Source organism: Cetorhinus maximus, chromosome 2 (genome assembly GCF_964194155.1).
Source record: "Cetorhinus maximus chromosome 2, sCetMax3.hap1.1, whole genome shotgun sequence".
In the NCBI taxonomy this organism is placed as follows: Eukaryota; Metazoa; Chordata; class Chondrichthyes; order Lamniformes; family Cetorhinidae; genus Cetorhinus; species Cetorhinus maximus.
Genome location: NC_135880.1, coordinates 31,826,807 through 32,941,412, shown reverse-complemented (window position 1 = coordinate 32,941,412; position 1,114,606 = coordinate 31,826,807). Strand labels below are relative to the sequence as shown.

The 1,114,606-nt window shown below is 43.6% G+C and overlaps 9 protein-coding genes and 1 pseudogene across 54 annotated transcripts; 6 read left to right on the top strand and 4 right to left on the bottom strand.

The window, feature by feature from the left end:
- Window positions 1-26,481: 26,481 nt before the first annotated feature.
- Window positions 26,482-64,701, bottom strand: LOC144693215 (neurolysin, mitochondrial-like). 5 transcript variants are annotated; one of them, XM_078562819.1, is made up of 13 exons: window positions 64,452-64,688; window positions 59,909-60,162; window positions 57,440-57,588; window positions 54,911-55,018; window positions 54,559-54,661; window positions 50,756-50,916; window positions 48,484-48,619; window positions 46,184-46,550; window positions 41,911-42,112; window positions 38,676-38,862; window positions 30,807-30,935; window positions 28,211-28,347; window positions 26,482-26,891 (listed from the first exon to the last, which is right to left on the bottom strand). In XM_078562819.1, exons 1-13 carry the CDS (start codon window positions 64,622-64,624, stop codon window positions 26,730-26,732), a joined length of 2,268 nt encoding a protein of 755 aa, XP_078418945.1. In that variant the 5' UTR covers window positions 64,625-64,688; the 3' UTR covers window positions 26,482-26,729. The 5 variants fall into 5 exon arrangements, 3 of the variants coding, with proteins under 3 accessions (XP_078418945.1, XP_078418966.1, XP_078418956.1); XM_078562840.1 differs by lacking the exon at window positions 64,452-64,688 and adding an exon at window positions 62,993-63,130; XR_013579499.1 differs by lacking the exons at window positions 26,482-26,891; window positions 28,211-28,347 and adding exons at window positions 31,111-31,208; window positions 31,443-31,480 and having other exon boundaries at window positions 30,867-30,935; window positions 64,452-64,697.
- Window positions 64,702-74,901: 10,200 nt separating this feature from the next.
- On the bottom strand, window positions 74,902-103,166 carry cd180 (CD180 molecule). Of its 4 annotated transcripts, none has more exons than XM_078562857.1 (6): window positions 102,856-103,166; window positions 101,238-101,299; window positions 99,992-100,460; window positions 95,309-95,500; window positions 81,448-83,300; window positions 74,902-81,174 (listed from the first exon to the last, which is right to left on the bottom strand). In XM_078562857.1, the coding sequence occupies exons 3-6, from the start codon at window positions 100,424-100,426 to the stop codon at window positions 80,946-80,948; spliced, it is 2,709 nt and encodes a 902-aa protein (XP_078418983.1). In that variant the 5' UTR covers window positions 100,427-100,460; window positions 101,238-101,299; window positions 102,856-103,166; the 3' UTR covers window positions 74,902-80,945. The 4 variants fall into 4 exon arrangements, with proteins under 4 accessions (XP_078418983.1, XP_078419004.1, XP_078418994.1 ...); XM_078562878.1 differs by having other exon boundaries at window positions 103,071-103,166; XM_078562868.1 differs by lacking the exon at window positions 101,238-101,299.
- A 139,868-nt stretch (window positions 103,167-243,034) lies between these two features.
- On the top strand, window positions 243,035-729,113 carry LOC144693046 (sorbin and SH3 domain-containing protein 2-like). 38 transcript variants are annotated; one of them, XM_078562361.1, is made up of 30 exons: window positions 412,956-413,195; window positions 413,325-413,494; window positions 475,459-475,536; window positions 553,916-553,972; window positions 563,698-563,793; window positions 576,821-576,847; window positions 577,608-577,750; window positions 579,781-580,431; window positions 590,847-591,314; window positions 593,745-593,886; window positions 601,229-601,398; window positions 613,224-613,290; window positions 615,505-615,552; window positions 618,941-619,127; window positions 626,833-626,947; window positions 635,787-635,957; window positions 648,841-648,924; window positions 649,650-649,715; window positions 663,881-663,930; window positions 679,436-679,605; window positions 690,627-690,727; window positions 692,966-693,012; window positions 694,065-694,179; window positions 694,303-694,431; window positions 698,002-698,205; window positions 701,425-702,216; window positions 702,742-702,924; window positions 712,824-712,870; window positions 720,506-720,612; window positions 727,048-729,113. In XM_078562361.1, exons 4-30 carry the CDS (start codon window positions 553,963-553,965, stop codon window positions 727,107-727,109), a joined length of 4,452 nt encoding a protein of 1,483 aa, XP_078418487.1. In that variant the 5' UTR covers window positions 412,956-413,195; window positions 413,325-413,494; window positions 475,459-475,536; window positions 553,916-553,962; the 3' UTR covers window positions 727,110-729,113. The 38 variants fall into 38 exon arrangements, with proteins under 38 accessions (XP_078418514.1, XP_078418751.1, XP_078418478.1 ...); XM_078562352.1 differs by lacking the exon at window positions 475,459-475,536 and having other exon boundaries at window positions 412,941-413,195; XM_078562424.1 differs by lacking the exon at window positions 563,698-563,793.
- On the bottom strand, window positions 420,462-431,863 carry LOC144689955 (small ribosomal subunit protein uS5 pseudogene; annotated as a pseudogene).
- Window positions 681,335-690,619, top strand: LOC144693166 (sorbin and SH3 domain-containing protein 2-like). The gene has a single exon (XM_078562706.1). The coding sequence runs from the start codon at window positions 684,658-684,660 to the stop codon at window positions 686,233-686,235; it is 1,578 nt and encodes a 525-aa protein (XP_078418832.1). The 5' UTR covers window positions 681,335-684,657; the 3' UTR covers window positions 686,236-690,619.
- LOC144693174 (uncharacterized) lies at window positions 720,620-726,007 on the top strand. The gene is made up of 2 exons (XM_078562719.1): window positions 720,620-723,143; window positions 723,415-726,007. The coding sequence occupies exon 2, from the start codon at window positions 723,459-723,461 to the stop codon at window positions 724,461-724,463; it is 1,005 nt and encodes a 334-aa protein (XP_078418845.1). The 5' UTR covers window positions 720,620-723,143; window positions 723,415-723,458; the 3' UTR covers window positions 724,464-726,007.
- A 23,000-nt stretch (window positions 729,114-752,113) lies between the features above and the next one.
- pdlim3b (PDZ and LIM domain 3b) lies at window positions 752,114-849,613 on the top strand. 2 transcript variants are annotated; one of them, XM_078562331.1, is made up of 7 exons: window positions 752,114-752,563; window positions 810,877-811,028; window positions 811,403-811,487; window positions 824,655-824,842; window positions 841,906-842,039; window positions 842,519-842,630; window positions 849,059-849,613. In XM_078562331.1, the coding sequence occupies exons 1-7, from the start codon at window positions 752,471-752,473 to the stop codon at window positions 849,252-849,254; spliced, it is 960 nt and encodes a 319-aa protein (XP_078418457.1). In that variant the 5' UTR covers window positions 752,114-752,470; the 3' UTR covers window positions 849,255-849,613. The 2 variants fall into 2 exon arrangements, with proteins under 2 accessions (XP_078418457.1, XP_078418464.1); XM_078562338.1 differs by lacking the exon at window positions 824,655-824,842 and adding an exon at window positions 825,397-825,467 and having other exon boundaries at window positions 752,360-752,563.
- Window positions 849,614-914,283: 64,670 nt separating this feature from the next.
- On the bottom strand, window positions 914,284-945,144 carry cfap96 (cilia and flagella associated protein 96). Its single transcript, XM_078557638.1, has 6 exons — window positions 944,983-945,144; window positions 940,609-940,828; window positions 932,814-932,951; window positions 930,891-930,960; window positions 923,960-924,120; window positions 914,284-915,313 (listed from the first exon to the last, which is right to left on the bottom strand). The coding sequence occupies exons 1-6, from the start codon at window positions 945,080-945,082 to the stop codon at window positions 915,262-915,264; spliced, it is 741 nt and encodes a 246-aa protein (XP_078413764.1). The 5' UTR covers window positions 945,083-945,144; the 3' UTR covers window positions 914,284-915,261.
- Window positions 945,145-959,459: 14,315 nt separating this feature from the next.
- Window positions 959,460-1,045,004, top strand: LOC144689947 (ufm1-specific protease 2-like). Its single transcript, XM_078557472.1, has 10 exons — window positions 959,460-959,552; window positions 973,437-973,515; window positions 986,831-987,014; window positions 988,335-988,398; window positions 1,004,238-1,004,392; window positions 1,015,652-1,015,844; window positions 1,023,896-1,024,039; window positions 1,024,227-1,024,391; window positions 1,025,418-1,025,539; window positions 1,044,812-1,045,004. Exons 1-10 carry the CDS (start codon window positions 959,460-959,462, stop codon window positions 1,045,002-1,045,004), a joined length of 1,392 nt encoding a protein of 463 aa, XP_078413598.1.
- A 12,408-nt stretch (window positions 1,045,005-1,057,412) lies between these two features.
- Window positions 1,057,413-1,109,770, top strand: LOC144689937 (ufm1-specific protease 2-like). The gene is made up of 9 exons (XM_078557459.1): window positions 1,057,413-1,057,527; window positions 1,072,567-1,072,750; window positions 1,073,936-1,073,999; window positions 1,081,486-1,081,640; window positions 1,094,876-1,095,068; window positions 1,105,012-1,105,155; window positions 1,105,343-1,105,498; window positions 1,108,393-1,108,514; window positions 1,109,641-1,109,770. Exons 1-9 carry the CDS (start codon window positions 1,057,413-1,057,415, stop codon window positions 1,109,768-1,109,770), a joined length of 1,263 nt encoding a protein of 420 aa, XP_078413585.1.
- Window positions 1,109,771-1,114,606: the final 4,836 nt, after the last annotated feature.

Sequence of the window (1,114,606 nt, the reverse complement as noted above, 5' to 3'; positions counted from 1 at the left end):
AGCCTGAAGTGCCAAGTGGATGATCCATCTTGGCCTCCTTCGGAGGTCCCCAGCATCACAGATGACAGTCTTCAGCCAATTTGATTCACTCCACGTGATATCAAGAAATGGCTGAAGGCTCTGGATACTGCAAAGACTACAGGCCCTGACAACATTCCGGCAATAGTTCTTAAGACTTGTGCTCCAGAACTTGCCGCGCCCCTAGCCAAGCTGTTCCAGTACAGCTACAGCACTGGCATCTACTTGGCTATGTGGAAAACTGCCAAGGTACGTCCTGTACACAAAAAGCAGGACAAATCTAACTCAGCCAATTACTGCCCCATCAGTCTATTCTTGATCATGAGCAAAGTGATGGAAGGGTTGTCGACAGTGGTTTTAAGTGGCACTTACTAGCAATAACCTGCTCACTGATGCTCAGTTTGGATTACAATAGGGCCACTCAGCTCCTGTCCTCATTATAGTCTTGGTCCAAACATGGACAAAAGAGCTAAATTCAAGGATGACGTGAGAGTGACTGCCCTTGCCATCAAGGCAGCATTTGACAGAGTGTGGCATCAAGAAGCCCTAGCAAGACTGAAGTTAATGGGAATTAGGGGGGAAACTCTCCACTGGTTGGAGTCATACCTAGCACAAAGAAAGATAGTTGTGGTTGTTGGAAGTCAATCATCTCAGCCCCAGGGCATTGTTGCAGGAGTTCTAGTGTCCTAGGTCCAACCACCTTCAGCTGCTTCACCAGTGACCTTCCCTTCATCAAAAGGTCAGAAGTGGGGATGTTAGCTGATGATTGCACAATGTTCAGCACCATTTGTGACTCCACAGATACAAAAGCAGTCTGTGTCAATATGCAGCAAGAAATGGACAAAATTCAGTCTTGGGCTGATAAGTGGCAAATAAGATTAATGCCACACAAGTGCCAGGCAATGACTATCTCTAACAATAGGGAATCTAAACATCTCCCCATGACATTCAATGGCATTACCATCTCTTAATCCCCCACTATCAACATATTAGGGGTTACTATTGACCAAAGCCTGAACTGGACCAACCACATAAATACTGTGGCTACAAGAGCAGGTCAGAGGCTGGGAACTCTGCAGTGGGAATTCATCTCCTGACTCCCCAAAGCCTGTCCACCACCTACAAGGTACAAGTCAGGAGTGCAATGGAATACTGTCCACTTGCCTGGATGAGTGCACCTCCACCAATACTCAAGAAAGGCAACACCATCCAGGACAAAGCAGTCCGCTTGATTGGCAGCCCATCTAACACCTTAAACATTCACTCCCTCCACCACCAACAAACGGTGGCAGCAGTGTGTACCTTCTACAAGATGCACTGCAGGAATTCACCAAGGCTACTTGAACAGCCCCTTCCAAACCCACGACCTCTACCACCTAGAAGGACAAGGGCAATAGATGCATGGGAACACTACACCTGCAAGTGCCTTTCCAAGCCACACACCACCCTGACTTGGAACTGTATAGCTGTTCCTTCACTGTTGCTGGGTCAAAATCCTGGAACTCACACCCTAAAAGCATGGTGGGTGTACCTATGCCACATAGACTGCAGGGGTTCAAGAAGGCAGCTCACGACCACCTTCTCAAGAGCAGTTAGGGATGGGCAATAAATGATGGCCTAGCCAGCAATGCCTACGTCTAAGAATGAATAAATAAAAACAAAATTGTCTCAGCTGTTGTGATGCGATTTGTCACAGCTGTCAAAATATGAGCTGTTTGTTGGATGTGGATTGGCCTGAAGTCTCCTCAGAAGCTCTTAACAAAAAAGATTTATTTTTTCAGCTTCGTAGTTACAGAGCATAACCAGGCAGGGAAAAGCCTCAAGGAAGAACTGTGTGATTGTAATAATGTTGAATTAACAGAGCGCAGCGGAGGTATGCACTCTACTGAGTGCCCCCTTCAGATGTTTATAACCGTTATTTATGCCTCCAAAATATTATACACAAATAATGCAGTTAAACTCATGTAACGATTGCCACAGAGAATATAACTACATATACAATGTGAATGAGGGAGTGAAAATAACTTCTTGTGTAATTTTTGTGACTGAAGACTCATTTCTATTTTAATGTATGTTATAAAACAAGCAAACATCAGCAATTCCAATTGATAGCCAACTGAAAGAATCTTTTCTTTCGTTCCACTCTCATTTTGATTTTTATGTTAGAGATCATCTATTATTATCTTTTTCTTCCAGTTTTCTTAACATTCTGGTGGCAGCAACTCATACTGGTGTACGATTTCAATAGCAACTGCAGTATATTTTTTATGAGTCTACCAAGTTATTATGGAGACAAAGAGGCATATATATGAAATCCTCCTGGACATTTAGAGCAAGTCAATGAACGATGGGGAGGTTTCAATAGACTGGAAAAGACAAATGCACTTTCCTTATTTTGAAGAATGCCAGAGCTACATTTTCCAACTACATGCCCATTAGTCTGATCTGAGAAATGAAAAATACTAGTAGAATCATTGATTAGAACAAAAATTGAGACGACCCTGAATTAAAATAACAAAATACACCAGTTGGAGTTTAATAAGGTGACAAAATAGTAAACAATCTTGCAGGAATAGAATTGAAAAGCAGAAAAGCTATGTTAAACTTGTACAGAAATTTTGGTTAGACCACATTTAGAGTGTTGTACATGGCTCATGTCTACATATTAAAAAGCGTGTAGAGGCACTGGAGAAGGTGTGAAAAAGATTTACAATGATGATACCAGAACTGACAGGCTATACGCATTAGGAAAGTTTGAAGAGGCTGGAGAGCTTGAAAAGAGATTATGCAAGGGGTTACGACATAGAAACGATGTTTCCACATGTAGGGTAGACCAAAACTAGTGGCCACAAATATAAAGTAATCACTAATAAATCCAATAGGAAATTCAGGAGAGTCTTCTTTACCCAGTGAGTCATTAGAATGTGGAACTTGCTACCACAAGGAGCTGTTGAGGTGAATAGAAGAAAGGATTTTAAAGGGGAGCTAGATGATTCCACGTGGGAAAAAGGAATAGAAGGTAATGCTAATAATACTAGAGGAAATTGAGTGGAAGAAGGCATGTGTGGAGCATAAACACTGGCATGGATCTCTTGGGTCAAATGGCCTGTTTCTGTGCTATACATTGTATGTGATCTTATATAAAAATAGCTACTACAGTTAGAAAAGGCTTTGCCTGACCTCATATGCATCAAGGCTTTCATAAAAGATCTGATAGAGCATTTCATTTGAGATTGCCTTCTGAGCTAATATCAGAGGTGATCAAGAGAAAGATGGTGACATGGATTAATAATTGACTAAAGTGAAGAAAGCAGAGGAGGGCCATAAGAAACTCATCAGAGGCTGAATAAATGATTGTAATATGGACAATATGCAGAGTAATACATATTGGAAGCAAAAATGGAAGTATATGTTGTTTATGGCAGGGGCTGGGTTTGCCAGAGCAGAAGTTGAAGCAGACCTCGAATTGTAGTTGACTCATCCTTCACCGTGACCAGAGCAAGGTTGCAATAGATAAGTGAGCACCATTTTTTAAATCTCTAAAATTATGCTGAAGCTGTACAATATATTCTGGTCAGGCTTTATCCAATTAGTGTTTATGGTTCTTGGGCATCACAAAGCAGCAAGTGCTGCACAGATGCAAAATTATGAAAGGTAACTTTTATACTTCTTTACATTGGGGGTGATCTATTGAAACAGATTGCCAGAAAGACCAAGCCAGTGGATTCATGCAGAAACAGCCGGATGCTATAAATATGATTCGTAGTCCAGTAGGCTAAGATCAAATTGTTTAAATTGCCTTCTTCATCTGAACCTATCTTGTGGTTGTCTTACCTCTTTCTCACCATAAGAAACTGAGCTGAGTTGAAGGCTAGAACACAACTCTTCCTGGAGGCAAATGAGTAGAAGTGGTAGTTTCTACATCTCCATTAGTGTAGTGCACAGTATAACTAGGATGTCTGTTTGCACTTTTGTTGAAACACTATTGGTACCGTACTTGTAGGTACAGTATAAAAAGAGCTTTTATGGTCCTATCTTTGATGTGTGGTTCAGAATGCAGCAAAAACTGAAACAAGAATTTGAAGTTATGTAACAAAATATTATTTTAAGCCTTGAGGGAAGGAAAATAACTGTGCTGGAAAAATGGTAAAAGGTATATGAGAGTTGATTATTTTAGTTAATTTTTTGAAATTATCATCCCTCCTACTTCTCACCCCACCCAGCAGCTCTCTTGATGGCCTGCTCAAGAACATAATACCATGTATACAATTGCAGGAGTGAACCAATATCTTATTATTTCATGGCTCATTGAAATATCAATGCGCAGTGTGACCTATCCTTCCACAATGTTTCAATTGATTCCTCATAGACTGCTGTTGACTAGAGTTGAGCAAGAATTGTTCCCTTGCAATAATTAATGGACATTTATGAGTAATTCCAGTGAAAAGTGATGTGTGATTTTTTCACTGATCTATATGAACTTAGATATAAATAAAAATGGAATTAATTTACAATAAATTTGGACAAATTGACTTCTGCTAAAATAATTGCATTTTTATTGGCCAATTTAGAAAAGTTGATAGTTAATCTACAAAACATCTCCCTCGTGTGGATTGAGATGGAATGGTATTGTATGTTTCAAGGAATATTTTGATCACTATACCTGCAGACATTTAGTTGGGATTTTTTTTTAGATTGATGTAAGCAAATAAGGGGTCTATAAATAGAATGAAAAGTTCTACAGTGGAGATAAAATATATTGCCAGAAAGAATTACAGGGATGGCAAAGTTTTATTCACTTAAAACACCTTTTTTTGTGAGGCTTCCTGTAAGAAATAAAAAGCAATGAAGACTGTTTTTGTGGAATTATTATGGTGCTGATTAGATGCTATTTGTGAAAGAAGGGTGGTTCCTTTAAGTGATATACTAAAACTAATATTGCAGAAATTAAACATGATCCTAAAAACAAATTGAAGCATATTTCTTAGTCTATAGAAAATGACATTTGATGGATTTTGGGTTTGATGTTGAAAACTAAATATTTTTGCCCAGGAAATCGCTAAGGATGATCAATATTTTATTTTTCTGAAGCTTATCCACTTTAGCTTAAACATTAACAGGTTGAAATCAGCTTATAATATAATTTATACAGTTTTCAGAAAATGCCCTTGCACCTCTTTTCTTTATTATAGCTCTGCAATAACGGAGGACAATGACAACGGTGTCTGAGAAGGCTAATATAATGATAAACAACCCAAACCAGAACAGGGACTGGGCTTTGTCAGATTTGAATCAAGAATCATATTCAATAAAGGCGAAGTTTTATTTTTAATTTATAGTACTGTTGGAGTGCCCCACTGTTGGAGCTCCCACCTTTAGAATAAAATGTTTGGTCTTGCCTGCCCTCTGTGAGTCCCATGTCACTTTGCAAACAAGAGCTGTGAGGTGCCCTAGTAAACATTTATTCTTCAATTAATGTCACTTAAGCAGATTACGTGGCCATTTAGCTCAATGCTGTTAGTGAGACTTTAAATTGGCTAACACATTTCTCTACATCATAGCACAATTACACATCAAAAGTATTTAATTGGCTCTAATGTAGTTTGGGATGTCTTGAGGTCATGAAAGGCCGTATGATCTTTTTTTCCCCTATAAAAGGCTCTGAAGAAGTCATATGGACTCAAAATATTAACTTCTTTTCTCTCTTCAAAGATGCTGTCAGACCTGCTGAGTTTTTCTAGCATTTTCTGATTATTATTATTATTATTGTTTGTTAGCCATTGCAAATCATGAATGACTGTGACCACAGTGCATTATCTCTGCTGGTCAATTTCTATATCCTGTGGCATTTGACCTAATTAATCAGGGCATCATCCTTCACTGACTCATGTCCGTTTTCCATCATCGTCAAGACATCCCTTCCATAGCTAATCTCCTATCTGATCAGCATATCTTCAGCAATGGCTTTTCCTCCCTTGCCCATATAATCTCTCTGAAACCTCCTAAGGTATCCCTTGATCACCTTTTTTCTTTGCAAATCTTTATTTCTTACATTGCAGGTAAGAGTGTTTTGCCATGTAAAGAGCCAGAGTTAAAAGCTATTTTAAAACATCATATATATTTATGAATCTATTATGCATATGGTATACATTTGTACATATATTCTATGAAACTATTATATATAGCTGTGCATTCACCATATATTTTATGATACTGTTACACATATCTGCCCTCTTTATCTAAAAGCATTGTCTGCACACATGTGGTCAGCTTCTGTACTTATGATAATAACACCAATCTCTACCTCTCTAACACGTCTCAGCTTCACATTCTGTCAGACTAACTTTTGGCATTGTGGCCTGGATATGTCATTGGCACAACCTTTGAATAAGTAGCTGGGAAGTCTTCCACATCTACCATAAGTTCTACACCCTTGCCACTGATTCCACCTCACTCCCAGCATTGTCTAAAGCTGCACAAAATTGTTTTCAACCCTGAGCCTAACTTCAAATCCAGTTTATATTTCACCTCTTATCTATTTTTACTTAGTTCTGTTGAAGAGTCATACAGACTCGAAACGTTAACTATGTTCCTCTCCGCAGATGCTGCCAGACCTGCTGAGTTTTTACAAGTATTTTTATTTTTGTTTCAAATCCCACCTTCTCTTCTTACTTCCACCTCTGCCACATTGCCTACTTTCACTCCCAATATAACAATAGTAAATTCACTACAATTCATTGCGTGTTTTGGGGTGTCCTGAGAATGTGATAAGACAATATACAAATGCAAGTTCCTTTAATGGAGGGAAGCTTGAAACCAAGGTCTACTTTGTAGTGTCTGAGTAACATACATTTTATCCATTGTACAAGAGCTGAATTGACATGAACTTCCACTTTGTACACTATCATTCAAATGGTGTATTAAGTCATAATTATTGCTGAAGAACCTTGCTGGTCCTGAAAAGCTAATTTTCTGGGATGTCAAATTTCTAGATTCCATGATAAAATTCCAAAGACTTTCAAAATAATAAACATTAATTTTCAATGGTTTTAAAATAACATTTCAGCTTTTACCTTATTCCCATGTGTATGTCCCAATAGTTGGTCGGTTTCTGATCATTTAAAAAAAGTGATTGATAACACCTACTTGTTACTTCCTGGTTTGCCATCAATGAGAATTCTTCAGTGTGATTAGCTGCAAAGCTTGCTTGATGACATTGCCATTGCTGGATGTTGGAGGACTCAGAAAGCTGGCACCAGAATGAAATTAAAATTGGGAAGGGTACAATTCATATCACAAAGCTTGCTAGATCTTGTGGAGCAGCTTTGAGATCAGCAGAATTATCATCACTTTATTGATGACTGCAAACTCCAGGCCATTGTCTAACCACTCTTTTGCCTACAAGCACTTGTCATGCTCCTACTGTGGGCGTTGCTGAAATCAGTTCTCTATCTTATCCAATTCTTCCTTGGGTGTTACTGATGAAACTGCTTCCACCACCCTTTGTTGCAGTACATATCAGATCACGACGACTATCCAGTAGGCAACCAATCACACTGTGATACTTATGGGTTCATCACTTTTAATGTGCAAATCATATTTGCTCCTTTTAGAGCTGGAATCTAATGCTTCACCTTTCACAATGTTAAATGCCCTTTTCCCTGCTGCTAATTCCCCATAGATCTCAATACTTCACCACAATTAAAACAATTACAATTGATAATTAACTAGACGATAGACAGCAGAGTGTAGTTATCTAATTTACAACTTCACCTTTGTTCTCATGGGATAGCACTTTAGGCATTAATGTCTGGTGATGGAGCTCATCAAATGCTTCCCGAAAGATGTATAGATCAGCCATATTATTGTACTTACCAAAAGTTAAATCCTTAAATCTTTAAGCCCACTTTTCATAATCCACGCAGACTTGTTCTACTCTCTTAAATTGCTCTTTGTAACTGTTTTCAATATTTTTTCTTCAACTGAAATTCAGCTAACCGCCCAAAATTTAATTGGGCAGAATTTTCTCTTCGGCATGCAGGGGTGGGCCCCGCATTTTGACATGTAAAATGATGCGCAATGATGTCGGGCATGCGTCCCGATGTCACCGCGCATCATTCCGATCTTTCATTTGGCGGGCGCGCGCCAGAGTCGGCTGCACACCTGCCGAACTGTCAAAGGCCTGTTAAGGCCATTAATGAACCAATTTAGACAATTGACATGGCTGCCTGTCCAATCTTAAGGTTGGCGGGCAGGCGAAGAACTCAAGCAGCCTTTGCGTTTTGCATGAGACCTCATCCATGGTTGGGATAAGGTTTCGTGAAGGTTTTATTAAATGAATAAAATTTTTTTTGCCAATTCATAAACATGTCCCAGCTCATGTGACACTGTCACATGATGGAACATGTCTGAATAATTTTATTCTTTCTTTTTTTCAAACTTTAAAACAGAACTTAATCTCCCTGAGGCAGCTCCGTGCCTCAGGGAGATTTCTGCACTCTTTCGCGCACACGGCCCCGACTCTCTCTCCTCCCCCCGCCCACACAGATAGCGCTGAGGCTACCAGGCACATGTCACGCTGGGTGGGCCTTAATTGTCCCGCCCATGTAAAATGGCGGTGTGCAACCGATCGTGGGCGGTGACCAGCTCTGCACCCACCCGCGCCCGCTCCTGACTGGCCCGTTCGACAGGCAGAAGATTCTGCCCCTAGTTTAACGGTAATGTTCAACCTTTCCAAAGACACAGAGCCCTTTAATTGATTAAAATGGGAATCACAAATCACTGCAATTGAAGATATAACTTGTTGTGCTCTAGTTTTTTGGTATCACCATTGTGTCCAACTGATTCAGAAAAAAAAAATCTGATGTAGCAATCTTAATTCTTGCCTTTTATTCTTTGTAAATTGGATTTCTGTTTTTGATTAATATTCAGGCAGTTCAGTTTTTTTTAAGTGTATCCATATTCTCTGGCTCATTTACCCCCTCAATGCAAATATTATATTAGTAATACCACTGTTTTCTAAAATGAAAATTGTTGTGGAATTTTTTTCCCTTCTATGTGTGCAGACAGGTCCAAATTGCTACCTGGTTTCTCTTAGTACAATTATGAGACAGCTGTTAGAAGGCAAACTAGAGGGGCTCTATTTCCCTTGAATCAATTAAGTAGTTTGGGCAATCCAATGTCATTGGGAAGGTGCCTGCTACTTTCTCTAATGAAGGGTATATACCAAAACAAATAAAGTGCCTCATCAAATTAAAATGCACGCAAGTATTATATTGCAAATTAATTCTCATTGTTGATGAAACATGCAATACCCTGGATTTCTTACTAACTGTGGAAGGGCAACCTAAAATGACTAAAAATGACCCTCCCTCTGATTTTCATTTCCATGTTTAATAATTTATCATTTTACATTATGATCATTAGTTCTAATCTGCAAATTTTTAATCCATTCAGGCTTACTTTGAAAGTGTGGGTTAACTTTGCTTTCAACAAGGTGTTGTCCTATGTTAACCCTTTCTAAATGTTCTACTCCATAGCCATTTTTGTAGCGGGGCCGGTTAGCTCAGTTGACTAGATGACTAGCGTGCTGTTCTGAATAATGCCAGCAGTGTGGGTTAGGTTCCTGCTCCGGCTGAGGTAGATTTGGGACTGGTCTTCTCGCTCTGCCTCTGAGAGTGGAAGGCAATGGAAAATCACCACTCTCAAAAAAAAAACTGCCAAGAAAACAGCTCAGGATGAGGCAGCAGCAGACATTGAGCTAAGGATCTGCCTTTGGGTAGAGCACAAATGGCATGGAGTAATTTGTGTATACCTGCTGTCATATTTGCATTAGTTGGTATATACACCATGGGGCACTAAGATTCAAATTATCTGTCTATTATCTGTCTTCAAATCTATCCTTAATAAATTGTCTGTCAAATACTGCATTTCTGCCTTGTGTTATTCAAGTGGGAAGAGTGGCTGACGTTTGATACTGGCTTCTCACTTGCATGTATTTGTTCTTCTGGTCATTATTATCTGCTGATTATAATGGTCGCTTTGTCTTATTACATCTATTCTACTTTCGTCTTGTGCATTTTCACTGCTGATGTTCATTCAAGAATCTCAAATAAAAAGCATAGAGAGAAATATCTGCTCCCTCATTCTGATCTAAAATATGATTATTAAAATTGTTCACTTCTTAGCTTCCCTTTCCTCAGTATATTTTTATCTACATTAGAAAATTTTAAATCAATTTATTTATTATTTTGCCCTAGTTCATTAATATGGCTTTGAATACATCCTCCAACAATTATGTCTTATTTACAATATAACCTTAAAAGCCCCGCTTATTAGAATATTTTAAAGTTTAACTGATCAGAGATCGTAGGAAAGGGATTTTGTCAATTTTGCGAATCTCAGTCCCAAGGGACAAAATGGAGAACTTCAACAAAATAACTGGGAGGCATAAACATGAATTTACTCTTTTTGGGCAAATAATTTTCAAAAAATATCAAAACTGCTGTATAAAAAACGTCTGCACATATTTCTATACATTGCATTTACAATCCATTACAATTTCACTTTGTAAGAACCTGGATTATGAAAAGATATCAAAGAAAGTGTAGATTTTTTTTTAACAGGTCAGACGTCATCTTTCTGTCAACCCCCAACATTTTCTTTAAGTTCCTGAACCAAGATGTCAGGCAGACAAACAGCTCCCAGGCTTCTGCTTATATTAATTTGCAACTGGACTGAGTTGCAGGGCAGTGGTATGGGCTAGCTCAAACTCTTACTTCTTTTCCTGTCATCTTAGGAATTATAATGATCTAGCTGTATTACTGCTTAACATCACAGCAACCAGTTCACAAATGTGTTTTGTGCAACATTTGGCCAACTTCAAGCCAGCTAATATAATTTTCTATTACGATGCTGTTTCTCAAAGCCTTCAGATACTCTTCCAAATCTTCAGATCAGAGAGACATTCAGAGGAATAAAACTTTCATTACTTGTACAAGTGTGTTTAGATTGTCTTTATGACACATATTAAGCACTACCTTCTCTTCACAACAGATATTCTTTTTTTGGAAAAGGTTCTGAAAAACATGATAAATTTTGTTGCTTTAATTCACTGATTCTGTGTTTATTTAAGTTGCTGAAGTCTGCAACACTTTATAATGTGGTTAATTGTTTTTTTTCCACTTTTGATAATCGGAATCCTTTTGGCTACTATTTTTCAATTTGACACTTTTAAAAACATGGGTTGCATATGTAACACATATAGTATACACAATTTGCTAAATTGTAGCCAAAATTACAGTGTTTTAAAAAGTAACTTTGAAAACATCTTAAAGCGCATCAACATTTTTTCAACGAAGCCATTTACAGCCTCTGTCTTCCTAATAATGTTTTTCAGATATGTTCCCATTTGCACAGTTTGTTTGGGAATGTGGATTTTAAGGATTGATTGATGCAATAGATTAAATTCAGCCTTATCACCTTTATGACCTGAATTTAATCCTGCTCGGACTGATAGGAGAGTTTGAATTGAAATGAGTGGTGGCAGAGGTGGGGATAGGGGAAGGTGTGGGGCTGATGCAGGTGGGGGGAGGCACGAGTATTCTTCTGAAGTACACTGGCTGGATGTACTTTGCAGAAGCTTTAGTCTGGATTGGACTATACTTAACCTAGCTTCATGTCTAATACTTTTTTTTAGTTCTTCCAGGGGATGTGGGCGTCACTAGCTAGGCCAGCATTTATTGCCCATCCCTAATTGCCCTTGAAAAGGTGGTGGTGAGCTGTCTTCTTGAACTGCTGCAGTCCATGTGGTGTAGGTACACCCACAGTGCTGTTAGGGAGGGAGTTCCAGGATTTTGACCTAGTGATAGCGAAGGAACGATGATATATTTCCAAGTCAGGATGGTGAGTGGCTTGGAAGAGAACTTGCAGGTGATGATGTTCTCATGCATCTGCTGCCCTTGTCCTTCTAGGTGGTAGAAGTCGTGGGTTTGGAAGGTCCTATCGAAGAAACCTTAATGAGTTGCTGCAATGCATCTTGTAGATGGTACTCACTGCTGCCACTGTGCGTTGGTGGTGGAGGAAATGAATGTTTCAGGTGGTGGATGGGGTGCCGGGCTACTTTGTCCTGGATGGTGTCAAGGGTGTTGTTGGAGTTGCACTCATCCAGGCAAGTGGGTAATATTCCATCACATTCCTGACTTTACTAACTAATACTATAATGCTAACACTATACTAATACCAACATACTTGGTACCTAACTTGCAAAGTTGTTCCATTTACTCATCTGATGTTTTGCACCTTGACAAAACGAGAACTTCACCAAAAATGTATATGTTCACTAAAGGTTTATCTGTGGCTAATCACAAAGTGTAACCGTAGAAATTTGCAGCATGGAAAGCCATTTGATCTGCCCTGGATATACTGGTTCTTTGTAAGAGTAGTTGTTCTCAGTCCCACAGCCCTGATTTTTGTCCATAAACCTGTAAGTTCCTCATACTCAAGTATCTGCCCGACACCATTTTGATATAATTTATGGAATTAGCTTCCATCACCTTTCAGGTAGAATGTTCCAGATACCAACATCTCTGGATGAAACCATTCATCCTCATCGCCCCTCTAGACTTTTTGCCAATGATTTTAAATCTATTTTAAATCCCATGCCAAAGAGAACAACCTTTATGTACTCTCTCAAAACTCCGACTCATCTTGAAAACCTCTATTTGGTCACTTCTTATAATCTTTGCTGTTTCAAGGGGAATAATTCTAACTAATGATCCCGCCATCTAGAAGGACAAGGGCGGCAGATAGATGGGAACACCACCAGCTGGAAGTTCCCCTCCAAGTCACTCACCATCCTGACTTGGAAATACATCGCTGTTCCTTCACTGTTGCTGGGTCAAAATCCCAGAGCTCCTTTCCTACCTGCACTGTGGATATACCTGCACCACATGGACTGCAGCAGTTCAAGAAGTCAGCTCACCACCACCTTCTCAATGGCAATTAGGGATGAGCAATAAATGCTGGCCTAGCCAACAGAGCTCATATCCCATGAAGGAATATAAAAAAAAATCCAACCTCTCCCGTAACATCTTTCCTGAAGTGTGGTTTCCAGAATTATCCACAAAAGCAGTGATTTAAATAGTTTGAGCACAATCACTTTGCTTTTACTTTCTATGCCCCTATTTATAAAGCCACATTATCCATATGCTTTTTTTAAACTACTTGATCAGCGTTCCTCCAAAAGTGCCAAGTTTTGTATCATCTGCAAACTTAATATTATTACTCCCTATATCAGAGTCTTGGCGGTTTATAAAAATTGATAAGAGTACTGGACTCAAAGCTGACCATTGGGGAATACCATTGCAAACCACCTCCCAGGCTGACAAATATCCATCCACCACCACCCACTGCTTCCTGTCACTGAGCCAATTTCTCCTTAATTCCATGAGCTTTCAAAACACATGCTGCAGGCCAAACTAAGAGAGATGAAGGACTGATTGTGGGAAAACAAGGCTGATGAGCTTCAAGCAGCTGCCGATAAAAATGACCTGAAGGCTCTACATGAAGGTCCACGATCAGTCTTTGGCCTCAAAACCAACAGTGTGGCACCCATCCTCTCAGCAAATGGCAATCAATTGCTAACAAATAGGCATGAGATTGTCTCTCGTTGAGCAGAGCACTTCAGCAATCTCCTACATCAACAATCCATTGTGTCCAACAATACCATTCAGTCATTTCCACAGCACCACGCTCCAGAAGAACCTGCTCTCGCTCCTTCTCAATCGGAAGTCACGAAGGCCATAAAGCAGCTTTCCATGGGCACGTCACTGGGAGTCATTGGAATCCTACCTGAAGTATTCAAGTACAGAGGGACACACATGGTTAGGAAGCTCACGAGTGTCTTCTGTCTAATCTCGAACTAGGGCACTGTTGCCCAAGGCTACAAGGAAGCCTCCATAACTCATCTCTACAAATGGAAAGGGAGAAGTCCATCTGTGACAATCCTTGTGGAATATCACTTCTTTTAACAGCAGGAAAAATTCTTGCAATACTGTCACTCACCTCATAGACCCTGTGTACCCAGAATCACAGTGCACTGGACGGGAAACAACGGACATAATCTTTGCAGCACATCAAATTCAAGTCCTGCATACAGAATAAGGACTCTATGTGGTGTTCGTTGACCTGACCAAATCTTCTGATACAGGAAACCAGGAAGGCCTGTAGAAGTTCTGCACAAATATGGCTATCCTGAAAAGAGGATCAGGTTTATTTGCTCATTTCACAATGGCATGATTGTCAGCATGATGCAAAGTCGTAAGTCTTTGAACGCCTTTCCTGTCATCAACAGCACCAAGCAGGGCTAAGCGTTGGCTCCAGTTCTGTTTGCCATATACTTCTCGGCCATGCTCCAGTATGCACTCAAAGATCTTGACATAGGAATACACATTTAAAGGCTCAAGGCTTGTGCAAAGGTTACTGAACAGCTGCTGAGTGAATTCTTGTTCCCAGACGACTGGTGTCAATAGCACATACTCTGGAGGACACTCAACTGCTTGTTGAAGGCTTTGCCCTAGCCTCCGAACACTTTGGCCTGACAATAAATCTGAAGAAGACAGAGATCTCGTATCAACACCCCATGTTCCTGCCCCCACACACCACCCCCCAACCCCCATGGGCGATTAACTCCAAGACCTCACAGTCACTATCAACAACACACCCCTCTGTTCAGTACAGTAGTTTTGTTATCTTGGGAGTATCTTCTGCAATAACACTATGTGAATGACAAAATTAACCATCGTCTGGCAAAAGCAAGCTCTCGGCGTTTGGCAGCCTCACTCACAGACTTTGGGAAAAGCATGGTATTTGTCTCAGAACAAAGATCAAAGTCTTATCAGGCAGTGGTTCTAATATCACTTCTTTATGGGTGCGAGATTTGACTGACCTGCCGGCATCACGTAAAACAATTCGGAGCATTCCATCCTCGCTGTCTGAAATCTGTTTAAATCAGGTGGGAGGACAAAACCCCAACACAGAGGTTTTTGCAAAGTGCTGCATACCTGGCATCGAGAACATATTCCTCAGAGCTCAGCTGCGCTGGGTTGGTCATGTGATTTGTATGGCGGATTCCCACATGCCAAAGGCAGTACCCTACAGCCAGCTGAGTACGCCAGCCTGCGCCACAGGAGTGTCACCTTCTGCCGTTATTTTTAATAGCAGGTTAATAAGCATGGCTGCCTTACCCATGTGACCTGTTACAAGTCCAAAGTCCTTTTCCAAATAAAATGGTGCGTTAGGCCAGTTAACATCCTGTGTTGTGGCTTTTCATCCCTTGAGAGCTTTAGACAGCCAAGATCTTTTGTGTTTAGGGTGAGGAGCCGTCACAATACCAGCTCTACCTGTCCCACCCCATCTACCAGCTTATATTTCACCTCATTTCTCTATTTCCTTAGTTCTGATGAAGAGTCATACGGACTCAAAACGTCAACTGTATTCCTCTCCGCAGATGCTGTCAGACCTGCTGAGTTTTTCCAGGTATTTTTGTTTTTGTTTCAGATTTCCAGCAAATGCAGTATTTTGCTTTTATCACAATACAATGTAAAGTCAATGAGATCCATTTCATATTCAAGTAGCCATTGAGGTTTGATGTCTCTGTTGTTCATGGTGAAGCAGAAAGGCAAGTTGGTTGGTATGTTATGGTCCTTTCTGTTGATGGTCCATCCTTAACAAATGAATGTGTGAATTTCACAAGTGGCTGTGATTGTCCATATGTAATTAGGTATTTGCCTGAGTTTCAAGTCTGTCTGGTGCTCAATACTATCAAGTCACGTGATATGCTACAGCCACTGGTTATTAACTGAATCTTACCCCTAATATTTGTCATAAGCCTCCTTTTTATGCTGTATGCTAACTTTTTTATTTCCTTTGTCATCCAGGGTGCATTAGTTTTTGATACTCTACTTTTTCCCTTCAAAGGAATATTCCTAATTTGTACCATGAACTATCTTTCCCCTGAATGCCTTCAATTGCTCTGTTACTGCATTACCCTGCAGCTGCCTTTTCCAGTCTACCTGTTCTATGTCCCTTATTAGCTCACTGAAATTTGTCATTCCCAGTTCAGTATTTCTACCTTCAATATTTTCTGACTATTTGCCAAAATTACTATAAACTGAGTTATGTTCATGGTCACGATTAGCGAGGTGATCTCCTACTGTCACACACTCTAATTGTCCAACTTAATTTCCTAGAACCAGATCCAACCCTGCTTCCTTCCTTGTTGGACAGGAAACATATTGATCAAAAAAATTCTCCTGTGCATAAAGGGGAATTTTTTCTTCCTTACTCCTAGCACTATGTTTTTCCCGTTTATATTCAATGAACTTCTTTCCAAATAGGACAAGTCAATTTTTGCTACATCTTTGAAATTTGCCATCAAATGTGACCACTATCTCCTTCAAAATCATGCCACTTATAGTGTACTGTCTTTTTAACATTAGTCCTCTGAAAGTGCATCACTTCCTACTTGAGGGCATTGAACTCTATCTGCCATGCTGCTTTCCATTTCATCATCCTGTCACTGTTATCCTGAAGTCTACATCTCTCCTCATCAGTATCTACTATGTTGCCGAGTTTCATCTCATCTGCTTCCTAAACCTGAGTCAAAAATCTAGAGTTCCCTTCCTAACAGCACTGAGTGTATCTACACCAGATGGACTGAAGTAGTTGAAGAAGGCAGCTTACCACCACCTTCTCAGGGGCAATGAGGGATGGGGAACAAATGCTGGCTGTCATTGATGGTTATGCCCTATGAGAGAATTAAAAAAATCTAGTTTGTTCATAAAAATTAATAAAAGAGTAATGGACCCAAAACCAATCCTTGGAGAACACCATTGCAAACCATCTCCCAGCCTGAAATATATCCATCCATCCACCATCCTCTGTTTCCATGCCAATTTTGCATCCATACCACCAGTTTCCCCTTATTTCTATTGTCTTCCATCTTCTTGACAAGACTACTGTGGCACTTTCTGAAAGTCCACGTATACAACAACTACACCACTGCCTTAATCTACCTTCTTTGTTACTCCATCAAAGATTTCAATCAAGTTAATCAGACACAAGTTGTCCTTAACACATCTGTGCTGGCTCTCCTTGAGTAATCCTTTCAAAGCCTTTCAAATGAAAGCTCATTTTTTCCCTTTCTCAGTCCAATGTCAACCTGTATTTTCCTTGCTCATCCCTGTCCATCATCTTGAATAATAAATAACATTAGCAACTCTCGAGTACTACTCCTGTATCCAATGAGGATTGAAAGATTGTGACCGCCTTGCTATTTCTATCTTTGCTTCTTTCAGCAACCCAGAATGCATTCCTTCCAGACCAGATGACTTACCAACTTTCAGTGATGCTAATCTTAGTGCATCTTCTCTATTATTATCCCATCCATAAATTACCTTCTCTTTTAGTGTAACTATTTGCTTCCTTTGTGCTGATACAAAACACTCTTTCAATACTTTAGCTATCCTTTGCCTCAACATAAAAATCTTCCTTTGCGGTTTTAGTAGACTAATTTTTTTCCACAGTAAATCACTTGCATTTTATATGTTTATAAAATGTTTTATGGTTCAATTTATTGTTATCTGCTAATCTTTTCTGGTAACTTTTCTTTGCTTCCCACATTAACTTTTCAATTCCCTCTTGTACATTCCATAAACTTCCTGATTATTAACTGAATCTTGCTCCTCATATTTGTCAGAAGCCTCATTTTTATGTTGTATCTTAACTCTTATTTGTTTTGTCATCCAGTCTGCATTAGCTTTGGCTACTCTACTCAAAAGTAATATATCTAGTTTGTATCTGAAATACCTCTCCCCTAAATTCCCTCCATTGCTCCTTTATTGCTTTACTGATTGTTATTGTTTTTTTTTCAATCTATCTGTGATAGATCCCCCTCTCAAATCGCTAAAATTAAATCTTTCCAGTTGAGCATTTTGCCGTTGATGTTTTCTGGGCTCTTTTCCATAATTCCTTTAAAACAAAAGATGTTGTGGTCACTGTTAGCTAAATGATCCCAAACTCCTACACTCCACTTGCCTAATTCATTTCCTGGAACCAGATCCAACTCTCCTTTCTTTGTTGCTGGACTGGAGAAATTTGTTGAGAAAGTTGACTTGTACATATAGAGGAAATTCCTTTCTATCTTTGCCTTTAGCAATATGTTTTCCCAGCTTATATTAGCTAATTAAAGTCTCCTAGTATTACTGCTCTATTTTTGTTAAACACCTTTGAAAACTTGCCACCAAATTTGCTCATCAATCTTTCTCTCACTGTTTGGAGTTCTATATATAAAAAAAAACCCACCTCTGTTTCTAACCAAAGCCAGAAGATTCAGTCCTAGAACTATTTGGTATATACTTTCTATTAGAATTGTAACATTATCATGAATCAATATTGCTACACCCTTCTCTTCTTCCTTCTCATTTCTGAATACTTGCCAACCAATAATGTTAAGAACCCATTCTTGGCCTTGTTTGAGCCAACTCTCTATTAATACAACCCCATCACAATCCTATGTGGTAACTGTGCCTACAGCTCACCAACCTTATTTGTTGCACTACTGAGACTAATGTACATAAAATTTAATATCTCCTTTGTTACTTTGGTTATTTTCTCAATCTGGTCTCAGCAATTATTGGGATATTTCTAATTTTACGGCTGTTTGTACTGTATATCTGTGTCATCTGATCTTATTGCTGCCCCTTTCTGCTATTTTCTGGTTCCTCTCACCCCCTGCCTAATTAGTTTAAATCATTCCCAATTGTATAGGCAACCTCTCAGCAACATTGGCCTCCAATTTGTTCAGGTACAATCTATCCATCTTGTACAGGTGCCCACTCCGATAACTGGTCCCAATATTCAAGATACTATTCTTCTTCCACCTTTTCTCAAGCCACATATTTAGCTGTACTATCTCCGTGTTTCTATATTCACTGGGAGCAATCCTGAGATTACTATATTTAGGGTTCTATTTTTAAATATTTTTCTTGGCTCTTGAAACTCTGCCTGAATGACCATGGCACTTTTTTCGACCTATATCGCTGGTTCCAATGTGAACCATGAAATTTGGCTGTTCTCCTTCCCCTTGTAGAATGTTCTGCATCCACTCTGTGATATCCTTCGGCACCAGAGAACCAACATGTCATTCAAGAATCATGTTTACGGTTCGTTAAACACCTGTCTTTTGCCCCTAACTATTGAAGCCCCTATGACCATTGCATTTCTACCTTCCTTTTCCTAGACACATTCAAATTTCCTGCATTTCTCCACAGAGTCATCACCCTCTCTGGTATTCAAAATTGAAAACTGGCTAGTGAGCATCACTAACTTTGGGGGATTCCTGCACCACCTGTATCTTCCTCTTACCATGTTTGGTGGTCACACACCACTTCACCTCCAGCACCTTTTGTGGCAGTGGGGTGACCACCTCCTAGAACATAAGATCCAGGAGACTCTCAGATTCCTGTAGTTGCTCCTTAAGCTCCAAAACTTTGAGCTGGAGCTCAAGCAACTGACAACACTTCACAAAGATGTGGTTATCCAGGACTCATGGAGTGACCTCAAGTTGCCACATGGAACAGGATGAGTATGCAATCTTCTTACTGGTCTGCATGATAGTCAATCCCAAATCTAAATCATTGAAGCCCTGACAAATAAAACACTTGACACTGTACTCTAAAAATCTAAGACATTGATGTGTAAGACTATAACCCGCAAAGCCATGAGACTAATCTCTAAGAATCTGATCTCCAAAAGTGAGAAACTAAAATAGGATAACTAAAAGCATTAGAGTTGAAATTTTTCAATCAAAAACATAACAGAAATTACCATCAATTTAATTAGCAACAAAAGTGAAAAAACAATTTAATGAAACAAATTAATAAATTAAGACTTATCTGTTTCCCACTCTCACTGCATCTACATCCCTTTTAAATTTCTTTCTTGGTGTTCTGCGTTCAGCTCACCCTCTGACTGAATTATTGCTCTCACTGGCTCGCATTGTTTCCTATCAGGCTTGCTCTTCCCTCTCTCACTGACTCTCTGCCACTGTTTTTCCTGATTTTATCTGTTTGTTTTTATCTGTTAGCTTCTCTCACTGTTTCCCCTCAGGCTTAGCCTCTCTGCCGTCACTATCCCTCTATCACTATTTCTCCTGCTTTTACATGTTGGCCCCTCACATTGTTTCTCCCTATGCTTAAATTTTCTACAGTCATTTCCATCAAATCCTTGCATTTATTTCTTTCGCTCAATCCTACTGAAAGTCATAAAATAAAATTTGTCATAACTACATAATTCACTGGGAAATATTAAAAAAATACACTTCTCGTCTTCCAAAGTCATGTCTGAATTTCTTTTACAACATCCTTTTCTCCTCCAGGGAATTCTGGCTTGCACTCTAATTGCTTTTGCATGAGAAAAAAAGAGTTGGGTCTTAATTTTTAGGGCCATAAAATCATAAGAAACCGAAGAAGGTGTAGACCATTTGGCCCTTCAAGCTTGCTCTGTCATTCAATAAGATCATGCCTTACCTGATTGTGGCCTTAACTCCACTTTTCATCCTGTTCCCCCATGACTCCCATGTCAATCAAAAATTTGAATAACTCAGCCTTGAATATATTCAATGATCCAGCCTCCATTGCTCTCTGTGGAAGAGAATTCCAAAGATCCTCTGAGAGAAAAAATTCCTCCTCATTTTCATCTTGAATGGAAAATCTCTTATTTTTAAACTATGTCCCCTAGTTCTAGATTCCCTCAAGAGAGGAAACATTGGGAAGAATCGTTCGGTCCCATTGGTGGTGGGCGTGAGTGGACAATATGACCAGAGGGCCAAAAATCAGTTTCACGCCATTATGAACCCAGTTTGCGATTGATGGCTCTGCCTGTCAATGGCAGAACACGTTTCTCACCGTCTAACGTCGGGAACATAATTTTAATGCATTTGCATCTCATTCTTGTGTTCTCATGCCAGAATCATCCCCCCACGTCAAATTTACCACTCACGTCGGCATGATTTCAGGATGGCGCACTTCACGACTGCCTTTAAAAGGCATGCACCTGGCAAGCTGAACTTTGAGAGGAACTCCGAGCTGAGTGCACACAACCTTGCGCAGGGTTCGTGAACGTTGCCTGTAGGGCATCAAGGAAGAGGTGCTGCGCATTTGGGTAGGCACAGGCAAGTCGTTTTTCTGGGCTGGCTTTCAGTGCTGTGCCGGGGCAAGGGCTCCAGTGTGGGTGAGGCTGGGTGAGTGGGAGGGCAAGGCAGTACAGAGTGAAGGAAGTACACAAGCGAGGGAGATGGGGGACGGGAGGGGAGAGAAGCAACCACGCACTTGGAAAAGCTTGTCAAAAGTGAGCATTCTTCTGGAGCTGAGACTGTTCACCAGCAGCTCCATTGACATGCTTGGTGTTGGGCCTCTGAAGCTTTTTTGCCAACTCAAGCAATGCAAAAACATGAATATGCCACCAAACGCTCCAGGAATTTTCACCCTTTGGATGCAGACTGCAAATTAATGTGCGTTTTAGGGGGCAGCAGAGCAATTGGCCGACTGGGCAGGTTGTAGAATCCCCTTGTGAAAGGTGGCCATGGTGCAACCACTGATGGAGGTGCCCAGAGACCCTTGCAATGTCTATTAATATTTGGACCAGTGTCCATTATGGTTTAAGCTAACAGCGCAGCCTTGCAGTGTGGGCTAGGAGAATGCCTGCACCTGAGCTGAGAGCACAGCATGCAGTCCAGTGGTCGAAGCTGCCGCCAATCCATCAAGTGGAGTGGGGCAGAGGTGAGCGGGGTTTTGGACAGCCAATGAGCGCAGTACACACTGGCCATCCAAGTGGTGGCCAGTCCGGCATGCGTGAAGGGGCCTTGAGTCTTAACCAAGAGAGGTCCTTAGGACACATTTGCTAACCCACCTGTCTCTCTCATTGATCCTGCAGGAGGAGAACATCGGGATCATGGAGCCTGGTGATTTAGCGGTGTGGCTCATGGCTTACGGGGAGCAGAGAAGAAGAAGAGAGCGGTGGAGATGCCTGGCTCAGCAAAGGGAAGAGCACCTCCCTCAAGATGAAGGGGCAGCAGGGCCTGCTGGGAATACAGCTGAAGATCCACAGAGAGCTGTCGCTTCGCTGGACCCAAGATTTATCGACGGCGCTTGTCATTCTTGTAGGTGACTGAGAACCAGTGTTGCCGAAGACTGTGCTTGTCTAGGGAACTGGTTGGTCACTATGCCACCTGCTGCAGGATTTGGTGCCACGGGGACATGGAGGGCATCCACTGCCAGTAGCCATGAAAGTGACTGTGGTGCTCAATTTTTACGCCAGTGGCTCTTTCCAGGGCTCCACAGTTGACCTGTGTGGGATTTTGCAAGCCTTCATGCTCAAGTGTATCCAGGGGGTCACAGACTCCATATTTGAGAAGGCACAGAACTTTGTGCATTTCGCCTGGCGTCAGGAAAGCCAGGAAGCAAGTGCGCTGGGTTTTGCGCAGATCTCTGGTTTTCCACAGGTGCAGGGTGACATCGATTGCACTCATGTGGCGCTTAGATCTCCGTGGCAACAAGTAGTCAACTACGTCAACTGCAAGGGCTTCCACTGGCTGAATGTTTAGCAGGTCTGCGACCACCACAACTACATCCTACGGGTCTGCATTCAATTCCCAGGGAGCGTCCATGACGCCTACATCGTTAGCAGATCTCAGATCCCTGACGTTTCCAGGGTCCACAGAGACTGCATAGTTGGCTCCTCAGGGACAAGGGCTACCCACAGCAGCCATGGCTGATAACACCTGTGCGGTGGCCTCAGGCTGCAGCAGGGCAACGTATAACAAGATTCAAACCGCGACCCAGACTTTGGCGGAACAAAGGATAGGCATCTTCACAGAATTTTAACATCACAGAAGAAGGCCATTCAGCCCATTGTGTCTGCACCGGCTCTCCAAATGAGCATTATGACCTAGTGCCATTGCCCTGCCTTTTCCCCGCACCCCTGCACATTGTTTCTATTCAAATAATCACCTAATGCCCTCTTGAATGCCTTGATTGAACCTGCCTTCACCACACTTCCAGGCAGTGTATTCCAGACCCAAACCACATGTTGAATGTAAAAGTTTTTGCTCATGTCACATTTGCTTCTTTTGCATCTTGAAAATTAGGCCACGGTGCCTTAACAGGTCCAGTGGAGCAGTGTAATATAGTCCACAAAGGGTGTCGCGCATCATCGTTGCTTGTTGGCGCTGCAACAGGGGGAGGACCTGGCTGGGGAGGAGATGGAGGAGCTGCACGTCTTCTCCAATGAGGAGGATGTCCAAGGGGATTGCGGTGATGAGGTCCTCAAAGGTGAGGATGCTGGCGATGAGGCCGTCGCACTGGCCAGACGAGGCAGGAGCGCTCGGGAGGCCCTCAAAGCCGCAAGATTCCTGGAGGATGATGGCGAGATGTAGTGGGGACAGTCCTGACATCCTGACCTTGTATCTGTGAACCTTTGACTCCAGTGTGGCTGATGGCAGTGCTTATAAGCCGGGTGGGGTGGGGGGGGTGGATCCTGTGATTATTACCTTTTGAGGTTCTGCTTCTTAATTTGTTGCCTAACTCATACTAACTATGCAGAACCTCCTTCTGTGTCTTGCCTATGTCGTTGGTACCTACATGATGACTTGATCCTTGCCCTTCCACTGCAAGTTCCTCTCCAGTCCTGAGCAAATGTCCCGAACCCTAGCACCAGGAAGGCAACACAGCTGTCTGGACTCTCACTCTTTGCTGCAGAGAGCAGTGTCAATCCCCCTCACCGTACTGCCCCCTATTACCTTTTAGCTCTCCCCACTTGAATGGCTTCCTGTACCACTGTGCCATGGTCAGCTCATCCACCCTGCAGCCCCTGCTCCCATCCAACCAAGCTGAAAGAACCTCAAACCTGTTGGACAATTGCAGAGGCTGACACTCCTGGCCTCTGGGTCCCCTTACCTGGCTCAGCTGCAGTCACATCTTCCTGTTCCTGATCACCTTCCAAATCAGAAGACCTCCTGGTACAAAGCATCCAGGTAACTCTCCCCCTCCTTGATGTGACACAGTGTCTGCAGCTCAGCCTCCAGCTCAATGACTCTGAGCCAAAGCTCTTCAAGCTGCTTAGTTTATTGATTTAATCATTCATATTTACTAAAATGCTTTACTCTGAACCAAGACAAGTCTGTGACTTTTATTCTTCATATTCACAATGTGTAAAAGAAGCAGAGTTGTTTGTGTTAGATTGCTTTAATTTTAGAACGACAATCAACGGTATTGCTAACACGGAGATCTTCGGGCAGGGCTGGACCTCTCTGGTGACGTTAATTACAGTAAATATTCCTGTGAATTGGTTGCAAATGGGTTGAAGTTAACTATTCCTCTACTCTGCACTTGCTGCAGACGTGTTTGCCCTGGATCACACTGGTGTCCAGGAGCTCCCACATGCTGCAGCCATGACACATCGGCTGTCCTGCCATCCTAAGGTGTTTTAATTAATTACTTAATTAGTTTATTCCATTATTTATTTTCTTTCATGTATTTTATTAATCTTACCACAAATTACTGTACTATTTTAAATCTAAGGAATAGATTTAACCACTCACCAGATACTCACCAAACAGCTAGCTTCCTCCCCTGTAGTAGAGAACCAATTCCTACAAGGTGAAAAAGTTAGAAAAAGCAAAGGACTACTTCCCTCCCCACCTCATTGAACTCCCTCGACTCACCAAACTCGCGGCACTCTATTGAGGCCACAATCCATGCTAGGTCGCACTGAGAATGCCTGAGTTTATATTTTCTGAAATGTCATTTTAGAAGGGAGCCCAGGTACAGAAAAATCAGTTCAAGCTCATTTCCTTAATTAACTATCTATAGCTGCTGCCAGTGGTTAGCTTCTATTTCCCTGCTTAGGCCCCGAGATGAGACTTAGATGTTAAATGTTAAATATAAACAATATTAGATTTTTAGAAAGAGATCTAAGATCCCCTTGACTCACCAAATCCACCACTCCGTTGAGGTAGCAATCTGTGCAATGCACAACACCTTAAGATGAACTACTCCCTTCTATTCATGTGAAAGCAATATCCCTTCTAAAATGACATTTTATAAACTTAAGCATAAAATTCAGAATAAATTGTATTATTGTCATGTGGCAATAATTCTGAAGCGTGAAATAGAAAGCATGCCACGTTTTGGCAATAAATACTCATACTGAAGGCAAATTTCCTTCCCCAGCCACCAAAAGAAAAATCAATGTGTAGATGTTATTTATTTGTTGGCAAGCTTCCAGTTCGCAAAGTCCTAGTTTACTGATTTAATCATTCATATTTAAACATACAAAATTAATTAAATGCTTTACTCTGAGCCAAGGCAAGTCTGTGACTTTTATTCTTCACATTCACAATATGTAAAAGAAGCATAGTTGTTTGTGTTAGATTGGTTTAATTTTAGAACGGCAATCAACTGTATTGCTAACATGGAGATGTTCAGGTAGGGCTGGACCTCTCTGTGGCGTTAATTACAGTAACTATTGCTGGACACCCCAGAGTGACTTGGTTGCAAATGGGTTGAAGTTAACTATTCCTCTCCACACAAGTGCCTAATGGGGTGAGGGAGCAGCTTTAAAGTGGCTGACTATTGCTCCACAACAAACCAAACTCTGGAAGCTATACTTAATAGCTGGATAATTTCCACAATACATTCAGATATATTTGAGATTGAAACTGTTTATTTTACCTTGAAGCTGCTTCGAGATAAGAAAAAAGACCCCAAACTTATCTAACCAGAAATAGGAAATTTCTAAGCTGTTTGGATCTCTGCCGTGGAATTCTATATAACAAGTCTCCCCTCACCAACCACACACCATAGGTCTGTCGAGAAGGACGGAGCTTGGTAGCACATCAGTGTCTTGTTTCTGCAAGACAGAAAAATGACTCAACCCACCCATTCAGAAAAGGTAGCTCATGCACCTATATCTGACTAATGAAGGATGTAAAAACCACACTGAACCCGTATGCGCAATCGTGCCATCAGACTCAATATGATCCAATATATCTCCCTGTTAATGCCTTAAGTAAAATCAATTTACAACCGCATGTAAAAATTTCAAAAGACAGTCTATGTTAAAAGTCTGGCTTTTTCAAATACTATCAGAATAAAATATGCATCCATAAAGTGGATTTCTTGCGAAATATTTGCGTAACATACTGACTGGACTTGTAATCAGCAGTTAATCACACAGTAGACATGTAGTGATGGAGGTTACAACAGCTAACCTTTCTGTCTGGCTTTTCCCATCAGCAGTATGGTCTTTATTTACTGCTGCATATGCCAGGATGCTTGCAGCAGGCCAAGAAAAGCCTAAACAGAACAGAAACTACTGCATGAAAATAAAATACGATGGATGTGATTACATGGCTAGAACTGCATTTTTTTTTTATCCGGGTGAACATTACAGCCAAACTGAGCTTTGCGATTTGTGATCTCTTTCTTTTAATTCCAATGATTACTTTATACAAAGGCCTCAGATATCCATTATGCTTTCCAGAATGCGAACAGATATTGGTATAATACACTTAAGGGGTAAACTTGCATAATAGTATCAGTGAAATGTAACTCCATTCATTTGCACATATATCTTACTCTTGCTGCATAAATTTAAGTTTCACCAGGAGAACACTGTTGTTGAGCGATCATCAATCCTTTGCTCAGAAGGAAAGCCTTTTGATTTGGTTCACGTCCAAGGAAGTTTTTGAGCATGACCATGCCATCTAAAGTTCCCCCCGGTTTGAGGATACAATCTCTGTACTTCACACCAACCTATTGATGGGAAAAGGAAAACCTTAGTATACTTCAGTAAGTATTACTTTTCAAAATGTATCAACAATTAATAATCGTGTAAAGCTTGCTGTCTCTAGATGGTATCCTTACTCTCGGTTGCTCCCTTTAATTTTTGCACACAAAGAGGCAGAAAATGGTTTCAATGGATCCAATGCTGGGAACTTAAGCAAGTGGAGGATTTCATTCGAAATGATAAAGGCACTAAACAAAGTAGATAATCTATCTTCATTTTATTATTGTCCACCTACTTGGAGTGCTTGCTGTTAAAGTATTATCTACTTGATGCAGGTCAGGGGAGTTGCTGTATGCATGCAATAAAATCCTTGGTTGAAGAGATCTTGGTTCTCTCCCCACCAAATGGTAACTGTTTGACTTATTCAACCAACTATGAAACTAGTCGGCTGGAGTTCCTTTCTGGTACAAATAATTGCCTCAATATTCTAAAATTTCCAGTATTCTGGTGCAACCCACGTAGCAGAACAGTATTTCTTCCCAATCCACACAACTGATTCTGTACTTGTGAAGCATATAACGTGGTGTTAAACCTGGGAGGTAGGATTACAGAACGATTTTTAGTAAGACTTTGAGAGGATATGCAAAGTGAGTTTAGTCATTATGACTGATGGGATAAAGAGGCTTCAAACAAGATACTGTCAATCACTAACCCTCCTTAGGGCACACATCAAGGCTGGCTGTAGCATCATTTTTTAAACAGTGGATCTCCCTTGGCGTTGGTCATGATGGGTCAGAAATTATGCCGTTTTGTATGAAACTGCATACAATGTAATTATAACTTCAATAAATAGGATCATCTTGATGCTTATTCGAGGATCCGCATTCCCCTGTAGCTTGGCAGTTGTTTGTAAATCCTTTGTTTCTCCTCGAGATTCTAAGAAGTGACCCTTCTCTTTTTTTATGTACTTTCTTAAAAATAGTTTTGCAAAACTTTGATATATATATATACTTGTACATTACTTGGAACAAGTTTCACTTCTTGTTTTTAAAATTAATAAATCCTGTTCGCCTTAAATCTAACGAATTCACAAGATGCTTTGGAGGAATTGTAATGTGAGAAGGGTCACCCACATGTACAGCGTGAGCATAAAAACCTAAAACAGGCAGTCCCTTCTGATCTTTATCCCTGTTGACAACTTCAAAATATTATACTTGGAAGATAACCAATTAAGATAAGTTACTGCTCAATGATATACAGTTTTGTTATACTAATGACGATCTGAAGCTACCAAATACTATTTCAACAGAATGCTAATGTGAAAAAAAGGACTGAAATGTATTACCGTAGGATCCATTATATGATTATTTTTGAAGAGGCTGTAGAACATGTCCATTGAGAAAACTTCACTGAATAGGTACCCATAGTACTGACCATCATAGCCACCCGCCAAGTGCCCAAAAGTAGCAGGCATATTCGTTCCTGCAAAACAAATCAAGCAAATAAAAAGGCTCATGTTTCTTAGCACGAAAGTGTGTAAATATAATAGCTTACAGTTTTTCGTACTTTTTTTTTGAAATACAGATGAAGGCACATCTGTGATTCAGTGCATCATTTATTTGTGTTATAAGATCCAGTTTAAGAATCCTAGGGCTGGATTTTCTCCGAGTCAGGATGACTCAGGACCCCTTTGAAAATAGTGGCTGGGACCCAATTCCGGGATTCCTGACCCCATTCCCAGGGTTTCTAATTTTCAGGAGTGCCTTTTAAGGGTGTAGGTTGGTTGGTGTCAAAAGCCTGCACCCTGCACTCCTGACTTGGCCAGCTCCACTGTGGGGATAGGCATGGAGTAGGGCTAGCTTTTTAAAGAGTCATGGCTCACAGCACCAGAGCAATGTTGTGAACCATAGTATGCATGAGTGAACCTTTTGAAAGGCAAGTTCAAAAGGTCCTCCTCATGCCCCACCATGCCAAGCTATGCCCCCTAAACAACCCCTATGACTTCTCATGTCCCCCATGCCAGGCTGTGCCCCACAAACAATCCCTATGGCCCCTCATACCCCCATGCCAAGCTATGGCACTTCCATGCCCATTCTCCCACTAGACACTGTATAGAAGCATTGAAACCTATAGTGACAATAGTATGTGTAAAAAAAAGCTTTAAAAAGTCATTCATTGATAATTTTCTATTTTATTGAAAGAAAACTCCTTTTTACTATAGCCCAATAAAGGTATCAATCATCCAGATCCTTTAAAGTATCAATAGCTGAAACTGCGAGTGCTTGAAACCCTATTTAACTTGTGTAAATAAACATTGTGAAATTGACAGAATAGATCAGAGAACCAGAGCAGTCAATCAAGCAATGTTTGCCCTGGGGGACAGATATCTCAACAGGGTAATGGATTTCAAGGCTCTTGGCTGAGCCTCATTATATATTTTTGGCTGAGAAAATTGAAAGTTGTTAGCGAGAGTTGAAAAAAATCTATTCTAGCAGTTAGAGCAGATGTTTGTTGAAAATACCCCAAGGGCTATCATTATGTCATTATTAATGCTTGGCTGATTTCCACAATTTATTATCTCAGTAGGGGATCCTAAGTTCACAGTTTGATTGACAGATCAAAGAAATTATTAAAGGGTTAGCTGTCTTTGATGTGGGGTTATGAATAGAAGTCTGTTTGTTGTTACATGGTTTTAATTACTTGACGAGATTTAAATGTTTTGAATGGTCTTTCATGAGTGAGAGTGTTTTTTTTTACGACAGCCAAGGCAGTAATAGATATTTAGACCATTATTTTATTTAATTTCAACATGGCTCCTGGGGTCTGCCTATAGTGGACACTGGGTGAGTTGGCATACATATGAACATATGAATTAGGAGCAGGAATAGGCCATTTGGCTCCTCGAGCCTGCTCTGCCATTCAATAAGATCATGGCTGATCTGACTGTGGCCTCAAATCCACATTCCCTATCCCCAGATAACCTTTGACTCCCTTGTTAGCCAAGAATCTAACTGCTCTTTGGGGAAGAGAGTTCCGAAGACTAATGACCCTCTGAGAGAAAAAAAATCTAATTTCCGTCTTAAGTACCCTTATTTTTAAAATGTGTATCCTAGTTCTAGTCTCTCCTACATGGGGAAACATCCTTTCAGCTTCCACCTAGTCAAGTCCCCTCAGGATCTTATATGTTTCAATAAAATCATCCCTCATTCTTCTGAACCCAAATGGATACAGGCCCAACCTGTCCAGCCTTTCCTCATACAATAACCCCCCCATCCCAGATATCAGTTGAGTGAGGATGTAAGGGCAAAGGGTGATGGATGGGTTGCAATGAGTTATCATTAAGTTGGTATGGCAGCTATTGGGATTATGGGGGAGGTTGGCAGAGCATGGTTATCATGGAGGTATGAGGGGCCGTTGGGGATGGATGGGGGCATGGGGTGGCATCAGTTAGCATGGATGGGACATGGGGAGTGGGTGAGGTATGAGGGGTGAGAGCTAAAGGGCCTAACATTTAACAAAATAACTAGGACGAAGTCCCAGAGAAAGCCCACCTTGGTACTTGGTAGCCCCTGTGACTGCCTCTGAACAGTGTCTGGGGGTGGCAGGCCTGATTTTATCCTGCATCTGCCACCCGACCTGTCCCCAGAGGAAATATCCTGCTACTTGGGTGAGTTTCTCCTGAGGTGGGCGCGGCGAGCCAGAAGATTACCTGACTCCCGCTACCCGAATCGGCAGCGAAAATTCGGGCCCAGGTCTCCTGAATTGGCCACAGCTCTCTGGTTTCTTGGCTCCCTCAGTGGGGGAAGATTGAAGGAAAGGTTTCTTTATGGGGAAGGAACAAACCAAGAATGAGATGATGATGTATGGGCATAATGGCTTTTCTGCTCCAAGATACATAAAATAAGAAAATAAGTTTGAATTTTGTCCTGCAGGTTTTGTACCTGGTGATGCTGGTATTCCAAGAATTTCTTCACAGTTTTTGGCGTATTCCTCCGCTGTATTAGCAGATGACTTTGTATGGATTGACTGGTCAAACTTACTCAAAACAATTTGCCGCAGATTTAGAAGACCTATGGGAAGGAGAAAGGTTATGTAGACTTTTTCCAAAATTAAATGATAGATGATCGGGAATGTGAAAAAATAGGTTAAAAGTCTGTATTCCTCAATTATCAATGTTGCACATTAACTAATATTGTGCAAGGTTAGCTGTTCTATTACATTTTTCCAATCAGAATATTTAAGAACCATTTAGGGAGGGAAATACATCCTGCTCCCCAGATAAGCAGAACATCCATCTGGCTGCCTCATCTCCCCTATGCAGTTCCCATGTAGCAGTCGCTATGCTGTAGGGCACAGGGAAAAAAGGAAAACGTTAGAGGCAAAAAAGGAAATGAGAGTGGAAAGAGGAGAAAAGGGAAGAGGACAAAAGGGGAAGAGAAAAGTAAGCAGAGAAAGAGATAAACAAGTGTAGAGGGCAGCCTAAATGGGCAAGAGAGGAAAACAGAAATGAAAGGCGACAGGGAGAGAAAAGAAAAAGGGGGAGAAAATCTTTTATCCCCTTTTTTCTGTAAACTTACCTTAGGTGCAGAGATGAGTTTTGAGGTATGACCTCTGCCTGAAAAAAAGTTTGACAGAGTTTTGTTTGAAATTTATTAGCAGTAATGAAAACTGGTTTGAGCAAGCCTAAAACAAGGCAAATTGGCACGCTTGGGTTACCCTGACCATCGTTTTGTCAATGACACCTCGGTTACTGCTCCCTCCCTGAGTGATCAGTAAAAATCCCCGAAAAACTGATTTGTGCTTTGACACCATGGGTTCTATTTCCCTCCAGCTTCTGTTCACAACGAAACAGTAAAAAAACACAGAAGTGGCCAGCTGGCCCATTGTGTTTGTGCTAGCGCTTTGCTGAACCAATCCCAATCTTTCCCAACTGCCCTGGCTCTTTTTCCATAACACCGTGTCTTTCTCTGTTTCAATTATTTATTGATGTTTCCCTTAAAGGATGCAATGGTCTCTGCCACAGCTACATGCTGCGACAAACCATTCCATGCTCCAACAACTCTCATGTTAACAAATTCCTCCCGTTTACTTTCTTCTCAGTTTTAAATCTGACATCGCAACACTGACTTCCCAACCCGAACAAATAAACTTTCCCTATTCAGGCTATCAAAGCCTTCCACAATTTTAAAATTCTGTATTCAATCGCTGGTATTATTTATCCAATTATGCACTTGTGCCAATTTCTTTCAAAGGGATTAAGTCATGCAAACAGAATATAGAATCATATCACTCATTTCAGACTCCCCGCACATGCTGTCTGCACTAGGTCAAACAGTTAAGGGATCGTATTTGAGACAATTTTTCAGAGCCATTATCATCAAATTAATATTTATGAGGTTTCAACTCAACTCTGCTTCTAAATAGAGGCAAAATAGCAACCCTTATCAATATTTTAACCACTTAAGTTTGCTGGTCAGAAGGTGACCTTTCAGTCCATCATCTCTGTTCTTTGCTTAAGCAATCCAAAAAAAGTACCATTGCAATGGTCTTTCCACAAAGCTCTTCGTCTTCTTCTACTTCAAATACTTATTCAATTATTTGTTCCTATAGAGACTGTTCCAGTGTCTTTATTGTGTGGGCTTTAAATTAATACTCGATTTATTTTGTTCCTTTCGGCAAAAATATTCCAATCTTTAGTTGACAATAGCACAATGGACCTCTTCAAGGAAATTTTAAAAAAGCCTTTCATATGGCTGGGCGATTTTTAAAAAAATAATCACAACTTTTATATTTTAAAGACTACGGCCTGGATTTTCACCGTGTCAGGTTGACTTGGGAGCCCTTTAAAAATGGAGGGAGGGTCCTAATCCTGGAATTCCTGACCCCATTCCCGGGCTGTGTGATTTTTGGGAGTGCCCTTATAGGGTGTGGACTTCTTCCCGTCAGAAGACTGCATCCATCATATCCGGTCTGTCCGGCTCCATTGTGGGATAAATATTTTTTAGAGTCGGGCGAGGTTTTTAAAAAGTTGTGGTTCATGGCCTCTTAGAGGGGACCTTTTATGTATGCTGGCTGAGAGCCAAGGCATCTATAAGAATAACAGAACACCTGTGTCCCAGACAAAATGTTGTTTGATTGACAGCTCAGGCTCTCTGAGCTCTGCGGTCAATTTCATAATGTTTGTTGACATAAATCAAGTGGTTTCAAGTGTTTGTAGTTTTTGAAACTTCAAATGGCCTGGATGATTGAAACTTTTATTACCTTGTCCAGACTTTTCTTTTCCAAGCATCGGGGAAAGTGATCATTGGATTACATTTTTTCAGTCTTTTTTTAAACACATATCACTTAACACGCTGGAGTTCATTGGTTCCAGAAAGTGTAGAGTGGCCAATAGACCTGGAAATGCCAGAGCTTGGGCTAAGTGGCATAGGCAGTGGGTTGAAGGGCAGAGCCTGACATGGGGGGAGGGGAGGGGGCATGAGGGGACATATGGGTTGGGTGAAAGGGCAGAGCCTGGCATAGGCAGCGTGAGGGGCCTAAGGGGTTGGGTGGAAGGGCAGAGTCTTGCACAGGGGGCATGAGGGGATATAGCAGGTGGGGGATGGGGCATGGGAAGCATTTGAAGGATGAAGGGGGTTTGAGGGCTGGGGGGGCCTTTGTTATTTCTCACTGAGACAAAGTCCCACGGCACCGAGGCAGGCTTTTTAAACAGCCCGCCTCTGTACCCAGCAGCTCCTGTGGCTGCCTCCACATTTCTTCCTGGGTTGGTGAGCCTGACTCTGGCTCGTACCCTGTCCCCAGCAATGAAGATCCCGCCTTTCTGGGCACTTTCTCCCCGGGTGGGCGGGCCGAGCGGAGAATTTTTCTGACTCCCCCAACCTGCCTTGAGGATGAAAATCTAGATCTATAAATCTATTCCAAGACCTGAAAGCTAGAATATGAATTGATTTTTAAAAGCACATAATACCTATTCTAATAATGACTCACACAAAACTGTTGTTTATTGGATTCATTATTTAATCGTAATAACTCATGTTCAAAATTTGAAAGATGCCCAGTTGTAAATCCACTCAGGAGTTAAAATTCAGTTCAATCAAGCAATTAAAGCTCCACCTTATTCAGATAGAAAATGCTTATTTGATTATTTATTACTATCTTTTTAAAATATGCTAGGTTAACTCTGGAAAGTAGATCACCAGGAACTGAATGCATGTATAATGGGGTAGAAAACAAAAAATTGGGAACATAATGTAAAAATTCTCTCCAAATCAATGCCTATGGTATGACAAATGTCTGCTTTCACAGCAAGGAAGAAAAACTAAAAAGGAATTGATCTCAAAATATTGGTATGGGGAAAAACCTTCTTTATATATGCAATACACAACGTAGGATGAACTTTTAGTTTGGCATATGAAATACATTTGATTGAAACTCTGGAGTGTAGTGCCATGAATATGCAACTCAGTCCTACCCTTGGTCACTGTATATTGGAATTTCAACGTGATGTACATTTATGCCAAAAATTCAACCCCCCTAACAATTTCAGAAATGTCATAAATTTAAGGTGACTAGATTCTATCAGGTATTTAAACCTACCTCTTGCCTGGTACTTGGAGTTTAGAATGGAGTTTTTTTTGTCGGAAATACATTGGCGATAATGCCCCAAAACAAGTACCTACTTGGCTTCCTATCCTCAATTTCTGCAAACCACAAATTTCAACAGCTTAGCTGTAAGCGGAAGGTTGTGTGAAGAATGCAGAGGGGAGCTAAGAGACAGGAGGCTTCATATCATGTACCAAGAAATTTATATTTATTCATTTGGTTCTTCCTTTGCATTTAAAATGTAACCAGCACTTGTATAGGTGTCAGTTTCAATTATCTATTAGGAAACTGCCGTGCAGTCCATCAAATTGCCATATGGTCCACATTTTGTTTATTTGTCCTTTCACTTCATAAGTGAACAAGTGAATTACTCATGGATTACTAATTTATTTTTGTGCCAACTATTTTCCCTGTTCCACTTCTGATGGCTTGACACTCCTGCTGGTTTAGAATTTCCTGGCATCAGTTTCCCTCTGCCACCTGCTTGCAGGAGCCAGAAAACCTGTATGGAAAGGCTGTTCAATGGGAAGGGTGGGGGGTACGTACAATGCCAAATCTTACCCATCCATCACTTAACATTCACATACATAAACTTGCAAGCGGGGGTGGGGGGGGTTTCACTGAATGGTGATCAGGAGCAGGAATCCTTGCTTGATCTTTTGTGATGTTTTCAGGAGAAAACAACCTCCTTTGTGGGTTTTCTTCAACTGTGCTAAGGATAGAGCCAATATTATTTTGTCTAACACCAAGGGTATTATACAATCTTAGTTTAATTAGTAGCACTCTCGTCTTTGAGTCTGAAGGTGTGGGTTCAAGTCCCATTATCAAGGCTTGAGTACATAATCAAGGCTGACGCACCAGGGCAGTACTGAGGAGGTGCTACATTTATGGAAGTGTCGTCTTTTGGATGAAAAATTAAATCAAGATAGATGTTTAAGACGCCACCTGCATTCAAAGAGGATAAAGGGGTATCATGGCCCATATTTTTCCTCAGCCAACACCACCAAAAACAGATCAATTAGTCATTCACTGCTGGAGAATGGCTGACACATTTGCAAATCTGCACTTTAAAAGTGCTTCTGCACTTTAAAAAGTGAGTTAATTTGACACTACATTAATGAATTACATTATAACAGTATTAACAGCCAAATTAACCAAAACAAAATATTGTTATCCCGTAGAGAGTGCGAACGCAAATGTTATTTCCCACCTGTTTCTATATTCTTTCCTTGGTAGTTGTCTTCCCTCCTCTCCTGGAGAGGATGACTCCTTACCATAGGCATTGGATACACCCTTTGCTCAGGCACCCATTAATCTGCTCAAGCATCCAGTATTCAATTTCTATCCTTTTCTGACCTAACACTCAGACGCGTTTTTTAAATATTCGTCCATAAGATGTGGGCGCCGCTGGCAGGGCCAGCATTTATTGTCCATCCCTAGTTGCCCTTGAAAAGGTTGTGGTGAGCTGCCTTCTTGAACCGCTGCAGTCCCTGTGGCGCAGGTACACCCACAGTGCTGTAAGGGAGGGAGTTCCAGGATTTTGACCCAGTGACAGTGAAGGAAAGGCGATATATTTCCAAGTCAGGATGGTGTGTGGCTTGGAGGGGAACTTGCAGGTGGCGGTGTTCCCATGTATCTGCTGCCTTTGTCCTTCTAGATGATAGTGGTTGTGCATTTGGAAGGTACTGTCTGAGGGGTCTTGGTGAGTTCCTGCAGTGAATCTTGTAGATGGTTCACACTGTGCATCGGTGGTGGAAGGAGTGAATGCTTGTGGATGGGGTACCAATGAAGTGGGTTGTTTTGTCCTGGATGGTGTCAAGCTTCTTGTTGTTGGAGCTGCACTCATTCAGGCAAGTGGGGAGTATTCCATCACGCTCCTTACATGTGCTTTGTAGATGGTTGTCAGGGTTTGGGGGGGTCAGGAGGTGAGTTACTCACCCGCAGGATTCCTAGCCTCTGACCTGCTCTTGTAGCCACAGAATTTTTATGGCTAGTCCAGTTCAGTTTCTGGTCAATAGTAACCGCCCAGGATGTTGATAGTGGGGGGATTCAACAAAGGTAATGTCAAGGGGCGATGATTAGAATCTCTCTTGTTGGGGATGGTCATTGCCTGGCACTTGTGTGGTGCAAATATTACTTGCCACTTGCCAGCCCAAGACTGGATATTGTCCAGGTCTTGCTGCATTTGGACATGGACTGCTTCAGTATCTGTGGAGTCACGAATGGTGCTGAACATTGTGTAATCATCAGCGAACATCCCCACTTCTGACCTTATGATGGAAGGAATGTCATTGATGAAGCTTCTGAAGATAGTTGGGCCTAGGACACTCCCCTGAGGAACTGCTGCAGTGATGACTGCAGCTAGAACTGAGATGAGTGACCTCCAACAACCACAACCATCTTCCTTTGTGCTAGGTATGACTTCAACCAGTGGAGCATTTTCCCCCTGATTCCCACTGAGTCCAGTTTTGCTAGGGTTCCTTGATTGTCTTGACATTAAGAGCAGTCACTTTCACTTCACTTCTGGAGTTCAGCTCTTTTGTCCATGTTTGAACCAAGGCTGTAATGAGGAGCTGAGTGACTCTGGCAGAACCCAAACTGAGTGTCTGTGAGCAGGTTATTGTTAAGCAAGATAGATAGCACTGTTGACGACCCCTTCCATCGCTTTACTGATGATCGAGAGTAGACTGATTGGGTGGCAACTGGCCGGGTTGGATTTGTTCTGTTTTCTGTGTACAGGACATACCTGGGCAATTTTCCACATAGACGAGTAGGTGCCAGTGTTGTAGCTGTACTGGAACAGTTTGGTTAGGGGCGCAGCAAGTTCTGGAGCACAAGTCTTTAGTACTATTGCCAGAATAGTATCAGGACCTATAGCCTTTGCAGTATCCAATGTCTTCAGCAGTTTCTTAATATCATGTGGAGTGAATCAAATTGGCTGTTTCCATGTGGTGTTAGTACTTGGACCACAGCAGGCTTTTTTGTGTCCTCAAACTAGGAGGGATATTGCCAATTGTGCTATCCTGCACACATCAGCTAACTCAGCACAAACAAGGAACCAAACTTAGGACCTTCCTTCTCTGTATAGCTCTCTCTAAACTAACTCATGGGGCCACTGACAAAGCCTTGATTGATGGACACACCAACTTTGGAGGGTGACAAAGTGTTGTTTTCCTATAACTTCTCCGAACAGTGAGGGGATTATTTATTTAATTATTTTACTCCCCACCCCACCCATCCCACCTCAATTGTTTGTTTACTGTTTCCATGAAGTTGGTGCCATGATCTTATTGAATGGCGGCACAGGCTTGAGGAGCCGAATGGTCTATTCCTGTTCCTATTTCTTATGTTCTTATGCCTCGCCCATAAATAACTCATCTTCTTGTGCAAATCTAAACAGCGAGTGAAGGGCATCAAAACTGAGTCTGATCTTGTCCTCACTCAAAATGCACAAATGTGTACTTTTCTACACTGGAAACAATTCTGGCTAATTTTATCACCCCTATCTGAGAGCCACTGAAACCAAATTTAGGAATATATCTTTGCTTTGGCTGAGATTATCTAACCCTCCACTGGCTGATTATTTGACCTGGGATCTGGTGCTCTGTATGGCTTTGAACCAAAACATCAGGTGGAATTACCCATTAAGACATGTGTTTAATACAAAAATTTATCCCAGTAGTGAACAGAATTTGTACTAAGAACCTGAAGGCTGATTTAGTTTAGTAAAGGGTTCACCAGCTAGAGAAGATCTATTTCTTTAAAGTATAACATTCCAAAGAGAAACACACCTAAATGACCTTAGCCTATGGCAATACTGTGGTTATGGCACTGTGCTAGTAACTCAGAAGATATGACTTCAAATCATGAAAAATGTTTGAGAAAGCTGTTGGAATGTTGCCTAAAAACAAACTGCTTCACTAATGTTTTTCAATCTGGCCTACACAATGTGGTTTATTTTTAATTAACTCTCAAGTGGTCTGGCATGCCCCTTAGCATCAGAAACAATCACTACAAGCAAGGCCGGTAACAGTTCAAAAAGGCAGGCCATCTCCTTGGAGCAACTAGTGATGGACGATGAATGCAGCATTTCCATATTCTGAGAAAATGTGCTTTTACCCCTTACCAATCAAGTATCATTGCTGCTTGGAAAAGCATTCCAATGCTATTGGGAGTTAGAGTTCATCTTTGTATAATTCACTTCTTACCAGCATTAGCTTGTCTCGATTGAATAAGTTGCTTAAGTAAATCATCCGGAATAGGACATCCATCTTTATAATGGTGCGACATTCTCTTGAGTGGTTCCTTCTCCCAAACCCAGTTCTCTAACATCTGGGAAGGGGCCTCCACAAAATCTGTCTCCACGTTAGTTCCACTGAACATGGCAAAATCAGCCTGCAAAATAAATTGAATTATCAATGTGTTAAATTACGTTGACTACTTAAATAGTTTATAGAAGAACACTGCATTGCAGAATTACATTTAAAGTGAAAATAGCCTTAAAACAAATAAAGAAAGCAAGCAAGCTTTGGGACAATGAAACCAAGTATTGAACAGATATCTCGGCAAATAGTCCAGAGGTTGGACTGCTGATATTCACAATGTCTCTTTTCATTTTTGATAATACATAATGGTATTGTTTTACAGGCTCTGCTAATCCATTTAGGAGTTGTTCAGTTTCTTACTTCACACAATGTTCCCATTTTGGGGGACATGATCCCTACTAGATTGAAATATTAAGCCTATGACCTTTTCAGTCAGGATCACATAAGTCTGGTAGTCCTCACTTGATAAGGCAAAGATAGGTGAGGCCATATAGTTCAAATGTGAACAGCAATTGTCCCAGCTCTTCCGTTAGGCAGAGAAGCAAAGCATCTATGGTATCACTCAAATTGGAGATACCATCCCACAGGATTAGAAGTTGAATAGACAGATTGCTAGGTGCTAAAGTAACCAAAACTAACTGCGCTGAATAACCAGCTACCACTGCTCTTCAGAAACAATTGGAAGTTGAGGACAGATGGAGAAGAACTGGCATTTATGCACTCCATTTGCAAATTCATGCAACATCCCAAAATCCTTTACAAATGATGGAATTTTTTTTCCAACTACAGTCACTGTTAACATGACAGCAATTTTGCACAGACAACAAATGACTAAATTACCAAGATAAAAACAAAAAGCTAAAAGCTACTGCGGATGCTGGAAATCCAAAACAAAATAAAAACAGAATTACCTGGAAAAACTCAGCAAGTCTGGCAGCATCGGCGGAGAAGAAATCAGTCAACGTTTCGAGCCCTCATGGCCCTTCAGCAGAACTGAAGCATAGTTTCAACAAGGGAGAAATATAAATTGGTTTAAGGTGGGTGGGGGGGAAGAGACACATTGAGGGTGTGGTGTGAGCAGATAATCAAAAGATGTCAGAGACAAAAGGGTCAAAGAGGTGTTGAAGGTGGTGGTCTTTGTCTGAGAAAAGTGCTAATTAAGAATGCAAGACAGGATATTCAAAGTACAGCTCTAGTGGGGGTGGGGTGGAAAGACTAAAGGTTTTAGTTTTAGATTTAAAAATAATGGAAATAGGTGGGGAAAGAAGAATCTATATAAATTATTGAAAAAAAGGCGGGTGGGGGGGGAAAAGAAACGGGGTGGGGATGGGGGGAGGGGAGTTTAAGATCTAAAGTTGTTGAATTCAATATTCAGCCCAGAAGGCTGTAAAGTGCCTAGTCGGAAGATGAGGTGCTGTTCCTCCAGTTTGCGTTGGGCTTCACTGGAACAATGCAGCAAGCCAAGGACAGACATGTGGGCAAGAGAACAGGGTGGAGTGTTAAAATGGCAAGCGACAGGGAGGTTTGGGTCTTTCTTGCGGACAGACCGCAGGTGTTCCGCAAAACGGTCGCCCAGTTTGCGTTTGGTCTCTCCAATGTAGAGGAGACCGCATTGGGAGCAACGAATGCAGTAGACTAAGTTAGGGGAAATGCAAGTGAAATGCTGCTTCACTTGAAAGGAGTGTTTGGGCCCTTGGACGGTGAGGAGAGAGGAAGTGAAGGGGCAGGTGTTGCATCTTCTGCGTGGGCATGGGGAGGTGCCATAAGTGGGGGTTGAGGAGTAGGGGGTGATGGAGGAGTGGACCAGGGTGTCCCGGAGGGAACGATCCCTACGGAATGCCGTCAAGGGGGGTGAAGGGAAGATGTGTTTGGTGGTGGCATCATGCTGGAGTTGGCGGAAATGGCGGAGGATGATCCTTTGAATGCGGAGGCCTTCTCCTCCTTCCCAGAAACATGATAGGGTCCCCCTTGTCCTCACTTATCACCCCACCAGCCTCCGCATTCAAAGGATCATCCTCCGCCATTTCCGCCAACTCCAGCATGATGCCACCACCAAACACATCTTCCCTTCACCCCCCTTGACGGCATTCCGTAGGGATCGTTCCCTCCGGGACACCCTGGTCCACTCCTCCATCACCCCCTACTCCTCAACCCCCACTTATGGCACCTCCCCATGCCCACGCAGAAGATGCAACACCTGCCCCTTCACTTCCTCTCTCCTCACCGTCCAAGGGCCCAAACACTCCTTTCAAGTGAAGCAGCATTTCACTTGCATTTCCCCTAACTTAGTCTACTGCATTCGTTGCTCCCAATGCGGTCTCCTCTACATTGGAGAGACCAAACGCAAACTGGGCGACCGTTTTGCGGAACACCTGCGGTCTGTCCGCAAGAAAGACCCAAACCTCCCTGTCGCTTGCCATTTTAACACTCCACCCTGTTCTCTTGCCCACATGTCTGTCCTTGGCTTGCTGCATTGTTCCAGTGAAGCCCAACGCAAACTGGAGGAACAGCACCTCATCTTCCGACTAGGCACTTTACAGCCTTCTGGGCTGAATATTGAATTCAACAACTTTAGATCTTAAACTCCCCTCCCCCCATCCCCACCCCGTTTCTTTTCCCCCCCCACCCGCCTTTTTTTCAATAATTTATATAGATTCTTCTTTCCCCACCTATTTCCATTATTTTTAAATCTAAAACTAAAACCTTTAGTCTTTCCACCCCACCCCCACTAGAGCTGTACTTTGAATATCCTGTCTTGCATTCTTAATTAGCACTTTTCTCAGACAAAGACCACCACCTTCAACACCTCTTTGACCCTTTTGTCTCTGACATCTTTTGATTATCTGCTCACACCACACCCTCAATGTGTCTCTTCCCCCCCACCCACCTTAAACCAATTTATATTTCTCCCTTGTTGAAACTATGCTTCAGTTCTGCTGAAGGGCCATGAGGGCTCGAAACGTTGACTGATTTCTTCTCCGCCGATGCTGCCAGACTTGCTGAGTTTTTCCAGGTAATTCTGTTTTTATTTTGACTAAATTACCAGATCATCAGTGGTAATGTTTTGCTGGCGGGTGGTGGGCCAAACCCTAGATTGAAAAAACTGTAAAGTGGGTACCTGGGCACAGATCTGGTGCATTACATGACCAAATTCATGGAAGTAAGTCTCAACTTCGTCATGCCGGAGAAGGGAGGGAGCATCAGATGTTGGTTTGGTGAAATTTGCTATCATAGCTGATATTGCCACCTGTCTGGTTCCATTGGGCAGTAGGCATCCAGGCTGGAGATCAAAACAAGCTGCATGCCCATACTTCCCATCTCTGTAACAAAAAAATTAACAGAGCAACTGACTTTATCATTTTAATCTTATAATCACAACAAAACCAAATCAAACAAATAGACAGCATAAGATCACTACTATGTGATATTACAGTAGAATAAATATTATTACAATTGACACAATAACTTGTCTTTATATATAGGGCCTTTGATATACATAAAAGTCCGAAGGCACTTCACAGAGGCGTAATTAAGTTTTCATTGTATATAACAAGCATATGCAATAAGGTGGTATAACACAGGACATAAGTAACCTCATCTTAAAGTCATTGCAGCAAAACTCTTCACATCCCTAAATTTTTTTTCACATTTGCACTAGATTTATTGAATACTGCAGCCACAAGTGGGATAGGACACTTTCATGAATTATATAATCATTTTCCTAATTACAACTTTTTGATTGTAATAAGCCGCATTATTTCCAATTGTGGTGATATACATCTGACAAGTAAGTCAGATGCAAATAAAGCTGCTTTATGCTTTTTACATAAAATATACAGAATCTCATCATGTCTGCACTGTTGATGTTAATAATGTGAATTGTAAGGGACTGGGGTGACGTAAGTCTTCCAATGTGCTACGTCAAAAAAATCATGAAGAAAATCTGAGCACGTGTTCTGTCTTAAGCTATTCTTTCAGGAAGGGATGCAAAGTGCTTCCCATCGAGAAGGAGCTACAAATTCTCATGTTGATTCCCACTGGCCACTTAGCATGGTATTGGAGCAAGCTGATGGCCTTTCAGCCAAGATTGGTGTGTGGCACCAAAGAAAGAACAAACTACGAAGAGAGACTTCACAAAAATGGCACACACGTAATTATATATACAAAAAGGGATCCAAAGTAACAGCAAATGCAACAGCTTCATTGTTCATTTACAAGTTTCTGGTAATATTCATAAATTGCTTCAGTCTTGCGTCGATTCAATTTGAGTCTTAAAATGCCTTCCGAACAAATATTTTCTATTTGACTGATTTGACAGTCAATGTTTTTAAAATTTATTCGTGCAACATGAATTTTGCTGGGAAGGCCAGCATTTATTCCCCACCTTTACTTACCCTTGAGAAGCTGATGAGTTCCCTCTTGAACTGCTGCAGTCCATGTGGTGAAGGTACCCTCACAATGCTGTTAGCGAGTTTCAGGATTTTGACCCAGTGAAGATGAAGGAATTGTAACACATTTCCAAGTTAGGATAGTGTGAGACTTGGAGGAAAACCTGCACGTGGTGGTGTTCCCATGGACCTGTTGCCCTGTCCTTCTAGATGGTAGTGGCCATGGGTTTGGAAGGTGCTGTCCTAGGAGCCTTAGTGAGTTCTGCAGTGCATCTTGTAGATGGTATACACTGCTGCCACTGTTTGATGGTGATGGAGGGAGTGAACATTTGTGGAAGGGGTGCTAATCAAGCAGGCTGCTTTGTCCTGGATGGTATCAAGCTTCTTGAAAGTTGTTGGTGCTGCAATCATCCAGGCAAGCGGAGAGTATTCCATCTGACTTGTGCCTTGTAGATGGTAGACAGGATTTGGGGAGTCAGGAGGTGAGTTACTTGCTGCAAGACTCCTGGCCTCTGACCTGCTCTTGTAGCCACTGTATTTATATGGCTAGTCCAGTTCAGGTTCTGGTCAATGGTAACCCCCAGGATGTTGATAGTAGGAGATTGGAATATCAAGCGGTGATGGTTCGATTCTCTCTTGTTGGAGATGGTCATTGCTTGACACTTGTGTGGCATGAAGGTGGGAAAGGGGGCCTTCATCAGCAGCTCGCTTTTAACTTTGGGTGCCCCTCCACCCCCACCCCTCTAAGTCGCAGGACCTCCCTCCTCCCCCCCACCAGCCTCTTCCCTGACACCCCACTTCCTCACTGTCCGCCCCCACAGGCTCCCCCTATCCTCCCTGCCCTGAGACCCCCAAAACCTATCTCTTCCTGGAATCCTGGGACTTAGGCTCTGGGGACTGCATGCATTCCCAGTCCTGTCCACTGCAGCTTCTGGTGCTGCAGGGACTACAGAGCTGCCAGCCAATCAGATTGGCTGCAGCTCTCTAAGGCGGGACTTCCTCCAGAGCGAGGGGCAGGAGCCCCACCTGCAGCCAATTAATACTCATTGGAGCGTGAAATCGCTGCGGGGCAGACAATGTCGGTGGAGATGTGTTTGCCACCGACTCTCCAGATGGCGGGAAGGGAAACCCCACAATCCTAAAAATCCTGGCCCAGGTCTTGCTGTATATGGGCATGGGGTGCTTCATTATCTGAGAAGGTGAGAACAGAACAAAACAATGTGCAATCATCAATGAATACTCCCACTTCTGATACCATGATGGAGGAAAGGTCATTGATGAACAGCTGAAGATGGTTAGGCCTTGTATACTGCCCTGAGGAACTCCTGCAGGGATGCCCGGGACTGAGATGATTGACCTCCACAAACATTTCTTTGTGCTAGATATGGTTCTTGCCAATGGAAAAGTTTTCTTCCTGATTCCAGTTGACTTTAATTTTACTGGGGCTCCATTATGCCACAAATGCTCACTCTCATCTCACTTCTGAAATTCAGCTCTTTGGCCCATGTTTAGACCAAGGCTACATTAAGGTCTGGAGTTGAGTGGCCCGGGCAGAATCCAAACTGAGCATCATTGAGCAGGTTATTGGTGAGTAAGTGCCACTTGATAGCGCTGCCGATTGTATCTTCCATTGCTTTGCTGATGATTGAGTTTAGACTGGTGGAGTGGGAACTGGTCATGTTGAATTTCTCCTTTCTGCGGACAGGAAATACATTCCATTTTATTGTGTATTTGCTAGGTTGTAGTTATACATAGAAATATATATAGAAACAACTTAGCTACTGCACAAGCCTTCTCCACTGCAGGGATACTGTTGGGATCTATAGCCTTTGCAGTATTCTGTGCGCTTGTCCATTTCTTGGTATCACCTGGAGTAAGCTGAATTGGATGAAGACTGGATTTTGTTACGATAGTGACCTCAGGAGGAGGTCGAGAAGGATTATCCACTCCGCAACTCTGACTGATGATGGTTGCAAAGGCTTTAGCCTTGTCCCTTGCACTCATGTGCTATGCTCTGTCATCATTGAGAATGGGGATATTCATGAAGCCTACTCCTGTTGTTGTTGATTAATTGTCCACCATCATTCACAACTGCACGTAATCAGACTGCAAGACTTAGGTTTGATCCATTGGTCACGTAGCTCTGTCCATAACATGCTGTTTCCACTGCCTATTATGCATGTAGTCCTGTCTTGTAGCTTCACCAGGTTGGAACTTAATTTTCAGGTATGCCGGCTGCTGCTCCTGGCATGCTTGCCTGCACTCCTCATTGAACTAGGGTTGTTCCCCTGCCTTGATGGTAATGGTTGACTGAGGGAAATGCTGGGCCATGAGGTTACAGATTGTGCTGGAATAGAATTCAGCTTCTGCTGAAGGTCCAAGTGGCTCATGAATGCCTAGTTTTGAGCTGTTAGATATTTTTCGAACCTATCCCTTTCAGCACAATGGTAGTGCCACAAAACACAACGTCCTCAGCATTAAGGTGGGTCTTTGTCTCCACAATGACTGCAACAATCACTGCTACCAATGCTGTCATGGATAGATGCATTGGTGACAGGTAAAGGTCAAGATCATGTAGGATTTTCTTTCATGTTGGTTCTCTCACCATCTGCAGCAGACCCAGCCTGGCAGATATGTCCTTCAGGAATTGGCCTGCTCAGGCAGTAGTGCTGCTAAGCCACACTTGGTGATGGACAGAGTACACGCTATGCCCTTGCTACTCCCAGTGCTTCTTCCAAGTAGTGTTCAACATGAAAGAGTACTGATTCATCAATGGAGGGTCAGTGTAGGTACTAATCAGGAAGCTTCCTTGCCCATGTTTGATCTTCATGATTTTTGGAGTCAATGTTGAGGACTCCTGCGGCCATTTGCTCCTGACTGTTTACCATTGTGCTGGGCCTGTCCTGCAGTGGGGCAGGACATGCCCCAGGGATGGTGATGTTAATGGCTGAAATTGCTAAGATTTCAACAAGATAATACACTTAAAGATGATAACTGACATACCTTGGATAGAGATCGAGATAAAACTGTCCCAGAACATCACACGTAGCAGCATCCTGGACAGTGTACACAGTTACACTCTCATGCCAGGTGTGCGCGTTCTCTGATTTGTGGAAAGTCAGTCCCAACAATTCCTGGTAGATGTTCATTAGTGCTGCAGTTACTACTTCTATAGGGAAGAACTCCTTCAGATAATTCTGGTCAATGTAATATTTGATTTTCTCAGTCTGTGCCATATAATAATGCATATCCCATGCATTTATTTTCTTGTCAAACTTGAATCCACGCTTTTCACATTCTTTCTTCTTTAAATCTAAAATGAATCGCCTTTCCTCCTCACCTAAAGGTTTCAATTTCTGATATAATTCGTCTGTAGAGCAAAAGTAAGGGAATGAATTACAAGTTTGACTTCGGATTGTAAATTATACTGCACTCCAACCACTTTGCTTATCGTACCAAGGATAAATATCATGGACTGACATTCTTGGTGCAGAGCATTGTGCAGTAGGAGCGTTCATCAAAGATTCAGGTGTGAAGATCAGCTTGCTAGATTCGTAGTTCATAATATTTCCCCTCTATTAAATGAACAGACAAAAATTATGCAGGTTGCAGATGTGTGGTCTGCTGTTTCTGAATTCCCACCATGTGCTTCTGTTGTGCAGAAACACTTCCAGCAAGATAAATGCAGCACAATACACTGGCTGAAACAGGAATGTACAGAATTCAAAAAGCCAAATCCCTCTCAGTATCTTGGAAATATCACATCCCACAATATCTTTCATACATTTTTTTCCAGGTACTTATCCAACCATCTCTGGTATTTTCTGATCCAATCAGCCTTCCTTACACTTACTGCCTACTGCATAGTGAAATCTAAACTTTCTTTTCACATTCCCTTCACTATATTTGAGGTTGTGCCTGTGTCGAATTTAAAACTATGCTCAACATATTCACAGTCCACCCAATGCCTCAAATTTAAAATTCGAATCCATGTTTAAATCTGTTCACAGCCTCATCCCTCTGATCTTTTTCTCTGACCTATCGTAAACCCGTTTACTATTCTCTACCACTGCTGGCTGTACCTTCAGAACCCTAAGTCCCATTAATGAGTTTGTTCCCTACCCTCTTTACCCTTCCAGCCTCCTCGTCCATATTTGTAAGACCTTCTTTAAAATCCACCTTTCTGACCAAACCTTTGGTCACCTTTCCGAATAGATCCTTCTTTGGTGTGGTAGCCACTTTCTGGACTATGCCTCTGAGAAGTGCCTTACAATGTTTTTCTACATTAAATGTATTTTGCAAGTGCAAAGTTATTGTTGTTAATCTTGTCTATACTCATTAGGAATTTGAACACTCAGGGCTGAATTTTGCCGTCGGCGAGCAGGGGGCGGGGAATAGAAAAAACATGAAACCACATCCACCAGCGGGATGAGGTTTCATGTAGGGATTTAAAAAGTTGAATAAAGTTTTAGTGTAGATTATGAACATGTCCCATCTCATGTGATATTGTCACATGAGGGGGACATGTTAAGGATTCTTTTTTCCATTTTTAATGTTTTTAGAACTGTCAGCGATCTCCCTGAGGCAGCACTTAGCCTCAGGGAGATGTGCGCTCTTTCGTGCGCATGGGCGAAAAAGCGCACTCTCGCTTTTGGGGATTCCCCCCCGCCCACACACCCGCCGGACGTCATGCTGGGTGGGCCTTAATTGGCTCGCCCATGTAAAATGGCGACGGGGCCCGCTTCTCCGGCGGGGATCGGTTCCCCACCCACCGGAGATTGGGTCGGGCCCGCCCGCCCGCCCGGAAGGTAGAAAATTCTGCCCTCAGTAAAATAACTTCTGAGACTTCTCCAACTTCTGCTGCCTCTCTTTGTGACTTGGGTGCCGAACCTATCAATTTAGTTGCCCCTCAGTACACCCTCTCCAATACCTGGATGTCTCTCTGATAATATGGTGACCAGAAACGATAGACAGTAATCTAAATTATACTGGACTCTGGACAAACTAAGAATTTCTCCTCCAGATCGTACTCTGCTCATTTGGCTTTACAGCCAGTGATCTTATTTGCTCACTCTTCTTGCTTTTGCACACTGTGCTACCTATCTGATATGAACTTTAAATCTAAAGCAAACACTTGTCACTTCAGTATACACAACAATAGGAAAGAGAAGTAGGCAAACATATTATCAGCAAGTTAGTGGGCAGCCTGTGATAATTTAAATTCCATTTGTTTGCTGAAGAATACCTCTTAGAAACAATGTTAAATCTCAGTACTCTGTGAAATTTTAATTAAAGGAACACACCTAAGAATTTGACAACATTTTGCACTTTTTTGACCATGTTCATCTCAAGTGCGAAGTCAGCATGTGAACTAAAGCCCAGTAATTCCGCTGCCTTTGCTCGAAGTGGAATCAGCTTTTCAAGAATTCTTGTGTTTTCCTGCCAATAAAATACCATGAGAATTAATCCATTGTTTTAACTTCATAGAGTTTCCAGAAGCACATTTGAGTTTTCTTTCTCAAGTTTTAAGATATTCAGTGGTTAAAAAAAAGTCTGCCATCAAAAGAATTTCTTTCAAATTTCCTTTTGAATCCCCATGGATCCATTGCAGAGTGATCCTTTGAAAATCAACTTGTTTTTATACAACACCTTTTAATATAGTAAAACATCCCCAAGGAGCTTCACAGCAGTATTAAACAAAATTTGACACTGAGCCACATAAGGGCCTGAATTTTTAGCTTGTCGGGTGAGCGTGCGCCCGACCTGAACGAGTGTAAAATGACGCGCGATGATGTTGGGCGATCGTCCCGACATCATCGCGCACTTGCGTGATATTTCAGTCGGCGTGCATGCGCAGGAATCAGCAGCGCGCCCGCCGACAATGAACAGGCCGATTAAGGCCATTAAAGTCCCAATTAAATGTAATTTTTTGCTGCCCGCCCAACCTCACAGTTGGCGGGCAGGCGAAAAGGCCAAGTGTTTTTAGGAAACCTCATCCAAGGGCGGGACGACCTAATTCCAACAGCAATTAAAAATAAAATAAAAATGTTAACTTTTCATTAATAACATGTCCTTGGTCGTGTGACAGAGTCACATGAGGGGGCATGTTTTGTAACATTTTAAAATTCTTTATTTTTTATTTTCATAAATCTTCAGTTGCCTCGGGGATGCTTTTCCTGTGCGCACCCTCGCGCCTGTGCGAAGTTCCCCACTTGCCCACCCCCCCCACAGGAAGCACTGAACGCTGCAGCGCGCGTTTCACACTGGGTGGGCCTTAATTGGCCCCCCAGCATGAAATTGCGGTTGCAGCCTGATCACGAGTGGCAGTCGGCTTCCCGACCACTCCCGCCCACCCCGGCCGACGAGGGCAAAATCTTGGCCAAGGAGATATTAGGACAGGAGACCTAAGGCTTGGTCAAAGAGTTAGGCTTTAAGTAGCATCTTAAAGAAGGAGAGGAAGGTGGAAATGTTTAGGGAGTGTGGAATTCCAGAGCTCAGGACCAAGGCAGCTGAAGGCACGGCTGCTAATGGTGGAGTGATTAAAAAGGGGAATGGACAAGAAGTCAGAATTGGAAGAGTGTAAAGGTCACGGAGGCTTGAAGGGCTTGTGGAGATTATAGAGATAGGAATTTGTGGTTTGAAGCAAGAGAAGGGGAGAGAGAGAGGGAAGCGAAAGCCAATCTAATATATGGCATTATGGTCTCCATTGAGGTTGAGAATAGATGTAATTACATCAGGAACTAAAGTATACGAGTCTGCCATCCTGTTTCAAAATGCAGGGAAAGCATTTCATCCCATAGTCTAACATAGGCTGAGACCTGTCCCAGTGATCAATAGCGATAAATAGTCTTTTATTTTAATTTTGTTCTTTTTATTTTATTCTTTTTATTTTTTAGATGCAATTATAGCAGGAGCTGAAGTGTACAAGTCTGCCATCCTGTTTCAAGATGGAGGGTTAAGTACACAGCAGTGCATTCCATCCCGTAGTCTAACATAGGCTGAGACTTGTCCCGGTAATTTATAGTAATAAATAGTCTTTTATTTTAAGAATCAGAAGCTTCCCCTACAGCCTATTAGGCTAACTAAAATTACTGCACGTTAAATTGATCTTTATGACCAGCTGCCACACTGGTAACAGCCATAAATAGATTAAGGCTAAGTATGAAATCTGTCAGATAAAATTCCATGAACTGGAAAACTTGTGACATTCACATGTTATACAGACAGGGCACTTAAAAAAATCCTGTTAATTATAAGCTGCACTATCCCAAGCTTCACTGTTTAATACAGATCTGCAATTTTTTTGTAGATTCCACTCTCAATTTTCACAGTAAAAATATAAAATCTCACTAGATTCTAAAAGCAATGAACTTTTGATCAATTTAAATTCAAGCATTTTACCAGCAAAATCGTCCTTTTAAAGAATCAGTTCAGTGATTGCAACATAGAACAACAATTAATATTTATATAGCATCTTTAACATACTGAAACATCCCAAGGTGCTTAGACTCTGAAATAGATTTATAGAAATTAATATCTATTCAATCTGTTTGTGACACTGTAACTTTGTCATACCTCTTTACATCTAGAATTAAAAGCTGCTTCCATTTTTCTTCTGGTTTCAGGCACATAACACTCTTTAACGATGGGCATGTAGTCAGGGTACTTCAAGGTCACCTTGTATTTATTATCACTAGCCTTTTCCAAATCATCAAGAAAGTCATCTGGGAGGCCCCCTATGAGAAGCAGCCAAACTAATTTTACAGTTGTACATAGCAAAGCGGATTATCAGAACAAATTTAGATCTGAACGTAAATGAATAAAAAACATCATCGTTATCATGTGCGCTCTGCCCGAAGGCAGGTCCTTGGCTCGTTGTCTGCTGATACTTCACCCTGAGCTATTTTCTTGGCATTTTTGCCAGTGGTGGTTTACCATTAAACTCTCAGGAACAGGGGGAGGAGGCAGGTCCCAAGTTTTATTTTTACTCATTCATGGGATTTGGGCTTTGCTGGCTGGCTGAGCATTTATTGCCCATCCCTAGTTGCCCTTGAGAAGGTGGTGGTGAGCTGCCTTCTTGAACCGCTGCAGTCCATATGGTGTAGGTCCACCCACAGTGCTATTAGGAAGGGAGTTCCAGGATTTTGACCCAGCAACAATGAAGGAAGAGTGATATATTTCCAAGTCAGGATGGTGAGTGACTTAGAGGGGAAGTTCCAGGTGGTGGTGTTCCCATCTATCTGTTGCCCTTGTCCTTCTAGGTGTTAGTGGTCGTGGGCTTGGAAGGTGCTGTCTAAGGAGCCTTGGTGAATTCCTGCAGTGCATCTTGTAGATGGTACACACTGCTGCTACTGTACATCGGTGGTGGAGGGAGTGAGTGTTCGTGGATGTGGTGCCAATCAAGCAGACTGCTTTGTCCTGGACGGTGTCCAGCTTCTTCAGTGTTGTAGGAGCTACACTCATCCAGGCAAGTGGGGATTATTCCATCACATTCCTGGCTTGTGCCTTGTAGATGATAGACAGGCTTTGGGGAGTCAGGAGGCAAGTTACTCGTTGCACAATTCTGACCTGCTCTTGTAGCCATAGTATTTATATGGCTAGTCCAATTCAGTTTCTGGCCAATGGTAATCCCAGGATGTTGATAGTGGGGGATTCTGTGATGGTAATGCCATTGAACATCAAGGGGCGATGGTTGGATTCTCTCTTGTTGGAGATGATGATTGCCTGACACTTGTGTGGCGCGAATGTTACTTGCCACTTGTTAGCCCAAGCCTGGATATTGTCCAGGTCTTGCTGCATTTGGACATGGACTGCTTCAGTATCTGAGGAGTAACGAATGGTGTTGAACATTGTGCAATCATCAGCGAGCATCCCCACTTCTGACCTTATGATGGAAGGAAGGTCACTGATGAAGCAGCTGAAGATAGCTGGGCCTAGGACACTACTCTGAGGAACTCCTGCAGTGATGTCCTGGAACTGAGATGACTGACCTCCAACAACCACATCATCTTCCTTTGTGCTAGGTATGACTCCAACCAGTGAAGAGTTTTCCCCCTGATTCCCATTGACTCCAGTTTTTCTAGGGCTCCTTGATGCCACACTCGGTCAAATGCTGCCTTGATGTCAAGCGCAGTCACTCTCACCTCACCTCGGGAGTTCAGCTCTTTTGTCCATGTTTGAACCAAAGCTGTAACGAGGTCAGGAGCTGGGTGATCCTGACGGAACCTAAACAGGGCATCAGTGAGCAGGCTATTGCTAAACAAGTGCTGCTTGATAGCACTGTTGATGACCCCTTCCCTTACTGATGATGGAGTAGACTGACGGTATTTGGCCGGGTTGGAATTGCCCTGCTTTTTGTGTACAGGACATTATCTGGGCAATTTTACACATAGCCGGGTAGATGCCAGTGTTATAGCTGTACTGAAACAGCTTGGCTAGGGGCACAGCAAGTTCTGGAGCACAAGTACTATTCAGTACTATTGCCGGAATGTTGTCAGGGCCCATAGCCTATTCAGTATCCAGTGCCTTCAGCCGTTTCTTGATATCACGTGGAGTGAATTGAATTGGCTGAAGACTGGCATCTGAGATGCTGGGGACCTCTGGAGGAGGCTGAGATGGATCATCCACTCAGCACTTCTGGCTGAAGATTGTTGCAAATGCCTTATCTTTTGTACTGCTGTGCTGGGCTCCTCCATCATTGAGAAGGGGATATTTGTGGAGCCGCCTCCTCCAGTGAGTTGTTTAATCGTCCACCACCATTCATGACAGGATGTGGCAGGACTGCAGAGCTTAGATATGATCTGTTGATTGTGGGATTGCTTAGTTCTGTCTAGCACGCAAGTAGTCCTGTTTTAGAGATGGTAATGAAATATGCCAGGCCATGAGGTTATGAGTATAATTCTGCTGCTACTGATGGAGGCCCAGTCTTGAGTTGCTAAATAGCACTGCTTATCATCATTTAGCACGATGGTAGTGCTACCAACACAATGGAGGGTATCCTCAATGTGAAGGCAGGACTTCGTCTTCACAATGACTGTGCGGTGTCATGGACAGAAGTATCTGCGGCAGGCTGGTGAGGATGATTGTTATTGTTGTTGGTTCCCTCACCACCTGCCACAGACTCAGTCTAGCAGCTATGCCATTTAGGACTCGCCAGTAGTGCTACCAAGGACAACAGATTTCCTAGTGAACCGCATGGGTTTCACGGTCATCATTGGACTTTTAACTCCAGATTTTTATTGAATTCAAATTCCACCATCTGCTGTGGTAGGATTCGAACCCAGGTCCCCAGAGCATTACCCTAGGTTTCTGGATTACTAGTCCAGCAGCAATACCACTACACCATCGCCTCTCCTTGAGTCTACCTCAGCTGGAATGGGAATCGAACCCGTTCTGAACCACACGCTAGCCATCTAGCCAACTGAGTTAACTGGCTTCAAATGAATAAAAAAAAAATTAAACCAAACTTACCCTCTAATAATGGGCTTTTGTGGTATTTGGTCATGAGTGATGTAGTTAACTGCATCTTTAGTCATATTAATAACTTCTTTGAAATTTACATCTTTATCCCCAAATCAATGTCCATTAATATATGTAGATGGTTACAGAAAACTAGAAACTTCATAGCTGCAGAGGAAACATTTCATTTGACTTGTTTTTTTTTCCTCATCACCTCCCTGCTGGGTTTCTGTTCCACAGGAGCCAGTCACCAGGTTATATCTCTCTGAAACAACAACTCTTTAGGTGTAAGCCTTATTGCAGGCTAGTCAACCATGGGAAGAAAGTTTATCAGAGCTGAGCTTGATTCTGTCCACCCTTTACATGCGCAAACTTTCTATTGGGGTTTACTAAATAGCAATCAGGAGTGAAGACTTTCTCCTCTTCAACATAATGTCACTTAAATTGTTTTTGGAACTGATCCATCCTTTTAAAACTTTCAATATATCAGCAAAATTAAATTTCGGTACAGTATATTGCTACATCTTGTGTAATAAAGTAACATTAAACAAATATGTTTTATTTACTTATCGATTCAATTTGCTTTCTTTCTTTGTCTATTTGGTTTGTCCATTTATCTCCCTGCATTTCTTTAATTTCCTCCAAAAATGGTTAGGCTGAGTTATTTCAACAGTTCACCTCCAAAAACAGCAACAGAAAATTTAGTGCAGCATTATAAGACTTACTTCTCTTCCTTACATATTTACTAAGTACAAATCCTAAATAGAAACGTTAAATCAAATGACCTGGAAAGCAATCTTGCCATAAGCATCCAGTTACTGTGTACCAGACAGATTTGTTACTCCAAGCAGAGTAAGATTTCTCACCAAAATAAATATACATGCAAGTTACCCACGCATGTCAGGAATCATGGTTCATACCCAGTTCATCCCTGGTGAACGAAAGGACAGTAGTGTCCTCATTGAGATTCTTGTCGAAGTCAATACAGAGTTCGCTGATTTGCTTCTTGATGGTTTTGAGTTCCTGAGCAATACAAGAAGGATAAAATGTCAGCCAATGTTATCCAACATGGAGCAATATAGATGTTTTTGCAATTGTTACATTTGTATCACAGATCTACTGAACTCAGTAGTTGTCCATCTGTATAAAGCTAGGGCACATGATCCCAGATGGCTCCAGTGACCCAATGTTATATTGCTATTGGAATGTTAACATAATTGAAACTCATTTCTTTGTATGTAATACGGAAGAGAATCACACTACTGAACCTACTAATTGGATTTCTTTTGGGAGGTGCAATCCATTTCTTCTTCCCAGTTTCAGCAGTCTTTCCATGTATCGCTTAGCCTCTGGCTTCAGGGCCTCAGGATCACACTTTTCCTGTAGTTTTGCATAAAGCAGGAATTAATTTCAGATTTTGAAAACTGGGATGGGTGCGGGTTGGGAGTTCAAATAAAAATGATGCAAGAAATGCAGTTATATCAAATACAGCAACACAGTGGAAGTAACTTGCACTTGCTAACAAGGCAGTAAGCCCTTTCAACTTCAAAATTGTCCAGCGATGGGCAAGTTCTGCTTGTGCTTTTAAAAATGGAAGCAGTGAGCTCTGTTTTGTCCAACTAGAGAAGTGGTGCAAGCAGAAGGTATAACTCTGCATTGTGTACTCACACTACACCATATAATGAAGATAAAAAGTCCTGCATTTATACAGCGGATTTCACAATCTCGAAATGTCCCAGTGCTTTACAGCCAATGGAGCGCTTTAAAGTGTAGTCATTGTTGTAACATGGGAAATGTGGCAGTCAAGGTCTACCAGGCAGCAATGTGATAATAACCAGATCAGTTGTTTCAGTGATGTTCACTGTGGGATAAATATTGGTTAGGATACCAGGGACTTCTTCTCTTCTTCAAATAGCGTCATGAATATTTAACATTCTCCTGAGGGGGCCTCAGTTTAATGTCTCATCCATAATATAACACCTCTGACTGTGTAGCATCCTCACACTATTGTCAGGTTTCTGGATTGGCACTTGAACTTCTAATTCAGAAATGAGAGTGCTACCAACTGAGTTACAGCTGACACCTAGGACCAGATTTTTGTGGAGTTAGGAAGATGCGCAGGCCTGTAAAAATGGCAGGTGGGGTCCAGATGTGGAAATCCTGCCCCCATTTCCAACAGGTCTAATTTTTGTTGGCAGGGACACGGGATGAGGCGTGATTCAGACAGGAGGGAAACCCAAACTCAGCAGGGCCAATTGAACCTAGTGCCAAGTTCAAACTGACTCCGTTTTGGCTGTTCCAAGGACCTTAACCTGCAGGGCAGGAGTCATGAATTGATGGAATAGACAGAAACGCTCTTGAAGGGTGGATAAGGTTTGTTTAAGTGTCATAATTTGAAGTTTTTAAATACCCTGCTCTTTAAACTTGGGAGAAAACAGGCTTAGGCTGTCAGTGAGAGTTAACAAAAATACCTACAGCTGGACTACTTTGATTGACAGGTCATCTGGTGTAGGCTAGAAAAAACATTACTTTATGTTCATGCAGTTTCAATAAAAATTCTTTACTGACATTTCCCAAGGGCTTATTATGTCATTATGGATGCTTGGCTGAGTTTTGAAAGCTACAGCAATTTCAGCAGGGGGTTCTGAGTTTACAGCTTGATTGGAGTTTAAAGAGGCTATTAAAGAATTAGCTATCTTTGATGTCTATTCAGAAGAAGTTTGTCGTTATAAGTGAAGACTTGAGGAGATCTAAAAGCTTTGAATGGATTTCATGAATGGGAGTTTATTCACTATCAAGTTTGTGAGTGACAACTGTATTTGACTGTTAAAAGTATAATTTTTTTTCATCTCCACATGGCGCCCACGGTGGATGATGGGTGAGTGGTTATGGAGGTGGCAAGGGGTATAAGGGGTCATGGGGGATCTGAGCAGGGCATGGGTTGGCATGGAGGGACTGTTGGGGTGACATGGGGGTGCTGAGGGGATGTAAGGGGTGAGGACCAGAGAGCCTAACAGCTTCTAAAACAACTGCGATGAAGTCATAGAGAACTGAGGCAGGCTGTCTAACCAGTCCGCCTTGGCACTCTCCCGCCTCCTTGGCAGCCTATAACCTGATTCTGGGGTCAGCAGGCCTGAATCTACCATGCTCCTGCCTCCTCGCAGTGAAAATTGAGGCTGATGTGGCCCTACCGAGAAATTGAGAAATTTCCCCGACTTGAACTACCCTTAGCGCGGTCAATGCTGTACTGCAGAATAGGCCATTTTCTTAAGTTGATTGTGTTTCTGATAAAACACCTTCCTTCATTTTAGCAGTTGCTATTCTGGAGTGTGCTAACGCAATAACCTCATTGTACATCAGGGTCAAAAAATATAGTAATGCTTAGTAATTGGACTAACTCTTACTTGATAAAATAACATAGCTTATTAAGATTAAAAGTTGAATGAATGTACCCATTATGTTCATCCTCTTGCCCCATTGAGGTAATTAACCTTTTCTTTGCTCCTGACACCTTAGATATTTAAGCCACCAATCCCGCTGATGAGTCACAGTCTGTCCATAAAGACTGTGGCCGTTGATTGCATAACTGAGTAAGCCGCAGGTTTCTACCTGACCATTTTATATCCATGCTTCTAGGCAGTAACATGATACAGTGTTCCCACTGAGCAAGTGAATTTTTTTTACTTCAAGTAAGAAAATGATCACTTTCCCTCAGTTACTAAGATATAATAAGGTTGTACCTTTCAACTGAAATCTGGGGACAGCTGTTGCTGTGCTTAAAATATTGATCAAAGCTTTCACCTGTAGAGCCACAATCCGTTGAAACACATCGCCTCTCATAGACATGTCCACATCAAACTCTGAAAGCTTCTTGTCTGCCTCAGTGCTGGCAGCACGCACATCTTTGTGCTCAGAAACATGTTTGAGAAACGTCAGATTGCTATAATCCACTGAAAGAGAAAGGAAAGACGGATTATGGTGTTTTTGTATATATTGAAATGGATACTAGTAGCGTAGTTTAGGAAGAAAGTTAGTGAAAAAAATATATTCTACAACCTGACTTTGAGCAGTGGGTGATCAAGAAGAGTTAAGTTTATTTAGTTCATTATTACCTCACAGCTCTTCACATAAAACTTGAAATGTAATGATTGCTGCTAGCTAGGAAAACAAGGATCACTTTACCAAATTTAAAATTAGTTATGTCCAGTTTAATAGATTAAATGAAAATTGAGACCTTGACAACCCTTGCCTTAAGTTAATTCATCAACAGCAAGTTAATTAAGGCTCAGCTTAAGTAACATTAAACCGAGTGCGTGATAAGAACAATAAGTACGACAAGGAATTAGCAAGAGTTTCAGAGTTTTATCATGTAATTCTGAAAGCTGAATAAGATAATCTTCCATTGCATCTCTAGCAAAAGCACTTTAATATGCAGTGATATTTTGCATTGCTGGAATAAGCTTTAATTCTCCAAAATAAACTTTGTTTTACCTAATGGTTGCCATCCCAACCAGCTACAGGAGGTAATATGATTGGAATGACATTATAGGACATGCCATTTATTACTTTACCACTAGAAGGTTTACACCAAGGCCCAGAATTTCCTGGAGGTGAGCAAACTTATTGGTGGATTTATGTCATAGGGTCCATTGTATGGCGCAGAAGAAAGTGGAAATTAAGTTGTCTTCAGGAAACTAGGACAACTGCATGATTAAGTAGGCAACTTCTAAGAAACAGCCTTTGACATTGATAACACAGGGGCGGTTTGTGTACAAGCACTTTATATTTCACCATATAAATCATATTGTTATTAAGATGTCTTAGCACCTATTTATGAGAATGAATTGGTCCATATAGAAAGCTTAATTCAATCATTACAGGTATGATGTTGAGACGATGTTGGTTGGATTGATTACTTAACCATCTTATTATATCCTAAGTGATAGGAAGTGTAACTTTTGGCAAGAAACGTCAGGTTAGGTTTCAGACAAATTCCACCCTTGAAGAACTGTGTAAAGGGGTAATCAATGCCTGCAACTGGGATCTCTTATGCTATAGGAAGGCCACCAGAATGACATCCCTCCAAATAAGGAACTTTAATCACCTGAACCAATGGGCTGAAAGTGAAATTGATAGAAAACCCTGCTCGTGCCCTTGATGGGCAAGCGGGCTTTAATATTTAAAGAGATAGAAGTTTATCCTTGAGAATCTGGAGATAGATGAAAAGAATTTGTTAAGCTGAAGTAGAGATCCTGAAGGAAAACATAAAAAGGTACCCACTTAGCCGTAACTTCCACTTGCTCCATCCAAAGCACCAAGATGTGGTGTGGCCCTGTGTACTAATTCTCACCCTGGTTGCTCCTGTGATAGCATGTCCTCCTCTGAGCACCTCACCTTGTTTCAGCTCTCTCACCTGTCCTTTAAAATCCTTATTCTCTTCTACCTAGCAAGCCCCATGCTTGGAAAGAGAAAAGTATCCAATTTTCAGCATAGACATTAGTATAGAGATTGCACACTTCACTTGTTTTTCAATGAATCTGAAGTGGGTTGTGTAAAGTACTCACGGACACGGTCTATTGCATTTCCAACCTCCTTGTCCCTTGCCCTAGTTCATAGTACAGGGGTGACAGGGGTAGAATTGCCCATTTATGGACATTTGTATATCAATGATATAAAAATCGAGGGAATATGTCTTATGACATGGCTTCTGTGAACCTTGCACTGTGCAGGGGGCAGCTGCTAGACCCAGACAAAGTGCATTCTCTTGATGGCAATGGTACATTGGCAGAATGGTTTTAAAATATACAAATTGCCCAACCATATGATACCATTTCTGACGTTTATGGTTATGTTACTGGACTAGTAATCCAAAGGCTTGAACTATAATTGCATCTAGGAATTTAAATTCAATTAATTAAATAAAAACTGGAATACAAATCTAGTATCAGTAATATTGACCACAAAGCTACTGGGCTGTTGGAAAAGCCCATCGAGTTCACTAATGTCCTATGGTGAAGGAAATCTCATGTCCTTACCAGGTCTGACCTATGTGTAACTCCAGACCTACAGCAATATGGCTAACTACCTCTCTCAAATGGCCTAATAAGCCACTCAGTTGCATTCAATTGGTGGCTCACCACCACCTTCTCGCAGACAATTAGGGATTGGCAATAAATGCTGGCATTACCAGCGATGCCCATATCCCATGAATGAATAAAAAAAACCGTCAAACTCAGCCACAACATTCTTATTTATTCTCTGATGACTTACCAGCATATTCGACTTCCACATCTGCTAGAGCCTTCAATGTATTTTCATATGTGACTTCCTCAATATTTAATGCTCCAACACTGTCATACACTTGCTTGGTTTTACAAATGAGAGCATCTGTCTGAAATTTGACTTGATCTGGTGTTAAATTCCATCGCAACTTGTTCATGTCCATTACTTTTGATGAATTTATTTGAGAGTCAAGAACAATTCCTGTTCCTGAAGGTACCGTGGAGTAAGTCTGTGAACACAACCTTTTAGAAAAATAAAATAAACATTTTGAATGGATAAGCATTTTGTTCAGTTTTGCAATAAAAATTAACACATTGGGCTGCATAAATTTAAATTGTGCAACCTCCCAGAGAAAGAACTATTTTGTCATCCTGCATGCTGGGTATATAATATACCTAGACCTTAATATTTTTCTGTTACTCAAATATGCATTACCTTTTTGTTTGATATGAGCAGCTTCATATAAAGCAATGTTCCTTTAATGGTTCAGCAGGTAAATGAAATTCATGGTGTGATACTGATCCTGATAGGCCATGAAGTTCCTAGGTCCTGGTAAGGCTCTGCTGATCCGGAAAATCGCACAACATCTAGAAACCATTACAATTTCCCTCAGTGAATCAGACTGCTAAAAAGCAAAGTCAATCAGACCTCTCACTCTTGACTGCAATCCATTGCCGTCCCCTGAAAATATGTACCAGTGTGGGAGACAATGTGATCTGACTGATCTAAGATAGTCATGTGGTTGCTCTGGCTCCAAACACTGACAAGGTTGAGCTCTGCTGCTCATGATTCCTTGCACGATCACATAACAGAGGAAAAGAGAAAGAACTACAGTTGTTAAAAGTTATCCCATACCACTGGCTTTAAAAAGGAATCCGAGATAGTAGAGCTCATTAGTTTAACTCCTGTCACAAAAAATTGTTTCTTAATACACTAAACATAATTAGCCAAATAGAGCAGAAAAACAATTGTAAATTCGTCAGTACTAAACAACAAAGCTGCTATCAACTGATTTTTTCCTAAAAATCTAAAACTAAAATCTAAGCTTTGTTCTACAACGTGGAACAGTGCACTCATGCCACACAAAACCTTTCTTTTAAACAGTCAGGCTTACAAACTGTATCTAGTAATCAGTCACGTGGTTGTACAGAATTCAATTATTGCTGAAAAGAGAGACATGTTACCAAAGCTTTTCATTTTGCACTCAACAGGACATATGCAAGAATGCCAAATTTCAAATGATCACAACATGATGGTGTTGCCAGGGAGAAAATGACAGGGAACTATAGGCTCCCCAAGCTCCCGGGTAATTCAAAAAAGGCCAACGGCTTGAACATATTCCTTTTGTTTGCAGAGAACAGCATGGTAACGTCTCAGCCAATCAGAGTCTACTTGACAACCAATCAGCATCCTTTCCTCCTGTAGCATAAATTGTTGTGATCATTTTTAATTTGGCATCCCTGCATTTGTCCTGAGTGCAAGATGAAAAGCTTCAGCAACACGCATCTAATAAGTTTCAATTTCTCAATTCAAGGGAACTATTCTATGGCAGCAGAGCCTCCTGTTTAATTAAAGGAATGGAAGAAAATGTTTCATAGTCTTGCTGTCTCAACAAAAAAGTACAGGGCAAATATTCAGAAATGTTTAAGTGAAACAGGTCTTCATAGTATGAAGAACAATGAGTTCAAAGATGTACAAATCTTTCCTAAAATATCTTGATCATTTACAAAGCCTTCAAGTCAATCTCAAGGTTAATCAATCCCATTGGTCCTAAATCAGTCATTCACAATTTATAAAAGTTACTGTACAAATTCCAATAACTACAGCCCAATTAAACTTACTTTGCATTTTCTTCCCTCTTACATTCTTTACTTGGATGTGGAAATGTAGACAGACTAACTGTCATGGATCAATTATACACAGGGCCACTGAGGAAATGTGATATCGCAATATATAACAATTGCAAAATCACAAAACGGGAGTTCTGGGTTCCTTTCCTAATCTCTTTCCTGTCTTATCTCCACCTCTGCTTTTTTGTTGCTCATTCTTGGCTTTGCAGACAGAGTCAAAGAATAGTTTGGTGAGGAAGCCATCCTTCTCAGAGATGAAACCAGTCTATTCTCTGTTAGAAAGGATGGAGAACATAACAGTCTGGACTCAGAAAAAAAGAGACTTTTTTATTCATTCATGGGATGTGGGTGTCGCTGGCTGGCCCAGCATTTATTGCCCATCTCTCGTTGCTCAAGAGGTGGTGGTGAGCTGCCTTCTTGAACTTGGACTGCTTCAGTATGTGAGGAGTAACGAATGGTGTTGAACATTGTGCAATCATCAGCAAGCATCCCCACTTCTGACCTTATGATGGAAGGAAGGTCACTGATGAAGCAGCTGAAGATGGTTGGGCCTAGGACACTATCCTGAGGAACTCCTGCTGTGATATCCTGGAACTGAGATGATTGACCTCCAACAAAAACAACCATCTTCCTTTGTGCTAGTATGACTCCAACCAGTGAAAAGTTTTCCCCCTGATTCCCATTGACTCCAGTTTTGCTAGGGTTCTTTGATTCCACACTCGTTCAAATGCTGCCTTGATGTCAAGGGCAGTCACTCTCACCTCACCCCTGGAGTTCAGCTCTTTTGTCCATATTCGAACAAAGGCTGTTAAGAGTTCAGGAGCTGAGTCACCCTGGCGGAACCCAAACTGAGCGTCAGTGAGCAGGTATTGCTAAGCAAGTGCCGCTTGATAGCATTTTTGATGACCCCTTTCATCACTTTACTGATGATTGAGAGTAGACTGATGGGGCAGTAATTGGTTGGGTTGGATTTGTCCTGCTTTTTGTGTACAGGACATACCTGGGCAATTTTCTACATTGCCAGGTAGATGCCAGTGTTGTAGCTCTACTGGAACAATTTGGCTTGGGTCATGGCAAGTTCTGGAGCACAAGTCTTAAGTGCTATTACCAGAATATTGTCAGGGCCCCTAGTCTTTGCTTCAGCCTTATCTTTTGCACTGATGTGCTGGGCTCTCCAGACTGAGAAGTATATTAGACAGAAGAGGGAAAAATGCAAACATACTAGGAAAGAGGAAAACTAGGCAGTGCATCCGCGATCTGGAAGCAGGTAAGGCTGACTTAATGAAGAAGGCATTCAGAGAAACTGAATGAAGAGCATTAGGTATTGAACCAATAGTGCTGGAGTCCAATTTTTGATAGTGTTAATTCATCACTGTACAGGATAATGAGAGCACAGGAGTAAAAGGTGAATAAACAAACAGGCATGTAAGGAATGGAGATGACATGACAGAAACCTAGATAGAAGAGAAAAAAAAGACCATTAAAGGGACTCAAATGACAGGGAATAAACAAACATAAACAGCCTCACTGTTATTCCTACCACAAAATCCAGGCCAATATGTACAAAAGGTAAGAAAAACAGGCCTGACACGGCCCCCAGCTCATCAGCTGCTAAAACCCTCACCCATGCCTTTGTTACCCCTGGACTTGACTATTCCAATGCACTCCTGGCTCATCTCCCAGACTTTACCCTCTGTAAACTTGAGGTCATCCAAAACTCTGCTGCCCATGTTATGATTCACAGCAAACCCTGTTTTCCTATCACCCCTGTGCTCACTGTCCCGTGTTGGCCCCCGATGGAGCACCATCTTGATTTTAAAATTCTCATCCTTGTTTTCAAATCCCTCCACAACCTTGCCCTTCCCTATCTCTGTAATCTCCTCCTACCCACAACCCTCCGAGATATCTGCACTCCTGTAATTCTGGCCTTTTGTGCATTCCGAATCATAACTGCTCTGTCACTGGCGGCTGCGCCTTAAGCTGCGTAGGCCCCAGGCTCTGGAATTCTGGAATTCCTGCCCTACATCACTTTCCTCCTTTAAGATGCTCCTTAAAACCTATCCAGTTGATCAAGCCTCTGGTCATCTGATAACATCTCCTCATGTGGCTTGGTGTCTCATACCTTTAAAACCCTCCCTAAAGCCCTCCTCTTCAGGTTTGACCTCCTGCCGCTCCAATATCTTTGGCGGGGCGGGGGGGGGGGGAGAGAGGGGCAGTGGACCATCTAATTTTTTCCTTCAGCCTCTGTGTAGAAGAACCTGGGGTACTTCCCAGTTCCAAAGGAGCTGGATAAAATGCAAGCTGTTGTCTATGTGGCAGCAAATAGTGAATTCTTCCCAACAGATGATGGGCCCGCAGTAGTGAACCAGGCTCAGACTCAGAATCCCGATTCTGCAGCCAGAAATTGGTATTCCTTGCTTGAGGAACCCCCTCCACCCCAATCCAAGGTAGTGAGTGCCACCTCCTCCAGCAATGAGTGTTTTGTGCCCTTGCCTTGAGATTCGCACGCTTCACAACAAATTGTTACCACTCAATCAGTTAACCTGTTACATGTGGCAAAAGTTTCTTTTTTGTTCTCATAAGCCACAACTGTTCTCTCCGTCCCTCCCTCCCTTACCCACTGCAATGAGACATGAGATCAGCAGCGCAAGTTAACGATTGCGCAGCCGCGCCGCACTCACCGGTTCGTCCCGAAATACCGAATCGCTGGCTCCTCGGTCGGCTTGCGGGAGTGCGCCTGCGCCGCCGCCCAGTGACGCGCCGCTCTAGAACGTTGTGTGAACGGCCGCGAGCGCAGCAGCAGCAGCAGGCGGGCGGTGCGGGTCTGGGCACAAAGGGTGAGACAGAGGGCCATCAGAGGGAGAGAGAAAGCACAGGCTGAGGCAGCCTACAGACACATGCACCCCAGAGGAAGCGTGCACAGTAAGGGGGACACTCACAGGCGGGCAGTGGAAAAAGCATCTGACGTGTTCCGGGAGGGGTGGGGGGGGAGGTGGCGGTGAGTTGCTGCACTGTCACCCAGACCGAGTCGTAGAATGATTACAGCACAGAAGGAGACCATTCGGCTCATGTCCATGCTGGCTCTCTGCAAGAGCAATTCATCTTGTGCCACCCCCTGCCTTCCCCCCCCCCCACCATGGCCCTCCAAATTTTTCCACTTCAGATTCCAATTCTCTTTTGAAAGCTATGATTGAATCTGCATCCGCCCCACTCTCAGGCAGCACATTCCAGATCTCGCTGCATCAAAATTGTTTTTCCTCATGTCACCATTGCTTCTTTTGTCAATCACCTTAAATCGGTGTCCTCTGGTTCTCGATCCTTCCACCAATGGGAACAGCTTCTCCCTATCTACTCTGTCCAGAACCCTTCATGATTTTGAACACCTATCAAATCTCCCCTCAACTTTCTTGCCCCAACTTCTCCAATCTATCCATGTAACTGAAGTTCCTAATCCCAAAACTATTCTTGTGAATCTTTTCAGCACATTTCTCCCAAATTGTTGTGCGAAGAGCTGATTGCAATACTCCACTTGAGGCTGAACCATTGCTTTATAGAGTTTTATCATAACTTTGTTGCTTTTTTACACTATGCCCCTATTTATAAAGTCCAGATCCCACATGCTCTTTGAACAGCTCTGCACCCCCTTTAGAATTGTACCCTTTATTTAACATTGCCTCTCCTTATTCTTCCTACCTGCTCTTACTCCCAAAGGCATTTGAAGCAGTACAGAAATGGGCAAACAGGTGGCAGATGAAGTTCAATACAGAGAATGTGAGGTGATTAGTTTTGATAGGAAGAGCATGGGGACAATATCAAATAAATTGCACAATTCTAAAGAGGGTGCAGGAGCAGAAGAATCTGGGTGTATAGGCGCATTAGTCATTGAAGGTGGCAAGGCAGGTGCAGACGGGTGGGATTTTCCAAACTGCTGATTGTCCAGTCCCACCGAAAGTCAATGGACTTTGGCTGGACATCCGCACCCCTTGTGGCGGGTCCTGCCATGGCAGGGCCAGAAAACCTCAGGCAGTAGTTAAAAAAAATACAGTATCTTAGGCTTTATTAATAGGGGCATAGTGTACAACAGCAAGAAGATTATGTTGAACTTGTATAAGACAGTAGTTCAGCCTCAGCTGGAGTATTACGTCCATTTCTGGGCACCGCACTGTAGGAAAGATGTCAAGGCATTGGTGAGAGTGCGGAAAATGGTTCCAGGGATAAGGAACTTCAGTTATGAAGATAGATTAGAGAAGGCTGAGAGGAGATCTGATAGTGGTATACAAAATCATGAGAGGTCTGGACAGAGTAGGTAGGGAGAAATTGTTCCCATTCATGAAAGGATCGAGATTAAAAGGACACAGGTTTTAAGTAATTTGCAAAAGAAGCAAAAGTGACATGAGAAAAAACTTTTTCACATAGCGGGCAGTTAAGATCTGGAATGTGTTGCCTGAGAGTGTGCTGGAGGCAGGTTCAGCTGAAGCATTAAAAAGGGACTTTAGACTATTATTTGAAAAGGAACAATGTGCAGCGTTATGGAGAGAAGGTGGAAGAATGGCACTTAGTAAGTTGTTCATTTGGAGAGCCAGTGCAGACATGATGGGCTGAATGGCCTGCTTGTGCACTGTAACAATTCTGTGATTCTGTGAAAAATGAATCACTTCACACTTCTCTACATTAAATTTCATTTGCCACTTGTCCACCTGTTCCACCAACCTGTTTATGCCCTTTTGAAGTTTAAGAGCTCATGGAATAAAAGGAACAGTAGCAATATGGGTACAGTTGACTGAGTGACAGAAAACAGAGGGTAATGGTGAATGGTTTTTCACGGACTGGAGGAAGATTTATAATGGGGTTCCGCAAGGGTCGGTGTTAGGTCTCCTGTCACCCTTCTGATAGTTCACAATACTTCCATGTTTCATGCCATTTGCAAATTTATTTTAGTTAACAATCACTAAAAAAGTCAGTTTTTGGGGAATTAAAAAACTTCAGATCATGACAGTTAAACAGACCTTATCTGCCCTTCAAGAGCATTTACATCTATTCCATCAATTTTTGATTCTCACACTGCGGGTTAAGGCACTTGCAACAGCCAAAAGGGGATCTGTTTGAACTCAGCATTAAGTTCAAATGACCCTGCTGAGTTCGAGTTTCCTTCCTGTGTGATTCACGCCCTGTCCCCTTTGACCTACCAACAAAAATGAGATCTGTTGGAAATAGGTGCGGGACTTCCACATCTGGGTCTATTTCACCATTTTTAAAGGTCCATGAAGTGGTTTTTCCAGCTCCACAAAAATCTGGCCCTAGGTCTCTAAACTATTATCAATAAGAGCAGGGGACCTAACATTGACCCTTGTGGAACCCCATTATAAATCTTTCTCCAGTCCGCAAAAAGCCATTCACCATTACTCTCTGTTTTCTGTCATTCAGCCAATACAAACCCACATTGCTACTGTTCCTTTTATTCCATGAGCTCTAACTTTGTTCATAAGTCTGTTGTGTGGCACTTTATCAAATGCCTTTTGGAAGTCCATGTACACTACATCAACCACATTACCTTCATCTACCCTTTCTGTTACCTCCTTAAAAAACTCAAAACAAATACGTTAAACCATGACTTTCCCTTAACAAATTCGTGTTGGCTTTCCTTAATTAACTCACATTCGCTCAAATGACTACAGTAATTCCAAACTTAAAGCCTGAGTTGTATTCGTTAAAATCATGACTTTAAGTGAAATGACATTGCTGAAAAGAGAGACATGTTGTGAAGCTTTTTGTCTTGCACTCATCAGGGCAAATGCAAGAATGCCAAATTTCAAACAATCACTATAATTTATACTACTGGACAAAAGGGTGCTAATTGGTTGGCAGGTTAACTCTGATTGGCCGAGATGTTGCCATGGAGAAAGCAACTGGGAATTATAGGCTCAACATGCTTCAAAAAAAGGCAGAAGTATGATCATATTCATTTTGCTTGCAGAGAATGGGTCCCTGCAAATGAATGTGTGGTGCTTCTAGCAAATGTAAATGAACCACATTACAAACTCGACTGATTACCTTAAATTGGTTGTTATTGTAACTATTAGCACATTCAGAATTGTTCAGAAAGTGCTGTTCAATTACGGAGTCACATCTAACAGGAAACATTTTGGGTTTTGAAAGCATAGGCTGATACAATCTTCACTTTGCTTATTACGAACAACCGAAGAAACATGCTGTTTGATTTGATCAGCCAATTTTTAGGATGTATGGTGGAAAATACCACTCGCATAGCCATTGCATAGTCGTTGCATGAAACAACTTGCTTAATGTGTTGTTCAAATTTTTGGGAAACTTTGCTTTTCCAGGCTAATTTAAGGTAGGCTGGACACTTAGCTATGGCTACGTGAGTAGTAATTCCCACTAACAGAGTACCGCTGTCAATCCAAAAAGACATTCTGCCAACCCCACAATTAAGCAACGTTGTGCATGAATTTCAGTGCCGGTGTGATGTGAGGTAGGCTGTATGTCCCAATGATTGGTTGATTGAATCAAACAGCAAGTTCCTTCGATTTTTTGTGATAGATGCCAACTTTAAGTGATCCCTGGTGTCCAGAAACAGATCAAGCTGGCTGAGCAGCCATTCAGAGTGATGTATTCTAGCAAACAGCAAATCAGGAAGCAAAAATAGGATTATCCTTCAGTTTTTAATCAATTTGCAGAAAGCAAAATAAAGGTTTTGATATACATATAGGATTAAGGTAGAAGCTAAAGTATCATAAACATATCTTTTAAACAAAACATATAAAAATTAATTTTTATTGTTTAAAAATCTATAGGACTGTTATCATTGAATGGAGGGCGTGGCACTCGGATGTCTAAAATTAGTTTTTCAGAGCTGCTCAGTAGCAATTATGACTTATGCATCATTCATATTGGTATCATTCTCTCCTCTGAGTCAGAAGGTTTCAGGTTCAAGTTCCACTCCAGGATTTGTGCGCAAAAATTAGGGCTGATATTCCAGTGCAGCATTGAGAGAGGCCTGATGAGATGTTACACCAAAGCCCCATGACACTATTTCAAAAAGGAGCAGAGGAGTTTTTCACTGGTGCCCTGGCCAATATAGATCCCTCAATCAACATAACAAAGAAAGACTTATATTTTTATAATATCTATATTCTTAACATCTATATAGAATAGCATTTAGTTAGCTTAACATCTGTCAAGGGGAAAATGTTAAAAGCTATTATTAAAGATGTTATTGCAGGCAACTTTGATAAATACAAGGTAATCAGGCAGAGTCAACATAGTTTTGTGAGAGGGAAATCATGTTTAACTCATTTATTGGAGTTCCTGAAGAAGTAACATGTGCTGTGGATAAAGGGAAACTGGTGGATGTACTGTACTTAGATTTTCAGAAGGCATTTGATAAGGCGCCATATCAAAGGTTATTGTGGAAAATTAAAGCTTATGGTGCAGGGGTAACATATTGGACAGAAAATTGGCCATCTAACGGGAGACAAAGAGGCATAAATGGGTCATTTTATGGTTGGCAAGATGTAATTAGTGGCATGCTACAGGGATCAGTGCTGGGTCCTCAAGTTTTTACAATTTACATAAATGATTTGAATGAAGGGACTGAAGATATGGTTGCTAAATTTGCTGATGACACAAAGATAGTTAGGAAAGTACGTTGTGAAGAGTACATAAGGAGGCTACAAAGGGATACAGATAGGGCAAGTAAGTGAGCAAAGATCTGGCAAAAAGAGTATAATGTGGAAAAATGTGAAATTGTCCATTTTGACAGGAAAAATAAAAAAAGCATATTATCTAAATGGTGAGAGATTGCAGAGCTGGGTGTTCTAGTGCATGAATCACAAAATGCAAGTATGCAGGTACAGCAAGTAATTAGGAAAGCTTATAGAATGTTATTTATTGCAAGGGAAATTGAATACAAAAGTAGAGAGGTTCTACTTTAGTTATGCAGGGCATTGATAACTAGAATGGGTTTCCTCTTATGAGGAAAGATTGCACAGGCTATGCTTGTATCCGCTGGAGTTTAGAAGAGTAAGAGGTGACTTGATTGTAACATGTAAGATCCTGAGGGACCTTGACAGGGTGGATGTGGAAAGGATATTTCCTCTCGTGGGAGAATCTTGAACTAGGGGTCACTGTTCAAAAATAAGGGGTCGCTCATTTAAGACAGAGATGAGAAGAAACCTTTTCTCTCATAGGGTCGTGAGCCTTTGGAACTCTCTTCCTCAAAGGTGGTGGAAGCAAAGTCTTTGAATGTTTTTAAGGTAGAGGTAGATAGATTCTTGATCAGCAAGGGGGTGAAAGGTTATCGAGTAGTGCGAATGTGGATGTTGCAATCAGATCGTTCATGATCTTATTGAATCATGATCAGCCAGGACCTATTGAATGGCGGAGTAGGCCCGAGGGGCCTAGTGGCCTACTCCTGCTCCTAATTCGTACGTTTGTATTTTCATGACCAGTGGACATCTCAAAGCACTTCCCAGCCAATTAAAAACAAAACAGATTATCTGGTCACTGACACGTTGTTGCTTTTGGGAGTTTATTGTGCAAATTGGCTACTTGTTTCCTACTTCATTGGCTGTATGTTCAGTGTTGTGAAAGGTGCTATATAAACACAAATCTTTCTTTCTTTCTTTTAGCACACAGTCACCCATAACTTGCACGCTCCACAGCGTCGGACTTGGGGGGTACCCCAAAGATGCAATGGGGAATCCCTCTGGGAAGTTCCCAGGTAGGGGTTTGCACAGCAATTGCCCAGAAGTGCTAACTTCCTCTGGACAATTGAGCTGTGCTGGGAACCATCCGAAATGCGATTTAAATCGCAAACTCCAGATGGTTCCGCCGGGGTTGTACCAATGGTTACCCAGAAAAAGTTAAAAGAATTGTAACCTCTCCTAACTTCTGAGTAGCTATTGTAAAGACCCAGACCGACCCCATCAGACTCCCCCGAGACCCCCAACCCCCCCGGGACTGCCCCCCCCACCACACCTTAGACCCCCCGAACTCCGACACCCCCCACCTCCCCCCACACCCAATTTCCTACAGTGCCTCACCCTTGGACCCCCCAACCAACCCCCTGACCTCAGAACCCCCCCAACCTTGGACCCCCAACCACCCACCCCCGACCTCGGACACACCCCCTCCCGATCTCAGACCACCCCCCCACCTTGACCACTCCCGCTACCTGTGACCCAATCCCCACTGACACCTCGGAACACCCCCCCATCTCGGACCCCCCCACCTTGGACCCCCCTCCGTCTCGTGCCCCCTCCACCTGAGACCCACCCCCCCGACCTCAGAAACCCCCTTGAACTTCGGACCCCCCATCCAACCTCTGTCTTCGGATCCCTCCCAACCCCTTCTGACACAGGCCCAAGCAACTCCAGCGAACGGAAATGTCAACATTATTCTCAACCCCAGGTAAGTAGGTCTTTATTTCTTCTAGTTTCTGTGGGCCAGCATTTTCCGACGCTAGTCGCAGGTTACAGCCCAGGTAAAAACACAGTTACAGCTCATTTAACAAGGCTTCACATTACAAATGATTTTTACAGCGAGGATAGTGTGTATAAGGTTCAAGTTTGCTTCAATTCATTGATTCTGTATTGATTCCATCTCTGGAGACTGCATCAGTGCATCCTGTGGAGGAGCAGCAGGAGACAGCAACTTTTGGAATTCCGCACTCCATTGTGCATGTGTGGAGCCAGAAGTTGCTGTCAGTTTTACACAGTAGTCATGGCGTCACTGACAGTTTTCCATTCGTTACGACTGCAAATTTCAGACCAATTAAACATGCTATACCCTCCGGCGCTCACCACTGGTGGAATGCCTCAAGTGTACCGATGGACACTGTAAATGTCTGGTCACAGACACAGAAGAGACAGGCAGCCACCACCCCATAGGCCTCACCAATCCTGTGGCTATAAATTGCTATTTTGGCAAGTCCCATCCTCTTTTTGGTACATCTGTGCTCTTCTGTGTAGCTGATTTTCCACATTCCTCTGCACACTGCCACCATCATATCATACAGTCTACACCTCTTTTAAGCACTACTGCATTCATGTTTTGATCTCTTCAGTGGCATTGAAGAAATAAAAATCAGTGGTTCAGACAACTCATGATCTCCAACTGATCCCATCTATCCTTTCTTATGATGTTGCTTGTTTGCCAGGTTTCACCTTTTCCTTTGACCTTACCCTTTCTGATTCAAAACAATCTCTCCTTAGCAAACGTCTTTCTTGACTTCTTTCATTCCTGTCCATGCTCATTTCAACACATTGCAAGCTCTACATGATATCATGCTCTGTTGTTACCTTTGCTTCTATCTCCATGCTTTACTTTTAGCCCCCTCTATTTGATTTGACCCCTTTTCCTATTTCCACCTTCCTTGACTTTTCCCAAAATATCTCCCTTTTGTATCTTGCCTTTTCTGAATTGTGTCATCAAGATCTTGCTTGACCATCCTCTTCAGTGGAAAGAAGAAGAAGGTGACCAAAGGCTTGATAAAAGGGGCAGGCTTTAAGGAGCGATAAAGTAGAGAAAGGCGGAGGTACAAAGAGGTTTAGGGAGAAAATTGCAGAGCTTCAGGTCTAGACAACTGAAAACATGGCTATCGATGGTGGGACAAAGGGAGTTGTGGATGAACAAAGGGCCAGAATTGGAGGAATACAGAGTTCTTGGAGGGTCGTAGAACTGGAGGCGGTTACAGAGACAGGGAGGGCTGATTTGAACGCTGGCGAAAATTTTAAATTTGATGCATTGGTGGGTGGACTGGGAGACAATGTAAGAGATCGAGAACAGGAATGATGAATTAATTGGGCATTGTCTAAGTAGGATAAGAACAGAACTTTGGATGAGCTCAAGTTTATGGACAATGGAAGGTGAGAAGCTGGCAGGGAGAGAATTGCAATGGTCAAGGCTGACAGTAACAAGAGCATGGGTGAGGGTTTTAGCAGAATTGAGCTGAGACAGAGGTTGTGATGAGCAACATTATGAGGTGAAAGTAGGCCTTGGTGATAGAGCGGATATGGGGTTGGAATCTCAGCTCTGGGTCAAAAAGGATGCCAAGGTTTTGAGCAGACTGGTTCAGCCCAGTCTAGAGTTGTGGATTGGGGCTGAAGACAATGGCTTCAGTTTTCCCCAGATTGAATCAGAGGAAATTTGAGCTCGTCCAGGACTGGATGCCAGATAAAGAGTCTCACAACATGGAGGCAGTGGAGGAAGGGAGATGATGGTGAGGTCGAGTGGGCTCCTGTCAGCCTGCATGTGGAAGCTGACATGTTTTCAGAAGATGTTGAATGTGGGTAGCATGTAGATGAGAAATAAGAAAAGGGCAAGAATAGATCCTTGGGGTGTCCAGTGGTAACCCTGCATGGGCAGGATGAAAAACAATTGCAGGATGTTTTCTGGTTATGACTGGATAGGTAAGAGTGGAACCAAGCGAGGTCAGTTCTGGGCAGCTGGGCAATAACAGAAGAGAGGCATTGGAGGAGGAGGATGTGCCAAAGGACTCAATGAATACAAAGAACACCCAGGATCATGTGGTGGGTATTGAGCTCTGCACAGGTAGCTTTAAATTTCCAATTTTCAATTATGATGATGATTCTGCACTTTAAATGCGAACCTAGCTTTCTCTGTATTCCCTATACACCTTGCTATGTAATTTTAGCATTTGCAGTTATTTAGATTTCCAGTAAAATTGTTTCTTTTTATTTTTACATAAAGACAAACAGACAGTACCATCTCAAGCAACAAAGCTTTGCAGGCAAGCACATGCTGTTTGTTATGTGCCCCCTTTGTACTGGCTTTGAATGCTGGAGGAGATGACTAGTGGCTTACAAAATCAAGACCATTTAAACTTCTTTTATGGCAATATGCAAGAATTTGTGTTCTTTAGATCATTTTGGGAGGAATATACTTATCCAGATAATTATTTAGCAAACAACATTTCTGTTTTGATTTAAAGTTGGAGAGCTGTAGGCTCTTAGTATTTGTGTAGCCTGATAAGACAGCCAGAAATATGTCAAACTTGCAGCCTTTTATGCTAAAGGCATCAATTTTAAACTGTGATTAAAACCCATTTTTTGGTACAGTGTTATCTGAGCACTGCCCCCGGCTCAATTTTAGGATTTATCAGTTCTTATCTAAATCATTTGAGGGAATAGTTTTCCATCTCAGGGGGGTAAAAATGTCCAGCACAGATGAGGACTGAAAGGAGGAGAGAAAATGCTGGAAGTCTGTGATAAAACAGAAAATGTCAGAAATACAAAGCAAATTAAATGAACATCTGTTAAAGGAGAGATTAATTTCTTGATTGTAGAACCCTCCAATTTTATTTAGGTGTCTTTGGACAGGTTTTACATATTTGTGTATCGTCCCTTGTTGATAATCTAATATCTAATCTTGGCTGGGTACATGGGCTAGCCAGAAGAGTAAGTCAGGGTTGGGTGGATATTGGGTTTAGGCAATTTGGTTACTGCTTTCCCTTGATTAAAAATGAACATCCAAACCTGGTGGAATAAATTAACTTTTCAGTTAAGTAAAAATACAACATGGAATTTCATTGGAAATATATCGCAAGATATATTTCCTTAAAAAAATACAGATTCTAGAAGAAATCAGTTGTTAAATTTGTTGCAAATGCGATTGTTTTTTTTTGCCCTCTATTTATACGTATATTTATTAGTCATGGAAGTATTTACACAATTCAGTAGTTTTCAGCAGGAGCTTTAAGGTGATAATACAAGTTTGTTGGCAGTGGGTGGCTGACTGTGCTATTGTTTTTTTCCGAAGTGAAGCAAACCTTCCATTTACTTTCATGGCAACTAAAATATGTTTTTGCTAGAACAAACTGAGTTTCCAGCATAGTATATATGGGAGTAGATCTTCCAGTGCCTCAAACCTGTCCCATCATTCAAAACAGTCATGGCTAATCTGTACCTCAACTCCATTTATCTGTCATTGCTCCAAGACCCTAATACTCTGATCAAATCATATCAAAAATCTTTCTTTTCTTAGTTGCAAAATGCAAGTGAAGGCTATTTTTTATTAAAAAAGATTTATTTGGTAAGAAATTATATGTATATTGTTCTTCATTGAACAAATCCAACAAATAAGCAACAGGTGTTGTTGATTGAATATTTCAAATGTGCTTTATTTTGGCAATATGGATAAAGTTGGAAAACTCAAAGTCAGTGATAAAAACACAGAAATACAATTTTAAAATTTCCACATTTGTTTAAATAGTAAAGACACCTTTATTTGTACGCCCTGACACCAAAGAAACAAAGGGGATAATTTATTTTTCCCTGGACCTGTACCAACATATAGCTGCAAATTTATGGATAAAAGGATTTTTTTCTCTTTATACCTGTTATGACTGCAGCTGATGTTATTCACTGAGCAAGCCAAATCCCAGAGGGAAAGTTGTTTTGCTGATCATAACTTTTTTTTTGAAAATGAGGGGAAAACTACTGATCCCAGAAGCATAGAATCTGAGTACACCTTTTAGGATTTTAAAATTAACAGATTTATTAACACGAAGAAAAAAAACTTAAACACACAAGATTAATATTACACAGTTGAAACAATCTTACAAAACATTCCCCGAATAACCCACTTGATCAGAAGATATAAGTAAGCTACTTGGCAATAGCTCCCTTAAGGATTTTAACCATAAAAATCTGGTAATATTACCCAAGGTAAAACCGCTGTTACTTTAGTAAAGTATACCACACAAGTTTTCATTTTCTTCCACTCTGCTATGGAAATCCAAAGGAAATTCAGAAACAGACTACTGTCTGGAAACAAAGGCTTTCCTGGCTTGAAACTGGATGGCTACTTTAAATTCACAACTTTTCTCAGCACAGAGCTGGTCTCAGGACACCTCCCCCACACAGCCACCTCAACTCCAATAAACATCTTTCCTTAATATCTTTTTTCCCTTTCATCCTAGACTCCATTGGCCTAAGCATCTCTTTGAACTGAACTTTTCCAAACTATAAAAATCTTTAATGTTTTCCTATTGCCTCCACTTTCAGGTCAAATAAAATTAAATAACCTTCCCTTGTTTACTTATGAAACCTTTGTTAAGTTGTAAAAGCCCCTTAAACTTCCTTTGAAATTTAGCAGCCGAAAAGTCAAGTCCTTACCTATCATCTAATGCAAATTTTAAAATCCAATTTATTTACTTATAATTCTAACTTCACCATAGCCTCTCATTACAATTGCTTGCATCTAGCTCCTTTACCATTTATCTCTCAGTTCCCACAGACAAGCTCAATGCCCCTTAAAGGGGGCATTGTGGCAAAAATAAAAATTTTAAGGGAACCATATCAAATTTTAAATAAAGTACCATCTTGGGGCTGGTGATGCAGTCCAAAAGTGTTTATTTATACTCTTGAGCGTACCGATAAAACAAACAAATGAACTAATAAGCAAAGTAACTAATTAATATCCCCTTAAAGGGGCATTGAAACAAAAAAAATCTTTTGTTCTTTAATAGGATGTGGGCATTGCTGGCAAGGCCAGCATTTGTTGCTCATCCCTAATTGCCCTTGAACTGAGTGGTTTACTAGGCCATTTCTGAGCGCAGTCAAGAGTCAACCGAATGTAGGCCAGACCAGGTAAGGATGGCAGATTTCCTTCCTAAAAGACATTAGTGAACCAGATGGGTTTTTACAGCAAATGATAGTTGTCATGGTCACCCTTACTGAGAGTAGCTTTATATTCCAGACTTTTAAATTGAGTTCAAATTACACCAGCTGCCATGGTGGGATTTGAACCCATGTCCCCAAAACATTAGTCTGGATCACTAGCCCAGTGACACAACCGCCATGCCGCCACTTCCCATACCTGATAACTGCTAATTGCCTGATAAAGTCCAGTTGAAAGGAGATTTGTGTGTGTTGAGATGGTCAAATAATGTCTTAGTACTGCTAAATTACTGCTTAATTACTCTCCAAAACATTTATGCAGCAAAATAATTTTTTGCGCATGCCCAATTTTACTGCTGTCTCACCGAACACAATAGTATGAGAGGGGCTGAGACTTCCAGTGGAACTGGAGACTTCAAAGAGTGTGAGAGGGATTGAGACTTCCAGCGGACCTGATGCTGCTACTGCTGCTGGTGGTGGGGGCTCAGTCTGTGGAACCGACCAGATTCAGAGAAAACCGAATGTGATGTCACATGGAACCAAGCATGTGATTGGTTGGTGAGTATTTTGCTCATTTATCTTTTAAGAATGGGACAATTTATTGGTAACTGTAAGGTTTTTTTTGGTAGTGAAGTTTTTGTAGTCATAGTAAAACTTATTGGGAGTAGTAGGGTTTTTTGAATTGATTGAAAAGTAATTAAAAAGTAAAAGTAATTAATTGTGTAAATGGCTCAATTATAGAAAAATTTAAAAGTTTCACATAACCCGCAACTAACTAATAGGCACAGGAGAAGGAGCTGATTGGTGAGTAAGTCTACTTTACTTTCTAGTCTCCAGTTTATAGGAAATAGTCCAAAAGTAAACTTAAGGTATGGCAGGGCAGCTCGGCCATGCAGAATGCCCATTCTGTGGCATGTGGGCAGTTGTGGACTCTTCACATGCCCGAGATGAGCATGTGCAAGAAGTGTCACCAGCTGCAGAAACTTGAGCTCTGGGTTTCGAAACTCGAGTAGTGGTTGGAGTCACTGTGGCGCATCTGTGATGCTGAGGACTACATGGATAGCATGTTTAGGGAGGTGTTGACACCACAGATTAGGAGTGTGCAGGCAGAGAGGGAATGGATGACCATCAGAAAGTCTAGGAGAGCCAGGCAGGTGATGCCGGAGTCCTTTGAGTTTACCTCGCTCAAGAACCGGTTTTCCATTTTGGATGTTGGTGAAGGCGATGGTTCCTCAAGTGGAGTGCAGCAAGACCCAAGTTCGGGGCACCAAGGGTGGTTCAGCTGCCTGGGCGGGAAGGAAGAAGAGTACAAGACGAATAGTGATAGGGGGTTCAATAGTTAGGGAACAGACAGGCGATTCTGCGGCCGTAGACGTGACTTCAAGGTGGTATGTTGCCTCCTTGGTGCCGGGGTCAAGAATATCACAGAGCGACTGCAGGACGTTCTTAAGGGGGAAGGTGAACAGCCAGAGGTCGTGGTTCACATTGGTACCAATGACGTGGAGAGAAAGAGGGATGAGGTCCTGAAAGCAGATTTTAGAGAGCTAGATAAGACATTAAAAAGCAGGTTGAAAGAGGTAGGAATCTCCATATTACGACCGCTGCCATGCTTCAGTGAGCATAGAAATAGGAGGTTAGAGCTGATGAATGTGTGGCTGGAGAGATGGTGCAGGAGGGAGAGATTCAGAATCCTGGGGCATTGGGACTAGTTCTGGGGGAGGTGGGACCTGTACAAGCCAGATGGTTTGCATCTCAATGGGGCCAGGACCTTTATCCTTGCTGGGAGGTTTCCTGGTGCTTTTGGGAAGGATTTAAACTAGTTTGGCAGGGTAGACTCAGATGCGGCAAAATCAGAAATGATAATGGAAGGTAGAAAATCAGTGAGTGAGTCTGGAAGGCAGAGGAAACAAAAGATAGAAAATAAAAAAGAGTTTGTCTGTGCTCAAGGATATTTACTTCAATGCAAGGAGTATAGTAAATAATGCAGATGAGCTGAGGTACAGATGGCAGTATGATATCACAGCTATTACGGAAACATGGCTTAAGAATGACAGTTCAATGTTCCTGGTTACAGGGTTTTCAGATGAGATAGAGAGGGGAATAAAAGAAGGTGGGTGGCAATTTTGGTTAGAGAAGCAATTACAGCTGTGAGGAGGGATGATATGTTAGGAGAATCATCAACTGAGGCCATACGGATTGAGCTTAGGAACAAAAAAGGAACAGTCACACTATTGGGAGTGTACTACAGACCCCAAAACAGTCAGTCCTCTATCCATGCTAATATTCTACCCCAACACCATGGGCTCTTATCTTATTAAGTGTCCTTATGTGTGGTACCTTATCGAACGCCTTTTGTAAATCCAAATATATTACATCTACTGGTTCCCCTATCTATCCTGCTTGTTACTTCCTTAAAGAATTCTAATACTTTGTCAGGCATGATTCCCCCTTCATGAAGCCATGCTGACTCTGCTTGCTTATATTATCTATTTCTAAATGCCCTACTATTACATCCTTTATAATGGACTCTAACATTTTCCCAATGATGGATGTTAAGCTAACTGGCCTACAGTTACCTGTTTTTTGTCTCCCTCCCTTTTTGAATAAGGGTGTTACATTGGCAGTTTTCCAATCCTCTGGGACTTTTCCAGAATCTAAGGATTCTTGGAGGATTACTACCAGTGCATCCATTGTCTCTGTAGGTACTTACTTTAACATCCTAGGATGCAACCCACCAGGTCCAGGGGACGTATCGACCTTTAGCTCCATTAGTTTCCCTAGTATTTTTTCTCTAGTGATAGTTATTGTATTTAATTCCACCCGCCCCCCCCCCCCCCCCCACTTTTGCCCCTTGATTATTTCGTATTTTTGGAATGCTATTAGTGTCTTCTACTGTAAAAATTGATGCAAATTATTTATTCAACTCCTCTGCCATTTCTTGGTTCCCCATTATTATTTGCCCAGCCTCGTTCTCTAAGGGGCCTATGTTCACTTTGGCCTCTCTCTTCCTTTTTATATATTTAAAGAAGTTCTTACTGTCCATTTTTATATTACTTGCTAGTTTACCCTTAAAATTTATTTTCGCCCTCTCTATTTTTTTTGGTCATCTTCTGTTGGTTTTTAAACCTTTCCCAATCCTCTAGCTTACCACTAATCTTTGCCACATTGTATGCATTTTCTTTCAATTTGGTACTATCCTTAACTTCCTTGGTTAACCATGGTTGGTTTATCCCCTTCTGAGAATCCTTCTTCCTCACTGGGATGTATCTTTGTTGTGAGGCACGAATTATTTTCTTAAATGTCTGTCATTGTTCATCAACTGTCTTTTCTGCTAAACTCCTTTCCCAGTCCACTCCAGCCAACTCTGCCCCCATTCCATTGTAATTACCCTTATTTAAGTTTAGTACAGTTGTTTCCCACCCAAGTTTCTCACTCTCAAACTGAAAGCTAAATGCAACCACGTTATGGTCGCTGTTTCCTAAGGGATATTTTACTCTGAGATCAGTTATTAAACCTGCCTCATTACACATTACCAAATCCAAAATAGCCTGATCTTTGGTTGGACCCACAACATATTGTTCCAGGAAACCGTCCCGAATACACTCTATGAATTCTTGCTCATGTCTACCCATGCCAATTTGATTTTCCCAATCTACATGAAGATTAATGTCACCCATGATTAATGTACTGCCTTTTTTACATACCCTCATTATCTTCTGATTTATTCTCTGTCCTGAAGAATTGATGTAAACTGCAGGAAGGTATCAATGGACTGGTCAGGTGGGCAGAAAAGTGGCAAATGGAATTCAACCCAGAGAAGTGTGAGGTGATGCATTTGGGGAGGTCAAACAAGGCAAAGGATTACACAATAAATGGGAGGATACTGAGAGGTGTAGAGGAAGCAAGGGACCTTGGAGTGAATGTCCCCAGATCTCTGAAGGTAGCAGGACAGATTGATAAGGTGGTTAAGAAGGCATATAGAATCGTTTCATCCTGGGGCATGAAATATAAGAACAGAGTGGTTATGCTGGAACTATATAAAACATTTATTAGGCCACAACTTGAGTACTGTGTGCAGTTTTGGTCACTTCATTACAGAAAGGGTTTAATTGCATTAGAGAGGGTGCAGAGGAGATTTACAGGGATATTGCCAGGACTGATTTAAGGTGATTGGCAAAAGAAGGACCATGAGGAAAAGGTTTTGGATCCTCTGGAATGCACTATCTGAGAGTATGGTGGAGGCAGGTTCTGTCAAGGCTTTCAAAAGACAAATGAATCATATTCTGAAGAGAAAAGATTTGCATGGCTATGGGGAAAAGGTAGGGGTTTGGCATTGGTGAGTTGCTCTTGCAAAGAGACAACACAGACACGACAGGCCAAATGGTTACAACAGAGAAGGAGACCATTCTATGATTCTGTTCAAATTTCTGTTGCTAATACTTGCCCCAAACTTGCCCTTTTTATTTTTTTACCCCATGTATTAGGCTGATGAGTGTCTATTGTATTCATGTAAAGCTACTGGACTTGATTACTTGAACCAAGTGCAACCATAAGTTTCTGGTGAAAAGCAGGTATTCGCTCATTCTGTACAGGCCAGACTAGAATGCAGTGCGATTTGAACATTCCTCTTCGGACGCAGAGCATCTGGTGTAATTTATAATCAGGGATATCTTGTAAAAAGATCAAAATTATGGCATCTCGGCTTTGCTGAATGACTTGCTGCATTGCTTGATGCACCTTGAACCTGCAATCAGAAAAGTGATTTAATTAGACAGAAAGCAACGTATGATATTGGTCATGGATATTTCTCCTGACCAAGTGCATGTGCACGTTGGCCCAGTGAAATTTTGTCCTCATGTTATGGGGCATCAGCAATGAAAATCACTTTCAGGCAGCCAGTGTGAGTGGGTGGGAGGTGGTCCATGTGGTGAATAAATACCGGCAAGGACATGTTGGGTTGAATGGCCTGTTTTAGTTCTGTAAATACTTTGTAAATATGTAATTAAAGTGAGCATACCTTCTGCACCAGGGATCCTTTAAAAGCTCTTGAGTCATAACAAAGATAATTTTTCTGCTCTGACTTATACTGTTCACGATGGATTCCAGCTCAGAAATTCCAACTTCAGAGTCTCTTTCTTCCAAGCAAAACTGGAACGCAGTTTGATCATGTTGCTCCAAGGGCAACAAATAATTGTTGACCCAGTCAATGTCATTTTTTGCATGAATAATGTAAGCATCGTACTCGAAGTGAATTTCCTGATGGTCTATCTCCTTAAACCCAAATATTCGGTTGACAGAAACGTTCCAATAGAATTCTAGCCTCCATCCTTGAAATTGAATAAGAAACACAGTAAATATAATGCCAAGTATAATGCTGCTGCTAATTATGAATAGACCCTCGAAAGGGGCGATGTCTTTGCAAGGAGATATGTCAAAAGCAACAACAGTATGGTTGTGGTAACTTGGTGGGGTGTTGCAAATGTATTGATTATTTAAGCCAGGGATGCTGCTGTTGGTCTTATTCAGCCAGGTAACAAACCAGGAAATACTTTCACAAGTACAGTCAAAAGGATTGAATCCCATGTAGAGAGCTGTTAAGTTAATAAATGCTTGGCTAAAAACACTTTTCTCAACAGATGTAATCAAATTTTTCTGCATTTGTAGTAATTCGAGAGACTGCAAGTCATTAAATACAAAATCTGGAAGAAAATCTAAATTGTTTGAGCTTAAATCTAAAATACTGAGTTGATACAATCCTTGGAAAGCTTTCTCTGGGAGCTCGTCTAACCCATTGGATTGCAAATCAAGTCTTTGAAGATCCTTCAAACCACTTAGATACAAAACCGGTCCGCCAGGATTAATACTCTTCCAGAGCCGTGCCAAGTTATTGTGTTGCAACTTTAAAACTTGAAGCTGCCGAAGCTCACGGAAAACATCTTTATCTAAATTGGCTAAATTATTGTTGCTAAGATCAAGGACAGAGAGGTTCTGAAGCGGATCAAACGGTGATGGTTGAAAGCTCAATGAGGCGATGTTTGACTTGCTAAGCATTAAGATTTTCATAGAAGGGACATGAACAAAGGATGATGAAGTCAAGATCAACTTCGAGTTATATGATAGGTATATCTCCTTGATCTCACTAAGACCTAGAAATTCCTCTCCCGTAAGGGTCTGAGCTATGGAATTGAGACCGATATCCACGTTTTTCAGATTCTTGAACCAGGAAAAAGCTCCATGCTGCAGTTTTGAAATTTTTGTCTTTGTCAGGTTTAAGCTGACAAGGGGAGACTCAGCAAGAGACATGAATGTTTTATTATTGATGGTTTTCAAGTCGACCAAACAGTTATACAGGCTAAGGTACTTCAGACTTGTCAAGCCAGAGAAAGTATGTGCCCTTATGCCTGCTATACTATTGTCTTCCAGATTGAGTTGCACTAAGTTTTTCAACGCCTGAAATGAGTAATCGTCAATGAGAGATTCTACTTCATTCAGGACATTTTGCCCTTTGAGGCCTTTCTTCAAGTTCAAACACTTTAAATTTTCTAATCCAGCAAACGTTTGGCGGGTGACATGACCGATGCTGTTATTTTCAAGGTGTAGGTACTCTAAGCTATGCAACCACTGAAACGAATTATCCTGCAACGAAGTTAACCTGTTATTGGACAGATCAAGGGATGTCAAGTTTGTTTTGTTTAATCCATTAAAAGTGGTGTTCTGTATTTTCAGGTGCGTGTTCCTCAAAGAAAGCTCAACGATGTCGGTCCCTGACAATACATGACAGAGCCGCTTAGTGACATTTTGGCTGAGAGCAACATCATCCAAAACTAGAACGTGTAAACTTCCAATTTTGTGGAAACAATCAGATTCAAACTGGAAAAGAACAAAAAAAAACATAGTTTATTTCTACTGGCATAATTTTGAGTAATAAGAATATAAATATTTCTATTTATATGGTACCACATCACATTGATAAATCAAATTTATTGTTCTGCTTAAGTAACAGAAGTACATGGAAATATGTACACAAATGTATACTTTAGGTATAGAAATTTACATTCCCTTGTAAGATTATTTCAAGTAATGATACAGTATTCTTTCCTAAGCAATTTTTCAAAGAAAATAATTTAACCATGGATGTTTTATTGGGGAGTAACAGTAACCCCCACCATCAACATTCTAAGGGTTATCATTTACCAGAAACCAAACTGGATCAGCCATATAAATACTGTGACTACAAGAGCAGGTCAGAGGCTGGGAATTCTGCGGAGAGTAACTCATCTCCTGACTCCCTGAAGCCTGTCCACCATCTACAGGACAGAGGTCAGAAGTGTGTTGGAGTACTTTCCAGATGCCTGAATGAGTGCAGCTCCTTAAACACTCAAGAAGCTCGATACCATCCAGGACAAATCAGCCCACTACATCAGCATCCCATCTACCACCATGAACATTCACTCCCTCCAATATGGGCGCACAGTGGCAGCAGTGTGTACCAAGTACAAGAGACACTGCAGCAACTCACCAAACCTCCTTCAAAAGTACCTTTCAAACCTGCAACCTTTACCGCCTGGAAGCACAAGGACAGCAGATGCATGGGAACACCATCATCTGCAGGTCCCCCTTCAAGCTACACGTCCTGACTTGGAACTATATCACCATTTTTCCATTGTCGCTGGGTCAAAATCCTAGAATTCTCTAACAGCTCTCAGGGTGTATCTACACCCCATAGACTGCAGCGGTTCAAGGTGACGGCCAACCACCCACCTTCTCAAGGACAAATAGAGATGAGCAACTAATACTGGCCTTGTCAGCAATGCTCACATTCCAAAATAAACAAATAAAAAAAGTAACACCCAACTTTAAGCAGCTCACAAATATTACTCAGCTCTAAGGTGTCATGTTTGGAACTTGCCTGACAGAAACAGATCGGTGTCAATCAGTTTAGAATTGGATTTTGCATACATATAGATAAAGTGGTCAATATATCACTTCATATAAATAAGTATTGAAATTAATGTTTGGATTTATAGCTTCAGATTCCCATGAGAAGTACAGACTAAGAGCGAGCAGAAGGGGATATTGAACTTTCAGGACAATTGACTACAATGAGTTAACTGTTACCTATTCTCCTTGAGGTAACTCTCTTTATCACGCCAAAGATGTCAGCTTCCAAAGTTAACTTTTAAATACTGTATCCTGAATTTAAAAAAAAAAATCCTGAGGGTGGACTTGCTGAAGCAGGTTTTCAAGCCAGAAAGGGAGGGGAAGAGTAGAGTAACTAATACAGTGACGACAGGTGAAAATATTCTGAGAACGGATCTTGGGTCGCTGGTTAAATATCAGCTGAGATATGGAAATAAAAAGCAAGGTTTCATTGTCACCAGTAGTGAGAGAGGGTTTCTGTCTTCACTTTAATATGCAATTTGTTTAGCTTTCTAGTATCTCTTCAGCAGCGGCAATGTTTCAAAATCTTTCTTAGGCTGTGCAAACTGAGGACCAATTGCAGACCCTAGCGGTCCGTGAAGCTGAGGCAATTTGGTTTTATTTGCGCTCATATTTTCATTCCTGTTCTATCTCATTTAAATCTTGCGGCTATGGAATTTTGGGAAGGGCTTTCAATGTTGTTGTTTCGCTGGCAAATTCAAAATGAGAACCCCGAGATCTAATAGCTTCTGCAGCTCAAGATACAAACAACAGATGGCATTCTGGATTTAAACTTAAACTTTCCAAATGACTCTATGATAAGAACTCTTGAGGACCACAAAGCCAAAAAGATTTGCTCACAAATGTTAGGTCTTATCTGGAGTTAAAGTTTAATTTACCTCTTCCTATCCCCCTCATGCTCCTCAGCCTGTATGTTGTTCTTGATTTAACAAAGCCTTAATAAACAAAAGCTTTTTTTAAAGAAGGAACACTTTTCACAGATTTTTATGAATCAATTCTTTTTTTCCAAAGCAGCAAACCTCAGGGTAGCCCTGAGCACAGAAGCACAAAATGTACAATATGGAGGAGGATCTTCCGGTTGGTGAGTGGGGGAGACGTCGCGTGGAACTCCTGACGTCACTCCGCGTCATTTCTATTTTCAGGTCGGCGGGGGCGCAGCCGAATCAGCTGTGCGCCCACCGACCTGTCAACGGCCTATTGCCCATTTAAATAGTAATTGACATAATTAATGGACCTGCCGTCCAACCTTAAGGTTGGTGGACAAGCCGGGAGCCCTGGTGGGCTTAATAAAAAGCATGAAACCTAATCGACGGTCGGGATGAGGTTTCATGAGGGTTTTTAAATATTTAACAAAGGTTTCAGTAAAAGTGATGGACATGTCCCAACTCATGTGACAGTGTCACATGAGGGGACATGTCAGGGAAATTTTGTTATCGTTTCTTTAACATTTTTAAATTTGGAACCGATCTCCCTGAGGCAGCACTGAGCCTCAGGTAGATCAGTACGCTCATTCGCGTGCATGTGCGAAAGAGCGCACTCCTGGCTGAGGGAATACCCACCCGCCCACACAGGGAGCGCATAGCGCTTCTTGGCAGACGTCACGCTGGGCGGGTCTTAATTGGCCTGCCCATGTAAAATGGCAGCGCACCCCCACTCGGGGGCGCCGATCGGAGGCGCACCTGCCCGTGCCCGCTCCTGCACTTTCCCCCCAATGGGGAGATAATTTTTCCCATGAGAACAGGCCATTCAGCCCAACCAGTCTGTGCTAGCATTTATCAGCCTTTCCTTCCCATTTTTCTATCCTTCAGTATTAACCTATAGTTCTTTTAGGCTTCTGGACTGCACTTCATTTTGCCATCTTCTCCTGTTTTCCCTTCAGATTTACCTCCTCCTTGCCCCTGCTATTCATGTTCTTTGCTTTTCTGTGTGTCTTTATCTATTTCCTCCTTTTTTCTTTTCAGATTCTAGGTCATTCCATTGATACTTCCTTTATCCCCACCAGCACCCTTTTGTTATGTCTCCAATTAATTGTTTGTTCAGATGAGGGTAAATAGTCCAATCTCATTTATCTACTCTGCTCTCCTAGCCTTTTACCCTCCATCCCTTCATCTACTTATCTAATCCATTCTCAAATGTGCGTGTGGTGTCTGCTTCAACCAATAACTCTGGAAATGAATTGCCCAACTTCACAATTTTCTGTGTAAAGGAGCCTCTTCTGCTCTTTGTTCTAAATCTCTTACATTTAACCTTGTATTTTGCCTCTGTTACGGCTAGGGTGGGAGAAGTGCGCAGTTTCTTTAGCATTAGAGTAAATGTTTAATTCACTTACCAAAATGGCTAAATATTTACCTTTGCTACCGTTAGACCCAGAGTAAAAGAGACTGTAACCAGGCTTCTTTCAATAAACTCAGTGTGATTGATTTATGATAAAATGAAACAAGTTGCAAGAACTGGTTAACACACAATTTGTAATCTGGAAGTGTAACCATCTATCCCTTTTAAAATTACCCAGCACTCATGCACACACACACACACACAGATGAAGAACAAATAAATAGAGTCTCTGTGGAGATGAGTGTTTGAAGAAAAAACCTTATAAAAAGGATAAAGTTTGCAGAGTTTTGACACTGTCAATCTGGTGCTCCCTCGTGCGAGGACAGGTCACTGGTCCCAGTAGATATCTGGAGGTTCTCACTAATGGAGCTTCAGTACAGAGGAAAATAGAACCGGATCAATCCTTCTCGCCTGAGCCTCTTGAGTTTCCAAATTCAGACAAGCTCCGCTGAGATGAGGATTCCTAGCTGGACACTGATAACCACACCGTGTTTCATGCAAAGCAAGGAGAGCCCTACATCCCCATCATACATGGCTGAAGTTGTACACTCTGGTTTATCCCTACAGATTCCTTTCAATTCTATAAATAACCTCTCTAGTTCCTCTCATTGTCCTGTCTCTAAGTATGAAAATATGGGGCAGAATTTTGCCCTTGGCGTGCAGACTCGGTGGGGGCGGTTGGGAAGCCGGCTACCGCCTGTGATCGTCACCGCAATTTCACTCTGGTGGGCCAATAAAGGCCCGTCCAGCATGGAACGCGAGCGGCTGTGCTGAGCACTGCCTGTGTGGGTGGGGGGAGGAGGGCGAGCAGGCCAAGTGCGAGAGAGCTCTGCATAATCTCCCCAAGGCATGGAGCTGTTTTAAAAAAAAATAAAGAAAATAAAAATGTCATAAAGCATATCCCCTTGTGACTCTGTCACATGAGCAGGGACATGTTTTTAATTCGAATGTAAAATTTTTAATTGATTTTTATTTGCTTCAGGAAACCTCATTCCGCCCGTGGATGAGGTTTCCTGCTTGGCCTTTTCGCCTGCCTAACGTAAAGCTGGACGGGCAGCGAAAATTTGAATTTAATTACCTTTTTAATGGCCTTAATGGGCCTTTTAACTGTCGGTGGGTGCGCTGCCAACTCGGGCGTGTGCCCGCCGAACGAAATATCACGGGACTGCGCGATGACGTCAGGACAGTTGCCCGACATCATCGTGCATCATTTTACGCTCGGCCGAGTCGCGCACGTGCCCACCCGCCAAGCTTAATATTCTGTCCCGTATGACTTCCAGCAACCTGCACAAACGTGTCCCACCTTGTTACAATGGAAACACTTGGGCCTTCGACTAACACTTCCACCCTCGGCACCTTCCTTTCTCTGGACTGAGAAGGAGTTTCCACAGCAGTCCCACCTGTCCCTTCACTTCCCTGGCTACTTGCCTTCCTTTCACCTTCCCACCTTCTATCTTCCTCGGGCTTGTCGGGGTGACAGAAAGAGGGTGTGGATTGATTGACTAGCTTATAATCGTCAGCCATCTCTGCTGCCTGTCTAGCTGTTGCAACCCTCTGGTTTTCAACATGGGTTCTAACCACTGGAGGAAGTGAATTTTTAATTTCTTCCAGGAGAATTATTTCCCTAAGAGCTTCATACGTTGTATCTACGTTTAATGCCTCTATCCAACAGTCAAAATTACTTTGCTTTACCCTCTCAAATTCAATATAGGTCTTGTGAGAAATGGATTTTTGAGAATATTTTTGGGAAATACTGTGTTATTCCGTGAAAAGGGTGTGTGTGTGTGTCAGAGATTAATGGGTGACAGGTTGTCTGGGGGGTTTAAACCATGTGTCAGGAGTGTGGGGGAATACTCTCTGCTTGCCTGGATGAGTGCAGCTCCAGCAACACTCAAGAAGCTTGACACCATCCAGGACAAAGCAGCCCGCTTGATTGACACCCCTTCCACAAACATTCACTCCCTCCACCACTGATGAACAGTGGCAGCAGTGTGTACCATCTACAAAATGCACTTCAGAAACTCACCAAGGCTCCTTAGGCAGCACCTTCCAAATCCATGACCACTATCATCTAGAAGGACAAGGGCAGCAGATACATGGGAATACCACCATCTGGAAGTTCCTTTCCAAGCCACTCACCATCCTGACTTGGAAATATATCGCCGTTCCTTCATTGACGCTGGGTCAAAATCCTGGAACTCCCCCCTACAGCACTGTGGGTGCACCTGCATCACAGGCACTGCAGTGGTTCAAGAAGGCAGCTCACCACCACCTTCTCAAGAATAATTAGGGACAGGCAACAAATGCTGGCCTAGCCAGTGGTGCCCAAATCCCATAAAATTAATTTTTAAAAATGAAAAGGATGGAGGTGTTAGGTTTGAGGTACAAGTGAATAGGTTAGATCTAACATTTGCATTTTTAGGTATGTGGAGAGTTTGCTTGAATATCAAAGGGGAATCAGAGGTAATAAGAAACATGTTTGCATCTTGCAGGAGTCCCAGAGATAAATAGAAGTGGGGATATTATATTTTATTAAGCCAAAAGCAAAGGCAAGATGGAAACATAAAAGATCTTATATTTCAATGGATTTTAGTTTCAAAGAGGTATGAAAACAATGGAACCTGAGATGAAAGGGAAAAAAGATATTTTAGTGTTGGGCAGTTGAGCTGGAGTGGTGAGATGTAGCAGCTGGAGCTATAGCTTGTGCTGTGGCTGGGAGAGGGCGCAGTCTAAATCAACTATCCAGTCAAGCTAGAAAAATCTTGGGCTGCAATAAGCAGTTTAATTCTGAAGTTTGGATTTTCAGAGCAGAGTGGAAGAGAGTTACAGGTTGTGTGGTATGCCTTTATTGAAGCTACAGCAGTTTGCCTTGGGTAAAATTACTGGATTTTTTATAGTTAAATGTCTATGTTGCCTGGAGGGTGTTTACTTGTGGGTCTGACTAAGTAGAGAGTTTTTTGGGGGCAATGTTTTATAAGACTAAGTTTAACTGTGTATCTGTAATCTTTTCTTTTATTCTTGTTAATAAAACTTCTAATTTTAATTTTAAAACCCCAGAAGTATTACTGGAGTTCTTACTGACGAGATCAGTGTGTCCCCTTCTTGTTTTCGGAATCCCCAAAAAATAATAGGTTGGCCTGTGAGCCAAGTTTCCCTCTGGGATATGGTTTGCGCAGCAATTAACATCGGCTGTGGTCATAACAGCCTGCCCAGACTGTTTCTTTATGTTTCGAAATTTCTGCCTGTATGCCTCTGGGACCAGCTCATACGTACTAGGAATAGCCTTTTTTACTGCATCATAATCCACTGAAACGTCATGAGCTCTACCCACCAACCTACTCTGTAGAAGCAATGTCCAGTTTTCGTTTGGCCATTTGATTTGCTTAGCTACCTTCTCAAATGAAATAAAGAATGCCTCTACATCCCTTTCCTCAAACTTTGGAAGGGCTTATACAAATTTAAACAACTCCGCACTGGGCTCTGGGTTGGAGGTAGTTTTTCCATCCATCAGAATTTTCCTCAGCATCTGAGGCCTCTTTTTTTAATTCCAGCCTTTTAGAAACAGAAAATAGGAGCAGTAATAGGTAATTTGGCTCTTCGAGCCAGCTCTGCCATTCAGTATGATTATGGCTGATCCTCTATCTCAACGCCATACTCCTGCGCTCTCCCCATACCCCTTGATGCCTTTCGAATCCAGAAATCTATCTATTTCCTTCTTAAAGATATTTAGTGACTTGGCCTCCACAGCCTTCTGTGGCAGAGAATTCCACAGGTTCACCATCCTCGGAGTGAAGAAGTTTCTCCTAACCTCAGTCCTAAATGGTCTACCCCGTATCCTGAGACTGTGACCCCTCGACAGAGGAAACATCATCCCCGCATCCAGTCTGCCCAGCCCTGTCAGAATGTTATATGTTTTAATGAAATCCCCTCTCATTCTTCTAAACTCCAGTAATCTTTTTCTTTTTACAGAAGCTTTTATAGTCTGCTTTTATGTTCCTTGCAAGTTTACTCTGATAATCTATTTTTCCCCTTTAATCAATCTCTTGGTCCTCCTTTGCTGAATTCCATACTGCTCTTAATCCTCAGGCTTGCTACTTTTTCTAGCAACTTTATATGACCCCTTTTTGGATCTAACACTATCCTTAATTTATTTTGTTAGCCACGGTTGGGCCGCTTTTCCTGTTGTGTTTTTGTGCCAGAAAGGAATGTTTAACTGTTGCAATGCATACATTCCTTCCTTAAATATTAACCATTGTCTATCCACCTTTTAATGAAGTTCCCCAATCTATCTGAGCCAACTCACACCGCATACCTTCGTAGTTTCCTTTGTTAAGATTTAGGACCCTAGTTTCAGATCGGACTACTTCACTTTCCATCCTAATGAAGAATTCTATCATGTTATGGCCACTATTAATTAAACTCTTCTCATTGCACAGTACCAAATCTAGGATAGCCTGTTCCCTCATCGGTTCCTTGACATACTGGTCTGATAAACCATCTCGTACACACTCCAGGAAGTCATTCACCACAGTATTATTGCTAATTTGTTTTGTCCACTCCATATGTAGATTAAAGTCACCCATGATTACTGTAGCACCCTTGTTACATGCATCTCTAATTTCCTGTTTAATGCCGTCCCCTATCTTATCACTACCATTTGGAGGCCTATAGACAACTCCCACTACTGTTTCCCACTGTTTGTTGCTTCTTAGCTCCACCCAGACAGATTCTACATCTAGATTTTCTAAGCCAACATCCTCTCTATCGCACTGATTTCATCCTTAACTAACAACACCACACCACTTCCTTTTCCTTTTTGCCTGTCTGTACTAAATGTCGAGTACCGTTGGATATTTAGTTCCCAGTCTTGGTCATCCTGCAGCCATGTCTTGGTAATCGCAATGATATCGTACCCGTTTACATCTATTTGCACTGTTAATTCATCTACCTTATTGCAAATGCTCTGTGCATTCAGATACAGTGCCTTTAGCATTGTCTTCTTAACATTTTTATGCATTTGTTTGCTCTATGGCTGTACTAAACTGGTATTTCCTTTCACGTTCCTTCTCTCTTTCCTCCCTTGCTAACTTCTCTCTCTCAAGGTCAAGTTTTTGCATTTCCATTTCTCTTTCTTTTTCTTCTAATTCAAGTATTTTCAGTTCCTTTTCTTTTTCAAGTTGAAGTATCTCCATTTCTTTTTCATGTTCAAGTTGCTTCATTTGCAACTATATCCTAGTTAACTCAATTGACTCACCCTCCCAGAGAATGTGGTCTCTCTTGTATCCCTTCCAATTTCAAATGCCACGCTATTACCTCAACTATGTCTGCTTTTGTCGCCCCTATTGTTAATTCTAACTTCAACTTATCCGCCAATCCTATTAGCTTAGCCTTGGTTACCTTTTGTAAGCCAGTTGGGGTTAAATCTCCCATCTCTAGCTAAATCTTAGCAACTTCCAAAGTCATTTTGATTTACTAATGTATAAGAAACCTGCTATCTGTCCTTTTATCCTTTACCAATTATTATTATTCCATGTCCCGTTGTCCATGTTTTGAAATCCTGCAAGAGCCCCCAATCTATGTTACGACCAGGACGGGAGGAGCGTGCAGTTTATTTAGCCCTACTCCTTCACAGGAGCTAAGAAGCAACAAACAGTGGGAAACAGTAGTGGGAGTTGTCTATAGGCCTCCAAATGGTAGTGATAAGATAGGGGACGGCATTAAACAGGAAATTAGAGATGCATGTAACAAGGGTGCTACAGTAATCATGGGTGACTTTAATCTACATATGGAGTGGACAAAACAAATTAGCAATAATACTGTGGTGAATGACTTCCTGGAGTGTGTACGAGATGGTTTACCAGACCAGTATGTCAAGGAACCGATGAGGGAACAGGCTATCCTAGATTTGGTACTGTGCAATGAGAAGAGTTTAATTAATAGTGGCCATAACATGATAGAATTCTTCATTAGGATGGAAAGTGAAGTAGTCCGATCTGAAACTAGGGTCCTAAATCTTAACAAAGGAAACTACGAAGGTATGCGGTGTGAGTTGGCTAAGATAGATTGGGGAACTTCATTAAAAGGTGGATAGACAATGGTTAATATTTAAGGAAGGAATGTATGCATTGCAACAGTTAAACATTCCTTTCTGGCACAAAAACACAACAGGAAAAGCGGCCCAACCGTGGCTAACAAAATAAATTAAGGATAGTGTTAGATCCAAAAAGGGGTCATATAAAGTTGCTAGAAAAAGTAGCAAGCCTGAGGATTAAGAGCAGTATGGAATTCAGCAAAGGAGGACCAAGAGATTGATTAAAGGGGAAAAATAGATTATCAGAGTAAACTTGCAAGGAACATAAAAGCAGACTATAAAAGCTTCTGTAAAAGCTGTTAGGCTACTCATTCTTCTAAACTCCAGTGAATACGGCCCAGCCAGCCCAATCACTCCTCATATGACAACTCTGCCACCCCAGGAATCAGTCTGGTGAACCCTCACTGCCCTCTCTCTATGGCAAGTATATCCTTTCTTAGGTAAGGAGGCCAAAACTGCACACAATACTCCAGAAGTGGTCTCACCAAGGCCCTATACAGCTGCAGTAAGACATCCTTGCTCCTGTACTCAAGCCTTCTCACAATGAAGGCCAACATTCCATTTGCCTTCTTAACTGCCTGCTGCACCTGCATGCTTGCGTTCAGTGACTGGTATACAAGGACTTCCCAATCTATCACCATTTAAATAATACTCTGCCATTCTGTTTTTCCTACCAAAGTAGATAACTTCACATTTACCCACATTATGCTGCATCTGCCATGTTTTTGCCCACCCATTCAACCTGTATAAATCGCCTTGAAGCCTCATAACATTTTCCTCATCACTCACATTCCCACAAAGTTTTGTGTCATCAGCAAACTTGGAAATATTACATTTGGTTCCCTCATCCAAACCATTGACATATATTGTGAATAGCTGGGGCCCAAGCACTGATCCCTGTGATAGCCAACCGGTCACTGCCTGCAACTCCGAAAAAGACCCATTTATTCCTACTCTCTGTTTCCTGTCTGCTAAACAATTCTCAATCCATGTCAATATATTACCCTCAATAATTTATGTGGGACTTTTTCAAAAGCCTTCTGAAAATCCAAATAAACCACATCCACTGGTTCTCCCTTATCTATTCTGCTAGTTTTTAAAAAAAATCATTCATGGGATATGGGCATCACTGGCTAGACCAGCATTTATTGCCCATCTCTAATTGCCCTCATTCAGAGGGCATTTTTAAGAGTCAACCATATTGCTGTGAGTCTGGAGTCACATGTAGGCCAGACCAGGTAAGGACAGCAGATTTCCTTCCCTAAAGGGCATTAGTGAACTAGATTTTTACAACAATCAGCAATGGGTTCATGATCATCATCATTAAACTTTTCACCATCTGCCGTGGTGGGATTCAAACCCAGGTCCCAGAGCATTATGCTGGGTCTCTGGAATACTAGTCCAGTGACAATACCACTATGCCACTGCCTCCCTGCATCTATCCTCAACGTCCTCAAATAACTCAGCAGGTTTGTCAAACATGATTTCCCTTTCATAAATCCATGTTGAGATTGTCTAATCCCGTTGATATTTTCTAAGTGTCCTGTTATCACATCCTTTATAATAGATCCTAGCATTTTCCCTACTAATGATGTTAGGCTATCCAGTCTGTAATATTCTGTTTTCTCCTTCTCTCCTTTTTAAAATAGTGTGGTTTACATTTGCCACCCTCCAATCTGCTGGGACTGTTCCAGAATCTACAGAACTTTGGAAGATGACAACCAACACATCCACTATTTCCATGGTCACCTCCTTTAGTACCCTGTGATGTGGATTATTAGGCCCTGGGCATTTATCAGCTTTCAGTTCCATTAATTTCTCCAGCACAATTGCTTTAGTAATACTCATTTCCTTCAATTCCTCCTTCTTATTAGACCCTTGGTCCTCTAATATTTCTGGGAAGTTATTTGTGTCTTCCTCTGTTTTGTTTAATTGCTCTGCCATTTCCTTGTTTTCTATTATAAATTCTCCTGTTTCAGACTGTACCTTTGAAGCTGTTTTTTTCTATTAATGCAAATGATTGCAGTTCAAATAAACAAAGAGCTCTCCTCCACAAGTGCCATGCTGGTCATTTAGCTGACGTCATGTGATTTCTTAGAAAAGTCATGCTTGCCCACAGTTCAAGATGAACTTATGACCATTTTTTAAAAAAGCTAGGTCAGTTCCCAAGTGTCCAAATAATGCAACGCCCTTCTAAATTTTAAAAGAAAATATAGTTCTTGAAGATATAATTCTAATGCCTCTCATTCTTGCTCCCTCAATTACGAGAGACTGTTTACTTTTATTTTCAGAATTTTAAACACTTCTATCATATATATGTAGCAAAAACATGACCCAATTTTCACAAATCTTTATCTTTGTATTTCCTCTTACCAGGCCACATCCTGGTGACTTGGAAACATGGTAGCTTCCATTGGGCTTGTACACAGTTTACACATACCTACCTTGTTCCTCAAATTAGTTAAGTGGAAAACATGACCATAGAATGACTGCCAGCACAAAATCTCATTACCTCGGTTAGACTGTTGGCTGACAACTCTAGCTGATACAATGTGGTGTTCTTCAGGAAGTAAAAATCATTGTCCTTTAACTGTGTGATTTTGTTTGCAGACAGCGCCAATCTTTGCAGCTTTTGCAACTGCGGCTGAGTCCCCAGTTTGGCAGAAACAAGTTTATTGTGAGACACATCCAGGACCGTCAAGTTCTTAAAGAGAAAAACACAATCGAGTTAGAACAGAATAAATTTAAATGTTGTTCATTTCCATCTCGTTAAATTGCCAATCAAATTCATCTAATTGCAACAGGCTGGATTTCCTGACCCATTCCTACAGGGAATGCCCAGTAATCTGACTTCAAAGCTCAGGAGAAAGGGCTGAATTATGAAGTCCCTGAACAAAAACAGAATTACCTGGAAAAACTCAGCAGGTCTGGCAGCATCGGTGGAGAAGAAATCAGTTGACGTTTCGAGTCCTCACGACCCTTCGGCAGAACTGAAGTATAGTTAGGAGAGAGGTGAAATATAAGCTGGTCTAAGGTGGGGGGCGGGGGGAGAGAGAAGTTGAGGGTGGGGTGGTTGTGGAGCTGTACCTTGAGTATCCTGCCTTCCATTCTTAATTAGCACTTTTCTTAGATAATATCACCACCTTCAACACCTCTTTGATCCTTTTGTCTGTGACATCTTTTGATTATCTTCTATCACTGCTTGCTTATCTCCACAACCACCCCACCCTCAACTTCTCTCTCCCCCCGCCCCCCACCTTAGACCAGCTTATATTTCACCTCTCTCCTAACTATACTTCAGTTCTGCCGAAGGGTCGTGAGGATTCAAAACGTCAACTGATTTCTTCTCCACCGATGCTGCCAGACCTGCTGAGTTTTTCCAGGTAATTCTGTTTTTGTTTTGGATTTCCAGCATCCGCAGTAGCTTTTAGCTTTTTGTTTTTATCTTTATGAAGTCCCTGGTTGTTTTAGCTTGCCCCTGAATTTCCTGGCTTTCTGCGTTGGCTCGTAGGCTCCACTTGAAGCAGACACTGTCAGAAATCATGCTAATGAACTGGGAGGGTGCATTCCCAGCCTCTCACCTCATTTTCCTGTATATCATCTTCCTGAGTGGCTCCCACCCCCATCCCCCAGGATATTTAGATGGAATCTGAACCTACTGACTGCCGATGTCTTAGACTCCACACCCATCTTTCTTTCCCTTTTTTTTAATCCTTCAGAATTAGCCTCCTCTTTTACTAAAGTTTGGGCTACTGGACTGCACTCCATTTTGCCAGCTTTTCCTGTTCTCATTTCAGAATTCACATTCCTTACATCACTCATTTTTTTCAACTATCACCTCCTCTTATTCTTTAAGGTTCTAGGTTATTCCACTGATAACCCCTCTTGTTTTTTTCCTCCACCACCCCTTCATTATGGTTCTAGTAAATTGTTCATTATTTCAAGATTGCTGCTGTAACATCAAATGGTCTGTATTCATCACAAATGCTGACCCAGTGACGAAGCCTTTTCAACTGTTTTTCTTTTTGAAATTTCCAGCATTTGAAGTTTTCGCTTTATAATTTTTAACCCATACTGTTATTTTATATTTGCTACCAATCTAATGTTAAAACCTAACTGAATTCGTTTTCTTGAATATAAAATTGATCACATATTCAGTTAAATATATTTGGTCTTCAGGTGTGTACGCAAACGTACAACTCAATCAAATGGCTGCAAGTGGAAATTGCAAGACCCTGGAATTGCAGTTTCCACTTGCTGCCAGTAGACGGAAGTGTAATATTTACATCGTGACAAAGCTGCAATTTCAATACAAGATTCCTAGCGTGATGTGTACGTTTGGACCATTACATGATTTGCAAAACAAAAATCTATCAATTAAGTGCAGATTATTACAGTGATTCCTTTCCCTACATAACAATCGTGGCTACATTTCAAGCTAATTCAATGTATGCAAAATGCTTTGGGATGTTTCTGAGATGTGATGAGGTGTTACAAGTCTTTGGTTTTTCTTGAATGAGGACATCAACACACACCAAGTACACGTACCATTTCCAGCTTTTGATACTGCTATCATGCCACCACTTACAAAGAAATGGTGGGGTGGGGGAAGCAGCTTCCCAACAATATTACGACAATTTAAAACACATTCCTGAGTAATGTTAACAAAAGATTTGAATCAGGAGTAATAAGTGATGGCGGTTTCCTCTAGGGTTTTGAACATTATTGAAACTCAATTGGGTTACTGTCAGATAATTGCTCTTTCTCAACCACTAACTCAATTCAGAGTCTGCAAGTGAGTATGCTGCACACTCAGCCAGTAGAATGTGTTTCATAGGAGGCTACACAACTCTGCATCATCTCCACCACTAGCCCAAAGTTAACACTCCCTGTCAAAATGAATGAACCTGAGTTTGATGGGCTCACCTAATATGCAGTAGCTGAGTGCCTTAGAGTAAGAGGGTCACAGGTTCAATCTAGTAGATGAGCCTTTCTTAGCATCAGGGAATTGGGGGCACACTGGAGGAATCTTTCATGGCTTAGGAGCGTTGGAAGTAGTTTTGGGATCAAGAAGACTGCGGAATAAGGTCTGGGTACTTGTAAAATCCAAGAGGAAACCTTGAGATGTAGGAATGAATACATATTGAATAGTGTATCTTGAGGTCCAGCGGGACTGAAGAGGATTTATGGAGATTATTATCCAGTTAAAGGTGCAAATAAACACATTATGAATTAAATGGTTTAATGTTCTTGATATACTCTCTGACTAACCATGAGTAATATTACAAGCTATTTAATAAAGCTATGTCACTAGTGTGTGTTTTGTGCATCACAATCACATATTTCTGCATGCCACTTACACTAGATTTGCACCCCCCAAAAAAATAGATAAAAAATAATAATTTAGAGCTGAAATAAAAACAGAAAATGCTGGAAATACTTAGCAGGTCTGGCAACACCTGTGGGAAGGCCTATGACCTTTCATCAGAATTGGAAAAAGTTAGAAATGCATTTGAGTCAAGTGAAGGAGGGAAAAAGAACAAAAGGAAAGGCCTGTGAAAGGGTGGAGGGCCGGAGAGATTAAATGACACAAGGTCTAATGGTGCAAAGACAAAGGGAGTAGCAATGGGAGAAGTAAAGAAACAAAAGATCTGCCTAGAGGAGGTGTGAATGGCAGGATCCTGAACAACTGCTGTCTGAGAAATGAGAGGGAAGAAAAACAACCAGGAAAGAAAACCAAAATGGGGGTAGTGATTATGATCTAAGATTGTATTTTTAAGGTTGGTACAATTTGCACTGTGTCACCATTAATAAACTCACAAAGGAATATGCTGAATCAGTTCAAAACAAAAAGAACACACAAGGCTGCATTTTATGTGCCTCTGTTGGGTGTGTTTTCGGTAGGGAGACGTGTAAAGTAGGGTGGATGCCCACCCCACCACCTTCCCACCCATCCCTGAGCTCACCCGAAATCAGCAGCCTGCCCGTCATATTTTAATAGGTAATCAAGAGTTAGTTAGGCTTATTACAAAGCCAATTTACCTTGATAATACGCTGCCCACGTCATAAAACCTTTGGTGTGGGCAGTCGGGTGGGAGCGGGCAGCCCAATTTTTAAAATAATTTCTTCGAAGGGTGGGAAGGAAGGGGGTTTTTATGTTCGGGAGCTGCTCTTTGCAGATTGAGGGGCAGTCCCTTAAGATGAAACCCCCCCACCCCCTTTCCTACCCACCCAGAGCCTTTAACCCACCCCACTGCCCCCTCCCTGACCTGTCCAAAGCCTCCCTGCCTGAGACTCTGGACTTACCTAGTTCCGGGGATCCCTGGGCTTTCTTCCTCCTCCTCCTCTTGCAGCCTTGGCAGTGCCCACTAACGCACTCTTGGCATTGCTGGGACTGATGGTGCTGCTGGCTAATCCGAGGGGTGGAAGTCCCACTCTGCCTGTTCAGCCCAGCAGCAACGTGTTATGGTTGCGGGGAGAGCCGGCTGGCCCCCCGAAATGCCCAGCCCAAAGCAAAAGGATCACTTTTTTTTTAAACCAGACCGCTGCCTACTGATTTTCTAGTTATTTATTCTTCAACTGGCATGCTAGGGTTAACACTTGAGCGTTGTAACCACAGGGCTCCTATGCATTCAAAATCTAGGTTATTTTATAGATTTCAACCCAAGTATTTAAGGTCTAAATGTTCACCAGAGTAGCTTAATAAGAAGGCTGTGTGTAGAATAAGTTTTCACTGGCACCTCCAAGTGCAATTTCATTTTTGATAATAACACAAATGGACTTCCCATTAATGGTGGAATGGTTGAAATGTTTATGCTACCCTCCATAGCTCAATTGACTTTTGACTCCAAATTTTCCCATCCAGCCCTGGTGGGGCTAGAAAATCCCACCCAATGAAATGGAAGCAACTTCAGATGTGCAAGGTCAAACATGGACAGCTGCTTTGAAAAATAACCCGCAATATTAAGAAAGCAGTTTCGCAATATAGATATGATATTAAGTACTTGAGTATTTCTGAAAAAGAGACATGCTGTCAAAGCTTTTAGTCCTGTTAGTAATCATCAGGACAGAATCACAAGAATACCAAATCTCAAAGGGAACAATAACGCAGGAGAAGATGGTGCTGATCAGCAACTATTTATATTAAGTACTATTGCATTTTTCTATAGCCAGCTGTAGAAGTACTGACACTTACTTGAAGGCTTTTGAAAGGGTCGCTCATGATCTCCTTGATCCTATTGGACTGTAAGTAGAGCTCAATCAGGCTGCTGCAGTAAGAGAAGTAATGTACAGACAGATGAGATAACTGATTGTGTTCCAGCCCCAGCACTTGCAGAAATGGCAGAACCATGCATAGGTTTCCATCGATTTTAGTAATGACGTTGTATCCAGAATCCAGAGTTTGAAGCTGTCTGTACCTAGATAGTGCGGAAGCTGGCAAATACCTCAGCTGGTTATGGGAGAGCTTTAGCACTGTGATGTTAACAGGAAGGTCTGAAGGGACATTTGAGAGCTTCAAGTGACTGCAATCAGCAACCAGATCTTTTATTTTACATTGATTTTCTGAGGCCAAGACATCATGATACAATGTAGCAAATCCAAAGCACAAGGTGAAGGCCTGGAAATACATTTTCACCTATTAGATGTGAAATCTTTATCTCATTCTACAAAAGACAAAAAAAAAATGCACAATTATTAGCCTTCCAGCTTCTTAGTTTAAATTGTGTTTACATTGAGCTTGTGGCAGGTAATCTAAATTGATTGTTATTGTACAAACCTTTATGAAATAATATATCATGGACCAATGTAAAACTTCATAAATAATAACACCACCACACATTTATAATAATAGATTCAAACGATAAAATGTACTAACTCATTTTGCCCAGTTAAAAAGTCACATCAAGTGGTTCACAATGTTGCAAAAATGAAACAACAGTGTGGTTAATAGCCATGATAAAGAGGACATTTAAGAGCATAAGAAATAGGAGCAGGAGTCGACAACACGGTCCATTGAGCCTACTCTGCCATTCAATATGATCATGGCTGATCTCAGGCTTCAACTCCACTTTTTTGCATGCTCCCAGTATCCCTTACCTGAGGGATCAAAAATCTGTCTCTCCCAGTCTTAAATGTATTCAACGATGGAGCATCCACAACCCTCCAGGTTAGAGAATTCCAAAGATTCACCACCTTTTGAGTGGTCATTTCTCCTCATCTCAGCCCTAAATGATCGGCCGCTTACTCTGAGATTGAGCCCCTGTATTTTAGATTCCCCGACCAGCGGAAACAATCAGCATCTACTCAATCAAGCCCCTTCAGAATTTTGTAGGCTTCCATGGGATCACCTCTCATTCTTCTAAACTCCAAAGAATATAAGCCCAATTTACTCAGCCTCTCATCATAAGTAAATGTATACTGTATAAGGGAGTGATATATACCTGCAAAGTAAAAGCAAGAGCCCACGCTTCTTTACTTTGAGCAGTTTTGGTTCCTATATTTTCTGAAAAAGGCGTCAAATGGTAATCAGTGGTGGCTGCAGTCTCAGTCATCGAACTGTAAAGAGAGTCCAGTGGCATCAAGGCTCAACAAGATATCAAGTTTATTAAGACCACAACAACTGGTTAGCAAAACAGTACAGCAGGCACTGTTCTGCACACAGCAGAGTTAGAATAAAATAAAAATAAAACATATTACTGAACCTCTCTTTGGCAGCTGCCAGGGCCACTGAAGGTTCCTGTACCCTATCCCCCATTGCAAACCCATTTCTTAAAGGGGTTCTCAACAGGTATTAAGCCTCCCATTGACATATTCAAAGTGGCCACCGGAGACTCAAAAATGTACCACTTCACATTGAAGAATCCCATCATCTAGCCTTTTCCCATTCCACCAAACTTGTCAATATTCCCTTGCAGGCTTCCTTCAGTTCTCAAAATTATTTACTGTGCTTCCCATTTTAGTATCTTCTGCAGTTGGATGCTACTCACTTTCGCCCTATATCTAAATCATTGATGTGCAGTGAGCACAAGTGGTTTCAGAACAGAACACACTTACACCCACTCTAAGCGGACCTTAATTCCCATTCTTGGTTTCCTTCCTTCTAACCAGTTTTCAAATCCAGTTTCTTACCGTTCCCCTAATTTCACACCCTTTAATATTTTCCGATAGTCTCCACTTGTGAGAGGTTTTCTGGAAGTCTGTGCACACCCCACCCGCATTTCCCCCCAACCACCGTACCCAACAAAGGACTCGATCAGGCTTGTGATGCGCAATTTTCCTCTCTGAAATCTGGGCTCGCTGGTTGGAATTGGCGAGTAACATATATCCCTTAATAAAACACGCCAAAACAGATTATCTCAGCAATGATCTCGAGGCTGTTTGTGGGACTTTTCTGTGTGCAAATTAACTCCTACATTTTACAAAGTTGAGGGTGCTAATAAATGCAACACGCTGTTGTACCGCTGCCCACAAAATAACATTGACTACACTTCAAGAGCAATTGTTTAGGTCAGTGGTGCTTCGGGAGCGTTCTGTAAGTAGGAGGGTCACTATATAAAATGCCAGTTCTTTCTATTAACTCCAGATTCTCTTAAAAGACATTAGTGACAATGACACTTGGGCTCTGGCGCCACTGTGATAAGACAGGTAAACTCCAGCCCTATTGTACTGGGAGTTGTGAAAGTCGCTGCCATGCCCTGTAATATCCCGATGTGTAAAATCTATGTACACACAACTGTCATATCACTGCGGACAGCGATGGCTCTTACAGTTTTGTAAAAGAGGCACAGGAACGAGGATGCTCCGACTAAGATGTCTTGTTCAAGTTAAAAACCCAATGGTCCAGGGAAACAGTGCTCCTGCCAACCTGGATATGAATTGATCAAATACCAGCGCACGCAACTTAGGCGGTGTTAATTAAAATCGTGGGCGAGCTTATCAAGATAAAGGGCCTACTTGGTTCAAGTGGCCCGCTGAACTTTTTCACGGGGAGTCAGCAAACTCCGCAGGAGGGCGGCTGCCCAGCCCCTGGGCTGTGAGCCGCCTGCAGCTCCTCCTTACCTCAGTGTGGGGCTATCAGCCACGATGCCAGTGTCCCTGCCGCTTAGCCCTTCAATGGGGCTGAGGCGAGGACAGTGACACCTTGATCCATGTTCGCCGCACCTCACACAGCAGCAGCAGTCTCTGCTTCCCCCCCCTTTACACCGTGCCCGGGTGGTGGGGGCGGAGCAACAATGTTAAAACTTGCTGCACGCATTAAGAGGAAGCTTGCTTACATGCCATGGGTTATGTCCACTAAGCGCAGTGTCACAGGCATTCGTAAACCGCGGGATATTTTTGCCAGCTGGGTGGGCTACTTCCCCTCCCTCACTTTCACTTTCGAGTAGGCAGGCATTCTGGGAGGTGCGGGCTCTTATCCCTTCTTTTCCAAACTCCACCACTGGCTGCCTGGAGGTGCATCAGCTACTGTTGCAAAGAATTGTGAACCAATTGGACACTGTGGGCACCAATAAATGACCCACATCCATAGCAGTGAAGGAGCTATTGCTTCTCACTGGAATGTGGCATAGGAGGCTTCACATTGATAGGAGCAGAAGGCCCATTCAACAGGGCAGTGCTTTTTTTATGCTGCTCATTGATATAAAAATCAGCAGTTGGTGTCAATTTCTATTATTGGAACAAAATGTCAGTTAAAAGATCTGATGCCTTGAAACTATGAGTGGTTTTGGTAAGGCATTAGGGGTAGAGACTAGTTGCATTGGTTGTTCACTCAGTAACGAAAGGCCACGGATTAAGACCACCGCCCAAGCAAAAGTTTTGGAGAATTTTTTTGATGCAGATGGCTTTTTAAAAAAATTTCTTTCGTAGGAGGTGGGCATCGCTGGCAAAGCGAGCAATTTTTGCCCATCCCTAAATGCCACTGAGGAGATCGTGGTGAGCCGCCTTATGACGTGGAATTTTTTACCAGACTTAGCGACAGCAGCAGCATTTATAAAGGCTTTTGAAACAACTGATTGGTACTAGAGAACTTGAATATTGCTGAAAAGAGAGACATGTCACTGAAGCTTTTTGTCTTGTTCTCATCAGGACAAATGCAAGAATGCCAAATTTCAAACCATCACAACAATTTGTATACCACAGGAGAAAAGGGTGTTCATTGGTTGGCAAGAAGATTCTAATTGGCCAAGGCATTGCCATGAAGAAAGCAATGAGGAGCTATAGGCTTTCCAATCTCTGGGATAATTCAAAAAAGGCGCAAGGCTTGAACATATTCTTTTTGTTTGCAGAGACCGGGTCTCTGTGTATGAATATGTGCCACTTCTCGCAAGCATAAATGAGTCACGTTATGAGCTTGATTGATTATCTTAACTTGGTCGTTAGTGTAGCTATTACACTAGCTATTACTCAGGATTGCTTAACAAAATTCAAAAACTTTATAAAACAAAGTAGAAAAATATTTTTAAAAAAAGAAAGACTTGCATGGATATGGAACTTTATATATGACCTCCAGAAATCTCAAAGTTCTCCACAGCCAATGGAGTACTTTTGAAGTGCTGTCACTGTTACAATGTAAGAAATGCTGCAACCAATTTGAGCACAGTAAGCTCCCATAAACAGAAATATGATAATGAGAAAGTTCAATGAAGAGTGCAGGAGGGCATGCCAGGAGCAGCACCAGGCATACCTAAAAATGAGGTGTCAACCTGGTGAAGCTACAACACAGGACTACTTGCATACCAAACAGTGAAAGCAGAAGTGATAGACAGAGGAAGGCTATTCCACAACTAATGGATCAGATCTAAGCTCTGCAGTTCTGCCAAATCCATTTGTGAATGGTGGTGGACAATTCAACCACTCGCTGGAGCAGGAGGCTCCACAAATATCTCCATCCTCAATGATGGGGGAGCCTAGCACATCAGTGCAAAATACAAAGTAAAATGTGCAACAATCTTCAGACAGAAGTGTCAAGTGGATGATCTATCTCTGCCTCCTCCTGAGGTCCCCAGCATCACAGGTGCCAGTCTTCAGCCAATTCAATTCACCCCATGTGATATTAAGAAACAGCTGAAGGCACTGGATAGTGCAAAGGCTATGGGCCCTGTAAATATTCTGGCAATAGTACTTAAGACTTGTACCCCAGAGCTTGCCTCACCCTTAGCCAAGCTGTTCCAGGACAGCTACTACACTGGCCAAGTGGAAAATTGCCCAGGTATGTCCTGTACACAAAAAGCAGACCAACTTTCCAGTTTGTGCTGATAATGGCGAGTAACATTTGCACCACACAATGACCATCTCCAACAAGCGAGAATCCAACCATCTCCCCTTGACATTCAATGGCATTATCATCGCTGAATCCCCCACTATCAACATCCTGGGGGTTACCATTGATCAGAAACTGAAATGGACTAGCCATACAAATACTGTGGCAACAAAAGCAGGTCAGAGACTAGGAATTCTGTAGCGGGTAACTCACCTCCTGACTCCCTAAAGCCTGATCACCATCTACAAGACGCAAGTCAGGGGTGTGATGGAATACTCTCCACTTACCTGGATGAGTGCCGCTCCAACAACATTCAAGAAGCTTGACACCATTCAGGACAAAGCGGCCCACTTGATTGGCACCTCATCTACCAACTTCAAAATCCACTCCCTCCACCGCTGCACAGTAGCAGCAGTGTGTACCATCTATAAGGCGCACTGCAGCAACTCACCAAGGCTCCTTCAACAGCATCTTCCAAACCCATGACTCCTATCACCTAGAAGGACAAGGGCAGCAGATGCATGGGAACACCACCACCTGCAAGTTCCCCTCCAAGTCACTCACCATCCTGGCCTGACTTGGAAATATATCACTGTTCCTTCACTGTTGCTGGATCAAAATCCTGGAACTCCCTTCCAATGCTTTACATTGTGGGTGTTCCTACACAACATGGACTGCAGCGGTTCAAGAAGACAGCTCACCACCACCTTCTCAAGGGCAAATAGGGATGGACAATACAAATGCTGACCTAGCCAGTGATGTCCACATCCCATGAAAGAATAAAATAAATAAATAAATAAATAATCTGTTTTCCTGTGATCTGGATTGAGGGATAAATATTAGCCAGGGCGCTGAGGATACTCTCTTGCTTTTCTTCGAAATACAGCAATGGGATCTTTTACTTCCACCCAAGCAGGCAGGTGGGGCCTCAGTTTAACATTGCACCCAAGAGGCAGCACCCCCTCATTAATGCACTGAAGTACCAGTCATTATTTTTTAAAAATTCATTCATGGGATGAGGGCTTTGCTGGCTGGGCCAACATTTATTGCCTATCCCTAACTGCCCTTGAGAAGGTGGTGGTGAGCTGCCTTCTTGAACCGCTGCAGTCCATGTGGTGTAGGTACACCCGCATTGCTGTTAGGAAGGGAGTTCCAGGATTTTGATCCAGCGACAATGAAGGAACGGCGATATATTTCCAAGTCAGGATGGCGAGTGACTTGGGGGGAACTTCCAGGTGGGGGTGTTTCCATCTATCTGCTGTCCTTGTCCTTTTAGATGGTAGTGGTCGTGCGTTTGGAAGGTGCTGATGAAGGAAATTTGGTGAATTCCTGCAGTGCATCTTGTAGATGGTACACACTGCTGCTACTGTGCATCGGTGGTGGAGGGAGTGAATGTTTGTGGATGTAGTTCCAGTCAAGTGGGCTACTTTGTCCTGGACAGTGTCCAACTTCTTGAGTGTTGTGGGAACTGCACTCATCCAGGCAAGCGGGGAGTATTCCACCACACTCCTGACTTGTGCCTTGTAGATGGTGGACAGTTTTTGGGGAGTCAGGAAATGAGTTACTTGTCGCACAATTCTTAGCCTCTGACCAGCTCTTGTAGCCACGATATTTATGTGAACATTGTGCAATCACAGATGAACATCCCTACTTCTGACCTTATGATGGAAGGAAGGGCATTGATGAAGCAGCTGAAGATAGTGAGAATAATGCATGAAAAGTTGTAATTCACATCGGGTCAGTGATTCTATGTTGATTGCATCTGCGAAGACTGACAGTGAGCCCCATGGAGAAGCAGGGTATAAGCAAAAATAAAAGCAAAATACTGCGGATGCTGGAAATCTGAAACAAAAACAAAAATAGCTGGAAAAACTCAGCAGGTCTGACAGCATCTGCGGAGAGGAATACAGTTAACGTTTCGAGTCCGAATGACTCTTCATCAGAAGTAAGGTATGACTGGCAGCAACCGTTGGACTTCCACGTTTAACTGTGCATGTGCGGATGCTAGAAGTTGCTGTCCATTCACACAGTAATGACAGCAAATGTGCTGACAGTTTCACCGTCATTACAGCAGCAAATTCCGAGCCATTGGATTTGGCGTCCCCAATATTTATTTGGCGAACGTTTTTCCTCATCCAAGACTGCAAGTCAAACAAGCAGTATGACAATCCTGAGACAGTGGAGGGGGTGAAAGAAGTGGTTGGCAGGTTTGAGCTGGGCACGAAAGGAACAAAATGAGAAAAGAAACCATTGAACAATCTCGAACACCAAAACTACTTCATGTATCCACAGAAACCAGCAGTCAGTCCGAAACACTGAACATGCCCTACACGCCCGCAGAGCCTTACATGAACCACAGCACTGTTGAACACAGGTTTAAGATGGTGAAAGAGTTAGAAGGGGACAAGTGGTGCATAAGGAAAAAGGGTAAAAAGATCATAAACTGAAGAAAGTAAATATAGAAATCAATAATTTAAAATCTTTACTAAATGATAAAAACACAAATAAAACAGGAAAACAATAAAATGTGTAAAATAAAGAACAGGAAAACTTTAAGAGGAAGTGGGAAAGCGGAGATCAGCCAGGAGATGTGAAACCCATGCAGGCTGCTGTTATTTTTTCATCTGCATTAAACTCGTGATACTGGTCCCACAATTAGGTAATAATGGCAAGCTGATCTCATCCTGGTTTAGATGAATTGCCTGACTCTCAATAATATTTTTCAGGAAAGCAATTACTACCAATTTTGTTTAATGCTGGGAAAATAGCATTATTTTGACAATGTTTCAGCTTTAAAATATTTTTTAAATGTTGGGCTAGAAATCCAATTGTGCAGGGTCCTTTTTTCAGCTGCCATAGAAAAGAAGAAAGCAACAGTCAGAAGAGAGATTTTTTTCCAACCTTTGCTCTTTGCATAGAATTACTTAGAGTTTGCAGCACAGATACAGGCCATTTTGGCCCAACCACAAGCTACTCTTTTGTTTGCTGCCACTGAAGTGCTGGTGCTGGGTGGGTGTTGCACTGTTGGAGGTATCATCATTCAGATAAGACATGAAACCAAGGCTTTGTCTACACTCTCAGATGGATGTAAAAGATTCCATGACACAATTTGAAAGAAGAGCAGGGGAGTTCCCCTGATAACCTATTCAACATTTATCCCTCAACACTAACACCACTAAATCAGGCGATCTGTTCATTTATCACATGGCTGTTTGTGGGAATTTGGTGTGCCCAAATCGGCTGCTGTGTTTCCTACATTGTAACAGTGACAACTCTTCAAAATTACTTCATTGGCTGGAAAGCACTTTGCAGCATTCTGGGATTGTGTAAGGGGCTGTATATATGCTTTTTCTTTCTGTTCTTCCTATTCTGATTCACGTTTACAAGGTTCTCCAGTCTGAGAATGGAGGTGTATCATCACAGATTGAAACACAAACTCCATTGACAAGAACAAAGAACAAAAAACAAAGAAAAGTACAGCACAGGAACAGGCCCTTCGGCCCTCCAAGCCTGTGCCGATCATATTGCCCGTCAATTAAAACATTTTGCACTTACGGGGTCCGTATCCCTCTATTCCCATCCTATTCATGTATTTGTCAAGCTGCCTTTTAAACACCACTATCGTACCTGCTTCCACCACCTCCTCTGGCAGCGAATTCCAGACACGCACTACCCTCTGCGTAAAAAACTTGCCCCGCACATCTCCTCTGTAGTTTTCTCTTCTCACCTTAAATCTATGTCCCCTAGTAATTGACTCTTCCACCCTGGGAAAAAGCTTCTGACTATCTACTCTGTCCATGCCACTCATAATTTTGTAAACTTCTATCAAGTCGCCCCTCAATCTCCGTCGCTCTAGTGAGAACAATCTGAGTTTCTCCAAACTTTCCTCATAGCTAATAACCTCCAGACCAGGCAGCGACCTGGTAAACCTCTGCACCCTCTCCAACGCCTCCATATTCTTCTGGTAATGTGGCGACCAGAATTGCAATATTCCAAGTGTGGCCTAACCAAGGTTCTATACAGCTGCAGCATGACTTCCCAGCTTTTATACTCAATACCCCTGCCAATGAAGGCAAGCATGCCATATGCCTTCCTGACTGCCTTATCCATCTGTGTTGCCACTTTCAGTGACCTGTGGACCTTGGTCATTGACCTATAGCAGTCTCTCATAATTGTAAAAAACCCCACACAAGGTGGAAGAATTACCAAGGTTTAATCATTTCTTGAGGGGAGCAGAGTCACACTGCTTGGGTTCAGAGAATCATGGAGATTAACAGCATAGAAAGCAGCTATTCATTCACCTGCTCCTGTAAGAGAGCTATCCACCTAGTCCCATTTCCGGATACTCTTTTAACTGAGTGTCAGCCATGGCTCAAATGATAGCATGCTTACTTCTGAGTCACAAAATTTTGGGATTAAGCCCCACTCCAGGGAGGTGATGGCGTAATGATATTGTCACTGGACTAGTAATCCAGAGGCCCAGGATAAGTCTCTGGGGACCCAGTTTGAATCTCACCATAGCAGAAGGTGGAATTTGAATTCAATAAAAACCTGAAATTAAAAGCTAGTCTAATGACGACCATGAAACCATTGTCAATTGTTGTATAAACCGATCACTAATGCCCTTTAGGAAATGAGACCTGTTGTCCAGACCCACAACAATGTGGTTGACTCTGAAATAACCTCGCTTAGTTGTAACAAACCACTACAAAGTCACAAAAAAGGAATGAAACTGCATGGACCTAGTCACTGTAGACTATAACAGCAATCTCAGCCCTGTCCACCCTGCAAAGTCCTCCTTACTAGCATCCGGGGGCTAGTGCCAAAATTGGGAGAGCTGTCTTGCAGGCTAGTCAAGCAACAGCCTGACATAGTCATCCTCATGGAATCATACTTTACAGATAATGTCCCAGACACCACCATCACCATCCCCGGGTATGTCCTGTCCCACCAGTAGGACAGGCTCAGCAGAGGTGGCGGCACAGAGCAGAGCTGATAGAGGTATACAAAATAATGAGGGACATAGATAGGAAGAAACTTTTCCCCTTAGCGGAGGTGTCAATAACCAGGGGGCATAGATTTAAGGTAGGGGCAGGAGGCTTACAGGGGACCTGAGGAAATTTTTTTTCACCCAGAGGGTTGTTGGAATCTGGAACACACTGCCTGAGGGGATGGTAGAGGCAGGAACCCTCACAACATTTAAGAAGTATTTAGATGAGCACTTGAAATGCCATAGCATACAGGGCTATGGGCCAAGTGCTGCAAAATGGGATTAGAATAGATAGGAGCTTGATGGCAAGCACAGACGCAATGGGCCGAAGCGCCTGTTTCTGTGTTGTAAAACTCTATGACTCTATGACTATGACAGTGGTATACAGTCAGGACGGAGTTGTCCTGGGAGTCCTCAACATTGACTCCGGATCGCATGAAGTCTCATGACATCAGGTCAAACATGGGCAAGGAAACCTCCAGCTGATTATCATGTACTTCCCTCCCTCAGCTGATGAATCAGTGCTCCTCCATGTTGAACACCACTTGGAGGGTGGCAAAGCACAGAATGTAATCTGGGCGGGGGACTTCAATGTCCAACACCAAGAGTGGCTCAGTAGCACCACTACTAACTGAGCTGGCCAAGTCCTACATGACATAGCTGCCAGACTGGATCTGTGGCACAGGGAACCAACAAGAGGGAAAAACATACTTGACCTCACCAACCTGCTTGCCGCAGATGCATCTGTCCATGACAGCATCGGTAGGAGTCGCACAGTCGTGGAGACGAAATCCAGCCTTAACATTAAGGGTATTCTCCATTGTGTTGTGTGGCACTACCACTGTGCTAGATAGATTTCGAACAGATCTAGCAACTCAAGACTGGCCATCCATGAGGCGCTGTGGGCCATCAGCAGCAGCAGAATTATACCCGAACACAATCTGTAACCTCATGGCCTGGCATATCCCCCACTCTACCATTACCATCAAGCCAGGGGATCAACCCTGGTTCAATGAAGAGTGCAGGAGGGCATGCCAGAAGCAGCACCAGGCATACCTAAAAATGAGGTATCAACCTGGTGAAGCTTTAATATAGGACTACTTGCGTGCCTAACAGCATAAGCAGCAAATGATAGACAGGGCTAAGTGATCCCACAACCAACGGATCAGATCTAAGCTCTGCAGTCTTGCCACATCCAGTCATGAATGGTGGTGGACAATTAAACAATTCACTGGAGGAGGAGGCTCCACAAATATCCCATCCTCAATGATGGAGGAGCCCAGCACATCAGTGCAAAAGATAAGGCTGAAGCATTTGCTTCAGCATCCCCAGCATCCCCAGCATCACAGATGCTAGCCTTCAGCCAATTTGATTCACTTCACATGATATCAAGAAATGGATGAAGGCATTAGATACTGTAAAGGCTATGGGCCCTGACAATATTCTGGCAATAGTACTGAAAACTTGTGCTCCAGAATTCACGGCGCCTGTAGCCAAGCTGTTCCAGTACAGCTCCGACTCTGGAATCTACCCGGCAATGTGGAAAACTGCCCAGGTATGTCCTGTACACAAAAAGCAGGACAAATGCAATCTGGCAAATTACTGCCCCATCAGTCTACTCTTGATCATCAGTAAAGTAATGGAAGGGGTCATCAACAGTGCTATCCAGCGGCACTTGGTTAGCAATAACCTGCTCACTGGCGCCCAGTTTGGGTTCCGCCAGGACCACTCAGCTCCTGACCTCATTACAGCCTTGGTTCAAACATGGACACAAGAGCTGAGCTCCCAAGGCAAGGTGAGAGTGACTGCCCTTGACATCAAGGCTGCATTGGACACCGTCAAGCAGCCCTAGCAAAACTGGAGTCAACGGGAATAAGGGGGAAAACTCTCTGCTGGTTAGAGTCATACCTAGCAGAAAGGAAGATGGTTGTGATTGTTGGAGGTCAGTTATCTCAGCTCCAGGACATCACTGCAGGAGTTCCTCAGGGTAGTGTCCTCGGCCCAACCATCTTCAGCTGTTTCATCAATGACTTTCTTTCCATCATAAGGTCAGAAGTGGCGATGTTCGCTGATGATTGCACAATGTTCAGCACCATTCGTGACTCCTCAGAGACTGAAGTAGTCAATGTCCAAATGCAGGAAGATCTGGACAATATCCAGGCTTGGGCTGACAAGTGGCAAGTAACATTTGTGCCATGCAAGTGCTTGACAATGAACATCTCAAACAGGAGAGAATCTAACCATCATCCCTTGACATTCAATGGCATTAGCATCACTGAATCCCCCACTATCAACACCCCAGGGGTTAGCATTGACCAGAAACGGAGCTGGACCAGCCATATAAATACTGTGGCTGCAACAGCAAGTCAGAGGCTAGGAATCATGTGACTAATAACTCACCTCCTGACTTCCCAAAGCCTGTCCACCATCTACAAGGCACAATCAGGCCCAACATGGTACTAACCCTTCCTGAACGCAGCAGGTCGTTAAACCTCTTGCAGCGCGCCCCACAACACCATGGCTGCTGACACCTCCTCCCAAGCTCTTTTTATAGGGTGCGGTGGCCTCCTCCTTCCATCCTTGGGGACAAGAGTGTTCCTCCTGGCAGCCACCTCCTCCAGGAGGATTGCAAAACACTCATCAGAAAACTAGTAGGCCGAGTGCCCACCTGACCTGCCCTCCTACCTGGAGTCTGCAGCCGCACTTGAAGCCATAATTTCCTGTTGACAACACTGAAGATGTCTTGATCACTGGCAGCCTTCCAGGGCCTGACTGTGCTGTCTTTCAACCGGCCCCAGGTCGCCATTGGGCCTAGCGGCCAACAGGCCCCTGCCCCCGCCTGCCCCCGCCCGCTCTCTCATTCCCAACCATTATCGATCTGCCATGCATGCTGGATGGGCCTTAATTGGCCAGCCAGCATGAAATTGTGGTCGGGGCCGATCGCGGGTGGCGGCACTTTTCCCAGCAGCTCCCGGGCCCGCCAATCATGCCTGCCCGCCGAGCTCAAAATTCTGCCCTATGTTTTTCATTGACAAGTGTCAATTTGGACAATTTGCAGCTTCTGCTCCCCCAGTCATATCAGTTTCCTTACAAGTGTCACGTGTTTTAGATAGGATGAGCTAAACGCATCACTCTGACACTCTTGTGAATTCATTCATACGTTTTGCATTTCATTAAAAATAAATTGCTTCTCGATAGAAATATCTTTTCCCTTTTTTGATTGAAATGCCTCTGTACACAAGACAACATATCTCTCAGGGCACTTTAAAACAATGACATCCTCATTATTTGTCCCTTTTGTTTATCACACTTCCTGTGCAATATTTCTGCTCATCTCTATGCCATGCCAAATAACATGAAAACTGCACCCTCCCTATCTTCCTGAACACTTGCGCCATAGTCATGGGGTATCTACAGCATACACCATTCTTCTAGTGCAGATTGTCCAGGAAGGCACATAATAAAGGGTATGATAGCATAATAGTTGTTACTCGCCGGGTAATCCAGAGGTCAGGGTGACCAACTCTTATGAAATAAAATAAATGAACACTTTGACCATGGGACCGGGAAAGGAGTTTGCTGATGACCAATTAATCTGAGGAGGTTGGGGAGTTGGGTATGGGTGTCCATAAAAACAGGGGTTGGCTGTTGACCATGAGGGTCAGAGCAGCAGGATGGGGTGGGTGGTGGGGTTTCTAGTGACCAGAAGAGCAGAGGGGGTGGTGGTGGTTTTAAACAATGAAAACTTACAGTTTATCTTATGGAGTCACAACATTATCTCTCTCTACCAGCTGACTCACATGCTTGCAGTATCATTAGATCACTCAGCTGAGACTCCCAGGCTCAGTCTCCCTTAAGGGATGTGGGACAAACAGACAAAATAAAGGACAATCCCTTAAAATACAGGACGATTGACCACACTGCCAGAGGCAGGGGCTAATGATCTGCAGACATGAGTTTGAATCCCATCACCATAGCTAGGAAATTTAAATAAATAAAGCTGAAATAAAAATCTAGCATCAATAATGGTGACCATGAAACAAATTGTATCTTTTTCACTAATGTTCTTTAGGGAAGGAAATCTGCTGTCCTTACCTGGTCTGGCCTTCATGTGACTCCACACCCTCAGCAACAATGAGGTTGACTCTTAACTGCCCTCTGAACTGACTGAGCAAGCCATTCAACTGCCTTCAAAAAGGTGTCTCACCACGACCAGAGCAATTAGGGAGGGGCAATAAATGCTGCTCTTGCCAACGGTGGCCACATTTTGTGAATGAATAACAAAAAAGTAACTCATGCCATTACTGTGTCAAACCATCTGGGGTCATTTGTGCTGCTCTGCAGTTACTCTTGCCCAAAGGAGTGTTCAAATTAATCATCATCAAAACCCTGTGGCTGCAATTTTCCAGAACGCATTCCTGTTTTCTCAGCACTACCACTTAAACTGGAAAATGCCACTGCTGGTGTCATGGGAGTAATGTGATTTCTAGATCAGTATGGACATTGAAATGCCATATGTTTAGCTTTATTACATTTTACAGTTATAAAAAAGGACAGGTATCCGTATATATCTCTAACTTCTTCCCAGCTGTTGTAATAATTATTTTATTCACGATGTAGTTATTTATTGCACATAAAACCCCTTGGAGATGTCCTTGAATTTGTCCTTGCAAAAAAATTAAAGCCTGAAACCTCAAAAATGTTCCCAGAAATAGTTCGAATTTGTCAGAACTGAATCATGCATCTGTAAGGAGACAAGTCCCGCAACAGCAACATCCTAATACGTTTCAAAAATATTATTTGAGGAAATTAACTCATGCATTGTTTTAAGGTGTTGAAATGAATTGCAGCAGATAATGCTGCAAAGATCTGAGTCATGCTGGCCTAATATATAGCCACAATCATAACTGATTGGCTCATGGCTGTTTATCACTTTGAGATGACATGATCTGAAAGGTGTTCACAGGGCATACAACTCCAAGCTGAAATCAATGAAGCACTGCCATGCAATGCAATTCAACTGACAGTAACTCCTGTCGGTTCCTTTTATAAATGGCATTTTCCAGTTTCCCAGTTCATTAAATTTGCAAATGGCGATTTAAAATTGTTCCATTATCTTCTCCGGAAGCCAGAAGGAAAAAGTGGAGACTTTGGCTTGGTTCACATTGGTTTTGAATAAAAACTACTTCGAATATCGGATTCTTAGGCCAGGATTTTCCGCACCCGATCGGGCTTGTTCAGCGGCAAGATTGGAGAATCTCGCGGGAAGGCCCCAGGCGCATTTTCTGGCGATGTGAATCCAGGCAGGATTCACCGTCAACGGCAGGCTGCGATTCCTGCCATTGAACATCAGGAACTTCATTTGAATGCATTTGCAAATTACTATTGTGGCCACGTGCTGGAATCACACCCCCACGTCAAATTTAAAGCCCACATCGGGGCGATTTTACGACTGCGTGGTTTACAACTGCCTTTAAAAGGTGTGCACCTGGCGACCTGAACTTCAAGGGGAACTCGGAGGTGAGTGCGCACAAATTTGCGCAGCGCTCGCCATGACCCCAATGCAAGGAAGCAGCTCCGCAGATTCAGAGGGGGGGTCGTCACAGGCAAGTCTCCACAGCCGCTTCTTCGTGGTTGGCTTGTGGTGCCGGAGCAAGGGTGACAGTGCAAAAGGGGAAGGGAGAGAAGGGAACCTTGGGGAGAGGGCGAAAGTGTAAGGGGGGAAAGCGGGAGACAGGAACCACGGGGTAAGTACGAGAGTGCAAGGGGGGGATCATGGCAGCACAGACTGAAGTTTGAACACAAACATATACCGAGGTCAGAGGCGGGGGAAGGAAATGGCTGGGCAAATGCCAAAACATGTCAAAGATGAGCACTGTTCTGCAGCTGAGAGCATTTAGCTTGAGCTCAATTGACATGCTTGGAGTCAGGCTAATCAAGCAATTGTGCCGATTCAAGCAGCACTAATTCCTGACAGTGCCAATGATTGCTCCTCTACTGTTAACCCCTCGCACGCACACTTCAGACTTGAATGTCTGTTATGGCGCTGCAGAACCATTGGGCGACTGGGCAAGCCTGAGGATCCTGTTGGGAAAGGCAGCCATCGAACGCTGACGGGGTGGGTTGTGCTCCTAGTTCCTTGCATTATGTTTCGGTTGACATTGAAAAGTCACCCCCGTGGTACAAGCAAACCGTGAAGGTTCAGAGTGCGGGTTAGGACAATGCCTGTTACTGAGATGAGAGTTCACGATGCAGTCGGGTGGCTGAAGCTGCCGCCAATTGGTCATGTGGTGCGGGGCGGTGCCGGGTGTGGGCATGGTGAACCATTATGCACACTAAACCATGGGCAACCATGTGGTGGCCTTGACTCTTTGACATGCGTTAAGGGGCCTTGAGAGGCAGCAGTAGGCCAAGAGTGGTCGATAGGAGGCAATTGCTGACCCTCATATCTCTGCCTTTGATACTGCAGTGAGGAAACCATGAGGAACATGGAGTGTGGTGATCTCGCTGTCTGCCTCATTGCTTGTAGGCAGGAGGGAAGAAGGAGAAGAATGCGTCAGAGGCGCCTGACTCGCAAAACGGAGGAGCAGAACCCTGAAGACCAAGGGGCGGCATGGCCTCCTTCGCATGCAGAGGATGAACGCCACAGATCCGTCGTCCATAGGTGCATCACTAGACCCAGGGTCTGCAGACGGTGCACGTGCTACCTGCAGATGAGCCAGAACCAGTGTCACCGACGCCTGCGCATGTCACGGGAATTGGTCACGCAAATATGCCACCTACTGCAGGATTTGGCACTACGGAGGGGGGCAGAGGGCATCCTTGCAGGGCTCTACTGGGAACCTTTGCAGGATCTCGTAAGCCTCCCCCCACAAATGTATCCAGAAGGTCATGGACGCCCTTTTTGCCAAGGCACAACATTGTCAATTTCGACAGAGATCAGGCAAACCTGGAAGCAACATAGATGACTATGTGGGGGGTAGGATTAGTAAGTTTGGGGATGACACAAAGATTGGCCGGGTGGTTAACAGTGAGGTTGAGTGTCTTGGGCTACAGGAAGATATAGACGGGATGGTCAAATGGGCAGATAAACGGCAGATGGAATTTAATCCTGAAAAGTGTGAGGTGATACACTTTGGAAGGAGTAATTTGACGAGGAAGTATTCAATGAACGGCATGACATTAGGAAATTCTGAGGAACAAAGGGACCTTGGCGTGTGTGTCCATAGATCTCTGAAGGCGGAGGGGCATGTTAGTGGGGTGGTGAAAAAGGCATATGGGACACTTGCCTTTATCAATCGAGGCAGAGATTACAAAAGTAGGGAGGTCATGTTGGAGTTGTATAGAACCTTGGTGAGGCCACAGCTGGAGTACTGTGTGCAGTTCTGGTCGCCACATTATAGGAAGGATATGATTCTATTGGAGGGGGTACAGAGGAGATTCACCAGGATGTTGCCTGGGATGAAACATTTAAGTTATGAAGAGAGGTTGGATAGACTTGGGTTGTTTTCGTTGGAGCAGAGAAGACTGAGGGGCGACCTGATCGAGGTACAAGATTATGAGGGGTATGGACAGGGTGAATAGGGAACAGCTGTTCCCCTTAGTTGAAGGGTCAGTCACAAGTGGATCTAAGTTCAAAGTGAGAGGCTGGAGGTTTAGGGGGGATGTGAGGAAAAACTTTTTTACCCAGAGGGTGGTTGGAACCTGGAACACACTGCCTTAGGGGATGGTAGAGGTAGGAACCCTCACAACATTTAAGAAGTATTTAGATGAACACTTGAAATGCCATTGCATACAGGGCTACGGGCCAAGTGCTGGAAAATGGGGTTAGAATAGATAGGTGCTTGATGGCATGGACATGATGGGCCGAAGGGCCTGTTTTTGTGCTGTATACCTCCATGACTCTATGACTCTAAAAATGGCAGTTTCATGGGAGAGAATGCAAGTCTGTCAATTGATCTGGTATATTTTGCGCAACCCAAATATGAGTACGAGCAGATACAAGGAGAAACAGCAAAAGATTCTAGACTACAGAGACTTTGGAAAATCATCATTGAAAGATGGCCTGATTCAATTTTCCCTCCATCATAAGGTCAGTGTGGGAATTTCACTGATAATTGCACAATGTTTAGCACCTTTCGTGACTCCTCAGGCACTGATGCAGCCTGTGCCCATATGGAGCCAAATCTCAACAACTTTAGCTGACAAGTGGCAAGTAACATTCATGCCACCTAAGTGCCAGGCAATGACCATCTCCAACAGGAGAGAACTCAACCATCTCCCCTTGACATTCAATGCCATTATCACTGCTGAACCCCCCCACTATCATCATACTGGGGGGTTACCATTGACCAGAAACTGAACTGGACTAGCCAAATAAATACTGCGGCTACAAGGGTAGGTCAGAGGCTAGGAGTCCTGTGACGAGTGACCCACCTCCTGAATCCCCAATGTCTGTCCACCATCTACAATGCACAAGTCAGGAGTGTGATGGAATACTCTCCACTTGCCTGGATGAGTGCTGCTCCCACAACACTCAAGAAACTTGACAGTATCCAGGACATAGCAGCCCACTTGATTAGCACCCCATCCACAAACATTCACTCCCTCCACCACCAACGCACAGTGGTAACAGCGTATACTATCTACAAGAAGCATTGCAACAACTCACAAAGCCTCCTTCGACAGCATCTTCGAAACCCACGACCGCTACCATCTAGAAGGACAAGGGCAGCAGATAGATGGGAACACCCCCACCTGGAAGTCCCCCTCCAAGCCAACCACTTATTCCTTCACGAGAGAAAAGCAAAATACTGCGGATGCTGGAAATCTGAAACAGGTTATTATCCCTTATTCCTTCACTGTTGCTGGGTCAAAATCCTGGAACTCCCTACCTAACAGCACTGTGGGTGTACCTACACCACATGGTCTGCAGCGGCTCAAGAAGGTGGTTCACCACCACCTTCTCAAGGGTAATTGTGGATGGGGAATAAATGCTGGCCTAGCCAGCGATGCCCACATCCTGCGAATGAATAAAAAAAACCATCCAGGACAAAGTAGCCAGTTGATTGGCACTCCGTCTACCACATTAAACATCCACACCCTCCACTACAGTGGCAGCAGTGTGTACCATCTACAAGATGCACTGCAGAAACTCACCAAGGCTCCATGGATAGCACCTTCCAAACCCTTGACCCCTACCATCTAGAAGGACAAGGGCAGCAGATGCATGGGAACACCACCACCTGGAAGTTCCCCTCCAAGCCACACACACCCTGACTTGGAACTATATCGCCTTTCCTTCACTGTCGCTGGTTCAAAATCCTGGAACGCTTTCTCTAACAGCACTGCTCATGTACCTAGACCACATGGACTACAGCAGCTCAAGAAGGTGGCTCACCACCTTCTGGACCAACTGGCAACACCATATCCCATGAAAGAAAAAAAAAGCAACTGAAGTTGGTTGGGCCGAGGACACTACCCTGATGAACTCCTGCAGCAATGTCCTGGGGATGGGATGATTGACCTCCAATAACCAAAACCATCTTCCTTTGTGCTCGGTATGACTCCACCCAGTGGAGAGCTTTCCCCCTTATTCCCATGGACTCCAGTTTTGCTAAGGCTCCTTGATGCTGCGCTCAGTCAAATGCTGCCTTGATATCAAGGGCAGTCACTCTCAGCTCACCTGACCTGCCAACTGCAACATTCCCCCCCGCAACCCCAGCCCTTGAACTCCTGCCCCGCCGGCCTCAAGATTGAAGCTGGGCAGAACGCGACCTTTAAATGATCAATAATTGGCCACTAAAGGGCCGCAACTGGGGGGCGAGCTGCCCCAGGCCTCGTCTGCCCCACATAAAATTGCGGGCAGCTCGGGGAGGCCATCTGCGGAATCTTACAGGCCCCCTCGCTGGCAAACCTGCCAGCCGGCGACTGTAAAATTCTGCCCATTATCTCCACGGGGCACAATCTTGAACAACCTCTGTCGTTTCAGGTTAACTCAGTTTGATTTACTTTCAGGTCTGTGTTAGAAGATGGCAGATTCAAGCCCCATATGAGGATCACAACATGTCAGCTAAACTGATGCACGAATGAATTTCTTAAAAGCTGCTGCATTGTTCCAAGTGGAGCCCATGAAATTTGGGCCCCGTTCACTTGCTCAGTGTTTCATATGGAAACTAAAAATCCTTCCTCAATCAACATAACCACAAAGCAGGTTAACTGACAATTTATTTCATTGGTATTTATAGGATCTTGCTCTCTGCATATTGGTTGCTGTGATTGTCAACTGCTTGAGTTTTGAGGCAGCAGTTGGCGACATACCTGACAAGCTTGCTGTTTCTGGGGCCTGTAAAATTGTCTTATTCTACCTGGCAACTTATTTAGATCACATCTGTGCAGGGAGATCAATGACAGGTGATTATACCAACTTGAGACCAGTGTTGAAGGCACTGTGTTGCAGCATTATAACCCTGTTTACCACAGAGATGATGGGAGGTTGCTTTAGCTGCGACAGTCTGCCTTGGCAGGACAATCGGTGCTTTTGTCTAATGATGCCTCTGTGAAACTCTGTAGGAAGCCTTTCGATGTTAAAGGTGTCTCATAAGTGCAAGTTGTTGCTGTTCTTTCCAGGGGGTAGAATCTTGATAGGACTATATTTTGCTGCATTTTATGCACCCTGCCCCCCTCCATCTCCCCTCAGCAGTTACACTGGAGATGAAAGTGCAGCCAGGTATTAATTTCAGACCCAAGTTACACATTTATCACAATACAGTACGAATAATTTTGGTAAAAGCAAAATACTGCAGATGCTGGAAATTTGAAACAAAATTAAAAATAGCTGGAAAAACTCAGCAGGTCTGACAGCATCTGTGGAGAGGAAGACAGTGTTAATGTTTCGAGTCCATATGACTCTTCATCAGAACTAATAATAACTAAGAATAATTTTGGTCCTTTCTTTTTTGAGGGCAATATCCTTTCTGTCCTGCAGAGGGAGCACAAGACATGCGTGAGAATCACAAAACTTAATGCTGAATCTCGTGTGGCTAAATGCCATTCATCCTTCCAAGTTGTTTGCAGATTGCTTGGATTAGTTTGAACAAAGCATTTTTTTGAAAGTGTTGAGAATGCAGCAATTTAAAATTGGGTTGATTGCTGTAGTTTAGCTGGAATTTGACCTTTTCTCCATTCCAAAAGACTTCAGCTTTTGGTACAAAAAGAAAAGAAAGACTTGCATTTATATAGCACCTTTCACAACCACTGGCCATCACAGAGCATAATTAACTACTTTTGAAACGCAGTTATGGTTGTAATGTAGAAAACACAGAAGCCAATTTGCACACAGCAGTATAGAAAAATATAAGTTTTCACGTGAAGCAAGCTTCCTGTATTATTTTTATTTCAAGAAATTCATAGCAATCATAATTGGAGTTTGAAATTTAAATTAAACTTCTAAGAATTTAACTGAAATACTCACACCCAAGTGATCTTTATCTGAATGACAAAATTATGTTTAAAGGCTGTTACCTATTACATCTACTACTTCCGACTTTGATATGTGTTAAAAATGAACCAGAATGTCTGGTTCTCAAACAAAGAGCTGAATTCTAGAGGTAAATTGAGAGTTACTGCCCTTGACATACAGGCAGCATTTGAATATTACATCACAGAATCACAGAATCACACAGTGAAGAGGCCCTTTGGCCCATCGAGTCTGCACCGCCATGTGAGAAACACCTAACTTACTTACCTAATCCCATTTACCAGCACTTGGCCCATAGCCTTGAATGTTATGACGTGCCAAGTGCTCATCCAGGTACTTTTTAAAGGATGTGAGGCAACCCGCCTCCACTACCATCCCAGGTAGTGCATTCCAGACCATCACCACCCTCTGGGTGAAAAAGTTTTTCCTCACATCCCTCCTAAACCTCCTGCCCTTCACCTTGAACTTATGTCCTCTCGTGACTGACCCTTCAACTAAGGGGAACAGCTGCTCCATATCCACCCTGTCCATGCCCCTCATAATCTTGTACACCTCGATCAGGTCGCCCCTCAATCTTCTCTGCTCCAATGAAAACAACCCAAGTCTATCCAACCTCTCTTCATAACTTAAATGTTTCATCCCAGGCAACATCCTGGTGAATCTCCTCTGCAGCCCCTCCAGTGCAATCACATCCTTCCTATAATGTGGCGACCAGAACTGCACACAGTATTCCAGCTGTGGCCTCACTAAGGTTCTATGCAACTCCAACATGATCTCCCTACTTTTCGTAATCTATGCCTTGATTGATAAAGGCAAGTGTCCCATATGCCTTGTTCACCACCCCACTAACATGCCCCTCTGCCTTCAGAGATCTATGGGCACACACGCCAAGGTCCCTTTGTTCCTCAGAACTTCCTAGTGTCATGCCGTTCATTGAATACTTCCTTGTCAAATTACTCCTTCCAAAGTGTATCACCTCACACTTTTCAAGGTTAAATTCCATCTGCCACTTTTCTGCCCATTTGAACACCCTGTCTATATCTTCCTGTAGCTCAAGACACTCAACCTCACTGTTAACCACCCGGCCAATCTTTGTGTCATCTGCAAACTTACTAATCCTACCCCCCACATAGTCATCTATGTCGTTTATATAAATGATGAATAATAGGGGACCCAGCACAGATCCCTGTGGTACGCCACTGGACACTAGCTTCCAGTCACTAAAGCATCCTTCTGTCATCAAGGGGCCCAAGAAAAATTGAAGTCAATGGGAATCAGGGGCAAATCTATCCTCTGTTTGGTGTCATACTTAGCACAAAATAAGATAGTTGTGGTTGTTGGAGGCCCAGCGTCTGCAGGAGTTCCTCAGAGTAATGTCCTGGGCCCAACCATTTTCAGTTTCTTTATCAATGACCTTCCCTCCAATACAAGGTCATTCGCATGGATGTTCACTGATTGCACAGTGCTCAAGACCGGGACAACATTCAGACTTGTGCAGATAAGAGGCAAATAACATTTGCAGCACACAAGTTGCTTCTTCAAATGAGAAAATCTAAGCATCTCCCCCTGATGTTCAATGGCATTATCATTGCGGAATCCTTCACTATGAACACCTTGAGTGTTACCATTGATCAGAAACTTAACTGGAACAGCCGTACACAAACTGTGGCTACAGGATCAGGTCAGAGGCTGGGAATTCTGAAGTAAGTAGCTAATTTCCTGACTTCCCAAAGCCTGCCCATCATATAAAAGGCACAAATCAGGAGTGCAATGGAACACATTCCACTTGCCTGGATGAGTGAAGCTCCAACAACACTCAAGAAGCTTAATACTATCCAGGCCAAATAGTCCGCTTGATTGGCACCCTATCCAACAACTTAAACATTTATTCCCTCCACCACGGGTGCATAGTGGCAGCATTGTGAACCACCTACATGATGCATTGCAACAGCTCACCAAGGCTCCGTTGACAGCGCCTTCCAAACCCTTGACCTCTACCACTGAGAAGAACAAGGTCAGCAGGCATATGGGAACACCACACCTGCAAGTTCCCTTCCGAGCCACACACCATCCTGACTTGGAAATATATTGCTATCCCTTTACCGTGACTGGGTCAAAATCCTGAAGCTTCCTTTGTAACAGCACGGTGGGTGCTCCACTAGATGGACTACAGTGGTCCAAGAAGGCAGTTTACCATCACATTCTCAACGGCAATAAGGGGTAGGCAATAAATGCTGGCCCAGCCAGCGATGTTCACATCCCATGAACAAATAAAATAAATATTTGCACAAAACGTATTCTGATTGCTTCACCATTTATCAGTGTTTGTTACTTGGTCCCTACAGTGTCATTATTGTTTGGTTCAGTCACAAGTGTGATGGCCAATTGTGTTGTACCAACATTTCTCATCTTCCGACTAGGCACTTTACAGCCTTCTGGTCTGAATATTGAGTTCAACAATTTTAGATCATGAACTCTCTTCTCCATCCCCACCCACTTTCCGATTCCCCCCCCCCCTTTTTTTTCCAATAATTTATATAGATTTTTCTTTTCACACCTATTTCCATTATTTTTAAATGTATTTCCATCCATTGTTTTATCTCTACCTTTTAGCCTTTTTCGATTCCTTCACTCCACCCCCACTGGGGCTATCTGTACCTTGCTTGTCCTGCTTTCTACCCTTAATTAGCACATTCCTTAGATAATATCACCACCTTCAACACCTCTTTGTCCCTTTGTCTGTGACATCTTTTGGTTATCTCCACCTATCACTGGCCCTTTATCCAGCTCTACTTGTCCCACCCCCCCTTAAACCAACTTATATTTCACCTCTTTTTTATTTTTACTTAGTTCTGTTGAAGGGTCATTCGGACTCGAAACGTTAAATGTGTTCCTCTCTGCAGATGCTGCCAGACCTGCTGAGTTTTTCCAGGTAATTTTGTTTTTGTTTTGGATTTCCAGCATCTGCAGTTTTTTGCTTTTATTTTTTCCTTTTTGCAATCTCCTTTTTGATTGGTTATTTTTGTAACTGTACCAATTGCATCCTCTGTTATTGTTGGGTTGCCTGGGAAAACAATGGGTGTCTTACTCTGGTAAGAGGTCTGACTGGAGGCAAAGATCTTTCCTTAAAAGTACTTTTATTTAAATAACTAACTATATACAAGATTACAGAACATCAGAACAGGACTACTGCTCCACTCTTAGGTTCTTCTCATTCACCTCTCTCTGAGTAATATCATTATGACATAGATCCTTATGCACATGCTCAGTAATTATTAGAGCTGTGTTAGAGTTAACCCTTTACTCTACATCTCCCACAAGTTCTTATTCTTACATTATTATTGTAACAGGGCTAAGACCCAACACTATATTTTTATGATATAGATATGTATCATCATGGCTAACTTCTAAAACTTTAAAACTGGGCAATGACCATTTAAATGGCTGAAGCTATGTCTGGCTGTGACCCTTGAACAATAAGAGCTGTTTGGCAGTATCACAGAACCTTGCGCCTCGTTATCTCTGAAGAGATGCAAACAATCCTTCTGGACTGCAGAGACCAAGTTCAAAGTGAATTATACAAAGGCCATCTGCATTTCATAAGTCAGGCCTGGCTACCTGGAGCCAAGTTGTCTGCTAGGACAAAGGACCCTGCCACATCCCGTTGGAACATTAACAATCTCAGAACCTTGACAAAGGGATATACACCCTTTGACAAAGCCAAACTGGAGAGGTGGGAGTCATGTGACATGATGCCCCCCCCCACCCCCCGCCACCATCACCCCTAGCTGGTGGAACCTGTAATATTGCCTTGTGGAGCTGCAAAGCTCAGTCTGCCATCTTTCCATCTACCAAGCAGCAGCATAGGGCAGCATTTTCCTGGTTGGTGAGCAGGGGTGGGGCCCGCTCGCTGACACGTAAAATGATGCATGGTGACATCAGGCGAGCATCCCAACGTCACCGCAAGTCATTTAGATTTTCAGTTCAACGGGCATGCAGCCGACTCAGCTGCGCGCCCACCGAACTGTCAAAGGCCTATTAAAGCCTGTTAAAAACGAATTAGAACAGGTAAATGAGCTGCCCGTTCAATCTTAATGTTGGCGGGCAGGCGAAGAGCCCAGGCAGCCTTTACATTTTTCATGAAACCTCATCCGCGGGCAGGATGAGGGTTCATGAAGTGTTTTAAAATTCAATAAAAATTATTTAAAAGATTCATTGACATGTCCCAGCTCATGTGGCACTGTCACATAAGGGGACATGTTTTAAAAGTTTTTTTTCTTTTATTTAAATTTTAAAACCTTAAACTGTTCTCCCTGAGGAACAGAGGTGCCTCAGGGAGATTCCTGTACTCTTTCGCGCACATGCGCAAAAGGGTGCAGCCCCCGACTCAGGGCAACCCCCCCCCACCCCCGGCACAGCGGGAATGCTCAGCGCTTCCGGGCAAGCGTCATGCTGAGTGGGCCTTAATTGACCCGCCCACGTAAAATGGAGGCGCGGACCCGATCGGGCTCGCTCCCGCCCACCCCCGCACAAACCCCACCGATGGGGGGGAAGGTTCAGCTCATAGAAAAGGGGTTCTGTCCAGGTTTGAATACCTGGCCCCATTTACACTGTTTCTCCTGGAACTTCATACCATTGTCTACAAGACTGATTCATCTCTGCATTATCATTGTTGAAGTCAGCTCTACTGAAAAGGAATTTTGAATAGAAATCGGATCACATCAAAATCAAAGGGTTGAGAAATATGCCACCGCTTATAAAGGGGGAAGCAAATCAAAAACACCTTTCTGTTTACGGACAGGTGGTGAGAGGAGAAATCAGGGGCTGTTTAAATTAAACCCCTCCTGTCTGTAACAATTATATACACATCCTCTGGCAGATCTATCAGCTCTCTTCCCATCCGTATTCTGCTCAATCCTTTGAGTACCAAGTCAGGACCCACTATATATGCTGATGTTCCCCTTTTGCTCTTGCACTGACTCCTTGTGAACCTCCCAAAGAGTCAGTCAAATGTTGGTATCTCATTTTGGTGTTTAGCTAGTGGAATTAGACTAATGTGAATAGTAGCCTGGAGTTCCTAGTAAGTTCCAAGTGTGTACTAAACTGATCAATGTGACTTTTGCTGGAACTTTTTTCTAATCACTTGTTGTGATTATTGATATTGAGAGAAAGAAGATGAAGGATCAGGGTTGAAAAGATTAAATAAAGGGATAAGTTTCTTCTCCCGAAACGGATTGAGCATAGCTTGTTCACAAGGAGCAATTTCACGACTGAGGATACCATGGGCAGAATTTTCCCCCCATCGGGCGAGGGGAAGGTTTAGGAGCGGATGCGTGGAAGTTCGCTTCCGTAAAATCGGATCAGTACAACACATTTGCATATAGAGTGGTCCTATAAGGAGTTAGCGTTAGAACCTCTCCTCTTCATTTTTATCAATGATAGAGATGAAGGCATTGTGGTAACTGAGATAAAGAGATTGAAGTCCAATCTCAATCAGGCAATGGTCCCTAATTGTCAGGTGCTATTTAATTTGGATAGTAATTTGCTTGAGTAAGTGACTTGACAACCATGTAAACACATTGCAAGGTGGTATGCTCAAGGCTGCTGAATGGGAGAGGGAGCTGGATATTCTTCAGCATAAGACGTGGTGCATCCGTAATGAATGAATAATGGCATCCATCTGTCTGGGGAGAAGATGGACTGCGCCCAGGCTGTATGTCACTTCTGGATTGAACATCATCAGTTGTGGCTGTAGAAGCTGATTCATGAGTGGCAGTCCCTTCCTCAGCTGGCACAGATGAATAGCATTGGCCCGAGGTTGACTGATGTTTGTTCCTTCCAGTGGGCTCTCTTTTCTGCCATCCGGTCATTTCTTTTGTTCTCTGCTTTTTCCACACCCTTCCTGCATTTGAGGTTGTATGCCCATAAAGGCTATTGAGAAAGGTAGGCTTGGGCTAAGATGCATTTCCAGGAAAACTAAATACAAAACGAGCAACATCGTACTGTCCCTGTACAAGGTTTTGATCAGGCATTATCTTCTAATACTGGATTGAATTTTGATTTCTTCACTCTAGAAAAGTGATTGAACTCTTTAAAATAATGGATTAGATTTGGTCTACGTGGCGAGGCGGGCAACTTGAGCCAGAGAGGTTAGGGAGAACAAGAGGACATAAATGTAAGTTACATAAGCATGAAACTAAATTAGAAACTGATGGAAACTGAATTTGGTGTGCAGTTAAAATTGGCAGGTTAACTACCCACTCTCACCTCAACTCTTTCCCCAATACCTGCAGACTTGAGCTGTTGGGTCCTGAGGTGGCTGAGGTGCTTGCCTGAGTCAGGAAGGGGACTCATGAATTTGTCCAAATAGGAGCTCCTATTAAGATTGTGATCGCATTCTCACCCTTGCTGGGTGAAAGTAGCCGTAAGACCATAAGATGTAGGAGCAGAAGTGGGCTATTTGGCCCATCGAGAGCGCACTGCCATTCAATGAGGTCATGGCTGATCTGATAATCCTCAACTCCACTTTCCTACTTTTTCCCCATAACCCTCAATTCCCTTACTGATTAAAAGTCTGTATATCTCAGCCTTGAATATACTTAATGAGGCTGCCCCTACAGTTCTCTGAGGTAAAAAATTCCACAGATTGACTACCCTTTGAGAGAAGAAATGCCTCCTCATCTCTGTTTTAACTGGGTGCCCCCTTGCTCTAAGATTATGCCCTCTGGTCCTAGACCCTCCCATAAGGGGAAACAACCTCTCAGCATCTACCCTGTCAAGCTCCCTAAGAATCTATATGTTTCAAGAAGGTTGCCTCTCATTCTTCTAAATTTCCTACTCAACATCTGCTCAAAAGAAAATCCCTCCAAACCCGGGATCAACCTAGTGAACCTTCTCTGGAATGCTACCAATGCCAGTATATCTTTCCTTAGATAAGGGGACCAAAACTGTTCACAGAATTCCAGGTGTGGTCTAACTAGTGCCTTGTAGTGTTTTAGCAAGGCTTTCCTATTTTTATACTCCATTCCCTTTGAAATAAAGGCCAGCATTCCATTTGCCTTTCCTATTACCTGTTGAACTTGTACGACAAAGAATCCCAAATCCCTTTGTTCTGCAGCCTTCTGCAGTCTTTCTCCATTTAAATAATATTCAGCTCCTCTATTCTTCCTGCCAAAGTGCATAACCTCACATTTTCTCACATTATATTCCATCTGCCAAGATTTTGCTCGCTCAGTTAACTTGTCTATATTCCTCTGTAGACTCTTTGTGTCATCCTCACCACTTGCCTTCCCACCTATTTTTGTGTCATGTGCAAACTTGGCGATAGTACATTCACTTCCCTCATCTAAGTCATTAACATATATTGTAAATAATTGAGGCCCCAGCACTGACCCCTGTGACACTCCACTAATTACAGTTCACCATCCTGAAAATGCCGCCCTTATCTCAGCTCTCTGCCTTCTATTAGTTAGCCAATCCTCTGTCCATGCTAATATACTAACCCCAACACCATGGGCTGTTATCTTATTAAGCAGCCTTATGTCCGGTTCCTAATCGAACGCCTTTTAGAAATCCAAATATGTTACATCTACTGGTTCCCCTTTATCCGTCCTGCCTGTTATCTCCTCAAAGAATTCTAATAAATTTGTTAGGCATGATTTCTCCTTCATGAAGCCATGCTGACTCTGCTTGATTAGATTATGTATTTCTAAATACTTTGCTATTACATCTTTTATAATAGACTCCAACATTTTCCCAACGACAGATGTTAAGCTAACTGGCCTATAGTTACCTGTTTTTTGTCTTCCTCCCTTTTTGAATAAGAGTGTTACATTGGCCGTTCTCCAATCCTCTGGGACTTTTCCAGAATGTATGGATTCCTGGAAGATTACTACCAGTGCATCTACTATCTCTGTAGTTACTTCCTAGGATGTAAACCCACCAGGTCCAGGGGACTTATCGGCCTTTAGCCCCACTAATTTCCCTAGTACTTTTTCTCTAGTGATACCTATTGTATTTATTTCCTCCCCCACCTCCTTTGCCCCTTGATTATTTAGTATTTTTGGAATGCTATTAGTATCTTCTAATGTGAAGACTGAAGCAAAGTATTTATTCAACTCCTCTGCCATTTCCTTGTTCCCCATTATTATTTCCCCAGCCTCATTCTCTAAGGGGCCTATGTTCATTTTGGCCTCTCTCCTTTTTATATATTTAAAGCAGTTCTTACTGTCCATTTTTATATTACTTGCTAGTTTACTCTCAAAGTTTATTTTCTCCATCTTTATTATTTTTTGGTCATCCTTTGTTGGCTTTTAAAATTTTCCCAATCCTCTAGCTTACCACTAATCTTTGCCACATTGTATGATTTTTCTTTCAATTTGATACTATCCTTAACTTCCTTGGTTAACCATGGTTGGTTTATCCCCTTCCTTGAATCCTTCTTCCTCACTGGCATATACCTTTGTTGTGAGGCATGAACTATTTTCTTAAATGTCTGTCATTGTTCATCAGCTGTCTATTCCGCTAAACTCCTTTCCCAGTCAACTCTGCCAACTCTGCCCTCATTCCATTGTAATTACACTTATTTAAGATTAGCACAGTTGTTTCCCACCCAAGTTTCTCACTCTCAAACTTAATGCTAAATTCTACCATATTATGGTCACTGTTTCCTTGGGGATCCTTTTATTATTAAATTTATTATTTATTATTAAATTATTACATTTTATTTATTAAACCTGCCTCATTACACATGACCAGATCCAAAATAGCCTGATCCCTGGTTGGAATCACAACATATTGTTCTAAGAAAATGTCCCGAATACACCCTATGAATTCTTGCTCATGTCTACCTCTGCCAATTTGAGTTTCCCAATCTACATGAAGATTAAAGTCACCCATGATTAATGTACTGCCTTTTTTACATGCCCTCATTATCTCCTGATTTATTCTTTGTGCTACAGTATAGCTACCTATAGACTACTCCCACCAGTGTCTTCTTCCCCTTGTTATTTCTTACCTCCACCCATTTGGATTCTATATCTTCCAATCCAAGATCCTTTCTTGCTTTCATACTTATTCCATCTTGTACTAACGAAGCTAACCCAACACCCTTGTCTTCCTGCCTGCCCTTTTGAAGGAAAGGATGAAGAGGCCCAGAAGGTAAATTAAGAATTTTTTCTTAGAGAGGTTCCTCTGGGCCCAGCAAGGAAAAGTCAAGCAACAGCCTGACATAGTCATACTCACGGAATCATACCTTACAGAAAATGTCCCAGACACCACATCACCATCTCTGGGTATGCCCTGTCCCACTAGCAGGACAGATGCAGCCGAGGTGGCAGCACAGTGGTATACAGTCGGGAAGGAGTTGTCCTGGGAGTTCTCAACATCAACTCCGGATGCCATGAAGTCCCATGGCATCAGGTCAAACATGGGCAAGGAAATCTCCTGCTGATTACAATGTACCCCCACCACTAAGCTGATGGGTCAGTCTTCCATATTGAACACCACTTGGGAGAAAGCACTGAGGGTGCAAGGGGGCAAAATATCCAATCACCAAGAGTGGCTCGGTAACACCATTACTGACCAAGCTGGCCGAGTCCTAAAAGACATAACTGCAAAACTGGGGCTCCGGCAGGTGGTGAGGGAACCAACAAGAAGGAAAGACATACTTGACCTCATCCTCACCAATTTGCCTGCCGCAGGTGCATCTGTCCATGACAGCATCGGTAGGAGTGACCACTGCACTGTACTTATGGAGACAACGTCCCATCTTCACATTGAGGATACCCTCCATCATGTTATGTGGCACTACCACTGTGCTAAGTGGGATAGATTTCCAAAAGATCTAGCAATTCAGGACTGGGCATCCATGAGGCGCTGTGGGCCATCAGCAGCAGCAGCAGAATTGTACTTGAATACAATCTGTAACCTCATGGCCCAGCGTATCCACCACTACCATGACCACCAAGCCAGGGAATCAGCCCTGGTTCAATGAAGAGTTCAGGAGGGCATGCCAGGAGCAGCACCAGGCATACCTAAAAAAAATGAGGTGTCAACCTGGTGAAGCTACAACACAGGACCACATGAGCGCCAAACAGCATAAACAGCATGCAATAAACAAAGCTAAGTGATCCCACAGCCAAAGGATCAGATTTAAGCCCTGCAGTCCTGCCATATCCAGTTGTGAATGTTGGTGGATAATTAAACAACTCACTGGAGGAGGAGGATGCACAAATATCCCCATCCTCATTGGTGGGGAAGCCCAGCATATCAGTGCAAAAGATAAGGCTGAGGGATTTACAACAATCTTCAGCCAGAAATGCCGAGTGGATGATCTATCTTGGCCTCCTCTGGTGGTCCCCAGCATCATAGATGCCAGTCTTTAGCCAATTTGATTCACTCCACGTGGTATCACTGGATACTACAAGGCCTATGGGTTCTGACAATATTCAGGTAATAGTACTGAAGACTTGTGCTCCTGAACTTGCTGAACCCCTAGCTATGCTGCTCCAGTGCATCTACAACACTGGCACCTACCCGGCAATGTGGAAAATTGCCCTGGTATGTCCTGGACACAAAAAGCAGGACAAATCCAATTACCACCCTATCAGTCTACTCACGATCATCAGTAAAGTGGTAGAGGGGGTCATCAACAGTGCTATCAATCACACTTGCTTAGCAATAACCTGCTCACTGACACTCAGTTTGGGTTCCTCTAGGATCACTCAGCTCCTGACCTCATTACAGCCTTGGCCCAAGCATGGATAAAAGAGCTGAACTCCAGAGGTGATATGGGAGTGACTGCCCTTGATATCAAAGCAGCATTTGAACAAGTGTGGCATCAAGGAGCCTTAGCAAACCTGGAGTCAATGGGAATCAGGGGGAAAGCTCTCCCCTGGTTGGAGTCATACCTAGCACAAAGGAAGATGCTTGTGGTTGTTGGAGGTCAATCATACCAGTTCCAGGACATCACTGCAGGAGTTCCTCAGGATAGTGTCTTAGGCCCAACCATCTTCAGCTGCTTCATCAGTGACCTTTCTTTCATCATAAAGTCAGACGTGGGGATGTTCGCTGATGATTGCACAATGTTCAGCACCATTTGTGACTCCTTAGATGCTGAAGCAGTCAATGTCCAAATGCAGCAAGACCTGGACAATATCCAGGCTTGGGCTGACAAGTGGTAAGTAACATTTGCAAGTGCCTGACAGTTACTACCTCCAACAAAGGGAATCTAACTATCTTCCCTTGATATTCTATGGCATTACCATCACCGAATCCCCCACTATCAATATCCTGGGGGTTCCCATTGATCATAAACTGAACTGGACTAGCCATATAAATACTATGGTTACAAGAGCAGGTCAGAGGTGAGTTACTCACCTCCTGACTCCCCAAAGCCTGTCCACCATCTACAAGGCACAAGTCAGGGATGTGATGGAATACTCTCCACTTACCTAGATGAGTGCAGCTCCAATAACACTCAAGAAGTTTGATACCATCCAGGACAAAGCAGCCCGCTTGATAGGCATCACCGACACACAGTAGCAGCAGTGTGTACCATCTACAAGTTGCATTGCAGGGGCTCACCAAGGTTCCTTTAACAACACCTTCCAAACCCATAACTGCTATCACCTAGAAGGAAAAGGTCAGCAGATGTATGGGAACACCACCACCTGGAAGCCCCCCTCTAAACCACACAGCATCCTGACTTGGAAATATATCATTGTCGCTGGGTCAAAATCCTGTAACTTCCTTCCTAACAGCACTGTAGGTGTACATACACCACATAGACTGCAGCGGTTCAAGAAGGCAGCTCACCACCACCTTTTCAAGGTTAATTAGGGATAGGCAATAAATGCTGCCCTAGCCAGTGACACCCACATCCCATAAATGAATAAAAAAAAGTCATGACCTTCTCTGTCTTGGACTCTCTGTCCCATAATCTCCTCCCTGGGAATTAGATTTTTGGCAGCGAAACTTCCTTTGGTGCCAACTGCTGCCAAAACTTCCTCCCCTGCCCACATGACAGCTGAGGTCTCTGCCTGCTTCAGCACACAGATGAGTTAAAATTTCCTGAGACTCAAACTTAGGTCCGTTAGTGCATTTTATACTAGTGCATTTGATACACTCACCCACCTTAAACTGACTGGGGGACAAAATAGACTTCCACATAATATTGAGCTATAAGGGTCTACTCAGTACTGGGCACATATATTAGCATCTATAATACAATGCAAATGTTTTGCATTCTCAAGAATTAGTTGAATTAAATATGGGCATCTTGAATCCTGTGCATTACTGCCGCTATGTATATTCTCTGGCTGTGAAATAAAGCAGCTCAATTAATTATAAATGGCCTTGTCTTACAAAGAAACTCCTTAGTCTGATTTCAAAAAATTGAAGAAACACGCAGGACAAAGATATGAATTACTGATTCAGATTGCAAGGGGATATGTGAGTTACATTTCTGGATGATGCTGTCCTATAGTTTTTACAGCCCTAAATGTAAAACACTCAGACCACTTATGGGAGAAGCCAACACTGCTGTTCATGCAACGAGGGCCAGGCCTGACATTTGTAACTAGCAATGCTGAACTTTGACACAGCAGATTCCTTCTGAACAACTGCGGGTGACCTCAACCACAATTCCCAAACCACAGTTTACAATTGCATCAAGAGGGCCCATGATATACATTGCTTATCAATGTCAGCGGTTTAATGTATTATCCTGTGCCCTTCCCCCAATGCCTTAAACAATTCCATTGGTGAGCAGAGAGAACTACCTTGCCTGCATTGAGAAAAGGTTTTGCTGTATGGGGTCAGAATTATGGCCGCAAATACTCATTTCGCTTACGGCTTCCATAATTGCTTCATCTCGTGGCAGTGTAGGACTCAGGAGACTCCAGATGTGGCCGTTGGAGCAACAAGGTCAGATTGAAGCTGTGACTAATAGCACCTGTGGAAAAGAGTTGTGAAGAGGCACATTTTGCTGATGAATCTACTGGGGTCATTGTGGCGAGAAGGTGCTGTAGTGGTAATGTCACTGGATTAGAAATCCAGGAGCCCCGCAGGCTAATGTTCTGGATACATGTGTTCAAGTTGCACCACACAGCTGATGGAATTTAAATTCAATTGGAATATAAAGCCGGTCCCAGTAATGGTGACCATGGCAACATTCATCAATTGTTGCCAAAACTCATTTTTTTCTCTAATGTCACTTTAGGGAAGGAAATCCGCCATGGTCTGATCTACATGTGAATCCCATCCTAGGCAATGTGGAAGGAGAGAATCATGGATGACCAGAGATATTCAGGTTACGATGAGAAGGAAAAGAGAAGCTTTTAGCAGGTACAAGGGAAGCAAATCAGCGGAGGCATTAGTGGAGTACAAAAAGTGTAGGGTGGAGCTTAAGAAAGCAATTAGGAGACCAAAAAGGGGATATGAGAAGGTTCTGGCTGGCAGAAGTAGGGAAAATCCCAAGATATTCTATAAGTATATCAATGGGAAGAGGATAACCAGGGAAAGAGTAGGGCCCATAAGGGCCCAAGGGGGCAATCAATGGATGGAGCCAGATGACATCGCTAGAGAGTTGAATGAAATCTTCACATCCATCTTCACTCAAGAGAATAAGGGAGAGAGACTGCGAGGTTCTTAAGCAAATTGATATAGGGAATGACAAGGTATTGGAGGTTTTGGCAGGCTTAAAAGTGGACAAATCTCCAGGTCTGGATGATTTGTGTCCCAGACTGCTGAGGGAGGCAAGGGAGGAGATTGCAGAGGCTCTGACCCAAATTTTTAATTCCTCTCTGGCCACGGGGGAGGTGCCAGAGGACTGGAGAACAGCAAATGTGGTTCCGCTATTTAAGAAGGGTTGTAGAGGTAAGCCAGGGAACTACAGGCCAGTGAGTCTCACGTCAGTGGTAGGGAAACTATTGGAGAAAATCCTGAAGGAGAGAATCTATCTCCACTTGGAGAGGCAAGGTTTGATCAGGGATAGTCAGCGTGGCTTTGTTAGAGGGAGGTTATGCCTAACAAATTTGATTGGATTTTTTGAGAAGGTGACCAGGTGTGTTGATGAGGGTAGTGCAGTTGATGTAGTTTATATGGATTTCAGCAAAGCCTTTGACAAGGTCCCACATGGGAGACTTATAAAGAAGGCAAATGCACATGGGATACAGGGTAATTTGATAAGGTGGATTCAAAATTGGCTTAGCTGTAGGAGACAGAGGGTATGACAGAAGGCTGCTTTAGTGCCTGGAAGCTAGTGTCCAGTGGCATACCACAAGGATCTGGGCTGGGTCCCCTATTATTTGTCATTTATATAAACGACATAGATGACTATGTGGGGGGTAGGATTAGTAAGTTTGCAGATGACACAAAGATTGGCTGGGTGGTTAACAGTGAGGTTGAGTGTCTTGGGCTACAGGAAGATATAGACGGGATGGTCAAATGGGCAGATAAGTGGCAGATGGAATTTAATCCTGAAAAGTGTGAAGTGATACACTTTGGAAGGAGTAATTTGACAAGGATGTATTCAATGAACGGCATGACACTAGGAAGTTCTGAGGAAGAAAGGGACCTTGGCGTGTGTGTCCATAGATCTCTGAAGGTGGAGGGGCATGTTAGTGGGGTGGTGAAAAAGGCATATGGGACGCTTGCCTTTATCAATTGAGGCATAGATTACAAAAGTAGGGAGGTTATGTTGGAGTTGTATAGAACCTTGGTGAGGCCACAGCTGGAGTACTGTGTGCAGTTCTGGTCGCCACATTATAGGAAGGATGTGATTACACTGGACGGGGTGCAGAGGAGATTCGTCAAGATGTTACCTGGGATGAAACATTTAAGTTATGAAGAGAGGTTGGATAGACTTGGGTTGTTTTCGTTGGAGCAGAGTAGACTGAGGGGCGACCTGATCAAGGTGTACAAGATTATGAGGGGCATGGACAGGGTGGATGGGGAGCAGCTGTTCCCCTTAGTTGAAGGGTCAGTCACAAGGGGACATAAGTTCAAGCTGAGGGGCTGGAGGTTTAGGGGGGATGTGAGGAAAAACTTTTTTACTCAGAGGGTGGTGATGGTCTGGAATGCACTGCCTGGGAGGGTGGTGGAGGCGGGTTGCCTCACATCCTTTAAAAAGTACCTGGATGAGCACTTGGCACGTCATAACATTCAAGACTATGGACCAAGTGCTGGTAAATGGGATCAGGTAGGTAGGTCAGGTGCTTCTCACGTGTCGGGCCTCTTCTGCATTGTGTGATTGTGTGATTCTTAACTGCCTTCTGAAATGGCCTAGCAAGGCACTCAGTTCAAGAGCAATTAGGGATGGGCAACAAATGCTGGTCTTGCCAGCAGCACCCATATCCCACAAAAGAAAAAAATCATTGTGAAATCATCAATAATCTGAGCAGTGATTCCGTCAGGGAAATGATACAGCATAACCCAGAGTTTGGGATTTCTGCTGCCTGTTCTGTCCGCAGAACTTGAAGCAGTCAGCAGAAGAAAGGCAACCAACAGTAGGCCGAAGAGAAAAAGATTGATGGCACAGCAAGCTATATGGCCTGCCAGAGTCATCAGGCAAGATCTAATCAAATGCATCTTTCATTAACAGACTTACACCATTAATACACAATAGTAATTTACACTGGCTCGTATTCTCCTAGACAAATAAAACTTTGCCTCTGTTGGGTGGAGAAATACTTGAAACTGGAAAATATAAATCTGTTTCATTTGATTCATAGAGGCTGAAGTGTTTAAAAAGTATGTGGTCAACATGTATTGTAGAAAGCAGGAATGGACAGCACAGATTTGGAAGCAATAGTCCGTGTCTGACAAATTGACTGGAAAGCTTTCGGGTCATTCCTCTGAGCATCTTAACTCAGAGGCAGTTTAATCACGCGGCATTGGGTGAACTTCACCAATATCCCCCTCTATTTGCATTTGTGATGGCAGAGTTGTAGCGAAGAAGGTCCAGTCAAATAGCAAATAAAAGAAATTAGATTGGGATTGGATGAGCCCACAAAAAGGCCATGGGAAAAAGAGGTCATCTGAATGCCTGCACATGGGTGGTCATCTTTCATGACTAGTGACACAGAGCATCAACAATCGATAAAGTGCCAATTCACAGCTTGAATCATATTCAGAAATGTTATCTGGTGGAAAGGCAAAGCGTGAGGCAGTAATATCAGCTGAGCTTTCAAGTCATGATCATTTGCATATTATAAAAAAATGGCATCTGGTGGAACTCTCAGGCTGACACCAGCGTCATAGTAAGATGGACATTGGGTGAGCTTTGAATCGGACATTGGGTGAGCTTTGAATCTGACTGATTTATTTTTCCCATTATCAGACAGCATAACGAAGCTTTCCACAAATATCTTCACTGAATGGACACTGTAGTAAGAACTCAGACAAGAAGATTTCAAATAGGATTTGCAGTTGGTACTATAGAAACCCAAGTGTAAAAATAGTGTGGGAAATTAGGAATTGTAGCAGGAGGAGCCTGCTGGCTGCCCATGTGATTCTGACAGTGAATGTAACTGTTAGCAGCTGAGAGCTGTTGACACTTTTGCCAGGATCATTACCATTGAGAATAGCTATAATATTTCAAGGAGTCAAGCAGCTAAGGATAATGAGCTGACCCTCTAGCTAAGTCATCTCGACTGACATGGGAGGTCATCACAAGCTCTAAGAAAAAGCTGTTACCTCATTCAGAACAGTGCTGCTTAACTCCAGTGTCTACGCTGGACTCACTCGAGAGGAAATAGTTGCTGAAACAAGGGCGAATCCTACTAAACAGATGAGGAAATGAAGGAGAAACTGAAAGTTTCAAGTTATTACTTGAAGAGCTATTGTTTGTAAAGATGAATTGTTCAGTTAAATTTTGCAAAGCTCTGTGGCATCAGCAGGTCTTCATATGGTACTACTGGGTCTCAGGTTTCATTGTCAGGCATGAAATGAGTCAAATAATGAGGCTGGACTGCTGGCATTCAGGGCCTTATTTGAATCATAGAATCACAGAATGATACAACACAGGAGGCCATTGAACCCAGCAGCCTGAAAGCTTAATGTTTGAAGTTTGGCCCTCAAGGGTTTTTTTTGAACTAAGGTGAGGTTCTGTTGACAATGTGAGCCAACTCTGTCAATACTACATGACTAAAGACCTAGTAGCCTGCCTGCTACTAAAGCATGGTAGGTTTCCTGAAGAGCTTTTCTTTCTGGCTTCAAGTTCCCCTGCCTGCAATTCTCTCCATGCATTACCTTTTTTTTCCTGTGTAGGCCTTTAATTTTACATTTGTTTCTTTCCCAGTAATATTTTTCTCCATTATTTTTAATTACTTTGATGTCATACCTTGTACTGGAAGTGTAATGACTCTTGAGAAACTCTGGTCATACCCATCACTGCTGCAAGTCATTCACCTCGTTTCGTCTGAGGATCTCTTTCTTTCCCATGTACGCTTCGTGGGATAAGTTGCCACAGAGTTTCTCCGCTTAATAATCTGCAAAAATGACCAGGAAAAGTCAGTTAGTTCTTCCTGCAAAAGTGACGTTGCTTGAATGTCTAATAAGCATGCAGGCTATGATGCTCTAACTGGTCTAACAAGTAATCTGCTGACATTTACTATTCAGGTTCAGACGAGGATATTGGGCAAGGTACTGGAAGGCTGCCTGACTTTATGAAACTATACCGCAGCTGAGTCAAACCTTAAAGAGAGGAGGAGCAGGGGGTGAAAATTTTTTTTAAAAGCAAGTTAATTCAGTTTTATGGGCAAAGGTTTCTCAACATTGAGACTTACATAATCTAGTTTTGCTTGTTAATTGACAGACTGATAGATTACATTTGGACATCACCTTAAGCACAGAAACCCCTGGAGAAAAAATGTATTGGTTTGCCAATGGATAGGTCATGTATTGTAGTCTTAACATATAAACCAGTAACTCTGGTTCAGCATGTGATAACGACTTCTGAATTCTGCATAACTTTAAAATTAATTCAATGTTGATTTTTATTTTGTGCAGTTGAATAAACTTTGTATAATTTATTGATGAAGCTTAGTATTTGCTTATTTATTTAGCATGTGCGTAGACACAGAGCCAAGCAATAGCCTTGTCAATGACTAGATGGAATTCTTTAAGCCCGCCATCAAGTTTAGCCAGCGGGCACTCCTCGACAATGTGAGTCATTGTTTGGACAGCACCACAGCTGCAGCTGGATGGTCTTGATGGCCCCATTGAATTTGGGTGGATGGACAGAGGCCCTGGTCAGTTTAGAACATGAGAAGGGATCAGCATTCTCGTTGTGCCACCCGTCAGTACCTGGCTTTAACTGGGGAAGCCAATGATCTTCCTGGCAAACCAAGTTCCACAAGCCTGCCCTTGAAGAATTCCAGTATTATGGAATTAAAACCCACCGGCAATATGAAATCAGGTTTAGTAAGCCTTGTGATAACAGGTTTATTGTTTTTCCTGAACATCTCCTAAATGAAACCTAATAAGGAAAGGTGGCTGTGGCAGCTCATGGAGGCCTGACTCCTCGTCTTGCCCCACACTTGCGGAGTGGTGCCCCTCAAGCTATATATTTAACCAATTGTTTCTCTTTAATGGAGAGAGATGCCTATGGTCCTTCATGGACTATGGCTAAATACTTACTTACTTACTAGAATTTATACCTAGCATTGAATGAGTGAGTTATATTATGGGGATTTGTAGTAATAGATCCACTGTAGGTAATGATTTGTTAAGGTAAGCACTAGAAGTTGGGCTTCTTCATTAATCATACAGCCCCATAACAGCGGCATATGGGAGGCTGCTTATTAGGTGTTGTGTCTGCCTGTGACTGCTAGAGCTATTCTCCCTGGAACAGAGATGTTTAACAGGTGACCTAAAAGAAGCCAGATGGAATGTTTCCGAGGCTGCTGAAGGAAGTCAGGGAGGAGATAGCAGATGCTCTGAGGATGATTTTCCAATCTTCACTAGATACAGGGGAGGTACCGGAGGACTGGAGAAATGCAAACGTAGTTCCATTGTTTAAAAAGGGATCAAAGGAAATGCCAAATAATTATAGGCCAGTTAGTCTTACATCGGTGGTGAGCAAATTAGTAGAATCAATCCTGAGAGATAGGATTAACTGTCATGTGGAAAGGCATGGACTAGTCAGGGATGGTCAGCATGGATTTGTCAAAGGAAGGTCTTGCCTCACAAATTTGATTGAATTCTTTGAGGAAGTGATAAGAAGGGTTGGTGAAGGTAGTGCAGTGGATGTTATGTACATGGATTTTAGCAAGGCATTTGACAAGGTCCCACATGGCAGATTGGTCAGGAAAGTAAAAGCCCATGGGATTCAGGGTAATGTGGCAAACTGGACAAAAGGTTGGCTTTGCAACAGGAAACAAAAGGTAATGGTCGATGGATGCCCTTGCGAATGAAAAGTTGTCTCAAGTGGTGTTCCACAGGGCTCGGTGTTGGGACCCTTGCTGTTTGTGTTATATATTAACGATTTGGACGTGAACGTGGGGGGCACAATTGGGAAATTTGCAGATGACACAAAGATTGGCCGAGCAGTGGATAGTGTAGAGGATAGCCATAATCTCCAAAACGATATAGATGGGTTGGTGGAGTGGGCAGTAAAGTGGCAGATGGATTTTAACACAGAGAAGTGTGAGGTCATATATTTAGGGAGGTCAAACAATTACCGGGATTACACAATAAATGGGAATATACTAAGAGGGGTAGATGAAGTGAGAGATCTTGGCATATAAGTACACAGATCCCTGAAGGCAGCAGTTCAAGCAGACAAGGTTGTAAAGAAGGCATATGGAATGCTCTCCTTCATTGGCAGAGGTATAGAATATTAAAGTAAGGATATAATGTTGGAATTGTATAAAACACTGGTGAGGCCACAACTGGAGTATTGTGTGCAATTCTGGTCACCACATTACAGGAAGGACGTAATGGCTCTGGAGAGAGTGCAGAGGAGATTTACAAGAATATTGCCAGGGTTAGAAAAGTGTAGCTATGAGGAGAGATTGGATAGGTTGGGGTTATTTTCCTTAGAACAAAGAAGGCTGAGAGGTGACTTGATTGAGGTGTACAAAATCATGAGGGGAATAGATAGAGTGGACAGGATAAAATTGTTTCCCTTGGTGGAGAATTCTAGAACCAGGGGACATAGATTCAAGATAAGTGGCAGAAGGTGTAGGGGGACATGAGGAAGAATTTTTTTATGCAGAGGGTAGTGGGTGTCTGGAATTCGCTGCCCAAGTTGGTGGTAGAGGCAGAAACTCTAAACTCTTTTAAAAAGTACCTAGATCTGCACCTTAAGTGCTGTAAGCTGCAGGGCTATGGGCTGGGTGCAGGAAGGTGGGATTAGAAAGGGCACCTGGGTGTCCTCGTGCTGGCATAGACAAGATGGGCTGAATGGCCTCCTTCTGTGCTGTAACTTTTCTATGGTTCTATGATGAAATGTTTTGACAGAGCTGATAGAAAACTATTCCCTCTGGCAAGAGGGAATAAACTTCGTATAATTTGTTGATGAAGCTTAGTATTTGTTTATTTATTTAGCATGTGCATAGACACAGAGCCAAGCAATAGTCTTGTCAGTGACTAGGTGGAGTTCTTTAAGTCTGCCGTCAAGTTTAGTCAGCGGACTAAATAACCAGAGCTCATAGATGTGAAATAATTGACAAAAGATCGAATGAAGACAATTTTTTTCACTTAGAGACAGAATTTAGAACACTTTACCTGAACAGATGTTGGAAGCTGATTCCTTAAATAATTTTAAAATAGAGTTGGATATGGACTCAAGGATGAGGAACTTACAGGGTGAGGGACAAAATGTGGGGATTTGGGAATAAACACAGCTGCTGTTTCAATGAGCCAGCACAGGAACAATGGGCGATTGGCCTCTTTCTGTGCTGGAAGTCTCTATGAACAAGGCCAGTTCATACTTAATTGTGGAAATTCTAACCCTGGAGGCATTATAGGGAGCGGAGGGAGAGAATGAGTCAGAGACCTTCACCATCATCTGGTGTTTTACATTCTTCCTTTCATTCTTCAGTGTTGATTCACTTCTTCAAACACAGGCATATATCCAGAGCTGCAGCAGAACACATTGCAGTGTCTTGCCAGTTTGTTTCAAGGCATTGACTTACCGTGATCATTCTTCTTCTGCTCCCCCAGATGTCCAAACCATGAGATTATTGGACTCCCCCTCCTACCAACCCCACCGCCCCCACCCCACCCCCTCACCCCCCCTAATCAGCACCATCAATTCATATAGTGACAAGCACCAGCTGAGCTATATCTATATCCAGTCTGAGAGAGTCCGTCAGTGAGTTACAGTGGAAAGATTTTGGTGAAATATAGAAAAGGTGAGGAGAAGTAAGTGCAGATTGAACTGGGGCAGCTGCAACTTTTTGGCTGGAAGGCCAGCTTATGGACTGTAACAGCTTAAAGGGGCTTCTAACTAAAGCAGTTGATAGCTCAATATCAAGAGCTCAGACAGAAACTTAAGAATCTGCCAGGCAGCCTGCATGGTTAAAAGGCATCAGTAAGGGAGTTCGCAACCCACATCTCTGCAGCGCCACATGATCACAAGGTGACTCCTGTAGAGCCTTTTACAGTGAACATTGCTTGGTAGAGGTCCTGGCTGAGATGTTGCTTCCACAATGGATGCTATAACTGGGTCTTTAGAGATCACAATCAACATCAGTCTCACTCTTTTAAATTGAGCACACTGGGGAATCAGATTGAGATAGCCATAACATTCGGCAACAGCAACCTCATTTGTGCCCAAGAATCTTTGGCAATGCTGAGGGAAGGGCCACAACAAAGGAATGGCAGGGGCTGGCACAAATGATGGTGCTGTGCCTCTGGGAAATTTCCGACTGCGTCACCTTTGTGTTATCGAAGACATGGCAGATAATGTACAGGTTAGGTCATCTCTGCATCAACATTTATGGCTCTTGTATTTTCTGGGCATCTACAGTAAAAAGAAGAAATGAACCACCTCTATCCCCAAAGGCAGACAGGACATGCAGCAACCCTCTGTTGCATTTCCCAGTTAAAAGATGTGGATGCTCAGGAAATAGATGAGACATACCATGTACATCCACTAAGCGGTGTTTCAAGGTAAACACACATACACATCTGCACCACATTGTGTAAGGATTAATTACATTTGAGGACACTGATACATCAATGTATAAAGATACAAAAGCGGTAGAAGGCAGATTAAGGTAACTGGGGAGAAATACAATTGTATTCATGGGTTCTGGTATATTGCTGTGGCCAAAGGATTTAATTGTTCATTTCTCAAGGGTGTTGTGCACATGTACCAATGATTGCTGTATTTTGGGCACTTAAGTGCATATATTGCCTACTAGACCCCTGGCTCTTGCTAACTGGTTTGTTGTACAGCCTTCCAGCTTCACCATTTTTGTCACTGGTTATACTGCCTGTTTTATTTCATGACACAATCATTTTGCCAAGCTATAAGGTCTCCCTTTGAGTCTTGCTTGGGTGTCATAACATGTAGGGAACCTTGGCTGCAGTCGATAGCCTTGGTTACCATCAGGGGGAGGCAATGGCATAGTGGTATTGTCGCAGGACTAGTAATCCAGAGTAATGGCCTGGGTTTGAATCCCGCCACTGCAGATGCTGGAGTTTGAATTCAATAAAAATCTGGAATTAAAAGACCATGAAACCATTGTTGTAAAAACCCATCTGGTTCACTAGTGCCCTTTAGGGAAGGAAATCTGATGTCCTTACCTGGTCTGACACCGGGTGTGTCTCCAGACCCACAGCAATATGGTTGACTCTTAAATGGCCTAGTAAGCCACTCAGTTGCAAGGGCAATAAATGCTGCCCTAGCCTGTAAAGCCCACATCCTGTAAATGATTTTTTAAAAAGTGCAAAATCATGCATTTTCCTCACCTTTGACATTCATCCCTAGCAATTCCAGCATTCCCTCTCTAATTGCTCTTCGGAAGGTGAGCCTCCTTCTTGAATTGTAGGTGCTCTTGGGAAAGGAATTCCAGGATTTGACCCAACCATTGTGAAGTCCCCATGATAAAGTCCCAAGCCAGGATGTTGCGTGGCCTGAAAGAGGACTTGCAGACGTGGCCTTTCAGTGCACCTCCTTGCTCTTCTAGGTAGCAGTCACAGGTTTCGAAGGTGCTGTTGCTACAATGTATCTTGTTGTTGGTACACACTGTTGCCACGTGGTGGAGGGAGTGAATGTTGAAGGTGGTGGATGGGATGTTGATCAAGTGGGCTGCTTTGTCCTGGATGGTGCTGAGTTTCTTAAGTATTATTGGAGTTGCACTTATCCAGGCAAGTGGCGAGTATTCTACCATTCTCTTGTGCCTTGTAGATGGTGGACAGGCTTTGGCGAGTCAGGATGAGTCACTGGCCACATAATTCCCAGCCTCTGACCTGCTCTGGTCGACACAGTATTTGTATGGCTGGTCCACTTCAGTTTCTGGTCAATGGTAAACTCAAGAATGTTGATAATGGGAGTAGGGAGATGGTTAGATTCTCTTCTGTTGAACATGTTCATTGCCTGGCACTTGTATTGCATGAATGTTACTTGCCACTTATGTTCTATTATCTTGTGTAGTAAATCACAAGGCATGGTGTAGGGGTTAATATATTAGCAAGGATAAAGGATTGGTTAGCTAACATGAAACAGAGAGTAGGGTTGGCAAGCTGTAACTAGCGGGGATCAGTGTTGGGGCTTCAAATATTTACAACATACATCAATTACTTGAATGAAGGGATCAAATGTATGGTAGCTATGTTTTCTGATGACACAAGAGGAGGTAGAGAGTCTGCAAGTGGATATAGACAGGTTAAGTGAGTGGGCAAAAATTTGGCAGATGGAATATAATATGAGAAAATGTGAACTTGTTCACTTTGGCAGCAAGAATAGAAAGCAGTAAACTATTTAAATGGAGAAAGATTGCAGAACTTGGTGGTACAGAGGGATCTCAGCATCCTGGTTCATGAATCACAAAAAGTTAGTGTGCAGGTACAGCAAGTGATTAGGAAGGCAAATGGAATGTTGGTGTTTATTACAAGAGGAATGGAACATAAAAGTAGGGAAGTTTTACTGCGGTGTACAGGGCCTTGTTGAGAGCATATGGAGTACTGTGTACAGTTTTAGTCTCCTTATTTAAGAAAAAATATATAATTGTGTTAGAAGCAGGCAAGAGAAGGTTCACTCGAGTAGCTTATCTAATGAAGAAAGGTTGAAAAGGTTGGGCTGATCCCATTGGAGTTTAGAAGAATGAGAGGTGATCTTATAGAAACATATAAGATCCTGAGGGGACTTGATAGGGTAGACACTGGGAGGATGTTTCTTTTTGTGGGTGAGATTAGAACAAGGGCACAAAGTTTAAGAATAAGTGATTTCCCTTTTGAGGTGGAGATGAGGAGAATTTTTTAGACTGTTATTAGACTGTGGAATTCTCTTGCCCAGAATGCAGTGGAGGCAGGGTCATTGAATTTCTTCAAGGCTGAGTTAGATAGATTTTTGACCAATAAGGGAGTCGAGGGTTATGGAGGCAGACAGAAAAGTGGCGTTGAGACCACAACCAGATCAGCCATGACCTTATTGAATGGTGGAGCAAGCTGGAAGGGCTGAATGGCCTACTCCTGCTCCTAAGTCTTCCTAAGAGGAACATTTTAATTACAAGCTGAGCAAGTGCCTGCCCTGGTTGCTTTTGTTCTGTAAAATCTGTCAGCAAAGAAGAGGAGGCCCTGAAAGTAAAATTTGAAACTTACTGTTATGGGGCTGGTGATAGATCGGGCGCTGCTGCGGGTGACATTTGGAAAGTCTGTGGCCCTAGACTTCCTTTCCCTCATGGATAATATGTTTGGCGATTTTAATAGACCAGAATGGAAAGAGTTAATCGAGGTAGCGACAGAAGTTTTGTGGCTGACTTGTGATTGATGAGGAAATCTGCAGGTTTAGCACTGCTATGTTGCATTATGAATCAAGGTAAATTTTAACTATTATTTTGTGATCCTTAAGTCACAATGTTTTAACATGATGAATTAGTGCACATCTACTGTTTCACAGTTGCCTGTAAGGAAACGCTTAAACAGATGGTGTCTGTATGAGAAAATGGAAATGAAACCTGTGGTTAAAGGATGATGAGTGTTGAGATAGGAAAAACAAGTTGTTTATGCATTTGCCATGAAATATTGCTCTCCAGGATGAGACAGGCAAACTCGAAAAATTGTCAGGTTCCTAAGAATGAATTCCTAAGAATGAATAGTAAACAGATGTCAGGTTAACAGATTCACGTGGCTAAACAATTGACTGCAGGAAGAATGTGATGTGTGATAAGATAACTGGTATTTACTGAAACAAATTGCGATCGAGGCCGCCAGAATATTAATTCAGCAAAATCAAGGGAATAATTTTCTCGGACACAACATTGTTTCTTTATAAAATAAAGTTTCTGGAAAGCCTGTGGGACAAAGGAGAAGCTCCTCGAGGAACACAATGCTGATGATCATGTGAAAAAGTGAGAGCATTTACATACCACTTCTCACAACCTTGGGGCACCTCCAAGCCATTTACAGCCAATTAAGTACTTTTCTTGAAGTGTAAACATTATTTATTGTAAGATAGGAGACGTGGCAGTCAATTTGTCCACAGTAAGATCCCACAAACATCGATGAGATAAATGAAGGTATAATCTACTTTGTTTTAGGGAATGAGGACGAACTCCCCTGCTATTCTTTAAAATAGTACAATAGGGTCTATTAGGTTCACCTGAGAGGGCAGATGGACCGTCAGTTGCTCATGAGGAACTGTATGAAGGCTGGACTGAAAGATAAGTGGGGCTGTTTTGCCTGGGCCAGTCAGGTAGGTGGGGGCCATGCCCTGGAGGTGTTAATAGGCAGGGGTGGAGATTTCTTTGTGGGGCGGGGTGGGGGGAGGCCGGGCCTCCATTGGATACAGGGTGCCCGAACAGGAGGGACTTCCCCCACCGAGCCAGCAGCTAGGCTGCCAGAGTTTACCGGCCCAACCACCCCTCCTTGCCACTGATAAAAAACTGGTCACTTATGAACCTCAATTGGCCCGAGGGCAGGAGGCCAGCCAACATCTCCTGACACTGGCAAAATGCAAGCGGAGGCGGGCAGGTGTTGGGCACCACCCCCCTCCCCACCCCACACCAGCTTCACCATCACACCTGATTCTATGTCCCTCCTCACCTACCAGCCTGCTCCTGGATTAAAATTCCGGCCTAAGTTCCAAAAAAAAACGCCGGTGCAAAGGAAATAGGGTGCTTCAGATTTGCATTACGTGGGATGGTCTGTGATTTGTTTGAGCTGATGGAATTGTTCAGTTTGATCAACAAGCTGATTGAAATTCCCTTCAAGTGCAGTATTGTCCAGATGGAATGACGAGGGTAAATGGTTTCGCTTTTCACAGTGTAGTGACCTCCCTGGTATACAGTTGCATCTGAGTCAGTGTCAACAGACTTGCAAATAGGGGAGATAATAAGGACCCATGCTGCCGTGATTATTTAAATGGGCTTTGATTTGACAAGCTGTCATTACTCCTATGATTTGATCATTTGCCTTTGCATCATTCTTTTTAAGGTCAACTTTCACTTCAGCTATACAGAATACCACTGAAACTGGGAGTCTCTCCCCTTCTCCTTCCAGCATGGTCTCGATTCATTATTAAATAAAAAAGGCTTGCATATATATATATATATATATATATATATATATATGTATAGCATCTTTCATGACCACAGTGCTTTATATTTATATAGTGCCTCTTATGTAACAAAATCACAGACACATAAGGAGCTGTTAGGACAGATGACCAAAAGCTTTGTCAAAGAGTTAAGTTTTAAAGACCACATTAAAGGAGGGGAGAGAGGTGGAGAGGTTTAAACGAGGGGCAAGTTCCAAAGCTTAGTGCCAGCTGAAGGCACAGCCGCCAATGGTGGAACAACTAAAATTAGGATGTGCAAGAAGCCAGATTGGAGAAGTGTGGATATTTCAATCTTCCGACTCATCTCATCTCATCTTCCGACTAAGCACTTTACAGCCTTCCGGACTGAATACTGAGTTCAACAATTTTAGATCATGAACTCTCTCCTCCATCCCCACATCCTTTCCGATTTCCCCCCCCCTTTTTTTCCCAATAATTTATATAGATTTTTCTTTCCCCACCTATTTCCATTATTTTTAAATGTATTTCCATCCATTGTTTTATCTCTACCTTTTAGCCTATTTCGATTCCTTCACCCCACCCCCACTAGGGCTATCTGTACCTTGCTTGTCCTGCTTTCTACCCTTAATTAGCACATTCTTTAGATAATATCACCACCTTCAACACCTCTTTGTCCTTTTGTCTATGACATCTTTTGGCTATCGCCACCTATTACTGGCCCTCTATCCAGCTCTACTTGTCCCAGCCCCCTTAAACCAGCTTATATTTCACCTCTCTTCTATTGTTACTTAGTTTTGTTGAAGAGTCATATGGACTCGAAACGTTAACTGTGTTCCTCTCCGCAGATGCTGCCAGACCTGCTGAGTTTTTCCGGGTATTTTTATTTTTATTTTTGTTTTGGATATTTCAATTCCCTGAGGAGAAGGAATTGTATGTAATATCAGTTACTATGGAGGCGAGGTAGGGATGTGGGATGGTTAGCAGTTTGGTGGAATAGGGTCAAGGGAACAGGAGATGAGTCTCATGGGCAAACTGAGTAGGGAGAGAGTGTGAGGGGAGTTAGGAGAGAAACTGGAGAGAGATGTGAGGTCAGTGATAAGACAGGGAAGAACTTTAGAAGTTTGGCTCAAAGGCCTTGAAGAAGGAGGGGTGGAAGCAGCAGAGGCAGCTGAAGAGATATTTTCAGCTTTATTGGCAAAGAAGGTCCTTGCGAGGCGAGGGTGGAAGACACGGGGAGAGGAGTTTAAGAAAACAGTTTGGTTTACAGGGGTTAAATTCAAAGCCAAATTAGATACAGAAAGTTTCGTCCTGTAGTGTTTATACCTCCTGGTGTCAAGTTATTTTCCGTGGGCAGCCAGGTGTAGATTCAGACTTCATAAGGCCAGAATTTGCTTTCAAAATAAATGCTGGCAAGACTAATGATACTCACTTATTTATGGGTAAATGGTGCAGCAAAGCCAGGTGAGGAGCAGATGCTTGGTGAAATGCGTCTATTCTAAAGTTGCATCATTGCACTGTTTACTTCATGAAAATGGTAACTTATCCTTAGCTTCCCTGTTTTATTTTGTGACTTGCAGTATTTTCCCATTAAACTTGTCAAAGAAAATATGGGTCAGAATTTTTGGGTCGGTGGGTGGCCACGATTGGCGGGCCTGGGAAAGGCTGGGGAATGGACCACCGATCGCGATTGGCCCCCGACCGCGATTTCACGCTGGCTGGCCAATTAACAGTCAGCCAGCATGAAATGTATGCTGAAATGCTCAGCGCTGTCAGGGTGAGGGAGGGAGGAGGGCGGGTGCTGAAATCAGCGTGGGCGTGGGCCCGCGTGGAAGGAGAGCACCCCGAAGGCAGAGAGCTGCCTCAGGGAGCTGACGAATTTAACATCAATAAAAGCAGAATGTAAAATTGGGAAAAAATGTCCACGCATCAGAATGAGTCACCTCATCATATGGATGATGAAAATTTTTTCAAAACATTTTAATCATTTTTTAAATTCATCTGAGAAACTTCATCCTGCCTTTGGATGAGGCCTCTTCAATAATGCAAAGGCCACCTGTCCAATTTGCCTGCCCGTCAACCGTAATGTTGGACGGGCAGCGAAAAATCGCCGTCAATTGCTACTTTGATGGCCTTAATAGGCCTCTTAATTGTCGGCGGGCGCCTTGCTGATTCTCACGGATGCCTGCCGACCAAAATATTGTGTGAGTGCGCGATGGCGTCGGGACGCTCGCCCGATGTCATTGCGTGCTACTTTACGCTCCAGCATGTCAGACGCATGCCCTCACGCCGAGCGGAAAATTCTACCCATGGTCTTGTCCCATTTCTTTAGGTTTTTAATTTTTTGGGGAAATTTTGAAAATGTCACATTTTAAATTAAAAATTAAAATTCTACATTTCCTTTCTGTCTCTTTTCTTTGCCTTTACTAATCTAAATTTTCTTTCCCCCTCATTATTTCTCTTTCTTGTCATCGGCCCAAAACAATATAACTGTTTAAATGTAAAGCATTTTTGGGTCACCCAGTGGTCATGAAAGACGCTATATAGTTGCAAGTCTCTTTTATTTAATAATGAACCGAGACCATGTTGGAAGGAGAAGGGGAGAGACTCCCAGTTTCAGTGGTATTCTGAGCAGCTGAAGTGAAAGTTGACCTTAAGAAGAATGATGTAAAGACAAATGATCGAGCCATAGGAGTAATGACAGCTTGTCAAATCAAAGCCCATTTAAATAATTACTGAAGTATGATCTCCCCATTTGCATCTATTGACGCTGACTCTGTTTCTTTCTCCAAAGACCTGCTGAGTCTTTCCAGCATTTTCTGGTTTTATTTCAGATTCCCAGCAGCTCCATTATTTTGTTTTTGCAATATAAATGCATTTTTTTCCTTTATTCTTTCATGGGATGTGGGCATTGCCCATCCCTAACTGCCCTTGAACTGAGGGTTTCAGAGGGCCGTTAAGAGTCAGCCACATTGCTGTGGGTCTGGAGTCACATGTAGGCCAGACCAGGTAAGGAATGCAGATTTCCTTCCCTGAAGGACATTAGTGAGCCAGGTAACCTCTAGATTACTAGTTCAGTGCCATCCCCACTATGCCACGCTCTCCCTGCACTGTTGTGGTTGTTTGTTTTCCAAGTCTTAAATTTCATTAGTTAAGGTTGGTTGCCTTGTTTACTCAGGTCCCAGATGTTTACTTTCTCTTGCTGTGCCATTACCAGATCGCACTTTCAATAACTTCATGGTAGGTGCTGTTAAATGCCCTGCTATAGCAAATTCTAGCTCTCCTACTTCTTACCATTTTTTCCTGTATTAATGGACTAGGGAAAATATGAAGATTAAACAAATCAGTTTAAACATAAACAAGACATAAAACTTTTAGCACGTAGGCTGAAGTTTAAATTAGCTGAACAACAGATCTAGCCCTGATTTTTTTTAAAAAAGATAACATTTTTAAAAAAAGATTTGTTCAGGTTATTCCAGTTTCTGCCTTAACCCCATAAGAATGTCCCAATGTTTATTTTACTCACTGTAACATTTTTAAAAGGTGATTTAATTTTAGTGCTTTGCATTTCCTGGTTGGCTGACTGTGAGAATCATTTAATGTGATTGACTGCGAGGACAGCTTGATGACATCCCTATAGCCTCATGCTGGCAATCTCCATTAAACAACACTACAATTAATTGCATGGCGAGTGAGGTAAAGTTCTCACCACAGAGATTGATAGGTCTCCCAGCAAGGCTTTCCTCGAGCTCAGCAGCAATGCCCTTGCTTCCCAGCTGACCGCAAAATCCAGGTCATTAAGTTCTGATTAAGGACAGGTACTCCTTCCACTGTAGGATCGATTCTATTATGTTATCTGGTAGTAATACATATGCATGCATTTAAACATCAATTTATCCTTTATTTATGACCGACTTCAAGTAACAGAAAAACAGAAAAATGATGATAGCAGTAAAAGGGCACAGCACCACATTCCCACTGTGGAACTACTTTACCGACAGGACACAGGGTGGAATTTTACAGTCCCCCAATGGCAGGTTTGGTGGTGGTGGTGGTGGGGGCGTGGTGGTGGTGGGGTAGGGGGGAATGCTGAAGAATACAGTGTGTGACCTGCCTGCCGCATTCTTGCCTGCCCACGACCTGTCTCCCATTTTACAGGGAGGTTGTTGGATGGCTTGCCCATCCTTGGGCCTACTGAGGCCCTTGAGTGGCTAATTAATGGCTGCTTTTTTACCATGGCAGGAGGAGGCCCACACCAGGTGGGTAGCCTAGCAGCTTTAGCTGTGCAGGCTGGGCCAGGCAAGGGGGCATATCTCCTAGAGTGGTCCCCTGTGCCCAATGGATGCATTCCCATACCAAGGTCATACCTGCCCTTTAACTTTTACCTCCAGCCTTTCAAACCTGCCTCACACATCCCCGCACACCCCTCGCTGGGACCTGCCAGCAAGACCCTGCTGATAGCCCAAACATATGTTCAGTCCATCCTCCATTGGCTCCTCTTTTTTAGGGACTTGGCTGTAGTCCCAGCTGTGGCCACCACTTGAACCTGACGCTGCTGGGACAACAGAGCAGCCGGCCATCCAATTGGCTGGCAGCTCTCTCAGGTGGAACTTCCTCCCCAGATGGGGGTGGAAGTCTTGTCCTTAAGCCAATAAACACCCTGCTGAATGTTAAATGGCTTTGGGGAAGTCAGTACCGATCTTCCTGCTGATTCTCCGGGTGGTGGCATGAGAAAGCCAGCTATCTCAAAAATTCTGATGTGGTAAAGTGAGGTGCCCTGCCCCTTTAAGAGAATGCAAGTGCACTGATCATGTGACAGCGCTGACAAATCATTTGTACAGCGTGGGCGACTGGGAACTATAAGTCTAGTTCTGGAGGTTTCTGAGTGAGCATGTATGATCTGGTGCTCTGCCCTATGTCTCAATAAACCATCACTGTTTATTCTTATATCAGTCTCTTCCCGTTATTGATTGCAAGCAGCTATTGATGAGAACATAGGAAGGCATGCAGTTAGCGTTCGATTGGCCAACGAACACATTTACCCAATACATAAAAGTGGCGATAAGGATAAAGAACAAATGAAAATAAATTTCAAGACAGGTGGGCAAAGCATTGGAAAGAGCATCTGTACGGAACTTGTAAAATAGGCGGCATTTGGCAATTGGAGCGGAAAGCAGTGCTGCAGTTTAAAATAAAAAAAACCCTGCAGAATTGCGATCGAGGGGATCCCGCCAAAACCCAAAAAGAGCACAAAACCCAGCAGAGAAAAACTGACAGCTGCAGAGACACTGTTAAAGAAAAGGTGACCGCTCTTAAAGCAACAATACAATTAAAAGGGTAAATACATGAGAAATGGCTATGGTCAGAAAATTATAAGGGAGCCCAGAGAAAGGGCAACCCTGCTGAAAGGCAACATGAGGCCAACTCCATGGTAAGCCAAACATCTAAATATGTCATTACCTGGAAAGCCTATTGGAAATGCATTCCCCTTGCACTCGTTCATGATGCCGCAGTTTGGGCATGTCGATCCATTCGATTTCAGATGACTAGTCTCAGAATGTTGAATGCCTAGCGTTCTTTTTTACCATTAACGACATCGAGGGGGAGGAGAAAAAGAGGGCGATTCATTTGTTCTCATGTGGGAGCTGCACTCCTTCTATAGCAAGAACATCCTTGCTCAGATAAGGAGACCAAAACTGCACACAATATTCCAGGTGTAATCTCACCAAAGCCCTGTATAATTGTAGCAAGACATCCCTGCTCCTGTACTCGAATCTTCTCGCAATGAAGGCCAACATACCATTTGCCTTCTTTACCGCCTGCTGCACCTGCATGCTTACCTTCAGCGACTGGTGTACGAGGACACCCAGGTCTCGTTACACATTCCCTTCTCTCAATTTATAGCCATTCAGATAATAATCTGCCTTCCTGTTTCTGCTACCAAAGTGGATAACCTCATATTTATCCACATTATACTGCATCTGCCATGTATTTGCCCACTCACTCAGCTTGTCCAAATCAGACTGAAACATCTCTGCATCCTCCTCACAGCTCACCATCCCACCCAGCTTTGTGTAATCTGCAAATTTGGAGATATTACATTTAGCTTCCTCACCTAACTCATTACTATATATTGTGAATAGCTGGGGTCCCAGCACCGATCCCTGTGGTACCCCACTAGTCACTGCCTGCCATTCGGAAAAAGACCCATTTATTCCTGCTCTGTGTTTCCTGTCTGTCAACCAGTTTCTTTTATCCATCTCAATACACTATCCCCAATCCCATGCGCTCTCATTTTACCTGCTAATCTCTTTTGTGGGACTTTGTCGAAAGCCTTCTGAAAGTCCAAATAAATCACATCCACTGGCTCTCCTTCTACTAGTTACACCCTCAAAAAATTTCAGTAGATTTGTCAAGCATGATTTCCCTTTCGTAAATCCATGCTGACTCTGTCTGATTCTGCCACTGTTTTCCAAGTGCTCAGCTATTAAATCTTTTATAACGGACTCTAGAATTTTCCCCACTACTGACGTCAGGCTGACTGGTCTATAATTCCCTGTTTTCTCTCTACCTCCCTTTTTAAATAGTGGGGTTACATTAGCTGCTCTCCAATCTGTAGGAACTGCTCCAGAGTCCATAGAATCTCAGAAGATGACCACCAATACATCCATTATTTCTAGGGCCACTTCCTTAAGTACTCTGGGATGTAGATTATCAGGCCCTGGGGATTTATCGGCCTTCAATCCTATCAATTTCTCCAACACCATTTCCCTACTAATACTGATTTCTTTCAGTTCCTCCCTCTCACTAAACCCTGTGTTCCCCAACATTTCTGGTATGTTATTTGTGTCCTCCTTTGTGAAGACAGAACGAAAGTATGTATTTAGTGGTCAGCCATTTCTTTGTTCCCCATTATAAATTCCCGTTTCAGACTGTAAGGGACCTACATTTGTGTTCACCAATCTTTTTCTCTTCACATACCTATAGAATATTTTACAGTCAGTTTTTATGTTCCTCTCAAGCTTACTCTTGTACTCTATTTTCCCCTTCTTAATCAATCCCTTGGTCCTCCTTTGCTGAATTCTAAAGTGCTTCCAATCCTCAGGTCTGGCCAATTTGTATGCCTCTTCCTTGGATCTAATACTATCTCTAATTTCCCTTGTAAACCATGGTTTGGCCACCTTTCCTATTTTACTTTTGCGCCAGACAGGAATAAACAATTGTTGCAGTTCACCCATGCGCTCTTGGAATGTTTGCCATTGCCTATCCACTGTCATCCCTTTAAGTAACATTTCCCAATCCATCATAGCCAACTCGCATCTCATACCATTGTAGTTTCCTTTATTAAGATTCAGGACCCCTAGTCTCAGAATCAACTACATCACTCTCCATCTTGATGAAGAATTCTATCATATTATGACTAAATTATAATTCGAGTGAAACCTGAGCACATTTTTCCATTATTCATTGAATCAATTGAGGCAGCTTTTTCTAACTGTTTTGGAATTCTAAAGAAGCTTCAGTGTGGTCAGTTGCAACTTGTTCACTAAATTGTGCAACGTATTGTAACTTAGCCATGTCTCTTATTAAAAGACTGAACTATTTATTATTATATATTCAATGTGTAAACACATAAAATGGAAAAATCCAGGGCATTAGAAGCTTGTACATGTGACAGGTTCATGGCTTGCTTCACTCTTTTCTGAATTTTAGTTCCGCCTACCCTAGTAGCCTATCCACCATCATCCCTTTAAGTAACGTTTCCCAATCCATCATAGCCAACTCGCGCCTCATACCTCGTAGTTTCCTTTATTAAGATTCAGGACCCTAGTCTCAGAATCAACTACGTCACTCTCCATCTTGATGAAGAATTCTATCATTTTATGGTCGCTCATCCCCAAGGGGCCTCGCACAACTAGATTGCCAATTATTCCTTTCTCATTACACAATACCCAGTCTAGGATGGTCTGTTCTCTAGTTGGTTCCTCAATGTATTGGTCCGAAAACCATCCCGTATACACTCCAGGAATTCCTCCTCTAAGGTATTGTTATTAATTTGATTTGCCCAATCAATATACAGATTAAAGTCACCCATAATTACAGATGTTCCTTTATTGCGTAAGTCTCTAATTTCCTGTTTAATGCCATTCCCAACATCACCACTACAGTTTGGGGGTCTATATACAACCCCCATAAATGTATTTTGCCACTGAGTGTTTCTCAGCTCTACCCATACAGATTCCACATTGTTGGGAGCTAATATCTTTCCTCACTATTGTGTTAATTTCCTCTTTAACCAGCAATGCAACTACACCGCCTTTTCCTTTTTGTCTGTCCTTCCTAAATACTGAATACCCCTGGATGTTCAGTTCCCATCCCTGGTCACCCTGCAGCCATGTCTCCATAATCCCGACTATATCATACCTGTTTACATCTATTTGCGCGGTTAATTCATCCACTTTATTGCAGAATTGTATTTGAAGTTGGCAAGGGGCAAAACGTATTTGAAATTAGACATGAGCCATTCCTACCAGCAGGTAGAGTTGGAAAAGGACTCTAGGGAATTTGTCACCTTTAATACGCACTGAGGATTGTATCAATATACACGCCTACCCTTTGGGGACTCCTTGGTGTGTGCCTTTTTCCAAAGAACGATGGAAAACTTGCTCCAAGGATTGCCCCATGTTATCATTTACTTGGATGACGAATTGGTCACGGGACTGATCGATGATGAACACTTAGCAAATCTAGAAGAGGTTCTCAAATGCTTCGCACAAGCGGCGGTATGTTTAAAATGAGAGAAGTGTCTGTTCCAAGCTAAGGAGGTAGTTTACTTGGGCAACAAGGTTGATGTGCAGGGTCTGCATCCTGTGGAAGAAAAAATCCAAGCCATTCATGAGGCACCTGCCCCGAGAAATACCACAGAGCTTAAGGCCTTCTTAGGCATGGTAAACTGCTATGGCCGATTCCTCCCAAACCTCTCGGCTGCACTGGCCCCATTGTATGGCCTGCTTAAGAAGAACCAGAAATGGAGTTGGCAAGTCCCACACCAGGATACCTTCCTGAAAGTGAAGCAATTGTTAAGATCATCGGCCTTGTTGGCCCCCTTTGACTCCAAGAAGGAATTAATTTTAACATGTGATGCGTCCCCTAATGGAATAGGGGCTGTCCTTTCACAAGGAAAGGCAGATGGCTCCGAATGACCCATTGGTTACACATCTCACACACTCAGTGTCGCAGAGCGACGATATTCCCAGATTTAAAAGGAGGCCTTATCTATTGTGTTTGGTGTCCGGAAGTTTCATCAATATCTCCAAGTTCACCATTTCCATATTATAACCAACCACAAGCCCCTGCTGGGATCATTTAGAGAAGATAAAGCGATACCACCGATCGCATCGGCTTGCATCCAGAGATGGGCACTAATAATAGCCACCTATGAATGCACTTTAGTTCACCGTTTGGGAACTCAAATCACACATGCCGACGCACTAAGCTGCCTTCCCCTGCCAGCTAATAACAGGGAGGCTCCAATTCCCCAGGAACTGGTCTTAGTGCTAAATTTCCTGGATTCCTCCCCTGTTCAGACCAGACAAATCCATGAGTGGATAAGCCGGGACCCACTACTGTCTAACGTCTGGGAGCAGGTCTTGAATGGTTGGTCAGGTGGATCTAAATCCGAGGAGATGAAGCCCTAGTCTGATCGCAAATATAAACTCTCCTGCCAGGACGGCATATTGCTCTGGGGAGCAAGGGTTATCGTGTCCCCGAGGGGGAGAAGGCTGTTATTAGCCGAGCTACATAGTGCTCACTCGGGCATTAGCAGAATGATGATGCTCACATGCAGCTATTTGTGGTGGCCAGGCATAGACTTGGATATGGAAACCCTGGTCAAAAGCTGTCCTCAATGCCAGCAGGCGCAAAAACTGCACCCCCCTCTCCCTTAGCTCTATTGCATCCATGGGAAAGGCTGGGGCGGCCATGGGTGTGCCTCCACGTCGATTATGTGGGACCCTTCTTTGTAAATGTTCCTTTTACTCATTGACTCCCACTCCAGATGGATGGACATCTATGAAGTCCAGTCGCCCATGTCAGCTGCCACCATAGACCGTTTGCAGCAGAGTTTTGCAGTGCATGGATTGCTGGAGGTCCTTGGTCCGACAACAGGACCACTTTTATCAGTGGGGAGTTCCACAGATTCAGGACCCTTAATGGCATTACCCATATCAAAACCTCACCCTACTACCCAGCATCGAATGGCATGGCTGAGCGGGCAGTCCAAACCTTTAAATCCGGGATGAAAAGGATGGAACGGGATTCCATCGGCACAAGATTTTCCAATTACTGTTCGCATACCAGACCATGCCACGCACGATGACTGGCATTGCCCCTGCAGAACTACTGATGAAGAGATGTCTCCACACCTGCCTGACCCTTATCTGACCAAATTTACAGGGGAGGGTGGAGGAAAGTCAAGAGGCGCAGAAGACCAGTCATGATGGTCATGGTCGCAAAAGAACTTTCATGGTGGGAGATGCAGAACTTTGGAGATGGGCCCAATTGGCTGTTAGGCGAGGTGAGTGTAGTAACTGGACCCCTCTCCTATAATGTATCAGTAAACAGCCAGATAATTAGACCACACGTGGATCATCTCCGCAAAAGAACACCAGTCCTACAAGAAGAAATGCAGTCTTTGTCTACGCTTGAGTTTGTGCCACACGTAGAGGACGGGTCACATGAGCACTGGTGGGGCTGGGGAGACAAACTGCCTATTTCCACTGAAGAACCTAATGGACATGTGTCCCCTGAAAAGATAGTCTTGGAAAAACCAGCCGAGGTTGTTGAACTGAGATGCTCAACACACCCAAGAAAGCCTCCTGAGAGACTTGACCTGTAAATAGTTATTGTGTAAATAGTTAATGTGTTTTAAGTTTGTTAGCTGCCTTCTTGAACTGCTACGGTCCATGTGCTGTAGGTACACCCACAGTGCCTAGGGAGGGAAGGAATTAATAAACTATCCAGTTGCACCAAAATGCTATGCCATACGGATTGCAGTGGTTCATGTTCACCTTCTCAGGATATGTAGAAAAGGGCAACAAATCCTGGCCTTGCCTGTGATACCCATATCCCAAGAATAAAAATAACTACGTTATTATGATTCTTAAATGAAATTACCTTTATCCAACAACATTGTGTGCTCACCAGCCCCTTCTGAAGGACGATTAGGGATCAGCAAGAAATGCTGGCCTCATCAGTGAGTCTCACACCCCAAAAAAGAGTTTTAAAAAGTTCCACAGTTGACTGGTGTTTCTTTGAGGCTGGATGATTCTGTAAAAGCTCAATGAAATTGTAACAGATAGTTGAACATCTTCTGGCTGGTTAATCCCAGAGTAGCTGTCTGAAACTGTAATGATGGGCTGTCAGTGGCTGAGTTGATCTTGTGAGGACTCTTGGTTTCCAACAAGGCTAATTTGGATCGCAAGTGTCTAATCTGTGACAACTGTTTGATTTATTTGTGGAACTTGCTGATTCTGTGGTAACTCTGTACTTCTGTTTTGTTAGAGTTAACTTTTGATAGTATTTAAACACAAGACAATCAATATTCCTTACTTTATTATTTACAATTGAAATAACTCGCAAACATATTGGAACTGGACCAAATTTAGGGTTATTTTTACATTTAAAAAAAAGACCAGAGCTTTGCAAATGCAAAAAAAAATTTTACATGGTTTTCTATTTTCATTTCTTACTGCATAATGGTGGTTCACTTTCCTGGTGGTTTAATGATTTAATTACTTGATAGCTGAGTTGAAGAATTTGCATAAACCAGGCGAGCTGTGTTGATGAGCTGCCTTCTTGAACTTTTGCAGTCTTTGTGGTGTAGACACAGCCACAGTGCTGTTAGCGAGGGTGTTCTGGGACTTTGACGCAACAACAATGAAGAAGCAGCAATACATTTCCAAGTCAGGATGGTGTGAAATTTGGAACTTGCAGGTTGTGGTGTTCTTATGTGCCTGCTGCTTTTGCACTTCTAGGTGGTAGAGGGTTTGGAAGGTGCTGTGGAAGAAGGCTTGGCGAGTTGCTGCAGTGTATCTTGTAGATGGTAAATCTCGCTGCCACTGTGAGCCAGTAGTGAAAGTTGTGCATGTTTAAGGTGGCGTTTGCAGACCCATAGCTTTTGCTGTATCCAGTATGCTCAGCTATTTCTTGCTATCATGCGAATGTTGCAGTGAAGTTCCCCAGCCAGAGTACATTCTATGCCCTTGTTACTCTCAGTGCTTCTTCCAAGTGGCATTAAACATGGAGGAGCACTGATTCACCGGTTAAGGGAGGGTGGTTGGTGGTAGTCAGCAGGAGGTTTCCTCACCCATACTTGGTGTAATGCCATGAAACTTCATGAGTGTTAATTGTGTATTACTTGTGTTTAATTATGCAGAAGTGGTGGATACTATTGGGGTTTCACTTGAGCACATATAAAGAGACAGTTAGTGAAACTGTGGTGGGATTGAGTTAGGAGGTGTATGTTTGCAAATAAATGTAAGACTGAGTAAAGATTGGCTTCAGGGACAACCTTCACTTACTGGCTTTCTGGAATAGAACATGGGGTCCAGAGTCAATGTTGATGATTCCCAGGGCCGGTCCCTCCTGACTGTATCCCACTGTGACATCACCTCTGATGGTTCAGCATTACTGGTGGGACAGGACATACCCAGGGGTGGTGAGGGAGGAGTCTGAGACATTGGCTGTAAGATGTGATTCAGTATGCAGGGCAGAATTTTACCCTTAGTGCCCGAGCTCAGCGGAGGCAGGTGGGGGCAGTGGGGAAGCCAACCGCTGCCCGTGATTGGCAGTGCACCGTGATTTCACACTGGTGGGCCAATTAAGGCCTGTCCAGTGTGAAAAGCGGCTGGGGAATCTGTGAGAAGGGGCGGGTGGGGGCAAGGGCATCATGTCTGCTGGGTCCAATGGCAACCCGGCGCCCGATTCAAAACCAGCCCAGACAGCACCTGGAAGGCTGCCACTGAAGGACATTGAAGTCTCCATGGATCCCGTTATGGTTGGACACGGCAGGCGGGAGGGCAGGTCGGCGGGGCAGTTGGCCCCGCGTTTCTCTGATGAGTGCTGGAGGAGGCGGCAGCCAGGAGGGAAACCCTTGTCCCCAGAGATGGGAGGAGGGGGCCGCCACACCTCACCAAAAAGGAGCTGGCATCCAGGGTCAGCAGCCACGACGTGGTGAGGCGCACATGGGTGCAGTGCCAGAAGTGCTTCAACAATCTCCTGTGATCGGGGAGGATGAGTACCGTGTTGGTATGGGTCACTTTGCAGAACAGTTAAGAGCTGGCCATCCCCCCGTGGACCTCAGAGGTGTTAGAGTGTGAGTGGCAAATGTCACTGAGGCAGGAGCTGGCCAAGGGAGGTGAGCCTGGCTGCTTGGACTGAGTGCCTTGTGGCTCCAGGGTCACGAATCGGCTGAGCCCTGCGAGGTGTTCCTCAGGTGTTGACCAAGATGAAATGGCGCTGCAGGTAGAGGGTGGACTAATCAATGCTCCTTTATCCTTTCAGGAGAAGACATCCCATAACAATATTGAGAGGTTGCGGACCGGCGTGAGACCCCCACACCTCCTCATCCTCTCACATTATGAGCAGGAGGCCCTGGAGCTGGAGCGGCGCCATGCACCCTGGACAAGAGGCCGCGGTGAGGTTAGAGTGCCAGAGGGAGGTAAGAGTGCAGTGCACTGAGGTGAGAATGTCAGTTATTGCAACCATTGCAGTGTAGTCTCTATATTGATGTGAGCCTCGAACCTGGAGTCCCCATTGATAATTGAAAGACGAGGGCACCATGATGCATATCTCCGGCTCATCAGGGTGCCTGACATGCACAGTGACAGTGTCATGAATTAAACTAGTGACATTTCCTTCTTGTCCCCTTTAGGCTCACCAGCAGGCTGCCACTATGAGGAGCCTGAAGGCCCACCCCTGACCCCAGAGGACCATCATGCTGAGCACCTGCATCACACCCTCTCTGTCAAGCAGGCACCAGCGCAGAAAACAGCACCTTGGTGGGCATAAGATATCTAGTCTAGTCTAGTATCTTGGTGCATATTGGTGAGAGCACTTCACACTTGCTTGATGTGCAGATGGAGGCAGAGAGTGCCCAGGGCGCCAGCAGTCGGAGGACTGCTGAGGACTAGGACAATGCTCAGTCGATGGCTGATGATGAGCCTCTGGAGTCGTCCATTAGGCAGCAAATGCTGGAAGTCCAGCGAGATGTGCAGGAGGATCTGGCGGAGATACATGAGGGAATGTGTGCCATGGTGTCCGCTGTGGAGTAGTCCCTGCGGAGCATGACCATTGCGTTGCCCCTCATGGCTGAGCGCAATGCCTCCTCCATGGAGACAGTGACGACTCTCATGGAGAGGCTGCTCCAGGGACTCAATCAGGGGTCCCTGGGGATGCACTTGAACCTTGCAAGCCTTCACACCGGCAATGTCCCCAGCTGGTCAGTGTCCGTGTGGGAGATGGATTGGACACCCAGTATCCCAGCTAGGTGCCCAGCCTAGGTGAGCAGGGAGGTCCAGTGCGACCTCATGTTGGCGCACGAGCTGCCTGTCGTCTCTGCAGGCTCCTCTCAGGGTGTTCCTGATGAGGGCAGCAGCTCCTCTGCCCCTCTGCCAATGACCCTGACATCTGATGTGGTGACTGGGGAGATGCCAGCCATGGCACTGGCCGCTCCCTCCCAGGCAGGGCCCATGGGTCAGAGGACGCCCGCCAATGTCTTTAAGGCCAACAAGACAGCAGAGTGAGCAGGCTGTCTCCAGTGCCGGTGCCAGCGAGGTGGGGAGCACCTAGAAGTAGCACTCGCAAGTGAAAACTTAGAGCACCTTAAGCACAAGACGGACTTATCACGGATGATATGTTATTCCCCCATTTTGCTTTAAATTTTTACATGGTGTGATTAAAAACACAGGTTAATGTTCGTTTCAGCTATATTTCACATTCACATTTAAATGAGATGTTATTTTGTGCTATTGGCCTCTGAATGCTTCATTTGTTCCATAGATGCTGGGAAGGCCATTATGTAATGATGAACATGTGTCTCCTGAAACTTTATTGCAAAGGCACAGAGTGTATGTTTTTGGCCAAGGAACTGGTCCTGTCAGGGATCGAGTATGGAGCCTGCAGCCCTGGCATGGGGTGGTGGTTCTTATTTGGTAGTCTAGCTGAAGGAGCGTTGGATCAAAGCATCCCAGGTGTCCCTGCCTCCCTGGAGGTTACCCAAGTCAGTGTCTATGCCCTCAGCGTTCTCCTCACAGTGCTCATCCTCGGACTCACTAATGGACTCATCCTCTGTGGCCTGCGCAGCTGCATCAAGATCTTCTTCCTCCACTGCGTCCCCCCTCGCTAGTGCGAGATTGTGGAGAGCGCAGCATGCAATCACTATCAGTGACACCTGCTCTGGGGGTTATTATAGTGCTCCCCCTGAATGGTCCAGGCATCGGAAGTGCACCTTGAGAAGACCTATGGTTTTCTCTACCGCTGCCCAAGTGGAGGCATGGCTCCTGTCATACTGCTGCTCTGCCTCTGTTCTTGGGTGGCGGAGAGGGGTCATGAGCCACCTTTTCAATGGATAGCCCTGGTCACCCAGCAGCCATCCATCAGTTGGGCTGGAGCACTGAAGAGCCCCGACACCCAGCAGTTCCTCAGGCTGTAAGCTTGCACAGACTTGCAGAGTGTGCATCCTGTGGTCACACAATATCAGCACATTCATGGAGTGGAATCCCTTCCTGTTGACAAAGGCGCCCGACTCACCCACTGGCGCCTTGATGGCCACATGTGTACAGTTGATTGCACCATGGATAGGGGGGAACCCAGCAATCGCTGCAAAGCTTCTGGCTCGCTCTGTCTGGCTGGCCTTGTCCGTATGGTAATGAATGTAAGTCAATACCCGCCTGAACAGAGCTTCTGTTCAGCTTGACGCAACTACGGACAGCTGATTGGGAGACCCCACAAAGATCCCCCACCAAGTCCTGGAAAGAGCCAGAGGCATAGAAGTTGAGGGCCACTCTGACCTTTAGGGCCACTGGCATGGGGTGTCCAGTTGGAGGTGATCTCAGGCCCGATCCTCTGACAGATGGAGGTCACTGTCTCCCTTGAGAGACGGATTCAGCATTACACCTCGGACATATTGAGGTAGCTGCATCGCCGCCTGTAAACCCTGGCAGCAGGACAATAAAGTCTTCTGAGGCCCATTCCGCCTTGGACTTCCTGCTGGCCCTGCGCCTCTTGTGCCTGCGCTTCTCCTTCCACAGGTCACTCCCTGGAAGCTGCATTGGGACACCTGCCCTCCTCTCCCTTCTGTTCCTCTCTTCCTCCTCAGAGGAGGTGCCTCCAGCAGAGACCACAACTCCCATTACCAGGGTTATGGAAGGCTGTCCGATACCTGGAAGGGCCCACGTGGACTGAATCCTTCGGGGGCCTGGAAGACAACAATGAGTCCTGAAATGAAGCCTAGAAATGCTCAGAATGCAGCTCTGAAGTGAGATGAAGCTGTCCAGTTCACAGAAGCAGCCAGCAGCAAGTTTGATCCAAAAGTCCTCACTACTCACGTTGATAACGCCACTGACCCTTCTTATCCCACCCGTGGATGAGCTTTTGCTATTTGTGGCCTGCCCGCCTGCTGGTTTTGCCCGTGCGACGGCTGAAAAATTGCACAGGCTATGGAAAGTTGGAGACAGTTGGTGTGTCAAGGGCCTTAACTGGCCTCTTAATTAATGGCGGGTGTGCCTCTGTCTCCATTGCGCACCCTCCTAGTGAGAGTACGTGTTGACACCGGCACACTCAGCTGACGTCATTGTGCATTATTTCACCCTCGAGTGGGCCGGGGGCACGCGCGCCCACCGAGTGAAAAATTCTGCCCACTGTGTCAGACTGTTGCTTGAATAGGCCAGCTCTCCCAATTTTGGCACATCTGCAGATGTTAGTGAAGAGGAACCTGAAGGGTTGACCGAGCTGGGTGTGCCTTTGTCATATCTTGTACCCAGGTCAATGTTGGGTGGTTCGACCAGTTAGTCTTATTCAACATTTTTAGTAGTGGTTTGAAAGCTGAGTGGCTTGCTAGGTCCCTTCAGAGCACAGCTAAGAGTCAACCATAGTGCTGTGGGTCTGGAGTCACATGTAGGCCAGACCTGCTCTCGATGGCAGATTTCCTTCCCTAAAAGACATCAGTGAGCCAACTGATTTTTTAATGTCAATCTGGTAGCTTCATAGTCACCATTATTGAGACTAGCTTTTTGTATTCTAGACTTATTTATTTAATGGTGACATTTGAGCTCATGTCTCCAGAGTATTGGTCCAGGTCTATGGGTTACAAGCCCAATAACATATCCGCTGTGCTACCATTCCTGGATTGCACTATCCTATGCAGGGGGCAAGGGTACCACCTCCCCAGAGTGCGAGGCTGCACACAGGTTCTGCTATAGAGGACTGAGATGAGGTCCTCAATGGGGCAAACTACAGCAGGAGGCTGATGGATATTGACATTGAAATGCTTGGTACACTGACAGGTCTGTCAGAAAGCCTGAGGTCTATGTCAAGGAGCATGGAGGTTTCATATTGTTATTTTATTTGCAAAGAGTTATGCAAAGAACATATAGTGAATATGTGAATATGTATCCCACCACTACCACCAAGTTACATCTTCTGGTTCCCACAAGTTAGAAATAATAAGTTAGAAAGGATCATCAACACCAACAACATCACTAATCAGTGCGACAACATCAACAGCATTGCCAACAACTGGTGAAACATCAACAACATCACTAGCAAGTGACACAACATTAGCAACATCAAACACGACTCCTACAACACCAGGAGCAACATGTACAACTTCTCCTGTGCAGCGAGCCAACTCATCAGTGAGAGAGATGAATGCCAAATCTACAAGATGGAGGCACAATATCCTATTACCTAAGTGATACCGTGAGTAATGTTTTTAGAAAACGAAACAAGCTATAAGAGACTCTTATGGTGTTCAGTTTATTTATAAAAGTTGACTGTTCTTTAGTTTAGAGAGAAAAAAGTTAATGTTTGGAACAGTTATGTTGATATAGAGACATTGGGCAGAATTTTACATCCCGTGGGCAGGCGCGCGGCCAGTCCGATCGGGGGTAAAATAGTGCGTGATGACTTCGGGCAAGCATCACGACGTCATCGCGCACTTGCGCAGTATTTCGGTCAGTGGGTGCGTGCGGGAGTCGGTAGCGCGCCCACTGACAATCAGGAGTCCTATTAAGGCCATTAACGTATTAATTAAGAGTGATTTTTTTGGCTGCCCGTCCAACCTTATGGTTGGCGGGTGGGTCAATTGGCCAGGTGGCCTTTAGATTTTTGAGGAAACCTCATCCGCGGGCACGATGAGATTCCCGAGATTAATGAAAAAAAAATTAAGATGTTTTGACAGGATTTTTATCATCTATATGTTCAGGTGAGTGAGCCCTCTGTGGGGACGTTATTTTCTGCATTTCATAATCTTTATTTTTGTTTTTAAAATTCATCGGCTCCCTGCCTCCAGGGAGCTTTCACTGCGCGTTCTCCCGTGCCCACACAGACTTCAGCACTCGCCCTCCTCCTGCTCCCAGACCGGCAGCACTGAGATTCTCAGCGCTTGTTTCATTCTGGCTGGCCAGCCAGCGTGAAATCGCCGACGGGGGCCGGTTGCGGGCAGTGGCCTGTTTCCCGGCTGCTCCCGGGCCTGCCCACTGCCCCTGCTCGACCACCCGAAAATCCTGCCCATTATATATTTCAAAGAAAGAGGAATGTAATATAGTTTTATTATTTGTAAAGAAATTGGAACTAATTGTTATGTCAATATATATCCCAGGGTGTCACATTCACTGTCGCATTGCAGTCATGTATCAGTTTATTAATCTACCAGCCACATGGAGAGCAGCAATAAATACACTTGATGAAGCTCCAGCAGTTTGAATCTAAAGTGTGATTATTTCTAACTTATAGCAACCAGGAGACATAACAGGAGGAGACCAGGCCAATTTCGATCTGGCCTTTGTGCAAAGCTTGGAGTCCATCCTATGGAGCATTGAAGTGATGGTTAATTCCATCAGTCCACTATGGATCCAACTATGATGACCAATATCTTAGCTACCACCAAAGCTCAGCATGCCATTATGCAAGTTCAGGCTGCTGCCATCATGGTAGCAGGTACCGATGTTGAAGCGGTTTGCAGATGTCACAGCAGTCCAACCATCTGTCCCCAACAGATCACTAGGAGTTTTGAGACACTGCCTTGGGTGAGTGGCAGTGGCTCCTTTGAGAATGAATCTGCTGTCCCCTCTCAGGAAGACTGCTTTTGTCCCCCTCCCACTGCCTCTACACCAGTGCTCTTGCTGTTGCCTGTCAGTCAACCCAGAATACTGAGCATTGATCTTCATGATTCACTGTGGATGGTCACACACCAGTTGGATGTTGCGGAAGTTGACTTCTTCTTGGTTGTGGTGCTTCCTGATGGACAGACGCCTCAAGTGACATATGCCGTCAATGTCATCCTGCACTAGGGCGGAGCCTGCAACCCTCTTGAAGTTGTGTTATTTTTCTGCTTGGTGCTTTCCAGCAAGACAGAATGGCATAGATCCTCTGGTATCTGGATAGTCGGAGACTGGGCGTGCCCCGCAAGATGTGCTTCAGGACCCCGCAGAAGTCCTGATGCACTGACTCTGTTGGAATTGCCCAGGAAGTTTGAACTTCCGCTGGGCAATTTCCCTGCTCCCTGGGACCCTCTGCAAAAGTCTCTGGCCAGAATTTTTTCCGAATTGCACAAAATGTTTTTCCCGTCAGCCACAAAAGCGGATTTTTGCACTGTATTGTCCGCTTCCCGTCTCATTAATTATGCAGCCACAGGAAACACTCTGTCTCATTGGTGGGCAGCCTCTGAATTGTCCGCTATGCCATTACCTCACCGTTTCCTCACTCTGGGTGCCATAACTAAACTGCAGCCTCATACACAGTTCTCAATGCTTGCAGCCCAGGACTGCTCCAGTGAAGACATGGCTCCGAAAGCCAAGAAAAGTTCAGTGACCCGTCACTGGAATATATTTTTGAGGCCTGCCATGATGTTCTTCCCCCACCACTGCTCTGGCCGCAGAATGTTCAGCAATCTCACCACTCCGGCTTGGGAGGCAATGGCAGTGGTGGTCAGTGCCAACGCTGCACAGAAGAGGTTGGCCATCCAGTGCAGAAAGAGGATGAATGATCTCATCTATGTCACCAGGGTAAGGCAACTGTCTTATCACTCACAAGGCCATCACACATTCACTGCCGTCTCACTCACTGCCAGCTCAAGGGACATCACCGCTCATTCTCTCACACACACCCTCACATCTCCATCTGGCCTCATCTTCTCTAGAGACTGCCTCCTCAGCCCTCACCATCCTAAGGCCACTTGCACAGATCAGCATGTGCCCCCACACAAAGCCTGGATACCTCCTTTCCCCAGTATTGCCCTAGCCCTACAGCATCTTCTCTTGCCTGAGGCCACTTCTCCCCCTTCCCCAAACAAGCTCTAGCTCTGCAGCTGTTGAAAAGCCACACTTGCCTTATGGCTGGTCTGGTAGGTAGAGAGCTGCCCGTGCCCCCCCCTAAAAGTGATGTGGTGCTGCCTGTGAAGCCTGGCGCTGATGACCATGAGTGCTGCCCGAAGCAAGGTAGGCAAACAAGCCTCAAAATCCTGAATGAAGTGCAGCTTGCCAGGTGCATGTCACTTATGTACAGTTGTGAAACACATCGGCCTGCAATCATGTTAATGTACCAGGATGATCCAACATGGGGGGAAGATTCTGGTGAGCAGGGCTTACAATGAGGTGCTAAAGTATTAAAATAAGATTCCCGACGTGTGGCAGTGGGAAACACAGCCCGCCATTGACAGGCGGAGCTGATAATTGCAAACTGATTTTTTGACGACGTGAAACCGATTTTTGTGGTCTCCTGCCACCCTAGCCACCTGTCACCCTACCCAGCTGCCACCCTATCCATTTACCCACTTACCTCAAGCACCAACCCACTTACACACCTACACATTCACCCTGTCACTCACCCTGTCACTCATACTCTCATTCATTAATACACTGAAAAGCTGTTTGAATGTCCCAAATTTGCCCAGTGTGTGAGTGAACACTTATCAGAAGACAGCAACTAGTGCTGTAAAAAGGGGGCATGGCTTGTCTCCCCCACTCCCCATCCCGACGACCCAGTGCTACGAGAAAGCAGTTTGATGGAAAGCCGATCCACATTTCTGAAGAAGCTGGGATTGGAAGACCCAGTCAGAAATGCGGAGCTCTGTCATAGCATTGATAAGTAGGAGCAGAGCGGCAATCTGACGGTCATTGCTGCTTCACGCAAGGTTCAGACCATTGAAATGAAGTCAGCTCTCTTTGATCAGGAGCATCAGTGACCTCCATCATGCAACACTGGACAACCAGCTGTGAAATGTTGATAACATCTCCAGCTCCAGTCTGGAAGAAGCCTGATGCTTAGAAGTTCGTTACCAGGTCACCTTCATAGCCACTGGAAATGCGATCTTCACCCTGTTCTGAGTTTGCATTTCTGGGTCCAACAGGTAGAGGTGAAGAAAAGGTGAACACTGAAGTTCTCCGTAGTGAAACACACATCTGACACACTGTTCCTCACTGAGGTTCAGGTTGGAGTATTGCTCCTTGAGCACTCTGTGCAGGTATGTCCTCCCGCTGACAGCCCTTCTCCCCCTCCTCATCCTCGTTCTTCCAGCAGCTTCTCTTGCTTTGTACAGCCTCTGTTCATTCTCCGTCATGCTGTATTCTGGGGGGATTGTCTACTCATTCACCCATGTCTAGGAGCAACTGATTAGTGCAGAATCCTTGATGTCATGATCTAGTCCTTCAGCACCTGCCACATCACTCCCTGTAGTCTTTGGCAGCTTTAATGAACCTTAGAATGCACTTGTACAATTATAGCAACAGCCAATAGAAATCAATCAGCTACTAATTAGAAAGTTGTTGGTGAACCCTTTTAATAGGACTGATTGTGTTCAGTCATTCATGATTAGGAGACAATATCAGGTGGATTTTGGGCTCTAAAATGGCAGCCCTAGCCTTAAATCAGCGGGACTCATCAAGCACACTTCTGGTGGACTATATGCACAATGACGCCCTCACCAATAAGGCGTAAGTTGTGATCCCCACCAGAAGTGTTTATGGACCTCTAAGGCCACTCATAATGCTCCAAAAATGGACACCACGCATCACATGATGATTGGCAATTAGTTAGTTGGAATTTTAGTCTGATTGCATATTCTTGTAACTTTGGCACACCAAAGCAGGTTCAAATAGAACTAATTTAAAATTACCAAGAGAATGCTCTATTACATTTCAACAACCACGCATGCTCAACAGAAATTCATCAGCATTATTTCTGTATCAGCACAAATTGCTCATCTACCAGCCTTAACAGCAAAATAAAGTTTGTCAGCCAGATGTTTTAACACCTGCAAATGTTTTGCTCTGCTGACTGTCTTTCATTCACAAAAGAATAATTTCAGAAATATAATCAACCAATAATTCAGCAGATTCTGCAGAAGGAAAATGAAACAACAGTGTCATACAATGGACCAGAATGTTAATGATTGACTAAACTTTGACAGTGATCTATAGTGACAGCAACAGCTGCATGCATTTCTATAAAACTTTTAACAACAAAAATATGTCCTAGAGTTCTTCACGAGCGACAAAAAGAAGCAGAAAAAGAGCTAAGGTGAGAAAGTTAGAAGTGACCAAAACCTCAGTTGAAAAGATAACCATAAGGCCCGAGGTGAAGAATATAAAGGCCTGGGATATGGCATAAGGCTTGAATAGGTTACAGAAATAGGGGCTTGAAGGTCAATTCAAATTTTGGGGGCTCGAATGCCAATCTTAAGAGATGCCTGGTTTGTTCTTTAGAATTACACGTTACTCCTCAGATATAAAACCAACATTCAGCTGAACAAAAATACTAGTGTGAGTGTCAAGCAGGCTAATCCATTGTATTTACTCTGAAGAAGAGTCATACGGATTCGAAATGTTAACTCTGTTTCTCTCTCCACAGATGCTGCCAGATCTGCAAATTTGCAAATGTGAGGTGAGAAAAATCTTTTTCACACAGTAAGTAGTTGGGGTTTGGAATGCACTGCCTGGAAGTGTGGTGGAGGCGGGCTCAATTGAAGCATTCAAGAGGGCATTGGGTGATTATTTAAATAGAAACAACCTGAAGGGTTATGGGGGAAAGGCAGGAGATTGGCACTGAGTTAAAGTGCTCAGAGAGCCAGTGCAGACATGATGGGCCAAATGGCCTCCTTCTACACCATAACAATTCTGTGATTCTGTGACCTGCTGAGTTTTCTTTCCAGCATTTTCTGTTTTTAATCCATTGTTTTACTTTTTGGGGAACAAAGGATCCTTTTCTCTTTTCAGACTAGGCTCTGCTTTGAATTACTCAAGGCAATGGATACTGAAAAATGTAACTTTGAGGCAACAAGACCGATTGGCTTTTCCAGTCCTTCCCTCTTATCTCCCTATCTGTTTAGCTGTCTGTCTGTCTACCTATTTTTATGTAAGTGCATGGCTAACAAATTTAGCTTTTCATTAATGTCTGCCATGAAAATAACTGAATTGAAATATTGTGATGGATTGTGTTTTAATTCTACAGTGTCCAAGTCATCCTAGGTTCGACGTTTTCATCTATTCATGTGCCTCTCACTCCAAATTGAGATTAATAAATTGGGTCAGGGTGCCTACGGGTGTGTCAACGACATTCAGTAATAGGGTTTTATCCTTCAGTTCCACATAATTTTGCACTGTGATTACAGCGAGAATAAAAAAAAAAATTGGTTTAACGCAATAAAGATTTTTGTTTCAGCCCCTTTATTTAAAGAAACTTTACAATCCATACAAGAGTAAAAACATGAATTTTATTGTACACTGAAATGCCCCCCTTTCTATCATTCTTCCAATCTCTCTCGGTCACATGAGTAAACTGTATAGCCTTCCCAACCTTGGCAAACAAATTCTTTCTGTCAAGTGAAATTTTCTGGAAGAACTGTTGGCAGTTATCCACAGTAATGGGAGAAACCTTGCAACGTCAAATCTCTAATTTAATAAAATTGGATAATGATGAAGAGCGAGAAACTATACGCACTATAAATGAAAAAGACAATAGGCTGTAAGGCTGCAAGTCATCTTTGATTTTTATTGCCTACACCAACAGCTTAATCTTCACAGTTATATCACAACTCCTAGTAGGCAACAGCTTAGCAACAGTTCCAACCATCTGTTATTCTCTACGTAGTAATTTCATATGCAATTAAACAAAATACAAGGAGAGTCTCACTGTAGTTTTGTCCCAATGTTGGAACTGATCCATTATTGAATTGGTAGACATGGGTAATGTTAAAGCAAAGTAAGGTTGAGAGTGCATTGCATTCAATAATCCAATTCTGAATGCCTTCTGGTGAGCACTGTGTCTTGGAAAACAAACCAAAATTTCCCAATGTGCAGTAAATTTTGTAATTCTTTTGTATCTCTTAATATGTCTCTAAAGTCCAGATTTGTATACTTTTTTAGCTGTTAGCAAAAATGTTTCTCTCAGAAAATGGTCAGTTTCATTTCTACATTGCGCTCCCCAAATGCATTACCTTGCTCTGAAGGTGATGCTCTAAATTCTTTTCTTATGAAATAATAGGGAGTATCAGTGATTCTGACAGTCTGAAAGGCCTGGTTTAAATCTGTCTGAAATAATCCCAAAAGTTTATATTCATTCCTGCTGTATTTTAAATGCTTTCCCATATGTCAGTGACAATGCTAAATCTTAGGAGAGAATTTGCTGTTCTATGTTAATGAAATATCGTGAATCAATGTCATTTAAAAGCACAAGGTATATTGTGAAAAGGTCACTAACAAGTCTAATTCATTTATTATTTAGGTTCATGTGCATGGTCCACTCAGATTTTCATTTTGCACTTGCTTTTCTCATGAATTAGTATTGCTCTGTTCCTTCTTTAATAATGAATATTCTCATTTTGTTTCTGAATTTTAATCAAGTGTTCATTTGCTGCACTAAACAATGGTTTATTCAATAAGTGAACAGTTCTGTCTGACTTATTTTGTTTGTAATTGTTTTTTTTAACCTTCTGTTTGTGTTAGTGATTGTCTCCTCAGTCTGTGAAAGAACTTATCCATATCCATCATAATTTTTAATAGTGGAATCAATTTTTTAAAATGAGAAAACATTTCCCTTATTTAATTTCCCTTTACAGTACATTTATTTGCATCCTGATTCCATCTTTGTTGCCACTTTCTGAAATTTTTGCAATGCTTCTGCACCTTTTCTTAATTTTAATGACCAACATTGTTGATTGCTGTTATCCAATTAGAAAAGCTTGCAGTGTTGAAGAATCCAGGCTATCAATCCTGATCAGTATGTGGATCTGAAGCGCTGTAACCTGCAAGGCTACAGACCAGTGCTGGAAAGTGGGATTAAAATGAGTGTTTTTTTTATTATTCTCTGATGGGATGTGGGCGTTGCTGTCAAGGCCAGCATTTGTTGCCCATCCCTAATTGCCCTTGAACTGAGTGGCTTACCAGGCTGTTTCAGAGGGCAGTTAAGAGTTAACCACATTGCTGTGGGACTGGCGTCACATGTAGGCCAGACCAGGTAAGGATGGCAGATTTCCTTCCCTAAAAGGCATTAGTGAAAAAGATGGGTCTTTATGACAATTGATGATAGCTTCATGGTCACCGTCACTGAGACTAGCTTTGTATTCCAAATTTATTAACCAACTTTAAATTCCAACAGCTGCCATGGTGAGAGAGTGGCTAGTTACATTTTTTTTTCTTTTTTTGGCCGATGCAGACATGATGGGCTGAATGCCCTCTTTCTGCAGAATACCTTTTCTATAGTTCTAAGATTCTCGGGTTCTACCTAAGCAATGGTGTGCTTGCAATTTGTGTCAGAACCCCAGCCTGCTATGTATCTGCCTGACATATGTCCTCCACAAATTGCATACCAGAAGAGACGGGCACTTCTTGGCTTCACACCATCGTGTACGGTCAATTTTGAGGGTATGGCTGTGGCTATTCCCAGGAATTCTGTCCAGTTCACATCTGATTGCCCCAGCAGAACCTGGACCTACTTAGATTAGGCAGATGTTCATTCTTCCCAGCAGCCAAGAAGAGAATGGCAACCCATTCCAGCAGGCAGTCTGTCAAGGGCAAGTAGGATGAAATCCCATGAGGCTGGATAACTATTGCAAAATGCTCTGAAGCCTCTGTTGCACCACTACAGTTATGGCATCTGCATCAAGCATCTAAATAACCCAGTCCTTGGGTCATCAATGACATGCCAAAGCGGTGGACAGAAATCTGACTCCATCGCACTACCATCCCTTTGAAGGAGTTCCTCTTATGGGTTGAGCCTTGTGGAGGTGACGGGGGTCTTGCCTGCTGGCTGAAGAACTGGCGAGAGACCAACATTGCACCCAATGGGGAAGACCCATTGAACCCTGAGCCAACCGGGCAGTTGATAGGCCACTGACGGGCCATTCCCCGGGATCAGGAACTCTTTGGTGGATGTCCTGCTTACCGAGAGCTGCCAGCCAATCAGAGGCTGGCAGCTTTTTTGCTCGGCAGTGTTGCCGTGGAGGCGGTGGCTGCTGCCGGATTGACACCCACTGGAGGCCCAGCATCCTGGAACGACCAAACCCACAGGTAAGTAATTTGGCAGAGGGGTTTTTTGGGATGGGGGTCGCAGGGTAGGGGGTTGCAAGAAGGAGTAGAGGGCATTGGCAGCAAGAGCTCTCAGCAGGACCCCTCTGCCTGATGCCAGGTCCCTCGATAAGGTACTGAGTGCCTTTGAAGAAGGAACCTCCTCCTGGGAGATGGTAAAAAACCCTCACAAGTTTACTTGTCCTGCATGCCACATTGCGATAGGCCCAGCCACAGCTGGGTTATAAAATACAGGTCTTCCCACTCCGGACTTAATCGGGGTGAAGTTGGGAAGGCGATGGGGCGCTTACTCACCACCCTCCCACATGATTAAATGCCCTCCTTTCCTCCAAACATGCAATTAGAGAGGGCAGAAAACTCCGGCCTATGTTTTACTATATGATTAATGAATAGTATCGGGGATGATTCAAAATTTAGGGCATTCCTAGTTTAGTGCTAACCACATAAACAGCTTCACTGTACAGTACTGTTTATGATACCTCAGCAAGAGTGAACAAGGATGACCCCCAGCATGTGCAGGTTCTGCTGGGTCTATCAAGGGCGATCTTGATGGTATGCCTGAGATAGCTCAGGAACAAACCCAAAACTAGCAGGTCTAATAAGTGTTCACTTCTGACACACAAATTGTGAGACTTACATTGGATGGAAACCCAGTTTGTTATGCTCCAAATTGTGTACCCTCCCCCGTGTACCCCACACTGCCCCCCACCGACCACACCCCCCAACACCATCCCCCTCCCCCTCCCACCAGCCCATCAGCACCTTGCCAGAGTTCTGACTCCTCACTGGGAGCTGGAGTCTGGAGTATTTATCATTTTAATTGGGTAGCTGTATAGTTCCATCGTTTGTGATTTGCCAAGCTCTTCTCCCTGCTAGTGCCAGATCACAGAAACTCCCCTGAAATCTACACCTTCAGCTTATCACCCATGAGGTTTCACATTACCTATTGAATTGCCTGTGAACTATCTTCTAATGTTCAGCTGTAAGTTATCCACAAACTTCCATCCACTCTTTAAATTTTTCCAGTGAATTTGCTCGGAGCACATTTCAAAATAAACCCTTTTAAACTCGCATCATTCTGATACCAGATGCAATTAGTTTGATTTGATTTGAATTCTTTACAATAAACTGCATTAATTTGACACAATCAAGTTTAAATAGCAAATAAATGTGCGTTTCTTTGTTACACTGTCAGTGAACTCCATTAGAAAGAAACTCACTTTGCTCTTAAAATTGAAACAGAATTATCCACACAAACAGCTGCTGATATAGTGAAGATCCATTTGTAACATAGAAACATAGAAAATATGAACAGGAGTAGGCCATTTGACCCTTCGAGCCTGCTCCGCCATTCATTATGATCATGGCTGATCATCCAACTCAATAGCCTGCTCCTGCTTTCTCCCCATATCCTTTGATCCCTTTCGCCCCAAGAGCTATATCTAACTCCTTCTTGAAAACATACAATGTTTTGGCCTCAACTACTTTCTGTGGTAGCAAATTCCACAGGCTCACCACTCTCTGGGTGAGGAAATTTCTTCTCATCTCAGTCCTAAATGGTCTACCCCGTATACTTAGACTGTGACCCCTGGTTCTGGACTCCCCCACCATCGGGAACATCCTTCCTGCATCTACCCTGTCTAGTCCTGTTAGAATTTTATAGGTTTCTATGAGGTACCCCCTCATTCTTCTGAACTCCAGCGAATATAATCCTAATCAACTCAATCTCTCCTCATATGTCAGTCCCGCCATCCCAGGAATCAGCCTGGTAAACCTTCGCTGTAATAAATTAATGCATGATAATAAATAATAGATAGGGACAATTAATATTTTCATTGCTGGAAAAAGAAACATGTCAAAGCTTTGGCGAACTGGTGCATTCTCCATTGGCAATGCCTCTACCAATCAGGGTCAGCTTGCCAACCAATCAGCACTCTGTTCACATACAGTATAAATTGTTGTTTTCCTCTTATATTGGTATTCTTGCAAAGTGTCCTGATAAGTGCAAGATGAAAAGTTACAAAATCTCTCTTTTCTCAGCAATACTCAAGTTCTGTACTCCCAAAGGACTATTTTATTTTAAAGGGACTGTGCAGTCGAAGACAAGAGACATTCATTTTGTCTATAATAATGATGCAAGATTATTGAACATTCCAATAAATAAATTCCAATAATTACCTGCTTCCCCTCTTCACATATTGATTATATCATACATCACAATCATTTCATACACAAGTTTCTCCAGTTACTTTATTATGGCCCAAACTTCCACTTAGGGTCAGAATCCCTATTTCTGATCCTGAACAGACAAAAAAAAAACACACTTACCCCTTCTTCCAATTTTTCAGGGCAATTTTTTGATGCAGGATCCTACAGAACTCACTCAGTGCAGGAAACCTCGGAGGGAGCAGTGGAGAGAATCTGCGCAGAAACCACGTCCCCTTTTTATGGCACTAGCTGCCGTATTCTAAGTAAAGAGTTTAAATGTCCCAAATCTTCTTTGAAAAGCTATGGAGGAAAGGTAAGTGTGTAAAGGGTTAGGGTGGGTAAGATAAGTGGGTGAGGGGTAGGGTGGGTAAGAGGTGAAGGTGGGTAAGGTAAGTGGGTAAGGGGGTAGCGAGGGTGAGGGGTTAGTTTGGGTAGGGTGGTGAGGTGAGGTCGGGTCAGGTTGGGGATAGTTAGGGTGTCGGGGAGGGGGGAGTCGAGTGGTTGGGGGTTAATTGGACGGTTGGGGAAGTCAGGGAGTCGGGGGATGTCAGTGGTGAGTGGAGGAATCGGGGGGTAGTAGGGATGGGAGTCAGGGCCTGGGGGGGAGTCTTGTGGTGGAGGCAGGTCAGGTCAGGACAAGGGGAGTAGGGGCATCAGGGGTGTTGGGAGGGGTTAAGAGGGAAGTCGGAGGGGGGTGGTCAGTGTGAGGGTTTGCAGGTCAGTTGTATAGTTACCCAGGTGTTATATCAAGTTTTAATCTGTCTATTATTTCCTGGGTAACTATTCTGTTAAGTAAGTTGGAACTGTCCGAAATCTTTGACTGTTGACCCCAAGTTGGAGACTTTTTTGGAGGGTCTTGGGGAGTCACTGTGATGTCCTAGGGCATCACTGCAGGAGTTCCTCAGCATAGTGTCCTGGGCCCAAACATTCAATTATTATGATTGCTGACCCATTCAAGAAATGTGTTTGTATGAAGACAGTGATACTTAAAAATTAAGATTTTTCCTCACAAGAAAGAACCTGCATTTATATAGCGCCTTTCATGACTTCAAGTGTTGAAAAGTGCTTTACAGCCAATTGAGTTTTTTTATTGAAGTGTACTCACTGTTGTAATTTAGAACATACAGCAGCCAATTTGACTGAGTGTGGCATCAAGGAGCCCTAGCAAAACTGGAGTTATTGTGAATCGGGGGGAAAACTCTCCACTGGTTGGAGTCATACCTAGCACAAAGGAAGATGGTTGTGATTGTTGGAGGTCAGTCATTTCAGCTCCAGGGCATCACTGCAGGAGCTCCTCAGGGTAGTGTCCTCGGCCCAACCATCTTCAGCAGCTTCATCAATGACCTCCCTTCCATCATAAGGTCAGTTTGTGGATGATTGCACAATGTTCAGCACCATTTGCAACTCCTCAGATACTGTTGCAGTTCATGTCCATATGCAGCAAGACCTGGACAACATACAGGTTTGAGCTGATAAGTGGCAAATAACATTCGTGCCACACAAGTGCCAGGCAATGACCATCTCCAACCAGAGTTTCGGAAGTGACCACAACATCCAGACCAATGAAAGTCTCAAAAAAATGAAATTGGAAATGTAGCCTTACTTACTGTGCGCAGCTTTTATGGCAAAGCTCATACTGTGGGAGGAGTTTTAATCCAAATGTTGAAATTTGTCTTGGGGCCTGATTATAATAATTTCTATACCATTGTACCAGATCTGGGCCCAAGCGTTCTTAATAATTGTAATCATAGAGCTAACCATGCAAGGTTTTTCCAGTGGTACAGGTCATAAAGTCATTTCAGTGAAGTGGACTATAACCCCAGCCACCTTTTGGGACTATTCCGGCTCAGGTGTACTCCACGGATGATTACTCTTACTTAAGGTTGAGAAAGACAGCCCTCACAGGCACTTACATGTGTCTGAAGAACTGATCTAACTTTTCCTGAAGGAAAGGAACCACCAAAGAATATTACTGTCCTCCAAATAGACTTTTTAACAAGTTTTTGTCAAATTATAATAACCCAGCTATTGTAAAGGTCCAGGCATCTTTCCTCAATAACATATCTCTCAACTGAAGAGTGTGCAGAGATAGGTTCTCGAGTTTGGATATAGAAGACTATATGAGACAATATATTTTCTAAATTATAAAGAAGTTTATTAAAGAACCCAATGTGCAATTCACATTTGATGGTAATCACAACACTGATAGCTCTAGGAAAAGAAAGTATAATCCTGTTTCTATTAGAGAATCCAGGTTTAAATATCGTTAAAGAGATATTTTTAAGATATCCATCAATATTTAAAGTAGTATTTATCTTAAATCACAAGTAGAAAGTTACAAGTCTAGCGAGATACCTCTATCCCAATTAAGGGAAGAACTATCTTCACTACACTGCAATATCTACACCTTTACCTTGAGAGACACTGGAGTGAATCCAATGAATCTAAAAATCCTACTGTGTGGTTCCAGTATTTGTACCATAAAAGAGCTGAACCAACAGGAAGCATCTTGAGCACACATGCTGGACAACAACCTTTGTTCCAGTCAACATACTTTGAGCAAACAGAATACTGAGAAGTGCCGATGGAGGTCACTTTCTTGCTACACACAGTTTCCAGGATTCAGTTGACAAGTGATTCAGGCACATCCCTAACGTTATCCATTGTTAGATTGTGGTATCTTACAATTTATCAATGCCTTGCTGGGGTTGTGTAGAGGCCAGTTCCAAATCCTATGCCACAGGATGTCAGTGCCCTTGAGCACACAGTTCTACTAGGCATGCTTATAAGCTTATGAACTTTTATCTAGCAGATGAACTCTGCTTTTAATGTTTAATCTCCACTTCATAACTCCATATTTACAGCTGCATTCCTTCACAACAGGTCCCAGTGTGTGTGATTCATAGCATGCCATATCTTCCACTAGTCCTTTAGGGACATTTGTGTGAAAATGTGCTGCCTCATTATTTTTAAAGTGTGTGTAATTTTTGGATCATAACGGAGAAATTTGACATTCTCAAATATAAAACTAGCCTCTCAAAGTCAGTAACAGTGTTTAGCAGTAAATATGAAGTTATTGGGCAGGATTTTGAGGTCATTGGGTGGGCGTGCCCAGGAGCAGCTGGGAAATGGTCCACCACCCGCGCTCGGCCCCCGACCACAATTTCATGCTGACGGGCCAATTAAGGCCCACCCAGTGTGAAATGCGGCTCGTCACTGGTTGGGGAGGGCCGAGCAGGGGCGGGTGCCTGTCGGCCGCTGGGTCCAATGGTGCCCCGGCGGCCAGTTTAAAAATGGCCCAGGCAGTCCCTGGAAGGCTGCCGTGGAAAAATGTATCCTCTGCATCTTCAACGTTCAAGCTTATGGCGTCGAGTGTGGCTGGAGACGCCCGGCAGGAGGGCAAGTTGGGTGGGCCCTCGGCCCCCTGCTTTTTGGATGAGTGCCTCGCCATCCTGCTGGAGGAGGGCTGCCAGGTGGGATACCCTTGTCCTCAAAGATGGGAGGAGGTGGCCACTGCACCTCACTGAGACGGCATGGAAGGAGTTGGCAGCCGTGGTGAGCAGCCATGATGTGGTTCGCTGCGTGTGGGTGCAGTACCGGAAGTGGTTCAATGACCTGCTGCGCTCAGGAAGGGTGAGTACTGTGTTGGCACGGGTCAGTGTGCAGAAGTGTTAAGGTATGGCCTTCCCCTGCCCCTCCCATCGTGGACCTCAGGGGTGCTAGAGTCTGAGTGCCAACTGTCAATGACACTGGAGCTGGCCAAGGGGATGAGCTCTGGCTGCTTGGACTGAGTGCCTTGCAGGGAGGCAGGGACAGCAGGGACGCCGTGATCCAACGCTCTCAGTGTTCTCCTCGCTGTGGTCCTCTTCAGACTCACTACTGGACTCATCATCTGTGACCTATGCAGCTTCCTCCAGTTGGTCACTCCTTCCAGCACCAGATTGTGGAGAGCGCAGCTTGCAACCACTGCCAGTGACACCCACTCTGGGGGGTATTGTAGGGCACCCCCTGAACGGTCCAGGCATCAGAAGCACATCTTGAGAAGACCTATTGTCCCCTCTGTAACCACCCTTGTGGAGGCATGACTCAGATTGTAACACTTCTCTGCCTCTGTTCTTGGGTGGTGGAGAGGTGTCTTGAGCCACCTCTTCAACGGATGGCCCTGCAGCCATCCATCCAGTCGGGCTGGAGCACTGAAGAGCCCCGGCACCTGGGAATATCTCAGGATATAAGCATCATGGGAGCTGCCAGGGTACCTTGCACAGACTTGCAGAATCTGCATCCTTTGGTCACATACTATCTGCATGTTCATGGAGTGGAACCTCTTTCTGTTGACAAAGGCACCCGGCTGACCTGCTGGCGCCTTGATGGCCACATGTGTGCAGCCAATTGCACCCTGGATGAGGGAACCCACCAATCGCTGCAAAGCATCTGGCTCGCTCAGCCTGGCTGGTCTCGTCCATAAGGTAAAGAATAAAGGTCAGTACCCACTGAACAGAGCTTCTGTCACCAGCTTGACACAACTGTGGACAGCTGATTGGGACACTCCACACTGATCCCCCACTGACCCCTGGAAAGAACGGGAGGCATAGAAGTTGAAGGCCGCTGACATCTTCAGAGCCACTGGTATGGGGTGTCCATCCACACAGTTGGAAGTGATGTCAGGCCCAATCATCTGACAAATGGAGGTCACTGTCTCCCTTGAGAGGCGGAGCCTCCTTCGGACATATTGAGGTTGCTGAATCACCGCCTGTAAACCCTGGCAGCAGGATAGTCGTGACCTCTGCGTCCCCTTCCGCCTTGACTTCCAGCTGGCCCTGCGCCCCTTGTGCCTGCGCTTCTCCTCCCGCCAGTCACTCCCCTGGAAGAGGCATAGGGACACCTGGCTTCCTCTCCCTTCTGCCCCTCTCTTCCTCCTCAGAGGAGGTGCCTCCAGCAGAGACCACAATCCCCATTACCAGGGTACCGGAAGGCTGGCTGATACCTGGAAGGGTCCACATGGTCTGAATCCTGCGGGGACCTGGAAGACACCAAGGAGTCCTGAAACGAAGCCTAGAAATGCTAAGAATGAAGCTCAGAATGGAGATGAAGCTGTCAAGTACCAATAGGTCACCAGCAGCAAACTATGTACTGACATCCCCCCTACTGACACTGGCAATGCTGCTCACCCCTTTTATCCCACCTGTGGATGAGGTTTTTGAAAATGTTGGCTGGCTGCCTGCCCGTTTTGCCCGTGTGACGAGTGTGAAATCGCACGGGCAACAAAAAATCAGCATCATTTGGCTTTTTAATGGCCTTGAGTGGCCTCTTAATTAATGGCGGGCACAGCTCCGGCACCCGCTCGTGCCTGTCAACTGAAATATCGCATGAGTACGCAATGACATCAGGATGCTCACCTGACATCATCACACACTATTTTACGTAAGGTTGGGTTAGGCGCGCACCCGCTCATGGGACGTAAAATTCTGCCCACTATGTTTTATAATTATGGGGTTGAAAGATGTTTTGGGACTGTATCTTGAATTTATGATAAAATGAAGGGTGTATGTGTCTTTTTCTGAAGTCTGCCTGACAGCAAGCCTGTGTGGTTTTATTGTTAGAAATTAAAGGAGGTCCAGTTGTTTTACTGGGAAGAAGGTGCAAGGTGTTTACTGTCGGAGACATTGGCAGCAGCCTGTGTACTAACAGTGGATGCACTGTCTCTGAAGTCTCTGAAAAGTCTTGAGAATGTAAAAGACAAAATTTGTGGGGATTTGAAATGAGGTGGGAAGATTTGCCTAGCTTTAGCTAGGCAGAGAAGTCTCCAGGGAAATTTGCATCATGAAGGACAGTTGTGAGGTTAGAAATTGCCAGATAGTTGCAGTAACTATCTTAAAATGTGAAATCTTCTTATTCTTTCAGCTATTAACTGGTAGTTTGGATTTCTTTTTTGTTAAGTTATCATGGGCAGCACGTTCAGTGAGGTGGTCACACCACACGTAAAGACTGAACAGGCAGAAAAAGGATGGGTGACTACCAGGCAGAATAAAGGAATGCAGGTAGTGCAGGAGTTCCTTGTGGCCATTCCCCTCTCTAATGGATATACTGTTTTGGATACTTTTGGGGAAGATGACTTCTCAGGGGAAAGCAGCAGGAGCCAAGTCCATGGCACCATTGGTGGTTCTGATGCACAAGAGGGGAGGAAGAAGAGTGGCAGGGCTATAGTGATAGTGGATTCAATAGTAAGGGGAACAGACAGGCGTTTCTGCGGCCGCAAAAGAGATTCCAGGATGGTATGTTGCCTCTTGGTGCCAGGGTCAAGGATGTCCTGGAGAGGCTGCAGGGCATTCTGAAGGGGGAGGGCGAACAGCCAGTGGTCGTGGTACATATTGGTACCAATAACATAGGGGAAACAAGGGATGAGCTACAAGCTGAATATAGGGAGTTTGGATGTAAATTAAAAAGTAGGACCTCAAAGGCAGTAATCTCAGGATTACAACCAGTGCCATGTGCTAGCGAGAGTAGAAATAACAGGATATATCAGGTGAATATGTGGCTGAAGTAATGGTGTAGGGGGGAGGGATTCAGATTCCTGAGACAATGGGACTGGTTCTGGGGAAGGTGAGACCAGTACAAACAGGACGGGTTGCATCTGGCCAGGACCGGGACCAATGTCCTCGGGGGGCTGTTTGCCACTGTGGTCGGGGGAGGGTTTAAACTAGAATGGCAGGGGGATGGGAACCTGAGCAGGGAGATAGAGGAGGGGGAAATAAGGACAGAGACAAAAGACAGAAAAGTAAGGAGTAAAAGTGGAAGGCAGAAAAAACCAAGGCTAAAAACAAATGGGGTCATAGTGCAAAATAAAGCTGAGATGACTAACAAGGTTAAAAAGACAAGCCTAAAGGCATTGTATCTTAATGCGTGGAGCATTCGCAATAAGGTAAATGAATTAACAGCGTAACTAGATATAAATGGTTATGATATAGTTGCAATTATGGAGACATGGCTGCAGGTTGACTAAGGATGGAAACTGAACATCCATGGGTATTCAATATTTAGGAAGGACAGACGAACAGGGAAAGGAGGTGGGGTAGCATTGTTAGTAAAGGAGGAAATCAATGCAATAGTGAGGAAGGATATTGGCTGGGAAAATCTTGATGTGGAATCCTTTAGGGTGGAGATAAGAAACACCAAGGGGCAGAAACTGTTGGTGGGGGTTTCTATAGGCCCCCAAACAGTAATAGAGATGTAAGGGAAGGCATTGAGCAGGAAATTAGAGACACATGCAATAAGGGTACAACTGTAATCATGGGTGACTTTAATCTACATATAGGTTGGACAAACCAAACTAGCAATAATACTGTGGAGGAGGATTTCCTGGAATGTGTACGTAATGATTTTTTAGACCAATGTATTGAGGAACCAGCTAGAGAGCAGGCTATCCTAGACTGGGTATTGTGCAATGAGAAAGGATTAATTAACAATTTTGTTGTGCGACCATAAAATGATATAATTGTTCATTAGGATGGAGAATGCAGAAGTTGAATCTGAAACCAGGACCCATTTAGAACCCCATGTCCTGAATCTAAATAAAGGGAACTACTAGAGTATGAGGCACGAGTTGACAATGATGGATTGGGGAACTTTACTAAAAGGGTTGACAGTGGTTAGGCAATGGCTAATATTTAAGCAACGCATGCATGAACTACAACAATTATTCATTCCTGTCTGGTGCAAAAATAAAACAGGAAAGGTGACGCAACCATGGCTTACAAAAGAAATTAGGGATAGTATTAGATCCAAAGAGGAGATATAATATTGCCAGAAAAAGCAGCAAGCCTGAGGATTGGAAGCAGTTTAGAATTCAGCTAAAGTGGACAAAAAGATTGATCAAGAAGGGGAAAATGGAGTATGAGAGTAAACTTGCAAGGAATATAAAATCTGACTGTAAAAGCTTCTATAAATAAGTGAAGAGAAAAAGATTAGCAAAGCAAAGGTAGGTCCCTTACTATCAGAAACGGGGGAAATTGTAATGGGGAACAAAGAAATGGTAGAAGAATTGAACATGTATTTTGGTTCTGTCTTCACAAAAGAGGACAAAAATAATTTCCCAGAAATGTTAGGGAACCAAGGGTCTAGTGAGAAGGAGAACTGAAGAAAATCAGTATTAGTAAAAAAATGTGGGTTTCAGGCTGAAAAATCCCCAGGCCTGATAATCTACATTTATTTTTATTTGTTCATGGGACATGGGCATCACTGGCTAGACCAGCGTTTATTGCCCACCCCTAATTGCCCTTGTTTAGAGGGCATTTAAGAGTCAACCACATTGCTGTAGGTTTGGAATTATATGAAAGCCAGGCCAGGTAAGGATGACAGATTTCCTTGCCTAAAGGACATTAATGAACTAGATGGATTTTTATGACAATCGTCAATGGTTTCATGGCCATCATCAGACTTTTAATTCCAGATTTTTTTTAATATTGAATTCAGATTTCACCATCGACCACAGTGGCATTCAAGGGGTCACTGGATTACTAGCCCAGCGACAATACCACTACGCCATCGCCTCCCCTTAAATCCCAGGGTACTAAAGGAAGTGGCCCTGGAAATATTGGATGTATTTGTGGTCATCTTCCAAAATTCTATTGGCCCTGGAGCAGTTCCTACAGATTGGAGGGTGGCAAATGTAACCCCACTATTTAAAAAAGGGAGAGAAAAAACAAAGAATTACAGACCAGTTAGCCTAACATCAGTAGTGGGGAAAATGCTAGAGTTTATTATAAAAGACATGGTAACAGAACACTTGGAAAGCATTAACGGGATTAGACAAAGCCAGCATGGATTAATGAAAGGGAAATCATGCTTAACTAATGTACTGGAGTTTTTTCAAGATGTAACTAGTAGAATAGATAAGGGAGAAATAGTGGATGTGGTGTATTTGGATTTCAAGAAGGCGTTTGATAAGGTCCCATATAAGAAGCCAGTGGGAAAAATTAAAGCACATGGGGTTGGGTGTAATGTACTGGCATAGATTGAGAATTGGTTGACAGACCGAAAACAGGAAGGGGGAATAAATGGGTCTTTTTCCGGGTGTCAGGCTGTGACTAGTGGTGTACCGCAGGGATCAGTGCTTGGGCCCCAGCTATTCACGATTTATATATAAATTACTTGGATGAAGGAACCAAATGCAATATTTCCAAGTTTGCTGATGACACAAAACTTGGCAGGGTTGTGAGTTGTGAGGAAGATGCAAGGAGGCTTCAGAGTAATTAAGACAAGTTATGTATGTGGGCAAACACATGGCAGATGCAGTATAACATGGATAAATTTGAACTTATACACTTTGGTATGAAAAACAGAAGGGCAGAGTATTATTTAAATGGTGATATATTGGAAAATGTGGATGTACAAAGGGATCTGGGTGTCCTTGCACACCAGTCAATGAAAGTAAACAGGCAGGTGCAGCAAACAATTAGGAAGGCACATGGTATGTTGGCCTTAATTGCAAGAGGATTTGAGTTCAGAAGTAGGGGTGTCTTACTGCAGTTATACTGCAGGGCCTTGGTGAGACCACACCTGGAGTATTGTGTGCAGTTTTGGTTTCCCTACCTAAGAAAGGATATACTTGCCATAGAAGGAGTGCAGCAAAGGTTCATTAAGCTGATACCGGGGCTGGCAGGACTTTTGTTGGAGGAGAGATTGGTTCGATTGGGCCTGTATTCACTAGAGTTTAGAAGAATGAGAGGGGATCTGATTGAAACGTATAAAATTCTAACAGGGCTAGACAGACTGGATGCAGGGAGGATGTTTCCCTGGTTGGGGAGTCTAGAACCAGGGGCCACAGTCTCAGGATATGGAGTAGGCCATTTAGGACTGAGATGAGGACAAATTTCTTCACTCAGAGGGCGGTCAACCTGTGGAATTCTCTCCCACAGAAGGCTGTGGAGGCCGGGTCACTGAGTATATCCAAGAAAGAAATTGATAAATTATTGGATATTAGGGGCATCAAGGGGTATGGAGAGAACCGGGAATATGGCGTTAAGATAGAGGATCAGCCATGATCATATTGAATGGCGGAGCAGGCTTGAAGGGCCAAATGGCTTATGCCTGCTCCTAGTTTCTAGGCATCTATGTGTCTATCTGTCTCTACGGAGATTGTAACATTATGCTATTAAAAATTCATTCAACAAGATGCAACTTTTTCAAGGGTTTTTACAGTGAGATGAGCTACACAGGATTGGGAACCCTTGTCGATTCAATTGATTTCCACTGATTGCAGTGTGGAGGGAACCTCAACAGTTCACCCTGTGAAGTAGCGTAAAATCACTGACAGCAACTGTTGGAGCTCCGTATTACTCTGCACATGTGTGGATTCCCAAAGCTGCTGTCAGTATTAGTGGAGGAAAGATGGTGAACACTGACAAAATCTGATCCATTATTTTGCAAAGATATTTTTTCGGTTCACTGCTGCTATTTTTTTTGCCCGATCATTACTTTTGTTGTAGTTCACTACACTTGCATTTAAAGTGGCCAACAGCTGCAGTAATATAAGGAGTACCTATGAAGGATGGGAGCTTAGGACCTGCTGTGCAAACCCCCATGCAGCTGCATAATATAGATCATGAGAATCACTAGTGATGGGATATCATGGCCAGAATTTTCGAGTCGGCGAGCGGGAGCGGGGCCCTCTTGCCGACGCGTTAAATGACGCGCAGTGATGTCGTGCGGGTGTCCTGACGTCACCACGCGTCACTTAGATTTTCAGTTCGGCGGGGGCGCGGCTGAGTCGGCTGTTCACCCGCCGAACTGTCAAAGGCCTATTAAGGCCATTTAAATAGTAATTAAAACAATTAACATGCCTGCCCGTCCAACCTTAAGGTTGGCGGGCAGGCGAAGAGCCCAGGTGGCCTTTGCATTTTCCATGGAACCTCATCCACGAGCGGGATGAGGTTTCATGAAGTGTTTATAAATTAAATTAAAATTTTTATAAAAATTCATTGACATGTCCCAGCTCATGTGACACTGTCACATGAGGGGAGATGGCTTAAAATTTTTTCTTCTCTTTGTTTAAATTTTTAAAACTTAAACTAATCTAATCGCACATGCGCAAAAGAGCGCAGGCCCCGACTCAGGGAATCCCTCCCCGCCCACACAGGGAGCGCTCAGCGCTTCTGGGTGCGCATCACGCCAAGCGGGCCTTAATTGGCCCACCCATGTGAAATGGGTCCGCGCCCACCCCCGCACAACCCCCTGTGAAGTTATATCGACACTTCAGTACAATAGGCTGAATTTTTGAGCCAATGTCAGAAATGGAGCAGATGGGGCCCGCAGATTATGAAGCTGGTGGTGTGGTGGTGGCTTCCCAACGCTGTTGCTGATGTCAGCCATGGTTCAGAGCTAAGGGAGGTGGCCCGCCCCCGTGAGGTGGGCAGGCAATTAGACTTATTAAGAGCCTTGGAGGCTTACTGGGATTTTCCAGTCAGCCTCCAATTTTCTGACCCGATGAGGGGACAGAACAACTGCTGGAAGACAGGCAAACTGGGGTGCCAGTGCTCCTGGAAGGCCTATAGGCACTTCCCGCCTGCCTGGTTGGGGGTCCATCCCAAGGCCTACCTGCGCAAGTGGCTCAGAGAGCACCTTCCTGTTGAAGTGTCTCCCTGTTACTTACCTTAATTGTAATGCAGCCGGATGCTTCTCTGAAGCTGGAAGACCTCTGATTGATCCTCAAGCTTTGAAACCCTGCCCATTGTCTTTATTTGGATAGGGAGCTTGTCTCCTTGCCAATGAAGGGCTCACTCACTTGAAAATCTTGATTTTAATCAGTTTCCCACCGGAGGTGGGATTTTGGACCTGTAAACTGCCCTGTCTCCTGTTCCCTGTCACAGTGGGGAAAATTCAGCCCCCTGTCTTTGCAAAAGCTAAGGTCATGTGCAACTGTCATGGCTGGTGTCTTTCTGCTGTCGGGCAAATGGTCCATCATTTGTGAGGCCTGATTGGAGTAGTCAAATGTGCAGCCACCTTGAGAGGAAACCATCTCACCACACTTTTCCACAACAGTTATGTTGTTCCACAATTGTACTGGGTACAGCAACTGAAGGCAGGTCAAGACCCAGCAGGCTACATGGAAATAGTCCTCAGAATACATCCAATTTGGTGAAACCCACTGTCACTGCTTTTTCCAAATGATCTCCAAGTTTTTCAAATCTGTAACAGAATCCTGTATCTGGGTGCCTAGGTCTCCATGGAGCTACACAACATTTGAGAGAGAACATGGTCCTGTGATTCGTCCTCTCTTTTTTGGGGCTCCTCTGCAGGTGGTCAGTAAGATGCCTCTCACTCCATGAAATTCTGTATTTGTACAAATCCTTCCCTCAGCGGTGTAGTCATGTTTATAGGTGCACTGCTGCGCATTTTCTGACAATTGATACTTCTTTTTCGTAGCAAACTCTAGTGATGAAGGTAGTGCCTAATGCTTCTATCAGGTGACATTTGAAGGCAAAAAAGGTATCAATCCATTGCCCAAGCATTGGAATCAAAACATGGGCTCACAACTACACACCTGTCTTCTTTCTCTCCTACCCTTTCATTTGAAAGAAGGGAGAGAGAAAACAGAGAACTACAGACCAGTTAGCCTGACATCAGTTGTTGGGAAAATGCTGGAATCTATTATTAAGGAAGTTTTAACAATGCATTTAAAAAAGTATAGTATGATCAGATGGTCTTCTATGGGCCGAAGGGCCTTTTTCTATGCTATAGACCTCTATGACTCTACGACTCAGACATAGTCAAAATTACTTTATGAAAGGAAAATTGTGTTTGACAAACTTATTGGAGCTTTTCGTGGATGTAACCAATAGGGCAGATAACGGGGAACCAGTAGATGTAGTATACCTGGATTTCCAAAGAGCATTCGACAAGGTGCCACATGAAAGGTTAATAGGCAAGGTCAGGGCTCATGGAGTTGGGTGTAATATATTAGCATGCATTGGGGATTGGTTAATGGTCTGGAAGCAGAGTAGGCACAGATGGGGCATTCTTAAATTGGCAGGTTGTGACTAGCAGAGTGCTGCAAGGATCAGTGCTGGGGCCTCAGCAGTTTACAATCTATATTAATGATTTAGACAAAGAAACAAAGTAATGTTGTTATGATTCCTATAGAGCGCAATAACTTTAAGAAAAAATAAATTTGAACTTCCAGGAAAGATGTCACGACGAGTTTTCATGTTTTCGGACTTTTACTGTAACAAACAGACTAAAGGCACTATTGACTAAGCACTATTATTTTTACACTGTCCCTTAATTAGTCACTTGATTTTCCCCTGGACCTTGTCTAAAGTGATTCTTAGCTCCTAAGGGTTTACTTCTGTTCCTTTCCATTCCCAGCCTGGAAACTTTTAACTCCAGAACCGTCTTTCACGGTGAAAGTTTTTCTGAAGATTCTCTCTCCAGCACAAGTTGGACAAATCTTCTAGCCTCATTTCAAATTGTCATGAATTTGGTCTCTTCAATCCAAATCTGTGCTCCCACCTGTGCTCCTGTGCAGTGAACCATTGAGACTTTTTCCCCCTAGCTGCTCTCTGTCTCCACAGGCAGACTGCCTGTGCTTGTGAATTTTCAGGGACATCTGAGAAACCCTTCCCCTCTCAAAGCCCATCTCTATGGCACTGTGGACCACATGAGCCTTATATCCAGGTAGGAATGCTGATTAGGAATCCCTGAGACCCCAAGGGCTGCATCTCCTGGTTAGCGAGTGGGGACAGGGCCCGCTCGCCGATGCGTAAAATGACGCAGGGTGATGCCGGGTGGGTGTCCCAACGTCACCCCGTGTCATTTACATTTTCAGGTCGATGGGCACGCAGCCAACTCAGCTGCACGTCTGCCGACCTGTCAACGGCCTATTAAGACCATTAAAAAAGCAATTGAAATCATTCATTGACCTGCTTGTCCAATCTTAAGGTTGGCGGGCAGGCTGGACGCCCTGGCAGGCTTCTGAAAAAATATGAAACCACATCCACGGACGGGATGAGGTTTCATGAAGGATTTAAAAATTTCAGAATATTTTAAAATAAAAGTTATGGACATGTCCCAACTCATGTGACAGTGTCACCGGACGTCAACATGCGTCAGTTCACGCTTGAGCGGGTCGGGCGTGTGCCCGCCTGCCAAGGTGAGAATTCTGCCCCTGAAGATGGTTGGGCGTAGGACACTACCCTGAGGAACTCCTGCAGTGATGTCCTGGAACTGAGATGATTGACCTCCAACAACCACACCAATCTTCCTTTGTGCTAGGTATGACACCAACCAGTGGAGCGTTTTCCCCCCGATTCCCATTGATTCCAGTTTTGCTAGGGCTCCTTGATGCCACACTCGGTCAAATGTGGCCTTGATGTCAAGGGCAGCCACTCTCACCTCACCTCACCTTGCTGTTCAGCTGTTTTGACCATGTTTGAACCAAGGCTGTAATGAGATCAGGAGCTGAGTGGCCCTGGTGGAACCCACACTGGGGTCAGTGAGCAGGTTATTGCTAAGTAAGTGCTGCTTGATAGCACTGTTGATGACCTCTTCCATTACTTTACTGACGATGGAGAGTATACTGATTGGGTGGTCATTGGCCGGGTTGGATTTGTCCTGCTTTTTGTGTACAGCACTTATCCGGGCAATTTTCCACCTTGCCTGGTAGATGCCTGTGTTGTAGCTGTACTGGGACAGCTTGGCTAGGGACGCAGCAAGTTCTGGAGCACATGTCTTCAGTACTATTGCCGGAATATTATCAGGGCCCATCGCCTTTGCAGTATCCAGTGCCTTCAGCTGTTTCTTGATATCACATGGAGTGAATCGAATTGGCTGAAGACTGGCACCTGTGATGCTGGGGAGTTGGAATTGGAAAGCACCCAAACTTGGTGTTCCCACCTCACTACCATGACCTCATTAACATGACGTGTTCCACTCTGTTGGTTTTCTCTTCATGTTGTTGGTTGCCTCTGTATTCAGGAAGTGGCCAAACAGCGTTTAATTAAGAGCACATTGTGCAGTCAGTCTGATCTTCTTAAAAGCAGTCAGTCCCTCTTAAAGGGAAGCTGCTGTGGGTAATATTGCTGGAATTTAAAAGATGGAAAATGAAACATGGGGGCAGAGAAAGGGTTTCAGCATGATAGAAACATCACAGGAGAAATTAGTAGTGAGAGTGTGAAGGAGGAGACACGCCATGGTTATGTGGTGATAGGCTGGGGTGGTGCAGGATTCCCTGAAGGGAGAGTTGGGAGCAGGTGCCAGGGATGTCAACTCCTGGAGTCTGTACCCGAGGACCTGGCTGCAGTTTCACAAGAAGTCTAACGACCTCCTGTGAGTCATCAACTTCTCGCTGGAGGTTATTTAGTGAATGCACCCTCACATGACATCTTCTATCCACCACACCACCAACTTCTCATGTTGCTCAATTCACCACACCCCATCATTCACCCAACAACACTCCCTGGCTCTTGGGACTCAACTCAAACATACAGAAGCTCCACCTGACCCTCAGACCTTTACCAATGCTGGTAACCTCACATTCACCTTTGCTGGTGGTTATTTAGTTATGGCAGTTAATTAGTTATGGCCAGCACATCACTCAACCACAGCTACACAATTATTAACATTCTACCCTTTCTCTTGCAGGACAAGGTATCCCATAATGGAAAGGAGCAGAACAGAAATAGTGGGAGCCAAGGAGACCTGCATCCCCTGAGCTATTGACATCATTGGGCCAACTACAGTGAAGCCCATGGCATCCAGCATTGCTGAGAGAGAACATTACGCCTCTTCTCAATTCCCAGCTCGCCCTGAGCTGGTGGTGTGGCTCTTGCTTCTTACCCCAGCCCCCTTTCCTTCAGACTAAACTTTCATTCTGATTTCCTACTTTTAGACTCTGGGGAACTGCCACCTGCCCAGCCATAGCAACCCAAGGAGGCAGCCCAAGGAGGAAGAGCGAGAGCAAAAGCACAGCACTGATGAAGAGACACTGTCACGTGATCTGACAGTCGCAGCCATCCTTAGATATTGGCATTGCTTATACCTTGGAGGCTAGTACAGAATTGGGATCAGCTTGCGGTGAGTCACCTGCATGAATGGGCTGCAGCCAGGCCAGGGGCAAAGGGTGGTTACAGGAGAGAGAGGTCACCAGGCACGTTAAGCTGCAGTAGGCTCAGATGAGGACCTCAATATGCCAGCATATAGGTGAATGTTGATGGGCGCACACACACATGCATGCATTAGCTGGGCACACCAGTCAGCCTCTTGTCAGTGTTAGGGAGCATGGAGGAGTCTTGGCAGAGGGCATTGTGTGCAGCCTGCCCTCTCCACAGCCTCTGCTCCATCTCCATGCTGTGTCACAGACCCAGAGGCACTGCCACTACTCCCCCGTATCAATTGTAAATTTTGTGTGGCCGTGCCACATACTCATCTGCCACTCCTGTGAGGCTGTGACAACACTCTCTGGCACATCCAGGAGTTCACAACAATAGCTCCAGAAAAACTCCAGCGTACCTCCAGACACTGGGCAATTGCAGAAGTTCTTAAAAATGACCATATCTATAAGTTGGGTGCTTGGCCCTTTAAGAGATGCTAGTGCGTGAATCATTTTTGCAGCTTAGCACTTGCTGTTTGCAGAGCCATTGACAAATTTGTTGCCTGGACCTGCGTGATTTACATTAGGTATCCCGGTGCTGCATCAGCTGGTGGGGATGTGCCATGTTAAGATTGTTGCATTCACAGTGCGCATTGGGGACACTGGCATGGGCATCCTGCTCAGCAGGGTGCACAGTGTGATTCACACCAGAAGCTGTTGGTGGCGCAACAGGTCCCAGCAAAAATGGTGCCAAATGTTCTGGAGATGAATTTCTCACCCTTTCGGTGCTGGTTGAACATCTCCTGGATCAACTTACTTTTCTGGCACCTTCTGTCAGCAAAGTGAAAATTTGAGTCTCTTGGACTCTGGAAGGCCTTTTTTTTTGCAGACACTCAGTGATTTAATTTTAGATGAAGCCTCATTAAGACTTGCTTTTATTCTGGTGTTAATAGCTAAACATTGTCAGAATTAACCACGCAGGAGCATTCTCAAATAGTCGTCTTAGTTCTGATCCTAGCTACTACTGATTGTTCAAATATTTCTAATTAGACTTAGCCCAGGCAAGTGGGTAACCATCATTAACCATCCAGGTATAATTTTATTCCCTACCTTGGGGCACTCATCGCTCATTGGTGGGTAAACTTTATCTCTGACTCAGCAGAAATTATCAGGAATTCTAAAAGTTCCAATAAGTTTAAATGGTTGATCTTATCCAGGAATTCCCTGTATTAGTGGAAAATTGTAACGCCCTGAAGCAGATCAAGTCTCCAGTGATCTGGAAACGACACTCTTATCCACACCACGTGTACACGAGTATACAATAGTGCACTGACGGCAAATTATCCTCGACTGCAGTGAATAGCATACCACAGGTGACAAGGGATGCCTACCATCTCCCAACTTGTCTAAAAGATGAAAACTATGACACCAGCATTATCTTTCAGACCCATGGAACCAATTTATCACTGTTTGCATGATCATAACACTTGTTACATTAAATACTTCATCAGGTGACACTATGTTCTTCTTGGTGATGCAGTAAAATATCCTAATCTCAAATCTCTTCAGAGTTCTAACCATCGATTCCTGATAGTATACCATTAGAGGAAGGAAGCCTCTTGGGCTCCCTCAAAGGCTGAAAGTACTTTGGTCAGATTTATTTATATTATCATATTGTTGCAAGAAGAGCTTATTCAGAATAGTTGAATAGTAACAACTATTCTATTCGAACAATATGTGTGTGGAATTACTTGATGAAGCGGCTGTGTCATTTTTTAAAAACAGAATCCAAAGACAATATAATGGCAAGATAGTGAATCTGCATAATACCTAAAAAAAATTGGAATCAGTCCATCAAGTATTAAAACACCCTTGATGGGAGATATTTCTTCTCAAATTAAATAGTAGATGAAAAATGTAGATGTAGCCGTCAGGTTTGTCTCTTCTTTCCCATGGGGAAAGCCCACCTTCTGGATAGTCTTTCTCACGGGCATTTTAAAATCTTACATTTCCTTGTTTTATGTCCATTGTCTGCTTCAAGCAACAGGAATTTCAGGCTGATGTGCTGTGATTTGATTGATTTTGTTTAAATATTAATTTTAAAGTCAGTTCATTAATTCCCCTATCAATGTTGGCTGAGGTGATAAAAATTAACCACAGCCATTTCAGTATATGTCACCTGGAAGAATAATAACATGAAGCTACTAATTGGTAAGAGGCCAAGGGTACACAGCAAAGTCTTTTGATGAAGGCATCTAACCTTTGTTTCCTCTCGATTTCCCATGATATGGTATAGAGAAGTACATTGTGATTCGAGCTGCTTTATCCAGTCATTCCTCACACCCCTAATCTCATGACATTTTGAATAGTTTAGGTAAAATTATTCATATAAAATATAGCTGTCACTAATTCACCCATTTCGAATGTGCCAGAAGTGATTTTGTTTCTTGGGCTATTGTGTAGTTATGTGTATGTTCAGATTAAATAAATTTTTGGAAGAAATGAATAATCTAAATAAAAGCGATTACATTTGAGTCCCAATATTGCAATCCTAGACAAAGTGTGACTACACACCCATGTTAATATCATGAGTTTGTTGGGACAGATTTTGCAATCCCATGACAATCTTTTCATTTACCTAGGCTCCCTGTGCATTGAAAATGTGTACGAAGTGACGTGTAAGCAGACACATTGCCACTTACAAAACCTGGCAAGCCAGTAACGTTCAGAGGAATGATGCTTACCCGTAAATGAAAGATACTTCCTTTCCCTCTTACAAGCAACAAAAGCCATTAGAAAATATGGCTGCAAAGAGCAACATGATTGAAACTGCCCCATTTGCAGATGAAAGCCTGGAGGTCCTCTTGATGGAGGTGCAACAAAAGTGGGAAGCCTTTTGGAGATAAGAGCAGCTTTTGCTGCCCAGAAGCCTATTGGATGCCAGACCAAATAATCTGTGAGATTGAGACAGAGAAGCTGGGTGAAGTGCTCTTAAGGAAGAAAATTTGCCATCCTTACCTGGTCTGGCCTACATGCGAGTCCAGACCCACAGCAATGTGGTTGACTCTTAACTACTCTCTGAAAGGCACTCAGTTGTATCAAAACCACTAGGAACAAATTCTAAAACGAATGGAACTGGACAGACCACCCAGCATCGACCTAGGCAGTAGAAATAACAACGGCAAACTCAGCCCTGTCAGCCTTGCAAAGTCCTCCTTATTAACATCTTACTAACAAAATTGGGAGAGCTGTCTCACAGGCTAGTCAAGCAACAGTCTGGCATAGTCATCCTAAGGAATCATACCTTACAGATAATGTCCCAGACACCACCATCCCTGGGTATGTCCTGTCCCACCAGCAGGACAGACGCAGCAGAGTTGACGGCACAGTGGTGTACAGTCAGGATGGGGTTGCCTTGGGAGTCCTCAGCATTGACTCCAGACCACATGAAGTCTCATGGCATCAGGTCAAACATGGGCAAGAAAACCTCCTGCTGATTACCACCTACCGTTCACCCTCAGCATGTTGAACACCACTTGCAGGAAGCACTGAGGGTGGCAAGGACGTAGAATGTACTCTGGGTGGGGGACTTCAACGTCTGTCACCTAGAGTGGCTCGGTAGCACCAGGACAGACCCAGCTGGCCGAGTCCTAAATGACATAACTGCTAGATTGGGCCTGCGGCAGGTGGTGAGAAAACCAACAAGAAGGAGAAACATACTTGAGCTCATCCTCACCAATCTTCCAGCTGCAGATGCATCTGTCCATGACATTATTCGTAGGAGTAACCACTGCACAGTCCTTGAGGATACCCTCCATCGTGTTGTGTGGCATTACCACTGTGCTAAATGGGATAGATTTTAAACAGATCTAGCAACTCAAGGCTGGGCAACTAAAAGATGCTGTGGGCCATCAGCAGCAGCAAAACTGTACACAACCACAATGTGTAACCTCATGGCCCGGCATATCCCCTACTCTACCATTACCACCAAGCCAGGGGATCAACCCTAGTTCAATGAAGAGTGCAAGAGGGAATGCCATTAGCAGCACCAGGCATATCTAAAAATGAGGTGGCAACCTGGTGAAGCTATAACACAGGACTACTTGTGTATCAAAAAGCATAAGCAGCAAGCGATAGACAGAGCTAAGTGAGTCCACAACCAACGGATCAGATCTAAGCTTTGAAGGCCTGCCACATCCAGTCGTGAATGGTAGTGGACAATTAATCAACTCACTGGAGGAGGAGCTCCACAAATATCCCCATCCTCAATGATGGGGGAGCCCAGCACATCAGTGCAAAAGATAAGGCTGAATCATTTGCAACAATCTTCAGCCAGAAGTGCCAAGTGGATGATCCATCTCGGCCTCCTCCGGATGTCTCCAGCATCACAGATGCCGGTCTTCAGCTAATTTGATTCACTCCACATGATATCAAGAAACAGCTGAAGGCACTGGATACTGTAAAGGCTGTGGGCTCTGACAATATTCTGGCAATAGTACTGAAGACTTGTGCTCCAGAACTTGACATCCCCCTAGCCAAGCTGTTCCAGTACAGCTACAACATTGGCATCTACCTAGCAATGTGGAAAATTGCCCAGGTATGTCCTGTACACAAAAAGCAGGACAGATCCAGCCTAGCCAATTACCGTCCCCTCAGTCTGTTCTCGATCATAAGTGAGGTAATGAAAGGGGTCATCAACAGTGCTATCAAGCGGCACTTACTTAGCAATAACCAGCTCACTTTGGGTTCTGCCAGGGCCACTCAGCTCCTGACCTCATTACAGCCTTGGTTCAAGCATGGGCAAAAGAGCTGAACCCCCAAGGTGAGGTGAGAGTGACTGCCCTTGACATCAAGGCAGCATTTGATCAAGTGTGACATTAAAGAGCCCTAGCAAAACTGGTGTCAATGGAAATTAGGGGGAAAACTCTCCACTGGTTGTAGCCATACCTAGCACAAAGGAAGATGGTTGTTGTTGTTGGAGGTCAGTGATCTCAGTTCCAGTACATCACTGCAGGGGTTTCTCAGGTTAGTGTCCCAGGCCCAACCATCTTCAGCTGCTTCATCAGTGACCTTCCTTCCAGCATAAGATCAGAAGTGGGGATGTTCGCTGATGTTTGCACAATGTTCAACACCATTCGTGACTCCTTAGATACTGAAGCAGTCCATGTCCAAATGCAGCAAGATCTGGGCAATATCCAGGCTTGAGCTGACAAGTGGCCGGTAACATTTGCACCACACAAGTGCCAGGCAATGACCATATGTTTCAAGAGAGAAGCTAACCATCGTCCCATGACATTCAATGGCATTACCATTGCTGAATCCCCCACTATCAACATCCTGGGGGCTACCATTGACTAGAAACTGAACTGGACTCGCCATATAAATACTGTGGCTACAAGAACAGGTCAGAGGCTGTGAATCCTTTGGTGAGTAACTCACCTTCTGACTCCCCAAAGCCTCTCCACCATCTACAAGACTCAAGTCAGGAGTGTGATGGAATGCTTTCTACTTGCCTGGATGAGTGCAGCTCCCACAGCACTCGAGAAGCTCAACACCATCCAGGACAAAGCAGCCCACTTGATTGAGACCCCACCCACAAACATTCACTTCCTCCACCAATGACACACAATGGCAGCATCTACAAGATGCACTGCAGGAACTCATCAAGGCTCCTTAGACAGCACCTTCCAAACACACGGCCTCTACCATCTAGAAGGACAAGGGTAGCAGATGCATAGGAACACCACCACCTGGAAGTTACCCTCTAAGCCACTCACCATCCTGACTTAGAAATATATCGCCGTTCTTTCACTGTTGCTGAGTCAAAGTCCTGGAACTCCCTTCCTAACAGCACTGTGGGTGTACCTACCCCACATGGACAGCAGCGGTTCAAGAAGGCAGCTCACCACCACCTTCTCAAGGGCAATTAGGAATGGGCAATAAATGCTGGCCTAGTCAGTAAAGCCCACATCCCTTGAATGAATAAAAAACCCCCCCAAAGTTCTGCAATCTCTCTCCATTTAAATAACATACTGCTTTCCTATTCTTCCTGCCAAAGTAGGCAAGTTCACGTTTTCCCACATTGTACTCCATCTGCCAATTTTTTGCCCAATCACTGAACCTATCTATATCCCTTTGCAGTCTCTTTATGTCCTCTTCACAACTTACTTTCCTACCCATCTTTGTGTCATCAGCAAATTTACCAACCATACATTCAGTCCCGTTGTCCAAGTCATTAATATAGATTGTAAATAGTTGAGGCCCCAGCACTGGTTCCTGTGGCACTCCACTTGTTACATTTTGCCAACCCAAAACTGATCCGTTTATGCCTACTATCTGTTTCCTGTTAGCTAACCAAACCTCTATCCATGCTAATTTGTTACCCATTACACCATGAGATCTTGTTTGGTATAGTAATCTTTGATGTGCCATCTTGTCAAATGCTTTCTGAAAATCTAAGTACATCACATCCACAGGTTCCCCTTTATCTATGTTGTTTGTTACTTCCTCAAAGAACACTACTAAATTAGTCAAACACAATTTCCCTTTCACAAAACCATGTTGACTCTGCCTGGTTGCCTTAAGAATTTCTAAGTGCCCCGCTATAACCTCCTTAATAATAGATTCCAGAATTTTCTCTGTGACAGATGTTAAGCTAACTGGCCTATAAATTCCTGCTTTCTGTTCCTTCTTAACTTGAATTGAGGAGTTACATTCACTATTCTCCAATTTAGTGGGACCTTTCCAGAATCTAGGAATTTTGGAAAATTATCCCAGCAGCTACTTCGATTAAGATCTTAGGATAAAGTCCATTGGGATCTGGGGACTTGCCAGATTTTTGTTCTAATAATTTTCTCAGTACCCTTTCCCTGGTGACTATAATTGTTTTAAGTTCCTATCTCCCTTTCACATCTTGATGCACATTTATTTGTCATTTGTATCCTCGACAGTGAAGACAGATGCAAAATATCTGCTCAATTCATCTGCCATTTCTTTATTTCCCATTTTAATTCCCCAGACTCACTCTCTAGAGGATAAGCATTCACTTCACTTAACTCATTTCCTTTTTAAATACATGTAGAAACTCTTACTCTGTTTTTAGGTTTCTAGCTAGCTTTCTCTCGAACTCTAATTTCTCCCTCCTTATTTTTTAAATATAAACAAGCAAAATACTCATCAACCAATCACTTACTTGTTTTCCTTTGATGTCACACTTTGATTTTCCTCAGAACGTGGCTGCTCCGCTCCAGAGCCAGAGACTGGACTGGACTGAATGGATCTTCTGCCTCTGCCTCTGTTAACTGCCTCTGGGTCCTCTTTTTGCCCGCTCCTCTAGGTGCTGCTGACAGCCTACAGGTCTTCTTTTTGCCCACTCTTCAAGGTGCTACTAACTGCCGCTGGGTCCTCTTTTTCCCACTCTTCTCGGTACTGCTGACTGCCTGCCGCGGAGGAATACTTTGTGAGGAGTGTCTGGCACATGAGGCCCCCTGTGCAAAAGGGAGGCAACACCCAACTCTTGCCCAGCCATCAGTCTGGCGGACTGGATGCCTGGTGCTTGGAACAGCGCCACTAGCGGGGCACTCAATTTTACAGAGCCCACCACCTGCCATCCGCCTCCACTGGCGGCTGTAAAATTCAGCCCAACCTGTCATTATTTACCCTTCATAGCATTAAAGACCTTTACTTGATAACCTGTTAACACTCTCAGCTCCAGTGTGAAATGATGTAACTTCTCAAGTCACTTTGTAACTGTAACCCTTCATCCCTGGTTACATCCTGGGCACAGGACACTAGTTATTCCCCTGCATCAATGTCCATAGAGGGCGAAGACAAAATAAATTTCCAGTAATTGCAATAATAATAAAGTATTATTAAATACTGTAATGTAGTGCAATGCATAATACATTAACATCATTTATTACATTCACAGTAGTGAATCCAATATAAAATCATATTTAAATATAAAATACCTAATCTATCAAAAGTATAATATACTACTAGAATGCATAATAAATTAAAAGCATCATTAAGAAAATAAAGTGCAATTTATATATAGAAAAGAGAAAAATGAGAACATTATCAAGGTGAGAATTTAATGCCTGCTGAATACAAAGATGGGAGTGCAAGTTTCAGCATTAAAAAAATCCAGTATCTCGCACTGCCATTCTGTCTCCACCATGATCACATCTCAACTCACAGAGCTGGAGTTTTATTTTATATATTGGGCATAGGCCCCCATGCTGGTATCAGCACTATTGGGCTGCTTGACCCACAGACCTGGTGGGTGGTTAAAGGAGCGCTTTCCTAGTCCACAGCCATGGGTCAAAGGGGAAGAGTCATTCACTGCTCAATGTTGCTTCTCCCTCGGTAGCAGGCCTCACTGGAATTGGTTGTCTGTGAATATGGGCAGCAGGTTGTACATAACTTTTTTTTGTCATTTCCTGCTGTTGTAAAGGTGATTTCATTGGTGGGATTTCCTGGAGAGACATCACTATTGGGAGACCCAATAGGAACTCTGATGAGGCCAAAGGACAGGACATGTTCCAGGGGCTGGAGGAAAAATATGAAGATGTAGGAAAAAATATACCTAAATATTTATTTGATTTCCTGTAATTGGGCTAGAAACAGCTAGAAAAGAAAAACATTTAAAAAAAAAAATTGCTGAGTCAGGTAAAAGTAGCTTTGTATTTATTTACAAGCATGTACCTCCTAACCCCATAACCACGGTTTCAGTTTATTCTTATTTATGTCTCTTTTGTAGCATCGGTAATAGAACAAGTTTCAGCCCGGTTTCAAAGTGGGGAGCTTTCAAGCATGAAGAGAACATGATAACCACTACACAAATGAATCCTCAGTTCATGCCCACCATCTGCATACAATTAAATACAATTAATATATGTACCATTCTTGCAACATTGTGATTTGCTTGCCTATCCCCGAACTGAACCACTCTGCTTTAGAGCACTAACATACTGGGTGGAATTCTCCAATCCAGGTCAAGGGTGGAATCATCTCATATTTGTACTAAATGTGGTAGCAGGCGTGAAAAAGTAGCTTTACCCGCCAGTCGCAATGGCGGACTTTCACATCGTATTGTCCCCTTCTTGGTGTGTCCTGCCTCATTAATAATGCATTCACGGGAAACATTTTGGATCACTGGTGGTTGGGCTTGGATTTTTCCCATCACGCCATGACCTCAGCGCTTCCCTTTTCCGGGCAGCATATTTAAAGCGCACCAGAGCGCAGCCTACTTCGTGTCTACAGACCAGGACTGCTCCAGGCGACAGACGGCCCCGAAAGCAGAGAAGACGGAAACCTTCAAATTTAGTGACGTCTCTCTGGGGCACCGGCTGGATGCAGTGGAAGGCCGTCATGATGTCCTCTACCTCCGCTGCGGCCGCAGGAGGTCCACCAGAGTCACCAATCCGGCCTGGGAGGCAGTGGCAGCAATGGCCAGCTCCAGGTCAGCCATCCAGTGCAGGAAGAGGATGAATGAATTCACCTGTTCTGCCAGGATAAGTCAACCACCTCATCATACTCAACTCACATAAACCGAAACCCATCACACATCCACAGGGATCTCACACCTCAAGGGACAACACCACTAACTCTCACACACACCCTCACATCTCCATCAGGCTCATATCCTCTGGAGCTCACGTCCTCAACCCGTCCATCTCTCCGCTCACCACACAAACATTCCACACAGTGCCATGTGTCCTGCTCACACTCTCTCCATCTGTTTTCATGCAGGAGAGGCTGACTCACAGCAGCAAGGAGAGGTCCCAGACTGGGGGGTGGAGTGGCCCACATTAGGCCCCTCGATCACTTTGAGGAGTGTGCCATTGCACTGACTGGTGAGGACATGGACCCTGCCTGCGGTGAGGGGGAGGTCGGCAGCGAACACCCACGTGAGGATCTTGCACCACATAATCTGCCTCTCAACGCAACTGTGAGTGCTCTCTCTCCTGCTTTTGACTCTGTTGCCATGCACCAATTATCTCTACTTTGGTTCACAGGGAGCCCTGCCAAACACCATCAGCCAGCCAGCCCCTCAGCTCCCTTCACATCCTCACCTCCAGCCAAAAGGACACTTCCTCCATTGAAGAGTTGGAAATAAGCAGCCTGGAAGACCCATTAGAGTGCTGAGCCACACTCTTCACCAGCGCAGAGGCACGCACGTTGGTGGGACCTAGATCTAGAGCAGGCTTGGGTTCACAATCTGGTGGTCACCGCATGGATACATGTCCGCAGCAGGAGGAGGCAGGTTCAGCTGACCTCCCCAGTACTCGGAGGACTGCTGGGGAAGAGGCATCTATGAGGTCCGAGTCAGACGATGAACCTCAGGATTCGGCCTTCCAACTAATGCTGGGGAGTCGGCAGAAGGTAGGGGAACATCACGCAGAGCAGTTGGAAGCCCTCAACAGAGTGGGTAACGGGTCGGAGACCTGTGTCTGCCTGCTCTCTGATGAAGTGGTGCCCACGTGTATGCACATAGTGCTCCCCATGGGAAGAATAGCGGCCTCCAAGGAGACCCTGGTCCAACAGAATGCGGAGATGTGTGCAGACCTGTACTCCATAGCAGTAGCCATAGGTGAGTTCCTGCAGCAGCATAGCAAGAGGGAAATGGGGCACATCGACTTCACTCCAGGTGCTCCTTCCCTCAAGGAGTCAGGCTGGGGCCCTCAGGCAACCGAAAGGAGGAGGAGCAGCAGCTGGACACCACTGGGTCATCTTCTCAGGAATCTCAGAGGCTTCTGCTCCCTCTGGGTCCCCTTTGCCTGACACCCCCTCAACATTGTTCTCTGTCACCGCAGAGGGAGCAACAGGCTTACAAGAGGAAAGCCAAAGCAAGCCGGGGCCCTCAAAGCCTTGGATCTCCAGAGAACGCATGTCGAAGTCACCAGAGGCAATAAGGCCAGCCATTGCTGCCTCCACCCCTTCTGGGGATGTCAGGGCAGCACCTAAAAAAAGTTGTAGGCCGAGAAAAGTTAAGAAATTCTGATACGTGGCTGCACGGGTGAACACATTTTATCACTTCATAATCTGAAAATATATTCACTTTCGCTGAATAATGTGTGATGTTGTCTTTCAGCTTCATTTACAGGCTTCGTGAATCCTCCCATTGCATAACCCCTCCCTTCCCCCCTCCCCTCCCAATAACTAGCAGTTCAGCCGCATGCAGTTGGAACACGAGTGATTCTAGAGGGAGAAGCGTGTGTTTGGCAGGGCCTTTTGGAGCCTCTTGCAAGCACTCTCCCACGCATATGTAGCCTTCATCCATCACACTCATCTCACTGTCCTGTGCATTTTCTATGCTGCCTGCTGGAGTTCTCTTTCAGCTGTCTATCTGAGCTGACCTGCATCTCCGCCCAGCCACTGATCACACTCCCATGCAGTACCTGTGCCCGTCCAACACGAGGCTCCGCTCACTCGCGGTCGAATATAATGTCATCTCCCCTGTCCTTTCCCCATCACTATTGACCCCCGGCACCACCTTCCACCATCACCTACCAACCCGAACCCTTGTCTTTCCAGGATATCCAAGTGAACATGTGCATTCCTTACCTTCCTGAGAATCCCAGCCCCATCCACATTGACCTCCCCAAACTCCTCCTTCCCACTCCCAGGGTCAATGTTCACCTCCAAGTCCCCACCAACCACCCTCACCATCCCTTTTACTGCTACTGATGAACCCTCACTCTCCCACCCTACTGGCTCCCTCTGCCCCCTCTCATACTCAGCATTGCTTCCTTCTGTGCCCTCCCTTAGCTCACTCCGCTGGAGGCAGCCTTTGACTCTAAGACCACTCCCTTGCACATTCACCTGGACATCCCTCCAACCTTACTCCCTCCTCCACCCTTACTCCCTCCTCCCCCTCCCCGGACACCATCCCCGCTCCGAACTCGCTCCTCCCCCCCAAACACCTTCCCCACTTCAAACTCCTTCCTCCCCACCAGACACATTCCTCCCTCCGAACTTCCTCCCTTACATCTTCCTCCCCCCCTTACACTTTCCTCCTGCCATTCTCCCTCCTCCCCCCTCCCAAGCCCACCCCCCGACATCCTTGTATCCCCCGCCCCCAACCTCAAACCCCCCTCTGGTACACCTTCACCTTCCAGTAACACCTGGACCTTCCTCTACCACTGTTGGACTTTCCTCTCCTCCCCCTCACTGATCACCTGTAGCAACCCATGACCAAGACTGTGATGAACGCAAAGCAGACCTGAGACATCAACGGAGAGCTCCCACCTTCCGAGAGCTGCTTCGCGATGGAGCCGTGTCCATGCGAATCCACCCAGCATGCGATGCAAGTGTTTCTCCAGGGTCCAATAGCTGTAGGGCTCCAGCATCTCCTGATCCTCACGTGTCTGCGATCTGAGCAAGGGCGCAATGGTAAGTCCCGACTTCTGCACGTCACACTTGTCCAGTCGTGTTCTGGGCTGGCCTGTTTTCCCACCCGTGTAACGATAAATCGGGGGTGGGTGCCGATTCTAGTCGGGCCTTACTTTGCATCCGATCACCGGGATGCAACTCGGGTTCACGCCAGCCTCCAGACGGATTCGCGTTCTGCCATGGCGGACACCATTGCATGATCCAGCTGTGATTTCATGCCGATGTTGAGGACTGATTTCTCCCGCTGAACTGCCCCCCGCCCCGCCTGTCGTGATGCCCGCTGCCAACGGGACCAGGTGATTCCGCCCTAAGTCTCATGGCGGAGGAGGAAATGGGGAGCGTGGAGGCTGACCGGAATTCCCATGAATCATGACGTTAGCCTCATTAATTATGCAGTCGGGGGTTTCCCGACATATCGCGAGGTGGGCTGGATGGTGCATGCTCTGCCATCATATCAGGGCGCCATATTTAAAAGGAGCCCAGACATCAACTTACTAACAAGGCCCATAGAGATGGCAGTGAAGGGGCAGGGACCTCATGCGCCTAAATTCATTAACTTGGGCGTCCTCTTCGACCAGTTGGAGGCTAGGAGAGACATCCTGTACCCAGCTGATGGGAGGATGAGGAGGCAAAGCAGAGAGACCAACCCTGCATGGGCACAGGTTTCCGCTGCTGTCAGTGCCCAGGGTGTCCAGCGCAGGTCAGCCCTCTAATGCCAGAAGAGAATGAACATCCTCATCCACGGTTAAGTGAAGCCTCAGCTGCTCACAGTAACCGCAATGAATATCAGGGACATGGGCCTCAGTGGCAACGTCATAATGTGATGCCTCTTAGCCCCACAGCAGTCCCTTCACCCTGCAAATGGAGTGACCACTGTGCTTCCCTCACACTTCCACACAGGAAGCTCACAATGCTGTCTGGAAGGGGCAGGTGGTGGAGGGAGTGGGGGAAGGGAGGGGAGGGGGGAGGGACAAAGGGCATAAGGGGCTCAGGCGCACAGGGCACCAGCAAGCTCTGCGAAAGACATGCCTCACTGAGCCCTTATCCTTATGTGGATGTGTTCAGCACTCTGGAGGGTGGCGGCCCAGAACCCCTCTGGCCAACATGAAGTGCTTTAATGAAATGCCACACAATCCAGTGGGCTATCTCTAAGACTGGAAGTATAGAAAGAAATGTGAAATTTCTCAGTACAAATGGATGCTGAATACAATTCCTCTCAACCCTATCTTCTCTGTTCCCTTTGAGCAGGAGAAGTAAAGTATAACCAGTGAGAGAGAGAGAGAGAGAGAGGGAGAGGACCGGAGGGGTTGGCCACACCTGAAGGAAGTTTGAGGAGAGGGCAGCCCAGCTGGCAGGGGTGGAGCAGGACCAGGCCATTGGAGATGGGAGACTGGATTTGGGTCTCCAACCAGTAAGGGTTCAGGCATGTGATAGAAATCGCAGGTGCATGGGTGCCTCCATGTTGGAGGCAGCTCATTCTGTCACTCACTCTCTCCTCTCTCACTTACAGGTGCCACCAAGAAAAGATAAGGCTCGAGACAGAAGAAGCCCTGTCCAGCTTTAGCGCAAGCCCAAGCCCAGAGAGGAGTAAGTACATAACACAGGAGCCACGTGCAACTGTAGAGGCATCACAACAGACACCTGCACCCTCCGCCAGCCCAGAGGCACACACACCAGTGGGTATTAGCCCTAGTATAGGAAGAGTCTGACACTCTGGTGGCCACCTCACGGACATGTGTCTGCAATAAGAGGAAATAGGGTCAGCTGAGCTCACCAGCACTCAGCTAGGGAAGAGGCACCTGCGAGGTCCGAGACCGATGACGGGCCTTCGGAATTGGCCTTTCAACTGAAGAATCAGCCAGAGAGGGGGAACATCAGGCAGAGGTGTTGGAGGCCCTCAACAAGGTGGCACGTGAGTCGGAGGAGTTCATCTGCCTGCTGGCTAATGAAGTGGTGCCAACCTAAGCGCACATGGGGAGGTTTGCGGACTCCATGGAGATCGTAATCCAGCAGATTCAGCCAGAGATGTGTGCAGACCTGCACTCTACTGTGGTAACCATGGGGGAGCTTCTGTATTGGCCACATGAGAGGGGGACAGGGCACCTCGACCTCCCTCCAGGTGCCCCTTCCCCTCAAGGAGCCAGGCAGGCCTTTGGGCACCCTAAGGGAGGAGGAGCGGCAGCTGGGCACCCATAGGAAGTCCACACAGGAACCTCAAAGGTTGTCCGGCCCTTCCAAATCCCCTTTGCCTGTGACCCCTTCAACCTCTTCCTCTGACACTGTCACTGCGGGTAGCTGGCCCACAGCAGGACAGCCAAATAAGCTGTGCCCCTCCAGGCTTCGGATCTCCAGAGGACAGCCGCCAACGCCATCCAAGGCAAGGGGGCCAACTGGCCAGCAGGCTGTCTCCACCCCTGCTACAGATGTCGGGGGGGCACATAGGAGAAGTATCAGTGAAAGGAAAATTAAGAAATATTAAATCACAACTGGTTGTAAATATAACCACTTTCACTTTAATAATGTCTGCTGTCTTGTTTTAACCGTAGTACTTAAGGCTTAGCTTTACCCCCCCACTCCTTTCTCTTTCTGTGGACACCCCATCCTCCGGAATGAGGCTACACTCAGTTTTCACTCCAATGTCCACCATTGACTCTACTGACTCCTCCCTGTGAACCCCATCACAACTCAATGGCCCCCAGTGGCCTTTCACAACTCAATGCCCACCAATGGCCTTTCAGAGCTCGACACCTCCCCAATACCCCTTAACACCTGCAGAAGACACCCCCGCCCGCAACCCACCACGGCCCTTCTCACCCCCCACCCCCGACTCCGTTCCATCTGACGCCTTGAAAGATGCCTCTGACACCCTCTTTCCCCAGCAATCCCAACTGCCCACACCCCCCTCTAGGCCTGAACCCCTGCACCACCTTTTCATTCCTCTCCCACCCTTCTTTCAATCCCCCCTACCAACACACCCTCGTTGCCCCCCAGCACCTCGACTGCAGCTGGACGATCCGGTCCTTTGGTGAAGTTTCTGGATGAAGGTCTGATCCTTTGCTAAATTTGCTGCGCCAAGAATTCCCACCTTCTGGATGCTGCTTTACGGGGAGGATCCATGTGGTTGAAGCTCCACCCGCCCAGTGCTGCCCGTGGTGTTCCAGGCTCCGGTAGCTGGAGGCCTCCATCTTCTATTCGGATCTCCGCCAGCTGCCCAAGGCCATCTTAAGGTTAGTCCCAACTTCTGCATGCCACGGTGGTCCAGATGAGTTCTGGACTGATGTGATTTCCCACTGGCCTCATATACGATCAGGCCTAGGGGGACGAATCAGATCGGGCCTACATCTGCATCCCCTTAGCCAGATACAAATTGATTTCGCACCGGCCTCTAGTGGGAATTGCAACCTGCCATGACTGGCAGCATTGGAAGATTATACCATCATTTTATGCCGGCATGAAACTGATTTTTGGACCTTCCACCGAATTATGCTCCCCTCACCTCCCCCCCCCCACCACCCCCCTGCCTGCCATTAAACTGGCCGACGGGGGCATGGGAGAATTCCGGCTACTGTTTTCAAGCAGATTTTTCAAGCATCCACTGACATAATAGGCACTCTGTGTACAATGACCCTCAAGAATCTCATCTGCTATTTATGAAACTGTACTACTTATATTGTGCTCTTCAAAGATACATTTCTATGTCTGCAATTCTGAAAAGGTGCTTCACTGGTGTCGTTAAGGAAAATCTCAATTTGTCTGTCTCCCTGCCATCTCATAAAGCCTTTCATGATATTGGGTGAACTTGTGGCCCCAAAGCTTAATACATGGTACTTGTATCCATATTTTATCACTGTTTTATCTGTCTTTTCTCATATTCCAACATTACCATTTGCAAACTTATTATAAAATGTTGCATGTGATGAATTGCATCCCTGTGAAGGTGTCCGAGTGAGAGCAAAGTTTGACAGATTGCAGCAGGAATCACAGAGTACTGCATTACACAGTTTAAAACACGGGGTACAGTTTAAAAATAAGGGGTCTCCCAGCTAAGGCGGAGGTGAGAAGAAATTTTTCTCTCTCAGAGGGTCCTGAATCTTTGGAACTCTCTTCCCCGGAGAATGGTAGAGGCAGGGTCAATGGATATTTTTAAGGCAGAGATGGATAGATTCTTGACAAACAAGGGAGTCCAAGGTTATTGGGATGGGTAGAATGTGCAGTTGGGGCCACAATTAGATCAGTCATGATCTTACTGAATGGTGGAGCTGGCTCAAGGGGCCGAATAGCCTACTCCTGCTCCAAATTCGTGTGTTCTTATGTTAAAAAAGTAGTTTGAATATTGACGCCAGATCCAGGTTATCATGTTATGCCACCACAGAAAGGTGCTTACCTCTTCTCTGAGAACACTGTGAAAATTTCTTCCCAAACTATATTTTCTTAATTAAGCAGAGCTGGCACAGGGCTAGAAGATGAGAGAAAAATCTCTCCACATGGAGATAACTAGATATAAAATAATGGCTTGCTTTTCTTGTTCATTTGAATATCAGTGCATCACCATGGAAACAAAATTGCTTTGGCTTGCAGTGCCTGTTTAGGTATTTCTCTACTCACTGATAGTGTTATTTGGGGTGGGAAACAACAATCTTGATTTGAAAACAAAGAGCCCATCTGACTGTTCAATAAAGCTAATTGCCCTCAATCACTCACGCCCTTAAATATCTAGGCAATTGTCCTTTATTTAATTCACACTGTCTACTGCTACCGTTTCCCTGGGCAGTCTAAGTCATATACGCACTGTCTTCTGTTAAAACTGAGCTGCTGTACCCTGGTTCTATGGTTTGTAGCTGTCTCAGACCTACTGGGGTTCAAGTTATCCATTACCTTGAGTATTGAGCAGTTTTGTTTAAGTAAGGGCATGCTTTCATAAAAACCTTTAGGCTGCAGTGGCATCACTTACCGTTAACTTGAAACAGGAAGATTTAATCACAGAATCACAGAATTGTTACAGTGTAGAAGGAAGCCGTTCGGCCCATCATGTCTGCTCTGGCTCTCTGAGCATTTTAACTTACTGTCAATCTCCTGCCTTTTTCTTAAAACCCTGCACATTGTTTCCATTTAAATAATCATCTACTCTGTCCAGACCCCTCACGATTTTGAAAACTTCTATCAAGTCTCCTTTTAGCCTTTTCCTCTCCAAGGAAAACAGTCCCAACTTCTCCAATCTTTCCTCATAACTTAAGTGTCTCATCCCTGGAACCATTCTCGTAAACCTCTTCTGCACTCTCTCCAATGCGTTCACATCCTTCCTTTAGTGTGGTGCCCAGAACTGTACACAATACTCCAGCTGAGGTCTAACCAGTGTCTTACATAAATTCATCGTTACCTCCCTGCTCTTGTACTCTATGCCCTTATTAATGAATCCTAGAACACTGTATGTATCTCTCTACTTGTCCTGCCACCTTTAATGACTTATGTACGTATACATCCAGGTCTCTCTGCTCCTGCACACTCCACCAATGTGTCAATGTCCTTTCATGTTCTACACTGTCCTCCTCCAGTTTACAATTCTCCCAAGTTATGTGTCATCCACAAACTTTGAAATTGTCCCCTGCACACCAAGATCGAGATCATTGATATATATCAGGAAAACCAAGGGTCCCAATACTGACCCCTGGGGAACTCCACTATAAACCTTCTTCCAGCCCAAAAAATTGCTCTCTGTTTCCTATTACTCAGCCAATTTTGTATCCACGTTGCTACTGTCCCTTTTATTCCATGGCCGATAATTTTCCTCACAAGTCTATTGTGTGGCACTGTGTCGAATGCTCTTTGGAAGTCCATATACATCACATCAACGGCCTTGCCCTCATCAACCATCCCTGTTACCTCTTCAAAAAACTCCAGCAAGTTAGTTAGACACGATTTTCCTTTAACAAATCCATGCTGACTCTTCTTAACCTTTTGTATTCAGCTTGGATCTCAATTGTATTTGCTACCTGACACCTGTTGTAAGCACACATTTTCTTCTTTAACTTAATTTCTATCTCCTTTCCCATCCAAGGAGCTCTGGATTTGTTTGTCCTACCCTTCCCTTTTGAGGGAACAAACCTTGACTGTGCCCAAACCATCTCTTTGAAGGTTACCATTTGTTCAGCTACTGTTTTTCCCACCAACCTTTGGTTTCAGTCTATCCGGCCCAGCTCTGTTCTTGCCCCGTTGAAGTCCGCTCTCCGCCAGTTGATTATTCTTACTCTGGATTGACCAATGTCATTTTCCACCGTCATCCTAAACCTCATGATACAGTGATCACTGTCCCCTAAATGCTCTCCCACTGTCACTTGATCCACTAGGCCCACCTCATTCCTAAAAACCAGGTCTAGTAGTGCCTCCTTTCTTGTTGGACCGGACACATAATGCTGTAGGAAATTCTCCTGAACGCAATCTAGGAACACTTGTCCCTCACTGCCTCTTACACTACGACTATCCCAGTCTATATACTGGTAATTAAATTCCCACATTATAACTACTCTAGGATGTTTATACCTCTCTGCAATTTCCTTGCAGATTTGTTCCTCTATAATGCAAAGGAGCCAGAAATCTAAATCCTCTGAGTAGACGAATGTGAGTAGCATAGTTAAATAAAAAGAAATATAATTATAACAATAATTGTGCCATTGATACCCAGGTTCCCTGAAAGATATATCTGAAACATAAATCACACATCTCAACCTATTAGCATTTAGCTGATCATTTACTTTTCTGTCTGGCAACAAACCCAATCAACAGAGCAAAGAAAATCCAAGACTTGCTGATGAGGTATTTTGTTGGTTGAGCCATTGAGAATAGCTTCCCTTCAGAAGTAAAGACTTATTTGGCTGCAAGACCTTTATTCATACCAATAATTCTAAACTTAAAATTATAAAAAATTGAGAATACAGCCTTCATTGCCTGACTAGTTTTTGTCAATGATAGTAAACACAATGTTTCAAGGAGAGTTTGGGGGCTATACAATATAAATGCAACCCCTCACATTTCACAAAGAGGCTGCACTGTTTCACATAGTGTGCAGACATAAATTCATTCCCGTCCTGTAATTAATGGCACAAATTACTTTTTATACTGGTAACATGGTAATAACTATTGTTATCTATAAACGCATGCAGTTTTTTGTAAATAAACCAACCCTGTGGGTGGAATTCCTACTCCGCAGGTTAAGGGTGGAATCGTCTGGTCCCGTTAACGGTGGCCATCGTGGCAGAATGTGAATCCCGCAGGATTTGCATTTGCATCCCGCTATTTGCATCTCGCTAATGGGGTGCAAAGTAAGGCCTCACTGGAATCAACCCCCACGCCCAATTTACCATTACGCTGGCGGGAAAATACACTGACCCAGAATATGTCTGGACAAGTGTGATGTGCAGAAGTTGGGACTTACCTTTAAGGCCTTGCTCAGATCGCGGACATCCGAGGAGCAGAAGATGCTGGAGCCCTGCAGCACCCTGGAGGAACACGTGCATTGCACGCTGGGTAGATCCTCATGCACGTGGCTGTGCCGTGAAGCAGCTCCTGGAAAGCAGGAGGTCTCCATTGATGCTTCAGGCCTGCTTCAGAACATCGCGGTCTTGGCCACGGCCTGCTATGGATGATTGGTGATGTAGGTGGGGAGGAAGGGCTAGATGTGATGGGGGCTGAGGTTGCAGGGGAGGGAACAAAGGTGTTGGGGGATTGAGGTTAGGAGGGGAAAGGGGGGTGTCCGGGGCGGGGGGCAGGGGGCGGGGAGGAGGGAGCACGGGCGGATGGGAGGGTGTAATGTGGGAGAATGCTGCAAGTGGGGAGGTAGGTGTAAGGGGGAAGGAAGGTGTAAGGGAAGAAGTTTGGAGGAGGGAAGGTGACTGTGGGGAGGAGGGAGTTCAGTGGGGGGAAGGTGTCTGAGGAAGAGGAGGAGTTTGGAGAGGGTAAATTGAAGACTTACACTGGAGAATCTATTCAGGTAAAGGGCATTGCCACAGTACCAGTTTCTTATAGACAGCAGACAGCTCAGCATCCGGTGATAATTGTGACAGGTGAAGGACTTAGTCCTCTGGGCCGAGACTGATTATAGACTGGTCTGGAATGTTTCACCTGAGAACAGGAGAGGTTCCTGAACTGCTAAGGAAATACGACAGTGAATTTCGGGATGGGCTAGGAGAGTTGAAGGACCTTCATATACTGCAAGGATTCCTTAGGCCAGAGTTGGTTCATCTGGAAAGTCATGAAGAGAAACCAAATGAACTTAGTGCCACTGAGTGCGTGCAGTTGTTGGGTAAGAAAGTCTAAATTTTATTTTGTACAAGCCTAATTTAGTTTGTAAAAAACAAAAAACTACTGCGGATGCTGGAAATCCAAAACAAAAACAGAATTACCTGGAAAAACTCAGCAGGTCTGGCAGCATCGGCGGAGAAGAAAAGAGTTGATGTTTCGAGTCCTCATGACCCTTCAGCAGAACTGAGTAAAGTTAGGAGAGGGGTGAAATATAAGCTGGTTTAAGGTGGCGGGGGGGAGAGAGAAATTGTGGGGGGGGTTGTAGGGACAAGCAAGCAGTGATAGGAGCAGATAATCAAAAGATGTCACAGACAAAGGACAAAGACGTGTAAAAGGTGGTGATATTATCTAAGAGAATGTGCTAATTAAGAATGGATGGCAGGACACTCAAGGTACAGCTCTCGTGGGGGTGGGGTGGAAAGACTGACAGGGCATTACAGTTATAGATTTAAAAATAATGGAAATAGGTGGGAAAGGAAAAATCTATATAAATTATTGGAAAAAACAAAAGGGAGGGGGAAGAAACGGAAAGGGGATGGGGATGGGGGAGGGAGTTCAAGATCTAAAGTTGTTGAATTCAATATTCAGTCCGGAAGGCTGTAAAGTCCCTAGTCGGAAGATGAGATGCTGTTCCTCCAGTTTGCGTTGGGCTTCACTGGAACAATGCAGCAAGCCAAGGACAGACATGTGGGCAAGAAACAGGGTGGAGTGTTAAAATGGCAAGCGATAGGGAGGTTTGGGTCTTTCTTGTGGACAGACCGCAGGTGTTCTGCAAAGCGGTCGCCCAGTTTACGTTTGGTCTCTCCAATGTAGAGGAGACTGCATTGGGAGCAACGAATGCAGTAGACTAAGTTAGGGGAAATGCAAGTGAAATGCTGCTTCACTTGAAAGGAGTGTTTGGGCCCTTGGACGGTGAGGAGAGAGGAAGTGAAGGGGCAGGTGTTGCATCTTCTGCGTGGGCATGGGGAGGTGCCATAGGTGGAGGTTGAGGAGTAGGGGGTGATGGAGGAGTGGACCAGGGTGTTCCAGAGGGAATGATCCCTACGGAATGCCGCCGGGGGGGTGAAGGGAAGATGTGTTTGGTGGTGGCATCATGCTGGAGTTGGCGGAAATGGCGGAGGCTGGTGGGGTGATAAGTGAGGACAAGGGGGACCCTATCATGTTTCTGGGAGGGAGGAGAAGGTGTGAGGGCGGATGCGCGGGAGATGGGCCGGACAAGGTTGAGGGCCCTGTCAATGACCGTGGGTGGAAAACCTCGGTTAAGGAAGAAGGAGGACATGTCAGAGGAACTGTTTTTGAAGGTAGCATCATCAGAACAGATGCGACGGAGGTGAAGGAACTGAGAGAATGGGATGGAGTCCTTACAGAAAGCGGGGTGTGAGGAGCTGTAGTCGAGGTAGCTGTGGGAGTCGGTAGGCTTGTAATGGATATTGGTGGACAGTCTATCACCAGAAATTGAGACAGAGAGGTCAAGGAAGGGAAGGGAAGTGTCAGAGATGGACCATGTGAAAATGATGGAGGGATGGAGATTGGAAGCAAAATTAAAAAATTTTCCAGGTTCCTTTCCGTTTCTTCCCCCTCCCTTTTGTTTTTTCCAATAATTTATATAGATTTTTCTTTTCCCACCTATTTCCATTATTTTTATATCTATACTTGTAATGCCCTGTCAGTCTTTCCACCCCAGCCCCACTAGAGCTGTACCTTGAGTGTCCTGCCATCCATTCTTAATTAGCACATTCTCTTAGATAATATCACCACCTTTTACACGTCTTTGTCCTTTGTCTGTGACATCTTTTGATTATCTGCTCCTATCACTGCTTGCTTGTCCCTACAGCCACCGCCCCCCAATTTCTCTCCCCCCCCCCACCTTAAACCAGCTTATATTTCACCCCTCTCCTAACTTTACTCAGTTCTGCTGAAGGGTCATGAGGACTCGAAACGTCAACTCTTTTCTTCTCCGCCGATGCTGCCAGACCTAATTTAGTTTGTAATTGGCATTAAACTGAAATCTACAGTTTAAATTCTGTGCCAGCCTTAAGCAGGGTTTTTTCAAGGGTTCCAATAAAAGAGCAGCTTAATTAAGAACCAGCTGAAACTGGATCCTCATTAAGTGACTCAGATGGGCCTTTGTGTTAGGAGCATATGTAAGTAGCCAACTTAGTGCGACTTAGCACTTGGGTGCGACTTACAACAGAGTGCCGATTTGAACGCTTCAGAGAGTTGACTTACAACAGAGTGCCGGAGTTGAGTGCTTCATGGAATTGAGTGGAGGAAGAGAAAAAGGCATTTGGTTGCTTTTACCTAAACTTTTTCAGCCCCCAGGAATTGATTCTTCCTCTGCTACAGGGTACGAAGTTGGTTAACTGGTAAATATCTGGTAAATGATTAAGGTTTATTCTATTCCTAAGGCTCAAAATAATATATTTTGAGTGAGAGGTGAGTGGGAGAGGATAAAAGGCGTGGATCAAGAGGCCTACCTGCAGTGAGACCAGCGGCGAAGTGACATCACAAACCACAACATGATGCAAGTGCAGGGAAAATAGCTGATTGGTGAGTAGGATTGGTGAGTATTTCTAGTCTTTAAAGTAAAAATAAGGTCTTTAGTTTGTGTTTAGGTCTCTAGACTTTATTTTCCCTCTTTTACTTAAAAATGGCTAAAGTATAAGATTGATATTGGTGTAAAAAAATTAATTACAATAAAGAGCGGGGGACTCTTTAAATGTAAAGAGCAGGGATGTTAGAGTAATTAATTAAATAAAATATGATAATGATGGCAGGATGGATGATGTGTTGCTGCTGCAGCATGTGGGGAATGTTCCACATACCCCATAAAGAGACAGGCATAGCTGGGGCCCATGCGGGTACCCATAGCCACACCTTTTATTTGGAGGAACATTCCTTGTTCCAGTCCTACTCTGGCCCCCTCCCACAACTCTTTCTCCGGTACATCGATGATTACTTCGGTGCTGCTTCATGCTCTCGTCGGGACCTGGAAAAATTTATTAATTTTGCTTCCAATCTCCACCCCTCCATCATTTTCACATGGTCCATCTCTGACACTTCTCTTCCCTTCCTTGACCTCTCTGTCTCAATTTCTGATGATAGACTGTCCACCAATATCTATTACAAGCCTACCGACTCCCACAGCTACCTCGACTACAGCTCCTCACACCCCGCTTCCTGTAAGGACTCCATCCCATTCTCTCAGTTCCTTCGCCTCCGTCGCATCTGTTCTGATGACGCTACCTTCAAAAACAGTTCCTCTGACATGTCCTCCTTCTTCCTTAACCGAGGTTTTCCACCCACGGTCGTTGACAGGGCCCTCAACCGTGTCCGGCCCATATCCCGCGCATCCTCCCTCACGCCTTCTCCTCCTTCCCAGAAACATGATAGGGTCCCCCTTGTCCTCACTTATCACCCCACCAGCCTCCGCATTCAAAGGATCATCCTCCGCCATTTCCGCCAACTCCAGCATGATGCCACCACCAAACACATCTTCCGTTCACCCCCCCTGGCAGCATTCCGTAGGGATCGTTCCCTCTGGGACACCCTGGTCCACTCCTCCATCACCCCCTACTCCTCAACCCCCACCTATGGCACCTCCCTATGCCCACGCAGAAGATGCAACACCTGCCCCTTCACTTCCTCTCTCCTCACCGTCCAAGGGCCCAAACACTCCTTTCAAGTGAAGCAGCATTTCACTTGCATTTCCCCTAACTTAGTCTACTGCATTCGTTGCTCCCAATGCGGTCTCTTCTACATTGGAGAGACCAAACGCAAACTGGGCGACCGCTTTGCAGAACACCTGCAGTCTGTCCGCAAGAAAGACCCAAACCTCCCTGTCGCTTGCCATTTTAACACTCCACCTTGTTCTCTTGCCCACATGTCTGTCCTTGGCTTGCTGCATTGTTCCAGTGAAGCCGAACGCAAACTGGAGGAACAGCACCTCATCTTCCGACTAGGCACTTTACAGCCTTCCGGGCTGAATATTGAATTCAACAACTTTAGATCTTAAACTCCCCCTCCCCCCATCCCCACCCCGTTTCTCCCCCCTCCCCTTTTTTTTCAATAATTTATAAAGATTCTTCTTTTCCCACCTATTTCCATTATTTTTAAATCTAAAACTAAAACTTTGTTAGTCTTTCCACCCCACCCCCACTAGAGCTGTACCTTGAGTATCCTGTCTTCCATTCTTAATTAGCACTTTTCTTAGATAATATCACCACCTTCAACACCTCTTTGATCCTTTTGTCTGTGACATCTTTTGATTCTCTGCTCCTATCACTGCTTGCTTATCCCCACAATCACCCCACCCTCAACTTCTCTCTCCCCCCGCCCCCCACCTTAGACCAGCTTATATTTCACCTCTCTCCTAACTATACTCAGTTCTGCCGAAGGGTCGTGAGGACTCGAAACGTTAACTGATTTCTTCTCCACTGATGCTGCCAGACCTGCTGAGTTTTTCCAGGTAATTCTGTTTTTGTTTTGGATTTCCAGCATCCGCAGTAGCTTTTAGCTTTTTGTTTTTGACATCTGTAGCAAGTGTTTGCAGCTCAAGGAACTTTGGATCAGAGTTGAGGAGCTGCAGACATTGTGCCACATCAGGGAAGGGGAAAGTTACCTGGACACTTTGCTCCAGGAGGTGGTTACACCCCTCAGATTATTCAAATTTTGTCTGTGATCAGGGATAGGAGAGTGTGACTATACATGAGGCAGGTATGGGTACCCAGGGGGTAGTGCTCGAGGAGCCCCGGCCCCTGAAATTGCCCAACAGTTATGAGGTTCTTGCAAGCTGTGGTACAGGGAGCCATTCAAGTTGGGGGAGGAAATGGGAGTGTAGTTGTGGTAGGGGACAGTATAATTACGGGGATAGATACTGTTCTCTGCAGCCATGGGCGTGAGTCCCAAAGGCTGTGATGACTGCCCAGTGCCAGGGTTAAGGACATCTTCTCAGGGCTGGAGAGGAATTTGGAGTGGGAGGGGAGGGATCCAGTTGTTGTCGTCCATGTTGGTACCAACCACGTTGGTAGGACTAGAAAGGAGGCTGAGCTGAAAGAATTTGAACTGTTAGGAGCTAAATTAAAAAGCAGAACCTCCAAGGTGATAACCTCGGGATTACTACTGAGCCATGGGCAAACTGGCAAAGAGTAAATAAAGTCAAGGAGTTAAATGCGTTGCTCAAAGATCGGTGTGGGAAGAATGCGTTTCAGTTCATGGGGCAATGGCTTCAGTACTGGGGTAGAAGGGAGCTGTTCCGTTGGGATGGGCTTCACTTGAACTGTGCTGGGACTAGTGTCGTGGTGAATCGAATAACTAGGCATATCAAAAATACTAAATTATCGTGGAATAAAAGCGGGGTATGAAATAAACACAATAACTATCACTAGAGAAAAGGTACTAGGGAAACTAATGGGGCTAAAGGCCAATAAGTCCCCTGGACCTGATGGGTTGCATCCTAGGATATTAAAGGAAGTAGCTACAGAGATAGCGGGTGCACTGGTAGTGATCTTCCAGGAATCCTAAGATTCTGGAAAAGTCCCAGAGGATTGGAAAACTGCCAATGTAACACCCTTATTCAAAAAAGGAGGGAGAAAATAAACAGGTAACTATAGGCCAGTTAGCTTAACATCTGTCATTGGGAAAATGTTAGAGTCTATTAAAAAGGAGGTAATTGCAGAGAATTTAAAAATACATAATATAATCAAGCAGAGTCAACATAGCTTCATGAAGAGGAAATCATGACTGCCAAATGTATTAGAATTCTTTGAGGAGGTAACAAGCAGGATAGATAAAGGGGAACCAGTATATGAAATATATTTGGATTTCCAAAAGACGTTCGATAAGGTACCGCACAAAAGGCTACTTAATAAGGTAAGAGCCCATGGTGTTGGGGGTAGTATATTAACAAGGATAGAGGATTGGTTAAGTAATGGAAGGCAGAGAGTTGGGTTAAGGGGGCATTTTCAGCATGGCAACCTGTAACTAGTGGAGTGCCACAGGGTTCAGTGCTGGGGCCACAATTCTTTACAATATATATTAAAGACTTGGATGAGGGGAGTGAATGTACTATTTCCAAGTTTGCGGGTGACACACAAGTAGGTTGGAAAGCAAGTGGTGAGGATGACACAAAGAGCGGAATTTTCCCAGAATTCCACTAAGTGCGGTAGTGGGCGGGTAAAATGGAGTCCTACCCAGTGATGAAAATGGTGGGTTTTCACGCCATTTCTTCCCGAGCCTGTCTCATTATATATTTATTCCTACAAAACATGCCTTTTCCATGGCGGGCAGGGTCTCATTCACCTGCTCGCCATCACCCCGCTGTTGCATCATGCCGGCCGCCGTTTTTAAAAGGCAGCCGCCAGTAAAGCACTCACCAGCTTACCACTGCTGCATGGAAGACATGGCCAGCTAAGGGAAAAAGACTGCAGCTCCCTGCTTCAACGATGGGTCTCTCGAGCGACTGCTGGATGCCGTGGAGGCCCGCTGGGATGTGCTCTACCCCCGCTCTGGCCACAGGATGGACAACAATGTCATCAACCAGGTTTGGGAGGCGGTAGCAGAGGTGGTCAGAGCAAAAGCCCTGCAGAGGATGACAGCCACCCAGTGCCGCAAAAGGATCTTCTCCGTTCTGCCAGGGTAAGTCACTCTTTTCATCACTCCCAACTCACAAACCCATCAAACGCCCACAGGGCCCTCACTCACTGCCAGTGCAAAGGACATCACCATTCACTCTTTCACACACACCGTCATTGTCCTCATCCCGTCCATGGGACCACTCACCACCCACACAGGCCAGGCATACTTATCATCTGGCCCAGCAGGCATCCTGATACACTCTCCCCATCTCTATCCGTGCAGGACAAACTGGGTCACAACAGGAGGGAAAGGTCGCAGACAGGTGGAGGGATTCCGGAAATCAAAGCTCTGACAGATTTGGAAAACAGAGACATCCAGCTGGCCGGCGATAACCGGGACCGGGACCGGTCCTGTGCTGATGGTGAGGTTGGCGCTGCTCTACCAAGTGAGGATCCAGCAGTGCAACATCCATCAGTCACCCATGCCATGAGTGATGTGTCCTCTTTCACAGGCCACTGCCATGCACTAATTATCTCCCCTTGCTATCGCAGGCACATCTGCCAAACAGCCGACAGAGTCCAGGACCGAGGGCCTCCAATCAAGCCCCGAAGAAACCTCTGAAGAGGAATCTGAAGGCACCCTCCCTGAAGTCCCATCACAGCGCTTACCTACACCCTCCAACAGAGCAAAGACACACACCTTGGTGGGACCTAGCTTTAGAGTAGCCTCGGGATCACAATCTGGTGAGCACCTCAAACTTTCTGATCCACAGCACGTGGAGACAGGGACTTCCCAGGTCCCCAGCACTCAGAGGACTGCTGGAGGCCAGAACGTTGCTGAGTCCGAGTCAGATGACGAGCCTCTGGACTCGGTCATGTCACAGTTGCTGGAGCTGCAAAGGCAAGCTAGGGAACAACAGAAAGGGATGTCCGCTGCACTCCTCAGATTTCAAGGCATGATGGAGAAGTCCGTCCGTCTTCAGGCTGAGGTGATAGCGCCGGCATTGCAATGCACCAAGGTCAACACTGGCAGGATGGTGGCTACCATGGAGACCTTGGTCCTGGATGTTACTCCCGCACTGTTGCGCGGGCCTAAATCCATCGCTGAAACCATTGTTGGCCTCCAACAGTGTGTACACGAGAGGGGTGCTGGGCAGCTTGACCTCACTCCATCTACACCTTCCACTCACGGAGTCAGCCAGGGGCCCTCGGGTACCCATAGGGAGGAAGATCAGCAGGCACACACTCCGGGGCCATCCACCTATCACGCCCACTATCAGTGGGCTCGGAAAATTCTGCCCAAAGAGTCTCCAGAGGGATATAGACAGGTTAAGTGAATGGGCAAAAACGTGGCAGTTGGAACATAATGTGGGAAAATGTGAGGTTATGCACTTTGGCAGGAAGAATAGAGTTGAATAATATTTAAATGGAGAAAGACAGCAGAAAGCTGCAGCACAGAGGGATTTTGGGGGTCCTCATGGATGAATCACAAAAAGCTAGTATACAAGTTCAACAGGTAATAGAGAAGGCAAATGGAATGTTGGCCTTTATTTGAAAGGGAATGGTATATAAAAATAGGGAAGTCTTGCTAAAACTATGCAAGGCACTAGTTAGACAACACCTAGAATACTGTGAACAGTTTGGTCCCCTTATCTAAGGAAAGATATACTGGCATTGGATGCAATGCAGAGAAGGTTCACAAGGTTGATCCCAGATATGGAGGGATTTTCTTATGAGGAGAGGTTGAGTAGGTTGGGCCTGTACATATTGGAGTTTAGAGGAATGACAGGTGACCTTATTGAAACATATAAGATTCTTTGGGGGCTTGACAGGGTAGATGCTGAAAGGTTGTTTCCCCTTGTGGGAAAGTCTAGGACCAGAGGGCATAATCTCAGAGTAAGGGATCTCCCATTTAAGACAGAGATGAGGAGGGATTTCTTCTCTCAGAAGGTAGTGAATCTGTGGAATTTTTTTTACCACAGAGGGCTGTAGAGACTGGGTCGTTAAGTATATTCAAGGCTGAGACAGACAGATTTTTAATCAGTAAGGGAATGGGGAAAAGGCAGGAAAGTGGAATTGACAATATTCAGATCAGTCGTGATCTCATTGAATGGCGGAGCAGACTCGATGGGACAAATGGCCTACATCTGCTCCTACATCTTATGGTCTGAACAAACTGAAGAAACAGTTAGCAGAGAAGACTCAACAATGTTCAATATTCCAGGAGGAAGCCAAGAGATACAAGAAAGAGACTGAAGAACTGAGGAATCAGCTGAATGACAAAAAAGAGGCATTAGAAAGAAAAGTCGTAGAACTTTCCAAGATGAGTGGATAATGAAGCCATGGGCAGCTCAACTACCGAACTGAACTTAGTTAAGATTTCACCAGAGAGAAACTTGGCCGAGTGTGAAATCAAAAGGAAGGACATGATAAACCTCTGCGGCAAACAGGAAAAGAGAAGACAGAAATCAAATTAGAAAAGGCGAACCCGACACTAGAGCTCAAGGAGCTAGAATGAAGAGCATTGGATGCCGCAAACATACCATAAACCATTAATAGGTTTATTCAGTGAGGATAAGGCCATCCCTCCAACAGCATCAGCAAGAATACAATGTTGGGCTTTGATACTACCTGCGTATGAATATACCTTTATGCAATGTCCTGGCAAATGTGGGTGCACTTAGTCGTCTCCCGTTGCCAGATAGCATTGTACACAACAAGTTGTGCTAGTACTGAATTTCTTGGATTCTTTGCCTGTGTGTAAAGCAAATTAGAAATTGGACAAACAGGGATCCAATTCTGTCAAAAAATCAGAGACCTGGTTTTGCAAGAGTGGTCAAATTCAATTGTATCTGAAATCCTGAGACCATTGCGTGCCTGAAAAACAGAGTTAAGTTGTCAAGTTGGAGTTTTGTTGTAGGGATCAAGAGTTGTCGTCCCTTCGCAAGGAAGAGAACCATTCTTGACAGAGGAAGTTGGGCCCGCAAACCCCAGAAGCAGGAGCCGGGATGACACAGGCACAGGAGAGTCCTAGATAGAAAGCCCACATCAATTCTCTGGGATGTGATCCCCCGTTGTTTTAAAAGATTTTAGGCCTTTTAGCCCTTACCCCTCCTCACTGTCCCATCCAACTCAATGCCAACTCATGTTCCTATCCAGCCCTCATGGCCCATCATACCTCCCATGCCAACTCATGCTCCCCACATGGTTCCTTAAAGTCCATATGCTAACTCATTGCCAACTCACATAGTAGCCACCATGGTTAAACCTCAGGAGCCATGTGGAGATGTAAATCAAACCAACTCCTAAAAATCTAATACACCTCTAACTATACAGACTTGATAGTGAAAAAACTTCCATTCATGAAAGCATCAATGTGATTAAATCTCTTCAAGTGATTAATCACTTGTAAAAAGAAACAATTTCTGTTTATACCCCTGATTCTTTAATAGCCTCTTTAAATTGTCAATCAAACTGTGAACACAGGACCCCCTGCTGAGATAATTGTAGCTTTTGAAATTCAGCTGAGCATTGATAATGAATAGCCTTGAGGGAATTGTCAATAAATAACTTTATTGAAACTGCTTGAACAGATACTACACCAGCTGGCCTGCTAATCAAGCAATTTACCAGAGGTTTTTTTTAACAACCACAGACACCTGCAACCAGTTTTTTTACCGCTTAAAGAGCAGGAGATTTAAGAAACTTCAGATCATGACACTTAAACAGACCTTATCTACAATTCAGCTTATCAGAAAGATGAAATAAATGCAAGATGAAGGCTATTTTATCACCAGCTGAATCCATAGGTGTTCCCACACTCTGGCCTATAAAAGGTATCTCCACAGATTGGTACTGGAAATCAGACAGATTGATTTGCATACAATGCAGGATCTGCTCTGTACATTTCCAGAAACCAACATTTCAATCATTTCTGCATCATTTGTGAAACCTGTACAGGGATATTTTATCAGATAAAAATATTAAATTGGACTCATTTGTGATCTTAAAATTAAAGCTTCTGCCTCAATGCCACATATCTTTATAACAGCAATGCAGCATCATTGAACTCGTTCCAAAGTTGCTCCATGTTCTTATTATTGAGAATTGATATAGAGTGTGGGAAATACAATTCTAGGTTTTAAATACAAGCATCTCATATGAAGACAGGATAATGACAAAGGGGCGGTTGGGGGTGGGGATCGATGGCTTGGATTCAGGTGGAAGGTAAATATTTATAAAATTTTAATGCCACACCAAACACACTTAAAGTTTAATGGCGGTGCGTTGGGAGGCAGGTGACCAATCCACTGTCAGGAGGCGGGTTGGTCAATAAAATATTTTAAAGAAGCCACGGGATTCAATTTTAATAAGATTTTTATTTTTAACCCAAGTTGGAATGTTTCCTGGGGCTTGGGAACACCATTGGATAAAAGTACGTGAAAATGCCTGGATCATGAGCTAAGTGCTTGGAGGCCAAGAGGAGCAGGAACGTTTCCTCCAGGCTCAGCAAGCTACCCACTTTACACAGCCCACGATCGGCTGAACACGCCTCACTCCGTGCACTCTCCGACTCCCTCTGCGAACTCGTCTCCTCCCACCCTCCAATCTCTGACACCCCCAAAACCCCAATCTCCCCCATCCCCCTGATCTCCTACTCCGCCACCCACCTCAATATCTGACTTCCTCAACCCCATGATCTCTGAACCCACACCTTGCCATCTCCCACTCCCCCACCTTGAGTAAAAATTGAAGCCTCAGTTTCCCTCTGCTTCCACATTGCCTCATCCTGTGAAACCATTAAATTATCAAAGGTGGTTGACAACAAATCTGATGTTACTCAATCCATGCGAATGTTTTTATTACATTGTGCAAATATGAGATAACTTTTCTCAAAATTTTCAAATGTAAATGATGATAAGTGATCTCATAGGTTAAGTTTCTGAATTGCCCTAATTTCCTGTCACCTTAATAGGAAATGGAGACTCATAAGCCTGGAATTAAGCATTGATGTGGCAATATTTATGTCACAATAGCATTGTGGACCTAGGTTTTATAAAGCAGTGAACATTTTATAGTCCAGGTATAAAGATATCAGCAAACAAAAAAAAACCTCAGTTGATGGACTTCAAAAATAAAACAGATAATACCAAAAGCATTAAGCCAGTTAGCAGCTTGTGGAGAGATCAGATTAGTAAATATTTCAGGCGTAAACCCTTTGATCAAAATGGAAAAAAGTGCAGATGAAAAGCATTTAAAAGGAAACAGAACAAAGGAACTGGAAATGGGCAAAAACCTACACACATGTGGGAAGAAATCAAATAACTATAAAGCATTTATATGGAAAATAGGAGGTGGTTAAATGGTTGATGTGATATTGCAATGAGACAGTAAAAGGTAAAATGAGAACAATTAAATACATCCATGAGATACAAATAATATGTAGATAGATGAGTTAGATTTAAATGGAAACAGGAAAAACTGGCAAAGTGGAACCTGTTCTAGTGGCCCAGGATCCTGGAAGCAGTGAAAAGCAAGTTATCAGCAAGGGTGCAGGCCTCCCTGTGTTTCAACCGAGGGTCCCTGAAGTTTCAGAGGTTTCAATGTGACTTCAGTGACTTGGATGTTAAGTTTGTCATATTTACTAATAACATTCAAATAGGGAGAGTTGTAGAGACAAAGAAGCAGCAAAAGATTTACCGAAGGATTTAGAATGAATAAGCAACTGGGCAGAAAAATACTGATTGAAATCTGATACTGATAACTGTAATGTATTGCCCATTGCATTGAAAATAATACATCATAAACATGCAGTCAATGCAATCTAATTAGCAGAATTAGTAAGTGACCTGGAAGTGTTGACCTAGTCATCACTTTTGGTGTCTGGGCAATATTATGAAGCATTAAAAAAACAAATGAAACCATTATGGTCAGAATTGTCCTCTGCTATGCAGCTTGAAATTGGTCAGATGATGATGGACATGGAAGAAAAATGCGGCATGTTACTGACTTGCCTCTGACCTATTTTTCCCTTCCAATGCCCCCACCAGAGTTGCTGCTGGTATCTCTTTCCCTGCCTGCCAATCTGAAGTGTTGATCGGTGGCTGGGCCCTGGGTCCCGAGTGGGGCCTTTCTGCTGTCCGCCTGTACTATCGCCCCTTTCTGGGGCTGCCATGGTGAAAGACGGTGCTAGGCCCCGGTAAGTGGCAGTAATGGCCATGAGGTGCTCCAGTGGATGGAGAGTGCCTTGTAGAAGCATCCTCTTCATCTTTAGCATTTACCTGCTGAGGGCGTTGGTTTCAAACAATGCGTTCAGTAGGGCAGGAATGCCAATCTTTGGGGCACCTCTGCTCCATTAACGATAAGAAATTGGGGCATATTTGGAAGGGCAGCAGGAGTCCTGGCATAAACCTACATTGAAGAGGAAAATTTCAGCTTACCAGTCTTTGAGGTTATGCAAGGTTTGACAAAACACTCTTCATATGATACTTGCAACATTGGGTTCAGTTCTGGATTGCATTCATTCAGTAAGTACCCATTTTAAATTGAATGGCAGAATGCAGTGGATACTGTAACTCTGAAATAAAAACAGAAAACTCAACAGCTCAGGCAGCACCTGTGGAGAGAGAAACAGAATTAACATTTCAGATTGATGATCTTTCATCAGAACTGAGACAAGTTAGAGATATAATAGGTTGTGAGCAAGGGATGGGTGGGACAAGGACACAAAGGTCCATGTTGGGGGAGACAGGAGAGATTGAATGACAGAAGAGTTAGTCTTCCAGGGCTGAGGAGAATGGTGATGAGGCAAGAAAAGAAACAAAGAAACATAATATGTCCCTAGAGCAAAAGAGCAAAAGCATAACATGCAATGTGAAGTAAACAAAATAGAGGGACAGAATTTACAGTCTGAAATTTTTGAACTTAGTGTTAAGCCCTGAAGGCTGTAAAGTGCCTAATGGAAAGATGAGGTGCTGTTCTTCAAGCTTACGTTGAGCTTCACCGGAACATTGCAGCAGGCCAAGGACAGAGGTGTCAGTGTGAGAGCAAAGCGGAGGGTTAAAGTACAGACCACTGCAAGTTCAGGGTCGTACTTGTAGACCAAACCAGAGTTTTGCAAAGCAGTCACCAAATCTGCGTTTGGTCTCCCCAGTGTAGAGGAGATGACATTGTGAGCAGCGAATACAGTAGACTAAAATGAAAGAAGTACACGTAAATTGCTGTTTCACTAGGTAGAATTGGTTTGGGGCCTTGGGCGGTGAAGGGAGAGGTGGTAAAAGGGCAGGTGTTACAACCCTGATATTTGCATGAAAAGCCTTGGGAAGGAGTGAGTTGGGGTGATGGGGATGAGAGAGGAGTGGAACAGGGTATCATAGAGGGAATGGTCCAATGGCAGAAAATGATCCATTAGCTTCCACCATTTCTGCTACCTCCGGCCTGATGCCACCACCAAATACATCTGCCCCTCCCCTCCCCTCTCAGCATTCCAAAGGTTTTGAAGCTGCCTTCAAATTTTTCCCAAATATTAAGTGTACCACAAACGTCAGAAAGCAAGTTAGCATAATTGTGGAAGTTGTGTTTAACCACTAGGCAATCTCTACCAACACATTCCTTTTTGAAAGAGGATTGGGGAGATAACTTGCTGCATTAAAAATATCAGTCTTCATGATCAGTACCTTATCTATTAGCACTATCTCTGACATAGCAAAGTGGAGTTTCATGTTCTGTGTAATCTAGATTTAAGAGTGTTTTAACAACGCAGATGGACTATTGCCTACCTGTGGCTTTGTGAGGGTCAAATGGCTCATTTCCTTCATGTAAGGTTGTTAAAATATGATCACTGTAAATGTACTTTAACTGGTAACTGGATTTTCAACTTAATGCAGAGGTAAGCTTGGCTGCTTCTCAGTGAAAGCTGTACTGCTTCCACCTGGGTGATGGTCACGAGTAATCACAACTAGGATGGTCTTAATAACTGAAAGTCAGGAAGTTTTCATCATTAATCTTATCTTTATAACAAGTGCATTCAGCTAATTGACAGGTTGGTTAATAACATTTGCAGAAATCCCATTCATAGATATATGTGCACTCTAGTAAAGTGGTTGTTAATCTGTCAGCTCTCTACAAATTGCTCAACAATTTGGATTGTTCTGATAGATTATTCTGCCAACCATAAAAACCACTCAACGAAACATGTCTTTCCCAAGCTAATAATTGGTATCCCAACTCCTGCAACTACAAACATGCAAGATGCTCAAGTCTGCAAATGCCTCATTTAACTTGAAAGTCAAATGCATTCTGTCTCTACCTAAACAGCCTTGAAACTTTGATTTCAAAATTGTTTTAATTTATTGTGTAAATTGTTCTTAGCATATTTCTGTTCTTGTCTGCATTAGTTTTATGTTTTTTGATTTCATCTTGCATTGTTTTCTTGATTGTATTTTAAGCGATCATTAACTGTGTGAATGTTACTGTCTGAAGTTAAGTTAAATGTAACACCATTCTCTGTGACTGAGATCATGGTGTATTATCCCTCCTTGTACTCCTTGACCTCTCTATGGCCTTTGATGCAAGCAGCCATACCATTCTCCTCCTTTGTGATCCACTTGGTCCTATTCGTCCCTATTTGATCATGCCACAGTATCTCTAGCAATTGCTTCGCTTTTCACCCCCACATAGTCACCTCAGAAATCCCCGAGAGACCCATCCTTGAAACCCTTCTCTTTCTTAACTACATGCTGCTTTTTAGAGTCACCATTTGCGGACATTGGATCAGCTATCGCATGTACTCAGAGGATGTTCAGCTCTACCACAATCCGCTTTCTTTACTCACACACTAGCTTTGTGCTGTCTGACCATGTGTGCAATATCCATTGTTGGGTTTGCTACAAATTCCTCCAGGTAAACATTCAGAAAATCAAAGCTACCGGCTTAGAAATTCAATTACACAATACCCAAGCTGATTATAGTGATGCAGGTATGCGGTCAGCTTGAAAGCGCTACTCATGGATAGATGTCTGTAAAGGTGGGGTAAATACCTATGGCACCTTTTAATGGAACTGGCTTCTCTTAAAGAGGAGGTGCATTCTAGCTGCAGACACTAGGGAAGAGTGTCTATTGAAGGAATGACAGAAGAAGCTTTTGAGTGAATACCAAGGTTCCCTAAGTTACCTTAGAGGCCTTGCTGCAGGCAGTGGAGAGGATTGGAGATATACTCTTCCCTGTGTCCCTGCTCACCCATCCCTCCATTCATCTGTTCCATTGAAAGTGGGAAGAAATAGCACAGCATGTCAAAGCCAAGAGCATCACACCAACAAATTGCTGCTCTGCCACATGAAATTTAATGATCTAACTCAAGTTGTTAAAGTAAGAAGACTGCTCTCAAACTTTCTGATCACTGCACACTTACAGCCTCATTAATTATAACACTGATGGGACTCGCAGCAGTCCCCTCCCCCACTTCTCTTCAACCTCCTATGGATCACTGCACCACACTTCACTACATCTCTTTCTCAGACTCACACACTCACCACGATCACAACATTCATTTACCCACAGAGTGAGTTTAACCACACCCTGTTCCTGACCCCAAGCCTAACTATGAGTAAAAGAAATGAAGATGAACCACAGAAACAGAGCTTCCTCATGGCTATTCCGAATCAAACACTTGGTCTTAGTAAAAAGTGGCATTGTCACCCTGTCCGGTGAGAGATCCTACCATGTGTAGATTTATTGATGTAACTCTGATGTTTATGAGAGGGAAACTAACATGGTTCCAATCCCTTTCAATCACCCTTACCTCCCGTGTCTCCCCACTACCATGCCCCAATAACACTTGCCAAGAGTGTAAATTACCGACTCAGTGTAAGCATTGTCACAAGAGAGCAGCTAAAGTTGTCAGAAATAAATAGAACTTCTTTGAATCAGAAAGACATTTGAAGATTACTTTGAAGATACTCCTAAGGATATATTGGGCAGAATTTTGCCCTCGCCTAGCGGGCACAGTGGGTGGGCCCGGGAGCGGCTGAGAAACCGACCACTGCCCGTGATCAGGCCCCGACCGTGATTTCACGCTGGCTGGCCATTTAGCGACCAGCCAGCATGAAACGTGCGCTGCAGCGCGGCGGAGAGGAGCGCGAGCCCGGAAGTTTGCGCATGTGCACGGGTGCGCACAGTAAAAGCTCCCTGAGGCACAGCGCTGCCTCAGGGAGCTGAAGATTATTATCAATAAAAATAAAGATTTTTAAAACAATGAAAAGAGGTCCCCTCATGTGCATGAGCAGGGGCATGTTAAATATGAGTGTAAAGAGTTTTTATTTGTTTCTAATCGCAGGTCAAAACCTCATCCCGCCCGTGTATGAGGTTTTGCCAAAAATGCAAAGGCTGCTTGGTCTTTTCGCCTGCCCGCCAACCGAACGATTGGACAAGCAGTGGGAAATTCCAATCAGTTAGTTCATTAAGGGCCTTAATAGGCCGCTGAATTGTCGGACCGGGCGCGCCTGCCGACCAAAATATCGCGCCAGTGCGCGATGACGTTGGGACGCTCGCCCAACGTCATCGCGTGTCATTTTATGCTCGAGGTGCACGCCTGCATGCCGAGCGAAAAGTTCTGGCCATTGATTATGATTGCTGGGGTCTGGCAGAAGTCAAGCAAAAAAATATTGTAATATTACAATTGGATAATTTTCTTGAGGCCAGCTGTGGAAATTGCCTGCGTGGCATTATTTCTGCTTTAATTGACAGCCGAGGGGAAGGAATGCACACAATGTTCAGCTTTTACTTGTTCAAGTGCCATCAGATAAAAATTCTCCTTAAAATGATTTGTAACAGTGAGAAATGTATGCGTGATTCAAATGTGCTATTCAAAATGTGTAATTGTCTCAGCTCTTTTGACCGTTAGTTGAGGGTCTTACTGGATTTCGAGCTACAATGATATATTTAGGTGGTAGATGTCAGATGCTTTAAGGGAAATTCACATCAATTTTAAATCTTTCCATTATCCCAGGAAATAATTGTTAAGTGCTGTCGTAAGCATCTCCTGGTAACTGTAGAAAGGTCAATTATACCCTATCTTTCAGCTGTCTAGTGTCATAAATAGATTTGGAATGATTACATTCCATCACAATATTTTGCAATTTTGCTTTTGAATTTAGGCATGTTCTGTATTTTAATGTATTATTATTATTCTGATGCATTTCCAAAAACCACAGGGCGGAATTTTCCGCTCCCGTTGGCGGTGTGCGCCATTGTGGGCGGGAGTGGACAATATGGCGAGAAGGCCAAACATTGGTTTTATGCAATTGTGAAACCAGTTTGCAATCGTCCGCTCAATCCATCAATGGCGGGCTGCGTTTCCCGCTGCCACATGCCGGGAAACTAATTTCAATGCTTTAGCATCTCATTGTTAGCCCTGCTCGCTGGAATCACCCCCCCACCCCCCCACCCAGCACTGGGTCATCCAGACACATTGGAGTGACTGCCCGCCGATGTGTTTCACAACTGTACATAAGCAACGTGCACCTGGCGACCTGCACTTCGCTTGGGACTTAGAGGTTTGTTTGCCTACCTTGCTTCAGGAAGCACTCATGGTCATCAGCGCCAGGCTTCACAGGCAACACCACATCACTTTTAGCGGGGCTCACAGGCAGGTCTCTACCTACCAGGCCAGTAAGGTGGGGGTGGCTTTTCAATGGACGCAGGGCTAAGGCTTGCTTGGGAAAGGGGAGAAGTGTCCTCAGGGTATAGGCTGCAGGGCAAAGGCTGTAGTGGGGAAGGGGGGTATCCCAGGGTGTGTGTGGAGGCACATGTTGATCTGTGCAAGTGGCCTCAAGATGGTGAAGGCTGAGGAAGCAGTCCCCAGAGGAGATGAGGCCAGATGGAGATGTGAGGTTGTGTGTGAGAGAATGAGTGGTGATGTCCCTTGAGCTGGCAGCGAGTGAGATGCCAATGAATGTGCAATGGCCTTGTGAATGTGTGAGTTTGGTGATGCCATGCCCTGATGGCATGGATGAGATCATTCATCCTCTGTCTGCACTGGATGGCCAACCTCTTCTGTGTAGTGTTGGCACTGACCACCACTGCCACCAACCCCCCAAGCCAGAGTGGTGAGATTGCTGGACCTCCTGTGGCCAGAGTAGGGGTGGAGACCTCCAAAGGACATTCCAGTGACTGGTCACTGAACTGTACTTGGCTTTTGAGGTCATGTCTTCACTGGAGCAGTCCTGGTCTGCAAGCATTGAGAACCCTGTGTGTGTGGCTGCAGTTTAGATATGGCACCCGGAGTGAGGAAACAGTGAGGCCGCCCACCAGCGAGATAGCATGTTTCCTGTGGCTGCATGATTACTGAGGAAGTGGACAATATCGCACGAAACCCATCATTGTGACTGGCAGGTAAAACTTCGTTTGTCATGCCTGCTACCGCACTTAGTGAAAATCTGGGATGATTCTGCCTACAATACTGAGCATTAATGGGAATGACTTATGCACTAATTTTACAGAGTGCTGTTTGAAATACATTAAATGACAGCATTAAAATTTGATTTGGAGCATGGTTTCATGAAACATAAACAGAAAATGTTGGGAAAACACAATAAGTTCATCAACACCTGACCGAAAGATGAGTTAGCATTTAGGGTGCAACATTGGGCTCCCAGTTTTCACCTTTGTAAACTTTACCTCATCCAAAACTCAGCTGCCCGTATCCTAACTTGCACTAACACCTGTTCATCCATGTTCCCTGCGCTCACTAAATCTACATTGGCTCTCAATCCACCAGTGCCTCAATTTTAACATTCTCATCTTTGTGTTAAATTCCTTCCAAGGTTTCACCTCTCCCTATCCCTGTAATCTCTATCAGGCTTGCAAACCCCTGAGAAGTCTATGTCCTCCTGCTCTGACCTGCTTTGAGCTCAAGTCCCACCCCAGGACTTGATGACCAAGGAAGGTGCACTCACAACGCAGCCAAACAAGTTGAGCTTCAGCCTACAAATCCTTCTAACACATGCTATTGGCAAGTGGTAAGAGCAAGAGAGATTCCTGGTTAGCTATGTGATGGAATGAATGTTGGAGCCTCCACCATCGCTTTAAGACATAAGGAGCAGGAGTAGACTACAAGGCCCATCGGACCTGCTCCACCATTCAAGATGATCAATGCTGATCTTGGTCTTCAACTCCATTTTCCCGCCCGCTCCCCATATCCCTTGATTCCCTGAGAGAGCAAAAATCTGTCCATCCCAGCCTTAAATATATTCAACGATGGAGTGTCCACAACCCTCTAGGATGGAGAATTCCAAAGATTCACAACCCTGTGAGTGAAGTAATTTCTCCTCCTCTCTGTCCTAAATAATCAGCCCCTTATCCTGAGACAATGCCCCTGTGTTTTAGATTCTCCAACCAGAGGAAATAACCTCTCAGAATCCACACTATCAAGCCCCTTCAGAATTTTGTGGGTTTCAATGAGATCACCTCCTCATTCTTCTAAACTCCAGAGAAATAAACCCAATTTACTCAGCGTCTCATCATAGGACAACCCTCTCATCCCAGGGACCAACCTCGTAAACTTTGGTCTACCACCTCCAATGCAAGTATATCCTTTCTCAAATGTGGAGAACCAAACTGCACACAGTATTCCAGATGTGTGTCACCAAAACCCAGTACAATTGTAGCAAGACTTCTTTATTCTTGTACTCCAATCCTCTTGCAATAAAGACCAACATGCACTTTGCCTTCCTAATTGCTTGCTGCACCTGCATGCCAACTTTCAGTGTTCCTTGTACCAGCACCAAGTGTCTTTGAACATAAACACTTAATTCATTTCCATTGCTCCATAGCTCCAGACCACAACATGCATGTATGAATTCCCTGACTGAACTGTAATACATCGTCGCCACTCCCTTTGCCTCCCCACTATTGTGACCATGCATAGGCATTAATTTCTGAACATCACCCAAAAATCCTCCTCTGAACCTCTCTCTTCCCTTAAGAAGCTCGTTAGAATTTATCTCTCATCTAAGGTCTCCCTTGTTTAGTTTGGTGTTAATTATTGCCTGACTGTGCATATCTGAAGCACCTTGGGCCAGTTTGCTACTTCAAAGGTGCTATATAAATGCAAGTTGCTGTTGTAAACCGGCCAGTGCCACATATCGTAAAACAAATGATAATGTTAGTGGAAAATGCAAACGGAATTAGACATTTTGCTACTGTAGGAGGTAAACTTGACTCAAACACATTCCATGGAAACTCAGAAGTACTTCTTTTATAAAAATGTCACTATGTTACACATAGATAAATTTCTACAGCATCAACCTAAAATTACTTCAAAAGAAAAGATCTATTTTTTGAGAGCAGAGGATTTTCCTGGTAAAGTTTCATAAAAGCTAAGCACCTGCCTCTAGATGTTGTGCTAAACTGTTCATTAACTTGACCAATTCATTTCTTTTTCAGATATTTCACTTTTACGGAGTCAGTCCATTTGAGCCAGCATCATCCATTTTATCCAAGGAACATGATGTGATAACATGAGGGAAAGTGGTCCCTTAGTATATGTTTACACAGAACCATTAGAACCATTGTTGGTTGTGGTAAAGTGAGGTACCCTGTCCCTTTAAGAGAATGCAAGCATACTGATCATGTGACAGCACTGACGAATCACTGTTCAGCGCAGGATGAGATTTCATGTCCGTTTTTAAAAAGTTTCATAAAGTTTTTGTCGTTTTTATTAACATGTCCCATCTTGTGTGACATTGTCACATGAGGGGGACATGTTAATAATTTTAATATTTTTCAATTTTTGGAGTTTTTTTACCTGCCAGTAATCTCCCTGAGACAGAACTTGGTCTCAGGGAGCAGTGCGATCTTTCACGCGCATACGCGAGAGAGCGCACTTTGACAGATGGGGAATAAAGCATAAAGCTTCCTGTCGGGCAGGCCGCTGGGCGGGCCTTAATTGACCCGCCCACTCAAAATGGCGGTGGGCCCCGTTTCAGCTGCGGAGTTTGGCTGCCTGCCCGCCGCCGAGCCGGTGGGGCCCGAACGCCCATCGAGGGCAAAATTCTGCCCAGAGATACAAGTCAGTGCTACCAAGAAAAGGACACACTGGAAGAAAAAGAGAAATTATTGACAGCCCTCAGAAAGAAAAACAAAAAGATTTTTTTTTCCTTTTCCCCTTTATCCTCATACATCATGTAGCTCATCGCTGTAGTGCTTGTTGCCCTTTATCTGTTTCAGCTTGGAGGGGAGGGACAGCAGGAGTGAACGTGACTACACCCGGAAGATGGTGAAATCATCCACTGAGGGACATAATGGGCAACTGCCCCTGAAAAAGGGGTCTCCGAAAAACCAGCTGAGGTTGTAGGGCTACAACGCTCAACACATCAAAGAAGGCCTCTTGAGAGATTAGACCTGTAAATAATTATTGTGTAAATAGTTAATGTGTTTTAAGCTTGTTGGCTGTGCTTTTAAGTAAAGGAGGAGGGATGTGGTGAAGTGAGGTACCCTGTCCCTTTAAGAGAATGCCAGTCTACTGATAATGTCACAGCACTGACGAATCAACTGTACAGCGCGGGCAACTGGGAACTGTAAATCTAGTTCTGCAGGTTTCTGAGTGAGCATGTATGATCTGGTGCTCTGCCCTATGTCTCAATAAACCATCACTGTTTATTCTTACATCAGTCTCTCCCCGTTATTGATTGCAAGCAGCTATTGAGGAGAGCATAGGAAGGTGTGCTGTTAGAGTTCGGCCAACAAACTCATTTACCCAAGACATAAAAGCGGCACTAGATTTATGGTCATCTGCAGCATTGAAAATCTAAGTGTCCGTCAAGTATTTGCAATATTTATTACGAAGTGAGATAAAAAAGCTTCAGTCATGAATAGGATGAATATGTGTACAAGCAGCTCTTATTTGCTGCACAAGAATCCAGAAAATGAGTCTATCTGCACATTACACTCCTGCAAATCTCTGAAAATTTTTAATATGTTTCTCCAGGTTTCACTTGAGAATTAGATGCACATTATCAATCAGAATCTGAGTGAATGGAATGCAATCCATCACTAACATGGACCAACAAACTCATGAACTATCAAGGAATTAAGATTCTTCCCTGCAAACAATAACTTTTTGATGGGCCATGTGCTTTTGAGTGTAAAATCTATATTTTATGTTGGGATGATGGTCCCTTTAAGAACTAGGTTTTTAATGAAAGACGATTTCTTGTAAGAAGAACAATTGCTTTTAGTAACTGATCATGTGACCAAGCTGCCTGGGAGATAAACAATAATGAAAAAAGGTAAACAAGAAGTGAATGGGGGCGGGGTGGTGGTGGAGGGGATTAGATTCCTATGGATGGTTACATTTTCATGCTGTTTTCGTTTAGTATAAGCTTAGTGACAATTGTAGGCATCCACATAGTGCAGAATGCCATTGACTGCATGCATGTTGCTTTGCAGGCAGCATATCAACTCTGAGATGTACTGCAACTGCAAGGAGTTCCACTGCCTCAACATGCAGCTGGTTTGTGACCATACTCAGTGTATAAGACAAGTCAACGTCCAGTTCCCTGGCTCCAGTCATGAGTCCTTCACTCTGCAGCCATCTGCTGTGCCAACTGTACTTGAGCCACCATGGCAAACCAAAGACTGCTGCTGGGTGACAAGAGCTATCCGCTGACACCATGGTCAATGACTCTGGCATGCAATCCACACACTCATGGACTGCAAGCCATGGAAAACTCTGAAAGAACAATGCAGTACTCGGCAAAGCAGCTATCAACATTCGTGGTGGTCTTCTGTATGTTGTACAACCTTGCCTTTGTGAAGGGACAGCCCTTGGCACCAGGTATACAGCAAGTAGCTGAGGAGCAGAAAGAGGAGGAGATGGAACAAGAATTGGAAGGAAGGAAACAACCACGGGAGTCCCTTACTACCCAGACTGTACATAATTGTCTCAACTGACTGTGATACCAGTAAAGTCAATTCAAATTCCTCATTCACCAGCAGTTACCCTCCCTTTGTTACTAACCATCACAATGGCTAATTGTCCATAATGCCACATCAAAATTATTAGTCAAGCCAAATTTATAAGTGAAATAATGTCATATTGTGTACAAGCATCAATTAATCATCCTTGGGCATTCCCTTAGTGCTTGTCTTTTGTGTGTCTTCTCTTGTCTTCATGTTCCTATGCAGTGCTACCCCAAACACTGCAGCATGGCAGGTGGGAGGCTGTTAACTTTTAGTGGATGATGACCTTAAGGATCTGGACTAAGAAAGCCCAAGTTGGGCCAGTAGCAGCCTGGGCTAGCTGATTGACAGACAATGACAAGAACATTGGCTGAGTAGCAGTGGTGAAGCGGAGGGAGCACAAATGTTTTCTTTTTGAGAGAGGATGGCAGATTTGTGTTCCATGGAAAGACTGCCACTCCCCTGGGAAGGCACTAGCAATCCGTTGGAAGTCAGATTGCTAGTCTGCTGTGACAGCCTGCCAGGCCCCTTTGAGTACTTGTATCCACAGTCATGCTAGCAGCTTGCACTAACATGGCAACAAACTGAGGTGATATGACAGCAGTCTGAGCTTCCACTGCAACACCCAGATGTTGAGTGGCTTCTGCTTGTGCTGCAATAGAAACTGAGACATCAACCATCAGAAGTTGCATGTTGGTTGAGTCCAGAAGTGTGCTAATGTCACCTTTGATAGTTTCACCTCCAGTCCATGGTCATGGACTCAGAAATAACCACTCCCAGCATCTCCTCCACTGAGGTGAGGAATTGCAGTCTTGCCTCTCCCCTGCTAATCAACAGCTACTGCCTTTGGTTGTGCACCACCTTGCCCTGTTAAAGAGAGTGTGTCAATGAATGTGGTGCAATCTTTTTGGGTGATGTGGCTGTTACATTGAGTGACAAACTGTGAGATGTTGGGTGTGAGGCTTGCAGCAGTGCTAAGTTTGGGAGGGTGAGATGGAGCTGCGGATCTCAGGTATGTGTCCTGATTGATAGCGATTGTTGGGAGATGAGTGATGGAAATGTGGTGCATTGAGCAGTGTCTGAAGCTAATGATTCATTTGGTAGGATATGGCATTTGAGGATTCATTCATTGATCTTGACCACTCCTGGCACTGCATCCACATCTTCAGGGACTGAATCCGACCACAATGGCCCTATGCTCCCCTTGCCTTTTCAGAGTTTGCCTTGAGAGTCTCGTCACTCCCTGCAGGCACAATGCACCTCCTCGGGCAAAACTTCCAATGCAGTATTGAAAAGCCTTTCTCCCATGATGAACCATTCTTGTATATTTCCCAGTTCAGAATAAGCTGTAAAGTGCTGGATGACATTAATGAAGCAGATGGGTTTTTATGACAATCCAATAGCTTCATGATCATTATGAATGAGACTAGCATCTTATTCCAGATTTATTAATAGATTGAATTTAAATTCCTCCCACCTACCATGGTAATGCTCCAGAGCATTAGCCTACACCTCGGGATTACTAATCCAGTAACATTACCACTACACCATCGCCTCCCCCAACATATATATATATTATGTGTCTGTGTACGTATGTATATATAGTCAAACTGGAATATTCGAGTTAGCTGGGTACTTTGAACACCATGGCCAGAAATTTCCCCCCATCAGGGGAGTTGTGTGGGGTTGGGTGGGCGGGGTGGGCACGAACCTGATTGGCTTTCCCGATTGGGTCCGTGCTGCCATTTTACATGGGCGGGCCAATTAAGGCCCGCCTATCATGATGCGCGCCTGGAAGCGCTGAGCTGTGTGGGCAGGAGGGGAATTCCCTGAGTGCAAAAAAGCGCAGAGATCTCCCTGAGCATAGAGGCGCCTCAGGGAGATTTGTTTCAGTGTTAAACTTTTAAATAAAGGATTTTTAAACTTTTGAAACATGTCCCCTCACGTGACAGTGTCACATGAGCTGGGACATGTTAATGAAATTTTAGAAAAAATTTACTGATTTTTTAAACGCTTCATGAAACCTCATCCCACCCGTGGATGAGATTCCATGAAATATGCAAAGGCCACCTGGGCTTTTCACCTGCCCACCAATCTTAAGGTTGGACGGGCAGCTCATTTAATTGTTTTAATTAGTTTTTAACAGGCCTTTACAGGCCTTTGACAGTTCAGCGGGCACGCAAAGAGTTCTGTCAAAGGCACACAAATATAAAATGTTTCAAAACCCTGTAGAGTATTTGGTTCACAGATGGATTACATCCTACCAAGAGTAAGGTTCAAGCAACAAGAAATGTTCCACACCCTCAGAATATCTCTGAGCTCAGATCTTTTTTGGACTTTGTGAATTACTACAGTCAATTCGTACCAAATTTGGCAACCTTACTGCGTCCATTGAGTGAACCCTTGAGGAAGTGTGTTCCATGGAATTGGACAAGGGGGCGTGACAAGGCTTTCTAGTTGTGTAAAGGTAAATTGGTAGATGGTGCAATGCTGATACACTACGATGTGCCCAAAGAAATTAAGCTAGCATGTAATGTCTCTCCATATGGAGTAGGTGCTGTGATCTGTCATGTGTTGGATAATGGTGAGGAGAGACCGATTGCATTTCCCTCACACACCCTCAGTGCCAGTGAGTGGAATTATGCTCAGATAGAATGTGAATTATTGTCATTGATTTTTGGAGTAAGAAGATTTCATAAATACCTACTTGATCATAGTTTCACGATCGAAACTGACCATAAGCCACCGATGGCTATTTTGAATCCAAAGTCTCCAGTACCTACTTTAGCTGCAGCCCAAATACAGAGTTGGGCTTTGATTTTTGTCTGCCTGTCAGTGCGACATTAAGCACAGATGATCGGAAGATCATTATAATGCCAGTGCAATCCCGTGATTACCATCTGCCTCAGAGGTAGAGCTCAACAGGGAGGATGTGTTTTTTGTACACAAAAATGAGTTGCCAGCCACAAGAAATGACATTGGTAGAACAACCCTGTATTAGCAAGGGTGTATGGCTATGTCGCATATGGATGGCCAAAACTGGATTTAGAAATCAGGCCATTTTTTTATGAATAAAAATGAATTGTCCATTGATAAAGCTTGTGCTATGTGGGGTGCCAGAGTTGTAAATTATAAAAGGTACAGATCGCAGTTGCTATGTGATCTCCATGATCAATACTTAGGCATGAGCTTGACAAGGAGTCTAGCGAGAAGCTATCTTTGATGGCCAGTGTTAGATAAGGACATAGAAGGCACGGTGAAACAGTGTAGAGTACATCAAACCTTAGGAAACATGCCACCATCTGTATTTTTGCAACCATGGAAATGACCAGCTGGAGTACAGCAGAGACTGCACAAAGATTTTGCAGAACTTGAAGGGCAATTCCTAATCATTGTGATAGCCATTCGAACTGAGCTGAGGGGTTTCTAATGAATTGAACAGCCAATAGCAAAACTCTAGATATTTTGTTTGCTGCTGATGGATTCCCAGAGGAAATTGTGTCTGACAATGAACCTTAGTTTTGCTCAGAAGGATTTTCAAATTTCATGAGAATGAATGGGGTAAACCACTTGAGAGTTCCGCCGTATCATCCTGCTTCAAATGGAGCAGCAGAGCGCACAAGTACAAATTGTTAAGAATGCACATGTTAAGAAAATGCTACAGACAAATTGGAAGAAATGTCAGTTGGCATTGAATCACACTCTGGCAATTGTTTATTTATCGTAACACACCTCACACTACTACCAGCAGAACATCAGTTGAATTGTTTCTTAGAAGACAGACTAGAATGAGGTTTTCATTGCTGATGCCACATTTAGCACAGTCAGTAGAAGAGAAATAATACAGCAGAATCATGATAAGGGCAGGGTGAGAAAAAGAAGTCTGAAGTTGAACCAAAAAGCTATAATGAAAGAATATCATCATAAGTGATTGAAGTGGTTATCAAGAAGAGTTGTGAAAATGTATGGTACTCACCCATATTTGGTCAAGATGTTTGGTAGTGGAAAGTTTAGGTTTGTACATGTATATCACGTTGTACCTTCAGAGATTCATGAAGGAGAAGGGAGTTGGGAAAAATCAAATGAGTCTGATGGATTGGATAGTAGGGGTGGGGACGGCAGGGAGGGGTGGTAGAGATATGAGTACCAATAGTTACTCCAACACAATTTGTGCTTGAAATCACTTCAGATCTGAGTCAGAGTCAGACAATATATCTGATGTAGTGGAAAATTCAACTAAAGGTCAAGGTCAAAACCCCATCTTTGTTGGAGAAAACTTCTCCTCAGACTCTGGCTCAGATGGGTTCAGGTCCTTCTCCAAGTTCTGAAAATTTAGGTCAAGAAAGGATGTATTCTCTTAGGAATAGGGAACTAGTGGTTAAGTTGAATTTGTAAATAAGTGAAAAATAAGAAATGCATATAAGTTGCATGGAATTTGAAGTTTAGTGTAACTTTTTCATTATGGAGGGAGGAGTGGAATAGCACCCTCTTGTGGGTATTTGTGTATGTATATATAGTCAAACCAGAATAAATTAGTTAGTTGGGTACTTTGAACTCCATATGCTGCATAATGTCTCTTTTCTGTCCTACAAAGATATTACAGTGGCCATAGTTTTTTTGCAGTACTTTACTGTCACCGATTACCTGCTTTCCAAAGCTGACAGAACACAAAGGCATTTCCATAGATACAGCTGATAACATTCCTTGGCACAACTGAGCCTCCCCACAAAATTAAAGGAAGGTTTTCAGTGAGTGTGAATGTTATTGAGACCAGCATTCAAACGTAGGAATTCCAGTTGAAAGCCCAAAACTCTACTGCCGAGCCTCATTTTATGCCTTTTTCTTTGTTTGTTGGGAACAGTAACTAATGCTAATTGTGCCTTTCATAAGAATCTTGTGTTGTATGGAAGAGGTGGTATTTTGCATTGAATATAAAATGGATTATTTAGCAATGTATAAACATGTATTAACCAGGACAGTAAATCACTTTCTTAATGCATTTTGTTGTTTCCATCTGCTTTGTTTTAACACTGATTACCATGCAATTGGAGCTGCAAGAGAGCAGACCTTATTGGTTAATCACTGGACTAAGTTTATGCTTTAATAGCATTCCATTTCAAGGCCTGAAACAAAGCCTGCTACTGTTTTATCTTTCAGCATGGAAGACTTTAGAATCTTGTTTGGCTGCATGTACGTAAGACTTGTTCATTAGAGTAATGTGAGCTTATGCCTGTGAATCATTCAGGCGAATCAAGCCTGCAAGTACTTAACTTAAGCAGCAATTTCCTAGGGTTCCCTTGGGAAATGAACATACCCAGCTGAAGGTTAAGGATAGGAAAATCCATGAACTCGCATTGAGCCACAGGACCAACCAATCAGAAGGCCTCGTGGTCTTATATGTTTCCCAGGTACAATGTGGAGAATGGCACACATTTGAAAGACTCAATGCGCATGAACACTGTATACAAGCTATAATTGCTGTGGGCACTACTTGGTGCTGCTCTGTAATGAGGATAGCTGAAAGGCAACAGATTTGGTCAGTGAGCGAGCATGCACGCATCATGTAACTCGTTCATTACTCCACACAGCATCCAGTTACTCATCTGCAGTGTTTAGTGATAGAACGTCCTCACTTGAAGGTAAGTGATTCTGTCACTTCTAATTATGTATGAATCCCTCTATCCTAAGATGTGTATTCAAATAATTTTTCTAAGGATTGTATAGATGGCCTTGATTCAATTGAGTTTCATACATTTGAACAAAAGTACTTTATATTATGAGGACCACAAAAATGGAGCAATGTTGTTAAGGATGTGTGTTAATGTTTAATAGGGCAGCTTTCTTTCTATGAAACTTAAAATAATAACTTAGGAAATGCAATACACAGTAATCGGCTGAAGCAGTTATTGACTGGCTTTTGCTGTGCTCAATATCCCTCCGGCAAATTGTCATTTGAAAATAATGGCTGTTTGAAGATTGATTTTGAGAACAGAATTTCTCTGTGTTTTCATTTGCTACATATATTCATGTTGCTGCTGGCCAACACTGTATTAGCTTGCAGCCATTTTATTAATAGCAGGCCACTGGCACATTTATTGCCTTTCTATGCTTTGGTAATCATAAAATATGGTAGCAATGGAAGTGTAAACAAATTGAATTAAGTGGATTCAGAGGAGGCTCTTTGTGTTCTGTGCACCATTGCCTTTTTGGGGCTGGCATCAAAACACCCTGCATTTGTTTAAGTGACATGTACCAGCAGGAGATTGGAAAAGTCTGACAGTAGCTCCACCACTATTGCCAGCTGTTTCCATAGTAACCGCAGCAATGTGAAATACGCGGGAGTTGTCACCTTGACGAGTGCTAATTTAACAGAAATCATGGTGCTTAGGATAGACTAGACAAGAAAGCTTGTGTAAGAATGAAGGTTCTTTGATCCCCATCACATTTATAACTCCTTGTTACGCTAATTTTATTGCAATTTTTGTAGCTGTTTGTTCTAAGCTGTGTGAGAATCCAATCGGCATTTCAAAGAAGCAATGCATAGTTTAAGCAAATAGACAAAATAAACTTGAAATCCAGTACAAAAGGAAGTGAACTGAATCCAGTATAAATGTGATAGATTGCTGCAAATTCTGCAACATAACCAGCAGAATTACTTGAAGGCATTGGGAAGTGGGAACCTTTTAATGGAATGAGAGGCATTTTTAGTCATTGTCTGAGCTGCAGTTAGCTCTCATATATTTTTAAATAATACAGTATAATCCATACCCTCCCCAGTAACAATTAAATGGAAATCCTAAAATATGGTATTATCCACTTGTTTAGTACAACATTTAAAATTCATGAAAACAAAAAAACTACTGTGGATGCTGGAAATCCAAAACAAAAACAGAATTACCTGGAAAAACTCAGCAGGTCTGGCAGCATTAAAATTCATATATCCTTTGTCCAATGAGTGTGAAAAATAGATTAAGTTGATTGAATTGTCCTTTGTTGAGGCAGTTATCTAACGGTATTTGCCTGGTAATTAATAAAACAGTAGACCAGGCTCCTTAATGGTTTTCTGTCACCTTTTTTGTAGAAATGTCATTGTCACTCTCAGCGATAACACTGTGATGATGGTACTGTTTTAGTTGTTAATTTATGGCAGACTATTCATTGAACCCTTTAACGACTGCAGTTGATTTAACAGCAGTTAAATTTGAAAGTGTGTCAAAGATTTAAGACATGCATCTGCATTAGCATACTTAAATGACTGGCCTCTGGAGAGCAGATCCTCACCTACCTCCATTGAAACTGGAAGTGATCGTGTTGGAGAAGGGTTGGAGTTGAGTTTCTCTGTTGTGAATTTTTAACCACACCCCACATCTTGAAGGGCGAAAATCCCCTCAACGTCTCTCTGCCAAGAATTATAGTTTGTGAAATGGAGTCTTATACATTCATTCGAGGAAATTATACTCATAGACAACACACAATGATACAAGATCTGTAGATTATCTCATATTACAGTTGCTAAGCCCAATGGCAGGGCGACTAACCCTCAATTGCTCTAACTCTGTGGTATGCTGGTCTGTTTAGTTATAGGCCACTACATCTTAGAGCTTCTGTGACCTTCATTTGCATTAGCTTCCAGAGATACAGTGGGTTGAACCTTAGCTCTTACAACCAACTGGAGTTGTGTCAGGGGTTAAAATGCAAAAGTCTGGAACAGGAACCAAAACAGTTTTGACCACCACTACCCCCCCAAACCCCTTCCCCTCTTCCGACTTCCAGTTTTAATGGAGGCAGGATGTGGAACAAGGGATGGGTGACACAGCAGCGCATGGAAAGTGGGTTGATCTTTTAAATTATGCATTCTCGGCTGAGTGTCCAGACATCCATTAGAGTCCTGAAGCACCTGAGCCCCAGGGAAATCAATGCTTCATCGACAGCTCTTGCTCTATTATCTCTTCTGTCAATTTCACCATGTTTATTTACACAAGATAAAGAGGTTCCAAGTGTTTGAAGGTTCTGCTGTTGATATTTTAAAGGGTCTGGATGATTGACTTTTATTGGCCTAAAGTGAAAACAATTTTTATAAATGAATTACTGTCTTAATGCTCTTTTTTTAACCACATCCCAGCATTACTATAGCTTTCATTGGTTCTATACAGAGAGAGTATAGTGGGTGAATGGGCATGGAAGTGCCATAGCCTGGCATGGAGGTTATGAAGGCCAATTAGGGGGTTAGTGAAGGTGCCATAGCTTGATATGGAGGGTATGATGGGCCATGGGGGTGGGTGGAAGGGCTTAGCTTGGCATGGATGGTATGAGTGGCCATGGGGGAAGGGCTGAGGGGTATAGCTTGGCATGCAAAGTATGAGGAGCCATGAGTTTACATTTCAAAAGGTTCCCTCATCTAGACTATGGTTTGTGACACCTCTGAGGTGCTGTGAACCATGGCTCTTTGGCAAGTTGGCCCGACTCCATGAAAACTGCGGAGGACTAGGACATGCCTATCCCTGCAATGAGGCCGGCCAGGTTGAGCATGCAGGGTGCTGGCTTGTGAGCTGAACCAGCCTTTAGACTTAAAAGCTACTGCTGAAAATTGGAAACCCCAGGAATGGGGTCAGGAATCCCAGAATTGGCTCCTGGCTGCCATTTTCACCCTTCCACAGTGCCTCCCCAGTGCCATGAAAATCCAGCCCAATATGTCCCTGGGTGACTTGGGCTTCCTTACAGAAGTAAAGTGCTCTCTTGGCCTTCTTTATAAAGGGTTGCGTTTAAATAGCTTTACTAATTTTTGAGCTTTTTTTTTTCAGGAGTCCTGGATGCGCTGTAGGAATGGTAGGATTTAAATAAATCCAGGAGTTAAAATATGTCAGGCTTCATTTCTGAAGTAGCAAGTGAATTTTTGACTCACAGAATCACAGAATTGTTACAATGCAGAAGGCAACCATTCAGCCCATTGTGTCTGCACCAGCTCGCTGAATGAGCATTATAACTTAGTGCCATTCTCCTGCTTTTTCCTTGTACCCTTGCACATTGCTTCAAATGAAATAATCACCTAATGCCTTCTTGAATGCCTCGATTGAACAAACACATTACTATTGACCTGCCGAAAACTAGCCCCGAGTTAAAATTGGGGTGACGGTTATTAGAACAGCATCAAGGAAATACTGTGAAAAGATGGGCGTGATGAATCTAAGACTTATGGTATTTCTAAGGTTGGGGCCATAGCTGGATTCTAGTCTATCTTGTGGTCTTTCCGTGCCCTCCTGTTGGAGTGATGGTAGCATGTGCGTAGGTTTTACATTATCAGCCTTTCAATTAAAATGCTTCTGAAGTCTTGGGCACCAAATTAATCCAGTTCGTTATCTTTATTTAAATTTCAAGCTCGTGAGAGAGAAAGACGAAGAATGCACGATTCAGAACATTATCATTGCTGATTTTAACTTAAAAACATAGCAAAAATAAGGAAATAATTGGCATTGTGTACTTCTCTATCTACTCATGGCTTAGACAAAGAGTTAAACCATTGTTTTATAAGACATTAGAAGCTATAAAACATATAACTATCAAACTATATTTCAACTGTGCTAGGACCATCCGTACTAAAGGGAGGTGTTAATGGGTATTAATTAAACATTGTGTCACATGGGTGTGACTTTACAAGGCCATGTTTTTGTAGTAATTATAGTTTTGGGAAATGTAGGACTGTAGCTTTAAGAATAATCCTGAGTTGTAAGATCACATGATCTATGTAAACCAATGTGTTAGCAGAACAGGGAACGTCTTGAGGAGAGTTCTTCTTTAGTTATGGAGTTTGATGCACACGTGTAGTTGCTGCTGCTGTCTTGTAAATAAAGTTAAATGATTCCAACAAGAAAAGTTGTCTGAAGATCAACTCTATAACAGTTATCGAGGTACAAAATACCTGAGAGATGAAATCCAACATCTCATTAGTCCAAGAACCCTGCGATGATTTCTTTACATCTTTTAACTTCCACTATGCTATGATAGTTGGGGAGGGAGAGATTAGAACTGTGCCACATTGAAGGATAGATATAAGGATATGAACGAATGCATAATAATGACCCTTTTACCTTTGCCTTAATTTCTCCAATGTTAACAGCAAATTTTGCTGTAAAATCAAAAACTTCAGAAAATGCACAGCAGGCCAGTCAGCATCGGAAAGAGAAGGGTAGACTTTTGTTTCAGAGGCCTGGAGAGAACATTTAGCAGACATCTGTTCATAGCTGGTTTTATATATTTTTTTAAAAAACTGTTAGAAAGTAGCAGCACATGGAGTAATGAATTCCTAATCCCAATTAGATGGGGAATGGGGCAATCAGGAATAAGGGGATGTGAATTGCTCCTGCCGGTTACTGGTAGAAAGGAAAATACTGAAAGGCAAGTCATTTCACAAATCTCTTAGCAATCAGGGCAAAGGTGCCAACGGCAAGGGCCTGAAAGTAGGTACTTTTCCTACCTCCTCAAGTAATAAGTAATGTGTGGTTTGGGAAAACTTAAAGAGAAAGAAATTAACTAAAGGTGTGAGCAAAATATAGATATGTATTTCTTAAACGTGTGAGACCAAAAGGCATATAGAAAGATAGAAACACGGAAAGAGAAAGACAGACATTTATGTTGCACTGTTCATGACCACTGGACATCTCAAAGTGCTTTACAGCCAATGAAATAATTTTGAAATGTGGTCACTGTTGTAATAAATGAAATGCGACAGCCATATCGTGCACAGCAAGATCCCACAAACAGCAGTACATAGAAGTCAAGATATTATTTGTTCAGCAGAAGCATTGGTAATATTTTGCACTTGCAGTGTTGTAGAATGTAGGTATTGAAAGATATTTATCTTTGTGTCAGTTTTGATGAAGAGCTTAGTCAAAAAAAGGTACCTTTTTACAATTCATAAAGTGATTACATGATTGCCTGATTCTTGAATCAGAAAAGCCTGTGCAGTTGTGTTGTGATAATTTGCTTTACTCTGATAATTTCTGCAAGAAGTTATAGAAAGCATTCTCAGAAGAATGCAACAGTCTAAATATTATGGTGGACATAGTAAATTGAAGAATTGCAGCCAAGGAATCCACCTGATTCTCAATTCCTAGGTCTGATCAGATTGAATTTGTCTCATACACACTTACAAATTAGTGTGAGCTAATATAGGTATTGTCTTCTTCTAAACAATATTTGCATGTGACTCTAAGTACATTATTTACCAGCCTGTTTATGGTCTTATAGGTTATGGGGAGAAGGCGGGAGAATGGGGTTGAGAAACTATCAGCCATGATTGAATGGCAGAGCGGACTCAATGGGCCGAATGGCCAAATTTCTGCTCCCATGTCTTATGGTCTTATGGTCTTAACATACCATTTGCCTTCCTAATTGCTTGCTGCACTGGCCTATTTACTTTCATTGACTGGTGTACAAGGACACCCAGATCCCTTTGTACATCCACATTTCTCAATATATTATCATTTAAATAATATTCTGCCCTTCTGTTTTTCACACCGAAGTGTATAACTTCACATTTATCCACATTATACTGCATCTGCCATGTGTTTGCCCACACACACAACTTGTCTAAATCACCCTGAAGCCTCCTTGCATCCTCCTCACAACTCACAACCCCACACAGTTTTGTATCATCAGCAAACTTGGAAATATTGCATTTGGTTCCCTCATCCAAGTAATTTATATATATCCTGAATAGCTGGGGCCCAAGCACTGATCCCTGTGGTATGCTTGCCACCCGGAAAAACACCCATTTGTTCCCACTCTCTGTTTCCGGTCTGTCAACCAATTCTCAATCCATGCCAGTATATTACTCCCAATCCCATGTGCTTTAATTTTGCCCACTAATTTCTTAAGTGGGACCTCATCAAAAGCCTTTTTGAAATCCAAATGCACCACATCCACTGGTTCTCCCTTATCTATTCTACTAGTTACATCCTCAAAAAACCCCAGTAGATTAGTTAAGTATGATTTCCCTTTCATAAATCCACGCTGACTTTGTCTAATCCCGTTAATACCAGTGGATCTGAAGGTCATGGTGTCCCTCAACTTCTATGCCTCCGGCTTTTTCCAGGGGTCAGTCAGGGATCTGTCTGGATCCTCCCAGTCATCTGTCCATAGTTGTGTCAAGCTGGTGACAGAAGCTCTGTTCAGGTGGGTATTGACTTGCATTCATTTCCATACAGACAAGGCCAGCCAGACTGAGCGAACCAGAGGTTTTACAGCAATTGTTGTCTTCTCCCGCATCCAGGGTGCAATTGACTGCACACATGTGGCCATCAAGGCACCTGTGGGTCTGCTGGGTGCCTTCGTCAACAGGAAGAGCTTCCACTCAATGAACATACAGATAGTGTGTGACCACAGGTTGCAGATTCTGCAAGTCTGTGCAAGGTACCCAGGCAGTTCCCATGACGTCTACATCCTGAGACACTCCCAGGTGCTAAGGCTCTTCAGTGCTCCAGCCCGACTGGATGGATGGCTGCTGGGTGACAAGGGCTATCCCTTGAAAAGGTGGCTCATGACAACTCTCCACCAACCAAGAACAGTGGCAGAGCAGCGTTATAACAGGAGCCATGCCTCCACAAGGGCGGTGATAGAGAGAACTATAGGTCTTCTGAAACCTCGCTTCTGATGCCTGGGCCGTTCAGGGGGAGCACTGCAATACCCTCCAGAGCGGGTGTCACTGTTTGTGATTGCATGCTGCACTCTCCACAATCTGGCACTGGAGGAAGAGGATGTTGACACAGCTACACAGGCCACAGAGGATGAATTCAGTAGTGAGTCAGAAGAGAAGCACGGTGAGGAGAACTCTGAGGGTGTGGAGGCAGACCTCAGTAACCTCCAGGGAGGCAGGGACACCAGGGATGCCTTGGTCAAACGCTCCTTCAGCTAGGCTGCCAAATAAGCTCTACCATCTCATGCCAGGGCTGCCACCTCCATCCCAGATGTCTGAAATGACCCTTTCCTTTGACCCCAAAGTCCACTCAATGCATGTGCAATAAAGTTTCAAGCCACCCACATCCAGTAATACATACTGGTGTACCCTGGACCACATTAAATAAAGAAGGTGAAGCGTACTCAGGCCATTACAGCAAAAGAAAATTTATCTCATGTTGACAGTCAAAAAAATTAACAAAACCTTCTCTGGTCTTCAACCCCAGACCAGTTAAAATAAAACAAAACATTGTACAACAGGAGATCACTGTGGCCAGTCCCTCTTGTGCTCATGGTGCCTTAAACTTACGGCTGTGAGTGCTGTGTCTTAGTGCTCCCTGCTCACTGGCGCCAGCATTGGAGACAGCCTGTTGACTGTCCTGTTGGCCTTGCTGACCTTGGCGGTCATTCTCTGGCCAGTGGAGCCTGTACTGGCCCTGCCTGGAAGGGAGCGACCAGTGCCATGGCTGGCATCTCCCCAGTTGCCACAGCCTCATCAGATGCCATGGTCACTGGTAGAGGGGCGGAGGAACTGCTGCCATCATCCAGAGCGCCCTGACAGGAGCCTGCAAAGACGACAGGCAGCTCGTGCGCCAACAGGAGGTCGCTCTGGACCCCCCTGCTCACCATTGACGGACGGGCACCTAACTGGGATATTGGGTGCCTCGTCCATCTCCCACACGGTCACTGACCACCTGAGCTCAGTACCTGTGCGAGGACTTGCAGGTCCGAGCGCAACCCCAGGAATCCCTGATTCTGTACCTGGAGCTGCTTCTCCATGAGAGTCGCCACTTCCTTCATGGAGGAGGAAATGTGTTCAGCTATGAGGGTCAACACTGTGCTCATGCTCCGCATGGACTCCTCCATAATGGAGACCATGGACGCATGCCCTCATGAATCTCTGCCAGATCCTCCCGCACATCTAGCATCTGCCGCCTAATGGACGACTCCAGAGGCTCATCATCTGCCTTTGACTCAGTATCACCCTTGTCTCCAGCAATCCTCGGACTCCCGGTGCCCTGTGCGGTCTCTGCCTCCGCCTGCACCTCAAATGAGTGTGAAGTGCCCTCACCAATGTGCACTGAGACACTAGCCGAAGATCTACTGCCACCCGACGCACTGGTATCTGCGCTGGTGCCTGGTTCAGAGTGTGGGTGTGACGCAAATGCATCTGGAGTCTGGCGGTCCTCTGGCATCAGGGGTGGGTCTTCGGGGTCCTGCGCTTGAGTGCGTGGTGGCAAACCTAAGGGAGAACAATGACATGTCATTCGTTGAAGACACCACACTGTCACTGTGTATGCCAGGCACCCTGGTGAGACTGTGGAGATCTGCATCATGGGGCCATCGTCTTTCAATGATCAATGGGGACTCCAGGTTCGAGGCTCCCATCAGTGAAGAGACTACACAAGAATGTTTGCGCCATCCAAAACTCTCACCTCGGTGCACTACACTCTTACCTTTGTCTGACACCCCAGCCTCTTTGTGGCCAGAGGTGTGTGGTGCCTCTCCAGTTCCTAGACGTACCCTCATATCTGGTTAGGATTAGGAGGTTAGTGGGGCACCTGCGGGCTGCAACCTTTCAATGTTGTTATGGGCCTTCTTCTCCTGAAAGGACAGAGGAGCGATGAATAGTCCACTCTCTACCTGCAGCACCATTGCAGCCTGGATAACCCCACCTGAGGAGCACCTTGCAGGGCACATCCGAGTCGTGGACCTCGAGCTGCAAGGCACTCAGTCCAAGCAGCCAGGGCTCAACCCCTTGGCCAGCTCCGGCGTGATTGACAATCAGCATTTGGACTCTAACATCCCTGAGCTCCAAGGGCGGATGGTCAGCCCTTAACACTTCACCACACTGATCCATGCCAACACGGTACCCACCCTTCCTGAACGCAGCAGGTTGTTAAATCTCTTGTGGCACTGTGCCGCACCACATCATGGCTGCTCACCAGCACTTCAACCTCCTCCCAAGCTCTTTGGATAAGGTGTGGTGGCCTCCTTCTTCCATCCCTGGGGACAAGGGTGTCCCTCCTGGCAGCCACCTCCTCCAGGAGGACCGCGAGGCACTCATCAGAAAACCAGGGGGCCGAGTGCCCATCTGACCTGCCTTCCTGCCTGGCGTCTGCAGCCGCATTAGTATCCATAATTTTTACTCTCCTGCTGACAACACCGAAGGTGTCTTCATCACTGGCAGCCTTCCAGGGGCTGACTGTGCCGTTTTTAAACCAGCTGCCAGGAGCTGTTGTTTATGCTCGGCGGGCCTTAATTGGCCCGTCAGCGTGAAATCGTGGTCAGGGGCCGATCGCGGGCAGCAGGCCGTTTCCAGGCTGCCCCCAGGCCCACTGACCGCATCCACCCGCCAAACTCAAAATTCTGGCCAGAGGCTTTGTACAAGTATTTTTATCTGATTTCACAAAAAGTTGACACTAAAAGCATCCCTGGAATAGCAGAAAAGCAGGGGACAAAAGGAAGGCAAGAGTTTAAAATAATCACGATCACTGGAACAAAAGTACGAGGAAAACTAATAGTGATTAAAAACTGACAAGTCCCCTGGATCTGATGGCCTATATCCTAGGGTCTTAAAGGAAGTAGCAGCAGAGATAATGGATACATTGGTTGTAATCGTCCAAAATTCCCTAGATTCTGGAGAGGTCCCAGCAGATTGGAAAACCACAAATGTAACGCCTCTATTCAAAAAAAGAGGGAGACGGAGAGCAGGAAACTATAGGCCAGCCAGCCTAACACCTATCATTGGGAAAATGCTAGAATCCATTATTAAGGAGGTAGTAACAGGACACTCACAATATCATCATACAACCAGGCAGCGGCAACATGATTTTGTGAAAGGGAAATCGTATTTGTCAAATTTATTAGAGTTCTTTGAGAATGTAACAAGTCAGGTGGATATATGGACACCAGCAGATGTAGTGTATTTGGTTTTCAAAAGGTGCCACATAAAAGATTACTACACAAGATCCTGGTGTTGAGGGGTGATATATGAGCACAGATAGAGGATAGGCTAACTAACAGGAAACAGATGCAAACTGTAACTAGTGGACTGCCAAAGGGATCAGTGCCGGGGCGTCAATTATTCATGATCTATATTAATGATTTGGATGAAGGACCGACTGTATTGTAAGCAATTATGCTGACAATGTAAAGACAGGTATGATAGCAAGTTGTGAGGAAGATACAAAGGGCAGCTGCTACCAGGAGCAGGAAACGAGGTGGATGGGGCCACTTAATTGTCTGGGAGGCAAATTGTCGGCTTCTGGACGGTGGGATGAAAGTTGGGAATTAAATTAGCAGCAGATTAAATGCAGATCGTGGTTCCTGACAACAAGTGGTGGGAAACTATCTTTGATGCATTAATGTGTCATCCATACGCATTAAAACACAAGTTTGGCAGATTAAATTTTATCTTTGCAATTAAGTCAACAACAAATGTGAAACACATGCCTTCAGATTCACACTGGTTAAAGGTATGAGGTGGTCTTTTTGGTGGATGGGAGTGATTTAGTGGTTATTTAGCAGCTGCTTTTCTTGTACAGGAAACTTGTTGGACCGAGGGAGAGGAGGCTGAACTGTTGCATTCAGCTTGAGTGGCAGCTGTTCAGTGAGGTCAGGGCATGGCTGTCCGAGGAGGGAGGGTGACAGCGATGCAGGGGTATCAGGACAAGGCTGTCTATGGAAGGTAGATCAGGTCTTGGCAGCCCTAAGAAGAATCATGGGAGACAAATGGAGGGAGCTGGACAACACAGGGACAGTCTATCTTCATAGACGGGAGATCAATCACAAGAGAGGGGAGATCAAGTGTGATAGAGGGCTGGTCAAGGATGATAGAAGGGGTTGTCAAGAATGATGGCTGGCAGTTCGAGGATGCCGAGGGTGGGGGCATGGGGCAGATCGATGGTGACAGGGGGTAGTTCTAGGGTGACAGTTGATCAAGGGTGATGGTGGGCGTGTCAAAGGTCACTGAAGGCCAGGCAAGAGTGACAGAGTGAGGGTCAAGTGTGATGGAGGGAAGGTCAAAAGTGACTGAGTAAGGGTGCACTGTGATGGCATGCAGCTCCAGAGTCAAGGGGGCAGTGTCCAGGGACATTGTTGCAACAACAGCAAGAGGAGGCCAGAGTACAGGTTGAGGAAGGAGTTGTCCATGGTGGGGTGGGTGGAGACCAGGGTCATTGAGCTCTCCATTGGTCAAAAGTACTCAAGTCAAGAACAAGGGTCATATAGACCCTGCTGACCAGATCATTGTATGCCTTGTGTCTGTAGTTCACCTCAGGCAGACAAGATGCTCTTGTGCATCCAGTGGTTTTGGAGGCTGTGGCGCACGTGGATAGGAACTTGGAGAAGTTAATTCAGGGCAGGCACATCAATGGCTTGAACGCCAGCAAGGGACAGAAGCAGAAAATGAGGCAGCTCAGGGTACAGGAAACTAGAGACCAATGTGGCATCGAACAATGGCGTGTAACCGAATATGCCACAGGTGAAGTAGCTATCTGCAAACATTAGAGAGGCAATGTTAAAGACATTCTTTTGGAACATTCAATGTAACTGCAAGATTCCACCCAAAGAGTTGGCAAAGGGATATAGATAGGTTAAGTGAGTGGGCAAATATTTGGCAGATGGAGTATAATGTAGGAAAATGTGAGGTTGTCCACTTTGGCAGGAAGAATAGAAACACAGAATATTATTTTAATGGAGAAAGACTGCAGAAGGCTGTGGTACAGAGGATTCTGGGTGTCCTTGTACATGAAACACAAAAGGTTAGCCTGCAGGTACAGAAAGTAATAGGAAGGGGAAAGTGGAATGTTGGCCTTTATTGCAAGAGAGATGGAGTTTAAAAGTATGGTAGCTTGCTACAACTGTGCAGGGAATTGGTCAGACCACACCTCGAGTACTGTGTACAGTTTTGTTCTCCTTACTTAAGGAGGAGTATACCTGCATTGGAAGCAGTTCGGAGAAGGTTCACTAAGCTGATTCCTGGGATGAAGGGTTTATCTTATGCAGAAGGGTTGAGCCGGTTGGGTATATATTCATTGAACTTTAGAAGCATGAGAAGTGATCTCATTGAAACATGTAAGATTCTGAGGGGGCTTGACAGGGTGGATGCTGAGAGGATGTTTCCCTTGTGGAGGAATCTAGAACTAGGGGGCACAGTTTAAAAATAAGAGGTATCCAATTTAGGATGGAGATGAGGAGAATTTTCTTCTCTCAGAGGGTCATTAGTCTTTGAAATTCTTTTCCCCAGAGAGCGGTATTCAAGGATGAGTTAGACAGATTTTTGATCTGCAAAGGAGTCAAGGGTTATGCCGCTGGCAGGAAAGTGGAGTTAAGGCCACAATCAGATCAGCCATGATGTTATTAAATGGGCCGAATGGTGTAATCCTGTTGCTATTTTGTTTGTTATCTTTTAGTCCTAGGGCTTTCTATTCATGAACCTCTCTAAAATCATGCCTGTGCATCTGTCTTGCCTCTCCTCATTTCCCCTTCCTAACTGCAGTTCTATGCATTATGTTTCATCTGCCATGTGTCTTCCCATTTCACCAATCTGCCAATGCTCCCCTGAATTCTGCTGCACTCCTCCTCACTGTTTACTACATTTGAAGCTTTATGCAAACTTTGAAATTAAATCTCCTGTACTCTTGTCCAGGTCAGTAATATAAACCAAAAAGAGCAATGGTCCTAATACTGACTCATGGGGAACACCACTGTATACCTCCCTCCAATCTGAAAAACAACCACTATCTACTACAATCATTACTCTCCAATTTCTATTCCTTAGTCAATTTTGTATCCACATTGCTGCTGTCCCTTTAATCCCATGGGCTTTAATTTTGCTAGCAAGTGGTTGAGTGACAGCTGAATCCCAGCTATTTTTTGCTTTAACTGTTTTTTCTTATTGTATTTGTATGGAAACATTTCATGCTGGTTATGCACTTAGGATAATATGTTTACTAACAGCCTCCAAGTTTTTCCTCAATATAGAGGATTAAGTTAAGTAGGTAAGGCAAGGTAAGTGATGATACTCATCAGGCACGTGGTCCACGGAGGTATTCATGTACATAGGGAATACTAAGTGTTTCCCATTTTCAAAGCCTTTTAAATAAGGGCATTAAGTAAACAACCTGTTGCTCAGCAGACTAAACGTGGTGGATTTGAATTCTATCACCGCGCTGAATGACGCTGAGTCGGAAGCTTGTTTCCAGCAGAGATTCCTGACAACAATGCTCCTTTAACTTGTTAGTGATCCCACGACTATTTCTTTTATACCCCGGCATAACTGGGACCTGACGCACATTGTCATTCAACAGTGTGATGACCTCATATCATCACACTGCCCTCCCACAAACTGTTGCCTGGAGACTCTTTCTGTAGATGGGAGATAGCATCTGATGTGTATGGGCCCCATTAAACAGTGCCAGCACTTTGCCATGCCAGTACAAGACAATAGCTAGTGATGTGATCTTTAGGTTGGGTTTTCTGTTACAAGTTTCCATGACAAGTTTCAATTCAATATTACCCCTATCCCAGGATCGGCACAGAATGAAACTTGTTGTGTTAATGGAGCTTTTGTGAGAAAGGAAATCGGATAATACAAAGAGGTTGGAACATGGAAAGATAAAAGTAGGTTTCAAACTAATCACTTATCTGTTTTAGTGATACTTGAGAAGGCCAATCAGACATGTTTGGAATATGAATTGAGTCAATGGAAATCATAAGGAAGATTTCTCAAAAATTAACTTTAGAATAAACACCACAGAAATGAAGCAAATAGATTAAATTCATTATTCAGGTAGTTTTATTAAGGCAGTGGAAGTAAAAAGAAGTTAAATAAAGAAAACATTTGCAAGAGAGATGTGTAACTGTAACTTGAAGCAGATGATATATTGAATAGAGTTAACTGGATATGAAGGCCTTGAATGCCAAAGAAAAAGGCATTGAAGGAATTTTATTAGTACATGGTAAACATATGCTGAAAGTTAATTGTTTAAGAATAATGACTGTTAAGTGAATCCTTGAACTAGCACGACAAGAGAGAGAAATTATGTGATGTACAATGATGAAAACAATGACGTGGCAGGTTATTCAAGAGTAACACAAGAAAACATTGGGCGTTTTAACCGTAAGAGTAAAGTTAATAGGTAATACATCAAAAGGCAGGTAAAGGAGAAGAAGACCTGAAAGTGCGAGAGCATGGGTCAGTAAAACATAATGCTCATGTAGAGATTGGGAAATATAGAGTGTTGACCAGCAACTTCCAGAGTGGAGTGGCACCTAGAGATAAAGAGAATCAGCTTTAAACCAAATAAACTGGAATTTGAACAACTCATCTGATCTTGGATATTTGAAGCAGTGATTCTTTAACATTTTCTATAAAGAATATGTGACAGCTACTAATGTGTTTGGACAAGGGGTTTGGTTATGTCATGAACTGAGTGTTACAATATGGTTATCCTCATCTCAAATATTTATTTGTCTCACAGCTGCACATCATTTCCTTTGTTTTGCATACTGTCCAGTTATCCACATTTCCCAAAATGTCTTTTACCATTAGACTTGATGGACTAAGATTGTCCTGCCCCTTAACTTGAGGTTAATGGATCCTCTGGACAGACTGAATAGAGGAAAGTCTGGTGCGAGGTGTGTAAGCCTGTAAAGGAGCCCTCTTTTCCATCTCATCACTTCTGGGCATGTGTTCTTTCCTGCCCTATTTGCCAGTGTTTGCTGTACCCAAACATTGGGAATTTTAATCAAAAATAAAGGCGGGTTTGGGTTGGATGGGGGGTGTTAAAGTCTTAAAAACCAGACTCAGAATCACAACCCAAACCCACCTCCTGATTGGGCACTCCACTTGGTCTTCCTCATGAGGACTCAGACCTCCTTTCAATCCCCCCAGGCTGGATTCCCTTCCCAGACCTCCGAATCTCCCTGCCCCCACCACCACACTCCCCTCCCCTACAATGAGACCTCTGACTTCAACTCAACGCCCCCAAGTAGACCTCCAATTCCCCTCCCACCCAGACTTCTGATCTCACCCCAACCTTGAGGTGTTTGACCTCCTCCACCCTGAGGCATCTGAGCTCTTTCCAGGCGTCTGATTGTCCCCCTCTTCCTCCAAGGCTTCAACTTTCCCCCCCTTCCTCAGAGGCATCTGATCCCCTTCCCAGGCCTCCGCTCCCTGCCAAGCCTCCAACTTCTGTCCCCCACCCAGCTCAGGGTGGGTCAGGCAAGTTAAAATCCAGGCCAAGTTGCAGGAACATAAAAATGTGCCCCAATATCTTCCATTATAGCAATTAGTTGTTAATTGTTTTGACCGCCGACTTGTTCAGTGTTGCACAATATGAAAACTATTATTTTCACGCCATTATGATAATGGTCCAAGGCTGTAAATAGTGGGCTGGAACCTGAATGTTTGAGTACCACACAAAGACCAAAGTGCACAATGAGACTGACATTCAAGTGCAAGAGTGGGGAGTTTTGGATTGTCAGAGATATTGTTCCTTGGGTTAGATATTAAAACAAGGTCCTATCTACTTGTCAATCTGGCTGTTAACAATCCCATGGCGCTGTTTGGAAAAGTGAGTCTTCCCGATCTCATGGACAATTTTCCTCATAGCAACAATGATGAAATACAAATGGTTGCCTCATTGCTGCTTGTGGGAACATAACAAAATGTGTGGACTGTCTATTCAACAGTCAAAGCATTTCACAGGGAGCTCATTGTTTGAGTTGCTTAGATAAGTTCTGACCACTATATAAATGCAGTTCTTAGATGGGAAGGAATTTACTGAACAAGTATCTGCATTTTACAGAATATAATGACACTCAAATGTAAGTATGCATCTGTAAAATTATACACAAGCACATGTCCATCATAAGATGCATTCTGTGGAAGAGGAAGGTAATTTAGATAAGGGACCTAGCGAAAATATATTGTAACTGCGTAGCTGTGGCAGTTCCCATTTAATCAAAGATAAATTACAGCTTGCAGAACATTAACAGTTGGGCACTCAGCAGGTGGTAGAAAAGGTTTTTTGAAAAGGAATTTGATTCACGTCACTTGGTTTGCTCAGGTAATTTGACTTTTATTTCCTCTGCAACATAAATGGAAAAACATGTACGTGGTCCGAAGATTCCCCTCCAGACCCACCCCCAACACCAACAGGAGCGGGCTGAGAGGTGAGGGGGTGGGGTGTGGGGGTGTCGTAAAATCTGGTGGGACAGCAGTGGTGTGCCGTGCCCATCGCCACCCGCTGACGGTGGCATTTTACCAGCGGTCTGGTAGGTGGTGGGCCTGGTGGGGTTGTGGGAATGTCGGAGTTCTCATAGGGAAGGGCATTTGAGGCCCTCTTCCTGCCTCTGCTGGTAATTCAACAGCAGCAGGGTGTGCCCGCGCCATCTTGGTGGCTGCTCTGCAGGGTCGGTGGGGACAACCCTCCTCACTGGGCTCCCTGTGCCCCACAGAAGGCCCCTCCAGCAGCACAGACCACTCCCTTGGGAAAGGCCCTAACTCCAACCTCTCGATCACACACAGTCCCCCCTCTGGGTCATTGGTCCGAGGACTGATTGCACTCCCAGCAGTGACCACCCACCTGGTAGTGCTGCTGGGATTGAAAAGATGCCAACGCTCTGATTGGCTGGCAGCTCTTGGAGGCGGGATGTCCTGCCTCAGAGGCATAGAAGCCAAGACCTCAGGCAATAATTGCCTGAGGTGTGTAAAATAGCGCTGTTGCTTCCAGGGCTGGTGAAGGCAGGCTCACCTCCGACTTTCTAGCCAGTGGGCAGGGCCACCCCGTCCACATTAAATCCTAGTCAGTAACATGGATTGGGAACAGCTACAAATGAAATTTTTCAAAATTGTGGGAAGAAATGAAGAGAATTATTTTAAACCCTGGGAGCAGATATTTTTAAGTACTGAATTCCAATTAATTTTTGGTGTGGAAATAGTTGACAAGCCTTGGCAAAATCGAGAAACGGTGACAGAAGTACAAGGAGGCCTAAGCTCCTCAGCATCCATATTGGGCAAGATTTTGGCTGCCCAAAGTGACAATGTTTCGGAACTGAGAGGTTCAGCACTTCACTCACCACCGTTAAAAACAGCTCAAAACCCATCTGTTAACCTTCCCCATTGCTTCCTTCCTAACTCAATAAATGTCTTTAGTTATTTTCATTTATAAAGTGCCTTAGTATGTTCTCTATATTGAAGGTGAATGTAAGGGCAGGTTGTTATTATTGTAATGTTCCTGACTCTGTAACACAGCACATCCTCCAACTTGATCTCAGCAGTGCGACAGGAGATTTGATAGTACGGATGAGCTTTACGAAGTGTTTCTTTTCCTGAGGTGCCTAGATGATGGCTAAGGCATAATGCAGGGAATGACCAAGATTGTTGTTTAAAAGGGAGGCTGAGATGAAACCTAGAGTTAGTGATACTCATGGCCATGTTATGGGCATAAAGGCCTGTAGATTGTAGGAAGGAGAAAGGACTGAGGAAAGAAGAGTTCTGCAATTTTCCAGGTCCAAGATTTGAACAAGTCAATGTGAAGGACTGCAAGATTGGTCTTGAGTTCATCAGTAGTGAACAGAGGAGGAAGAGTGTAGAAAATGAAATGTGGATGGATTGAAGAGTGGAATTGATTGCAACAAGAATTAGTGGCGTTTTGCAATTCAATTAGCAATATTCCATAATAACACAAAATACCATCTGAACTTATAGTCTTGCAATCACTCCTACCCACCTGGTATTCTCTGGCAAAGCAACATATTACCTCATTACATTTTAGATGTTGTCTTAATATTGTAAAGTAGACTCTTTTGATGAATTATGCCTCAAAATGGAAGAATTCCATTTCCATAAATTAACATGACCTTGAGAGTGTGCGTCACTGTCACTGGCTACCTGAGTGATAAATTAATTTACATTACAGAAGTCTAACTAATGTTCACCAGTTTCCTAGGCTTGAATTAGTGTGCTGTGCCAGTGGAATGTAAAGATTAGAACATTTTTCAAGGCTACAGCAAAGAGAACATATAATACTTGGCACACATATCCCACTGCTGAAATACTTCCCAGGAGCAGCCATGAATTAAATACCATATTGATGAATCACTAATAGAGAAAACTAACCTGTTTCAATTGTTAAGTGAAATATCTTCGACTCTGGAAGTGCTTCATTTTCAGGAACTGTAATTCAAGATAGTTAAGAATGTATTTCGAGTACTTTGATGCATCATCCATTTTACAAATTGCATATTTCAAAACGAGATTTATTGGACAGTCATCTCACACATCCTCTTCTCAAAGTCTACAGACTTTAAAAATCCAAGCCCGATGCCATCTCATCACTACTTTCTAATTCATCTTATTGTCTTTTTGACCCTGTTGGTGTCCTGGGCATTCATTTATGTTTATTCATATCCCTATCTGTCAATACTGTTCCTCAGATTCAGACATCACCTAACTAACTAGTATTCCAGAGGCTCAGGGTAATGCTCTGCGGACCCAGGTTCAATTCCCACCATGGCAAATGGTGAAATTTGAGTTCAATAAAAATCTGGAATTAAAAGTCTAATGATGACCATGAAAACATTGCCGATTTGTCGTAAAAAACCTATCTGGTTCACTAATGTCTTTTAGGGAAGGTAATTTTACCTGGTCTGGCCTACATGTGACTCCAGACCCACAGCAATGTGGTTGACTCTTAAATGTCCTCTGAACAGTGGCAGTTAGTGATGGGCAACAAATGCTGGCCTAGCCAGCGATCCCCACATCCCATGAACAAATAAAAAAAAAACTGTGTCATGCAAATTTCTGTATCGCACTTAAATTAAAGCATTAACACGAGCAGTCATGTTGAGAAATTCCCAAGCAGCAGAGAAAAATAGAACTACAATGTTTGCAGCCTTTTAATTGACCTGTATATGAACTCACACAGAGGTTAGTAGGCTGAGCCGCCAGTAACAGACTACAGGAACAGAATAATCCAATCTGACTTGTGTCGTATAAAATTCCAGGAAGGTCTTGAAATTCTAAGATGCCATGTCCAATTTTCAGGTGCCCATTGTGGTGGGCGGCGAGTTCATGCTCAGTACTAGCAGTTGGAGACCCAATTGCATTAGTTTTTATTGTTTCATGTTTGTCATGGTGTAGGGGGTAACATATTGGCATGGATAGATGTTTGGCTAGCTAACAGGAAGCAGAGAGTTGGCATATATAGGTCCTTTTCTGGTTGGTAGGATGTAACGAGTGGTGTGCCACAGGGATCAGTGCTGGGGCCTCAACTTTTTACAATTTATATAAAAGACTTGGATGAAGGGACCGAAGAAATGGTTGCTAAATTTGCTGACGACACAAAGATAGGTAGCAAAATAAGTTGTGAAGAGGACATAAGGAGGTTACAAAGTGACATAGATAGGACAAGTGAGTGGGCAAAAATCTGGCAAATGGAGTATAATGTGGGAAAATGTAAAATCGTTCATTTTGGAAGGAATAATAAAAAAGAAGCTTATTGCCTAAATGGTGAGAAATTGTAGAGCTCTGAGATTCAGAGGGATCTGGGTGTTCTAGTGCATGAATCACAAAAGATTAGTATGCAGGTACAGCAGGTTATTAGGAAAGCTAATAGGATGTTATCATTTATTGTGAGGGGAATTGATTACAAAAGTAGGGAGGTTATGCTTCAGTTGTACAGGGCATTGGTGAGACCACATCTGGAGTATTGCGTACAGTATTGGTCTCCTTATTTAAAGAAAGTGTAAATGTGTTAGAAGCAGTTCAGAGAAGGTTTACTCGACTAATATCAGGAATGGGCAGGTTGTCTTATGAGGAAAGGCTGGACAGGTTAGGCTTGTGTCCACTGGAGTTTAGAAGAGTAAGAGGCGACTTAATTGAAACCTTTAAGATCCTGAGGGGCGTTGACAGGGTGGATGTGGAGAGGATGTTTCCTCTTGTGGGAGAATCTAGAACTAGGGGACGCTGTTTAAAAATAAGGCGCCGCTCATTTAAGACAGAGATGAGGAGAAATTTTTTCTCTCAGATGGTTGTGAGTCTTTGGAACTCTCTTCCTCAAAAGGCGGTGGAAGCAAAGTCTTTGAATATTTTTAAGGCAGAGCTAGATAGATTCTTAATTAACAAGGCGGTGAAAGGTTATCGGGAGTAGGCAGGAATGTGAGGCTGAAGTTACATTCAGATCAGCCAGGATCTTATTGAGTGGCAGAGCAGGCTTGAGGGGCCAAGTGGCCTACTCCTTCTCCTAATTCGTATGCTCATATGTCCGTATGTCTTGAGAGTGGCAGAACCTCTTACAAGGCAAATGGCAGGGAGGAGAGTTGGGGGAAGAATTGAATCCAAATACTTTATTTCTCACTTTATTAACAACATGTGGTGCTACATTTTGCATTCTATATTCCCAGATCAATTTGCTTCTCAGCCCCATTTAGTTTAAAACCTACCAATGAATAACTTTTAAAAAAAATTATTCAGGGGATGTGGGCTTTGCTGGCTGCCAGCACTTATTGCACATCCCTGGTTGCCTTTCAGAAGGTGGTGGTGAGCTGCCTCCTTGAACTGCTGCAGTCCATGTGGTGAAGGAGCCTTGGTGAATTCCTACAGTGCATCTTGTAGATTGTACAACTGCTGCTACTGTGCGTCAGTGGTGGAGGGAGTGAATGTTTATGGATGAGGTGCCAATCAAGTGGGCTGCTTTGTCCTGGATGGTGTCAAGCTTCTTGAGTGTTGTTGGAGCTGCACACATCCAGGCAAGTTGGGAGTATTCCATCACACTCCAGACTTGTGCCTTGTAGATGGTGGACAGGCTTTGGGGAGTCAGGAAGTGAGTTACTCGCTGCAGGATTCCTAGCCTCTGACCTGCTCTTGTGGCCACAGTAGTTATATGGTTAGTCCAATTCAGTTTCAGGTCAATGGTAACCCCCAGGATGCTGATAGTGGGGATTCAGTGATTGTAATGTCATGGAATATCAAGGGGTGGTGGTTGGATTCTCTTTTGTTGGAGATGGTCATTGCCTGGCACTTGTGTGGCACAAATGTTACTTGCCGCTTGTCAGTCTTGTCAAGACTTGGATATTGTCCAGGTCTTGCTGCATTTGGACATGGACTGCTTCAGTATCTGAGGAGTCGTGAATGGTGCTAAACGTTGTGCAATCATCAGCAAACATCTCTGCTTCTGACCTCATGATGGAAGGAAAGTTATTGATGAAGCCACAGAAGATGGTTGGGCCTAGGACACTACCCTTAGGAACTCCTGCAGTGATATCCTGGAGCTGAGATGATTGACTTCCAACGACCACAACTATTTTCTTTTGTGCTAAGTATGACTAACCAGCGGAGAGTTTCCCACCCCCGATTCCCATTGACTCCAGTTTTGCTAGGGTTCCTTGGCCACACTCGGTCAAAGGCTGCCTTGATGTCAAGGGCAGTCATTCTCACCTCAAAAGTTCAACTCTTTTGCCCATGTTTGAACCAAGACTGTAATGAGGTCAGGAGCTTAGGGGCCCTGATGGAACCCAAACTGGGTGCCAGTGAGCAGGTTATTGCTAAGCAAGTGCCACTTGATAGCACTGTTGATGACCCCTTCCATCACTTTACTGATGATGGAGGGTAGACTAATGGGGCGGTAATTGGCTGGGTTGGATTTGTCCTGCTTTTTGTGTACAGGACATACCTAGGCAATTTTTCACATTGCCGGGTAGATGCCAGTGTTGTAGCTGTACTGGAACAGCTTGGCTAGGGGTGTTGCAAGTTCTGGAGAACAAGTCTTCAGTACTATTGCCAGAATATTGTAAGAGCCCGTAGCCTTTTCAGTATCCAGTGCCTTCAGCCGTTTCTTAATGTCATGTGAAGTGAATCGAATTGGATAGAGACTGGCATCTGTGATGCTGGGGACCTTCAGAGGAGGCCAAAATGAATCTTCCACTCGGCACTTCTGGCTGAAGATTGTTGCAAATACCTCAGCCTTATCTTTTGCACTGATGCGCTGGGCTCCTCCATCATTGAGGATGGGGATATTTGTGGAGCCTCCTCCTCCAGTGAGTTGTTTAACTGTCCATTCACGACTAGCTGTGGCAGGACTGAAGAGTTTGGATCTGATCCGTTGGTTGTGGAACTGCTTAGCTCTGTCTATCACTTGCTGCTTATGCTGTTTGGCATGCAAGTAGTCCTGTGTTGTAGCTTCACCAGGTTGACACCTCATTTTTAGGTATGCCTGGTGCTGCTCCTGGCATGCCCTCCTGCACTCTTCATTGAACCAGGGTTGATCCCCTAGCTTGGTGCTAATGGTAGAGTGGGGGATATGCCAGGCCATGAGGTTACAGATTGTGGTTGAGTACAATTCTGCTGCTGCTGATGGCCCACCATGCCTCATGTATGCCCAGTCTTGAGTTGTTCGAAATCTATCCCATTTAGCCACGTATGTCTAATGTTGACTTCATAACAAAGATACTTTAACCAAGGCCCTGGCCCAAATACTTTATTACAAATTAATTACATCCCAACAACTGAAGATCATATCAAACAACATGTCCCTTTGGCTGTTTGCAACAGGCAAACTATTGACCAACACAACTAGCCCATGCTTGCAAATCTCAAAACATACTGATCGATATTAGATGTAATTCCATAATTGGGCAACACTTGCTAAACAATCCTTATTGTGCTAAGAATTACACTGAAAACCAATTTAAGATCATCAAGCAGGCTTGCAGTGTGGCACACTTATGCATACTTGAAGACACATATATTCATACAAAGGGCCTTGCCCTTTGCAGACAGAAGTCCATGTATTGTGCCCTTTTTAAACTAAACAGAAGCCTGGGGGCAACCATTCCCTGGTTCATTCCCTCAGGCAATGCCTTGACCAATCAGAGTCAACTTGCCTGGTTTAAATTTGAACAAAAGCTTGGCAATTAACTGTTCCCTGCTGCATTCTCCATGGCAACATCTGTACCAATCAGAAACCACTTGCCAACCAAGCAGCACTCTCTTCTCATGCAGTACAAATTATTGTTCCCTTTACTGTTGATATTTCCGGTGAGCTGCTCTGATGAGTGCAAGACAAAAATCTTCGATAGCATGCCTCTTTTTTCAGCAATAAATTAATTATAGATTCTCCAAGTTTACTGCTATGCTAGCTATTGAGTTCCAATGCAGGGATATACTGACTTTGTGTTAATGAAAACTTCTTGGCTTGTGTAGATGTATGTATGCATACTATAGAGAAAAACATAATTTGCCAAAATAGGGCCATGTTTTGCTACCAGAACAAACCAGAGAGATACTCAAGCTATTTTCTTTTGCAGAGGGATTCCAATAGGTTGTAGAAATGAGTCATTCCTGCAAGTACCTTTATTTTTAAATGGTGTATGGCTATCTGCAAAGTAGATGTCACAAGTAGTGAGACCTCCTATTAAATTATGTTTCTTAATTCACTCTAGTCAGCTCTAAAAATTTAACCAAAGCTAAAAAATGATGCTTTTATTTAATTCTGTGATTGCGTTTCAGCAGAAAGCTAACCAGGGAAGCTGATGCCAACAAGAGTAACAAAGCCTGTCAGCTTTAGCAACAAGATGCAGCATACTAGAACAGTCATCACTGCTGGAGCAAGTTATCAATGGGTAGTTTCAAACATTTCAACAAATATATACAAACAGCAGTCAAGCGGTGAAGAATTAACAAAACTGCTTTGAGTCCACAATAAATCAATGTTTAAAAAAATCTTTTTTTTGCTTTGAAAAAGCACAATATGTGCTGAAAGCATCAGATAACACCAACCAGGTGTGCTTTGATGTCAAAAGGATTGAATGCTCCTCTTTCTAATGCCTTTCATTAAATTTTACTGATACAACATGAATATATTAACCAGGCATTTCTTTCTGTGGAACTTAATCTGATAATAGCTTCAGTCATTACAGCTAATATGTCAAATATGTTTGCAATCAAAAGAATACAATTCATTCAAGCCATTTTGCACATGCCAGCTAATTCAGTATCTTTCAAGCTCTGGGGAGGCAAATAGCTGACTACAAAGTAATTTGTAAAAGGCCATCATTCTTCTGTTGAAATATGCATTACAGAAAAAAACAGAGCATGCCAAAATTTAATTTATCTGCATTTTAGGAACAGCCTTAGCATGGGACTATACCTTTGGTCACCAGACTTTTTCCCTTATTACACTGTGGCTGCAATGTCAACACAGGACAATGGAAATTAGATGGATTTACGCTTTGTCAGGAATTATAAATGCAGGTCTCAGCATTGACGCCATGCACTAGAACCTAATTAGATGTCACATCGCCCAAAGGATATCCATCGTAGATCTCCCAACACCAACCACTTCTGAACCAGCCTAAGGAACAGTCAGACCCACCTCCAAGAGGCAACTCACAAGTCAATAATGACATGAAGGCAAAACGCTGGATATCTGAAAGAAAAACAGAAAACGCTGGAAATACTAAGCATATCAGACAGCATCTGTGGAGAGGGAAACAAAGCTAATGTTTCAGGCCTCTTGATAGAATTGGAAAAAGTTAACGATGTAAAAGGTTTTAAGCAAGTATAGAGGCAGGAAAAGGGGGAAGGGGAGGAAAGAATAAAAGGGAAGGCCTATGATAGGGTGGAAGGCAGGAACGATTAAATAAAAAAAAGGGATGATGGTGAAAGGCAAAAGGAGATGGTACTGGGTCAGTAATGACCTTTCACTAGCTTTACCTTCTAGAAAAATCAGTCGCAGGGCCTGCAAACAATCTGCTAATGGACCTCTAAGATAAAAAGAACAAAGGAAGTTCACTGAAGCTTAAGGAATAGTTTCTGCAACAAAATAAAAAGTTTTTTTGTTCATTCACGGGATGTGGGCTTTGTTGGCTGGGCCAGCATTTATTGCTCGTCCCTAGTTATCCTTGAGAAGGTGGTGGTGAGCTGCCTTCTTAAACCGCTGCAGTCCGTGTGGTGTAGGTACACCCACAGTGCTGTTAGGAAGGGAGTTCCAGGATTTTGACCCAGTGACAGTGAAGGAACGGTGATATATTTCCAAGTCAGGATGGTGTGTGACTTGGAGGGGAGCTTCCAGTTGGTGGTGTTCCCATTTATCTGCTGCCTTTGTCCTTCTTTATGGTAGAGGTCAGGGGTTTGGAAGGCGCTGTCTAAGGAGCCTTGGTGAATTTCTGCAGTGCATCTTACAGATAGTACACACTGCTGCTACTGTGCGTCAGTGGTGGAGGGAGTGAATGTTTGTGGATGGGGTGCCAATCAAGCAGGCTTCTTTGTCCTGGACGGTATCAAGCTTCTTGAGTGTTGTGGGAACTGCACTCATCCAGGCAAGTGGGGAGTATTCCATCACACTTCTGACTTGTGCCCTGTGGATGGTGGACTGGCTTTGGGGAGTCAGGAGGTGAGTTACTCATTGCAGGATTCCTAGCCTCTGACCTGCTCTTGCAGCCATAGTATTTATATTTATATGGCTAGTCCAGTTCAGTGTCAGATTTTATATGATGACAACAACAACAAAAAGTTATATTTATGCAGTGCCTTTAATATAATGAAACATTTCAAAGTGCTAATTAACCTTGAGTAGAAAGGCTAGATAAGATTTTAAATGATACAACCCCATCTCTGTAGCAGAGGTGACAATGCAAATAACTGGCAGGGGAAATCAAACCATGGTAATGGAAGGTTCTGCAGAAACCCTTTGTTTAGGGCAACACTGCTGTTCAGAAATGTATTTAAGTCAATATTTTGCTAATGGCTAGGGCTGGCTGTTTGAAATATTTGTGTATCCTGGTTAACAGACCATGGAATAGATTAATTCAATTATTGTGATTGCTGACCCATTCAAGAAATGTGTTTGTATGAAGACAGCGATACTTAAAAATTAAGATTGTTCCTCACAAGAAAGAACCTGCATTTATATAGCGCCTTTCACGACTTCAAGTGTTGAAAAGTGCTTTACAGCCAATTGAGTTTTTTTATTGAAGTGTACTCACTATTGTAATTTAGCACATACAGCAGCCAATTTGACTGAGTGCAGCATCAAGGAGCCCTCGCAAAACTGGAGTTATTGTGAATCAGGGGGAAAACTCTCCACTGGTTGGAGTCATACCCAGCACAAAGGAAGATGGTTGTGATTGTTGGAGGTCAGTCATTTCAGCTCCAGAGCATCACTGCAGGAGTTCCTCAGGGTAGTGTCCTCGGCCCAACCATCTTCAGCAGCTTCATCAATGATCTTCCTTCCATCATAAGGTCAGAAGTGGGGATGTTTGCCGATGATTTCACAATGTTCAGCACCATTTGTCACTCCTCAGATACTGAAGCAGTCCATGTCCAAATGCAGCAACACCTGGACAATATCCAGATTTGGGCTGACAGTGGCAAGTAATATTCGTGCCACACAAGTGCCAGGCAATGAGCATTTCCAACAAGTGAGAATCTAACCATTGTACTGCAGGAATTGACCACGGCTGCTTAGACAGCACCTTCCAAACCCACAACCACTACCATCTAGAAGGACAAGGGTAGCAGATACATGGGAACACAACCACCTGGAAGTTCACCTCAAAGTCACTCACCATCGCGGCTTGGAAATATATTGCTGTTCCTTCAATGTCGCTGGGTCAAAATCCTGGAACTCCCTTCCTAACAGCATTGTGGGTGTGCCTACACCACATGGGCTGAGCGGTTCAAGAAGGCAGCTCACCACCACCTTCTCAAGGGTAACTAGGCTTGGGCAATAAATGCTGGCCCAGCCAGCGAAGCCCACATCCTGTGAATGAATAAAAATAATATTCAGACAAGGTCCTACAAACAGCAATGAGATAATGGCCAGAATGCATCTCAGAAATTTCAGGGTAGCGCATGGCACAATTTGTGGTGAGGAAGAGATACCCCATGGGCTGGATTTTACAGGGCACAGTAGTCCCCGTCCCACAATTAAAAAGTCCGGGCGAGTGCTCAGCCATGGTCCCAGTGGCTGCCGTGCAGCAATTTAATGCTGATAACAGCACTGATTGCTTTAAAGCAAGACCTGCTCCTTTCTCAGGAGGAAATCCCGCCTTCAAGAGCTGCCAACCAATTGAATAGCTGGCAGCTCTGTAGTCTCAGCAGCGCCAGCTGGGAGCGGTGGCTACTGCTGGGACTACAGGCAGTCCCACCACGCTGAGGAGTCCAAAGAATTCTAGGGTTTAAGGGCCTCAGTGAGGGTGGGCCAGTGGGGCAAGGTTGGGGTGGTGGGGGGAGGCGTTAGTTTCAAGAGGCTAGGGGGAGGGTTAATGAAGGGAGATGACATTGGGGAGGGTGCCTCTGATGTGGGGGGGGCCTGAAAAATTGGTCCCTCCCATTTGCCAGACACCAGCCTGTGCAGCTAAAGCTGCCGGGCTTCTCGCATGTGTAAAATACCGGTGGGATGAGGCCCTGAAGTGGCCATAATTGGCCACTTAAGGGCCTCAATAGTCCCAAAGATGGGTGAGCCACCCGACAACCCCTCTGTAAAATTTCAGACAAATCAGGGACGGGGAGAGGGTAAGTGGTGGGATGGCCACCCGCTGGGTTTTACATGACCCCCGCCTTCAAACTCACTGGCGGGGGAGTGTAAAATCCAACCCCATCGGTTGCAAAATGTCAGAACCTGCTGGACAAATTGTGCTACTTCATGTCCTGACAGGAAACTCGATTTTGGAGGCCCAAAAAGGGTACAACTGAAACTGTGGAATCACTTCCCCCAAGCAGTTAACTGTTCCTAGAAGTCTCATCTTTTCTATTTCTCTTAATCAATGTTCCATCTAATTTCTACTTGCTGCTCGCAGTCCATTTCTTGCAGTACGCAGCCCTTACAGATGGCTGCACAACCGCCAATGAGCATATCTTAAAGGATCCACTGTTTGTGCATGGCGTGTTTGCCTCCTGCACTGCACATTCCTGATGGTTGGGCAGCCATGCACTTGCGCAGCTTAAAGGGAAAATTGCTCGTTATCCATTTCCCCCCCGTCTATTTATTTATTTTCCTGCGTCTGATTTGATTCGCATTCATCCTATTCCCTCCTCCATCGCTCATGCTGTCTCTTTCTCTACCATTAAATTTTACTGGTTAAGGTGCTAGACTGTTAGTCCCGTCACCTACGAAAGTCCCAGGTGCTCCATTCACATCATTAGCAGCTCAAAATTCCAGCAATTTGTGGTGCAAAAAATAATTGGAGCTGGAGGTGAGGGAAAATAATGATTCACTGTGCTTGTAGACAGATGAGCCAGCCCAGTAATTTTTGAGCCAATCCTTTTTTAGTGATCTGTTAGACCAGTTTTGATCACCCGAGGAGCCCCGAGAGGAATTTTCCAGAGTTTCTCGTCCTCCTGTTGGTCCGAGGTTTGTCTCTCCTGCTTTGGCTCTGAAAAGAGGTTGCACAGCCACAAGCCGAGAGCCAAACCCTTCAATATTTCTAAACCTCATGACCTTCCAGCCCCAGAGCTGTTGGTGTGCCAGAATAATACCTACCTTCAATCTCCGACCTCATGTGTATAATCTTGGGATAAAAATTAAACACGTAGGTAAATGAACACACAATAACAATCACCAGTTACACTGAAAAAATCGGCAGCCTTGGAGTTTGATCCCAGGAACACACAAACAGACCGTATAACAAATCACAAAATTTGATTCATTCAGTCACTATGGGAAGAATTTTCTCCCTGTCTGGGGTGGGGGGGCTGAGCGGGAGCCGGCACGGGCGGGCGGACGCGCGATCAGCTGGGTGCTGCCATATTATGTGGGCAGGCCAATTGAGGCCGGCGGGAAGCGCACCCGGAATCGCTGAGCGCTCCCTGTGTGGGGGCGGGGGGGAGTAGGCTGAGTCAGGGCCTGCGCTCTTTCGCGCATGCGTGAAAGAGCGCAGAAATCTTCCTGAGGCACAGAGCTGCCTCAGGGAGATTGGATTGATGGTCAAAAATTTTAATTAAAAAAAAATAATAAATTTTGAGATAAATCCCCTCATGTGACAGTGTTAAATGAGCTGGGACATGTCAATGAACTGTAATAAAAAGTTTTCTTCAATTTATAAACACCTCATGAAACCTCATCCCGCCCGTGGATGAGGTTTCATGATAAATGCGAAGGCCGCCTGGGCTCTTCGCCTGCCCGCCAACCGTAAGGTTGGACGGGCAGCTATGTTAAGTGGTTTAATTGATTTTTAAATGGCCTTAATAGGCCTTTGACAGGTCGGCGGGCGCGCAGCCGACTCTGCGGTGTGCGCCCGCCGAGCTGAGGATCAGAATGACGCGCGGTGACGTCAGGACACACGGCCGACATCACCCTGCGTCATTTTACACGTCGGCCAGCAGGGCCCGCCCTCGCACACACTGACCCGAAGACTCTGGCTTGTGAATCAATAGCTGGATACCACAATCCAGACGTCCCACTTCATCACGGATGTAAAGAAATCTTAAAAAAAGGGGGTAAAATGGCAGTCAGTTGTTGTTGGGGATTTCTAAACTGGAACTAAAACTGGTCAGCATTTTCTGATTTGCATGGTTCCGCTTTCACAATTGTTAACATATTGGGCAGAATCTTCTGCCCTCACTGGTGGTGAGCTTGGAGGCAGGAAAGGCATGTATTTAGGCAGGCTGGTGACGAACCTGAACACCTTCCCGCCTACACCAGAATTAAGTTTTGGGCAGGAAGGCCCATGGTCAACCTTCCCGGCCGCTGCCATTTGAGGCCCTTAAGTGGCCAATTAATGACCACTTAAAGGCCTCATCCTGCCGCCACTGGGATTAATGCAGCAGCAGGGGGCCTATTGCCATGTAGCCTGCAAGGTAGTAAAACCATGCAGCCATCTTGTCACCTCCAGGGGAAGGTCCCTTGATCAAAGTCATTCAGTGCCTGATTGAGGGACTGGACATTGGGAAGGAGGGTGCTGGCTGAAAGTCACCCCTTGCCCTTACTGCTGAACCCCTGCATCCCTCTCCCAGGGACCTCAACCCCGTGAAACTCCAGCCACATTACTAACCTGTGGCCTGGTTGATCTATGATCCTAGGACTCTAGTGTCTGTCCTTCCAGCAGCAGCCACAGCCTCCGTGCGGCGCTGTTGAATACAAGAGCTACTGGCCTCTGATTAGCTGGCAGCTCTCGGTAGGCAAGGCTTCCACTCCAGGGGTTTTGAATCCAGGGCAAGGCCCACCGCTGGCCTCGCCGCTGCCTGATTGGCTTGCGGTTTTGCGGGCCTTCCCAAAACGAGGCTGCATGGGTCTCTCCTCGGCTCTCCAGCTGGCAGGCGAGACTCCCCAGTGCCTCAACAAGATTACGTCCATTGTGACACCGCTAGTTCCATCACTGGGCGTAACACTTTTGTATTTTAATCCATATGTAGGCCGTAAAGAGTATATACTTACCATTATATTCAACTTTCAGTCCTCCCAACACTCGATGATGCTGTTGCAGCTCCGGCCTCCACCTTCATCAGACAAAAGAAATTACAAAATTATTATGTAAACCCATCAAATACCATTTTTGTACTTGAATTGCTTCTAAAAATCTCCTCAGCAGAAGTGGGTGCCTGCAAGAGAACCTGCCCAGCTTTTGCTTTGCTGAGTATAAGACTGGATACATCGCCCTTTCATCACCACTGAATGTATTTAATTCTTCCCAAATTTTATTCTATGCAGTAGTTACAATGCCCACTGTCAGCGCATCGTGACAGAAAATCGGTGCTGACTGATGGCCTTGTCTTGTCTGTAGCTTGTCTTTTTTTATGTAATCCTGAGAGGAATCTAAGCAAAACATTTGGTTGGCTTTAGTCTCCCAGGACTGGCCTGTCTTCAGTGCATGCATGGCATAGTCATGTGTTGTTCCCAGCCAGCTCTATTCAATGTAGAGGCATTATTTTGTTGACAGGAAATCATGGCAAGCTCTAAACAATTAGCCACAAAACTATTTATTTGTTGCTAGGGAGGATGTATTGCCGGAAGCTGTCTTACATCCGCTTAATGAAATTACTGGAAGAATTTTAACATTTATTTATTGAATAAAATGGAAACAGCCTCTGCCTCCCATACACATTCCAGTTAATGCAGACACATTATAACAGGAACTTTGCATTTCTTTGCCGCTCAGAGCGTCTCAGGGCCATATCAAAACCTACACGCAAATGACAGGAGGATTGTCAGTGTGACAGGGAAATCTTCACATTGAACGACAGTAATTAAACACTGCAGTTGTGCAGAGCAGAGACTTTGTCACATTTAGACTAGAACAAGCTGAGTGCATAATTGGAGAACTGCATGAACACCAGATGGCATGAACAGTTCAATGGAATGGCTTCAGCCAGCATGATTTCCTATGGCGTGAATTTATTGCAGAATTAGATGACTCGAGTAATAATTAAGAATTGCCATTAAAGGCTAGCGATTACAAAAGAAATCCCTCCCCCCACCCCCGTATTCTATGTACTAATGAATGCATGAAATAGATGCTTAGCAAACGTAGTTATTTAAACTCATTTAAAAAGCCTGTTAATATCTGTTTAAAAATGTGGCAGAAATATGAACAATTACTCAATCGTGATGGTTCCAATCTAAGGACGTGACAGCTGGTCAGAGCTGAACTGTACATGTTGCCTCGCTTCTGCTGAAGGGTCATGAGGACTCGAAACGTCAACTCTTTTCTTCTCCACCGATGCTGCCAGACCTGCTGAGTTTTTCCAGGTAATTCTGTTTTTGTTTTGGATTTCCAGCATCCGCAGTAGTTTTTTTAGTTTTTTGTTTTTATTTATGTTGCCTAGCTTGTTTGATATTCTAGAACTTTACTGAATTATTTGAACTGTTGGGAGGAAATTTCAAAGCTCTACTGTTGATTATATGCTTAGGGGGAGAACCTTCGGCTCGGCGAGCGGGGGCGGGGCCCGCTTGCCGAGGGGTAAAATGACGCGGGGTGACGTCGGGCGTGCGTCCTGACATCACCGCGTGTCATTTAGATTTTCAGTTCGGCGGCACGCAGCCGAATCGGCTACACGCCTGCCGAACTGTCAAAGGCCTATTAAGGCCATTTAACTAACAATTAAAATAATTAATGGAGCTGCCTGTCCAACCTTAAGGCGAAGAGCCCAGGCGGCCTTCGCATTTTTCATGGAACCTCATCCACGGGCAGGATGAGGTTTAATGAATGATTTTAAATTTTCTCAAAAATTTTTATTGACATTAACGCACATGACCCAGCTCATGTGACAGTTTCACATGAGGGGACATGTCATAAATTTTTTTTCAACACTTTATTGAACTGTTAAAGCTTAAGACTAATCTTCCTGAGGAAGAGGGGTGCCTCAACGCACAGCGCTTCTGGTTGCGTACCATTCTGGGTGGGTCTTAATTGGCCCGCCCTCATAAAATGGCCGTACCCAGCTGATTGGGGGTGCCAATTGGGTCTGCGCCCGCCTGCGCCCACCCCCGCCTCCGCCCCCGTACAACCCCCACCCCCGACAGGGGGAAGAATTCTACCCTAGGACTCTGGGTAAGAGGAAAAAGCAAGGGAAGCTGTACAATCTGAATGGGTTGAAGCAACCTTTTCATGGCCAAAACCTGAATTCCTCTGGAGATATTTTTGCGACTACTAAATTTCAGGAACATAAGAAAGAACAAAAATAAGAAAAACGCTATTCATGCCACACACCTGCTCTTTCCAACAAACTACATGTGATTTGCATTGATTTTACCTGACAAATCAATTCAGAAGTAGGTGAATAGTATGAGGTGAAGTTTCTTTTATTTGAAAACTCTAAAGTATCTCTCTGACCTCTTAACTCCAAGATATCGGTCTAACAAAATAATCTATGTTGCTGAACCTTGATATTTGCAATCTACAAATGTCAATCATTAAATCTCAATGTTAGGGAAAGATCTTGATTGGGCCTGTCTGCAGCATTTGACCACATTATCTTCCTCTAACACCTCTCCACTTGTTGTTCAGTTGGGTGGCACTGCGCTCACCTGGCTCCATTCTTTTCAATCTAATCAAAGCCAGAGAATCACTTGCAATGGCTTCTCTTCCTGCTCCTGCACCGTTATCTCTGGTATCCTCCAAGAACCTACTCTGGTCTCCTTCTATTTCTCATCTATGTGCTGCCCCTTGGTGACATCATCCAAAAGCACGGCATTACTTTTCACATGTACTCTGGCAACATCCAGCTCTACATCATCACCCTTTCTGTCAAACCCTCCAGGCCGTTAAATTATCAGGATGTTCATCTGACACCTACTACTGGATGAGCAGAGATTTTCTCCAGTTAAATATTGGGAAGATTGAAGCCATTGTCTTTGGTCCCTACTCCAAACTCTGTTCCCTGGCTACTGACTCCAGCCTTTGCCCCAGCAATTGTCTGAGATTAAAACAGCCTGTTGAATATTTCAACACACTGTGGCTGGCCTCTCACATTCTACCCTCTATAAACGTGAGGTCATCCAAAATTCTGCTGCCTGTGTCCTTACTCACACCAAGTCCCGTTCCCCTATCACCCCTGTGCTCGTTGACCTACATTGGCTCCTGGTTAAGCAACCTCTGTTATCTCTGTAATCTCCTCCAGCCCCACAACCCTTCAAGGTATCTGTGCTCATCTAATTCCAGCCTCTTCGGCATCCCTGATTTTAACTGAATAAATAAGTAAACAATAAGCCGTTGAGGTGGCTGTGCCTTTAGTTGCCTCAGTTTGAAACTCTCAAATTGCCCTCCGTAAACCTCCCTGCCTCTCTACCTCTCTTTCTTCCTTTAACACGCTCCTTAAAAGCTACCCCGTTGATCAAGTTTTATGCATATTGTAAGGCTCTAATATCGCCTTATGTGGCTCAGTGCCTAATTTTGCTTTATAATGCTCCTGTGAAGCACCTTGGAACATTTCATTACATATAAATATCAATTGTTATTGTTGTTGATTAATTTTTGAGGAAATCAAGGAGTATTGGTGAGACTATAATCTGCAGAAGTTTAGATCAGTTTTGGCAATCGTATCAAAGTCATGGACTGCAACAGTTCAAGAAGACAGATCACCACCACCTTCTCAAGGGCAACTAGAGATGGGCAATAAATTCTGGACAGCCAGCAAAGCCCACATCCCGTGAATGAATATGAATATTATAGCTAAAAACCATTGATAAATTGCGTTCAGGGGAAAAATGAATATAGCAAGCTAATCTGTATGCTTACTGTGCCCAGTGTACTCTATACGTTTCCTTGGTACACTGTGTTTCTTTTTGTGTGAGTGAAAGCGAAAAGATTAGAAAGCTGAAAGTGAACTGGGAGTATAAAACAACAGTGGTGAAGACCTGAGAATATAAAGCACAGTGCGGAGTCCCGAGAAAAAAAGCGGAGAGTAAAGAAGTCCAAGGATATAAAGCAAAGAGTGCGGTGACCCGAAGATATAAAGCAGAGAACAAGGATTCCCAAGAGTATGAAGCAGAGAGTGGAGAGACCCAAGAATATAAAGCAACATAATTGACACCCGAGAGTATAAAGTGGTTAGAGTAGAGACCTGAGGGTATAACATGGTTGAGAGGAGAGAACCTGGTGTGTGAACTGGTGAAATAGAGACCCAACACTATGGAGTGGTGAGAGTAGAGACCCGAGAGTTTAGTATGGTTGAGAATCGAGACCCTAGCATATGAAGTGGTGAGAGTAAAGGCTCGGTATAAAGTGAGAGTGGAGGCCCGAGAGGATAAAGCAACAAGAGTGGACAAACAGGGAAAACAATCTGAATAAGCCACATCAAAATTGACGTGAAAGTCAGCGTGGAGCAGGAGGAATGGTGGAACCCTAGGAATTTAAGATGCAGAGATGTTTGCAATTTACTTTAGACAGTCTAATTTTAACAATAAACTGATCTATCAAATTTAGTTAAGAAATTAACTAAATAAATAAACAATAAACCAGACCAATTAAATACAAATTAACCTGAAATCAAGATAAATCTACCACTAATCTTGATCTCATGTGTTTGTTACATCTAGAATTAAATTACTAGTAACAAACAAATAAATAAAAACTAGACATGGCAAGGAAGGTTAAGTGTGGGGAAGTAAGATGTGGAAGCTTGTGGATAACGAGACCATCCCAGAGTGCCACAGGATTGTCAATGAATATTTAAAATGGGTAAGAATGATAAACCAAGATGTTATTATTCAAATGTCAGTTATGGAGAACTTACTAATATCTTTTAGTGACAATATTTGTTGGAAGAGACTTGTGTGGAGGGAGGGGCAAGTGGAGAGGATAGTGGGGGCAGCAGGGGAGGTAGTGCTAGAAAGATGCCAGTTCAAACTACCAGATTATATTTTATTATGAACAGTAGGAGAAATACAACCATTACAGTCACTCATTAGGCTTATTCATGTGCTCCTAATTGATTTTTAATTGGTTGCTCATCTTACAATTATATTCCTTTGGTATAATTTCTACTTAATGAATTTGTCAGAATTGCAGTCTGAAATATTTGCAGGTTCATGTGATATCTGGAGTTTCATATATGCAAGCAAAGACAACCCAAAACTACAGATGTAAATTTTGGGGACACAAGATTTTAATTCATTATGAAGCATTCCTTGCCTTAAAACCAAACTTGGTCAATAAGTCTGATGCACAATTTGCAAGAAAAATTATTTACCATACGCAGTAGCGGATTTTTCAGACAAGCATGTTTATGTGAGGGGTCTGTTGCTCAAGAGGAATGCTCGTGTTTTTATGGTATTAGGTGAAAGCTTGGCTTCAGTTTTTAGCACTCTTAAAATTTGTATATGAAGAAAATTGAAGCTCTAGACTATCCAAACACAGCAAAGAGGCCCATAAAATCTCCTTCGAACATTTAGAAGATGGATTTATTTCTCTACAAAATTGCATTTCACCATTACCCTATCATTAATGCAAACACATCTCTGGAGATGAAGCTAATAACATTCTTTCCCAAACTGATTCACTATACTTCTATAAATAATACAGCAAGGGCAAATAGACTGAAATTCAAAATGAGGGATCAGCCTCATTCTCCACGAATGCTTCTTTCCTTACTTCCTGTCTGCTCAATTGAATGAAGGTGTTTTAATTGAATCTCTCCACTTAGTTATTAGCGAGGAAGAAGAGCAAATAAAATGCTACTTTTCTTGTTCAGTGGAATAAAATGTTGATTTCAGCACAGAAAAGATGTTTTGACTAGCACCAGCCTGCTTATACAAAAATGGAAGACTTTTTTTTTAAGTGAACATGCACATTCAAACCCAAGTTGATTTATTTTCGTCAAATGCTTATCCTGAGGAATAAATCGGACCTGATTCAGATCGTTTCACTCTTGGTAATTAGTAAAACCCACTGCTTGGAGATCGTTATGTGCGATTTAAATTTCCCTCATGGCTTTCGTGAGATTGAAATTTGGTTGATTCTTGGAACAGTCTGCTCTGAAAATTGTCACACAGCCTTGACGGTTGCTGCAGAGAGATTTCCCACAACTGGTGATTATGCTTTTAATGTGTTTTTTTATTTGCATTTTAGTTTTTCTACATTTTATAATTTATAAGTAACCTATATTTTGTCAGGCCCAATTGGAAATGCAATTATTTTGGGGATAAAGCTCCTCCCCCTGCTGAAAAAAGAAGAGAGCATCTCTTTCTCTCAATAATTAATGAGCTGGTAATGAAATTTTATTCTTGAAAATTGCACGCACCAAAGCCTAAATTCCTACAATTCGGCTCCTGGAGAAAAGCAAGCAATTTCCTGTTTTTTATTAATAGAGGAACTTCAGCCACCTGTGTGGCTCTGATCACATCAGCGCACATTTAATAATCTACCAAAATGGCAGTACAAGTCACTAAAACAGAAGTACAGTGCCTCAATCTTTTGGTTTAACGCTCAGGCTTTATCGATGTGTTTACTTGTTTGCAAGCAAGAAAATAGACAATTTCAAGGCAGTTTAAACGCTTCCGATATATTTGACTCACATAGTCAACTTCCACTCTGAATGATGCTTCATGGAAAGAGGAGACCTATGTCAACACAAGCTGTTGTGCCAATCCAACTTTACAGCCTTAACATTTAATTAAGCATACCAGGTGTTGCTGATTCACTTCAGGAACACAGTACATAAGGCCACTGATCATCAGAGCCATTATGAAAATAAATTATCTCAGTTACACAATGCTATATTCGATTTCCATGTGCTTAAAATTATATTCTGCAGTCATTCAGGCACAAGATACAGTGGGGGTATACTGCTCAAGGTACTAATCAATGTAAGAATTTAGTATGGTGCCCAGGAATTGAAAATAATGCATGATTTTCAACACCACTATGTAGTGGTTTACTCCAGTTTCATTGAAAGTAGGTGTGTACAGCATGGCAGAGATGCATAACCAATGTACAAAAGCACAGACAAAGGACATCCTGTACTGCAGTAAACTGATCCCCACACAGATTCCTTACACCTCACAAGGCCAGTGCTAACACAGGAGAGGGAACGAGCTGAAATCCAATTTTTAATCCAACCCATTCACTTTTAAATGTAGAAAAAAAATTACAAGTGATTTTATCTTGAATTCTAATTCCTGCAAAAACATGACGAAATGGAATGGCAATAATTTGCAATAATATTATTCTTTCAACTTTGAAAATCCTTACTGTTGCTTGGACATAAATATTGTAATACCTACAGATGGTTATTCTTACTTTGTTAACTAAGACACATTCCTAAACTCCAGACAATGATCTAGTGAGTGAAGAAAGAAAGAACTTGCATTTATATAGTTCATCTCATATCCTCAGATGTCCAAAGTGCTTGAGATCCCATTAATAATTTTTGACACATAGTCAATGCTATTGTATAGGTAACAATGATAGCCAAGTTGCACAAAGTAAGGACCCATAGATGCCTAGTTAATCTGTTTTAGTGTATTGGTTGAAGGATAATTGTCAGCCAGGACAAATCTTCTGTACTTCTTCAAATGGTATTTGGTATTTTCACAGTTACCTGAACAGGTAGTCAGAGCCTTAGTTTAAACATCTCATCTGAAAGACTGTGCTTTTGACAATGCTACACTCATTCAGCACTACACTGGAATATGGTCAAGTCCCGAAAGTAAAGCTTCAACCCAAAATCCCTTGACTCAGGGGTATAAGTGTTACCACTGGGCCGGCACCACCACATTACCAAGGCATGCAGAACAGAGGTCCCATAATTAACATCTGGTATGCACTAAGTTTACTGCAGGGTCAGTGTTAGCCTTCCCATATCTTGGCTAGGGAGAAGAACAAAGATTCGTGATGACCGCTCACCACCCCAACCTCAACCCCCATCCCCCCATCCCAGGTTACTATCCAGTGGTTCCTGCTGGAGAATGTTAGTCGGTGTCATCATCGAGTAAAGAGAGTACTCAGCTGACTGTAATGTCCACCACATTCAAAAGTCCTGGTTCACAAGTAGAGAATGGCCGTGTGAGTGAGTTCCCAGAGGGCGGCTGGTGAATATGGAATTTCCTGCTAGCAAGAGCTGGTACCTCAGGGGAGGAGGAGAGAACATCAGTGCAATAAACAAAATCCATTCTCTGCTTCAAACAATGGAACATTCAGAAATACTGCCAATCTGACATCTTTTTTTAAAAAAGTTACTGCTTAAAATTAATGACTACCACTCTAATTCAAATTCAATACATTAGCTTTGCAGCAAATTCTGAAGATTGAAAGCCAATTAATTATCTAGTTTAATAACAATATCTGGTTATCACATGATAATATGAAAGGTCATTCTTTTTGATCTAATCTCTTTGAAATTGCAAATATTTCTGCGTGGTTCTCACTTGTCAAAGCAAACGAGCACCTCTTATCCTCCTGTGAATATCTTTCTAGACTATTGCCAGCTGACAATTTAGACTAAAACATTCACAAACACTTTATACCTACAGAATCAAAAGATAATCACTTTTATTCATCTGTACAATGGTAAAGAGATTTTTTTTTAAATTACCAGCAGAATTGTTATATGTACAAAGGTACAAAAAAAAATTCTGTTTATTTGTACAATGTTTAGAGATGGGCACTATCTAAAAAAGCAGTAAACAGTGCTTGTAAATAATACACTCAAATGTTCAAATACACTTGGTGGGGGGGGGATGGTGGCATGGTGATAATGTTACCGGCCTTTTAATTCAGAGGCCCTGACTAACTGTTCCAGAGACATGAGTTCAAACCCCATCATGGTGGTGGGGAGGATTTAAATTCAATTTATTAATAAATCTGGAGGAAAATGCTAGTTTCATTCATAATGGTCATGAAGCTACTGGATTATTATAAAAACCCACCTGGTTCGCCAATGACCTTCAGGGAAGGAAATCTGCCACTCCTACCGGTCTGGCCTACACATGACTCCAGACCCACAGCAATAAGGTTGACTATTAACTGCCCTCTGAAATGGACGGGGAAGCCACTCAGAAGTATCATGCCTCACAGAAGAAAAAGCACTTTGGGCATGCCTACACCACACAGGCTACACCTTCTCAAAGGCAGTTAGGGATAGGCAATAAAAGCAGGCCTTGCCAGTGATGCCCATATCCCAAGAACGAATGAAGAAAAAGAGAGGAATATGCACACACTCAAACATGATGCTGTTCCTCCCATAGAAAGTGAAGCAGAATGGTTTCTAACAGACTTCAGGCAGTAAAGATAGCTATTATGAAAATCGCTGACTCCAACACGAACATTAAACATCCTGAAGCCTGGATATAACTGATAAGTGGCGCTAAGATCCAGAAAGTTCAGTTTTGCATTGATGCCAGTTCTAATATATCTGCACAACGTATTAAACCAAAATTATTATTTTATCAATCGATCTCATTGCTGTGAACTAAAACTGTTTTGAACTCCTTTTATTTACATTTTTATGTTAAAATCTTTTCCAATGCAATAATTTAGATAAAGTAGAAGGTTCTACAAATGTCTGATAAACAAATATTTAACAACTGCTGTTGGTTTTACTAACTTCATGGAAATTACAGAAAAATGCAGCAAATGGGGAATTGATGTCAGAGACTGGGGTTGTTATCTTTAAAGTCATTATCTGTTATTTGAGGTTTCAGTCAGAAGCATGATGGGACTGATACATTGTTTTGATCTGATAGGGAGAAAATGGCTCTATCTTTGTTCATCAGTGACAGTCATTTGAAAAATATCTAAACTGACGGATCAAATTGTTGTGACTTCAGGACACTGCGTGTGCAGCTTGAGATCAATAGAAGCATCATGCAAGTTAAACACTGTTGTTGAAAGCTAGCAGATGTTTCCACATTCCCTTTAAAAGAAAAGGTTCTGGATATTAAAATAATTTTGCTGTTCGATTCTGTTACACTGTTGGGTCCAATCTGGTCTGCTGTTAAATGAATTTATATCATGCTTGAAGGATTAGGAAGTGCTGCCGTAGAAATAGCGTGGGAGGCTTGTTTACTGCTCACTGAAAACACTGCGAACATGACCACTTAATGATCTAAAGATGCTCATACTCTTGATGCATTTGTTAATAAGCAAAGAAAACACCATTAAGCAGGAGTGTGATGGACTACTTTTCACTCACCTGGATGGGTGTAGCTATAACAATCAAGAACCTTAACACCACTGAGGATAAAGCAAATTGCTTGATCAGCACCAGTGCTACTGGACTTAATATTCAGGCTTTCCATCGCGTGCTGTGTCTGCAGTATGTATGATCTATAGGATGCATTGCAGCAATTCACCAAGGTTACTTGAACAGTACTTCCCTATGCTGTGGCCTCAGCCACCATGGACAAAAGTAGTAATGTTGTGAGGGCACGGTCACCTTCCAGCTCATGTACCAACTTGATTTGAACATGTATCACTATTTCTTTATTGTTAAAGGTTAACACCCTGAAATTCCCGATCTAATGCCATCGTGGCAGCACCATCATCCCAGGATAACTGTTCAAGTAAAAGGCCTAGCACCACTTTCTCAGGGTGCTAGGGATGGCTGATAAATGCATCCTTAGCATTGCCACCCACATCCCAAGAACAGTACCTTGCGGGAGTCTCCCTAAACCTATCCACATCTCTACTTCTCTCTCAACCCTTTAAGATGGTTCTTCAAACCTATAACTTTGAACAAGTTTTTGGCGACCTGTCCTAATATCTCCATATGGTTTGGTGTCTCGTTTTGCTTAAAAATAATCCTGTGTAGCGCCTTGGAATATTTAACTATATTAAAGGTACTTTATAAATGGAAAGGTTGTTCTCTGGACATATCAATTGCAACATTCTTACATTGGATGTGACACTTATGTATACCTTATGTCCAAGATGGACCATGACATAAAAAAGTCTGTCACTCATACAATGACCATCAATCCTGAACAAGAGGCCTAGATTTTTGTACAGACGGAAAGGGTCTCGTCTCTGCAAAAGTGGCAGCAGAGGCATAGATCCGGAAGTCCCGCCCCTGAACCCGGTCCCCATTTTCACAGAGGTGGGGGGAATTGGGATTGGCTTTAATTTACACGCCTGTGGTTTATGGAGGCAACTGCACATATCAAAGAGCAGCTGACTCAGTCAGATCTGATTTGGCTAGTGATATGTCTAAACATGACATTAGACCAGGTAGGAGAAGATCCAAAGCTGCTGGGGTTCTTTGGAGAGGGAGGGTAACCTTTTGCAGAGATAGAGTACCCTTCGGATATGGACCCAGGACACCTTTGAGAGAGGTAAGGTGCCCTTTAGGATTGTTAATTGTAGGCAAGAATGTGCATGTAAAGGGTATAAACTCATTGGAACTGTCAAGCTTAGTAGAACTCTCTCTCTCTCGCTCTCTCTCTCTCTCGAGAGAGCTGTTGAGGGATTTAAATCTTCTGCCCTTTACATTTAAAAATGCAGTCTGTGGTGTTAAAAAAAATCAGTGTTTGCCATTTCACTCTGTCTGTTGACTTAGCCTGAGAATATCATTACAGGATTAATGCTGCATGACTGATTTCACAATCTTTCATTATCACACTGGAGTGTCTGTCAGTTCACAGGTTGATTGATAGCTCTAAGTGGTTTTAAACTCTTTGTAGTGGGACGACGAATACAGATGCTTGTTTTCATAAGGGGTTAAAGGAATTTAAATGTAGTGAATGGGTTTTTATAAATGCGAGTGTTTTTTTAAAATAGTGAATTCATCAATAGACACTTAAGAACTTTATTTAATCTCAGCACGAAGTCTGCCCATGGTAGATACTGGGTGAGTTGGCATGGTAGGTATAAGGACAAAGGGTGGTGTGTGTGGGTATGGGTTGGCATGAGTTGGTACTAAGTTGGTATAGGGGCAATAAAGGGCCATGGGGTGGGTAGAGGGCATAGGTTGGCATGGATAGCATGAAGTTTCTTGGGGTTGGGTGGAGGGGCATAGGTTGGCATGGAGGGTATGAGGGCCCATGGGGGCATCGGTGGGGGCACGAGGGTCCATAGGTTGGCATGGGGAGTTTGTGGGGATTGTGAGGGGTGAGGGCTGGAGGGTTATTTTTTGTTTAAATTTTTTATTTTTAATTTCCTGATATACAATCTCCTGGTAACTCCTTTCTATTTATCCTTCCTGGCCTTGTAACCATGCTGTCTGAGTACAAAGCAAATCATTTGCTAAAATGTAGCTAATAGGCATTGATGGGAGCCAAAAATGAACTTACCCTAAAAAATATATTTGGGGGATGAAAAGAAATGAGCAGGTCTAAATTAAAAGGTCTAGCAGACTGAATCCAGAATTATTGAAACCAAGACAGAAAATGCTGGAAGAACACAGCAGGTCTGACAGCATCTGTGGAGAGAGAAAAACAAAGCTAACGTTTCAGGCCCTTCTTTGGAGCTGAATTATTGAGCTTATTATATTGCTACTATCTGGTGTGCTGAACAGTGACACAATTCAGGAGCAAAACGGGACTAAGCTTCCAGTTGGGACTCATTCTTTAATCTGCTAATTTCTCATTGTTTTGCCTACAACCGCCATAGCTGTGTGTAAACACTTGTAGCAAGCACATCCCTTTGGAATTGCACAGAAAGGATCACGCACTTGAGGAGAAGACTGGATGAATCTATGGGACAGTGCATTCATTGGTGACATTTCTCTATAGTCAATCTATGGGGACATGAAGGTTTATAACAAACTTCATCAAAATAAACTTTTTTTTCTTGCTATGATTGAAACTTTAATAAATTTATTGAGTTCTAGTTCAGACTAGGTTGAGTCTATTCTAATTAATGTTCTTCCAAGCAGACAGATGAGTGGGTGCCATGGTACTGTGTATTATCTATTTTAATATCATGAGAAGACAACAATTTGTATTTATATATCACCTTTAATGTTGACAGGTGTTTCAAGGCATTTCATGACTTCTGACTAAAATCAGCATCAACACAAAGAAGGAGATAGGAGGGATGGGAGTTAAAAACTTGGTCAAAGAGATAGATTTTAAGGAGGCTCTTAATGGAGGACAATGAGGTGGAGGCATCTCCAGAGCTTAGGATGGCTATAGGCACAGCTATCATGTGCGATGGGAACAGGGGATGTTTAATAGAGCCAGAGTTGGAAGAACACAGAACTTGACTATTGCTGAAGAAAGAGAAACGTCTAAGCTTTTCGCCTCATCAGGACACTTGCAAGAATACCAATATAAAGGGGAAAACAACAATTTATACTGTGTGTGAAGAGATTGCTTATTGGTTGGCAGGTGGCATTGCCGTGGAGAATGCACAGTTAACTGACAGTTAAGCATTGTTTGAAATTTAAACCGGACAGCTTGACCCTGATTGGCCAAGGCATTGCCCCAAGGAATGAGTCAGCGAATTGCTGTTACTTATTTTGTTTATCTGAAACAGGCACAATGTATGTACATGTTCTCTCTGTCTGCAAAGAACAGAGCCCTGCGTATTAATATATGTAGCTTCCAGTACATGCAAATGTGCCACACAGCGAGCCCAACTGACAATCTTAAATTGGTTGTTAGCATAATTCTTAGCACATTGAGAATTATTCAGCAAATGTTCATTTTAACATGTCTATTTCTTAATTGAATCCAGTGTCCAGATTGGGTTAATCCTCCCAATGACAAAAATAGCCCATTGAATGAATAGTGACTGTGGCCTTATTAGTTCATTTAAGTGATGTTAAATTAATAGTTCAATTCTGACAGAAGCTGTAGGGATGGCTGGTGTAGGGAATAAAAGAAAATCACTTTATAGTAAAGGAAGGAGGTCTTTTGAGGGTGAGATTTAGACATCTTGGGCTGAATTTTGTTTGTGAGACGTGATCCCATGTCAGCACGTCCTCGGCCCAACCACCTTCAGCTGCTTTATCAATGACCTTCCTTCCATCATAAGGTTAGAAGTTGGGATGTTCTTTGATGATTGCACAATGTTCATTGCCATACTACAGTCCATGTAGTGTAGGTACACCCACAGTGCTGTTAGGAAAGGAGTTCCAAAATTTTGACCCAGTGACAGTGAAGGGACAACGATATATTTCCAAATCAGGATGGTGAGTGACTTGGAGTTTGCCATCATCATTTCCGGTGTCTCATCGATGTCGGGTGGTCCATCCAGTTTCATTCCTTTTTTGAGTCTTTGTAGCGGTTTGATACAACTGAGTGGCTTGCTGGGCCATTTCAGAGGGCATTTAAGAGTCAACCACATTGCTGTGGGTCTGGGGTCAAGTGTAGGCCAGACCAGGTAAAGATGGCAGAGTTCCTTCCCTAAAGGGCATTAGTGAACCAGATGGGTTTTTACAACAATCAGCAATGGTTTCATGGTCATCATCAGACTTTTAATTCCAGCTTTTTATTTAATTCTAATTCCACCATCTGCCATGGCAGGATTTGAGGGTCCCCAGAGCCTTACCCTGGGTCTCTGGAATACTAGTCTAGCGACAATACCACTATGCCACCGTCTCCCCCATTCACACCGGGGACAGATCTTATAAATGTCCAGAGTGCGGGAAGTGCTACAAAAGTTCCGGGGAACTGTTGTGCCGTTGACATGTTCACGTTGATGAGAGACTGTTCTGATGGTCTCAGTGCAGGTCGGGGGACCTCACGGCACACAAACACACTCACGCTGGAGAGGCACCATTCACCTGCACTGAGTGTGGGAAAGGATTTACTCAGTCATCCACCCTGCTAACGCACCAGCAAGTTCACATTGAGGAGAACCTTTTAAATGCCTGAACATGGGAAGTGCTCTAAACGTTCTGTGGAACTGATGTCCCTTCAACCTGTTTACACTGACAACAGTGAATCCTTACATTGTTTGGGTCCTCAGTTAAGTACTTAAATGAACAAATCAATATGTGCTTTTGTGCCTGTAATATAGGAATGGGGGTGTATTGGTTTGTAATTTTAATTCAATATTCCTTTTTTTAATATCCTGCCCACCACTTCCCTGTTACCTGCTGAATTTGTTTGCCTACTTCTGTCACAATATGATTGCCACATGTTTCCAACTTGATTACATAGTTTATATATGATAATAGTAATTAGCCATAGTCCATGAAAGACCATGGGCAACAATTGGTTATATTGCTTGAGGAACACCACTCTGCATCAAGTGTGAGGCAAGGCAAGGAGGCACACCTTCATGAACTACCACAGCCTGTACAGAGATTGAACCTGAGCTGTTGTTGATATTCTGCACCACACTCTCGTCATCTAGCCATCTAAAGCTAACTGACACAAAAACAAAAATCCATGGAAAAACTCAGCAGGTCTGACAGCGTCTGTGGAGAGGAATACAGTTAATGTTTCGAGTCTGTATGACTCTTCACGAGAACTAAGGAAAAATAGAAAAGAGATGAAATATAAGCTGGTTTAAGGGGGGGGGGGGGTGGGACAGGTAGAGCTGGATAGAGGGCCAGTGATAGGTGGAGATTGCCAAAAGATGTCATAGACAGAAGGACAAAGAGGTGGTGATATTAGCTAAGAAATGTGCTAATGATGACATTAAGGGTAGAAAGCAGGACGAGCAAGGTACAGATAGCACTAGTGGGGGTGGGGTGGGGGGAAGGGATCGAAATAGGCTAAAAGGTAGAGATAAAACAATGGATGGAAATACACTTAAAAATAATGGAAATAGGTGGGAAAAGAGAAATATATATAAATTATTGGAAAAAGGGGGATCAGAAAGGGGGTGGGGATGGAGGAGAGAGTTCATGATCTAAAGTTGTTGAACTCAATATTCAGTCCGGAAGGCTGTAAAGTGCCTGTAAAGCTAACTGACCTCCAGTTTATATATGATTTTGATGTAGGTCACCTTTGTGCTGTGAAGTGTTTCTTGAGTAAAATACCATTATTAAAAAGCATCTTTCAGATGTTCAATGCCACATAATTTTCAGATAGAGCTTCAAGCTGTGCCCAAAATGTTCTGCCATGTTTGAGATCACTGTACTGAACGCGTTTCATTCCATCTCTACACCATCTCCTCTCATAGAGTTGTGCATTTTTAGCATTATCTTAATGCCATTTGATTTTCTATTTTTCAACACTATTCAACTGATACCCTATTCTACTATTTGATTTGAATGATGGATCTGATGTGCACAAGTGACGCCTAATGCAATATTTGAAATGATGGTATTATGGCAAGGATTCACAACCATTGGAGGGAATCAAGATCACAGCTTTGAGCTAAGTGTGCAATTTGATATCATGCTGATCCCAGACTCACTTTTTCAATCTTCCCAAGTCACAACTGGCTTTTTTGATGTGAGCAAATACTTCTCGCTTGTCTCTGTGGTAATGGGCAAGAGTACAGTATATAATCCTACTTGGCAGAGTTGAGCTGATTTGGCATGTCACAGATTAAATGTCCTAGCGTGACATGTCGTTTTGTCAGTATGATAAATGAGCTACGCTTCTTCAACTCCACTGGTTTCACTTGAGTTGGGATGACAGCGATTTCCAGGAATTAGAAGGCATTTCTGCTCTCATACTTTCTTAGGCTAAGATTATAGGCCAATTGGACCATTGACTGCAGATTATTTCAAAGGATGTGTCCTGAAATCCTTCCAGAATTTATTTTTCACTAATTTCTACAATATGCCAAGGAAATTTTAACAGAACTTCACAATATATAAACTGGACAGTATGATGCAAGTTTGGTTACCAAGCATCAAAAAAGTTGGTCCAATTTCTTGATTTACTTTCAATTCTCTTTATTTATTCATTCATTCATGGGATGTGGCCAAGGCCAACATTTATTGTCCATTCTTAATAGCTTTTGAGTAGGTAGGTGGCAAGTTGCCTCCTTGGACCACTGCAATCCAAGTGGTGATGTTGGGTAGGGAGTTCAAGGATTTTGACCCAGTGATGATGAAGAAACAATGGGTTTATCTTATCCATACCATTTAGTATTATGTGAACATCAATGATTTAATATCACAGAAAAAATTAAATGGGAGGTGAGGATAATTTTATTAGCAGAGGGTCATTAAATGTTCTTCCAGAAGTGGTGGAGCAAAATCCATCATTGATTTTAAAAGGGAAATAGATACTTACAAAATTAAAAGGCTAACAGGAAAGGGCAGTGAACAAACCCAAGTGAATAGTTCTTTCAAAGAGTTAGTAGAGGCACAATGGGCCCAATGGCTTCCTTCTGTGCAATGGCATTCTATGGCCTGAATTTCACGCTCCCCAGCCTCTGGGTTTTTAGGTGGTTTGGGGTGGGGGATGTGGGGGGCAGTGGTGGTGGAATGATTCCTTCTGGCCTCCTGCCCGCTCCGACCTCACAGTTATTTTTAAGCTGAAGCAGGCAAGGCCTCAGATGGGACACCCATCCTTGCCCCAATTGAGTCCCTTAAGTTTCCTGCCCAGCCTCAATTTTTAGGCTGGTGGAAGAATTTATCTAGTGTGGGGGGAACTCAAATAAGAATGGGCTTAGATCTCGGGTGGGAAGGATGGAGTGAGGTGTCTCCATCAGAAGTCCCCTTCTGCCTATGGACACCCCCTCCTTAAGGTCCAGTGGTTTCTGGACCTCCCTCTCCCCGACCCAGCCTCTCCCACGGCACACCCCAAATGCCCCCTTTGCACCCTCAGGCCTCCCCTACCCTCCCCGCCCTGGGACTCCTTAAATTTACCTTGTCCTCCGGTCCCAGGACTTAGGTTCAGGCATCTTCCTGAATTTCCTCTTCAATCCACTGCAGCTCTTGTCACTGCAGGGACTAGAGGGCTGCCAACCAATCAGATTGGCAGACAGCTCCCTAAGGTCGCTGTCTCCAAAGCCTGTCCACTTTCTTCCTTCTGAGTGAGGGGCAAAAGACATCCCTGCAGCCAACTGACTCTACATTGAGCGTGAAATGACTGCAGGGCACTCAGAATCAATGTGGACTCTTCAGATGGTGAGAAGGGAAATCCCGCCATCCTAAATATTCAGGCATATAACTATTGCCACCTTTAATGTTCTCCAAACCATTCTAATTCAGTGATTCTCACATTACTGGATTTACTTGCACCCTATAAGCTGTGGGCTGGCTGTATATCTTTGTAGCATCTGAGCTGATGCCCCACCATAAGGTCAGAAGTGGGGATGCTTGCTGATGATTGAACAGTGTTCAGTACCATTCTCAACTACTCAGATAATGAAGCAGTCTGTGTCCATATGCAGCAAGATCTGGACAACATTTAAGCTTGGGTTGATAAGCAAAAAGTAGCATTCACGTCACACAAGTGCCAGGCAATGGCCCTGTCTGACAAGAGAAAATCTAATCAAATAAATAAAAGCAAAATACTGTGGAATCTAATCATCTCCCCTTGACATTGAAAAGGAATCATACTGGGGTGGCCATTGACCAGAAAATAACTGGACCCGTCATATAAATACTGTGGCTACAACAGCAGTTCAGAGGCAGGGAATCCACTAATAGTTACTTATCCCCAGACTCCCCAAAGCCTGTCCACCTTCTACAAGGCATATCAGGAGTGTGACACTTGCCTGGATGAGTGCAGCTATCAGTACTAGTAAGGTATATTACTATTGGTAAGGTTTTTTTGCAGTAGCAAGGTTAACTAATAAATAAAGGAATGGCAGGGCTGCTCCAACCTCAAGAATGCACATCCTGTGCAATGTGGGAACTCCAGAATGCTTCATGTGTTCTGGACAACCATTTATGCAGGAAGTGCCATCAGTTGCAGCAACTTGAGGTCCAGGTTTCGCAACTTGAGCAGCAGCTGGCATCACTGCAATGTATTCGTGAGGTTAAGAGCCATGTGAATAGCATGTTTGTAGACGTGGTCAACGCACAGCTTAAGAGTTTGCAGGGGGAGAGAGACTTGGTGACCACCAGGCAGTCAAATGGGAACAGGTAGGTAGTACTGGAGCCCCCTGCGTGCATCCCACTCTCCAACCAGTATTAAGTTCTGAATACTGATGAGTGTGATGGTTCATCTGGGGAGTGCAGCTAGAGCCAAGTCCACGGCGCCAAGGGTGGCCCAGCTGTACAGGGGGGTACAAGAAAGTCTAGAAGACCAATAGTGATAGGTGATGCAATAGCTGGAGGAACAGATAGGCATTTCAGCGGCCACATATGTGATTCCAGGATGGTTTGTTGCCTCCTGGGTGTAGGGTCAACGATGTCACTGAGCGGCTGCAGTGCACCCTGAGGGAAAGGGTGAACAGCCAGCAGTCATGGTTCACATCGGTACCAATGACATATGTGGAAAGAGGGATGTGGTCCTGCAGTCAGAATTTAGGGAACTAGGTAGAAAATTAGCAAACAGGACCTCAAAAGTAGTAATCTCCGGATTACTCCCAGTACCACGCGCAAGTGAGTATAGAAATAGGAGGATAAGACAAATGAATGTATGGCTGGAAAATTGTGCAGGAGGAAGGGCTTTAGATTCTAGGGACATTAGGACTGGCTCTGGAGGAGATGGGACCTGAACAAGCCAGATGGGTTGCACCTGAACAGAATCGGGACTCTGTTCCTTGCGAGGAGTTTTGCTATTGGGGAGGGTTTAAAATAACTTCGCAGGATTTTGGGAACCAGGAGATAATATCAGAGAGGAATACCAAGGTGCATAAAATACTGTTAGACAGATAGAACAAGAATAGAAAATAATAAGTTAATAGGTGGAGTTAGAGCAAGGAAGAAAATAATAGAGTCTAAATCAGGGTTACTGTCCATGTATGTGAATGCACGGAGTATGGTAAATAAGATTGGTAAATTACAGGCGCAGATTGCCATGTGGAATTACAATGCTGTGGTTATAACGAGACCTGGCTCAAGGAAAAGCAGGGCTGGATGTTAAATATTCCTGGACACAAGGTGTTCAGGAAAGATAGGAAAGGAAGAAAAGGGAGAGGCAGTATTGATTAAGGAGAGCATTGCAGTGCTGGAGAAAGAGGATGTCCCAGAGGGTTCATGGACAAAATCGATTTGGCTAGAGCTAAGGAACAAAGAAAGGTGCAATTAAATTTCTTGATGTAGTCTATAGGCCACCAACTAGTGGGAAGGATGTGGAGGAACAAATCTGCAAGGAAATTAAAGAGAGGTGCAAAAATTACAGAGTTGTTATAATAGGGGAATTTAATTACCCGAATGAAGGTTTGGACAGTGGTAGTGTAAAAGGCAGAAAGGGGAAAAAGTTCCTAGAATGTGTTCAGGAGAATTTTCTACGGTAGCCTATCCAGTCCACTGAGAAAGGAGGCACTGATAGACCTGGTTCTTGGGAATGAGGTGGGCCAAGTGGGTCATGTGTGTCAGTGGAATTACATTTAGGGGACAGTGATCATTGTATCACAAAGGTATGATGACCATGGAAAAGGACAATGAACAATCCGGAGTAAGAATAATTAACTGGGGGAAAGGCAACTTCAATGGGGTAAGAATGGATTGGAGCCAAAGGTTGGAAGGTAAAACGGTAGCTAAATAATGGGCTACCTTCAAAGAAGTCATGGTTCAGGCACAATCAAAGTATATTCCAGCAAAAGGGAAAATTAGGGCAAACAAATCCAGAGCTACCTGGATGACAAAAGAGGTAGAAATTAAGATAAAGAAGAATAAATGTGCTTATGACAAGTGTCAGCTGGAAACTACAACTGAGAATCAGGCTGAATATAGCAGGTTCAGAAGGGAGTTGAAAAAGCAAATAAGATAAGCAAAGAGGGAGTATGAAAAGAGATTGGCAGGTAACATAAAGGGAAATCCCAAGGTCTTCCATAAGCATACAAATAGTATATATTTTTCTCTCTACTTGATATGTAAATGTAATTGTTTCATATGTATTTGAAACTACATCTTTCTCACAATATAAAACTTTCATCTTGCTGCTATTTATTGTCAGTGACCTTTGGGAAAAAATAAACACATTCCTTAGCTTTGATTATCTGGCTATTTGTAAACAGACTGAGATCCCTTTGAAATCCAGATTTCTCTTCATCTATCTAAAAATGTAAATTCCCTTCACACCTTACATGCTAACCCAGCATCCATGTTTACTCATTAGCATGTCAAGCTCCTAGCTTCTTTTGATGAGTCAAAACCTGCGGTCTACTTGACTCCAAATGTAATTAAATCACACACAGACAGATCTAACTACACTTAACCTATAAACCTACTTTACAGTAAACCAGAAAAATATCATGAAAATTATTATATTTTCATGACATGCCTAACAAAAATCATCAACCTCAGCTTTGAAACTTGAAATTGATGCACAAATGTGTTGGGATGGCATTAATTCTGATGGCATAAAAATGTGATGAATGCAAATTCAGCTATGTAGTTAAACTGGAGGTGTGATCCAGTTGAAAGCACTCATGTGTCCCTTGGCATATGGCACATATCTGTTGGCTGGGAAGGAAAATGATAGGACAAGTAGCAACAGAAATGGAGCTATTTTGTGGAGGAGGTTTTAAAATAAAGACAGATCCAGAAAACATGCCACACATCTTATGAACATCTGGGTGAGGAATGTTGGGAAAATAGGTGCAGGAATCACTTAGTACCGGTAAAATACCTGCACAGGAGAAATAACCATTTTAACTGGGATTCTAGAAATGCTGCTGGAGGAAGGATCAACATTGCAAAGATCAATTGTGGAAGAGCAGGTGGTACAGCTCTCCCTGGGAGAGCTGCTGCAATGTAAGTGTACGGGAAGAGCTTGGGAAGTGCTTTTCACACATTTTAAATCCATCACTTGTCTGCGCATTGGAAAGCATACATTTTATTAATTGTACATTTGAAATTAAATTATTGACCTAATATATTCCATCTAATATCTAACTTGTAGTCCTTGCCATGCCAAAATGGAATAACAATTATTCAACCCCTAATGAAGTAGCTACAAAATTCATGTTAATAAACTAATTGCGGCATCATCTGAAATGCCACAATCACTAGGTAATACAGACACAACAACAGAGACCCTGATGCTATGGTTTTAAATGAGGATGAATCCAAGGTAGAGGTTATCCATCTCTCACAACGTAACACCTGTACTCCCTAAGCCAACTTTGGAAGTACTATGTTTTTGTAAAAGATTTGCCCAGATGGCTGTGAGGTGAACTGACGGAACAAGGTAGTCATGAAAATACTGTGATTGCTTTCACCCAGCGGAGATAGCTCCCTACAATAGAAATATAGATATAGAGCACATCAGGTGGAAACAGATGGCCAAGCAGGTTGGTTTGCTAGCTTGCTAATTCAACATATCTCTTGCAATGCACCATCTTCCATTTACCTCAGTAATCAGTCAGTCAGCTCTCTGCGGAAACACTGGAGGAGAATCAGTAGAAAATGTAGTGACAAAGTCGAATGCAGCATCACTTAAAGAGCTACTAAGCTTGTACAGGTATTTAGTTCTGGATCTTCCATCTACACCTGTACTGAGGGAAACCAAAATCAAGAGGTACTTCCTGACCATTTGGTATAAAATGATTAATCTATGTTGATTATGCGTCAGCTATTTGTTTCGTAGGCTCTGGGCTGGATTTAATAGAGGTGACAGGCATTTCACCCACTGGCTGGAGAACCGGTGAGAGTTCTGCATCACCTCTTTTTGGGAAGGCCCACCTCATCATGTGCCACTCAGACACTTAAATAGAAAGCAACAGGCCTTCTCTGGAATCAAGGACCCTGGGACCGAAGTCCCACCCGTGGAGAGCAGATGGCCAATGAGAGGCTGGCAGCTCTATTGAATGGCAGTGCCACTGGGGAGGTGGTGGCTGCTGCCTGTGCAATCTTCACCTGAGGCCCAGGTCATCATGTACACAGGCCACAGGTAAGTGATGGTGGGATGGGGGGTTGTGGGGTGTTGGCAGCAAGGGCAGGGGATGTAGCTCTCTGCAGGCACCCCCTTTCCCAATTCCAGATCCCTCGTTCAGGTATTGAGTATCTTTGAACGAGGAACACCCTCAATCCTCCATCCCTAGGAAGCCCATAAGCAACCCTGCACAATTATGCTTATTGTGCCCTTGTGTGGCCACTGCCTCACCCGCATTAATTTCCCACTTAAGGGCCTTGATTGGTAGCAGGGCTGGAAGGCCGCTCATAAGACCTTCCCCCAATGGACTTAATTGGGGTGGAGGCAGGAAGGCAGTGGGGTCCCCACCCACTACACCTCCGCCCGATTAAATGCCCATCTGCCACTAAACTCACCAGGGCACTAAATACCACCCCACTTTTCCTTTTTTATATTTTCTTTCTTAAGCTCCTATAGATAGTCAGAAATACCTTTCTAATTCGGAATACCAGCTTATGGTTTTCAGTACTTTAAGGAATAAGACTAGAAAATACTGGAAGCACTCAACATGTCAGGCAGCATATGTGGAGAGAGAAACAGAGTGAGTGGGCTGGATTTTCCCATGGTCTATGGGTTCCCCACATTGGGACCAAACAGGGGTCCCGAGTTGACTCTTGCTCGCATCAAGATGGATGGCACAATCGTCCAAGAGGCACCCTCCTAATTGTCTGCCACACTTGCCGTCCTATTCAGGACAGCAGGCGGGCTCCCAATGCTGCCGCTCAATCAGAGGGCTGGCAGCCCTGGTGTCTCGGCAGCCCCACTGGGCCAATTGGATGCTGTCGGGTCAGGCCAGGGTTCACGAGGATGGGGGCTCCCCCGCTATTGGCGAAATTCTGGCAAGGCAACAAAATTGCCCCTAATTGGAGTTTTAACCTTCTTAAATGTCTTCCCGTCACCATGAATCGGGCAGCCAATACTATTTCCAGCCTGACCCTGAGAACGTTCCCCAGCAGCGGGAATAAGTCAGGAGCTATCCTGACACAGCTCCCCACTATTTTCCCTGGTCCTCGCCTCCAAGCCCATCACCACGGGGACTGGAAATTTCAGCTCATAATGTTTCAGGTCAGAACTGGAAAATGTTAGGCGTGGTACTAGGCATGGAAACTTTGGGGATATGGTGGCATTGTGGTTATGTTATTGGACTAGCAACTGAGGGGCCTGCACTAATGATCCAGGGACATGGGGCTGGGTTTTCCCAGCCCTGGGGGTGGTGGGAGTGCAGGCTGGGAAAACAGAGGGGAGCCAATTTAGGATGGCTCCTGATGCATTCGCATGCAGAGGAAGTTTCCCTGGGATGGGCAGGAATGTGGATCGGCTAGCCACTGCAAGGTGTTGGGTCTGCAAGTCTGCATAGTTAAGGCCCTGAATTAGGGGCCACTTAGAGCACGCTCCGACATTTTGCCGATGGCAGGGTAGCCCCCGCTACCCCCACCACGATGTGAGAGGAGGCTGCCACCTCAGTAGCTGTAGCAGGCAGGGGAGCTAACAGAGGCAGAAGCTCAATCCCCCAAAGAGTTGGCTGCAACAGCAAAGGCTACACTCGCGGTCCAATCTTGCTGCCTTTGATCAGAAAAGTTTCCCTTCTGATCAGAGAGCGCTGCCTGTTTAACACCTCTAAAAGCTTTAAGTATTTTTACCCCTCCGAGGGCTGCCAATGTTCTAGAACTGCCGACCCTGTATTTGGGATGGCAGCATTGGGAGCCTGTTTGCCTTAATTGGATAGATCCCCCCGGTTTGGCTTTTGGCAAGTACAGGCCAGGGAACCCTATCTGAGCTTGATATCGGGTCCCAAACCCAACGGGAAAATCCTGCTGGTGAGTTCAAATCACATCGTAGCAGCTGGGGAATTTAAATTCCATGAATTAAACAGAATTCAGAATATAAAGTTAGTGTCAGTAATGGTGAGCATGAAACTAGCAGATTGTTGTAAAAATCTATCAAATTAATTAATGTGTTTTTGTGAACATACAAATTAGGAACCACTTGGCCCCTCAAGTCAGCTCTGCCATTCAATAAGATCATGGCTGATCTAATTTTAACTTCATCTTCACAGTCCTGCCTACCCCTGACAACCTTTCGTCCCCTTGCTTATCAAGAATCTATCTACTTCTGCCTTAAAAGATATTCAAAGACTGCCTCAACCACCTTTCGAGGAAGAGAATTCCAAAATCTCAAAACCCTGTCAGAGAATATTTTTCCCCCTCATCTCTGTCTTAAATGGGCGACCCCTTATTTTTAAACAGTAGCCCCCTTGTTCTAGATTCTCCCACAAGAGGAAACATCCTTCCCACATCCACCCTGTCAAATCCCCTCAGAGTCTTATATGTTTCAATCAAGTCACCTTTTATTCTGCTAAACTCCAGTAGACACAAGCCTAGTCTGTCCAACCTTTCCTCAAAAGACAGCCCACCCATTCCAGGTGTTAATCTAGTAAAACTTCTCTGAATACTTTCAATGAATTTCTTTAAATAAGTAGACCAATACTGTACACAGTACTCCGGATGTGGTCTCACCAATGCCCTGTACAACTGAAGCATAACCTCCCTACTTTTGTAATCAATTCCCCTCACAGTAGATGACAACATCCTATTAGCTTTCCTAATTACCTGCTGTACCTGCATACTAACCTTTTGTGATTCATGCACTCGGACACCCCCCTCCGCATCTCAGAGCTCTGCAATCTCTCACCATTTAGATAATATGCTTCTCTTCTATTCATCCTGTCAAAATGGATAACCTTACATTTTCTCACATTAGATTCCATTTTCCAGATCTTGGTCCACTCACTTAACCTATCTATACCCTTCTGTAGCCTCCTTATGTCCTCTTCACAACTTACTTCCCCACCTATCTTTGTGTCATCAGCAAATTTAGCAACCATACCATTGGTACCTTCATCCAAATCATTTATATAAAATGTAAAGAGTTGAGGCCCCAGCACTGGTCTTTGTGGCATGCCACTCGTCACATCCTGCCAACCAGAAAATGACACATTTACGCCTACCCTCTGTTCCCTGTTAGCTAGCCAACCTTCTATCCATGCCAATATGTTACCCCCTGGACCTTTTTGAAGAAAGGAGTTACATTAGCTATTTCCCAATCTAAAGGAACCTTTCCCTAAACTAGTGAATTTTGGAAAATTAAAGCCAACACATGAACTACCTCACTAGCCACTTCTTTTAACACCCTAGGATGAAATCCATCAGGACCCAAGGACTTGTCAATCTGCAGTTCCAATAATTTGCTAAGTACCACTTCCCTAGTGATTGTAATTTTCTTGAGTTCCTCCCTCCCTTCCGTTTCCTGATTTACAGCTATTTCCGTGATGTTATTTGTATCCCCTGTAATGAAGACTGATGCAAAATACCTGTTCAAATCATCTGCCATCACCTTATTTTCCATTATTAATTCCCCAGACTCACTTTCTACAGGACCAATGCTCACTTTGTTAAATCTTTTTTTAAAATATCTATAGAAACTCTTACAATCTGGTTTTATATTTCCAGCTAGCTTTCCCTTGTACTCTACATTTTCCCTCCTTTTTAATCTTTTAGTCATTCTTTATTGCTTTTTATATTTTGTCCTTTGGGAATGAAGTCAACTGTTTTTACCTGGATAAAAGCAAAAAACTGCAGATGCTGGAAATCCAAAACAAAAACAAAAATACCTGGAAAAACTCAGCAGGTCTGACAGCATCTGCGGAGAGGAACACAGTTAACGTTTCAGTTAACGTTTTGAGTCTGTATGATTCTTCAACAGAACATTGAAGAGTCATACGGACTCGAAACGTTAACTGAAACGTTAACTGTGTTCCTCTCCGCAGATTCCGTCAGACCTGCTGAGTTTTTCCAGGTATTTTTGTTTTTGTTTTGTTTTTACCTGGACTTGCCTCTATGTGACTTCAGACCCATGTATGGCTGACTCTCAGTTGCCCTGTGTAATAGCCTCACAAGCCATGCAGTTGTAGTCAAGGAAGTGGCTCACCACGACTTTCTCAAGAGCAATTAGGGCTCGGTAATAAATGCTGACCTTACCTGCGACACCTCAAACTATGAATTAATAAAAGAGAATGACTACAATGTTGTTCCAGGTCTTCATTCATGTTGGAGTTCCACTTTTCTTTTCAACTTGGTGTGGTAATTGCTCTATTTGAAGCAAAAAGATTCAGCAACATAACATTTATTGTACACTGTCACCTAAAGGATTAATAATGATGTAGAAATAACAGGAAGTTTTCAGTCTGTTGATTTCTGGTTTCTATATACCGAGCTGAAAGTACCTCAGCATTGCCATTCAATCAAGGCCAGTCAGAATCTATGCATTCTGTCTATCAGGCACTGTATCCTCCTCTTGGTATTTAGCCATTGCATTAGGTATTTGAGTATTTTATTTTGTGTATGCTTTATGTTTGAGGGCTCTAAAGATGAATTTCAGTTTGGTCCGTGGATCAACATTGCTAAACACAAGAATCTGTCATTGAAAATTGTATACTAATATTTGTTTCATGATTCGCCCATCTAATTATGCCAGTAATTGGCTTTTAATCATGCTGCCATTTGCCATCAGCATTTGTATGCGGCACTATTCAGAAATTTTCAGTGGATGCTGTATATGCCAAGTGCAGGTTTATCACTAAAGAAATGCTTACGGCCACCATTAACTGCATTCTCACTAATACCAACGCCAGGATCTAGATACATGTCTTTTATTTAAGAGCAAACAAAAAAAAAATTCACCAAAGCTACTTGCTGATTCTATAGGATAATGGATAAACAGTTAGCACTGCATCAAATGATTTATTCTTAATCGATAGTCAATCCTGTCATATGGCCGCTGCTGTTATCTGTCAATGACTCTTTCTTTATTCACGTGGTTGCTGGTTCATCAGATTGTTTTCTCTTTGGCCCCAACTCATTAATTTGGATTTAGGCAGCTAGTTTATGGATTATGCTTGGGCAGTTTTCCTGTTCCTGCGCACATTCTGCACGATTGCAATGGCACATTCAGAAGAATGCAGTTGAACGCTTGCAATTTCCTCCATTTCGTTCATGGGGTGAGGTAGAGATGGATTTAATTAATCAAACAGCTCACAAATCTCCAATCATAGCAGACTGTTTCGATTGTAAGCTGAAAATTACTGTAATATTTAGAAATGGACAGAATACTGAGTAAGCAACAAAAAGTATCACAGCAAGTGTAAATCCTCTGTGATCTAGTCCTGTAATTTAAGATATAAAGGGGAAGATTATTGTATTCAGCACATGGGTGGTAATCTGAGCGAAAATAGTGCACCCTTTGTACAACCCTTCTGAAATGAATGAAATGGAAGTCAGATGAGATTTACACAATGTACCACCCAGTGATAAATACGAAAATCTACCCCAAAGTATCTCACCCAGGAGATTAGTTAATTTTCCAAGCAAGTTACTTAACAAGCCCCTACATAAAATCTAAATGTTGAAACCTGGGGCTTATTTCTTATTCGTGGATGCCTGTGGCTGAAGCTAATTAAGGAAGCATTAAATTCTGGCCATGGCTTCTGCAGTTCCTAAACGGACGGTCAATTACTTAAGGTTAAGATTAACTTTTTGAGTGACTTGGTTTGACATTTCCACCATTTAAAGCACTGTAAGGAAGCCTTAATTTGGCAGCATGACTGGCAGGCTATATCATAATCTTCAATTTGATCCTGAATGGCTCCCCAAGATAGAGTCTAGAAATATAAATCACTTTAAAGCATTGCTCACTAGAAGACAAGAGGTTATTTAATAGGAGGCTTTATTGTATATGCTTGAAATTGTAACCAAGGATATGGTAAATCAAACCAGAACTGAAAATGCTGGAGACATTTAACAGAACCACTGGCATCTAAAAAGACGAAAGACTAGTGTTAATGATTTTATTGATCAAAACATAGTGCAATGAATTAAAATGGGAGGTTAAAAGGAATAATTCCAAATTGGCAGGCTGTAATTCACTGCAGGCCAAGGATTTAACCTGTTCCTTCTAAGGTTTTACACCGTTGACTCAGAATGGTAAAACAACAGTGTTATGTATGTTGGCAGGACTGATGCCAAGTATACATACACTTTTCATGGAACATAACTGAAACCCATTGAGAAAGAAAATGACGAAAGCCAAATACTTCAGATGCCGGAATTTGAAATAAAAACAAAACAGCCTTGGAAAAGCTCAGCAGGTCAGGCGGCATCTTTGGAGGGAAACAGAGGGTGGAATGATCCCAGAATTGCACCAAGTGTGGTAGCGGGCGTGAAAAATGGCGATTTACCAGCTGGCCGCAATAGTGGGTTTTTGCGCCGTATCGACTGCTTCCCACCTCATTCATTATGCAGCCACAGGAAACGCGCGTTTCTCACTGGCGGGTGGCCTCTGACTCGCCCATCATGCCATTACTTCACTGTTTCCTCACTCCTGGTGCCATATTTAACTGCAGCCGTGCACACAGTTCTCAATGTTTGTAGCCCAGGACTGCACCTGTGAAGACATGGCCCTGAAAGCCAAGAAATGTTCAGCAATCCGTCACTGGAATGCCTTTTGGAGGCCCGCTGTGATGTCCTCCACCCCAGCTCTGGCCGCAGGAGGTCCAGCAATCTCACCACTCCAGCTTGGGAGGTGATGGCAGTGGTGGTCAGTGCCAATGCTGCACAGAAGAGGTTGGCCATCCAGTGCAGAAAGAGGATAAATGATCTCATCTGTGCTGCCAGGATAAGGCAATCATCTTATCATTCTAAACTCACACACTCACAAGGTCATCACATGTTCACTGGCATTTCACTCACTGCCAGCTCAAGGGACATCCCCACTCACTCTCTCACACACACCATCACATCTCCATCTGGCCTTATCTCCTTTGGAGACTACCTCCTTAGCCCTCAACATCTTGAGTTCACTTGCACAGATCAACATGTGTCCCCAAACACACCCTGGGATACCTGCCCCCTCCCCTTCCCCAGTACAGCACTTGCCCTGCAGCCTCTTCCCTTGCCTGAGGCCTCTTCTCCCCCTCCCCTAGCCCTGCAGCCTTTGAAAAGTCACCCTTGCCTTACGACTGGCCTGGTAGGTAGAGACCTGCCTGTGAGCTCCCCTAAAAGTGATGGGGTGCTGCATGTGAAGCCTGGCACGAATGACCGTGAGTGCTGTCCGAAGCAACGTGGACAAACAAACCTCGAAATCCCGAGTGATGTGCAGCTCGCTAGGTGCACGTCGCTTATGTACAGTTGTGAAACACGTCGGTGTGCAATCACGCCAAGGTGCCCTGATGATCCAGCATGGGGGGGAAAGGGGGTGATTCTGGCAAGCTGGGTTTATAGTGAGATGCTAAAGTATTGAAACTAGGTTCCCAACATGCAGCAGCAGGAAACACAGCCGCCATTGACGGGTGGAGCGGACGATTGCAAACTAGTTTTACGATGAGGTGAAACCAATTTTTGCGATCTCCTGATATTTTCTGCTCTGGTCCACTATGACACTGTTGTAAACCAGCGCGGACGATTCCACCCAGAGTTTTTCAGTTGGAATCCACATGGAATAAGTTGAAGCTGGAGACTGTTGCAGAGGAAGGAAATGTGGCTGTGGAAGTGGGTTTATTTAAGAAAGAAAAGGATCTTGATGTTACACTTCATAATTTTCTAAAGATCATGGCCAAAGTTGAGAAGCCATTGTTAAAGCAAATAAGGTTGTATTAACAGAACTAATCAATTAACAACAGAACATACCATTATGTCCTTGTACAAGACCTTGGTGAAATCACATTTAGAATATGGATCATCTTGACTCTCTTTTCAGATACTGAGGTCTTGTGGATTATCTTATTTGTAATCTGAAGTTAAGTAGGTGATTGGAGTCCCAATTTTACTAGTAAGATGTAGATTGTTAACCCTGAAATCTACTACCCCCGTTCACTACACTAAATTGTAGGTCTTGCCATAGAAAACATGTGTTTATTAATGGAAGCAGAACATTGACATGAACATGAATAAAAATAATTGGGATAGGGCCTGAATCATAGGAATTTGGTCCAACCAATATACCAGAAATGTCAATGCTTCTGACATGCCTTCCTTCTTCCTTAACCGAGGCTTCCCCCACAACTGTTGTTGACAGGCCCCTCAACCAGGCCTGACCCAAGTCCCACGCTTCTGCACTCACCCCATCCCCTCCCTCCCAGAACCATGATAGGGTCCCCTTGTCCTCACTTTTCACCCCACAAGCCTCTGCATTCAAAGGATCATCCTCCGCCATTTCCACCAACTCCAGGACGATGTCACCACCAAACACATCCTTTCCTCACCCGCCCTGTAGGCATTCCTTGGGACCATTCCCTCTGTGACACCCTGGTCCACTCCTCCATCATCCCAGCACCTCATCCCCTTCCCATGGCACCTTCCCATGCAATCGCAGAAGGTGCAACACCTGCCCCTTTACCTTCTCCCTCCTCACCGTCCAAGGGCCCAAACACTCCTTTCAGGAGAAGCAGCGCTTCATTTGCACCCCTTTCAATTTAGTCTACTGCATTCGCTGCTCCCAATGTGGTCTCCTCTACATTGGAGAGACTAAACGCAGACTGGGTGACCGCTTCGCAGAACACCTTCGGGCTGTCCGCAAGCATGACCCAGACCTCCCTGTCGCTTGCCATTTCAACACGCCACTCTGCTCTCATACCCACATACCCTGCCTCATTGTTCCAGTGAAGCTCAACACAAACTGGAGGAACAGCACCTCATCTTCCGATTAGGCACTTTACAGCCTTCCGGACTTAACATTGAGTTTAACAACTTCAGACCATGACTTCTCTCCTCCATCTTCAACCCCGTCCCTCTCCCTTTTTTACATCCCTTTAAAAAAATTTTAAAGTTTCATTTACTTATTTTCATACTTATCTTTATTTTTATTCATTTTTTAATCCCTTTTTTAAAATCTCTTTCCTATCCTTTTTTATCCTTTTCCCCCACCCACCCCACCCCCCCTCTTCCCCTCCCTCCCACCCCAACAGGGCCATCTGTCACTTGTTCAATCTGTCCTTTCACAGAGCACTGACCCTCGTTCTGCCATTAACACATTCTGCTTTCTCACCTTTATGCCACCATCAGTACCTTCTTTAATTTTCACCACTACCATTAACACTCCCTTTGTTTTGTCTCCATGACATCTTTGTCAATCTCTCCTTAGCCCCCACCTATCGCTGACCTTCTATTCTGCTTTACCTGCTCCATGCCCCTCTGAGAGTATAAATTCCATCTCATTTCTCCCTCTCCTTACCTCTGAAGTAGAGTCAGACGGACTCGAAACGTTAACTCTGTTTCCCTCCCCACAGATGCTGTCAGACCTGCTGAGTTTGTCCAGCATTTTTTGTGTTTTTTCAGATCACCACCAACCACAGTATTTTATTTTCTCATACCAGAGAGGTCACATTGTGTTGGTTCCCCTCACTCCCCTTTAAAAGATTTAACTGCATTTTGAACAAGTCCAGAATCTTTCGCAGAATATATTTCTAGGCATTGATCACTCCTCACTTGAAGGGCTTCTTGATACCAGCCCTGGAGTTTTCTTTTACCAGTTATGTTCTTGATTCCATGTCATGATTAGCTGTAATTTGTGCTGTGGATTTATCCTTTGCTTCTTTTGCTTGTGCTTAGTATTTAATATACCTGCATAAAGTGTATTTCAATTCACACCCACAAAGAGTCTGAGCTTTAGTAGCCTACTTTTAAGACTGACATTAGGGATCAGCCTAGCAGTAGTTCACTGTACTGCCTTCAGGGCATAAATGCTTACGTTGGAGGCTCTTTTGGTGAAAAGGTGAAAATAGGGTCTAAATTCTTTCACTGTCGCAGGGTCAAAATCCTGGAACTCCCTCCCAAACAGCACTGTGGGTGTTCCTGCACCACATGGACCGTAGTGGTTCAAGAAGGCAGCTCACCACCACCACCTCAAGGACAATTAGAGATGGGCAATAAATGCTGGCCCAGCCAGCGAAGCCCACATCCCATGAATGAATTAAAAAAGAGTTGTTGCTGTGCTAATAAGGCACTCCTGTTTCGGAAGACTGGCTTTAACCAGTAATTTTGGGCCTAATTTATGACTACCTTGATTTAAACTTGCTTGCAGGTGCTAAAACAGATAACTGCAGGTTTCGTGCTCAAGCGTGGTTTAGAAGGAATTTTTGTGGAGCAGGAAATGTAGCCACCATGCAACCACTTCCACTGAAGGTGTGGAATGGGCTGGCTGGTACACAGCAGAAAGTTTCAGGATGGCTCAGAGACTGAGGGAGAGGGGGAATGCAGCAATGTTAGTCTTGTTGGAGGAGGCCCAGTGGAGGATGGATGTCCCGTACCTGGAGAGAGGCAGGACACCGCCTCACATATCTCAGCTCCGGCCCCTCTTTCCTGCTGCTCTGCCCGCCTCATGCCTTCCTCCCATTTCCTCCTCAAGGCCAAAGGGTGCCATAAGGAAGAGGCCTTTGACCAAGCACTCCCTTTTCACCCGGTGACTTTTATAAGGTGGGGCAGCACAGCTCTCACTCTCTTTAAGTGAAGTCCTGAGAATTTTCAGAATGAATGTTGAGAGTGTTGACGAAGCTTTGGCAAAGAACCCCAGAAAGGTTCCTGAAGTATCTCAAAAAGCTGCTTCAAACTTTCATCAATAGTGAAAGTTGAGCAGAACTATATGTTGCACTTGAAATCTTACGCAACAACTCCTGTTCAACTGGTCCCGAATTGAAGTTGTTAATCAAAATGTCAGCCAACAAAAGTGCCATTAGCATTAACATACAATTAAATCCTTAACGATCCTCTGGACAGCTATTCCGAGTGCATGCTTTAACTCCTTTACCAAGATGGTATCATGTGCTAAACACAGGCTAAATTGGCTTTGCAGCTCAAGATCCAACCTTGGCTATGGAGGCACTGTAGTGCCTAAAGTATCTGGGGAAAATCGCCTCCTTTGTGTCTTGGTGATCAAACTTCATGCAGTTTAAGGTCTAACCTAATCAGATTGTTGTACTATTTCAACGTAATATCATCATGGGCAGAGTTTTACATTCTCCCACTGGCAGGTCTGTAGGCAGGTGTAGCTGTAAAATTTTTTGGATGGCCTTCTCACTGGTCTCTTACCCACCCAGAGCTCTCTGCAATTTTACGGTGGGACAGATGAGGCCTAGGCTGGCCCGCCCGCACTTGCTCCAAATGAAGTCCTTAAATGCCATTTAAGTGCCATTTCCCACCCAGCCTCAATTTTCAGGCTGGCTGGATGAGTTCAAGGGCATGGGGGAAGCCCAAAAAGTGACCCTGCTCAGGCCTTGGGTGGGAAGGCCTCCATCGAAAGCCTCCTTTCAATATCGGGCAACCCCCAAAAAGCCTGGCCCCTGCAGGTGCTCCCCCACCCCCTGGCCTCTCCACCAACACCCCTACCCTCATCTGCCCACACCCATAGTCCTCACCTCTCCTCCCTAAACTGAGACCCCCAAAACTTACCCGGTCTTGGACTCAGGGACTTAGACTCTGGAGGATTGCTTGCACTCCCAGCTGCAGCTTCTGATGCTGCTTGGACTAGAGAGCTACTGGCCAATCAGTTTGCCCGGCGGCTCTCTGAGGCAGGATTCCCTCCTGAATGAGGAGCGGAAGTTCTGTCTCCAGCCAATTAATGCTCCCTGGAGCATTAGATATCCGCAGAGCAGCCAGTATTAGCAGCAATGTGATTACTTCAGATGGCAGGAGGGGAAATGCACCATCCAAAAAATCCTGGCCCATATTTTGCCTATTCTGGTTTGGCAATATTCCTCATTGAATCCAATGAATGTTGCAGCAAAAGATCAAAGCATTTGGTCCTTCAAGGGTGTGCTGGTGGTTTCCCCTTATGAACCATCTCATCCAATCACACTCCTCTTTGCTCCCAGCCCCTTTAATATTCCGCAAAGAAACAGACCTCGATCAACATTCTATTGGGCAAAATATTGGGGCAGTTTTTGCTCGTGATTAAAAAATGGCAGATGAACCATAATTCAAGATCCAATCAATTTAAATAAAATATTATGTGGCTATTACAGTTCTCCGGTTTGGACTAAGGTTGAGCATATTTGCATTAGGAAAGTGAGCATTGTGGTCACAGATAGAATCATAGAAAGTTTACAGCACAGAAAGAGGCCACTTGGCCCATCGTGTCTGCACCAGATCAGCATGAAATGGATGATGCAACATTTTGCATTACGGTGTGGAGGTATCAACAATACAGCGATAGAGGCTGATTAAAGTCAGGACCTGGTTATAGACCGGTTTTATAAACCTGTCAATCAGGCATTTCAAGTTCACTGGGTAGACAATGATGAAGCTACATCAACTGTTCACCCCCAAAAGAACCTCATTAGCTTCAGCAGTTTTGCTCATGGCTGTAAGGTTAACAGCGACAATCTATTTTGGGTGCTGCAAGCCAGTTCAGTTGGAGCACCAGACATAGGGCGGAATCATCCCAGGTTTTCACTAAGTGCGTTAGTGGGCAGGTAAAACGATGTTTTACCAACCGGCCGCAATGGCGGCTTTTCACGCTGTATCGTCCCAAACACCCCCCGCGTTGATTATGCATTCCTGGGAAAGATGCCATTTCGATGGTGGGCGGTATCTCATTTGCCCGCCATGCCGTCACCTCGCCACTTCATCAAGCTGGGCGCCATTTTTTAAAGTCCAGCTGCCCGCACACATCTCAGCCCAGGACTGCTGCAGGGAAGATGCCCACGAAAGTCAAAAAGACTGCAGCCCCCAGGTTTAGTGATGCACCACTGGAACGCCTTTTGGATGCCGTGGAGACCCGCCATGATGTCCTCTACCGCTCTGGCTGCAGGATAGGCAGTGGTGTGACTAACCAGGCTTGGGAGGTGGTGGCAGTGGTGGTCAGTACGAATGCTGCAAAGAAGAGGTTGGCTATCCAATGCAGATAGAGAATGAATGATCTCATCCGTGCAGCCAGGGTATGGCAAACATCTCATCACTCTAAACTCACACACTGAAGCCCATCACACATTCACTGGCATCTCACTCACTGCCAGCTCAAGGGACATCACCACTCACTCTCTCACACACATACCTTGACATGTCCATCTGGCCTCATCTCCTCTGGAGACTGCCTCCTCAGCTCTCACCATCTTGAGGACATTTGCACAGATCAGCATGTGCTCCCACACACACCCTGGGATACCCCGCATTCCCCAGTACAGCCCTCGTCCTGCAGCCTCTTCCCTTGCCTGAGGCCACTTCTCCCACTTCCCCAAGCAAGCCCTAGCCCTACAGCCATTGAAAGCCACATATGGCTGCTCTGGTAGGTAGAGACCTGCCGTGATCCCCCCCAAACGTGATGTGGTGCTGATGACTGCGAGTGCCAACCAAGGCAAGGTAGGCAAACAAATCTTGAAGTCCCGAGTGAAGTGCAGCCCACCAGGTGCACATCACTTATGTGCTGTTGTGAAACATGTTGGCGTGTTTTCCTGTTTCCTGCCGACGTGGGTGGGCGATGCAGCGAGGGGTGGGACGATTCCGGTGGGCAGGCCTAATAATGATATGCTGCTGTATTACAATGAGGTTCCCAACGTCCGATGACGGAGAATGCAGCCCGCCATCAGTGGGCTGAGCGACGATCGCGAACTGGTTTCACACCGTTGTGAAACTGATTGCAATACATTGTCCGCTCATGCCACCGAACGTGCCCAACGCCGCTGGGCATGGAAAATCCCGGTCATAGGGTCATTTAGGCACGGCACCAAAAGCTGACTGGCCTGTTGCACTGGCCCTGAAGACTGGCCATTGATGGATTTAGTCAAAATGCCTAGACAGCTGCCAGAAGGAAAATGTTTCCCCTGGGTCGAGGATGTGATAGATAGTATCTGTGTGGCTCCATCCTGAATTCTGCAATAATTAGCCTGTTATCTTATTCTTGATGTGATCACTGAACTAATTCAAACAAGAGTCTTACTCTCTCGTTCTCACACTCCCATCCAAGTACATAACTCCAAACTAAAAAAAATCATAAAAGCTAGCAAGAGTTTTAACATAAACTGACACAGCCCCCAAAAAGCTGACAACTCAAAGCAAAAGAGTGCTGTATGAAGATCCTAGAGTACTTACTATGCTCAATATCAATTCAGGCAGTGAATTTACCCATTTAACCCACATCATTTCCTAAAGCGAGTTTTAATAAACTCACTGCTTCTTATTAATGTTGAGTAAACCTCTTAACTCCAAGAGACAATCGCTGTTTCTGAATTTGAGATTTAAAGAATGAAATTTATTTTCGTTGCACTTTCTTTGGAAAGAAAGTATCTGTACTTATGAAGCACCTTTCATGTCCCTAACTTGGTTCAATGGCTTCACAGCCAATGGATTATTTTTTGAAGTGTAGTCACTGTTATTAGGTAGGCAAAGTCTCAGCTATACCTGTAAGGTCCAGCAAACAGCAAATGCCTTTCTCAAGGACAATTAGGGATGTGCAATAAATGCTGGCCAAGCCAGTGACCCCCACATGAATGAATGAATGAATAAATAAATAAATGATAAATGAGATGTGGTCAGTTATTTTATTTGGTGATTAATTCAGGAATGAATGTTGGCCAGGAAAAGGAGAGCTCACATGTACACCCACTTGTAAAGGCAAATTTCAGGGGCTGGGTTTTTGCGGAGACAGTTGACCTTTATAAAATGGCAGACGGGACCTTTGTCCAGAAGTCCCACCCCCATTTCTCAGCAGATCCCATTTTGGCTGGAAGGGGCAAAGGGGTGAGGTGTGGTGCACATAGATGAGAATTACGAATATGCTGGGCCATTTAAACTCAGTGCACAGGACAAACAGACACAATTTTGCTCCAGGAACACCTCAACCCACTGTGCCTGTTACACAACTTTATGGTGGAGGCATAAATGCTCTTGAAAGACAAATAAACAATGTAGAACTGTCAAATGTCAAGTTATTTAAATTCCTTGCCTTTTAAAAATGGAAAAAAAACCTGTTTACTTGTGTCTGTGATAGCAAAAAATGTTCCAGCAGTTTCAATAGCTTTTTGTTTACAGAACACTAAGTACTATCATTCCAACATTACTGCTTGATTGATTGCACAATCTAACATTATCACAGTGGGGGAGGGATGGCGAGCTGTAAGTTCACAGTTTGATTGACAGTTCCAAATGGTTGTTAAAGGATTAGCTGTCTGTGATGTGGAGTTATGAATACAAATGTTTATTTTATTAGGGATTAAAGGGGTTTAAATGTATTGAATGGACTTTCATGAATGGGATGCTTTTTTAAAATATAGTCAAGTCTGCAATAGATATTTAGAAATGTATTTTATTTTATAGTCACTTGGTAGTACGGAACTTGAATCTTGCTGAAAAATGTTAGACTGTCGAAGCTTTTCATCTTTCAGTCATCAGGACAGAGTCTCAAAAATATCAAATCTCAAAGGGCTGAGGGCTAAGAATTACACTAACAACCAATTTAAGATTATCAATCAGGCTCACAGTGTGGCTCACTTACATGTGCCAGAAGCTATATACATTCACACTCAGTGCCCTGTACTTTGCAAACAGAAAGAACATATCCACGCCTTGCGCCACCCTCAACTAAACAAAAGCTTTGGCGACAGCCATTCCCTGGTGCATTCACCATGGCAATGCCTCTAACAATCAGAATCCATTTGCCAACCAATTGACATCCTCTTCTCATGCGGTATAAATTGTTGTTCCCTTTGAGATTTGGTATTCTTGCAAATCTGTCCTGACGGGTGCAAGACAAGAAGCTCCAACAGTATGTCTCATTTTATTTTATCTTAACATGGCCCCTGAAGTCTGCCTATAGTGTATACTGTGTGAGTTGGTATGGAAATTATGAGGGCAAATAGCGGTGGATGGGGCATGGGCTGGCATGAGTTGGCATAGAGGCTATAAAGAGCCATGGGGATGAGTGGGGGTCATGAGTTGGCATTACATTGGCATAGAGACCATAAGGGGCCATGGGGATTGGTGGGGGTCATGGGTTGGCATGAGTTAGCACTTAGTTGGCATAGGGACAGTTGGGGAAAGGGTCGGCATGGAGGGTATGATGGGTCATGGGGCGTGAGGTGGGATGACCATGAGTTTGCATGAGGTGGCACTAAACTGGCATAGGACATATACGGGGCCATGGGAATGGGTGGGGGTGTCATGATTTGGCACTCAGTTGGCATAGGGACTATAAGGCACCAGTTTGGGATAGTTAGGGGATGGGTTGGCATGGAGGGCATGGGGGCATTGACCATGGGTAGGATGGTCATGAGTTGGCATTAGGTCAGCATAAGGGCTATAAGGGACCAAGCAGATAGGTGGGGGTTTATGAGTTGGCACTAAGTTGGCATAGGGGCTATAAGGGGCCATTGGGATGGATGGCAGCATGGGTTGGTATGGAAGGCATGAGGGGCCATTGGGGGTTGGTGGCGGGCATGGGTTGGCTTAGATGGGACAGGGGGAATGGGTGAGAGGGTGGGGGGTGTGAGGGGCGAGGGCTAGAGGGCCTAATATTTAACAAAACAACTGAGAAGAAGTCCCAGAGAACTGAGGTGGGCCTTTGAACCAGCCTACCTCGGCACTTGACAGCCCCCGTGGCCACCTCTAATCTGATCTGCATCCAAGGGCAGGAAGGCCAACTCTATCCTGCACTCACCACCTCCCGTGACTGAAAATTGCGCCATTTGGGGAACTTTTTCCCGGGGGCGGGTGCGCCAAGCCCAGAAATTTTCCAACTTGTTCTCGCTGCCTCGGGCAGTGAAAATCCAGCCCCAGGTGAGCAAGTGCATATTTTTGTAGTGATTTTGCAATGTCATTACATTTTGGAATTAAAGTTGATCTGGTCCCTCACCTGAAGTTACAGCCTAGAAGGAGGCTGTTGTCACCCTAAAGCTGCTGTTAGTTCTTCAGTCAAAGCTATAAAACAGAGTTCCACAAATTAAGCTAGTATTAAATTGGTACAGGAGAAACAGAGAGCACAGGGCATGATAGATCTATATAGTATTTCCTGGTTCTTCCATCAATTCAAAAGTCACAGCAGTTAATGTTTTCAAAAAGACGTCCAGCTTGTACCAGGGACATTTGATTATAACAGAACATTGACACAGCTATTATTTATTTTAATTCTGTGTGCACAGAGATAATTATTAATCTGAACACAGCAAGGTCAAGCGAACGATATCAAGTCTGTACATTCCACAGTGCTTTCACATTCTTTAAAATGTTCATTCATTTTTTATCTTGTTTGACAGCAATCGTTTCCATCATCCTTAAAGTAATTCAAACAATCGATGGGATGTTTTGTAAGCCAACACTGCATTCAGGAAATTATATCACTGTTACGACCCCCCCCCCCCATGGGGAATCATAAACCGAGGTGACCAAATTTAACAAACGACCCCCCAGTGAAGAAATTACCAACAAGCTTTTACTTTTTGTAACTTTTACTTTAACACAAATCAGAATCAATGTGAATTAAAGGTGAATTAACAGGCAAATTATGGTTGATATGGTTCCATATATACACCCCTGGAATAGCAGATCCAACAAAGACTATCTCACAAGATTCCAAGCATTCGCATCACTCCCTTCACAAATGTGGCATCACCTTCATCTCAATCCCTTTGTTCTCACACCCCTTTGAAACTCAAACCCTTCCAAATATAAGATCTTTCATTTTTCTATCTTGTCTTTGCTTTTGGGTCAATAAAAATATAATATCCCCTCTACTATTTACCTATGGACTCCTGCAAAATGCAAACGTTTTCCTTGCAACCACAGATTCCCTTTTGAAATTCAAACAACCTCGCAACTTATCTAAAAATGCAAATGTTAGATCTAACCTATTTACCTGTGCCTCAACTTAACACCTTTATTCTTTTCATGTTTCTAAAACCCCAGACAACCTGACTCATATCTGCCCAGCTTAATTAAATCACACACACACACACACACACACACACACACACCTAGCCTTCTTTACAGAATAACACAATGTTCCCCAAAATATATTTTAAAAACGCCCATTCTCACAGTAGCATCCCTGGGCAGAATTTTATGTCCCACAGATGGGCGTGTGCCCTAACCGATCAGGTGTAAAATCACGTGAGTTGACGTTGGGTAAATGTCCTGATGTAATTGCGCACTTGCGCGATATTTCACTTGGTGGGCACATGCAAAAGTTGGATGCATGCCCGCCGACAATTAAGAGGGCAATTAAGCCCATTAACGGCACAATTGTCTCCGATTTTTCATGGCCCGTCCAACCTTACAGTTAGCGAATGGGCGAATTGACCAGGCAGCCTTTACATTTTTCATCAAACCTCATCCAAGGGCGGGATGAAATTTCTGTTAGGAAATAAAATAAAAATAAATATCTGTGGACAGCTTTTTTATGAGGTATATTTTCAGGTGCTTGATTGTGATGCATGGGCATTTTTTTTTTTGCAGCTTTTTAAACCTTAATTTTGTCATTTGCAGGTCTGCAGTTCCCTGAGGCAGATTTCTCGCACCTGCGCCCATGCTGACATCATTGCCCCCCCCCACCCCCTCTTCCACCCCCACCCCAGCAGCGCTGAGCTTTTCAGCGCGCATTTCACACTGGCTGGCTACTAATTAGCCAGCCAGCATGAAATTGTGGTCAGGGGCCGATCTTGGTTGGGGTTCCGTTTCCCGGCTGCTTCAGGGTCCACCGATCATGCGCGCCTGCCAAGGGTAAAATGCAGGCCCCTGTCTCTAAGCCAGAAGCTCTGGGTTCAAGTCCCACTCCAGGATTTGATGGCTATGGAAGGTCAGTTCATAATGTGGCCAAACAACGTGTAAACCCTTCTGATATGGTAAGGATATGAGACAGCAGGCAGTAAGAGCAGGAGTGTCTCCTGGTCGTCAGAACCTGCAGGAGGCAATGGCAAATCATGACAGTACCTTGTCAAGCATAACCATGGACCAACACATGGAAGTTAATGGTTGCCAATGCTCTCTTAGGGCATGGTACCTGAAGAGAGAGAGGGGTGCTTAGTAATACACTCCACTGTCTCTTGCAATTCATTGCTGCAAGAGGGTAGGGTAGATGCCTCTTGTTGGGGAACTCAGATTAGTGAGTGGGGTGTTCTCATGACTCTCATTGGAAACCAATCAAGTGCATTGGTGGTGGCCTAGAGGCAGGCCACTGGCCCTGTCCTAAAAGGTGCATGGTTTACAAAGACCTGAAACGGAGATACCAAGGAGAAAAGTACTAGGGAACATAGCCCCTGGTTCTCTGACAATTCAAATTTAAAATTCTCGTTCTTATATTGAAGATCTCTCCATGGTCTTGCCTGTCCTATGTCTGCAACTTCCTCCAGCCTTATAACCCTTTCAAACTCTGTGTATTTGACTCCAGCTTTGCATTCTCCCTCGCCATTGATAGCTATGCCTTTGGATTTTGATGGGCAGATATTCTGGAATTCCACTTCCCAATCTCTCTGTTTGTTCACCTCCCACTTAGAGGTCCTCCTTAAAATCTTCCTTATTGATTAAGTTTTTGGTCTAATATTCCCATTGGTTTGATGTGCAATTTGTTCTCCTTCAGCCTCGGTTAAGTGTATTGGGATCTTGTTTTTCTATGTTAAAGATACTGTAGAAATGGAAATTCTATTACACCAATAAAAAATGTAACATTGTTAGTGAGTGAATGGTAATCAGTTAAACCAGCATTTCCCTTTGCATTGGTATCCATGATTAACAAGCGACAAATGGCAACACTGGTCATTGTGTTAGGTTTATTACGCTTACATATGCTTTCAGTTTCTGTCTGAATGTCATAATATAAATAGTCGTTTGATAGTACAGAACTTGAGTATTGCTGAAAAAAAGGAGATATTTTTGCAAAGCTTTTTGTCTTGTACTCATCAGGACAATTCGCAAGAAAAACAACTATAAAGGGAACAACCATTTACACTGTATGAGAAGAGAGTGTTGTTGGTTGTTAAGTAGACTAATTGGTGGAGGCATTGCCATGGGGAATGCACCAGTTCTTGGTGACTGACAGTTAACTGCCATGCTTTAAACCAGGCAGCTTGCCTCTTATTGGTCAACGCATTGCCCTGAGGAATGAACCAGTGAAAGGCTATCACATGTTTTGTTTAGTTGAAACAGGCACAATGTGTGTACATGTTCCTTCTGCCTGTAAAGAACAGGACCCTGTGTATTAATATATGTAGCTTACAGTATGCACAAATGCACCATACTGTGAGTCCAACTGAATCTTAAACTGGTTGTCAGTGTAATTCTTAGCACACTGAAGATTACTTAGCAACTGTTGTCCAACTGGGGAATCACATCAAATGTGTTTTGAATTTTGTAAGCATAGGCTGATTGGATACGGTCTGTATCTTGCCCATTGCAAACAGCGGAAGGGACATGCTGTTTGATGTGATCCACCAGCCTTTGGACATACAGCCTACATACCTGGCATCACACTGGCATTGAAATTCATATACCACATTACTCATTTGTGTGATAGGCAGAACGTATTTCTGGCTTGACAGCAGCATCCTGTTAGTGGCGAATACAACTTATGTTGTTACTGCATAGCAGCAGCATGAAACAGCTTGCTTCACCTGTTGCTCAGATATTTGAAATACCTTGCCCTTTCCAGGGTAATCTGAGGTAGACTGGGTACTTTTTTAGGGCTGAAAGTGACAGCCTTAGGCCTGTTCATGCGATTGCGTGATATACAGCGTGAAATGATCTGATCAGAGTAGCCATTATTCCTCAGGATTCCTTTGATGCGCCCTATTTCAGCATCAAGCTTGCACAGTGAGTAAATGGCTCGGGCTCTATTTACTAGTTTCCCTTGGTTGGTGAGTCTAGAACCAGGGGACAGAACAAGGGGCAGGCCATTTAAGACTGAGATGAAGAGGAATTTCTTCACTCAGAGGATGGTGAATCTATGGAATTTCCTACCCTAGAGGGCTTGGAAGCTCAATCACTGAGCATGTTCAAGGCAGAAATCAATAGATTTCTGGATACTAATGACATCAAGGGATATGGGGATAATGGAGAAAAATGGTGCAGAGGTAGATGATCAGCCATGATCTGTTTGAATGGCGGAGCAGGCCAAATGGCCTACTCCTGCTCCTATGTTCCTATGTTCCTAAAGTTCATCATTGCTAACATTTCCTGAGTAATGGGAAGGAGAGCTGATTATGGCATGTTTTGCATTGGTTCGCAACTGCCTTCAAAATGTAATGATACTGTGGTATACTATAATATATTCTCAAGCAATTTCATCAATGTTTTTCTCATTTAGTCTTCGTTGAGTGTAATATGCTACCAGCTGTAGTCAGGCACCTAGAAATGAGCTGTCATACTTAATTAAGTCACAGATGTTAATTTCCACATGATTCCCAACCTGCGAAGTCTGTGTTAGCATTACATTTCAACTGGACCTTAATCAGTACAAATAATTAATGTTTCTGAACTGTAAGTGATATACAGGATATTCAACTGCCACTATTGCTCTCTTTCTTTCTTAAATTAATTATTTTTTTATGCAAACATGTTTGAAATGACCCACCAATATACCATATTTAACATGCAGGAAGTAAGTTCTGAAAAATATTTTTAAAACATCCACTAGGTATCTCTTTAGCATTTGATAGTGACACCCGGTTCATGCCATGTGTTTGCTGAAATATGAACCGCCATGACCTTGCATTCCTTGTCCTTTTGATACAAATATATAGCCTTTCTCCTCAGCCATTTAGATAAGTACAATAGATGGATGCCAACATAGTCATTATATTGAAACATCTGTCACCTAAAATACTGTGCAGATCCCGGCAACATCACTAAGTGCACAGTGTTTGTCAGCGTGCTACTTCAGTACATTTGTAGCTTCACAATCAATTTATTAGATAGTTCATCTAAGGACAATTGCTGATTTAAATACGCAAACCCCATCTGGATTAATAGTTCATCTTCTGTTTAACAGTTATATGAGGCAGAAAGGATTTACTGGAGGCAGTTGGAATATGCTGATGGCTTTGTGTGGGAAACATTTTTTTCTTTCGTAAAGGAAAGCTATTATTCTTGTAGATAAAGCAGACTGACCCTGGATGAACTGAAGGGCAATTTGACTAAAAGATGAACACTGTAAAATAACACCAGCAATATATGGCAGCGTTGGCAATATGGGCTAGCAGAATTAAATGAGATTAATAGGTTTGAATTAAGTAAGATTAATAGGAGACAACTGTTGGCCTACACCAGCCTGCACTTAGTTATGAAGTATTTATGGTTTCAAGCACTAATATGCGCATGAACACTGTCTGACCTTCTTTAGGTAAAACACTAGTGTGTAGTTTGAGTTCTCTTTATTGCAAGCAACTCAAACATAATGTAACTGGTAAAATTATATGCTGATAGGGATAGATGAAAAGGAGTGGGAGGAGGTTCATATGGAGTGTTAGCATTGACAGGCACCAATGGGGCAATGGTCTGTCCCTATGCTGTAAATTCTATGTAAATGCTTCATCATGATACAAATAAACTGCTTAAACATTTACTATGCTATAAAGCTGTCTAGTTATATGTGGGAGATATTTTAGAATGAACATGATACCAAAACTAGCAGGCAATATTTCCGATTATATTCAACATCTCTAACATTAAGGGATTGACCCTCACCCCACACCACACACACTCCATGCCCCATCCACTCCAACCTATGCCCCTCCACCAACCCCATGGTCCTTCATGCCCTTTATGTCAACCTATGCCCCTCCACTCATCTCCAATGGTCCCTCACATTCTTCATACCAACCTATGCTGGTTGACCCACTCCCAATGGCCCCTCATAACCTTTATGCCAACCTTTTGCACTTTCATGCATATTTTCACCTCGTGTACATTCTGTGCAGAATCAGTGAATCCTAAAAGTAACAGTGTCATGTATGGAAAAGCTTTAAAAGCAACCTTTCATTCATAACTTTCTGTAAAAGAAACTGCTTTTACTAAATTCCTATAATAGTTCCAATCATTTTGACCCTTGAAGTATCAATAGTAGAAATTACAAGCACTTGACATCTCTTTATCTTGTTTAAATAAACATTGTGCAATTGACAAAATAGATCTAAAGCAAGCAAGCAATGTTTTTCTTTGGGTGCAGCTGTCCCAATAGACTAATGAATGTCTGGGCTCTCTGGGCTCTCAGCCAAGTCTCATTATATAATATATATTTAAAAATGAAATAAAAAAGCTGGAAAAACTCAGCAGGTCTGACAACATCTGTGGAGAGAGAAAGAGAGTTAATGTTTCGAGTCCGTATAATTCTTCTTTGAATCAGATTTCCAGCACCTGCAGTATTTTGCTTTTATCTATTAAAAAAAAGATTTTTATAAGAACAAAAATGTTTTTTCCTTGGGTGCAGCTGTTTCAACAGATTAATGGATGCCTGGGCTCTCAGCCAAGTCTCATTATGCCTTATTGGCTGAGAGGCCAGACACCTATTAGTCTGTCGAAACAGTTTCACCCAAGGGAAAATATGCTTGATTGACAGTTTTTTTTCTTAGATCTATTTTGTCAATTGCACAATCTTTATTTGCATAAAATAAAGAAATGTCAAGTGCTTGTGGTTTAGTACTATTGATAATTTAATGCTTGAATGATTGACACTTTTGTAGGGCTGAAGTAAAAGCAGCTATTTTTAAGAAAGTTATGAATGAATGACTTTTTAAAAAGATTTTCCACACGTGAATTTGTTACTGCAGGGTTCATTAGTGCTGAACATGGTGTATACTTTGTGAATGAGCATAAACGTGCCATAGGTTGGCATGGAGGGTATGAGGGGCCATTGGGAGTGCATGGAGGGATATAGGTTGGCATGGGGCAGCATGAGGTAAGTCCTTTCGAACTTACCTTTCAAAAGTTTCCCTCATCTAGATTATGGTTCATAACAACTCTGAAGGGCCGTGAACCATGAGCCCTTGAAAAGCTGGCCCAGCTCTAAGAAAATTACTTGGGGCTAGGAGACGCCTATCCCTGTAATGGAGCCAGCGAGGTTGGGAGTGCAGGGTTCTGGCTCCCGACCTGTGCCAGCCTGCATTCTTATCCCGCACTGACAAAAATTAGGGGAGCTAGGAATCCTGGAATGGTGTCTCACCCATCATTTTAAAATCTTCATGGAGTCTCCCCAACTCTGTGAAAATTCAGCCCAACTATTTCCACTGGACAGGAAATCTAGGATTGGCGGGGGAGGGCATAGTCTCAAAATTAGAACCAGATCTTTTAGGAGTGAAATTAGGTAACACTTGTACACACAAAGGATGGTTGAAGTTTAGAACTCTCTTTTGCAAAAGGCAATTTTCTGCTCAATCAACTGTTAATTTAAAGCCTGAGATGGATGGATTTTTGTTACCCAAAGATTTTAAGGGATATGGGACAAAGATGGCGAAGCAGAGTTTGGTCACGGATCTGCCGTGATCCTATTGAATGACAAAGTGGGCTCGAGGGATTTTTCTATGCTCCAGGGCATGTGGAATCAGGGACAGCTAGCAGAATTAATAGAAAGCTGGTGAGTGGTTATGAGTAACTAATCAGACTCGCAAAGTATGGGAAGTGGTATTCCAGAGGGATTGGTGCTCGGATCGTTGTTGTTCAAAATTTACATTAATGATTTCGGCTTGGAAATCAGAAGTGCTATTTCAAAATTTGCAATTGACACCAAATTGGGAAGGATATTTAACATTGAAGAGGACTGTAACTAATTGCAAGAAGACATTATTGAACTTGCAGAATGAGTACATAATTGACAAATGAACTTTAATGTGTAATAATATGAGGTATTAGATTTGGTAATAAAATTCAGGAGGTCACGTACCACTTAGAAAATAAGAATCTAAAGGGTCGAGGAGCAAAGGGATCTAGAAGTACAAATACACAAATCATTAAAAGTTCTGGCACAGGCTAAAAAGGCCTTAACAAAAACAAGGTTTTTGTCTTGCACTCATCAGGACACTTCACAAGAATAACAACTATAAAGGGAACAACAATTTATACTGTATGAGAAGAGAGTGTTGCTGGTTGTTAAGTAGACTCCAATTGGTAGAGGCATTGTGGGGTTTATTTCTAGAGAGCTAGAATTGAGAAGTAGAGAAGTTATGTTTCTAACCTTGGTTGGACCACACTTGAAGTACAGTGTGGATTTCTTATTACCATATTATTAAAAGAATATGGAGGCATTGGAGAAAGTGCAAAAAAGATTCACAACGATGATACTAGGCCTGAGTATGAAAGGGTTTGAGGGGGTGAGAAAATGTTTCCACTTGTGGGAAGTCCAAAACTAAAGGGCATTAATTTAAGATAGTCACTGAAAAATCCAAAAAAGAATATAAGGATAAACTTCTTTACCCAAAAAGTGGTAAGAATATAGCATGCACTACAGTTGAGGTAAATGTAATAGAAGCATTTAAGGGGAAGTTAGATAAACATTCTATCCGAGCTACACTGCAGGAAGGAGTAAAAATCGCTCCTGGCAAGTTCTTTCATATTTTGAAGGTAGATCATAATACTAGTTGTATTTTTCTACACCTTGGCATGGCGTGGTTCAAAACAACTGACAAAGAACTGTTGTTGATTGATAAACAGTTGAGTTGTAATGTGGTTAAATACAATAATAGTCCTATATTTAAAGAGAAGGGAATATTCACGGTGTTCCAAATAAATCATGTAGCCATTGTGTGGGAGATAATCTCTCATTCAATTTGATAGCATAGTGAAGGATCAAGGGATAATGGCTGTAATCGGAGACCATTTCCAGTTGTTTGCAGTGTCACAGGCAATTGCAAGGGATAGATATATTGCAAATGTTTATAACTGCGCAATCCTAATGTCCGTGTGAAATGGTTTTGCTTCACACCAGTGCTAAGAAGTTGCAGTGTCAGCTAAGACATTGGGCCTAACCAGATTCTAGGGCAACGTGTAATCAGATTCTTTCCTCTTGTGAAGCCACTGGCACTAATTGTACCAGCTGTATAAAAGCAGCCTCAGAATATGTCAAATAACTTGAGAAAATAATTAAAAGAGTACTAAATGAAACTGTCAATGTAGCTAGTTCTTTACGGCAATTGCATCAATAGTTGCCTGATTTAAAAAGTGTTAATAGTTTTTTCTTATGGACAACGTTCTGTGCAAATTTATGAAGCAGACCACAGTACCATAATCTTCCAAAACTGCACTGCAGAAAGGAGCAACCATAGCTCCATATATACACTGAAATATTAAAAATGCCGTAGCGCAAGTTAGGTTTCTCCACAACACAGTGCTACATGGCTTAGAACATCTTAACATATAAATCCTGCTGGCTAATAAGTTGTTTAACCTTTGAAAAAGGCAACAACTATTTTTAAACAAGACATTGAACAATAATTGAAACATATATTGTCCTTCTATCACATTCTGGAAAAAAATCTTGGCTGTTCCCAATGGTAGACATTGAAAATTGTTGTACAAGACTTGCTGAATACCACAATCCATCACACACTCATACTACAAGAAATAGTTCAAAATAAGAATATGGGTCAGTCTTATTCTCTCTGACTTTTGAGGATAACCTGTAATTTTTTGCTAGCCAATTTGATATCAATTGTGTCAGTTACAATTCAGCTGGTAACACTCTGAGTTAGAAGATTGTGAGTTCAAGACTCGCTCTAGAGACTTTAGCCAGGATTTATCATGCCTACCAGTGTCGGGTGTGTTCGGTGGTGTGAGCGGGCAATATGGCAAGACAGCCAAAAATTGGTTTCAGGACATTCTGAAACAAGCTTGTGATCATCCACTCTGCCCGCCAGTGGCAAGCCATATTCCCCACCATCAAGTGTTGGGAATCTCATTGTAATACCTCAGCATATTATTGAGACCAGCCCACCAGACTCATCACCTCCTCCATTGAAGAGCTGGAAATAAGCAGCCTGGAAAACCCATCACACAGCTTACCCAAACCCTCCACCAGCACAGAGAAACACACCTCAGTGGAATCTAGATCTAGAGCAGGCTCAGGTTCACAATCTGGTGGTCACCGCATGAATACATGTCCGCAGCAATGGGAGGCAGGTTCAGCAGAGCTCCTCGGCACTTGGAGAACTGCTGAGCAAGAGGCATCTACGAGGTCCATGTCAGATGACAAGCCTCTGGTTTTGGCCTTCCAACTCATCCTAGAGAGTCAGCAGAGGGTGTGGGAACATCACACAGAGCTGTTGGAAGCGTTCGACAGAGTGGCATGCGAGTCGGAGGAGTACGCCTACCTGTCCTATGACGAAGTGATGCCCACATGTGCATGTATGGAGGTCTCCATGGGAGGGATGGCGGATGCCATGGCGGCCCTGGTCCAGCAGAATACGGAGATGCACACAGACCTGCACTCCATCGTGGGAGCCATGGGGGAGTTTCTACAGTGATAACGCAAGAGGGAAACGGAGGCCCCTAGACGTCCCTCCAGGAGCTCCTTCCCCTCAAGGAGTCAGGCTGGGGCCCTTGGGCACCTGAAGGGAGGAGGAGCGGCAGCTGGACACACCTGGGTCATCCACTCAGGAATCTCAGAGGCTGCCCTCTCCCTCCGAGTCCCCTTTGCCTGTGAGCTCCTCAACCTTGTCCTCTGTCACCACAGAGGGAGCAGCTGGCCAATGAGTGATTCTGGAGGGAGAAGTGTGTGTGTGGAAGGGCCTTTCGGAGCCTTGCGCAAGCACACTCCCACATACATGGATCCTTCCCGTTTCACACTCATCTCACTATCCTGAGCATTTTCAACGCTGCCTGTTGGGGTTCGCTTTCGGTTGTCCATCTGAGCTGACCTGCATCTCCGCCCACCCACTGGCCACACTCCCATGCAGCACCTGATCTCACCCATCACAGCTGTCATTTCACTTTCGATTTGGACAGCGTGGTCTGGATTCAGTTTCTTATTCTCTCCCCCATCATTCCCCCGCCCCCAGTCACCCACTCCCTTTCCCCCATCACAGTTGACCCCCCCTGACATCACCTTCCACTCCCCCTCTGTGACCTACCAGCCACAGCCCTTATCCTTTGTGGATGTCCAGGGCCAGAATCTTCGGGTTAGCGAGCGGGGTCAGGTCCCCCTCGCCGACGCGTAAAATGATGTGGGGTGACATCGGGCGTGCGTCTTGACATCACCGCGCGTCATTCAGAGCTTCAGTTCAGCAGGTGTGCAGCAGAGTCAGCTGCGTGCCCGCCGAACTGTCAAAGGTCTACTTAGGCCATTTAAAATCTAATTAAAGTTATTAACTGAGCTGCCTGTCCAACCTTAAGGCGGGATGAGGTTTCATGGAGGATTTATAAATTAAATCATTTTTTTTTATTGAAGTTCATTGACATGTCCCACCTCATGTGACACTGTCACATGAGGGGACATGGCTTAAATTTTTTTTTTCTCTTTATTACAATTTTTGCAAATCAAACTAATCTCCCTGAGGCAGCTCTGTGCCTCAGGGAGATTCACAGGCCCTGACTCAGCCTACTCCCCCACTGCCCGCACAGGGAGCACTCAGCGCTTCTGGCTGCGCCTCACGCTGGGTGGGTCTTAGTTGGCCCGCCCATGCAAAATGGCGGCATGCAGCTGATCGCAGGCGGCGATCGGCTGCACGCCCACCCGCGCCCGCTCCCGCCCAACCCCCCCCCAACAGGGAGAAAATTCTCCCCCAGGTGAACATGCACGTTTCCTTCCTTCCCAAAAATCCCACCCCCATACACATTCACCTCCCCGACTCCCTCCTTCCTGCCCCAAGGGTCCATGTCTGCCTCCGAATCTCCACCAAAAGCCCTTGCTGTCCCTTCTACAGCTACCGTCGAACACTCACCCTCCCACCCTACGGCTTCAGTTTGCCCTCAGTCTCGCCAATCCTTCGTTCCAACCTCAGTTCACTCCCCAGGAGGCATTCATAGACTCATCAGAGTCCTCCCTTGCACGTTCACCTAGACATCACCCCCTCCGGACTCCTCCCCACCATGGAACCCTTCCCCCCTTGGAACCCCTTCTCCCTCCAGACCCCTTCCCCCCTCCGTATCCCTTCCCCCCTTGGAACCTCTTCACCACCCCCCCTCACCCCCAGACTCCCCCTTCTAGGTCCTCCCCCCACCGGACCCCACCCCAGGTGGGCTTTCACCTTTCCTGACACCTTCAGACACCCCCTTACATCTTCCTACAGCCTTACTCCCTCCTCTCTCCAAACTCCTTCCTCCCACCAGACTCCCTCGCCTTTCCACATTCCTTCCCCCCTCTGAACTCCTTCCCTTACACCTTCTACCGCTCCTTGCACCTACCTCCCCAGTTGCCATCTTCTCCCCTGTTACTCCCTCCTCCTCGCGTACTCCCTCCCCACTTCCCAACCTCCCCCCAGCACCTTCATTCTCCCCGTCCCAACCTCACCCCATCCTGACACCTCTTCCTCTCCCACCCTCGGCATATCTTCCCCTCCCAAACACAGCTTGACCTTCCTCTCCACCACCTTAACCATCTTCTGTTGTGAGCAGAACGTCAACGGTGACTTTCCACCTTCCGTGAGCTGCTTCGAGGCAGAGCCATGTCCATGAGAATCCACCTAGCATGCCATGGTCGTTCCTCCAGTGTGCCGTTGCTGTCGGGCTCCGGCATCTTCTGCTCTTCAGACCGCGATGTGAGCAAGGCCCTGGCAGTAAGTCGCGACTTCTGCATGTCACACTTGTCAAGGCGTGTTCTGCACCGGCATACAATCAGACCGACGTGGGCAGGTGATCCAGCGAGGGAGGGATGATTCTGGCAGGCTGGCCTTATAATAATATGCAGATGTATTACAGTGAGGCTCCCAACGTCCAATGGCGGGGATGGCGGCCTACGTGAAACCGATTTCTGGCCCTCTTGCCATATTGTCCGCTCACAGCACCGAGCATGCCCGACACCAACGGGCACGGAAAATTCCACCCCCTGTATTAAAAAAAAACCTTTAATTGCTCCTCTCGATTTTATTTGCCAATTACTATAAATCTGCATCTTTTCTTTTAACCTTCCTGCTGGTGAAAACAGTTTCTCTTATGTATTTCATCAAAACCCTTCACTATGTCATTTCTATTAAATCTCTGCCTTAACTTCGTGCTCTATGAGAACAATCCCCCCCTTCTCTCGTTTCTCCATCTAACTGGTAGTCTGAGTAAATCTGGTAAATCTCCTCTGCACCCTCCCTAAGGCTTTGCCAGCCTTTCTAAAGTGGGGTACACAGAACTGAACACAATACTTTAATTGAAGCCCAATTAATGTTCTATAAAGGTTTATCATGACTTTTGTACTCAATGGCCTGGAAAGGCAAAAAACAGTTAAACCTGGAAATGACTGGTACTGGTCTGAACTGAATTTCCATTTCAAGGTATACAAGTCCAATTTGGACCAGTACCAGTCACCTCTCAAGTTTTACTGGTTTTTCCCTCCATCTGTGTTTATTTAGTAGTGTTTCTTGATTCTTATAGAATAAAATGAATTTGCTTTAACCGGGGAATCTTTCGGCTCCATTCTCTCAGTAAATAACTGGGTGTTCAGACAGGAAGAAGTGGGTCTCCACTGCCACTGGAATAACAAGGGTTAAGTTGTTTATAGTTACACATGCAGCCAATGGAAGTGGAGGCAGGGAGAGGAACGTTTGTACATTTGCCATCTGCTGCAGTCTTCCTTTTCCGATCGGGGGTAATAGGTTTGCAGAGGTGGCTGGACTCTCTGACCTTCGTACCCAAAGAGAAAAGAATGAACACAGTATGAAGTCAGTCAAGAAGGAAGAATAGACAAGTAGGAAAATAAAGAAAAACAGGAAATAATCCCATTTCGTTAAACCTGCAACCCGATCATTGGAAGTTAAGTGGAACTATTTGTTTCTCAAAATTCAGACTGCCCCTGCTTTAGCTGGCCCGCACAGGGAAGAAAATTTGCATCTGATCACTGCGAAAGGGCATTTCTAGTGAATATAGAAAACTTGGCATTGTGGTGCAATTTCAATGGCACCAGGGACATGGCCTGAATCTAGATAGCAGAGTAAACCATAGGATATCACAGCCAGTTCAGGTCACCCTGTTTCAAACTTAATACACTGTGACAACCATAGTGTAAATGTATTGAAAGCCATCACCCCTGTGTCTCTGCAGAGGGAGGGATTTTATTGGGGTTTTTTAAAAAAAAAAGATGGTCAGAGCTGCTGCTTGTCACTCGGATACAAGTGAGCCAACAATACTTTTCATGAGATAATGACATATTTTGGCATGACTCATAAACAGTAGCTGGAAGGTAAACAAAAAAAAATTTGAATTCAGAAAAAGAGAGTGCCCTCTTTAACTCCATGGAAAAGCTTAGTTGAAAAGCAGCTATTTGCCTGTTTTTCCTGATCTGGAGTTTGTCAGAGACTCTGCCACTGTAGCTAAGTAACCTGGGTCATACCACCCATGTAGTTGATTGGAAACACTGCCACTATTGGGCTGATTCCCAGATGGGTACAACCCAGTAAGGAGTGCTGCCCACCTGGAGCACTAATAGGGAAATTGTGGCACTCCACTTACTGATTTTCCATCCATTCATTCAAATGGGGCTGCTGGCTTGCAATTGCCTGACCTGTGCTCCCATTGAGCATTAATCCTTGCTGGAAGCAGTCAGTGTGGCCAAGATATAAATTGTCACTATAAAATAAGAGCTTTTAAATGTTTAATTTGTTCACTTTGACCCATGTAATACAAGGTGACAGTGATGTGCAAGTCAACTCAGTTACATTTACAGTGCTAAAGAGTTCAGGAATGAAGGGTACGAGTCTAAAGGAGGTGCAGAAGCAGAGGGTCCTAGTGTATATGTGCATAAATCATTGAAGGTGGCAGGACAGGTTGAGAGAGCAGTTAACAAAGCATACAGTATTTTAGACTTTATTAATAGGCGCATAAGCAAGAAAGTTATATAGTACACTGGTTTGGCCTCAACTGGAGTATTGTATCCAGTTCTAGGTGCCACATTTTAGGAAAGATATGAAGGCATTAGAGAGCGTGCAGAAAAGATTAATGAGAATGGGCCCAGGGTTGAAGAACTTCAGTTACGTAGATAGGTTGGAGAAGCTGGAACTGTTTTCCTGGGAGATGAAAAGATTGACAGGAGATTTGATAGAGGTATATTCAAAATCATGAGGGATCTGGAGCAGATATTCCCATTGGTGAAAGGATTGAGAACGAGAGGGCACAGATTTAAGGTAATTGGAAATAGAGCAATGGCAACATGAGGAAAATCTTTTTCATGCAGCGAGTGGTTAGGGTCTGGAATGCACTGCCTGAGAGACTGGTAGAGGCAGGTTCAAATGAGGCATTCAAGAGGGCATTGGATTATTATTACCTGAAAAGGAAGAATGCGCAGGACTATGGGGAGAAGGTGGGGCAGTTGCATTGGGTAAAATGCTCCTATGGAGAGACTGAATGACCTCTTTCTGTGCTGTAACAACTCAGTGATTCTGTGAATATTTTCTCTATGCTGCTGTCAGTTCACCAGGGATTAAAATGAGAAAAAGGAAACATTGGTAATGAACATTACCGTACCAAATGGAATAAAGCTTTGGATAGGAGCCGAAAAATAATGTCTTCACTGTAAATGCTAACAACAAATCAGGGGCAGGAATCTTTGTATTGATATTATTTTCTTCTTGAATTCATTAATGAGATTAAAAAGATTAATAGTTCTGAATCAAGAAAGTCAAAGGTGAAGAGACCATAAAGTTGTTCTCTCTCATTATAACCAGGCTGCTACTGACTAATTGAAGCTGATTTCTACTGAGCATAATTGGATCATTAATTTAGTCACCTAAATAATTCATACCGGCAATGTGACTGGCTAGCTGCTTGATAAATGAGTGGCTTGGGACTTGTTTTTGGTATCATCTTTAACAGAACAGTAGTGCACTTTATGACCAATCTGCTTGAGATATTTGAAAATTGCACCACGATAAGTCTGATACAACAACATCTTCATCCATTTTTAAAGCAGGAGACAATAGATTTTTCATGAGCTGCAGTTAGTTCCTTGCTCATTAAAAGAGGGAGAAAATGAACTTTGAGGGTAAACGTGCAAGTAATATAAAAATGGACAGTAAGAGCTTCTTTAAATATATAAAAAGGAAGAGGGAGGCCAAAGTGAACATAGGCCCCCTAGGGAATAAGGCTGGGGAAATAGTAATGGGGAACCAGGAAATGGCAGAGGAGTTGAATAAATACTTTGAAAAAAGAACAAAGAAAAGTACAGCACAGGAACAGGCCCTTCGGCCCTCCAAGCCTGCGCCGATCATATTGCCCGTCAACTAAAACATTCTGCAATTCCGGGGTCCGTATCCCTCTATTCCCATCCTGTTCATGTATTTGTCAAGCTGCATCTTAAACACCACTATCGTACCTGCTTCCACCACCTCCTCTGGCAGCGAATTCCAGACACACACTACCCTCAGTGTAAAAAACTTGCCCCGCACATCTCCTCTATAGTTTTCTCCTCTCACCTTAAATCTATGTCCCCTAGTAATTGACTTATCCACCCTGGGAAAAAGCTCCTGACTATCTACTCTGTCCATGCCACTCATAATTTTGTAAACTTCTATCAAGTCGCCCCTCAATCTCTGTCGCTCTAGTGAGAACAATCCGAGTTTCTCCAACCTCTCCTCATAGCTAATAACCTCCAGACCAGGCAGCATCCTGGTAAACCTCCTCTGCACCCTCTCCAATGCCTCCATATCCTTCTGGTGATGTGGTGACCAGAATTGCACGCAATATTCCAAGTGTGGCCTAACCAAGGTTCTATACAGCTACAGCATGACTTCCCAGCTTTTATAATCAATACCCCTGCCAATGAAGGCAAGCATGCCATATGCCTTCCTGACTACCTTATCCACCTGCGTTGCCACTTTCAGTGACCTGTGGACCTGCACACCCAGATCCCTCTGCCCGTCGATACACTTAAGGGTTCTGCCATTTACTGTATAATTCCTGCCTGTATTAAACCTTCCAAAATGCATTACCTTGCGTTTGTCCGGATTAAACTCCATCTGCCATTTCTCTGCCCAAGTCTCCAACCGATCTATATCCCGTTGTATCCTTTGACAATCCTCTTCACTATCTGCAACTCCACCAACCTAGTGTCGTCTGCAAACTTACTAATTAGCCCAGTTACATTTTCCTCCAAATCATTTACGTATACTACAAACAGCAAAGGTCCCAGCACTGATCCCTGCGGAACTCCACTAGTCACAGCTCTCTATTCAGAAAAACACCCTTCCACTGCTACCTTCTGTCTTCTATAATTTTGTATCCATCTTGCCAGCTCACCTCTGATCACATGCGACTTTACCTTCTGTACCAGTCTGCCATGAGGGACCTTGTCAAAGGCCTTACTGAAATCCATGTATATAACATCCACTGCCCTTCCATCATCGATCATCTTTGTCACTTCCTCGAAAAACTCGATCAAGTTAATGAGACATGACCTCCCCTTCACAAAACCATGCTGCCTCTCACTAATACGCCCATTTGCTTCCAAATGGTAGTAAATCCTGTCACGAAGAATCTTCTCCAATAATTTCCCTACCACTGACGTAAGGCTCACTGGCATGTAATTCCTGGATTATCCCTGCTACCCTTCTTAAACAATGGAACAACATTGGCCATTCTCCAGTCTTTGCATCAGTCTTCACGGTAGAAGGCACTAATGACATACCAAAAATACTAAATAATCATGGGGCAAAAGTGGGGGAGGAAATAAATACAATAACTATGACTGGAGAAAAAGTACTAGGGAAACTAATGGGGCTAAAGGCCGATAAGTCCCCTAGACCTGATCAGTTGCATCCTAGGATAATAAAGGAAATAGCTGCAGAGATAGTAGATGCATTGGTAGTAATCTTCCAAGAATCCTTAGAGTCTGGAAAAGTCCCAGAGGATTGGAACAAAATCAAAAATAGCTGGAAAAACTCAGCAGGTCTGACAGCATCTGCAGAGAGGAAGACAGTTAATGTTTTGAGACCGAATGACTCTTCATCAGAACTAAAGAAAAATAGAAATGAGGTGAAATGTAAACTGTTTGAGGGGGGTGGGACAGGTAGAGCTGGATAGAGGGCCAGTGATAGGTGGAGGCAAAGAAGTGATTGCCAAAGATGTTATAGACAAAAGGACAAAGGGGTGTTGACGGTGGTGGACCTCGTGGGGGTGGATCCCTTCCCCCTACCCCACCCCCACTAGGGTCATCTGTCACTTGCTCATCCTGCTTTCTACCCTTAATGTCACCATTAGCACATCCTTTAGCTAATATCACCACGGTCAACACCCCTTTGTCCTTTTGTCTATGACATCTTTGGCAATCTCTTCTTTGCCTCCAACTATCACTGGCCCTCTATCCAGCTCTACCTGTCCCACCCCCCTCAAACAGCTTACATTTCACCTCATTTCTATTTTTCTTTAGTTCTGATGAAGAGTCATTCGGACTCGAAACGTTAACTGTCTTCCTCTCTGCAGATGCTGTCAGACCTGCTGAGTTTTTCAAGCTAAATAGCTTTTGTTTCAGATTTCCAACATCTGCAGTATTTTGCTTTTATCCCAGAGGATTGGAAACTGCTATATCCCCAGGAAACTCTGGGTCAATGTTTCTTTCGATATGTGTCTCTATTTAAGTGGAAGAGTATGATTGAGTTACATTAAATACAGCTCCAAAGCACTTTTCTCTCTAAAAAGCCGCTGTTAGGTTATTGTTCTTTCAGCAAAGCTAAGTGGGCCATAAACTTTAAATACTGGACTCAAAAGTCCAATTTGAAAATTGACACTTTTTATGCCACAAATTTATGTGAAATATAGATCAGTAGCTCTTCTTAAATGTCTGCATGTTGATTTTTCCTTGCACTTTGCAAAATCACATTGTCCCTGTGTGCACAAAATGATGTACAGTATTGATTTTGGATGTATGAAACAAGGCAAGGTAGGAATCCAGCTAAATATCAGTTGAATGTTCAATGCATCTTTTTCAAATTTACTGTACATTGGGTATTGACTGCAAATATGAACCCAGTGTTTACTTTCCTAACAACAAAAGACAATTCCAAGGAATCCAGTGATGTCTTTGCAAAAATTATATATTTTTGCTGCAATAAAGCCACATGCTGGTTCGGCAACAATTACAAAAAAATACAGAAATCTGATTACTTTGGCCACCCCAGCGGTAATAAATAATATCCTGTGATTAAAATGAATTCTAACACTTCATGCAGAAATGCTACAAAATGAAATCTGAAAATGTGAAAAAGCTGGCCTGCCACTTTCAGTCCATATTTGTGTTTAACTGGTGAACCCCAGAAATTTTACATATTCTTTTGCATATTGATACTAATTCTGTTGTCAGTGCTAAGGTTCTGAGAAAAAGCTGTGTGCAATTAATTGCAACTGCTTTTCCTGAGCAATTTGCACAAATTCACCTTCTGTTTAAAAGAAAGCACCCTATCAATTTCACGGGGAAGAATAATGCATCACTGATGTGTTCCTTCTAAAGGTACATAAGACCATAAGGCCATAAGACGTAGGAGCAGGAGTAGGCCATTCAGCCCATCGAGTCTGCTCCGCCATTCAACGAGATCATGGCTGGGGTCTAATAATCCTCAACTCCATTTTCCTGCCTTTTCCCCATAACCCTTGATTCCCTTACTGATTAAAAAAAAGCCTTGAATATACTTAATGACCCAGCCTCTACAGCTCTCTGCGGTAAAGAATTCCACAGATTGACTACCCTTTGAGAGAAGAAATTCCTCCTCATCTCTGTTTTAAATGGGCGCTCCCTTACTCTGAGATTATGCCCTCTGGTCCTAGACTCTCCCACAGGGGGAACAACCTCTCAGCATCTACACTGACAAGCCCCCTAAGAATCTTATATGTTTCAATAAGGTTGCCTCTCATTCTTCTAAACCCCAATGAATATAGGCCCAACATACTCAACTTCTCCTCATAAGAAAATCCCTCCATTCCCGCGATCAATCCAGTGAACATTCTCTGCACTGTCTCCAACGTCTGTATATCTTTCATTAGATAAGAACACCAAAACTATTCACAGTATTCTAGGTGTGGTCTAACTAGTGCCTTATATAGTTTTAGCAAGACTTCCCTATTTTTATACTCCATTCCCTTTGAAATAAAGGCCAACATTCCATTTGCCTTCCCTATTACCTTTTGAACTTGTATGTTAACGTTTTGGGATTCATGGACAAGGACTCCCAAATCCCTCTGTGCTGTAGCTTTCTGCAGCCTTTCTCCATTTAAATAATATTCAGCTCCTCTGTTCTTCCTGCCAAAATGCATAACCTCACATTTTCCCACATTATAAACCATCTGCCAAGCTTTTGCTCACTCACTTAATCTGTCTATATCCCTTTGCAGACTCCTTGTGTCATCCTCACCACTTGCCTTCCCACCTATTTTTGTGTCATCCACAAACATGGCAATAGTACATTCACTTCCCTCATCTAAGTTATTAATATATATTGTAAATGATTGTGGCCCCAGCACTGATCCCTGTGGCACTCCACTAGTTACAGGTTGCCATCCTGAAAATGCCCTCCTTATCCCAACTCTCTGTCTTCTATTAGTTAGCCAATCCTCTATCCATGCTAATATACTACCCCCAACACCATGGACTCTTATCTTATTAAGTAGCCTTATGTGCAGTACCTTATTGAACACCTTTTGGAAACCCAAATATATTACATCTACTGGTTCCCTTTTATCTATCCTGCTTGTTACCCCCTCAAAGAGTTCTAATATATTTGTCAGGCATGATTTCCCCTTCATGAAGCCATACTGACTTTCCTTAATTATGTTATGCATTTCTAAATGCTCTGCTATTGCATCCTTTATAATAGACTCTAACATTTTCCCGATGACGGATATTGAGCTAACTGGCCTGTTTTTGTCTCCCTCCCTTTTGGAATCAGGGCATTACATTGGCAGTTTTACAAACTTCTTTGACTTTTCCAGAATCTAAGGATTCTTGGAAGATTGTTATGTTGCACTAGAATAGACTATTCACCCTGCTAGTACCCTTCCTATATTTACAGTCAGAGGCACACCTACTTGCTAATGACCCCAAAGAACTGGTATGTTCTGTTTGGGTGGAAGCATGTATCAGAGTATCATCACTTTTGTTTAACTTCAAGCTACCTAGAATTCATCCAATAATTTATCAGGTGGTTTGGCTCTGGGTCAGTGTAGGCAGATAGAGAGCTCTGCTATCCACCTCCATAACATCACTTTATTTTGCCCCTGCCTCAACTCATCAGCTGCTGAAACCCTCATCCATGCCTTTGTTATCTCTGGGCTCGACTATCCCAACACTTTCCTGGTTGGTCTCCCACATTCTACCCTCCGTAAACTTGAGGACACCCAAAACTCTGCTGTCTGTGTCTTAACTCGCAGCAAGCTCCATTTCCCTGTCACCCCTATGCTCATTGACGTACATTGAGCTCCGTCAAGCAACGTCTTGATTTTAAAATGATCATCCTTGTTCACAAACCCTCTATGGCTCACCCCTCCCTATCTATGTAACCTCCTCCAACCCACAACCCTCCGAGATATCTGGGCTCCTCTAATTCTGGCCTCTTGTGCATTTCCAATTATAATTGCTCCACTGTTGGTGGCAGTTGCCTAGGTTCCAAGCTCTGGAATACCCTCCCTACACCTATTTGCCTCTCTACCTCAATTTACTCCTCCATGACACCCCTTAATCCTACCTCCTTATCCAAGCTTTTGGTCATCTGTAAAAAATCTCCTTTTTTTGGTTCAGCGTCTAAGAGTGGAGTGCTATGGAGTGACAAGTACTGTTGCCCTCCTTGCTGCTATCTCATTCTGCATCATTTCAAGTTCAGTAGCCATCAAATGAGGGTTAAAAACAAAAAACTACTGCGGATGCTGGAAATCCAAAACAAAAACAGAATTACCTGGAAAAACGCAGCAGGTCTGGCAGCATCGGCGGAGAAGAAAAGAGTTGACGTTTCGAGTCCACATGACCCTTCAGCAGAACTGAGTGAAGTTAGGAGAGGGGTGAAATATAAGCTGGTTTAAGGTCAGGGGCGGGGGGGAGAGAAGTTGGGGGGTGGGGGGGGGTGCTGGGGGCAGTGGTTGTAGGGACAAGCAAGCAGTGATAGGAGCAGAGAAGGGTCATGTGGACTCGAAACGTCAACTCTTTTCTTCTCCGCCGATGCTGCCAGACCTGCTGAGTTTTTCCAGGTAATTCTGTTTTTGTATCAAATAAGGATTGGTGTTTTAACATCGTGGAGGCTAGTTTTCGGGAGGGGTGATGGGAGAGGGTCTCCATTTCATTAGACCGTAATTTCGGCAGCAGTGATGAAAAATCTTCATTTTTCCAAATCATTTTTTATTCTTTCATGAATTTGTGAGTATCACTGGCGAGGCCAGCATTTGTACTCATCCCTTGAGAAGGTGAGTGAGCCATCTCTTGAACCGTTGCTGTCCATGTGGTGTAGGTGCACCCAAAGTGCTGTTAGGAAGCCAATGCTTCTAAAGTTCTTCCACTGACATAACAGTGGACAAACAAAAGAATCCTTCATATGAGTGAATACATCCTTTTTTACCATACAAGTTGGCCCATCCCTGGCAAGCTCCCAGAGTCATGCCCAGTATGGTTCAGAAGATAAACTTACGAAATCAGGTGGAGTCAGCATGCTAGCAGTCAGGCAAATGCTGATCCTACTATAGTAACAGCAACTTTCATTTATATCGTGTCTTTAATGTAGAATCCCTCCCAACGCCCCCACCCCAGGCAGAATGGATGCCAAGACAAAGAAGGAGATAATAAAAGCTTGACCAAAGAGGTAGGTGTAAGAAAGGTCTGAAAGCAGGAAGACAGGCAAATAAATTTAAGGAGGGAATTCCAGAGTGAAGGAACAGAGCTGAAAGCATAGCTGCCAATAATAGGGCAAAAGGATAAATTCATTAAATCTTGATTGGAGGCCCAACATAGAGTCATAGGCCAGGATTTTCCCATCGGCGGTTTGGGGGCGGGGTCCGCTCGCCGACAGGAAAATGATGTGGAATGACATCGGGAGGAACCCCTGACATCATCCCGGTCCCTTTAAATTTTCAGGAAGGCAAAATCAGCTGTCCGCCCGCCGACCTGTCAATGGCCAATTAAGGCCATTGACAGGCTAATTAAGATTGTTAAAGACCTGCCCGTCCAACCTTAAGGCTGGCGGGCAGGCCAGGAGCCCCAGCGGGCTTCTGATAATACACGAAACCTCATCCACTGGCAGGATGAGGTTTCATGTCCGTTTTTAAAAAGTTTCATGAAGTTTATGTGTTTCTTATTAACATGTCCCATCTCATGTGACATTGTCACATGAGGGGGACATGTTAATAATTTTAATATTTTTCTTTTTTTGGAGCTTTTTTACCTGTCAATAATCTCCCTGAGACAGCACTTGGTCTCAGGGAGCAGTGCGCTCTTTCACACGCATGCACGAAAGAGCGCACTTTGACAGCTGGGGAATCCCTCCCCCCACTGCACAGGAAGCACATAGCACTTCCTGTCGGGCAGGCCGCTGGGCGGGCCTTAATTGACCCGCCCACTCAAAATGATGGCGGGCCCCGTTTCGGCGGCCGAGTTCGGCTGCCTGCCCGCTGCCGAGTCGGTGGGGCCCAGCCCGCCCACCAACGGCAAAATTCTGCCCATCGAGTCATTATGGCACAGAAGAAGGCCATTCAGCCCATCAAGGTCATGCTGGCTTTCTGTAGAGCAATCCCGTCAGTCCCATTCCCCTGCTCCATTCCTTTAGCCCCACAAATTCATTTTTCTCAAGTGACCATCCAAAGCCCTTTTGAAATCATTGATTGTCTCTGCTTCCAACACCCTTGTCGACAGTGAGTTCCAGGCCATCACCACCCACTGCATAAAAAAAAGTTCTTCCCTCCCCTATCACCCTGCATCTCTTGCCCGAAAGCTTAAATCTGTTTTCCCTAGCTCTTGGATATCTGAATTATTGTTTATTCAGGCAGAGAAGAATCCTTGGGCCGGAACTTTCTGCTTCTGTTTGCGACGGGAGTCATGGCGGGCAGAAACAGAAAATATCGGGAGATCACAAAAATCGGTTTCATGTTGTCGTAAAACCAGCTTGCGATCATCTGCTCCACCTGTCAATGACTGCCTGCATTTCCCACCGTTGCATGGCGGGAACCTGATTTCAATACTTTAGTATCTCATTATAAGCCCTGCTCACTGGAATCATCCCCCCCCATGCTGGATCATGAGCTCAAGATTCATACCAACATATTTCACAACTGTACATAAGTGATGTGCACCTGTCAACCTACACTTTGCTCCGGACTTTGGAGGTTCGTTTAGCTACCTTCCTTCGGGCAGCACTCACGGTCATCAGCACCAGGCTTCACAGGCAGCACCACATCACTTTTAAGGGGGCTCGCGGGCTGGTCTCTATCTACCAGACCAGTGGTAAGGCGGAGGTGGCTTTTCAATTGTTACAGGTCTACAGCTATCTTGGGGAAGCGGGGTATCCCAGGGTGTGTGTGGGGGGGCACATGTTGATCTGTGCAAGTGGCCTCAAGATGGTGAGGGCCGAGGAGGCAGTCTCCAGAGAAGATGAGGCCAGATGGAGATGTGAGGGTATGTGTGAGAGAGTGAGTGGTGATGTCCCTTGAGCTGGCAGTGAGTGAGATGCCAGTGAATGTGTGATGGGCTTGTGAGTGTGTGGGTTTAGAGTGATGAAATGATTGCCTTACCCTGGCGGCACAGATGAGATCATTCATCCTCTTTCTGCACTGGATGGCTGACCTCTTCTATGCAGTGTTGGCACTGACCACCACTGCCACCCCCTCCCAAGCTGGAGTGTTGAGATTGCTGGACCTCCTGCAGCTAGATCAGGGAGGGGGCAGGGGTGGAGGACATCACAGCGGGCCTCCATAAGGCATTCCAGGGATGGGTCACTGAACTCGTCTGGGCTTTTGGGGCCATGTCTTCACTTGAGCAGTCCTGGGCTGCATGCATTGAGAAATGTGTGCATGGCTGCAGTTTAGATATGGCACCTGGAGTGAGGAAAAGATGAGATAATGGTGTGGCGGGCGATTCAGAGGGTGCCTGCCAGCGCTACAGCGTGTTTCCTGTGCCTGCATAATTAATGAGGCAGGAAGTGGACAATATAGTGTAAAAATCTGCCCTTGCGGCCAGCAGGGAAACTGTCTTTTTTCACGCATACCACCGCACTTAATGCAGTTCAGGGAAAATTCTGCCTTTGAAGTGAATTTGTCCCTTGTTATTACCTTACGATGTTGTGTGTTACCTTTAATTTATTTTATTAAAGTTCAGTTCTGTAGAAGGGTAGTTTGTGTCACTTTGTTGCACAAAAGCCAGACAATTAAGATGGCCCCTTATGCAACCAAGGAAATTATTACATTTTTACAATTATTATACTTTCTGATAGATTTAGGGCTGTTGTGAAATGAATGGCACTGTCCTAATATGCGTCATAAAGAGTAGGAAATATTTTGCACAACATCTTGATAGGAGGAACAATGACCCTTTAAAACAATTGTATTATTCTACAACTTATCGGTAAGCAGATACGGACAGGAATATTAAATGCGATCAAAGCAAGAGAAATTGCGAAGGTCAATATTGAATTAAGATGGGTCACATTTGAAAGATTAAGAGGTGGAATCAGGGTTGCACATTTAATTTTAGCACACATACCAGTTTGTTACTGCATCTTGAAGTAGATCTGGTGTCCTTTAAAGGCTATTAACATCATTAATAAGATTGGAAAGTCAATGATGCCACAGAGTGTGAAATGCCATAAATGCTGTAGCATAACTTAGTGATGAGACACTTTTGGCTCAGACGTGTAAACAAGTAATCATTCCATAACAGGGAAAAAAACCATAAACAAGGTTATGTCTTGTAGTAGGGTTTAGCACCTACCGAGCAATAGCCATTAACAGCTACTGACTGCTAAAGTCAGACACTTCAGCAGACATTCTCAATTTCATTTGTCTCCTTGGGTTGGATTTCAAAAGTAGAAAATAAATTTCTCTACTGCTGACATGTCATTGCTTCTACAAAAAAGAACACCGCAAACCAATTGTACTGAACATTTTGCCACAAGTGTGAAAAGATGGGGCATGTAGGGATGGTGCTAAATTAGAGAGCCCCTGAAATCGGGCGCAGGGAACATGATTAACCTGGGCCCGTTCAAAGTAATGGGGGCAGGGTGCCAACTTTGCCTTGCCTGCTCGTTTGAATTATTGCTGCGTGCAGTCAGCACCAACCATGCTGGTCATTGGCTGCCCACATCAGCAGGGGGCTCAAAATCGCAACCTGCTAGCACCAGCTCAAGCAAGCCTACACTGCATAAAGCTATCTTGCACTTCATTGTGGCTGGTGCCAATGCTGATAGGTGTGCATGAATCTGACCTGAGAATGGGAAAGAACAGGCTCCAATGTTTTCAGCAAAGGAGGCCTTGGTGGAAGAGGTGGAAAGTAGATGTTCTGCATCTGCAGGAATGCAGAAGGACAGGAGACCACCCCACCTCCACCCCCCACCCATGAAATGACCACTTGTGTGTTTTCAAAGTCAGTGAATGCATCTTCAAATGCCACATCTTAACCAGCATGGCCTCAACCACTGCTCAATTCACCCCGTCCCCATCACCCACCTATCAACAATCTCTATCAATCAGGCCTTATATCTGCCATTCATAGCGCCACCATATCTCTCACACTTAGCGCTGCTGCAAGCCTCATATCTACAACTCACAGCCTTGCACACCATCAGCTATTCAACCATGACAGCCACATCAGCCTAATAGATTGCACAACACTCATCGACACATTTCCCACTCTCTTGCAGGACTGGTGCAGAACTGGAGGCAGCAAGGACTAACCGGAATGGGACAAGCAAGTTCTAACCCCTGCATGTTCTAACCCCTGTGGAAGAGATGGAGTTGGCCATCATTAGGGCACCAATTGCTGAGGCCTTGGGCAATGGTGGGGTTGAAACCATTGAGGATGATTGCATCATAATCCTCTTCCTCACATCCCACTTTCTCTCATCTTCTGATTTACAGGCTGCAGGTGCTGTAAGCATGCACCTCTTACTTTCCCTCCCATCCTCCCCTCACCACAACCTTATCCTTATGCCAGTTTTCTTTCAGATACACAAGAGGTGCAACTTTACCAGGCAGTGGAGGTACACGAAGAAGAGAGTCACTTGACTTCATAGTTGCAGCCACCAGCTCAGATACTGGCACTCTGTACATCTTAGAGGATAAGTAAGAGGTGAGACACGAAAAGGCTGCAGCCAAGGCAGGGGGCAAGGATGTCACATGTGTCTCCACCCCCTAAACGGTGAGGTTGCACATGGCTTCTGCTGCAGAAGCCTTAGATAAGCACTTTGATGAGTCAGCCTACAGAAGAAGGCTGATGAGTGTGAACAAAAAAATGTTTGGTGAGTTGGGCAGCCTGTCAAAAAGCCTGTGGTCAATGTCATGGAGCATGGAGGAGTCCAGAACCAACTTTGCAGGGGGCTTTGTGCAGGCCTTGGAGCCCATTTTGAATGGAGGTGGTGGCCAACTCCACTCAGGCACTAGCTCAACCCAACCATGACACAGTATCTGATGGCCAATGTCCCAGCTTCCATTGCAGCAGAATCAGGAGCTGCCCAATGTCTAAGTGCTGTAGTGGAAGATCAGACTCCTGCCAAGGAGGTTAAACTTGCTGCCATGTAAGCTCATATTGTTGCCATCATGGTTGCAGATCACAAAACTCCAGCCTGGAAAGTGATCTTCTGGCTACAATTAGAAAGATAGGAATGGAATCAGGTGCGATCAGTCCCACTCCGCTAGATGACAGCGGAGAGTGATGGAGGAGCATGGTGTGACTGACCATGTCAAATGCTGCTGAGAGGTCAATAAGGACAAGGAGGGACAATTTACTTTTTTCACAGTTACATAAGACATCGCTTGTGACTTTGATATGAGCTGTTGTTTCGGTCTTGTGGCGAGGGAGTGGGGGGTGGTGGTGGTCAAGGGGTGGTGGTGGGGAAGCTTGACTGAAGTGATTTAAACATGGAGTTCAGAGAAAGATGGGCACAGATTTGGGAGGAGTGAAAACATTCAAAGATCTTGGAGAGGAAAAAGAGGCTGGAGATAGCATGGTAGTTTGGAAAGACTAGGAAGTCAAGGGTTGTTTTTTTGAGGAGTGATGACAGCAGATTTAAAGGAGAGGGGGATAACACCTAAAGAGAGAGAATCATTACCAATGTCAACTAACATGGGGACCAGGCAGGAAGTTTGATGGTCAGCAATTTAATAGCAATTGGGTCATTGGAGCTGGAGGTTAGTCTCATGGACAAGATGAGCTCAGAGAAAGCATCAGGAGAAATAAGAGGGAAACTAGAGAGAGAGAGAGTGAGCGAGAGAGAGAGATGCAAGTTTAGGGCTAGAGTAGGGCTGGTAGGGTTCAGAGGAAGTTTGGCCCGGTGTACTACTGGATGGGAGGGTAGTGGCAGAGGCAGCTTATCAATTGATCTGGAATTTGGTGACAAAGAAGTTGCGCTTATTGTTAGAAGTGAGGTAGTGGAGACAGGAGGGGATGGTTTGCAGAAGAGAAAAGAAGGCAGGGATTATCTTTCTATTCCAGGATGATTCTGGAATAGTGAGCAGTTTAAGAGGATGAAAGCAGGAGCCGGTAGTGTTTTCTGTGGCTCAGCCAAATCAGGCAGTGAATGACTAAACCGGTTGTCCGCCAGATCCTTTCAAATCTGCATCCCTTGGACTTAAGCAATGTACAGGGCTGTACAGGGGGAATGGTCAGGGTGAGAGAGGGTAATGTCAATAATGTAATGTCAGTAATGTCAATAACCGGGGACCATAACAAAGATGGAGGTGAGAGTGTATGCTGCTACCACTGTGCCTCAGTGTCATTTGCAAGTCCAGGGAGGTTAATGCAGCATTGGCTGATGGATATAATGGCCTGGGTTTTGCAATAGAAATAATGGGTAAGGTTGTCATGTGTATCAATGGCATAGGTAGGACTAAGAAAGAGTTCCTGGTGAGGGAGTATGAGCAGCTAGGGTCTAAATTAAAAAGCAGAACCACAAAGGTAATAATTTCTGGATTACTATCTGAACCGCAAGCAAATTGGAATAGGGTAAATAAGGTCAAAGAGTTGAACGCATGGCTCAAAAATTGACGTGGAAGAAATGGGTTTTGATTCATGGGCCAGTGGCAATAGTTCTGGGGAAAGATGGACCTACACTGTTAGGTCAGCCATCCACCAACAGGAACAGTTTGCCCTGATCTACTCTATGTACATGCACTCAACTCACCAGAGAAAGTTAAAGTTTGTCCCTTCCAATATAAGTAAATATTTAACAACATAGCAAGTCTTAATTACTGGCAAAAAAGGCTTTGACATTGAAAATTAACCTTTATAAGTTTGGAATATCATTTCTCCAGATCAGAGTTATTTTTTGAGTTTTACGCAGCAATCTTCAATGGTAAAGAGGCAAAGCTAATCAAGTTGGGGTCTTAATTTGAAACACTGGCTTAGACTGTGTTCAGTGCAAGATGCCTTCTGCACAAAGGAGTTGAAGCCAGGACTAGGAACAGCCGCCAGAAGGCTTGTTAAAGAGCTGATTGTCATTCACAATGCCTGCTGGTGCTCATTAGAGAGGCTGCATGGCATTTAGGTGGCTAACACTTCAATGTACACTCTCTCCTAACAGCGAACAGATGTTTGGCAGTGAACATGGCATTGATGCCATCTTCAAGCACTATTTAAAGGGATACTCCTGACTTCATGATCATTTCTGCTTGTGCTGTGAACAGGACCTCTGAAGCAGATTGGTAATCTTTCTGGAACACTTGGTCAAGACTTCCCCAACACTCCAGCAGTATATATTCCAGAAATTCTCTGAGGGGACTTTTATCTAAAAGAAAAGCGAGTGCTGTGTGACTTAACTATATTGGACATCTCATAGCAGTCAATAGAAGAAAGGGAGTGCATGGTCATAGGCTTCTTTCTAGGGGTTCCGTTTGGTCTGGATAAGGAAAAGGAGCAGGACGAGGACAGACAGTGCAGCATCGGGATAGTGAGGTGACAACTATCTCCCCTGTTGCTTTTCCTCTGGATCTCCTCCAGTACCACACCCTAGAGCCTATGCACCCTCTCCCCAGTTCCTGAGCCATCCTGCAATGTGCTGTTGGGTGCCAGCCAGATCACTCCGCACCTGCAGTGGAAGTGGGTGTGAGGAGCTGAAATATATTGCTCCACAAAAATTGCATTTAATCAGCGCTTGAATGCTAAACCTACAAACACCTAGTCAGCACCTCCAGGTAAGTTCAAATTACGGTAGTCAGCAATCAGGACCTAAATTGTGTAGTGAATCTGAATAGGCTGGTCTTAATAACAGTGCAGCCATTTAGTACCTATTTCCACCCTTTGGCCAAAATTATCCCATTAAAAATATTGAAAAAATTGAAATACAATGAAATTTTACTTTTTCTTTCTGTCTCTTTTGTCTCTCTCTAACTGGTTCTCTAATTGCAGTAAGTTGCAAAGCAAAACCCAGTTGACGTCTGTGGGCAAATGTAAATGTCATGATCGGCTGGTGCTGTTCATTATCCACTGACTGCAAAATCCAAGCCAGTAATATTTTTGAAAAGAAAGACACTTTATTCTGAAAAATAATGGTTGCAATCTTCATTTCCGCTATTATGTGTGCACCAGAAATCTCATACTTTGGCAGTTCGCTGATGAATAAGCATAAAAGTTTTAATTTAAAATTCTAGAATTATTTATGAAAGAAACTTATATTGGTTTAAATGTCAAATGGGCAGTCAAATGAGGATTTGGCCAAAGCTGTATTACGGAACCAATTGTTCATTTAGTCAGTGCCCTGTCCCTTTCAAATGCATTCATGATTTCTCTCTCTTGTTCTTTTCATTGCAATATTGTGATTTTTTATCCTTTCAAAGGATTTCGACATCGAGGGTGAGGCCAACACTTATTGCCCATCTCTATTTGCCCAATACAACTATGACCATTGCACTTCTTCACTTTCTTTTTGCTATCAGAATTTTCTCCAAAATTACAGGGGGAAGATCAAAGTCATCATTTACACCTAATGCCAACAATTTTGTACAATCAATCTCATTCTCTTTCCTGGCTGTTCACCCAGACTCAGCCAGACTGCTTGCAATCTCAATATTCTGTTCAGCTCAGAGCTAAATCCCATGTCCTATTCATTACCAAGACCACTTCCTCCCACCTATACAACATTGCTTTTCTCCAATTGTACTGTGTAACCACCTGCTATTGAAGTCCTTCTCCACCTTCTAGGCCTAGTTTCTCCAAATGTCTTCTAAACCTTTCGTTTCTGCCATCCATAAATTCTAACTCATTTGAAATTTCAATGGTAGTACCTTGTCATTTGTTAGCACTGTATATCCATCTCACTGGCTGACTGGCTTCCCATCCCACAATGAATAGCTTTTAAAATCCTCAACTTCATCCATCAATTCCTCCATGGTCTCACCATCCTCACCTCTCCAGCCTTAGGTTTCTTCCTATGCCCTCCATTTCTCTACCTTTCTCCTTCTTTCACTTTGGAGCCATCAGTTTCAGCTATCTTGGCCCTCCTGTCAGGGATACCTTCCCAAATCCTCTCCAAAATTAGATCTGGTTCTGCGATTGGACAACATTTGCTGAACAACCCTGAGTATTCTAAGAATTACACTGACAACTAATTTATGATTATCAGTTGGTCTCGCAATGTGGCTCACTTACACTTGCTAGAAGCTACATATATTAATATGCAAGGCCTTGTCCTTTGCAGGCAGAAAGAGCATGTACACACATTGCATCTTTTTCATCTAAACAAAATAGGCAACAGCCATTCATTCACCAGGGCAGTGCCTTGACCAGAGTCAACCTGCCTGGTGTGAATTCAAACAAAGCTTGGCAGTTAACTGTCAGTCATCAGTTAACTGGTGCATTCTCCATGGCGATGCCTCTACCAATCAGAGTGCACTTGCCAACCATTCAGCACTCTCTTCTCATGCAGTATAAATTGTTGTTCCCTTTACACTTGGTATTTATGCAAATTGTCCTGATGTGTACAAGACAATAAGCTTTGACATTAATCTTTTCTCAGCAATACTCATGTTCTGTGCTACCAAATGACTATTAAAATCCTTCTCAAAGTCTGGCACTTCATATGCTCCACTCGCTCAAGTAACGTTTAGGAGAAACAAAAGATTAAGAGCTTCAATTTCACATAATGGCTTGAAAGAGAAGCACAGGGGATGAAAATGTAGTAACATACACGATAGTAGATTTCATTAAAAATTTGGCTGCATGCCAACATTGTTCTTGGCAAGGTCTGAAATAGACGTGATGAAAAAGAGGACTTTAAATTGATGAGCATGGAGCAAGGTCTGTGGATGATTTTTTTGTGCATCAGGATGAGGTATCAACGGATCATTCATGCACTGGTGAGATATAGTAAAAAGATGGTCTAGCTTCAGAATGGCACAAACAGGGCAGGTGATGATGTTAGTGGTATTGTCACTGGATTAGAAATCCAGAGACCCAGCGTAATGTCAGGGGGACCTGGGTTCGAATCCTGCCATGGCCAATGCTGCAGTTTGAATTCAATATTTTTAAAAAATCTGGAATTAAAAGTGTAATGATGGCATGAAACCATTGCCAATTGTTGTAAAAACCCATCTGGTTCACTAATGTCCTTTAGGGAAGGAAATCTGCTGCCCTTACCAGGTCTGGCCTACATGTGACTCCAGACCCACAGCAATATGGTTGACTCTTAAATGCCCTCTGGGCAAGGGCAATTAGGGATGGGCAATAAAGGTTGGCCTGGTCAGTGATGCCCACATCCCATGAATGAATAAAAAAAAGAGTCATGCAGCTAGCATTGCCCATTTCATTGTTTCCAGGCTTGTCCTGATGTCCTTGTTTATCCTTCAGAATCTCCATTAGGAGGCCTCATGATAACGTGAGATTGTACAATATGCACAGCCAATATGAGGTTCTCACAGATGCCTCCCAGATCACTAAAGTGCTCCCATGCTTTTCTTTATGAAGACTCAGGTGGGTCAATTACCTTGTTGTAGCTTACTCTGCTAGGGTATAGGGAAAGCATGCATTGCAGTTCAAATATTCCTGGTTGGAAATCACCTCCAGCCATTTCTTCTTTTTCCTCTTCTCTTGTCCTCCTGCTGCATGATTACTCCTGTATTAGTGCGAGAGTTGAACTTCAGGCAGCACATTGATTTTCGAAGACCTCAGCAAGGTTATGGTGCAGCAGCCCAAACAGATCTCTGCCAATTGTGCTTTCCACAAGATTTTGGATGGAATTCTTTGCATTCTCATTCTTCATCTGTTTGTGGGTTTGTTTGTCAGTGGGGTCATTAGTCCCACTGGGTTTCACCTTTTCCCCAGGAGCCATGCACCAACGCCAGAGGGCCCAGAAGAAAAGGGCACAGGAGCCCAATTGATAGTCAAAGTAATAGAAATTTGAAGGAGCTAGCCAATTAGTCCCACTCCCCTGCCCTTTCCCTATTCCCTGCAAATTTCTCCTTTTCAACTATTTGTCCAATTACCTTTGAAAGGTACCATGGAATCTGTTTGCTCCATCTATTCAGGCAATGCTTTCCAGGTCATCATAACTCACGATGTTAAAAAATTTCCCTCCAGGATTTTTTGCCTATTATCTTACATTTTTGTCCTCTGGTTACTGACACCAATTGCCAATGAATGTAGGAACATAGAAGCAGGAGTAGGCCATTCAGCACATTGAGTCTACTCCACTATTCAATATGATCATGGCTGATCATCCACTTCAATGCCTTTTACCCATACTAAACCCATATCCCTTTATGTCATTGGTATTTAGAAACCTGTCAATCTCTACTTTCAACATACTCAATGACTGAACTTCCACAGCCCTCTGGGGTAGAGAATTCCAAAGATTCACAACATTCTGAGTAAAAAATATTCTCCTAAATGACTTTCCCCTTATTTTGAAATTGCGTCCCTTGGTTCTAGACTCCCCAACCAGGGGAAACATTTTGCCTGCATCTACGTTGTATATCCCCTTAAATATTTTGTAGGTTTCAATGAGAACACCTCTCATTCTTTGAAACTCTAGGGAATATAGGCCCACTTTCCCCAATCTCTCTTCATAGACAGTCCTGCCATCCGGGGAATGTCTCGTGAACCTTTATTGCACTCCCGCTATGGCAAGGGGACCAAAACTGCACACAGCACTCCAAGTGCGGTCTAATCAAGGTTCTATACAAATGAAGCAAGACTTCGCTACTCCTGTACTCAAATCCTCTTGCGATAAAGGCACACATACCATTTGCCTTCCTAATTGCTTGCTGCACCTGCTTGTTAGCCTTCAATGACTTATTGACGAGGACACCCAGGTCCCTTTGTACATCTACACTTTCTAATCTTTCACCTTTTAAGAAATACTCTGTGTATCTGTTCCACCTACCAAAGTGAATAACCTCACATTTTTTCACATTATACTCCATCTGCCATGTTCTTTTCCACTCACTAAGTCCATCCAAATCCTCTTGAAGCTGCCTTGCATCTTCCTCACAACACACATTCTCATCTGGCTTTGTGTCATCTGCAAACTTGGAAATATCGCATTCAGTACCGGCATCCAAATCATTGATATATATTGTGAACAGCTGGGGCCCCGAGTACCGATCCCTGCGATACCCCAAGAGTCACAATCTGCCAACGTGAGAACGACCAGCTTATTCCTACTTTCTGTTTTCTGCCTGTTACCCGGTCCTTAATCCATGCCAATATATTACCTCTTATCCCATGTGCTTTAATTTTGCTAATCAGCTTCCTGTGGGGGACTTTATCAAGAGCCTTCTGAAAATCTAAATATACTACGTCCACCAACTCCCCTTTATCAATTCTGTTAGTAACATCCTCAAAAAACTCCAGCAGATTCGTCAAATGTGATTTCCCATTCTTAAACTCATGTTGACTATGCCCAGTCAGATCATTATTTATCCAAGTGTCCATTTATCACATCCTTTAGAATAGATTCTAACATTTTTTCCTACTACTGATGTAAGGCAAAGAGGTCTGTAGTCCTTGGCTTTCTCTCTCCCTCCCTTTCTTAAATAGTGTAGAACCATGTGCTACCTTCCAATCTGCAGGAACCATTCCAGAATCTCCGTAGCTACCTCTTTCAACACTCTGGGATGTAGGTCATCAGGCCCTGGGGATTTATCAACCTTCAGTCCCATTAATTTCTCCAATGCAACCTTTGTACTCATATAAATTTCCTCCCTGGTCCCTTGGATTTCTAATGCTGGGAGATTTCTTATATCTTCCTCTCTGAGGACAAACACAAAGTAATCATTTAACTTCTTTGTCATTTCTCTATACCCCATTATAAATTCTCCTGACTCTGCCTGTAATGGACCCACATTTGTCTTAACCAAATGTTTCCTTTTAACATACCTATAGAAGCTTTTACAGCTCATTTTTATGTGTTTTGCTAGTTTACATTCATATTCTATTCTCTCTTTATGAGTTTCTTAGTCCTCCTTTGCTGTATTCCACAATCCTCCCGATCCTCAGGTTTACTACTATTTCTGGCAACTTTATATGCCCTTTCTTTTAATCTTACACAATCTTAAACTTCCTTTGTTTGCCACGGTTGACTGACTTTTCTTTTTGGGTTTTTGTGCCTTGAAAGAATGCATAATTGCTATAAACTATGTAATAATTCTTTAAAGACTGTCCATTGCATATGGGTCACACCTTTTAATGTATTTTCTCCAATTCACCTCAACCAATTTGCTCCTAATACCTTCATAATTTCCTTTGTTCAAATTTAACACCCTGGCTTCAGGTTAAACTACCTTACTTTCAAATATAATGTAAAATTCTATCATATTATGGTCACTCATCCCTAAAGGCTCTTTTACAACAATATTACTAATTAGCCCTTTTTAGTTACATAAGACTAGATCTAAAATAGCCTGTCCTCTAGTCGGTTCCTCAACACACTACTCTAGAAAACCATCTCTAAAACACTCCAGAAACTCACCTCCCATAGCATTAGTACTCATTAGGTTTACCCAGTCTATATACAGATTGAAGTCACCCATATTACTGTATTACCCATGCTACATTCTTCTCTAATCTCTTGATTAATACCATGCCCCACACTACCACTACTGTTTTGTGGCCTATAACAACCATTGTTTTCTGCCCCTTGCTGTTTCTTAGCTCTGCCCAAACAGATTCCACATTTTCTTCTCCCAACCTTACTAATGTACTGAACCCTTATTATCAGCGCAACACCACCTCCTTTTCCTTTTTGTCTGTCCTTCCTAAATGTCAGTTATCCTTGAATATTCAGTTCCTATCTTGGTCACCCTGAAGCCACATTTCAGTAATGGCAATTAGATCATGCCCATTTACCTCTATTTGTGCTTTTAATTCATCTTTCTTGTTGTGAATGCCCTTAACTTAGTCTTCTTGACATTATTCCACATCCTAGGTTCAGTTGATGTTTGCCTCTGTTTTGCTTGCCTTCTAATTTCACTTGCCACTTTTCTACTTCCCATTACCAGCTTTACTTCCTCACAATTTGAAGTACACTCAGGTTCCTACGCCCCAGACAAGCAAGTTCAAACCCTCCCCAAAAACATTAGCAAATCTCCCTGAGGGGATATTAGTCCCGGTCCTGTTAAGGTGTAACCCATCCAGCTTGTGCAGGTCCCATCTTCTCCAGAATGGTCCCAATGCGTCAGAAACCTGATGCCCTCCCTCCGACACCAATTCTCCAGCCACATGTTCAATCTGTCAATCCTCCTTTTCCTATTCTCACTAGCGTGTGGCACGGGGGGTAATACTGAGATCACTGCTCTTGAGGTCCTGCTTTTTCATTTCCTTCCTAACTCCCTAAAATCTGCTCAATGACCTCATCCCTCTTCCTATCTATGTCATTGGTACCAATGTGGAACACGACCCCCGGCTGTTCACCCTCCCCCACAAGGGTGCCCTGCAGCCGTTCCATGGCATTCTTGGTCTGGCACCAGGGAGGCAACACACCATCTTGGAGTCAAGTTTACTGCTGCAGAAATGCCTGTCTGATCCCCTGACTATGGAATTCCCTATCACTATTGCTCTCTAACTCTTCTTCCTCCCCTCCTGTGCAGCTGAGCCACCCATGGTGCCATAGACTTGGCTCTGGCTGCGCTCCCCTGAGGAACCATCGCCCTAACCAGTATCCAAAATGGAAAACCTATTAGCAAGCAAGATAGACTCAGGGGACTCCTGCACTACCTGCCTGGACCTCTTAGGCTGCCTGTTGGTCACCCACTCCCTTTCTGCCTGCTCTTAACCTGCAGTGTAACCACCTCCCTAAACATGTTATGCACGTAGTTCTCTGCCTCATGGATGCACAACAGTGACTCCAGCTGCCGCTCAAGTTCCAAAACCCAGAGCTCAATCTTCTGCAGCCGGTGACACTTCCTGCAGATGTGTTTGCCTGGGACACATGGTGCGTCCATGACTTCACACATACCGTACCTTTAAAAACTATTTATTACAATTAGAATAAGTAGAATAACTTACCAGTTACTTACCAATCAGCTTCCTCCCCTGTAGCAAAGTAAGAGCCAGATACAGGAACTGAAGAAAGGTAGAAAAAGAAAGGAGCAGCTCCTTCCCCTCTTCACCAAACTCCCTCACTCACTCACCAAATTCCAACTTAAGTACTCTAAGGCAGCTCAAAGCAGCACTCCAGTGCAGACCCTATCCACTCTATCAAAACCACTCTTACTTACCGTGGCACATGTGACAGTGAAGACTCCACTGTAATGTGCGTACATGTGACTAAGCAGCATTTTGAGGATTATATAAAGCATGACTAATCAATTTAAAGGCAGAGACTGGATAATGAGTCGTCAGGCTGAAATCACTTTGAAACTCAATAGGCAATCAAACAATCACATTTGTTTCTTTTAGCCCTGCAGCATAAGCTGTTCTTCCTTTCCAAAAAACTTATGAATAAAGTCTCCACTGCAATATCAAGCCTCAAATAGGTTTACAATTCTTTTGAAAAAGCAATAGATCTCTTTTCTTCTATATAGTGGTATACATTTCTTGATATACTGAAAAATATATGCAGCACTTAATGTTTCAGTGAAGGGCAGTGTGATAAATATTGCTTTTAATTTGGTGATTAATGTGTGCCATATTCTAGGTGCCTTCTCAGCATCTAATTTGAGCAACTGGCTGATTGCTTATTTGCGCTTTTTGGCAGTGCAAACTGGTGATTCTTATGATTTCCAGCTTTAAAGGAATCAGTCTGGCCAGCAAAGGTCACAGGATTATGCATACTGTGTTTCCTTTCTTTATTGAGGAACAGATGGAGGATGCATCCTGCTGTGACCAGGTGTTGGTAAAATTCACCAACATTTAAATTACCTATTCAATTGATTGTTCCACTGCCTGTGTCAATTTATGGCATTGCAGACATTTTGAGACAAATTTATCAAATGCAATTTGCCATATATTGACATTTTGCATCTGCCCATCTTTGATTACATCTCCCTATGTTTTGATAACCATTTGGGACCACATTAACATGGCCAAAAAATGTGAAATCAAAATAGTTTCAATATTTCAGGTCCATCACTGAAGCTAATCAATCACACAATAAATTTCATGTATTGTTTTCAATCCTGGACAGTAATACCGTGTGGACATTACACCAAAAGCCATGTTATAGCAAGGATTGTATTAGAAACTGATATTTTATATGAGTCGTCCATGTTGCATTGAACAATGGAAATAATAGGAAAGACGTCTGGAAATTACAACCAAAAATGCTGGATGCACACAACAGGCCAATTTGCGGGTGAAAGAGGGTTAACATTTCAGCCAAAACTCATCATTAGAACTGGAACGGTAAGAAGGAAAATTTCTCTCTTACCAAAACAGAGAAAGTAGATTTGTAAAAATCTCATTCACGTATTGGTACAAAGCTCTCAAGTTGTCTTCGGCCTGTTTCAAAAAAAAGCTTATTTTATTCTGAGCATTCCTCTAACTTTATTTTCTAACAATAATAATAGTAATTTGCAGGCAGTTTCCTTCATAGAGATTATGAGAAAGAGAGAGAGAACAGATTTTAAAAGCAACTATTGCCTCAGTGCTGAAAGTGTGCATCTCCCTCTCCCTTTGCCAACTATAGCTTCAGTCATTGAGGCTCCATCTCTAAATCACTCCGACTCTCTTGGTATCCTTTAAGAACCTCTATAAAACCTGCCTTTAATCATCCCTTATAATATTTCCTTTCTTTTTGTCCCTTTTGACTTCTTTGATTCATGGTCTGTGCTGAGTAGCTCACCTCAATGGGGCAGCAATGGTAATGCTGCTTTGGGTCCTGAGCTAGGAAAAGTGGAATTGGCCAAGTTCATGTCACTTGATTGCTATCATGTGACCCTAGGGAAGTATGTGGGTATATTGCGGGGACAGGATGCCTGTAATATCCTCTGCCTTCATGGTCAAAAAAACACTTTGATTTATGAATGTTGGCCGTTTGGACCAGGTGCCCTTTGAGCTGTATCCAAGCAGGATGCTGTGCTATCAGGAAGGGTAGGGGGTTGGGGATGATACAGGGAGCGTGTGGTGAAGATTGGAGTGGCGCTTCTTTAACTACAGATTAATTGCAATTTGGAATTTGCTGCCATGTGGAATAATTGAAGTGAATAGCATAGAAGCATTTGAGGGGAAAGAACTTGAGGGTAAAAGAATAGAAGGATTGGCTGATCGGGTTTGATAAAATAGGGTAGGAGGAGGCTCATGTGAAGCATAAACACTAGGATGGACCAGTTGGGCCAAATGGCCTCTTTCAGTGCTGTTAATTCTGCGTACTAACTTGGCTTTGGGATGCAACCTGGGACCATTTATGTGTTATGGGTTTAATATAAACATAAGTTGTTAATATACTCCCTATGTATATAAACAGTCATTCAGAATACTCTGGGCTGGACTGCTGTTTTATACGATGCTTAATCAATGCTGCAACTGATCCATTATCAGATTAACAGATGTAAGTACTTTACAGAAAGAGCTTTAATAATCTGTGGTTGGTTTAATGCTGGAACGCTGAGTGATGATGAGGATGTAGCCATATTTCTTGAAATATGTCTGAGGTTTATCAGAAACAATTTACCACTGATGTAGTTCCCCTGTTTGTAATGGTGGCAACCAGATAAACCCAATCAACAGCCCTTATAAACCAGATTGAGAGACTAACGTCATTATTTAAGTAGATTTTATGCAACAGCCTGTTGCTCTGCAAAGTTGAAGTAGTTCTAAAGAGTTCAGCAGGACAATTTTAGATCCTTTTAAGACAGAATATAAACCTGCTGATGGAGCTATGTGCATGCCTTTGATTGTTGGACACTTACAAGTCCTGTTATCACAAATTAGGATCACTACATAGAATCCCAAATTAGGAATTAACTTTCTCATGAGGGTGGTCCCATTTAATTTTAATGAATGGACACTACCTACATGAGCATATTACAACAAACATGAGTCATGGGATTGAAGTCTCAGAGGGCTGAGAAGGTCGAAGGCAACTTGTAGTATAATACAAGCAACCTGGGACAATATACCTCTGCTTTTAGATTAGCTGGAAAATACAGTGAAAATTAATTTAATCTCAAACATGTTTGGTCATATTCCTTATGTACGGTTCTTTTTTTTTTATCCAAATGGGTTATTGTTCCTTCTCAAGTATTGTAATAATAGTTGAACAAAGTGGGGTAGGTTTTTGTCATACTGCCTGGGTGCTCAGCATGCTCTGGGGAGAGTGAACCAAAGGGTTGCACTGTCTGAAGTCCTTGATTTTTGCTTCCATTAATTTAAATAAAGGTATGCAATTGTTCCTGCTCAATTCTCCTCACTGCACTTGTCCCAAGCCATGCTTAGCTCCCAGCATTGAAAGCAAATATCTATGGTGGTCACTAAAGAATGGTAGGTTATGCAATATGGCAGAAAATAAATGCAAGGCCGTTACTAAAGGGGGAACTTTACCTCCTTCCACCCAGTGGAAACAGGGCCAAACGAGAGTTCAAATCAAATTACTCTATTTGCTGCTCCACTATGGCACACCACAAGTTTAACCTTGTTGTCCTTGCTGGCAATTAGGATGCCCACCCGACACAATCTCATTAATAAATGTTAATCTGGGTCCTGTTTCATACCTAGGACCCAAATGGTCTCCTAATGGGGTAGTGAGCGGAACGCCTGCTGCCTTCGCCCATTCATCAAAATCTGTCAGGGAAGAAGTGTTGGCTTTTAAATGTAGGTTTTAAGGGGTTTTTTTTGACTGAAGAGGAATTGGGATGTTCCTCTGGGCTCCACAAGGTAAGTTTGAGGCTCTGCTGTCCCTTCTCCTTCCCATCCAGAAGATCCTGCTGCACTGAGATGTAGCTAAGTGCCGGAAGCTGCCTTCAGGCCTTGCAGCCTTCATCGGGTGGGCAGCTGGCAATGGAAAGGAGGCAGCCTTCGTTACTGGATGGCCCTCTTACAGATTCTGCTGTGGGTGCGATCGCAAGTCCGGGTTGAGATCGTGTCCAATATTCTCGCTTGTGTAGGTCTGCAATCGCCAAATACTAACTTCTAAGTGTGAGCTACATTGCTGTGGAGAGATAGTCAGTGAGAGCCAAGCAGGGGGGGGATATCAGAGAGGTGATCATCTCTAGGCTGTCACATTGCAGTCTTATCCAGGATGGCACTGAATTTCGGAATGTGCACCGTTCACTAACCCTGATGAAGCGGACACACCCGAAATGTCATAGTAGGTGCCTCTGGCCTTAATATTAAGTTAGAACTGTGGAGGGAGCTGGGCTGACTTTTAGCACCTAAGAAATATGGGGAATGTGGAGGTCCTGACAACTTTAATGGCAGAACCTCATGTGAACTCTTATCTCTGTTGCTGCCCATCTGTTTGGTGGGAAGGCCTGTGGTAGAAGGCTACAGCTGGGGAGGGAGAGGAGGGAAGGATTGCAAAAGGAGGGGAGAGAATACTGGGAAGGGAGAGTGGAGATGCTGGAAGGGAGTATATAACAGTTCAGTATCAGATCAGGATGGGGTGTTGAGACTGTGTGGAGGGAGGCAGATTGCAGCAGATTAGCTTGAGGAACAGAGTGGTGGCTGAAACACTCCTCCTCCCCCCTACAAGCCTCATTGTCAGGCACTGAGTGCCTGTTTGAGGTTCCCAGCATGGAGAAAGAGCGGGGTGGGGGGGGGGGTTCTACTGAGAGGCCCTCCCTGGGCTTTGTTCTGACATCTCTCCCCCCACCCACCCCTGCTGATCCGGGGCCTCTGGTAGGTGCATTGCCAGCAGCTACCACCGCCACCCCCCTGGTTGTGTTCCCTGCAATGGAGAACTGCCGGCCTCTGGTTGGCTGGCAGTCCTTGGGGGGGTGGGGGCGGGATTTCTGCCCCCAGTGTTCTTGATCCGTGCCACTGGCAAGGCACTTAAAACGGCCAGCCTTCCCCAAAGGAGGTGATGCAGTTCTCTTACCATCTCTCCAACTGCAGGGCGAGGCCGCAGTTGCCCCAATAAATTTCAGCCTCAGTATTGAAATGGACATAAAATGTCCTGTCTGTATTATTAGATTTAGAAATGTATCCAAGAAATTTTGTGGGCTGTGGTGACCTAGATGGTTCAATGGCCTAATGCTGCTTGAAATAATTACTATATTACAAAATTGCCTATTCATATTTTATACGCATGCAAGTAACTTATAAACATGACATTTACAGATCCACAATCTCCACGTCATTGTCTAGCTCTTGGATGATTGCTTATTGAATTCTGTGTGTAACCATCTGGTTTTTGTTTGCTACAACCTGCATTCTATTTTCTAATTGCGTATTAGCAAATTTTACACTGCCTTCCCCTCCCCCTTCCCCCTCTCATCTCTGGAAAGAAACCACATCTTAGATGGTTAAGAAACAATTTACCAATAAAGCACATTGCCACACAACTGGACTGGAAGAGGTTCAAGTGAGTCACTGCAGAATGAAGTCCATTCATCCAATGTGTTCTGCTCTGTCACACGTGAAATTTATGAGCCAATTAATAGGGTAACTAGCTGAGATGTTTTCCCATTGCCTTCCTTAGTTTTTATTCAGGGAATCTTCTCTTAGGCTTCAACCAAAGCTACTCACCAGGTGCTGAACTTGTATCAGAGATTGGGACATTATCACTGAGCCAGCAGTCATTCCAAACAGATGCGAAAGACACATGGGGTGTCAACCAAGTACGTAGACACCATATTCCAGCCACAAATCACCACAGGGGTCCTCTTGGAGTCAGCCTTGAATCCATCGTCTTCTGACTCAGAAGTATAAGTGCTCCCACAAAGCTGAATGCTCATTCCTAAGACTGCAGCTGAATGTTCTAGGGCAGCATGTGCCCTGCACAAATAAAAACAGAAAAAGCTGGAAAAACTCAGCAGGTCTGGCAGCATCTGTGGGGATAGAAACAGAGTTAACGTTTCGAGTCTCTATGGCTCTTCTTCAGAGCTAAAGAGAAGTGGAAAAAGTGATGGATTTTATACTGTTTAGGAGGGGGTAGAGCAGGTGGAGGAAAATGGAAGGTCAGGGTTAGGTGGGAGCTCAGGAGAGATTGGCAAAGATGTCATTGACATAGGGCAAAGGGAGTGTTAATGGTAGTGTTAAAGACTAAAGAAAGTGCTGATAGTGGCATAAAGGTAAAATAGTGGAATGTGTTAATAGCACTGCTCTGTGAAAGCACAACATAGATACAAGTGACAAATGGCCTTGTGGGTGGGGGGGGAGGGTTGGGGAAAAAAGATTAAAAAGTGAATATATAAATAAAAATAAAATAAATAAAAATTAAAAAATTGGATTAAAAAAGGGGTAACGGTGGGGGAGAGAATTCATGGTCTGAAGTTATTGAACCCCATGTGGATTCCAACCTGGGGTTCTGCACAATTAGATTGCTGCTTCAGGAGAGCATTTGTATGTATTTTGCATAATCTGGATTTCATTTAGTTTCCCTAGCTTTTTCTAATATTTAATAATACAATTTTGCAGAAAATAACATGTGGATCTTATTTTAAAAGCTGCAAATGATTATTCATACTCCAATGGGAAGCAGATCTAACTGGCATATTACATTACAATCATAACATCTTGTCATAAAAACATTGCTGTAAAGGTGCCACAAAATGCAAAGAGAACAAGATTAAGAAGACAGGTGCATGTGGCTGTAAAGGACTGTTTCAAAGACAGAAATAGATACTTAACAATCAAGCATTAAATGGCAGGAAATGTACTATTCAATAGAACTGAAAACTGAATTTATTCCACAGAGAATCCATGAAGATTGAAATGTGCCAAACAGGGATTCAGTCGTAGAAAGAGATAGTATATTGACAAAGCACACCAAAGTTGGTGCTGTCCGAGAACTCCTTCAGCAGTTTTTCAGTTAACTTGTTTCAATTTCCCCCCTCCCTTCAATAGGAGAAAATGTTTCATTAAGGAGGATGTCTTTTGTTGAAAACATCTCGTAGTCAAGAGCCATATACAAATAATGGTAAACAACTTCAGACCAGAACTCTGCCCTCCATTTTGATTTTTTCAATTCCCTCCCTCCCCCCAGACCACCACCCCGCCCCTCCACCCCCACCCCCACCCCCACCCCCACCCCCAACCCCTCACCACAGCACCGCCCCCCCCCCCCCCCAACCCGTCAAGTGCCAGCCTGCATCTTGTTCTCATGTTTTTGGTTTCAGGCAGCGCTGCCCCTTTTTCTGCTATTAACACAATCTGCTGTTTTGCTTTCAGACAGTGCTGACCTTTATTCTGCCATTAACACCTGCTTTAGTTTTTAATATTATCATTATCACTCCCTTTGTCTTGTGTTCCTGCCCTCCAATTTATCCCTGACATTCTATTTTGCTCCACCTGCTCCTCCCCCTTTTTTCAAAAGCATAAAACCCATCATATTTCTACCTCTTTCCAGTTCCAAAGAAGAGTCATATTGGGCTAGAAATGTTAACTCTATTTCTCTTTCTACAGATGCTGCCAGGCCTGTTGAGATTTTTCCAGCATTTTCTGTTTTTATTTTATATTGCAAAAATGATTGTCTGTTGATTGAGTGGTGGTCTTGTGCTGAGGATGAATTATAAACATGGGACAGGTAGAACGGATTCAAGGTCAAGATGGTAGACACTTGCAATTCACTTCAGAGTTTCTGTCCAATTCACATGGCATTAACAAATATAGAGCAACCAGTTTAGTCTCACCAATAATAATCACTTGGATTTTGCAGTCAGTGACAAAGGGATGATGCTGTCCGCTGACCTGAAAGACAGCTGTCCACAAAGATTTAGCAGGTGCTAAATTCTATTTCTCCTATTACATTGTCAAATTCATGCTGATGCCCTCCATAAGGAATCTCTGGTTTCTGTGAACATTGAAGATATCAAGCAGGCTTAGCAACCAATCTGATTGAAGTATTCTCATAGCCAGCATACCAGGAAGTAAAAGACACTGATTATAATTAGCTTTTTGATCATTTTACAGAGAGTGAAATAAAGATTGGGACATACATTTGAGATTAAGGTAGGACAATGAAATTTGAAAAGCAAACTTAAAAAAAAAGTAATTTTTATTATTTAAAAAATCTATGGAATTTTTATCATGGAAAGGAGGGACTGCTACTCCAGTCTTCAAAAATGAGCTGTTTAGGGCCAGCGAGGTTGCTCAGTAGTAATTATAACTTAGCATGCCATTAAAAACTCTGTTACATCTCATCAACAAGGCTTAACATTTTCATCCTTTTTACAATGAGAATAGTGCATAAAGAATTAACATTCCTATCAAATCGCTGATCCTGTGTTGATTGCATTTGGGAGGAGTTTGACAGTGCAGTAGAGGAGCACGATATCACTAACAGCAACTTTCGGATTTCCACATTTAGCTGCGCATGTGCTGTTGCATGAAGTTGCTGTCAGATTTGCACACTAATAATGGCGAACGTTGACAGTTATGCTGACAGTACAACTGCAAATTCTGGGCCATGCTGCTTTTGTATTTCTCAAGCACTTAAATATGTGCACAACTGGTAGGATTGGTTAATGCTTTGTCTAGTTATCTGCAGAGTGTGTAAAGCTCAATTTGAAACCCTGACAAAGATTTCATGAAGCCTGTTGCACTGACTGGGATATAGAGGACAGTATACAAATGGTTGTGCCACTCATCACTCCACTTCTGAGGAGCTCCACCTACTGAGGGCTCAAACCCATGATTGGCAGATGCTCACTGATAAACTAGTGACAACCTACCATGGCATGGAGAGGAAGGAACGTTAGCATGGCTTCTTTGATGCTCAATTCATTGCAAAATGATATTTCCAACAATGGAATTTTGAAATTAAGTCAACTTTTGATGACTTATCCAGGCTGATCTTCAATATTCTATCGTAGCATTGAAAACTTTGCACATTTAATATATATAAAAATCCATCATCACATTGAATAATCTACATACCAATCTGCTTAGAAAAACATGCAGATAAAAGTTTTGTTTGCCCCATGTAGAGTGCAAACTCTCTCCACCTAAGAACATAAAATCATAAGAAATAGGAGCAGGAATGGGCCATTTGGACCCATGAGCCTGCTCCGACATTCAGTAAGGTCATGGCTGATCAGATCTCGGCCTCAGCTCTACTTTCCTGCCTGTCACCCATAACTCTTAGCTGCCTTGCAGATCAAAAGTCTGTCTAACTCAGCCTTGAATATGTGTAATAGGCTCCACTGCTGCCTGAGTTACAGAATTCCAAAGACTAAAGATCCTCTGACAGAAAAAAAATTCCTCCTCATTTCCATCTTAAATGGCAGACCCCTTATTTTAACCTGTGCTACCTAGTTCTAGATTCTCTTAGGAGGGGAAACATCCTCTCAGCATCTACCCCTGTCAAACCCCCTCAGAATCTTATATGTTTCAATAAGATCGCTGCTCACTTTTTAAAAGTTCTAATGAGGAAATGTCCAATCTGCTCAAGCTCTCCTTATAAGTCAACCTCTTCATCCCAGGAATCAGCCTAGTGAACATTCTCTGAACTGCTTCCAATGCATGTATATCTCTCCTTAAATAAGGAGACAAAAACTGTATGCTGTACACTAGGTGCTGTCTCATTAATGTGCTCCAGATTTGTAGCAAGGCTTCCTTACTTTTATATTCCATCCCTCTTTCAATAAAAACCAACATTGCATTTGCTTTCCTAATTATTCCTTGACCTGTTTGTTAGCTTTCTCTTATTTGTATATGAAGATTCTCAAGTCCCTCAGCACTGCAGCATTCTGTAGTTTCACCATTCTGCTTTTCTATTCTTCCTACCAAAGTGGACAAGCACACATTTTCCCGCATTATACTCCTCTGTCGCCTCCTTAGTCATCAGGGACGCCTCTCTGTTCAACATCATCTCCCTCTGCCTTCAATTCCTCCTCCTCCTCTCTTACCTCCTGCTCCGTACTGGAGCGCCATGTTATGGAGAGTGCAAGCAGACAACCACAATGACAGAGACCAAGGCAGGAGGGTACTGGAGGGCACTACCTGACTGCACCAGTCACTGGACCCTAGTGTCCTCTGAGCTGACGATGACCCATCATTTGTGTTCCTGATGTGTTAACCAGCATTGGTTAAGTGGGCATTTGTCACCTGGGTGCGCAACTGCCTGTGAGATGGCGCAGAGGTCCACACTGACAAAGACACAGATGGCTTTGACCATCTGCCTGGAGAGTCGCAATCTCTTTGGCCACTGGTTTGCAGTCATTTAAAAGTCTCTTCTGCTCTGCCTGTAGATCCTGTCCTTACAGTAGTGTCTCTTTCTCCTTCATGCCCTTGTCCCTCTCCTCTAGCCTCCAGATGCCCAATGCTCTGACCTTCCTGCCCGGGTTGGTGCTTCTCATCTCCAGTGGCCTTGTTTTCTGAGGATGCAGCACCCATTTCCAGCTGCACACTTCCCAGTAGGTAGAATCCAAACAGCTGTGCCCACTGCTCCAATACCATGTGACGTCTGGAGGGTGACAACCACTCCCCCCCACCACCAACCATCCCCCCCCACCCCACCCTCCCCCCCACCTCGAACTGGCAAAGTTCTTAATGTTCACTCATCTCTTGACCTGTGATGGACTGCTGCAACTTTAGCTTCAAAGGTGTAGGCCCTTTAAACTTTGAAAAGCATTTTCACTTACCTTTTAAAACTCTCCCTGCCTCCATGACTTGCCCGGGCATGGTACTCATCTCCATGCAGCAGGTCTGACACAGCTGCTAAACACTGGCACCCCCCCAACACCCGAGAAAATTTGAAAAGTTGTGGGCTATGGGTTTTTATAAGACCACAGCAAGTTTAATTGGCCTCATTATAAGTGCAGGCCATTTCTGAGGCCTGCCCTCTCACCTGCCCTCAAAATAATTGGGGAGGGCAAAAATGGAGGCAGGACTTCAGGCTGCGTGACATCGCAACTATTTATTTACCTGCACCACTCTGTTCTGGCTCAATTAGGGATGGGTATATCTGGCCCTTTCTGTCCTTATCTTATCTTCCTACCTATCCTTGTATTGTCAACAAATTTGGCTACAATACACTCTGTCCCTTCGTTAAAGTCATTCATATAGATCGTAAGTAGTTGAGGCCCCAGCACTGATCCCTGTCACACCTCACTAGTTACAGTTTGCCAAATTGAAAATGATCCATTTATCCTGATTCTGTGTTTCCTGTTAGTTCACCAATCCTTTATCCATGCTAACATACTATTCTCAATACCATGATCTCTTATCTTTTGTGTGGTACCTTATTGAATACCTTTTGAAAATCCAAACACTGGTTCCTCTTTATCCACCCTGCATGTTACATCCTCAAAGGATTCTAATAAATCCGTCAAACACATTTTCCCTTTCACAAAACTATGATGACACTGCCTGATTGCATTAAGATTTTCTGCTCCTCCCTCCTTAATAATAGATTCCAGCATTTTCCCAATGACAGATGTTAAGCTAATTGGCCTATAAGTTCTTGCTTTCTGTCTCCCTCCTTTCTTCAATAGAGGCATTACGTTTGTAGTTTCCAATCTACTGGAACCTTTCCAAAATTTAGGGAATTTTTGAGACTGACAATCAATGCATCCATTATTTCCACAGCCACTTCCCTTAAGACCTTAGGATACGGGTCATCAGGTCCAGGGAACTTGTTAGCCTTTGGTCCCATTCATTTTCCTAACATTTTTTCTCTAGTGATAGTGATTGTTTTAAGTTTCTCCCTCCCTTTTGCCTCCTGACTTTCTATTAGTCTTGGTCTACTAATTTTTGTGTCTTCTAATGGGAAGGTAGATACAAAATACTTGTTCAAAAATCTGTCCAATTTCCTTGCTTCTCATTAATAATTCCTCAGTCTCATTCTCTAAGGGACCAACGTTTATGTCAGCTGGTCACTTCCTTTTTATATATTTGTAGAAGCATTTAAGGCTTGTTTTCATATTTCTTACCAGTTTACTCTCATATTCTATTTTCTCCCTCATTATTTTAGTCATCCTTTGCTGGTTTCTAAAAGTTTCCCAATCTTTTGGCCTACCACTAATCTTCACAGAATTGTGCATTTTTTTCTTTCAATTTGACACTATCCTTGACTTCCTTAGTGTATCTTTCTCATATAGCCTTTCTTTCTCAATGGAAGGTACCTTTGTTGATAGTAATGAAATACCTCTTTAAATGTCTGCCACAGCTCCTCTACCGCCTTAACTTTTAATCTATTTTCCCAGTCAAATTTAGCTACCTCTGTTTCATACACTTGTATTGCCTTTATTCAAGTTTCAACTGGGCAGGATTTTCGGGTCATTGGGTGGGTGCGGCAGGCGGACCCGTGAGTGTCTGGAAAACAGCCCGTCACCTGCGATCGACCCCCAACCCTGAAAGGTGCGCTGAGTAGCTCACAGCTGCCGGAGTGGGAGCAGGAGGAGTGCGAGCGCAAAAGTCTGCGTATGTGCAGGGGAACACGCAGTGAAAACTCCCTGAAGGCAGGGAGCTGCCTCAGGGGTCTAAAGAATTTTAAACCAATGAATAAAGTTTTTAAAAATCTGGAAAAATTGTACACGCAGCAGACTCACTTATCTTAACTTGTATATTTGAAAACTCTGCCCAAAAATTTTTATTTATTTTTATTTAATTACGGAAAATCATCTGTCCATGGATGAGGCTTCCAAAAAAATCCAAAGGCCACCTGGCTGATTCGCCCGCCTGCCAACCGTAATGTTGGACGGGCAGTGAAAAATAGCACTTAATCAATACTTTAATGGCCTTAATAGGCCTCTTAATTGTTGGTGGGCGCGTTACTGACTCTTGCATGCGCCCGCTGACCAAAATATCGTGCGAATACACGGTGAAGTCGGGATGCTCGCCAGACGTCATCGCCTGCTATTTCACCCTCGGGCGTGTCGGGCACATGTCCGCACGGTGAGCAGAAAATGATGGAGGGAAGGTCATTGAGGAAACAAATGAAGATGTTGGGCCTAGGACACTACCCCGAGAAACTCATGCAGCAATGTCCAGGAGCTGAGATGATTGGCCTCCAGCAACCACAACAATCTTCCGTTGTGCTAGGTTTGACCCCAGCCAGTGGAGAGTTTTCTCCTAATTTCCATTGACTTCTGTTTTGCTACGGCTCCTTGATGCCACATTAGGTCATTTTAAAAAAATATTCTTTGACAAGGTCAGCATTTGTTGCATTTCACAGTATCACAGTATCTTTACAGTGCAGAAAGTGGCCATTCAGCCCATCAAGTCTACACTGGCTTTCTGAAAGAGCATTCCACCTAGTCCCACTCCCCTGCCTTATCCCCGTAACCTCGCACATCCTCTCTTTTCATGTAGCAATCCAATTCCCTTTTGAATACCTCAATAGAACCTACCTCCGCCACCCTCTCAGGAAGTTTGTTCCAGACTCCAACTACCCTCTGAGTGAAAACATTTTTCCTCACTTTGCAGTTACTCCTTTTTCCACTTATTTTGAATCTGTGCCCTCTAGGTCTTGATGTTCTCTTGAGTGGGAACAGTGTCTCACTATTTACCCTGTTCATACCCCTCAGGATCTTGAATACCTCTATCAAGTCTCCTCTCAGCCTTCTTTTCTCCAAGGAAAACAGTCCGAACCTCTCCAATCTATCCTCACAGCTACAGATCTTTATCCTCAGAATCATTCTTGTGAATCTCCTCTGTATTCCCAATGCCTTTGCATCCTTCCTCAAGTATAGCACCCAGAACTGAATACAGTACTCCAGATGAGGCCTAACTAGTGTCTTATTCAATTACAACATGGCCTCCTTTCTCTTGTACTCAATGCCCCTATTAATAAAGCCTAAGATGCTTTATTAACTGCTCTCTCAACATGCCCTGCCATTTTCAATGATCTATGTACGTACACACCAAGGTCCCTCTGTTCCTGCACCTCCTTTAGAGGCTCTCCCTTTATTTTATACTGTCTCACCATATTTTTCCTGTCAAAATGAATCACCTCACACTTCCCTGCATTGGACTTCATCTGCCGCTGATCTGCTCAACCCATCAACATGCCTATGTCCTTTTAAAGTTCAAGACTATCCCATCACAGTTGACAACATTTTCAATCTTCATATCATCTGAAAAATTTTGAAATCATGCCCTGCACACCACAGTCTAGGTCATTAATATACATCAGGAAGAGCAAGGGACCCAACACTGACCCCTGGGGAACTCCACTACAAATCTTCCTCCAATCTGAAAAACAACCATTTATCACTTTTCTGTTTCCTGTCACTCAGACAATTTCTTATCCAAGTTCCTACTTTCCCTTTTATTCCATGACCTAGAATTTTGCTCGCAAGTCTGTTGTGTGGCACTGAATCAAATGCCTTTTGAAAATCCATGTACACCACATCAACAGCATTTCCTTTATCAACCTTCTCTGTTACCTCCTCAAAAAACTCCAGCAAGTTAGGTAAACATGATTTCCCCTTGATGAATCCATGCTGGCTTTCCTTAAATATCCTGCACTTGTCTAAGTGATTATTGATTTTATCCCATACCATAGTTTCCAGAAGTTTCCCTACCACTGAGGTCAAACTGACTGGCCAGCGTTATCCTTGCACTCCTTTTTGAACAAGGATGTGACATTTGCAGTTCTCCAGTCCCATGGCACCTCCCCTGTGTCTAAGGAAGGCTGGAAGATTATCACTCGTGCATCTGCAATTTCCACTCTCACTCCCCTCAGTACTCTTTGACGCATCTCATCCGGTCGTGGTACTTTATCTATTTTAAGTCAAGATAGCTTTTCCAACACCTCCTTTCTCTCGATTGTAAGTTCTTCTAGTGTACTAATTTCTTGAGATGAGTAGCTTACTTGACCATATCTGAGGGCAATTAAGAGTCAACTGCATTATTGTGGATCTGGAGTCACATGTAGGTCAGAGCGGGAAAGGACAGCAGATTTCCTTCTCTAAAGGGCATTGGTGAACCAGATAATATTTTTTTAAATACTCAATGTTATTTACAAGGCCAACATTACTGAGACGAGCTTTCAATTCTAGATTTATTAATTGAACTTAAATTCCACCAGCTGCAATGCTGGGACTTGAACCCACATCTCCAGAGCATTAAACTGTGTCTCTGGATTAGTCATCCAATGGCATTACCACTCCAGAATCATAGAAAGAGGCCATTCAGCCCATGATGTCTGCGCCAGCCAAAAAGAGGAAAAAGGAACTGGCTGCTCATTTTAATCCCATTTTCCTGCACCTGGGCCTTGCAGGTTACAGCACTTCAGATGAAGATCCAGGTTCCTTTTAAATGTGTTGAGCATTTCAGCCTCAACCACCAATTTAGGCAGTGAATTCCAGATCCTACCACCCCCTGGGTGAAAACGTTTTTCCTCACGTCCTCTCTAATCCTTCTAATCCTTAAATCTATGCCCCCTGGTAATTGACCCCTCAGCTAGGGGAAACAAGTCTTTACTGTCTCCTCTATCTAGGCTTCTCATAATTTTGTGCACCTCAATTAGGTCACCCCTCAGCCTCCTCTGTTCTAAGGAAAACAGCCCTAGTCTATCCAATCTCTCCTCTTAGCTGCAATTTTCAAGCCCTGGCAACGTTCTTGTAAATCACTACACCACCGTCTCCCTTAATATTGCCTTGATATCGAGGGCAGTTACTCTCACCTCATCTCTGGAGCTTAGCTGTTTTGTCCAAGATTGGCCAAGGCTGTAATGAAGTAAGGAGTCAAGTTCCCCTGATAGAACCTGAACTGAGCATCGGTGAGCAGGTTACTGCTGTGTAAGACAAAAACAAAAATACCTGGAAAAACTCAGCAGGTCAGGCAGCATCTGCGGAGAGGAGCACAGTTAACGTTTCAAGTCCGAATGACCCTTCAACTCGAAACGTTAACTGTGCTCCTCTCCGCAGATGCTGCCAGACCTGCTGAGTTTTTCCAGGTATTTTTGTTTTTGTTTTGGATTTCCAGCATCCGCAGTTTTTTGCTTTTATCATACTGCTGTGTAAGTGTTGCTTGATAGCATGGTCAGCGACACCTTCCATCACTTGGCTGATGACCGAGAGTAGGTTGATGAGACGGTAATTGGCCGAATTGGACTTATACTGCTTTTGTGGACAGGGAATACCTGGGCCCATTTTTCACATTATCGGGTAGTTGCCCATGCTGTACTGGTAGAGCTTGGCCAGGACTGCAGCTATTCAGATCATAAATTTAGACCATTTGAATGCAGATTATAGCTATATATTCCCAGATAATGCTGAATCCAACACTTTAACATGGCATGCCAACCAGGAGTATTGTTTACAAAGCTTCATTCATACTGCTACAAAAGTAATAGTTATACCTTCATTTTCTTTATATAGCCAATGCTTTTGCAGTAAAAATGACTCACAGTCAGTATTTTTCTTATTTGAGCATGTGATCTGTCAGCGGGAGGCAGGTTAGGTCAGGTCTGGCCAACAATCAGAATGACGTTAATAAGGAGGATGCAGCTACATCCCCACGTTGTCCTCCATCCGCCACTGTGGTTTGTCAATGCTCCTTTCAAATTTTTGACATCTTGCCTGACCATGGCATTCAGGCCAGTGAATTAGTTATGCAAATAGCTGGATAAGCGTCCTTTGTTAGCCTGAGCAGAGCATTTCTCCCAGATTCTTTGCAAATTGGCCTCTAAGACCTCATTGATTCTTAACCACAAAATAAATCCTTTGACTTATTTGTTTTAATGCATTACAGCGCGGGAGAAAAACTCCAAGCAACAGTTAAAAATGGAAGAATGGTCCTTCACCACTTCCTGGTTTCACTTCTTGATTTATTCGCACCCATTTCTCTGTTAAGCTTAGCCTAGGGAAATAAAAGAAAAATACAGTCCATCCAGCCAAAGGAAGCTCATTCTGAAAGATGTCTGACGTACTAAAGCTGAATTCAGGTTCTTGGCAGGCACCAAGTTTTGCATGTGTGATTTGTCAACTTCTATATTGTTGCATGGGTATCTCTTTGCATTTTCAGGTCACACTGGGGGCTTGTTGGGGTAATTGCTTCCCTCATCCCCCCAACCACTGCCACCCGCCCCCATACCCACCACAACCCCCATCATAGGAGCATAAGTGCGTAGGTTGCAGTCGCTCTGTGAAAGGCAAGATACTTTTCCCCTGCTCTCATTATCAGAGGAATACTTACCAGAGTTGCTAAGGTGGGGGTGAGTTACTCTCCGAATTCCGCAGGTCCTGCGAGCCACAGTCTAATAGCCAATACAACTAAGAAGGCAGTACATGCCTCAGAGGACATTGTACGCGTTGCTTGTGGCAAGGATGGTCACAGGCTGCACTCACACATGACTTCTCCACCCAATGTCATATCTCACACCCTCCGAATAAAAATGATTTTTAGGAAGAAACACTTTAATAAACAAAGAGTGAGAAAGGAAAATTGTGAAAAGACAGTGCATGTCAAACAATATTAATGTTTTAACTGCACTGCGAACTAAAAGCTCAGTCAACATTTTGGGCAAACACTTGAGGATGAAAGATGCAGGACTATGGGCAGAGAATAGAACACTGGGAATATTTTTGGATTGTTCTTGGCACAGAGAGCATGGGACAAGTGGCCTCCTTTTGTGCTGTTTTAGTTCGGTGAGTCTGGAAAGAAATAAAAACAAATAGATTGAATTAATGCAGAATATTTATTGTACCTCTTTGCTCCGGTTCCGTTAGCTATGATTAAAAAGTGCAAAGCTACCTTCTGAATGCAAGGCCAGCGAGCATGGAATTTTGGGCAGAACAAATGTTTTCTATCATCTTCTATGCATATTCTGCTGTGTTTCTCCACACTGAATCACATTACATCGTCCGGCTTTTAGATATTTGATGTCGTTGTCTTATATATTTGCAAGCAATGAATGATATTGGTGTGCAGTGTACTGATGGATTTATTTCTGCTACAGACAGCATGCAAAGAGTTTTAGATTAAAACGCCCCATTTCTAGTTAGACCCTATGGATAGCGTGAAGGTAAGGAACTCACGTAAGGGCAAAAAATCCAGCAGAAGTGTAGCAGTAGTCACAGAATCACAGAATTGTTATGGAGCAGAAGGAGGCCATTTGGCCCATCGTGTCTGCACTGGCTCTCCGAATGAGCAACTTACCTAGTACCATCCCCCAGCCTTCTCCCCATAACCCTGCACATTTTTCCTTTTCAGATAATAGTTTAACATTTTTCTTTAGCATTTTCCTACTATATGGACTGGGAAAAGGAGACAGTGGTTTTGTGGAGGGAAGCAATGAACATTGAAGATGATGGAGTCTCAATATGGAGCCAAGCTGGTTTTATTTTTCGCTTACGTGCTTTGTAAAATTTTGACAGTCGCACCCATGAGAAACAGCATGGTAAACATCAGTAATTTCTGGCGTGGTGTGGCTCCTAATCATGGCTGTTATCAACAGATCAAGTGGAAGCTGGTTGAAGTATGTTGCAGCATTATAACATTGTAACATAAACGAGGGGTTCAGATGCACAATAAGAGAGCACAACCTTAATGGTCCAGAAAATGATCCTATTTTGTGACTTGGGTTTGGGTTTACTGCTCAGAGTGAGACTACATCTTCGACAGGAAGAGGAAACTACATCTTCAACAGGAAGAGGAAATGAGAGAAGAACTATTATCATTGCCATATAGGGAAGGCAATGGTGTAGTGGTAGTGTTGCTGGACTAGTAATCCAGAGACCCCCAGGGTAATCCTCTGGGGACTCCGGTTCAAATCCCAACACGGCAGATGGAATTTGAATTAAATAAAAATCTGGATTGTTGTAAAAGCCCATCTGGTTCACTAATGCCCTTTAGGGAAGGAAATCTGTCATCCTTACCTGGTGTGGCCTACATGTGACTCCAGGCCCAGAGCAATGCAGTTGACTCTGAAATGCCCTAGCAAGCCACTCAGTTGCAACAAACTGCTACAAAGTCACAAAAGACCCTAGGCACTGGAAATGACAATGACAATCACAGCCCTGTTGACCTGTGAAGTCCTCCTTACCAACTAACATCTGGGGACTAGTGCTGAGATTGGGAAAGCTGTCTCACAGACTAGCAACAACTTGACTTCCTCATGGAATCATACCTTACAGATAATGTCTCAGACAACACCATCCCTGGGTATGTCCTGTCCCACTAGCAGAGATGGCAGCACAGTGGTATACACTTGGGAGGGAGTTGCCCTGGGAGCCATCAACATTGACTCCTGGCCCCATGAAGTCTCATAGCATCAGGTCAAACATGGGCAAGGAAACCTGATTACCATGCACTGCCCTCCCTCAGCTGATGAATCAGTGCTCCACCCATGTTGGAGCCACTTGGAGGAAACACTGAGGGTGGCAAGGGTGCAGAATGTACTCTGTATAATGAATGTGGCTCTGTAGCACCACTGCTGGTCAAATCCTAAATGACATATCTGCTAGACTGGCTCTGTGGCAGGTGGGAACAAGAAGGAAAAACATACTTGACTTTTTCCTCACCAACCTGCCTGCTGCATGACAGTATCAGTCGGAGTGACCACCGCACAGCTGTTGCGGAGATGAAGTCCCGCCTTCACATTGAGGATACCCTCCATGTTGTGTGGTACTACCACCATGCTAAATGGGATAGATTTGGAACAGATCTAGCAACTCAAGGCTGGGCAACCATGAGGCAATGTGGGCCATCAGCAGCAGCAGAATTGTACTCAAACATCATCTGTAACCTCATGGCCTGGCATATCCCCCACTCTACCATCACCATCAAGCCAGGATATCAACCATGGTTCAATGAAGAGTGCAAGGGAGCATGCCAAGACACCAGGTATGCCTAAAAATGAGGTGTCAACCTGGTGAAGCTATAACAAGGACTACTTGCGTGCCAAACAGCATAAGCAGCAAGCGATAGACAGATAAAAGCAAAATACTGCGGATGCTGGAAATCTGAAACAATAAACAAAAATTGTTGGAGAAACTCAGCAGGTCTGACAGCATCTGTGGAGAGAAAGACAGAGTTAACGTTTCGGGTCCGTATGACTCTTCTTCAGAACTAAAGAGGGGATCAAAAAGGGGTGAGGATGGTGGAGAGAGTTCATGATCTGAAGTTGTTGAACTCAATATTAAGTCCAGAAGGCTGTAATGATCCCCTTTTTTCAAATATTTATTTTTAAATTTTTATATATATATTTTTTTTTCTATTTCTATTACTTAAAAAAAAATTATTTCCATTCATTGTTTTATCCCCACCTTTTAGCCTATTTTGATCTTTTTTCCCACACCGTCCCCTCCCTCCACCCCCACTAGGGCCACCTGTCACTTACTCATTCTGCTTTCTACTCTTAATGTCACCATTAGCACCTCCTTTAGCCAATATCACCACCATCAACACCGCTTCGACATTTTGTTTATGACATCTTTTGCAATCTCTCCTTTGCCTCCACCTATCACTGGCCTTCTATTCAGCTTCACCTGTCCCACCCCCCTTAAACAGTATATATTTCACCACATTTTTACTTCTCTTTAGTTCTGAGTGATAGGCAGAGCTAAGTGATCCCACAATCAACGGATCAGATCTAAACTCTACAGTCCTGCCACATCCAGTCATGAATGGTGGTGGACAATTAAACAACTCACTGGAGGAGGCTCCACAAATAACCCCAACCTCAATGATGGAGGAGCCCAGTGTATCAGTGCAAAAGATAAGGCTGAAGCATTTACAACAATCATCAGCTGGAAGTGCTGAGTGGATGACCCACCTAGACCTCCTCCGGTTGCTCCCCAGCATCACAGATGCCAGTCTTCAGCCAATTTGACTTACTCCATGTGATATCAAGAAAGGCACTGGATACTGCAAAGGCTATGGGCCCTGACAATATTCCGGCAATAGTACTGAAGACTTGTGCTCCAGAACTTGCCGCGCTCCTAGCCAAGCTGTTACAGTACAGCTACAACACTGGCATCTACCTGGCTATGTGAAAAATTGCCCAGGTATGTCCTGTACACAAAAAGCAGGACAAATCCAAACCGGCCAATTACCACTTCATCAGTCTACTCTCGATCATCAGTAAAGTAATGGAAGGGGTCATCAACAGTGCTACCAAGTGGCACTTGCTTAGCAATAACCTGCCCACTGACGCCCAGTTTGGGTTCTACCAGGATCACTCAGCTCCTGACCTCATTACAGCCTTGGTTCAAACATGGGCCAAATAGCTAAATTCCCAAGGTGTAGTGAGAGTGACTGCCCTTGACATCCAGACAGCATTTGACCGGGTGTGACATCAAGGAGCCCTAGCAAAACTGGCGTCAATTGGAATCAGGTGGAAAACTTATTGCTGGTTGGAGTCATACCTAGCACAAAGGAAAATGGTTGTGGTTGTTGGAGGTCAGTCATCTCAGCTCCAACACATCACTACAGGAGTTCTCAGGATAGTGTCCTTGGCCCAACCATCTTCAGCTGCTTCATCAATGACCTTCAGAAGTGAGAATGTTCGCTGATGATTGCACAATATTCATCACAATAAATGCTGGCCCAGCCAGCGAAGCCCACATCTCGTGAATGAATATAAAAAACTATGACATGGAAGAGGGGATGAAACAGGAAAAGGAAAAGAAAGACTTGCAGTTATATAGCACCTTTCAGAACAGTCAATGAGGCAATTCTGAAGTGTAGTCACTTGAATGTAGGAAACGCAGCAACCAATTTGCACAAAGCAAACTCCCACAAACAGCAGGATGACATTGACCAGATAATCTACTTTTATGATGTTGATTGAGGGATAAATATTAGCCAGGACACTGGAGGTAAGTTCCCTGCTTGCCTTTAAAATAGTGCTTGCCTTCAGAATAGTAATCTTGAGAGAGCAAGTGGGGCCTCAGTTTAACATTTCATCTGAAAGACAGGACCTCCAACAATTGAGAGCACGCCCTCAATCCTGCATTGGATTGGTAGCCTCGGCTTTCGTGTTCAAGTCTCTGGAGTGGCTCGTGAGCCCACAATCTTCTGACTCAGAGTGTTACCAACTAAGTTATAACTGGCACAATGATATCAAATTGGCTAGCAAAAAATTATAGACCATCCTCAAAAGTCAGAGAGAGAGAAATAAGTCTGACCCGTATTCTTATTTTGAACTAGTCTGTTATTTCTTGTAGTATGAGTGTGTGATGGATGGTGGTATTCAGCAAGTCTTGTACAACAATTTTCAATGTCTTCCATTGCGAACAGCCAAGGTTTTTTTTCCAGAACATGATAGAAGGACAATATATCCGCTAGAAATTAGATTGGGAATCCCAATACGCCAGTGCCAGTATACCCTTACAGTCTCCACAGAATCTTATCTAGGGCAGAGTATTTCCCATCTCAAACACAGTCAGCCACAATAGAGGATGTGGCTGAGGGACAAGGACTCCCTTTCTGGGATCTTCCTTGCCTGTAACCTGAGACTCTGCTGGCGGACAGAATACCCAATGAAAGCAAATGCACCAGCCCATTGAACAGCATACGTAGCAACCGAATTAGATGACATTTGATTGTAATCTGGACAACCCTCAAAGATTAAAGAGTAATGGAAATTTTTTGTAGCCCCTTTATAAAAGAGGCTGATGAAAACACAAAGGCCTCTGATTCCCTGCTGGAGCAAATAGCTAACCTGACATTTTGTGGCCTTGTCACATTGATTGGCACCCAAGATACATCCCCAGTAGCACAATAGCCTGTGCAGCTCATTAGAATTAGGGAACCTTGCCTAGTCCATACCTTCAATGGCCAGGTTTTGGCACATCCTGCTGGGCACCTCATGCCATCACATCTTATATTGGGACGTTGATTGTTGGGACCATTATTTTTATCCACTACACATGAACAGGGAAAGTGATTTGTTTTGCTAAATGCTTTGACTTCATTCAGAAACTGGCTTTTTATTGCCTCTGGGAATTTTCACGTAAAATTGCAGTACTTTGATCGAAAACATATGCAATAAATTTGTCACTCACAATAAGTCACTTGTGCTACACCTAGGTCCATGATAGATTATGGGTGTTTTACATTACACAAATTGCATCATGTAGCTTCCATCGTTAGATTGGAGACCATTTGTTTCATTTCATGGACGCACATTTTTTATTTCACAAGCACTTGAGTATAGCACACATATTGGTGAGACACAGTGATGTGAAACCTCTGCTTAAGATTTCACATTGTATTAAACAGTGTGGGCTTCCTTTCTGGAGGTCCACACAACAGGATCTCCTTCATAAGCGTAGCAGCACACTCCAACAGAGGAAGAGAAGCTGATTTAAGAGGGACTAACAGGACTGTTGTTGGCACCCCTTCCCAAACACCACAACTATCTCTTTGATCAGATCGAACAGCCCATGGGTGTCCATGTTCAGTTAAAGCCCTCCTCCCACCAATCCACCCACTTCTCCCTCTCCATACCACCACCAACAATTAATCCTAATTCTGAAGCATATAACACAGATTTACAATAATATGCCATTATTCCAACAGACTTCTTAGGTAGAAGAATCTGGTGTTAAACACCCACAGGCATTTGGCTGTGGGGGTGCTTTTTTTAATTCATTCCCAGGATGTGGGCTTCACTGGCTGGGCCAACACTTATTGCCCTTGAGAAGGCAGTGATGAGCTGCCTTCATCAAACCACTGCAGTCCCTGTGGTATAGGTCATTTTTTCAGACTTTGATACAACCGAGTGGCTTGTTAAGCCATTTAAGTGTCTGGAGTCACATGTAGGCCAGATCAGGTCAGGGCAGCAGATTTCCTTCCCTAAAGGACATTAGTGAACCAGGTGGGTTTTCATGACAATGGTTTCATGGTCATCATTAGACTTTTAATTCCAGGTTTTTATTGAATTCAAATTCCACTATCTGCCACAGCAGGATTTGAACCCAGGTCCCCCAGGTGTCTGGATTAATAGTCCAGCGACAATACTGCTATGCCATTATCTTCCTGACTGTAGGTAATCAGTCAGCGCCGGGGAAGGTCAAGGACGGCTTTCCCACCCAGAGGTCAATTAAGGCCAATAGGTGGCCACTTCTGATTTCATAATGGTTTAGCATAAGTCCTCCATCTTTGTACTCAGTTCCTCTATTAATCAAGTCAAGGAACCCAAATGCTTTTTTTCCAGCCTTCTCAACTTGTCCAGCTACCATCAAAAATTTGTATTCATACACCTCCAGGTTTCACTGTTCCTTCAACCTTTTAAGAATTATATCCTTTATTTTATATTGCCTCTCTTCATTCTTCCTACCAAAATGTATAATTTCCCCACTCTCTCCATTAAATTTCATCTGCCACATGCCTTCACATTTCCCCAATCTGGCTGGGTCCTCCTGAAGCCTGTTAACATCCTCCTCAATGTTTCCTACATTTCTAAGTTTTGTGTCATCTGCAAACTTTGAAATTATGCCCTTGGATACCCAGGTCCAAGTCATTAAACTCAAGACTGGGCACCCATGACGCACTGTGGGCCATCAGCAACAGCAGAATTGTACTCGAACACAATCTGTAACCTCATGGCCCAGCATATCCATCACTCTACCATTATTACCAAGCCAGGGGACCAACCCTGGTTCAATGAAAAGTGCAGGAGGGCATGCGAGGAGCAGCACCAGGCTAAATATGAGGTGTCAACTTGGTGAAGCTATAACACAGGACAACTTGCGTGCCAAACAACATAAGCAGCAAGCAATAGACATAGCTAAGCAATTCCACAACCAATGATCAGATCTAAGCTCTGCAGTCCTTTCACATCGAGTCGTGAATGGTGGTGGACAATTAAACAACTCACTGGAGGAGGAGGCTCCACAAATGTCCCCATCCTCAATGATAGGGGAGCTCAGTACATCAGTGCAAAAAGATAAGGCTGAAGCATTTGCATCAATCTTCAGCCGAGAGTGCCAAGTGGATGATCCATCTCGGCCTCCTCCGTAGGTCCCCAGCATCACAGATGCCAGTCTTCAGCCAATTCGATTCACTCCACGTGATATCAAGAAAGGCACTGGGTACTGCAAAGGCTATGGGCCCTGACAACATTCTGGCAATAGTACTGAAGACTTGTGCTCCATGACATGCTACGCCCCGAGCCAAGCTGTTCCAGTACAGCTACAACCACTGGGACATACTTGGCAATGTAAAAAATTGCCCAGGTATATCGTGTACACCAAAAGCAGGACAAATCCAACCTGGCCAATTACTGCCCCATCAGTCGACTCTCGATCATCAGTAAAGTGATGGAAGGAGTCATCAACAGTGCCACCAAGCTGCACTTGCTCAGCAGTAACCTGCTCACTGATGCTCAGCTTGAGCTCCGCTAGGGCCACTCAGATCCTGACCTCGCTAGATGTTTGGTTCAAGCATGAACAAAAGAACTGAATCCCAGTGGTGAGGTGAGAGTGACTGCCCTTGATAGCAAGGCAGCATTTGACTTATTGGGGCATCAAGGAGCCCCAGCAAAAATGGAGTCAATGGGAATCAGGGGGGAAAATCTCTACTGGTTGGAGTCATACTTGGCACAAAAGAAGATGGTTGTGGTTGTTGGAGGTCAGCCATCTCAGCTCCAGGACATCACTGCAGGAGTTCCTCAGGGTGGTGTCCTAGGCTCAACCATCTTCAGCTGCTTCATCAATGACCAGTCAGAAGTGGGGATGTTCGCTGATGATTGCACAAAATTCAGCACAATTCGCAATTCCTCAGATACTGAAGCAGTCCATGTCCAAATGCAGCAAGACCTGGACAATATCCAGGCCTGGGCTGACAAGTGGCAAGTAACATTTGCACCACACAAGTGCCAGGCAATGACCATCTCCAACAAGAGAGAATCTAACCATCACCCCTGACATTCAATGACATTACCATCGCTGAATCCCCCACTATCAATATCCTGGTGGTTACCGTTGACCAGAAACTGAACTGGACTAGCCATGTAAAACTGTGGCTACAAGAGCAGGTCAGAGGCTAGGTATCTTGTGGTGAGTAACTCACCTCCTGACTCCTTAAAGCCTATGCACCATCTACAAGACACAAGTCAGGAGTGTGATGGATAGTGGTAGCAGTGTGTACCATCTACAAGATGCACTGCAGGAACTCACAAAGGCTCCTTAGACAGCACCTTCCAAACCCATGACCACTACCATCTAGAAGGACAAGAGCAGCAGACACATGGGAACACCACCACTGGAAGTTCCCCTCCAAGTCACTCACCATCCTGACTTGGAAATATATCGCCATTCTTTCACTGTTGCTGGATCAAACTCCTGGAACGGGGGGTACCTACACCACCTGGACTACAGCAGTTCAAGAAGGCAGCTCACCACCACCTTCTCAAGGGCAATTAGGGTTGGGTAATAAATGCTGGCCTAGCCTACAACCACCACATCCCATAAAAGAATAAAAAATAAATAAACATATCTAGGTCTAAAACAGCAGATGTCCCATTGGGGACACCGCATTAAATTTCCCCCAGTCTGAAAAACAGCCATACGTAGCTACTCTCTGCTTTCTTTTGTAGCCAGTCATAAACTTTCATTTTACTTCAAGACATGTATAAAGGGACCAAGTTAGATACAGGCAACTATATCAATCCGTTTTCAGTCTTTTGCAGAATAATGGAATTAATTATCTGGTATGAAGTTGAAGATTCTGGCTTCAGAGATACATGGGCCAGCCATTCCAGTTAATGCAGAAGATTCTGCCTGGCGGGAAAACCTGCCTTTGGCCCCAGTGAATATTTTGAGTACAGGGGAGCTTCCCGATTAGTATACGAATGTAGAGTACCCGTACTAGTCAGGGAACATCTAGAGTCCCCACCATTTAAGAGAAGTCAGCAGGCCTGGTGTAGCTGTACAGGTCGAGTAGGAGATTAAAGGACTCCTGCTTCAGAATCAACACCAAGGTGCCCCTGGAAGTGTCCTGGAAGGGGGCTGCTTTAAAAAAAAAAAATCTTCATTGAACCTATACTTCCTCAACCTGCTACGTTTCATTTATGTTGTTTCAATTCCCTATCTATGGTCACTGTAAGATGTTCTTGGGTCAGACAATAATTTGAGCATTTTTTACCTCATTTGCAAAAGCCACAATTAGAAACATTGGGAAAGGAAAGTAATCCTGACTAGCTGGGGCTATAATAAGGTTAATGTTCTTAACTTGTAAAATGCACGTCAGTCTTGGATTCACACTGTGGGCTCTGGCTTAAATTTGCCATTTTGAGGCCCAGAACTGCACACTGTCCATACAATCAGCTCTAACCAAACTGCAGAGGAACACTCCCTTTGGCATCAGCATGTAATTGCTGTTTCCCACACCAGCTATCCTGGTGGGTTTTGAGTTAAAGTGGTAATTAATGTCTTAGAATAAGCAAGCTGATGCCCTGGGCTGGTTTCACTAGGAATCAAATTGTGAGCATCCAGACTTATTTCAGTTCTGACCCTTAATGTCACCAGGAAAAGATTTTCAGCCCGTCAGTTAGATTCCGGCTCAAGTCCCTGAGGTGATGGGATGGTTTCCCACAAGGTTTCGTGATGCTTTAAAATTCATAGCCCCATTGTATGTTCTACTCTCAGTGACTTACATGTTTCCAAATATGTCCAATTGCCATATAAAATGAAAGCATTTCATTATTTACAAGCTCAGTAAAGATGCTTTTCAATGAAATGGCATTATTCAAAAAAAGCGTAATTTGAACTTCTAAGAGTTTTGAGTCATTTTCAGTTTTGTTACACTGCAAGGGTGTTTCTGCAAAATGTCAAATTGTGGTTCAGATAATGATTCCACGGCACAGTGCTGTAATACTGCCGATTAACCAAACACGGCAGGTCATTTTTAAATCCGTCATGAAGAAAGGCTTAAGCTTTCGGGTCCCTTTTATTATTTGCCTTTAATATATCAGAAAATATTGAAGTCTCAGAGTGATGTAATTGCAATGGCAATGCTGTATGCTACTTGACATATCCAATGAGGTTACCAAAGACTCTTCAAAAAGCCCCCTCTGTGGGGTTGGTGACGGCACATCAGCACAGAGATTACTAACCACTTTTGAAGATCAAAGGTCTAAATAGTGATAGCACAGATTTATTTTGAAAGACTGTTGTGGCAACATTTTACGCATATTACATGTGCACTGAGCAACATCCAGTGATCCCATCCTGTGCACTTTGCTGAAGAATGCAACAGATAAACAGCAAGTGGTCCAATCCTCAGTTATCACTATAACAGGGGCACTTAGTCAGAACATCATTGCTTAGTTCTGAGGTCTATACTATTTTTGGTTGTCCAAGAATAATTCAGTCAACATCCATTAATGGCAGGCTGCTGAGATTTTCCAGAAATGAAAGCCACGAACTTAATTTTTGGGCAGGAGATGAGTGTGGGGTTGGTGCAGCAAAAGGCCCGGGCTATTTCAACTCCAGCCTCAGTACAATATCCTTGGTCTGAATCTGACCCAAAATCTCGTGGGAACAACAAGGAGGCTGCTGAGCTGACCCATTGTGCCTGGTTGCAAAAACCTGGCAGTTAAAATTAAAGCTGGCAAGAATTCAGCACCAATTTAACCCCCTCTACCCATTGCACATCTCATCTTCATCAGATTTTTTTTTCATTCATTCATAGGATGTGGCATCACTGTCTAGGCCAGCATTTATTACCCAACCCTAATTGCCCTTGTTCAGATGGCATTTAAGAGCTAACCACAATACTGTGGGTGTGGAGTCACATGTTGGCCAGACCGGGTAAGGACAGCAGATTTCCTTCCCTAATGGACACTAGTCAACCAAATGGGTTTTTACAACAATCAATTCATGGTCATCAAGAGACTTTCAATTCCAGATTTTTATTGAATTCAAATTCCACCATCTGCCGTGGTGGGATTCAAACCCTGGTCCCTAGAGCATTACCCTGGATTACTAGTCCAGCAACAATACTATTACACCATCGCCTTCCCCGATGTAACCCTGAACAGTTATTCATTAAAAATAAATACCCACTCTTGATATCCATGAGGAATCTCACTGCTCAGTTTAATACTGAGGCATGAAGATCAGAATGGAACTGGCCTGTTAGCTGATGCCTACAGGGGCAATAGTTGAAGCATTGCAATTGGAACCAGTACTTCTGATATGAGGTGTGGAAAAATAAATCAGCTCCTAATTGTTATCAAGTGATCCCCACTGGAAAATATGTGTGTGGGGATATTAGGCAGGGACAAGCTGTGAGAATTCAGATAGCCAGGTGGTGAAGTTTAAAGCATTTGAGTTTAGTCTTTATACAGTTTTTTTTAATCCATTCCCAGGATGTGAACATTAATAGCAAGACCAGAATTTGTTTCCCATCCTTATTTGCCCTTGAGAAGATGGTGGTGAGCCGCCTATCTCCAGCATAAGTATCCACTGTGCTGTTTGGAAGGCACTCCCAGTTTTTTGACCCAGTGAAAGTGAAGGAATAGCAATATGGTGAAATGTTGCAGTCATTAAGTTGGGGTCATTCCAGTAGCGTTGACTCTGGCAGTTAAGTAGCTGAGTTGGAGATTTTTGGTTCTGCAGGTTGGCTGAAAGGAGTTGTCCTGTTTCTTTTTTGACTGTGACTTTGTTGACTTGTGACTTGCTTCCAGCAAGCAAGGAGAGAGTACTTTTTTACCTGCAAGCACAGGGATGCCCAGTTGGTGTTCAGAACAGAACACAGAACTAGGGTTGTGTATTCCTGGAAGGGAAAAAAACAAACATGTGTTTCACCCACATCTGTTTTCTTTTCAACTCAGTTCATGTTCACATTCTGGGATATAACTCAGCAGGAGGTGACTTTGGCTGAGAGGGTAATCATTTTCCATTATCTCCCCAACCACAGGAGATTACAGTTCAGATTGCATTGTATCTTTTCTTTTAAAGTGTCTCTGTCTGAAGGAGACCATGTCACACCTTTCAGGTGCGACATTCCATTTTTTCTGAATTAGTTGGTCAAATGATCCACATAGGAATTTTCCAGCAAGTGGTTACCTTACAGTCTCAGCCAGCTTTTGCTTGTATGTCCTTTTTAAAAAAATACATGTCTTACTTAAAAGTTCAATATGTTCATAAATAATTCGGGGATAGGATCCATGGTCATGACACTATAATCTGCAAAAATGTAGCTCACTCTTGGCAATCACATCAAATTGGTAAAAGCCATTGGCTTCAGGGAAAGAAAAGGTGCAGCAAATTAATCTGTAAACTTGCTGTGCTGTGGCCAGCATTGCCTACATATGTTTGGTACATTTTTTCCTCTTTGTGTGAATGAAACCTGAAAGAATAAAGTGGTGAGAGTAGAGACCTGAGAGTATAAAGCAACAAGAGTGAAGACCCGAGAGTATAATCCACTTTCAAATGTGATTCAATACATTCAGAGTTTTCACCCTAAATTGCATTACTCAGCAGCTTAGCAAATAAGAGTGGTAGCTAAAAAGGCCATTGCTATCCTCAGTGATAAATCCACTCCCTTTACTGCCCTCCATCCATATTGATAGTCTGCCAGTGGTACTCAGATTGTACGGTGGGATGTTTCCCTTGTGAAGGGAGAGGTTGTTGGAAGGGCATTTCTAACGCATGTGTACGCAACTTGAAAGTACTTATTTACCTCAGTGCTATGGTTCACATTACGTATGGTCTACTTAGTAGAGATATGTCAACAGGAGCAAAAGCATTCGAAAGGTGCTTAACAACCCCAATTTTCACGAGTAGCCTTTCTAGGACAGGAAGACAGCAACCAGGCACTGCATTTAAGAGGGGACACTTTCTGAGGGAAACGCAAGGTCAGTGCCCCTCCCCCAACCAGATAAACACACACACACTGCTTCAGGCGGATGACGACGAGGAGACTGAGGCGGGAATGTTTTGAACGACAGCTATGTGGAGATAGTCCGATGATACTGCATTAGCAACAGCAAGAGATGGACGAAGCCACAGAAAATGAAATGGGAAAGAGATTAGGAGATATGTTGGGTGCTGATCTGCCTGGCTGAATCCACGTTAATCAAATTGGTCAAGGCACTGGCTTGATATCGAATAAATTGTTACAGTCTTCATTCTCAGTGTCAATTTATCCAGCTGTAAAGTCTTATCATTGAAACTGTCGGACTCTAGAGTACAGCTGTTCTGCAGGCACACTTTAATCCTAGCCTGACACTTTAGACAGAATGTCCCCACCCCCCACTTGGTTATACATTATCTAGTCTTGGGGACATTGGCAACCGAATGCACAATACGAGTATTCTTTTAAATAACAAATGTTAATAATCCAGTACGATGAGCAGCAGCACAAATTCCAGGCATCGGCACAGCCGCTAAATAATTCAGACCCTCACCACAGAACAGAAAATGAGCTGAAGTTCCTAATTATCTTTAGGCTGTTTTAAAGCATTTACTCAAAAGAAAATAAGCAAAAAGAAAAAAATTCTGCACAAAAAGGAAGTTGTGACAAAAATGTGGGACTAACCCTTAGCTGCTGTTGCCTAATGTTTTATATTTCACAGACCTAAAATAATAAAATCATTTGATCCTTTAATTACGCCTAAAAGATTAAGGAAAGCCGAAAGAGAATTCAAGCTTATCACATTTCAGAGTGGGAACAGCTCAGAGAAGGCGACATTCTTGTGGTAACTGTATTCTGCGCCACGGAACAAATATCACAGATTAATTCTCTATTTACATTTTTTCTACTTCGATAAATCACGAAATTAGCGGAAATAATTGACCCTAAGCAAATTGGCGAGAACAGCCCTGGTGCGGTCTCTGATAAACAGCCCCAGCCTTATGAGCTCAGCCACACAACGCCAGTTTGGGCTGCAAAACATCCATTGTTGACCTATTTTCACAAGACACAAAGAAGACACCCTTGGGAGCAATGAATGTTCACTGTGGCGCTTCTCATCTCCAGGTAATCAGACAAATTAAAAGGGATATTACTAAAATGGCCTCAAATCATAAATCTGGTTTACTTCTTTTCTATCGTCAGCTTTGAGAAAAGGAAACCGATTCAGCTGCGTGGCTCATTCCCTGAAGGGAGTGAATAGAGAAAACGAACAGGAGAAAATGTGTCTCAGCTTCCTGCAATTAGTAAGGATGAACAATTTGGATTTCAGCTCCAGACTCACCTTGGCAACTTCAATGGCCTTAGTTCCAAGTTTTAAAGAAAGCTCAACAAGAAAAGTTAGGGTGTAGATCCTAGAGGCAATGAATCACAGCACCTTACAGCACAGCGGGAGGCCATTTGGCCCATCATGTCTGTGCTAACTCTTGGAAAGAGCTATCCAATTAGTCCCACTCCCCTACTCTTTCCCTGTAGCCCTGCAAATGTTTCTGTTTCAAGTGTCATCTTTTGAAAGTAATTATTGAATCTGCTTCCACCTGCCTTTCAGGCAATGCTTTCCAAACCATAACAATTCACTTAGTTAAAAAAAATCTCCCCCCTGATTGTTTTTGTCAATTATTTTAAATATGCAACCTCTCGTTACTCACCCTCCTATTGTTGGAAACTCTTTCTTCCAACCTACTCCATCAAAACCCTTCATTTGAACACCTCTTTTAAATCTCCCTTAAGTCGTCATTGTTCTATGTAGAACAATCCCAGCTTCCCTCATCTCCCCTGATAACTGAAACACTCATCCCTGGGACCATGCTAATAAATCTCCTCAGAACCCTCTCCAAGGCCTTAGCATTGTTGCAGGCTGTATCAAGCTTCAGGTTTTCAGAAAAATCCATTCTAGATTCAAGTCGGCTTAATCCTTTTGAGAATCCTTATAGGTAAGTGTATGTACACGCACATAAACACACACACACATATATATAACATATACACACACACATAACTGGGGGCAAAGGGGGTTCAGACAATGTAATTAATTTCCAACCTTAAAGCCCCATTCTCCCTATTTTTCATATCAATAGACATGCTTCATTGTAGCTTCATGGAATTTAAACGTAGCCTGCACCGCCCCTGCAACCAGCCCCACCCCCACATCCACCCCACACTAGCTCTAGGTGGCTCAGATAGAAAATGGAAATAATAAGGCACTCCATCCTCTCAACACACTTCCAGTTGTCCATGACATCAACTTTCAAAAGATTGGTGTGAATCCTAAGAGGTGTCATGCATGGGAGGAAGGAACAACTCTTTAAAATTGTCCATCTCTATCTGTGAGCTGTTCCTTCTCTCCAAAGGTTTAGACCAACCTGAATCTGTGATGGATTTTTCTGAATACCTTGAATCTGAAGCACAGGGTGAAATCTAGCGCCCTTGCTGGTGACGAGCTTGGAGGCGGAAAGGGCATTTATTTAGGTGGGGTGGTGGCGTACCTGAATCCCATCACCTTCCTGCCTCTACCAGAATTAAGTTCTGGGCAGGAAGGCCTATGGCCGACCTTCCTGCCCCGTCACCAATTGGGACCCTTAAGTGGCTAATTAATGACCACTTAGGCCTATATCCCATCGCTGCTGGTATTAACCCAGCTGCAAGCTGGCCTGTCGCTATGAGGTGTGCACGACTGATGAACCTATGTGGACTGCTTATTTCCTCGGGGGGCTAGGGGTAGAGGGTCCCTCAATCGAAGGCACTCAGTGCCTGATCGAAGGATTGGACATCAAGAAGTGGGGGGCCTCTGAGAGCTGCCTCCTGCCCTTGCTTCTGAGCCCTCAGACCCTCTTCTCATGACCCCAACCCCAAGAACCACCCCACTACGTTACATAACTCTGGCCTGGGTCCTCTGCGACCCTGGGACTTAGGTGTGGGAGGTGGGAGGAGGTGGAGGTCGGCCTTCCAGCAGCAGTCCTGGCCTCCTCAGCTGTTGAACACAAGAGCTGCAGGCCTCTGATTGGCCGACAGCTCTCACTAGGCACGACTTCTGCCCCCAGGGTCTTGATTCCAGGGGAAGGCTCACCGGTGGCTTTGCCGCTGCCTGATTAGCATGTGGCTCAGTAAGCCCTCCCAAAAAGAGGCACCTCGGGTCTCGCGCCAGCTCTGCCGCTGGCAGGCGATACCTCCAATGCCACAACAAGACCCTGCCCACACTTTTAATAATTTCAACAAGTTTAGACTCAAGCGACCCTAGTGGTGCTGCTTGGACTGAAGACCTGTGGGCCCTCTGATTGGCTGGCAGCTCATGGAAAGCGAGCCTCGTCCGGAAGCCACAACCTCAGGTGGCAAAACAGAGCCATGGCTTCCAGGGCTGGGCGAGGCAGACTTACTCCCAGCTTTCCAGGTGGTGGATAAGACCACTGCATCCGCATTACATCCTGGCCATTGTTACAAACCCAGTTATGAAATACCTGTTGTGTACAAAATTTAATGTCAATGTGAAAGACAAATTTAAATGTATTCGTATTTCAAATAAATATGGTAGTCAAATGCCAACCTCTGCCGACCTGTTGAATTGATTGAGCCCTGGTTGGGCCTAATTCTGTTTCCTTCAAGTTCTAATTAAAGGCACAGTGTTACAAGTGTTAAATTAATTATAGTACAAGATGGTGATGAAATTTAGGAATGTGCTGTTCAGTAATCATTTAGTACATCCGAGTGCTCCAGAGTTTGGCACAAGTGAATCTGTCTATGACAACTTTTGTTCTGCTGTTTTTAAAACTGAATAAGAGACTTTTTTTTATTCAATTAGACATCTTCTCCTGAAAACAGCTGTTTGGGAAATTTTCATCTGCCTAATATCCCATTCGTGCTGAAAAATATGCCCCGGGTAGACAATTCTTCTTCAAAAAAATCTTCCTCCAACTTGATTTTTGGCCAGCGTTCCTGACAGCGTTCCTAAGTGAAATATTTAAATTGCTTATGCTGCGCAGGTTTTTAGCTTTCAACTGGGAAGAGATTGCTCTGTGAGTTCTGCCTGGTGGAACTAAGCGCTGAACATCCTAAGCAGCAGGTTCTCACAGCGAACATGCAGGGCACTCCGAAGAACTGAAGGGACAGAGACTGGAGGGTGGAAAATGTTATACGTCTGTCCAATAAAGAGCAGGCGGATAAAGCGGCAAACTGCCTAACATTGATGGTGGTGAAACCTCTGGAGGCAATAATTCAAGACAAAATTAATTGTATTAATTGTCACTTGGCAGGACGTTGATTAATAAATCAAAGCCAGCATTGATTTTTTATAGGCAAATCCTGTCAAATTAATTTGATTGAATTCTTTGATGACATAACAGAGAGGGTTGTTGAAGGTTGTGCAGTTGATGTTGTGTATATGGATTTTCAAAAGGGTTTGATAAAGCCCCACATAACAGAATTGTGCCCATTGAAGCCCATGGGATCGAAAGAGCAGCGGTAGCATGAATTCAAAATTGGCTGAGAGACAGAAAGCAAGCAGTGAACAAATGCTGTTCAGACTGGAAGGAAGTATACAATGGTATACCCCAGGGATTGGTTTTAGATGTTTATTTCTGGTATATATTAATGACCTGGGCAATGGGATCAAAATCTGCTGTTACAACCTGGATGGGAGGAATGCATGAATTATCAAACCCCACTACTCCGCAGGCCATACCATTCATTTAAATTTTTAATTTTCTCACCAAAATGGCCAGTTGTGTACCTGTACCTCTAGTTCCCAGAAGAAAAGAGTCTCTGACCAGGCTTCTTTCAAAAACTCAGAATGATTCATTTACTTTAAAACAAAACTTCTTTTAACAAACACCGGTTAACACACAATTGTAATTGGGAAGTATAACTATCTATCCCTTCCTATAGAATTCCCCCAGCACACACACAGATACACGCACACAGACAAACAAAGGACAAACAGATAGGGTGGAACTGTCCGTGCCCGCTGACGTCGGGCATGCTCTGCGGCATGAGCAGACAATGTGGTGAGAAGACCAAAAATCAGTTTCATGATACCGTGAAACCTGTTCATGATCGTTCGCTCATCCCATCGATGGCGGGCCGTGTTTCCCACCATCGGACGTCAGGAACCTCATTGTAATACATCTGCATATCAAAAGGCCAGCCCGCTAGAATCATCCCCCTGCTGGATCGTACGTCCACGTGTTTCACAACAGCACATATAAGGCATGCACTTGGCGCGCTGCCCTTTGAGGGGAACCTGGAGGTGAGTACATAGTAATGTTGCGCAAGACTTGCCTGTTGAACTTCAAGGTTGCGGTGCATTGGGGCAAGGGCTGCCCTACAGTTGAGGCAACTTGAGAGTGGTGGCAAGGGCTGCCCTGTGGTTGAGGTGACTTGAGAGTGGTGGCAAGGGCTGCCTCACGGGTAAAGTTAGTGCACAAGCACATGTGGGGTGGGGGCGGGGGGGCGGCGGGGGTGGTGGGGGGGGTGGGAAGTGGTCACACGTTAGGGAAACCTTGTGTAAAGTGACCATTCCTCTGTAGCTGAGACAGTTCAGGCGCAGTCACGTTGACATGCGTGGAGTTAGGCCTCTAGCTTATCTGCCCACTCAAGCAACAAAGAGACATGCAAGTGCCGCCAAGTGCTCCAGAGCTTTTCACCCCTTGGGCACAGACTGCAAACTAATGAGCGTTTTAGAGAACTGCAGAACGAATGGATGACTGGGCACATTGTACACTCTCCTTGCTAAAGCTGGCCGTGGAGCAGTCACTGGTGGGGGCGCTCACAGCCCCTTTGCAATGTCATCATCCCGGTTTGGACCAGTCACCCCCATGGTTCAAGCTAACAGTGCAGCCTTGCAGCGTGGGTTAGGAGAATGCCTGGGCCTGAGCTGAGAGCATAGAATGCGGTCCAATGGGCAAAGCTGCCACCAGTCAGATGGAGTGGAGCGGAGGTGGTTGGGGTTTTGGGCAACCACACAACGGACTAAACTCTGGCCATCTAAATCTACCATTGATTGCACTCATATGGCACTCAGATCTCCATCACACCAAGGGGTCAACGATGTCAACTGCAAGGGATTCCATTCGCTGAATGTGCAGCTGGTGTGCGACCACCACAAATGCATCCTGCAGGTCTGCGCATGGTTTCCAGGGAGTGTCCATGACTCCTACACCCTCAGTCAGTCACAGATCCCTGACATCTTCCAGGGTCCACAGAGGCTGCAGGGTTGGCTCCTCGGGAACAAGAGCTACCCACAGAGGACATGGTTGATGACACCCGTGCAGCGGCCTCAGACTGCAGCAGAGCAACAGTATAATGAGGATCATGCTGCAGTTTGCAACTTGGTGGAGCAGACCATCGGGATGCTGAAGATGAGGTTCCAGTGCCTGGACTGGTCTGGTGGAGCCCTGCAATATAGTCCAAAGAGGGTGTCATGCATCATCGTCACCTGCTGCTCCCTTTACAACCTGGTGCTGCACCGGGGAGAGGAGCTGGCTGAGGAGGAGATGGAGGAGGTGGAGGTCTCCTCCGATGAGGAAGATGCCGACGGTAATGAGGGTGAGGAGGTCCTCGAAGGCGACGATGATGGCGGGGAGGCCCTCGCACTGGATAGATGAGGCAGGCACACTCGGGAGGCCCTCACAACTGCTAGATTTCTGGAGGATGATGACGACATGCGGTGAGGAGACACCATAGATCCTCATATAGCCTCTGAGAATCTCTGGCTCCTGTCTGGCTGAGGGGCAGCTCGCTTGCACTCTGTGATCAGGGTCATATGATAAAGAAGCTGCCATGAAACTTTTAAAAGCATCTGATCCCTTGTCCACTTTCAGCACCTGAGCCCTTCAGGAGCACAGTGTCACTGGTCACAGATGCTGAAGAGATGGGGGCCAGCCCCACCTTAAAGGTGCTGAGAGCACACAGAGAGAATGAGGGAACTCTGTGACACCTGCCCAGAACATTCTGGCAGCAATGACAAGTACCATCGAGGCGCAGGTATCACTAATATGTCCAGGTTGTGTGAGGCTGGACCATCACTTTGGTCTGAAGGCTGCAGAAGGCACAGGGAAGAGATCCTGGACTGAGACACCTGCCTTTATCTTGTGCAGAAAGGTTTCACATCTGAGTGACACGAACACTGCCCATCAGAACAAGGAGCCATAGGCAGCGAGACAATCTTGGGAGTTTATTACGATAGTGAACGGTATATACAAGTGATTAACACCCATGCCCAGGCTGCGCAACTACACCTTCTCAATTTTCCTAACCCTGCCGCTACGTCTTGCTGCTCCCTGGACATCCACAGCGGAGGTGGAGACAGCCTGGTACATCCTATCTGTGCTGACCTTGGTGGGCGTCCTCTGGATGGCTGAGAGCTGGAGGACCCCAGCTTGCTTTCGGGGTCCTGCTGTGTGGCAGTGGCGCCCTCCTCAGCCTGTGGAGCTGGAGCTGCTGTGGTCACAGGAAGAGGGGATTCAGATGGTCCGGACACTCCTGCAGTCACCTGGGTGGATGGCGCCGGGGTGTGCACCTGCTGATCCTCCTCCCTGAGCCCAAGCGCTCCAGGCTGCCTCCTTGAGGAGAAGGGGTAGCTGGAGTGAGATCAGACTGCCCCGGACCACTCTTGTGTACACACTGTTGGAGACCAACTGTGGCGTCGGCGATGGAGTGCAGCCTGCGCAGCAGTGCAGGAGCTACATCCTGGACCAAGGCCTCCATAGTGATCGCCATCCTACCAGTGTTGACCTCAGTGCATTGGTATGCTGGTGCTATCACCTGAGCCTGAAAATGGACGGACTCCTCCGTCGTGCTTTGCAATCTGAGGTGTGCAGCGGACATCCCTTCCTGCTGTCCCTGAGCTTGTCTTTGCAGCTCCACCAACTGTGACATGACCGAGTCTAGAGGCTCATCATCTGACTTGGACTCAGCAAATTTCTAGGCCTCCAGCAGTCCTTCAAGTGCCGGGGACCTGGGAAGTCCCTGCCTCTGCCTGCTGTGGATCAGACAGTGCAATGTGCTCATCAGATTGTGATCCTGAGCCTACTCTAAAGCTAGGTCCCTCCAAGGTGTACGTCTCTGCGCTGTTGTGGGTGTGGATGAGCGCTGTGACGGGTCTTCATGAAGGGATTCAGCAGATTCCTCTTTTGAACTTTCCTTGGGGCTTGACTGGAGTCCCTGGGTCGTGGACTCTCTCGGCAGTGTCCCAGAGGTGCCTGTGGAAGCAAGGGGAGAGAATTAGTACATGGCAGTGGCCTGTGAAACAGGACACATCACTCATGCCATGGTTGTCTGATGGATGTTGCAGTGCTGGATCCTCACTTGGTAAAGCACCGCCGACCTCACTATCAGCACAGGAATTGTCCAGATCCTCGCCAGCCAGCTGGATGGCTCTGTTTTCAAAGTCTGTTTGGAACTTGATTTCAGGCTTTCCTCCACCGATCTGTGACCTCTCCTATTTGTTGTGTACCAGCTTGTCCTGCATGAAGACAGATGGAGAGAGTATAAGCAGGATGCCTGCCAGGGCAGATGATAAGTGTGCCTGGTATGTGTGGGTGGTGAGTGGTCCCATGGACGGGATGAGGACAATGAAGGTGTGTGTGGGAGAGTGAATGGTGATGTCCCTTGAACTGGCAATGAGTGAGGGGCCTGTGGGTGCCTGATGGGTTTGTGAGTGTGTGAGTTGAGAGTGATGGGAAGAGTGACTTACCCTGGCAGAATGGAGGAGATCATTCATCTTCTTGCAGCACTGGGTGGCTGTCCTCTTTTTCAGGGCATTGGCACTGACCACCGCTGCCACCGCCTCCCAAACCGGATTAGTGATGTTGCTGCCCATCCTGCGATCAGATCGGGGGTCTCCACTGCGTTCAAAAGGGACACATCATTGAACCTGGAGGTTGCAGTCCTGCTGCCTTTCGGGGCCATGTCTTCCATGCAGCAGTACTGGGCAGGAAGCACTGAGAGGTGTGTGTGCAGCTGCACTTTAAATATGGTACTCGGTGTGAATAAACAGTGATGGCATGGTGGGCAAATGAGAGCCTGCCCACCATATTTCCTGGGAATGCATAATTAATGCGTGGGTTTGGGATGATATGGCACGACAAGCTGCCATTGCGTCCGGCGGGTAAAACAATGTTGTTTTACCCGCCCACTACCGCACTTGGTGAGTATCTGGGTTGATTCCGCCCATAGAGTCTCTGTGCAGAAATGGGCTTTGGAGGATGGGCATTATAGAATAAAGGATTAAGTCTGCAAGGTCTCGACGCCGTCGACCTAGAGCTCTCTCGTGTGCAGTTGGGCCACTGGTACCGATAGATGCCTGGAAGTTCCCACCAGCTGTCCAACTTTGCAGGTCCAAATGCAGACCAGTTACACTTAGCTGATGGTTCTCTGCCTACATGTTGGTAGCCACACACAATTTTAGGCATGGTAGAGAGAGGGAGCCTTCTTTCCTCAGCTTGTTCCCCAACAAGACTGCTTTTCAAAACAAGCAGGTCCACAACTTAAGCTTTTTTTCTCTTTCCTATGTGATTGCCTTTTTTTTGTCCCTGCTTCATTAATTAAAGAGCTTTGCAGTTCAACACAAACAATCAGCTCCATCTCAAGTGCCATATAGGTCAGGTGATCTCTTGGAAGAGTTACAGTTCCAATGTGAACTTATGGCCTTTTTAAAAAAAAACCCAGGAAAGCATCCAAATGTCCAGATCATGCCAAATCCACCCATTTTGTAAAAGAAAATAAAAACAGAAAACACTGGAACAACTCAGCAGGTCTGACAGCATCTGTGGAGAGAGAAGCAGAGTTAACGTTTCGAGTCTGTATGACCCTCCTGAACACAGATGTGAAACGTTAACTCTGTTTCTCTCTCTACAGATGCTGTCAGACCCACTGAGTTTTTCCAGTATTTTCTGCTTTTATTTCAGATTTCCAGCATCAGCAGTAGTTTGCTTTTATGTTTGTAAAAGAAAACTTCAGCCTTGAGAGATATGGGTCTAACACTGCAAATGGCACAATGTTTGGAAATGTAGTACACCATAACAGACTTCAGGGGGAAATAGAAATGGGAAGACACAAGGTGGATGAAATTTAATTCAGATAATTGCAAAGTGATGCATTTTGATAAGAAAAACGAAGAGAGGTTGAATAAATTAAATGGAGAAACTTTAAAGGATGCGTAAGAACAGAGACTTGGGTGCACACCTACACAAAACATAGAAGATGGTAGGACAAGTCAATAAAGGAGTTAAGAAAACATGAGATTCTTGTGTCACAAATGTGCAGTTTTAATAGTAATAATTGTTTGGTAGTCCAGACCTTGAGTATTGCTGAAGAAAGAGACTTTTTTTGTCAAAGCTTTTCATTGTGCACTCATTAGGACAATTTGCAGCTCTTTCTGATCTTATTGTGAATTGTGCTGGTGAGTGCAAGACAAAAAGCCTCAGCAAAAAAGTATCTTTTTTCAGCGATACTCAAGTTTTAATATTATAGATTTTCATTAAAAAAAAGCTAAACTTCCTTTTAAATGGATACAAGAAGTCTGAAAGATGGCTGCCAACAGTCACCTGACCTTTTTCAACTGCAATGTGGTCAAGCTCTAGAAAGCTCCATTGGATTGCAGGTAGACATATCCAGGCATGCAAACACATTTGAAATTCAATTCGCATTTCCACAAGGGTAAACAAAAATTCATTGTGGCTTCCCCGGAGGTGTGAATAGCTCTTTCTTATCTCCTCAAATCTGGGAGAATGGAAACCGTTCAAGTTAATGGATGAGACATTTAAAAGGTTAATTACCTTGGCTAAAAAGGAGCTGGATTTTCAGGAAAAAGAGTAAGAGCAAGAAGCTCAGAAAAAGAGGGAAAGTGGAGAATGCAATTTCCAGCTACAGAAATTGGAATTGGAGCTGCAAGAGATTAAGATGAAAGACAGCTTGAAACTGCAGGGGGAAATCTCAATCTTCCGAATGACAGCCCAAATCCCCACACTCCCAAACAGGCCTCAAAGCCCTAAAAGTCTCCAAATTTGTTCCCAAATTCAAACAGGGAGATGTAGAATCCTTCTTCACTGCTTTCAAAAAAGTAGAAGATCAGTTACGTTTACCCCAGGAAATGTGGACACCGTTGATCCAGGGTCAGACAATAGAAAAAGTCCAAGAGATCTTCTCCACACTGGCCCCTGAAGTGACTGCTGATTACAAACAGACTAAGGATGCAAACCTGAGTGCCTATGAACTTGTGCCAGAGGTATATCGTCAGCAGTTCTGCAATTCCTGTAAAAAGCCCATGCAAAAGTATCTGGAATTTGGAAGAATCAAACAGACTTTGCTTGGCCAATGGCTGATCACTTTAAAGGTAGAGTGTACTTATGATGGAATAAGAGAATTGGTGTTGTTAAAGGAGTTCAAAAATTGTCTCCCTTACAATATTAAAATGCACCTTGAGGAACAAAAGGTTACCTCAGCAAGGGCAGCTGCCATGAAGGCTGATAATGATGAAATGGCTCACCGACTTCTGAATAACAGCAGGCATGGGTCATATGGTTTGTATCAGCAGGGAAAAGGTAAAAGGGTGACAGAGGGAAAGGAAATAGATCCTAAGACAAAAAAATGGGAAAACCCCTCCCCAGCCTTTCAAGAAGAAATGTAGAATGCAGAACCACAGGGCAGCATCCTGTCTGTTTAAATTGTGCCAAACTGGGCCATATAAAGGAATAATGCTGACATGCTTAGGAAGCCATAGGAAGTATTCCAACACAGCCCATAACTGTAGTAACTAAAGTCGTAACCCTTCAAGCAAAGGCAATGGACGGCACTGAAACCTATTAGGATTTTGTGTGTAAAGGGGAAATTTCCCCTAGTGGTTCCAGAGAACTAGGAAAGGAGATTAACATTCTCTGGGATACTGGTTGTTTGCAGACACTGCAGGCAGGGAGAATTGAGGACTTCCCACAGAGAAGCAGGACAAGTTCCAGAGTGATAGTTAAATGACTAACTGCAGAAGATGTCGAGGTACCATTGGTAGAAATTCAGTTAAAGAGTAAACTCGGTATCAGGTTGGTGACGATGGGTATAATCTCAAACTTGTCCATGCATGGGGTTGACCTTCTGCTAGGGAATGACCTCACAGGCTGGAAGGTGTTACTCCACAAAACTCAAAAACAGTCCAGAGAGGCTGAGCAAACTGAACAATTGCAGCAGCAGGAATCTGTATAGCAGACAGCAGAAAGTTTCAGAAGCCCATGAAGGTTGAAATGGCTCAGCCAAAGCCCACAGAATGAGGGAAATCAGGGAAATCCCCAAACAGGCCAAGACACAGTGAGGGAGATGCTCCGCTTAGTTGAATAACCTGAGGGGCGTCACCCGGTAGTTAAAAGGGCTGAAGCCAAGCCCAATGAGTGGAGAGAGGCAGAAAAGAGATCTACAGAATTCCCAAATCAAAATGCACCACATCTCAAGAGATCTCAGAGTGATCCTAAAGGATTAATGGCAGCTAGCAACGAATTGAATAGCCCTGTTTGTGCTGAAGCAGCACAAAGATTAGCCACACCCATCAACGTGGAATCGCAGAATGCACAAAAAGTACGAGTCCCTGAACCATGGTGTCAATGAACCAATTTGTGAGTTAAAGGATATAGATTGAAGGTGTTAGAGAAAAAAGCAAAAACTCAAAACACAGAAGCTGTGGATCTAGCTTGAAAAGATTAAATAAAATCCAATCTGATTGGAATGAGGAAAAACTGAGAAATTTTAAACTGTTCAAAGAACAAACCAGACAAGAACATATCAAAGATGAAAGCAAAGTACTGCAGATGCTGGAAATCTGAAATAAAAACAGAAAATGCTGGGAAAACCCAGCAAGTCTGGCAGCATCTGTGGAGAGAGAAACAGAGTTAACATTTTGGGTCTGTATGACTCTTCTTCAAACATTCTTGCTAGAACATTAAAAGCATCTGAATGACATTCTTGTATCAGCAAAAAGAGACTTTGATCCAAGAAGAGATGAGTTACTGGCACAGAAAGGCCATTGCGAACACGCTCATTCAAAGACATAATTCAGAAGGTTTAAGTCTGCGAAGTGAACAGGAAATGCGCCCAGATGAAGAAGCAGCAATTGGTTTATCTTTAGATTTGTCTGGCATCTTCTTTGAAGGTATCAATGATAAAAAGGCTAAAGATAGCAAGCACAGAGAAGCTCCAAAGTTAAAATCGATACAAACTGTTGTGAAAACTGGGAAAATAGAGAAGGAAGAGAATTCCAGATAAAACCTCACTGGAAAATGTAAGAGGGAAGCTGTATTGCATCAGCTATTTGTATGCATGTAAAAAAAAGTGCATTTCTTTATCTTCTGTTTCCTCAATGTAATTCTGGAAGAAATGAAAACATATATATTTCCATTTTTTCTGATAAGGGGAAAGGTATGTCATGAAAGTGTAGTTGTGATAGTATAGATTTTTGTTAAAAAGAGCTCTTAAGTGGACACAAGAAGCCTTAAAAATGGCAGCCAAAAGTCACCTGATCTTTTTGAACTACAATGTGGTCAGGTTCTAGAAGAAGTAGGTTACAGGTAGACATATCCAGACATGTGAAGGCATTTGAAATTCAATTCGCATTTCCACAAGGGTAAACAGAAACTGATTATAGGTTCCCTGGAGGTGTGAATAGCTCTTTCTTATCTCCTCAAACCTGGGAGAATGGAAACTATCCAAGCTAATGGCTGAGAGATTTAAAAGATTAATTACATCGGCTAAAAAGACAATGGGCAGAATTGTCCCAGATTTGCAATGTGTAATAGTGGGTGGGAATTACCCACCGGCTGCAATGCCGGCTTTTTGCATTGTAAGGTCCCATTCCCACCTCATTAATTATGCAGCCAGAGGAAACACGCCATCTTGCTCGCGGGTGGCCTCTGATTTGCCTGCCACCCCTTTACCTCGCTGTTTCCTCACACAGGGCGCCATATTTAAACTGCAGCTGCGCGCACACTTATCAATGCTTGCAGCCTAGGAGGGCACTGGTGAAGACGTGGCCTCAAAAGCCAAGAAGGGTGCAGCCCCCCAATTCAGTGAAGCATCCCTGGGATGCCTTCTGGACACCATGGAGGCCCACGGCGATGTCCTATACCTCCACTCTGGCCGCAGGAGGCCCATCAGTCTCACTACTCCGGCTTGGGAGAGGGTGGCAAAGGTGATCAGCTGCACACAAGAGGTTGGCCAACCAGTGCATAAAACACAAGAGGTTGGCCATCCATGCTATCAGGGTAAGGCAACAATCTCATCACTCAAAACTCACACATTCACAAGGCCATCACACATTCACTGGCATCTCACTCACTGCCAGCTCAAGGGATATCACCACTCACTCACTCACACACACCCTCAAATCACCATCTGGTCTTGTCTCCTCTGGAGACTGCCTCTTCAGCCCTCACCTTCTTGAGGCCACTTGCACAGATCAATATGTGCCCCCCACACACACCCTGGGATACCCTCCTTCCTCAGTACAGCCCTTGCCCTGCAACCTTTTCCCTTGCCTGAAGCCATTTCTCCCCCTTCCCCAAGCAAGCCCTAGCCCTGCAGCCTTTGAAAAGCCACCCCTGCCTTACGGCTGGTCTGGTAGGTAGAGACCTGCCCATAAAAATGATATGGTGCTGCCTGCGAAGCCTGGCACTAATGACCACGAGTGCTGCCCGAAACAAACCTCAAAGTCCCCAGCGCAGTGTGGCTCGCCAGGTGCACATTGCTTATGTACAGTTGTGAAACACATCGGCATGATCCCAGATGATCCAATGTGGGTGGATGATTCTGGTGAGCAGAGCTTATAATTGGATGCAAATATATTAAAATGATGTTCCTGACATGCGGCAGTGGGAAACGCAACCCATCATTGACAGGCGGAGTGGACGATCGCAAACTGGTTTCATGACAGTGTAAAACTGACTTTTATACTTATCGGCATATTGTGTGCCCATGCCTGCCATGACACCCAATGCCAATGGGGGTGGAAAATTCCGGCCAATGGATGGGACCAGGACAAACCCAATACCTAATATGGAAGATGATCTGACAGTTTGGGATAGCAGCCATTCTAAGTTTTGGAACTGTATGAAGTCTGGCTGAGAACAGCTATTTTGTGTACAGAACCACAGGAAGAACTGTGAGAAACAAATCAGAGGGGGTCCTTAGCCAAGGAAGGACAAAGAGAAAAGTATTAATAAATCAACTGCTATTCTGCTGAAAGAGTCCAGGCAATCTGCAAGTGGTGTAACTGCAGAATTAGAGAGAAATAGGAAACCTCTCTCTTCCAAAAATCTGCTGACCTGCTGAGTCCAACTGAAAAGTCAAACCTCAGAACAGTCGACTACAGAAGCCATTGCGACTGCTAAACCGAACCTCAAGTTTCAATCCCGTTTACTTCGGAAAGAAGGAATTCAAGCAACGGGTCTGCAACGATATCTCACAGAGATTGATTTCAAATCTCATCTTTAAATATCTTATTGATTTAACCGCATTTTAATTTTTGTATCTGTATTTTAGTTAATAATTTTATCACTGTTACGATAAGTAATTTCCAGCGGTAGTTTTGTAATAAACTTGACTGTATCTTGTTTAAGACTAAAGCTTGTCTATTGGATTATTTTTAAGTGGAACTACTCATAACTTAACAGGGGGCTATATACACACACACAAATTCTTAGCTCACGGACCACTTCAAGGAAACACCTTTAATGCTGTCATAACATTTCCCTTATAGAGGCATGGAGTACAAAAACAAGGGCCAGGGTTCTCATCCCCACCGGCATTAGGCGTGTTCAATGGCGTGAGCAGACATTATGGCGAGAAGGCCAAAAATCGGTTTCACAATGGCATGAAACCAGTTTGTGATCGTCTGCTCCACTCGCCAATGGTGGGCTGTGTTCCCCACCATCGGACATTGGGAACCTCATTTTAATGCACCAGCATATCATTATAAGGCCAGCCTGCTGGAAGCATTCCCACATACACTTGGCAGACTGCACTCCACTCAGGACTTCAAGATTTGTTTTCCTACCTTGCTCCAGTCAGCTCTCGCAGTCATCAGCACCAGGTTTCACAGGCTGCACCGCATCACTTTTAGGGTGGGGGTCACAGGTAGATCTGTACCTACCAGATCAGCCATATGTGGGTGGATTTTCAGCATTCAGCAGGGCTAGGGCTTGCTTGGGGAAGGGGAGAATTGGCCTAAAGCAAGAGAAGAGGCTGCAGGGCGAGGGCTGTACTGGGGAAGGGGGTTAACCCAGGGTGTGTGTATGGGCTTAAGTTGATCTGTGCAAATGGCTTCAAGATGGTGAGGGCTGAGGAGGCAGTCTCCAGAGGAGATGAGGCAAGATAGACATGTGAAGGTATGTGTGTGAGAATGGGCGATGATGTCCCTTGAGCTGGCAATGAATGAGGTGCCAGTGATGGGCTTGAGTGTGTGAGTTTAGAGTGATGAGATGGTTACCATACCCTGGCTGCATGGATGAGATCATTCATCCTCTATCTGCATTGGATGGCCAACCTCTTCTGTGCAGCATTGGCACTGATTCCTACTGCCATCACTTCCCAAGCCAGAGTGGTAATGTTGCTGCCCCTCCTGCGGCCAGAGCGGGGGTAGAGGACATCACAGCGGCCTCCACGGCATTCAAATGGTGCTCGAGGGCCGCAATCTTCTTGTCTTTTGGGGCCATGAGTTCTTTGCTGCAGTCCTGGTCTGGATACACTGAGCGCGATTGTACTTTAAATGTGGTGCCTGGCATGATGAAGCGGCGAGGTGACGGCATGGCAGGCAAATCAGAGCCCGCCCGCCATGGAAACAGCATCTATCCCGGGAATGCATAATTAATGCCGCCGGTTTGGGAGATGCGGTGTGAAAATTCGCCAACATTGCTTTACCTGCCTGCTACCGCACTTCGTGCAAATCTGGGACGATTCCACCCAAGCAGGCTAAGGTAAATCACTGGGTCGACCTCAGCTAGAATATTGGGCGGAATTTAATCCAGGTGACGGGAGGCTTGCCTGTTAGCCGGAGAGCTGGCAAGAACCTGCGTTGCCTCCTCTGGAGAAGGCCCACCGTATTAAGCGCAAATCAGGCACTAAGTGGCGAGTGGCGGGCCTTCTCCAGGATCAAGGACCTGGGAGTGGAAATCCTGCCCTTCTGTAGCTGCAGGCTGGCAAGTTTCCATTACAGGCAGCACCACCGGGAGAGGTGGAGCTGTCTGCAATGCACGCACCTGAGGCCCAGGATCAGAGGGGGTCCCAGGCCACAGGTGAGTGAGGGCAGCATGGGGGTTACAGGGTCATGGAGAGGGGCAGGGGGTTCTAGAAGAAAGGGCAGGGTGGTAGTTCTCAGTGGACCCTCCCCTTCCTGACTCTGGGTCCCTCGGTCAGGTTTTGCTTGTCAGGTTTCCCACATGGTGACGCCCCCCCCTGAATACCAGCAGCGGTGGGATGGAGGCTCTTAAGGGCCTCACTTGGCATCATGGTGGGAAGCCTGTCCACAAGCCCTCCCACCCTGCACTTGATTGAGGCAGAGGGGGGAAGGTGGCAGGATCCCCACCACACACCCTTTAGCCCAATTAAAATCCGCCCCCCCACCGACTCCAAATTCACTCAGGGGAGGGAATTAAATTCCGCCCATTGTGTCCACATTTTAGGAAGAATCCTAAGGCCTTGGAGAGGGTACAGAAGAGATTTACAGGATGGTTCCTGGTGTGAGGCAATTCAATTATATGAAGGGACTAAAGAAGCTGGAATTATTCTCATTAGAGCAAAGAAGGTTAAGGGGTGATTTAATGTAGGTGAAGTTAGGAGGAGTTTGATAAGGGCAATATGAAAACTGTTCCCACCGGCAAGAGGGTTGGTGACCAGATGACACGGATTTAAGATAATTGGCAAATAATCCAGGGGGGGTGATGGGAAGACATTTTTTTACTGAGCCCGTTGTTATGACCTGGAATGCGCTGCTTGATCGTTTAGTGGAAGCAGATTCAATAGTAACTTGCAAAAGAAATTGGAAATATTCTTGAAGAAGAAATGTTGCAAGGCTATTGGGGGAAAACCAGGAAGAGTGACTGGTTGGATAGCTCTTTCAAAGGGCCAGCACAAAAATGATGGGTCAAATGGCCTGGTTCTGCTCTGTATCATTTTATGATTCTATACAGAAGTGAGAAAAGTAAGAAGCATACCAAAACAGAGAGAAGCACAAAGACATACCGAGGATAGATACAGTGAACACAGAGACATTGGGGTAGGATGTAACTTTGTGTGATAGTGTAAAAGTGGTGTAGGCAAGACAACAGCCAGTTTCAAACCTCTCACAATCTTCCTGTGCTGTATTAATCAATATTTCGACGATAGCCACGGTACTGATTTTTGTTGGGTTAAGAGGAATACAAATGCTCTTATCCCAGCCCCACAAAGATCGTCTCCCTCACTGGGAATCTTACTCTGCCCCCATCCACACCTCCAAGTTGCCCCCTGAGGTTGCTTTCCCCTATCCAGCGATAATATGCAGCTTGAGCTTTTCAACCCGCTCACAACCCCCTCGCCACCCACACCCCCACCTCGGAAGGGTGAACTGCCTGTCAGGGCTCATTGAGTGCAGTGGCTAATCAATCACATTTATACAGCGAAGCCTAACCATGAAACTGGGGTAGGTTACTCACAAGTGCCAATATCAACGAGCAGTGCCATCACTCCACTACCTGATGTGCATGTTACCTGAAAATCAGACCCAGTGTGTTTCTAAGAGCAAGAAGAGAATGGAACTGGCTATTTAACTGTGAGAGCCATCACAATTCAGCTGGACCACCCTTTCACTTGTGACCTACACATGTTCATTTTCAGCAGGGTGTCACGGAGTAGCAATCCTGATTAAGGACCCTGGCCATAGAATCATAGAAGTTTGCTGCCGATTTGCCTGTGCTGGTTGTGTGCTGGAGCAGTCTAAAGCTGATCTCACTGCTTTCTCTGCGTAATCCTGTACCTGCCTCTCTGCTTCACATGTTTTTCTTACTTTTCCTTTAATGGATGCAATAATCTCTGTCTTAAAAACTCCCTGCGGCTAAGGATCCCATGCACCAGCTTCTCTCTTAACTCTGTGAGAATAAATTCACAACCTCTCATCACTGAATCCCCAGAGGCAATAAGCTTTCCTTACGGAAACACTTCATAGTTTAAAAAAAAAATCCTGATTGAATCTCCTCTTAGTCTTCTCCAGTTTAAGCAATCTGCTCTCTATTCTTGGGATACTGGAGGCATTTGACTTCAGCTTGTGCAGACATCACCATTGCAGAGACTGGGGATTAAATCCTGCACTGTAATACGTGTGCCAGACAGTTACATTCACCCACTGAAGCTTTGGTTCAGCCCTCATTCTGATTTACTGATAAATGTCTGTACATAAAAATTAAAATAATGTCGAAGGCCTGTTATATTTAAAACAGTGAAAATATAAAAGAGGAATAACGATCTGTGTTGAAACACATAAAACACACAAATGTGATCTGTAGTTTAATTGCATTATTGCTTTAGCGAATCTATTTATTTAAATATAGGATAGCATAAACATATTCTGATACAACGCAACAATAAGTCAGTATACTGTGATTGTAAACCCACAGTAATCATAATATTACAAACTCACATCACATAATTGTGATAAAACAATTATGGAGAATGGCACCTGTCTATCCGAGAGATACCACTCCCTTTTCACAATTTCCACCCCATTATGACTTTGGGTCAAAAAGTAACTTTTAATTCGTTAAGTTATAAAACCTGCTGCTGCTTAAAGGGGGTAATGACAACACTAGAAGAAGCAGACAAGCTGGGTAACAAGGAGGAGAGCTAGACCATAGAAATGAGTGGCAATTTTCAGGGAGCTGGAATTATGTGTCCTTGTGAGGGAGGTATGGAGCAGGAGGGATGGTCACTTTTGGTTTGGGAACCAGAGCTCCACCATAGAGAAACTGTTCGCATTGGCGGAAGGATCAAGAACCAGACAGCACAGATTTAAAGTAATTGGCAAAAGAAGCAAAAGCAATATGAGAAAAAACTGGTCTGGAATACACTGCCTGAGAATGTAGTGGAGGCAGGTTCAATCGAGGCATTCAAGAAGGAATTAGATGATTATTTGAAAAGAGCCAATGTGCAAGGTTATGGGGAGAAGGTAGGATAATGACAGGTGAAAATGCTCACTGAGAGTGCCAGCGCAGACACGGTGGGCGAAATGGCCTCCTTCTGCACTGCAATAATTCTGTGTTTCTGTGATGAATATGGTCTGCTCTTTGTCTCTCTCTCCCCACCTCCTGACAAAAGTGAATGCCACCTGCTTTAAACCCCCAGAACTCCTTTGAAGTACAGAAAGAAGTTCAACAACTTCACCAGAGCAGCGAAGATAAATTAGCTGCTTTCTTTGTGTGAGCCAGTCTTTTGTTCATTACTGTCAGTGACAGAAGAGTCAGGTCAAAGTGAGATCTGATAATGGGGAACAAACGCACCTCAGATGTCAATGCTTGGGTCCTGACTCAGCAGGCACAGACCTCTAGGGTTCAGCTTTCAAAGGAATGCTGGATGAGCATTACAATACATGGAAGCCAGGTTGACCGTGAACCTGAGGCAACAGGGTGTGGTTATGGCAAAGTTGAATGTTATTCTTAGTGCCAATATTTAAAAAGAAAAAAAAGAAAGACTTTCATTTATATAGCACCTTTCACAACCACAGGACCCTTGAAAGTGCTATATAGACAATTAAGTACCTTTAAGTGTTATAATGTAGAGAATGCAGCAGCCAATTTGGACATTATAAGCTTCTACAAACACAACGTGATAATGAATAGATAATTTGTTATTGTGATGTTGTTTGAGGGATAAATATTGGCTGGGACAATGGGGAATAACTCTCCTGATGGAAAACTAAGAGTTTCAGGACCCAGAAGCTTTGACATAAATGTTAACTCGATCCCAAGAGGCTCATGATACTAATTGTGGCCAAGCACTCAGGCCCTCAAGTATTACCCAGGAACAGCACCAAGATGGGTTTAAGAAAAACACCAGGGTACACCAGAAGTAGACTTGGTAGTAGTAAGAAGCCATCGCTGTAAGCATATATCTGCACAGCAAAACTATTTTTTAATATGAAGTTTAGTGTACTTCTGTTTGTTTTATAGTTCTATGTTTAAGAAGAAATTTGGAGGTTAGTTAGCAATGGGATGCACAGTTCCTTCTGCACCTCCTTTACTGAACTGTTCCTTCTGTGATCAGACCTCTTTTGAGGCATCACTGATGGTCTGTGGTTTCATGGCAGGTTACTTCCTTGTTGGTTTTCTTCCACTTTGGCATAGCCTTACTGTCCATGCCCATCTTATTTACTTCTCCTGCTGCTATTGATATGCCTCATTTTAAGCACATTATGGGGCTGCACATAGCGAAGCCCATGACAATGATGGAGGGTGGGAAGGAAATAGATTTCCCTGAAAAGCAACTTGAAGAATCGTTTTGTAGTTGCAAAAGTTAAGAAAAGACTTTCCTAATTGTCTTGGCCATGCTCATGTTCCAGATAAAATTTAGGAACATTCAAAGCCTGTCAACTCACAAGGACACAAGAATTAGGAGCAGGAGTAGGCCATTCGGCCCCTTGAGCCTTCTCCGCCTCTCAATAAGATCTTGGCTGATCTGATTGTGGCCTCAACTGTCCGCCCCCATATCCTTTGACTCCCTTGTCGATTGAAAATCTATCTAACTAGGCTGTGAATAATTTCAATGACTCAATCTCGACTGCTCTCTAAGGAAGAGAATTCCAGAAAATGACCCTCTCAGAGAAAAAAAATTGCCTTATCTCAGTCTTCAATGGGAGACTCCCTAATATTTAAATGGTGTCCCCTGATTCTAGACTCCCACACAAGAGGAAACATCGTCCCAGCACCCACCTCATCAAGTCCCTTCAGGGATCTTATATGCTTCCATCAGATCATCGTTCATTCTTCTAAACTCCAATGCGTATTGATCCTACCCGCTCAATCTTTCCAAGATAACCCCTTCAACCCAGGAGTCAGTCGAGTGAGCCTTCTCTGAACTGCTTCTAATGCAATTATATCCCTCCTTAAGTAAAGAGACCAAAACCTTACCTAGTACTCCAGGGGCAGGTGTTTCGGGTCGCCGGGTGGGCGTGGTGGGTGGGCCCGGGAGCAGCCGGGAAACCGTCCGCCGCCTGCGATTGGCTCCTGACCGCGATTTCATGCTGGCTGGCCCATTAACCGCCAGCCAGCGTCAAAGGCGCGCTGAAAGGCTCTGCACTGCTGCGGTGGGGTGGGGGGGGGGGGGGGGGGGGGCGGGGGCGGCGGGAGGAGTGCGAGCGCAAAAGCTTGCGCACGTGCGGGGGAGTGCGCACTGAAAGCTCCCTGAAGGCAGGGAGCTGAACAATTTTAACATCAAAAATAAAAATTTTCAAAATCTGAAAAAAATTGTCCCGACATGGGACTCTGTCACAATAACATCAACAGAATAAAAATTCTGCCCAATAATTTATATTTTTTTTTTATTTAATTGTGGAAACCTCATCCCACCCGAAGATGAGGTTTGCTAAAAACAAATCAAAAGGCTACCTGGCCAATTTGCCCACCCGCCAACCGTAAGGTTAGACGGGCAGCGAAAAATAGGATTAAATTAATTGATTAAGGGCCTTAATAAGCCTCTGAATTGTCGGCAGGTGGGCTGCTGACCCTCATGCGCGCCCGCTGAGCGAAATATCAGACGAGTGTGAAATGACGTCGGGATGCTCACCCGTGGGACGTAAAATCATGCCCTAGATGCGCTCTCACCAACACCCTTTACAGCTATAGTATAACTTCCCCACTTCTATACTCAATTCCCCTTGCAATAAAAGCCAACATTCCATTTGTATTCCTAATCACTCGCTGCAGCTGCATACCAACCTTTTGTGATTCATGGACCAGGATACCCGGATCCCTCTGTATGATAGAATTCTGCAGTTTCCCTCCATTCAATATTATACTGCTTTTCAATCCCTGCTGCCAAAGTGGGCAAGTTCAAATTTTCCCACATTATACACCACCTGCATTATACACCATTTTTTCCCCACTCACTTGAAGAGTCAACAGAAGGGATTTAAATAGGTTATATCCTCTTGACAACATGCTTACCTACCTATCTTTGTGTCATCAGAAAATTTAGCGACCATATGTTCAGTCCCATCATCTAAATCATTGATGTAGATTGTAAGTAGTTGAGGCCTCTGCACTGATCCCTGTGGCACTCCACTAGTAACATCTTGCCAACCTGAAAATGACACATTTATGCCTACTCTCGGCTTCCTGTTAGCTAACCAATCCTCTATTCATGCTAATATCTTACCCCCTACACTATGAGCTCTTATTTTGTGAAGTAACCTTTGATGTGGCACCTTATCAAATGCCATTTGGAAATCTAAGTGCACCACATCTACAGGTTTCACTTTATTAACATTGCTTGTTACTTCCTCAAGTAATTCTAATGAATTGGTCAAACACAATTTCCCTTTCACACAACCATGTTGACTCCACCTGATTGCATTACAATGCTCTAAATGTCCTACAAATGCCTCCTTAATAATGGATTCTAGCAATTTCCTTATGATAGCCATTAGGTTAACTGGCAAATAGCTTCCTGCCTTCTGTCTCCAGCCTTTCTTGAATAGAAGTGTTATATTAGTGATTTTCCAAACCCACTGGGTCCTTTCCAGAACCTTTCTAAAATATTCCACAATTTTGGAAGATCACAACCAATGCTACTATCTCTTCAAACTCTCGCTGCTGCCTCTAGGTTACCCTCTATCTCTGGGAATTAACTTGTGACTTCCACAGCTTCTGGAGTCTGGGAAAAAGTAGAAAAAGGAGAACTTCTTTCCTCCTTTGCACTGAATTTCCATGTGTACTGAATTCCCAACTATTCATTCAAGCAGTCTGCTCTCTATGCCATTTGAAAGCCTGTCTGCTTATATAGAGCCTCTGATGACTCACTAGCTAACTCAGTTTTCTGTCACAGTAATTAACACATATTGAACAAACTACTTTCAGCTGATTAACAGATAACTACTATAGCCAGGCCGCTCCCTGTTTAACTACGCTATTTAACTCACTTGAGGTTTGAAATTTCCATGTCAGGACCTGACTCGGAAGCTAAATTTAAACTTGAGAACTTACCACATCAACCCAATTCCCTACTACACACTCAGTCTCACTCTGGCATAGTCTCCTCTCAGTGCATCCCCTTTCTCAACCACTTGCTGGTTCGCCAAATTATACAACTTATCCCCCTTTTCTATAAGCATATCTCAATTTAAGTGCAATTCTGGTGTAAATTCTGCAATGTTTGTGACAGTAATTTGAATCTTCAATCTTGAAATTTCAGACTTTAACTTTCATTATCCCTGTACCATGGGTTTGACCCGATCGGGTACCCTAATAGTACAAAAAGCATCAAGGCCACTGCTCAGCCATACTAATTAGCCCCTGATTCCATAGATGTCTGCTCCATACTGCTTTAGAAATGGCAGGTTTGGACTACAGGTCAAAATTCATGCAGTTGTTTACACCCTCAAGCCAATTACTAGAGGGGATTCTGACTTTTAGTAATGGCATCAGGGTCAGAGCAATTTATTTCAGGATTGGTGGAGTTGTTTAAGCTGAGAAAGTTAATTATTACAAGAGGTCCAGGTCACCAGGAGATTAAATCTCACAGGAAGCTCACTTCCTCCTTTGCAATGCCAATACCAGAAGGATCTCCTTCCTCAACTTCCTCAAGGAAGCAAGAAACAAGAATGTTCCCAGACTTGCAGGGCATTGACTGGATACAACGGGAAATTGCAAACATACAATATCAGGATTAGAGTTTAAGAACCCAGGCAACTTCAAAATTATTCTAGAACACAAGTGCTCAAGACTTTGTAGTGTTACTGATCAAACTAAAGCTGCTTCCCCAATCACATCAATCAAAAAAAAACCTAAATAAATGTTTTCCATTCAAGACAGTTTAAATAATTTTATTTTCCTCAACACCCACAGAAACTAAGAAATGCAAGGGACTACACAATCTCAATCCCAGTATATCGTACATAGGCCATGGCAGGTTAGATTACACCGAGGAGAATAGTAAGAAATCAGCTAATCCATTTGCAATTCTCTGTTTGACCGGTCAAAAATTACATCCAACATAAAGGAACTATTTGTAAGGTCTTTGAACTGCAGTAAACAACCTCTTACTGAAGGCAAAATACTGTGACTGCTGGAAATCTGAAATAAAAAGAGAAAATCCTGGAAATACGCAGCAGGTTAGGCAGCACCTGTGGAGAGAGAAACAGAGTAAATGCTTCAGGTCTACAAACCTTCTGTTTTTAGTACAATATCTGTTGTTCTTTTTTAAAATCTGGCCACATTGGACTTTGTTTTTTTTAGCAAAAACATTTGGAGATTGAAAAAAAAGAGTTTTCAGTTTTTCTGTACAGTCAGGACTTGAAATGAGATTGTTATTTAAATTGATCAAAAACAGGCCAATACAAAGGCACCATTCAGAAATAAACACTTGCCATTCCTATTGATCAACCATGCATTAATGTTTCCCTCAATATTTATTAAACCCAAAGTGCTATTTTGGTATGTTATTACTTTCTTAATGAAGCAGTTAAATATTGCAAACGTTTCCTCATATTCCAGCATTTACGAAATTATTTAGAGTTGAATGTTAAACCCAGACAAGCCAATAAGAACTATTTTGCAGAAGTTGTAAGCACCGGGCCCTTAACATTCCATTCTATTCACACACTTGCGTTACAAACCAATCTTCAACTATATGTACCATTGTACGTATCTCTCCATGATCGTTCTGTTTTGAATGTCTCTGTCTCAGTCCACTGCTCAATTTTAATCCTTTTGACCCCCACATAGTTCTCCAGTCAAGGAACAAGTCTAGTTTTCTATTTGTAATAAAATAGATTTTATTTTCCACATGATAGAGTCAGACAGCCCCAAGTGGCAGACTTGACATTCCTTCAATAACTGGCCCTTCTATTGTTCCTGAAGTATTTCAACTGTGTCCTTCTTAGGGCATAGAATTCATAGGGGTCAAATTCCAAACCCAACTGGGGAGCTTGTGACCCGGGCAGGGAAGCTGATTTCTGTAGATGTCGAGCCTCAGCTCATCTTTCTCAAAAGCGTTCCCTGCAAAAATTGTACCTCCCTCAGGGCATTAAAATTATCAGTGACCACTGCTTGTTCCCTATGGCACTGTGTACCAAATCCAATTGAACGTGCATTGGTATACTGCTTATATTGCTTTTGAAACTGATGCCTCTGTAGAATAATTCAGAGACTGATCTTGAGCTATACTGCTGGCTGTGCATCATTCTCTGCTCAGGCAAAACACACCCTTGGGTACAGATTTTACATTCATGCACAGGCTTTCAAATGTTGCTTACATATTCAATGCTGTCAAATGGCTCTTTGCTAAATATAAAATAATATAGTATTGGCTATCCCTCACTAGTGAGGATGATTGTCTTCCATGATTCTGGAGATGGATGATGAGGCCAATTTGGGATCTGCAGACTTTACGGCATGCAGGACATTTGTTGTCATGTGGGATGTCAGATTGTGTAGTATCAGCTGGGGTCATGGCCGCTCTTGCTTTCCCTCTTCATTTTGTTGTCGTTGGGTCTCAAAATGCTGGGATCCCTCCCACAGACTCTGCTGCCATCTGGTTCGATCCAAGGAGTTGATGTCAATGTTGCATTTCTTCATGTTATCTTTGTTATCCTCGAAGTGCTTCTTCAGTTCTCCTCTGGTGCTCTGCCCAGACTAAGCTGGGAGCAGAAGACCTGCTTTTTGAGCCTGGTATCTGGAATCTGAACTATATGACCAACCCAATGAAGCAGATGATGGGTGATCATAGCTTCAATGCCTGGGGTGCCTGCTTGTGAGAGCTCACTGATGTAGCTGCGTCTGTCCGCTCACTTAATATGTAAGATCTTCTGCAGGAGCATTGATGGTATGACTCCAGTGCTTTGAGGCACCCCCTTTTTGTTGCTGATATTTCAGCCCCGCACAATAAGAAAGGGATCATGACCAATAGTTAAAATCTAAATGCAAACAGTTTTCTAGAAGTCATGTTGGATGACATTAAATTGAATCCAGGCTGAATTCACTGAAGTGTAGCTGCAGATTCTGTGTTAATCTGCATGAGTTGAATCCATGCAAAGTATGCAATATAAACGGACAAGAAAACATTCATCAGTCAATCTGCATCTTCAAGGTGAGCTTTCCTCCTGTAGGTTTTTTTTTGGTAACAGAGCCCTAAAAAAAACTTTCAGCTGGAGCAGGATTTTCCTTCATTTAACTGAGGTGATCTTATTGAATGGGGGAGCAGGCAAGAGAGGACATATTGCCATCACTGCTCCTATTTCTTACCTTCTTCTGTTCTAGGTGTATCTTTATGAGACTCTATTGGAAACACAAGCCTGAGGCAATCTCTACCACACTTTTGCCAGAATGGTAGAAAATATTTGCTATCGGTTTTGATGGCATCAAATCTCAAACTGAACACAATGAGAAAGAACTGAAATATGCAAAGATCTTAAGCAGATCTCATGTGCTGTTATTCTTATTTTGTTTTAATAGCACTGAGAGGACACTGAGAAACAGCATACAGTAATAGCTGTTTATTCAACACGAAATCTTTAAAAGTGAATGCGCTTTCACATTACAAACTGTAAGTGTGGCAGCATCAGCCCAGGCAAAAGACAGTTATGATGTTGGCAGAGAAGAACAGTCTGTATTTTTAACTTACCCCTAAAGTGTGGTATCAGGACAAACTGATAAGGGTTGGGCTATGGGGAAAAAGCTGGGAATGGAGCTAATTTTGGCCTCACAATGGGCTGAATGACCTCCTTCTGTGCTGTGTGATTCCGCGTGTTAATGATTTTAGGATAGAAGGAGTAGATGTTAGGGAACACCATCCCTCTCAACTTGTTTCACTGCAGACCACAATGTGTAATACGTGAGCAGACAGTTTAACACATTTATCAGCATGAGCAGAACCCAATGTCATTGCATAACACATACAAAATAAAGCTTCTGTGTTATCTTTCTTGATTACGAGTGTGAACATAAATGAAAAATAATTTTAGTTGTGTATTTATTAATTCTTGGGATGTGGACCATCCCATTTATTGCCTATCCCTCTTACCTGGAAATAACTGTGTGGCTTGCTAGACAATTTCTTAGGGTAGTTAAGAATCAACTGCATTGGTGTGAGCCTTGGATTACATATAGGCCAGATCGAGTAAAGAATGGTAGGTTTTATTCCCTAAAGGACATTTGTGAACTAATTGGGTTTTTATGACAGATTGACAGCTTTGTGGTCACTTTTACTGATGCCCACTTCTTATTTCTAGACATTTAAACCCAAATCAAATTCTCAAACTGACATGGTGTGATTTGAAGTCATGTTCTCTGGATTATTAACCTACGTCACTGGATAAATAGCTCAGTAAAATAACCACAATGCTATTGTACTCGGTAACATAATGATACAGAATGAAAAGATTATGCTCCTTTTTAAGATTTATTTCTAAACTGATGATGAGAATTTTGCTTCCTTTCAATTTTCTCACATCCTCACCTGAAGATGTTGACTTATTCTTGGGTATGTTACTATGGTTATATTTCCTTGTTTATAGTGGTTGTTGGACTCTATGGCTCAGTGTTGCACAAGGAAGGGCATTTATCACAATACCCTATTGGTAACTCTTTAACTTAACTTACCCTTGGAGTTAGATAGAAAATTAACAGAACTATTGGGGGTATTGTGTTAAGTTCTGGGCAGCTCACTTTGGGAAGAATGTGAAAGCATTAGAGAGGGTAGAAATTAATTATGAGAATGGTTCCAGGGATGAAGGACTTCAGTTGCAGAGATAGATTAGAGAAGCTGGGGACTGTTCTCCTTAGAGAAAAGAAGGTTGGGAAGAAATTTGGTAGAGGCATTCAAAAGCGTGAAGGGTCTGAACCAAGTAGATAGGAAGAGATTGTTCCCATTGGCAGAAGGACCAGAGGACAACGACTTAAGGTGAATGGTAAAAGAAACAAAGGTAACATGAAGAAAATCTTTTATACACTGTGAGTGGTTAGGATCTGGAAGTAGGGTGGAGACAGATTCAGTCAGGACTTTCAAAGGGGAATTTGATAATTATCTGAAGGGAAAAAAGTGCAGGGCTATGGGGAAAAAGCAGTATAGTGGGACTAGGCGATTTGCTCTTGCAGACAGCTGGCATGAACACAATGGGTTGAATGACCTCCTTCTATGCTGTAACCATTCTATGATTCTTCATTTCTCTTTGCTGGTTAAATAGATGACGTGGAATCTATGATATTGTAGAGTGTATTTTATACATCGACCGAGTGGCTTTTTATTTTTCTCCTTTTCCTATGCTTTCATTAATTCCATTGCGGCAGTTGGAACATTTTACGTCTGGCTAAATTGGAAGTACTGTCTTTTAGTTGTATCTTGATACAAATAATAGGATACTTGTCAGTCAGATAAAATCATTTGCTAAAGTAGTACATTATATTTTCATGAAGTTGTACCTTGATCCAAACAGCTGCGTTGTTATATTGTTTAGGATTTTAGATCATTGGGGTGCTTTTAATGCTTGAAATTTAGATTTCTTTTATGGAGGCATCAGTAATTAAACATTACCATGCAATTCTACTTTAGTAAAGCAAGATGTAAACAAAATGGGGGGAAGTCATGTGCAGTGCTACAATAACAATCCATTGGCATTCCAGTGGAAATTCTGCAAGACGCAGGCGTATGCAACTATTGTCTGAATACTAACTCCTAACTGAACCCATGGTGGTCGGAAGAAGTCTTTGTTCAGAGAAGGATTCTTTCCCTCTAAATGAGCAATCTACCTTGTTAGCTACTTGCTGACTAGGGTGTGGTTAAAGAGTCTTGTCGTGGTAATATAAAGGTTAGAGAGTAAAATTATATTTCAAACACATTGCTGAAAAAATTATAACTGATTGGGTGAAATGTTTATTATAATTATCTATATTAAGAACTCCCCATAATTATTTTGACAGATTCATAATTTTCCTACAACATAAAGAAATAAAATGTATTTGTAAAATAAAAATAGCCACAATATTTTACTTTTGCTCAGCGATAATATCTGCATTATAATCTATTAATAAATTGTACTGCAACATCCCCAGTAATAGCGATAGTATTTGATGGGTTTCTGTACAAGCAGTATGCATTGCATCAGTAGTAAAGTACTCCAGGGATGGTTTATGCTATTTAATTGTGAAGTACTGTCGCAAATGTAAAGTTTGCTGATGCAGTGAATTATATAGCCAAGTTTAAGCTGCGAATAAAACTGCATTTAGATTTTTTTTAAAGGCACAGAGGATCTGCTATTCTATTCTTCCCATTGACCTGCACATGATCTGCCATGCCTGCAGCACAAATCTCTCTGTTGCTTGTTACCATGGTTACAAAAAGCTAATGGTAAACCAATGGGCTTTCTGCAGCATTGCTGAAAAGGACCAGCCATTTTGGTTATGGGAGCACACTGAAATAATGCTCTGCTTTATCTAGCAATAAAACCAGCTATTGAGGAGAAAGTCCTGCATTCCAGATTATTCTTGTGTCTCAGAATGCCACCTCACTAACGCTTGACTATCAGGCTGTTAATTGTTGCCTCTGAACTAAATTGAAAAAAAAAATCTGGAGTGCAAAGGGACAGATCTACACGCATCTGCTATCAGGGAAACACAGGCAGCATTTTGTGTGGTAAAAGAGCGTTTTGCTGTAATGTTACCTTAACAGTGTAACTGTTGTCTGCAAATGCTGAGCAAGTACAAGGGTGTAGCCCCGCTCTGACACTGTTTATGTACATTTTCTGCTGCTTTATTTGGACAGACTCCACTGAAGAAGCAGGTGTGTGATTTATCTGGGCTTCAGATAGACTGCAGCCACTCTGGTTTTATATGCTGCTTCCAGCCAGGCTGCTGCATTTGGGACATCTGCTGTGAAGACACTTGAGTTAAACCTGGTCAGTCGGGCTGCTCAGCTGGTCTCTCTCGTTTAAGGTAAGCTGCAATTACAATGTGTATTTCCCCTTTAATGACAACAGGGAAAGGAAATTGAACGCACTAATGCAGTTTCAGGGGCTGTCGGAGTGTGCGAGTGTTTCTACCCGAGAAACAATTCACCTCTAATACCCACAAAGCTGCCAGCCTTTATACTTCAATACTTGCCATTAAACTGCGGTCATTGCGTTCACTGTAATTGTAGTTTAAAAGCCCCGCTTCCCAATTTCGCGGGGGCTCCCACATCGATAGTTGTAAAAATCATACCACCACCGCTGTTCAAGGACAGCAGTTTGTGATGTTCACATTGTACAAACCTACACACGGTACTCGCATGCTGGTCAAACAGTTGGAGCTACCAGCCATCAGAATGTACAGTGACAACCTTCCCCAGAGAAAGACAAACCCTCATTAAAAATTTAAAACTGTACAATTTTTAAAAAAAAACTACACAGGCGTCTTTTACAAACTCGGATTGGTCTTTGTTTTCTTTTATATGGTGGTTATAAATTACAAACGCTGCAGTATTTATGTTCCGGCGTCTGATGGATTATTTAAACATGAACCTATGATCAGTGTGAGATTAAATTGTATTATGGCACCGTGTCCATTCTGTTCCAGCCGTGTAAAGAGCTAGGAAAAGGCTTTGTTGGCCAGTTTTTTAAAGATCTGCTCAAACTCAAATTATGTTTATTTCTCACTGCAGGCATCATTAACTGGTAAAGCTGTTTTTAATATTTAATCTCAGGCCACCGGAAAATAATCACTTCCTCAGCTAATTCCTTCCTATTAAAATCATTCTGGTTAGCTTGAGTGGTCTTGAAGCGTGCAATAAATTTCATGGTGACAAAGGAAAATTGTCATGAAATGTAGCATGCATCCTACTTGTTCTGTAACTGTAGGTGTGGCAAGTTGTGTTTTGCAAATGTCCTCAAGATATATTTGTTTTCTTGCTCTCTGGAGTGGAAAAACAAAAGAAATGCATTCTGGAATGCAAGAGTAAAGATCATTCAGCAGACTTTTTTGACACCCCTTTTGACTGAGTATAAAACTATATCTCTGCTGGCTCAATCAGGTTCTCTTCTAAAGGAAATGCGTGCAATTTATATAGTATCATCAGTGCAGTATAATTACTGAGAATTTTGCTGTATACATTCTGTGCACTCACACACTATATCCTTACCCTGTGGTGGTTTTGTTTTGCAAATGCTGCTTTTGCCAACAATGTTAAGTGAGATTTTTGTGGCAATGGCAATCATATTTTCAACAATCTCCTTGTTTAGGGAGGGTAGTGAGCGCCTAGGTCTGCTAATTTGTGGTCAGTAAAATATATATTCCTCATAAAATTATGAAGTTAGCCAGACATTGGTACTTTCTGAAAAAAACTTAACTTTCATTGCTGACAAATCTTTCAATGGCTTATAGCTTCCTCATTAATAGAGAATCTTTTTGTCTGCAAAAGATGCTTTATGCATTGTCACAAAATACAGTCTTTATGCAGAGGATTTGCTTCTGTTCTTGAATTTTTGCTGTGGTTATATCAGTTATAATCGATACATTATCATGCTCTAACTTCAAATTTTTGAAAATAGTTTAGGCTAAAATAACAATTTGAAAAATCTATCAAGATTGTTTCTTTATAGATCACTCAAGGATTATGCTGTCTTGTGGCTCTGATAATACCTTTTTCCTTTTTGTTAAATTGTAGCCTATTATAACGAGACCCTTCTGTCACCCTGATAAGTTAGGTTAGATAAAAACCAAAAAAGATCTTTCTGCCAAAAGATTCATGACCGTATTTATCACAATTTCAGTTTCTGTCTAGAAGGAGGTCATTTTTAATGACCTAGACAATGAATCTTTTATCTCACTACAAGAACGATATTTTAATCATCCAAAACTGACTAGGGATTCCTGGAAATCTATTAGCTGCATGCTGCAAAACCTATCTAAAATTAGTATCGTCTCTCCCCTGTCTCGCGTTATTACCACCCAAATACTCCCCAAGAGTATTCCCTTCAATTGGGGGTGGGGAGATCTGTGCTGGTTTGCTATTTGTAGTGAAATTCTAACATGTTCTTTATACAAATATTTGCAATTTCACTAGGGACAAGATAAAATTTCCTGACTGCAGCATCCTCCCCAATGACAGGAGGTTATTTACCTAATGGATCAGCCAAAGGGAAAAAAATAGCCTTCCCATCTTCTAACAAGCTGCATTTTTTTTTACTCCTAATCACCATAATCATTGAGTTCTCTGCCTAAAGGCAGGTCTGACCCACAGTGCGACGACCTCCCCCACAGGCAGGGCATAGAGATAGGTTCTAAATCCACCCCAGCCGGAATGAATATTCAACCCTGCACTGTTGGCACCCATCTGAACCACACTGGCCATCCAGCCACCTGAGCCGACTGGTCCCTTCCGAAACGAATTGCAGCCGGGAGAGGGAGGGAGGGGGAAATGGGGAAAATAAAAAAGAGTTTGTACCTGAAATGCAAAAAAAAAAGGAAAAAGGGGACCAAAGTTGAGAATGTATTTTGCTTTCCCAATCTTTGTGACATCATTATGTATGCTGTGGCAACATACGCTTTCACATGCATGTTGTAGCCTGGTGCTATAAGTAGTGATGGTAGAGGCTCCAATTTCTTTCCATCACATGGCTGATCAGGGATCTCTCTCACTCTTACTGCCTGCCATTGGCATGTGTTGGAAGGCTTTGTAAGTTGATATCTGTTTGGCTGCATTATGAAGGTAGCTTCCTTGGCCATCAAGTCCTGGATGGGGTTTGAACCCGGAGCTCCTACTTTACCTAGCACTCATCCCCTTCTAGCTGTGCCAAGGTGTGTCACTTTCTGTCTTTCTGTCTCCACTGTGTGTGTGTTCAAGCTCCACGCTTGCATTTCAGCGCATAACGTTTCGGGAAGCATTGGAGGTATTGTTTCTTGGAAGAAACAATATCCAACTGAACCCCTATTCTGGTGGTTCAGGGAATTCTTAAAGATCCCATGACATTTTTATTGAAGAAGACTATAGATTTCTTCCAGTGTGCTGGCACATGTTTCTTCTCAAAACCAATATCACCAATAAACAAGCTCTCAGTTATTTATCCCAATTACTCTTTAGTGGGACTTTACTGTGTGTAGAAGCTTACATAACAGCAGTGACTGCACTACACGAATACTAGTTGGTTGTGAAAGGTTTGAGGGCATCCTAAAAACATGATCAGGCACTCTACAAGTGCAAGCTTATCGTGAAGAAAGTCTAGAGGGTGAGTGAGACGTGTGCATGAGTTCTTGAAGATTCTGGGAGAATTAAGAAAACATTATTTATTAAGCAGCTACCATTACAAAAAAAAATGGACAAAATGATTAGAAGTACAATATCTATCATTGAGAAAGTTGACAACTGCACTTGTGATTTCATTACGTTCAGACCTCTCAGTTAAAAGGGTCCAGCTTTAATCTACCTGAATCTAAATTTCAGAATCAAAATGGGGCATTTGCTGACCTTCACGTCTGTGCTGTTAAGCTGTTGTTAGGCCAATGGGGACGTTCATATGGGCTGCTGCATGTTTAGACCGTGTCAGGGACTTCAAAGTAGACATCTTTTCTTTATAAAACCAGCCCAGTCCCGGTCACAAGTCTTCTGTACTGGTTAATTAGTTATCAGGTACACTCCCTCAATGAGTCAATAGAAAAATCAAACACTGCACTAACGCCACCCCATTGCTAATATACCAGTAATCCACTTTCCATATTCCTTTCCTATGATTATACAGTTAATAGCAGAAGTTGTAGAAGGGATCATTTAACTTTGATATCAAGATCAAGAGCTCCCTTCAGAGCTGAAAAAGAGATTTTCTGAAATTGCCTTTGGCTTAGGAAGGAGCTCTTGGTCAACCAGTGAAGCGACTACGTGCAGTTTTAACTGCTGTTGGTGTAACTGGGTGTGTGGGAACCTCCTGATTATGATAATGATCATGTCCCTGAAACACAAAATGAGGGGTTGTGTCTTCCTCAGAGGACGGATGGAGATTCGGCACTGCCCCAAGCGGACTGGGATTTTGGGGTCAAGTTGTTTATGTCCGTGATAGTGGGCCCAAAACGTTGATCGTTTTTCTTTACTTTGTGCATCAGAATACTGCATTATTGAATGTGTGCCCATTTTAAAAAAAATATTGAACTTTGGTCAAGGGTACAACAAAGCTATAAAGTTAAAATTATAACTGTACATATCTTTTCTAAGCCAAAGTCAACAGTTACTATTAATTATTTCTAACCTGCTGTAACATTATTGTCCACTTATGTTGGTTATAGTTTCAAAGAGGTAAATACAAATCAAAAAATGTTATTCGAACCTGTGTTTTAAAAATTAATAAATTGCCGAGAGTACATGGTATGTCATTCAAAATATAAATTTTTAATAACGCTATCGTTTTAGCTATAACAACTTCTGAAGGTCAGTTCCTGAAGAAATAAAGGTAAACTTGGTTTGACTGCAACGGAGGGTTACATGGTGACCAAATAATAGAATGAACCCCAAAGTTCAGTTTTGACTTTTAAAGTCAAAGTGGCTTTAAGGCAAGTCACCTTTTTATAGGGATCAATTTTAACCCATCCACCCAAAGGGATAAGACAGAGGGACTTTTAAAGTTGATTGACTGGACTTGCTATCATGTTCCAGTGCTCATCTCTCTGGCAACTTTAATATTCACTTTGTTGAGGTGATTGAAATGCCTGCCAGAGGCAGACAGGTTTCTCATGAATGCAATGCATATAAATTGGGTTCCGATTGCTATAATTGGGACCTTTGGTGTGGTTTTTTTTTTACTGGTGGCACCAAAGACTTGCCCAGTGGCCAACTTGCTGAGTAAAACCTGATGGGATTGGCTTTAGGCACTGACTGACACGTTAGGAGCTCTATTCAGATTAAGGGGATCTGTGTGTTGTTATGATTTTCACTCCAAGTGATTTTCATCTTGGAGTTTTGCTTGTTCTATGTCTTTTGCCTTAATCCTTAGGAGGAAGATGGTGGCGCAGTGATAATGTCATTGGAGTAGTAATCCAGAAGCCCAGGCTAATCCCTTGGGGACATGAGTTCAAATTGGTTGGTGAAATTTAAATTCAGTTAATAAAATCTGGAATTGAAATCTAGTATCAGTAATGGCGACCATGAAACTATCTTCAATTGTCACAAAAGCCCTAATGTCCTATAGGGAAGGAAATCTGCCATCCTTACCAGTGACTCCAGATCCAAAGCAATGTGGTTGACTCTTAACTGTCCTCTGAAATGGCTGAGCAAGCTACTCTGTTAAAGGGCAGTTAGGGACAGGCAACAAATGCTGGCTTTGCCAGCGATGCCCACATCAGATGCCATTTTCACTTCATTTGTTTGGAGCAACAGCCTCAGTCATCAGAATGAGCAGTAAGGTGGATTTGTGAGAAGACAGCAGCTTTGGGGTGCTGCTCCTTGGCATTCCCCAGCTCACAGAGCCTATAGGCCAGGTGCCTGAAGCCAATCCCATAAGACTTTCCTGGATGGAACTGAGCTTGGCATCAGGAGGCTGTGCTACATCAGGCAGGCTGGAGTCCATAAGCAGAATCCCAATGAACTATCTAGCAGGGCCAGGAAACACATTTACTTCCCATTAACACCAAGGTGGAGAAATTTGCCCATGTAGCAGTGCTTCTAGAACTACTGTGTTCCTGGGGAATTGCTCAACTGATGCTAGAAGAGGCACTACAGGAATGAATTCCTTCCCCAACACTCAATTTGAGAGAGTTCTGTAGTGGCTGACTTCCGTTATGCTAAAGACATTATAGCCTGCACTTGCTTAGCCATCAAGACACCAGTAGATAGCCAGAAGCTTTTGTTCATAGGAAGGGCTATCACTCAGGGTGTTGATCTCAGGAGGATCATACAAATCTGCGCCAGTTTTAAAGGCTGTTGTCAAAACTACTTCTTCCTGGGAGACTTGTTGGGGTGACAATGGCTGCCAACAGCTGGGTGCTCACACTGCTGGAGGCCCAACTCAGATTATAGTACTTCAACTGCTGCTGGGCCCTTTTCTCACCCTCTTACCCATCATGGAGTCAGAAATCCTAACTGGCTTCTGACTGCATGATGGATAAGAGGGTGGCAAGGGAGCAGACTTGCTGCCATCCAGAGAGATGGTAACAGGAGCTGACCCCACTGCCACTCTTGTGGGACCGCAGTTCATCATTCCCACTGATCCGTGGGAGAGCAGCCTGCAGGAGATGAGTAACTTCTTGAAGGGTGGTGATGCTGTGTGAGAGGACGTCACTCAAGCTGAAAGCAGACTCCTTCGTATTTTCAGCCTTGGTATTGAAACTGCATGGTGTAACTGCTTATATGATGCAAGTAATTTTCTTTTCATAGCTGAAGTCCATATCTCTACCTCTCTCAGCAAAGCTGGTAGAGTGTCTTGCCCTTTAAGCAAGTCGTCCCTTAGGCTGTCCTTGCCACCATGTCCTGTTCTGGCTGCATTGCTATGTGCAAACCCCTGTAATTCACTCAGTAACCCACCCAGGGTGCCAAGGACGGTGCTGGTGCATGAAAGGGATGCTGCACATGCCAGTGCTCACCTACTCCTCTGAAGTCGTCTTCGTGAGGCTTTTTACTGCTGAGAAAGAGAGAAGGGACATAGGGGTTCAGTGCAGAGGGTTGTTGGAGAATCTCTACTAGTAGTCACCCAAGCTGAGATTAGCTATGTAAGCATGGGACTGAGAAAGCTGGGGCCTCCTTTGTCTAAATAGCTCAGCTACTCATTGATTCAATGAGGTGCAGTGTCAGTGGGAGCCCTTCGTTATTATTTGGAAACTATTTAAAAACAGTAAGAGAAAAGGACAATGTTGTTCATTCCATTTATAGCTTGTAGAGTCGTGGAGCAGTTAAGTCGTATGTATTACTTTAAATTCTGGTTTATTTTATTCTTTGTATAAACACTTTATGCTGCTGGAGCAACAGCCAACTGGGACCTTTGGACAGACACACAGGTGTGGGTCTTGGCCAGATGATCAGTGAATTCCTGGTGTGGGGCCTTGGTAAACACAGTCTCTTTCCACAGATCCGGGGTCAGATAACTGTAGGTCCTAGAGATGGCATCAAAAGTAGCTTTAGCAAAGCTGCCCAGTGTGGCTGTGCAGCCTCTGGCTGAGGTGTAGCAATTGTCAATACCAGCCATCGAAGCAGTTTCTTGGGTACAGGACCTGAGACAATACCAGTACCTTGGGGATAAGATGTACCAAGGCTGAACCACAACGGCCAGTCACCTTGCATGGTATGGTGTGTGGCTTTCCAATTTTGTTACCCCAGTAACCCCTCCTTACAGAGATGATTGACAGCTTCGCCAGAATAATTGCTCCACGAATGGCAGTGGTCACTTCCTTGGAAGACTTGACACCCTTGACATACAACATGCCCGTTGTAGCCACCAATAGCAACAAAAGCCTTGAACCTTGTGCGTTGACCAGCACGGGTTGCTTCTATACAGGCATGACCCTGAGAACCCCGTCCTTCAAGGTCGATCCCAGGAAGAAGTCAATGATTTCAGACTCCTTGATAGGAAGGGGGAAGAGGTAAATTTCCTCCAGAGTTTTGATCTTCATATCCTTTACCAAACGCCCAAGCATACTTACTTGGCACCCACTCCTTATCTTCAGCCTTTCCACCATGAGCACCACGGCCTCTGCCACATCTCCTACCGTGGCCTCGACCCCGCCCACAGCCACCAAAGCCAAAGCCACTGCGGAAACCTCCCCCACCAGCGGCGTTGTCCGCCTTTTGATGATAATTTTCAGTCTAGGGTTGTTTTGAAGTGGCTATTGATTAGTCCAGAAACATTCAAAGTGGTTGCACAGCAATTGTAACTTTCTGTGAAGAATGCATGTACCACTGAGTGTTATCAATCAATCAATTGATCACCCTTTGTTTATGCAAAGTTGTAACGTTAGTGAAAACCAGGTTCAAAAGGCTGCCAATTGGTGTGGCTATGCCATTAGCCAGAAACCTCTGACAATTAGCTAAATACAGTCACAGTAATAAAGGTTCATTATTGCTTTAATGGAACATAGGGACAGGAGTAGGTCATTTAGCTCCTTGAGCTTGTTCTGACATTCAATGAGATTTGATCTGTAACCTAACTCCATATTCCTGCCTTTGCACCATATCCCTTTACCTTTGGTTAACTCAAATTATCAGTTGACCTAGCATCAACTGCCATTCGCAGATGGAGGTTCCAAACTTCTATCATCCTTCGTGTATAGTTACTATTTCCTAACTTCACTGTTGGAAAACCTAGCTCTAATTTTTAGGCCATGTCCCTCGATCGTCAGTGAAGGTCAATAGCTAGATAGAGAGAAACTGTTTCCTCTTGTTGGGAAGTCCAGATGAAAAAGGTATAAACCTTAAATGTTGAACCACACCACTCAGGGTGACATTACAAAGCACTTCTTTGCACAAAGGGTAGTAGAAATCTGAAACTATTTTACGCCCCCCCCCCCCGCAACAAAAGTTGTTGAGGGTAAGTCAATTGAAAATTTAAAAATTGAGATTTTTGTTGGCCAAAGGTATTGAGGGTTATAGAATCAAGGCAGGTAAGTAGGGAGAACCTACAGATCAGTCATGTTTTAATTCAACAGCAGAACATAGTTGCGAGGCTAAATGGTCTATTCCTATTCCTAAAAGCTAGGAGCGGCCTTCCTCTAAAACCTCTGCTACAAAGATTTCCATGTTGGAAACTAGAGTGTGTTTATACTGAGACACGCTGCACCTAGTTACTGCAGTGCAAACCTTTTGCCTCTATGATTTTCATTTTAGTTTACTGTCAGTTTTCATTTTGTGATATTTTAGCATCCAACATCATTAAAACGACAATGCCAGATTCCTGTCACTAATTGCATTGTTGCCAATATATGAATTGGCTTTAGAGGCCACTTACTGGATGACAATGTCCCTTTAAAGCACTGTTAGCTAACAACTGATTTCAAGCAAACATTCCTCATGATATCAGAGGACAGCCTAATGCCTGTTGGCTTCCTCCAGCTGGAATGACCACTGTGCTTGTTGGTGAAGGTTCCTTGTTTTTGTATTTATCCCAGAAACACATTGTGATTGTATTCTGCTGGCAACAGTAGTGGAATATCTGCTGAGCGTTACAAGGCTAGCTTGTGCAGCCCAGCAGCAGCATAACCCTATAATTTTGGTACTGGCATCTATTGACTGACTTCTATAACCCCTAATGCAGCTTTACAATCCATTTATGTATGCTTTTTAAAAATACTAGTTTGCTGTCATTTTCAGCTTCATTCGCTTCTCCTGTTGTCACTTTATGTCTAACTGCACTTGTTCACCTTGTGAATACCTTTGACTCCTTTCAGCCTATATTCCTATATATAAGCAGATGAAGGGATATTCAAACTTAGCCCAGTGAGTGCAGACCTTTTAAGTAACTTGGTTGAATCTGTCAATCACAGATTTTAAATAAGAAGTGATGTAATGTCGGAATGGTTATGCTGACAGTTTAGCAACTTTAAAAATGCATGTGTGACATCTTTTTGGCTTCTGACACAGTCAATGATACAAATTCCTTGTCTCACCTCCCCCTACTCATTCAGGGTCATGAGACTTAATCGTTGGAGCATTACAATATTGCACAGAAAAAGCCCAACCAGCACATGGTTTGTACTTGGTAGTTAAACGGTAGATGTAATTCCAGGTGCCCACCTTGTTTTCCATTTGCTTTCATCCCCATGTCCCTGAACTCATGGTCCTTCAACCACATACCTAACCTAGGGGTGGATTTAAACACCAAGTGGTTTGCCACTTGGAGGAGGTGGCGGTGTAGTGGTAATGTCGCTGGACTAGTAATCCAGAGACCCAGACTAATGCACCCGCCAAAACCCACCAAGGTAGCTGGAGTTAAAAGCTCGCCTAATGGGAACCGCAAAACCATCGTCAATTGTCATTAAAAAAAACCATTTGGTTCACTGCTGTCTCTACCTGGTCTGGCCTACATGTGACTCCAGACCCTCAGCAATGTGGTGACTCTTAAATATCCTATGAGGTGGCCTCGCAAGCCAGTCAATTGTATCAAATGGTTGCCTGCCTCATCGAGTTGATTTTTTTTGTCTGTTAGAGAAGGTGGGAGTCATTTAAATGTTGTTGATCCACTTGCTGTCCAGAATGGGTGGGTGCAGATCAGATGGCCTCTTATCTTCCAGGAAAGTGGTAGGGAAGGGAGTAAGAGTTGGGGGCAAGAGAGGCCCTGACTTTCCTTGTGAGGTCTGGAGGAACAGTCCTGCTTCCCCTGTCACGACAAAGGGAAATTTTAGGTTTGAAGGGTCTGTTTTTGCTTTCGGAGCGGCTGCAGACCTACTTTTCCTGAGCAGGAAAACTGCTGGCTTCCCTGTTCAGGACCCAATCCAAATCATCTGGGTCCAATTGATGTAATAGGTTCCTGATTTGCATATATTTAAGTCTCCTGCTACTTTAGTTGAGCACTTAATCTGACAGCAAAACCTGCAATTAACATGGCAAGCAGTTAAAAATGATTGGGGTGTGAGAGGTAAGTAACCTGTTTATTTTTTCAACTGCTCACCCACCTGGATTCTGCTTTGTGGGTAGGATTAAGATGCACAACCTGGTCTTTGAAGCTAAAACCATCTTAACTTTTGTCACAAAAGGCAGAATTTTACACTCTTTCCCCGCCACCCCCCCTCCCTCCCAAGGCCCCAGGGTGTGTTGGCAGGCCATCAGGGGGCTGTAAAATGGTCACTTATGGGCCTCTTCCCACCCCTGGCACAATTTGTCCTGCAGCAGGCGGAGTGTGGAGCTCAGTTTGAAGCCGGTTAAGTTCCATTCCGTGGGCTATTGGTAGGAAGTAGTGGGTACCTCCTTTCAGGCCTCCCTGGGCCCATTGGCGACCTCCTCATCCCCCACCCCTCCCCAACAACTTGCCACTCTACTTGACTCCAGTGAAAATCTCCACTGGAGCCTGCTTCCGCCCCAGTAGTGGCTGACAGCTCTCAGATGCAGGATGGCCTCCCCGAAGGGGAGTATTATTTAGCTGCATGGCAGCCTGCCAGAGAGGGCAGGTTCACCAGCTTACCGTTGGCTTTTTCACTGTGGGGGGGGAGTGAGGGGCAGGAACCCTGATGACAGGTAGAATTCTATCCAAACTCTGCCACTGCGTTCCACACTCTTCCATCCCTTTCCACAGTCTCCCATCTCTTACTAAAATGTTCATTGTGCTTGCTATCCTAAATCTCCTGCATTTCTTATGTCCGGTCATTCCAGACTCTGAAACTGCTTAAAACAGTTTGCCTGTAGCAACTTTGTCCCATTCCTTAAGCTTAAACACCTCTCTCTCATCTGTACATATTATTACCGAATGGAGAGTCACTTTGTTTGATGGTTGCTTATGGGAAAGGAACAGTGAAGCAAATCTTTTGTTTTTATTTTGAGTTCTGAGTGTCACAACAATTTGAAAAAGAATCTAACAGGATCACTGCTGAAGTAGCCCGTGTTCATTAGTGGCCTTGTTTTAAAAATCCTATTTGTAAAAGCCTGTAAATGAGATCTGCTGCTCCCGGTGTTATCTTGAACTCATCCATGCCCCCTGCTGAGGCTGCACCTGTTCTGTGCTCATGACTGACAGTTTTACAAATGCTGCCTGTTTGGAGACCTGGCGCGCGCAGGATATTTCTCTAATTTGCCCCCACTGACAGGAAGCCAGAATTCACACATGGATCAGGGGGCTAGAGAGGACCCAGTGAAAAATTAGTGTTGCCAAGAGCCAGTGAAAGGAGGCAATCTGTGTTGTTGTGCGTACTAGCTCATAGAACAAGCATAGAGTTTTGTAAATTTTAAAATTGGACTATGTAACATTTTTAGGGGGAGGCAGTGGTGTATTTATAATGTCACTAGGCTCATAACCCAGAGACTCCGGCTAATGCTCTGGGGACATGGGTTCAAATCCCACCACAGCAGCTGGTGGGATTCAGTTAATAAATCTAGGATATAAAAACCCATCTGGTTCGTTTAATCCCTGTCGGGAAGGAAAATTGCCGTCCTTACCCGGTCTGGCCTGCATGTGACTCCAGACCCACAGCAACGTGGTTGACTCTTAATGGGCCTCTGAAATGGCCTAGCAAGCCACTCTGTTCAAAAGCAGTTGGAGATGGGCGATATTTTGTGTGGTTGGGGTCTAGACAGAGGTTTTCAGGGTTGCCTGTACTCTCAAAGCATGCTGCATGAGTGTGTTGTTTCTTAAATAAAGAGCAATAGTTTTAAGGAAAGTACTTAGACATCTGGATTTCTACACGAGGTTGGAGTTTCTCCTCCTTTAAGGTCTCTCTCTCTCTCTCTCTCTCTCTTAGTCATGTGGTCTGACATCATTATTACATCAGCATCATGTACGCTTCTGATGTTAACCCTTTACTCTACATCTCCCCCAAGTCTTTATCCCGATCACATTTACATCCACTTACATCATGACACCTCCCCTACCCGCCCCCCCCCCCCCCAACCCAAAATTTCAGACATCACAGGGTTAGTCTCTTAAGGTGCTTTCATCAATTTCCCTGACCTTGTCCTGATCTTTTTTGGTGTAGAGCTTATTCTGTATTCTCCCTTCAGTTGGTGTGAGTGTTCTTCTCCTGGGTGACTCTAAAGCTTGTAGGTCCTGGCTCTTCAAGATTTGGATAGTAAGCCCAAGTTTCTATTAGCTTTCTTTCCAAGGATATTAAGGTGCTGCAGTTTCTCCTTATGGTCTATCTCAATCCTGTACGATCTTGGTTGTGGAGTTTTTTCAATGACTGTGTCTTCCTTCTCTTGGTCTTGAACCCATATCCCCTCTCCCCAGGCTTCAGCACTGGTAACTCGTATGCTCTGAGCCTGGTTGCTTCTGTGTTCTTCCTCACATTGTTTTACCCTCCTGTGGTCATTCATGGTGATATTGGGTTTGAGTTTTTGTTCTAGAAACATAGAAAATAGGAGCAGGAGTGGGCCAATAGGCCCTTCGAGCCTGCTCCGCCATTCAATGTGATCATAGCTGATCCTGTATCTCAACACCATGCTTCCTCTCTCAACTCATACTCCTTGACACTTTTAGTGTCTAGAAATCTATTTCCTTCTTAAATATAAAAATACCTGGAAAAACTCAGCAGATCTGACAGCATCTGTGGAGAGGGACACAGTTAACGTTTCGAGTCCATATGACTCTTCAGCAGAACTAAGGAAAAATTGAAAAGAGGTGAAATAGAAGCTGGTTTGAAGGGGGGTGGGACAAGTAGAGCTGGATAGAGGGCCAGTGATAGATGGTGATGGGATCGTTCCCTCCGGGACACCCTGGTCCACTCCTCCATCACCCCCTACATCTCAACCCCCTCCCACGGCACCTTCCCATGCAACCACAGAAGGTGCAACACCTGCCCGTTTACTTCCCCTCTCCTCATCGTCCAAGGGCCCAAACACTCCTTTCAAGTGAAGCAGCATTTCACTTGCACTTCCCTTAATTTGGTCTACTGCACTTGCTGCTCCCAATGCGGCTTCCTCTACATTGGAGAGACCAAACGCAGACTGGGTGACCGCTTTGCGGAACACCTTCGGTCTGTCCGCAAGCATCACCCAGACCTCCTTGTCGCTTGCCATTTCAACACTCCACCCTGCTTTCATGCCCACATGTCAGTCCTTGGCCTGCTGCAATGTTCCAGTGAAGCTCAACGCAAACTGGAGGAACAGCACCTCATCTTCCGACTAGGCACTTTACAGCCTTCTGGACTGAATACTGGGTTCAACAATTTTAGATCATGAACACTCTCCTCCATCCCCACCCCCTTTCCGATTTCCCCCCCACCCCCTTTTTTCCAAAAATTTATATAGATTTTTCTTTTCCCACCTATTTCCATTATTTTTAAATGTATTTCCATCAATTGTTTTATCTCTACCTTTTAGCCTATTTTGATCCCTTCCCCCCCACCCCCACTAGGGCTATCTGTACCTTTATTATCACATTCCTTAGATAATATCACCAGCTTCAACACCTCTTTGTCCTTTTGTCTATGACATCTTTTGGTTATCTCCACCTATCACTGGCCCTCTATCCAGCTCTACCTGTCCCGCCCCCACTTAAACCAGCTTAAATTTCACCTCTTTTCTATTTTCCCTTAGTTCTGTTGAAGAGTTATACGGACTCAAAACGTGAACTGTGTTCCTCTCTGCAGATGCTGCCAGACCTGCTGAGTTTTTCCAGGTATTTTTATTTTTGTTTTGGGTTTCCAGCATCCGCAGATTTTTGCTTTTATCCTTCTTAAATATATTCAGTGACTTGGCCTCCACAGCCTTCTGCGGTAGAGGACTCCACAGGTTCACTACCCGCTGTGAAGAAGTTTCTCCTCATCTGAGTCCTAAATGGCCGACCCCGTATCCTGAGACTGTGACCCCTTGCTCCTTGTTCTAGATCCCCCCAGCCAGAGGAAACATCATCACGCCCCTTCACTTCCTCTCTCCTCACCGTCCAAGGGCCCAAACATTCCTTTCAAGTGAAGCAGCATTTCACTTGCATTTCACCTAACTTAGTCTACTGCATTCGTTGCTCCCAATGTGGTCTCCTCTACATTGGAGAGACCAAACGTAAACTGGGCGACCGCTTTGCAGAACAGCTGCGGTCTGTCCGCAAGAAAGACCCAAACCTCCCTGTCGTTTGCCATTTTAACACCCCACCCTGCTCTCTTACCCACATGTCTGTCCTTGGCTTGCTGCATCGTTCCAGTGAAGCCCAACGCAAACTGGAAGAACAGCACCTCATCTTCCGACTAGGCACTTTACAGCCTTCCGGACTGAATATTGAATTCAACAACTTTAGATCTAGAACTCCCTCCTCCATCCCCACCCCCTTTCCGTTTCTTCCCCCTCCCTTTTGTTTTTTCCAATAATTTATATAGATTTTTCTTTTCCCACCTCTTTCCATTATTTTAAAATCTATACCTTTAATGCCCTGTTAGTCTTTCCACCCCACCCCCACTAGAGCTGTACCTTGAGTGTCCTGCCATCCATTCTTAATTAGCACATTCGTTTAGATAATATCACCACCTTCAACACCTCTTCGTTCCTTTGTCTGTGACATCTTTTGATTATCTGCTCATATCACTGCTTGCTTGTCTCTACAACACCCCCCCACCGCCCCCCAACCAACTTCTCTCCCCCCACCCCACCCCCCACCTTAAACCAGCTTATATTTCACCCCTCTCCTAATATTACTCAGTTCTGTTGAAAGGTCATGAGGACTCGAAACGTCAACTCTTTTCTTCTCCGCCGATGCTGCCAGACCTGCTGAGTTTTTACAGGTAATTCTGTTTTTGTTTTTAATCCCTACATCCAGTCTGTCCGTCCCTGTCAGAATTTTATATGTTTGAATGAGATCCCCCCTAATTCTTCTAAACTGCGGTGAATACAGGCCTAGTTGTCCCAATTTCTCCTCATTTGAGAATCCTGCCATCCCAGAAATCAGTCTGGTGAACCTTCGCTGCACTCCCTCTAGGGCAAGCATATCCCTTCTTGGGTAAGGAGACCAAAACTGCACATAATACTCCAGGCAAGGTCTCACCAAGGCCCTGCACAGCTCCAGTAAGACTTCATTGCTCCTTGTCTAAAAAACCATCTCATAGACACTCCAGGAATTCATCCACCACAGCATTATTCCTAATTTGGTTTGCCCAGTCTAAAAAGCAGATTAAAGTTACACCCATGATAACTGTAGCACTCTTGTTACATGCATCTCTAATTTCCTGTTTAATGTCATCCCCTACCTTACCACTACTGTTTGGAGGCCAAGCTGCAGTAATATTTTCTGCCTCTTATTGCTTCCTAGCTCCACCCAGACTGATTCTATATCTAGATTTTCTGAGCCAATATCCTTTCTCACTACTGCACTGATTTCATCCTTAACTAACAACACCACCCCACCTTCTTTTCCTTTTTGCCGGTCCTTCCTAAATATTGAATACCCTTGGATATTGAGTTCCCACTCTTGGTCATCCTGCGGCCATGTCACTGTAATCGCAATCATATCGTACCTGTTTGCATCTATTTGTGCTGTGAATTCATCTACGTTATATTGAGTGCTCCATGCATTCAGATACAATGCCTTTAGACTTATCTTTTTAACATTTTTACACCTATGTTTTTGTACTATGGCGCTATTTGCTGCATGTTCTTTTTTCCTCTGCCTTCCACTTTTGCTGTCTACTTTCCTGTCTTTCATTTCTATCTTTGTTTCCATCTTTCCCCACTCAGGTTCCCATCCCCTGCCAATTTCGTTTAAACCCTCCCCCACAGTACTAGCGAATACTCCTGTGAGGATATTGGTCCTGGGGTACAACCCATCCAGGTTGTACAGGTCCCATCTTCCCCAGAATCTGTCCCAAAGCCTCAGGAATCTAAATCCCTCACTTTTACACCATCTCTCCAGCCACACATTCATCTGGTCTATTCTCCTATTCCTGATCTAGCTAGTACGTAGCACTGGGAGTAATCCTGAGATTGCTACCTTGGTCCTGCTTTTTAATTTATTTTCTAGCTCCCTATATTCTGCTTGCAGGACATCATCCCCCTTTTTATGCATGCTATTGGTACTGAAATGGACCACGACCTCTGGCTGTTCACACTCCCCCTTCAGAATGTCCTGCAGCCGCTCAGTGACATCCTTGACCCTGGCACCATGGAGGCAACATGCCATCCTGGTGTCAAGTCTGTCGCCATAGAAACATCTATTTATTCCATTACGCTAGAGTCCCCGATCACTATTGCTCTCCCACTCTTTCCCAACCCCTACTGTTCAGCTGAGCCACTTGTGGTGCCATAGACTTGGCTCTTGCTGAATTCCCCTGAGAAACCATCTGCCCCAGCAATATCTAAAACGTAAAATCTGTTGGAGAGGGAGATGGACCCAGGGGACTCCTGCACTACCTGCCTAGTGCTTTTACTCTGCCTGGTGGTCACCCATGTATAAGTCTGTCGTCCATATGGCATATTACTCCTTCCATGTCTTCTAGAGTGTGAGGCATCTGAAGCAGAAGCTATTCCAAAGGGAAATCTGTTGAAGCAATAACGACTGACTGGTGTTATGAATGTGGTCAGCAAACTGGACTCTTTGTCCAGAGGCAACTGCCAAAATCCAATGTTCGCATCCAATTTGGTAAATTAAGTACTCTTGGCTAATTTTGCAAGGCTCTCATCAACTGAAGCCATCAGCTGGATCTCAAGTTCCATTGTTTTACTTAGTTGAGTTAAATCCACACAGATTCTTATAGAACCATTTGGCTTTGAGACCATAACCATTCCTGAACACCAATTTTTTGGCATGGTGATTGATGAGATAATGCCCAAGAGTGGGTGACCGACTTTCCTCAGTGGTAAAGAGGCAAATTGGTGGGTGATGTGGTACTCGGCCTTTAGTTTTCCTGGGCCTGTAAACCATTTTGGAATTTCATTTTGAAACGTACTGCTGTTGTTCTCATCAGCAACTTTGTCCACTTTATAGATTAATTTCAGTTTTAGGCATGCCTTTCTGCTTAGTAGAGGGCATTCTTGATTTTGAATGACAGAGAGGTTCGAGGATTTCTCAGTCTTTATGTTTCAACTTTGCCGTGAGTTGGCTTTTCACTTTTAAAGTTGTCCCACCAGGACCTTGTAATTTAGAGATGAGGGTTGCAGTGTAATCTGTTTGAGCCATTTGACTTCATCTGATAAAGATGAAGAAACCCCTGCCCGTGTCTAGTTTAAATTCTGGTGTGTCCATCCACTTTGAGTTTAACACTCGAATACTTGTTTACAGTATCTCCCTGAGGAAGTATAGTTCCTTTTCTTGTAGTTTTCTGCTTCATGTATCTGCCTCTATTTTAAAGTTTTTCCCTAAAGATTGTCAGCGTTTGAGTGATAAAACCAGTTTTGAAGTGGCCTACTTTTCCACAGTTCTACCTCCCCTGCTGGACATTCTTCTCACTTGTGGTTTGTTCGCCACGCTGATGACATTTCAAAATGGTGGTTGGCAGGATTAGGTTTTGGTGTGCTTTCTCTTTTGTGGCCTACAAACTGAATAGTCTCACTCGATCTTCTCCACGGGACTGCGTTCCCTGTGAACCAATGCCCGATTGTGTTTCCTGATTTCCATTTGCCTCACAATCTGCACTGCTTTTAGTAAGTGTTAAATCCTCTCTTGTCTGTAAGAGATCTGATAATGTTTTGCCTTTGACAGCGATTACGATTCTATCACGAATCAGCTCATCCTTTAAGATTCTATAATTGCAGTTCCCTGCCAGCCTATAGAGATTGTTCATGAACAAATCCATGCTTTCTCTTATTTTGCCTCTCAATTATTAAATTCCAACAGATGCTGAAATAAGAGTTGAAGGCTTGCAGGGCTTCTTCATGAAGTTGAAGTCTCATCAAATCCTTACCTTGCGATCACATAGTCAGCGATAGATCCTACTGCATAAAGTAATGTAGTGACCCGATATTTTTTGTGTAATCCTGAAGCAGTTCTGTACCTTGCGAACCTTTCTTCTCCAGTTGTCCTGGATCTGTTGTGAGCTTTCTGCACTCTGGAATGGTTCTGGGAGTGGTAGTGTGGATTCCATGCTCCTGTTGAGCCTTGGAATTGTTCCTGCTTCTGTGCTGCTGCTGGCTGCTTCACTATTGCCCAGTCTCCGCGTCAGCATCTGTTTGCATCTGCTGCTCCCATGATGTTCTGACGTCTTGGTGAGTCTTATAATTTTTTTCTTTTGTACTGACTTCAAGGATCTCTTTGCTTGCCAGCCCTATATCTTTTTAAGGTCAACTAGATCTTTTACACACCGCCACAATGTTTCTTCATGTGGTTTAGATGGGGGATTTTGGGATTGCCTCTTCTACCAACGTATGCTGTAGTTTCTTAAAACTCTTTATTTACAGCAAGTATTTACATATTTGGACCTCTACATGAGGTTGGAGCTTCTCCTTCTTCCAGATCTCTCATACTACTCAGTCATGTGATCTGACATCATTATTACATCAGCATTATGTGTGCTTCTGATGTTAAGCCTTTACTCTACAGGCGACAAATGCTGGCCTTGCCAGTAAAGTCCGCATCCCATCAAAGAATATTAAAAAACTCACTTAAATTACCATTGAAGTAACAGTAAGCAGGAGTACTAGTGATGGAAGTGCAGGCATTTGGTGGACATTACAATTATTAAAACGTAGAAACTCAGAAAATCATGGTGATCAAGGGTTCATATAAGTTCATCCTCTACGCCTACTGCTGAGTTTTATTTGACAAAGCTGGTTTGAATGTTTCTGCAGGTTTTATCTGAATTCCTATTACAATTCCAACTGGGCACTGCTGGTATGATTTTTATTCGCTTTAGACCTTCATCGGATGTTATTTGCATAATGTCAGTTCTGCCCTTGTAGTAAGAAATCAACCGAATCTTATACCTCCTGCTACTAATAGGCCTGTTGGCCAATTAAATTAGAAATATTGTTCATAATTCTCTAATAGTTTTCATTTTTTATTTTTGTGCTTGTGCTGCAGATTGCAATGTCTCTGCAGATGTTCATGTTATTGTCTCCTGCTCTTATGGAACTACTTTTGTTCCACTGTATTTTGGTGTTGCAGCATAGGAAGGGTGAGGGTATACCAGAGGCATACCTATTTTATTGTCACCACCTTCTCTGTGATCACTTGCCTTTTTCTTTTTAGGTGGTACAATTTGAACTGTTGTTTGCTTTTTTGTGTGTGTGTTTGGCCACGTGTAAAGACTGTCACATCTCTGTGTGACCTGAACATCCACTGGTTTATCACTCTGCATTTGGTATTTCTTTGTGAAAAGGAGCCAGCTTTGCATTAACATATAATAGGCGTATTGATGAGGAGAAAAACATTGCACAGGTCAAATCTCAAGAAGCAGCATGTGGAAGCTTACAGTTTTGATGCTATTACTAGGTGAATGTTTTACATGCGTCCTCTGTTGTTCCAAACAAACTTTTACTACCATCAGTTGCAACATGATAAACATGGCGTCTATAAAGTGGCGTGTGTGATAAGTGGTGTCCATTCTATAAATAAATCACAAGCCATAGAATCTATTTTCACTCTAAATATTGGATGACAGCAAAACAAGATACACAAAATAAAATCCGTTTTATACCCAAATACTGCAGCAATAATCAGTAGATGGATTTATGACAGGGATAGGATTAGCAATATAATGAGTGTTCTATGTATATAGACAGTATGATGTGTGGTGGTGCTGGAGTGGTAATCCAGGCTCTGGGGACATGGGTAGCTGGTGGAACTTAAATTCAGATAATAAATTGATTAAAAGTAAATTAAGCATTTTGTTTTTGAAAAACTCGTCTCGGTAATGGGTGACCATCAAAACTACCCTGGGTTATTTAAAAAAAAAACCGACTGGTTCACTAATGTCCTTTAGGGAAGGAAATCTGTCTTTACCTGGTCTGACTTACATGTGACTCCAGGCCCACAGCAATGAGGTTGATTCTTAACTGCCCTCTGAAATGGCCTAGCAAGCCACTCCATTCAAGGATGGTTAAGGATGAGCAACAAATGCTGGCCTTCCCAGCAGCGCCAATATCCTATGAAAGAATTAAAATAGTTATGAAGATCACTAACGGGAAGTAAGGTGGTGATTTTTTTTTTTATTCATTGATAAATATGAGTGTTGCTGGCAAGGCCAGCATATGTGGTCCATCCTTAATTGTCCTTGACAAGGTGGTGGTTAGCATCTGCTTTAGGGACAAACTCAGTGATGTTGGAGAGGAAGCTCCAGAAATTTGAGTCGGCAGCGGATGATAGTCAGGATGATGTGTATGTTTGTGTAAGTATTTAAAAGTTTACTTCATGAAAACGGTAGAACTGTGTGAGCCTGGAAGTAAGATATAGTGCTAGAGCATGAATCGATGCCATGGGCTAAAAAGGAATAGCTATAAAGCTAATAATTACATGCAATAGTGCAACCTGTTATTTACGTGGGAGATTGCATATTCATCTTATGTGTGGTAGCTTGGGATGTTGCTTTTATTCTTTCAGTTTTCCCTCCCTTGCCTGACGATGGTAGCTGAACTGGTTATTGCCCCTGTTCTTATTCTTTGACACTGTTGCCTAGTCTCACACAATGTGCTATTCAACTGCAGAAATCATCATAGCCAAGCCCAGTGCTGGTCACACATGATGTATGAAAGCAAAAATATATACATGCTTCCCAGCAGGGGAGATTAGATAGCAATTGGCATTGAAACTGTAGACAATTTTAATCTTCCCCTTCTAGTTCATTGAGCCTAATTGTGGGACCCCCACCATGCACGCACCGGTGTCAAACCAACAGCTTCTCTGCTCTTTGTGCTACTCCACACTGTACATTTAACCCCAGAGCCATCAAATTTTGCACCATTTTAATTTTCAAGCATCAATCCCATAAACATCTGCTGAGAATTATTATCATTCGCGCAGGCAGAAATGTACAGAATTAAATCCGTACAAGAACATTATGCACTGGGAAAGAAAAGGACTTCTCTTGACGGGCTGAAAATGAGTTTCAGAAATAATTCATTTCTAAGATCTCGTCAATTATACATTGGATTTCTGGGGCTGAAAACCTAGAAAATCAAAACACTGTTCTCATGTGATCAGTGAAAGCTCCTTGACAACAATCCTTAAAGTTAACTCTTGTTCACTCTGGTATGAGCAGTAGAATTAAACATAGGAGTACGTCGAAGCATTTTCAAACTCGGCCGCACTCAATTCATTTCCCTTGTAACAGAAATAGAAGTTTACACTGAAAACAGCTCACTGACTTTGAGAAATACTCTATTAGCTTCATACTGTGCCAAGCTTGCTAAAAATCTCAACCCGAGGAATGAAATTTCTTGGGGCTTACAGTGACTGAAACAGGAACATGGAGGATATTCGGCAAAATTCTGACTTGCTTCGAAACTGGTAGAATCTCTGCCCCCTCCTTCGAGGTTGAAAGTCGTCAGGTGAGCAGTGCCATGGTGGGCACTCCCAAGCCAAGAACTCCCAGGCCGCTGGATTAGTTGGAACTTGGTGTACATCTGAAGGCCAATTCACTGACCCTAAGATGTAGGAGCAGAAATAGGCCATTCAGCCCATCGAGTCTGCTCTGCCATTCAATGAGATCATGGCTGATTTGATAATCCTCAATTCCACTTTCCTGCCTTCTCTCCCTTACTGATTAAAAATCTGTCTATCTCAGCCTTGAATATAGTTAATGACCCAACCTCTAAAGCCCTCTGTGGTAAAGAATTCCACAGATTCACTACCCTCTGAAGAAGAAATTCCTCCTCAACTCTGTCTTAAACTGCCCTTACTCTGAGATTATGCTCTCTGATCCTAGACTCACCCACATGGGGAAACAACCTCAGCATCTACCCTGTCAAGCCCCTTAAGAATCTTATGTTTCAATAAGGTCACTTCTCATTCTTCTAAACTCCAATGAGTACAGGCCCAACCTACTCAACCTCTCCTCATAAGGAAATCCCTTAACCAAGTGAACCTTCTCTGGACTGCTTCCAATGCCAGTATACCTTTCCTTAGATAAGGGGACCAAAACTGTTCACAGTGTTCTAGGTGTGGTCTAACGAGTGCCTTGTATAGTTTCAGCAAGACTTCCCTATTTTTATACTCCATTCCCTTTGAAATAAAGGCCAATATTCCATTTGCCTTCTCTCTTACCTGCTGAACTTGTATGTTAGCTTCTTGGGATTCATGCACGAGGACCCCCAAATCACTCTGTGCTGCAGCTTTCTGCAGTCTTTCTCCATTGAAATAATATTCAGCTCTTCTATTCTTCCTGCCAAAATGCATAACCTCACATTTTCCCACGTTATATTCTGTCTGCCAAGCTTTTTCCCACTCACTTAACCTATCTATATCCCTCTGTAGACTCTTTGTTATCCTGAAAACTTGCCTTCCCACCTATTTTTGTGTTATCCACAAACTTGGTGATAGTACAAACACTTCCCTCATCTAAGTCATTAATATATATTGTAAATAATTGAAGCCCCAGCACTGACCCCTGTGGCACTCCACAGGTTGCCATCCTGAAAATGCCCCCCTTATCCCAACTCTGTCTTCTATTAGTTAGCCAATCCTCTATCCATGCTAATATACTACACCCAACACCATGGGCTCTTATCTTATTCGGTAGCCTTCTGTGAGGTGACTTATCGAACACCTTTTGGAAATCCAAATGTACTACATCTACTGGTTCCCCATTATCTATCCTGCTTGTTACCTCCTCAAAGAATTCAAATAAGTTTGTCAAGCATGATTTCCCCTTCCTAGAGAGTCCTGAAACAGGCGATTGGGCCCATTGTGTCTGTGCCAGCCATCAAGTACCTATCTATTCTAATCCCATTTTCCAGCACTTGGCCCGTAGCCCTGAATGCTATGGCGTTTCAAGTGCTCATCTAAATACTTCTTAAATGTTGTGAGGATCCCTGCCTTTACCATCCCCTCAGGCAGTGTGTTCCAGATTCCAACCATCCTCTGGGTGAAAAGGATTTTCCCCAAATTCCCTCTAAACCTCCTGCGCCTTACCTTAAGTCTATGCCCCCTGGTTATCGATACCTCCACTAAGGGGAAAAATTTCTTCCTATTTACCCTATCTATGCCCCTCATAATTTTGAATACCTCATATCAGGTCCTTCCTCAGCCTTCTCTGCTTGATTAAATTATATATTTCTAAATTCTCTGCTATACATCCTTCATAATAGATTCTAGCATTTTCCCAATGACAGATGATAAGCTAACTAGCCTATAGTTACCTGTTTTATCTTGTCTCCCTCAATTTTTGAATAAGGGTGGCAGTTTTCCAATCCTCTGGGACTTTCCCAGAATCTAAGGATTCTTGGAAGATTACTACCAGTGCATCCACTATCTCTGTAGCTACTTCCTTTAATATCCTAGGATGCAACCCATCAGGTCCAGGGGACTTATTGGCCTTTAGCCCCATTAGATTCCCTAGTACTTTTTCTCTAGTGATAGTTATTGTATTTATTTCTTCATCTCCCCCGCCCCCCACCCCTTTGCCCCATGATTAACAGCATTCTAAAAATACTAAATAGTGTCTTCTACCGTGAAGACTGATGCAAAGTATTTATTCAACTCCTCTGCCATTTTCTGGTTCCCCATTATTATTTCCCTAGCCTCATTCTCTAAGGGGCCTTTATTGATTTTGGCCTCTCTTTTTTATATATGTAAAGACACTCTTACTCTCCATTTTTATATTACTTGGTGGTTTACCCTCAAATTTATTTTCTCCCTCTTTATTTTTTTGTCATTTTTTTGTTGGTTTTTAAAACTTCCCAATCTTCTGGCTTACCACTAATCTTTGCCACATTGTATGTTTTTTCTTTCAACTTGATTCTATCCTTAACTTCCTTGGTTAACCATGGTTGGTTTATCCCCTTCCTAGAATCCTTCATTCTCACTGGGATATATCTTTGTTGTGAGTCATGAACTATTTTCTTAAACGTCAGCCATTGTTCATCAACCATCTTTTCTGCTCAACTCCTTTTCCAGTCCTCTCCAGTCAACTCTGCCCTCATTCCTTTGTAATTACCCTTATTTAAGTTTAGCACAGTTGTTTCCACCCCAAGTTTCCCACACTCAAACTGAATGCTAAATTCAACCATGTTATGGTCACTGTTTCCTAGGGGATCTTTTACTCTGAGGTCATCTATTAAACCTGTCTCATTACACATGACCAAAATAGCCTGATCGTTGGTTGACTCCAGAACATATTGTTCTAGGAAACTGTCCCGAATACATTATCTGAATTCTTGCCTGTGGCTACCTCTGCCAATTTGATTTTCACAATCTACATGAAGATTAAAGTTGCCCATGATTAATGTACTGCCTTTTTTACATGCCCTCATTATCTATTCTCTGTCCTACAGTATAGCTACTGTTAGGGGGCCTACAGACTACTCCTACCAGTGTCGTCTTCCCTTTGTTATTTCTTACCTCCACCCATATAGGTTCTACATCTTCCGATCCAAGATCATTTCTTGCCATCGTACTTTATTCCATCTCATACTAACAAAGCTACCCCACCACCCTTTCCTTCCTGTGTGCCCTTTTGAAAAGTCACGTACCCTGAATATTTATTTAGTTCCCAGCTTTGATCTCCTTGTAACCATGTCTCCATAATGGCTATAAGATCATACCCATTCACCTCTATTTGTGCCATTAATTCATTTGTTTTGTTCCAAATACTACATGAATTTAAGTAAAGAGCCATTAATTTTGCCTATATACCATTTTTTATGCTTTTGACCCCTTTGCTGCTTTTTTGTAATGTTTGTACACTCTATCCCTTCCTGTCACACTCTCTGGGTATCGTTAGCTAAATAGCTGCCTTGCAATGCTGCCATATCCTTTTGCTTTGTAAGTCCATGTATCCCCTCTCCAGAGCCCACCACGGCCACCCGCCACCCCCCTACCCACCCACCCTACTACCCCACCACTCTATTTGGTTTGAAACCCTACCTACAGCCCTAGTTATTTGATTTGCTAGGACTCTGGTTCCAGCATGGTTCAAGTTTATTTTTTACTCATTCACGGTATGCGGGCTTCGCTGGCAGGGCCAGCATTTGTTGCCCATCCTTCGTTGCCCTTGAGAAGGTGATGGTGAAATGCTTTCTTGAACCGCTGCAGTCCATGTGGTGTAGGTGCACCCACAGTGCTGTTAGGGAGGGAGTTCCAGGATGCGAAGAAATTGCGATATATTTTCAAGTCAGGATAGTGAGTGACTTGGAGGGGAACTTCCAGGTGGTGGTGTTCCCATGTGTCTGTTGCCCTTGTCCTTCTGAATGGTAGTGGCCATGGGTTTGGAAGGTGCTGTCTAAGAAGCCTTGGAGAATTCCTACCCTGCATCTTGTAGATGGTACACACTGCTGCTGCTGTGCATCGGTGGTGGAGGAGTGAATGTTTGTGGATGTGGTGCCAATCAAGCGGGCTGCTTTGTCCTCAAGTGAAGCCCATCCCACTGGAACAGCTCCCTTCTACCCCAGTACTGGCGCCAGTGCCCCATGAACTTAAACCCATTCCTCCCACACCAACTTTTGAGCCATGCATTTAACCCCTTGACTTTATTTACACTATGCCAATTAGCCAGTGACTCGGGTAATAATCCCCAGATCGTTGTGTCAGAGGTTCTGCTTTTTAATTTAGCTCCTAACTGTTCAAATTCTTTAGCAGAACCTCCTTTCTAGTCCCATCAATGTTGTTGTTACCAAAGTGGAAGATGACAACTGGATCCCCCCCCCTCCCACTCCAAGTTCCTATCCAGACCTGAGTGAGCTGAAGCTTATTGGCTTCCATGTGGGCCATTGTGGATCCACTCCACGGAAGAACAGGGGCTATACTGCCTCAGGCTGGGCAATTGTGGGTCTCACAGGGTGCAAAGGCAGTGATGGACTTGGGGTAGGGACCTAGTGTAATCCCCTTTCCCAGAGGTGGGTGGATATATTTTTTTGCATGCATGAGGCAGGTGGAGTTCAGAGATGTGCCTACAGTGACACTCATGGTAGCTTGTCAAATGAGCTTCCCTTTCAGTGACTCTTTAAATTCTGCCAGGGTCAACACTGAAGGGCATTGTCTGTCCCAGTATCATCATGTGCCTTAAGGAATTTTGACTGCTTGTTCCTTTAGGAATAGTGTCAATATTTTTAGATCAATAGCTGGAAGATATAGCTCAATATGAATGTGTCTAAGATTATTCTGGGAGCAAAGAACCAAAAAAAAATGTATTAAATGGAATGTTAATATACGTTGTCACACTTTGCCCTAATAAAAGCAAGGGGAAATGGAGATATGTCAACTCACGTTTGAACTTAAGTTCACAGAAGGTAAATTTTGTGACATCTGTCAGTCTTCCATTGATTCCAGGTTATGTTTTGATGTTAGACTGTTGGTCAGAGGTTTTGTGTAGAATTTTCTTTGTAGTAACATATAGAAGATCTGATCCATTGAACAGACCTGGCATGGTCCCTGATGGACCAAATAGCCTCCGTCTGTGCTGTACTTACTTTGCCATGAATGAGACTCGAGGGCTGGAGGCATCAAGCCCAATTCACCAGCCCATATACAACCAGAAAAAGCTGGAAGTATCCAGCAGGTCAGATAGCACCTGTGGAGAGCTAACCAGAGTTGACGTTTCAGGTCTTCATCAGAATTAGGAAAAGCGAAAGACGTAACGGGTTTTAAGCTAGTACCGAGGCAGGGAAGGTGTGGAGCAAAGAAAAAAGGGAAGACCTGTGATAGGGTGGTAAGAAGGAGAGATTAAATAGCAAAAGGGATGGTGGTACAAAGCAAAAGAGGGAGCACAGCAAATTCAGAAGCTGAAGAATGAGAGATTCAGTCATGTAGGGGATTTTATAAATATGGACTTTTTCTGCGGTTTCATGGAGTCTTATTTATCTTGCATTTCGATTACTCCTACTCTTCTTCTCACCTTGTACCACCATCCCTTTTGCCATTTTAACATGTTTCTCGCCACAGATGCTGCCTGCATTTTCTGTTTTTATTTCAGATTTCCAGCATCTGCATTATTTTGCTTTTGGATTTGTGCCTTGCTCCTTGGAGTGTCATTGTAAAGGAAACTGTCTATACGATGTTTGTTCCAGGGCTTTTTCTGACCAGCAGTTTTAGGCATAAAACAAAGGAACAAACAAGAGCTGAGAGATGCTTGTAAATGTACAAATCATAGAAGCACAGAAATTTTATGGTGCAGAAGCAGGCCATTTGGCCAACTGCACTGTGCTGGCCAAAAAAGAGCTACCCAGTCTAATTCCACTTTCCAGCTCTTAGTCTGCATCTCTGGCATATCCAAGTACTTTTTAAATGTGATGGTGGTTCACTGAAAGGAAAGTAAGTTGTGAAGATCACATAAGGAGACTACAAAAGGATACAGATAGGTTAGGTGAGTGGGCAAAGATCTGGCAAATGGAGTATAGTATGGGAAAATGTGAGATTGTCCACTTTGGCAGGACGAATAAAAAAGGCATGTTATTTAAACGGTGGGAGCTTGCGGAGCCTGAGATGCAGAGGGATCTGGGTGTCAGTGCATGAATCGCAAAAGGTTAGTATGCAGGTACAGTAAGCCATGAGCAAAGCTAATAGAATGTTATAGTTTATTGCAAGGGGAATTGAATACAAAAGTAGGGAGGTTATGCTTCACTTATACAGGACATTGGTGAGATCACATCTAGAGTACTGTGTACAGTCTTGGTCTCCTTATTTAAGAAAAACTACAAATACATTAGAAGTGGTTCTGAGAAGGTTTACTAGATTAATACCTGGAATGGGCAGATTGTCTTACAAGGCAAGGCTGGACAGGCTAGGCCCATTATCCACTGGAATTTAGAGAAAGAGGCGACTAGATTGAAACCTATAAGATCCTGAGGGGACTTGACAGGGTGGATGTGGAAAGAATGTTTCAACTTGTGGAGACTCTGGAACTTGGAGTCGCTGGTTCAAAATTAGGGGCCGCCCATTTAGGAGAGAGATGAGGCAATTTTTTTTCTCTCATAGGGTTGTGAGTCTTTGGAACTCTCTTCCTCAAAAGGCAGCGGAAGCAAAGTCTTTGAATATTTTTAAGACAGAGCTAGATAGATTCTTGATTTAACAAGGGGGGTGAAAGGCTGTCGGGTGTAGGCAGGAATGTGAAGTTGAGGATAAAGTCAGATCAACCATGATCTTATTGAATGGCGGAGCAGGCTGGAAGGGCCAAGTGGCTTAATCTGTATGTTCTATACAACCCCCCACCACTGACCCTCTAGAAGAACAGCTTTTTCTCCTCAATTTCCCTGTAAGCATTCTACCAATTATTTTAAATCTGAGCCCCTCCAGTTATTGAATTGTCTGTTAAGGGAAATTCCTTTCTATTCTATCTAGGCCCTTCATAATTTTATGCTTTGTACTTCATATTTTGTATTGGGTGACATTCCGCATATTTACTTTACACTTGCCCTTTTTAATCCCTTCCCACTACCCGCACCCCTGCCCAAAAATACCACCAATTTTTGGCAAACACTTGAAGGTGAAAGAATTCCTGATGTCAAGTAATGGGAATGTAGGAAGAAATAGGACTACATGAGACCTTTGAGATTCATCTTTCACTCTATTTCACATAGCCCTCAGTCTGTCTCTCTGTAAAATATCTAACTGGTCTCTTGAATTTGCTGGCGCTGCCTCTCGTGCACTTCTTCACTGGGTGATTTTAGTTCCATATATTCACTGTCTTCTGCATAAAGTAGTGCAGTGGGTTTCAGTAAGATTCGCCTCATTGTGTCATCTATTTGCAAACAACAAAGATTAGGCAGATCTAATTTCACACAAACAGTGCTCCTTTGAGATTGATCACCATCATGTGCTTGGTCTAGGCTGGGTAGGACATTGAGAATTGAGCTCCAGTTTTGTCAGTTTACTTTGCTTTGGATTTGACTAAAATTATAGTTTGTACATTTAATGCAGTTTACTGAGTTTTTCCAGGTAATTCTGTTTTTATTTTGGAGTCATGTGTTTTTTTGTGGTTGAACTGCAGTTCCACGCATTTCTAAAATAACACTTGGCTTGGGAAGATGTTTTGCAAGACGGTGATTCCATTTCAAACATTCTACAGGGTGACAGTTGTTTTAAATTTAATACATGCACATGCAGACTAACCCAATGTACTTTTTAGAAATTCATTTACGGAATGTGGGCATCACTGGCTAGGCCAGCACTTATTGCCCATCCCTAATTGCCCTTGAGAAGGGGGTGCTGAACTTCCTTCTTGAATGGCTCCAGTCCATGCGGTGTAGGTGCACCCACAGTGCTGTTAGGGAAGGAGTTCCAGGATTTTGACCCAGTGACAGTGAAGGAACATTGATATATTTCCAAGTCGGGTTGGCGAGTGGCTTGGAAGGGAACTTCTAGCTGGTGCGATAGCGACCACAACATGGTACAATTTAAGTTTGTTAAGAGGGGATATGAGAAAGCTCTGGCTGATAAAAGTAGGGAAAATCCCAAGATATTCTATAAGTGTATCAATGGGAAGAGCATAACCAGGGAAAGAGCAGGGCCCATAAGGGACCAAGGGGGCAATCTATAGGTGGAGCCAGAGGACATCGCTAGATTGTTGAATGAATGCTTCACGTCTGTCTTCACCCAAGAGAATGAGGATGGTATCAAACTCTGGGAAAGAGACTGCGAAGGCCTTAAGCAAATTGATATAGGGAGTGACAAGGTATTGGAGGTGCTGGCAGGCTTAAAAATGGACAAATCTCCAGGTCTGGATGATTTGTGTCCCAGACTGCTGAGGGAGGCAAGGGAGGAGATCACAGGGGCTCTGACCCGAATTTTTAATTCCTCTCTGGCCACGGGGCAGGTGCCAGAGGACTGGAGAACAGCTAATGTGGTTCCACTATTTAAGAAGGGTTGTAGAGATAAGCTAGGGAACTATAGGCCAGTGAGTCTCACGTCAGTGGTAGGGAAAGTATTGGAGAAAGTTCTGAAGGAGAGTATCTATCTCCACTTGGAGAGGCAAGGTTTGATCAGGGATAGTCAGCATGGCTTTGTCAGGGGGAGGTCATCCCTAACAAATTTGATTGAATTTTTTGAGGAGGTGACCAGGTGTGTAGATGAGGGTAGTGCAGTTGATGTAGTTTATCTGGATTTCAGCAAAGCCTTTGTCAAGGTCCCACATGGGAGACTTATAAAGAAGGCAAATGCACATGGGATACAGGTTAATTTGATGAGGTGGATTCAAAATTGGCTTAGTTGTAGGAGGCAGAGGGTGATGACAGAAGGAGGCTTTAGTGACTGGAAGCCAGTGTCCAGTGGTGTACCACAGGGACCTGTGCTTGGTCCCCTATTATTTGTCATTTATGTAAAGAACATAGATGACTATGTGGGGGGTAGGATTGTAAGTTTACGGATGACACAAAGAATGGCCGGGTGGTTAACAGTGAGGTTGAGTGTCTTGGGCTACAGGAAGATATAGATGGGATGGTCAAATGGGCAGATAAGTGGCAGATGGAATTTAACCCTGAAAAGTATGAGGTGATACACTTTGGAAGGAGTAATTTGACAAGGAAGTATTCAATGAATGGCATGACACTAGGAATTTCTGAGGAACAAAGGGACCTTGGTGTGTGTGTCCATAGATCTCTGAAGGCGGAGGGGCATGTTAGTGGGGTGGTGAAAAAGGCATATGGGACACTTGCCTTTGTCAATGGAGGCATAGATTACAAAAGTAGGGAGGTCATGTTGGAGTTGTATAGAACCTTAGTGAGGCCATAGCTGGAGTACTGTGTGCAGTTCTGGTCGCCACATTATAGGGAGGATGTGATTGCACTGGAGGGGATGCAGTGGAGATTCACCAGGATGTTGCCTGGGATGAAAGATTTAAGTTATGAAGAGAGGTTGGATAGACTTGGGTTGTTTTCGTTGGAGCAGAGAAGACTGAGGGGCAACCTGATCGAGGTGTACAAGATTATGAGGGGCATGGGCAGTTTGGATAGGGAGCAGCTGTTCCCCTTTGTTGAGGGGTCAGTCACAAGGGGCCTTAAGTTCAAGGTGAAGGGCAGGAGGTTTAGGGGGGATGTGAGGAAAAACTTTTTTACCCAGAGGGTGGTGACGGTCTGCAATGCGTTGCCTGGGAGGGTGGTGGAGTACCTGGATGAGCACCTGGCACGTCATAACATTCAAGGCTACGGCCAAGTGCTAGTAAATTTTGTGAAGGGGATGTCGTGTCTCACTAACTTGATCGAGTTTTTCGGGGAAGTGACATAGATGACCGACGATGGAAGGGCAGTGGATGTTATCTAAATGGATTTCAGTAAGGCCTTTGACAAGGTTCCTCATGGCAGACTGGTACAGAAGGTAAAGTCGCACGGGATCAGAGGTGAGCTGGCAAGATGGATACAAAATTGGCTTGGTCATAGAAGACAGAGGGTAGCAGTGGAAGGGTGCTTTTCTGAATGGAAAGCTATGACTAGTGGTGTTCCACAGGGATCAATGCTGGGACCTTTGCTGTTTGTAGTATATGTAAATAATTTGGAGGAAAATGTAACTGGGCTAATTAGTAAGTTTGCAGATGACACTAAGGTTGGAGGAGTTGCAAATAGTGAAGAGGATTGTCAAAGGATACAACGGGATATAGATCGGTTGGAGACTTGGGCGGAGAAATGGCAGATGTAGTTTAATCCGGACAAATGCGAGGTAATGTATTTTGGAAGGTCTAATAAAGGTAGGAATTGTATAGTAAATGGCAGAACCCTTAAGTGCATCGACAGGTAGAGGGATCTGGGTGCACAGGTCCACAGGTCACTGAAAGTGACAACGCAGGTAGATAAGGTAGTCCGGAAGGCATATGGCATGCTTGCCTTCATTGGCAGGGGTATTGAGTATAAAAGCTGGAAGTCATGCTGCAGCTGTATAGAACCTTGGTTAGGCCACACTTGGAATATTGCGTGCAATTCTGGTCGCCACATTACCAGAAGAAAATGGAGGCATTGGAGAGGGTGCAGAGGAGGTTTACCAGGATGCTGCCTGGTCTGGAGGTTATTAACTATGAGGAGAGGTTGGAGAAACTCGGATTGTTCTCACTAGAGCGACGGAGATTGAGGGGTGACTTGATAGAAGTTTACAAAATTGAATGGCATGGACAGAGTAGATAGTCAGAAGCTTTTTCCCAGGGTGGAAGAGTCAATTACTAGGGGACATAGATTTAAGGTGAGAGGAGAAAACTATAGAGGAGATGTGCGGGGCAAGTTTTTTTACGCAGAGGGTAGTGAGTGTCTGGAATTCGCTGCCAGAGGAGGTGGTGGAAGCAGGTACGATAGTGGTGTTTAAGAGGCAGCTTGACAAATACATGAATAGGATACGAATAGAGGGATACGGACCCCGGAAGTGCAAAGTGTTTTAGTTGACAGGCAATATGATGGGCGCAGGCTTGGAGGGCTGAAGGGCCTGTTCCTGTGCTGTACTTTTCTTTGTTTGTTCTAAATGGGATTAGGTAGGTAGGTCAGGTGTTTCTCACGTGTCGGTGCAGACTCGATGGGCCGAAGGGCCTCTTTTGCACTGAGATTCTTTGATGGTAGTGTTCCCATGTATCTGCTGCCCTTGTCCTTCTACCTGGTAGCGATCATGAGTTTGGAAGGTGCTGCCTAAGGAGTCTTGGTGAGTTCCTGCAGTGCATCTTGTAGATGGTACGCACTGCTACCACTGTCTATCAGTGGTGGAGGGAGTGAATGTGCTTCGTCCTGGATGGTGTCAAGCTTCTTGAGTATTGTTGGAGCTGCACCCTCATCCAGGCAAGTGGAGAGTATTCCATCACACTCATGACTGGTGCCTTGTAAATGGTGGACAGGCTTTGTGGAGTCAGGAGGTGAGTTACTTGCCACAGGATTCCTTGCTTCTGACCTGCCCTTGTAGCCACAGTATTTATATGGCTAGTCCAGTTCAGTTTTTGGTCAATGGTAATCACCTGGATGTTGATAATGGGGGATTCAGCGATGGTAATGGCACTGAATAGCAAGGGGCAATGGATGGGTTTTCTCTTGTTGGAGATGGTCATTGCCTGGCATTTGTGTGGCACGAATATTACTTGCTACTTGTTAGCCCAAGCCTGGAAATTGTCCAGGTCTTGCTGCATTTGGACATGGACTGCTTCAGTATCTGAGGATTGTGCAATCATCAGAGAACATCCCCACTTCTGACGTTAGGATGGAAGGAAGGTCATTGATGAAGCAGCTGAAGATGGTTGGACCTAGGACACTATCCTGAGGAACTCCTGCACTGATGTCCTGGAACTGAGATGATTGACCTCCAACAACCACAACCTTCTTCCTTTGTGCTAGGTATGACTCCAACCGGCGAAGAGTTTTCCTCCTGATTCCCATTGACTCCAGTTCTGTTTGGGCACCTTGATGCCACACTCAGTCAAATGCTGCCTTGATGTCAAGGGCAGTCACTCTCATCTCACCTCCTAGAGTTCTGAATATCAATCTATTGTAACATTGTCAACTAGTCAAATGTTGTCATGCAGCAACCCGCCCCCCCCCCACCTCCACTGCCCCACCAACCCCGTCTAGTTGCATCCAGAGGTCCTAAAAGTAATGATATGAGAGCACAAATAGCAGGCAACCTTAAGGCAAAGTACTTGATGTACAGCCACCAGCCTCATTTTAGCCACAAGGTTCTATTTCAATGGTCCTAATCACACTCTTCTGGCGGTTGGGTCTAGTCCACGATGACCTAATTAGTCTCTGTCAGAGGCTCCTGTTTTTAGTGTAACCAAAGCAGATCCTTTGGGTTAATGATGTGCGAGAGATGGATAATATATTTCCAGAGACTACCACAAGCCATGCTCCTCCATCAAGAACTGTTTCAGGCCATGTACATACACCTTACTGATCAACCGAACTATGTTTGTGTACTCACCCGTTAATCATTCTACTTTCCACCATTGTCCATTTGCCAAATTCCTGTTTGTGCTTAAATCACGCTTAGGAAAATGCATGACAAAATACTATGATTTGCATATTCTTCTGCTACGTCACCTCAACTGATATGTTATACCCCTGGGTTTGCTTTACTTTCGAAGTTACTCTGAATATTGTTTTGCCATGCATATCTCAGACGGCTATTTTCAGTGAGCCCTCATTCGCGATATCACAGGGAGTGATTTAATTTGCTCAGATATCTAGGTATATCTGTAGTGGGGCCAGGGAAAAAAACTTCTTTATTTCAATGATCACATGCCCTGGTGTTACCTTCCTTGACTTTGGGGAAAACAGCAAAAAGCACTGGCTTAAGATTTCACTACCAAACACCTTTTATTAGATGGGGGAAAAAGAGCGAGTAAATAGAAGCAGGAACAACAGCTCGCTTTTAGATAGTGTCATGAACAAACAAAACCATCCCAAAGCACTTCATAGGGTGTTATCAGACAAAAGCAAAAAACTGCAGATGCTGGAAATCCAAAATAAAAATACCTGGAAACACTCAGCAGGTCTGGCAGCATCTGCGGAGAGGAACACGGTTAACGTTTCGAGTCCGTATGACCCTTCAACAGAACTCTCTGTTGAAGAGTCATACGGACTCGAAACGTTAACTGTATTCCTCTCCGCAGATGCTGCCAGACCTGCTGAGTTTTTCCAGGTATTTTTATTTTTGTTTTGTTATCAGACAAAGTTTGACACTGCACCATGTAAACAAATATTAGCATAAGCAATAATTAGATCAGAAGCTTGGTCAAAAGGTAAGCTTTAAGCAATGACTAAAAAGAATGGAGAGGCAGAGAGGTCCATAGTGGGAATTGCAGAGTATAGGGCCTTGGCATCTCAAGGCACAACCAGCAGTACTAGAGTGAATGAAGTTGGGGATGCATAACAACAGAACATAGATTATTAAAGTAGTGACTTTAAGTTTTCTTAATTCCAAGTCATAGGAAATAACCTGTGATTTGTTGAGCAGTGACAAAATAAGGACTTTTTTTTTTCAAGGGCAGTTAGGGATGGGCAATAAATGCTGGCCCAGCCAACGAAGCCCCCATCCCATGAAATGAAGAACCAAAAAAAAAAGTCCTCCTTTTTGTCACTGCTCATAGTTTATGGTCGGACTATCTCTCCCTGAGTTCTTCAGTCAGATTCGCTAATTTGTGCCAAAACTGGTGAAGTCTTTCCAGACTGAAACAAATAGCGATCTGCTGCATTTTTGTTACAAATTCTAATAGGAAGTTTTTAGTTTGAACAACATGGTCGGAAAGCATGGCATTTTTCCACCCAGCAAGCAGCTGAAGGATGTGGGAGTGTGAGGTGGAGGGGGGGAGGAGGGGTAGCTATCCGATGCAACTTTCAGTGCGTAACCCAGCAGTGTAAAGATATTGTTAACCCTGAGGTCCCCCTCCTCTGCCATTCACTGCTTGTGGGAGATTGTTATTCGTATGGAAGCTACAATTTGCCTTGAACATAGAGGGATTTGGGAGAGCTTTTGAATCATAACACTGAAACTCATTTGCACCATGATGAGCCATCTTTGTCATATAGCACATGCCACTGTTGCCATGAGTAAAAGCTAAATCGTGAAATACTGGTTATTGCTTACAGTCACAGTTGTTAATCCCAAGAGCTAAGTGTTGTAAGACATTGTGCGTAGTTTGGTAGGCTTATGAAGAGGTTCTCAGTCTTGTATAGTTTAACATTAAGTGTTTATTAACTGTTTGTAACTATATACAATATGAGGTCTAAGTTGGAGCTGCCTCTACACATGCCTCTGTCCAGTACAAGACTACCCTCTAGACTCGGTTCATGTGTTCCTTTACATCACATTGTGTGGGCAGTACGCTACCCAGTCTCCCATTAACCCTTTTCTACGCCAGACCCCAATGCTATATCAAGCCATTTAGGATGGAAATCAGGAAGCACTTTTATCACACGTGAGGAGTGGAAATCTGGAACTCGGCTCTGGATTTTGTGACTCCCTGCTGGGCATGTTTTTGGCGGGGGACACATAAGATATAAGGGGTGGCAAGCCCACCACTTTCCCACCCACTCCTGAGCTGTCCCCCATAAAATCGGCAGCACACCTGCCATTTTTAAATGAGTAATTAAGGGTCAATTGAGTTTGTTACCAAGCCAATTGACGCAGAGAATAGACTGCCCATAACCCGATTGGCGTGGGCAGGTGGAGGGAGTGGGCTTAAAAAAAAAAGCAATTGCTTAGAAGGCAGGAAGGAAGAGGGGGTGGGCGTATGTCCTTTTTGGGGATTGCCCTGTGCACATTAGGGTTCCCCCACTGCCACCCCAGGATGATACCCCACCCCTTTTGTTCCTCCCTACTTGGCATTAAAAACTCTCACTCCTCCCAGGCTCCCCAATCCTTCCCTGTCCACAGCCCCAGACTTGCCTCTCTCCGGTAGCCATGTCCTCTTCATCTGTGGGCCTGCTTACAGTCCCAGCAGCGCCCACTACTCCGTTTTGGTGCTACTTTAACTGCTAGTGTTGCTGGCCAATCTGATTGGCCAGCAATTCTTGAGGGCAAGGCCTCCTCCCACTGAGGGGCGGAAGTCCCACTGTCTCCTTGTTCATGCTGGCTGCAGTGTGTTATTACTGTGGGGTGGCCTTGTTTAACACCTCTGAGCTGGCATCTGACGTTTCTTTGTTTGTGGAGGAGGGATTGGTGGGTGAGCAGTATGCCCTCTTTCCCCCACCCCTGTAAAATTCAGGCATTATCTGACCTGGATAGATTATTGTTAATTAATGTGGGATTTGGAACCAAGATGGGTCAATGGAGTTTGTTACGCTCAGGTGAGGAGGGGCAGAATGGCTTCCTCCTTCCCCCACTCCTCTTTTGACTGCAACAGGCTTTTTTAAAAATAAGGATGTGCTTGTCAATTCAGTGAGTGTTTAACTGTTTAAGTGCCGTGAACATAAAAGGTACACGCAGACAAGTTTTCTTTAAGAAGAGGATGGTGTTTGTTGTGCTTTACCTGGTCTAAGTGAAAATAATAAAAATGCACCAACTTTCATGTAGACACATGCTTGGAGTTCACATGCGCACACCAATAAGAGGGGGAGGATAAATTACATTGGCTTCTTATAGTCCAATAAAAGTTAAAGGTATACGGGCCTTGTAGATTGGTTGACTGGGATGGTTTCAGGCTGAGCTCTGTGGTCCCTCTGAATCCAATGTTGAAATAATTTAAATACACATACGGACAATTTAATTTACCTTTTCTTCTGGAGACAGCAGCTGCTGGGTTCATTTTTTAAAAAAAATCTCTGCCTGCGTGCATGGATAGCCGAACAACAGATAGGGCTCAAACTTACAAGTTGGATGGGGAGAGAGAGAGAGAGAAACTCCACACAGGGGTCTAGCCGCTCTGGCATCTTTTCTGCTCCTTTCTGTGTCTTGGAGGAAAGTTTTTAAAAACATTTAAAGAGGGTTAGCTGGCTTGTCACATGACCTTGTCTCGCCCACTGACCGGTGACCCAAATATGGTTATGGCTAATGGATTCTAGGCTTGATTAGATTATGGCTCGGTGAATTCCTCTCTCAGCCAAATTCTTTAGTCTGAAGTGGTTACGTCTAATGCTTGTTCCCACCCATTTGAGTCTGACTGAGCTGCGAATGGCTCAGGAGATGTGGCTCATTCACATTCTTCTCATCTTTGATGGGTTCCTGCAGACAAGTTGGCTCCACTTAATGGCTTTGGAATTTGTCATGTACAGTGATGCAAATGTTCAGCCGTCTTGGAAGCTGCGGTGTTAAGTCACTGGAATGTCGCCTCGGTCTTTTAAAAATTCAATCAGTGGTTTTCAGCCAGTAAATACGTAGTCATTTTCGGTATAAAGCATGGTTTTGCAACAGAATTGAGTAGTGCTCAGGCATGATCTAATGAAATGGTAGAACATACTTGAGGGAGTGAATGGCTTCCACCCATTCCTATGTTCCTAGCCAATAGTTATTGAACCAAAGTTTTTAAGCAGGCAGCATTAGACTGTCGAAGAGGCAGACTGTTCCTGTTGAGAGCCCACGTGGTGAAAGTTTTGTACAACTGGAACATGATAAACATAGGCTGCGGAGCTCTCTTCAGCAGCTGATAAATGTAACATCGACTCAAATAATTATCTCTGACTGGTCAGGATTGTTGAATTAAGTTTGCGCTTTTCCTAGTTGAACAGTCTGTTTTGAATTACATATGTTACTTATCAGCATTATTAAAAGGTGATTAATTCGTACAGTACCGGGGGGAAGGGGCAAGTGGTAGACCTCATTGCTGATCAAAGCAGATTATGCAATGAGTCACTCAAACACTGCATTTTCATGAATCCATTAGAACACATTCTGATTCAATCATTTGTAACTTAATGCATCGTTCCTGCAAGCAAACACTTAAAACTTTACAGTTAAAGCATCAAAATGATTTGGTTGACTTGCAGTACTTTATAGCTAGTTTTTAACTGCAACAGATTTTGCAGTGTTTTTCAGTACTAATTTAAACATATAATGGATTGAAATCTTCCAATGGTGTAATCATGAGCTGCTTGCTCATTAAGTTCATCCTTGAGCTGTGCCTATCACTGGTAATTAAGGTTGGCATTTATTGTGCTGATAAGATGGTGTTGGGCTCCCTGCTTGATCTGTGAGATGAAAGTGATGCCATAATGGCATTGGGCAGTTCCAAAACTGACTCAGTGACAATAACAGAATGGCAATTTTCTGTCCAAGTCAGGACAGTGTTCTACTTAGAAAAGACAAGGGCACCAGGTGCATGGGAACACCTGCACCTCCAACTTTAACTTCCATTACTTAGAATAGAAGCACTCAAACTTGCTACCAAAGAAACCCTGGTGAGTTACTGCGATGCACTTTAAAGTCATGGTGTGCTTGTTGCAGTGGAGATAGTGGTAGGTTGGTTTAAGCATTGAGCAAGCATGTAGCTTCAACCTGGATGGAGTCAAGCTGTTTCTACATCATTACAGCAGCACCCATCCAGGAGGGAATTCCATCAAACTCCTGACTTGTGCCTTATAGGTGGTGGAAAGGCCTTGAGGAGTAAGGAGGTGAGAACTGGTCACTGAAGAATCTCTAGTAGCCATGACACTAAGTGGTGCTCCAGTTTAATTTCCTGTCAATGGAGATTTTCAAAATGTGGATGGTGGGGGATTTGGTGATGATGCCATTGAACATCATGGTTATTATGGTCATTGTCTGGCACTTGTGTCGTGTAAATGTTACTTGCTACTGGTTACTTGCTGGATGTTGTTCAGGCCTTGCTGGATTTGAGCATGGACTGCTTCATTGTGTGAGGAATTGCGAATTATGCTGTGCAATTATCAATGAACATCTCCACTTTGGACCTTCTTGTAGGACAGGTCATTGAAGCAGCTGAATTGGACACTCTCCTTTAGAGGAACTCATGCACCCATGTCTGGGGGTGCTGAGATGATTACCTCTGACAACTACATACAGCTTTTTTTGCCAAGTATGACTCCGTTCACTTCAGTTTTACAAGGGCTCTTTGGTGTCATACTCTGGCCCATGCTGCCCTGACATTGAGGGAAATTACTCCTGCCTCCCTTTTGGAATTCATTTTTTCTTTGAATCAAGGTTATAATAAGCTCTGGTACTGAGTATTCATGGTATAATCCTTGTTTTCAAATCTCGCCCCCCCCCCCCCCACCCTCCCATACTGTTTCTGTGATCCCTTCCAGCCCCACAACCCTCTGAAATATTTGCACTCCTCTAATTCTGGCTTTTTGTGCATTCCTGATTTTTTTTTTCAATTGTTCCACTATTGTCAATGGTGCCTTCAATTCCCTCAGCTCTAAACTTTGGAATACAGTTTCTAAATCTCTGAACCTTTTGACCTCTTTCCTCCTTTAAGGTCCTCAATTGAAGCCTACCTCTTAGGCCAGGTACCAAAAGGTTAGTCAAATACCTTCCTTTGTGTCTCGGTGTCAAATTTTGTTTAATAGAGCTCCTGTGAAGTGCCTCGAATGTTATTTATACATTAAATGTGCGATATAAGTTATTGTTCTTGCTTGTATAAGTATATACATACACATCTGTACAGTGCAGTGTGCATGGCATAAAAAGTAATATTATAAATAGGTTTGAAATCCATATTTTGTAATAAAAAATAATTTTCCATTTTCTCATTTTTAAGACTCATTAGCAACTAACGGCTTTGTCTGTGCAGTGGGAAAATTATCAATGTTAAATGAAAAACAAAGACTGAGCAATGACTTGCTTGTTTCAGCTAAGGACATTGTACAGAAAACACAAATACCTTTTCAGATTTTAGCCTGTCTAACTTTTAGAGGGAGAAATCAGGATCTATTGAACAGAATTTGAGCACATTTGTGAGAATTGAACAATTTATTAGGCTTTGGTAGGGTATTTATTTTGTTCACGTGTCTTGGTCTGTGCAGCCCTGATTGACAATAGCGGTTTTCAGTCTTGATAAGTAGGGTAGATTGTTCAGCTGAGGGATTTGGCAGAGCTGTGTTTGTATTGAAAGGAGCACTAGCACACTTGTAAAGATTGTCCGGCTAATGGCTACGTTTATCCATGGTAATTAATGATTACGCATGCTTAGTATTTTTGCCTTTGTGCAGTTGTCGTGTGAAATTTGGAACTTTTCAGTAAACTGTGCTAAATATTGCTGGGTCAGAATTTGTAATGTCAACAGCTTTAAGCTGCAACCATTAAAAATAGTTTCAATGGAATTGAAAAATTGTATGCAATCCTAAATTAGCTGCTGCCATAAATCTGAGTGGAGCCTGTGCTGTTAACAAGTCATCTGACAGCTGGCATCTGAAGAATTCACTGGTGCTACTTATGAAAAATCCACAACAGAAAGTGTTTTTTGTGAAGAAAAGTACGATGGGTTGAGATATACACACACACACTCCATCGTGGGTGTGCTTGCTCTTGAAGCAGCAAAGTGAAGTGGTACATTTAGGTTAAGCTTGGCCCATTGAGAACTGCCTGGTTCAAGGATCATGCTGCAACATCCTCACAGCACTGCCGCCAATCTCCATGTGCTCCTGAAAATAGCTCTGAGTTCCAAGACAAGGGCAACAGCTGTACTTGTTCTATTGGATTCTGCTTAGAAACTTTGCAATGTTGGTCAAATCTAAGCTCAGAGACCACAACTCCAAAAGAATGAAAAGAGGGCAAAAAATTGTTTGAAAACTCAAATCAAAGTTGAATATGCTGGTAATCACTCTTTATTTGAGTAATATAGATGCTAATGGTTTGTGGGATTGTCTTGGATTAGCAATTAAATTCTGTTTAACAGTGCACATGCCCCAGAGTATTTACAGCATTTCTCCGTCTTTACACCTACTTGATTCGGCCATTTAACCAACTTGTCCTTCGTCCATTTATTTCTGTAATTTGCGGAGTTAGAATACAGCTATTCCTCATAGACTATATGGGTAATTTCAAAACTTGAAGGTTGTTATGGATAAAATAATGCAAGTGTATGTATACATTTGTGTCCACATTTATGAAGATAGCTATGACGGTATTTGTAAATTGAAAGTTAAGTGCATTTGTTTAGACCCGTCGTATATTTATAATTGGATCATAATGTGTATTTGCAAGGATCCATGTATCAATCAGTAGAATGGTTATCAGAGTTTTCATCAGTGGCCATTTCTGATTTCAGTCATCCCTTTTTTTTATTTTGTATGGTAGGACAAGTGCTTGAGTGCTTGGCTTCCAACTAGAAAGTTGTGTATCAGGGCTGTAGGTCTGCTCAACTTGAACTTGCTCCGCTTGGTTAGGCCTGTTCAACAAGTGACCGAATGGAGTACATTTCGGCTTGCTCCTGAATCAAAAAAGTTGTTGGTTGAATTCCTGCTGCAAACTTAAGCACATTACCCAGGCTGACACTTCAGTGCAGTACTGCGAGTGCATGAAATGTTGAGGTGAAGTGCCATGTGCTTGTTTAGGTAGGTGTATGGGATTCCATATTTGTCTTCTGATGTCCATGCCAGCAATCCTTCACAGGTTCACTGCAGTGATTGCCTGCAAAACAAGTGTTTATACTGAAAATGTGATTCATTGGTGGTAAAGTACTTTTGAATCGTCCTAAGGTTGTGATAAGATGCTATATAATGTACACAATTCTTTTCATTAACTGACTGAACTTGTACAGGGCATTAAAACTTGTACAGGGCATTAATGGTACTGTTGACTCTTCCATCCATCAATTCTAGCAGTTGTCATGTTTTTGAGAAAGTGTCAATGTTAACCTTTGCACTTGATTAGAATAGGGCATATGATAGGTTAAAATGTAGGGAAGGCCTCCCTGCCATTCTTGTCACCAGTTTAACTGGCGCATTTTGGCAGCATCCCCATCCCCCAGACTGTGATTGCATCCGGGCATCTACCAACATACTTAACTTGACTGTTGGAGACCATTTCATTGGGCCTTCTGCTACCTAAAATTCTGCCCTTGCCACCAGACAAAGTACAGATTCCCACCTGGATTGGGTGGGAGAGTCACCTCGGAGATGGAAATGAGCCAGAGGAGTTCAAATAGCCCTGGCCTCAATCCAGCGCAGCAAGTTGAGCTTGGCATCACCCCAGACGTGGGTTACGATCCCAGCTTCTTCCTGACCCTGGCATATATTTCCTCATTTTTACTTTTTTACTCGAGGAAAAGGAAATAGCGGAACAGTCCCTTGGTGGTACAAAGCTTGAATATTGCTGAAAAGAGAGACATGTTGTTGAAGCTTTTCATTTTGCACTCATCAGCGTAAGTGCAAGAATGCCAAATTTCAAATGATCAGAAAATTTATACTCCAGGAGAAAAGGGTGCTGATTGGTTGGCAAGTTGACTCCGGCTGAGGCGTTGCCATGGAGAAAGAAAAGCCTCACTTCAAACATATATATCAGAAATATACTTCCCACCTCAGTGTATAATCTATATGGGAAGAGTTGACTACAGCGAAGAAGCTAAAAGGAACTACAACAGAATGAAATGTTTGCCATCTCAAGAGTATTGTAGAAATCATGTGCAATACCCAGGAACAAAATCCTTTCTGTCGAGTATAGAGGTTGAGTTGTGAATAGGGCATTTTACAGTGTTGTTATATCTTAGTGGAAAAGGTAGACACAGCCTTTTTCTATTTTCACCTAAATCGCACTGAAAGAAAGAAGTCCCGAAGGAGTTGTGGAATTCAGGACTGGTCTCAAATGTTGCTCTGTGTTCTTGCAGAACAAACAGTAATGGTATGTACAGCTCTGGCCAAGGTAACAGTGTGTCTTTGTCATTGCTCTGAATGTAGTGTTAGATTTTGGTCGACAAAAAAAATAAACTCGGGAACCTTTGTTTACATAATTAGTTGCTGAGAACCTAGTGAAAAGTCTGGTGTTTTTTTCCCAGAGTCAGGAGGCTTAAGTGGAAAGTTTTTCACTAAAAGTGTATTGCCAGGGTAGAAGGAGGTGATATTGTGCAAGAAGTGTAGGATGTATTTCTAAGCAAGATTGAAGTCATCAGGTAGATTTTTTTTTTACATTCATCGCTCAGGCAGCAGCTGTGGAGACAAAGAAACAGAGTTAATGTTTTAGGTCAACGACCTGAGTATTTCCATCATTTTCTCTTTATTTCAGATTTTCAGCATCTGCAGTATTTTATTTTTGCAGACGTTGCTGCAAATTTACTGTAGCCATTAATTTCCACTTCACAGCGACACTGAAGTTGTGTAAATACAAATACAAATGTTGTCACGAATCTGGCCTTGTAACTTGTTTGCAGTCTTAGAATATGAAAATATAATTGGGAACTTTTTTTTTCTCCCCAGTTGAAAAGGCTGGTTTACACTTGATGGGCCTAATTAATATTAGAGAAATAAACGCCCTATTTCCTTGAAATCTGCCGGTTATAATTTCAGCATCTATCATCGAAGAAAATAGTTTCCTAACTACCAGTCTTGTTCCATGATAAGTCATTGTTCAAGATTCAAGTTTCACAGCAACATTTATAACTACTGCTTTCTTGAGTCTAGGTGTATGCAGTGACTTGCCCATCAGAGTGAGGCTGTGTAAAATCTTCTGGAGGGTAACAACTATTTAAATCATCATTCTTTACAAAATCAATGCTGACATATTCTTTTAGTTTACCTGACCAGTTTTTCTAAACTTTTTCCATTCAAATCTAGTGAATCTTCATCTTTAGCACAAAAAGAAGCTTCTCAATAATTTGTATATAATTGTCCCTGCCATTTTGCCACACTTATCCAATTCCAATATCTCACCCAACCCACCCATGTCAACCTCTCGCTCTCATGCCATCCCCATTCCATTTCTTCCATCTCTCCCATGCCATCTCTGTTCCGCTCTTGCCATACCCATCAATCCCTTCCCATCCCATTCCTTCGGGAAACACTCTCTCTCAAACTAGGGTGACTTTGTTGTTGAGCGTCCCTAGCTTCCACTGTTTCTCTTCTCCACCAACTCTTTCACCCCACCCTGTTGCCACCACCACCATCAACCATTGAAGCCACATGTGCTCCAGTCCTCTGCGCACCCCACCTGCCTCTGGGCGCCAGGCCCTTCCTACCAAATCAACACACCTACAGCCACATAACTTAAACTGACCAAGCAAACAGTCTGGGCACATTAAAAGCTACAGTATTCCTATTATAGATTGAGTTGTCAGTGCTACGACTTTGACTTCTGGGTCAGAAGGTTGTAGGTTCAAGTCCCACTTCAAAAATACCATTATGAAGTTAAAACTGAGGCTGCATCTGTGTTTTCAGATGGAGATAAATGATTCCATGGTATTATTCAAAGTAGAGCAGGGTCGTTCTCCCAATATCGTGACAACTATTTACCCCACTGCTGACTCCACTAAGACTGGTCTTATTGCTGTTTTTGGGACCTTGCTATGTGCAAATTGGCTGTCAATTTCCTTAGGTTACCACAGGAGCTTCTTTTTATTCTTTCACAGGATGTGGGCATTGCTGGTTAGGCCAACATTTATTGCCCATCAATAATTGCCCTTGAGTTTAATTGTCTGTGAAGGGCTTTGGGGAATCCTGATGTCATAAACGTTGTTGCTGAAATGCTTGCTTTCTCTGCTTAAGTTATGCATCTTAATTTAATTTAAATATTTCATGTTTTAAGTGTTTAAGGTTTCAAACCAAAGGATGTGCTGACATCATTTCACGGAGCAAAGGATTTATGGTTATGCTATTCCTAACATGTGGAGCGGGCCTTGTGGTGGAATGTGACAGTTGGCTGCTCTGTGGTCTAGATGGAGGGACTGGTCCACCATGAGGATCTGACCTAGGGGCAGAGAACAAACCGGCTTTCTACTGACCTTCCAGCAAAGGGGGCGGTAGCAGCTCTGAGGAAATTCTCAGCCCTGAATTTTTTGTTTCTTCAAAATAAAAAATGATCTCCAGGGTATGGGTGGTGTTAGCACAGTCGCACTCATTTGCCAATCCCAAGTTGCCCTAAGAAAGTGGTAGGGGGCTTTTGAGTAAGCGTTTTAAAACTGGCCTTGGTCCAGATTTGAGCGGGCTGAGAATACTATCTAGGCCAGGTCAAGCTTGCTTGTTTCAATTCCCTCAGGAAACATATTAGTTCTGTTGAAGGGTCGTGAGGACTCGAAACGTCGACTCTTTTCTTCTCCACCGATGCTGCCAGACCTGCTGAGTTTTTCCAGGTAATTCTGTTTTTATATTAGCACACCAGTTGGGCTTTTACAACAATCCCATGAGTTAATTGGTTTGTTTAACTGTTTAATTTAACTAGCCTTTGGGCGTTGCTAGTTCTGCAGAAAAGTGCAGTAGTTGCTGCCCTTGCCAGAGGGGCCGACAATTACTTTTTTTTTTCTTTTTATTAAGGCACTGAAGATGTTGTCAGCTTTAAGAAGCTTTCAGGAAAGCTCCCAGAAGTTTCTGTAGCTTTGTTGAGCAACAGCAATACAGCAGAGAAATAGTGAAATTTAAATAAGTTCAGGAAAAACAACAATTTTACCTTTTTTCAGAGCAAGGATCCAGGAGATGAAGCCTCCCTTGTAGAGCCCAAGGTATGTGGGTGCTTACCAAGAGGAGCAGTGTACAGGCACTCCACTCAGAATATGGGATCTCCCCTTGGAATCTGACCTTCAATGCACAAGTGGGTGATTCAGCCCAACTAGCACATGAATCTGATGTTGACTAGGATAATAAACACAGGTATAACATTTAGAAACAAAGCAGTCTAGTGTTTGACAGCAGCTGGATGCTCTTGGCAAATGTTAGCCAGACAGACTGCGTCGCAATATATCTATAATAAACATATTTGCTAGTATTCCATGCATGTTACAGTGAAAAATGAAAGCATCTCCTTGGCTAGTGATCTCTGCAATGAATGTTAAATACTTTATATGGCAACAGGATAGAAAATGAGGGTAAAGGGGATTTAAATAAAACTGTGAAGTAGATATTGGCTAATCTGGGGACTGGTGCAGCCAGTACTTGTACACAGTGCATTTCTGTAATATCTAATCTGTACAATATACATTATAATCTTTATTTGGTACATACCAGCATTCCTTACATAGATAATAGCATTGCATCAAGTGCTGGTGGTGATAAGGATAGCGAGGTGACTCTCAAGTGGAGAAGTGCCTACAGCCCTCATGATTTCCACGTTTATACCAAGGAGTATGGTGTAGATGGACGGATTAGCGAACTGTATGAATTTGTTTCGGCACTGTTGAAGTAGCATGGATAGCACTACATACTGAAGAGGGGTGTGATGTGTTTGGTTCATTAAATCTGAACATAATGAAGAGTCATATCATCCATGTGGCATTGCCCACAGAGAATCCGGAGGCATTGGTCAGAGAGTAGAGCAATTAAGGGTCCAGGGATAGAGGGCTAGGAACCCACTATCTTGGTACTTCATACCAGTTGAAAATAGCTATGAGCAGCTTTTCTAAAGATACAGCGGATATGTGCCTGATGCAAAATGTTTCTATATGTGTTAAAGGGGCACAATTTTCATGAACTTTTTGTCCTTTGTGTTTGAATACACATTGTCACAGCCTGAATTATAAGAGTTGTGCTGTACGGGCTTGTTCACCAGCTCTCAGGAAGAGGTTGAGAGGCTTGCACAGTAGTATCTATGTAAATAGTTAAGTGTCACCAATATGTACAAAGTATAGCCCAGATCCAGACTGAGCTAACTCCATAATGACATTTACACAGGTCTTTGCATACTCTAACACTGATTGATTCAGTCCTTTGTCATGTCCCTTTACATCACACTGGCGGTATTGTTCTCCAGTCCCACATTAACCCTTGCTATGCTGAAAACCCTTAAACTACAAGTTGTCAGGGCCCATAGCCTTTGCGCTATCCAGTGCCTTCAGCCATTTCTTGATATGACGTGGAGTGAGTCGAATTGGCTGAAGTCTGGCATCTGTGATGCTGGGGACCTCCAGAGGAGGCCGAGTTGGGTCATCCACTTGCAACAATCTTCAGCCAGAAGTGCCAAATGCTTCAGCCTTCTCTTTTGCACAGATGTATTGGGCTCCCTCATCATTTGAGGATGCGGATATTTGTGGAACCTCCTCCTCCAGTGAGTTGTTTAATTGTCCAGCATTGTTCACGACTGGATGTGGCAGGACTGCAGAGCTTGGATCTGATCTGTTGGATCACTTAGCTCTGTCCATCACTTGCTATTTATGCTGTTTGACACACAAGTAATCCTGTGTTGTGGCTTCACCTCATATTTAGGAATGCCTGGTATTGCTCCTGGCATGCCCTCCTGCACTCTTCATTGAACCAGGGTTGATCCCCTGGTTTGGTGGTAATGGTAGAGTCGGGGAATATGCTGGGCCATGAGGTTACAGATTGTGTTCGCGTATAATTCTGCTGCTGCTGATGGCCTATAGCACCTCATGGATAACCAGTCTTGAGTTGCTCAATCCATTTGAAATCTACCCCATTTAGCACGGTGGTAGTGCCACACAACACGATGAAGGATATCTCCAATGTGAAGATGGGACTTCGTCTCCACAAGGACTGTGCGGTGGTCACTCCTGTCGATACTGTCATAGACAGATGAATCTGTAGCAGGCAGGTTAGTGAGGATGAGGTCAAGTATATTTTTAATAATATAACCGCTGAAGAGTCATACGGACTCAAAATGTTAACTCTGTTTTTCACTCCACAGATGCTGCCAGACCTGCTGAGTTTTTTAACCCAGCATTTTTTGTTTTTATTTCAGATTTCCAGCATTCAAAGTACTTTGCTTTTATCAAATATGTTTTTCCCTTTTGTTGGTTCCCTCACCACCTGCTGCAGACCCAGTCTAGCAGCTATGTCCTTTAGGACTTGGCCAGCTCAGTCTGTGGTGGTACTACCGTGCCACTCTTGGTGATGGACATTGAAGCCCCCCCCACCCAGAATACATTCTGTGCCCTTGCCACCCTGAGTGCTTCCTCCAAATGGTGTTCTACATGGAGGAGTACTGATTCATCAGCTGAGGGGGGAACATTATGTGGTAATCAGCAGGTAGTTTCCTTGTCCCTGTTCGACCTAATGCCATGAGACTTATGGGGTCCAGAGTCAATGTTGAGGACTCCCAGGGCAATCCGCTGCCGACTATATACCACTGTGCCGCCACCTCTGCTGGGCCTGTCCTGCCGGTGGGACAGAACATACCCAGGGATGGTGATGGTGGCGTCTGGGACATTATCTGTCAGGTATGATTCCGTGAGATGACTATGTCAGGCTTTTTGCCTGACTAGTCTGTGAGACAGCTCCAATTTTGGCACTAGCCCTCTAGTAAGGAGGACTTTGCAGGAGCAACAGTGCTGAGTTTGCCGTTGGTCGATGCCGATTGGCCTGTTCCTTTTAGACTTTTTAGTGGTTTGACATGACTGAGTGGGTTGCTAGGCCATTTCAGAGGGCATTTAAGAATAAACCACCTTGCTGTGGGTCTGGAGTCACGTGTTGGCCAGACCAGGTAAGGATGTCAAATTTTCTTCCTTGAAGGGCATTAGTGAACCAATCTGCCAATCGACAATGGTGTCATGGCCATCATTAGAATTTTAATTCCATATTTTTTTTATTGAATTCAAATTTCACCACCTGCTGAGGTGGGATTCCGACCAGGGCCCCCAGAGCATTACCCTGGGTCTCTGGATTACAAGTCTGGTGACGATGCCACTGCGCCATCGCCTTCTCTTAAGATGCTTAACGGGAAGCTGAGAGTAAACTGGGTGCAATACTTTTCAGTTACACTGGAGCTGTAAGACAAAAAGGCAGAAGTTCAGGGTCAGGCAAAGCAAATTTGCAACAGATGTCAAGCAGTATTTCTTTACATAGAATGTGATGAACAACTGGGCTGAGGTTAGAAAAGATGTTTGTTCGTAGCTGGGACACAACAGTCATTTAAGAAATATCTAGATATATGGGATTGGTATTCTAGAAGGATGAGGTCAAAGGGCCTACTTTATCTTGTGATGACGCCCTGTCAAAACATATTTTTTGAGAAGTTGCACAAGTATTCGTGTTGTGGGGCAAATCACCCTGGATGTCATGTTGCTGAGGGTGTTAACACTTGTGCAATGAACATCAATTGGAAGTACATCGAGAAGGCAGAGCATGACGTTCATCAGCATGTACTGCTGATTTGACATCAGTGGGACCATTTTGGAGCTTGATGCTCGAGCTAATACCCTCTCTTAACCTCGCGTAGCAGAAACGACCCCACACCAGTGGTATTTACAGGGCTCATCAACTACTTGCATATTGGTTGATTTCTTCTGGTTGGTGCTACAAGGCTACAAATCTTTGGTTCTTTCTATGGTTGTTTCAACAGCAGTCTACAGGGAATGGTGCGGCAGGGGCTGGAGGAGTTTTTGCTGACTTGTAGGTTTCTCCACAAACCAGTTGCCCCCAGACGTAGTGAATTAGTAGGCATTTCCCTTCGATTGTGGCAAGACGTGAAGAATGAACAGAGGCCATGCAGAGCAAGAGAGGGTGGAGGAGGAGTGAGAAAAGGACTCTCTTCGGAAGGCCAATCTGCCCTGGGTGTTGAGGGAGCAATCTTCCTAAGTGAACCTTAGCGAAGAACAATGGGGTGGATTCTTGGCCCCCGCTGAGGCAGGGTGGGGTTGAAAGTCAGTCCCACCAATTGGTGTGCCAGTTCACTGGCTCCATTCCACCTCCCAGCCTTTTTGTGGAGGTGGGATAAGGAGCATTAGGGATGCGTGCCCATTTGAGAGCCAAATTGAGGCATTTTCCAGGCAGCCTCTGGTTTCCTGTGCAGGCTTGGGCCAGTTTATGTGCCTGGAGGCAGGCAACCAGTGGCAGGTCGGGAGGCACCAGCACTCCCAGGAAGCTTAGAGCCCCTCCCTGCCTACTTGGGCACAGGAGTAACCACAGGTTACCCTGTAGAGGACAACCACCGCCCTCCCCTCCTCCTGCCAGAATTGTGGTGACCTAGCTGCTGAATCTATTTTTTAAAGATATTTTAAAAAGTGAGAGGGCGTCTCCATTTTGAAGTCCCCTTTCTCTTGCTTGCCTTCCATTACAGCCTGCTGTTCCTCTGGAAGGCCTTTGATTGGCCCTGTCTCCATGCCAACACAGAGGCCACCCCTGTGACAATCCCCAGTGAGCGATTTGTTTTGCTCCAGAGGCTGGGCTTGCGAGCCTCTGTTTCCTATTCCTTGAGGGAAAACCCTATCCAACGTGTCGGAGTTCTGTACTTTAAAAATCGTCCTCGCTGAAATCTGCAACCTCTGAGCAAGTCAAGAACTACATTGTCAAGTGACTGCGTTGATGAACTTTTATGCGCCTGGATCTTTCCTGTCCGGAGCTTGTGATATTTGCAGCCTCTTGCAGTTTGCATAATGGAGATGAATGAGTCTGGGTTACTCTCAAGAGACAAGCAGGCAGGAGTGAGCATGTGACTTCACAAGCATTGCAACCATCCTCATGGTGCAGGCTGCTATTGACTGCCTGCACATTGCTTTGAGGCTGCCAAATGTCAACTCTGTCCTACACCGAAACGGAAAAGGATTTCACTTCTTCAGTGTTCAGCAGGTAGTGAATCGTACAGTCTCAATACCCTAGCAGCAGTCACAATGCCTTTGCTCTGTGGCAGTTCGCTGTGCCTTCTGTACTTGAACCACCGCAGCAAAAGCTGGTCAGTGAGGGCTATCTGCTGACCACATGGCCGATGATCCCAGGCTGCAACTCGTGCACAAGTGCCCGGCAAACATGCAATGGAAGCCATGCTGCCACACGAAACATGATCAAGCAGAACCGCTGGCAATGCTGAAGCAATGGTCTGGCTGCTCAGACTGCTTTGGAAGAACCCTGTGCTACACAGCAGAGTGAGTGTCAAGACTCATTGTGGTCTTCTATATGCTGTACAACCTCGTCATCATGAGGGGGCAACCTTTGAGCAGCTGAGGGAGGAGGAGCAGAAATGGGCGAGGCAGCCAGGACAGTCCTGTTCTGCCTGTGAAGAACTCATTTGAATGTAATACCAGCTACAGAGAGTCCAATTTCCTATCTACACCTACCCCACACCACCCCCCCCTATCACTGCGATCATCACAGCATTCACTTGGTCACAATGAAAAAAAACAAAAACCGCCACAAAATAAATATTCCAAACCACATTTACAAATAAAATCGTCCATATTGCATGCACAAGTCAACTCTTCACCCTTGTCTATTCCCTTTGTGCAGTGTTCCCATGTGCCGTTGCCTGTCCGTGTGCTCCTATGCAGTGCTACCCCAGTGGCTGCAGCATGGCTGGTAGAAGGCTGCTGACTTTCACTGGGGGAGACTGCAGATGGGCTTGTGCAACTTTGGGTCTAGAAGACCTGCCTTTGGACTGACTCCCATCTCAACATGGTTGGCAACAGCCTGGGCTAGCTGGCTGACAGGCAACACTATGACACTCCCCAAAGCTGGTGCGTCAGCAGTCCGAGTAATCTGTTGGAGGACAGATTGCTGGGCAGCTGTCTCACTCTCCAAGCTCCTTTTGCACACTCTGATCCACAGCCATTATGGAAGTAGCCTGAGCTTCCACTGCAGCGCTGAGACATTTTGGGTGGAAGCTGGTTGTGCTGCAATGGAATCTGAGTCACTGGCTATCAGCTGCTACATCATGGTTGGGTCCGCAAGTGTGCACATGGAGTAGGCAACCACTTCCATGTGGAAAAGATTGGCTCCAAGCTCTGTGCAAAGTACGGTGTCATAAAAACTTAAGAAATAGAAGTGGGGTAGACCATTCAGCCCCTTTAATCCTGCTCTGCCATTGGATAAGAACATGGCTGACTATTAGGCCTTAGCTCCGCCTTCATTTCCTTCCTGCATCCACCCCCCACCCCCACCCCCACCCACCCCCAAAACCCTTGACTTCCTTGTAGATCCTTTAGGGGAGAGAATTCCAAAGATTAATGACTCCCTGAGAGAAGAAATACCTCCTTATTTCTGTCTTAAATGGGAGACCCCTTATTTTGAAACTGTCCCCTCTACTCGAGATTCCTCCAATGTTGGATCATCGAGGATTTCATTCTTCTCAGCGTCTTTTTTCTCCTCTTATCCTCAGCCCCAGCGGACTATCTGACTTTTTTCCACTCTGGGGTTGTGGGTCCTGAGGTGAATAAAGAGTCCAATGTTGGATCTGCACACTCTGCCACAGGCGGGGCAGGTAGTGTTTGATGAGACGTGTGGGTGGGATGCTCAGATTTTGGTACGCTCCTTCTGCTGTTTGTGCTTGGCCTCCACCTGGGCCTGTCGGAGACGTTCGAAATGGTTGGCACCTTCGCGGATGCTGCTTCTCCTCCAGTTTGGGTGGTCTCGAACAAGAGATTCCCACACATTAGTAGGGATGTTGCATTTTTTTCAGGGAGGCTCAGCATCTACCTTGTCAAGCCCCTTCAGAATCTTATGTTTCAGTAAGATCACCTCTCATTCTTCTAAACTCCAAAGAGTATAGGCCCAGTCTGCTCAACCTTTCCTCATAAGACACCCTCTTAATCCCAGGGATCAACCAAATTGGTGTTGGCCTCCTCCATACTCGCTGTCACTGGCCACAGGCTTTCTCATTGCACAAAATAATTTTGTTGCCGATGCCCATCAGCCGCCTTCCATACACTGCCCCATTGAAGTGCTCATCTGAGGTCTCTGCAGCGTAACCAATGTGTGTGACCTTGTCCTCTGGTGAGCAGGCACCTGCACTATCCTTTCCGCCTAACCTGGCTGCAGCCCATTCATGCCCAGTGTCTCATCACGTGCAGACCCCACCTCTAATCTATCTTTTATGCTTTGTGCAGTGCCCGTATCTAAGCTGGTGGCTGCGAGCCTGAAATCACGTGTCAGTGCTGTGTCCCCAACATCACTGTGTTCTCCACTGCCTGGCCAGGCTGCACTCCTAGCTATCTGAAAGGGATAAAGGACAAGGTTGTGGTGAAGGGTGCGGTGGGGAGGTGGGAAGTAAGAAGTGCCTGCTTGTACCATCTGCAGCTTGTGAATCGGAAGAGTGTGTGGGATGAGAGGCAAATGGGATGTGAAGAGGGATCATTGTGAGGACACATGAGAATAAAAGGGACAGTTGCAACATGAATATGAAATTAGCTGAGTGAAAGGAAACAGAGTATGAATGTTGTTTTTCGGACTGGAGCAGCGTTGGGACCCCTGCTCTTGTTGATTATATACTAATGATCTAGACTTTGGAGTACGGGGCACAATTTCAAAATTTGCAAATGATGCAAGACTTGAAAATATTGTGAACTCTGAAGAGATAAAGTTAAATTTCAAAAGGACATAGACTTGTCGGTTGATTGGGTGGACAGGTAACAGGTGAAATTTAATACAGAGAAGTGTGAAATGATTCATTTTGATAACACGGAAAGGCAATATAAAATAAAGGGTACAACTCTAAAGGGGGTGCAGGATCAGAGGGACCTGTGGAGATGGGCACAAACAATTGAAGGTGGCAGGACAGGTTGACAGAGCAGTTAATGAAGCATACGCCATCCTGGCCTTTAAAAATGGGCACATGGAGTACAAGAGAAAGGGGGTTGAGATGAGCCTGGTTTGGCCTAAATTGGAGTATTACATCCCTATCTCGGCACCAAACTTTCGGAAAGATATGAAGGCATTAGAGGATGTAAAAAAAGATTGGTTTGAGAATGGTTCCAGGGATGAAGAATTTCAATTACGTTGACGATTTTGATGATTTCAGTCAGTCCCTCCCCTCCATGGTCTCAGCAATGGGTGCCCCAATAATGGCCAACTCGGTCTCTCCCATGGAGATTTGGTCATGTAGCTGTGCTTGTCCACCTCGGGTTAGGTCCTGCTGTCTCCAGTTATGCACCACCTTGTCCTGCAAGAGAGGAGTGTGTCAGGGAGTGTTGTGTAATCTGTTTGGCTGATGTGGTTGTCATGGATGAATAGCTGAAATTGTGTGAGCTGTGCGATGTGGGTGTGAGGTTTGCAACAATTGTGTGAGGGTGATATGAAGTGTATGAACTGCAGGTATGATTCCTGATGAATAGAGATTGTTGGTAGATGAGGGATATGGAGGCTAGTGGTGCAGTTGAAAGAAAGAGACTTTTATCTGGGTAGCACATTCCATAACCACAGGACATCCTAGAGTGTACAGCCAATTAAGTACTTGGGAAGTGTAGTCACTGTTGTGATGTAGGAAATACGGCAGCCAGTTTGTGCAGAGCAAGATCCCACAAACACCTGAATGGCCTCCAGTGGATAGCAGCCATCTATCCTACTTTTCACTTCCTTCACCAAGACCACCTCTGCAGTACTCTGAAACCTTGGAGCCTGCTCTCTCCCATGTTGTCATTCTTCTGCTTCTCTGGTTAGTTCTTGTACATTTTCCAGTCACAGTGCACCTCTACTTTAACTAGGGTTGGCAGATCTGGCTGGACATAGCCCAGGAGACGTTGGCGGAAGTGATGGAAAGCCGACGGTGTGGTGCAAGCGGGTTCTAAGTCGTGGTGAATGAACAGAGGTTTGTGAGAACAAATCTGGTCACGTCTCCTCTTACTGCTGTCAATGCACAATAATTGGGGCGGTGGGGGGTGGAAGAGATACTGGAAACGTCATCAAGAAAATCGCGGCCACAACTGAGCTGCTTCACACCCTCTGCCACAGCTGCATCCAGCCACTACTCTAGCCCTTTACCTCCGCTACTGGTACTTCAGGTATTCCGCTTGACAAGTCACGTCACTGTCACCAATCCCTCACCCAAATCCTGGATGCACTGTCCTCTGGGAGTTGTTATCTGCTCTCGGCCCGTTTCCCCGCTCTCGGCCCGCTTCCCCGCCCTCGGCCCGCTTCCCCGCTCTCCGCTGTTCGTGGATAGAGACTACATTTCCCAGCCAGTGCTGTGGGACGGCTCCTTCCTGGTTTGAGGGGTGATGATGCTTGTGGACTAAACTGACCCATACTGATCCAACTCACTCACTGGCGTCAATGAAACATTGTTTTAAAATCTCTTGGAAGGATTTCTTTGGCCACTGGGAGGTTAGTGCCGATTCCAGGAGACTCCTGGCCATTCTGCGAGGGTTGGCAACCCTACGTTTAAGAGGTGCAGGCTAGTTTTAAGTTGTGCTGGGAAGTTATGATTTTGGGCCCTAAGCCTATGCTGTTGATGGGAGCCCAACTGCACACAACAAGACTAACTCAAATGAACAGGCAGCACAAAGTTGCCATGCCACCTGCATATGCCAAGGGCAAGGACAAGGGCAACAGATGCATAGGACCACCACCTAGTGCATATTCCTCTTCAAGTTACACACCATTCTAACTTGGCATTATGTTGCTGTTCTTTCATTGTTGCTGGGTCAAAATCCTGGAACTCCCTCCCTATCTAACAACACTTCGGCAAACAGACTGTAGTCGTTCAAGACAGCAGCCCACTACCTTCTCAAGGGCGATTGAGGATGGGCATTAACTTCTGGCCCAGCGAGCAACAGCCACATCCCATGAAAGAATAAAAAGTGCACAGAACAGAGCGATGGTAAATCAAGTAGTGCGATCTCCTGGCCTGTTGCCTGAGACTATCCAATTCACTCTCCCATTTTATCACTTTCATGTAACATCACAGTAAAAATTACATATGGATCCTCTATCTCTTCTCTCCCCAGACTAAAAATAAACAGTCTGCAAAGTATTCTTTTTCTGAAAACATTATGCCATGAGACATCTGCATCTGCCAAATTGAGTGATGTTTCATAACTCAATAACACATTTGAAAGATACAACACAAAAGTTACATCTGATAGCAAAAATTTCTAGAGAAAATCAAGGACATTACCTTTTTTCATTTGTTCATGGGACGTGGGTGTTGCTAGCTTGGCCTCACTGCTTCACTCTCTGAATTCTGTTCAAGAAAACATAAAATTTAAGAAAATATAACTAAGTACCCTGTATAACTATATGTAAGCAGGACTTAGCATTTGAGAGGTGGTCACTAAAACCTTCCAACAAAATAGAAATTAATATAAATCATTGAACGCAATCAAAATGTCATGGCAAAAACGATAAATGTATGAAATACCATTAAGAATTAAGAAAATATAATTTTTGTTATATTTCATTTCTTTCTGGAAACAGTTCTGCAGCCTAACACGATTGAGTAGAAAATTTGAAAAGGAAACAGTTCGTGATGACAAATAAATGAGAGCTGTGATGTCTTGTTTTGCTTAAATAATGGGATCAAGAACAGAGAACTGGCAAACTTTTGATGGTTTTGAATTAATAGAATGCTGTTTGTTGTCTGCACGGTGCATTTTAAATATGAGCAATACCCGCTACTTCAGGCCCTCAGCGGCACCTGTAACGCTATTATTTTTGGATGACATGTAGAAGATAATTTTGAGATGCAGAGCCAAGTTGGAAGCTTCTGAGGTGAAATGGAACCTGTGTTTATCTTAAGATGTGATGAAGGTAGCATTTTGTGATGTTCTCCCCGCCCGCTCAGTTTACAGTCTCTGTTGTATTTGTGCATGTCCTTTACAGAGAGGATCAGTCCTGTTTCACCCTGGAGTGACCCACCCGGATGAAGCTTATGTGATCTGAACAAATAATAGCACTTTTTGGCTGAATACCTGAATCACATGAAGTCCTCTATTTTTTTTCTAATATAACCAGTCCTCTGAGCAGGGATGGTCGAACATGACCTTTCAGGAAAAGCTTGTCTGTGAGCGCTCTTGTATTTTTAGCTCATTGCGTTGCTGGTAATCTCTTGGTGCTGTTGCATGATCCTGACACTTGCAGCTAATACGTCTTGGCTTATTTACCTTGTTGAAGGTAGTGGGGCAAGCATGGAAGATTGCTAAGTGTATTGTGCAAGAACAATCCTTAGAGCATGTGGAGCCCATGCCAATCACTGGATAATCAAGAACTTATTTTGAAGTTGTCTGTTGGCACCTTAGTACAGACTTAACAATGTATAATTCAGTTACTGATCATGTTTCTCTGGAGGTGAGCACACATTACTGGAGTTTAATTCAACACTTAACGAGAACTTTTAAAGTCCTCCTTGAACTGCGTATGCCCGATCCACTGGCCCTGGATACAAGCTTCCTGTAAATCTTTAAAGAAGATTTCAAGGGGATTAATCTCCCCAATGAAGAGGGTAAAAGCTGGTGGCTGGATGCAAGGAGCACTGGGGCTAGAATTAGCTGTAACCCACTGGCTGGTGAAAGCTTCATTGTTCAGTAGGGCGAGTGGGGTTGTCAATTTATGACTCAAGCATTTAGGGTGAATGGTGCATATTACAGATGTCTCTCTGTTGTTTTCTCTGGGCAAGCTATAACCCGTTTACTGAAATTCCGTTTAAAAAATGTGGAAATATTTTGAGTTTTTGAGTTTTCATCTACCCTGAAAGTCCCAGCTGTGGAACTGTTCTGCAATATGGACATGCATAAGTCATTTTATCATTGGACCTGTCTACAACAAATATGTTAGGGCTCTTAAAATGCTGAATTGCCAAATCTAGAAGAAAAAGAAATGGCAAGGGGAAAAATGGTAAATAAAAGTGTTGTTTAGCTACAACCTAGAGGCAAGAAGTGAAGCCAAGTACACATGCATGTGTTTATATTGTATACGGCCCACAGGTAGGAAATCAATCTTGCGCTTGCATTTGGAATGGTGACTTTTCCAAACATGTGCTCACTTCATTTTTGTAGTTGTTTATCAAGTACTGAAATGAGAGTAAAACGTCCTTGTGAGCTAGGTGGAAAGGGATGGGTGGAGGAAGAGCAGCTGGAGGGAGAGGGTATCTGTGTGAACTGCAGTTTGATTTGAATGAGTATTGCGACTCTGGGAGGGGCAATTAACAGGCTGAGAGCGGCTCTGAACTGAGTCGAGATTTAAAAGTGAGGCCTTTTGTGAGCAGTTCATATGGATTTCCATGTTTGGTTGGCTTATTAATTTTGGACAAACTAGGATGTTGCATATCCTTTCTGAATTTTTAAGGCTGAAGCTGTTTCAATTATGAAATAAAGCCGTGTCTAAACTAGGCATAAAGAATGCAGTATTCTCCAAGAAGGTGCAACCTTCGTCCCCCCCCCCTCCCCCGATTATTTGAGAAATAAATCACAGCAGTGTGTGATACAGAGCAGCATTTAGGAGTGTGTGCAGTTCTAGAGTAACTGCATTGAACACTCAAAGGACGATTTCATCACAGTACTTTCATTCAGCACTCTTTGGCCCAGGTATTCCACATACCTGCTTCAACTCCAGCACAGGAACTTCACTGGGAATTGATGTGTGTAAATGGGGCTTCCACCGTACTTCTGATAAAGTTACACTGGGTTGAGCAGAAGAAGCTCCGATGAAATTCCTGGCTCTTTCAAATATTAAAAAGGTAAAAATGTTATGGTATTTCCCAACCCACATTTTGGTCTCTGTTATCTGTATTCAAAGCTTTAGCTTTAGATCAAAACTGAAATCGTAGTGTTTAGAGTCCACATAACCTGGCCTCATGTGTGTTTATTATAGGTTCAATGGAGGAGTTGGGCTCACACAAGTAACTACAGCTGTTCTTGCCCTTATGCTCAGTCTCACTGGAGGTGCGAGCTTCTGCTACATGGTTTCTGCACAGCTGGCTGCCACCCAAGTGTAAAATCGTTAGGATTCTCGGAGGCTGATGGCCAGGAATATACATTTTTTACCAGCTTTTTCTGACCTGGCTGTCTTGGTAAATCCTGGTAAGTTTACCTTCCAGCTGTGCAGAACAGCAGGCACCAGCATGGGTCTTGCACAATATGAAAGCAGCTCATATCAACTGGAGTTCATTCCATAATGTTATTATGCAGTGACATCCCTCCAGGAGGAGGGTCTGAGATGGAATGTAACAAGCGTTACCAAATTAAGGGGAATTGGTTTAAATAAAGAATGCCTTGCACCTATATGGCACCTTTCAGGTCACAAAGTGTTTTACAGACGATGAAATGCTTTTGAACTGTAGTCACTGTCATGTTTTTATAATGATATAAAGGCACCAATCACTCCAGGGATGCTGTAAACACATTGTAGGTTCATTTATTAAGATTAGACAGATGAGAACATATATACACCAAGACAGAATTTGACCGATTGTGGCATCAGGGAACCCTAGCAAAACTTGTATCAATGGGAATTGGGGATGAACGCTTTCCACTGGTTGGAGTAATACGTAGCACAAAGGATGATTGTTATGGTTTTTGGAGGTCAGTCATCTCAGCTCCAGGACATTACTGCAGGAGTTCCTCATGGTAGTGTCCTAGGTCCAACCATCTTCAACTGCTTCATCAATGACTTTCCTTGCATCATAAGGTCAGAAGTGGGGATGTTTGTTGATGATTGCACAATGTTCAGCACCATTCGCAATCCCTCAGATACTGAAGCAGTCCATGTCCAAATGCAGCAAGAGCTGGACGATATTCAGGCTGACCAGTGCCAAGTAACACCTGTGCCAGGCAATGACCATCTCCAACAAGAGAGAATCCAACCATTGCTCCTTGACATTCAATGGCTTCACCATTGCTGAAAACCCACAATCAACATCCTGGGGGTTATCATTGACCAGAAACTAAACTGGACTAGCCATCTAAATACTGTGGCAATAAGAACAGGTCAGAGGCTAGGAATTCTGTGGCGAGTAACTCAGCTCCTGTCCATCATCTACAAGGCACAAGTCAGGAGTGATGGAATGCTCTCCACTTGCAGCTCCAACAACACTGAAGAATTTCGACACCATCCAGGAAAAAGCAGCCCGCTTGATTGGCACCCCATGCGCAAACATTTACTCCCTCCACCACCGACACACAGTAGCAGCAGTGTGTACCATCTACTAGCACAACTGCAGGAATTCACCAAGGCTCCTTAGACAGCACTTTCCAAACCCACGGCCAGTACTACTTAGAAGGACAAGGGCAGCAGGCACATGGAAACACCACCGCCTGGAAGTTCCCCCTCCAAGCCACACACCATCCTGACTTGGAAATATATTGTCGTTCCTTCACTGCCGCTGGGTTGAAATCCACACCCAAGAATATATAAAAAAAACACACATGGATAGAAAGCTTGAAGACATCAGCAGCAGAGCTGTGTGTTCTGTGCTCTACTCAGAGGCCAAAGTGAAACTGAGACTGGATAACATGGCACACTTCTCTTCTAGTGATGTTATGCTGCTATCCCTTAAAGGCATAATACAACAGCCCCCAGTGTAATGTTGGAAAGATGACAGTTAATTTGCATACAGCAAACACTCTCAAAGAGCAATGTGATGATGACCAGTTAATCTATTTTAGTGATATTGATTGAAGGATAAATACTGGCCAGGATATTAGGGAGAACTCCCCTACAAGCAGACAGGGTCTCAATTTAACTTCTTATCTGATAGGTGTCTCATCTCTGACAGTGCAACACTGGCGAGGTAGGGTGTTGCCTGCCAGCTGGAGAGCTGATGAAAGACCCACGCTGCCTCCTCCAGGGAAAGCCCACCGTTTACGAGCCAATCAGGCAGCCTAGGTCATTATAAAGGATAAAACCATAAGATGTAGGAGCAGAGGTAGCATTCGGCCCATTGAGTCTGCTCTGCCATTCAATGAGATCATGGCTGATCTGATAATCCTCAACTCCACTTTCCTGCCTTTTCCCCAAACCCTTGATTCCCTTTCTGATTAAAATGTCTATCTTGGCCTTGAATACACTTAATGACCCAGCCTCTACAGCCCTCTGCGGTAAAGTATTCCACAGATTCACTACCCTGGCAAGCGTTTCACAGGATCAGGACCCCAGGGGTTGGAAGTCCCACCCACTAAGAATTGCTAGCCAATTAGAAACCAGTAACTTTTTTTCTTTTGCTCTGCAGCGCCACTGGGGAGGCAGTGGTAGCTGCGGGAAATACACCCAACAGAAGCCTGGTATGTTGGAGCGACTGAGGCCAGAGGTAAGTGACAGCCTGAGGGTTTTGTTGGGGTGGTGAGGGGTTTCTAGAGGGATTGGCAGCAAGGGCAAGGGACTGGATGGCACTTACCCCCTTTTCGATACTGGATGCCTCAGTCAGGCACTGAGTCTTTGAACAAGGGTTCCCCCCACCCCGCCCCGAGACCACAAAGCAATCCACCTCGGGTCTGCATGTCATGGTCACCACATGGTGACAGGCCCGCCCGTCGCTTGATTAACACCAGCAGTGGCGAGAAGAAGCCCTCAATTGGGAATTAATTGTCCTCTTGAGAGCCTTAATTGGCATTCACATGCCTTCCTGCCATGGACTTAATTGGGGTGGAGGCCTGGAAGGTGGCGGGGTCCCCACTCTCACCACCATTCTGTCCAATCAAATACCCACTCTGCCTCCAATCTTTCCATGGGGCGAGCATAAAACACCGCCATGGACAACTTCGGTAAGATCAGGCCCCTGGAATGAAGATTGAACCCATGACCTCCTGACTCGGACAAGAGTGCCACAGCTAAACTTGGCAGCGTCACCACAAAATTGGTAGTTTAACAGACTTAAGAGATCAGATGCAAATTGAAATCCAGTCTTTTTTTTAAAATTCATTCATGGGATGTGGGCGACACTGGCTAGGCCAGCATTTATTGCCCATCCCTAATTGCCCTTGGGGTGGTGGTGAGCTGTTTCTTGACCCGCTGCAGTCCATGTGGTGTAGGTACACCCACAGTGCTGTTAGAGAGGGAGTTCCAGGATTTTGACCCAACAACAGTGAAGGAGCAGCAACATATTTCCAAGTCAGGATGAGCAGTAGCCTGGAGGGGAACTTCCAGGTTGTGTTGTTCCCATGTTTCTGCTGCCCTTGTTCGCCTAGATGGTAACGGGTGTAGGTTTAGAGAATGCTGTCTAAGGCATCTTAATGAGTTCCTGCAGTGCATCTCATACACGATACACACTGCTGCTACTGTGCATCAGCGGTGGAGGGAGTGAATGTTTGTCGATGGGGTGCCAATCAAGCAGGCTGCTTTGTCCTGGACAGTGTCAAGCTTCGTGTGTGTTGTTGAAGCTGCACTCATCCAGGCAAGTGGAGAGCATTCCATCACACTCCTGACTTGTCCCTTGTAGATGATGGACAGGCTTTGGGGAGTCAGGAGGTGAGTTACTCGCCACAGGACTCCTAGCCTCTGACCTACTCTTGTAGACACAGTATTTACATGGCTAGTCCAGTTCAGTTGCTGGTCAATGGTAACCCCAGGATATTGATAGTGGGGGACTCAGTGATGGTAATGCCATTGAACATCAAGGGGCAATGGTTAGATTCTCTTGTTGGAGATGGTCATTGTTTGGCACTTGTGTGGCATGAATGTTACTTGGCACTTGTCAAACCAAGTCTGGATATTGTCCAGGTCTCGCTGCATTTGGACATAGACTACTTCGGTATCTGAGGAGTTGTGAATGGGGCTGAACATTGTACAATCATAAGCAAACATCACCCCCTTCTGACCTCATGATGGAAGAAAGGTCATCGATGAAGCATCTGAAGATGCTTGGGCCGAGGACACTATCCTGAGGAACTCCTGCAGTGATGTCCTGGATGTGATGTGTCATGCTATAAATGCAACAATATCCCCAACTTACTTCAAATGGCAGAGTCTACACTTGACATGGTCAGAAGTGACATTGAAAATAGGCTTTCCTGCAATAGCCAGATTTAATCTGAAGAGGAATTACTTGAGAATTTAAATAATCGAGCATCTGTGTGATGAGTTTATTCTATGTACCAGCTGATCTTCCTGTGACATTGCTCATTAAATATTTTAAAAGCATATTTACTATTTGTTTTGTATTTTATCATATATTTATTTCCTGCCATTTCATAGCTTGCCCTTCTATGCTTCATGCATCACTATTAAATCTACAGTAACTTGAAACAAAATGTTAAATTCCCTTTTCTACCCCACTCCCCATCTCCATTCATACTCTATTCATGATCTGGTGACACTTTTATGAGGAATTTCTTTTTAGTCATTCTGTTAAATCACTTTGTTCTTATGTACAGCACTTCCTTCTTACCATAGACCAATGACAGATGGTCATTGGGGTAGAGGTTTTGTGCCCCTCAAATGTGCCTTTGTCCTTTTGAATTTTACCTTGCAATCTGTCACATCCAACCTGGATCAGAAGCATGCTGGGTACAATATTGGCTTGGGCGGCTTTTACTTGTCCAGGGCCACCTGCCTGAATTATGCATTAGGCTCCTTAAAGTTGGGTTGCTGCTCAGGTTGTGGGACTCCCTATGTGAAACTTAAATGCAAATTAGAGGAGCTTGCAACAAGATTATTTAATTCTCCAAAACGCACCTAAGTATTCAAGCTTGTATGGTGAATTTAGCATATTTGCCAGCCGATCATCTTCCTGTAGATTGCCCACAGAATTTTAACATTATATTTACTATTTGTTTTGTATTTTCCAATTATATATAGTTATTTTCTGCTATTCAACAGAAGTGTGAATTGTGGAACTGTACCACGTTTTAACTGGCCTAACCAGTGGCCCTTAAAGGGATTTCTGGGGGCTGCTCAGAAAATGGTTGAATACATTTTGCATTTTTATTATTGTGGTTCCAGGCGAAGCAGACATCCTGCTTCTGGGGCTGCAGAAAAAAAATTTAAGGCCAATAGCAGCACATTCAAGGCTCCTTCTAGGATTGCCATCTAAACTGTCTGCTTCAGTGGCTCTCCTGAGTGACATTTTACGTAATGTACAACTCAATTATCCTTTTGTCTGAAAATGTCTACCTGATACCCTTCCTCTCCTAACTTCCTAATATTTAGGTTTTATCTCTGATCAGCTTTTGTCAACTCCTTGTATCTTGACAACCCCAAGTCATGTGAAGTTTTCAAGAAAACCAGTCCAACTTCTTTAACCTTTCCTCATAATTCTGTGCATCAGGAGTTTAAGTTATCTTTGTTTCTTTCCTCTGCATTCTCTCGAGCAATAATATTCTTCCGTAGATTTGGTGACTACAACTGTGCACAATCTCAGACGGGTTCTGCCCAACACCTTGTACAGCAACAATCTAGCCTCCATGGATTTATGCACCATTCCTCTGCTAATAAAACTCAATATTTGCCTTATTTTACTTTAAATACTTTACGCGCTGATGATTTCACATGAATCCTGCCTTTCCTGACTTATATGCTGGACCATTGCTTTATTGCACACAGAAGGTTCAGGTAGGAATGTGCGAGGGAGTCTAGGGTCAACTGTGTGGCCCAGCTAAGATTAACCATGTTTTATTGTGTATTTAGTTTCTGTGTTAGTATATTTACTGTTGATTTATTTTTAGTGTCACTCTTGGGCCAACAGTAGCATTCTTGACTGAGTCATAAGATCATGGCCTAGAAATATCAATGTCCTGTGGTGGGGGGGGGGGTTACCATTGACCAGAAACTGAACTGGACTAGCCATATAAATACTGTGGCTACAAGAGCAGGTGAGAAGCTAGGAATCCTGCAGTGAGTAACTCAACTCCTGACTCCCAAAGCCTGTCCGCCATCTACAAGGTGCAAGTGAGGAGTGTGATGGAATACTCTCCACTTGCCTGGATGAGTGCAGCTCCCACAACACTCAAAGCTTGCCCATCCAGGGCAAAGCAGCCCGGTTGATTGGCTCCACATCCACAAACATGCATTGGCGGTGGATGGGGTGAAAGTGGCAGCAGTGTGTACCATCTACGAGATGCACTGCAGAAACTCACTAAGGCTCCTTAGGCAGCACCTTCCAGACCCATGACCACTACCATCTGGAAGGACAACGGCAGCCAATAGATGGGAACACCTGGAAGCTCCCCTCTGAGTCACTCACCACCCTGACTTGGAAATATATCGCCCCTCCTCCACTGTTGCTGGTCAAAATCTTGGAACTGCCTTCGTAATTGCACTGTGGGTGAACCTACACTACATGGACTGCAGCAGTTCACAAAGGTAGCTCATCACCACCTTCTCAAGGGCAATTAGGGAGGGGCAGTAAATTCTGGCCTAGGCAGCAACACCCACATTCCATGTAAATAATTTTTTAAAAATCAGACCACACCAGAATGGCAATATACAATCACATCATTGCTAATATGAGACTTGGACAAATTGCAAATGAGTGTATTGCTATGGTCTTGCCCCTCTGGTCATAGAGGTCATGCAGTTAGGAGGTCCTATTGAAGTAAGCTTAGTTTAGCGAGAAGCTGCAGTACATCCTTTAGATAATATATGCTGTACCAGTCTGTGGGGATGGAGGAAATGGATACTGATTTCAGTGGCTGGCGCATCAAGTGGGCTACTCTGTTCTGTTGCATTGAGATTCTTGAGTGTCCATCCAGGCTGGTGATGCATATTTAATCACACTCCTTGTACCCAGCTTCTACTGTGCTCTTGTAGCCATCGTGTTGATATTGCTAGTCCTGTTAAGCTCCTTGTTAACCCCCAAGACATTTGATGGTGCGTGAACTGACTCCATGTTGGTGTGCCATTAAATGTCAAGGGAAGATGGCTGAGCTTTCACATACTCGAGATAGTGCCATGTAATGACCATCTGGTTTGAGTGTTATCTGTCACTCATTGGCCTGAATGAACCTAATTATTAACTCAATGCTGATGTTGGCTGCTTGTTCTCAGAAAAATTATGTACGGTCCTGAACACTGTTGAATCATCCATTTGAGGGTCTTCCCACTGACCCACATTGGCCTCAGTTTTGCTAGACCGCATGCTTAACATAGTCTGTTGAATCCTGCCTTGATGTTGAGGGCAGGTGCTCTCACTTTCCTATAGATATTTCAGCTCTCTTATCTGAACCTGAATAGATCATTGGCAAAAGGTCATTGGTGAGCTGAGGGTAATGGTAAGGCTGTGGGGACAGTGATTTGTCAGGTTATATTTGTCCTCCTTCTATGACTGGGACATTTTCCATATTGTCAGGCAAATGTCCTAGCTGCAGTGCAGTAGCTTGGCTAAGGGACTCACACTCGTTCTGTGTAGGTTTTTACAGGATTTAATGCACAATCTAACTAATTGGAAAAGGGCACTTAGCCAAGTTATCACAGTCTCAAAGCTGGAAAGACCATAAGACCATGAGACATAGGAGCAGAAATTAGGCCATTCGGCCCATCGAGTCTGCTCCGCCATTCAATCATGGCTGATAAGTTTCTCAACCCCATTCTCCCGCCTTCTCCCCGTAACCTTTGATCCCCTTACCAATCAAGAACCTATCTATCTCGGTCTTAAATACACTCAACGACCTGGTCTCCACAGCCTCCTGTGGCAATGAATTCCATAAATTCACCACTCTGGCTAAAGAAGTTTCTCCTCATCTCTGTTCTAAAAGGTCTTCCCTTTACTTGAGGCTGTGCCCTCGGGTCCTAGTCTCTCCTACTAATGGAAACATCTTCCCCACGTCCACTCTATCCAGGCCTCTCAGTATTCTGTAAGTTTCAATCAGATCCCCCCTCATCCTTCTAAACTCCATCGAGTATAGACCCAGAGTCCTCAAACGTTCCTCATATGTTAAGCCTTTCATTCCTGGGATCGTTCTTGTGAACCTCTTCTGGACCCTCTCCAGGGCCAGAAAGTGAACTCAGTGAGTTTTAAGAAGGATTCTATACTTTTTAATAGCGTTGAGTTCAATGCATTCCTGATCAGTGTCCCATATTCTATCTTCTGTAAACTTAAGGTCACCCAAAACTCTGTTGCCTGTGCCTTAACTAGCAGAGAGTCCCCATCCCCATCCCTGTGTTCACTGACCTACATCGGTTCCCGGTCAAGCAAAGTTTTGACTTTAAAATTCTCTTCCTTATTTTCAAAACCTGTTGAGGCCTTTTTCCCTCCCTACCTCTGTAATCTCTTTCAACCCAATAACCCTCTGAGATACCTGCGTGTCTCTAACTTTGGCCTCTTGTGCATTCCCAATTATAACTGCTTTATCATTGATGGCCGGGCCTTCAGTTGCTGAGGCCCCAAGCTCTGGAATTCCCCCCCCTACACCTCTTCTCCTTTTTACCTTGCATTCCTCCTTGAAGCCATTCCTTAAAACTGACCTCTTTGGCCAAGCTTTTGGTCACCTGACCTAATATCTGATTTGTCTCTGTGTCATACTTCGTTTTATAATCACTCCTGTGATGCACCTTGGGTTGTTCTATTTATTAAAGGCACTATAGAAATATAAGTTGGTGGTGGTGAAACAGTGGTTGGTTAAATAGAAGACGTTGCATGAGTTCTGGGCATAATTTGAACAATGATAGGAACAGACTGCATGCCGCATCATGAGCAAAGGCACAAGTATTACGTGTGTGTGTGTGTGTGTGTGTGTGTGTGTAGAAAGTGAGACTTTGGGGAGGCAGGACCAGTGGAAGTGGAAAATTTTAAATTTCTTTTTGTACTAAAGGGTCAAGTATTAATGGATAAAGTTACTTGAGGCATCTCAGTAGCTTTCATAATTAGTATTGAGGATTGTTTCAGCATTGACTGTGAGCTAAGAAACTTTATTTTAAAAAAAATACGGTAATTGCTAGCTCAGGAGGCTGGAATTTCACTAGAGCTGCAAGCAGGCTGAAGGTTAATATAGTAGCCTAAATGCATTAAAAATAAATGATACTGTAAAAAATCGAAGGAAAGCTATAGTAATTTAATGGCTCTTTTTTTTAAAGTTCTTGCATTCATTAAGTAAACTTGCATCAGTAGATCTCTATTGATATCCATTGGATTATTCAGAGGTTTGCTGTCAGTCATTTTGAGCCTTAGGCATCATTGTTCTAAATTGTCCGACGGAGATATTGAATTGTGGCATGACCTTCTGTTAAGACAGGACATTTTTTTAAAGAATCTTAATGTTAATGTTGCTTTAATCAAAATAGAAAGTCCTGGACACATGGGAGATTTGAAAATTGACTAGACAGATTTGTCTTTTGAAAGGTCTTTTGTTAGAACTCTGTTCTGTGTAGTTTCAGCACTTTGAGAAATTATTTTAGAATTCCAATATTTACAACTGCTCTCTATCTTTTGCTTGTTGCTATTGTTTCTTTTGACAGTGCTTTAAAATAAATTTCTATATTATATATTACGCACTCTACAGATTTATAAAATTTAACATTTAATGTTTGGGCATGTTATTGAATTTATTCTGGGAAAAACATGAATTTTGTTTCTACGTATCTAATGTAGAGCAATATTATCTTCCATTCATTACTATTTTATTGATAAGCTCCTATTAAAGTGCTTAAATATGAAATGCTATTTACTGCATGCCAGTGCTGAACTCTGTTTGCAAATATGTGCTTCCATCTCTAACCTTGCAGCATGAGAAAAGAGCGCTGCTGTAAATTCATTACCTTCAATTAGGCTCAAATGTTTCTCAGCTTGTAGCTGACTGGAATGCAGGCTCATGTGAGGGGGATTGTTTTATGGTAACGCACTGGTACTGCAAATGTGGAGCACACATGCACGGTTGGTTAAACCTGTACATCGATTTCATTCCTGTGGAATGTCTTTTGCTCCCTCAGTGATTCACTGGTTCTGCTTTCTTCCATTATACCCGTGTGCTGAATAGAATTCACTTATAGTCAACGCAGTAGTCAGGTAAACAAGCTGAAATATACTTTCGTACTGTACTAAACCTTAGAAACATACTGTTAATACAGATATTTAATTAAAAGCATGGTTTGTTCAGACTGTCATTAATTCCACAATGTAAAAGGGGAATCATTTGACAGCAAGCTAGGAGAGTTTTACTGGTTTGTTTTACTCCCATTGACATATTATTGTATCTATAACAATGATGATGTGTGTGTAACTCTATTATTTGACTTATTATATTCATATATACTTTATCCCTACCTAAAGTGCTTTTCTTTTAATAGTATTATATAAGCTCCCATTTGCAATTTTTCCTCTGTTCCCTCATCAACTACATAGCTTGTTATTAATTTGTGACTGATCAACTAAAGATTTATTATAAATGCAAATTGGAGTGAAACAGAGCCTGCAGCGAGTACAAATGTTTTCATTGTATTTTCTGTTCACAAATGAATGAGGATAAGCCAAATAGAGATTTGTTTCCTGACAATGAAATGATAAGGAAATATAAATTCAAATGCACAGATGTGTAGGCATTAAGAAATACAAGCTTTCCAACTTTGTACCAAAATATGAAGAGCATTCTATCAAATGTGCATTGAACTTTACTCACTGCTATACATGGTGAAATCCTTCCTCTTAATTAACAGAATGTTGAGGATATACATCTACATTAGCTTTCTTTTCAAGTATTAATATGCAGAACAGATGTAAAATCATTATTTTACTAAGAAAACAAGACTAATTTTAAAGATAAGGCCCTTGTCACACCCTCCTAAACCACCATCTATGTGCTAGGTATTCCCAGGCTGGGCTTCAAAGACATGTTTGCATTGGTGGAAGGATCGAGAACCAGAGGACACCGATTTAAGGTGATTGACAAAAGAGGCAACGTGACTTGAGGAAAAAAATTTTTTTATGCAGCCAGTGATTAGGATCTGAAATATATACTGCCTAAGAGTATGGTGGATGCAAATTCAATCATGACTTTCAAAAGAGAACTGGATCATTATCTGAAAAGGGGAAAAAAATGTCAGGGCTATGGGGAAAAGGCAGGGGAATGGCGCTAGATGAGTTGCTTGCAGAGAGTTGGCACAGGCATGATGGGCTGAATGGCCTCCTTCTATGCTGTAACCATTCTATGTGCTGCATTTTGTGACACTCATTCTTTACCTTGAAAGGAATGGCATTCATTGTTTACCTTGAAACCGGCAAAGTTTTAGTGGACTCTTGAGCACAGACTTCCTCTGTTCCGATGTCAATTTGAATTTGGTAACTTCTACAGGGGATTTGTCATCTGTGAACTAGGCAAGCAACAAAGAGGCTGATCAACCAATCAGATTTTAGCAGTGCACGTGCAGGTGCCAGAAGTTACCATCATTTTTACTAGTAATAATGCTAAGTGCTGATGACCTCACCATTATTACTACCACAAATTTGAGGCCATGGTATTTTGAAACCCAGTTCAGGTCCATTATATCCCTACTGTATTTGTAGTCCCCCATTTTAGTGCTTTAGGTTTCCATTTATTGCTTCTGAAATGAAAATGATTAGGATCACAGGCTAGAATTAAAAGGGCCTATCAGCCCATTTAATTTCTTCCTCCACACCATCTACCTTATTGGAAGGCAGCCACATCATGATTGGTTCCAGCCTGGGTTTTATATCTGAATATTTTAAAATGTGGGCAATGTTGTACTCTGGAATGCTCTTCTAATCAAGAGTTATTATGTGCTTCATTTGAAGGAACGCACATACAGTTAGAAGCCTGGGGCTGGATTTTAATCGAGCGGGCCAACTCTGGCCACTTTTAAAAATGGCAGGTGGAACCCTGATGCAGAAGACCTGCCACCATTTCCAGCAGATCTCATTTGTCATCAGAGGAAGTGGATGGGGTGTGAATCTCCCCGAATGGGTGATTTGAAACTTAGTGCTGAGTTCAGACAAGCCCTGTTTTCACTGTTCAAGAGCCTTAACCCACAGTGTAGGAGTCACAAATTAATGGAATAGACATAAACACTCTCGAAGGGCAAATAAGGTCTGTTTAAGTATGATGGTCTGAAGTTTTAAGCATGAAAAAAAACAAGCTGGAGCTTTTATACGATACGAACGAGGAGCAGGAGTAGGCCATTCAACCCCTCGAGTCTGCTTCACCATTTAATAAGATCGTGGCTGATCTGATAGTAACCTGAAAATCTGCATCTCACCTACTGCCAATAACCTAGACTGCTTTGATTGGCAGGCCATCTAGTGTAGGTTAGAAAAAACCATTACCAGTTGTTCCTGCAATTTCAATAGAATTCTTTGTTGACATTTCCTAAGGGCTTAGTCAAGCATTCATAATGATTCTACTGTAATGAGTTTCAAAAGCTACCAAAGTACTTATGTTAGCGGAGGGGTGCTGAGTTCACATTTTGGTTGAGTTTAAAAAGGCTATTAAAGGATTAGCTGTCTTTGTGGTTACAGAATAGAAGTTTTTTTTTATAACAGAATGAACACCTGAGGAGATTTTTAAATCCATTGAAAGGGATTTTTTTGGTGTCAAAGGTGTTTAATTGAGAACTCTATTAGATTGTTATAAATTTGTTTTTTCTCCACATGGCTCCTGAGGTCTGCCCATAGTGGATCTGGGTGAGTGACTGTGGAGGCGGCGTGGGGGTATGATGTAGTATGGAGGGGATATGGTGAGTGGGTGGGGGTGTAAGTGATGAAGGTTAGAGGGCCCAACAGCTTCTAAAACAAATGGAACAAACTCCCAGAGAACCAAGGTAGGCCTTCTAACCACCCACCCCCGTAGTCACCTACGATCTACCTCCAGGGTTGTCATGACCGACACTATCTCGCCCCTTTCTCCCTGGAGCAAAAATTGGATGTAACATGGTTCCTTAAACCAAGGCAAGTCTGCTAAGTTGGGAACTTTCCGCACTCGATCTACCCACCTTAGTAGCAACATTCTGTCCCTAATCTTTACTGCTCTCTCATTGTTTATGAAAATGCATAAGTGTAGTTGGGGCATAATAGTATGTAGCAGGAATTTAGGAGCATGTTACCCGTTAGAGTTCGGTAAGAGGTTACAAAGACAGAATAGTAGAAACAACAAGTATCAGATTCCTGAAGTTGGGTGGGGTGGGGTTCTTTTTCCACCTAAATCCGAAGGATGAGTGTGTGGAGTTTTTCTGATAATTAATTTATTCATTCATGGGATATGGGCTTTGCTGGCTAGACCAGCATTTCTTGCCTGTCCCTAATTGCCCTTAAGAAGGTGGTGATGAACTACCTTCTTGAACCGCTGCAGTCCATGTGTTGTAGGAACACCCAGAGTGCTGTTAGGAAGGGTGATCCAGGATTTTGACCCAATGATATGAGCAAAAGACCTCAGCTGGGATACCACTGGGGCCACAAGCTTTGTTGTTTTTTTATCCATTTGATTGCTTGTTGCAGCCCTCCCATCGATGGTAGATCACCCATGGATTCTACGACAGGGTACTGAGGGATAGCCTGGAGACTATCAGCTGCCACTTTGAATTCATGGTTGAGGAGTTGTTGAAAATGTTCTTTCCAGCATTGATGGATGACAATGCCATCCTTGAGAAACGTCATCTGTAAAAAATGTTTCTGTATGAGTATTGTTTGAAGTTGTAGTTTTATTGTATCACTTGACCACTGTTGCTAACAATAGGATTCTAATTTTGAATAAAGAAAATGGATAGCAGTGCAAAAATGTAGGAAGCAAGATGCACTGGTTGTGACCAGCAGAAGAAGGGAATCTATTACTCCTAATATTAGTCCGAGAGTGCTAGATAGAAAACCACTGGAGATAAAAACTGTCAACACCGCAACTACAAAAGCAAAATACCATGCTAGAAAGCTGAAATAAAACACTCACTAGGTCAGAAAGCACTTGCAAATGGAGTAACAGTGTTAATGCTTAAGTTCGATGACCTTTCATGAAGCCATATGGAAAAACAGATGTCTGGCCATCTGTTCAACATTGATACAGTTACCAGATGGCCTCATTATGAATAATTGACTGAACTCCAAGACTAATACATTCAGCCCTGCAGGCAGTTTTTACACAGCTGCAAAGGGGAATGCTATCTTTGTTTGACATTTAAAATGCGGTTGTAATAGGTTTTCTTTCCTTTGAAGTGGTTTTTCAATAGCTTTTTGTTTATTTGAACAAGATTTAGAGATGTCAGGAGGACTAAAGCTTTTTTTCATTGATGCTACAAATGGCTGTGTTTGATTTACAACCTCAGAAAAAGAGTCAGAGAGCAGTTTTTTTTCCCAAAAAATAGGGTTTTTAAACCCTATTTGTTTATTTTGATAGTTTCAGCAGCAGTTCAACAGACTGGCCAGATTGGCTCATTGGTTCTGTATGCTGTGGATACTGGAAGAGTGGGTATGGCAAATGCTTGGGGGGCAATGGGGTAATGGAAGTGGTCTGGAAGGGGTATGCTGCAAGAAGGGTATATGAGGGAGCACGGAGGGGGATATGAGGGGGCATTGGGGTTGGGTTTTGAAGGGGTGGGGGTGAGAGCTCGAGGGCCTAACAACCATATACATGACTGGAACAATGCCCCAGTGAATCGAGGTAGGCCTTCTAACCAGCCCACCGCTCCGCTTGCATGTCTCTGTTGCCACCTCCGGTCTGCTTCTGGGCGCAGCATCCCTGACTGCAGCCCTAACCTGAGTCCCGGAGACCAAAATCTCATGGGAGTTCCCTGGCTTTTATATGCCGGGAAATGACCCGACTTATGGTTCCTGACTCGAAGAGGAAAATCCAGCTCAAAGCCTTGACTTTGGCATAGATGTCCTCAGTATTGCAGGTGAAGAGAGGAGTGGACAAAAAACATTAGTTCAATGTTTGACTGATAGTGGTTTTATTCCTAATGTTTACTATCTTTCATGAAAGAATGATTCTGTTTGAGATGAAAAGCTGTGAGCTACCCCAGTCAAGTGATAATCCATGAATAACTGTTTCACTAATTCAAAAACACTTCGGTCACACACTGTAACATCCTAATAAACTGTACTACAAAATATCTTGCAGCAATGGCCACTATTCACCACTGAAATCTGAGGTAGAAGACAATTTGCACAGATGGTGTATCACATTACTTCCAAAGTTCCTATGGCACTACCCTATTCTCAAATTTGTCAATATTGAGTGACAGATAAAAATCTCGCTTTTGAGGGGCCAAGGGCACGGAAAGCATGGAAATAGTTGGATTGGAAATATCACACTCTTTCAGTGGGGAGGCTGGGGTCAAAGTACTTAGTTAGGCAACACAGCGTTGCACTACATTTGACCTGTGTCGCACCTGACCTATGAATGTTTTTGTGGTGTGGTCACTAAATACCGCATAGAAAAATGTTCCAGTCCCAAAGCCTGCAGTCCTTCCATAATAAGAACTATCTCTCCTTTATAACATGTCTCCAAAAAAAAAATTAGGGCATGCCTTAATGTTTGCAAGAATTCTTTAGGAAATTGCTCAACAGAATAATACAACCATATGCAATGTATGTCCTTAAATGTGGTCACAATTTGGAAAAATAGAACTTTTAATTTCTGTTTAAATTTTCCCCTTTGGGTGGTTATTTGGAGAACAGTATGTATATGTCTATCATTATTGCAGTTGCGTCACATTGGCCTGAAATGTTCTCACTCCTTGAAGAGCTTTTAGCTGACCTCTCAGGTGTGTGAAGCTAATAACCTAGAAACAAAAAGCAATGCACCATAGTTCTATTTTGACTGTGGTGAGTTGTTTTAATTCACAATTACAAAGACTAGAGTTGCTTTAGATGTGGTCGATCATTAACTAGCTAGCATTAACAATAACAGAGGTGAGTTGTGTTCGAATGAAAACGCCTGGCAGGTTTGTTCCAATTCCAACAGCGTTGCCTAGAAACTACTTGCTCAGTAGCAAAAGGACTTCAGTTGGTTTTCGGTACATGTAAATTCACTTGTGAATTAAATAGTGATGAGCTTATTAGCTTGAAAATCATTATACTTCCATCTGATAGAATGTATCTGGACCACAGCAGGAATTACGTAGGTTTTTCAATAGTTACAGGACCCATGGAATGGTCATGAAAGCTTCTGAGAGCAGGTATGTACAAGACTATAGTGAACATCCCTTTCACACAGAAAACTGACCATTCCAGTTGCCAGCTAACTGATTAAGAACAGAAGAAACACTGCAATAAATTAGTTTTGTATTTGTACTCTGGATATTCTAATGCTAAGTAATACAATGAACTGGGAACAAGTGATTGACCTTGTTACAGGGCACTAGACTGTGTCCTTTCCTTCATGAGTATAACTTGTATGTTTGTTCAACACTTACAACTTTTATTTTCATGAGGATTGATCAACTCTTATTCTAATTAATGAAACCATCTGATTCCTGCTATTTTTTTAATGGATGGTTACAGTGTATAAGAACAGTTTTTCATGCATTTCTTCTGTCCCCTGAAGCAAATTCTCTCTCAGGCTAAGGTGATATATCAGATTTCCCTTGGTTCAGAAGATGTCCAATTGCAGGGAATAAATCCAGTGACTTGTTTCTGCTATCATCTGAAACCCTTAATTAGATAAAATTCCTTTTTGTGTTGTGGTGAATGCGCAGGATCAATGTTCATGTAAGTTTTAAAAATGAACTCCCTCCAGATTTCTTAGAAATATGTGTATAATTTGACGTTATTCTGGCTGGCATTATATTTAAAAGGCTGATGAAGTTGCACTTTTTAAGAGAAATATTTTGGGCACCTACTAGTGGAGAAGGCATTGCAGTTAATCCTTGGCAATGAGTTATTGTCATTGTGTGCATTGGTTGATTGGTGCTGTCACCATACATCTATTGTTAATAGCTTCTTTATTGCAAGGTTAAACTCTCGTAATTTGCACTTGATAATAAAAGGAGTTACATTTCTTCTGTGCCATTCACCTTGACCCATTGTAATTCATTACTTCATCACTGACTCCTACACTTGGTAAGAAATCATGAGGGGAAAATAGATTTAAATACAATTCAGAATGGTAAAACTGTAATCAGTTTGAAGTACCTCCATGAACCAGTTTTCAAAATCACATTAGCTAGACTAGCCTTTAAATGTTTACACAGTATTTTTATTACAACCAAGTGTTTGCTGATGTTAGACTACGGTCAAATTTGCTTTTGTTTGACACAAACCTTTGCTGAAACTCCACCTTTCATTCACTGAAATGTAAAATGTAGCCGTTACCAATGGTGAGAAGACTAAATTGTCAACAACACAATAACAGATCATCCATAATGTGCGTGCCCCTATCATAATTCAGTATTCTCTGATATCAGTACCTGTGCGTAGAGGAGAGCAAATTTGAAAAAAAAATCTTTAATTTTTGTTGTCATGATTCATGGGACTAAATTCTGAAATGCATCTGCATTCTTTTTCCTCATTGTAATGATTATCTCGGTTTTGACCTTATTCTGAAAACTGCTTTAAACTTTTTGGATCTAATTCAATAATTTTGCTTTGGGAAGTATGTAGTTGGATCGCTGACGAGGCGGCTTTAAACAATGGCATTGGTGATAAAAACTTCAACCAGTTCTCACAGTTTGATCTCTGATAATAAAAGCAAGAGTCCCTAAATTCCCATTAATCACCATAAAAATATTTTAGAATTGGGTGTGCAAAAAGATGGAAAGGAAACAAATAATCTTTATCACATTTTGCAAACATTGCTAGGAGGCTTTCTACAGTTGAACCCTTTGAGGAATGTGTCATGTTTTTCAGTGTCACGTTGTAAAGTGTTGCCTGATAGATTGAAGCTCAGTAGTTCAACATTGCTCCAGTTCATGCACAATGTACAGTAAATGCTGTCGTCATTGGACCATTTATGCAAACCTGTGGCTGACAGATAAAAGTTGTATAAGATAAATGCACCAGTTAAAATGCCAGATCAAACCGCCATTTACCTGTACCTATGCTGAGGTTAAAGAAACCTGTCTCTTTTGGTTCACTCCTCTTCATGCGTGAATACTTCATTGATCCTTACTTCTTATGGGATTGATCTAGCTATTGATTCATTAGATGCTGTCAGCACATGGCGTAAATAGAAGCATCATTGTTCGAAAGTAAAGTTGCCACTCTCCACTCTGAGCAGCTTGGAAGCAGTGTTCAGCTGCTGCTAATAACATATTTATGATGAATCAAATGGAAATCATGCAGTTGACGATATGCAAGCCTGATGTCAAAACCAATGAATGGTGTTTGTTGCCTGGAGCACTCATGCTATCTGTGCACTAACCAAGGGAGATCTCAGATTCTTTAGTAGAGTGAAACATGTATTACATATGCTGTAGGCCAGCCTGGCTCTGAATGCTAGCGCAATACCAGTCAGCTGTTATGTCGCCTCAAGTCTGGTGCCTTGTAACACAATATTATAATCTGCCTTTCATTACAAGCATAATTTATGAAAACACAGTTCGTGTAACTTGGTAGTTCAGCCTATGGGACAAAGATTTATGAGGATTCTAGAAGTAGGGCTTTATTTACAAGGTGTATTTTAACAGGGCAATAGCACGGAGTTTTAAAAAAAAACAAATGTTAGCAAGACAGCTCCACATTTTAACTTTTCTTAATCAGTAGCACACAAACTGGTGACACTTGGAATCCACGGCAAGGGAATTTTAACGGAAGATTTTTCAACAAGTACTTATGTCTGTAGAGATGAATACATTGAAGCGTTCATTTATCTAAAAAGAAAACAGTGGGCTGGATTTTATACCCCCTGCCCACACCCTCGGCAGGTGTGTTTTCATCAGGAGGAGGGATATGTAAAATATAGTGGGTGGTTAGTCTACTAGCTTCTCACTGCACCCCACCCGCCCACCGGGTTGATCCCAATAATACACCAAGTGCGCAGGTGCTGAAATCGGTAGTCCACCCATCATTTTTAAATAAACAATTAAAGGTCTATTAGGCTTGTTAGCAAGCCTATTGACTAAGGTAATACACTGTCCACGACATAATAAATTGGCATGGGTGGGCAGGCCATTTTTTTTTGTGTGGGGGGGAAAAAAGGAGGGAAGAAAGAAGGGGGCACCTGATTCAGGAGGTGCCCTGGCACCCCTCTCCCCAAGATAACACCCCCTCCCTGCCTGTCCTCCAAAACTCACCCCACTTCCCCCTCACTGGGCTCTCCATTCTCTCCATGATCTCGAAGCCCGAGACTTAACTTTCTGTGGCAGCCATAGTTCTCTTTCGTGTTCCTCACTGCTGGGACTGAGCGCTCTGGCGATTGCTGGGATTGCTAGAGCTGCCTGCTAATCAGATTGGCCCAGCAGCTCTTAAGGGTGGGACTCCCTCCACTGAAGGGCAGAAGTCCCACTCTCAACCAATTTTAACCTGCCCATCATATTGGACTCAAAACATTCACTCTGTTTTTCCCTCCACAGATGCTGCCAGACTATCTGGGTTTTCCCAGCACTTTCTGTTTTTATTTCAGACCTCCAGCATCTGCAGTATTTTGCTTTTATTTTTGCAATGTGATAATAAGCAGATAATCTATTTTTGTGATGTGGATTTGAGGGATAAATATTGGCCAGGCCATGGGGGTTAGCTTCCATTCTCTTTGTCAAAACAATGCCAAGGGACCTTTTAAGTCCACCTTAGAGAGCAGAAAAGACCTCCGATTTAATGTCAAAAGATGGTGCTTCCAACAGCGCAGCACTGCCTCAGTACAGCACCAGAGTGTCAGCCTAGATTTTTGTGCTCAAATCACTGGATTGCCACTTAAGCCCTTGTAGCTCTTACACAACCCCCTTGTAACTCAGGTGAGCGTGGTATCCAACTGAGCTACAGCCAACGACCTAAAGGCAATGAAGAGAGAAAGATGCCTAGATGCGGCTTTGTTTGCGCAGTTCGCTGTACCATTGGACAAATGACAGGCCTTCTCACACAGGTGGGGACAAAAAAAAATAAGTGGATAAAGTTGCCTCTAGCTCCTTCCCTGTGACTCCTCCTGGTCTCGATCGCAAGCAGCATTTGCAGAAACCAAGGAGCAGGAGGCTGCCTGGCCACCCTTAACAGCCAAGGAAAATAGCATGATATGATCGAGCTTAAAGGAATTGCAAATAGGAAAAAATAAATAAATAATATTGTATGCAGGGAGGATAGTCATATAATGAAGGGTGCACTACATGTGTTTAGTGGCTGGAAATTTCCTTGGAGTTACTCCTGTCCGTAGATAATACAGAGAATTGTATATGGCCAAATGATTTATTTTGCTTCCCTGCATGTTTAAGTAGAATAAAACTCATGGGCATGGCCTGCTTATGTTCTGTTTGTACCACAAAAAATTTTCATTTGAAGGGTGCCCAGTGGGAAGCCCATCAGGCTCATCAAGAGCCACTAGAGGCCAATTAAAAGAGGTCATCTGGGATTTCCAGTTGGCCATCAGGTTCTTGTAGGAGACGGGGACCAGTTTAGCTACCTGGAGGCGGCCTTCTGGCATCAGACCAGGGGACCAGCACAGCAGGCAAGCTTCGAGGCCATTCCTGCCAGCTTGGGTGCAGCAGCCAGAGGTTGCCCTGTAGAGGAGCTCCCTCTCCCCCACAGTGATGGCCTGGCTACAAATGCCAGTTTTTAAATCTATCTTTTAAAATGTTGGCGTGCCTCCATTTTGAAGCACCATCTCCCTCGCTTACCTGTCATGACATCCTGCTGCTGCCTTTGACAGCCCGCCCACTCCCTTTAACCGACTGTGAGCCTGCCCCCCGGACTGCAGCGGCTCACCACCGCCTTCTCGAGGGCAACTAGGGATGGGCAATACATGCTAGCCCAGACAGTGAAGCCCACATCCCTTGAATGAATAAAAAAAAAATGACTATTAATTGGGAAGATCACAATGAGTGATTGTGTTTTCCACATGGTGTTGGCTTCTGACTCACATTTGAACCTCACTACAGGGTTCACAAGCCCACAGGGAAAATCCTGCCCCTGACCTCCAGACAGAGCAAAATCTAACAAATCCATACGTGTTTTTATGCTTTGCGGATACTGTACTTTCAAATGTTAACATGCCTTTGAAACCTACAGGAAAAGTGAGTGCACAATGCAACTTCCACCCTTTGTATGGAAAGGTAATAATGGATGGATATGTCTTGTCTTTTTGCAAATATCTTGCTTTAATTGCCTAGTTGATTTTTTTATTTCTTGGTCTGTTGCTAGAGTGCATACATTAAAGTTAAACAGCAATGTCATAAAAATGCTTTTGACTTGATTAGTTTTTGGATGTTGACTCAAATAGAGATCCTGTTTGGGAGAGACTTCTCCCATTGCTGGTATTATGTTATGGTGCCATTTACGTGCCTTGTTGATTGTCACAGAAACAAAAGACTTCAGCCAGAGGACCAATTGACCATAGCCAATTTTAAACTATGTTGATCTTGTATCTATTAAAAACCTAATGCAGATATATGCCCGATTTTAACATTGTCACCCACTTCCCAGGGAAAACTTGCTCATTGGTGTCTCTGCTGTGTCATTTATGGATCCTGTCCATTATCTGGTTTGGTCCTCAATAATGTTGGCTAAAGCACTTAATGGGATAGGTAAAGCCTCTACAGACAGCGCCAGTAAGCCATAAGAGTTCTTGCAAACAGATTTGATATACAAAATAGTTAGCCTGAGCAAACTTCTTCTACATTCCTCGTGATTCATGCACTAGGACACCTAGATCCCACTGAACCTCAGAGCTCTGCAACCTCTCACCATTTAGATAATATTCATTTTATTCTTCTTGCCAAAATGGACAATTTCACATTTGCCCACATTATAATCCATTTGCCAGGTCTTTGCCCACTCACTTAACCTATCTGTCACTTTGTAACCTCCTTACGTCCTCTTCACAATTTACTTTCCTACCTATCTTTGTGTCACCAGCAAATTTAGCAACCATTTCTTCGGTCCCTTCATCCAAGTCACTTATTTAACTTGTAAAAAGTTGAGGCCCCAACACTGATCCCTGTGGCACACCACTCATCACATCCCGCCAACCAGAAAAAGACCCATTTATGGCTACCTCCTTTTACAGTTAGCTAGCCAATCTTCTATCCATGCCAATGTTACCGCCTACACCATGAGCTTTTATTTTCTGCAGAAACCTTTTGATGTGGCACCTTCACCCTATCAAATGCCTTCAGTAAATCTAAGTACAGTAGATCCACCGGTTCCCCTTCATCCACAGCACATGTGACTCCTTCAAAGAACTCCAATAAATTGTTTAAACATGATTTCCCTTTCACAAAATCATGTTCACTCTGCCAGATTGCCTTGAATTTTTCTAAGTGTCCTGCGAGAACATCTTTAATAATAGCTTCCAACATTTTTCCTATGACAGATGTTAGGCTAACTGGCCTATAGTTTCCTGCTTTTTGTCTCTCTCCCTTTTTGAATAAAGGAATTACATTTGCTATTTTCCAATCTAGTGGAACCTTCCTCGAATTCAAGGCATTTTGGAAAATTAAAACCAGTGCATCTACTATCTCTCTAGCCACTTCTTTCAAGGCCCTAGGATGAAGTCCATCAGGACTGGAGGATTTGTCAGCCCATTGCTCCAGCAATTTGCTTAATACCATTTCCGTACTAATGGTAATTTTCTTGAGTTCCACTCTCCCCTCCATTCCCTGATTTACAGTTATTTCTGGGACGTTACTTGCATTCTCTATAGTGAAAACTGATGCAAAATACCTGTTCAATTCATCTGCCATCCCCTTACTTTATGTTATTAATTTCTCCGACTCACTTTCTATAAGCCCAACGCTCACTTTGTTAACTCTTTTATTTAAATATCTATAAAAATTCCACTATCCGTCTTTATATTTCCAGCTAGTTTTCTCTCATACTCTGATTTTTCCCTCCTTCTTAATCTTCTTGTCATTCTTTCCTGTTCTTTATATTCTATCCAATCTTCTGACCTGCCACCCATCTTTGCACAATTCTATGCTTTTTCTTTAAGTTTGGCAGTCTATTTAACTTGTTTAGTTAACCACGGATGGTGGGTTATCACCTTGCAAAATTTGCTGATGGCACAAAGACAGGTAGGAAAGTAAGTTGTGAAGAGGATGTAAGGAAGCTGCAGAGTGACATAGATTAAGTGAGTGGGCAAACATGTGGGCAAATGTATCTATTCTGTTTATTCTGAAATATCCATTTAAAAGTCTGCCACTGCTTTTCTATGGACCTATCCCTTAATCTCATTTGTCAGTTCACTCTAGCTAAATCTGCTTTCATGCCCTCAATTGCCCTTATTTAAGTTTAAACTACTAGCCTTGGACCCATTCTTCTCTCCCTCAAACTGAATGAAGATTAGTTTTCATAATATTTATGATCACTGCTACCTAGGGGTGTCTTCACTATGCGGTTATCAATTCTATCTCGTTGCAAAGTACCAGGTCTAGTACAGCCAGCTCTCTGGTTGGCTCCAGAACATGCTGTTCCTAGAAACGCAGAACTATTACGGTGCAGAAGGTGTCTGCACCAGCTCTCCGAATGAGCATTATGATTTGGCCATTCTCCTGACTTTTCTCCGCAACCCTGCACATTGTTTCTATTTAAATAATCATCTAATGCCTTGATTGAACCTGCCTCCACCACACTTCCAGGCTGTGCACTCCCAACCCATACTCGCCGTGTGAAAAAGATTTTTCTCGCATCGCATTTGCTTCTTTCGCAAATCACTTTAGATCTATGCCTTCTCATTCTCAATCCTTTTACGAGCAGGAACAGTTTTTCCCTATTTACTCTGTCCAGCACCATCTTGATTTTGAACACCTCTATCAAATCTCCTCTTAGCCTTCTCTCCAAGGAGAACAGTCTCAACTTCTTCAATCTATCTTCATAACTGAAGTTTCTCATCCTTGGAACCATTTTGTAAGCCTCTTCTGCACTTTTCCCTAGTGCGTTCACATCCTTCCTAAAGTGTGGCACCCAGAACTGTACACAGTACTCCAGCTGAGGTCTAACTGGTGTCCTATACACGTTCAGCATAATCTCCTTGCTCTTGTACTCTCTGCCCCTATTAATAAAGCCTAGGATACTGTATGCTTTATTAACTGCTCTCTCCACCTGTTCTGCCACCTTTTAATGACTTATGCACATGTACACCCAGGTCTCTCTGCTCCTGCACCCCCTTAAGAATTGTACCCCTTATTTTATATTGCCAGTTCATGTTCTTCCTAGCAAAATGAATCACCTCACACTTCTCTGCATTGAACTTCACCTGCCACCTATCTGCCCACTCCATCAACTTTTCTATGTCCTTTTGAAGTTTTATACTGTACTCCACACAGTTTACAATACTTCCAAGTTTTGCATTATCCGCAAACTTTGAAATTGTCCCCTGCACGCCAAGATCAAGATCATTAATGTATATCAGGAAAAACAAGGGTTCCAATACCCAATCCCTTCCTCCAGCCCGAAAAATATCCATTCGTTGTTTCCTATTACTCAGCCAATCTTGTGTCCACGTTGCTACTGTCCCTTTTATTCCATGGGCTATAACTTTTTTCACAAGTTTGTGGTGTGGCACTGTATCACATACCTTTTTGAAGTCCATGTACACCACATCAACAGTATTACCCTCATCAATCCTCTTTGTTGCCTCTTCAAAATAACTCCAATTTAATTAAACCTGATTTTTCCCTTAAGAAATCCATGATGGCTCTTCCTAATCAACCCACATTTTTCCATGAGACTATTAATTCTATCCCGAATAATTGTTTCTCAGAAGCTTCCCATCACCTCAGGCAATTACAGGTGTATAATTGTTGGCTTACCCTTACAGCCATTTTTGAACAAGGGCATAATGTTTGCAATTCTCTAGTCCACTGGCACCTCCCCTGAGTTTAGGAAGACTGAGAGATTATGACCAGTGCCCCTGCAATTTCCATGCTCACTTTGTTCAATATCCTTGTATGCATCTCATCCGGTCCCAGTGCCTTGTCAACTTTAAGTTCCGACAGTTTATCCAATACCACCACCACATCAATTTGAACCCTTCTGGTGTCAGAGTCGTCTCCTCTGTCACAATGGCCTGGATAGCAACTGCCTCCTTGGTAAACACAGCTACAAAGTATTCATTTAACACCTCAGCTGTGCCCCTGCCCCCATGTGTAAATCCCCTTTTTGGTCCCTAATCGGCCCTGCTCCTTTTACCACTCTTTTTTACTATTTATGTGCCTATAGAAGACTTTGGGATTCCCCTTTATGTTGGCTGCCAGTCTTTTCTCACAATCCCTCTTTGCTTCTCTTATTTGCTTTTTCACCTCTCCTCTGAACCTTCTGTATTTTCAATTGTATTTTCTATCTGACACCAGCCATATGTGCGCTTTTTCTTCTTTATCTTAATTTCTATCTCCTTTTTCACCCAGGGAACTCTGGATTTGTTTGCTCTACCTTCCCTTTTTGAGGGAACATACCTTGACTGTGCCCGAACCATTTCTTCTTTGAAGGTAGCCCATTGTTCAGCTGCAATTTTTCCCACCAGCCTTTGAGCCCAGTTTATCTGGCCCAGCTCCGTTCTTGTCCCATTGAAGTTGGCTCTCTCCAATTAATTATTCTTACTCTGGATTGCACATTGTCCTTTTCTACCGTCATCCTAAACATTATGATACAATGATCACTGTCTCCTAAATGTTCCCCCACTGACACTTGATCTACTTGGCCCACCTCATTTCCAAGAACCAAGAACCAAGTCCTTCAGTGCATCCTTTATTGTTGGTCTGGACACATATTGTGGTACAAAATTTTCCTGCACACACACTGGGAACTCTGCCCTTTACACTACCACTTTCCCAGTTTACATTTGGGTAATTAAATTCCCCATTGTAACTATAATGTTTGCATCCCTCTGTAATTTCCCTGCAGGTTTGTTCCTCTACATCCTTCTCACTATTTGGCAGTCTATAGACTACACCGGGCAATGTAATTGCATCCCTTTTTGCTCCTTAGCTCTAGCCAAATTGATTCTAACCTTGAACCCTCTGGGACATCCTCTTTCTCCAGCACTGCAATGCTCTCCTTAGCCAATACAGTCATGCCTCCTCCTTTTCTTCCTGCCCTATCTTTTCTGAACACCTTGTACCCAGGAATATTTACCCCAGTACTGCTCTTCCTTGAGCCAGGTCTCTGTTATCACCACATCATAATTCTGCATGGCAATCTGTGCCTGTAACTCTTTAATTTTATTTATTATACTCAGTGCATTCACATAGATACAGTATAACCCTGATTAAGACTTCATTACTTTCTCCCTTACTTGGACTCTGCCTGTTAACTTGCTATTCTCTATTCTACTGCTATCTGTCCCTCCCAGTATTTTGTGTACCCTGGTATTACTCTTTAATATTCTCTCCTGCCGAGCTACTATCCTGAAAACATTCAATGAACTTCTCATCTAGGCTACCTTTGCCCATCTGATTTTTCCAGTCTATCTGTGGATCACTTTAGCAATGCTCTGCTCATCTGTTGAACCACTTTCCAAATCCGATATTGGTGGACTGAATGGCCACCATCTGTGTGTAGGATGCTACAGTGGTCTCTGAAATAGTATGATGTTCTCCTGGTCTCCTGAATGCAGGAGATGAGTAGAATGCCAAGGCAAGGCAAAAAATCTAAATGTGCGGATTCATATCAAGAAACCGGCAGAATCTCTGTGAAATTTTAGAGTTGTCATGTTCGGTAGTTTAATTCAAATTGTTTTCTGTTCGTTATTATTGGATACATGAAGGAAAAAGTCAAATTTGATATTTCATCCTTGAGAGATCGACACTGAGTATTTGTGTGTTCCTGGGCTGTAGAATAATGCAATAAAACACCAGCCTCAATGCTTCAGTATATAATGCCTTGTATTTAATCTGAACATATCTAAGATAGCACCTCTGAGACTGACTGTGACCTACTTGTAATTACTGGTGCAAGTTGACAATCCTAATGCGATCACATGGACCACAAGCTAATACCTACACAAGCTAGCTTTTTTTTAATTGAAAATAAAGAACTTAAAGGTGTCATAGCCAGAGCAGCAATACATTTTGCTTAATAAAGATAAGCCATTTTCCATGGTAACTTAAGAAATTCCAGGAGATTCCTGAAACTGCATTTTCATTATACTGAGAAATTGTCAGCTATTCAAGGTGTGTTTTTTTTTTGTTCATTCATGGGATGTGGGCTTCGCTGGCTCGAGGGCATTTAAGACATGTGGAGTCACATGTAGGCCAGATGGCAGATTTCCTTCCCTAAAGGACATTAGTGAACCAGATGGGTTTTTACAACAATCGTTATAAATCATTAGATTTTTATTGAATTCAAATTCTACTATCTGCCATGGTGGGATTTGAACCCAGGCCCCCAGAGCATTACCCTGGGTCTCTGGATTACTAGCCCAGCGACAATACCATTACGCCATCGCCTCCCATGTCTATAATATTGACTGTGTTGAGCTGCTCGGTAAAGAGTTGGTTAACTGGTATAAGTAATGTGTATAACACTAAGTAAGACTACACCCGGTGCGGAAGGGGGTCGGGAAGGAGGACGACCTCCTCGTTAACCTGCTCCTGGGCCTGGCCAAGTTGGCCATTAACAGGTCCAGGCAGCCGGCGATCGAGGGGGGAGTCCCGCCCGATTGTTTGTCCCTCTTTCGCGGCTACGTTCGCGGCCGGGTGTCCCTGGAGAGGGAGCACGCGGTGTCTGCCGGCACTCTCGAGGCCTTCCGTGCCCGGTGGCCGCCGCGGGGACTGGGGTGGTTTGTTGACCCCTTTAATCACATTTTGGTTTGATGTTTGTAAGGTTCCTTTAAAGTTTTACCTTGATTTTACAGCTGACCTGACTTAGGGGCTGTGCTTGATTTACCCCTTATTTTGTTAATTTAGTTAATTGTTTTAACCCTGAAAGAGACTAAGTAAGACTAACACATGCTCAACTGCAAGCAGCCATGATTTGAACTAACTTTATTTACATCTCTAAAAGAGGGCAGCAGAGAGGGCAATATAACAAAATGATCTTACACAGTATTACATTCTCTACCTAATTTAAAAAACAACTTGTGCCATTTTACATTTTAATATACAAGTGACTAAGTTCCCAGCGTACAATATAACTAAACCAACATCAAGAATAGCGGAAAATTTAATAGGTTGTGTCGCATGTTTGCTTTCACTGTAATGACAACCAAAGCATATATGATCGATACTGCTAGAGTGGCTTACATGTTTAAAAAAAAATCCTTAACATCAATATGTACTTCACAAAAATATCATCATTCAACAAGAAATAATGAACGGAACAACTTATTTCTTCTTCTTTCCTACATGCTTTCAATTAACCCACCTGGCTTCTTTCTCTTTTTCTAAAATAAAAACCGAAAATGATGGTAAAACTCAGCAGGCCTGGCAGCACCTGAGCTCTGAAGAAGAGTCATACGGACTCAAAACATTAGCTCTGTTTCTCTCTCCACAGCTGCTGCCAGACCTGCTGAGTTTTACCAGCATTTCCTGTCTTTATTTCAGATTTCCAGCATCCTCGGTATTTTGCTTTTCATCTTTCTCTTTCTATCGGGGTATCTCCTTTCATTTTTATTAGCTTGAATCTGCTCTCTCAACATCTCCGTCTGTGTCAAACCTGAACTTTGACTTTGACTACCAGCTCCGCTTAATTGTTAGGACTGTGACATACATTGAATTGCCTTAATCAAAGACCCCAAATCACTTTGGAATTTGGATTAGAGAAGGTTTCTTGTGCTCTCCCTTTGTCAGATTTCCTCTTTCAAGCAAAGGATCCATCTACTTGACACTTGGAGTATCTCTCAAATCATCATCAGATATGTGAATACACCCAGTCTCTTTACAACATACTTCTCCATATCACCACAATGGTTTTTCACCATGATCTTTTGACCAGTACTGAATTCTAAGTTTTGTGCCCAGTGTACCATGACTCCTCTTAGACCATAAGACGTAAGAGCAGAAGTAGGCCATTTGGCCCCTTGAGTCTGCTCCGCCATTCAGTGAGATCATGGCTGATCTGATAATCCTCAACTCCACTTTCCTGCCTTTTCTCCATAACCCTTGATTTCCTTACTGATTAAAAATTTGTCTATCTCAGCCTCGAATATACTTAATGACCCAACCTCTACAGCTCTCTGTGGTGAAGAATTCCACAGATTGACTACCCTCTGAGAGAAGAAATTCCTCCTCATGTCTGTCTTAAATGGGCGCCCCCTTACTCTGAGATTATGCCCTCTGGTCCTAGACTCTTCCAAAAGGGGAAATAGCCTCTCAGCATCTACCCTGTCAAGCCCCCTAAGAATCTTATGTTTCAATAAGGTCACCTCTCATTCTTCTAAACTCCAATGAGTACAGGCCCAACTTACTCAACCTCTCCTCATGTGAAAATGCCTCTATACTCAGGATCTGGTGAACCTTTTCTGGACTGCCTCCAATGCCTGTATATCTTTCCTTAGATAAGGGGACCAAAACTGTTCAGTATTCTAGGTGTGGTCTAACTAGTGCCATGTATAGTTTTAGCAAGACTTCCCTATTTTGATACTTCATTCCCTTTGAAATAAAAGCCAACATTCTATTTGCCTTCCCTATTACCTGTTGAACTTGTATGCTAGCTTTTTGTGATTCATGCACAAGGACTCCCAAATCCCTCTGTGATGTAGCCTTCTGCAGTCTTTCTCCATTTAAATAATATTCAGCTCCTCTATTCTTCCTGCCAAAGTGCATAACCTCACATTTTCCCACATTATATTCCATTTGTCAAGTTTTTGCCCACTTACTCAACCTGTTTATATCCCTCTGTAGATTCTATCATTGTCTCCACTTGCCTTTCCACCTATTTTTGTGTCATCCACAAACTTGGTGATAGTACATTCACTTCCCTCATCCAAGTCATTAATATATTTTGTAAATAATTGTGGCCACAGTACTGATCCCTGTGGCACTCCACTAGTTACAGGTTGCCATTCTGAAAATGCCCCCCTTATCCCAACTCTGTCTTCTATTAGCCAATCCTCTATCCATGCTAATATACTACCCCCAAACACCATGGGTTCTTATCTTATTAAGCAGCCTTATGTGCGGTACCTCAATGAACATCTTTTGGAAATCCAAATATATTACAACTACTGGTTCCTTTTTATCTATCCTGCTTGTTACCTCCTCAAAGAATTCTAATAAATTTGTCAGGCAAGATTTCCCCTTAAAGAAGCTGTGCTGACTCTGCTTGATTATATTATGCATTTCTAAATGCTCTTCTATTTCTTTATTATTGACTCTAACATTTTCCCAATGACGGATATTAAGCTAACTGGCCTATAGTTACCTGTTTTTTGTCTCCCTCCCTTTTTGAATAAGGGTGTTATATTGGGACTTTTCCAGAATCTTCACTTTGCCTTGATTTCTTCTTACTTTGTATTGATGTCAGGTTTAAAAAAAACTAAATCTTGTCTCAGGAGCATGTTTAAACATTATGGGCAGGATCTTTAGGTCAGTGAGTGGGGGGCGGGACCCGCTCGCCGACATGTAAAATGATGCGGGATGATGTCGGGCGGAACTCCTGACGTCACTCCGCGTCATTTCCGTTTTCAGGACGGCGGGGGCGCAGCCGAATCAGCTGTGCGCCCGCTGACCTGTCAACGGCCTATTGAGGCCATTTAAAAAGTCATTAACATAATTAAGGGACCTACCCATCCAACCTTAGGATTGGCGGGCAGGCCGGGTGCCCTGGCAGGCATTGAAAACAGTATGAAACCTCATCCATGGGCGGAATGAGGTTTCATGAGGGTTTTTAAATATTTAATAAAGGTTTGAGATAAAGTGATGGACATGTCCCAACTCATGTGACAGTGTCACATGAGGGGACATGTCAGGGGAATTTGTCTTAAAAGTTTTAATTCCAAGCTGATCTCCCTGAGGCAGCACTTAGCCTCAGGGAGATCAGTGCAAAAGAGCGCACTCCCGGCTGAGGGAAACCTTCCCCCCGCACAGGGAGCGCATAGTGCTTCCTGGACATTGTGCTGGGCGGGCCTTAATTGGCCCACCTACGTAAAATGGCGGCGCGCCTGCTCCTGCACTCTTTTTCTCCCCCCCACCCCCAAAATGGGGGAAAAAACTTTCCCTATCTTGTTGGTGAGCAACCTGTTGTAGATTGTGGGATTATGCCAAGGGAACAGAAAATTGTCTAGCCTGTGACATAAACATAGAAATTACTGCCTAGCTTGTCACTTAGCAGATAATTCTGCAAAGACCTCTTCATATTCTGTACACCTCTTTCTGCAGCACCATTTGATGCTGGGTATATGGTGGTATTACTTAAGTATTTGAATCTCTTCTGATGTAAACTGTGGGCCATTGCCTGAGACCAACACCTCTAGCAACCAACCTCAATAGTTTTGGCACTTGTGATGTTGGACATAAACTCAACATTTATCCACTTTCCATATCTATTGACCAAAATAGCGCATTCTTTCCTTTCCACTTCAAAGAGATCAACAAGTGGTCATTCCCATGGTTTTCTTGTGCTTGACCATGGAATGAAAGGAACCTTGGCTGGATCATTTCTCATTCTGAGACACATTTCACAACTTTCCATTAACTCTTCAATATCTCTATCTACCTTTTGAATACCAAAACCAGCTTCTTGCCACTGCTTCCATAAGGACTATCCCTGTCTGATCTTGATGGAGTTCCTCTAACAATCTCACTCTAAATCTTGGTGGAATAACGACTCTTAAACTGCAGAGGAGATGGCCCTGATCTACTCTCGGTTCATTTCGACGCAATTTCTCATCACACTATCTTTTCAGGCCAGCCATTCCTAGCATAATTGAACACTTTACTGAGCACAACATCCTTGCAAATTTGTTCACTAATTTCTTTGACAACCACTGGCTTGTCATTCGTGCATGTAAAGTAATTCACAGGTAACTCAGTGACTAGAAATGAATCAGTATTCACAGGAAATCTCAAAAGAATGTCTGTCTGCTTTAGCATGATCTGCTGACTTGTGATATTAAATAACATACTGATGGCTAATTTTTTCACTTGGTCCTCCTTGCTGAAAGACCACTTTTCACTCTCTTAGCACTTTCTCAATGTCAGACATACTCTGACTGATCCCTACCTTAAATAACTTGGTCCAGTTTAACTGCATTTTTATAAGCCAATTTCTTCCCATCGGGGATGCTTTGTTCCCTCCTCCTCCTAAGACCAATGGTAAGTAATAGGATGTATCATCATATTCCATCCTAACACTACCTTGACTTAGAACTGGAATAATGTTATAGTCAGTTTCACACCAGTTTTGCATTAGGGAATGTGGCTTAGGGACTTCTTGTATTCTGAGATAACGGACACGGCCGCAGCTGTGAAATCACCAATTTTAATTTTTACTATGAGCTCTGAAATTATACCTTCAGCCCTTTTACTCTCATCTTCTACATGCTGTTTTTCTTGCTCCCTGACCCGAGTACAGCTCTTGACCTTTCTGATTGATAACTCCAACTTTTGTTTCCACATCTATCAAATGTGCATTCAAAGGTTTCCAGACTCCTGACCTAGCTTTAGATCTACCATGATCCCGACCTTGTTGAGTGGCTGTGACTTGGAGCTTTACCATGACCTGGAGCATTACGATTTCCTCTACTCCTGCATGCCTTCTGGATAAGATCAACTTTCCCACAGACATAGCACTTTGACTGGAAATGGGGATATTTAAATGGTTGGTGGCTACCATGGCAGTGCTAGCATCTACACTTCTGACTCTGGGATTGTGAACTCCGCTGCCTTGACCTGGATCTTGCTGAAATCCTGGAGAGCCACCCTGCTCCCTCAGGAAAGGAACACCCTTGAAATTTGCAACCACCTCCTTCTGCCACTTCTATGGCTATGGCCTCCTCGCAGGCCTCCTTCAATGTCAGCTTATTGCCTTTTATTCAAAAGCTTGGCCTGGATTTTATTGCTCTTTAGGCGTCCTACGAACGTGTCGCAAAGGTTGATTTCTAAGTTCACGCCATATCCACAGTGATGAGAGATTTTCTTTAACTTGAGAATGTAATCGGCAACAGTCTCACCTTGGCAACTGCTTCCTTTCAAAGAATGCAATTCTCAGTGCAATCCCATTCTTAGTCGTACCATCTGTCCAGAATCTCATTAATTTCACAGTAGTCCATAGCACTGGGATCTCGTGGACAACATTGTCATACACGGCTTCAAAAGCATCTGGCCCCATCATGGTGAGGAAAACGTTTACTTTATCCTCACATCCTCATCTCCTATTTAATTCACTTTCAGCCAAATGTGTAACTTTCGTTCATAATTACACAAGTCCTCTTTTATTTGGGTTGAATTCCCCTTCAGTGCCATTTTTTTCCCAATTACTTAGCATGCTGACTGACCTGTTTACCTGAACACAATGTGCACATGGAGCAATCTTTCAAATTGCTCAAAGTCCACTTTGAGTCCCAAAAATGTGTCTCAATGTTCTTCACTTCATCACCATCTTTCTGTTGTGCATTGCAGTGAGACTAGCATATGCTCAAATACAGCCAGCCATCGTTGAACTAACATGATTTTCATCTCCCCAACAGAGAGGGCAATATAACAAAATGCTCAGATCTTGCAGAATTCTACAAATAACCCAGGTTGGAATTTTCTGGTCCCATTGGTGTTGGGCATCATGGCTGCCGGGCAGGGTGGGGGGGGTGGTGGGGGAGACACACAGGAAAGCCAAAAGTTGGTTTCATGCCGGTGTAAAAGCACAGCGGGACCGTTCGATAGTGTCCACCATGGCGGAGTGCCAATCCTGCTGGAGGCCGGCGTGAACCCGATTTGCTAATGGGATGCAAAGTAAAGCCTGACTAGAATCATCCCCACTACGCCAGATTTACTGTTATACTGGCGGGAAAACACGTTGCCCAGAACGCGTCTGGACCAAGTGTGATTCACCGTTAGGGCCTTGCTCACATTGTGGAAATCCAAGGAACAGGAGATGCTGGAGCCAGACAGCTAGTGGGCCCTGCAGGAACACGTGCATTGCATGCTGGGAGGACCCTCGTGCACATGGCTCAGCCACGAAGCAGCTCACGGAAGGTGGGGGGGTCTCCGCTGATGTTCCGAAGTAGACCCGAGACATCACGGTTTTGGCCGTGGGCTGCTACGGGTGATCGGTGAGGGGTGGTGGGGGTGGGGAGAGGAAGGTCCAGCTGTAAGTTGGGGAGGAACGTGTACAGGGGTGGGGAAGGATGGGGGTGGGAGAGGAAGGTCTAGGTTTGACTGGGAGAAGGTGTACCAGGGGTGGGTGAGGCTGGAGGGGGTCGAATGTCAGGGAGGGTTGAGGTTGGGTGGGGGAAAACAAAGTTGTGAGGGTGGTAAGGTTGTGGGGGGTGGGGAGGGAGTACTGGGGAGAATACAGAAGTGGGGAGGTAGGTGTAAGGGGGGAGGAAGGTGTAAGAGAAGGACTTTTAGGGGGGGGATGGAGTCCTGGGGGAGGAAGAAGTCCAGGAGAGGAAAGGTATCTGGGGGGAGGAGGGAGTAAGGGGAGGGGATGTTCAGGTGAATGTGCAAGGGAGGGGTCTGTGGAGTCAATGACTGCCTCCTGGGGAGTAAATTGAGGTTGGGCATGGTAAGAGGGAATGGTGAGTATGAGAGGGGGCAGAGGGAGCCGGGAAGGCGAGGGCACATTGGTAGCGGTAGAAGGGGCGGCGAGGGTGCTTGGAGGGGACTCTGAGGCAGATAGGGACCATTGGGGGTGGGAAGTAAGATGTTGGTGAGGTCAATGTGGATGTGGTTGGGATTCTCGGGAAGGCAGGGACCATGCACGTTCGCCTGGATATCCTGGAAAGAAAAGGGTTTGGGTTGGTTGGTGACAGTGGGGAAGGTGATGCCAGGGGGGTAAACAGTGATGGGTGACTGGGGGAGGGGAAAGGATGGGGGAATTGAGCAAAAATCTGACTGAGCGTTGTTGTCAAAATCGAAAGTGAATGGAGCCTCATGTTGGGTGGGCATAGATGCTGCATGGGAGTGGAATCAGTGGGTGGGCGGAGATGCAGGACAGCTCAGATTGACAAGTGAAAGAGGGCCCCCAGCAGGCAGCATTGTAAATGCTCAGGACAGTAAAATGAGTTTAATGGATGAAAGCTCCATGTTCTTGGGAGAGCTCACACGAGGCTCCGAGAGGCCCTGCCACACACTCCCACCTCTCCCTCCAGAATCACTTGTCCCGCTGTGTGCAGCTGAACTGCTTGTGGTGGGGGGGATGCAGTGGGAGGGCTCGCGAAGCCTGTAAATGAAGTTGAAAGACAGAAAGAAATGAAGTCGCACATTATTCAGTGAAAGCGAAGATATTTTCAGATTATAAAATGACAAAATGTGTTCACCCGTGCAACCACTTGTGATCAGAATTTCTTAACTTTTCTAGGCCTACCACTTCTTCTAGGTGCTGCCCTGACATCTGCAGCAGGAGTGGATACAGCCTGTGCAATGGTTGGCCCTGTTGCCTATCATGACTTCGGTGTGCGACCTCTGGAGAGCGAGGCCTTGAGTGCCCCGGCTTGTTTTGGCTGTTCTCCTGTGGACCAGCTGCTCCCTCTGTGGTTGGGGGCATCCCAGGCCAAGGGGACTCGGAGGGAGCGGACAGCCTCTGAGATTCCTGAGTGGATGACCCACTGATGTCCAGCTACCGCCCCTCCTCCCTTCGGATGCCCCAGAGCCCTGGCCTGACTCCTTGAGGGGAAGGAGCACCTGGAGGGCCGTTGAGATGCCCCATTTCCCCCTCGCGTTGCCACTGCAGGAATTCCCTCATGGCTACCATGGTGGAGTACAGGTCTGTGTGCATCTCTGCGTTCTGCTGGATCAAGGTCTCCATGGCGTCTGTCATCCTTCCTATGGAAACCTCCATATGTGCACATGTGGGCACCACTTCAGAGAGCAAGGGGGCACACTCTGAGGAATTCCAGCAGCCCTGTGAAATGTTCCGCTGCCTTCTGCTGACTCTCCATGATGAGTTGCAAGGCCAAATCCAGAGGCTCGTCACCTGACTCGGACCTCACAGATGCATCTTACCCAGCAGTCCTCCGAGTGCCAGGGAGCTCAGCTGAACCCGCCTCCCCCTGCTGCGGACGCATGCCCGCGCAGTGACCACCAGATTGTGAACCCGAGCCTGCTCGAGATCTAGGTCCCACCGAGGTGTGTATCTCTGCGCTTGTGGAGGGTGTGGGTAAGCGCTGTGACGGATCTTCCAGGCTGCTTATTTCCGGCTCTTCAATGGAGGGTTGCGTCCTCTTGGATGGAGGTGAGGACGTGGATGGAGCTGAGGGACTGGCTGGATGAGGGTGTCGGTCACTTGGCAGAGTTTCTTGTGAACCAAAGTAGAGAGAATTATTGCATGGCAGCAGAGTCAAAAGCAGGAGAGAGAGCGCTTCCAGTTGCATTGAAAGGGGGATGATGTGGTGCAGGATCCTCACGTGGCTATTGGCCGTCGACCTCATCATCGTTGTAGGCACAGTCCACGTCGTCACCAGTCACACTCCTCAGTGAGTGAGAGGCCTAACGTGGGCCACTCCACCCCGTCTGGGACCTCTCCCTGTTGTTTTGAGCCAGCTTCTCCTGCATGAAAACAGATGGAGAGAGTGAGGAGGACACATGGCACTGCGTGGATTGTTTGTGTGGTAAGTGAAACCATGGATGGGATGAGGACGTGAGCTCCAGAGGATATGGGCCTGATGGCAATGTGAGAGAGTTAGTGGTGTTGTCCATTGAGGTGTGAGATCCCTATGGATGTTGTGATGGATTTGGGAGTGTGTGAGTTGAGAGTGATGAGGTGTTTGACTTACCCTGGTGGAATAGATGGAGAGCATTGATCCTCCTCCTGCACTGGATGGCTGACCACCTCTGAGCTCCCATGTCATTGACTGCCACTGCCTCCAAGGCCAGGTTGGTGACTCTGGTGGACCTCCTGCAGCCAGAGCCGGGGACAGAGGACATCACGGCAGCTTTCCATTGCATCCAGCAGGTGCCCCAGAGAGGGGTCACGAAATTTGGGAGCTGCTGTCGTCTTTGCTTTCTGGGCCTTCTAGTCCTGGTCTGTAGACATGAAGTAGGCTGCACTCTGGTGCTGTTTAAATATGGCGCCCGGAGTGAGGAAGCGCTGAGGTCATGGCGGGCAAATCCGAGCCCCTGCCCCACCTGCCAGCGATCCAGCGTGTTTCCCGTGAATGCATTATTAATGAGCCAGGACGTGCCAGGATTGGGACGATATGACGCGAAAGCCCGCTATTGTAGCCAGCGGGTAAAACATCCTTTTTCCTGCCCGCTACCACACTTTGTGCAAATCTGGGATGATTCTGCCCCAGTAGCTTTTGTGGGAAATGGCTGAAAAATAATCCCAGATTACAAATCGGGCTTTGTAATGCACAAGCCACCACAGTTCATTTTGTTCATAGGTGATTATAATCTGCTATCAATTCACTATTTCCCATGAAGATTGATGCTACTATTACAACAACAATTTGTATTTATACAGTGCCTTGCATATACTAAAGCATCCCAAGGCACTTCACAGGAGTGTTAACGAACAATCTTTGACACTGAGCCATGTAAGGAAATATTAGGCCAGGTGACCAAAATCTTGTTCTGAGGTAGTTTTACGGAGTGTCTTTAAGGAGGAAAAGAGGTGGGAAGGTTATAAGGGAATTCCAGAGCTTGTGTCCCAAGCAGATGAAAGCATAGTTGTCAATGGTTAAGTAAAAATTGGGAATGTGCAATCGGCCAGAACTGGAGTATGGAGTTCCTGAGGGCTATCACGCTGAAGGAGTTTCCGGAGATAGAGGGTTTCCAATACAAGAAGCTGAATTTTTAGACACTTAGAGGTGGGTGGACGCACAAAATGGCGCTCCCGGCCAGAGTGCTAGTTCCTCGGTTCCAACCCATCCCGGACTAATTTCCCAGAGATGGGATATCGGGTAGGCTACGTGCCCACTAGCAGCTTAAGGCCAATCATCAGAGGCTGACTGGGATCTTCCAGTTGGTTTCTAGTTCTGCACAGCGGGTGGGGGACAATGCAACTGCCTGGGGGCAGCCTCCCATGAGTAGACGGGGGCAAGGTGGGGCCAGCGCTCCAGGCAGGTTTAGAAGCCTTCTCTGCCTGACTGAGTTCAGCTGCAGCTGCAGACCGCCGTGTGGAAGGGTAGACTCTGTTTTCTGGAGCCCTCTCTCTCGCACTCACTTGCCATGACATCTAGGTGCTGCTTTGAGAGACGAGGGGGCCTCCTATTGGCCCTTCAGCTTCAGGCTTCCACACACCATGCCTAATGAGCCCATTCTCTGGCCACCAATTGGCCAATTCAGGGAAAATCACATGTTTCCTCTCAGAGTGCAGGGTTCTGACCACAATTCGAACCTGACAACAGGGTCCTGAAGCCTGCAGGGAACCTGAATCTTGTCCAAGGATGCACGTTATAAATTGAATGGTCCGACTGCACTTTGTGTATTTCGCTTTTTCCTTGACTGACTCTTTATATATAACCCCTTTGTGACACCATGAGGTCTGATACAATGCTTTACACATAGCAGCCCCGTTAACAAACTGTCAGAAACCAAAGTCCAGTGGAGATCTAGAAAAGGAAATACGAGGGGGAAATAGAATGTTTGAGAATAGATTAGCAATAAACATAAAAGGGAATCCAAAGGTATTTTATTATCCTATAAATAATGAAAAGGTAATCAAAGGAAGGGTGGAGCTCATTTCAGTCCACAAAGGGGTTATTTGTGTGGAGGCAAAGGGCATGGCTACTTTGCATCTGTCTTCCTGGATGTAGGAGGAGGTAGTGACGATATTGGATAGGACAAAATACTTAAATGGTTAACAATGGAAAAGTCACCCAGATTGGATGGGATGCATCCTAGCTTGCTGAGGGAAGTAAGGTTGGAAATTGAGAAGGCTCTGGCCACAATCTTACAATTCTCCTTAGATATGGGGGTGGTGCCAGAGGAGGAGAGGATTGAAAATGGAGGCCATGATCAGCAGGAGGTGGGGAGAGGGATCATGATAAGTGGGTGTTGGTGTAGAGGAGAGAGAGAGAGAGAGAAAATGAGGTGATAATTGGCAGAGGTGGCCCTGAAAGCTTCTATAAGTGACTGGGTGGGGAGCACTCCAGCTGCTCCTGACCCACAAGAAGTGCTGGAAAAGGCACACTCCTTGAGGAGCTGGCTGTTCCCAGCTTCCTTTACCTTCTGGGTTTCCAACCCCTGGTAAGATTGTAAAACAGCGATTTTTAAATTGGGCTCCCAGTTACACTGGGAATGCAAGCTAAATATGTTAATTAAATGATCCACTTTTTCATGGTGGGACATGTGGACACCCTGATACCCATCATCATAATGAAGACAGTGGGTGTGTATGCAGTATGTTAGGAACACATTCCCTCTTTTAACGTCTTTAACTCCATACACCTCCAACCCCCTCTCACCTGTCTCAGGGGAAACCATGGAACCAGGTGTGATGAAAGTCAAGTAGACTGTCAGCTTGGAATTATCAAAAGAAACTAAGTGCTTGACATACTTATGAGTAAACATGGATGCTGGCTTAGCATGTAAGGCGTGAAGGAAATTTGCATTTTTAGATAAATGAAGAGATTTGGATTTCAAAGGGATCTTAGTCTGTTTACAACTAGCCAGATAAGCAAGGCTAAGGAATGTTTATTTTTCTCAAAGGTTACTGACAATATTGGCAACATGAAAGTTTTTATGTTATGAGGAAGATACAGTTTCAAAGACATGTGGAACAATAGAATTTGCATATTAAAGAGAGAAATAATATATGAAGGAGAATGAAAGGCTATGTGTCGGAAGGCTATGTAAGATCTCACAGGAGTGTGTGAAATAGCCTTAATGAAGTCTCCAGCATTTGTGCATGTGTCTGCTATAAAACAAAACTGAAGTTGAGAAAAAGCCATTTGGAATTTCACTGTCAAGTGGGTATTGTATTAATTTGCTGATTCGATTTTAAATCTAACAGCTATTTTGGACCGTTGCTTTAAAGGGAGTATAACTGGGGGCCAGGTTAATTAGAGAATTTAGGAGTTATTATAGTGGTAAGTAATTGTAGTCTTATGTATGTGCTTGAAATCTTTTATATTTTGTTAATAAACATTTTAATTTAATTTTTAAAATCTCTAAAGGTCTTGTTGAATTTTTTACTTCTGAATTCAGTGCACACATCTCGTAAAAAAATACAAATTGCAAAATTGTTGTGATTGCGCGTCCAAGTTTCCCTCGTGGATTTGGTCCACCTGACACACATCATCTGCCACGTCATAACACAGGACCTTTGGGGCCACAGAGTTTACAATACAGAAGAAGGCACTCAGCCCTTTGGTGTTTGTGTTAGTCCATCAACTTGAGCTGTCTACTTTTGTCCTCGAACCTGCCCTCTTTCAGAATCTCACTTATAGCCTCGCTTTTCAAATATTTACCAATTCTACTTTTAATTATGTTTTATCCTCTGCCAAAACAGCCACTTATTCAAAGCATTCCATCGTCCAATGACTTTATGTGGAATTGCTTAACTTCCCATTGCATTCTCCAGCGATCATCCTGAGTTTATGTTGGTAACTTGAACATATGATTCAATTAAGAGGTGAACATTTCCACCCTTTCTCAAGAGAGATCAGCAGCTTTACCCCTTGGGCTTCAGATGGAATTGCCTCAATGAAAGGGAGAGCTCAAAAATGAGACACATCATGTATATATCTGCCTATTGGGGAAGAGGTTAAAGACCATTAATCCAACAAGTCATATGCTTTCTGAGGTCATATTGACTAATGGCCAAGAATGACTAATTATGTATTTGCTATTTACCTGTCTTTAGTAAATAACTGGATTTATTGGTGTAGGTAATATTTGATGCTGCTCTAATTGTATGTCTGCTGATTACTGGGAAAATCACAGTGGTTTTCATTATAACACTAACTCTTGCCTGTTGAAATGTGAATCATCTTCAGTTTTTAGATGTGATTTTCTGCTGTACAATCATCTACCAGATGTATGAAAGTAGCATTAATATCCTATTTAATTAATAACCCTATTTAGCAAAATGCTGCTGTGCACTAGAAAAGCTAATCCTAGTTTGTACAGTCTAGACTCTTGGCATTTTAATGTGCCAGTTGGCAGAATTTATTTTTGTTTTTCAATATTATTTGGAACGTGTTTCATATCTTGCTGTCTGATTTACCAGAGGAATAAAGGCTCTTCAGCTATTTTATAGCCTTTCGTAAAACCGCTTCCCCCCCTCATAAAGTTTGGGATAATGAATTAAGTTGAGTTGCTCACACACAGTGGCAGTTAAGGGTTGGTGCCTACCAATGGGTAGGGTGGGGTGGCCAGAAGGCCTGTTGGTGACTAAGAAAAGGAAGATAATGCTGAATGGAGGTGGCCAGTGAAAATCAGCAGCTGAAATGGAGGTACATTGTGAAGGTAGGATTCTTTAGTGTATGGGATAATGACCACAAGTAAATTGAAGAAACATTCCAAAGTTGGCACATTCACCACAATGACCAATGCCAGGCTCAAAGATTGAAGGTAGCCCTCGGCTTTTACATTCAAGGGACAGTATTCCAGCAAAATGCTATATCGTTGAATTAGAGGTTGGATCTCTTTTTCACTATTATAAATATCAGGATGACATGGCGTGGGGCGGAGGAGAAGATGTAATGGTGGATCAAACTCCATGCTGGATATTTTCTTGAAACACGGGTTAATATTCACCTCCAATATCTATTGTGTTTCAGTCAGGTGAGATGGTAAAACCCAACTCCAACCTGCTATGTTGCATTTTACTGGGGGCGCAGGTGACCAAGGAGGAGAGTCAGTTGGTCGCCAATTTTAAGGAGGTTGTGCACTTTTTAAAAAAAAAACAATATTTTTACTTACAAATATTGGCCAAGTTTCCTTGACCTCGAGAAAACCAGAATGTGAAAGGAGGTGAGAAGGGCTGGCTCTATAAAGCATCGCTTCAGCTGCATTTCCCCATAGTATTCGGGACCTCAGGTGAGACCAAATGGGGGTGCTGAGTCCACACTTACTGGGCAGCAGGCTTAATGGTGCAATCTTCCGGGAGAGTGGCCTCCTAACTGGCTGCGTCTGCACTCTCAGACACAGCAGGTCCAATCGGAGGACTGGCAGCTCTGGAGCCTCGACTCCGGGAGAGGTGGGTGCTGTTGAGGTAGGTTCAGGACCTCAAGGGCGCCCTCTGAGGCATGTATTTAAAATTAAAACTATGAGGGGCAAAACCATTAGGCCCCTCAAAGTGGAGGGACATCCCCTCTGGGTGCTTGGGTCACATGTGTGGCCTTTTCTGCCAGTGGCACGGTCAATGGGGCATGGAGTCTTTGGTCTCCACCGGCCTGCAGCAGGGAGTTCGCCTCCTTTGAACTGGGGGAGGGGGAGAAAATGCAGCTGCTCGAGCAGCAAAATGCCAGTGAGGCCGCAAAATCTGGCCCAAGTGGGCCTGTAATTGGCTGCCTGGCTCCGCGGTGTGGGCAGCCAGCCCGTGCCCCTGCCTTCCCATGGAAAACTCTCTGTCGTGTTCCTGCTACCAGGTGAGCCATTGCAATGCGGCTCTGCCACCATTTTCCCCATAATCTTTCGCTACCTCCCTACCTGCTCTCTGCTTGTTTTTTTTTGATTGACAGGCAGCCAGCCTATTAATCAAAGTTGGCTGTTGGGCAGGAAAACTGCAGGAAACATTTGAAAGACGGCATGGTGTCTGGGAAACTCATGCTTCTGGAAACTCGATTCCTTTTCTCTCCGCTTTGAACGTACAGCGCTGCAAATATCAGGGCCACTGGCTCCAGAAACCCACATTTCACTGATTAAAGTTCATGCTTCCCTAACTGATGGGTAGAGACCACTGTGGGTTAAAATAGACGTTAGAAGAGGTTGACGTTGCCAAAGCTGTAGAAAGCATGATTAGCATGGGCAGGGAAACTGAAATTACTTGTAAGGGGCACACGATCAATGAAGGGGGACTTCAGCCTGAGCCTGAATTTGGTTCAAAGTGGGAATTCGGTGCATAGGGGGAAAGAGGTGCTGTAGGTAAGGTTTACTGCAAGAAGTGCGACTTAGAATTGAGTGCTGGGAGTTGGTTAATTAAGGTAGTTAGGGAAGGAAGGGAAAGCGGTGCTGTTTTGCTCCTTGCTTTCTAACTTTCTCAGCCTTCGGGAAGTGGTCGTACTCTGCTACAGGAGAAGAGCGAGTTATTTGGCGAGTATCTGGTTGGTGAGTAAGGCTTATTCCATCCCTAAAGTTCAAAATAGTCTAGCAATTTAAGGTTAATGAAATATATAAAAACAAAACTAAAATATATAATTGAATAAAATAATTAAATAGTTAATTAGAGCACATTAAGGATGTCAGGACAGATGATGTGTCACAGCTGCAGCATGTGGGAGCTCCTGAATGCCAGTTTGATCCAAGGCAAAAACGTCTGAGTGTTTGAGGTTTGAGCAGCTTCAGCTCGGAGTTTGAGTTGGAGGCTGAACTACAGACACTGCGACGCATCAGGTAGGGGACAAGTTACCTGGAGACTCATTGTACCAGGAGGCAGTCACACCTCTTAGGACAGGGTCTTCTGATTTGGTCAGTGGTCAGGAGCAGGAATGTGTGGCTGCGAGTGAGGCAGATAAGGGGACTCTGAGAGCAGGTGCACAGGAGCCTCAGCCATTGCAATTGTCCAACAGGTTTGAGGTTTTTTCAGCTTGTGTGGGTGAGAGTGAGGGCGGCAGGGTGGATGAGCAAACTGACTATGGTACTGTGGTACAGGAAGCCATTTAAGTGGCGGGAGCAAAAAGGAATGTAGTGGCAGTAGGGGATAGTATAGTCAGTCAGAGGGATTGACACCGTTCTCTGTAGCAAAGAGTGTGAATCCAGATGACTGTGTTGCCTGTCTGGTGCCAGGGTATGGGACACCTGCTCGGGGCTGGAAAAGAACTTGCAGTTGGAGGGGGGAGGACCCAGTCGTTGTGGTCCTTGTAGATACCAATGACAAAAGCAGGACAAAGGAGGTTCTGCAAAGTCAGTATGAGGACCTAGGCATCAAATTAAGAAGCAGGACCTTAAAGGTCATACTCTCCTGGATTATTACCTAAACCACATGCAAATTGTCATAGGACAAAACAGATTAGGGAGATGAATATGTCGCTCAAAGACTGGTGTGGGAGAAGTGGGTTCCAGTTCATGGGGCACTGGCACTAGTGCTGGGGAAAGTGGGATCTGTGCCATTGGGAGCTGTGCGAGCTGCATAACTAGGGAAGTAGAGAGGGTTTTAAACTAAATAATGGGGCAAGGGATCAAATTTGGGAAGATGTGGGAAATCAAAGAGAAGCAACAAGACGAAAGAAAAAGGTATTTTTACGGGAAATGAAAATCAGATCATGACAGAAAGGGATAGAGTGTACAAATCTAACAGTAAATCAATAGGTGAAACTGGAGGTTATATAAAAAAAAAGGATATAACTAAAGGCTCTGTGTCTGAATGCACGTAGCATCCGAAACAAAACAGATGAACTGAGAGCGCTCATAGGAATAAATAATTGATAGCCATTACGGATAGCCATGGCTGCAAGAGGACATAGAGTGGGACCTGAATATTGAAGGGTGCAGGATATTTAGGAAGGACAGGAATCTAGGAAATGGTGGATGGGTGGCTCTGTTAGTTAATGATGGCACAAGAGAGGGATGACCTTAATACCAAGTTCAGGAAACCAGGATGTGGAAGCAGTTTGGGTAGAGATGAGAAATGGTAAAGTCACTTGTGGGAGTTGTAAACAGGCCCCCTAACAGTAACCACATGGTGGGGTTGAGCATAAAGGAAGAAATAATTGGAGCTTGGCAGAAAGGCACAGCGATAAACGTGGGAGATTTTAATTTACATATAGACTGGAAAAGTCAGATGGACAAAGATAGCCTAGATGAGGAGTACATTGAGATAAAAGCAAAAAACTGCGGACGCTGGAAATCCAAAACAAAAACAAAAATACCTGGAAAAACTCAGGTCTGGCAGTATCTGTGGATAGGAGCACAGTTAACATTTTGAGTCCGAATGACCCTTCAACAGAATTTACAGACAATACTGTAAATGTAAGCACTTGGCAGCGGACGACATAGCAGGTGATCCCCTCAAATGTCGTGTTTTATTTTATTTAACCCCGGACTTTTCATCCCGCCCTGGATGTAGTTTGTAGTGAAAACATAAAGGCCGCCTGGCTGCTTGGCTTGTCCGTCAACCGTAGAAGTGGACAGGCCGCATAAAATTGCTGACAATTACCTCCTTAATAGGCTTAATTGCCTACTTAGTTGCTGGTGGGCACGCTTCTGACTCCCACATTTGCCCGTTGACTGTAACTTTGTGCGCAAGTGTGATGACGTTGGGACGCATGCCCGACATTATTTTGCACAGTTTTACATGTATTTGGGTCGGGCACACGCCTGACCTTTGAATGCAAGATTCAGGCCCTGATTTGTGCAATGAGCTGGGAGTAATTAATGATCTCATCGTAAAGGCCTTCCTAGGTGGCTGCAGCCATAATATGATTGAATTTTACATTCAGTTTGAGGGAGAGAGGAGCGGGTCTAATACTAAGTTTTTAAACTTAGATAAGGGCAATTATGAGGGCATGAAAGCTGAGCTGGCTAAAGTGAATTGGCAAATCAGGTTAAGGGATAGGTCAATAGAGATGCAGTGGCTAATATTTAAGGGGATATTTCAGAATGCACAGAATAGATACATTCCAACGAATAAGAAAATGCCCAAGGGACAGACACACCACCCATGGTTAACTAGAAAGGTTAAAGATAATATCAAACTTAAAGAAAAAGCATATAATTGTGCAAAGACAGGTGGAAAGCTAGATCATTGGACAGAATATAAGGAACAGTAAACAATGACTAAAAGACTAATAAGGAGGTACAAATTAGAGTATGAGAGAAAGCTAGCCAGAAATATAAAAACAGAGTTTTTTAAAAACATTTAAAAAGAAAAGTTAACAAAGCGAGCATTGGTCCAACCGAAAGCAAGTCTGGAGAATTGGTAATGGAAAACAAGGAGATGGCAGATGAATTGAACAGGTATTTTGCTTCAGTTTTCACTACAGAGGATACAAGTAACATCCCAGAAGCAGCTATAAACCAGGAAATGGAAGTGGGGAAGGAAGTCAAGAAAATGACAGTCACCAGAGAAGTTGGAGCTGCGGGCTGACCAGAGCCTGGGTCCTGATGGACTTCAACCTAGGGTCTTAAAAGAAGTGTCTAGTGAGATATTTGATGCATTGGTTTTAATTTTCCAAAACTCCTTTGATTTGGGGTAGGATTGGAAGATAGCAAATGCAACTCCATTATTCAAAAAGGGAGGAAGACAGAAAGCGGGAAACTACAGACCAGTTAGCTTAACATCTGTCATAGGGAAAATGTTAGAAGCTATTATTAAAGAAGTTATAGCAGGGTACTTTGATAAGCTCAAGGTCATCAGACAGAGTTAACATGGTTTTGTGAAAGAGAAATCATGTTTAACCGACTTATTGAAGTTCTTTGAGAAAGTTGTGGATAAAAGGAAACTGGTGGATGTACTGTACTTAGATTTCCAGAAGGCATTTGATAAAGTGCCATATCAAAGGTTATTGCGGAAAATAAAAGCTCATGGTATAGGGGTTAATATGTTGGAATGGGAAGAAGATTGGCTGGCTAACAGGCATAAATGGGTCTTTTTCAGCTTGGCAAGGTGTAGCGCGTGGTGTGTGACAGAGATCAGTGCTGGGACCTCAGTTGTTTACAATTTATATAAATGACTTGGATGAAAGGATTGAAGGGATGGTTGCCAAATTTGTTGATGACACAGATAGGTAGGAAAGTAAGTTGTGAAGAGTGCATAGGTTAAGTGAGTGGGAAAAGATCTGGAAAATGTGAAATTGTCCATTTTGGTAGGAAGAATAAAAGAGAAGCATATTATCTGAATGGTGAGAGATTGCAGAGCTTTGAGGTTCAGGGATCAGGGTGTCCTAGTGCGTGAATCATAAAAGACTCATATGCAGGTACCACAAGTAATTAGGAAAGCTAATAGAATGTTATATTTATTGTGAGGGGAACTGAATACAGAAGTAGTTTGTTGTACAGGGCACTAGTGAGGCCACATTTGGAGTACTGTGTACAGTATTGGTCACCTTATTTAAGGAAGGATGTAAATGCGTTGGAAGCAGTTCAGAGAATGTTTACCAGACTAATAACTGGAATGAATGGGTTATCTTGAGGAAAGAGATCCGTTGGAGTTTAGAAGAGTAAGATGCAACTTGATTGAAATATATAAGATCCTGAGAGGTCTTGACAGGGTGCATGTGGAGAGGATGTTTCCTCTTGTGGAAGAATCTAGAACTAGGGGTCACTGTTTAAAAATAAGGGGTCGCCCAAATAAAACAGAGATAAGGCAAATTTTTTTCACTTGGAGGGTCGTGAGTCTTTGGAACTCTCATCTGAAAAGGTGGTTGAAGCAGAATCTTTGAATATTTTTAAAGCAGAGGTGTATAGATTCTTGGTAAGCAATAGGTTATCGGGTTAGGTGGGATGCAGCTTTCAGATTATCAGATCAGCCATGATCATATTAAATGGCGGAGCAGGCTCGAGGGGCTGAATGGCCTACTCCTGCTCCTTGTTCGTATGTAACCATAAACACTCAAAACCATATGCCACTATTGTACTGAGAAAAGTAAAGGAAATATAGTCTTGCATTTCTTTCACGCTTTTCAAGACCACCAGAAGTCCCAAAGCATTTTATAGCTAATTAACCACTTTTGAAATGTATTCACTGATCTAATGTAGGAAACACAGTGTTGTATTTCTGTTTGCTGAATACAAACTTACCAATACCGCACGGGACTACTAAGTTGAACCTAGGTTCAGTTTGTTTGAAGATGTAGTACAAGATTGCTCAGCAGACAGATTTATTATAAAGATTCAACAGCTATTGTTAACAGGAAAGTACAGCCGCAATTTCTTCAGACCACTGCTACTAGCTAAACTGAAAGCTCCACTGAACAATGCCTGCTGGTCACATGGTTTACACCAGGGCTACTTACTCAGTAACATATTCTTTCTTAAAGCAATATGACAACACATGGCAGTCAATTTGCGCACAGCAAACTCCATATGATAAGTAAATATGATAACGACCAGGTAACCTGATTTAATGGTGTTGATTGAGGGATAAATGTTTGCCAGGACACTGGGAATAACTCCCTCACTCTTTTTTGATATAGCACTCTTTTATGTTCAGCTGATGGTAAAATGGGCCATGCTTTAACATTTCGTCTGGCACCTCCCGTGAGTGTGGTACTCCTTCAGTATTGCACTGGAATGTTAGCCTTAATGTTAGTGCTCAATCCCCAGTGGGAAGAAGTACCCCATCTTTCTACCTCTGTAGCAACATATAGCCCAGGCTGTAGGCAGTCCCTCCAATTATGTGGGAATCAATAGTCCAGAATTATAGGAATCCATAGTCCAAATACAGCCTGTCATTTGGGTTCTGTAGGAAACTATAGCCCAACTTACAGAGCGTTCTTCTAGTTTAGGTCTCTGAGTATTCTGTGTTTTAGCTGATTGAAGAGGTATGATCAGGTGAAACAGCAGTGGAAAAGGAATGGAGGAGAGACATAGGGTAAGGGCTTCTTCTGAAACAAAGAGCTGGAAATCTGCAATAAAAGCAGAAAATTCTGGAATTAGTACTCAGGTCTGGCAGCATCTATAGAGAGTGAAACAGAGTTATCATTTCAGTTTCGTGACCTTTCCTCAGAGTCTACTGAGTATTTGGAGCATTTTCTGTTTTGATTTAAGTATGCTTCTAGGCAGGCATCAAATCGGCCAGTGTGCTTATCTTAATGATTTGTACTTTTTGTTCAGGAATTTAGTGAGTGATTTGATGTCCTGTGACAAACATCAAGCTAATTTACAGGTTGTAATTTTAATGACACTTGCACCTTTTCTTTAGTGCTTAAATGGGTAGATTTATGGTCTTGTAAATGGAATGCTGAATTAAGGCTGAGAATTTAACTTGCCTGGTATTTTAGGTCATCAGTGGCCACTGTCAACTTGGCTCATTCGGTAGCTGTTTCTGAGCCACATGATTTTAGGTTGCAACCCCAATCCAGAATTTGAGCATATATTTTGAACTGGCATAGACTCTAGCACGGTAAGTGTGTTCAGTTGTTGGATGTGCCATCTTTTGAATGAGATGTGAAACTGTACCTCTGCCTGCCTGAAATAATAAAAAAAAACAAAACCATGCTGGAAACACGGTGCAGGTCAAGCAGCCTCTGCAGAGATAGCAACAGAGTTAATGTTGCGGGTTGTTGACCTTTCATCAGAATTAGCAAAAGCCAGAGGTGAAACCAGGCTTTAAGCAATTATAGGGGCAAGAAAAGTTGAGGGGGAGATTGGCTTCCTTCTGTGCTGTAACAATTCTGTAATTCTGTCAATGGGAAGATCAGTGATAGGGTAGAAAGCAGGAAAGATTAAATGACAAAATGGATGATGGGGAAGCCAAAAGGAGGTGGTATCGACAAGTGGAGAAACATAAGATCATTCTAAGGGAGCTGTAAGTGGCAACAGCAGAATCATTATCAGCAGTTGTTGTCGGGAGGGAGAAAATAGTCGTGGTTATGATCTGAAATGGTTGAACTCCATGTTGAGTCCAGGAGACTGTAAAGTGCCTAATTGAAAGATAAGATGCTGTTCCTTGAACTCCATTTGAGCTTCAATGGGATATAGTAGGAGACCAGAAGGACAGAAATTAAAATGACAAACTATCAGAAACTTATGGACTGAATTAAGGCCTCCCTGCTTTTCCTGTTCTTTACTGTTCAGTGGGACATTATAAAGATTTTGTGGCACAGTATGTGGAGCACAGCAGAGTTTCCCCCAACGTTTCAGCTTTCTTCCCTCCATCGTTTTCATTTCTCTAATTGGTGTTATGGGATCTTGCCCTGTGTAGAATAGCTGTGTTTGCTTGCATCATAGCTCACTACTAAGCAGGACTGGCTAATTGAGAGTATTTATCAAATGATAATTAGATGCATTAAAATATATTTATTGAATAAGGTATAAGCAATAAGGTCACTCCTTCCAATATTTCTTGCTATTGACATTTAGATTTTCTTACAGATCACAACTGGTGAACATTTCCAGAATATTTTGTAAAACCCAATCACTATTAAATTTGCATTATAGAAAAAGGTATCCTATAATTTCTGCAGTTGATTGGCACGTAATTACCTTGTAAATTATAGTGCATCAAAGAATGTTACATCAAAATGAAACATATATATATACACAGACATATAGCACCTTTAATGTGTCTCTGCATAACCCCTCAGTGCTTCACAGATGGTGGATTACTTTGATTTAGACTATATAGTGAGCTATGTAAGGAAGCAATATAGCTAAGAAAAAAATTGAAGAAAACTTTTCATTGTTGTGCTCAGCGTTGATGGATTAAGTGTTTGTTGGATGGTTCAATAAAATGCTCTGCACAATACTTCCATTTTAAAAAATGTTCCTGTATCCTGTACACAATTTGTATCCTACAGACACCATGAACTAGATGAAAACAATGATATAGGTAGAGGTTTTATAGATGGCAATGATATATAGATCTGATAAACAATATTTTGCAGAAAACCTGCTCATACATTTTTATCATTTTATCAATACAATAGAAGTTTCATTCGCAAAACACATTATTGGAACAGTATGAATTTACAAGGTGATTTTATAAAATTGCGTTTGTGGGTCTTGTTAAAGCTTCGTCTAATTTAGCATTCCCTTTCAGTTAGCAACTATGAATCATTTGATTCATCAATCTATTTATAAGAATGAAAGGCTCATAAAAGATCAGGACTTTTAAGACCAGCCTGCGCAGTTATCTCGGCCTCTTCATGTTCGCACGATCCAACCTGACATTTACTTTGAGTACAGTAGCATTTGACTCTGACCTCATGGCTGCCTGTGGTTTATCTTATCAGGATACCCACAGAATAAATTCTACTGCTATTTAAAGTAGTTGAAGTCAGAATAATCTGCTCTGCTGCAAGCAATGAAAGGTCCTTATCTTAAAATATTACCAACAGAAGATAGCTTTTCATGTCGTTGCCTGTCGGACTCCTCACATGCAGCCTTGAAAACTGTAATTATATGCAATAAAACTGGCAATCACTGCTCCTTAAGAAACTTAAAAATTTTGTATAAATGAGATTCTATTTTGTTTAATGACATCCTAGCACTTGCACTAACATTTTCAAGTGCATTAGCAGGAACACCTTTTACAGTGAGAAAACAATGAAGTCACCTCCATCTCCTCAGGTACTGTCCCCCTCCTCTTTTATCTTCATCCCCCTCCTCCTCCATAAGCCCACCTTTTGACTCCTCTCTCTCCATGGAAACTGAAGCTTCATCTCCACCCTCCCATTCCTCTCAAGTTCTGGAATATGCTGTTACCTGTCAAACCTGTATTCATCTTTCGTACAACTCTCGTTTGAATCTCTCCAGCCTGATTCTCACCATTGACAAAGTATCAAAATGTCCCTAATTTAAAGTCCCAAAAGGTATTCTCTGTGATGGTGATCCCAGTGCTCTATCCCTCCTCAACCTCCTTGACCTGCCTGGAGTCTTTGACATGGTTGACCACACCATTCTCCTCCACTAGCCTCTTCTCAGCCAACCTGCTGGGTGGGACTGCACTCACCTGGTTTCATTCTCATCAGAGAATCATTTACAATGGCTTCCCTTATCATTCCCACCCTCTTACATGTGGTATACCCCAGGATCTATTATCCTTGAGCCCCCCTCCTATTTATTAACTAGATGCTGCACCTCAGCTACATCATCATCCAAAAAATGCAGGTTGGATCCCACATTTAAGCTGTTAACACCCAAGCTCTATCTCTTTATTTTAAAATCCTCATCCTTGTTTTGAGAAATTCCTCAATGATCTCATCTCTCCCTATCTACGTAACCTTCTCAAACCATACACCCTCCAAGATCTCTCTGCTCTTCCAATTCTGGTCTCTTGAACATTCCTGATTTTCATTGCTCCACCAATGGCTGATGTGCCTTCAGCCATCTAGGTCCTAAATTCTGGAATTCCAGCCCTGAACCTCTTTCCTCCTTTTAAGAAACTCCTTGAAATCTACTGCTTTGACCCATCCTAATATCTCCTTACATGGCTCGGTGCCAAATTTTGTTAATCTTTCCTGTGAAGCATCCAGGGCCATTTTATCATGTTAAAGATGATCTATAAATGTAAAGGTTGTTGTCATTTCTCTTAAGCAGATACTACTGATGGATGGGTAATGAAGGATTGTCTCTTTAAGTATGACAATTACTTGGTATTTAATGTATCTCTTCATAATTTGTTAAAGACACCTTTTGTGCTTTCTAACCTGAGATGTTTAACCTGTTCATGAGGTGTTAGGTAGGAAAAAATGGTTCCATTGTCCCTCCTCTATTACTTTAGCTAACAGTTGTATTAATCTAAGCTGTTTCCCCATGGAAATCATTTATGTTGTGAGTAGTGCTTTGTGTTTTCAGAAAAAATAGTATCATAAAAGTGGTGTTGAGAAATGGGCATGAAAAATATCTGACCTTAGCAGCTAAATCCAGAAACATGCATTAATCAAAAATGATATCTTTCTACAGTAAATCATGTTGTTGGCTCTGCTAATTGGGCTTGCTGAATATCAATGGATGATTGAAGCACACTGACCAGTACAACTTGCACCTTGTGGCATGACCCCCAGGCCTGAGCAAATTATATTATGCTTGTGGTAATCTGGCCTGCCTCCAGTGGATGAAAAACTGGTGTGGGTTGTAAAGTTCCCCTGAAAACCAGCATTGCCAACCACCTGGTTGGACATCATTATGATGCTGAAAATGCTTTCCTATATCCCCTCTGAGCAAAGTTTCTCTTGAACGTACGGAACTGACCGACTGCGTCCTTTTCTAATGATTTTGATACATAACAGATTCTGGATTCAGCAGGAAGTGCAGGGTTATTACTGTTCTGTTTTGAGAAAGGTAAAATGACAGAGCTACACACTTGTATATTTATTTACAGAGTTACACATGACAAGCACATACCTCCTAACCCAGCCACCACAGTTTCAGTTTATGCCTATTTCGAGGGGTTAAAGTGGATCACCAGTTAATGCCCATACAAGTAAATACAATTATTATACAAATAGTCATTTGGTAGAATTTGAGTATTGCTGAAAAAGGGGACATGCTGTCAAAGCTTTCGGCTTACACTTATCAGGACAGAATTCGCAAGAATACCAATTGTAAAGGTTTACAATTTAACAGTGAAAAGCTTCAACAGCATGCCCCTTCTATTTGTTAATTATTATACAATTAATATTTCAGCACAATGACAGGAGGGGGAAGTTAATCTGGTTTGTGTGCAAGAAAGATTGATGAGGTAAATGTTTGTGTTTTTCTTCCTACCCTCTTATTGTTCTACAAACCTGAAAGTTCTGCTTTATTACATCCTTGGCTTAAATTATTTAGAGGTAAGGCTGATATTCAGCTCGTTATGTCAACCGAGATGTGGCACTGCCAGTGAGATGCCACCTAAGTATGGGTGCTAATGCGTGATATCTCTGAGTAATTCTCACAGTTATGAATGGGCCCAAGTCTCCTTTCTTTCTTGCCCATTTCTCCTTTGAGTATATTTCCACAGAAAGTATTTGTTTTATTTTTGGTTGCCTGTTCTTTAAGTGAAGGAAGATCTTTTGGATATCGCATTGTATTTTACAGGATCAAAATCATTTTCCATGTGTTAGCAGCTAACCATAACTACAAGAAACATTTTATGCAGTGCCTCCAATGAACAAACCTATCCCAAGACACTCCACAAAGGCATAAGAATGGGCATCAAATAAAAAAGAAGCTATTAGGAAGAGTGATCAAAAATTGGTCAAAGTAGAGGGTTTTAAAAGGAGGTGGAGAGAATTAGAAAATCAAACCTACATATTTTCAGATTAGAATTAGGGAACACTATAGAACCATGCAATTTTCCATTTAAATACCTATTCTATTTAACCAAAGGTGTGACTGGATGTTTTTGCTCTTTGTATATTTGATATGGGATTTATTATCTTCTGTCTTATGTGCACTTGCCTGTTCCTTTGAGTGAAAACCACTCCGTCTTTGCCTCTCCTTTTCAAACTAGAGCTCCTGTATATGCAAAAATGTTTGCATTCACACTTATAACTGATGCCAGTTGTCTTTGTATCACTGCTTGCTGAACATGATTGGCGAATATTTAGTAAACCTTTCAACACCAGCTTGTACTTGAATATCCATTTGCTCGCCTGTGTTTGGTTACACGTTTGATTTAAACAACATTTTGTTGCAACCACATTTACATTACACAAAGAAGGCCAGCAATTCAACAAATCTATGTAACCAGTCGTCTAATGTAGTGCAATATATATCAGCTTACCAAGGCTAGAGCAAAGATAAAATTACACATCTAACTACAAATGAATTACTTCATTTTTGCTCTCAAGACCTAGTCCAAGTTTGAAATGCTTCATGCATTGTGTAAGTGCTATTTAATATTCCAGGAAAATGATGCATTGTGACACCTCGGAAAATTTGATACAAAGGGAATGTGTTTCCTTGATTAGCTTATCTGACACTAGTGAGGGTATTTTGTCTGAGTTTTGTGGAGAAGGTAAATAGAGCTGAGTGCCATTGAAAAATGCACTGTAGGCTGGACAGGCTTTATAAAACTTCCATGGTGTTTGTCCCTGTAACTTCATAGACAGAAACTTCGTTTAGGTGACTTGGCGATCAAAAAGGGTACTTAAACTTAAAAGGACATCATTTTTCTGGTAAGTTTTTCTGCTTACATCAATTATTAGTTTAGCTTATTTCTTTGTTTGCCATTTGGGCAGAAGAAATTGTTTGCCACTTACTAAATAAAGCCTTAGAATTCCATTGACATTTTCTTGTCATAGTTGAGTCAAACGGACCAGAAATGCATTCAATATCTGATCGGTACTGAGTTACTGACGCCAATCGAGTCAGTGGTGGGTGACCTGCCTCAATATTTTGAGACTAGGGAAGGAAAGCTTGGTTAAGGTTCCTGTATTTGACTGCTATTCAGCAATCTTTATTAGAAGTTTGCACTGGTGAGGTCCTCTGATTGACTTCAGTAACTTCGATAGTAGATCCGCACAAACTCTGGAGAAACTGTACCTATGATCTTCTACCATCTCTCTGGATGTTACTGTGGTCACTGTCCTACAAATTCAACTCCAACGTTCCTTCACTGTATACTAAAAGCACTTTAAACAGCCCCGTGTTGTTGAATAGCCTTTATCTGCCTTGTATGTATATAATTCTCATAATGTATTCACCTTGTGTGGTAACTTGACTAAATTTCGAACACTCTAGCCTCTGAATCAGGAGGTAAGTATTATAACCTGTTTTTGCAGACATGAGGGAGTACTGAACTCCAATCTGCTGGTTCATGTGGACATGTAAGATCCCACGGCAGTATTTGGAAATAAAGCAGTATATCTTTTTGTGATAACCACTGAGAAAGGCATGAGGATCAGTGACTCATTCTTGTTTGTGAACATGACTGTCATACCTGCTGCATTTAGTAACTTAAGAATGTAAAGGGTACAGATAAAATGAACCTGAAACAATTGTTTGACACATCCATAATGTAACTGGGTGCATGAACTTGAACTCTGAAAACACAAGCTGAACAAAGAGTTCAGTTTAATTATTCCCTCCAGGCGGTGGTGAATTCTTGGGGAAATAGTGGAGTCAAATAGCAACATCAAATTCAAAAGGAAGCAGGATTTTTATTTTGGCAAAAGAAATTGAGAGAGTTGAGATATGGCATGGTTTGTTTTAGAAACATGGAAAATAGGAGCAGGAGTAGGGCATTCAGCCCTTCGAGCCTTCTCCACCATTCAGTATGATCATGGCTGATCCTCTATCTCAATGCTGTACTCCCGCTCTCTTCCCCCTTATCCCTTGAAGCCTTTAGAGTCTAGAAATCTAGCTATTTCCTCCTTAAATATATCCAGTGACTTGGCCTGCACAGTCTTCTGTGGTAGAAAATTCCACAGGCTCACCAACCTCTGAGTGAAGAAGTTTCTCCTTATCTCAGTCCTAAATGGCCAACCCCTTATCCTGAGACTGTGACCCCTTATTTTAGACCTCCCAGCCAGAGGAAATATCATCCCTGCATCCAGCCTGTCAGAATTTTATACGTTTCAGTGAGAACCCCTCTTATTCTTCGAAACTCCAGTGAATACAGGAGGTTGACCCAACCTCCCCTTATATGACAATCATGCCATCCCACGAATCAGTCTGGTGAGCCTTTGCTGCACTCTCTCTATGACAAGTATATCCTTTCTTAGGCAAAAAGACCAAAACTACACACACTACTCCAGGTATGGTCTCACCAAGGCCCTGTACAGCTGCAGTAAGACATCTTTGCTCCTGTACTAAAGTCCCCTCTCAACAAAGGCCAACATACCATTTACCTTCAGTGATTGGTGTGCAAGGACATCCAAGTCCCTTTGTACATCAAAGTTCCTCAATCTATCACCATTTAAATAAAATTTTGCCATTCTGTTTTTCCTACCAAAGTGGATAACTGCACACTTATCCACGTTATACTGCATCTGCCACGTATTTGCCCACTCACTCAACCTGCCTAAATTGGCTTGAAGCTGCTTAATACCCTTCTCCACATTCACATTCCCACCAAGTTTCATGTCATCAGCAATCTTGGAAATGTTACGTTTAGTCCCCTCATCCAAATCATTGATATATATTGTGAATAGCTGGGGCCCAAGCACTGATCCCTGCGGTATCCCACTAGTCACCGCCTGCCACTCTGAAAAAGACCATTTATTCCTACTCTCTGTTTCCTGTCTGCTAACCAATTCTCAATTCATGCCAAAAATTACCCCCAATCAAATGTACTTTAATTTTGCACACTAACCTCTTATGTGGGACTTTATCAAAATCCAAATGCACCACAACCATTCGTTCTCCCTTATCTATTCTGCTAGTTATGTCCTCAAAAAACTCCAGTAGTTTTTTTCAAACATGATTTCCCTTTCATAAATCCATGTTGACTTTGCCTAATCCTACTGATATTTTCTAAGAGTCCTGTTATCACATCCTTTATAATAGATTCTAGCATTTTCCCTACTACTGACGTTAGGCTAACCAGTCTGTAATTCCATGTTTTCTCCCTCTTTTAAATAGTGGGGTTACATTTGACACCCTTCAATCTGCCGGGACTGTTCCAGAATCTACACAATTTTGGAAGATGACAACCAACACATCCACTATTTCTATGGCCACCTCCTTCAGTACCCTGGGATGTAGATTATCAGACCCTGGGGATCTATCAACTTTCAGTCCCATTAATTTCTCCAGCATTATTTTTTTAGCAATACTAATTTCCTTCAATTCCTCCTTTTCACTCGACCTTTGGTTCCCCAGTATTTCTGGGAAGTTATTTGTGTCTTCCTCCGTGAAGACAGATGATAGTTGTTTAATTGCTCTGCCATTTCCTTGTTCTCTATTATCAATTCTCCTGTTTCAGACTGACATTTGTCTTCGCTAATCTTTTTCTTTTTACATACTTATATAAGCTTTTACGTCTGCTTTTATGTTCCTTGCAAGTTTACTCTCATACTCTATTTTTCTCTTCTTAATCAAAATCTTGGTCCTCCTTTGCAGAATTCTAAACTGCTCCCAATCTTCAGGCTTGCTACTTTTTCTAGCAACTTTATATGACTCCTCTTTTTGTATCAAATACTATCCTTAATTTCTTTAGTTAGCCATGATTGGGCTGCTTTTCCTGTTGTATTTTTGTGCCAGGAAGGAATGTACAGGCTTTGAGATGCACTCGTGTACATAAATTCCTTTGTAACCCTTGTTGCTCTTGGAAAAACAAAGATCCTGTATAAATGTAAGCAGCTGTATTTACCTAATTCCATTTAACTGAGTCAATCAATATAACATTACCTTATTTTGTTTGAAATGTATCCCCCCCACATACATACTCAAGTCTAGAAGAATTTTCTCATGTATAATAAATATTGTATTCCCATGCATAGAAATAGCCTGCATATCTTTACATTATTCATACCTTTTAACATAGTTAAAGCCTAGCTCATGCCCCTTATCTTCCATTCTGCAAGTTTAACCAGATAACTTTAAAAAATAGTCCTCGAGTCACCTTTGTCAATCTTCTTTGAATTGCCTCCAGTGTTTCAATAACTTGTTGAGAATGGTCTGCTTGAAAGAATATTTCACAAAACCTTACCACCATCAATTCAAGATAAAACAAACTATGTTGTCATTTAATTAAATGTCCTTGAGATGCAATCCTTGCTGATAACAGCTTCGCATTGACTAGTTTATAAGCACAACCAAATCCCTTACTTTTTTCCAAAGGACACCCATTAATAAAGTGTAGAATCTATTGCCTATACTAATAATTTTTGAATAAGTCTTGAATAATCATTTCTTCGTTCATCGATTTTAAATTTGTATGGAGCCTTTTGAATGCAATCCATCATACTAATCATTGAGGGACATTTTGTCTCAGCAGCCCATTTTATATTTCTAGATATACCCTGCTTAATATTTTGAACAGTGCGAACAATAAACTAAAATGGGCCTCTTCGGTCTGCTCAGTCAATGTCCAATCCAATTATTTAACCAATTTGCCACTAATTCCTCTGAGAAGGCCTCAGTTAGAGAACTCTAATTCCAAAGGCTTTTTGAAAACTCAAGTAAATTAAATCCAGTAGATAAGCTTCATTCGGTTGATTCTATTATCTTCTTGATGAATTCCAGTTGATGAGTAAGGCATGACCTATTGATTCTTCTAAAAACACGCTGACTGCCCCTTCTAAAGCTCTAAGCTCGTTCGATGTACATTAATTCTGTAAATTATTCTTGAGTACTTCCCAACTGGTCCACAACTCCTTGATTATATTATCAGTCCTCAAATCCAGCTCCTGTAATTTTGGAGATCTTGAAACTATTAACCACAACCTTACCATATTTATTCCCATGGAGATTCCCCAATGAGTCCCATTGTGCTTTGTAGACACTCCATGCTTTGCATTTTATGATCATTCATTGTCAGCTTTTTAGAGGCCAATTGCATCGTGTATCAGTGCTTAAAGGGCAAAAATAGCTTGGTTCCTCCACTCCAGCGTTACTCCTTTTCAGCAGAAGTGCTTGCTGCATTGTTCCAGTGAAGCTCAATGCAAACTGGAGGAACAGCACCTCATCTTCCGACTAGGCACTTTACAGCCTTCCGGATTGAGTATTGAGTTCAACAACTTTAGATCTTGAACTCCCTCCTTCATCCCCACCCCCTTTCCATTTCTTCCCCTGTCCTTTTGTTTTTTCCAATAATTTATATAGATTTTTCTTTTCCCACCTATTTCCATTATTTTTAAATCTATACCTTTTATGCCCTTTTAGTCTTATTTCACCCCACCTCCACTAGAGCTGTCTGTACCTTGCATGTCCTGCTATCCATTCTTAATTAGCACATTCTTTTAGATAATATCAACACCTTCAACACCTCTTGGTTCTTTTGTCTGTGACAGCTTTTGGTTATCTGCTCCTATCACTGCTTGCTTATCCCTACAACCACCACCCCCACCTTAAACTAGCTTATATTTCACCCCCCTCCTATTTTTACTTAGTTCTGTTGAAGGGTCATGAGGACTCGAAATGTCAACTTTGTTCTTCTCCGCCGATGCTGCCAGACCTGCTGAGTTTTTCCAGGTATTTCTGTTTTTGTTTTGGATTTCCAGGATCCGCAGTTTTTTGTTTTTATCTCTGCTCTTGACATACTGTATGTGTTAATTCCCAGGTGAATAGGGGTCTTCACCAGTTTGCAACAGCTGGAGTCCTCTCCAGTAACTAATACCAGGAGTCAGGTAGAAGTGGAACTGTGAGGAGAGGGAATTGTGGAGAAATACTTGGCAATGAGAAAGAACAGGAAGGAGAGAAATAAATGACAATGAGTAGAAAGGTGAAAAATATTGTCAGCAATGAAGGGCAGAGCGAAGGGAGCAGAAAAGGGAAGTGGTGCTTTTGGATGCAGAGAGAAATGGTGTTTTGAGGCAAGATAGAAAAAGCAGCACTAGCTTTCATTGATGGGGAAATGTGGGAAAAAGAATGTCTGCCTCTGCCTGTCAGTTTTAACAGGGGAAGGGTTGGAAGTGTGCCAGCAACAACTGGTGAGGGGAGGTACCAGCTTCAACAGAAGGAATTTGGAGGGCAGAGTGGGCGGGGAGGGGTAAATGCCCCGTGCCAGAGTGTCTTCCGTGCACCAGAACTGTAAACTACTCCACTGTTTGACATTTGGCAGATCAACTAGTGCATTCAGCAATTGTTGGTGCACAGAGGCCATCTTTCTTTTTTAAGGATGATTCCCTTAAGGCTTTGGGGGTGGAATTTTAATCCCCTTTGAGGGGCAGCAGAGGAGCAGCAGTGTTAAATTTTAGAGAATTGGAAACTCTATTCCAATCTACCTCAAAACATCCACCTTCTGGTTTTAATGGAGGCAGGAAACAAACCCCTTCAGAGGCTTATTTAAATATGTTAATGAGGCTGTGTACCTCACATTTTAGCAGCCATTAATATTTATTTCCTGCAAGCTGGGTTTCCCAACTGCTCTGGAAACTTGGCAGCTAAAAGCGGGTGTGACGGGTGGGGTGGGGGTGGGGGCAAGAAAGGCCTCATCCAGCCAATAAGTGCATTTCCTGCACTGCTTGTGGACTAGGGGGAACAGGAGTGTTTCCCTGGTACTCCAATCAAACTTGCTTTCCTCCCTGCAATCCCTTTTCCTCCCACTCCCAGGCTCCAACGCATAATCTCTTCACCTTCTGCATCTCGATCCTGACCAAGAATCTCTTCTGCCTCAATCTGCAATCTCTTCACCCCCGCACCTCCCAACTGCAATGTTCTTCCCCCACCCTGGATCATTCCCTCACTCCTTGTGCCTCCATACCTCTGCGACCTTCTACTGTAAGCGCCACACCTCTGCCCTCCCCACACCTGCCAGCTAGCCAATTACCCTCTCACCCTGCCAGCCAGGAATTGGAGACTTAAAAATTCGTTTGAATCCTGCTTGAATTTGGTAAGATGTCTGCATTTCCAGGTTTCCCAACCTCTCCAAGGGAGAGGGGTAGTTGCTCATGGAAACGGCCCCAGTGCAGCGCAAAAGCTGTACAGTGAAATCGCATTCTGGTTGTAAAAGCGGAATGTGGTTTGTGCTAGTTTGGAGGACAATGGCAGGTGTTGAGTGAATATTTGTGGAACGGTTGCTCAAGGCGAGAATGAGGATATGCCATTTAATGAGGACAAGAATATGGAATAACACAATTAATTGTTCTATTGCTAAGGTGGTGGTCGGTATCAGCCCATCTTGGGAGACTGTAGCCAGGGTGTGTGTTATTCCTGGGCTGAACTGCCAAGGTGTATATGTGCCCCTTTAAGAGACATTGCCATTGATTAGTCCCCTTTATGAGATTTAGGGGCTTATTGCTTCCCTTCAAATGTTGGGCTCTTCCCAAAGTTGGAAGGAACCACCTAGCTTGCTTTATCTTTGTTGCGGATGCAGGACAATCTATTTTAGACAGGGTAACATCTGTTGTGTACAGATTTAAAGTCTGACTCAAAGAATCTTATAGGTTAAAAAATCATGAAATACAGTATTTTCGTTTTGCTTTTTCTACTTTGTAGATAACAGGAACAGAACTAAAAATATTCTTTTGACCATTATGTGTGGCAGTAATACCAACATTAGAATTTCAGCCGACTAACAAAGGGTTGTCCAATAGAATTTGGGGACCAGCTATGGGGGTGCCATTTTAGTTATATGCTCTACTGTTTGCAGAAAATGTGTTCCACAGAATACAGGTGAATATACTTCATGTCTGTGTATAACTAACGGGCATCTACCACCATTCAGAAATCAAAGAATTAAAGTAATCCCATCAAAAAACACACTTTCACTCTGCTTTCTGTCCTGTGTGTTTATTGATAAAACGATAAAGGTTAAAGTACACATAGGGCAAGTAAATATGACTATTTACATCACATACCCAACAATAGTATCTATTACTCACTCTTTATTTACTAATAAGAAATGCAATTTACACTTCACATTTAGTTACGTGTGGCTTATAGTTCATGTATTGGACAGCACATGTTTTAAAATGCTTCTTTATCAGACCAGGCTAAACCTCATGTAGACTCACTTGCATGGAGATCTTCACAGAACCATCACCCTCTCCACCCTCTGAGCATGAACATACTTTGTGGTGATTAGATCCTTTAGAAGGAAAGTCTGGACACATTTATTGATAGAAGAGTTTCAACAATATGTCACTTTCTACTTTATGCTGTATAGTGAATGTGCTTTAAAGTAATTCATCGCATATGAAGCTCTTTGGGACATCACGAGCCATGTACCAGCATTTTCTTTCATTGTAAAATAGGAATACAAAGAAAAGGAATAAGAGGAATTTTATCTATTTTGATCACTTCTCCAGAGGCAGTTTGTGACCATTGACCTTAAAGGGGTGGACTAGGTTAATTGGGACGTTGACAACAAAGCAGCGTTTATTGCCCAACCGTAGTTGCCCTGAGAAGGTGATGGTGAGCCTTCTCTTTGAATCGTTGCAATCCTTGAGGTAATTGTGCAACCATGATGGTGTTAGATGGGGAATTCAAGATATTAATCCAGTGAAATTGTAGGAACAGTGATCTAAGTCAAAGGCAAGGTAGTAACTAACTTGGAGGGGAAATTGGCAGTGGGGACGTTTCCTGCTTAATAACTACGCTAGTATCTCTGTGGGCAGAGGTACAAAATGCAATGATATTTATGCTTTATATTTTACATATATTACAATAGGTTTGTTCACCCTTATTGCAGCTGCCAATTTAAAGCAAAGAATATTGCAGCCTTAAAAATAATGTACAATTTTTTCTGGTAGATAGCAAACACAAATATAAAGCCTCCGATTCACCTGAACACTGATCAACTAATACAAAAAGGTAGTCCCAGCTTTACATTCACATCACCAGTCTGACCCCTATTGTCTTCATAAAAGCGAAACTAATATTGTTGCTATAAAACCTCAATTTAGAAGACCCTTATTTTAGTATCTTTGGACCCAAAGTCTGATTTTACTCCCAATGCTCATCTTTAGTGTTGAATCTAGAGTTGAATCAACTGTTGTTACAGCCACTGGGAATTTCAGACAGGCATGCGCTTAAAGCACCTATAGTGTTCCAGTGAACCAACCATTTCCTGGTTACTCCCTGACCAAAACCCATCTATAAATAAAGCCCCAATCTAAATATACAACATTAAGCAATTAATCCCCTTTTTAATGTTTAGTGAGCATAATATCCTTAATCTATTGCCAAATTCCACCTACACTGTGTAGGTGACTATAAAACTCAAAGCATTTTGTATGTAAAATTTATTTATGGAGATCATTTGTTAATGGTGTGTATTAGTTATTTTTATTTGGAGTTGCTTAAAATCGAGATTTAAAGCATAATGTCGATTGGCAAACTATCACAATTTGACCAATTGGTCAAGTAATCCATAAAAAACACAATTTGAATAATTTGGGAACAACACATCAGTCGATGATGTTTAAATAAGACATGTAGACCTCATGAATGAGACCCGGACTTTGCTGTGATAATGGCACTGAAACTGGTAGCAATTCCAGGAATCTGCACGTGCACAGATTAATGTGGAAGTCCAGAAGTTGCTGTCAATGTGTACACTGTTCCTTATGGTTCGATTATAGGGATAGCCATAGATGGCAATCTCCATAGCGACCATGATTTAATGAAAACTTTTTCATTCTGCGTTGTTGGTCTCGCTGTAAAAATCCTTGGGAAAAGTTATTAACTTCCTGGTTTGCTGTGGGTGAGTGAATACTTCACTGTAATTGGTTCCTTGCCTGCTTGCTGACATCACAACTTCTGCTTACCACAGTAACCCCTTGGTGCCAAATTTAAACTGTTGTCAGGAGAGGGGAAAACCATGCTATACAGATGGCTAGAACTTGGTGGGTAGTTTTCTTAGACATCAGTGTTGAGTGTCTTTGCTTTGCCAGTGACCTCAAATTCCTGGTCTAAATTTTAAATCTGGATTTTTTTCCTCCAATTTTGACTTTCTTGTATGTAATTCCACGGGCACCATACATCCACAAGTGGCTATTATTCATCTATTAACCCTAATGGTGGGTATCTCTTTTTGATTTTGGAGGGCATCATGGTGATGCCTGGCCCTGAACCTTATCCTTAAACAGCATCTACACGTGGGAAAGCTCCAGGCTGGATCATCGATTATAGCGATCCAGATTGGGAGCGCTAGTAAAGTTTCCCTTCTCCAATCCGAGCTCCTGGATTGAAGGACTCTCTCTGCTATTCTGTAAATTTGGAGTATTTTGGTCAGACATGGTAGCATTGGGCAGAATCTTCCGTTTTCAGTGGGTGTCTCATGCACTGCCTGCAAAGGTGGTGAGACATTTGCACTGACCCTGAGGTGGAAGGCCCACCATATCTTTTGCCATCAGACACTGAAGAGGACAGCAGAGGGCATTCCTTCTGAATGAGGGCCTGGGTTACGACGCCCTGCCAACTTAGAGCTGCCGGCCAATCAGAGGCCGGCAGCCCTTGTAATTGGCGGCACCATGGAGGAGGCCATCCTGATACGAACCCACCTCATTTTCAGGCCCTCCTGCCTCCCTTCTTGCCTCCAATGGGGGAAGAAGATTCCGTTCATTATCTTTGGGCCCATGGGGAGTCTTAGTCACCATTTGGTTAATCTGCTTAGAGGATGATCTGCAATTACTTCCACAAACATCTAATGTGGATCATTTTGAAGAATATAAAAAATAAGAAATAGGAGCAGGTATGATCATGCACTTTCCCACCCACTCCCAGAAAGGAATGGCGATAATCATGGGTGATTTTAATCTATCTTATGGATTGGCAAAGGTTACTACACAAAATAAAAGCACACGTTGTAGAGGGTAACAATTAGCATGGATAGATGATTGGTTAGCCGACAGGAAACAGGGATTAGGCATAAATAGGTCATAGGAAAATGGGAACACGAGCAGGAGTAGGCCATTCAGCCCATCAAACATGCTCTGCCATTCAATACAATCATGGCTGATCATCCACTTCAATGCCTTTTCCCACACAATTCACATATCCGTTTATGTCATTGGTATTTAGAAATCTGTTGATCTCTGCTTTAAACATACTCAATGATGGAACTTCCATGGCCCTCTGGGGTAGAGAATTCCAAAGATTCACAATACTCTGGGTAAAAAAAGCACTCCTCATTTCGGTCCTAAGTGGTTTGCTCATTATTTTGAAATTGTATCCCCTGGTTCTAGATTCTCCAACCAGGGGAAGCATCTTACCTGCATCTACCCTGTCTATCCCTTTTAAGTATTTTGTAGGTTTCAATGAAATCACCTCTCATCCTTCAAAACTCTAGAGAATACAGGCCCGGTTTCCCCAATTTCTCTTCACAAGACAGCCCTGCCATCCTGAAAACAAAGTCTGGTGAATCTTCACTGCACTCCCTCTATGGCAATAATATCCTTCCTAAGGTAAGGGGACCAAAACTGCACACAGTACTCCAGGTGAAGTCTAACCAATGTTCTATACAATTGAAGTGAGACTTCGCCGCTCCTGTACTCAAATCCTTCTGTGATAAAGGAATTTATGGAATACCATTAGCCTTCCTAATTACTTGCTGCAGCTGCATGTTTGGGTTGGCAAAAGATGTAACGAGTGGAGTGCCACAGGGATCAGTGCTAGGACCTCAACTATTTACAATCTATATTAATAACTTGGCAGGATCGAATGTATGGTTTCTAAATTTGCTGATGACACAAAGGCAGGAAAATAAGTTGTGTAAAGGGCATAAGGAGTCTGTAAAAGGATATAGATAGGTTAAATGAGTGTGCAGAAATTTGGCAGATGGAGCACAATTTGGGAAAATGTGATCTTCTCCACTTTGGCCGGAAGAATTAAAAAACAGCATATTATTTAATTAGTGAGAGGTTGCAGAACTTGGGGTACAGAGGGATCTGGGTGTTCTAGTACATAAATCACAAAAAGTTTGTATGCAGGTACAGAGTGTGATTAGGAAGGAAATTGGAATGTTGTCATTTATTGCAAGGGAATGGAATGTAAAAGTAGGAATGTTGCGCTACAGTTGGTGAGACCACATCTGGAGTACTGTGTACATTTTTACTCTCCTTATTTAAGCAAGGACATAATTGCATTAGAAGCAGTTCGGAGAAGGTTCATTCAACTCATTCCTAGAATGAGAGGGTTATGCTATCAGGGAAGGTTGGACAGATTTGGCCTATATCCACTGGAGTTGAGAAGAATGGGAGGCAATCTTATTGAAACATGTAAGATTCTGAGGGGACTTGACAGGGTGGATGCTGAAAGGATGTTTCTGCTTGTGGGAGAGAGGAGAACTAGGGGATACAGTTTAAAAATACGGGGTCTCCCATTTAAGATGGAGATGAGGAGAATTTTTTTCCCTGAGGTTCATGAGTCAATGGAATTGTCTTCCCCAGAGATCAGTGGAGGCAGGGTCACTGAACATTTTTAAGGTTGAATTAGATAGATTCTTGATTGACATGGGAGTCCAAGGGTATAGGGGCGTAGGAAGGAAAGTGGAGTTGAGGCCACAGTCAGATCAGCCACGATCTTATTGAATGGTGGAGCAGGCTCAAGGGGCTGAATGGTCTACTCCTGCTCCTAATTCATACGTTCGTATGCTTCCCCGAGAGACCAAAAGTCTGTCTCAGCCTCATATTCAATGATGGTGCATCCACAACTCTCTGGGATAGGAAATTCCAAAGATTCAGAACCCTCTGGGTGAAGAAATTTCTCCTCATCTTAGTCCCAAATGATTGGCCTCCATCCTGAAGTTGCCCTTTGTTCTATATTCCCCAGTCAGGAGAAACAACCCTTAAGAATCTACCCTGTCAAGCCCCTTCATAATCTTGAATGTTTCAATGAAATCACCTCTCATTTTTCTGAACTCCAAAGATTATAGACCCAATTTATTCAGCCTCTCGTTATAGGAAAACTTTCTTATTTCAGGGACCAATCTCGTGAAGCTTTGTTGTTTGCCTCTTGTACAAGTATATCCTTCCTTACATATGGACACCAAAACTGCACATAGTATTCCAGATGTGGTCTCACCAAAGCCCTGTGCAATTGTAGCAAGACTTCCTTGTTCTTGTACTCCAATCCCTTTGTAATAAAGACCAACATGTCATTTGCTTAATTAATTGATTGTGCCTGCATGCTAGCTTCTTGTGTTCCTTGTGCAAGCATATCCAGGTCTCCCTAAAAATCAATATTTACAAGTTTTACAAAAATATTCTGCTGTTCTATTCTTACAGCCAAAATCAATAACCTCACTCTTCTCCACATTATACTCCATTAACTACCTTGTTGCCCACTCACTTAATTGTTTATATCTCTTTACAGCCTCTTTGTCCTTCTCACATGACTTCACATTCCCACCTAGCTTGGCTTCATCAGCAAGCACGGATACATTATTCTGTCTCCATCTGAGTCATTATTTGATTGTAAATTGTTGAGGGTCCAGCATTAATCCTTGGAGCACTCCACTATTCGCTGCCTGCCAACTTAAAAATGCCCCATTCATCCGCCCTCCTCCTTCCTGTCAGTTAACCAATCCTCGACCATGCTAATATGTCACTCCTAATTCTGAGCCCTTATAATTGTGTATTAACCTTTCATGTGGTACCTGATCAAATACCTTTTGGAAATTCAGGTATACTGCATCTACTGGTTCCCCTGTAACTACCCTGTTAGTTACATCCTCGAAAAACTCTAAATCTGTCAAACAGGGTTATCCTTTCATAAAACCATGTTGATTTGTTCTAATCATAGTGTTTTTCTAAGTGCATTATTAATACTTCCTAAATGATAGATTCCAGTGCTTTCCCAATGATTGATATCGGGCTAACTGGCCTGTCATTCCCTGTTTTGTCTCTGCCTCTTTTCATGAAAAAAGGCATTGTTACATTTTCTAACTTCAAATCTGCTGGGATGGTTCCAGAATCTAAGGAATTTTGGAAGATCATAGCCAGTGCATCTGCTCTTCTTCAGCTATCTCTTTTAGAACCCTAAGATACAGGCCATTAGGCCCTGGGGATTTGTTGGATTTTAGTCTCTTGAGTTTCTCCAGTGCTTTTCCCTTTGCTGATATTAATTACCTGAATTTTCTCACTCTTATTAATCCCGAGGTTCCCCTCTATTCCTGGCATGTAACTTGTGTCTTTTACTGTGAAGGCACAAAATGTTTGCTTATCTCTTTGTCATTTCCTCAACCTCCATGATAGTTGTTCCTGTCTCTACCTCTAAGGGGCCAACATTTATTTTAGCTGCTCTCTTCCATTTTATATACTTGTGAAAGCTCTTACAATCTGTTTTTATATTCCCAGTTAGTTTATCCCCATAATTTATTTTTCCCTTTTTTATCAACTTTTTGGTGGCCCTTGGCTGGTTTCGAAAACACTCCCAATCCTCCTCCTAATCCCCTTTGCAACATTATTAGATTAAAAGGAGAGGCTTATACTGTCCTTAGCCTCACCAAGAAAGATCTATCTGTAACTTACTCAGGAGTTTTTGTTTTGCAATGGAATGTATTTTTGTTGAACACTTTGAATTGCTTCTTTGATTGTTTCCCACTGTTTATTTACGACCATACTTTTTGGTCTATTTTTTATTCTTTCATAGGAAGTGGTAGTCACTGGCAAGGCCAGCAGTTGTTGCCCATTCCTAAATGCCCTTGAGAAGGGCTGAGTCACCTTGAAGCGCTGCAGTTCATCTGGTGTAGGTATACCCACAGTGCTGTTAGAAAGTTGGTTCCAGGATTTTGATCCCACGACATTGAAGAAACAGTGATATTGTTCCAAGTCAGGATAGTGGGTGGCTTGCAGGGGGACTTGTAAGTGGTAGTGCTCCCAAGTATCTGCTGTCCTTGTTCTTCTAGGTAGTACAAGTTGCAGGTTTGAAAGGGGTTGTTGAAAGAGCTGATGAGCTGCTGCATTGCATCCTGCTAATGGTACACTCTGCTGCAACTGTATGTCGGTAGTGGAGGCAGTGAAAGGTTAAGTTTGTAGCTAGGGTGCTAGACAAGTGGGAAGCTTTGTTTTGGATGGTGTCAAGCTGCTTGATTGTTGTGGGAGCTGCACTCATCCAGGCAAGTGGAGAGTATTCCATCACAATCCTGACTTTTGCCTTGTAGATGGTGGATAGACTTTAGGGAATCAGGAGGCGAGTTACACTCCACAGAATTCCCAGTCTCTGACCTGCTCTTGTAGCAACAGCATTTATATGGCTAGTCCAGTTCAATTCTGATCAGTGGTAACCACCAGGATGTTGATAGCGGGGGTTCAGCATTGGTGATACCATTGAATGTCAAGGGGAGATGGTTAGATTCTCCCTTGTTGGAGATCTTCATTGCCTGGCACTTGTGTGGCATGATTGTTATTTATCAGCCCAAGCCTGAATGTTGTCCAGGTCTTGCTGCATTTGGGCATGGACTGCTTTAGTACCTGAGGAGTCGCGAATGGTGCTGAACATTGTGTAATCATCAGTGAACATCCCCGCCTCTGACCTTATGATGGAAGGAAGGTCATTGATGAGGCAGCTGAAGATGGTTGGGCTGAGGAACTCCTGGGACTGAGGTGCTTGACCTCCAACAACTTTCTTCCTTTGTGCTATGTATGACTCCAACCAGCAGAGAGTTTTCATCTGATTCCCATTGGTTTCAGTTTTTCTAGAGCTCCTTGATGCCACACTCTGTCAAATGCAGCCTTGAAGCCAAGGGCAGTCACTCTCAACTATTGAGTTGAGCTCTTTTTTCCCATGTTTGGTCTGTACTGGGGTGCTGCTTTGGGCTGCATTAGAGTGCTTCAGTTGGAGTTTGGTGAGAGAGGGACTTTTAATGATTAATTTCTATCTAAAGTCTAATATTTCTTTTAATTTAGCAATTAACTAAAAGTTGCTCTTTGGGTTGGGAGAAGGTGAGTTTTAGTCCATCTTTAAAACAGGGATTATACAAGTTCTGCTTGCAGCTAGTAAATTATTTAACTGACTTAATCAGGTTTTCAAAAGTGAGATTCAGAAAGCGCAAAAGCAAAACATCTACAGTGCTGCTTTTGTCTGCACTGGAATGCTGCTTTGGGCTGCATCAGAGTGCTTCAGTTGGGGTTTGGTGATAGAGGGAGTTCGCTGAAGAGGGAAGGAGGTGATTCTTTCATTTTCTACCTTTCTTCTGTAAGAAGAGCGATGGCCTTGGTATGTAGGACCTGGTAAGTATTTATTCTGTCCGTGATATCCTCTAAGCTAGAGGAAGTAAAAGTAAAGGGAGTAACTTAAGGGTAAGTCATGGCAATGCAGCTGTGGAGCATCTGCAAGGATGAGATCTTCGTGGATAGTATGTACAATGAGATGGTCACACCGCAGGTAAAGAGTGCACAGGCAGAAAGGGAATGGGTGACCACCAGACAGAGTGAAAGCACTAGGCAGGTAAGTGCATATTGGTACCAACAACATGGGTAAAAAATGGGATCAGGTCCTGAATGCAGAATATAGGGAGCTAGGAAATAAATTAAAAAGCAGGACTTCAAAAGGTAGTAATCTTAGGATTACTCCCAGTGCCATGAGCTAACGTGATCAGGAATAGGAGAAATAGACCAGATGAATGCGTGGCTGAAGAGATGGTGTAGGAGGGAGGGATTTAGACTCCTGAGGCATTGGGACCGATTCTGGGGAAGATGGGACCTGTACAAGATGAACGGGTTGCACCCCAGCAGGACTGGGACCAATATCCTTGCAAGGGTATTCACTAGTACTGTGGGTGAGGGTTTAAACTAGATTGGCAGGGGGACGGGAACCTGAGCAGGGAGACACAAGGGATGGAAACAAAGATAGGAATGAAAGACAGAAAAGTAGACAGCAAAAGTGGAAGGCAGAGGAAACCAGGGCTACCAGCAAATAGGGCCATAGTACAAAAAAATGTGTAAAAATGTAAAAAAAAAAGACAAGTCTAAAGAAACTGTCTCGGAGTGTGCACAGAGCATTTGCAATAAGGTAGATGAATTAACAGTGCAAATAGATGTAAGCGAGTATGATATGATTGTGATTGCAGAGACATGGCTGCAGGGTGACCAAGGCTGGAAACTGAATATCTAAGGTTACTCAATATTTAGGATGGACTGGCAAAAAGGAAAAGGAGGTGGGGTGGCAGATGAAATCAGTGCAATAGTGAGAGAGGGTATTGGCTCAGAAAATCTAGATGTAGAATCAGCCTGGGTGGAGCAAAGAAGCAACAAGGGGCGGAAAACATTAGTGGGAGTTGTCTATAGGCCTCCTAACAGTAGTGATAAGTTAGGTGATGGCATTAAACTGGAAATTAGAGATGCATGTAGCAAGGGTGCTACAGTAATCATGAGTGTCTTTAAATTACATATAGACTTGGCAAACCAAATTAGCAATAATACTGTGGCACACGAATTCCTGGAATGTGCATGAGATGGTGTTTTTAGACCAGTATGTTGAGGGACCAACCAGGGAACAGGCCATCCTCGATTTGGTATGGGCAATGAGAAGAGTTTAATTAATAATCTTGTTGTGCGGGGTCCTATGACCATAACATGATGTAATTCTCCATTAGGATGAAAAGTGAAATAGTCCGATCTGAAACTAGGGTCCTAAATCTAAATAAAGAAAAATACAAAGGTATGAGGTGTTTTTTGGCTAAGATAGTTTGGGAAACTTCATTAAAAGGCATGACAGTGGATAGACAATGGCTAATATTTAAGGAAGGAATGTATGCATTGCAATAGTTGTACATTCCTTTCTGGCACAAAAACACAACAGGAAAAGCAGCCCAAACATGGCTAACAAAAGAAATTAAGGATAGTGTTAGATCCAAAGAGGGGTCATAAAAAGTTGTTAGATAAAGTAGTAAGCCCGAGGATTGGGAGCAGTTTAGAATTCAACAAAGGAGGACCAAGAGATTGATTAAGAGGGGAAAAATAGAGTATGAGAGTAAACTTGCAAGGAACATAAAAGAGGACTGTAAATAATTTCTGTAAGTATGTAAAAGGAAAAGATTAGTGAAGACAAATGTAGGTGTCTTACAGTCTGAAACATAATTTATAACAGAGAACAAGGAAATGGCAGAGCAATTAAACAACTACTTTAGTTCTGTCTTCATGGGAGAAGACACTAATAACTTCCCAGAAATGCTACAGAATCAAGGGCCTAGTGAGAAGGCGGAATTGAAAGAAACTAGTATTACCAAAACAATAGTGCTGGTGAAATTAATGGGACTGAAAGCCGATAAATCCCCAGGGCCCGATAATCTACATCCCAGGGTACTGAAGGAGGTGGCCATGGAAATTATGGATGCATTGGCTGTCATCTTCCAAAATTCTGTAGATTCTGGAACAGTCCTGGCAAGTTCTAGGGTGGCAAATGTAACCCCACTATTTTAAAAAAAATAGATGGAAGGAGAAATCACCAAATTACAGACCGGCTAGCTTAACATCAGTAGTGGGGAAAGTGCTAGAGCCTATTACAAAGGAGGTGATATCAGGACACTTAGAAAATATCAACGGGATTAGACAAAGTCAACATGAATTTATGAAAGGCAAATCATTTTGACAAATTGACTGGAGTTTTGTGAGGGTGTAACTAGCAGAATTAGATAAGGGAGAACCAGTGGATGTGGTGTATTTGGATTTTCAGAAAGCTTTTAATAACGTCTCACATAAGAGGTTATTGTATAAAATTAAAGCACATGGGGTTGGGGGTAATATGTTGGCATGGATTGAGAATTGGTTAGCAGGTAGGAAACAGAGTAGGAATAAATGGGTCTTTTTCGGAGTGGCAGGTGGTGGCTAGTGGGGTACCGCAGGGATCAGTGCTTGGGCCCCAGCTATTTGCAATATATTTCAATGGTTTGGATGAGGGAACCAAATGTAATATTTCCAAGTTTGCTGATGACACAAAACTTGGTGGGAATGTGAGTGATGAGGAGGATATTAAGAGGTCTCAAAGCAATTTAGACAGGTTGAGTGAGTGGGGAAATACGTAGCAGTTGCAGTATAACATGGATAAGTGTGAAGTTATCCACTTTGGTAGATAAAAAAGAATGGCAGAGCATTATTTAAATGGTGATAAATTGAGAAATGTTGATGGACAGCCAGGTCCCTTTGTACTTGTACATCAATCACTGGAAGCAAGCATGCAGGTGCAGCCAGCGGTTAAGAAGGCAAATGGAATGTTGGCCTTCATTGCGAGAGGTCTTGAGTACAGGAGCGAGGATGTCTTACTGCAGCTGTGAGATCTTGGTGAGATCACACCTGGAGTATTGTGTGCAGTTTTGGTCAACTTACCTAAGGAAGGATATACTTGCCATAGAGGGAGTGCAGCAAAGGTCCACCAGACTGATTCCTGGGCTGGCAGGATTGTTGTATGAGGAGAGATCGGGCCGGCTACTCCTGTACTCACTGGAGTTTAGAAGAATGAGAGGCAATCTCATTGAAACATATAAAATTCTGATGGATGTACAGACCGGGTACAGGGGTGATATTTCTTCTGGCTGGGGGGCCTAGAACAAGGGGTCACAGTCTCAGGATACGGGGTAGGCCATTTAGGATTAAGATTAGGAGAAACGTCTTCACTCAGGGTGGTGAGCCTATGGAATTCTCTACTACACAAGACTGTGGAGACCAAGTCACTGAATATATTTAAGGAGGACATAGATTTCTGAACACCTAAAGGCATCAAGGGTCATGGGGAGCGAGCAGGAGTATGGCGTTGAGATAGAGGATCAGCCATGATCATATTGAATGGTGGAGCAGGCTCGGTGGGCTGAATGGCCTACTCCTGCTCCTACTTTCTATGTTTCTTTGTTTTGTCCAAGGCCGTAATGAGGTCAGGAGCTTGTGGAACCTAAACTGAGCATCAGTGTGCAGGTTATGGCTGTGTTAGTTCCACTTGATAGCACTGTCAGTGGCACCTTCCATCACTTTGCTGATGACCGAGAGGAGGCTGATGGGGCAGTAAGTGGCTGTGTTAGAATTGTCCTGCTTTTTGTGGACAGGACATACCTGGGCAATTTTCTACATTGTGGGGTGGATACCAATGTTCTAGCAGTACTGGAACAGCTTGGCTAGGGGCGTGGCAAGTAACAGAGCACAAGTCTTCATAGTATTGATGGAATATTGTTAGGGCCTATAGGCTTGCAATATCCAATGCTTGCAGCCGCTCCTGGCCTTAATGTGGAGTGAATCAAATTGGCTGAAGACTGGCATCTGTGATGCTGAGGACTTCGGGAGGAGGCTGAGATGGATCATCCACTCGGCACTTCTGGCTGAAAATTGTTTCAGATGCTTCAGCCATGTCTTTCGCACTGGTGCGTTGGGCTTCCCTATCATTTGTGGACGGAGATATTTGTGGAGCCGCCTCCTCCTGTTAGTTGTTTGATTGGCCTTCACCATCACAGTTGGATGTGGCAGGACTGCAGATTTATCCAAACAACGGTAGCCAGCACTCCCTTGATACCTATGTAATGGGCTTTGTTTAAGTTTGTGATTTTTGTTTGTGATTGGACTATGCTGCTTTCGAGCTTAAATGTATAGTTCAATTGTATTACGACCATTATTTCCTATGGATCTTTTACTGTAACATTACTAATCAACCCTGCCTTCTTGCATGATACTAGATCGAAAGTGGCTTTATCCCTCGTTCGTTCCACATTATTGCTCCAGGATACACTCTCAAAAGTATTCTCCAAACTCATCTTCCAGACTGCCTTTGACAATTATTACATTGCATATAAAGATTAAAGCCCCTCAACTTTACATTGCCTCTGTTACAAAATCCAATCATTTCTTGTTTAGTTATACCATTCAACAGAGTATTAATGTTATATAACAATGAAACATTCCCACCTCCATTTTCTGATCCTTGCTATTCCTAATCTCCATGCATACTGATTCTACTTCATGATTTTCTGAGCTAAGACTCTTTCTCACTAATGTCCTCATGTCACCCTTTATTATCAGGACTATCCCTACTACTTTTCCATCCTGCCTGTATTTTTTTTAGAGTATTGTGTACCTTGGAATATATATTTTCCAACTTTGGTCACCTTGTAACCATTTCTCTAATGCTCATTAGATCTAAACCATTTATTTCTATTTGTGCCACATCTTATTGTGGATGCTCAGTGCATGCAGATCAAGTGATTTCAGTTTTACTTGTTTTAACCAATATTTCTTGCATGTCTCCGATGCACAATTACTATTAAACTGTTTTCCCTTCTTGTCCAACTTTACCCACATCAATATTCCTTTCTGTTGCCTCAACTTTTACCTTTGGATATCTAAGTCTCCCTTCACCTGAAACCTCCTCCCCCTCTAGTTCAAAGCCATTTTTTCTCTACTCTGATTTGCTGGCGCACTCTTATGTTTGTACTCTCTGTCCCTTCCTGTCACACTCTGGTTACCATTACCCGTATCGCTACTGTGCACTGTTGCCTTATTCTTTCTCCTCCGCTTTCCAAATCTCCCCTCATATGAACTCTCCCCCACTCGCTGCTCCCTCCACTATTTAGTTTAAAGCCCTGTCTACATCCCTAATTATATGACTCGCCAGGACAGTGGTTCCACTGCAGGCCAGGTGAAGACCATCTGAATGGTACAACTCTCACTTTCCTCAGTACTAGTGCCAGTGCCATATGAATCAAAACCCATTTCCCTCACACCAATCTCTCAGCCACACATTCAACTCTCTGATCTTATTTACCCTACGCCAATTTGCTCATTGCTCAGATATTAATCCAGAAATTATCTTTGTGGTTCTGCTTATTCATTTAGCCCCTAACTGCTCATACTCCCTCAGCAGAACATCTTTCTTAGTCCTAAATTAAAAGCAAAATACTGCAGATGCTGTAAATATGTAATAAAACAGAAAATGCTGGAAAAACTCAGGTCTGGCAGCATCTGTGGAGAGCGAAACAGACTAAACATTTCAAATCCGTATTGTCATACGGACTCGAAACATTAACTCCGTTTCTCTCTCTCCAAAGATGCTGCCAGACCTGCTGAGTTTTTCTAGCATTTTCTGTTCCTATTTCATCCTTCTTAGCCCTACCTATGTCATTGGTACCCACAAGGACCTCGACAGTTGGATCCTTTCTCTCCCACTCCAAGTTCTCAAGGAGATGCGTTTACCCCTGGTACCAGGCAGGCAACACAGTCTTCAGGATTTATGTTCTCAGCTGCAGCAAATAGTATCTATCTCCTAACTGTACTGTCCCCTACAACAACTACATTCCTTTCTACTCCCCCACAACTGCACCGTGGTCAGTTCGCTCATCCACCCTGTAGCCCTCGCTCTTGTCAACACAAGCTACAAGAACCTCAAACCTGTTGGGCAGGAGCTGAGGCTCCTCCCTTGCTACGTTGCAAGTCCCACCTGCCTCACTCATAGTCCACACCCTCCTGCCTCTGACAATGGATTAAATCAGAAGTACCTGGCCTATGGGGGGGTGTGACTTCCTCCTGGGACAAAGAATCCAGGTGACTTTCCCCCTCCCTGATGCATTGCAGAGTCCGAAGCTCAGACTCTCACTCATCAACTTGGAGCCAAAGTTCCTTGAGCTGCAGGCACTTAAGGCAGATGTGTTTACCATGGATTACACAAGTATCCACGAGGTGCCACATGCTACAGCTGCAATACATCATCTGCCCTGCAATCTTTTGTTCTGTTTTATTTGACTAACTAGGTTTCAAGTTTAGAAATTTCACCCAACTGTTACCTATAGTTACATTAAGTAGTTTAGCTAATTAAGCTATAAATGTAATGTAATACTTGTGTCTCTCTAGTACCACTTTAAACTACTAGCCCCATTTAGAGGGATAAAATCTTGAAACTCACCACCAGTTACCTGCTCACCTAATTAATGCCTTTGAACACTTGCCAGCTACTGGAGCTGAAAAAAGGTATAATACACAGCCTCTCCTTCCCCTTCTGCACTGAATTCTCGCCTGCACCAAATTCCCAAGTTAGCGCTCATTCCTTACCACACTTGGTGTGGTCACCAGTCGTCTACAAAAGCAAACCGTTTTTGCGACTGGACAAAGTTGCAACTGCTATCGTCATCTTCCTGCCATGGTAATTAGCACCTATTCAGGTAACCACTTTCAATTGATTGACAGATAACTAACTTGCAGTTTAAAAGTTCTAAATCAGAATCTGACTGTTAATCTAAATTATACCTTGAAAAAAGTTACACGATAGATCCCATCAGCGCCAAGTTCCCAAGTTAGCACTCGTCCCTTGTCACACTCAGGCCTTGTTGTCTCTACTCTGCACAGTTGAAAAACCTGCCTGACTTTTCTGAATAACTGACATTCGGCCAACATTTTATGGAATTATTAATATGACTATGATAAATAACATTCAAACTCAGTGTTGTTAGTCGTTTTGCAAAACTACCTCCTTCATGCGGTTCAGCCACAGTCAAATGGTGTACACCATCGTCACATTTGTTTCATTGTTTCAATAGCAAAAGACTGGACCTTGAGAACCACTTCAGCAGTTGTAGATAGTGGGCTGACAAAGCAATGTTGTAGGATTGAATCTCAGTGATTCAGAAATACTTGCTCGGTTAAAATATTTTAGAAAGTGTATATTTATCAACAAGATAATGCTTAAAAAAAAGCATTGCTCACAGCGGCTGAGATGAAAGATTAGAAGGTGTCTCTACATCATCAAAACGCATCAATCAGCAGAGGGGAATTCAGAACATGAAGAAAGTAGAGAAGAGAGGGGATTTTAACAAAACAGTTAAGAACAATAAACATCAACACTATTGTTTGGATTTGAAACCAAGGGAAAGAGAACAAAACATTTTGTTCCAGTAATGAAAGATAATCATCACAATCAATTAAAATAATTTTGCAATCCATCAAGTAATGACAAAGTAACAAACGCACACTGAGGCCTAAATTTAGGCACATTTTTAAAATAGTCTGCAAGAGATGCATTTCAGAAAAATGGCTATGAAAAGAGTCTCAAATCAAAAGAGGTGGATTTTAGAACAGTAATGATGAACAGTCACAGTATTACTGACTTGGGCACAAGTAAGGTCTCATCTCAAGGGACTCTCAAGGTGTAATGGGAGCAATGATTTCCATACAATTAGAACTTAGTTTCCACTATTATATCCATAATTATTCTTATGGTAAAGCTGCCTTAGATTCCAGTCATCATTGTTCAGCCAGGTTTCCCGCTGCCTCTTTCATGTGGTACTAATATTGATTTAAGTCCAAGTTAGAAAAAAATAGAGTCTAGCTCCTCTCCTTTGGCAGAGGCAAATATTTGAAGAATGCTGGCAGTCTGGAGTTTTAAAGACTAAATCTTAGTTATGTTGTCCAGTCTCTGAAAACTTCAAGATTTAAAAATCGAAAACCTCTGTGCAGTATAGATACTCAAAAAGCCACAGCGAACATGCCTGATATTAAATTAAATGTTAGCAAAAATAGTACACTGGAGACTTCATTATTTCATGTCTTTTAAAAAAGAATCTACATAAGTTTTGAAAAGCAAAGTAAGAAGGTAACTTTAATCTTTTGCTTAATTGGAATGTGTTTTGGAAAACAAATCTGTTGATGCTTATGTTTCCTGCTTTATTATAATAGCTATAACAAACTACATCCATATTATTAGTGTTACATTTCCTAAATAGGCTTAACCTGCAAGGCTTGCTTGTATGTTAGTGAAACATTTCGCCCACAAAATCTGGTATTGTCCACATTATCCTTAAAAAGTCTGAAGGTCGTTCAAGGGTCATGAAAGGACTTGATGGACTGGATGAACATTGAGGAAAAACGTTGATATAAAATGCATAGGCTGCAATATATTCCAGCTAATTATTACCCTGTTGTAATATAATCAAATGAAAGATAACACATAAAGATAGCAATGAGGTCTATTCAAACTGTCGTGTCTGTGGCTCCCTTGAACTGTGGGTGGCCTCCATCTCCTTTCTCCCTGATTGCCATTTAATAGAACATTTTAAAAGGAATGAAACAGAACAGACAGAAATACTTATTGGTGGCGCTAGAAATGTAAAGTTGACGAGTGCTGACCAGAAGTGATTTGTACAAGGTTCCACTTATTAACACTAGCTATTTGTGTCGTGGTCTCCTTCTGAATTGAATCTTTCTGCTCCTAATACCACACATTCCTCTCGTAGCTTGGTGATTAATTTTCTGATAAAACAAAAGTGAGACTCTGAAAAATTCTTGCATCCAACCTACCGTTATTCTAGAAATGACTGACTGGCTGAACATTGTGGGGGTAAAAACAGGATAAATTGCCCATATTAGCAATTGTTTTTCCACTGGGACAGCTTGTCCCATCCAAAGACGAACCTCGAGTCAAAGTATTTGAACGACGTATTCTTTCTCTACACTGATGAAACGCCACTCCAAGCAACCTCCCTTCATTTCACCCCCTCCCCCCCAACAGGTTTGCCTCTCATTTCCCCTCCCCCGGTACCAATCTTTTGACCTTGCTCCCTCCCCACCCCCAAGGTTACCTCTCTCATCTCATCTCCCTCCGTCAGCATTGCCTCTCTCCACCCAGCCCTTCCTCACCAGACCACAACCTATAGCCACCTTCCCCTTCCATTTGCCATGGATCGTCCCCAAGGGCCCCCAGCTGCAACCACCTGCTGCTGGTTTTTCTGCCTGGCAGTCGGCCAACTGGCCAATTTGGCCAGCTGTCAGGTGGAAAATAGAAGTGAAAATATACTGAGGTTGTGTCATTCAACCCGGCAGGGCCTTTGACCTTCGGCATCAACATTTACCTTGGCCATTTTCTTGGCCTCCTTCTTCCCTTCTCATGAATCTTGGGACTATTTTGTGCTATATCAAGTCATACCTTTCCACAAAAGCTTCCATATGGAATGAAGTGCACTTACCGTACCTTTTTCTGATCTATTAGAGAAAAATGTGGCAAATGCCTTCGAGTTGAGATGTATATTACAGTATAGCTGTTTCACAGTTTTGTGACAGAAGAAGCTTAAAAATCTAGTTCTATGTGGGAGTTTACTTTATGGGATTTAAATGGGCATTTGTACTATCTTAGATAAAGACTTCTCTTTCACTTAATAATGTACAGTTAAGTGAAGCACTGGTTATATTTATGAGCATTCCTCTTCGGATATATAGCAGCAATTTTAGGACGTGGTATCCCAATTAAAAAGCATAAATTCCAATCTATTCCGATAAATAAGACAGGAACCCATCTTCTTCAAGTAGGAGGGTTTGCAGAATGAATGATCTAATGGTCTGCTGTTACAAATCACTGAAGGATTCTTGCATTATTTTACATTGCCATGTTTGGCAAAGGTTTGGTCTGGACTGCACTAAAGCAGCTGTATCCTATTTATTTTTCAGGGGTAAACTGAATTTTCTGGAATAAAGCAGCTGGTCCTCTTATCGCCATGAATACAGGTATGCTCAGATCTCTTAAGGAGAAGGTTGAACATGTTGTTTGCGTTACCTATGCTTAAGATTGTTATACACTCCAAAGGAATTAAAAACAGAAGTTCATTGAATTTTATTTGAAGAGCAAGTAAAGGTAAGATAATTCATACTTCTACCCGATTCATGATTTTTTAATATCCAATGCATAAAAGCTGCTGTACTTAAAACATGAAATTATAAATTAAATACTGAGACATACATTTTGACATGTCTGTCTGATCTAACTATTGAATAGCAGATTGCAGAAGCAATTTGCTACATTCCATTGTTTTTTTCACCTGAATTTCATGTTTCTAGCAAGTCTTCTGAAGAAATACAGGATCAAAACATCTGGAAAACAAGCTTCATTGAATTTTTTTCTACAAAAAATGCTTCTATTAAGATAATGGCTATGTTCGTATTTTCTATTTCTCTCGTTACATTTTTTGCACATATCACAACTGAATCCAGTGCTTTACTCACACAATGCCTGCATGTGCGTTTCCAGCAGAGGTCACAGCCTCATTAGCAGCAAGGACTTGTGTAAAGTTTCAAATAATTACTGCAGCTAAAGATAAGTTTGGTCCTATGAATATTACATAAATGCCCTACCCTGGAATATTATGCCAATTTTCTCCTCAAAGGATCAAACTCTCTTTTCCTCCTATACATCTGGTCACCATCCAGCTTTCATTCCTCTAGAACTTATTTCTAGCGACGATTTTTCTTTCCGTGAACTCGGGACACCCAGGATGCTCAGAGCTAATATACTGGCTTCATTGAGAGCAGTGCTTGCTGCTGGCTGCTTTAAACACCCTGCTTCTCAGCTGATTGAGAGACCTGCCTGGCTCCCTGATCTCCCTCATGGTGCTCAGTGCAGTGTTCCCATGCAGCAGCTCTGTAAGGAATAAAGTGAAAACTCTTGAAGTAAAAAAAAAAAGAGACGAACAAAATAAAAAGTGAAGAGAGAGTAAAAATAAATGAAAAAGTGACGGAAAAGTGACAAAATTGAGGGAAGGGGAACAACAGTGAAAGATGAAAGTTTTTTTGTTTGCAGATCTGCCAATATTAGCATTCTTTGCTAGCGGACTGCGAAATTTTGGTGGGTCCAATTTGTTGAGGGTTGAGAACAGCTGAATCAGAAACTTTGTTCAATGTGTAATGAAGAGTGACATGAGATTCGAGCAAGACTTTGCATGAAGATGCAGGCAGGATATGCATGTGGATAGGCCTTTGATGCGCTGGCATTTTTGTCATTGGCTGTGCCAATGGAGCTAGAGATCTTCATATTTAGAAGGGTTTGTCTGCTCATTTGATAAATTCCCTGATCCATCATGGAATGGTACGATTACTATTTAAAATCCTTCATGGATTTCTTTCCCCACTGTGTTTGTGTTTAGATGGGCACCAATATTGTGCTAATAGCTGTACAGGATTATTTTCTCTAGAATTGCTGTTAAACCTATTACTTGCAGACCATTATCAAAACAGCAGGAGTCCCAGCAGGGCAGTGACACAAAATGAAGAGAGAGCATGCATTCCCCGTTTTGTCAAGTACAAGATTGTGATGGCTGGTCAAAAGACCCATTTATCCCAAGTCAGCTACTTAAAAGGGTTTGTTTACGAGATAGATTTGCCAATTGGATATAGTTTAATGAATCACATTTAGTTTCAAAAGATCGCGTGAGCAAGCATTGAAGTATTGACTGAAAAGTAAATACAAAAGCTCATTTAACCCTGACTTTTAATATGTATCCTGTGCAATTGACACTTCAAAAATTGGTAATATAAGGAACCTTTATTTTGTTGAATATTTAATCAAATCATGTACAATTTTAAAAAACTAATTATCACTTCTCGCAGATCTGGATTTGTCCCAATCTCCTTCGATATGCAAGCTACTAAGATTATTATTGTTACCATTGACTCTTTAGTGCAGAGGCAACAGGTGGGCATGTTGGACTGTAATAAATAGGGTATCTTTTAATGTTTAAATATCATCTGGAGAGTTATTTGTAAACATTTTGAACAGGTGTTTTTCTTGCACTACTCGCATAAATTGTAATCTCTTTTTTTAAGGTAGTTTCAATGACCCAGCTTCTCACTGTAATATATGCTGTTACAAATGACTAAAACCTGTGTGGTCCTTCCTATATTGTTTCTGGTGTTAAACCTGCAATAAGGCTGCCACATAGTGGTTATATTTAAATTAATACAAGCTTTTACTAAAATCTTGCCATCAGGGAATATTTTGAATTTTGTCCATCAACACAGCAGAAATTTCTAATGGACTTCAATTGAGATCTAATGCAAATTTAAAAGAATGAAATTATGTATCTGAATGTCTACTTTATAATGGTAATTTTCCAACCCTGGTAAAGGACCCTTAGCCAGTGGCAGCACCTGTAGGTAATTCAGGTACCCAAATTGCCACAGACAAGTCTCCACACTCAGGAGCATAGTCTGATAATGACATATTAATTACCACGTAGACGTTCTGACACAAAAAACTCCTTTAGGTGGCCTGTGCAACCAATGATTCCATATGTCTGACCTATTATCGTTCTCAAACTCCGTTTCGCCTTACTCGAATAACTGTTTCCAGGACTCATGCAAGCTTCTCTTTTACGGCACATCCCCTATTACACACATCAACCTCCAGCGCCCTACCCAGGTTCTCTTTTCGCACAGACTCCATTCTACACCCTAATAAAAGAAACCTAGAAATCTTTGTCTAATACAACTGCAAATATAAAAAAAAATCAAGGTCACCTAGAAATGAATGATGAATCTAATGGCACATTCACAGTACAACTAAGTTTGCTCTGTAATAACACTGCAATTGTAGTGTAAGTACACCCTGAATCCAGAGTCGGGGCCTGATCTGGCACCAGACCAAAGTTCCTTGGAGGAGAGTCTCGCTCTGCTTTGCTTTGGAGTCATATTGCATCTTGATGCTTTATTTACTGGACAAATTTATTATGAGCACAAAGGCTAAATGCATCAGACTGATGCTTTACTACCTTGATATTTCACATGTTTTAATCCAACTTGTTGGAAATCTGATGTCCTTTTATATAACGTGGTCAGCAGTAGCAGCAAGCTCACAATCTATCAGCATAAAAGTGGACCATATGTCTCTCTGGTGGGTTAGTCAAATAGTTGTTAAACTACTGAAATGTTAAAAGTCACTGTCATTTGCCCTTCTGATGTCCAATAGACCAATTGGAAGTGAGTATGTACCCTCATGCTTGTTATTGCTGGTAACCTTGTAAGGAGATTGTTATGGATGGTGATGGGCTTCTATTCATGTCCTGCACCCCGATGGCTAAAGAAAAGAATTGAACTTGGTTACTAATTATCTTTGTATGTGTGAGAATTCTTTGTATCAAGGAAAAGCTGTTTCTCTCCTGCATAATTCAGGCATAGGTAGTAATTTAAATGTTGAATTTTTATTCTGAGCACTGCAGATTTTGGACCTTTTTGAAATGTAATCCAACGCTGAACTGTTTCAGATCTTCACAGGAATTGTTCAAAATCCCTTTTAAAGAGGGCCAGCCTTTTTATAAACTGAATTGTGACATTTTTGTGTCTTACAGTACTGGATTTGTGACTTGGGGCTGACAGTCTTTTCTGACGTTTACATTTAAGATTTCCCAAGGATCACATTTTTTTTCAGTCCCTTAGCTGGGTTTTCTGTGGATGTTGAAGCAAGTTGCCCAAAGGGAATACTAAATTTCCTGTCTGAAGCATTGTGTGATCATGATAGCCCATACGCATGTCCACAGGCGAGACCATTGCAATCTCCCGCCCAACAGAGGGGCACCTTCAAATGCAGGGGCTACATGGAAAAATAGCACAAGTGAAACCTTGAAGCTAAGGATTATGCCAAACCTTTATGTCTGTTGCCATCTTTCGATTGAGGCAAGATTGTAGTGCATACATAGGAATTTACCGGTTGTGAACCAACAATCCCAGAGGACTATACATAACCCTTTTATGGTCTCGTATCTTTTCCTTCTTTGCCATAATATTACAAAGTAGCTATTCCATGTCCTTAACTACACTCACCCACCTTATCCCCCTATTTGTTGGATTCCTCGTGATGCAAATATTTTACAACTGCATCGCTTGTAATAATATGTAATGGATTTTTCAAGATCTTATTTTCATAGTTAATCATTTTTGAGGAATTGGTAATGCATCCAAACTGAACTAATGACTGAACAGTTTTCATAAACTAGTCAAATGCTGTCTTGTCGTCTTTCTATTATTCCTGATAACTTCAGATGATACAGGTACAGTGTCTCAAAACCGACAACCTTGGGACTGTGTCCATGCCAGATTTCTGATCTTGCTGCCTTTTGTGTCAGGCGGTTTGGGTTGGGCGGTCAAGGGCCACTAATATCACCCAGAGCACGGGAAAAAGACGGCTGCACAAAGCTCGTGACTCGTTAGTACGCCACCGTGCTAATGCAGCACCTAGCCCAACAAGCTGCTGTTATTTTACTCATCTAATAAAAGTAAAAATTCATGCATGGCAGCTTTAAAAAAACATCTGGTTTTCGGACAGCCAGATTTGAGACGCTGTACCTCTAGTACTTTGGCAAAACTCTCTCGGTGACAACTTTAGTTTCCCTCATTCATCCTGAGTTCAACACAACATTGTGTGATAATGGGGCTAGAAATTGAAGGGAAACATTGTTTGTGACTAAGGCGTCAGGGACTGAATTTATGCATTTGAAACTTGTCAAAGAAATTTAGTGTGTTAAAAAGGCTATTAATTGCAAGCTATCTCTTTCTTTTGGGGAAAAAAAAATTGTTTCAAAAGAATTTAACAATTGATGTTTCAAAGAATTTGGATGTTTTCTTGATTTTCGTTTTATTGTAAAATGTCAGTAATTGCAACAAATGTGTAAGCATTCAGAATTAAAACAACATCACTTATCTAATTATTACTCACCCATAAGCAACTGAGTTTAAATTCAGCAATTTCTTTTGCCTTTGTGGTGCTCACTGCAGTCTGTCATGACATTAGAAAAAAAGGTTAACATATTATTGATAGGCTGGTGAACAATCTGATCCTGAAATTGAACTGAAAACATTCATTTCTTTCTACTCTCCCCTTTTTGCTTGATTACATGAGCTGTAGTATTCTAGAAACTTTTAAAATATTTTTGTCCTGATGTGGAGCTGTGGTACCATAATTAATAAGCACAGTTGCTTGGTATTATAGAACTTGAATATTGCTGAAAAGAGAGACAGTTTGCCGAAGCTTTTTGTCTTGCACTCTTCAGGGCAAACGCAAGAATGCCAAATTTCAACAGATCACAACTACTTATATTACAGGAGAAAAGCCTCTAGCAAGCACTTGTTGAATAATGCTGAGTGCGCTAATAACTACACTAACAACAAATTTAAGATAATCAGGTGCGCTTGTAACGTGGCTCATTTATGCTTGTTGGAGGCAATATACATTCATAACAGGAACCTGTTCTTTGCAAACAAAAGGAATGTGTTCCAGCCTTGTGCTCCTTTGAATTACTCAAAGCTTGGAGAGCCTATTGTTGCCCATTGTCTTCTCCTTGGCATTACCTTGGCCATTCAGAGTCAACTTGCCAACCAATCAGCACCCTTTTTATGTAGTATAAATTGTTGTGATTGCTTGAAATTTGGCATTCTTGTATTTGTCCTGATGAATGCAAGACAAAAAACTTTGGCAACAGTTTTCTTTTCAGCTATTAAACTTTTCTCATAATGTTATTTCCAATTAACAAATTGTGATAATTAGAATGGTCTATTAGAACCAGAATGTAGAATTACAATAAAAATATTTGCAACTATTTTAAAGAAATTGTTTTCCAGAATCTTACCAAAGACTTTTGGTTTTGTACCATGTTATACCATGTTAATACTGCACTATACATGCAATGTATGAATTGTTAATTTTATCCACTATGATTAAAATGGGTTGTGGATAATTGGGCAAGTATTTGGAAACCTTCAGCTGGATATTTTACTGAAAAATAATTCTGCTATTTACAATGGCAGTTGTATGTAATTGGAATGTCTGTACTGATGCTAAACAAGGACCCTATTCTTAAAAGAAAGTTGGGTTGCTGTGTTATTTTAAGTTTGTGTTGAGCAAAGATTTCCACCCTGATTTGCTAAAACATTCGCTGAAATTTCTGTGATGGTGTGATATTGCAGAAAAGGAAAATTCATTTTTATGTTACAGATATGAAAATAATGCTGTTACAGACATTTGAAGTGAAAGCCATGGGAACTGCTAGATCTTTTGACATTGACTTCTATCTAAAATTCTATCTAAATATTCCAAAGAAGCAGTTGAGTTCCTTATTCTGAGGTTGGTAGCCATCAAGACCTTAGCCATGTTAACAGAATACCCCAGAGAGCAGGCAGGCACTCCACAATTTAACACAATCATGTCAACACAGGATGAACTATTTGACATATTGTGCCTGTACCAGCTCCACATGAGAGCTACATATTCTAACACCACTTTCCGTGGCCCTTCAATATTTTTCTTTTCAAGCATCTATCTAATTCCATTTTAAATATCATGATTGAAGTAGTCACAATAGCTATTTGTGGAAATGCGTTCTGCATTCACGAGTCTTTTTTATAAGTTTTCTAACCATCCCCTTTATGGATCTAATAAGAATCCTAAATTGTACCACCCTTCCCACCACCACCGCTTTGTCACCAATGATGCACTTTTGCAAAGAAACATGCAAAGGTAGGGGACGAGGTCACTTGAATTAATGCATAAAAGGTGATGGACCTCACAAAGTTAACAAAGCTGTCAGGAAACATTGGGCACGCAACAATTTGAGAAGCTTGGGAAGTGATTCCAAACCTGGAGAATTTGCAACAGAGCTTATTTTTAAGCAGTGCTATCATGTGCAAATGTAAGATTTGGTTGAGCTTCCGTTGATACTTTATCTGCAGGGTCAAATATTGCAGCCTCTTTCCTATGGGGAGCAGCAATTATCTAAACCTGCTGATACGACATCAGCGTTTCCCTCTGAAATGACTAAAGCGAGGAATTTCACTGAAGCTGTGGTGTGATTTTTTTTTTGCCTATTCAGACAGATATAGGCTTTCCTTCCTCTCCCACGGATTTCATTACCTGGGCTCTCTACTTATTTGGCTTTTCTAATCCTCTGTTTTCTATTTGCCCTTGCAACTGGAACCTCCATCATTTATACCTGTGACATCTCCTACTTTATTGCCTTCTGTGTGTCAGCTATAGAAGGACCAAATAGTCAGGATTGTAATTGGCAGCAGTATTGTGTGACTTTCATTGTGGTTGTAATAATTTAAAACTCTTGAAATTCAGTAGAGTGGTTAATTCCATTATTCAGGCCGGTACAAATTATTGAATTTTTGAAAAATCCCAGACCTATAAATATTTTGTGAATAGGGGCCTATATCATGAACAAATCAAAAACATGTCAGTACTCCTCCTTTTGTGTCCACACCTATGTGCTTCTAGGAGCACAGTAATTGCTGGATGAAAAAGACCTAGCCCCATCTATTTTTGCCTTCTACCATCCTGGTAGTTACATGATGAAACAATAATGGAGTTGACTAATCACTGTAATCAATCTCTATCAATTAGTCTACATCAGACCCAGACATAAGACGAGGGAAGCCCCCAGTGGTAGAAAGTTTTGGAAGCCATTGTTCTATAGTAACCTATCCCTCCCAAGCACGCAATACTTGACAGGCCATGTCTCAAATTACTGGAAAAATTGAGCCCCACAAAGAAAAGGCTTCAGCAAACATCACACTCTCATGATCCAATGGATAACTCCCAATGGAAACAAATAGTTATCATCATATTGTGTTAGTGTTTTGCAAAATAATGCTAAGGTGGATGGAGAGGAGTTTTCCACCTCTTCTTTACCTCATTGATCTAGGATTTTTTCTCTTGTTTTGCCTCTCCCAGGAGATTATTTGGCTGCTGGTGGGTTGGAGGTGGAAGTGTCTAGTCATGATGGCCCATGCATTGCAACTATGTGGGGTGGGCTTGATGGACCGTACCTATTTTTGTATGGTGTGATTGCTCATGTGCTTTAGCGGAAAAAAAATCTGTATGTTGGGTGTTTGTCTCTTAAGAACTGGGTCTCTGTCAGAGTTGATTTCTGGTAAAGCACTTGGTTTCTAGTAAATGATCACGTGACCAAGTTGTCTGGGAGATAAACAATAGAATAACAAAGGATTAAAAGGAGTTAATTATAGGGGTGGGTAGATTGTGGGCATGGCTCTGACCTCAAGTGGGGTTTTTAATTCTTAGTTTTTAGTTTTAAAACAAGTTGGCTGCAGGGCAAGGGACATTCTTTCCAGCAGTGTTCATTTGAAATTTAGTGTGCTGGCTAAAAAAGTTTAGAGCTCTTGTTAACTGAAGGATTCCTAATAGTGAGTTGGACTTCTGGGATAGCCAACCTGAGATATGAGAGAGAGAGAGTTTTAGGTGCACAACTCCAGAGTTAAAGAATATTAGAACCAGGAGAGTTCTGACCTGAGGTGGCTACTCTTAAGATGCTAGCTTGGAGAGTCTACAACATGGAGTGGTTTGGGAAATTTGAATTAAAAACCTTGCTGGTAGTAAGGGGAAGGGCCCAAGAAATCTCAGCCCTTATACAATCTTTGAAACAGTACTCAGACCAAGCGGTTAATTTTCCAATTTCTGTTAACTCTCTGATTTCAGTTTTGTAGGGGTTGGGTGCAGTGGGGTGGTATAAGTCAAATGAGTGTAGAAGGAAAGTTGAATTAAGAAACTCAGTTTAAAGTATAAGCATTTGTGTTCATTGTGATTTTAATACCTTTAACTTAACCAACTACTTAAGATAAAGTGTCGTTATTAGAATTCATGTTCTTTGATTATTGTGCAGTAAAACTCTTTTGATTTAATCCGTAAACCTTCTGGCTACATTCTTTTGGTAAATACCTGGATTTTTGGATTCTTAAAAAAATCACACAGTACTGGTCTCTACTGAGATTATAACAATGGGTGTATTAATAAACTCTCAGTTGTTATTTCTTTCATATGATATCTTGGTCGCTACCTCCCTGATTCTCCCAGCTTAGTTTCCTAATCCCTCGCTAGCTCATCCAGCCTCAAAATGTTACTCTATCACTAGTTATTAAGAGAGGTGTTGGAGCTGGCTGACAGGCTTCCTACGATTCCCCTTAGCTTTCTTAAGGAAGCTTTCAGTAGACAGCTCCCTGCAACAGTATGGCTGAGTTCAGCTGTGAACTTGCAGGTTTGGGCCTGGCCTCGCACTTGGTGATCTAGTAATTTGCTGCAATGTGCTGTCATTCCATCCATGGGCTCAAATTCTGGATGGAGATTTGGGAATACCATCCTCATGCACCCAAACTAGCTTCCCTTTCCCCTTCACCCATTTCTCATGCATTGCACTGCACTCCTAATTCTTGCTGGACTAAAAATGATGGCATGTCTGAAACCGGGAACTGATGAAAATGTGCTTCTCGCAGATTTGCATTGCTATTTAACTATGTTTTTAAACAAAAAAAGACTGAGCAATATCATTGCATGTGAATAATGTGCTTGGTTTGATTTAGCTTAGTTGAAATATTCTACCACTGAATGTTACACCTGCTTTCTCACAATGCTCTGCCTGATATGTATCCTCTGCATCTGTGTGGTTCTGTGTTTTCAGACAGCGGTGGCTATGCTCGCAAACGTGCTGCTACATCTGTTAAATTAGCCTCTGTGAAGAGAGTGCAAAGTTCTCCCAACTTGTTGCTGGTTGCAGGTATTAACACTAACACTTACACCATAACTTAAATGCTACAGTGCTTTCTGCTTGGTTGGTATCAATATGAAATGTGTGATTATCCCTGTAACGTTATCAACTTCAAGGATTAAAAATGGATTTGTTCCTGTGTTTCTTGTGCCTCCAGACTATAATGGGTTTCAGTGTTGGTTCTTTTACTTAAAACAAAATCTTCTCTAAAGTTGAGAAGCATCAGAACGTAAATCTCAGTTCCAAGTTTTTAAGTGAGCATCGACATTTTTTTCCTAAATCCTGCAGGCCTGAACTGTGTTCTGGCTGGCACATGTTTGCTGTAAATTTTGTTCCAAATTGCATGGGGTCACTAATATACATGGACCACTAGCACCTGTAAATGTGTCTCATCAGAAAGTGCTCTGATGGAGACTAAGAAAGACATGCTGCTCTGACCCAGCATAGAATGGCCTCCTCCGTCACAGAGCGGCCTAACTCTATAACTCCCAATGGAGCTGTTGGGCCATCTCTGGTGGGGGAGTGACCCACTTAGTTCCCTCTTACATTTTAGGGCCTTTGGAAGGCATATAATAGAGTCTGTGCCTCCTCTTAGCTGCCTTAGATCCTCTGTGAGGAGGTGGGCTGGGTGGAAACTTCTGGGATAACCTGTCATGCCCTCTGATGCACAGTCCGCGTTTGACACTTTGGAATCTGTTTATGTCGACATGAGTTTGAACAGGTTTCAGGTTTTTCAGGCCCACAACACCACCTGCTGGGCCCAATAAATTTAGCAGTGAGCCGAAGACCTTTGCACATTGGTCACAGACTGCCCCACTTCTAAGTTGGTAAACATTGTACCAAATTTACACCAGAGTTTCTGCTACTGTTTGTTTTTATCATTTTATTTGACCACTTTTATATGCTAGTTATAAAAATATTGGAATATAAAGGCTGGCTGATGAGACGTGTAGTCATGTGATGTAATTGTCAGGAATACATTCGACCAGGCTTGGCAACTTGGATGTGGTACAAACATTAACATGTATAAAAGGGCATTCTGTCTCTTTGCAGCTATGCACTGTGGTTTTTTAAAAAGGGGAAATGTTTCTCCAAATCTGAAACTGGTTCAACCTGATGACCTCATCAACAGATCCAAAAGACCTGGCCCTGAACAGCAGCAATATTTAAATTAGTCAAGTGCTTCTCCCTATCAAAATCGAATTACAGTCAAAGCTTAATGCAGACTCCCAGGATAAATGTACCAGTTGAGCAGTTCACTGTTTTGTTGTCTCAGTCAATTTGATGTAAAAGAATGACCCTCGCTAACAAGTGCGGCTGAATTCCAAGAAACCCACAACTGTTTGCCAATTCATTGCATGTTTGGGTCAGGATTCAGAAAGCTTATAAAGAGAAAAAAAATGGTATTCTGCCTCTGTGCAACTGAAACACCAAAAACTGTTGAGGTTTATATTTTGTTTAATGTACAAGGGATTGCTAGCATAGGCTTCACTAAATATAAACAGCATGCTGAGCAATGAAAATGCGAGTACAGTAATTAGGAAAGGTTTTACGCTTGGATCAAGCTTGTAAAGTTCCGTGTTCTGCTGTATCAGGAATTCTATATAATGGTGTTTGGATCAGACATATGTTTAACTGCAGACATCTGTACTTCGGCAAGTCACGTAGAGAAACATTAAAGTCAATTCCGATTGCTAATGTAAATTGTGGGATTGACAATAGCAAAACAGTGTAACTGGGGTCAAGACTGTAGCTTACATCTGGAACGTTATAAGGATTTCAATATGTAGCTGGAAATATGCCTAGCGAGGTTTCTATACTACGATAATAACTAAAGTGTGGTTTACAGGAAAGTAGCGCTTAGAAATTTATCGGAGTGTTACGTGACTGCCCACACTATTTGTGTTGGTGACCGGTACTATTCGATGTTCATGGTGCATAGTTTTTACACAATGGCAAGGGAAGGAGCTATTGACTTTGGAATGGTTGGAGCGTAGGTTTACCAGAATGATACCGGGCCTCCCAATGTTTGAAGTGTAAGGAGAGTTTACACAAACTAGGGTTTTATCCTCTGGAATTTAGAAGGTTAAGGGGTGATTTAACCAATATTTTGAAGATATTAAAGGGAATGTACAGGGTAGATAGACACAAACTATTTTGCCGGTTGAGGAGTATAGGACTATGGGACATAGCCAAAAAGTAGAGTCAGGCACGTCAGGAGTGAAGCTAGTAAGCTCTCTTCCACAAACAGAAGTTGGTGCTAGATAGATTTTTTAAAATCCCTTCATGGGATGTGGCCATCTCTGGCAGGACCTGATGATAGATTTTTATTAATTAAACATAAAAACGGGACCTCGACAAAGGCATGTGTGTGAAATTAGGTCAGAGATCAGCCGTTAACTTCACTGAATGGTAGATGGACTCAAGGGGCTAATTGGCCTCCTCCTTTTTCCTATTTTCCTAATAGCAGTTTAGAGAGAGTGGCTTGTGTGCACCAAAGGAATGAAGATGTGCTCAAAGCCAATTAAGATAAATACTGCTGGCATAAGTGTTTAAATCAAAATCGCACCATGTTCCAAGGCTTGTATGTTGTATGTGCATTGCTAACCCTAAAATTAAGCAGGTGTTGCTGCAAGCTCTTTGCTTGTATTGAAGGGAGCTGCCACTAAGCTGGGTCAAAACCTACAGTATTTTTTTGTAATGATGGGCGTTGGCCTGCATGATCCAGTAGTGCTGCAGTTGACTGAGGGTCAAGAGCAGGAAAACGTTGCCTGTTACGGGAACCAAGTGCGAGGAAGGATCATTGAACCCATGTAGTTGACCCCATACTGAACCCATGTAGCTGGCTCCATACTGAGCCCATGTACGATTATTCTCTAGTGGACTTCACTCCCACACAACCCCTTGATTTCACGTTTTAGGGACCACGAACTTGCTTTCCAAATTTTGCAGAGGAAAGATAATCCGGTCTCCCGAGTTTCAGTCCTGCTCCTTTGGTATATATTGATCCAGCTCCCAATGAACGCTGGCAATTGACTATGAATCAGTTACATTCTTTGGTTGTTTCACATGTTCACTATCAAATGGGAGATTTTCCAATCTCTAACCTTGAGGCTTACAAGGTATCACTATCCACCCCACCCCACCCCGCGTGTCAGGTCCAACTTCCCAAGAACAGCTATGTAGCAATGAATGAAGAGAAATGCCTCAAGGGGAGGATTTGAAGAGCAATGAAGACTACATATGATCAGTGCTCCATAAGGCATTGCCGAGGGCCATCAAAGCCGCATCAGTTTTGAGCTTTCGTCTTTTTCCAGACGAGTATTGGCAACATCCTTCGTGTCCACGTTTTGCCATCGAAAGCCTTATCAAGGAAGCCATTGATGGATTATTTTTTACACGATGGATATTCTGATTTTTCTTTTCTTTTCAGCTGCTTTTTCCCAACTGCTTGGTCAGCATCTATCCTGAATATGTCACAGAAATGACAAAGAATTGTGCCAAATAACTGCACTTCCCAGACATATTTTCCACCCCATTTACTCTCCCCATTAGCTGTACAGCCAAGTAGTCGAACTCAATTAAGCTATATCCAACAGTGCATGCAGTTTGAGTGCTGAACTCTATTTTCTGGCAACTCTGCATGGGTAAATTCACAGAAGATATTTCACAAATCCTGGATAGGTCTTCTGCTTTGTGCTGCTTCCTGTGTTTTGAAGCTAACAGTGGTGCCAGGCTATATCTTTCTTTTAAAAAAACAATTTCTCCTTCTATGTCCACCAAATTTGAAGGAGTTGACACAAGTTGAAATATCATTTCAATGGGGATCACTTCATATATTCAAGAATATACTTCATATATTCAAGAAGGCAGCTCGCCACCACCTTCTCAAGGGCAATTAAGGATGGGCAACAAATGCAGGCCTAGTCAGTGATGCCCACATCCCATGAATGAATGAATAGAAAAAAAAATGAGTACTGACAGTGAGCGTTGAGCCCTGTTCTTTCACATCCAAGGCCCACAAACACACACTTTGCAGCAACAATCTTGACCAGCCTTGACTCTGTCGTCTCTACCCCATCCTCCAGCCCATACCTGCTGAGATTAATCCTAACCTCCCTGCTGCTGCTCTGATTGAGACCAGCTAATTTGGGTATGATGAGGGTCAAAGTCATTCGTTACTGTTCACCTGGAAAAGGCTTATTGCTTCATTTGTGAAAACCACATAATATATAACAGCAGTGCCAAAAGTAGTTCCAGAAAATTTCTCTGGGAACACCAAGCCCATCACAGCAGGTATTGATATTATATGTGTATTAAGCAGCATGGGATCATAACATATATCCACAGATTCTGTTTCCACTGCAGGATGTCAGTGTACAGTAAGGTATCCAAACTATCCAGGGTTTATTTTCTGGTGAGTTGTTTAATTGAGGCCTTGTGTGCCTTCTCAAGTGGATGTGAAAGGTCCCTATTGATGAAGCATTGTGAACTCTCTTGGTATCTTGACCAGTGTTTCTCTTTAAAGCTGCATCACTAAAATAGATTATCAGGCCATGCGTCTCGCTACTGTTTGTGGAAGCTTGTCCAAAGACCTGGATTTTATTCCTTGTCTAGAATTATCTGACAGCACTCAATTCAGGGCTTCCATTTTTGATCTCCAAACCATGAGCCCTGTTGTAAAATGCGCATATAGAGATATTAGGTGATCGGGTGCAACTGTAATGACCTGTGTAGTGGAAACTCACATCTGAAGAACAATCACTTGTCTAATGTTTGGGAGGACATCTGCTCCTTCAGAATTGCATCCCTAGAAAAGTTGGCTTATTCAGCACTGAGCAGGTGGGAGTGGGGGGTAGAAAATTGGATGACAAAAATTAGAAATAAGTATAAAATAAGAAAATGGGGTGGGCATTTGTGCTGTAGTGGCTTCTTGTAAAGGATGATATCTCTAGATTTCCAAATTTTTCCTGCTATGCTACCATTAACATGGTTTGGTATTAATGGCTGATCATCTCTCACCAATATCACAGAATGGGATGGATTTGAAATGTCAACCTCTTGGTATCATTTTCTCTGCTACTACAATGTGCAGCCCCTAAAATCTACCAATGTGCAAATTGGGAACAGGCAGTGACTTGGTGGGGCAAGACTTTAGTGTTTCAGTTCACAGTGCCACAGAACAGTATAATGTCCATAGCCATCTACATGGTAAGTACCTGATCTGGCCGGGCCGGTAAGAGATTAGAGGCAAGGCAATCGCTACAGAAACAAAGGAAAGTGCAGAAGCAAGTTACTCTGTACACTTTTAAAAACCTAACTCAGAAGCAGCATCAGTGAAACCCTGGTGGCAGGTCACTTCCCTGTTTGGTCCACTGTATGAATGGTAGTTGACTTGAGACATAAATGCAAAGGTGGAAAATAAATATGAAAAGAGATGTCTGAAATGCGGTTCAAATAACTATTTGGTTAATATGTGAATATTGATATATTTTCAAAAAATCTAACTTCATTTGAGCTTCAGTTTAAGGCATCATCTCCACCTACTATTAATTCCAATATCAAACTTTATATGGTTACAAACTTCCCAAATTACATCTAGGCTGTGGGCCTGAGCAGAGTAATAACTTGAATCAGGTTTTGGATTAAGAATGCCATTGGTTCAAGTGATGTCATTATGAGATGCCAACAGTAATAAATATTTTATTTGCTGATTGTTTTCATTGAGGGCCTACAGTGACTCATAATTTCACATTGCTAACAAAATTATTTATGAACTCATACACATTTTGTAAATTATTAACTAAAACAATAACTATTTTATAGTCATCCTCAGGGAGCAATTGCTCTTGAAGGATAATAAACTGTACTGTTAAAATGATTCATTGTATGCTATATAATATAGAGTAAACTTAATTTGCTTTTGAAAAGCTTTACACCTCTACTTTTGACATCAATGTGAAATACAATGTTTAGATGTGTATATGCGAAGAAGTTTTTAGGGACACAATCTAGAAGTTCAGAATATTTTATAAGGAAAATAATAGTGGTCTTGACTTGTGAACTCCTTGTATTCCTTGTTAATAACTGGAGCAAGAGTGGATGGAATCTTGTGCCCTCCCCTGTGATGAGTTTGGTGGTGGGAGATATTTAATCAGGCAGAAGGGTGGTGGTGGGATTCCGCTAGCCTTCCGCCTCTACCCCTATTAAGTCCGAGGCAGGAGGGCACATGGATGACCTTCCTGCCCCTCCACCAATTGAGGCCTTTAAACACCCTGCTGCCACCGGTATTAACCTAGCGGGGAGCAGCGGCTAGCCATTTGGTGTTGCTTGCAGGCTCCCGGGGAGGGGCCTCGTTCAAAGGCACTCAGTACATGATCGAAGAGCCTGGCATTGGGAAGGTTGAGGGACCTGTTGAGGGCTATCCCTTTGCCCTTGCTGTTGTCCCACCCTTCCTGCATCCCCTCACCCTGAACCATCCTTGCAATGATCACCCTCCTGCAATCGATCACCTGTGCCTGGATCCCTCCTTGATAGAGGCATCAGGTGGGTTTGGTTTTTATTTTGTTCATTGAATGTGGGTGTCGCTGGCTAGTCCAGCATTTTTATTGCCCATCCCTAATTGCCCTTGAGAAGGTGGTGGTGAGCTGCCTCCTTGAAGTGCTGCAGTCTGTGTGGTGTAGATACGCCCACAGCGCTGTCAGGGAGGGAGTTCCAGGATTTTGACTCAGCGACAGTGAAGGAAGGACGATGTATTTCCAAGTCAGGGTGGTGAGTGGCTTGGAGGGGAACTTCCAGGTGGTGGTGTTCCCATCTATCTGCTGCCCTTGGCCTTGCTGAGGTCACAGGTTTGCAAGCTGCTGTCGAAGGACTCTAGGCGAGTTGCTGCTGTGCATCTTGCAGATGTTGCACACTGCTGCCACTGTGCATCGATGGTGGGGGAAGGGAATGTTGAAGACTGGATGAAGTGCCAATCAAGTGGGCTGCTTTGTCCTGGATGGTGCCGAGCTTAATGAATGTTGCTGAAACTGCACTCATCCAGGCAAGTGGAGACTTTTCTATCACACTCCCCTGACGTGTGCCTTATAGATGGTGGACAGGCTTTGGGGAGTCAGGAGGTGAGTTACTCACTGCAGAACTTCCAGCCTCTGACCTGCTCTTGTAGCCATAGTATTTATATGGCAAGTTTCTGGTCAATGGTAACCCCCCAGAATGTTGATAGCAAGGGATTCAGCGATGGCAATGCCATTGAATGTTAAGGGGAGATGGTTAGATTCTCTCTTGCTGGAGATGGTTATTGTCAGGCAGTTGTGTGGCGCGAACATTACTTGCCATTTTTTTATATTCCTTCATGGGATGTGGGCTTCACTGGCTGGGCCAGCATTTATTGCCCATCCCTAGTTGCCTGTGAGAAGGTGGTGGTGAGCTGTCTTCTTGAACCGCTGCAATCCATGTGGTGTCAGTACACCCACAGTGCTGTCAGGGAGGAAGTTCCAGGATTTTGACCCAAAATCAGCCCAAGCCTAGATGTTGCCCAGGTCTTTCTGCAAATGGACACAGAATGTTCAGTACCTGAAGAGTCACGAATGGTGCTGAACATTGTACAATCATCAGCCAACATCCCCACTTCTGACCTTATGATGGAGGAGAGGTCATTGATGAAGCAGCTGAAGATGGTTAGGCCTAGAACACTACCTTGAGGAACTCCTGCAGTGATGTCCTGAAACTGAGATGATTGACTTCCAACAACCATAACCATCTTCCGCCGTGTTAGATACGACTCCAACAAATGGAGAGTTTTCCCCCTGATTCCTATTGACTCCAATTTTGCTAGGGCTCCATGATGCCACATTTGGTCAAATACTGCCTTGATGTCAAGGGTAGTCACCTCACCTTGGGAGTTCAGCTCTTTTGTCAATGTTTGAACCAAGGCTTTAATGAGGGCCAGAGCTGAATGGCCCTGGCAGAACCCAAACTGAATGTCACTGAGCAGGTTATTGCTGAGTAAGTGCTGCTTGATAGCACTGTCGACGACACTTTCCATCACTTTGCTGATGATCCAAGAGTAGAGTGATAGGGCAGTAATAGGCTGGATTGGATTTGTCCTGCTTTTAGTGTACAGGACATACCTGAGCAATTTTCCACATTGCCGGGTAGTTGTAGCTGTACTGGTACAGCTTTGCTAGGGGCGCGGCAAGTTCTGGAGCACAAGTTCTTCAGTAATAATGCTGTAATGTTGTCAAGGCCCATAGCCTTTGCAGTACCCAGTGCCTCCAGCCATTTCCTGATATTACGTGGAGTGAATTGAATTGGTTGAAGACTGGCATCTGTGATGCTGGGGACCTCCGGAGGTGGCTGAGATGGATCATCCACTGGACACTTCAGGCTGAAGATGGCTGCAAATGCTTCAGCCTTATCTTTTGTGCTCGACTCCCTCACCATTGAGGATGAGGATATTTGTGGAACAGAAGCACAGAATTGTTACGGTGCAGAAAGAGTCCATTCGGGTCCATCGTGTCTGCACCGGTTCTCTGAGCATTTTAACTTAGTGCCAACCTCCTGCCTTTTCCCTGTAACCCTGCAGGTTGTTTCTATTTAAATAATCATCTAATGCTGTCTTGAATGCCTCAATTGAACCTGCGCCACCACACTTCCAGGCAGTGCATTCCAAACCATAACTACTCGCTGTGTGAAAAAGTCTTTTCTCGCCTCACACTTGCTTCTTTTGCAAAACACTTTCAAACTGTGCCCTCTGGTTCTCGATCCATTTATGAGTGTGAACAGTTTCTCCCTATCTACTCTGTCCAGACCCCTCATGATTTTGAAACTTTCTCCTCTCCAAGGAAAACAGCCCCAACTTCTCCAATGTTTTCTCGTAGCTGAAGTTTCTCATCCTTACAGCCATTCTCGTAAACCTCTTCTGCACTCTCTCCAATGCATTCACATCCTTCCTAAAGTGTGGTGCACAGAACTGTACACAATACTCCAGCTGAGTTCTAACCAGTGTCTTATATAAGTTCATCATAACCTCCTTGCTGTATGCCCCTATTAATGAAGCCTAGAATACTGTATGCTTTAGAAACAGTTCTCTCTGCCTGTCCTGCCACCTTTAATGACTTATGTACATGTACACCCAGGTCTCTCTGCTCCTGCACACCCTTTAGAATAGTATCCTTTATTTTACACTGTCTCTCCATGTTCTTTGTACCAAAGTGTAGCACCTCGCATTTCTTTACATTGAACTTCATCTGCCGCCTACCTGCCCACTCCACCAATGCGTCAATGTCCTTTGGTTGATCCTCTGGTTTGATGGTAATGGTAGAGTGGGGGATATGCCGGGCCATGAGGTTACAGATTGTGGTTGTGTACAATTCTGCTGCTGCTGATGGCCCACAGTACCTCATGGATGCCCAGTTTTGAGTTGCTATATCTGTTTGAAATCTATCCCATTTAGGATGATGGTAGTGCCACACAACACAATGGAGGGTATCCTCAACTAAAGGTGGGACTTTGTTTCCATAAGGGCTGTGCGGTGGTCACTCCTGCCGATGCTGTCATGGACAAATGCATCTGCGGCAGGCAGGCAGGCTGGTGAGGATGAGGTGAAGTATGTTTTTCCCTCTTGGTTCCCTCACCACCTGCTGCAGACCCATTCTAGCAGCTATGTCCATTAGGACTAGCCCAACTCAGTCAGTAGTGGTGGTACTGAGCCACGCTTGGTGATGGACATTGAAATTCCCCCACCCTGAGTACATTCTGCACCCTTGCCACCGAGTGCTTCCTCCAAGTGGTGTTCAACATGGAGGAGCACTGATTCATCAGCTGAGGGAGGGCGGTACGTGGTAATCAGCAGGAAGTTTCCTTGCCCACGTTTGACCTGATGCCCTGAGACTTCCTGGGGTCCAGAGTCGATGTTGAGAACGCCAAGGCAACTCTCTCCCAACTGTATACCATTCTTTCGCCACCTCTGGTGGTTCAGCCCTGTCGGTGGGACAGGACATACTCAGGGATGGTGATGGTGGTGTCTGGGACACAACCCCCCACCCCCCATGATTATCTCCCACCATTGCTCACCTTTGCCTTGGTCCCTCCTTGATCAGATGCCTCAGGTGGTGCACTACCTGCAGCAGCCACTGCCTGCCTAGTGACGCTACTCATTACTGAAAAGCTGCCAGCTTCTGATTGGCTGGCAGCTCTCGGCTGGTGGGACTACTACTCCCAGGGCCCTTGTTTGTGGGGGAAGGTCTGCTGCTGACCTGTTAAATGCCTAATTGGCACAAGATGCAGTGGGCCTTACCGAAAAGGGGCTCTTGCTGGCTCTCCAGCTGATACCCGAGGCTCCCGTCACCTCCACAAGTATTAGCTCAGTATTCCCGTCAATAATTATAAATCATAAAAAAACATGTTTCCAACCTCTGTAAAATGATTGTTAATATTAACACGCATATTTTATACATCAACAAAAATGCCCTTTTCACCGCACAAGAATTATCTAAGACCCTAATGTAAACGCAAACCTTTCAAACTGCCAAAAATTTCAGTGACAACTTAGCAGCATCCTCACATCTGACTGCATTTATATGGTATTCGGACACATTTGACTTAATCATTTAATTGGATTTTCCAAGTCATCTAATTCAATTCACAGCATTTCATATGATATGGCAGTGCCACTGAAAGGGTCTTTTCATTTCATTTAATTTCAATTCCAGTCCATTTCAATTAGCTGGTATTATTTCAGTTTGAACATGGGAGAAACAAAATGACACGATGGCGCACTGATTCTGTACAGGCAGCTCTTTGTTTCTTGAAATATTACATTCTGGGCAATGCCCTGAATGATCAGACAGTAAAACCAATATAGCATATTTAATGTTAATGCATTATTTCACCCCTCGCCTGATGGTATTCATTCGTACCACGTGGTATGCTCTTTATTTTAATAGTTAGGAGATTTAAAAGAAATACCTTACAATTCTACAGCATCTTTCACATTCCAAAGCATTGCATAGATTGGCCGTTACTTTTTCCAGTGTAAAATACTGGTGTACCATAAGCAAACGCAGCCAGCACACGTTAGCACAAACAAAAATCAGATGGATGACCAGTCAATCAGTTTTCTTTGATGATGGAATATTGCCCAGGACTCTGGGAGAACTTGCTGCTCTTTTGCAAGAAGGGCATTAAGGTTTTCACTTCCAACCCAAACATCCAGACTGAGGGGTTCTATTCCAGAAAGCCAGGTGGTGGAGGATATAACTGGAGCCAATCATTGCACACTTTTAATCATTAACTTACAGAGATGCATATTACAAATATGCATCTCCTCATCCAACAAACATGGCTTCTGTCTGTTCTTTACAGAAGCACAAGTGAAACTTCAATAAATATTCACCACCTACATACAATTGCAGTTAATATACAATTAACAAGCAGCCTTTATTTCATATCTTATTTGAAAGATGGCATGTATGACAATGCAGCATTCCCTCGGCACTGCACTTCAATGTCAGCTTGAAATATGTGCTGGGTTCTGAACTCATTGCGACCATGATACTCTGATATTGAGGCAGAGTGCTACTGATGAAACAAAGGTGGAAAAGACATATTGGGCGGTATTTTATGCTTTCCCCTGTGGTGTGTTTGGAGGCAGGGTGGGCATTTAATCGGACAGGATGGTGGTGGGTGGGGATCCTGCCACCTTCCTGCCTCTACCCCAGCTAAGTTCATAGAGAGAAGGCCCGCAGGTGGCCTTCCTGCCCTACTACCAGTTGAGGCCCTTAAGTGGGCAGTTCATACCCAATTAAGGACATCACCTTGCCTCTGCTACTATTAAACCAGTGACATTTGGACCTGTTGCAATGCAAGGAGCATGATGAGCAAACCAGTGTGGAGTTGCTTGTGGTCTCTGGGGTTGTGGGGAGAGGGGTTGGGGTGTGGTTTCTCGTTCAAAGGCACTCAATGCCTGATCGAGGGACCTGACATTGGGAAGGGGGGCGTAGCCACAGACAGCTGCTGCCTGCCCTTCCTGCTGACCACCTGCCCCCAACCGCCTCCTGCCTTCACTTGCCGGAGTCCAGGGATCCAAAGAAGATGTGAGTTTTGGATGGGGGTCTTTCCTGCAGCGCTGCTGAACAAAAGAGCTGCTCGCCTCCGATTGGCTAGGAGCTCTTGGCGGGTGGGATTTCCGCCCCGGGTACTTGATCCCAGTGAAAGGCCTGCCGCTGACCTCTCAACTGCCTGCTTGGCCCGCAGTACCGGCAGGCCTTAGCAGGAAGAGGCTACATGGGTCTCTTGGTGGCTCTCCAACTGACAGCTGGGATCCTGTTGCCCCCATAAAATTCTCCCCATTGAACGAGATACCTGACACTAGTTCAAATGAAAAACTATTTGGAAAGAAAATTACAGTTAGGTAGTGCTTTTCACGATCTCAGGACATCCCAAAATCCTTCAAAGCTAATGAGGTACTTTTTGAAATGTAGTAACTGTTTTAATGAAAGAAACTTGGCAGCCAATTTGCACATACCATGCCCACAAATAGTGATGTGTTAATAACCAAATCTGTTTGTTTTTTTTTGGTGTGTGATGTTAATTGAGCCAGGATACTGGGAATCACTCCCCTGACCTCCTTTGAAATAATGTCATGGGATTTTTGTAAATCAGCCTGAGGAGGGCCATTGGAGTTTCATTTTAAAGTCTTACCTGAAAGATGGATATTTTTTACATAATGGTAATTTTTAAGCGTTGACTTCAAAGAAGTGACTTTGCCAAGTTTACGCAAATAAAGTTTCGGGGACTTAATAGTTGGGGATTAAATTTATAAAAACAACGATTAATGTCAAACTGAAAATAGCATGCAAGTTTATGCTTAAGATTAAGCCCTGTCACCATTTCCATTGCAGCCCAGTGCATTGGAGAATATGGTAAATGAATATCTTCCTGCTAACATAAATGTTTTCTGTGAGTTATCTAGATTTATACCTATTTGTGATGTCTAACTGGCAGCTTTCTCATTGCGTTATTTATTCTTTTTAAGGTAATGAAGCACAGACGCCCGATTCAGGTAAAGATCGTTATTTTCTCTGAAGAAAGCCGGATTTGTGAGTTCACCGCAGGTCTTTTTGTTGACTTTTACAGAAAGGCATTGTGATGATAAGCGCCCATAGAAGATTTCCTGTCTGAGACTGCATTTCCCCTTGTGAATCTGCTGACGTACCATTTCCAGATATTTAACATTTGTTAATAAATAAAAAAATGCTGGAAGTTTTCATCGATAAAGTTTTATAAATTAATGCTGGAACCCAAAGATACAATTGACTAGCAGCAGATCTTGTACTGCACACTTTGGAGCTTTATTTTACAGCAGACACCCATACTGGAGTAAACAGATTGCACTCCTCATTGGAGTGTGAGAAGATCGATGTGTTGCTTTTCTGTTGGCTGCTGTGCCCATCAGTCTAGCTTAAGCCATGAAGTTTCCAATGACTGGAGTGTTGCTCTTCAGTTTATACCTCTTTCGTATATTTTTTTGGATTCCAAGTGCCGGGAGGAACATTGTACTTGTGTGATGAGTGGGGTTTCCCATACCACTACCTGGCACTGCACCCCCCCACCCCCTCCCCCAACCCACCCCACCTATTCTCCTTTGTATTGCTAGGTGGGAATGGGATGATCCCCATTCCTTGACGCTTTGATTTTACACCAGGTCCTTGTGGCGGACGGGTTGGCTCTCACGTTTCCCACACTGTTTGTTAACCCTGTAACCCAAAGAAGCATTTGCTGTTCCAATCTGTCTGAAAGGAAGCTTTAATTGTCTCCTGCAGATGTTTGGAGATCTTACAACGTTAACGATGGCTTCAGAGGGGCACTGAATGGTGAAACGCACAGCTCGTCACTGGCCGCCAAAGGTTTCCGCAGCGTCAGACCGAACCTTTCATTTCCGGAGAGGAAAACGCCTCCTCAGCAGGTGAATGGCAGCCAGCCGTCTATGTGTAACAGTGCGTCTACAGTTAGAGATGTCTTTTAGAAAGAGAGGCTGTTTTATGGCTCATTAAAACATGCTGCCTGCCAGCACTCTGTCCATTGTCAGGTAGTTGGAATGAAAACATGGCGATATGATTATCAGATACACACTTGGTCTTTTCCAGGCACTGCTTGAAACTGGTAATACGTGTCATAGTGACAGAAGTGCAGGCCTAGTAATATCTCATTGTAAGCAAACATTGTAAAATGCTAATTGCCTTGTTGTGGGTTTAACCCTGATTTATTAATGAATATGCTCTACAAATATTATGTTGTCCAACAACTTGTTGTAATTACTGTTCTGGAATTAATGTAACATGTGCTATCATGATTATAGATACTTGTTTGTCACCATGTTAGATTAACATTAGGGTTTTGCAAAGCACAGACTGAAAATCTCAGATCCTGATCGTTACTCCTCAGGATGAGATCTTGAACTTCAAATTGCCCTGTTGTTTTAATTTAACTTCCCAGTTTTGTTCTGTTTTGTTTTGTTCTGCATTTCAGAAGAATTAAAAGTACAGGGTTTTACCTAAATGCCACTCAATTCTGTCTGAGTCAGAGCTATGCCTTGTGAGGAATGAAGTCACCAGGGAGGATTTTAATAGGCAGTAAAGAGTCAGCTCCACACCTCTGTTAGTCCAAGGCTGTGGTTGACTTGCTCAAGTGCTCACTTTAACACGATACATTGGCACTGACTGAATCTTTTAATCTTACCAGCTTGGCTATTTTTGTTTGTTCTTCCCAAATGGGGGAGGACTCCAGATGCAGTTGTCAGTCAAAAGGCACCTATTTATGTACCTGAAGAGTTCCTGATACAGATCACAACAGGTCAAATCCTTGATTTGTGCCTGTGCTGAGTTAGCTGCTCTCAGGTGTGGTGATAATTGAGGCATGTTTGGGTTGGGGAGTGAGGGAAACAGTCCGGGTGCCTGATTTTAGTAACTATATGGTGACTCTTGCTGAAAGTGTGGACAGGATAGGATTCAACTGCGACACTGCCCCACTCTGGTTGAATATATTGCTGGAACACTTCTTCATAATACCCCAAGAATAATGGACAATTGAGTGAGGTACCCAGAGGGTTCTAGCACCCATACAGCTGTGTACTACCAAAGAACTTAGCATCTTCAGGTGAGCAGAGAAGAGATAACGTTGTCAAAGGGAGCAAAATTTGGGATGGAGATTCAAGTAAGTAGCAGATACTGTTTTAGGGACTATTTATCTTGTTTCATCGTTCTATTCAAATGCCCTATTTAAAAGCAAATTGCAAAAATATCTACACAACATACTGAAAAAAATTGTATGAAAATTCCAAAGTTAAACAAATGGAAATTTCCCGACCAGACATGTTAATGAGCAGCAACATTTTTATCCATTTAAAATAACCTGGTGTACAGTATTTCAGATAAGGCTGCACCCAAGAATAATGATACGCTACAGCGGCATTGCCTTGGTGCCATCACTGCTGTTAAAAATAATCTGTGAAGTGCTTCCACCAGATAAGCAGTATGATGGCAAAGTGTATGCTATAGATCCTGTTGATGTTTTTGTCATGTATGTATGTACAGTTGACAAGAATATTCACACAACTTCACTTTGTATAAATACTTAGTGTAACTGAGATGAAGAAATGAGGGGTGGATAACATTTTCTGCTGATAGCCCTTTAATTTGTTGTTAGGTGCAAACTGTTTAAGATAGCTTATAAATGCTTTGTGAATGTAATTAAACAGGAGATTTTTTTTTTCAGATTGCTCAGCCCCAATATCGACGCTCTAAAGACAATCTGATATATGAGCAATCTGATATATAGGCTAATGAGCCACATTAACTGTATCCCTTAAGTATTAGTTAGGATCATGCTCAAAATATTTTGTTTGAAATGAATTCTCCTTGCTGATGTTATCCATTTTTGTTTTTCTTTCTTTTTGTATGATTTCTGTCTTTCCTGCTGTGTGGTTATCTTTGACAGGTTCCCTCACCACCACCCAGAAAGGAAAGCTTTAATTGGTGTTCACTAACAGGCCCTGGCAGCCACCATACACCACTTAGTTCAACCCAGGATCTTACACGTGGCAATTGGCCATCACACCTAACACCTAGCCTGCAAATAACCTCCAATGTTACCCGTTTGACTAACAAGGAAGAGTACACACAGAGTTCATCGCGTTTGGTTCGACACTCCAACACAATTTCCCCTTCTGCACAGCAGCCACCAACTCCCCAGAGAATAACTTGCAAAGTAGCCGATAGCACTGCTGACCCTTCACTTCAGACAAGCCATGGGCACTCCCAAGAGCGTAAAGTCACTGCCATCAAGCTAACCTTGTCGGAGGATCAGATGGTTGCTAATTCCCACTGTGTGCGACAGCCATCCAAGCCTGACACTGATGTGAAACCCTCACTCTATTCACTTTCACTTGGAGATAGGACAGAGCCTGAGAGACACACAGCCTCTCTTTCTATTCAGATAGCTCCAGCAAGTCTGCATACAACCGAACCTGGGCTCGGCACACAAGGATGCCCACCTGTACCTGCTGCAAGCAGTGGAAGAAGTCTACATGAGGACATGTTACAAATGCTCAATGCGCCATCTTGTGCACGCTCCCCAGGGCATCATCTGGTATATATTTTTTTTTATTGACAGCAATTTTCAATGTAGTTAACATTTCATTCCCACTTGCAGAGGTCTTAGAAGTTAACAAGTTGGCTCTCAATCACGTTTAACAGCTTCAAGCACAATCAATGGCTTAAATTATCTTTTAAGTAGCATTATTATATCTGTAATTGTACTTTGGCAATTCCTCTTTCTTGCACTGGCAGCTTAAAGCTGCAGTTTGTCTACGCAGAATAAGCTTCAGGAAGAAACCCCATTTTAGAATGGAAAAGTAGGGATTGATACAAACCCTCACTCCCTTGTCACTTGTGTGAGCAAGCCTGTGGGCAAATCTCTCGATTCCAAGTAATGGTTCCTACTCTGCAACATCAAAACTTTAAATTAGGGGAAAAGTGAATATCTATTATCTGAAAATTAAAAACAGGAAATGCTGGAACAACTCAGCACCTGTGGAGAGAGAAACAGAGTTAACGTTTCAAGTCTGTATGACTCTTCCTCCGAGCTTATATCTATTCTCTGATGTTTTGTTTGCATAGATGCAGTTGGGTTACTAACCAGCGTCTCCCTCGCCTGATACCTGCTTGGCCACCCCTGGGGCAGGGTTGAGCAAATTACTGATACCTTACACACTGCTGCTGCTTCCAGCTCCCTCCTCTGCTGATACCTGTCCTCTTCTTCCCCCAAGGCGGGCAAATTATATTCCCATTCCACTGCCGTGACACCCACCCCCACCTCAAAATTTCATTCGGCCCGAAAGCTGAAAACCAAAAAAGCTGCTGGTAGCTGTCCGTTATATAACCTGCCCAACGGAAACCCAGCTGAGATGATTAAACAGAATCTTGTGTTTGAAGTATCCTCCACAAGAGCTATTTAATTCCAACACCTTATTACCGCAGATACTCAATGACTGGAATTGGTGCTTTACTATAAGAAAATCTATGTCGTTAATGGCATTGAGAGCGCAAGGATGCATCTTGTCCAAAATAGAAAGAGATGTGGATCAAAACACCTGTTTTGGAAGGAGAAAGAAGGTCTTCGTGTGAACACACTCCCCTTGCCGCATATCCAAATACAGCACAACTAAAATTAAAGGCTGAAGCAGTTGCAACAATCTTCAATTAGAAGTGCCAAGTGGAATGATCCAATTCAATTCACTCCACGTGATATCAAGAAACAGCTGAAGGCACTGGATAGTGCAAAGGCTATGGGCCCTGACAATATTCCAGCAATAGTACTGAAGACTTGTGCTCCAGAACTTGCGTCCCTAGCCAAGCTGTTCCAGTACAGCTATAAGACTGGCATCTACCTGGCTATGTGGAAAATTGCCTAGGTATGTCCTGTACACAAAAAGCGGGCCAAATTCAACCTGGCCAATTACAGCCCCATCGGTCTACTCTCAATCATCGGTAAAGTGATGGAAGGGGCCAATAATAGTGCTATCAGGTGGCACTTGCTTAGCAATAACCTGCTCACTGACGCCCAGTTTGGATTCCGCCACTCCTCTCCTGACCTCATTACAACCTTTGGTCAAACATGGACAAAAGAGCTGAACTCCTCAGGTGAGGTGAGAGTGACTGCCCTTGACATCGAGGCAGGATTTGACCGAGTGTGTCATCAAGGAGCCCCAGCAAGTCTGGAGTCAATGGGAATTGGGGGGAAAACTCTCCACTGGTTGGAGTCACCCTTAACACAAAGGAAGATGGCTGTGGTTGTTGGAGGTCGATCACCCCAGTTTCAGGACAGCACTGCAGGAGTTCCTCAGGGTAGTGTCCTCAGCCCAACTGTCATTAGCTGTGTCATCAATGACCTTCCTTCCATTATAAGATCAGAAGTGGGGATTTTCATTGATGATGGCACAATGTTCAGCACCATTAGTGACTCCTCAGATAGTGAAGCAGCTCATGTCCAAATGTAGCAAGACCTGGACAATATCCAGGTTTGGGCTGACGAGTGGCAAGTAACATTCATGCCACACAAGTGCCAGGCAATGACCATCTCCAAAAAGAATCTAACCGTCACCCCTTGACATTCGCTGACATTACCATCACTGAATCCTCCACTATCAACATCTTAGGGGTTACCATTGACCAGAAACTGAACTGGACTAACGATATAAATACTGTGGCTACAAGAGCAGGTTAGAGGCTAGGAATCTTGGGGCGAGTAACTCCCCTCCTGACTCCCCAAAGCCTTTCCACCATCTACAAGGCACAAGTCAGGAGAGTGATGGAACACTCTCCAGTTGCCTGGATTAGTGCAGTTAATGAAGAAGCTTGACACCGTCCAGGACAAAGCAGCCCGCTTGACTGGCACCTCATCCACAACATTCACCCCCTCCACCACCGATGCACAGTAGTAGCAGCAGTGTGTACCATCCACAAGATGCACTGCAGGAGCTCACCAAACCTCCTTAGGTAGCACCTTCCAAACTGCCATGCATACCACATGGCGACAGGTCCACCTGCAACTGGGTTAATACCAGTAGCGGTGAGATGAGGCCCTTAAGTGGTCATTAATTAGGCCTCAAAAAGGAATTCAATTGGTGGTGGGGCAGGAAGGTTGATCATGGGCCTTCCTGTTCAAAATGTAATTCTGGCAGAGGTAGGAAGGTGGCGGGGTTCAGGTATGCCACATCCCAGCTAAGTACAAGCCTTTCCTGCCTCTAAGCTCACCACCAGTGAGAGCAGAAGGTTCCGCCCAGTGTTTCAGGTTCTTGATCAATGATCAGAATCATCATCAACCTGAGACATTAATGCCTCTTTTCATAGATGCTGCCTGACCTATAGAGTATTTCCAGCATTTTTTTTTTTGTTGATAACCTGTTCAGTGCACAGATTGCATTGTTTGCCATGATGTCCTAATTCTCTCTGTAAAGTAAGTGAAAATGTGTTGCTCTGGTTCGCAATACCTTGGTAGCAGATTCCCTTTTTCCCTCCGTTATTTACATGAATAACTTGAATAACTTCGCCGCAGAAATCCATATATGTAACAACAGCTGCATTAGATTATTAGTCAACCTGAGGTAAAATGGAGCAGTGGATACTCAAGTCTTTCAAAGCCAAGAATATATCTTCCGTAAAAATCCCCGAGCATCTTTAATGCAGGGGACATTTTTGAAAGAGGCAAGCGTGTGCCATACTTTTACCTGAGTTTATTAAAGGCTTGCAGTTTATACAATGGATGGATTTGGCCTTTTCAGGTCATATCTGCTTTAAAGGGTCAAGCATTTGGCAAACCTTATTTATTCTAGAGGAACAAGTTGCATTGCTTACGAGTGATCACGTAACAAAAGGATTTGTCCATTACATCCACTGATTTTCCCCCATGCTACCAACTGTCTGTGGTGGAACATTTCACCGTCATGCTTCTACAGCCTGGAGTTCTCTGCCCTGTAATATCTCTCTCTATCTTCAAAAGATGCCTCAAACCTTTCTCTTTGGGTGCAACTTTGGTCACCGCTCCACAACTCTCTTCCCCTCCTCCCTTTCTTTTCTCCCATTGAAGCAACTACTGTTGCTTTCCTGATTTTAAGCCGCTGTATAAATTTTTGCCATATTGTTCTGCGACTTGCTATGATTTTTTGCCTACAAGGAGGGTGGAGTGGAGAAAGAAGAAGTCTACCTTTTACCGAAATCGTTCAGGTTAAACTTGAGCTGTTTTAAAATGACATTCTGTGTTTTTATTAGAAGAAGCTTGCTGGCATTGAAGATGTGATAGAGACTTTACACCTGGTTATTGCATTGGTTGTTATAATTGATGGTGACCTGACGAACATGTTAAAAGACTGAGTTTGAAATCAATCGTAGAAAATTATTAATACAAAATTATTAATATAAGGGGGAGACAGTGGCATAGTGGGAATTGGACCAGTAATCCAGAGGCCCAGGCTAATGCTCTGGGAGCATGGGTTCAAATCCCACCACAGCAGCTAGTGGAATTTGAATTCAGTTAATAAATCTGGAATTGAAAGCTGGCTTCCGTGATGGTGACCATGAAACTATCATTGATTGTCTCGTGCCCCTAAAGAACTCATGTTCTTTAGGGAAGGAAATCTGCCATCTTTACCTGGTCTGGCCTACATGTAATTCCAGGCCCACAGCAATGTGGGTGATTCTTAACTGCCCTCTGAAACAGCCTAGCAAACCACTCAGTTCTAGGGCAATTAGGGATGGGCAACAAACGCTGGCCTTGCCAGCGAGGCCCACATCCCGTGAAAGAATAAAGCAAAAAAAAATAGCAACAGAAGCAATGTCCCAGAGATCAGATCATGCCTGAAATCAGGCATACAGTTGGCAGGTTCCGAGCTGTATTCTCCTGTTCATATGGACATAGAGACCAGGTGATGTTCTTGCTGGATTCTCATTAACATGAGTCATGAGGTTATCCAACACTACCTGTGCTGCTTATTGGTTGTGTGCTTGTTTGGATGGTTGGGAAATCAGGTGCCTCAGGCAAACCTGCATGCCTTAAATGGGAGCTGCACTCTGACCTCAGACAGGAGGGAGTGCTTGTGAAAAGAGAAATGGCTGCAAGACTTGAAACGTGGGCCTCCAGATTCTGCCATACCATAGTGGACAGGAGGAGGGAGATGTGGGTTTCTCTGCTGCTCACTGCAGGAACTGTAAACCCTGCAGACAACACCGTGACCACCAGTGGGACACAGTTATGGAGGAGTTTGACACCAGGAGCTTAGCTCCAAGGATATGCTTATGATTTCAGGGGGGGGAGAAAACCACCACCCCCCCCCCCCCCCCCCAACCCCCGACTTATTGTCACACCTGCAGTCATGTTACTCACAATATAGCCCTCCCCCTCTTTCCATCACACTCCTCAAATACTGCACCATTCTTTGCTGCACCTCCATCTCATATTCAAAATTCTCTGTACTTCATACTCTCACCACCATTGCAACCCTCACGTCCCCACACCCTTGCATCTTCCACACAGTATATGAACTAAAACTCCATGACAGCCACATTCTCAAATTATCATCACACTTAACGCGCTGCATTACCATCGCTGAATCCCCCAGTATCAACATCCTAGGAATTACCATTGACCAGAAACTGAACTGGACTCGCCATATAAATTCTGTGGCTACAAGAGAAGGTCAGAGACGAGGAATCCTGCGACGGGTAACTCACCTCCTGACTCCCCAAAACCTGTCCACCATCTACGAGGCACAAGTCAGGAGTGTGATGGAATACTCCCCACTTGCCTGGATGTGTGCAGCTCCCACAACACTGAAGAAGCTGGACACCATCCAGGACAAAGCAGCCCCCTTGATTGGCACCCCATCCACCACCTTCAACATTCACTCCCTCCACCACAGGCACACAGTGGCAGCAGTTTGCACCATCTGCAAGATGAACTGTAGGAACTCATCACGCCTCCTTAGACAGCACCTCCCAAACCCATGACCACTGCCATCTAGAAGGACAAGGGCAGCAGATGCTTGGGAACAGCACCTGAAAATTCTCCTCCAAGCCACTCACCGTGCCAACTTGGAAATATGTTGCCGTTCTCCACTGTCGCTGGGTCAAAACTCTGGAATTCCCACCCTAACAGCACTGTGGGTGTACCTACACCACATGGTCTGCAGTCGTTCAAGAAGGCAGCTCACCACCATCTTCTCAAGGGCAATTAGGGATGGGCAATAAATGTCGGTGACACCCACATCTCCTGAATGAATTTAAAAATACCTTCTGCAGAGGTCCCTGACTCAATATGGTGGTTGGCGCACTTCCGCCTGGAATGAGTGTTATCACCGCCTATCTTGAGCACGCAATTTATGTCTGTAAAACGATCGTAGTGCAATTGAATTTATAGATGTTAGAAAAATATAGAATATATAAAAAAATATAGAAATCCACTGACCTTTCAGACCCCAGTTTGAAAAGCTGCATTGAGATGCCAAAATGGCAACATCGTAAAATAGTTCCTTTCTGTTCTTTTACTTATTTATTGCCTTTTAGAAATCACCAAAGGTCAGAGACTCATGCAGTAATGATGTTTGGCTGATCTCAATGAGCCATTGAATGGGTTGAATGGAATATATTCCTTGGATGGATGGATGGATGGATGGATGGGCGGGTGGGTGGATATATTGTGTTGTGTACTACCATGTCAGGCCATTGTTTTCATTTTTCAGGGTAAACAAATAATTCTTTCAATTGTTCCATCTAAGTGTAACATTTCCTTTAAATTGTCTGCAGGAGCCTTAAAGGAGCAAATAATAGTTAGTGGTAGAATTGCTAATATTGTGAGTTGATCACAAATTTAATTTACAAATATTTTTGCAAAATGCTCTGTTCCCCGGGCAGCCTATGGCACAGATGTTTGCCCCTTCAACTGATCTTCACAGACATGGGGCTTTGTGAATCAGGATTGTCCCAGAAAATTTGTAGTTAGCGATACAATTTTATAATTTAGAAACTTCCAGAGGGATTTGGGGAAATCTCATTCAGTTTAAAATTAGCAAAGCTCCAGTTTTGATATTAAATATATTAAATCTCGGCTAGAGTGGAAGTGACTTCAACCTCACGGGGTCAGGGCAGGGGAAAGAGTATCTCTAAGTTGATCAGTCACCCTCCACCTACTAAAGTTCATCTTGGGGGTGCAGTTTTTTTTATTATTCCCGGGATGTGGGCATCACTAGCTAGGCCAGCATTTATTGCCCCTCCCGAATTGCCTTTGTTCAGAGGGCATATAAGAGTCAACCACATTGCTGTGGGTCTGGGGTCACAGTTGACAGCCGCAGTTGAGGACAAGATGGGATCGAGGCCTTCTCCGTGACTGTGAAATGTTTAAGCTCACAATTTAGAGCAACAGTGTACATTTATATAGCACATTTAACAAAGTAAAACATCCCAAGGTGCTTACCGAAATCAATATCGATTTAAAAAAAAAGGATTGAAATATTGAACGAGTGATAGGTTATCACATCAGCACACATGCCCTTGCAGTGTTTGATGAAACAGGGAAGAGGGGGATTTACTGTTTCTAACCCCACCCCTGCTGTATTGGGCCGAGCAGTTTTTTGATGGGACAGTTTAGTGGAGATTTACACTGTATCCCTGGAATATAGAAAGTTAAGGTCTGTTGCTGCCAGTTCAATGTGATACCAAATTCAACCAGAACTTTCCTCAGCTGAACTTTGCCAAAGCTATAACTGTCCTGCGTGGCTCAGCCTATATTTCCAGCTCTGATTCTCTTTTTTTTGTTGTTCCTGGGACGTGAACATCATCATCCAGGCCAGCATTTGTTGCCGTCCCTAATTGCCCTTGCTGTGAATATTTTGCCATCAAGGACGGTGGGGAAAAGAGTTGTTTAAATTTTAAAGTCAACTTTTTCCTGAAATTTTCCAGGTCAGTCTTGAACAATTTTAAAATGATATTCTGTATTTATATTTAAAGAAGTTTGCTGGCATTGAAGTTGCAATCGAAACTTGCCACTTCTCATGGATTGGTGATCTTAATAAAAAAAAGTAAAAATACTGAGGTTGAAATCAATCATAGAAAATGATGGCTTGATGTCCATCGCCTAAGGTGGGTCACGAGAAAATTCCCGGCTTGGCCCCCCCCGGCCTCGGGTGAGAATGCCCGCGGGATCTTCATTGCCGGGGGCGGGTGCAGGCTGGAGATGGGCCAGCTGACCCACCTTGTCGAGGGCAACTAGGGACGGGCAATAAAAGCTGGCCCAGCCAGCAAAGCCCACGTCGCGTGAATGAATTAAAAAAGAAAAAAGGGCAGAGACAGCAACAGGGGCTTTCGGGTGTCAAGACAAGCTGTTTAAGAGACCCGTCCCAGTGCTGTGCGACTTCACCCCAGTTATTATAAAAGCACAAAGGCTTGCCAGCCCTCCCCCTTACACACTCTCCATGCCACCTCATGCCCCCCACTAACCCAGTATGGCCCCCATACCACCAATGCCAAGCTATGCGTGGGACATGAGGGACTTTGGGTGGGTGGAGGGAAATGGCTTAGCATAGGGAGATGAAGGGCTACAGAGGGTGGGTGGGGGGCATAGGGGACATAAGGGGCCATAGGGGTGTGGGTGGAGGGGCATAGCCTGGCATGGGAATATTGTTACAACCGCTCTCTGGATGAGGTCCCCGAGTTTGTTAATTTCCCCAACAGGAACCCAATTTTGTTATGCTCCCGGGTGAGGAGGAATGCGTTGGCTCCCTTTCCTTTATTCAACCTTCTTGGTTTGTCACAACAAGGTTATTTTGAAAAAGATCTTTTCTCCCGTGAATACTTTTTCTCAGTCCAAATGCATTTATATTTCAGAAGGAGCCAATTTAACCAGGCTTTCTTGAGTCAAAGAAAGAGTAAGTTTATTAGTTACTAAAAACCCGAGAAAAATAATAAAAATTCAGCGCCCATACACACCGATCAGAAGTGAGAAATTAAGAGTCCAAATAAAAGTTTTAAAAGATATACGAATCAGTCTTTGGCTTGTCCATGAGGCAGTGATGGCGAAACATTGCAGCCATTAAGTTGGGTGATTCTGGTAGAGCTGACTTTGGCATTTTCACAGTGGTTTGGAGATACTTGGTTTTGCAGGTTAGTGGAACAAGCTGTCCTATCTCCTTTTTGATTGTGGTTTCTTCTTTAAGTGCCCGCACTTCGAGCAAGAGAGAGAGAGAGAGACTTTGCCTGCAATTGCAGGGGTGACTAGTTGGTCGTCTTGTGCTGTCATTCCCACAGCATATGAGCACACACTTGCACCGCTCTGCATCTAGCTTTTTAACCCATTTTTTCCCTGTGTATTCCTGTAAGGGGAAAAAAAAAGTCTTGTGCCCAGAATCTGTTTTCTTTGATCTCCGACTATTTTACACGTTCTGAGATGTGAATCAACAGGAGATGGATTTTAGATGACTACTGAGATGTGGTAATCAGTCTTTTATCTCTGCAACCACAGGAGATTAAAGTTCAGTTTTTTGCGTCTTTACTATCTTCCTTTCAAGTGTCTCTGCTTGAAGAAGGCCATGACACCTTTTCAGGTGCAACATTCCATGTTCTCTCAGGACAGATCTGTTGGTATAATCCAAATAGGAATTTTTCCAGCAAGTGGTCCATTTACATTATCAGCCATCTTTTGCTCAGTGTCCTTGCTCGTATTTCTTTAAAAATACATACGTCTTCCTTAAGTTCTATACTCCCGTAAGTAATTCAAAATTGTAATCGGTTTTTCGTGACATTCTGAAGGGCCAAAGGGATTGAGTGGGAGGCATAGCTTGACATAAGAAGGACCTTTTGAATTCACCGTCTAAAAGGTCCCCTCATGCAGACTTTGGGTTTATGACTCCTCCTGAAGGTCTGTGAACTACGACTCTTTTAAAAACCTGGTCAGACTCCATGAACATTGCGGAGGAGTAGGACATGCCTACCCCCGTAAGGGGGCCAGCCAGGCTGGGAGTGTTGGAAGTGGGCTTTTGACAGGAATGGCCCCCCCCCCACCCAATTTTTATAGGACTCCCAATTCATTCTGACTCGATAAAAAAAATTCAGCCCTGTTAAATGTCACTTTAATTGTAGATACTGGTACTTGTAGATTCTGCATCCAATGGTTTGTCTAAATTTTGTTTTAACGTTGGCAAGCTATATATAACTTTTATTCACAAATCATGATATACGTTAGATGTTTTCACGTTGTAAGTAGCTGCACCGCTGGCAGTCTGGTGTAGATCCCAAGGGATTCATTCACTGCACCAGTTATAAAAATAAACTTTAATTGCATCGTGGAGAAAAATTTATGTTTGCAAGGAAATCCACATATTTAATTTCTAGTCACTTGGATGAATAAGCTGTCAGTTTTCTACGGTATGAATGTTAATAGATTTTATAAAACGGGAGTCTTATAAAACTCTTAGCCATGATACCTTGGGACTTTTAATCATATATTCTGCAAAGGAAAATTTTGTTCAAGTAAGAGTTTTTGAACCTGTACATTTGTTTTGGGTTTCACGACACCAAAGTGCCTGTTTTAACAAACAGGAAAATATGTTGGTGTATTTTTTTTTGGAATGGATTTGGTACCTGATTCCTATCTCTACTCAACTGTGTGGTTAGCATATGCCATTAAAAGCATATGAGATCCATGATTTAGAGCAACTGAATGCTGGTCAGCACCAGGCTCTTCGACACTAGTGTAGTGTGATGGACCTAATTGTTCTTTTGTACATTTGAAACAGCTTAGAAATGGATTATAAAAATGTACGTGCAAATTCTGTCATAATCACCCTTAACAGCACAATAAAGGCACACAGTGAGACAATGATGTTATTTTGTTTTAATACAATCTACAATCAATGAGAATTAACTGAAGGCATTGTTTGGAAGACTGTTAGATTAATTTTCCCCAGCATTTAATAACTTGTTCTTGTGTTTACACCCATAATATTCTCCCTCCTTCAGCCTGAAAATCAGTCAGAAGAGAAAATGGCATCCAAGATTAATACATCACAGGGATGCCGGCAAATCTCACCAGACGTTGCTTCACCTCTTCTTCTGCTACCTACTAACAGGACTTTTCTCTCACCTCACTATGGTGTGGAGCAAGAGCCAGCTACCTTGCCAACCTTCGATGACTACATCCCTTCCCACCTTCAGAAGGCCCGCTATCCTACCCTGTCATCTTACAGTTTTCCTTCCCTGACCACGAATCTTTTCACAAACCCGAATGAAGTTTCTTTGTTTGTTACTGACTCCACTCTGAGTGAATATTCGTCTTGCAACCTAAGTGAGTCCTCCACGGCCATTCTAGATGAGCTGCATACCTGTGGCTACGACACCACGGATCATTCTGACACTCCATCCCCAACCCTGAGTCGGATGTCCGCAATAACTGATGATACAACCACCACCACTACTGCTCCCGCTCATGTAATTACCCTTCCTATTAACCCACCTTGCTAAACCAGGTGGCATAATTGCAGTAGGGAATAAGCATAACCAAGCCTCTCGTGTTCAAAGTGTCTGCATGTTCTATATTGTGTTGCTCTTTGCTCATGTGATTCACCTCCCACCTGTGCCACCTGCCATCACTGGTATCTACTAACAGTTTGTCAATTAGCAATAATGGATGTCCTTTTTGTTAGTCTGGTTTATTCACATAACTGTGGTGCATCTTATTGTGCTATACAACACTCTTTTAAAAAAGGATCTGGAAACAAAGTGGGCCAATTAAAATGTTTACCACGGTTAGGAATTTGCCAAGGTTTTCTGAACTTATGCTGTGTAATTTTTGTTTGTTTAATTGTGATATGTGCAACATACTATTTAATGAATCCCTTATATTACAGATACTAAAAACCTAATTCAAATCAAGACTGATCCGAAAGGCTTCTTAAGTCTCACTCAAAATATGCGTGTTTTAACCATTATTTTACCTCAGGGTCTTTAGAATAGCCATGATCAGTGTGACTAGGGTAAATACAATCAATTTTATCAAGACCTTTACAAACTGTGAAATTACAATGAAAGTTTGCAAACATTTTTAATATGTCAAGGAATATTGGGCCCTTTGGTATCAAAATCTCTTCTTCCGAGTGCTGGAAGCACAGATAAAACTGCTGTGGAAGGTACTGATCTCCATTTTCTCAATGATTTATGATAAATTATAATTGAACTGTGCTTTCTTCTTCTGGTCTATCTTCGTTTATCAGTTCTGTGATTCTGTTTCTGTCAAATATTGGAAACCAGCAGCTTCTGGAAGGAGTCTTAGAACAGGAAATCCTCACCATGTTTACCTTGCTACAAAGGAAGTATTAAAGAGCTATAACTATTTCTTAATCTTTAAATACTTCTGCGCTTATTGTGCAGATAAACACAGAAGTACTTAAAGATTAAGAAATTCAGCAACATCCCTGAGCACAGATTGAGTTCAGCTCAAGCATATTCTTCTTGAGTTTGACGTCCCCTTGAAGAAATGGCCATGTGTAGAGAGGTTCAAGCAAGAAAGGCTCTAGATAGAGGCAGATACAGATCTACTTAGTTCACTGTTGAACCAACTTTCCACAGATAGTCAGACTTTCATAGTTTGTTTCTTAAAAAAAAACGCTATTTCACCACATTGTAAAATCCCCTCTGGGAATGTTAATTTTGAATTCGGGAGGCGATGGCAAAGTGGTATTGTTGCTGGACTAGTAATTCAGAGACTCAGGGAGACCCAGGTTGATGCTCTGGGGACCCGGGTTCAAATCCCACCACGGCAGATGGTGGAATTTGAATTCAATAAAAATCTGGAATAAAAAGTCTAATGATGACCATGAAACCATTGATCATTGTAAAAACCCATCTGGTTCACTAATGTCCTTTTAGGGAAGGAAATCTGCTGTCCTTACCTGGTCTGGCCTACATGTGACTCCAGGTCCACAGCAATATGGTTGACTCTTAAATGCCCTCTGAACTAGGGGGCAACTGGGGATGGGTAATATCTCAATGAATATTTTTTAAAAAGCTAATACAAACCTTCAAGATTATGCAATGCCCACATCCCATGAACGAATAAAAAAAAATTTTGTTAATCTCTCTGCGTTGAAAATAAATCCTTTATTGTTTTAAACCAATGTGATTTTTTTTTAAAAAGGAAATGAAAGAAGTCAGATGATTTAATGGCACTAATGAATTATGGTGGTGGGGCATCTGTAGGTGTGTGGCGTTTAATGTAGAAGAGCGAGTGTTAGGTAAATATACATTTAATGGACACATGCACAAACACCTCATGTCAAAATGGGTGAAACCCAATGTTCGTCATTCATTATTAGCTAAAACAGTTACCCAAGAAAATAACAAAGTTGTGTTTTACAAAATTTCGCAGGCATTTTCGCTGTTTATCCTATTCTAACCCAGATTTCTTTCTGTGGATGTGGTGACTGCATGAGGTGACAAACAACACATTTAGTTTTATTTTCATTGGAACTAATATTGCCTCATTTGGGGATAACTGTCATGTTAGCATTGTCGGAACCATAATGCAGTTGACACCGAACTAATTTGGAGAGTGGGGGAAATTGTTTGACAGAAATGGCATCCCTGCCTGGAAGACTGCAGTTGTGTGTGGAAGCATTTGACTGGATGGTTGGAATGCTTTGAGGTGGAGGAAAGCTCACTGTATTCACATCAGCAATCTTGATAATCAGATGGCACTCTATACTCACTCTCGTGACCTGTGTGTGTTCCTGTACGTATTAATCACATCCCTACTGTTACCTTTTCTGGATAACAAAGTCTTACGTCCTCCTCTTCTGATAAAAGTAGCGCTAATTAATCGCTGGGCGTTCATAATGGTCTGTTTGTTCTTGCTGCACACAGATGGCGGTGAATGGAAATTCTCGTACTGATAGTGGCAGTCCAATGAGCTATTTGCAAAGGTCCTTCTCACCATCATCAGCTTACTCTCTGGCACCTTCAGTAAATCCAAACATTGTTGCAATGCAACACAGCAGAACCATGGGTAAGCTGTTTCTGTGCAATGTTTACTTTGTGCAATTGTGTTAAAAGCTTTGAATTAATCATGCGGCACACAGCTGTCAGTTTAATCTGTAACAATGACCTATATTGTTCAGTGACATTTGCTTCATACACAAAAATGTAACTGTAGTCAGTATTCTTACACGGTTGAAAATCTCAAGGGCACTCGTGTTTGTAGTTTTATTACCATAGAATTTATCTAATAAATGAGTAACAGTTTTGGTTAATATGAAATAGTTAAAGACTCAAATTTACTCCCAATTTAAAGTTCTAAATAATTAAATGTCAAACATTGGAATATTTTGTTAAATTATTACTGTATTAACTGTTTTCATGTTCTATGGGTATTTGTTTTTTGATTAAATGATGAAAAGAAAAACATTATTTTTTTTAAATTATTCATTCACGGGATGTGGGCTTCGCTGGCTGGGCCAGCATTTATTACCCATCCCTGGTTGCCCTTGAGAAGGTGGTGGTGAGCTGCCTTCTTGAACCTCTGCAGTCCATGTGGTGTAGGTATGCCCACAGTGCTGTTTGAAAGGGAGTTCCAGGATTTTGACCCAGCGACAGTGAAGGAACGGCGATATATTTCCAAGTCAGGATGGTGAGTGACTTGTAGGGGAACTCCCAGGTGATGGTGTTCCCATCTATCTGTTTCCCTTGTCCTTCTAGATGGTAGTCGTCACAGGTTTGGAAGGTGCTATCTAAGGAGCCTTGATGAATTCCTGTAGTGTATCTTGTAGATGGCACACACTGCTGCTACTTTGCGTCGGTGGTGGAGGGAGTGTTTGTTTGTTTGTGCATGTGGTGCCAATCAAATGGACTGTTTTGTCCTGGAGAGTGTCCAGCTTCTTCAGTGTTGTAGGAGCTACACTCATCCAGGCAAGTGGGGAATATTCCATCACATTCCTGACTTGTGCCTTGTAGATGTTGGACAGGCTTTGGGGAGTCAGGAGGTGAGTTACTTGTTGCACGATTCCTAGCGTCTGACTTGCTGTTGTAGCCACAGTATTTATATGGCTAGTCCAGTTCAGTTTCTGGTCAATGGTAACCCTGAGGATGTTGATAGTAGGGGATTCAGTGATAGTAATTCCATTGAGCATCAAGGGGCGATGGTTGGATTCTCTCTTGTTGGAGATGGTTGTATGACACTTGTATGACGCGAATGTTACTTGCCACTTGTCAGTCCAAGCCTGAATATTGTCCAGGTCTTGCTGCATTTGGGCATGGACCGCTTCAGTATCTGAGGAGTTGTGAATGATGCTGGACATTGTGCAATCATCAGCGAACATCCCCACTTCTGACCTTATGATGGAAGGAAGGTCATTGATAAAGCAGCTGAAGATGGTTGGGCCTAGGACACTACCGTGAGGAACTCCTGCAGTGATGTCCTGGAGCTGAGAAGACTGACCTCCAACAACTACAACCATCTTCTTTTGTGCTAGGTATGACTCCAACGAGCAGAGCGTTTTCCCCCGATTCCCATTGACTCCAGTTTTGCTAGGGCTCCTTGATGCCACACTCGGTCAAATACTGCCTTGAAGTCAAGGGCAGTCACTCTCACCTCACCTCGGGAGTTCAGCTCTTTTGTCCATGTTTGAACCAAGGCTGTAATGAGGTCAGGAGCTCAGTGGCTCTGGCGGAACCCAAACTGGGCATCAGTGAGCAGGTTATTGCAAAGCAAATGCCGCTTGATAGCACTGTTGATGACCCCTTCCATTACTTTGCTGATGATGGAGAGTAGACTGATGGGGGTGTAATTGGCCGGGTTGGACTTGTCCTGCTTTTTGTGCACAGGACACACCTGGGCAATTTTCCACATAGCCGGGTAGATGCCAGTGTTGTAGCTGTACTGGAACAGCTTGGCTACGGGCGTGGCAAGTTCTGGAGTACTATCTTCAAGTCTTCAGTACTATTGCTGGAATGTTGTCAGGGCCCATAGCCTTTGCAGTATACAGTGCCTTCAGCCATTTCCTGATATCACGTGGAGTGAATTGAACTGGCTGAAGACTGGCATCTGTGATGCTGGGGACCTCCGGAGGAAACCAAGATGGATCATCCACTTGGCACTTCTGGCTTAAGATTTTTGCGAATGCTTCAGCCTTATCTTTTGCACTGATGTGCTGGGCTCCTCCATCATTGAGGATGGTGATACTTGTGGAGCCATCTCCTCCAGTGAGTTGTTTAATTGTCCACTGCCATTCACTACTGGATGTGACAGGACTGCAGAGCTTAGATTTGATCTGTTGGTTGTGGGATCGCTTTGCTCTGTCTATCACTTGTTGTTTATGCTGTTTGGTACGCAAGTGGTCCTGACTTATAGCTTCACCAAGTTGACATCTCATTTTTAGGTATGCCTGGTGCTGCTCTTGGCATGCCCTCCTGCACTCTTCATTGAACCAGGGTTGATCCCCTGGTTTGATGGTAATGGTAGAGTGGGGGATATGCTGGGCCATGAGTTTACAGATTGTGTTCAAGGTACAATTCTGCTGCTGCTGGTGGCCCACAGCACCTCATGGATGCTCAGTCTTGAGTTGCTAGATCTGTTTGAAACCTAACCCATTTAGCACGGTGGTAGTGCCACACAATACAATGGAGGGTATCCTCAATGTAAAGGCGGGACTTCGTCTCCACAATGATTGTGTGCAGTGGTCAGTCCTACTGATACTGTCATGGACAGATGCATCTGCGGCAGGCAGGTTGGTGAGGATGAGTTTAAGTATGTTTTTCCCTCTTGTTGATTCCCTCACCACCTGCCACAGACCAAGTCTAGCAGCTATGTCCTTTAGAACTGGACCAGCTCAGTCAGTAGTGGTGCTGCCGAGCCACTCTTGGTGATGGACATTGAAGTCCCCACCCAGAGAACGTTCTGAACATCACAGTTGGTATCTCAGTTGGTCAACAAATTTTTCAGGATTTAAAAAAAAAACCCTAAGCTCACAACGTTGTAAAAACTCCCCCTGAGAACAGTAATCTTGAATTTGTTACTCTCTCTCCAGTGGTACTGGTGAAACGAAATCCTTTACCGTTTTAAATCCATGTGGTTTCCTTTCTTAAAAAACAAAAGGAAATAAAAGATATGAAGAAGTCAGATGATTTAATGCCACTAATGAATGCTGCTGTTTGGGCAGCAGTAGGTTCATGTGCTTGAATGTAGAATGGGGAGTGATGGGTAAATATACATTTAATGGACACATGTACTAACACCTCATGTCAAAATGGGTGAAACCCCAGACATATACATGTTCATCATTTATTATTAGCTAAACCAGTTACCCAAGGAAATAACAAAAGGTTGTGTTTTACCAAATGTCGGGCATCCATTTATTCTAACCGAGGCTTCCTTTTGTGGATGTGGAAGCACTGACCACATGAGTGACAAACAACCCATTTAGTTTTATTCTCACTGGAACTAATATTGCCTCATTTGAGGATAACTGTAATGTCAGCATTGTCAGAACTCATAATGCAGTTGAAAATAAGCTAATTTGGAGGGTGAGGGTGGGAGGAGTTGTGAGACAGGAATGGTATCTCTGCATAGAGGACAGAAAGAGTGATTAAGAGTCGATGCCAGAAGATGTGCCCACCAATGGTGGGGCGAAGGGAGGTGGAGTCAGAGGAGTGGAAGTTTTGGATAAGGTTTACAGGGTGTTACAGAAGTAATGAGAGATGATGCTATGAAAGGTTTGAAAACTAGGGGTGAGAATTTTAAATTTGAGTATGTTAAAATAGACCATTGAGAACAGGGGTGACGGATGAGCAGGGTGAAGTGTGGCGTAGGGGTGAGCTGTGGAGCTTTGGATGAGCTGAAATTCATGGAGGGTACCGGATGGAAGGCCAGGCTGGAGAATACGGAATTGTTGCATCACGATGACGGGAGCGTGAGTGTGGGTTTCGGCAGCAGCAGGTGAGCTGAGGCTGGGCCAGGGATGGGTGACACTCGGGGCAGGATTTTCATGTGGTTGGGCTGGCGTGGTGGGCGGGCCCGGGAGCAGCCGGGGAACAGGCCGCCACCTGCGAGCGAGTTCCCGCCCCCACCCCCAACCGTGATTTCACGCTGACTGGCCAATTAACAGCCAGCCAGCGTGAAGGGCGCGCTGCAATGCTCAGCACTTCTGGGGTGGGGATAGGAGGAGGGCGAGCGCTGAAGTCAGCGCAGGTGGGGGGGGGGAACGCGCAATGAAAGCTCCCTGAAGGCAGAGAGCTGCCTCAGGAGCCGAAGAATTTTAAAAACAAAAATAAAGATTGTGGAATGCAGAAAAAAAATGTCCCCTCATAGGACTCACTCACCTGAACATATAGTTAATAAAAATTCTGTCAAAACATCTTTTTAATTAATCTCGGAGACCTCATCCTACCCATGGATGAGGTTTCCTCAAAAATCCAAAGGCTGCCTGGATGATTTGCCCGCCAGCCAACTCGAAGGTTGGCCGGGCAGTGAAAAATTACTCTTAATTAATACATTAATGACCTTAACGGGCCTGTTAATTGTCGGCGGGTGTGCTGCTGACTCTAGTGCGCGCCCACCAACCGAAATATCATGCGAGTGCGTGATGACATTCGGATGCTCACCCAACATCACCGCATGCTATTTTACGCCCGATCGGTGGGGTCTTGTTTTGATCCCCAGTTAACCCAGTTACAGCCCCAATGACACACCCTCTGTGATTTATTCAGAGGCCATGCCCCCAGTAGCTGCTGCTCCCATGTGCAGCCTGAAGAGTTCCTTCTTGCGCTGGGTTGTCTCCCTGGTGCTGCCTCCGCTGCAGGAGTCACTCCTTCCAGTGCAGGAGGGTTGGACCTCCTCGCCCAATCCGAGGCCCCGTTACTGATGTAGTGACATGGCCCCTATCCAACCACAGCTCGGCTTAAGGCTCCATCTCTTGTCCTGGGACTGAGGGGGAAATTCCAGCCGGCCATGGTCTCGGGCACATCCTATCCTTGGCGGCAGCTGCCACTTTACACCGCCTCTGCCTCGGCCTACCCGTGACCCTGGCATTACCCAAGCGCCCACCCAGAGGGGAAAAACCAGTTTTACTGGGATTTGCAAATTTTAAAAAATCTATAAGACTGGAGTTCCTTTTTAAGGTATGCAAAACTGGTTCGGACAACTTTTACCTTCATTTCCAAGTTTTACTGGTTTTCTGTTTTGGGCAGTGATGGAAGAGGCAAAGTTGCCCACTCCACAGGGGCCTGAGACCCCGGGCACTGGGCTCCTGCTCCACGGGAAGGTTGTTTTCCCTTCCCAAGCAGTGCAGAGCCAAGTGGGCACCGGCTAAGGTGGAGCCACAGCCGCCTACAGGCAGCATGGTCAGTGGCAGTGGCAAGGGGCTGAGTCTGGGGAAGGTTGTGAAATCTGGGTGTGCGGGAAAAGGAGAAGAGTGAGGGAGGGGGTAAGTGAGTGGGGAGAGGATGAGTGGAGTGGTTGGGGAGGGAGAGGCTAAGTGGGTGGCTGGGTGGGGAGGAAAGGGATGAGTGAATGAAAGATAGGGTTAGGAAGAAGGACAAAAAACTACTGCGGATGCTGGAAATCCAAAACAAAAACAGAATTACCTGGAAAAACTCAGCAGGTCTGGCAGCATCGGCTGTTGAAGGGTCATGAGGACTCGAAACGTCAACTCTTTTCTTCTCCGCCGATGCTGCCAGACCTGCTGAGTTTTTCCAGGTAATTCTGTTTTTGTTTAGGAAGAAGGACTGTTGACTGAGTGTGGGGGAGGGGTCTTGAATAGAGGGACAGCTGAGTGAGTGAGTATGGGGGAGGGGGTCGGGAAGAGGGTCTACTGAGTGAGAGTATAGCAGAGGTGTGGTGTGTGGGTTGAAAAGAGCCTGTGTGGTGGGGGGAATGTTATGATCCCTGGAGAGACCTATTATTTTTAAAAAGAGATTCAAACTTCCATTTCATAGTTGAAAGAATGATACGGCAAGATTTCATGCTTTAAAACTTTTACTGTAACAAATGACTAAAAACAATATTGACTAAATACTATTTTCATTGAAGGCAACTTTAAACTACAGGGAGGGATATTCCCTTTTTATACTTACCACACATCACACACTCATTGTAATTACAGCCCACATAGCTAGCATTCTACAGTTGCTCCCAGCTTCCAATGGGTTCCTATATCCCTGTTTCACAGAGTAGTAACTTCAAGTGACTGTCTGCAGGCACTTTCCTCAGTTTTTGGTGAGTGTCTTAAAACTACCTCCAGCAGTTAAGCCTGTTCCGATGATTCCTCTTTCCCAATGCCAGAACAAATTTCCCGGAATACGTAGAAGGCTGCAGGATGCATCTCTTCAACGAGAGACTACCCCCCCTACCCCCCCAGTAGCAGCAGGGTGTACCATCTACTAGGTGCACTGCAGGAACTCACCAGGGCGCTTTTGACAGCACCCTCTAAACCCATGACCAAGGCTCTTTAAACAGCACCTTCCAAACCCACGATCGCTACCATCTAGAAGGACAAAGGCAGCAGATACATGGAAACATTACCAACTGGAAGTTCCCCTCCAAGCCACTCGCCATCCTGACTTGGAAATATATTGCCGTACCTTCACTGTCACTGGTCAAAATCCTGGAACTCCCTTCCTAACAGCACTGTGGGTGTACCTACACCACTTGGACTGCAGCGTTTCAAGAAGGCAGCTCACCACCACTCTCGAGGGCAACCAGGGATGGGCAATAAATGCTGGCCCAGCCAGCGAAGCCCACATCCCGTAAATGAATTTAAAAAAATATGATTTTGCCCAGAAATGATGCTATGTTATGCATATTATTTAACATTTGAAGACTCTATTAGAGAAATGATTTATTTTTTAATCCATATTTCAAATATTTTTATGGAGGGGACTTTCCCCTCCATGAGGGCTAAACTCCAGGTGACCTAACTTTGAGTGCAAAATATGAAAATGTTCAACTTATGTCACTTGGGGGAACAGATTAAATTTAACCCAATCCTGATGCTTCTGACTGAAACGTGTTATTGAGTTTATTTTAAAATCTCAAAGCTGCTGGAATGAATGGGGCCGGAGGTTTTCTAAGTAAATGTGTTCTTCCTACAGAACTTGAGATTCAAGTTGAGAATGAATTGTACAATAGATGTACTGCAGCAGCAGCAATGAGGCAGACACTAAACCCATTCTTAAATTACGTGGTATGAGAAATTCTGAATTTTGAGTTGAGGAGCCTGAAGCTGACCATATAAAGAGGGACAACCAGTCCCCAATGCCCTAATCCACAGAGCACACTTATAACCAGTCACTAAAGGATGCGCCTTGTTGATTTTTGTACTTATTTCTTACACAACTTAATATTCCTTTCCTCACAGAGAACCTGAATACTTCACAGCAAAGCAAGTCACTTGGCGCAGATGTCATGAGCATAGAGCCGGTTTACAGAACGTTGGAAGAGGAGAAGAAAGTCACGGTAATTAAAGCACCGCATTATGCAGGAATTGGCCCTGTTGATGAATCTGGAATACCTATAGCCATAAGGACGGTAGGAATATCTTTCTCTTTTTCACTCTCTTAATTTTTTTTGGCTCTATCAAGTTATTTTTTTGCTGCATGGCCATTACTTCCCAAACTTCTCCCGCTGTTGAATTCTGGTCACGGTTTTAAGCCAAGAAATAATGAGTGGATAAGGTTTACATTCGAGTCTCAATTTGTACATGGCCAAGAAAATTAGAAACAATTCCCTATTGGATATACTAGTGACTATCCATATTAATGGCCTCTCATTCTGGTTTGTCCCACAAGTGGAAATGTTTTTTCCACCTTCATTATCTTAAACCTGTATGGGGTCACCTCTCTGTCTCCATTTTTTTCTCAAGAATCAATTCCCAGTCCATTCAGCTTTTCCTGTTAAGTACACCCTCTTAGATCCAGCATCATCCTTGTTTATCTTTATTGTACCTTAATCAAAGCCTCTGCAATTTTAAAAAAAAGTTTAACATAATTTCCCTGCTTTTCAACTCTCCTCCTCCAGATATGAATCAAAGTGTTTGTTTCCTTTTTTTTATGGGCCTTAATAACTTGTGCCTTACCTCGCCCAAAGGTGTCCCAGGACCCTATCCAAAGGTGATCCATAAGAATCCACCAAGTTCAGACTTCCTCTTACCTGCCCTAATCTGCATGGTCTGGATTCCACACTCCTGGTCTTCCATAGTCCCACTTCAGTGGAGGCGGATGGTCAGCTGCATGTGCAAATTGTGCATGCGCAAACCCAGGCCTGACTCCAGTCCCACTCCTGCATTGATGGGAAATGCCAGGTTCGGTGGTGGGACTTAGAATTTTTGGCCATTTCCGGGATTTTCACCACGATGGAGAGGCTCTCTGTTGTGGTGAAAATCCGGGCCATAGAGTGCAATGCTCCACACTAGTGACACTACTAGATGATTTTTTTTCAGCTTCATGCTATTGCTATCCACACTAAGCTATATAGAAATTTGTTTGCCAACTATTGTGCAAGTTTATTTATGTCTTTCTGTACGTTGTCAAGTTCTTCCTTTGTGTTAACCACACCTTTTAATTTGGTGTTGTCTGCAAATTTTGAAATTGTACTTAGAATTCCTCTGCCAAAACCAATATTGTAAATTGTAAACAACACTGGTCCCAACGCCAATCCCAGTGGAGCACCACATCCCATCTTTTCCCAGCCTGAGTCATTAACACCATACTCTCTACTTTGTTTTGTAGCCAATTTGTTATCCATTCTGCTATCTGCCCTGTGACTCCAGATGCCCTGATCCTGATCACGAGTTTACCATGTGTCTCATGGGGCAGAATTTTATGTCCCGTGGGCAAGCAGGCGTAAAATCGCAGGAGATAACGTCTGGCGAGCGTCCCGATGTCATCATGCACACACAGAAGCCGAAAGTGCCCCTGCTGGTTATTAAGCAGGCAATTAAACCCATTAACGGCGCAATTATCTGCGATTTATCATGGCCCGTCCAACCTTATGTTTGGCGGCGAATCGGCCAGGCGGCCTTTACGTTTTTCATCAAACCTCACCCAAGGGCAAGACGAAATCTCTCTTAGGAAATCAGACCATAATAAATATCCGTGGACAGCATTTTTATGAAGTATGCTTTCAGGTGCTTGGTTGTGATGCATGGATTTTTTCTTTTTTCTTTTGGCAGCTTTTTACAGCTTTATTTCATTTTTTGCAGGAATGCAGCTCCTTGAGGCAGCCGTCTGCCTTGAGGGGGCGCTCTTGCAGTGCTCACCCGCGCCCACGATAACACCGGCACCCACCCTCACCCTGGTGAACTGAGCTCCTCGGTGCGCATTTCACGCTGGCTGGCCGTTAATTGACCAGCCAACGTGGAATCGTGGCCGGGGGGCCAATCGCGGTTGGGGGTCCGTTTCCCAGCCGCTCCTGGGCCCACCGATCGTGCATGCCTGGCAACTTAAAAATTCAGGCCATGGTGTTAGGTTTGAGTGGCTGTGGTGACAAACTTTGTTTAATATTCACTGTAGCATCTTTTAAAAACGAAAACATCTATTTAACAGTGAAGTGTTTTATTTAGTGATTAACTTTGTAATTTGGTGGAATTGATAGAAGAGCCTGACGATGAATGTGGCTGTGAATTTTGATTTCCTCACCTGCTATCTCTCAGTGGATCCAGCACTTAATTTATAGTTATATCATTAGCCCCGACTGTTTTCTGTAATATTCCCATAGAGAGCTTCAACAATTACAATAAATGTACCTTCTCTATTTCCCTAACAAGAACAGAAAATGCTGGAAAAGCTCAGCAGGTCTGACTGCGTCTGTGGAGAGAGAGAAAAACAAAGTTAACGCTTCAGGTCCATATGACCCTTCTTCAGAATCTCACAGTGCAGAAGAGGCCCTTCGGCCCATCGAGTCTGCACCGACACGTGAGAAATACCTGACCTACCTGCCTAATCCCATTTACCAGCACTTGGCTCATAGCCTTGAATGTTATGACGTGCCAAGTGCTCATCCAGGTACTTCTTAAAGGATGTGAGGTAACCCGCCTCCTCCACCCTCCCAGGCAGTGCATTCCAGACCGTCACCACCCTCTGGGTAAAAAAGTTTTTCCTCACATCCCCCCCCCACCAAACCTCCTGCCCCTCACCTTGAACTTGTGTCCCCTCGTGACTGACCCTTCAACCAAGTGGAACAGCTGCTCCCTATCCACCCTGTCCATGCCCCTCATAATCTTGTACACCTCGATCAGGTCGCCCCTCAGTCTTCTCTGCTCCGACGAAAACAACCCAAGTCTATCAAGCTGAAGAGAAGTGGAAGAAGGGCCTGAAGAAGGGCCATACGGACTCGAAGCGTTAACTTTGTTTTTCTCTCTCCACAAACGCTGTCAGACCTGCTGAGTTTTTCCAGCATTTTCTGTTTTTGTTTCAGATTTCCAGCATCCGCAGCATTTTGCTTTTCTCCATTTCCCTATTGCTTAAAGAAAATTACATCAGAGTATCAAAGCACCTACCTTATTCAGAAACGTGACTGCCATAATATTTGCAGTTCCCTACTGAAGAAACAGTGCCATCAATTGGTAACATGAAACCCTGTGTAAACGATCAACGCGGTTACATGTTTACTATACAAACCAAGGACCCAAGTGAAAGGGAACAGCAGAAATCATAATTTGAACAAGTCCTTCCTCAATGATAGTTTCACTTTTGTTCCATTTTCCCCCACCCACTAAAAAAGAATTACTTTTGTGAAGGTTATTGCAAATACATTGCTGGCCATAGCTAATCAAGTCATTAAGTTCGCTTTGCTTTACATTGTCGTCCAATGATGTCCCCAAGGCCTTGCTATCATTACCTCTACCTCTGGTATTGTGTTGGTATTGCTAATTCCTTAAAAACTTTAATCATCCTGTTAGATGTCAAGAATATGGCCAATGAGGGAAAATAAGAATGCACTTGAACATTTTCTCCCGACTGAGAAACTGCTTCAGCTCCAGTGTCTTACAGGGAATACTGAAGAAAGCTGAGCTCTGGTCATTCTGAGGTAGAACTGTTGTTGTTGCAAAACAAAAACAGAAAATGCTGGAAATACTCAGACCGGGCAGTGTTTGTGGAGAGAGAGAAACAAAGTAAATATTTCAGGTTGATGACCTTTCATCAGAACTGGGAAAAGTTGAAAACGTAATAGATTTTGAGCAAGGGGTGAGCAGGACAAGGACAGAGGAAGGCCTGTGATAGGCTGAAAGATGGGAGAGATTGAATGACAGGAGAGTTAGTTTACCAGGGCCAAAGGGAATTGCGATGGGGCAAGAAAAGAAACCAAGGGAAGAATTTTCGGGTCGGCGACGGGGGGCGGGGCCTGCTTGCCGACGTGCAGGATGACGCGCGGTGACGTCGAGCGAGTGTCCTGACGTCACCGCGCGTCATTTAGATTGTCAGTTCGGCGGGCGCGCAGCTGAGTTCGCTGCGCGCCCGCCGAACTGTCAAAGGCCTATTAAGGCCATTAAGAAAGTAATTAAAGTTGTTAAGAATGCTGCCCGTCCCAACCTTAGGGTTGGCGGGCAGATGAAGAGCCCAGGCAGCCTTCACGTTTTTCATGAAACCTCATCCACGGGCGGGATGAGGTTCCATGAAGGGTTTATTAACTAAATAAAAATTTTTGAAAAAATTAATGGACATGCCCCAGCTCATGTGACAATTTCACATGAGGGGACATGTCCTTAAAATTTTTTTTTCCCCTTTCTTCAATGTTTCATAACTTAAGCTAACCTCATATGCGCGAAAGAGCGCAGGCCCCGACTCAGGGAAACCCCCCCACCCCACCGGCCTGCGCAAGGAGTGCTCAGCGCTTCCGGGCGTGCGTCACACTGGGTGGATCTTAATTGGCCCACCCACATAAAATGGCGGCGCGGCCCTGATCAGGGGGAAATTTCTACCCAAAGAAACAAAAGATGCGTCTAGAGCAGTTGTGCTGCCGTCTGAAAGCAAAAATAAGAGAAAAGTGGAAACATGCAAGAAAAGTAAACAAAGTGGGGGTACAGAGTTTATAGTTTGAAATTGTTGAACTCAGTGTTGAGTCCAGAAGGCTGTAAAGTGCCAAATTGAAAGACAAGATGCTGTTCCTCAAGATTACTTTGGGTTTTGCCTTTAGAGGAGATTCCTCAATTGGGAAGCACTTGCTGAACAATCCAGAGTGCGCTAATAGCTACACTAACAACCAGTTTAAGATGATCAGGCAAGCTCATAATATGGCTCATTAACACTTGCTAGAAGTATTAATATGCAGGGATGTACATTCATACACAGGGACCTGTTCCCTGCAAACAAAAGGAAAATGTTCAAGTCTTGTTCCTTTTTTGAATTACCTAGGAACTTGGGGAGCCAATAGTTTCCTGTTGCTTTCTCCATGGCTTTGCCTTGGCTAATCAGTCAATTTGCCCACTAATGAGCACCCTTTTCCCCTGTAATATAAATTGTTATGATCGTTTGAAATTTGGTGTTTTTGTATTTGTCTTGTTGAGTGCAATATGAAAAGCTCTGGCAACAGGTTTCTGTTTTCAGCGATTTTCAATTTTGGACTACCAAGTGACCATTTACAAGCACTCCTTTCAATTCAGTCTATTGTACTCGCTGCCTACAATGGGGTCTCCTCTACACCGGGGAGACCAAATGCAGATTGGGTGACCGCTTTGCGAAACATCTTCACTCAGTCCACAAGCATGGGCCCAAGCATTCGGTAGCCTGTCATTTTAATTCTCCACCTTGCTCCCACACTAACATCTTTATACATCCAGTGAAGCTCAATGTAATCTCAAGGAACAGCACCTCGTCTTTTGATTAGGCCCTTTACAGCCTTCCAGACTCAACACTGAGTTCAACAATTTCAGACCGTAAACTCTGCCCCTGTTCTTTTCTTCATTTTCCTTTGCGTGCTTCAGTTTTTCCCATATTTTTGCTTTCAGGCAGCGACACCCCTGTTCCAAGCACTTTTTTGTTTCTCTTCTTGTCCCATCACTATTCTCTATGACTCTTCCGTCATTCAACCTCTCCCATCTCCTAACCTATCGTGGGCCTTTTTGTGCTTGTCCCACGCACCCCTTTCTCAAAACCTATGACTTCTCGAACTTTTCCTAGTTTTGATGGAAAGTCTCCGACCTGTAACATTAACACTCTCCACAGACGCTGCCTGATCTGCTGAATGTTTCCATCATTCTCTGTTTTTATTTCAGATTTTCAGCAGCATTTTGCTTTTTGGTTTGTATTGTTGTGAAGTTAGAACCAGTACTTTTCGTTTCCTGCTTCTCTCCTTTTCACTTTGCAAAATTTTAAATTAGTTGTGATTCGTTGGGGAAAAAACATTATTTTTAAAGGAGCATTTCCTGTTCTAGTTCTTTAAATAAAAAACTTAAAACTACTTCCTCACTCACTTTTTTTTCCTCACAGTAATACAGTAGCTTATTGATAATAAGCAAGTGAGAACGTTTCTCCAAAAGTCTGAGTTGTAAACAGTCGAGGCTTCTATAGCCACCTTAGGCAAAATTTCCTGCAAAATTTCATAAATGAATCAATAGTGTTCTGCCCCTATTCATCAACTCATTAGTACTTCTCGCGTTTAGTCATCCCAGAGGTTGGGCAAAGACGCACACAACATGATCTACTCTAAACTCTGGAGTACTTAGCATTCTGAACCAAACATTCATGGCATATTGCACAAACCACTAGGGTTTTTGTGTCTTTTAAAGGGGATAAATTGTCCCTCCTAGGCCACCTAAGTTGTAAGTTCCACTGTTAAGACCGTGTTAGATGAGGAATTGCTGGCAAACCAGCCAAAGCGTTTCCTTCTACTCACTAAATATATTACACAAAGGTCTGTCATGGGCTTAAAGGAAGACCCTGTTCATTAGTTAGCTTATAAAACAAGAAAAATAATTTTTTCACTTTCCTTAGAGTTGTCATTTACAACTTCAAATTGAATGGAGTCATGTTTCAAATGTCTTGAGTCACATCACCAATGGCTCCCTCTCGTTTTATTTTTGTTGTTCGTGTTTCATTCATTTAAGTGCACAGGCCATTTACCTTTTTTGTTTGTGCAGCTGTGCATGTGTGGCTATTAAAGAGGACGACTTATGCTCGACCTGAGTGGGAACCTCCCGGTTGCCACATAACTACATAGCATAGAGGAAACATTGCACTTCACTCTTTCTCTTTCCTGCTCCTCCCAACCTCACCAAGCTCAGCTTGTTTCACTAACCAGATATCACAATGTAAATGTATTAGCCTAGTTCAGCCTTCCAAACGCAGTTTTTCTCGGAGGTAAATTTAAGGCTAAGGCCACAGTTTGGCATCATCTCTATTTCCTTCCATAAAGGACATTAGTGAACCAGGTTCACTAATGTCCTTTGTGGAAGGAAATCTGCTGTCCTTACCTGGTCTGGCCTACATGTGACTCCAGACTCTCAGCAATGTGGTTGACTTTTAAATGCCCTCTAAACAAAGGGCTTTCGGGATGGACAATAAATGTTGGCCTAGCCAACGATGCCCACATCCCATTAATGAATAGAAAAGACAAATCCTTTCAGTTGTTTACAGTTTAATTTACTTCTGTAAATCGTTCCTCCCTGTTCCAATTTTCACTCTCTACACCTTCCCTTAATAATGCAATGGAGGTCTCTGCTCCCAATTCCATCCATTATTGCTCTCAACTCAGAAACACACAGGAGCAAGCCCTTCCCCCAATGTTCCCCTTTGCCCACTATTGCCTAATCCCTTGGCAGCACAGTTGAGATTGGAAACTTGCTGTGATGGGAATTGGGAGTGCTATCCTCTCTCCTGACATTTCTCCCATTTCAACCCGTTGGATTCACCAACACTGTCTTCATTCCTGTTCCAGATGGGACAGCACAAAGGCCTGGGACATCAATTGTTTCTATAGCAACCATCGTTCTATTTTGTTGCTTGCCTGTAAAGGAGTGGCTGGAAGGAGACTGTTCTTGCAGAGCATATCTTTACCATGAAACGCTCCAGTTAAAACTAAATGGGGCCTTTAAATGGCTCAAGTTCAAATGACTGAGTTGAGAGTGGGATTTCCAATCGGAAAAATAGAACGATGGTTGCTATAGAAACAATTGGTGTCCCAGGCCTTTGTGCTGTCCCATCTGGAACAGGAATGAAGACAATGTTGGTGAATCCAACGGGCTGAAATGGGAGAAATGTCAGGAGAGAGGATAGCACTCCCAATTCCCATCACAGCAAGTTTCCAATCGGTCCTCTGAATAGAATTCCAGCCTCTACCCCTGACTCTGTCCTGCTTACAGCAGGAAGATTAGGGATGCTGATATTGGGACAAGGAACTGTTTCCATCCCAGGCAACTAGTCAGTATCTGCCACCTTGTGGTCAGCCTCAATGAGATTGCCAGTTAATACTGAATTAGGGACAGTTTTGTGTCAATGATGTGTGTTCACAAGGAACTGGATTGTGACTGGTCAAATTTATTTCCTAAGACCCTACAACAGAGAAAACATTCATCACAGCAGCCTAGGCTGTTGCATATGTAACACTTCCATATTTCTATTTTTGCACTCCCACATTGACAGCTATTGTTAACTTGATTCTCTGTTCTAATGTGTGTAATGATGCCCCTGGATTTAACCAATCTGTATGTATTACAACCTGAACAACTGTGTCTGCTAATTCTTTGTGCAGCTGGGGAAGTACAGTTCACACAGAGTTCACCCTCATTATTAATTGATGGTTAGCACACGTCTGTTATGCCAGAATATCTTAAAACTTCAAACTCAGAATCACCATTCTCTCACACAAGGGGTACTTCAAAAAAAAAGTTTGAAAGATGAATAGTTTTCAGACAGAAACTTTCACGGTTGGTGATGCTAATCCTTCACATATATTTACACTATGCACGAATGGTAGTTTCATACAGGTTTAAGTGTGTAAGTAAAAGCAAATTATGCATTTGATTGTGGTAAATTACAATTTATATTGAGTAGCATTTTTTTTTCTCCTGTCCCATTTTCCTTTCATTGCCTGAACTTCAGTTGAATTACTGTTCTACAGGCTTCTGGTACTTTAAGTTAGCCTGGATTTCTAAAAGGTCGGCCCTACTTGACCAACTTTTTTTCTTCAGAGAATCCTATAAAGGAATATAGGAACAGGAGTAGGCCATTTAGCTCCTCAAGCCTATTCTGTCATTGTGAGACCCTGGCTGATCTGTGACCATTTTCTGTTAACCTGGCTTTGCCCCATACCCCATTATACCTTTGGCTAACAAAAATCTGTCAGTCACAGTTTTAAAATTAACAATTGATCTAGCATCAGCTGCCATTTGCAGAAGGGAATTCCAAACTTCTACCACTCCCTGTGTGAAGAAATGCTTCCTAATTTCACCCCTGAAAGGCCTGGCTCTAACTTTTAGACTATGCCCTAGTTTTAGACTCCCTAACTAGTGAAATAGGGTAGATTACAGTTCTCCTTAATATCTTGAACACTTTGATCAAATCACCTTCTAAATTCCAGAGAAGACAACCCTAGTTTTTGTAATCTCTCCTTGTAGCTTGACCCTCAGAGTTCAGGTATCGTTCTGGTAAGTCTCTGCTCCATGCCGTCCCAAGAGCAATAAAACGTTCCTCAGGTGTAGTGCCCAGAACCACTCTCAGTACTCCACGTGTGCTCTAACCAGGGTTTTGTATAGCTGAAAGCGGCATTCCATTAACCTTTTTGATTATTCCTGCACCTGTTCACGACATTTTAATGATTTGTGAAGCTGCACCCCCTAGTCTCTTTGGATCTCCTCTGTTTCTAGCCTATGTTGAAATTCATTTGTTACTGTTTTTTCCTATTCACTTAGTCTATCAATCTCATTGTAATTTTACAATCCCTTCAGCACGGCTCACAATAGTGTGAATATGGGGAGATAATGAGTGGGGTTCACATGGATTTTCTAAAAGCATTTGCTAAAGTGCTACATGAGAGTTAGGGCAACTATATTCAGATCTGGAATTAAGGAAGGTGTGTAGACAAAGGGCTGTAAGTAATGATAGTGAGAAAATTAAGTTTCTTTGACTGAAAAGCATGGTGAGTGATCCAGATTAATCATTTCAGTAAAGGTTGCAGTACAGCTAAACAAGACCATAAAAAAATGGTTTCATATCTTGACACACAAGGAGAGAATGTCAACTTGTACAAGACCTTAGATTGCAGTTAAAGTATTGAGTGCAGCTTTGGTATCTACTTTCACAAGTATAAAAGCAATGAGGAATATGCAGTTGCTCTTAGTGAAGAGGGGTTACAGCCCTGAAGAGAGATCAAAAAAATTGGGTTTTTTAAACACAGCTAACAAGGTTTAGGTATCACCCTTGGGGAGGCGATGGCCTGGCGGTATTGTCGTTGGACTAGTAATCCAGAGACCCAAGGTAAACCCAAGGACCCAGGTTTGAATCCTGCCACATTTGAATTCAATAAAAATCTGTAATTAAAAAGTCTAAAGATGACCATGAAACCATTGTTGATTGTTGTAAAAACCCATCTGGTTCACTGATGTCCTTTAGGGAAGGGAAACTGCCGTCCTTACCTGGTCTGGCCTACATATGACTCCAGACCCACAGCAATGTGCTCGACTCTTAAATGCCCTCTGAACTAGGTGATAAATGGGTAATAAATACTGGCCAGCGAGGCCCATATCCCAACAAATATTTTTAAAAACCCTCATAGCATCCTTCAAGATTATGAAAAGTGATGATACAGCTCCACTAGTCAATGGGACAGTTGTGAGAGGGTACAAAAATTAGATGGCTGCAATCAATTAAGGGGGAGGTTAGAAAAATAAAGGTGGTTGTAATGTGAAATTCTCTGGCTTAGCTTGTTTTAAAGGGTACAAGTTTGCAAGGGGAATGTTCAAGGGTCTGGAAAGTGAATAGGAGAACAAGACTAGGTGATTTGTGGAAACTTGGTAAAATAATTGTGGCACTCCTGTGCCTATGACTCTGTGATACATAGCAACCAGAGTAATCCTGCCTGGCCTGCTCCTCTGAATTAATATAAGTAATACAATTCACTGAAGCAGAAAGAATGCAATATGGAAAGAATGGTCATAAGAATCTTGTTTTTCATACTTTTGCTTTTGGACAGAGCTGTTCATTATTCTGCCATTCACATACACTCTGGACACATGCTTTGCTTCTTTACTACAACCATTACCACTCCCTTTGCCTTTTGTTTCTTGACATCTTTCAGTTAACCTCTCCCACCCTCTATCCTATCCCTTTTGCTCTTCATCCTCCTCCCCACTTTCAACGGCATAAAACCCATCACATTTCTACCTCCCTTCAGTTCTGAAGAAGAGTCTTCGACTCAAAGTGTTAACCCTGTTTCCCTCCCCACAGATGCTGCCAGACCTGCTGAATATTTCCAGCACTTTGTTTTTATTTCAGAAAAAATTGGAAGTCAGTTAATGATTAAAGCTATAGTTGTTCAGATAAAGCTAAATCTGAATTGATTACGGGCAATAACTGATGGTATCTAAAGAGAAATTAGGGTTTATTTTAATCAAATCCTTTTATTTTTATTTTATGTAACTGGCTGTGTTAATATGAATGTAACAAATCCTACATTTTATAATTCTACAAGCTGGCCATTCCACTTAAGTGAGCCTTTAATAGTGAGTTTCAGAAGGCTGTTCCATCATGGGCGACCTGATCACGTACTCAAGCATTATGTAAAAAATGTACAATTCTCCCAGCAGTGGCCATGACTGATATTTTACTTTCTGTTCCTAAGCCGAGAGGCGCTGAAACCATTTTGTACTGGCTTAAAATTTGGCACAGACTAGGAGTTGTGCCTGGAGCTTTCTGATCTGAAATTGCACCAGGATCTCAAATTATTTGGATATTATGGTACAGCGGTGATATCAGACCCATCGTTGCTTTCCTTTTGGCACCTCACAATCACTTCATGTTCTGGTACCAGTACCATCAGCAAACGGGGCAATGAAGGCTCCTATTATGCTTGTTAACAATAGATGCTTCCTGAGAGTTAGTTAAAATTATGATGGTTCAAAGCCCTTTGTGCAGCTCAAAGCCCCCAATATCCTGATTATAATATGTTGCCTCAGCTTGACCACTCACTGGACATTATCAGTTGCTTCATACAATGACCATTAGCATTTCTATTATCTACTCAGTAGGTATTAAATCCAAGTGCTGACATTTTAGTGTCAGAAAATTGGAGGAAAAATTTGTTACCTTCCACTTGCATAGAAAAAAATGTCATGATCACTGAATTTTGGAAGTGGAATGAAGAATGCAAACAAATGTACATTGCTGTTTGGTTACTAATTTAAGCTTGCATTTGTAATCTAGACAGTGGATCGACCTAAAGACTGGTATAAGACGATGTTCAAGCAAATACATATGGTGCATAAGCCAGGTATGTTCAGATTGACGTCTGATTTAAATAATTTGCATTTCTAAATCAAACTGTGAATCTCGGAGTTCCCATTTCCATGCCATGTTATTCAACAACAGCTTGTATTTATATGTCGCCCACTCAATATAGAAAAGCATCTTCAGATGCTTCACCAAGGCATATGAGGAAAAGATGGATGCTGATCCAAAGAAGATGGGGTGACCAAAAGCTTGGTCAGAGAGGCCTAACAAGGAAAGAGTGGTTTAGGAAGAGTTCCAGAACAAAGCACCTACAAGGCTCAATAGACACTACTGCTATTGTAGGATGGAAGAAGGGTGGGGGTGCCTAAAAGATCAGAGTCAGAGCAATGGCAAATTGTGGGGAGAAGGTGGGTGTACAGATAGGAAGAACCGAGGTCATGGAGGGATTTAAACAAACAGATGAGCATTTTAAATTTGCGTTTTTGGGGGACAAGCAGCCAATATATGTCAGCAAGGACAGGAGTGATGGACAAACAGAATATGGTGCTGAGGAGGATATGGCAACAGAGTTTTGGATGAGCTGAATTTTGCAAAGAGTGTGATCTGGCTTGAATATTGCAACAGTTGAGTCTGGAGGTGCCAGCAGGGTGAATGATGGTTGCAGCAACAGATGGGATAAGGTAGGGTTGGATGTTGGTGATGTTACAGAGATGGAAGTAGGTATCTTACAAACCTCCCAATTTTCTTTTATATTGTTGGCAATAAAAAAGGAAATTGGAAGATGTGTAAATTGGGCTGCCCAGTAGCCATTGCCTGTTTTTCGCCTGATAATAAAAGGCAAAATTACTTCAGGTGTTTCTAAATGTGACTGGTAGATTTGAATATAGGTCTGCAATAGAATGGAAATCTGCAAATCTTTTATATAGCATTTTTTTAACGGTTGGCCAGTTGTTTGATACATGGGAAAATCATCATCATGTTTTAAGAGCATCCAAATAAATCTATTGAGGAATCCATACAGAGAGAATTTCTGCTGTCCCATTATGAAGTGTACACTTTCCACCCCAGGGGACATTCCACTTACCCAATTCCAAAACATGTAACAGCCAGTAGCCAATTTTTGGAAACTGCCAAGTGTTCAAGGACAGATTGAGGACACATTTTAGTGGCTGTTGCATCAAGTCTTGAGCTTCCTCATGAACGAAATCATGGACACCTGCCTTCAGTGTAATTTTTAGGACATTTTGCAATGTACTAACCTTCTTGCTGTTCTAGCAGTCTAACTACAATGCTGCATTTACCATGTGTGCTTGGTAAATTATTAAAGAGATGTGGATGTTCTCCTGTAATATGCTGAACATTGGGAACCTCACCCCTTCAGTACTGTGTCTTTTTTTGCCACAAACCCATTTTGGAACTTGATCTCGGTTTTTGGAAGTTGTCTGGAGGAAGCCCTCTTGATGTAGTGCTAGGCACTCTGAATGGAGACCAGTTTGGACACATGACTTTTATCATCTTTGGACACATGATTGAAATCATCTTAAAGTTACAATTACTTACAAAGTGAAGCATTTTGAATCCTGTTCTCTGTGCTCCCTACTTTTATGAGATGATTGCCTAGGGAACACACATTGGCTGTCAAATGCTTTGAAACCAAATCCCCGGGTAGAGAATGGCTCAGATCTTTTATCCATCTCTGTGCACAAGGGAGACATAATAGCTCTGCCATACAACCTGCACCCAGCTACTTCAAGTGTTGCTTTTATTTTATTGTATTGTCTTTTTGCATGCCTGCTTAGTTATAAGCCTGCTATGTTCCATGATCCCACTATAAATTATGCCATCTAAATTTTCTTTCCATTTTGTTAAACAAGTGAGCTGTTGGCTTCTGACTGACCTTGCGGACCAATAAGTTGTGAGCCTTGATAGACATAATGCCACGCTGGCAAGTACATACCCAAGGGGTGGGTGGGCAATCGATGTAGATGTAAAATGTCTAAATTAGGATTGATGGGATCTCTCCACTAGCAATTTAGGGAATTGGAGGGATCTTTACCTCTTTGTGTGAACAAAAACTAGAAATATACAGACTGAACCAGTTAGGCTCAATTTAAGAAGAGTCAACTTTGATGCAAGCAACAATGATCTACGATATACAAAAATGAAAATACCCTGTAAACCTCTTAGTCCAGTTCCATTAGTACCGATAGCTGGCAGTAAACCACTTTCAACATTCCTTTTTATTTTTTAACAGATGATGATACAGATGCATTCAATGCTACATATGCATATGTTTATCCTGGTAAGAATTTTATATCTTCTGTTCTTAGATCTCAAATTAAACTGGAAAACAGATTTTCCCAATTGAGCCACACTGCAAAATCCACACACGAATGGAAATGTAACATTACTGACCCCCATTCCAGTCTTCATCTAGCAGCCCTCATTACTAACCTCCACGTCATTGACTGCACACAGGCCATAACCCTGTTAATGACCTATGTCCCAGCTTTTATGGCTAACTGAAGCATTGATAGTGGTAACATTATTATCAATCCCAACAGAAAGTATTGGAAGAAATCCTCCTCGCTCCCATTCTGCACTTTGGAATGACAGACCTTCACTATACTTTTTCATCAGGTCTGTCGTCCAAAATTGAAATTGCTACCATCCAATGCCTTCGGACCCAGGAGGAAAGAAACAGTTTGGACCAGCACTCTTATTTCTCTGTTTTTAAACTTTTCTTTCTTTCTGGGGAGGCATTACATCCCTGCAAGTGATGTCTTCAGTAATGAAAGAGCAACCAGAGTTGCAGATTTCTTTCACTGAGATTATCTCAGTGTTTTTGTTGCCGATTTCTTCCTTAATTTCAAATAGAAATCAACAAAGAACTTGTTGCTTCCAAATTAGGGGTTGAATGAATGCGACACTAACCAAGGCGTTATATTCCAGAAAGCCAGTTGGTGATGGATAGTACGGGAGCAGAGTGAGACTTTACAAGCATAAACACCTTCTAACTCGACTTCCACCCCAGTTTCTGAGTGTTGCTTTAAATTTGCTCAAGTGAAATCCCAATTGATGCCCTCCACCTGCAAATAATCAAACACAATTGATTATATAATTAACACAGGGTTAAAAAGTTCTGTAATGTTATCCATAACTAGCTGGTTACTACCTAAATTCATAAGTTCCATCTACTGGCTAGTTGAAGATTTTTTGCATAAAGTGATGTGTTTCTCCACACACCAATTTCATAAAAAGGGTAAGTAGGCAACTAACCCGTAACAATATAAAAATGAAAAGCTGCAAATGCCTGTAATCTGATATTAAAAACAGAATTTGCTGGAAGTACACTTGCAGGTCAGTCAGATCCTGTAAAGGGACATGACAGATTTTTGAATGTGTGCACTGGAACCTATGAAGTTGCCTCACTGTTCATTAGCCTGGAACTGGGAAAGATTTAATTCAATATGTTTTACAGCAGCTGTTCATCTACTAATCCTTGCTAAGAAAGTTGGACTGGGATAGGGCGAATGTGGGTGTGTGCTCTGTATTTTAAAGGGGCAATGTCACAATGACAAAATGCCGTTTTACCCTGCTTATGCACAGAAGGGTGCAAGAACTCAATTGGCAATGTACTGTGCAGACTACTTGTTTATCATTACAAATTACTTAATCTTCATTTTGATGAAAGTTAAGATAAAACAACACTATAATAGCTTGCTCTGCCTGACTGTAGCATAAGCGGATTTGGGAGAAGAGTTGGCAATGGAAGTAAGATTATTAAGAGCACTTATTTCTTGTTCAGGTAGAAACTTACCCTGCCCAATATGTCAACGCTTTTTCTTCAGCTATTACATTTCATTACTCATCCAAGCATGAAAAGCTTACAGAGAACAAGAGATATTTCAACTGTGTGTGCCTTGCTAGTTTTTGAAATATCTTTCATCTTTGGCTTTTTCTTTCATGGTCTAATTACACTAAATTGGGAATTCAGTGAGATTGGGTGTCTCCGTTGCTTCGCACACTGGCCTTTTCACCTCCGGGACCCGTATTCGAATCTAGTGCAGACGGATGGGATGAGACCCTCTTTGTGATGACTTTAAGGGGTTTATGTGAAATGGGTTTGAGAGGCCGAAACCAATTTCTTGGTGGGTGTGTGCTTTCAGCACAAAGCTGGTAATCGCTGTCTTTCCGTTTCACTCAGAGGGAACAGGATGTTGTGGGAAATGGAAACGTCATACTGACACAGTAGAAAGGTAACGTTCTGAGATTCAGGACAAACGTGCATTACTGCGACAGAGTAGAGGAGGGTTTCAACTGCTGTAGAGCTCTCCCAATAGCCGACTGGGTAAATACCTCATGTGGAGTAGTGTTAAGCCATAGTTCTGGTGCCCTCTTTCCTGCTAATGATGGTCTCTGCTCTGAAACATAACTTTTTAGCCTTTTTTATAAGCGGGTATTGTTCCACAAAGGCAGGCAGCTTTCCAGTACGTAACCAAGCAGCCATTCTTCACATGCACCCAGAAAGTGGGTGTTGCTAGCCCACTTGACATTGGAGAGCAGAATCACCAAGTATAATTTCTCCTGGCCCAGCTTGCACACCCAGCAGCAGTGAGCTACAGTCAGAACCGGATCCCTGGCTCCCTTTTCTCCTTCCTCCATTTCCTAGCCCAGGGACGGAAGGCAAGATGTTCTCTTCACTGCAACTCCAGGCAACATGGCACCAACCAACGATAAACCTGGGTCCTTCCAGGTCTCCAAAGCTTCATGTTGTACCATTACAGTGCAATTTACCAGTGGAAAATGAGTTAGGGATGTCAATATAAATATCTGTGACGAGGCATAACCATGCAGTTTGTTTTAAATAAGTCCGTTTAGTTTCTTTCCAGCACCCATTGGGAAAATAGTTAATATTGAGGCTGAGGTACAAGTCCAGAACCATTTATGTCAAGGAAAGGTGGAGATCATTTCACCTTGAATTTTGACAATAATCTCTGCAGAACTATTGAAATCCTGGAAGTGAAACTTTGTACACAATGATGCAGTTTCAGGAAAATCAACTCTGTTAGTGGTACCAAATAGATATAGGCTATTAAATTTGAGTATTGCTGTGCAATGACACATTATCAAAGATTTTCATCTTGTACTCATCAGGACAATTTGCGAAAATACCAAACATAAAGGGGACAACAATTTATACTGCATGAGAAGAGAGTGCTGATTGGCTGGCAAGTGGACACTGATTGGTAGAGGCCTTGCCATGGAAAATGCACCAGTTAACTCATGACTGACAGTTAACTGCCAAGCTTTGTTTAAATTCAAGCCAGGCAAGTTGACTCTGGTCAAGGCATTGCCCTGGGGAATGAACCAGAGAATGGCTGTCACCTATTTTGTTTCTGTAATACTCAAGTTCCATACTACCAAATGACTATTAAATTGTTGTAATATATATGGGGCAGGAATTTCTCTCGCCCTCTTGACACTCTTCCACAGTAATTTCTCCAGAGATGCAACAGGCTTCTTCTAGTGAAGATTATGTTTGGGAGCAGCTCCATGGAAATTTTCAGCCAATATCTTTTGAGTATCTGAACAGAAGTGTAAGCTTTTTTTGTTTATATATAGTATTTACAAAGCTAACTCTGTTGTTTTCTATAAGATTAAAAAAATCTTTCATTGTTTTGTGCTAGATAACTACAGCTCATTCACCTCTGTTCAGGCGCACCCTCCTCCCAAGACACATACTTACCGACCTTTATCAAAAAGTACCTCAGACAATGGTGTTGAATTCTTCAAGGAATCTGCTCCATTACCACCACCTCCACCTGTTCCACCACCTGCACAACTAAGATTGCGAGAAACAAGTTCCACAGAAAAGTAAGTGTAATAAAATGTGCCCATGCAGAAAGAACATTAAATTATTTGAGGTTTGCGAGATTAATTATCCAGGACTCAACAATTGCAAAAGTTAAATGAGAGTTCTATTATTTGGTGGGGTGCTTTAAGTATGTCATTTATTTGCTGTGTCAAATTTTCAATATTGAAGGAGTTTGCCAGTTTTAAAACTATCTGACTCTAATAGCTTTAAAATTGAGAGTTTACATTGGAGCGCAGCTTAGAATAGGGATTAATGCTAACTATTTTTGTGCCCGAACAAATTTCTTGTAGCACTGTAGAACATTTTTACATTGCTTTTTATTTCTCTCACTCTTTCTTTGGCCTTGAATTTTATCAAGGGATGGGGGCTCGAGAATGGTGCTCAGGAGCCTCATAGTGGGCAGTGCACCCGAACAGTCAGGTACATTGGCCAGAATTTTATCGGCATGTCTTGGTACCACTGCCGGGACCAAGTGTGGGCCTATGCAGGCAAACGGCACGGCCGTGGAGGGGATTTGACTCGTGGACAATTAAGAGGCCGCATCGGGACCATCAGTGCATTAAAGATGGCGGCCTGCCTCTTCTAGCTGCCAGCCCAATCAGATGGCCAGTAGCCTCGGCAACGCCACTGGTAGAGGTGGCCAGTGCTGAGGCTGCAACTGCTGAGACTGCAAGGGGAAGGAGAGGGCGCCTCCATATTGTGGTGACGTTGACGAGCTGGTTAGAATTTTTTTATTGTGCCAGGGCCAGTCAGGCAGGCCTGGACAATCGAAGGGGCGAACCCTCCAGTGGCGAAGTTGCTAGGATGCTGTCTCAATGTATCTAGTGGTCTCCACGTGGAGAGCGAGCAGGGGGAGGGTGGCATTCCAGTGTGATAAAACACCAGCAGAGGCATAATATGGCTGTTGATAGACCATTTAGTTATGTTAATTGACTGCCCACCTGTATTCTGCTGCTGGTCCCACCTCCACATTATCCTGCGGCAGCAGGGAAATATCAGTAGAGGTTCAGTGGCAGACACTTAAAGGGATATTTCAGAATAAACAGAATAGATTCATTCCAATGAGAAAGAAAAGTTCCAAGGGGAGGGCCCACCATCCAGTGTTAACTTAAAAAAAAAAGTTAAAGACAATATCAAACTTAAAGAAACAGCATATAATTACGCAAAGACGGGTGGCAGGTCAGAAGATTGCAAAGAATATAAAAGAACAGCAAAGGATGACAAAAGGATCAATAAGGAGGGGAAAATTAGAGCATGAGAGAAAGCTAGCTTGTAATATAAAGACAGATAGTAAGAGTTTCTATAGATGTTTAAATAAGAAAAAAGTTAACAACAAAGTGAGCATTGGTCCTATAGGAAATGTGTCTGGGGAATTGATAATGGAAAGCAGGGAGATGGCGGATGAATTAAGCAGGTATTTTGCTTCGGTCTTTACTATTGAGGACACAAGCAACATGTTGGAAATAGCTGTAAATCAGGAAATGGAAGGGAGGGAGGAACTTGGGGAAAATTACAATCACCAGGGAAGTGGTATTAAGCATTTGGGGCTGCGGGCTGACAAATCCCCAGGTCCGGATGAACTTCACCCTAAGGTCTTGAAAGAAGTGGCTGGTGAGATAGTTGATGCATTGGTTTTAATTTTCCAAAATTCCCTAGATTCAGGGAAGATTCCATTAGATTAGAAAATAGCAAATGTAACTGCTTCATTCAAAAAGGGAGGGAGATAGAAAGCAGGACACTGCAGGCCAATTAGCCTGACATCTGTCATGGGGAAAATGTTAGAAACTGTTATTAAAGATGCTATAGCAGGGCACTTGTAAAATTCAAGGTAATCAGGCAGAGTCAACATAATTTTGTGAAAGGGAAATCATGTTTAATTTATTGGAGTTCTTTGAAGGAGTCACATGTGCTGTGGGTAAAGGGGAACCAGTGGATGTACTGTACTTCAATTTTCATAAGGCATTTGATAAAGTGCCACATCAAAGGTTCTTGTGGAAAATAAAAGCTCATGGCGTAGGGGGTAACCTATTGGCATGGATAGAAGATTGGCTGGCTAACAGGAAGCGGAGAGTTGGCATAAATGAGTCTTTTTCTGAGTGGCAGGATGTGACGAGTGGTGTGCCACAGGGATCAGTGCTGGGGCCTCAACTTTTTAGAATTTATATAAATGACTTGGATGAAGAGACCAAAAGGATGTTTGCTGAATTTGCTGACGACACAAAGATAGGTAGGAAAGTAAATTGTGAGGAAGACATAAAGAGGCTACAAAGTGACATCGATAGGTTAAGTGAGTGGGAAAAGAGTGGGAAAATATTTGGTAAATGGAGTATAATGTAGGAAAATGTGAAATCATTCATTTTGGCAGGAAGAATAAAAAAGAAGCTTATTATCTTAATGGTGAGAGATTGCAGAGCTCAGATTCAGAGGGATCTGGGTGTCCTAGTGCATGAATCACTAGTGAATGCAGGTACAGCAGGTAATTAGGAAAGCTAATAGAATGTTATCATTTATTATGAAGGGAATTGATTACAAAAGTAGGGAGGTTATATTTCAGTTGTGCAGGGCTTTGGTGAAACCACACCTGGAGTATTACATACAGTACTGGTCTCCTTATTTAAAGAAAGATGTAAATATGTTAGAAGCAGTTCAGAGAAGGTTTACTAGACTAGTACCAGGAATGGACAGGTTGTATTGTGAGGAAAGGCTGGACAGGTTAGGCTTGTATTGACTGGAATTTAGAAGAGTGAGAGGTGACTTAATGTGCGGTTGAGGTTACAATCAGATCAGCCATGACCTTATTGAATGGTGGAGGAGGTTCAAGGGGCCTAGTGGTCTACTCCTGCTTCTAATTCGTATGTTCCTATGTATGTTTGTATGGGGTTGAGCTCAGGATGGGCAGGAAGGTGATGGAATGGGCGCCCATCCTATTTTACATGCCACCCCCTCCCCCCCTCCCCTGTGGAAAACAAGCCCTCTGGGGGCATGTAAAATTCAGCCCAACAGTTCTGCGACTGAATTGAACAGGTGCTTTCTGGCACTTCCACAGAGTGCAGAAATGAAATGAAATAAGTTCCAATGCACCATCTGTAATACTGCACTCTCAACATATTGGAAGCAAGAGCAGAAAACTGCTGACTGGTTTGAGGCTAACATCAGTGTGATGGAACCTGTCATTGAAGCCAAGTGGCCTGCTGTCAATAATTACAAGAGATCCAAGCGAGAAGGCTGTGAATGCACTAAGAGTCACTCACAGTAAAGCCCAACAGGTTGTCAGGCTATGTGCCAATGATTACTGGTTACAACTTTTCCAGTATATCTAAATGTAAAATGTAAAAGTCAGAGGCATGTATGAAGGGATCAAAAAAGCAAGAGGTCTGTCAGCAAAGAAAGCAGCTCCACTGAAAACAAAGGCCTGGGACTTATTCCCTGACTGCATTAAACAGTTGGAGAGATGAGTGGAACATTACCTTGAGTCACGCTCTAGGGCAAACAGTGTCACAGAGGAAGACCTGGACACCATGGAGCTGGTAGTCATGGCAGAGTTGGAGATCAAACCCACAACGGAGGAGCTTAGCAAAACTATTCACTCACTTGCCATGACCAAAACTCCAGGTGCTGACGCGCCATTTGAACTCTTCAGGCACTGGAAACCAACGCTCCTGCAGCATCTACACAAACCTCTCTGCCACTGCTGGAGAGAGGGGGCAGTGCCCCAGGATTTGTGTTATGCAAAGATTGTGACCCTGTACAAGAATGAGGGCAGCCAAGGCAATTGCAACAACTTTCAAGGCATGAAACCAGATGGACCACATGTATCGATCTAGGCACCAGAAATGACAATAACACACCCAGCCCTATTGATCATGCAAATTCCTCCTTACTATACTAATATCTAGGGGTCTGTGCCAAAATTGGGTGAGCTGCCCCACAGACTAGTCAAGCAACAGCCTGACATAGTCATACTCACAGAATGGTATCTTACAATGTCCCAGCCACCACCATCACCATCCCTGGGTATGTTCTGTCCCACAGCAGGACCAGAGGTGGCAGCACAGTGGTATACAGTCAGAAGGGAATTGCCCTGGAAGTTCTCACAATTGACTCTGGACCTCATGAAGTCTCATGGCATCAGTTTAAATATGGGCAAGAAAACCTTCCTGCTGATCATCATGTACCTCACATGGCCCACTCCCCTGCCCCCACCTCAGCTGATGAATCAGTACACCTCCAGGTTGAAAACCAATTGGAACAAGCACTGATGGTGGCAAGGGCACAGAATGTACTCTGGGTGGTGGACTTCAGTGTCCATCACCAAGAGTGGCTGGGCAGCACCACCACTGGCCGAGCTGGTCAAGTCCTAAAGGACACCCTGCTAGATTGGATGTGCGGCAGGTGGTGAGGGAACCAACGAAGGGAAATACCTCCTTGACCTCGTCCTTACGAGTCTACCTGTCGCAGATGTACCTGTCCATGACTGTACCATCAAATGGTGCTATCATTACTGGTTCAGTAATGGCAACACCAGGCATACCTAAAAATGAGATGTGAACCTGGTGAAGTTACAACACAGGACTACTTGCATGCTAAACAGCGGAAGCAGCATGTAATAGACAGCTATGTGATCCCACAACCAACAAATCAGACCTAGGCTCTGCACTCCTGTCACATCCAGTCGTGAATGGTGGTGGACAATTAAACAACTCACTGGAGGAGGCGGCTTTGGAAGCATCCCCATCTTCGTCAGTGCAAAAGATAAGGCTGAAGTGTTCGCAACAAACTTCAGCCAGAGGTGCTGAGTGGTTGATCCATCGCGGCCTCTTCATGAGGTCCCCAGCATCACAGATGCCAGTCTTAAGCCATTTCGATTCACTCCACATGATGTCAAGAAACAGCTGAAGTCACTGGATACTGCAAAGTCTATGGGTCCTGACAACATTCCGCCAATAGTACTGAAGACTTGTGTCCCAGAACTAGCTGCGTCCCTAGCTAAGCTGTTCTAGTACAACTGCAATACTGGCAGCTACCTGACAACATGGAAAATTGTCCAGGTATGTCCTGCCCACAGAAAGCAAGAAGAATCCAACCCGGTCAATTACCACCTAATCCATCTACTATGGATCATCAACAAAATGATGGGAAGTGTCTTTGACATTGAAATCAAGTGGCACTTACTCAACAATCACTCATTAATTCTCAGTTTGGTTTCTGCCAGGGCCCCTCAACTCCTGACCTCACTACAGCTTTGGTCCAACCATAGATGAAAGAGCTGAACTAAAGAGGTGAGGTCAGAGTGACTGCCCTTGACATCAAGGCAGCGTTTGACTGAGTGTGACATCAAGGAGCCTGAGCAATACTGAAGTCAGTAGGAATCTGGGGGAAAACTCTCCACTAGTTGGAAGATGGTTGTGATTGTTGGACGTCAATCATCTCAATCCCAGGACATCGCTGCAGGATTCCCTCAGGATAGCGTCCTTGGCCGAGCCATCTTCAATTGCTACATCACTGACCTGCCCTCCATAAGATCAAAGTGGGGATGTTTGCTGATGATTGCACAATATTCAGCAAAGTTTGTGACTCTCAGATACTGAAGCAGTCCATGCCAGTATGCAACAAGACCTCAACAATATTCAAGCTTGGGCTGATAAATGGCAAGTAACATTCATGCCACACAACCGCCAGGCAATGGCCAACTCCAACAAGAGAATATCTAACCATGTGCCCTTGACATTCAGTGGCATTATAATCAACATCCTTGGGGTTACCATTGACTAGAACCTGAACAGGCTGATTTGTCCAGGATGGTGTCAAGCTTCTTGTGTGTTGCTGGAGCTGCACTCATCTAGGCAAGTGGAGAGTACTCCTTCACACTCCTGACCTGTGCCTTGTAGATGGTGGACAGGCTTTGAGGAAATCAGGAGGTGAATCTACAGAATTCCCAGCTTCTGACCTGCTCCTTGTAGCCACAGTGTTTATATGGCTGGTCCAGTTCAGCTTCTGGTCAATGGTAACCCCCATGATGTTAATAGTGGGGATTCAGTGATGGGAATGCCATTGAATATTGAGGGGAGATGGATAGATTCTCTCTGTTGGAGATGGTCATTACCTGGCATTTGTGTTACTTGCCACTTATCAACCCAAGTCTGAATAGTGTCCAGGTCTTGCTGTGTATGGACATGGTCTGTTTCAATATCTGAATGGTGCTGAACATTGTGCAATCATCAGCGAACATCCCCACTTCTGGTCTTAAGATAGAGAGTAGGCCATTGATGAAACAGCTGAAGATGGTTGGGCCGAGGACACTGCCCTGAGGAACTCCTGCAGCGATGTCCTGGGACTGAGATGATTGACCTCAAAAAAAAAACCACAACCACCTTTTTGCACTAGGTGTGACTCCAACCAATGGAGAGTTTTCCCTATTCTGATTGACTTCAGTTTTGCTAGGGTTCCTTGATGTCACACTTGGTCAAATGCTGCCTTCAGGTCAAGGGCAGTCACTCTCACCTCACCTCTGGAGTTTAGTTCATTTGTCCATGTTTGGACCAAGGTTGTAATGAGGTCAGGAGCTGAGTGGCACTCGTAGAACCCAAACCGAACATCAGTGAGCAGGTTATTGCTGAGTAAGTGCTGCTTGATAGCACTGTTGATGACACTTTCCATCACTTTGCTGATGATCAAGAGTAAACTGATGGGGTGGTAATTGGTCGGGTTGGATTCGTCCTGCTTTTTGTGTGCAGGACATTCCTGGGCAATTTTCCACATAGCCAGGTAAATGCCAGTGTTGTAGCTGTACTGGAACAGCTTGGTAGCTAATATTATAGCAGCTGAGAATGTGGCAGGTTAGAGGCAGAGTTTTAGTCTTAACCCCTTGCTGAAACCTTCCTCTGAGGGTGTAGGGATGAGGGATGTTGAACCAAGGCTGGTCACGCTCCTTTTCCCCTCTTCCGGTGCTAGCAGATGACTGATGTGGGAAAAGGGCACTGGTTCTTGCTTCTCCAAGCCCTGGGGCAAAGTTGTAAAAGGTTTTATCCAGTTTGACTCCAGGCACCTCTCATTTAAAAATGAAAATTAAGATATCTCCCTCTCACACAAACACATGCAATTAATCAAATAACAATTTGGGTAACTCGGTACTGTATTTGGAGATGATTTTTTTTTTCCATTTTAAACCCCTCAAAGTATATTGCTTCAGCCCCTGTCCCATCCTTATAATTAAACCTAGCATGACATCACATCAGCATTATGATGACATCAGGATGTCACCAGAGCAATTTTACTTTTCAAAGGAGCCAAGTTACTCTGAAATTATTTTTCTTCAATGCAGGTTACGATGTACTGTCTCAACAATTTTCACTAACAATTTGCTCTATCATGTTACTTGACGCAATCTGTATCTCTTCTCCAATGAATCTGTTATGCCCCCTTTTTCCCTTATAAGTGCCCACTTTGTATACTAATTTACCAATTGGATAATTGGATTTCTGTCACTGGGATTATTGCCATTTGTGTTCTTTATCACAGCCAGTGTGTGTGTGCTAACTAGATTCATAGTAAGTTTTCACTGCCTAAAGACAACCATGTGAGTACCTGGTACATTTGTAAAAGATTTACTTTGTGAACTGCCTACGCATTGTGGTCTGTGAGACCCAAAGACTTTCATATTCATGGAAGTTGTGAAATGTGATGGTTTTCATTCTCATTTGCTAGGAACGACTGGGATCCTCCTGATAGAAAAGTTGATACTCGCAGATATCGTGCTGAACCTAGAAGCATATTTGAATATGAACCTGGAAAGTCGTCAATCCTAGAGCATGAGCGACCGGTAAGAACCTTGTTCTAAACAGTTTTTCTAGTGTGTCATAAGACTGATAGGTTAAATTCTGAATAAATAAATGTATTTTTGCCAAGGTGAAACAAGTTATTGAGTAGCTTGACACCCAGTCAAATTGACCTAACTCCATCACCTGCCTATTAGAAATGTTTTTTTTTGTACTTTCATCACTGGGCGGGGAGGCAGTTTAGGAAGTGCTCATATTCCTTGCACTTTATAAGGGTCTTAGCCATTGGATCATCACTGATCATTACACAGGGCACAAAGGTTGGGAGCATCCTGGTGCAATCATAAGCAGTGTTTGGGGCCAGGGAGGAAATTGCTGCTGAGGGTATGATGTTTGTGGTGGGGGCTGTAGACAAATCTTACCGTCTACTCAAAATGTTTATCTGAAGGACGTTGTGGCTCATATTAAGTCTGGATGTCGGGCAAGCAATCTGACCACGCCAAGGCAGTCAAGCAGTTGAGAGAGTCAGTGAAGAGGTCGAGCTGGATGTCGTCAGAATACAGATGGAACCTGAGTCCTTGTCTTTAGATGACGTGGGCAGCCTGTAGGTGAGGAACCAGAATGGGACACCAAAAGGTAGCAGTGGGGGAGCAGGAAGATCAGTAAGAATGGAATCAAATGAGGATAAGAATAGAGAGATGTTGATGGAGGATAGTGTGGTTGGCCATGTCAAAGATTGCAGTTACATTAGAAAGGATGATGAGAGGGAGTGCAGTGTAGTCATAGTCTGATAAAATGTAAGTATTTGCAACTTTTTACCAGGGTGTGCAAACCACCACCTCCTCTGGACCCCCAGACATATCCCTGGATAAAACATGTCCATTCCAAATGGAGATTGTGAATTAATCACCCATTATTCTACTTGCCCACTATTCCTTTGCAGTAACTTCAATGGAAATAGTTAGAGTCCAGCTTCCAAAATCATCCCAATCAGCTGAAGACTGCATGGTGACAAATAAATTGATTTGAAAGAATGTTCAAAGTTTATTTAGAATGAAGGAAATAATAATATTTGAAAAAAATAAAACAACAACTTAAGTATATTATACAGGGTGCTGAATTGAGCACTACAGAGCAGGAAGGCTCTAACCGCAGTCCAGGATCTGCTCTGAGTTTGTTGATGTCTGTTAGAATAGTGCTGGGGCTACTCCAGTGGGCCACGTTTTCTCCACTTTCCAATCGATGATCACTGTTTATTGACCTGTGCAGAAAGTGCATTCATGGAATGCAGACAAGTACAATATTATTCTTGGCTTTGACATCCCCTCACTGACAAATAATCTTCTAACTCTTACTGTCTAAGCTCAAGTCTGGAGAATGGCTACCTGGTTGAAGCGTTGGTCAATATCAATACAACTCTATTCCAAAATAAACTATCACCTTCTAAAGGGGAGTTGAGAATACTCAAGTGGGGAGAAGACTAAAGAGTGTTTTACTTTATTTGTTCTCAGGATGTGCAGGTCGTAAGTTTTGCTGAAAAGGTTTGATATAACCAAGTAGCTTCATAGGTCACCACTTTGGACAGTTAAGAGTCAAACACATCAGTGTGGGACTGGAGTTACGTATAGGTCAGACCAAGGGAGGACAACAGGTTTCCTTCCCTATAGGATAGTAGTTAGCCTATTGTGTTCTTAAGATGATTGGGTAGCTTCATGGTCATTTTTGCTGTTTGCCAGATGCTTTTAAACTGCCTTCAAATTCTCAAACTCTGGAATGTTTCTAGATACTTATTAGTTATTTTTTGGGATGTGGGCGTAACTCCTACAATGCTATTAGGGAATTCTATGATTTTTGACTCAGTGACAATAAAGGAATGGCAATATATATCCAAGTTAGAATGGTATATGACTTAAAGGGGAAGTTGGAGATGATGGTGTTCTCATGCACCTGCTGCCCTTGCTATTTTAGATGGCAGAGGTGGTTAGTGTGGGAGGTGTTGGCAAAGAAGCCATGGCACTTTGCAGCAGTGGATCCTGGAGTTAGCACACACTGCAGCCACAATATGCTGATAGTGGAAAGAGTGGATATTCAAGCTATTGAATGCTGTTGAAGTTCTTGAGTTCTTGTAGGTGCACTAATCCAGACAGAGAGCATTCATCAAACTCTTGACTTCTGCCTTGTAGGTGGTGGACAGGCTTTGGAGAGTCAGGAGCAGTTAACAACCATTTATAAAACCAGGCACAGGGTTGTCCAAGTAAACCAATTTTTTGTCCACCTTGGTTGTTTTCATTAAATAATTTGAGACTGTCATGCATGAATCTTGTGTTCATACTCAAAGTGACTGCTTAGTGTAACAGTATCTTAGAGCCAATTCCCTATTTTTCTGTTAGCAACTGCATGTTCATGCTCTGCCCTCAAATGGCCATTTGATCACAGGGAATCAGGTGAGGTGTCCCTAATGACAAGTGTTTGCTTGGTTACAGATGCAGCAGATCTTGACCACTTCTTTCATTGAGTGCCAATCAACTAGAGTACTTGGTTGACATTTTTCATTCAGAGTGACTTTCAGTACCTGGAATATTGATTTTAGACAATGGTCTGGGCCACAGCTCCATAGATGCAATCAAAAGCTTAAATTCAACATAGATGAGAGTCTTTCAAATTTTTTTTTTGTTAACTGAACCCCAAATAACACCAATTCATAATGTAAAACAAGCCCTAACATACAACTTAAAGCTCCTGAGATTTGCATTAAGTGTCTTGTCTTGTCTTTGATCCGTCCGCATTTTGAGAGTTGGCCGCACTATGAGGAATCTTTCTCCACTGATTTTTATTCTCCGCTGCCCTCGCTGCCTGTCTCATGGAGAGGCCAGTCCACGTTGTGATATTATCCATCCCTGCCACCTTGGGCCTTCCTTGTGAAAGTTTTCCCTGTGTTGAACCTTGCATTACCTCTTTTAACAAACGCTCCCCTCCTGCTCACGTCACATGTCCAAAATCTGTGAGCTTCCTTGACATCACTGCCTCAAACAAGCTTCTCTTAACTCCAGCTTTCTCGAGCCCCCACTTGTTTGTCCGCTTGGCCGTCCATGACACACGTAGTATCTGCCTGAGTTTCATTTCAAATGCTTTAATTTTGTCACTCTTCTTGATGGTCCAACTTTCACAGCTATATGTTGTCACCGGCCACACGAGGGCTTTCAGAAGATGAATTTTCATTGTAATCAAGATGTGTGGCTACTCCATACTCTTTTAAGTGAGTTCAAAACACCAGGACCCTTGTTAAGTGGAGCCCAACTTTCTTTTGTAGACTCTGCAAATTGCATCATGAGTGACTCAAGATAGTGGAAAGTATCAACCTGTTCAAGCTGGACTCCGTTAATCAGAGTCTTGCAGGTCTTTGCACCAGCCCCATCACCTTTATCTTGTCAACATTGATCAGGAGACTGTGTACTTCCAGTTAACTTGGCCGAGATGATCCACCAATTCCAGTAGCTCCTCCACTGAGTTAGCAAGCAGAATGATGTTATCAGCATATCGGAGATTCAAAACCCACCACCCCCTCAATCAGTATCCCACCTTTTTATCCATCAAGTGTCTCTCTCATGACCATTTTCTGTCCCTCATGGTCGGGGATGACTTGCTTCCACACTAAAAATGAGTTCTCAGGTGACTGAAGAGTCCAGTGCGTGACCTACAATCTCTGTCACAGGTGGGGCAGACGGCTTTCCCTCCACTTCGGGCCAGATGTTGGTGGGGATGTTGCACCTTTTCAAGGAGGCTTTGAGGGTGTCCTTGAAATGTTTCCTCTGCCCTCCTTGCTTGCTGTGTCGAAGCTCCGAGGAGAGCGCTTGTTTCGAGAGTTTCGAGGCAAGGATGTGGATGATGTGGCCTGTCCAGCAGAGCTGACCAAGCGTGGTCAATGCTCGATGCTGGGGATGTTGGCCTGAGCGAGAACACTGGCATTGGTGCAACTATCCTGCCAGTGGATTTGTGGGATCTTGCGGAGGCAGCGCTGGTGGTACTTGTCCAGAGTTTTGAGGTGCCTGCTGTACACAGCCTATGTCTCTGAGCCATATAGAAGGGTGGGTATCACCATTGTTCTGTACACCATGAGCTTGGTGCCAGGTTTGAGGTCCTGGTCTTCAAACACACTCTTTCTCAGGCGGCTGAAGGCTGTGCTGGCACACTGAAGGTGGTGTTGAACCTTGTCGTCGATGTCTGCCCTTGTTGTGACAGTGGGCTTTCAAGGTGTGGAAAGTGGTCCATGTTGTCCAAGGCCTCGTCTTGGATTTTGATATGGTGAGAGGACACACCCCTGTCTAACACCCTTTTTGACTGAGCCGTTCAGAGAGGATGCCGGCAATACTTATCCTAGCTCATTGCTTAATGATAAAGCAAATCAATTAAATGTGGTGGGTATCCCATATCTAACATTACCAACCCGAGTTTCTCAAGTGAAACTGAATCGAATGCATTCTCAAAATCAATGAAGCACGTTTATATTGGCTGCTGGTGTTCTTGAATTTGTGCATTGTGATCCTAAGATTATTGACTTGCTCTCTGGTCCCTCTTCCAAGTCGAAATCCAGCTTGTTCATCAACAGTCTTCCTCCCTGTCTTTTTCCAGATCCATTCCAGGGCGATCCTGAGCAAGATTTTACTAGCATGGGAGATCAAAGCAATTGTTCTATAATTTGTGCACCGTTTTAAGTCCCATTTTCTTTGGGAGAGGGATGAAGGTTAGAATCAGTCCAATCCTCCGGCCAATCGTCAGTCTCCCACAGTGCCACATATGTTCTATGCATCCTGTCCACTACTGATTCTCCACCTATCCTAAGTAATTCTGCCAGTATATCGTCCAGGCCTGTGGCCTTACAGTTGGCTATCTGATGAATGGCTCTCAGTACCTCAGCTCGAAGTGGAGGAGGCTCATGTTCAACTTGGCCTTTAAATTCTGACTCACCATCACCCTTGTGAAGGTACTCACGATATTCGCACCATCATGCAGCAATTCTCTTCACTTCCATTTCATTACTTCCTGAAACTGACTGAATGCAGTACAGGCGAGGTTGAAACTTTTGTGTAATTAATCTACCTGTTTGGAAAAGTTTCTGCATGTTCCCTTTCTGATTCTCCGCTTCTCGTTCATCACACGTGTTGTTTAGCTGTTTTTCTTTACCTGCTCGCAGCTTTCTTTGAATTTCTGTCTTTAAATGTTTGTGAGAATCCACATCCTTTTTTCCTCTTTTTCCCTGATTGAAGCCAAGGGGGAAGCAAAGTCTCATCAGATATCCATCCTTTCTGTCTCTCAGGCTGCACAAATCCCACCATTTCTTATGCTACATCCAGGACAACAGCTTTTATGTTTCATTAAAGCTCTTCTGGTGTTCCTTTCATCAGCTGCCATCTGTAGACCTTCGAACCTCTATTGGTGATTTCCACCTTATACTTCGCTGTCCTATCATTCTTAAGCTCGTCTAATTTCAATTATGTCATTAAAACCTGTTTTGTCCTGTTGCCCACTCTGATCTTCAGTATCACAGTCCGCCCCTGTCTTACAATTCTTTAGACAGAATCTCCATCATTTTGCTACTGCAATGTAATCAATCAGATTTGGTGAGGTCCAGGTACACAACTGTCTTTAACAATGCTTAAACTAGAACCAAATAGTGTTTCTCACCAAAGTTCCAGAGGCGCTCTCCAGCTTCATTAGCTCCTCCCTAATTCAAGTGGGCTAGTCACTGTCAGAACCCTATCCATAACCACAGCACCAATTTTGGCATTGAAGTCAACCATAACTATTAAGTATGTAAATAATATCTACAGTAAAGACTCCAAGAACTACAATCCCACTAACACTGTAGGACAATATAAGGAAGGGCAGGAGTGGGTTTTAAGCGGTAACATTATATCATCATAACGCTGAGGGCCCTACCTTTCATTGAACTACCATTCGAAGACCAAATATAAAATGTTTAAACTTGCACGGTAAGTGAATGTATGTATAAATCATGCAAAGCATCTATGCCCTGATTTCAAGATCTAATGTTTCCTGTATACTACTATCTCACTGCAATAGCACCCATTGTATTTCAACTAAGGGGAATATGTTTGTCAATCATGATTTAAATGTGCTGAGTGTTGTAAGGCTCCCTTTAAAGGGTCTTGCTAATGTTTTGCACAGTTCTTAATGTTCAGCAAAAGGAAATCTGAAACATGGAAAAAGTTTCTAGCATTTTGTTCAATACAAAGAATGGTGGGATATCTGTGAAAATTCAAGCAGTCTAATAAAGCTGAAATATGTGTAATATTAAGCAACCATCAACCTATAATACTGTATGTAACTAGCAGTGTCACCAGCAAGAACAGCAAATATTTTTGTCTTTGTCTGCAATCACTGTTCAACAAAAAATGAGGGTTCAACAATGAGGCAATAGCGACACAATTGGGAATGAACCTTGGTGAGAGAGTTTTAATGTAATGGAAGTCCAAGAATAGATGTGGGGGAGTTTTGTTTTCAGAAGGATCTCTTCTCTCTTTACCAGGTTTGTAAACAGCACTATAAAAATGCCATTATATCACCAGTCATATTTACTGGTAACATTACTGAAGCTAAATTTACTTTGTTGTAAAATCTAAAAAAAAAAGTTACATGTATTCCCACTCAAGTTATAGTGCAGACTTTCCCAGATATGCGAGGGAAGATTTCCCCTGCTCATTATTTATAATGAAGTTGTTAAAAAGGTGTCTATAAAGAGCATGTTTATGATTTCACTGCAGATAGAAATGTTCTACATGATGGGTATAAAGCAGAGTTTTCAGAACACACCATTCCAATCTGGTCCAGAAAACTCCATAAAGCCCTCATTAAGTGAATATAAGAAGAGTCTAATATTGGAGCTGTGATGCACTTATCATACAATAACAAACATATTTCCTTTTAAATCTATCCAGTTCATTTTGCAATTTTAAGTCTGCTTGATTGCTACCAAGATTGCCATATCCCATAGCTATAATTATGAGGAATTATTGGTACCTGACTGATAACTGGATGGTTTGGTATCTATAGTGTTAACTGAACTATTTGTTTTCCTCAGCCCTGCACCGAGAAGCTCCAATTTAGGATTAATGGAACAGCTTGATTTTTAAAAAATTCTTGTGTTCCATTTTATTAATTTTAATCCCTATGTAACAAGAAAAGTGTTTTTAGTTTAATTGAACTTGCTACGTTTCCAAAGCCTCAATTCCAGTTTTTGTGCACAGAAGATGTGTATTGTTTTATTAAGGAAAATTGTCTCGCATTTGTTAAAGTTCATCAGAATAGACATTCTCAAACGCAAGTGGCTCCGTAACTGGAATGATGCTGTGAATCGGAGGGGTCATGGAGCATTTTAATAATCCCTCATAGTACCAATGTGCTCGAGCTAACTCCCAACTTCTTCATCACTACAGTACTTAACTTCTGAATATGGCAATTTTAGTTCCATCTCTGCAGAAATGACCATTCACACAAAGTATAGCTCGGGGGAGAAAAGCTCAATAATGCCTTTTGCATAATGAAAACATTAATTTTCTTTGCTGCACTTTCACCGTACTACAAAATTCCATGTCTATACACCAGACAGACTTGAGCTGACAGCCAGCATATAAATCTTGAACAAGGGCGTGTACCCAATGCTTTTGTCTGTCTTTTGTTTCTCCAGATAATTGGTCTGCTGTATGTTTCCAGCAGCTGCTGGGTTTTCATTTTAACATAGGCATTTTGTTCATGTTTATCTGTTGAAGTTCATTACGTTTGTAATTGTCGTCTCATATTAGTAGTCATGAGAGTATTTAATGTTTCACCAGAGAACAAAGTGTAGTATTGCAGTCGCTCCTTTAAATAATGTAACAGGCGGTAACTTCCGAGCTCCGGGGCATCGTATTGGGGGGGATACTCCAAAGATGCACTGGGGAATCCCCTTTGAAGCTCCCAGGTAAGGTTTGCATGGCAATTGCCTGGAAGTGCAAATTCCCCATGGCAACTGGCCTGCGTTGGGAAGCATCTGAAAATGTGATTTAAATCGCAAACTTCAGATAGCTCTGACGGAATTACATCAATAGCTGCCCTGAGAAAGTTAGAAGAATTATAACCTCTTTTAACTTCTGGGTAGTTATTGTACAGACCCCTGACTATTACCCCCTCATGGGATTCCCCCTACCCCTAAAGGGATTACCCCCCTCCCTCCTCCCGGACAGGAACTCCTCAACTCACAGGGTTTCCCCCATTTCCCCCCCTCTTTTGCCCTCCAAACCCCACTGAGGCCCTGCCCCCTCACCACAAGTTCGAACCTCCCCACTCCCAACCCTGAGGCCTAACCTTCGCCCCCCCCGGCAAACAACCCTCCAACTTCCCCCTCCCCCCGACACTCCTGACTACTTTCCCCCCCCACCTCCCAAATTCCTACCCAATTACCTTCTACACTTACCTTCTCCCAGGTCTATCAAGGATCTTCAGCTTACCTAATTTACAGCAGCCAGTGCTGTAAAAAAAAAGGGTGTGTGGCCTCCTTCCATTTGACAGAGCTGCCCTTCGACGCTAGGCCTGGGGACATGCTGCCCTATTTGGATCTTGCCTGGCCTGAGTCGGAAGGTTGGGTGAGACAGGCTGGGGAAAAAATGAAGGTAAAGAACCAGGACTGGAGTAGCAATCCAACGCCAATTGCTGCTCCGAGGAAGTTCATGCCCAATATATGATAGAATAATTTTTAAGCTGGGGGTCAAATCTTACCTTTGTAACTAATTCACTCCTGAATAGAATGAAAGAACATGATGTTATGTTATTACAATTAAGAAACATTCAGAAGTCATTGTCTGCTCAATTTCTTAACTACCCTCAAAGGCTAATTCTACAGAGGCACAGCTTTCTAAAGGCAGGAGGTCAAATAAGCCTCAGTATGAGGTTTATAAAGAAAAAGTACTCCAGAGAAAGAAGACTGCAGAAAGTAAGGTGCCCTCAGCCCAAAGTGTTGGAGAATTTGGTCTCAAACACCAAGAAGAGCAGAAGTGGGTTGTAAGTGGCATATAGACTGGTGCAGCAACTAACCCTGCATGTTACATTGGTATTCATCAGAGTAACACACTTCAAGGGTTGAAAAGTCCATTGATCCAGGACCTTTTTTTTTGGTTGAGATCACATGAAAATATTAGCCTACAGCATGATGGACCAATGATAACTCTTCCAATAAATCTAACCAGGTTAATTAAAAGTATAGAAACAAAGGAGCAGGAGTAGGCCATTTGGCCCTTCGAGCCAGCTCCGGCATTCAATATGATCATGGCTGATCCTCTATCTCAACGCCATACTCCCGCTCTCTCCCCATACCATTTTACGCTTTTAGAGTCTAGAAATGTATTTCCTCCTTAAATATATTCTGTGACTTGGCCTCCACAGTCTTCGGTAGTAGAGAATTCCACAGGTTCACCACCCTCTGAGTGAAGAAGTTTCTCCTCATCTCTGTCCTAAATGGCCTACCCCATATCCTGAGACTGTCACCCCTTGTTCTAGACCCCCCAGCCAAAGAAACATTCCTGCATCCAGTCTGTCCAGCCCTGTCAGAACTTTATATATTTCAATGAGATCCCCTCTCATTCTTCTAAACTCCAGTGAATACAGGCCTAGTTGACCCAATCTCTCCTCATATGACAATCCTGCCACCCCAGGTATCAGCCTAGTGAACCTTCGCTGCACTCCCTCTATGGCAAGTATATCCTTTCTTAGGTAAGGAGACCACAACTGCACACAATACTCCAGGTGTGGCCTCACCAAGACCCTGTACAGCTGCAGTAAGACATCAAATCCTCTCGCAATGAAGGCCTTCCTAACTGCTTGCTGCACCTGCGTGCATGCTTTCGGTGACACCTAGGTCCCTTTGTACATCAATATTTTCCAATCTTTTGCTGTTTAAATACTACTCTGCCATTCTGTTCTTCCTACAAATGTGGATAACTCAATACTTATCCATGTTATACTGCATCTGCCATGTATTTGCTCACTCACTCAACTTGTCTAAATCATCTTGAAGCCTCTTAACATCCTCCACACCACTCATATTCCCACCTGGTTTTGTATCATCAGCAAACTTGGAAATATTACATTTGGTTCCCTCATCCAAATAATTGATATATATTGTGAATAGCTGGGGCCCAAGCGCTGATCCCTGCGGTATCCCACGAGTCACCGCCTACCACTCCGAAAAAGACCCATTTATTCCTACTCTGTTTCCTGTCTGCTAACCAATACTCAATCCATGTCAATATATTACCCCCAATCCCATGTACTTTAATTTTGCACTATCTATAAATATTGATCAACCGAATGAAGTGAACAATCTTATGTGAGGAATGGTCCTGGAACAATAACTTGCTTTTCCACTTGTTGCTTTTTTTCTTGGTAAGATTAAGCTTAAAGGTGTCATTCAGTGGTTATGTAGGATAAGTCTTAAAAACAGAATTAGCTGTCCATCAAAATATCTTGAGCTGATTTTATCATTCACAAATTAATGAAATTAATAAGGACATATTTACCATTTTCTCTCTTTGAAGATGTTGAAGATATTAGTGTATAAAAAGTAATTTAAAATAGTCTCTTAAAAAATAGATGCCATTTGGTGAAATGGTTTAGTTTTGTATTTAAAATGATGGCTTGAGAACTCTTAATCGCTTATCCTCATGGCTTATACATTTAGTTTCATTTTTCAAAATGTTAATCATGGTAATTAAGTGCAGACCGTGCAGAATAGAGTTGCTGATTTAATCCACAGCTGTATGTGTCTGTCTTTGTCTGTCCGTGGGTGTATCTGGCAGTCAGCAATAAAGTATTAAATGCTTTCAGGCCCAGGAGACTGTGATGACTGAGTGACAACCCCCCAGTGATGCACCTACCATCTATATGCAAATAAAGCAGCAACTCTCAGGATCTCAGCCGCGTCCCAAATGAGCACTTGCAGTGAATCCCCACTCACTGCATGTGCTCGTTACTTGTACTAAGGGATTGCAACTCAGTAAACAAGAAGTACATTTTCCCCAGCTTCTAAAATAGTCCTTTGCTTTTGCAACTGACACTTATGTCACCTAGTCATCCTTTACCCTATCCAGCTCAATGACCTATCCAATTAGACTGAGTCTAATCCTTTCAAAGACCTCAAAGTTGACCCTTTTCTAAGTAAAAAGCCCAGAATCTATCTATCCTGACAGCTGAGGCCCCTTAAACTCTGTATGAATCTAGTGGTTCTTCTCTGAACTTTCTTCAAGACTTCTACATTTCTGCTACTGACCGTCCCTAAGCAGAAACACTACCATTAATAAGTACATTTTTGTACAGAGGTAAACACCAGTTTCTTATCGAATCCCACAAGGCTGCACTTTACTTAGTAGTCTTTTGTGAAGCATTTTTTGTAATTTGACTTTATAAAAGCCTATGTTACATTTGAGTTTTTTTCATTCTTTGGTAGGATGTCGGCATCACTGGCTAGGCCAGCATTTATTGCCCATCCCTAGTTGCCCTTGAGAAGGTGGTGGTGAGCAGCCTTCTTGAACCACTGCAGTCCATGTGGTGTCGGTGCACCCACAGTGCCGTTTAGGAGGGAGTTCCAGAATTTTGACCCAGCGACAGTGAAGGAACATTAACATAGTTCCAAGTCAGGATGTGGCTTGGAGTGGAGCTTGCAGCTTGTGGTGTTCCCATGCATTCGTCTGCTGCATTCGCTGCTCCCAATGCGATCTCCTCTACATTGGGGAGACGAAACGCAGACTGGATGACTGCTTTGCGGAACACCTTCGCTCAGTTCACAAGCATGACCCTGACCTTCCTATTGCTTGCCAATTTCAATTCACCATCTTGCTCTCATGCCCACATTTCTGTCCTAGGCCTGCTACAGTGTTCCATGGAAGCCCAATGCAAACTGGGGGAACAGCATCTTATCTTCCAATTATGGCATTTTACAGCCTTCTGGACTTAACATTGGGTTCAACAACTTCAGATCATGAACTCTGTCCTCCATTTTGATATATTTTTTTTTTTCTCAACCCCTTCCCTCATTGGGTCAGTCTGTAACTTGTTCTTATGTTTTGCTTTCAGAGAGCGTTAACCCTTGTTCTGCTATTACTACATTCTGCTATCTGACCTTTATGCCACTATTAGCACCTTCCTTAGTCTTTAACACTATCATTACCACTCTTTGTCTTGCGCCTGTGACATCTTTGTCAAATCTCTCCTGAGCTCCCACCTATCCCTGACCTTCTATTCTAGTCCACGTGCTCCATTCTCTCTCTTCAACAATATAAAACCCATCACATTTCTACCTCTATTCGGCTCTGAAGAGTCATACAGACTTGAAACTTTAACTCTGTTTCTCTCTTTACAGATGCTGCCAAACCTGAGTTTTTCAATCATTTTCTGTTTTTATCTCAGATTTCCAGCATCACAGTATTTTGCTTTTATTTTAGTGTTCCCCTGCATCTGTTGTCCTTGTCCTTCTAGGTTTTAGAGGTCGCAGGTTCAAAAGGTGCTGTCGAAGGATCCTTAGTGAGTTGCTGCAGTGCATCTTGTAGATGGTGCACACTGCTACCACCATGCATCGGTGGTGGAAGGAATGATTATTGAAGGTGGTGGATGGGGTGCCAATCAAGCGGGCTGCTTTGTCCTGGATGGTGTCAAGCTTCTTGAGTGTTGTTGGAGCTGCACTCATCCAGGTAAGCAGGGAGTATTCCATCTCACTCCTGACTTGAACGTTGTAGATGGTGGACAGGCTTTGGGGAGTCGGGAGGTGAGTTACTCTCTGCAGAATTCCCAGCCTCTGACCTGTTCTTATAGCTACAGTATTTATATGGCTGGTCCAGTTCAGTTTTTGGTCAATGGTAACCCCAGGATGTTGATGCTGGACTTACAACATCTACCACCTTTGTAGTTTCCTTAAGAAATTCAATCAAGTTGATAAGACAGAATCTCCCTTCTCAGAAGATATGCTTGGATTTTCTAAAACCCTTTTTGTTTGCCAGGTGATTGTCACTTCTAGCAACCTGCCTAGTACCAATAGCCAAGCTAATAGGCCTGTAGATTCCTCATTCTGATTTATTGTCCTGTTTAAATATTGGTGCCACATAGGCGCCTCTCCAAACCATGGGAAGAACCCAAGATGATGGCAAACTATTATTTATAGAAGTGTGTGACTCAGAGCTCAGCTCCCATTTGTTTGAGCACCCTGGGGTGAATGGCATCAGGGTGAGCAGCCTGATCCATTATCTACATCTACTTTGACATGTTCAATGGTAAAATCAATACTTGTATTTTTGTTAAACCAGCATTTTCAATTGTGAAGACTGACTAAAAAATAGCCACTTAAAACCTCAGCCATATTCTGGAACGTGTCTCATGGGATCCTTAAAGTACTCTAAATCAGTGGTTTTCAAACTGCAGCCCCCTTCCTGGAGGCCCTCGTTGAAGGCCAGTTTACGGGTTGGTGGTGTGGGTGACTGCCTAGGGCATTGTAGTGAAGAGTAGACAAGTAAGGTTAATGAGTAAGCATGGCCAGGGGTGTGCGCCTGCTCTCTCTGCACTCCCGCTCTCTCTGCACATTTGTCCTCTATGCTGAGTTCATTGCTCTTGCTTTATCCCTGCTCACCAAATGCTTTCTCAATGTCCTATTCTCCTTGGGTGCCTGCTCTCTCCGTGTTCCTGTCTAGGATAGATGAGACCTGTAGTGAGAAGTAGGCACACCCATCAAATTGATATCTGTAATCAAATACCTGTTTTCTTAAAAGCATTATTAAAGCATTTTACATGAACCACTTCCATATTAAGACTATTATATAGTATTATAATTTAGATGGGGTGCATGATTACTAATCCATCCATAAAAAGGGGCCCTTGAACCCAAAAAAATTGAGAACTACTCCTAAATCATGCTTGATGGCCTCTGATTCGCACCATGTTTTAAGATGACCTTGCCATTACTATAAGACCTGCCCACTCCTGTAGTATTCTTTTGGCTCATCTGATGGCAACTTTTGTTGCCCTCCGCTGCATTTGGTATCTTTCCCTGTTTCCTTGAGTTATTATCCTTAACCTTGTTAATTTCTGCCTTAGTCGAATATGTTTTTGTCATGGTTTTGGTTTTGGTCATTTGGTTTTGTTTTTCCATGTGGCCATTTAATCCCAGTGATACACATGGCTCCCATTTGTACTTGTGTAATTTTAAAAGCATTCCTGTTTCCTTCAGTATCGCAATATCTTGTCTCCTAATAGGACTGCTAATCAAACTTGCTTAAGTCAGCTGCCATCTTCACAAATTTAGCTCTCTTCATATCTGTTACTCTTGGCTCTCTAGGCTTGCCTGATCAAGGTAAATCTAATATGTTGAACATTAAACTTTCGCCAAAAAATAGAAAAGTAGAGCATTTTCAAAGGGAACATAGAGTTGCAAATTGGGAGGTTTTGGCAAAAAATTCCATTATTCAAGACATTGAATATAATTTATGGAAAAGGCTGATTAGATCCAAATCTAAACCACTTCATAAATATGCCTTTGGATAGTTGCAGTGATTCTCAAACCTGAGGAGGATCGCGAACCACCATTTCAGTGGAAAGAGGGGGAATCAAATTTGATATTCAGGCAGAAGGATCCATTCGCTAACTAATGACTTTTTGGATGACTAGTGTGTGATGAGCTCAAACTAGATCTTCACATAGATATCTGTTGATTGTTCAATCTGTCGATGCTGTTTTGTCATTCCCACCACACTCAGAAAGTTGGAGTAGCTTTGATATTTTTTTTTCTCACTGCAGCATCTTTCTCACTTCCTGGCAGAAGATTTCTTCAGAAATGTGCAAATGTATTCAGCACGTGATTTGTTGCGGTACTTCCTTAGAATTTGTTCATTCTCCAAAAAAAAAATGAGAAGTACTAAAGGCGTGAAGGGTATATGATAATGCAGGGTAAAGATACACTGTGCTGAACTATACCTACATCAATTGCCACAAAAGTTATTGTATTTGGCAACTGTAAAGAATTATTTGTATATAGACTCGTTAAATATGCAGTTATTCCATGATTCAAAGAATATTGGCCCAAAACTTCTAATCAGTCGGAACTCCTGTGTTCAACACTAATCAGACAGAAAACTACCCACTTACCTCCCTACATGGAAAGGGCTCTGACTTCCAATCGACGATGCAGAACTCCCTCAGCGCAGGAATCCTGGCAGAGAACAGCAAACAGAATCAGTGCAGAAGGCATGCCCTCTTTTTATGGCACTAGTGCTGTAAGGTAAGCGTAAATGTCCAGTGTGAATGTTAGTGAAGAGGTGATGGGTGAATGGGTGAGTGGATAAATGAGTGAATGGGTAGGGTGGGTGAGGTAAATGGTTAGGTTGGCAGGTGGGTAGGGTGTAGCGTGGGAGGGTGGTATGTGGGTGAGAGGATAGGATAGCAGGTGGGTTGGGTGGCAGGTGGATGAATGGGTAGGTGGGTCAGGGGATAGGTGGTAGAGTCAGGTTGGGAAGGATTGTCAGGGCAGTGGCTAGTCAGGTCGGGGGGGGTCAGAGAGGGGAGTTGGGTGGCGGGGACTAGTAAGGTTGGGTTGGGCCAGCGGTGGGGGGGTAGTCAGATGATGGGGGCTAGTCAGGTCGGGGTGCAGTTAGGGGGTCCAGGGGAAGTTGTGGGGTCAGTTGTATAGTTACCCAGGAATTAGCCGAGGATTTTTCTGTAACATTTCCTGGGTATCTATACAGGTAAGTAAATCGGAACTGTCCGGAGTCTTCGACTCTACTCAGAGTTGGAGACTTTTTGGGAGGGTCATGGGGAGCAGGGGAACTGCCCATTAGAAGTTCAAACTTCCTGGGGAATTCCATGGAGTCAGCGCATCGTGTGGTCCTGAAGTGGATCTTTGGTCAGGTCTCCATCAATGTATCTAAAGAACTCCCTGTGAAATAGAGTTTTTTTTTAAGAGTAGTAATAGACTTCAGTTATTGCTCTGGGTGGTCAAGGAACATGGGATCATGACACCATTGCAAATCCACAAAAGAAAACCATGGTTCATGAATTTGTGTACATTCTCGACTTCCTGGTGAATGGTCTATTGATGCACTAGTGTTCCTTATTTTTTAACACTTGGGAATGTACATAAGGTAACCACAGTAGATATGGTTTGTACCTTTCAAATCCTTAAGCAGTGATGAGGATGTTTTGGAAAGAGCTGATTATTCCAGCCAGTTAAGAACTGTGCTTTTTATGTAATTTAACATTGAAGGGGGTTTGACAGGAAATTGACGAGGAACAAATGTATGCAGTGAAAACAGAGAATGAGCTTTCACAACTTCTTCCAGAGTGTAATGACACAGCATTGACAATTGATCGTGCATCAAACCAAAGGGGATAATTTATAATGTCTGAATGGAACGCCGAGTGTCTACAGATTATGCTTTTGTGCAGGCCATAATGCGTTCATAAATTATTGGCATTAGTAGTGCAGCCTAAACCTTTAGGTATCCCATGTTTTTCTTTCAATATGATTTCTACATGGCATGCTCAAATTCTTGACTAGTATATAACTACTCCTTCTCTGAAATTGGATGATGTTTTTCAGTCTGCTGGCTACAGAGGATTATGCAGTGCTCACCTTAATGATCAAAACTTTCATCGATATTTTGGAAGCCTAAATACCATTTGTATGAAGGAGGAACCCTTCATTAATCATTGATTTATGAATTTGCTGCCCAGTGAGTACTCTGTTGATGCATTAGGCTTGCAGCCACATCTCTCTTCTAGAATTTTGAACACTCTTGAATACATCTTTTCATGATGACTAAGATCTGGAATCAGTCTGTCCACTTCAACCCATAAATCAACTGAGCCATTAAGATGTTATGTGGCAGGGGAATCAATCTGGGGAATGATGGCAAAATAATAATTGGCCTAGGTGTTGCTTGGCAATTTGACTGATGCATTTACCAAAAGAACTAGGCCTATCCATAGAATCGTTTTGTTTCAGCTTCAAACTCTTCACGTCCTCTCAGATAATTTCATTTCTACATTGCACAATAAGTGACAATACTGAATATTTTGTTTAGTGTAAATTAATACATTGGGTTGCACAATGTTACTGTTAAACATAACTAAGCACAATTCCACTTCAGATTTCCTGGACAATCATTATTTGGTTAAAGGCCAATTATAGTTTTATTAAATTGTTTTCAGAGATCATACCAACTTTTTGTTCTGGCATAGTGTTTGGCTGCTTAAGCACTTTCCACGTCTCCTGCATTGCAGACTTGCGATTCAGCAGTTCTTGTGCAGATATAAAATCTTACTGCCTCTCAGGCTTTCATCCCCTCCTCTAACCAGCCATTTTGATGGGAAATCTCCACCCTCTAATTTCTAGTTCTTTTTGTGATGCCAGCTTGTAATGATTGCTGTTTTGTAAGTAGGCATTGAAATTCTTTGCTGATGTCCTTTGGGATGCTCTGCTTTATAATTCATTTGTTCCCTTCTCCAAGATCAGTCAAAAATCCAAACCTATAAAGTCCTTCTACTCATATTCAGCACAGAAAACAAGTGGCTGCTATTGAGTTCTAGGCAGTAATTGATTCTTACTTTGATATTCCATTGGCATTTATTTGATGATCTATGGAAGGTGGGAGGCCCAATCTCATCTCTTTGTAATCAATAGTGGGACGATGTGTCATCTCCCAGATTATTATTAATTTACAAAACACTTGGCTGGGGAGTTGATGCTTTAAACAGACAGCTGCTTAATCAAAATGACCAAGACAGATTTCTCCCTGTGAGCTTTGGGTTCATCAGTTTGTTTTGAGGCTAGTCATAAATCTCATAACGCTTGTCTGGCTTGGTATCCATTGTGCCTTTCACAAACAATGTAAACTATTTCATCTTAATCAAAGTAAAATGATCCAAAGGATGCCATCTAAATTGTACAAAGCATTCCATTCATGGAACTGTACTTAACGGAGAAGTTCCACAAAAACAAACATAATTTTATAATAGAAGGGCAGCTATTGTAGTATTAAGTATGGAAATTTAACTTGACAGAAATTCTGCAGTAAATGGTTCCATTGAATGTGGTCAGCAGTTCTGTAGACACGTTGTGAGTTTACTAAGCAAAGTGTGGCATCACTTACATCCTGTGCATGGCTTGCAATGGGCTGGTGTGTAACCATACCGTAAAGACCAGGCAAATTGTTGGAGTCCTAAAGCTAGGGTACCTCATCCTGCCCAATATCCAGTGATCTTTGTTAGACATTGAATGACAATGGGAGCAAGCTTGATTGATGCCCTGCTTGATCCAAAAAGACTGCTGCCACTCGCTGTCTGAAATTTCAAAAGAAGAGACACGACTGGGTGAGGTATTGAAGGACTCCCAGGAACAAGAGTTAGGCATTCCAGGAATAAGGGTTGAAAAGCACAACAAAATTCTTCTATTTAAAATTGTACACTTCCCTTGAATTATTGGTTACGCTACCCTGGATTAAAGAAATGTATTAATCTAAAGAACGTTGACATCTAATCATAGATTTGTTCCGCTTTGTGCATTGTTAAGTAGCCAAAGGCATCGGAAAAGGCGGATTTACCATCTGAATCGGATTTCAAATGCTAAAGATTCAAAAGGATCGAGGTTAACTTGAACAATCCTCTGCGTATATTTTGTCTAGTTTTATGCATTCCAGTTCAAATCTCTTGACAGGTGGTCAGGACTACTGGAATCCAACCTTGTAAACCGAAGGATATTTAATAAAAGATCTGTGGCACAAATAAGCTCATATGCCAACTTAACTACTGAGTCAAGTAGGAGCACCAGTTGGGGAAACTGTTTCCTCATGGAGATACCCACCATTTTGTGTACATCTCTCCAACAAACTCGTTCAGAAAACATTTTATGCTTTTAAATTGGGTTGTGTACAAAAACAAAGTTGCTTGTATATCATCCACATCCATGACCATTTGCCTCTTACACCTTTCGCTTCAGAATGCTATCCCTTTAATTCACTTTCCCAGGACCATTTCAAAACTGCCCGACTCTTTAGCTTTTTTAATCATCCCTTTCCCCTACAACCCACCAAAACCTAAGGTTTTGCCTAACTACTACTTAATTTATCTTGCCTTTCCTGTCAGTCCTAACATGCGTGCTCCCTTTCCCCCCACTTTGCAATTCAGACGTTCAGTTAGATTTTATAATTTCACAGGAAAAGAGAAATGTCAAAACAAATGAGTTTTTAACTAACTAGAATAGGGGGAAATATATTGTCCTGACAATGCTGCTGATACATCCCTGTCGGTTCCTCAGTAGCCATCTTTCTGTGGCCCATACCATCCTGTCGGTTAGTTGGAGGGGGAAGAAAAGAATAAAAATAGTTTTTTTTAAAATGCGAGTAGATTACAAACCGTTTATTTAGGAGTGGTTACAATTGATCCTGCTACTTTTTTTTAATTCATTCATGGGATCTGGGTTTTGCTGGCTGGGTCAGCATTTATTGCCCATCCCTAGTTGCCCTTGAGAAGGTGGTGGTGAGCCGTCTTCTTGAACCGCTGCAGTACACCCACAGTGCTGTTAGGAAGGGAGTTCCAGGATTTTGACTAAGCGACAGGGAAGGAACGGCGATAAATTTCCAAGTCAGGGTGGCGAGTAACTTGGAAGGGAGTTTCCAGGTGCCGGTGCTCCCATCCATCTGCTGCTCTTGTCCTTCTAGGTGGCAGTGGTCGTGGGTTTTAGCTAAAAAATAAATTGAGAATGCAAGCAGTAAGATCCATTAGGGATGGACAATAAATGCTGGCCTAGCCAGCGACGCCCACATCCTGCGGATGAATAAAAGAGCTCATCCTGCCGTTCAGCTAAAACTGCAGACAGAAGAAAATTTAGTGCCAGAATAATCCAATTTGTGTCACATACCAAGCCAAAAATTCCTCCCTCCTCTCTCTCTCTCTTTCCCCCGGAAGCCAGCTGAATTCTTAGGAGTAACCAGAGAGAGGCGTAGGTCAAATGAAGGGAATGTACATCCTTCCTTACCCCAAATCTTAGGTGGTTACATCTCCGATGGAATGAAATATTGTCAGTAATGATGTTTGGTTTGCTGCTACCAAACTCACTGTTCACAAGATTGGCTGGACCTGTAATTGTGGTCATGTACTGCCTTGCACTGTCTGTACCGAATCAACCAACTCAAATTGCTGAACAATTCATAAGGCATAAAAAGGCAAACATCGTCACCAAGATTATTTTAAACAGCTGTAATTGGGGAGTGGGCAAGGAAAGAAATGTTTGAATTCATAGTAATCTTAAAAACCTCTCAACACACTTTAAATATGATTTACTTTGATGTAGGCAGCTCTCTTCAAAAAAATCCCTTTCCATTGGCAAATTTCCTCCTTTTCTTGCTTAAAATATTCAGTAGGAGTCTTTTTTGATGCATGGCTCTTTTGTATTGAGTCTTAACCCAAGCGCAGCAGCTCTTGTGATGTCTTTGTATTAACACACAGGCTTACTAATGATAAATTTGTTCTAGTGCGTTTATCAGGAAAATGTCTCTTGAAAACTTGACACTAAACCGGGGCTTTTTAACAGAATTAATCTGGATTTTTGTTTGTATTGTATTTTGCATTAAAATCTTAAGTTTTAAAGGATTCTGTAACCTGGGGCAACATTTTCCCCCTGTCGGGGGTGGGGGGGGGTGGGGGGGATATGCAGGAGCCGGTGCAGGCGGGCGTGTTCCTGACTGGCGCCCCCCCCTCCCAGGTCAAGGGCGCGCTGCCATTTTACGTGGGCGGGTCAATTGAGGCCCGCCCAGCGTGATGTCCGCTTGGAAGCGCTGTGCGCTCCCTGTGCCAGCGAGGGGAGATTCCCTGAGCCGGGAGTGTGTCCTTTCGTGCTTGCGCACAGACTGCCCTGAGGCAAAGTGCCGCCTCAGGGAGATCGCTGGAAGTGAGAGAAAAAAGAAGTCCTGACATGTCCCCTCATGTGACACTATCGCATGAGCTGGGACATGTCAATTTCTTTTATTTCAATATTTTAAATTCCTCATGAAACCTCATCCCGCCCATGGATGAGGGTTCATGTTTTTTCTAAAGGCTACCCGGCCTCCTCGCCTGCCCGCCAACCTTAAGGTTGGACGGGCAGGCCCATTAATTAGCTTAATTACTTTTTTTAAAGGCCTTTTAGTGGCCGTTGACTGTTTGGCGGCTGCGCACCCGCCGAGCTGAAAATCTAAATGACCCGACGTATCCCCGCACCATTTTACGTGTCGGTGAGCGGCCCCCCCCCCCCCCAACTGCTAACCGACCGGAAGATGCAGCCCCTGAACAACTTTAATAAAGAGGATGGGGATTGTTGAATCCAGACAGTGGGTTCCAGAGCATCCAGTGTCACTCAGTTCAGTAACCAATAACTACTTGCCCATTGATGATCCTGGGTTGTTGCATATTTCAGTAGAATTAATTAGTTGTTCCGTTCGTGCCCCTGAAAGAAAACGCTGCCTATTATGTCACTTGTGCTGTCAAGTCTGTCTCGTGTGTTTGCTGCCCTCTGCTGCCCTGCAGTTGAGAAATCCTCGTGATTCCTAGCACATTGGGTATAACAGGGTGAGCTGTGATCCACTTTGGTTAGCACATAAGAGCCTCTATTTAAATAGATGCAAATGTGCTTAATATAAGCAAAAAGTGCTGAATGATACCTTTACAGTGTGAGGTGAGTGACCATTTAAAAAAAAAGACTCTCTATAATACTTCACTACAAAATGGTGTTATTTATCCCTTACTGTTTTAACCATAATTTAATTTTGCTTTCCATTTTGTTTGTGTGTGTGGAGTTTTGGGTTGATGTGATTTGACGTTCCCATTTTGTTTAGTTTGCCTCTTTCCTCTCCCTTTTTTCCTTTCACTTCTGCTTCAGGGTGGGCGAATAAACCCAGATGAAATAGATTTAGAAAACGAACCCTGGTATAAATTCTTTTCAGAACTGGAGTTTGGACGCCCGGTAAGTGAGGCTAGCATGATGTGATGCAAGCAGTATTAGTAACCTAGATATTCGTAATTGTAATTCATTGCAAAGGAACGGTCTGTATTTGCTGTTAAAAGAATTTATAGACCTCCTTATACAAAGTAGGTTAACAGCCTGTGTAGCATTTTGTAGTGATCATAGTGTAGATTAGGGGATTCTGAACCCCCCATTGATTGATTGGTTTTTAGTCTTGGACTACTCGTTCCAGTTGATTGGTTTAGATTCACTCAGTAACAATCAGCTCTTAAGGATTATCGAGGAAGAATTTATTAAAGTTATTAAATTGTAGCATTCCCTATAGGCCATTAATGCAATACCCAATACTGAAATTACTGTTTACCTCTAATACTCTGAACCATTGCCTTCAGTATTCATAGCCACATAGCCTGATAAAGCTTGGCATTAATTAATGGCATTTTCCAACCACTTACTTCAACCACAACTTGACTTGATTCTCATCATTTAACCAATCAATAGCTAATATTTGTAAGCGTTTAGTCCCAGGGCCCTAAGGTAGAAATGCATATTGTCACTTCCACTTTGCCTCCTCATTTTCATTCTGTTGGTATTTCTGTGTTTATATTATGCCAAGTGTTGCATTTGACACCTGAGCTTTTTAACCATGTCACCTTTTCCATGTGTTGTGTCCCATTTGACTTTTCCTCTGCACATCTCTCCACCTCTGCCTGTGTTGCCATCAGCCTCCCAAAAAACATTTGGATTATCTGCCGGAAAGTTCTCCCCATGTTTCTGCTGATAATATTAAGGTAACTACTGATTCTTTATCCTCAAAATGCCGTACTTTGCCATCACATTTTTATCGTCTTTAACTCTGATCAGCAGCCCGTGTGAATCTTCAGTTCATTAAGGACCTCAACCACTGTGGTACTTGCTAGAAATGTAGTCCCGGTACTTCTGGAGAAATGCATCGGGCATGCGTATGACATTCTTCTGTGTACAATTTTAACAGGAATGTTAGCCTATTTAAGATAACTGAGCTAATGCCATCTTTTAAGTAATGGGCAGAGGAGTGTCATACAGATGCTGTCACCATCCATTACTATTATCACCAACAATCATGTCTAATTGCCTCTGGATTCGGAACATTGTGATTCAAGCCTCACTTGAGGAGTTAAGCGTGCACATGCAGTGTAGGGATTATGTTACAGGACGAGCAATCCAGAGGCCTGGACTAATAATCTGGAGAGCACAACCTCGATTTTCATGGGGCCACCAGGAAACAATTTAACAGGCGATCAAACTGACAAAGTCAGGGAGTTGGACGCCCTTTCCGTATTCATGACAAAATCTCATCATACAAACTCCCATCTGGCAATCAGCCAGATTCCCTTATTCATTCATGGGATGTGAGCATCACTGGCAAAGCCAGCATTTGTTTCCCATCCCAGTATTGCCCTTGAACTGAGTGGCTTGCTCAGCCATTTCAGAGGGCAATTAAGAGTCAACCACATTGATATGGGTCTGGAGCCATGTGTAGGCCAGGCCAGGTAAGGTTGGCAGATTCCCTTCCCTAAAGGACATGAGTGAACCAGGTGGGTTTTTACGACAATCGATAATAGTTTCATGGTCACCATTACTGATACTAGCTTTCAAATCCAGATTTATTGATTAATTGAATTTAAATTCCATGAGCTGCCATGGTGGGATTTGAACCCATGTCCCAAGAGCATTGGCCTGGGACTCTGCATTACTAGTCCAGTGATATTACCACAATGTTAACATCTCCCCTCTTGAATAATTGGTGGCTGGAAGCAGGCAGCTGGAGCTGGGAGCTCGCGTGAAGGGGCCCTGGTAGCCAGTGAGTGGGCAGGAGTTTGATGGAGGGGAGCGCAAGATAATTTTGGCGTAGTTCAGGGTGGGGGAAAGGTGCCTTTAGGATTGGAAGAGGAGAACAATCTGTACGGAGATCAGAATGCAGGGGTAGCCCAGTGCAAGGGAGGCCCACTTTGAAATGTCCCTTCTGTGCCCATTCTGGCCTAGGATCCATCTCTTGACAGGATTTAGAGGACCCAACATTGCTTCCCCATTCAGGCCTCAGGTTGAATAAGCAAATAGGTTGCTGATGTCACTATTCGACTCAATCTGCATAGCCAGACTAGGATCCACTTCCTTCCTGTGGGTGTCCTGCTCAGTTTAATATTGGGACCTGGCACTTTGGCAGCAAGATGGGGGGGTGTAACTGATTTACGTTATTTTAATTGCCTTATGCCCTCCTTCCACCAGGTGGGAGTAGTCAATGTCGAGACCCATAGGTCAAATCCCACCAGGGCAGTTTGGGGAATTTTAATTCCAGTTTCAGGTGCTGTAGTTTTTGCCTGATATGCCCTGCATGTGGTTCTTAACTACCTTTTGAGCCACTCAGTTGTCTCAAGCTGCTATCTTAGTAGGAAAGTGCACCACCACTTTGAGGGACACACTTCTTTTAAAATAGAGATACAGAAAGTTGCCCCATCTTACAGATACATTAGAACAATGCTTGCTGAATTGGATATGAAGGATTGTGTGGTTTTACTTGAAGAAGAATGGGGTATATTCCCTCAGCCATGACCATAAACATGGATTAATTGATCATTTTATTTTCTGTTTGTAGAATTTTGCTGTACACAGACGGGCTGTAACATCGGCCTACATAATACCTACATTTCAGAAGTACTTTGCTGCTGTAAACCACTTTGTGTTCTCCTGAGGATGCAATGAGGCGCTATATAGATGCAATTTCTGTTTGGGACAACCCTAGTTGTCCAAGGATTTCACCTCTCGCTTGTGTTTTGATTTGCTACTTAAATTAAAACCGTGATCGCAGTCAGCCTGGGGGGGAGCAAGATGGCGCAGTGAACTAAATCATTGATTTTCTTTCACTTCTGGGCCTGGGTTTGAGTACCCGTCCAGGCAATTTATACTGAGCATTCGGTTTTAGCTACAGAATTGTTTATCCAATATCTGTATCCTTGGAAAAAAAAACTCTCTTGTCCTCATTTTATGCTTTAAATCCTGCACAATCACAATTTTGAAATGAAACTTTCATCACGAGCTTACTTGTTGTCAACTGAGAACCGAAGTGACTATATTACATGCCAGTGGGAAAGGGGAGGGAAAAGCTGCCATGACTGAATGACAGCGTAGAACCAATCACCTACCAGGGCCAACACTGCCTGAGGGAAAGGCTACAGGGCAGACTATCCCATCCTCCCAATGGAAGGAATGTGTCTGTAAAAAGCAACAACAAACAGTCTAAATGGGAATAAATATTCAAAACACTCAACCAAATCGTAGCCTCTGACAGAATACCGAATGTTGCTTTTTCTGACGTTAGGGATCCTCGGTTCCTAATCAACCGAGAACAAAATGTTTAAGAACATAAGAAATCAGGAGTAGATCATATCAAAGGAGTAGTTGAACCTGCTCTGCCATTCGATATGATCATGGCTGATCTTTGGCTTTAACTCCACTTTCTTGCCCACTCCCTATACCCCTTGATTTCCTGAGACACCAAAAATCTGTCTGCCTCAGTCTTAAATATATCCAATGTTGAAGCATCCACAGCTCCCTGGGGTAGAGAATTCCGAAGATTCACAATTCTTTGAGTGAAGAAATTTGTCCTCATCTGTCGCTATCAGCAAGCTTGTGAATGGTCTCAGCGTGATGTTCTGCTTCTCCATTTGTCATTTATAGTGTGAAGTAGTGGAGGATGTGAGAGAGAAGGAAGGAAGGTGCTGAGAGCCATATTGGAGTGTTTTTTTGATGGTAGCAGGTATGAGGTGCTGATTGCACAAGGAAGAAAGCTCTCCACCTGCCCCCTGCACCACCCCCCACCCCCAGCCTTCCCTTTTATGCTGCTTCCTTTGCTCCTGGCCTTCCTTTGGGCACACGTCTTTCCCATTCTTAATGGGGATTATTGTTCAGGAGAGATTTTACTCTTACAATTACATTTGTAAATGGGGGACCTCTGCTAATGCTGGTGTTTGGCCAGCTGCTGGGAGACGCGTGAAAAAGGTTTGAGTTTTCTTACTTCTACCGCACGCTTGAGAGGAAGTCACCTGCCCTTGTATCATGTTGCTGTGTCATTGCAAGTCAGATGAGGAGCTAACCAGACCTGTACTCCCCCACTTCTTCATCCTGTCCATTGGGTCTCCACTTCATACCTTCAGGCATCTACACAGGACAACTGCTTGTTACAATAAAACAGGCAGGTGACCTATAAACCTAAATGTAAAATAGCTTGTTAGTGGAGCTAAATGAAAGGATTTACTTGTTGGATCCAACAAATTTTTTCCTGTTCTTGCCAACTCCTCTATTCTCTTCGTATCTCATACTAGAGTGTCTCATGATATTTTAATTATGTGACTCCATTGTTAAGCTACTACATTTTAATACATGGGAAATCCTTTGGCTCATTCTATTTACGTACGTTGCCAAAAGTAAATTAAGAATGCTGAGCCCATTGACAATAATGTATTTATGATGAGACAACAATAATGTGGCTCTCAATTTTGAGTCAATTAGACTCTTCATAGTAAATTGAAATTTAATTAAGTTTCTTTCTGTATGCTAAAATAAACCATGCTAGATGAGTGACGTTGGAATTTACTAATTGTGCAAAATTGCTGAATGTTAGATAAAACAAAAGCTGACTTGAATAGTTTGTTCCCCACTGTCTGGCTGTGACATTGAGCTAATAGAACGAAATGTTAAGTGGCATCGCTAATCTTTTCATTTAAAGACTTTCACTGTTTACCACAGAATCTTTCACAGCATAGTTCACAATTGTGTGTCAGTGTTCTTCTTCTATCAGTGTCATGCTGCTGTTTGTGTGTCAATCCTGTTCTGTTTCACTATCTGTGTGGGCTGAATTTTACAGGGGGGCACATTGCTCACTGCCCCACACCCGCACCCCCTCCCAGGAGGAAAGTTGGTGCCGCTCCGATTGATGTGCAACAAGGCAGCAATGTGAGGAGCTGCCGACAGCATAAGTGAGGTGAGAGTGGGACTTCTGGTCCTCGGTGGGAGGAGGTCCTGCCCTCGAGCTGCTGCCCAATCAGATTGGCCAGCAACTCCTGTAGCCACAGCAGTGCCAGAACTCAGTAGTAGGCTTTGCTTGGACTACAAGTAGGCCCCAGGATGAAGAAGACCTGGATCCTGGGCTGAGATAAGTGGGGGGCATTGGACAGGGGGGGAATCGGGGAGCTGTTGAAGAGGGGCAGCGGGTTTGGAGGGGGCAGATTTTGGAGGCCAGGCAAGGAAGAACAAAGATGGGGTAACACCTTGTGGGGAAGGTGCCCCAGATATGCACAGGGCACCCCTCAAAGGATGTACATCCCTTCCTTCCTGCCTTTTAAGCAGTTTGCTTAAAAAAAACAGCCTACCACTCCCACCTGCCTGCCCGTGCTACCCGTTTGATGATGTGGGCAGTGTAATATTCAGGCCAGTAGGGTTGGTAATGAGCTCAATTACCTGTTAATTATTTATTTAGAAATGGTGGGTGGACTACCAATTTCATACCGTATCGTGGGGACTTGGCAGGGATGGGCGGGAGGGCAGTGGAAAGGATATAATTGTCGCCTCTAAATCTTGCGCATGCGCAGTACCCGTTGTGCTTGCGTCTGCACCTCCTCTTGGGCTCTGGCCGCATTACTTCCCCCTCCCCACCGCCGCTCTAACGGCTTTGGAAACAATTGCCCCAATCACCACCCCCCCCACCCCCCCACCCCCGCGCATCAACAGACCCCCATGCCAGAGTGTCATTTAATTTTCTCTGAGACAACTGGCCACTATGGCGTTGGGCTTGCCACCTCTCATAAGTTAAATGCCCCCGCACCCCACTGTAAACATCCTCAGTAGAAGACACACCAAATTCAGCCCTGATGTGTTATGTTCTCCTCCTCCCTGTTTTTATTTTCTCTGATGCTACATTTCTCTGCCTTTCTTGGATGTGAATTGGCGTGGTAGGGAACGAACTGCTAAGAGCCACATGCTGCATCTTTTGGTGGAGGTGCGGCGTTCTGGTTTGATAGGAAACTCCCGACATCTCCATTCCTCCCCCCACCAGCCACTCTTTTGGGCACACCTGCGTGTAAACTTTTCCAATTGCTAATGCAAAAAGGTTTCTCGATAGAGACTATTGTTAGGGAGAGAGATCGGAAACCGGTTAACAGGGTGTTTGCCTCTGAGTCGGTGGGATGTTGGTTGAAGCCACAGCCCACGCACTTATTCTTGCTGATACTTCAGTGCAGTGCTAAAGGAGTGCTGCACTATCAGAGATACCATCTTTCAGATGCAATGTTAAACAAAACCCCCATGTCCTATGAGATGGACATATAAAATTCCTTTGCACTATTTGAAGACAAGGAAAGAGTTTTCCCAGTGTCCTAACGCTTCTCCCTCAATCAATACCATTAAACCGTATTATCTGGTTATTTATCTTGTTGCTGTTTGTGGGGCATTGTTTTGTGCGAATTAGCTGCTGCATTTCCTACCAACTATACGGATTACACTTCAAAAATAGTTCATTGGCTGTGGGATGCCTTGAGGGTAAGAAGGTGCTACTCCAATGCAAGGTTTCCTTTCTTGCTTACAAGCCATTCTGCACTTGGAAATAAAAGGCAAAAGGTTGAAAAGGATAAGTGATAAAGATTTAACCTTTCAGTGCACTTACACAGAGTGTACATTAGCATCTAGGTTATAAAGTCATAAAACATGAACTTTTCTCACTTCCAGATCAATTGAAAAGCACTGAACTGGTAGTGAGTTGTGGTCAAAATAATTTGATGGACTTTCTATTTGCTGACCCTATTTTGCAAGCACACATACCCATCTCATAAATTCGGTGTGCTGTAGGACTGAAGTCACAAATCTAATTTTTTTGATATACTAACAAACTGCTATTTTTCATTTGACACCTTTTAGAGGGCTTAATTCTCATGTTTTTATTTAAATCTGAAGTGGTAATCTCTACCCTTCCCTTACCTTTTTACATTGTTTAATGCATGGTGTTGAAGTGAATTATAGTGGAAATTGTGCTTCCATTGTAAATACCACCAACCGCTCGATTCGTTCCCTGTTCTCTCTCTTTTCCCTCCCCACCCCTACCCAGGGGTAGGTCCCCACATCTTTTTGTGTAGGATAACATTTGATGATACTTCTTTCAAATGTAGAGCTCACCTGTTCCATTTTTTTTGCCATGAAACAGAATTGATTCAGTTGGATTTACCAGTACTGAGAACCCTGAGCCCAGGCATGAAATGCCTGATTCGCGTCAGTGGTGAATTGATAAAACTAGCATAGATTTTCCTTGGAATTAAGAGTCCTCTGAGTTGAGAATCTGGAATTCCACCACCAGGAGGGGAGGGCGGAGAGAAGTACTGTCAGATTGAGGCTGTGAAGTTTGGGTTAGGATGCTGAGACCCTCGTTCTGGGCCTCATGAAAGTTTATGCCTCAACCAACATTAATTTGATTATTATCAGTTTGTGGGACCTTGCACTGCCCAAATTGGCTGCTGCATTCCCTACATTAATGACTACGCTTCAAAAAGTATGTCATTGATTATGAAGCAATTCTGGACGCCCTGAGGTCTTGGAAGGTGTTGAGACTTTCTTTACTTCCCCTTCATCTCACAAGAGGAGAAGATTTGTTTTTAAAGTTACAAATTGGCCTGAAGATTAAGGTACCTTGCTGCTCACCCATAGCGGAAGGTGTCTTTGTTGTGCCACTGTAGGCACAAGGGCCTGCTCCTATTATTTAAATGACTCATCCTTGAGACCAAAATGAAGATAGCCACCCTGGCCCTGGAGGGGAAGGAGCGCAGCGAGGCCATGTCAGGAATGCACTGTGAGAAATGATTTGACGGCTGAATATCTCAAGAAGAATCATTTTAAAGGTTTTTATTTAAAATTGTCAGGGTAGAGATGGTGAAGTTGGAGCATGATAGGTATTTTGCGATGCCTAAGCAACAGAATAAGGGGGCACAGGTTGCCTCTTTATGAAGCATAAGTTTAGAGAAGATGTCATGACACATTCTTTGCTAGGGAGTAATCAAAGCCAGGGTTTTGGATTAATTCAGAAATAGCAAGATAACGACAGGGGATTAATGGTTGGATTAGTTTCCTGGAAGGATGGAATCAAATGAAGTGAAGGACATTTTCCAGCCATGCCCCTCTTGCGATCTGTAACTGCAATGTGTTTATTCCTTTGGACTGAAGTAACAGTTTAACTAAACTTAAAATTGGTCTGAAATGATTAGGTAGAATACAAAATGGAGTTCACCTGAGATGAAAAGAGGAGAAATTTTGCTATGATTAAGGAAAAAGCACTTAGTTTATGCTAAGCTATTGTTAATCAAAGGGTTGTAAGAAAGAAAGACCTTCCAACCCATTCCTTTTATGATATGGAATAAACTACCTGGACTGACTTGAAAAGGAAACATTTTCAGGAGCAGGGAACTGGTTAGCTGTTTCAATAGGCTGAATGGCTGCTTGCTCTGCTGTATAGGGCTGGATTTTATGGCCAGTGGTTTGTTAGACTTGCACTTGCCCTTAGACCTTCTCTAAGGGCTTTGACTTGATCACTGCTTCAACCATTACTCCAATAATAGATTCCACAGCCTCATAATCCTGTGTTATTTTTTTTTTAAGTTTCTCTTGCTCTCTGTCCTAAATCTCAACATTTAATCTTATTTAATCAGCTCCTTGTTCTGGACTCCGCAATCACTAGGATTTTTTTTTTATCAATCCCTTAAATTTTAAGTGCCTCCATGAAATCCGTTCTAATAAAAAACAATGCCAATCCTTTCAATGTTCATGTTTGTATTTTCTCATACCAGTCAGCATAGCTGGGTCAAAATCCTGGAACTCCCTTCCTAACACCACTGTAGGTGTACCTACGCCACATGGACTACTGCAGCGGTTCAAGAAGGCAGCTCACCACCACCTTCTCAAGGGCAACTAGGGATGGGCAATAAATGCTGGCCCAGCCTGTGAAGCCCACGTCCCCGTGAATGAATAAAAAGAAAGAATCTGCCCTCTGCCTTCTCTATTGACTAAACATCATTCCTATAGTGTGGAGCCCAAAATTGTACACCGTACTTTATCTGTCGTCTTACTAAGTTTTTGTATAGATTCAATATTAAATCTAGACTCACTTAAAGGCAGTGTTGATTGGTGTAAGGTGAGTATTCTTTATATACTGTTTGTGTTTTTTGATGGTCCATTTGGTGAAAGCAGGTCTTTGGGCTTCAGGTATGCAGAAAGGTCAAAGTTGTGACCTAGGAATCATACAAAAGGCACATCCATATTTATTTAAAAAAAACATTTCTGCATTTTGCACCAAGTGCTGTGAACTCATTGCTATTGGGAATAATGTGAAGCAGCTCCATTATAGTAAATTCTTGCTGCTGTTGTTCAAAAAATACCTTTCTTCTTGTCTGCATCTTGACTGGATGTTTTGACAGCTCTGATAAGGTCATTGTTGAACTGGAGCTGTCTTATGAGATTATTTTATTCCTAAACAGCTCACTGTACAGAATAAATCAGCTGTATAACATTAATGGGATCAAGCCTGCAGTCCATCTTCCTGGCAAAGAAATATTCATGGTCCTAGAATGGAACAAGATATAAATCTAAAATGTACTTTACAAGTACTCTGACCTTGTTGTTTTGCAGGAACAGTGTCATCCAGTAGAAGAACAGATCCTAAATTAAGGGGTAACTTCTGTATGTTTGCAGTTAGCTTAGGCTGCCAGCTAGTGCACAGACTCCATTTACAGAAAAATGTAAACGAGCAAATGTAAGTCCTGATTCAAAGATGTGGTTGGTGATAGAGCAACAAAGGAATGGCATGATTCGTAAAAATTCAGAGCGTTGATGTGTCTCGGGCTGAGCTGAATGACCTTCTCTTGCTCTTGCGATCCCACTTGCTGAACAAAGATGAAAATGATGCACAATTTCAATGTGTAAAATATTTTTCTTTCTTCACTTAAGGGTAAGTCTCTTTGGTATTGACAGCAGCCCAAAAGGGAAAGACTAGGGGCAGGGGAATTATACATTTTAAAGTGTGCTTTATAGAATGATATTACACAGAAGGAGGCCATTTGGCCCATCGTGTCCGAGCCATCCAATTAGTCCTACTAGCCTGCTGTTTCCCCAGAGCCCTGCAAAAATTATTTTCTTCAAATATTTATCTAATTCCCTTTTGAAAGTTACTATTGAATTTGTTTCCACCACCCTTTCAGGCAGTGCGTTCCAGATCACAATATCTCACTGCATATTATTTTTTCCCTCATGTTGCTTCTGGTTCTTTTGCCAATCACCTTCAATCTGTGTCCTCTGGGGCAGAATATTATGCTTGGTGTGCGGCGGGCACGCACCCGACATGCCAGAACGTAAAATGACGCGCGATGACATCAGGTGAGTGTCCCGACGTCATTGCGCAGTCTCGCAATATTTCGTTCGGTGAGCACACACCGGAGTCAGTTGCGCGCCTGCCGACAATTATAAGGTCTATTAAGACCATTAAAAAGCTAATTAAATTCAAATTTTCGCCGTCCGTCCAACCTAACGGTTGGCAGGCAGGCAAAAAGGCCAAGCGGCCTTTACATTTTTTAGGATGAGGTTTCCTGATGCAAATAAACATCAAATAAAAGCATTATTTTTGAATTAAAAACATGTCCCAGTTCATGTGACAGAGTCACATGGGGGGACATGTTTTGTGACAATTCTATTCCCTTTTTTTTTCAACAGCACTTCATCTCCCTGAGGCGGCCCCATGCCTCAGGGAGATTGATGCGCTCTTTCGCGCGCATGCGTGACATTCCCACTCGCCCCGCGCTCACAGGCAGCGGTCAGCACTGCCACTCGTGTTCCACGCTGGGTGGGCTTTAATTGGCCTGCCAGCGTGAAATCGCGGTGCGGAACCGATCGCGGGCAGTGGTCAGCTCCCTGCTCGCCCCCGCTGAGCACCCCCACCAAGGGCAAAATCCTGCCCCTCGTTACTTACTTCAGTTTACTCTCTCACCATCATTAATGATTTTGAATAGTTCTATCAAATTTTCTCAACTTTCTCAGCTGTGAGGGCAACAACCCCCACCGCCTTCTTGCCCCAGAACTGAAGGCTCCGTCCCTGATATGATTCTATTTAATTTTTCCCCACCCTCTCCAAAGCCTTGGAGCTGAATTTCCCCCATCGGGGGGTGGGGGGGGGGGGGGGTTGCGTGGGGGCGGGTGGGAGTGAACACGAGCCCGATCGGCGCCCCCGATCAGGTGCGCGCCGCCATTTTACATGGGCGGGCCAATTAAGGCCTGTCCAGTGTGACGCACACCCAGAAGCGCTGTGTGCTCCCTGGTGCCTCAGGGAGATTAAGTTTAAGTTCTGAAAAATTTAATAAAGGAAAAAAAATTTTAAGGACATGTCCCCCTCATGTGAAACTGTCACATGAGCTGGGACATGTCCATTAATTTTTTTCAAAATTTTTATTTAATTAATAACTCCTTCGTGAAACCTCATCCCGCCCATAGATGAGGTTTCATGAAAAATGGGAAGGCCGCCAGGGCTCTTCACCTGTCCGCCAACCTTAAGGTTGGATGGGCAGCATTCCTAACAAAGTTAATTATTTTCTTAATGGCCTTAATTAGCCTTTGACAGTTTGGCTGGTGTGTGGCTGCGCTCCCGCCGAACTGACAATCTAAATGACGCACGGTGACTTCGGGACGCACGTCCGACATCACCGTGCGTCATTGTACACGTCGGCGAGCGGGCCTGAAAATTCTGCCCTTGGAAACCTTCCTAAACTGTGGTGCCCAAATTGAACACAATACCCCAGCTGAGGCCTACGGATGGTTTTTGTTAAAGGCTTAGAATAAATTTGTCACTTTTGTTTTCTAATCAATTAATAAAGCCAAGAACCCAATGTTGTTTTTCTTAACCAGCCTTCTCAATTCTGCCTGTCACCATCAAAGATTTGTGTGCATCCATCCATAGATCTCTCTGTTCCTGCACTCATTGTACCATGTAGTTATTATTGATTCTCCACATTCTTCCTAACAACCTGTAGCACTTCACAGTTCTCTGCATTAATTTTCATCTGCTATTTGTCTGCAAGTCTGTCTTTGTCCTTCATTGTTTCTCCTCATTGTTTCGTACATTTCCAAGTTGCGCATCATCTGCACAGTTATTATGCCCTGTATGCCCAAGTCCATTTCATCGATTATTTATGTTTTAAATACAAAGGTTTCATGTTTTATCAATTTTCACATTTCCTGCAACTTGCTGTAATCTGAAATGTATTAATACCGATTGCAAGACTGATAGTTAATTCTCTTTTGCTCCCTCCATTTTGTTTCTTTCCCTTTACCCTGACGCTCTTTGCTTGCTTTCTCAGTTTGCTCAGTCTCCTTATTCAGATAAATTCAATTCCCAATTTGCAGAATTTTGTTGCAACATCTCTGAATCAATGCCCACAAGTGTACTATGAGATTGTGACTTTTTGACCCAATTGTTAAACAGTTGCCCGTAACTTTCGTGCGCCCCAGTGTCGGATTTAGGGAGTACTCCAAAGCTGCGCTGGGGAATCCCTCTGGGAAATTCCCAGGGTAAGGGTTTGCACGGCAATTGACCAGAAATGCTAACTTCCTCTGGGCAATTGTACTGCGCTGTGAACCATCCGAAAATGTGGTTTAAATCGCAAACTTCGGATGGTTCCAACAGGGTTACACCAATAGTTACCCAGAAAAAGTTAGAAGAATTAAAATCTCCTCTAACTTCTGTTAGAGTAACTATTGTAAAGCCCAGATCGACCCCACGTGACTCCCCTCACCCCCCCGAACCCCAACTCAACTCCCCCGCCCCCTGACCTCTGACCCCACCTGCACCCCAGGGGTCTGCGTTGAAAGCCTTCTCGCAGACCCCAGCGAAGTCTATCTCCAGCATATTCAAGAAGGCCATGCCCCCTGTTTATGGCAAGTGCCTGGTGAACGGAAGTGTCAACATAATTTTCAAAACTAAGTAAGTAGGTATTTATTTCTTCTAATTCCTGTGGGCCAGCACTTTCCGACTCTAGTCGGAGGTTATGGCCCAGTATGTTATGATCCTGGACCAGACCCCAAAGCTTTTGATACACTCCGGCTAGGAACCAGTAACTTTTTGTTTGTCGATTGAGATTCAAGACACTTGCTAAGAGAATAAAGCCATAAGATTCCGTGGGTTTTGAACAAACAAAAATGAACTTTACTATACAAGGTCACAAAGATTTACAATACCTATCTTATACTCTAACATTCAGGGCTAATATGAGGTACATATGAATTAACAGACAGCTGTGGTTGAGCACACCACACTACACAATAAATGACAGTTGCGACAAAGACATATTCCCCAGATTTCTCAACAACCCACCCAGTTTTCAGTAGACACTGTGAGTCAACCAATCTCATTGAAACTCTCTCTCTCTCTCTCTCATGAAGGATTCCAGTCTTCACCTTCAAAAATCTCCCCTTGGAATTCTCTTCAAAAGTTGCTCCAACTAGGACAGCCTCAACAACGGCCCACTCCAGGGTTTCAATCTCATCTCCTGAGACTCTGTTTGCTGGGATTCCTGAGTATGCCCTCAAGCACCAACTCACAAACACAACTTCAGCTCTTCAACTGCGCCAAGCACAATACGACTTCTCCAAAGGGGCACCTTTGCCCCAGTAGCCGGCAGCATAGTGTCACTAACCACCTACTGCCTTCTTAGATCTTCAGGGTTTCTCCTGAGTCCTCTTTGACTGCCAGGGCTTCTCCTCAGCCTTCACCACTTAAAGTCTGCCAACCGCAGCCCTTTTTTAGCTTCGGGCCTCTTTCTCTGCTCCTCATAACTGGGTCCTCTGCATGTCCTCTCTCTCTATGGGACTTTCTCTGGGACCTCTTCCTGTCTCCCTTGTTACCTGTCTCTGTCTGTTACTCCTTTTGGCACCTCTCCCTGTCCCTTGCCTAGGACTCTTCCCAACTATGGTGCTTTACTCCAAGTCACATGACTTGGGTTTTTGTGCCATTTCTTTTCTCATTTTCAAGTCGCGCTGCTGTCAGGATGGCTGAGCCCTTTAAGTGCCAGATTGCGCATGCGCCGCCCGCTCCCAGCTTGCGCACGTGCGAAACCCCCGAGGCCTGTCTGGACTTGGGGTTCCTGACCTCCCCGCTCAACGTGGCAAGCTTGGTTCTCATAACAAGTATCACCCTTTTGATGCATCTACTCGTGTAGCTTGAGCACTCTTATCGAGCTTGTTGGGCATGACCTGTTCTATTCAGAAGCCATGTGAATTTTTAGGTTATAAATTGTACTTGTTATGTATGTTGAGTTAACGCAATCTTGTATGTCCAAACACTCCCCTGGACCTTCCATGTTAGTTGGTCCATTACTACTTGAATAAAAGTCATTGAGGCCACAAGTTATCCGGTCAGTTGACGTGAATTTAAATTGAAAGTACTTTCTGCTTCTGGACACCATAGTGCCTTGCAATAATTGCTAGCAATATGCCGAGCGGCTTCTGTTAAGGGTAGTTAGTAACTGATAATGGAAGCTGGACATGTTTCCCAACCAGGAAAATGGATACATTTTGCAGTTATACTCACAAAGAATTCTCAGCTTTGCTTCTTGAAATGGAGACATTGGCTGGTAGAGAGGCAAACATTAGACAGTCCATCCAAACAGTTTAACAAAATAAGTTAACGTTATGTTTTGACAGCCAGCTTTGACATCTCCATTTATTGCTTTTACTTTGAGTGATATTGGATCCTTCTGTTAATCCAACTGGACATCTATTTATTGAACTGGAGATACGAAACCCAAAAGAAATATCCTAAAAAACTCAAAATGAGGCTATAGATGGAACTTCTGCCCCTTCAGTTCTAATCCTAACCCTCTCTTTTCAATTGCTTTTCTTGCAGACCTCCTTTTACAGTCCTTCAATAGACAGGCAGTTGGAGAGACCTTCCAGGTAAGCCTCAATTGATGCTATTTAGTTCCTTTACTTCCATTTTGTTTCCAAATGACTATTTAGTATGATTTGAGCATGTGATCCCTGATTTCAGTTTTTTGCAGATACAGTTTGGACCAAGCAACTCAGCACTTAATAATTAGATTTTGGAAATTATGGAATGACATCTGTGATATTTCATACTAACTGTTGTCCATTTAATTGGACAACATGGGAGAAATGTTTAGAGTAAGCATTAATTTGTTAGAGATTTGGTTCATTAGATCAGTATATGACACAGTTTATTAATGGACTATAGCTAAATCTTCCGACCTAGGCTCTCACAATAATGTTTTGTAGTTACATTTGTATATTGTTTCTGTTTGTTGGACTCACTAACGTTGTCCAGATTTTAAAAATAATCAGATTTATTTGTTAGGTGAAGCGGGATAAGTTATTGCTTCTTGTTGGAAACAAAGGCTATTGGCAAGGGAGGCTGCAGCCTATACCAAGGAATATTGCTTTGGCTGTCTCCCAGTGTGCAAATGGAGAGTTTCAATGTCTGCATATATATAATGACAAAGGTTTACCTTAACCGCCCATAAGATGCAGGGTTCTCTTGTAAGGCTCTTAAACTTGATGCCTTTTATTGAATTCAACTGGATCTTAGCATACTCAATGCTGAAGCAGTACATATGATTTTGGAGCGGGAGTAGGTCATCGGGCCTTCGAGCCTCCTCTGCTATTTGATAAGATCATGGTTGCTCTGATTGTGGCCTCTACTTCCACGTCTATCCACTATACCCTTTCTTTGTCAGTCAAGAATTTATCTAACTCAGCCTTAAAAATATTCAATGACCCTGTCTCCGCTGCTCTCTGGAAAAGAGTTCTACAAACTAACAATGGAGAAGAAATGCCTCCCCATCTCTGTCTTAAATGGGAAACCCCTTATTTTTAACTTCACAACTGTGTCCCCTAGTTCTAGTCTCTCCCACAAGGGGAAGCATCCTTTCAGCATCCACCCTGTCAAGTCCCCTCAGGATCTGATATGTTTCAATACGATCACCTCTCATTCTTCTAAACTCCAGTGGATACAGGTCCAGCCTGTCCAACCTTTCCTCATAAGATCAACCCCAAATCCCAGGAATCAGCTGAGTGAACTTTCTCTGCTCTGTAGTAGGAACTTGGAACAGGAGTAGCCTGCTCCGCCATTCAATATGATCATGGCTGATCCTCCACTTCAGTGCCTTTTCCCCGCACCATCCCCATATCCCTTTAATCATTGGCATTTAAAAATCTGCCAATCTCTACTTCAAACATGCTCAATGACTGAACTTCCATAGCCTTCTGGGGTAGACAATTCCAAAGATTCACAACACTCTTGAGTAAAAAACTTTCCCCTCATCTCGGTCCTAAGTGGCTTCCCCCTTATTTTGAAATTGTGTCCCCTGGTTCTAGACTCCCCAACCAGTGGGAAACATCTTACTTGCATCCACCCTGTCTATCCTTTTAAGCATTTTGAAGGTTTCAATGAGGTCACCTCTCCTCATTCTTCAAAACTCTAGAGAATACAGGCCCGATTTCTCCGATCTCTCTTCATAGGACAGCCCTGCCATCCCAGGAACAAGCAGGTGAACCTCCATTGCACTCCCTCTATGGCAATAATATCCTTTCTGAGGTAAGGGGGCCAAAATTGCACACACTACTCCAGGTGCGGTCTAACCAAGGTTCTAAACAATTGGAGCAAGACTTCGCTACTCCTGTACTCAGAATCCTCTTGCGATAAAGGCCAACATACCATTAGCCTTCCTGATTGCCTGCTGCACCTGCATGTTAGCCTTCAGTGATTTATTGACAAAGACACCCAGGTCCTTTTGTACATCTACACTTTCTAACCTCTTACCATTTAAGAAATACTCTGCACATCTGTTCCTCCTACCAAAGTGGATAATCTCACATTTTTCCACATTATATTCCATCTGCTTTAATTTTGCTAACAAAACTCCCATGGATAGAAGTGAAAGTAGTAGACCCCCAGCTACAAACATAACCATCAATGATTCTTTTATTTTTGTCATTTTCTATTACTTTAATAGAAAATTTAACCTTAATAGGACTCTAGTCACTCGCACCCATCCCTGTAACTTTGATGATTCATTATAACATGAAAAGTTATTTTTTACTTTTCCTATCCTAGTATCTAAAAGACCTTTTGATCATTCATCATTTCTTGCTTACAATAAAAACCCTACTTTTTTACAAAGCTTACTAAAGTTCACCAATACCCTGAAGAATTCTGGAATTGAACAAATTGACCATTTTTTATGATTTCCAGCTACCATACAAATTTATAAGTCAAAATAAAATCTTTAATCATATGTGATTGAACCAAATCCTAATCCTACACATGTACATACATAATAGGGTATCTTACTCCCTAGATTAACATTACACAATGTAGCATTAGTTTAGGAAATTATCCTCTTAGTCTTATTTATGAACATCAGGACATTAGAACCTGATTGATAATTATGATTAATATTAATCTTTTAATTGATTTGAAAATGAATTAAACAGTTTAATAATTACCACAGGTGTGTGGGTCACAAGGGATTCTGCAGCTTCTAATTCACCTCTTGCTTTTGTGCACTCCGTCACAGTTTATTTATCTTCATTTATTATTTTATCCGAAACAAATGGTGATTTTAATCACTTCTGACATGTAGCCCAGATAAAGGTATTTTGCAACTTATCACTACTTCTAAATGGCTGTCAGTGTTTAGACACCGTGGAAATTGATTTGAAGTTTTAAAAGGGCATTTTGTGTGTGATAGCTTTGCATTGGCAATGTATTGGTTGCCAATTTAATTTGATTACCACAGCAACTTTTAGGTATTCAGTGTCCTTCTGGATTGTGAGATTGACGTCCCTGGAGGCATTAATCACTGCTAGTCTCTGAGGCTGAAATATCCTCATTACTTAGTTATCTTCTGGCCATAAGAGGCAGCAACACTTTGTCTTCGCTTCTAGGATTTGTGATACAGCAGATTTAAATCTGTAAAGCAGATGGCACTGCTGCTGCTGGAAATTTATCACGAGTAATATTTGTCATAAGGTAAAAGCAAAATACTGCGGATGCTGGAAACCTGAAATAAAAAATGGAAAATGTTGGTTTCGAGTCTGTATGACTCTTTTTCAGGTCATACACACTCGAAACATTAATTCCGTTTCTCTCTCCACAGATGCTGTCAGGCCTGCCGAGTTTTCCCAGCATTTTCCATAATATTTGTCTTGTTGCCTTCCTTGTAAATAGATGTAATGGCTTTTTTTCCCAATCCAACCGCACCTCGCTAATATTCAGAAACTCCGTCATGATTACTGTCAACATTTTATAGACATCATGGCGTCACTCAGCACCTGTCCATAGAACCAAAGAAATATACAGCACAGAACAAGGCTACTCAGCCATTATGCCGACGTCATCACCTTGCTAGAGCAAGGGAATACTAATCCCACACCCTGTCATGCGGTTTTTTTTAGTGTCAACTCACTCTCTGCTGTAGGAGCTGAGTAGTTAATTAGCTAACTGGTTGAATCCAGTTACTGTAGCACCAGTTCAGGTTACTGCTACACCAGTTCAGTTTACTATAAATTCAGGGTTCTTTAGTGCAGCCTTTGCAAATGGAGTGCAGCTGACTAACTGAGTGAAGACTTGGAGTTTGGTGAGAGGGAGTTCAGAGAACTGGGGAGGGTGAGGACTTGTTTGTTTCTTTTTTTGATCTTTGTCACTCTATAGAAATTGGTTCTTGCCCTATTAAAGGGAAAGGCGCTAGCTGTTTGGTGAGTATCTGGTAAGTGGTTAAGTTCTGTTCTATTCCTAAGGTTTAAAATAGTACACAAATTGGTGGTAAAGTTAAGAAAATATATAAGAAAGCAACATAAATAAATGATTAATATCATTAAGTAACTATTTAAAACACATTAAGGATGGCAGGACAGCTGATGTGTCAAGGCTGCAGCATGTGGAAGCTCCTGGATAACAGTGTGATCCAAGGCAAACACATCTGCAGTAGGTGTTTGCGGTTTGAGGAACTTTGGCTCAGAGTCATTGAGCTGGGGGCTGAGCTGCAGACTCTGCAACACCTCAGAGAGGGGGAAAAGTTACCTGGATGCTTTATACCAGGAGGCAGTCACACCACTTGGGATAGGGTCTTCTGATTTGATCTGTGGCCAGGGACAGGAGGGTGTGAATGTGAGCGAGGCAGGTAAGGGGACCCAGAGAACAGGAGTGTGAGCCTCTGCAATTGTCCAGTAGGCCTGAGGTTCTCTCAGCTTGTTTTAGATGAGAGCGAGGGCTGCAGGGTGGATGAACAAACTGGCTGTGGTACAGGAAGCCATTCAAGCCGGGGGAGCAAAAAGGAAAGTAGTGGTAGTGGGGGACAGAATAGTGAGGGGGTTTGACACTGTTCTCTGCAGCAAAGAGCGAGAGTCCAGATGGCTCTTTTGCCTGCCTGGTGCCAGGGTTTGGGACATCTGCTCAGGGCTGGAGAGGAATTGCAGCGGGAGGGAGAGGATCCAGCGGTTGTGGTCCATGTAGGTACCAACAACATAGGCAGGATGAGGAAGGAGGCTTTGCATAGTCAGTATGACGAGCTAGGCAACAAATTAAGAAGCAGAACCTCAAAAGTAATAATTGCTGGATCATTACCTGAGCCAATTGGCATAGGTCAAATAAGGTTAGAGAAATGAATGTGTGGCTCAAAAGACTGGCATGGGAGAAGTGGGTTGCGGCCTGTGGGACACTGACACCAGTATTGGGGAAAATGGGATCCGTACCATTGGGACAGTCTACACTTAAACTGTGCTGGGGCTGGTGTCCTCGCGAGCCATATAACTAAGGAAGTAGAGAGGGTTTTAAACTGAATAGTGGGGGCAAGGGTTCAAATTTGGGAAGATGTGGTAAATCAAAGAGAAGAGACCAGGCAAGAGAGAAAGGTATTAATATGAGAAATGATAAACAGACCATGACAGGAAGGGACAGAGTACAATTCTAAGAGTAAATCAGCAGATAAGGCTGGGCGCTATAAAAATAACAAAAGGACACAACTAAAGGCTCGTATCTAAATGCATGTAGCATTCGAAACAAAACAGATGAACTGAGAGTGTAAATAGAAATAAATAAGTACGATCTGATAGCCATGGTTACAGGATGACATAGATTGGGATCTGAATATTGAAGGGTATGTGACATTTAGGAAGGAGAGGCAGTTAGGAACAGGTGGAGGGGCGGCTCTGTTAATTAACAATGGTATTAGCACAATAGAGAGGGATGACCTAAGTTCAGGAAACCAGGATGTAGAAGCGGTTTTGGTTGAGATGAGGATTGATAAAGGCAAGAAGTCGCTTGTGAGAGTGGTGTACAGGCTCCCTAATTGTAACCACACAGTAGGTCAGAGTATAAAAGAAGGGATAATAGGAGCTTTTCAGAAAGATACAGCAATAATCATCGGGGATTTTAATCAACATCTAGACTGGAAAAATCAGTCGGGCAAAGTTAGTGTAGATGAGGAGTTCCTAGAATGTTTCCAGGATAGTTTCTTAGAACAGCACGTTCTGGAGCCAACCAGAAAGCAGACCTGGTATTGAGCAACGTGATTGGATTAATTGATAATTTAATAGTAAAGGCACCCCTAGGTAGCAGCGATCATAATATGATTGAATTTTACATTGATTTTGAGGGAGAAACGAGTGCGTCCAAAACTAGTATTTTAAACTTAAATAAGACCAATTATGAGGGCATGAAAGCAGAGCTAGCTAAAGTGAACTGGAAAATGAGGTTAAGTGATGGGTCAATAGAGGTTCAGTGGCAGACATTTAAATGGATATTTCAGAATAAACAAAATATATACATTCCAATGAGAAAGAAGGGGAGGGGCCACCATCCATGGTTAACCAAAAAAGTTAAAGACAGTATCAAACTTTTTTTAAAAGTGCATAATTACGCAAAGACAGGTGGCAGGTCAGAAGATTGGAAAAAATGTAAATAACAGCAAAGATTGACAAAAAGATTAATGAGAGAAACATCAGAGTATGAGAGAAAGCTAGCTAGTAATATAAAGATGGATAGTAAGAGTTTCTACAGGAATTTAAATAAGAAAAGAGTAAACAAAGTTCTCATTGGCCCTATAGAACGTGCGTTTGGGGAATTGATAATGGAAAGTAGGGAGATGGCGGACGAATTAAACAGATATTTTGCTTCGGTCTTCACTATAGAGAACACAAGTAACATCCCAGAAATAGCTGTAAATCAGGAAATGGGAGGGAGGAATCCGGGGAAAATTACAATCACCAGCAAAGTGACTTCACCCTAAGGTCTTGAAAGAAGTGACGAGTGAGATAGTTGATGCATTGGTTTTAATTTTCCAGAACACACTAAATTCGGGGAAGGCTCCATTAGATTGGAAAATAGCAAATATAACTCCTTTATTCAAAAATGGAGGGAGACAAAAAGCAGGAAACTACAGGCAAGTTAGCCTAACATCTGTCTTGGGAAAATGTTAGAAGCTATTATTAAAAATGTTATAGCAGGACACTTAGAAAAATTCAAGGTAATCAGGCAGAGTCAACACTGTTTTAGAAAAGGGAAATCAGGTTTAACCAATTTATTGATGTTCTCACCATCCTGACTTGAAAATATATTGCTGTTCCTCCACTGTCGCTGGGTCAAAATCCTGGAACTCTCTTCCTAACAGCACTGTGGGTATACCTACACCACATGGACTGCAGCAATTCAAGAAGGCAGCTCACCACCACCTTCTCAAGAGCAACTAGGGATGGGCAATAAATGCTGGCCCAGCCAGTGAAGCCCACATCCCGTGAATAAATAAAAAAACCCACAATTTATTGGAGTTCTTTGAAGGAGTCACATGTGCTGTGGATAAAGGGGAACTGGTGGATGTACTGTACTTAGATTTACATAAGGCATTTGATCAAGTGCCACAGGTTATTGTGGAAAATAAAGGCTCATGGTGTAAGGGTAACGTATTGGCATGGATAGTAGATTGGCTAGCTAACAGAAGGCAGAGAGTTGGCATAAATGGGTCTTTTTCTGGTTGGCAGGATGTGACAAGTGGGTGCCACAAGGATCAGTGCTGGGGCCTCAACTTTTTACAATTCATATAAATGATTTGGATTAAGGGACCGAAGGAATGACTGCTAAATATGCTGATGTCACAAAGGTAGGTAGGAAAGTAAATTGTGAGAAGGATGTAAGGAGGCTACAAAGTGACATAAATAGGTTAAGTGAGTGGGCAAAGGTCTGACAAATAGAATATAATGTAGGCAAATGTGAAATTGTTCATTTTGGCAAGAAGAATGAAAATGAAGCTTATTATCTAAATGGTGAGAGATTGCAGAGCTCTGGAATTGAGGGATCTGGGTGTTCTAGTGCATGAATCACAAAAGGCTAGTATGCAGGTACAGCAGGTAATTAGGAAAGCTAATAGAATGTTATCATTTATTATGAGGGAAGTTGATTACAGAAGTAGGGAGGTTATGTTTCAGTTGTACAGGACATTGGTAAGACCACATCTGGAGTATTGTGTACAGTACTGGTCTCTAATTAAGGAAAGTTGTAAATGCGTTAGAAGCAGTTCAGTGAAGGTTTACTAGACTAATACCAGCAATGGGCAGGTTGTCTTATAAGGAAAGACTGGACAGTTTAGGCTTGTATTGACTGGAATTTAGAAGAGTAAGAGGTGGCTTAATTGAAACCTTTAAGATCCTGAGGGGTCTTGACAGGGTGGATGTGGAGAGGATGTTTCCTCTTGTGGGAGAATCTAGAACTAGGGGTCACTGTTTAAAAATAAGGGGTCGCTCATTTAAGACAGAGATGGGGAGACATTTTTTCTCTGAGGGTTGAGTCTTTGGAACTCTCTTCCTCAAAAGGCAGTGGAAATGGAGTTTTTCACTATTTTTAAGGCAGAACTAGATAGATTCATTTTTAAAAAATTCATTCACAGGATGTGGGCTTCACTGGCTGGCCCATCATTTATTGCCCATCCCTAGTTCTTGTGAAGGTGGTGGGGAGCTGCCTTCTTGAACCGCTGCAGTCGATGTCGTGTAGGTACACCCACAGTGCTGTTAGGGAGGGAGTTCCAGGATTTTGATCCAGCGACAGTGAAAGAATGGCGATATATTTCCAAGTCAGGATGGTGAGTAACTTGGAGGGGAACTTACAGGTGATGGCGTTCCTATGTATCTGCTGCCCTTGTCCTTCTACATGGCAGTCGTCGTGGGTTTGGAATGTGCAGTCAAAGGAACCTTGGTGAATTCCTGCAGTGCATCTTGCAGATGGTACACACTCTGACTGTGCCTTGGTAGTGGAGGGAGTGAATGTTTGTGGATGTGGTGCCAATCAAGCAAGCTGCTTTGTCCTGGATGATGTCAAGCTTCTTGAGTGTTGTGGGTGCTGCCCTCGTCCAGGCAAGTGGAGACTATTCCATCACACTCCTGACTTGTGCCTTGTAGATGGTGGACAGGCTTTGGGGAGTCAGGAGGTGAGTTACTTGACACATGACTCCTAACCTCTAACCTGCTGTTGTAGCCACGGTATTTATATGGCTAGTCCAGTTTAGTTTCTGGCTAATGGTAACCCCCATGATGTTGAAAGTGGGGGATTCAGTGATGGTAATGCCATTGAACATCAAGGGACAATGGTTAGATTCTCTCTTGTTGGAGATGGTCATTGCCTGGTACTTGTGTGGCACGAATGCTACTTGCCACTTGTCAGCCCAAGCCTGGGTATTGTCCAGGTCTTGCTGTATTTGGATGTGGACTGCTTCAGTATCTGAGGAGTTGCGAATGGCGCTGAACATTGTGCAATCAACAGCGAACATCCCCACTTCTGATGGAAGGAAAGTCATTGATGAAGCAGCTGAAGATGGTTGGGTCGAGGACACTACCCTGAGGAACTCCTGCAGTGATGTCGCTGACCTGCAATGACTGACCTCTTCCTTTGTGTTAGGTATGACTCCAACCAGTGGAGAGTTGTCCCCTTGATTCCCATTGACTCCAGTTTTGCTGTTTTGTAAGTGAAAAGGATTTCTGGGGTGGGGGTGTTTGGAGGTCGGATGGGGATGCAGGGGGGGGTTTGGACATCAGTTGTGGTGTGGCAGGCATCGGACATTAGGAGGGTGTGCAGCGGGCCGGACATACATGGCGGTGGGGCCTTGGGAGTCGGACATCGGGAGGGGGTGGGGGTGTCGGAGTTTGGGAGGGGGTGGGGGGTTCGGATATTGGCAGGGGCTGGGGGGTGTTGGGCGTTTGGATGGGATGGAGCGGGCTGGACGTTCGGTGGGGGATGGTTGCTGGTCAGACGTGGCGATGTGGGTTGGGGTTGGGGGTTAAGAGTAGGGCTCGCAGTGAGGTGGGGTGGTGTGTCAGGTGAGGATTTCCGTGCGGGTGGGGGAAAACCTGGAGAGGAGGGGTGCGGTCAGCAGCTGGGGAATACCATGGGTGGGGGTGGTTATTCAGGGGTGGGGGAGCCCCCTGAGGGGTCGGGGGGGGTGGGGAGGGAGTGCCATGGGGGGATCGGTCTGGGTCTTTACAATAGTTCCCCAGAAGTTAGAAGAGGTTTTAATTCTTCTAACTTCTTCTGGGTAACTATTGATATAATCCTGGTGGAACCATCTGAAATATGTGATTTAAGCCGCATTTTCGGATGGTTCCCATCGCAGCACAATTGTCCAGAGGAAGTTAGCACTTCTGGGCAATTGCCATGCAAACCCTTCCCTGGGAACTTCCCAGAGGGATTCCCCAGCGCATCTTTGAGATAGTCCCCAAATCCAATGCAGGGGAGCTCGGATGTTACAGCCCATCATCTTCCTGATGAATCCTGCTCCATGATCCCTTTTGCTTTAAGTCTTTTTCCTCTATAGAGGCACACCCCAGTCTCACTGTGGGCTGGGTTTCATGCGCCCAGGCTGGGAGTGATTTTGGCGGAGGGGCACGTAAATTAGGTTGAGTGGCTAGGCTGCCATCTTCCTGCCCAGCCGCCAGGCTGACCCCAAAAATACGCTATCTGGCCAGGCACCAAAATTGGCAGCGCATCCCCCTTATGTAAATAAATAATTAAAGGTCTATTAGGCTCGTTAACAAGCTTATTGATCTGGATAATGTGCTGTCCATGGCATAATATAGCAGGAATGGGCAGATCATCTTATTGTGGCCTATATGAAAAGGGGAGGAAGGAAGTGGGGGGCACCTCATTCAGGAGATGCCCTCTGTGCATCAGGGGAACCCCCGCCAAGATGTCACACCCCCCCCCCCCCCCCCCCCACCCCCCCTTCCTTCGACGCTGTCTGCCCTCCAAACCCCCTCTCTCCACTCCCTGGGCTCCAGGATCCCTCCCTGCCCTGAAACCCTGGGGCTTGCCTTTCTAGGGCAGCCGTCCATCCCCTTGGTGCTGGTTCTTAGAGTCCCGGCAGCACCCACTACTGAGCTCTAGCACTGCCGGGACTTCTTCCAGGTGTGTTGGCGTCTGACTGACTCACCTCACCCCCACCCTCTCACAACCCCAACCCCACCCCCACCTCAAACACAGCCCAATGTCTTCCGTCTTTTGTTGTGTAGCTCTGTTTTTAGAAAAAAACACACATTGCTATTGGTTTACATATGTTTTATTCTCAAATTTAAAATCCTCGCCCTCGTGTTCAACTTCCACTGTGACCTTTTCTCTCCCTATCTCTGTAACCTCCTCCAGCTCTCCAAGCCGTCAAGAATTCTGTGTTCCTCCAACACCAGCTTTCCCCTGTCTACAAAAGAAAAATTCACTTTCATCCTCGTATTGTTTCTGTAAATCATGTCCTGATTTCCATTGATGGCCATGCCTTCAGCTGCCTGGGCCCTAACCTCTGAAATTTCCTCCTTAAATCTCTCTACCTCCCTCCCCCTCCTAGATGGCTAGAAGTGTGAGGTGATGCATTTTGGGAGGACTAATATGGCAAGGGAATACACAATGAATGATAGGACTCTAGGAAGTACAGAGGATCAGAGGGACCTTGGTGTACATGTCCATAGGTCCCTGAAGGCAGCAGCACAGGTAGATAAGGTGGTTAAGAAGGCATATGGGATACTTGCCTTTATTAGCCAAGGCATAGAATATAAGAGCTGGGAGGTTATGTTGGAGCTGTATAAAACGCTAGTTAGGCCGCAGTTGGAGTACTGTGTGCAGTTCTGGTCGCCACACTATAGGAAGGATGTGATTGCACTGGAGAGGGTGCAGAGGAGATTCACCAGGATGTTGCCTGGGCTGGAGCGTTTCAGTTATGAAGAGAGACTGGATAGGCTGGGGTTGTTTTCCTTAGAGCAGAGAAGGCTGAAGGGAGACCTGTTAGAGGTATACAAAATTATGAGGGGCATAGATAGGGTAGTTTATAGGAGGTTTATAGGGGATTTGAGGAAAAAATTTTTCACCCAGAGGGTGGTTGGAATCTGGAACACACTGCCTGAGGGGGTGGTAGAGGCAGGAACCCTCAACATTTAAGATGTATCTAGATGAGCACTTGAAATGCCATAGCATACAGGGCTATGGGCCAAGTGCTGGAAAATGGGATTAGAATAGATAGGTGCTTGATAAGCCGGCACGGACACGATGGGCAGAAGGGCCTGTTTCTGTGCTGTATAACTCTGACTCTATGACTATGAGACTACTTAAAACCTATCTCTTTGACTAGGCTTTTGGTGTCAAGCCCTAATATCTCCTTATGTGGCTTGGCGTCACACTTTTGTCCGATATGAAGTGCATTGGGAGGCTTTACTATGTTAAATGCACTATATAAATGTAAGTAGTTGTTGCATTGCAGCTTTCAATTATTTATATATTTGAACCACTAGGGGTCTCTGTTCATCCATCCTTCAGGGTCTTTCCATTTGAGCATATGGGCGGAATCTTGAGAAGCTCCCGGAGTGGGAAAGGAGGCAGGTGGGGGTATTTAATTGAGCAAGAGGCAAAATGTCAGCTTCCCTACAGCAGGATGGAAGTTCCTTGTCAAGTTGGCAGTGAATTGAGGGCGGATCATGCTTCCCATTTCCCATCAAGAGGAGTTGAGTTAGCCTTCCTGGTGGATATGGACTGAGTAGAAGTGTTTTTCTTGCATGCGGAGCTTTGAACCAGGGGAGAGGAGGCACTCGTGCATTGAGGTGGGCTGGCGGCTGTGAAAGGGGAGCAGGCATGGCTGACCGAGGTGGGGAGGGAGGGAGGTAACAGCACTACGAAGGCTCCTGGGGGACAGGGGGAGGAAGCTGGACTACACAGGGAAGGTCAGTGTCTACCAGACGGTAGGTCGGGCACGACCGTGGGGAGATCAAGGGTGATGCCCTGAGAATCAAGGGTAACTGAGGGTAGGTCGAGGATGATAGAGGGAGGGCCAAGGATAACGGATGGCAGGTAGAGGGTAAGGGGGGGGCGGGGGGGGTGCAGTTCCAATTTACTGGGGACTGATCGATGGTGATGGGAGAAAGCTGTAGGGTGAATGGTAGTTGGTCAGGGGTGTTGGAGGTGGGCGTGTGGATTGAGGGTCATCAAAGGCAAAGGTGACAGAATGAGGGTTGTGAGTGATAGAGGGAAGGTCAAAAGTGACTTGCGAGAGGGTGCAGGGTGATGGCTACCAGATCCAGGGATCTAGGCTGATAACAGATCCGAAGGGTGGGGGCGGGGAGGGTGTGGTGGGGAATAGCGTATTCAGGGATTCCACATGGACTACAGCAGTTCAAGAAGGCAGCACACCGTCACCTTCTCGAGGGCAATTAAGTACGGGCAGTAAATGCTGAACTAGCTAGCGATACCTGCCTCCCATGAACGAATGTTTAAAAAAATCTTGAGATATTTCTGGCTCCAATACTCAATGGGCGGAATCGACCCAGAATCGCATTAAGTGCGGTAGTGTTGTGAAAAACAATGTTTTACCCGCCGGCCGCAATGGAGGTTTTTGCATCAATTTTGTCTGCTTCATGTCTCATTAATTATGCAGCCACAGGAAACGCTCTGTCTCGCTGGTGGGCAGCTTCTGAATCGTCCGCTATGCCGTTATCTCACCGTGTCCTCACTCTGGGCACCATATCTAAACTGCAGCCATGCACATAGTCCTCAATGCTTGCAGCCCAGTTCTGCTCCAGTGAAGACATGGCCCTGAAAGCCAAGGAAAGTTCAGTGACCCATCACTGGAATATATTTTGGAGGCCTGCGGTGATGTCCTCCTCCCCCACTGCTCTGGCTGCAGGAGGTTCAGCAATCTCACCACTCCGGCTTGGCAGGCGGTGGCAGTGGTGGTCAGTGCCAATGCTGCACAGAAGAGGTTGGCCATCCAGTGCAGAAAGAGAATGAATGATCTCATCCATGCTGCCAGGGTAAGGCAACCATCTCCTCACTCAACTCTCACACTCGCAAGGCCATCATATTTCCACTGGCATCTCACTGCCAGCTCAGGGGACATCACCACTCTCACTCTCTCACACACATACCCTCACATCTCCACCTGGCCTCATCTCCTCTGGAGACTGCCTCCTCAGCCCTCACCATCTTGAGGCCACTTGCACAGATCAACATGTGCCCCCACACACATCTTTCGGCAGTTCAGCCCTTGCCCTGCAACCTCTTCCCTTGCCTGAGGCCACTTTTCCCCCTCCCCCAAGCAAGCCCTAGCCCTGCAGCCGTTATAAGGCCACCCCCGCCTTACAGCTGGTCTGGTAGTTAGAGACTTGCCCGTGAAACCTCCCCCCTAACTAAAAGTGATGTGGTGCTGCCTGCGAAGCCTGGCACTGATGACTCATGAGTGCTGCCCGAAGCAAGGTAGGCAAACAAACCTCTGAGTCCCAAGCGAAGTGCAGCTCGCCAGGTGCACGTCGCTTATGTACAGTTATAAAACACATAGGCAGGCGATCACGCCAACGTGCCTGGATGATCCAGCGTGGGGGGATGATTCCAGTGAGCAGGGCTTGTAGCGAGATGCTGAAGTATTGAAGTTTGGTTCTGGTGGAGCAGGCAATCGCAAACTGGTTTTACAACAACGTGAAACCAATTTTTGAGTACTCCTGATATTTTCGGCTCCCGCCCACTATGACGGCCGCTGCAAACTGGAGCAGACGATTCCGCCCAGTGCCTCTCAAAGAACTTATTGACATTGTCAATTTGGTACCAAATTAGAGGTGGTTTTGTACCTCGTGAATCGCTTGAGAGATATGAGGATTCCTGTGGAAATGTAACTTGTTAGAGTATTCTATCAGTCTATTTAAAAAAAAACACCTAGTATCTAGAAATGCATCTTTTCCTCCTGCAGCAGCTGTTGTCAGATATATTTGGCTTGTACTTAGGTCCCTTTCTAAACCAGCAGCTAAGCAGCAAGCAACAGCTTTGGAAATGAGGCAGTCAATGTGTCAAAGAGACAAGGTGTGGATACCAGATGAAAGGTGCGCAGTGATTAAGTATCTTCCTGTGACAGGTCAGATTGCCAGACTTTGTGCGCAGTCTGACATTTCATTCAACAGAATATGCATCTAAGTCAGGCTAAATGTCACTTTTTTTTTTCTCAAAATCTCAGTCGAGATTTTTCTCCCAGCTATTTGATATTAAAATGAAGTGAAGCCCAAGTACCCAGTGATTAGAAAACTTGCTATGAGAGTTCTCCATTCTTATGTTCCATTGGAACTGCAGAAACCTGTAACTGTCACATGATTACAGTGATGACCACCTTCCACAGCACGGTTGCATTTCAAGATGTGTTCAAATTGCTTACTTCCACTGGTTGCCCTGGGCTTCTACCAGTTATCGAGAAAGAGTCAGTGTTGCAAATCTGGAGGTCCATGACAGGCGTACACCTGCAACTTGCACTACTGCAATTGGCCGCTATTGGAAAAGAGGAGTTACCACCATGAATATTTTTTTAATGAGCTGAATTAGCTCCTATGTTGTCTGCTAGGGTGAATGAGGAAGGATTACTTATTGATAGGGGAGGGAGAAGGGAATAGATGGTTACAATGGTAGACTTGGATGTGGCTCGAGGGATAAACGCAGTATGTAATATATACAATCCTCCTCTGGCCTGAAAAATTGTAAAAATTGGCACTTTTTTTTTCTGTCTCACTTTAGTTCTTTACAGAGTGATATTATAGTAGCAAAACCACTACTGATATTGGAGTCAATTTATTGTTTGTTTACCTCTGATGTAGTGTGTGAACTGAAAACTTGCAAGGTCATCTGTCTGAAGGATTCAGTCATTTCTCTGAATTTGTCAGCAACTTCAGCACCCAAGATCCCTTACTATATCTTAAAGTCTTACTGACTTGGCCAGTAGAACTGGTGTTGTCTGCTTAATTTAAGATTATAAAGCCAGCAACATTTTTGTCCAGTGATTTCACTTGGGAGTGACCCGGGAAAGTTCAGTTTGCCTGCACTAAGTAAGCAGGCACTTTGAGAACAGTAAAGTAAGTTGGACAGTAACGCAGTTAATCTGATTTGATTTGTTGTTAGCGCCACAAGTCCTGCAAGTGACTACAGAAAGAGGCGGAAGTCTGAACCTTCAGTGAACCATCAGAGAGCACAGAGTGATCACACAATGCAGAAGAGCAGTGTTGACCTCCATGGAATAACCAGGAGGTCATTAACCAATTCTTCACCATCTTCGCCATCCAGAATTAAAGGTAAGGAGTAAGATAACCAGCTAAAGAAAACTGCAGCTATGAGAGATGAAGATATCCTGCTTCAGTAAAAATAAGTTCAAGTGGTTGGAGTTTCAACAAATGAAATGTTTCTAATCACTGCAAATGTTTGAGGACAATATAAACTGTGTGAAAATTAGGTGTTTGTCACCAGAGTTTGGCCGAAAGCTTTATTTTCCCCTGTCATGCTGGGCTGAGCATGTGTTCACTCACCCTTGGCCTTGGTGAAGATTTCTCTTTGTGCTTGTCGGGAAGCTGTAAATCCAAACTGTACAGACACCTTAGCCCCCCACCCTGCCACCTCAGCATATGCAATAGGAAGTTGAGAATTGGCAGCTGACTTCTGGAAACTGTGTGAAGATAGGTCTCACCTTACAGCAGTAATGTGAAGGGTGATTTCTGGCAAATTAACTGATCGCAGGTTTTATCACTTCCTGACTCCAAGTAATCGTCTTTGTTCTACAATTTTATTCAACGCAGTGAAGGAATTGCACCATCACAATGTGTGAGATGTTTAAGTGGCTAAACTTATTTTTGTTCGTCAAATATTCGTTGCTAACTTTTCAAAAGACCTCTCTTCAAACCTTTTATAAAATAAACGACTGGAAATACAAATAATGTTGTTTTAGTTGAAGACAGTATTTTCTTGTGAGTCTTTTTGGTGAAACCCTTAGCATCTCCACCCAGGTACAGTGGCCAAAGTAGCATGTCTTACAGCCTGATTTCAGTTCAGGCAGCCAAAGGAATAATGATACAAATGTATGGCTTAGCTTGATCAGGCCTAAGGAGAAGGTTTTGCAATGATAAAGCTGCTATTTGTTTCTATTTATCAAACGATCTTCTGTGTGAACTAAGATATTAGATATCCCTTCCAGTGGGATGGCCCAGACTCAGCAGATTTCAGTATTGATACGTTAGCTCCCTGAAGGTTTGTGTAATACGATAAAACTGATCAATTTTTAGCTGCTTTGGTGTTTATTTGTCAGGCATATTATGCTAACAGCAGCGTTGCTGATAATTTTGAACTTAAGAAAATATTGAGATTCTGTAAGGGTAGAAATTATGGGATTTTTCTTAAAAGGTCACCAGTGTTATCCCATTCCCATTGTTTTGTACCTGGGATCTAGAGTCTTGCTCATTAGGTCTTTCCATTGTTCTGTAATAGTGTGCAAAGCTATGGATTCATGCATAAGCTGAGAATCAATATGCTGATGTAAAATAGAATGTTCACATGTAAATTTGCATTGCCTTTCTTTTAAAGGTTGCTTCAATAAAATGGTGGGGGCGGGGTAGCGGAATGAAGGAATTCCCGTTCTGAGTGTCCATACATCTCACACCATAAATCCATTTGAATGCTGCTGTCAATCCCACTCTTGATTTCTACACGATGTGACATTTGGGAGGGTTTGAAGAGAACACAGATTTCTATTGATTTATTTTCTTTCCCATGTGACCTTTTGGGTCCCTGCTCAACCATCCCCTGGCAAGATAAGGAAATTGTAAAAGTAACACATTCAAAACTGGAAGCCCAGCTTGTTAAAAATCTGTTGAAACTTCCTGTGCTGCCACACGATCCCCACAAAATTATGCTCTTTCGTACAATTGGGCATAAACATATGTAACACATATTACAGCATTTAACAAGGTTATTAACCTTGGCTCAATGTTTGCACTCCCTCCTGAGCCAGGTCATGGCTTCAAGCCCCAGTCCAGAGGCTTGAGCATAGGCTGACAGTTCACTGTCTGAGGTGATAGCTGGCATCTAAAGTGTATTCAAAGAAGAGAAGAGTTGCCTTCCTAGTGTCCAGACCAATACGTACCCCTTATCAGATGGATGCTGGATTTACCTGCATTACAACAGCGACTAGACTTCAAAGTACTTCATTGGCTGTGGTGTGCTTTGGACAGTCCTGAACTTGTGAAAGGTGTGATCCAAATGCAAGTTCTTTCTTTATAATATTTTTGGTACAATTTAGACCAAAGTTATGTCTGTACAATTTAAAGTCTTGCTGCACTCACACCTGTGCTTCTAAGCTCCAATTCTGTTGAGTCTCTGAGAGCCCAAATTTCGCAGGCCCTGTCTGCAATGAGGAAAGCTCCCAGGCAACAATCTTCGGCCCAGTTACTCCCTGCTTCTTCCTGGCCGCAGTCTTCACACTTGCTCCCAGCCTGAATTCTAGCCCTCCACTTTCACTTTTGCTGATATGTTCTAGAACATTTCTTCCTGACTGATCCCAGTTTGCACTTCCGACAAGGTACATGATGTCCACCATCTTGATCTGTTTAAAAAATGGATTAAGTAGATATGAGAGCCACATGAACATGTGAGCAATGATGGACAGGTAAAGATCCTTTGTTGCACCCAGACTGCTCCAATAACTGATACCTTATGTGGCAAAATATATTCACACTCCCACCCCACCGTAACCATGGGCTGAATTTCACAGGGAGCCACAGCCTCTGCCTCCCGGCTAAAAGGTCAGGGGGAGAGCCCACCCATGATCCCATTGGTTGCGCTGCAGCAATTTAACAAGCAGCAATAATCGCTTCAAGCCGAGACTTCCCCTTTTTCAGGAGGAAGTCCCACCTTAGAGAATTGCTGGCCAATCGCATTAGCACGTTTTAGCTGCCGGCCTTCCCATATAACGTGGGCCTATGTCCACCATGGGTAAAATACAGGTGAGTTGCCCGATGCCTTCCCTAGACAACAGGTAGGCCACCTGCTGGATTTATGTGCCCCCTGCCTTCAAAACTGACAGCGGGGGAGTGTCAAATTCAGCCCCACGTGATATCCTGGAACAGGTGAAAGAAAGAGATTTTTATACAGCACTTTTCATGACCACCGGACATCCCAAAGTGCTCTACAGCCAACAAAGTGCTTTTGAAGTGTAGTCACTGTTGTAATGTAGGACGCGTGGCAGCCAACTTGCACACAGCAAACTCCCACAAACTGCAATGTGCTAATGACCAGCAATGTGCTTTCTTTTTGTGATGTTGATTCAGGGATAAATATTGGCCAGGACACAGGGATAATCCCCTGCTCTTTGAAAGAGTGCCATGAGGTCTTTTACATCCTCCCAAGAGGGCAGATGGAGCCTCCGTTTGATATCTCATTTGAAAACCAGATAAAAACCCAGGTGAATTTGGGGGCAAAGAATTGAGGAAATTACTCTCCAACCCATCTTAGCAATTGAAACTAGTCCAGGAGATCACTCTATCCCTGAACTCTTTGTCGCACCTTACCTTTTGTAAGAGATGACAGAGAGCCACTTAGTCAAGCATCAGCAACTCTGTGACCTGTGCAGGCAAAACTTAGAGATCCATTAAAGGTTTGACCAAGAGTTCGGGTCATTAGAAAAATCTGAGAATGAGTTTGGCCAGAAACCGGTCCAGCTCTCACTTGAAGGAATTCGGCAAATCATCGTTTGCCATTGGAGATGATAGCCTGTTCCAGGGGTCCGCTATTCTCAGGAAACGAACCACCACCAGACCTTTAATCCTACATCTGGCCATTTACAACTTAAAATTGGAACCCCTGGTCCTCCCTAATCAATTTATTGGAACAGGCTGTCAACTGGCACACAATCTATTTGTTATCTTTCAAACCTCAGTCAAACTGTCCCTAAGTCTACCTTTCTCTAAAGTGTAAAGTCTATCTTGACAACTAAGATTCCTTAAACTAGGAATTACTCTAGTGGTTCTCAGCACCCTTTCCAAAGCCTCAATATGACCAACCATGTGAAGAGATCAAAACCGGACACAGGGTTGTTGCAAGTGATACAAAAGAGAGAGGAGAGACAGTGGAAAAGAGGTAAACATACAGTAAGAGAGTGAAAGAGGGACGGATAAGCAGCAGAATAAGAAAAGTGCCAGGCGGCAATAAAGAAGCAAAAAAAAGAAGGATAGAAGACAGAGTGCAACACAGAATTAGAGAGTTAATTGACCCTATCCATAGAAGTTTGCTTTTCAGTTTTAGTATTGAACTTATTTGATATAAATGATCTGTGGAATATGCTGACTCTTATAAATAAGTCTGCATATTCTGCATGTTTCTGTGGCTGAATTATGCCTGCTGTGTCAATTTTTAGCTTGGCTTAAATATTTCCATTTTTGCACACTATTGAATATATTTGCTATTCCAATACTATAATCTGTCTTGGCAAAGTTGAAGGCCTGATTACCGTAAAATGTCTATGCACTGAAACTGAAAAACAGCAGTTGTTGTCAAAGAAACATTAATTCTTATAAATGAGCTGGGTAAAATTGTTAGTAATTATGTAACTATATGAACCAACATCATCAAAATAGATACCGCAGCACCCCCCTTCTAAGAAACTTGTTGAATGCCTTCTGAAATATGTTTTACCATGGTAGGTTTAAAAGTTTACTGTTCATTGAAGCTGACAAGTTAAGGATAACCTATTTATGAATGAAACTGCCGTTCTTTTCAGCTTCAATATCCACACCTAAACATGGTTTTGAATGTTGTTTAATTTTATAGCACAGTTGACAATCACACAAGATGAGTTAAAGTTAACAAGTGAGGAAATTCGGCACTGTTCAAACCATAAGAGTTGTGGGCTCATGGTTACAAAGCAAAGGTGCATTAAGGAAAGTATCTATTTAGCTGGTATGCATTATCCCAGACTGATGCCTTTGTTGGGGTGGGGAGCATAGGGGCGGGAACTCCTAGTGTTTAGTCCCTTTCTACTTTATATGCTTTGATTTTGTACAGAAAAAGGAAAAGTAAATTTGACCTAAGTCTTGTGACCTCTAGAAAGCAGAGCAACAAACCTAACATGACAAATGCTTGTGAAATTTTAGCATTTTTAGATATTATGTGGGGAACATCAAGTCAAAAGAAATAGATGTGACAATCTTAACAATGGCATTTTACCAGACATGGCTAAGTATATTAGATATTAATTATGTTCATGCACTCTTCTTGCATCTTTGCTTTTCTTATTGGTTTTCTGCTACTGTCTTTTATGCCTGTTAATTCTGGAATTGTCTCTCTTTTAACCATGCTGCTCTATGGATCTGAAAGGTGGGGATATTAGCAGATCATACCCACCCCTCCTTAGCTGTGTACTCCAAAACCAGAATGCCTCTCGCGAGTTAGGTCACAGTAGTCGCTATAGCCAGCCCCTGGTTGTAATTACACCTAGCCCCAAAAGGTCTGTCCTATTCAAGAATGGCTGGCACCTGAACCGACAAAATGCAGAAGCCTGGAGCAGCACGGACGAAGCAACTTCGCCAAAGCTCAAGTCTCGCAGCTGTGACGATCTTCTGCAAAATGACTACGTTGAGGTCCAGGAGGAGCAAACAAAGTCTGAGAGCATGGTGTCATTGCTTTGCGAAGACCAATCCAAAGGTGAATACTCTAGAGGTTGGCTGACGCCTCATGGGACTGGGAATGGGAAGCCCCACAGATCACGAATTCGCTGCAAGTCAGCACGTGGCGGCAAAGGCTTCTTGAAGTTGTACAGGAAAATGCACCGTATAAACCGCAAGGAATTAATAAATCCGGAAGTAATCTGCACTGTGAAGTCCAGGGTGTTACAGTATGAACAAGAGCAGCACAGGGGCATCCTCTCAGAATGGAAGGAATTTTCCAACGAGGTACCTAGGGACATGGTGCCAACCAGAATCTCTGAATTTGAAAAACTTATTAAGTCAAAATCTATGCCCAATCTGGACAATGTGATTTTATCTGAAACCTCTTACACAGCTGCTAATAAGACCATCTTTCCAAGACGACGATTATCTATTGAATCTTTACTAGATGAGGAAAATCAAGGCAGGAAAATGTCTATGATGCAGCAACATTGCATGTCCAAAGCTATGATGCCAATTCATATAAAAGTGACAAATGAAAACCAACAAAGAATAGCATCAAGGTTTGAAAATTTGGAAGTGGACAGTGACCATGAGGCAGTAGTCTCAGACCTCAGCGATTGCATTCCAATTGAAGGCTCTTCCTTTTGTAGCGAAAGTGACTTTGACCATTACTCATTCACCTCTTCAGAAAGCTTTTACGGCTCAGGCCACCATCCCCACCACCATAAGCATCTCCTCAGCTCCTGCAAAGGCAGATGCCCAGCCTCGTATACCAGGTTCACCACCATGCTGAAACATGAAAGGGCCAATCAAGAAAAAAAGACGACTTCAAAGAAACCTGAAGCCGAGTCCAACCTTTCAAAGTTAGCATTCCTCGTCAGCCCAGTGCCTTTCAGGAGGAAAAAGGGCTTACCACCCCAAAGAAAAACTGAAAAGCCAAAATCTAAATCGGTGTTTGAAGCACTGGATTCTGCTTTGAAAGATATCTATGATCACATCAAAGCGGAAAAGAGGCGTGGGAGTCTCCCTGATAACAGCATATTACACAGGCTTATAACTGAACTGCTTCCAGATATTCCTGAAAGAAATTCCTCCCTCAAGATCCTAAAGAAGAAAGGGAGTCCACAGCCTTCTGAGCAGCAAGAGGAGGAGGTTAATTTTCCTTTGTACCAGTGTGATTATGAAAAAAATCCCATTAGTGCCTCTTATCAGGACATGGACACCAACAACAACCCAGAAAATGATTACACATACTACCAAGGTGGCATATAAACCATTATCTTCACTGTGTCTGGGAATTGTGTGATCATCAACCATTCATTCTTCATTCATTTTGCCATCTACACTGTAAATCGGGTGATAAAATATTATTTTTAGAGAACTGTTCAAGTCAGAACGTATGGCCCCATAGTTAACATCGAGATGCTTTACCTAGAGGCACTGACTATGCACAATAAAACAATTGAGCATAATTAGGGGAGAAAAAAAATCAAAATTTAAAAAAAAACATTTAAGCAAAACTCAAATGGTTGAGACCTGTTGGATGAAGGCTTCTCATTCATCACCATAATTGGCTGTCAGTTTGTCTCATGAATATTTCTGAAATGTGTAAATGCTTTAAAATTTCAATACATGTTAATTAAACATAAGCGGCATTTTATTTTTTGAAATTATCCATTCATTAAACAAGTTGACATGTATCTATCCACACGATATACAATAAGTAATATTTAATGAAGAAGTGACCAGAATGAATTTCACAAACTGGTTAAATTGCTATGTCTGTGTATTGTCTCCTATTATTGATTCCCGGACCTTGTTAAGATTAACATTCCATTTACCCAATTAGATTGATGTAAGAACATTTTTTTCAGTACAGTTATTTATCCTGAAAGTGGCAAGAGGTGAGGGGAAAGCATAAAATGTACCAACCATCTTTGTTCTTGTTTTTTTTAAAACAAGATCAAATTTAACATGAGTTTTCATCGTTTGATAGATTAAAATGGGTAAGTGGCTTTATAATACATTGTAGAAATGTTAGTGCTGAGGGTCGTTTTTTTTTTAAACCATTCAGCCCATTGTATCTGTGTCAGAACAAACCCTCCCAAAAGAGCTATCTACTGTAATCCCATCTCCCTCCTCCTCCTCCTGCTCCCACTCCCATACACTTTCAATGACTCAGATTCTGTGGTCGGTGACGGCTCTTGCCACTGGCCTTGATTCAAGGCTGCCCACAAAGATTTAGTGGGTGCTAGAGCATCGATTATTTATTTATTTTCCCCCCCTTATTTCAGCTTGACTTTGAATCTGGCGCTATCTGTGGCATACAGGAATAGACATCAAGCAGGCTGAATTTCAATAATCATGGACTTTGTTTTAAATGCTATTTGACACTCCCCAATTCAGGGCCAGAGAAGTTGTTCAGCTGTAATTATGACTTAGTACAGGGGTATGCCATTCCAACAACATTTGTGAAAACTTAACTTTTTCAGTCGTTTTTGTAACGAGAATAGTGCTTGAAAATTTGGGGTTCACACCAAATTGCTGATTTGATGTTGACTGCATCAGCAAAGACTGCAACAGCACCCTCTGTGAAGGAGCAAGGTATCACTGACAGCAACCCCTGGATCTCCACATTTAACCACGCGTGGACACCAGCAGTTGCTGTCAATTTTATACAGTAATAACAATGAGTGCTGACAGTTTCACCGACATTGCAACCCAAAATTACAGGCCAATAGTTTTTTACTTTTAAATCTTACTCTATATTTTACTGTGTGTCAGAATATGGGCTTGTTTTCACTTCTCCTTCTATTTGAATAATCCAGGCCCCCACAGTATTTAAGCTGGCGCTTGCTGCACCAGCCTAATATTTACTTGGAATGCAGCTGTATGTAATATTTGGTCATGCCAGGATGTCACCAATGCACTTGGAAATAAAGTTCTTTCACTTTAAGCAAGGGGAAAAGAATGTATCCATTTTTAATTGACCTTTTACTTGCTCCCTCTGGTATCAACTTCCTGGAGCCATGCCAAAATGTTCTCTTTAAAAAAAAAATGGGAAAAAATAGACTTTGGAAGAGTTCCCTATTCTATTAAGGGAGGCGTTGTGACCATCCATCCATAACCATCATGTTGCTATTGTTAATCACATTTCAATGTTGCACTGTTAATGCTGAAAAATATATATGAATTGCATTAAATCAAGGTTAATAATAGTTCAGGTACTGTAACATATAGGACCAGAGGGGGAAATGAGTTCAGGTAGTCTAAATATTTACTACTTTTCCAATCATTTTTATGTTCTCATTTGACTTCATGAATATCAACTACATGTAGACTCTTAACGGTATGATTTTTTTTGTCCTGCTTGGTCTCAAATCATGTGTCTTCACGTAACAAACTGTTTACTAATCAAATGGTATTAAATATGTGCAGTTTGAAATCCAAAACATTACTGTATGATACTTGGCCATGGAGGAGCAATACAGGACTGTCAATATTGTCATTTGTTTATCCCTATGTCAGTAAATAATCTGACCATTCATTTAATGACCTTTTCTCATTAATTGCCCAGGTCATTGTGCTGGTTCTGAGCACAGGGGAACTGACTTCAGTGCAAAGTTATTTCGTAGATTAGATTAGGAATATCAGAATATTGCTTAACTAGAACATTACTGCCCAGATTCCAATTTAAACATTCTTTTCTAAAAAAAAAATGCATTTCTCTTTTCCCAAACCCTCCCCCTCTGCCCATTTCATGCATCATTCCTAACTTCAGCTAGATTATCTTCAGGAAGACAAACCAAGAGGAGTTGGGTTTTTCAGTGCAAGGTAACTAGGAGAAAAATTGAAGAATGTGATTGCTCCCCCATCAGAGCTGTGGATGAATGCACTGAGCTGTGTATACCAGGGAGATCCAGGGTGAGGGTAGGTGAAAGGTGAGAACATGAGCCATGATACAAGAGTTCCTGAAGGATTTCTGAAGGTGCAGGGAGAAGTAGAGGGGCAAAGGAGTTTAGATAGGAAGTTCTGAAAGTAGAGCTATGACCGTAACTATTCAACCTGTCCACGATGGGGGTTTACCCAAGGATATTGGGTAGCTAATAACGTAGCATTAGCTTGTATGGATCCTAAAAGACTGTTTGCCAGGATTGCTTAAACAGTCCATTTTTATAAGTTCTCCCTTTGGTTGAGAAGGTTTGCAGATGATGGATGCATGACTTCTTGAAATTTGAGGAACATTTGAAAATGCCCTAACTTGGCATGATGCCAGTCTGCTGTTGCTACTGATACTATCAGTAAAAATCTGAACAGTATGGTTATGCTGCCCCTGAAATTAAGAAAAACTCCCCTTTTCTGGTCGGCTGTTTTCTTTTCGCAGTTGATTCCATCATATCCTCAGTATGTGGTCTGTGTTGACTAACCTATTTTTGTAATGCCAGGTTTGGTGCCAATTATGTTACTTAGCTGAGTGCATAACAATGCAGGCTATAGGGTAAGTAGTGCTTCTGAAGCTCCATGGCTATTTTCTATTGGCATAGATATATTATCAAATTGCTTTACGTTAAACTCTGAATACCTGTTTGCAGTGATTATCAGGCTAGATCTGGACAGCCTAGAGGTGGCTTTGCCTAATTTTGAACCTGACTATAAACTGAACAAACGGTGGATAGTATTTAGCAATGAGTTATAATTCCGGTTACCAGTGAAAACGAGTAGAGTCAGCATGCCTTAAATGAATGGTTAATAAATTTAGGATAGAAACTGAAGGAATACAGTACTACATATTGCCATGTGTTTTTAGCTTCTAGATCTCAACATAGTAATAGGTTTCTGGGAGACAGATGACAAGGAAATGCGCAACACGCTATGTATTCTATCTCGTGAATACATGTCGATTGATTTTTTTTTTTACAAATCCATTTATAGCTTCTCAAGTTCTGCTTTTGGTGACTATTTCAGAGACTAATCCCAGAAATAAAATTACAGAGCTTATGTGTGGGCAGGAATTTAACCAGGCACTCCAATCTGCAAATACAGCAATCAGCCGGCTCAAAATAATGAGACTCAAGCCTGATGACTAGTTTTAAAACTGAAGATAGCTACAAGAGCGCACTGCTTCTATTACAAGGTTTCATGCAATTTTGAAACAATTCTGGAGCATTTTTTTTAAATCAGGGAATGCAGTTGGCTGTTCTTATTTGATTTGATTTTACTGCGCCTTGGCTGCACTCAGCTATATTCCAGTATTCCGCTGCCTCCAACTCTATTGCTAGAACCTGATGCCTTTAATCTCATGTCCCTTCATCAACAGAAACCCACATGAGGTTTATTCTTTCCTCATTGGACATCAACCTGTATTGAACTTAGCCATGGAAAATCCCAGAAAGACCGAAGCAACTGTAGATTCACTGTGCTCAGAAATCTGACCACCTTTGAGAAATGACAATTATTCTGAAGCCTGCATTTTCCTAGAATTCTAGAATTACCTCGCAAATTGTTAGGAATATATTTGAAAACCTTTAGGATTAGTGCCAACACTCCGGTCAATTCATAAATGTTTTTTAACCAAGCAGCCAAAAAAAAACTCCATCTGGTCCATGGTGTGGGCAACAGTATTTGAGCCTGTTGCTTACTTCATTACATTTTATTTTGAATAGATCAGGATTCTCATAGGATTGTCTCAGAAATGGGCCGAGCAACATTGAAAGATCGGAGAGGACCAACAGATGAACCTCGTAGGAAACCAGAAGAAAAAGAGGTAACTGAAAAGAGACAACACCACAATACTACAAATGATCTTTGATTTTGTTTCTAGATATAGATTTATAGGACGATATAAGATGAATATTTTGATGAGTTCCCCAGTAAAATATTTTAAAAATATATTGAGATAGTGCTGCAAGTGTTAAACTGTATCTAACTCAAGCCAGACTTCTTTCAATATGTCCCTGTTCCTCCATGTGGTTAAATTGAATTTGCATTGTTGTACAGATATTCTTGTAGCCCTCAGAAGCAACTGAAGACACAACACTTTCACACTCATGCATATAACTTTTGCAGTTGGATGCAGGGAGAGGAAAATTGGAATTTTCAACTCAATTGCTTGTTTTAAGAAAGAAATATAGCACCTTTCATGATCACCGAATATCCCAAAGCACTTTACAGCTAATAAAGTACTTTTTGAAGTGTAGTCACTGTTGTGTGCACGAAATGCAGCAACCAGTTTGTGCACAGCAAACTCCCAAAAACATCGATGTAATAATGACCAGACAATCTTTATTTTTGTGATCTTAAATAAGGGATAAATATTGGTCAGGACACCAGGGAAAGCTCCGCTGCTCTTCTTTGAAATCGTGGCATGGGGTCTTTTACATCACCTGAGAGGGCTGACAGGGCCTTGGGTTTATTGTCTCATCCAAAAGACGGCATCTCCAGCAGTGCAGCACTCCTCAAGTACTGCACTGGAGTTGCAGCCTTGATTTTTGTGCTGAAGTCCTAGAGTGGGATTTGAACCCACAACCTTCTAAGACAAAAGCAAAAGTGGTTACCTGCTGAGCCAAGGCTGACAGAAACAAGCAGAGCAAAATGAATGAAAATATTCAGCGCTTCTTAGGAGTGTGGCTCCTCAATGAGAGTCTGGCATTGCTGCATCACCCATTAAACGCTATCCGACCTACTGCGGCATTTTAGCTTTGCTCCAGCACTGGAACCTGGACTACTATAACAAAACGGTTTTCTTCCTCCTTTGCCACTGAAGATACCAGGAATGGCCCCACTGCTGTGGCGTTCACTGTTGCTGTGAGAGGGAGGGCAGCAGCAGTGAGCACCTTAGTTAACTGTGGCAATCCAAGGGAAGGACAGGATCGAATTATCCTTTGAGCAGAGAGGGTTTCAGCTTGTTAAAGAATGGATTTGAAATTGCAAGTTGGCCGGGCATCAAAGGAATGGGAAGGAAGTTTCAATTTGGGGTTGTGCAAGATCAGTGGTCCACGGTCTGACGTAAGTGGGTCATAAGGTATCCAAAAATTTGTTAGCTTATGATATAGAGTGAATGCTGTGCTTTACAGGGTGTGTGGTGTCCTGTCTATGAATTAATTCCAAATTCAAGTTTTCTACTTTATGGCTATTTAGGAATGAGTATATAACATTTTTCCAATTAATGCTTTAATTCTTTTTGTATATAGAATATGATTGGATACCTGGTATAAATAAGTAAAAGGCATTAATAGGTAAAATCTAATTGAAGTTCAGAAATTTAGCTGTACCTTTATCGCAGCAATTAAATTGGAAAAGGTTAAAAACTTTACAATATTGTTTCAATGAGTTGCTTTTGTGTTTATTTTGAAAAAAACATTGGGACAGATTTGCACTCAGTATTGAAATTAGAACTTGTGTTTGAATAAAGATTTGAACCAAATAAACTGACTTCAGTCTTCCAATCAATCCTTACAGTTAGCAGGGCAATGCAAGATTTGGGTCAGACCAATAGGATCCACATCTTTATTTCCATGTCTGACTTCTGGTCATATTTTTTAAAACACAAAAAAATTTAGGTATTCCAACATACCAGCATCATGTTAGTGGCTTATTTATTTATTTAGCATGTGCATGGTCACAGAGCCAAGTAATAACCTTGTCAGCAGCTAGATGAAGTTCTTTAAGTCCATATTCAAGTTTAGTCAGTGGACACTCCTCAAAAATGTAAGTCATTGTTTGATGTGCACCACAGCTGCAGCCTGGATGGTCTTAGCAACCCCACTGATGTTGGGTGCCTGCAGAGAGGCCTTGGCCAATCCGGAAATGGTTTAAAAGGGACCACTGTGGCCATGGAAGATCAAAGGAGCGGGTGGGTGACCGACGGGGTCTACGATGCGGGTGTGGTTTCTGGTGGATGTTTTCTCCTGCCAATCAAATCTTAACGAAACAAATGTTTGTCAGTATATTTTGCTCTGTACTTCAGCATTTCTTATTTCTGAAACTTATTTTCTCTTTTCAGAGGCAGCCTGCGAAAGCAATTTATGATTTTAAGGCTCAAACAACAAAGTAAGTATTGTTATGATGTTTACTGCTTGTTTGTAAATGTTAGGTTTTCAAACATAAGATTTGGTCCCGAAGGGATCTGTGAGTAGATCCCTCGGGGACTGGACTGGATTGGAGGGTGTCAGCAATCAAATTTACATCCACCAAAGAGCTGATATGTAATATATCATCAACACAGTGTCTTGACAATGCTACATTCTATACTTTGCTCTGTTTGTGCCACAACATAAGTAATAGCAACAGTAGTAACCATTCGGCTATCTAAACCTGCTTCTCCATTCAATACGATAATGGCTGATTTCCTATCTCAATTCCACCTTTTCCCCCATATTGTTAATTCTTAGCATCCAAAAATTTCTTGATCTCTGCCTTGATTATATTCAATGACTGTACATCCACAACCCTGTGGAGTAGAGAATTTTAAAGATCCATAACCCTTTGGATGAAGAAATTTCTCTTCATCTCAGTCCTAAATGGCCACAGCCTTATTCTGAGACTGTGATTTTGTGTCCTAGACACAATAGCCAGCATTTCTAATGGTGTGCCTTAGTAAAATTTACAGCATTGGTTTTCTTTGGGTAGCTGTATTTTAGAAGTTAGGAGAGGGAATTCCCAAGAGTGGGGCAGTATTTGTAGGGGTTCCTGAGCAATTCAATTCAAATTTTATTGTCCATTTAGAAATGCATTGTGGGTGCATTGCTTGTTCATCAAAAACCACATACAAATGGATAAGTTACATTGAAAACCATTGCCAGACAAACCAAAACGACAGCCACACGTTTCACGAACATCCTTCAGGAATGCGCTGATGGGACCTCAGTTTAATGTCTCACCCAAAAGATGACAACTCCGACAGTGCAGTGCTCCCGCAGCACTGCACTGCTTGAACCCAGCACCTTATGACTTGGAGGCAAGAGTGTTATCAACTGAGTGACGGCTGACGCACGTTATTTTAGAAATGTGCAGAAAATTGGTTGGTTGGCTGTATGCCGTACTATTGCAGTATGATTTGTGATCAGTATGATATGTATATTAAAAAACACGTTTACTTACAGGGAGTTACCATTCAAGAAAGGGAACATTGTCTACATTATTAGGCAAATAGATCAAAATTGGTTCGAAGGTGAACACCATGGAGCGGTTGGCATATTCCCCATTTCATATGTTGAGGTCTGTAGTTTTCTACCTGTTGCTGTACAAGTTGTTTTGGTGCATTATGCTAAACTCTGTTCATGTTCCATTTCTTTGAACCATGTTATAAATTGGTGATGGAAGTGTATTTGTTTCTTCCAGAAGTTGCCCCTTGCAGAAAAGGCACAGCCAGTGAGACCACCACCCCCAGCTGAGGCCAGAGATTTTGGGGAAGCTATTGCGAAATATAATTTTAATGCAGACACCAATGTGGAGCTCTCTCTAAAAAAGGTAATTTTGGATTCTTTAATTCTTAGCTCGTCAAGGCAGATTGCTCCTTTTAAAAAAAAAACAACTGGCAGGATAGGTAGCTGCCTCTACGAAATAAAGTTCGTTTTCCCTTTTGCGTGCTGCAGTTTTCCATCTGAAAATGAATTTTAGAACGTTGTTATTCCAGCTTCCTTTCCAGTTAGAGTACTCTACGATGGTTAAGATGGTTAAGGAATGAAACCAGATGGACCATCCGGCATCATCCTAGACACTGGAAATGACAACGGCAAACTCAGCCCTGTCGACCCTGCAAAGTCCTCCTTACTAACATCTGGGGGCTAGTGCCAAAATTGGGAGAGCTGTCTCACAGACTAGTCAAGCAACAGCCTGACAAAGTCATACTCACGGAAACATACCTTACAGGTAATGTCCCAGACTCCACCATCTCCATCCCTGGGTATGTCCTGTTCAACTAGCAGGACGGACCCTGCAGAGGTGGCAGCACAGTGGCGTATGGTCGGGGGGAGGGAGTTGCCCTGGGAGTCCTCAACATCGACTCCAGGCCCCATGAAGTCTCATGGCATCAGGTCAAACATGGTGCTGACCACCACGTATCACTCTCCCTCAGCTGATGAATCAATGCTCCTCCATGTTGAACATCACTTGGAAGAAGCATTGAGGGTGGCAAGGGTGCAGAATGTACTCTGGGTGGGGGACTTCAATGTCTATCACCAAGAGTGGCTTGGTAGCACCACTACTGACCGAGCTGACTGAGTCCTAAAGGACATAGCTTCTGGACTGGATCTGCAGAAGGTGATGAGGGAACCAACAAGAAGGAAAACATACTTGACCTCATCCTCACCAACCTGCCTGCTGCAGAAGCATCTGTCCATGACAGTATTGGTAGGAGTGATCACCGCTCAGTCATTGTGGAGACAAAGTCCCGCCTTGACATTGAGGATACCCTCCATTGTGTTGTGTGGCACTACCACTATGCTAAATGGGATAGATTTCGAACAGATCTGGCAACTTAATCTGGGCATCCATGAGGCACTGTGGACCATCAGCAGCAGCAGAATTGTACTTGAACACAATCTGTAACCTCATGGCCCGGCATATCCCCCACTCTACCATTACCATCAAGCCAGGGGATCAACCCTGGTTGAATAAAGAATGCAGGAGGGTATGCCAGAAGCAGCACCAGGCATGCCTAAAAATGAAGTGTCAACCTGATGAAGCTATAACACAGGAATACTTGCGTGCCAAACAGCATAAGCAGCAAGTGATAGACAGAGCTAAGCAATCCCACAATCAACGGATCAGATCTAAGCTCTGCAGTCCTGCCACATGCAGTTGTGAATGGTGGTGGACAATTAAACAGCTCACTGGAGGAGGAGGCTCCACAAATATTCCCATCCTCAATGACTTGGATAACACCCAAGCTTGGGCTGACAAGTAGCAAGTAACATTTGCGCCACACAAGTGCCAGGCAATGACCATCTCCTACAAGAGAGAATCTAAGCATTGCCCCTTGAAGTTCAATGGTATTACCATCATTGAATCCCCCACTGTCAACATCCTGGGAGTTACCAATGACCAGAAACTGAACTGGACTAGCCATATAAATACTGTGGCTACACATGCAGGTCAGAGGCTAGGAATCCTGAGACAAGTAACTCACCTCCTGACTCCCCAAAGCTTATTCATCATCTACAAGGTGCAAGTTAGGAGTGTGATGGAATACTCCCCACTTGCCTGGATGAGTGCAACTCCCATAACACTCAAGAAGCAGTGTGTGCGATCTACAAGATGCACTGCAGGAATCCTGCCAAGGCTCCTTAGACAGCACCTTCCAAACCCACAACCACTACCATCTAGAAGGACAAGGGCAGCAGATAGATGGGAACATCACCATCTGCAAGTTCCCCTCCAAGTCACTCACCATCCTGACTTGGAAATATATCGCCGTTCCTTCACTGTCACTGGGTCAAAATCCTGGAATTCCCTTCCTAACAGCACTGTGGGTGTACCTGCACCACATGGGCTGCAGCAGTTCAAGAACGCAGCTCACCACCACCTTCTCAAGGGCAACTAGGGATGGTCAATAAATGCTGGCCCAGCCAGCGAAGCCCACATCCCATGAATGAATAAAAAAAAACTGTTGCAATCTTGAATGAATTCATGTAACTGTTTGAACATATCAAAGTATATCAAAGATGCTTGCTTTGTTGGAGAGAAATTGAAGCAGGTGTTCATCTTTCAATCGGTATGCTGTATGTTAGGCTGTGTTCATGTTGAATGCCATCTACCCTCTTGTAAATTGCTGTGCAACAAATTGGGAAGGAGGAAGCAGGGGAGGCCAGTGAGTAAAGGGTCCAATATCTGTCAGAACCAATGAATATAACTTCATACAGTTTCAATGTCTTTTGTCAAGTTTGCATCACAGTAATGTAGAAGGTATTCATTGAAATAAGTCATCTTATGCACTGTTTACATGTAGATCTGATTCCGAGTGGGCTGGTCAAGATAGGTATGCATAAGATGAGGTTATATCTGCCCTGGTTTCCATCTTTCCAGTCCTTGGTGTTAACTGGATCCATGCCATTTGGTGAAGTTAAAACTAAGACACAACAACTTTCTTTGCTGGAGAGAGTTTATTGACTTAATTCACAGTCAACACTACTCCAGCACACGTGTCCCAGCTATCCCCATTTATGGGTATAAAAATACCCATCACCTGTTTAACAATATCATTTCCATTAAATCTTAACAATATGATTGCCATGAAGCATTAACAATGTAATTAATAAGACATTACTGCTTGCCTACCAGGTGTCAATATGCATACAAGCTTGTCACGTTGGATGTTTGTGGAAGGCATATATGCACATATATCCATCTAATCCCATTTAGTATGGTAAACAGTCCAGTTGAGAGATTTGTCCCTGTCTAATATCAAATGGCTTCATGGTGATGATGCATGATGCTCTTTCCTGTCAGAACCACTAGACTGCCTGTGAGGGTAAAGGAGGCCCAAAAATGGTTGATCTATTTTTTGACAAGAATTCTTCCTTTCAGGTGCACATTTGGGCACAGTGCAGTGTCGAATCCAATTATTGAGATGGATTTTAGGATCAGTAAAATTATTTTCTTAAATGTGAGTCAACTGGAATGAGCAGCCAGTTAGGGAATATGAACATAAATCTATCAAAGCTTTCTACATAATAGGCCATGTTAAAGTCAAAAAGATAAACAAAAATGGAAAACAAACATAGACTTAGGGTGGGATTTTCCGCACCCGCCCGCTGCCGGGATAGTCCGGTTCCACCGCAAGTCAATGGACTATTGGCTGGGGCGCTGCCTCACCCACAGCGGGTCCCGCCCTTGACGGGGCTGGAAAATCCCAGCCTTAGACTTGCCTTCATTTGTCCTGAGGGATGTTTGTCTTGTAATCCAGCTTTAGCTAAAAAAAATGCCTAATGGTAAACTAAACTTAAAAAGTTTGCTAAACTAAAGCATAACATGCTTTATGCTGTAGTAAAACATTATATATGTCACTGAGTGTACAGATGAAATATCGGCTCTCCTCAGGGTGAAAGGGTCATCCTTGTCAGGCGGGTAGATCAGAACTGGTACGAAGGAAGGATTCCTGGAACAAATCGGCAAGGTATCTTCCCAATTACTTACGTGGATGTTCTCAAGAAACTTCAACCTAAGAATTCTGCAGAGTACCCCAGGCATTCTCTGCCTTTGAGCTTTTCCAGTGATAGGATTCACTGCTTGGGATCTACAAAGGTAGGTAGACCTGTACATTATTGAGCATTTTACCTTGATAATTGTAAACAAAGACCATGTAAGAATAGTTTGGGTTTTCTCTTTTACTCACCTGCTATTGTAACAGTCTCTGGAGATCATGGAGTGAAACACACCACCCAGGAATATTGTGGAAGGAAGAAAATTGGAATTCCGAACCCTTTTTCTCTTTCTTGTATTTATGTGCATTTGTAAAAGGAAACCTGGTTATTGAAGATAAGCGCGATGTAATTTTTCACGTGTGCTTTTGAACATAACCTGCATTTCCATTTCAGTACTAGTTTGGAAAAAATTGGCCATTAAATCACCGCGTGAACAATACGCTATCATTCACATTCCTGTTTCAGGGCTATTTGAGGCTAAAGTAACAGTGAACCTTAGAAATTTTGACTAGTTGTTAAGGTAAGCTCTTGTGGAGTTAATTTTTTGTTTTGTTTTTTCAAGCTATTGGGCCCATAGGGTTAAAACCCTCTTATCTTACTGGGAACTGATGTTAATCCAATTTAACCCAGTGGGATGAAAAGTCTCCTGGTGACAAGACTCTAAGTGGGATTCTTATTGACATAGAACTGTCTACAATTTGCACCAGTGGGTTAGCCACACTCAGACAGGCTACGAGAATTATTGTGGAAAGCTGCATTGTAACTTTTATTTATTAGAAAGGGGTAATAGCTCTGAGATTGGATTCATGGGGCGGCATTGTCATCATCTTTAGGCTAAAACGTTGGGGAGAGCCTGTCCCCCAGTCCCTTCAGCTGCCGCACAGCCACTTAACTCTGGGAGTAGCATTAAGTGGTTGGAGGTGGGACTTCTAACCCCCTCTCGGGAGGAAGTCTTGCTTTGGAGGGCTTTGGTAAGCAAGTGCCAGGTATTCTGGCTATGTGATCAGCCCAACTCAGTTGTGACTGTTTCAATATGTGGTGTGGATGCTTGGCATACCAGTTTGGGTGAGCGCCTCAGTGTCTAGAATTTTGTCCTGCTATCTGAGCTTCAGAAGCTTCCAAAGGTAGTGGTTGAGCTTCTTGGCATGACACTGGTACACAGTCCAAGTCTCATATGCGTGGAGCAGAGCGGGCAGGAACTTTTGCTCTGTAGACTTTCAGTTTGATAGGCAGACTTACTCCTCTTTGTTCCCAGATTGATGTTCAAATTCTGCCGAAGGCTGCACTTGCTTTGGCAATTCTAGCTTTTGCCTTATCAATATAGGCAGCTGAAGAGAGTGTATTGCTGAGATAAGTGAACTTATCCACAGCTGACAGGTTCTGGTCATAGACTGAAACCTTGGACTCACAATGGAGCCTTTCTGGAGCAGCCTGGTACATTACTTAAATTTTCTTTGTGCTGATCATAAGGCCGAAGTTGTTGTGTGCATTGGAGAACAAGTCCATGCTATGTTGCATGTCCAGCTCTGATCCAACAATTGTTCACAGTCATCGACAAACAGGAAGTCACAAAGTATGTCGTTCCTAGAGTCGCCTTGGAATGAGCAGCTTTCCATCCATGCAATATCTGATTTTTGATGCCAGTGTCACCACCATCCCAGAGCATGGCCGAGAAAAACATGCTGAAGAGGGTTGGCACTAACGCACAGCCGTGTTTAACTCCATTAGTGTTTAGGAATGGGTCAGAAGGTTCACCATCATCCAGGACATGTGTGAGCATGCAACACGAGAGAGCCATAAAAAGTAACAGAGAGATTTAACTAAAATAATGAGCTGCAAAAAGGAAGTATGGAAAAAAATCTTGCAAGACATTTCAAAGCTAATAACGAAAGTATTTTTACAAGTAAGAGAAAAAAGTGGCAAAGAGCAATGTGAATCCGTTGAAGACAAATGCAGACAATGGATAATAAGAAATTGGCAGACTAGTTAAATGACTATAGAAGACAAAATGTCAGCAGTATAAAGGATTGTAAACATAAATGAAATGAAGGAACTTGGTAGATTTAATATACGTTTAAAAATGGTATTGAAGAAAACGATGGGAATTAACATAATTTTTAATGGTTTCCATCACAAAATTTCAAAAGAAGTAGGAAGGGACATTGCACATGAATTAATCATAATTTTCCAAAGCTCTCTGGATTCAAAAATTGTGTTTTGGATTGCAAATGCTACTCTATTACTTAAGACAGGACTGATGGAGAAACCAGGTAACGACAGATCTGCCAATTTAACATCAATTGCGGGGAAGTTGCTGGATTATGCAGATAATTTTTAGCAGAAACTTGAACTATGATCTAACCTGTACAATTTCAGGCACATTTTGGGCTCAAAGCAGAAACTCTACCCCAAGAACTTTAGCAGGAAACCTCTAAAGTTAATTGATTCAGGACCATAGAATGTGCATTAACAACGTGAGATACATAAAATGATGTGAGGTGGGATCTTCTCCATAATTATAGGTGTATGGTTTGCACAGAAATAATGTTTTACACACAACATATTAATGAACTGAAGTCAGATAATCATCTGTTGCAGTCTCATCCATATGCAGTCTTGCATTTAAGTTGTTTTCTTTCCCCATGGATCTATTTCTTGTTTTTAAAGTTGATATAGACACTACGTTCTAACACATGTTAGGCGTAAGTTTCCAATGGCATGGATGTGATAGGTCACACTCTAATTACTGCGATATTTAAAAAAAAAAGAAACTGCGTCAGTGGTGGTGCATCAGTTAAAATATTTGCTTCATATTTTTAGGCTAACGTATCATAGACTTTTGGTGTCAGTAACATACCTAAAGGAGTTGATGCTTTCCCCTTTGAAATGGTTGGCATTTCATTGTCTTGCGCATAGGCATTTGCTTCTCCTACCAAATGCATTAAGTATCAGCTGAACATATTCATGTTATATGAAACTTTAATTGAGCAAAGCAAGTTTAGTATTTTGAGGGTGCAGGTAATTTGAGCCATAAGGTCAGTCAATGCTGCTGCTTCTGGACTAGTATGCAACTTGTGGTCCCTATCTCAACATACCACTGGTATATTTCTGAAAATCAAGTTTTTATGAGCAGTCATTTTGTATGTAACTAGCACATGTCACTGAACAAATTGATGAACTGCAGCAATATCCTGTTAGGTGACTTGAGTTAGCGCTTGCTTGTACCTTTTGAAATCTGTCATTGAAAACTGCTTCCATTGTCATTGTTTTGTGTCCTTAATAACTTTGTTTTCTAAACTTTTCCTGTTTCCTTTCTAAGTTGGCTTCTTGTCGAAGACTCAATGCAACATCCCCTGCTCTCAGACATCACTCACCCTGTCCAAATAAATCTGCAGTCCAGGCAATCACCAATGAATGGATATCATTGACTGTTGGGCTGTCCCCTGTCAACACCACAACCCCTACACCAACTCCTTCTCCTGACAGCCTGTTGTCTGATTTAGTTACTTCTTTGTCAGTGACCTCCTACCAATCTGACCCAAGCCCCTCAAGAAGTATTGCTTCCTATGAAAAATTGAGTCATTTCATTCCAGTCACATCTTCAAAGAACCTTCCCAGCTCATGTGAAAGTCTGCACGATCCACTCTGCCCACCACTGTCCAATACTGTCTTGTGTTCACCTATTTTCTCATTTCACATGATACCCCATGGATATGACACAAACATAATGCAGGTAGCAGCTAAATCTCAGGAATCCCTTAAGAAATTCAAAACTATTTCCTCTGACGATGAAAAAGCTCCCAACGGCATGGAGGTTTCTTTAGTCATTACAGAACCATTTGAAAGTAGCTCTCCAAAGAAATTCCTGCAGGTCAGGGATGAGCAAGAACAGGAACTCGGTGAAGAATTGCTGTCAATCATTGAAGGAAGCCAGTCAAAGGGTGATGGAATTAAGCACACATGTTTCCATGGGCATAGTCCGGATGTAAACAAGGAACCTCCAGAGCTCTATATAGAGGAAGATCCTAGTGAGGTCTATAAGGCACCAGTGGCAAATAAAAAGAAACCAGTTATGTCTGATGATCAGAAGGAAGCGAGAATTGATACTGAGGTACAAATACAGTGGAGCAAAAACTAGTTCTGAAAGAACTTTTTTTTTTACTAAATCTAGACAATTACTAAAACACATTTTGTTCAGAAGCGTATTAACTCCTTTTTTTCCAGTGTGCTTTAACTTAAATATGAAGCTAGCTTTAACACATTTTTAAACGTTGGCAGTGTCTCAGAAGTAGAATGCAGGTGTTGATTTAAGGGGCTTCACCTAAGACAATGAGGATAAATGAATGCCCATAACTTTTTAAAAATGATGAATGGTGTGTGCTAATAACCAATGTTAGGGGAATATTCAATTGCATGGTTTTTATGTTGACTGCTATAATGAAACTTCTGAAATATAATCAAATATTAGATGCATGTAGCAAGGTGAAATACAGATGCATGTAGCAAGGTGAAATACAATGAAAAGCCGGTAAACAATAAATTAAAAGTACGTCATTTTCAGTTTGAAAGTAGTGTGCCACAGTTAGTCCTCCTTGTTTTTTTTTCTCTTTCAACTCTTTTCTTTTTATATATACAGACTGTAACATCTGGAACTGACAAAACTATTGCTTCTCCTCCCTCACATTTGCCTGCTGCATATCCATCCTCACTGCCAAAGATCTCTTCCTCTATATCTTTCTCCTCACCTTCACAACTCCCTCAAAGACCCACATTCTGCACCAAATCTTCCAGTCAGGAGACTAGGTCTCCAAAGTTGAAGGTAACTTGGATCACATCAAGAGCAAACTAACACAAATGACTGAAAGTGAATGGTACAAAATGCTGTGCTTACTAAGGTTTAATCTTATCTCATGAGTCAGTAAACAGTTTATAAAGATATAATGGTGAGGTAGAATAGTGACCAAGTAGCTCACCATGGAGAGATGTAGGCTTGTGTTTCTTCATGGTGTCTTGAACAGCTGCAAGCAGAAGTTGTGCTACTTCCAAAAGGGGCAAAGAAAAACTGGATAGAGCTCTCCACCAGATAATTGGAGTATATATTGGTATGAGGTAGAATATTTGGAAAGGAGATGAAATAGATTCAAAGCTACATTTTCCCAAAACAGATGAAAATAAATTTAATTATCAAGAATCTGAGGAATTCAAGTGATCAGAATAGTGCAAAGGAACAATACAGGGAGATATTAAAGAAATAAATGTTTTATATAAAAATAGATTAACTGCTTTCTTACCGCTCACGTCGTCTTGAACAGCTGCAAGCAGAAGTTGTGCTACTTCCAAAAGGGACAAAGAAAAACTGGATAGAGCTCTCCACCAGATAATTGGAGTATATATTGGTATGAGGTAGAATATTTGGAATGGAGATGAAATAGATTCAAAGCTACATTTTCCCAAAACAGATGAAAATAAATTTAATTATCAAGAATCTGAGGAGTGATCAGAATAGTGCAAAGGAACAATACAGGGAGATATTAAAGAAATAAATGTTTTATATAAAAATAGATTAACTGCTTTCTTACCGCTCACATTGAATATTTCTCTTGCATCTGCTGCATCACTTTTTAAAAAAGAAGACATTGATTAGATTTACGTCTTTTCAATAAATGTTAAGCGAGAAATTCTCCCTGGTAACATATACTCAGCTAATCATGTCATAACTGCTGACGGTTACAAAGACGATGGCCGGAATTTTCCAGCCACCCACACCGGCAGGATCTTTCGGTCCCGCTGATGTGAACGGAGATTTCAATGGCTCACAGGCCCTGCTGCGGGGGAACCCACCGCCAGTGGGTGGGGGAGTGGGAAAACTCTGGCCAATGATTTTCTATTTGTTTGGTTGCTGCACCCTGATTCAGAATGCAGTTGCAGGAATCAGATTTCAAACTCTTAATATTTTGACAGAAGCCTCTGAAATCAAAATATTTTTTGTGTGTCAGTTTAGAAAACAAAAAAAAAATAGAACTTCACAAGGGTAGTTTAGGGAGACTGAAAAATGAGCCTCTTACAAAATGGTGCTGCATTGCCAGTATGTTGCCAAACACTCATGATTCTATACATGGTGAGCTCCTATTCTCAACAGAGCAAGTACGCTTATGAAAGGAAAGCAAGTTGAAATTGAATAAATTGCTGTAAGGAAGAATATTGAATCGATTGAGACTGCCCATAATAAACAGGAAGGGCATAATTTATCTTCAATTTGTTTTTTATTTTCTGTAGGTATGTAGAACCGCCACTGAAAAAAGCTGTGATCTTTAGACTAAATGAAGGAAAACCATATTTTACCAACTCACCGACCCTTTGAAAGAGTACTTCATTTTCAGTGGCTCCATGTTTTGTGAAAACTGAACCTTTACATGTTATACCTACCGTAAATATCCCTGTACACATGCCACACTCCTTAATGATCATTAATCTGATGCCATCATATTCTATTCAATCATAAAAAGTGTTCTGAACTCTCGCTTAAATGTCAGTAGGTACCTCCTGCTGCATAACTTGGAAAAACCTTTTCATTTGCATTAAAAACAGTTGTCATTTTGTACTTTTACCCGTAGTTAAGGGACTGTGGAACAAGCACTCCCCTTTCATCTCCGAGTTCTGGGTTTCGGATCAGACTTGACTGATGGAATGCAGCTCTGCATTGCCAGTAACAGAAGAAAGTTTGGGCAGTTTTAACCCAACTGCCCTTGAGGCTATGGCATAAGAAATTGCAAATTTGTCCAAAGTAGCTGAACCATAGAGAAGTCCCAGATTCAGTCCCCGTTCTATATGGAGTTAGCTGATATCAGCTGTAGGGACAGCTAGGTTGTTAGAATCGATCATAGGACTCCTGGATTTGGGTGGGTCGAATCAGCCAACATTTCTACTCCTGATCCATTAACTGCCATTGGAAGTATGTATGTGTGAAGATTGGGTGAGGATAGAATGTTGTCTCCAGTTAAGTGCCATGCTTAGACTAATTATCAAGGTCTGCACATGAATAATGACCATTTGGTTGCGATAGTAGAGAGTGACCAGTATCCATGGAATCATATTCTGGTAAAGCAGTCAACCTCTTGTGAAATCGACGGTGGGTGAATGGGGCAGTCTAAAATTGGTGATATAATTTAAAGGTATACTTAAAATCTAAGACAACATGTGTTCTGGTTAAATAGAGTGATGTAGTATATGATACACTTTCGGTGCAAAGATGCTATAACTGTAGCTTTGGTGCGAAGTGGCTTCCCTTTACATAGTGCTGCAGTTAAAGGGTTACTGCAGCATTCATCCAGAGCCAGAACTTATCAAACATTAGAACATAGCGGAGTGAGATTTTCTGGAGGCAATAGTGTTAGTTTTATTCACTTCAGAGTCACTTTGGACCTTGATATTTTATCTATGCTCTACATGTCACATATCTGTAGGAAGCCAAACCATTTTGCACAGAACTTGTTTGATTTAGATTATGAAATTCCAGTCAGCCTTTGTATTTGCAGCACTTGTACGCCATAATATTTGTACCTTGACATTTCTAACCTTCCTTAAGAGATCTTTGCTCTTTTAAAATAACTTGAACTCTAGGCAGTCTGATTACATTTTTGTGGCTCTTGCAGACTGGACTGAAGACTGATGTAGCTATTGTCGGTAAGCCTCCTCGCAGCCCTGTGATGTCTAAGCGATCCTGTGATTCGCCTGTCAGGAGTAGCTTTTTACCATCTCATAGGGTAGGGCAATTGGGAAAGCATATGCCAGACATACAGAATTGTTTGCTTTTTGCTGAAGCGTGTTTTGTGTGAATTGAATTAACATTTCTTCCTTTGACTTAATTTTTGATGCATTCTGTGGCTTACAGGAGTGTGTTTATATTTCAGGATGTCCTGTTGTGGTGAGACTCACCCCCTCTCCCCACTCCACCATATCATCCCACAATGTTGTAGTGTGCTCTGATAATGTATTGCGCTGAAGGTTACAGAAGAATATTCTACACTATATACTAAATCAGACAATTTTCAGAAAACTGATGGCACTACTTGTGAAATAACATTAAACATTTTGAAAATTGAACAGAATATTAATCTGCCATCTACTTATTTGCATGTTAATTTTTACCCATATCAATTTAATTTTAAAATGTTTTGGCTCGCAATCCTGTTGTGATTTCCTTCTATGTCTTTAAGTTAAGATTACTTGTGCAAAATCCTGCTTTGAAAAGCAACAAATGTTTTAAACTTACAAATCTGCCTCTTAACAGTGATCCAATCCCTCTCTTCATATTGAAACCATTAATATGTTTCCCAGTAAGAAGAAGAAGATAGGAAAGTGAGGCAGTAGCAAAGTTGAGGGCAGGGATTTTATGGAGCCCAGGAAGCAGGCTGGGGGGTCATAAAATCCGATGGGAAAGCAAGAGGTAGAATTCCCATTGCCTTCCCTCTGCTGCTGGCATTTTACCAGGGACAGAAAAGTCAGTGGATGACCCTCTGGCCATAATCCAATTGAGGCCCTTAAAGGGCCAATTAAGGGCCTCTTCCTGTCATGGCTGGTATTTGCCAGGGGTACGTGGGCTCTGCATGTGGAGAGACTGCCAGGTATTCCCTGGCAGCTTTTTGCGGACGCGGGTGGGTGCCCTCCTGATCTCCTGATCAGGCATTCTGTGGTCCATAGAGGGCCCCCCTCAGCAGCAGGGTTGTGCCCCACCCACCAAATGCTGAAAGACTTGCCCTCATGACTGACACTCTTTCCCCCAACCCCCTGCAAGAACCTGCCTGACCTGCTGAGCCTAGCCTGACTTACCTTAGTTCTGGGGCCTCCTGCATCTTCACTAGTCCTGGACTGCTGCAGTACCAACTGTGGCCACTGGTCCGAGTGGCACTGCTGGGACTGGAGAACTGTTAGCCCTCCAATTGGCCAGCAGCTCTTAGGGGGCAGGATCTCATCCCTTAAAGGGCTGAAAGCCCTGACTGCTGGCAATTAATTGCCTGAGGATAATAAAATGTGGTCAGGACTTCCATGTCCATTTGAGATGGGTTTGTCTCCAACTTTACAGCCTGTGGGTGGGGCCACCACTGCCCAGCCCAGGCGATCTATGGGGTAGCCAGAAGACCAGGGCGTGAGTAGCCAAGCTTGAGATTGAAGGCTGGAGCGGGTAAGGCAGAAATAGCAAGAGGTCTAAAATGGGGGGTGGAAACATCCAGGGGGAGGCAGTAGAAATGGATCTTTTACAGGGAGAGGTAACAATTAAATGGGGCCTGTAAATCAGAAAGGTGGGCTTGGAAGCAGGAGACCAATAGGTTGGGTTGGGGAGGAGCAATCAGCAACAACCGGGGCTTGGGCTGCTGAAGGATGGGAGGGAAAGGAAGGGTAAGAGGGAGGATTGAATATTGACTTTGGCATTTGTTGCCTGATTGTTGGCACTGCTGAGGCTGGATTTTAGGTGCCTCCACTGGGCCTTTTTGGCAGCAGGGGAACATGTAAAATAGGTGGATGCCAACCCCCCCCACCCCCATAATATCGGCGGTGGGAGGGTGCCAAAATTGGATTTTGGTGGATAGGTGGATGCCAACCCCGCCCCGCCGGCCAAGAAAGTACTTCCTGTTCCTACCCATCTGCTCTGTAAAACACCCCACCAACTCCACCCCCCCCCCCCAACCAAACACTCCTCTCCCTAAACTGCCCAAACCCTCCCTGCCCAAGACCCGGGGCTTACCTTCCTCCGGGATCCATGGGCTTTCTTGGATCTGCTTGCAGTTCAGGCAGTGCCCACTAATGTTCTCTTGGCACTGTCGGGATTGCAAGAGATTGGCTGGCAACTCCCGAGGGCAGGGATTCCTCCCCAGTGAGGTGTGGAATAAGCTGCCCCTGGTGTGCTCTCTCACTGTGGTGGAGGTTGGCTTGCATGGTTGTAATGCAAGTTGTAATGCAGTTGCTAAGCTCAGAATATTACCTTTGCGAAGCTGAGCTGCGAAGAATATGGCAGAACAGGGCTTCTGACTGCTTGTCTTCCTGGCTCCGACTCTGTCTCAAATTCTGGGGATGGGAGAGGATTTGTATAAAAGTGGAAGGTAACAACAGCACAGGCTGCAGGGTCACAGGACTGTCGCTCCCTTGCTGATTTGCTGTTTTTCTAATAACAATGCCTCATAATGTTTAAGAAGTATTTGGATGTGCACTTGTGATGCCATGGCATACAAGGCTATGGACCTAGTGCTGGAAAATGGGATTAGAATAGTTAGGTACTTGTTTGACCGGTGCAGACTCGATGGGCTGAAGAGCCTTTTTCTGTGCTGTAGACCTCTATGACTCTATAATCATTGTCTTTTAGACGATTATCATTCGAATGTGTCTCTGTGGGCCCTATTTCTGCTGTACAACTGTGGCATTGCCACAGGCAGAATATTCCCCCGTCATTTTGAAAATCTGAAAGCTACACCAAAAGGGGGCGTAAACCCAAAGGAATAGGTTCCATCACACATTCCCCCTATTGATGGGTGGGCATTGTATTTGAGGGAGGCTTGGAATGGGGGGGGAGAGAGAGAGACTCTCAAGTGAGCCATTATCAAGAACACAGCTAGGGAAGAAATATCGTGTTTTAAGAAGATAGAGATGGTCACTTCAAAAGTCAGGGGCGAGGGGAACAGAAATGTGTCTTGCTATGCAGAAGGAAGAGCAGGAGTGGAAAGCTGTTCCAGATTGTGCGTCTCTGGTTTTATTTAAGATGTTTGCTCTTGGGGCACAGCAGACCCACATTGTAAAACAACACATTCTCTGATCCACTCTGAGTGCCATGAGTGATCCATTTTTTTCATTCATTCGGGTGTGTGGCATCGCTGGCAAGGCCAGCATTTATTGCCTATCCCCAATTGCTCTTGAGAAGGTGACAGTAAGCCATGTTATTAGACCATTGCAATCCATGTGGTATAGTTATGTGCAGTGATGTTAGAGAGGATTTTTCAGGATTTTGACCTGGCAGCAATGAAGAAATGGCGATTATAGTTCCAAGTGAGGATGGTGTGTGTCTTGGAAGAGAACTTGCAGGTGATGGCGTTCCTTTGTGCCTGCTGCCTTCGTCCTTCTAGCTGGTAGGTAGCAGGTTTGGAAGGTGTGGTCAAAGGAGCCTTGGCGAGTTGCTGCATGCACCTTGTTGATGGTGTACACTGCTGCCGCTATGTGCTGGTGGTGAAGTAATTGAATGTTTAAGTGGTGGATGTGGTGCCGATCAAGCAGGCTGCCCTGTCTTGGATGGTGTCAAGCTTCTGGAGTGTTGTTGGAGCTGTACTCATCCAGGCAAGTAGAGTATTCCATCACACTCCTGACTTGTGCCTTGTAGATAGCGGGAGAGGCTTTCAGGAGTTAGGAGGTGAGAAACCCCAGCCTCTGAACTCCTCTCCTAGCCACAGTATTTATGTGGCTGGCCCAGTTAGGTCAATAGTAACCTCGGGCAGGATTTTTGGGGCGGCGGGCGGGCCCAGGAGTGGCTGGGAAACAGTCCATCACCTGCAATCGGCCCCTGACTGCGATTTCACACTGGCTGGCCAATTAACAGCCAGCCAGCGTGAAATGCGCGCTGAGAACCTCGGGGGCAGGAGGAGTGCGAGCACAAAAGCTTGCGCATGTGTGGGGGAGTGCGCACTGAAAGCTCCCTGAAGGCAGGGAGCTGAACAATTTTAACATCAAAAATAAAAGTTTTCAAAATCTGAAAAATTGTCCCGACATGGGACTCTGACACAATAACATCAACAGAATAAAAATTCTGTCCAATAATTTATATTTATTTTTTATTTAATTGTGGAAACTTCATCCCGCCTGTGGATGAGGTTTGCTAAAAAATCAAAAGGCCGCCTGGCCGATTTACCCGCCCGCCCAACCATAAGTTTGGACGGGCAGCGAGCAATAGGATTAAAGTAATTGATTAAGGGCCTTAATAGGCTTCTCGTGCGCACGCCCGCCGACCAAAATGTTGCACAACGATGTCGGGATGCTCGCCTGACGTCATCACGCACTATTTTACGCTCGATCAGGTCGGGCGTGCACCCTCCCGCCTGCAGGATGTAAAACCCTGCCCCAGGATGTTGGTGGTGGGGGAATCAGCGATGGTAATGCTGTTGAATGTCAAGGGGAGATGTTTAGATTATCTCTTGTTGGAGATGGTCATTCCCTGGCACTGTGTGGCAAGAATGTTACCTGCCACTTCTTATCCAGAGCCTGAAAATTGCCCTGGCCTTGCTGCACATGGACACGGACTGCTTTAGTAACTGAGGACTTATGACTGGAGCTGAACACTCTGCACTTCTGACCTTATGATGAAGCAGCTGAAGATGGCTGGGCCTAGGACACTACCCTGAGGAACTCCTGCAGTGATGCCTGGGACTGAGATGATTGGCCTCCAACAACCACAGCTCTTTCTAATTTAGGAATAGAAAGGTGGGGAGGAGAGGAAGAGCTCATAACAACGCTGTCCATTCAACATTATTGTTGAAATTCTATATTTTTGAACATTCAATTAGGAACATAAATTGTTTTATAAAAAGTTTCCTTTTAATAAATCGAAAGGCACTTCTCTCTATTTTCTTTGGTAATAATGAACTGGAAATTTTAGATTTTTTGGGTGCTTTGATACATCAGTGATCATCTTCGCATAAGGGGAAGGCTAAGTCCTAAATCTAAGATTGACATTAAATTGTGTGTGTAAAAGAAATTTTGTCTGGTTTTTATTAACCTTTCTCTTTTCTGTTAAGCCTCTGATTCCCTCTTGACTTATTGGAGTTAGGAAATCTGAAAGGAGTTTTTTCTACCCAGAACTACTCCTCCATCGCTATCTGAAAATATAGTTCTTAAGGCATAATGTGACTATTGAAAGACTCTGGAGTTTGCTGCCTTCTGAAGACCTGCCGTTTTGAGTCTCCTCCTTTCGTGCTGTAAATTATAGGACGGAGATCACAGAGCAGCTATTGGTTTACAGTTTGGAACAGATTCAGTGCTATACTGAAGCCATTTAATCCTAGAGCACATGCTCTGGCTGTTGGGTACTGCATTCTGTATTAGTGAGTTAACCACAGGTTCAACAAGATTCTCCTCCACAGTGCTGGGTTACTTAGATGCAGCATTCTGAGATTCTGGCTTGGGTCTCTGCTCAGTTAAAAGCTTTTGCTGTTCATACACTGATCAACAATAAATGCTCAATGAGGATAAACAAAAATATTTTCCAGTCGCTTGGCAGTACAGAACTTGAATATTACTGAAAAGAGGGATATGTTGCTGAAACTTCTTTGTCGTGCACTCATCAGGACAAATGCAAGAATGCCAAATTTCAAAAGATCACAACAATTTATGCTACAGGAGAAGTGTCCTGCTAGGTTGTCAAGTCAACTCTAATTGGCTAAGGTATTGTCATGCAAAAAGCAACAGGGAATTATAGGCTGCCCAAACTCCCTTGGGGCATGTTTCTTTGGTTGTAATAGACAGAATACAGATGTGCTCAGCCAGCCCATGCTTGAAAAACGGAAAAGTAAATGTCTACGGTTGGTTGTGATTCCACAGTTGTGCAGCACTTGCAGAACAATCCTGAATGTACTAATAGCTACACTAACAACTAATTTAAGATAATCAGTTGAGCTTGTAACATGGCTCATTTACACTTGTTAGAAGCAACATACATTCATACATTCTGCTGAAGGGCCATGAGGGCTCGAAACGTTGACTGATTTCTTCTCCGCCGATGCTGCCAGACTTGCTGAGTTTTTCCAGGTAATTCTGTTTTTATTTTGTTTTGGATTTCCAGCATCCGTAGTAGCTTTTAGCTTTTTGTTTTTATCTTCATGTGCAGGGACCTGTTCTCGGCAAACAAAAGGTATATTTTTTCAAGCCTTGCACCTTTCTTGAATTACCCAGGAGCTTGAGGATCCTGTATTCCCTGTTGTTTGCTCCATGGCAATGCCTCAGCCAATCAGAACTGACTTGCCAATCATGTCAGCATCCTTTTCTCATGTAGTATAAATTGTTGTGATCGTTTGAAATTTGGCATTCTTTTGTTTGTCCCGATGAGTACAAAATGAAAAAACTTCAAGACATCTCTCTTTTCAGCAAAAATACTTCAGTCGTGGTCCCCTTTCCACAGCAACCTTTAATTCCAATCATCCATGTCACATCTTGTAAAATGTGGAAAAATGTACATCTAGGGGGCTTTATTCAGAAGTTATTGGTGACTTATCATTGAAAAGAGTGCACACACAACCAGCATTGTGGGATAAACGAGGTTCATTATTCTTGATTGGCTGCAAAGCTTTTAGTTTTTTGAGGATTTTAATTATTTTGCAGAGCAATATCATGCCTTTATTTTTTTTCTCTGTCTATTGAGAACATATAGTATGCATGAAAAGTAAATGCATAAGCATCCGTTGCAGTGTGTCGAAAGTGATCTGGCCTGTGATTTGACTTTGCCGTGTTGCAAACAGCGTGGAGCTGAGCATGAGTAACACATGATGATGCGTGTTCAGAAAGCTCTTTGCTGCAGGTCTTCTTTTTTAAGATTATCCTCTCTGCGGCTTCCCTTTCAGTAATGCTTCAGTTTAATTAGAAATGTTGTTTTAGTTTCCAGATGTGAGTGGTTTCACGATTTCATGGAATGCTGTTTGCTTTCTGTCCAATGATGACTGTAACAAAATGAATGTGTGTCTCTCCCCCTAGCCTCAGCAGCCTACTCTTGTTCATGAACGTTCACAGATTGGAGAGCCGTGAGTACAGTTTTATTTATTTCTGAGTAACGTGGTTTTAAAAATAAAATCAAATTGACTTAGTGTCTTGAACCAGCCCCTGAGGTCCTGAGTTAATACTACCCAGCAATCAGGGAGAATGAGATGTTGGTAGCTAAAAGAGAGTTTATAATAACGTAGCAACACACAAGTCGTTGGTGTGTTACCTCGATCCGGAAGAATTATATTGCTTAGGAAACCATTCAAGCCATTATGTAGTATTTTCATGCAAATCTCCAATCTCAAATCATATGTCAGATGTGAACCTGCACTCACATAGTTGCTTTAATATAGCAAAATGCCCCAAGAGGAGTGTTATCGGACAGTTTTAAACAGCATCTTAATTGGAGGAGAAAGAGATGGGGGTGCAAAGAGATTTGGGGACTGAATTCCAGAGCGTGGGGTTAAAATGGCTGACAGCATGGCCGGCAATAGTGGACCAAAGAAAGTGAGGGATGCAGAAAAGGACAGAGTTGGAGGAACAGAGTTCTTGGAGGTTTGTAGGGCTGGAGGAGTTTGCCTGAGATAGGGAGAGGTCAATTTTGGAGGGGTTTGAATGCGAAGATAAGAATTTTAACATTGAGGCATTGGTAGAGCAGGAGCTAATGTAGATCAACAAATACAGGATTAATAGGTGAATAGGATTTGATGTGAGCCAGGATACTGGCAGCAGAATTTTGGGTTAGCTCACTTTAATGGAAGATGGCAGGTCAGCCAGGAGAACATTAGCATAGCGGAGCCTGGGTTTGTTGAAAGCATGGATGAGGATTTCAGCAGCAGATGGAGTAATACAGGAGATATTATGGGGGTGAAAGTAGGCAGTCTCAGCAATGGAGATGATACGGGGTAGGAGGTAGAGCTGAAGATCAAATAAAGCCTAGGATGCTATATGCTTTATTAACCGGGCTCTCAACCTGCCCTGCCACATCCAATGACTTATGCACATATTCACCAAGGTCCTTCTGCTCCTGCACCCCCCTTAGAGTAGTATCCTTTATTTATATTGTGTCTCCATGTTCTTCCTACCAAAATGAATCACTTCACACCTCTCTGCCTTGAACTTCATCTGCCACTTGCCCGCCCATTCCACCAACTTTTTTTTTAATTCATTCATGGGATGTGGACTTCACTGGCTTGGCCAGAATTAATTGCCCATCCCTAGTTTCCCTTAAGAAGGTGGTGGTGAGCTGCCTTCTTGAACTGCTGCAGTGTAAGTACACTCACAGTGCTGTTAGGGAGGGAGTTCCAGGCTTTTGATCCAGCGACAGTGAAGGAACTGTGATATATTTCCAAGTCAGGGTGGTGAGTGACTTGGAGGGGAACTTCCAGGCAGTGGTGTTCCCATCTATCTGCTGCCCTTGCCCTTCTGGATGGTAGTGTTTGTGGGCTTGGAAGGTGCTGTCTAAGGACTCTTGGGGAACACCTGCGGTGCATCTTGTAGATGGTACACATTGCAGCTACTGTGTGTCGGTGGTGGAGGGAGCAAATTTTCGTGGATGTGGTGCCAATCAAGTGGGCTGCTTTGTCCTGGATGGTGTCAAGCTTCTTGGGTGTTGTTGGAGCTGCACTCTTCCAGGCAAGAGGGGAGTATTCCATCACACTCCTGACTTGTACCTTGTAGGTGGTGGACCGGCTTTGGGGAGTCAGGAGGTGAGTTACTTATCGCACGATTCCTAGCCTCTGATCTGCTCTCTTAGCCACAGAATTTATATGGCTAGTCCAGTTCAGTCTTTTTTTGAAGTCCTACACCATCCTCCTCATAGTTCACAATGCTTCTTAATTTCAAATCATCCACAAATTTTGAAATTGTGTAGGTCATTAATATATATCCGGAAAAGCAAGACTCCCAACAAACTCCTGGGGAACACCACTACAAACCTTCCTGCAGCCCAAAAAACACCCATTAACCAGTACTCGCTGTTTCCTGTCACTCAGCCAGTTTCTATGGGCAGAATTTTGCCCTTGATGCGGGTGCTTGGCGGGGGCGGTCAGGAAGCTTACCCGTGATTGGCACTGAATCACGATTTCATGCTGGCGAGCCAATTAAGGCCCACCCAGCGTGGAACGCGAGCGGCAGCACTGAACACTGCCTGTGCGGGTGGAGGGAGGAGGGCAAGCGGGCCTAGTGCGACTGAGCGCTTCAACCTTAAATTTGAATTTAATGATTTTTTTTAATGGCCTTAATAGGCCTTTTAATTGTCGGCAGGTGCGCTGCCGAATGAAATATCACGGGACTACGTGATGACGTCGGGACGCTCCCCTGACATCATCGTGCATCGTTTTACACTTGGCCAGGTCAGGCGTGCGCCCGACTGCCAAGTTCAATATTCTGCCCTATGTTGCCACTGTCAATTATAAATACATGAGCTATAACTTTGTTTCCAAGTCTGTTCTACGGCACTGTATAAAATACTTTTTGGAAGTCCATGTACACTACATCAACAGCATTGCCCTCATCAACCCTCTGTGTTATCCCTTCAGAAAACTCCAGCAAGTTAATTAAATACAGTCTATCTTTAACAAATCCATGCTGGGTTTGCTTAATCAGCCTGCCTTTGTCCATGTGACTATTAATTTTGCCCCAAATTTTGTTTCTATAAGTTTCCCCACCACTGAACTTAAACTGACTGGCCTGTAGTTGCTGGGCTTATCTTTACACCCTTTCTTGGAGTGTAATGTTTGCAATTCTCCGGTCTTCTGGAACAATCCCTGAGTCTAAGGAAAACTAAAAGAAATTATGGCCAGTGCCTCTGCAATTTCCACTCTCACTTCCCTCAGTGTCCTTGAATGCATCTCATCTAGTCCTGGGTGATGTATCAACTTGAAGTACAGCCAGCCTATGTAATACCTCCTCCTTATGCATTTTAATTTCTCCTAGTGTATTAATTATCTCCTCTTTCACCATGGCCTGGGTAGCATCATCTTTCTTGGTAAAGACAGATGCAAGATACTAATTTAATATCTCAGCCATTCCCCCTGCCTACATGTGTAAATCGCCTTTTTGGTCCCAAATTGGCCCTGCTCCTCCTTTTACCATCCATTTACTATTTATACGCCTATAAAAGACTTTGGGATTCCCTTTTATGTTAGCTACCAGTCTCTTTTCATGCTCCTTCTTTTCTTCTCTCATTTGCTTTTTCATTTCCTCTCTGAACTTTGTGTTCGGCCTGGTTCTCCATTTTATTATCCACCCGACATCTATCATTAGCATACTTTTTCTTCTTCATCTTATCTCTTTTTTTCATCCAGGAAGTTCTAGATTTGTTTACTCTACCTTTCTCTTTCAAGGGAATATACTTTGACTGTGCCCAAACTATCTCCCCTTTGAAGATAGCCCATTGTTCAGCTGCCGCTTTTCCTGCCAACCTTTGGATTCGGGCCAAATAAACTGAAATCATTCTTACCCTATTAAAATTGGCTTTTCCCCCAGTTAATTATTCTTACTCTAGATGGTTTATTGTCTTTTTCCATAGACAACCTAAACCTTATGATGCAATGATCACTGTCCCTTAGTTGTCCTCTTCCTGATATTTGATCCACTTGGCCCATCTCGTTCCCAAGAACCAGGTCCAACAGTGTCTCCACTCTCGTTGGACTGGTAACATACTGCTGTAGAAAATTTTTGTGAATGCACTCTAGGAATGCTTGCCCATCCCTGACCTTTACGCTACTTATATCCCAGTCTATATTCAGATCATTAATGTCCCCCATTATAACTACTCTATATTCACTGTTCCTTCACTGTCGCTGGGTCAAAATTCTGGAACTCCCTCCTGAATAACACTGTTGGTGTGCCTACACTACATGGACTGCAGCAGTTCAAGAACGCAGCTCACCACCACCTTCTTGAGGGCAATTAGTGTTGGGCAATAAATGCTGGCCTAGCCAGCGATGCCCACATCCCATAAATTAATGTATTAAAAAAATCTTGTACCTCTAATTTCTTAGCAAATTGTTTCCTCTACATTCTTTCCACTGGTTGGTGGCCTAAAGACAATGCAATTGCACCTCTTTTGTTCCTTAGCTCTAGCCCAATTGGTTTCTGTAATAAAAACAGAAAATGCTGGAAAAAAACTCAGCAGGTCTGGCAGCATCTGTGGAGAGACAAAAACAGAGTTAATGTTTCGAGTCCGTATGATGCTTCTTCAGAACTAAAGATTTTTGTCCTTGGCCCCTTTGGGATATCCTCACTTTCCAGCACTGCAATGCTCTCATTAATCAATACATCAATACTGCTACCCTTTCCCCTTTTCCTTCCTTTCCTGTTTTTCCTGAACACCTTGTATACAGGAATATTTAACACCTAGCCCTGCCCATCTTTAAGCCAGGGGCTGAATTTTGCCCTTGATGGGCGGGCCCGACCAACTCGGCAGTGGGCGGGCAGCTGATCGCCGCCGCCGAAACGGGCCCCACCGCCATTTTAAGTGGGCGGGCCAATTAAGGCCCGCCCAGCGTGACACCCGATGGGAAGCGCTATGCGCTTCCTGTGCGGCCGGGGGGGGGGAACTTCCCCAAATGCGTGAGTGCGCTCTTTTGCACTCAAGGCTAAGTGGTGCCTCAGGGAGATCGCTGAAAGGCTTTCAAAGTTTAAAAATAAAAAAATCATTAACATGTCCCCCTCGTGACAATGCCACACGAGATGGGACATATTAATAAAGTGCACAAAAACTTTATTAAACTTTTTAAAAGCCGACATGAAACCTCATCCCGCCACTGGATGAGGTTTGTTAAAAAATCACTTACCCGCCTGCCCGTTGGGCCCATGCGCCAAGCCAAAGTTCGCACGGGCTTCTCAAAATCGGCGTCAATTGCCGAGTTAAGGGCCTTAACAAGGCCTTTAATTAATGGCGGGCGCGCGTTGCGCTGCATAGTGCGCCTGCCCACCTAAATATTGTGATGCTGCGCGCTGACATTAGGACACTCGCTCCGCCACCCACGCGTCAGCCAGAAAATTCAGTCTCCGGTCTCTGTTACAGCCACAACATCATAATTCCACATCAAATTGAGCCTGTAACTCACCAGTCTTATTAACCACTATCTGTGCATTCACATCCACGCACTGTAACCCTGCTATGGACTTTTACTTTCTCCCTTACTCTGAACCCACCTAACAACTTACTGTTCCCTACTCTACTGCTCTCTATCTTTCCCAGTCTTCTGTGCACCTAGGTATTCCTCTCTGATAATTCCTTCTGGTGCCTACATCCCTCCCTAAAAGCACAGTGGGTTAAAAAAGGCAACACACCACCACCCTCTCAAGGGCAATTAAGGATGGGCAATAAATGCAGGCCTAGCCAATGATGCCCACATCCCATAAATAATTTTTTTTTTAAATATAAAACCATGATATCGTTTCAAGTCAGGATGATGTGTGGCTTGGGGGGGAACTTGTGGGTGGCCTAGTTCCCATGTGACTGCTGCCCTTGTCCTTCGAGGTGGTAGAGGTCGCACATTTGGAAGGTGCTGTCGAAGGAGCTTTGGCAAGTTGCTCCAGTGTATTTTGTAGATGGCATTCACTGCTGCCACTGTGCGCTGGTGATGGAGGGAGTGCATGTTTGAGGTGGTGGCTGAGGTACCGATCGAGCATGTTGCTTTGTCTTGGATAGTGTCAAGCTTCTTGAGTGTTGTTGGAGCTGCAGTCATCCAAGCGGAGAGTATTCCGTCACCCTGCTGACTTGTATCTTGTAGATTGTAAGAAGTCAGGAGGTGGGTTACTTGACACAGAATTCCCAATCTCTGGCCTGCTCTTGTCACCACAGTATTTACACAAAATAAAGATGTTTCAAGTGCTTGCAGTTTCTACTGTTGTCTCTTTAAAGCATCTGGATGATTGATACTTTTATTGGACTGTGATTAAAAAGGTTTTTTTAAGAAAGTGGAAAGTTATCAATGAGAATTTTTTTTAAAAAAAACTTTTTTTTTACACATCCTGCTGTCATTGGTTCTATACAGTGTATAGTGTGTGAATAGGCATGGAAACACCATAGTGTGGCATGAGGGGCTATGAAGGGCGTGGGTGGGGGGCATGAGGTCACATGGATGGGGCATGCGGAATGTGTAGTGGGGTGAAGGGGGGAGCGAGGGCTGGAGGATCTTTCTGTTTTTATTATAGCTGGGATGAAGTCCCACAGCACTGAGGCAGGCTATTTAAACAACCGGCAGCCCCTGTGGCTGCCTCCAAATTTTTTTCCCTGGATCAGTTGGTCCAACGGTAGCCCGCACCCACCACCCCCACATTGAAAATCCCATCCGTGAGGGCACTTTCCCCTGAGGCAGTCCAAGCTGGGGGGGGGTGGGGGGGGGGGGGTTCTCCTGATTCCCACTACCCTCCTCGAGGATGAAACTCCAACCCGCTGTGTGAAGGATGCAGAGGAGCCTGCAAATTGGGTAATTACGCTCCAGGGAGAAATGTGTTTACCAGACGCACAGGGGTAAGATCAAACAGAGGGTGCGAGTCCACCTTCAGACCGTGTGGAGAATAATTGTTTTGTGTTGTGATTTGTGAAACCGCTGCCAGTGCTTGGTTTTCAGTACCAGCAGCTATCTTTCCTATTTTTGCCCACTGAAGTTTAATTTGCTGAAGCTAATGTAGAAACTGGACTTGGTGCAGAGCCTGAATTTCTCTGCCTTTTAATCATGGAGTTACTGCCACAGCCGAATAGGTATAACACAGAATAAATTTTAACAATTAAGACAGAACAAAACTATTACTTGTTAGATTCTCCTTAGGTCAAAGATTGACATGTTGCCAAACAATGGAGAGATATCATTTGAATTCTTAAAGGGCCTTTCGCTGGTACACTGAGGAGAAAAGGAATCACACTCCTGCTCTGCCAAGAATTAAGAGGTCCTAATGTATTAGAATTCCATACGTGTCACAAGAGGCTTTATCTCAATCTGTGACTCTGCGTTATAGACAGCACATATACCATCCATTTCCTCATTCACTGGGATAGGAGGAGGCTATCTGGCCCATTGCACCTGTACTGATGATGATTCATAAGCTGGAGTGATCCAAACCTAACTCCCTGTATCTTTTCCTAATCTTCTTTCACAGATATGTATCCATTTTCCTTTTAGAATAATGTTATGGTCTCTGTCAAATGGCTCTTTGTGATAATTAATTTCATGTTCTAAGTAACCTTCTGTCTGAAATTCCTTAAACAATTTTTCATGACATTTCTCCTCCAAACTACCCGTAATTTTAAAAACCTCGATTAGAGCCCTCTTACCCTCCCTGTTCCAATGACTAAGATCCCTTTTTTTTCCCCAGCCTATTTCCATAAGATCATTTGAGTAAATCCTTACTGTATCCTTTAAGTCTGCATGATCCGTTCCTTAATGGAATTCTCAAATCTACACACAGCATCGCAACCATGGCTTAACAAACGCCTTGTGCAAGTTCAGCATCACTTCCTGCTGTTTCCATTCTCTGCCCCAATTGGCCTTTTTGATGGCCTGTTCAAACTGTACCCAGATTGTTCAATTAATAATGCAATTTAGTTTAATCAATACTGCATTTCCATTTGATTTCTATAAATGTTTACATTAAATTTTTGGTAGCATGAGAGGTATGGGTGGGCTAAATTTAAACATTCTTTTTGTATTTTCTCACAGGTACCAAGCTATGTACAGCTACAACCCTAGAAATGAAGATGAGCTGGAGCTCAAGGAAGGAGATATTGTTGATGTAATGGAAAAGTGTGATGATGGTTGGTTTGTTGGTATGTGTCTTCTAAAGTATCTTTCTGCAAATAGAGTAGGGATGAGCTAACAAAGTAATGTTAATTTTTGAATCTGAAGCCCAAAGAGTTAAAAATGGGACACATTAGTTTGGGTGAGAAATGAGCAGGTGAATATCCCAGGACACCAAAGGAGATGAGGTGACTCATGAGGCCAACTCTAAAAGAGGCCTAGAAACACTAGATCAGATAAATCAGGCAAATTCCAAGCTATCAACATCAAACAAATGTAAGCAGATTTAAGTTTAGAAGAAGATAAACTGTTGACAAACTCACTTAGAGAATATGGAATTCATCAATCCTACATTCCTAGCAGGGGCCCATAGTCACTAGGGGAACAGGGCCAGAGATGGGGTTACCACATTGTAGCCATGACCCATGTTCCTTTTCAGCGTGGTTCCTTGCTGGACGAGTGATATTTGTGAAACCCTGTCAAGGCGCTGTTTTACTTTTTATAGTAAAATTCCAAATATGTTATCTTTCCAAAAAGGTTGTCAACTGACGTTGAGACAAGTATAAGAGAGTCAAAATGAGCATCTACCTGAGAGTTATTTTATTCCAATTACTGTCAGAAAAACCTGTGAAACTTTCCTGTGACCTTTAATATAATTTTGTGAATGGACCAAGGATGCCTTGTACGTGGCCCCCTGCTGTTTTGATAAACGTAACATCTGAATGCAAACCATCTAGATTTTTCCACACAAACCTGCATGGGTGCAACCTATACTGATTTTAACTCTGTGCTTTCATTCACAGCTCATCCCTATTCTACTGTAAGCTACCATAGGAAATGTACTTGCAGAAATGTAATGCATTATTTTCAGTGGCTAATACTTTGAGATTTTTTTTTAAATTCCTTTTAATTCCACTTATTTTCTTTCAACTGCGGAGTAATGTGCAAGTGGGCAGCATGACTAAGTTTAACCATTGATCTTTGTGTTTAATCCATTTTTTGTACCAAAAGGATTTTTTCAACTACATCACTAAAATACAAATTATACATTCGTAATCAGAGCTGTCAACAGTGGGTAGATATTTAATGTTCATCAAATAAGCTGGTCATGTTTGTGCAGACATGTTGCTAGGGCTGCCAATGGGAAACCCCAGTTCCCTTGATTGCTATCACCCTCCTATTCCCCACCCGCCCCCCCCCACCCCTCCCCGCCCCAACGGAGTGAGTATGCCTCCATTGTTATATATAAATGTTAAAAGTCCATAAACATGACTTGGATCCTTACTATGCAGTAGACAGGACTCCAGGCTACAATCATTTTTGTAGAGGTGTAGGGGGCAAAATCCTTAAGTGGAAGCAGATGTACAGACAACATTTAGATAATCTATGTCAGCTTGGTTTAAAAAAAAGCACCATGAAGAATAACTGCAACATTCTATCCCTGTGTTTCCTCTACCCGAAACTGGTGGGTGCTCTGTGCTACCACGTTTGGAGTTGGAAATGTCTAGACACTGTAGAACTGGGGCACATTTTAATCTGCAATGTTCTGTGGCATTCTATGGATGAATTTTGAATGACCGCAGTGAGATTTGATGTTCCATCCAATTTTAACTCTACCCTTTAGGTTTTGTCATGAGTCATGTGCCCACAGAGTAAGCAAAGATCATCATGTCATTCAAGGATATTCTTGGTTCCTTGTATGCTTTATTCCTAAACAACAAATTTGTTAAGTTTATAACACTCGATAAGTTTTAGATAGCTTTATCCTATAGACTTGTGTGCACTGGAATTTGGATTGAAACTGCCAAAAAAATAGTTTGCTGGTGAGTCTCAACTCTCCTCTTAGAGAGATGAAACTATCATATAAGCTATTAGATTTCGATTCTAATTCAGAGGGGAAAGTGCAATCTAACACACTGTACCAGCCAGGAAAAAAAATAAATTGGATATAAAATATAACTTGCTCTTAATGGGGGTGATAAACTGACCTGTAGACATTTAAAGCCGTTACCTTGAGCATAAGTTGAGCAATTTCTGCCTTGAGTTGGCACTGGAGTAAGTTAAGAGACCCATCCAGAACTAGTTCACATCACTGTCCCAATGAGCCCCTGAATGTTTCATACTACATGCAAACGACTGCAAAATTAAACACTGATTAATGTACAAGATGGAGCTCAGAAGGAGATGACGACAGCTACATTTGTCCAAGTTTGAGGGGTTTTTTTTATTGTCAAACACTTTGCCAAACATCAAGACATTTTCTTAGGAACAGCCACATTGCTACCAACTCCAGAAGGAAGGACATGCATATGGACAGTAAGGGCACAAAAAAAGGACATAATGCCCAGGCTTTCCTCCGCTTCACAAAACTGTTGGAAAAGAACAATAGTCCGAAATGACTTCTGAGGGAAAAACAAATGAGAATGGCATTCAGAAGAATGTTCCATTGGAATATGCCTCCAAGGACAAGTCAAGCTGCCAGGAGGAGCAGACTGCAAAAAAAAAAACTTCATTTGTACCTGAAATCAAAACATCATCTACCCCGGAGTCCATTTATCCGGTAAGTTTACCTTATGCTCTCTCCTTCCATGCAATCTCCCCATAAAGTAAAAATAATGGACAAACATAAATTTAACATATGCAGAATGCCAAGAATGTTTTAACATCCCCAATATGCATGCAAGTGGTCCTGTGTACAGTGGTCCATTGTTGCACTTCACCTGCTTTTATAAGTTTCTTCCAAATGGCTTCTGCACCTGTCTGTCTGCAGCTCCACTGCATATGTTCAACTAACTAAGGCTTTGTATCTTGTACCTATTTTGTCTCCCCAGATAGTCAGCCAACTTCCATCTTAAATCCATCCAATCGAAAGGGCATGGAAAAGACACCAAGTGCCCAGAAGTCCACCGGCAAGGAGTTGTCATCCTCAGCAGTTGAGGAAGCAAATCTACATATGGAGGGGGATATGCAGTCTCTTGTTGAACGGCATGAAAGCCAATCATCTGTCACTGCATCTTCAGAAGGGATGTCTTGGGCATACCCAAAACGTTTGGGAGGAGCTGAACAGAAAGATGAGGCAACAAGTCAACCAGAAGAGGAGGAAACCAGCAATGTGTCTGCCCCAGCATCCCTGAACACTAATTTGGCCAAGAGTCTTTCTCCAACTCCCTCAGAATTACAGAGTCACAACACATCTTCCTTAGCATCTGAGCATCTTGATGTGTGCCCCTCGCCAACACAGAGTTCTGTAAAGGATTCTTGTCTGCCAGAGCAGGTTATCGACAGTGAACCAACAGAGAAAGCGACATGTGAGTTGCAAGTCGAAATTGCTAACTTCCTCACGCCATCTGCCGATTTCCTGGAACAGATTATGGACAATGTTCCTACTGGTGTGAAGGCTACCACGACAAATGAGAAGACCTATCAACAACAAGAGACAGACGCCAGTCTCCTTGCACTCTCCACAACATTTGGAATGCTTGTGGAAGAGGGTATGCACCTGCTCAGGAAGACCATGGATAATGTCCATTCCAGTGTGCAGTCTGGCAACAAGCAGATGCACATAGACATGGTTCACCTTCACAATGTTATCCACCTGGGCTGGGTGCAGTTGGCTGAACAAATGAGCTCTCTAATCAAAGTGCTCACCACACTTGTACATAACCAGCAACCATCTTCTACCTTGTTACATAATGTAGCCCTTCAGCGTACTATAGCAATATCTGAAGGTCATTTTTCAGACTACCTCAGGTGTGAATCCACTCCTAGGATAGCTGACGAAACACTGTCTGCAACATGCTACATTACAGAGGAGACTTTGACCAATGCTTCTTCTGAAAATCCAGCAGCCAGTTCTCCTAATTCTGAAACATATAAATGAAATGCCATATGTTAGCATTTTCTTCAAATACACGTATTCTGCACAATGATGATGTGGTGATACTGTTTCTGAATAGTACTCTTTCTTATATTAAGGTTTTGAAAGAAGAAAGGAAAGACTTGCATTTACATAGCGCATTTCACCCCCACTCAAGCACTTTACAGCCAATTAAGTACTTTCTTAAATGTGGTCCCTGTTGTAATGTGAGAAATCTGACAGCCAAATTGTGCACAGCAAGCTCCCACAAATAGAAATGTGATAATGACCAGGTAATGTTTTTTGCAATGCTGATTGGGGGATAAATATTCAACAGGACATCAAGGATAACTCCCCTTCTCTTTTTCAAAATAGTACCATGGAAACTTTTACATCCACCCGAGTATGAAGATGAGACCTCAGTTTAACGTCTCAACCAAACCACGGCACCTCTGATAATGTAGTACTCTTTCATTACAGCTGGAGTGTCAGCCATGATTTTTGTGCTTAAACCTTGCAGTGGGACTTGAACCCAGAACCTTGTGACTCGGAGGCGAGAGTACCACCGACTGTGCCACAGCAGGCACAGAAGTAAAGCAAAAAAAGCTGACTTTGCACTAAGATATATTTGACTGTTGTGCACACATCACCTATTTCATTGAACAAACTACTTCAGGCAAATGGGGATAGCTCCAATCATGTGTCTTCCTTTCCCACAGAGTTACAATATTCTATTTACCAATAATATCCTAGTTGTTGCAGTGAAAATGTTTATTCTTACATGTGTCTCCACTTTTGTCTTTTCCCCTGTACATATGTACATACATACATTCTGAACATACAGTGAACCCTTCAGTGTGGTGACAGTCCACCCCCTGGATGGACCTGTACTTGCCTTGAAATATTTGAGTTCCAGGTGGAAATGCAGCATAGTGAAGCTCTAAGCTGGCTGGGATTGGCAGGAGGGGAAGCTCTCATCATTCCAATGACCAGGCCCAATTAGCATGCCACTCCTCGACTTCCTGGCCAGTAGGACTGGTGAGGTTGGCATGAAGTGGCTGCTCAGCCCTTAGAATAGTGTGATCTAGTGGCTTCCGCCAGATTGCAGCATGAGGTAAGTCAAATGAAGGCAGTCGGTGGGGTGGGGTGGGTCAAGCAGGGGAATTAAACTATTGCTTTGTTACTCTTGGGAATTGAGCATTTCTGGTAAAACCAGCATTTGTTGCCAATCCCTAATTGCCCTTAAGAAGGTGATGGCGAGCTGCCACCTTAAACCGCTGCAGTCCACATGGTTCAGGTACACGCACAGTGCTGTCAGGGAGTTCCAGGATTTTGACCCAGCGACAGTGAAGGAATGGCAATATAATGCCAAGTCGGGATGGCATGTGGCTTAAAGGGGAATTTGCAGGTGGTAGAGTTCCCATGCTGCTGTTCTTCTAGGTGGTAGAGGTCACCGATTTGGAAGGAACCTTGGCCAGTTGCTGCATTGCAACTTGTAGATGGTAGGCACTGCTATCACTGTCCCATGGTGGTGGAAGAAGTCAATGTTTAAGGTTGTGGATGGGTGCCAATCAAGCACATTGCTTTGTCCTGGATGGTGTTGAGCTTCTTGAGTGTTGTTGGAGCTGCACTCATCCAGGCAAGTGGGGAATATTCCATCATAATCCTGACTTGTGCCTTGTAGATGGTGGACAGGCTTTGGGGAGTCAGGAGGTGAGCTACTCACTGCAGAATTTCCTGCCTCTGACCTGCTCTTGTAGCCATAATATTTATATGGCTGGTCCAGTTCTGTTTCTGGTCAGTGATAACCCCCAGGATGTTTATAGTGGGGGATTCAGTGATGGTAATGCCATTGAATGTCACAGGAAGATGGTTAGATTCTCTCTTACGGAAATGGCCATTACCTGGCCCATGTATTACTTGCCGTTTATCAGTCCAAGACTGAATGGTCTTGCTGTGTGTGGGCATGCGTTCCCCCATTGAGTCAGATTTACGACCTTTTACCTTTTGGGGTTCATTCTCTATGTATGTGTAGAATGATCTTCCAAATGTAAAATGCAAGTACACCACCATTAAAATATTGTACAGGGCTAACTGTTTCCAACACATGATCATTGCTAAGCACTATTTTGTGTTAAATGTAAGACCTAGTTTGAGGGCGGATTTAAAGAAAGTCAGTAATGACTGGGTAAAATTAATCAGATCATCCTCCTACTCCCCCATCCCTAATTGGCTTTACAGTTATTTATATTCCACAAGCATTAACATTTTTCAGTGCAGTTATAATTGTACTATGAAACACAAAAAAACATCTTTAATAACCAGTTTTCAAAGCTGAGACAAACATCATCCATTTGATACTAATGTTACTGAAAGGTAGATTATCACCCCCTCCACACCTGCAAGTTTTATCTGATTTTAATTTAAAATGTAATTAAGTGAACACATGGGTATCCTCAGGAAAATATAAGCTTATTGCAAGTGTTTTTTTTAATCAAAATGTTGATAACTAAAAATGATCAATAAGATGGCACACTAGGGAGATGAAACAATAAAGACTAAGAGGCTGGGAGATAATGAAGTTTGCTTTTTTTCTTTTTAATCGCAGGAACTTCGCGGAGATCCAAGTTCTTTGGTACATTTCCAGGAAACTATGTGAAGCGGCTATAAGATTTTATACATATTTGTATACACATTGCTTTGATTTTAGCACAGTAACCTCTGCAGCTCTCATTAAAAGAAGTTTCAGTCTGTAGACACTCAAAAAAACAACCTTTGTGACAGTTGTGTGATTGACTACAGCTAACATCAGAAGCATTGCATCAGTTGGCACCACCTTCTGCCAAGTAATAAGGACATTTTAAAACAAAGTTCTGATCATGCCATCTGGAGGCTGTTCTACTTTCCCTTCAGGATATTTCGCAAACTATTGGTTTTTATTATTATGGTGCACTTATTTGATCAACCCTTTTTCCCCCTATGTATGTAAACATAGTAAATGCCTATTTATTCTTCCAGGTACAGAAGCTCTGTGGTCTGTCACTAATACTTATTATTGATGATTTTGAGTAGAAGAAACACATAATACGATCAGCAAGTACTGCTAAGATAATTTGTCACACTCCAAACTGGAGGTGAAGCCCTGTAGTCTACTCTTTTTCCTCCAATTAATTCACTTGGTTTGTTTTGCTGCTGAATGTTGAGATATGGAAACAATGTCACATTTTGTACAGGTTGTTTGAAAATCGATGATTGTGTGTTTCTCACTTGCACCACGTTTTTTTTTAAATGGTGGTTTAGAATACATAGTAAAAGTCAGGTTTCACAATAGAATATTGAGTTGATCAGGCCATGTGACTGTTCTTTGAGGCAAGCTATATTCGGGCTCCCAAATCCTAATTGTCACATTTAACGCTTTGGGTGGCTCCTTGGAGTCAGCAGTCACTGAAGAAGGGAGGTGTATAACCGTTATATGACTGCAGTTTGAAAGTAGATTCAAGTGAGGCAAAGTGTTTTGTCACTGTTTGCTCCAGTCGTGCTCAAGAAGGTTTTTAAGAAGAGAGATGGTGCACATCTTTAAATCCATTTATTTGAAATCAGTAATGCTATTCACAGTTATGTTCAACGTAACTCATTTATTTATATGGAAATGCACCTGCCATGCTTTCTTGTACTTCCAAAGTTCCTGAAAGAATTTCCATGTACAATTTGTTTATATGGTTGAATAATTGAGTAGCTTTTTTCGAATACATATAATTCCTGGACTAAAAATTGAAAAACATTTTCTCAGCTACTCAATATTTTTTCCAATATGGAATGCTCTTTGTGTTAAAAGAATTGGAGCACTATGTTCCCTGGAATAAAACAGTAAATTATAACTGCCATGGTTGGGTATGAACACACAGATGGGGAGGAGGAAGAAATTGTTAGCGCTGCAGCACCTTAGTTCAAAAAGAGAGTGTGTGATTGTCCTTTTCATTTCTTTCATAAATGCTTGAGTTTACTGCAGTGTATGTTGTCCACAACAGTTTGTATATATATGTATGTGTCTACTTTATTTTGTACAGATGTTTTAGTTGTTGCATTTAAAACAGATCACTACTTTTCAGCAACTTTTGTAAGTCTCTGTCATTTCCCCTACCCCTTTTTACTAACCACCTCTCCCATGCCCTGGTTGCAAGCACATCTAGATGGTGCGAGTGTGTATGATAGTATTTTATTGCAGAATTTTGCAAATTGTATTTCAACAAATATAGTGTTACCAGCAAAAAAAACCTAACTGTATATATATCTTTATAGTTATTAACAGGAAATGAGGAAAAAAAAAAGGTCTGGTTAGATTCAACAATACTCTTTTACAGTATGTCTTTATTACACCAAAATTTCAGGCCTAAGAGCTGTGTAATTCTAAAGCTTCAAATTTTGAATCTGGTCAATTGCATGCAGCGCAGCTGTGAAATCAACACCTTTGTTGTTTTATGATGAAAATGACCATATTTGTTGCCTGTAAAATGAAAACTCTTTATATTCTCTGTAACTCATTTTAAAAGGATTATTTCATAAATGAACATCGGATGATTCATTTTGATGCAGTACGATTCTTACGGAGAAAACAACTTTTTGTGTTTTTTGTGAATTTCAATCTCTAATAAATTTTGCCTGAATTGAATTCCCCCACTGTTTCTGTTTGGTTTTAAGTTACCTTAAACAGGATATTGATATGTTGAAAAGAGGCTTTTGCAAAGGTTTCAAGGCACAAAACGCCACTCGATTGGTGGATTTGCATGCTCCTACGGGAGAATTGAAAATGTTTGAGGAGGCATAAATTAACATGGAGTATTTAATTCCCTAAAAGACACTATAGCACTATTTGAGATCTTGAGATTTTCGTTGTTTGAATGTCACTAGTATGGGTATCACTAAAAGCAAAAAATTGTATTTCATAACCTCACTTCATCCCTCCAGCCAATGAAGTAACCATTGTTGCAACGTAAGGAAACATGGTAAGTTGAGCATAGCAAGCTGCCAAAAGCAGCAATGAGTTAAGTTAGAGGATAATCCGTTTTTAGCAATCTTCATTAAGGGTTAACCATTCGCTAGGATCCAGGCAGAACTCCTCTGCTCCTTTTCAAGTGACATTGGATCTTTTACATCCACTTAAAGAGGGCGGCGAGGCCTCGGTTTAATGTCTCAGCCGAAAGATAGCACTTCTGACAGTGCAGTACTCCCCTGAATTGTGAGCATAGGTATTTGTGCTCCAGCCTCTGGAGTGGGACTTGGACCCACAACATTTTGACACTTACCGACTGAGCCACATTCAAAACCATGAAAAAAAATTGAAGTTTTTGCTTGGTTATTTTTAGGCTATTGGAGGATTTATATTATCAAATAACTTTGGTATCTGTTTATTCACACCTACATAGGAGATTAAATAAACTCGAGAAAATCCTTGATGTTGCAACTTGTATGTGGCTGTTGGAAGGAATAACCATTTAATGGAATGAAATGCCAATCTTTTTGTACGTTTTTCAAACAACCTATAGCAAGTAATCATACAAGTTAATTCAACATTGGGAGCCAGATTTAACTCTGTGATGTTGGTGAGTTTTGAATGGGTTAAAGCAAGGCCCTTGAGCACAATCCGTTAAAATCAATATCAAATAATCTTACAGATTAATTTTAATGAAGAACCAAAAGGTTAATATGAATTTGAAACAATTTTCAACTAACTCATTTTTTGTATTTCAAATTCAAGCAGAGGACTAAAAAGTTAAATAAATCTCTTCAAAGCAACAGATGATGTATTCTTTTTAAACTGAAAGATATCTTTAAAAAAAATGTCATACTTTGGTTTAAAGATCTGTAGTCAGTTGGTTTACATTTTTTTGTAACATTGCCTATTCATCATTGAAGGTAGGATTTTAAAAACATTAACTCCTGCCTGCTGTTTTTTTTAAAAAAAGTTACAGTGCAAAAAAGATTGTCCAAATGTGGAAGTGCATCTTCATTGGGCAGTATTTCAGCAAAAAAAATTCTACACTATTAATGGCACTTTCAGGATGGAGTTGAATTGCACATGGTGATGTGAGAACAGATTGCCTGAATGCTGTCTTGAGATTTTGTTTTGAGATTCTGAAGCTAGTGCCAGATCCTGCATTCCATGATTTGTCTATACCAACTGTGTCGTGCCAGATACTGCTTGTACCGGCACTGCCACATCATGCTGTGTTTAACACGTAGAATCTGATTCCATCACCTGAACAATATGCAAACCAGCCAGGCACTTGTGGCAAGGAGGAGATACCCCGTGAATTGCAAATCCCCACAAGGTGCCTGTCGATTTGCACCACTCCACCGTTAACTTCATGAAAACAGCGCCTTGCCCTTTACCTCTCTGTGGCTTATGGGAATGGGGTAGGCCTTATAACCATTCAAACTGGTCCTCCATTCAATGAACGGCTAATTAGGGATGGGGAGTAAACGCTGGCCTAGCCAGCAATGTTCAAACCCCATGAATGAATTTTAAAAAAGAGATGATGGCTGATCCATATACCCACCTTCGCCTCATATCTCTTAATACCTATGACTAATAAAAAAATCTATAGATCTCAAGATTTAAGATTAATTTAATTAAGACTAATTAATTTGCATGTTAATTGTCCATTACACTCCATGGAAAGTTAAGTTTTGTAATTAATGGTCCAATATCCTTTTAACAATGTGATAATTGTTAATGATTACCAATCATGCTCTCTTGCCCAAAAAAGTAAAAAATTGTAACTGGAGTCTCATTCCTTTAGGTTGTGAATTAAATTTATATTCTCTGTTTCTCTCTCTCTCTTTTTCTCTTAATCCAATCTATGTTCCCCTCTCTTTGGGTAGAATTTTATGCCTGAAGTGGAGGTCACGTCCACTGGCTGGAAAACCAGTGAGGACCCCATGTCAAACATTTTTGTGAAGCCCAGTGCAATTTTGTAAGAATCAGGCACTTTACCTGGGCAGTGTTGGTCCTCTCTCTGAATCAAGCTTATTGTAGGTTGGAAATCCCACCCCAGGGAGCTGCTGACCAATCGGGGCTGGCACCTCTCCAGTGCCATCAGGAGTGGTGGCCACTGTTGATACTACACTAGGGCCTTCAACAGGGATCACCGATGGATCTCTGAAGGAAGGTACATGGGGCAAGATCAGGATGGATGCACAGGGACAGGGGCACTGGTGAAGGAGTTGGCAGGGTGGGTGGGGGAGGGTGCAGTGTGGGGATCAACAGTAAGGGCAGGGTGGTGCCATCCTGCAGGGCCTCATCCCTGATGTTGGGTCCCTTCACAAGGCATGGAGTTCCTGAATACGAGGGTATTATTGTGCACACCCCCAAACCCTGCCCCCCGCAGTGGGCCACAGACCAACCCAATAGAGTTTGTATGCTGTTGTCCTGTCTGGCAAGTTCTCCGCTGACCATTGATAGCAACAATGGGATAAGGCCATTAAGTGGCTACTTATGGGCCTCAATTAGCCTCTAGGTGGGAATGCCCTGTCCTCTACCCTTCCCGCTTAGAGCTTGATCAGGGGAGTCAGGAAGGCAGCAGAGTCCCCGCCCCATACTCTCACACCCAATCAAATAGCACCGCCTGCCTCTGAATTTACCTCCGGGGGGGGGGGGAACGAAATTCCACCCTTTATTTCTCTATATGTAATTTTGTGTTGAAATCACCCACTCTAATACACTGTCTTTTGGATCTTTAAATATCATGGGTTAAGAAGACGCAATGTTTGTCCCTGTTGTTCACTGAGGTCCCACATGCCCCTGTTGGCCTCACTGTGCCTGCACTTCTGGCAACTTTGAGGGAAAATTTTTTAAACCTTAATACGTACAAACAAGCCTAACTAATGGAATACACTGTGGGATGCCCCACTCCAGCAAAACCTGGACCCTTGTATGCAACCTTCTAGTTCACAGCAAAACAAAATGCATGGCAAGATCCAGGATTATATTCCTGAATGCAGCAAGGCTACACAACCTCCTCTAAAGGATTAAAATGAAGTCGCTATGATTGGATTGTAAAACTTAAATTCTTTAAACTGCCTTGTGGAATAATTACATTCTTGGCTGCAATAAACAATTAACTTGCTGTTGAATTTTTGGAGAGCCTGTTGACAAACCTTTTACTTTCTCTGTCGAGAAGTCAGGGGAAAAAGTAACAGTTGAAGTTCAAGCACAGTAAATCAAATGAAGCTGCAGTTTTAATTGGCATCATTAAATGGAATTAGGAACCAGCAGGACAGTTAGATTAGGCTCAATTGGCTTCTGATGAAAAGCATTGCTCCTCGAGTACAGAAAATAATGCAGTGCAACCTTTTGCTAATAATCTTAATTATGCAAGACCTCAGATAGTGACCCTTAATAAAAAAACTTTAAATGGAAGTTGTCTGGCTATTCCTCCCTAGAGCTTACTGCCTTTCTCCTGATGATCTAAGAACTGGAAGAAGATTGTCTGAAGTATATTTTCTGTTAGGGAGAAATGAAATGAAATGGGTATCTCAAACAATTAGATCAAGCTGTCAAACAACCACAAAGTTTAAAACATGCAAGATGCTTGCTGGCTGGGAATATACTTCTTCAATTCTTTATAGTTAAAACCTGGGCCAAAGGAAAAACATTGAATAGCAACTGAGTGATTATCTCAAATGAAATATATCAACAATAATGGGTTTTTTTTATTCATTTATGGGATGGGGGCATTGCTGGCTAGGCTAACATTTATTGCCCATCCCTAATTGCCCTTGAGAACTGAATGGCTTGCTAGGCCATTTAAGAGTCAACCACTGCTGTGGGTCTGGAGTCACATGCAGGCCAAACCCAGCTAAGGACAGCAGATTTCCTTCCCATTAGTGAACCAGATGGGTTTTAACAACAATGGTTTCATGGTCATCATTAGACTTTTAATTCCAGATTTTTTTTTATTGAATTCAAATTCCATCAGGAATTCAAACCCTGGGTCTCTGGATTACTAGTCCTAGTGACAATACCACGACACCACCACCTCACCTTGGCATTATCCTTGTTGCCTTTCTTGTCCAAATCAGCAGCTTCATAAAATCCCCTCACCTCTTTGGCAGGCCTGTTTTCTTTTGCGTAAAAGGTTTACAGCTGCATTTTATAATTCAATCTAAGTTATATTGAGAAGCCTACCTTGCTGAGATGCATATTACCTTACTTCAAAGAAGATTATACATCATTGGGTAAATTCCACACTCCCTCAGGGGTAGGGAGTGTGGGTCAGAACCAGGGTTACAATATAAACTATCTCACCCATGTTTATGATCATATTGTCCCCTTTGCTATACATGAGATTAAAAAATGTGTGCACAAAGGAAAACAGTTATAAAACCAAGAAAAAGAAATTAGTCAATTATATTAGCATGCGAGTTGTCAACATTCATATCAAATACTTTGCTCTCTAATGTGCTCTCTAAAATAAATGTGCTAATGCCTCATTAAAGTAGCAGACAGATAAATTTTATATGAATGATTTGTGATTATGGAACAATTTTCAAGGTTCAACTGTTCCATTGCAAACACTTAATGGTTATGGTACATTTGAGTGAGAACACTAAATATATACAACTTTCTTTTCAAAACTGAATGGGAACTTCATAGTTTTCTTTCCATAAAAGTTGTGTTTAAATGAAATTGATATTTTCAAAAAAAAAGTTATGTTTTTTCAATTGACAGGTTTGATGATCGTCTTTACAGAAAGGGTGGGAGCTGAGTGGTTTAGTAGCACCAGAGGAGACATCTCCAATTCAGTCTATGTTTTCTATACTGCAGGGACAGTTATTGCTGACATGATGAGACATGGCTTTGCCATCTTGTGAATAATTTTACTCTATTCCTGGGAGCACAAACAGCATAGCTCAAGATCGGTCTGTGCAAACATTTCAGTCAAAAAGAAGTAAGACGGTGTCTGTTGTTTTACATGAAATTCAGTGGTTTCCTGATGTTTTAATATAAATCCATATTTAGTGCAAATCAGCTTTAAAAATTAACTTGCAGTCTGGATGTTTTTAAATAGGTTTTTTCACATTCTCAGAATTATAGCATCCTCCCCTTCTTCGCACTTTCACCTTCTCATTCCAGCTCAAATCTTTGCTATGCAGGCTATAAACAGGGATACATTTCTGCCCATATATGTCAGTGTTCTTAGCACAGCATATGTCATTATGGTAACATTCCATGAAACAGTACAGAAATCAAAGCAGAAACATAAGCTGACTTGATGTGAAGGAAGATAAATGAGTACTTTTTCCTCCTCCAATAAAATCCCATATTGTAATCATTTAGTTGTATAATCAGTGATGCCATGATTAATGATTATTAAGATTACTGAACAGCACTCCCTGTAAAATCTTTTCTATTTCTATTTGTTAGCTTTGATAAGTAATTTGGAGCTTATGGTTGAAGGTAGTGGTACAGGCCAAATTGTAGCTTTCCAACCAGCTGCCTGGAGGTGTAGGTTTTGCCAGCCACTTTGCCAATGTCTCATTATTATGATTTCATAATTGTCATCCGAGATTGCACTCATCCTGGACAACTTGATCTCTGGAAGGAGCTGTATAATCAGTTCACAAAAGCACCTAGCATTTATATAACACCTTTAACTTGTGAAACCTGCCAAGCACTTCACAGGACCATAATCAAATAAAAGTTGTCACTGAACATGGTAAGGGATTAAAAACAAAAACAGAATTACCTGGAAAAACTCAGCAGGTCTGGCAGCATCGGTGGAGAAGAAAAGAGTTGGCGTTTCGAGTCCTCGGTAAGGAGTTACTTGGGCAAGTGACCAAAAGATGTTCAAAGAGGGAGGTGTCAAGGAGCATTAAAAAGGAGAGAGAGGCAGAGAGGTTTAGGGAGAGAAGCAGCTGAAAACATCGCCACCAATGGTATAGCAATTAAAATTGTGCATGCACAGGGGGCCAAAATTGGAGGAGTGCAGTTATCCCAAAGAGTTGTATATTACAGAGATGGCAAAGGGTAAGGTCATGGAAGGATTTGGATTCAAGGATTCTCCCAACTTCGGAGTAAGTGACATCAGCGACAGCAAGAAACCAAACCTGTACTACCCTCCCAGGTCCAAGATGAAATTTGAAAGATAATAATTCAGGAAAGCAAAAGGCAAAAACAGAAAATGCTGGAAAAACTCAGCAGGTCTGACAGCATCTGTGGAGACAGAAAAACCAAGTTAACCAGAGTGAAGTAGGGTCATACAAACTCCAAACGTTAACTTGGTTTTACTCTCTCCACAGATGCTGTCAGACCTGCTGAGTTTTTCCAGCATTTTCTGTTTTGTTTCAGATTTCCAGCTTCTGCAGTATTTTGCTTTTATAAAGAAAGAGGCAAGATTGTTTCTCATGATATTCAGCCAAATATAAACTGACTAGTAGTTATGATGGCAAATGCATCTGGTTGTATCTTTGCAAGAGAACATTTTCAGTGTTTCTTCCAAAACAATAGAGTTGACTGTAGAGTGACTTTTTTCTCTCCGAAGTTTGCCTATAATGAAAATAACCCACAACTGACAGTGCGATCTGTAATATAAAGAAAAATCCCACAGACACTCTTGCCAGGTGGTACAATTTGTTTGAGCAACACACAGTGGTGGAACAGAGGTTTAATTCTCAACAGCGAGTTCACAATCTCAATTATGAGCTAGGGGAGGAGTGGGCTAGGTCCCAAAAAATAAAAAATCCCTTTAGCCTCTTTACAAGGAGGGAAAATCAAAGACAGTGACCCAGGTCTTCTGGAAGCCACTTGAAAACCTAACGGTAAATCCAATGAGAAAATCAACTACTTGTTCTTTTAGTTACTGGTGATAAGAGCCTGGGGCAAAAAGGGGAATATAAGAAAAAGCCTGACTGACTGAGCCAATTGAGAATGACCAGAAACTCGTGCCACAATACATATAAAGCAAGCTTGTGTTTAGATAACAGCTTTCACAATCACCAGACATCTCAAAGTGCTTTATGGCCAATTAAATACTGTTGTAATATAGGAAACAGGCAATTTGTGCACAGCAAACTCCCATAAACAGCAAAGCAATAATGACTAGATAATCTGTTTCTGTGATGTTGATTGAGGGATAACTATTGGCCGGGACACTGGGGATACCTGCCCTGCATTTCTTCAAAACCTTGCACAAAGAGATACTCAGTACTGCACTGGAGTATCAGCCTTGACTTTTGTGCTCAAACCCTTAAGGAGGACTTGAACTTGGAACCCTTGTTACTCAGGCAAGAGTACCAACTGAGCCACATCAAAGGCCTAGTTTCCAGCTCAAGTCAGTATAAATTTTCAAGGTTTGATAGATATCCCATTCATCTGAAATTGTATATTGTTATGGACAGGGGGGATATAACCCTGGAGGATGGTTCCCCCTTTTCTACCTTTCAACTGACAACAGATAGTTGTGGGGGGTTTCACAGAAAAATGTTTTAACCCTTTGAATGCTGTGACTCTCAAGTAAAGAGAAAAGACAGGTTTCCTTGTAAGTTTAAAAAAAGGAGGATAAATATTTATAAAAGCAAAAAAACTGCGGATGCTGGAAACCCAAACAAAAATAAAAATTCCTGGAAAAACTCAGCAGGTCTGGCAGCATCTGCGGAGAGGAACACAGTTAACGTTTCGAGTCCGTATGACTCTTCAACAGAACTAAGTAAAAGTAGAAGAGAGGTGAAATGTAAGTTGGTTTAAGGGAGGGGGGGTGGGTGGGACAGGTAGAGCTGGATAGAGGGCCAATGATAGGTGGAGATAACCAAATTGGTTATCTCCACCTATCACTGGCCCTCTATCCAGCTCTACCTGTCCCACCCTCCCTTAAACCAGTTTATATTTCACCTCTCCTCTATTTTTACTTAGGATAAATGTTTATTTCTCCACACCTGAATGTATTCACAACAGCAGCCACTCACATACTCACATGCTGACAAACACACACACACACAAATATACACACACACAAAAGGTGATTACAGAAGAATTAGCATACACTTAGGTTTTAAATGTCCAAAAATTCACCATTATACTTGACTCTCTTGAGATGGGAGCTGAGAGGATTGCAGGCCTGACAATTTCCTTTTCGGTTCACTGAAGAAATTGAGGTTGGAAGTTTCTGGTGACTAAGCAATGGCTTACTACTTGCAAAAGGAGGTTTCTAGCTTTACTCCAGTTGCGGTGCAATCAAACCCCTATAACAAAGATAAAAGCAAAAAACTGCGGATGCTGGAAATCCAAAACAAAAACAGAAATACCTGGAAAAACTCAGCAGGTCTGACAGCATCTGCAGAGAGGAACACAGCTAACGTTTCGAGTCCGTATGACTCTTCAATAGAACTAAGGAAAAATAGAAGAGAGGTGAAATATAAGCTGGTTTAAGGGTTGGGAGGGGGGGAGGAGCCAAGTAGAGGTGGATAGAGGGTCAGTGATAGGTGGAGATAATCATAAGATGTCATAGACAAATGGACAAAGAGATGTTGAAGGTGGTGATATTATCTAAGGAATGTGATAATAGGTGACATTAAGGGTAGAAAGCAGGATGAGCAAGGTACAGATAGCCCTATTGGGGGTGGGGTGGGGGGAAGGTATCGAAATAGGCTAAAAGGCAGAGATAAAACAATGGATGGAAATACATTTAAAAATAATGGAAATAGGTGGGAATACAAAAATCTATATAACTCATTGGAAAAAAGGGTGGGGATGGAGGAGAGAGTTCATGATCTAAAATTGTTGAACTCAATATTCAGTCTGGAAGGCTGTAAAGTGCCTAGTCGGAAGATGAGGTGCTGTTCCTCCAGTTTGCGTTGAGCTTCACTGGAACATTGCAGCAGGCCAAGGACGGACATGTGGGCATGAGAGCAGGGTGGAGTGTTAAAATGGCAAGCGACAGGGAGGTCTGGGTCATGCTTGCGGACAGACCGAAGGTGTTCTGCAAAGCGGTCACCCAGTCTGCGTTTGGTCTCTCCAATGTAGAGGAAACCGCATTGGGAGCAACGAATGCAGTAGACTAAATTGAGGGAAGTGCAAGTGAAATGCTGCTTCACTTGAAAGGAGTGTTTGGGCCCTTGGAAGGTGAGGAGAGGGGAAGTAAAGGGGCAGGTGTTGTACCTTCTGCTGTTGCATGGGAAGGTGCCGTGGGAGGGGGTTGAGGTGTAGGGGCTGATGGAGGAGTGGACCAGGGTGTCCTGGAGGGAACGATCCCTGCGGAATGCCGCCATGGGGGGGTGAAGGGAAGATGTGTTTGGTGGTGGCATCATGCTGGAGTTGGCGGAAATGGCGGAGGATGATCCTTTGAATGCGGAGGCTGGTGGGGTGATAAGTGAGGACAAGGGGGACACAATCATGGTTCTAGGAGGGAGAGGAAGATGTGAGGGCGGATGCTCGGGAGATGGGCCGGACACGGTTGAGGGCCCTGTCAACCAACCTGGGTGGAAAACCTCGGTTAAGGAAGAAGGAAGACATGTCAGAGGAACTGTTTTTGAAGGTAGCATCATCAGAACAGACGCGATGGAGGCGAAGGAACTGAGGGAATGGGATGGAGTCCTTACAGGAAGCAGGGTGTGAGGAGCTGTAGTCGAGGTAGCTGTGGGAGTCGGTAGGCTTGTAATGAATAATGGTGGACAGTCTATCACCAGAAATTGAGACAGAGAGGACAAGGAAGGGAAGGGAAGTGTCAGAGATGGACTATGTGAAAATGATGGAGGGGTGGAAATTGGAAGCAAAATTAATACATTTTTCCAGGTCCAGACGAAAGCAAGAAGCAGCACCGAAGCAATCATCAATGTACCAGAAAAAGAGTTGTGGGAGGGGGCCGGAGTAGGACTGGAACAAGGAATGTTCCACATACCCCATAAAGAGACAGGCATAACTGGGGCCCATGCGGGTACCCATAGCCACAACTTTTATTTGGAGGAAGTGAGAGGAGTTTAAGGAGAAATTGTTCAGTGTGAGAACAGGTTCAGCCAAACGGAGGAGAGTAGTGGTGGATGGGGATTGTTCGGGCCTCTGTTTGAGGAAGAAGTGGACAGCCATCAGACCATCCCGGTGGGGGATGGAGGTGTAGAGGGATTGGACATCCATGGTGAAGAGGAGGTGGGAAGGCACTAGACAAGGGGAGAGAGAATGGAATCAAGATAGCAAGAAATGAGTTCTGTGGACCATGACCCCACCACTGAACATCAAGCCATTGTTTCCAGGACTGTTACTGACCTCATCTCCTCTGGAGATCTTCCTTCCACAGCTTCCAACCTCATAGTCTCCCAACCTTGGACGACCCACTTCTACCCCCTACCCAAAATCCACAAACCGTACTGTCCTGGCAGACCGATCGTGTCAGCAGGTTCCTGCCTCACAGAACTAATTTCTTGCTATCTTGACTCCATTCTCTCTCCCCTTGTCCAGTCCCTTCACACCTACATCCGTGATTCCTCTGACACCCTACATCATATCAACAATTTCCAGATCCCTGGCCCCAACCGCTTCCTCTTCACCATGGACATCCAATCCCTCTACACCTCCATCCCCCACCGGGATGGTCTGACGGCTGTCCGCTTCTTCCTCAAACAGAGGCCCGAACAATCCCCATCCACCACTACTCTCCTCCGTCTGGCTGAACTTGTTCTCACACTGAACAATTTCTCCTTAAACCCCTCTCACTTCCTCCAAATAAAAGGTGTGGCTATGAGTACCCACATGGGCCCCAGTTATGCCTGTCTCTTTATGGGGTATGTGGAACATTCCTTGTTCCAGTCTTACCCCGGCCCCCTCCCACAACTCTTTCTCTGGTACATCGATGATTGCTTCAGTGCTGCTTCTTGCTCTCGTCTGGACCTGGAAAAATGTATTAATTTTGCTTCCAATTTCCACCCCTCCATCATTTTCACATAGTCCATCTCTGACACTTCCCTTCCCTTCCTTGACCTCTCTGTCTCAATTTCTGGTGATAGACTGTCCACTAATATTCATTACAAGCCTACCGACTCCCACAGCTACCTCGACTACATCTCCTCACACCCCACTTCCTGTAAGGACTCCATCCCATTCTCTCAGTTCTTTCGCCTCCGTCGCATCTGTTCTGATGATGCCACTTTCAAGAACAGTTCCTCTGAAATGTCTTCCTTCTTCTTTAACCGAGGCTTTCCACCCAGGTTGGTGACAGGGCCCTCAACCGTGTCCGGCCCATCTCCCGAGCATCCGCCCTCACATCTTCCTCTCCCTCCTAGAACCATGATTGTGTCCCCCTTGTCCTCGCTTATCACCCCACCAGCCTCCGCATTCAAAGGATCATCCTCCGACTTTTCCGCCAACTCCAGCATGATGCCACCACCAAACACATCTTCCTTTCATCCCCCCTGGCGGCATTCCGCAGGGATCGTTCCCTCCAGGACACCCTGGTCCACTCCTCCATCAGCCCCTACACCTCAACCCCCTCCCATGGCACAATCCAATGCAACAGCAGAAGGTACAACACCTGCCCCTTTACTTCCCCTCTCCTCACCGTCCAAGGGCCCAAACACTCCTTTCAAGTGAAGCAGCATTTCACTTGCACTTCCCTCAATTTAGTCTACTGCATTCGCTGCTCCCAATGCGGTTTCCTCTACATTGGAGAGACCAAACGCAGACTGGGTGACTGCTTCGCAGAACACCTTTGGTCTGTCCGCAAGCATGACCCAGACTTCCCTGTCGCTTGCCATTTCAACACTCCACCCTGCTCTCATGCCCACGTGTCCGTCCTTGGCCTGCTGCATTGTTCCAGTGAAGCTCAACCCAAACTGGAGGAACAGCACCTCATCTTCCGGCTAGGCACTTTACAGCCTTCCGGACTGAATATTGAGTTCAACAATTTTAGATCATGAACTCTCTTCTCCATCCCCACCATCTTTCTGATCCCCCTTTTTTCCAATGATTTATATAGATTTTTGTATTCCCACCTATTTCCATTATTTTTAAATGTATTTCCATCCATTGTTTTATTTCTGCCTTTTAGCCTACCTCGATCTCTTCCCCCCACCCCACCCCCACTAGGGCTATCTGTACCTTGCTCATCCTGCTTTCTACCCTTAATGTCACCTATTATCACATTCCTTAGATAATATCACCACCATCAACATCTCTTTGTCCTTTTGTCTATGACATCTTATGATTATCTCCACCTATCACTGGCCCTCTATCCAGCTCTACCTGTCCCCACCTCCCCGCCCCCACCCCCCCAGCCACCGCCCAAACCAGCTTATATTTCACCTCTTTTCTATTTTTCCTTAGTTCTGTTGAAGAGTCATACGGACTCGAAACGTTAACTGTGCTCATCTCCGCAGATGCTGTCAGACCCTATAACAAAGATCTGGTTTGATTCTTCAAATCATTACATAAAAGCTAGCCCCAATTCCTTGCCTGCTGGTGGATTTTAGGCAGAACACTTCTTTGGCTGTTCTCTCTTTACCCTGATTGACTCACTAAGGTTGCTCTCAACATGTCTGTTAATAACTGTTCCTTATCACAAGCTGATCTCTGTCAAGCGACCATAAGACCATAAGACATAGGAGCAGAAATTAGGCCATTCGGCACATCGAGTCTGCTCCGCCATTCAATCATGGCTGATAAGTTTCTCAACCCCATTCTCCCGCCTACTCTCCGTAACCTTTGATCCCCTTACCAATCAAGAACCTATCTATATCAGTCTTAAATACACACAATGACCTGGCCTCTACAGCCTTCTGTGGCAATGAATTCCACAGATTCACCACTCTCTGGCTAAAGAGGTTTCTCCTCATCTCTGTTCTAAAAGGTCTTCCCTTTACTCTGAGGCTGTGCCCTCGGGTCCTAGTCTCTCCTACTAATGGAAACATCTTCCCCACGTCCGCTCTATCCAGGCCTTTCAGTATTCTGTAAGTTTCAATCAGATCCCCTCTCATCCTTCTAAACTCCATCGAGTATAGACAAAGAGTCCTCAAACTTTCCTCATATGTTAAGCCTTTCATTCCTAGGATCGTTCTCGTGAACCTCCTCTGGACCCTCTCCAGGGCCAGAACATTCTTCCTGAGATACGGGGCCCAAAATTGCTCACAATATTCTAAATGTGGTCTGACCAGAGCCTTATAAAGCCTCAGCTGCACATCCCTGCTTTTATATTCTAGTCCTCTTGAAATAAATGCCAACATTGCATTTGCCTTCCTAACTACCGACTCAACCTGCAAGTTAACCTTAAGAGAATCCTGGACTAGGACTCCCAAGTTCCTTTGCACTCCAGATTTCTGAATTCTCTCCCCATTTAGAAAATAGTCTATGCCTCTATTCTTCCTACCAAAGTGCATGACCTCACACTTCCCCACGTTGTATTCCATCTGCCACTTCTTTGCCCATTCTCCTAACCTGTCCAAATCCTTCTGCAGCCTCCCCGCCTCCTCAATACTACCTGTCCCTCCACCTATTTTTGTATCATCTGCAAACTTAGCCAGGATGCCCTCAGTTCCTTCATCTAGATCACTAATGTATAAAGTGAAAAGTTGTGGTCCCAACACTGACCCAACAATACCTATTCAGTTCCTCCGCCATTTCTTTGTTCCCCACTACTACTTCTCCAGCATCATTTTCCAACGGCCCAATGTCCACTTTTGCATCTCTCTTACCCTTTATATATCTAAAAAAACTCCACTAGTCACCGGCCGCCATCCTGAGAAGGACCCCCTTATCCCCACTCTTTGCCTCCTGCCAGACAGTCAATCTTCTATCCATGCTAGTACCTCACCTCTAACACCATGGGCTCTTATCTTACTGAGCAGCCTCCTGTGCGGCACCTTGTCAAAGGCCTTCTGGAAGTCCAAGTAGATAACATCCATTGGCTCTCCTTTGTCTAACCTACTCGTTACCTCCTCAAAGAATTCTAACGGATTTGTCAGGCATGACCTCCCCTTGATGAAACCATGCTGACTTTGCCCTATTTTACCATGCACTTCCAAGTATTCTGAAATCTCATCCTTAATCATGGACTCTAAAATCTTACCAACGACCGAGGTCAGGCTAATCAGCCTGTAATTTCCCGTCTTTTGCCTCACTCCCTTCTTAAACAGGGGGGTTACATTAGCGATTTTCCAGTCCTCTGGGACCCTCCCTGACTCCAGTGATTCCTGAAAGATCACCATTAATGCCTCCACTATCTCTTCAGCTATCTCCTTCAGAACTCTGGGGTGTAATCCATCTGGTCCAGGTGATTTATCCACCTTCAGACCTTTCAGTTTTCCTAGCACCTTCTCCTTGGTAATGGCCACCATACTCACCTCTGCCCCCCGACTCTCTTGAACTTTGGGGATGTTACTCATGTCTTTCACCGTGAAGACTGACTCAAAGTACCTATTCAGTTCCTCCGCCATTTCTTTGTTCCCCACTACTACTTCTCCAGCGTCATTTTCCAGCGGCCCAATGTCCACTTTTGCCTCTCTCTTACCCTTTATATATCTAAAAAAACTCTTGCAATCTTCTTTTATATTACTAGCTAGTTTACCCTCATATTTAATCTTCTCCCTCCTTATTTCTTTTTTAGTTGTCCTCTGTTGGTCTTTGTAGGCTTCCCAATCCCCTGGTTTCCCACTGCTCTTCGCCGCATTGTATGCTTTCTCTTTAGCTTTTATGCTGTCCCTGACTCCCCTTGTCAGCCATGGTTGCCTCGTCCTCCCTTTAGTATGCTTCTTCTTCCTAGGGATGAATTTTTGCTGTGTCTCCCAAATTACTCCCAGAAACTCCTGCCATTGCTGTTCCACTGTCTTTCCTGCTAGGCTCATCTCCCAGTCAATTCTGGCCAGCTCCTCCCTCATGCCTCTGTAGTTGCCTTTATTCAACTGTAATACTGTTACATCTGATTCCAGCTTTTTCCTCTCAAATTGCAAGGTAAATTCTATCATATTATGGTCTCTTCCTCCTAAGGGTTCCTTCACCTTAAGCTCCATTATCAAATCTGCCTCATTACACATCACTAAATCTAGAATTGCCTGTTCCCTAGTGGGCTCCACCACAAGCTGCTCCAAAAAGCCATCTCGTAGACATTCCACAAATTCCTTTTCTTGGGATCCACTACCAACCTGATTTTCCCAGCCTACCTGCATATTGAAGTCCCCCATGATCACTGTAACCTTGCCTTTCTTACACGACTTTTCTATCTCCTTGTGTATCTTGTGCCCCACATCCTGACTACTGTTCGGAGGCCTGTACATAACTCCCATTATGGTTTTTTTACCTTTGCGATTCCTCAACTCTACCCACACAGGTTGTACATCATCTGACTCTATGTCATTTCTTGCTATCGATTTAATTTCATTTCTTACTAACAAAGCAACCCCACCCCCTCTGCCAACCTGCCTATCTTTTCGATAGGATGTATATCCTTGGATATTTAGCTCCCAGTCCTGATCCCCTTTCAGCCATGACTCCGTGATGCCCACCACATCATACCTGCCAATTTCAATCTGCGCCACAAGCTCATTCACCTTATTTCGTATACTGCGTGCATTCAGATACAACACCTTCAGTCCTTCCCCTTTCTCATTGTCGTCTCTTTATCTGATGTGTTTGAAGTTAGATTCCTAGCCCTTTCCAAACACTCTGTCCTATTTAGTATTCTGGAGAATTTAATAGCCTCTCCTGGGCTCTCCTTTCTTTTCAGTTTTTTCATAATTTTCCATGAAGTTGAATCCACCCCTCCACACGCTAACCTGCTGCTTTGTTTCCCATTAATCACACTTCTTGGAGTTTTACCCTTCCCTGCCCCCCCCACTTTCTAGTTTAAAGTCCTGTTGACCACCCTATTTACCCTTTTCGCTCAAACATCGGTCCCAGATCGGTTCAGGTGGAGACCATCCCAACGGTACAGATCCCTCCTGTTCCAATACTGATGCCAGTGACCCTCGAAATGGAACCCCTCTTTCCCGCACCACTCCTTTAGCCACGTGTTTACTTCCCTTATTCTTGCATCCCTATACCAATTTGCACGTAGCTCGGGTAGTAATCCGGAGATTATAACCCTTGAGGACCTGTTCTTTAATTTAGTTCCTAATTCCTGATAATCCCCCACAGGTCCTCTTTCCTAGTCTTACCTATGTTATTTGTCCCGACGTGGACCACAACAACTGGATCCTCCCTCTCCCTCTCCATCTCCAATATCCTTTCAAGCCGGTCAGAGATGTCCCTCACCCTGGCACCGGGCAGGTAACATACCATGCAGGACTCTCGATCCTGCTTACAAAGGATGCTATCAATTCCCCTAATTATAGAATCCCCTACAACTACCACTTGTCTTTGCTCCCCCTCTTGAATGGCCTCCTGTGCCATGGTACCATGGTCAGCTGGCTCATCCTCCCTACAGCCCTGTTCCTCATCCACACAGGGAGCAAGTACCTCATACCTGTTGGGCAAGGTTAAGAGCTGAGGCTCCTCTGTTCCTGAACACAGGATCCCTCTACCTGCCTCACTTGCAGTCACACCCTGCTGACCCTGACCACTGACTGAATTTGAGGTACTTAATCTACCGGGTGTGACCGCCTCCTGAAACAAAACGTCCAGGTAACTCTCCCCCTCCCGGATGTGCCGCAGCGTCCGGAGCTCGGACTCCAGCTCATCAATTCTGAGCCAGAGTTCCTCCAGCAACCAACACTTGCTGCTTAGCACCTGTTTTCTCCATTATCCACACAAATGGTCCCTGATGACTTGAACATTGACACAAAAACCAGCTTATATTTCTCCTTTCTCCTAACTATGCTTTAGTTCTGCCGAAGGGCCGTGAAGGCTCGAAACGTTAACTGATTTCTTCTCCACCGATGCTGCCAGACCTGCTGAGTTTTTCCAGGTAATTCTGTTTTTGACACAAAATAGTGTTTGAGTTGCAGCCATTTGCATCTCCTTGTGATAACATTGGTTTCTTCTCGCACCCATTGTGTGGAATTTCACTCCACAGCCAAGAAGTCTGTCAGGCCATTGTGAACTAGCTTCTGCAGTTATTTGAACAATGGCAGCCATTACATCCATAGGAAAGGCCTGTTGCATTTTAATTTCTTCTCAATAAAATGTTTCAAAAGGTAGTTTTCGTTTTAATGTCCTGTCCAGTGTTGTGGCAAAAAATTGATCTCTCTCGGCTCTGTGAGATTCAAGCAAGCAAGGACTTTATTACAAGCATATGCTGGGAGAAACACAGCCCGATTCTACAGGGTGTCTCCCTGATAGATAGGCTGTGTAACATATTTATATCTTTTAGTTATCAGATTTCAATGTACTGCTTAGTACAGCCTTCAGTCGCATATCTAATGAGCTGAATTGTTCAGGTTGCAGGTGTTCTCTATTATCTCACTGGGCGGCTATTAATGTCTCGCATCTAATGCCTTCCAGTCTGTGCTCTGATCACCCTAACATTTGTTTACCTATCCAGTCAAAGCCATTAAGTTTTATGACCTCTATTCTTAGCTAAGTTCCCACAATACTACACAATATCCCATCATGCTTAGAGTATTGGCTAAATTTCCCACCACACCTAGAAAGAGCTCTCACTACGCTTGTCTATTCTAAAGCTGTTCATTTATTTATTCTAAAACCAATTAATGCACATTTTAATACCAATCTTAATATGAAATAATTTTGGTTATCCCACTTCAGGTAAGCAGGCTAACTCCTAGCCTTGTGTAGTTCCATGCACATTGTCAGACAAGTAACAAGGTCACCTGACTTCTCAACTTCTTTTGTTTCAAAGCAGATTATCCAATCTCCATTTTTGTTTTTAATAGTCCATTTTCCATAAATCCATGAATATAACTGTGTGGGCATAACAATATGAATCCTTGCTGTAAAGTAATAATAGGGCACCTTGAAACTGGTTTAAGGATAAGAATATAAAAACCTGCCCACAGAAGAACATCCCATTTTCAGAGTAGAAATTTCCATAGTTCATTAATAAGCACAGCGACTATAGAAGAGCAAGGTAAGATGCTGACGGTGAATCCAGGAGGAGTCAAAACTCCAAACTAAAAGGTAAGCTACATTGAATCTACAACACAGGAACATCTTTGGCAATCTCTCCTTTGCCTCCACCAATCACTGGCCCTCTATCCAGCTCCACCTGTCCCACCTGCCTTCAACAGCTTATATTTCACCACATTTTTATTCCTCTTTAGTTCTGATGAAGAGTCATACGGACTTGAAACGTTAACTCTGTCTTCCTCTCCACAGATGCTGTCAGACCTGCTGAGTTTCTCCAGCAACTTTTATTTTTGTTACAGGAACAGGCCCAACTGCTCTATGCTACCATTTATGCTCCACACATGCCTCCTCTCACCCCTCTTCAGCTAAGCCAACCAGCATATCATTGTATGGTTTTTGTGATGGCCTTTGACTAGAAGCAGTAACATTAAGGAAAATTTGTAATTACTTTAAAATGTTTGGGGCATCTGTAATTGTTCTTAAAATGTTTGTAAAGACTTTTAGGAGTCTATATCAATTGTGAAGGGATCAATTATAATTTTTGGATAATAAGAAATTCTGACAGTAAGCCTGGGTGGTTTGATTGTCGGAAATCAAAGTAAGGTTTTTCTGAGAAGAAGGTATAAGGTATTTGCACTTGGAGACAATGGCAGCAGTCTCTTGAGTTTACAATGAGTAGGCCCTGAGTCTGCTAAAGTCTCAGAAAGGTGTTGAAGTTACCAGGGTGTAAACAGTTGTGCTGTAAACTGTACATCTACTTCTAAGATGAAAGGGTGTTGAGATCAGGATAGCTAATTAGCATTTCTAACTAAATACAAGGCTAATGTATTTCATGGTGCTACAGGAAAGAGATCAGGTTACAGGCTTCCCTATGAATCAATGAATAGCAAGGTGAATTTTTAAAGAATTATTTTAAAAATTAAATTTGGCAACAGTTAAGTGGTGGTCATTGTAAAGGGGGAACTCCTCCATAGGTTGGGCCTGTGGTTGTAGCTATGGCCCTCTGAACCTGGTGGCTCTGGGATGGGGTAATTTAAAGGAGGTGTCAATTTAAAGGAGGATGCTGGGTGGCCACCTTGAGACACCTGTTGGGCTTCACCCTCAGTGAGGGCCCAAGCACCATTGGGAATATATCAGCAGTGTCCTCAAGTGGACACTTAATTGCTGCTTATTGGCTATCTGTCACCGCCCGTCTGATTCCATCTCCAGCAAGATCGTTCAGAGATGAGAATGCATTATGGAGCCATCCCAACATGCGATTTTCTACTTTTGCTCCCAGTCTTGCTTCAAGATCCATCTCCACAGGAACGAGAAGGATCTGCCCCTGGTATTTGCAACCCCAATCATAATTTAACCCTTTTAGCCCTGGTGTCATTCTAGTGAATCTGCACTGCACCCCCTCAAAAGGCAATGGATCCTTCTTGAGATGTAGCGCCCAGAACTGAATGCGGTTCTCCAGATGGGGTCTAACCATAGTTTTATATTACTGTAACCCAACCTCTACTAATTTGTACTCCAGTTAACTTGAGCTGAAGGCTAACATTGCATTAGAATTTTTTTTGTACATGCCCACTACCTTTTTATGATATCTGTGCATTGATCCCTCTCTCTGCTCTTCCACAATTCCTAGCTTCGCACAAAGTGATAAAAAACGCTGGTCTGTGTTTCTTGGGTTTGAAATGAGGATGTTAAAGAGATAGGAAGAGACGAGGCCATGGAGGGATTTGTAAACAAGGATGAGAATTTTAAAACCAAGATGTTGCTTGACCGGGAGCCAATGCAGGTCAACGAGCACATGGGTGATTGCAGAATGGGACTTGATGCAAGTTAAGACGTGGGCAGTAGAATTTTGAATGACCTCAAGTTTACAGTGGGTAGAATGTGGGAGACCGGGCAGGAGTGCATTGGAATAGTCAAGTCTAATATAAGAACATAAGAAATAGGAACAAGGTTAGACCATTCGGCCCTTCCAGCCTGCTCCACCAATCATGGCTGATCTTCTTGTGTTTCGATTTCCACATTCCCATCTAACCCTGATAACCTTTGATTCCCTTGCCTAACAAGAATCTATCTACTTCTGCCTTAAAAATATTCAATGGCCCCACCTCCACCACCTGCTGAGGCAGAGAATTCCAAAGTCGCACAACCCTCTGAGAGAAAAAATTTCTCCTCATCTCTGTCCTAAAAAAGCGACCCCTAATTTTAAAACATTGCCTCCTAATTCTGGACTCACCCACAAGAGGAAACATCCTTTCGACGTCCACTTTGTCAAAGGGGTTCAGGATCTTGTATACTTCAATTAAATCACCCCTCACTCTTCTAAACTGCAGTGGAAACAAGCCCAGTCTGTCCAACCTTTCCTCATTTGACCACCCAATCATTCCAGGTATCAATCTAGTAAACCTCCTTTGAAACGCCTCCAATGCATTTTCATCCTTCCTTAAATAAGGAGAGCAAAACTACACACAGTATTCGAGGTGCGGTTTCACCAATGTCCTGTATAACTGAAGCATAACATCCTTATTTTAAGTCTAATCCCTCTCATGATAAAGGATAGCATTCCATTAGCCTCCTTAATTACTTGCTGTACTTGCATACTAACTTTTTGTGACTCATGTGCTGGAACGCCTAGATCCCTGTGCACCTCAGAATTATGCAGCCATTGTCCATTTAAGTAATACTCTGCTTTTTTGTTCTTCCTGCCAAAGTGGACAACCTCACATTTTCCACATTAAACTCCATTTGCCAGATCTTTGCCCACTCACTCAACCTATCTATATCCATCTCCACCTCATGTCCTCTTCACAATGTATTTTCCTACCTATCTTTGTGTCATCTGCAAATTTAGCTACCATGTCTTCACTCCCCTCATCTACTTCATTGATGTAAATCGATGAGAAAGTTGAGGACCCAGTACAGACCCCTGTGGGACTCCACTCATCACATCCTGCCAATCAGAAAAATACCCATTTATGCATACTCTCTGCTTTCTGCCAGCCAGCCAACCTTCTATCCAGGCTAATATGTTACCCACTACACCATGTGCTTTTATTTTCTGTAATAATCTTTGATGTGGCACCTTATCAAATGCTTTCTGGAAATCCAAGTACAGTACATCTACAGGCTCCACTTTATCCACTGCGCATGGTACTCCTTCAAAAAACTCCAATAAATTGGATAAACATGATTCTCCTTTCACAAAACCATGCTGATTCTTCCCAGCTATAGCCTCCTTAATGGTCGATTCTAATAACTTCCCCATGACAGACGTCAAGCTAACTGGCCTATAGTTTCCTGTTTTCTGCCTCCCTACCTTCTTGAATAGAGGGGTTATATTTGCCACTTTCCAATCTGATGGAACCTTTCCAGAATCTAGTGAATTTTGGAAAATTAACACCAGTGCATCGACTACCTCATTAGCCACCTCTTTTAAGAACACCCTAGGATGTAGTCCGTCGGGACCTGGAGACTTGCCAGCCTGCAGCTCCATCAATTTGCTCAGTTCCTTTTCCCTAGTGATTTCAATTTCACCACATTCCTTTCTCCTGTTTACCTCCTGATTTGCAGCTATTACTGGAATGTTTTTTGTATCCTCTATAGTGAACACAGACGCAAAATATTTGTTCATTTCTTCTGCCACCCAAGTCTAGCTGCAACAAAGGCAAGATTAAGGGTTTTGGCAGCAGATGAGCTGAGAGAGGAACAAAACCAAGCGATATTACGGAGGTAGAAACAGGCAGTCTTAATAAAGGCAGCAATATGAGCTCGAACGTTCATCTCAGGATCAAATGTGATACCAAGGTTGCAAACAGACTGGCTTAATCTCACAGCATTGGCAAGGAAAGGGACGGAGTCAGTAGCTAAGGAACAGATTTTGGAAAACATCAACATTGTAAAGATTAGTATGATAAAACACTGCATCATTCCCTCCCCTGCATGACAGTGATTTATCCACTTAATGAATACACACAAGTCAGATAAATTGGCATATCTTCTAACGTACTCCCTGGAAAGATTTGGGGTTGTACTTTTAGGTATTTTTTGAGCACTGTAGCAACATTCCCTGGGTATGCACCATGCTAATTCATCATCACAACAGTTGGGTTGCCTGTTATTATTATTGCGAGTATGAATTTTATTGCACATTTAGGAGCATCTGTTCAATCTGTTTCATTTTTAAAAATTTTGTACTTGTTTGTAATGCATAATTTTATGAATGTTGTGCTGGGGTACTTGGCACACCTCACATCTCCTTGGAGGCAGCTGGTGAAAAGAAAATGGGGTGGGGGAGAGAAAAAAAAATGCATGCACAGCATTAAGTTTCATTGAAAGCCCTACCACGGGAAGATGATTTCGTATTAGCTTACAGGCTGGCCGCATCAGTCAGACAAGAAACCTCATTAATCACTGCATGATTTCAAACTGATGCCACCAGTCCATTAGCAGCTTTCCATCTCCACCCCAGCTGCCTCATCTTTTAAAGTACACGCCACCTCTCTGCGTGCCTCTGGCTGCGGAATGAGTGAAGCCCTGGGGGGAGGGAGGGGAGGGAAGGGGGGGGGCTCAGTTGTCAGAATGCACTTTAACTTGAAACCAAATAAGGGCAAACGCCTCGGCGTTGACGTTGGATGTCAACGATCGGGGTGGATGAGAGCCACCGCCGACTGAGTGCCAGGGAGGAGGGAGGGGGGCTGGTGGTGGTGGTAGAAGCCGTCACTCATGACTCGGCACCTCTTCACTGTCACTCCTTTTGTCCAGAGGCTCCTGGGGGAGGGGACGCGCTGCCCTGGGTGGGCGGCCGGTTATATAAAGACAAGGTGATTTTTTAAAGGGGCTGCCCCGCAGAGCAACGTGAGCAGGAGGAGTTGTGTTGGGGTGGGGTGGGGAAGGGAGAGAATAAAAGGTGGTGGTGGTTGGGGGGGGGGAGGTTTACCGTCTCTCTAATATCGGAGCGCCTGGAGAGGGGAAAAAAGGGAAATTTCATTTCCAATTAAACTGGCAACTCAGGCCGAATAGAAAAAGAAACGACCAGATGCCGCAAAACGTGGTCTTGGCAGGACCTGGTCCGTGGGGCTTTAGACTGACCGGTGGGGCGGATTTTAACCAGTCTTTGACCGTTTCACGGGTGAGTTATCTTTTTTTTTCCTCTGTGTCTTCTGCACTGCCGGCTTGTCCTGGGTGACTGCATTTCCATTGTGTATAACAGGGGGGATGCACATGAGCCTGAATATAGAAATCTCTCTTTCGGCTCATCCTCTCTCCTCTCCACCCCCCACCCACCAAGTGATTCCCGCTCAATGTAGTCTTTTCTGATCATGATTCTATAACATTGTCTGATGTTTCTGTCCAGTTGAGGGATTATCAAAAGCAGATCCATAAATGGGACACTGGAGAATGCAGATAATATTGAAACTGTCAGCAAACTCCTCTTCTTCACCTTCTGTGCCCACTTCTTGGTGCATGGTTTCTTAGCCTTAATAGTCCCTCAGGAGCTAATGTTATTTCAAAGGTCGAGATGATTTTTAAACTGCAACTGTTAAATAAACTGAAAATACTGGAAACACTACAGCAGGTGGACCAGCACCTGAAATGATGTTGCTGAGCGTTCTGGGTATAGCCACCTTGCACAAGCAAAAGTACTGCTGGTGGTGGAAATGTGAAATAATAACAGTTGTTGGAAAGACATAGCAGGTCTGGCAGCATCTGTGGAAAGAGAAACAGGGTTAACAATGCAGGTCGATGACTTTTCATCAGTTCTGAATCGACCTGAAACGTTAACTCTGTTCCTCTCTTCACAGATGCCGCCTGACCGGTGGAGTATTCCCAGCACTTTCTGTTTTTACTATTAATGCCTTACTGACTGATTAGAGAGAAATGTGATTGATGTAGCAACTTTCACCATAAGCTTACATTTATACGACACCTGTCATTTAGTGAGCAAGTTCTTAGCGAGTGCTGCTTCTTCGTGCTTCGGACATGATCCACCGCTTGACTGGGGATTGGGAGTAAGCTGTTAGGATAGTAATTGGCAGGACTGAGTTGCCCTGCCTTTTGTGGACAGAACATACCTGGACCTTTATGCACATTGTTGGGTAGATGCCAGTGTTGTAGCTGTACTGGAACAGCTTGGCTAGGGGGTACCACTAGCTGTGGAGCGCAGGTCTCCAGCAATACAGCCAGAGTGGCGTTCGGGTCCATCTAGTATATTCAGCTGTTTCTTGATATCACATGGAGTGAATCAAATTGACTGAAGGCCGGCACCTGTGATGTTGGGATCCTCAGGAGGAGGCCGAGGTGAATCATCCACAACACTCTGGTGGAAATGGTTGAGAACTACTTCATCCTTGTCTTTTGCACTGACGTGTTGGGCTCTGCCATCGCTGAAGATGGAGAAATTTATTGAGCCTCCTCCTCCCATTAGTGCTTAATTGTCTACCTTTCCTGACTGGATTTAGCAGAATTGATCTTTGACCTGATCTGTTGGATGTGGGATTGCTTGGCTCTGTCTATCACATATTGCTCCCACTGTTTAGCATGCATGTAGTCCTGCGTTGTAGCATCACGAGGTTGGCACCTCATTTTTAGGCATGCCTGATGCTGCTGCTGGCATGCCCTCCTGCACTCCTTGTTGAATCAGGGTTGACCATCTGCCTTGATGGTAATGATAGAGTGAGGAATATGCTGGGTTACAGATTACAGTTGTATACAATTCTGCCACTACTGATGGCCCACAGCATCTCATGGATGCCCAGATTTGAGCTGTTGGATCTGTTCTGGATCAATCCCATTTAACACTATGGTAGTGCCACACAACACAATGGAGAGTATACTCGGTGTCAAGACAGGAAGTGGTATCCACAAGGGCTGTGCGGTGGTCACTCCTACCAATACTGTCATGGACAGATGCACCTGCAATAGGTAGGTTGGTGAGGACAAGGTCAAGTAGGTTTGTCCCTCTTGTTGGTTCTCTCATCACCTGCCACATACCCAATCTAGCAGATACATCTTTCAGAACTTGTCCAACTCAGATAATGATGGCAGTATTAAGCCACTTTTCTTGATTAATATTGACATTCCCAACTCAGAGTACATTCTGTGCTACCTTCAGTGTTTCTTCCAAGTAGTGTTAAACATAGAGGGGTACTGATTCATCAGCTGCTGGAGGACAATGGATGGTAGCCAGCACGAGGTTTCCTTGCTGATGCATCACCTGATGCTATGAGACTTCGTGGGGTCCACAGTCAATGCTGAGGACTCCAAGGACCACTCCCTCCTGACTGTATACCACTGTGTCATTTCAAGCAGATCTGTTCTGCTGGTGGGACAGGACATACCCAGGTATGACGATGGAGAAGTCTGGGATGTTGTTATGATTCTGTAAGTGTGACTATGACTAATACAGGCTGTTGCTTGAATAGTCTGAGAAACAGCTCTTTCCAACTTTGGTACTAGTGCTCAGATGTTAGTGAGGAGACATTTGCAGGGTTCACTGGGCTGGCTGAGCCTTTGTAGGGTCCTACTTCAAGTGGTCTGTCCTGTTTTATTCTTTTTATCCTTTTTTATAGTGGTTTGCCACCTTTCCAAGATGTCCTGTCCGCCCTATTCACAATGTCCAACCCCACCCATGAAGTATGATTCTCTTACAATGTTGGACCACCCCCGCAATGTCCACTCCATTCCAGTAATATCTAACTTATCTGGGATTTCCATTTGCTCCCCAAGTCACTCCTGATGATATTCCCCAGCCCCCACTCAATCACCCAACACAAAGAAAGATGGTTGTGGTTGTTGGAGGCCATACATCTCGGTGGGACATCAGGCTGCAGGGGTTCCTCAGGGTAGTGTCCTAGGCACAAGCATCTTCAGATGCTTCATCGGTAACCTTCCTTCCATCATAAGGTGTTCAGTTCCATTCACAACTCCTCAAATACTGAAGCACTCCATGCCTGTGTGAAACAAGACCAGGACAACTTTCAGACTTGGGTTGCTTTGTGGCAAGTAACATATTCACCATACAAGTGCCAGGCAATGACCATCTCCAACAAGAGAAAATCTGACTATTTCCCACAGAATCATAGAATTGTTACAGCACAGAATGAGGCCATTTAGCCCTTCATGTCTGCACCAGCTCTACGAATGAGCAATTCACCTATTGCCATTCTCCTGCCTGTACATCCTCCCCTAGACATTCAACAACATTACCACCACTGAATCCATCAACGTCAACATTCTGGGGATCACCGTTGACCAGAAACTGAACTGGACCAACAACATAAATACCGTGGCTTCGAGAGCAGGTCAGAGGCTGGGAATTCTACAGAGAGTAATTCACCTCCTACTCCCCAAATCCTATCCACCATCATAAGGCCCAAGTTAGGAGTGTGATGAAATACTCTCCACTTGCCTGGATGAGTGCAGCTCCAACAACACTCAAGAAGCTCGACACCATCCAGAACAACGCAGCCTGCTTGATTAGCAGCTTGTTCATCACCATAAACATTCACTCCCTCCACCACAGTGCACTGTGCTTGCATCATCTACAAGATAAGAACATAAGTAATAGAACCATATGCCCCCTCGAGTCTGTTCTGACATTCAATATGATCATGACTAATCTGCCTCAACTCCTCTTTCCCACCCGGTCTCATTATCATTTGATGCCCTGAGAGGCAAAAAGTTTGTCTATCCCATGCTTGAATATAGTCACAGATGGAGCATCCACAGCTCCCAGGGGTAGAGAATTCCAAACATTCACAACTTTGTGAGTGAAGAAATTTATCCTCGTCTCAGTCCTAAATGATCGACCTCTTATTCCCAGCCAGGGGAAACAACTTCTCAGTGTCTACCCTGTCAAACCCCTTCAGAATCCTTCATATTTTAATGAGATCAGCTCTCATCCTTCTAAACTCCAGTGACTATTGGCCCAATTTACTCAGCCTCTCATCATAGTACAACCCAGGAACCAATCCAGTGAACCTTTGCTGCACTGCCTCCACTGCAAGTATGTCCTTCTTTAAATATAAAGATCAAAACTGCACAGTTATAGTTTTGACAAATTCCTATTCAATTATAGCAGGACTTCCTTATTCCTGGACTACAACCCCCTTGCAATAAAGTCCAACATGCCATTTGCCTTCCTAATTGCTGCTAACTTGCTGTGTTCCTTGTATTAGCACACCCAAGTCTCTCTGAAGATCAATATTTAGAAGTTTCATGCTTTTAAAAAAAAATTCTGCTTTTCCATTCTTACTACAAAAGTGAATAACCTCATACTTCCCCAAATTATACTCCATCTTGCCACTTTGTTGCCCACTCTCTTAACCTGTCTACATCTCTTTGCAGCCTCTTGCGCTCTCCTCACAGCTTACAACAGCAAATTTGGTTACATTCCTCTCAGTCTTTTGATCAAAGCCATACTTACAGATTGTAAATAGCTGAGGCCCTGGCACTGTTCTTTGCAGCATTCCATGAGTCATAGCCTGACAACTTGAAAATGCCCCATTTATCTGTACTCTGCACATCCTTTCCATTAACTAATCCTCCATCTATGCTAATATACCACTCCCAACAACAAGAGCCTTTACCTTGCATATTAATCTTTTGTGTGGCATTGTATCAAATGCCTTTTGGAATTCTAACCATACTACATCAATGGGCTCCCCTGTATCTACCCTATTAGTTACATCCTCAAGAAACTCTAATAAACATATCAAACAAGATTTTCCTTTCATAAAGCAATGTTGACTCTATCTAATTTTCTAAATGTGTTGTTGAGTCTTCCCTACTAATAAATTCCAGCATTTTCTTGGTGCCTGATGTCAGGCTAAGTGGCCTGCAGCATGTTTTCTCTCTCCCTCCTTTCTTGAAAAGCAGTGTTTTATTTCCAAACTTACAGACTGCTGGGACTGTTCTAGAACCTAGGGAATCTTGGAAAATCACAACGAGCACATCCACTATATTTGCAGCTACCTCTTTCAGGACCCTCAACCATCAGGTGCTGAGGATTTGCCAACTTTTAGTCCCTTACATTTCTCCAATACTTCTCCTCTACTGATATTCATTATCTTAAGTTCCTTCCTCACATTAGCCCCATGGTTATCCTCTATTTCTGCTATGTGATTTGTGTCTTCTACTGTGAAGACAGACATATAATATTTGTTCAATCTCTCTACCGTTTCCTTATTCCCCATGAAAATTATTCCTATCTCTACCTCGAAGGGACCAATGTTTACTTTGGCTACTCTCTTCCTTTTTACACACTTATAAAAGTTTTTACAATCTGATTTTATATTCCTAGCGAGTTTACTCTCATCTACTGTCTTTTCCCCTTTTAATCAACTGTTTGGTTGTCCTTGGTTGGTTTCTAAAACACTCCCAACTAACTACTATTTGCAATTTTATAAGCCTCTTCTTTTAATCTAATGCCATCTTTAACTTCCCTAGCAAGCCACGGATGGAATTTTCTCGCTGAGTTTTTGTTTCTAATGGAATGTATTTTTGTTGAACATTTTGAGTTGTTTCTTTAAATATTTCCCACTGTTTATTTGCCACCATACCTTTTAGCCTATTTACCCAATCAACCCAGCTCTCCCCTCATAACGATGTATATCTATACCTTTATCTATACGTTTAAGTTTAAGATTTTAATTTGGAATTGGAGTATGTTGCTATCCAACTTAATAAGGAATTTAGTTGTATTATGCACTATGTAAAATGCACTGCACCAACTCACCAAGGCTTATTAAACAGAACCTTTCAAACCTCTGGACTCCTCTGCTGAGGAGAACAAAGGCAGCAGGCAAATTGAAACACCACTATCTCTAAGTTCCCTTGCAAATCACAAACAATGGGAATATATTGTTGTTTGTTCACTGTCAGTGGGTCAAAATCCTAGAACCATAGAAAAGAACTCCCTAGCTAACTGCACTGTGGGTTGTATCTACACCATGTGGACTTCAGTGATTCAAGAAGGTGGCTCATCACTACCTTCTCAAGGGATGGGAAATAAATGCTGGCCTTGCCTGTGATGCCCACATATCATGAACGAATAAAAGGAAAGACCTATAGAAATTCGTGAATCAGCAAAATAACAACAATAGCAACAGCCATTTATAAAGTATCTTTAATACAGATATTTGAAGAAAACAGGAGCCAAAATAAGAGAAGAAAAGTGATTAATAAATTGATCAAAGGTGGCTTTAAAGGAGAGCTTTGTAGATCAAAGTAGAGAGTCAGAGGGGAATTCCAAAGTGTGGGACAGAAGGGTTAAATGCCAAAAATGAAACAAAGAAAGGAAGAGAATTCACAAGAGACCAGTGTCAGACCTTTGGAAAGTTTGGGAGTGAGGGGTTATAGGGCTTCACAATGCAGTCACCTCCTTTAAAGCCATTGAGTGAAGCTTCAACTTCAAGATGTGTGCTTCTTACCTTGTGCTGGATATATCTGATTATATTGCCTTGTAACATACAGTGAAGTAAATATCAATGTCATTACCGTTTAAATCACTGGTGTGAATTACCTGATTTGTGGAACAATATAGTAATACTTAAATTTATTTTCATCAGCTGCCTTCATGAAACTTTGCAACGCATCCAGCTCCTCAGGCCAGATTGCAATCTTTTGAAATAATACTCACACAGTACGACCAAAATGTATGTTGTTGTTTGTCACAATATCTCGTCGTTGTTGGTTCCCCTTCATTATCTGAGATGGCTGTTTTTTGCGTAGAGTCATCTGTTGTGCATTTTAACATGGTTGTGGTGCTCGAATGCAGTGCTGCATTTTCTACATAGCAGGCAAGGATGAATTGGTTGACTATTTGGGACCTGCTCAGCTTTTCTAGCTTACTTTTTTCCTTTGGCTGCCTGTATTCTTTGCTGTTCAAAGGAAACAACACCATGACTTGAGATTGCTCCCCAAATAGATTTCTTGTGCATTTTTCTACCCGCCTGTAGTGGACATGCTTCCTGACCTTCACCTTCAAAGAGTTCTTGAACCTTAATCTCAGCCTCAGGTGGTGTCCAAGTTTAAGTTGTGAATACATGAGTGCCTTAGGGATTTTATCATCAGTCGTACATACTACATGTCCACTCCTTCTGAGCTGGGCTCTGATTTATTTTTCCTTTATTCTTTCATGGGATATGGGCATCGCTGGCAAGGCCAGCATTGTTGCCAATCCTTAATCACCCTTGAACTGAGTGGCTTGCTTGGTCAATTCAGAGGGCAGTTAAGAGTCAACCACATTGCTGTGGGTCTGTAGGCACATGTAGGCCTTAGCTAAGAAAGGATTTACTTGCCATAGAGGAATTGCAGTAAAGGTTCACCAGACTGATTCCTGGGATGGCAGGATTGACGTATGAGGAGAGATTGGGTCGATGAGGCCTGTAATCACAGGGGTTTAGAAGATTGAGAGGGCATCTCATTAAACGTATAAAATTCTGAGAGGGCTGGACAGACTTAAGGCAAGGAAGACGTTTTTCCTGGCTGGGGGCGGGTCTGGAACAAGGGGTCACAGTCTAAGGATACGGGGCAGGCCATTTAGGACTGAAATGAGGAGAAATTTCTTCACTCAGAGGATGGTGAACCTGTGGAATTCTCTACCACAGAAGGCTGTGCAGGCCAAGTCTCTGAATATATTTAAGAAGGAAGTAGATGGATTTCTCAACACTAAAGGAGTCAAGGGGTATGGGGAGAGAGCAGGAATATGGCGTTGAGATAGCGGGTCAGCCGTGATCATATTGAATGACAGAGTGGGCTCAAAAAGCTGAATGGCCTAATCCTGCCCCTATTTTCTATGTTCTATCAGGTAAGGATGGCAGATTTCCCTCCCTTCAGGAGATTAGCAAAACAGATGGGTTTTTACAACAATCGATGATAGTTTTCGTGGTCAGCATCAGTGCTTTTTGATAACTGTCCTGTCCGTTAGTACTGAGAACAGGTGAGTGGCCTCATGAGGGAGGACTGTACACAGGGCCATAAGGCTTTACAGAAATTCTTCATGTTTGTCTGATCAGCATAGAATTGAAAATCTCTGGGATCCTGTGCAGCTTCTGTTGCGGTGCCTTTCGCTTTGCTGGAGCGATTTCTTAGCAGCAGATGGATCTTTGTTTCTAGCCATGCCGGATGTGCTGCATTTCTCTCCTGTAGCAGTTCCTAAATTTGATCATCATTTTCATCAAACCAATCTCGGTGGTTTCTTTTTTTAAGTTCCCTGGACAACATTGGCAGCTTCAAAACTGATGATTCGCAGGTTGACCATGCCACTTCAACATCATCACTTGAGTTTTCTTCAGAGGACAGCTGTTCCTCAAGCCTGAGCTTGAATTGTTTGCAGCACTCTGTGGGTGCTGGTTTCTGCATATCTAGATTTCTTGGGGGTTTAGTGCATGTTGATCTTTTTTTCAGTGAGATAGTAAGTTTCATTATAGAGCATAGCACCCTGTAATCTGTAGGGCAATCCACTCCTCTCATAACCCTGCCGATTGTTCTTTCCTATAAAGTCTATAAACTTCTTTTATGTTGCTCTGCCGGGTGATGATAAAGTCAATCTGATGCCAGTGTTTAGATCTTGGGTGCATTCAAAGTGTTTTTGTACTTTGTTTTCTGTCTAAAGATGGTGTTGTTGATTGATACATTCCAGTGGGCGCAAGGCATCAGGACAAGTATGCCATTGCTGCTGCACTTCCCCATTCCTTGATTCCCCAGTACACCATCCCAATCATGATAGTCCACTCCTACCCTTGCATTGAAGTTCCCCCATCACAATAAGCTTGTCCTCTGTGAAGTATTTGCAATAATTCTGACCAGGTCCTCATAGAATTTGTCCTTGATATCCTCAGGAGTAGTTGTTGTTGGAGCATATGCACTGATGATTTTCACATACTTTTGTTCACAAGCGGTAGGCATATAGTCATGTGGCAATCACTTATGCTGCTAGGGAGAGTATGCATTGAAACATAGGAAATGTAGAAAATAGGAGCAGGAGTAGGTCATTTGGCCCTTAGAGCCTGCTCCACCATTCAATATGATCATGGCTGATCCTCTATCTCAACGCTATACTCCTGCTCTCTTCCCATACCCCTTGATGCCTTTAGAGTCTAGAAATCTATCTATTTCCTTCTTAAATATATTCAGTGACTTGGTCTCCACAGCCTCCTATGGTAGAGAATTCCATAGGTTCACCATCCTCTGAGTGAAGAAGTTTCTCCTCATCTCAATCCTGAATGGCCTACCCCATATCCTGAGACTGTGACCCCTTGTTCTAGACCACCCCCCCCCAGCCAGAGGAAACATCATCCCTGCAGCAAGTCTGTCCAGCCCTGTTGCAATTTTATATGTTTAATGAGATGCCCTCTCATTCTTCTAAACTACAGTGAATACAGGCCCAGTTGACCCAATCTCTCTCCTCATACGACAATCCCGCCATCCCAGGAATCAGTATGGTGAACCTTCACTGCACTCCCTCTATGGCAAGTATATCCTTTCTGAGGTAAGGAGACCAAAACTGCAAACAATACTCCAGGTGTGGTCTCACCAAGGCCCTGTACAGCTGCAGGAAGACATCCTCGCTCTTGTACTCAAATCCTCTCGCAATAAAGACTAACATTCTATTTGCCTTCCTAACTGCTTGCTGCACCTGCATGCTTGCTTTCAGTGACTGGTGGACAAGGACTCCCAGGTCCCTTTGTATATCAACATTTCCCAATCTATCAACATTTAAATAATACTCTGCCATTCTGTTTTTCCTACTAAAGTGGATAACTTCACATTTATCCATGTTATACTGCATCTGCCATGTATTTGCCCACTCACTCAACTTGACTAAATCGCCTTGAAGCCTCTTTACATCCTACTCACCATTCACATTTCCGCCTGTCTTCAGCAAACTTGGAAATACTGCATTTGGTCCCCTCATCCAAATCATTGATATATAGTGTGCATAGCTATATATAGTATAGCTTTGGACCAAGCACTGAACGCTGCGGTACCCCACTAGTCACTGCCTGCCACTCCAGAAAAGACCCATCTATTCCGACTCTCTGTCTCCTGTCTGTCAACCAATTCTCAATCCATGCTAATATGTTACCCCAATCCCATGTGCTTTAATTTTGCACGCTAACCTCTTATGGGGGACTTTATCAAAAGCTTTTTGAAAATTCACATACACCACATCCATTGGTTCTCCATTATCTATTCTACTAGTTACATCCTCAAAAAACTTCAGCAGGTTTGTCAAACATGATTTCCCTTTCTTAAATCCATGTTGATTTTGTCTAATGCCGTTGATATTTTCTAAGTGTCCTGTTATCACATCCTTTATAATAGACTCTAGCATTTTCCCTACTACTGATGTTCGGCTAACCAGCCTGTAATTCCCTCCCTCCACTTTTAAATAGTGGGGTTACATTTGCCACCCTCCAATCTGCCGGGACTGTTCCAGAATCTACAGAAAATGGAAGATGTCAACCAACGTATCCGCTATTTCCATGGCTACCTCCTTTAGTACCCTGGGATGTAGTTTATCAGGCCCTCGGGGTTTATCGGCTTTCAGTCCCATTAATTTCTCCAGCACCATTTTTTTTAGTAATACTAATTTCCTTCAAATCCTCCTTCTCACTAGACTCTTGGTTCCCTAGCATTTCACGGGAGTTATTTGTGTCTTCCTCCGTGAAGACAGAACTAATGTGGTTCTTTAATTGCTCTGCCATTTCCTTGTTCCCTATTATAAATTCTCCCATTTCAAACTGTAAGGGACCTACATTTGCCTTTACTATTCCTTTTCTTTTTACATACTTATAGAAGCTTTTACAGTCTACTTTTTGGTTCCTTCCAAGTTTACTCCCATACTCTATTTTTCCCCCTTAATCAATCTGTTGGTCCTCCTTTGCTGAATTCTAAACTGCTCCCAATCCTCAGGCTTGCTAATTTTTCTAGCAACCTTATAGGACCCCTTTTTGAATCTAACACTATCCTTAATTTGAGGGAAGTGCAAGTGAAATGCTGCTTCACTTGAAAGGAGTGTTTGGGCCCTTGGACGGTGAGGAGAGAGGAAGTGAAGGGGCAGGTGTTGCACCTTCTGCGGTTGCATGGGAAGGTGCCGTGGGAGGGGGTTGAGGTGCAGGGGGTGATGGACGAGCGGACCAGGGTGTCCCGGAGGGAACGATCTTTGCGGAATGCCGCCAGGGTGGGTGAAGGTAAGATGTATTTGGTGGTGGCATCATGCTGGAGTTGGCGGAAATGGCGGAGGATGATCCTTTGAATGCGGAGGCTGGTGGGGTGATAAGTGAGGACAAGGGGGACCCTATCATGTTTCTGGGAGGGAGAAGAAGGTGTGAGGGCAGAATACCTTCGGTCTGTCCGCAAGCATTACCCAGACCTCCCGCTTGCCATTTCAACACTCCACCCTGCTCTCATGCCCACATGTCCGTCCTTGGCTTGCTGTAATGTTCTAGTGAAGCTCAACGCAAACTTGAGGAACAGCACCTCATCTTCCGACTAGGCACTTTACAGCCTTCTGGACTGAATATTGAGTTCAGCAATTTTAGATCATGAACTCTCTCCTCCATCCCCACCCCCTTTCCGATTCCACCCCCCCTTTTTTTTTCCAATAATTTATATAGATTTTTCTTTTCCCACCTACTTCCCTTATTTTTAAATGTATTTCCATCCATTGCTTTATCTCTACCTTTTAGCCTTTTTTGATTCCTTCACCTCACCCCACCCCCACTAGGGCTATCTGTACCTTGCTTGTTCTGCTTTCTACCCTTAATTAGCACATTCCTTAGATAATATCATCACCTTCAACACCTCTTTGTCCTTTTGCCTGTGACATATTTTGGTTATCTCCACCTATCACTGGCCCTTTATCCAGCTCTACTTGTCCCACCCCCCACCCCCTTAAACAAGCTTATATTTCACCTCTTTTCTATTTTTCCTTAATTCTGTTGAAGAGTCATACGGACTTGAAACATTAACTGTGCTCCTCTCCGCAGATGCTGCCAGACCTGCTGAGTTTTTCCAGGTATTTTTGTTTTTGTTTTGGATTTCCAGCATCCGCAAAAGCTTTTAACTATCCTTAATTTATTTTGTTCGCCATGGTTGGGCCGTTTTACCTGTTGTGTTTTTGTGCCAGAAAGGAATATATAACTGTTGCAATGCATGCATTCATTTCTTGTCATGCCTTTTAATGAAGTTCCCTGATCTATTGTAGAGGTGGTGGCATAGTGGTATTGTCACTAGACTAGTATTCCATTGACTTAGAGTAATACTCTGGGGACCTGTGTTCAAATCCCACCATAGCAGATGGTGAAATTTGAGTTCAGTATTGATTGTCATAAAACTCATCTGGTTCACTCTGCCCTTTAGTGAATGACATCTGTTGTCCTTAACTGGTTTGGCCTACATGTGACTCCAGACCCACAACAATGTGGTTGACTCTTAAATGCCCTTTGAACAAGGGCAATTAGGGATGGGCAATAAATGCTGGCCTAGCCAGCAACATCCACATCCCATAAGTGAATAAAAAAACCTAACATCTTCATAGTTTCCCTTGTTTAGATTTAGGACCCTTGTTTCAGACTGAACTACTTCACTTTCCATCCTAATGAAGAATTCTATCATATTATGATCACTCTTCTCTAAAGGGCCCCTTCTCATTGCACAATACCAAATCTAGGATAGCCTGTTCCCTAGTTGGCTCGTCGATGTACTGGCCTAAAAAACCCTCTCGTACAAGCTCCAGAAATATATCCGCCACTGTATTATTGCTAATTTGGTTTGCCCAGTCTATATGCAGATTAAAGTCACCCATGATTACTGTAGCACCCTTGCTACTTACATCTCTAATTTCCTGTTTAATGCCATCCCCTACCTTATCACTACTACTTGGAGGCCTATAGACAACTCCCACTAATGTTTTCCGCCCCTTATTGCTTCTTAGCTCCACCCAGACTGATTCCGCATCTAGATATTCTGAGCCAATATCCTCTCTCACTGTTTCACTGATTTCATCCTTAATTAACAATGCCACACTACCTGCTTTTCCTTTTTGCCTGTCCTTCCTAAATATCGAATACCCTTGGATATTCAGTCCCCTGTAGCCATGTCTCCATTATCGCAATCATATTGTATCTGCTCACATCTATTTGCACTGTTAATTCGTTTACCTTACTGCAAATGCTCTGTGCATTCAGATATACTGCCTTTAGATTTGTCTTTTTCACATTTTTACACACCCTTTTTTTGTATTATGGCCCTATTTGCCGCTAGCCCTTGTTTCCTCTGCCTTCCACTTTTGCTTTCTACTTTTCTGTCCTTCATTTCTATTTTTGTTTCCCTCTCTTGTGTCTCCCCACATCAGGTTCCCATCCACCGGATAATCTTGTTTAAACTTTCCCCCACAGCACTCGCGAATACCCTTGTGAGGATATTGGTCCCGGTCATGCTGGGATGCAACCCGTCCAATTTGTACAGGTCACATTTTCCACAGAATCGATCCCAATGCCTCAGGATTCCAAATTTTTTGTGATTTTTAAAAAATTAATTCACGGGATGTGGGCTTCGCTGGCTGGGCCAGCATTTATTGCCCATCCCTAATTGCCCTTGAGAAGGTGGTGGTGAGCTGCCTTCTTGAACTACTGCAGTCCATGTGGTGTAGGTACACCCATAGCGCTGATAGGAAGGGATTTTGACCCAGAGACAGTGAAGGAACGTTGATATATTTCCAGGTCGGGATGGTGAGTGATTTGGAGGAGAACTTCCAGGTAGTAGTGTTTCCATCTATCTGCTGCCCTTGTCCTTCTAGATGGCAGTGGTTGTGGGTTTGGAAGGTGCTGTCGAAGGAGCCTTGGTGAATTCCTGCAGTGTATCTCGTAGATGGTACACACTGCTGCCACTGTGCATCGGTAGTGGAGGGAGTGAATGTTTGTGGATGTGGGGCCAATCAAGTGGGCTGCTTTGTCCTGGATGGTATCAAACTTCTTGAGTGTTGTTGGAGCTGCACTCATCCAGGCAAGTGGGGAGTATTCCATCTTACTCCTGACCTCTGCCTTGTAGTTGGTGGACAGGCTTTGGGGAATCAGGAGGTGGGTTACTCATCGCACGACTCCTAGCCTCTGACCTGTTCTTGTAGCCACAGTATTTATATGGCTGGTCCTGTTCAGTTTCTGGTCAATGGTAACCCCCAGGATGTTGATGGTGGAGGCTTCAGTGATGGTAATGCCTTTGAACGTTAAGGGCAATGATTGGACTCTCTCTTGTTGGAGATGGTCATTGCCTGACACTTATGTGGGCTGAATGTTACTTGCCATTTGTCAGCCCAAGCCTGCATATTGTCCAGGTCTTGCTGCATTTGGACATGGACTGCTTCAGTATCTCAGGAATCGCAAATGGTACTGAATATTGTGCAATCATCAGTGAACATTCCCACTTCTGACCTTATGATGGAAGGAAATGTCATTGATGAAGCAGCTGAAGATGGTTGGACACTACCCTGAAGAACTCCTGTAGTGATGCCCTGGAGCTGAGATGACTGACCTCCAACAGTCACAACCATCTTCCTTTGTGCTAGGTATGACTCCAACCAGCAGAAAGTTTTCCCCCTGATTCCCATTGACTCCAGTTTTGCTAGGGCTCCTTGATGCCACACTTGGTCAAATGCTGCCTTGATGTCAAGGGCAGTCATTTACACCCCACCTCAGGAGTTCAGCTCTTTTATCCATGTTTGAACCAAGGCTGTAATGAGGTCAGGAGCTGAGTGGCTCTGGCAGAACCCAAACTGGGTGCCAGTGAGCAGGTTATTGCTAAGCAAGTGCCGCTTGATTGCACTGTTGATGACCCCTTCCATTACTTTACTGATGATCGAGAGTAGACTGATGAGGTTGGCTGGGTTGGATTTGTCCTGCTTTTTGTGTACAGGACATACCTGGGCAATTTTCCACATAGCTGAGTAGATGCCAGTGTTGTAGCTGTACTAGAACAGCTTGGCTAGGGGCACGGCAAGTTCTGGAGCACAAATCTTCAGTGCTATTGCTGGAATATTGTCAGGGCCAATAGCCTTTGCAGTATCCAGTGTCATCAGCTGTTTCCTGATATCATGTGGAGTGAATTGAATTGACTGAAAACTGGCATCTGTGATGCTGGGGACCTCCGGAGGAGGCAGAGATATATCATCCAATTGGCACTTCTGTCTGAAGATTGTAGCAAATGCTACAACTAGACCTGCCATATAAACACTGCTACTGCAAGAGCAGGTCAGAGGCTAGGAATTGTGCAATGGGTAACTCACCTCCTGACTCCCCAAAGTTTGTCTACCATCTATAAGGCACAATCAGGAGTGTGATGGAATACTCCCCATTTGCCTGGATGAGTGCAGCTCCCACAACACTCATGCAGCTTGACTCCGTCCTGGACAAAGCAGCCCGCTTGATTGGCACCACATCCACAAACATTCACTCCCTCCACCACTGATGCACAGTAGCAGCAGTGTGTACCATCTACAAGATGCACTGCAGGAATTCACCAAGGTTTCTTCAACAGTACCTTCCAAACCCGCGACCTCTACCACCTAGAAAGACAAGGGCAGCAGATAGCTGGGAACACCACCACCTTGAGGTTCCCCTCCAAGTAACTCACCATCACCATTCCTTCGCTGTCGCTGGGTCAAAATCCTGGAACTCCCTTCCTAACAGCACTGTGGGTGTACCTACACCATATGGACTGCAGCGTCTCAAGATGGCAGCTCACCACCACCTTATCAAGGGCAACTAGGGATTGGCAATAAATGCTGGCCCAGCCAGCGAAGCCCACATCCTATGAATGAATTAAAAAAAAAAATCTGTGCCAGATTATTGCATTGAAATTACTCAGTTTATCATGCAGTAATCAAGTCGATTTATAACCACACTAGTATATACTATCTGAAAATTTCAGTTTGCAAGGAAGCGGTGTGGATAATCTGCTGATAACGTGACAACTCCCATGTGCACGTAAAAGATCTCACTGTGCAATTTCAAAGAAGAGCAGACTGAGTTTTTCCTGGTGTCCTGACCAATATTTACCCCTTCATCAGCACCACACTAAGGCAGACTATCTAGTTCGTGGGAGCTTGCTATGCACAAATTAGCTGCTACATTTCCTACCTTACAAGAGTGGCTCCACTTCAATATATTTCATTGACAGTAAATGCTTTGCAATGGCCTAAGGTTGTGAAAAGTGCTATATAAATGCAAATCAATCTTGGTGTTTGGTTTGACATTTGTACTGCTTCAGCTGGTGTTAATCCACTTGCGAAATTCTCACTCTAATTGCTCAATCATTCTCATAAGCCACATATTTTTCATTTCACACTACCTGATGTGATGTGCCATCTATATGTGGCACTTTATCGTATAAAAATGGTGTAGACTATTCAACCGGACTGTTTTAATGAATCAATCCAGATCATGTTCATGAGCCTGACATACTTTGACAATCGTTTTACTCAGTTTTAAATGAAATTTGTGTGTTACAAATTGAAGCTTGATAATATAACTCCTTGCCTGACCACAGATTAATGTCACAGGTTAGTGTTTCTCTCACTTTTAGAAATAGCCATGGGACCAGGATGTTAATTGTGTATTCTTATAGTAAACAAGTTAATGATAAAAACAGTGATCAATGTTTTTGTCCATTCATTCTTGGAATGTGGCATTACTGGCATTTATTGACCATCCCTAGTTGTCCTGATACTACTGAATGGCTTGCTTAACCACTTCAGAGGACACTAAAGAATCAATCATGTTGATGTGAGACCGGAATGCCATATAGAATGGATTGTGTAAAGACAGCAGGTTTCCTCCCCTAAACAACATTTCTTTGGTATCTTCACACACTATTTTTCCCCTTTTTTGGGGAAAAGTAAGGAAATGTTGGAAAGATAAACAGGTTGATTGTCAACCTGCATGAACCACATCATAAATGTATCTTCCACAGCCAACAAATCCTGGACTGGTACTTCGGGTTCAGAAGCAGGGGGCACTACCTACTGACCCACAAGACCCCCCTCCCCTGAATGACAGTTGCCTGTGTTCCATATGGCTCCTTCATTTTAATGAGTGTACAGATTTGCGTAGAAGCCAATCTTGTAGGACCTGACCCCAGAAGAAAACTCTAGTGACTGGGTATTGCTGTAGAGAGGTTTCCAGGGTCACATTGCTCTATTTCGGGTTGGGGGTACGATCTGAAGTTTCAGTCCCCATTGAAATGTGTGGCGCTGGGAATATATAAATTGGATCCTGAGGACGCTGGAGGAATCAATAGCTGTACTTGATATCAATGATGGAAGATGCAAAGTGCCTCAAACAATTGCCACAAATAGCTTTTTGACTGAGACTTGTGTTGATGAATGACCAGGTGTTTCATGATCAGATCACTGACAGCCAATTTGCTGGATTTTGCCAAGCTCTACGCCCCAATTTTCCAGCAATTGCAGATCGTCATCCACATATCCATGATGGTCGATTCCAGCCGCTCCCTAAGATCGACCAATCCTAATCACACAGCCGCTTAGAGAGTAGACCCCAGATCAGAGCATTCTGAATTGATACTGCATGATGTGTGTCAGTCCCTGTTTGTACGACAGCCTCCATCTTGGATGTGCTGTTCTCCACAGTGAAATGTGGAGTACCCATTGTTCAAGGTCGGTGCGTATAGCAAAGAGGGAGGCCATGGGAATCAAACAGGGAACTTTATGCATTTTCAGTTTCTGAGCCGCCATACTGTGCAGCAAATCAAAAATGCTTTATGTTTCACTGTATACTTTTGAGAGAAGTATCCAACTATTTTGCCCATCCACTTCTATCATTGATCTTTGGTTCCATAAAATGTCACATCCTCTGAGCCAGCTAAGTCTTCATTTCATTATTTAATTTCAACAAACTAAAATTGGGAGAAAAAGTGATTGCACTTGTGAAAGTGAGTGAGTAAGGCTGCTGAGCATTGTGTGACACTAACTGGAATTTTATGCTCCCTTGGGCTCAGGCCTTCCTACCCCACTGGTATTTTACCAGTGACAGGGTAGGTAGCAGACAACCCGTCGGCCCTTAGGTCAATTAAGACCCTTAAGTAGCCAAATAATGGCCACTTAAGGGCCTCCTCCTGCTGTACCAGTGGCAGGAAGAGCACCATGTCATGAGGCAAAGCTGCCAGGTATATCTGGCCAGCTTGTGAGCTCAGGGGAACGGGTTCCTTCCTAATTGGGTGCACTGCGCTCCACCAGGAGCCACTCAGTGTCAAGGACCACCTCTGCTGGAAGGTTCCCCACTGAACTCATGTTCAATGCCCCCCACGCTGCCTGGGCCTGCCTGACTGGTCCTGATGAGCCTGGCCCACTCACCCCTCCTCCAGACCTCCAACGATGCCCCTGGCTCAGGACTGCTGCAGTCCTAATGGTGGCCACTACAGCTGGTGGGACTGAGGGCTGCCGGACCTCTGATTGGTCAGTAGCTCTTGGAGGTGGGACATCCTGCATCGGGGGTGGAAACTAATTGTTTGAGCTATGTAATGTTCGGTCATGAGTTCCAAGGCCAGCGGAGCGGGCTGTCCCTGACCTACCAGCCAGTGGGCAGGGCCTCACATTCAATCCCAGCCACTGAGTTACCTGCCTCGTTTTTCACTGTGATATTGTTACGACCGGGTGAGAAGGAGTGAACTGGCTCCCCTTTATCCAACCTCCTCGGCTGGTCACAACACAGATTTAAGAAGAGTCATACAGACTCAGAACGTTAGTTTTGTTTCTCTCTCCACGGATGCTGTCAGGCCTGTTGAGTTTTTCCAGCATTTTCTGGTTTTTATTTCAGATTTCCAGCATCCGCAGTATTTTGCTTTTGTCTTAAGGGGCAGAATTTCACCAGTGTCGGGCAGGCTCGGGTGGGGGGCGGGCGGTCGGGAAGCCAAGCGCTGCCCGTGATTGGCGCCAGACTGCGAGTTCACGCTGGCGGGCTGATTAAGGCCCACCCAGCATAAAAGGCGAGCGGCAGCGCTCAGTGCTGCCAGTGTGGGTGGCGGGGGTGGCGAGGGCACGAACTTGGTGCATGCGCGGGAGTGCGCGCTTCATAATCTCCCTGAGGCACGGAGCTGCCTCAAGAAGATGAAGAGTTATTAAAAAGAAATAAAAGAAAATAAAAATGTAATGAAACATGTCCCCTCATGGGACTCTGTCCCAAGAGCAGGGACATGTTATTATTTAATTTTTAACATTTTTATTTTGTTTTTATTTGTTTTATTTGCCTGTGAATGAGGTTTCCAAAAAAAGTGCAAAGGCCGCTTGGCCTTTTTGCCTACCCGCCAACCGTAATGTTGGACGGGCAGCGAAAAATTCACCTTAATTGATAATTTAATGGCCTTAATAGGCCTTTTAATTGTCAGCGGGTGCCCTGCCGACTCCAGCGCGCGCCCACCCATTGAAATAGCGCGAGACTGCGCGCTGACATCGGGACGCTCGCCCAACGTCAATGTGTGTCATTTTACGCTCAAGCAGGTCGGGCGCGCACCCAAGGTTCAAGTTTGTTTCTTTTTCATGAGGTTTCGCCTTTTCCAAATCAGAATGTATTTAATGATTGAAATACATTTGTGAGCAGTAAGGAGCCAATCAAACAAGGTCCTCTTGAGCCAGACAAAGAGCAAATTTATTAACCACTAAACACAAGAAAAATAATAAAAACGCGGTGTCAAGCCGTCAGCCCTCATGCAGTCATTCGGGCCCACACACACACACACACACAGACACACACACACACAGGTATCAGAAATAAGGGAGTTAGAGCCCAATGAAAAAAAGGTAAAATAATATACGGTTAAGTGCCCTTTGTCCTTGAGGAATAGACTTTAAACGTTGTGGCTGATTTAGGTTAACTTGGTTCTTGGATGCGGTCAGATGTAGAAGATGTTGCAATTATTACGAGATCTCGCTTTGCTGATAGGTTTCTGGTAGAGTTGGCTCCTTGAACTGGCTGACTCTCTTATTCCAAAAGGGAAAGCGGGAGGGAGAGCAGCCCTCAGTATGTTGCCTCTGCTGAACACTTTTTTGACACAGCCTGTGTCACTTGCAATCTCTCTCTAGTGGCTGTCAGCCTTGCCTTGAAATACTTCACCCATTGTGCACTTCCAAATGGTTTTGGGTGTGTCTTTCTGTGGCAGCCATTGTTCTTATATCCAGTACTTTGCGTTTTTAATGTCTCTTCCTTAGACAGTTATGAGCTTTGACGATTGTCTGGATTATAGGAAGTGTCTCACTCTTCACACTCCCCTGAGGGTGATTTGTTGCTTTCTCACCTGTACCTTGGAATGTGGCCTTGCATTTTTAAGCGGTTTGCACTATCTCAGTTTAAATTGCAAAGGTATCAATCAGTTGTAAATTGAAAAATCATATTTTCAAAAATAAAGGGCCTTGTGATGTTATGCATCACTGTTCACTTTTTCTTCTGATTTTGATTTGGATATTCTTAATAAACACTAGCAATTTTTTAAAAACAAAAATAAGCTAAAAGCATAAATTCGTAGTGTGCCTTTCTGAAGCTCCTTCCTGTGCTCTTTTCAGATGCTTTTAAGCCATCTGTATTAAATTCACTATTGCCTCTACTAAAATAGCAGAGTGAGGAATTTCAGATTCACATATTAATCGTTCTCCTACTTCCACTTGTGTCCAATAGGGTAAAATCAGGACCAAAGATTCTTGGAAATCAGCAGGACAAAGGAATTCATGATCTCCTTAAATCATTGCAATCTACTGTGCTTGGAAAAAAAAATATGGAGTAGAGATAAGCTTTGTACAATTGTGTAAGACCGTTGAACTCAGTGTAAATAAAGGCCTCAACGTTAATTTCCGTCATGACGAGCCGGCCTGGATTAGAGGGGATGATGTCGTTAAAAAGTGAAATTCATGACACAACCACAACCCAAGGCAAATGCACATACCATTAAAAAGGTTGGGGAATTTGGCAGAGAAGGAGAGGTGGAAAATGCCGGACAAGCAAAGTGTCCCTTTCAGCACTCCCTGCGAGCCAAGAGGTGTAGGATTGCTTCCCCTCCAGGCCCTGGAGGAAGCCTTTGACCTCCTCCAGCCTTCCCAGCACCAGCTGCTGATCTACTTCCTATTATCACACGTTCAGGAGTCTACTCCTCCAATGAAAGACCATTTCTCTATCAGGAATTTACTAATTCCTCTCTTAACAGTTTGCTAATCAAGTCAAGAGAAAGCTTGGCTTTGCATTATGCAAATTGTGGGAATGCAGTTTTCATTAGTGCCTCCTCCACTGTAGAGAAGCTGTTTCCATTTTCCATTGAAAGAGGAATTTCACCACCTATGCTGATGCCATGGAAACCAACACAATTAGAGGAATAAAAAGAGAAGCCATAGAAGGATCAAAGTTGTTCTTCAGTAGAGTAGCTTTGATAAACATGTGGAACATTTAAGTGAATTTTGGATTATTCATTGTGTTTAGAGACTAGTTTAATGCAATAGCATTTTCCACCAGCTATATTAAACAAAACCCTGATGTATAATCCTTTGAGCCAGCTGTTAGCAATCCAGTCACATTAGAGCCAGGGAAACATTCTCAAACATTTATTAATGCATTGTAATGGATGTATGAATAATGACACTCCAAGCACTGGGAAATACTAAAAACAGAATGTGAGATCCCTTAACACTGTTGTCCTGTAAAGGTGGAAAGAGAACATAGCAATTTGAGATTTTCATTTTCATAACAATGTTTAAACCAAGATGTTTGAGTACAATGCCTATCATTCCAACACACTTACTGTTGGTGTGCTTTAACATATCAGTTGTCCTTCTGGAAAGGTTAAGTTTAAATTGGCATTCCAATCTGTTTTCATCTTTTTACATTTTGTCTATATTAATCCAATACAGATTTCTTCATTTGTGGCAGATTACAAGCCTTGAGTTTAATTATTCCTCCTATCTATGTCCCCGTCCTTTTCACTTTAGAAGAGAGCTGGCCAATGATTTTGATCCAGCGACAGCCAAGGAATGGCGATATTTCCAAGTCAGGATTGACTTGGAATGGCTTGGAGGGGAACTTCCAGGTGGTGGTGTTCCCATGTGCCTGCTGCCCTTGTCCTTCTAGGTGGTAGTGGTCGTGGGTTTGGAAGGTGCTGTCTAAGGAGGCTTTGTGAGTTCCTGCAGTGCATCATGTAGATGGTACACACTGCTGCTACTGTGCGTTGGTGGTGGGAGCGAGTTAATGTTTGTGGATGGGGTTCCAATCAAGTGGGCTGCTGTGTTCTGGATGGTGTCAAGCTTCTTGAGTGTTGTTGGAGCTGCATTCGTCCAGGCAAGTGGGGAGTATTCCATCACACTCCTGACTTGCCTTGTAGATGGTGGACAGGCTTTGGGGAGTCAGGAGGTGAGTTACTTGCCACAGGATTCCTAGCCTCTGACCTGCTGTTGTAGCCACAGTATTTATATGGCTAGCCCAGTTTGGTTTCTGGTCAATGGTAACTCCCAGGATGTTGCCATTGGGGGATTCAGTGATAGTAATGCCATTGAATGTCAAGGGGACATGGTTAAATTCTCTCTTTTTGGAGATGGTCATTCTCTGGGGCTTGTTTGGCGCGAATGTTACTTGCCACTTGTCAGCTTGTCAGCCCAAGCCTGGACATTGTTCAGTTCTTGTTGGATTTGGACATGGACTGCTTCAGCATCTGTGGAGTTACAAATGGTGCCGAACATTGTGCAATCATCAGCGAACATCCCCACTTTTAACCTTATGATGGAAGGAAGGTCATTGACGAAGAAGCTGAAGATAGTTGGGCCTAGGACCCTACCCTGAGGAACTCCTGCAATGCTGTCCTGGAGCTGAGGTGACTGACCTCCAACAACCACAACCATCTTTCTTTGTGCTAGGTATGACTCCAACCAGTGGAGAGTTTTCCCTCTGATTCCCATTGACTCCAGTTTTGCTAGGGCTCCTTGATGCCACACTCTGTCAAATGCTGCCTTGATGTCAAGGGCAGTCACTCTCACCTCACCTTGGGAGTTCAGCTCTTTTGTCCATGTTTGAACCAAGGCTGTAATGAGGTCAGGAGCTCAGTGGCTCTGGCAGAACCCAAACTGAGCGTCAGTGAGCAGGTTATTGCTAAGCAAGTGCTGTTTGATAGCGCTGTTGATGACCCCTTCCATTACTTTACTGATGATCGAGAGTAGATTGCTAGGGTAGTAACTGGCACTGTTGGATTTGCACTGTTTACAGGACATACCTGGGAAACTTTCCATGTTGCGGGGTAGATGCCAGTGTTGTAGCTGTACTGGGACAGCTTGGCTAGGGGCGTGGCAAGTTCTGGAGCACAGATTTTCAGTACTATTGCTGGAATTTTGTCAGGGCCAATAGCCTTTGCAGTATCCAGTGCCTTCAGCCATTTCTTGATATCAAGTGGAGTAAATGGAATTGGCCGAAGACTGGCATCTACGATGCTGGGGACCTCCGGAGGAGGCTGAGATGGATCATCCACTCAGCAGTTCTGGCCGAAGATTGTTGCAAATGCTTCAGCCTTATCTTTTGCACTGATGCGCTGGGTTCCCCCATCGTTGTGAATGGGGATATTTGTGGCACCGCCTCCTCCAGTGAGTTGTTTAATTGTCCACCACCATTCACAACTGGATGTGGCAGGACTGCAGAGCTTAGATCTGATCTGTTGGTTTTGGAATCGTTTAGCTCTGTCTATCTGTTGCTGCTAATGCTGTTTGGCATGCAAGTAGTCCTGTGTTATAGCTTCACCAGGTTGACACCCCATTTTTAGCTATGCCTGGTGCTTCTCCTGGCATGCCTTCCTGCACTCTTCATTGAACCAGGGTTGATCCCTGGCTTGATGGTAATGGTAGAGTGGGGAATATGCCAGACCATGATGTTTCAGATTATGGTTGAGTGTAATTCTGCTGCTGCTGATGGCCCACACGTCTCATGGTTGTGCAGTCTTGTGTTGCTAGATCTGTTTGAAATCTATCCAATTTAGCATGGTGGTAGTGCCATACAACACAATGGAGGGCATGCTCAATGTGAAGATGGGACTTCTTCTCCACAATGACTGTGCAGTGATCAGTCCTACTGATACTGTCATGGACAGATGCATCTGCGATAGGCAGGTTGGTGAGGTTGAGGTCAAGTATGTTTTTCCCCCTTGTTGGTTCCCACACCACCTGCCGCAGACCCAGCCTAGCAGCTATGCCCTAGAGTGACAGGAACTGAACACAGAAATATCTCTGGGTTCAAGTCATTAGGCCAAATTCTCCACTACGCAAGTCTCACTCCAGGAGGATTTGATGGGTGAAAAGGGGTGGGGTGGGAGGAGCTATACAGCAATTGTCAGAAGCCTGAGAGGAGTTCAGCCCTAATGGTGGTGTATTGTACCTGAGGCGTTTATAAAAAATAAATCCTTACATTGTTGCTCAGCTTCTCGCTGCCGACCACTTTCCAACCATCAGATTTAAGCTGGGCCGAGCCCATTCTTCCCGGCACCCTGGTTACCCACTTGTCCAGAAGCAGGATCCTGAGACAGAAAGGCCAGTGACCCTTGCTGGAGTAATGCATTTATTGTGGTTGTTTAGAACCTTTGCACTGACTGAGGAAGTGGGTGAGTGCTGACCAGCAATCCTGCAGGATCAATCACTGGTTTGTGCTGAGTTTGTTTCTCTTAGCTAATTGAAAGATATGTAAAATACCAGAAATGTTACACCCTAATGGTCATGCAACCTCTTGACTCGGAACGATTTGCAGTCGTCTGGTAGTGTTGCAATAAAACATTTTGAAAATATTGTCCAATTCTGTTTTACATGAGCCTCTTGAGATGGCCCTGCCTCAGAAGCGATATGAAGATGGTACTGCTGACGTTTGGAGTTAAGGCAGTTGACTGTGAAATAAGATCATAATTCAAGTACACAATTCAGAATTCAATACCATTTCCCTCATTTGCAATCACCCCTCTCCCCCCACTACTGCCGGCCTCATCACCAGGTCGATCAAAATGGATGACTGGCCATTAATGGCAATGGCCTGTGAAGTGTGCTGACCTTTGAAGATAATTGCTTAATTCCTCTATACATATTATATTATTTAGAAAGAAGGTCAGTTTTAAAATATATCGTAAAGGAGAGAAGCAGCAATAAACCAGGAAATGGAAGTGGGGAAGGAAGTCAGGAAAATTACAGTCACCAGAGAAGTGGTACTGAGTAAATTGTTGGTGCTGCGGGCTGACAAGAGCCCAGGTCCTGATGGACTTCATCCTAGGGTCTTAAAAGAAGTGACTAATGAGATAGTTGATGCATTGGTTTTAATTTTCCAAAACTCCCTAGATTCGGGGAAGGTCCCATTAGATTGTAAGATAGCAAATGTAACTCCATTATTCAAAAAGGGAGGGAGACAGAAAGCGGGAAACTACAGGCCAGTTAGCTTAACATCTGTCATAGGGAAAATGTTCAAAGCTGTTATTAAAGAAGTTATAGCAGGTCACTTGGATAAGCTCAAAGTCATCAGGCAGAGTCAGCATGGTTTTGTGAAAGGGAAATCATATTTCACCAACTTATTGGAGTTCTTTGAGGAAGTAACATGTGCTGTGGATAAAGGGGAACCGGTGGATGTACTGTACTTAGATTTCCAGAAGGCATTTGATGAAGTGCCACATCAAAGGTTATTGCGGAAAATAAAAGCTCATGGTGTAAGGGGTAACATGTTGGCATGGATAGAAGATTGGCTGACTAACAGGAAGGAGAGAGTAGGCAAAAATGGGTCTTTTTCAAGTTGGCAAGATGTCACGAGTGCCACAGGGATCAGTGCTGGATGACTTGGATGAAGGGATTGAAGGGATGGTTGCCAAATTTGCTGATGACACAAAGATAGGTACAAAAGTAAGTTATGAAGGGGACATAAGGAGACTACAAACAGATATAGATAGGTTAAGTGAGTGGGCAAAGATCTGGCAGATGGAGTGTAAGTGGGAAAATGTGAAATTGTCCATTTTGGCAGGAAGAATAAAATAGAAGCATGTTATCTAAATGGTGAGAGATTGTAGAGCTCTGAGGTGCAGAGGGATCTGGGTGTCCTAGTGCATGAATCACAAAAGGCTAGAATGCAAATAATTAGGAAAGCTAATAGAATTTATCATTTTTGTGAGGGGAATGAATGAAAAAGTAGGGAGATTAAGCTTCAGTTGTGCAGGATGTTGGTGAGGCCACATTTGGAAAACTGTGTATAGTATTGGTTGCCTTATTTAAGGAAGGATGTAAATGCATTGGAAGAAGTTCAGGGAAGGTTTACCAGACTAATACGGCAGAATTACACTCAACCATAATCTGCAACATCATTGCCTGGCATATCCCCCACTCTACCATTACCATCAAGCCAGGGATCAACCCTGGTTCAATGAAGAGTGCAGGAGGGCATGCCATGAGCAGCACCAGGCATAGCTAAAAATGGGGTGTCAACCTGGTGAAGCTACAACACAGGACTACTTGCGTGTCAAACAGCATTGCAGCAAGAGATAGACAGAGCTAAACAAGTCCAAAACCAACAGATCAGAACCAAGTGGATTTTCTTATAAGGAAAGGTTGGACAGACTAGTCTTGTACCCGCTGGAGTTTAGAAGAGTAAGAGGCGACCTGATTGAAACATATAAGATCCTGAGGGGACTTGACAGGGTGGATGTGGGGAGGATATTTCCTCTTGTGGGAGAATCTAGAACTTGGAGTCATTGTTTAAAAATAAGGGGTCACCTATTTAAAACAGAGATGAGACAAACTTTTTTCTTTCAGAGGGTTGTGAGTCTTTGGAACTCTCTTCCTGAAAAGGTGGTGGAAGCAGGATCTTTGAATATTTTTAAGGCAGAGGTGGATAGATTCTTGGTAAGCAAGTGGGAGATAGGTTATTGGCGGTAGGTGGGTTGCAGATTTCAGGTTACTATCAGATGATCTTATTAAATGGTGGAGCAGGCTCGAGGGGCTGAATGGCCTATTCCTGCTCCTTGTTCGTATGTTCATAGAGTATTTCATAAATGATGCAACAATTCCAATAAAAATGTAATGGGGAGACCAATAGTGAAAAACGCAAAAATTATGGTGACTTTTGTGGTATTTGCTAGTGAAATAAAATTATGGGTGGATTTTACCAGCCCTCTGTGGATGGGCTGAGAGATGGGGGGGGGGCTTTGGGGGTAGGCAGTAAGATGGCGAAGGAAAGTGACAGGTGGAGTGCCCATCATTTTCCTGCCAAAATGTCAATGGCAGGAATGTGGTGGACGGCCTCCCACCCAGAGGCCAATTGAACCACTTAAGTGGCCAATTAGAAGTATCTCTTTTCTAGCAGTGATGGGTATGGACCTCCCACCACATGGATAGACCATCAAGTAATCCCTGGCTGCCTTCTGGTCGGTTTTGTGGGTAGGTGGGAGTGGTTGGAGTCTCCATTTTGGACACCCTTTGGCCCATGGAAGGGCCTCCCAGCACCGCCTACCCTCACCAACTGCCCCTGCTCCACATTGGGGCTTGCCTGACTGTTCCTGGCACCCCCCACAAAGGAGGACGCACATTCATTGCTGTTCCCTCCTCCTCCAGGTGCAGCCCCAGCAATGGCCGCCTCTCCCGCTGTTGCCGCTGAGGCTGCTGAGCTGCTGGCCCCTGTGATTGGCCAGCAGCTCTTGTGGGGAGGCCATCGCTCTTCATAGGGAGCGTTGCCCCAGTGGCAGCCACCTAACTGGCAACTGCTGACAAGATGTGTACCACTGACCACCATAGCGAGTTCGTTCCCCTCTCCCCTCCACTTTTTGGTCCATCAGCAGGACCCTGCTACCAGCACTAAAGTTAGCTCTAAATTTCAAAAAGATTGGAAGACAGTTAAAGAAATTAATAATCTATGTTCCATGTTGGCGAAGCAAGCCGGATGCCTCAGAGAGTCACTACACCTCTGCCTGAGCAGCTGACACGAATATGAAAAAGTGTTCACATTTGCAGGGTACAGTATGCATGACTGACTGACTGATTGAGATATACTATCCCACCCTTTAAGCTGAGATAAATTCCAAACCAGGTCAATAAATTTAATAGCATACGTTTGGGTGCAGCTGTTTGGAGCCAATTAAGTTTTGGCTATATAAAGACCATTGAGATTTAAAGGAGCACATCAGAAAACGTGTAGAAGATCACCAAGCACTTAACCATAGCAAAAGGTGAGAGAGCAGAAGTCTGAAAGGGAGTAAAGGGGTGAGGGAATTATCCTGCAGAAAACAAAGAGTGGCCAGTTAATTAAACTGACAAACTCAGTTTATACGATAGTCAAACTGGGATTTCTAAACTAAGTCAGAAAGGGAAATAAAGCAGGCCTGAAGATTAAGTGAGAGAGATGAACACTAGCTAAGCGACACAGACACGGGCAGAGGCGAGTGCTGGTTTTTGTTTGATACACCCTCAATTTTCAACCGTACACTTGAGAAAACTCTTATTTAGCTCCAAATTAGGTGGAAATGTTCTTCGAAATGAGGTGGGCCAAGTAGATCAAGTGGCAGCGGGGGAACATTTAGGAGACAGTGATCAACGTATCGTAAGGTTTAGGATGATGGTTGAAAAGGAAAATGTGCAATCCAGAGTAAGAATAATTAACTGGGGGAGAGCCGACTTCAATGGGGCAAGAACGGAGCTGGGCCGGAGAGACTGGAATCAAAAGTTGGCAGGAAAAACTAGCTGAACAATGGACTGCCTTCAAAGAAGAAATGGTTCGGGCACAGTCAAGGTATATTCCATCAAAAGGGAAAGGTAGGGCAAACAAATCCAGAGCTCCTTGGATGAAAAGGGAGATAGAAATTAAGATAAAGAAGAAAAAAATGTGCTTGTGACAGGTATCAGGTAGAAAATACAATTGAGAACCAAGAGAAATACAGAAGGTTCAGAGGGGAGGTGAAAAAGCAAATAAGAGAAACAAAGAGGGATAATGAGAAAAGACTGGCAGTCAACATAAAGGGGAATCCCAAAGTCTTCTATCAGCACACAAATAGTAAGAGGGTGGTAAAAGGAGTAGGGCCAATTAGGGACCAAAAAGGGGATTTAGACATGGAGGCAGTGGGCATGGCTGAGGTGTTAAATGAATACTTTGCATCTGTCTTTACCAAGGAAGCAGATGCTACCAAGGTCATGGCGACAGAGCAGGAAACTCTGTCACCAGAAGGGTTCAAAATTTAAAAGGAGGAAGTGTTGGATAAAATGTCGGAAGTTAAAGTTGACAAGGCACCAGCACTGGATGAGATGCGTCCAAGGATTTTGAAGGAAGTAAGAGTGGAAGTTGCAGGGGCACTGGCCATAATCTTTCAGCCTTCCCTAGACTCAGGGGAGGAGCCAGATGACTGGAGAATTGCAAACATTACGCCTTTGTTCTAAAAAGTTTGTAAGGATAAGATTAGCAATTACAGACCAGTCAGTTTAACTTCAGTGGTGGGGAAGCTTCTAGAGACAATTATTCGGGATAGAATTAGTAGTCATATGGGAAAATGTGGGTTGATTAAGAAGAGCCACATGGGTTTTTAAAGGGGAAATCATGTTTAACCAACTTGCTGGAGTTTTTTGAAAAGGTAACAACGAGGGTAGATGAGGGTAATGCTGTTGATGTGCTGTACTTGGACTTTCAAAAGGCATTCAATATAATGCCACAAAACAAACTTGTGAGAAAAGTTATAGTTCGTGGAATAAAAGGGACCATAGCAACCTGGATACAAAACTGGCTGACTAGAAACAGAGAGTAATGGTCAATGGATATTTTTCAGGCTGGAGGAAGGTTTGTAGTGGAGCTTCCCCAGGGGTCGGTACTGGGACCCTTGCTTTTCCTGATATATATTAACAGTCTAGATCTTGGTGTGCAGGGAACAATTTCAAAGTGTACGGATGATACGAAACTTGGAAGCATTGTAAACTGTGAGGAGAATAGTATAGAACTTCAAAAGGACAAGTTGGCGGAGTGGGCAGATAGGTGGCAGATGAAGTTCAATGCGGAGGAGTACGAGGTCATGCATTTTGCTAGGAAGAACATGGAGAGGCAATATAAAGTAAGGGGTACAATTCTTAAGGGTGTGCAGGAGCAGAGGGACCTGGGTGTATATGTGCATAGATTATTGAAGATGGTAGGACAGATGGAGAGAGCAGTTTATAAAGCATGCAGTATTCTGGGCTTTATTAATAGGGGTAAAGTGTACAACACAGGGAGGTTATGATGAGCTTATATAAGACACTTAGTTAGACCTCAGCTGGAATATCATGTACAGTTCTGGGCGCCACTTATAGGAAGGGCGAGAACACATTGGAGAGAGCGCAGAAGAGGTTTACGAGAATGGTTCCATGGATGAGAAAGTTGAGTTACAAAGATAGATTGGAGAGGTCAGGACTGTTCCGCTTGGAGAGGAGAAGGCTAAGAGGAGATGTGATAGTGATGTTTGATAGTGGGGGAGGCGATGGCGTAGTGGTATTGTCGCTGGGGCGTGATGGTATTGTTGCTGGACTAGTAATCCAGAGACCTGGGTTCGAATCCCACCACAGTAGGTGGTAGAATTTGAATTCAATAAAAAATAAGTGATGGCCATGAAACCATTGTCGATTGTTATAAAAACCCATCTGGTTCACTAATGCCCTTTAGGGAATGAAATCTGTCATCCTTACCTGGTCTAGCCTACATGTGATTCCAGACATACAGCAATGTGGTTGACTCTGAAATGGCCACTCAGTTGTATCAAACTGCTACAAAGCCATAAAAAAGTGGTGAAACCGGTCGGACCACCTGGCATCGACCTAGGCACCAGAAATGAAATGACAATGGTAAACTCAAACTCAGCCATGTCGACTAACATGTGGGGGCTAGTGACAAAATTGGGAGAGCTGTCTCACAAAACTACACAAGCAACAGCCTGATATAGTCATCCTCACGGAACATACCTTACAGATAATGTCCCAGACACCACCATCACCAGAGGTGACGGCACAGTGGTATACAGTCAGGAGGGAGTTGACCTGAGAGTCCTCAACATCGACTCCGGGTCCCATGAATTTTCATGGCATCAGGTCACACATGGGCAAGGAAACCTCCTGCTGATTACCATGTACCGCACTGCCTCAGTTGATGAATCAGTGCTCCTCCATGTTGGACGTCACTTGTTGGAGGACTTTAACTCTCATCACCAAGAGTGGCTCAGTAACATCACTACTGACCAAGTTCTAAATGACATAGCTGCAAGACTGGGGCTGTAGCAGGTGTTAAGGGAACAACATATTTGACCTTATCCTCACCAACCTGCCTGCCGCAGATGCATCTGTCTATGACAGCATTGGCAGGAGTAACCACCACACAGTCGTCGTGGAGACAAAGTCCTGCCTTCACATTCAGGATATCGTCCATTGTGTTATGTGGCACTACCACTGTGCTAAATTGGATAGATCTGGAACAGATCTAGCAACTCAAGGCTGGGCAACCATGAGGCGCTGTGGATCATCAGCAGCAGCAGAATTGTACTCGAACATAATCTGTAGCCTCATGACCCGGCATATCCCCCACTCTACCATTACCATCAAGCCAGGGAATCAACCCTGGTTCAATGAAGAGCACAGGAGGGCATGCCAGGAGCAGCAACAGGCATACCTAAAAATGAGGTGTCAACCTGGTGAAGCTAGAACACAGGACTACTTGCGTGCAAAACAGCATAAGCAGCAAGTGATAGACAAGAGTTAAGCGATCTCACAACCAACGGATCCGATCTAAGCTCTGCAGTCCTGCCACATCCATTCGTGAATGGTGGTGGACAATTAAACAATTCACTGGAGGAGGAGGCTCCATAAATATCCCCATCCTCAATGAAAGAGGAGCACATCAGTGCAAAAGACAAATCTGAAGCGTTTGCTACAATCTTCAGCCGGAAGTGCCGAGTAGATGATCCATATTGGCCTTCTCCAGAGGTCCCCAGCATCATAGATGCCAGTCTCCAGTCAATTCAGTTCACTCCACGTGATATCAAGAAACGGCTAAAGGCACTGGATAGTGCAAAGGCTATGGGCCCTGATAATATTCCGGCAATAGTACTGAAAAATTGCGCTCCAGAACTTGCCGCTACCCTAGCCAAGATATTCTAATACAGCTATAACACTGGCATCTACTCGACTATGTGGATAATTTCCCAGGTATGTCCTGTACACAAAAAGCAGGCCAATTACCACCGCATCAATCTATTCTCGATCAGTAAAGTAATGGAAGGGGTCATTAACAGTGCTATCAAGCGACACTTGCTTAGCAATAACCTGCTCACTGATGCCCAGTTTGGGTTCCGCCAGTGCCACTCAGCTCCTGACCTCATTACAGCCTTGGTTCAAACGTGGACAAAAGAGCTGAACTCCTGAGGTGAGGTGAGAGCGGCTACCCTTGACATCAAGGCAGCATTTGACAGAGTGTTGCATCAAGGTGCCCTAGCAAAACTGGAGTCAATGGGAATCGGGGAATACTCTCCACTGGTTGGAGTCATACCTAGCACAAAGGAAGATGGATGTGGTTGTTGGAGGTCAATCATCTCAGCTCTAGTACATCACTGCAGGAATTCCTCAGGGTAGTGTCCACGGCCCAACCATCTTCAGCTGCTTCATCAATGACCTTCCTTCCAACATAAGGTCAGAAGTGGGGATGTTCACTGATGATTGCACAATGTTCAACACTATTCGTGACTCCTCAGATACTGAAGCAGTCCATGTCCAAATGCAACAAGACCTGTACGATATCCAGGCTTGGGCTGACAAATGGCAAGTAACATTCATGCCACATAAGTGTCAGGCAATGACCATCTCCAGCAAGACAGAATCTAACCATCGTGCCTTGACGTTCAACGGCATTACCATCACTGAATCCCCCACACTATGAACATCCTGGAGGTTACCATTGACCAGAAACTGAACTGGACTAGCCATATAAATGCTGTTCCTTCAAGAGCAGGTCGGAGGCTGGGAATCATGCGAAAATTAACTCACCTCCTGACTCCCCAAAGCCTGTCCACCATATATAAGGACAAGTCAGGAGTGTGATGGAATATTCCCCACTTGCCTGGATGAGTGCAGCTCCCACAACACTCAGGAAGCTTGACACCATCCAGGACAAAGCAGTCCGCTTGTTTGGCACCCCATCCACAAACATTCACTCCCTCCACCACCAACACATAATAGCAGCAGTGTGTACCAGTGTGCACTGCATCCCTATTCGGGTGAATCCAGAAATTCACCAAGGCTCCTTCGACAGCACCTTCCAAACCCATGACCACTACCATCTAGAAGAACAAGGGAAGCAGATAGATGGGAACACCACCACTTGAAAGTTCCCCTCCAAGTCACTGACCAATCTGTCTTGGAAATATATTGCCGCTCCGTCACTGTTTCTGGGTCAAAATCCTGGAACTCCTTTCCTAATAGCACAGTGGGTGTACCTACACCACATGGACTGCAGCGGTTCAAGAAGGCAGCTCACCACCACCTTCTCAAAGGCAACTAGGGATGGGCAATAAATCCTGGCCCAGCCGCAAAGCCCACATCCTGTGAATGAATAAAAAAAATCATGAGGAGGCTGATAGAGTAGATAGGGAGAAACTGTTACGGCTCATAAAAGGATCGAGAACGAGAGGGCACAGATTTGAAGTGATTTGCAAAACAAGCAAATGTGATATTGAAAAAAGTCCACAAAAGGAGTGGTTCGACTCTGGAATGCATTGCCTCGAAGTGTGGTAGAGGCAGGTTCAATCGAGGCATTGAAGAGGACATCAGATGATTATGTAAATAGAAACAATATGCAGGGCTATGGAGAAAAGGCAAGAGATTGGCACTAAGTCATAATGCTCATTTGGAGAGCTGGTACAGACATGATGGGCTGAATGGCCTCCTTCTGCGTCATAACAATTCTGTGATTCTATTTTTCTCTGTTTCAATAATGCAGAAACAGACACTGAGAAGGAAATATGAGGACCAACTCTTGGTCAATGGAATGGATTTTAAGCAGAGTCTTAAGGAGAGAAGTTGAGATGGAATCATTCTTAATTCCTCAAAAATTCACAGCTTTCTAATGAGAGAAACCTGAAGTAAAACAATATTCATAACTAATGCTGTAATTTTCATGATCATTTCTTTACAATATTTACCTTTTATTAAAGTTTCTTTCCATTTATATTTAATTCATGGATTAATTTTGTACCGATTTTCCACCACATCTTTCAAAAGCAACCAATACTTGATGGAAATTTTACATTTACAAAAACTCACGGTCAAGCTTTAAAGAGATCAGTCCTTACGACCCCAATGATAGCATGATGCACATATCTCCCTTTGCTGTCTTGGCTATTTCTCACCCTGTCTGTTACCTTTAATATTTCATTTAAAACAATGCTTTTTTAATTAGACTTGAGCAATCAAATAAACTTTTTTTAAAAAAATGGATGTTAGGGGAATCCTTTGCATTGTCTCTTTGTAGTCAAATGGCTTTAGAGATTTTTAAACAGAATTGGGGCTGAATTTCCCCCCCCCTGCTGGGAGGGGATGTTGATGGGTGGGCCTGTGCGGGCGCGCTTCCGATCGGCGCCCCTGATCGGAGGCACAGCGCCATTTTACGTGGGTGGGCCAATTAAGGCCCGCCCAGCTTGACATCTGCAGGGGAGAGCTATACACTCACTGTGCGGCAGGGGGGAATGCCTAAAATCGAGAGTGCGCTCTTTCGCGCATGCGCAGGAAAGAGCCCACTCATCTCCCTGAGGCTAGGTGCTGCCTCAGGGAGATCGGCCCTACTTTCCAAAATATTAAAAATAGAAAAAAAAAATTCCCCTTACATGTCCCCTCGTGTGACAATGTCACATGAGTTGGCTCATGTTCATAATTTCCAAAACAACGTTATTAAAATTTTTAAAACCCGACATGACACCTCATCATGCCCGTGGATGCGGTTTCATGTTTTTTCTACTTCTCACCGGGGCTCCTGGCCAGTCCGCCAACCTTAAGGTTGGACGGGCAGGTCCACTAATTACTTTAATTGATCTGTCAATGGCCTCAATTGGCCATTGACAGGTCGGCGGGCGCGCAGTTGATTTTGCTGAGCCCCCGCCTACCTGAAAATTTAAATGGGGCGCGGTGACGTCGGGAGTTCCGCTCAACGTCATCCCGCGTCATTTTATGCGTCGGTGAGCGGGCCCCGCTCGCCGACGGTAACACCCTGCCCTTGGTATTTGACAGGGGTTAGTAGATTGCCACAGAGGTTGCACATGAAAAATCTTTTGGAGAATGTTGTTGGGTTAGGAAGAAGAGCCAAGCATCGTTTTCATCATGATTTTGTGCACAGTGTTGTATTTTCACAGGAATTATAAAGTTCCTACGTTTGAAGTTTGTGAAACTTTATTTATGATGACAGCAACCCTTTGAATCAATTCAGTTGCTTTCTCTTTTGCTTAATTTTGCAATTCTTTCAGCATGGTGTATCATGACCTAAAAAGGACAAAAATTGTCATATAAATTTTTCCTGATAAACTTACAGCTGGTTCTAGATCTCAATTTGATAGATTGTGGCAAAACATTACCTGTATGTATTTGTTTTATAGGGTTTCAAATGTTTTTTTTAATATGTTTCACGGGTTTCCAATATGTCTCGGATAGACACAGAACATTGGTGTAGATTATTGTTGTTTGCTTCTGAAATGCTTCTCCACTTTTTGCCCCTAACGTAGGAATAAAATCTAAGCATCTGAAACTACAATTTTATACTATAGAAAGTGGTAAAAGAGCTGCTAAGTTAGCTACAAATTAGTATTTCTAAGTTTGGTGACTTGTTAAGAAAAGTGGCTGAATTTTAAGATTGATCAATAACTAAAGTGTTTCTGTTGCAATTACAAGAAAATGATCAGTGAATAGTAATTTGAATGAGTTTTATATAGCCGAGATGGAAACTGGACATCAGATTGGTTTATAGTTTTGTGAATTCCTGACTGTGAAAAGAGCTTCCTTTTGAATTTCAAGATTATCCTCTGACCTTAGTTTTATGGAAACCATTCGATCCAGTGGAAGTAATTATGTTACAAATGTGCTACATGAAACTTAGTTCACACCGCAAGATGGTTCCAGTTCAGTGGATCGGAAACCCGATATGGAAAACCATAGAGATTGCATGCACCTGTCACAAGAACAGATGTCCTCTGCAAATCTGTTAACAGGGCTGTCAAGAGTGTCCAGAACCAAAATCTATGCGACTACTGTGGCATTTAGTTAAGACCAACCTATTTGCAGAAGGTCAGATCATTGGGGTACATAGTAAGTAGCTCTGTTGAATTATGTGTTTGGATGTAATGAAAGCACTGGCCCATCGGGACAGTGCAGCATACTGCATATTAATCCAGGGAAATCTAGGTCCAGCTGACAGATGCATTCAGGCTTTCCCAAAGGCAAATTGCCAAAGTTAATCAACTTACCGCGCTTAATGGTGAACTGAGGGAAAGATTTAGCCAATGGGAAGTATTGGAAAATTGACAACTGTTCCTTGCACATGAGCATTTCAGTGACCCTTATCAAATGTCCATAGAGTGTTATGGGCAGCAAATGTGGTCTCTGAGGCACTTGTTCTAAATTCAACGTTTATGGACTGAAAGGATTAAAGTGCTGAACATAAAGACAAGATGTTGAGATAATGTCTTGGAGTAAATACATTTCTTTTTCCAAAATGATGTACAATGTACTTCTACATCTGCAATCATCAAGGAGCTCGCTTTACATGTAATGTGGAAAATGCAGAAGCCCCAGTTCCTGAGCATGCTCTCTGAACTATATTAATCAGTTTGTACTTCAGCATATGCAGGGTAATAATAGGGACTGCAAAAACAACTTGTATTTATATAATGCTTTTAATGTAGTTAAATGTCCCAGAATGCTTTCAGAAGTTAACATGCATATTTTGAACCACATAAGGCGATATTAGGATAGGTGACTAAAAGCTTGATCAAAGAGATAGGTTTTAAGGGGCATCTTAAAGGAAGAGAGAGGGGCTGAGAGGCTTAGGGAGGGAATTCCAGAGCCTAGGGCTTTGGCAGCAGAAGGCACAGCTGCCAACGGTGGGACAAAGAATATCGGGGATGAACAGGAGGCCAGAATTGGAGGAGCACAGAGATTTTATAGGGTTGTAGAATTGGAGAAGGTTGCAGGGGTAGGAAAGGGAAAGGGCATGCAGGGTTTTGAGCACAAGGATGAGAATTTTAAAATCAAGGCGTTACTGGAATAGAAGCCAATGTAGGTTAGCGAGCAAAGGGGCGATTGATGAACGAGTTGGTGCAAATCAGGATAGAAGCAGAAGAGCTTTAGATGAGATCAAGTTTACAGGGGGATACAATCAAAGACCGAGCTAATGTTCTTACAGAAAACATTTTATATTGTCCCTAATAATATTTTTGATTAAAATTGTAATAGCTTTAAATATGATGGCCACAAGAAACTAATGACACTGGACGGCAGGGACTTGAATACTCTAGAAAGCTACTCTGAATCCCAATACATTCTATCTTACATTTTTAGCTGAGGCTGACAGTTCAAGATGTTTAAAAGTTAGCATGACATCAGCTCACAAGTTTCTCTTATGATCTGCCATAACCTTATTGAATGCAGAACAGGCTTGAGGGGGTGTATGGACTACTCCAGTTCCAATTTCTTATGTTTTTAGGTAGTAGAGTTTTATTAGTGGTCAGGATCTTTAAACACTGAGTAACTTTAATGACAACCCACAGAAGTAGCCAATATGATCTTAGTATCTAATGCTTAATAGTTTGCATCTGTGGTTCTTCCATCACCCAGAGAAAGGGCAGCTAGAGGTAGGTGGGCCAGAGTCTGCTAAGTCTGTTATCGTCTTTGTAGGTCTTAGATGAGGTTGTCTGTGGTTAGCATTAACAGATACTGCTTAAGACAAGGCTGCTGGTAACCTTTACCTTTCATTGAATATTATACTATGCATAGTACAGGTTTAGCTCGAGGCTCTTCATAGAACTATCACTCAGCATACTCTTGCTATGTGATCTTGCATCACTGGTGATGTAGACTATCCTATTAACATATTTAACATTAACCCTTTATACTAAATCTTCCCCCAAGTCTCCATTAAATACGTTATTAACAATATCCTACATCTCCCCACCACCATCCCCGAAGTCTCTGCCTTCATCCCTTGTTCACAGAGATAAGCCTTGTAGTGGTTTCACCAATTTCTCTGATGTTGTTCTCAGCTCTCTCAGAGGTTGTATAGGATTCAGGTTCTCCATGTTCTCTTTTGACCTTTCCTTGGCTGGGATTTGCAGATACTGCTGGAGGCAAGGCTGTTGGTAAACTTTACCTTTTATTGAACATTATACATCTATGTACAGTACAAGCTCAGCAAGAGGCTCTACATAGAACTAAATCTCAGTATATTCTATTCATATGATCTTATATCACTGATGATTTAAACTATCATATTTATATATTTAACATTAACCTTTTATACTACACTAAGTGTTATATTTGGCCAGCTAATGATGATCGAACCTTTAATGAAATCCCGAGTATCCGTTAAACTAGTCAGTGCACGAGACTTGTGAAGATATGTCAATTTGGGCTCTTTCATATGAATGTGCTGCAGATCCCATTTTTTCTTATCAATTTTACAAAGTATATAATGATAAAACACGCCTCTGAGGTAATGATAAGACCTTGCTTCTTGACCGGATAGTTTGGGACAAGATAAACAGCTGCCTGCTGAATAAGAGGTGTCTTTTTTCATAGGAGAAGCTTTTGGGTTGATGTCATGTTAGCCTTTAAACATCCCGAAGTGTCAACCCCAGTTACAAGTGTAAGATAGAAGAGGTATCAGATAGTGGAACAATGAGATCAGCCTGTAAGAAGAACTCCATGCTTCTTTGGAATATGACATAGTAATTTAAGCTTTCACATTGATGCTTTTCCAGCAATACCTTCAAGCTTTATATCAGGAATGAATTGCACATGAAGAAAATATGTTATTTTAGCACACTTTTCCAGTTCTTATATGTTATAACCTTGACATTTTTCTGCATTCCATAAAACTAATTCTCTTTTAGGACACCCTAGTCAATATTTATCCCTCAACCAACAACGTTAAAAAAGATAACCTGATCATTATCACATTGCTGCTTCAGGGAACTTGTTGTCTGCAAATTGACTACCATGTTTCGTACATCACGACAGCGACTATGGGCTGGATTTTCATGGATTCAAAGATACTCCATGGAGGGGTGAAAATGGCAGCTGGGACCTGATTTCAGCATTCCCAATGTCATTCCCGAGGTTTCTGACCATTAAAGGCGAGGGCTGGTTCGGAACGTGAGCCTGCACTCTGTATTCCAGACCTGGCCGGCTCTGTTGCAGGGATATGTCCTAGTCCTAGTCCTAGTGCTAGTCCTCTGCAATTTTCATGGAATTGGGCCAAGTTTTCAAAGAGCTGTGGTTCACAGCATCTCAGAGGTATGGTGAACCATAGTTTGCATGGGGGAACCTTTTAAAAGGTAAATTCACAAGGTCCTCCTCATGCCTCCATATGCCAACATATGCCCCCACCAACCCCCCCCCCCATGGCCCTCAGGTCCCCCATGCCAAGGTATGCCCCCCAAACATGCACTATGGCCCCTCATACTCCCCATGCCAAGGATGGCCTTCCACCCACCCCTTATAGACCCTCATGCCCCCATGCCATGCTATGTATCCCACCATCCCCTATGGCCCTCCAGGCACATCCATGCCAAGATATGCCTCCCACCGATCCCTTGCGGTCCCTTATGCCCCATGCCAAAATATTCCCCCACAAAACATCTATAGGCACTTCCATCCAGTTTTTTTTTATTTGTTGATGGTATATTGGTGTCACCAGCTAGGCCAGTATTTATTGCCCATCCCTAATTGCCCTTAAGGACTGAATGGCTTGCTAGGCCATTTCAGAGGGCATTTAAGAGTCAACTGCATTATTGTGGGTCTGAAGCCACATAGGCCAGACCAGGTAAGGACAACAGATTTCCTTCCCTAAAGAACATTAGTGAACCAGTTGGGTTTTTGATCAATTGACAATGGTTTCATTGTCATCATTAGACTTTTAATTCCAGAGTTTTCACTGAATTCAAATTTCACCATCTGCCATGGTGGGATTTGAACCCAGGTCCCCAGAGAATTACCCTGGGTATCTGGAATGCTAGTCCAGTGATAATACCACTATGCCACCTTCCATACACTGTAAAGAACCAATGAACTGTATCTTGACAATAGGATGTATAAAAACAAGCTTTAAATAAAGTAATTAATTAATAACTTTTCACTTTCTTAAAAAAAAGCTTTTGCTCACTACAGGCCAATAAAAGCGCCAATCACCCAGACCCTTTAAAGCATCAATTGCTGAAACTGCAAGCACTTGAAACCTCTTTATCTTGTGTAAATAAATATTGTACAATTGACAGAAGAGATCACTGAGCCAGAGATGTCAATCAAGCAACCTTTTCCCTGAAGTTCCTGTGTTTCAGTACTCTAATGGATGTCTGTGCTCTCAGCCAAGCCTTGTTATGCATTCTTGGCACTTGGGAAATAAACACTTCTCTAAAGTTCACCCTCCAACTTAAAATCATTCAGAGGTTTGCATACATGGACAGTATTTTTAGGATGGTGGGGTGGGAATACACCAAAAGGAGATGGTACAGAATGCATCGCCACTGATACTGGCTGCCCCACAGCTATTTAACGCTTCAAGGAGCTTTAATTGACTGGAGATGGGACTTTCACCTCTTCAGTTGGGAGGAAGTGCCACTTCAGAGAGCTTCCAACCAATCTGATTGGCCAGCAGACCTGTAGTATCAGCAGCATCAGAAGTGACGTGGACAAAACTGGGACTATAAGTAGTCCTCAGAATCTTAAGTCCCCCAATTCCAGAACCAGGTAAATGGGGGCCTCAGGGCAGGGTGGGGAGGTGAGGCCCAAAGGGTGGCCTGAAAGGGGTTGGGGGTGTTGAAGGAGGGGTCACATGGGTAGGGACACTCACAAGGGGTCAGACCTTGTGTGGGGATGCCCGATGTTGAAAAAATGCTGTTGATGGACCCAGTCGAGGCCTGAGCAGGGTCACTTTTTGGGCCTCAACTGGGGCAAGGGCAGGTGGGCAGGCCTAGGCCTCGCCCATCCGATTATAAAATTGCAGAGAGGGCGGAACGGGCAGGGCAAGTGGGAGCCCAATAGGAAGGTAATCTGAGGAATTTTACGCCCCCCCCCGCCCCCGCTCCAATCTATTGGTGGGGGAACATAAAATTCTGCCCCAAACAACAGGAAGCAGGAAATACACCATTTACAGTGCACATGTGGACACACTGGGCTGATTAAAGTTGATTGATGTGTGTCCATATCATATAAGCAGCATGGCAGTAACTATGGTAACCATCAACATCCTGGGGGTTACCATTGACCAGAAACTGAATTGGACTACCCATATAAGTACTGTGGCTACAAGAGCTGGTCAGAGGCTAAGAATCCTGACTCCCCAAAGCCTGCCCACCATCTACAAGGCACAAGTCAGGAGTGTGATGGAATACTCTTCAATTGCCTGGATGAGTGCAGCTCCAACAATACTCAAGAAGCTTGACACCATTCAGGACAATGCAGCCCACTTGATTGATACTTCATCCACAAACATTCACTCCTTCCACTACCAATGCACAGTAGCAGCAGTGTGTACCATATACAAGATGCACTGCAGGAACTTACCAAGGCTCCTCAGACAGCACCTTCCAAACCCACGACCACTAACATCTAGAAGGACAAGGGCAGCAGAGAGATGGGAACACCACCACCTGGAAGCTCCCCTCCAAGCCATTCACCATCCTGACTTGGAAATATATCACTGTTCCTTCACTGTCACTGGGTCAAAATCCTGGTCTAGGGTCGCCGAGGGACCCAGGTCACAGGTGAGTGATGGCAGAATGGGCGTTGCATGGAGGGGTTCAGAAGAAAGGGCAGGGGGCTGGCTCTCAGCAGGCCCCCCTTCCTGGTGTCAGACACAGAATGCCTTTGAACGAGGGAATGCTCCCTCACCAACCCCATCCACGCTCCAGGGGCCTGAGGTATTTTTGTTATTCATTCCTGGGATGTGGGCTTCGCTGGCTGGGCCAGCATTTATTGCCCATCCCTAATTGCCCTTGAGAAGGTGGTGGTGAGCTGCCTTCATGAATCACTGCAGTCCATACAAACATTTGAAATAGGAGCAGAAGTAGACCATTTGGCCTCTCGAGCCTGCTCCACCATTCAATAAGATCACGGATGATCTTTTAGTGTTTCGAATTCCACATTCCCATCCACCCCTGACAATATTTGATTCCCTTGCCTAACAAGAATCTATCTACCTCTACTTTAAAAATATACAATAACCCCGCTTCCACTGCCTTCTGAGATAGACAGCTCCAAAGTTGCACAGCCCTCTGAGAGAAAAAAATTCTCCTCATCTCCATCTTATTTTACAACAGTGTTCCTTAGTTCTGGACTCACCCACAAGAGGAAACGTCCTTACCATGTCAACTTTGTCAAGACCATTCAGGATCTTATATTCTTCAATCAAGTCACCCCTCACTCTTCTAAACGCTCGTGGAAACAAGCTCAGCCTGTCCAACCTTTCCTCTAAGAAAATCCCCTCACTTCAGGCATCAATCTAGTAAACCTCCTCTGAACAGCTTCCAATGCATTCATATCCTTCCTTAAATAAGGAGACCAAAAATACACACAGTATTCGATGTGATTTTACCAATGCCCAGTATAACTGAAGTATAACATACTTTTATGTTTAATTCCTCTCACAATAAAGGAAAGCATTTCATTAGCCTTCTTGATTACATGCTGTACCTGCATACTAATCTTTTCTGACTCATGTATTAGAATACCTAGATCCCTTTGCACCTCAGAATTCTGCAATCGTTCTCCGTTTAAGTAATACTCTGCATTTTTATTCTTCCTGCCAAAGTGAACAACTTCACATTTTCCCACATTATACTCCATCTGCCAGATTTTTGCCCACTCACTCAACCTATCTATATCCATCTGCAACCTTCTCATGTCCTCTTCACAATATACTTTCCTACCTATCTTTGTGTTGACTGCAAATTTAGCTACCATGCCTTTACTCCCCTCATCTAAGTCATTGATGTAAATTGTAAAAGTTTGAGGCCTTAGCACGGACCTCTGCAGGACTCCACATGTCACATTCTGCCAATCAGACAAAGACCCATCTATGCATACTCTCTGTTTTCTACCAGCATCCAAACCTCTATCCATGTTAATATGCTACCTCCATGTGGTGTAGGTACACCCACATTGCTGTTGGAAAGGCAGAACTGCTCTTTGGGCTTCCCGCATGGTGACTCTCACTTCCACTACCCCACTTAAGGGCCTCAATTATTCCCTGCGTGGGAAGGCTGTCCAAAAGCCTTCCCACCCTGGACTTAATCAGCGGACGTGAGAAGGTGGTAGGGACCCCGCCCTGCACCCTTCTGCCTGATTTAATGCCCTCCCCCTCCCATTCAAATCCACCACTAGGGCAAGCATTCAACTCCAGCCATTGTCTTCAGACCCTGCTACAAACTCCATTCCTTAGCCATTAACTCCATCTCGCTTGCTGACAAACCTTTGAGGCTGAACCAACCTTGGTGCCATAGTTGACCTGGCATGAAATTCTGACTACATATCTACGCCATGACTAAAACCACCTTTTTTTTATTGGTTCAAGGGATGTGGGCGTCGCTAGTTAGGCCAGTATTTATTGCCCATACCTAATTGCCCTTGTTCAGAGGGCATTTAAGAGTCAACCATATTGTTGGTGGGTCTAAAGCCACACGTAAGCCAGACCAGGTAAGGATGCCAGATTTCCTTCCCAAAAGAACATTAGCAAACCAGATGGGTTTTTACGACAATCGGCAATGGTTTTTGTGGTCATCATCATCAGATTTTTAATTCCAGATTTTTATTGAATTCAAATTTCACCATCTGCTGTGGTGAGGTTTGAACCTGGGTCACCTCCATGTCACTCACCATCCTGGCTTGGATATGTATACTGTTCCTTCACTGTCGCTGGGTGAAAAACCTGGAATTCCCTCCCTAACAGCACTGTGGGTGTACCTACACCACATGGACTGCAGTGGTTCGAGAAGGCAGCTTAGCACCACCTTCTCAAGGGCAACTAGGGATGGCCCAGCCAGCAAAGCCCACATCCTGTGAATGAATTTAAAAAATCACGAGGAGGCTGATAGGGTAGATAGGGAGAAACTGTTACGGCTCATAAAAGGATTGAGAACGAGAGGGCACAGATTTGAAGTGATTTGCAAAAGAAACAAATGCGATGTGAGAAAAACCTCTTTCACACAATGAGTGGTTCGGGTCTGGAACACACTGCCTGGAAGTGTGGTGGAGGCAGGTTCAATTAAGGCATTCAAGAGGGCATTGGATGATTATTTAAATAGAAACAATGTGCAGGGTTACGGGGTAAAGGCAGGAGATTGGTACTAAGTCATAATGCTCATTTGGAGAGTTGGTGCAGACATGATGGGCCAAATGGCCTCCTTCTGCGTCATAACAATTCTGTGATTCTGTGATACCCTGGGTCCCTAGAACACTAGTCCAGTGACAATACCACTGCACCACCGCCTCCCCATGTTTCCACCTTTGTATCGTTGCCAGTCTCTGCCCCTGCTTCAGCTCATCTGCTGCTGAAACCCCCCTTCATGCCTTTGCTGCCTCTAGGCTTGACTGCGCTAACAGACACCTGGCTGGCCTCCCACTTGAGCTCATCCAAAACTAGCTGCCTGGGTCTTTATTCGCACCAAGTCCTGTTCAACCATCACTCCTGTGCTCACTGACCTAGATTGGCTCCTGGCTGAGCCACGCCTAGATTCTAAAGTCCTCTGTTCCAAAGAAGAGTCATATTGAACTTAAAACAAAACTCTGTTTCTCACTCCACAGGTGCTGCCAGACCGCTGAGTTTTCCAGTGCTTTCTGTTTTTCTTTCATACGGCTTTTGGTCATCTTCCCCAACACCTCCTTACGATGTCAAATTTTGCTTTACAACGCTCCTGTGAAGCACCTTGGGAGATTTCGGGTGGAATCGTCCCAGATTTGCACTAAGTCAGTAGTGGATGGGTAAAACGACGTTTTACCCACTAGCCACAAATGGCGGGTTTTCACGCCGTATCATCCCAAACCCGCCACATTAGTTATGCATTCCCAGGAAACACGCCACTTCAATGGTGGGCGGGTCTCATTCGTCCGCCACGCCATCACCTCGCTGTTTCATCACGCCGGGTGCCGTGTTTAAAGTCCAGCTGCGCGCACTCATCTCAGTGCTTCCAGCCCACGACTATTGCAGGGAAGATGCCACAAAAGGCAAAAAGACTGTAGCCCCCAGGTTTAGTGACATGTCACTGGAACATTTTTTTAGATGCTGTGGAGGCCCGCCACGATGTCCTCTACCGCTCTGGCCGCAGGATGTGCTGCGGGGTGACCAACCAGGCTTGGGAAGCAGTGGCAGTGGTGATCAGTGCCAATGCTGCACAAAAAAACGTTGAATGATCTCATCCATGCAGCCAGGGTATGGCAACCATCTCATCACTCTCAAACTCAAACTCACACACTCAAGCCCATCATACGTTCACTGGCATCTCATTCACTACCAGCTCAAGTAGGTTTTACAAACATGTAACAGGGAGATGATGTTGGAAATACTTTAATTCACACACTGTTTCTTTACAAGCAGTAAACCAACAGTGATTAAATACTTCTGGTCACTGTTTCACCATTTTGATTCAGGTTTGGCACTGGCTGGGTAAATTTTCTTAAATGAGAACATAGTTTAAATCTCTGTACGGATCTGTGCCATTTTAAATTATGGGCTTTAAAATGGTCCATAATTGTTTATGGGAACAGAGTAGTTTTAAATGCTGCTCACTCTCACACACGCACCCTCATATTTCCATCTGGCCTCATCTTCTCTGGAGACTGCCTCCTCAGGTCTCACCATCTTGAGGCCACTTGCACGGATCAACATGTGTCCCCCCACACACACCCTGGGATACCCTCCTTCCCCAGTACAGCCCTCATCCTGCAGTCTCTTCCCTTGCCTGAGGCCACTTTACCCCCCTTCCCCAAGCAAGACCTTGCCCTGCAGCCATTGAAAAGCCACCCACATATGGCTGGTCTGGTAGGCAGAGACTTGCCGTGATCCCCCCTAAAAGTGGCGTGGTGCTGCCTGTGAAGACTGGCACTGATGACTGCGAGTGCTGCCCGAAGCAAGGTAGACAAACAAACCTTCAAGTCCTGAGCGAAGTGCAGCTCGCCAGGTGCACGTCACTTATGTGCTGTGTTTTCCTGCCAACATGCATGGACAATCCAGCGGGGGCGGGGGGATGATTCAGGTGGGCAGGCCGAATAATGATATGCTGCTGTATTACAATGTGGTTCCCGACGTCCGATGGTGGAGAATGCAGCCCGCCATCAGTGGGCTGAGTGGACGATCGCGAACTGGTTTCACACTGTCATGAAACCAGTCGCGCCACATTGTCCACTTGCGCCACCGAACATGCCCATGCCGGCGGGCATGGAAAATCCAGATCTTATTATTACGTTAATGGTGCTGTATAAATACAATTTGTTGTTTGGTGTTGGAGGTCCTGATTCATGTTGAAATGAAATACCTTTGCTCTTAAAATCATCCCAATTTAGACGACAGTGGAGTTCCCTGGAGGGAACGATTTATTTTTACCAAAGGGAAGAAACATTGCCTCAAAACTCTTTTGATACATACAAACATGTATCAGGGAGATGATGTTTGGAAATACTTTAACTCACACACTGTTTCTTTACGAGCAGTAAACCAACAGTGATTAAATATTTCTGATCACAGTTTCACCATTTTGATTCAGATTTGGCACTGGCTGGGTAAATTTTCTTAAATGAGAACATAGTTTAAATCTCTGTATGGATCTGTGCCATTTTAAATTATGGACTTTACGATGGCCCATAACTGTTTATGGGAACAGAGTAGTTTTAAATGCTGCTGACTGGCTGGCGCAAATTCCTGTTTTGCTGAATAACCTTTCCAAATGTCTAAGTATACACAAGAAGCAAACTATGAAAGCCTCATTGCAATGAAGCTTCTCATGCCATTGACATGAATAAGCAGCAGTATAATTGGTTTCAGTGCACTGGTCTCTATTGCAAGTATATCTGTATAATATTTCAGGAGGCTGAGTCACTTGCTTTCTTTAAATCAGAGGTGAGGAGATGGTTTCTTTTCCCAGAGGAATGGTGCACTCTGATATGTTTCTCTTGGCCGGGAAAATGATTATTTTCTAAAACAATAAAAGGCCGCTATGGCCCATTTACACCTTTTTGATCGATTATTGCCCATATTTGGCCACCATCAGTGTTTTAAGCTGTTTTCAAAAGAAACCCAGGCTGCTCACTGAGACCAGAGATAGTCGATATCAACCAGTCAGATCAGCTGGACTGTGGAACAAGCAGATCAATGAGGAGCTGGGACTGTAATCCGTCAGAACCCTGTTGAATAGCAACACTAAATCATTTGGAACAAATCAATCAGGCCTTACTTTCACTTTTTTGTTGTACACAAACTTCGACAAGGAAACGAGAAATGATCTGATGATTCTGAGATTCAAAGGATTATTTGTTTTCCAAATGAAATATCTGCAACAAATAAGCACTTGCATTGAATTTTAAAAAGAAACATTACATTTTCCACGAGAGCTTTCTAGGATGTACCTCCTAAGGTCTTGTATAAAGGTTGATATTTCTTTGGGGGTGGTTGAAGCAGCTTTCTTTTTGGTTAAGGTGCTGCACCAAGGGATGAATGCATTCAATGGCTTTTCTATCACTTGTTGTAGAATCTGGGACTAAAATGGGGAGTGAGAATTTACAAGATTGAGATTTGAATTACAATGGGCACCAAAATGTACCAAATCTGTTGTCAGAAATTTCAGGCAGAGGAACATACCACCAGACTCCTTCAAAGATAAATCTCATGGTTTTATCATTCCCCTTCAACAATTTGTAACTCCACCACTCCTGTCATATATTGTTGCGAACATTTAGTTCCTAATTCATGTGTTTTGGAATGTAACTTTTAGTTTTAGGAATTAAAGATTTAACTGTAGATAAATGGGGGTATCTGGTTGAGAAACTGATAAACAACCCTGAAGTAAATGCAAATTAAACAAGCTTGGAGTCAATTATAGTTAAAAGCTAACCTATGTTTATCTTCAATGTCAGAATTAAAAGTGTAAACACTGAACAACAGATGGTCCATTTCTGGGACCTCCTGGTAGAGCTAAGGTATCTATCATTTTCTCCATAGGAGTAGCTAAAAGCTAGCAATTCTGGAAAAAGAGGGTCATAAAACTCCATTAGGGATGAAAATTATTCATATGCATTACAGAATCAAAGAGTTGTGTTGAAGGTAAAATAATTGGCTTGCATTTCTGTTTGCATTTAGAATTTTCTTTTGTTTAATTTATCTGAATGTGTGTTTGCTCACAGAAGCAAGTAGCCAGCAGTCAGTCAGCTTGGAACAGGCAGGGAGAAAGCATCTGCCAGGATCTGGGTGTTTCTTGTAGAAGGAAGTTCCCTTTTTGTTTTCATGTAGATTGCATCTCACTGGGTCAAGAGAGCCAATGGGAGATGATTGCCTGTCAGGCCTGCACTTTAAGCAGAGAAAATACTAACTTTATCTTTCACTGCACTGAATGCAGGTGGAGCTCAAGCTCAGTTTAAATTTTGTGAGGAAAAAAGCAACTGGAAGATTTGCCTCGTTTGAGGCTCAAGGAAGAAATCTACAGTGGTCCTCACAGTAAAAGGCAGCTAGCCTTGTGACAGAAGTCAGTCAGTTCAGAGATTTGGAATTTGTCAGGGGCAAAGAAGGAAGAAGATTTCTCAAGCTTGGAGCGACAGGAGAAAGTCTATAGTAACTCTCAAAGTGAAAACCAGCAGTTAGCTGGAAAATGCAGTGTAGTCTAAATTTGATATGAGAAGTCTACAGTCGTGAGGCTTTGAGAGAATTTGAAGGATCACTTAAAAGCTAATGGGAGGGTCCCCAAGAAATTTCATACCTCGGAGAAAAACTGGAACACTGAGGAGAAATAAAAGTGACTTCCGGGGGCCTGTGGCATACCTTTTGTTGGTCCCAGGAAAAGGAAACAAACCTTCAAGATTCTTATAATGTACAAGGTCGGGGGAAGGAAAAAATAGAACTTAATTCATAGCATTATTAATTATAAACTGAAGTGTTAAGTTAATAGTGCTTGCTTTGTTTTGTTTTTATATACCATAAAGTTTGTTTTTATGAAAAAACATGAAATCTTGTGGCGTAGTTCTGTGGATTGATTGTTCAGATTTCTCTTTAAATGTTAACGGTCCCTAACAGGATTGTAACAGTATATACTGCAGTAAAGGTGAGCAATGTCATAAAGGGTATACCTGTAACTTAGGTTAAAAAGTCTGTGTCCCACTGTGCTTTTAGTCTAACACCTTGTCTTCACATTTCCTAAGGCACATGATCAGATTTGTTTTGGGGCAGTCATGTTTTTGAGAGAAATGCCAGCTTTTTTTGTCGTGGCCAGCTTTTGATCATTTTCTAAGTTTGCGTTCTTACATCACCTACCCCCATGCTTTTCCCTCACTATATCCAATAATCTCCTCTCCCTCCAGAAATACATGTAATTGCCTCTTGTACATAATCCCAGTGGTTCACGTAATTGGTCATTTGTTCCACAAATCCTTTGGATAAACAAAATGAATTCCACCAGAGTTCTCTTCTTTTTCTTAAACCCCAATTTTAATTAATATGTCCTGGGATTTAAACCCTTCACCAATCTCCTTGTACAAGTTATGTTAATTTCCTTCAAAGCCTTGAAAACTGCAATTACATCATGACAAAAACACACCGACAAAAATAAAAGCCTTAAACTTTACTCATATCATAAATTCCTAATGTCCCAAATCATCTCTGTTGCTGAACTCTCTTCCCTGCCAAGGGCATAAATATTCTGCCTGCCATTAAGTGACCAGAGCTGCATAGACCTATAAATGGGATCTATCCAATCCTTTGCACAGCACTGTTTAAATCCTCCCATCCTACAATTAACCAATTGCAAATTACACTTTTGGTTTGGCATGACAGGGGCCGGTGGGGGTGGTGGGGTGATTTGAATCAGGGGTAGTGGGGGTTCTTAGTGATGGCCACTCTGGACCTAAGCCTTGTTTTTAATGTTCTTTCAACAAATCTTCAAATTAATCGGTGCCGACATGGAATGTTTACTTACTCGTGCCAGACTAATTTTAGGTCAGCAAAGAACATGATATCACTGCTGTAATCTTTATGCAGTTTGTTATGGAGTTCTTCTAGTTGGTTTGAAAGTAGGCTTGGAATCTAGAATTCCTTGCATTCTTCCATTGCCCTTTTCAAATTTCCTTCTGCTTCGACCGATCAGGATTTAAATCTACTAAGAGATGATGTGTGGTTTTCTCTCTAGAATCACCATGCAATCAAACTCAAGTATACACATCTGAATGTCTGTTTGTTCCTTTAAACCATTTTTTCTTGCCAAAGGTCCTAACCTCAATTGAGTTGATGGATGATACATGAACTGTGTATATTGATATAAATGTCAATTGCAACAACAGGATTCTTTTTCCTGTGGGAAGAAACATTATTTAAAATAACTTCATAACACTATAGACATTCATTCTTAACTTTGGTTTCTCACATAAAAAAATGGCCATCATCCAATTGGGTCAGGGGTGTAATTACTCTATCTCTTGTGTTATGGTACAGCCGATGGTAAATGCTGATTTGTTCAAATACCAAACATAGAAATATAGAAACATAGAAAATAGCAGCCATTCGGCCCTTCAAGCCTGCTCCACCATTCATTATGATCAAGGTTTATAAGAATGTTGCCAGGGTTAGAAAAGTGTAGCCACGAGGAGAGATTGGATAGGTTGGGGTTATTTTCCTTAGGACAAAGAAGGCTGAGAGGTGACCTGATTGAGGTGTACAAAATTATGACGGGAATAGATAGAGTGGACAGGATAAAATTGTTTCTCTTGATGGAGAATTCTAGAACCAGGGGACATAGATTCAAGATAAGTGGCAGAGGGTGTAGGGGAGATATGAGGAAGAACTTTTTTACGCAGAGGGTAGTGGGTGTCTGGAATTCGCTGCCCAAGTTGGTGGTAGAGGCAGAAACTTTAAACTCTTTTAAAAAGTACCTAGATCTGCACCTAAAGTGCTGTAAGCTGCAGAGCTATGGGCCGGGTGCAGGAAGTTGGGATTAGAAAGGGCACCTGGGTGTCCTCGGGCTGGCATGGACAAGATGGGCCGAATGGCCTCCTTCTGTGCTGTAACTTTTTTATGGCTCCATGGTTCTATGGCTGATCATCCAACTCAATAGCCTGCTCCCGCTTTCCCCCCACATCCTTTGATCCCTTTCGCCCCAAGAGCTATATCTAACTCCGTCTTGAAAACATACAATGTTTTGGCCTCAACTGCTTTCTGTGGTAGCGAATTCCACAGGCTCACCACTCTCTGGGTGAAGAAATTTCTCCTCATCTCAGTCCTACTAAATGGTCTACCCTGTATCCTCACACTGTAACCCCTGGTTCTGGACTCCCCCACCATCGGGAACATCCTTCCTGCAACTACCCTGTCTAGTTCTGTTAGAATTTTATTGGTTTCTATTAGATCCCCCCTCATTTCTTCTGAACTCCAGCGAATATAATCCTAACCAACTCAATCTCTCCTCATATGTCAGTCCCGCCATCCCAGGAATCAGTCTGGTAAACCTTCGCTGTACTCCCTCTATAGCAAGTACATCCTTCCTCAGATAAGGAGACCAACACTGCACACAATATTCCAGGTGTGGTCTCACCAAGGCCCTGTATAATTGCAGCAAGACATCCCTGCTCCTGTACTCGAATTCTCTCGCTACAAAGGCCAACATACCATTTGCCTTCTTTACTGCCTGCTGCACCTGCATGCTTACCTTCAACGACTGGTGTACGAGGACACCCAGGTCTCGTTGCACATTCCCTTCTCTCAATTTATAGCCATTCAGATAATAATCTGCCTTCCTGTTTTTGCTACCAAGTGGATAACCTCATATTTATTCACATTATATTGCATCTGCCATGCATTTGCCCACTCACTCAGCTTGTCCAAATCACCCTGAAGCATCTCTGCATCCTCCTCACAGCTCACCCTCCCACCCAGCTTTGTGTCATCTGCAAAGTTGGAGATATTACATTTAGCCTCCTCACCTAAATCATTACTATATATTGTGAATAGCTGGGGTCCCAGCACCGATCCCTGCGGTACCCCGCCAGTCACTGCCTGCCATTCGGAAAAAGACCCGTTTATTCCTAATCTTTGTTTCCTGTCTGCCAACCAGTTTTCTATCCATCTCAATTCACTACCCTCAATCCCATGTGCTTTAATTTTACACGCTAATCTCTTATGTGGGACTTGGTCGAAAGCCTTCTGAAAGTCCAAATAAACCACATCCACTGGCTCCCCCTCATCAAATCTATGAGTTACATTCTCGAAAAATTCCAGTAGATTCATCAAGCATAATTTCCCTTTCATAAATCCATGCTGACTCTGTCCAATTCTGCCACTGTTTCCCAAGTGCTCAGCTATTAAATCTTTTTTAATGGACTCTAGAATTTTCCCCACTACCGACATCAGGCCGACTGGTCTATATTTCCTTGTTTTCTCTCTACCTCCCTTTTTAAATAGTGGGATTACATTACCTACCCTCCAATCTGTAGGAAAGGTTCCAGAGTCGATAGAATCTTGGAAGATGACCACCAATGCATCCACTATTTCTAGGGTCACTTACTTAAGTACTCTGGGATGTAGATTATCAGGCCCTGAGGATTTATCGGCCTTCAATCCCATCAATTTCTCTAACACCATTTCCCTACTAACACTGATTTCTTTCAGTTCCTCCTTCTCACTAAACCCTGTGTTCCCCAACATTTCTGGTATGTTATTTGTGTCCTCCTTTGTGAAGACAGAACCAAAGTATGTATTTATTTGGTCAGCCATTTCTTTGTTCCCCATTATAAATTCCCCTGTTTCTTAATCAATCCCTTGGTCCTCCTTTGCTGAATTCTAAAGTGCTCTCAATCCTCAGGTCTGTTCTTTGCTCTGGCCAATTTGTATGTCTCTTCCTTGGATCTAATACTATCTCTAATTTTCCTTGTAAGCCATGGTTTGGCCACCTTTCCTGTTTTACTTTTGCGCCAGACAGGAATAAACAATTGTTGCAGTTCACCCATGCGCTCTTTGAATGTTTGCCATTGCCTATCCACCATCATCCCTTTAAGTAACGTTTCCCAATCCATCATAGACAACTCGCACCTCATACCATCGTAGTTTCCTTTATTAAGATTCAGGACCCCAGTCTCAGATTCAACTGCATCACTCCCCATCTTGATGAAGAATTCTAACATATTATGGTCGTTCATCCCCAAGGGGCCTCGCACAACTAGATTGCCAATTATTCCTTTCTCATTACACAATACCCAATCTAGGATGGCCTGTTCTCTAGTCGGTTCCTCAACGTATTGGTCCAGAAAACCATCCCATATACACTCCTGGAATTCCTCCTCTACGGTATTGTTACTAATTTGATTTGCCCAATCTATATGCAGATTAAAGTCACCCATAATTACAGATGTTCCTTTATTGCACGCATCTCAAATTTCCTGTTTAATGCCATTCCCAACATCACCACTACAGTTTGGGGGTCTATATACAACCCCCACTAACATTTTTTGCCCTTTAGTGTTTCTCAGCTCTACCCATACAGATTCCACATCTTTTCTCACTATTGCGTTAATTTCCTCTTTAACCAGCAATGCAACTCCACCGCCTTTTCCTTTTTGTCTGTCCTTCCCAAATACTGAATACCCCTGGATGTTCAGTTCCCATCCCTGGTCACCCTGCAGCCATGTCTCCGTAATCCCAACTATATCATACCTGTTTACATCTATTTGCACGGCTAATTGATCCACTTTATTGCGAATGCTCCTTGCGTTAAGGCACAAAGCCTTAAGGCTTGTCTTTTTCACTATTTTTCACTGAGGCCCTGTTTGATTCTTGCCCTTGATTTCTCTGCCTATCACTTTTCTTATTCCCCTTTCTGTCTTTTGTTCTTGTCCTTAATTCCCCCTCCTCTGACTCCTTGCATAGGTCCCATCCCCCTGCCATTTTAGTTTAAACCCTCCCCAGCCACTCTAGCAAATGTTCCCCCTAGGACATCAGTCCCGGTCCTGCCCAGGTGTAACCCGTCCAGTTTGTACTGGTCCCCACCTCCCCCAGTCCCAATGTCCCAGGAATCTGAAACCCTCCCCCTCACACCATCTCTTCAGCCATGTATTCATCCGATATATCCTGCTATTTCTACTCTGACTAGCATGTGACACTGGTAGTAATCCTGAGATCACTACCTTTGAGGTCCTACTTTTCAACTTACTTCCTAACTCCCTATATTCTGCTTTTAGGACCTCATCCCTTTTTTTATCTATGTCGTTTGTACCAATGTGTACCACGACCACTGGCTGTTCACCCTTCCCCTTCAGAATGTCCTGTAGTCGCTCTGAGACATCCTCGATCCTAGCACCAGGGAGGCAACATATCATCCTGGAGTCTCATTTGCGGCCACAGAAACGCCTATCTATTCCCATTACAATTGAATCCTCTATAACTATTGCATTCCCACACTTTTTACTCCTCCCCCGTGCAGCAGAACCATCCATGGTGCAACGAATTTGGCTGTTGCTGCTTTCCCCTGAGAGGCCATTCCCCCCAACAGTATCCAAAGCGGTATATCTGTTTTGCAGGGGAAAAGCCACAGGAGATTCCTGCACTGCCTGCCTAGTCTTCTTGCTTTGCCTGGTGGGCACCCATTCCCTTCCTGCCTATGGACTCTTAGCCTGTGGTGTGACCACCTCTCTATACGTGCTATCCATGATACTCTCCATCTCGTGGATGCTCCAGTGTCCCCAGCCGCCGCTCCAGCTCCGAAGCTCGGGCTTCCAGGAGCTGCAGCTGGAGACACTTCCCACACATATGCTGGCCCCGGGCACTGGGAATATTCCTGGCTTCCCACATAGAACAGGAGGAGCACACCACGGCTTTGAGCTCTCCTGCCATGACTTACCCCTTTAAATTAAACCTTGTGGAAGATACTTAATATCAAATAATATCAATTACTCTCAGGCCCTTCTTCCCTGCTCCTCATTGTCACAGAATATAGCCCTTACAAACGATGAACCACAAAATAAGAACTTAAAAACTATAAATGATAAAAGTAGTAAATGCTTACCCGACCGCATTCACGGTACTCAAAGGATCACCTCGTTCCTTCCTCACCGAACTCCCTCAGTCACCTCTGCTCTCCCAGCTTCTCTTCAACTCCCGACTCCTCTCGCACTTCTCTTCAACTTCAAAGGGAAATTTGAAACAACAAAACTAGATTAAACATTTATTAACAAGAAACATGATTTTTAAGCACATACATATGTCTACAAATTACTGTAATAAAAACTTATAAACCCCCTACTTAATCTGACAGCCATTTACACTTTTGTTAAGGCAAAAGTAAGACACATAGGCCAGAAATTTACGCTGAGTGGGCGCACACCTGACCCGCTCGAGCGTAAAGTGACGCATGATGATGTTGGGTGAGCACCCCGACGTCATCGCGCATTCGCGTGATACTATGGTCGGCGTGCGCATGCCTACAATTAACAAGCCTATTAAGGCCAATAAAGTTATAATTGAATTAAATTTTTTGCTGCCCATCCAACCTTACGGTTGGTGGGCAGGCAAAAAGGCCAGGCGGCCTTTTGAATCTTTTAGGAAACTTCATCCATGGGCGGGATGAGGTTTCCAACAGCAATTAAAAATTAAATAAAAAATTTTAAATTTAATTTATAACATGTCCCTGCTCATGTGACATTGCTAAGTTTTTTATTTCTGATTTTTAAAAATCTTCAGCTCCCTGAGACTGCTCTGTGCCTCAGGGAGCATTTATTGTGTGCACTCGTGTGCATACACGAACTTCCGCGCTCGCCCTCCTCCTCCCCGAAACCTGGCAACGCTGAATGCTGCAGCGTGCATTTCATGCTCGCTGGACGTTAATTGGCCAGCCAACTTGGAATCAATGTTGGGGCACAATCGCGGGCGGTGGTTGGCTTCACATCCACTCCCAGGCCCACCCGCCATGCCCGCCTGACGAGAGGAAAATCCTGCCCATAGATTTTAAAAGACCCAGGCAAAGTGACACACGATACCCTGAACAATTCAAATTCAAAGTGAGTTTTCTTAACTTCATTTCTTTGAAAACAGCAGCTTGAAGCATAGATGCTAACACACTTGATAGATCCTAAAATGCCTACCTTTACACACAGGCTTCACTCCTTTATGCACATTTTCCACTTTGAATGCAAATTGCCATTGTTTCAATATGTCTTTGGACTTTACCTTTCTGGTAATAAAAACCCCTCATAGCACTAAGTTTTACCAGTAATCTTTGGGGAAAATAAAATAAAATGTGCAGGATCTTGCCCTTGGCAGGCAGGCTCGGTGGGGGCGAGCGGTGGCAAGCCGAAAGCCGCCCGCGATCGGGGCCAAAAGGCGATTTCACGCTGGCGGGCCAATTAAGGCCCACCCAGCATGAAATGCAAGCGGATGAGGGCGAGCGGGGCGAGGGTGAACTTTGCGCATGCACACGAGTGCGCGCTTGATAATGCCCCTGAGGCACAGAGCTGCCTCAGGGAGATGAAGAATGTTGAAAAAAATTAATAAAGAAATGAAAAATATAATAAAACATGTCCCCTCATATGACTGTCACATGAGCAGGGACATGTTAAGAATTAAATTTTAAAATTTCTATTTTATTTTTTATTTGCTTTAGGAAACCTCATCCCGCAAGCGGATGAGGTTTCCAAAAAAGTGCAAAGGCTGCTAGGCCTTTTCGCCTAGCAAAGGTTGGACGGGCAGTGAAAAATTTCATTCAACTGTCTTTTTAATGGCCTTAACAGGCCTTTTAATTGTCAGCAGACGTGCTGCCGACTCCAGCGCGCGCTCACTGAATGAAATATTGTGTGACTGCGCGTTGGCGTCGGGATGCTCGCCCGGCATCAACTCGCATCATCTTACGCTCGAGCGGGTCGGGTGCGCAGCTGCCTGCAGAGCTAAAAAGTTTGCCCACTCTTTCTAAAGTTCACCTGGCTAGGTGACACATTTCACTCCTCCTTTGAAAATAACCTAGTCTGATTTATTTAAAAATGCAAATGTTCTTTTACACCTTACATTCTAAACTTCCCCCATGTTTACCAAATTTACATCAAAGTCTTCAGACCAGCTGCCTTGAATCCAATTAAGTCTCTCACTCACTCACACACATATACACACACACACACACACACACACATATAGACACAGATAATACTATTTTACAATAAATTCCAATAACATTATTATATCTTCCTGACACTTGATGATCAACAGTCAGGAATGTAATTTTTGAACTATGGGATGACCAGATCACAATGAAATTATTCCACGATCCATTAGCCTGTATCTCCGCTTTATTCTATGATTTTAAAATCTGTTACATTAACGTTTGTATTCTCTAGGCCTAGTGACTCAATTGATAAACTGCACTTGATTCCCGTTCTTGGCTGATCTCACAGTGGGATCTATAATTGGACTCAGGACTAAGGAGAGGGAAATCAGCCAGAGTCATTATCCAATGACCCATGCTATTCAGTGCTTGGGCAGGAAGGATCAGGCTCATGTGTGATGCCTCTGCAGTTAAATATCATGCCATTACTCACTGCCGAGGCTCACACATGAATGTCCTGTTGATCGAGATAGCGAAAAGCATCTAACCTTGATCGAATTGTACTACAGCAGAACCAAACACTCTCAAGAGAGGCAAGTGAGGGCGAAGTGGATAAAATAGACAAGGAAAACACTTTGTGATGATTATGTCTAAAACATTGGTGATTTAGCTTACTTAAAGAAACTATGCCTATACTCTGTTCTTCCCTGGAAAAAATAACTCCACTGACTTTCAAGGGGCTCTCCTCCCACTGTTGGCACATTGCACTTTTCTGCTCCATTGTAGCTTCCATTATTAAGCAATGGAACTTTGACATGATATATGCTCATAACTCTGTTCTAATATTTACTTGGTCTTTAACTTTATACATTTAACTTGACAATAATGACCTATATTTTCCACTCATGCTAAAAATTTCTGATGTGTGGTTTGAACATCTAGATAACACCTGGAAGCAAGGCATCGCTAGCCAATCTCTCCCCTGGTGACGTCATCCTGGCCATTGATGGAGCAAGTACGGACGCTATGACACACGTTGATGCTCAGAATAGGATCAAGGCTGCCTCCAATCAATTAAGCCTCAAGATTGACCGGTTAGTAAAGCAGTAGTGCAATATTACATCATCAATAAATTAAAGCAGATTTGCAGGGAAAATCATCTTTTTTGTGAAAAAAACAATTTTGGAGCGTTGCATTTGCAACAGAGGAGTGGGGGAGCGCAGTATAAAAAATTGCTCAGCATAATTACCATTGGGAATGACTCTTTTATTACTAACCAGATGGTTCTTCTAGCAAAAGTACTGTAGTCATTTTATATCCCAATGCTTCTTGCTTTTTGCTGGTCTGTGCATTTTAAATAAATGATTTGATGTAAATATCTTAAGTAATTTGTAATGTATAACAAATAATGTATTGAACTATGAAAAACAAAATGCAAATGTTGATGTTTCGTCCACTTGTATCCCAGGCCTGAAACTAAGCTTTGGTCTCCTCAAGTCAATGAAGATGGCAAGGCAAATCCCTTCAAGATTAATTTAGAGGCTGAACCACAGGTAAATATTGTAGGAGGAAAATTCAAATGCTTAATTTGCTTAAGATAAGCCTAATTGTTGGGGATTGTGGTAAGAAAGCTATGTTAAAACTGGTAATTCGTCACAACTTACCTGCTTTATTTGCAATAAGGTATGCTGACGAAGGCAATCACAGGGCCTAAGCATTCCTGTGTCCTTTAGCGAAGGAAATCTGCCATCCTTACCCGATCCGGCCTACATGTGATTCCAAACACAAAATGGGGTTGATTCTTAACTGCCCTCTGAAATGGCCTAACAAACCACTCAGTTTAAGGGCAATTAGGGATGGGCAACAAATGCTGGCCTTGCCAGTGACGCCCACACCCTATGAAAGAATAATAAAAAATCTTACCATCTGGCCAATTCACACACTTTTTAAAAAATATTAACCTTTTACAGATAGTGCACTAAGTGTAAAGCCAGTAGATAAATAATTGCTGAAACTCACAGTTTACACATCTTTACATACAAAAAGTTACTTGGTAGATAAGAAATTTGGGAGGAAATAGTGCTCATTAAACTTGGAAGAAAGGGGAAAACAGGCTAGCGGCCTAACTGTTCATATCAGATCTGTGACCTAAACTCCATATACCTGCCTTTGCTCCATATCCTTTGATACCTTTGGATGACAAAACTCTATTATTCTTAGCTTTAAATTTAACAATTGATCTAGTACCAATTGCCATTAACAGAAGAGAGTTCCAATCTTCTACCACCCTTTACACGTAGAAGTGTTTCTTAATTTCACTCCTGAAAGGGGGTGAATAATATTTTGAATAATAATATTTCTAATATTTTGATGATGCCTCCTAATCCTAGACTCCTTAACCAGAGGAAACAGTTTCTCTCTATATACTCTATCTGTTCCCCTTAATATCTTGATAGCTTCAATGAACTAACTTTATAACCTCCAAAAATTCAGGGAATACAATCCTAATTTGTATAATCTCTCCTTGTAATTTAACCTTTGAGTTTGGTCCATCATTCTGATAATTCTACACTGCACTCCGTCCAAGGTCAATATTCCCCAGGAATAATGTCCAGAACTGTTCGCGGTACTTCAGGTATGGTCTAAACTTTGCATAGCTGAAGCATGACTTCTACCCTCTTGTACTCTATTCCTTTGATATAAATGCCAGCACTTCATTAGCTTTTTGATTATTTTCTGTCCCTGTTCATGATGTTTTAATGATCTATGTGCATGAAATCCCCCCACCCCCATCACCCATGTCTCTTTGGACCGCCATTGTTTCATGCTTTTCACCATTTAGAAAGTACCTTGTTTAATGTTGTTTAGGTCCAAAGTGGATAGCTATGTATTTGCCTCCATTGAAATCCATTTTCCACAGTTTAGTCAATTCACTTAATCTATCAATATTGTGTTGTAATTTTATGTTTCATCTCCACTGCTTACTATGCCATTTATGTTTTGTCATCAGCAAACTTGAATATGTGGCTTTCTAACCCATTATCTAAGTGGTTAGTAGATACTGTGAAAACTTGATGCCCACAGATCCAGGTGGAACACCACTAGTCATAACCTGTCAATTAGATTACTGGTTTATTATCCCTACTTCTTTCATTTGCCACTCAGCTAATTTCCCAACCAGATACGTAATTTGCCTTCAATTCCATGAGCTACAACTTCAGCTAAAAGTCTCTTGTGAGTGACTTTATCAAATACCTTTTGGAAGCCCATATAAATAAGATCCACAGACATTCTCCGGTCCACGACTTCAGACACTCCTTTAAAAAATGCAGTCAGGTTTCTCCGTCATGACCTACTCTTTACAAATCCACGCTGACTCTGTCTGATTAGCTGAAAATTTTCAAGGTGTTCAGACACCCTATACTTAATTATACACTCTAGTAATTTCCCGGCAAAGATATTAGGCTAACCAGCCTATAATTCCCTGATCTCCCTCTCTCTCTCACTCTCTCTTTTCTTAAATAGCTGAATGACATGCATAATTTTCCAACTAAGCTCCTGCATCAAGAGAACTTTGGAAGATTATAGCTAGGGTATCCGCAATGTTCTTGCCTACTCCCTTTAAATCCCTGGGATGGAAAGCATTTTGTCCTGGGGAATTATCACACTTTAGTGCCATTATTTTCTTCATTACTGTTATTTTACTTAGGTTAATTTTGTTGAGTCCCTGTTGCTGCTTCAGTATTCGTTTTCTTGAGATGTCCAACATGCTGACCTCTTAATCTACTGTCAGCACTAAGGCAAAGTAATTATTCAGCATGTTCAGCATTTCCCTATTTTCATTGGATATATCACCATTATCAGTTTTCCATGGGCCTACTTTGCACCTGACCACCCTCTTTTTCCTATATAATCGTAAAACGTTTCTGTGCTGATTTTGATAAGCCTTGCAAGTTTCTTTTTGTACAGTCAACTCGCACGCCCCTCCATCGCTACTCTGTTTACCTGCGCGAATCTGTCCGTGTATCCAGTCGTGGTTCGTGCCCCCGAAACTTCGCTCACCCGCAATTAAAAATGTAACCATCCAGATGCCACAAAATCACACTGACATTTAAACAGCGCACACCCTGTGTAACGGGCGGCAAATCCCATGTTTTGGGACCCTCTTAAAGCACTGGTGTCACTGCAAACTTAGAAACATTGAAACCAAAGTGTCACTGCTCCCCTGCCCTCCAACCGTTAAACAATACAGTTACACAAACTAAACATCACTTACACAAGCGAATGTTTAAAGTTTCTGCACGTGGCCCCGAAAGGTTAATAAAGAACTCGCTTTATAAAATTTTTAGAAACCATTAAACAAACGCTGCCTGCCCTCTTTTCCTTGAAGAAAGCGCACATGGCAAATGCCCCTCCACTGCGCATGTACAGTTGCCATGTGCACATGTACAGTAATGCACAGTACTGTGATTTGTAAGTTATACTACAGGTACGCACTGTATTCTGTAATTGAAAAGTTTTAAATTATTTTTGTTTTCTTGTGTTGGCAAACAATTTCTTCAGCAAAATGGTCTTCAATTTAATCAAAAAAGCAGTTTTTATTGACTCCATTAATGTAAAAATGTGAGGTTTGGGGATGGCTGGAACATATCGAATTGAGTCCAATTATCAACTGTGTTTGCCGTTCGCGATTTCACCCATCGTGAGACCTAGTGGGAACGGAGCCCCTGCAAATGACAGGAGTTGACTCTAGTCTATTAAGATATTACAACCTGTCTCGTCACCCTTTGTTGCTCTTTCCTAGTTGCCAGGATCCATGCTTTTTGTCACATTTTTTGTACGCTTTTATGTTTTATGTTGTCTCTTACCTCTTTAATTCTCCATGGCTGTCTTTTTTGGCAAGTAAAGCTCTGCTTCTGCCTCTGCTTCTGCTTTCAAGGTGTAAACTGGTACTGTATTACATTAAATACTTTTTTGAACACCTTCCACTGTTCATCTGTTGTTTTACCAATTAGCAAATTAGTCGAGTTTACTGTGTATATTCTCTGACTCATTCCATTGAAGGCAGCCTTACCTATCTCTAGAATCTTAATAGCTATTTTATGTTTCTTTCTTTCGAACATTATGTTCAACTCAATCATATTATGATCACTATTTGATAAATGTTCATGTATTTTCAGGCTGTTAACTAAATCTGGCCCATTACTTGTTACTAAATCTAACATGTCATGCATTCTTGTTGGATCTGGGACATATTGCTACAGAACACTATCCAGAACACATTCCAGAAATTCACTACCTTTCTGGCATGTGCTATTTTACTTATCCCAATCTATATAAAAGTTAAAATCTCACCATTAAAGCTACACTGCCTTTACTACATGCATGTCTAATTTCTGCATTTATGTAATCCACCATTTCACAGCTGCTACCAGGGGACCTTTACACAATTCCCAATGAGATCTTAAGTCCTTTTCCATTTCTTTATTCTACCCTTAAAGTCTCCTCTGTCTGCTCGCCTCTTACAATATCCTCTTCCACCATTGAAGTGATTGTATCCTTAATCACTAAGGCTATTCCTTTCCTCCCCCTCTATTTTCCCCATCTTTCCTGTAAACCTTATAACCTGATATATTTAGTTCCCAGTTCTGATCATCTTGCAGCCAGATCTCAGTAATGGCTACCACTTCATACCCTCCAAGTTGAATTTTCACCTACTATTCATTCAATCTGTTCCTTATACTCTGAATTTGTATAACAATGCTTACTTGGGCCATACAGTTTAACCTGACCTTCTATTCTAATGTTTTACTCTTCCATTTCTTATTTCTCTCTCTTGATTTAATTACTTTACACTTTTAACCACAGTGCCTAAAGCACTATTTCTGAATTTTACTGTACTCCCTTCCTTTTTGTTTGTTTTTGAATTATTTTGAAAAGAAAGTTAGGAAATATTACATTTTCTACTTGTGCCTGGCCCCCAATTTATTCATTTAAATCCTCTGTACCTGCTCTATATTAATTTTCCACTAGGACTCTGGTACTCGCCCAGTTTAGGTGAAGCCCTGTAATGGTATTGTTTCTTCCTATCTCATACTGGTGCCAGTGTTCAATGAAATGGAATCCCTCCTTCTCACATCATTCCTTCAGACAGACATTCACCTCTCTAATCTGTTTATCCCGATATGCCAATTTGCATGTGACTTGGATAATAATCCAGAGATTGTAATCATTGCGATCCAGTTTTTAAAAATTTATCTTCCACTTCATGATACTCTCCAAACAGAATCTCTTGCCTATGTCTTCCAATGTTGTTGGTCCCAACATGGATCACAATGACTGGACCCTCTCCCCCCTCCCTCTTCAATATCCTTTCAAGCTGGTTCAAGATGTCCCTCAAGATGGCACCATGAAGTCAACATACCATGTGGGACTCTCAAACCTGCTTACGAAGGATGCCTTCTGGCCCCTTAATTATTGAATCCCTTACAACTACCACATTACACTTCCGAGACTAAGGTCATGGTTTTCCGGACAGCAGCGATCTCTCTGCTCCTTTACACTTCGTAGACTTGGACGACCTACAGCAGACACCTCAAAGTACTGGAGAAGAACTACCAGCAGTGCCTTTACAAGATCCTCCAAATCCAATGGCAAGAAATGTGGTCCAACAGCAGCATCCTCTCCCAAACCAATTAGCCCAGCATCAAGGTGATAATCACTCAGAACCACTCTGCTGGGCAGGAGATGTCATTTGTATGTTTGACGTCAGACTCCTGAAGCAATTGCTCTACTCGTAACTCAGCCGCAGAAGGAGACTCCCAGGAGGACAATGTAAACACTTCAGGGACGTCCTCAAAGCATTCCTGAAGAGGTCAAACATACCTCCCAACTCATGAGAGACCCTGGCTTGTGACCAATCAAAATGGAGAAGGCTCATTCGGGAAGGCACCAAGCACATCGAGAGACTTGGTCAGGAATATGCAGAGGCAAAGTCGAAGTGTGAGAAGGAACGTATGAACCTGAAAACACCCCATCTAACCGCCTGCCCCACCTGTGACAGAGTCTGTAGATCATACATTTGATTTGTCAGCCATTTCAGAACCCGAGTGGAAGTAAATCATCCTCGATCCTGAGAGACTGCCCAAGAAGATGAAGGATGATTCCCCTCCTCCTCCCCTCCCCTCCCACTCCCACTCTTTGGACAGCTTCTTGCTCCAAGGTGCCATGATCCACATTCTGGTTGTCCTTCTGACAGCTTTTACCCTTATCCCCATGGGTAGCAAGTACATTGTAGCTGTTGATAAGATCAGTTTCCACAGATCCTCATTCCCTATCTCCCCTGGGTTCCCCATACCCTGCACACCATCAGTCACACTAATCCCGTTCTGAACCCGCATCTCTCTACAAGACGTGACTGAAGCCTGGAGCAACTATCCAGATACTGTTGCCCACCGCAGCAGCCCCCTCCTGCCTCTTTATGTGTCAGAGTGTCTCCAACTCACACTCCATGTCTTTGAACTGAGATACCAGACAGACACATCTACTGCAGATATTTCACTCAAGACAGTCTCACTGCCCACAAACCCTAACATCCTACAGTCCTACACAACCTGCTCTGCTATATCTTAGTCTAGATTATTTATATTATCTATATCTACTTTTTATTTTTTGTAAAAGTTTTTTTTTCTACGCACTAACTTGCACTAAGCAACTCCAAGAAGAAAGAATCCACCCAACTGCCTTTGACATTGACTGGCATTACCATCACTGAGTCCCCCACTATCAACATCCTGGCGGGGCGTTATCATTGACCAGAAATTGAACTGGACCAGCCATATAAATACTGTGGCTACAAGAGAAGGTCAGAGGCTGGAAATTCTGTGGAGAGTAATTCACCTCCTGACTTCCCAAAGCCTGTCCACCATCTACAAAGCACAAGTCAGAAGTGTGATGGAATACTCTCCACTTGCCTGGATGAGTGCAGCTCCAAACACACTCAAGAAACTCGACACCATCCGGGACAAAGCAACCCTAGTGATTGGCATCTCATCCACAACCTTCAACATTTACTCCCTCCACCACCGACACAGAGCGGCAGTAGGGTGTACCACCTACAAGATGCACTGCCCCAATTCATTGAGACTCCTTCAATAGCACCTTCCAAACTCATGGCCTCCACCACCTAGAAGGACAAGGGCAGCAGATGCATGGGAACACCATCATTGGCAAATTCTCCTACAAGCCAGACCCCACCCTGGCTTGGAAATTTATCGCCATTCCTTCACTGGGTCAAAATCCTGAAACTCCCTCCCTTATAGCACTGTGGGTGTACCTACGCCACATGGACTGCATCTGTCCAAGAAGGCAGCTCACCACCACCTTCTCAAGGGCAATTAGGGGCGGGAAATAGATGCTGGCCTAGACAGCGACACCCACATCCCATGAAAGAATAAAACAAAACGCTGGAAAACATTTTAAATGCCTTTATTTATTAGATTACTATATAAACTTATCTGAAATAAATGTAAGGCTTGTCCCTGGTTTGATCTGAAGAAAGAAACATTCACCAGCTACTCACCAATCAGCGCCTTCCCTTCTGCTGATGTCACTTTAGTGTGTTTTTAATTCCCTCCCTGACATTTGCACTCCCTTAAAAACATAATAGGAATAGGAGCAGGAATAGGCCATTCGGCCCCTCAAATTTGTTGTGCTATTTAATACAATCATGGCTGACCTGCCTCAAACCCACTTTCCCATCCACTCCTCGTATCCCTTGATTCCCTGTGGGAACAAAACCTTATCTCAACCTTAAAGATATTCAAGTTGGAGCATTCACAACCCTCTGGGGTAGATCATTTCAAAGGTCCACAACCCTATGTGTGAAGAAATTTTTCTTCATCTCAGTTCTAAATGATCAACCCCTTATCCTGCGCCCTTGTGTTTTACATTCCCAGGAAACAGCCTCTCAGTGTCTACCCTGTAATGTTTCAATGAGACCATCTCTCATTTTTCTTGACTCCGGAGAGTTTGGGCCAGGTTTACTCAGCCTCCCATCATATGGCAACCCTCTCATCCAAGAAACAATCTTGTGAACCTCAGGACTCGACTGATTGGACGCAAAGTGTATTGCTACAAAGTTAAATGATTGCAACACCATACAACACAACCTGCCCTTCAACCCCCCCCCCCCACTCCTGCTACACTTTCCCCTCCACCCCAGGGCTCAACCCTGCTTGCTTCAAATCCACTGTGAAACAGGAAGTGGGTTTAGGACTATAATTCTGCATGGCAAGGCGACATGTTCATAAGTGCTGTAACTGGAAGGCACCAGGTGGTAATAAGGGAGTGCACTCCTGGGTCTAACCTGAAGGCCCCCTTCCCCAACCAAAAGATAGCATTGGGAACTAGTCACCCCATAGTCACCCTCAACCAAAGAAGGCAGTGGGATGGGGAAAACATTAAATACGTTAAAGTAGAAAAATATTTTTAAATTCCTATTTTGGGTTTCCAGTTCTGTTATGACAGTCTCTTTTATAAATAGTACCTTGTGTTTAGCATGCCATAAAAGTAACAGAGCCAACTAACTGTTCTAATCTAATCTAACTGTTGAGCGATCCAACCAATTTTAATTCTTTGGCCCCAAACCAGATAGAATATATCATTCTATTAAGATAAATGCAAAGTGCTGACCTTTACTTTATACTCATGGGATTAAATTTTGAATTTGTAAAACGGTGTAAAACAGGTTATAGTGAATTGATAGCCATTTTACATCTCTCTCAATTTCTATTTCCATTGACTTCTGAGGAAACAAATGAGGAGGGATGCTAATTTTCCATCATGGCACAATGTCAGAATCTGCTTCGTGGATTTTGACTGTTTGATTGAAAGGATGGAGACCAGAGTTAAGTGGTCCCTAATTAACATAACTAACCTATCAATCTAGGCACTGTGCACTTACCAATATCAGTCTCTGCTGTAAAAGCTACCTTAAAATGTGGAGAATTATAGAGTTTTTTTTCTACAGTTAGTCTGTAACGCTATGATTAATGGAGAATGATTTACTTTCAGGGTACTACAGGGATAGGTGGGAAGTAATCTACTACTGAGACTGCCTTGTAGGGTAGAAGTTACCGTCAGTGATAATAGCAGATCAAAGCTTTACATGTTCTTGAGACATTCCTCTGTCCACTATTTTAACAGATATATTATTTGTTTTAAAATGGTGACTCCCTCGTTAAAATAACAGATATTGGAGGATCACATGAATTCATCAAATGCTGATATCGCCAACAGTAATTTCTAAGCTCATGATTTGGTGCAAGGGCAAGAGCTGGAAGAACTATCTCTGCTTTGTCTGTCACATTGTTTTGTGCGCTTACAAGAATATTACTAATGAGAGGTAATGTTAAAAAGTTAATCAGGTTGGAAGAAATTATTGTGCTTGGTTTCCAGTTTTAGTCTTGCTGTGAAGTTTTGAATAAGCTTAAATAGCATGACTGCAACTTGGAAAAAGCCCACATCCATTTGCTGAAATCAGCTGTTTTACCTTGATTGCTGAACAATAAACTGAATGAAAAAGGGAATTTAAACCCAGCAATTAACATTCCCATATGCGACATTATATTCATTGTAAAACCTAGAGATTGCTGTTGGTGTGCTGTTTGAGGATTAACTGTGGGTCACTAAAGCGTTTTGGCAGGATTTCCTAATGCTGGTTTACACACAGTGTTTTTGTTTTCAGTCTGTGTGCAAACAGTGGGATTTTTCTCCCACTCAGCTAGCCAGCCAATGGAAAGCGAGTGGCACTAATCCTCTACATTAGCTGTGAACTGCAATTGTGAGACATAGAAGCTCCTCAAGGAGGTAAAAAGGTTATTGGGGTAGGCAGGAATGTGGGGTTGAGGCCACAATCAGATCCGCCATGATCTTATTGAATGGCGGCTGAGCAGGCTCAAGGATCATAACCTGTCAAGACCTGTTCTGCTGAAGGGTCATGAGGACTCAAAACGTCAACTCTTTTCTTCTCCGCCGATGCTGCCAGACCTGCTGAGTTTTTCCAGGTAATTCTGTTTTTGTCAAGGATCATACCCCTGCTCCTAATTCGTATGCTCATGTGTGTGTGTTCATTCCATCATTCACTGCTTGGCTGCCAGAATTGTAACACCTGTTTGTATCACTAGGAAACTTAGCCAAATCATTTATGAAATTCATGGCAAGTGACTTCTTCAAAAAATTCAATCAGACCAGTGAGATAGAACCTGTGTTTCCAAAAACTCTGTTGGGATTCTCTTCAGATGGTCGTACAACACACGCCTAATGATTTCAGGATGACCTGACGCCTTGTATATTATCAGCCAGATATTGTACACGGCCAACAGACTTCGTTTTTCCACTAGCAAATAATTTACAAATGACGGGTAAGCCGACACAAACCTGAGGGAGAGCACAAGCGCCAAGAGACGGCTCTGTAGCTGAATACACAGGCATCAGTTACAAATCACTCCATTTATTGAATAAACCTGAGGCACTTTATTTGTGCCATTTTTCTGAGATTGACCTGAGATTCACTTAACTTGAACGTGGTTATCAGCCTAGAGCTGAGCATGGCTGGGGTCATTCCCTAGGTCAGGAGTTCCTGGGATTCAACACGCGGCTGGCAAATGTATATCTTGTCAGAATTGTCGCTGGACTAGTAATCCAGCCGTATGGTAACCCTCAGCACCCCCCGCCCCACAAGTTACAAAAGTGGGTTCCAATCGACCAAATAAGAAAAGGGCCGGCCCGCAGTGATAACCATGCTGCGGGCAACCTTAACAAGTAGATGGTGGAGCTTCCTCAGAGGGAGGAAGTCCCGCCCTTGAGAGCTGCAGGCCAACCTATATCTAGCAGCCCCAGCAGAACTCAGTCACAGCCAGAATTCAGTAGTGGCCGTCGCTGGGACTGAAAGCAGGCCCTGGGAAGAAGAGCAATGGGTCCTGGACTCAGGTCAGTCCTAGGCATTTAGGGTGGAAAGGGATTGGGCACCCTAGGGAGTGGGGATGAGGAGGGTGGGGTGACAGGTTTTGGAGGCCAGACAGGGAGGCACATAGGGGTGTATCATCTTGGAATGCTACTGATGCCCACAGGGCGCCCCCAAAAAATACACTACCCACTTCCTTCCCGCTTTCTCGCCCCAGGTAGTTTAAAAAACGGACTCCCCACTCTCATCCATCTACCTAGGCCAACTGCATTATGGTAATACCTGAGTCAATCGGCTTGTGAGCAAGCTTAATTGCCCGTAATGATTTTTTCAAGATGGCGGGCAGGCTGCCGATTTCACCGCCTACTGTGTTATGGAGACCAGGTCAGGGGTGGGCAGGGAGGTGGTGGGCTAGCCACCCGTGCCACCCCCGGCCCCCCCGAAAACACGCCCCGGAAGGCAGCTGTAAAAACACGCCCAGCAGGCGGGCGTAAAATCCAGCCCCATGCTTTTGCCAAGGAAGCCCAACAGAGCTAGATGTAAGAATCTTAAGCCATTCTAACAGAGGTCTGACTAGTTATGGGAAACTAAAATGAGAATTCTGTGCAAGCCAGTCTTATCCACTGGACAATTTAGCCATGCCAGAGACCTAAAGTGTCCAATTGGAACAGTTCACAGACCAACTGTTAAAATCCTGGAAAGCTGATCCTCAAAACATTAACCCAACTCCTAAAGATTGTATATTTTTTAAAAACCAAATCTATGGCTCTTTTTCTGGTTCTTGAGGTTTGGAAAGTTGGCCACTTCTGCTACATGATTACTTGCAGCCATAGATAAGAATAATAACATTTCATAAAGACACAAGGAAGCATAGAATAAGAAAGGATTAACCAATACACTAAGCCAATCATCTATACTGTCTTAAACCTGTCCCATCATTAAATTTGCGTTTAGACTACATCCAGGGAATTCATAAAGCAGTCCTGGTTCACGTCAACACCAAAGTTGTAGTGTGACTCTGGAGTCAGTACCTGATCAGTGTCCGGATTGAAATGTAGTGAAAGCTACTTGCTGTAGCGAACCTCACACAGCTTCACACTGGACTGAGTCAAATCAAGCTGAGACTTCACATTTACACTACACTAGCGTCAGCATAAAAAAAAAACCTGCTTCACCCTGATGTTAAATGTGGAATAACTTCACTGTGACCTGATCATCCCATAGTTTGAAAATTACATTCCTGACTGTTGATCATCAGGAAATAGAATAATTAACCCCTGACCCAATTGGACGATAGCTACTGCTTTTATTTGAGAAACCAAGGTTAAGTATCAAGGTTTGTATTATGAAGTTATTTTAAACTTGTTTGTCCCTATAGGAAAAAAAATCCTTTAATTGAAATTGAGGCATGCAGGACAAAACATATAACTTGTGAATTTGAGAGAGTACAGTAGTAAAAGCCTGATTTTGATTATAACGTGTGAAACTTTTTGCCGTAAATCTAATATGTCCTGTTCCTGAGAGCCATAAAGCTCTTATATAAAATTAATTTGAGTAATCACAAACCAGTTCCGACTGGATCCAGGCCCACAGCACAAACCGTTGACAACTTAGCACAAAATTTCCCTTCACTCTGAGGCAGAAAGGAGAGATATTTACACTGACACAGAAGGGATTGTCTCTTTTGAACCAATTGCTAATGTGCACATTTGGAACAGAGTAAACGTGGTTTGGAGGCTGGTTAGCTTAGTTGGCTAGACAGCTAGCATGTGAGTTAGATTAACGCCAACAGCATGGGGTTTGATCACTGATCTGGCTGAGTTAGACTCAGGACCTGCCTCCTTGTCTTGCCCCAGAGTAAAAGAAAACCACAGCACATTGCCGTGGTTCAGTGAATAATTGCCAAGGACCCGCCTTCAGGCAGAGAACTGAAAAAGAAGAAAGGTGGTTTACACTTCAACAGGCCTGGCCTTCTCCAGCTATGACATGTAACCCCTAGTTCACTTTTCATAGTTTATCCTCATACTGGCTAACAAGAGTCAAAGAAAATGTACTGTTTTATAATAATAGGACGTAATTCACCTTGTTGAGTACTAAAAGAAAAATCACCAAAAAAGACAATGGGCAGAATCGTCCCTGATTTGCACTAAATGCGGTAGGTAGCGGGCAAGAAAAACGACCAGCCACAATGGTGGTGAAAGATGCAATATTGATGTATGCTGTGAATGGGAGAATGAAGGGTCTTTGTGGATGATAAGGTAACTTGAATGGTCTTTCTCAACTGTACTGATCCTGTAATCTGCTAAAATAACACCAATAATCGAAGTACATACAGGCAGTGAACATTGCAGAGTTGGCACGGCATATTCGAAGAACATTGGAGTAAATTCCCTTCTATCCTTTCCTTTCCCCCAATACCTACCATTTAATCTCACCCAGTCCCTTATACAAAGTATGATATCACTGGAAGGATTTAACCTGTGCTCATGTATATTTTTGTGCTTTCAATAAGAATAATAAATCCAATTCAGCATATGTGAGTTACTCTTAACATAAGCTTTTTTTTATTTAGCCAATTATAATTTGGAGACAGATAGCATAATTTGAAAGTAGAGCATTGTTAAGGGGAAAAAGGTACAGTTATTTGCAGTAATAAAGTGACCTTTAATAACCAGATGCATGGTGTGGCTGCTGGTGCTTATTAGCTTCAGCATGAATTGTAGCCTTGTGTATTTTTGTGCCCTTGTATATGCAGGAATTCAAATCTATTGGAGATTCCCATAACAGAAAGGCCCAGCCATTTCTTGCTGCGGGAAACATTGATGACAACAGACAGGTAGTGAGCTCCAGCTATAATTCTCCAATTGGTCTGTACTCTGCTGACAACATACAAGATGCCATCCAGGGACAGCTGCGTGGCCTGGCCATTGACCCACAGGAGCAGTAAGTATAGGGTTTGAATTCTGCCAAGCCCCTCTGCCTTAGACTGATCTGTCTTTGTCCTGTCCAGCTCTCGCTACTTGTACCCTCTGTGTATTAGAAATTGTGTTCTCCAATAAGCATGTCTTTTGTGGAAGAAATCATTTTGGAGAAATTAAGCAGTTTTATATATATGATGACAATGGTGAAATAAATTAAGGAATAACACTTTACTACCTTCAATTTTATGGGTGATACAATCAAGGAACCAGGTCTACTTTAAAAGATTTTTGCAGTTGGGGCTCAAGTAACATCTCACTTATGTCGACATTTTGGCATGGGAACCATTTATATTGTGGTAGATACAGGTAGGTTTGAGTTTGAAGTGAATGAAATGAATAAAGGTCCTAGTGTGGTGGTGATGATATTTAATAACATGATGGCAGAACATTATAGAAATGCTGCAATGATTTATTTTATTTCAGATGCTTAGAGGCTAAATATGATTTTTTCCAATCACTACAAAGTGAGGTTTTATTTCAGGTATCTGTGTTACCTTTAATCATTTTTCCTTACAGGAACTAGGCTACTTTGAACACAAGTTCAATACCAGACCCAAACCCTTCTCAGTAGTTTCCACACAGAGCAGGTTTTATGCTTTATTTTTGATAGACATGCATGCTTTTCTGTCTTGATTTTTGTTTCTGACAAAAGAGGACCAAGGGAAGCACACATGGTACAATATTTCCTACCCCTTTTAAAATAAACCTGTTTAATTAAAACAGTTCAAGAACCTTGCACAGAAATGCATGTGTTTCAAATTCTAAAACTTACTGTATTAAGCTATTATACACACCAAAGTTCTTTTTCCAATCAAACACAAGTTGTTTAGTTTAATTTTGGGACTGTTTATTTATTTGTCCATCTATCACTGTTGGATGTTGCAATGTTTCTTTAAGGTTTGACAGCGAAGTTCAAATATTGATTCTCAAAGCATTTTAGATTTTTAAAGGAAGAAGTGCTTTAACCCCTTGATCCTCTCACATTAAAAATAAAGTGCTTCCTTGAATTGTCTATTACATATCCCTATGTGTTTGGGTACATTGTGGTTTGCTGTTGTTTTATAAGCTCCATGACAGCATGTTGCACCAAAGCTTGGCTGATGCTTGATCCCTTGATATCGCATGTCAAGCGGTTCGCATTTTTATTCGACAACACTGCCTAAAGATGAAGAAACCAAAAGCAAGACCCAAAGCTTTGGAAATCCAAAATATAAACAGGGAATTCACAGCACGGGCACATAAAATAAAAAGATGGGTTAACATTACCGTGTCAAATTTCATCTACGCTGTTAAATTGTCTTGTTTTTTTTTTCTGATGCTGATCTATCTGCTATGCATTTACAGCATGTTTTATTTTAAAGAAAGACAATTTTAACTCATGTACTATAACCAGGCAAAGACTATATAAACAGAAAGGATAACTAATGAATCTCTTAATATTATCACATTAATATGGCTTAAATATCATTTTAGCAACTGAGCCATTTATTATCAAGCAATGCAAATGATACTTGACATTAATGCAATTGCGGTCGACTTATGTGTACTTATCCTTGCATGGGAAATAAACCTATAGATATAAATAAAATACTGCAGATGCTGGAAATCTGAAATTAAAACAGAAAATGCTGGAAAAACTCAACAGGTCTGGCAGAACCTTTGGAGAGAGAAACAGGGTTAATGTTTTGAGTCTGTATGACCCTTCTTCATACGGACTTGAAACGTTAAATCTGTTACTCTCCCCACAGATTCTGTGGAGATTTTCCAGCATTTTCTGTTTTTTTTATATTAAATAAATCTATATTCTGGGAAATATCAAAAAAGAAATGGTACTGGATTAAGTAAGGATAAAATGAAAGCTCTGTAAGCTATGTACCATTGAATATATTTATATATTATATTATCTCAATGGTGATGATTCAAGGTTTTGTCCTATTATTTCTCTCACCTCAAGACTTATCAATGAAAAGTAAAAATATGTTATTAACATAAAGTTTTAAAATTCGATTCTCGGTCATGAATCTACTATCAAGGAACAATAAGCATCCCTTTCTGTACACCATAATCTACTAATTCAAAATATATATTCATAAACCTGTTACTGTACTTTTGCAGCACCCATACATCTTCTATACTAAAAGGTACATTCAAAAATCTGTTACCTGTTATTTAATTATACAGTGCATTCATAAACCTGCCATACTATTACAATACATGATTTAACTGTACTATTACTGCAGACCATAAACCTTTTGCATTAATACAGCACAGCCATAAACCTACCACAACAACTTGTATTTATATAGCATCTTTAACATAGAAAAATACACCAAGGCATTTTACTGAAGCATATTCAGACAAACACGGACAATGAAACAAAAGAAAGGTTATTAGGAAGGGTCACAGAAGTGTAATTTAAAGTAGGCTTTGAAGAAGGCTTTGAGGCAAAGGCTTTTGGTTAGAAATTTCAGAGCATGAGACTTAGATAGCTGCAGTCACAGACACTAGCGATAGTATAAAGGGAATGGAGTTTGAACAAAAGTTTGGAGTCAGAGGAACAGAGAATTATGAAGAGGATTGTAAGGCTCAAGGAGGTTACAAAGATAAGGTGAGGCAAGAACAAAAGATCAGTTATACATAAGGCCGATAATTTTAGATTGGAAGTGTGGGGAAACTGGGAGCCAGTGTAGGTCAGCAAGGATGGACTGGTGGTGAGCATAAATGTACTAATTATATAGCAATTGACTAAAACCACCACTGTATTATTGCAGGAAAATACTAAGTATGCTACAATATTAATTATGAAGGACATTCAAAAATCTGATGTCACATTAATATTATTCATAAACCTACTGTCCAAATTATACAGTACATCCAAAACCCTACCTACAATCAGAAGCTTGCTACAGTATTAATTGTACAGTATTTTCATTAACTTGCTCTTGCACTAATTACATAATATATTCATTAATTTGCTGCTGAATTAATTGTACAGTTCATCCATTAATGTGTTACTGTACTAATGGTATATTCAGAAAACTTGTTGAACTAATTTTTTCTTAAATATTGACTTAAAATGGTTTAGGAAGAAACACTTGAAAAGTCTTTCACTTTGTAAACTATCAAAAGTGTACAGTGATTCAATAAAACACTAAACTTTCTTATAAATTGAATCAATATATTTTACCACGAGTAAGATAAATAGTGATTTCTTAATCCAATACAACAGAAACCCTGGAAATAAATGCACATTTTTATATAACATGGATACCTTATGAAATTACAAAGTAGAATTGTTGCATGTAGAGCAGCAGCATGCTTGACACCGAATTATTAAGCTATTGCACTGTAACGCAGTTAGTAAGGAAAATAGATAATTGCATTGTGTATAATCCTTTCTTAAAATTTGAAGATATTTTCATTTGACTCTAATAATATCTGAACGTTTTATAAGACTGTTTCAGACATTTAACTATTCTGAAAATGTAACAGTTTTGTTATAAAGGAGGACAACAGCACATTCTAACAAAAGCCTGAGTTTTAAAGCTGCAGTATCTTATTTCCACTAATCTAAATGCGTTGACTTCGAAAACTAAAAATCTTCACCTAGCGAGGCGAGTTTAGAACTGGCTCGCCAACCGGGACATTGTTTGTATTGCCTTTAACAGGTGCATTTTGTTAAAAGGTTTTGTACAAGTCTATCAATTATCAAAGGCAAGGGATACTGCCAAGATAAAGTTTCCTTGATATTAAATTATGCAACTTAACTACACCATTGCAATTCTGGAGTTCGACGCCAACTATGGGAAGAATTCATAGAGACTTTTAGGGGGAAATTTTAACCCCAAAGAAAGGTTTGGATTGGGTAAAGAGGTGAACTGTTAAAAACCTGGATCCTGACCCATCCCATCTCCTACCTGCCCACTTCTGATTTTAACGGAAGCAGGAAGTGCCGGACAGGCAACCAATTCCAAAGGTGGGATGGTAGTTTAAGTATTATAATGAGGCTGTGTGTCTCATTTTATTCAACATTTAAATTTAACCTGGCAGTTAAATAGGAACATAGGAACGGGAGTAGGCCATTCAGCCCATTGAGCCTGCTCTGCCATTCAATACGATCATGGCTGATCAAACACTTCAATGCCTTTTACCCACACTATCCCCATAACCCTTTATGTTATTGTCAATCAGAAATCTATCGATTCCTACCTTAAACATACTCAATGACTGAGCTTCCACAGCCCTCTGGAGTAGAGAATTCCAAAGATTCACAACCTTATGAGTAAAGAAATTTTTCCTCTCAGCCCTAAGTGGCTTCCCCCTTATTTTGAAATTGTGTCCCCTGGTTCTAAACTCCCCAACCAAAGGAAACATCTTACCTACATCTACCCTTTCTATCCTTTTGAGTATTTTGTAGGTTTCATTAAGATTGCCTCTCATTCTTCGAGACTCTAGAGAATACAGGCCCAGTTTCCCCAAACTCTCTTCATAAGACAGTCCCACCATCCTCAGAACAAGTCTGGTGAACCTTCGTTGTACTCCCCCTATTGCAAAAATATCCTTTCTAAGGTAAGGGGACCAAAGCTGCACACAGTACTCAAGGTACAGTCTAACCAAGCTTCTATACAATTGAAGCAAGACTTCACTACTCCTTTGAGTACTACTTTGAGCACTACTCAATCCCTCTTGCAATGAAGGGTAACGTTCTATTAGCCTTTCTAACTTTCTAAGGTGCCTGCCGCACCAGCATGTTAGCTTTCAGTGACTCATGAACAAGGACACCCAGGTCCCTTTGTACATCTACACTTCCTAATCTCTTACCATTTAGGAAATGCCCAGCACACCTGTTCCTTCTACCAAAGTGGATAACCTCACATTATTACACATTATATTCCATCTGCCATGTTCTTGCCCACTCACTAAGTCTGTCCAAATCCTCCTGTAGCCACTTTACATCTTCCTCACAACACACATTCCCGCCTAACTTTGTATCATCCACAAACATGGAAATATTACATTTGGTCTCCACATCCCAAATCATTGATATATGTCGTGAATAGCCGAGGCCCAAGTGCTGATCCTTGCGGTACCTCACTGGTCACAGTCTGCCAACGCGAGAATGACCCATTTATTCCCACTCTCTGTTTCCTGCCTGTTAACCAATCCTTAATCCATGCCAGTATATTGCCTCCTATCCCATGTGCTTTAATTTTGCTAATCAACCTCCTGTGGGGGACTTTATCAAAAACCTGAAAACTCAAGTATACTATGTCCATCAACTCTCCTTTATCAATTTTGTTACTAACATCCTCAAAAAGCTCCAACAAGTTCGTCAAACATGATTTCCCATTCGCAAATCCATGCTGATGATGCCCAATCAGATCATGATTATCCAAGTATCTGTTTACCACATCCTTTATAATAGATTCTAGCATTTTCCCTACTACTGATGTAAGGCGAACAGGTTTGTTGTTCCCTGTTTAATCTCTCCCTCCCTTCTTAAATAGTGGGGGTGACATTTGCTACCTTCCAATCTTCAAGAACTGTTCCAGAATCTATAGAATTTTGGAAAACGATCTGCAATGTATCCACTATCTCTATAGCAACCTCTTTCAACACCCTGGTATGCAGAATATCTGGTCCCCGGGATTTATAAACTTTTAGTCCCATTAATTTCTCCAATCTTACACTCATTTCTCTCAACTCTTCATTCTCCCTAGTCCTTTGGATCTCTAAATCTGAGAAATTTCCTGTATCTTCCTCAGTGAAAACAGATACAAAGTAATCATTTAGCTTCTCTGCCATTTCTCTATTCCCCATGATGAATTCTCCTGACTCTGCATGTAATGGACCCACATTTGACTTAGCCAAATGTTTCCTTTTTACATACCTATAGAAGCTTTTACAGTCTGTATGTTTTTTGCTAGATTGCATTCATAGTCTATTCTCCCTTTCTTTACCAGTTTCTTGGTCTTCCTTTGCTGTATTCTAAAAACCTCTCAATCCTCAGATTTACTACTACTACTGGCAACTTTATAAGCCTTTTTTTTTAATCTTATACCACCCTTAACTTCCTTTGTCAGCCATGGTTGACTGATCTATTTGGGTTTTTGCACCTTGAAGGAATGTATAGGTGCTGTAAGCTATGTAATAGTTCTTTGAAGACTATCCATTGCCTATGTGCAGTCATACCTTTTAATGTATCTTCCCAATCGACCTCAGCCAATTTTGCCCCTCAAGCCTTCATAATTTCCTTTATTCAAATTAACACCCTTGCTTCAGAGTGAACTACCTCACTTTCAAACATAATGTAAAATCCCATCACATTGTGGTCACTCATCCCTAAAGGTTCTTTTACAACAAGATTGTAAATTAGCCCGTTTTCATTACATAATATGAGATCTAAAATAGCCTGTCCTCTAGTCGGCTCCTCAACACACTGCTCTAGAAAACCATCCCTAACACGCTCCAGGAACTCGTCTTCCACAGCATTCATGCTCAATTGGTTTACCCAGTCTATATGCAACTTGAAGTCACCCATGATTACTGTATTGCCTCTGCTACATGCTTCTCTCATTTCCTGATTAATACCATGCCCAATGTAACCATTATGTTTAAAGGCAAAATACTGCAGATGCTAGAAATTTGAAACAAAAACAAAAAATGCTGGAAAAGCTCAGCAGGTCTGACAGCATCTGTGGAGAGAAAGACAGAGTTAACATTTCGAGCTCTAAAGAAGAGTCTTATGGACTCGAAACGTTAACTCTGTCTTTCTCTCCACAGATGCTGTCAGACCTGCTGAGCTTTTCCAACATTTTTTGTTTTTGTTACCACGACTGTTTGGCGGCCTATAAACAACTCCAACCAATATCTGCTGCCCTTTGCTGTTTCTTAGCTCCACCCAAACACATTCCACACATTGTTCTTCCGATCTGAGATCCTTCCTTACTAATGCACTGACCCCATCCCTTATTATCAGTGCAACTCCACCTCCTTTCTCTTCTTGTCTGTCCTTCCTAAATGCCAAATATCCTTGAATATTCAGTTCCCAGCCTTGGTCACCATGCAGCCATGTTTCCTTAATGGCAACTATATCATACCCTTTTACCTCTATTTGTGCTTTTAGATCATCTACCTTCTTGCAAAAGCTGCGCACATTCAGGTAGAGTGCCCTTAACTTTGCCTTTTTGACATCATTCTGCATTCCAAACATACTCAATGCTCTGCTTTGTTTCTCCTGCCTTCTAGCCTCACCACTACTCTCTGTTACCAACTTTATTTTCTTCCAATTTCAGCCACCCCTCAGGTTCCCACCCCATCAGCGCTAGCAAATCTCCCTGTGAGTATATCAGTCCCAGTCCTGTTAAGATGTAACCCGTGCAGCTTGTACAGGTCCCAACTGCCCCAGAACCAGTTCTAATGCCTAAGAAATCTGATGCCCTCCCTCCTATACCAGATTGTGCAGCTGGTGACACTTCCTACAGATGTGTTTGTCAGGGACACATGATGTATCCACGACTTCACACATACCGCAGGATGTACACTCCACTTGGCTGAGCTGACCTGCCATCTCGTAACACTAAAAACTATTTATTATACTTCGAGTAAGTAGAATGAATAGAATAAGTTACTAGTAACCAAATTTTACTACACTTATGCTAACGTTATCTTACTTTGGTTTACTTTATTACTTTTTTTCACTTTGACTTGATTTAACTTTACTTCCCTATTGCTAGTGTACCTAACTGAAATCTAAGTCACTACTTCTTTATAAATGATGTTTTTTCTAGTTTTAAGCTCTTTAAACACACTCCCTAACAGCAGCTTCTCACCTCTTACAGTTTTCCTGTGATGTCACTCCTGGGGCAGGATTTTATGCGTCGGCAAACGGGGGCGGGGCCCGCTTGCTGACGTGTAAAATGACGCGCAGTGACATCGGGGGAACTCCCAATGTCACCCCGCCCCATTTAAATTTTCAGGAAGGCGGGGGCGCAGCAAAATCAGCAGCGCGCCCACCGACCTGTCCATGGCCAATTGAGGCCATTGACAGAGGCCATTGAGTAATTAAAGGACCTGCCCGTCCAACCTTAAGGTTGGTAGGCAGGCCAGGAGCCCTGGTGTGAATTGGAAAAAGCATGAAACCTCATCCACAGGCGGGATGAGGTTTCATGTAGCTTTAAAAAAATTTTAAGAAAGTTTTTGTGAAAATTGCGGACATGTCCCAATTCATGTGACATTGTCACCTGAGGGGACATGTTAGGGAAATTTTATTTTTCTATTTTTATCGTTTTGACGTTTACATCCTGCACTTAGCCTCAGGGAGATGAGTGCGCTCTTTTGTGCGCATGCGCGAAAGAGCGCACTCTCGATTTTGGGATTTCCCCCCCGCCCGCACAGGGAGCGCATAATGCTTCTGTGCGGACATCAATTAAGGCCCGCCCACATAAAATGACACCGCGCCCCCAATCAGGGGCACCGATTGGAAGTGTGCCTGTGCACGCCCTCCATTCAACTCCTCCCCACCCCAACGGGGGGAAAATTCAGCCCCTGGATTTTTTCTTTCAAACTCAGCCCGCTGCCCGAGTTGAGGTGTCCCCCGCAGGTCTGACTGCCTCCGTTCCTGGAAGATGAGGGACTGCTGGATCAGGAGATAAGAGTTTTTCCACTTACCTGCTGGATTCAATATGCCTAGAAAACCAACCCCCCAATCCCCTGAGATTGGACACTCCTAATCCCTAAGACCCTTCCTATCTTCCCCCTTCAGCGCTCCAAACTCCATTACCTCAACCCCTCCATGGAGGTGTCAGATCTCCTCTCCTTCCCTAAATCCTTTCATCCCCACCACCCTACACCTCTGAGTTCCTTCTCATCTCTCAGGCCCCCTGTCTTCCCCTTTACCCAGGATCTCACTACCTGCCCCCCGCAACCCCTCACTGGGACAAGATACTCCCCATGTTGATCCTTTGCTCCCCCTCAACAGATCAGCCACCCCATCTCTGGGATTGGACCATCATCCCACACCTACCTGGTCTTGCAGTCTCCACCTGACTGCTCCCTGCCAAACTGGAAGGCCAGCCCATCAATTAGACTGTTTCCAGGCAGGGAATCTATCAGTGATTTCACACATCTGCTGTGGAGCTAAAACTGTGGAGTTAAGGTGTGTGAGACAACCCCAGATTTCCAGCTCCCGGAGAATCAGGAAAGTTAAAATTCCCCCCTCGTAAGAGGTCTTGAGACCAGGCAACAAATTTCAGACGAGGATACAATTAATGCAGAGGTATCAAGACAGTTTATTAAGCAACAAAAGTTATATTTAACAAACGAAGACAGTCCGATATCCTAGTTTAGGTAGTTCTTACTTCTCACCATGCTATGAGCACAGGCAGCTCATGATGCCTCTTCTCTCTCCTCTCCCTGTGTCTTCTTGAAACCTGTGCACTGAACACCTTCAAGTGAGTTTTTTTATCCTCTGAAGCAGCGATCTTGCTGTGTTCCGATGTTGCAGTCGTGCTTTAAATTTGCTATTTCATTTGTCATGGACAAATGTCCCATGGTCATAACCTGAACAGGATATCCTCAGCATCTAAACAATCCACTGTTAACATGTTCCTTTTGCCAAACTTAATAACCCTTACACTCATTTAGTTGTAGCCCCAAAGCCCATTGATCTATACATATCATAGCATATCCTCTGTGACCATCTGTTCTATTTCCCTTTTGCTTTTCACACTATCAATTCATGTTACATTGCAACTTCGATTTGACTCAAGTCGCACTGGCCATATGTCCTAAGTATACATTTAGAATTAACCTTTCATCCAGCAGGAGCTCATCCAAAATACGCATTAAGAGGACTCATAGCACAAAGTATAAAATGTACTAAAAGTATATAAAGATTCACATTTCCTACACCCTTACTGTCAGCTCTACAAAGCAATCACATATGTGTATATTAAACAGGAACCGTGTAATAGGATACTTTGGCATCCATTTAGTAATCCATTTCAAGGATCGAGGTGCCGTTTTGAATTTACATTTAGGGATGGTTGGTATTGGACAATTCTGGTTCGTTTGGTGTGCAATTATTCACAGCAGCTTTGCTGCAAAACAATTTTTTTCCTCTTCTTTCCCACTGCATGGTTGCGTAGAGTAGGCACTCATCACGCCATTAACTATACTCCAGTGAAATATCACTTCCCATCACAAGGCTGTTGTTCTAGGAGTCTGATTGCCATCAGGGACTTCTTTTCCAAATAATTGGAGAAATAGCAGGAATGACTGATTTTCGTTCAGCGATATCTTTCCATTGAAAAATGGAATTTCAGATGCCATGCAAAAGTATGTACACTTTTCCTTAAATAACCATCTAATACTACACAATTTACCCTACATGCCAACAAATAATTATCTGGATTTTGAGGTAACGGCAATATTCACTGGGTTTTTAACAATATACAATTCATAATTACTGCTAAACAACCTCACTGATCTTGAAAAGCTAATGTTATATTTGTAGAATGCCAAATTTCCCCATGATAATAAAAAAACACGTTTTAAAATTTTTCTTTAAAAAATTGTTTCTGATATTTTAGCTTCTATTTTAATCCAATCATAATAATGAAAATTTTCAGATAGTGAAAAAATTCAAAGTGAAGCATAAGGTGCTTTTAACTTCCTGGTTTTCTGTCTATGAGAATACTTTAATATGATTGGCTGTTTACCCTGCTTGCTACATCATTGCTGCTAGATGCCTGGAGGTCACCCTGATTTGACATCAGATTGAAATTGCCATTGGGAAAGGGGAAATCAACACGGCAGAGATCACTAGCCCTTTGTGGGCAGCTTCCTTTGAGGCCAGCATCAAGCACCGTTACTTCACTGCTGACCACAAAATCCAATATTTGGACTTATGATGCCCTGGATTGTGATTAGTGATATTGCCGGAAGTAATGGAGTTCCTCCCCTATAAATTCTCATTGGCCTGTTAAGGTTTACACTTTGCTGAAATTCACAAGTTTGATAAGAAATCTTATATCTATTCTGGAGGGTTCGAGTTGCACTGAAGGGAATTGAATTATTACTTGATACAAGGGAGTGCAAGGTCCTGTGTATTGTACGGATCATTGTTCTGAGGTTGGGAATTGGGTGGTGTCATTAGAACTTCGTGGATAGAGGAAATCCACTTTAGTATTAACCTGCACACATCTGGGTTAAGAGTGTTTAGTGACATACATGGATTTCTGGAACAAAAATGAGTCTCACCTTAAGGATAATCCCAAAGCATTATAGTGGAAAGTGAGTGCCTGAAATAATTGCCCAGTCATTTCTGCAACATCTCCTGATTAATAAAATGTATGTTGTATTTTATATTCCTTGTTCTTTATAAATAATATTTCTGATGTTCTGTTCTTGTGGCCATACAATATGTTTTGTAATTTCGTTCCTATATGTGGTCCTAAGTAGGTAGTTCCTTTACAGGTGGATGAAATAAGTGCAGCACTCCTTTTGTGGCTGGTACCATTGACCTGTGTGAATTTGAGAGCCGCAATAAAATTTTACCCTCAATAGAACTGTCAAGGTGAAGCTTCCAAGCCAAGATTAGGCATGCTCAATGTATCTTCCCCATACAGTTGTATCCTGAAGGCCATGTTATCGAAATACTGGTGTGCCAGATTACCATTACTGATATGTCAGATTGCTTCACTCCTCCCTGTAGGGTAAATTGAAGTTAAAGCATGAAATGTATAATTTAGAAGTTCCTTTTCTCTTCCATAATTGCCCTTGAAAGACATGGACCACAGTTTTATGGAGGCGACGGGGGCTCTTGGCCACCAGCTCAAGAGCCGTCGAGAGCCACACATCACCTCTTTTCGGGAAGGCCCGATGAATCATGTCTCACTCAGGCACTTGACAGGCCAGCTACAGATCTTACCCCGGATCAAGGACCCCGGGGGCAGAACTTCTGCCCGCCGAGAGTGACCGGCCAATTAGAAGCCAGCAGCTTTATTGAACATCAGTGCCACCAAAGAGGCCGTGGCTGCTGATGGTATGACACCTACCCGAGGCCTAGGATCATCACTGAATCTCAAGCCAGAGGTGAGTGATGGCAAGAGTGGTGGGGTGGTGGGTTACTGAGGAGGGGGCTCAGCAGCAAGGTCGGGGGTGGCTCTTGTTGCCGGGTCCCTTGATCAGGCACTAAGTGCCTTTGAATGAGGGACCCCCCAACCTCACCCCGGGAACCTGAAGCAACCCTGCACAGGTTTGCTTGTTGTGTACCCTGCATGGCGAGCCCTCTGACCACGACTGGGTTAATACCAGCCAATTAGCCACTTGGGCGGGAAGGCCATCCACAGGCCTCCCATCACAGACTTAATCGACGTAGAGGTGAGAAGGTGGCAGGGTCCCCACCCTCCATCCTCCCACCTGATTTAATGCCCCCCGACTGAAATTCAATCACCTGACTTGAGTAATTTTAAAATTAAAATGCTGAACATTCTTTTTAAATGTTTACACTCCTGTGTAGCTTAGTGCTGAGGTAATGATGAGCCTTTATAAAACCTAAATAAGAGCTCAATTGGCACACTGTGCCCTCTATTAGGATCAATGCTATAGGAAGGATATTGAGGCTTTAAGGAGAATAAAGTGCAGGTTTACTAGGATGTTGCCTGGGATGAAATAAAAATACAAATAGACCAATACAGATTACGGGGCAATATGATAAACACACTTAAAATTATGAAAGGATGGGACAACATAGATTGAAGCAGGCTATTTCCAATAGTTAAGGGACCAAGAACATGGGGCAGTAGATACAAGACTAACTGTAAGATTCACAAACGAGAGAAGGGGAAACTTCTTCATAAAGACAGTTGTGATGATGTGGAATTCAGTTCGGCCTTGATGGTCGAGGCAGAAATTATGTCAACATTCAAAGAATAATTTGGATAGCTGGATGAAGGAATAAGGGAACAGGGTGATTAATTGTGATTGGAAATGCTTGCTCATGTGGAGATTAATGGATAGCTTGAACTGGTTGGACTGAGTAATGCATTTCCATGCTGTAGAGTTTGATGTGTTTCAATGTATGAACTATGAGACCCCTACAGGGTGCTGTAAGATGACTTTAGTGGCAGACTCAATGGATGCACTCTGTAAGTTGCAATGTCCCACAGTCAGAGCAGAATGCACTTTTCCCCGCTCTGGCAAAATCTTTTACACGAAGCAAATGTTTCAGGAATGTGCGTGCAAGCCAACAAAAGTCTTCATCCAGACAATACAGGTGGTGATATCACCCATCTCATAATATGCTGTGCTAAAGCCAGACATTGCAAGAACATATAGGCCAGTCTTATGTTTCTTTTGCAAGTACAACCATAATTCAGCATTGCTGGGGGAAATAAATGACAACTTGACATTACGTGGCATGGTATATGGTACAAATTGAAGTCCAAGGAAATGTAAATTGGATGGGTTTAAAAGGAATAGTTGATCTAGTAGTGCCGATAGTTGCATCACATGCTCAGCCATGCCATGGGTTTCCTGAGCTCATCAATTCAGTTGCATTGATCCATTCATCTCTTTAGTTTTTCAAATGACAGCTTTACCCTTTTTTGCGTCTTAAAGCACAACATATTTATCACTGGCAATAGCAACAGCCCTGGCGTAGGTTAAGAAATAATATGAGCTGTTACCATGTTGCAGATGCATTACAAGCAGGAAGGAAATTTGGCATGAGGCTTGTGGCTAATTTAAATATATTTACAGCAGTGAGAGTAGCAATTATTGAGGACTTTAATTGTCCTAAGGTGATAAGGCAAATGTCTCTAATCAAAATGTGGAGACATTCTCCAAATGCATGGAGGACTGTTTCTCAATGAGTCATGTCAGAAAGAATGCAAAAGCAAAATACTGGAATGCCGGAAATCTGAAATAAAGATAGAAAATGCTAGAAATACTCAGCAGGTCTGGCAGCATCTGCTGAGAGAGAAACAGAATTAACGTTTCAGCTCTGTGACCTTTCATCAGAACTGGGAAAGGTTAGAAATGTAATAGGCTTTGAGCAAGTGAAATTGGAGAAGGGTGGGGAGAAGAACAAAAGGGAAGATCTGTGATAGAGTGGAGGGCAGGAGAAATTCAATGGCAAAAGGTTTTATGGTGCAAGGCCAAAGGGAGTGGGGCAAGTAAAAAAGAACAAAAGATGTGTCTAGAGGAGGTGTGGATGGCAGAATCCTGAACAGATGCTGTCACAAAGCAAAGGAAGTGAGAAACAAGGGAGAAGATAAACAGCAAATAAAAGCAAAACAAAATGGGGGCAGAGGTTATGATCTAAAATTGTTGAACTCAATGTTTAGTTCAGAAGGCTATGAAGTGCTGAAAAAAGAATGCCATGCTCGGTCTGGTTCTGAATAATGAAACAGGACAAGTAAGTGAGCTGAAGTTAAGAAAACATCTGTAAAATAGTCACCATAACCTATTCAGGGATAGAAGGTACTATAGCTAAATTTGCAGATGACACCAAAATAGGTGGGAAAGTAAGTTGCAAGGAGGAAATAAACAATTGACAAATGGATATGGACAGGTTAGGTGAATGGGCCAAAATTTGGCAGATGGAGTTTAACGTGGATAAGTGTGAGGTTACCCATTTTGTTCAGAAGAATAAAAAGGCGACTTATTATTATTTAAGTGGAGAGAAACTTCAGAATGTTTCAGTGCAGAGGGATCTGGGTGTCCTTGTGCATGAATTACTGAAAGTTAGTATGCAGGTACAGCAGGTAATAAGGAAGGCAAATGGAATTTTGGCATTTATTGCTAAAGGAATAGAGTATAAAAATAGGGAAGTGTTGTTGCAACTGTACAAGGCATTGGTGAGACCACACCTGGAGTACTGTGCACAGTTTTGGTCTCCTTACTTGAGGAAGGATGTAGTTGCACTGGAGGCTGTTCAAAGGAGGTTCACTAGATTGATTCCAGAGATGCGGGACTTGTCTTATGAGGAGAGATTGAGCAGTTTAGGCCTATACTCGCTAGAGTTTAGAAGGATGAGAGGAGGTCTAATTGAGGTATATAAAATGCTAAAGGGGATAGACAAAGTAGACGTGGAGCGGATGTTTCCCCTTGTGGGGCATTCTAGAATAAGAAGCCATAGTTTTAGGCTAAGGGGTGGTAGATTTAAATCAGAGATGAGGAGGAATTACTTTTCACAAAGGGTCATGAATCTGTGGAATTCACTACCTCAGAGTGCAGCGGATGCCGGGACGCTGAATAAATTTAAGGAGGAGAGAGACAGATTTTTAATTAGTAATGGGTTGAAAGGTTATGGGGAGAGGGCGGGAAATTGGAGTTGAGGCCAAAGTGAGATCAGCCATGATCATAATGAATGGCGGGGCAGGCTCAAGGGGCTGAATTGCCTACTCCTGCTCCTAGTTCTTATGTTCTTATGTTATGTGGAGTCAAAGATAAAGCTTTTGGATTGCAAACTAGCAGAGTTCAGTATGATGAAAAGGACCCAGCTCAGATTCATTGACTGGAAAAGAATTGACAATCAAACAATAGGTAATCATTGGGAGATGTTTAAACCTGAGATGGATTGAATAAAGATTAAACACAATTAAGTGCAGGAGAAAAGCAGGAATATTAAACACTGGAATTCCATGGATAGAGAGGTCAGAACAAAAACTATTTAAATAACAAGTTACGTGATAACTATAAAGAATAAAATTATAGGAAATAAGTAAAAGTATAGAACACCAAGTTTCAAAAGAAGAGAATTATGGAAGTATGGAAGGAAAGCAAAAAGATTAGGATGCTGAGGGAGGATTATGTTCAGTACTTGACATTTTACTCCATTAAATTTCATCAGCTATTACTCTGCCCACTTAAAGTCTGTAATCTCTGCATGGTCTCTGGCTCCCCTAGGAGATGAAATTGGGCTTGGGTGTTAGTACAAGATGAGTAATAACCAATCAGCAGCCTTTTTAACACACCATTTGACTTGTTTTCCAACTGACTTTAATGGAAATGATTTTAATGACAGGGTGTTACACAGACTATGCTATTGCTGAAGACTAATTTCACCTCTGCAGTTTGATAACATCTACACGTTACCAATTTGCATTGGCTTGCTGAAAATAACTCTCCGTTCAACCAACAAAATTTGTACAGTGTAAAGAAGTTCCATACCATCTACAGGCTTACTGTAGTCGGTAAGGTACCAATACCGTATAAAATGAGGTGTCAGAAAATGGAAACGTCTAAGAAATGGAGATTAAAGGTAGAACCCCCTCCTCTGAGGTGAGTTTGGTCGTGGCAGTGCATTTACTTAGGCAGGAGGATGGGGACCCCGCCATCTGCCCTGACTAAGTCCGCGGTGGGAAGGCCCATGAACTGCCAATTGAGACCCCTAAGTGGGCAATTGATGCCCACTCGAGGGCCTCATCCCACTGCCACTGGTAGTCATCCAGCAGCAACTCACTGTCCAGGAAGCCCAAAAAGCAAACCCGAGGCTTCCAGAGGGTTTCCCTCTTTCAAAGACACTCAAGTGCCTGACTGAGGGATCTGGCATCAGGAATGGGAGGTCCCACTGAGAGCCACCCCTGCCCTAGGTGCCGACTGCCACCCCACCCCCCAGTGAACCCAATTCTGCCATCACTCACCTGGGTCCCTCAGCGATCCTGGGCCTCGGATGGGTACATCCCAGTCCGCTGGCACTGCTGAGCACTGCACAGCTGCCAGCCTCAAATTGGACAGCAGCCTCTGGGGGCGGTGACGGGGGGAGGGTGCAGGATTTTCACTCCCCAGGTCCTTGATCCCAGAGAAGGCCCGCTGTGGCCCAGTTTTCAGTGTGTCTTCCTGAAAGGAAGTAATGTGGGACTCTCGCCAGGAGCACCCATGGCCTCCATTAAATAGGAAACTGCCAAATATTATTAGAGTCTAAAAAATATTATCTCTATTGTTTTGAGATTTTAAGTGACTGTGCATAGCTTAAAGGAATTCCATCCGCTTACTATAACCTACATGTTCACATAGAACTGAACCAGCACCAGGAGTTCAAAACTCAGAGGTGTACAAGATGCTACAAGGCAACCAGGAGGAAAGAAATGAGCCAAGGCAATCCGGGTCCTTCCGAGCAATCCAGGATTACCTGGAGGCAGATGAAAGTGGTGAGCATCACTGACTCCATGTCTTTAATAGTGTGATGCATGCTGAGCTGGTTGGACATGAAAGGGGATCCAATTGTGAAAAGTCATTGAATGATAGTGTATATGATTAATCACCAGACGACTTGAGATCTGTTCCATTTTGTGACATCAGTGGGTGAAAGGATGCTCAGGTTAAAGACATGATTCACTGTGCATATAGAGTGGAAAGGGTCCATTTCTCCTTGGGTGTGGTGACACTAGAAGGGATTGTGGAAGTAACTCATAGTCCAAATCACAGATATATTACCAGCTGTCACTTTGTGCTGTCGCTTTGTTTCTGTACCCAGCAAAGTCTCCACAAATGGCTGATCAGACAACAATATTCACTCCATTTACTGCAGTTAATTTTGTGCAGCTGACTCGTAGATGGTTCAATAGTGACTATTTCAAATTAGGAATCACTTATAACCATCAGTTTAATTTTCTGCCAAATGACACAGGTACCCGCCCCACGGTTACTAAAAGTGTGAGGGCTCCAGTGACAAAAGCCGGTGCTTCCATAGGAAGCGTTCAAAAGCTGCCGCTGTGTGACAAGTGTGGAAACGGAATAGTGTAAGTATGTTTAAAAAGGAAGAAAATTTACTGTAATAGCAACAAGATGAATCCAGCTTGAATGCGGGTTTTAAGCTACCCCTTGGTTACTATTCCTGACTAATGCGACATATCATTGAAATTGTAGCACAGGATGGGAGGAGCATCCATCTGGCCTCTTCTTAACTTAAGCCCCTCTTGAGTAATAATTTCATTAAATGCCTTTTTCTAACTAACCCCGTTTTCCTTTATTCTGAACAAAATCACCATAGTGCTGTGAATTAGCTCACTGTCCTTTCCACTCTGAGACCCATGTGCCAAACCATCCAAAACTGATGGGATGAGTGCAAGAGTCTTGTGTGAATTGAGTTTGCCAGCCTCGTGATTTGGACATTGGTTTACGTTTTTGGAGAGAGGCTCAATTAACCATTAACAATTGTGGTTCCCACTGTTACATGGGAAGCTACCACTGTCGTACAGCTTAAAGGAAGACAAATCTTTCAGTTTCTTGAATCGGATTATTATAAAACAGTCATGTGACAGAGCAGGTTCTTATGTTATAACATTTTGGGCATTGAACAAAACTTAATTTTAATACAGACTAACTTCTACCTTACCAGTAATGCTTAACTCCTCATTGTTCAGCATGGAGATTTTTTAAAATTCTTTCACAGGGTATGGGCATCGCTGGCTAGACCAGCAATTTGTTGCCCATCCTTAATTGCCTTTGAAATGTCGGGGGGATGACTTCTTCTGCCTGCTATGTGTAACATCTTCATAAATCTACTTATGAAGGGTTTATGACGTTGTCACTCAAGGGCAAATCCCGTCCCCTGTGATTAGAACTTATAAAAGAAACACTCACACCACCGTGGTTCTTGGGGACTGTTCCAAAACTGTCAATCACTAAGGGCAGAATCTTTGCGCTCGGTGGGCGCGCGCGTGCCCAACCCGCTCGAGCGTGAAATAATGCCCGTTGACGTCAGCCGAGCGTCCCGAAGTCAACGCGCACCCTCCCGATATTTCGTTCAGTGGGCACGTGAGGGAGATGGAGGTGCGCCCGCCATTAATTAAGAGGCCAGTTAAGGCCATTGACACACCGGTTGTCTCCGTGTTTACGTAGCCCATGCAATTTTTCAGCCGTCACATGGGCAAAATGGGCAGGCAGGCAGGCAAAAGCTTATCCACGGGTGGAATAAGAAGGGTCAGTGGCATTGTCAATGTAAGTAGTGAGGAGTTTCGGATCAAACTTGCTGCTGGTTGCTTCTGTGAACTGGACAGCTTCATCTCGCTTCAGAGCTGCATTCTGAGCATTTCTAGGCTTCATTTCAGGGCTCATTGTTGTCTTCCAGGCCCCCGGAGGATTCAGACCGTGTGGGCCCTTCCATAACCCTGGTAATGGGGATTGTGGTCACCGCTGGAGGCATCTCTTCTGAGGAGGAAGAGAGGGGCAGCAGGGAGAGGAGGGCAGGTGCCCCAGTGCAGCTTCCAGGGGAAGGACCTGTGGGAGAAGAGGCACAGGCACGGGGGGCGGGGCAGGGCCAGCTGGCAGTCCAAGGCAGAAGGGGCCACAGAAGACGGCACTATTCCGCTGCCAGGGTTTACAGACGGCGATTCAGCTACCTCAGTATGTCCGAGGTGCAATGCCGAAGGAGGCTCTGTCTCTCAAGGGAGACAGTGACCTCCATCTGTCGGATGATCAGACCTGAGATCAGCTCCGACTGTGTGGCTGGACGCCCTATGCCAGTGGCTCCGGAGGCCACAGTAACCCTCAACTTCTATGCTTCCGTCTTTTTCCAGAGCTCATTGGAGGTTCTGTGTGGAGTCTCCCAATCAGTTGTCCACAGTTGCGTCAAGCTGGTAACAGAAGCTCATTCATTTCCGCATGGATGGGGCCAGCCAGGCTGAGCGAGCCAGAGGCTTCGCGGCCACTGCTGGCTTTCCCCATGTCCAGGGTGCTATAGACTGTACACATGTGGTCATCAAGGTGCCAGCAGGTGAGCCCGGTGCCTTCGTCAACAGGAAGGGCTTCCACTCCATGAACGTGCAGATAGTGTGTGATCACAGGATGCTGAGTCTACAAGTCTGTGCAAGGTACCCAGGCAGCTCCCATGACGCTTATATCCTGAGACACTCCCAGGTACTGAGGCTCTTCAGTGCTCCAGCCCGACTGGATGGATGGCTGCTGGGTGACGAAGGGTTATCCCCTCAGAAGGTGGCTCATGAAGCCTCTCCCCTACCCAAGAACAGAGGCTGAGCAGCGGTACAATAGGGGCCAATACCTCTACAAGGGCACTGATAGAGAGGACTATTGGTCTACTCAAGATGCGCTTCTGGTGCCTGGACCATTCAGGGGGCACACAGCAATAGCCCCCAGAGCAGGTGTCACTAAGAATGGTTGCATGCTGCGCTCTGCACAATCTGGCACTGGCAAGGGGGTACCCACTGGAGAAAAAGGATGTTGATGCAGCTGCACAGGCCACAGATGATGAGTCCATTAGTGAGTCCAAGGACGAGCACTGTGAGGAGAACGCTGAGGGCATAGACGCTGACCTGGGTAACCTCCAGGGAGGCAGGGACACCTGGGACACTTTGATCCAATGCTCCTTCAGCTAGACTACCAAATAAGAACCACCACCACATGCCAGGGCTGCAGGCTCCATACTCGAGCTCAGAGAGGAACATTTCCTTGGCCAATAACATACACTCTGTGGAGATGAAGACAGTTAACGTTTCGAGTCCATATAACTCTTCATCAGAGTTCTGATGAAGAGTCATGCAGACTCGAAACGTTAACTCTGTCTTCCTCTCTGCAGATGCTGTCAGACCTGCTGAGTTTTTCCAGCTATTTTTGTTTCAGATTTCCAGCATCCGCAGTATTTTGCTTTTAACATACACTCTGTGCCTGTGCAATAAAGTTCCAGGAGACACGTCCATCATTACGTAATGGCCTACCTTGGACCTACAGAACAAATGAAGCATACTGAGGCCAATAGCACAAAATAAAATCTCATTTAATGTTGAATGACACGTTGCTGAACTAAACACTAACCGGTGTTGTTTATCTCACCATTAAAAAAGTTAAAGTCAAATGGGGGAACAAAATATCACCCGTGATAAGCCTGCCTTGTGCTTAAGGTGTTTTACCTTTACGTTTGCCAGTGTTACGTCTAGGTGCTCCCCCCTCGCTGGCACCGGCATTGGAGGCAGGCTGCTGACTCTGCTGTCCTGTTGGCCTTGATGGCCTTGGCAGTCATCCTCCAGCCAGTGGAGCCTGTACTGGCCCCACCTGGGAGGGGGCAGCCAGTGCCACGGCTTGCATCTCCCCAATTGTCGCAGCCTCATCAGATGCCACGGTCACTGGCAGAGGGGCGGAGGAGCTGCTGCTGTCATCCAGAGCGTCCTGAGAGGAGCCTGCAGAGACTGCAGGCAGCTCGTGCGCCAACGTGAGGCTGCTTTGGACCTCCCTGCTCACCACTGGTAGATGGGCACCTAGCTGGGATACTGGGTGTCCAATCTATCTCCCACACGGACACTGACCAGCTGGGGTCATTGCCTGTGTGAGGGCTTGCAGGTCCAAGTGCATCCCCAGGGACCCCTGATTCTGTCCCTGGAAGTGCCTCTCCATGAGAGCCTCTGCTCTCTCCATGGAGCAGGCATTGCGCTCCGCAGGGACTCCTCCCAAATGGAGACCATGACACATGTTCCCTCATGTATCTCTGCCAGATCCTCCCACACACCCCGCTGGGCTTCCAGCATCTGCTGCCTAATGGACAACTCCAGAGGCCCATCATCAGCCTTTGACTGAGCATTGTCCTGGTACCCAGCAGTCTTCTGACTCCCGGCGCCCAGGGTACTCTCTGCCTCCACCTGCACCTCGAGCGAGAGCGAAATGCCCTCACCAATGTGCACCAAGATACCAGACAGCGATCTTATGCCCACCAAGGTGCTGGTATCTGCACTGGTGCCTGCTTGACAGAGCGGGTGTGACGCAGGTGTGTGGAGAGCATGGTGGTCCTCCGGGGTCAGGGGTGGCCCTTCAGGGTCCTCAGTGCGAACGCCTGCTGGTGAACCTAAAAGGGAGAAGAAGAACATATCATTATTTAAAGTCATCACACTGTCACTGTGCATGCCAGGCATTTTGGTGAGTCAACGGAGATCTGTATCATGGTGCCCTCGTCTTTCCATTATCAATGGGTCTCCCGGTTTGAGGCTCACATCAATATAGAGACTACACTGCAATGGTTGCAATATCCAACATACTCACATCTGTGTACTGCACTCTTACCTTCGTCTGACACCCCAACCTCACCGCAGACAGTTGATCAAGGTGCATGCGTCTCCCCGCCAGTCCATGACCTCTCAATGTTGTCATGAGCTGTCTTCTCCTGAAAGGACAAAGGAGCATTGATTAGTCCTCCCTCTACCTGCAGCGCCATTGCAGTCTGGCCAACCCCATCTGAGGAGCACCTTGCAGGGTACATCTGGGTTGTGCCCCTCGAGGGTCAAGGCACTCAGTCCAAGCAGCCAGGACTCATCCCCTTGGCCAGCTCTGACATCATTGACAGTTGCCACTCACACTCTAACACCCCTGAGGTCCGGGGGGAGTTGGGGATGGCCAGCTCTAACTGCTCCCCACACTGACCCATGCCAACATGGTGCTCACCCTTCCCGATAGCAGCAGATCATTGAAGCGCTTCTGGCACTGCACCCATGTGCGCATCACCATGTCGTGGCTGCTCACCTGGGATGCCACCTCCTCCTATGCCTTCTTGGTGAGGCGCGGGGGCCTTCTCCTCCCGTCTCTGGGGACAAGGGTGTCCCTTCTGGCTGCCACCTCCTCCAGGAGGGCGGTGAGGTACTCGTCAGAGAAACGGAGGGGCCAACTATCCTGCTGACCTGCCCTCCCGCCTGCTGTGTCCAACCGCACTCGAATCCATAGCGACACAGGAGATGTCCTGCCGTGTCAGCCTTCCAGGGGCTGCCTGGGCCGCTTTTGAATCAGCCACCACCCGGCAGACATCATGCCCCTGCCTGCCCCTTCTTGGAGCTTCCCCAGCCCCCTTTCATGCTGGGCAGGCCTTAGTTGGCCTTCCGGACCCGATCACGGGCGGTGGTTGGTATCTGACCACCCCCGCCCGGCCCCACCGAGCTCACCTGCCAAGGGCAAAATTGTGCCCTAAGTAATTCAGCAATGGCCTACCCACCTTTTTTAAAAGGGGAAACTCCATTCACCAAAACTTGTTCAGTGAATTAACCTTGGGACATAAATGAAACATGGATGCTCTGGTTCTTCCTCCTCCCCACCAGCAATGACAGTAGCCAGGAATAGTTGTTCAGCGGTTTGGGAGATGTTGGTGCGTGGGGTTGGAGGGGGCGCCGGTGATAATCTAACATCACAGGGGACGGGGACACTGGGGGTATTAGTGGGGCAGCAGATGCCACTTAATCTCATTCCCTTTATGTCCTGGATGAACTTTAGGTGGGTATTGAGGCCACATCTGGGCTATTCCTGGAATTCCGCCCAGCTTGGCTCCTGAAATGCCCAGTGAATCCTGTGCCTGCTAAGATCAGGCATGAGCTTTGTTCTGAGCTCCTGAAGGCCCCAAAGACTACTGTAAGAATTCTCCTGTGAGCAACGAATATGCCCTTCATTTTTATAAGCCTTGGCCTGGTCAGGTCCTCAGGTGCCCACTATAGGAGGGGCAGGGTGCTGCCCCAAGTCCTCACCAGGACGAGAGTCTCTGTTGCACTGTTTCAGGTGCTGATCAGCAGTCCCAAACATTTAAATAACCCTCTCCTTGGGAACTGGGGCAGGGTCAACAGCTGGCAAAGGAGAGGGTAGAAGAATAGCTGGCAAAGGAGAGGGTAGGAGGGTAGAAGTGCCATCCCACCACACTTCACTCCAGACCAACCCCACCTCCTCCCCTCGACAAAACGGATCCGCAAAAGGTCTAGCCTAGTACCTCTTTAAAGGTAGAAACGTTACACTTCGAAAGAAAATTTGTGTATCTATTTGAATGTGTCTTAGTCCTCAAAATCATGGCCCCCCTCTCTCCCTTTGACTTATTGCAATATTCACAAAATAAACAAAAGAATGACAGGCTACTGTATGACTGCTCACGTTCCAACTCTAATGACCTCATCTTCAGACTCCGACTATCCTGAGTAGCCAAGTTCACCAGCTGCATTTTTCACTCATGCATCCTGGGCTACTAAACATTGTTTGATTCAATTTCTCATGAGACGCGCTTCCCTGGACAATTGGCCATGGGAGATCATGCCCTGATTTTAGACTCTCATCCACCTATTTCACGCCTGATAAATGGGTGCATCAATGCCCAATTGCTCCCCCTAACCCCCTGCCATACTTCCAGTTTCTAAATCGTAAAATCGCCTCCACGCTTTGCACACTGACTTAATTATTGTAAACTAATTCTTACACACAGAGGCACAGTGGTCAAGGCTCGCGACAAGTACCGGCACCCAGAATGCTTTATCTGCTCTGACTGTGGCGTGAACCTCAAGCAGAAAGGTTACTTCTTCATAGAAGGACAACTGTACTGTGAAGCCCATGCAAGAGCACGAACGAAACCACCAGAGGGATATGATGCTGTACCTGTGTATCAAAATATGAAGGCTTAATTCTTCTGTAGAGATCTGAAATATCGGATCCATTAAAATGAGAAGCCTGTCTTGTCGCTGTTTTGCTGCATCTCAAAATGTGGTTAATCTTTAAATACAGTCTCCTATTGCAAGACATATTTAGAAAAAGCGGCTTGTTCAATTATCCATGTTAGCAGATTGCTACCTTGTAGACCTTGCCAAAAGTAACACTGCTGTATGCATTGGCACATTGATGCAACTAATTATATAAGGAACTTAGTTTGTATAATCACATCTGTAAAAGCTATTAAATCAATGCATTGTTAAAACACATTGTACAATGAGTGCAAATGAAATATACGGAGCACCAGGCCTGTGAAATATACTTTAAACAAATGCTCTGGCAGACTTACAGCATGTTTTAATGGTGTTGTGATATTATTAGATCATTGGGTAGAATTTTTATTGGCCTTGGCTGCAGGGAGTAATTCAGTCAGAGAGCTATGGTGAAGCCACAATCATGTGGCGAGCTGCTCACTGACGCCAAGAGCCTGGGATCAGGGGGGTGGGAGGGAAGGATACATCATTTGAGGCGGTTGACAGGAAGACAGGGGTAGGGCAGGGGTGGGGGCAATCAGCAGGGATTTGATTGGATTGACTGCCGATCCTGGAGTTGGTGGCGATGGAAGGGAGGGAGGAATCAAGGCCTGGTTAGGTGGTGGGAAGATCGGAGGCCTTGTGGGAAACGTGGTGACAGGGTGTGATCGCAGAAGCTGCTCAGTCAGGGACCTGGATCAGCAGCAGGAGTGAAGACACCTACCTCCTGTATCCACACCTCCATGAAGCTCCACCATGTTCTCCGTCGCCCAGGAAACCTGGCCAACAGCAGTGAAATTTCAAACAATACCTGATGGCCTCATTATCAAATTTAAAGTACAGTCCCATCTCCATGGAGCAAGTTGGTCACCTGCCCACCTTCGGGCCTCAGTTAAAGCTGGAAATGGGTGGGTTGGAAAACAGATTCCTGAGATTTTAAACCCTCCACCTGCCCAACTTAAACCCACTCAGCAAAGATTCAACCCATTGCATCAGAACACATAGGGCAAAATTTTTACCTTGGCAGGCGGGTGTGCACCCACCCACTTGAGCATGAAATGATGCACGTTGGCGTCAGCCAAGTGTGCCGATGTCGACGCGCAGTCGCGCGATAGTTCAGTCAGCGGGCACGCGCCAGAGTTGGCAGAGTGCCCGCCGACAATTAAAAGGCCCGTTAAGGTCATTAAACAACCAATTAACTAAATTTTTCAGGTGAAAAGGCCAAGCGGCCTTTGCATTTTTTCTTTGGAAACCTCAAAAAGTTTTGAAATTGAATTAACAACATGTCCCTGCTCATGTGACAGGGTCGCACAAGGGGACGTGTTTTATAACATTTTTCAATTCTTTATTTTATTTTCTTGTAAAAATGCTTCATCGCCCTAAGGCAGCTCTCTGCCACAGGGAGATTATGTAGCAACACACTCGCGCGCATGTGTGAAGGTTGCGCTCACCCTCCTCCCCCTGCCCGCACAGGCAGCACTTAGCGCTGCTGCGAATTGGCCAGCCAGCGTGAAATCGCGGTCCGGCCCAGATCATGGGGCGCGGTCGGCTTCCTGACCGCCACCGTCGCCAAGCCCACCCGCCAAGGGCAAAATTCTGCCCATAAATACATACATTTATGGCATTGTGCACACATTTATACAAAATACATGTTGAAGGTTTCTATCCGTTTCGTTGGTTGGGATTTAACCTTCACCCAACAGCTTTAAGCAGTTGCCAGATGTTAATATATTACTATTATCAGTCATAAAATCTATTACCTTCACACATCAAAACTACTTTCCAATAAAAGGTCAGATGTCACCTGCTTGAAAGGAGGGATGTATCAATGCACTCACCTAGTTTGCTTGCATTCTTTGATATCGAGGAACAAGACAAAGCGAAGTGCATTATCTGTGCACAGGTTTATTCTACAGCCCATGGACACTTCTACAAACCTAAACCTGGAATGACCAAAACCTCATTAGACACTCATAGACTCATAGACATTTACAGCACAGAAGGAGGCCCTTTTGCTCATCATGTCCGCATTGGTCAACAAAGATCTGACTACACTAATCCCATTTTCCAGTGCTTGGCCCTGGAGGCAATGGCAACGCAAGAATACTTCTTAAATGTTACGAGAGTTTCTGACTCAACCACCCTTTCAGACAATGAGTCCCAGACTCCCACCACCTTCTGGGTGAAAATATTTCTCCTCAACTCCCCTCTTAGCCTTCTATCTCTTACCTTAAATCTATGTCCCCTGGTTATTTAATGGAAAGAGTGCCTTCCTATCCACCCTATCTATGCCCCTCAAAATCTTATACACCTCTATCAGGTCCCCTCTCAACCTTCACTGCTCCAAGGAAAACAATTCCAGCCTACCCAATCTTTCCTCATAGCTCAGACCCTCCAGCCCAGGCAACATCCTGGTAAATCTCCTCTGCACCCTCTCCAGTGCAATCACATCCTTCCTATAATGTGGTGCCCAGAACTGCACGTAATGCTCCAGTTGTGGCCTATACAGTTCCAGCATAACCTTCCTGCTCTTGTATTCCATGCCTCAGCTAATAAAGGCAAGTATCCATATGCCTTCTTAACCACCGTATTTACCTGCCGTGCTACCTTCAGGGATCTGTGGATGTGCACACTAAGGTCCCTCTGATCTTCAGTACTTTCCAGGGTCCTACCATTCACAGTGTAATCCCTTGCCTTGTTAGCCCTCCCCAAGTGCATTACGTCTGCAGGAAGCATAAGCAGCTTGCGGAATTCTGGATCAGGATTATTGATCTGGAAGCCGAAAGGCAGACACTGCGCAACATAAGGCAGGGGGAGAAATACCTGGTCACTTTATTCCAGAAGATGGCCAAACCTCTTAGAATAAAGTCATCTGATTTGGTCAGCAGTGAGGGACAGGAGGATGTGACTGTCAGTGAGGCAGGTAATGGGACCAAGCAGGCAGTAGTGGAGGAGCCTCAGGCTTTGCAATTGTCAAACTGATTTGAGGTGCTCACAACCTGTGTGAATGAGAGCGAAGTCGGCAAGGTGGATGAGCTGACTGGCCATGGCATTGTGGTACAGGAAGCCATTCAAGTGGGGGGAGCAAAAAGGAGTGCAGTGGTAGTAGGGGATTGTCTTGTCTTTCTTTAATTTAGCAATTAACAAAAGTTGCTCTTTGGGATGGGAAAAAGTAAGTTTTAGTTCAGCTCTAAAACAGGGCTCATTCAGGCTCTGCTTCCTGCCAGTTAATTGGATAACTGGCTTAAACAGGTTTTCAGAAGCAAGGTTCAGGAAGCATAAGAGCAGGGTTGGTGGGGGAGAAAAAAGAATGAGATAGGAGATTCTATCGTAAGGGGAACAGATAGATGTTCCTGTGGCCGCAGACGTGACATCAGGATGGTATGTTGCCTCCCTAGTGCCAGGGTCAAGGATGTCACCGAGTGGCTGCAGGACATTCTGAAGCGGGAGGGTGAACAGCCCAAGGCCGTGGTCCATATCGGTACCAACCACAAAGGTGAAAAAAGGGATGAGGTCCCGCAAGCAGAATATAGAGAGCTAGGAAATAAATTAAAAAGCAGGACCTCAAAGGTAATAATCTCAGGATTACTCCCAGTGCCACATGCTAGCGAGATCAGGAATAGGAGAATAGACTTGTTGAATGTGTGGCTGGAGGGAGGGATTTAGATTCCTGAGGCATTGGGACCGATTCTGGGGAAGATGGGACCTGTACAAGCTGGATAGGTTGTACCCCAGCAGGACCAGGACCAATATCCTCGCAGGGGTATTCGCTACTACTGTGGGAGAAGGTTTAAACTAGAGTGGCAGGGAGATGGGAACCTGCGTGGGGAGACACAAGAGATGGAAACAAAGGTAGAAATGAAAGACAGAAAAGTAAAAAGCAGAAGTGAAAGGCAGAGGAAACAGGGGCTAGCAGCAAACCTGGCCATAGTACAATAGGGCCATGTGTAAAATACAAGTCTAAAGGCACTGTACCTGAATGCATGGAGCATTTGAAATAAGGTAGATGAATTAACAGTGCAAATAGATGTAAACGGGTACAATATGATCGCAATTACGGAGACATTGCTGCAAGGTGACCAAGACTGAGAACTGAATATTCAGGGGTATTCGATACATAGAAAGGACTGGCCAGTGCCAACGCTGAACAAAAGAGGTTGGCCATCCAATGCAGAAAGAGGATGAATGATCTCATATGTGCTACCAGGGTAAGGCAACCATCCGCTCACTCTAAATTCACACAGTCACAAGCCCATCACACATTCACTGGCATTTCACTCACTGTCAGCTCAAGGGACATCACCACTCACTATCTCACACACACCCTCACACCTCCATCTGGCCTCATCTCCTCTGGAGACTGCCTCCTCAGCCCTCACCATCTTGAGGCCATTTGCACAGATCAATACGTACCCCCACACTCACCCTGGGATACCACCCCCTTACCCAGTACAGCCCTCACCCAGCAGAATCTTCCCTTGCCTGAGGCGACTTCTCCCCCTTCCCCAAGCAAGCCCTAGCCCTGCAGCCATTGAAAATCCAGTCCCGCCTTACAGCTGGTCCAGTAGGTAGAGACCAGCCCGAGAGCTCCCCTAAAAGTGATGTGGTGCTGCCTGCGAAGCCTGGAGCTGATGGCCACAAGTGCTGCCCGAAGCAACGTAGGAAAACAAACCTTGAGCGAAGTGCAGCTCGCCACTTATGTACAGTTGTGAAACACGTCGGCGTGATGCCCAGATGATCCAGTGTCGGGGGATGATTCTGGCGAGCAGGGCTTATAATGAGATGCTAAAGTATTGAAATTCGGTTCCGACATGTGGCAGTGGGAAACGCAGTCTGCCATTGACCGGTGGACCGGATGATCGCAAACTGTTTTGCGGCCACATGAAACCGATTTTTGCAATTTCCTGTCATTTTCTGCTCCCGCCCGCTATGACCTCCGTCGCAAATGGGAGCAGACCATTCCACCCTAGGTGTGCTTAATGTTCAATACAAGTTTAGCATAACTTCCTTACTTTTTGATTCTATCCGACTAGAGATAAAGCCAAATGCTTGGTTTGATTTTCAATCGCCTTGCTAACTTGCGGTGTAACTTTTAACAGCTGATGCATTTGCGCTCCAAGATCCCTTTGTTCCTCTGCTCCAGCTAGACAAGCACCTTCCAAGTAATAAGTGACCTCCCTATTCTTCTGAACAAAATATACTACCTCACATTTATCTGAGTTGAACTTCATTTGCCAATTATTTGCCCATTCTTCAAGTTCGTTAATGTCCTCCTGTAATTTGTTGCAATCCTCCTCAGTATTGATTATGTTCACTCCCAATGTGTTGTCATTGCAAATTTAGAAATTGTTTATGATCCCAAAGCCCAAATTGTTAATGTGAATTGCGAACAGCAGTGGTCCCAGCACTAATCCTTGTGGACCATCACTTCACACCATTTGCCACTCTAAATAACTACGCTTTACCTCTACTCTCTGTTTTCAGCCTTGAAGCTGGCTAGTAATGCATTCTGACACTTGACCCTGAATTTATATCCTTGGTGATATCGGTTGAGGAAATAATCTTGATTAGGCAGCCAGGAAAACTCCTCATTCTTCTAACATCATGGAGTCCACCTGAACTGGCCAGTTGGACCAAAGTGTAATGTCTCATCTGAAAGGCATTACCTTCAATAATGCAGTACCCCTGCAGTAGTGCACTCACAACCCTCTGGCTCAGAGCTGGGTGCTACCAGCTGAGCCAAGCTTGGATAGTGTGACACATTTTTTTAAAACCAGATTTTCCATGGAACGTTCAGCTCCACTCTGCCCCTCAGTGATTGTAGTCATTCTTGAAGTCATTGCCCGGGATTTTCCTGCCCCGTCGTGGGTGGGACCCGCCATGGGTGAGGCGGTGTCCCAGCCAGAAGTCCATTGACTGGTGGCGGGACCGGAAGATCACGGCGGCTGGCGGGTGTGGGAAATCCCGCCGATTGTGCTTTATTCCCTCATGACATCATCGAACTTCGTCCATGTAACCTCCTGTTGCAATCGGCTAATGGGATTGAAGAGGAATTTCCCAAGGTATGTTTTCCCTCATGGCTTTAAGTTTTCTCTCTTGTTTTTTTTGCCTCCCTCGGGAGATTACTTGGCTGCATGGATGGATGGGAAGCAGTGAAGCCTTGATGGCCCAGTCACCATGGTGGGACACAGGATTGATAGGATCACAGGCCAGGATACTGAGGTTGGCGAGCGAGGGGGCACTCGTCGACGCATAAAATGACACAGGGTGATGTCTCCCGATGTCACCCCACATCATTTCAATTTTCAGGTTGGTGGGGGCGCAGCCGAATCAGTTGTGCGCTCGCCGACCTGTCAACGGCCAATTGAGGCCATTTAAAAACTAATTATACTAGTTAATGGACCTGCCCGTCCAACCTTAAGGTTGGCGGGTAGGCCAGGAGCCCTGGCGGGCTTCAGAAAAAGTAGGAAACCTCATCCACGGGTGGGATGAGGTTTCATGTCGCTTTTTTAAAAATTTAATAAAGGCTTAGTTAAAAGTGATGGACATGTCCCAACTCATGTGACAGTGTCACATGAGGGGACATGTCAGGGAAATTTTATTTCTCTATGTTTACCATTTTTGAATTTGGCGCCGATCTCCCTGAGGCAGCACTTAGCCTCGGGGAGATGAGTGCACTTTTTCCCGCGGATGCACGAAAGAGCACACTCTCGGCCAAGGGAATCCCCCCTCCCCGCCCGCACAGGGAGCACATAGCGCTTCCTGGCGGACGTCACACTGGGCGGGCCTTAATTGCCCGCCCATGTAAAATGGCGGCGCGCGTCCCCAATTGAGGAGCACTGATCGGAGGCGCGCCCGCACGCGCCTGCTCCTGGACGTCCGCCAAACAGGGGGGGAGAAATTCTGCCCACAGAATCACAGAATTTTAACGGCACAGAAGGAGGCCATTCAGCCCACCGTGTCTGCACTGCATCTCCAAATGAGCATGATGACTTAGTGCCATTGCCCTGCCTTTTCCCCTTACCCCAATACATTGTTTCTATTCATATAATCATCTAATGCCCTCTTGAATGCCTTGTTTGAACCTGCCTCCGCCACACGTCCAGGCAGTGCATTCCAGACCCGAACCACTCATAGTGTGAAAAAGTTTTTTATCATGTCACATTTGCTTCTTTTGCAAATCACTTTGAATCTGTGCACCCTCGTTCTTGACCCTTTTACAAGTGGGAACAGTTTCTCCTTATCTACTCTGTCCAGCCCCCTCATGATTTTGAACATCTCTATCATATCTCCTCTTAGCCTTCTTCTCTCCAAGAACAGTCCCAACCTCTCCAATCTATCCTCATAGCTGAAGTTTTTCATTCTTGTAAACCTCTTCTGCACTCTCCAATGTATTCACATCCTTCCTATAGTGTGGCACCCAAAACTGTACATAATTCTCCAGCTGAGGTTTAATGAGTGTCTTATATAAATTCAGCATAACCTCCTGTTCTCTACACCCCTATTAATAAAGCCCAGGATACTATATGCTTTATTAACTGCTCTCTCCACCTGTCCTGCCACCTTCAATGATCTATGCACATATACACCCAGGTCTTTCTGCTCCTGCACCCACTTACTCCTCCTCTTACCACCTTTTTACTATTTTTAAGTCTATAGAAGACTTTGGGATTCCCCTTCATGTTGGCTGCCAGTCTTTTCTCATAATCCCTTTTTGCTTTTCTAATATGCTTTTTCATCTCCCCTCTGAACCTTCTGTATTCCTCTTGGGTTCTCAATTGTATTTTCTACCTGACGCCTGTCATAAGCGCACTTTTTCTTCATTATCTTAATTTCTATCTCCTTTTTCATCCAGGGAGCTCTGGGTCTGTTTGCCCTAACTTTCCCTTTCGATGGAACATACCCTGACTGTGCCCGAACCAATCCCATAGACCAGCTGCTTTCATCCTGCCCATCAATTTTGTATATTCGTATGTAATCTGCTTCAGTTAATCCTCCACCTCATGAATAATAATCACAGAATATTTAAATATCTTAGTTATTTTTCAAGGATTAGCCAAAATCGACACATCCCATATGTTTATTGCAGGAGTTAAATTTGTCATCCCTTTATCCATCAGTTTCTCATTTGTAATGTGATTTTCTGTAACCATTGTTGAAGATTGCACTGAAGGTCATCCCACCAGAAGAAGAAACTATGGAGGTTTTCATGTTCCATTTACCACCCAGTGTTCGAAAAAGAAAGTTAGCTAAATGAGATGTCTTTAACCCCATGTCTTATTTCATTGGACTCTGATTATGACACCCAACCTAAGCCCCTCCTCCACCTTCCTCAAAATTCTAGTTAGCACCCCATCCCCCCCCCCACCCCCATAATTGATATTTTATGATTGGCTCTTCTTGAGTTGCAGAATCTTATTTAAAAATGCATTCTAAACTGGTGAAGGATACAATGCTCAGCTTGAGAACAATAGGTTAGGTTTTCAGCTAACTTCTCCCTAAGAAACCTTACTATCAGTAATCTAAGTGGCTTCTGAACCTGATTTTTAAAAATTCTTTCATGGGACTTGGGCATCGCTGGCTAGGCCAGCATTTGTTCCCCATCCCTAATTGCCCTTGAGGTAAGTGACATGCTTGGCCATTTCAGATGGCAGTTAAGAGCCAACTGCAATTCTGTGTGGGTCTGGAATCACATGTAGGCCAGACCAGGTAAGGAAGGCAGATTTCCTTCTCTAAAGGGCATTAGTGAACCAGATAGTTTTGTACGACAATTGATGATCGTTTCATGGTCACTATTACTGAGACCAGCTTTATATTGCAGATTTTTTTTAAAAATTAACTGAATTTTAATTCCACCAGTTGCTTTGGTGGGTTTTGAGCCCATGTCCTCAAATCTAGGCCTCTGGATTGCTTGCTGAGTGACATTACCACTGCACCACCATTTCCTTTGGATAGCAACGAAAGCCAAGAAAATATACTACAAGCCATCATACTTGTAGGATTACACATGGAACATGGTGGTCAACTGCAATCACCATACTTAAGAAAATAGAGGCAGTGAGGATACAGAGGAGGGCAATGATATTATCATTAAGTTAGAAAGATAGATGAGTGAAAATAAATTGATTCACTCTGACCTTTCCTTACATGGCACTAATGTTGCAGAGTTCACCACCTTCAACATCTTGAGCAGGGGATACCATTAACCAGAAGATTAATTCGTCAAAACCTCCAACAATGATCACACCATGTGTTCTATGCCAAAATTTTGCACAGTCTTGGACATTTGTAATTGCGACTACTTATTATGTACAACAAGTTTCCTGGAGTTTTCAGCTATCTTTTTAAAATTATTTTTCACAGGATGTCAGCGTTGCTGGCTGGGCCAGCATTTATTGCTCATCCCTAATTGCCCTTGAGAAGGTGGTGGTGAGCCGTCTTCTTGAACCGCTGCAGTCCATGTGGTGTAGGTACACCCACAGTGCTGTTAGGAAGGGAGTTCCAGGATTTTGACCCAGTGACAGTGAAGGAACAACGATATATTTCCAAGTTAGGATGGTATGCGGCTTGAAGGGTAAAACCTTTAAGTGATGGTGTTCCCATGTGTCTGCTGCCCATGTGCTTCTAGGTGGTAGAGGACATGTTTTTGGAAAGCGCTGCTGAAGGAGCCTTGGCATGGCTTAATGGCATCCTAAGCTTTTGTTCCATACAGGTTCTTCTTCCATCGAACCGTAGAACCATCGAACATTTACAGCGCAGAAAGAGGCTTTTCAGCCCATTGTGTCTGCGCTGTCCCTGGAGTGTCCTTGACATTCTTTTGTTTACTAAGTTGTACCATCACTGGGGGTTTTATGAATCACGGTTTGCTTTCTCCTCTTAGTGTCTCTCTATTTTACTGATGTACAAATGATTGCCTGACTAACAGTATCGCCTTCTCCAAAGTTAAGTCTTCTTTGTGTTGTAGTAGGTCAGTGTGTCATCGGTTACCTCTGACTGCAATGTGGTCTCATATCAGCTCAGATTTAAGATCACCACATTCAGAACATTCAGCCAATCAATATAGGTCATTGATAAATTGGCTCACCGGGTTTCAGAACCCTTTTGTTAAAATTGGCTCTTTCCAATATCTTGTTACTCTGTAAATTCAAATGATTACCAAAGGCTTGTAAGAGTTCTTCGAATTTGTCTGATGTTCCATTGATGCCTTGTCTTGCTATCATATCATCACCATTTGCTCCAATAGAGTACAATAATGTATTGACTTGTTCTGCCTCAGACTTGTTCAATCAGGATGAAATTCTGAATCTTAAAAATCTCTTCCTCCATAGTACCAAATTCTGAGTTTGGTCTAGCCTTTCCATGTGCTAAATCAGTCTGGCAAGTTGAATTTGGAATCCATAGCTGTTCTAAGCTTTTAGGAGGCTTGCCTTGATTTTCAAAACATCTATTGCAGTAATGGAGTTTTCCCATGCTGATCAGCCTTTCCACTGTGGTCATTGACCCTTTTTGCTAATTGTCCCTAAACTAATCACTGGAAGTTACTATGAAGCCCAGTTCACTGCCTTCCTCCAATTGGGTAATCGTGTTTAAGCAGTGGAATTTTTTTTTCCAATTGCTGTCTTGCGGTATAATGGTGCCGTCATCGGACCCAGGTTGCAGGTTTTTTGAAACCATGCTTGCTGAAATGGAATTTTTCCCAGTGCTGCCAGTTACTGCACCATTAATTTGGAAATTTTGGGCCTTTTGTCAATGTTTGCTCATCCTTCCATGATCGTCGCTAGGTTCTTTGACTTTGCTGCTGGATTGGGGTTTCTCACGGACCATCACATTCTCTGGTGCAGCCCTTAGTAAGCTGAGCAGGTGATTTTTTTTTTCTGCCTCTCTGCCTCCACATCTTCTAAGGAGCTCTTTAGGCAATTTTCAGCTGTCTTACCGAAGTCTCAACTTTGGCGCCTCCTTTTCAGGTCAGACTTGCAAACTTTTTTCGGAGATTTTGTGGTCCTTCAATGCTGCCGCCATGTTGTATGTTGGTTGTAACTGGCTAAGGAATGGTTGCAGAGACATAGATATGTATGAATGATAACTGTTTATTGTATGAACATAACTATTTACAAATATACTAGACTACAGTTAAAAAATTTAAAAGATTGATCAAGAAGGGGAAAATGGAGTATGAGATTACACTTGCAGGGAACATAAAACCTGACTTCTATAAGTATGTGAAGAGAAAAAGATTAGCAAAGACAATTGTAGGTCCCTTACAGTCAGAAACAGGGGAAATTATAAAGGGGAACAAAGAAATGGCAGAAACATTGAACACATATTTTGGTTCTGTCCCCACGAAAGTGGACACAAATAATTTCCCAGAAATGTTAGGGAACCAAGGGTCCAGTGAGAGGGAGGAATTGAAGAAAATCAGCATTAGTAAAAAAAAATGGTGCTAGAGAAATTAATGGGGTTAAAGGCTGAAAGATCCCCAGGGCCTGATAATTTACACCCCAGAGTACCAAAGGAAGTGGCCCTGAAAATATTGGATGCATTGGGGGTCATCTTCCAAAATTCTGTAGACTCTGGAGCAGTTCCTACAGATTGGAGGGTGGCCAATGTAACCCCACTATTTAAAAAAGGAGGGAGAAAAGACAGAGAATTACAGCCCTGTTAGCTTAACATCAGTAGTGGAGAGAATGCTTATAAAAGACGTGGTAACAGAACACTTGGAAAACATTAATGGGATTAGACAAAGTCAGCATGGGTTTATGAAAGGGAAATCACGCTTAACTAATCTACTGGGGTTTTTTGAGGATGTCACTAGTGGAATAGATAAGGGAGAACAGTGGATGTGGTATATTTAGATTTCAAGAAGTCTTTTGATAAGGTCACACATAAGAGGCCAGTGGGAAAAATTAAAGCACATGGGATTGGGGGTATACTGGCATAGATTGAGAATTGTTGACAGACCGGAAATAAAGAGTGGGAATAAATGGGTCTTTTTCCGGATGGCAGGCAGTGACTAGTGGTGTACCGCAGGGATCAGTGCTTGGGCCCCAGCTATTCACGATATTTATAAATGACGTGGATGAGGAAACCAAATGCAATATTTCCAAGTTTGATGATGACACAAAACTTGGCGGGGTTGTGAGTCGTGAGGAGGATGCAAGGAAGCTGCAGGGTGATTTAGACAAGTTGTGTGTGTGGGAAAACACATGGTAGATGCAGTATAATGTGGATAAATGTGAAGTTATATGCTTTGGTGTGAAAAACAGAAAGGCAGAGTGTTATTTAAATGGTGATATATTGGGAAATGTGGATGTACAAAGGGACCTGGGTATCCTTGTACACCAGTCAGTGAAAGTAAACAGGCAGGTGCAGCAAGCAATTAGGAAGGCAAATGGTATGTTGGCCTTCATTGCAAGAGGATTTGAGTTCAGAAGTAGGGATGTCTGATTGCAGTTATACAAGGCCTCGGTGAGACCATACCTGGAGTATTGCGTGCAGCTTTGGTCTCCCTACCTAAGAAAGGATACACTTGCCATAGAGGGAACGCAGCGAAGGTTCACTAGGCCGAAACTGGAGATGGCAGGACTGACATATGAAGAGGGATTGGTTTGACTGGGCCTGTATTCACTAGAGTTTAGAAGAATGAGAGAGGATCTGATTGAAACGTATAAAATTCTAACAGGGCTAGACAGACTGGATGCAGGGAGGATGTTTTCCCTGGTTGGGGGGTCTAGAACCGGGGGCCACAGTCTCAGGATATGGGGCAGGCCTTTTAGGATTGAGATGAGGAAAAATATATTCACTCAGAGGGCAGTCAACCTGTGGAATTCTCTATCACAGAAGGCTGTGGAGGCTGGGTCACTGAGTATATTCAAGTAAGAAATTGATAATTCTTTAGATATTAGGGGCATCAAGAGGTATGGAGAGAAAGCGGGAATATAACGTTAAGATAGAGGATCAGCCACGATCATATTGAATGGCGGAGCAGGCTTGAAGGGCCGAATGGCCTACTCCTGCTCCTAGTTTCTATGTCTCCTACAGGTGCTTTCTCCTTCTAGACTCTTGGTCATGTGACTCTCTCCTACATCATCCTGTGGGCGGTACTGTTTCTCCAGTCCCACACATTAACACTTTCAGCCCTGTACACCCTAATACTACAGCCTCCTTCAACGGGCCTCCTTTCCACATTGGGCACCACCACCGCCCCCATGCCCCCCCCCCCACCCCCCCACAAGGTCCACCCACCCTCCCCCTCCCCCCTTGATCACTCCACAACGGCGCCTAAACCCCCACCCGCCCATCCCTCCAGGCCTCATGCCCTCTCCCTGCTCTGAGGCCTCCACACTTACCTGGCCCTGGACTCCTGAGACTTAGACCCTCCTTGCAGTCTCAGCCCTGTCAATTGCAGATTCTGACGCAATTGTGGAAGCAATTCTGAGGGACAGAATTAATCTATACTTGGAGAGGCAGGGATTAATCAAGGACAGTCAGCATGGTTTTGTTAAGGGGATGTCATGTCTAACTAATTTGATTGAATTTTTCGAAGAGGGGACCAGGTGTGTAGATGAGGGCAATGCATTTGACGTCGTCTACTTGGACTTCAGCAAGGCTTTTGATAAGGTCCCGCATGGGAGACTGATAACGAAGGTAAGAGCCCATGGGATCCAAGGCAATTTGGCAAATTGGATCCAGAATTGGCTGAGTGGCAGGAAGCAGAGGGTGATAGTCGAGGGGTATTTTTGTGACTGGATGCCTGTGTCCAGTGGGGTTCCACAGGGATCAGTGTTAGGTCCCTTGCTGTTTGTGGTATATATAAACAATTTAGACTTGAGTGTAGGAGGGTGGATCAGTAAGTTCGCGGATGACACAAAAATTGGTGGGGTGGTAAATAGTGAGGAGGATAGCCTTAGATTACAGGAGGATATAGACAGGCTGGCCAGATGGGCTGATCAGTGGCAAATGGAATTTAATCCGGATGAGTGTGAGGTGATGCACTTGGGCAGGACAAACAAGGCTTGGGAATACATGATGAATGGTAGGACCCTGGGAAGCACCGAGGATCAAAGGGTCCTTGGTGTGCATGTCCACCGGTCCCTTAAGGTAGCGGGACAGGTAGATAAGCTGGTTAAGAAGGCATATGGAATACTTGCCTTTATTAGCCAAGGCATAGAATATAAGAGCAGGAAGGTTATGCTGGAACTGTATAAAATGCTGGTTAGGCCACATCTAGAGTATTGCGTGCAGTTCTGGAATCCACATTATAGGAAGGATGTGATTGCACTAGAGAGAGTGCAGAGGAGATTTACCAGGATGTTGCCTGGGCTGGAGAGTTTATTTATGAGGAGAGATTGGATAGACCGGTGTTATTTTCCCTGGAGCAGAGGAGATTGAGGTGTGTAAAATTATCAGGGGCATAGATAGGGTAGACAGGAAGGAACTTTTCCCCTTGGTGGAAGGATCAATAACCAGGGGACATAGATTTAAGGCAAGGGGCAGGAGGTTTAGAGGGGATGTGAGGAAGAATCTTTTCACCCAGAGAGTGGTGGGAATCTGGAACTCTCTGCCTGAAAGGGGGTAGAGGCAGAAACCCTCATAACATTTAAGAAGTATTTGGATGTGCACTTGCGATGCCATGGCACACAAGGCTATGGGCCTAGTGCTGGAAAATGGGATTAGAATAGTTAGGTATTTGTTTGACTGGCGCACACTCGATGGGCCGAAGGGCCTTTTTCTGTGTGGTAGACCTCTCTGACTCAATGGCGCTGCTGGAACTAGAGAGCTGCTGGCCAATCCAAGTCCCATCTCCATGCAATTAATGCTCCTTGGAATATTAAATGGCTACTGGGCAGCCAGTGTCGTCATGATGCCTTCTATGTTTTGTATGAAGCCCTGCCTTCTGAAAAATCCTGGCTGAAGTTTTATTATGGTCTATTACTAGCCAGCACATAGACTATGGGCGGAATCATCCCAGATTTTGCAGTCAGTGCAGTAGCAGGTGTGAAAAATGAGGTTTTACCCGCCACCCGCAATGGCGGCTTTTCACGCCATATCATGTCCTTCCCAACACGTCCCATCTCATTAATAATGCATTCACAGGAAAGAGGCTGGATCACCGGCAGGTGGGCTCGGATTTGCCCACCATGCTGGGACCTCAGCGCTTCCATGCTCCAGGCACCATATTTAAAGTCCACCGGAGCGCAGCCTACTTCATGTCTTCAGACCAGGACTGCTCCAGGCGACAGATAGCCCCGAAAGCAAAGAAGAAATCAGCCCCCAAATTTAGTGACACCTCTCTGGGGTGCCTGCTGGACACAGTGGAAGGCCGCCATGATGTCTATGTCTGCTTTGGCCGCAGGGGGGTGCACAGGAGTCACCAAACCAGCCTGGGTGGTGGTGGCAGCTGCAGTGGTGGTCAGCGCCAATGGAGCACAGGGGAGGTCAGCCAACAAGTGCAGGAAAAAGATGAATGGTCTCATCCAGTCCACCAGAGTAAGTCACCTGCCTCATCACTCTCAACTCACACACTCTCAAACCCATCACACATCCACAGGGGTCTCACACCTCAAGGGACAACACCACTAACTCTCACACACGCCCTCACATCTCCATCAGGCTCATATCCTCTGGAGCTCACATCCTTATCCTGTCTCTGGCTCCACTCACCACACAAACATTCCCACGCAGTGCCATGTGTCAGGCTCACACTCTCTCCATCTGTTTTCATGCAGGAGAAGCTGGCTCACAGCAGCAGGGAAAAGTCCCAGATGTGTTGGGGGGTGGGGGGGGGTGCGCGGGGGTGGAGGGTATAGGGTGGGGGGCTGGTGGAGTGGCCCACATTAGGCCCCTCACTCACTTTGAGGAGCGTGCCATCGCGCTGACTGGTGAGGACATGGACCCTGCCTGCGGTGACGGTGAGGTCGGCAGCGAACACCTTAGTGAGGATCTTGCACCACATAATCTCTCTCTCAACGCAACTGTGGGTGCTCTCTCTCCTGTTTTTGACTCTGCTGACATGCACTAATTATCTCTACTTTGGTTCACAGGAAGCCCTGCCAAGTGACCGACACCCTCAGCCAGCCAACCTCCCAGCTCCATCCAGGTCCTCACCTCCAGCCAAGAGGACACCTCTTCCATTGAAGTCTGGAAATAAGCAGCCTGGAAGACCTGTCACAGCGCTTACCCACACCCTGCACCAGCGCAGAGACACACACCTCGGCAGGACCTAGATTTAGAGCAGGCTCGGGTTCACAACCTGGTGGCCACTGCACATGTTCGCAGCAGGAGGAGGCAGGTTCAGCCGAGCTCCCCTGCACTTGGGGTACTGTTGGGGAAGAGGCATTTGTGAGATCCAAGGCAGATGTCGAGCCTCTGGCTTCAGCCTTCCCACTCATCGTGGAGAGTCAGCAGAAGGCGTGGGAACATCACACAGAGCTGTTTGAAACTCTCAACAGAGTGGCACGTGAGTCGGAGGAGTGCATCCGCCTGCTCTCTGATGAAGTGGTGCCCACATGAAGGTCTCCATGGGAAGGATGGCGGACGCCATGGAGACCCTGGTCCAGCAGAACACAGAGATGCGGGCAGACCTGAACTCCATTGTGATAGCCATGGGTGAGTTCCTGCAGTGGGAACCGGGGCACCTCGATGTCCCTCCAGTTGCTCCTTCCCTCAAAGGAGTCTGACCGGGGCCCTCAGGCACCCAAAGTGAGGAGGAATGGCAGCTGGACACCTCTGAGTCATCCACTCAGGAATCTCAGCGGCTGTCCACTCCCTCCGAGTCCCCTTTGCCTGTAACCCCCTCAATCTCATCCTCTGTCACTTCAGAGGGAGCAGCTGGACCACAGCAGGACAGCCAAAGCAAGCCAGACCCTCCAGGTCTCGGCTCTCCAGGAGACACACGCCAAAGTCATCAGAGGCAATGGCCAATCACTGCGCAGGCTGTCTCCACCCTTGCTGCAGATGTCAGAGCAGCACCTAGAAGAAGTGATAGGCCTAGAAAAGTTAAGAATTTCTGATCACAAATGGTTGCACGGGTGAACACATTTTGTCACTTTATAATCTGAAAATATATTCACTTTCACTGAATCAGAATCACAGAATCACACAGTGCAGAAAAGGCCTTCGGCCCATCGAGTCTGCACCGACACATGAGAAACACCTGACCTACCTACCTAATCCCATTTACCAGCACTTGGCCCATAGCCTTGAATGTTATGACGTGCCAAGTGCTCATCCAGATACTTTTTAAAGGATGTGAGGCGACCCGTCTCCGCCACCCTCCCAGGCAGCGCATTCCAGACCATCACCACCCTCTGGATAAAAATGTTTTTCCTCACATCGCCCCTAAGCCTCCTGCCCCTCACCTTGAACTTATGTCCCCTCGTGACTGACCATTCATGCCGGCGTGAAACCGATTCCTGCCCCTCACACCGTATTGCCCCTCCCCACTCGCCATGGCGGCCACTGCCAACGGGACCAGGTGATTCCACCCTATGTCACTGAGAGTGGGATAACATGTAACAAGACTAACTGCTATCCCTTAGTCACTGTACCAGAGACCACCTGGGGTGCCCAGTGCGCTCTCCTGTAGACTCCAAAAGGCAGTAAACAAGCATATTGGTTCAGGCTGCAATTAAAAGTGAGATAATTGCACAGAACCACTTGCGCATCACTAGAAGTTCACCTGAGTGAGCAGGCAGGAAAGAAGATGGGATTAATAACTGAGATGCAAAGTTTCTGACAGGAGCTGAGTGATTTGGCTTTCTGTCTTGGCCAATGTTAGGCTGAAGAAAATTCTGCTACATCCATGACTTGGTTGCTCTCCATTTATGGAGCAGGCTGCCACCTGGTGGATTGAATGCTGTGGAGCAAAGCAATGGAAAGGGGATTGTTTGACTTGTGGAAAGGAGAAAAAGAAAATCCGGTTGTAAGAAAAGAATGTCAGTTCAGGTCCCGAAAAAGAAGCTCGATAACTGAGCAGCATAAATGCATTGAATGGCCATTTCTTGCTCCCAAGTAACTCTTATCCGTGTCTTGTATTTCATTTAGAGAAGAAGAGCAAGTGATGGGGTTTGATGAACTTATAATTTTATTTTCAAAATGGCAAGCTTGAAAGAAAAGGCCAGGCAGACGTTGGGGTGGGAGGTGAGGAGTGAGGGGTGGAGTTGGTGGTCTGAGATTAAGGGACGAGTCAGGTAAAAAATATCAATAGCAGACCAGGGAAGGCAAATGCGTGAAGTAGATTCACCAGTTCCAGCCTTCGCAAATGAAAACTGAACAAATACTGAGCCCAATGATTTTAGCTTAGAAACCCATTCATAAGGAAACATTGCTAAAGAATTTGTATGGAAGAAATTGAAACCTGAAGATTACACTATATGATAGTACTGCATAGCCATTTAATGGGGTCGTATCGTATTATTCTATTCACCATTTAAATAGGGGCTTGAATCCATTTATATTTTTGTAACCTTTCAATGCTTTAAAACAGTGGTCAGAGGAATTCACTACGAACATACAGACTTATTTGTTTATATTGTGAAAAATAATTGGCAGAATTATTCACAAAGAATCCACCTTGGAATGGCTGTATCCTTTGAGGGAATACAAGGGGGGAAGTCAGGGGCTTGAGTTGACAGTCTGAAAGTTCCAATGGACATGCTGCAGCAGAAAGTGCACTGATATCTGTGGGCTCTGGAACTCATTTCAAATTATGGGAATGGGTGCTTTACATGGTCAGGGTGAGTGACCCCATGCCTGGAAGAACACATCAACTGTGTGACCCAAAGCCACTCCACTTAGGAGAACACAGAGCTGATAAGAGTTCCAGTGAGGCCTTATCAGGCTTCACTGATGCCGCTTGGCATACAGAGGAGAGAATAAGGCTTATTCGATGTCCTCTTGTTATGTACCCCACTCCATTTTCTAATTTGGACATCAGTTGAAGGGAAATCTAAGCTAAGCAGATAATCTGCCGCTGCAGTTTTTTTTAATTGGCCTTACCAAAAGTGAACATAAGCTCTGATAGGTTATAAATCAATGGATGTGCTATAAGCTTATTTAAAGATGCCATTTCCTAGGGGGCTTCAGAAAGGACAGAGAAATGGAGCAGCAATATTGATATGCGATACAATCATAGCGATAGAAAGGAAGGGCAGCAGTAAGGGTGAACAGGCATTGGAAATAGCATGGGTATAACTAAAATAGTAAAGAATGCAAGGCTGTGATAGAAATTGTTCACTGGTTTTCCAACAATGGTGATGTAGTAGGGGAAGTCAGGGAAACATGCTGCAGAGGCTATGGGCTGGATTTTCCAGTTAGAGGTGGGTAGCAGGAGTCAGGAAATTTCCCAGCTTGGTGAGCCCGCCTTGGGAAAATGTGCCTTGAAAGGCATGATTTTTGTTCCAGGGCAGGAGGGGGGAGGGGTGGGGGTGCACACTTGGGTTGGGTCCTGCCGATCCAGGAAACAGTTTGGAGGCAGCCACAGGGGCTGTTGAATGCCGGGGCGGACCGGTTAAACGGCCCACCTCAGTTCTCTGGGACTTCAACCCAGTCATTTTACTCAATATTAGGCCCTCTAACCATCACCCCTCACATCCCTTCTGGATTCATGCCCCGTCTGCCATTTTTAAAGACCTCCAGAGTCTCCCCAAGTCCGCAACAATCCAGCCCTATATGGTCACACAGAATAGCTCAAGCAATAAAGGCAATTCAATTCTGGAATGTATTTAGCATAGTTTTATGCAATAACATGTTTTAGAACTGATAGATTTAGTGATGGAGTAATGAATCAGGATAGGTTAACAATCTGACTGTAAAGGAACATCTTGTGAATAATGACCATAAATAACAAGACTGAATTTGAGGGAGAAGCAAGAGTCATAAACCAAGATGTTAAATGTAAGCAAAGCAACTTTTGAAAGGTTGAGAAATAAATTGACTGCAGTAAGCTGTCCGGACCTAAGAATGGGTCAACCTACAAATAAGCAGTGGATAGTTTTTGATACAATACTAAACTAGCACAGACCCCTAGCTGGCTGCATGACAGAAAGCAGAGTGTCGGGGTAAAGGGTGGAAGAAGGTGGCAAGTGGAGTACCACAATGATCAATGCTGGGACCATTGTTGTTCACAATTTATATTAACAATTTAGATTTCAGAATCAAAAACACTAGGGCTGAATTTTCCTAGCCTTTTAGAGATGGGTTTGGAGTCAGAGGTCTGGCAATATGGCAGGAGAAGGCGTCAGGAGGGGAGTACTACAATTTACCCTTCATCATGGCATATTGATAATGGAGAAAATAATGGAAATTAAGATAGCCAGTTCTCCAGGACCTAATGATTTCCTCTCTGAAAGTACTGGTAGGGAAGATGCATCACCGGTAGTCATAATTTTCCAAAGCTCTCTAGATTTGTGCCTTTAGGTTGGAAAATTGTAAATGTCACTCCATTGTTTAAGTAAGGAGGAATGACAAAACCAGATAATTCTCAGTTTAATTTCTGCTGGGGGGAATTTGCTGAAATCTACCATCAAGGAGAGAGTACCTGAGTCTTTGAAGAAGAATGAGCTGATCAAAGAGTGCCAACATGAATATATAAAGATCAGGTCTTGTACGACAAATTTTGTTGAATTTTTCAGTAGGTGTCTATGGATGTTGTCCATATGGACATCCAGAAGGCACTTGATAGGATTCTACACAAGAGATTAAAGCAAAAATGAGAATACATAAAATAGGAGATAATATTGTGACATGGGTTAATAATTTGTTGGGGGATAGGAGACAAGGTAAAGGGAATGAGGGGATGTGATGAATGGTATTCCTCAGGGATCTGAGTTAGGTAGAGACTCATCTTGTCACCAAATATGTAAATGAAGAAATAGAGTTGTATAGCCAAGTTTTCAGTTGACAATAAGTTAGGAGGCACAGTAAATGGTGTAGATGGAAGCTGGAAACTTCAAAGGGACATTGGCAGCGTAAGTGATGGACAAAACTAAACAAAAGTTTTAACACCAATTAGTATGTATGCAAGAGTCATTATTTAATCCGTTCTAAGTATTTGAGTAGTGTAATATATTATGAATGAACCATTATCTTTGGGCCAGGATTTTATGCCCCCTCCTGCCTGGTGGGATATTACGGCCTCGCCAAACTGAATGGAGATTTAACTGGCTCGCCGCATCTGCCCAGGGGAGACACGTTGCAGCAGAGGCCGTAAAATCCTGGTCTTGGAGATTTTCCTGTCCCATTTTACAGCTTTCAAACCTGGCTTGGGTAAACCTGAACTCAGCCCAGATGGAAAGCTTTATAAGATGATCCAGAACTTAAACGCATGGGGCTGAATTTTGCCGTCGGTGAGCAGGGGGCGGGGCCCACTCGCCGACACGCAAAATGACGCGGGATGATGTCAGGGGGAACCCCCGATGTCATCCCGCCCCATTTAAATTTTCAGGAAGGTGGGGGCACAGCCAAATCAGCTGCGGGCCCACCGACCTGTCAATGGCCAATTGAGGCCATTGACAGGATCATTAAAACAATTAAAGGACTTGCCCGTCCAACCTTAAGGCTGGCGGGCAAGCCAGGAGCCCTGGCGGGCAATAGAAAAAACAATCCACCGGCGGGATGAGGTTTCATGTAGGGTTTAAAAAACTTTAATAAAGTTTGAGTGAAATTTATTAGCATGCCCCATCTCATGTGACATTGTCACATGAGGAGGGCATGTTAAGGATTTATTTATTTTTCTATTTTTAATGTTCGTACAAGTGTAAGTGATCACCCTGAGGCAGCACTTAGCCTCAGGGAGATGTGCGCTCTTTTATGCACTTGTGCTCAAGAGCACACTCTCGTGTTTGGGGAACTCCCCCCCGCTTGCACAGGAAGCGCATAGCGCTTCCCGCTGGGCGTCACGCTGGGTGGGCCTTAATTGGCCCGCCCAGTTAAAATGGCGGCGGGGCCCACCTCTCCAGCGGGGACCAGCTCCCCGCCCACCGGAGATTGGGTCGGGCCCGCCTGCCCGAGAGGCAGAAAATTCTGCCCGTAGTAATAACAAGGAACTATGGGTGGAATCTTCTGGTCTCCTTAGCGGCGGGCGTCATGGCGGGCATGAGTGGACAATATGGTGAGAAGGCCAAAAATCAGTTCCATGTCGTTGTGAATCCAGCTTGCGATAGTCCACTCCGCCCATCTATGGTGGGCCGCGTTTCCCACCGTCCAACATCAGGAACTTAATTTTAATGCATGTGCATCTCATTATTGTGCCCTCATGCCAGAATCATCCCCACATGTCAAATTTACTGTCCACGTTGGCGTGACTTCAGGATGGTGTGCTTCATGACTGCCTTTAAAAGGCATGCACCTGGTGACCTGAACTGTGAGAGGAACTCGGAGGTGAGTGCACACAACCTTGCACAGAGATCACAAGCATTGCCTGTAGGGCATGAAGGAGGAGGCACCATGCATTTTGGGGGAACGGGCACAGGTAAGTCGATTTTCCTGGCTGGCTTTCAGTGTGGTGCTGGGGCAATGTCTTTATTAAGGTTTGGACCAGTCTCCTCATGGTTCAAGCTAACAGTGCAGCCTTGCAGTGCGGATTAGGAGAATGCCTGCGCCTGAGCTGAGAGCACAGCATGCAGTCCAATGGGCAAAGCTGCCACCAATCAGTCAAGAGGAGTGGGGTGGAGGTGGGGGGGTTTCAGACAGCCATGAAGCACACTACACATTAGCCATCCAAGTGCCACACTCCAGCATGCATTAAGCGGCCTTCAGACTTAACCAAGAGAGGTTCTTGGCACGCCCATGCTAACACACCCATCTCTCTCATTGATCCTGCAGGAGGAGAACATCAGGATCATGGAGCCTGGTGATTTAGCGTTGTGGCTCATGGCTTACAGGGAGCAGAGAAGAAGAAGAAGAGACCGGCAGAGGCACCTGGCTCAGCAAAGCGAGGCCCACCTCCCTCAAGATGAAGGGGTGGCTGGGCCTGCTAGGCACGCAGCTAAAGATCCACAGAGAGCCGTCACTCGTAGGCGCCTCACTAGACCCAGGGTCTATCGATGGCATCTGTCATCCCTGCAGATGACTGAGAACCAGTGTCATTGAAGACTGCACAAGTCTAGGGAGTTGGTCGGTCACATGCCACCTGCTGCAGGATTTGGTGCCACAGGGACATGGAGGGCATCCATTGCCAGTGGCCGTGAAAGTGACCGCGGCGCTCAATTTCTATGGCAGTGGCTCCTTCCAGGGCTCCGTAGGTGACCTGTGTGGAATCTTGCAAACCTCCATACACAGGTGTATTCAGGAGGTCACAGACTCCATCCTCGTGAAGGCACAGAACTTTGTGCATTTTGCCCGGGATCAGGAAAGCCAGGAAGCAAGAGTGCTGGGATTTGCGCAGATCCCTGGCTTTCCACAGGTGCAGGGTGCCATTGACTGCACTCAGGTGGCACTTAGATCTCCATGGCAATGAGCATTCAATTTCATCAACCGCAAGGGCTTCCACTTGCTGAATGCTCAGCTGGTCTGTAACCACCACAAATGCATCCTACAGGTCTGCGCACGATTGCAGAGAGCGTCCACGACTCCCACACCCTTAGCAGGTCTCAGGTCCCTGACATCTTCCAGGGTCCACAGAGGCTGCAGTGTTGGCTCCTCGGGGACAAGGGCTACCTGCAGAGGAGGTGGCTGATGAAAACCGTGCAGCGGCCTCAGACTGCAGCAGAGCGACAGTATAACCAGGCTCATGCCATGACCCGGACTTTGTTGGAGCAAACAATAGGCATTTTGAAAATAAGGTTCCAGTGCCTTGACAGGTCTGGTGGGCACTGCAATACAATCCCCAGGGCGTGTCACGCATCGTCACAGCTTGCTCGCGCTACACAACCTGGCGCTGCAACTGGGGAAGGACCTGGCTGAGGAAGAGATGAAGGAGCTGCACGTCTCCTCCGATGAGGAGGACATCGAAGGGAATGACGGTGATGAGGTCCTCAAAGTGAGGATACTGTCAATGAGGCCATCGCACTGGCCAAATGAGGCAAGTGCGCTTGGGAGGCCCTCAAGATTGGTGAAGGACGATTACGAGATGCAGTGAGGACACTCCGTAGATCTTCACCTTGCATGTGTAAACGTCTGACTCCTGTTGGGCTGAGGGCAGCTCGCTTGCCAATCGGAGGCAGCAATCCAGTGTGTTTTCCGTAACTGCATAATCTATGAGGCAGGAAGGGGCCGATACAGCGTGAAAACCCGCCATTGCAGCCGATGGGTAAAAGGTCTTTTTTCACGCCCGCTACAGCACTTAGTGCAAATCTGGGATGATTCCACCCTATGCCTGTGTTGTAACTGAGGACACCAGACAAAATAACCTACTACTTCTGACTGATCTGCTTATCACTCCGGGCCGAATTTCACATCTCGCCCACACCACTTCTCCTCCACCAACGGGGATGGGTTGGCAGGCACCGGGGGCGGGATGGGGGGAGGGGGTGCAAAATTGGGCCCAATGCCATGGGGCCGTACACAATGCCAATGGGGCCTGCCCCCATCCCTGCCACAATTGCAGGGCACTCTTTGGGCACCCTGGTCACTTAAGGGCCTCTCCTGCGCCCGCTGCAATTTTTCCCATGGCAGGCAGAGGCCGGCATCAAGTGTGAAGCTTTCACTGCTCGGACTGGTGGCAGGCAAGGGGATTGGAGGTGGGGTGCGACATCATTCAGGGGCCCTCCAGGCCCATCGGATACCTACACCCCCCCCCACCCCAAAATCTGCCCACCCCTTAGCCAGGGCCTGCTTGCACCTTCCACCCGCGGTGCCCAGCTCCAGTGGCGATTGCCATTGGGGACTGGCTGCAGCAGTGGCCACTGTTCCTGGTGGCACTGCTGAGACCAGGGAGCTGCTGGCCATTTGATTGCTGGCCAGCAGCTCTTGGAGGCGATACTCCCTCCCCTGATAGGGGCAGAAGTCTTGCCTCAAGGAGCTTAATGACCCAGCGACGGGGCGAGCCAGCAGAACAGGGGTGGGTTCACCCTGGCATTTACACTGGGGGCACAGGGACCCGAACTCAGGATAAAATCTCAGCCTATTTCTCTGCTATGGTGCAGATGTTCATTCGTAATTTGGTAGTTTTTTTCCCCAAACCATATTAATGTCGCTTTAGAATTTAAGTGCATTGTGCCTACTGTTAGCTTATTTTCATTTCTTGTTATTGTAGAAAACTCCTCTGAAGTAACAGAAATGCAATTTAATCCGGAGACCGCTTTAAAAGTAAGTTACAAGCTGTAGAATCATAACGGCGCAGGAGGAGGCCATTTGGTCCATCGAGTCCATACTATCTCTGCAGAGCAATCCAGTCAGTCCCATTCTTCTGCTCTATCCCTGTACCCCTGAAGGTTTATTTCCCTCAATTGTCCATCTAATTTCCTTTTGAAGTCATTCATTATCTCTGCTTCCACCATCCCTGTACGCAGTGAGTTCCAGGTCACTACCATTCGCTGCTTAAAAAAAAGTTCTTCCTGACATCCCTCCGCATCTCTCGCCCAAAACCCTCAACCTGTGTCTACTTTCTCCCTCCAGATTAAGTTCACTGTCACCCTCTTTTACCTGCTTAATGTACCCTCTTAATATACCACACATCAAACTAACTTTATTTCCCCTGCATTATTCTCTTCCAATTTTTCGATGCTAAAAACAGAACTGGAAGAACAGCTGAAGGAACTGGGGTTTTTAAAAGAAGCACTCAAAACTAACTGTAATCACCTTTCCATATAGGGAAATAAAAGGTGCTTTCCATCATGGAATTAAATTCCTCCGGGCATCAACAGAGGTACAAAAATAAGCAGGGGGCTTAGCTGCAGAAAGACCAATCAAACCAGTCAAAGAAGGGTCTGGAAAGAAGACAGTAGATAGCCAGGATGGGAGTAACTGGGGCAGTGATGGTGGTGTGGTGGTAATGTCGCTAGGCTAGTGATCCACAGCTCCTGGCTCTTTCTTTGGGGACATTGATTCAAATCCCACTACTGTAGCTGGTGGGATTTCAGTCCCATAATCTGCAATATAAAGCTAGTCTCAGTCAATAATGGTGACCATGAAACTATCATTTTGTGTTGTAAAAAAACACATGTGGCTTGCTAATATCCTTCAGGGAGGGGAAATCTGCCAATCTTGTCTGGTCTATATGTGACTCCAGACTCACAACAATATGGTTGACTCTTATCTAGCAAGGCACTCAAATTCAAGGGCAATTAGGGATGGACAACAGATGCTCGGCTTTGCCAGTGACACCCACACCCCATGAAAGAATTAAAAAAAACTGCACATGAACCAGCAGAATTGGTTGGGACATAGATAAGGTTGCAAACCACTACCAAACCTCTTAAGCATTAGGTACAATTTACAGCACAGGCCTCTGGGCCTAGCTAGTCAATGCTGGCACTTATGCTCCTACAGGAGGCTCCTCCCACCTCTTTTCATCCAATCATATTCCACAATATAATGAGCTTTTAAACAATCTGGAGGAAAACACCATTGATGGTCTGTATGTGTGTCTATGGTCTAATATAATTCTATCTGACTCCAATGCTGTTTTATTACAATTGTGGAACATTTCTTTAAAAATATCTTCAGGCACTGCAGCAGCAGCTCGAATTGTTTGAAATCCTGCGCCAGCAGACTTTGCAGAATGCCAGCTTGGTAAGCAATCTCCATTCACAGAACTCGTTGAGAAAGTAGTCAGCTTCATTTCCATAAGATTAAAAGCTTTAAAAAACTTAGTATAGATTTGTGCTGGATCTGATGTTGCATATCCTACAACAGCGTAACTCAAAGCAATTGACATAACTGACACTTAACAATTCAAAGGTGCCCAAGATTCACTGAATCTTTATCTCCCAAACCTGAATGGTATTTTCCCCACTGCACTTACAAACATTCTCAGCTAATTTCTTTTTTTTTTATTGAGTCACGGGATGTGGGCTTTGTTGGCTGGGCCAGCATTTATTGCCCATCCCTAGTTGCCCTTGACAAGGTGGTGGTGAGCTGCCTTCTTGAACCACTGCAGCCCATGTGGTGTAGGTACACCCACAGTGCTGTTAGGAAGGGAGTTCCAGGATTTTGACCTAGCAACAGTGGAGGAACAGCGATATATTTCCAAGTCAGGATGGTGAGTGACTTGGAGGGGAACTTCCAGGTGGTGGTGTTACCATCTATCTGCTGCCCTTGTCTTTCTAGATGGTAGTGGTCGTGGGTTCGAAAGGTGCTGCCTAAGGAGCCTTGGTGAATTCCTGCAATACATCTTGTAGGCGGTACACACTGCTGCTACTGTGCATCGGTAGTGGAGGAAGTGAATGTTTGTGGATGCGGTGCTAATCAAGCAGGTTGCCTTGCCCTCGACAGTGTCCACCTTCTTGAGTGTTGTGGGAGCTGCACTCATCCAGGCAAGTGAGGAGGAGTATTCCATTACACCCCTGACTTGTGCCTTGTAGATGGTGGACAGGCTTTGGGCAGTCATTCATCGCAGGATTCCTAGCCTCTGACCTGCTCTTGTAGCCACAGTATTTATATGGCTAGTCCAGTTCAGTTTCTGGTCAATGGTAACCCCCAGGATGTTGATAGTGGGGGATTCAGTGATGGTAATGCCATTGAACATCAAGGGGCAGTGGTTAGATTCTGTCTTGTTGGAGATGGTCTTTGCCTGGCACAAATGTTACTTACCACTTGTCAGCCCAAGTCTGGATATTGTCCAGGTCTTGCTGTATTGGACATGGACTGCTTCAATACCTGAGGAGTTGTGAATGATGCTGAACATTGTGCAATAATCAGTGAACATCCCCACTTCTTACCTTATGATGGAAGGAAGGTTATTGATGAAGCAGCTGAAGATGCTTGGGCTAAGGACACTATACTGAGGAACTCCTGCAGTGATGTCCTGGAACTGAGATGACTGACCTCCAACAACAGCCATCTTCCATTGTGCTAGGTATGACTCCAACCAGCAGAGAGTTTTCCCCCTGATTCCAGTTTTGCTAGGGCTCCTTGATGCCACACTCAGTCAAATGCAGCTTTGAAGTCAAGGGCAGTCACTCTCACCTCACGAGTTCAGCTCTTTAGTCCATGTTTGAACCAAGGCTGCAATGAGGTCAGGAGCTGAGTGATCCTGATGGAACCAAACTGGGCGTCAGTGAGCAGGTTATTGCTAAGCAAGTGCCGCTTAATAGCATTGCTGATGACCCCTTCCATTACTTTACTGATGATGGAGAGTAGACTGATGGGGCAGTAATTGGCCAAGTTGGATTTGTCCTGCTTTTTGTGTACAGGACATACCTGGGCAATTTTCCACATTGACGGGTAGATGCCAGTGTTGTAGCTGTACTAGAACAGCTTGGCTAGGGGCGCAGCAAGTTCTAGAGCACAGTACTATTCAGTCTTCAGTACTATTGCCAGGGCCCATAGCCTTTGCAGTATCCAGTGCCTTCAGCCATTTCTTGATATCACATGGAGTGAATCGAATTGGCTGAAGACTGGCATCTGTGATGCAGGGGACCTCTGGAGGAGGCAGAGATGGATCATCCACTTGGCACTTCTGGCTGAAAATTGTAACAAATACTTCAGCCTTATCTTTTGCACTGGTGTGCTGGGCTCCTCCATCATTGAGGATGGGGATATTTGTGCAGCCTCCTCCTCCTCCAGTGAGTTGTTTAATTATCCACCACCATTCACGACTGGATGTGGCAGGACTGCAGAGCTTAGATCTGATCTGTTGGTTGTGGGATTGCTTAGCTCTGTTCACCAGGTTGCCACTTCATTTTTAGATATGCCTGGTGCCATGGTCATCATCAGACTTTTAATTCCAGGTTTTTATTGAATTCAAATTCTACCATCTGCCATGGCAGGATTTGAACCCTGGGTCTCTGGATTGCTAGCCCAATGAAGATACCACTACTCCACCACCTCACTCCCCTTTTCTCTCTTCCTTTGTTTCTGCCTGTTTAGCTCTGTCCGCTTACAGAAATCAAACAACATGACCCCGCCACCACCTCCACACCCGCCAGCCTTCCAACCAAAAAACATCCTTAAAAATCTGTAGCCAGCAATGTAAGACATCCCACCAATCACCGCTACTCTCTCGACTACAGTGCGATTCAGATTAACACAATTTGAATGTTCCATCACCGCACATGGAGAGGAAATGGAAGCCCAAGAGGAAAAGTTTATCATGAACCAGACAGGGATAGAAGCAAAGCGTCGGAAATACTCAGCAGTTCAGGCAGCATCTATGGAGAGAAAGGCAGAGTTAATTTGACTCTTCTTCAGAACTGAACTAAGGTAGAAACGTAATGGGTTTCATCTCTTTGAAATGGGGGGATGGAGGAAGAACAAAAAGGAAGGTATGGGATTGGGTAGAGGGTGGTAGAGATTAAATGACAAAGATATCTTGGAACAAAAGGCAAAGGGGGTGGTAATGGTTAAAGTTAAGAAACAAAGCATTTATCCCGGGTTAATGTGAATGGCAGAATAATGAACAGCTCTGTATCATTGCCATTTAACGGGGGGCCGGGGGGGGGGAAGATGGGGGCGGTGTGGGTGGGGAGAAATGGTGACGTAGTGGTAATGTCACTGGACTAGTAATCCAGAGGCCCAAGTAAAATCTCTAGGAATGTGGGTTCAAATCCCACCATTAAATTCAATAAATAAAATCTGGAAGGAAACACTAATCTCAGTGACGGTGACCATGATTGTCATAAAAACCCATCTGGTTCACTAATGTCCTTCAGGGAAGGAAATCTTACCTGGTCTGGCCTACATGTGACTCCAGACCCACAGCAATGTGGCTGAATCTTAACTGCCTTCTGAAATGGTCTAGCAAGCCATTCAGCTCAAGGGCAATTTGGGATGGGCAACAAATGCTGACCTTGCGCATCCAATGAAAGAATTTTTAAAAATTTAGCAATGTCTTGCCATTTCATTTCACCACCTTGCTGTCACTCTCACATTTCTGTCCTCGGCCTGCTGCAGTGTTCCAGTGAAGCTCCACACAAGCTTGAGGAACAGCTTCCCATCTTCTCAGTACAGCCTTCTAGACTCGATACTGAGTTTAACAATCACAGACCATGAACTCTGTTCCCCATTTTGCTTCTTTTTTGTGTTGTGTGCTGAATCTTGTTTTTTCATGTTTCTGATTTTAGACAGAGCTGTTCATTATTCTGCCATTCACACTCACTCTGGACAATCCCATTGCCTTTTGTTCCATGTCATTTTTGTCATTTAATCACTCCCGCCCCCTATCCGATTCCTTTTGTTCTTTGTCCCCCTCCCACATTTCAATGACATAAAACCCATCACATTTCCACCTTAGTTCAGATCTGAAGAAGGGTCATATATGCTTCGAAATGTTAACTCTGTTTCTTTGTCCACAGATGCTGCCAGACCTGCTGAGTATTTCTTGCACTTTCTGTTTTTATTTCAGATTTCCAGTATTTTTATTTTATTTTCGATAGCAATGGGATACTGAAAGCCGTGAGCAAGTGGTCAGGAGTCAGGGAAAGGGGAGTGGGAGACTGGAAGCTGGAGAGGCATTTAATGGATCATAGAAGCATTGGAGCCGGAGTAGGCCATTTGGCCCTTCGAGCCTGCTACACCATTCACTAAGACCTTGACTGATCTGGTTGTGGTCTCAGCTCCACTTTCCTGTCTCCCCCTATAACCCTTGACTCCCTGCCTAACAAAATTCTGTCTGACTTAGCCTTGAATAAATTTAAAGACCTGGCCTCCACTACTTTTTGGGGAAGAGAATTCCACACTCCAACGACCCTTTGGGAGAAAAAATAATTTCTGTCTTAAAAGGGAGACATCTTATTCTTAAACTATGTCCACTAGTTTTAGTCTCCCCCACAAGAGGAAACATCCTCCCGATGTCCACACTACCCAGTCCCCTCAGGATCTTATATGTTTCAATAAGATCACCTCTCATTCTTCTAAGCTCCAATGGGTATAGGCCCAGCCTGTTCAACGTTTCTTCAAAAGACAACTCCTTCATCCCAGGAATGAGCACAGTGAACATTCTCTGGACTGCTTCTAAAGCAATTATATCTTTTTTGAGATAAGTAGACTAAAACTGTACATGTTACTCCAAATGTGGTCTCACCAATGCCCTGCACAGCTGTAGCAAAACTTCTCTACTTTTATGTTCCATCCCTCTTGCAATAAACTCCAAAATTCCATTTGTCTTCGTAATCACTTGCTGTACCTGCACACTAACCTTTTGTGATTCATGCACCAGGACACTAGGATCCCTCTGTACCACTGAGTTCTGCAGTCTTTCTCCATTTAAATAGTACTTGGTTTTCTATCCTTCCTGCCAAAGTGAACAAGTTCATATTTACCAATGTTATACTCCACCTGCCAACTTTTACCCACTTAACCTGTCTGTATTCATAGAAACGTAGAAACTAAGAGCAGGAGTAGGCCATTCAGCCCTTCGAGCCTGCTCTGCCATTCAATATGATCATGGCTGATCCTCTATCTCAACATCATATTCCCGCTTTTGCTCCATACCCCTTAATGCCCCTAATATCCAAAAAATTATCAATTTCTTTCTTGAATATGCTCAGTGACCTGGCCTCCACAGCCTTCTGTGGTAGAGAATTCCACAGGTTGACCAGCCTCTGAGTGAAGAAATTTTTCCTCATCTCAGTCCTAAATGGCCTGCCCCGTATCCTGAGGCTGTGGCCCCTGGTTCTAGACTCCCCAACAGGGGAAACAGCCTCCCTGCATCCAGTCTGTCTAGCCCTGTTAGAATTTTATACATTTCAATCAGATCCCCTCTCATTCTTCTAAACTCTAGTGAATACAGGCCCAATCAAACCAATCTCTTTTCATATGCCATCCCCGGGATCAGCCTAGTGAACCTTTGCTGCACTCCCTCTATGGCAAGTATATCCTTTCTTAGTTGGGAGACCAAAACTGCATGCAATACTCCAGGTGTGGTCTCACCAAGGCCCTGTATAACTGCAGTAAGACATCTCTACTTCTGAACTCAAATCCTCTTGCAATGAAGGCCAACATACCATTTGCCTCCCTAATTGCTTGCTGCACCTGCCTGTTTACTTTCATTGACTGGTGTACAAGGACACCCAGATCCCTTTGTACATCCACATTTCCCAATATATCACCATTTAAATAATACTCTGCTTTTCTGTTTTCACACCAAAGTGTATAACTTCACATTTATCCATGTTACACTGCATGTGCCATGTGTTTGCCCACACACAGAACTTGTCTAAATCGCCCTGAAGCCTCCTTGCATCCTTCTCACAACTCACAACCCCGCCAAGTTTTGTGTTGTCAGCAAACTTGGCAACATTGCATTTGGTTTCCTCATCCACATCATTTATATATATCGTGAATAGCTGGGGCCCAAGCACTGATCCCTGTGGTACACCTCCAGTCACCGCCTGCCATCTGGAAAATGACCCATTTATTTCCACTCTCTGTTTCTGGTCTGTCAACCAATTCTCAATCCATGCCAGTATATTACCCCCGACCCTATGTGCTTTAATTTTGCCCACTAGCCTCTTATGTGAGACCTTATCAAAACCTTATGAAATCCAAATACACCACATCCACTGGTTCTCCCTTAAGTATTCTACTAGTTACTTCCTCAAAAAACCCCAATAGATTAGTTAAGCATGATTTCCCTTTCATAAACCCATGCTGACTTTGTCTAATCCCGTTAATGCTTTCCAAGTGTTCTGATACCACGTCTTTTACAATAGACTCTAACATTTTCCCCACTACTAATGTTAGGCTAACTGGTCTGTAATTCTCTGTTTTTTCTCTCCCCCTTTTTTAAAATAGTATGCTTATATTTGCACCCTCCAATCTGTAGGAACTGTTCCAGAGACTATAGAATTTTAGAAGATGACCAACAATGCATCCAATATTTCCAGGGCTACTTCCTTTAGTACTCAGGGGTGTAGATTATCAGGCCCTGGGGATTTTTCAGCCTTTAACCCCATTAATTTCTCTAGCACCATTTTTTTTACTAATACTGATTTTCTTCAATTCCTCTCTCTCACTAGACCCTTGGTTCCCTAACATTTCTGGGAAATTATTTGTGTCCTCTTTTGTGAAGATAGAACCAAAATACGTGTTCAATTCTTCTGCCATTTCTTTGTTCCCCATTATAATTTCCCCCGTTGCTGACTGTAAGAAACCTACATTTGTCTTTGCTAATCTTTTTCTCTTCAAATATTTATAGAAGCTTTTACAGTCAGTTTTTATGTCCTCTACAAGTTTATTCTCATACTCCATTTTCCTCTTGATCAATCTTTTTGTCCACTTTTGCTGAACTCTAAACTGCTCCCAATCCTCAGGCTTGCTGCTTTTCCTGGCAATTTTATATGTCTGCTTATTGGATCTAGTACCATCCCTAATTTCTTTTGTAATCCATGATTAAGCCACCTTTCCTGTTCTATTTTTGTGCCAGACAGGAATGAATAATTGTTGTAATTCATGCATCATTCATGCATTAAATATTAGCCATTGCCTATCCACTGTCAACCCTTTTCGTAAGGTTCCCCAATCCATCATTGCCAACTCATGCCTCATACCCTTGTAGTTCCCTTTATTTAGATTCAGGATCTTAGTTTCAGATTCAACTTCTTCACTCTCCATCTTAATGGACAATTCTATCATTTTATGGTCACTCTTTCCCAAGGGACCCTGCATAACAAGATTGTTAATTAATCCTTTCTCAGAATCACACAGTGCAGAAGAGGCCCTTCGGCCCATCGTGTCTGCACCAACACGTGAGAAACACCCAACTTATCTACCTAATCCCATTTACCAGCACTTGGCCCATAGCCTTGAATGTTATGACATGCCAAGTGCTCATCCAGGTACTTTAAAGGATGTGAGGCAACCCGCCTCCACCACCCTCCCAGGCAGTGCATTCCAGACCGTCACCACCCTCTGGGTAAAAATGTTTTTCATCACACCCCCCCTAAACCTCCTGCCCCTCACCTTGAACTTATGTCCCCTCATGACTGACCCTTCAACTAAGGGGAACAGCTGCTCCCTATTCACCCTGTCCATGCCCCTCAGAATCTTGTACACCTCGAACAGGTTGCCCCTCAGTCTTCTCTGCTCCAATGAAAACAACCCAAGTCTATCCAACTTCTCTTCATAACTTAAATGTTTCATCCCAGGCAACATCTTGGTGAATCTCCTCTGCAGCCCCTCCAGTGCAATCACATCCTTCCTATAATGTGGCGACCAAAGCTGCACACAGTACTCCAGCTTTGGCCTCACCAAGGTTCTACATAACTCCAACATGACCTCCCTACTTTTGTAATCTATGCCCCGATTGATAAAGTCAAGCGTCCCATATGCCTTTTTCACCACCCCACTAAAATGCCCCTCCGCCTTCAGAGATCTATTCTCATTGCACAATACCTAGTCTAGGATAGCCTGCTCTCTAGTTGGTTCCTCAATGTATTGGTCTAAAAAACCATCACGTACACACTCCAAGAAATTCTCCTCCACAGTATTATTGCTAGTTTGGTTTGTCCAGTCTATATGTAGATTAAAGTCACCCATGATTACAGTTGCACCCTTATTGCATGTGTCTCTAATTTCCTGTTTAATGCCTTCCCTTCCATCTCTGTTACTGTTTGTGGGCCTATAGACAACCCCCACCAATATTTTCTGCCCCTTGGTGTTTCTTATCTCCATCCAAATAGATTCCACATCATGATTTTCTGAGCCAATATCCTTCCTCACTATTGCATTGATTTCCTCATTGACTAACAGTGCTACCCCACCTCCTTCCCCTATTTGTCTGTGCTTCCTAAATATTGAATACCCCTGGATGTTCAGTTCCCATCCTTGGTCACCCTGCAACCATGTCTCCATAATTGCAACTATATCATAACCATTTATATTTATTTGTGCTGTTAATTCATCTACCTTATCGCGAATGCTCCGCGCATTAAGATACAATGCCTTTAGACTTGTCTTTTTAACTTGTTAGTCACTTAGCTTTATTTTGTACTATGATCCCATTTGTTTTTTGCCCTTGTTTTTTCTGCCTTCCACTTTTGCTTCTTACTTTTCTGTCTTTTGTTTCTATCCTTGTTTCCCTCTCCTCTGTCTCCCGGCTCAGGTTCCCATCCCCCTGCCATTCTAGTTTAAACCCTTCCCAACAGCACTAACAAACAGCCCCCCAAGGACATTGGTCCCAGTCCTGCCCAGATGCAACCCATCCTGTTTGTACTGGTCCACCTTCCCCAGAACCGGTCCCAATATCCCAGGAATCTGAATCCCTCCCCCCTACACAATTTCTTCAGCCACATATTCACCTGATATATCCCGTTATTTCTACTCTTGCTAGCACGTGGCACTGTAATCCTGAGATTACTACCTTTGAGGTCCTACTTTTTAATTTACGTCCTAACTCCCTATATTCTGCTTGTAGGACCTCATCCCTTTTTTTTACCTATGTCGTTGGTACCAATATGTACCATGACCACTGGCTGTTCACCCTCCCACTTCAGAATATCCTGCAGCCTCTCCAAGACATCCTTGACCCTGGCACCAAGAGGCAACATACCATCCTGGAGTCTCTTTTGCAGCCGCAGAAACACCTGTCTGTTCCCCTTACTATTGAATCCCCTATCACTATAGCCCTGCCACTCTTCTTCCTCCCCTCTTGTTCTGCTGACCCACTCGTGGTGCCATAGACTTGGCTTCTGCTGCTTTCCCCTGAGAAGTCGCCTCCCTCAACAGTATCCAAAATGGTATATCTGTTAGAGAGGGGGACGGCCACAGGGGACTCCTGTACTACCTTCCTCTACTCTGCCTGGTGGTCACCCATCCCCTTTCTGCCTATTCAGTCTTTACCTGCGGTGTGACCACCTCGCTGAACGTGCTGTCCACGATAATCTCAGCATCGCGGATGCTCTACAGTGAACCCACCCGCAGCTCCAGCTCCAAAATGCGGTTAGCCAGTAGCTGCAGCTGGACACATTTCCTGCGCACATGGTCTCCAGGGATACTGGAATTGTCCTTGACTCCCCACATCGCGCAGGAGGAGCATATCACGGGTGCGAGCTCTGCTGCCATGACTTCCCTTCAGATTAAGCTCGTTAGTTACTTCCTTTAAAGAATACTAACTATGCTAGGGGCCTTATTCCACTCCAAACACTCCCACTACAGTCCAAAGTCCTCACCTTATTTTGTTTAAGCTATTGGGCTGCAGCAGTTTAATTAGTAGAAAAAGTAGAAGTAGAAGTGTTCACCTGAACCTACTGACCAATCAGCTACCTCCCCTGCATCATGTCACTTTTTGAATCATGGCGTCACTTCAAACTCCATGTGCTGAAGGTCCTGAGGGTACACCTCTCCTCTCTGGTCTCAGCCTCTGTTTTTCGCGCCCTTTTATACCACTCTCACTGACCTCTCCTCTCCGGTCTAAAACTCACCTTCTTCCAACCCTAACAGCTAATTATAGTTAATTGCTAAATTGAAGAAACACTAGACTTTAGATAGAATTTAACCCTTAAACTCCCTCAGTCACCAATCTCCAACTGAAGCTCTCTACTGCAGCCAAACACAGCACTCCAGTGCAGACAATTGCAGACTCTCTACCTCCTCTTGACAACTTACTTTCCTACCTATTCCTGTCATCGGCAAAATTTGGGAGCAGGTGAATCAAGGATAGGAAAGGGGGTCGGACTATGACAGGAGCAAATAAGTGTGGTTCTCAGAGTGAGCTCCAGTACCATCCACCACAATGACTCATGTATCAGTGAACCCTTTCCTTCCTAGTCCAGCACAGTGGCATAATTTTCTAGCCTTATATGAAACTATGCACAGCAATACATATAGAAGAATTCAGAGCTGACTCTGGAATAAATTTGCATTTGGACTATATATATTTGTGAATTGTGAAGCATTTTTTCTGTATTACTCATATTACTGTATTACCTTAACATATCTGTTATGAAGCCTGAAAATAAAAGGTATTTTTCATTCCTCTGTATATTGGCAGTTCAATGTGAGAAATGTCTGTACTTTTTAAGCTGTCCATAAATCACTGTTATCTGGGCAGCCTCGCCAGGATATTTGCCTAAAAATCCATGCTGTTGCTGCATTACTCACACAGGCAAGTTCGTAGAGGGCAGATGACTGCAGGGAGGAATTGCTAAATGATAAGAAATTATATGAATATTCATTGTTGGTTACTGTGCTTGGGGTGTATTATCAATGTTATCAAATGGTTTTCTTTTCCTTTATTTTCCCTGCATTTCTTTGTTATTTTGTGCACATGCACTAGGCAGATCATGTGTAAAGTATAGCGAAGCCTATAAAAACAAAACAGTCACTCAGCATAAAAATCACAAGAATTTTTTTTGTTTGTTTTACTTTTGGGGTACCGCACTAGACCGTAATATTCCTTAGGTTATGGAAAGCAAGTCAGGATTTTGGCTCCTTATTGCTGTAAGAAATGCTATCATTAAGAACATCATCAAATTAGTAGGCATTGTAATAACAGAAGGTTATATACTTACTGTTTGTCTCCCTTAAGAAATAGCATTCTTAGCAGTCAGGGACTGAGGCAAAACAAAGATGTATATTCCAAACTGATAGCAGTGAGTCTTCTGGAGCCTTGTGTACCCTTTTATCTATATGAGGGCCTGGTGAGGGCTAGCACATGATCTTCAGCATGAGGTAAACTAAAAAGTGACCTTGAGCTAAGTGATGGACAGGGCAGGGAGGTGACCATCATGACATCTTGGGTAACCATCCTGTATTCACTGGGGAGAAAAGTTCAAGCAAGGAAAGCCAGGAAGCAAGAGTGCTAGGATTTGCCCAGATCTCAGGTTCCCACAGGCACAGGGTGCCATCGACCGCACTCACATGGCGCTCAGATCTCTGTGGCAACAAGTGATCAAGTACATCAACTGCAAGGGCTTCCACTTGCTGAATGTGCAGCTGGTGTGTGACCATAATAAATGCATCCTGCAGGTCTGCATAGAGTTTCCAGGGAGTGTCCATGACTCCTATATTCTCAGTAGGTCTCAAGTCCCTGCAGTCTTCCAGGGCACACAGAGGCTGCAGGGTTGGCTCCTGGGGGACAAGGGCTACCCGCAGAGGCCGTGGCTGATGACACTTGTGTGGCGGCCTCAGACTGCAGCAGAGAGAAGGTACACAAGGATCATGCTGCAACTCGCACTTTGGTGGAGCAAACCATCGGAATGTCGAAAATGAGGTTCCAGTGCCTGGACCGGCCTGGTGCAGCCCTGCAATATGGTCCACAGAGGGGGTCACACATTGTCACTGCCTGCTGCACCCTTCACAACCTGGTGCTGCAACAGGGAGAGGAGTTGGCTGAGGAGGAGATGGAGGAGCTACATGTCTCCTCCAATGAGGAGGACGTTGACGGGGATAAGACCATAAGACATAGGAGCAGAAATTAGGCCATTCGGCCCATCAAGTCTGCTCCGCCATTCAATCATGGCTGATAAGTTTCTCAACCCCATTCTCCCGTCTTCTCCCCGTAACCTTTGATCCCCTTACCAATCAAGAACCTATCTATCTCAGTCTTAAATACACTCAATGACCTGGCCTCCACAGCCTTCTGTGGCAATGAATTCCATAGATTCACCACTCTCTGGCTAAAGAAGTTTCTCCTCATCTCTGTTCTAAAAGATCTTTCCTTTACTCTGAGGCTGTGCCCTCGGGTCCTAGTCTCTCCTACTAATGGAAACATCTTCCCCACGTCCACTCTATCCAGGTCTTTCAGTATTCTGTAAGTTTCAATCAGATCCCCCCTCATCCTTCTAAACTCCATCGAGTATAGACCCAGAGTCCTCAAACGTTCCTCATATGTTAAGCCTTTCGTTCCTGGGATCGTTCTCATGAACCTCCTCTGGACCCTCTCCAGGGCCAGAACATCCTTCCTGAGATACGGGGCCCAAAATTGCTCACAATATTCTAAATGTGGTCTGACCAAAGCCTTATAAAGCCTCAGCAGCACATACCTGCTTTTATATTCTAGTCCTCTCGAAATAAATGCCAACATTGCATTTGCCTTCCTAACTACCGACTCAACCTGCAAGTTAACCTTAAGAGAATCCTGGACTAGGACTCCCAAGACCTTTTGCACTCCAGATTTCTGAATACTCTCCCCATTTAGAAAATAGTCTATGCCTCTATTCTTCCTACCAAACTGCATGACCTCACATTTGCCCACGTTGTATTCCATCTGCCACTTCTTTGCCCATTCTCCTAACCTGTCCAAATCCTTCTGCAGCCTCCCCGCCTCCTCAATACTACCTGTCCCTCCACCTATCTTTGTATCATCTGCAAATTTAGCCAGGGTGCCTTCAGGATCAGGGTGAGGAGGTCCTCAAAGGCGAGGTTGACGGCGATGAAGCAATCGCACTGGTCAGATGATGCAGGCATGCTGGGGAGGCCCTCATAGCTGCTAGATTCATGGAGGATAATGATGACATGCAGTGAGAAGACACCATAGGTCATCACATTGCATCTGTGAATGTTTAACTCCTGTCTGGCTGATGGCAGCGCACATATCCTCTGTGATAAGGCTCCTGTCATGGAGACACAGCAGATGGCCATAGTCCCCACATTACAGGAGGATGATGACGACACGCAGTGGGGACACACCATTGATCTTCACATCGCTTATGTGAATGTCTGACTCCTGTATGGCTGATGGCAGATCGTTTACGCTCTGTGATCAGGGTCATATCATGGACATGCAGCGGGGAAACTTTAACTTCTCCTGATCCTATGGCATCCTTCGTGAGCTGAACCCTTCAGGACCACACTGTCACTGGACACAGATGCTGATGAGATGGGGACCAGCCATACCTCAAAGGTGCTGAGAGCACACAGAGAGAATGACGGAACTCTGTGCCACCGGCCCAGGACATTCTGGTGACAATGATAAGTCCCATCAAGGTGCAGGCATGAGTGACATGTCCAGTGACTGTGAAGGTGTACCATCAGTGTGCTGGGAAGGTTGTACAAAGCACAGGAAAGAGGCCGTGGGCTGAGACATCTGCCTTTATCTTGTGTAGGGACCAAGGTTTCACGTCCGAGTGACACAGACACTGCTCATCAGAACAAGGAGCCATAGACAAGGAATCATTCTTGGGAGCTTATTTACAATAGTCAACATTATGTACAAGTGATTAACACCCATGCCCAGGCTGTGAAACTACATCTTAACCTTCCTAACCCTGCTGCTATGTCTTGGTGCTCCCCCAACATTCATAGTGGAGGTGGAGGCAGCCTGCTAACTGCTACGCTCTGTCTGTGATGACCTTGGCAGGCATCCTCTGGAGGTCTGAGACCCAGAGGGCCCATGCTGGCTTTCGGGGTCCTGCTATGTGGCAGTGGCACCCTCCGCGGTCTGTGGAGCTGGAGCTGCAGGGTCAAAGGAAGAGAGATTCGGATGGGCTGGACACGCCTGGAGTCACCTGGGTGGATGGCCCTGGTGTGTGCAAGCACTGATCCTCCTCCCTTAAGGTGCCTGAGGGCCTCTGGCTGACTCCTTGAGGAGAAGGGAAGCTGGAGTGAGATTGAGCTGCCCCCACCCTCTTGTGTTGACACTTCTAGAGGTCAACTATAGCATCAGCGATACCGTGCAGCAGTGCAGGACCAATGTCCTGGACCAAGGTCTCCATGGTTGCAGCCATCCTACCAGTGTTGACCTCAGTACGTTGGCATGGCAGCGCGATCTCCTCGGACTGAAGGTCGATGGACTCTTCCATCGGAGTCCAGCGAACATCCCTTCCTGCAGTTCCCGTGATTGTCGCTGCAGCTCCAACAACTGATTGAGGACCGAGTCCAGAGGCTCATCATCTGACTCGGACCCAACAGATCCCTTGCTGCCAGCAGCCCTCCGAATACCAGTGACCTCGGGTGTCCCTGCCTCCGCCTGTTGTGGAACAGATCGTGTGCTGTGCTCACCAGATAGTAAACCCAAGCTTGCCATACATATAGGTCCCACCGAGGTGTGTGTTGCTATGCTGGTGGAGGGTGTGGGTGAGGGCTGTGATGGGTCATCGAGGGTGCTGTCCTCAGGCTCCTCATCCAAGGTGCTGTAGGTGCTGGAGTCGGGGTCAAGGTTGCCTGAGGGTGACATGTCAGATCTCCCTATGAGAGAAAGTGGAGATTATTAGTGCATGGCTGCCGCGGTACTCAGAACAGTGGACACACAGTTAAGTTGCCTTTCGGGGCAATATGTCTTCTGTGCAGTGATCCTGGGCCAGAAGTACTGAGGGGTGTGAGCGCAGCCCGGTGGTGAGGAAGCGGCGAGGTGACGGTGTGGCAGGCGAATCGGAGGCTGCCTGCCAGCGAAACGGCATGTTTCCCGGGAATGCATGATTAATAAGGTGGGGTTGGGGTGATACTCGCCATTATGGCCAGAAGGTAAAACGTCATTTTTCCGCCCACTACCACACTTAGTGCAAATCTGGGACGTTTCTGCCCAATGAGTCAAAGAGGTAAGTATTAGAGAGTGTCTTTAAAGGAGGTGGAGATTCAGCATGGCCAGGACAGTGGGGAAATCAGGCATTGTATTTGAAGTTGGGGAACCAACTTTAATTGAAGAAATTTCCCTGAGGCACAGGGAGAAGGAGGCTATAGTCTCTGCCAGGTATCAGTTGATACTCAGCAGGAAAATAAAACAAATCAGAAAACTTAGGTACAATTGACCTCCATTCATTGGTTCAGATTACTGAAATGACTTCCACCACAGGGTATTGCTCAATCAGTTCAGTAGCTCAAAAGATAAGGCTGAAGCATTTGCAACAATCTTCAGCCAGAAGTGCCGAATGGATGATTCATCTTGACCTCCTCTAGAGGTCCTCAGCATCACAGATGCCAATCATCAGCCAATTCGATTCACTTCACGTGATATCAAGAAACGACTGAAGGCACTGGATACTGCAAAGGCTATGGACCCTGACAACATTCCGGCAATAGTACTGAAGACTTGTGCTCCAGAACTTGCCGCGCCCCTAGCCAAGCTGTTCCAGCACAGCTACAACACTGGCAACTAACCAGCTATGTGGTAAACTGCCCAGGTGAGTCCTGTACACAAAAAGCAGGACAAATCCAACCCAGCCAATTACCGCCTCATCAGTCTACTCTCGATCATCAGTAAAGTGATGGAAGGGGTCATCAACAGTGTTATCAAGTGGCACTTGCTTAGCAATAACCTGCTCACTGATGCCCAGTTTGGGTTCCACCAGGGCTACTCAGCTCCTGACCTCGTTACAGCCTTGGTTCAAACATGGACAAAAGAGTTGAACTCCCGAGGTGAGGTTAGAGTGACTGCCCTTGACATCAAGGCAGCATTTGACCGAGTGTAGCATCAAGGAGCCCTAGCAAAACTGGAGTCAATGGGCATCAGGGGGAAAACTCTCCGCTGATTGGAGTCATCCCTAGCACAAAGAAGGATGGTTGTGGTTATTGGAGGTCAGTCATCTCAGTTCCAGGACATCACTGCAAGAGTTCCTGAGGTTAGCGTCCTAGGCCCAGCCATCTTCATCTGCTTCATCAATGATCTTCCTTCCATCATAAGGTAAGAAGTGGGGATGTTCGCTGTTGATTGCACAATGTTCAGCACCATTCGTGACTCATCAGATAGTCCATGTCCAAATGCAGCAAGACTTGGACAATATCCAGGCTTGAGCTGACAAGTGGCAAGTAACATTTGTACCACCAAAGTGCCAGGCAATGACCATCTCCAGCAAGAGAGAATCTAACCAACGCCCCTTGATGTTCAATGGCATTACCATCACTGAAACCCCCACTATCAACATCCTGGGGTTACCATTGTCCAGAAACTGAATTGGACTAGCCATATAAATACTGTGGCTACAAGAGCAGGTCAGAGGCTAGGAATCCTGTGGCAGCTGACTTACCTCCTGGTTCTCCAAAGACGCAAGTCTTGTGATGGAATACTCTCCACTTGCCTGGATGAGTGTTTTAACAAGCTGGACACCACCAAGGAAAAAGCAGCCCACCTGATCGACACTCCATCCACAAACATTCACTCCCTCCACCACTGATGCACGGTGGCAGCAGTCTGTGCCATCTACAAGATGCACTGCAGGAACTCACCAAGGCACCTTAGACAGCACCTTCCAAACCCACGACCACTACCATCTAGAAGGACAAGGGCAGCAAACAGATGGGAACAGCATCACCTGGAAGTTCCCCTCCAAGTTACTCACCCTCCTGACTTGGAAATATATCGCCGTTCCTTCATTGTCGCTGGGTCAGCAGCGCTGTGGGTGTACCTACACCACATGGACTGCAGCGGTTCAAGAAGGCAGCTGAGCACCACTTTCTCAAGGGCAATTAGGGATGGGCAATAAATTCTGGCCCAGCCAGCAAAGCTCACATTCCATGAATAAAAAAAAGACCTTTCATATGTCATGAAAGGATGCAATGTATGGAGACATATTTTCATCAGAGAAGAATTTTATGAGTATTTAACAGTGACTGCACATGTAGAATTACCTTCCTCAAGACTAAAATTGTTACATTTGGATTTCTATAATGTTAAAAAGGAACTTGCTACAGGATCGGGAGGCTCCACAATATTATAGAGGTAATGAGGCAATACATTCCTGTGGTTTAGCCAAAATCAAGATGTTTCTCCAGAGGAGCAGAAGGTGGGATTTCTGGGGTCAGACTTTAACATCCCAGGGTCCTACAAAATTTGGTTTTGAAGAAATAGTTCGTGCCCAGAAGTTGATTTCTGTGCTATCTTATTTTGTTTATCTGAAATAGGTGCAATGTGTGTACATTTTCTCTCTGTCTCCAAAGAACAGTGTCCTGTGTATTAATGTATGTACCTTCAAGTACAGGCAAATGTGCCACATTGCAAGCTTGACTGTGAACCAGCCCGTGCTTGGAAAACTCAAAACACAGTGTCCAACATGAGATGTGATTCTACGATTGGACAACGTTTGCTAAATAATCCTCAGTTTAATAAGAATTATGCTGACAACCAATTTAAGATTGTCAGTCGGGCTTGCAATGTGGCTCATGTACACACATTGCGCCTGTTTCAGCTTCACAGAATAAATGACATACATTTGCTGACTCATTCCTCAGGGCAATACCTTGACCAATCAGGGTCAAGCTGCCTGGTTTAAATTTCAAACAATGCTTGGCAGTTCACTGTCAGTCACCATCAATTGGTGCACTCTCCATAGTAATGCCTCTACCAATCAGAGCCCACCTGCCAACAAATCGACACTCTCTACTCATACAGTATAAATTGTTGTTTTCCCCTTATATTGCTATATTTGTATTGTTGAAAAGTGTCCTGATGACTGCAAGACAAAAAGCTTTTTTAAGTGATAACAATAAAATAATGGCGTTTTAAAAAATCCTTACATTAAATGTTTTGTGCTTCAGGTTCAATCTGAAATTAATGAGATATTCAACAGGGGTAAATCGGATGCAAGCAGCCATCAGTTCAAGCCATTGCAGCAACCTCTCATCTGTAATCAGGAATATCCTCAACTGTTGAAGGTGTAGTATTTAGCCAAAAAAGCCAATCACCATCTCATTTATAAAGGGACAAAGTTCTATTAAATTTGTAACCCTCCACAATCGTGCACCATAAATGAGCCCCCCTCCCTCTAATGACTATCAGTGACCGTGGCACATATTCTTACTTTTTCTCACTAATTTCTATCCTCCTATCCTGAGGAAATTGATCCTGGTTGGGAGAAACTTCCATGGGAACCTTTCATCCTTTAGTAACTTGGTCAAATAACTACTATTGATGCCTAACCCTCATGAGAGATACTTATCTGAGGGCTTTTACAGTTGAGTTAAATCTTGCACAAGTGTGGACACTGGAATTCGGTAATAAAAATAGAAAATGCTGGAAATACTTAGCAGGTCAGGCAGCACCTGTGGAGAGAGAAATACTTCAATTGGCTGGATAATCCCATCTCAATGCTGGGCCAAAGTGAATCAGGTGGACTTCAAAAGTAGGGGAATCTGGGATTCCCACCCCCATTTGTGGTGCCACAATTTTCACAGGCCTGGGATAAGGGGCAGGTTGGGACTCCACATACTGATGTCCCAACATTGCCGGGACCATTGAGGAAGTGGGAATTTTAGAAGTTCAGAAATTTTAATGGAGTCAAGCCAGTTTTGTAAGGCGACATTAATCACACCAGCACAGAGATGTTATGTACCATGGAGGCACCATAGGAAAGGTAAACACAAAAGGCATTGCCTACTTCACAAGTCATAATGAAATGCTGGACCATAGTCTATATGTTACTGATACAGTGAGTGATCATGGTGCTCTGTTTTGCAAAGGTAAGCGCCTTTTAAATAATGTGGTTGCTAGGTTGTCACTTCTGACAACTGGCAAGCTGCGAAGGGAAAAAACAGAATTGTGCAAGTAGAAAATTCTTCACATGCATTAGGGCACATTATCCATGGATAAAGAGCTATTATGCATTGTAGAATAGCGGAAGACAGATGTGATGGTGTGAAATGCCTCCATTGCTCTGATTTTTTGCCTTGAAGTTCAGCTCAGCCATTTTTTGACTATTTCAAGTCCTTGACAGAATGCTGAGCTTTCACTCAATCTTTGAAGTTCAGCTCAGACATCTGTTTGGCTGTTTCAAAGCTTTGACAGATGGTTTACCTTTCAATCAATCTTTGAATTGAGGTCAGCCATTTGCTTGGCTGTCTCAAAGCTTTGACAACTTTGAATTTCTGTCTATGATCAGAGGCTTTCATGGATTCTATTTAGAAGGATTTATTGACACAGTTGTTCAATGGGATGTCATTATGAATGCTTTGCTGACTTTAACCTACTAATGGATTATGCTCAGCAGAGTTTATTGACACAGCTTTCAGGGGGAATTTGAGATTGATTATTTTGACAGATTTATGAGCTTTTCAATGACTTCAAAAAATGTTACAGAGCTAGTGAGTTCAGTTTATAGCAGGCACTGGATGAGTGGGTTGGGGAATGGGGTGGTATGATGGGTGAAGGGGGTTGGGATGGTACTGGGCTGTTGGCGATGAGGGGGCATGGGTGGGTGAGGGAGTTGGGGGTGGCATGGGTCTGTTGTGGGTGCTGCAGGAGGCAGTATTTGCAACTTCAAGCCATCCCTTACCCCACAATGAAAATAACATTGGCAGGCACTGTTAGGTAGAAGGCGGGATAACGATGTCAGGAAATCTCCCGAATCCCAGTTCCCATCTCAAAAATGAAAATCCGGCCCAACGTTTTAGGTTGATGATCTTTCATCATAACTAAAAAAGTTCGAGATTTAACAGGTTGGAAGCAATGGTGAAGGCTGGGAGAGGGAGGAGGGGAGGAAAAAATGAAAGAGGGGATCTGTAATAGGGTTTAAGATAGGAGGGATTAATTGGCAACCAAAGGGATAATGGTGCAAGGCAAAAGGGGTGTTAATGGGGCAAGAAAAAAGCAGCATTCCAGACTCAATATTCAGTACAACAATTTCAGATCATAACCCCTGCCTCCCTTTTTATGTTTGGTATTTTTTGGCTCTGTTTTTGGATGGCAGCTGTTGGTAAAGATTCTGTTTTCCCATTTACACTATCTTCACTTGTCCTGTATTGCTTTTCAACATTAACTCTTTTGTCACCAATTTCTCCTGTATTCTTCCCTATCACAGGCCTTCACATTTGTACTCTCCTCCCTTCCCCCTTTCTCTGCCTCTACGCTTGCTTTAAACTGATACATCTCTAACTTTGTCCAGTTCTAATGAAAAGCTCAGCAACCTATAATGTTAACTCTTTCAACCTGTTGAGTGTTGCCAGGACCTTCTATTTTTATTTCAGATTTCCAGCATCTGCAGTATTTTGCTTTTGGACCTGCAATATTACCCTGATTGAGAGCCACTTGGCTGTCAATTAGCGTATGATTTGACAGGTCAGGTTCTCAGTTGGGATAACACAATATTTTGTCTTAACTTTACAATTAGGTTTTGATCCACCAGCCAAAGCATGAGTTCCCAATGAAATTCCAAACTCCCGATGCACTGGAAAATCAGGATATTGAGATTAAGGCCTGATTTGCTGGGTGGGTGAAGTTGCATGTAATGGTCTCATGGGGATTGTTGGCTGAAGACCCACTGTTTCGGCCCATTTAAACTAATGTGGGCAGAAAATCTGTCCCTGGAGACCAGTGATTTCCCAGATGAACTTTACTGCTCCGCCAGGAGAACCTAAATGCAGAATCAATCCAAGTATAAGGTATATGCAACAACTCCTTATGCCCACAAGTACAGCAACAATCTGAGCAACATGGTAAGCAGAGATGCATTATGCTTTCTCCTTGCACTAAGAAATTCAGCTTCTTTTCAACCAAGAAAGAACATTTTCTTGGTGTTGTTTCCTTATAATAGTAGCATTTTATTGAATTTGTGAACTTATATTGGCTGTTTATCTTTGCTTCCTTGGAAAAATTCTTTTGACATGCTGTACTAACCCACATATCAGTCAGATTCTATGTTGGGCATTTGACCCATACTCGAGTTGTCTTATTTCCCCTGGAGGAAAGGCTCAATTTCAAGCTGCAACTAAATGGAAGTCAAATAGTCATTTGGTAGTGCAGAACTTGAGTATTGCTGAAGAAAGAGACATTTTTTGTCGAAGCTTTTTGTCTTGTACTCATCAGGACAATTTGCATGTATACCAAATGTAAAGGGAACAACAATTTATACTATATGAGAACGGTGTGCTGATTGGTTGGTATGTGGACTCTGATTGGTAGAGGCATTGCCATGGAAATTGTGTCAATTGATGGTGACTGACAGTTAACTGCCAAGAATTTTTTGAAAATTAAACCAGGCAGCCTGACTCTGATTGGTCAAGGTGTTGCATTGAGGAGTGAACCAGCGAATAGCTGCCATTTGTTTTGTTTAGCTGAAACAGGCGCTATGTATGTACATGTTCTTTCCGTTTGCAAAGAAGAGTGCCCTATGTATTAATACATTTAGCTCCCAGTACACACAAATGCACCACACTGCAAGCCCGACTGATAACCTTAAATTGGCTGTCAGCATAATTCTTAGCACACTGAGATGCTAGATATGTAGGCCGTACATCCAAAAGACTGACAGATCATATCAAACAGCATGTCCCTTCCACTGTTCACAATGCGCAAGGTACAGTATGTACTCAAGCAGCCCATGCTTGCAAAACTCAAAATGCAGTGTCCAACATTTAGGTGTGATTCTGTGATTGGACAATATTGGCTAAATAATCCTCAATGTGCAAAGAACTACACTGACAACCAATTTAAGATTGTTAGTCAGGCTTGCAGTGTGGCTATTTGTGTGTACTGAAAGCTATATATATTAATACACTGAGCCCTGTTCTTTGTAGACAGAAAGAAAGGTACATACATAGCGCCTGTTTCAGCTTCACAAAATAAATGACATACATTCGCTGACTCATTCCTCAGGGCAATACCTTGACCAATCAGGGTCAAGCTACTTGGTTTAAATGCCAAACAATGCTTGGCAGTTAACTGTCAGTCACCATCAATTGGTGCATTTCCGATGGCAACGCTTCTACCAATCAGAGCCCACCTAACAACATACAGTATAAGTTGTTGTTTTCCCCTTATATTGGAATTCTTGTGAAGTGTCCTGATGAGTGCAAATGAAAAGCTTTGACAAAAAAGTCTCTTTTTTCAGCAATGCTAATTGGAAGTTTTTACGACTGGGATGGGAGGAGTGTACGAATTATCACGCCCCACTACTCTGCAGGCTATACCATTAATTTAAATGTTTAATTTTCTCCCCAAATTGGCCAATTGTGTACTTATGCCTCTAATACGCAGAAGAAAAGAAACTCTGACCAGGCTTCTTTCAAAAGCTCAGAATGATTCATTTATTTTAAAACAAAACTTCTTTTAACAAGTTGCAAGTACTGGTTATCATACAATTGTAATCAGGAAGTTTACCTATCTATCTCTTCCTTAAGAATTCCCCCAGCAGACACATAGACACACACACAGACAAACAAAGGACAAACAGATAGAGTCTCTTTGCAGAGATGGGCTTTGGAGGATGGGCTTTATAGAATAAAGAATAAAGTCTGCAGGTTCTTAACCCTGTCAACTTGGAGTTCTCTCATGTGAAGACCCGGTGGATGCCAGGACATTCTCACCACTGGTCTCAGCTTTGCAGGTCCAAATGCAGACTGGTTACACTCAGATAAGGGTTCTCTGACTGCAGGTTGATAGCCACATACAATTTTAGGAAAGGTAGAGAGAGGGAGCCAGTCAAGGTAGCATTCTTTCCTTAGCTTGCTCTCCAACAAAACTGCCTTCCAACCAAGCAGATTCACAACTTAAGTTTTTTCCCTTTCTCCCATGTGACTGCCTTTTGTCTCCCAACATTTCATGAATTAAATTGCTTTGCAGTTCAACAAACAAACAACTCCTTCTCAAGTACAATTTAGGCCAGGTGACTTCTTGGAAGAGGCCTGCTTGTTCACAGTTCCAAGGTGAACTTATGGCCTTTTAAAAAAAAATCCCAGGTTAGCATCCAGATGATCAGATCATGCCAAATCTGTCCATTTTGTAAAAGAAAACTTCAGTCTTGAGATATATGATTCTAACAAAGTCAATGCAAGAAGTTCAACTGGAATGATTATAGACAGATAAACATGACCAAAATAATCCAAACAATCAAAACATGTTTGGTTCTTTGTAGCAACTATATTTCACCGAATGACATTTTCTAGAAAAAGCATTGCAATTCAACTTTTGAAAGGTTATTTAGCCATAATTTTCTGAGTTTAGCTAAAGATAACTGCTCCTGTGGATTGTGTGTTTGGAAGGGAATGCATCTCAAGTGATTTTTTTTTGCTTTATTTTAGGCTAGAAATAGTCTAGATGGAATCTCTCCTCAAGGTCTCCGTACAGAGCACCAGACATCTACTGATAAAACTAGTCCGTTGTATGGCATTCATGTCAATAAAATGAATGAAGGCTTAATTCAAAACAACAATTCACTCCTGCCACCTTCAGAAGATATTTTGGTGACTCCGATGCCAGCAGGCTTAGCGGAAGAGCTCCCAATAGGAAACACATCTCTTCAGCACAAGGGCAACCAAATTGATTGCAAAACATCTCTTCAAGTTTGTGGTTCAAGTTCCGCCTGCCATTCTGCCACACTCTCATCTATCTCAAATTTGAAATCATCTCCTACTAAGATAGCTATGGACGGTCACAGTAGAAGAGAGGGGCTTTTGCTACAATATAATGATGAAAGTCGGGCAATATTAGAGAAAATTTGTATTGCCAGTGAGCAGATGAGGCTGCAACCAGAAAGGTCACAGAAGTGGGAGCTGATCCTTGGCTGTGAACTTCAACGCCTTCGGAACCTGGCTCAGATTACAAGGAAAGCAACTGGTGCGATGTCTACCCAAACCTCTCAAGACATATCCCTTTGCATTGAAAGCTTAAATTTGGAAGTAGAAGTAGATAATAAGCCTGAGAAGATTTTAGAATTGGAAACTATGGTAGCTAGGTTACAGAATGCAACCTATATATTGGAAGGATGCAACCTAGATCTTCCAATGCAACTGGGAAAAGGAAGTGTTTCCAATAGCCCACATCATAGGTACCATTGGACCAAAACAGCAAATAAAACAGTGAGTCTTAAGAACCAGAAGGAAGAGAAAATAACTGAAGATCCTACTCTTCACAAAAGACATGTGAGCAGTTCAAATAATGAATTAACATTACTGTCCAAGGCTCCAGAAAGATCCAGCCTTGTTTGCCATATGGAGAAACAAAAGGAATACTGTGATAAGGTAGTTGAGGAGAAAAAGGCCGAGGTTAATTCTCTTGCCAATGAATGTGCCTCACGGTTTCCTTTATCAGAATATAGCAATAATATTTTTAACGGATTGAGGCTTAAGGATGAGAAACTAGATGTTCAATTGGCAGCTGAAGAATTCACCACAACCATTGATTCTGTTCTGCAGGAAAACGCAGAATTTAAAAGCAAAGTTTCTCAGTTAGAAGAAGAGAGAAGAACACTTCAGGTTCAATTCACTGAAATGGAGGAGAAAAGGAAGACCTGCCTTGAAGAGTTCAGCGCATTGCTAAGGAGGCATGAGGATCTCCGGGATCAAAATCAAGCACTTGAAGCAGGTAGAGAGCAGCTAATCACTGAAAAGGAAAGCATCCAGAGATTAGTAGATAAGATGGCGGGAGAAAAAGAAGACTTACTTGTTGTCATTGGAGCAAAAGAAACCGTTCTGCAGTTGGAGAAGACAAAGGAAGCCGCACAGGCCATTAATGCAAATGCATTGCAGTTAGAGAATCAGAAAATGAATCAAAGTCTAAATGAATTAAAGGAAGAGATAATGTTCCTGAAAAATGAGCTAGAAAAAGCTCGTTGTGAAATTCAATGCACAAGAGCGAAGTATTTCGTCATGAGGACAAAGAACCTGATGCTTTTTCAGCTTGTTCAGGAAGCCAAAGACAAAAACTACAAACTGGAAAAGTCCCTGCAAAATTCTGTTGCTACAAGCAAGTTTCTGCAGAAAGAGGTCAATGAAGCTAAAATGGAAAAATCGACGATGAAGGAAAGATTCCCGAATGAGATTGAACGAGCAAAGCAAGGGAAGAGCTCGACTGGAAGCTGCTCAAGTGACCTGGTCAGGAAATGTGAAATGTTGTCGAAGGTTGTGGAGATGCTCACTGAGGAAAATCAGATTCTCATCCAGGATCTTGAGAAATACATGAAAGCAAACTCACAGCTGGAGTCCACCGTGAGAATGCTGGATGAAGAATGGCTGGTATTGGGAAATCACACAGGGAGCATAAAGCAAGATATGAATATCTTAAATCCAGAAACAAGGAAAGTGTGCACATCTTATTTAAGTGATGGTAACAACGCTACTTGGCTCCCCTGCCAAAGTAGAAAAGATGGGATGTCAGACAATCAACTCAATCTTTCAGATATATCCCTTAATGGCACAAATCTTTCTTTTGGTCATGATTCCAGGATGGCATTATGCAGCAGCCCTAAAGGTACAAAAAAGATTTTATCCAACCATTGAGTTATTTTCTTAATTCTATCTCATAGAATAAAAAGGCTGATTGATAAACAATGTTTTTGTAATGGATGCACAGTGTGCTAATATGGTACAGGCCAGTCAGTCATAGATTTACACTTGCAATTGTCAAGCTATTGGGGAGGAATTTTCAGAGGGAATTAGGGAATATTAGAAAAATCATGTTAAACTACATTCAGCTGCTGCAAACCTCTGAGTGGACGGTGTTCAGTGCTTCAAACTGGGTTTTAATCAAATTGAAGGGAAATCATTCTATTCCAGCAGCCACGTTTTTGGTTGTTGACATTTAACTTGTTAAAGAATGAGTAGACACCCTCTGCTGGACAGCTATGCCATGGCAGGATATTGAACACGACAGGAGTGATTCCACAGTTCCACTATTCCAGTTGGAAAGTCACACTCGCAGGGTGTGTGGACTGGAGCTGGACGACAGTTTTATAGCCCAGATTCCCCAACTCACAATCCTCACTGGCCGCAAGGGATTGGGAAATCACTAGATATCTTCCAAAAGTCCAGCATCCGGGAATGGCAAAACTTAACTGCAAAGCATGCTAACTTGTTTAACAAATACTGAAAATCCTGGGAGCCCTCAACAGGTCAGACAACATCTGTGGTGGAGAGTACAGATGTTTTGGATATAGACCCTCCAGCGAATCTCAAAGGATCCATACTCATTGGGCTGAATTCTACGGGGGTGGGGGAACATATTTCCTCCCCTCACTCCCTGGCAGAAAAGTCGGTCGTTAGGCAACCAACATTAAAAAAGGCTGCCCTGCAGCGATAATACACTGTGGGAAGCCTTAGCGAGGTAATTGTGGGACTTCTGCTCCTCAGGGAAAGGAAATCCCATCCTCGAGAACTCACAATGGCCACTGCTGGGAATACAAGCTGACCCTAGGAGAAGATCCAGGGCAAGCAGACTTGTGAGATAAGTCTGGAATTCTTAACCGGAAAAGGATTGGGGACCTGAAGTGGGGAGAGGCGTGTGGGGATTCAGGTTTTGGAAACTTGGGTGGGGGATTCACAAAGGGGCAGGGAGGGAGGGTAACATCTTGCGGGATTCACCCCAATGGGCACAGGGCACCCCCAAAGGAGGTATCCGCTCATCCTTTTCACCTGAGATAGTGAAGTAGCAGGCTGGCCTCCTTTGTTCCACCTTCCTCCGCTGCAGGTTTTATTGTGGCAGAGGTGGAGTTAAGCACTTAACTGGCCATTAATTTTGTTTCAGAAATTCAGCATCTGTAGTTTTGTTACTTTTTCCTGACTTCTTTAATATTTGGGTTTCTTCCACACCCCTTCCCCCAGCCTCCAAGACAATACCGCCAAGACAACAAGATCACAAACCCATTATTCCCTCCCTGCCAACCATACCACCACTTAACCACTGATCCTTCCCTGCCTCCAGGCCAACATTTCCTTCCCTCCAATTACCAATTGCTCTCACCCCCACCCCATTCACACATCAGGACTGTCCCCATACTTAGAACCACTGCTTAATGTCGCAACTTGTCTGCTCCATAGAATTGAGGCATGTAGCTCAATACCCGAGTAGCCTCGGCCCTCACCATTCAGGCTCAGGGACTGAACCAGCCACCCAAAATGGACGTGTCACAATTTCTAAGTCACAGCAACACGTAGTTTGGACCTGTCAACCAGAGGATGGCGAAAGGTCTATAGTTACCTAAAGAATGGGTGTAAATAACTTAAGAATGGGTGACGGCCTTTTCTGCTTCAATTTTGACACCAAGGGTCAAATTTTGGAGAGGAGGCAGGATTCAGGAGGTTGGTTCATTTCCAGGTCATGAACCTGCCCCTATGGTGCGTTTCTACAAGCTCATTGCAGGTAGGGCTGGTACAGCTCAGCAAGGATGGGGAGTGTTTCATTCCATCAAGTCAGGATGAATTAGAATCCAGGGCCAGAATTTTGCATCAATGGCAGAAGTCATGCTGCCAGGCCTGGAAGCTGGTGGGGGGGTAACACCCCACTTCAGCAGGCACTGGGACAGAGGGTCGCACTTTGCCAGCAGCAACCAAGTAAGTGGCTGTTTCTGGGGCTACAATCCAATTAAGGACATCAGCCCAATGCCCCCCAAGAGCAACCAGCTCAATCAGAAGGCCGGCAACTCAGCAGCCTCAGCAACACCATCACTAGCATTGGCCGTAGCTTCAGCTGTACCTGAATGATGAGGGTGCATCAATGGGTATTTGCCTTTGAAGAGGGGTAAGTGGAGTCTGGGAGCTGTTGTAGGACCCAGCAAGGGGACAGCCATTGTTGCTGGGACCCCTTATGTTGGCTATGGAGTGGCCACCCTGGAACCTGCTGTGTGGCTGCCATGTTTCGCTAGGTGGTCTCCCCATGCAGCGGTGGACCCTCCTGACATTGGTAAAATGCCCGTGGAGGTGGCAAGTGGCACTTAATTTGCCACTCAAGTAGATCAATTGGGCTCCCGGTGGGCGGGTGGTCTGCCACCTTTCGCCCCACTGGAAAAATGGCATGGCGGTGAGAGGAGCCCGGGCACACCTGCCCATGTCATTTTACCAGCCATCCCACCTCCAGCCTGTCAACAATGGGCCTGGAAAATTCCAGCCCAGGTTTCAAAGAGGGAAGGGCAGACTATCCTTAAACTCTCATAGTGAACCTTGAATTTAATTTCTTCCTATCTAACATTCAAACCCTCATTGGCCAGGTTTCCCCATTTCTGAACTCTGTCACATCCATCCATGCCTCTTAACCATCAAGCAGTGTGATGGTAATCCTTTAAAAATGTGACTTCCCAATGGAAAGAGAGTAGCAGAGTGTTCGGAGATGGCCCATTGGAGAAATAAAGGGAGAGAGGTTAAAAAGCAACATGCGTGTTGGTTGCTAATATTTGCTGGTTGTCATCCATGAACCATTCGGAGTTTCATAATTGTGTCATCAGAATCCCTAACATAAATTACAGTCTATTGATCACTTACAATTTGTATGAGAGTGGATCTGGGGTGGCCTTTCAATATTAAACCTAAATATTATTTTTCCGTCTATTATTCTGCAGATCAAACTAATATTGATGAGTTTAGAAGAAATTTTGAGGAACTGCATGGGGAGCAAAGATACAAAGACACAATCCAGCATTATGACACAGACTCACTACATAGTACAACAGTCACAGACTGGTGAGTAGACTTGAATTTCAAAACATTAACTTATACATCACAGCTGGATGTCTGAAGATATTCAAAACCTCTGAAGATGCACTAAGACTGATTAACATTGATGGACATGGCCCGCAAGAAGTATATGTTATTCAGGAATTGATTGATTGCACAACGCCAAGAGATATACGTAAGTGATAACTAGGTTGCCATTTTGCCTCAGTGGAAATTTGGCAGAATTGAACTGCCAGAAAGGGTTAGCTTTAAATTGGTTAGAACTTGTTTCCAGCCTAGACTGCAATTATGTTTGACGCTTTAGAAAAGATGTGAAAGTCCTTGAGAGGTTGCAGAAGAGATTTACCAGAATAGTTCCAGGGAAGGGGTTGGGGGGGTATTGTTAGTAACAAAGTTAGTTTGGAAAGGCTGGGGTTGTTCTCCTTGGAGTAAGGGGAGTGAGGGGAAATTTGAAGAGGTGTACAAAATTATAACAGGCTTGGATAAGGTAGAAGAGGAAAAACTATTCCCATCAACTCATGGTACAAGAACTAGGAGACACAGATTTAAGATTTTGTGCAAGAGATACAGGGGCATGTGAGGAAGAACTTCTTTACAAAGTGAGTGGTAATGACCTGGAAATTGCTGCCCAGGAGGGTGGTGGAAGCAGAAACAATTAATGATTTCCAAAGGAAGATGAAGGAAAGTACTTGAAGGAAATAAACTTGCAGGACTACAGGGACCAAGCGGGGGAGTGGGACTGATTGGATTGCTCCACGGGGAGCTCGCATGGACTCGATGGGCTGAACGGCCTCCTTCTGTGCTGTAAATGACTCTATGACTCAACATATTCATGGCATCAGGAGCACCTCTCTGGACCTTTCATGAAAGGTCATTGACAGCCCTATCGACACTATAAAATCCTCCTCACTAACACCTGGGGCTTGTGCCAAAATTGGGAGAGCTGTCTCACAGACTAGTCAAACAACTGCTTGACCTAGTCATCTTCACGGAATCATACGTTGCAGATAATGTCCCAGATACCACCATCACCATCCCCGGGTATGTCCAGTTCCAACAGCAGGACAGATCCAGCAGAGTTGGCGGCACAGCGGTATACAGTCAGGGGGGAGTTGACCTGGGAGTCCTCAACATCGACTCTAGCCTCCGTGAAATCTCATGGCACCAGGTCAAACAAAGGCAAGGAAACCTCCTGCTGATTACCATGTGCCGCCCTCCCTCAGCTGATGAATCAGTGCTCCTACATGTTGAACACCACTTGGAGGAAGCACTGAGGGTGGCAATGGCACAGAATGTACTCTGGGTGGGGGACTTCAATGCCCATCACCAAGAGTGGCTCGGTAGCACCATCACAAATTGAGCTGGCCGAGTCCTAAAGGACATAACTGCTAGACAGGGTCTGCAGCAATTGGTGAGGGAACCAACAAGAGGGAAAAACATACTTGACCTTATCCTCACCAACCTGCCTGCCACAGATGCATCTGTACATAACAGTATCGGTAGGAGTGACCACACAGTCTTTTTGGAGATGGAGTTCCGCCTTCACATTGAGGATACTCTCCATCGTGTTATGTGGCACTATTACCGTGCTAAATGGGATAACTTTCAAATAGATCTAGCAACTCAAGACTGGGCATCCATAAGGCGCTGTGGGCCATCAGCAGCAGCAGCAGAATTTTACTCAACCACAATCTATAACTTCATGGCCCAGCATATCCCCCACTGTACCATTACCACCAAGCCAGGTGACAACCCTGGTTCAATGAAGAGTGCAGGGGCCATGCAAGGATCAGTACCAGGCATACCTAAAAATGAGGTGTCAACCTGGTGAAGTTACAACACAGGACTACTTGCATGCCAAACAGCGAGAGCAGCAAGTGATAGACAGAACTAAGCGATTCCACAACTAACGTATCAGATCTAAGTTCTGAAGTCCTGCCACATCCAGTCTTGAATGTTGGTGGACAATTAAGCAACTCACTGGAGGAGGAGGCTCCACAAATATCCCTGTCCTCGATGATGGAGGAGCCCAGCACATCACAAGGCTGAAGCATTAGCAACAATCTTCAGTCAGAAGTGCCGAGTGGATGATTCATCTTGGCCTCCTCCAGAGGTCCCCAGCATCACAGATGCCAGTCTTCAGCCAATTCGATTCATTCCATGTGATATCCAGAAAGCACTGGATACTTAAAGGCTATGGGCCCTGACAATATTCTAGCAATAGTACTGAAGGCCTGTGCTCCAGAACTTGCCGCGCCCCTAGCCAAGCTGTTCCAGCAGAGCTACAACACTGGCATCTAACCAGCTATGTGGAAAATTGCCCAGTTATGTCCTGTACACAAAAAGCAGGACAAATCCAACCCGGCCAATTACCGCCCCATCAGCTTACTCTCCATCATCAGTAAAGTGATAAAAGGGGTCATCAACAGTGCTATCAAGTGGCATTTGCTTAGCAATAACCTGCTCACTGACGCTCAACTTGGGTTCCACCAGCATCACTCAGCATCTGACTTAATTACAGCCTTGGTTCAAACATGGACAAAAGAGCTGAACTCCTGAAGTGAGGAGAGAGTGACTGGCTTTGACATGAAGGCAGCATTTGACCGAGTGTGGCATCAAGAAGCCCTAGCAAAACTGGAGTCACTGGGAATTAGGGGAAAACTCTCTGCTGGCTGGAGTCATACCCAGCACAAAGGAAGATGGTTGTGATTGTTGGAGGTCAATCATCTCAGCTCCAGGACATCACTGCAGGAGTACCTCAGGGTAGTGTCCTAGGCCCAACCATCTTCAGCTGCTTCATCAATGACCTTCCTTCCATCATAAGGTCAGAAGCGGGGGTGTTCGCTGATGATTGCACAATGTTCAGCACTATTCGTGACTCCTCAGATACTGAAGCAGTCCATGTCCAAATGCAGCAAGACCTGGACAATATCCAGGCTTGGGCTGACAAGTGGCAAGTAACATTTGTGCCGCACAAGTATCGGGCAATGACCATCTCCAACATTAGAAAATCTAACCATCGCCCCTTGACATTCAATGGCATTACCATCACTGAATCCCCCACTATCAACATCTTGGGGGTTACCATTGACCTGAAACTGAATTGAACTAGTCATATAAATACTGTGGCTCCGAGAGCAGGTCAGAGGCTAGGAGTCTTGTGGTGAGTAGCTCACCACCTAACTCCCCAAAGCCTGCTCACCATCTACAAGACACAAGTCAGGAGTGTGATGGAATACTCCCCACTTGCCTGAATGAGTGCAGCTCCCACAACACTCAAGGAGCGTGACACCATCCAGGACAAAGCAGCCCGCTTGATTGGCACCCCATCCATAAACATTCACTCCCGCGACCACTGACAAATAGTGGCAGCAGTGTGTACCATCTACAAGATGCACTGCCAGAATTCACCAATGCTCCTTAGGCAGCACCTTCCAAACCCACAATCACTACTGTCTAGAAGGATAAGAGCAGCAGATGCATGGGAACACCACCACCTGGAAGTTCCCCTCCGAGCCACTCACCATCTTGACTTGGAAATATGTCGCCGTTCCTTCACTGTTTCTGGGTCAAAATCCTGGAACTCCCTCCCTAACAGCACTGTGGGTGTACCTACATGACATGGACTGCAGGGATTCAAGAAGGCAGCTCACCACCACCTTCTCAAGGGCAACTAGTGATGGGCAATAAATGCTGGCTTAGCCAATGACACTCACATACAGTAACTGAATAAAAAGGGCTCCAGTCTCCTTGGTCCCATCAATCAGCCACCCAAAGTTTAAAATCTTTCTCCACTCTGCTATATAGTGCTCCTTTATCCATTATCTTAACAATGGCTGCTGACCTATTAAAATAAGCAAGTTGATGCCTCTTTTATAACACTTATGAGGGGCCTAGATAGGGTAGACAGTACAGGCTTGTTCCCCCTAGCTGAGGGGTCAATTACCAGGGGGCATAGATTTAAGGTGATTGGTAGAAGGATTAGAGGGGACATAAGGAAAAGCTTTTTCACCGAGAGGGTGATGTGCATCTGGAATTCGCTGCCTAAATCGATGGTTGAGGCTGAAACGCTCAACTCATTTAAAAGAAACCAGGATCTGCATCTGCAGTGCTGTAACCTGCAAGGCTATGGACCAGGTGCTGGAAAGTGGGATTAAAATGAGCGGCTAGTTTCTTCTTCATCTTCTTCAGGCATAATGGGCTGAATGGCCTCTTTCTGTGCCATAGCTTCTCTATGGTTTCTACTGATGTCACAGGAGTGAATTAGATTCCAGCTCCTAACAGCAGGAACATTACACTTAACAAGAAATTAAGTATTAATTTTATAAGCGTCATCACAATGGCTGAGTGTTTAGTGGCAATTATTCCAATACGTTTCTTATGTTGCAATCTTTAACTTTAGGAAAATAGAGAATAATGCTGATGGGTCAGGGGATGCATCACAAATACTGAATGATCAGAACTTAAACTTACTCAGTGTCGAGCAGCATTTAGATGGATCGGATGGGAAAAGTGCTTCACCCTTTTCAGGAAAAGAAATCAACTGGAAGTTGCAGAAATTGGATGGTTGTATTGATGAGATCCTGAAGGTAATTTGTTAACTTTCCAGTGGCGGTGCAGTAAACTGAGTGATCCCTCCCCCCTTTTTTTTGGCAGTGGATTTAATCACTATACAGAGATGATTAACTGTGTTTCATGGTCAATTTTCTTAAAGCTGCATCAGGTAGTAAATTGGGTGTCACTTCGACCATTGCAATGTGGGCTGTGGTGCCCTCCATAGTTGGAAAGCATGTTGCTACTCATTAGGTAGGCTTATATATGGAGAATACCATTTGGGTGAAAAGCTGGAGGGTCACCAAAGCCTGGAGAGCTGTAAGCCCCCTGAGGGCACCTTCAGGAAAAGGAAAGAGCGGGGAAAATTGGGTGGATGATAAGTGGAGCTGATATACCAGGGCGGAAATTTATTCTGTACAGAAATATTTAACTTGATATCCAAGAGTAAGGATATCATAAAATGAATGAGGAATGTTCCACATATCCCCAAAAGAGGCAGGCATAGCTAGGACCCATTTGGGTACCCTTGGCAACACCTTTCATTTGGAGGAAGTGAGATGTGTTAAAAGGGAAGTTGTTCAATGACTGAACAAGTTCAGCCAGGCAGAGGAGGGTGGTGGTCGATGGAAACTGGTTAGGCCTCCGTGCAAGGAAAAAAAGATCATTAGGCCATCCTGGTAGGAGACGGAGGCGCAGAGACAGAAATTGGATGTCCATCGTGAAGAGGAGACGGTTAGGACCACGAAATTGCGTGTCCTGATACCTCTGGGATGCATTGGTATTTTCAAAGTGAGGGCAGGGGCAGAAGGGACTTGGGAACCTGTTCACCTCCAATTGACAACCCAGTAAGCTCCTTGAGGAGCAATGGCTGGGAAAGGCCAGAAAGTGATTTTCAATTCACAAATTGCCAAGCCCAAAGAATTTGGTACATGTTAGTGTGCAGCTGTCAGTTTCAATACAGGAAGCAAATAAGCGATTTTTTTTATGCCACTAGGAGTTTTTGGGTGTATTGGGAGCAGCACCTTCTTGTCGACTTTTGGTCACTTCTCTGTGCAGTAAGGTTGCTGGCCCTCCAATGTCCTGTCTCCTCTCCTCTGGAATGCAGCGATGGGCCCTATCGTGGCTGCATTTACATTTGAAGATAGCATCACATGAACATTAGTAATGTGGTGCAATTATCCAGGCATTGGGTTCCCAGTCTCAGATTGAAAATCAGGCTCCCTTTGTTTAAATTTAATGCTGCTCACATAGACACAGTAATTTTAGTTGATGACTAATCTTTACTTCTTTTGAATGACAGAAGAACACTTTCAAATAACCTAATTTCTGGTTTGATCCTCTCCCATTTTCAATTTTCCTCATCCTCTCCTAAGTGGAATTGGCTTCTGGCTAGGATAGGAATACAGCTGTATTTGTGCCTCGAGTTGCCTAACATTGCCTCATTAAAGCATTCGATTTGATGCAGAAGTATTTAAATAAACACTCAGCACAGGGTTCACTTCATGGATATCAGCCCTTAATTATGAACTAACGGGTTAATTTTCTTTTCTCTGCCATTGTATGTGGGCATCGCTGGCTAAGCCAGCATTTTTTTACCTATCCATAATGGCCCTTGAGAAGATGGTGATGAGCTGCCTTCTTGAATCACAGCAATCTAGGTGTTGTAGGAACACCCACTGTGCTGTTAGGAGAGTTCCATGATTTTGACCCAGTGACAGTGAAGGGACAGCGATATAGTTCCAAGTCAAGATTCTGTATGTGGCTTGGAGGGGAACTTGCAGCTGGTGGTGTTCCAGTGCATCTGTTGCTCTTATCCTTCTAGGTGGTAGATGTCGCAAATTTGGAATGTGTTGCTGCAGTGCATCTTGTGGATGGTACACACAGCTACCAATGTGCATCGGTGGTGGGTGGAGTGAGTGTTTAAGGTGGTAGAGGGGGATCCAATCAATTCCAAGTTATTAGGATACTCTCACCTCAAAGTAGCACTCAGCAATTTGTTATAGAGCTTGGAGTATGCCAGTCATTAGCACTAGCCCAGAAGAATCCAAATGTTACAGATTTCAGATAAATTCTTTTGGAAATGTATACCTCCTGTGAATGAAACCCACTGATTCCATTTCATCTCCCTGCCTAGCAATACCTTGCCTTACAGTTTACTTTTGCAGCAGCTCTTATTTGTTTAAATATGCTTGTTTGTGTTTATAATTACCTTAAATGTGCAACAATTGTTTAATTTATATTAGAAACCTCCCAGAATTACCACTGTTACTTGAAAGAGATCACAGCTGCTGGGTCATCCAGAAAGGAAAGCCGATAGAATTTGTCAAACAAAGTTGTTTTGCAGGTAGGGTGTCTCAAAACCAGCAACCTCAGGACCAAAGCTTTGCCAGATTTCAGATCTTGCTGGATTTGAGGTCAGGTGGTTCAGTGGGAGGTAGGGCCAAGCTAGGTCAGGTGGGATCAAGGGTCACACAGAATGTGGGAACAGACAGGCACACAAGCGGATAACTAGTCTGGTGCCACAACCTGCCAATGCAGCGCCTAGCCGAATTGTCCAGGTCAGGTTTTTAAAATTTTACTCAATTAAAATTGATGCATGGCATATTCTAAAAATATACGGTTTTCGGACAACTCCAACTTTTCGACAGCCTGATTTGAGACACTCTGCCTGTAATAATGATTCTATTAAATGATTTTTATGTATTGCTTCGTAATTGTTTTTATCGTGTCATAGGTGGCAGGTCCTCAAAACTAAAGCAAGATGAAAGTGAAATTCTGATCCGTCTGTGCACAAACATCTGAAGAACGGAATAGTGTAGCAGCTGTATGGGCCACTTGATCACTAAAGTGACATAATGTGCAATATCCCCTTTGTATTTAAATGTGCATTAGTTGCAGAAATGTGTTAATTCCCAAAGGTCTCATTTGTATATGAATGCTGAGGGTGCAAGCAGAAGCAAGATGTACTTGTTGCAAAATGTACTTCCAAAGTTTAACATTCAGCTCAATTACAATAAACAATTTATCTTTCAAACATGAGCAAATAAAAACTATTTTATGCTAAATTCTGGAAAGGGGGTGGTAGCCAGTTTTTTGGGGACTTTTTTAAAAAGCAAAGGGAATCTTAAACACACCAAAGGAGTGGAATAATAGAGTTTCTAAGATTGAATTCCAATTATAACATATTTTATAATTATGCATAAAAGTGTACAAGGAGAAAAATTGGTTACTTTGTGCAACAAAATTGTTGATGACTTTTACTGGATTTAGGGTGTCACTAAACTTACTGCCAAGAGTAATTCTTCCTCCAGTCGTAAAATTTGATTGCAATCTTATTTTTGAGCTTGCATTGGTACTGAGTTAAGTGGTTTTAATTGCTTTTAGCTCCCACTTTATGATGATAGATAAACACACAGTGGTTGATTGATATTTCAGACAGGCACTGTAACTCAAAAATCAGCCTGTGTCCCTCTGCAATTTCAATTTAACTATTCATTTTCACATGTCGGCCAACACTCAGGGCTGTTTAGCATGGGTCAATTTTTCTGAGAGTCTTACGCAGTTGGCTACGGCATCCTCCAGACTCTGCTGTTGGCAACCCGGGAGGAAAGTTTGGTTTATGGGCAGTTTGTCACTCGCAGCCAATCAGTTGTTTGTCCCCTGCTGCACTATTGGTGAAGTTGTATTGGTATTGCGCAAATGCTAACTTCAGTTTCTGCTGGGTGAGTTTGATCTACACTATAGGAGTTCTTCAGCAGAAATCTGGCCCATCAGAACTTACCTGAAGTAACACTTATTTTGTATTCTTGAGTGGTTTGACGGCCACTTGACTATTAAACATGTAATTGAAATCACACAGCCTGATTAACTGACAACACTGTCTAATTTTGAAAGACAATTTTATTATCAAAGCTGCTGCACTCAAAGTATTCACTCTCATGTCCAATCAAACATCTGGGTTTTGAAATCAGAATCAAGGATTAAATTTACAAATTGGATGCATCATTTACTTGTCTAGTTTGCATTAAAACCTGGAGTAATAATGTAATGACATTTGTAAATTGTGGGCAGGTGTCACGTGACTGAATGTCACATGATCAAATCTCCAGGAGTATATCAGAGCTGAATTAATTGGTAACCTTAGCTGAGACTGTGTCCTTTTTGTAAAAAATACTGTTGACGAGCTGTTCCTGGATTTCTACAAAACACAGGCTATTCAGTGGGAAAGGGATTGCTTATTCAAGAAAGGGAGCAGCCAGGGTTCAGTTGCAGAATTCAAAGCTTATATCAACTGACCCCTGCAGTGTAGATGAACATTATTGGGCCTGGTCTCAGGTCAGACTTAAGGTGACAGAGAAGCAAAATACTGCAGACACCAGAAAGCTGAAATAGAAACATAAAATGCTGGATAAACTGGCAGCGACCTGAAACGTGACTCTGTTTCTCTCTCCTGTGATGTTGCCTGACCTGCTAAGTATTTCCAGCACTTCCCTTTTTTTCTTTCAGATTTGAAGTGAGTTTGGGTTTCAACTTTAATCTGGATTCTTTGGTGTAATATTTAATCTACAGGTGAGATTAATGCTCTTTAGCTCCCTATCTTTCCTTAGAGTTCTGACATATTGAAATATAAACCAAATCCAATGATCATTACATACATTTTACAAAACAGCTATTAGCTTTGCAATCATTGACAATTCTTTGGATAAATCTTATTGTGCATCAGTGTCCAAAAACAGTTTAACCTTTATCTTTTCCTTGAATAATACTTTCCGCAAATATTGGCTCCCACATGGCTGCCAAACCAGGACAATATTTGGCAGTTCCATTCCATTAACAAAATGTTAGCAGAATAGGACACTCTACCACCTGAAAATTGAGCCATAGGCCCGCCCAAATAGAAGGGATGGGGTAATTTTCACAATCGGGGCGGGATGTGCAACAGAGGTGCATCCATCCTGACTAACCTAAAGAAAAATCAGAGCAGCGTTCTGTCACTCAGAGAGCGAAGCCAGATGTGTTGAAGTGGTGAAAGACAAATTGGCAGAATATGTCCTGAGTTTCCCTGGGGAGAAAGGTGCGGGGGGATTATTGAGGTTAATTGATTCCTTGTGGGATCATTTACTTCTGCTGGTGATCATGTTTTGGCCTTTAGAAGGCCCGATCTGAGTTGATGTTCATTGGGAATTCCAACATAGCTTAGGAACCTTTCCAGATATTTTCTCAGGGAAGACTGGATGTGGGAGTGAGGGTGAGGCAGAAGGAGATTCATTCAGTATGTTGTCACCACTGCCCCTTTCACCTAACAAAGATTTTTAAACATTTGTTCATGGGATGTGGACGTCACTGGAAGAGGCAATATTTATTGGCCCTCCCTAATTGCCTATAGTTAAGAATCAACAACATTGCTATAGATCTGCTGTCACACATACACCAGACTAAGTAAGGACAGCAGAATTCCTTCACTGAAGGACATTAGTGAACCAGATGGGTTTTTATGACAATCCAGTAACTGTTTGGTCACCATTACTGATATTAGCTTTCATTTATTTAATTAACTAAATTTAAATTCTCTAGCTGCCGTGATGGGATTTGAAATCTCATCTCTGGACCATTAGTCCAGGCTTATGGGTTTCTAGTCTAGTAACACAATCACACTACTTTTCCCACTAGAGCCCTTTGGCTGTACCTTACATGAGGCAGAAACCTGATACTTGTTGCTTTCATCCCAAATTTCTGTTCCCTTAAGAGTGATCTGTATACTCTTTGCCCTTTTAGGCCATTCAAAATTCCTCCTCACTATGAAGAACAGAGCGGGTAACATTGGCACTGATTTAAATTGTTCTTGTCTCAGTGAACAGAGGTATAAAGATGATCGAAAACACTTGTGTAATTCTACATTGTTTAGTTTTAGTTATAGCCGCATAGTATTTACAAAAAACATCATTTCACCAGTCGGGCTCAGAATGAGAAATTTCCATACTCCACAAGTTGCATTTTGTTTTAAGTACTATGATTGAGATAGAGCAAGGACATTCTGGAGAGTGCGTTCAGTATGTAGCTGACTGGCAAGCTGGTTTTATGATAGACAAAGCTTTTTACTCCGCAAGCCATTTCATTAGTAAGCCATTACACGATTGACACTCTTGTAGTTCAAGTTGTTTATCACCCTGCAAAGAAAATGAACTAGAAATCTTAGTACTGTAAAGGTTTCATACAAAGCATACAAATTAGGAATAAAATTTCAAGACAATATTTCTTAAACCTGGTTCCTGAGAAGCTAACTATCCTGTTTTGTTGGAACTACTTTGATTACATTATCCCTTATGTCTGGAGGTCACTAGTTGAAACTATCCCCAAGCATTATGCATCATTCTGTATACTTCTTCCCAAGCCATTTTAAGAGGTGTGAAAGAACAGCACTTCCCTCCTCCACATTTTCAGTCTATACTTTGCATCTAGGTTGGTAGCTCATTATTTTGCATAGAATTTTTATTATTGATTTATGGGATGTGGGCGTCCCTGGCTAGGCCAGCATTTATTGCCCATCCCCAATTGCCCTTGAGAAGGTGGTGATGAGCTGCCTTATTGAATTGCTTCATTCCCTGTGGTGTAGGTACACCCACAGTGATTTTGGGGAGGGAGTTCCAGGATTTTGACCCAGCAACAGTGAAGGAACAGAGATATATTTCCAAGTCAGGATGGTGCCTGTCTTGGAGGGGAACTTCCAGGTGGTGGTATTCTCATGTATCTGCTCCCCTTGTCATTCTTGGGTTTAGGAGGTGCTGTCTAAGGATCCTTGGTGAGTTTCTTCAGTGCATTTTGTAGATGGTGCACACTGCTGCCACAGTTCGTCAGTGATGGAGAGCATGAGTGTTTGCAGAAGGGGTGCCAATCAAGTGGGCTGCTTTGTCTTGGATGGTGTTAAGTTTCCTGAGTGTTGTTGGAGCTGCACTCATCCAGGCAAGCGGAGAATATTCCATCACACTTCTGACTTGTGCTTTGTAGTTAGTGGACAGGCTTTGGGAAGTCAGGGGGAGAGTTACTTACCGCAGGGGTTATTAGCCTCTGGCCTGCTCATGTAGCCACAGCATTTGTAGCTAGTCCAGTTCAGTTTCAAAGGGTCAATGGATGTTGATAGTGGGGGGATTCAGTGATAGTAATGCTATTGAATGTCATGGGGCAATGGTTTGATCCTCTCTTGTTGGAGATGGTCATTGCCTGGCACTTGTGTGGCATGGATGATACTTGCCGCTTGTCAGCCCAAGCCTGGATATTGTCCAGGTCTTGCTGCATTTGGACATGGACTGCTTCAATATCTGAGGAGTTAGCAATGATGCTGAACACTATGCAATCATCAGCGAACATCCCCACTTCTGACCTTATGATGGAAGGAAAGTCCTTGATGAAGCAGCTGAAGATGGTTGGATCTCATCCCACCCCCATTGCTATTTTACCCACAATAGGGGTAGACCCACACCAGGTGGGTAGCCCAGCAGCTTTTACTGGATGAGCTGTTGGTGGGTATGAGGTGGGGGGGACAATTTCATTTTGGGGTTCCCTGTGCCCTTCGGAGGCACTGGCCGCCCCAAGGTTATATTTCCCCTTTAACCCTTTCCCCCCACCTCTCAAACCCGGCCCCACACCCCTAGCTCCCTCACTGCCAGCTAGGTCCCGCTGATACCCCAGGCTTACCTTCAGCCTAGCCTCCATAACCTCCTCTTCTTCGGGGACTGGCTATAGTCCCAGCAGTGGCCACCATTTGAACCTTTAAATGGCCACTTATGAGGCTCAATTGGTCGGGGGTGGGTAACTCTTTCGAGTTATCAACAGTCACAGATTGTAACTCTTTCGAGTACATTCACAGTTCTTGGTTTCCGGGAGTGGGACATGAACCCACAACCCTCTGATTCAAAGGCGAGGGTGCTATGAACTGAGCCACAAGTCGGGGGTGGGTAGGCGGACTTCGACCTTCTCCACCCTGGACTTAATCAGGGTGAGTCAGGAAATGGACAGGCTCTCCATCCCGAGCCTTCCTGCCGCCCAGTCTGCTTCTGGGGGAGGAGCAATAGATTACCCCCAACGTTTCAGGTTTGTGACCTTTAGGGGTCCGAAACGTTATAACTCTGCTCTCTCTCCGGAGATACTTCCAGAGCTGCTGTATATTTCCAAGATTTTGTATTTATATTTCAGATTTCCAGCATCTGTGGTATTTTGCTTTTGTATTAAATAAGATTTGCCTTTAACAAGTCTGTGCTGGCTTTTCTTACTTAATCCGCACTTGTCCAAGTGGCTGTTAATTTTGTCTCGGATTATCATTTCAGAAAGCTTTCCCACTATCTAGGTTAAATTGATTGGTCTGTAGTTGCTGGGTTTATCCTTACAATCTTTTTAGAACAATGTTGTAACATTTGTAGTTTGGTAGTCCTCTGGAACCAAACCCTGTAACTAAGAAGCATTGGAAGATTGTGGCCAGTACCTCCACAAGTTCCACCTTTACTTGTCTCAGTATCCTTGGATTGCATCCCATCCAGACCAGGGAGCCCTGGCTTTGTTTGTTCTACCTTTCCCACTCCTGGGAATGTACCCCAACTGTACCCAAAACCACCTCCTCCTTAACGGCAGCTGGTTGTTCAATTATTGTTTTGTCTGCCATTCTTTGATTCCAAATTCACCTAGGAGAGATCCATTCTCACTCCACTGAAATTGGCCACGCTCCCTAAGTATTTTTGCTCCATATTGCTTCTTGTCTTTTTTCATAGCTAATCTAAAGCTTATGATACAATGGTCACTATTTCCCATATCATCCCCTACTGACACTTGATCTACTTGATCCATCTCATTCCCCACAACCAGTTCCAGCAATGCCTCCTTCCTTGTTGGGCCAGAAAATACAGTTCGAGAAAATTCTCCCGAACACACTTCAGAAACTTTCCCCTCTCTCTGGCTTTTACACTATTACTATCCTAGTCTACATTAAGAAAATGAAGTATCCCATTATCACTACTCTATACTTCTTTGTAATTTCCCTGCAAATTTACTCCTTTATATGTTTTCCAGCAGGTGGTGGCCTATAGAATACATCCAAGAGTGTAATGGCACTTTGAATGTTTCTTAAACAGGGGATAGGCTTTGCTACCAAAAGTCAACTCGACACAATTTTAGTTCTTGAGCAGGTCTGGATGAATGCATCATGACAACTTTAGGCATTTCCACACATGTGATCACACACAATCTGTACATTCAAGGAGTGGGTGTGTTTCTGTATCAGGCCACAAAGCTACACGGGTGCTATCAGTTATACCCTAGACCTCGGAAAAGCCACAAGCGCTCTTAAAGCTGAATTGCCTGACTTCACTGCTGCCTTGATGGTGCTGAATCTCCAGTTGTTCAGTGAAGTGCACCAGCCACCTAGACCTTTATTGCACCCTGCTGATGTTACAGAGTTTGCCATGTAGCTGCCTAAAATGAGTGTGTGCCACTAAGTTGAATGTACTTGTCACCTTTGTGGTCACAGAGAAGGCAGCACAGAAAGATGACTGTGGATGCGGATCCTCATCCATTAAGTGGCACTTTTATTTCTTTAGTGAACTGTCCAATACATGCCTAAGAACTTTATTTAACTTAACTGACCATCCATATGTTAGCTGGTGTTTCATGTACCTTTTTATAAAGTTTGATCTCTATCCCAGCCTGGAATCAGTCCAGATCTCTTTTGCAAAGAGTCAGCAAGAGCTAGCAACTTATTCTACTATCGTCTGGGAAAAGATGAACCAGCTAACATCTAACCTTGCCCTGCTCTTGCATAACTTAAATGTATGACCTCTGGTCTTCTCCAATTGAAATAAATTTATCAATGGAACATAAGCTAGTTCGTTAACTATTTTATATACCTCTATCCAATAACTCCAAAGGCTATGCATTTGCAAAGTGAAAGGCCAAGCTTTTTAAGCCTGTCTGAGGTTTTCGAAGTTGGATATAATTCACATGACATTCCTCTAAGACTTTATTTCATCCACCTTCCAAACCCACAACTTCTAACACCGAGAAGAACAAGGGCATGTGACATCTGGGAACACCACCACCTGAAAATTCCCCTTCTTCACCCTGACATGGAACCTTCACAGTCACTGGTTCAAAGTCCTGGAACTCCCTTCCTAACAGGACTGTGGGGTACCTACACTGTGGAAAAATCAGTTGCTGCCAGTTGGGAAATCCAACTGGCCATAACTGACTTCCACTGGGACAACAGGTCACAACCGGTTTTTCCTAAATATAACTGGAGATTATAACTGGACACCAGCTGATATCCCTAATTGTCCATTTGGATTTAACAGAGACATTGGAATCTTACTGGAACTAGTTGACTGGTTTACTGGAACTAGTTGACTGGTTTACTGGCTTAACTGTATACAACGGGAACAACTGTCACATACAAGGGAGAACCTGTTGTGATTCCACTTGTCCATTCAACTTCAACTGTAACTGTTTGAATCTTACTGGGACCAGTTGACTTCTGCTGGAATAATTTGACAGGCAAACTGGACTGAGTTGAACTTCAGTAGAGCCAGTTGCCATGTAGCTGCTTCAATGATTCTTTGAACTGGAAAATTGTAACAGTTGAAGCTAACTGGATTGACTTAAGAGGCTGTTTAAGTAAGGCAAAAAGGCATTGGTGAGTCAGTACACATTTTCACATCACATTTGCACATGTTAAAAAGAGCATAATGATATTTATCTCCTCACCTCACATATATGAATGCGTTGCACAAATACAAGTTTATTAACGCTGTGCATTTAACTATTTCAAGATTTTTCATTTTTTTCAGTACAGTTGCACACAAAGTTGACTTTGAATTTTCCGGCCCTGCCCTGCCCGCCAGCAGGATTGTCCAGTCCTGTCAAAAGTCAATGGGCTTTCGACTGGACTGCCGAACCTCCTGCGGCGGGTCCCACCACAACGGGGTCGGAAAATCCCAGCTAAAGGGTCACCTAATGACAAACTGTGTTGACAATAATATTATTTCAACAATAGTACTGAAAACTTCTCAGGGTAGGAGAAGGAAAATCAAAAGAATTTTTCTCATTGGAGAAGCTTGAAAAAAGCCATTACGGGGGTGACCATTGTCATAAGTACCTTAGTTGTCATAATGTAGTGTCAATTATAACTCTGCAGTGGCATTCCTTACACCCAAAGTGATTAGGAAATAAGCTCACATTCTCTGATAACCCCTGTCAAGAATGGATAATGGTAAAACCTACATGGACATCAGTTAAGAACATGAGTTCAAAAAGTAGCAGATATAAGTGGAACGAAACTCAAAAACAAAACAAATACAAATGAACATAAGAAATAAACAAATACAAGTTAGGAACATAAGAAATGACTAATATTACAAATAAACATACAAATACAATGGGGGAAGATAGTCCCTTGCTGCCCTTTCTCTCTGTGGGCCATCTGTTCCCCCAGACTGGTCATGGCTGCCTCCTGCCTGCCCCTGTACTCCCATTACCCTCCCAAGTACTCAATACTTCTTTCCCCCACCCAGTCATGGCCCCCTCCCAGCACCCCCACCCTCCTCCCCAGCATTCGACGCCATGCTCCCGCTGCTTGCCAACCTGGTCCTGATCACCGAATCTCTTGCTGGGGCCACTTGCCCTCCTTCCAATTGCACCTCCTGAGCCCTTAGGGAGAATGAATGGCTCGGGAGGTGTGATCGGAAGGAGGCTGAGTGGCCCCAATGAGGGATTCGGCGACCTGGAGGCCAGGAATCAGCGGGAGAGAGGCATCGAATTTCGTGGGACAGGGAGGTGGGTACTAGGGCGGGTGGGAATGGCCATAACGTAGAGTGGTAAGGAAGCATTCAGTACTGGGGAGGGCATTAATGGCCGCTACCAGCAAGCGGGAGAGAAGCAGCCATTACTGGAGAACAGGAGAGAGACACTGCAGTCACCCCCCAGCTGGCCAGAGCCAGTCGAGGCAGAGAGAGAGAGAGAGAGAGAGAGACAGAACAATGCTGGGGGAGGCTCTGCCCACTACACCCTAATTGGTCAGCTTTACTAAAAACTGCTTTCTGATTGGCCACACAGTGTTTGTCAATCAGCAGTTTATGTCCCAGCCTCTGCAGTGTTACATTCTGGGTTGAGGAGGGAAAATTTGTTTTCTCGAATTTTCTCAGAGAGGAAGAGATAAAGATTTGACAGTTTTACTGGAGACAGGTCTGAGGCAATGGAGCTGTTTTAATATCACTTCTTTAAACATTCAAATAACACCTTTGCTCTTTTTTCGCAGGCGGATCTCTTTTTTCAATGCCTGTCAGAGTTTGCCTTAATTAATTCTTCGAGCAACTGTGCATCTGTCGAATTATACAGCATCACATCAGCAAAATAAATCCCTGTATGACGGGATGGATCCCATCGAACAGTGGTGGGCTACAAGTGGTAGAGTAGAAAGTGAATTTCGAGTTCTTAGCTCATCCTCATGCAGCCAATTCTCAATTCTCTTTGGAGTTTCACTCAATATTTTAGCAGAGAGGTCAGTGACTAGGGGGAATGATTGGTAGAATGATTAGAAGGGAGATGAGAAAAAACATTATTCACCCGGAGGGCTGTGGGGGTCCGGAACTCACTGCCTGAAAAGGGTAATACAGACAGAAACTCTCAACTCATTTAAAAGTTGTCTGGATATGCACCTCAAACGCTGTAACCTGTAGGGCTATGGACCAAATGCTGGAAAATGGGATTAAGCTGGGTGGCTCATTCTTTTGGCTGGCACAGACACGATAGGCCAAATGGCCTCTTTCTGTGCCATAAACTTCAATAATTTTCAAAACATTTTATAATCAATGTTGGTTTCAACAAAAAGTGGCAGATCACCGTGATGGAAGGTGCAGTGTTAAACCTGCCTCCATCACTAATGACCTGTCATTCATTGAGACTGAACTGTTGAATAACCTCATGTAGAATCTGCAGTTAATCTATTTTACATGTACTATAATGAGGATGTTCCTGATTTTACTTACAGGTAAAACTGCCAGGTAGTAGTGAGATACCAGAGTGAATGTGGAATAAAGCACACAGCCAAAGGATGAATTCATCATTCATCAAGGCTTTGGGCGTTGGCATCTTTGGGTCCAATGATCTAGCAATCTGTTTTATTGCAGGCAACATAGAGAATGCAATTTCTTGCAGCAGGAAGTTGGCTTGGAGACCCTTTGTTACCTGTTCTGGAAGTCACCAACTAATTTCAAGCTTAAACTTCTTCTCTTACTTTGTAGCATGTTTCACCAACCACCTCCAGACCCTGGGGAGGAGGTTTTCAAGCAAGAGTTATATCCGAAAAGATTCAGGACCTCAGTAAGATACAGAAATCCAGTGAAACATTCAAATGTGTAAATGTAAATGCTTAAGTTCAGTATGTTGATTAACTCCTGCAATTTAACATTTCTGCATTTAACTGTGTTTATTTTTTTCATTCCTACACTATTTATTTGGTTTTTTTCGTCATGTGTTTTGTGTTTTCTTACATCACAATAAAATTTGAAACTTACAGTGCAGTCCAGTCAAGTTATGTTTCACTACAGCACACACAGACACATTACTGGTAGTTTTTTCTTTCATTTATTAGTAGTTTTTATATGAATGGAGTGAATTACTTTTCTAGATTTTCCCTTTTGCAAGTTTTGAATACTTAGCTGCAGGGTGACCAGCTGTCCCACATTTTAAGGAACTGTCCATTTACTGTTTGTCCCACCAGGGATGCCTTGTGTCCTGTACTTTCTAGGACAGTCTGTGGAGAGGCTGTTCCTAGGAGTTCGCAGGGTGAGTTTGAGTGATTCAAGTGGCACTGCAATTGAGCGAGTTGTCCAGAAGAAGATCTCAACAAGATGAGCTGCAACCCATGCATCTGGTCTCAATTAAAAGAACCCCCGCCCCTCTCAATCTCCCCCTCTCCACACTTACCAAATCTTCACCCCTGCTCAATACACCCCCACCACCAGCCCAGTCTCATAGTCAAACTGTTCCTTTCAAAAAGAGTTGATCAACCAGGGCCTGTAAATTTAACCGGGCTAACTGGACACAACTAGAAGCAGGTTGATGACTCAAATGGAAATAATTCAACTGGGAACAACTCAGCTAGATAACTGGGAGCAGCTCAACTGCCCAACTGGGAAGAGCTCAACTGGCTAACCGGGAGTAGCTCAACTGGGACCAGTTCCAATTCCCATTTAAATGTAGATCCATTGACAACTGATTTTTCCATGCTCACCACCAGCTTCTTAAAGGCAACAGGGATGGGCATTAAATGCAGGCCTTGATAGCGATGCTCATATCCCAAGAACAAAGAAATAAATGCATGAGGGATCCAAGTTGGACACTATATTCTAAATGTGACCTGACTAGGGGTCTTGTACAAACACAAAACAAAATCTGTATATTAGCTGGTATTTCGTCATGATTACTATTGGCCAATGGGATTTCTTACTAGCATCGCTAAAACTTGAAGGTTTCGTGAATGCTTTTGGCTGATGAGGTTCCTCGAAAGCAACACTATTGTGGTTGACTCTTAAATGCCTTCTGAAATGTCCTCAGTTCTCAAGTGCAATCAGGATGGGCAATAGATGCTGGCCTAGCCAGCGAAGGCCCCATCCCATGGATGGATAGAAAAAGAATAAAATAATTGGAAACCACATGATTATTATTACCCAATGAGAATGGCCAAAATGGAGATTGCTGTTTTGCTTACATCTCAATATTTACCTGACATACAAACAATTGACTGACAAGTTGGTTAATTAGGTGCCATTGTTTACCTGTTGACATTTGCAGCAAGGACACTTTTAACTGGCCTGCTCTTCGGTCCAGCGTTGGGTCGGAAAACTAAACCAGCTGTCGGAGCCTCTTTCTCAACTTTCGTTAAGGTATCGAAATGGGCTGGATAAACATCAAATGTGCCTGCTTTCATGCCACCAAGCTGAAAAGAACGGGAAAAAGAACATAAATGAACTCAATATCAATGTTACTGAGACAGGGGAAAAATGAAGGCATTATTAAAAATGGGAGTTCTAAATTGAAGCTGAAGTTGTCAACAGGGATTCGTAAACTTCATACAAAAACAATCAGGCAGCCATAAGTCATTGAATGAGGGATCGACATAATTAAAATAATAATCACAGTATCTTCTCTGAGCATTTTGCAGAACACCTGCGGTCTGTCCGCAAGAAAGACCCAAACCTCCCTGTCGCTTGCCATTTTAACACTCCACCCTGTTCTCTTGCCCACATGTCTGTCCTTGGCTTGCTGCATTGTTCCAGTGAAGCCCAACGCAAACTGGAGGAACAGCACCTCATCTTCCGACTAGGCACTTTACAGCCTTCCGGGCTGAATATTGAATTCAACAACTTTAGATCTTAAACTCCCCCTCCCCCCATCCCCACCCCGTTTCTCACCCCCCCCTTTTTTTTCAATAATTTATATAGATTCTTCTTTCCCCACCTATTTCCATTATTTTTAAATCTAAAACTAAAACCTTGTTAGTCTTTTCCACCCCACCCCCACTAGAGCTGTACTTTGAGTGTCCTGTCTTCCATTCTTAATTAGCACTTTTCTTAGACAAATATCACCACCTTCAACACCTCTTTGATCCTTTTGTCTGTGACATCTTTTGATTATCTGCTCCTATCACTGCTTGCTTATCTCCACAATCACCACACCCTCAACTTCTCTCTCCCCCCCCCCGCCCCCCCCCCCCTTAAACCAGCTTATATTTCACCCCTCTCCTAACTATGCTTCAGTTCTGCCGAAGGGCCGTGAAGGCTCGAAACGTTAACTGATTTCTTCTCCACCGATGCTGCCAGACCTGCTGAGTTTTTCCAGGTAATTCTGTTTTTGTTAAGGAAATGTAACTGTTGGATGAAATCTGCTGCTTTCATTAGATTTTTTTTGGGTTAGCTCTTGGGAAATTTGAATCCATCAATTTGTGTGTGATGGGCACTTTGTGTGTGTAACAAACACACATTAAACACAAGACTTTAGTATGGAATTAACAGTTCACATATTAAAAAAATTAAACCTGGATAGATAAATAAGTTGTATATTTTTCATTCACAAATGCATAGATCTACAATAGAACAAAAACTTGCATAGGGCATGTGTTTCCTATCATCATTTTTGGTTGCCCTTTTGTCAACTTTTCCCTTTGTAAATTGCTGGTGGGACGTTTCAACTTCATCAGGCACATAATCAGTGGCTACCCATTTTAGACCAACAAGGTGGAAGGTTCAAAATTATCTGCTCAATTTTTTTTGCCAATTGCCACATTACAGTTGCGTACTTCTGCCAGGCGTTGGCAATGTGAGGTGCTTTCTACAGTCACATTCTCAGCTTTGTCTAACATTTTATTTCGAACCGATCGTTCCTGTCAACTAAGTTCTGAGGTTTATTAAGTTTGTATCTATGAATTTAATTGCACTCTCTTGTATAACCACTGAATACATATCCTGCTGCTTTACAGGTTTTATACAGAACTACTTTGAATTCTTAAAACCTACTGTTTTAATTAGTAAACATTGCCTTTTTTGTATGGCCACTTTGAATTCTCAAAGCATTCGTGTATTTATTTGATTTGGGTAATAAATGGCCACTTTAAATCAATTTTAACAATTACTTCAATTTATTTTTCCCTCCTATTGGCAACTTTATTTATTTGAGGGCATTACTCCTGATTTCACGTTGACCACTTTAAATTCTTCAATCCTGAATCTTTACTTAAATCATATTGTCGAGTTCCATCGTTATTTTCCCTGCCATATTTCCCCTACGTCTCTGCAAATTCTCTCCCCTTTCTCCCCTTTCTCTCTGCCACGTTTCCCCTTTCTCTCTGCCACGTTTCCCCTTTCTCTCTGCCACGTTTCCCCTTTCTCCCCTTTGACTCTGCCATACCTCCCCTTTCTCTCTGCCATATTTCCCCTTTCTCTCTGCCATATTTCCCCTTTCTCTTTTCCATATTTCCCCTATGTCTCTGCAAATTCTCTCCCCTTTGTCCCTGCCATATTTCCCCTTTCTCTTTGCCATATTTCCCCTTTCTCTCTGCCATATTTCCCCTATGTCTCTGCAATTTCTCTCCCCTTTCTTCCCTTTGTCTCTGCCATATTTCCCCTTTCTCTCTGCCATATTTCCCCTTTCCCTTTGTCACCAAACCAAATTTCCCCACAATTTCCTATGCCCTATCCCTGAACCCTTATTTTTCTCTAATTTCCCTCTTATCTCCCCTTATGCCCTCTCCAAGATCATCCTATCCATGAGACCCACCTCCTGCCCTCGCGACCCCATTCCCGTTAAACTACTGACTACCCAAATTCCCTTCCTGGTCCCTGTGCTTTCTCCTCAGATTCTGCCCCCTTCCCTTTCAAAACTGCTGTCGTTACCTCCTCCTCGCAAAACCCAGCCTCGACGCCTCTGTTCTTCCAAATGACCCCTCATCTCCAATCTCCAACCTCCCTTTTCTTTCCAAAGTTCTTGAATATCTTGTTGCCTCACAAAGCTGTGCCCGTTTTTCCCACCGTGCCTGCTGGAATCTCTCCAAGCAGATTTCTGTCCCTGTCAGAGCACCATGATCCTAACCAAAGTAGTAAGATCACATGCATACCGATTTTCCGGGAGACGGGGGTTTAAAAGGTGTTTCTATTTTTTTAACTGGTGGAGCTGGCTTTATTGGAGGTAAAATATTTTCACTCTTGTAGGGGTTACCATCAAAGTATTCCTGAGGGTAAAGGTTCAATCGAAATGGTCCTCCGATGCGGTGTTCTTTCTGTAAAAGTACCACAGTGTAGTTAGTTAATAGAAATGGAACTGAAGGGTTAATGTATAGCTCCAACATGAGTACAGATAGGTTAGAGTTCAGTGGAATAAAAGCACTTGAAGAACTTTAAATAAATATAGATTCTATCATAAGCAGGTTGGGCTTTGGACCTGGAAGCCGATGGTTGTGATATGGATGGGGGGAGGGGGGTGGGGAGATCATGTCATGACTAGAGAGCGTTCCCAAAGAAGGAAACAGCAGCAATGAAGTGTGACAGTGTTCGGAGCGAGGTGGGGAGACAGAAAGAGGCTGAATGAAGGTTCAGTGGAAGAATCAGACTTCAAGATGGGTTTTACAATCTCCAAGGTGGATAGTGTTGTGGGCAAGTACCACAGCACCACCTATTTTAGAGGTAAAACTGTGGGCTTCAGGGCTAAGGAAGCAGTGGAGTCTTAAGTTTTCAAACCAAACTAGGGGTGCTAAACCAGAAGTTAATAAAATGATTAGAAAGAATCTGCCTTCAATTACAAAGAGCTACAGTGCTGGGCAAAAAAGTAATTTTATCAATTTTCGAGCACGCCCGAATGACCAGTCAGGCGTACCGACAAATGCAAATTTCTTTGAAAGAAAAAAGAAGAAGCACTTGTAAGACTCAGAGGGCATTTTGAAGAGAAGGGTTTTGTCTGCCGCTTTTTTCAGAAACTGAAAGTTCAAAGAGAATGTGGATACTGGGCCACAGATTTGATTATAATAGAGCCAACACAGCAATAAAGTGTACCAGCAAAGACTTATGCAATATCGGGCCTGCTGCTAATCACCCAGTGATGCTCTGGTGAGTGGGTCCAGAGTCAGATTCGGGGATAGTGGTGGGGTCAGGGGGAGAGGTTTTCAGGATCCGAAAAAGTTAGGGATTCTAGAATCATGGGGCTAGAAATTGTGGTGTCAGATTGTGGGACGGTAAAGTGGGCTGGGGTTGAGGATTGGGAGCAGAAACAATTGAGAAGGGGCTGGGTTAAATGAGGGATCAAGAGAAGCACTTATGCTCCCCCAGATCTCATGTTCAGGTAAATAAATATTTTTTAAAAACTTACCTGAAGGTTGCAGGTGATTCCAAGGCCTGGTTTCCATTGTGACTTGACTCAGGGCAAGCCAAGCCTGCTGACGGAGCCTCCTGTGGGGCATTAGGCCCCTTATTCAAATACACAAAGGGTCTAATAACTGTTTCAGATGCGAGTAAAGAAGGCCTATTATTTTCCTTTCCAAATATGATGGGTGACTACTTTCTGGCCAGAAATCTTCATCTGTTTCCTGCCTCCCATACTGGGGGCTTAGTAGACCAGTTAGAGCCCAAGATCAGGGAGCAATTAAGGCCTTCAACTAAACATTTAATAAAGGCATTAATTGACGTAAAAGACAACTAAATTTGTAAATGTAATCACACTGCTATGAAATATATATTTTGTAAGACTTCCAACTGCATTTAAAACATAATTTTGGATGTTAGAAATTTCAATATCTGGAAAATATAGTAGACAAAGCATGTTTTTCCAAAAACCTTTTTTGAGTTAATTAAATGCTTTATATCTTTTTTCTGAAAGTTGGCTAGGGTTTACTGCGTAGATGGTGGCTCCATTCAGCGGCTGGAAAGTCAGGGGTGAGCCCACTTCTGCTGGTCTGGGAAGCCACAACACTACTTTATGTGTCTCAGCATGAGCCTGCAGGCAGGCCGCCATGGCACGTTGGGCAGGGGGGTGAATAGGCGACATGCATATACCCCTTCTGCCATCCCACCCAATTTTGAGTTCCCACACGAGCTGTGGGACTCAGTAGCTGAGTTCAATGCCATATATGCTGAGGGAGTAATGCGTGTGCTTTTGTATGATGTATCTTTGTTGTATTGACTATTTAAAGTGAACTAAACCTTTTATTTGAAATATCATTTGCTTGTTCATTAACGTTTGAATTTTGTTGGTTTTGGTTTGTTACAGTAAAAGTTCTAAAAAGTGAAATCATATCCATCAGTTTCTTCTGTTGGGTTATTTCGGAAACGCAACTTTTCTTTTAAAGTTATCAGTCGCTACAGGGATCGTAACAACTTTGTGCAAGCTTTCGTATATTACAGGTGGATAGAAGTTCCTATCTTTCACGGAAGACTGTATTTGGTTATACAGTAACTTGTGGTCAATGCAGTTAAAGTTCAAAGTGGTAATTAAATATGAACTCAGGCAGCTTTAATTAGCTGCAGGCATGAAGATTTTATACCAAGTCAGAACAGCCACTAACTCAAAGTCCTCACTATAATAGTTTCAGGAAAGAAGACCGCCATTTTACCTTAGGTCAGGCAATAAAAACAAAATACTGCGGATACTGGAAATCTGAAATGAAAACAGAAAGTGCTGGAAATACTCAGCAGGCCTGGCAGCATCTGTGGAGAGAGAAACAGAATTAACATTGAGTCCGATATGACTCTTCCTGTTGTGGAAGGTTGCATCATCAGTACAGATGCAATGGAGATGGAGAAACTGGGAGAATGGAATGGAGTCCTTACAGGAGCCAGAATGTGAGCAAGTGTAGTCAAGGTAGCTGTGTGAGTTGGTGGGCTTAAAATGAATATTAGTAGGTGTTGTAAGGTTTTGGGTGTAGTTCAGTAGGGTCTTCTTAAGGTAATAGTTCAACAGTAGGTATTTATTAACTACTAGAAACTATATACATAGGTATATAGTGAAGGTCCAGTACAGATACAGTAAAGGTCCAAAATAGGAGCTGTCTCCATGCTTGCTTCTACACATGGCTCTATCCAACACCACACTAACCCCTAGGTGCAGGTCATGTGTTATCTTACATCACTGTGTGGGCAGTACTGTATTCAGTTCCTTTATGTGCCAGACCCTTATACTACAGTAGGCAATCTATGCAAAGCGAAGTTGATGAAGTTTTCCAGTTCCAGGTGAGAGCAGGAAATGGCACCAATATAGTGGAAAAAGAGTTGGGGGAGGGGCCTGAGTAGGGCTTTTGTCAAATTCATCCAAGGGATGCAGGCATCGCTGGCTAGGCCAGCATTTATTGCCTGATGTGAATTACTCTTGCTCAACCATATTGCTGTGGGTCTGGCGTCAACATGTAGGACATTAGTGAACCAGATGGGTTTTTACAACAATTGTCAGATGATGAATCATCATCAAACTTTTAATTCCAGATTTTTATTGAATTCAAATTTCACCATATGCTGTGGTGGGATTCGAACCCAGGAGCATTACCCTGGGTCTCTGGAATACTAGTCCAGTGACAATACCACTAGTCCAGTGACAATGCCGCCACCTCCCCATGGAACATGGAATGTTCCACATAACCCCAAAAAAAAGACAGAAGTGCAAGGGGGGATGGATATAATTGTTTGTAATGCTACCACTCACTCTAGGCAGAGCTGTATTGTATTGCATCCTTTTCAGATATTGGTACTGACGGTGACATTGGACTTCTTTGTGACCCCACAAAAATAATCCTCAATGACTGTGATGCTTATCCAGTATTCATGTTCCTATTGCAGGCTCAATGTCACAATCTAAAGGAGGGCAGAAGACCCATTCTGCTGAGTCCTAATGGAAAAATGGCAATGTCAGAATTTCAGTACCTGACACTTGGCATTTGGGTGTCTCTAGAGTACTAAAGTAACAAACATTGGTAGGCTAAATAGTTTTCTGTTGTCCTTGGCAGTTTTAATTTTAAGTCATTTAGGTGAAGTAGATTTGATGGTGGAAGCCACTAAAGAAATGATCTATTTATATGATACGCTTTAGTGAGATTCTGGTAACACACCATGCACATATTAACCTTGTTCCCTTTACTTCAACGTGAAGTGCAAGTCAAAGTAATTCTTTGAAGGATTAGCCTTTATCAGTAGCTCTATGTAAAAATACTTCAATTACCATTGCACTTGACCATACCTTTGTATCTTTTACTATGTAAGCATCTGGAGAGTGTTCGTATGATGGACCTATGGTAAGATTAGGATACCTGCAAAATTATTTCAAAACATTACAGCCTGTTCCAGTTAACCATACCTTCTTTTCAGTTATTCCATAAGATTCTAAAGTCTGACTCAATGGGACGAATTTTTAGGCCCTGACAGAGGTGAGGATGAGGCGGGTGCCCAGTGAATTTCACACCACCAGCCAGCATGCCAGGTCCCGGGCTTCATCCCACCCCATGCCATTCACTCAGTGAGATGAGGGCATGGCAGAGCTACCCGCCTGCAAGCGGAGGGTAGCCAATTTAACAAATTAAATCCTATTGTTGGAGGCTGACTGGGATTTTCCACCTGACCTCTAAGTCCCCAGAGGAGGTGGGAAAAGGGCAGCTGCCTGAAGGTGGCCTCTCAACTTGGAGGCTTTGGGATCCTCCCTGCCTGCCTGGGTTCAACTGCAGCCACAGGCTGCCCTATAGAGGGATGCCCCACACATGGTGACCAGGCTGCTAATTCTATTTTCTATTTTAATTTTAAAAAGGTGGGGCAGAGGCCACTTCCATCTTGGATCACATTCTCTCACTCATCAGCAAAATGCAGCCTGCTCCTGCTTTCGAGCTTGATAGCCTCCTATTGGCCCACCAGCTTTGAGAGCCTGCCCGCCATCCTTAATAGGATGGTGAGCCTACCCTCTGGCCACTGATTGGTCAATTCAGAGAAAATCACAGATAAATGACTGGACAGTGTAGGTTTTTGACCCGCAGTTGAACCTGGCGGCACGTCCTAAAGCCCAAAGGGAAAATTTAATGATAAGGTAAGCATTACTGAGTACATGTCTGTATTTTTCTTAACAACAGCAGCTTACATTTGTAATAGTGCCTTTAACATAATGAAACATCCCATAGACGCTTCACAGGAACATTAGAAAACAAAATAGGGCACTGAGCCACATCAGGAGATTTTAGATCACATGACCAAAAGCTTGGTGAAAGAGATATGTTTTAAGGAGTGTATTAAAGGAGAAAATTGAGGTAGAGAGGCATAGAGGTGTAGAGAGTTCCAGATTTAGGGCCTAAGCAACTGAAGACATGGACACCAATGGTGAAGCAATTAAAACTGGGATGTTCAAAAGTCTGAATTGGAGGAATGCAGATATCGTGGAGGGGCTGGAGTAGATGACAAGATGGGGAGGGATTTGAAAACAAGGATGTGAATTTTAAAATCAAGACATTGCTTGACTGGGAGCCAATGTAGGTCAGCGAGTGCATGGGGTGGTAGGGGAACAGAACTTGCTGCGAGTTAAGACATGGCAGCAGAGTTTCTGATGACCTCAAATTTACAGAGGTTAGAATGCGGGAGACCAGCGGGGAGTGCATTGGAATAGTCAAGTCTAGTGGTACTGATGGAATGATTGAGGGTTTCAGCAGCAGATGAGCTGAGACAGGGGTAAAATCGGGCAATGTTACAGAGGTGAAAATAGGCAGCCCTAGTGATGTCGGGAAGCTCATTCTCAAAATTATAGTAGCAGTAAGTGCTACAACTGGCCTTCACCTCCCTGAGATAGTGAAGGAAAAATGGTTACCATAAGGGTTACCATTCCTGATTACCATTTAATAATGTCTGCTGAACAGTGCAGGTGGGTGGACATCACAAAGACAAGGTACAACTTGGCTGCTCACTTTCACCTTTCACCGCCAAACAGCTTCCTTGTGGTACTGTATCACAGCACAGGGCAGTGCCTGGTGGAGAGAGAAGGTAAGAAAGGTGGGGAAGAAGGAAGACAACTCTTTTAGATAAAAAAATTGTAAAATGTTTTTGATCAGCTGGCATAATAATATGCTTTGGAATTTTTAAATAGGGATATGCTGTGTCACATCTCAATCACTACAAGATATTAACTTACCCATAGCCTGTTCCTCGTTTTCCAGGATTAGTGTAAAAGTTTTTATTTTCTGGAACAAATGGTGGCTTTGGCTTTCCCACCCCACTGAAGGCTTTGAATGAACCACCGATTGTTCCATAGTAACTGCCCAATCCAGACCTAAAGAAATACAAGTCAGTGTGTAAGACATTTTATTAGATGAAAAGAATCTTAGAATGTTGCAAAGAATAGTGGTAATCCTGAGGATTGGGAGTGTTTTAGAAACCAGCAAAGAGTAACCGACATGTTAATAAAAAGGGAAAAAATAGGAATATGAGAGTAAATTAGCCAAGAATATAAAAACAGATTTTAAGAATTTTTACCAGTGTATTAAAAGGACAGCCACCCCCCCCTCTTTTTTTTTCAATAATTTATATAGATTCTTCTTTCCCCACCTATTTCCATTATTTTTAAATCTAAAACTTAAACCTTTAGTCTTTCCACTCCACCCCCACTAGAGCTGTACTTTGAATATCCTGTTTTCCATTCTTAATTAGCACTTTTCTCAGACAAATACCACCACCTTCAACACCTTTTTGACCCTTTTGTCTGTGACATCTTTTGATTATCTGCTCATCTCCACAATCACACCACACCCTCAATGTGTCTCTCTCCACCACCCCCCCCCTCCCCACCCACCTTAAACCAATTTATATTTCTCCCTTCTTCTAACTATGCTCCAGTTCTGCCGAAGGGCCATGAAGGCTCGAAACGTTAACTGATTTCTTCTCCGCCGATGCTGCCGGACCTGCTGAGTTTTTCCAGGTAATTCTGTTTTTGTTTTGGATTTCCAGCATCCGCAGTAGCTTTTAGCTTTTTGTTTTTATCTTTGTGTTTGATTGACTGCCACCTCTCTTCAAAAAATGCCCTCTTTGAAGAAGTACGGTTCTGTCCTCCGACAAGATTTCCGACTGTCTCTTCTGCCCTGCTCACCTTCATTGCTTTCCATTTCTCTCCTGGTGTTTGACAAGGTGTTTACTAAAACCCGCTTTCACAGCCATATCTCCTTTCTCAGTGACTGTCTCCGTCTCCGACTCACCCCACGTGGATTTCAACTGAAATTCCATCCCCCTTGTTTCGAACCCACCCAGGATTACAGGTATCTCCGGGACATAAAACGTTTCTCGGACTGCTGTTCCCATCGCATTCTGAGATCCACACTCAGTGCCATGCGCCGCCATATGAACACACTCGACCTCTCCCTCCAGCAGCACCGCCGCACCCTTTTTCAAAGCTGCGCGTGCCCCCAGTTTCATTTTATTCTTCGCCTCATCCGTCGCCTCAACAAGAAACTTTTTCTCTTTCTCTCAAGTGCTAAGGAACGCAAGCTCCAACAACTCATCGACTCCAACACCCATCTGGGACCCTCCACCCCTGCTTGTCCCTCCGTCCTCACCCCATCTTCCAATCCCAGCCCCAGCCGCGTATTCACTATACCCCCTGACCTTCCCCTCTCCGATGCTGAAGGTTCAGTGCTCAGCAAAGGACTTAGTTTCATACCCTTACGCCCTCATCTCAATTAATTTCGGGCTCGGCATGATGCTGAACTCTTCTTCCGCCGTCTTCGTCTCCGTGTTCACTTCTTTGGGCAGGAGTCTTCTCCCCGTTCAACGGATCCTTTTACCCACCTCCAATATTCTCCCTCCACTTGGACCCCTCCCTCTGGATTCTTACCTTCTCTTGATCTTTTCATTGAGAACTGTCGGCGTGACATTAGCCGTCTCAATTTCTCTGCTCCTCTCACCCATTCTAATCTGTCTCTCTCTGAACTCACTGCACTCTGTTCTCTCAGGTCCAACCCCAACATTGTCATCAAACCCGCTGACAAGGGTGGTGCTGTTGTTGTCTGGCGCATTGACCTCTACCTCGCGGAGGCTGAGCGTCAACTCGCAGACGTTTCCTCCTACCTCTCCCTGGACCATGACCCCACCACAGAACATCAAGCCATTGTTTCCAGGACTGTCACTGACCTCATCTCCTCTGGAGATCTTCCTCCCACAGCTTCCAACTTGATAGTCGCCCAACCTCGGACGGCCCGCTTCTACCTCCTACCCAAAATCCACAAACAGAACTGTCCTGGCAGACCGATCGTGTCAGCCTGTTCCTGCCCCACGGAACTCATTTCTCGTTATCTTGACTCCCTTCTCTCTCCCCTTGTCCAGTCCCTTCCCACCTACATCCGTGATTCCTCTGACACCTTACGTCACATCAACAATTTCCAGTTCCCTGGCCCCAACCGCTTCCTCTTCACCATGGATGTCCAATCCCTCTACGCCTCCATCCCCCACCAGGATGGTCTGAGGGCCCTTAGCTTCTTCCTTGAACAGAGGCCCCAACAATCCCCATCCACCACTACTCTCCTCCGTCTGGCTGAACTTGTTCTCACACTGAACAATTTCTCCTTTAACTCCTCTCACTTCCTCCAAATAAAAGGTGTGGCTATGGGTACCCGCATGGGCCCCAGCTATGCCTGTCTCTTTATGGGGTATGTGGAACATTCCTTGTTCCAGTCCTACTCCGGCCCCCTCCCACAACTCTTTCTCCGGTACATCGATGATTACTTCGGTGCTGCTTCATGCTCTCGTCGGGACCTGGAAAAATTTATTAATTTTGCTTCCAATCTCCACCCCTCCATCATCTTCACATGGTCCATCTCTGACATTTCTCTTCCCTTCCTTGACCTCTCTGTCTCAATTTCTGATGATAGACTGTCCACCAATATCCATTACAAGCCTACCGACTCCCACAGCTACCTCGACTACAGCTCCTCACACCCCGCTTCCTGTAAAGACTCCATCCCATTCTCTCAGTTCCTTCGCCTCCGTCGCATCTGTTCTGATGACGCTACCTTCAAAAACAGCTCCTCTGACATGTCCTCCTTCTTCCTTAACCGAGGTTTTCCATCCACGGTCGTTGACAGGGCCCTCAACCGTGTCCGGCCCATATCCCGCGCATCCTCCCTCACGCCTTCTCCTCCTTCCCAGAAACATGATAGGGTCCCCCTTGTCCTCACTTATCACCCCACCAGCCTCCGCATTCAAAGGATCATCCTCCGCCATTTCCGCCAACTCCAGCATGATGCCACCACCAAACACATCTTCCCTTCACCCCCCCTGACGGCATTCCGTAGGGATCGTTCCCTCCGGGACACCCTGGTCCACTCCTCCATCACCCCCTACTCCTCAACCCCCACTTATGGCACCTCCCCATGCCCACGCAGAAGATGCAACACCTGCCCCTTCACTTCCTCTCTCCTCACCGTCCAAGGGCCCAAACACTCCTTTCAAGTGAAGCAGCATTTCACTTGCATTTCCCCTAACTTAGTCTACTGCATTCGTTGCTCCCAATGTGGTCTCCTCTACATTGGAGAGACCAAACGCAAACTGGGCGACCATTTTGCGGAACACCTGCGGTCTGTCCGCAAGAAAGACCCAAACCTCCCTGTCGCTTGCCATTTTAACACTCCACCCTGTTCTCTTGCCCACATGTCTGTCCTTGGCTTGCTGCATTGTTCCAGTGAAGCCCAACGCAAACTGGAGGAACAGCACCTCATCTTCCGACTAGGCACTTTACAGCCCTCTGGGCTGAATATTGAATTCAACAACTTTAGATCTTAAACTCCCCCTCCCCCCATCCCCACCCCGTTTCTTTCCCCCACCCCCCCTCTTTTTTTTTCAATAATTTATATAGATTCTTCTTTCCCCACCTATTTCCATTATTTTTAAATCTAAAACTTAAACCTTTAGTCTTTCCACCCCACCCCCACTAGAGCTGTACTTTGAATATCCTGTTTTCCATTCTTAATTAGCACTTTTCTCAGACAAATACCACCACCTTCAACACCTCTTTGACCCTTTTGTCTGTGACATCTTTTGATTATCTGCTCATCTCCACAATCACCACACCACACCCTCAATGTGTCTCTCTCCACCCCCCCCACCCCCCCACCCACCTTAAACCAATTTATATTTCTCCCTTCTTCTAACTATGCTCCAGTTCTGCCAAAGGGCCATGAAGGCTCGAAACGTTAACTGATTTCTTCTCCGCCGATGCTGCCGGACCTGCTGAGTTTTTCCAGGTAATTCTGTTTTTGTTTTGGATTTCCAGCATCCGCAGTAGCTTTTAGCTTTTTGTTTTTAAACTAAGATTTGGTCCCTTAAGAGGCAGGTACAAGAGAAATTATCATGGGGAATGAGAAAGTGGCAGAGACATTAAACAAATATTTTAGGCAGGGGATTTTGGAACCCCGATACAGGCAGGTGGACGTGAAGATTCTCGCTGCCAGCCAGCATGTTGGTTTGTCGGCAGCAACCCACACACCCCACCCCGGCCATTTTCCCAGAAGCGGGATAGGAGTTGGGTTAAATGGCTGACTGGAATTTCTAGTCTGTATGCGGGTGCTCCAAATGTCAGGGATTAGGCCAGCTTCCTGGAGCAGCAGACGTGGGGAATGGCTTTGAGGCCCTCCCTGCCTGCCTGCCCACAATCGCTGCCACAAACCACCTGGTACAGCGATTGCCCCACCACAACGGTGGCCCGGTTTCCAAGAGCATTTTTCAATTTAAAGTTTTATAAAGTTGGAGAGAGGGTGCCTCAAGATGGAGATGCTCTCTCTCTCTCTCTTATCTGAACTGCAGGTTTCATCTTCCGAGCTGGAGACCCTCTCTTTGGCCCCCACTTCATTTGGATGCCAGCTTAATCTCTGGTTATTGTTGTAGGGTGTTGGATACCGTATGGTAGATCTTAAAGAAATCTTCATAGTCTTAAGTAGGTTAATTGTATTTATTTATTAACTACAAGAACAATGTGCATGGATACAGTATGTGTACTGTGGAATTTCAAGCTTGAAGCGGTCTCCATGTTTGCTTGCGCAAACTGCTCTGACCACATCCCGTTCACAATACTGTCGGAGCAGTGGTTGGCTCCGTCATGCAGATAAACTCTGTTAACTTGGGGGTTGTTCTGTCATCTGGGTATCTTTTTATCTTCTTTTTCCATTTCTTGGCATTGAGCCACTCTGCCAATTTGGCAGGTTTAGTGATAGGTAGCTGTTGATTTATCTCATTTTTTCCGGGGTAGACGAATGTTGCGCTCGTCCCCATAGCTATTTTTCCCTCTTCTTTCGTTGTGCGGCTTGCTGTGATGCATATGGAAGTTCACAATTCCACAAAAGGCTGTTCATTCCCACTTGTTTCACAATTTTAGTCAAAGTTTTGATTACTTTCTTCTTTTTCATTTGTTTTATGAGCTTTTCCTTCAGTGTCCACAACAATTCTGGTAAGTTGAATTTGTTTTTGTTTCAAAGTTATCTGCGGATCTCTTGTACAAGTTTAACAACCTCGCCTGGGCATTCAGTTCGTTTTGGAATCTTTCTTCCATGGTCCTTAGACTCTTCCAATTCTTTCGTTAGATCTTCAATCTGTTCTGTAGAATTCAACCTTTCTGCTTTTAAAGTCTGGATTTGCTCTTCCATACTGTGCATCTCATCCTTCATGTTGTTCAGATTGGATTGAAGTTCAAGCAGTTCATCAGTTTTAGTTGTTAATTATGCTTTCAAGCAACTTTTCTAATTAATCAGCAATTCCTTTTCCTCTTCCCGACATTTTGCACGATGCTTACTAAAACTTCAAGCATCAGAAGTCTCATCTAGTTTTAACTGAAGATCTATTTTTGTTGAATTTGTTTCTACAAGTTTATCATTTAAGCACTTGAAGTCCTCTTTCAAGTGTCCTACTTCCTGTGAGCAACATTGCAGTGTTCTCATTAGATGTCATTTATCCTTATCAAACACATCTTTTGTACATGAAAGTTGATTCCCTTCTTCAAGGGTATATACTCAGCTTGAACCTTGAGCTCAAAATCTTCCAATTCAATTCTGAGAAGAACATGTTCCAACCTCATTTAATTTTCCTTTCGCAGGGTTTGGGTTTCATCAGAGAGCTTTCCCTCATTTGCAGCCAGCTGCTCGCTCCGCACTGTCATCTGCTGTTGCAGTTCAGGATTTCCAAAAATATATATTTTTGTGACTGTTGGGAAGTTCCCTGCCTCTCTGACCCCTCACGTGGTTTACTCATGTATTGTCTTTTTCCCTCTCAGCGCTTTGCTGGGGGGGCTTCTGTGCTTTTTTTTAAGCTCTGTGCACTCCACAACTTGAAGACTAAAATATTGATCAAAGGTTTTTAATACTTTCATTAAATATGGCTGAGGATTAGGATTACGTCATCAGCAGGCTCACCAAACCAGTATGAAAAGGTATTAATCTGGGCTTTCCCCTTAGACCTGATGTAGTTTTAAAAATCTCTTCTCCAGCACACCCAATTTTCCACTGGGATTTGCCCTTGGATGAGTCCAAACTGATTTAGTAAGTTGGATTTTTGATCCATGGTTAAATAATTTTAAAGCACAGTAAAGTTCAGCTTTATGAAGTTGATGAAATTCAAGATGGCACCACCATTCATTTGAAGAGAAAGGGTTTACTTACACTTTCCTGTTTTAGGGGGCTCCTGCTGTCGTGGCACTCATGCGCAACCTTGAAAAAGTTTCAAACAATGGCTGCTCGGATCAACCAGCTGCAGGCATCTCTGTTTCAGTGCCATGCTGTGGGGTCGCAAAAGCATCAAATCCTGGCCCCCACTGGTCTCCAAAGCTGATTCTTTAGTCGCGACCCTTCTGAATTAATTAATTGATTTTTTTTCCCTTTCAGAGCGAGATCGGGTGCCATGCGTTCATGCTCTGGAACCTGGTTTCAACCTAAACCTTGTCTGTTTTTGAGCAACCTGCAGCAGCCCCTTTCAGGATCGCTGATTACGCCAAGTATTACCTTGCAGAGCATGCACAACACAAACCCTACCCATTGCTGCACGAAAATAGCACTAGTCGTCTGGTAGTACAGAACTTGAGTATTGCTGGTAAGAGACATGTTGAAGCTTTTCATCTTGCACTCATCAGGACACTTTGCAAGAATACCAGATAAAGTAAAAATAAGAATTTATATTGTAAGAGAAGAAAGTGCTGATTGGTTGCCAAGTGGACTCTGATTAGCAACGAATCAGGGTCCACCTGCCAACATATCAGAACTCTCTTCCCATACAGTATAAATTGCTGTTTTCCCTTAATGTTGAATTCTTGCAAATTGTCCTGATGAGTGCAAGACGAAAAGCTTCAACATGCTTCCTATTTCAGCAAAAATAGCATCGAGGACCAGCCACTTCTTCTGAGGCCCACTTGAAAATAAAGTTGGGTGGGCAACAGGCAGGAAGTTTTTGTCAAAAAAATTTTCACCAGCCCACTGCCTGGATTTTCAGCATCAATGGGGTGATGAAAATTGTCCCCACCAGTGTAAGCAGCTAACACTCCCATTTCATGCACTGTGTAGTGAGATAAGGACTAAAGGTTCTTCACTGTGCCCAACAAGAAGTTAGGCCAAACTTCAGACAGTATTCCAAACTTCAGGAGACTGAAAATAAATGACCTTTTCCATTGGCCACACCAGTGTATAGTCTTTCTTAGTAAGGTAGCCATTTAGAACCAGTTTCCAACAAATGAAGCAGGCAATTCTTCACTGTAACTCTCCAGCTAAGTGAATACTAGATAAGCACATAAGAGAGAAAAGAATAGTAGGTGGTTAAGCTAATAGAGTTAGATAAAGAGGGGTGAAAGGAGGATCATATGGAGCATAAACACTGGGATAGACCATTTGGATCAAATGATCTGCTTCTGTGATGGAAATCCAATGTAATGTCACAAAAATGTAACATTTTGATGCTTGGAAACTTACCACATCTTTCCCCCCTGACTGGGAAAGAAGACTCCATCTAAGTTATTTTGAGCTGCCTTCAATTTCGCTTGTCTTCTTAATTTAACCCGATCTGAATAGGCTTCCTTTTCAAAGATCCGCATAAATTCACGATCAAAGTATCCTGCCTGAGTGGCGGACTTCAGCTTTGTGCCTTCCAACAACATTTGCTTGCCTTTATAAGCCTCCTCATTGAAAGGTTCTTAAAGTGGAAAAAACAAAGCAGTAAGTTCGCACTATTAATCATCAATGCATGAAAAAAACGTCGATATGAAGTAACCATATGATGTCAAACTAAATTGGAACTTCCATTGAAGCAAAACACTCGACACAACAAATTAGTTTTCGAGGGTTATAAAGGAAAATAGAACAGCATCCCACAAACAGTAATGAACATCATGAAGAGATTGAGATTAACAAAAACAAACTGGTGCCATTTTTCATCCACCGATGCAAATAATTCTAATTTGGTTAGCACAGCTTTAAAGAAACACCTGAATTACAAGTGCCAATGGCCTCATTTGCATAATTATTCACAAGTACAGCTACAAACATGGATGGGCCCATGGATGGCACCATGGATGGTTGGAGAGGCAAATTCTGTAGGTCAAATTTAAAGAAATGTACCACAAGATGAGGGACTCAAATTTAGAAAGCTTCTGGAGAGCAGGGCTGAAGAGGACGGGCTTCATCATTGGGCTTCATCTAAATGTTCTGAAGAGGAAGGAAATGGATCTAGAGGTGTGAGTATAAATTTGCAGACCAGTCATGGTGCAGCCCAGCACATATCCTCCTCTTTAATGGGTGGTTAAGTCAAAGTGGCTCTGTATGAGGCAAGGTTGAGGAGGGTATTCCCCCGTACCACCCTGCTATACCATACAAAAGGAAAATATTGCAGATGCTGAGAATCTGAAATGAAAACAGAAAATGCTGGAAATATGCAGTAGCTCAGGCAGCATCTGCAGAGAAAGAAAGAGAGTTAACATTTCAGATCAATGACCAGATGTCAGAAAGGTTCACTCTATTTCTCTCTCCACAGATGATGGCTGACATGCTATTCCAGCACCTTTTACTACACCATGCCATAGACCAACACTGCAGCATACATGAAAGAAGATGAAGCCAAGTTTCAGGCCACAGCTGGTCATTGATGTCCATGGAAATGTTTAGAAGCCTTATGCTACTTGCTAGCTGCTGGTGGCAGGGCCTTTGTGCCTCTGTGAAGCTTTTTGGAACATTAGGGCAGAAATTAGGCTGGACCTGTTTTCAAGTGAACAGCATGTGCCCTCACAAGGAGGCCTCAGGCCAGCCTGAAATTAGGTCTTGGGCTTCATCTAAATATTCTGGGTGAGCTGCTCACCCTTCAATAGGATTGATTTTTGAATAATTACCTGGCCTGCAGCAGATCTCACGTAAATACTTTCCAAAAATATACTTAATTCATAAAATTTGTAAAAGTTTATTATTGCATGACTAAAATGTAGAGTTCATACAGTGCAATACAGATCAATTTGTTTAAATACAGTACATTGTGCTCTCGGGTGCTTTACACTACTTACAATGTAGGTTACATCTACATTTACATTACATTGAAAAGTCCCTGATAGATACCAAAGCCCAAGGAGTTTTACTCTTGGTCCTGCCCCTTATTGTACTATGGCACAAGGGTCTTAAACGGTGGCCTTGCCCCACTGAACCTTTGCAAAAACAGCAGCTGTCTCAGATTTGAGTGCATCACTCTGTACGTTGTCCTGGACCTTGGAATGTGCCAGGTCTGTATGGTTGCTAAATTTGCTGATGATACAAAAATATGTAGGAAAGTAAGTTGTGAAGAGGACATAAGGAGTCCACAGAAGGATATAGTTGGGTTAAGTGTGTGCGCAAAAAATTGGCAGATGGAGTGTAATGTTGGGAAAATGGGAATTCGTTCACTTTGGCAGGAATAATAAAAAAGCAGCATATTATTTAAATAGGCAGAGATTGCAGAACTCTGAGGTACAGAAACATGAATCACAAAAAGTTAGGATGCAGGTACAACAAGTCACTAGGAAGGCAAATGGAATGTTGTCGTTCTTTGCAAAGGGAATGGAATATAAAAATGGGATGTTTTGCTACAGTTGTATCGGGTATTGGTGAGACCACGACTGGAGTTCTGTGTATAGTTTTGGTCTCCTTATTTAAGAAAGGTCATCATCGCATTAGAAGCAGTTCAGAGAAGGTTCACTCAACTGAATCATGGGATGAGGGGGTTATCCTATGAGGAAACGTTGGACACAATGGGCCTGTATCCAATGGAGTTTAGAAGAATGAGAGGTGATCTTATTGAAACATATAAGACCCTGAGGGGACTTTAAAGGGTGGATATGGAAAGGATGTTTCCCCTTGCAGGAGAGACTAGAACTAGGGGATACGGTTTAAAAATATGGAGATGAGACAATTTTTTTTTCCTCTCAGGTGGTGGTTAGTCTGTGGAATTCTCTTCCCCAAAGACCGGTGGAGGCAGAATCATTGAATATTTTTAAAGCTGAGTTAGGAATCAAAGGGTATGGGGGGCGGGGGTAGAAACGAAAAGTGGAGTTAAGGCCATAATCAGATTAGCCATGATCTTATTGAAAGGCTGAGCAGGCTTTAGGTGGGGGGGGTGGGGGTGATGAATGGCCTACTCCTGTTCCTAATTGGTATGCTTGTATGTTCATAACTCTAGAGTGGACAACTCCTTGTACTGGAAGCCACTAAGTTTGTAGCCATCAGGAATACTAGAGCTGGAAGGAACACTCCTGCTCCTCCTGGCCCTGTATTAAAATAAGTTTTATTAATTTTTAAATGACCTATTTCTGTTAGTAGCCACTTGCTCACTGCAGCACACTACTGAAGGTCTGAGTGGTGTAGGCCCACAGGTGACTGATTTCTCCAAGGGGTCTTTAAATAGTAGCTATGCCCCTCGTTAACATATTAATAAATACCTGACACCCATATAATGGGCTCAATGAATTTAGCAATGGGACAAACGCTGGCACCAAAAGTTTGTCTCAATGCTGGATTGGTATGGTTTGCACCTGTTTTCTGCCCAAAACATGCTCAGAAGGCACAGAAAAATCTGCATTATTGTATTGTAGGCCTGCAGCCATTATTTTTGCAATTTTGTAGTTTTGCATTTTATTTCTGCTTTACTCATGATTTTAAACCTATAGTGAATACTTAAAGTTATTTTGTATTGTGTTATTGATCTTAACCCAGCTATGATTGTGTTTTGAATGTTTTGAATCAATAATAATCAGTAGTGACCTATTTTCCCAGACCTTTTCTTTTTCATACTGGCCATGCACAACTGGTATATAGGCTACATCTTTGTTCTCCATTTCTTAAAGCTAGAATACTAAAATAAGTTGTCTTTTGTTTATTTTTTTTTAATGCATCCAGTGACCCTCAGGCTACAGGCCAGGGCAATGAGTAACCTATGGTGGTCACCTAAGTTTGACTGATGGACATAACACTTGAAGGATGACAGATAGGACGATACCATCAAAAGATGCCTAAGCAACTTGGGTATTGTGAAGTCTGTGTGGCCTTGCAGTACCTGAGAGAAGAATTTATAAGAACTGGGACTTGTTTTGGGAAAGGACTCGGAAGGCTGGAATGGAGTCAGAAATTTGGCTTAAAGGGACGTTGCTTTGCAGACTCGCTGCTGCAGCTGTAGTGGAATAGTCACCACTGAAGATTGGAGGAAGGGCTAGGACTGGAGTGACTGACTAACTGTGGTGCCCACCTGTAGGTTGCTCAGCGACCTGGTAATGTATGTACCAATTTAGGGTGCTGTCGTGGAACAGGCTAACTTGGGGTTATTCTTTGTGTTTTAGAAAAATCTGTCTTTCTTCTTTTCTTCCGATTTATATACATATATCAGAAGTGTTTTTTTTCTTTCAATAAAGTTATCTTTTCTTTTTACTTATTTTTCTTATTAATATATAAAAAAGAAAATTATAATTGTCATTATTATTATAATCATTATGCAATTTGCAATAATATTGCTGTTTTAACGAACACATTACTTGTCATAGTCACTCATTCCTGTTATGTCCAGAGTACGGCTCCGAATCTAAGTGAGACTCCGAAAGGGACTCTCAGGCCCTCCCTACAATATTAAAAAGTTGCTGTGATAAATTGTACCACGTTTATTCTGTCTAAAAGTTCATCTGGGAATATGTTATTAAAACTGTTTCCTGATTGTTGCCAAAAGGCTATGTCTACATCAAAAAAAACGTCAATTGACAGTAAAAACTCACTTCTCAGCTCTGAACCGTGACCCTTTACCACCATTAAGTTCTAAATGAAGTATTGTTAGATGTGCAAACCTACTTGGCATTGCATCGACATATGGATCTTGAACAGTGACATAGCTCATCTCCTGGAAGAGGCCGACCCTCTCCATGTCTGTTTTTCCCGAATCCCCAGGCATGGTTCCGCTTGGGTGTAAAAATCCGGGCCGTCACCGAGGATTATTGCAGCTGACTGGGAAAAGCCTTCAGTCTGGGAGTCACACAAACTGCAAATCCTAAAGAGGGGGGTGGGAGGAAGAAAAGCGATTGATTATGATGCTCAACAGTTGTTCATCGCCTTTTAGCTATGTTTGTGTCACATGTTACAAATGCATGGATTAGATTTTTTTGGCCCTTTCAAAGACTTGATCACTTTCTATCTGCCCGGGAAGCTGACAGCCAATTTCACACCGCGGACCTCCGCTGCACTTGGCCAGTGTTTATGGAATCTCATCACCTTGGAGATGTGTAACAAGCTTTACAACAGGCTCGCTACGGGGCGGGGGGGGACGGTTTGTAACAGGACTACACACAATATACTCTAATATGACGTTATCGTTTTACACTGTATAGCTACTTAATTTGAACAGTAAATTCCCCTATTTGTGAATTCATTTTGATAAAGTTAAAGATGTATCTATTCCATGTTAAAAGATGGAAAGAATATATATGTTGTCTCCCCCTTTGGCCTTTTGGTTGCACCCAGAGGATTCCCGTTACAATGATAACGCTATATAAGGAAATGTGGCAGCCTCTTTGTATTGTTTGTGTGTGTGTATATCCACATCTTTGCCAAGTTCATTGGGAGGTCCGGGACACCCTGGTCCACTCCTCCATCACCCCCTACTCCTCAACCCCCACCTATGGCACCTCCCCATGCCCACGCAGAAGATGCAACACCTGCCCCTTCACTTCCTCTTTCCTCACCGTCCAAGGGCCCAAACACTCCTTTCAAGTGAAGCAGCATTTCACTTGCATTTCCCCTAACTTAGTCTACTGCATTCGTTGCTCCCAATGCGGTCTCCTCTACATTGGAGAGACCAAACGTAAACTGGGCGACCGCTTTGCAGAACACCTGCGGTCTGTCCGCAAGAAAGACCCAAACCTCCCTGTCGCTTGCCATTTTAACACTCCACCCTGCTCTCTTGCCCACATGTCTGTCCTTGGCTTGCTGCATTGTTCCAGTGAAGCCCAACCCAAACTGGAGGAACAGCACCTCATCTTCCGACTAGGCACTTTACAGCCTTCCAGACTGAATATTGAATTCAACAACTTTAGATCTTGAACTCCCTCCTCCATCCCCACCCCCTTTCCGTTTCTTCCCCCTCCCTTTTGGTTTTTCCAATAATTTATATAGATTTCTCTTTTCCCACCTATTTCCATTATTTTTAAATCTATACCTTTAATGCCCTGTCAGTCTTTCCACCCCACCCCCAATAGAGCTGTACCTTGAGTGTCCTGCCATCCATTCTTAATTAGCACATTCGTTTAGATAATATCGCCACCTTCAACACCTCTTTGTTCCTTTGTCTGTGACATCTTTTGATTATCTGCTGCTATCACTGCTTGCTTGTCCCTACAACCATGACCCCCGCCCCACGAACTTCTCTCCCCCCACCCCCCTACCTTCAACCAGCTTATATTTCACCTCTCTCCTAATATCACTCAGTTCTGTTGAAGGGTCATGAGGACTCGAAACGTCAACTCTTTTCTTCTCCGCCGATGCTGCCAGACCTGCTGAGTTTTTCCAGGTAATTCTGTTTTTGTTTTGGATTTCCAGCATCCGCAGTAGTTTTTTGTTTTTAAGAAATAGGTCAATGGACAACCAGTGGCAGAACATTTAAAGGGATATTTCAGAATACAGAGAAAAGATACTTTCCAACAAGAAAAATTCCAAGGGAACACCATCCATGGTTAACGAAAAAGGTTAAAGACAGTATCAATCTTAAAGAAAAAGCATATAATTGCACAAAGATGAGTGGCAGGTCAGAAGATTGAACAGAATATAAAGAACAGCAAAGAATGACAAAAAGATTAATAAGGAGGGAAAAATTAGAGTATTAGAGAAAGCCAGCTGGAAATATAAAGATAGATAGTAAGAGTTTCTATAGATACTTAAATAAAAAAAGAGTTAACAAAGTGAGTGTTGGTCCTAAAGAAAGTGAATCTGGGGAATTAATAATGGAAAATAAGGAGAAGGCAGATGCATTGAACAAGTATTTTGCATTGGTCTTCACTGTAGAGGATACAAGTAACATCCCAGAAATAGCTGTAAATCAAGATTTGGAAGGGAGGGAGGAACTCAGAAAAATTACAATCATCAGGAAAGTGGTACTTAGCAAACTGTTGGAGCTGTGAGCTTACAAATCCCTAGGCCCTGAAGGTCTTCATCCTAGAGTCTTAACAGAAGTGGCTAGTGAGATGGTTTATGTGTTAGCTTTAATTTTCCAAAATTCCCTGGAGTCAGGGAAGGTGCCATTAGATTGGAAAACAGAAAATTAACTCCTTTATTCAAAAAAGGAGGGGGACCAAAAGCAGAAAACTACTGGCCAATTAGCTTAACATCTGTCATAGGGAAAATGTTAGAAGCTATTATTAAAGATGTTATAGCAGGGCACTTAGAAAAATTCAAGGCAATCAGGCAGAGTCAACATGGTTTTGTGAAAGGGAAATCATGTTTAACCAATTAATTGGAGTTCTTTGAAGAAGTCACATGTGCTGTGGATAAAGGGGAACCGCTGGATGTACTATACTTACATTTTCAGAAAGCATTTGATAAGGTGCCACATCAAAGGTTATTGCGTAAAATAAAAGCTCATGGTGTAGGGGTTAACATATTAACATGGATAGAAGATTGGCTAGCAAACAGGAAGCAGAGTAGCCATAAATGTGTCTTTTTCTGGTTGGTGAGATATGACGAGTGGTGTGCCAGGGATCAGTGCTGGGCCCTCAGCTTTTTACAATTTATTTAAATGACTTGGATGAAGGGATTGAAGGTATGATTGCTAAATTTGTTGATGATACAAAGACTGGTAGGGAAGTAAATTGTGAAGAGGACATAAGGAGGCTACTAGGGGACATATATAGGTTAAGTGAGTGGGCAAAAATCAGGGAAAATGGAGTATAATGTGGGAAAATGTGAAATTATCCATTTTGGCAGGAAGAAAAAAAGCATATAATCCAAATGGTGAAAAATTGCAGAGCTCTGAGATGCAGAGATCTGGATGTCTTAGTGCATGAATCACAAAAGGCTAGTATGCAATTACAGCGAGTAATTAGGAAAGCTAATAGAATGTTATCATTTATTGTGAGGGGACTTGAATATAAAAGTAGGGAGACTATGCTTCTGTTGTACAGGACACTGGTGAGACCACATCTGGAATATTGCATGCAGTATTGGTCTCCTTATTTAAAGAAGGATGTAAATGCATTGGAAGCAGTTCAGAGAAGGTTTACTACACTAAAACTAGTACTAGGCAGGTTGCCTTATGAGGAAAGATTGGTCAGGCTAGGCTTGTATCTGCTGGAGTTTAGAAGAATAAGAGGCAACTTGATTGAAACATATAAGATCCTGAGGGGCCTTGACAAGTTAGATGTGGAAAGGATGTTTCCTATTGTGGGAGAATCTAGAACTAGGGATCACTGTTTAAAAATAAGGGTTGCTCATTTAAGACAGAGATGAGAAGAATTTTTTTCTCTCATTGGGTAGATCTATATATGTATTTAAAAATCATTTCTCTTATTAAAAAATGTTTAATCTAATTTTGTAAAACCTATAAGACTTGGTGGTCTTATTACTAATTCAACTGAATTCAAGGCATGCATCTCGAAATTTATACAAACTGCAAAACAGGTTTTGGCAGTTGTTTCAAGTTTCCTGTTGGGATTTGAAGAACTCAGCATTTACAATCAGCTGTGTCATAACAAAAATTGGGGGTTGTTTGTGGGATATATTTGAAATTCCTTGATTGGGTTGGAGTTGGTGGATCTTAAGGTTACGATTACAAGAAGCACTTTGAATTCAGGAGTTGGTGTGGGGTTTTTTTTGAAGCGGTGAGAGTGTAACATGGCTTTGACAATTGCTAAGTCTTGTCTAGGAGTTGAAGTTATAACTTTGGCAGGTTTACAAAAGATAACTAAAGCTAAGTTAGTGGAATTGGCAGCTAAGTTACATTTGGGGTTACCTGCAGGGGCCAGGAAAGCAGAGATAATTGAAGGTATAGCACAGCATTTAAAGTTGGAAGTGATACCTGACACTAGTGAGTCACAGCTGGAGGTAGTGAGACTTCAGTTAGAAATGAAGACGCTTGAATTTGAACAAGCAAAGGAAATGAAAAAAACATGAACTAGAGGCGGAAGAAAAAGAAAAAGGAAGATCATTTCAAAGGGAACAGGCAGAAAGGCAGAAGAGAGAAAGAAAGCAAGAAAGGGAACTAGAAACGGCGAAGTTAGAAAAAGGGGAAAGAGAAAAAGAGAGAAGAGAAGTTGGGAAGAGAAGGAGTAGGTGGAAATTAGCAGGAAGTTTTTTTCTGAGAATAAAAAGTAAGTTGCTGAGGGTAGAGGTGACATTTGAAAATCCAGGTGTTTTCATTGTAATAAAGTTGGACACACAAAGTCAGTGTTCTGGAAATTGCAGGGAAAATCTGTTGGAATTATAGGGGTGCAGAAAGGCTCTGTGGAAGTGAAAGTACTTGTGGGTTCTCAGGTTCAGGCACAGGAAAAAAACAGTGGTTTGTGTACAGGTAAAACAGGAAGAATCAGTGATGGATAAAGAAGTGGGAATGTGTTCACAGTTTACCCAAGAGAATTTGGAGGAGCAGGTTGCAGAAATGTTTTGAGATTTTGTATGTGAAGGGAAAGTCTTTCCAGGTGTACAGGGTGGAGTAGATAAAGATGTTAAAATTTTAAGAGACACAGGGGCTAGTCAATCATTAATGTTGTGGGATAGTGATATTTGTTGTTCAGATGGAGTATTGCAGGAACAGGTGATAATAAGTGGAGCTCATGGAGATGCTAATCCTATTCCATTGTGGAAGGTAAATTTAAAGAGTAAGTGGAAAACAGGTGAGGCAATTATTGGAGTAGTTGAAAAATTGCCTATTGCAGGGGTTCAATTTATTCTGGGTAATGATATAGCTGAATCACAAATATGGGTGATGCCTATGGTAGTTGAGCAGTCTGTAGCGGTGTCTTCAACAGAAGTGTTGCAGAGAGAGCATCCTGGATTATTTCCAGATTAAGTTGATAATGAGATCTCAGGTTTATTGGTTGAAACAAGAAAAACAGGAAGGACAGGGAGTTCAAAGGCAGGGAGAAGGTGTGGAAATCCAATTAGCTGACATTCTGTTTCATAACATTGTTCAAGAAGAAAGACTGGTAAACAATTCAGCTGACGTGTTTAACTCAAGGCAGCTGGTGGAGTTACAGAAAAAAGATTTGCAAATACAACATTTATATCAGACAGCCTACTCAGAAACAGGCAAAATGTATTCCAGAATGTTATTACCTTAAGAGCAATATTTAATGAGAAAATGGAGGCCATATCATGTTTCAGCAAATGAAAGCTGGAGGGAGATACATCAGATTATTATTGCATTTGGGTATAGAAATGAGATTCTGAAGATAGCTCATGAAATTCCAATGGGGGGACATTTAGGAATTAGAAAGGCACAGGCAAAGATTCAAATTCTTTTTTTTGGCCTGGATTGTATCAGGATGTAGTCAAGTTCTGTAGAACATGTCACGCATGTCAGGTGATAGAGAAACCACAAGCAGTGATTAAGCCTGCACCTTTAATTCCAATTCCAGCATTTGACGAACTGTTTACGAGTGTCATAATTGATTGTGTAGGACCCCTCCCTAAAACTAAAAGTGGAAATCAGTACTTACTTACAATAACAGATTTCCTGAAGCAATACCTTTGAGAAACATTACAACAAAGAGAATTGTGGAAGAGTAAGATTTTTTACAAGATATGGTTACCTAAGGAAATACAATCTGATCAGGGTTCAAATTTTATGTCACAGCTGTTTAAGGAAGTAATGAGCAGTTTGGGGATAAAACAGTTTAAGTCAACAGCTTATCATCCTGAGTCACAAGGGGCTTTGGAAAGATGGCATCAAACTCTAAAAACAATGATGAGGGTGTACAGTCAGAATTATCCACAAGGTTAGGATGGGGGAATTCCATTCTTGTTATTTGCTATTAGGGACACTCCTAATGCATTGACTGGTTTTAGTCCTTTCAAACTAGTCAATGGTCATGAGGTAAGAAAACCACTGAAATTGATTTATGGGAAATTGGTGGATCAAAACTCAGAACCTACTCTCCTGGATTACATATCAAACTTCAGAGAGAGATTGGATAGAGCATGTAAATTGGCTAGGCAACATTTAAAGATATCACAGCAAGTGATAAAAGTAAAAGCAGACAGGAAAGCTACAGCTCAGAATTTTGTTGTTGGAAACTGTTAGTTCAGTTACCAGTGCTGGGTGACTCAATAAGGACCAGATTTAGTAGGCCTTACAGGATTGAAAAGAAACTGAGTGAAGTAAATTATTTAATAAATACTCCAGATAGAAGAAAGAAGCAGAGGATGTGTCATGTAAATATGCTTAAAAAGTACTTTGACAGGGAATAGGACCAAAAGGAGGTGTTAGTGATGGTAGGTAATGAGAAAAAAGTAGAATTGCAGGATTCTGAAATTGATTTTCCCCTAATCAAATTGGGTAATAAGGGGGTACTTGAAAATTTAAATGTAATATGGAGTTACATTCCAGACAAGTGTCAAAGTGATTTGGAAAAGCTATTGCAGTCACACAAAGACATTTGCGGAAATAAGTTGGGGAAGACAGATTTAGTATACATGATGTGTCTGTACAAGTTTCATCTTTGCTAAGACAACATCCTTACAGATTAAATCTGGCAAAGTTATCACAAGTACAGAAAGAAATTGACTTTATGCTTCAAAATGATATCATTGAGTTTAGTTGCAGTAACTGGAGTTCGCCTGTTGTACTGGTACCAAAATCGGATGGAACACAAAGAATGTGTGTGGACTGTCGAAAGGTGAATGTGGTGACAAAAGCAGATTCATATCCTAAATCAAGATTGGAAGGTTGCTTTGAGAAAGAAAATTTATCACAAAGATTGACTTGCTAAAAGGATATTGGCAAATACCGTTATTGGAGAGAGCAAAGGAGATATCGGCTTTTTTGATGCCAGATGGACTATATCAATTTAAAGTCATGCCATGTGGTGTGAACAATGCACCTGCAACATTTCAAAGACTGACAAAAAAAGTAATTGCAGGTCTGAGCAATTGTGCTGTTTATATTGATAACTTGATAGTTTTCAGTCCCAAGTGGGAGGAGCACTTACAACATCTGGAAGAATTATTTACTCGATTACAAGAAGCTAATTTGGTGATAAACTTGGCTAAAAATCAATTTGCAAAAGCGCAAGATACATATCAAGGTCATACCATTGGACATGGTAAGGTGGCTCCAAGCGATGTGAAAGTCAAGGCTATCGTGGATTTCACAGTGCCTACAACAAAACGAAAAGTTTTGAGATTTCTGGGCATGAATGGGTTTTATCCGAAATTTGCACCAAATTTTAGCAATGTGGTTGCTCCACTGACTGAACTATTAAAAAAGAACAAGAAGTTTCAATGGACACCAGAGTGTCAGAAGGCATTTGACAATTTGAAAACCGTATTAAATACAACACCAGTTTTGACAGTACCCAATTACACCAAGCAATTTAAGTAGGCCATTGCCGCAAGCGACATAGGCATTGGGGCTGGACTGTTACAATAAGATGACATTGGAATTGAAAAACCAATAGGTTATTTTTCATGGAAGTTGAATGCACAACAGAGAAGATATTCAATGATCAAAAAGAAGACTTTGGGTCTGGTGTTAATATTACAGCATTTTGAAATTTATGTGGCAAACAATTCGTCAGGAACAATTGTTTATATGGACCACAATCCTTAAGGTTTCTGGGTAAATTTGAATTCAACTTGTTCAGGGTATCTTGTGTCTTTGCCTGGGTCTTTTAAAATCTATGTCTTACTGTTGCCTTAACGAAAGTGTAACTGGGAGTTAGATTGATTAGGGGAATTTAGAAGTTATCATAGTAGTAATTTGTATGCATTTAAATATCAATTCTCTTATTAATAAATATTTAATCTAGTTTGTAAAACCTTTAAGACTTGGTGGTCTTATTACTATTGAATTCAAGGCACGCATCTTGAAATTTGTACAAACTATAAAACAAGTTGTGGCAGTTGTTTCAAGTTTCCCTTTGGGATTTGAACAACTCAGCATTTACCATTGGCTGTGTCATTTTAGGAAAGCCTTAAGTCCATCAAATCTATGCCATCTCTCCGCGGAGTAATTCAGTCAGTGCCTCTCCCCTGCTCAGTCCCCGTAGCCCTGCAAGTTTATTTCCTTCAAGTGCCTATCCAATTTCTTTTTAAAATCATTGATTGTTTCGCTTCCACCACCATTGTGGGCAGCAAGTTCCACAGCATTACCTCTTGCTGTGTACAAAAGTTCTTCCTCATATTTCCCCTGCATCTCTTGCCCAATACCATAAATCTGTGTCCCCTCAACCTGGTATCACCAGCTAACGGGAACAGTTTTTTTTTCTTATCTACCTTATCTGAGCCTGTGATAATCTTGTACACCTCTATCAAATCTCCCCTATATCTCCTTTGCTCCAAGGAGAACAACCAACCTCATCCCCCATCCCCGGAACCATTCTGCTAAATCTCCCCCGTACCCACTCAAGGACTTCCTAAAGTGTGGTGACAAGAACTGGATGCAATACTCTAGTTGGAGTCTAATCAGAGCCCTATATAGGTTCAGCATAACTTCCCTGCTTTTGTACTTAATGCTTATTTTTATGAAGCCCAAGTTGTAATGTAGGAAATGTGGCAGCCAATTCATGCACATCAAGATCACACAAATGGCAATGAGATAAGGAGTAGATAATCTGTTGTTAGTGATTTTAGCTGAGTGATAAATATTGACCAGGACGCTATGCATGGGATAATTTACATTGTTTAGTCTCATCCACAGTACTAACACTTGAACAAGTCTTCATTTGATCCACAAACTTGCAGATTAATCCCCAACTCCTTCGCCTTCATTAAAATAGATAGTAAGCATTAAAACTCAAACACTGATCCTGTGGGGTACCACTGATGTCCGCAGAAATGCTAATGACTCCCTGCTTACTGGAACGCAGCAAGTTCTTAATCTACCTAAAATGAAACTGTTGGTTTGTAGGAGCAGCACTCTGTCTTAATCACAGGAATGAATCAGATGGTCAGATGTGAAGTATTCCTTGTGGTGTTGGGCATGGTGTCAAAACTTGCATCAGCCCCATGGCATCTTCTATTTTACCTGGAGATCAAAATGAACCAAGTACACGGGGACACATAAAGTTTCCAGACGTGGGAACAAATCCATACCCAACATCGCCTTCATCCAGATGAAGGCCCTTATGTAAACCAAGTGTCACTATGTGCTGAGGTCCTCTGCTCCTGAAATAGCCACAAGCCTGAGAAATCTTCAATCTGGGTGGAGTTTATATTCAGTCATCCAGAGATTTCCTACTTGCTGCTGTTGTTTCTTGAATGGTCTAGTGCACCAGAGTTTTTGCCTCCAGCTATATCTTAAAGTCCAGTCCAAATGTTGGTTAGTCTTAATAACAGCTCCCAATGTGCCCTTCACCAGTTTGAACCAATATTTCATGGAGCAACTCCCCCTGTTTATAGAATTCTAGACGTGTGCTGTACACAAGTGAGCTCGAGGATTCCCAATGAACTCTGTGGTTGTATTCTTTCAATTGAACACAAGGAACAATCAATCTTTTCAACTGCAAAAGGACAATAAGTGAAACATAAGAACCTGCAAATATGTGTGCTGGAGAAAACATAAAGTGCAAAGTGGCGGTGGGATAAGCTGCAAAATTACTGTTAAAGCTTCTAACACTGATACTTGCTACCCAATCTGCATCCTTTTATGTTTAAATCATTTATTACATGTTTTTTTTGGTTTAAATCTCTCAGGCCGATATTCCGCCAACAAATTCCTGACCCGATTATTGCCTGTGTCTGTTTGCTGCATAATTGGATTGGGTCCGGTTTCTGATTGGTCGGAACTGACCCCCATTATTGTCGCCCCTCACAAAGGTAGCAGTGAATGGTTACCGTGGTAACCGAGGATGCGCCGCTTGCAGCTGGCGGGCTGGAGCAGCGAGAACCGAAAGGCTTTTTGTGCAGAGGGCGGCCTCTGGATCGTGAACGGTTAACATAAAATTAAAAAATGGTGAGTCTCAAAACTCATAGAACAACACAGCAGGGCTAATGTAAAGGTTAAGGTCCCGGAGGAAAAAACGTTGACCATGGAAGTGCCTAGTCTATACTGTGTCCCTATAATTTATCACTTCTAGCCCTGGAGATGATGCAAAGATGGGCAATGAAAGCCGTTAAAACTGGAGTCACCTTTCACTATGTAAAAGTGTTCAAAGTGCAGGTTTGGGACAGTTTGCCTTGGAGTGGGCAAAGTTACAAGCATCCCAAGGGCCAGTAAGGTTTCGATTGCCCTCTGGAACTATTTAAGGTCTTTCTGCACAGAGATGACTCAACTGTGGCTTTAAAGGAACAGACCAAGTGTGTTACCAAAATCACATGTGTTGTACCCCAGATTACCTGTGAGCAATGCCACAGGAGACTAGATAGTCAATGATAGGTTGAGGGAGAAACCAGGGAAGACAATGTTTAATGCTGTCTGTGCAGTTCTAGTCAGGTAATCAGAGGAAGCATATTTGGAATATAGGGACAGGAGTAAGTCATTCTGCCCTCAAGTCGGCTCTCCTACTCAATTAAATCATAACTGATCTGTGTGTCAACTCCATCTACATGCTTTGGATAGGTAACCCTTATAAAAACATCAGTTTTGACATTTTCAAATGACCTCAACCTCAACAACTTGATGGGAGACAGAGTTCCAGATTTCCAATATCCTTTGTGTGGAGAAGTGACATCAGCCTTGAAGTGACATTCTAATTTTAAAGTTAAGCCCCCTTGTTGTAGACTCCCTCACCAGAGGAAATAGTTTCTCACTATATATCCTATTAAACCTCTTAATCATCTGAAACACATCAATTAGCTCACTCCTTAATCTTCTATACTTAAGGGGATACAAGCCTGTTTATGCAATGTGTTGTTATAATTTAACCCTTTTAATCCTGGAAATGATACAAAGATGGGCAATTAGGACCATGATAAACATGAACAGGAAGATCATTCAACACATCTCTTATTCATTTGGGAAAAATACAATCCACCCATCATGGCCTCCTGAAGAGAAATCCTCCTGAATATCATGCTATTTGTCTCAAATACCCTGGCTGATGGGTAATGTGGGAGGGCAAAGTATTTACTTGGCATACGAGGATTTAGGTTTACAAGCCTGAAGCCCATAACAAATTCTAATCTTTTAAGGCAGAAATTCTGACTCCAGTCCTAAATTTCATGTCATGTCTTTGGGTTATTACAGTGTAATGTTCTCAGGTTGTGTTACTGGTTGCTCCCATCAGTGGATCTCATGTCTGCTACAGTTCAGAAGGTCAAAAAATGCAATATTTAGGTAAATGATAGTGACCAGGAATCATATCAGGGAACAATTACCCTGTCATAGAAGCAAAATATTGCAGCTGTTGGAAACCTGAAATAAAAACAGGAAGTGCTGGAAATACCCAGCAGGTCAGGCAGCATTTGTGGAGAAAAAAACAGTTAATGTTTCAGCGTTTCAGGTCTGTGACCTTTCATCTGATGTATTTCCAGCATTTCCTGTTTTTATTACACTTACTCTATTCATTGGCCACTGGAATATATTATGTGCCACAATGTGAATTTTCTCTATTCTCTCTGAACAGTGGACTGGGTAAAATACTTTTACCAAATTGAAACATGGATTTTGAAAAGGTCTTATTTACACAGAATCCGACAGGAATTCCCTGACCACCATCCAGCATTCACAATGGGTTTGAACCAATCAGTGGCCTTGCAACAGCATAAAATTTTGGCATTGCAGTGACAGGTCCTGGGTTGATTAACATGTCAAACAATCATTGTGTTTGCCCAAACAAACTCAACCTGGTGCAGCCCTTTCCCCTACAATTCACCTAAACTAAGTTGACTGTTTCTGTTACACGCTGTATTTTAATCCTTTAGGTGTTTAATGGGGCTGGTTAGCTCAGTTGGCTAGATGGCCACTGTCTGGAGCAGATTAGTGCCAACAACTCAATCCCTGTACCACCAGAAGCAGATTTGAGGCCTGCCTCTTTGCTCAATCTGTCGTAAAAATCATGGCATTCTGCTGTAGTTTGGCAAATAATTGCTTTGCTTTTGGGCAGAAAACTGAATGCCCAATATACATATGCGTCAGAATTTTACACTCCCCACCTCCCCCACCCTGGCGGGTTCTGAGGCTGGGGTAGGGTGGGTGTGGCATGGGGGTGGGGTGCTGGAGCGTGAAATTGCATAGACAGGATTCCCTCTGTGTTCCCGCCCGCCCCAACCTGATAGTGATTTTACAGTGGGGCGGGCAGAGCCTCAGGCGGGAAGCCCACCTTTGCCTCGGTTGGGGGTGTGGGGTGCGGGTGCCTCCATCAGAAGGCCCCTCCATCAGAAGGCCCCTCCTGACTGGGGGCATCCTCCCCTTGGAACCTATTGAACCTCCAGCCCTCCCTCCCCTCCCCCCCCCCCCCCCCACCCCCGCCAGCCTATCCCCTGAGATCCTATTTGCTCCCCTCCTCCTGACCCCCAATACGTTGCCTACGCTCCCACCCTGGTACCCCTGCCACTTACCTGCCCTCTGGGCCCCAGGACTTAATGTCAGGCCACTCCCTGCAGTGCCTCTTCCAGCCACTACAGTGCTGTGGCTGGAGGGACTGGAGAGCTGCCAGCCAATTTGATTGGCTGGCAGGTCTCCAAGGTGGGACTTCCTCCTGAGTGAGGGCGGAAGTCCTGCCTTATGCCAATCAATATTTGTTAGAGTGTAAAATGGTATTGGGGCTGCTGGAATCGGCGGGGATGAGCCCCTGCCATCTTGAACATTCAGGCCATGGTTGCATAGAATTTGCAGCATGGAAACAGACCAATCAGTGCAACTGGTCAATGCCAGTGTTTACTCTCCACGCAAGTCTCCTTCCAATCTTCTTCATCGAATTTTATAACCTCCTATTTTTTTCTCCCTTATGTGTTTATGTAGCTTCTCCTAAATGCATCTATGCTATTCACCTCAACTATTATTTGTGGTAGCATGTTTCACATTCTAACTAGTCTCTGGGTAAGGAAGTTGCTCCTAAGTTCCCTAATGGACTTATTGGTGACTATGTTATATTTAAGGCCCTTAGTTTTGGACTCCCTCACAAGTGGAAACATTTTCTCCAAGTCTACCTTACCCTTCAACAGTACCTTCCAAATCCACACCCTCTATCATTTAGACAGTGATTCTCAGAGTGTGGTCTGTGAACCACTGACTGTGAGGGACCCTTAGGTGGTGCGTGAGTTGGTCCAAGATGGAAATCACTGATGCACAATGCCACAACTGAAGCCAATAGAGAGAACAAGCCAGAATCCTCATCCCCACCACCTGCATGATGTCACACAAACAGACCAGCTTCCACGTGCATGGCACAATCCATCAAACACTCAAACACGACAATGTAGATTTATGAGCAACATTTATGTTAACATCGTGTATGAATTTCAGTGCAGCTGTGATGCCAGGTACATACGTCCCAACAATTAGCTGATCAAAACAAATAGCACATTCCTTTTGCTGTTTGTAATAAGCAGAGTAGAGACCGTACTCAACCAGCCCACGCTTGCAAAACCCAACACAAAATGTGTACTGTTAGATGTGGTTCCGTCACTGGGCAACACTTGCTGAACAATCCCGGACAAGATTTCCTGGCTGCATCCACCGCCGGGATCTTCCAGTCCCACCAAAAGTCAATAGACTTCTGGCTGGCCGGCTGTGTTGTAATATCACCGCTGATCACCATGTTGTGTTATGGTACCATCGCTGTGGCATCTCAATCATGAAATCTTGAGATTTCTGTGTTTAAACATGAACCATTCACTGTTAATCTTTAACCATGTACACATCCCAGGTTACTGTTATGCATGGTTTCCATGCAGTTAGGCTGCCTCTGGAGTGTTCTCTCTAGACTGTTCTCTCAGTCTATTACAATGTGACTCTATGCATCATACCGTGGGCAGTGCTGTTCTCCAGTCCCATGTTAACCCTTGCTTGGGTGGGAATCAGAAAGCTTTCCAACTAAATCTGGAGTTGGGCAGGGCTGCCCTCTTTCCCCTGTCCTGCTCATGTGTTGCACAAAACCCTTTGCTGAGGCCATCAGGAAGGATTTGGACATAAGAGGAGTGACCATCCAGGCAGTGGAGGCACTCAGGCCAAAGCCTCCCTGTACATGGACGATATCACTGTCTTCTACTCGGATCTGCTCTTAGTGCGCAGACTGATTAACATCTGCGACCAGTTTAAACTGGCCATGGGTGGCAAGGTAAATCGTGGCAAGAGTAAGGCCATGTTATTTGGGAATTGAGCTGACTGATTCTTAACAAAAACAGAAAATGCTGGAAAAACTCAGCAGGTCTGACAGCATCTGTGGAGAGAGAAAAACAAAGTTAACATTTCAAGTCCGTATGACCCTTCTTTGGAGCCACATTGCCGCCTTCATACCACCTGATTGACCCTTTGTCCCCTTCACTGTCAGTTCAGACTGCCTGAAGATGCTGGGGATATGATTCGGAGGGACCAAGGGCACGTGTTAAAAACTGGAAGGAGCGAGTAGCTATGGTTAAAAAAAACTGGACATGTGGGAGCGACACTCCCTCTCTATAGCGGGTAAGAACCTGGTCATCAGGTGTGAGGCACCCTGTGTTGCTGTACTTGGCATAGGTCTGGCCCATTCCTCACTCCTGCACTGTGGCGATCACGCAAGCCATCTTCCGCTTTCTCTGGAGGTCGAAAATGGACTGTGTTCAGAGGGACATGATGTATAAACCTCTAGATGAAGGGAGATAAAATGTGCTCAACATCGCCCTCGTCCTTTGAGTGTGGCTGTGTCAAGCTGTGCATAGACACTCGATACACAAAAATCAAGGGTCACTACTTTCTGAAGTTCTACCTGTCCCTGGTGTTGCAAAGGATGGGTCTGGTCATGCTGCTGAGGAACACTCCAAGTAGTTGGACTGTGCCATACCACCTGTCCCTCGTGGAAAAAATTATGCAGAGAAACATGTTTGACCACAAGTCCATCAGGCAGTCGTCTCCGCATAACGTTCTAGAGGCCCTGCGGGAAAAGGAGATGGTGGATCCTGGCGGGTAGTTCCCTGAGCAGACTGTCAAAATCATTTGGCAGAATGCCTCATCGCCAGAACTTTCAAACAAGCACCAATATGTATCTTGGCTGGTGGTGAGAAAGGCCTTTCCCGTTAGATCCTTCCTACACACCCAGAGTCTCACCCCATCCACACGTTGCCCTCGAGGTGGCTGAGGTGGGAAAGAGACCATTGCCCACCTCCTTGTACATATGAACATACGAATTAGGAGCAGGAGTAGGGCACTCAGTCCCTCGAACCTGCTCTGGCATTCAATAAGATCCTGGCTGATCTGAATGTAACCTCAACCCCACAATACTGCCTACCCCTGATAACCTTTCATCTCCTTGTTAATCAAGATTCTATTTAGCCCTACCTTAAAAATATTCAAAGACTCTGCTTCCACTGCCTTTTGAGGAAGAGAGCTCCAAAGATTCACAACCCCCTGAGAGAAAAAATTTCTTCTCATCTTTGTCTTGAATGAGCAACCCCTTATTTTTAAACAGTGACCCCTAGTTCTAGATTCTCCCACAAGAGGAAACATCCTCTTCACATCCACCCTGTCAGGACCCCTCAGGATCTTAAAGGTTTCAATTAAGTCGCCTCTTACTCTTCTAAATTCCAGTGGATACAAGCCTAACCTGTCCAACCTTTCCTCATAAGACAACCTGCCCATTCCTGGTATTGGTCTAGTAAACTTTCTCTGAACTGCCTCCAATGCATTTTCCATCTTTCTTTACATAAGGGGACCAGTATTGTGCACAATACTCCACAATACTCTGCCTGATTGCCTTGAATTTTTTAAGCGCCCTGCTATAACATCTTTAATAATAGCTTCTAACATTTTCCCAACGACAGATATTAAGCTAACTGGCCTGTAGTTTCCTGCTTTTTGTCTCCCTCCCTTTTTGAATAAAGGAGTTACATTTGCTATTTTCCAATCTGATGGAACCTTCCCCAAATCCAGGGAATTTTGGAAAATTAAAACTAATGCATCAACTATCTCACTAGCCACTTCTTTCAAAACCTTAGGGTGAAGTCCACCTGGACCTGGGGATTTGTCAGCCCGCAGCCCAAACAATTTGCTTAATACCACTTCCCTTGTGATTGTAATTTTCCCGAGTTCCTTCCTCCCTCCCTTCCATTTCCTTGTGGCATGTGCCTTTGGAAAGAAGTTCTGGAGAGAGATGCATTGGTTTTTGTCGAGGTTCATGCCGAGCAGCTGTGTGATGCAGGACCCTGTGCTCTACAGAGGGGACACACCGAGGTAAATGTCAACTACAGTTGGAGGATCATCAACTTGGTGAAAGACACTCTTTGGCCTGCCCGAAACTTATTGGCCTTCCAGTGTAAAGAGTCATCCCTGACCGAGTATTGCGGACTGGCACATTCCAAAGTCCAGGGCTATGTGCTGAGGGATGCACTAAAGCTTGGGGCAGCCACCACAGAGGCGCAATGGGAAAGGTCGCTGTCTAAGACCTTTAAGCCATGGGGTACCATGGGGCTGGGAATTGTATAGACCCCCTCGGACTATATGACTCACATTGAATGTATGCAGTGAATATTCCATGTATCACAATTATATTGAAGCAACTCATTGTGCAACATGAACTATATAGAAAACTTGAATATTATTGCACTTTCTGTGATGGCCATTTTGAAATGTTTTGTAATTTTTTTTGAATGTTTTATAAATAAGTTATATTTTTGCAAAAAAAAAGTTAATCCTTGCTCTGCTGAACACCTTTACATTACAATGGCATACAACATTCTACTTTCTTCTCCAAAGAAAACTTTCCTTTCCAATGGAGTATAACTATTTGTAATACAATCTTTACTTGCTATCCCTTCTCCCCCACCTCAAGTCTTTGACTTTATGAATTCAGACGGCCTTGAGTTTTGACAGTTCTTTCATCCCTTGGTCTGTCAGGTTTGGAGGAAAGGAAGTAGTACTCTGTGTTTCTGGTACTTTGTTATCTCCATTGATTTGCTTTTTGTGCTCCTTTGAGTTGCGTTTCTCTTTATTAACAACCTTTTCGCTCTTATTGGGCACTGTGGGTTTGTCCCGTTCCTTCTGAGGAGAACGTGCACTCTGTTCATTCCTAGAATTTTCTTTTTCTGTGGTGTCTGCCATGTCCTTGCTGGACTTATAGGTTTTGCAATTGGAATGTTCATTATCTCCACTTGTTTCATAATACCAGGCAAACATTTGTTTGCTCTTTTGTTTTCAAATTGCTTTGCAAGTTTATGAATCTTTTCGTTCAGCTCAGAGGTTCTCAGTGCATCTGAGATATCCAGTGCTTTTTCTTCTTCTAGTTCCTTGGACTTCAGTGTCATATTTACATATTCTGATCTTATTTCTGTCTTTTCTTTCTCTGTCTGCGACAGAACCTTGTCCTTGTCCTGCACTTTGGTTGCACGCTGGCCAGATCTGTCTCCGGTGAGGTCTTATCTGGTTTCAGTCCTGTAATTGTGCTACTCATGGCTTTATTATCCGCTCACAGCTTGGAAAGTTCTACAGCTTTTCCTTTCGATGCCTCCTATTTGAAATTCGACAACTACTTCAGCTACGCAGTCTGTTTCCTGTAGCTTTCAGCTTTCTCCTGGAGTATTGAACATTGCTGAGTCTTCTCTGCCAACTGTTTCTTCAGTTTGCTCAGAGTGACGTTAAATTAATTCATTTTCCTTCTCTTTGTTTTCCAGAGGAATATACATTGCCCTGAGGGATTCTTATAGCTTATGAAGATTATTCAGCAGGTTTTCCTCTTCTTTGCAAAGTTCACTTGCTTCGTCTTGAGTTTTCCTGTAATTCAGCAGAGTCTCCTCGAGTTTCTTCTGCTGTGCTTCCACTCTGTTGTTTAAGACTGTCTTCATGTTGCTGAATGGTTATGTATTCCTTTGATCTTGAAGGACAACCGCTTTTTCAACTGTTCACTTTCTTGTTGACCTCTTGCCAACTCACTCTGGTCTTGAAGTGCATCGTTTCATTGCTACTGATAATTCCAACACAGCTTTTTCTGAAGTAATATTTAGCATTTTCTGTAGCCCCTCATGTTTTTCCATGGCTACATATTGATCTTTCAAGGCGCCTTTCAGGGCCACAACTTATTTGCGTGCCTTTTCAGCCTGCTGTTTTGCCTGGCTGTACATCTGGTTCAGTCTCCCCAACTCCCGCTTTGATTTGCCAACTGTGGAATTGAGTGTCATTATTTTCTCCTGATACCTTTGTGTCATCTCTGAAATGTTTTTGTTCAGATCTTGAACAGTTTGGTTTATTGAAGCCTCAGCTTAATGTGTGTTTTCACAATCAGCTTGAAACTTGCGCTTCAAACCTTCAATTCAGCTCTGGTGCAAACATTTTCCTGTAGAACAGCTTCATTTACTTTTCGCACATTTTGCTTCTTTTGAGATACCTCAGATAGCTTTCCTTCATTCATTGCCATCTGCTCACTCACACTTGCCTCTGCTGTTGCAGTTTGAGTACTGTGTCAGCATTTTCAGAAAGCTCCATATTTAGGCCTTGCGGCTGCTCATTAGCCATTTCTTTATTTTGTACTAAACTCTTTGACTCATGCATTTCATTGCATTGGCATGGTCGGCAACCATCTTGTGGTTTACTTGAATATTGTCACCCTTGCTTTGGGGTCTTCTGTGTCCCTCAGTTTGGGGTCTTTTGTTTCCCTCGCTCTGGGTCTTTTGTTGTCTTCCCTCTGGAGTCTCCTGTTGCCCTCAATGCTTTATTGGGAGTTGCCCTCTTTCTGGGGCCTCTTGCTGCCCTTGGTGCTTTATTGGGAGCGTGCTAGATTTTCTTCTAGGGTCTGCACTCTCTACAACTTGGAGTTTGAAATATCTAGCAAAGTATTTTAATATCTCACCATGTTGTCACTTATTGATCCACACATTTGCTGGTGAAGTTCTCCATAACCAATAAACCAAATACAAATAAAAACTTATCAACTTGTACTTCTCTGATTCCTTGTTTAATTGTGCACTTCTCCTGTACACTAAAAGTTGTCTTCTCCAAGACTCCCACTCTTGGGTCCGGTTTAGCCCTTTCCATAGCAAAAATGCATCTGGTTCTACTAATTTGCTGTTCTTGACTTTTTTTCTTGTAGTTACTGCTTTAAATGTTGTTGCCCCTTTAAAGCAGGCTGTGCAGTAACAATTTTTTTTTTTTTTACTCAGGCTGACTCTGAGCTGCCAGTTTTTTTCAATGCGTTTTTCCTGTGCTTTTTCGGACCATTATTTTTAAAGCTTTTAAACTTTGAAAACTGTTTCTTTTTTAAAACAAATTGAAGCAATATCAGCCACTTTTAAACTCTGCAGATTCTGCTTTACATGGCAGCACTTCTTTTTTTGTTTTGCTGTGCTCTGCAGGTTTTTCCTGTTCTTTTACTCTCGGTGCCATTTAAAAAAAAACTTTAGATCAGCAGCAATTCTCTTTTTTCACTTCAGCTTAGCCACCTCATGTTTTATGGTGCTACTTGGCATTGCAGCTTTTTTCCAGCTGCCCTCAGGATATGCTGAGCCCCTGGGACCACCAACTATTCTACAATGTAAGTACAGCTTCTTCTTTGTATATTTGCTCACCATCTCTTGAGCTGTCCAGATCTTTTGACTTTGCGTCACTCAAGGTCTTGCAATTTCCTGTAGTGTTGCTCACCCGCCTTTGTGATCTGGGCAGATGTCTTCACTCTGCATCAGTCTCGCAAAGGATTTCCACTCACTGTGGACAATTCCTCAGCTTCAAAGTCTGTAGCAAAACTTCGTAACTGTTTATTCAATTTTTCTTTTTAGGTGCATGTCACTCTGATCAGGCTTCAGCTGCTTTTAGTTCCTCATACCTTGGAATCATGCTCTGGGTTGATCATTTAAAATGCCACCTTTCGTATCACTACCGCTGCCCACCATGTTGTGTTATAGTGCCATCGCTGTGGTGTCTCAATTATGAGACCTTGAGATTTCTATATTTAAACATGAACCATTCATTGTTGATCTTTAACTAGGCTACTGTCGTGCATGATGCTGCTGTCACCATGCAGGTAGGCTGCTTCTAGAGTGTTCTCTCTAGACTGTTCTCTCAGTCTATTACCATGTAACTCTATGCACCATACTGTGGGTAATGCTATTCTCCAGTCCCACGTTAACCCTTGCTCTGCTGAGAACCTTGACATTACAATGGTATGCAGGCACATACAACAGGCCGCTTCCCCCGTGGCGTGTCTCGCCATGGCAGGGCAAGAAAACCCCGGCCCCTGAATGCGCTAATGGCTACAATAACAACCAATTTAAGATAAACAGTGGCGCTCATAACATGGCTCTTTTACACTAGCAACAATATGCATTCATACGCAGGGACCAGTTCTCACCAAAGAAAAGGAGTATGTTCAAGCCTTGTAACCTTTTAGAATTATATGGGATCTTGAGGTCCTATCGTTCTCCATTGCAATGCCTCAGCCAATCAGAGTCGACTTGCCAACCAGAACACAGTTTAAAAAATAAAAATTTAAGGTGGAGATGGGGAAAAAATTTCTCTCAGAGGGCCGTGAATCTTTGGAACCCTCTTCCCAGAGAGTGGCGGAGGCAGGGTCAATGAAGCTGGAGAAATCTGAACTTAGAAAAGTCTCTGGCTTTACAGGGAAGGCTGAGGTTGTTATGCTTAATAAGGATGATAATAGCTGATAAAAGTGATGTAAAGAAATCGGTATGTTTTCATTGTGGCAAGGGACAGAGGAGACCTGGACAGTGGTGGGCAGGGAATGGTGGTGTAGTGGTTATGTCACTGGATTAGAATCCAGAGGCCCAGGCTAATACTCTGGGGACATGTCTTCAAATCCCACCATAGCATTAAATTATTTAATTAATAAAATCTGGAATTGAAAGTTAGTGTCAGTAATGGTAACCATGAAACTATCATTGATTGTCGTAAAAACCCATCTGGTTCACTAATGTCCTTTAGGGAACGAAATCTGCCGTCCTTACTTGGTCTGGCCTACATGTAACTCCAGACCTACAGCAATGTGGTTGGCTCTTAACTGCCATCTTAAACAGTCTATCAAGCTACTCAGTTCAAGGGCAGTTAGGGATGGGCAAGAAATGCTGGCCTTGCCAGTGATTCCCACATTCCATGAAAGAATGAAGGAAGTCAGGGCATGTAAAAGCAAATTGTTGGAAGCTTAAAGAAGAACAAGTTGCAGTGGTAGGGGTGTCTAAAGAATATTCAGAAAAGACTGTATCAGCAAAAGAAATGAGTAATAAAACCATAGCAAAAGTACAGTTGAAAAGTGTTCTCTCAGAGCATACTATAGTGGTCGATGTATTTGCATGTAAAGAATAAGGCTGCCTTATTTATTCAATCTTCTTTAATTGAAGCTTAGCAGGTGGATCCTAGTTTGTGGGATTATTTCAGATGGTGTAATCTGAGGAAGAATCAGAAAAGGTTCCTAAATGCTACTACCTAAAAAGTTACATATTAATGAGGAAATGGAGATCACCACTAAGATCATTGGATGAGGAATGGAGCGTAATCCATTAACTTGTTGTACCTCCTGGTTATTGCAGGGAAATTTTAAAGATTGCACATGAGAGTCTAATGGCAGGCCATTTAGGAGAAAGAATGACTCAGGCTAAAATAATGAAAAACTTTTATTGGCCGGGATTACATAGGGAAATGGTTAAATTTTGCAACGCATGTCACACATGTCAAATGGTTGGAAAACCCCAGCCATTAATTAAACTAGCTCCATTGATCCCTATACCCACTTTAGATGATAAGTTTAGTAAGGTTCGAGTGGACTGTGTGGCACACTTATCTCAAACCAAAACAGGGTGTCAATATCTTTTAGTTATCATGGATTTGTCTTTGAGGTTCCCAGAGGCCATTCCCTTAAGAAAGTTTACTTCACAGATGGTAATTGAAGGATTAATTCAGTTTTTCACTTTTATGTCACGGGTATTTCAGGAAACTATGTGCAGCTTAGGAGTGAAAAAAATTTAAGTCAACTGCATATCGCCCACGGTTCAAAGGGGCATTGGAAAGATGTCACCAAACCTTAAAGACTATGATTGAAGGCTTATTGCCTTGAACATCCAGAGGGTCAGTATAGGAGAATTTCATTTTTATTGTTTACAATTAGGGAAGCACTTAATGAATCAGCAGGTCTGACAGCATCAGTGGAGAGAGAAAAACAAAGTCAATGTTTCAAGTCCATATGACCCTTAATAGCATTATTACAAATATGAATTAGGAGTAAGAGTAGGCCACTTGGCCCCTCAAGCCTGCTCCCCCGTTCAATAAGGACATGGCTGATCTAATTGTAACCTCCAACCTACCCCCAATAACCTTTTACCCCCTTGTTTATCAGCAATCTATCCCAGATTCTCCCACAAGAGGAAACATCCTCTCCACATCCACCATGGAAGACCCTTCAGGATCTTATAATTAGTTCGCCAGATAGAAGAATTCAATGGGCAGAATTTTACGGCAGCGGGATTTTACGTTCCTGCTGAAGTGAATGAGGTTTATAATGGTTCACCGCATTTTATGGCCCCGTCCCTGCTGAAACGGAGCCGTAAAATTCTGCCCAGTGAGTGTGTCACATAAATATGCTGAAACGATATTATGTTAGGGAGAATAACCAAACAATGAAGTACTTCTGGGGCAGGATTTTCCCCCTGTCAGGGGCGAAGTTGAATGGCGGGTGTGCACAGGCGCGCCTCTGATTGGTGCCCCCAAACAGGGGCGTGGCGCCATTTTACGTGGGCGGGCCAATTAAGGCCCACCCAGCGTGACGTCCGCACGGAAGCACTATGTGCTCCCTGTGCGGGCGGTGGGGGGGGAATCCCTAAACCCGAGAGTGCGTTCTTTCGCACGCGCACGAAAGAGCGCACTCATCTCCCTGAGACTAAGTGCTGCCTCAGGGAGATCGGCTCTACTCTCAAAAATATTAAAAATAGAAAAAAAAATTTCCCTGACATGGCCCCTCATGTGACACTGTTACATGAGTTGGGACATGTTCATAATTTTTACAAAAACTTTTAATAAAATTTTGTGGATGAGATTTCATGCTTTTTCTAATTCCCGCCGGGGCTCCTGGCCTGCCCGCCAACCTTAAGGTTGGACGGACAGGTCCATCAATTAGCTAAATGACTCTGTCAATAGCCTCAATTGGCCATTGACAGGTTGGCGGACGCACAGCTCATTTTGCTGCGCCCCCGTCCACCGGAAAATTTAAATGGGGTGCGGTGATGTCGGGAGTTCTGCCTGACGTCACCGCGCGTCATTTTATGCGTTGGCGAGCGGGCCCCGCCCCCCCGTGGGGAAAATCCTGCCCCAGGTGATAAAGAAGGAGCAGAGTGATATGACTATACCCGAGAGCTCAGATGATGAGACAGAGACTGAAAGTTTTCAAATCAAAACTCCAGTAATGAGATTAGTCAAGTGTTAAGGAATTTGGATAAAACATCATCTTCCAGAAGAGCCTTAGGGTGACATAGTCAAATTACTAAAAGAATATGAGTCACTGTGTAGAGGTAGATCTGGACACACTTCTGTAACAATTCATGATGTCGATGTGGCAAGCACTTTACCCATTAAACAAAACCATTATAGACTGAATGCTGAGAAATTGGCTGAAGTCAGAGAGGAACTCACCTTCATGTTGGATGATGATATAATTGAACTGAGTCAAAGCAGTTGAAGTTCACCGTTGTATTGGTACCAAAACCTGATGGAACCCCAAGATTTTGCATTGATTATCATAAAGTGAATGCAGTAACAAAAACTGATTCCCATCCGAGACAACGAATTGAAGATTGCATTGATAGAGTTGGAAACTCAGAGTTTATCAGCAATATTGGCTGATTAAAGGATATTGGCAAGTGCCATTACTATGGGCCCTGACATTATTCTGCTGTCCACCATCTACACAGGCACAGATCAGGAGTGTGATGGAATACTCTCCACTTGCTTGGATGAGTGCAGCTCCACCAATACTCAAGAAACTTGATACCATCCAGGACAAAGCAACTTGCTTAATTGGCACCCCTTGCACAAACATTCACTCCCTCCAGCGCCGACACACAGTGGCAGCAGTGTGTACCATCCGCAAGATGCACTGCAGAAATTCACCAAGGCTCCTTCGGCAGCACCTTCCAAACCCACGACCACTACCATCTAGAAGGACAAGGGTAGAAGATACATGGGAACACCATCACCCGGAGATTCCCCTCCAAGCCACTCACCATCCTGACTTTGAAGTATATTGCCGTTCCTTCACTGTTGCTGGGTCAAAGTCCTGGAACTCCCTCAACAGCACTGTGGGTGTACCTACACCGCAGGGACTGCAGTAGTTCAAGAAGTCAGCTCACCACCACCTTCTCAAGGGCAATTAGGGATGGGGCAACAAATGCTGGCCTGGCCAGTGACATCTGCATCCCGTAAATGAATAAAAGGCAACTTACAGACCTAGCCAAGGAATTCTCTGCTTTTGTAGCCCTGGACAGCCTATATCTATGAAAAGTGATGTCATTCAGAATGAAGAATGCAGCAGTTACTTTTCAAAGGCTAACAGTTCAAGTTACTAATCACCTTGACCTATAGTGACACTTGGGAAGACCATGCAAAACACTTCAGTGCAGTATTCGAGAGACAACAAACAGCTGACTTAGTGTTAAATTTGGCAAAAAGTGAATTTGTCAAAGCCAAGGTCACTTATTTGGGATATGTCATGGGATAAAGTCAAGGGTTGCCCAGAAAAGCTAAACTTAAAAAATTATGGACTTTCCTGTTTCTAAAACCAAACAACAAATAGACACATAGACGTTTACAGCACAGAAAGAGGCCATTCAGCCCATCGTATCTGCGCTGGTCAATAAAAATCTGACTACACTAATCCCATTTTCCAACGCTTGGCCCATAGCCCTGGAGGCTATGGCAACGCAAGTGAATATCTAAATACTTCTTAAATGTTAAGATAGTTTCTGACTCAACCACCCTTTCAGGCAGTGAGTTCCAGACTCCCGCCACCCTCTGGGTGAAAAAATTTCTCCTCAACTCCCCTCTTAGCCTTCTACCTCTCACCTTAAATCTATGCCCCCTGGTTATTGACCCCTCTACTAATGGAAAAAGTGGCTTCCTATCCACCCTATCTCTGTCCCTCATAATCTTATACACATCCGTCAGGTCCCCTCTCAACCTTTGTTGCTCCAAGGAAAACAATCCCAGCCTATCCAATCTTTCCTCATAGCTCAGATCCTCCAGGCCGAAAAACAGTTTGCAAGTGAGATTCCCTCACTACCTGCCTGCTCCCCTTCTTCTGTCTGGAGGTCACCCATTCCCTCTCTGCTTGCACTTCCTTAAGCTGCAGGGTGACCATGTCTTGAAACGTGCTATCCACGAACCCCTCAGCCTCGTGAATGCACCGTAGTGCCCCCAGCTGCCGCTCCAGCTCCAAAACCCAGAGCTCGAGTTGCTCCAGTCAGAAGCACCTCCTGCACACTTAATCACGCAGACCGCCAGGAGCGTCTAGGATTTCCCACATAGCACAGGATGTGCAAATCAGAGACTGAGCTCCCCAGACATATCTTAACTAAATAGAATATAGATTAAATTCTTTTATATATATTATATAGAATATGGACCCTTGCTTTTATTTTATACTTTACTCCTACTTGAGTATAAAATAGATGCAAGATTCTCTAGGTGCTGCTGACTACCAGGGTCCTCCTCTCATGCTCTCCTTTAGATGCTGCTTACAAACTCTAATAGATCTGTCTAATATTGATGTCATTTTACAATGATCAGTAATGGTTTCATAGTCATTTTAATTCCATATTTTTTATTGAATTTAAATTTCACCATCTGCTATGATGGGATCTGAACTTGGGTCCTCAGAGCATTACCCTGGATCTCTGGATCACTAGTCCAGTGACAATGCCACTATGCAACTAACCCCCCTCTGCAGTTCCTCAGAATGTGTGGATTTTACAGGAAGCTTGTCCAAATTTCAGCACAGTAGCTGCTCCATTGACCAACTTATTGAAGAGGAAAGTGAAATATGACTGGACAGTGTCTTGTCAGACTGGTTTCAAGAGATTAAGAACTGTCTTAATACGTGAGCCAGTGTTGGCTGCTCAAAATTTCAACAAACCATATAAGATAACAATTGATGTGGGTGTGAGAGACATACTATTACAAGATGAGGATGCTAACATAGAGCATCTAGCCACTTATTTCTTGAGGAAATTTAATTCCTGTTCACAAAAGTAGTCCACAGTTGAAAAGGAAGCATTAATTCAGCAGTTTGAAATAGACGTACCTGGAGATGTCAGAGAAATTGTAATTTACACAGACAATAATTCATGAGTGCTTTTGGAGAAATTCCAGATCAAGAATCTCCACTTACTTCACTGGAGTCTGACACTGCAAGAATTTACCTTCAAAATTGTTCATGTTACAGGAAGAAACAACATGATTGCAGATGTCTTATCCTGAGTTTGAGTATTTGATTAAATAACTCAACAGCTGAAAGGAGATTTATAAACTTTGGTTATATAATAAATATTTTGGACATAATCTTTCTATCTGTTTTATCATCTTTTGATCAAGGACCTGGGATTGTGAGATGTTGGATGCGTGAATTTTGATTGAACTATGGGGACGGCACTATTATGTGTATTGTATGTAAAAAGATAGTTGCTAAAATGTTTATAATGTTAAGATGTGTAGTATTTTAAAGGGTTGTGAAAAAGTCCTTACTTCAGTAAGGCTACATGACAGCCCATGTGCTTTTGGGGAAAAACACCTATATTTTATGTTGGGCTGATTTAAGAACTTTAAGAACTAGGTTTCTCTGAAAGATAATTTCTTATAAAAAGCAACTTTTTCTGGGAACTGATTATGTGACCAAGTTGCCTGGGTGATAAGCAATAGAAAAGCAATGGGTAAACAAAAATATATTGCAGGGAACATACCTTTCAAGTGGTTTAGTTTAGAGCAAGCTAATTGCAGGTAATATTCTTTTAGCAGAATTCAGCTGAAATTCTTTGTGATGGCTAACAGGGTTTAAAACCCTTCATAACTGAAGGACTCTATTAACATTGAGTTGGACTTCTGGGATAGCCAAGCTGAGAAGAGAAAGAGAGAGTTCCCACAGGCAAGACTTCAGAGTTAAAGAACATTGGAACCAGCAGAGTTCTGACTCGAGGCGACTATGCTAAAGACGCCAGGAACACTTGTGTTGAACTGAGATTCTACAACTGTGGGACAGTTAGAGAATATTTAAAGGGAAAATCTTGTCAGAAGTAAGCAGAGGGCCAAATAAATCTCAACCCTTATACAAATCTTTCGAACAGGTCTCAGACCAAGTGGTTGATCTTCCAATTTCTGACAAGTATCTGATGGAGTTTTTTGAGGTATAAGTCAAATGGTTGCATGTGGAAGTAAATTTGAGTTAAGATGTTTGGTATAAGTATAAAACTATAGGTAACGGTGTTCACTATATTTTGAATATCTTTAACGTAACTGACTATTTAAGCTTGTAGTTATTAGTATTCATGTTCTTCGATTTATATGCAGTAAAGTTCTTTGGTTAACAGTGAGCCTTGTGGCTTCATTCTTTTAGTAAATACCTGAGATTTTGGATTTAAAACAATAATAAAAATGTTACTGATCTCTACCAAGATTAGAACACATGGGAACACTGACACCTGCAAGGTCTCCTCCAAGCCACATACCATCCTGACTTGGAACTATATCACTGTTGCAGGATCAAAATCTTGGAAATCACTTCCCAGCAGCACTCAGGGTATATTTGCATCTCATGGACTGCAGCGGTTCACGAAGGTGGCTCCACACCACCTTCCAAGGGCAATTAACGATAGGCAACAAATGCTGCCCTTGCCAGCAATGCCCACATATCATGAAATTTTTTTTAAAAGGGATTGGTAATAGGTGTTCTCACCCTGTGAATGAGTAGGGAAGAAAAGTGCGTAGCATGCACAGCAGGTTTAAAACATTATTTAGACAGATGAATAATTACTTTATTTCAATCAATTTACTTTAGCTGCCACTTGATACCGAAAATTTCTTGTTTCGAATAAAGGGAGGAATTCAGTTGGAAGGAGTCCTCAACAAAACAGATGGTGAGTAAATTGCTTATTAGATACATATTTAATATTTAAATTAATCTGTTTTACATTTTCAATAGGGATTTTTTTAATCATTGAATAATTGGATTTTTTAATGCTGCATAAGCAATAAAATTTGTGCTAAAATTCTGTAATAGAAGTTTATTATGTTGTTCTGGGGAAATCTGGTCTATTCAGGCTAGCTATTGTTCAAAGCTTTCAGCTCACATGCTATGTATTAAAAGAAAAGTCTCCCTTTGTGAAATATCATTTGCAACACGTGCCCTTTCCGATTGAGGGATGTTCCAGCACTTTCATTGCCCAGTAATAATCATATGAAGACTCTCCTCCTGTTACTTCCAAACAGCTTTCTTGGTTACTTGCTATTGTCTTGATTGTTTGATTGACAAGGTTCTGAATCAATGCTGGAAGAGACAGGTGAGGCGAGGTTGGGGATTCAGTAGGCTCTTGGTTCATAAGAACAAAACAAAAAGCCAAGGACAGAAAATATCTATTTGCTCCACTAAGCTCATCTCTTTAGTATTTCAACTCACTCAGACTAGTAGCCAACAGCATCTTGAACTCCTTTAGGAGAAAATGCTGGAAACGCATAACACATCAGTCAGCATCTCAGAGAGCAGTTCACAATACAGGTGAGGACCCTTCTTTTAAGACCTATGACCTTGACTATTGAGGGCTTTGCTACTGAAAGTGGAACAGTAGGTGTGAGTTCTGAGATATCACCTTGATATCTGAAATAATTACTGGATTCGGATTCTTTTATCAATGGTCAACTCTCTTTATTTCAGATATTAATTACAATAAGCAGGCAGATAGTACATACATCTGTATGTCTACAAGAAAACAACTCATTGGGATTACTCAGCCCTTCAGTTCTTAGCTCCAGTCCAGGTACTTCAAGCTGCTCTGTTTCTCCACCAAACCTCATTCTTATAAACCTCACGTAAATTAGTTGCTTCTCATTATTCTTGCCTAATTTGGGGAAATATGCAGGTCAGTGCATCACTATAAAACGCCTTACTACTCAAGATCTGCTTAGTAAAGCCATAGAGATCAGGAATATACTTCTAGCAAAACAGGCAACTCAGAGAGAGAGAGAGAGGACAGGAGCAATGGTCATCAATCCAATTTACACAAGAAGATAATGTTAGAATCAGATGATCTAGTTTGTGGTTAATTGCATCAAAAGCTGATAGCAAAGAGAGACAATGGCCTTAATATTTGCAGGGAGGGTGCAGAGGAACATGGTAGAATGGGGTAGACCCAGCCAAATTTAAAGTCAACAGGAGCTAGACAGAGGCTGCAATCATCAGAGGGATACTGAAGGCTTCCTGGAGGAGCCGGCTGGGGCGGGGCAGTGGGGGGATGATGTGGAGCACTCCTGATCTGCCTGGCCCACAAGGAGTGCTATAAAAAAATATTTAAAGCTCCCATCTCCATTTCACTGCTGAGTTTCCTAAGCCCTGGAGAAGCATGCCTGCAACATTTTATTGATATCAGGCTCCAACTTACATTATAGGAGCTTTAGTTAAATTTGACAACTCTCCATTACAGACCACTCTCAGTACATAAAATCTGCTGAAGTAATAATGGGCATGGTTGCGTATACTGAGGACACATTCCTGATTTTTTTAAACGATGTATATGTTGCGACAAAAGCAATTTTTCTAATTATTTCTTTTAAACAACATGTTATGTTCAGGTAAAGAAAGCCTTGTTACAATTGTTGGCTTTATTTCAAGCACTTTTGCCTAGTGCAGCTTTCTGCTGTAGACTAACATTAATATGCAACATGGTAAACTGCTCTGAAGAAGTCATACGAACTCAAAAGGTTAACTCTGTTCCTCTCTCCACAAATGCTGCCAAACGTTTGAGTTTTCCAGCATTTTCTGTTTTTATTTCAGATGTCCAGCATCCGCAGTATTTTGTTTTTATGGAAAACTCCTTATCTATTGCGTCTCCTGTCAGAGTGGACAACTAGTGTCATATAGATAAATTGATACAGTTTAAAAATAGTGATATTTGTTCAAACCAAATCAAAGGTAAAACTATAAAAATCTCAACCACAACTGTAATTCGCATCTGTCTCAACCTCACAGAATCACAGTGCAGAGGAGGCCCTTCGGCCCATCGAGTCTGTGCCGACACGTGAGAAACACCTGACCGACCTACCTAATCCCATTTACCAGCACTTGGCCCATAGCCTTGAATGTTATGATGTGCCAAGTGCTCATCCAGGTACTTTTTAAAGGATGTGAGGCAACCCACCTCCACCGCCCTCCCAGGCAGTGCATTCCAGACCATCTGGGTAAAAAAGTTTTTCCTCACATCCCCCTTAAACCTCCTGCCCCTCACCTTGAACTTATGCCCCCTTGTAATTGACCCTTCAACTAAGGGGAACAGCTGCTCCCTACCCTGTCCATGCCGCTCAGAATCTTGTACACCTTGATCAGGTCACCCCTCAGTCTTCTCTGCTCCAACGAAAGCAACCCAAGTCTATCCAACCTCTCTTCATAACTTAAATGTTTCATCCCAGGCAACATCCTGGTGAATCTCTTCTGCACCCCCTCCAGTGCAATCACATCCTTCCTATAATGTGGCGACCAGAACTGCACACAGTACTCCAGCTGTGGCCTCACTAAGGTTCTATACAACTCCAACATGACCTGCCGACTTTTGTAATCTATGCCTCGATTGATAAAGGCAAGTGTCCCATATGTCTTTTTCACCACCCCACTAACGTGTCCCTCTGTCTTCAGAGATCTATGGACACGCCGCCAAGGTCCCTTTGTTCCTCAGCACTTCCTAGTGCCATGCCGTTCATTGAATACTTCCTTGTCAAATTACTCCTTCCAAAGTGAATCACCTCACACTTTTCAGGGTTAAATTCCATCTGCCACTTATCTGCCCATTTGACCATCCCGTCTATATCTTCCTGTAGCCCAAGACACTCAACCTTACTGTTAACCACCCGGCCAATCTTTGTGTCATCCACAAACTTACTAATCCTACCCCCCACATAGTCATCTATGTCGTTTATATAAATGACAAATAATAGGGGACCGAGCACAGATCCCTGTGGTACACCACTGGACACTGGCTTCCAGTCATTAAAGCATCCTTCTGTCATCACCCTTTGCCTCCTACAGCTAAGCCAATTTTGAATCCACCTCATCAAATTACTCTGTATCCCATGTGCATTTGCCTTCTTTATAAGTCTCCCATGTGGGACATGGCTTTGCTCTTTCCCTGGTTATCCTCTTACCATTGATATACTTATAGAATATCTTGGGATTTTCCCTACTTTTACCAGCCAGAGCTTTCTCATTTCCCTTCTTTGCTCTCTTAATTGCTTTCTTAAACTCCACCCTGCACTGTCAGTACTCCACTAATGCCTGTGCTGATTTGCTTTCCTTGTACCTGCTAAAAGCCTCTCTTTTCCTTCTCATCGTAACCTGAATATCTCTGGTCATCCATGGTTCTCTGGGCTTGTTAGTCTTTCCTATCACCCTAGAGGGAACATGTTGAGCCAGTACCCTCCCCATTTCCTTTTTGAACACCCCCACTGTTCCTCTGTAGATTTCCCCACAAGTAACTATTCCCAGCCTACCTTGGCCAGATCCTGCCTTATTTTACTAAAATCCAGTCTCCCCCAATCCAAAACATTTTTTTGCAACTTGTCGATTTCTTTGTCCAAAACAAACTTAAACTGTAGCATGTTGTGGTCGCTATCGCTAAAATGCTCCCCCACCACCACCTCAGCCACCTGTCTGGCTTCATTCCCCAGAATTAGGTCCAGCACTGCGCTGTCCCTTGTTGGACCCTCTACATATTGACCTAAAAAGTTGTCCTGTACACGTTTCAAGAAATCCACTCCATCCAAGCCGTTAACACTATGTCTATCCCAATTAATGTAGGGAAAGTTGAAATCACCTAATATACCCTATTGTTATTGTTTTTACACACCGCCACAAATTGTGCACATATTTGCTCCTCAATTTCCCGCTGACTTTCTGGGGGTCTATAATAAACACCTAATAATGTGGTTGCCCCTTTTTTATTCCTAAACTCTACCCACAAAGCTTCATTCAATGCTCCCTCCAAGATATCATCTCTCCTTACTGCAGTAACTGACTCCTTAACTAATAATGCAACGCGTCCTCCTCTTTTAGCCCCTCCCCTGTCTCGCCTGAAGATTCTTTATCCCAGAATGTTGAGCTGCCAATCCTGCCCTTCCCTCAACCACATCTCAGTGATTGCTACCATATCACAATTCCACGTGTCAATCCTCACCCTTAAATCATCCGTTTTACCTGTAGTACTCCTGCCATTAAAGTAGAGGCCATCCAGCCTTGCCTTACTCCCTTGAAGCTTATTGCAGCTGTACTCCCTCTGACTTGATTGTTTTACTGTATTATGATGTGTCCCTATTCTGCTAACATTCGGTGTCTCCTCCCCCTGACAAATTAGTTTAAACTCCTCCCAACAGCACTAGCAAACCCGCCCGCAAGGATGTTAGTCCCGCTCTGGTTCAGATGTAGACAGGTCCCACATTACGCAGAAACGGTCCCAGTGATCCAGGAATCTAAAACCCTCCCTCCTGCACCAACCTTTAAGCCACGTATTCATCTGCTCTATTCTCCTATTTCTGAGCTCGCTAGCACGTGGCACTGGGAGTAATTCAAAGAGTACAACCCAAGAGGTCTTGCTTTTTAGTCTACTCCCTTACTCCCTGAATCCTTGATGCAAACCTTATCCCTCTTTCTACCTATGTCATTGGTACCAACATGTACCATGACCTCTGCCTTATCACCCTCCCCCTTCAGGATGCTCTGCAACTGTTCAGTGACATCCCAAACCCTGGCACCAGGGAGGCAACACACCATCCTGGAGTCATGTTGACGGCCACAGTAGCGCCTATCTGTTCCTCTGACTATAGAATCCCCTATTACTATTGCTCTTCCTCTCTTCCTCCCCTCCTATACAGACAGGCTGCTTGTGGTGCCAGAAGCTTGGCTCTGTCTGCACTCCCTGGAGGAACCAGCCTCCAAAACGGAATACCAATTTGTGAGCGGAACCCCAGGGGACCCCGGAACTACCTGCCTGTTTCTCTTGGACTGCCTGGTGGTCATCCATTCCCTTCCTTCCTCAAGTCCCTTCATCTGCAGTGCGACCACCTCTCTAAACGAGCTATCTACGATGCTCTCAGACTCGCGGATGCTCCACAGTGTCCCCAGCCGCCGTTCCAGCTCTGAAACCCAAGCTTCCGGGAGCTGCAGCTGGACACACTTCCTGCACACATGCTGGTCCTGGCCTCTGGAAATGTCCCCGGCTTCCCACATGGTTCACGAGGAGCACCCCATGGCTATGAGCGCTCCTGCCATGACTTATTAAATTAAACCTTTTAAGTCAATTACTCTAGGGCCCTTCTTTCCTGATCCTCATTACTGTAGAAAAAACAAACTGTAAACCACAAAAAGACCTTAAACTATAAGCGATTAAAGTAGTAAATACCTTACCCACTACTTACCAGTGATTCCTTTCCCTTGAAGCCTCTCCTGCTGCAGCACAGCCAGGACAAGGAGCAATGAGCCAACCTGCTCCCAGGTCAGCCAATTAAATATTTTAATGAGGCTGACAACACCTGATTTAACCTGCTTTGCAGATCTAATCCTGGCTGGCTAGGTTTCCCAGGCCTCAGTAAACCCAGCAGCTAAAGGGGGGCGAGGGTAGCTTCAGGGACAAAACAAACTGCTTACCCCTAACCCTCCCCCCACTCCTGCTCCACCTCCAGGGCCCTCATCAAACCTATAGGTGGAAGTTTCTGAGCCCACTGGTGGCAGGTGTGATAGGTGGCGTGCGCAGAAAATATGGCATGACCTGCTTCACAACGGTATGAAGGCAGGTCGTGATCGTCCGCTCAGCCAGCTGATGGCGGGCTGCGTTTCCCACCATCGGTCGGCGGGGAGCTAATTGTAATACATCAGCATATAATTAAAAGGCAATCCCACCAGGCTCTTGGAACCCTGCTGTATCGTCCATCCATGTCGGCGGGAAAGCACGCCAACGTGTTTCACAACAGCACACAGGCGACGTGCACTTGGCAACCTTCACTTTGTGGGAACTGAGGTGAGTGAGCAGCAGCGTTCTCCACAGCTCACCTGTTGTTCACAACCCTCAGGGGCGCTGGGGGGCAGGGGAAAGTGCTGGCCAGCCTCGGAGGCGACTGCTGAGGTGGAGGGAGCCAGTGTCCAGGGGCAAGTGCTGGCCAGCCTCGGAGGTGACTGTTGTCGGGGTCGGGGGTGGGGGGGGGTGCTCAGGTACTGCCCTGGCGCTGCATCCCGCACACAGGCAATCGAGGTGGGGGTCAGGGTAAGCGAGGCGTGGCCACGCATTAGGGACACCTGTATAAACTGACCATGCCTCTGCAACTGAGACAGATCAGGCGCAGCCACAGTGATATGATTGGGGTCAGGCTCCTAGCCTGCCCGCCCATGCAAGCAACACAGAGGCACCAAAGGGCTACCAAGTGCTCCATACCTTACCCACCCCCCCACTCCTGCCCCCACCACCAACGCAGCAAAGACTCCGAGCCCACCACCACTTTAATGGACTGTGGAGCAGTTGGACTGCACATGTTGTACAATCTCCTCACCAACACTGGCCATGTAACAGTCACTGCTGGAGGCACTCACAGCCCATTGCAATCTCAGCATCCTGGTTTGGACTAATGTCCCCCATGTCGCAGGTTGACAGGGCAGCCATGCAGCGCACTCACCTCTGGCCATCCGAGGGGTGACCAGCACTCTACGGGAAGCATTAAGGGGCGGTCACACAGGGCCAAGAAAGGTGCTAAGTGCAGCCATGATAACTACGTCTCTCTTTCATGCTGCAGGAGGATCATGCCAGGATCATGGATCCTGGTGAGCTAGCTGTATGCCTGATGGCCTACAGAGACCGTAGAAGGTTGACGAGAGCTCAGCTGCAGCTCCTGGCTGTCCAAAGGCAGGAGCAGCAACCTCATGAAGAAGAGGCAGCAGGAGCTCCCGCACACGCTGCCCAGGAGCGACAGCGAGCCGTGGCTGGTCGGTGCCTAGCAACACCCAGGATCTATAGATGCCGCCTGCCATTCCTGCAGATGACTGAGAACCAGTGTCACCAATGACTGCGCATGTCTAGGGACCTGGTGGTTCACATCTACCACTTAGTGCAGGACTTGGTGCCACGGGGACATGGAAGGCATCCACTGCCAGTGGCTGTGAAAGTGACCGCGATGCTCAATTTCTTTGCTAGTGGCTCCTTTCAGGGTTCCGCAAGTGATCTCTGTGGGATTTCACAATCTGCCACCCACAAGTGCATCTATGAGGTCACGGATGCCACCTTCTCCATGGCACACAACTTTGTGCATTTCACCTGGGACCAGGACAGACAGGATGCAAGGGCCATTGGATTTGCCCTGATCTCAGGATCCCACAGATGTAGGGTGTGATTGACTGCACTCATGTGGCGCTCAGCTCTCCGTCACTACACCCTGTGGACTTCATCAACCGCAAGGGTCATTGAACGTGCAGCTGGTATGCGACCACCAGAAAAGCATCCTGCAGGTGTGTGCGCACGGTTTCCAGAAAGTGTGCACAGCGCCTACATCCTGAGTCGCTCACCGATCCCTGCAGTCTTCCAGGGTCCACAGAGGCTGCAGGGTTGGCTCCTTGGGGACAAGGGCTACCCGCAGAGCCGTGACTGATGACACTCATGCAGCGGCCTCAGACTGCAGCAGGGTGGCGCTATAATGAGGCTCATGCAGCAGCTCACAACTTGGTCGGATGCTGAAGATGCAGTTCCGGTGCCTGGACCGGTCTGGTGGAGCCCTGCAATACAGTCCGCAGAGGGTGTCACGTATTGTCGTCATCTGCTGCGCCCTTTACATCCTGGCACTCCAATGCAGAGCCGAGCTGGCTGAGGAGGGGATGGAGGAGCTGGAGGTCTCCTCGGATGAGGAGGACGCCGACAGGACTGAGGGGAGCAGATCCTCGGTGGTGACGATGATGGGGATGAGGCTCTCGCACTGGCCAGACAAGGCAGGCGCGCTCGGGATGCCCTCATAGCTGCCAGGTTTGTGGAGAATGATGACTACATGCAGTGAGGTGACCCCATAGACCCTCACATCGCGGTTGTGAACGTTTGACTCCAGTCTGGCTTATCTCAGCGCCAAGACCCTCTGTGAGAATGCTCCTGTCATGGAGATACAGAGGAGGCCCTAATAGTCGCTCGATCACAGGAGGATGATGACAACGTGCAGTGAGGACACTCCATAGATCTTCACATAGCCTCTGAGAATGTCTGACTCCTGTCTGGCTGAGGGCAGCTCGCTTGCACTCCATGACCAGGGCCAGCTCAGAGCCGCAGCCATGAAACTTTATACGCATCTGATGCTGTGTCCTCCTTCAGCACCTCAGCCCTTCAGGAGCTGGTGCACAGCATTCTGTCGTGCCTGCCCACTACAACCAGCACTGTCGACGTGCAGGCATCAGTAATGTTTCCAGGGAGTGTGAGGCCGGACCATCACTGTGGCCTGAAGGCTGCACAGAGCACAGGGAACAGGCCCTGGGCTGAGACACCTGCCTTTTATTTTGTGCAGAAAGGTTTTACATCTGAGTGACAAGAACACTGCTCATCAGAGCAAGGAGCCATAGGCAGGGAGACATTTTTAGGAGTTTATTGACAATAGTGAACAGTATGTACAAGTGATCAACACCCATGCCCAGGCTGTGCAACTTCTTTTACCTAACCTTCCTGACCCTGCCGCTACCTTTTGGTGCTCCCCGGACATCCACAACAGAGGTGGAGGCAGCCTGCTGAATGTGACGCTCTGATGTGATGACTTTGGCAGGTGTCCTCTGGAGGGCCAAGACTTGGTGGGCCCTTCTCGGCCTGTGAAGCTGAAGCTGCTGAGGTCACAGGAAGAGGGGATTCGGATGGGCCGGTCACTCCCAGAGTCACCTGGGTGGATGGCCCCAGAATGTGCACCTGCTGATCCTCCTGCCTATGGGTGCCCGAGGGCCCCTGTCTGACTCTGTGAGCAGAAGGGGTAGCTGGAGTGAGATTGAGCTGCCCAGTACCGCTCTCGTGTACACACTGTTGGAGGCCAACTATAGCATCAGCGATGGAGTTAAGCCTGCGCAGCAGTGCCAGGAGTGACGTCCTGGACCAAGGTCTCACTGGTGGCCACCATCCTGCCAGCATTGACCTCGGTGCGTTGCAATGCCGGCGCTATCACCTCAGCCTGAAGAAGGATGGACTCCTCCATCATGATTTGCAGTCTGATGAGTGCAGCAGAAATCCCTTCCTGATGTTCCCGGGCTTGCCTTTGCAGCTCCAGCAACTGTGACATGACCGAGTCCAGTGGCTTGTCATCTGACTTGGACTCATCAACGTTCTGGCCTCCAGCAGTCCTCTGAGTGCTAGGGACCTGTGAAGTCCCTGCCTCTGCCTGCTGTGGATTAGAAAGTGCAATGTGCTCACCAGACTGTGATCCTGAGGCTACTCTAAAGCTAAGTCCCACCGAGGTGTGTGTTTCTGCGCTGCTGGAGTGTGTAGGTAAGCGCTGTGATGGGACTTCAGGGAGGGTGCCTCCAGATTCCTCTTCAGAGGTTTCTTTGGGGCTTGATTGGAGGCCCTGAGTTATAGACTCTGTCGGCTGTTTGGCAGATGTGCTGTGAAAGCAAGGGGAGATAATTAGTGCATGGCAGTGGCCTGTGAAAGAGGACACATCACTCATGGCATGGTGTCTGATGGATGTTGCACTGCTGGATCCTCACTTGGTAGTGCAGTGCCGACCTCACCGTCGGCATAGGACTGGTCCCGGTCATCACCGGCCAGCTTGATGGCTCTGTTTTTGAATTCTGTCAGAACTTTGATCTCTGGCATCCCTCCACCTGTTTGTGACTTCTCCTTCCTGTTGTGAGCCAGTTTGTCCTGCACGGATAGAGATAGGGAGAGTGTATCAGGAAGCCTGCTGGGCCAGATGATAAGTATGTCTGGCCTGTGTGGGTGGTGAGTGGTCCCATGGACGGGATGAGGACGATGACGGTGTGTGTAAAAGAGTGAACGGTGATGTCCCTTGAACTGGCAGTGAGTGAGGGCCCTGTGGATATGTGATGGGCTTGTGAGTGTGTGAGTTGGGAGTGATGAAAAGAGTATCTTACCCTGGTGGAACAGAGGAGATCATTCCTCCTTTTGTGGCACTGGGTGGCTGTCCTCCTCTGCAGGGCGTTTGCGCTGACCACCAATGCCACCACCTCCCAAGCCGGGTTGGTGACATTGCTACCCATCCTGCAGCCAGAGCGGGGGTAGAGCACATCCCGTCGGGCCTCCACAGCATTCAGCAGTCGCTTGAGGGACCTGTTGTTGAAGCGGGGGACTGCAGTCTTTTTCCCTTTGCTGGCCATGTCTCCCAGGCAGCGGTAGTGAGCTGGTAGCGTTGAGCACTTTGCTGACGACTGCCTTTTAAAGATCGTGGCTGGCATAATGCAGCAGTGGGGTGATGGTGGCGGGCGAATGAGAGCCCGCTTGCCATGGAAACGGCGTGTTTTGTGGGAGTGAATAAATAATGAGGCGGGCTCGGGACAATACGGCATGAAAACCCGCCATTTTCTTTGGCAGGTAGGTCTCCATTTTACCTGTCCGCTACCTCACTTAGTGCAATTCTGGGAAAATTCCACCCTATATCTCTCCAGCCCATGGGTCACAAAATGTACCTGTCACCTACATTTTCTTATTTATTTGTAGGATGTGAGCATCGCTCGCAAGGCCAGCATTTTTTGCCCATCACTGATTGTCCTTGAGAAAGTGATCAAGAGTTTTCTTCTTGAACCACTGCAGTTTGTCTGTCCTTACTACACCTATGATGTTGTTAGGGACGGAGGTCCAGGTTTTTTACCCAGCAACAGTGAAGGACGTTGACGTATTTCCAAGTAAGGATGATGTGTGTCTTGGTGGGGAACTCGCACTTGATGGTGTTCCCATGTGCATATTGCTATTGTCCTTCCATTGTGTGTTTGGAAGGTGCTGTCAAAGGAGGCTTGGCAAGTTGTTGCAGTGCATCTTGTAGATGTTACACACTGCTGCCACCATGCATCGGTGATGGAGGGAGTAAATATGTAGGTGGTGGATGGGGTGCTGCTCAAGCAGGCTGCTTTCTCCTGGATGATGTGAAGCTACTTGAGTATTGTTGGAGCTGCACTCATTCAGGCAAGTATCACACCCCTGACAGAGATAGTGGACAGCTTTTTGGAATCAGGAGGTGAATTACTCCCTGCAGAATTCCCAGCCTCTGACCTGCTCCTGCAGCTAACGTATTTATATGACTGATCCAGCTAAGCTTCTGGTCAATGGCAATTCCCCTCCCTCCTCACTGCCCCACAACCGCCCAAGATGTTGATGGTGGGGAATTCAGTGATGGTGATGCCATTGACTGTTAAGGGAGAAGGTTAGATTCTCTCTTGTTGGAGGTGGTCATTGTCTGGTGCTTGTGTGGCCTGAATGTTACTTCCCACATATCAGCCCCAGCCCACCCGTCTGCTGGTCTTGCAGGCACAGACTGTTTCACTATCTGAGGAGTTGCAAATGGTTCTGAACACTGAACACTCATCAGCACATATCACCACTTCTGATCTTATGAGGGAGGGATGCTCGTTAATGAAGCAGCTGAAGATGGTTGGGCCTAGGACACTACCCTGAGGAACTCCTGCAATGATGTTCAGGGGATGAGATGATTGGCCTCCAACAATCACAGCCATCTTCCCTTGTGACAGGTTTGACTCCAACCAGTGGAGATTTTTCCCCCTGATTCCCATTAACTTTCATTTTACTAGGGCCCCTTGATGCTATACTCGGTCAAATGCTGTCTTGATGTCAAGGCCAGTCACTCTCACCTAATGTATGGAATTCAGCTTTTTTGCTCATGTTTGACCAAGGCTGTAATGAGATCTGGAGTCGATTGACCCTGGTGGAAACCAAACTGAATATCAGTGAACAGATTATGCTAAGTGCCACTCAGTAGAACTGTCAATAACATCTTCTTGCTTTTTTTTGCTGATGATCGGCAGCAAACTGATGGGGAGGTAATTGGTTGGATTGGATTTGTCTTGCTCTATATAAACGTGACTACTGTATATTACAAGTTGATAAGGCTGTTGTTTAAAAAAGCATACTGTTTCCTGAGTTTTATAGTCATAGATCACAAAAGCTGCATCCATTAACATTTTAAGAATACTGTCCCATCTCCTAATTCAAAGATGGGATATTTCTGTCTATCATTTTGTCCTTAATAAATCTACTAGCCTGCATTTTAAACCTAACTGCTAGAAATTATAAAAAACAAAAACAGAAATGCATATTTTTGTAACAGGCTCTTGTTCCTTTTGATATCCATCTAAACGATCTGATCTTTGCAGCTATTTTTTAAATGAATATATCCTCCCTGATAGCCTGCTGGACCTGCTGTTCACCTTCTATATCAAGAAGTTCTTCCAAACGTATCTGCTTAATTTGCTCTCAGTAAACTTGAATTGTCTCCTTCTAGTCTTGCTATCTTTTCATATTTTTCATACTGTTAAGTATCTTATTTCTCTACAAGGCACCCACAGAAATGTTGTAAGACGTGTGTAGTTCAGTAAGTCCCACAAAGAGGATCTGAGCCTTGTATAGTTTAACAGTAAATGTTCATTAACTGCTAGTAACTATGTACATATATACGGTATAAGGTTTAAGCTAGGAGCCGTCTCCATGCTTGCCTCTTCATACTTCTCTGTCCAGTCCAAGATTGCCTGCTAGATGCAGGTCATGTGTTCCTTTACATCACAATGTGGGTGGTACTGTTTTCAGTTCCACATTAACACTTTCTATGCCAGAACTTATAGTTTAAGAAATGCCTCTTTCTGAAGCTAAAGAACCCTTGTTTATTGAAACATTAGTCACAGACCTTCCCTAAGACATCAATGAATGCTCACTTCCTGGATGCCCTTTAACTCTGTAAACTTTTAAATCTTTGTTCAGGTTGACAACTATAGGTTAAGTATTTGAATATAATTAGAGATCTTTTATGTGATGTTTGCTTGTTAGGTTTTGCTGTAGCAGTACAGCATTTAGTTTGGTAAGTTGTAATTTTTAAAAATTCAAATTTGCACTTAGCTATATGAGAATGATGGTTTATTACTTAGAGAAGCATAGTGGAAGACTTAAACTGTAAGTATTAATGTTGATGCCAACAGCATTTATAACATTTTTCCTTTTGCTTCATTGAATTCAGAAGAAGGAATTAAAGCAGGATTTAAGGAAGCCATTAATGAGCTGATTTCTAAGGTAAATTCACAGGCTTTCATCCTAAGTGGCCACAGTGGCTCACTGTACATGTGGCCCAAAACCCATGCCAGCACACATCCTTCAGAACTACAAGAGGACTCTCACTGCAAAGCCATCTTAAAATATGTCACGTAAGTAGCAGAATCGAATCTGTTAAATACCTCAGTGTTACACTGCTGTATGTTTTTGGTGCTACTTGGATTTCAATAAAGTTTATGGTGTGAGTAATAAATTTTCATATGTGCACTTCAGTTTGAGTGTGGGCCACTAGTGCCAACTTAAGAGCCTCATCCCGCCGCCACTGTTATTAACCAGCCATGTAGGGAACCTGACAAGCAAACCCTGGCACGCTTGATTGCGGGCTCCCGGGGGGATCCCTTGCTCAAAGGCACTTAAGGACCCAGAACTGTGAAAGGTGGGGGCTCGCTGAGAGCCTGCCCCTGTCCTTGTGCCGACTCCCCCACCCCACGACTCCTTTCCTGTGCCTGGGACCTCCTTGCACCCGGACCTCGAGTGGGTGTAGTATTGACAGCAGCCACCTGGTGGCATAGCTGGGTACAGAAGAACTGCCGACTTCTGATTGGCCAGCAGCTCTCGGTGGCCGGGACTCCTGCTCCCAGGAGGATGGCCCGCCGCTGGACTGTCAAGTGCCTGAATGGTACAAGATGCGGCGGGGTTTACCGAAAAGAGGTGACACAGAGATCCCAGCAGCTCTCCTGCCAGTGGGAGAGACCCCTCCTGCTTCCACAAGATTCCTCCCCACATTTCAGAAGTGAAGAAACTGTAATGTAGTCATCTCTACTACCTAAATTTGTGAGAAATTATTTGGTTGCAATCGCATCCTATCCACTCCCTACCTCCATAAGAAGTTTAAAAAAAAATTATCATAAGACCATTAGACCGGTAGGATTCTTAAGAAAGAGTAAAATTAAATTGGAGCTAGTTCATTTTATTTTGATGGTGGAGTGCTGCAGCAGAGCATAGCAAAAAATTGAACACTTTCCTCTAGACCGTTAAGCGATGCATATAAGTATATTTTTAAAAGTCCCCATTGTCACTATAGGTGAAGGCATTAGTTGTAGCCATGTAGCCTTGGAGCATTTTGATAATTGTTTGATGTTACCTCCATTTTCTTTCTCTTCATGAAGATTATTAGCTTATGTCAATCTGTTCGAAAGAGGGGTTTCCACTTACATAGCACCTTTCACAAGCTTTCAGGATGTCCCAAGGCATTTTACAGCCAATGAAGTCCTTTTAAAATGTAGTCAGGTGATCACTGTTGTTGACAAGTACAAACCCAATTTCAACTTGTCTTTGTTATGTTCAATACTATGTCTGAGCATTAAAGTTCTGATAAAGCATCTCATGTGCAATATTGGTAGCTGGTACAACATGAACAGCCAGGTTCTATTTGTGCGTTGTCTTATCACAGTGTACAATTTTTATTTCAGGGTTGAGGTCAGTGATTCACTTAAAAAGGCTTCCAAAAAGAAATCGTTAAAGATCATACCCCTGGTAGGCATATATATTTAATAATTTTTGATTTTAAAGATTGTTTGCTTTCCCAGGTATTTATGATGAGGTAACAGTTGTAATGATTTAAGGTAGCCAGCTACACACCTCTAGTAGGGGCAATTTGTCACGTCTTCACTGGCATTGGAGAATATTCTAAACCATGAGCATGGTTTGCAGCATCAACTGCGCAAATTGGCACACCCAACTCACTGTCAGTTTCATTCTGTAAAGAAAAAGTGGGCTGACTGGAGGCTTCACAAGTCTTATTACTTGTTTAAAAATGGTCACACACTGATCTCATGACTTTCTCATGAATTGACCGGGTAATGTTTAGGTGCCCTGACTTTTAGAAGAGGACTTCTTTTTCACTAACCATATTGCTTTTTATATATTTTTTGTTGTTTCATTAATTTTTGTTGCAGTCTAGGTTTTGTTCTTGCTACTGCAAGGGTTACTTCTTAATACAATGTCAGCCATTTGGTTTGCAATATTGAAAATGGTCAAGATGGGAATTTCTTTCTGGGTTCACATGGCACTTATAGATTTAGAAGGAGAAGAGCAGTTATTTATTGAGAGGACAAAAAGGCAGTAGTAGCTGTATCGTACATTACATATGGAGCTATGCTTATCCCGGGACTCATACTTACTGACTCAAACAGTCCCTTGTGGTCATCCCTGCATCTGCTTCACAAAGCAGCTGCCAAATAATTGTTATCCCTGGAAATCAACTTGCAGTTACTGTAACACAGGGTTAGGTAGGATGTGTGTTATGCCTTGTGGTTCCCAGAAGTTCAAAACAATCACAGTATTTTACACAGATACTGGAGCTGACATCAAATGTATTTCTCAGATCTCACCATGTCCTGCAGAATGATGCATTGTTGCCTCGGTACACTCACTGTAATGCAATAGTGAGTGTTGTGGCATTCTGAGTATACATGTATAAAACACATTACAATTGGCTGTCCACCAAAGCTCCTCAGTCTCATCTGCCAGTTCCACGACAGCATGCGCTGCACTCTACAGTTTAATCACTCCATTTCCCACAGTTTGAGTGACGAATGGAGTGAAACAGGGCTGTGTCCTAGTCCCCACTCCATTTGATATTTTCTTCTCCATGTTCCTGACCTTCGCCTTCCCTGCTGATATGAACGGAGTTTACTTGCACACTAGGTCAGTTGACAAGCTCTACAATTTATCAAGACTGAAAACAGAAACACATTGTATCCTGATCAGAGAACTCCTCTACACTGATAATGCTGCACCAGTCGTCCACACGGAAACTCAGTTACAAAGACTCATGGGCTGTCTCTCCCATATCTGTAACTTATTCCTCCTGATAATAAGCGTCAAGAAAACAATGGTCATGGGACAAGGTGTTGCATCTCTGCCCCTGATCACACTAAATAACACCCCACTGGAAGTGCTTAGCAAATTCTACAACCTTGGGCCCATGGTGACAGACAATCTACCCCTTGATGAAGAGCTCGATACCCACATAGGAGCTACCACCTTTGACCAACTTGCGAAATGCACATGGGATAACACCAAGCTGATCGTTAGGACCAAGCTGATGGTTTATAAGGCCTGTGTTCTCAGCAACTTGCTGTATGGCTCTGAAACATGGGCGACTTATAACTACCAGGAAAAGAAGCTTAATAATTTCGATCTTTGCAGTCTGCGATGCATTATGGGTATATCCTGGCAGGACAAGATCACGAATGCGGCAGTCTCTCAAAGGCAGAGCTCCTAAGTCTGTTCGCACTAATGAAACAGAGGTGGCTTCGGTGGATCAGGCGTGCAAGATGGAAGGAGGTCACATTCCCAAGGACCTTCTGTATGGTGAAGTAGCCAGATGGCCAGTGGGGTGCCCAAGACTCTGCTTGAAGGATGCTTGCAAGTGTGACATGAAGACCCTAAACACCGACTATCGCACCTGGGAATCACTAGCAGGCGACAGAGGGAAATAGCAACACCACCTGTGAGCTGGCGTGTATCACCATGACAACAAGTGGCTACAGCAGCTTGACAACAAGCACAAACAGCAAAAACAACAACCCAGAATGACACTTGGGCAGCTTTATGTGCAGCCCTTGTGGCAGAACCTGCCTCTTAAGGTTGGGCTTTCCAGACATCAGCAAAGGTGCACCAAATGAAGAAGGAGATGGTGGTGTAGTGATAATGTCAGTATACTTGTAACCCAGAGGTCTAGGGTAATACTCTGGGGACTTGGTTAAAATCCTGCCACAGCAGTTGGTGTAATTTAAATTCAATTAATAAAACCTGGAATATAAAGCTAGCCTTAGTAATGGTGACCATGAAACTATCATCAATTGTCGTAAAAACCCATCTGGTTCACTAATGCTCTTTAGGAAAGGAAATCTGTCATCCTTACATGGTCTGGCCTACATGTGACTCCAGATCCACAGAAGTGTGGTTGACTCTTGACTGTCCCCTGAATTGGCCTATCAAGCCACTCAGTTCAAGAGCAATTAAGGATAGGCAAGAAAACCTGGCCTTGTCTGCAATGCCCACATCCCATGAAAATAATATATTTTAAAAAATGTCCATCATCTCTTGTAGATGTAAGGATGCCAACACCATTACAATGTGATTTCTAATTATTTTGTAATAATATAACAATATAACTGTATGGTACATTAAATTTAATGTTATTGGATCTTTCCAAACCACTGTTGATCATTTATGCCAAGTCAGTGAGTTGATTATTATTATGAAGATGTGTTATATAAAATATTCAATTTATAAAGTCGCCGGCTAGACATACAAATATATTGAACTTTTTGAAACAATACTTTTTGCTAAGCAAAGGACACTGGCTACGTTGTATTTGCGAAGAACACAAGATGCTTTTATGGAGACAGCAAGTCTATTGAGTTCCCTGAGAGAGGTCACGTGATCCAGCTCTTGGGTGTAAAGATACTGGATTTTGATAGTCAGAGAGAGACTGCCACAGGAGCAACAGCCTTACGGCAACTCTCTTTCTTCTGAAACCTCTCATCAAAGCTGCACTGTTTGTGATTTGAAAAACCCATCAGAAGACCACATTACTGCAACTCAAGAACTCTTAAAGGAGAATTCCAAATCAACCAGCCACAAGTGCTTCACTGACGATAAGGGACGCTTCAGCAGTAATCAAGCCTCTGGTCAATCCGTGAACAATGTTTCTCTGACTTTACTTGTTGCTTAGCCAAGTTCTTATAGCTCTGATACTCTGCAGCATGTGTGTGTGTGTGTATGTGTGTTTTTGCATTAGTAGGCAGTTGGACATATTTGTACATTTTAAACCTTTTGTTAATAATTTCTGCATCTTTACCTGTATCACAGTATCTTTACAGTGCAGAAGGAGGCCATTCAGCCCATTGAGTCTGCACTGGCACTCTGAAAGAGTATTCCATCTAGTCCCAATAAATAATAAATAATAATCATAAATAACAATAAACTAACTCTTATTAACTTAAGGAACTTGGCTGGCTTACTTCTTACACCTAGCTGTACACATTTAAATTTATATGTATGTTAATTTGGCAATATCACCTCCTTTTAAATTCAAACTCTGTTATAACCAACTCAGGAGTGGGACAAAGAGTCAGTTCAGCCCTATTAACTTGGCTGTAACAATGTCTACAAATGTATTTAGTAAGTGATGATGGCCTTCTTTGCAAATGGCACTGTGTTGTTCATTTCTTTTCCTGGGCAAGGAAGGTATCAACTTGACAGTCCATGGACATCTTGTAACAGGTCTTATATGAATGTAGAAAATTGTACATGGTTATCATATAGGCATCGCTGCTCTTCCTGTACCCATAAACTACATGAACAGAAAGACTTTACACTCGAGTAATTTTCAGATGTTTTCGAATCAAAGAAACATCATGCATGTCAATCCAGAAAGTGGCAATGATGTCTTCATTATGCAACAGTCCTTGACTTGAGTTACTTTGAGGTGGTAAAACACTGGAGGATTGATCTTAGGTCTAGCAGAGCTACTTACCATGTCATGAATGTTGCCTTCAGTGAGAAACCCTCTAATAACAGCAGAACATCTTGGTCTGAATACCTAAGCATCTGTTTGCAGTTCCTTGAGGAGAAAGGTTTGCTGTCCAGCTTCAACAAAATGAAATTGTGTACTTAAAATTAAGACTGTGGGCGGGATTTTCCAGTCCCGCCTGCCGCCAGTCCGGTCCCGCCGAAATCAATGGATTTTTGGCTGGGCCGCCAAAACTCCCATGGCAGGTCCACCATGACGGGGTGTGGAAAATCCCAGCCTGTGTTTATCTACTATTCTTTTAATGGTACAACAAAAAAGGATCCAGGAATTCCCAACTTGTGTCATGCATAATGGACCCCAAAACAAATGTGTACAAAAGGGAGAGGCCAACTTACCTGCACCTTTCCCCTGATACCAACAAACCTCTTCTTCATTTTCAGGCATTAAATCTAGTTTATTGTATTAACCCAGTCAGCGACTGACCTCCATGAAGCTGGCATTGTGTGTTTTTCCTTGCACGTGACCTTCACTTCAAATAGGCCACCATTTTTGATGCAAAAACAGAGATAGCTAAGCCAGGTAACTGTAAGCTAGTTGTACTAACATTAATTGTGGGAAAGCACTTTAGAATCCACAATTTTTAAGATGAAATTTGTGCACATTTAGCAACGCACGAGATGATCATGAACAGTCAGCACAGATTTGACAAATCTGTGTATTGTATTTGACATATTTGAGCTTGTTCAACAAATTACTAATTTGAATTCCCTTTATCTGGAATCAGTAAATTGGTACAGGTATACCTAGATTTTTTACAGTGCTAGATGAGTTATCTCACCAGATGCTTTGTGACATGTGTCTAGCCACATGGTATAAAAGAAAATGTATTTGCATGGATCAAAAATTGGTTATTGGACAATAACAAATGATTAGGGTTAATGAATTTTGCACTGATTGAAGAAGGGTTCAAAGTGGTGCATTTCAACAATCAGTCCTTGGTTCACTTTTGTTCTTATGTATTTAGATGCTTTGGACTATATGTAGTGTAAAATTAATTGGCTGATGATACAAAATTAGGAAATGTGACAAACAGCAAGGAATACTGCAAAAATAATTAAGAGGACAGTAGATATGGACAAGTGTGAAGAAATACAATTTTGAAGGAAAAATGAGGAATGAATGTGTGTATTCAATGAAAAGACACTAAAGGTTTTGTAGAAGTACTCCTATCTAGGGGTGCAATTTTCCTTATTATTTGTTCATAGGATGTGGATGTTACTGGCAAGACCAACATTTATTGCCGATCCTAATTGGTGAGCTGCCTTCTTAAACCAATTCTGTCTGAGTGGCGTAGGCACATCTATATTGCAGTCAGCTAGAGAGTTCCAGTTTTGTGACAATGATGGAAAACAATTTCCAAGTCAGGATGGTGTATGTCATGGAGGGGAACTTGTAGGTGGTAGTTTTCCCATGTGCCTCCTTTTCATGTCCTTCTAGCCAGTAGAGTCCATGGGTTTGGTAGGTGCTGGCGAAGATGGTATACACTGCAGCCACTATGTGTTGGGAGTGGAGGGAGTGAATGTTTAAGGTTGTTGATGGGATGCTGATCAAGTAGGCTGCTTTGTCCTTAATGGTGTCAGACTTCTTGAGTATTGTTGGAATTGCATACATCCAGACAAATGAAGAGTATTCCCTGACACAGCTATGTGGTGTAGATGGTGGAAAGGCTTTGGGAAGACAGGAGACAAATTACTCAGCACAGAATACAAGCTTTTGACATAAGGTTGGTCTATTTTTAAGTTTCTGGTCAATGATAACCCTTGGGATGTTGATGGTGGGCAAGTCAGCAAAATCTCCACTTCTGACCTTATGATGGAGGGAAGATCATTGATGAAGCAGCTGAAGATGGTTGAGACTAGGATACTAGCCTGAGGAACTCTTGCATCAGTGTCCACGAATTGAGCTGATTGGCTTCCAACAGCCACAACCTTCTTCTTTTGAGCTGGATATGAGTCCAACGAGTGGAAAGATTTCCCCCGATTCCCACTGAGTTCAGTTTTGCTAGGGCTCCTTGATGCCATACTCGGTCAAATGCTGCCTTGATATCATGTCATGTCATGTCATGTCTCTAGATCATTATTCCAGGCCTCTGGAATACTAATCCAGTAACAAAACTATTAACATTCCCATTTGATGTTTCATTCCATGACTGAGGGAATCTAACCATTACCTCTTGATGTTTAATGGCATTACCATCACTGAATCACCCACTATCAACATCCTGAGGGTTACCATTGACCAGAAACTGAACTGGACTAGCCATATAAATACTGTGGCTGCAAGAGCAGGTCAGAGGCTAGGAATCCTGCTACGGGTAACTCACTTCCTGACTCCCCAAAGCCTATCCACCATCTACATGACACAGGTCAGGAGTGTGATGGAATATTCCCCACTTGCCTGGATGAGTGCAGCTCCCACAGCATTCAAGAAGCTTGAGACCATCCAGGAGAAAGCAGCCTGCTTGATTGGCACCACATCCACAAACATTCACTCCCTCCACCACCGACACACAGTAGCAGCATCATCAGTAGCATCACAGTAGCAGTGTGCACCATCTATAAGATGCACTTCAGGAATTCACCAAGGCTCCGTAGACAGCACCTTCCAAACCCATGACCACTACCATCTAGAAGGACAAGGGTGGCAGATAGATAGGAACACTCCCACCTGGAAGTTCCCCTCCAAGTCACTCACCACCCTGACTTGGAAATATATCACCATTCCTTCACTGTCACTGGGTCAAAATCCTGAAACTCCCTTCCTAACAGCACTGTTGGTGTGTATGTGTTTTTTAATTTGTTCAAGGGATGTGAGCATCACTGGCTAGGCCATCCCTAATTAGACTTGTTCAGACAGGCATTTAAAAGTCAACCAAATTGCTGTGGGTCTGGAGTCCTTTTAGGCCAGACCAGGTAAAGTTGGCAGATTTCCTTCCCTAAAGGGCATTAGTGAACCAGATGGGTTTTTATGACAATCAAAAATGGATTTGTTATCATCATTAGACTTCTAATTCCAGATATTGAATTCAAATTCCACTTGCCAAGGTGAGATTTGAACTGAGGTTTCCAGAGCATTATCCTGGGTATCTGGATTACCAGTCCAGTAACAATACCACTACACCACCACCTCCCCCATGTGGTGGTGTATTTGAAATAAACACTCAACACCTGGTCTTCGGTTCAACACTCAAGCAGTCTTTATTTGCACCAGTGGGGAGACAACCTCTGGTCACACCAGGAGACTTCTCCAACAATACAGATTTTCAAGCAGTTTATAATCCTAATTGCATTACAATCACAGTACCGCCTACAGCAGAACTGATACTGTTAAAAGGACTGGAATTTAGGACATCACAACAATGACACAGGATAACCACCATCATGTAATCTAATTAAGAAATGGAGGAAGCCATTGTCACAACCAAATGGCCTCAGACAACATCCATTCACCCCTATCACGGAAGGAGAGAAATCTTTATGTAAAAGATCAACTTTGGAGCCAGGGACAGCTCATCTCTCATCCATTGTTATCAAAGTGGGTGCTAAGCACCAATCATCCAGCAAGATGTCCTCAGGAGATTTGTTTGTGATACTCTATAAGCTTAGCAAGTGGGAACCATTTTAACCCCTTAATTGCTGTAGAGCTTGAAAACCCCACTTCAGTGTACCTATACCATAAGGACTGCAGCGGTTCAAGAAGGCAGCTCACCACCAACTTATCAAGGGCAACTAAGGGTGGACAATAATAGCTGGCCCAGCCAGTGAAGCCCACATCTCGTGAATGAATTAAAAAAAAATGTAATGAGGCTTAGCTGAAAGCCCAGAACTTCATTAGCCTTTTGAAACACCTGAGCCCCGAGTCTGCTTGACTGCAAAAATCGAGCCCATTGTGCTGAATGGCCTCCTTCTCTGCTGTATCATTCTGTGATTTTATTAGTATAAGAGCAAATAACTAATACATTTGTAATAAGCAATATTGTTAATTCATGGTTAAAATTTTTGGACATCCAATTATCTAAAGAAGAAAGGTGAAACTACTGCAGAGTGGTGCCAGGAATGGAAAATTCTGCATTTCTTTTATTTTGATGCTGTACTTAATTCAACATGTTATTTTACTTCTCTCATTCCTGTACTTGCCCTGCCTGAGGCAGAAAACATTAGTGGGAGTTGTCTATAGGCCTTTGAACAGTAGGTATAAGGTAGGGGACAGCATTAAACAGCAAATTAGAGATGCACGTAACAAGGGTGCTACAGTAATCATGGATACATATAGACCGGGCAAACCAAATTAGCATTAATGCTGTGGCAGATGAATTCCTGGAATGTGTACGAGATGGTTTTTTGGACCAGTATGTCAAGGAACCGACTAGGGAACAGGCTATCCTAGATTGGGTATTGTGCAATGATAAGGGGTTAATTGATAATCTTGTTGTGCGCGGCCTTTAGGGAACAGTGACCATAACATGATAGAATTCTTCATTAGGATGGAAAGTGAAGTAGTCCAATCTGAAACTAGGGTCCTAAATCTTAACAAAGGAAACTATGAAGGTTTGAGGCATGAGTTCACTAAGATAGATTGGGGAACTTCATTAAAAGGCATGACGGTGGATAAGCAATGGCTAATATTTAAGGAACGAATGTCTGCATTGCAACAATTATACATTCCTTTCTGGTGCAAAAAAACAACAGGAAAAGCGGCCCAACCGTGGCTAACAAAAGAAATTAAGGATAGTGTTAGATCCAAAGAGGAGTCATATAAAGTTGCTAGAAAAAGTAGCAAGCCTGAGGATTGAGAACAGTTCAGAACTCAGCAAAGGAGGACCAAGAAATTGATTAAGAGGGGGAAAATAGAGGATGAGAGTAAACTTGCAAGGAACATAAAAGCAGACTGTAAAATTCTATAAATATGTAAAAAGAAAAAGATTAGTGAAGACAAATGTGGGTCCCTTACAGTCCGAAACGGGAGAATTTATAATAGGGAACAAGAAAATGGCAGAGCAATCAAACAACTACTTTAGTTCTGTCTTCACAGAGGAGGACACAAATAACTTCCCAGAACTGCTAGGAGGGAGGGAGAAAACAGGGAATTACAGACCAGATAGCCTAATATCAATGGTAGGGAAAATGCTAGAGTCTATTATAAAGGATATGATTAAAGGACACTTAGAAAATATCAATGGAATTAGACAAAGTCAACATGAATTTATGAAAGAGAAATCATGTATGACAAACCTACTAGTAAAGTTTTTTGAGGACATAATTAGGGAGAACCAGTGGATGTGGTATATTTGGATTTTCAGAAAGCTTTTGATAAAAGTCCCACGAGAGAGGTTAGTGTGTAAAATTAAAACACATGGGATTGGGGGTAATATTTTGGCATGGATTGAAAATTGGTTAGCAGACAGGAAATAGAGAGTAGGAATAAATGGGTCTTTTTCGGAGTGATAGACGGTGACTAGTGGGATACTGCAGAGATCAGTACTTGGGCCCCAGCTATTCACAATATATTTCAATGATTTGGGTGAGGGAACCAAATGTAATATTTCCAAGTTTGCTGACTTGAAAATTTGATGGGCATGTGAGTGGTGAGGATGGTGTTAAGAGGCTTCAAGGCGATTTAGACAGGTTGAGTGAGTGGGCAAATACAGGACAGGTGCAGTATAACATGGATAACTGTGAAGTTACCCACTTTGGTAGGAAAAACAGAATGGCAGAGCATTATTTAAATGATGATAGATTGGGAAATGTTGATGTATAAAGGGACCTGGGTGTCCTTGTACACCAATCACTGAAAGCAAGCATGCAGGTGCAGCAAGCAGTTAAGAAGACAAATGTTATGTTGGCCTTCATTGCAAGAGGACTTGAGTGCAGGAGCAAGGATGCAGCTGTACAGGGCCTTGGTGAGACCACACCTGGGCCAGAATTTTCGGGTTGGTGAGTGGGGGCGGGGTCCGCTCGCCGACGCGTAAAACGACGCGCAGTGACATCGGGTGTGTGTCCTGACGTCACCACGGATCATTCAGATTTTCAGTTTGGTGAGCTCGCATCCGAGTCGCCCGCTGAACTGTCAAAGGCCTATTAAGGCCAATTAAATATCAATTAAAACACTTAACAGAGCTGCCTGTCCAACCTTAAGGTTGGCGGGCAGGCGAAGAGCCCAGGCAGCCTTCGCATTTATTGTGGAACCTCATCCACGGGCAGGATGAGATTTCATGAAGACATTTAAAGTTTTATGAGAATTTTTAATAACATTCATAGACATGTCCCAGCTCATTTGACATTTTCACAGGAGGGAACATGTCTTAATTTTTTTTCTTCTTTCTTAAAATTTTCAGAACTTCAACTAATCTCCCTGGAGCAGTTCTTTGCCTCAGGGAGATTTTTGCGCTCTTTTGCGCGCATGAACGAAAGAGCGCACCTCCCCCCCCCCCACCCCACCACAGGGAGTGCTCAGCGTTTCCAGGTGCACGTCACGCTGGGCGGGCCTTTATTAGCCCCCCCACGTAAAATGGCAGCGCCCAGCCGATTCTCCCCCTGGAGTATTGTGTGCAGTTTTGGTCTCCTTACTAAGAAAGGGTACACTTGCCATAGTGGGAATACAGCGAAGGTTCAAGAGACTGATTTCTGGGATGGCAGTATGAGAAGAGATTGTGCTGACTAGACCTGTATTCACTGGAGTTTAGAAGAATGAGAGGGGATCTCAGTGAAACATATAAAATTCTGACAGGGATGGACAGACTGGATGCAGCGATGATGTTTCCTCTGGCTGTGGGTTCTAGAACAAGGGGTCACAGGCTCAGGATACGGGGTCGGCCATTTAGGACGGAGATGAAGAGAAACTTCTTCACTCAGAGGGTGGTGAACCTATGGAATTCTTTACCACAGAAGGTTGTGGAGGCCAAGTTACTGAATATATTTAAGAAGGAAATGGATAGATTTCTGGACTCTAAAGGCATCAAGAGGTATAATGAGGGAGTGGGAGTACGGCATTGAGATAGAGGATCAGCTATGATCATATTGAATGGTGGAGCAAACTCGAAGGGCTGAATGACCTACTCCTGCTCCTATTTTCTATGTTTCTATAAGTTGGTGAGTTTCTTTTGGGCCGTGAAAAGGTATTTCAATTCACCAGATGCCCTTATTGTCAAGAATTGCAGGATATGTTTACTGCAGATGACTAGAAGAATATGGCAATAGTTGTTGGGATCTCCCTTATTTCTGGTGAAGAAATGGAAAGTCTGTTTTGAATTGCATATTAATAATGATAAATCTGATTTCTATTTTATTATTCCCATTTCCTTCTTTCCCAATTCATAGTCAATCTTCCCCACCTGCCTGGAGTTTCCGATGATTGATTCTATTTTCCCTCTTTGTCCACATTTCATTTTGGGAATGTTTTCCTCCTTCCCCTATTCTTCCTTCTGCCACTTCATGCCGTCAGTTTTGCAGTTATGCAGTCAGCTATGCAGTCAGTTCAGTCAGTAATGCAGTTATTCGGTCAGTGCAGTCAGTTATGAAGTTTTGCAGTCAGTGCAGTCAGTTTTGCAGTTATGCAGTCAGTTATGTACTCAGTGCAGTCAGCCATGCAGTCAGTTATGAAGTCAGTTATGCAGTCAGTTATGCAGTCATGCAGTCAAGTATGCAGACATTAATGAGGTCAGTTATGCAGTCAGTTATGCAGTCATGCAGTCAAGTATGCAGACATTAATGAGGTCATCTATGCAGTCAGTGCAGTCAGCTATGCAGTCAGTGCAGTCAGATATGCAGTCAGTGCATTCAGCTATGCAGTCAGCTATGCAGCCAGTTATACAGTCAGTTATGCAGTTATGCAGTCAGTTAAGCACTCAGCACAGTCAACTATGCCGTCAGTGCAGTCAGTTATGCAGTCAATGCAGTCAATTATGCAGTTACACAGTCAGTGATGCAGTCAGTGATGCAGTCAGCTATGCACTCTGTTCAAGTTTCCCTCTGGGATTTAAACAACTCAGCCTTTACCAACTGCTGTATCATAACAAATTAAAATGCTTCCCTAAAGCTTGTCCTCTTTTCAAAATTTCTCAAGGAGTTGTGTTCTGTGGGTACTTTTCAAAGAATTTTACAACCTGTCCTGGAACTGGAAACCCAGCTTAATTGGCCTCCTTTGATTTGTTCCCCCTTTCTACTTTATCAGTTGATCCATTGTTTAAAAATGGAGCCCTACAGGGTGAGTGAACAACATTATCGAGTATCATTAGAGCAAAAGGGGCTGACCTTGTGTGACTTCCAGTGGATAGAATAATTTAGATTTGTAAGAAAGAATGGGCAAACAGATTTCAATAAATACACCCTTCTGGCATTTTTTTATTCATTCATTCATGGGATGTGGGCTTCACTGGCTGGGACAGCATTTATTACCCATCCATGGTTGCCCTTGAGAAGGTGATGGTGAGCTGCCTTCTTAAACTGCTGCAGTCCATGTGGTGTAGGTATGCCCACAGTGCTGTTAGGAAGGGAGTTCCAGGATTTTGACCCAGCAACAGTGAAGGAACGGCGATATATTTCCAAGTCAGGATGGTGAGTGACTTCGAGGGGAACTTCTAGGTGGTGATGTTCCCATCTATCTGATACCTTTGTCCTTCCAGATGTTAGTGGTCGTGGGTTTGGAAGGTGCTGTTGAAGGAGCCTTGGTAAATTCCTGCAGTGCATCTTGTAGATGGTACACATTGCTACTACTGTGCGTCAGTGGTGGAGGGAGTGAATACTTGTGGATGTGGTGCCATTGAAATGGGATGCTTTGTCCTGGATGATGTCAAACTTCTTGAGTGTTGTGGGAGCTGCACACATCCAGGCAAGTGGGGAGTTTTCCATCACATTCCTGACTTGTGCCTTGTAGATGGTGGACAGGCTTTGGGGAGTCAGGAAGTGGGTTACCCGTCACGCTATTCCTAGCTTCTGATCTGCTCTTGTAGCCACAGTATTTATATGGCTAGTCCAGTTCAGTTTCTGGTCAATGGTAACCCCCAGGATGTTGATAGTGTGGGATTCAGTGATGGTAATGCCACTGAACATCAAGGGACGATGGTTGGATTCTGTCTTGTTGGAGATGGTCATTGGCTGACACTTGTGTGGTGCAAATATTACTTGCCACTTCTCAGCTTAAGCCTGGATATTGTTCAGGTCTTGCTGCATTTTGACATGGACTGCTTCAGTATCTGAGGAGTTGCGAATGGTGCTGAATATTGTGCAATCATCAGTGAACATCCCCACTTCTGACCTTATGTTGGAAGGAAGGTCATTGATGAAGCAGCTGAAGATGGTTGGGCCACGGACACTACCCTGAGGAACTCCTGCAGTGATGTCCTGGAGCTAAGATGACTGACCTCCAACAACCACAACCATCTTCCTTTGTGCTAGGGATGACTCCGACCAGAGGAGAGTTTTCCCCCTGATTCCCATCGACTCCAGTATTGCTAGGGCTCCTTGATGCTACACTCTGTCAAATGCTGTCTTGATGTCAAGGGCTCTCATTTCACCTCGAGTGTTCAGCTCTTTTGTCCATGTTTGAACCAAGGCTGTAACGAGGTCAGGAGCTGAATGACCCTGGCGGAACCCAAACAGGGCATCAGTGAGCAAGTTATTGCTAAGCAAGTGCCTCTTGATAGCACTGTTGATGACCCCTTCCATTACTTTACTGCTAATCGAGAGTAGACTGATGGGGCGGTAATTGGCTGGGTTGGATTTGTCCTGCTTTTTGTGTACAGTACATACCTGGGCAATTTTCCACATAGCCAGGTAGATGCCAGTGTTGTAACTGTACTGGAACAGCTTGGCTAGGGGCGCATCAAGTTCTAGTGCACAAGTCTTCAGTACTGTTGCCAGAATATTGTCAGGGCCCATAGCCTTTGCAGTATCCAGTGCCTTCAGCCATTTCTTGATATCATGTGCAATTAATCGAATTGGCTGAAGATTATCATCTGTGATGCTGGGGACCTCCAGAGGCAGCCAAGATGGATCATCCAATCGGCACTTCTGGCTGAAGATTGTAACAAATGCTTCAGCCTTTTCATTTGCATTGATGTGCTGGGCTCCTCCATCATTAAGGATGGGGATACTTCTGGAGCCTCCTCCTCCAGTGAGTTGTTTAATTGTCCACCACCATTCACAACTGGATGTAGCAGGATTGCAGAGCTTAGATCTGATCTGTTGGTTGTGGGATCGCTTAGCCCTATCTATCACTTGCTGCTTATGCTGTTTGACATTCAAGTAGCTCTGTGTTATAGCTTCACCAGGTTGACAGTTCATTTTTAGGTATGCCTGGTGCTGCTCCTGGCATGACTTCTTGCACACTTCATTGAACCAGGATTGATCCCCTGGCTTGATGGTAATGGTAGAGTGGGGGATATGCTGGACTATGAGGTTAAAGATTGTGTTTGAGTACAATTCTGCTGCTGCTGATGACCCACAGCGCCTCATGGATTCCCAGTCTTGAGTTGCTAAATCTGTTCGAAATCTTTCCCATTTAACACAGTGGCAGTGCCACACAACACGTTGGAGAGTATCCTCAATGCGAAGTCAAGACTTCGTCTCCACAAGGACTGTGTGGCGGTCACTCCTACCGATACTGTCGTGGACAGATGCATCTGCGGCAAGTAGGTTGGTGAGGATGAGGTCAAGTATGTTTTTCCCTCTTATTAGTTCCCTCACCGCCAGCCGCAGACCCATCCAGCAGCTATGTCCTTTAGGACTCGGCCAGCTCGGTCCGTGGTGGTGCTACCAAGCCACTCTTGGTGATGGATATTGAAGTCCCCCACCCAGAGTACATTCTACGCCATTGCCATCCTCAGTGCTTTCTCCAAGTCACATTCAACATGGAGCAGCACTGATTCATTAGCTGAGGGAGGGCAGCATGTGGTAGTCAGCAGGTTTCCTTGCCCATGTTTTATCTGATGCCTTGAGACTTCATGGGGTCCACAGTTGATGTTGAGTACTCCCAGGGGAATTCCCTCCCGACTGTTTACCACTGTGCCGCCACCTCTGCCGGGTCTGTCCTGCCAGTGGGACAGGACATACCTAGGGATGGTGATGGTGGTGTCTGGGACATTATCTGTAAGGTATGTTTCCATGAGGTCGACTATGTGAGGCTGTTGCTTGACTAGTCTGTGAGACAGCTCTCCCAAATTTAGCACTAGCCCCAAGTAAGGAGGACTTTGCAGGGTCAACAGGCTGAGATTGCTGTTGTCGTTTCCAGTGCCTAGGTCAATGCCGGATGGTCCATCCAGTTTCATTCCCTTTTTGTGACTTTGTAGCGGTTTGTTACAACTGAGTAGCTTGCTAGGCCATTTCAGAGGGCATTTAAGAGTCAACCACATTGCTGTGGGTCTGGAGTCACATGTAGGCCAGACTAGGTAAGGACGGCAGATTCCCTTCCCTAAAGGGCCTTTTAGCATCTGCTCATATTGACATGAACATTGTTTCCTCGGGACTCAACGGTAGAACTCTAATGGTATATTTTCTCTTACCTATTGTGTGAAGCCAGTGGCCTCGAATTCCAGCCAGAAGTGTGCTGCTACCACATTGTAAAGGAGATCATTCTGGCAGCGGGAGCACGCACCAGCAACATTCTAAGCTCCAAATATTTATGTAAATTAAAGTCCTGGGCTTCCATTTCGACTACCCCAGTGCTTCATTCGCTAACTGCTGACCTGGCATTCTATTACTCAGTAAAATGTTCCAACCTTACAACCATTAACAATTGTAATAATGTTGGCATAACTGTTTTTAACTTTCAGAAAGTAATAAACCTGCGGATTCTGTTTGAAACGACAAGGCCTGATTTTGTTGAAAAAGTACTTATCCAGCACAATAAACTGTCACGTATCCACTTCAAGCTAACTCTCCCTATTGATGTGGCAGTATTTGCGAATCCAGAGGACTCATGGGGAAAGTATGTATTGTCCTAAGTACTGAATGGTTTCTGAATTAATTTGGTGTGCTAAGAATTCAATAACGTAATACATTATCAACAATACTTTGCTGGTGAAATAATTCTTAAAATGGAACCTCCATGACATCTTAAGCTACATGTTTTCACCAACATTCAAGTCTACTGACCCAATTTGTTTGCTATTATTCTGAGAAACTTGCTGGAAATTTTGTGCCATTGGACTGTCTTCTCTGGAGGTACAAAGTCTCCTTTTATTTCATTGTTCTGTCATTAACCTAAGTTATTTTATGGAGAATTTTTCATCTATCTCCTTAAAGCAATGTTTATCCAACTTTTCAATGTTGAGGATGAATAGTGACACCCTGTTGAAGACCCTCAACAAATGCTGACATATGTCTAGAGACTTCCTCGCTTAACTTTGGAAAGCGCTGTCCATAATCCAAGGAAACACAGTGCTGATATCACAGACACATTTTTTTATTTTATTGGTGTGCAGCATATTACTAGTAATAACAAGCTAATAGGTCAGAAGAATACAGAATTCTTATTGCATTTTGGTATACCCAGCCTCAGCTGAAACGTTCAGTGACCTTCTCGGTCTCCCAGGATTCTCTAGCACCCTTACTGGGATCCACAGAAATCACACAAATATCGAGCAAAAGTACAGCTGATTTGTTATATCCCAGTTTTGGATTCTCTCTATCTACTCAGTCCAGACTCTTCATGAGTTTGAGCGCCTCTATCAAATCTTCTCTCAAGCTTATCTTATTAGGGAGAACACCCTCTCTAAAGATTTTACATCCTCCATAAAGTGTGGTGCCCAGAATGGACAAAATACTCCAACGGAGGCAGAAATAGAGTTTTATAAAGTTTTGTAACATCCTAGTTTTTGTACTCTACCATTGATTCATGAACTCAGAATCCCAAATGCCTTTTTAACTACTTTCCCGACCTGTCACCTTCAATGATTCATTCAGATATACCCACAGGTCTTCATGTTGCTGCACTTTCTTTAAAATTGTATCCTATATTTTATATTACCCCTCTTCTTTCTTCCTCCCAAAATGTGCAGCATGTCTGGCCATTTCACCAGCCTGCCTCTGTCATACGAACATACGAATTAAGAGCAGGAGTAAGCCCCTCGAGCCTGCTCCACCATTCAATATCATGGCAGATCTGAATGTAACCTCCACTCCACATTCCTCCCTACCCCCAATAACTTTTCACCCCCTTGTTAATCAAGAATCTATCTAGCTCTGCCTTAAAAATATTCAAAGACTCTGCTTCCACTGCCTTTTGAGAAAGAGAGATTCGAAGACTCATGACCCTCTGAGAGAAAATGTTTCTCCCCATCTCTGTCTTAAATGGGTGATCCCTTATTTTTAAACAGTGACCCATAGTTCTAGATTCTCCCACAACAGGAAACATCCTTTCCATATCCACTCTGCTCAGACCCCTTAGGATCTTAAAGGTTTCGATCAAGTCACCTCTTACTCTTCTAAACTCCAATGGATACAAGCTTAACCTGTCCAACCTTTCCTCATAAAACAATCTGCCCATTCCTGGTATTAGTCTAGTAAACCTTCTCTGAAGTGCTTCTAATGCATTTACATCTTTCCTTAGATAAGGAGACCAATAGTGTACACAGTACTCCAGATGTGGTCTCACCAGTGCCCTGTACAATTGAAGCATAACTTCCCCAATTTTATATTCAATTCCCCTCACAATAAACGATAACATTCTATTAGCTTTCCTAATTACTTGGTGTATTTTCATACTAATCTTTTGTGATTCATGCACTAGGACACCCAGATCCCTCTGAATCTCAGAGCTCTGTAATCTCTCACCATTTAGATTATATGCTTCTTTTTTATTCTTCCTGCCAAAATGAATAATCTCACATTTACCCACATTATACTCCATTTGCCAGATTTTTTTCCCACTCACTTAACCTATCTATTTGTAGCCTCCTTACGTCCTCTTCACAACTTACTTTCCTACCTGTCTTGTGTCATCAGCAAATCTAGCAACCATACCATCTGTCCCTTCATCCACATCATTTATATAAATTATAAAAAGTTGAGGCACTTGAAATTTATCACTATCCTCCTCACAGTTCGCAATCCGTTCCTACAGATTGGAGGGTAGCTAATGTAACCCCACTATTTAAAAAGGGAGGCAAAGAGAAAACAGTGAATTATAGACCAGTCGGCCTGACGTCGGTAGTGGGGAAAATTCTAGAGTCCATTAGAAAAAATTTAATAGCTGAGCATGTGGAAAACAGTGGCAGAATCGGACAGAGCCAGCAAGGATTTACGAAAGGGAAATCATGCTTGACAAATCTACTGGAATTTTTCGAGAACGTAACTAGTAGAGTTGATGAGGGGGAGCCAGTGGATGTGGTTTATTTGGACTTTCAGAAGGTTTTCGACAAAGTCCCACATAAGAGATTGGCGTGTAAACTGAAAACGCATGGGACTGGGGGAAGTGTATTGAGATGGATAGAAAACTAGTTGGCAGACAGGAAACAAATAGTAGGAATAAACGGGTCTTTTTCCGAATGGCAGGCAGTGACTAATGGGGTACCGCAGGGATCGGTGCTAGGACCCCAGCTATTCACAATATATATTAATTATTTAGATGAGGGAATTAAATGTAATATTTCCAAATTTGCGGATGACACAAAGCTGGATGGGAGAGTGAGCTGTGAGGAGGATGCAGAGATGCTGCAGGGTGATTTGGACAAGCTGAGTGAGTGGGCAAATACATGGCAGATGCAGTATAATGTGGATAAATGTGAGGTTATCCATTTTGGTAGCAAAAACAGGAAGGCAGGTTATTATCTGAATGGCTATAAATTGAGAGAGGGGAATGAGCAACGAGACCTGGGTGTCCTTGTACACCAGTCACTGAAGGTAAGCATGCAGGTGCAGCAGGCGGTGAAGAAGGCAAATGGTATGTTGGCCTTCATAGCCAGAGGATTTGAGTACAGGAGCAGGGATGTCTTGCTGCAATTGTACAGGGCCTTGGTGAGACCACACCTGGAATATTGTGTGCAGTTTTGGCCTCCTTATCTGAGGAAGGATGTACTTGCTATAGAGGGAGTGCAGCGAAGGTGTACCCAACTGATTCCTGGGATGGCAGGACTGACATATGAGGAGAGATTGAGTCGATTAGGAGTTCAGAAGAATGAGGGGGGATCTCATAGAAACCTATAAAATTCGAACAGGACTAAACAGGGTAGATGCAGAAAGGATGTTCCCGATGGTGGGGGAGTCCAGAACCAGGGGTCACAGTCTGAGGATATGGGGTAGACCATTTAGGACTGAGATGAGGAGAAATTTCTTCACCCAGAGAGCGGTGAGCCTGTGGAATTCGCTACCACAGAAAGTAGTTGAGACCAAAACATTGTATGTTTTCAAGAAGGAGTTAGATATAGCTCTTGGGGCGAAAGGGATCAAAGGGTATGGTGAGAAAGCTGGAGCAGGCTATTGAGTTGGATGATCAGCCATGATCATAATGAATGGCGGAGCAGGCTCGAAGCGCTGAATGGCCTACTCCTGCTCCTAGTTTCTATGTTCAAGTTTTGTGTCATCTGCAAATTTTGAAGTTGTGCTCTGCATACCAAAGTCTAGGTTATTAATATATTAAGAAATTCAGTGGTGCTAGTACCAACTCCTGGGGCACACCACTGCATACCTTCCTCTTGTTTGAAAAACAACCATTATCCATGACTGAAGAAAGGTTCTTGACCTGAAATGTTAACCCTAGTTCTCTCTCCACAGATGCTGTCAGAACTGCTGAGTATTTCCATAATTTTCTGTTTTTGTTCCATTATTCAGCACATTGGCCCAGATTTTCACTTCCAAGGTGGGTGCACAGAGTTGAAAAATTTCCAGTGTGCCACACCTGCCTAGGGAAAAAGTGCCCCGAATAACAGGACCCTCATTCCAGAGGATGGGTGTGCGCTTGAGTGGGGTCCGCTGCCCCTAAAACAGTTTGGAGGCAGCCACAGGGGCTGCAGGCTTTCGGGGGAGGAGGGGTGCTGGTTAAACGGCCTGCCTCGGTGCCCTGGAAATTTGTCCCAGTTGTGTGCTTGAATATTAGGCTCTCAAGTCCTTACCCCTTAGCACCCCCATCCACTGCTCATACCATCCATCCATGCCAACCCATCCTCCTCCCACCCTGAATAGCCCCCATACCTCCAACCCATTCCCTCTACACACTGCCCATGGACCATCACACCCTCCATGCCAACCAATGCCCCCACATCCACATGGCATTTTATAGCCTTTATACCAACTTAGTGCCAACTCATGCAAACACATGACTCTTCATCCACCACCACGTCACCATCAATGTCAACTCACCCAGTAGCCACCATGGGCAGATCTCAGGAGTCATGCTGAAATGAAAAAATAAAGTTCTTAGTATCTATTACAGACTTCACCATATAAAGAAAAAATCCAAAAGCTCAATAAATACACTTAAAGACTCTGAAGCACTTAATCCTTAATAAAAGTGTAATGGTATTGGACTAGTAATCCACAGACCCAGGGTAATGCTCTGGGAACCTGGGTTCGAATCCCACTATGGCAGATCATGGAGTTAGAATTAATTAAAAAAACTGGAATTAAAAGTCTAATGATGACCATGAAACTATTGTCGATTGTTGTACAAAACCATCTGGTTCACTATTGTCCTTTAGAGAAGGAAATCTGATGTCTTACTTGTTCTGGCCTACATATGACTCCAGCCCATGTGGTTGACTCTTAAATGCTCTCTGAAATGGCCAGCAAAACCGCTAAAAGGTCTCAAAGCAATGAAACCAGGCGGACCACCTCGCATTGACCTAGGCACCAGAAACAACAACGGCAAACTCAGCCCTGTCGACCTTGTAAAGTCCTCTTTACTAACACCTGGGTGTTAATGCCAAAATTGGGAGAGCTGTCTCACAGACTAGTCACACCTGAAATAGTCATGTTATTAATGGCCAGCCAGCGTGAAACACGCGCTGCATCGCTGCTGGGGTGGGGGGGAGAAGGATGAGCGCGGAAGTTAGCGCATAAGCTCCCTGTAGGCACAGAGCTGCCTGAGGTAGCTGAAGATTTCAAACATTAAAAGTAAAGATTTTAAAATTAAGGCACACATGTCCCTTCATGTGACTGTCACATGAGCAGGGACATGTTAAAAATTAGATTTAAAAATGTTTATTTTATTTTTAATTAACATCGGAAACCTCGTCCTGCCGTGAATGATGTTTCCTCAAAAATCCAAAGGCTGTTTGGCGTTTTTGCCCGCCTGCCAACCAAATGGTTGCATGGGCAACGAAAAATTCAATTTAATTAATTGATTAAGGGCCTTAATAGGCCACTTAATTGTCGGTGGACGTACTGCTGCACTCACGCGCCTGCCGAGAGAAATATCACGAGAGCGTGCGATGACCTCGGGACGCTTGCCCGATATCATCGCGCATTATTTTACTCCCGTTCGGGTCGGGCGCATGCCTACCAGTGGGATGAAAAGCTCAGCCCCTGGACAACATCCAGGCTTGGGCTGACAAGTGGCAAGTAACATTCGCGCCACACCAGTGCCAAGCAATGACCATCTCCCAACAAGGGAGCATCTAACCATCACCCCTTGATATTCAATGGCATTACCATCACTGAATCCCCCACTATCAACATCCTGGGATTACCATTGACCAGCAGCTGAACTGAACTAGCCATATAAATATTGTGGCAACAAGAGCAGGTCAGAGGTTAGGAATCCTGTGGGGAGTAACTGACCTCCTGACTCCCCAAAGCTTATCCACCATCTACAAGGCACAAGTCAGGAGTGTGATCCCTTGCCTGGATGACTGCATCTCCAACAACACTCAAGAAGCTTGACACCACCCAGGATAAAACAGCCCACTTGATTGGCACCTCATCCCCAAACATTTACTCCCTCCATCACCAACACACAGTGGCAGCAGTGTGTACCATCTACAAGATGCACTGCAGAAAAATACCAAGGCTCCTTAGACAGCATCTGGCAAACCCATGATCACTACCATTGAGAAGGACAAGAACAGCAGATCCATGGCACCACCTGGAAGTTCCCCTTCAATCTATGCACCATCCTGACTTGGAAATATATCACTGATCCTTCACTGCTGCTGTTTCAAAATCTTGGATCTCCCTCCCTAACAGCACTCTGGGTGTACTTACACCACAGGGACTACAGCAGTTCAAGAAGGCAGCTCACCACCAACTTCTCAAGTGTAATTAGGGATGGGCAATAAATGCTGGCCTAGCCAGCAAAGCCCACATCCCTTGAATTAATGAAAAATAAAACTAAACATTTATATTCATTGTCCCACATCAAAGGCAGCTGATCCCTTAATAATCTCTTGGAACCACCAATCAAACTGTGAACTTACAGCCCTCCCCCAATTGTGATGATAGGTGTGGAAGCAATCAAGCTGTAATTATGCTATAATGATAGTCCTTAGGGTTATGTCAACAAATAGCTATTGAAACTGCAAGCACCAAACTTTTTTTTTTCAAAATTTAAAAAGCAGGAGGTTTAAATAATTTGACAGCTTGACAGTTCCTCAGATCTTATCTGCCTTTTACGAGCATTCATGTCTACTCATAAAAAGTATAAGTCACACACTGCAGGATATGGACCTCACTCCAGCAAAAAAGGGGTGGTCCCTTTGAACTCAGCAGTCAGTTCAAATGTGCTGCTGGGTTTGGGTTTCACTCATGCTAGTTATGTCCTGCTGCCTTTCCTCTACCAATGAAAATAGGATCTGTCATAAATGGGGGCGGGACTTCCAGTTCTGGGGTCTCAGCAGATTTCTGGTTAAGGCGCGGAGCCTCCATGGCTGCTTGAAAAATCTGCGCCATAGAGTCATTATGGCACAAAAGGAAGCCATTTGGCCCATCGAATCTGTGCTGGCTCTCTGTAAAGCAGTCCAATCAGTTACCTTCCCCTCTTCTATCTCTGTAGCCCTGTAAGTTAATTTCCCTCAAGAACCTACCTAATTTCCTTTTGGAATCGTTCAACGTCTCCATTTCCACGTCGTAGGAAGTCAGTTCCAAGTCCTTACCATTCACTGCATAAAAAAGTTTTTCCTCACATCTGTCCGCATCTCTTGCCCAAAATCTTAAGGATGAGATTTAATGTTGGGGACAGGACTCTAGCCCACTGGATGGTGAACCACCGAGAGTCCCGTGGCACTCCCACGGAAAGGCGGTGGATCCCTGCCCATCATCCTTTCACTTGATTAAATGCCTCCCCTGGCATTGAACATGCTTTGGGCGATGGCCCAATGTCTTCCCTAATCAGTACTACTACCCCACCACTATCTAAGACTGTCATTCTTTTATGCACCTTATCCCCCTTTCCTACAACTGGTACCCTTCATCTGCCAATTTACTTTAAACCATTGCTAACCACACTAGTGAACCTCACCACAGACACATTGGTCCCAGTTCTGTTGAGGTATAACGTGTTCCTTTTGAATAGCCACCTCCTGGCCCAGAACTGATCCCAGTGGCCCAAGAATCTGAAGCCGTCCTTCCTGCACCATATCTTAAGTCATGCATTGACCCTCCCTATCTTCCTATCTTTGCTCTCGCTAGCAGGTAGCACTGGGAATAATCAAGAGATTACAACCTTGGAGGTCCTACTTTTTAACTTCCTCACTAGCTTCTGAAAATCTGACTGTAGGAGCTCAATACTTGCTCTTTCTATGTTGTTAGTACCAACATGCAGCACAACTCACTTTCACCTACAGAATATTCTACACCGTGATGTCCTTGAACCTGGTCCCAGGGAGGCAACACACCATACAAGGTTCTAAATGACAGTTCAGTAACGCCTTCCTGTCTTCCTAACTATGCAATCTTCTGCATTTCTACTCTTTGCTGTTCTCTCCTATGCAGCCTCTTGCTTATTGGTACCATTAGTCTAGACTGTGCTCTTATAGTGTGTTGTAGCTCCAGCAGACTCCAAAGCTGTGTACCAATTGGAGAATAGCACACATCCCAAAGACTCGTATCTCCTGACTCTTTCTCTTCTGGATGGCCACCCATCTACTAACCTGAACTTTTACTGGCTGGCCACTTCCTGGAATATATGATCCAGAATAGTCTCATCCTCCCTGATGCTCTGCAGTAACTCTAACTGTTCTTCCAGCTTTGAAATCCTGAACTTGAGCCCAAGCAGCTACAGACACTTTGTACACGCACGGTCCCCCAAGTCACATGAAGTGTCCTGAAGTTTCCACATGGCACAGGAATTGCAGTTGGTGGCCTACAGAATACACCCAATAGTGAAAATAATGAAACTCAAACCTCTGTGGTTTCTTAACTGTAACCAAATGAATTCAGTCCTTGACTTCTGAAGGCATTGTCTCTCTCCAGTATTGATACGGCCACGCCTTCTCCTTTCCTCCCTTCCCTAACTTTCCTGAAACACCTTGGGCAGGATTTTCCTGTTCTGACACAAGGCTGAGCCGGCCTTAAAAGTGAGGGATACGACCCGAATCTGAGATACCGACCCCCATTTCCGCTGCTAGTAAATTTGTGTACCGTGGGATAAGGGCATGGGTCGCAAGCCCGTTTGCAGCTCTCCCATTGCTGCTGCTCCATTGTGGAGGTGGGCATTTCAGAGTCCTCCCCTTTTTGTTAGAGCTTTTGGAGACAATATAGTTCTCACCAGTTCAGAGGTGTCATGAACGAGGGATCCCTGGTCTGCAGATGGAAAGTGTTTGACAGGTGAGTTTTAACGGTGTTGGCAACTTCACATTTCATAATGAAATGCTGCTTACGTTATGTAAGTTATAATAGTAATTGATGATAGGGCCTTGTTTTGAAAAGGTCAGTGGCCCATTAAACTGACAAACATTGCAAAAGTAGAAAAACCTTCAGATGCATTAGAGTACATTATCCACTGGATATGTGCTCTTCTGCATTGAACAATACTGAAATTCAGATTAGACTGTGTCATTTGCCTCTCTTTTGATTTAATCTTTTCATTGAATTTCAGCTCAGACATCTGTTTCCCTGGGCAGAATGTAATGGTCCCTGCCAGCAGGTTTGTAGCCGGGTGATGTTTGTAAAATTACCAGGGTGGACTTTCTACTGCCCTCTTGCTCATCCCCAAACTGTCTGAAATTTTACAGGGGCTAGGCAAGGCCTAGGAAATCCCACCCACCCTTGCCTCAATTAAGGCACTTCCTCACTTCAACTGAAGCACTTAAATGTCCAATTAATGGCCACTTAAATGCTGCCTCCTACCTAGATTCAATTTTGAGGTCAGCAGAAGGACACCGATATGAGGAAAGCTCTGTAGGTTACCATGCCTCAGACAGGAAAGGGAGGGATATCTTCCTCCCAAGCCCTTTTTCCTAATTGGGGCACCCCCTGCCCTAAATTCTGCCCACTCCCTCCTTGGGTAAGCCCTTTAACCCTGGCCCATTAGTCATGACTGCACCCTTCTTGGTCTCCCCTTCCAAGCCCACCATGGCACCCCACCGCACTTACCTCCATCCTCACATCAGGACTTCAACTCTTGTTTGTAGTCTCAACAGTGGCCACGCTTCTGGTGATACTGCTGGAGCTATATAGGCCGGCAGCTGCCTTGAGATGGGACTTCCTCCTGAGTGAGGGGCTGAAACCTCGCCTACAGACAATTAACACCCCCCCCCCCCCCCCGAGTGTTGAATGGCTGAGGAGTTCCTGGCATTAGTGGGGGTGCATTCAGAAACCCCATCACACTGTACATTCTGTCACCTGCTATGAAGCTTTAACAGATGGCTGAGCTCTTTGAATTGTAGCTCAGACATCTGTTTCCCTGTTGCAAAGCTTGAACAGTTGGCTGAGCTCTTTGAGTCACTTCAAATGGTTTAATGTATTCAGCTCTGGAGATTTCGTTTACACAGTTGCACAATGGGATCTCATTATGAATGTTTGGCTGAGGTTCAAGCTCACTAAAATGGATTCAGTACAACAGGTGTTGTTTAGACAGTTGCACAATGGAATCTCATTATGAATGTTTGGCTTAATTCCAAACATGCTACTGGATTTAGGCCAGCAGAGGTTGTTAATGCAGCTCTTAAGGGTTTGTGAGTTTGTTTATATTGACAGATTTATGAGCATCTGATAGGGTAAATATTTTTGAAGTTGTTTTTGAATGACTGTTTATTTTTATGGTTTTATGATCTTTTACTATAACAATGTTTTTTTTTTGAAGTGGTTATAGAATCACTATTTGTTTACTTTGACAGTTTTATGAGCATCTCAAATACTTCTCAATGTTATTATAGGGTTTAAGAGATCTGTACATAGTGGATACAAGGTGATGGACATGAATGGTGAGCGAGGATATGTGGTGAGGGCATGGGATGAGGAGAGATATGGGAACATGGGCTATGGAGTTCTGGGAGGATATTGGGGCATGAGTGATGAGGCGTGGATGAGGGGAAGTGAGGGGGTAGGGGTGAGGGTTTCAGGCCTCATCCTCATCAATTGAACTTGGACCAAACGGAAGTGAGCTTTTTTACCTGCCCACCTCAGAACCTGCTCGCCTCCAACTCGGGTCTCCGGCAGGAGGTGGCAGCCCTGACTCCAACCTGTTCCCCTCATCCCACCATGAAGATAGCATAGGCAGCACTGTCAGACAGGAGGTGGGATTGTGATATTGGAAAATGGTCCGACTCATGATCCCCGCCTCCATGATGAAAATCTAGCCCCTTGTATCCAGGAATATTTAGTACCCAATTCTGCCTTTCTTGATATCCGTTTTGAAGATGGATTCCAAACCAATTATTTTTTTAAAATCTAAAAAGCAAGCACAGAAATGCTGGAAATTGGAAATGAAAAGCAGAGTATTATAAATATGAAGCAGCTCCATCAAAGATTTTATTGTAGATATTTGATCAGAATTCCAATCACCAATGATGTTTCTACACCTGTTATTTAGCAATGGGCCTAAATTGTGAAAATTGAATAGGATAAATTTGATTTTTTAAAAATGAGGAAAATATGCCATTGCTTCCATGTTTATTGAGTAGAAAGGTGTTTAATTGAAATTATTCTTCCATTATTTGGGGAGAATGCAGCAGCTGGTAGGGAAGCTAAATTACTTCTGTACACAATTTTGTGTCTTGAGATAAAGTAAGTTTCTTGTCAAATTATGCTATATATCAAATTATGCTGTTTAGAATATGTCTTTAATGGTAACTAAAAATGATGTTTTTGACAGGCTACAGGATCAGTTTGTGGAAGCAGTTACTCAACAGCTTTCTGCAATGGACAAATGCATTCAGCGATATGCAAAAGGAAAATCTGTCCCAATGCCGCAAGCATACCACTTTGAATTGCGAGAGAAACCTAGTCTTACTACAGTAATATACCCTGCTGGGATCAGTGATGAGACTCTGCAACCGCAACGAAAAGTATGGTTGGAGCCCAGGTCACTTTTTCAATATTATACAGTCTGTCCATGAATTACTAAATGTTTAAAGTAGCAAATTATTTTTTCAATTTTGGTTTGATGCTATTTTTTTTAATGTCACAACCTGTCTTTTCACAGTTTCCAAAATGTGCTTCTGTTGGTTATTAATAAAAAATGTGATTTGGCATGACGTTGACTCCCAAAATAAATGCCATGCTACCCATGGTAACTAAGCGTAATGTAATATGTGCCCAATATGCAATAAAATTCTTGGAAGCAGTGAAAATGCTTGCTTCTGAGTGACCATAAATCACTTCGCTAGTTACTTTCTCCTAATCTTGCCTCTCTTACATTTCACATATCATGGATCGGTCACCTTTGGAGGTCCAAAGTACTGTTGATGATTGAACAGGTGTACTTATTTAATCTTCCCATGGTTTGTAAAGTTGGATTATAAGGACAAGTTACATAAACCTGGTGTATTTCCTTGCATTTAGAAGATTGAGGGGCAATCTAATTGAGGTGTTTAAATTGTTCCAAGTATTTGATAGGATAGATGCAGAAAAATTATCTGGTGGCAGAATCAAAAACAAGGTATTCACAGGAACCTGAGTAACCTTGTACATGGATCACAGGAAGTTAACATGCAGGTACAACAACCAATTAGGAAGGCAATTGATGTAATAATCTTCGTCACAGAGGGATTAGAGTAAGAGCAAAGTAGTCTCACTGCAATTGTATAGGGCCTTGCTGAGACCACATCTGGAGTATTGTGCACTTTTGGTCTCCCTACCTCAGGAAGAATATACTGCCCTTGGAAGGAATCCCAAAGGGTCACTAGACTGATTCCTGGGATGAGGGCATTTTCATTTAAGAAGAGATTGAGTAGACTAGGACTATATTCTCTTGAATATAGAAAAATAAAAGGGGATATCATTGAAACACATATCAAATTCTTAAAGAGCTTAATAGGGTAGATGCTGGAAGAATGTAGTGCCTGGCTGGGGAGTCCAGAACTGGGGTCACATTCTCAGAATAAGAGGTTGGCCATTTAAAACCAAGATGAGGCAAAATTTCTTCACTAGGGGTTTGTCGATCTTTGTAGTTCTCTACCCTACAGGCCTGTAGATGCTCAATCAATGAACATATTCAAGACAAGGATCAATAGATTTTAGGCTACCTAGGGAATTAGAAGATTGGGGATAATGTGGGGAGTTGGAATTGAGGTAGACGATCAGCCATGATTATATGGAATAGTAGAAAAGGCTCAAAACCTGGCTTAACCCTGCTTCTATTTATGTTCTTATATGCTATATAATCTTAAAATTAGAGTAAGCCATTCACGAATGAAATCAAGAAGCACTTTTTCACACAAAAGGTAGCGGAAATCTGGAAATTTATCTTCTGAAGGGCAATGGATGCTGGGACAATTGAGTTTTCAAGATGGATAGATAAATTTATGAGCAAAGGCATGTAAATAGATTTGGGTACAGATTAACCATGATCTTATTGATTGGTGGAGCAGGCTTGAGGGACTGAATGGCCTAAAGAAGTGGGAGTGTTCTATCTTGGCTCCAGATAGACGTGCATGTAAGGCAATACTCGGTGGACAGTGAAATCCTGACTAGATGGCATGGCTTAAACTCGTTATAATCATCCAAGTACTTGATAGGCTCCTCTGTCTTGGCACTTCTTTGACCTGTCTTTGGACTTCGGCAAATGTGGTGTGTCCTTTTAAGAAAACCTCTTCTGCTGAACTTTTTAAACATTTATTTATTCCAACCTAAAACAACGCAATATCAAAGCTTTGAACATTGGAACATTACAGTGGAAGTCACCCTCCCACTCCATGCTTCAATTTGTAGTAATTTAGTTTAGGCTTCAGCCCATTGCAAAGGGCCTTGCCCATCTACCATCTTCTACATTCTAAAGTAATGACACAGTTTGAGAAAGATTCATAGAAAAAACGATATGGGAGGGGTCTCAAAGCAGATGGGAGGAATTAATGATTCCTCTTTTGGGCTGAGTGAAGGGGCACCCTATTAATTATTTGCTCTAGCCATGGAGAACCAGGCTCAGCCGAGTACTGTTCTCAAGATTCCAATGTCCATTGGAGGAGGAGCATTGCTCCTTGACTAATGGGTCACATTCCTTTGAGAATCCATTAATGTTTGCAGCTGGAGTTGAGTAGGTGAGATTGGTCATCTGTTCCCAACAGAGGCAGGAAAGAAGGGATGAAGGTGAATTCATCTAAGGGGCATGGCTGCTAGGAAGTAGCTAGAAGCACACTTCAACCCTGCATAATCCCAGCTACATGGTCATGGCTGACAAGGCATAATGCAGAAACTCTTTTCATTAAGCTAAGGCTATATTCTCTCTATAGAATGTCTAGGGTTATGGAGGCAAGCTAACAAGTGCCAGACAGAGGGTTCATGCACTTGGCTGTCATCACTTGAGTCAAGGCGCAAGTCATGTGAAGGGGAGGAACACCCAACTGCGGTCCTCCAGGATGTCCTTCACCTGGAAAAGGTGGGCTGGGGGTTCCATGATTAAATGGAGGCCAGGCCAAGGGCTTAGCATTGGCCTGCTGGCTTGAAGAGGGAAGAAATGCTGTTAAGGAAATTTATTAAATCAATTTGTATACAGATACAAAGATGTGTCGAGAATGCAGGCTGCAGGCAGCCCTGCCTTGGTTCTTGCTCTCATACAAGTGAGGAGAAGAAGGGCCCGTTGTAGATTGGCACAGGTCCAGGAGGAGCAGCGGCCTGAGCAGCAAGATGGAGCAGAGCTCCAAGCAGTCCAAGATGCTCCTGAAGAGGGGTAAATGCAACGAAGGCCAGTGGCCGAACCATGGGTACATCGCAGGTGCTGCTCAAATATGAAAATGATTGAAAAACAATGCGGCAGGCATCTTCGCTTGTCCAGGGATGTGGTAGCTCATATTTGCCAACTTCACTATGAAGAACTGCGGCCACAAGGACTTGGAGGGCATCCCATGTCAGTGGCATTGAAGGTCACCACTGCACTGAACTTTTTTGCCAGCAGTTTCTTCCAGGGCTGCAGTGGGGATCTGTGTGGCATAAGGGAGATCACAGAGGGCCTGTTCACTCGAGCGCACCAGTATGTCCAGCTCCACATGGATGCTGAAATCCAAGCTGTGAGTGCTGTGGGATTTGCAATGATATCTGGTTTCCCACAAGTGCAGGGTGTCATCAACTGCACGCATGTGGCCTTGAGAGCTCCCTGGCAGCAGCCAGTGAGATTCATCAATCAAAAAGAATTTCACTCATTGAACGTCCAGCTAATTTGTGGTCACATAGGCAAATCCTGCATGCTTGTGCTAGGTACTCAGGGAGATCTACAACTCTTACATTTTGAGACATTAGCAGGTGCCACTCCTCTTTGAGGGACCTAGGTGATTAAAGGGCTGGCTCCTCAGGGACAAAGGATACCCCCAGAAGATGTGGCTGATGATGCCAGTTCATTGTTCATAGAATGCTGCAGAGGAGAGGTTACAGAGCTGCACGCCTGCACCAGGTCCTTGATAGAGCAGACTTAGGCCTCCTGAAGATGCATATCTGATGTTTGGGCCACTCACAACAGAGAGTGTCCAAGATCATTGTTGTCTACTGTGCCCTGCACAACTTAGTGCTGCAAAGGTGAGGTGCCTTCCCTGAGGGTTACATGGAGGAGCGAGATCTCTCCTCATACAAGGAGGACATTGAAGGGGATGGATCTGATGAGGGCCAGGATGTCGATGAGCCGTATAAAATGCTATAGTAGGGAAATGATGCGGCCAACATGCCTATGACAATCTGATAGCTACCAGATTCCAGGAGGAGTAATGTGCTGACATTTTCACAATTGTTGTTCTTGCCTTTGCTGGCTGGAAGGCCCTAGCACCTTTTTGCTGTCAGACATAATTTGTCTCAAAAGCCATGTTTTCTTAGAGCTCAATGAAATATCCATACTCACTGTCTGCCCTGATATTGGGTTGATCATTTGAAGGCGCTAAACCACGGTTAAATGCGTAGCCCTGGCGATATATGGCTGCTGTAGAACTCGAACAGCACTTCCTTCTCCCACGACCTTAGGCAACTTTAAATGAAATAGTGATTTCACTTATGCCCTCACCAAGTCCATGTGCACGGCAGCTTATGACTGGTTTGAACTCATATTTGGCTAGGGATACCCTGCTCCCAAAGTGGGACCGACCAGACTGATCACCCTTTCAGGCATAACCAAATGAATGGGTCAACAGCGTGTAGCAGCAAGAGAGCATCATATGTCCTCCTGCCACCACTCCTCAATGCAGATTTATGAGGCATGAACTTGCTCCAGCCTCATGATCACCTCTTCCACATCATAAACCCAGAATCATTGACATCTTTATCAAACAGTGAAGTTTCCAGGTTTCTTTGCAGTGCCCTCACTGAGAGTGCTTCACTTGGACTATGGGTTGATGAGATGCAACCACTCGGGACCCTGCAATTGTCAAAACCGTTAACAGTCTTTTTCCTAGATTGCATTAGGGTGAGACCGTGAGCCGTCATTTTGGACACACCAGCCAAGGTGGAAATGTTTCCTGCAGAGTCTTGAGAGAGCTGGCTATGCATCACATTGATAGGATCACGATACTCAAGACAGTACAGCACACAAGCCCATTCTAGTCTCTCTCTCCTAAGTCATCAAAAGCTATCCCTTCACCCAAGGACCACTGACACCCTTGATAAGGAGGCGAACAAGTCCAACAACTCTCCATGTGAGGCCTGGCAATGGCTTCACCTAGATACACACACACCTCTTAAAGTTCTACACTTAAACCCCTCTTGCAGACAAAGCTAATGTTCCCGTTGAATGCTTACTTGCCTTGTTCAGCTGCATGGCCACTGAAGTTAATAAATCACTGAGGAAGGACATTCAACATTGAAGATGTCCACCACATCTTCCTCCAGACAGTTAGGGTAGCCTCTGCATTTTGATTGTTACGATTACAGTGCCCAACAACCGTTTCTCACCTCTGAAAATGCATTCACAATGAACCTTGAGACACATATAGCTGATTTAAATCCCCATGAGTAATCGTGCCATCCACACACAACTGACATCAATGCAACAGCAGCAGGAAATGCAATGAATTTGATGAACACATCTCCACATCATGTTTAGCAGCGAAAATTGGCTGACAGGAGTATTGGCCAGACAGCATATTAACAAATGATGGCTGTTGCCTAACCTTGCACATGTGGGATTATAGACTACTCACTCTGGTGATAATGTGGGAGAACTGAATCAATAGATGTTCCTGATTGGACTCAATAGGGAGCCAACATTCTGGAGCCTTAACTGACTGCGAAGCTTTGAAGCAACTATTAGAAAAATGGAATTAATGAGACTTGCAAACAAATGTGGAGACCTGTGTCACCTGTGTGCAAATTTTTCTTAAGTTACTGCTACGTCTAGATGCAGCCCTGAGCGACACCTGCAGCTGAGGTGGAGGCAGCCTGCTAACTGCTATTACCCGGTGAATGAGATTACTTTGGCAGCCTCCTCTGGTGGCCCGTGGCCTGCTAAGGGTCTCCTGCCCATGTGCAGGTGCATACTTCTTGGCCTGGCCTTTTGGACATGATAAGGTCACTGGCAGAGGGGAGGTGGAGCAGCCTTGGAGTGACCTGGGTTGATACCCCCGGAGTGCCCGATGGCACCTCCCTGACTCCAGAAGAAGGGGCACCTGGAGGCAGGTTGCGATGCTCTGTCCCCCTCTCGCCTAGCCACTGTTGCACTGCACCCATGGCTAGAATGATGGAGTGCAGGTCCAAGTGCACATCCGGCAGAAACTGTGTATTCCCCTGGAGCTGGTTTTCCAAGGCGGCCGCCATCCTCCCTATGGAGACATCCATGGGCTCGCATGCCAGAGACATGACAGCAGACAGAAGATGGACAGGCGTCTCCAGCCTTTGGTCTGCCTCTGGCAATTCTTCCATTTGTTCCCCTGCCTGTTTCTGCATCCCCAATATGTTTCTTAGGACTGAGTTCAGAGGATTGTCATCTGAATCGGGCTCAGGAGGGGCCTGGTCTCCAGCAGTCTTCTGAGTGTCAGAGAACTCGGCTGTCATTGCCTCTGCCAGCTGTGGACCCGTGTCTGTGACATGCTCAACAGATTGTTAACCTGAGCCTGGTCTAGAACGAGGATTCAACAAGGTTCATGTATCTGCGCTGATGCGGTGCTGGTGAGCACCCTGACGGTGCATCCTCAGAAGATACTGAGGCTTCCCCCTCAGAGGTGGGCTGGGGGCTGGGGAAGCAATGTCTTCTGGTGAATGTCCACCCCTTTTCTTGCTGGTACCTGGAATAGAGAAAAGAGAGATTCAATGATTGACTAAGCAGGCTTAAACATCACAGTCAATGCGTGTGTATTGGAGCTGGAGAAAGGATGCAATCTCACTGGGTTCTTAGGGGAGTCCAGATTGGAGTCCCCTCACTTTCCATGCAGGCACAGTCATGTTCCTCTCCTGCAAGCTCTGCGACCTGCTCTTTGAAGCTGCTAAGGGGGTGACTTTCTGCTGTCCCCCTCACATCTTAGCTCGCTCGCACTTGTTATGCACAATCTTGTCCTGCAGAAAGACAGTGATTGATTGTGAGGCCATTGGGTGAATGAGCAGTTCAGAAGCATGAGTGCCTATTGTCACCGTTGAGGCCTCTCCAGTAAATGTTTAAGAAGCCATTTGTCCTGAAACTAATATAAGATAGGGAGCTTAAAGTGGCTGGCACACATTCAGTAATGATGTCCCATCTGCTGGTCGTGCATGACATCCCTGTGCACTCTAACCCATAGACTGCCTGACGCCCTTATGAGAGTGTGTGTTTGAAGTGAGTAGACAGTGCACTTACCCTGGTGGAGCACAGCAGATCATTCATCCTTTTCCTGCACTGCAAGACGGTTCTTTTTTGGACCTCACGGGCACTAACCATCCCAGTGACCTCATCCCAGGCTGCCGCAGTCAGATGGGAGCGCCTACCGCTGCCATCCCTGGGAAACAGTACCCCTTGCCTTTCCTGAAGGGGAATCTCCGGGAAGGTATCACTGAACCATGGGGTTCCTGCTTTGAACCCCGAGGACATTTTGGTTTAAACGCAATCTGGAGCTCCTGGTGTGCAATGAGTGAATAGATATCCGGGTGCCCCTTAAATATGGTGTCAGGACTGTTGGCCCCAGGAGGCAATGACCCGCATGCTTACGTAAATAATGAACTGAATAGCAGAAAGCCGCATGTGCTCAACCATCCCGCCACCCAGTGGTAATCACTCTGACTTCACCCCCTGCTACTGAGCTTAGACTTCAGAGTGCAAGACTCCACCCTACATATTTTCTACAGGATCTCATTATACAGTTCTAACTCTGTCATGGGAAGCTGTTGTGACATATAGGGCAGGATTTTGAGTTTGGCGTACAGGCGCGATTGGCAGGCCCGTGAGCGACTGGGAAACAGGCCGCCGCCCGTGATTGACCCCCCCTGACCATAATTTCACTTTGGCTAGCCAATTAACGGCCTTGGAGGAAGTTTCCTCAAAAAGGCAAAAGCCGCCTGGCCAATTCTCCCACCCACCAACTGGACAGGCAACGAAAAATCACTGTGGATTACTATGTCAGTGGGCCTCTTAATTGTCGGCGGGCGCACTGCCAACTGTTGCGTGCGCCCACCGACCGAAATGTCGCACAAGTGCGCGATGACGTCGGGATGCTCACCCAGCCTCATCACACACTATTTCACGCTCGAGCAGGTCAGGCACGCACCTGCACGCCGAGCGAAAAATCCTGCCCATAGAGGAGCAGCCCTAGTAAATGCCATATATGTGGCTGCGCTCTGTTATTAGGTAGGGTTGTTGTAAGGTTAACCGAGATATTGTGGAAATTAGAGCCTTATGGATTTTTGGTTGTGGTTTTAGGCTAGAACTGTTTGGATAGATTGTAAAATAATATTCTTTAAACAATGACCTAAGAATCTCACGAAGTCATCAGACTAAAAGTTATGCATTTTTTGATGTGTCCAGGAGCTGCATACTGAACTTGGTCTAGGCGATAAACCCATCTTCCGCCGCTCCATGGCTTATCGTTTTCCAAGTGATGAGCTGGCAACAAAATATTTGAGAAACGTACATAAGTATATTCCTGCTCCGGACCCTGAGGAGTTCAAGGTGCGTATCTAAATTTACAAAACTATATACTGTTTAAGTAAAGCAAAATAACCCCAAAAACAGAAGTATTTGCTGTTACAAGCTTTTTATGTTGCATAGATAGGCCACAGGTTGGGGGAAGAAATTATATTTTGACTCAATGATATGCACTTTTGAGCTTACAAAAGTTTTATTTACTTTGGAACAGGTTTATCTAGTGCATGGATACTACACCTTCTATCACTGCTTGCAGGACAATGAAAACGACATTGAATGGGGTGCTCCGTATCATTGTTTACAAATTGTTATCTCCTGGTTCAACAGTCAGGGGTACTTTGACAAACCTATACCTACAGTTGAGGAGTTGCAGGAAGTATGATAATACTTTTAAATCTATATCAATGTAATTTACACTTGTCTCGGCTTACTTGTGGGAATCCATGAGAAACACGATTTTCATTTTTTAAAAAGGTTTTATTTAGTCATCATACAACATAACACACTGGCAAATTCACTTTGAGAAAAATGTGGTTGCTGCATGATCAGATAATTTAAGCACTAGAGTATCCGATCAAATTAAATAACTAGCTTGATTTTCTGGATGTTTTAATTAAATTTGATAGAGAGATTTCATCAAGTAAAGAGACTGGTGCATGTACAGCCTTAGAAGCTTTCAAACTATTAGCATCACCATACACCTCCATTTTGTTATAAATGGAGGTAGATTCATGTTGGGATGAGGAGACAAACTGCGACTCAGGTGGGAAATAGGGTTGGAAGGGAGATTTGGATTGAGGAGTGTTCTTTGTGTGTCTGAGAGTTTTGGATTCAGGGGCAGTCAGGAAACTGGGGTACAGGGTGCGGACAGAGAGAGAGAAGGTAACAGAGCTGGTGGTCAGGGAGAGAGTGATGGGGTCCCTATCACTGGTTCGAGGTGGGGATTCAGGAGAGAAGGGGAATCTGGCTTAAAGGCGTTAGGAAATGGCTTGGCGTGGGTTCGGGAGGCTGCTTAGAGACTAGAAAATGGGCAAAAAGCACTATGGTGGCTGTGATACTGCCAGTGCAGATTAGGTGTAGGACCTCATGCCTAGAAATTGGCAAAAATGACACCAGTTGCATGCATAAAATACAGGAAAATCTAGTGCATCCACTGTTGGCCCAAGCCAAGTGCCAGGATGACCAATCAGACCCACCATGTAAATCAAAATGGAATCTCCCGATCTACAAATTGAAAAAATCAAATCAGTGCTCTGATTGTATCTTTAACATTCTAATTTATAAATACTTTCTTAAGGAATGAATAAAGTTCAAACCATGAATGTGTGATGCATGTTCTCTGCTAATTTTTGTTGTGTTTTGCAAGAAAACTTTATAAGCTGTTTTCATTTTGCATTTTCAGATGTTGACAAAAATTGATGAAGAATTTGTCAATGTGATGGGAGCAAGAGAATGGTTTACAGCAGAACAGATGACAGCACTATTAAAACTTTTTAATATTTCATCGACCAACACTGAAATCCGGTAAGAAAAATGTTTTGGTTTGTCTTTCGCTGTAAGCCAGAGTGCAAATGACTGAAAACAGTTGAAGCTTGAAGTGCATAGTTATCTGTTCCACCGCACCACAATCTCCACCATGGTAAGCAAGGAGACAGATCCCAAATCTACCCCAGGCAAAACAGGGATTTACCCCCATGCTGTCGGCACCCATCTTATTAACTGACCCCACCAAGGAGTTGCTGTGGAAACATGCATTTTTAAATGCACCTTGTAGTCTGAAGCTATGAATAGTGATGGTAGAGTCTCCAGTTTTCTTTCTATTACATGGCTGACTAGGAATCTCCTGCTCTTGATACCTGACATTCACGTATGTTGGAAGAATTTACAAGTTGGTACTCAACCTGTTTGGCCCCATAATGAAAGTTTCCTTGGCCATCAAGTCCTGGAGTAGGACTTGAACCCGAGCTTCTGGCTCAGAGGGAGAGATGCTACCCACTGCGCCACAAGACCTCCAGTTATATGGTATGAATATAGGTATACATATCTATTGTAAACTATAGAGAAACAATTTGTGCTCCATTTTGAGTATCCCTTCATTTTAGCTTGGATTTGACAAAGTCATATAAGCTTCAGCACAAAAGAAAACTATTTGAAAATGTGTGCCCATGCCAACTCTTCACCTAGAGCTGTCTTCTTTAATCCCATTTTCATGCCTCTTTTCATATTGCTGATTATATTCTCCCTTTGTGAATACTTGTCTACTTATAATCTCTGGTTGTAATGCCGCTTAAAGTGAAGTACTCCATGTTCTAATAATCCTCTATATGAAAAAATTCTCCTAATTTCCTTTTTGTTCTTACAGAGATATTCCTCCATTCCTGCCATCTCTTACCAACTTACTAACTTTTGGAAACTATCTTTTATTATTTACCTCTCAAAACCTTGCAGACTTTTGAAACTGTTACGATCCAGTTAGGGACCAGTAACTTTTTGTTTAACGTAGACAAAGTTTGAAATCCCAGTTACTTAGGCCTGAATTTTCCCGTTGGCGATTTGGGAGTGGGGCCTGCTCGCCGACAGGAAAATGACACGGGATGACGTCAGGAGGAACCCCCGACGTCATCCCGGTCCCTTTAAATTTTTAGGAAGGCGGGCGGATTGCGAAATCAACCCGCCGACCTGTCAATGGCCAATTGAGGCCATTGACAGGCTAATTAAGATAATTAAAGACCTGCCGGTCCAACCTTAAGGCTGGCAGGCAGGCCAGGAGCCCCAGCGGGCCTCTGATAAAACATGAAACCTCAACCTGGCGGGATGAGGTTTCATGTCTGTTTTTAAAAAGTCTAATAAAGATTATGTCCTTTTTATTACCATGTCCCATCTCGTGTGATATTGTCACATGAGGGGGACATGTTAATAATTTTTAAATTTTTCTACTTTTTGACTTTTCTTACCTGTCAGTAATCTCCCCGGGACAGGACTTTGCCTCAGGGAGCAGTGCGCTCTTTCGCACGCATGCACAAAAGAGCGCACTTTGACAGATGGGGAATCCCTCCCTCCCCCGCACAAGAAGCGCACTTCCTGTCTGGCAGGCCGCTGGGCGGGCCTTAATTGGCCCACCCACTCAAAATGGTGGCAGGCCCCGTTTCAGTGGCGGGGGTCGGCTGTCCGCCCGCCATCCGAGGACAAAATTCTGCCCTTACTAAGAGAATAAAGCTACAAGATTCTGTAGTTTTAAACAAACAAAATAAACTTTACTATACCAAGTCAGAAAAGTAAAACAATTTACAATATCTATCCTTTTCTTCATTCATGGGATGTCGGTATCGCTGGCTAGGCCAGCATATATTGCCCATCCCTTATTGCCCTTAAGAAGGTGGTGGTGCACTGCCTTCTTGAACTGCTGCAGTCTATATGGTATGGGTACACCCACAGTACTTTTAAGGAGGGAGTTCCAGAATTTTGACCCAGCAACAGTAAAGGAACACCAATGTATTTCCAAGTCAGGATACTGAATGGCTTGGAGGGGAACTTCCAGGTGGTGGTGTTCCCATGTGTCTGCTGCCCTTGTCCTTCTAGATGGTAATGGCCATGGGTTTGGAAGGGGCCTAAGGAGCCTTGATGAATTTCTGGAGTGTTTATGCCCTAACATAGAGAATTAACAAACAGAATTAACGTGCGATAAATAAGAATTAACAGGCAAAAGGTGGTCGTACACACCACACAATATTAAATTGCAGATGCAACTAAGACAGATTCCACTGATTTCTCAGCAAACCCACACAGGTGTCAATGACCACTGTGAGTCACAAAATCTCGTTAAACCTCTGTCTCCCTTATGACAGATTTGAACTCTTCACTTTCAAAGATCTAGCCTCTTAATTCTCTCAAATGCCACTCCAACTTAGACTGCTCCAATGACTGCTCACATTCCAGTGGTTCAACATCTTCTCCTGAGACTGAATTCCGCTGTATTCACAAGCTGCACTCCAGCTTCTAATTACCGGCACACTTCCAACTCTTTGGCAAATCACTAGCTTCACTAAATCACTGGCACCGCCCCTTGTTTCTCCAAACTTCAGCCCCCTGGCTACACCGAGCTACAAATGGCTCACAGGGCTTCTCTGAGTACTAATGGTCATCAACATGGAACCAATTACCTTCCACCACCACCTCAGCTCCCCAGGATTTCTTCTGAGCCCTAACTGCACCAAACACTTCCCAGGGCTTCTCTCTGAGCTGAAAAGCAAGCCCCTGTCCCAGCAAAAACACAGATAAATTAAAACCAGTAACCTTCTTAATCTCCACCCATCCCCATGGTGAAGTAGTCTTTCAGGGTTCAATGAATGCTTTTAAACTAATTTAGCTCTAACTTCCAAAAGAAAACATCTCTCTGGACTGCACACTTTATATGAACATATGAATTAGGAGCAGGAGTAGGCCACAGCACTTCTTTGCACGTCTCCAGGTCTCCAGTTAAGCAATCCTACCTGCTGCTATATGACTCCATCTCTTCTGTGCTGACTCTTTTAAACAAACATGGGTGACCTTCTGAACTGCCATTTCTTTTTAGGTGTTTTGGCAATCTCTAAAGCCCAGCATTTTAGTCACCTTACCTTCATAACAACAATCTTCCCAGAACTAAACATTACCTCGAAAATATTAACATGAACCATGAACACCTCCCCGCCAAAAAAAAATGAAAATGCATCACCAAAGTGATGTGTTTCTGTTTACCATTTAGAATATAACAACTTCTGACAATACTACTTTTAATTTACTACTTCTGCTATGGTACTATTAATTACTAATATTAACAATATTATTACTAATATTAATAATTAATATTACTTTAATTACTATTAATTTTAACAATATTACTTTTTAAAAGGCTCTTTTGAAAGTTTTCTTCTTACATCAATTATAGTCCAAAGGTCCATTTGCAAAAGAAGATTCTTCATTACTATACACAGGTGAATTTTCAAGCTCAGTCTTTAAATCTGTCTGTTCTGATTTCAGCTTTTTAAACTTATTGTCCACCATGCCTGTAGCTTTCTCATCTTTGAACTGCACAAAGAATGTCTCAGTTAAGTTTATAGTTAAATTAAATTGTCACCCTCTTTGTTAGCTGTAATCGTATCTTCATTTTAAGTTCATTTTCCAGACTCAAACATTTTAAATTCAGTTCTCTTTTCCAGATAACAGATTCAAAATGGCTTCTTTTTGTGCCAACATCTCATTCCCTCTTTGATCAAAATCTTCCTTAGCCACTTAAGAATATCCATTCAGACACTTTTTATGCTCAAGCAGAAAGGTTTGATGTGCTTGTTTATTCTGATCTTTAAACAATTTGTAATCTTTCAGTGTCTCTTGTTCACATTCAGATCAAATTTTATTTAATCCTTTATGAGCAATGTCAACAGCTTCCTCATTTTAGATAAAAACAAAAAGCTAAAAGCTTTTGAGTTCTGCCGAAGGGTCATGAAGACTCGAAACGTTAACTGATTTCTTCTCCACCGATGCTGCCAGACCTGCTGAGTTTTTCCAATTAATTCTGTTTTTGTTCCTCATTTTAGATCTTGAGTTTTCTTTTTAAGACTTTGAGTCTTTCCGCACAATACACACCTTACTTTATTTCAATCATTTTGAAGTTGCAATTGGTCTTTTGAACTCAGTTCAGTTGCCTGGATTTTTTCAGCGCTGTACCCTGTACCTCATAGACATAATTAATTCTTGTGCTATCTCAGTTCTGACAGGACCATTTAATTCAGTGCTAACTGTCATTAACCCTTTAGGGTCACTTGGACAGCTCAGTCCTTCCTGTGACAAAATTTGATTTGGAAATTCTGCAGACACTTGGTGCAGGCACTTATCCTGCATCTTCAAAGATTGCTGTATGTAACACCATGATCCTCCCTTCCTGCATCCCCATTAAAACTGCACCATGCAAAATGAATCACTTCACAATTTTCTGCATTGAACTTTGTCTGCCACCTCTCCGCCTGTTCCACAAATTTGTCTATGTCCTTTTGAAGTTCTACACTATCCTCCTCACAGTTCACAATGTTTACAAGTTTCAAATCATCCACAAATTTTGAAGTTGTGCTCTGTACACCGAGTTCTAGGTCATTAATATATATCAGGAAAAGCAATGGCCCCAACACTGACCGTCCTGGAACTCCACTGCAAAACCTTCCTCCAGTTCGAAAAACATCCATTAAACATCTTTGTTTCCTGTCGCCCAGCCAACGTTGTATCCATATTGCTACTGTCCTTTTTATTCCATGAGCTATAACTTTGCTCACAAGGCTGTTGTACGGCACTCTATCAAACGCCTTTTGAAAGTTCATGTACACCACATTCATAGCATTACCCTCATCAAACCTTCCTGCTCCCTCTGCAAAAAAGTCCAACAAGTTAGTTAAACAGGATTTGCCCTTAACAAATCCATTCTGGCTTTCCTTAAACAACCTGCATTTGCCCAAGTGATTATTAAATTTGTCCTGAATTATTGGTTCTGGAAGCTACCCCACCACTGAATTTAAGTTGACTGGCCTGTAGTTGTTGGGCTTATTTTTACACCCTTTTTTGAACACGAGTGTAACAGTGCAATTCTCTAGTCCTCTGGCACTGTCCCTGAGTTTAAGAAAGACTGGAAAATGATGGCGAGTGTCTGGTCCTGATACCTTATCACATTTAAGTACAGACAGCCTATCTAATACCTCCTCCTTATCAATCTTAAACCCTTCAAGTTTCTGAATTACCTCCCCTTTCACTATGACCTGTGCAGCATCTTCTTCTGTACCTTCTAAGCCAAAAACTTAGCCAAAGAGATAAGTTTTAAGGAGCATCTTAAAGGAGGAGAGGTAGAAAAACAGAGCTTAGACACTTAGAGACTGTCAATGGTATTTTTTCAAATACCTTTTGAAACTTATTATTGAATCTCTTTCCACCAGTCTTTCCTGTAGTACATTCCATAAAATTTTTTAAAAATGTGTAAACAAGTGTTTCCCCCTCTCCTTGCCTGCACATTTGTCCATTATCTTAAATCTCTGTTCCTTGTTTACTGACCATCCTGTCAGTGGCAATATTTTCTCCTCATTCACTCTATCAAAACTTCTCACAACTTTGAACACCTCTATTAAATCTTTCCAAATACTACCTTGATATTAAGGGCAGTCACTCTCACCTCGCCTCACTTCCTGAGTTCAGCTGTTTTGTCCATGTTCCACCAAGGCCGTGATGAGGTCAGGAGTTGAGTGTCCCTGGCGGATCCCAAACTGAGCATCAGTGAGCGGGTTATTGCTGAGTAAGCACTGCTTGATAGCATTATCGATAATGCCTTCCATCACTTGGCTGATGATCGAGAGCAGACTAATGGGGCAGCAATTGGCTGAGTTAGATTTGTCCTACAAGGTGTGAGGCACCCTCTCTGCAACTTTAAAAGAACCTGAAAAAAAATGAACATAGCTGCCTGGCCATGATTATAGAGGGGAAACTCATCCTCAGAGTGCCTGAGGTCACAGATGTAGCCAGTTGGTGGGCAGGGGTGGGGAATTCTCAGTGTATGTCTGTAGTGCTGGCCTCCAGGTCTGCTGGGAAGCCACCAGGACATAGCCAGCACATAGCTGCCATGCTGCTGATACTGCAGGGATCCCACAGGTGGATCGGAGTATTCCAGTCACCGTCTGATAATTGGCCTTTAATGTACCTCAAGTGGCTGCCAGACAGTTGTGGTCTGATAACCCTTCTGCCCTCTTTTCTGGCTCCCAGAAAATGTCTAGGGGTGGGATGGTGCTGGAAAACTGGCATGCCAACTGGTGGCACAAAATTACCCACCCGTCCACTTGCTTTCTTGCCCTCGTATTGGGGGGAAAATCCTGCCCCGGGTCTCAGACCTAAAACTTGGCTAGGATTGATCTAATTCAGAATTGGATATTTGTATAAATGATTTATGTGTTGGTTCAGTCTTAATTTGGAAACAATCGGTAATATTTGTTTAGTGAATGTCATAATGGTTGACTGAGATATATTGAAACTATGTAAGATTTTGGTCTGGGAGTCACAGACTATCCAAAAGGGGATTGAGCTCATAAGTGATTTCAAAACAGTTTATTAAGAAGGAACAGTTTAAATATGATGTATAAGCTAAATATACAGGGGAAAAAAAGGTCCTTTGGCAGATGGAAACAGTTTACTGGTCCTGGGGGATGAACAGATGGATGGTGCAGAGTGACTGCTGATCCCTGTAGCTGGTGGCAGCAGGTCCATTCTTATCTCAGCCTACTTGAGCTAACAAATTGTTAACAGGAACTCCCCGAGTCCTTGCTAACACTCCCATCTAAAGGAGACTGAATGATTCCCTTCCTGTTTATATACTTTGGGTGGAATTTAATGCCCTCCCCTGTGGTGAATTTGGAGGCAAGGGGCATTTAATGGGAAAGGAGAGTGGCAGGTGGCGAGCCCACCAATTTCCCACCTGTGCCTCAATTCAGTCCAGGCTTGTAATGCATCTGGGTGGGCTTGCTTGCGGGCTCCCAGAGGGGGCGCAGTGGGGGTTCCCTCGTCCAAAGGCACTCAGCGCCTAATGGAGGGACTCGGCATCAGGAAGTTGGGGGCCTGGGCCTGCTGAGAGCCCACACCTAACCCTTGCTGTCGAACCCCCTCGCTAAGACACCCACCCTGCGAACCGCAACCCCCCCCACCCCTCCCTCCCGGCCAGGCCGTCACTCACCTGCGCCTGGGTCTCACAGTGATCCTGGACCTCAGGTGGACGTAGTTCTGTTAGCAGCCACCACCTCCCTAGTGGCGATGTTGAGCAATAAAGAACAGCCGGCCTCAAATCGGCTGGCATCTCTTAGGAGGCTGGACTTTCACCCCGAGGGTCCTTGATCCCAGAGAAGGTCCGCCACTTCCCAGTTAGGCACCTGATATGACAGACTTTCCCGAAAAGAGGCAATGCAGGATTAAGTCATTCCCTAGATTATTGCTTGCTAGGATATCCCGTTTAACCTTTACTCAGTTGGATTACACATAGATCATTAGATTCCCGGCCTTATCAAGTTTAGGAATGTCTTGTTTTAGAACTTGTGTTAGAGTCATGGCAGAGATAATAGGCCTACACTGTCCTGTGTTTGTCAACCCAGGAAGCTTTCTGTATAAGAGAGAGGGAGCGTTATTTTTATTTTCTATAATAGTCAAAAAAACTTAAGATTTTTTTCAGGTTATTATACATTGATTTCTTACAATTAGTAGAGGAATATAATCCAAAATACCAACGTCAGGAAGATATAATCATTCTCATAATAATATTAGAATTTATTGTAAAATAGAGTAATAGTGGGATGTGCCTATGTGTCTATATGTGTGTGTGTGTGTGTATGTGTGATTTAATTAAATTAGTATGGGTGCTTTGATGTAAGAAGAGAAGTTAGGTTTGAGGTGTTAATTAGGTAAACATGGGGAAGTTTAGAAACATAGGTGTCAAAGGAACATTTGCATTTTAAAATAAACCGGACTAGATTGTTTACAAAGGAGGAGCAACATGTGTCACTTAGCCAGGTGAAGTTTAGGAATAGTGGCCAGATTCTTTGGGTCGGCGAGCGGGGACGGGCCCTGCTGGCCGTCGTGTAAAATGATGCGCGGTGACGTTGGGCGTGCGTCCTGACGTCACCGTGCATCATTCTGATCTTCAGTTCGGTGGGCGCGCACCAGAGTCAGCTGCATGCCCGCCGAACTGTCAAAGGCCTATCGAGGCCATTTAAATTCCAATTAAAATAATTCGCTGAACTGCCTGTCCAACCTTAAGGTTGGCGGGCAGGCAAAGAGCCCAGGCAGCCTTCGCATTATTCATGAAACCTCATCCACGGACGGGATGAGGCTTCATGAAGGTTTTAAAACATTAATAAAAAATCTTAATAAAATTCACGGACATGTCCCAGCTCATTTGACACTGTCCACATGAGGGGACATGTCTTAAAATTTTTTTTCCCTTTATTAAAATTTTAAAAAATCAAACGAATCTCCCTGGGGCACAGAGCTGCATGTGTGAAAGAGCACAGGCCCCGACTCAGCCTACTCCCCCCGCCTGCACAGGGAGCGCACAGCACTTCCGGGTGGTTTGTCATGCTGGGCGGGCCTTAATTGGCCCGCCCACATAAAATGGTGGCGCGTATCCGATCACCGGCGGCGACTGGCTGTGCGCCCACCCGCTCCTGCCCCCCCCCCCCCCCCCCCCCCCCACCGGATGGGAGAAAATTTTCCACAGTGAGTTTATTTTTCCCAAAGATTACTGGTAAAACTTAGTGCTCTGAGAAGTTTTTATTATCAGGAAGATAGGCCTGAACCTTCTGGGTGGCATGCAGGGGCAGGCCCCATTCGTCGACACATAAAATGACGCGCAGTGACGTTGAGCGTGTGTCCCGACGTCACCGCATGTCATTCCGATCTTCAGTTCGACTGGCGGGCACCGGAGTCGGCTGCACACTCGCCAAACTGTCAAAGGCCTGCTAAGGCCGTTAATACCCTAATTAAGCTGGCTGTCTGGGCTGCCCATCCAACCTTAAGGTTGGCGGCCAGCCGAAGAACCCAGGCGGCCTTCGCATTTAGCATGAAACCCCATCCACAGGTGGGATGAGATTTCATGAAGTGTTTATAAATTGAATAAAAAATGTTATTAAAATTCATTGACATATCCCAGCTCATGTGACTTTGTCACATGAGGGGACAGGTTCGAATAATTTTTCTTTTTCTTTATTTGAATTCTTCATAATCAAACTAACCTCCCTGAGGCAGCTCTGTGCCTCAAGGAGATTTCTCCGCTCTTTTGCATGCATGAGCGAAAGAGCGCAGGCTCCGACTCCCCCTCCTCCCCCTGCTCGCACAGGAAGCGCTCAGCACTTCCGGGTGCGTGTCACTCTGGGCAGGCCTTAATTGGCCCACCCATGCAAAATGGGTGCGCGCCCGCCTGCGCCCTCTCCCGCTCAGCTCCCCTGACGGAAAGAAAATTCTCCCCATAAAGTCCAAAGACATAGTGAAACAATGGGTATTTGCATTCAAAGAGGGAAATATGTATAAAGGAGAGAAGACTGTTTGTAAGGGAAGGCATTTTAAGATCTCACAAGTATGAAAAGCCTTCGGCATTTATGCCTTAAGTTGATGTCTTCAAAGGACTGACTTTAAGAAACCTCCCATTGAATTCAACTTGTTCAAGGTATCATGTTTCCTTGCCTGGGTCTTTTAAAATCTCTGGTCTTACTGTTGCCTTAACGAAAGTGTAACAGGGAGTTAGATTGGTTAGGGAAATTTAGAAGTTATGATAGCAGTAATTTGTAGATCTATGTATGCATTTAAAAATCATTTCTCTTATTAATAAAATAAGTAAAACCTATAAGACTTGGAGGTCTTATTACTACTGAATTGAAGGCATGCATCTTGAAATTTATACAAACTGCAAAACAAGTTGTGGCAGTTGTTTCAAGTTTCCCTTTGGGATTTGAACAAATCAGCATTTACCATTGGCTATGTCATAAACCAACATATTTATCATGAAACTGCGTAGGTTAGATATCTATCTCTTTACAAAGGGTGCAGAAGATCAAGGAGTTAAAAAAATTAAATGGAATATGAGTCCCCAACCTGTCCCATATTTGCCAGCAGTTTTATGGTGGTGGGCAGCATGCTGTGCAAGTGTCCCACTGTCATTAAGATATTTAAATAGGCTCCCACAGTCCAATTAGGAGCCTGATTTAAATTTAACAGTTGATGGCCAGGTTTTCCAGGGCTCATGAAACCCAAAAGTAAACGGGAGAAATGAGCTGCTGGCTCAGGAAGGTAGGAGCCTTTGGGGCTAGTATGGATAGAAGAGCCTTCAGCCTCTCCTCTGCCAATCATGGCCTCTCTCCCTCTCCTGCCGTGATTGATGACCTTAACTCTACAAACTCTGATCTCTCATTCTGTCCCTCCCAATAGGCGTTCTCTCCCTGCCCCCAGGCCAACATCTGTCTCTTCCTCCCCCCTGATTACTGCTCTCTTCCCCAAAAATAACAAAGATTATAGAAAGCAAATCCAATACTTTAATTTTTACAGGGCAAATATTGAGCAACCTGTGAATCTTACTGCTCACTTCGAAGAACAAGGAACTCCAATTGTGATTTGTAAGTTTGTGATTTCGTTATTTCTTTTTCCTTAACTTTTGAACATTTTTTTAGATGCTGCATGAAAGTGTTCTTGATAAATTGTGAGTACTTTTATTAGGTGCTTATATAAATTAAATAAATTTTATAGGACTCTTTACACAAAAATAACTAGCAGTTACTCTAGAGAAACAATGAACTTGGATACTTTTCTACACAGTGATGTTCAGCCACCTCAAAAATAAGAACCAAAATTTTAGTTAGCAGTTCTTGACTTAAAAAATTAAAATACAAGTGTGTTGAAGAAAATTCAAAGTACTAGTCTTTCGACTAATTTTAGTATTTGTTTTAAAAATTAAATTTATTGCCAAACTGCAGAAAGCACGTTGAACATCATGATGATGTGATTAAAATTATATGTTGATTACTTAACTACTGATTTTCTTTCTTTTTGCTGTCTTTGCTGAATAAAACAGTTTCTGAACCTAGTGCACACGTTTTGTTGGGGATAGCAAGGAATGAAGACCCGATGGCAACACAAATCCTCATCTTAGATCCAATGTACACAGGGAGTGATGACTTGGTCAATATAACCGATAAGGTATGTGGAGGAAAAGGGTCAAGCAGGAGTGCAGTGGTGTTAGTGGCATTATTACTGGACTAGTAATCTCGAGATTTAGGGTTAATGCTCTGAGAGCCTGGGTTCAAATCCCACCACAGCAGATGGTGGAATTTGAAATCAATAAATACCTGGAATTAAAAATCTAATGATGACCATGAAACCATTGTTGACTCTTAAAAATGCCCTTTGAGCAAGAGCAATTGGGGATGGGCAATAGATGCTGGCCTAGCCATTGACACCCACATCCCACAAACAAATCAAAAAAAGTTATTTTTCTAATTTTATATGAATTTATAGAGGGCTTTCCCACTGAAATCAAAATAAGAATTATTTTGTTTATTCATTCGTAGGATGTCAGTGTGGCTGGCAAGGCCAGCATTTATTGCCCATCCATATTGGCCTTGAGAAGGTGGTGGCGAGTCACCTTCTTGAACTGCAACTTTTCTGTATCACTTTGATACATCTGAGTGGCTTGCCAGGCCGTTTTAGAGGGCAGTTAAGAGTCAACCACATTGCTGTGCTTGAAGACACATGTAGGCTAGACTCGGCCAAAATAGCAGATTTCCTTCCCCAAAGTTTATTAGTGAACCAGATGGGGTTTTTACAACAATTCAGTAGTTTCATCATCAGTATTACTGAAACACACTTTGGGGCAGAAAGGGGCACATGGACACCAGACTGAGTGAGACGTAGATTGAGTGCGGAGTTGGGAATTTGGTTCAGATGGGAATTCGAGGCAGAGGGGCAAAGAGGTGCTCCTTTTTCTACTTTTCTTCAATCTCCAGTGGTTGGTCAGTTTCCTTGTCTGCAAGGTAGGTAAGTGCAACTTTCTATTACTTTATCTGTGTAAATTATTAACTAATTGACTAATTAAATAAATAAGGTTGAACAGAAATTGCAGGGTTGGTGGTATGCCATAAATGCGGCATGTGGGAATCTGCAGTGTAATTGTGGACAACCATATCTGCAGAAAGTGTCTGCAACTTAGGCAACTTTGGTTCTGAGTTGCTGAGCTGGAGTCTGATTTGCGGACTTTGCTGGGCATCAGGGAGGGGGAGAGTTACTTGGACACTTTGTTCCAGGAGACAATCACCCCCCTTACGTTAGACAAAAATTTAGAGTTGGTCAGTGGTCAGGGACAGGAGGATGTGACTGCAAGTCAGGCAGGCAAGGGGAACCAGCATGTAGTGGTGTAGGAGCTTCAGCCCCTGACTTTGTCCAACAGGTATGAGGTCCTTGCTACCTGTGGATGAGAAGGAAGACTACAAGGTGGATAAGCAGACTGACCATAGCACCATGGTGAAGGGTGCCATTCAAGTGGGGGGAGCAAAGAATGGTAGTGATAGGAGACAAATATGTTTAAATATGGAATCCAGTAATATCACACAAGGCAACTCCTTTAGCTTTAATAAAGGTTCACCACATGACCTGTGTCCTCTTCCACTTTGCTATGGAATCCACTTCAGAATAAAACTGTTTGCTGCAGCCCAAGACTCCTTAACAGTTCAAACAGCTCCAGCAATCTCCAGTCAACTCCAGCCTAACAGCTCAACAATTATCCAGCTCAATAGCTAAAAACCAGCTGGCCACAGTAATACTAACATATCTTTCGCTGTTTCATCTCAGTCCCATTGTTCTCATACCCTTTTGAAACTCAAACTCAAACCCTTCCAAATATGAAATCTCTCATATTCCCATCTTGCCTTTGATTTTGGGGTCAATAAAAATATGATATCCCTGCTACTATTTACCTATGGACTCCTGCAAGATGCAAACATTTTCCTTACAACCACAGATTCCCTTTTGAAATTCAAACAACCTCTCAACTTATCTAAAAATGCAAATGTTAGATCTAACCTATTTACTTGTACCTCAAACTTAACACCTTTAATCTTTCCATGTTTCCAAACTTCCAGACAACCTGGCTCCTATCAACTCTGCCTAGCTTAATTAAATCACACACGCACAGACACAGACACCCAGCCTTCTTTACAGAATAATACAATATTCCCCCAAAGTATAAAAAAAATCAATTCTCACAACAGAATATAAAAAATAGCAAAAAATGACTGAAAGATTAATAAGGATGAAAAAATTAGAGTACGAGTGAAAGCTTGCTAGAAATATAAAGACAGATAGTAAATGTTTCTGTTGCTTTAAAAAAAATTAAGGTGTTTACAGAATGAGTGTTGGTCCTGTAGAAAGTGAGCCTGGGGAATTAATAATGGAAATAAGAAGATGGCACAGGTATTTTGCATCAGTCTTCACTACAGAGGATGCAAATAACATCCCAGAAGTAGGCGTAAATCAGGAAATGGAAGGAAGGGGGAAACTCAAGAAAATTACAATCAACAGGGAAGTGGTGCCTAGCAAATTGTTGCAGCTGAAGGCTGACAAGTCCCCGGGACATGATGGACTTCATCCTAGGGTCTTAAAACAAGTGGCTAGTCAGATAGCTTATGCCTTGGTTCTAATTTTCCAAAATACCCTAGGGCAGAATTTTACATTCGGCCAGTGGGCACGCAGCCGGCAGCTCCGTGCCTCAGAGAGATCGACGTGCTCTCTCGCACACATGTGCAAACTGCACGCAAGGCCTGGCTCTCCTTCCTCCCCCCACCTGCACAGGCAGGACTTCACCACTCGTGATTGGCCTGTCTGCGTGAAATCGCAGTGTGGAGCCGATTGTGGGCAGTGGTCGGCTCCATGACTGCCCCCGCTCGCTCCGGCTGAGCCCGCCCGGACAATGTAAAACCCTGGCCCTAGATTCTGGGGAAGGTTTCATTAGACTGCAAAATAGCAAATGTAACTCCATTATTCAAAAAGAAAGGGAGATAGAAAGCTGGAAACTACAGGCCAGTTAGCTTAACATCTGTCATAGGGGAAATGTTAGAAGCTATTATTAAACTTGCTATAACAAGGCACTTAGAAAAATTCAAGGTAATCAGGCAAAGTCAACATAGTAGATTGGCTAGCCACAGGAAATAGAGAGAGTTGGCAAGATGTAACAAATGGTGCCACAGGGATCAGTGCTGGGACCTCAACTTTCTAACAATTTATTTAAATGACTTGGATGAAGGGACCGAAGGTATGGTTGCTAAATTTGTTGATGACACAAAATAGGTAGGAAAGTAAGTTGTGAAGAGGACATAAGAGGGCTATAGCGGGAGGTAGATAAGTTAAGTGAGTAGGCAAAAATCTGGCAAATGGAATATCATGTGGGAAAATATGAAGTTGTCTATTTTGGCAGGAAGATTATTAAGGAAGCATATTATCTAAATGGTGAGAGACTGCAGAGCCCTGAGGTGCAGAGGATCTGGGTATCCTAGTGCATGAATTGCAAAAGCTTAGTATGCAGATACAGCAAGTGATTAGGAAAGCTAATAGAATGTTATCACTTATTGCAAGGGGAATTGACTATAAAAGTAGGGAGGTTATGCTTTAGTTATACAGGGCATCGGTGAGACTACATCTGGAGTACTGTGTATCGTATTGGTCTCCTTATTTAAGGAAGGATGTAAATGCTTTGGAAGCAGTTCAGAGAACGTTTACTAGACTAATACCTGGAACGTGTGGGTTGTCTTATGATGAAAGGTCGGACAGGCTAGCCTTGTATCTGCTGGAGTTTAGAAGAATAAGATGAAATTCTGTCACTAGAAGGGTTCAAAATTGACAAGGAGGAAGTGTTAAATAGAGTGTCGGTACATAAAGTTGACAAGGCACCGGGACTGGATGAGATGCATCCAAGGATATTGGAGGAAGTGAGAGTAGAAATTGCAGGGGCACTGGCCATAATCTTTTAGTTTTCCCTAGACTTGGGGGTGTTGCCAGAGGACTAGAGAATTGCAAACATTGCACCTTGTTCAAAAAAGTTGTAAGGATCAGCCCAGAAATTATAGACCAGTCAGTTTAGCTTCTGTGGTGGGCAAGATTCTAGAAACAATTATTCGGGATAGAATTAATAGTCACATAGAAAAATATGGGTTGATAAGGAAGAGCCAGCATGGATTTCTAAAGGGGAAATCATGTTTAACTAACTTGCTGGTTTTTTTTGAAGAGGTAACAGAAAAGGTCGATGCGGGTAATGCTGTTGATATGGTGTACATGGACTCTCAAAAGACATTTGACAGTGCCACACAACAGACTTTTTAGAAAAGTTATTGCTCATGGAAGGAAAGGGACAGTAGCAACATGGATACAAAATTGGCTGAAAAATAGGAAGCAGGGAGTAATGGTTAATGGATATTTTTCAGGCAGGAGGAGCGTTTGGAATGGAGATCCCCAGGGGTCGGTATTGGGACCCTTGCTTTTCCTGATATATAATAATGATCTAAATCTTGGTGTGCAGGGGAGAATTTCAAAGTTTGTGGATGATATGAAGCTTGGGAGTGTTGTGAACTACAAGGAGGACGATGTCAAGCTTCAAGAGGACATAGACAAGTTGGTGGAGTGGGAAGATAGGTGGCAGATGAAGTTCAATGCAGAGAAGTGTGAGGTGATGCATTTTGGTAGGAAGAACATGGACAGACAATATAAAATAAGGGCTGAAATTCTGAAGCGGGTGCAGGAGCAGAAAGACTTGGATGTGGATAGATTATTGAAGGTGGCAGGACAGTTGGAGAGAGCAGTTAATAAAGCATATATTATCAGGAACTTTATTAATAGGGACATAGGGAAGAATTCTTAGGTCGGCAAGTGGGGGCGGGGCCCACTCAGCGACGCGTAAAATGACATGTGGCGACATCTGGCGGGTGTCCCTATGTCACTGCGCATCATTTAGATTTTCAGTTTGGCGGGTGTGCCCGCCGAAGTGTCAAAGGCCTATTAAGGCCATTAAGAAAGTAATTAAAGTAGTTAATAATGCTGCCCGTCCAACCTTAAGGTGGGATGAGGTTTCATGAAGGGTTTATAAAATAAATTTTAAAATTTCAAACATTTGATAAACATGTCCCGGCTCATGTGACGCTGCCACATGAGGGGACATGCCTAAATAATTTTTCTCTGTCTTTAATAAAAACTTTCATTTATAACTTAATCGCTCTGTGCCTCAGGGAAATTTCTGCGCTCTTTCACGCGCACGTGCGAAAGAGCACAGGCCCCAACTCAGGGAATCCCCCCCCACCCACACAGGGAACACTCAACGCTTCTGGGCACGAGTCACGCTGAGCGGGCCTTATTTAGCCCGCCCATGTAAAATGGTGACGCAGCCCCAATTGAGGCGTAGCTGAGGACAAATCAGATCTATTCCAGCTCCACAACTATTGCATCTAGGACAAGATCCCAAATGAAACTAGGAACAACATCCAAAGAGTGACAATCCTCCACATATCACTGTGAGGAATTAAAGACACCTCCAGACAGGATTACCATTACAAGACCTAGGCGTACCAGCAGAATGCTTCTATACTTTAGAGACTCATAGATTCATCTGTTCTATACACTTATGTAATAGCAACTAAACATGAAAAGTATAGTAAATAGTTATACTTTATTAGAGGGCAGGGAATATCTTTTAAAAGAAAGATAATGTTGTAAAATACCTTTAAGGGATTGCAGCATGACATCACTAGAAAAGAAGTGTGTCATGCAATCCAGTTTTAATTTCAATTTTGCTTATAAGCAGAACACACACAGACAGCTCTGCTGATGTGCCTTCAAGCTTTATGTCCATGTGCCTAGGTGCCTAGGCTAAATGAATAATCCCACATGTGTTTACCCAATCTCTTATGAGTGATTGATGCTTTCATATCATTTTAAAAATGCAACAGGGGAAAGGCCATGAGAAAGGGACATAACTGGGAGAGAGGAATATCAAGGCACTTCCTAGCTCCACATTCAGTTAAGTATTTTTAAAATACTTAACTTTGCAGGCACCCTTAGAGCACATGTAACCCAATTTTTCTGAACATAGCCAGCCAGTGCGATGAGAGCAAACTTAGTTAATAATAAAGGGATCAAACAGGCTTTGGGCCCCTCCTTTGCATCTGCAAAGGACCAGACGCCTGTTTCTGGCATGAGCCCTGGATGCCTCTTTTGATGCCGATCCACATATGCCGGCAGTCTGGGAATTTGCATGTGCACGCCAAACACTTGCAACAGTTTTCTATGCCTGGATGCTTTATCAGGGGCCTTTTTCCTTGATGGCAAGATGACTTTGCTAATTGCATCTCCACTGCTAAGGGGTTATTCATGATGCTAGACCCATTTGCCTAACGGTCCCCTGCAGTAACAGCATTTTTGTCATCTTGGATATTGCTTATGAAAATCTTTCCCATTGTTCTCAGGATCTGTTTGTCAACTAAACCTTGTACTTTAAAGCAGAATTGCTAAGTAAGTGATGTTCAAGAAAGGGCCAGATCCAGCTCTTGTAGCTCTTGGCCAGGTCTTTATTCATGCTTTTGTGTGCACGTTTCTTTTGTTGGGACTGTTAGGAAATAGAGACTCTTTAAATAAGTTATATTGGTATTTGTCGGTGTTAGGAATGAGTTTTAGCTTTAAAGTTTAAGCTTGATTTGTATTTCTGTATCTGTGTTTGAAGAAAATGTCAAATTGAGTTTTATTTTGACTTTAAAAGGGAGCCCGCATTTCTAATGAGAGTTTATGACTTAAGAAGTTAAGCAAACAAGAGTAGAAAAAACAGCGCTGTTGCCTAGGAACAGGGTCCAGTGAGGCAGGTCCCTCCCACAGACACACGTAGAAGAAGAGAAACAGCAGTTTGTTTTGGAACCTGTTGGAGTTCAGCTGGTTTTGAAGATCGCTGCCAGGGAAGCAACTTGGAAGGGAAAGATAGCGAGTCCAAAGCTAAAGTTTGTTGAAAGTAGCTGCCAGGAGGGACTGGAGCAAATGGAACAGAAAGCCAGCCCCAAGCTAAATAAAAACCCCAAAAATTCAGGGGAGTGGAAGAGGGGAAAGTCCCAAGCAGACCTTCTAGTCAAAAGAAGGACAGGAACCTGGAAAAGGTCCTTTCAATGAAATTAAGAGAGAGGGGCAGAAAGAAAGGCTCCAAGCTTCAGATTTAAAGAGATAAAAGCTGCAGAAAGCAGACTTAAAGTGAGAACAGCTTGCAAGAGGCAAGAAGGTCCAAAGAGACAACTGAAGGCTCTTCAATGGGCATGTGAAGCAGTGGTATGCTATTGACAGCTCAGTCGGTAAGAGAGAGTATGTGGAAGACAGCTTGAATGCATGTGGTGACCCAGGGAAAAGGAACATCGGAAGGAGAGTTCAAAACCTAGGAGGTGAACCCTTGCGGAAGGCGTCTGAAAGAAAATGTCAGTTGGAGAGAAGATTCCAAAGCGCGACCTTGGAGAGTGGAAATTGGAAACCCTTGCATGAAAGACGGAGTTCAGTGAGACTGATTGGCTCATGGTGTGACAAGCATCTGCGGGGAGTTGAGGAGAGATTCATATCATCTGTTTGAGGTGGTATCTGTCACTTGGTTTCAAAATGTGGTGTGTCTGACCACAGGGTGCCTATTGGTACATGGGCTGTGTACTTACTGTGGACATTAGAGTATAAGATAGCTTTTGTAACTTGTGTTATCCATACAAACCTGTATATATCTGTAAAGGTATAGTGGTGGGTGAAGGAGTATTGCGGTATAGTTCACCTTTTCTTGTTTAATAAATGTTTTATTCTTTTGTTAAGAGTTCATCAGCTGACTCCTGTAACTCTGTTCAGTAGCTATTCTCCATGTATCTAAACAAACAAATATGAGTTAGGATCTATCAAGCTGGGTTCCACTCAGGGATCTGGCTTGTCCAGGGATAATCTCAGCTGGGATCACAACAGGGACATGTTGAGTGTTGTGTGCCTGTGGGGGCTGGCAAAAAAACTGGTGGGCGTAAACCAATTATGCAGCAATCTTTTTCAACCAATCAAGGAGCTGCCTCCTCCATGGAGCAACCCCCTTCCCACCCCCCCCACCCACGCTTTTTCTCCGCTCCACATTTGGTTTAAAATTGTTCATCTCAAACATAAACAGAATGATTCTACTACTGGAATTCACATTTGTTCTAAATAATCCTTCTATCTTGTGCATTTCAGGCTGTCACATGGAAAGGAGAAGAGTTCTGGGGTGAAATGGAGGTTTATAGCTTATTCCTGCCTCAGCGGCCGGAGGGTGTTTAAAGCTACCATTACCTGCATTCATGCGCTTTATCGAGCCGTGGCTGGAAAAGAAACAGAATTTTCAGATGCACAGGACTCTTACAATCTTAGTGTGCTTCAGACCAAATGAGAACCTGAGTGTTGAGTACATGTGCTTCGCACACTACAATAAAAACAGCAGCTAAATATATCTTCATTACTTTATTACTTCATATGCGGGATAGTCAAACTGTAAAGGTCACAGAGGCTCATTGGAAAGCAGTTGGTTGACTTTCACAATGGTTTCTTTAATAACTACTGGAAGTGTTTGTCATTCAATCTGATTATTTTAATAATCTTAAATCCATGGAATTGAGGAAACGACAGAAATTTAAGAAATCTCACCCACTTTAAAGATGGATGGAGGAATTAATGTTGATACCTCTGGATTTAGATATTATAAAAGCACCTACAACAGACTTTGTCCAATAATACAAACTTACACAAGTGTACCAATAAGAAGACAATTATCTAGATACCGAGCAAAAACTATGGACTGAATGTTCACTTGCCTGACCTGCCGGGAGTTGGGGTTACAGGTTCAGAAATGTGCAAGGAATCCAGAAGTTGTGATTTCTCCACACACTGACATCACTAATTGATTCCTCATCTGGCATTAACAGGCTTGGCTTCCAGTCGGTGGGGTGGGGTGGGGGGGGTGGGGTAGCTGGTTGGTGAAGGCTGCAGGATGGCTGGGTGAGGGTGTTGGGGGGATGGGGTGGGGCAGTTATGGAATGGGTTGTGAGCTGGTTCGATTCTGGATGGTTGATCGGTGGAGGTAGGGGGGGTTGGGAGAGGTCGATCAGGTAGGCTGCTGGTCCCAGGTTTGGAGTGGAGGGTGATCTGAGTCCTTGGTGGAGGAAAGGGCAGGAGGGAGAAATCAGAGGAAGGGAATGGAGGTGAATGGCCTTGGAAGAGAAATGGGGAGGGGGAGGCAGGGATTGGAGGCCAGCATGAAGAGTTTTGATCTTCTGCCTATGGTGACTGAAGGAATGGTGAGTGGGGAGGAGGAGAGGGTGGCAGTGACTTGTTCAGATTGGAGACAGGGAGGGGATTGGGGTGTCTGGTGATTTAAGAGAGGTGGGCTGGTGTCTGATTGCTGGGGTTTCCTTAGGCAGAGATGTTGTATCCAGGATGTAGGTATAAAGACATTCAGCTCCTGGATCTGTCACATGGTGTATCAGGATGTAGCTGCTGGTTTTTCCAATGTTCAGGAAACCAGGTTGACTAGAGCCATGATCATAATGAATGTCGGAGCAGGCTCGAGGGGCCGAATGGCCTACTCCTGCTCCTATTTTCTGTGTTTCTAAAGTTAAAAAGCTGAATAAGGTCCACAGCTCCATATTTAATCTGCCTCCCTAGAACGGGTTGGCCACCTACCCATCTTTTGTCCTCAGGTAAAGCCGAAAGTGGGTGGGTTGAAGTGGGCTTGGGTTGGAAATCTGATTCTTGTCAGACTTTTAACCCGCCAGACCAAACCCATTCATTTTCTTGGGTTAAAATTCCCCCCTTTTATGTCTGTATTGATGAGGTAGAAGTCAATACAGGCTGAAGAAATCTTAATTAACACAACTCTTGAACATTAAAACTACATCTGGATATATTAGTGAGCGAGGGAAAATGATTTAAGGAGTAAAGAAAGTGTAGTGTGTACTTTCTATTTGGGCTCCATACTGCTGGCACCAGCGAAAGCATAAAATGCTGTGGGCTGCTTTGCCAACCACTTCCTGTACTTACTGCACCTCATCCTATGTTGGACTGGCCATTAACATGGGCGAACTGTATCTATTCCGGTAGCATGAGGAGAAGTCTGATTGTGACATCATCCCATCATTTGCTCACATCCCATGAAAGAATAGAAAGAAATGTTGGTGCCGCTGGCAAGTTGAGTAGTTGTTTCCCTTCCTTTGCCCTTGAGGAGGTGGTGGTGAGCCTCCGGCTTCACTGTTGCAGTCCATGTTGTATAGATACACTGTAGGGAGTTTCAGGTTTTTGACCCAGTAACTGTTAAGGTAGTGTGTGGACGGTGTGCTAATCAAGCAGGCTGCTTTATGCTGCCTGTGGTTAACTTCTCAAGTGTTGCTGGAACTGCACTCCTCCTGGTAAGTATTCCATCACAGTCCTGATTTGTACCTTGAAGATGGTGCACAAGTGTTAGGGAGTCAGGAGATGAATTACTCGCTGCAAAATTCCCAGCTTCTGACCTGCTCTTGTAACCACAGTGTTTACATAGCTAGCCTAGTTAAGTTTCTGGTCAAATTTAACCCTCAGAAAATTGATGGCATAGGATTCAGCAATGGTAGTGCCATTGAATGTCAATGGGAGACAGTTAGATTCTCTCTTGTTGGAGTTGGACATTGCCTGGCACTTGTGAGGTGCAAATGTTACTTGCCAATTATCAATGCAAGTATGAATATTTCCAGGTCTTGCTTGTATGCAGGCATGGATTGCTTCAGTATCAGAGGAATAAAGCCCAAGATCAACCATGACCATATTGAATGGCGGAGAAGGCTCAACGGACCATATGTCTACTCCTGCTCCTACTTCTTGTTTTCTTGTGTTGTGTATACAGGAACTGCTTAGCAAGTGGGGGAGGCTAGTTCTGGAGCAAAAGTCTTCAGAGCTACAGCTGGAATATAGTCAGGGCCCATAGCTTTTGCTGCATCCAGTGCTTTCAGCCATTTCTTGATATCGCTTGGATTTTTTTGTTTTTTCACAGGACATGGGGATCGCTAACTAGGCCAGCATTGTTGCCCATACCTAATTGCCCTTGAAAAGGCATTGGTGAGCCACCTTCTTGAACTGCTGAAGCCCCTGTAATGGAGGTTCACCCACAGTGCTGTTAGGAAGGGAATTCCAGGATCTTGACCCAGCATCAATGAAGGAATGGCAATTAAGTTCCAAGTCAGGATGGTGCGTGTCTTGGCAGAAACATACGAACATACAAATTAGGATCAGGAGTCAGCAACTTGGCCTCTCAAGCCTGCTCCACGATTCAATAAGATCATGGTTGATCTGATTGTGACTTCAACTCCACGTTCCCCCCTACTCCAATAACCTTTCACCCCCTCGCTTATCAAGAATCTATCCAGCTCTGCCTTAAAAATATTCAAAGGCTCTGCTTCCATCTGCCACCTTGTTTCTCATTCACTTGACCTGCCTATATTTCTTTGCAGCCTAGCATTAGCTCCTAGCGTTGTATCCTCAGCAAGCTTAGATGCATTCATTAGTCTCTGTCTCTTCATCTAAGGTATTAATATACATTGTAAATAACTGCAGCCCAAATACAGATCGTTGTGGCACTCCATTAGGCATAGCCTTCCAACTTGAAAGTACCCCATTTATCCCTACTCTCTGCATCCTGTCTGTGAACCAATCCTCTATCTATGCTTAATATATAATGTCTGATGCCATGAGCCCTAATTTTGTATATTAACATCTCCACAAATGATATTCTGCCACCAAATCCCTGATTTTATTACTGCATGTGTTTATTTATTGCATAATTAGATTGGGTCAGGTTTCTGATTGGTCAGAACTGGCCTCATTATTGTTGCCCCTCACAAAGATGTCCACCTTGGCAACTGTGAATGGTTGTCATGGTAACTAAGGGTGTGTCTCTTTTACCTGGCCAACTGGAACAGTGAGACTCGAAAGGCTTTTTGTGCAGAGGGCGGCCTCTGGATCGTGAACAGTAGAAAAAAAATGGTGAGTCTCAAAACTCATAGAACAACACAGCAGGGCTAACTTGAAGGTAAAGGCCCAGAAGAAAAATGCTGACCATGAAAGTAATACAAAGATTGGTAATGATGGTGGTGATGGCGTAGTGGTATTGTTGCTGGACTAGTAATCCAGAGACTCAGGGTGATGCTCTGGAGTCCTGGGTTTGAACCCCACCATGGCAAATGGAGAAATTTGAGTTCTATAAAAATCTGGAAGTCTGATGATGACCATGAAATCATTGCTGATTGTTGTAAAAACCCATCTGGTTCACTAATGTCCTTTAGGGAAGGAAATCTGCTGTCCTTCCCTGGTCTGGCCTACGTGTGACTCCAGGTCCACAGCAATGTGGCTGAATCTTAAATGCCCTCTGAACAAGGGCAATTAGGGATGGGAAATAAATGCTGCTCTATCCAGCAATGCCCACGTCCCACAAATGAATAAAAAAAATGAAAGTTATCAAAACTGGAGTCACATTTTGCTGTGTAGAAGTGCATGTCTGTCAATTTGCCTTGGAGTTGGAAAGTTACAAGCACCCCAAAAAGCAGTTAGTTTTTTATTGCCTTCTGAATGATTTAAGGTCTTCCTGTTACTAATATACTGTAGCTTTAAAGAACAGGCCAAGTGTGTTACCAAAATCAAATGAGTTGTACCCAGACTGCCCATGAGCAATGCCACAGGAGACTAGATAGTCAATGATAGGTTGAGGGAGAGACTATGGAAGACATTGTTTAATTATGCCTGTGTAGTTTATATTGCAGTTAAGGTTATGTAATCAGGGAAGCATATTAGGAACATAGAGACAGGAGTAATTAATTCTGCCCTCAAGTCTGCTCTCCTATTCAAATGAACTCAGACTCAACAGCTTGATGGGAGAGATAGTTCCAGATTTCCACTATCCTTTATGTGAAGAAGTGACATCAGTCTTGAAGTGACTAACTCTAATTTTAAGTTTATGCCCCTTGTTGTAGTCTCCCTCACCAGAGGAAATAGTTTCTCGCTATATATCCTATTAAATCTCTTAACCATGTTAAACACATCAATCAGCTCACTCAAACTTCTATACTTCAGGGGATATAAATAAGCCTAGTATATGCAATGTGTCGTTGTAATTTAACTCTTTTAACCCTGGAGATAATACAAAGATGGGCATTAAGACCATGATAAATATGAACCGGAAAACTGTTCAACTCATCTTCTCATTCATTTGGGAAAAAATACAATCCACCCATCATGGCAACCTGACGAGAATCAAGCTATTTGTCCCAAATACCCTAGCTGATGGGTGATGTGGGAGAGCAAAGTTTTTAGTTGGCATAGAAGGGTTTAGGTTTACAAGCCTGAAGCCCATTCAAATTCTAATCTTCCTTTTAAGGCAGAAATTCTGAAACCGATCCTAAGTTTGATATAAAAGCAAAATACTGCAAATGCTGGAAATCTGAAACAGTTTTTGTCCTAAATTTGATGTCATGTCTTTGGGTTATTACAGTATAATGTTCTCAGGCTGTGTTACTGGTTGCTCCCATCAGTGGATCTCAGGTCCACTACAGTTCAGAATGTCAAAAAAATGCAATATTTACATATATGATAGTGTCAAGGAATAACAAGAGGGAACATTTTGTCACAAGAGTACACACCGCTGTTGCTGGAAATCTGGAATAAAAGCAGGCGGGAAATGCTGGAAATACTCAGCAGGTCAGGCAGCATCTGTGGAGAGAAAAACAGTTAATAGCCTGTATCTTCCGAGCTCCCCAGCATCGGATTTGGAGGGGTATCCCAAAGATGCACTGGGAATCCCTCTGCGAAGTTCCCAGGTAAGGGTTTGCATGGCAATTGCCCAGAAGTGCACACTTCCTTGGACAACTGCACTGTGCTGGGAACCATCCGAGAATGTGGTTTAAATCGCAAACTTTGGAAGGTTTTAACAGGGTTACACCAATTGTTACTCAGAATAAGTTAGAAGAATTAAAACCTCTTCTAACTTCTGGATACCTATTGCAAAGACCAAGACCGACCCCAAGGGATTCTCCCTACACCACCCACCCTTGCAACCCCCTCCCGACCTCCGACACCCCCAACCCCGACCTCTAACACCCCAACCCCCTCTGACACGCCCACCTCCCCGATCTCTGACCTCCCCACCCACAGGGGCCTAGGAACCCTACTACCTCCACATAGACTTCCAGACCCACTGTCACCCCCATCCCATCAGACCTATGACTGACCTCTGCCCCTGACCTCAGACCGCCCCTCCCACTCCCCACAGACCTCCCACCCCCTCCACAACCCCCGGACCTTGGAACCACCCCCGGAGCTTGGAACCTCCCCCACAACCACCCCAGACCTCTGAACCTCCCACGACCCCCCAGACCTCCGGCTGACCTCCACCCCCAACCTTGGGACCCCCCCACTGGATGTCGGACCGACTCCCTCAACTCCCTGGACCTCCAACCGACTCCCCTGCCTCCCCCCTCACCAATCCTATCCACTTACCTTCCCCCTGGCCTATCAATTTCCTTGGCCCTTTAAACTTACCTGCTTTACAGCAGCAAGCGCCGTAAAAAAGGGTGTTTGGCCTCCTTGTATTCGCTGGAGCTTCGCTTCGCTGGGGCCTGTGAGGAGCCTTTCGAGGCAGGCCCCAAGCAGCTCCGGCGAACGGAAGTGTCAACATAATTTTCAACACCAGGCAAGCAGATATTTATTTCTTCGAAATCCTGCTTTCCAGCACTTTTCGATGTCAGTTGGACGTTACAGCTGATTGTTTCAGCTTTGTGATCATCAGGTGTATTTCCAGCATTTCCGATTGTTATTACACTTCTTTTTTATTCATTCATAGGATGTGGGCTTTGCTGGCTAGGCCAGCATTTATTGCCCTTGAGAAGGTGGTGGTGAGCTGCCTTCTTGAAAAGCTGCAGTCCATGTGGTGTAGCCACACCCACAGTGCTGTTAAGAAGGGAGTTCCAGGATTTTGACCCAGCGACAGTGAAGGAACGGCGATATATTTCCAAGTCAGGATGGTTAGTGACTTGGAGGGGAACTTCCAGACGGTGGTATTCCCATCTATCTCTGCGCTTGTCCTTCTAGGTGGTAGAGGCCATCAGTTTGGAAGGTGCTGTCTAAGGAGCCTTGATGAATTCCTGCAGTGCATCTGCTAGATGGCACACAGTGCTGCTACTGTGCGTCGGTGATGGAGGGAGTGAATGTTTGTGAATGTGGTGCCAATCAAGCGGGCTACTTTGTCCTGGACGGTGTCAAGATTCTTGAGTGTTGTGGGAGCCGCATTCTTCCAGGCAAGCAAGGAGTGCATCCTGCAGTGATGTTCTGGAGCTGAGATGACTGACCTCCAACAACTACAACCATCTTCCTTTGTGCTAGGTATGACCCCCAACTAGTGGAGAGTTTTCCCCTTATTCCCATTGACTCAGGCTCCTTGATGCCACACTCGGTCAAATACAGCCTTGATGTCAATAGCAGTCACCCTCACTCCACCTCAGGAGTTCAGCTCTTTTGTCCATGTTTGAACCAAGGCTATAATGAGGTCAGGGGCTGAGTGGCCCTGGCAGAACCCATACTGGGTGTCAATGAGCAGGCTGTTGCTAAGCAAGTACTGCTTGATATTACTCTCGATATCCCCTTCCATTACTTTACTGATGATTGAGAGTAGACTGATCAGGCTGTAATTGGCCTGGTTGGATTTGTCCTGCTTTTTGTGTACAGGACATAACTGGGCAATTATCCACATAGCCGGGTAGATGCCAGTGTTGTAGCTGTACTGGAACAGCTTGGCTACGGGCGCAGCAAGTTCAGGAGCTCAAGTCTTCAGTACTATTGTCGGAATATTTCAGAGCCCATAGCCTTTGCAGTATCCAGTGCCTTCAGCCGTTTCTTGATATTGCATGGAGTGAATTGAATTGACTGAAGACTGGCGTCTGTGATGCTGGGGACCTCCGGAGAAGGCCGAGATGGATCATTCATCTGGCTGAAGATTGTAGCAAGTGCTTCAGCCTTATCTTTTTCATTGATGTGATGGGCTCCACCATCATTGGGATATTTGTTGTTTAGTTGTCCACCACCATTCACAACTGGATGTGGCAGGACTGCAGAGCTTAGATCTGATCTGTTTGTTGTGGGATTGCTTAGTTCTATCTATCACTTGCTGCTTGGCACAGAAGTAGTCCTGTATTATAGCTTCACCAGGCTGACACCTCATTTTTAGGAATGCTTGGTGCTGCTCCTGGCATGCCCTCCTGCACCCTGCACTGAATTAGGGTTGATCCCCTAGCTTGATGTGAATGCTGAGTCATGAGGTTACAGATTGTGTTCAAGTACAATTTTGCTACTGCTGATGGCCCACAGCATGGTTGCTCTGGAGTTGCTAGATCTGTTCGAAATCTATCCCATTTAGCACAGTGGTAGGGCCACACAACACAATGGATTTTGTCTCCACAAATGACTGTGCGGTGGTCACTCCTACCGATACTGTCAGGGACAGGTGCGTCTGCAGCAGGCAGTTTGGTGAGGATGAGGTCAAGTTATGTTTTTCCCTCTTGTTGGTTCCCTCACCACCTGCTGTAGACCCAGTCTAGCAGCTATACCTTTTAGGACTTGGCCAGCTACTGAGCCACTCTTGGCAATGGAAATTGAAGTCCCCCACCCTGAGTATATTCTGTGCCCTTGCCACCTTCAGTGCTTCCTCCAAATGGTGTTTCACATGGAGGAGTACTGGGCAGTACATGGTAATCAGCAGGAGGTTTCCTTGACGACTTCATGGGGTCTAGAGTCAATGTTGAGGTCTCCCAGGGCAACTCCCTCCCGACTATATACTATTGTGCCACTACCTCTGTTGGACCTGTCCACAGCTGGTGATGGGATATGATCTGTAAGATATGATTCCATGAGGATGACTATGTCAGGCTGTTGCCAGACCAGACAGAATTCCTTCTCTAAATGCTATTAGTGAACCAGATAGGTTTTTACAACAATTGACTATTTCATGGTCATTAGACTTTCAAATTCCACCATGGTGGGATTTGAACCCGGGTCCCCAGAGCATTATCCTGGGTCTTTGGATTATTTGTCCAGTGACAATATCACTATGCCATTGAGTCTGTTTACTCTGTCTGCAGGCCACTGAATGTATTATGTGCCCCTGTGTGAATTTTCTCTTTTCTCTCTGAACAGTGGACTGGATAACTCCTTTTTCCCAATTTGAGACATGGATTTTGGAAAGGCCTTATTTACATGGAATCCAATGACAGGAATTCTCTGACCACCATCTAGCATTCGCACTGGGTTTGAACCAACCAATGGCCTTGCAACAGCATAAAGTTTTGGTATTGCAGTAACAGTCCCTGGGTTAATTAACATATAACATCACTGAGTTTACCCAAACAGAATCTATCTCATTGAGCCCTGTCCCATACAATTCACCTAAACTGAGCTGACTGTTTTTGCTTTACATTGCATTTTAACTACTTAGATAGTTAACATCTGTGTGATTACATAGAATTTGCAATATAGAAACAGACCAATCATCCCAACTGATCAATTCCTGTGTTTACTCTCCCTGCAAGCCTCCTTCCAATCCCCTTCATCTAATTTTATCAGTATAGCCTTCCATTCTTCTCTTCCTCATGTGTTTATCTAGCTTCTCCTTAAATGCATCTATACCATTCACTTCAACTATTACTTGTGGCAACAAGTTCCACCTTCTCACCAGTCCCTGGTAAGGAAGTTGCTTCTGAATTCCCTAATAGATTTATTGGTGACTAATCTTATATTTATGGCACGTAGTTTTGGATTCTCCCAGAAGTAGAAACATTCTCTCAATATCAACCTTACCCTCAGCAATTCCCAAATTCCCAGCCTCTATAGTTTAGAACATTGGTTCTCAAAGTGTGTTCTTCGGACCACTGGACCCGAGGGTACCTAGGTGGTGCGTGGATTGATTCAAAATGCAAGTCACTGATGCGTAACACCACAGCCAAAGCCTTAGGGGAAGTGGCCAGAATCTTCATTCCCACCACCGGTATGACATCGCACAACCAGATCAGCTCCTATGTACATGGCACAAGTCATCATAAATGCAAACAACAAGAATGTAGCTTTATGAGCAAGATTTATGTTACTGTTGGTTTTGTTTGATTAATATAGATGTAAGCTGGGTGTTAATTTTGCAGAAGATTATTGCAATGATTTTATAACACACATTTGAATGATTCAGATAAATGTATTCTCTTGTAGTATTGATGTTTATAATATGAAAATGTCTACACTTTTGTTTCTGACATGAATTAATAATTTACCTATGGTATTTAATAAAATAAATTAATATGCATAAATATATTGCAATTAATAGTGAAAAAGCAGCAAAAATATTTATAGTTTCAGTAAGTTCTCATTAATTCTGAAGAGTTTTTTTGTGGTGGCAAGTGAAAGCAGGCTGGGCAAGACCAGCAGGCAGTCCACAGACAAAAATGTTTGAGAGTTACCACTTGCTTAGAATAACAAGGGCAACAGATGACTGGAAAACCATTTGCAAGTTCTCCTCCAAGTCATACAGCAGTCTGACTTTGAAATATATCAGTGTTCCTTCATCTTCTGTGAGTCAAAATGCTGGAACTCCATAACTACAGCACTCTGAGTGTACCAATACCTCACACAGTGTAACAGTTTGAGAAGACAGTTCACCATCGCCTCTTCGAGAGCAAAGGTTAAACCATTGTTCAATGAAAAGCACAGGAGGGCATACCTAAAAATGAGGTGTCAACCTGGTGAAGTTACAATACAGGATTAATTACATGCCAAACAGCAGAAGCAGCATGTGATAGAACTAGGTGATCCCAAACCAACAGATCAGATCAAAGCTCTGCAGTCCTACCATATCTATTTGTGAATTGTGATGGACAATTAAACAACTGACAGGAAATGGGGATACCACAAATATCCCCATCCTAAATAATGGGGGAGCCCAGCACACCTGTGTAAATAAGACAAGGCTGAAGCATTTGCAACCACCTTCGGCCAGGAATGCCAATTGGATGATCCATCTCTGCCTCCTCTTGAGGTCCCCAGCATCACAGATGCTAATCTTCAGCCAATTCAATTCACTCCATATGACAACAAGAAATGGCAGAACGCACTGGATACGGCAAAGGCAATGGGCCCTGACAACATCCTAGCACAGTGCTGAAGTCATGTACTCCAGAACTAGCTGCATCCCTTGCCAAGGTCTTCCAGTACAGCTACAGCACTGGTACCTACCCAGCAATGTGGAAAATTGCCCAGGTATGTCCTGTATACAAAAAGCAGGATAAGTCCAACCTGGCCAATTACCACCCATCAGTCCACTCTCGACCATCAGCAAAGTAATGGAAGGGATGGATCATCCAGTAACAGTGCTATCAAGCTGCACCTACACAGCAATAATCTGCTCACTGATGTTCAGTTGGGTTCCGCCAGGGCCACTCGGCTCCTGACCTCATTACAGCCTTGGTCCAAACATGGACAAAAGAGCTGAACTCAAGAGATGAGATAAGGGTGACTGCCCTTGACATCAAGGTAGCATTTAACTGAGTGTGGTATCAAGGAGCCCTGGCAAAATTGAAGTCAATGGATATCAGGGGGAAAACTCCCCATTGGTTGGTACCTGGCACAAAGGAAGATGATTGTGGTTTCTGGAGGTCAATTATCTCAGTCCCTGGACACTGCTGCATATGTTCCTCAGGGAGCTAGGTCCAACCATCTTCAGCTGCATCATCAATGACCTTTCTTCCATAATAAGGTCAGAAATGTGGATATTCGCTGGTATTTGCACAATGTTCAGTACCATTCGCAATCCCTCAGATACTGAAGCAATCTGTGCCAATATGCAGTAGGACCTGGACAACATTCAGGCTTGAGCTAATAAGCGGCAAGCAACATTCACACCCTACAAGTGCCTAGCAATGACCATGCTAGGCAATGACCATCTCCAACAAAAGAGAATCTAACCATCACCTTTTGACATCCAATGGCATTATCACCTCCGAATCACCTACTATCAATATCCTAGAGGACCATTGACCAGAAACTGAACTGGATCAGCCATATAAATACTGTGGTTACACGACCAGGACAGAGGCTGGGAATCCTGAGGCGAGTAACTCACCCCCTGACTCCTCAAAGCCTGTCTACCATCTACAAGGAATACTCTCTACCTGCCTGGATGAGTGTGACTCCCAACAACACTCAAGAAGTTCGACACCATCCTGCACAAAGCAGCCTGCTTGATTGGCACCACAGCCACCAACTTAAACATTCACTCCCTCCACCACCGACACACAGTGACAACTGTGTGTACCATCTACAAGATGCATCGCAACAACTCGTCAAGGCTCTTTCGACAGCACCTTCCAAATCCGTGACCTCTAACGCCTGGAAGGATAAGGGCAGCAGTGCTTGGGAAAACCATCACCTGCAAGTTCCCCTCCAAACCATTCTGATTTGGAACCATATCACTATTGCTTCACTGTGGCAGGATCCTGGAACACCCTTCTCAACAGCGCTGTTGGTGGACCTGCACCAGATGGACTGCAGCAGTCCAAGAAAGTGGCTAACCAGCACCTTTTCAAGGGCAATTAGGGATGCACAGCAAATGCTGCCCTGGCCAGTGAGGCACACATCCCTGAAAAAAATAACAAAAAGATTAGTAATATGCAATAGATTCTCACATCCCATGGATGCATAGAGAAAGAATGTGTGCAACACTCATAGCAGATTTAATACATTATTTAGACAGATGGATGATTATTTCATTCCAATCAATTTATTTCAGCTGCCACTTGATACTGAAGATTTGTTGTTTCGAATAAAGGGAGGAGTTCAGTTGGAAGGAGTCCTTAACAAAACAGATGGTGAGTAGATTGCTTATTAGATACATATTTAATATTTAAACTAATCTGTTTTTTATTTCAATAGGGATTTTTTGAATAGTTAGAATTTTTAACTCCAGTTGAGCAATAAGATTTTGTGTGCTAAAATTCTGTGAGAGAAATTTGTTAAAATCTTTACCTCAGATTTTTGAGGTTCTGGGAAAATCCATTTCCTTTGGGCTAGCTATTTTTCAAAGTTTTTAGCTCACATGCTTTCGAAGGAGGCTTGTCGAATTGCTGATGTGAATCTTGTAGATGATACAAACTGTGCCCTGTGTGTGCCTGGCGGAAGGGATAAATGTTTAAGGTGGTGGATGAGGTGCCCATCAAGCAGGCTGCTTTGCGCTGGATGGTGTCAAAACTACTTGAGTATTGTTGGAGCTGCACTTGTCCAGGCAAGTGTCATACTCCTGACATGCCTTGTAGATGGTGGGCAGGATTTTCAGAAACAGAAGGTGAATTACCCCGCGCAGAATTCCAAGCCTCTGACCTGCTCTTGTAGCCACAGTATTTATATGACTGGTCCAGTTCAGTTTCTGGCCAATGGCAGCCCCCAAGGATGTTGATAGTGGGAGATTCAGCGATATAATGCCACTGAATGTCAAGGGGAGATGGTTAGATTCTCTCTTGCTGGAGAAGGGCACTTTTGTTACTCGAATGTTACATGTCACAAACAAACAAATGAATTAGGAGCAGGAGTAGGCCACTGGGATCCTCGAGCCTGTTCCGCCATTCAGCACGAACATGCCCAAGTCTGAATGTTGTCCGGGCTTGCTGCACGCAGGCGCAGACTGCTTCCATGTCCAAGGAGTTCCGAATGGTACTGAACATTTTAAATCATCAGCATATATCCCTACGTCTGACCTTATCACAAAATCACAGAATCACAGTGCAGAAGAGGCCCTTCGGCCCATCGAGTCTGCACCAATACATGAGAAACACCTGACCTACCTACGTAATCCCATTTACCAGCACTTGGCCCATAGCCTTGAATGTTATGACATGCCAAGGGCTCATCCTGGTACTTTTTAAAGGATGTGAGGCAACCCGCCTCCACCACCCTCCCAGGCAGCGCATTCCAGACCATCACCAACCTCTATGTAAAAATGCTTTTCCTCACACCCCCCCTAAACCTCCTGCCCCTCACCTTGAACTTATGCCCCCTTGTGACTGACCCTTCAACTAAGGGGAACATCTGCTCCCTATGCACCCTGTCCATGCCCCTCATAATCTTGTACACCTCGATCAGGTCACCCCTCAGTCTTCTCTGCTCCAACGAAAACAACCCAAGTCTATCCAACCTCTCTTCATAACTTAAATGTCTCATCCCAGGCAACATCCTGGTGAATCTCCTCTGCATCCTCTCCAGTGCAATCACATCCTTCCTATAATGGCAACCAGAACTGCACACAGTACTCCAGCTATGGCCTCACCAAGGTTCTATACAACTCCAACATGACCTCCCTACTTTTGTAATCTATGCCTCGATTGATAAAGGCAAGTGTCCCATATGCCTTGTTCACCACCCCACTAACATACCCCTCCACCTTCAGAGATCTATGGACACACACACCAAGGTCCCTTTGTTCCTCAGAACTTCCTAGTGCCATGCCGTTCATTGAATACTTCCTTGTCAAATTACTCCTTCCAAAGTGTATCACCTCACACTTTTCAGGGTTAAATTCCATCTGCCACTTATCTGCCAATTTGACCATCCCGTCTATATCTTCCTGTAGCCCAAGACACTCAACCTCACTATTAACCACCCGGCCAATCTTTGTGTCATCCGCAAACTTACTAATCCTACCTCCCACATAGTCATCTATGTCGTTTATATAAATGACAAATAATAGGGGACCGAGCACAGATCCCTGTGGTACGCCACTGGACACTGACTTTCAGTCACTAAAGCATCCTTCTGTCATCACCCTTTGCCTCCTACAACTAAGCCAATTTTGAATCCACCTTATTAAATTACCCTGTATCCCATGTGCCTTTGCCTTCTTTACAAGTCTCCCATGTGGGATCTTGTCAAAGGCTTTGCTGAAATCCATATAAACTACATCAACTGCACTACCCTCATCTACACACCTGGTCACCTCCTCAAAAAATTCAATCAAATTTGTTAGGCATGACCTCCCTCTGACAAAGCCATGCTGACTATCCCTGATCAAATCTTGCTTCTCCAAGTGGAGATAGATTCTCTCCTTCAGAAATTTCTCCAATAGTTTCCCTACCACTGACGTGAGACTCACTGGCTTGTAGTTCCCTGGCTTATCTCTACAACCCTTCTTAAATAATGGAACCACATTAGCTGTTCTCCAGTCCACTGGCACCTCCCCTGTGACCAGAGAGGAATTATAAATTTGGGTCAGAGCCCCTGCGATCTCTTCCCTTGCCTCCCTCAGCAGTTTGGGACACAAATCATCTGGACCTGGAGATTTGTCCACTTTTAAGCCTGCCAACACCTCCAATACCTTGTCACTCCCTACATCAATTTGCTTAAGAACCTCGCAGTTTCTCCCCCCGAGTTCGATACCTTCATCCTCATTCTCTTGGGTGAAGACGGACGTGAAGTATTCATTCAACACTCTAGCGATGTCCTCTGGCTCCACCCATAGATTGCCCCCTTGGTCCCTTATGGGCCCTACTCTTTCCCTGGTTATCCTCTTCCCATTGATATACTTATAAAATATCTTAGGATTTTCCCTACTTTTACCAGCCAGAGCGTTCTCATTTCCCCTCTTTGCTCTCCTAATTGCTTTCTTAAGCTCCACCCTGCACTTTCTGTACTCCATAATGCCTTTGCTGATTTGCTTCCCTTGTACCTGCTAAAAGCCTCTCTTTTCCTTCTCATCGTAACCTGAATATCTCCAGTCATCCATGATTCTCTGGGCTTGTTATCCTTCCTGTCACCCTAGGGGAACATGTTGAGCCTGTACCTCGCAGTCATGATGTAAGGAAGGTCATTGATGAAGCAGCTGAGGATGGTTGGGCTGAGGGCACTGCCCTGAGGAACTCCTGCAATAATGTTCGGGGGCTGGGATAATTGGCCTCCAACAATCACAACCATCTTCCTTTGTGCTAGGAATGACTCCACCAGTGGAAAGTTTACCCCCTAATTTCCATTGACTTAAATTTTGCTAGGGCCCCTTGATGCCACACTTAGTCAAATGCCGCCTGATGTCAAGGTGAGTCACTCTCACCGAACCTCTTGAATTGAGCTCTTTTGTCCATGTTTGGACCGAGGCTGTATGAGATCTGGAGATGATCGGCCCTGGCGGAAACCAAACTGAGCATCAGTGATCAGATTATTGCTGAGTAAGTGACTCTCAATGGAACTTTCAATGACATCTTCCATTACTTTGTTGATGATCAACAATAGATTGAAGGGGAGGTAATTGGATGGATTGGATTTGCCCTGCCCTATGTAAACACGTCTACTGTATCTTACAAGTTGATAAGTCTGTTAAAAACGTATACTGTTTCCTGAGCTTTATAAATAGAGGTACACAGTACAAAAGCAACTAAGTTATGCTAAACATTTGCAAAACGTTGTTTATGCCTGAGCTGGATGATTGTGTCCAATTCTGGGAACCACACATTAGGGAAGATGCCAAGGCCTTGGAGAGGAGATTTACTTTGATGATATCAGGGATGATGGACTTAAGTTATGTCGGGAGACTAGAGAACCTGGCATTGTTCTCTTAAAAGCAGAAAAGGGTAAGGAGTGATTTAATAGAGATTTTCAAAATGATGAACGGTTTTGATAGAGTAAGTAAGATATTAAATGCTATAACAGAGAACTAAAACCAATCCACAAGGTGTTAATATACCTTTTTGTTATGTTCTTTTGTCGGGTTGCTTTGCTCGCGAACACATTTGCATACCTATCTAATGTTGGGTGAGTTGGCAAATAATATGTTGCAGACGCAGAGACCAATATAAGATGAAGCACATGCTGTTTATTTACACAAGCATCCGAGTACTAACACAATGTGTGCTTCTCCAACCAGACCCTATTCTAAACCACTGATTAACATTGTAGCCCGTGCTACTCAGCAATTGGGTAATACAGTCACATGGTCAATCTGCTCACATTCTCTTAAAAGGGTATAGCACCTCAGATTACCACATCCCTCCCCCTTTACCTGAAAGTACAATTTACAACATTTACAATATAACAACTATTTACATAAATAAGCTACTTACAAATTCAGATTCCCTGGGGGCTTCTTCAAAGGTGTTGAATGTTGTAGTTCTACGACTTAGGATGGCTTGTCCAAGACCTCCCTCTCAGGAGTCATCTGCCCACTAGGCTTTCCAATGGGAAGCTGTAAGTTTGTCTCCTCAACTTTCTCAGGCTCAACGGATCCTACAGGTACTTGCAAACCAAGGGGAGTACTTCTACATGTGGGGTAGACTCCAACAGGAATGTTTTCAACAACAAAAACAGAAAATGCTGGAAAAACTCAGCAGGCCCAACAGCATCTGTGGAGATAAAAACAGAGTTAACGTTTCGACTCTTCTTCAGGAGACCAAAGCTGTACACAGTTCTCCAGCTGTGGTCTCTCCAAGGCCCTGTACACTGCAGTAAAACTTCCCTATTTTTATATTCAAATTCCCTTGCAATAAACACAAACATTCCATTTGCCTTCCTAATCACTTGCTGTACCTGTACACTAACTTTTTGTGTTTCATGTACCAGGACACCCAGATACCACCAAGTGTCATCGGTGTCATCGGCAAATTTAGCTCCCATATATGCGATCTCTTCATCCAAGTTGTTGGGCGGAATTCTCCCATCCAGACTAAGTCCCATGGTGGGGGTGGGGGTGGGGACAGGGACTGTTTCCCGCTGCGGAGGCCAACGGGAAAACCCGGGGACTCTTGTGTCCCTGTAGTCATTAATTATGCAGTTAGTGGCTTCCCAACATCTAGCACGGTGGGTGGGTTGGGTGGCACGCACCGCTGTCATTTCCAGGCACCATGTTTAAAAGGCGCCCAGAATCCTTGCTGTCAACACTATTTTGAGATGTCAGGAAAGGAAGGTGAAGGCCCAGCACCCAAGTTCAGTGACGCTTCCTTGTGTGTCCTTCTCGACCATGTCGAGGCCAGAAGGGGTGTACTCTATCCAGCTGATGGGAAGAGGAGGCCAAGCAGGGAAGCAAACCCTGCATGGGCGCAGGTGGCCAATGCTGTTAGTGCCCCGCTGTCCAGCGCAGGTCAGCCATACAGTGCCGGAAGAGGATGAGCAACATCATCTGCTCTGCCAGGGTAAGTGAATCTTCAGCTGCTCGCGCTAACCACAATGAAAGGAATGAATGTCAGATAGTGGCAACAGCATAGTCATGCCTCATAACCCCACTGCAGTGCATTCACTCTGTGGTGGATTGACCACTGTGCCTCCTTCACCCTTCTACATATACAGAGATCAATGCTGTGTGGAAGTTCGGGGTGGGGGAGGTGGAGTGGAGGAATGGGCTCAAGCGCAGATGTCACCAGCAACCTTTGAGGTGCCTCTCTGAGCCTTATTCATGCATGTGGATGTGCTCATTGCTCTGGTGGGTGCTGGCCCACAAGCCTTCTGGACAACTTGCAGAGCATTAATGCCCTGCCATACAATCCAGTGGGTTATCTCCAACATTGGAAGTTTGAGAAATGAACAGAAAATTGCTATGTACAAATTCCTCTCAAAACTATTGTTAATCTTTCAGCAAGAGATGTTAAGGCACAACCGGCGAGAACAGGAAAAGACAGAAGAGGGGTGCCCACATCTGAGGCCTCTCATGAAGCTTAAAGAGAGGGCAGCCCAGGTGGCAGGTGTGGAGCAGGACCAGACAATTGGCAATGGGGAGCTTGGACTTAGGCCTCCAGCCACTAAGGATTCATGCATGGAAATTGGAGGCCAAGTGTACCTCCATTTTGGAGGCAGCTAAGGCTGTTACTCGCTCTCCCCCCTCTCAATTGCAGGTGCCACCAGGAAGAGGCCAAGGCCCAAGGCAGAGGACTCCCTATCAGGCCTCGGCAGAAACCCTTGCCCAGAGGAGCCAGGAGAGAAGACAGGAGGAGAGATGCTGACCTGTAGGGGCATCACAGTGGACACATGCACCCTCCAACAACCCTGATACACACACCTTGGTGGGGATGAGTTCTTATGTAGGAAGGGTCTCACACTCTGGCGGTCACCGTACAGACACATGTCCGCAGCAGGAGGAGGCACGGCCAGCTGAGCTTACCGGCACTCGGAGGACTGCAGGGGAAGAGGCACCTGTGAGGTCTAAGTCCATTGACAGCCCTCTGAAATCGGCCTTCCAACTCATGGAGGAGAGCCAGCAAGAGGCTGAGCAACATCAGGCAGAGGCATTGGGGGTCCTCAACAGAGTGGCATGCGAGTTGGAAGAGTCCGTCTGCCTGCTGGCTAATGAAGTGGCATCAACCTGCGCACCCATCGAGGTCTCCATGGGGAGGTTTGCAGACTTCATGGAGATCCCAGTCCAGCAGATCCTGCCGGAGTTGCGTGCACCACGGTAGCCATGGGGGAGCTCCTGCAGTGGCTATGTGAGAGGGGACGGGGCACCTCGACCTATCTTCACGTGCCCCTTCCCCTCAAGGAGCCAGGCTGGGGCCCTCAGGCACCGTAAGGGAGGAGGAGCGGCAGCTGGACACCCCTGCAACATCCGCTCAGGAATCTCAGAGGTTGTCCAGCCCTTCCGAATCCTGTCTACCTTTGACCCTTTCAACCTTGTCCTCTGTCACCACAGATGGAGCAGCTGGCCCACAAGAGGACAGCCAAAGGAAACTGGGACCCTCCAAGCCTCAGCTCTCCAGAGGATGGCTACCAAAGTCATCCAAGGCAACAGGGCCACCAGGCCAGCAGGCTGTCTCCGGCCCTGCTGTGGTTACTGGGGAATCACATAGGAGAAGCAGAAACCAAGGAAAATCAAGAAATATTGATCACAACTGGTTGCACGGGTGAACAATTGATTGTCACAATTGGAAATTATGTAATTATAATCACTTTCACTTCAATAGTGTCTACTGTCTTCCTTCAGCGTGGCCCTTAATGCTTAACAAACGCGCCCCACCCCAAACTCTCCTGCAGACAGCCGATCCCCCGAATGAATCTGCAGGGAGGCAGTAGTGTGTGGCAGGGCCTTTGCAAGCCATGAGCAAGCGCTCTCCTGTGCACATTCAGCCTTCATTCATTAAAGTCTCATGTCCCAGGTCCCTAGTATGGTCAATAATGCCTTCTGGGGTTCCCTTTCAGTTGTCCAGCTGAAATGACCTGCATCTCCACCCACCCACTGACCCAACTCCCATGCAGTATCTCAGCTCATCCAACGTGAGGCTCTGCTTAGCTCTGACCAGACCAGCATGGTGGTTGTGGCATTCTTCCTGCGCTCCCTCCCCCAGTCACTTATACCCATCCTCTCATTATCATTGACCCCTCCTGGGTTTGACCTCCCCATTGTTACCTTTCAAACCAAACCCTTTTCCTTTGACAATGTCCAGGTCAACATACACGTCCCCTTCCTCCCTGAGAATCCCACCCCAGCTGCCACTGACCTGCCTGCCCTCTCCTGCTCACACCCCGAGTCCATGTATATCTACATGTCCCCAGCAACAACTCTCACCGCCTCCTCACACAACAATGTCGTACCCTCACCCTACCGGCTCCCTCTACCCCCTGTAACCCTCATCATTCCCGGACACCTGGACACCCCCCGTGGCCCTTCACACCTTTTTTTAAATTCGTTCATGGGCATCACTGCATTTATTGCCCTCGCTCAGAGGGCATTTTTTTAAAGAGTCGACCACATTGCTGTGGGTCTGGAGTCACATGTAGGCCACACCAGGTAAGGACGGCATCATCAAACTTTTAATTCCAGATTTTTATTGAATTCAAATTTCACCATCTGCCCATGGTGGGATTCGAACCCAGGTCCCAGAGCATTACCCCGGGTCTCTGGAATACCAGTCCAGTGACAATACCACTATGCCACCGCCCCCCCCGCCCCATCCGGCAAACAACACGGCTTCCCCACCCTCCCCCTCCGTTCCCTCTGCCACCTTGCTACACTCCTGTAATACCCTTTCTAAATACCTCAACTGCCAATGCACTCCTCTACAAATTCACCCCACCACCACCTCAACAGTCATCTCCTAACCTTCTTTAACACCACCACCCCACTCCACCGATCCTCACTACCCAACAGTACCTCCTGCTGCCTTCCACCTGTAGATCAAGGATCCAATCCCATGGTGAAGTCCCTGGAAGAAGGTTTGAAGGTTGAGCAAGGTTGCTGCATGGAGAACTCCCACCTCCTGGAAGCAGCTTCGCAGAAGACCCACGTGGATGAAGGTCCACCCGCTCTGTGCTGCATGTGGTGCTCCAGGATCCAGGGATGGAGGCCTCCATCTTCTTCTTGAGTGTCCTCGAGCTGCCCAAGGCCTTGTTAAGGTAAGTCCTGACTTTTGCATGCCACGTTGGTCCTGACGTGTTCTGGACTGGCGTGTTTTCCTGCTGGCGTCATGGAGAATCGGGCGTGGGGGCAAGATTCCGGTAAGGCCTTCATCTGCATCCCATTAGTGGGATGCAAATCGGTTTCATACTGGCCTCTAATGGGAATCTCGATCCCCCGTGGCGGGCAGTATCAGAAAATCCCACCGTCAGGAAACCGATTTTGTGGACCTCCCGCGGAATTCTCCCACCACCTGCCATTGAACCCGCCAATGGGACCATGGGAGAATTCCACCCATTGATGTTGATTGCAAATAACTGAGTCCCCAGCACTGATCCCTGTGGCACTCCACTAGCTACAGCGAGACTTCAGTGAACAGAGCGGAGCTGTAAAGAGCGAGACTTCAGTGAACAGAGCGGGGCTCTAAAGAGGGAGAGTTCACTGAGCAGAGCGGGGCTGTAAAGAGCGGTACTTCACTGAGCAGAGCGGGGTCATTCAAAAAGGAAATAGTGAGAGCTCAGGGCCAACATGTTCCCGTAAAAGTGAAGGGTAGGACCAACAAGCCTGGGAATCCTGGATGTCTAGGGATATAGAGGATTGGATAAAGGCAAAAAAAGGAGGCTTATGGCAGATACAGAGGGCTGAAAACAGCGGAAACCCCAGAGGAGTGTAGAAAGTGTAGAGGGTACTTAAAAAAGTAATTAGGAGAGCAAAGAGGGGGCATGAGAAAACACTGGCGGGCAAGATAAAGGAAAATCCCAAGGCATTTTATAAATATATTAAGGGCAAGAGGATAACCAGGGAAAGAGTAGGGTCCATTAGGGACCAAAGTGGCAATCTGTATGTGGAGTTGGAGGACGTGGGTGAGGTTTTGAATGATTACTTTTCATCTGTGTTCACGGTATAGAAGGAAGATGTAGGTGTAGAATTCAGGCAGGGGGACTGTGATATACGTGAACAAATTAGCATTAAAAGGGAGGAGGTATTAACAGTTTTGGCAGGCTTAAAAGTGGATAAATCCCCAGGCCCAGATGAGATGTATCCCAGGCTGCTATGTGAGGCAAAGGAGGAGATTGTAGGGGCTCTGACAGTAATTTTAAAATTCTCTCTGGCCACAGGAGAGGTGCCAGAGGACAGCGAATGTGGTACCATTATTCAAGAAGGGTAGTAGGGATAAATCAGGTCAGGCCAGTGATTGTAACATCAGTGGTAGGGAAACTAGTGGAAAAAGTTCTGAGGGACAGGTTTAGTCTCCACTTGGAGAGACAGGGATTAATCAGGGATCGTCAGCATGGTTTTGTCAGGGGGAAATTAAGTCTAAAAAATTTGGTTGAATTTTTCGAAGAGGTGACTAGTTGTGTGGATGGGGGTAGTGCAGTTGATGTAGTCTACATGGACTGACTTCAGTAAGGCTTTTGACAAGGTCCCACATGGGAGAATAGTCAAGAAGGTAAGAGCCCATGGAATCCAGGGCAATTTGGCAAATTGGATCCAAATTTGGCTTAGTGGCAGGAGGTAGAGGGTGATGGTTGAAGGTTGTTTTTGCAATTGGAAGCATGTGAGGAGTGGTGAACTGCAGGGATCAGTGCTGGGACCTTTCCGGTTTGTAGTGTACATTAATGATTTAGATGTGAATGTAGGAGGTATGATCAGTAAGTTCGCAGATGACATGAAAATTGGTGGTGTCATAAATAGTGAGGAGGAAAGCCTTAGATTACAGGATGATATAGATGGGCTGGTAAGATGGGCACAGCAGTGGCAAATGGAATGTAATCCTGAGAAGTGTGAGGTGATGCATTTTAGCAAGGGAATACACAATGAATGGTAGGACCCGAGGAAGTACAGAGGGACCTTGGTGTACATGTCCATCGATCCCTGAAGACGGCAGCACAGGTAGATAAGGTGGTTAAGAAGGCATATGGGATACTTGCCTTTATTACCGGGGCATAGAATATAAGAGCAGGGAGGTTATGTTGGAGCTGTATAAAATGCTTGTTAGGTCACAGCTGGAGTACTGTGCGCAGTTCTGGTTGCCACACTGTAGGAAGGATGTGATTGCACTGGAGAGGGCACAGAGGAGATTCATCAGGATGTTGCCTGGGATGGAGCATTTCAGCTATGAAGAGAGACTGGATAGGCTAGGGTTGTTTTCCTTAGAGCAGAGAAGGCTGGGGGGTGGTTCTGATAGAGGTATACAAAATTATGAGGGGCATAGATAGGGTAGATAGGAAACAACTTTTCCCCTTAGCGGAGGTGCCAATAACTAGGAGGCATAGATTTAAGGTATGGAGCAGGAGGCTTAGAGGGGACTTGAGGAAAAATATTTTCACCCAGAAAGTGGTTGGAATCTGGAACATACTGCCTAACAGGTGGTAGAGGCAGGAACCCTCACAACATTTAAGATGTATTTAGATGAGCACTTGAAATGCCATAACATACAGGGCTACGGGCCAAGTGCTGGAAAACGGGATAAGAATAGATAGGTGCTTGATGGCATGGACATGATAAGCCAAAGGGCTTGTTTCTTTGCTGTATAACTTTATGACTCTAACCTGAAAATGATTCATTGATACCAACTCTCTGCTTCCTGTTAGCTAACCAATTGTTTATCCATGCTGATATGTTACCCCCTACACAATGAGCTCTTATTTTGTGTAGTAACCTTTGATGTGGCACCATATCAAATGCCTTTTGTAAATTCAAGTATATCACATCTACAGGTTCCCCTTCATCCACTTTACCTGTTACTTCCTAAAAGAACTCTAATAAATTAGTTAATCACGATTTTCCTTTCGCAAAACCATGTTGACTCTGCCTGATTCCATTCGGATTCTCTAAGAACACTGCTATAACTTCCGTAATAATGGATTCTAGTAATTTCCCTATGCCATATGTCAGGCCAACTAGCCTATTGTTTCCTGCTTTCTGTCTCCCTGCATTCTAGAATAAAGGTGTTACAAATGCTGTTTTCCAAGCCACTGGGACCCTTCCAGAACCTGAGTTTCATGTACGGGTCAAAGGACACCACGTTTGGACCTAAAAAGTGCCTGGTCTACCTCAAATTACCCTGGAAAGCCTAAGTATTTCAAAAAGTTGAACAGGCTAAGCAAGCTGCTTCATGCTGCCACTAGGCAGTGGCTATGCTAGTGGTAATTTCCACTAATAGGATGCAGCCATCGGTCCAAAAAGATATTCTGCCTATAACACAATTTTTAAAAAATTCTTTCATGGGATGTGAGTGTCACTGGCAAGGCCAGCATTTGTTGCCCATCCCTAATTGCCCTTGAACTGAATGGCTTGTGAGGCCATTTCAGAAGGCAGTTAAGAGTCAACCACATTGCTGTGGATCTGGAGTCACATGTAGGCCAGACCAGGTAAGGATGGCAGATTTGCTTCCCTAAAGGATAGATGTTTTTTTTTATGACAATCGATGATAATTTCATGGTCACCATGACCGAGATTAGCTTTCACTTTCAGATTTATTAACTGAATTCAAATTCCATCAGCTGCCATGGTGGGATTTGAACCCATGCTCCCAGAGCATTAGCCTCAGTCTCTGGATTATTAGTCCAGCAACAATACCACTGTGCCACCATCTCCCTAATTGAGAAACATAATATATGAATTTCAGTGCCGATGCAATGCCAGGAGGTGATGGCGTAGTGGTATTTTCACCAGACTAGTAATCCAGAGACCCAGGGTAATGCTGTAGGGATCCGCGTTCAAACCACACCAAGGCAGCCGGTGGAATTAGAATTCAATAAAAACCTGGAATTAAAAGTCTAATGATAACCATGAAACCATTGTCGATTGTCATTGAACCATCTGGTTCACTAATGCCCTTTAGGGAAGGAAATCTATATGTGACTCCAGACCCACAGCAATGTGGTTGACTCTTGACTCTTAATTTCCCTCTGTAATGGTCTAGTTAAAAAGTCTAAAAGGAATGAAACTAGATGGACTACCTGGCATCAACCTAGGCACTGGAAATGGCAAACTCAGCCATGTCGGCCCTGCAAAGTCCTCCTTGTTAACATCTAGGGGCTTGTGCCAAAATTGGGAGATCTTTCTCACAGGCTAGTCAAGCAATAGTCTGGCATAGTCATACTCACGGAACTATACCTTACAGATAATGTCATGAACACCATCATCACCGCCCATGTCCTGTCCTACCGGCAGGATAGACCCAGCAGAGGTGGCGGTACAGTGGTATACGGTCGGGAGTGAGTTGCCCTGGGAGTCCACAACATTGACTCTGAACCCCATTAAGTCTCATGGCATCAGGTCAAACATGGGCAAGGCAACCTCCTGCTGATTATCACGTACCGCCCTCCCTCAGATAATGAATCAGTGCTCCTCCATGTTGAAACCACTTGGAGGAAGCACTGAGGGTGGCAAGGGCGCAGAATGTACTCTGGGTGGGGTCTTCAATGTCCATCACCAAGAGTGGCTCAGTAGCACCAGTAAAGACCGAGCTGGCCGAGTCCTAAAGGACATGGATGCTAGCCTGGGTTTGCGGCAGGTGGTGAGGCAACCAACAAGAGGGAAAAATATACTTGACCTCATTTGTAACCCTAACCTTCCGTTGTAAAAAACCTTTTTCAAAGTACTGAAATATTTATTTGGTGCCTTGCATGTCCTTAGATGCCCAAAGCAATTCACAGGCAATGAAGTTATTTTGAAGGGTAGTCACTGTGCAATGTAGAGAAACACGGCAGCCAATATGTGCACAGCAAGGTCCCATAAACAGCAATGAGATAGATGACCTGGCTGAAGGATAAATGTTGGCCGGGACATCAAAAAAAATCTCCAGCTCCCCTTTGAGTCATGCATTAATGTCTTTTATGTGTTCGCCTAAGAGAGGTGCAATGCTTTAGGTTAACATTTCACCCAAAAGATGGCATCTGCAGCACTGTAGCACACCTGCAGTACTGCACTAAAATAGCAGCCTATATTATGTGCTGAAGTCTTGGCATGGAATATGAACCCATGAACTTCTGATTCGAGGGGAGAAAGCATCTGGGCTAATGCTTCCAGTTGATTCCTTTCAGTTTTTTTTTCTTTAGTCTGTGTACATAAATAATGACAACTAGAAATGATAGTCTGAGAGAAGCTATATCCATTAACAATTCAAATATGCTGTCCCACCTCCTAATTCAATTATGGAATATGTCTGTCTATCATTTTGTCCTTAATAAACCTACTAGCCTGCATTTTAAACCTGACTGCTAGGAATGATAAAACCAATAACAGAAATGCATATTTTTATCACAGGCTCTTTGTTCCTTTTCTTCTCCTTCCAAATTATCTGCTTTTTGCTGCTATTTCTTAAATGAATATATCGTCCCTGCTAGCCTGCCGATTTACTTCTATGTCGTCGACTCATCGTCGCCTGTACCCCAATTCCAGGATGACATTTACTCAGGGTTGTGAGTTTCTGCCATGTGCCTTCACATGACTGAACTGGCCGATTCTCAACCCACAGATCTCTGGGCACGAGGAGCAGGATGTCCCACGAGGTAGTAGAATCCGGAGGACAGAATTTGCTTCCTTTTTTTTTGAACCTTCACTGCCGCTGTTCTGCCTCAGCCTTAAGATGCTGTGACTCAAAAGGGAACAGCTGTAGCTTGATGGAAAAATTGTTGCCATTTTGAAGAATTAGTAGAAAGTTCCTCCCAGTCATTAATATCAATGCTGCTGCGCTTCAGGGAGAACTTCAGTGTGGCTTTGAAGTGTTTTCTTTGTCCTCCCCTGGAAAACTGTCCATCTGAGAGTTGAGAAAACGGAACCTGGAGGGGGAGACGCTTTTCGGCCATCCAGACACAACATCCTGTCTATTGTCGTTGATTTTGCAGCAGTTTTGCGTGAACGCATGTGGAGCTGGCTTCAAGGGCAGAGGCTTCGTTGATGGAATTTCTCTAGTGCTCTTGTGTGTTGCTGATATATAGTCCAGGAGTCACTGTAGTACAGGAGTGGTGATGACAAATGCTCTGTGCAGTAATGTACCATCTATGTCAAAAAGCTCTTACAGATGCATCTGTTTAATTTGCTCTCAATAAACATGAATCATGACCTCCTAGTCTTGCTACCTTTGTGTATATAAAAGCATTTTTCTAGTTCTCATATTTGTGTTAAGTATTTTAACTTCGCTACAAGACACCCACAGAAATGCCTCTTTTTGAAGCTAAAGAACCCTAGTGTATTGAAACATTAGTCACAAATCTTCCCTGAAACATCAGTATGAATGCTCACTTCCTGGATTCCCTTTAACTCTGTAAACTTTTGAATCTTTGTTCAGGTTGACAACTACAGATGAAGTGTTTGAATGTAATTAGAGATCTTTTATGTGATACTTGCTTGTTAAATTTTGCTGTAGCAACACAGCATTTAGTTTGGTAAGCTTGTAATTTTTCAAAAAATCAAATTTCTAACTTAGTTATATAAGGATGATGGTTTATTAATTAGAGAAGTATAATGAAGGACTTAAGCTGTAAGTGTTAATGTTGACATCAACAGCATTTGTAACAATTTTTTCCTTTTTCTCCATTGAATTTAGAAGAAGGAATTAAAGGAGGCTTTAAGGAAGCCATTAATGACCTGATTTCTAAGGTAAATTCACAGGCTTTCATCCTAAGTGGTCTAGGTGGCTCACTGTACATGTGGCCCAAAACCCATGCCAGCACACATCCTTCAGAACTACAAGAGGACTCTCACTGCAAAGCCATCTTAAAATATGTCACGTAAGTAGAAGAAAGGAATTTGTTAAATAACTCAACATCACATTGGTGCTTATTTTAGGTGCCAGGACAGTTGCTACTAGGATTTCAATAAGGTTTGTCATGCAAATAATAAATTTTCATACGTGCACTTCATTTGAACATCTAATCTTTCAAGTATTGATTTTTTCTTCCAAATTTGTGTTGTGTCTGGAGAGACATTGAGCTCAATAATATTCTAAGTGATATAATAGTAAAATGATGTGCAGGTGGTTGCAGATATATTTACAGGTGGTGCTAGAGATAGGAGTAATTTACGCTGATGAATTGTAAGTATCACACAAAAAAGGTTTCGCACAACATCACTTTTAAAATTTTATTGACTTGTGACTTTTCTTTTAAAATATTGGTACCAATATATTAAATAAACCTTGTGACTTGCTAAATCACTAATTAGTTTGCAGACATTTTTGCTGTTTTGCCATCTTGACCATTGATGTCCTTTATTAAAAAAAGGTATTTATTTAGGCTTTAATTGTTCATTTATAGTCAAAATAATCTGTGCTTTGTGAGTATGGTTTCACATTTTCCCCCAGAGATTAAAACAAATAACTTTTAGAAATCTGTTTGTATTGACATTTTGTGTATTCTTTTGAAAGTGCTGCTTTTATAAGATTCAAGCCAGTTGTTTTTTGATATGCTTGTTTAACGACATCTTTATGTGGAACTTCATTCATTTCAAGCATTGGACACTCTGACACAATTAAGGCCTGAAAGTTCTGACAAAGTATTGCACTTGCTTTGAACTTGTTTAATTATGTACCAAGAATTCTGTAGAACTTGCTATATGACTTATGAATTCTGTCTCTTCATACAGTGTTAGACCATAAAGATAACGCAGTGGTATAGAGAAAATTGAATCTACGTCCATGTAGCCTACATCCAATCCTAATGTCATAGTGGTGTGTGTTGCACTAATCCAGTGTGCATAATACATTCGTTCTGATGGAACGGACGAGAATGAAAGAAATCTGGATCTTCACATTTTTCTAGTCTTTTTTTACATCGATAGAAATGAAGAAATTCCATTAGTTTCTGAATCTATTTTCTTTAATTCATACATGCCAATATTGGTACCAGATACCAAGACATGAACAGCCAGGTTCTATTTGTACGTTGTCTTATCATAGTGTACAATTTTTATTTCAGGGTTGAGGTCAATGACTTACTTAAAAAGGCTTCCAAAAATATAACGTTAAAGATCTTACCTCTGGTAGGTATATACAGTATATATATAAATTTTTTGATTTTAAGGATTTCTTGAATTTACACGTACTTATTATGAGGCAACATCTGTAATGATTTTAAGGTGGCCAGCTACACTCCTCTAGTAGTAATACACAATAGGGGAAATTTGCCACATCTTCACTTATAATTGGGCAACATTCAAAGCCCTGAACATGGTTTGCAACACCAACTGCACAGACTGATGCAATTCACTGTCAGTTTCATTTAATGATGAAAAAGTGGGCCGACTGGAGGCTTCGCAAGTGTCATTACCCGTTTAAAATTGATCACACACTGATCTTATAAGTTTCTTATGAATAGACTAGGTAATGTTTGGGTGCCCTTACTTGTAGGGGGGAGGCTTCTTAAAAGTGACTATAACATTTTACTTTTATGTTAATTGTACCCCCTTTTCACTAACTATATTGCTTTTTATATATTTTTTGTTGTTTCATTCATTTTTGTTGCTGTCTAAGTTTTGTTCTTGCCATTGCAAGGGTTACTTCTTAATACAATGTTAACCATTTTGTTTGCAGTATTGAAAATGGTCAGGATGGGAACTTCTTTGTGGGTTTCATAGATTCATAGAATCGTTATAGCACAGAAGGCATTTGGCCCATCGTGTCTGTACTGGCTCTCCCAAGGAGCAATTCACGTACCTCCACTCCCCCACCCTCTCCCCACATCCCTGCACATTTCTCCTTTTCAGATATTTAGAAAAATGTAGAAACATTTACAGCACAGGAGGTGACTCTGCCCATCATGTCTGCACCAGCCAAATATGAGACCCCCCTCAGCCTAATCCTATTTCCAGCATTTGGTCCATAGCCCTGGAGATTATGGGACTTCAGGTGCATATCCAGCCATCTTTTAAATGAGCTGAGGGTTTCTGCCTCTACTACACTTTCAGGCAGTGAGTTCCAGACTCCTACCATGTCCTGGGTGAAAAGATTTTTCCTCATCTCCCCTCTAATTGTTCTACCAATCACTTTAAATCTATGCCCCTAGCCACTGATCACCCTGCTAAGGGAAATAGGTCCTCCCCATCCACTCTATCCAGGCCCTCTCACAACCTCGTACACCTCAATCAAATGTCCCCTCAGCCTCCTCCATTCCAAGGAAAACAACCACTGCCTATCCAATCTTTCCTCATAGCTGCAATTTTCCAGTCCTGGCAACATCCTCATAAATCTCTTCTGTACCATCACGAGTGCAATTGCATCCATTCTGTAATGAGGTGACCAGAACTGCACACATTACTCAAATTATGGTCTAACTAGTGTTTTGTATAGCTCCAGCAAAACCTCCTTGTTCTTATATTCTATGGTCTTGGCTAATAAAGTAAAGTATTCCATATGCCCTCTTTGGTTGTAGGGTGTTGCATACCATTCGGTAAGTCTTAATGAAGCCTTCGAAGTCTTAAGTAGGCTAACTATATTTAATAACTACAAGAACCATGTACTTATATAGAGTAATGGGTTCAAGCTAGGAGGCTTCTCGATGCTTGCTTGTGCATACTACTCTGTCCAACACTAGACTGACCCCTAGGTGAGGGTCATGTGTTCTCTTACATTACTGCATTACTGTGTGGGTGGTATTATACTCGGTCCTCCATTAACCCTACATGTGCCAGAACCTATACTACACCTCCCCGCTAATTTTTATCCAAGGTATTTCAAGTTATTCTTGTTTGCCCCATGTATTTACATCATTATTACTACCCACCTTCCCCCTTCAATTCATAGGTTCAGGCAGTCTGGAGGCCTTACTTATCTCATTTACACTACTGTTGGAGGAGTGGTAGGCTCTGTCATAGCAGGTTAACTCTACTGATTTGGAGTTTGTTCTGGCATCTGGGTCTCTTCCTCAATGTCTCTCCACTGTACTGTAGGAGCAGCAGTCTCTGGATGAGGAGACTCCTCTTGTTTCTCCTGACTGTACCCTCTGGGGTGCCAATCAGGTAGGGCCGAGGTTGATCATCATCCTTCCTGATGATAGTACCCACTCTCTCAAGGTCCTTGTCATCCTTTCATAATTGTGGAAAGTGTCAGGAAGATATAATAATTTTCATAATGTTATAGGAGTTTATTGAGTAATAGAGTAATAGTGGGATGTGTTGATGTGTGGGTCTGTGTATATGTGAGATTTAATTGAATTAGAGGTCTGGGTGCTTTGATGTAAGAAGAGAAGTTAGGTTTGAAATGTTAATTAGCTAAACATGGGAAGTTTGAGAATGTGAAGTATAAAGGGAACATTTGTATTTTTAAACAAACTATAGTGGCTTGAAGTCAAAGGTGGGCGTGTAGTGTATACATAGCCAGCAGAAGTAGTAAGAAATAGTGTGTTTATTTATTTTTCCCAAAGGTTACTGGTGGAATTGGTACAATGGTAGATTTTTTATTAGTAGAGAGGTAAAGTTCAAAAGACAGTGAAAAAATGGGAATTTGCATTCAAAGAGGAACATATGTATAAAGGAGAGAAGACTGTAAGGGAGGCAGTTTAAGATACAACAAGTGTGAAGAGACTGCAGCCTGTAAGTACCAAACTGTTGCCTCCAGGAACTGAAGTTAAGGGAACTCACTTTGAATTCGACTTGTTCAGGGTATCACGTTCCTTTGCCTGAGCCTTTTAAAATCTAGGTGTCTTACTGTTGCCTTAATGGTCAGGATTTTCCCCTCGGTGATTTGGGGGTGGGGCCTGCTCACCGAGGAGAAAATGACGCTGGGTGACGTTGGGAGGAACCCCCGACGTCATCCCAGTCCCTTTAAATATTCACGAAGGTGGGCGGACAGTGAAATCAGCTGTCCGCCCACCGACCTGTCAATGGCCAATTAAAGCTATTGACAGGCTAATTAACCTTATTAAACACCCTGCCCGGTCAACCTTAAGGCTGGCGGGCAGGCCAGGAGCCCCACCGGGCTGCAGATTATTAAAAATTTAATAAATTTTATGTGTTTATTATTAACATGTCCCATCCGTGTGACATTGTCACATGAGGGGGACATGTTAATAATTTTAATATTTATCTATTTTTAGAGTTTACTTACCTCTCACGAATCTCGCTGAGACAGGACTGTGCCTGAAAGAGCGCACTTTGCACTTTGACAGATGGGGATTTCGCCCCCCCCCCCAGCTGCACAGGAAGCGGTGGGGCCCGCCCGCCAGCCAAGGACTAAATTCTGCCCAATGAATGTGCAACTGGAAATTAGATTAACTAATGGATTTAAAAATTATTGTAGCAATAATTTGTAGACATATGTATGTGCTTACAATCTTTTCTTTTATTAATAAATGTTTAATTTAGTTTTATAAAAACCTCTGAAGACTTGGTGGTCTTATCACTGCTGAATTCAAAGCCCGCATCTCGAAACTTAAACAAACTGCAAAACAAGTTGTGGCAGTTGTTTCAAGTTTCCCTTTGGGATTTGAACAACTCAGCATTTACCATCGGCTGTGCCATAACAAAAATTGGGGGCAATTTGAGGGATATATTTGAAATTCCTTGATTGGTTAGGAGTTGGCGAATCTTAAGGTACAAGAAGCATTTTGAATTCAGGAGTTGGTGTGAGATTCTTTTGGTAGCAGTGAGACTGCAACATGGCTTTGACAATTGTTAAATCTTGTCTAGGAGTTGAAGTTATGACTTTGGTTGATTTACAAAAGGTAAATAAAGCTAAGTTAGTGGAATTGGCAGCTAAATTACAATTAGGATTACCTGCCGGTCTGAGGAAATCAGACATAATTGAAGGTATAGCACAGCATTGGAAGGCATACCTGAGAGGCTGAGTTCTCCAAGGGGTGGTTCATTGGAATGGGCTCAAATTCAGTTGCAAATGAAAAAAATTGAACTAAAGGCAGCAGAAAAAGAAAAAGAAAAGGAGCATTTCAAAGGGAACAAGCAGAAAGGCAGGAGAGAGAAAGAAAACAAGAAAGGGAATTAGAAATGGTGAGGTTAGAAATGGAGGAAAAAGAAAGAGAGAGAGAGAGAAAGAATTCCAGCTTAAAATGCAGGCAATTAAAAAAGAGATGCCAGTAGGTGAGGAAGGCCTTATTTCCAGATCAGAACCCAGTGGGGAGATGGTTAAAGTTGTAGAAGCTCTTCCAAAGTTTGAGGAAAGGGATGTTGAAGTATTCTTTATTTCATTTGCGAAGATAGCTAAACAGATGAAATGGCCACAGTAAAATTGGACATTGCTGTTACAATCCAGGTTGGTGGGTAGAGCACATGAGGTTTATGCTTCATTGACAGAAGAGGCAGTGCATATGAGTTGGTTCTTGAGGCATACAGGCAGAAATTTAGGAATATGAGAAAACAGCCTTGGCAAACTTATATTGAGTTTGAGAGAGTAAAGCAAAGTAATTTTGACCGGTGGATACGGGCATTAAAGATAGAGATGACATATGCAGCTCTTAGGGAAGTAATTCTTTTGGAAGAATTTAAAGATTCAATTCCTTCGGTAGTGAGAACTCATGTGGAGGTACAGAGAGTTGAATCTGTAAGGCAAGCAGCAGAGATAGCTGATAGTTCATAGAGCCAAACCTTTTTTCCATCACCCTTTCAAATTGGAAAAAGATACAAAGTGGGAAGGTGAAAGGAAGATGGGTAGTCAGGGAAGAAAATGAGTAGGTAGAAATTCACTGGAAGTTTTTTCTCAGAATAAAAAGGAGGGTGCTGGGGGTAGAAGAAATGGAAAGACTGTTTTCGATTGCACGTTAATAATGATAAATCTGATTTATATTTTATTATTTCCCAGCATCCCTCCTTCCCATTTCATAGAGTTAATCTTCCCCACCTGCATGGAGTTCCCAATGATTCCATTTTCTCTCTTCATCCCCATTTCTTTTTGGTAATGTTCTCCTCCTTCCCGTATTCTTCCTCCTGCCAGTTCACGGAGTGAGTCCTGGTGATTTGCCCCTCATCATTGCACCTGATGCTACTATTCTGGGGTATATTTCCCCATGCTGTGGATGAGAGTTCCCAAATTGCACGACATTTTCCATTGAAAACATTGGCCCGAATTTCATGTTCCAAGGTTGGGCATGTGCCTGACCCGAACACATGTAAAATTGTGCAAGATGACATCGGGCATGTATCCTGATCTCATCGCGCACGCATGTAATATTGAGGTCAGCAGGCATGCATGGGAGTCAGAGCTACGCCTGCTGACAGCTAAAGGGCCAATTAAGGCCATTAAAAGCTCACTAACTGAGATTTTATGTTGCCTGTGTGATTTTGCGCTCATGACATCGGCAAAACAGGCAAGTGGGCAGTACGTTTTTATCAAATTGCCATCCAAGGGCAGGATAAGAGACCCCTGGAGCACAAGCATTTTCATTTTCTTTGTGATTTTGCTGCTGTCATATTGTGAGTTTTGCCACATTTCCTTTTGATTGCCCTAGCTTTCTAAGCTGGCTCACCTATATATCTGTGCCAAAGTTCTAACAAAATAGTTGAGTCTGTACAAACAATAGGGAACATTGTTGTTTACAAAAGATATTGACCTTGAAAACCCATGGCCAAAACAATTGCCAGTGGCCAAACCCATGGCCAAAACAATTGCCAGTGGCCAAATCCGTGGCCAAAACAATTGCCAATTGGGGAGGGGGAGGGCGGCATTTAGCTGAGGGCAGGGAGATCTCTGAATGTCAGACTCCCCATGACCCAGGCCTTCATTATGACCCAGCATTCAGATACTGCAGGCTTGTCATTGAAGGTGTCCCAACTGACCCAGCAGTCGATGTGGAATATGACCATATCCCTGCATAATTAAAAATAGTTTCTCCTACAGAAGGGAACAACCACAGTTTGTTTGCAGTCCCCAGCACTGCCTCCCTCAATTTGCTCCCCCCCTGCCCCCACGGCCATTAGCCCTAGCTGCGCCATTTCAGCCAGGCAGTCCAGAGCTGCTGCAGTAGCAGGTAGAGCAGATGGCATGGGTGTCTACCACGTTGGAGCATTCTGCTCTCTGGCGTTCAGTTGGTTATGGGTTCAAGTCCCACTCCAGAGAGTTGTGCATGTGGGCTTATAGTCCCAGCACAGTCCTGAGAGAGTGCTGCCCTGTCTATGGTGCCAGTGTTCAGGTGAGATGTTAATCTGAGACCACATCTACCCTCTCAGATGGATGTTAAAGATCCAACATTGCTGTCTATGGGAACTTTCTGTGTGCAAATTAGCTGGCCGGCACATTCTCCACATGATAACAGTGACCACACCTCAAAAAGTGATGAGGCACGCTGGGATGTCCTAAAATCATGAAAGGTCCTGGAGAAATGCTTTCATTATTTTTTCTTTCTTCACTGATGTAAGTAGATGAAGGGAACCCTCTCCCCAACTCTTTCCCCACTTCCCCCACCCACAACTTCCTCACTGCTACCATTGAGTTTAGTTGGATCAGTGGCAGATACTGAGAAGGACCTGTAGGTTTTCAAGGCCTGTCCCAGAGCTACCATATACATTGAGTCGGTGAAGATTTTAGTCAGGGATCAGTTCGTTGCTGAAAAGCCGCAGTATTAACAACAAAGTCATTTCCATATTGTAGGACCTATCTGTTTTTCCACTGGAAGTTTAATTGAATTACCAAAGTTGTGGGTCCATTGGACCCGGTGGCAGACTTGTTCCACCCCCCGCTTGCACTGTCTGGCCAACTGGATGGCGCATTTCACGCTGGGCGGGGCGTAATTGACCACCCAATTTTAAATCACGTTAAGAACACAATCTCGCCCGGGAGCAGATTCTACATCCGCTTCCGGGCCCATCGACTTCGCGTGCACACCAAGCGTGAAATTCAAGCCATGGAGACTACAGTGTGAGTCTAACCCAAAGCCAGCGGACCTCAGAAGACCACACTACCAGCTGTTTTTTCTTTTCAGAATTTCTCAAAGAATTATGTTCTGTGGGTGCTTTTCCAAGAATTTTACAACTGGTCCTGGAAACCCAGCTTAATTGGCCTCCTTTTATTTTTCCCCTTCCTTCTTTATCAGTTGGCCCATTGTTCTATAATGGAGCCCCACAGGAGCCGTGGCAACATTATGGAGTACCATTAAAGCAAGACTTTCAGTGGATAGAATAATTCAGATTTATAAGAAAGAAAAAAGGGCAAACAGATTCCAGTAAATACGCCCTTTCAGCGTCTGTTCATATTAACATGAATATTGCTTTCTCGGGACATAACGGTAGAACTTTAATGGTATATTTTCTCTTACCTATTGTATGAAGCTAGTAGTCTCGAATTCCGGCCAGCAGTGTGCTACTTGCCACATTGGTAAAGGAGATCATTCTGGCAGTGAGAGCACACCAACAACATTCTAAGCTCCAAATACTTATGTAAATTAAAGTCCTGGACTTCCATTTCAACTACCCCCATGCTTCACTCGCTGCCTGCTGACCTCGTGTTCAATTATTCGTAAAATGTCCCAACCTTACAACCATTAACGATTGTAATAATTCTAGCCTAACTATTTTTAACTTTCAGAAAGTAATAAACCTGCAGATTCTGTTTGAAGTGACGAGGCCTGATCTCATTAAAAGAGTAGCTATTCAGCACAATAACATGTCACGTATCCACTTCAAGTTGACTCTCCCTATCGATGTGGTAGTATTTGCACATCCAGAGGACCCATGGGGAAAGTATGTATTGTCCTAAGTATTAATTATTTCTGAATTAATTTGTAATGTTAACAATGCAATAATGTAGTCTGTGATCAACAATGCTTTGTTGGTTAAACAAATCTTAGCATGGTGCCTCCATGATATCTTCAACTAAATCTTTTCAAGTCTGCTGACCCAATTTGTTTGGTATTATTCTGAGACGCTTGTTGGAAATTTTGCGCCGATGGACTGTCTTCTCTGGAGGTACAAGATCTCCATTGATTTCACTGCTTTGGCATTAACCTAAGTAATTTTAAGAAGTGGTTTTCACCTGCACTATTACTGTTGACTAGCTCCATAAAACAATGGGCAGAATCTTGCCCTTGGATAGCGGGCGGGCCCCACCGGCTTGGCGGCGTGCGGGCAGCCGACCCCCGCCACTGAAACAGGGCCCGCCGACATTTTAAGTGGGTGGGCCAATTAAGGCCCACCCAGCGGCATCCCCGACGGGAAGCGCTATGTGCTTTCTGTGCGGGGGGAGGGAGGGATTCCCCATCTGTCAAAGTGCGCTCTTCCGCGCATGCGTGCAAAAGAGCGCACTGCTCCCTGAGGCAAAGTCCTGTCTCAGGGAGAATAGTGACAGTGTCAAAAACATTAAAAATAGAAACATTAAAAAATTATTAACACGTCCCCCTCATGTGACAATGTCACACGAGATGGGACATGTTAATAAAGACCACATAAACTTTATTAATTTTTTACAATACGGACATGAAACTTCATCCCGCCAGTGGTACGCCACTGGACACTGGCTGCCAATCACTAAAGCAAATGCCCAAATGTACTATTTCACACTTTTCGGCATGAAACTTCATGTGCGGTATGTCTGGCCATTCCAGACATGGTCAGCCTGTCTCTGTACTTTTGATGCTTATTGTTATCCTCCTCACAGTTCATAATATGTCCAGCTTTTTGTGTCATCAGCAAATTTTGAAACTGTGCTCTGCACAACCAAGTCCAGGGCATTAATATGTTAAGAAGTGCTGTGGTGTTAGCACTGACCCATGGGGCACACCACTGTATACCTTCCTCCAGTTCGAAAAACAATCATTATCAACAATTGAAAAAAGACTCATGACCTAAAATGTTTCTCTCTCCACAGATGCTGTCAAATCTGCAGAGCATTTCCATAATTTTCTGTTTTTATTCATTATCCATTACTCTCTGTTTTCAGTCACTCAGCCAACTTCATATCCTTGCTGCCGCTCTCCTATTTATTCCATGGGCTTCAATTTTGTTGGCAAGTCTATTATGTGGCATTTTATCAAACACCTTTTGATGACCATATACACCACATGAACCATATTACTCTCATCACCTATCACCCATAAAAAAAACTCAATCAAGTTAGTTAAACATGATTTGCCTTTAACAGATGGTTTTCCCTAATTAATCTGCCCTTGTCCGAATAACTGTTAATTTTGGCCTAGATTATCACCTGTAAAAGCTTTCCATTCACTGAGGTTAAACTGACTGGCCTGTCATTGCTGGGTTTATCCTTATATCTTTTTTGAACAATGATATAATATTTGCAATTCCAGTCCCCTGGCACTATCCCATAACTAATGCGGATCGGAAAATTATGGCCAGTGTCTCTGCAGTTTCTTCCCTTACTTCCCTCAGCATCCTCAGATACATTCCAACTGGTCTGGTGACTTATCAGCTTTAAGTACATCCAACATTTCTAAGATCTCTTCGTTATCAATTTTTATCCCAACAAGTGTCCCAACCACCTCTTTCACTATAGCTTTGGCAGCACCTTCTTCCTTGGTGCAAACAGATACAAAGTATTCATTGAGTACCTTAGCCACAACTTCTGCCGCCAAGTGTAAATGTCCTTTGTTGTCCCTAAACAGCCCCAGCCTTTTACTCTTTATAGGCTCTCAGAAGAATTTGGATTCCCTTTTATGTTACCTACCAGTCTCTTCTCAAATCCCATCTTTGCCTCTCTTTTCCCAGGTGAGGTGTCAGGTGAGCCACCTGCACTTGCCCCAATTGAGGCCCTTAAGGGGTGAATTAATGGCCACATAAGGGCCTCCTTCTCTAAAAACCAGCAGCCTTATTGTGGGCAGAGGTCCCTCCTGTTCAAGCTCCATGTGCCCAACGAAGGCTCCCTTCGCGTAAGACCCCAGCCTGAGTGTTCCCCCTACCTTGCCCTCCCGAACTAAGTCTCCTACCCCTCGTCAAGGTTTACCAGACTGGCCCCAGCAAAACTCCTGAGTTACCTTCACTTCCAGCCCCATGGCTCCTTAGCTTTGGAGACTGCCTACAGTCCCAACAGTGGCCACTGCTCCAGGTGGCACTCCTGGGACTAGAGAGCTTTTAGCCACTTGATTGGTCACCAGCTCTTGGTGGTGGGACATCCTCCGCAATAAGGGCGGAATTCCTACCCCCAGCCACTTAACAGCCCAATGGGCATTAAATCAGCTTGGCCTTCCCAAGCCAATGGAGACGGGATCACCCCAACTTCAATGCTGGGGGTCAGGGTCACTGCCTTAATGTAAAATTCAGCACATAGAGTCAGAGGCCCAGATTTTCGGTACATGTGCGCAGAGTCAGGAAATTTTCTATCTTGCCACACCCACTTTGGGAAAAAGTACTCTGAATAATGGGATCTTAATTTTGGTGTTGGGGGAGGCTGTGAGTAAATGCTAAAGTCGAGCCCACCACCCCCAGAAACATTTCAGAGGCAGCCATAGGCTTGCCAAGTGCCAAAGTGGGTTGGTTAAGAGGCCTGCCTCGGTGCTCTGGGACTTCGTGCCAGTGTGTGGTTGAATATTCAACCTTCTAGCCCTCACCCCTCATTCTTCCAGTCCCTGCACCCATCCACACCTAATGACCCTTCATATCGTCCAGGCCAACCTATTCCACTCTACTCACCCCCCATGCAACTTCTTAGCCTTCACGCCAACCTATGTCCTCTTATAGCTGCTATGCCAATTTAGTGCCAGCTCATGTCAACACAATGCACCTCACCTACCACCCTTTGCCCTTACATCCTCCAGCTCACCCAGTATCCACCATAGGCAGACCTCAGGAGCCATACTGAGATGAAATAAAATAAAGTATCTTTTACAGACTTCACTAGGGTCAGAATTTTATCTTCGGTGTGCGGGCGCATGCCCGACATGCCCGAACATAATATGGTGTGCGATGACGTCGGGCATGCGCCCCGACGTCATTGTGCACTCGCACAATATTTATTTGGCAGGCACATACCGGAGTTGGTTGCGCGCCCGCTGATAATTGAAAGGCCTATTGAGACCATTAAGAAGGTAATTAACTTGAAATTTACACTGCCTGTCCAACCTAACGGTTGGCGGGCAGGCGAAAAGGCCAACCGGCCTTTACATTTTTTAAGAAACCTCATCCACGAGCGGGATGAGGCTTCCTAAAGCTAATACAAGTTATGTAAGAACTTTACTTTGAATTTAAAAACATGTCTCATCTCATGTGACATAGTCACATTATTAATTTTTTTAAAAAGCGCTTTAATCTTCCTGAGGAAGCTCTGTGCCTCAGGGAGATTGAAGCGATCTTTTGCGCGCATGCACAAATTGCACACCTCCCCCCCCCCCGCCCCCCCCCACCACCACCACCTGCACAGGCAGTGTTCAACACTGCTGCTCTTTATCCCTGCAGGGCGGGCCTTAATTGGCCCACCCGCTCCCGCTAAGCCCGCCCAACGAGGAAAAATTCTGGCTTATATAAAAAAACAATCTCATTGATAAAAGCCCATAAATCCTCTCAAGTACTTAAACCCTCATAAAAACAAACATTTGTGTTCATAGACCTGGCCACCTCCTAGAACAATAGATCCAGAAACGTCTAATCCTCCCTGATGCTCTGCAGTGACTCCAGCTGCCCGTCATGCTTGGAAATCCTGAGCTCAACCTCAGGATGGAGATACTTCCTACACAAGTGGTTCCCCCAAGTCACACCAAATGTCTTGAAGTTCCCACACGGCACATGAATTACGCTAGTAGTTTCATGTGAAAATAATGAAACCAAACCGCTATGATTTCTTAACTGTTACCAAATAGACTTAGATTCAGTCCTTCACCCCTCAAGACATTGGGCGGAATCATCCCAGATTTGCATGATGTGTGGTAGCGGGCAGGCAAAATGACGTTTTACCCGTCAGCCACGATGATGGGTTTTCACGCCGTATTGCCCAAACCCACCTCGTTATTTATGCACTCCCGGCAAACACGCTGTTTCCATGGCAGGTGGGCTCTCATTCACCTGCCAACTATCACCCTGTCGCTGTACCATGCCGGTCGCCATGTTTAAAGTCCAGTCACCAGCACAGCGCTCATTGCTTCCAGCTCACCACTGCTGCACAGAAGACATGCCAGCAAAGGAGAAAAGACCACAGCCCCCAATTCAATGACAGGTCCCTCGAGCAACTGCTAGATGCCTTGGAAGCCCGTCGGGATGTCCTGTACCCCAGCTCTGGCCACAGGATGGGCAACAACGTGACCAATCCAACTTGGCAGTGGCAGCGGTGGTCAGTGCCAATTCCTTCAGAAGAGGACAGCCATCCAGTGCCGCTAGAGGATGAATGATCTCCTCCGTTCCGCCAGTGTAAGTCACTCTACTCATCATTCTCAACTCACACACTCACAAACCCATCACACATACACAGGGCCCTCACTCACTGCCAGTTCAAGGGACAACACCATTCACTCTCTCCCATTCACCGTCATTGTCCTTATCATATTCATGGGACCTCTCAATCCCCACACAGGCCAAACATACTTATCATCTGGGCTGGCAGGCATCCTGCTTACACATTCTCCATCTCTATCCATGCAGGACCAGCTGGCACACAACAAGAGGGAGAGGTCGCAGACCAGTGGCGGAATGCCCGAAATCAAGGCCCTCACCGAGTTTGAAAACAGAGCCATTCAGCTGGCCGGCCACGATCTGTACGGGTCCTGTGCTGACGGTGAGGTTGGCGCTGCTCTACCAAGCCAGGATCCAGCAGTGCAACATCCATCAGACAACCATGCCGTGAGTGATGTGTCCTGTTTCACAGGCCACTGCCATGCACTAATTATCTCCCCTTGCTTTCTCAAGCACATCTGTCAAACAGCTGACAGTCCATTACCCAGGGCCTTCAGGCAAGCCCCAAAGAAAGCTCTGGAGAGAAATCTGGAGGCACCCTCCCTGAAGTCCCATCACAGCGCTCACCCATACCCTCCATAGCGCAGAGACGCACACCTTAGCAGGACCTAGCTTTAGAGTAGCCCTGGGATCACAATCTGATGAGCATATCGCACAACAGGCAGCGGCAGGGACTTCACAGGTGTCCAGCACCAGGGGACTGCTGGAGGCCAGAATGTTGCTGAGCCTAGTCAGATGACGAGCCTCTGGACTCAGTCATGTCACAGTTGCTGGAGCTGCAAAGAGAAGCTCGGGAACATCGGGAAGGGATGTCCACTGCGCTCCTCAGATTGCAAGGCACGATGGAGGAGTCTGTCCACCTTCAGGCTGAGATGATAGCACAGGCATGCCAACGCACTGAGGTCAACGCTGGTAGGATGGCGGCCGCCATGGAGACCTTGGTCCAGGACTTCGTTCCTGCACTGCTGTGTGGGCTCAGTTCCATCACTGATGCCATAGTTGCCCTCCAACAGTGTGTACGAGAGAGGGGTGCCAGGCAGCTCGATCTCACTCCAGCTATCCCTGCTCCTCAAGGAGTCAGCCTGGGGCCCCCGGGCATCCATAGGGAAGAGGATCAACAGGTGCACACTCCAGGCCCATCTATCCAGGAGAGTGTCTGGCCAATCTGCCTCCCCTCTTCCAGCTCCAGCTGGAGCAGCTCCAGCTTCACAGCTCGAGAAGGGTGCCACTGCCACACAGCATGACCCTAAAAGAAGGCCAGGGCCCTCAATGTCTTGGCCCTCCAGAGGACGTCCGCCAAAGCGATTACAGATGAGGCATTGCAGTCAGCAGGCCTCCACTGTGGATGTCCGGGGAGCAACAAGACGTAGCGGCAGGGTTAGGAAAGTTAAGGAGAATTAGTTGCACAACCTGGGCATGGGTATTAATCACTTGTACATACTGTTCACTATTGTCAATAAACTCTCAAGAATACCTCCCCGCCTATGGCTCCTGGTTCTGATGAGCAGTGTTCTTGTCACTCAGATGTGAAAGCTTTTTGCAGAAAATAAAGGCAAGTGTCTCAGCCCAGGGCTTCTTCCTTGTGCTCTATGCAGCCTTCAGACCAAAGTGATGGTCCGGCCTCACACTCCCTGGAAACATTACTGATGCCTGCACCTCGATGGTGCTGGTCATTGTTGCCAGAATGCCGTGGGCAGGTGTCACAGAGTTGTCTCATACTCTCGATGTGCTCTCAGCACCTTTAAGGAGGGACTGGCCCCCATCTCTTCAGCATTTGTGACCAGTGATGCTGTGCTCCAGCTCCTGGAGAGCTCAGGTGCTGAAGGCAGAGAAAGCATCAGAACTTTTAAAGTTTCATGGCTGCGTCTCTATGATATGACCCTGATCACGGAGCGCTTGCAAGTTGCCCTCAGCCAGACAGAAGCCAGACATTCTCAGGAGAGACTATGTGAAGATTTATTGAGCTTCCTCACTGCATGTCATCATCATCCTGAGTGACTATTAGGACTTCCACTGCATCTCCATGACAGGAGCATTCTCACAGAGGGTATTCGCCCTGCCATAAGCCAGACTGGAGTCATACGTTCCCAAATGCAATGTGAGGATCTATCGGTCACCTCATTGCGTTTCGTCATCATCATGCACAAATCTAGCAGCTATGAGGGCCTCCCAAGCGTGCCTGCCTCATCCAGCCAGTTCAAGGGCCTCATCTCTGTCATCATCGCCTCCAAGGACCTCCTCAGCCTCATCCCCCTCAGCATCCTCCTCATTGAAGGAGACATGCAGCTCCTCTATCTCTTCGTTCGCCAGCTCGTCTCCCCATTGCAGTGCCAAGTTGTAAAGGACGCAGCAGACCACGATGCGTGACATCCTCTGCAGACTGTATTGCAGGGCTCCACCAGACCGGTCCAGGCACCGGAACCTCATCTTCAGCATCCCGATGGTCTGCTCCACCAAGTTGCAAGCTGCAGCATGAGCCTCATTATAGCATCGCTCTGCTGCAGCCTGAGGCCACCGCACGGGTGTCATCAGCCACGGCCTCTGCGGGTAGCCCTTGTCTCCGAGGAGCCAACCCTGCAGCTTCTGTGGACCCTGGAAGACTCCAAGGATCTGTGACCGACTGAGGATGTGGGTGTCATGCACATTCCCTGGAAACCATGCGCACACCTGCAGGATGCATTTCTGGTGGTTGCATACCAGCTGCACATTCGGTGAGTAGAATCCCTTGCGGTTGATGTTGTCCATTGTGTGTAGTGGCGGAGACCAGAGTGCCACATGAGTGCAGTCAATCACACCCTGTACCTGTGGGAATCCCAAGATCCAATGGCCCTTGCATCCTGGCTGTCCCAGTCCCGGGCAAAATGCACAAAGTTGTGTGTCATGGAGAAGATGGCATCAGTGACTTCATGGATGCATTTGTGGGTGGAGGCTTGTGATATCCCACAGAGGTCACCTGTGGAGTCCCGAAAGGAGCCACTGGCATAGAAATTGAGTGCAGCGGTCACTTTCACAGCCACTGGCAGTGGATGCTTTCCATGTCCCCTTGGCGCCAAGTCCTGCAGTAAGTGGCAGATGTGAGTCACCAGGTTCCTAGACATGCGCAGTTATTGGCGACACTGGTTCTCGGTCAACTGCAGGAATGGCAGGCGGCGTCTATAGACCCTGGGTATCACTAGGCACTGACCAGCCACGGCTCGTTGTCGCTCCTGGGCAGCATGTGCGGGAGCCCCAGCAGCCCCTTCTTCCTGAGATTGCTGCTCCTGCCTTTGCGCGGCCTCAATCGTTCTCTTCCTCCACCTTCTCCACTCTGTAGGCCATCAGGCATACAGCTAGGTCACTGGGCTCCATGCTCCTGATGTGGACCTCTTGCGGCATGAAAGAGAGAGAGACGTAGTTAGCATGGCTGTACCTAGCACTTTTCTTGGCCCTGTGTGACCGCCCCTTAACGCTTCCAGGAGGGTGCTGGCCACCCCTCGGATGGCCACAGATGAGTGTGCTGCACGGTTGCCCTGTCAGCCTGCGACATGGGGGAGACTGCACCTAACTGGGATGCTGAGATTGCAAGAGGCTGTGAGCACCTCCAGCAATGACTGCTACATGGCCAGTGTTGGCGAGGAGATTGTACAACGTGTGCATGCTCCGCGGTCAAGTAAAGTGGTCGCGGTCTCGCAGTCTGTGCCGGGGTGGGGTGGGGGAGGAGGGAGGGGGCGTTGGGGGGGATGGTGCAGTGGGGTAGTGGTAAAGCCTGAAGCACTTGGTGGCACTTTGGTGCCTCCGCATTGCTGGCGTGGGTGGGCAGTCGAGGATCCTGACCCCAATCCTATCGCTGGGGCTGCACCTGAACTGTCTCAGTTGCAGAGCGATGATCAGTTTACACAGGTGTCCCTACTGCGTGGCCACTTCCCTCGCCTACCCTGCCCCCCACCTTGATTTCTTGATGTGGGATCCAACACCAGGGCAGCAGTTGTCCCCCCCCATGACAACGGCTGGGCAGCAGTTGCTACCGGACACCCTCCCCGACAACAGTCGCCTCCGTGGCAGGGCGGCATTTCACCTCAGCCCCCCAGCGCCCCTGAAGCCTGCAAAGCAACAGGCGACTCTGGCAAGCTCTGCAGAACGATACTGTTCACTCGCTTCCAGATCCCCCAAAGTGAAGGCTGCCAAGTGCACATCGCCTGTGTGCTGTTCTGAAGCACGTCGATGTGCTTTCCCGCCGACGTGGATGGACGATCTTGCCGGGGTCCAAGAGCCTGGCAAGATGGCCTTTTAATGATATGCTGATGTATTACAATGAGCTCCCCAACGACCATTGGTGGGAAATACGGCCCGCCGTTGGCGGGCTGAGCGGACGATCGCAACCTGCCTTCCTGCCATTATGAAACCGATTGCACCATATTGTCCGTGCATGCCACCTATCAAGCCAGCTGCTAGCGGGCATGAAAAATTCTGCCATTGTCTCTCTCTAGCAGTGTTACAGTGAACCCTTCTCCTTTCCTTTCTTCCCTATCTTTCCTGAACACCTTGGACTGGATTTTCTCATTCAACCCAGGGCCGATCAATATTAAAAATGGTGGACGTGACCTGATTCTGGGAAAGCCTCCTCATTCCCTTTGGCAGCAGTTTTGAATAGTGCAGGATAAGGGCGCGGGTTACAAATCCACATGCAGCTGTCCCGTTTTTGGCGCTCCATTGCGGAGGTGAGCATTTCAAGTCCCTCGTCATTTTGATAGAGCTTTTGGAGACACGTGTTTCTCACCAACTCAGAGGTGTCTTGAAACATGGGGGACCCTGCGTTTGACAGTTCAAAAGGTTTTGACAACTTCACATTTCATAATGAAATGCTGTATAAGTGTGAGAATGGATTCTTTTTATATTTTGGAGAATATTGTGTTATTCTGTAAAGAAGGCTCGGTGTCTGTGTTTGCATGCTTTAATTAAACTGGGCAGGAATTTGATAGGAGTCAGGTTGTCTGGGGGTTTGGAAACATGAAAAGTATAGAGGTGTTAACTTTGAGGAACAAGTAAATAGGTTAGATCGAACATTTGCATTTTTAGATAAGTTGAAAGTTTGTCTGAATATCAAAGGGGAGTCAGAGGTAAAAAGGAAAATGTTTGCATCTTGCAGGAGTTCATAGGTAAACAGTAGGGATATGATATTTTATTGAGCCAAAAGCAAAGACAAGATGGAAACATGAACGATCTTATATTTGGAAGGCTTTGAGTTTCAAAGGGGTATGAAATCAATGAGACTGAGATGAATGGAGGAAAAAAAGTATATTAGAATTACTGTGGATAGCTGTTGAGCTGAAGAGAGAGCTAGAGATGGCTGGAGATAGTTAGAACTGTTTGAGCTGTTGAGATAGCTGGAGCACGGAGCTGGATGAGGATGTAGTTTGAATCACCCATCCAGTCAAGCCAGAAAAGTTTTGGGCTGCAGCAAGCAGTTTTATTCTGAAGTGAATTCAACTGCAGAGTGGATAAGGGTAAAGGTCATGTGGTACACCTTCAGTGAAGCTGAGACAATTTGCCTTGTGGAATATTATTGGATTTCATAATTAACATCTATAAGCAAGTGTTAGGAAATAGAGATAGTTTAAGTAAGTTATATTGATACTTGTAGGTGTTAGGAATGAGTTTTAGCTTTAAAGTTAAAAGTTTGATTTGTATTTATGTGTGTTAAGAAAGGTCAAATGGAGTCTTAGTTTCACTTTAAAAAGGTGCTTGCATTTCTAATGAGAGTTTATGATTTAAGAAGTTAAACAAACAAGGGTAGAAGAATTGGACTGTTGCCTAGCAATAGGAACCCAGAGAGGCAGGTCCCTCTCACAGACACACAGAAGAAGAAAGACAACAGTTTGTTTTGGAAGCTGTTGGAGTTCAATTGGATTGAAGACAGCTGTGACACAGAAGTAACCTGGAAGGGGACAGATAGCCAGTGCCAAGCTAAAGAAAAAAACCCAAAAATCCAGAGGAGTGGAGAGAAGACAGTTCAAAGTAAAACTTCTATTCAAAGGAAGGACAGGAACCTGGAAAAGTTTCTGTTAAGTGAAGTTAAGACTGAGGGGCAGGAAGAAAGGCTCCAAGCTTCAGATTTAAACTTTCAAGCTGCAGAAAGCAGATTTAAAGTGAGAATAGGTTGCAAGGGGCAAGAAGGTCCAAAGAGACAACTGAAGGTCTGTAACTCTTGGCTATAGGCATGTGTGTACTGTCGACAGCTAAATCAGTGAGAGAGAAAGAGAGAGAGCGTGGAAGACAGCTTGAATGCATGTGGTGACACAGGGAAAAGGAATCTCAGAAGGAGAATTCAAAACCCTGGAGAAAAACCCTTGTAGAAGGCATCTGAGAGAAAGCATTGGTTTGGGAGAAGACCCCAAGGTAAATTCTTGGAGGGTGGAGATTGGAAACCCTCATGTGAAAGATTGAGTTCAGTGAGACTAGTTGGCTCACAGTGTAACAGGTGGGGGGAGTTGAGGAGAGATCCATAGCACCTGGTTATGGTGGCATCTGTCACTTGGTTTCAGAGTGTGGTGTGTCTGACCACAGAGTGCCTATTATTTTACATGGACTGTGTACTTACTGTGAACGTTAAAGTATAAGAAAGCTTTTGTAATTTGTGTTATTCTTTCAAATCTGTATATATCTGTAAAGGTATAGTTGTGGGTGAAGGAGTATTGTAATATAGCTCATCGTTTCTTGTTGATTAAATGTTTTATTCTTTTGTTAAAGTTCATCAGCTGACTCCTGTGACTCTGTTCAGTAGCTGCTTTCCATGTATCTAAACAAACAAATAAAAGCTAGGATCTGTCAAGCTGGGTTCCACTCTGGGATCAGGCTTGTCCAGAGGTAACCTCAGCTGGGATCATAAAGAAGTGTTGCCTGGAAGATGTTTACTTGTGGGGGGAATGTTTTGTAAGACTAGCCTTAATTGTGTAACTGTAATGTTGTGTTCATAAGTTTTCTTTTTTTTTTGTTCATAAAACTTTAACATTTGTTATGACCTATGCAGTTGGTAAAACAGAGTTATTTAAAAATCCCAGAGGGAAACTTAAAACAACTGTCATAACCTATAATTTTAAGAGTTATGTTTGAGATGCGACTCTAAATTCAGGAATCAGACCACCAGTTCTCGAGGTTTTACATTAACTGATTGAAGCATTTTATTAACTTACACAGGTTAAAAATATATATACACATGGCTACAAATTACTATTATCATAACTTTTAACAAATTCCCAAACTAACCTCCATTAAGGCTACAGCAACCCATAGACTTAACTAAACACCAGGCAAAGCATTTTCACCTTGCAAATTCAAAATGAGGTTCTTTCATTTGGTTCCTGTGGAGCCAGTTGGAGGCTTGCAGCTGCCTTTTGATCTCACATTGCCTCTGCTCTGCATACCCGAAGTTATACCTACCAGCCCCATTGAATGTTAATTCTCATTGTATCAACAACCTCCGAACTAAACCTCTATAACAATAAAACCCCTTTCATAATACCAACTTTATTAATAACATAAACATACTGCTTGGTAGCTGCCAGAAAGGCATTGATTTTCATCCCACTTCTTGAATGCTATATTCAAAAAAATGCAAATGCACGCTATCACTCTTATATATCAAAACTAGTACACATCAAAGCACCCAGGCTAGCTGGCTTTAATCCAGTTAAGACATGCCCACCAACTAAACCTCTATTTTAAAAGAAAAATATTTTCCAAAATATTATGTACATTAATAGCTTCATGACACTTTTAATTTTTAAAATCCCAAAAGTGTTACTCTACCCCTTACTGCTGAGATCGGTACATCTTCTTCTCAGTTTCAGAATAAAAAAGTTGTGTCCCATAAGCCAACTTTCCCTCTAGGGTTTGGTTTGCACACCAAATAACACTGGCTGTGGTCATAACAGTAAGTTATATAAGTTTTTAATACAGTAATTGATGATAGGGCTTTGTTTTGAAAAGGTAGCTGACCGTTAAACTAACTAACATTGTTAAAGTGGAAAAGTTTTCAGATGCATTAAAGCATATTATCCACTGACTAAAAGTTCTGTATGGAATAATATTGAAATTCAATTTGATTGTGTCAATAATCCCTTTTGATTTAATCTTTTCATTGAATTTCAGTACAGACATCTGTCTCCCTGCATGTTTGAAGCCAATGGGCAGGGGTTGGTTGGGGGGTGGGGGCAGGGGGGGAACGGTGGGGAAGGGGGTGCAGTGTAGCTGTAAAATTACCTGGCACCTTTCTGCCACTGTTCCGTGGCCCCGACCTGCCCACAATTTTAGAGTAGGTAGACAAGACCTAGGTTGACCTGCTGTCCCACAACTCAGTTGAGGCCCTTTAGTGTCCATTTAATGAAAATATATCATGACCTCCATGCTTATTGAGTGTAAAGGTCTTTAATTTAACTTATTCTGCCATTATTTGGGGAGAAAGTAGCAGCTGGTAGGGAAGCTAAGTTACTCCTCTACACAATTTTGTGTCTGTTAAAAAATAAGTTTCTTGTCCAATTATGCTATATATCAAATTATGCTGTTTAGAATATGAATTTAATGGTAACTAAAAATGATGTTTTTGACAGGCTACAGGATCAGTTTGTGGAAGCAGTTACTGAACAGCTTTCTGCAATGGACAAATGCATTCAGCGATATGCAAAAGGAAAATCTGTCCCAATGCCGCAAGCATACCACTTTGAATTGCCAAAGAAATCTACTCTTACTACAATAATATACCCTGCTGGGATCAGTGATGAGACTCTGCAACCGCAACGAAAAGTATGGTTGGAGCCCAGGTCACTTTTTTCATTTATACAGTTTGTCCATGAATTACTAAATATGTAAAGCACCAATTTCTTTTGTCAATTTTGGGTTGATGCTCAATTTTTTAAATGGCACAACGTGTCTTTTCACAGTGTTTCTGTTGGTTATTGATAAAAAACGTGATTTGGCATGATGGTGTCTCGCAAAATAAATGCCATGGGACCCAAAGTAAATAAGCATAATGTGATATCTGCCCAATATTCAATAACATTCTTGGAAGCAGTGAAAATGCTCATTTCTGAGTGACCATAAAACACTTCCCAAATTACTTCCTTCTAATCTTGCCTCTCTTACACTTCACATATCATGGATCGGTCACCTATCCAAATAAGAACCCACAAGACATTTTGAGGAAGAATCACTGCACTCACTGTTCTTGCTTTAGATATCAATCTCCTAACACCTATCCTCAGTTTTTCTGCCTTGCCATCAACTGTGAGTAATTGTCTTGCTTGGAGGGAAGAGGACAATATGTTGATTGCAAGAGAGAATAACTGGTGATTAAGGTTTGGAATGAAGCCAACCCTCTGTGGCAGACTCATTATAGTTACACTAAAGCCAGGGAGGTCCCCAGTACTATTGACGATTCACTGGTTTTACTTATTGGATCTTCCCAGGGTTTATATGGTTAGGTTAAAAGTGCAGGTTCCATAAACTTGGTGTATTTCCTTAAGTTTAGAAGATTGGGGGCAATCTGAATGAGGCTTTTAAATTGTGAAAAGGATTTGATACGATAGGAGATAGAGGGCATAGCTGAGGTATTAAATTAATACTTTGCATCTGTCTTTGCCAAGGAAGAAAATGCTACCCAGGGCGTGTGAAAGAGGAGGTAATTAAGATACTAGATGGTTTTAAAATCGATAAGGAGAAGGTATTAGATAGGCTATCTATATTTAAAGTTGATAAGGCATCAGGCCCAGATGTGATGCATCCAAGGATACTGAGGAAAGTGAGTGTGGAAATTGCAAAGGTACTGGCCATCATTTTTCAGACTTCCTTAGACTCAACGGTGGTGCCAGAGAACTGGAGAGTTGCAAACATTATACCTTTGTTCAAAAAAGGGATGTAATGATAAGCCCAGCAACTACAAGCCAGTCAGTTTAACTTCAGTGGTTAGTAAGCTGTTAGAAACAAAAATTTGGGACAAAATTAATAGTCACATGGACAAATGCAGGTTAATTAAGGAAAGCCAGCATGGATTTCCTAAGGAAAAATCACGTTGAACTAACTTGTGGAATTTTTTGAAAAGGTAACAGAAAGGGTTGGTGAGGATAATGCTGTTGATGTGGTGTACATGGACTTCCAAAAGGCATTTGATGCAGTGCTGCACAATACACTTGTGAGCAAAGTTATAGCTCATGGAATGAAAGGGACAATAGCAATATGCACGTAGCATTCATAACAAAATAAACGAGTTGATAGCGCACATTGAAGTAAATAAATACTTATTCCGACAGCCATTACAGAGACCTGGCTTCAAGATGACAAGTCTTGGGTCCTGAATATTGAGGGGTATATGACCTTCAAGAAGAATAGGAAGCTAGGTAAAGGTGGAGAGGTTGCACTGTTAATCAAGGATGGCATTTGTGCAATAGTTAGAGATGGCCTTGGTTCAGGAGATCAGGATGTAGAATCAGTTTGGGTGGAGATGAGGAATAATAGGGGAAAGAAGTCACCAGTGGGAATAGTCTACATGCCCCCTAACAATAACCACAATGTAGGACAAAGTATACAAGAAGAAATATTGGGTGTTTGTGATAAAGAGATCGCAATAATCATGGGTGATTTTAACCTACATACAAACTGGAAAAATCAGATTGGCAGTGGTAAACTGGATGAGGAGTTCATAGGCTGCTTTCAAGATAGTTTCTTTGAGCAGCATGTTCTGGAACCAGCCAGAAAGCAGGTTATTTTAGACTTGGTATTGTGTAATGTACAGGATTAATTAATGACCTCAGAGTAAAGGCACCCTGAAGTAGCAGCGACCACAATATGATTAAATTTTACATCCAGTTTGAAAGGGAGAAGAATGGGTCTAAGACTAGTATTTTAAACTTAAATAAGGGCAACTACCTGGGCATGAAAGCTGAGCTAGCTGAGGTGAACTGGGATACTAGGCTAAGGGATAGATCAATAGAGGAGCAGTGGCAGACATTTAAGGGGATACTTCAGAATACTCAGAATAAGCCTATTCCTACTATAAAGAAAACTTCTAAGGGGAGGACCCACCATCTATGGTTAACTAAAGAAGTTAGGGAAAGCATAAAACTTAAGGAAAAAGCATATAAAATTCCCCTCCAATCCATGCACCATCCTGACTTGGAAATATATCGCCGTTCCTTCACTGTTGCTGGGTCAAAATCTTGGAACTCCCTTCCTAACAGCACTGTGGGTGGGCAATAAATGCTGGCCTAGCCAGTGATGCCCACATCCAGTAAATTAATAAAAAAAATAAAGAGCACAGATTTAAATAATTGGCAAAAGAAGCAAAACGGATATGAGAAAAATCTTTTTCACGCAGTGAGTGGTTGGAGTCTGGGATGCACTGCCTGAGTGTGTTATGGGTGGGCAAGTTCAACTGAGGCATTCAAAAGGCTGTTCTTTGAAAAGGAAGAATGTGCAGGAAAGTGAGAAGTCAGTGAAATGGCACTTTGTGAAATGCTCATTCGGAGAGACGGTGCAAACACAATGAGCTAAATGGCCTTCTTCTCTGTGAAAATTTCATGATCCTGTGAGGATAGATGCAGAGAAATTATTTCCTCTGGTGACAGAACCATGAACAAGGGATCTGAGTAACCTTATACATGAATCACAGAAAGTTAACCTGCAGGTACAGCGAGCAATTAGGGAGGTAATTGATGTGATAGTCTTTGTTGCAAAGTGATTGGAGAAAGAGCAAAAAAATCTCTGCAATTATATAGGGCCTTACTGAGACCACATCTGGTATATTGTGTGTAGTTTTGGTCTCCCTACCCAAGGAAGGAAGCTGTTCATTATTCTGTCATTAATACTCACTCTGGACCAATGCTTTGTTTCTTTACTACAACCATTCCCACTCCCTTTGCCTTTTGTTCCATAACATCTTTGTTATTTAATCTCTCCCACCCTCTAACCTATCCCAGAGCTTCTGTTTTGTTCTCTCTCCTCCCCTTCACTTTCAACAGCAATAAATCCATCACATCCCTACATCCCTTCAATTTCAAAGAGCCCTATTCAATTCGAAATGCTAACTCTGTTTCTTTCTCGATAGATGCTGCCGGGGCATTTACAGGATGGTGACCTGTAACAAGTAGAGTGCCACAGAGATCAGTGCTCGGGCCACAATTATTTACAATACATATTAATGACTTGGATGAGGGAAGTGAATGTACTATCGCCAAGTTTGTGGATGACACAAAAATAGGTGGGAAGGCAAGTGGTGAGGATGACACGAAGAGTCTACAGAGGGATGTAGACGGGTTAAGTGAGTGGGCAAAAACTTGGCAGGTGGCATATAATGTGGGAAAATGTGAGGTTATGCACTTTGGCAGGAAGAATAGAGGAACTGAGTATTATTTAAATGGAGAAAGGCTGCTGAAAGCTGTAGCACAGAGGGATTTGGAAGTCCTCGTGCATGAATCACAAAAAGCTAGCATACAAGTTCAGCAGGTAATAGGGAAGGCAAATTGAATGTTGGCCTTTATTTCAAAGGGAATGGAGAATACAAATAGGGAAGTCTTGCTAAAACTATACAAGGCACTAGTTAGACCACACCTGGAAAACTGAACAATTTTGGTCCCCTTATTTAAGGAAAGATATATTGGCATTGGAGGCAGTCCAGAGAAGGTTCACTAGGTTGGTCCCGGGTATGGAGGGATTTTCTTATGAGGAGAGGTTGAGTAGGTTGGGCCTGTGCTCATTGGAGTTTAGAAGAATGAGAGGTGATCTTATTGAAACATATGGGACAGAATTTTGCCCTCGTCGGGTGAGCTTGGCAGGGACGGTTGGGATGCCGACCCCCGTCCGCGATTGGGGCCAGACCGTGATTTCACGCTGGTGGGCCAATTAAGGCCCACCCAGGGTGAATGCTGGCTGGACAGCCTCCTAGAAGGGGTGGACGGGGGTCTGTTGTCCGCCGGGTCCAATGGCGGCCCGGCGGCCGATTCCAATACGGCGCAGGCAGCCCCAGGGAGGCTGCCTGTGTCGGAGTTGCAGCAGTAACATGGCTGCAGACGAGGATGCAGAGGCCAGGCGGGAGGGGAGGTCGGCTGGGCACTCGGCCCCCTCCCCCCATTTTCCAACGAGTGCCTTGCTGCCCTCCTGGAGGAGGTGGTTGCCAGAAGGGACACACTTGTCCCTTAGAGATGGGAGGAGGAGGCCACCACACCTCACCAAGAGGGCATGGGAGGAGATGGCAGCCGGGTGAGCAGCCATGACGTGGTGCGGCGCACATGGGTGCAGTGCCGGAAGCACTTCCTCTGCTGCGCTCAGGAAAGCTGAGTACTGTGTTGACATGGGTCAGTGTGTTGAATTGCTTTGGGCTGGCCATCCCCCCGTGGAGCTCAGTGGTGTTAGAGTCTGAGTGCCAACTGTCAATCACGCCAGAGGTGGCCAAGGGGCTGAGCCCTGGCTGCTTTGACTGAGTGCCTTGCGGCTCGAGGGCCGCGACTCGGATCTGCCCTGTAAGGTGCTCCTCAGCTGGAGTTGGCCAGGCTGCAATGGCCCTGCAGGTAGAGAGTGGACTAATCAATGCTCCTCTGTCCTTTCAGGAAGACGTCCCATAACAATATTGTGAGGCCACAGACTGGCAGAGGACCCCCACACCAGGGGGTCCTGGATGCTACGTCTAGGTGCTCCGCCCTCGCTGGCACTGGCATTGGAGACAACCTGCTGACTCTGCTGTCCTGTTGGCCTTGATGAACTTGGCATTTTTTCTATGGCCAGGGTGTCTCACCAGGGTGCCTGACAGTGCCATGACTTAAAATAATGATATGTCCTTCTTCTCCCTTAGATCTGCTACCAAGCAGCGAAACGCATTACCTCCATGAGCTACCCCTTACCACGGAGGACCATCATGCTCCACAAGCACCTGTGTCACACCCACTCTCTGAACCAGGCACTAGCGTGGATACCAACACCTTAGTGAGCATTAGTTCAGTGTCTAGTATCTTAGTGCACATTGGTAAGGGCACTTCACATTCTCTTGAGGCTCAGGCAGAGGCAGAGAGTGCTCAGGGTGCCGGCAGTCGGAGGACTGCTGGAGACCAGGACGATGTTCATTTGAAAGCATGTGATGAGTCTCTGGAGTCGTCCATTAAGTATGCAGATGCTGGATGTCCAGTGGGATGTGCAAGAGGATCTGGCAGAGATCCAAGAGGGTATATGTGCCACGGTCTCCATTGTGAAGGAATCCCTGTGGAGCGTGAGCAATGCGTTGATCCTCATGGCCGAGCACAATGCCTCCTCCATGGAGAGAGTAGCGACTCTCATGGAGAGGCTGCTCCAGGAACAGAATCAGGGATTCCTGGGGATGCACTCGGACCTGCAAGCCCTCACACAGGCAATGACCTCAGCTGGTCAGTGTCTGTGTGTGAGATGGATGGGACACCCAGTATCCCAGCTAGGTGCCCATCCATCAGTGGAGAGCAGGGAGGTCCACAGCAGCCCCACGTTGGCGCACGAGCTGCTTTTCATCTCTGCAGGCTCCTCTCAGGGTGCTTTGTATGATGGCAGCAGCTTCTCTGCCCCTCCATAAGTGACTGTCACATCTGATGAAGCTCCAGCGACTGGAGAGATGCCAGCTGTGGCACTGGCTGCTCCCTCCCAGGCAGGGCCTGCATGGGCTCCACTGGCCAGAGGGCAAATGCCAAGGTCATCAAGGCCAACAGGACAGCAGAGTCTCCAATGCTGGTGCCAGCGAGGGCGGAGCACCTAGATGTAGCACCCGTAAACATAACTTTAAAGAACCTTAAACACAAGAGGGACTGGTCACGGGTGATCTTTTGTTCCCTCATTTTGTTTTTCTTTTCTTAATGGTATGACCACCAACAGCGGATATTGTCTCGTTCAGTACTATGTGAGTTCCAACATTAAATTACATTTGCTTTAGTGTTATTGGCCTGAGCATGCTTCATTTATTTTGTAGGTGCCAGATAGGCCAGTATGTTATGCTGGATGTGGGTGCCTTGAAACTTTATTGCACAGGCACTAAGTCTATTTTGGAGGCTGAGGAAAGGGTCATTTCTGCAATCCAGGATGGAGGCAGCAGCCCTGGCATGAGGTGGTAGTTCTTATTTGGTAGCCTAGCTGAAGGACTGTTGGAGCAAAGCTTCTCTGACGTACCTGTCTCCCTGGAGGTTACCGAGGTCTGGCTCCATGCCCTCGGTGTTCTCCTCGCCATGCTCCTCTTCTGACTCACTGCTGGACTCATCATCTGGGGCCTGTGCTGCTGCGTCAGCATCCTCTTCCTCCAGTGGGTCCCCCCTTGCCAGTGCCAGATTGTGGAGAATGCAGCATGCAACCACTATCAGTGACACCTGTTCTGGGGGGTATTGCAGTGTGCCCCCTGAAAGGTCCAAACATCAGAAGCGCACATTGAAGCCACCGCCCTTGTGGAGGCATGACTCCTGTTGTACCGCTGATTGGCCTCTCTCCTTGGATGGCGGAGAGGTGTCATGAGCCACCTTTTCAAGGGATAGCCCTTGTCACGAAGCAGCCATCCATCCAGTTGGGCTGGAGCACTGAAGAGACTTGGCACCTGGGAGTGTCTCAGGATGTACACGTCATGGGAACTGCCAGGGTACCTTGCACAGATTTGCAGAGTCTGCATCTTGTGGTCACACACTATCTGCACGTTCATGGAATGGAATCCCTTCCAGTTGACAAAGGCACCCGGCTGACCCGCTGGCGCCTTGATGGCCACATGTGTGCAGTCGATGGCACCCTGGACGCAGGGGAACCCAGCAATTTCTGCAAAGCCTTTGGCTCGCTCAACCTGGCTGGCCTCATCCGTACGGAAATGAATGAAAGTCAATACCCGCCTGAACAGAACTTCTGTCACCAGCTTGACGCAACTGTGGACAGCCGATTGGGAGACTCTACGCAGATCCCTCACTGAGTCATGGAAAAAGCCAGAGGCATAGAAGTTGAGGGCCACTGTGACCTTCAGAGCCACTGGCATGTGGCGTGCCCCCACACAGTCGGACCTGATCTCAGGCCCGATCACCTGACAAATGGAGGTCATGGTCTCCCTGAAGAGACGAAGCCTCCTTCGGCATTGCATGTCAGACATATTGAAGTAGCTGCATCGCTGCGTGTAAACCCTGGCAGCAGGATAGTGACACCTTCTGTAGCTCCTTCTGCCTTGGGCTACCTGCTGGCCCTGCGCCCCTTGTTCCTGCACCTCTCCTCCCACAGGTCCCTCCCCTGGAAGCTGCATTGGGACACATTGCCTCCTCTCCCTTCTGCCCCTCTCCTCCTCAGAGGAAGAGGTGCCTGCAGCAGTGACTACAATCCCCAATTCCAGGGTAAAGGAAGGCTGTCTGATATCTGGAAGGGTCCACATGCTCCGAATCCTCAGGGGGCATGGAAGATACCAATGAATCCTGAAATGAAGTATGGAAATGCTAAGAATGAAGCCCCGATCAGAGATTAAGCTGACAAGTACTAATAAGCCACCCGCAGCAAGTTCTCTCAAAATTCCCCACTACTCACACTGGCAAGGCTGCTGACCCTTCTTATCCCACCCATGGATGAGGTTTTGCAAATTGTAGGCTGCCTGCCTGCCCATTTTGGCCGTGTGATGAGCGACGAATCGCTCAGGCAACATTAAATTGCCGTCAATTGGGTTGTCAAGGGCCTTAACTGGCCTCTTAATTAATGGCGGGTGCAGCTCCGACTCCTGCACGCGCCCACAGAGCGAAATATTGTGCGAGTGCGTGATGATGTCGGGATGCTCGCCCGATGTCATCGTACATCATTTTATGCTCGCTAGGGTCGGGTGCACGCCCGCCCAACAAGAGGAAAATTCTGCCCATAAGTTTCTTAGGGGGCTTGACGGGGTAGATGCTGAGAGGTTGTTTCCCCTTGTGGGAGAGTCTAGGACCAAAGGGCACAATCTCAGAGTAAGGGGTCACTCATTTAAGACAGAGATGAGGACGAATTTCTTTTCTCACAGGGTAGTGAATCTACGGAATTCTTTACCGCAGAGGGCTGTAGAAGCTGGGTCGTTAAGTATATTCAAGGCTGATAGACAGATTTTTAATCAGTAAGGGAATCAAGGGTTATGGGGAAAGGGCAGGAAAGTGAAATTGAGGATTATCAGATCAACCATGATCTCACTGAATGGTGGAGCAGACTCGATGGGCCGAATGGCCTACTTCTGCCCCTACATCTTATGGTCTTATAAACCTGAGTTTTTCCAGTACTTTCTGTTTTTCCTTCCAGATTCCCAACAGTATTTTGCTTTTATTTAAGGATATACTTGCCTTGGAAAGAACTCAAAAGGGTCACTGGGATGAGGACATTGTCTTTGAGGAGAGATTGAGTAGACTGGGATATAACCCCTTGGATTTAAAAGAATGAAAGAGGATACCGTTGAAACACATATCAAATTCTTAAAGAGCTTAAAAGGGTAGATGACATCAGCCATTTAGGCTGAAATGAAGTGAAACTTTTCAGTCAGGGGTTTGTCGATCTTTGTAGTTCTCTACCCCATAGAGCTGTGGATGCTCAGTCATTGAACATATTTAAGAGAAAGATCAATAGATTTTAGGATACTTAGCAAATTGGACAATCTGGGAATAGTGTGGGAAGACAGAAATGAGATAGGTCAGCTGTGATCACATGGTGTGGTTGAGTAAGCTCAAAAGGACAAATGGCCTAACCCTGTTTCTATTTATGTTCTTATATCCTATATAATCTTTTAAAATTAGAGTTAAGCCATTCAGGAATGAAATTAGGAAGCACTTTTTCGTACAAAGGGTAGCAGAAATCTGGAACTCTTCCTCCCAGTAGATGCTGGGGCAATCGCGTTTTCAAGACAGACACGTACATTTCTGATTAGTAAACATTTCAAGGCACATGAGCAAAGGCTGAAGTAAGTGGCGTTGGGGTATACATTAACCATTATCTAATTGAATGGTGAAGCAGGCTTGAGGCACTAAATGGTCCACTTCTGTTCCTAAAGGAGTGGGAGTGTTCTATCTTGGCTTCAAATACCCTGCATGTAAAGCAATGCCCAATGAACAGGGCAATCCTTACTAGGAGGTAGAAAGTCTGCTGTACTGATACTGCATGGATTGAACTCCAGTCAAACCATTAAATTACTTGATAGGCTCCCAAGTCCTGACAGTATCCAACCTGTCTTTAGTGAATGTGAGTTGCTCTACCTGTATGGAAACCTCTTCTGCTAAATTTAATGGAAATTTCTTTACTCCAAAGCAAAACACTGCAATATCAAAGTCTTGGAAGTTGGATCATTGCAATTTCTAGTAACTTCATTGCGACTTCAGCCCATTGCAAAGGCCATGCCCGTCTACCATTTAAAGTGCATCCTGTGCCTTATGCTTTTCTGATTGCTGTCCATTAGGGCAAAGGGCATCCTAACGTAGGAACAGGATAGAGTGGAACTGCAGACTATATATTTTCCGCAGGATTTCGTTATGCAGTTCCACTTCTGGAATTGGAAGCTGTTGTGAACTATAGAGCAGCAGCTCTAGTAATTGCCAGATATGTGGCAATTAGGTTATTAGGTAGTTACAGTGAGAAGATATTGCAGAAATGGATCCTTATGCATTTTTGGTTGTGGTTTTAGGCAAAAAACACTGGGATGGTCTGTAAAATAATCTTCTTCAAATGATGACCCAAGGATCCAGTGAATTCATCAGATTAAAAGTTATGCATTTTTTGATGTGTCCAGGAGCTGCATACTGAACTTGGTCTAGGCAATAAACCCTTCTTCCGCCGTCCCATGACTTATCGTTTTCCAAGTGATGAGATGACAACCAAGTACTTGAGAAATGTACATAAGTATATTCCTGCCCCCAACCCTGATGAGTTCAAGGTACGTATGTAACTTTACAAAACTATATACTGTTTAATAAAGCATAATAACCACAATAAAGATTAAGTGTCATTATAAGCATTTTTATGTTGCATAAGTAGGCTGCAGGTTGGACAAAAATTATATTTTGAATCAATATATTCTCTTTTGAGCTTACAAATATTATGTTTTATTTACTTTGGAACAGGTTTCTCTTGTGCATGGTTCCTATACCTTTTATCATTGCGTGCAGGACAATGCAAGTGACTATGGATGGGGTGCTCCATACCGTTGTTTGCAAGTCGTCATCTCCTGGTTCAACTTTCAGGGGTACATTGACAAACCTGTACCTACAGTTGCGGAGGTGCAGAATGGCTTAGTTCTGGAAATTCTTGAAAAATATAATTTTCATTTTTTTTAAGTCTGTTTTTAGTTGTCCTATATCATAGCATAGTGACAAATTCACTTTATGAAAAATTTAGTTGCTGCATGTTCACATAATCGAAGCCCCAGAGTATCAGATTAAATCAACTCAAAACCTTGATTTGTTTGATATTTTAATAAAATTTGATAGGAGAGGTTTCAGCAAGTATAGGGATTGCCTGGTATAATGCCACATGGTGACAGAGCCATTAAGGGTTTGGTCATGACATCTCCAGTTACTTTAAGTACCCAAACACAGCATTGGAGGCTTAAACCATCAGCACCTGCTATGCCTCCATTTTGTTATAAATGGAGGTGGAACTATGTTGGGATGAGGAAACAAACTGCGACTCAGGTGGGAAAAAGAGTTGGAAGGTTGAATGGAGGAGTGTTGCTCATGTGTCTGAGAGTTTGGGAATGCAGGGGCAGTCAGGAAACTGGGGTACAGGGTGTGAAGAGAGAGGGAGAAGATAACAGAACTGATGGTCCGGGAGACTGTGACAGTGGACTGGGGGTTGAAGTAGGTGGCCCAGGAGAGAATGGGAATCTAGAGAAATGCAGATCAGGAAAATTAACTCCTGGAGGGGGAGTGGAGTGAAAAAGGGGCAGGGATCAGGAGATTGGGGCTTGGGCAGTTGGGGGAGAGGAATGGGGTGGGGTGAATATGGGGCTACCATCTCCTGCAGAGCCAGAAGCAATAGCCGCAATGTGGTGAATATAGGAGTGGAGTTGTGAGGGCAGCCAGCAGTAAAGGGTTAAACAAAACCTGGGATCTTACTGTGAGTAAACAGTGAAAGATTATTTTCACCCATGGGCAAATGGGAAACAAAGTAATGGAGACTGAGAGTTACCAGTGTGTCCAGTGAACATTACAAGCTCCAATATGTGGTGGAGATACAAGAGAGTCAAGTACGCCTAGTAGTACGTTATCAATTATAAAAATTTCAAATCTAATGAATTTAACAAAAAAGGCTGGACTCCCAGCACCTTTATCGCCTGAAACCAGAGATAATACAGGGCGATAGAGGAATTCAGAAGAAGAGCTAAATTTTCATAGCTTAAAGATATAAAAACTATGTAAAAGTGATCTGTGTGTGTATTTTGTCCCAGCAGTTCCATTATGCTTTACATTGTCTGGTTATTGGTGTTTGAATTCAAATTATAGTTGTTCTCCATACTTCACAGCAAATACGTACATGCTTTAAATGAATTGCAGAGATCCTTCACTTATACATTACACATTCTGTACCATAAGTCACAAACAAATTCTCCCACCCCAGTTCAGTGGCTCCTCATTCATTATCCATTCTGAAGTATGCTATAGAAAATGCAAGAATGCAAACAAATACTGTTAACCACAGTAAAAATTGAATTGTAATGGGGGCAAGGCAGTAAGGAGACTAAAAGGTCAAAAAATGAAAATTTACAGATTTGAAATATGACTAAGGAATAAAACATTTCTTCCATTTCACTGGTGCCCCTATCATGACCTGTAGCACAGCAGGGAAACAAACTTGGCTTTTTAATTAACCCTATCCTGTAATACTAAATGTTTATCTCCTTTATGAATTACATTTTGTATGTTTTTCCAATATATAGTCCTGTCGAAGTAGTGAAATTGTGAAAGTTTAGCACTACATTTAACCCATTGGTTGCTGATAGCCGCATGGAAATGAAACATTTTCTCTCCAACCAGTTTTAACTTTTCAATTCAAGCTATGAAATTGAAACAATATTAGTATTACAGTAATAATACAGAGGAATTGTCTGTATTGCAGTGATAATACATGCATGACTAGATTACACAGTTTTTATAGATTAAGTTTAACAAAATGTCTAAACTTAACATTTGCTGCCTTTCAGTTGTCTTCCTCATTTATTCCTTCTACTCTCCTATTTTAGCTTAATTTTCTGACTGTACAAGAACTATGGGTCACAGATTTAAAGTTTTTGGCAAGAGATTAGTGGGAATTTGAGGAAGAGCTTTATACGTAGCAACTGGTAATGAATAGAACCCACTGCCTACCAGGGTGGTGAAAACAGAGATGATCAATGATTTCAAAAGGAAATTGGATGAACGCTTGAGGGAAATAAACTTGCAGGGCTATGGGGATAGAATAGGGGAATGGGACTCACTGGATTGCTTTTCAGAGAGCTGGAATGGACTTGATGGGCTGAATGGCCTCCTGTGCCACAATGACTCTTGATTCTAGTGCTGGAGCTTGGAGGAGCACCCCACCTTCCACTGCCCTCAGAAAGGGAAGTCATGGAAATTTTTTCCGTCAATTCTTCAGTGACCTCCAGTAGAACCACTGTACAACATGAAAAACTTGCACGATGTACACCCCACCTAGTTTCTCATGCATTTTGCGGAAGTATTTTAAAACATTTGCATATTTAAATTGATCCAAATGATGATTTCAGGTGGCTACTCAGGTTGCCTAGAGACAGCAAAGAGTACTATGGTGGCAGTGATACTGGTGGTCTAGGTTAGGTGTAGGATTTCATGGCCTGAAATTGGCAAAAAAATTGCACCAGTTTTATGCACAAAAGAAGGGAAAATCCAGTGTGCCACTGTTTTTCTGAATGCGGCTCTTGCCAAGTGTCAGGATGATCAATCAGACTCGCCATGCAAATTTAAATTTTCTGATCTATAAATTGAAAATATCAGATCAGTGCTTTGATTGTATCTTTAACACTCTAGTTTATAAATACTTTCTTAAGGAATGAATAAAGTTCGAATCATGAACACATAATGCATGTTTTCTGCTCATTTTTATTATGTCACTTTCAAGAATTGCTACTTTATAAGCTGTTTCCATTTTGCATTTTCAGTTCTTGATAAAAATTAATGAAGAATTTGTCAATGATGTGGTAGCAAAAGAATGGCTGAAAGCTAATGAGATGGTAGCACTATTAAATTTTTGTGATGTTTCATCTATCACCTCGGATGTCCGGTAAGAAAAACATACAAGTAACATGATCACTATAAATTATGTTTTGGTCTATCTTTCCCTACAAGCCAGAGTGTAAATGGCTAGAAACAGTTGAAGCTTTGTTGCGCGTAGTTATATGGTACGAATGCATATCTATTGTAAACTATAGAACTAGGGGCCACTGTTTAAAATAAGGGGTTGCCCATTTAAGACAGAGATGAGGAGAATTTTTCTCCCTCAGGCGGTTGAGAGCCTTTGGAATTCTCTTCCTCAAAAGGCAGTGGAAGCAGAGTCTTTGAATATTTTTAAGGCAGAGCTAGATAGATTCTTAATTAGCAAGGGGGTGAAAGGTTATCAGAATGTGGAGTTGAGGTTACATTCAGATCAGCCATGATCTAACTGAATGGCGGAGCAGGCTCGAGATGCCGAGTGGCTTACTCCTGCTCCTAGTTCGTACAGAGAAAAGATTTGTGCTCCATTTTAAGTGTCCCTTCATTTTAGCTTGGTTTTTGACAAAATCATAGAAATTTCAGCACAAAAGAAGCCAATTTGAATATTTGTGCCAGTGCCAGCTCTTCACCTAGAGCTGCCTTCTTTAGTCCCATTTCCATGCCTTTTTTCATATTGTTGATTATGTTCTCCCTTTGTAAATATTTCTCTATTTACAGTCTCAGGTTGTAATGCCACTTGTAGGGAAGCATTCCATGTTCTAATATTCCTCTATATTAAAAAAATCACCGAACCTCCCTTTTGATCTTACAGAGATAATCCGCCATTCCTGCCACCTCTTACTAATTTACTAACTTTTGGAAACCACCTTTTATTATTTACCCTCTTAAAACCTTTTTTGACTTTTAAAAACCTCTCATTAGGCTCTACCCCCCTTAACATTCTCTTTTTCTTTGCTATCGGGATGTGGGTGTCACTGGTAAGGTCAGCATTTAATGCCCATCACTTGTTGCCCTTGAGAAGGTGGTGCTGAGCCTTCTTGAACTACTACAGATCATGTGGTGAAGGTGTTCCCACTGGGCTGTCAGAAATTAAGGGATGAATTATACCCTGAGGATGGGCTCCACAATCTTCCAGCGCAAGCCCACCTCCACTTGGCCTTTAATTGCTACGAGGTTGAAATACCACCCCTCTCCAGGAGGAAGTCCTGCTTCATAAATCTGCAGGCGAATGGGAGGCTGACAGCTCTGCAATACCAGCAGCACAACCTGGAGCAAAGAGCGCTGCTGATACTGCAGGAAGCCCAGGAGGAAGAGCAAGAGCCCTAAGTCAGGGATCTCATCAGATCCGAAATGGGCTTCTGTTGGTTATCAATAGAAAATGTGATTTGGAATGACACTGTCTCCCAAAATAAATGTCATAGTGGTACCCACAGTGTTATGATCCCCAGGTGAGCTTACCACTGGACAAGTCTGATCCCCAGAGTGGAACCGGGCTTGACAGATCCTAACTTTTAATTGTTTGTTTAGATACGTGGAGAGGGGCTACTGAACAGAGAGACCAGAGTCAGTCACGGGTGTCAGAGCCGTGCCTGCCATCAATTAAAAGGCCAATTAATGTCATTAAAAACCCAACTGATCCTGATTTTACTTTGCCCGTGCGATTTTGCGCTCATCGCACGAGAAAAAACGGGCAGCCCATATTTAGCAAAACCTCATCCAAATGCAGGATAAAAAGGGTCAGCAGCATTGCCATTGTGAATAGTGAGGTGTGTATGAGATAGTTTGCTGTTGGTTGCTTATTTGAACTTGACAGCTTCATCTCAGTTCTGAGCTTCATTCTTAGCATTTCTAGGCTTCACTTAAGGACTATTGGTGTCTCCAAGACCCCTGGGGGATTTTGACTGTGTGGAGCTTTCCGGGTATCAGACAGCCTTCTGTAACCCTGGAAATGGGGATTGTGGTCTCCGCTGGAGGCACCTCCTGAGGAGGATGAGAGGGGCAGAAGGGAGAGGAGGCCAGATGTCCCAATGCAGCTTCCAGGGGAGTGACCTGTGGGAGGAGAGACGCAGGCACAAGGGCGCAGGGCCAGCAGGTATTTCAAGGCAGAAGGGGCTGCAGGAGACACCACTATCCCGCTGCCAGGGTTTACAGGCAGCGATGCAGCTACCCCAATATGTCCGAGGTGCAATGCCGAAGGAGGCTGCACCTCTCAAGGGAGACAGTGACCTCCATCTGTCAGATGATTGGGCCTGAGATCAGCTCCAACTGTGTGGGTGGACACCCCATGCCAGTGGTTCTGAAGGTCACAGTGGCCCTCAACTTCTATGCCTCTGGCTCCTTCCAGGTGTCAGTGAGGGATCTTTGTGGAGTCTCTCAATCAACTGTCCGCAGTTACGTCAAGCTGGTAACAGAAGCTCTGTTCAGGTGGGTAATGACATTTATTCATTTCCGTACGGATGAGGCCAGCCAGGCTGAGCAAGCCAGAGGGTTTGCAGCGATTGCTGGGTGCCCCCGTATCCAGGGTGCCATCGACTGCACTCACGTGGTCATCAAGGCGCCAGTGGATCAGCCGGGTGCCTTTGTCAACAAGAAGGGATTCCACTCAATGAACGTCCAGATAGTGTGTGATCATAGGTCGCAGATTCTGAAAGTCTGTGCACAGTACCTTGGCAGCTCCCATGGCACTTACATCGTGAGACACTCCCAGAAGCCAAGGCTATTCGGTGCTCCAGCCCGACTGGATGGATGCTGCTGGGTGACAAGGGCTATCCGTTGAAAACGTGGCTTATGACACCTCTCCGCCACCCAAGACCAGGGGCAGTTTTAATAGGAGTCATGCCTCCACAAGGGCGGTGATAGAGAGGACCATAGGTCTTCTGAAGATGCACTTCCGATGCCTGGACCATTCAGCGGGAGCACTAGAATACCCCCCAGAGTGGGTGTCACTGATAGTGGTTTCACGCTGCACTCTCCAGAATCTGGCACTGGCAAGGGAGGAGCCACTGGAGGAAGAGGATCTTGACGCAGCTCCACAGGCCACAAAGGATAAATCCAGTCATGAGTCAGAAGAGGAGTACGGTGAGGAGGATACTGAGGGCGTGGAGGCAGACCTCTATATCCTTCAGGGAGGCAGGGACACCAGGGACGCCTTGATCCAATGGTCCTTCAGCTAGGCTGCCAAAGATCTGCTTCCACCTCGTGCCAGGGCTGCTGCCTCAATTCAGGATGTCTGAAATGATCCTTTCATTTGAACCAAAAGTCCACTCAGTGCCTGTGCAATAAGGTTTAGAGCCACTCACGTCCAGCATTACATACTGGCGTACTATGCACCAAAAAAAAGGTGAAGCATACCCAGGTCATTATGACAAAAACAAAATTTATGTAATTTTCACAATCAAAACAAATTGACATAACCATCTCTGGTGTTCATTTCCATACCAGTAAACATAAACAAAACATTACAGAACAGAAGATCACCTTTGACCAATCCCTCTCGTGCTCGTGGTGCCTTAAACACATGTTTACGAGTGTTGCGTCTTGGTGTCAGCCCCTCGCTGGCAGCGGCATTGGAGGCAGGCTGCTGACTCTGGTGTTTTGTTGGCCTTGATGACCTTGGTGGTCATCCTATGGCCATTGGAGCCTGTGCTGGCCCCACCTGGGAGAGAGCAGCCAGTGCCACAGCTGGCATCTCCCCAATCATTGCAGCCTCATCAGATACCATGGTCACTAGCAGAGGAGCGGAGGAGCTGCTGCCATCATCCGGAGCACCTTGAGAGGAGCCCACAGAGACGATAACAGCTCGTCCGCCAACGTGTGGTCAATCTGGATCTCTCTGCTCGCCATTGATGGATGGACACCAAACTGGGATACTGGGTGCCTCATCCATCTCCCACACTGGCACTGACCACCTGAGGTCATTGCCTGTGTGAGGGCTTGCAGGTCCGAGCGCAACCTCTGGAACATCTGATTCTGTCCCTGAGGCTGCCTGAGTCACCACTCTCTCAATGGAGGAGGCATTGCGCTGGGACTTGAGGGTCAATGCAGTGCTCATGCTCTGCGTGAACTCCTCCACAACAGAGACCATGGCATGCATACCCTCATGGATATCCGCCAGATACTCCTGCACATCCCACTGGACACCCAGCATCTGCCGCCTAACGGACGACCCCAGAGGCTCATCATCTGCCTTCGACTCAACATCTTCTTGGTCTCCAGCAGTCCTCCGATTGCCAGCATCCTGGGCACTCTCTGCCTCCGACTGCTCCACAAGCAAGTGTAAATTGCCCTCACCGCCATGCTCCGACATTCTAGCCGAAGATATAATGCCCACCGAGGTGCTTTATCTGCGCTGGTCCCTGGCTCAGAGAGCAGGTGTGCTGCAGGTGCAGCTGAAGCCTGGCAGTCCTCTGGTATCAGGGGTGGCTCTCCAGGGCCCTGGGAACAAGTGCCTGCTGGCAGTTCTAAGGGAGAACAATGACATTGCATTCATTTAAGTCATCACACTGTCACTGTGCGTGCCAGGCACCTTGGTGAGACAATGGAGATCTGCGTCATGGTGCCATCATCTTTCAGTGATCAATGGGGACTCCAGTTTTGAGGCTCCCATCAATGAAGACTACACAAGAATGTTTGCACCATCCAAAACTCTCACCTCTGCGCACTGCGCTCTTACCTTCGTCTGACACCCCAGTCTCTCCACGACCGGCTGACCAAGGTGTGTGTCTCCTCTCCAGCTCCAAGGCTTCCTGTTTGAATCTGGATAGGATTAGGAGGTTTTGGGGGGCCTCCGCCTGTCTGCGACCTCTCAATGTTGTCATGGCTTGTCTTCTCCTGAAAGGACACAGGAATATTGATTAGTCCACTGTCTACCTACAGCACCATTGTACCCTGGCCAACCCCACCTAAGGAACACCTTGCAGGGTACATCCGATTCGTGGCCCTCGAGCCGCAAGGCACTCAGTCCAAGCAGCCAAGGATCACCCCCTTGGCCAGCTCCGGTATCATTGACAGTCGGCACTCAGACTCTAACATCCCTGAGCTCCATGCATGGATGGCCAGCCCTTTTAACACTTCACCACACTGATCCATGCCAACATGGTACTCTAATGTCCACAGTAAGTACACAGCCCATGTACCAATAGGCACCCTGTGGTCAGACACACCACATTCTGAAACCAAGTGACAGATGCCACCTAAAACAGATGATATGGATCTCTCCTCAACGTCCCCCAGACACTTGTTACACTGTGAGCCAACCAGCCTCACTGAACTCCATCTTTCACAAGAGGGTTTCCAATCTCCACTTTCCAAGAATTCACCTTGGAATCTTCTCCCAAACTGACACTTTCTCTCAGATGCCTTCTGCAAGGGTTCACCTCTAGGGTTTCAAACTCTCCTTCTGATGTTTCTCTCCCCTAGGTCACCACATGCATTCAGGCTATCTTCCACACACTCTCTCTCTCACCGACTCAGCTGTCAGCAGTACACCACTGCTTCACATGCCCATGGCAAAGAGTTACAGACATTCAGTTATCTCTTTGGACCTTTTTGCCTCTTGCAATCTGTTCTTGCTTTAAATCTGCTTTCTGCAGCTTTTGGCTCTTTAAATCTGAAGCTTGGAACCTTTCTCTCTGCCCCTCTTAACTTCATTTAACAGGACCTTTTCCAGATTCCTGCCCTTCCCTTTGACAAGAAGGTCTTCTTGGAATTTCTTTAGCTTGGGGCTGGCTATCTGTCCCCTTTGCTCCAGTCTCTCCTGGCAGCTACTTTCAACCAACTGAACTCAAACAGCTTCCAAATAAAACTGTTTGTTCTAGTTTCCTGTGTGTGTCTGTGTGGGAGGAACCTGCCTCTCTGAAACCCTGTTGCTAGGCAACAGCCCAGTTTCTCTACTCTTGTTTGTTTAACTTAGCTGCAACAGTTGTAAAACTTTCATTAGAAATGCAAGCACCTTGTAAAGTGAATCTAAAACTCAATTTGACCTTTCTTAACACACAGATACAGAAATACAAATCAAACTTAAACATTAAACTTAAAACTCATTCCTAACATCCACAAATACAAATATAACTTACTTAAACTATCTCTATTTCTTAACAATAGTAACTACGCATATCGTGATATATGCCCAATATTCGATGAAATTCTTGGAAGCAGTGAAAA

Bases quoted from the DNA above. Each gene is read 5' to 3' on its own strand.
- LOC144693215 (XM_078562819.1), bottom strand. From the start codon at position 64,624: ATGGCCCTCTGTCTCACCCTTTGTGCCCAGACCCGCACCGCCCGCCTG. The intron at 57,589-59,908 runs GTAAGTCATCAG...TTTCTCTTTCAG, and splicing joins TGTGGAAGTCGAATATGCTG to TGGATTATAGCAATCTGACG. The intron at 26,892-28,210 runs GTAATACATTTC...TCCCATCAATAG, and splicing joins ATCATATAATGGATCCTACG to GTTGGTGTGAAGTACAGAGA.
- cd180 (XM_078562857.1), bottom strand. From the start codon at position 100,426: ATGTATTTCCAGGCCTTCACCTTGTGCTTTGGATTTGCTACATTGTAT. The intron at 83,301-95,308 runs GTAATGAGATTT...GTTCTTTTCCAG, and splicing joins CAGCCAACAGTCTAACCGAG to TTTGAATCTGATTGTTTCCA. The intron at 81,175-81,447 runs GTATGCTCACTT...TTCTGATTGCAG, and splicing joins AAGGATCCCTGGTGCAGAAG to GTTCAAGGTGCATCAAGCAA.
- LOC144693046 (XM_078562388.1), top strand. The intron at 663,931-679,435 runs GTAAGCCTCAAT...ATTTGTTGTTAG, and splicing joins CAGTTGGAGAGACCTTCCAG to CGCCACAAGTCCTGCAAGTG. The intron at 679,606-690,626 runs GTAAGGAGTAAG...TATTTTGAATAG, and splicing joins TTCGCCATCCAGAATTAAAG to ATCAGGATTCTCATAGGATT.
- LOC144693166 (XM_078562706.1), top strand. From the start codon at position 684,658: ATGGATCTGAAAGGTGGGGATATTAGCAGATCATACCCACCCCTCCTT.
- LOC144693174 (XM_078562719.1), top strand. From the start codon at position 723,459: ATGGAAAAGACACCAAGTGCCCAGAAGTCCACCGGCAAGGAGTTGTCA.
- pdlim3b (XM_078562331.1), top strand. From the start codon at position 752,471: ATGCCGCAAAACGTGGTCTTGGCAGGACCTGGTCCGTGGGGCTTTAGA. The intron at 752,564-810,876 runs GTGAGTTATCTT...TTGAACATCTAG, and splicing joins AGTCTTTGACCGTTTCACGG to ATAACACCTGGAAGCAAGGC. The intron at 842,040-842,518 runs GTGAGCATCACT...CAAATGACACAG, and splicing joins CCTGGAGGCAGATGAAAGTG to GTACCCGCCCCACGGTTACT.
- cfap96 (XM_078557638.1), bottom strand. From the start codon at position 945,082: ATGCCTGGGGATTCGGGAAAAACAGACATGGAGAGGGTCGGCCTCTTC. The intron at 932,952-940,608 runs GTAAGTTTCCAA...GTATTTCTTTAG, and splicing joins AGTCAGGGGGGAAAGATGTG to GTCTGGATTGGGCAGTTACT. The intron at 924,121-930,890 runs GTATGGTCAAGT...CGTTCTTTTCAG, and splicing joins ACATAGTAAAAGATACAAAG to CTTGGTGGCATGAAAGCAGG.
- LOC144689947 (XM_078557472.1), top strand. From the start codon at position 959,460: ATGGACGATATCACTGTCTTCTACTCGGATCTGCTCTTAGTGCGCAGA. The intron at 988,399-1,004,237 runs GTAGGCATATAT...TTTAACTTTCAG, and splicing joins CGTTAAAGATCATACCCCTG to AAAGTAATAAACCTGCGGAT. The intron at 1,024,392-1,025,417 runs GTATGATAATAC...TTGCATTTTCAG, and splicing joins CAGTTGAGGAGTTGCAGGAA to ATGTTGACAAAAATTGATGA.
- LOC144689937 (XM_078557459.1), top strand. From the start codon at position 1,057,413: ATGGATGATTATTTCATTCCAATCAATTTATTTCAGCTGCCACTTGAT. The intron at 1,081,641-1,094,875 runs GTATGTATTGTC...TGTTTTTGACAG, and splicing joins CCAGAGGACCCATGGGGAAA to GCTACAGGATCAGTTTGTGG. The intron at 1,108,515-1,109,640 runs GTAAGAAAAACA...ACCCCTCTCCAG, and splicing joins TCTATCACCTCGGATGTCCG to GAGGAAGTCCTGCTTCATAA.